Here is a 963,120-nt window from a genome sequence, read left to right as displayed (position 1 = left end):
GCTGAACCAACGGCCATTTCTTTTAATTGGTCCCTGGTGTGGGCTACCGGCTTATTTACAACGGAGAACAGGTGGGTTGTGGTATTTGCCTCCAGTGGCCTTCCCCTGCCTGCTCTGGGAAACTGGGGCCGCCTTGTTTTGCAGGGAATGCAAGGGGCTTTGCATTTCACTTCATTTTGAGATTAAAGTAGACAATACGAAAATCCAAGTTTGAAAGCAATTAACCAGTTTCTCATATTCTCACTGTTGATGTTTTCTCCACCCTCTGGTGAACAGCTTCATGTCACTTAACTAGTCCTATCAGGAGGGCTTTGCTTGTCCATCATATTTACAAATGAGATTAGGTCACTAGACGTGCCCACATTTGTAAAGTTCATTGCCCCTAAGATCAAATCTGCTATCAACATGACTAACAGGTCTGGGTGTCTAACTTGTGTTTGTTAATGTTAACTTATCATGTCTGAAAAGAATATCCTCAACTGCTAAGACTGCCCATTTTTAAACAATGCTACTTTTCTGATAACAAAGCTGTAATTTTTTTTTTCGAGATTCAACATAAGCCATTCATATATATATATATATTTTTTGGGGGGTCTTTTTAGGGCCACACCCATGGCATATGGAAGTTCCCAGGCTAGCGGTCTAATTGGAGCTGTAGCCACTGGTGTATGCCACAGCCACAGCAATGCCAGATCTGAGCTGCATCTGTGATATACACCACAGCAAAGCCAGATCCTTAACCCACTGAGCGAGGCCAGGGATCGAACCTGCATCCTCATAGTTGCTAGTCAGATTCATTTCCACTGAGCCATGACAGAAACTCCAAGCCATTCCTATTTTAACTGCAACTGGAATGTGTCCTGGAATTTTCACTTTCCTGTAATTCACTAATTTTCTGATGTCCTAAAATGTCCTCTAATTTTGCAATTAATAAAAAAGAAAATGGTGGGATTGAGGGGAAGAGATGAATAGATACGGTGCAAAGGATTTTTAGGGCAGTGAAAATATTCTGTGTATTATAATAATGGATATATGTCATTATACATTTATCCAAGCCTGAAGAATGTACAACACTAAGAGTGAACCCTAAGATAAACTATGGGCTTTGAGTGATAGGTCAATGCAGGTACATCAAGGGTAACAAAAGTACATCTTAGTATGGGATTTTGATAATGAGGGAGGCCAAAGATGTGGGGGGCAGGGAGTACACGGGAAATCTCTCAATTTTGTTTTGAACCTAAAACTGCTCCCCAAAAAAAAGTCTTAAAAAAAGATTTTTTTTTTTGACCAAAACACTCTTGCTGCTGTCACTAGTCAGTGGTTGTGACCCATGTTTAATTGTCAAGAAAGATGCAATTGAGAAATAAACTATTTGGAATCAACTCGTCTTTCTCTATATTGTTATGCCAATCATTATGTTGTATTAATTTCTGGTTTTCTAATTGTGTATCATCAGGCTTATGACTTCTAAGTATTTGCTTGCTATCAAGCTATTTTTTCATTCAAAAATAAATTGTTTATTGAAACAAAAAAAGAAAGAAAACAAGAGACATAAACTATTTTGACTTAGCTACAGTAACATGTCTGTGATTGTATTCATCCCTGGCCCCCCTTTCTGGGGGAAAACACACACACATTCTCATTCTTGAAAATAAGAACAATTCAGAGAAATATGAATTTTGAGGTCTGACATGTGCACTTTTATTTATTTTTCCACTGTAAAAACAAATGGTCTCTAATGATTGCCGATGTCAAACACAATCTTTTGGCCGATGAAATATAGTAAGCCTGAGAATAAATAAGGCAACTAAAGAGAGATGTCTTGTTTAACAAAAAGCACAGTGATCTTCCTTACAAGTTAGATTCCCCGGGAGGAAAATATTTGTAATCATATTTGACTCTGGGATTAAGAGGGCAAGGTGTGACCCTCTGTCAGTGAACCGGAAAGCAAGCAGCAGTGCACACGTGTTCTCACCAGGGAGGACAAGTGTGGTTGCCAAGATGACAATAGCCCAAGACCTAAAATATTTCTCATTTTAAACCAAACATAATATGTAGTGGGATTTGTTTTAAATTTATTATTGGCAAGTTGTGACTTTCTGCTTAAGCAAGAAGAAGAATTAAAGGGTTTGTTTATTGTCTCTGACACAACAACTCTTACAACACATTTGGTACACTTGACATAAATGAGATGTAATCAAACTGGTCAAATTCCTCTTGGGAGTTGGAGAAAATAAATCAATCAGCAAGAAGCACTCGTGATTAAAATAATAATAACAATAATAACAACAACTCTCTTCTGTGTCAAACATCACTGCTTCCAAATAAGCTACATACTCTACAGTAAACATAGAATTTGTAATAAAACTACATCTTGTCAAAGCTTGAAGAAGTTCTCCAAAAATGTCACTCTTCTAAGGTAGGTAGTCTTTTGGCCTCACCCTCTCCTATTACTTTGCCTTTTCAGCTTAATAGTCCAACAGGGGTGGACACACAGTTTCTCAAAGAGCTAGATGGACTTAAACATAAGATAAGACACCATCAAATTCCTAGAAGAGAACATAGCCAAAACATTCTCTGACAACCTTACAAATGTTTTCTTAGGTCAGTCTCCCAAGGCAACAGAAATAAAAGCAAAAATAAACCAATGGGTCCTAATCAAACGGACATGCTTTTGCACAGCAAAGGAGACCATAAAAAAAACCCCAAAAAGACAACCTACAGAATGGGAGAAAATAGTTTCAAATGATGCAACTGACAAGGGCTTAATCTCTAAAATATAAAAACAACTTATACAACTCAACAGCAAAAAAAACCAACAACCCAATTGAAAAAAATGGGCAAGACCCGAACAGACATTTCTCCAAAGAAGATATACAGATGGCCAACAGAAACATGAAAAAATGCTCAACATCACTAATTATCAGAGAAATGCAAATCAAAGCTACTATAAGATACCACCTCACACCAGTCAGAATGGCCATCATAAAAAAGTCCACAAATAACAAATGCTGGAGAGGGTGTGGCGAAAAGGGAAAACTCCTCCACTGCTGGTGGGAATGTAACTTGGTAAAACCACTATGAAAAGCAGTATGGAGTTGCCTCAGAAAACTAAATATAGAACTACCATATGACCCAGTAATCTCACTCTAGGGCATATATCCAAACAAAACTTTCCTTGAAAAAGACACATGCACCTGTATGTTCATGGCAGCACTATTCACAATAGCCAAGACATGGAAATAACCTAAATGTCCATTAACAGATGAATGGATTAAGAAGATGTGGTATATATACACAGTGGAATACTACTCAGCCATAAAAAAGAACAAAATAATTCCATTTGCAGCAACATGGGTGAAATAAGAGACTTTCGTACTAAGTGAAGTAAGTCAGAAAGAGACAAATACTGTATGATATCACTTATATCTGGAATCTAATATATGGCACAAATGAAACTTTCCACAAAAAGAAACTGATGGACTTAGAGAACAGACTTGTGGTTGCCAAGGGGGAGGGGAAGGGAGTGGGATGGACTGGGAATATGGGGTTAATAGATGCAAACTATTGTACTTTGAATGAATAAGCAATGAGATCCTGCTGTATAGCACTGGGAACTATATCTATGACTCGTGATGGAGCATGATGGAAGATAAAGTGAGAAAAAGAATGTATATGTATGTGTGACTGGGTCATTTTGCTCTACAGTAGAAAATTGGCAGAACACTGCAAACCAGCTATAACAGAAACAATAAAAATCATTATTTAAAAAAAAAGAGCTAGATGGGAAATATTTTAAGCTTTGTGCACCACATGGAGACCATGTGGTATTTCCTGCAGCCATAGATAATATGCAAATCAGTGGGTGTGGCTATGCACCTGTGCTTACCTATGGACACTGAAGTTCGAATTTCATATAATGCCCAGGTCACAAACTATTCTTCTTTTTTCAATGATTTACAAATGTAAAAATTATTCCAGTCCACAGGCTGCACAAAAACAGGCAGCGTGCTGGGCTGTGGTGTGGGCTCTGGTTTGCCAAACTCTGCCCTAGAATACAATTTTTCTTCCATAGTAAGCTTGATATGGCTGGTGATAAAGTGACCTTGTGATACACATGAACAAATTCCCAGTTAAATGAGTTGATTTTAATTAAAATCAAACAGGGGTTATGATCATTATATAACTACAGATGTGATAAATTCATTTGAGTAATAAAAAAATAAAATAAAATCAAACAGGGGTTAAGTAATTCAGAAGTCTATTAAAAAAACACTGCTTTCCCTTTTTTTTCATTACATTTACCCACCGTTAAATTCAAAGAGCAGTCTGATTAAATATAGTAGACATTTTTGTTCTCAAAGTGATAGTATTTATGACTTTTACCACTGTGGAATAAGATCACTTAAGCCATTATCAATTAATATTTTTGCTCACCTATCTATGTGCAATTGCTCGTTCTCCTAGGCGAGATTTGGCTCCAACACCCAGATAAGGAAGGATCCAGAAGCTGTACTTCATTATTTTGGACGTTTCAGATGCCATTTATTCGTGTTTTTTTTTTTTTTTTTCTGCTGTACAGCATGGGGACCAAGTTACACTTACATGTATACATTTTTTTTTCCTCCCTCTGTTCTGTTGTGATATAAGTATCTAGACATAGTTCTTAATGCTACACAGCGGGATCTCATTGTAAATCCATTCCAAGGGCAATAGTTTGCATCCAATAACCCCATGCTCCAATCCCTCCCACTCCCTCCCTCTCCCCCCCAGCAGCCACAAGTCTGTTCTCCGAGTCCATGATTTTCTTTTCTGTGGAAAGTTTCATTTGTGCTGTATATTAGATTCCAGTTATAAGTGATATCATATGGTATTTGTCTTTCTGACTTATTTCACTCAGTATGAGAGTCTCTAGTTCCATCTATGTTGCTGTAAATGGCATTATGTCATTCTTTTTATGGCTAAGTAGTATTCCATTGTGTATATATACCACATATTCCTAATCTAATCGTCTGTCAATGGACAGTTGGGTTGTTTCCATGTCTTGGCTATTGCAAATAGTGCTCCAGTGAACATGCGGGTGGATGTGTCTTTTTCAAGGAAACTTTTGTCCAGATATATGCCCAAGAGTGGGATTGCGGGGTCATATGGTAGTTCTATGTATGGATTTCTAAAACTTTGCTCTCAAGTGCTTATGGCATTCACTTATTTAAACATAAAAGAATTTGAGACTGAAACAGCCATTTAAAACTGCTTCAAGGAGTTCCATAGAGGCTCAGCAGGTTAAGGATTTGGTATTGTCACTGCTATGGCTCGGGTCATTGCTGTGGTGCAGGTTCTATCCCTGGAAATTCCACATGCTGTGGACATAGCCAAAAGAGAAAAGAAAACTGTTTTAGAAACAATCAGGGAATTGGTATTTTAGAGACAATATTACAATGCTGGTATTATCGTGAGCATTCCATTGGAAACTGGTATAGAAGATACTAATTTTTTTTTTTTTTTTTTGTCTTTTTGCCATTTCTTGGGCCACTCCCGTGGCATATGGAGGTTCCCAGGCTAGGGGTGGAATCGGAGCCGTAGCCACCGGCCTACGCCAGAGCTGCAGCAACACTGGATCCGAGCTGCATCTGCAACCTATACCACAGCTCACAGCAACGCCGGATCTTTAACCCACTGAGCAAGGCCAGGGATCGAACCCTGAAACCTCATGGTTCCTAGTCAGATTCGTTAACCACTGAGCCACGCGGGAACTCCAGAAGATACTAATTTTTTATAACTTTGCCTATGAAATGTGAATCACTAGTTTGAAAAGTAGTGGTTTAAAATTTCTGGCTGGAGTTCCTCAGTGGACTAGCAGTTAAAAACATGTGTTGTTACTGCTGTGCCTCAGGACACTGCTGTGGTTAGAGTTCGATCCCTGGATCAGGAATTTTCACATGCCATGGGTACAGCTCAAAAAGCAAAATTTCTGGCAGTCTGCTAGGATACATCATCAGGTAATATTTTCCTTACAGTTTATAGAAGAAAAGTTTGCCTATATTTTTCCTCTGTCTTATATTTTTCTCTTTGATTTTTGCTAAAGTCTTGATTTTACTTCGTTTTTAAAGGACTAGACCACATCACTTTGACTGAAAAGTAACAACTGCTGCTACAGGAATTGGTTTATTTATTAAAATCCAGTAGCTTGCTAGCTCTATTTTTTAAATACTGGATTTTTCTTTCAAATTTCTCAAATACCTTGGGAATGGCTAGAACAGTTGTGTTCTTAACACTGAGGAAATTCCTGTGTAGATAAATGAGGCCAGATGGAGGAGGCAGCCGAGCACTTAACAACCTCCTGGAATGAAGGGAGGACCATACTGAAAACTTGCTCCAGGCCCCTATTTTCCGGTTTACTTATATAAACCATATTTTTCTTTTTTTTCTTGTTAGAGTCAAGGGCAATTTTGGTGTCAAAAGTGAACGCCATGTGGCTGAGAAGGTTTGAGGAAAGTTTAGGAATCCAACAACTTATGCAAGGACAATCTGATTGTCTACCTAGAAATTCTGTGATAATTGACTTAGAAACTACTGGACTTCATATAAGTGGTTGGATGTGAGAGTGGCATTTACCCTAGCTAATAGTTTTCTTATATACCAGCAATAACTGATTAGAAAATGTAATTGGAGAAAACAAAGAGCCATTCAAAATAGCCAGCAAACATCAGATATATGTAGGAATAAGCCTAGCAAGAAATATATGAAATCTATTTGTAAGAACTATAGAAACTAGGCAAAAAAAAAAAAAAAAAAAAAAAGTCCTGACTAAACCAAGGTATGCTGTGTTCTTTGATGGGAGGACTCAAAACTTTAAAGATATTAATGTCATGCGAATTAATATTCAAAACAAGATGCAATCTTAGACTCCAATCTCCTTAATTAGCTGGTTCCAATATTTCATGAGGGAGGGTTTGTCCTCCTAGATATCAAAATATATGATAAAATTGGCAATTCAAATAATGCAGTATTGTAGAAATAGTGAAAATCAATAAAACAAGAGCCATAATGTATAAAGGGATTTCATATATGATTAAGGAAGGAATGCAAATTAGGAGAGGAAAGAGTGGATCATTTGATGGTGTGAGAACAATTATAGTTAGATCTATTCCTTATGCCATATACATAAACAAATTCTAGTTAGATTTAAAATTCAAATCTGAAGACCAAAACAATGCAAATATTTAAAGAAAATGTAGAAGAGTTTATTTCTAATTTGGAGGTAGTTTCAGCCTACTCAAGCAAGACAGAAAATCCAGAAACTCTAAAGGAAAAGAGGAAGTATTTGACTAAGTTCTTTTTTTTCACTTTTATTTTTTTATTACTCAATGACTCTTATTACATTTATAGTTGTACAACAATCAGCACAACCAAATTTTATAGTATTTCTATTCCAAATCTTCAGTGCCCTCCCCCACCCCCCAACCTGTCTCATTTGGAAACCATAAGTTTTTCAAAGTCTGTGAGTCAGTATCTATTCTGCAAAGAAGTTCATCATGTCCTTTTTTTAGCTTCCACATGTCAGTGATAGCATTTGATGTTGGTGTCTCACCATATGACTGACTTCACTTAGCATGATAATTTTTAGGTCCATCCATGTTGCTGCAAATGCTGTTATTTCTTTCCTTTTAATGGCTGAGTAATATTCCATTGTGTATATGTACCATATCTTCTGGATCCACTCCTCTGTTGATGGAATTTAGGTTGTTTCCATGACTGAATTCTGATTTTGGGCAGGAGTTGAATGAGAAAGAGGGGAATTTTCAGTCCATAAAAATTCTTTCTAGTTTTTTGTTTTGTTTTGTTTTGTTTTTTTAAAGAATATGTAGGAGTTCCCATTGTGGTTAGTGGGTTAAGAATCAACATAGTGTCCCTAAGGATGTGGGTTCGTCCCCTGGCCTCGCTCAGTGGGTTAAGGATCTAGCATTGCCACAAACTACTGGGTAGGTCCCAGATGAAGCTCTGATCTGGTATTGCTGGCTGTGGCATAGGCTGTCATCTGCAGGTCTGATTTGATCCCTAGCCTGGGAACTTCCATATATCGAGGGTGTGGCAGTAAAAAGGGGGGGGGGGAAGCATGTAATCAGGTACTGTGTCAGTATGTAGAAAAACACAAAAGCTTAAAAAGTGTAACAAGGCCTTTGAAGAAGTACATTTTACAGCAGAAATTAATGAACCTTCAGCCCTATGTGCCAACAGCTTAAGTAACATTCACCATTTTCAGGGGCTCAACAAAGGCACAGAGATTTGTTCCCACCTCAGGGCCTTTGCACTTGCTATAGCCCTTGCCATTTTCCCTTCCTACATGTTTACTGCCCTGACTTTCTTCATATTTTTGCTTGAAAGTCATCCTTTCAACAAGGCTTACAATTAACTATTTTAAATTGTAAAACTCCCTTCCCATTCCCTCTCTCTATTTTTTTCCTTAGCTCTTTTTAAAAATATACGTTAAATCTAGAACAGTAAAAGGCATATAGTAGGAATTTAATAAATATGTACTGAATGAAAACAAGGTATTTGGAGGAGTTAAGTGCCCAGAATGCTATCATCCAAGGATCTCTGAGTTTTCATCATTGTAGAAAATGAAATCTCACACTTCCAAGAGGTGACTCTGGGCTCTAAGACACAGTCAATACATCCTGCATAATGTGCAATGGAAGTAGAGCTGGGACCATTTTCATCCTCTAAATGGGGGTGCCCTGGTCTTCCCTAGGGTGTGTTGCTCCGAAGCTGGGGTCACATGGCAGGGAGTAGATAAGAGGTTCCTCTGAGCCACTGTTTGCTGGGGTGCAGGCAGAAGTTAAATGAATTCCAGACTCATCCTGGGAGGTAGAGGATCATAACGGCTGAGAATGTAGCTTAAGGGAGCCAGTCCAGAAGGGCAAACCTCAGAGCTGACAACCAAACAGGGGAGGTGCCAGCTCACTGACCACAGGCCTTTGGGTTCCAAGGCCATTGGCATTTTGACACCACCCCTGCTCCCCACCTCTCCCGTTAAAAAACACCTTGAAACAAGTCAAGAAGAAATACTAGAGAAACAGGTGCTTCTCATTGACTTTTGCTATTTCAAGTGAGCACAAGCTTAAACATTTAATACATAAAAGCATCAGTTATCAGAAAAAGCACTTTATAGTCAGGGGAAAAAAAACCTGAAAAGACTGAAAAAATGGTGGAAAAGATTACTGGATGTCCTGCATTATGGGTGCATATTGTCTTCTAGCTAGTTTTCGACTGTGTAAATTTTCAAAAAGGGATACTACAAGGGATGCTAGCCCATAGAAACAGAAATACTAGAAGGAAGTGGAAAGGGGCGCAGACATCGGGGTATCGCGTCCAAGCTGAGGGGTACTGGCAAGCGCTTGGGGATGAGAACAACTTCTCCAACATTTGTAAGAGGAATACCAGCTGCTCCTCAGAGGTGGTGAGTTCGCTTTGCAAAGTGTGTAGGGAGCCGGGGGGTCGCTCGCGAGGCACGCAAGACTGTGGCCCCAGGGCAGAGGGCGAGGGAGGGGAACAGGGACACCAGGGACAGTCCCCAGGGCTGGTACGGGGAAGCCCCAGGAGAGGAGGCGGGGACGGGGGCGGCCTGGGGGAGGGGGCGGGACGGGGCGGGGCGCTGCGCCCGGGGAGCAGGAGCTTGGAGATGGAGGCTGGCGGCCGAGCTGCAGGTAAGGGGAGCCCCGACCAGCCGGCCCGGAGCCCGCCCGCCTCCCTGGCCGTCGGCCACGCGGGCCCCACCCCGAGTGTCGGGTTTCAATGGCTGGGCTGGGCAAAAAGCTACTGGCCTCTGCGCTGCAAAACGAGACCGTAAACAGCGCGCCGGGGCCAGGGGAACTTTCCCCGGAGTCTGCGCCAGGGCGCCGCGAGCTGCGCACCTGTCGCCGCCGGGGAACGTAATGGCTAGCGTCCCGGGATGTCGGGGGACGGGACCCGCGGGGCTCCGGCGCTCATCCTGAAGGGCAACCCCTGTAGCGAGGGGTTGCGACCTGTAGCGACCGCTGACCTGGCCTGGCGAACTCCTTGCTTTCCCATAGCCTTGGTGGCTTTGTCTGTGAAATGGGAAGAGCCCGGTAGGGAAGGTAGCGACCGCTGACCTGGCCTGGCGAACTCCTTGCTTTCCCATAGCCTTGGTGGCTTTGTCTGTGAAATGGGAAGAGCCGGGTAGGGAAGGTGCAGGAAAGCACCTCAGGTGATGGCGGGCGCCCCTGTCGCCCCCGCCCTCCGCCGTCCCAGGTCTGCAGCTTCCCGCCCCGCGTCCGGTGCGCAGCTGGCATGCTGACCCGGGTTAGCCGGCAGGCGAGTCTGGATTTGGGAGCGCCGCCCCTACCCCAGAGCCTGCCACCTCCCACGCGTCCCTTGCCGGCCCCCTCTCTGGAGAACTGAGCGGAGCCATGCGACATCTGAGTCTGAAAGCACGTGGAACAGCCACTCTCAGGGGTTTCTACCGGTCCTGCAAAGGAAAGAGTGTTTAGAAGGGAGCAAGCATAAGGTCATTGGATGCCCAGAAAGTGCCTCTTTCCCTGTTGCACCCTTATCTTGTTTCCGCGGGGACCAGCGGCAGGAACGGGCTCCTTGGCCAGGTCCTTATGTCCCCTGCACATCTAGTTTGGCCCTGGAGCCTTGCACCCACATGCAGTCAGACAAAGATTTTCTCCCACCGCACATCCCTGTGAGGGAAAACCCAATCTTATGGAAGCTCATCTGCCTTTTATTAGGTGCCAACGTGGGCAAATTGCTTGTTTTTATGACCCATATTCAAAAGCTGTGATTTTGACTTATTTCCCCCGTTTTGAAGAAAGTGAGTTAAGGAGAAAAGATGGTCATTAACCATTTGTATGAATTATTTACATCTTCCCTGAAAGTTTCCATTAGTCTAGAGATTGAAAAAAGGGTTTTGTCTCCAGTTTTAGAGGGAGAAGTACTATTTCGTTTTTGATTTTTCTGTGGTCATTTGTGGAAAGTTGGTCGTCAGGACTGTGGATAGTGAGTGCTTGTTTATTGCCAGTTTATTGTTTGAGAACTGAGGCAAGAAGAAAAATCAACTTGCCTCTTTTCTTTTTCTTTTCTTTTCTTTTCTTTTCTTTTCTTTTCTTTTCTTTTCTCTTCTTTTCTTTTCTTTCCGTGGCTGCAGCTGTAGGCTCTGGAAGTTCCCAGGCCAGGAGTCAAATTGGAGCCTCATCCTAGAGCTTTACCATAGCCATGGCAACGCCAAATCCTTAACCCTTGGATGGAAGCCAGGGATCAAACCCTCATCCTCACAGAGACAATGTCAGGTCCTTAGCCACAACTCACACTTTTGATATCACCTTTCTCACCTGCAAAATGGAGAATTTGCCCACTTGGGGACTTACTGTACAGAAATAGCTCATGTATTTTGAACACTTAGCAGGTCTGCACACAAAATTGCTCAGTTTAGCGTTCTCCTTTCCCTTCCCCCTCAGAGTGGTGCCGTGAGTCAGAGAGTTCCTCCCAACTCTTTTTTTTTTTTTTTTTTTTCCGTAGGGCCACACCCAGGACATATGGAGGTTCCCAGGCTAGGGGTCTGATCTAATCAGAGCTATAGCTGCCAGCCTATGCCATAGCCACAGCAATGCCAGATCCAAGCACGTCTGCAACCTACTCGACAGCTGATGACAATGCCAGATCCTTAATTCATTGAGTGAGGCCAGGGATCGAACCCGCAACCTCATGGTTCCTAGTTGGATTCATTAACTGCTGCACCACGACGGGAGCTCCTCCTGTAACTTTTAGAGCTGCTCTTATTCTACCTAATCTTACTCTGCTTAAATGGGACAAGTAATGGTAATTTCATCTTCTGGAAAAGTGTAGTTGGCCTAAATGGTTTAAGGATTTTCCTGTATTTATTTCAGCGTTTGCTGTGGCTTTCCTCGTTGCTGATGGCCCAGATGACACACAGCAGTTGCACATTAATCATTTCCACATGTGCTAGATCCTAACGGATTGGAGTTTTACATAGCTGAACTGTTGCCCAAGCTTTGATAGCCCATTTCCATAAAGGGCTTCAGCAAACCATGCCTACATGGGAATCCTTTTTCTTTTTAGCAAAGAAGCATGAAATGGGGAATTGTGCTTTCAGACATGGCTGTATCCAGGTCCCCACTTCACTCTAGCACTGAAATGTAAGGAAAGGGTATGTGACATTCTCCTGGGAGTTGCCTCTGTAGATGGTGTATCAATATTGGTGTGTGTGGATGGGGGGGTATCCTCAATAATTCAAGACATGCCCACCTTCGCGTTCCCGGCCACACACATGTTCTCTTTCTCTCTCTGAGAGTTTGTATGTGTCTAATTTCCCTGATGCTGAAGACCGTCTTGGGTTCCACTAGGCCATCTGTCGCTGTCATTTCAGTTTGGACTATACTAAAAAGGAGTAAGAAAGTCAGGCTCGGCCCAGTCCTGTTATTCCTCTTGTCCTTTACCTTGATCCCCCTTTGTCTATAAAATAGGGACTTGACCTGCCTCATAAGGATTAGATGAAGCTGTGTTCATCAGAGTGGACTGCTGGGCCCCTCGTGAACTTTTGAGTAGACCCAGAGAACGTCCTTTGTTTTGCCCCTCTTCCCTTCTGTTTACACAGAAAGTTGCGACGTTTGTGAGAATGACCTATTTTATGATCTCCATTTCGGAATCTGGTTTAGTGTTCCAATTTAGAAAAGTTAGGTGCTGGACAGTTTGCCCCGGTCATAAAGCAGAGCTTTGGAGACAGGGAAGCTAGCAAGCAAGGAGGAAAATCTGTGATGACTCTGAAGCTTGGTTTGGGGGTATAGGGACAGGGGTAATGCCAATAAAGCAACCTACTCTGGGAAGGAGAAAACCTGATGCAGTCTCAACAGAGTAATTTCAAAATGTTTCAGTATCTTCCCACTGGAGACACCGAAGAGTTAAAGCAACACTGACTCTGGAGCAGAGGGGGAATCTAGAAAGGGCAGTAAGGACTCTGAGCTCTCTTAGGGACCCCTGTCACTGAATGGAGAGAGCAGAGCTAATGGGACCTAGGGAGGGTGTCCCTGGGAGATGGAAGGAGAGGAGCTGAGGGCTCAGCCCAAAGGCTCTGGGAGGGAGAAGCTCTGAGAACTTGTGATGAGATTCCAGTGGAGGAGGGACCGGGGAGTTCCCATTGTGGCTCAGCCTTAATGAACCCAACTAATATCCCTGGCCTTGCTCAGTGGGTTAAGGATCTGGTATTGCCATGAGCTCTGTGTAGGTCATGGATGCAGGCTTGGATCCTGAGTTACTGGGCTGTGGTGCAGACCAGCAGCTGCAGTTCCGATTCAACTCCTAGCCTAGGAATTTCTGTGTGCTGCAGGTGAAGCCCTAAAAAGCAAAAAACAAACAAAAAAACAACCCCCACCCCAAAACCCTAAAAACAACCAAAAAAACAAAGGAGGAGGGACCAGAAAGAAAAGAAGCCCGGGGTGGGGGGGGGCAGGGCGTTGGCATGTTACTGTCACTTAACCTAAAACCTGAAGCCCTGCCACCGCCCCCCTCCCGCCCCAACTGTTTCATAAGCATTTGCAGAGACAAGACCACGGAGAAGGAGGGAGAAGGCTGCTCTTGAGGGTGTATGAGGGAGGGAGGGTGGCGTTTCCCTTGCATTTTGGTGGAGGAGACTTGAAGACATTTTTGGTAGCCTAACCCTTAGGAGCTCTTTACTGCCCCCCAAGTATTGCTCAAAGCATTATTTTAATTGGTCCTCATAGTAAATAGTAAACACAGATGCTATTATCCAGTTTTACTGTTGAGGAAGCAGAGGCACAGAGATAAAGTAACTTGCCTAAGGTCACCTGGCTAGTAAGTGGCAGTGTTGGGGTTCAGATTGGGGGGTGATGGTGGTGGTGTCTGACTCCCCAGAGAAAGGAACCTGTCAGAGGGTGATGTTCCCCCCACCACCCCCAAATGGAGACTCAGGAAGGTAATAATCCATGAGCCAGTTCTTCAGAGATGACTTCAATGTTAACATAATCCTTCAAAAAAAAATCAAATATTCATCAGCCATTTGGGGTCTTCTGTAGTTCAAGGTGTAGAAGTGTTTTCTTAGAGGAACAAGGACCTGGCCAAGTATGGGGAATCTCAGTTCCTGGGGGGCAGGGCCTCACTGGAGGACAGAGGGATGGGCAATGGGACTCCACATCACTGAGACCAAGTGCTTTTCATGCCCCGGCCAGGTCTCCATTCCTTCACTGCGAGGGAACAGAAAGGATAAGACAGTTCCTAAAAGTCCACTTTGTCAGTCACCTCCCATCACTGTAACCAAACTGTAACCCTGTAGGGGGGCAGGACCCTTATTGATCTTTATGTCCTGGTGCTCTGGTGTCCTGGCACACAGTAGGAACTCTATGTGCTTTAAAGGGAGGAATCATTTCCTTTTGGGTGCTGATGAAGACCTTGTTGGTTCCCTGGCTATAGAAGGACTGCTGGGAGCATTTTTTTTTTCTTTTTTGGTGGCCCCACAGCATATGGAGAACCCGGGCTAGGGATCAGAGCTAAGCCACAGTTGCCACGTACACTGCAGCTGCAGCAACACCAGATCCTGTAATCCATCGTGTCAGTGGGGGATTGAACCTGTGACTGGTGCTGCAGAGATGCTACCAATCCCATTGCACCAGAGCGGGATCTCCTGCTGCCAGAATTTTGAAGCCTGTGTGTATGGGGATGTGGGGTGATGCAGGTGACCTTAGGCAAGTTACTTTATCTCTGTGCCTCTGCTTCCTCAACAGTAAAATGGGATAATAATAGCGTCTGTGTTTACTATTTACTATGAGGACCAATTAAGGTAATGCTTAGAGCAGTACTCCCTGGAGTGGAGTGCCACTCATCAGCCGATTCCCTGGAATGTCATTACAGGGGTCCCACTCTTCCTGGGAAGGCCTGGTCCTGAGTGGGTTCTCCTAATGGCCTGGGCATTTTGTATGTTACCTGTCTGTTGGTGGTGATTCTTTGCCATGCCTTCCGTCCTATAGATGGTTTGTTCACCCTCATCTGTAGCATCAAGAGCTGTATTACGTCTTGTTAAACAGGGATCTCTGCAGTATGAAGCTGGGCCAGAGATGTCTGGTGTCCTGACCTCCCCTGGCTCCTGCCATGGCCTGGCAGGATGGAGTGAGTGACCTGGTGGCCAGAACTTAGGCCGTGCAGTGGGAAGGGAGCGGGCACTGAGGTGTTGTCTTTCTGACCTTTGAAACCCTAGTCTGGTGACCGGCTGATTGGCCTTAGCTGGGTTGGTTCCTGACAGCAGCTGGCTCCTGGCTCCTCTGATGACATTCTTATTTGTAGCTCAGCCCTGGGAAATTCCCAACAGAGGATTAGAGGAGATGACTATGTTTTCTGCTCTGCCGAGTGGTACGGAAACCAACTTCAGGGCAAAATTCAAGCACACACTTGTTGGTCAGAGGCTCCTGGGGTCAGGTGACTTTTAAAATCAGGGCTATTGTGTGGGTTGGGGTAAGGTTGCAGTTAAATGACTGTCAGTAGCAACTGAAAGTCTGGGGCCTCTGCATAATGCTGATTAGGATGTAACAGCTGTGGTTTACAAATTCCATGCCTTTTAGGGCACCCATCCTCTGCTGTGGGTTTTCTTTTCCAAAACGGGCTGTCAGGGAGCTTTGGTGGGGGTGGGACACCCAGGTTGTATGAATTCAAAGGCCACTGTCCGTCGAAATCCAAGCGTGTCTCTCTCCCTGCTTCTCTGGCCCTCTCAGAGCACCCTCACATCAGACCCTTTGCATTCGCGTTCCCCATGCCCAGGCACTGCTTCATTTCCTGCTTAAACCAAATGCCTATTGTCCGTCAAGGCATAGAATCAATTCCATGCTTCTTTGCTCCTCCGAAGCAGGGCAGCCACAGGGCCCCAAAGCTGAGGGCAGAGGGCAGAGGGGGAGCTCACATCTTTGTGTGTGTGCCCAGGGCTCCTAAGGCCCCAACCCTTCTAGACCACTTGATTTCCTTGTCTTGCACAGATTAAGATAAATGCTTTTTTTTTGGAAACCAAATCTCTAACCACCACTCAAAAATTCCATTGACAGAGAAAGGCGTATTGATTTCTTCTTTGCATTACCCCTCATCCAATACCCTGAACGTTCTATTCAGTGGAGGTGCTTGAGAAGTTGATGCGGGGGAGGTGGGGGGACCAACATTGCAGAGACTTCCACTGACAGTGCTGTCTCCCCACCCACTTGTGCTCTGTGAATGCTGCTTAGTGGACCAGTTTGGGTGAGTGTGTGCATGTGGGTTCAGGGGGTCCAGGCCCAAACAGTGAATTTTACTTGGTTGTTCATTTTGAACTTTCCAATGAGTGATTTCTGTAATGCATGTGCGTTGCCCACATTTGGGCTATTAGAACGTCTTGGAAAAATGTTTTTGTAAGCTATGTAGAAGGAAAGGAATTGCTCTGTGTCTTCTCAAAATGCATGATAATTGAATAAAAATATTATTAAGATATTAAAAAATGCTTGGCTAAAAACACTAATAAAAATTTGTCCTTGTGCAAAAGCATAGCCTAGTATTTGTTGATGAATATGTTTTTAATCATAAAAATTAAATACAAATATTGACAGGTCATCTTGTTTTCATTTCTTGCCTTCTTTTAAATTGAGATTGCCCCCCCCGGCTCTAATTCCATTTTTTCTCTCTCCTATTTTGAAATTTAATATCTATATTCCTATTCTTTCAGGGGCTTAGGCATTTTAATATGCGTGTTAGCTCTAATTAATCCTGAAATTAATCAGTTTTATACTTTTTCTGGGATCATATAAGGGCCTTAGAATGTCTCACTCCAATTACTTCCTTAGTTCTATTATGATGTTTTTATCTTCTTAAATTAGATGTTTTTGTTCTGTATGGTCAGCACTGGCTTGGGTTTTATCCACATGTTTCTCATTTTCTTTGCTCCCATTCCTTCTTGACTAATTTCCTCTTGAGGTCAATTTATTTTCCCTTGATAGGCATCCTGTAGAAAAAACTTTAGTGAGGATCTGCTGGTAGTAAACTCAGATTTTGTTTTTCTAAAAAGTTTTTTATTTCACCCACATTCTTGGAAGTTGCTTCTGCTTGATGGAGGATGAAAGTTAGTTTCCTTTAACACTTTAAAAATGTTCTTCCATCGTCTCCTAGCTTCCATAGTTGCTATTAAGAGGGTCTTTCCCTCTGGCAGCTTTCATGGTCATCTTTTTGTGTTTGTTCTTTTGCAGCTTGACCACATTGTGTTTAGGAGGTGAGTTTTATTTTTTCCTGCTTTGTGTTTAGTTAGGATTCCACCATCTGAGGATAGGTGTCTTTCATTATTTCTGGAAGAATTTCAATCAGTCTCTCTTCAAATCTTGACTGTTAACTACTTTTTCCCTCCTTCTGGAAGTTCAGTTACATTGTTCGCCAGACCCCATTTTTCTACCCTCTCTCTCTCTTAACCTGCCTTTCATATTTTCCACTTATTCTTTTTCAGCTGCATTCTGGGTAATTTCTTCAGGTATTTTCTAGTTCATTGGCCACTAAGCCATTCATTTCTATGCTCTACTTTTTTTCTCCCTAGAATATTATTAGGAAATTAAAAAAAAATCTTGGTCCTTTACATTCCTTATTTAGACTGCTTTAAACATATTTCATATCTCTAGCTTCTGTGTTAGATAATTTCAGTATCTACAGTCTCTGTGGGTTTGAGGCTATAGTTTGTGCTGACTCTTTTGTGGCAGTTTATTTCATCATATGTTAGAGATTTTTGAAATCAGGGCTGAATGACCCCAAAGCTCTTGCCCACATGCCCTCATGTCTGTGTGGCCTGATGTTGGGGAGGTCTGACAAGATGGCATCATTTTTGTGGATGCATCATCTGTGTTTTCAGATGGGTTCAGCTTGTAATACCTCAAGGAAAATAGTGTTTTAGAATAATGTACATCTTATTCTGTTGGCAGTTTCATCAATTTCCCCCTTTGGAAAAAGCTAGGCTCTTAACAGAATTTGGCTGTTTCCAATGTTAGTATTTATTTATTTCAGTGTTAGTTTATAAATATGCCACAATATGAAAGCTGCTTGTTGAATTTCATTGACTTATATGGAGGGGAAGGACTAATATTGGTCAGCTTGGCCCCTCACCCCACACACCAGTTAGCAGCATGTTCTGACTTGTCTACTACCAACATCTAGCTCAACCCTGCCATCCCCTTTTTGTCATCTTCACTGCCATTGTTAGTCTTAGTCTAAGCCATCATCATCACTTGAATCAACTTGCTCTGCCTCTGATTTGGGTTTCCCACTGCAGTATGTTCTGGAGGCAGCAGGAAACACACACTCCAGTTATCATGCCCCACTGAGGACCCTTCAGTAGTCTCTTATTGCATTTTTCTTGAAACCTGAAGTATGGAATTTTCCCAGGGTCCTGTTACTCTGGCCCCTGTCTGCCTGCTTCCCATGACTCTTGCCCATCTTCCCTTGTCCAGCCATGCTGCAGGCATACTAGCCGCACTTGAGCTCTTTGACTCCCTCTGCTCCTTTCTTCCTCGTGCATGGGCTGCTCCTTAAGTCTGGGTGGCCCTTAGCCCTGATCTGCACGAGGCGTGCATTTTATTCTTCAGTTCTTCTGCTCAAAGTTTACTTCCTTAGAGACACATTCCCATGTCATCCTGTCCCCTGTCTCCCACCTCCTTTGTCACTTACTTCCCTCCATACCATCGAGGTATTTAACTGCTTTTGGGTCTCCTGACCAGGCTGTAAGTTCTGTAACAGCAGAGGCTATTTCTGCTTTTTTACCAGTGTATTGACTAGCACTTAGTATGGTGTCTGGCAATGGTAGGAAAGTTCCTAAATGATGGCCATGATTGTTTTATATTATACATTTATAAAATAGCTTTTTAGCAGAAGCGTTTTTCAAACCTTTGCTGTGAGGTTGCTATTGAATGTGATCCAGGTCCCAAAAGACCTCTTTCCAGGACCGTAGGGGACCAGAAAGACTTTGGGCTACAATGAGGTCACCCTTGGGCAGAGGCTCTGGGAGCAGGGATCACAGAGGCCTCCGGGTATTACTGCTGCTACTACTACTATTATAGTTTTAAAAACAGGTAGTAGTTTTTTTTCCTCCAAGCCTTAATGTGGTTTTCCAAGTGACAGTAAACACTCAGCCTGTCCTCTTTTCACTGCAGCTATTTCCCAGCTTCTGCCCCCTTTCTTGGGGGTGTGGTCCAGCTGGACATCAGGCAGAGGTAGCATCAATGTACTTTGATGCAGGTGCTGTGAGGAAGCCTGTGCAGGTAGCCCATTTAGACCACATCAGCCTCACCATGTAGCCTCTTTGTGAATTCATGTCTTTCTAATTATTACAAGCTTTTTAAAGTAGTTGTTAAAAATTATTAATATGTGGGCAAAAGAGTTGAAGAGGCATTTCTCCAAAGATGTACAAATGACCAGTAAGCATGTAAAAAGATGCTCAACATCACTGATCATTAGGGAAATACACATCAGTACCACAATGAGATACCACCTCACAACCATTTGCATAGCTGTTATCAGATAAAGCAGAAAATTACAAGTGTTGGGTGAGAATGTGGAGAAACTGGAACCCTTGTGCATTAGTGGTGGCAATGTGAAGTGGTACAGGCACTGTGCAGTATGGAAGTTCCTCAAAAAAAATAAACATTGAATCACCATATGATCCAGCAAGTCCACTTCTGAGTCTATACCCAAAAGAAGTAAAAGCAGGCACTGGAAGAGCTATTTCTAGGTCTGTATTCATGGTAGCACTTATCACAATAGGCAAAAAGTGGAAGCAACCCAAGTGACCATTGACAGATGAATGGATAAGCAAAATGGGAAGTATGCGTGCGTGTGTGTGAGGGTAAAATGGAATATTATTCATCCTCGGAAAGGCAGGTATTTTAAACTGCTATATTGAGCACTGGCTGTCATTTGCTGCGGGTACATATTGTGTGGTCTTTGACAACATATATGTACAGGAATTGGTGAAGGCCTTGATGGGAATCTTAAGACCTGAGTTTTGAGTCTCAGCCGCATTACTAACTTTCCATTTTTGAACCTGTTTCCACATCTGATGGGGTTAGTGCTTTGTTCTTTCTTGACTTCAAAGGGTTGATATAAGTTTCAAATAAGCGAGGGAGTATAACTGTCCTCTGTACATGGGAAAACACTGTACAAAAATTTAAAAGGGTACATTCTAATGTGAGAACATATCACTACTTTTCTAGTAACTTTTTTTTTCTCCCAACTAGTACCTGAGAAGCTTTGTTTAGCCACAGAAGGCAGAATGTTAACTCTCTTTTATAATGCCTTTAGTTTAGAGCTGAGCTGGTACTTACTTAGATGTAAATATTTGTATTTGGTAGGTATTTCTTTGTCTACTTTGTAGTTTTACCTGGCAGAATCCAGTGCCTTTATAAAAATGTGGTGTTTTGGAGTTCCCTGGTAGCCTAATGGTTAAGGATCCAGTGTTGTCACTGCTGTGGCTCTGGTTACTGCTGTGGTGTGGGTTCCATCTCCAGTCCAGGAAATTCTACATGCTGTGGGTGTGCCCCCCGCCAAAGTAGCTTTCCTTTTTTTTTTTCACTGTTATTTAGGGCCACACCCATGGCATATGGAAGTTCCCAGGCTAGGGGTTGAATCAGAGTTGCAGCTGCTGGCCTACAGCACAGCCTTGGCCACGTCAGATCCAAGCCACGTCTGCAACCTACATCATTGCTCACGGCAATGCCAGATCTCTAACTCACTGCGTGAGGCTAGGGATAGAACCCACATCCTCATGGGTGCTAGCTGGATTCATTTCTGCTGTGCCACAACAGGAAGTCCCCCCCAAAAAGGTAGCTTTCTTAACACATTTCCAGATACTGGAAGTAACTGCACTTTCCCTAAGTGAATCATCATCCAGGCTTAAGGTAATTCCATTCTTCTCCATCCATTCTCCATGTGTGATGGCCAGGGCTAAAGCAGGGGGCACTGGCTTAATCTAGAACTGGGCCATGGAGAATGGGGGCTAGTCTACTTTCAACTTGTTGCTTTGCATGGGTCCAAGCATGCCAGATAGAAACCCAGTTTTGGTCCTCTTTAGAAATAATATTGTTTGCAGTGTAATAGATGCACATATAGGGATGGGATTTCTGGAGGAAAATTTATGAAGTCCATTAACAACTACAGTTTGGGGGTAAGTTCTGAGAAATGTCATTCTGTGACTAATGGATAAAAGCTTAATGATGATGACGAATTATTTTTCTTCCTCCCATTGTGTGCTGTGTGGTTTAGGGTTTTGGTTCCATGATGGACAACTGCTCCCCTGAAGCATTTTCCCACCAGCTTCAGGGCCACCACATGTTGCGGTGGTGTTACTGATACTGAGGTTTGGTATTTTTACAAGTTCCTGGTCAATTAATTCAGGATAAAGAGTCAGGTTTTCCATGTTCTCCTGAGCCTATGCCAAAGCCCTCTTCCTTCCTGGTAAAGATTACACTCATAGGGCACCGTAATGATGGCCCCATGGGATAGAGCGGCTTAAGTTCAGGGGTGCGGCAGACCTGAGAGCTTCCTACAGTTGTGTCAGGTGAGGAACCCTCTTCTGTTACCATTCACGAGGAAGCAGATATTTGAGATGCTATTTCCGCCTGTCTGCCCCAAATAGGGCTCCACAGTTGTCCCCAAATGTGTGTGATACCTCTTTGAATGCAAAAGGAACAGTATGTTTCAGTCCCACCTCATCCCCCTTCTCAGGGGGAACAATCATTTTATTCTTGGTATCATTTGCTAAGAGTAAGAGGCACCAATGCTCAGATTACAAGACCTTCATATTAAAAGCAATTAGGATTACATAAATCCTCGTGTGGGTGGCACATCAAGTTATCTGCATATTTTACCATCTTAGATTTAGGACAAGTGATTTATTCTCAGCCAAGGCAATGACAAGTTGCAAGTTGGCCAATACTAAATCTGTGATAACAGAGCAACAGGCTCCCTGTCAATTACTGGTAATGAAACCTCTCCTGCTACCACCTGCAGACCTTTCCTGGCGCTTCCTCCTTCCCTGACAATTTTGCTCATCTGCTCAGAAATTCTAACATATTCTGCATTCTGTCTTCCAACTTTTTTTTTTCAATTCTTTTGCTAAGAATATTTTGGCAATCAGATGCTCTTCAAAACCCAACAAAAATATCCAAGTGTGTATTTGCTTCACCTTCTGTTCTCCTCTCCTCTCTGTAGAAGATTGCTTTGCTGACACCATGGACCCCTTTTCCCATGGTCCTTGAACTCCAGGCATTTGCCTGTTTTCTGCCTGTCTGATAGTCATGGGTCCCCCTGCCTGGATGTTATGTCAAAGCACACTTCTCTAAGGAATGATTTGTCATCTGTCAGTCAATATTCTGGGACTGGGGTTTCCTAGTTAAATCAATTTGGGAGATAAAGGCTAGATTAAGCAAATCCCATTGCTGCAGGATGTCTAAATGTCCTGATAGCTGATAGGTGCATAGAACTTGTAGCAGTGAGCTCTGAGTGTCACAGGTGGTCCTCTTTTCCATACTTGCTGGCCTCAGACACCTCCTTCCACATCATATCTTGTGAAGGAAGTGTTCCACAGGATATTTGCATGAAATTGAGCCATGATCCAAGGGAAGGCCTGAACCTTGCATTCTTCAATATTAAATAAACCCCAGACACTGCCTTGCACAACTGTGGGTATTTCTCACTGTGTGCAATGGTCCTCTTCCTTTTTAAAAAAATTAAATGGAATCATACTTTATGTTAAGAGTAGTTCTCAGTTTTAAGGCATCCTATGGTGAATGCTTTTGGAGGGTTGGGATGAAGTTTGCATTTGTGAATACTGATTTTCCTTGAAGCGTGCACATTTTTTTTTTCTTTTCTTTTTACAACTGCACTTGAGGCAGTTGGAAGCTCCTGGGCTAGGGATCAAATCCGAGCTACAGCTTAGGCCTACACCACAGTCATGGCAACACCAGATCTGAGTTGCATCTGTGACCTCTGCCACAGCTTATAGCAACACTGGATCCTTAACCCACTGAATGAGGTCAGGGATCGAACTCGAATCCTCACAGAGACAATGTTGGGTCATTAACTCGCTGAGCCACAACGGGATCTCCTGAAGCATACACCTTTGAAATGCATCTTTGAAGTGCATGCCTCACTAGATATCAGGAACCCTGATGAATTCCTGGTGCTGAATTCTGAGCCATCAAGGTGGCATTTGGAAATCTCCCTTTAGACACTACCCTACTGCCGTGGATATGCAAAACACTTGGGTTCATATACTTCTTGTCTGATGCCCTCTCTCTGGTTAGATACTAGTCTCCAAGCTCTCTGCTAAGCTCAGAATTAGGCACTTAAACCCCCTCAGAAGATTTCTTCTATGGTAAGGATTCTTTCTTCCATTAAGTTCCTTTAGAGGAAAATTAATTTGCAAAGAAAATAACCAGACAGCTTATGTGAAAAATAAAGAAAAGTAAGCATAAAAAATTGTTTTAACATATTATCACGAGTAAGAATTGTGCTTTCTGTAGTTCAAGAATGTCACCTCTCGGAGTTCCTGTCATGGCTCAGTGGTTAACGAATCTGACTAGCATCCATGAGGATGTAGGTTTAATCCCCGGCCTTGCTCAGTGGGTTAAGGATCTGGTGTTGCCATGAGCTGTGGAATAGGTGGCAGATTCATCTTGGATCCTGTGTTGCTGTGGTGTAGGCCAGCAGCTACAGCTCTGATTTGACCCCTAGCCTGGGACCCTCCATATGCCATGGTTATAGCCTTAAAGAGCAAAAAAGAAAAAGAAAAAGAATGTCAACTCTGATCACAGCCAGTTTTTCCAGTGACCTATGCCATGCAGTTACTGACAGAGGCTTTCAGTAAAGTTGAAATTCTTAAAAAGTGGGGATCGTAAAATTTAAAACCTCTTTATTAATGTTTCTCATAATTATAGTCTAATATGAGAAAAACTGCACTTTGCTAAAGTGAAAGAATTTTCCTAATCTTTGGGGTGAGGTGGTATTTGGAGAGAATAATATTCTGCAAAGGATGCTGAATGGATAAGTGCAGAGCATTGCTTCTTTTCAAAGCCTTCCTTTGTTGGCTTTGCTGTTTACGTTGGGAGGACCGAAAAGCATGAGGAAAGCTTTGGAACAGTAGGCCTTACCTGGCTGGAGCAGCAGTGGACAAGCTCAGGAGGGCGTGGAGGCCATTCATGAAGCCCTGAAAACTTAAGCTATAGTACGAAGATCCTGAATAAGTCAGCCTTTTCCCCTGAAGAATGCATTAAGATCGATCTCTGCTTTTGTTTTCTGGTTGACTACAGCCAACAGGCGTTTAAAGTAAATTCTTAAATTCCGGGTTCGTTGGGGGATTTTGGTTTCTTTACAGTCTGCAATGAATTATCATTTCAACGGTGTGCCTTTTTTCATAAAAGCATTTTACATTGTACTGAAAAGATTACATTCTTTTGGCTTTGGAAAAATATTTCCTGTTCGGTTCAAGCTATTAAAGCCAGTTAGCGTTTCACATCTGGAAGCCCCTGCCCGAGTCTGCCTTCCATCACCAGAGTGGCGGCCAGGTTGGCCTCCCGCGCATGCGTAAAACGCCCCAGACTTGTTTACTTCCCGAGGGCCCCTGTGCAGGCCCAAATGTGCCCTTGCGGTTTGGGGTGGGGGTGGGGGGCTTCCTCCCTGCGATGGAGGCGGGGTTGTGTGTGTGTGTTCGTGTGTGTGTGTGTGTGTGTGTGTGCGTGCGTGCGCAGGCGCGCGCTGCTTGCCTGCTTTCTCCCTCCCAGGTTGGGGAGGGGGGTCTCCCTTCCCAGCCAGCATTGGATACCCCCTCCCCTTTCCTGCCTCAAGCATCTCCTTTTTTTCCCCCTCCCACCCGGTTTTCCAGAAAGCTAACCCAAACATTTTCCGTGTAAAAGGGAATCTGCCCGAACTTTTCCAATGAGGCGTTTTCCCCCAGCGAGAGGAGAAGGAATTAAAACCCAAAAGGCTGGAGGGCCTCAGGTTCCCTGCACCCCGCCGCGTCCCTCACCCCTTGTGGCGGGGGTGGGGGTGGGGTGGGGGGCTCGGGGGTCTGGCCCACCGTGGAGGTTTTGAAGGGGAACCCAGTGTGGGTTCGGCCTGGGTAGTCCTGGGAGTGTTGAGATCTCTGAAGTCCTCTTTGTGGAGGGTTAATTCATCCTCAGAGGCAGGCCTGAAGCAGACACTGGTCTCAGGGCTTGGGGATAATTGATTGTGCCAGGGGCTTCTTGTTGAGAAAACCTCCAGGGACCTGCCAGAGTGCCCAGGGGATTCTGTCAGCCAGGATCTTGGAGTGGGTCTCAGCTTCTGGGGAAGTGATTTCGTGGTGTTCAAGAATTGTATTCACTGTATTTCTCCTGATGACTCTTGACCAGAGCTGAGTCAGGAGAACCAGGCACCTGAGGGGGGCACCAGTCAGAGGCCTCTGGGTCCAGTGGTCCTGGGTGAGGTACCCCCCCAGCGCACCCCCTTCCGGAGAACCTGGAGGGTTACAGTGTCCTCCCAGTCCCCTGTCACCAGGGGTCTCTGCTTGTTTGTGTGTGGTGGGGCACGTCTTGATAAGGCTCTTCTGTCAGCCCTCAACCTCATGGGGGCGGACTGAAAGCCTGGCTCTGACTACCGTCTCTCCCAAGACACAGGGCCAGCACCAGAGGGTAAAAGAGGTGGGGTTTTTACTTGCTCTTTAAATGGCGTTCCCCCGGGGCAGGGTTGGAGAAAGTAGCTATTGCAGTTGTTCTCCTGGGAGATGCATGTGGCACCAGTTAGGTATCCCAGGGCTGAAACAGCCCACTTCCCAGTATGTTTTTCTTAATTTATTTGAATGTGCACTGAATCCTTTTTCATATCTGTGGGAAGCCACTAGACCAGCTAGATGAATAGCACTTTGAATAGCGAGCTCAGCTGAACAACCATCCACATTTCCGAAGTGCTCAGAATGGGAAAGGTGTAGGGAGAGGTCTGTGTGTGGGGTGGGGGTGGGGGGGCAGGAGAGGAACACTCAGAAGGAAGCACTCAGTGTGCCTGGTGGGGCTCTTCATGTTCCTGGTGGGGTGAGGCTGCCTGGCCTGTTGAGTCCTGTGAAAGGCTGAGTTCAGGTGTGTGAGGCAATGCAAGATGGGGGAGGTGGCCAAGGTGTATCAGTTCCCATTCTGGACCTAGCTGGATTCGAACACAGAACTCTGACCCACAGAGCCCTTGTCTTTGGGGGCTCCAGAAAGGCCCTTGGGTGTGCTGGAGTTTGAGACGGGCCTTGAAGATGGCAAGCAGAAGGAGCTGGGGAGTAGGGGTGCTGCAGGGGGAGGAGGCATGGAATTGTAAATGACCTTCAAGGCTTGGCAGAGGACACTGTTTTGATGAGGTCACTCACATCATCTGAGTGTTTTATACATTTTGAAATCAGACCTTCCTGCCCTGGTGTTGCCACTGACCAGCCAAGTTCTCTTTGGGCCTCAATTTTCTCATCTGTAAATGGGAGTTAGGTTGGACTTGGTGACATAGGAAGTGTGGAGCACTCAGCATTCCCCTGGTAGCTGCAGTTATTTTAATTGGTGGCAGGTGGAGGTAGGATAGGCAGAGGGGGTGAGGCCAGAGGCTATTGTAAGATGCTGAGGCCTTGAACTGAGAGCATCAGGATGACCGGAGAGAGGTGATGTAAGCTGAGGGTTTAGTGACAGGTTTGAAGTGGTCCCTAATAAGGAGCCAATGGCTTGGCTTGGATTCATCTGGCTTTGCCCTGTATGCTCAGAGGTCCCAGTGAGGAGTAAGGAGGGCATACTGGTTCAGCCTGCGGGCTGTGTCTGATTTGTTGCTGAGGGGTCCCTGGCTGATTGTAGTGAGAAGGAGCCTGGGCTTCCTTGAATGTATGTGTGTGGAGAGAGAAAACATACACGCACCCCCCCCCCCCAAGTGTGTGCCCTTGGCAGCCGAATATGCCCACTATGTAGAGGCACAATTTTTTTTAGAAACAGGCCCACCCTCCTCAGCTTCATCATTAACTTGTTCACAGTCAGTGAATGGACTGTTACTTCTTTATGTCTTTATTTGAAAGATTTGTTATCAGTGCACTTAGAGTTGCCATTTTAGGGTACAGATTTCATACTCATATACTTAAATTGAATAGTGGGAGAATGTATTTACTCAGCTCTTTGTGTGCCCATGACCCTTTCACCATGAAAGTCAGGGACACGGGGAGAGGCTCATGCAGAGACTGAGGCCTGGTGCACCCTTGCTCTTGACAGCCTCTGTTTTCAATGAGCACTTCCCCCAGGAACTCATCAACAGCAGTACAAATTCATCATAGGCGAACTTGGTGGGCTGAAGACATGAAACTTTTTGCTGCTGAGGGCAGTCTCTGTTCCCTGAAAAGTGGCTGGCAGAAGGGCTGGAGATTCTGAGAGAAAGTAGGAAGCTGATATTTGAGTGGGTATTTATGTTCAGGCTTATCTTTCTTGAGGAGGCAGAGGAGGAGGAGGAAGACGAGGCGGGTAGAGGAGGAGGCAGAGGAGGAGGACAGGAAGAGGAGGCAGAGGAGGAGGGGGAAGAGATAGCTGCTCTGGCACCCTCCCCACCATAGGGGGCTCAGAGGTGAATCAGAGGAGGGGTCCACAGAAGGGCAGGAGCTGCAGAGCCCCCTCCCACTGAGGGAATGTGCCAAGCAGAGATGAGCCAGCAAGGGATGACCAGCTACCAACTCCAAGCTGAATTGGATGCTCTCAATTTGTATGATTTTTTGAGGATATAATTTTCCTCTAAAAGTTTGGTGATAAGGAAGAGATGCTGCGTAGAGCAAAGAGGTGACTTGCAAATTAATCTGTGCAATAGTTTATTTGTGTATGCCCATTACACAGGTAGTTTTATAATCCATACTAACTAGTACATTTAAACTCTCTTATGAGGAAGTTCGCTTGCGATGTAGCAAGTTAAGAATCCACGGTTGCTGCCACAGCTATGGCACAGACTGCAACTGGGGTGTGGATTTCATCCCAGAGAACTTCCACATGCTTGGGTGCAGAAAAACAAAACAAACAAACAAACAAAAACCCTCTCTTATAATAGAACAATTAAAGGAAAGGATTGGCAAATCTTAACCTCACAGTGCATATAAGCTGTCAAATGAATAACTCATGCTGGATTTTGTCACAGTCATCAAGGTTCTACGTAGCTAGGATTAGCTCTCAGGGTACCTGTTTGTACCTTGGCCTTGGTGGCTGACCCTACTGGAAAATACTTGGGAAACCATCCGATGGTTTGGGGCTGTGGAAGGAGGGTTCTGCAGTGGCCTAAAAGAGTTTACATTGAACTTCGTATCTCCTTGGGGTTGGTGCCAGCCCTGCTGACAGGAATGTCTTCTATTTTCTTTTCATGCCTGCTGTTGCACTGCTTTTCGCTCTCTTAAATAAACAGGTGACCATAATTTCTAAAACAAGTTGTTCAATTGGCTGATTTTTTTCTTTTCGTATTCAAGAAATAAGTGACCTTTCTTTCAACAGAAGAGTAAAGCTCACATCATTTCTTGCCTTCTTTTTCCCCCAGCAGGCATTTACCCAGTGGATGTTTTGGAAGATGACCCTGTGGGGTATCGGGAAGTGGCTCTGGCTTACTCTGCCTCACTTGGGGAAGGAGCACGGCCCTCACCAGAGGTTTTCTCGCTTCCCACTGGGGAGCAGGTATGTGTGATCTTCCTTGTTGCCAGTGAGCTCTATAAGATCTAACTTATTAGAAAGGAGAATGTTAGTGAAAGAGTGTTTTTAAAAATTCCTTCTGGAGTGAGTCCTAGAATAATAGCACTATGAAAAGCAAAAGAAATCCTGGATTGGGATTCTGGGGTCTGGAGGGTCCAGTTCTGCAAGGCAGTCAGCCAGACAGCAGGCTGTAAATCCTCACAATAGCTGTGTGATTTTGAGCATGTGTCATTACCTCTCTGGTCTTGCTATTCTCAGAAAGTGTGAAAATCTCAGTGTTTACCTCATACAGTGTTTATGAGGGTTAAATGAGATGCTGTGTGTATTGCCTGAGTGGCTTCAGTTTTCCCATTTGTAAATGAAGGAATTTTCTGTTCTTTAGTCTCTAAGTTTTGATTTCATCTGAAAACTTTGTGACCTGGAATGAAGTTATATAAATTATGATTTTTATCACTGATAAGATTTTTTTATTTTTTAGGGCCGCACCCATGGCATATGGAAGTTCCCAGGTTAGGGGTTGAATGGGAGCTGTAGCTGCCAGCCTCAACCTCAGCCACAGCAATGCTGGATCCACAACCCACTGAGTGAGGCCAGGGATCGAACCCTTGTCCTCATGGACACCATTTGGGCTTGTTACTGCTGAGCTGCAATGGGAACTTCCAATATTGCATTTTAAATATGGACTGGAAGAGAACAGAGAAAAATGGAAACTGTTTATTTGTTTAGGATGGTGGAATTGTGGATGAAATTTAAAAATTGTGTTATTTTTAAGAACTTTTTCTCCCTGAAGTAAATAAAAAAAATATATAACTTGTGCCGTACCTAAGTTGGTCACCTTTCTTTCAGATTTGAGGCTGATCTGTTGAAAGAGACAAGATTTTCTTGTTTTATACATAGAAGATTTTGCTCATACCAGAAATCGTTGCTGTCTGGCTGGATGAGGAGGAGAAGGTTTTATCTCATTATACTGAAGTTGTTCCAGAGTTAATTAAAACAGTGACTTGTACAATTTATATAGTGTGGCTATATAAATTTTGAGATTTTGAGATTTTGAGATTTGAGATTTTGGAGATGCTGGTTTATAATCAACTCCTAGAGGGCTCTGGTTCTCCTGGGTGATTGATTCCTCATAGCTGGTCTGCCCAGAGAGGCAGTTGTACTCACAGGCTCTCAGCGCCCCCTAGTGACAGCTCAACCAGCAGGCAAGCAAGCTCTCAGTCAAGGTTAAGGGCTTACTCTGAGGGAGCTGCCAGGCTGGTGGACTGCAGGGTTGTTGGAGGGAGTGTGGGGAATTCTAGGTAATCTGAGAAGTGTGGTGAAATACCAGAGTTATCCCTGAAGTACTTTAGGATGCAGTTGCAGTCATTTGCTTTTATTTCATGCTTATTTATGGTTTACATTACTTAAAAAAACCCTAATAGATAGTATGCTCAGTAAGTGAATACTTTAGTGTTATTAGCAAAAACTAAATAAAAAAAGTTATTAAAGTTAAGTTGCCTGGAGTTCCCGTTGTGGCTCAGTGGGTTAAGAACCTGACATAGCATCTGTGAGGATGCAGGATGCCGATTTGATCCCTGGCCTCACTCAGTGGGTTAAGGATCTGGTGTTGCCACAAGCTGAAGCATAGGTTACAGATGTGGCTCAGATCCAGTGTTGCCATGGCTGTGGTGTAGGCCTCAGCTACAGCTCTGATTTGACCCCTAGCCTGGGAACTTCCATATGACACAGGTGTGGCCATAAAAAGAAAATAAATAAAATTAAGTTGCCCTTTTTTTGGCTTTTCCTGTGGCATACGAAAGTTCTTGGGCCAGGGATTGAACCTGAGCAATAGCAATGATAACATTGAATCCCTAACTGCTACGCCACCAGGCCACTCCATAAAATTAAGTTGTTTTCATGTGCTAGAAATGCTGAAATGACTTCTTACCTCTTCACTTATCCCCTTCTAAAAAAATAAGTCCTGAAAACAATCTTTTGGTTTCCTACTATTTTACCAATTAATTAAGAAATGATAGCAATTTCCTACCATGTAGCAGGTTTCAAAATAGTCTGATTTAGGATAATGGTGGATCTCCTCATTGCTTTTAGTAAATTTAACTTTTCTTTTTGAACCCAGAGAAATTTTTCTAAACAAACAAAAAAAAGACAAAAGATGAGGATAATCAGGCTACATCACTCTCATCCTCCTGAAATCAGTCTTTTCTTTTCATAATTAACTCTGTTTTCACTCTTGAAATTGTCTTATATTTAAGATACAATCATACTTTTTTCCTGGTTACAGAACAATGTGTGCTCATTGTATACTGTTTGGGAACTATAGCTAAGGACAGAAAAAATAAGATCACTCACGTTAACTCCTATGAACTTTTTGACATGTTTCCATTGGATTTTATTTCTGGGCATGGTTTTTTTTTTTTTTTTTAACTTTTTAGGGCCGCACCTGAATGAAAGTTCTCAGGTTAGGGTCAAAACGGAGCTACAGCTGCCAGCCTAATGCCACAGGCACAGCAGCATGGGATCTGAGCTGTGTCTGTGACCTACATCACAGCTCATGGCAATGCTGGATCCTTAACCTACTGAGTAAGGCCATGGCTCCTAGTTGGGTTGGTTAACTGCTGCACCATGAAGGGAACTCCTGCTTTTGTAACATCCAGATCTCTTGGAATACAATATTATCTGTAATAAGCCTCTTTCTATGTTGAAACAATGCTTTGTAAATATGGTTTTTTTGTTTGTTTGTTTTTTGCTTTTTAGGGCCACACCTGCGGTATATGGAAGTTCCCAGGCTAGGAGTTGAATCAGCACTGCAGCTGCCGGCCTGTGCCACAGCCACAGCAACCTGGGATCCGAGCTGTGTCTTTGACCTACACCGAAGTTCACTGGCAACACCAGATCCTTGACCCACTTAATGAGGCCAGGGATTGAACTCACATCCTCATGGATACTAGTGAGGTTTGTTGCAGATGAGCCATGACAGGAAGTCCCTGTACGTATTGTTTTTAGTGGCCTTGTAATGGCCATCTGATGAGTGAACCATACTTCATATAACCACCTTGGAAGGCCAGCTTGGTGACCCTTCCTCAAGGTGACTTGAAGACGGGGAGGCACCAAGATGTTTACAGTCGGTTAAGAAACAATTCTCTGAAACCATGGAGGCCTGCTGTAAACTTCTCCAAGCAACCTGCCTGCTTTGCTTGGTGTTCACGCCACGCTTTGCAGTGGAACATGTTGACCTTTTGCGTTGGGAGCTGAGAGCAGTGGATTTGATGGCCGGGAAGAGGACTGGGAATGTGGGCGCTTGAGGGAAGACTCTGGGGCAGCCCCAGCGTCAGAGGCTCGCACGTGCTGCCTGTATCCCCCACGTTCGTGGGCAAACAGGTGCCGACACCGAAGATGTCCTCCCTGGGGCTGACTCAGAGCCAGGGCTGAGCCTGTAGGGACCTGAGCCAGGGCACAAGCCACCTGAGTGGCATCGTGGGTGGACACAGGCTGGCCCAGAGTTTGCAGAGAATGGCTGCAGGAGGACAGTCGAGGCCGGCTTGGCAGGTGGGGCCAAGGTTGGGATGTGGTCTTCTGCTTTTGCAGGCAGAGGCCTGGGGGATTCAGGTGGATAAGGCTGCTGGGGCAGAAAGAGAGTGGAAGGAGAGGCTGCAAGGGCATCAGCAGAGGAAGCGTTTAGTCATTACTTGAGGAGATGGAAGGCGAGTGAGGGGAAGCGAGAGTTTGCTGAGTGGGAGTCAGAGGAAGGGCCTTTGCCGGATTGCCCTTGGGTATAGCTCAGAGTGGGTAAGGTTTCCATTTTCATTGCCTCCATCCTGTCAAATTAACCTTTTCCAGGGAATACCGTGCTCATTAATTGTTAAGCAGTTTCTTGTGCCCTCATGATGATGACAGAACAAAATGGTGATTTTATTATTTTTTCAGGTGAAACTTGATGCATCATCTGTTCGCTTTTGCACTGTGCACCGTGATGAACCTCGGCATAAAATCTTGGTCTTGGTTAATCCCCAGGACACAAAGACAGGTTGGTAGCTATTAATGTGTTGTGGTTTTTTTTTTTTTGGTCTTTTATTTTAGGGCTGCACCTGCGGCATATGGAGGTTCCCAGGCTAGGGATCAGATTGGAGCTGGAGCTGCTGGCCTACGCCACAGCTCGTGGCAATGCTGGATCCTTAACCCACTGAGTGAGTCCTCATGAATGCTAGTCAGATTCATTTCCGCTGAGCCACGATGGGAACTCTAGTAGCTATTAATGAATTTAATAAACAAGGATTTTTATTTAATTTTTTACAACTGAAGGAGCCAAATAGCTCAGAAATGATGGTTGTACTTTTAGGCTGGGCTTGGAAGAACATTAAGGCAGAACTGCTTTATCTCCAGCTTTTAGAGATCCAGTAAGGCATTGTGATTTCTGTTTATAGACACATGCATTGATTTCTGTTTTAAAGACACTAAGCACTTGTCCACAGTGACAGTATTCAGAGCTGCTTTTGAGGGTAGCATTGGCTGTTCTTATTAATAACATGTAGGGGTTGCGTGCACAGGGTGGAGCCCTTTCACTGGAGTGTCATCACAGCCCTTTGACGCACAGGGACCATTCTTATCCCTGCTGGACAGATGAGGAAATGAGGCCACTAATGGCCAAGCAATTTGTCCAGGGCCACACAGTGCAGGACCACACAGTGCAAGGTGATGATCTGGTGGGGTTTTGTTTCTGATGGTGACATTTATGTAATCTGTAACTTATTTATTCTTCCTCTGCATTATGAGGAGTCTGTTTGTGACCAGTTTCACCTTCTGGGAGTGAGTGCTGTGAGGAGTGTGGAGGGCCCCAGTTGCATACAGGGTAAGGGTCTGGGACTAGTGGCAGTAAGCAGTGTGAGGTGTGATGAGAGAGAAGGGTTCCAGCCTGTCAGCCCACCTGGAGCCCAGGCCACCAGTGAGCTGTAAGCAAAGTCCCCCACCCCTCCCAATTTAAATTCAAGGGATTCCCAAATTAAATTCAATCCAATTTAGAAATTTTTCTCCCTTTATTATACTTTTCTGTGTTTTACAGATTTCCTGCAATTCCCATGTATTGCTTTCCTAATAAGAAATGAAAAAAACAAACCCACTCTCAGTGAGCTATCCCCTTTTCTTTCCTTCCGTCCCTTCTTCCCTCCTTCCTCCCTCCCTCCCTCCCTCCCTCTCTCTCTCTCTCTCTCTCTTTCTTTCTTTCTTTCTTTCTTTTGCTTTTTAGGGCTGTACCTGTGGCATATGGAGGTTCTCAGGCTAGGGGTCAAATCAGAGCTGTAGCAGCTGGCCTCTGCCACAGCCACAGCAACGCCAGATCCGACCCATGTCTGTGACCTACACCACAGCTCATGGCAATGCCGGATCCTTAACCCACTGAGTGAGACCAGGGATCAAACCTGCAGCCTCATGGCTCCTAGTCGGACTTGTTTCTGCTGCGCCACAATGGGACATCCAGCCCCTTTTCAATAATTTGGTGTCTGGTGAAAGTTTGGGGTTATAGGTCTTTAACTGCAATTTGCAAAGGGGTCTCTGTCGGCTCTCTGGCTCCCCTGAAGATGGACTTTTGCCTTTCACTCTGTGGTCCGTCTGGGGTTTGTAGTCTGAGGATGCCCTGCTCATTGGGTGCACAAATCCCATGGTGACATCCTTTGACCAGGGGACATTATTCAGCACACAGACTGTTGTTAATGCCTCTCCTGCTGCTTATCCTGAGACCTGAGTGTGCTAAGCCAACTGTCTGGGAGTTTGGGGCACATCGGCAACACCTCCCCATTGCTCCAAGGCTGGGAGTGGCTGAGCGATGTGTGAGAGCTTTCTGGTCAAGGTTTGGGACATCTCCTATTACTGTCTGGCCAAGCCATGGTTGAACAAAGGGGCTGTGATAACCCCAGGCCTCTGACATTGCCTCGAATTTGTGACTCTAGCACCAGGTTAGTGAAAGGAACAGGATGTGCCCACAGGCATTCCTCAGGGAACAGATTGTCAAAAAAACTCTGAAAATATCATTTGCCAATTTTAAGAAAATGTCCAAATATCAGCAGCCCTCCCCTCTGCCTCTTTTTGGCATTTAACAGTATTCTGATTATAGGTCTTTAGCTACAATTTGCATAATGTAAACATATGACTGACTCTTAAAATCTGTTTCCTATTTCTATTGTACTTAATTTCTTGGTTGTTTTCAAGAATGTATTATCATAAATATTCATAAGCTCCAAGAAATCTCACTCCGGACCTTTCTTTATATTTAGCTGTGTTTTATAAATAAAATTTCCAAGTGTTTTCCTGCTACTGGGGACCTATGGTGGTTGTGGCAACTTTGGGTGATTTCCAAAAAGTGCATAGGTATTGTCCACACCTCATGCCCTTTTATCTGGTATTTTGAAGCAGGCACAATACATAAATGCATGTCTTTTTTTTTTTCCTGTCTCTCTCCTTTTATTTTTTATTTTATTATTTTGCTTTTTAGGGCTGTCTGGCTGTCTGGAAGTTCCCAGGCTAGGGGTTGAATTGGAACGGCAGCTGCTGGCCTACACCACAGCCACAGCAAGGCAGGATCCGAGCCATGTCTTTGACTTAACACCACAGCTTATAGCAATGCCGGATTCTCAACCTACTGAGTGAGGCCAAGGATTGAACCTGCGCCCTCGTGGATCCTCGGGTTCATAACCACTGAGCCACAACAGGAACTCCCATAAATTCATCTCCTGTAGCTTGAAGTATGTGGACCCTGAAGCAGCCGACAGTACCATAGAGGCTCCTGATGGCTTTGACACATGTGCCACACCTGTGCTTTGCTGGGACCATTGAGAAGATGATCCCCTGTTCCTTTGTCATCTTCCTCCAGCAGTTATATTTGTGAAGGCCTCTGTGCGTGTGTGTGTGTGTCTGTGTGTCTGTGTGGTTAGATGGAAGCTAAAGGGATCAGAGATGTTTGATAAGCCTGTGTATGAGTTAATTATTGATAAACTGGTTGAATCATGGTAACTTCTGATAACCCTGTGAGTGAATGAAAAACATCCTGGAGTTGTGAATTCCCCTGTGGCAAGCAGTTAATGGCCTGCTGTGAGGATATGAGTGCAGGCAAACCTCGGAGATGTTGTGGAGGTTCCAGACCACTGCGGTAAAGTGAATATTGCAATAAAGCAAATCACATGAATTTTTTGGTTTCCCAGAGCATAGAAAAGTTATGCTTACACCATACTGTAGTCTCTTAAGTGTGCGATAGCATGGTGCCTAACAAAACAGTGTACGGACCTTAATGAGAAATACTTTATTGCTAAAAAAAAAAAGCTGACCATCATCTGAACCTTCATTGAGTCATTGTAATCTTCTTGTGATAGTAACATCAAAAAATCACTGATCACAGATCATCATAACAAATATCATAATAATTTTAGCAGTATAATAATAGTTTGAAACAGTGCAAGAATGACCAAAATGTGACTCAAAGACATAAAGTGTGCACTTGTTGTTGGAAAAATGACACTGTTGTTGGTTTGCCACAAACCTTCAATTTGTTTGAAAAAAAAAAATGCATTGAAGTGAAATGCAGTGAAACGAGATATGCCTGGAACACAGCTTTCCAGCTTTCCTCTGCAAGGAATTGGGGATGTGCTTTCCATGAAGGTGGTTTGAGAAACACGTGCCCTTATTCTGGCTGCTCCCTGCGGGGCTCATGCTTGACTGTTCCTCTAATCGGAGGCTGGTTTATGTCACCAAGGGGACACAGCCAAAGGCTGCTGAGAGCTTCCGTTCCTTAGTTGCCTCTGTATCTCCCCAGGGCTTTATCTTTCATTTATTTCCCCTTGTTTTGCTCTTCATCTTATTTTAAAATTATTAATTGATCTCAAGTGTTTACATAGATTAAAGAAAAAACTCCTCTCATCAAGAAAGTTATCTTTTCTTATCTCCTATATTAAATTAAGATGCTTATCCCAGCATCCCACATTCCCATCCACTCATGGCCTCTGGCTTTTCTCGTTTCTTCTTGGGAGCTGCAGAGTTGAATAAGGTGAACCAGGACTTGGGCATCAGATCCCGCAGACTTGGCATCCTGGCCCTGCCAATGGACCAGGCGACCCACATAAGTGATTTGGCCTCTCTGAGCCTCAGTTTGGTCATTTGCAAAATGGAGCCATCTTAGCATCTTCCCAAGGTGGTTGTGAGAATTAAATGATTTTGTGGCAGAAAAGCCGATACTTTAAAGCATCTATGGGAGAGCATAGGCATGGACTCGGTATTCTTCTGTCATGGTGTACCTTGGTGCGTTCTTCTCTGTCTTTGAGTGTTGTGTCACAGTAGCACAGGGTTTCAGAATGGGAGGCCTTCTTGTCAACTGCTGGCCAAACTCAGCAGCAGAATTACCTCCCTGATGGATTCTGTTCGCACACCTCACGGAGAGGAAGGCCACATCACACTAGGGCAATCTAGTCTGTTTTTGCACCACTCTAATTATAAGACCATTGTTCTTTTTGCTAACCCAAAACTGCCTTGTTGGATAAATGTCATGCAGTCCATCCAAAAGCAGCCAGAGATCAAGGATGGGCTGGGGAGCACATGCCTCTACACCACATGGATTAAAAGGAACAGGTGGCTATGCTCTTCCTCAGAAGCACAGTGAGCCCAGGCATTGAAGTGGGCTGCTGGAAAGCAGACCTGACCTGGGGCTGTGATAATGGAAGGATAATGTTCCAGCTCAATTATGGCTCCGTTCTCTGTGCTGCTGCTCAGGCCGCAGCTGAAACAAACTGATGCTTATCCATGGAGAGCAACCGGGGGGATGAGAGGGCTTGAAACCATTTGAACAAGGCTTGAGGAAACTAGGGCTATTTATCTTGAGAGAAGGGATGCAGGGGTCCAGAAGCTCACAGTTGAAAGGGTGTTTAGATCATTAGGCCTGGTGCTTTCCAAGATGATTTTAGGTGGCACAACCAAATTTCAGAAGGAGAGAAAGAATGATCTTTTGCATTTTATTTCAATATTAAATATATCAAGGAAAGAGTTTATTTCCTACTAATATGCCTTTAATGTGTATCTAACACTTGTTAATCTCATTTAAGAAAGAAAGGAAGAAAGAAAAAGAAAAAGAAAAGAAAGGAAGAAAATAAGTCTCCTAGATGTGCACCCTTAGCTAGAATTGAAAGATTTGTCATTGTAAGGTTTATTTTTATAATCATAGCAATGATGCTTCTTTCATGATGGGGTAAGAAGGTGGTGTCTGAATGTGTCAGAATCAGGATGGTTGTGTCTAGGGCACCGGCTTCTGGTCGGGGGCCTCTATACCCTGGGGGAGCCTATTCTGCTCTGGGATAGCTCTATTAGAACATTCTTCTTCTTTCTTTCTTTCTTTCTTTTTCTTTTTTGTGCCTGCACCTGTGGCACATGGAAGTTCCCAGGCCAGGGGTCAAATCAGAGCTGTAGCTACAGCCTGAGCCACAGCCATCGCAACCGTATGACTGAGTGAAGCCAAGGATCGAACCTGCATCCTCACAGAGACATCAGTTCCTTAACCTGCTAAGGCACAGCAGGAACTCCAGAACATTCTTCGTCTTCTTTTTTTTTTTTTGTCTTTTCTAGAGCCGCACCCGTGGCACATGGAGGTTCCCAGGCTAGGGGGCTAATTGGAGCTGTTGCCTCTGGCCTACACCACAGCTCATAGCAACGCAGGATCCTTAACCCACTGAGCAAGGCCAGGGATCAAACCCACAACCTCATTCCTAGTCGGATTCATTTCTGCTGCGCCACAACGGGAACTCCCAACACAGACTTATTATTAAGACATGGTTCCATCCTCCAAATTCATGTAGTTGTTCTGAACCCACAAGATGGACTACTTTTATTCCCATTTTATCTGTGTAAGTAAACAGACTTATTGGAATGTAATTCACATAACATGCAATTACCCATTTGAAGCATGCAAGTCAGTGGTTTTTAGATATTCACAGAGTTGTGCACACTTAATTTTCATTACCCCTAAAAGAAACCAACTCCACTCCTCTGTTCTCCTCAGCCTTAGGCTCTTTTCTTTCTCTGTGGATTTACCTATTCTGAACATTTCCTGTGAATGGAATCATGTAATATATGATTGCCTTTATATGTCTGCCTTCATAGATCATCTGTTTTGTAGTATGTTTCAGTATTTCATTTATTTTTATGGCTGAATACTATTCCATTGTATGGGTTTAGCACATTTTGTTTATTTTTTTATTTTTTTAATTTTATTTTTATTTATTTTTATTTTTTTAAATTTTTTTTTTTATTTTTTGTCTTTTTGTCTTTTTGTTATTGTTGTTGTTGCTATTTCTTGGGCCGCTCCCGCGGCATATGGAGGTTCCCAGGCTAGGGGTTGAATCGGAGCTGTAGCCACCGGCCTACACCAGAGCCACAGCAACGCGGGATCCAAGCCGCGTCTGCAACCTACACCACAGCTCACGGCAACGCCGGATCGTTAACCCACTGAGCAAGGGCAGGGACCGAACCTGCAACCTCATGGTTCCTAGTTGGATTCGTTAACCACTGCGCCACGACGGGAACTCCAAATTTTGTTTATTTATCTATTAATGGATGTTTGGGTTGTTTCTGCCTTTTGGTCATTATGAATAATGCTGCTGTGAAAATTCATGTACAGATTTTTGTGTGGATGTATATGCGTATATCTTTTCAAGTTAGTGTTTTTGTTTTCTTTGGATAAATACCTAGAAGTAGGATTGCTGAATCGTGGCATGGTTCTATTTAAAAACTTTTGAGGAACTTCCATACTGCTTTTCATAATGGTTGTACCAGTTTACATTTCTACCAACAGTGCATAAAAGTTCCCTTTTCTCCACATCCTCACCAACATTTGTCTTTTTTCTTTTTTTTTGGCCATGCCCACACAGCATGTGGAAGTTTCTGGGCCAGGGATCGAACCCATACCACAGCAGTGACCTGAGCCTTAATGATCACAAAACCAAGTCCTTAACCAGTAAGCCTCCAGGGAACTCCTCTCTTGTCTTTTTGATAATAACTTCTCTAATAGATATGAAGTGATATTTTATTGTGGTTTGGTTTGTATTTTCCTGATGACTAGTGATGTTGAGTATTTTTTCATATACCTGCTCACCATCTGTATGTCATTTTTGAAAAAATGTCTACTCAGATTAAATGTGTTCTGAGATTGAATTTCCAATGTGTTGAAGGGGCTGTTTTTTTAATAGCACCAAATAATTCTCCAGACGCCAGCTGACTGTCCTACCATTCAACTCAATTCAACTACCTGATCAGCTTCCATAGGTTAAAGGATCAGTCCTACAAGACTCCCCTGTCTCTAGCCCAGCTTGTTACCTGTATTTCTGACCAACTGGCTATAAACAGAGTTTCCTGTGACTCCCTCCTTGGATTAGATTAATTTGCTAGGGTGACTGGCAGAGCTCAGAGAAATATTTTACATATTGGATTACTGGTTTATTATAAAAGGATATAACTCAGGAGCAACCAAATGAAAGAGATGGAGGGGTCAAGTTGTGGGGAATGCATGGAGCATCCACACCCCGTCCAGGTGCACCTCCATGAGGTGCATGCCAACCTGAGCTCTCCGAACCCTGTTCTTTGGGGTTTTTATGGAGGTTCATTACATAGCCCTGATTGGTAAAATCATTGATTGGCAACTGGTCCAACCTCCAGGGCCGCTTCCCTTTTCAAAGGTTGGAAAGGAGGGGTGGGACTGAAAATGCCAACCCTCCAATCTCATGATTGGTTCTCTTGGCAACCAGCCCCCATCCTAACATGAGTCCAAACGTCGCTTAACATAACAAGAGTCACCTTCTTTGCTCTCGATCAATTCAGAAATTCCTAGGGTTTTAGGAGCACTGAGCCAGAAGTGGGAGGAAGACCAAATATATGTATTTCTTATTATAAATCACAATATCACATAGATCCTCTGTCTCCCCCCCCCCCCGCCTTTTGCTGTCGATTTGTGAGTTCTTTATATGTTTTGGATTTTAACCATTTATCAAGTATATGACCTGTAAATATTTTCTCCTATCCTTAAGGTTGCCCCTTTGTTTTGTTGATGGTTTTCTTAGCTGTGTAGAAGTTTTTAGTTTGATGTAGCCCCACTTGTTTGTTTTTGCTTTTGTTGCCTTTGCTTTTGGTGTCAAGTCCAAAAAAATCATCATCCAAGACCAATGTCAAGGAGTCATTGTGGTTTTGATTTGCATTTTCCTGATGACTAAAGAAGTTGAACATTTTTTCAAGTGTTCATTGGCCAGTTGATTTAAATATCTGCTTTGGAGAATTATGTATTGAGATTCTTTGCCCACTTTTACATTGGGTTATTTGTCTACTAATTATTATTGAGTTGTAAGCATTCTTTACATATTCTAGATACAAGCCCCTTATCAGAGATATGATTTACAAGAACTTTTTTATTCTGTGGGTTATCTTTTTACTTTCTTGATGGTGAACTTAGAAACCCAAAAGTTTAAAATTTTTGTGATATCCAGTTTATATTTTGTTATTTTGTTGCTTGTGCTTTTGGTGTTAAATCTAAGAAAACTTTGCTTGTTTGAAGAGTTTCATCCAGTTATATTAACTTTTCCTTCTGGCTATGTAGTTAATATCATTTGAAGTTCTGGAAGTGTTCATTCCTTATTTTCAATTCAAATAATTAAAAAAACACCTTTTAAAAAAATTGTGCAATTATTATACCACAACACACACACACAACCCATTATTTAGAATACATTTCTGGAGATTTCAAGAGATGTTCATAAAATGTAAGTTAGGAGACTTTATGAAATGCATGCCTACAGTTAAGAATGGAGGGAAATCTGTGCTGTTGAAATTAAAATGACTTATGTTTACTTATTTTCCTAACATTAGCCTAGAACACTCAGATAAGGGAGTGAGGCCAGTTTATTTCCTCTGGTCTTGGTGAATTCATGCTGATTTTTAAGTTCAGTCTTTTTTTGAGAGGGTCCTTATTGGCCTTTTTTTTTTCTTTCCACTTTTTAGGGCCCCACTTGCAGCATATGGAAGTTCCCAGGCTAGGGGTCAAATCAGTGCTGCAGCTGCTGGCCTGTACCACAGCCACAGCAACACTGGATTCAAGCCATGTCTGTGGCCTACACCATAGCGCAGGGCAACACCAGTTCCTTAACCCACTGAGTGAGGCCAGGGATCAAACCCACATCTTCATGGATCCTAGTCGGGATTGTTCACCCCTGAGCCATGAAGGGAACTCCTGGGCCATCTTTCATAATTCACTTTGGACTATTGTTAGGAGGGGATGCTCAAGGAACCAGGCACTAGTTCCAAGATCTGCACCTTCCCTTCATGCACTAGAAGAGCACTGACTCATGTGTCTTTCTGGCCCCCCTCCTGCATCCCATGCTCTCAGAGACTCAGGGTTACAACTTCAGGATCACATTTGCAGGACCTCCTGGCCCCTGGGATGTCCATTCACTGAGTCTAGAGGTTTGTGCTTCTCTGAAGCAGCTAACGCCTCCTTTGCCTTTCCACTGTTTCCAGCTGCAAGTCTTGCTCCTCATTTGGAGGCCCTTTGCTTTCCCAGTGAAAAGGAGCCTCTGTGGCCATTACAGCCTCCAGCTAAGGCGTGTCTCTTCCTTGGGCAATCCCCTCTGAGTCTGGCTGTCCTATTCAGGCAGCTTGCCTATTGCCTTGAACATCTTCCCAGCCTGCCTAAACTGAGTCAGTGTTTGGCTTTTCCTACCTTGATCTTACAGGATTGTGCTGGGCTTGGAGACTTTGGCTATGAGGGGCCTCTTTCATCCTTTACACTTGACATTTTTTTTTCAATTGAAGTACATTTGCTGTATAATATTACATAAACTACAAGTTTTCAATACATTGATTTGCAATTTTTAAAGGTTGTGCTCTGTTTATAGTTATTATGAATTATTGGTTATATTCCCCATGTTGTTCCCATACATCTTGCAGCTTTTTTTTTTTTTTAAGGGCCACACATGGCATAGGGAAGTTCCCAGGCTAGGAGCTGAATTGGAGTTGCAGATGCCGGCCTGCCAATGGGGGACCCAAGCCGTGTCTGTGACCTATACCACAGCTCATGGCAATGCCTGATCCTTAACCCACTGAGTGAGGCCAGGGATCAAACCCACGTCCTCAGGGATACTAGTCAGGTTCATTACCGCTGAGCCATGACGGGAACTCCAAACATCTGAGCTGTTCTGATGGAAGCCCTCTCGGCAGGCTCCAGCCTTTCCTAGACCATCTCTTCCTGTATTCCTTGTTAGGAAACTTGTTAGAATTTTTTCAGTTCTTCTGACAATATCTGTTTGACTTTTTTTTCCCCCATATAAAACACAGCAGTCAGATGATCAGAGGGCAGGGCAAAAAATGTCCAGAGACTGATTAAAAATGGCAATTTATAATTGAGTCAAATGAAAGAGACCTAAAGCCATCGTACTAGGGAAGTTTCCAGAATAAGAGGAATCTTGAATATTGCTGAGGGTAGGCAGGAGCATGGAGTTCTTGGCAGGGAAGAGATTATCTGGCCAACATAGGGTGGGAGGTCTGAGAAGTTCTCCACTGACCACTCACTGGGGTCTCTGATACCCCCTTCTGCTGTCCAGGCTCACTGGTGGTCACACAGTTGTCACACAGCCGTTCCTCTGCGCTGCAAAGCTGGGCTCTTTGGACCTGAAGCAGCACCTGTGGAGGCACAGGCAACCCAGAAAGCAGATCTTCCTCAGCCCAGGTAGCCCCCCACCTTGCAGTCTGGCCCTGAGTCTCACTGACCCTTTCTTGATGGTTTTGCAGTTCCCTTTCTCAAAAAAAAATTTTTTTTGTTTTGTTTTGTTTTGATTTTCTAGGGCCACACTCGTGGCATATGGAAATTCCCAGGCTAGGCCTTGAATTGGAGCTGCAGCTGCTGGCCTATACCACAGCCACAGCAATGCCAGATTCTTAACCCATGGAACAAGGCCAGGGATCAAACCTGCATCCTCATGGATACTAGGTGGATTCATTTCTGCTGTGGCACAATGGGAACATCTCCTTTCACAAAGTCTTTTCATGACAGCTCTTGGCCCATGCCTGGTAAGGGGTGTCAGCAAGATGCTGGTGATGTTATGGAGGATGGGTGGGGATTGGGGTTGGATCTCAGACCTTCACAGAGTGCCTTACTCATGATCAGAAGGGAGGATGGAGAGAAGAGAGGACAAATGTCAAGTCCTCAGGAGACTGTCAGCACCCAGAGTAGAGATGCTGAGAGCTTGCCTGGTGGAAAGCATATGGGTTGGTGAAATAGTGGAAACCGGATTTGGGATGGCTGGGAGGTGATGGCAAAGGGAGGCTGGGCTTAGTGATGGTGCCAGCAGTTCTGGGTGATGCGGAAGGAAAAAATTGAGGCGAGGGCTACCTGAGCTGATGTCTGCAGGGTCTTTGGGTTGTCGAATTGGAGGAAGGGTCTGATCATCAGCCTGGATCCCAGGTGCATATCACTTTGCAGTCCTTCTGTCATTTCCTGGAGGGTGTGTGGTGAACTCCCTGTGCAGGGGAGGCAGCAGGGCTGAGAAGCAGAAAGCAGGGTCCTTGGGGACAAGGAGGATGGAGGGAAGGTTGTTTGTTGTGTGTGTTACCACATGCTGACTTCCCTGATTGGAACATCTATACCCCCAGCTCACTTCCAAGACATTTTGTGACCAAGCATAACACTCAGCCTTCAAATTGCTGCTAATTTATTTACGGTTTTTTGGTGATTGCATGTCATGTGCACCCTGAGAAAAACAAGCAGGGAATCGAAAAATGATGATTTTTTCTTGGAAAAGCATGCCCATCCTAGGCCTGCAGAGACAGCACGAGCCAAGGCAAACATTCAGATGAAACCAGAGCCGCTGTGGAGCCACCTTCCCAGTGGCTGTCATGGGCTGGGGGATGGTGGATTGCGACATGGCAGGCGCAGGGCCAGGCCTTCACTGTGCTCCATTTGGGGCAGGTGGGTGGTGGGTCAAGATGGATGGGTGGGTGGAAAGTGAGGTGTGCTCCTGAGGTGCCCAGAGCACTTTTGCAGAACTGGGAGGCCCTTTCTGGGATGTTTTTACCTCTGGCCAGGCTGCCCAGGTTTGGGGCAGGGGGAGGAGCTTTGAATCTCTGACCTCCAGAAGGGACCTGGTTGGAACAGCTCCTAGTAGTGTGCCTTGAAGGGAAAGATCTGGCTTCCTGGAGAGTGGGAAGGATGAGACTAAACCCAGAGCTAACCCAGCTCTCTCTCTCTCTCTTTTTTTTTTTTTGGTCTCTTTGTGTCGAATCTGCAACCTACGCCAAAGCCACAGCAACACGAGATCTGAGCCGTGTCTGCGACCTACACAGCAGCTCATGGCAACTCAGGATCCTTAGCCCACTGAGCAGGGCCAGGGATTGAACCCTCATCCTCATGGATACTAGTTGGGTTTGTTGCTGCTGAGCCACAGTGGGAACTCCTAACCCAGCTCTTTTTAGCTGAATGAGCCTATCCACTATCCTCATGACTCAGTGAAGTGGTTTATGTATCTCTGGTAAAAACCAAGCTAATATGATGGGAGGAGAGGCTTGCCAACCTGGTAAAATCTGGGAAGTAATTGCAGTTTTTCTGGCTTTGAAGTGTGAGGAACCCCACAGACTCTTGTACCCCAAATTTGTAGGAATAACCTGGTTAGCAGGCACCTACTGGTGTAGCCTCCCATGATCCTGTGGACGTTAACTTTTGTTTAAGTCTGTATTTGCTTTTTGGATGTTGCAGAGATAGACCTAAGCCTGAAATGGGTCCCATTCTCCCACCTGCCAATTAGAGGAGTCCCGCTTAAGTGGGTTTGACAGTTTGGGGGAAAAAGAGTTCTGGCCAAAAACTCAGCCTCGATTTGAATACCTGCTCCTCTTGGTGGTTAAGGTGCCCATGTGGCCCTGTAAGCTCGGCCAGTGTCAGGTGGTCCCCAGGTTGAGCAGGACCCAACTTCACATAAACTAAGAGAGCTCCATGCTACATATGGAGAAGAGAGTTCTGTTTTCCTTGGGCCATGACAGATTGAAGGGCTATTTGCAGTGACAGCACTGTGTTTTGGCTATTGTTTGGGATTTTCTTCTTTATTCCATGTTAATTGACGGCACTTACTGTGAGTTGGATTTCAATATAGGGAAAAACAGCATCCCACAAACAAACAAAGACATTTCGTTCTTACCAAGGGACTAATGGTATTTGGAAGACAGAGACACCCCGAGGAAAATATTCTGTGTCAAGGATGAAGCCATTGTCCAGGGGCCGGGCTGCTTCTTCGAGGGTTTTACTGCTACAGCTTGGGCTGTCCGCATCTCTCTGCCCTGAGAAACTCAGTGTGCTTGCCTTGGTGGAGCCTGTGATTTTAAGATTTTCTTTCCTAGGACTTTCCTGGTGGCTCAGTGGGTTAAAGATCCAGTGTTGTCACTGCTGTGGCTTGGGTTCAATCCCTGGCCTGGTAAATTCTGAGTGTAGCCTCCCCCTGCCCTGCCGCAAAAGGGATGCCTTTCCTAGGTAGACCAGCCCTGGTGTGGGTTTCTTTTCTGCCTCTAACACCTGGCTGTCCAGCTGTGCCTCAGGATCCAGGCACCCCATCTCACCCCAACTTCCTTGAGTTAAAATCTCGACTTATGAAAACAAAATTGCTTAAGGCCAGAAAGGCCTGAGAACCACAGAGAGGCTGAGGCAAATATACTGCAAACCAGATGTTTCTTTCTCCATGGCAAAGAGGCGCCCAAGTTCACAGGGCATCTGGGGAAGTGTTTTCCTTTAAGGAAGACATCTGTATGGAAATGGTAGCCCGAGTAATGCGATGTGACAGTTGCTATGTCAACTTGAGGATTTTTCCCCTCCCCTTAAATTATTGACCAGCTCAGTCAATGTTGCATAAAAGTCATGCAATGCCTTGGAATGTGTTTATGTGCTCTCCCCTGCCAGAACTTTTCAGCATTATTTTTTTCCTACATGTATTTTGCTTTGGGGAAGATGACCTGTCACTTTGGTTTAACTGTGCTCTTTTTTTGAGGGGGGGGGATTACATATTTTTTAGATTTGTAATGGGGCAATGGTGGCTTAGACTCCAGGAAAGCGACTGGGGGAGGTGGGTGGGGAGCAACAGGAGAGCCTGAAGCTCCTTCAGTTGTGATTGGAGAAGTATAAACCATGGGCCAGTACATGAACAACTTGAAGTTAGTGTGGGGAGATAAGGTGTGTGTGCATGTGCATGTGCAGGCATGCACTCTCAGGCACATGTGCACTCAGCCTCCTTGGTTCCTCTGTAATATGGGGTATGGACTTTCTCTGTCTCTTTGCTCAGCTTGGGCTGTGTATTTGGATGGCCACCCTGACCTTGCTGTCTCTAACAAGCATTTCAGAACTGAAACCCTCACACCTCCTCCTTGTTCTCACTTCCTGCTGGTGAAAGCACCTCTGTCCTGCTCAAGCTTGGTTGCCCACTGCCACTCCTGCCTGCCCCCTCTCTTCTGCCTTTGGGCCAGTTTGATTCACAGGTGGTCTTTTTTGCCCCCCTGAGGATCTTCCTCCCATCCAGCATGATTGTTGCACTCAGCCCCTCCACACTTCCTGGTGGGATCATCACAGCCTCCCATTGTCCTCCCTGCCTCCAGCCTCACCTGCTTTGTAAACCATTGCTCCAATCATGTCTGTCATTGATTAGACTCCCCCGGAGACTCATTTCGAAGTCATTACCTCAACCTGGTCCCCAGAGCCCCCAGCACTGGAGTCCAGTCTGGCTCAGGCCTATTCTTGGAACTCTGCCTCAGCTCTCCTAGACAGCCAGCTATGGTCTGAATGTTTGTGTCCCCTGCCAAATTTATATGTTGAAATCCTAAGCCCATGTGATGAGGTTGGGATGTGGGGCCTTTGGGGGCTGCTTAGGTCATGAGGGTGGAGCCCTCTTGAGTAGGATTAGTGCCCTTATCAGAGAGACCCCAGAGGGCTCCCTTGCCCTTTCTGTCACAGAAGAACACAGTGAGAAGTTGGCCATCTGCAGTCCAGGAGGGCTGTCATCAGAACCTGACCATGCTAGTACCCTGATCTCAGACTTCCAGCCTCCAGAAGTGTGAGAAATAAATTTCTGTTGTTATAAGCCACCAGACTGTGGTATTTTGTCACGGCAGTGTGAATGGATGAAGACACAGCCCCAGGTGGGTGCCTGATGCTGTTCACATCTTAGGCACTGGTCATGGTATGTGTGGTCACGGCCTGGTGGCCTGTCTTGCTCCTGCTGGGCGGTGTCTTCTGTCCTGGATCTCTAGTGCCAAGTATAGTGCCTGATACTTGTCAGTGTTTGCTGAATAAATGGCAGCCTCCCTCCCCTCCCCAAAGTACAAAAGGAGATTTGTTCTATTAAAGACTTTCTCTGCTGGCAATTCTTTCTCCTCGGTGTCTTGGCTTGTCCCCTCCTCATCTCTGTCTCATCTTTGTCTTCCCTACTCTGCTGGCCTTTTTGGGGCCTGGGCCCAGCTCTATCCCCTTGTCTCTCTGTCCATTATTCACCTGGAGCATAGTGCTTAGACCAGGGGCTGTGGAATGACTGGGACCCAGTTCACATCCAGTCCCAGTGCTGCTGTTTATAAGCATATGACCTTGACTATCTTAATCCTTCAGAGCCTCCTCTGAACAAAAGGGTCAGCCAGCCACTCAGTGGGTTGTTGGACCTATAGCTCTGGTGGATGTCATTACTTTAACACAGTAATTGGGTCATGTTCATCTCCCCCTTTGAATCATGGTGGCTACCAGTGGTCTCCAGAGTATGGCTTCCAGGGCCTCTGTGACCAGGCCCACTCTCCTCCTCCAAGTTCTAAGTGTCTTAAGCTAGAGTTTAAATTTAATTCCTCAAGTGGATTTAGCCTGTGCTCTGCCCATAGTAGCCTCTCAGCATGGGGGTTGAATGAGTACCATGTCCTTCAGAATTGTGACCTCTGGAGGGTCCTAAGCCACTGTGCCATGTCCCCTGTCCTCTGTGCTGGGCAGGTGATGAGGGACAGCAAGCACAGCCATATGCACCTCTGTCCTCCTCATGAATGTCACCATCTGTCACAGTGCTCCTCCTTGCTGAGCTGGATAGTAGCCTCAAAGCCCTTCTCAGGACAGCTCCCCACTGTTGCAGCCCATCCATCCAAGGTGACAGGTGACAACCAGCTCTCCCTCTGCCATCCTGTAGACAAATCACACTGCCTTTTAAAAAACAATTGTTTTATTTATTGATTAACTAAGAATATTTAAATATTGTATGGAATTTGTCTTTCTCTTTCTGACTTACTTCACTTAGTATGATACTCTCTAGTTGTGTCCATGTTGCTGCAAATGGCATTATTTTGTTCTTTTTTATGGCTGAGTAGTATTCCATTGTATATATGTACCACATCTTCTTAATCCATTTATCTGTTGATGGGCATTTAGGTTGTTTCCATGTCTTGGCTACTTTGAGTAATGCTGCTATGAACATATAGGTACATGTATCTTTTTCAATTGTAGTTTTGTCTGGATATATACCCAGGAGTAGGATTGCTGGATCATATGTAATTCTATATTTAGTTTTCTGAGGAATCTCCATACTGTTTTCCATAGTGGTTGTACCAATTTACATTCTCACCAACAGTATAGGAAGGTTCTCTTTTCTCCACACCCTCTCCAGCATTTGTTATTTGTTGACTTATTTATCATGGCCATTCTGAGGTGTGTGAGGTGGTATCTTATCATAGTTTTGATTAGCATTTCTCTAATAATTAGTGATGTTGAGCATCTTTTCATGTTCCTACTGGCCACCCATATTTCTTCTTTGGAGAAATGTCTATTTAGGTCTTCTGCCTATTTTTTAATTGGTTTGTTTGTTTTTTTGTTGTTGAGTTGGATGAGTTGTTTATATATTTTGGAGATTATACCCTTATTGGTTGCATGGTTTGCAACTATTTTTTCCTATTCCGTAGGTTGTTTTTTGTTTTGTTTATGGTTTCCTTTGCTGTGCAAAAGCTTGTCAGTTTGATTAGGTCCCATTGGTTTATTTTGTTTTTATTTCTGTTGCTTTGGTGACTGACCTAAGAAAACATTTGCACAGTTGCTGTCAGAGAATATTTTGCCTGTGTTCTCTTCTAGGAGTTTTATGGTGTCTTGTCTTATGTTTAAGTGTTTAAGCTATTTTGAGTTTATTTTTGTGCATGGGTGAGGGTGTGTTCTAGTTTCATTGATTTACAGGCAGCTGTCCAGTTTCCCCAGCACCACTTGGTAAAGAAACTGTCTTTCCCATTTTATATTCTTGCCTTCTTTGTCAAAGATTAATTAACCATAGGTATCTGAGATAATTTCTGGGCTCTCTATTCTGTTCCATTGATCCATATGTCTGTTTTTATACCAGTACCACACTGTCTTGATTACTGTAGCTTTGTAATATTGTCTGAAGTCTGGGAGAGTTATGCCTCCTCCTTGGTTTTTGTTCCTCAGGATTGCTTTGTCAAGTCTGGGTCTTTTATGGTTTCATATAAGCTTTTGGATTGTGTGTTCTAGTTCTGTGAAAAATGTCATGAGCAATTTGATAGGGATCACATTAAATCTACAGATTCTTTAGGTAGTATGGCCATTTTAACAATATTAATTTTTCCAATCCAGGAGTATGAGATAGCTTTCCATTTCTTTGAATCCTCTTTAATTTCCTTTATTAATGATTTATAGTTCTCAGCATATAAGTCTTTCACCTCTTTGGTCAGGTTTATTCTTACGTATTTTCTTTTAATTTTTGGTGCAGTTTTAAAAGGTATTTTTTAAATATTCCTTTTATCATATTTCATTGTTAGTAAACAGAAATGCAGCTATTTTTTTTCAAGGCATAGGGAACTTCCCAGGCTAGGAGTCTAATCAGAGCTGCAGCTGCCAGCCTACACCACAGCCACAGCAAGGCAGGATCAGAGCCGTGTCTGTGACCTACACTCACAGCTCATGGCAATGCTGGATCCTTAACCCACTGAGCAAAGCTAGGGATTGAACCCACATCCTCATGGATCCTAGTCAGGTTCATTATTGCTGAGCCACAGCAGGAACTCCCTGATTTTTGAATATTAATCTTGTATCCTGCAACTTTGCTGAATTCGTTTATCAGTTCAAGTAGTTTTTGTGTGGAGTCCTTAGGGTTTTCTATGTATAGAATCTTGTCATCTGCGTATAGTGACAGCTTTACCTCTTCTCTTCCAATTTGGATACTTTTCTTTTCTTTTTTCTTTTGTCTGATTGTTGTGGCTAAGACTTCTAATACTATGTTGAATAGAAGTGGTGAGAGTGGACATCCTCGTCACTTACATGTAGAATCTAAAATATGACAGAAATGGAGTTCCTGTCATGGTACAGTGGAAACGAATCTGAGTAGGAACCATGAGATTGAGGGTTCCATCCCTGGCCTCACTCAATGGATTAGGATCCAGTGTTACCATGAGCTGTGGTGTAGGTTGCAGACACAGCTTGGATCTGATGTTGCTGTGGCCGTGGTGTAGGCCAGCAGCTACAGCTCTGATTGGACCCCTTGCCTGGGAAAACTCCATTTGCTGAGGGTGTGGCCCTAAAAAGCAAAATAATAATAATGATAATAATACTAAATAAAATAAAATATGACACAAATGGACCTATCTACAAAACAGAAACAGACTTACAAACATAGAGAACAGACTTAGGTTTGCCAAAAGGGATGGGGGAGGGAGTGGGATGGATGGGAGTTTTGGGTTAGTAAATGCAAACTTTCATATTTAGAATGCATACGCAATGAGGTCCTACTGTATAGCACAGGAAACTATATCCAATCTCTTGGGATAGAACATGATGGAAGATAATATGAGAAAGAGAATGTATATATATATATGACTAGGTCACTTTTTGTACAGCAGAAATTGGCACAACATTATAAGTCAACTACACTTTAATAAAAAAAAAAAAGAGTTCTCAAGCCATAGAAAGACACTGAGGAATCTCAAATGCATATTGCTAAGTGAAAGAAGTCTGTCTGAAAAGACTATGTACTGTATGATCCCAAATACATGACATTCCAGAGAAAGCAAAGCTATAAAGACAGTGAAAGGGTAAGTGGTAGCCAGGGCTTTGAGGCCAGAGGGCGTGAATAGGGGAACACAGGGGATTTTAGGGCAGTACTATTCTGTACAGTACATGACTCTGTGCATTTGTCAAAACTCAGAACTATACAGCACAGTGACCCCAAATGTAGAGAATTTAGTTAATTTATCAACATTGGCTCTTTAATTACAACAAATACAGAACACCCATGCAGGATGTTAATAACAGAGGAAACTGTGGGTGGGGGTATGGGCATGGGGGGAGGGGAGAGACAGGGTATATGAGAAGTCTGTGTACTTTCTGTTTAACTTTTCTATAAATCTAAAACTATTCTCAAAAATAAGATGCATATATTTAAAAAGTATTTAAGTAAAAAAAAAAAATAGGATTTAGCTCCATTAAGAAATCTTAGGCAGGGTCAAATGTTTAGAAATCTTATTGGGAGGTTATGGGCAGGTTATATTCTGTGCCTTGATCAGGCATGATATGGCCCCACCACCTTGGGAGGAGAAAGCCAGGTCGGCTTAACACTCCTGATGGAAATAAAATAGTGGTGAGCAAATGTGGTATGTAGGAACGTGTCCCCACTTGTGTTGGGAGGGGGCAGGCGGAATGGCAGTGATCAAGCTGAGAAAGAAAGACAGGCATTTCCATGCAAACCAGAGCAGAAAGTTCGGAGAGGGAGCTCCCAGACAGAGGCGGAGTGTTATGTTAGCAAGCAGCTTCCATTGTTTCTGCTGACAAAAGCCAGCAAACAACAAAAGGGCTTTTCATATTTCCTTAGAATCCCAGAGCAACCCTTGAAGCAGGTAGAGGAAGTTTTGGGAAACCATTGAAAAGCTTCAGATACTTTGGGCAAAGCAGTTTGGTGAAGTGAGTCGTTTCCTGCATTGTGGCCAGGTGAGAGGATCTCGTGGGCTCCATATGACAGGTGGGAGACTCAAGGCTGGATCAGGGGAGTGAAGGTCACGCAGCTGGTAACTGGAGAAGCAGGAATCTGAACTGACTTGAGTCTGCGTTCTGTCTTCTCCCTACACCAGGTCCAGAGGGCTGCATCTAAACTGCTTTCTGTCGTCTTCCTGTGTGTTGGCACTGGTTTATGTTTGTTGAAATGATGTCTGTGAAGAGTGGAGGATCTGGGTAGAGGTTCATTTTTATGTGTGTGGATTCCAGCATCACTTGTTGAAAAGGCTGTCTCTGTTCCATTGTTTTGCCTTTGCTCCCCTGTCGAAGTTGACTGATATAAGTTGACTGCATTTACATGGGTCTTTTTCTGGACTCTCCATTCTGTTCCACTGATATGCCTGTTCTTTCACTGATACCATGCTGTTGGGTTACTGTAGCTTTAGAGTAAGTCTTGAAATTGGGTAGTGTCAGTCTTCCAAATAGTTTTCTTTTATCATTGTCTTTTGCTTCTCTCTAAACTTTAGAGTCAGTTTGATGAAATCCATGAAGTATCTTGTTGGGATTTTGGTTGGCATTGCATTGAATTTATAGATCGTGCTGGGAGGAACTGGTATCTTGACAGTGTTGAGGCTTCTTATCTGAGAACAGAGAGTATCTCTTTGTTTTGCTAGTTCTTTGATTTTGTTCATTAGAGTTTTGTAATTTCCCTCCTATAGCTCTTACACATTTTTGTTAGATTGTATAAATCTAAGTATTTTATTCTGTCTAAGCCTAAGTATTTAATTTTTGGTATTGTGTTTTTTATTTTATTTTATTTTTTTTTTAGGGTTGCACTTGCAGCATAGGGAAGTTCCCAGGCTAGGGATCAAATCAGAACTGCAGCTGCAATCTACGTCATGGCAACACTGGATCTGAGCTGCACCTACAACCTATGCCACAGCTTGCACCAATGCTGGATCCTTAACTCACTGAGCAAGGCCAGGGATCCAACCCACATCCTCACAGAGACAATGTCAGGTCCTTAACCAGCTGAGCCATAAAGGGAACTCCTGGTATTATGTTTTTAATTTCAAATTCTAGTTGCTTATTGCTGGCATATAGGAAAGTGATGGGCTTTTGTATAATTGCTTTGTATTCTGTAGCCTTGCTGTAATTGTTGTTTGCAGCTCGTCTTTCCCTTGTTTAAGCCTTGCCCAGTTACCCCCACTGCTTGGGGTGCACTGATGTGGCCTTGGCCTTGTAAGGCTCTGTGCCCCTGCTCATGGGTTACCTGCCTGCAGTCCTCATCTGTCACCTCTGCCTGTTGAATGCTTATTCAGCCATCCAGAATCTGAGCTGGCTAACTGGGCATGCTTCCCCAGTCTCCTCAGAAGAACTGGCCTCTCCTCCGGGTCCTCTGGACACTTTGGCTCCCAGCTTGATTCCAATGCCTATTATATCTTGCCCTATGTTGTAGCAGTTTATTTAGCTCTCTCTTCTCTACAGGCCACTAACTCCCAGTGGCAAGGATGGAGACTTAGTCATTAGCCTCTGGGGACCTGGGACAGGACCATGCATTTGGGGACTCAGCCCCAGGTAGTTGAATTCAGTTAATCCTGCTGAGCCTTGATGAAGCCAAGCTCCTGGGAGCCAGCCTTAGGGACCTCTCTGTCGTAACTTGTTTAGGAAGCCTTAGGGTGTCATAGAATAAAATTCACTACTGGCATCTTCTTTGTGGTCACCTGTCACTCCGAAAGCTTAGGGGAATTAAATCCATGCAGTGGAGCTGGTCTTTAATCTCCAATGCCCTGTTGACTGCCATTACCACTGCTCAGTCTTGGGCTGGTGTCCAGTCTCCCAGATCCTGGATGGCGGAGAGCCAGTGGGCACTGATTAGGAGTGAATTTTTCTTTTAAAACTACGTATGTGCAGTTTCCACTTTCTAACTCTCAGAGCTTGCTGCTCCAGGGTCTCAGAAGTGAAGCCCCAAAGCTGGCTCTACAGTGCCTGTTGGTCCCCTAGAATCGGTCTTCTGGTTCTTGCTGAGCTGGAAACAGCCTCTCTCCAAGGGCTCTGCCCTCATTCCTCCTGCATGTTTCCTCTTGACTAGTCTGCATGCTTTTCCGATCAAAAGCTGCTGTCCTTTGGAAAGCTGATGCTATTTTTTGAGAATTGTTTCTGAGGGCAATTCATTTTAGGCCTGTTAAATTTGATCGGATTTCACCTTCATTGTTATGTATACTCAGCAGCTTAAGACTAGTTCTGAAAAAAAAAAAAATCAATCTATTTTGTGACAACTTGTGTGGCTAATTAATGCCCTGCAGTGCACTGTGAAACTTGCAAGGCACCCCACAAACATCAAATCATAACACATTTCCCGAGACTGTCTTAGTAAATGAAACATCTGTATTACAGTAAATACACCATATTAGTAAATTGAACATCTTTTATTGATTCACCTTGTTAAGCAGGAAAATAATCCTTTTGGCTTTGTAAGTCTCCTGTAAGTTCTGGTAGGTGCCATTTGGAACATGAATTTCGTCAAATAAATGAAGGCAGATGTCAAGCATTTAAGTGGCCCTTCTTTCTCAGTCAGCCCTATTTTCTATCAGTTTGGAACTGATGTTGGAGATGACAAAATTCACCAATGATGTGAAACTGACAGTGAATTAGATGCTGTTGGTCTTTGGAGAGGAGGGGCTGGCTGTGCAGAGATAGTGCTAATAACAAGCTAAAGTCAAGCCTGGTCTTCACAGGGTTTTCTATTAAAGCTCCTCAAAGAGCAGAGAAAAATAGGGAAGAAGGTGGTGGTAGCTTAACTGGATAGCCCCACAAGATTTGTTTTAAAGTCTTAAGCCTTATATTAAATGTTCAAGTGACTGTTGCTTTGTACTCTGTTTTCATTTTCCCTTAGCTCTTCAGCTAAAAAGATTTGACTGGAAAGATGCATCTTTTTTAATCTTGTGGCTTCTGAACCCCTGGGGCTCAGATACCTGGCTTGAGAAGCAGGTATAAAAATGGCAATAAAAGGGGTATAAAAAGATACCAGAGGAGAACCAAACTGTGGTACATCTAGACAATGGAATGTTTTAACACTGAATACAGGGCTGAAAAGAATTTTGAGCTACCAGGCCATGAAAAGATATGGAAGAACCTTAAATGCATTTCACTAAAGGAAAGAAACTGATCTGAAAAGACTGCCTACTGTATGACTCAACTATATGACTTTCTGGAGAAGGCAAAACTGTGGAGGCAGCAAAAAGATCAGTGGTTGCCAGGGGGGTGGTGAGGTGGGATGAACAGGTGCAAAGAGTTTTTAGGGCAGTGAAAACATCCTATGTGATGCCATAGTGATGGATACATTTGTCCAAACCCGTAAAATGTATAGCACTAAGAGTGAATCATGGAGTTCCCGCTGTAGCGCAGTGGGTTAATGATCTTGCTTGTTTCCATATGCTGCAGGGACAGCCATAAAAGTGGGGGGGGGGAGAGTAAAGCACATAAGTTACACATTTTGGGAGATTATGATATGTCAGTGTTGGTCCATCAGTTGTAACAAAGGTACCACTCTGGCAAGGGATATTAATCGCAGGCAAGGCTGTGTGTGTGTATTATGGGTGAGTATGGGAAATGTCTGTACCTTTCTCTCCACTTGGCTGTGAACCTAAAACTTCCATAATAAATAGTCTTTAAAAAAAGGTATCAGAAAACAACCAAAGTAACGTTAGTTTAAAATGTAGTTCTTATACAAGGAGAGGAGGGTGGCCCAGCCGAGAGATAAAAAGCTGGGGTATGACTGGATTTGCCTTTGGAGTTGCAGCTCAGGAAGGATGGATTGGCAGGAGAGACTGGGGCAGGGAACCAGATGGGGTGCTGTCACACTCACCTGTGCAGATGATGGTGGCCTGGACCAGCCTGCCTCTCGGGATGGAGAGGAGGGCATGGATCCTGTCCTGAGGCAGCAGGTGCAATGTGGGGAGGTGACAGTAACACGAAAAGGGGGGGGGCTGTTGTGTTAATTAGTAGATGCTGAGTGCTTTCTACATCTATGCCCTGTGCTGGGTGTTCCACACCTGAGGAGTCTGGGACTTGGAGAGGTTGGGGGTGTTCTAGGATCACCTCTACTAAGCAGCAGGACACATGTCCAGACTCAGAGTGGGTGGCATCAATGGCCTGTCTAGAGGTGACTATCTAGATGAGGGCAGGGTGTGAGAGGGTTAGGAGGGAGGTCTCTGCCCTTCCTCTCCTGCAGGTCCCAGCCCAAGTCTTACCTAAAGACCCCCCCTCCCCACCATCCCTGCATGATTGGCCCTGTTTCTAACAGCTGACCCATCTCCAGCCTCTTGGAAAGAGCACTTAACTTGGAGTCCAGTGGCCCAGGGCTGAACATGACCTCAGCTCTCCTGGCTGGTTGCCTTCCCATCTCAGAATGTCAGCATCCTCAAAAAAATGCAAATGACAGTTTCATTGTAAGAATGAAAGAAAGGCATATAAAAGAAACCAGTGCCAAGACCAACACCAAGGGTGATGAGAAGATAGTTCATTCGATGTGTTTAGATAATGCTGGTGGGTTTGACTAAATTTACAGAGTTCAAAGTTGTGTCATATAACTGGACTTTGAAACAAAAAGTTAATTCTCACCCACTGAATTTGTCAGCCTGGATGTGTAGTCCTCTGTGCCCTTCACCACTGAGGTACATCCTGCATTGGAGTCCATGAGAGCTCATCTCTGCAGACACCTGGGAAGTCTGTTTAGGTGAGAGTGATCAGTCTGGATCAGTGCTCTCAGCCACCTCAGCTCTAGAAATATCACCTGCTTTTCCCACACATCACCTTTCCTTTGTACCTTGACAGTGGCTGCATGCTGCTCAAACTGCCCCTTTAGTGACTGGCTGGCTGTGTGTACATCATCATTTTCTCTTGGTTTTCTCTTTAGTTGTGGCTGTTTACATGAAGGGGTCTTGGTGGACCACCGAGGATGTCCTAAGAACCTCTGATCCTGCCAGAGAAGGTCTGATGAAGGTGAGGCATTGAGAATTTAAGTGGCTATTGCAAAACATGTTTTAAAGGTCAGCATGCTTATGTTAATAATTTAAAGCTGTCTTTCCCGGTGGGTTTGTTCTCTAGGACTGCCGTAATGAAGTGCCACATGCTTGGCAGTTTAAACAACGGGAATGTATTATTTGCCAGTTCCAGAAACTACAAGTCCAAAATCAAGGTGTTGGCAGGGTTGGTGTCTTCCAAGGGCTGCAAGGGAGAATCTGTTCCAGGCCTCTCTCCTAACTTCTGGTGGCCTCTGGCTTCCCTGGTAAATCGGTGGTGGTCTTCCTGAGTCTTCGCATCCTCTTGTCTCTGTGCCTGTGTCCAAATTCCGCTTTTCTATATGGACACCAGTCATGCTGGATTAGGGCCCACCCTAATGACCTCATTTTGATGTGATCATTGGCAAAGACCCTATTTCCAAATAAATCATGTTCCTAGGTACTGGGGATTAGGACTTTTACATCTTTGGGGAGGGGGCACAGTTCAATCTTTAACACCTTGCCAGCAAGGAAAATAGTAGTAACTGGATATATGCAATAGATGCCTGGCTATTGGTAAACCTCTTTTACCTTCCTGAGTGGCCTCTCCCATCTTAATTTTAAAACTTTAATCTACATCATCTCTCTAGTGTGTGGGGAAGTCCTGTTTATTGCATTCCAATAATGTTTATTGGTACTTACTGTGAGTTAGATATTGTGTTAGTAGATACTAGTATTACCTAGACTTTTTACAGGGATTATCTGATTTCAGAATCTTTAAGGTATTTGTTCTAGAGATGAAGCAGTTGAAACTGAGCCACACAGTAAGTGATTTAATTGGACACAAACTCTAGTCTCTCTGATAGCAGACCTGGTGGTTTTGCTCTTTGTATGATTTGCTCTTTGAAGCACTATGACTTTTGTAGAGCAGCTATAAAGTAGAGACCTAGGATGGCAAGAGTGAGGGATCTTTGTGGTTAAGAAAGTTGAGCATCTTCTCATGTGCTTTTTGGCCATTTTTATATTCTTTCCGGGGGGGGGATATCTATTAAAATCATTAGACCACTTTTAAATTGGGTTATTTGACTTTTTACTGTTGAGTTGTAAGAGTTTTTCATATACTCTCGCAGTATATGGAAGTTCCCAGGTGAGGGGTTGAATGGGAGCTGTAGAGGCCAGCCTGCACCATAGCCATGGTCAGAGCAAAACAGGATCCAAGCTTTGTCTGTGACCTATGCCACAGCCCACAGAAATGCCAAATCCTTAACCCACTGATCTAGGGCAGGGATTGAACCTGAGCCCTCATGGGTACTAGTTAGGTTCGTTACCGCTGAACCACAACAGGAACGCCTCATGTTCTAGATGCAAATCCTTATTGCATATATGATTTGCAAGTATTTTCCCCCAATTAATGGGTTGTCTTTCTCAAGTTTGTTTCTCTCCCAGCTTTATTGAGATATGGAATTGACATTTAATGTTGTGGAAGTTTAAGGTGTACAATGCGTTGGTTTAATACAGTGATATACTGCAAAATGACTACCACCACAGTGTAAGCTAACACTCACATCGCATGTGTATGATTTGCTCTTTAAACAATTTTTTTTTTTTTTTTTTAGAACAAGAGTGGTCACTTCCTTCTTGTATCAATTCTTTTAAGTTTAGATGAGGAAAATGTTCACATTTTCTGAAAATGTGGCCTGTGTTGTGAACAGAAAGAAGCTTGGATGTTAATTCCACTTGGTGAACCATGTTGTAAACCTCCATCTGCCCCAGCTGTGTGTGGGGGAGACTTACCCTCTCCATTTATAGAACTTGGGGTCTTGACTTTTTTCTTTTAATTACATTCTGTTTCTTAGCCAACTCTTCTTCACAAATTACCAAAAAAACAAAAGAACTGTAGTGTTCTGTTAACATAATTAGTGGTCCTAATTGACGCATTAGAACTGGATCTTGGTTTTATGTTTTCAGAAATGTTTCTAAGTCAGAATCACATGTCACCCATTTTTCTCCCCCTGTAATGAAATTGGACAAATTAAGTGCATTTTCTTCTTCTTCTTTTTTCTCCTGCCAGTTTTTGATTGGATATTTCCCTTCTGCCAGATGCAATCCGTTTTTCTTTTCTGGCTTGCCTCTGAACTTTTTAGTTTTATGAGTTGAAAAATATAACCTCCCACATCACACCCCTCGAGTTTTGTGATGAGCTAGTTATTCTTAAAGTCTGAATTTGATTTGGCTGCTACTGTCTGAGATACAAAATTGGGATGGCTTCTCAGAGTTAGGCTGCTGTGGTTTTTAAAAATCTTTTTCTCATCTAAGATTTGGCTCCAGATGAAAGTGAAATATTTTGCATTCAGGGCCAATTAATAAGTTTATTGGCACTAAACACTTTTTTGCCATTTGCTAGAATGCTGCAAGCTGGCTTATTTTTTATTGTTGGAGCATTTGAAATACATACAACTGTTTGAGAGACCACTGAGGCCGTCTTCTCCCTTGACCAGTGGTGGAAACTGAGATTGAAAGGGGTGTGAGTTGCTTAAGATCTCACAGCAAATCTGGACTGAGAAGTCATGCCCACAAATGATGATGATAGTGATGGTGATGGTGATGCTGCTGCTGATAATGACAATAATAAATATTTAAGGGTCAAGTATTAATTATGAAACCAAGCATTCATATTTGTATCAGATTTCCTTTTCCCCAAGCTCTGATGGATGAAAACACAGAAGGAAGCTGCTGGCTGGGCTGCAGTTGGCACACTGACCTGGGACTTAGAAGTCTTGACATGGTATTTCAAACCTGCCTGCCTTCTCAGAGGCCTCATTCAACTATCTTAATTCTTCTTGGGAACAGGGCAGGGAAATCAATATATGTAATTGCTTACCCTCTTTGAGCTTTAATTTCCTATAAACAGTAGCAGCCAAATCAAGTTCAGTGGGTGGTGAGAACTGAATGGTATTTGGGGGTGGCAGTGTCAGCCCAGGTCAAGGTCTTGTGGTGCTGCCTGGGATGGGGCAACAAACATCCACCCCATTAGGCTGTCACATGGCAGTGTCATCAGAGTAAAATCTAATAAACCAATACTGGCACTTTGTCACTAGCTGATTGGTTTCATCTCAAGTGCCTCATTTTAGTGGTTGCTTGTGGTTGTCTGGAGGACTGCATTTAGTAGGATTCTGAGACCATATCCAGGCTCAGCCACCACGAGCAGTGATGGATTAGCCATGTCTACTGTGGGAGCAGAAATGGGAGGCCTCTATGTATGCCACGTCTTTGCCATTTAGGCTCTACAAATGCAGAGAATCTGAACAGGCAGGAGATGGAAGTCGTTGTGACCTGTTAATGATTAAGCTCTGTGTGGTCCGGACCTTGACCACAGTGTATTTTCCTCAACTGTCATGATACTTCAGTGGGTGAGGGGCAGTTCTGTCTTGCAACCTTAGGACAGGCTGGGCCTTGAATCCCAGTAATTCTCTGGGATTGCGACTCCAGTGTGCACTCAAAATCTGTCATAAGTCACTGAAAATCAGTTGCTCTTGGTGTAACAGCTACACCAATAATAATCTCCCATGATTTGCCTTCCCTCTGAGGGTCAGAATTATGGAACTGTTGTTAAAAATGGCAGATTGGAGGAATTCCAATTGTGGCACAGTGGAAACGAATCTGACAAGTTTCCATGAGGATGTGGGTTCAATCCCTGGCCTTGCGCAGTGGGTTAAGGATCTGGTGTTGCCATGAGCTGTGGTGTAGGTCACAGATGAGGCTCGGATCCTGTGTTGCTGTGGCTGTGGCATAGGCCAGCAGCTACAGCTCAGATTTGACCCCTAGCCTGGGAACTTCCATATGCTGTAGGTCTGGCCCTAAAAAGGGGAAAAAAAAAAAAAAAAAAAGGCAGATTGGGTTTATTTCTGGACACATCTGGTGCTTCTGCAGAGGTGGCTTCCTGGAGGCAACCTTGTTTCACTGGCAAGTGACTGATGGTTCTGTTTCCTCACATTCCACATCTGGGGCCCTGGAGACCCAGGAGGCCCCTTGCTCCTGGAGGCCAGTTGGTGTGAAAGGTCAGGGGTGTTAAAACCTCTGTGAGAAGCTATGATCCACATTTTGGCTCTTGAGTGTGAGAAGGTTTGTGTGGTGGTGGAATGCACACCTGGCCCCCATTGCGTGGATCTATTCCAAGTGTAGAGTTTATTGTGTCTGATTTTCCTCTCTCGTCTCACTAGCTGTTCCTTTCTGTTTTTCCTTCAAAGGTTCAGTCATTTGGGGAAAGGATTGTGCTTTTCATTCTGAACGTCGTTATTTTTGGAAGATTGGAGAGGAATTTGGATGATGATGACATGTTTTTTTTACCTCACTCCGTGAAGGAGGAGGCTAAAATTCTGTGGAGAGATGGAGCAGCTGTTGGATTTTACACAATCAAAATGAAAGGTAAGGGACACACGGCTGTGGGGCGGGGCGGGGGGGGGGGAGCCTTGCCACTTCTGGCTCTGAGGAAGGCCCCTAGATATCTGCCTGCCTCGGAGGACTCCCTGAGCACAAGCATTTATTTGGAGAGAATCTTCTGCCACTGGGGTATCACTCATTCAGCTGTCATGTAAATAAACACAAGGTATGGATTTCGTTTTCACCACATTTCTTGTTTTCTTGGCCAACAGGGTAACAATTCAGCATGTCCCTTTGATTCCCTAGCATGTCCCCTGTAAAATACTTGTTGCCATTAGTGGGTAAGATAGCTTTGCAAGCACAATGCTTTTCATTTCTTCTCTTTAATGTTACCAATTAGTTGTCAGGAAAAATACCATTGCTAATAGCTGACATGTGGTACAAAAGCACACTGGATGCCAAGATTTATAGACATTACCTCAGAAGAGAGGGAGGGAGGTCGGCCACGATAGCAAGGTTATGGTAAAACATGGGGACTTATTTTTAGGGGCTCTGACCATCAGGGAGTGTGGAACTTGTACCATTTTTTCTAAGGAATCAGTCTTCTTTAACTTTGCTTCCTTTAACAGTTACTTTAATTAAACAATTTTTTTTCTTTGCTTTTTAGGGCTGTACTCATGGCATATGGAGGTTCCCAGGCTAGGAGTCCAATTGGAGCTACAGCTGCTGGCCTATACCACAGCCACAGCAACATCAGATCTGAGCCGCGTCTGCAACCACAGCTCATGGCAACGCCAGCTCTTTCACCCACTGAGCGAGGCCAGGGATCGTTCCCGCAACCTCATGGTTCCTAGTTGGATTTGTTTCCTCTGTACCACAACAGGAATTCCAGTTTCTTTAATTTTGAAAGGCTATCAACATCTCTGACCCAACTAGTCCAAGCCCCATCATTTAATTCTTAAAAAGTTATAAATTTTTAGCAAAAATAAAATTTCCAAGTACCTATACCACCATGGATAGGTTGTTGTTGGAATTTTAAGTGTTTTCCTCTGGGGCTAAAAAGGCTACAATTGTGGTTTTGAGCTCTATTCATACTGTGTAGTTGTCCCACCTGTCCAGAGTGGGGTTGATCTGCATTTCTTCCCCTTCCCCACTTTTTTTTTTTTCCCATCAATGTGATGTGGGATGACCAGTTTCCCATGCAAACAACTCTTGTAGTTAATTACGTGCTAGGTCAGTCATAGAGGCTGAAGCACCTGTGTCCTTCAGCTTCCTGGGTCATGGTAAAGCCATTTTTTCTTTGATTTTGATGTACAGTTTCACTTTTGGGGGTGCTCTGTCTTCAGTCTTTCATTTTAGATAGACCAGGGGATCTGGAGAACACTAGAAATGGAAGAGAACCTTTTTGCAATTCCTCTTTCTTAGAAGATTCATTCATTGTCACTTTCTAACAGATGGCTTGTCTTTAATCTGTAGCAAAATCACTTGTGCTGTGGACATCCTACTAATAGTAACTAAAACTGTTACTAGATCCCAACCTGTTGTGTGAGAACCACAGCTAAGGGGCAGAAAGAGCTTAGCCTTGTTCTCACCAGTTGTAGTGTTGCTCTTGACTGAAATGATACCTCAGGCTTTGTTCTGTGAGGGTCAAGCTGAGACTGGTTGTGGCTGCCTCATTCTTCCCAAGGCAGATCCAGAGCCTTGAAGTAGAAGGATATTAAGATGTTGAATTGAGACAGATCAGACTAGGTGCTTGAATTCTGCCTCCTCTTCATTTCTGATGAATTCCATGAATTTGTTGAAAGTTTTCTGAAGCTGTTTACCAGGTCTTGTTTTCATCTATGAACTGATTTTTTTTTTATTTGCTCAACAATCGCGTTAGTTTAAAAAACATCAAACGAGTAGAAAAATTATATAAATAGATTTCTCAGGTATACACAGCTAATCAAAAAAAATTTTTTTACTGCCTATTGCGGGATTAGCTTGTTTTTGGAGAGACAGAATGAAAATATTTCCGTGGAATAACTATATACACCTTGCTACCAGCAATGTATGAGAGTTCCAGTCATGCCATATCCTTGCCAATACTTGGTAGTGTAAGTATTTTTAGTTTTAGTCATTCTGCAAGGTGGGAAGTAGTATCTAATTTTGTTTTTAATTTGCATTTTCCTAAGGATATTGATCATGTTTTCATGTGCTTTTTTGAAGGTCACAGATCTTCTTTGGTAAAGTGTCTGTTCAAATATATTTGCCTATTTTTATTGGGTTGTTTTTTTTATTATTGAGCTGTGAGATTCCTTTTATGTTATAGCTATCCATTCTTAATGAGATATATATTTTGAAAACATTTTCATTTTTATTTAATAATTTTTCAAAGAGCAGAAGTTTTAAATGTTTATGAAGTCTAATTTATCACTTTATCAATTTTCATTATCATTCAGTTCAAAATATTTTCAGATTTACTTTTTGATTTTGATGAGTTCTTTTTTCTTTTTTTAAATTTAAATTATTTAAATTAAATTAAAATATTTAAGAATTAAATTTTAATTATTGGAGTATAGTTGCCTCACAATGTTGTATTAGTTTCAAGTGTACACCAAAGTGAATCAATCATACATATAAATATATTCATTCTTTTTTCCCATGTGGCTTATTGCAAACTATCAAATAGATTTTCCTATACTATGCAGTAGGTTCTTCTTAATCATCCCTTTTATACAGTAGTGTGTATATGTTATTCCCACCCTCCTAATTCTTTCCTCCCCTCAATGGTTTCACCTATGGTAACTATAAGATCGGTTTTGTCTATGGATTCTTTAAAAGTGAGTTTTACATTTCTAGATATTTGCGGGCTATTCTAGATGTTTTATTTTTTGTTGGTTTCCAACTTAATTCTATTGCAGTAGGATAATATAGATTGTTAGATTTTAATATTTTGAAAACTATCAAGAGTTATTTTATGGTCCCATATATGGTTTATCTTGGTAGACACTACATATGGACTTGAAAGAGGGTGTATTCTGCAGGTATTGAGCTTCATGTCTTGGAAATGTCAGTTAGGTTAAGCTAATTGATGGTGTCATTCAGATCTTCTATATTCTTAATAATTTTTTTGTCTAATTCTATGAGTTTCTGGGATAAGTATGTAAAAGTCTTTATGACTGTGGATTCATCTCTTTCTTCTTTTAGTTCAGTCAGTTTAAAATAATTGAAGTATATGTGGTTGATTTACAATGTTATGATAATTTCTACTGTACAGCAAAGTGACTTAGATATGGAGATATAAATATTTTTTCATATTTTTATTGCAATTTAATCACAGAATATTGAATATAGTTCCTTTTTTTTTTTTTTTTTTTTTTTTTTTCTCTTTTTGCCTTTTCTTAGGCTGCTCCTGCGGCATATGGAGGTTCCCAGGCCAGGGGTCTAATTGGAGCTGTAGCCACTGGCCTACGCCAGAGCCACAGCAACTTGGGATCCGAGCCGCATCTGTGACCTACACCACAGCTCATGGCAATGCCAGATCCTTAACCCACTGAGTGAGGCCAGGATCGAACCCGCAACCTCATGGTTCCTAGTCAGATTCGTTAACCACTGTGCCACAATGGGAACTCCCAGTTCCTTAGTTTCTTGTGCTGTACAGTAGGATCTTGTTTTTTATCCATTCTACAGATAATAGTTTGCATCTGCTAATCCCAGGGTTGCAAACCATGTTAGTTTTTATTTTGTGTATTTTGGAGCTTTGTTATTAGTCACATTTAATTTATAGTTGCTATATTTCCTTGATGTATTGACCATTTTGACATTATGAAGTGTCCCCCCCCCCATTTGCCTCCCTTAATATCTCTTATTATGAAGTCTATTTTGTCTATTGTTAATATAGCCACTTCATATGCTTACTGTTTGCATGGAATATATTCTTTCTAGCTTTTCAATTTTGGTCTGTTTATTTTTTATATTCAAAGCATATATTTTGTTGATAGTATACAGCTGAGTATTAGATTTTAAGTCTGGATTTAATAATCTGTCTTTTGATTGGAATATTAGTCTGTTTACATTTAATTATTGATATGGTTGTACTTAGGTTTTCTTTGTTACAGTTTGTTTTGTATCTTATTTTTTCCCTCTGTTCTTCACTTTCTGTATTCTTTTGTTTTAATCAGATATTTTTTAGTATTCCTTTTTATTTTTTCTTGGATTTCCATCTCCATATTTTTGCATTTTTTAAAGTTGTTGCTCTAGAGATGGCATATGCATCTTAAACTTAAACATATACTAATTTAGAGTTAATATTAAATTACTTAAGGTAAAATACAGAAACCTTGTGGTAGTGTATTTTTATGTAACCATCATTTTATTTACATAGTTCTATTGTTATATATTATATCTGTCTGTCACTACTGATTTATAAGTATTAAATAGTTATATCTTTTAAAGATATTAGCTGGATATAGAATAATTAGTGATTCCTTCAGCACTTTGAATAAGTTGTTCCAGTATCTTTTGGTTTTCATAGTCTTTGGCAAGAAGTCAGCAGTCAATTTATTATTGTTCCTTGTACAAACATGCCATTTTTTTTTTTTTTTGGAATGTTTTTAAGACTTCTCTTTAGCTCTTTTACAGTTGAACTGTGATTTGTCTAGGAGTGATTTTATTTTTATCTTTTTTGGTATTTGTTGAACTTTTTGAATCTTTAAAGTTTTCTACCAAAATTGGGACATCTTTGCCTATTATTTATGCAAATTTTTGTGCTTTTTTCTTTTTTCTTTTTCTGGGATTTCAGTTATATGTATTTGGGGTGTTTTCTATTGTCTTGCAGGTCTCTGAAATTTTGTTCGTTTTACTTCAAACATTTTTCTCTCTTTTTTGGTCAGATAATTTCTGTTAATCTATATTCAACTTTATCTGCCATCTCCAAACTGTTGTTGAAACTACTTAAAATTGTCAGTTATTGTACTTTTCAGCTCTAGAATTTCTGTCAGGTGTGTTTTCCATTTCTCTGTTGAGAATATTTAATTATCGAGTATATATTTCCCTTAATTTAAAAAACTTTTGTTTGACTTGAACATATTTATAAAGCTGTTTTGAGTTCTCTGTCTACCAAATCCAGCAAATAGGTCTACTTAAAATCAGTTATAGTAGAGTGACATCAGCACATGGCAGAGTCAAAAGCTACCTTTGTCTCTCACTTTCAGTCTATAACCAGTGAAGCATCCCCAACTCAACAGAGATGCCTCTGCTCCACACACTAGGACACCAGAGAACTCCACACATTTGTACATTTAAAGGTGGTTGGAATGGAACACATGCGAGAGACAGAACTGAGAGAACTGCCCAGCTCTGTGGCCATGGCAGCTGAGCCCACAGCTGCAGAAAACACAGAGCAGTAGGGGAGGAAGTGCACATGACTCCAGCCTCTTGGCCAAAATGGTGCTTGCAGCCATAGGTAACTAGGTCTCAGCAGCCGTGGGGCCTGAGACTCCTTCTTCCAGCCACTGAGGCACTCACAACACTGACCCCCCACTCCTCTATCCACAATGGTGGAGCCTATGAACCTTACAACACACGGCATAGCACAGACATCTGTGCAACCCCTGCACCCCCCATCCTCATCCTTCCCCTGTGGCAGCAGAGTATATGACTAAGGATTCTGGACACCAGGCAAGATCCTGCCATGCCAGGGTTCTGGGCAGCAATGCCACTGACACTGGCAGCAAGAAGGCATTGATGACCCTTGGAGGCACAAGAAGCAATAACGAGGTAGTGGAAGGTAGAAAGTGCCAACTCTCAAACATAACCAGATGCAGCTTGGGTTGGCATAATTCATAGAATTGTGCTATACTGCCACCTACTGGAAAACAAAAGAAAGACCTCTAATTTCTAAACTTCGATAGTTAGACTCAAACAGAAGGGTATTTTCTACTTCAAATGCACTGACATAGAATCAACTCATCAAGTACCATGAAGAACCAAGGTGACACCAGAACACAGAAAGGAAATGATAGTTCTATAGAAACCAAATTTAAAGTCAAGAAATATTAGTGTTATTGACAGAGAATTCAAAATAGATATCATGAAGTAGCTCATTGAGTTATAAGAAAACTCAGAAAGACAGTTCAGTGAGCTCAGGAATAAAGTCAGTGAACAGCAAGAATACTTTACTGAAGAGATCAAAACTCTAAAAAGGAATCCAAGAGAAATTCCACAACTGAAGAACTCAATAAACAAGATCAAGAATTCATTAAAAAGGTCTTGAAATAGATCAGGCCATATGGAAGAGAGAATTACTCAGCTAGAAAATAGAAATCTAGAAATGATGCTAGTAGAGGAGGAAAGAAAAATAAGACCTAAAAATTGAGGAAATTCTACAAGAGCTATCCAACTAAGTAGGAAGAGGAAGAACAACATTAGGGTAATGGGTATCTGCGAAGAGAAGAGAGGGAGAAGGGTGCAGAGAGATTATTTAAAGAAATCATAGCTGAGAATTTCTCAAACGTGCAGAAGGAACTGGATGTACAAGTCCACAAAGCTAAAAACATCTAATTACCTCAGTGCAAAAAAAGACCTTCTTCAAGACACATTATATTAAAATTGTCAAAACTAAGTAACAAAGAATTTTAAAGGCAGTCACAGAAAAAAAAATTGTAACCTATAAAGGAACTTCCACTAAACTATCAGCAGATTTCTCAGTAGAAACTCTACCAGCCAGAAGGAAGTGTACTGATATTCTTAAGATACTGAAAGATAAAAACTGTCACCCAAGAATATTTTATCCAGCAATATTGTCACTCAGATCTAAAAGAGGAATAAAGGCTTTCCCAGATAAATAAAAACCGAGGGAGTTTATCAACAGTAGATGTGCACTATAAGAACTGTATTGTTTCATTTTGTTTTTGCTTTTTAGGGCCACACTCATGGCATATGGAAGTTCCCAGGCTAGGGGTGGAATTGGAGCTGCAGCTGCCAGCCTATACCACAGCCACAGCAACTGTGGGATCTGAGCTGCATCTGCAACCTACACCACAGCTCATGGCAACACCGGATCCTCAACCCACTGAGTGAGGCCAGGGATCAAACCTGCATCCTCATGGATTCTGTCAGATTCATATCTGCTATGCCACGAAGGGAACTCCCTACAAGAACTGTTTTTTGTAGTTTTTAATTTTTGCTAAAACATTTTTTATTACTAAATGAATTTTATTACATTTATCGTTGTACAACAGTCATCACAACCAAATTTTATAGAATTTCCACCTCAAACCCCCAGAGCATCCCCCAACCTCCCAACCTGTCTCATTTGGAAGCCATGAGTTTTTCAAAGTCTGTGGGCTAGTATCTGTTCTGCAAAGTTCATTGTGTCCTTTTTTTAGATTCCACATGTAAGTGACAGCATTTCATGTTGATGTCTGACTGTCTGACGGACTTCACTTAGCATGATAACTTCCAGGTCCATCTATGTTGCTGCAAATGCTGTTATTTTTTTCTTTTTGATGACTGAGTAATATTCCATTTTGTATGTACCACATCTTCTTGGTCCACTCCTCTGTCAATGGACATATATGTTGTTTCCATGTCTTGGCTATGAACATTGGAATACACGTGTCTTTGCAAGTCGTGGTTTTCTCTGGATAGATGCCCAGGAGTGGGATTGCTGGATCAAATGGTAGTTCTATGTTTAGTTTTCTGAGAAATCTCCATCCTGTTTTCCACAGTGGTTGCACCAATTTACATTCCCACCAACAGTGTAATAGGGTTCCCTTTTCTCCACACCCTCTCCAGCACTTATTGTTTGTAGACTTTTTGATGATGGCCATTCTGGCTGGGGTAAGGTGGTACCTCATAGTGGTTTTGATTTGCTGGTGTAAGGTGGTACCTCATAGTGGTTTTACTCTAGTAATGAGTGATGTTGGACATCTTTTCATGTATTTTTTGGTCATCTGTAAGTCTTCTTTGTAGAATCGTCTGTTTAGATCTTCTGCCCATTTTTTGATGGGATTGTTTGTTTTTTTGGTATTGAGCTGCAGAAGGTATTAATAAATTTTGGAGATTAATCCCTTGTCAGTCACACATTTGCAAAGATTTTCTCCCATTCTGTGGGTCGTCTTTTCATTTTGTTTAGGGTTTCCTTTGCTGTGCAGAAACTTTTAAGTTTAATTAAGTCCCATTTATTTATTTTTGTTCTTACTGTCATTTCTCTAGGAGGTGGATTGAGAAGATGTTGTGGTTTATGTCAGAGAGTGTTTGGCCTGTGTTTTCCTCTAAGAGTTATAGTGTCTGGTCTTATATTTAGGTCTTTAATCCATTTTGAATTTATATTTGTGTGTGGTGTTAGGAAGTGCTCTAATTTCATTCTTTTACATGTGGCTGTCCAGTTTTCCCAGCACCACTTATTGAAGGCACTGTCTTTTCTCCATTGATTAATTGACTGTAGGTGCATGGGTTTAATTCTGGGCTTTCTATCCTGTTCCACTGATCTACATTTCTGTCTTTGTGCCAGTACCATACAGATTTGATGACTGTACCTTTGTGGTATAGTCTGAAGGAAGGGAGCCTGATTCCTCCAGCTCCATTTTTCTTTCTCAGGGTGGCTTTTGCCATTCTGGGTCTTTGTATTCCCAAACAAACTTTAAGATATTTTGTTCGAGTTTTGTGAAAAATGTCCTTGGTACTTTAATAGGGATTGCATTGAATCTGTAGATTGCCTTGGATAGTATAGTCATTTTGATAAGACTCTTCCAATCCAAGAGCATGGTATGTCTTTGTGTTATCTTTGATTTCTTTCATCAGGATCTTATAGTTTTCAGAGTCTTTTGTCTCTTTAGGAAGGTTTATTCCTAAGTATTATATTCCTTTTGTTGTGATGGTAAATGAGATCATTTCCCTAATTTCTTTTTCTGATCTTTTGTTGTTAGTATATAGAAATGCAGTTGGATTCTTTGTATTAATTTTGTATCCAGCAACTTTGCCAAATTCATTGATGAGCTCTAACAGTTTTCTGGTAGTAACTTTAGGATTATGCAAATAGTGATAGTTTTACTTCTTCCTTTCCAATTTGGATTCCTTTTATTTCTTTTTCTTCTCTGATTGCTGTGGCTAGGACTTCCAAACCTATGTTGAATAGTACTGGTGAGAGCAGACATCCTTGTCTTCTTCCTGATCTCAGTGGGATTTCTTGTGGCTTTTCACCATTGAGAATGATGTTAGCTGTGGGTTTGTTGTATACAGCCTTTATTATGTTGAGGTTGGTTTCCGCTATGCCCACTTTCTGAAGGGTTTTTATCAGAAATGGGTGCTGGATATTGTCGAAAACTTTTTCTGCCTCTATTGAGAGGATCATATGGTTTTTATTCTTCAGTTTGTTAATGTGATGTATCACACTGATTGATTTGTGATATTGAAGAACTCTTGCATCCCTGGGCTAAATCCCACTTGGTCATGATGTACAATCCTTTTAATGTATTTTTGAATTTGGTTTGCTAGTCTTTTGTTGAGGATTTTTGCATGTATGTTCATCAGTGAAATTGGCCTGTGATATTCTTTTTTTGTGTTATCTTTGGTTTTGGTATCAGGGTGTTAGTGGCCTCATAGAATGGGTTTGGGAGTGTTCCTTCCTCTGAAATTTATTGAAATAGTTTTAGAAGGATAGGTGTTAGCTCTTCTTTGAATGTTTGATAGAATTCGCCTTTGAAGCCATCTGGTCCTAGACTTTTGTTTGTTGGAAGTTTTTTAATCACAGTTTCAATTTCCATACTTGTGATTTGTTTGTTCATCTTTTCTATTTCATCTTGGTTTAGTCTTGGAAGATTGTACTTTTCTAAGAATTTGTCCATTTCTCCTAGGTTGTCCATTTTACTGGCATATAGTAGCATGTAGTCATCTCTTATGATCATTTGTATTTCTGTGATATCTGTTGTAACTTCTTTTTCTTTTCTAATTTTATTGATTTGAGTCCTCGCTCTCTTTTTTTTTTCAATGAGTTTGGCTAAGGGTTTATCAATTTTGTTGATCTTTTCAAAGAACCAGCTTTTCATTTCATTGATCTTTTCTAAGGTTTTCTTCATTTCTATTTCATTGATTTCTGCTCTGATCTTTATGATTTCTTTCCTCCTGCTAACTTTAGGTCTTATCTGTTCTTCTCTCTCTAGCAGCTTTAGATGTAAAATTAGGTTGTTTATTTGAGCTTTTTCTTTTTTCCTGAGGCAGGCTTGTATTGCTCTAAAATTCCCTCTTAGAACTGCGTTTGCTGTATCCCGTAGGTTTTGGAGTGTTATATCTTTGTTGTCGTTTGCTTCTAGGTATTTTTTAATTTCCTCATTGATTTCTTCAGTGATACATTGGTTGTTTAGTAGCATGTTGTTTAGTCTCCACGTGTTTTTGTTTCTTGCAGTTTTTTTTTCTTGTCGTTGATTTCCAGTTGTATAGCATTGTGGTCAGAAAAGATGCTTAATATGATGTCACTTTTCTTAAAGTTACCGAGGCTTGATTTGTGGCTCAGAATGTGATCAATCCTAGAGAATGTTCCAGGTGCACTTGAGAAGAATGTGTATTCTGTTGCTTTTGGATGGAATGTTGTACAAACATCTATTAAGTCTATCTGGTCTAATGCTTCATTTAGGGCCTGTGTCTCCTTGTTGATTTTCTGTCTGGATGATCTGTCCATTGCTGTAAGTGGGGCATTAAAATCCTCTGCTATTATTGTGTTATTGTCAATTTCTCCTATTAAGGTTGTTAGCAGTTGCCTTATATATTGAGGTGATCCTATGTTGGGTGCATACTTATTTAAAATTGTTATATCTTCTTCTTCGATTGATCCTTTGATCACTATGTAGTGTCCTTCCTTTTTTCTTATAATATTCTTTATTTTAAGGTCTATTTTGTCTAATATGAGTATTGCTAGTCCAGCTTTCTTTTGATGCCTGTTTGCATGGAATATTTTCTTCTGTCCTCTCACTTTCAATTTGTATGTGTCTCTAGAAGTGAACCTGGTATCTTGAAAACAGCATATACATGGATTTTGTTTTTGTATTCATTTAGCCAGTCTATGTCTTTTGATTGGGGCATTTAGTCCATTTGCATTTAAGGTAATTATTGATGTGTATGTTCTTATTGCCATTTTATTAACTGTTTCAGATTTGTTTTTGTTGCTCTTTTTTCTTCTCTGCTTTTCTTGTTCTCTCTTCTTGTGGTTTGATGACCATCATTAGTGTTATATTTGAGTTGATTTTTTTTACTTGTGTAGATTTTTTGATTTTCAGTTATCCTGATGTTTTGATATAGGAGTCTCTCTCTATATATATACAAAATTGTTTTTCTAAGTTGTTGGTCTTTTAATTGCAAGTCCATCTTCAGTGTCCTGCATTTGTACCCTCCTCTTCTCATGATTTCTGATTTTGATAACACATTTGTGCATGGATGATTTCCTACCTTTACTATATATATATATGCCTTTACTGGTGAGCCTTGTCCTTTGTGGTGTTTTTGTTCCTAGTTGTGGTCTTTTCTGTCTAGAGAAGTTCCTTAAGTATTTGTTGTAAAGCTGATTTAGTGTTGCTGAATTCTCTTAGCTTTTGCTTATCTGTGAAGCTTTTGATTTCTCCTTCAAATATGAATGAGAGACTTGCTGGGTAAAGTAATCTTGGTTGGAGGTTTTTTCCTTTCATCACATTAAGTATATGGTGCCACTCCCCTTTAGCCTGCAGAGTTTCTGCTGTAAAATCTGCTGATATCCTTTTTGGGGTTCCCTTGTATGTTATTTGTTTATTTTTCCTAGATGCTTTCAATATTTTCTCTTTGTCTTTAATTTTGGTCAGTTTGATTAATATGTGTCTTGGGGCATTCTTCCTTGGGTTTATTTTATATGGTACTCATTGTGCTTCCTGGATTTGAGTGAGTGGTTCCTATCCCATGTTAGGGAAGTTTTTGCCTATTATCTCTTCAAATATTTTTTTCTGTCCCTTTCTCTCTCTCTTCTCCTTCTGGCACCCCTATAATACAGATGTTTGTGCATTTAACATTGTCACAGAGTTCACTTAGACTGTGTTCATTTATTTTCAATCTTTTTTCTCTTTTCTCTTCTGCATCAGTGATTTCTACCAGTCTGTCCTCCACCACACTTTTTCATTCTTCTGCTTCCTATATTCTGCTGTTGGTGGCTTCTAATGAATTTTTTATTTCAGTTATTGTATTTTGCATCTCTACTTGCTTACGTTTTAAATCTTGTGTTTCTTTGCTCAATGTTTGCTGTAAATTATCAATCTTTGCCTCCAGTTTATTTCCAATGTCTTGTATCATCTTCAGCATCATCAGTCTAAAGTCTTTCTCATGGAGGTTGATAAACTGCAGATCACTTAGCTGTTTTTCTGTTTGTTTTTTTTTCTTTCTCCCTTATCTGAGTTATAGTTCTCTACCTTTTATAGGTTTTTGATGTGGTCTCCTTTTTGCTGACAACAGAGTTGTAGCCTCTTTTACTTTTTTTTTTTTTTGCTATTTCTTTGGGCCGCTTCCCCGGCATATGGAGGTTCCCAGGCTAGGGGTCGAATCAGAGCTGTAGCCACTGGCCTATGCCAGAGCCACAGCAATGCAGGATCTGAGCCACGTCTGCAACCCACACCACAGCTCACGGCAATGCTGGATCGTTAACCCACTGAGCAAGGGCAGGGACTGAACCCGCAACCTCATGGTTCCTAGTTGGATTCGTTAACCACTGCGCCACGACGGGAACTCCCGCCTCTTTTACTTTTGATGTCTACCCACTTTATGGCTGAATTGGTACAGGGACTTGCTGTAGGCATCCTGATAGGAGGGACTGGTGCCTGCCCACTGGTGGGTGGGGCAGATTAGAGGCAGCTGTGTGCCTAGGGTTCTTTAGGCAGCCTGTTTTCTGATGGGTGGGGCTGTGATCCTACCTGGATTTTTGCTTGCCCTGGGGCTTCTCAGTGATGATGGGTGGGGCCAAATTTTCCAAAAATAATCACCCCTAGAGGAACACACACTGATGAATATTCTTTAGACCTTTGCTTCCAATGTTCTTCCCCCGCAATGGGCCAGTCACCCAGTTTTCCCAGGAGATCCTCCAAGAACTGCAGTCAGGTCTGACCCCAATTCCTGTGGAGCCTCTGCTTTGCCCTGGGACCCAGTGCACATGAAAACCTGTGTGCAACTTTCAAGAATGGGGTCTCTGTTTACCCCAGTCCCATGGAGACCTGATGGGGGCTCAGAACGCTCACTCCTATAGGTGAGTCTCCATGATACAGTTGCTTTCCAGTCTGTGGGCTTCCCATCTGGCAGGTATGGGGTTGCTTATATCACATAATCGCCCTTCCTACCTCTTGATGTGGCCACCCCTTTGTCTTCTGGAGTAGGATATCTTTTTGAAAGTTTCCAGGCCATTTGGTTGAAGGTTGTTTAGCATTTGGTTGTAATTTTGTTGTTTTTATGAGAAAAGGTGAGCTCCAGTCCTTCTATTCTGCCATTTTAATCCTATCTCCCCTCCCTACAAGAACTGCTAGAAGGAGCCCTTCTGCCAGAAATGAAAAGCTAAAAATACGCAAAATTCTGAGTAAGATGATAAATAGAATCATAAAATTGTAACTCTTTATCAGAATAGGATTTAAACATTTTATTATGGCATAAAGGTTAAAGGGGGAAAAGTAGAGAAAATAATTATAGGTACTTCAGTTTGGCAGTAAGCTCAAAATATGAAAAGGAATAATTTAAGACAACAAAAACACAAAGGGGGATAGGGCAAAGGAGAGAAATTCTATAGGTAAATGAAGATAAGATGCTATCAGCAGAAAAAAGATCATTTTATCCATGAGATGTTTTATACAAACCTCATGGTAACCACAAAACATAAATCTAGAGCAGAGACCTGAAACATAAAAAAGGAGGAAACTGAGAAAAACCACCAAACCAAGATTGCAGACAGAAACACAAAAAGAAACAACAGTGATAGAGGAAACAGAAAACAAAAGATAAAATAGCTATATCAAGTCCTCATTTATCAATAATCAACTAAATATAAATGGAGTGAATTCACCAATAAAAGACATTGAGTAGCTGAATGGCTTAAGAAACAAGAACCAGCCATATGCTCCAGGTGAATCCAGGAAACTTACCTCAGCTCCAGGGACAAATATAGGCTAAATGTGATGGGATGGAAGATGATACTCCAAGCAAATGGCAGCCAAAAGAAAGTGGATGTAGCAATACTCATATCAGACAAAATAGACTTAAAGCCAAAAAAGGTAACAAGAGACAAAATGGACAGTATATAATAATAAAGAGGATAATTTATCAAGAAAGCATAACATTGATTGATGTATATATTTATGCATTTAACATAGGAGCACCAAAATGTGTTAAACAATTATTTACAGATTAAAAGAGAAATTGACAGTGACACAATAATAGCAGGGGACTTTAACATCCCTCTTACATCAGTGTCTAGATAATCCAGACCAAAAAAAATCAACAAAGAAAAACTACAACTTTAAATGAAATACTAGACCTTTTGGCTTTGATAGATATACAGAACATTTTATCCAAATGCAGCAGAATACACATTCCTTTCAAGTCTACATGGGAGTTTCTCAAGAGTATACCATATGTTGGGATACAAAACAAGTTTCAATAAATATGAGAAGATTGAAATCATATCAAATGTCTTTTCTGAAAATCAGCTGCAAGAAGAAATCTCAAAAAAATCAGATATGTGGAGACTGAACAAAGTGCTACTGAATTCATTGAGTCAATGAAGAAATCAAAGGAGAAATAAGGAATTACTGTAAAAGAAAGGAAAATGAAGACACAAACCAAAATTTATAGGATGCAGCAAGGGTGGTACCAAGAAGGAAGTTTATAGCAAAATAGGCCTACATCAAGAAATAAGAGAAATCTCATAATAATGATACAAAAGAACTTATAAAAACAGAAACAAGCTCACAGATTTTTTAAATCAAATTTATGGTTACCAAAGGGGCAACTGTGATGGGGAGGGATAAGTTAGGAGGATGAGATTAACATACCACAATACTGTATGTAAAATAGCTAACTAACATGGACCTACTGTATAGCACAAGGAGGTCTACTCAATGTTCTGTATTAATTTTGTGGAAAAAAAGAATGGATATATGTGTATGTATAACTGATTGACCTTGCTGTACACTTGAAACTAATACATTGTAAGTCAACTATACTCAATACAATTTCTTAAAAATTAAAAAAACAAGGAGTTTCTGTCATGGCTCAGTGGTTAACAAATCTGACTAGGAACCATGATGTTGTGGGTTCCATCCCTGGCCTTGCTCAGTGGGTTAAGGATCCGGCGTTGCCATGAGCTGTGGTGTAGGTCACAGACATGGCTCAGATCTGGCATTGCTGTGGCTGCGGTATAGGCCAATGGCTATAGCTCCAATTAAACCCCTAGCCTGGGAACCTCCACATGCCACAGGTGCGGCCCTCGAAAAGACAGAAAGACCAAACAACAACAACAAAAAAAAAAAAAATAGAAAAGATCAATGAAATTAAGAGCTGGTTCTTTGAAAAGAGAAATGAAATTGACAAATCATTAGGTAGGCTAACTTAGAAAAAAAGAAAGAAGACTCTAATAAATAAAATCAGAAATGAAAGGAGAAATAACAATGGATGCCAAAGATTATAAGATAATATTATAAACAGCTAAAGGCCAACAAACTGGACAACCCAGAAAAAATGGACAAATTAATAGAATTACACAAACTGTCCTAGACTGAATCATGAAGAAAATCTGGAGTTCCTGTTGTGGCACAGTGAGTTAAGAATCCAATTGCAGTGGCCTGAATCACTGTGGAAGCATGTGTTTGATCTTTAGACTGGCACATTGGATTAAAGGATCTGGCATTGCTGCAGCTGCAGCTCAGATTCAGTCCCTGGCCTGGGAACTGTCATATGCCATGGGAGTGGCCATTAAGAAAAAACAAACAGGAGTTCCCGTCGTGGCGCAGTGGTTAACGAATCCAACTAGGAACCATGAGGTTGCGGGTTCGGTCCCTGCCCTTGCTCAGTGGGTTAACGATCCTGCGTTGCCGTGAGCTGCGGTGTAGGTTGCAGACGCAGCTCAGATCCCGCATTGCTGTGGCTCTGGCGTAGGCTGGTGGCTACAGCTCTGATTCGACCCCTGGCCTGGGAACCTCCATATGCCGCAGGAGCGGCCCAAGAAATGGCAAAAAGACAAAAAAAAAAAAAAAAGAAAAGAAAAGAAAAGAAAAAACAAACAAATAAACAAGAAATACAAAATCTGAATAGATCAATCACTACTAATAGAGATTGAAATAGTAGACAAGAAGCTCCCAGAGTTCCTGTTGTGGCTCAGCAGAAATGAATCTGACTAGTATCCATGAGGATACAGGTTCAATCCCTGATCTCACTCAGGGCATTAAGGATCTGGCATTGCTATGAGCTGTGGTGTAGGTTGCAGATGCAGCTCAGATCTGACATTGCTGTGGCTATGTCATAGGCTGGCAGCTACAGATCTGATCAGACACCCTAGCCTGGGAACCTCCATATGCCACAGGTGTGGCTCTAAAAAACAAAAAAAGGAAGCTCCCAAGAAACAAAAGTTTGGGACTAGATAGTTTCACAGGTGAATTGAATCATATATTCAAAGATTTAATTCCAAATAATGTAATGGGAATGCTTGCTATCCCATTTTGCAAGAGCAACATCACCCTGATACCAAAATCAGAAAAAGACAGCATAAAACACACACACATAGACACACACACACACACTCACACACACAATATAGGCCAATATCTCTGGTGAACGTAGTTGCAAAAATCCTCAACAAAATATTAGCAAACACAGTCCAACAATACATTATAAAGTTCACACACCTCAATCAAGTGAGATTTATTCCAGAGATACAAGGATGGTTCAAACATATTTAAGTCAATCAGTGTGATAAGCACATTAACAAAAAGAAGGATAAAAAACATGATCATCTCAATATATGCAGAAAAAGCATTTGATAAGATTCAATGAACACTTTGATAAAATTTCTTAGCAAAGTCATATAGAAGGGACATATGTCACCATGGTAAAGACCATATATGATAAATCCACAGCTAACATCACATTCAGTCACAAGAAACTGAAAGCTATTCCTCTAAAATCAGGAACAAGAAAATGGTGCAGACTCGCCACTCTTATTTAACATAACATTGGAAGTTCTAGCCAAAGCAGTTAGGTAAGAAAAAGAAATAAAAGGCATCCAAACTGGAAAGGAAGAAGTAAAACTGTCACTATTTGTGGATGATGTGATTTTATAGAAAAACCCTCAGACCCACCAAGGAACTATTAGCAATAATAAACAAATACAGTAAAGTTGCAAGGTACAAAATCAACATACAAAAATGTATTTGTATATGCTAGCATTGAGCTAGCAGAGAGAGAAGTTAAGAAAATCTCATTTACAATTGCAACAAAAAGAATAAATTTAACAAGGGGGTGAAAGACCTCTGCACAGAAAACTATAAGACATTGAAAGAAATGGAGGAAGACACAAATAAATGGAAAGATATTCTGTGCTCATGGATTGGAAGACTTAAAATAGTTAAAATATCCATATGACATAAAGCAAAATGCAGATTTCATGCAATCCCTATCAAAATCCTATAAATATTTTCCACAGAAATTAAACCAAAAATTCTACAATGTATATGGAAGCACAGAAGTCTTCAAATAGCCAAAGCAATCCTCAGGAAAAAAGAACAAGGCTGGAGGTAATACACTCCCTGATTTCACACTCTTTTACAAAGCTATCGTAATTGAAGTAGCACAGTATTTGCAGAAAAACATACATATATCAGTGGAATGAAACTGAGAATCCAAACATAAACCCACAAATATAAGGACTATTAATTTACAAAAAAGGAGCGAAGAACATACCATAGGAAAAGGATAGTCTCTTCAATAAATGGTGGAGAAATTGGATAGTCACAAAAAAATGAAACTAGACCACTATTTCACACCGTACAGAAAAATTGACTCAAAATGGATTAAAGACTTGAATGAAAGACCTGAAACCATAAAACTCTTAGAAGAAAACATAGGGAGCATATTTTTTGACATTAGTCTTAGCAGTGTCTTTCTAGATATGTCTCCTCAGGCAAGGGAAACAAACCCAAAAATAAACTACATCATACTCAAAAGCTTCTGCATGGCAAAGGAAACCATAAATAAAATAAAAAGATAATCCACCAAATGGGAGAAAATATTTGCAAATGATATATTTTATAAGGAGTTAACATTCAAAATATATAAATAATGCATACAACAACAGAAAAATAAATGACTTGATTTAAAAATGGGCAGATGACCTGAACAGACATTTTTCAAAAGAAGACATACATATATGGCCAACAGGCATATAAAAAGATATCTGACACCACTAATTATTGGGGGGAATGCAAATCAGAACCACAATGAAGTATTACCTCGTGCCTGTTGGAATGGCTATTATCCAAAAGGCTAACAGTAACAACTAAAAGGCTAACAAGTGTTGGTGAGGATATGGAGAAAAGGGCACCTTTGTATGGTGCTGTACACTGTTGGTAGGAATGTAAACTGGTGCAGCTGCCATGGAAAACAGCATGGAGATTCCTCAGAAGATTAAGAATACAACTATTATGTAATCCAGCTATCCCACCTCTGAGTTTCCAAAGGATATGAAATCTCTAATTCAAAAAGATATATGCACCCCTATGTCATCACAGCATTATTCACAATAGCAAAGATATGGAAACAACTTAAGTCCCCATCAGCAGCTGAAAGGATGAAGAAAATGTGGTACACATACACAATGGCAGCCATAAAAAAAGATGAAAACTTGCCATTTCTGACAATGTGGATAGACCTTGAGGACATTATGCTAACTAAAGTAAAATAGGTCAGACATCACATGGAGAAAGACAGAAACTGTATGACTTCTTGTATGTGGAGTATAAAAACAAACAAACGAGGAGTTCCTGTTGTGGTGCAGCGGAAATGAATCCAACTGGTGTCCATGAGGATGTGAGTTCGATCCCTGGCCTTGCTCAGTGGGTCGGGGATCCAGTGCTGCTGTGAGCTGTGGTGTAAGTGGCAGACACGGCTCAGATCCCACATTGCTGTGGCTATGGTGTAGGCCAACGGCTACAGCTCTGATTTTACCTCTAGCCTGGAAATTTCCATATGCCACGGGTGTGGCCCTAAAAATAACTCCCTGCCCCCCCCAAAAAACCCAAAATGAATGTACAAACCAAACTGAATTAAAATAAACACTTAGATTCAGAGAAGAGGATAGTGGTTACCAGAGGAGAGGGAACTGATAGGGGAGGGTGAAATGGGTAAAGATCAACTGTATGGTGACAAATGAAAACTAAATTTTTGGTGGTGAGCACACTGTGTAGTTTAGTCAAAAGTATAAATATATTGTACATGTGAAACATATAGTGTTGTAAACTAGTGTTTCCTCAATTAAAAAAATTAAATCTAAAGGAGAAAAAGATAAAAATCTCTTATATTGACTACGTCCTTTTTATTTTTCCTGTTTCTTTGCATGTGTTGGTTGTAGACTTGACATTACAGACATAGTGCAGCAACTGTGATTTTTTTTTTGTATGTTTGTTTTTGCTTTTTAGAGTCTCATCTGTGGCACATGGAAGTTCCCGGGTTAGGGGTCAAATCAGAGCTTCAGAGCTGCAGCTGCCAGCCTACACTGCAGCCACAGCAACATGAGATCCCAGCCATGTCTGTGACCTACACCACAGCTCATGGCAATGCCGGATCCTTAACCCACTGAGCAAGGCCAGGGATTGAACCCTCATCTTCATGGATACTAGTCGGGTTTATAACCCACTGAGCCACAATGGGAACTCACCTAATTTTTTAATGTGTGGGTTTTTTTTTTTTTTTTTTTTGAGGATTTTTGATCTGGGAGGTATTCAGCTAACCTGGATTCACACCACAAACTTAGTTTCCTTTCATATGTAACTGCTAATACCATTGGTAAAGTGTCTCATGGCTGCTGTGTTAGCCTGGCTCTGTAGCAGTCCTCCCTGTGCCTGCAAAGTTGGTGGTCAGACAGAGATTTGGGCATGGATGTTGCTGACGCCTGTGGTTTCCTTGCTGCTGCTGGTTTGGGACTTGTACCCTCACCCATCCAACCCATTTGGCTTCAGTTTTCTGCCATTTGAGCTGCCCAAGTTGAGAAGGGTCCTTGATCAAGAAAAGCATTAAATTCACAGATCTGATCCTGTGTGTTTCCTTCTGTCAAGGGTGGGTATCTCTCTGGTTTCAGACTTCTGTTTGTTGGGTCCCCTGGGGTCGCCTTCACTCATGTGTAGATTATTTATAGTCAGGGATTTGGGCAGTTGCTCTGCATTAGGATTTCATTCATTCTGTGGTTCCCATGTTACCACTTCCCTTCTATGTTTCCAGCTACTTTCCTAGTCCTGAAATCTGATCTCTGATACCTTTAGCTGGTAAGGCTGCAGTTTTTCCCACCTATATTTTCTATATCCTTGGGGGTTGAGTTATACCCTATAGCCAGGAAACTGTACAAACTCATAGATTTTTCCTATTCCATTGGCAATTTTCTGAAATTAAAATTTCCTCTGGCTTCTATGTGCTTTTGAGTGCCTTATGGTATCTGAAGTGATTTTTAAAATTTATTTTAAAAATAATTATTATATAGGGGCCTCTGCATGACCAGTTCATTCTACCACCATTATCTGAGAGGGACTCTGTTCAGATATGAATCATAAAATTTTATTCCTTTCTTTCCCATCCCTTTCTTTAAGTTGAGAGAGGGTTTTTCTTTGATGAATTTTAAAAAATGGTTGATATTAGAAATGTGCAGGAAAATTAAGCACATTTAGGTAGTGAATATATTTTACAATTTTTTTTTTAACGCATAGATTTGTGAAAAATCACTCATGAGTGCATGTGGTTTAATTGACCATAGCAGGAGTTTATAGTTCAAAAGTTCAAGGAGGCTGATGATGCTTCTTCAATTGTGGCAATGTCTTTGGTACTTATCACAGCAGCATCATGCAGTACTGTTGGCATAGCATGCAATATGTTTCCCAACTTTGCTGCAGTACAATTTCTTTTCATTAGTTTGGATCCACATGATTCAGAATATCTGTTAATTTTGTTTCAGCTGGGCTGCAGTTTATAATTTCATTCTGTGAGGAAAAGAAAACGTGCAGCTTCATTGCATGAATTGCATCACAGGGGGCAGGTTGCACCTATTTAAGTGTGTTCATTGATTCTAAGCACATTCACTTTTGTTTGTGTGTGACTTTAAGTCATTTAAAAAATGATCAGCTAGTAAAATTGACCCCCACTTTTTTTTTTTTGCTTTACAGTTCTGTGGTTTTTATAATTACAGGCATAGTTAAAATATAGAGTAATTTCCCCTCCCCACAAAAAAACCTTCTTGTTCTAGCCTTCCCCCCCCCCCCCCTTAGCCTCCTGGCAGCTACTGATCTATTCTCTATTACTGTAGTTTTGTCTTTTGCTTTTTAGGGCCACACATGTGGCACACGCAGGTTCCCAGGCTAGGGGTCCAATTGGAGCTGTAGCCACTGGTCTACACCAGAGCCACAGCAATGCCAGATCTGAGCCGTGTCTGTGACCTACACCACAGCTCACGGCAATACTGGATCCTTAACCCACTGAGCGAGGCCAGGGACTGAACCTGCAATCTCATGGTTCCAAGTGGGATTCATTTCAACTGTGCCACGACAGGACCCTCCTGTAGTTTTGTTTTCTAGGCTGTTGTGCAGTGGAACCATACAGTGGGTAGGCTTGTGAGACTGCCTTTTTCACTTAGTGTGATGCTTTTGTGACTCATTCACATCAGTGTGTCTGAAAAGACTTTGTGCTCTTTAGTATGAGGAGAGTGTTTGGTTTTGAAACAAGTGGCTTCCTTGGGATAGCATGAATGAGATCTTTTCAGGTAGACCTCTTTTTGGGGACATTTGTTAAAGGGCTGGCTTGAGTTTCTCCCTTCATTTGATGGTTCTATAATTGCCTTTTTTTTTTTACAAAATATTGACACTTCAGTCGTTTCATTATTTCATGCTGCAATTCTCCCTAGATAATTAAAATTAATGGTGGTTTACTTTAATTTTTACTCTCCAACCGTTAGTCCGCAAGGCTCAGCATTCAAGAGAAGAAAACACTGGACTGGTAAGTGGAGAGTCGACCAATTCAAGGCAGAGCTAATAAGTATTTTGCTTTTGTGTAAAAATCTAAAAAGAACAGCTTTGCCTTTCAGATTCCTGAAAGTCCAACACTAATGCAAACCAGAAAACAGGAGCGGCACTTGAAAGTATTCAGTTAAGTGATTTGCAATCCAGACAAGTCTGTGACCTGTGAGATGGCTGTAATGCCTTGAAGTGGTCTCAGCTGCTCTGCTGGTCACAGAGCCTTCTGCTCTCCCCTCCCCCAGGCACTCTGCACTCTGTGCCACAGGCCCCTCCTGCCCTGTTGTTCTATCAAGCAGGGGACCGTAATGCCATCTTCTGGACTTTAGTGGAAATGTAAGCAGCAGAAGTGGAGCAGTGGGAGAGTGGTGTGAGTTTGGGTACCAACTCTGCTGCCCAATGAGAAAGGGGGTTGCTGTTGCAAGGGAATGAAGGGCTTGCAAGACGGGGTTTTGGAAGGGTGCAGGGGTCGTTCATGAGGTACAGCCCAGCTTCTTATGCTCCAGCTGCTCCATTCTCATCTTTGCAAACCAGCTTCCTTTGCTCATTTTGTTTTCTGCTTCCTCATAACCGTGAGTATTGTTTGCTATGATGCTCACCCAGCAATACCTATACTGCCTTAAAGGTATAATAGGACCTATTATAAGTACTAGTCTCACTTGACTTGAAGCCTTTTGAAAGAATCAGGTTGGTCCAGCTGGCCCTGTGGATGGATTTCTTGTGGATTGTAGGCCCACCTTGGTGGGTAGGTTTTTTGTCTTTTTGTCTTTGTTGTTGTTGTTGTTGTTGTTGTTATTGTCGTTGCTATTTCTTGGGCCGCTCCCACGGCATATGGAGGTTCCCAGGCTAGGGGTTGAATCGGAGCTGTAGCCACCGGCCTACGCCAGAGCCACAGCAACTCGGGATCCGAGCCGCATCTGCAACCTACATCACAGCTCACGGTAACGCCGGATCGTTAACCCACTGAGCAAGGGCAGGAACCGAACCCGCAACCTCATGGTTCCTAGTCGGATTCGTTAACCACTGCGCCACGACGGGAACTCCCGGTGGGTAGGTTTTTATGGTTCAGATATGGTCATCAAGCCTCAGCTCTTTAACTGGGGCTCTGTCTGGGGCAGTGTTAGAGAAGAATGTGGCTGAGCAGACACCCATAGTAATCCATGGAAGGATTCGGTTTATAAAGTCTCAGCCTGGGCTGGAATACTTCCAGTCAAGACCACCAGGAAGCCCTCCCTTGATACACAAGGAATAAGGCGTAATGGATGGAATGTTGTCTGTGCTGCTGGCCTGTTATGGGCCATGGGGGTTCTTGAGCTGTGCCCCAGACCTCTGGCACAGGAGTGCCATCCAGCAGTCTATGTTCCAACCAGCCCTGCAGGTGATTCCCATGTTTGATTCTAGAGTCTGAGACCCACTCACCTAAGGCATGCATTCTCAGCGGTAGGTTTTTCTTTCTTTCTTTCTTTCTTTCTTTCTTTCTTTCTTTCTTTCTTTCTTTCTTTTTCTTTCTTTCTTTCTTTCTTTCTTTCTTTCTTTCTTTCTTTCTTTCTTTCTTTCTTTCTTTCTTTCTTTTTCTTTCTTTCTTTCTTTCTTTCTTTCTTTCTTTCTTTCTTTCTTTCTCTTCCTTCCTTCCTTCCTTCCTTCCTTCCTTTCTTTCTTTTTTGCTTTTTAGGGCCGTTCCCACAGCATATGGAGATTCCCGGGCTAGGGGTCAAATGGGAACTCCACTCCATTCTCAGTGGTAGTTTCTTTTGCTTTACATTTTTGTCTGTTGTGTGTGGTATGGACTGGATTATGTGCAGGGTCAAGCATTATGTTGAACTGAGGCAATTCTTTTTCCTGTAATTTATAAGTGTGGTGAATTACAGATACAGATTTTATGTCAAACTCCCTGGGATAAACCCAACTTGGCCAAGGTTATTTCCTTTAAGAAAAGAAGATTTTCTTCAATACTTAAAAAATGAATCTAATTTTATAATTAAATATATAAAATATATTATAAATAAATATACTTATTAAAAATAAATTCCTTATAAGTAAATCCCTCTTATAATGGTCAAATATAGAGAAACAAATGAACCTTTTTTTTTCTTTTTAGGGCCACACCTGCAACATATGAAAGTTCCTAGGCAAGGGATTAAATTGGAGCTGTAGCTGAAGGCCTGTGCCACAGCTACAGCAACACAGGATCCAAGCGGCATCTGCAACCTACACTGTAGCTTGCGGCAACACTGAATCCTTGATCTACTGAGCCAGGTGGGGAATTGACCCCACATCCTTGAGGAGATTATGTCAGGTCCTTAACCCACTGAGCCACAATGGGAACTCCGTATTTATTTTTTTATGGCCTCACGCATGGCATATGGAATAGAATTTTATTGGAACATAACCTCATGCATTAGTCTTATCCAGGGGTGGTTTTGCACTACAGTTACAGGGGTGAGTGGTTGCCCCCAAAGCCTAAAGTGTTTTCTGTCTGGCCCGTACAGAAAAAGTTTGCCAGCCCCAGTTCTAGAGAATACAGTTTTTAAATGCCTCATCCCTTAAAGAAAACAATTTTATCAAGGTTGATATTAGCAATGCTCCATGGTGGGCAGGGTGCAGGAACATCCAGACAATTTCCTGAGGTCCTCAGTAGACGCTTAGCTGCCCCCAGGGGCCCAGGGAGTCTGGCTTTAACTGTGATGTGGGCTCATGACAGACAGGCAGTGTGATTATCACAAAAAGATAGTGCTAAGGGTTAGCAGAAATTGATACTTTTAGCTATTTCTGCTTTGGGTTTCCATGGTTTAGGAGTTTCCCAAATAACTTTATAGTTTGCCCTTAATCTCTCAGACCAGCAGCGGTGCACTTGATCTGAATTTGGATTTTTAGGGCAGTGATTCTTTTTTTTTTAATTGTAGTTGATTTATAATGTTATGCCAATTTCTGCTGTACAGCAAAGTGACCCAGTTACATATACTGACTGGATACTGTATAGTAGGACTTCATTGCTTAGTCATTCTAAATATAATCATTTACATCTACTAATCTCAAACTCCCTGTCTATTCTACTCCCTCTCCTTCCCCCTTGGCAACCATAAATCTGCTCTCCATGTCCGTGATCTGTTTCTATTCTGTAGATAAGTTCATTTGTGTCATATTTTAGATTCCACATGTAAGTGATATTATATGGTGTTTTGTCTTTCTCTTTCTGACTTACTCCCCTTAGTATGAAAATCTCTAGTTGCATTCATGTTGCTGCAAATGGCATTATTTCATTCTTTTTTACGGCTGAGTAGCGTTCCATAGGTACCTCATCTTCTTAATTCATTCGTCTGTCTTTGCTGTTGTGAATAGTGCTGCAATTCTTAAAATGCTCCACAGAGCCATGTGTCTGCAGCAGCTATGGTCAGCATACCTTGTTTGGGAATTAGCAGGACAAATCTGGACGGGTGCTTTGCAGCTGTGCAAATGCAGCTTTGCAAAAGGAATTGTGCAGAGAGCTGGGTTACCTTTGGCCGAGCACTTGGCTGTTTTGCGCTCTGGGGACCCACACCGTAACTCTCCTGGTGCCCAGGTTTTGAGTGTCTAAACAGCCAGGCAGTGGGAATACGCAATGGCATTTGTCTTGCCACTTGCCTTTTATAGCTTCTTCCTTCCTGATAGATTTTTTTTTTGAAGCAAATACAGTTTCTCCACCACTTCCTGGCTGTTTGCTACTGTCACTTCCCCATGGTGTACCATCTGTGAATTCTGTCCTAGGTTTTCCAAGAAGTCACTCCTTTCTTCCTAGAGTAACCGTCTTCATCTTTGTTCTGTTGGGCGCATATTGCTAAGAGGACAGTCTGCTGGCGTCCCCTCCTTACTCTTGGTGGGCTTCTTCTTGTCCTCATAGAATGGGCTTCTTGTCCTCACAGAGGTTCCTTCTTCAGGTCCCCCCAGGTTCTGATGGTAAAGCCCTCTTACTCTGTGTGGTGTTAGTTCTGCCCCCTGGATGTCTTAATGATCTTGTGCAACTTTTCCAGAACAGCCTGGGATGTGAGCAGAGAAACGTGCTCCTTACGCTGATCTAAAGTAACTTTGTTTACCCTCTTGAATTTGGTTTGATACTGTTGATTTAAGTTTTTTGTCTTATGTTCACAAATTACTGTTATTTACTTAATTTTCCTATATTTGTTATCTTTTTCCCTGCAAAGATTACACTGGGATCATAGACTGAGTTGAAGAATATTCTCCCATTTTCTGGGCTCTGGAAGGCTTTCCTGGGAAAGTTGGCAGAACTTATCTCTAAAGACACCTGACCTGATGTGTTCAGTGTGGGGTGGGTTTAAACTACTGAGTTCATGTTTCCATGCTCATAGGATAGTTTAGTTTTTCTCTTTTTCCATGAGTCAGTTTTGGTGGGTTGTATTATCGTAGAAATGTGTTCTTTTCATCTGTTTTCGTATCTATTGGCCTACAGTTAGTAGTCTCTTATCTTTTAAATTTCTGCCACATCTGTAGTGATATCTCTATTTTAATTCCTAGTGTGCTTCAAGAATTGTGTCTTCTTTCCTGCTGTAGCAACTCCAGAATTTTAAAAAAATCCTTTATGTTGTATCTTTGTTTTCTATTTAATGAATTTCTATCCTTCTTGTCTCTTTCCCTTTAATGTCTTTGCTATGGTATCAACAGACTCCCCATGAGCTGATAAGAGGCAGCTGGGCAGTCGTTACTGACAAAAGGGAACCAAGTCCTGTGTTTTTCGCCTTTCTTGCCCCTGTCAGATACCATGTCTGTAAAATGGGTAGAATGGATAAAATCATGGCTAGGATTCCTACCAACTGCTCTGCTTTGCAGCATGGTTTCCTCAGATTTTATGTTCTGGTTACGAGTTCAGAGTCCATTTGCATGTAACCAGCTTACTGTCTGAGCCCTGTTCACAATCAGGCTCTGATATTCTTACTACAATTAATTCATATTCTTATTACAAAGCCAGTTGGTTGGCTTTGGGAATTGAGATGGGTCTTACTCAACCAGCCTGAAGGTACAATTAGCCTTTAAAAGGAAGAACTGGTGGAATGTTTTGATCCTCCTGCCCCCACTCCAGATTTTGTATATGGGGATAATTTTAGTTTTACAGAAGAGTTGCCAAGGTAGGACCAAGAGTTCCTGCTGTACCCTTCACTCACCTTGCACTAATGTTAACATCTTATATAGCCATGATTCAGGGGTCAAAACTGAGACATTAACCTTCATTGATTTTCCAGCAGTGTCCTTTTCTTGTAAGGTCTGATCCAGGACACTTGGTTGTCTTTTGGTTTTCTTAGCCTCCTCTACCAATTTGTGACTGTTTCTTGGTTTTCCTTGTCCTTCATGACTTGAAGACTTTTGAGGAGTACCATGCAGGAGATTTATGGAATACCCCCTTAATTTAGGTTTGTCTGGTATTTTCTCATGATTAGACAGGGTTATGGGTTTGGGGAACATCAGATGTGGGGGGTACAGATGCCAACATTGCTATCAGTGATGTTTACTCCAGTCACTCAGATGGGTGTCTGCCCTCTTCCTCCTCAGTAAAGTTATGGTTTTTCTCTTTCCTTACTTAACTGTATCTGTCTAATACAATTTAATACAATTCACTGTAAATTTTAAAATCAATTTTATTGTAGTATAATTTTATGTCCCATAAAAGGTACCAATTTTAAGTGTACCATTCAATGATTTTTAGCAGATTTAGAGAGTTACATAGGAGTTCCCACTGTGGCTCAGTGGTTAACAAATCCGACTAGGAACTATGAGGTTGTGGGTTCAATGCCTGGCCTTGCTCAGTGGGTTAAGAATCTGGTGTTGCTGTGAGCTGTGGTGTGGGTCGCAGACGCAGCTCGTATCCCATGTTGCTGTGGCTCTGGCATAGGCCGGCGGCTACAGCTCTGATTAGACCCCTAGCCTGGGAACCTCCTTATGCTGTGGGAGCAGCTCAAGAAAAGGCAAAAAGACAAAAAATAAAATAAATAGAGAGTTGCATAACTATCACCACAATCCAGATGTTGGATGTTTCCGTCACCCCCCAAAGTTGCCTGTTTGGTGTTAATCTCTTTCCATCCTGGCTGTAGACGACCACTGATCTGCTCTCTGTCTCCATCAATTTGCCTTTCTTGGACATTTCATGTAAATGGAAAGATATAGTATGCGGTCTTCTGCATCTGGCTTCTTTCACTTAGTTTGGTATTTTTTGAGGTTCATCCAAATTGTAGCATATATTAGTATTGCATTCCTTTTTATTGCTGAGTAATGTTCCATGGGTATGGCTATACCACATTTTGTTTATGCATTTACCAGTATCAATTCCAGTTTGGGACAATTAGAAATAATGCTCATGTAAACACACATACATGTCTTTATATGGACATGTTTTCATTTCTCTTGGGTGGGTTCCTAGGAGTGGAATTGGTGGGTAATTTGATAACCATATGTTTTAAATTTTTAAGAAACTGCCAAATTATTTGACAAAGTTTCTGTACCATTATATATTCCCAGCAGCAGTATGTGAGGGCTCCATTTCTCCATGTCTTGTCAGCACTTGCTTGTCTTTTAGACATTTTTGTAGGTCAAAAGTGGCATTTCATTATGGTTTTAATTAGCATTTTTAAATGACTAAAGATGTTGAGTATCTTTTCATTGATTATGAACTGTTTGTATGTCTTCTTTGAAGAAATGTCTATTTAGATCATTTGTCCATTTTTAATTGGTTGTTTATTTTCTTTTTGTTGAATTGTAAGAGTTCTTTATATAGTCTGGATATGTTTTTGATCAGAAATGTGATTTTCAAACATTTTCTTGTGGCCTGTGGCTTGAATTTTTATTTTCTAAGTGGTGTCTTTTGAAGTACAAAAGTTAATTTTGTTGAAGTCAGATTTGCCAATTGGTTGTGTCAGTTGATGTTGAAGCTAAGAACTCTTTGCCTAACCCAAGTTATGAAGGTTGTCTTCTTTGTGTGTGTAGTGTGTGTGTTTGGATTTTTTTTTTAATAATGATTTTTATTTTTTCCATTATAGCTGATTTATAGTGTTCTGTCAATTTCCTGCTGCACAGCAAGGTGACCCAGTCACACATACATGTATACATTCTTTTTTCTCACATTATCATGCTCCATCACAAGTGACCAGAGAGTTCCCTGTGCTATACAGCAGGATCCCATTCCTTATCCATTCCAAAGGCAATAGTTTGCATCTATTAATCCCAAATTCTCAGTCCCTCCTACTCCCTCCCCCTCCCTTTTGACAACCACAAGTCTGTTCTCTATGTCTATGACTTTCCTTTCTGTGGAAAGGTTCATTTGTGCTGTATCTTAGATTCCAAATATAAGTGATATCATATGGTATTTGTCTTTCTTTTTATGACTTACTTCATTCAGTTTGAGAGTCTCTAATTCCATCCATGTTGCTGCAAATGGCATTATGTCGTTCTTTTTTATGGCTGAGTAGTATTCCATTGTGTATATATATATATATATACACCACATCTTCCTAATCCAGTCATCTGTCCATGGACATTTGGGTTGTTTCCATGTCTTGGCTGTTGTGAGTAGTGCTGCAATGAACATGTAGGTGCATGTGTCTTTCTCAAGGGAAGTTTTGTCTGGATATATGCCCAACAGTGGGATTGCTGGGTCATAGGGTAGTTCTAAGTATAGATTTCTAAGGTACCTCCATACTGTTCTCCATGGTGGCTGTACCAGCTTACATTCCCACCAACAGTGCAGGAGGATTCTCTTTTCTCCACAACCCCTCTAGCACTTGTTATTTGTGGACTTATTAATGATGGCCATTCTGACTGGTGTGAGGTGGTATCTCGTGGTAGTTTTGATTCGCATTTCTTTAATAATCAGGGATGTTGAGCATTTTTTCATGCGCTTGTTGGCCAGCTGAATATCTTCCTTGGAGAAATGTCTATTCAGGTCTTTTGCCCATTTTTCCACTGGGTTGTTGGCTTTTTTGATGTTGAGTTGTATAAGTTGCTTGTATATTCTAGAGATTAAGCCCTTGTCCGTTGCATCATTTGAAACTATTTTCTCCCCATTCTGTGAGTTGTCTTTTTGTTTTCTTTTTGGTTTCCTTTGCTGTGCAAAAGCTTGTCAGTTTGATTAGGTTCTATTGGTTTACTTTTGTTTTTATTTCTGTTGCTTTGGGAGATTGACCTGAGAAAATATTCATAACGTTGATGTCAGAGAATGTTTTGCCTCTGTTCTCTTCCAGGAGTTTGATGGTGTCTTGTCTTGTATTTAAGTCTTTAAGCCATTTTGAGTTTATTTTCATGCATGGTGTGAGGGTGTGTTCTAGTTTGATTGCTTTGCATGCAGCTGTCCAGGTTTCCCAGCAATTCTTGCTGAACAGACTTTCTTTTTCCTGTTTTATGTTCTTGCCTCCTTTGTCAAAAATTATTTGACCATAGGTGTTAGGGTTTATTTCTGGGTTCCCTATTCTGTTCCATTGGTCTGTATGTCTGTTTTGGTACCAGTATTAAACTGTTTTGATGGCTGTGGCTCTGTAATATTGCTTGAAGTCTGGAAGAGTTTTGCCTCCTGCTTGGTTTTTGTTTCTCAGAATTGCTTTGGCAATTCTGGGTCTCTTGTGGTTCCATATAAATTTTTGGATTGTTTGTTCTAGTTCTGTGAGATTGTCTTCTAAGAGCTTTATCATTTTAACTCTTTTTTTTTTCTTTTGTCTCTTTGCCTTTTCTAGGGCTGCTCCTGCGGCATATGGAGGTTCCCAATTGGAGCTGTAGCTGCCGGCCTATGCCAGAGCCACAGCAACACGGGATTGGAGCCACATCTGCGACCTACACCACAGCTCATGGCAACACCGGATCCTTAACCCACTGAGCCAGGACAGGGATCGAACCCGCAACCTCATGGCTCCTAGTCGGATTTGTTAACCACTGCGCCAATGATGGGAACTCCATTATCATTTTAACTCTAGATCCATCTTGAGTTATATTTTTATATGATGTGAGGTAAGGGTCCAGGTTCATTAAAAAAAAATACTAATGCTGGCTTCTTTTCTGTCCATTTCATTCATTCATTTGTTCATTTTTAAATTAATTAACTAGTTAATTAATTTTTGGCTTATGGATGTCCAGTCATTCTACCACTGTTTGCTGAAAAGACTGTCTTTCTCCCCATTGAGTTCTCATGGCATTCTGTAGAGATTCATAGTGTAATAGTTCACATCTGGACTCTCAGTTCTGCTCCTTTGATCTCTATGCCCATCCTTATACCACTATCACACTGTTTGATTACCTTAATTGTATAAGAAGTATTAAATTGGATGGTGTTAAACCTCCAACTTTGTGCTTCTCTTTTTTTCAAAAGCAGTTTTGCTTATCATGGAGACATTACATTTCATGTGAAATTTACTATCGTCTTATCAAATTCCACAGAAAAAGCCTGCTGGGATTTTGATAGCACCAGCATTGAAATTATAAATTAGTTTGGGAAGAATTGCCAACTTAACAGTATTGAGCCATCCAATCCATGAACATGGAATTTCTCTTCATTTATTTAGATCCTCTTTAATTTCCCTTAGAATGTTTTGTGGGTTTCAGTAATTAAGGCTTGTGCTTCTTTTTTTAAATGTATTCCTGAACATTTACTTCTTTTTAATGCTGCTGTGAGTGGAATTGTATCTTTATTTAATTTTAAACTTTCTTAGCTTTGGAGGATTTCACTATTTAGGGAACATTGCTCTTACTGTCTGTAAAAGTTGAAAGTTATATAATTCCAACCCAGTTGGTGCTGTCATTTCAGGCTCATTGAGGGTGAAGCCTAAATGCTTTACAATTAACCATCTCAAGTCAGTCATAGATTACCATGCTTGCTGATTGTAGATTATTTTTTTCATTCGTTTTGGGCACAAAACCAGTTATTGATTTAGCTCACCATTCTTTTGGTTGGTGATTTCATCAAGGCTCAGCTGGATGGTTTTGTGCTCTCAGCTGGGCTGGCCTGTGTATCTGCGGTTACCTGTCCCCCTCACTCTTAGGACCAGCTAGATGTCAGCTGTGACTATGGGAGGTGCCTGAGCCATGTTTTTCTCATGGTGGCAGACTAGCCCAGGTTTGTTCTTATGGTGAGCGGTAGGGATCTAAGTAGCAAAGGAGGGGCCCCGGACCCCATGAGGCCTAGGCTCAGAACAGGTGTGCTCTTGCCAGCCTTGTTTTTTGCTCTAAGTGAGTCACCAGGCCAGCTGGTTGGAAGGGGAGAGGAAAGAGACCCCATCTCTTAATGGGGAGAACTTCAAAATCACACACAAAAGTATGTGGAAATAGGAAGGGGAATAACTGTGGTCATTTTTGCAAATAGTTCACTACAGCAGCATGTGACTTTGCATTTCAGCCTGGCTAATTAGATTTGGAATCATTTTTTGTTTGTTTGTTTGGGAAATTACCTTCTGAATCTTGGCAGGCGCAGATACCACCTCTTCCAGTAGGAGCTGTATATAGGACATGTTTTTTTGTCTGGGACTGCAGGGCGTCTAGGGCATCTAGGGCACTTGTGCAGTTGGGACCTGAGGAAAGTGATATAGTCAGGTCCATGTGGCATTTTCCTAGCTCGGGTGACAATAGAGGTGATTGACTGCAAGGCCAAGTTCCTATTGTAGAAACAGCAACTGCACTGCTTACAGTAAAGTTCAGTTCAGGGTGGAATAGTGAAAAGGGTACCGGCTATTGTCTCTCTTGCTCTGCTGTACCAGGGTCATTGATGTTTTATGAGAAACAGGACTTAGTCTCTTTGGGGTAAATGTACTTTATTGTAATTGGACATGGTGAGCTGGAGAGTCCCCATCCCTGAGTTCAGGGTGAACTTTGATGTTGCCCAGATGCTCCTCTTTGGCTTTGGTGGGGGGGGGGTGTCTCTGAACTGTACGCAGTGAGGGGAGGGTCTGAGGAGTCTGGATGCATGACAGTCTTGCCCTGCTCAGTCACCCAGGTTTACTTTTCAGTTCAGGACAATAGGGTTAGGGTTAGACTAGTGGCAATGCTCACAGCACTTAACACGTGGGCTGGCCAGTCAGTTGGAGAGCTGGGGGTCTGGAACCATCTGCTGTTCTGTCTTCAGTGGTCTAGTTTGTGAGGCTGGCCCTGCTTCCAGGTGGTACCAGTGAGCTGACCAAGTGGGAGTCCAGCCCAGGAGACAGTGTGTGTCTCTTGCTTTCCCCACAGGCAGCCTGTGTGGCGATGGCACAAGTGCATGCTACCTGCTGCCTGTCTTTGACACTGTGTTCGTCAGGAGGAGCCACCGCCGCCAGGGTCTGGGCCTGGCCATGCTGCAGGACTTCTGCCAGACCTTCCGAGAGGATGAGGCCCTGGGCATCAGCTGGCCCATCTCCCCTGCCATGTACCAAGGTAAATCCATTGGGTCAGGGAGCGGTGCTTGAGGAGTGGTGACGGCTAACTCATGTGCATTTCAGGTGACTCTGGGGCCGGGAGGCCCCCTGGAGCTCCCAGCATCATGACACATCTGTGGGTTTTTTGCTTCCTTCTGAGAAATCTCCAGTACCAACGAGACTTTAAGCTTGATCACAAGGGGCTGACCTTTCCCAGCCTGAGAAATGAGTGAGTTTAGAAATAATAAAAAACAAATCAGCACAGCATTAGAGAGAAGAATCCAGGAAACTTCTGCCATGATGCCCAGGCCTCAAAGGAGGACCTCTGCTGTTTCCTGAAGGTTATAGTTCACCACTGAGCCCTTCCAGCACGAGCCACAGTCCAGGAACAGAAGGGGAGACAGGCTCTGGGTGGACTGAACACTGGGCACCTGTGTGGCTCTTACTGCCAAAGATGGCTCCCCCATCCATTCCCGTCTTACTGAGTCTCAGCATTAGTCAGGGTGCCCCAGAGGAATGGAGCCAATAGGGTGTATATGTGTATAGAGAGGAGAGATGTATCATAAGGATGTGGCTCAGACAATGGGGACACTGAGATACACTAAGATCTACAGTCAGCAAGCTGGAGACTCAAGACCACTGACTTTGTGGTTCCAGTCCCTATGCCAACAAGCTTGAGACCCAAGAAAAGCTAGTGTTTCAGTTCGAGTCCCAAGACAGGAAAAGATGAATGTCCCAGCTCAGTCAGTCAAGCAAAAGAAGCTCCCTCTTGCTTGTGGGTGGGTCAGACTTACTTTTTGTTTTAAAGTCAGGCCTTCAACTGATTGGGTGAGGCCCACCCACACTGGGGAGGGCAATCTGCTTTACTCAGTCTATGGATTCCAACATTAATCTCATCCCAAAACACCCTCATAGACACACCCAGCATAATGTTTGACCAAATGTCTGGATACCCCCTGGCCCACTCAAGCTGACATAATGTGAACTATCATAATCCCCTTCCTCATTCTCGAAGATAAATCTTTGCCAAAGGAAGTTCAGAAAGCTCTGATGTTAGATGTCTCACTCCAGGTCAGCAAAAAGTAGAAGAATCTGGGGAGCATCTCCCAGGATCCACTGGTCCCCCATCAAGCACTTCCACCCTACACTGGCCCCGTCTCATTTCTTGTCACACAGATGCTTTTGGATCCTTACTGTTGAGTTTCCAGTGTCCTTATGGTGTGAGAACAACAGATAGGAGAGAAAAGCTGGGAAAGGCAAGGAAACTTCTGTTGCTCTGAAGTCATAAGAAAAGCAGGAGAAAACATATTTTCCTCCAGTGGGTTTAGTCATTTCTCTGTATTTTCAAACTCTTCATGTCTCATGAAACTCTTGAAGCTCTTGAATTTCTGCAAAGGGCTTGCTGTGCTGGTTTGTTGGAAAGTTCTGGAACCCCGGCACTGGTCCTCTGTCCACACTCTACATGCTGTCTTTCTCTCCTCTCATTCTCACTTCAACTCTGAGACCTTCGTTCGAGTGTGTTGGCCTCAGACCAGTGTGGCAGAGACCCTTATGAGGGCTTGTGTCTCCCCCTGGCAGAGCAAGAAGATCTGAAGGTACTGATTCTGAATCATCCTCGGGGGCTCAGCTGCCCAGCTGAAGGTATTGGACCTCCAGCTTCTGTATCACCCTGCCTGTGCCTGGGTTTGTGAGTGAGCAGGCAGTATGCACACAAAGCAGCAACTGGAGCCTCAAGACCTGGCCAGGTGTGGCTACTGCAGCTTCACTGACCAGTTCTCATCCAATACAGTCCTGCCCTTCAAATGGACAGGAGGTCCTCCTGCCCAGAGCCCCAGGCTTTAGCATCCTCTTGAAGCTGCACCTCTCTCCAAGAGGAGAGAGCCCAAGAGGATGTTCTCGTCTGGATCCTGGCCACTCCTAAACCAGCTCAGGCTACCAGGACCCCAGGATTCCTGCCAGGGGCTGCCAAGGGCCCGAGTGGACTCTGTCCCTGGATCTGTGCCCCTAAGGGCAGATCATGCTACTAGTTTGCACATCCTTAGGTCCCAGGATAGCCACTGATGGGCTGTAGGTGGAACGCAGGCATGGTGTCCACATTTGCATGCGCAGGCTCCTTGCAGCGCGTGGGGAGTTGCGTGGGTGGGGAGGCGGGCGGGCTGCCGGCTGGGGGCCAGTTCTCTTGGCATCGCCACATTCTGATGCAAAACTCCAAGGAGTCCAAGAATTCTAAATTTGAAGCTGGCTTTCCCTGTGGTTAGGAAGTTATATTTGTCAAGATAGGGGAGCAGAACATTCTCTCTAGCACACGGCTAGCTTGGCTTATACCTTTTGAGTACGGAGCATCATGTTCTGTGGGTTTCCGTCTGCGTTCTTGTCCTGGGCCTAATGGATCCCCCAGCACTTCCAGGACCAGGAGCCACTTCCCAGTCGGCTGAGTTTGGGGTCCTTCTGTGTGGAATGCTCGCCGTATGAACGTGGCATAAGCATCTTGAGGGCATTCTGGAATTGAGGCGTGTGTGGATGAGCTGGAAGTTTCTGAGGGAGAAGAGGGCTCTGGAGGCTCAGAGGGCGGACATCGCTGGAGGAGAGGACTTGGTGGGGTGATGTCATGGGCTGAATTGGGTCCCTTCTATTGTAACCCCCAATGTGACTTAATGTGGAGATGGGGCTTCAAAGTAGGTGATTAAGATTAATGAGGTCATACAGTGGAGCCCTGACCCAGTGGGATTGGTAAGAGCAGGTTCCAGGAAGAAGAGATTAGGACAGAGATGTACAAAAGGGAGAAGGTGTGAAGACACAGTAAGAAGGAGAGAGGTCTCAGGAGAAAGCAAGCCTGCTGACACCCTGACCTTGGAATTCCAGCTCCCCCCAACCCCCCACCACTGTGAGACAATAAATGTCTTGTTTAAGGCCCTCAGGGGTGGATAAAAGTGGGAGACAGGTGTGTGTGGATGATGGCAGAGGGGTTTGCATATAGCAGGGGCAGAGCTGGGCATGGGCCAGATTGGGCTGCAGGAAGGACAGCAGTGGCATGTCCGGGGATGCAAAAGAGGGCCTGTGTGCCCCAGGGCTGGGCTGCCTCCCTGACCCCATGCAACTTCTTCCCCTCAGTCTGCAGGAAGCTCCTGGCAGCCCATCCAGAGGATCGGGGGCGCCTGTGGGAGGTGGAGCCCCCAGGAGCCTGGGGCCAGCGTGGCAACATCTGGCTGAAGGTTCAGCTTCAACAGTCAAGACGTCCAGATTGTGAGTCCGGGTGAAAAATGTGCTCTTTGGTCTGGTTATTTCTAGCGTCAGTAATGGAAGCATAGATTCACTGGTGCGGGTCCAGTCAGGCCAGGCGGACGTTCTGATTGTTGCTACTGCAGGAACAGAGGGAGTGGGAATGGGGGTGGGGGGAGGGCGGCATCCTGACCTCCTTCCCCCTCCCTTCCTAATGACCCACACCTCCAGATACTCTTTCTCAAATAGATCTCCTCCAGGCGAGCCAAATCAGAAACTCCCTGGCACTGAGGGTTCCCTGTTTACAATCAGAAAGGATCCCTGAAGCACATAAGAGGACCTCTTACAGAAGGTCCCTTGAAACAATTGTTTCTAATAGGCAGTGTGTGCATCTGGTAAAAATGCTAAGACACACAAGGGTTTGCTGGAAGAGCGAGCTTGGTCCCCTGTCCTTTGGGGTAGGTCTCCCCCCAGGGTAGGCAGCGCCCAGTTGGCTGTTGGTGAGGGGCCTGCCCTGTCCTTGCCCTGTTTGATGGCAGGCAGCCCAGGCCTGTGGGTGCGCTATTGCATATGCAGCCCCTGTTCCAGACACACACACACACACACACACACACACACACACACACACACACAACCTTCAGTGAGTTGGCGGTGGGTTTTTGACGGATGGTGTCTGTGCCCACTTGGTGGGTCTCAGGCAGGGATAGGAAGACCTCAAGTAGCCAGAGGGGTGCCCAGGGAGGCAGGTACGAGCATCTTGGGATCTCCATGCTGCTTTCTGGCAGTGATCTTTCCACCTTCCCTGAGTGAGGCCTGCTGAGGCCCCTCGCAGCTGCTGCTGGAGGGTGATGGGGAGGGGTGGGGGCGTGGAGCCCTCTAGACTGCAGGTGAAAGGGAGCCTGTGTCAATTAACTGGCCACAATGAAAGCCTCACTTTCATTCCCAGCCCCTGGCCCCTGAGGTCCCTGTAGGGTCTCCTGCCACTTCCGAGGCTGCAGGTGGCTCATTAGGGACCAGGTGGGCAGCTGAGATGCCAACTTTCTCTCCAGGTGGCAAGCTGATTCCCCTTAGGTGGTGACAAGGAACAGTGCCTGTGAATTTATTGATGATAATAGTGATAGGCTTTGCTCCTCTGGTGCCTTTCAGCCAGGAGGCTTAATGGATATTTACAGATATTAATGGGGTGACTGGGCACCCACGAAGGAGGCCATTGGCAGGGCTGAGACTGTGATCCTAATGAGGCAGTTAAGTGACTTGCCCTGTGGCGTTGAGAGTTAGAAATGCAGGGAAGCCGGCCCAGATCCCGGGTGCTTGGCTGGCCAGCCATGTGAGTTTATCGATGGACTTCCCAAATAAGCCTGCAGCCCCCACGTGGCCTGGCCTTGGTGGCTTGGATGTTGCAGTTCCTTGGCTGGGAATGAGGTTTAAAAAAAAAAAAAAAAAGGGCTTGTCTACCAGAATGTAGAAATCATGTGGAAATTGCACGGGCTGGAGGGGGCTTGCAGGGGAGGACGTTTTTGCATTAATTAGGAAGATGGCTTCCTCTGAGGAGAATTCCACTGGGGGTTATTTCAAGAGCTGAGAGTTGGTGTGGTCTGGTCAGAGGAAATGAGCTAGAATTCAGACGCTAGACCTGTCACTTTAAGTCACTCTGAGATGCACCAACTCTCTCCTTAAGGTGGCAAATGAGGCCACTTTCACAGAGAAGTTTCCAGAAGCGTGCCTGAGTCCCTTGAAGGAAGAAGGGTCATCATTATAATTAGGGATATAATTAGATTACTAAAAAGTCTATAATTTTTTTTTCTAAGTTGTGGTCGTTTCACTCCCTGTATAAATCATGGGCTAGTTCCCAGTTTTCACCCACACCTCCTGTCTCCCCCAGGGCCAGCAGTCAGGATTTTAATTCGCTCAGGAAGCTTTTCAGCCAAGCAGCTTCATCTTGTAACAATTTTGTCAGTTAGTGCTGACATTTCAGGTTTTCTCCCAGGTTGGCGAGTGCGGGCTGTAGATACAATCACAGATTAGCCCAGATGCTCTGCAGTTTCTCAGTTTTTAGTCTTTTCTCTACTTGTGGAAATCAGCCAATGTTAGCCCATTGGATTTCCCCACTGATCACCAAACAGTACAGATTCTGGGATCTTCTCGTCCCTGGAGAAGATCTCACTAGGTCACTTAACTTTTAGTTTTTAATTAATCAGTTATTCTTAGAGTTGCTTTCTTGACTTGTATTTTGCAAGCTCTATCTTTTGACCCTTCATCTCTGGCGTTATCTAGGAGGTTTCCTACAATTTCATGGGCCGCAGAAATAGAACTCTAAACAAGAAGCCTGGTGGGGCCAGTTGATTTTTACATTCTAAGGAAGGCAAGGGCATTTTATAACATTCTACAACATTCCAGCGGGAAATTAACTTCTCTTTCCACATGTTTTAAAATCTATTTTTGAAGTGGTGTCATTTGTGGACTAGGGCTTTTAAAGCTTGCACAGTCCTGACTGTTGATAACATCTGTGGCTTATAAAGGCCCTGAAAATATTTATAGGGTTATTCAGACCTTTGGAGAGAAGGAGTTTGTGGGAACATTTTTTTCTCTCTACACTCAGTTATATTTGAAGCCTTTGAAACGTACTTGACCAATAGGATCATAATTCTGTCTGACGTGACTTCCCTGTTAGCCTACACATGTTTAAGTTTCTTCCCTGGAGGAGATGTAATTGAATATGTCAACCGTCGATTTTTTTTTTTTTTAACTACAAAAATGTTGCTGGAGGCAGGAGGTAATTGCACACAGATTTAAACATTATTTTTTTCATTTTTAGATTATATTTTCCTTTCTGTCCAGGTGAATTTTTAATAGATTCAGTTGTCATCCATAGGGAAAATACTTTTCTTCTATTTACATTTAGTTTTTAAAGCTAGAGGGCTGTACATAAAAAGAGGTGAACTATTTGGGCTAAGGAAGGGGTATCATTTTTCTCAAAGCCTAATGCTTAGCCGATTGCAGCTCTAACTTATTTCAGAGAGTTGGACATTATGTAGCCTAGTAGCAAGAGCAAGTTTATGATGGTGAGCTATGCTGGAAAGCGCCAAGAACAGAACCACCGCACTCTGTGGGTTTTTGATCTGATACTGCTCTTCGACAGGTTGTATGGCTCCCTCCTGTGGCCATTCTCTTCCACTGCAGTGCTGGATGGTAATTCTTAGCTTTGACTTACCTATGTGGCTGCTTCTCAGATTCTTATCCTTTTGAGTCCAAATTGGTGGGTTCATTTTTTTTTTTTAATATTGTACCTTCATTATATAGGGAAAAAATGCAAGTGAACATTTGAGAGCTATTAGAATGCTTTTGTCCATCGCATATAAAAGCATAGTTTTACATATTAGGAAAGGAGGAAAATTGATAATGGATTATCTGCCTCATTCTCATTCATTTTCTCATTTGTTCATCAGGTATTCATTCATTCATTTATTTATTCAATTGATTATTATTAATAGAGCATTTCTCAAAATCGGTTGCTATGCAGATGACAGGGCTATAGGAGTGAATAAGGCTGCCTAAGTGTCTGCAGCAGCTCATTTATGAGCTTACATTTTTGTGAAGGAAAGCACATAGGCAACTGCTCCTGTTTTATATAAAATCTTTTATGTATCAGGAGTTCTCACTGTGGCTCAGTGGGTTAAGAACCCAACATAGTGTTCATGAGGATGCGAGTTTGATCATTGGCCTCGCTCAGTGGGTTAAGGATCCAGCATTGCTGCAAGTGGTGGTGTAGTTTTCAGATGCAAATTGGATCCAGTGTTGCCATGGCTGTAGCATAGGCCTCAGCTGCAGCTCAAGTTCAACCCCTGGCCCTGGAACTTCCATATGCCACAGGTGAAGCTGTAAAACAAACAAACAAACAAACAAACAAACAAAAATTTATGTATCAGAGAGGACTAAAGAGGGCTGGTATTTTTAAGTGCTCACAGTTAAATTTTGCCAAACCAAATTTGGCTCCTTTATAAGGTCTGGAAATAAACTTCAGATACTCGTTTATATAGGAAACACGTAATACAATTATTTTTTTATTTGAAAAATGTGTTTCCTTCATATTTGCAGCTCAAATGGAAAACTATATATTTTATCCTAAGGTAAACCTTCTCTGAACCTTCCCCTACCATGCTCCACATATGGATTTGGGGGTATGCAAAGGTGCACAGTAGGATAAGAAAGTCACCCCCTTCCAAGCTGGTACTGATAGGATAGGAGGAGGAGGAGGGAGGCTGAATTAAGGCATGATTATGGCGTCTCTTACAAGTAGGAATTCCAGTGAGCAAAGAGGAATAGAATGGGAAACCCGACTTAATTTAATGCCTGAATTATTGGAAAATAGATGAAAATTCCAGCTCAGAAATGCTTGAGTGGAATGACTACTTCATGTCTCCCAACACCTGGCAGGTATTCCTGTCCTCGGGGGGCATGTAGCAGGTGTCAGGGTCAAGGTCAAAGGAATGAGTGGGCTCCATGCTTTTGGAAGGGCCCGCAGTGTCTTACTAATCTTTTGATTTTCCGCTCCCTTGGGAGCCACCCTGTTCGCCCATCCCTCTCTTGTTTGGGGATGGTAGTTCATCTGGAAAATCCCACGGAGGATGTGACCAGTCATGGGCAGACTTCTCAAGACGATGGACCCAGACGGTCCACTATTGGAGAAGACGACCAGGTATGATGATGGACATGGCCCTCTAGGACTGGTCACTGCGTCATCCAGGGTAGCTTCCTGAACGTCTCTGCTCTGGGCACCCCCCAGCCAGTGGCCTGTGATGTACACTGAGATCCTCTGAGCTGTGGTGGGAGGAAAGGCTGCTTCTGTTAGGCTTTTCATGGTCCTTTTCCCCCAGCTAGACAAGCTCCAAAGAAGCCAGAACTAAATGGAGAACACATGGGAATCGGCCGTAACTTCCTTGTGGAGGAAACACTGAAAAATCTGCATTTCAAATTCTGGGATGGGCCAGCATCTTCAAAGCAGAACAAATGTGTGGACAAATTTGGCTTTCTTGCCTCCCCCGCCCCTCAAGCCCAGAGGCTAGAAAATGGAATTGGGTTTTAGGATACAGGATGCCTCAGAGCAATGGCAGGGGAGAATCACGGGAAAGGATGTCTGCTGCATATTTCTTGGTGGCCTGTTGTCACTCAGTATTTTAGAAGGTTTTGAAGTAATATGACTCCACAGGTGTTTTCCTGAGGCCAAGCCAGACCTTTGTCTGCACAAGGCAATTGCAATGACATCCGTTCTCTGGCACGGAAGGGCCTGGGCTCGTGAATCCCTAAAGAATCGCCCGTGGTATTAAGCTGCAAAGCTTAACAGTTGCACTTTGTGGGGGATACTGCTTATCTTGGAGATGATTCTGGAGTAGGAGGCTCAACATCAAAGGCATAAGATGTCCCAGAAAGTGCTGGATCATCTTAGAAAAGCTGCCTGGTGTCTGAGGTCAGTTGTAGCCATCTGGCAGAGGGCGGCTTTCACGTTCCTTGGGTCGCAGAGAAAAGGCAGGCTGACTTATGACCCTATCAGGCCACCAAACCAAGTGTGTGCGCTAACCTCTGACTCTCCTTTTAAGCCTTGAAGGCCACTAGGGGAAGCCGGGGGGGGGGGGGGGGGGGGGGGGGGAGACAGGGTGGCCTGACGCCCATGGGCATGCATCCAGGGAAGCCTACACTTTGCAATGTTTAAAGTAGTGCCCCTTGGCTGTGTTCCTTCTTGTATCTCCCCCAGCCGAGCCTTCACTTCCTACCAGCAGATGTGTTCCCATCAGCAAATCTGCACTTGGAGCATCTTACATACAAAGCACAGAGTCCCCATGGCTGGCCTGGTGTTTGAAGCTGGCTTACCTGCTCTGACACTGAGCTCACAGAGCAGTGCCCAGCCAGCCCAGGACCCCCAGAGGGCCCCTGCAATGTTCATTGGAATGTTTTGTTGCTTCTTCTCTGATTTCAGGAGAGGATCAGTGGAGAAGAACTGGAGAATGATGGAGATAGTGCCAGGAAAGAAGCTGTGGGGTGGCTCAAGAGAGCCCGCTGGGCTGAGCTGGAAGGAATGGAAGCTAAGAGGACAGCGGAGGACGCTGGGCTGCCCGGGGGGTCTTGGCAAAAGCACACGCGGCCCAGCTCCTAACCCCTGACTCGCAGAGGCCCAGCTGAGTCTGTTGAGAGCCCACCTGGACCCACAGGGATGTGGGTTCGAGAGCTGCCTGTCACTCCACGCTCCTGTGGCCTGGAGCTGGCCTCTGTCCTTGCCGTGTCCTTGAAGGAGCAAATGACTGCACAGACCACCCTCTCTACCTCAGCCTGGATGTGTGGGCTCAGGCAATGGGAATTCTGAGACAGTAGTTCATGTAATCCCAACATGCTGGGAATCACTTTCCCAAGCTCAGATTTCAGAAGCCCATTCCTTAAACCTAATACAGTTTCTATTACTCAGGGTTGGATTTGTCAAGACTGCACTGGAGGAGTTCCCATCATGGCTCAGTGGTTAATGAACCCAACTAGCATCCATGAGGCCTCTCTCAGTGGGTTAAGGACCCAGCGTTGCCGTGAGCTGTGGTGCAGGTCACAGACGCGGCTCAAATCCTGTGTTGCTGTGGCTGTGGTGTAGGCTGGCAGCTGCAGCTCCTCTTCAGCCCTTAGCCTGGGAACTTCTGTATACCATGGTATGGCCCTAAAAGGACAAAAAGACCAAAAAAACAAACAAACAAACAAACAAAAAACTACACTGGAACCACATGAAGATGCCTCTTTAGCACAAGGAAGTGAAGCCAGGCCTAGTCCTGTCCACGTAGCAGAAAATCCCTCCTGGGTTTGCCCACCACAACCTGGCCCTACAAGCGAGACCCCAGATACCAGATGGGTTTCTAAGGACATACACTTCCTTTGTGGAGAAGCATCAGTGCCGTGGGAAGCTCCCTGAGGGAGGGCCAGGCTGCTGGCTGCCCACCCTGGGCCTCTGGCTCCTGTCTGGCTGACACATGGGAGGCCTCAGGGCAGCTCCAGGCAAACGCCAGCATCAACTAGCATCTAATTCACAAGGGAAGCCACCAGAGGGGGTTTTGGGCTGATGGTCCTGCTGGAATATTGGTGCCTTCAGGGGACAGGCCTGCACTAATAAAGGTGACCATGAAGCTAACTACTGGGCCTGCATGTGACAGTGGCCTCCACTTTCTACAAACCTACACAGCTCTGCTAGGGGCAGGTGCTCGGCCGCTGTTGGGGTTCTGGAGCTGAGCCAGGGACTCTCCCCTCCAGACGCCACTGAGTACGGGAGAGGCTGGAAGTGGCCAGTGCTGCTGGCCCTTCATGGGAAAGTCCAGTGCAGCCCTCTTCGTGAGGCCCCAGAGCCCATCTCCCGGAGGTTGGGGTAGACGCTGTGTGTAGTCGGCTCAGCCTCCCCTTTGGTCAGTAGGCTTCTTTCCAGGCAATCCGGTCAGGTCATCTTGGGGCAAGCAACCCAAGTGTCAGCCCTAATGTCTGGGGGGAATGCACATCTGATTGTATCGCTGAAGGTACCCCTGCTCCTTCTGTGGCTTAACACCGTCTTTGGAGCCTTCAGGGCTGGTCACAGAGGGCCTGCTGACTCTGCTCCAACCTCTGGGCATGCCTGCTTTGCCTTCTGGCCCCCAGCCACCAGGCTTCCCCATCCTGACACATCAGGGTCTGCCAGGGTGTGTACCTTTTCCCCCTCCCTCCTGCACACACATGTGTGCACACACACCTGCACGCATGTCAGGTTCGTTCTTGCTCATATGTCTGGTCTTGGCTCAGATCCCTTCCTGACCACCACTGCTTCAGGTGGCCTTCCCAGGTGGCCTCCAGGTACCAGTCACTTGCTGGGACTCCACGGCCTCCACCAGGTTCAGCTTGGGTCTGCTTAGTTGCCTCTTGTGTCCCCAGTGCAGAGCTGGCCCCTAGTAACTGGGGGGAGGGATGGATGGTCACAGGTCACCTTAGGAGAGAGAGTGACATCTGCCTTCTGTTCCTCTGCTGCTAGGCTCTGGAGAGGTGGATGGAAAGACAGTTTTAGATTTTAGGGATATGGTGAAGCTGGTTCTGGAGCCTTGGAATGGGGAGGAGACCACCAGTGCCAAGCGCTGGCAAGATACTCCCCTGCTGCTGCCCTGGTAGTCTGAGGGCATGTGTGGCAGGACCTCTGTTATCTCTTTACTTATCCATCCATCCAACCATCCACTTGTCCATCTCCCTGTCCCTCTTTTTCTCTCTCTACATCTCTCCACTCATCTCATCTGTCCATCCATCCATCTGTCCATCTACTCACCCACCCATCCATTTCTACCATTCTCTCTCTTCCTCCATCTGTCCACCCATTTACCTATCCACCCACTTGTCTTTCCATCCATCCATCCATCCATCCATCCATCCATCCATCCATCCATCCTGTTGTACAACACACATTGTGTGCTTGCTCAGGGCCAAGCCCTTTGCTGGGCACAGGGCATGTACAGATAAGTGAGGCATGGACCCTGGGTTCAAGGTAGCTGTTCTTAGGAAGGGTCTCTCCTGGAGTCTTTCAGTGCATTTGTCTCCGTTACACCTTTTAAAAAGAGAGACATGCCCAATTGAATAGAAAGAGAGTTTAGAGCCCCACATGGAGACTCATGCTGTCCCAGTGCATGTAGGTTCTCTGGGAAGGAGGCCCAACCTTACACATGGAGCCAGGTTGGGGTGGTGGTGGGTGGGGGGTGGGGAGGAATGTGATATGAGATGTAACCTTTAGATGTGAGCTGTGAACATTTTCCTGTTTGAGATAAATCATTGGTGCTTTGTGTTTACGTGGAAGTGGACGGATCTAAATGCCTCAGGGGTTTGATGAAGTTATTGTTCAATAAAAGAATCCTGCCAAGAAAGAAAAACTAATGTCTTTTTTGTTTGTTTTTTGTTTTGTTTTGCTGCACCCGCGGTATATGGAAGTTCCCAGGCTAGGGTTCTAATTGGAGCTACACTACAGCCACAGTAACTTGGGATCTGAGCTCCATCTGTGACTCACACCACAGCTCATGGCAATGCTGGATCCTTAACCCACTGAATGAGGCCAGGGATCGAACCCACACCCTCATGGATCCTAGTGGAGTTTGCTAACCGCTGAGCCACGAAAGATACTCCCGAAAAACTGATGTGTTGAGGCAGTTCATTTAAGGATGTATGATAACCGCTTGGTTTTAGAGGGAAACATGTTGGAGCTCAGAGCAGACCCTGTGTGGCAGGGCCCGGCCCTGTGGGCGTGGGGCTGTGTGCAGGGTCCTTTCCATGTGATGGACTTGCATAGGAGTGTCTGTGAGGCTGTGTGCATGGCGTGTTGTTTTATTAAATCACCTTTGCTGAACTTACTATTCAGATCCTTCATGTTCTTGCCTGTTACTGTATAATAGCTCTGAAGAGATATAATTTACAATCCATAAAATTTATTTCACTTAAAGTATATAATTCCATGGTTTCTAGTGTGTTTACAGATTTGTGCAACCACCACCATAATCAGCACCTCAAAAAGAAACCCTGTACCCCTCAGCCATCTCTCTCTCCACACCCCCCGCCCCCCCACCCCGGCATAGGCACCACGAATCTGCTTTCTCTCTATAGAGGTACCTATTGTGGACATGCCATTTAAGTGGGATCATATGCAACATGTGGTCATTTGCATTTTTTTTCACTTAGCCTAATGTTTTGAAGGCTCATCTGTGTTGTAGCATGTATCAGTATTTCATTCCTTTTATAGCAGAAGAACATTCCATTGTATGGATATACCACTTTAAAGAAAATCTGTTTCCTGGGAGTTCCCGTTGTGGCTCAGCAGTTAACGAACCTGACTGGCATCCATGAGGATGCAGGTTCAATCCCTGGCCTTGCTCAGTGGGTTAAGGATCTGGCGTTGCTGTGAGCTGTGGTGTAGGTCGCAGACGTGGCTCGGATCTTCTGTTGGTGTGGCTCTGGTGTAGGCCGGTGGCTACAGCTCTCATTAGACCCCTAGCCTGGGAACCTACATATGGCGTAGGTGCGGCCCTAAAAAACAAAGACAAAAAAAAAAAAATCCGTTTCCTGATTAATGGACTCGGGTTAATTTCAGTTTTAGCAATTATCCATAATGCTGCCATGAGCATTGTGTTTTTATGTGGACGTAGCCTTCAGTTCTCTTGGGTATATACCCAAGAATGGAATTTCGGGTCATTTGGTAACTCTACTTTTAACATTTTGAGGAACTGCCAAATTACTTTATAAGACAATACACCATTTTACATTTCCTCCAGCAATGAATGAGGGTTCCGATTTCTCCTCATCTCAGCCAGCACTCGTTGGTTTTTTAAAAACTGAATTATAGTCGATTTGCAATGTGTTAATTTCTTCTGTACAGCAAAGTGATTCAGCTATACATTTATATATGTATATGTGAATATACATATGTATGCACATTCTTTTATTATATATATTCTTTTCCATTACGGTTTATCATAGGATGTTGAATTTAGTTCTCTGTTCTGTATAGTAGGACCTTGTTGTTTATCCCCTCCATGCATTATAGCTGACATCTGCTAACCCCTACCTCCCACTCCATCCTCTCTCAACCCACTCCCCCTTGGCAACCATAAGTCTGTTCTCCATATCCGTGAGTCTGTTTTTGTTTTGTAGATAGGTTCATTTGTGCCATTGTAATTATTTAAGTGATTGCCTTTCTTTTTCTTTTGATTTGATATGATAATCTCTAGTTGCATCCATATTGCTGTGAATGGCATTATTTCATTCTTTTTTATGACTGAGTAGTATTCCATTGTGTATATGTACCACATCTTCTCTTTTAAAAATTTTTTTTATTATTCAATGAATTTATCACATCTGTAATTGTATAACGATCATAACAATCCAATTTCACAGGATTTCCATCCCACAGCTCAAGCACATCCCCCCACCCCTCAAACTGTCTCCTACAGAGACCAAAAGTTTTTCAATGTCTGTGAGTCAGCATCTGTTCTTCAAAGAAGTTCAATCTGTCCTTTTTCCAGATTCCACATGTCAGTGATAGCATTTGATGTTGGCGTCTCATTGTATGGCTGATTTCACTTAGCATGATAATTTCTAGGTCCATCCATGTTGCTAGAAATGCTGGTATTTTGTTCTTTTTAATGGCTGAGTAATATTCCATTGTGTATATGTACCACATCTTCTGGATCCACTCCTCTGTCAATGGACATTTAGGTTGTTTCCATGTTTTGTCTATTGAAAATAGTGCTGCAATGAACATCAGAGTACATGTGTCTTTGCGAGTCATGGTTTTCTCTGGATAGATGCCCAAGAGTGGGATTGCTGGATCAAATGGTAGTTCTATGTTTAGTTTTCTGAGGAATCTCCATACTGCTTTCCACAGTGGTTGCACCAATTTACAATCCCACCAACAGTGTACTAGGATTCCTTTTTCTCCACACCCTCTCCAGCACTTATTGTTTGTAGACTTTTGGATGATGGCCATTCTGGCTGGTGTAAGGTGGTACCTCATAGTGGTTTTGATTTGCATTTCTCTAATAATGAGTGATGTTGAATATCTTTTCATGTGTTTTTTGGCCATCTGTATGTCTTTGGAGAACTGTCTGTTTAGATCTTCTGCCCATTTTTTTGATGGAGTTTTTTTTGTTTTTTTTTTTTTTTTTGGTATGGAGCTGCAGAAGTTGTTTATAAATTTTGGAGATTAATCCCATGTCAGTTGATTTATTTGCAAAGATTTTCTCCCATTCTGTGGGTTGTCTTTTCGTTTTGTTTAGGGTTTCCTTTGCTGTGCAGAAACTTTCAAGTTTGATTAGGTCCCATTTGTTTATTTTTGTTTTTACTGTCACTACTCTAAGAGGTGGATCTGAGAAGATGCTGCTGTCCTTTATGTCAGAGAGTGTTTGGCCTATGTTTTCCTTTAAGAGTTTTATAGTGTCTGTGTACCATATCTTCTCAATCCATTCATCTGTTAACTGACATTTAGGTTGTTTACATGTTTGAGCTATTGTCAGTAGTGCTACTACGAACATAGGGGTGCAGGTATCTTTTTGAATTATAGTTTTGTCCAGCTGTATGCCCAGGAGTGGGATTGCTGGATCATATAGTAACTCCATACTGTTCTCCATAGTGGTTGCACCAACTTCTATTCCCACCAGTGGTGTAGGAGAGTTTCCTTTTCTCCACACTCTCTACAGTATTTATTGTTTGTGGACCTTTTAATGATGGCCATTCTGACCAGTGTTAGGTGGTACCTCATTTTAGTTTTGGTTTGCATTTCTCTAATAATTAGCGATGTTGAGCATCTTTTCAATACACCCATTGGCCATTTGCATTTCTCCTTTGGAGAAATGTCTGTTTAGGTCTTGCACCCACTTCTCCATTGGGTTGTTTGGGTTTTTTTGGTTGTTCCTTCTTCTTATCTTTGTGATTTTAGCCCCATCCTAGTGCTTGAGTGTGAGTATCTTGTGATGGTTTTCATGTGCATTTCTCTGATGACTAGTGATGTGGACCATCTTTCCATGAGCTTTTCGGCCCTTTTCATGTCTTCCTTGGAGGCTGTCTCTTCAGATCCTCTGCCCATTCCTTCATCAGGTTGCCTTTTTTTTTTTTTTTTTGCTTTTTAGGGCCACACCTGTGGAATATGGAGGTTCCCAGACTAGGGGTCAAATAGGAGCTGCAGCTGCTGGCCTACCCCACAGCTGGAGCAACTCAGGAGACAAGCTGCGTCTTTGACTTACACCACAGCTCACAGCAACGCTGGATCCTTAACCCACTGAGCAGGGCCAGGGATCAAACCCACATCCTCATGGATACCAGTCAGATTCGTTTCCATGCCACAACAGGAACTTCTGGGTTGTCTTTTTTTTTTTTTTTTTTGAATTGTAATAGTTCTTTATATATTCTGGACACAAGACTCTCATCACATACATTATTTGCAGATATTTTCTCCCATGCTTTGGGTTGTCTTTTCAGTTTCTTGGTGGTGTCCTTTGAATTGCAGCATTTTGATTTTTTTCTTTTTCTTTTTCTTTTTTTTTTTCAACCACATCCACAGCATGTGGAAGTTCCTGGACCACCACAGCAGTGACCTGAGCTGTTGCAGTGACAACATTGGATCCTTAACCCACTGTGTTGCAAGGGAACTCCAGCATTTTGAATTTTGATGAAATCCAGTTCATCTGTTTTTCCTTTGGTTGCTGTACTTTCGGTGTTGCAGTAGTAATGTTGTTTTATAAATGCATGTCCTTTTATTCCCATTTAAAGGGGGTTATTGGGAAGAACGTTATTCTATGATGAATATAAAAAAACCTACAGAGGAGTCATTACTTGGAAGAACACTGTCCCTGGATCCCAGGCTATGCCCTGTAGGTTGCTCCACCCCAAGCTCCAGTTAAGATCCAGAAATCCCACTGTGTTATATATACCTAAGAAACTTGGAGGCATATGTCCACATAAAAACTTTTACACATATGTTCATTACAGCATTGTGGGTAATAACCCCAAACTGAAATCAACCCCATAGATCATCAGTTGTAGGGGACAGACAAAATGTAGTATCTTCAGCAATGGAATATTCTTCAGCTATAAAAGGAATTAAGCAGTAATGCAGGGTATATAGTGTGAGTGAACCTTAAACACATGCTCAGTGAAGAAAACCAGAGGCAAAGGGGGCCAAAGTTTGGGAACTCGTGGTCATGTTTTGTTCTAGAAAGTCTTTGAGAACAAGCCCTTCTGCATGAAGAAGCAGTGAAACCAGTGGGTTGGCTCCCTCCAGAAACCAGAGAGGACCAACATATTATGAGACCATTTCTAAAATCCCCCTTTTCTGTGAGAAATAATATAAAATCTCTGCTTTTGAGTTAGTTCTCTTTCGAGGGAGAGAGTGGTCAGCAGCGGGAAGTTTTGAGGTTAGGTATCTGAGTTTCTATGTTGAGAAGCCACGGAATTCCGTGGCTACCTTCCTCCCCTGTCTTTGCCTCTGTCACTCCACATGGGCACAGAATATTGTCGTGGCCATGTGACATTGCTGGGGACCACAGTGACAGGGTCACGGGAGGCCCATAGGCCCGAACTGACATCAAGGAGCTGGGCTCGTGGTCATTTTCAGCATCAAATGAGACACAGTTAAAGAGAGTAATTTCTGGAGTTCCCGTTGTGGCTCAGTGGTTAATGAATCTGACTAGTATCCATGAATTCGATCCCTGGCCTCGCTCAGTGGGTTAAGGATGTGGTGTTGCCATGAGCTGTGGTGTAGCTCACGGACATGACTCGGATCCTGTGTTGCTGTGGCTGTGACATAGGCTGGCAGCTACAGCTCTGATTTAACACCTAGCCTGGGAACCTCCATATGCTGTGGGTACGGCCCTCAAAAGACAAAAAAAGAAAAAAAGGGTAATTTCTTTGCTGGCAGAAAAATCCTGTAACAGGCTTCTGTGAGCATGTTTTAATACCTACTGGCCCTGTTTAATGAAGTTGGTTTATCTTACTGAGCCCCCCTTCCCACCAAACAGAAGTCACCTTTGGGCTTTCTAGAAGGCAGCCTTGGCATCAGGAACCCTGACAGTGTGTGGGTAGGCTGCAGAGTTTGTGAACTTTCGTGGCCTTGATTGTCCACCACTCATGGGCCTCTCAGGGGCGGCCCAGGGACACTGCCCAGATGGTGCCTTTGCTCCTTGGGTGCTGGAGTTCTGTTCACATCCTGTGGGGGCAGGAGGGTGTGTCCTCAGAGGGATTCTGGGAAAATATTCCTTCCTGGCACAGTGCCAGTCACAGGAGCAGCTCAGTTTATCATCATTTTTCTCTGCTTTCTACTTGTAGCTGCTGGCGCCTTGATTCAGGGAGTGTTTGCTGTGTTCTCTTGTGACCAAGAGAAGCAGGTAACATCTGTGTCTAATATATAACCAACTCTGTACTGTGTTTGTAAAGGACTTTGTGAAAATCCATGTACATTAAATCCACATAGGCCACATAAAGAGATAGGATAAGAAACACACTCAGATGTCACACCCTAGGTAGAAGTTGGGCTTCTCCTTCCCCCGTGGGCCTTCCTTCCTGGAGCTGCCCATGGACTTGGCAGCTTGGGCTGGTGCTGGGCCACAGAAAACCAGACTCAGGAGCTCTGCCTTCCCCACCCCCACGACTTCTCTCCTCTTGTCAGAGGTTTCTGGCCGTTTCCTGGAGATAGCCTATGCTGCTTCCTTCTTGGATGCTTCAGATATAATTTGAGCAGAAGGAAGCAGATCTCAGTAGAGTATGTGCTGCTTTTTATCTCATTCACTTTCTGTGGACCAGCCTGGGCCGGATGAGTTCTTTACTTTACTTTGCTTTTCTTTTTGGGGGGCAAATTTTATAGCCGCATCAATGGCCTATGAAAGTTCCCAGGCCAAGGACTGAATCTAAGCCTCAGCTGTGACCTATGCCACAGCTGTGGCAATGCCAGATCCTTAACCCACTGTGCCTGGCTGGGGATCAAACTTACACCTTGGCAGCGACCTGAGCTGAGGCAGTCGGAGTCTTAACCCCATGTGCCACAGAACTCCTGGATGGGCTATTTTCGACACTGGTGCCTTGCACTGTAAGGAGGCCAGACTTACTGGAAGCCCCGTTCCCTCTCCTGCAAAACCTCAGTGGTATCTGTATCCACTTCCCCAGGGCACGTGTAGAAGGGCCTTGGTACACAATGACATTCAGATCCTGTAGGGAGGCAGGCCCAGGGGAGGGCTGCACTCCACCCTCACTCCTTTGGGGCCAGTGTGACAGGCAGTGCAGTGTTTTGAGTCCAGAATCCTGGCCCATAACATTCCAAAAGGTAGTCCTGGCTGGTGACCGGCCAGGTCTGACCTCCTCCACCATTCCCTGTGAGGCTCAAGGGACAAGGGCCCAGTCAGCCCCCTCTGGTCTGTGAAAGTGTGCACAGGTTGGCTGTTGGTCCTAGTTTAGACTTTGTACAGTTTCTGCTCGGGACTGCAGTATTAGAACCTGACTTTCCTGTAAGCGATCTGAGCTTTGTCTCTATTTGAGTGTCCGTTCCAGCTGATGGCAGAAAACATAACCTGGTCGATTCCAATTACCTTCCCATCTGCTCTCACTTCAAAGGGGTTTTTTCTTTGTGCCTCTTTCTCCCTGGGGTCAAGGCCAGGCAGGAGCCCTGGTGAGGAGGGGTCTGTGCTCTTGGCCTGGGTCCTGCCCACACTGGTACCAGCTCACATGTACCACTGTAATGTCAGGGCCTCTGGTCTCAGGCAGCCACCAGGGGGGCAACAAGGCTGTGCTGGTGCCTCCCACCCTGGTCTCCTGTCCTGGGCCACCATCCCCTGGGTCCCCCTAGGAGGTAACACTGGGGCATTCCAGCTTCCTCTTGGCCTGCGTCTTGCTGCTCCTGGCCACTGGAGAATCATTTGCTTCCCCCTGGAATGAAAAGGCTTGGCTGTGGGGAGGGTTCTGGTGCCCCCGTGTGATCTGGAGCTGGTAGGGGGCTCTTCAGGGCCTTTCCTTCTCTGGGAACCTGGGCTGGGCTGGGGCCCACCTCCCTTCTACTCTGGAGACCCCAAACCTTTTCGAGAGTTTCTATCATTCCTCTGCCCAAATGAACCTGGTTTTTTAGATTTTAAGGCCAAGTATCTGGTCAGTATTTGGCTCTCTTCACTGATGCCCTGTATCCTCACACTTAGAACCAAATTCAGGTCTCCCCTCCCCAGAGGCCAGTGGATGGACTGTCGCCTCCCGACAGAAGCACAGTCCCCACGCTGCCCTCATGACCAGGCCCTCAGGCAGGGCCGGCTCCCTGGCCAAAGTGCTGTCTTCCCGCCTCCTGGGGTGTGGGCTGCAGATCGCTGTGGGCCACTGTTTCTCCCTCACAGGCCTGATAGTCCCACCGGTAGAAATGATTTCCTTTGGGAGCGGGCGGGTGACTGGGACTTGTGTTGCAGGAAAGGACATGAGGCTGGTTCCAGCCTGGACCCTCCCTCCAGTGGGGCCTGGGACAGCTATTTCCCTTCTGGGCACCATAGGGTCCCCATGGTGAAATGAAGGGGTGAGTCAGGGCCTGTGAATTGGCAGCTTGAGCGTCCAAATCAGTTCACAGATGAGATGTCTTTGGGCCACACAGGGCTTTGGGACATGGACATCGCTGTTCCTTTCAATGAAGCGTGTCGCCAGCGTCCACTGGCTATGTTGCGGACCTGTGCTCTCAGGCTTGTGGGGCTGATTATGTTTGTGTTCCCCTGTGGCAGGCTGAGTAATGCCCCCCAAAATGTCCACATCAGACTCCGCAGAACCTGTAGTTCCTTAGGTGGTGAATGGGGCTTTGCAGATGTGGTTAAGGATCTCAAAATGGGGAGATTATCCTGGATTATCCAGATGGGCCCAGTGTGATCACATAGACCTGAAATAGGGAGGCCAAGGGAGATCTGACTACAAAAGACACCTTCAGAGAAAGCTTCCCCCCAGCACTGCAATGTTCTAATTTGGAGGAAGCAGCCATGCAGGTGGCTTCTAGAACCTGGAAAAAGCAAGGAAACGGATTCTCCCCTAGAGCCTGGAGAAGGGATGCAGCCCTGCTGATGCCTTGATTTCAGCCCAGAGAGACCTGTCTGGACTCACCACCAGGACTGTATGATAATCAGTCCATGCAGTGTGGGGACACTGAGTGTGTGGTCATTGAACAGCGGCTCTAGGACCCTAGCGGACTCCAGGCAATGGTTCTCAGCTGGGGCCAATTTGCATCCCAGGGGACCTTTGGCCCCATCTGGAGGCATTTCTGGTCCTCATGTTGGGTGAGGGGTGGGACTGGATCTAGTGGGTAGAAACCAAGGATGCTGCCCAACATCCTGCAGGACAGCCCTGCAGCCCCAAGAGTCATTTGGCCTGAAATGTCATCCAAGGCTGGGAAACCTTGGCCAGACTAGCAGGGCCCTCAGCCCTCCACTCTCGGTGCCTGCAGGTTGTCAGTCTTGGACTTGTTCATTTGGGGCTTCAGAACAAGCTGAGAGCTTGGCGTCCAGGGGACGTCAGCAAAAGACTTTAAACTGCTAGTAACTGAGCGCTTGTTCTGTGTTGGCTTGGGTCTTACATGCTGAGGGTTCTAGGAACTCACAAGGTTGTGTCCAGATCTGAGACTGGGGGAACTTGCAAGGTGATCCAGAGGGACCGGGCTAGTCTTTTGGATGTTTGAGGTCTCGGATCTTCCCATGGTCCTGACTGGTAAGAAGTTCTTCCTGTTTAGAGGAGAAATCACTGCGTGCCTGTAGTTGAGGTCGTGGTAGGGCCCCCGAGATGCTCTGGAGAAGACTCAGCCCTGGATGGCAACATTCAAACTCCATTGTCCTTTCAATCTCTATCTGTTTAGTGGCAGTAAAGAGTGATGGTTTTTCAGAGTGGGCAGTTTTCCCAGGGAAATACCCACGGCAGCCACACGATGGCAGCCTTGCACAAACCAAAGTCCATGGCAGAAAAGGGCGCGCTTTAGATGTGCAGTGTGGGCAGTTTTCTCAGGGAAATACCCATGATGGCCACACGATGGCAGCCTTGCACAAACCAAAGGGGCCCAGGCAGCAGCCCTCGTTGTTGTCCCCTGGAGGTGAAGGCCAGCCCTCCTTCCTGCAGAATCCGTGGAGGCCCGGGTGTGCATCTTTAATTGCAGCTGGAAACTGGGCTCTACCAGAGAAAGAAACAATAGAGCAGACTGCCCACACTTGCTTCTGTCCTTCTACTTCAGTATGGAACCAGTTCACCCCACCCCACCTCTGGCTCTCAGTGCACCAGATGGATTTTAAGTTAGACTTCTTTTTTTTTTTTTTTAATTAAAAAGAAGTATATTATTGAAGTATTATTGATTTACAGTATTGTGTTAGCTTCAGGTGTACAGCAAAGTGATTCATTTATATGTAGTCCTTTATTAACATATATATTGCTTTCATACTAATATATATTCCTTTTTAAAATTAAATTTTATTGGGAGTATAATTGATTTACAGTTTTGTATTATTTTCAGCTATATAGCAAAGTGAAATATATATATGTATATCTTATTCTTTTTATTCTTTTCCCATATAGGTTTTTACAGAATACTGAGTGGAATTCCCTGTGCTATGCAGTAGATCCTTGCTGGTTATCTATTTTATATATAGTAGTGTATATATGTTAATTCCAAACTCCTAATTTATCCTTTCCCTCTACCTTTCCCCTTTGGTAACCATAAGTTTGATTTTGAGATCTGTAAGTCTGTTTTATAAGTTCATTTGTATCATTTTTATATTATATTCCACATATAAGTGAAATCATATAATATTTGTCTTTCTCTGTTTGACCTACTTCACTTAATGTGATAATCTCTAGGTCCATCCATGTTGCTGCAAATGGCATTGTTTCATTTATTATGGCTGAATAATATTCTATTGCATATATGTACCACACCTTCTTTATCTATTCCTTTGTTGATGGACATTTAGGTTGTTTCCATGCCTTGGCTATTGTAAATAGTGCTGCAGTGAACATTTGGGTGCATGTATCTTTTAGAGTTATGGTTTTCTCTGGATATATGCCCAAAATAATTCTATTTTTTGTTTTTTAAGAAACCTCCATATCTTATATTCCCACCAACAGTGTAGGAGGGTTTCCTTTTCTCCACATCCTCTCCAATGTTTATTATTTGTAGTTTTTTTTGTTTTTTGTTTTTTTCTGTTTAGGGCCACACTTGAAGCGTATGGAAGTTCCCAGGCTGGGAGTCTAATTGGAGCTGTAGCTGCCAGCCTACACCACAGCCATAGCAATGCCAGATCCAAGACGCATCTGCAACCTACACGACAGCTCACAGCAACGCTGGATCCTTAACCCACTGAGCGAGGCAAGGGATTGAACCTGCAACCTCATGGTTTCTAGTTGGACTCGCTAACCACTGAGACACGATGGGAACTCCTGTCCATTTTTATTGGTGTAAAAACAGTTAACATGAGATCTGCCCTCTTCATCAGTTTTTTTTAGGAGCCTAATATGGTAGTGTTGACTTCAGGCACCACCCTGCGCATTTAGATCTCTGGAATGTGTTCACTTTACATAGTTGAAACTTTTTTTTTTGGTATTAAATATGACTTTAAGTTTAACTAAATACAAAGTGGTCATCATGGTAAAAGCATTAAATTTAAATATAATTTTGATTTTGCATAGAGATAATCAGGAAATTAAAAGAAATAAGGTTAATTTTTACATGACTGTTTTAGGTAAATCAAAAGCCCCATAGCATTAATAGCATTTGAGAAGCAGATAATGAAAATACCATTATGATTGTCCACTTAAGTTCTTTATTTTATATTTCTGTGTAAGTCTCAACAAAAGACCACAAGACCAGAAACTTTAAATCAATTGAACAACAGCTCCCCCATGCCCCTCCCCTGCCCCTGATCTCCACCTTTCAGTTTTCTGCTTCCATGAGTTGGATTATTTTAAGTATCTCCTGTGAGTGGAGTCCTGCAGTATTTGTCCTTCCGTGTATGCACTATTTCACTCAGCATGACACTCTTCAGTTTTATCCATATTTTCACAGGTGGCAGGATTTCCTTCTTTTTCAAGGCTGAATAATGTTCCATTGTATGTCCATCTCAGTTTTTACAAACCATCATCTAGAGGTGGACATTTACTCTGTGACCTGTCTTGGCTATTGTGAGTAATGCTGCACCCAACATGGGGATGCAGAGATTTCTTCCAGATACTGATTTCCATTCTTTCTCTATAAAGATACTTCCCAGAGCAGGACCTTTTCAGCCAGAGTCATTTTTAGCATTTGATGGCGTTTCATTTTTCTTATTCAACCTGTTTCCTTCCTTGTGTGAAGCACTGTGTGTTTGTGTTGAGGGGAACAGCCTCCACTTCAGGCGAAGTGTGCCTTGACCCACCTGGGAGCAGAGCTCTAGGGAGGAGCACGTGTGGGCCCCCAGGTGCTCCTGTGCAACCCTTCCCCTCCATGCTCTCAGCTTGCTGGCCCTTCAGCATCCTCCCTGGGGCAGGGGTTCAGGAAACCCTGGGGACCCTACTAAATGAGTGAGAATAAATTTGTGACAATTTCTGTAGCCCAACCCATGCTTAAAATTTTTCTACAAGATGCTTTCAGTCATGTTTTAGAGTAAATATTTTTATAAAGATAGATCAGTAAGGGAAGCCAACATTATGTGTGGGGAAAGTTAATTCCAAAGGGATTAAGTGAAAACTATGGAATTAGAATTCATATTCTTATTATGGATCCCCTGGAGAAGAAAGTCACCAAAATGATAACTGGTGCCCAAGATCAAAGCCTTCAAAGGAACAGAACATTGTGGAGGCCTTGAGAATCTGACTCCAAGACCTTAATTAGAGGAGCTTAATCAAGGAAGGCCCCAAGCTCTGAGTAGATTTCCATACTCTGTCCCTCCTGAAGGCAGGAGGCAGGTCTGTTCTTGGAAGAACTCTTCTGACGGCCAGCTTTGGTTCCAGGATCCCTGGCGGCCTTGCAGGACCCTCCTGGCACTGCCTGGGAGTCTAGGATGCTTCTACCCACCCAACCTTCCCTCCTCCATTCCTGTAGTTGTGGTCAAGGTGGCATCATAGTCTCATTGTCCTCACAGCCTTTTCTGTCTCCCTCTCCATTTCCTTTCACAGGCATATCGCCTAATAACATCTTTGCATGTTTAATCACATGTTAGTGTCTGCTTCTCAGAGGCCCTGGGCACACAATCCTTTCTACAATTTTTTTTTTCCTTCAAATGGGAAAATTATCCTAATTAATTCAGAGCCAGTTCCTTTTGTCTTAGTCCTTGTGGGTGGGGGGTGGTCACTAAAATCTTTGTGTAAAAATGTACTTATTTTGGAAATGGATATGTAATAATTTCGATGATTCTAATCTGAAGTTCAATGAGTGTCCCTTTTTTATTTTATCTTTATTTTTATTATTTTTTGTCTGCACCCATGGCATATGGAAGTTCCCGCGCTAGGTATTGAATCTGAGCCACAAATGCGACCTATGCCATAGCCACAATAATGCCAGATCCTTAACCCACCATGCCACAGTGGGAACTCCCTGTTTTAGAAAGAAGAATATATCCACTTAAATGATAAGTTGTAATTCTTAGAAATCTCCTTGAATATCTATAGAGAGATTTAAAATGCCCTGCAGATATAGTATGCCCACATCATTATTTTCATAAAACACATTTTCACAGCAGTAACTCTGTGTTTTAGTTTATGCAGCACTAGGTTTGAATGAGACCTTAGGAATCTTTTGTTCTACCTTTCCTCCCTCCTTTTCTTTCTTTCTTTTTTTTTTCAGAAAGAGAAGTTTAGGCTCAGTTGGAGAAAAGGGCTTTGCCCGAGGCTACGCATACTGTGAGGTGAGAGTCGGGTTCTGATGCACGTACCCCAAATCTCAGGGCTGGATGGTGGACATGCTGCTTCCAGCTGCAGGAGACTCTAGGCAATGTAACAGTATCAAAGGGAAGATTTTATGCACATTTTGAGTGGCCCCACGCAAAATCTAAAATTAGGGGTGGGGGGATAGAAGTAAGAGCAGACTTATGAGAACCTGAATTCTGTTTTTTTGCTTTTTGTTTTTGTTTTTTCTTTTTTGGCTGCCCTGCAGCATATGGAAGTTCCTGGGCCAGGGATCAGAACTGAATTGCAGTTGTGACCTACACTGCAGCTGTGGCAATGCTGGACCTTTTAAGTCACCATGTCAGGCCAGGGATCCAACCAGTGTCCTGGCGCTGCAGAAACACCATCGATCCTGTTGCACCACAGCAGGAGCTCCTAAATTCTGGTTTAATCTTTCATAACTGCTTCTTAGCCTGGGGTAACCCCTGTGCCACCCTTGGATCTTAGCTTCAACTCTAAATTTTTTTGGGTCAAACTCAATTTTGTTTTGTTTTGCTTTTTTGTTTTTTTGCCTCTTCTAGGGCTGCTCCCGTGGCATATGGAGTTTCCTAGGCTAGGGGTCTAATCGGAGCTGTAGCTGCCAGCCTATGCCACAGCCACAGCAATGCAGGATCCGAGCTGTGTCTGCAGTCTACACCACAGCTCACGGCAACACCGGACCCTTAACCAACTGAGCAAGGCGAGGGATTGAACCCGAAACCTCATGGTCCCTAATCGGATTTGTTAACCACTGAACCACGACGGGAACTCCCAAACTCAGTAATCTTCACAGTCCTTTCCACTCTTACATTTGATGTCTGTCCTTGGCAGACATCATGTGGGAAGATGTTGCCAAATAATTAAATACAGAATGCAGCCAAGGGAAGTCATGGAACCAAGGAAGATGTGACTCTTGCACTTTAAGCTAAATCTCTATGTTTCTAAAGAAATTAAACAGCAGTGGTGGTTATGCTACATAATACCCCAGGCCACATGAGCACACAATAAAAATGGTATCCAAAAATGACCCAGGAAGTTAACCTCAAACTGAAAACCATTTTTTTTACTCTTCCCTTCCCTATGTAACAAATGACCCAACAAAACTTACTTCAAGGTCATTTATTATAAATTAACCTATTAGTTCACTAGCCTCTTCAAATGTCAGCTCTTACCATAGTCATCACTTTCATCTTGTGATCATTTAAGAAAAACATTGCAGTTGCATGGTTTGAACCTACCTTAGAGATTGAAGTGGTGCTTTTATCTGTGTTAATGAAGCAAGTCTAAAGCCATTTATTTCATATGTAATTTTAGGTTCTCTGCCATGTTTCGATCACTGCGTATGCTGCCTTCTCTTTTGTTTCCAAGACAAGAATTTAGCTTATTTAAAATCTGATTTAAAAAAAAAAGAAGAGTTCCCATTGCGGGTCAGTGGGTTAAGAACCTGACTAGTATCAACGAGGATGTGGTTTTGATCCCTGGCCTCACTCAGTGGGTTAAGGATCCAGCATTGCCATAAGCTGTGGTTCTAGGTCCTAGATGAGGCTCAGATCTCACGTTGCTGTGGCTGGCAGCTATAGCTCCAATTCGAACCCTAGCCTGGGAACCTCCATATGCTGTGGGTGCAGCCTTAAAAGCAAAAAAAAAAAAAATTTGAAAAAATATCGCTGAGTCCCTCTCATACAGTGTGCTGTGCTGGGTTGTCCCATGTGTCCTCCATCTGCCCTCTTCTGTCAGCTCTGCCCCTTTTCCACCATCTCTCCCAGGCCTGGAGTTTGGCTTGCAGGGACCACAGTAATAAGTCTCCCTTGCTTTCAAGTGGATCCAGCCAACGTGGAGAACTCAAAACAGATAAAGGGGGGAGGGGAAAGTGAGACCAGGGATTAATTCTCATGACTGCTCCCTGAGAGATTACCTCCCCACCACCCCCTCCCCGCACTGGGTGTCTCTCTCAACCAGGAGGGAACAACCCTGCCCTGCTTCCTCTGGTTCTGGTAACCACTGTCCCGTGGCTCAGCTGTGTGGAGAGGAAAGAACCACATTGGACTGGGCAGTTTGATCTTACTTGACTTTTGTCTGAGTGCTTCTGGGGTGCCATGGATAGGGCCCTGGAGGAGGAGTGGAGGTGGGGAGGGTCATCTTTGCTGTGAAAAGGAGGTACGTCGAGGAAGAGATCCTAGGGGACAAGAGATGAGGAGAGGTTTTTGTGTTAAGGCCAGAGGCATGAGGATTTTTGTAGGCTGAGGGGAATTCAGCATCACTGGACTTATGGGCCAGAAAGACCTGCCCGATGGAGGCAATATGTTGGCCCTGGCTTTTGAGAAAAGGAAAAACTTTATTTCGAGGTTGACTAACAAGGGGACAAAAACCAAGACTCTCAAATCTGTCTCCTTGATCCAGGTTTCAGGGTGATGATTTAAAGGCTTAGGGCAATTTCAGACTTGGAAGCTGATGGGCTAGTCTTGAATCAGTTCCTATAAGCCACTCATCCTGCTGGAAGCAAGATTTTCCTTATTGAAGGACTTCTTGCTTCCTAAAGGGCTCTGGTGTTAACTCTTCTAGTCTATGAGTTCCATGAGACGCACGATTCTTGATTCCAGGGTCATCCTGGAGGCTTGGGTTCCCATCTTGCACAAGAGTGGTGCTGTCTCTGTGAAATAACTCCAAGTTTGATTAATCAGCAACCTATTTAAGGGGGCGAAGCCAATTTAAGCCGGTCAATGTTTTATGTGGAGGGAAGCATTTGACCCGAACAGCTTGAACTTTTAAGCACAGAGGCGGTGGAGACCCTGTTCACAGATACACCTTTAATGGTCCATGTGTAGGGGAGGTGATGAAGTTATTTCCTGGGAGTATCTATGTTTTCTGTGAAATAGAACACTGAAGTCAAGGAATTAGAGGAAGGGTTTTCAGGAAAGAGTGAAGTTTTAGCACATGAGGAGAATGGGACAAGGAGAATGGGAGGAGGAGCTGCTGCTTAGTCAAAAGCAGAGAGAAGTCAGAAAGGCTCAGCTGAGGCTGGATATGGTCAGTCTGTCTGTCTGAAGATGAAAGGACTGCTCTTAAAGGCATAGGTAGAGCTGGATTGATCCAGCTTTGTGGGTTTTACCTGGTGGTTTGTGAGTGAAGCCTATGGAGTTGAGGATGCTGATGAGAGAGTGACGATGGACTCTAGACTTAGTGCCGAAGGAATGTGTCACCTATGGAGTATTGGTAGTGATGAAATAAAATTCATGTTTTAAAGCCAGACAAGATAAATCCAGAGTTTTTTTTTTTTCTGTCCATTTGGGCCTCTTCCCTCCCCTCCTAGTGTCTGTTGTACATCTGCATTGTGCATTAACCAGGCCTCCCCAATGGCAGACATACCTGCTCAACCATAAAGATAATTTTTTTCTTCTTCTGGCGCCAGCTAAGTAACAGCATAGAAGATAACATTCCTTTCTCAATTCTGTGAGAAGTCAGTGACCAGCCACTTGCCTTGCCTGCGCAGATGTCTTTGGTGCATTTTATGTCCAGTGCCGATATATAATACCCCTTAAAGGCAGAAATTGGTATGGAACTGACTCAGTCAGACCACCGGTGGAGATACTGGGATGCACCTAATGAAAGTTCTTAGCTTAAATACTGACATTAGCTCATGAGACAAATGCCTCCCAAACTTGGTCAAAATTAAGACTGAAAGGGAAAGAGTTATAAAATAAAGAATGTCGGGGAGTTCCTGTTGTGGCTTAGTGGGTTAAGAGCCTTACATGGTGTCTGTGAGGATTTGGGTTCGATCCCAGGCCTTGCTCAGTGGGTTAAGGATCTAGTGTTGCCATGAGCTGCAGCATAGGTTGCAGGTGTGGCTTGGATCCAGTGCTGCCGTGGCTGTGTTGAAGGCCTCAGCTGCAGTTCCAGTTCAGCCCCTAGCTTGGGAACTTCCATATGCTGCTGGTGCAGGCCCCCCCCCAATATATATATATATATATATATTGCCCACCATAAGTTCTATAAGAATAAAGTCATTAGTCATTGAAGTCACTGACCTACAGTGAATACACCCTGGAAGGAATTCAGGGTGAAGATCAGGATGAGGCATTCTGTACTTTGGGAAAACTGGCAGAACCGGCCTTCAGCTGTTTAGCTATTTTTCAGGAGGAAATTTTATGAGCCCAGTTTCTTGCATCTTCCCATGCATAGAAAAGCACTAAAACCATTAAGATATCTGTTCCTCGCAAATAGTAACCTCCTACCAAGATATGTGCTTGAAGGCACGTACCTCTTTACCCAAATAGGTCTCTATTGCCCTCCTCAGCACACTTCTTCAGCACAGTCCTCAGAGCTTTCTGAAAGACTGTCTCCCCAGGTTATAGTCCTCAGATTGGTGCAAACAAAACTTCCCATTTCTTTCTTCAATCGACTATTGCTTAATTTTATTCTTAGGAGTAACTTCAGAAAAGCAGGAGGCAGGAGTCTTCTCGGGGCTTCATGAGGCTTCAGTGTGCTAATCACCATACAGAGCTTTGTCAAGAGCTGTGCAGGCTGGGTCTGTAATTTTGTGTGTATGTGTGTGTGTGTGTGTGTGTGTTTCAGGTTGCTTTTTTTTCAAGTATAGTTTATTTACAATGTTGTACCTGAAATTTGACCTACTTATACGCTAACAAGCTAGCCTGCCGCAGGATGCTGGCAGAAGACACAAGACTCCGGGGTCAAAAACAAAGAACTTTATTCCTCACAGTGGCCATAACTTCCTGCTCATTTGGACTGGTTTTTTATGTCCCCCAAGTCCCAAGGGGGCAACACAAGGCTTTTGATGGACATTCACACATGCTATGGGTTGAGTTGCTTGAGAGGGGCCCATGGTTTGGGGATCTACCACTTTCTTATAAGAAGAAGTAAACTTGCTCTTTGTCTAGGGAGGGACATTATCTCGTCCATCAAGGTTATATGTGGAAAATACAACTCTGAGAAACGGCCTGGCTGGAGGTTGGTCAGAGACTTGCATTCCTGGCACACCCAGCAAGAACGTGTAGGCTGCTCAAAGCAAATGGCAGGTGGCTTCTTCCAGTAAGTATTGGCTGTGGCCTATCATAGGTTTTCAACAAATATTAGTTGTAATTGATGACAGTAATGTCATTCACGATTAAGTTGAATCCTAGCTAAAATTCTGGGGAGATAAATGGAGGAGTCAAAGATCCACAGTCATGAATGTATGTATATATTTCACTAGCAGGGACTTGATATTAAGCTCCAGCAAAATGAAAACTCTATGGAGTATTTGACTTATTTGTTGTAAAAGAAAATAATAACTAGAAGTTTGTGAATAAATTTGTTATGGAACATTCTTCTTCTTAAGACTATGTTAAGTATGAAATGTGAAAGTAGAACACATGATAAAATGGCTAAAGTAAACCGTAATGTAATCCCATTTCTGAAAATAGTGGATAAGTGTGAGGTGCAAAGAAAAAGCTCTGCACAAAATGTGGCTGAAAAAGTTAATCTTCATATATCACTTACTTCAAAATTTAAAAGGAGACAACTAGAGATCTAAAACTACTTATATCTAGTTGTAAAAAAATTTCCAGAATATTTCCAAAGGGAGTGGACTCAATGAGCTCCTTGGACAACTAAGATTTTTTTTTTTAGATGATCTGCAATATAATTAGAAGATTATATAAAACACACACAACACTTTTAAACCCAAAGACCAGCTCCTTTTCCTTTATTTCTTCTCCAGCTTCAAAAGGTGAAAGGAATCCTCTCCACTCTGCTCTTAGATATTGGTCTAGCTTATTAAGGATCTGGCATTGCCATGAGCTGTGGTGTAGGTCGCAGACATGGCTTGGTTCTGGCGTTGCTGTGGATGTGACTGTGGTTGGCAACTACAGCTCCAATTAGACCCCTAGCCTGGGAACTTCCATATGCCATAGGCGCAGCCCTAAAAAGACCCCCCCCCCCGCCAAAAAAAAAGGAAAAGAAAAGGAAAGAAAAGAAGTTGGTCTAGCCTGTTCTTTTTCTTGTCCCTTACTTTCTGATGTCAAATTCTTTATGAGGTTGAAAAGCCTTTTCCAATCAGAGAGAAAGAATCTCCTTATAATTGAATATTCAGTGAAACCATTATCCTTTATGTGCTCTGATATCAATCTTAATTGAGGGGCTGTTTTCTTAGGCTTTCTGGATGAGAACATGGGTTCTGGAGGGTCCTGGGAATGCCTTTGTTCATACTGTAAGCTTGTCCCTCCCCAAACCACTCCCATCCCAAAACACATACTCACTGTCTATGCCCTTGTACAATCCATAGCTACTGATCTAAAGTTACTCAGGTTTTTATTTCTAAGTACAATTGGAAAACCATTAAAAAACAACCAACCAACCAAACAACTAAGCACAAAAATAACACAGGATTGAGCCTAGCTTCACTCAAGTCACATCATGGCACAACTGTCCTCCTAAGTTTATCATTCTGGTTAATAGGTCTTTGCCCAAATGACTTTATTTCAGGGTGGCCACTTGGAGCCACCTTCTGAAGCTGGTTTGGGAAGGATTGGGGATAGCTGACTTAAATTTCAACTGGATTTGCCAGCTCCACCAGGACACAGATTGTTGGTGTGGTTGAATAGCCTAGGCCTTGAGGCTGCCAGATTCCTCTCTAGGCAGATCGCAGGCTCCTGAGAGGGCAAAGATCAAATGCAGCATCTTATACATTATTATGAGGGGGAAGGGAAAGGAAGAGGAGATGATCCCAACTCCATCAAAATAAAAACTTCTGCCTGCTCCATGGTGAGACTTTCTAATCTTTCACATACATATTATGAAAGAGGTTTATTTTTAAGAAGTTTCAGCCTACTACCAACTTTATGTAAATGCCATTTGTCTATGTGGGACTTTTTAAAATTTATAAACCTCCCCCAGCCATTTCTTCCAGGAACTCAAATTGCCAGAACTCTTTTAAAATTAACATAGTCTCTTTAAATTGCCAAAAACAAACCAATTAGCTTATTGAAGGAAACTACTGAAAAAAAACAAAACAAGGAGATTCTTCCCATCCCTCCTACTTTCTCGAATGTAAATATGTTTCATGTAGTAAAGATAACGTGTCTGAAGTCTCTATCTTACCCTACAGCTTAAGTGATCAGGATGAACTAATTCTAGAATGCTACCCTGAACCAATGATACACAAATCTCTAAAAAGGAAATTCGAAGGGTGAAGATTATCCTGTCCATCTTCTCTCCCTCTGTCATAGTCTAGAATTGTGCAGGATATGAGTATTCAAGTCATGTGCCCTTTGGCAAGGAGCCAATGAGCTTCTGCTCCATCACGGAACCAGATGAGTGTCCTAGGGAAGGTAATAAATCCAGTGATTAGCAGAGACATCTGGTCACCTTAGTCTTACCCCCGCCCCCCATGCCTGGTGTGAACTTTTTTTTTTTAATCTTTTGAGACATAATCCTCAAGAGTTGATGCCACACAAAGAATTGCATTTTTATTAATGATCATATTTAGTAAAACATGTCAGTATCGCAGGGATGAACACATCCTCTTTTCACTGTAGTAGAAAGCTAAGTTCCCCCTAGTTTAGAGGTACCAGTGCCCTGTAGCAAGTACAGATGGAAGGAAAGATCAGATCCCCATTATGTGCCTTGCTTTTTGCTCCTGTTTTTCCCTTTTCACAGGGAATCATAAGTTCCAGCTTGGTCGTTAGTAGTTCCAGCTCTGCTTCCTGGCTAGGAGCATCCTCACACCTCACATGACTCCTGTGTCTAGGCACTAGATGCTTCTGTGTTAAACAAGGAAAACTAATCTGAATAGCTTATCCTAAAGGTGAAATCCATCCAAAAATCCAGTAAGTAGGAATGATATGTGTTAGTAAACGATTTGGGTTATCTGAGGTAAAGCTGAGTTACTAAATCCGTAAGCAAATCAAGAAGAGAGCAATCTGGAAGGTTATGTGCATTCTGGTTCCTAAAAAGCAGGCATTGCACTGAACAGAAAAATCCAATGACCCTTGGCCCATTAGAGTTTTAGCGCTCATTGTGGGTACAGGTGGGATGGGGAGAGGACCCTGGTCATGGAAATGGACGATCTTTGCTCCAGTCTTAGCTTGGTAACCCTTTCTCAACTTTTCTTTCTGAGCTTTAAAGAGTTGGTGTGAGATTAAATGATGGAACTAATGTTAAAGCACTTATGGTTTTGCCTCTACAAGACATCTCATGGTATCTGGAGAAATTTTTGTTTTTCTCAATTGAGTAGTGCATGGTGCCTCTAACATCTAGTGGGCGCAGGCCAGCGCTGAACATAAAAGTCCTGCAATGAATATGGAAGCCTTTGAGCAAAGGCTTATCTGACTTCAAATGTCAATAGAGCTAATGTTGAGAAATCCTATCTAGGTCCATCTTCTTAGCTCTGTTGGACTCAGGGAGTCTGATACACAAGAGCTTTATTAAGAGTGAGTTTTCTGAGTCACCTGATTTGAGGAGGGGCAGGTAAAGGATGTTGAGGAGTACAGATGCAGGCAAAAATCTGGGTCTCTTGTGTTTACATATGGGTCTGATTGTCATTTGTCACTGGCCTCAGCTACCAAGTTGTATGACTAGAGCGGGAGGGCCTTGCTGAATTTACAGAAATAATAATTACCTATTTCCAAAGGCCCTTCTGAGTGTCTGGGGTATAACCATAAACTTTAGGTGGCGTGATATGTTGATGTCTTGTCGGTTTGTTGGATTTACAAAGGCTCTTCCAACTCATTTCGGCAAAGAAAATCATTTCTTTAAATTACGTTTAAATGTAAGGTAGGAGTTCTTGGTTCCATCACTGGAAGAACTTGGGAAAAATCAGTTGCCTTTTGGGAGACTCCTCACCTACACGTGATTCCAGACTCTGGTATGCATATGCTTAGATACAATGAGGCTAGAATCCATGAGATAGAATATTCAAGACTGTTAGTGTCAGAACTGAAGACATTAATATGCAAAAAAAGCAGAAATGGAGAGATGATAAATATTAATGATTGACTGAGGGGTACCTAATGGCTTAGAGAGTGAGATCTCTGTGTAAATGCACCACATGTACTGAAAGTTCCCTTTTCCCTTTGAGAAGCCTCTGAAGCACTTAAAAGAATCTCTCTAGATTTCTACTTATGCCCTCCATCCAGGTACCCCTGCTTTATATCTTGGTGTTGATTCCTAACCCCTTTCCACCTCCCTGCCCAGGACCTTTGACTAAAGCCCCTACTAGACCTCTGCTTAGCTCCAGTGTTTTCCTTGCCCCTGGAAAGATCCCTTGTTTTTATGCCTTGGCTTCCCCACATGCTCAGCCACCAAGCCTAGGATCCAGGAAACTCTAATGGTCACAGGTGCCAGAACACCCCCTTGGCTGAGAGGGATATTCATGAGGTCAAGTTCAGTGTAACCATCCCTGGAGGAAAAGGGATTCAGGGAGAGTCCTGAAAGGCAACAGCTCAGGATTGTAAAATTGAAATTTGGTAGTCCATATAAAAACTTCCAGCAAGAAGCTATATTTCGTTCTTTTCTTTTCTCTTTTTTCTTTCTTTGTCCTTTTAAGGCTGCACCTGCAGCATATGGAAGTTCCCAGGCTAAGGGTTGAATCAGAGATACAGCTGCTGGCCTATACCACAACCACATCAATGCGGGATTCGAGCCACATCTGCAGCATAAACCACATCTCACGGCAATGCCAGATCCTTAACCCACTGAACGATGCCAGGGATCAAACTCACATCCTCATGGATACTAGTTTGGTTTGTTACTGCTGAGCCATGACAGGAACTCCAAGAAGCTATATTTCTAACAGACTCTTAAGGACTTTGCTGTTTTGTGACTTATACTATACAAGGCAATAGGATTCCTTGAATCTAGGGACTGAGTCATATTTGCTCTTAGTCCCAGAGACTAGCACTTTACATGAAACATGGTAAGCCCACAACACAACACATTTTTTGGATAAAATCCATTTCTAACTTGTGTATGTGTTCATTCAGAATTGTGGGAATATCAGGCATGCTGATGGAGGAATCATTGAGTATAAAAAGGAAAGGTTAAATGTGTTTGACAACTGTTGCTTTGTACATTCTTGCAGAGCAGGCAGGGATTGGTGAATGAGCAAGCAATGGCTTGGAATAATAAACTATCACTGTCTGTACAAATCCAAGAAATCCTGGTGTCAAGTGTTGGAGGGAAAGCAAAGTACTATTGGCCATTCTTAGAGATAGGACTTGAAGTGGAGAGAGAAACTGTTTTGAAACAGTTAACATCCAAGATATGATCCACCAAGTTACTTTGTTCAATTGGAGTTGTGTACACAGAAGTTACAGAGTTTCCCAGAGATAGCCAGCCCTTGAGAATGCATGAGAAGGAGTTCCTGCTATGGACAGTGGAAACAAATCTGACGAGTATCCATGAGGACGTGGGTTCAATCCCTGACCTTGCTCAGTGGGTTAAAGATCTGGCATTGCCGTGAACTGTGGTGTGGGTCGTAGATGTGGCATGGATCTGGCATTGCTGTGGCTGTGGTGTAGAACAGCAGCTATAGCTCTGATTCAACCCCTAGCCTGGAAACTTCCATATGCCACACTTGAAGCCCTAAAAAGCAAAAAAAAAAAAAAAAAAAAAAAAAAAAGCAGGAGAAGTAGATTACTTTGAATGCTGGGACCACCACAGAGAATATTTTGAGCCCCTTTATGTGCTAGTCCTTAATCTTCAGTAAATATCACCTTACCTCTAGACACACATTCACTTCCTCCCTCTCACTCACAGATTCTGACCCATTCTGGTTCAGGAAGGGGCACACAGGCAGCTTATTATCATAACACGGGTCCCAAGCTAAGAGGGTACCTGATGGCATTTTTAAACTGAAATCATTTAAAAAATACTAGTATAAATCCCATGTTAATTTTTAAAAACATTTTTATTAAAGTATAGTTGATTTACAATGTCGTGCTGATTTCTGCTATAAAGCAAAGTGATCTGTTATATATACACAACATATATTACATACCTATTCTTTTTTTTTTTTTTTGGTCTTTTTGTTTTTTTAGGGCTGCACTAGTGGCATATGGAGGTTCCCAGGCTAGAGGTCTAATCAGAGCTACAGCTTCCGGCCTACACCACAACCATAGCAATGCCAGATTCGAGCCGAGTCTGTGACCTGTACCACAGCTCACGGCAACGCCAGACCCTTAACCCATGAGCAATGCATGAGATCAAACCCTAGTCGGATTCATTTCCAACTGTGCCATGATGGGAACTCCTATTCTTTTTTATATTCTTTTGCATCATGGTTTATCCCAGGAGATTGGAAATAGTTCCCTGTGCTACACAGTAGGAACTTTTTGTTAATTCTTAATTATGTTTGACTCATCAATCTCTTTGAGAACCTAATAAAAAGCTATGGACTATCTTTCCAGAAAAATGAATATAAAGGACACAGGCACAGAACTTTTCAGATACACATAATTTCAGGACATTTATAGATAATTGTGAAGGAGAATCTTAAAGTCTTCATGTCAAAAATCTCTTGTTAATGTGGGAAAAATATTTCTATGAAGTGAATAATTATTACTTAATCAATCCATTTATGCATGTATTTACGACAGGAATTGCAACTCAGCTACCTGTGAGGGTCAGGCAGGAAACCTAACACAGTGGTTCAGAGGGCAGAGGCAGTGGCCCAGGAATTATGGGGATGTGGTGGCCTGGTGCACACATACTCCTGGAAAAGGCAGATGTGCCTCAGCCCACCACTTGTGGACATGTAGTCTCAGTTTTACTAGAATTTAGATTTTTCTTTCCTGCTTTTTAGGGCTGCACCCACAGCGTACGGAAGTTCCCAGGCTAGGGGTCAGGTCAGAGCTATAGCTGCTGGCCTACACCACAGCCACGCAGGATCCAAGCTGTGTCTATGACCTATACCACAGCTCTCAGCAATGCTGGATCCTTAACTCACTGAGCGAGGCCAGGTATCCAACCTGAATCCTCATGTATACTAATCAGATTCGTTTCTGCTACACCACAACGGGAACTCCCAAATTTAGATTTTTATGGAAAGATAAAAATCTGATTTTATTACACTTCCTGATTTTCAGCAGACTATGCAAGCAAACAAAACATGACTGATTACACTTCCTTTGACAACATTTTCTTAAAAATTGTTGCATGTACAGAAAAGAAGAATTATGCAGTGAATACTCCTACATGTCCCCCAACCCCCTGTTTCTACAGGAAACTTTTGGCTTTTTTGCTTATCACATATCTATCCATCCAACCATCCCTCCACCCACCCACCCATTCATCTTAATTTTTATGCATTTCAGTATACTCCCACAGAAACACTTCTGGTCGCTCACTTTTGGTCTCTATTTTGATCTATTTTGATTCATTTATTGGAATGTGTGCATGCATGTGTAGGTGTGTGCGAGTATGCACACATCCATGTGTGTGTTTTATTTTTTTTTAAATCTGTTTATTTTATTCTATTTTATTTTATTTTTGTCTTTTTGCCATTTCTTGAACCGCTCCCACGGCATGTGGAGGTTCCCAGGCTAGGGGTCGAATCAGAGCTGTAGCCACCGGCGTACGCCAGAGCCACAGCAATGCAGGATCCGAGCCGCGTCTGCAACCTACACCACAGCTCACGGCAACGCCGGATCGTTAACCCACTGAACAAGGGCAGGGACCGAACCCACAACCTCATGGTTCCTAGTCGGATTCGTTAACCACTGCGCCACGACGGGAACTCCCATGTGTGTGTTTTAAATGAAGCTTCTGTGTCCGAGCTGACACATTTGGGGCATGCAATAGTTAACCAGTGACGCTGCTGCACTGCTGTGAGCCGGACCAAAATTTGATGGTGTTACATAGTGACTGTCATGGAATGGGAGTGAAGTGGGTGATGATGGGGAGTGACTTGAGTTTCAGAAATCATTTTTTGGCTAGATTCAAATCTGAGAGTTATCGTTACTGCTGAAGTTAAGAATAAAAGCAATGTTCCCATGGCCATAAAAATAATGCAAAACATTGACTGTGGAAGAACTTTATAGCTACATCACCCAAAATAACCAGGTGTGCAGAGCAATGAGGCAGACAGGGATGGAGAGGGGAAGTACCCACAATCAGAGAAGCTGTTACTGTGGTAATTAGCGGCAAATGTTTTCCCAGTCATATTGGAGGGAAGCAGGGTCTTCCTATAATAGCAGAATAAGTACATACAGTAAAATGTGTATCATCACATTCTGATGGTTTCTCCAAGCATTGTCACATTTTAAGTTAATAAAAACAAAATCAGATTATGAGGTAGGCACAGATAAGAAAACTGAGGTTTACAGAGATCTTGTATCTCAAAAATTATACTGTAAAGGAAGTGGCAGAAGTAAGATATAAACCTTGGTCTGTCTTATTCCAAACAAATCCTCCTAACCACTTCATTAAACTGAATCCTATAAAATGTTTCAGCATTGGAAATAAGAGTCTTGGGAACAGAATATGACTAGGATCAGCTACAGCATTTGTGGGACCCAGTGTAAACTAAAAACGCAAGTTCCCTTTTTCAAAAATTACTAAGAATTTCAAGAGAGAGAGACAGCAGTGCATTACACAAAGTGTGGGGCCTTCTGCATGCGGGGCCCTGTGTGACTGCATTGGCCACACACGCCCATGAATAAAGCTGGACTTGGATTTGCCATTAGAATACAGAACCGAGACCCGAAAAAAGGTCATTTAAAGAACAGGCACCAGACCCCCCCCCAAAAAAAAAAAGAGAAATCCAGTGCAACCAGAAGAGAGGGCATTGGCCCCTCCCCCAAGCCTCTTTGGTTAGCTGGAAGTGGAAATTTATAGAGGAAAAACACTTCTTTGTATTTGCGGTTTGTAGCATATAGATTATATAGTAAAAGATAATAGAATTCAATTTCTCTGCTTGTTGTTCCATACAGTTCTCTAGTTAAACAACTACTGCAGCATTGTCATATTGGGTTTTTTGGACTGAGTCCCTCCTGGCCATTGCTGTCGAGATTCTTGTGTGCCAGTGTGTGAAAATAGGTAAGCCTTTCTGTCCCATGCCCACACCTACCCAGTTATCTCCCACAGATGTGGCTTTTGCCAGTTATATTGTGTGATTTCAGTCCCAGAGGATGCCACATATGTTACCTGTGATTTAAGCCCCTGCAGACCTCACACACCCTCAATCAGTCTTGATCTTCCCAGATCAAGACCCATCTATGCAGAAAGGACTTGAGACCAGTGCATCTTTGCATGTGTGATACATGCTCAAGAACACAACTGTTCCTAGGCAGACTGGTGAGGCTGTCATATATGTGTTCCAATTGCTTCTCTCTACTGCCCCCCCCCGCCCCGTCTCCTACTGGCCACGCCTTTCTCCTTGGCATGCAGCCTTCCCATGGAGCCTTTTACTCCCACTATTACCTCCTTCAGATGGGCTCAGTCCTTGTCAAGTCCAGATCTACCTCTTTTCTCTTCTTAACAGATCTTAGCTGACTTCCCTCTCTCCCTTGGAGCTGCCCTGTGTGATTGGCCAGGAGGAAATTAATCTCATGCCTTCATGTGTGCTAAGACCAATGGCTAACACTAATTTGATGTGTTGCTGTCACACTTCTCTTAAGGAAGAGTGATAAGGGTCCATTAGGTACCCAGGCTGAACCTTTGCAAGAGGTATCTCTTACAGAGGGGCCATTCCTGCCACCTTAGACTGACATTAACTTGTACTTACTTTCCTGAAAGTCCTGTTTTCTGTGAAGCAAGTGAAAAATAAGCAGGCAATAAATATTTATTCAATTTTTTTCTTCTCTTTTTAGGGCCGCACCTGCAGCATATGGAAGTTTCTAGGCTAGAGAATCAAATTGGAGCTGTAGCTGCCTGTCTACACCACAGCCACAGCAATGTAGGATCCGAGCTGCATCTGCAACCTACACTAGAGTTCATGGCCACTGAGTGAGGCCAGGGATTTACCTGCATCCTCAGATACTGGTCAGGTTTGTAACCTGCTGAGCCACAATGGGAACTCTGGATATTTGTTCGCTGTTAAATGAAAACTTCAGTGACATCCTTTCTTGCTTATCAAACATTGAAGGTAAAAAAAAGATAAAGAATGTTGTTGAAGATGAAGTGAAATTGACACTCATATATATATCATGAGAAAATAAATTGGAAAGAAATTTGGCAGTTTGATGGTAATGATTAAACCACCCACACATATGCACAATATACACATAAGTTTTATACACACACACACACACACACACACACACACCAATCAATCAATCAATCAATCAATCATCTGAAGGACTTACATGAAGGTCAGCCGTGCCCTTGGGTCTGAACCTGCTCACACCTCCAGTCACATACCCTCTTCTTCCAGATCTGAGACTTTTCACACTCTCTTCTCTCCGCTCTGCAATACCTCATGTTTCCGCCTGGGGGTTATTCTTTCTGCCTGCGTGGTTCTTCATCCCTCTTTTAACTAATCATTTCCTGTTCATCCTGCAGACCTCAATTTAAGAGTAATCTCCCCAGGAAGTCTTCTCAGACCACTACTCATCTCCCCTGAACCCCTAAGTCTGGACAGACTCCCTTATATCTGGCTTTTAAGGACCACATTTCTTTCCTCATGTTACTTAGCCTAGTAAGTCATGATACTCTCCTCTGTGTGGTTATATTAGTCATCTGTCCCCTTTGTGGACAGATAAAAGAGAGCGGGTTTGTGTTCCTCTTTCATCCCTGGTGCCTAGAAAAGCACCTGGCATTTAGAAGGGGCCAAGAAACACTCAAGGGTTAAATAAATAAATCAGAACTTGCTGATTTGTTAAGTATATGAATGATGACATTATAATCCATTTTTATTCTGTGTTGTGCTTTCTTGTATTTTTCAAATTTCAATGATCATGTGATGCTTTTATAGTAAAAAAGAAAATCATTTTCATAAAGCTTTTCCTTTCCTCTGAGGCTGCAGCTGTTCTCTGCAGAGCCTGCTACCTTTGGCACTGAATCATCTGATTGCTACTGTTCTAGGCTACCTTGAGCCATGGGAGAGGATTATGCTGCCTTGTCCAAAATTCTGCCTATCACCTTTGGGTTACTGGCCCAAAGCAGTGGAGTTAGACTCCTGCTGTTACTCTCCTACCCTCAGAGGTGCAATCTGGTGGCTTTCATGAATCAGCAGATGACCTTTGACAAAACAGTATACTAAGCCTGTTTTGCCAGCTAAAGGTGAGGCTGTGGGATTTTACTGACTACAAGTCCTGCTGTAGCACCTGAGGACGTATCTCTTGGCATGAAACCCTAACCCATCACTCCACTCCTCTTTATGCAAAAGAACTGTAGTCATTATGACTTTTCCTGTTGAATCAAACCTAAACTTTTTCAGGGAATTAATGCAAAATATTTCATGGTTTCAGCTTGAGACTCAAGTTCTTCCTTTCCTCCTCTAAACTGAGAGCACAAATGCAATAATGGTTGTGGCTGAGTGAGAGTAATTTCTCCATATGGCACTTCAGGTGGCATTTGAGATCTTTTTAATACTTCTAGGCAAGTTAAAAAAAAATCTTTCCAGTCTGCAAACATTTTACCAGCCTCCGCAATGCTCACCTACGCATTGCAACATTGCAAGGATAATCTGTCATTTCAAATCCTCAGAATGAGTTGGAGAATAAATAAACACGGATGATGCATCAGAAGCGATGGAGCCCCTTCAATTGAAACAGCTGTCATTTTGGAGGGATCTAAACAGGGGTCTGAATAACCTTCAATGGTTATTTAAATTCTGACTTTTCCATGGTCTAATTCATCTTTTCTCAGACTGTGACTGTACATTCAGTGACAAAGTTACAGCACAAAGCCTTGTTTTTCTGTGTCTTTGATTCGTGCATGTGCCATGGAGATGGGCATCTTAATACCATTAAGTATTTTCAGGAAATTTGGGGGTGATGAGTAATTATTGATCTACAGAACAGCATCTACATTAGGACAAATGTGGCAGCAGGCAAGATGCATTTATCCGGTGTTGAGATGAAAAGCTGATTACACAGCCGAGGGCAAATGAGGTGGAAACATCTTGGAGATTAGGTTCGCTTGCTGTGTCCTACATTTCAGAGGGATGTGATCATTGGTTTCATGTTTAATGTCTCCCATGGATGGCTTTTCTCAGGGTTGAAATAAACAAAATCCACCCTGGAGAATGTTATATGTAGAAATTTCACTCATTCAGGACAAGGAAGGGCATTAAAATAAGTGGTCCTAATCGCAGGTACTCTGGGATCACTGTGTCATCCTGACTGTGACAGATGAGGACACTGAAGTCCAGATTGTTTAAGGTGTTTTGGGCCACAGAGTGTAATGGAATGTTGGACCCTTTCTAGAATTATCTGCTAGACTGTCACATCCTGTCAGAGCACAGTCCTCTGTGGGAGTGCAAGTCCATTCCCCTGGGAGTGCTCACTGGGAGGGCTCTTTCCATCCCTGTTCCTGTCACACCTCCCAAAATTTACTTGTCCTCATTTTCACTCCAGCTGGTCTCTCTTTAGCATCCACACATGGCTTCTATAGGTGCCTGTTTTCTGACATTAGCTCTTAGGTAAAAGAAACTCCTGGTTCCTGCTGGGTCACGTAATGGCAAGATGGGACTCTAAGGCCACCTGCCACATCTCCTCTCTTTTTTCTCCACCTGGGTTGGAGTCCTTCCAAAGGGCACCACCCATATATTTTTCATCTTTGGTGTCTGTCTGGCTTTTCTGCTTCTTTTTCAAACATCTATGCTGATTTTTCTTTGACTTTGAAGTCCCCTACCTCAGGAAAGGACAGGGATGCCGTTAAACAGAGCAGATCCCTTGTTATCTTCAAGGCATTATGGGAACAAAGAGGTAAACTCCAGCTGGTTCCCTCTCTCTCAAGTTGCTCTGAACCCAGAAGAGGAAACAAATATGTCTGCAGCCCTTTACCAGGGACAGAGGGATAAGTACAAACAACACGCTTGAAGCTTGAAGCACAGAGCTGGAAAGGAACTCGGACAGGGAAGGAGGGAAGGCTTCAGGGAGGAAGTGGCTTGAGAGCTGGTGCTTAATGGAGGAAGGACCTGTTTATCTCATTCTTTGGAAAGAAACATTTAGTGCTCGAACTGGCATCTGCGGTTTTCATTGACTGGAGCAAGTCACAACAGGAGGACTCAGAACCCGCAGGTATATGGAGGGTCCATTTGAGTCTAGAGCCTGGCTTGTTTCTCTTTCTGCCTTTTTTGGTATGAAGTGGGGGCGTGGTTAATATTTTGAGAGAAGTTGAGAGCTAGTGATCTGTGAACCGTAGTAATGTTTCTTGCTGTTAGAGGTCATGGTAGAAGCAGAAGTGAACCTGTACATTGTACATATTCCACTTCCATTTCCTCTCTTCCCTTCTCCCCCATTCAAGGTCAGGAGCATTACTCTTTGGGCAGTAAGCTTCTGGAGTTATTAAATGCATTTCACACAAGCTAAGTAGTCCTTGAGTGAGTAAGAACCTCCTGGGATTTTTTTTTTCCTTTTTTTCGGCTGCACCTGCGGCATATGGTGGTTCCCAGGCTGGGGGTCTAATCAGAGCTGCAGCTGCTGGCCTATGCCACAGCTACAGCAATGTGGGATCCGAGCCACATCTGCAACCTAAACCACAGCTCCCCAGAATGTCGGATCCTTTAACCTACTGAGTGAGGCCAGGGATCGAATCCACATCCTCATGGATACTGGTCAGATTCTTAACCTGCTGAGTCACAATGGGAATTCCTCTGGGATATTTTATTACAAGGCAGAGTCTATCAGTAGATCTGTGGTGGGCTTGAGATTCCCCATTTCCAATAAGCTTCCAGGTGAGGTTGATCCTGCTCGTCGACTGATTATACCTTGGAGTGAATGTCACTGTCTTGTTGCACTAGAAGTGAACTAAGAGGTAATGAAGAGAGTCTGGGAATGTTTGGGGAGTTATATGAAATCCCTCTACCTACCACTAAGGCATGTAAATAGTACACAAAGCCCAAGTAGGCAGGAACCATCTTTTATATTTTCTTCATTCCATTTAGAAAGTAGAGTACTTTGATAAACAAACTGACCAAATTCAATATTGAAAAATTCATATGACGTATTTCAGAGAGAGGTGCTTGGCTATGGAGAGTATTAGAAAGAGCTCCTTCCCTCAGGAAGGCAGAATGGTGTGCTGCAAAAATGTGGCCCCGGGGTCAGAAGGATTAGGAATTAAGACTTTCTCAACTGTATGACTTCAGGTGAGTTACCATCAGTTTCTAAAGACCAAAACTCTAATCTCAGTTTCTGATCTTTGGAATGGGGATAATACCTACCCTGATGGGTAGCTGTGAAGACTAGCAATTATGCTTAAAAAGTGGATCTCTTCAAGCCTGATCCAGATTGCGTGTTTTCAACTAAAATGTGCTTTATCAAGGTCAGTAAGTGGTTTTATTGAAATGAATACCCCCAGTATAACACAGTGCTTAATAGCATGTATTAGGCACTTATTAATTGTTTGTTAAACCAGAAGCAGGTACAACCCTGAATGTCTGTACCACTAACCTGTTAATGAGGGTATATCTTTCTGTTATCTATAACTTTTTATTTATATTTTGTCTTGATAAATAACCTCTTTGGAAAATCTTCTCTTTAGGCTTCTTCCTACACACTCCTCCCTCTTAAGCTTAGAGCAATTACCTATTTTCAAGTTTGAGTAAAGTTTAGAATAGGATTTATGAATCTCTTCAGAAAGCTTTTGAAACAATGGTGGAATAAGACCTTGGGTTTTATCCTCTCTTTGTCTCTCTCTCTTTTTTTAATGGCCACACCTGCGGCATATGACAGTTCCTGGGCCAGGGATTGAATCCAAGCCACAGCTGCAACTTACACTACAGCTGTGGCAACTTCAGATCCTTAACCCCACTAGGCTGGGCTAGGATTGATCCTATACCTCCTCAGTGACCTGAGCCTGAGCCACCGCAGTCAGATTCTAAACCCACTGTGCGACATCAGGAATTCCGGGTTATATCCTCTTATTTCGTCCTAGGACTAAGTTCTTATGGTCATGATGTTATTTTATTGGTTTACTTAAAAGATTGCTACTTCAGTTAAAATCTAGTTAGACTCAAACCCTGGAAAAATTTGCTTCCTCTCCATCAATAGCAAATCACAACTCAACTCTTTTCTATGAGCAAAGCTGACTTGCAGTTACTCCTAACACATTTCGGAGGTGATGCTTAGAAGTGCTTCTGAAGCCGCTCTTTCAAGAAGTGTGGGAACTGGTCCATCTAGGATAGTTTTTCAGGTAAAAAAAAATAAATAAAATAAAGCTTCAAAGTAATGTGTTGTGTTAATACTTTTTGTTCTTCTAATTGGTAATGATGGGTTTTAAACAGAAATATTGACATAGTATTAACTCTATTCCTAATTAATTGCATGACCCTGGGGCAATTATTTGACCTCCCTGAGCCTCAGTATTATCTTAAAGGTGAGATTTACACAAGAGAGATGTGTGGATTGAAGGTATATAAATATAGGTATATAAAGTACCTATTAGTGTTTGGCTGATATGAGTAAGAATATACTAGAGTGTTTATAAACTATTTTCTAGAAAAAAATTGAGGAAAAAATACTTTAAAATAGCTTCCCAATTTTTTCACATTTATTTATGATTTAGTTGGAATATTATTTGCACAGAATCTCTTCAGGATAGATTTCTCTTAAATGTCAGAAGGATGATACATTTTACATTTATCAGGAAGCAGATGAAAGGCAATGACCTTTCTTGCCTACCTACTTGGAACAGATAGAAATGCCACCCAAATCACAGACTGAAACACTATATCATTAAGGCTTCAAAGCCTCTTATGAAACATTTGAAGGCAGCTCATTCCAGTAATTATTAGACATGTATTTAGGGGAAAAATAGTTTACTTTGGCATCAGCGTGTACACTGATTCACCAGCACTGAAACAGTGGCAATCAGATTTTTTTTTTCTTCTTTTTTTAGGGCAGCACCCATGGCATATGGAGGTTTCCAGGCTAAGGGTCGAATAGGAGCTACAGCAGCTGGCTGGCACCACAGCTCACAGCATCGCGGGATCCCCAACCCACTGGGCGAGGCCAGGGATTGAATCCGCAACCCCACAGCTCTTAGTCAGATTCGTTTCCGCTGCACCACGCTAGGAACTCCAGCAACCAGATTTTGAACGCCAAGGTTTTCCAGCAAGCAGGTAGTTTCCATTGTGAAGTCCAGGCCTCTGGACATCAGGACTCAGTCTTCTTTTCCCAAATCACCAAGGCCCTAACTCATATTTTTGCCCAAACCTGTTTAGACCTTATTTCCAATAAGTCAAAGAAATTCACCTGCCATGGGTTCTGGCTAAAGAGCTGTTTGGAGGCGGAATTGGGAGTTATGAGGGAAGCTAACATAAGAGTTTGGGTTTATGTGTGGATCCTACTTCTTGAATTTTCCTCCTTGGCTCGTTTTAGCACTTATGATCAAGAATCGCTAAGCTAAGGGCGCCGGGGAGGCGGCCCTTGACCTGACCACTGGAGTGGCACAACCTTGCCGGGTCTCTGAGGCCTGGGAACCTCAGAACCGTGAGAGCCAAGGACCGGCTCCCCTCCCCCCATCGCTTCGAACCAGTCCAGGGCTTGCACTCTGAGAGGCGCCCGGAAGCAGGGAAGCTAGGGCCATGGGGCCAGGGATTGGCTGTTGCCCTGGCTGTCCACCTTAGACCTCACCTTACAACTACCACCCCCTGCCCAGCAGCCTGGATTTGCGTTGCCCAATAATCTCATTGCGCCCTAGCCAGGCCCAGCGGCTCGGCAGCTGATTGGGCACCCTCTCCTCCCACCCCACCTTGCCATCCGCCCGTCCAGGCGCCGCAACGCGTTCCCATTGGTCGTTAGCTCTGCCGATCAGTCTACAGCTTGCCTCCCCCAAACAACCCGTCGGGCCTGAGCGTGCTAGGGAGGCGGGGCCTCCTGACTGGGGGGTGGGAGCGGAGCGGGGCGGGGCGGGGCGGAGGCGGGGCCTCGGCGGAGGCTGGCGCAGCGGCAGCTTCAGGCTCAGGCTCTGGACTCAAGCGCAGCATCCTCGCTGCAGCCGCTACCGCTGTTGCACCTGGTCAGGTAAAGAGAGCCTTGTCTGTCCTGCTGGCGGTCTGCCCCGCCTCTTCTTCCCGACCAAAGGCTGTCTGCTCCGCCTCCTGGGGCTTCAGGGATCTCAAAAAGAGGCGTCAAATCTGTTTGCCCGGCTACCTTATCTTCCTCCCCTTCTGCGTCTCTTCCTCCACTCGCAACTGAGTGGTTTCGAAGTGTGTTGTTGGCCTCCCCGCCCCGCGTCTTCCTAACGCTCCTCACTCCAGAACTGCCGTTAACTCCCAGCCCTCTTGACCCACCAGTGCAGTCTCATTCCCAGCTTGGCAGGGGAAGGGTGGCGGGGGAAGGGGGGGGGTGGCGGGGAGGGAGGGATGCAGCTCTTTATTTTGAAGCTGGATGTGTTTAGTTCTGAGGGGGAAATACTTCAGTGGGATTGGCTTGAAAACAGAAGCAGCTTCATGATTATGATTGGTAGTGCCTAGAAGGATATCTGTTGCTGCTTAATGCTTACATTTATAGATGACATTCATCATCACTGTTTTCTTCTTTCCCCATCTTCTTCATCATCTCCATCACCATCACCACCAACAACAACACCACGACCATCACCATCAACATTTCTTTTCCTCCATCAGAGCTCTTCAAGTCTTGAAAAGCAGACTCTGTTCAGGCATGTAAGTGCTGACCCCCAAATAATAAACAATGACCTTGCCTCCCTGAAGCCAGAGACAAGTCCGTCTTTAACGTAAGGACAAGTAGCTGGGTGAATGGAAAGAGTTTGCTATCCCCCTTTGGGCTTGAGATTGTCACAGAAAACCCTTTGTCTTAATCATCCACACTGCTGCCTGCTGGCTCCTAGAGAGTTTGACATTGGCCCTAGAAGACTTCCGATAGGCTGAATGAAGAGCCTAAGACCAGTGGTATGGGCCTGTGCAGTATGGATGTTTCAGTCATGGAGAGATCAATTTCCAGACCCAAGCCTTTAAGAGGAGCTGGTCAAGTAGCTCAGGATTTGACTTTCTTCCACAGTGGCTCTAGTTGTACTAAAGCATGATTCATGTTTGTGTGTGGGGTATGTGTCATCATATGCTGTGCCTTCTTGGGGGATCTAAGTTCCTGGAGAGAGTTACATTGTGTTGTCTACAAGAGGTAGCGCCTTATGGGCACACTGTTGGTACTCAGCAGCCATCTCAGCTGTTCTTAAGGGTTACTACAAGATCACTTGGATCTCAGGCTTCTTGATCTTTACTCAGGAGGGAAACAGTAAAGCTGAAAATTGCCTATCAGATTAACTGTCGTTGTGGGAGATAGTGCCTTAAAATTGTTATAAAAGGCTCAGCGATGTCTAACCATTAGTCTCCTTTTCCTCAACTGTGTTTATAGTGCAGTAGGACCAATGAATCAGATGCCTTTAAATATGCTGCAGGGACAAAGAAGCAGTGGCTTTGCTGGAGGGAAACAATGGATAAAAGCTGGGAGGCAGTGTATCCTAATGGTTAAACTCATAAACCTGTCACACGGGTTCAAGTCCTGGACCAGCACTTACCAGCTGAGCGGGTTTTGGCACGTCACTGACCCTTCGGAATTTTAGCTTCTTGTCTATAAAATGGGGATAAATATTACCTGCCTCACAGGGAAGTTGTTAAAATGCTCAGTAGTTCCTGGCACATAGTAAGTAGAGAATGATAACACTTTCTGACAAGGATAATAAAGGTCAGTGTTCTGTCCCTAAAATGTGTGTTTTTACCTTATTGTCTTCTCCCACTTTTTTGGTCTCAAAAGTGGGGGATGGCCATCTTTGAGGCTCCTTATAGGACTCCATCTTAAGAAAGGTGGCATGGATTTAGACAGACCTTTCTCTCACCAGGCTGAGCAAATGCTTCGCAAACTCTATCAAGATACAATAAAGATGTAGCTTTAGAGAAGGTTTCTGGACCTCTGGGCTGTCCTAGGCTGCTCCTTTCCCCCTGGGTGTTACTCAGTAAATTGTGCTCTTTTACAGAATCACTAGTAAATGCATTGTGTTCTGCCCAGGAGAAGCAAAACTACTTCAGATGTCCTTGGGAATTGCAGAAACCCTAACTTGCCAGCATGGAAGAATTAGTATTTTACGCTATTTTTATCCTCTAAGAATATCATGTTTTTCTTTTCCCTTGTAGAAAATAGCACATAGTTATTGAACATCCATGTGGTTGAATTTTCTTAAAAAGAAAGATGTTAACAGTCATAGCTGCCCTTTGGGGATACTTTGAAATTTAGAGTATATCGTCAGTGGTATTCAGATATTTTCTGTTGTGCAGGATGGAAGCCCAGCAGAAAGAATTCTAAGCAACAATGAGTATTTTTGGCTAATATAACTGAATCAGGCCCAGCCTCTGATGTCTTGGTGAGGCAGCTGGGCTGCACCCAGCCCCTGAGATTCAGATGCTTTCCTGGTGGCTAGCTTGTTTTCCATCTATTGTCTCTATCTCTTTTAATTCTTTTATTTCTGCTCTTCATTCTCTGTCTTGGCATTTTTCCTTCCTGTCACAGACCTTGTCTGCTCAGCATATTTATAAGCTCTAGATTCGCATCTATCTAGCTCTTTAACCCAAGGATACCCCCCTTCCTCCTCTAGCTCCAAAGTCAGTTCAAGGGAGGAGCTGTGATCCATCAATGCTTGGTTTAACTCTGTTTGGAATGAAGGTTTTGGCCAAGAGGATGGAGTACTGTGGGTCCTATGATTGTCTGGGAGTGGATCTCCTATTCTCTTTAGACATGGAGGAGTGGCCTTCCTTCCTCTTTAGACATGAATTCAGTAGAGCTGTCCCCAAATAAGGAAAAATGGGAGGAGTGGGAGCAGACTAGAACTTGATGTGATGATGGTAAACATCCTTGATAGCAGATGCAGAAACACTCCACTCCTACCTCACATATAGTGACTCAAACTCATTTTATGTTGAAGCTTTGGACTCATGCATGTCATCTCAGGCAGAGGTGTTTAGATGATTTTTGCCTTGACTAGTTTTCTTATTAAAAACCCTACATGTGGAGTTCCTATCGTGGCTCAGTGGTTAACAAACCCAACTAGTATCATAAGGACTTGGGTTTGATCCCTGGCCTTGGTCAGTGGGTTAAGGATCTGGTGTTATTGTGGGCTGTGGTATAGACTCGGCTTGGATCCTGCATTGCTGTGACTGTGGTGTAGGTCAGCAGTTGCAGCTCTGATTTGACCCCTAGCCTGGGGACCTCCATATGCTGCAGTTGTGACCCTAAAAAACCAAAATAAACAAACCAACAAAAATAACCCTACATGTATAATTGTGAACGTTTCTCAGAGATATTTAATAATATACAGTGATTCCACTGTTGGTAGATCATGTTTGGGGGTTATTCACAATCTCTTATAGGGATTTTTGTTTAAAAGGAGCCAGTATTTTTAGGGGCATATAATCTCTGTGTTAAAAACCAGCTTTATTCTGAGCAGGTCCCAGCCTGTGGGTTGTTAAAGTTATAGCCATTAATCTGATTTGCTTGATCTTGTAGAGATGCTAAACCATGGGAATTGTATCCTCCTGGAGTAAATATGAGCTTGCACCAACAGGCTGGCCTTGGGAGGGAATTGAAACATCCCTGCATTTAGTGTCTGCAAAGAAGTGCTGACAAAGCAGTCATCGCGTGCCCTGTAATATCATTACTGAAGTGGGAAAATGGAAAGGAGGCCAAGAACCTCCTTACCTTGTCAGCATATTACAGCAAGCCTCTGGGAAATGGACCATTCACTCCCACTTAGGTGTCTGGCTAGATGTAGAATGAGTTTCAGAATAATCTGTGTTTCTGTATTTCTTTAGGCTTTGAAGATCTAGTACTATAGTTATGTATCGGGTGAGGGGAGGGAAGATGGTTGGTGTCCCTTTAAGCTACCTCACCTCACCACTTTCCTGAAATGTCCTCTGTAATTTGCCTCTGCAGGAAGTGGGCTACTGGCTAGGGTTTTTTGTTCTTTTTTTTTTTTTTTTTTTAAACCAATTCATCTATTTTCTTGCCTTAATCAAAACTGACCTGTATTGTGTCCCATCTTATTAGAGCTGTATCTATTTCTCCATTCTAAAGTATCACAGATCATGAGTTCCTGTCGTGGCTCAGTGGTTAACAAATCTGACTAGCATCCATGAAGATGCAGGTTTGATCCTTGGCCTCTCTCAGCGGGTTAAGGACCTGGCATTGCCGTGAGCTGTGGTATGGGTCACAGTGGCGTCTTGGATCTGGCATTGCTGTGGCTGTGGTGTAGGCCAGTGGCTACAGCTCCGATTGGATCCCTAGCCTGGGAACTTCCATGTGCCGCAGGTGCGGCCCTAAAAAGACCCAAAGTAAATAAATAAAGTGTCCCAGATCATTGTTAAAGATCAACATATTTTAAATTAAACACTTTTTGCCTTTGGTCTTCTAAGTCACAGTCTATTGGGGGAAATATTTTGGAGGTAGACAGAACTTTTTTTTAACAAGAGGAAAACAAACAAGTTTATTAGCATGTGCATCAAGCTTATACTTGGGAACACCCAGATACCCGTTAACTCCAAGGAGTAGTTAGAACTCAGGCTTAAAATCATTTTAGGCTAAAGGAAAGGATTTTGGGGCTTCTGGGTTGGGGAGACACATTATGGGAAAGTGACCAGGAAAAGTATGGTAAACAAGGGTTGTTTAGTAAGGTCTGTGCCTTTCTATTGATAAGAGTAAAGAGTTCCCTTAGGGCGTGGGAGAAGAATACATCTTTTATATAGGAATTTATTTTATAAATGTATATTTTCTTTACAAAAAGAAAACTTGTGCACTGGCCTTAGAGTTTTCCCAGCATCTGCTGGTATGCAGTGGTATTTAACTCAAAATAATCCATATGCCGAAGAGGCATATTTCGCAGTAGCATATTCTGGTACCCCTCATTCTGCCCTTTGAAATTTCCCTTTTTCCAGGAAGTTTTAGATCTTTAAAGTCAAGCTGGTAGCTGTAGAGAGATTCTGATTGGGGTTTGTAAGCTAAGAGATCTACAAAAGGGGACAGAAGAATCCCACAGCAACAGGGCTTGGGATAAGGATACAAAGGCAGAAAAGGACAAATTTAAGGAATTGCCCCAGCTCAATGAATCAGCCTCTCGGTCCTGGGATAGGTCAGTGCAGCTGAACAGTTGTATCTCATGTCAAGAGGTGGTAGTCTAGGTGGGAGTGCCCACCTAAGTTAGACCTGAACATAGTGTGAAAAATCAGGCCCTTCTGATTGATCAGAAGCTTACCCCAGTGACCCACTCATGATGGTACTTTTGGTAAACCATAAAGTTTCCCAGACCTTGACATTTGCATAAATGAAGTTTCAATGATTGCTGAGCTAGGGTGGGGAAAGAGCCTGATTTCTGAAATGCATTTCTATAGTAAAACAAAAACAAAAACAAAACAAAACAAAACAAAGTTTAATGGTGAGAACAAACTATAAACCCAGTTTTTGAGTCCAGAGAGCAGTTGGTCAAGATTTCTAAATGTTGGGTTCAAAGCTTTCTTAGAAGACAGAAGGAGGGCAGGCAGTGGCAATTTGATGGATTTCCTAGTTTGCAGTTTTCAGTGACTCTGGCAATGGCATTGAATGTTCCAGGGGACTTTCTTTTTCTTCCTTTATTATTTTTTTTTTTTTGCTTTTTAGGGCCACACCCTTGGCATATGGGGGTTCCCAGGCTAGGGGTCCAATCAGAGCTACAGCTGCTGGCCTACGCCATAGCCACAGAAATGTCAGATCCAAGCTGTGTCTGTGATCTACACCACAGCTCATGGCAGTGCTGGATCCTTAACCCACTGAGCAAAGCCAGGGATCGAACCTGCAACCTCATGGTTCCTAGTCGGATTCATTTCCACTGTGCCATGACGGGAACTACCCAGTGGACTTTCTAAGTGACCTATATAGCAACTAGAATGAAGGTTGTGTATGCAGAACTTTTAAATATTCACGTGGGTCATCAGAATGTAGGCATTAAAGGACAAGTAACAGCTGCAGGCAGAAGGCTGCCTGAGGGGCAGAGGGTAGATAAGGCTGAAAAGTAGGGCAGGAAACACCATTATGTTGCTCCTGTTGAGGAATTGGTATGAACATCCCAGGAAGGGTGCTCTCATGCATGTTTTTGTAAAAGAAGCACAAAGAACATGAGATGTTCAGTAGACCAGTATTTAAAATTCCAACCAACAGAGCAGGGCATGGCTGCACCACTTTCTCTATGGTTGCTCTGTTTTTGCCCACATTAGTTTCGGTCCACACTCATCCAGGCTCGGATGCTTTCTCCAATGATCTCTATGAAACACCGAAGGAAAAATGTAGATGTTTCAGAGAGGAAGAGAGTGTCTATTTACTGGGAGAAGTTCACCCCAGTGACCCACTCATGATGGTACTTTTGGTAAATCATAAAGTCTCCTGGACCTTGACATTTGCACAAATGAAGTTTCAATGATTGCTGAGCTAGGATGGGGAAAGTATTTTGGAATGACGATGGCTGTCCTAGCACTGAATGATCTTTTTCTTCTGTGAGAATTACCACTGGGCAAATGTGGTTATGTTGAATGGGTTCAGTCCCCAGGAAGCAGTCACTAAAATCTTTATGTGTTATCCTTGTGAAAGGGTACATTGCAGCTTTGATTTGTTGGCTGATTGAAAGCTCGTCCCTATGACCTTAGCCCTGTGAGTCCTAAAAAAGCCATTTCTCACCATTACACTGTGTAGTCCATGTAGCTTGTTGATATTCTCGTCTGAGAAAAATATTCTCAAAGTCTTTTCCAAGGGCAGGCAGTGGGTATGAGCATGTCTTCCTCTGTGTCCATCCTGTGCTAAATACAGGAGATTTAAGCTCCTTCCCTTGTTTACCTCTGCACAGTGGGTAAGTGGTGCTGTTCCTCTGGTATAGACAAGCAAATCCGGGCCAGGAGAGGTTACCATGCTTGCTTAAGGGTATGACTGTAAATGGAGCATGGGTAGTATTTACTTTACATGCTGGACTTGCACTCCATCTTCTGTCTGTGTCCTCATAAGCCACAGAGAACATTCCTGGCTTTAGAATTTTTTAAACTTTCAAAGAAGAACAAACCATAAATATAGTGCAGTCTTCTGGGTATGGATTTAGTAAAAAGCAAGATTTGCTGTTTTTAGGCATTAAAATGATTATCATGTCTCTTTTTAGATAAAAGCAGCCAGTTTAGAAAATGTTCTGAGCCTAGTTCATATTTGGAGAAGTAATTTTTTAAAAGCCCACAGGTCTGCAGACAATAGAATTCATCTGCAGAATTGGCATCCATCCCATCCCCATGTGCCAGTGTCCTTGTCTCCTTTTATTTCTGTTTCTGCTGTAGAATCTTCTACCTTGTACTATAGGAGGTCAACTGGGCTTATGAATCTACTCTTTCCCACCCACCCAACCCCCAACTAAATAGGAACAGATCACATCACCTTGTGTTAAGATCACTTGCTGATTTGTGCTCTGAAAACATAAGTTACTTTTAGATTTTGTGATGATTTGAAAGAGCTGAAACTCCATGATATCCTAGAGTTATAAAGGAAATTGTGGCATGTTGAAAAAAAAAATACTGTTTTCTCAAGCAGCATCCTTTTATTTCTCACTCTACAATTCTTGTACCCAAGTTATTCTCTAGGTAGGTGACAAGATATTTTTCTAGTTGTGCAGTGGAGAAAACTGAAATAGGGAGATCAAAAGTGACTTGCCCAGTGTTACCACTGTGGCACAGTGGGTTAAGAATACAATTGTAGCAGCTTGGGTCACTGCAGAGGCATGGGTTCGATCCCTGGCTGGGTGCAGTGGGTTAAAGGCCCCAGCAATATGGCTTGGATTCAGTCCCTGGCCCAGGAACTTCCATATGCTGCGTGTATGGCCATTTAAAAAAAATAACTTGCCCAAGGTCACTCATGATCGAGAATATAGATCTATGTCACCTGACTCCCTGGGCTTTGTTCATTACATCGCTCACCTTCTCTTCAGGAATAAACAGGTCTGCCAACCAGAAAAATGAACAGACAAGTCAACTCTTAGATTTTGGGGCTTAGTTCTTTTTTTTCAGTTGTATTTTTGGTTACCACATATCAGTGGCTGCTAAATGGCAGCACCGTTAGCTCGATTTAGAATTTTAACCAAGGCAGAATTTGTTAAGAAACAAAATCTGTATCCATAGTCAATGATGCTGGATTATGCACTTAACATAAGAGTTTAGACCTCATCTTGAGTATTCTTACCAAAGTAAATAAATACTTGTAAAAAGATAAACAAGATTCTGATAGCCTAGTCACAAACTGGGCAAATGACAAAGCAAAAGGGAGAGTTGGCCGAAGACGCCAAAGCAGTTGCCAGGGAGCTTGTGCTTGAAACAGATCTGAGAAGGAAGAATTGCACTGAAGAAGAGAGATGGGTCTCTTGTCTAAGACAAAACATATAGATGTATGACTGGGACCCAGGAGAATAGCCTCAGGAAAACCAAGGTCAGGAGCAAGAGGATTTGAAAACATTGCTAAAGCAACTCTTATGAGAGAAGGCTTTTACCAATCAGTGCATCCAATCAGTGCATGATTTATAGATTCTGCTGCTTGAATAAGATGAGGTCAAGTTCATGAGAGAGAGAGAGGGAGAGGGAGAGGGAGAGAGAGAGAGAGAGGGAGGACGAGAGAGCAAGAGAGCGAGAGAGAGCAGAGTTCCTGTCCTTTCCATTCAAGAGTAGCATGAGAATCTCTATCTGTAAAGACAGGCGTATACAACTATCTCATCTCTGTTTATTTATTTATTTTTTTACAAACCAAGTTCATGTCTGTTTCAAGCCTCTTCCTTCCAGGAAGGTGAAAGACTTACTCTCAGTTCTTCTTAGGATCACAGACACACATCCCCAGAGTTGTGTCAAGGCTCCAAGGGGCTGATGCAGTGGGACAGCATTGGGAGAGGGGACCCTCTGGTCACTGAGACATCTAACTGCACAGGTCACTCCGTGGCACTCAGTGTTTCTGCTCAGGTGGCTCTTTCAGTTACAATTGCCCAGGTCATCTTTGGTCCACAGAATTCTTTTAGTGACATTTTTTAGGGTTCATTCTGCCTAGGTATACCTCATACCACTTGGAGGCTTGTGGTTTGCCTGGGGACACTGCCAGGAAGCAGGGCCTGGCTCTCCCTCCTCCAGGACCTGTAAGCCCCTCTCTCTGTTCCCAAGAGCCCTGGGGGCTCATCTTCCACGTTTCCTCAAGATTCTTCATGTCCATATAGCTCATTTCTTTTTACTTCCTTCAAACAATTCCCTATGTTCTCAGTGTTTGGGGATTTTGGAAAACAAAATCCAGGAATATTCTCAGACTATTTCTCTTTCCTCCTTGCCATGTGCCTCTCCTGATGCAGTGAACACCAGTTCCAGGGTACCTGCCTGATTGTGAGTGGGGGGAAGGGGTCCAGAAAAAGGGAAAAACACAAGGAGAATTTAAAAAACCCCTAGATTAATATCCTAATAATTTGGGGTATCTGCCTTATTCTCTTTTGTTGTCCTTTCTCTAAAAATGTATCTCAGACCATGTCACTGGTCTGGGCTACTTAAATCAAGAATAGAAAGCTTACTCAGGCTGGTCCAGTTGAAGTCTATTCCCCAAGAACTAGCATTTAGGATTGAAGGGTGGCAGTGAGTAGGAGCGAGGGGACTTAAGTCACGGAGAAGTGCTCCAGGGATGGCCCTTGAACGCTGTGCCAGTGGCTGTTGGAAGGCTCTGCTTCCTGTACCTCCTGCTCTTGGCTTTTCTATTCCTTCTCTGATTTCATGAAGTTGCCCATGAAGTTCACAAAACTGGATAGGCTTCTCTTTTTGTTAAGGTAGCCAGAATCAGTTTCAGTTTCTTGCAACCAAGATTAATTTAAGAATGGCTTTCCAAGTTGCAAAGGCAGGAAAAACATGGTGAAGAGGAAACTGAAATTCAAGATAGGTGAAGAAATCATGGGATAGAATCTAGATATTTAAGATGTGGTCATCTAATGATTTAAAGGGCCTTTCGCAAGAATTATCATTGGGATCCTAGAACAACTTTTGGAATTTTTTGAGGAGCTGTTTTTAAGCTTTGTAGCAGTGCTTTGTAGTAGGACCTTTGAAACACTGAAGAAAGAGGTGATGTGCAGGGGTTTTGAGGATGAAAGCGCTTCCATCTGAGGGCTTGCTGAAGAGACTAGGGTGGTATAGTCAGGATGAGATATCTCAGGAAACAGGACTGGCTTTCATGTATTTAAATGATTGTTGGACAGAGGAGGAGTTGAATTTACTCATTACAGCTCCAGAAGTGAGGATGAGGACTCACCGAAAAATATTAATGGAAATGGATTTTAACTCAGAATAAGGGGATTTTTTTTTAAACATTCAGGGCTGTCTGGAGTGCTATGAGGTTTCCTTTTAGGGGTGAGAACAATTTGCCATAGAAGAGTTCAAGATGAGAATGGTCTTGAAATGTTGCAATAAATGAGAGAACCCAGAACTAGGATAGAATGGATAATTTCCTAGTTTCCTTTAACTACAAGTTGCCATCATTTTCCCCTATGAATATTATGAACTCCTAGACTAGAAAAATGCCAACCCACATTTTGATAATGTGCAATAGGATTTAAAGCACTTTGCAAATATAGTTTTATGAACATTTGCTTCATTCCTTTATTTATATAAAAAAAACCCCATAGCTACAAGCTATCATTGAAAGAAGACATTTCCAAAAGTAAGAGAAAGAAAAATCTATTTTCTCTTCTCTAAATTGGAATCCACAAGAGTTCCCGTAGTAGCTCAGCAGGTTATGAACCTGATTAATCTCCATGAGGGTTCAGGTTCATTCCCTGGTCTCGCTCAGTGGGTTAAGGATCTGGTGTTGTCATGAGCTGTGGTGTGTGTAGGTTGCAGACACGGCTTGGATCCTAGGTTGCTGTGGCTGTGGCATAGGCTGGCAGCTGCAGCTCAGATTCATCCCTTAGCCTGGGAACTTCCATACGCCACAGGTGCAACCCTAAAAAAAAAGAAATAAATATTGGAATCCACAGTGATTAAAAGTTTGACAGCCAGGTGGTTCACTGAGTTGAAAAAACTCTTTGTAATATTGAGGTAATTATTCAAAACCCAGGGAATACTGAATTCCATTTTCTCTAAATTTCTAAGCCACATGAAACCGAATAGATTCCTTTGAGATATTTTAAGGAATAAATCAGAATTCCAACTCTTCTTCCATAAACTTTGTAAATGAAAAAAAACTTGTTACCATAGCACCTGCTGTTAAACCTAAACAGATAAGCTCAGGTATTTTATCTAGCATTCCCCAGAACACTTCACCTAAGCTAGTCCCTTTCACAGCTCTGTGACCCTTTGTGTATTTTATATTACTACTCTTAACTAGAGGATAAGAACTAGGTTTTTCTAGTTTGTCATTTACCATGGCAAGCAGGTGTTGACATTCAATAATCATGTCTTAAACAAGAAAGGACAAGGAAAGCCACTTAGTTTGAAATCCTGGTCTTATAGACTCCATCAGACATAGTCTGACATCATGAAGCTTTTCATAATCTCTTTCATAATCTCTTCCTCTTCATGTAAAAACCTTTAAAAATGTAACACACACAGGACTATTCATTAGCCTCGATCGGTGGGTTAAGGATCCGGTGTTGTTCTCTATTCTGTTTATTTAAGTGGATTATATTTATAAAGAACATTTGAAAGAATCCAGTCTTTTCTGCTTTGCAGATTGAATTCTCAAGTCATTTTGAAGGCACTGTGTGCAACATAAGTAAAAAACATGCTTAAGAGTCTCTAACTTAAAAGGAAAGAAACATAATCATGAATGTAGACTCTGATATAAAAATCCCTTTTAAAATCATTTTTGAAATTGTAAAAAATACAAAAAAGTACAGAGAAGAAAATAGCAATGATCCATATTCCCAGCAGGAAGAATTAACTACACCTTGGCTGAGTCTCTCCCTCTATGTTGGGAAACATGCTTTAAACAATATCATATATAAAGGAGTTCCTGTTGTGGCTCAATAAGTTAAGGACCTGATATTGTGAGGATGCAGTTTCAATCCCTGGCCTTGCTCAGTGGGTTAAGGATCCGGCCTTGCCTCAAGCTGCAGCGTAGTTTGCAGATATGTCTCGGATCTGGCGTTGCTGTGGCTGTGGCATAGGCCACAGATGCAGATCACATTTGACCCCTAGACTGGGAACTTCCATATGACATGAGTGTGGCCATTTGGGAAAAAAAAGAAAATATGAAGTGAGAGCAACCAAAGTATTTCAAATTCCTAGTATATTAGTTCCATGACAGCTTCTGTTATTTCTCTATCCTCAAAGCACGACATATGCCGGTATTCCATAGGCCCCCAATTAATACTTGTTTAATTAAATGGGTCTTAATGTGCTAGGAACTGTGGTGCATTAAATTTATATCTAATTTTGTCTTGGAGTTCCCGTCATGGCTCAGTGGTTAATGAATCTAACTAGCATCCACGAAGTCGCAGGTTCGATCCCTGGTCTTGCTCAGTGGGTTAAGGATCCGGCATTGCTGTGAGTTGTGGTGTAGGTCACAGATGCAGCTCAGATCCTGCATTGCTATGGCTGTGGTGTAGCTCTTTGGTATAGCTACAGCTCTGATTTGACCCTTAGCCTGGGAACCTCCATATGCTGTGGTTATGGCCGTAAAAAGAAAAAAAAAAAGTTATATCTACTTTTGTCTTGACAACACACCTATTAAGTGGGCTTTTTTTTTTTTTCTTTGCCTTTTTAGGGCTGCACCCTCGGCAATGGAAGTTCCCAGGCTAGGGGCTGAATCAGAATTGTAGCTACCAGTCTATGCCACAGACACAGCAATGCTGATCTGAACTACATCTGCGACCTGCACCACAGCTCACGGCATCACTGGATCCTCAACCCACTGAGCGAGGCCAGGGATTGAACCCATGTTCTTGTGGATACTGGTCGGGTTAGTTATCACTGAGCCACAATGGGAACTCCTAGGTGGGCATTTACTGTCTCCATTTTATAGATGAGGAAGCTAAGTCACAGTAAGTAATTTCCCAAAGTTATATAGCAGGATGTAATTGTAAAATGCCTTCTTTTTGCATGACACCTGGTCATTTATGTTGGATGCAGTAAGAAAGATGGAGGCACATGAGCTACTGATTATAATCCAGTGGGGTGAAGTAATAGTATATAAACAGCCCATAGGTTAAGAGGCTGCTTGGTGGTGACTCTCTACTCTCCATTTGCTATGTGGCACCAAGCAAGCACCTCCCCTTCCCTAAGCCTTCACTTCCTATCTGTAAAACGGGATTGACAGTGGAAAGAGTTAATGAAATACTTCGGGTAAAACGTTGTGTCATACTTGCCGCACATGCTCAGGAAAGAGTAGCCTTATGTATTATGTTTAGAGAGTGCCCTGGAAGCTCAAAGGAAAAAGTCATTTCTTTCCCCTGGATTTTCAAAGGAGGAGACCTTTGTGCTTGGGCTGATCTAGAAGCACAGGGATTCATCAGGGGAGAAGTAGACGGAGTCTTGGCAGAAAGAAAAACATGACACATGGGACTGGAGATCCTGCTGGGTATTTGCATTCCCCTATTCAGTGCCAGAAACTTCCTTCCTTCCCTTGTACGCCTCGAAATGTCCGAACAGGAGTATCTGTGTTTAGAAAGGCTGGCTTGCAAAGAAACCATCGTATCTTACTGGACCATCTTCCCATTTAGAAAGTGAATTAGTCAGTGTCTGTAGAGCTCTGGAAATGTGAGGTGACAGGGCAGTTTTAGGGCTATTGATTCAGGAGGCCAGGGCCATCCAAGGCCAGCTTAAGAGCCCCCAGTGGTCCTCAGAAGGAGCCTGAAGCCCAGCCTGTCTGTATTCTGGAACAGTGATTCTCAACCTTGTTTTCATTGTCCCTCTCCTAACTTTTAAATGTTAATAGTACAGATAAAGTGCATATCTGGTTATGTGTTTGATGTTCATCCCTACTTTATGCATAAAGAGTAAGATTTTGGGAGTTCCCTGGTGGTCTAGTGGTTAGGATTCAGTCCTTTCACTGCTGCAACCCAAGTTCAATCCCTGGTCTTGGAACTGAGATCCCACATCAAGCTGCTGCACACTTTGGCCAAAAAAAAAGAAAGTTGAGATTTTTTACCCTCTCTCCAAGAACCAACTTATGTTAAATAGTCTTCAGAGATGCATGCACCCCTATGTTCATGCAGCACTGTTCACAATAGCCAAGACATGGGACCAACCTAAATGTCCATTAACAGATGAAGAGATTAAGAAGATGTGGTACATATATCAATGGAACACTACTCAGCCATAAAAAGAACAAAATAATGCCATTTGCAGCAACATGGATGCAGCTAGAGATTCTCATACTAAGGGAAGTATGTCAGAAAGAGAAAGACAAATACCATATGATATCACATATCTGGAATCTAAAATATGACACAAATGAACCTATCTGCAAAATGGACACAGATTCATGGACATAGAGAATAGACTTGTGGGGGAAAGGAGAGGGATAGACTGGGAGTTTGGGGTTGGTAGATGCAAACTATTACATTTAGAATGGATAAGCAGTGAGATCCTACTGTACAACACAGGAATTATATCCAGTCTCTTAGGACAGACATGATGGAAGATAGCATGAGAAAAAGAATGTATATATCTGTATGACTGGATCACTCTGCTGTACAGCAGAAATTTACACAACACTGTAAATCAACTATACTTTAACACAAAAACTAAAAAAAATAAAATAGTCTTCAGAGGGCCTTCTCAGCTAAGCTGCTGGTCTGCAGCTGACCCTGAACTTGAAGGCTCTAACCACTGTGCTGCTACAAATAGCCACTTTTTTCATGTGTGTCTTTTGTCTTTTTTAGGGCTGCAACCACGGCATATGGAGGTTCTCAGGCTAGGGGTTGAATCAGAGCCATAGCTGCTGGCCTACACCACAGCCACAACAACATGGGATCCACGCTGTGTCTGTGACCTACACCACAGCTCACGGCAATGCCATATCCTTAGCCCACTGAGCAAGGCCAGGGATCAAACCTGTGTCCTTGTGGATACTAGTCGGGTTCATTAAACACTGAGCCACAGCGGGAACGCCTGCAAATAACCACTTTTGATCATGCTTTCAGTTGTACTTCCTCAATGATCCCTTCTAGAAGAATAATGTGGGCTATGGCACCACCTTCCCAGCTGGTCTTTCTCTCTCTGCTTCCTCACCTGCCCTTTCACTGTCAATTTTCCATGTATCACCCTGAGTGACCTTTTGAAAATGTAAATAGATCACCTCCGTCCTCAGCTTAAACTCTTACGCACCTTCCCGTGGGACTGAGAATGAAACCTGGACTCTGTATCATGGCTCCCAAGGTCTGCCTGATCTTCTCCCACCTCTTACTCTGTTCTTTTCTGGTGCCAGCCTGCCTGCTGGGGAGAGTGTTGCATGGACAGCAAAAGCCATTGGGCAGAAAGTCACAGGTGTTTGCAGCAGGGAGCCTCAGTGTGTGGAGATGACCCCAAGAGGGTGTGGGCAGGGGTGTGTGTGAGTGTGGACAGCAGTGGCCGTGACACCGAAAGGGCACAGTACATTTGGCACTCGGGGAAGTCAGAAAGACTTCTCTGAGCACATGCCAGTGATGGAACCATAGCATGAAAAGTGACTATGCATTAACTGTGTGAAAGAGGGACAGCATCTGTGGTCTGAGCAGAAGGAAGAGCAGGGAGCGGAAGGGAGCCATGGCCGTGGCGGAAGTGTAATGATGCTGCTGCAGAGCTAGGCAGGGCCCGTCACACGGGGCCTGTCAGTCTGTTAAGGGGTGCAGTCTGTCTTAAGAGCAAGATTGCCATTGAAGGGTTTTAGCTGTGTGTGACTAGCTGAGGAAGTGACAAGGTCAGCCTTTTGTTTTGAAAAGACTGCTCTGGTGGCAGTGTGAACATAGACCAGTTAGGAGGCCCTGCAGTGGGAAGGCGGCCAACTGGTACTGGGTTGCCCAAGTACCTGGCTGGTTTTAGGACTGAAAAGCCTGAATCCTGGAAACTTCTCAGTCGTGGGCAAGCCTGCCTGGCTGGTCACCCAAGTAATAGATTATGGTCATTTCATGAAAGATGCAGGATTTCTGTTTCCTAGACTCACATCAGAGGGAAAGGGATCAGGACTGTGATTCATTATTTTTGAAAGCCTCTTAGAATTGGCCTCCCCAGGAGTTCCCATTGTGGCTCATCAGTTAAACCTGACTAAAGTCCATGAGGATGCAGGTTTGATCCCTGGCCTCGCTCAGTGGGTTAAGGATCTGGCATTGCCGTGAGCTGTGGTGTAGGTTGCAGACGCGGCTTGGATCTGGCATTGCTCTGGCTGTGGCATAGGCCAGCAGCTGTAGTTCTGATTTGACCCCTAGCCTGGGAACTTCCATATGCCGAGGGGGCAGCCTTAAAAAAAATCAAACAAACAAACAAACAAATGGCCTACCCAGATGTACAGGTAACACAACAAGACACACACACACACACACACACACACACACACACACGTGCATGCGCGCATGCGTGCGTACACGTGGATACACACACACACACACACAAGTGTGGGCACTTCAGGTAAGCCATGATTATTTTATTATTTTTCCTCTACAGGCTGGATGGTGTCACATTCTTGACATCTCAAAGCCTGGAGCCTGCCGGAGGGAAGGTTGATCTAGGTGAGTAGGGGGACCAGGTCATTGCAGCATGCATGCCTGTGCCCACTGTCAAGCTGCACCTTGGCCATGGGCTTCCATGCCCATACCATCTCTCACCCCAGCTTCCTGGTTCCAGCTGTGCCTTCCCACCCAGCTGTTACCTCCCAATCCTACTGATACTTGCTCTCTAACGTACTGTACTGCAGAGCACTTCCTGCTTCCCAGTTGCTTCCCCTAAAGTAAATGGCTCCTGCTTCCCAGTTGCCCCTTAAAGTAAATGGCTCCATGCTTGTATTTCAAAGCTGCTTCCCCCATTCTCTTCCCCTCCCCCCAACTTTCCTTGACTCCCCAGAGGCAGAAGATGTTTGTCACTAAACCATCCAGAAACCTTAAGAGAGGAATGCTGGTGCTCCCACTTCCACTATAAATAGCTAACAGGGCCCACTAAGTGTCTGGTACTGTTTTTGAACACTTTATAAATGTAGTCATTAGATTTGTATTAATAAATGGATCGCTCATTGGAGAGACTTTTATTGAGTACTTGTGATTTTCTAGTTCGTTGTCAAGGACAGGACCTAGCCAAGAGCAGACCTCCTCTTGTCTTGGTGGTTATGTTCTACAGTGTGTGGGGAGAGACTGAATAACTGATGAATATCTAATGTGGCAAGTGCTAAGTTCCATGAGGCAGACACACCAGGATAAGGGCTGGAGAGTGACATTGGCCATGGGCACTTTTGTGTCCAATCACCGAGAAAGCCTTTTCTTGAGGCATCGTTTGAGTAGATACCCGAAGGTAGCCAGTTACTGAGCCATAAAGATTCTGGAACATTCTGGCAAAGGGAACAACAAGTATATAAATAAATATATATTTGGTTTAAGGTAGAACCCTGAAATAACACCTTTCATTTTTCTCTCAGGCACTGAGAGTAAAGATTTCATGAATCCATTTTCCCCCTTGTTTAGTATCTTGGAGCATTTTTTTTAAATCTCTTTTCTTCACTTTCTAAATTTCCTACTGTCATTTTGATCTTGAATAGAAATTTCGGTATTAATCTAGTCTTTTATTCCCTAATCTGACGTTTTGTATTTTTCATATTTTTCCCTCTTTGATACTCATTTTTGTGATGGAAAACCAGTTTTGTTCCTGACAGTGATTTTTTGTGTGTGTGTGTGGGGGGGTCTTGCTTTAATTGTTGTGTCTGTTGGAAAGTAAAATTCAAGCCATCATTGATCATTAATTCTGGCTACAGATAATGTGTTTAAATTTGCAGGCAGAGACACAGGTTGGATTTATGTGTTCAGATAATAACACTTTACTCCACTGTTTAGTGAATGTCTGCCATCTTTACAGCCTGTATTGTAGGGAATACAAAGATGGCCATGATGACAGACCCTTCTTCCCTTAGGGAGCTTTTGATTGAACAGGAAAAATGAGTTGCAGAGGGTTTATTGGTCATAGGAGGCAGGGTGTCTTGGGAATCTATTCCTGGATGATGTGGGTCTGGAACACAAAATAATAGTAGCATTTACTACTGTAGCTCCCACTGTGTATCCGATGCCATGATACACAGTGCCAGTACAGCTGTCAGGTATCGTCATTGCCTGTAGTTTAGGGATGAGAAGTGGAGGTGAAGAGAATTTATATAGCCATCTGAGGTTACCATGCTAAGTGGAAGAGCTGGGATTTGAACCTAAAGCTGTCCTAAGGGGGGGAGGGAGGGACGTTTGACCCTGACAACTATGAGGCATGGAGCCCAAGGACCTCTGAAGTCTGAGCTCACAGGCACTGTTAGGATTGAGCCAAACATTCTGACACAGAAGGCTAAATAGTTGAGCTCCAGTGCATGGCATGGAGACATCAGAGGCTGGGAAGAGCCTGAGAAGGGTCTTGAATTGAAGATTTTTGCCTTTGTGCATGGGCCAGGGAGCAATTAAAGCACCTCTTCAGATGGTACATGCCAACTGAAGTGGACCAAAGGGAGAAAAGGCTTTAGAAGTGCTGAGTAGCTAGATGTCTGTGTCCTGGGTCTCAGTCAAGCTAACAATGAATTTTATTTCATAATAGAGGCACAAATAATAAGCCTTGTTAATTCATCCATGTTCATTTTACATTCAGTCTTACTGGTTTCTAACACTTGACTTGTTTTCCTTCTGGTTCTTGTGTTATTTGTTTCTTCCCCCCAACTTGTAAGTTTCTTACGTCATTTCCTTTGCTTCCACCCTTTACTGTTCTGAGGTATCTTTTGGCTCCAGAAGCCTGGGTTCTAACCCCACGTCTGCCCTGGATTTACGCTACCTAGAAAAGTAATCTGGAGAGTGGGCTCCATTTCTCCACAAGGGGGATTATGGAATTGTACTGTGAACAGGGGGAATAAAAAGCTGTTTTACAGATGAAAATGGTGAGGGGCGGTGAGGTTAAGTGACTTTCAGAAGATGATTCTGGTAGTAACTGGCAGAGCTGGATTTGAGCCCAAAGCTTTCTGACTCTGAATTCATTGTTTTTAGTTTGGTTTGTGCTGCCTGGGTACAAGCTCTCTCACATGACGATTGATCAGTCCTGGACCAGTTGTACCACAGGATGAGTGGTCCATATTCCATGACTTAATGAAGAGAAAGCTGTGAATGAGTGGGTCTGTCTTCTGAATGAGACTCAGTGTCCCTGGCCAGTCCTGTAGGGGATTTGCAGATTCAGGGCCCGAGGACAAACTGTCTTGATTCATTTCCCAGTCACTCCCTGCTGTGAGACCCGGGCAAATTACTTTCTTTCTCGGAGCCTCAGTTTCTGTATTATGGGATGGAGCTAAATATTAGGACCTACCTCCTAGACTTTTTTGTGTGTGTGTGTATGAAAATATCAGGTTTTTTTGTTTCTGTTTTGTTTTGTTTTTTGCTGCACCTGCAGCATGTGGATGCTCCCAGGCCAGGAATCAGACCTGTGCAACAGCAGTAACCCGAGCCACTGCAGTGATAATGTGGGATCCCTAGCTTGTTACACCACAGGGAACTCCCACCTGTGAACATAAATTGTTAAAACAGGTAAAGCAGCACTAAGAAGAGTGCCAGCACATGGCGGGTGCTCACTGAACAAGTAATTATCTATTTAATTAACTACGTAATAGTAATTAGCTATTGAAAGAGCTAACGCTTTTTACCTTAGCTATCTCAAACTTCCTCTTGAGAACCAAAGCTTAAAAATACTCTTGGCACTCCTAAATTATGTCTTAGCTGGAGGCGGGAGCGTTAGGATTTTGTCAGTGTTGGGAAGACATCTAACCAAATCAACACCTCCTCTATTTAAGTGAAGCTGAATTCCCTAAACTGGCCCCCAAGGCCTGTCATTCCCTTTGACAGGGTAACCCTGAAGATAACAGGGCTAACTGGGTAATCAAAAGCTGATGATTTCTATCTGGTCATATTTTGAAAGTGACTTTTCGTAGGGGACACAAAAGAGAATCTGTTACCATCAAGGGAAGCTCAAAGAGGCTGGTGAGAAGTGACAAAGATGAATTTTCTACCTAGAATAGTGTAGAAGAAAATATCTGACATAGAGTTGGCCTCCAGGGGATGACTTTGTATTTTATTTTTATTTCCTTTTTTTTTTTTTTTTTTTAGAGCCACACCTGCAGCATATGGAAATTCCCAGGCTAGGGATCAAATCAGAGCTGTAGCTGCCAGCCTATGCCACAGCCACAGTAATGCCAGATCCGGGTCACATCTGTGACCAATACCACAGCTCATGGCAATGCCAGGTCCTTAACCCACTGATCAAGGCAAGGGATTGAACCCACATCCTCATGGATACTAGTCAGGTTCGTTTCCTCTCAGCTACAGCAGAAACTCTCCAGGGATGACTTTTTAAATGGAAAATGTGCCATTTGCTTTAGGAGCCCTCCAGCCAGGTAATTCTCTCAAACATCCCTCAGCAAAGACCACTTATCTCTCAGATCTGATCAGATAAGTTGTTTATTGAAATTATGCGTGTGAGATTCTTTCCAAGAATACAGGTATTATGGGATTTTAAGGCATTGTAGCCTTAGTTCAACTCCGACAACAGTAAATCAACATTCCACTTGGGGCAGGGCCTCATTTGAGGGGCATGCTCTTTGAGTGAGAATTTCTTGATGCTTTTGATGTCCATGGGAGAGCACTGCTAAGGTGTGTGGAGGGGAGGGGAGGTATTTTCAAGGTTTCTCTGCTTTGATGTGTAGTAAATTTTGATTTCACTGGGGCCACACTTATCTTTTGGGTTTCCATTTCCCAGGCCAGCAGATATATAGCAAGCACTGTGTAAAGGGTTCTAAGCTTAACTTTTGAGGACTTATTTCTTTATTTAAAGAAACAAAGAAGGAGTTCCCACTGTGGCACAGTGGTTAGGAGTCCAACTGCAGCAGCTCAAGTCACTGTGTAGGCATGGGTTTGAACCACGTCCTAGTGCAGTGGGTTAGAGAATCTGGTGTGGCTGCACTGCAACTCGGATTCAATCCCTGGCCCAGGAACTTCCATATGCCATAAGTACAGCCAAAAACAAACAAACAAACAAATAAATAAGAAACAAAGGAAAAGATGTGGAAAAATAAGAGCTACCCACTTTCTTGAATTTCTTATGAAACAAAGTAACAAAAGGAGTCACTTATGATGGAGCATGATAATGTGAGAAAAAGGAAGGTATGCATATATGTGTGCCTGGCTCATCTTGCTGTGCTGCAGAAAATTGACAGAGCACTGTAAATCAGTTATAATGGAAAAAATAAAAATCAATAAAAAAGAAGCGGAGTTCCCATCATGGCTCAGTGGTTAACAAATCCAACTAAGAACCATGAGGTTGCGGGTTCGATCCCTGGCCTTGCTTACTGGGTTAAGGATCTGGTTTTGCTGTGACTCTGGTGTAGGCCAGTGGCTACAGCTCCGATTAGACCCCTACCCTGGGCACCTCCATATGCCATCTGCTGAGGGAAGCTGCCCTAGAAAAGGCAAAAAGACAAAAAAAAAAAAAAAAAAAAGTAACAAAAGGAGAAAATACATGGTAAAACACTTAGAAGATTGAGGAATCTTATTCTAGAATGTCAATAACCTAGGCAGTCTCCATTCTTGAGACCCTACTTCTTAAAAAAATAGTTCTTTCCACTGAAAGGAATCTGGTTATCAAACATGTGATAGGAAAAATTCTCTCCATCCGAAAATTCTGCTCAGTTTCATGGGCTCCCTCCTTATTTAGCTCCATGGGTCAACTCCCAGATTTTGAAACGGAAATCATGACGCAGTTGAACCATTATACCTTGCTTTGTGTGGAGTGTGGAAGTACTTCTGATTGACCAAATATGTGTCAGTCAGTCATATACAGGGATGTTGTTGTGGGTAACGTTCATATAGTTTGGGGAGTTGGGAACATGAAGAAACTGCCTGCTCTTTGCTCATCGAATCCTGTGCTTCCCAGGAACTGAGATACACTAGGTTGATTCCTCCAATACCAGGAGATCAGATTCTGGGTTTTATGGATTTAAATGGTCTAATTAACCAAATCATGAAAGTTGTAATGATTATTGAGATCTACTATTTTTGTTTGAAATGAAGATTTTATGAGGTGAGATTATATGCACTATAGCTTAAGAGGGCAGAGACTCTGCCTTTCCAAGAAGAATATGTACCATAACGTATAATATAGATAGACCGACAGACAGACAGACAGACAGACAGACAGACAGACACACACACACACACACACACACACACACACACACACACACACACACACACACTAGCTTGGAATGGAAGTGTTCTGAAGTCTATCTCCTCCAAGCACAGGACCTGGTTGTCCTCTGAGAAGAGGCAGATATTGAGGAGGACTAATGGGTCTGTGAAACTGGATGGATGATGTTTTAATTTCCTCAGAATCTCTATCAAATAGTTATCAACATGCATTTTAAAAGGCCCAACTATAGCAAGCCTTTAGAAGAAACCCAGTCCCTTTGGTTGACTTTTGATTTTCTCTTCTTTGGGATGGGAGCCATATTTATCATTGCATTTCTCCTTTTTCTTATCCTTTTTTTGGTATCAACTTCTTCACTCAGTGTAAACTCACTAACCCAGCAATCACTTGTTTATGGATTGAAATGAGGGCACATTAATAATAATACCTTAATCTGGTGAATCTTAGTTTTTCCTGTTTACACAGGACATCATCCATCTCCAGTTACTTACTGGAGCCTTGTAGGGGCTTAGCAGTTGGACTAGGCATGCTGCCCCCAGCCTGTCCTCTCTGCACTGTGTCCTGACCTCTTCTGCTGGTGTGCTTCATTAAAAGGATACCCTGCTGAACACAGCAGGCTTCTGCAATGGCCTTTTTGAGTTCTTAGGGAAGAACAGCCCTTCTTCAGCCCTGGTCATGCTTTCTCACCTGGGCCCTGAAGCAGCACTGCATGGTTTCATAGCCTTATGCAGCCTTTTATGAACACAAAGAGTTTTCCTGCTCTCTTTCTTCTGTGTAGGTCAGATAGTGTTCCTTCCTTTCCACTGTCCTTGCCTTTTTCTCTCTCTCCTCCTGTCCCTTACCCACATTTCCCTTCTCTCCAGATTCCTGTAACTTAATACGTCCCCTTCATTCCTCTTGTCCAAGGCTTCTTCATTTATTGACTCATATGCTAAATTCACAGAGGATTCCTTGTCCTTTGGTTTCACAAAGAGGTGGATGGATACCCCAGGCCAGCACAGGTGGGTCACCTGCTACATGGCAACTTCAGACCAACGTTCTTCAACTGCTGCATTGTCCTCCTGTGGGATGTACGATGTTGCCCTTTTGTCAGAAAACCTTTGGAAAGGTCATCCTCATCCTTACTGCGTTATTTCAACGCCTTGACTCCCCACCCCCACCCTCTTCTCTTCCTCATCAAAGTCACACTCTCATTCTCCATCCTTTCTATTTTCCTCTAGGTTTATTGAAATGATTTGCTTTCTCTTTTCCTTCCCCCCGTATTTAAAAATTCTTTCTAAAAAGCTAAAGTATTGAGAGCCAGTCTTCCAGCCCCTCCTACTCGAAGGTTCTGTACTGAAAGGACTATGAACCTGAGGGTTTTTACAATGACTTTGTGTTGACGCTCAACCCTGCCACCTCCTTTGAGTTCCATTTATGATGAGACATGAAATAAAGAATAACCTTTTGAGGCAGAAGAGAATTGCTAGTTAAATGAGGTAAGGAAAGTAGAATTGTCTAACTCACTCTCAAGCTTCATAACCAGTGTTAGTGCCTTCTCCTTCCCTTTTCTGTCCTATTTCTTGGTGACAGGCTACACTTTGTGATGCACTGGTTGTTGTCCCTCACTGTGTGCTGATCTGTGGAGCACTCCCACAGAGTGTACTGTGCCATTCTCATCTTGCCATCTTGCTTTCCTACTTAAGGCTACCATCTTCATTGTAACAACGGCCTCTGCATCAAGTTTACCATGGAACCTTGAATTACTATGTGCATTGATCATTTAGTCATAAATCTGTATACTCCACCTCTTTGTACCTTAGTAATGGTGTCAGATTTTCATTAATACCATGAAATCCGGGAGCACCTTAGCTGTATTGTGTCTGTCTCCCATTTGTAAGACTGTGTTTTGCACACTATGCCTATCCATGCATTATGACAGCTAGTGATCTTCACACCCAATTGAAAAAGTCACCACTTTCACTTGCATTTATGAATGTGCTCATTGTACAGATTCTGCTGAAATATCTTTGGATTGAAGAAGAAATAACTGTAGTTATGGTTGTAAGGGTGACATTTTAAAGTCTGGGAAGGCAGTTGCAGTTGAAGGAAGGAATGGGGAATATGTTGTATCCTGTTTCTCCCCACATCAAGATTTGAGAAAACTCCATAGTTCATTTTCCATTCCAAGACCCATTGGTGGAATTAAATCTGCACGCCTGGAAATTATTTATAAGATGTTGGTATTTACTGAAAAAGTTAATGTTCCAAAACATGCTTTTTAGAAGAGTAACTCTAATGCTTAATCTCTTTGGCTCAACTAGGCCCTCATGCAGCCAAACGGATGTTTCTCCTGATGATGTCAGGCCCTTTAAGAAGGATTTTCTTGGTAAATCCTGATCTCTTAATCCATACAGAATCCCCCCAGCTGGAAAATTGATTTATCATGTAAGTACGTGCCCACTCTAGAGAACGTTTTTACTCAGTCTGATGACAAAGGAGTATTTCATAGAATGCTCTCTAGTGGCCTCATCTGATTCACAGATTTACTCTGCAGCTTGTGAGACAGAAATCTGGGCCAACTGCAACTTTTTATAAAAGGCTACAAAAAGTTGTGGAAACCCTGGCCTTTACGTCCTTCTAATTCTGCATTCTTATCACCATCACAGACCTATTTGCTGCTTTGTATGTATTTGCTTTTACGTCAGATTGTTTTTGAAACTTGTCAAAGACAATGTAAATTCTTCCTGACATCAAAACTGTGCTCAGAGTCCCTCAGTTCCCAGGGGTTCCCTCAGGTGCTGGTAAGGGGGAGAGATCTGCCACTCTTCCTATTAGGAATCAGAACAATAGCCATTTGTTTCAAAATTCTACTCTAGTTTTTTATTACATGTATTTTTTTCTTCAGTCTAACAGATGCTTTAGCCACCTCAGATTCAGAAATGGTCTTATTAAATTGTTTTATGTTCTTTGAAGGATTTTTAAAAAAATATCATTTGAATCCCAGGAACACAAGGACATTTCTAGAAGCAGCATGAGACTGCTGTAACAAGTTATTTAGGGCAACCATCTATACCTCAAAGTACTGGTTTTTCCATCAGTTTCGAAAGTACATACTTATCTTCACCTTTATTCTCTCTAAGCCTGCTGTTTAGATAGGTGGTGCAATTTTTTTTTTTTTTTTGTCTTTTTGCTATTTCTTAGGGCCGCTCCCGCGGCATATGGAGGTTCCCAGGCTAGGGGTCCAATCGGAGCTGTAGCCACTGGCCTACGCGGGATCCAAGCCGAGTTTGCAACCTACACCACAGCTCACGGCAACGCCGGATCATTAACCCACTGAGCAAGGGCAGGGACCGAACCCACAACCTCATGGTCGGATTCGTTAACCACTGCACCACGACGGGAACTCCAGATAGGTGCAATTTTTAAGTAATGATGCAGTTATATCCTTTTTATGTGTCTGCTTTTCAATTGAGATCAGTTAACAGATTGTTGAAAATGAATTGTGGAATTCTCTGGCAATGCTTCTAAAATTGTGTGCCAAGGAGTTCCCGTCATGGCGAAGTGGAAATGAATCTGACTAGGAACCATGGGGTTGTGGGTTTGATCCCTGGCCTTGCTCAGTGGGTTAAGGATCTGGCGTTGCCATGAGCTGTGGTGTAGGTTGCAGATGTAGCTTGGATCCCACATTGCTGTGGCTGTGGCGTAGGCTGGTGGCTTCAGCTCTGATTCTACCCCTAGCCTGGGAACCTCCATATGCTGAGGGTGCAGCCCTAAAAAGCAAAATAAAATAAAATAAAGTAAAATTGTGTGCAAATGGTGTGAAAGTACTATTAGACACCCCTGTGACATATCCAGCTGTAGGAATTGTGGACATGAGATTTTTGCAGAAAGTAGTTGAATTGTGAGTGGCAAGCAAATAGGGAATTCTTAGCGCAGCACAGTCTATTAAAGAAAGATATGTCTTGAGCCCAAGATCATACTCTTTCCTTTGCCAAAACTTTGGATCCAACCATAGTTGCTGGGACGTTAAAGTTTTCTGTCTTAGGACCTAGTTAAATTAGGGGTGAGACTTTAATTGTTTTAAATTCTGGTGTCAGGAGATAGGGACTGGTTGGCTATTGTTTAACTATTCCCATTACAGCTGTCAGCCTTCTGCCAAAGGTGGGATTTGTTTAGTTGTTTGAGCAGACATGATTCCAAGTGTCCATATTGAGAGCTAAGCTCCTGGTCACCATGGTTCTGCCTCCAAGTCTGAGGGTGCTCTGGCATTTTTTATTACATCCCCTGCAATCAGACATCCAATCATGATTCTCTTAACTTCAATTGAGGCAAATTTAGTGATGACATCCCATTTTAACCTTCCTCACCTTTTCTGGGGGCATCGTCAGGCCAATCTTTCTCTAGTCCCTCATGAAAACGTTAGGCCATGAACACCAGCATCCTTTTAGGGCAAAGAAGTATTCCCAGCAGGAATTTTGCAAACTTTATTACATATTATTTCCTTTCTGCCAGATGGACAGTTAATGTGCTGGCTAAGGGGTATGTAAATCATGGCATTACTTACACAATCACCATGATTTCTTATCCATCTCTTTCCAAAGAGGAGAGAAATAATCCTTATGTAGAGGTGTTAGAGGTCTCCCACGAGTGTCCTGTAACAGATTCACGATCTCTCCTGAAGTTTGGGGAAATACAGTATTTTGTTAAGTCCTGCATATGTAGACTTTTAAGACATTCAGGCTTGGATTTAATTTCCAATTTTTGTGACTTTGGGTAAGTTACTTAAGCTAATATGGTTTTCATGGGGAAAATGGGAGAATCACTAGTACTCATCTCATAGATCTATGGAAATTAAATCAATGAGGCACAGGAAGCACTTAGCTAGGGCCTAACACTGGTTAAGAACTCATGAAATGTTGGCTAATTTCATCTTTCCCCCGCCCGCTTTTCTTCCTCCTTCTCAACCAGGTATGAATCTACCTATTTTATTACCACACCTCTATTTTTTATGTTTATGGATTTTTACTGCTTGTTCTCACGTTGTTATCGTCCTGCCTCTTGATGTGTCGACTAAGGAAAATGAGCTTGTCAGAGAGCAGTGGTGATCCCAGCTGTCTTTGCTAACACAGCCATGGACACTGGGTTGGAATGCAGGGCTGGCCTGCCCTGTCCCTTTCTTGGGAGATCCTTCTGTTTAAGCATTGCTATGTAGAGAATTACTGGTATTGTGTAAAATCATCTCAGAAAAAACTAACGCACATGGCAGATTTTATGAAATGACAGTAGATTAAGTTGAATAAGGGCCTCTTTTGATTCCCATGGTAAATGTAAGGGTTTGTGAAACTTGAATATTAACATGTCTTCCTCAACAAGAGCAACAACAGAAAAAGGAAGCAGGTACACCTTATGAAGCCATTACCTGTAAATTAGAGTCCTCTTTAGGATTCTGAGTATTTAATTAGATGTAGAATTCTTCTAAAGGTCATGTTTAAATGAGAAACCTTTACTAAAGAGTGGCTTTGAGCCCACTTGCTTCAGTCTATGTAGTACTACACTGCATTTAAAATTCTATCCAACATGGAGTTTCCGTTGTGGCTCAGTAGAAACAAATCTGACCAATATCCATGAGGATGTGGGTTGAATCCCTGGCCTCACTCAGTGGGTTAAGGATTTAGTGTTGCTGTGAGCAGTGGTATAGGTTGCAGACATGGATTGGATCTAGTGTTGCTGTGGCTGTGGTATAGGCTGACAGCTGTAGCTCCCATTTGACCCCTAGCCTGGGAACTTCCACATGCCTCAGGTGCAGCCTAAAAAAAAAAAAAAAAAAAAAAAAAAAAGAAAAAGAAAAAAAAAAAAAGAAAAAAAATTCTATCCAACAATGAAATTTTTATGGCATTTTGTCTATTTCTTTTTCTTTTTTTTTTTTTATTTTGCTTTTTAGGGCCGCATCCACAGCATATGGATGTTCCCAGGCTAGGGGGTCTAATAGGAGATACAGCTGCCAGCCTACACCATAGCCACAGCAATACCAAATCCAAGCCTCGTCTTTGACCTACACCACAGCTCACGGCAATGCCAGATCCTTAACCCATTGAGTGAGGCCAGGGCTCAAACCCACAACCTCATCGTTCCTAGTCAGATTCATTTCGGCGGCGCCATGATGGGAACTCTGGCATTTTGCTTCTTTAGTTGCCTTCTCCACTTCTCCTCCCCACCCCGCCTTTTTAAATGGCTTTCAGCTGTGGTGGGGTAGTAGCAAGAATACCAAACTGGGAGTCCAGAATCCTGGATTTGAGTCCCATTTCTGTTGCTTACTAGCTGTGTGACCAGGGGCAAATCATTTTAAACTTTCTAGTCTTCTTGAGCCTCTCTGTGTGTAAGTGACAATGACAACATCTGTCATGCTGGCTTCCCAGAGGGGTTGTATGTATCAAATGGAAGTTCAAGCCACACAACTCCTCTTATAGAAGTATTATACAGATCTCTTATTATAGCAATATATGAAAACATTCGGGGCATTTTATGAAATTAAAACACGTAATTTTGAGACAGTTAAATTGTTTTTTTTTTTTTTTTTTTTTCCAACAGAAGAACTCTAGGGGCAATGGGAGAGATGGCAGGGTGGCTTATCTCTGAGAGTCCCCAGGCTCCTCCCTCCTGTGAGGTCTGTGCTCTGTGGTGGATTTTCACACAAGAGAGTGCCCTTGGAGCACCCTGCCTGGGTCCTTACTCCTTGATAAAATGTAAAAGCCTGTTGAAATCCTGTATTCTGTTTCATTGGAAAATCATTGTTAAAGAGCAGTGTCCTTAATTTGGAAAAGCAAACTTGACCTGAGGTAGGCAATGATTGTTCCTGATTTAAAGTGCTCATAAGGAGTTTCCTGGTGGCACAGTGGGTTAAGGATCCAGTGTTTGTCACTGTAGGGGCTTGGGTCACTGCTGTGTTGGGTTCAGTTCCTGACTGGAAACTTTCATATGCTGCAGACTTGGCCAGAAAAAAATTTAAATACATAAAGTGCTCAAAAAAGCAAACTCCACAAAATGGATTCACATATTTAAAAAGACATTCCTCATTTTTTTTTTTTTTTTAACGGTCGCACTTTGACATATGGAAGTTCCAGGCTAGGGGTTGAATTGGAGCTCCAGCTAGAGGCCTACACCACAGCCACGGCATTACCAGATCTGAGCCGCATCTGTGACCTGTGCCACAACTTGTGGCAACACTGGATTCTTAATACACTGAGCAAGGCCAGGGGTCAAACCTGTATCCTCACAGAGAGTGTTGAGTCCTTAACCTGCTGAGCCGCAATGGGAACTCTCACACTCTTCATTTTTGATGAGTGGTAATCTTGGTAATCTTTGTCGTACTGAGAATGTACCAAGCCCATATTTGTGGGACGCTGTATGATCATATATTGACTTTAAACCTTAGGCATTCAATGAGTAACAACCTCATGTGTACAGATTCTTTTTTTTTTTTAAATCATGAGGATGGGGCTTATTCCCACTGTATAAGCCTATATCTCCCACAGATGATGATAGAAATCAGAGAGTGACATGAGCCCAGAGATGTGAGGCCCTCAATATCTTATATTCTCATAAAGATCTTGGTGGTGAGCTGATATTTGTTTTTCTTTATTTAGTAAAGCTTTGAAGAGGTAAGGAAGAGGTGAAGAAAGGATTATCTGAAGTCTTTGAGAGAATCTTTGATGCTCACACCTTGGAGCATATCTGGGTATCTGAGTGAGTTTGTTTAGGGATCAAAAAAAAAAAAAAAAAAGCAAAAGGAGCCCTTTTTCTTTACTTTTTTTGGCATTAATTTTTTTTTCAATTTTATTGGCATATAGTTGACTTGCAAAGTTGCATTAATTTCAGGTATACAGCAAAATAAATCAGTTACACATATACATATGTCCATTCCTTTTTAGATTCTTTCCCCATATAGGTTATTACACTGTATAGAGTGAACTCCCCCGTGTTATACAGTAACTACTTGTTACCTATCTATTTTATGTACAGTAGTATGTACATATCAATCCCAACCCCCTAGTTTATCCCCACCCCTACATTTCCCCTTTGACAAACATAAATTTGGTTCCAAAATCTTTGAGTTCTATTGTATCATTTCTATTAGATTCTACATATGATCTTATATGATATTTCTCTTTCTTGTAGTTCCCGTTGTGGCTCAGTGGTAACGAACACATAGGTTTGATCCCTGGTCATGCTCAGTGCGTTAAGGATCTGGTATTGCCACAAGCTGTGGTGTAGTTCATAGACCTAGCTCAAAACTGCCATTGCTGTGGCTGTGGTATAGGCCAGCAGCTGTAGCTCAGATTCAACCTCTAGCCTGGGAACTTCCATATGCTACAGGAGTGGCCCATAAATTAAAAAAAAAAAAAAGATATTTGTCTTTCTCTGACTTACTTCATTTAGTATGGTAATTTCTAGGTTCATCCATGTTGCTGTAAATGGCATTATTTCATGCTTTTTCTTACAAGGAGCCCTTTTTCTTTTCTTTGATAACCAGCTTTTTTATTTATTGACCATAATAATACTACTGACCAAAATTTGGCTACTAATTATTTTAAAGATTTGCCAGTAGGTGATAATAAGGTCCAGTGTAGAGTGTTTATAGTTTCATAGTCAAATCAGAGTTTTAAAAGTAGAACTTTTGCTTCTTCTTTATAGACTAGCTTGGTGCTTTTCTTCTTGTGACATTGTAGGAATACCAAGAAAATCATACAATTATAGTCTTTAGGAAGAAAACGAAAATCTATCAAGGGAGTTCTCATTGTGGTGCAACGGAAACGAATCCAACTAGTATTCATGAGGATGCGGGTTTGATCCCTGGCCTCGCTCAGTGGGCTAAGGATTCGGCATTGCTGTGAGCTGTGGTGTAGGTTGCAGATCAGGCTCAGATCCCATGTTGCTGTGGCTGTGATGTAGGCCAACAGCTGTAGTTCTCATTTGACCCCTAGCCTGGGAACTTCCATATACCATGTGTGTGGCCCTAAAAAGCAAAAAAACAAAAAAACACCAAAAATCAAAAACCAAAAAAACCCAGAAGTTGCCTTCATGGCTTATCAGTTAGCGAACCCGACTAGGATCCATGAGGATGCGGATATGATCCCTGGCCTTGCTCAGTGGGTTAAGGATCTGGCATTGCTGTGAGTTGTGGTGTAGTTGCAGACATGGCTTGGATCCTGAGTTGCTGTAGCTGTGGCTGGCAGCTGTATCTTCGATTCGACCCCTAGCCTGGAAATTTCCATATGCCACAAGTGCAGCCCTAAAAAGCAAAAAAAAAAAAAAAAAAAAAAAAAAAACAAAAAACCACACAAAAAAAACACCCCAAAACATTGGAGGTAATATGTAAACTCTCTAAATATCACTACTTTCTATCTTATATAATAGTCTTCTCCTCTTACTTAGCCTTACTCTTTGACTGTGAAATGGTCCTCCTCCTTGTCAAGGCTGAGCCTCCTCCTGTGCCCTGAGCCCATGTCTTTCCCTTAGAGGCCTTCCTTCATCTATTTTCTGGTATTTTATCTCATCTTTCACTTGTATCATTAATATCTCCCTCTTTGCTACATCTTTTGCCTCAACCTAAAAACGTGCTTAAGTTTCCTTTGTCTCAAAAAACAAAAGTAACAGCAAAGACAAAGCTTTGCTACATGTACAGGTTATTACTCAATTCCTTCTCTTAAGCATCACCCTTTTCTCATGCTCTTTGCAAAATATTTTGGTGCTCTATTACTTTGCTAAAATTATGTAAAACTGTGACTGTAATCTCCCTTCTAATTTGCTTCTCTTTGCAGAATTAACGCTTTCCTGAGTTCCTCATTCTTGACTCTCTCTGATCTCTTTCTACTCCATTCTGATCCGATGTTATTGCAAAGTTTATCTTCCTTAAGTTTAATCCTGAACATATTACCTCCTTGATCAGAACCCATCAATGGCTTCCCATTTGTCTATGAAGTTTGCATTAATTTACCACCAACATGGATTCAAATCTTTTTATAACATGACATCACTTTATCTTGTTTCTTCTGATGCATTTCTTACAAATAGACAGTAATTTTCCCTTTTGTACATGTTAGCAAATTTCCCAGTCTTGTATAATGCTCCTCCTCTTAGAATTCTCCTTTCTTAACCTCTGCCTGTTGAGATTTTACCGTTTAGGTGAGGGATTGTTTCAAATACTTTTCCTGAAGAATTTTCCGATTCTACAAATATTGTACTCTCTCTTTGACCTTCTCAGATTTTTTGTTTAATGTCTGTAGAATGGGTCTCTTCCTGCTTTGTATTATAGTAATTTAGCTGTTACTCCTATACTCCCACAGTGTTTAGATTCTTTGAAGAAACATCCTTCCATGGGGAGGAGAGCTAGAAAGCTATTACAGACCCATGTTTGTGTTTACATCTTCTATCTGAAGAATAGTAACACTGAGCTCCATCCTAGAGGGGGTGGGAAGAAGACAGGCAGGCACTAATGTGTTCAAAATCACACATGAAAGGCAGAATTCAAAGCTACCTAGGCCTGAATGAGCAATGAGAGGGAGTAGTAACTGGTACCCAGAAGAAGTAACTCATGCTGGGGGAAGGCTCCCCACAAGGAGCTATGGTCTTCATTAGTAGAGGACGCACCTATTGCTAAACCATATTCTGGGAGGGAGGGAGCCGGGGATAAGTATCTTGAGCCTTTTTCCAGGCTCAGGGTCTGCCTTCTGATCTGCTGCTAGTATTTTCCAATGGCTAAACCCAGTAGAAGCCAGGATGATGGTGACTGAGTCCAAAAGAATCAGCCTATCGGTGCTTAGAGCGGTGTGCAGAGGTTAGAGCATGAATCTGCATGGACAAATGGGCAACGTCCACTTAAAAATGGGAGTTATATATTGTCTGTCTTAGCAATATAGGGCTCAGATGGAGTCATAGGGTGTAACTGTGCCAGTGGCTAAGAAAAACAAGCTTTGCATTGGCTTTTTGGATCCAGAATCAATTAGGAAATCTGCAGTAAGCAGACAGAATGACTACAGCTAATTCTTGGGTCTTATCTTAGGCACTGATGAAATATGTTATGAGCATTAAAGAGCTCTGCTAAAGGCAATAATTTGCTATTATGATGATGCACAACAGATCTTTCCATTTGGGGTAGAGTAAAAATCTCATACTTGCTTATTGGAAAAAGAGTCAAGGAAGAAATCACCCCAGCAGTGTTGCAGTGTTGTCTTGGAGAGAATGTCAGCCTGGAGGTTGTGAGAGGAAATGAAAGACATGAAGACTTCCCAGGAAACAAAGCGCTTTTACACGGAACACAACCAGAGGAGGTCACTTGGTAGACCAAATTAAGATGTATAATTTAGTGTGTGGCTCCTGCAGAGCTGCTGCTTTTTAGTCAAAGCAGAGTGAGGCAATGTCACTTGAAATAGTCCTGTGAACTCAGCATGGAATTGTATTTAACCTCACTCCGTAGTGCTTTCCTTGTTACTTTGCTTTTTTTTTTTTTCTCCTAAGACTTAGAGTTTTTTTTTCCCTCTGGTTTCTCAGATGGAAAATATGTGTGATGATTCAGCAGTGTACTCTGACTTGCTAATGGATTGTCCCAGAGAAGTGTTTGCCCTGTTTTGAAGCCTTCTTTTGATGTGAAACACACCACAGTGCTGAGGTTGAGGTTCATTTGCCCAGGGCAGAGTTATTTCTTCTTCAAAGAGTAGGGGTTTTGTAGTTTCTTGGCCATCTAGTAAGTGTCACCAAGTAGTATTTTGAGTTAGTGGATTGGAAACAAAGGATGTGAAATTGGAAGGAAGAAAGTACATGGAGGTACATTTATCCAGATATAGACACTGTCAGGGAAGTTAGACTGATGGCTGAATTCTGACAGTCTTTGGTTGAGAGTCTTTGGTTGAGAGAGGGAGATTTGGGAAGAACCATGGACAGTTATTCCATGCTTCAGAGGCAGCATGGTAATTCATTGACCATAGTGGACAATGTATGCAATGAAATTTTGATAAACATAATTTCAAACTGTGGAAGAGAATGGGTAAGCAAGTTTGAAAAATGGTTGTATTTCCTTGAAGTAATCTATCTTAAATTTGGATGTCCAAATGATTATAAAACTCATCCCAGGGCCAGAAAACATGATATTATTTTTTCCATAAGTTTCATCTAAGATGCACTGTTATTGCCAAATTCAAGTTAAGTTTGATCATCTTTGTGCTTCTCATGTATAAAACCTGTATTTTTGTGCACTGAGGAGAGAAACTTGTTCTTTTTAACTGGCTCTGTCTTACAATTAAATTGTAATTCCCAATCCCTACCTTCCACTGTAGATAATTTCTTTTTCTTAAATTTTTTGTTAAATGATAAGGCCTAGAGAGAGAGGTACCAGGATTACTTTCTCTCTCTTTCTCTTTCTTTTTCTTTTTAGGGCCGCACCTGCGGCATATGGAAGTTCCCAGGCTAGGGGTCAAATTAGAGCTGCAGCTGCCAGCCTACACCATAGCCACAGCAAAGCTAGATCCAGGCCGCATCTGTGACCTACACCACAGCTCACAGCAACACCAGATCCTTAACCCACTGAGCGAGGCCAGGGAACAAACCCACATCCTCTTGGATGCTGTGTGGGGTTTTTAACCCATTGAGCCACAACGGGAACTCCATAGGAGTACCTTGTCTATTTGCTTATATGATCATTGGAAACTCAGAAATTATGAGCACATCAGAGCAACATTTGCTTCTGGATTTGGACCCTCAGAGACTGGTAGAATAGAATTTCATCTTGGAAGCAGAGAAACCTCTGTGACTTTAAAAATACTTTTTTCAGGATTTGTAGAATGGGACACTTTTCTTTTTCAATTAATGGGTACTAAATTTTACCAAGTATTCTGCCACAAACCACATGGCCAACTCCACGGCCCATTCTATAACCCCAAGTCACACTTTTCATCTTTTGTACTCTACAGTTTGATCCCTAGTTGAAATGACCTTCATGATGGTTTGACATCATGGTTTTGACTTTCACTATTTTTAAAGTACTTCTCTGCAAAAGAAAATGTAGCAAAGAAAATTAGAGAAGGAAAGTTATAGAAGGTCTTTAAGATGGATAAGGCTTAATCTAAGAATTTAAGGCTACACCTGGGTGTGTGACTCCTTTTACTCTCAAAGAAAGGAAGAAGAAAGTCTTGCCAGTATTATGGAAGCCTGATTATTTACTCTAACATTAGCTTCTAAAGACATGGGTTCTGGTCTCAGTTTGTATACACCGTTTGAAAGATTTTAGATGTAGGGTTTACAAAGTTGTAATAAAAGCACAATAAGAAGTTAGACTATTGAACTTTAATTTTCTCAGTTATAAAATATGAGGAATCGGAGTTCCTGGCATGGCGCAGTAGAAACAAGTCTGAATAGGAACTATGAGGCTGCGGGTTCGATCCCTGGCCTTGCTCAGTCAGTTAAGGATCCAGCATTGCCATGAGCTGTGATGTAGGTTGTAGACATGGATCAGATCCTGCATTGCTGTGGCTGTGGTGTAGGCCAGCAGCTACAGCTCTGATTTGACCCCTAGCCTGGGAAACTCCATGTGCCAAGGGTGTGGCTCTAAAAAGCAAAAAAAAAAAAAAAAAAAAAAAGAAAAAAGAAAAAGAAAAAAGAAATTATCACAAAAAATAAAATATGAGGAATTATCTTACTACCTATTTCTCAGCCTCTTTTGAAATCTCTTTCCCTTCCACTCACTCCTTAAATATCTGTGTTCCCCATACTATACTCTGCAAACTTTGCTTTTCTCAGTCTGCATTCTCTTCTTGAATAACTTTATCCAAGCCAATGACTAACTCTGTGTTATATGCATCTTGATAATCTTTGTCTTTTAATGTTGTGTTTAGCCCATCTATATTTAATGTAGTTATTGACATGGTTATATTTAGGTTTACCAATTGTATTGTTTGTTTTTTTTTTTTGTTTTTGCCTTGTTTTGTTCCTCACTTTGATTTCCTTTTTATTGTTTTATTTATTGTTCCACTTTATTATACCAATTGTATTTTTGATTATATCTCATGGTTTTTTTTTTTTTTAGTGTTTTCTCTAGGGATTATAATTTACATGCTGACTCATTATACTTAGAACTAAATTACTATTTTGCTTTACCATTAGGTCCCATTCATTACCTACTCTCTTTTATGTTGTAGTTGTATTGTGTATTATATGTACACACATTGCAACTCCACTAATCAGTATTGTATTTTTTGCTCTCAACTGTCAAACATCTTTTAACGAATTCAAGAGAAGAACTATATTATATTTACACAGATGTTTACCATTTCTGTTACTCTTTCTTGATTCCTGATGTTACAAGCTTCTTTCTGGTATCTTTTTTCTTCTGTCTGAAGAGCTTCCATTAGCAATTTTGTTAGAGCAGGTCTGTCAGTAACTAGTTCTCTTACTTTTCCTGAGAATGTGTTTGGTTCACCCTCTCTTTTGGGGGGGGTGGTGTACTTGCGACATATGGAAGTTCCTAGGCTAGGAGTCGAATTGGAGCTACAGCTGCTGACTTACACCACAGTCACAGCAGAAGGATCCAGGCTGTGTCTGCGACCTATGCCACAGCTCACAGAAATGCCAGATCCTTAACCCACTGAGCGAGGCCAGGGATTGAACCTGTATCCTAATGGATCCTAGTCAGGTTCATTAACTGCTAAGCCACAGAGGGAACTTCTTACCTTCATTCTTAAATAATATTTTCACTGGATATAAAATTCTGAGTTCACAGGTCTTTTTTTTTTTTTTCTTCTTCCAATAATTTAAAAAAGTCACTCCATTTCATTTTGACCCCCTGGTTTCTGATGATAAATCTGTGGTCATTTAAGTCATTTCTTTATAAGTAATGCATCAATTTTCTCTGGCTGCTTTCAAGATTTTTTTTTTTTTTTTGGTCTTTAGTTTCCAGTAGTTTGACTGGGAATAGACTAATTTGGGTATATTCTGCTTGGGGATCACTGAGCTCCTTGAATCTGTAGGTGTATGTGTTTCACCACATTTTGGAAGTTTTCAACCATTATTTTTTCAAACATATTTTCTATACATAGCTCTTTATCTTGTCTTTCTAGGATTCTGGTGAGATAACTATTCCCATTTTTTTTTGTACTGTGGGTTCTTGAGGCTCTGATTATTTACTTTTCCAATTTTCTCTCTCTTTGTTGTTCAGATTAGGTAATTTCTATTGATCTGTCTTCAGGTTCTTTGACCCTTTCCTGTGCATCTCTATTCTGCTATTGAGCCTATGCAGTGAGTTTTTTATTACTGTATTTTTAAGTTCAAAAATGTCCCTTTGACTGTCTTTTGTATCTAATGTGTCTTTTCTGAGAAAAATCTCTCTCCACTTATTTCAAGAGTGGTAACTCTTACTCATTGGAGCATTTCTATTACAGCTGTTTTACGTCTTTATCAGACTTAAAAAAACACCTGATAATTTAACATCTGTGTCATCTCAGAGTTGGCATCAGTTGATTGATTTTCCCATGGGAGTTGAGATCTTCCTGGTTCTTTGTATGCTGAGTAGTTTTTGGTTCTATCTTGAACTTTTTGAATATTAAAAATTCTGAGGTTTTTTTTTTTTCCTTTTATCAGGCAGCCAACCTGGTATAGTTCAGACTGCAAGTTCCAATGAGCCTTCTGTTGGTTGTGTTTTTACTATCAGTTCCATTTTTAGAGCTGTTGCATTGTTGTTTGGTGCTATCCCATGAATATGCCATCCAGTGGCCACTCTAAGAAGTCTGGCTACATTACCACTGCCCTGGTTCTGGCTACACTTCTTTCTGAAATACTAAAACTGTTTTTTAGTGACCTATGACTCTACAGTCTTATACCCTATTGATTTAGTCTCTACTTTGCTGCTGGAGCAATAATTCGATAATACAAATACAAATAAACAGTATGCCTTGCTTAGGATTCCTCAGTGATTCTTCATGGTTCCTGGGATGTTCAAGCTCCTTAGCCTGTGTTCAGTACAGTCCCTTACCACACCACTGTTCCTCAAGCCCAGATCAGAGGAAATGTTGTCCCAAGAGCATGAGGTGAACCCCTGTTTCTTTTTCTCATTTCTTGTTCTGCCCCTCCCTGGCCCCAGATGTGGACATCAGAAAGAGCATTCTGTATTGAAGTTTCTAGTAGAAGAGGTAAGGAAATGGAATGGTTTTTTTTAAAATAGTAGCTTCATGCCTTGCACTGCAGCTTTATTGCTATAAAATCCAATCTCTCTCTCTCTCTCTTTTTTTTTTTTTTTGTCTTTTTGTCTTTTTAAGGCTGCACCCGTGGCATATGGAGGTTCCTGGGCTGGGGTCTAATCGGAGCTGTAGCCACCGGTCTACACCACAGCCACAGCAACGCCAGATCTGAGCCATGTCTGTGGCCTATACCACAGCTCGCAGCAATGCCAGATCGAACCCCCAACCTCATGGTTCCTTGTTGGATTCGTTTCCACTGTGCCATAATAGGAACTCCATAAAATCCAATCTCATAATTTCCTAAACCTTGACTTTATTTATTTTTTGTAAGATTTTTATTTTTTCTATTATAGTTGATTTAAAATGTTCTGTGAATTTCTGCTGTACAACAAGGTGACCCAGTCTCTCTCTCTCTCACACACACATGTATATATACATACATTCTTTTTTTCAGATTATCTCCCACCATGTTCCATCACAAGTGACTAGACATAGTTCCCTGTGCTATACAGCAGATCTCATTGCTTATCCACTCCAAATGCAATAGTTTGCATCTACTAACCCCAAACTGCCAGTCCATCCCACTGCCTCTGCCTCCCTCTTGGCAACAACAAGCCTGTTCTCCAAGTCCATGAGTTTGTTTCTTTTCTGTAGGAAGGTTTGTTTGTGCTGTATATTAGATTCCAGATATAAGTGATATCATATGGTATTTGGCTTTCTCTTTCTGACTTACTTCACTTGGTATGAGAGTCTCTAGTTCACCTATGTTGCTGCAAATGGCATTCTTTTGTTCTTTTTTATAGCTGAGTAGTAGTCCATTGTGTATATATACCACATCTTCTTAATCCATTCATCTGTTGGTGGACATTTAGGTTGTTTCCATATTTTGACTATTGTGAATAGTGCTGAAGTGAACAATATGGGTGCATTATCTTTTTCAATGAAAGTTTTATCTGGATGTATGCCCAGGAGTGGGATTTCTGGGTCATGTGGTAGTTCTATATTTCGTTTTCTGAGGTACCTCCATACCGTTTTCCATTGTGGTTGTACCAATTTAAAGTCCCAACAACAGTGAAGGAGGGTACCTTTTTATCCACACCCTCTCCAGCAGCTGTTATTTGTTGACTTGTTAATGATGGCCATTCCGACAGGTATGAGGTGGTACCTAATTGTAGTATTGATTTGCATTTCTCTTATAATCAGTGATGTTGAGCATCTTTTCATGTGCCTGTTGGCCATCTGTATATCTTTGCCTATGTAGGTCTTTTGCCCATTTTTCAACAGAGTTGTTATTGCTGTTGCTGTTGAGTTGTATAAGTTGTTTGTATGTTTTAGAGATTAAGCTCTTGTCAGTTGAATCATTTGAAACTATTTTCTCCCATTCTTTAAGTTGTCTTTTGTTTTTATGGTTTCCTTTGCTGTGCAAAAGCTTGTCAGTTTGATTAGGTTCCATTGATTTATTTATTTATTTTTCTCATTTCTTTTTCTATGGTTGACTTCTAGTTTCATGCCAGTGTGGTCAGAGAAGATACTTGAAATAATTTCTATGTTCTTAAATTTGTTTAGGTTAATTTTGTGTCCCAGTATGTGGTCAGTCCTTGAGAATGTTCCACGTGCACTTGAAAATAATATATATTCTGAGTTTTTTGGATGTAATGTCCTGAAAATGTCTAACTTTTAAAGTCTAACCTTTCTATTGTGTCAGTTAGGAACTCTTTTGCCTTAATGATTTTCTCTCTAGCAGATCTGTCCATTGATGTGAGTGGGTGTTAAAGTCTCCTACTCTTATTGTATTCCCATCAATTTCTCCTTTTATGTCTGTCAGTATTTGTTGTATGTATCTGAGTGCTCCTGTATTTAAAGCTTGACTTTAGTTTCCCAACTGTGACTAACATACAAAATCCTAACCATGGCATTTTCTCCATGTGCATAATCAAGATTTATAAGTACCAGGAAAAAAATTGGTTAACCCTATGATAGAGAACTTTATGTCTGTAATCTTCACAAAAGATATAACCTTTATATAAGTCAGCCACCCTTTATGTTCTGTATTAGAATTTTTATTGGGTTCTACTTGGCAGATGCAGATGCAATGAATTTCTGATGCCCAGACCCTAGATTATATTGTTTAAGAAACAACCTTACTGAATAGCATTTTGTCTGATGAGACACGCTGAAACTATCCAGTGAGTGGTAAAAGTAGCAAGATGTGAGACATGGTTGAAGAAATAATATGGGTTAGCACCAAGCTGGCAAAATAAAGGGACTCTTCTATTCAGATTTCTTGGAAAACTAGTTCATCAATAGAATGCAGTAGATAAAGAGCCACTTTACCTACAGATCCAGGAAAGGAGGCTGACTTAGTTTTGATACTTTCTCCTTCTGAGACATATGACCTTGAACAAGATCCTTGATCTCTCTGAATTTCTAACTTTTCACCTGTAAAAAGAAGACATTTATTAAATGAGGTAACAAAATATATACACACATATATATTTAATATCTCAAAATCACTCTCTTAGAGAATAGGCTTTTAGAATAAGCAATCGTATTTTCACTTGAAATCATGGCGTCAACTTTGTGCTGCTACTTTGAACAGATTATAAGAAACTTTAACTCTTCCGCACCTCCCACATTACACACTTCTCTGAAGCCAGGGAAATTGAGGAGGTAGGAAGAACTAGGGGAAAATGATGTGTGAAGGCAAAACAAGGCTTCTCCCATATTCCCGTAACTTAAAATAGCACTTCTACAGCTTCACTTCAGCTTTTTGACAATTCCTAAATTTAACTCTTGATGCTCAGCATGATAAATAGTGGATATTGGCAGTATGCAATTGCTTTAAGGACTGGTTGTTATAAAACCACCCCCAAATAAACACCACCTCCAAAATGAGTTTGTACCAACAAGTATTAGGTGTCTAGACATGTGTGCACTTTTAGGAAAGGCCATGAATAAGCATTTTAGAAGAGTTTGAGAGATATGACTAGTTGAATGAGAATAATCCTGTAGGAAATTGTGAAAGCAGCAAGGCCTCTGCTGGCCTCCCATTGCTTCTGTGCCTCCCCCCTTCATGTCCTTCTTACCCTTGCTCTGAGTACCCTGAGTTTGCCTGAAAAGTTTGGGTTGACCATATGTTTGCATTTTTTTTTCTTTTTACCTTCATTTTATCACTCCTATCTTCATCTGCTTCCTTCCTTAAGCAGTCTCTAGTTAAAAGATCTTCCTCCTTTCTCTGTTCCTTCCCTCAAAATGTACTTTTATGTAGATTTTTACATTTAGACTCAGAAAAGATCTGAACCATCACTAAAGATATCAGTGGTTAATAAGTGGTTATTGCATTACTCTTCCCAAGGAACTTGTTTTAAGCTTGAAAGTCTGGGTTATACCTTCATTTAAGAAATGAAGAAGCATATATAGAATTCTAAGCTCGTGCTTGCACGGAGGGATGTTTAACACAGAGACACCCCCGGGATACTTCACATTACATGAGGGAGCAGCCACCTTCACTGCCTGTGTGACAGTTAAACCACTTCATAGTGAAGACATTGAAAGTTCATTCAGGGCTGTCAGTGGCTTATGGCCTTTTCCTCTTTCTCTGCCATTTCATCTGGCTTCAAATAGACAAGAAGTAAGAAAATGAACAAAAAACTTAGTTAAGATTCCCCAGTTACTTCTTTAAATTTTAAAATTTAAAAATTTCCCTTTTTACTCTTTTGCCATAATATATGAATTGTGTCCAGAAGAGACTCCAAATTTGTGTCCTATATCTCCCCCCCACACCCACACTGCTTTAAGTTAAATAGATAATTAATTCAAAGGTACTTCTTTGGAGAGTAAAAAGGCTTGACTCATTTTTGCAGAGTAGTATTCCAAACATGAGTTATTAAAATGGCTGGGTTTTCTAAGGATCTGAAAGTTCTCTTTTCTCAGGATTTCTGGGAATTATGTTAACTCTATTTTATAGAAGAACCTAAACTAAAGCCTTGAGAAGTCAAGAGAACTGCTTAGGGTTTATACTAAGTCCCCAAGTGGTGAAAAAGGACTTTTTGTGCACTTTCCCATTCTCAGCTATAGAAATGCTTTGCTAGACAAGGGTGGGCTGGGAGGGGGAGAAGAGGTTGCAGTCCACCTCCAGGCTGATGCCTTGAGTTGGTTGAGGTCAGCCAGAGAGGAAGGATAAATCTGGGTTATGCTTTCATTTATATCAGCGTGTGATCCATTCATTCTGGTAGACAAGCCGCTTTCTCCCCCTGTTCCTCTAACAGGCAGTCTCATTGCTGGAGATGACTGTCAGCTGCTTTCCCTGCGTAGCCACCATCACATGCCCCACCACCAGAGCCTGGGAAGCCTGACCACAGACCAGCATCTCCAAGGCATGAATAATTAGGTAGGCATAATGGAAGGCACTCACTGTACCCTCCAATTGCGCAAGCCCATTACCGAACTCTGCTACATCAGCTTCTATCTTCCGAAGGGGGAAGTCAGAGGATTTTCGTACAAGGGCACCGTAACTCTAGACAGATCCAATAAAGGGTTTCATAACTGCTACCAAGTTAGGGAGGGGTCAGACATCAGCAGCCTCAGCCTGCAGCCGAATGAACATCCTGGTGACATTTTTTTCAAGCCAACTCCCACCAAAGACATTCTCACTGAGCTGTACCAATTCACAGCCGAGAGGGAGAGACTGCTAGCCAACCTACTGAGCTCAGACCACATCCTGGGGATTACGATGGGGAACCAGGACGGGAAGCTGCCGGAGCTCTCCGTGAGCCTGGCCCCCGAGGACGACTGTTTGCAGAGTGCCGGTGACTGGCGTGGAGAGCCTGCTGTGGGCTGTCTCCATAAGAGGAGCTCCCACGGGAACAAGAAGGCCCGGAGGTTTGGTGGAAGGGGAGAGAGCTTTGAGGCGCTCTCTCAGAGCTCCTTGCAGAAGAGGACAAGAAGGAAGGGGCGTGGGGGTCAGGAGTCAGCTCCTCAGATGGGGAAGCACCATCTCTGTTCCAGCGACTCCCTTCCTCTTTCTCAAACAAGCCCTCATCTTTGGCTCCTAGAGGAAACAGGCAACTTGCTCCCAACTGAGGCGCTTTCCTCGTCCCTGCAGACGGAAGAGAGTTGCACCCCAGAGATCCCTGGGACACTGGATGCTGACGCTGGTGTGGGGAGCTTCACGAAGGCTTCTGAGGGCGCCGGGCTTGGAAAGGGAGGGCCATTTCCTGGCTGCAGCTCCACAGAGACAGGAGACCATAGTGCAGGGGTGCCAAAGAGGGACCCTTGTGGGCTGGCACGTGTGCAAAGAGGCTCCTCTGAAAGTCACAGGGAGCCTGAGAAACATCCAGAAGCAGAGAGGGGCCGGAGAGAGAAGGCTACTGAGCGGACTTATAGAAAGAAGCCTGGTTCCAAAGTGGTGGCCAGAGTCCAGGATCTGTCTGCTCAGGTGCAGCGAGTAGTTCAAACACATCCTGAGGCTGAGGAAAGGGTTGCCATCTGCCCAGCCGCCCAAGCTGAGTTCATTCCTAGCGCAGACTTGCTCACCCTCCCGGGACCTGAGGCTGGGGATTGGGGTGCCAGGGGTCAGGGCAAGGAACAGCGAGGAGATAGGTTATGGCAGCCATCGGCCAGGGAGTGTCGCCCCACCAGCGCCGAGGGGGCTGTGAACAAGGTCCTCCTCAAGGTGATAGAGAGTGAGAAATTAGATGATGCCACCGAGGGGAAAAGGCTGGGCTTCCCCTTTGGCCCGAGAGAAACTGGGGGCAAGAGGGGAGCTGGGCCACTTCTGAGTGGCCCCAAAACCTTGTTTCTGGCTCTGCCCCATGATGGAGACCCTGGAGGTGATGAGAAGAGGCCACCCCCCACAGCCCTGGCAGCTCTTGGCCTGGTATTGAATAATTCATCCTTTCCGTCCAGTACACACAAACAGATGTCACCTGTTCCCTCTCCTCCTTCTCCAAGCCTCCCCAGCCCTCGGCAACATCACAGGATCCTCCGGCTCCCTTCCCTGCCTGGCGAGAGGGAAGCCGCTCTTGATGACTCTCTGGGTAGAAAGAGTGGTGCTTTCTCAGGGACCCCCTCTGCTGACACGTTGGAGCCACCATCTTCTACAAAGGTCACGGAGACTGAAAAAGCCAGCCCGACCTCCCTCAGAGCGGACCAAGCTCGGTTGGTGCCTGGGGAATCATTGGAAAAGACCTTGGGGCCCAGGAAGACCGCAGCTCAGCGGAAGCCCTGGTCACCTCCAGGTTAGTCCTGCTTTAAAATGCTTTCCATGTGTTCTTGGGTGAGGAGTCAGTCTGCTCGTACTATTCAGAGACTGACTAATTAACAGTGAATCAAGATTCCTAGGGCCGTTAGTCAATTCATTTGTAACAGGACAGCTGGGAGTGGTATAAAGAGTGTGGGGATGGCGAGGATGGTGTTGACTGACAGGGTCAGGGGTGTGGTTGCTTCCAGAAGTAAGTCTCTTGATTTTTTTTGTTTTCTTTTATTTTGGCATATTCTAAAGCTGCCTCTGTGGTTGCTTAACATAAGACTCTGAAAGGAAATAGGACTGGGCAGAGAAAAGTAGCCACTTGTCGCTGCCTTTGATGCTAATTGGCCCCTTGATCTAAATTCTGCTGTTTGTGCTGCTGGGGTAGCTTAAGTTTATTGGATTCTCTAAGCAGAAGAGCAAAAGCATGCCATGACTTTGCTCATCTATCTGTTGTTAGAGGTTTTTGGTTTTTGTTTTTTTAGTGATCACTTTTTTTTTTTTTTTTTTTTTTTTTTGTCCTTTTACTATTTCTTGGGCTGCTCCCGTGGCATATGGAGGTTCCCAGGCTAGGGGTCGAATTGGAGCTGTAGCCGCCGGCCTACACCAGAGCCACAGCAACGGGGGGATCCGAGCCGCGTCTGCAACCTACACCACAGCTCACGGCAACGCCAGATGATTAACCCACTGAGCAAGGGCAGGGACTGAACCCACAACCTCATGGTTCCTAGTCGGATTTGTTAACCACTGCGCCACAACGGGAACTCCTTACTGATCACTTTTATAAGCATCATTATTTTACAGCAAAAAATTGTTTTTAATTAGAATAGGGATGAATTCATTCTGAGTTGAAGAAACTTGGTTCAGATTTTCTTTTTTTAGAACTCTTTTTTTTTTGTTGTTGTTGTTTGTTTCCCAAACAAGCACAAAGTGATGCTTATTCTTAAATGTTTTATTTATGGGTTGCTACTGTTACTGGTATAACATCATGTCTTAGACAAAAGGTGCTAACGAACTAATTGGCTTGTATGTTTAATGTGATTTAAAAGTTTATGTGAAAATAATTTTGGTGGTTCTGTAAGTGGAATCAATAAGACCAAAAAAGACAGTGCGTAAGAAATGCTACTCCTGTGTTCACCACGTTTTCCAGGCCAGTGCAGCCAGATGCTCGGGGTCTTGTATGCCATTGTGTAGGTAATAGGTTCTTTTTCAGCTGATCCTTTCGTAGCATATGGTCAGTGCTTCATCTAGGCGTGTAATATGATACATGTCTCTTCATGGTTAGAGAAAACATCAGGTGCAATTTTTGGGATAAAAATCTCCATCTAGGAAAAAGGAATTTCAGAAGGTTAAGTTTATTTGAACTCTCGATGTTTCTTTGTTTTTTTAACTTCTCTAAATCATTGATCCAGGGAAATGTATCTTTAAAAATGTAGCAGATGCTTTTTATTTTGTGCTTGTAATGTACTGATTTTAATTTGATGAGACTTGCTACTTTCCTAATATAACCAAACTGCTTAATCAGAAAAGTCATAGGATTGTAGAGTTTATATCATGTATCAGACAACCCTGGTGATGAAAATCCTTTCTCCCTGTGAGTGCTGGAGACTTTGAAATACTTGGAAAGGAAGCTCTCTGCAGTTATTAGAAACTTCTGAAGGCATGGACATGCAAGAGCTACCTCAAATCTGAAGGCTCTTTTTAGAATCCACACCAAATCCTAGGACTGTGTGTGCTGCTCCTCCAGAAACTGCATTAAATAAATACATTGAGCTTCAGTAAATCTTTTTTCTCCTGATTTAGAATTATCTTTTAATTTTGTTGTCCTCTTTCTCTTAAAAGAAAAAAAATAAACAAACAGTATTATAAAAGCTCTATCACATCTGGGTCAAAGCAGGTGCTCAGAGAACATTCAATTTCTATGGTAACTGACCTTGTACCCACTGAGGGGCAAGGTTAGTGGATGGTCACCCTTTCCTGTGACCTTGCCATACAACTGCTTAGAACTATTCCCTTTACTTTGCCCCAGCCCCCCTTTGGGATGGTGATAGCACTTTAGGAGCTATTAGAATTACACAGACTCCTTGCCTGGGGACCACCTGTGCTTCTAACGTTATAAAAGAAGCCACAGGAAAGGGGAAACATGGGAACGGGAGAGGCCTCTGTTACCTCTCTTCTGCTGGGATCTTCCTGCAGGACATCCAGATATTATGTCTTATCATCATCCCTCTGAAAAGCTGGAAGGGAGGGAGTGCTCCAGATTGTCTCCTTAATCTGTATCTTATCTTCCTGGCTCCTTGCCTTGTCTCCCTTCAATTCCCCTTTTTTTGTGGCCACGAGTCTTTATCACATCCCAGAACCTTCTGTGACTTCCTGCACAGAACCTTCTGTGACTTCCTGGTGGAAGCTACGCAGGGAGAATTTTCCTGCTTCTAGCTGCCTTGGTCCTTTACTTTATTTCTCCTCCCTCTGCATCCCAGCAGAGGCCCCAGATGGTCCCCAGTGGCCTGGACAAGGGGTGGAGCACTCATTTACCATCACTCAACAGCAGCCCTGTATCTGACTCCAGCTCCCACCTTGCTCCCATGTTAGCTATTAACCAGGTTGAGTTTATGGTCTGCGGACATTTATTTCCTGTGAAAATACCATCTAGGCTTGTTATTGAAGTGATGTGATTAAGATTATTGAAAGCGCTCATTAGCTGCTCAAGGAAGAGTTTAAGCCTGGCAAAAAGTAATCAGATCTGTTTCCAGTTGGAAGACTCTTTAGTATTATGGGCAAGTAGTTAATTCCCAGGAAAGAGTGAAATCCACTCCTCCTCACAGGACCATGTAGTGAAGGCCGGCCTTACCATCCTCACAGGAAACAGCACCAAGGTATCACAGAGGCTATTGGTCCACCTCCTTTTGGCTTTGTAACTTTCTTAACTCTTCATTCTGAGGTCTATGTGCAGAAATTTCTTTTTTCCCCCTTGTTAAGGTTTTATTGAAGTATAGTTGATTTACAATGTTGTGATAATTTATGCTGTACCACAGAGTGATTTAGTTATACAGGTACACACACCCAAGCTTTTTCAGATTCTTTTCCCACATAGATTATCGCAGAATAGTGGGTGGAGTTCCCTGTGCTATACAGCAGGTCCCTGTTGGCCAGTCATTCCATATTCCCCAGTGTGCATATTGCCAGTCCCCAACCCCTAGTCCTTCCCTCCTCCCACCTGTCTCCTTTGTTAACCATCAGTTTGTTTTCAAAGTCTGTGAGTCTGTTTCTGTTCTACAAATATGTTCATTTGTATCCTTTTTTTAAGATTCCACATATTAGTGATCTCATATGATGTTTGTCTTTCACTGTCTGACTTGCTTCACTTAGTATGATAATTTCTAGGTCCATCCATGTTGCTGCAAGTGACATTATTTTATATCTGGTGGTGCTGTGATCAAACAGAAAATATGCTAACAATGGATGGTAGCCGGATTGGTTGTCCCCTCCTTCCTCCACTATCTTGGAATTAATTTTATAGTATTTTATTTGGGGATTGAAAAACAGCTGTAGAATGTTCCCAAGCTTTTGTGGAATGTGATAATTTTTCCTGAGCCTGAGGGACTCTGGTTGTGCTAGCCTGCATAGCCATGTCCCCAGCGCTGGGATGCCCTTCTGTTTTTCTGGCCTTATTTTGCCTTTGATCTGAAATAGACACTTTTAATGCCAGAAGAATCATGTGGAACTTGGCTCCCCATGCTCAGGAGAATACACAGGGCTTCACTGTGCTGCTCAGCAATCTCATGATCTTTCTCCTTTGAAGTGGCTGAGGTGGTGGTGGCAGCCCTTGCTCTAGGCATAGTTCTTTCTGATATTCTGAATCATTTGATCAATGCTTGTGCCCATCAGACCATGTGGTTAAGTCAACTGATTAAGGGTTGAGAGGCATAGTTGTAAGAGATTTTATGATATCTAAGGCTACTGTCAAAGCTTTTAGGAGTTCCTTGGTGGCTCAGCAGCTTAAGGACCTGGCATTGTCACTACTGTGGGGTAGGTCATTGCTATGGTATGGGTTTGATCCCAGGCCTGGGAACTTCTGCATATAGCAAAAAACAACAACAAAAAACATGATATGAAATTGTATCTTGTGATTTATTTTTCCTAAAACTCTGCAGCAGGTTAAGGATTGGGTGTTGTCACTACTAGAGGTTTGGGTCACTGCTGTGGTGCAGGTTCAATCCCTGGCCTTGGAACTTCCACATCCTGCAGAAACAAACAAACATGATATGAAACTGTATGTTGTGATTTATTTTTCCTGAAAATCAAATGCTCTCCTGAGACTCTAGTGACTCACATAGGCTAGATGCTCTGGAGATCTCCCTCCCGATGTCAGGGCTGGGCTGAGTAAAGGGCACATTTGGACCAGATGATCTCAGGGGTCCTGTCACTCAGTTTTTCTCTGGTTAGTTACTTTGAGACTCCTTTTAAAATCTAATGATGAAATTCCCATTATGGCTTAGCAGGTTACGAACCCAACTAGTATCCATGAGGATGCAGGTTCGATCCCTCAGTGAGTTAATGATCTGTCGTTGCTGTGAGCTGTGGTGTAGGTTGCAGATGTGGCTTGGATATGGCGTTGCTGTGGCTGTGGTGTAGGCTGGCAGCTGCAGCTCTATTTCAACCGCTAGCCTGGGAACTTCCATATGCTGCAGGTGCAGCACTAAAAAAAAAGCAAAAAACAAAAAACCTAATGATGATAGAAAGCTATCAAAGAAGACACTGCAGTTAATTTTGCCTATATGGTATTTCAGATCCTCCCTCCACCCAAAAATAAGAAAATAAAAGCTTTGATTTCTCCTTGGGCATATATTATGGGGAGTAGAATGTAATTCTTCCTGTATTAATATTGAGGTGTGATACAATTCCAATAAGACGTTTTAAAAATTAACAACGTTAATGATTCTATGCTATCATTTAAGATTACTACAAATGTATATAAATTTGTGTAATTCATACAATTATGTGTAATTCACATAATTTCCCTCTTTCTCAAGAGATAAAAGTCAAAATCAAAAACTGTGTATGCCATAGTATATCCATATAAAACAAATATAGGGCAAATATATGACTTAAATTGAGAGGAAGTACATTGTTATACACTTTTGAGAAAGTAAGAGAGTTTAGTTGAAACTGTATGGAACCTTGACATATAGTTCAACCCTATTTTAGGAATTTAGGTCACGTAAATAGACACACTAGTAAGACTATAGGCATAGGGTTGTTTACAGCAACATTGTGTATAGTGACCAAAGCAGCTAGAAAAAAAAATGAAATGTAGAGAAACAGCTACCTAAATTAGAGTACATTTATACTCTGTAGTATTATGAGGCTATCTAAAGTGTTAAACTAAATCTTTAGCTGGCAAATTCCAAAATAATGTATAGCCTGCTCTGTTTTTGTAAAGACAGCAAGTATCATCACCTCTCCATATCTGAGTGTATGTGTTTAGTATGGGTTTGAATATCAGGGAGACAGGTGTAGAAAAAGTCCAGCCTGTTGAGATTCTTTACCTAGCAGTGGGGCAGGGTGGGAGTGGAGAATGGGAGATGGTGAAGGAGGAAGATCCAGAAGCACTGGGGAAGAGCATTAACTTCTTTCCTTTACGTATTTTTACATTGCTTCACTGGTTGTTGTGAATGGGTCACTTTGATGATTTTTAAAGAGTTATGTTTAAAGAAAAACATAAATACACCATCTAGAGGAATTGTGCACACATATGTGTGTTGAGGGGGTGGGCGATGTAGGATCACAGCTAAAACACCTTTCTGTGTCTTCCCCATGTCCTTTAATGAAGCTAGAAGTGCAGCACTGGGACTGGAGCATTGTTACAAAGGGGTATGGGGGTGGCTTGAGAGCTATGGAAGCAACACCCAAGAAGGACTAGTCAGGAAGGCAGCGTTGGATGAGGAGGAGAAGCATCTAGATGCCAAGAGAAGGAGGCATCTCAGAAAGGCTCCAGGGTTGGACAGGTCCTGACTGGGAACAGACACCCCAGCCTGAAGGAGCAAGGGAAGCAGTGGTTACTGGAACCCAGACAGGCGAGCTTGGTGGGGGGGCATCTGGCAAGAATGGTGGTCTGTGATAGAGGCTTTTAGCAGAGAAGAAGCTGCAGGAAGAAATACCCTGGCCTCACTCTCTTCTGCCTAGAAACTTCCTTGAACTGAACCAACCAGAAGCAGAGTGTAAGGGAGCAGGTGGATGCCTCCAAGCTCAGCCTTCCAGGGCCCAGAGAAGGATGGAGAAAAGTCAGATGTGGAGGGGCAAGTGGGAGGCAAGATGATGCATCAGCCGAGCCATGAAGACCAAGAAATGTGGAATGATGGAGTGGAATTTCAATCAAGGAATAGGGTAGAAAAGAATGAGTGTGTATGTGCAGGTAGGCTTTGATATAGAGTGGTGGTTATCTTCATAGTAAGTGATTATTGCAGTGTTTTGTTTTTGTCATATGACTTTTATGCCTCTGGATTTAATTTGGTTGACTGTCTCTTTTAGTGTTAAGAGTAGAAACTAGAGAAAGCGAAGGAAAGAATTGGAAGATCTTGTGATACAATTCTCAACCCCAGGATTCAAGGAAAAGTGTCTAGTTTTTAAAATCCAAGCTCTTATTTGTAACAGTGATTGATAGCCCATTGTGTTCTATTGCTTTTTTGCGACAAGCATAAAAATAACTTTAAAATGTGATCCCCCGTCATCTCAAATTAAGAATAGCTAATTGGCATATGAAATATGAAATGGATTTTCTGCTAATGAGCAATTTGTGTTTGGAGGTCAGTTTCCGTATGAAATAAATGATGAGTGCTTCTCTCATTTGAATTTTATTTTTCAGAAGGGAATGTGTTTCAACCAGGACCACGACTATATTCTTATGTTCTACATATATGAATCTTTTCCCAGATTAATGTCCAGTTGTACTTTGAGGGTAGTATCTTCTGTGGAATTTTCACTTAGCTGTTTTCTTCTATCCTTGGATTCACAGCACAAGGTTTAAAACAAGGGTGGCAGCCTATGGACCTAGGCCATATACATCCACCTAAGGTAATTCTTTTTTTTTTTTTTTGTCTTTTTAGGTCTGTACCTGTGGCAAATGGAGGTTCCCAGGCTAGGGGTCGAATGGGAGGTGTAGCAGTTGGCCTACACCACAGCCACAGGAATGCCAGATCCAAGCCATGTCTGCCACCTACGCCACAGCTTAGGACAACACTAGATCCTTAACCAACTGAGCGAGGCCAGGGATTGAACCTGCGTCCTCATGGATACTAGTCAGATTCTTTTCCGCTGAGCTATGACGGGACCTCCTAAAGTAATCCTAAAGGTGTGGAAATGACAGAAGTAATACTTGATTAAAAGTTATAGCTACTGAATTAACTAATGAGTTATCGACCATTTTCTTGTATGGTCCTTTTTTATATGCTTTTTTATTTTTTAATTTTAATTTTTTTAAAGTTTTATTGAAGTATAATTGATTTACACAGCTGTGATCATTTCTGCTATCAATAAAGTGATTCAGTTATACATAGTCACACATTCATTCTCTTTCAGATTTTCTCCACATAGATTGTTACAGAATATTGGGTAGAGTTCTTGGTGCTATATAGCAGAGCATGTACAGCATATTTTTATATGCTTGATTTTATCAGAGACATTAGAAAAAAACAGAAACACTGAAAATGGATATAATTACTGTCTAAAAAAATCTTTATGTTATGTTGGCCATATTTCATGTAAAAAATATAATACAAACTACTTTATAAAGTTTTGATTAAAGCTTTGGTTATATTGCATGAGAAATAAAGTAATTTCACGGAGTGGATTAAAATAGTTATAGCTACTGAAAAGTCTTAGAAGATAAAACCATTTTATAAATAAATAGATATTAAATTTTGAAGAAAAATTTATCACATACTTTATTTATTTATTTGCAACACTCAACCACTCTGCCTCACAGTATCACTGGTTGGGGTATAAAAAAAGACTCAAACACTTAAAGTTGTATTTGGATTGGAAGCATTTTATCAGACTGATAAAGTACTGAATATTGACAGTGTATGTATTATTTCATTCCTCATGGGCTCTTCTGGAAGAGGGTGCTTTTTGCAAACAGTAAACACCACTCCAGGGCCTTCCCCCCCCCCGCCCCACCCCCATCTCTCTCTGTCTCTCTCACTCTCTTGCTCTCAATAGTTTATCAAGTAAATGGCTGTAACTGCGTATCTTAACTTCATCCACTTTCTGATCACTTACACTTAAAGTAGCTTCTGTTAGATAGTTCTTCACTGGGAACCAAGCCTATTTTCATGGCTTATGGGCCGTGATATTAGGTCATACTATCCCCCTAGAGTTCCTCAGTGTGTCCTCCCAGCTCAGTATGGCTCCTGCCATAGCAAGTTCTGGAGTTCCTTCACTCCCACAGAAGGGCCTGGAGTTTTTTTCCAGTCATGGATTGTTCCACTGCATTGAACCAAATGCTTCCTATAGGTCTCAGAGCCTTTGGGGACAGAACTTGAAACGAGAATTGGGATCAGATATGAAGAGGGTGTGGAGGGACTTGTGGGGTCCTGGAAGGCTATTGAACTATAGGGGGAAATGGCGTATGTGGGAGCAGAGGCAGCACAAGAAGACAAGTCTGAGCCAAAAGTCTGTGCACAGACATTTCCTTGTACCCCCAGGAAGGCTGCTTCTAGGGAGAAGGGGCTATAGCCTGAAGGGAGGGAAGAACTTGGCCCTCAGAAGCCCCACAGTTTTGGAGTGTGAAAGAACAGAGACTTTCTTACTGGCCAGAGTGAGAGCATAGCCCCAGCCTCCAAGGTCCCCAAGGGCAGTAGAGTGACAGAGCAACGGAGTAGAAGGTTGGCAAGGTCAGCTGGCATTCAGGCGCAGAAAGCTTGTGGGACCCGTGGTGAGCACAACCAGGAAGGAGGAGCCTGAGAACAGACTGGACTTCATGACAAGCAAGGAAGGAAGGGCTTCAGACACTGAGCTTCAGATTTTCATGATGCATATGACCCAGTTTTATTCACTCTAAAGCAGTAAATTGGATCATTGAAGTTTCCCATAATTTTCCTAAAATATTTTGATGTGGGTCTTTTCTTTGAAGCCCAAATTAAAGGTTGTTTGGGGTTTTTGTTGTTGTTGTTGTTGTTTGTTTGTTTTACTGCACCTGCATCATGTGGAAGTCCCCTGGCCAGGGATCGAGCCCACACCACAGCAGTGACCCGAGGCGCAGCAGTGACAGTGCTGGATCCTTAACCTGCTGAGCTACTGGGGAATTCCATAAACCTAAAGTAAAGGTTTGTTTTGTTTTGTTTTTTGTCTTTTTAGGGCCACATCTACGGCATGTGGAAGTTCTCAGGCTAAGGGTCAAATCAGAGCTGTGGCTGTTCGCCAGAGCCAGAGCCATAGCTGTAGCCACAGCAATGTGGGATCAGAGCCACATCTGCAACATATACCGCAGCTTGTGGCAGCGCTGGATCCTTTAACTCACTGAGCGAGGCCACATCTTCATGGATACTAGTTGATTGATTTCTTAGCCTGCCGCCTAGGAACTTCTAAATTGAAGCAGGTTAAGAAAATGAGGTTGAGTTTTGCATTTTTAGGGAGAACCCCAAAATAATCCTGTGGCAGGTGAAAGTGCTTGGTTTTCAGGTTAGCCCAGAGGAATTGCAGAGAGAGTAACGTGCCGTATGAGACTTGAGCCCAAGCACTGTCTCCCCAGGATTCAGTCACAGGTCTGGGCATGTCTGGATAATTAAATGGTTAGACTTATCCTGAGCATTTTGCTTGAGTGCCCAGAGGATAGTCACCAGGCAGAGCCCCTCCAAAGGAGAGGCAGTATTTGAGGCACATGAGAGGGTACCAGCCCCAGGGGAGAGAGAGCGTTGAAAAGAGCGTAAGATGTTTCTTCCTGACTCTCTGCTGACTTGTGCCTGGATGGCAGGGAGAGAGGACAGCAATAAGAAAGCAGTGTGAAAATTTAAAAAGTCATCTATCTAAAATGTCCTTAAGATAGTGAAGGCAGAGTCTGCATAAGAGGGCATAACACATGTGGGTGAAGGGGCCCTGCTGCCAGGGCTGTTGGGTCATGAAGCAGCTGGGAACACAGTGGAAGGGACCAGATATGACCTCATCCCAGGGAGGAGAGGGGAGGAAGGGAGGTTGGCCATAGTATCTAAGCAACACACATAGTACCTTAGCTTTAGTGACCTGGTGACAGTTCTAGCAGCATCCAGAGGCACCTTAAGCAACCAGACAAGAGAGAACAGCAGTTACGATGAGGGATGAAAAGGATCAGATCCATGGGTGTGTGTGAGTCCTGGAATGATTTGGAGAAATTGGAGTGTAGGGGGAGGGGACCCAATGGGTAGAGCCAGAGAAATATTCTTTTTGTACCCTTTATTACTCCTCTGAGTGCATTTGCTGGAAGGGAGAACATCAAATTCACAGGGTTCTTTTGGGAATCAAATGAAATAATGTCAATGAAAATAGTCCCCAATGCATTAGGAATTGTTAGCTTTCTTATCATGACATCATTATTGGTTCACTGAGTCAGAAAAGATTTTAATCATTTATTCCTTTTGGTGTTTTCCAGTGAAGAAATGATGCTACAAATAATAGGTTACTATTGGCTATCCAATGTGGATATTTTTCTTTGTGCTCAATTAAAGCTTCTCCTTTTGCTTCTGTTTTTTAAGCTACTTGCTATTTTTTAAGCTGTCTCTTATTGGTTTTTTTTTTTTTCTTCCATGTTTGGCATACAGCTCTGTTTAAGTTTAAATGTACTGCAGAATGATTTGATTTGCATACATCATGAAGTGATTATCACAGTAAGTTTAAAGAACATGCATACAAGGTTAAAGCAATGGAAAAAAGATTTTTTTTCTTGTGATGAGAACACAGGATTTACTCTCAACAGCTTCAATATATAACATACAGCAGTGTTAATCTTATCATGTTGTACATTTCCTCCCTAGTATTTATTTACCTTATAACTGGAAGTTTGTGCTTTTTGACTGCCTCATCCAATACCCCTCCCCCCATCCTCCTGTGTCTGGTAACTACAAATCTGATGTCTTTTCCACTGAGTTTGTTTGTTTGCTTTTGAAGTATAATTGACCTACAACACTATGTTGGTTCCTGTTACACAACATGGCGATTTGATTGCATTTTTTTTTTTTTTTTTTGGCCTCATCTGAGGCATGTGGAAGTTGCTGGGCCAGGGGCTAGGGATTAAACCCATGCCACAACAGTGACATGAGCCACAGCAGTGATAATGCTGGTTCCATAACCTGCTGTGCTACAAGAGAACTCCATAGCATGATGATTTGTTATATCTATACATTTCAAACTGATCACTGCAATAAGTCTAGTTATGACATGTCACCATACAAAGATGTTACATAGTTATGGACTATATTCCCTACACTGTACATTTTATCCCCCAGACTCATTTTGTACCTCTAAACTCTCTCATCTATTTATTTCCTCCCTCTACCCCTTCCCCTCTGGCAACCACTTGTTTGTTCTCTGTCTCTATAACTCTGTTTCTGTTTTATTTTGCTTATTGGATTCCTTGCCCATTTTTGTGATCTAGTATAGATTTCTGGTATGTGGTTATTTACCAGGTTTATATATATTTATACATGACTAAGTTGCTAATCTCTTAATTTCAAACACAGTTTAGCAACCCTGCATTTTTATTCCCTTCACAGCATGTTTACTGTGTTAACATCATAGTTTAAATCTTTTTGTGTATTTATATATTGTGGATAGAGATGATTTTTATCACTCTTGTCTTTTAACCTTCTTATTAGCTTTCTATGTGGCTGATTTACAATTGTTACTGTATATGCCTTTATCAATGAGATTTTTCCTTTCATAATTTTCATGTTTCTAGTTGTAGCCTTTTTCAATTTAGAGACATTCCTTTAACACTTCTTGTAAAGCTGGTTTTGTGGTGCTGAACTCTTTTAGCTTTTGCTTCTCTATAAAACTTTTGATATATCCGTCAAATCCAAAGGAAAGGGAGTTCCACTGTGGCTTAGTGGGTTAAGAATCACACATGGTGTCCATGAGGATGCAGATTCAACCCCTAGCCTCACTCAGTGGGTTAAGGACATGGCATTGCTGCAAACTGTGGCATAGGTCGCAGATGCAGCTCAGATCCAGAGTTGCTGTGGCCGTGGAATAGGCTGGCAGCTGCAGCTCTGATTCAACCCCTAGCCCGGAAACATCCATATGATGATGCAGTGTGGCAGCGAAAAGGAAAAAAAAAAAATCCTGATGGGAAGACTTGTGGAGTAGATTATCTTTTGTTGTAGATTTTCCCCTTACATCACTTTAACTATATTGTGCCACTCCCTTCTGGCCTGCAGAGTTTCTGCTGAAAAGTCAGCTGATAGCCTCATGGGAGTTCCCTTATATGTAAGTTATTGCTTTTCCCTTGCAGCTTTTAATATTCTCTTTATCTTTGAGATTTTCCCATTTTAATACAGTGTGTCTTGGTGTGTTCCTTTTTGGGTTGATCCAGATTGAGACTTTCTGTGCTTCCTGTGTCTGTTTCTTTTCCCAGGTTAGGGAAGTTTTCAGCTATTATCTTCAAATACATTCTTTTCCACTTTCTCTCTTCTCTTTATAGGGCCCATATAATATGAATGTTAGTATGCTTGATGTTGTCCCAGAGGTCTCAAACTGTCCTCATTTCTTTTTTTTTTTTCTTTTTAGCTTCAGTTATTTCCATTACTCTGTCTTCCAGCTCACTGCTCCATTCTTCTATATCATCTAATCTACTGTTGATTTCTTCCAGTGTATTTTTCATTTCAGTGATAGTATTCTTCATCTCTGTTTGGTTCTTCTTTATATTTTCTAACTCTTTGTTAAAAACTTCTGACTTCTCACTCTGTTCATTCAGTCTTCTCTTGAGTTCTTTGAACAACTTTACAATCATTGTCTTGAACTCTTTATCAGGTAGATTGCCCTATCTACACTTAGTTTTCTTCTGGAGTTTTATCTTGTTAGTTCATTTGGGACATATTTCTCTGTCACCTCATTTTGCCTGATTTCCTGTTTTTATTTCTATATATTTGGTAGATTGACTATGTTTCCCTATGGAGAAGTGGCCATTTTTAGGAAACATCCTATGTGTCCCAGCACACTCCCCTCCGGTTACCAGAGCTGTATGCTTCAGGGGTGCCCCCTCTGTGGGCTATGTGGGTCTTCTGTTGTGGTGGACTGACTACTGTAGGTTGTCTGGTATATGTTTCTGGCCCCTGGTTTGGTTGCCAGGCCTTGCCTTGTATAGAAGTTGTTGTCCCTGGTGGGCAGGGCTGATTCATAAAGCAGTTGGCTGCTAAGCCCTGGTGGGGAGGGTGGGTTCCCAGGGCTAGTGCTGGGAGAGCCAGGTTCTGAGGTAGGTGATTGTGGGGCTGAGGTTCCTGGGCCTGTTGCCAGCCTGCTGAAGAGTGGGGCCAGGGCATTGGCGGGGGAGGGGAAGTGTTTCAGGGTTTGTGCTTGCTCACTGATGGGTGGAACCAGATCCTGTGGTCTCTGCAACAGGACTCTGAAGGTCCCAAAGCTTGTATCAGCCTGCTGGTGGGTGGGGCCAGATCCTGGGGCCCCTGGCTGAGGTGCCTAAGGTGTTGCAGAGCTGATGTTGCCCTGCTGGTGGACAGGGCTGGGTCCAGGGGTTTCTGTGGGGTCAGCAGTCTTAAGACAGCAGGCCTGCTGGTAGGTGGGGCTGTGTCTCTGCCTGGCCAGTTACTTGGCCTGAGGTTGGTGCTGGGCCAACAAGCTGATGGGAAGGGTCAGGTTTCAGAGCTAATATGCTAGAGAGAAGATTCTAAAATGGTGCTTGCCAACACCTGTGTACACATGGTAGAACAAACTCCCAAAGTGGCTGCCATCAGAGTCTGTGTCCCTAAGGTGAGCTCTGGTTGCCTTCTGCTGCTCCAGAAGACTCTCACAGATCAGCAGGTAGGTCTGACTTAGGCTTCTTTCAAATTACTGCTTCTGCTCTGGGTCCAGGAGCGTGTGGATTTTGTGTGGGTCCTTTAAGAGTAGAGTCTCTATTTCTGGCATCCCTCTGGGTCTCCCCAAAGCAAGCCTCAGTGAGCCTTCAAACCCAATATTCTGTGGTTCTTCTTCCTGGTGCAGGCCCCCCAGGCTGGGGAGCCCAACAGGGGCTCAGACTCCTTGCTTCTTGAGGAGAACCTCTGTAATTGCAATTATCCTCCATTTGTGTGTTGCCCACCCGGGGGTGTAGGTCTTGACTAGACCAAATCTTCGCCCTTCCTACCCATCTCAGGTAGTTCCTTATTTTTATCTTTATTTGTAGAAGATCTTTTCCGCTAGTCTTCCTGTCTTTCTCATCACTAGTTTCTCTGTAAATAAAGTTATAATTTTGGCGTGTCCTTGGAAGGAGGGACTCCTCCAGTTTCTTCTTGTTTTATGTAGGCTAATTTTGGATTTTTCATCTAATTTGTAAAAAAGTTGAAGGTGGTTATCACTTATAATATTTCTGATACACTCCTATGAATATAGCTTAAAACTAGTCCATGTAATAGCTTTTGAATTTAATCATTTTTAAAAATTAAAGTCATTAACAAATAAATTGAAATTGTATTTCTAATATTAACATCATTCCAAAATGAAATCATAAATTAAAGAATGACCTAGCAAAAGAACGGAAATATAAAAGTACTCTTTCTTTCTACCAATTATTTCTGAAGCGCTTAAAGTGCTATTTTCCCTCTACAAAGCTTTTGCAATTTCTGCAGCTAATCATGATCTTGTCCCCTCTGATTTTCATATCATATTTTTGTCAAGACGATAGGTTTTGGACCTTGATTATTTGCATTTTATTGTGTTAGTATATATTTTTCATATTATTCTTTCATTGTTTTGTGTGTCAATTTTGAGTTCGCATCAAGATTTTGGATGAAAGACCCTATCTTATACTTTCAGTAGAAGATTCGAAGTTCCCTAAATAGCATGTCACAAAGTAGTCAATATGGATTGGTTTAAATACATATTTAGAGAGTTTCCATTGTGGTGCAGCAGAAACAAATCTGACTAGGAACCATGAGGTTATGGGTTCTATCCCTCTCCTTGCTCAGTGGGTTAAGGATCCAGTGTTGCCATGGATATGGTGTAGGCTGGCAGCTGTAGCTCTGATTGGACCCCTAGTCTGGGAACCTCCATATGCCGCATGCGTGGCCCTAAAGATAAATAAATAAATACATATTTAGGAGTTCTTTGGTGGCTCAGTGGTTAAGGATCTGGCATTGTTGCTGCTGTGGTTCTGATCACCGATGAGGCACAGGTTTGATCCCTGGCTCAGGAACTTCCACATGCCACAGGCACAGCCAAATAAATAAATAAATACATTTTTATAGTGTTGACTTTAATTAAAATACAATCCTCAATTTACAAGTCGCAAGGCAGTGACTGTGAGTGACAGATTGCCCTAAGCCTAGTTAAACAGAATGGTAGGAAATTCTTTCAGCTGGTGTGCCATATCATAAAGCAGAGTCAGTGAGTTTGTCCATGCTGTTCTCTTGGTGTCTCACCTTGACTTGGAAGCTGTTTCTGCTGAGGATAGAACATGTCAGAATTAAAATAGATATTTCTTTCTTTCTTTCTTTTTTTTTTAACTTTTAAGGGCTGCACCTGTGGCCTATGCAAGTTCCCAGGCTGGGGGTCAAATCAGAGCTACAGTTACTGACCTATGCCAGAGCCACAGCAACACCAGATCCAAGCCACGTCTGCAACCTACACCACAGCTCACAGCAACACTGGATCCTTAACCCACTGAAAGGGGACAGGGATCAAACCCACAATCCATGGACACTAGTCAGGTTTGTTACCACTGAGCCACAATGGGAACTCCGTGTTGCCCTATTTTTATTTTGAAAAACTACCTCTCAAATTCAGGAGTGGGAGTTCCCATCATGGCTCAATGGTTAGTGAATCCGACTAGGAACCCTGAGGTTGCGGGTTCGATCCCTAACCTTGTTCAGTGGGTTAAGGATCTGGCGTTGCCGTGAGATGTGGTGTAGGTTGCAGATGTGGCTGGGATCCTGCATTGCTGTGACTTTGGTGTAGACTGGTGGCTACAGCTCTGATTAGACCCCCTAGCCTGGGAACCTTCATATGCCACAGGAGCAGCCCTAGAAATGGAAAAAAAAAAAAAAAAAAGTCAAATTCAGGAGTGGTGTCACATTCATCATTATTTCCCTGGAATCAGGTTTAGTAAATGGCATAGGGCATGAATTCAATGAATGTTTTTACTGAATGAACTAAATGAATGAATAAATGGATGGATGAAAGATGAGAAGAAAACTTGGTGTGCAAACTGGTCACAGGCATAAATTTTTCCCATTTATCCCAAGTTGTACAGAATGAAACTGGTTTCATGCCCTATTTTGTGATCGCTATCATGTTATTTTGGTAGATAATGCTTTTATTTTATTTTATTTTATTTTATTTTATTTTATTTTATTTTGTCTTTTTGCCTTTTCTAAGGCTGCTCCCACAGCATATGGAGGTTCCCAGGCTAGGGGTCTAATCGGAGCCTTAGCCACCAGCCTACACCACAGCCACAGCAACGCAGGATCCGAGCTGTGTCTGCAACCTACACCACAGCTCATGGCAACGCCGGGTCCTTAACCCACCGAGCAAGGCCAGGGACTGAACTCGCAACCTTAGGGTTCCTAGTTGGATTCGTTAACCACTGTGCCACAACGGGAACTCTGATAATGCTTTATTTTGAAAGTAACCTTAAAACTATTCATCTCTGCATAGTTTTAGGAATCTGAATGTACTCAGAGGATGAGAATGAAATTAAATGAAATTGGGTCCTCAAAGCCAAGTGTACTTGTGAGCGAATAAACTGTTCCTTTAATTGGAATGATTTCAAAACATGATTAATTGGACCAGAAGAGACCTTTCTTAATTTTAAATGAGATTTAACTTTATTGTCAAAGCTAGTCACTGAGAGGCACTCAAGTGATTAACCTTAAAGTGGAAGCCAGAGGTGCCTTAGCATTTCATGTATTTTGCTGGTCACGGATTAACTGCATTTCATTGTACATGATCAAAGGCCAACACATTCACACCAAAATAAGCTTTATGACCCAATTCATTGGTGAACTAGAAGGTTGGGCAGGTACATGTAACTCTTCTAGGTGATTCATGGAGTCCTATAACACCCAACTTCTGGGTGCCTGATGTGCCTACCATTGAAATTTGCCTTCAAACTTTGAGCAGTGAAAGCATTGTTGCTGAAATAGTTGTGTAGAATACACATGTAATTGAGGCCATGTAACTGGCTTCTAAAGGCTATGCACAAAACTCAAAATCACATTAATTTGCCCAGAAAGCTCCTAGTATTACCTAGCAGAGCAGATGCTTAAAGAATAAATCACTGAACAGAGTTCCAAGAGTGGAGGCAGAAGTCAAGGCCAGGAAAGGAATGGGCAGACCTAGATAATGGCATGAGAATTTGGGGCCCTGAGCCTGTGGACTGTAGAATAACGCCAGGCACCTTAATTATAACATTAGGAAATTCCTTTGTCTTTGCCGTATAACTTAACTGAATCATGAAAGGATATGCCATTATCTCCAAAGGTTCTGTCCTCACTCAAGGAAATGGGGATTATTCTGTCCCCCAGGAGACGAAATCCAGGAGACTCTTCTGGCATCCTGTCTACCACAGTCTCCTTACATTATCTAGGTGTTTCCATTCCCTTTCTGGTCTTATTTTCTGCTTCCACTGCCAGAATTTTGTCATGACAACTTTCCCTAATATGACCTAATCTATATCCATAAGTTGTTCTCATTTCTGGATCATACTAATCATAGTATATTGGTTAAGAGTGTGTGTGCTAAAGTTGAACAATTCATTGTCAAATCCCAGTTCTGGCAGTTCCTGTCATGGCTTAGCAGTAATGAACCTGACTAGTATCCATGAGCATACAGGTTCAATCCCTGGCCTTGCTCAGTGGGTTAAGGATCTGGTGTTGCCATGAGCTGTGGTGTAAGTCACAGACTCGGCTTGGATCCTGAGTTGCTGTGGCTGTGGTGTAGGTGGCCAGCTGCAGCTCCGATTCGACCCCCAGCCCTGGGAACTTTCATATGCTGTGGTGCAGCCCTAAAAATACCCAAAAAAAAAAAAAAAAAAAAAAAAATCCCAGTTCTGTTATCTGTTAGAAGATTAGCAATGGCCTCAATTTCCTCATCTATAGAGGAAATGATAATAGTACCCATACAGTAGATATGGGTGGTCGTAGGAATTAAGGGACTTCTCACGGGTCTAGCCTGTAATTCTCCCCAAATGTTTAGGTATTATTTTTAGTATATCCTATCTCGATGGTTTTATTCATATATTATTTCTCTACATGGGATACCCTGATAAATCCCTATGCATCCTTCAAAATTTATCCTAACCTTGGTTATGCAAAATGTCAATGTTTGCATAATACTGGGAAGCTGAATGAAGAGTATAGGGAACTCTCTGTTTTTCAACTTATTGTTAAGTCTTGAAATTATCAAAAAACAGAAAGTTTTTTTTTTTTTTTTTTGGCTTTTTGAGGTCCTTATCTGTGGCATATGGAGGTTCCCAGGATAGGGGTCGAATTGGAGCTGTTGATACCGGCCTATGTCAGAGCCACAGCAACATCAGATCTGAGCTGTTTCTTCGAACTACACCACAGCTCACCGCAATGCCAGATCCTTAACCCACTGAGCGAGGCCAGGAATCGAACCCACATCCTCATGGTTCCTAGTCGGATCTGTTTCTGTTGAGCCATGACAGGAAATCCAATTTTTTTAAAAAGTCCAAAATGTTGTGAGTTCCTGTCATGGCGCAGCGGAAATGAATCTGACTAGTATCCATGAGGATATGGATTCGATCCCTGGCCTTGCTCAGTGGATTAAAGGGTCCAGCATTGCCTGAGTTGTGGTGTAGGTCACAGACATAGCTCAGATCTGTCATTGCTGTGGCTGTGGTGTAGGCCAGCAGCTGTAGCTCCGATCCGACCCCTAGTCTGGGATCTTCCATATGCCATGGGTGTGGTCCTAAAAAGCCAAAAAAAAAAAAAAAAAAAAAGTTATCTCCATTATAAAGCCTTAGATTCCCCTCATTGTAGAATGAACACTCTCATTCTACTCTCATGAAACTTTATACATGATGTTTATCACATTACATCATGTTGTTTACATGTCTGTCTAGAATATAAACTCCATGGACACAAAGACTAAGCTTCATTCATATTTGTATCTCTGATACATGGCATCACATCTGTTACAGCTTATAGCACATATTACATAAAGGTTGGCCCAGGAACTATTTGTTGAATGAATTTTTATTTCACAAGAAATTCACTAATGACAAAATGGGATATGGTGATAGGAACCTGTTGGAGGGTCAGAGTGGTGTAGAACCGTGGTTGCCCTGGGCAAGCGGCATTATTAGTCTGGAATATTTAACTGGAACCTTGTTAAAATGCTTTTTCTTGAGCCCCATACCCCCAGACCTCTAGATTCAGAAATTTTGGGGGGGTTGGGGGTCAAACTGTCTGTGCTTAGCCACTTTAGTGGAGACCAAGATTAAAAACATAAATGATTATATTAATGTATGGTGACATTAGATGAATTCAAAATATTTCAGGTATAGATATTTATTAGAGGGAAGTGGTATGGATGAGTTATCCTTGAGAAATAATTGAATTCCCACATAGCCTTTTCTTTCTTTTCTTTCTTTCTTTCTTTCTTTCTTTCTTTCTTTCTTTCTTTCTTTCTTTCTTTCTTTCTTTCTTTCTTTCTAATTTCTTTCTTTTTCTCTTGATTTCTTTCTTTCTCTCTCAATTTCTTTCTTCCTTCCTTCCTTTTTTCTTTATTTCTTTCTCTCTCTCTCTCTCTCCTTTTTTTTTTTTTTTTTTTTTTTGCTTTTTTGGACCTTCCTGTGGTATATGGCAGTTCCCAGGCTAGAGTGGAATCAGAATTGCAGGTGCAGGCCTATGTCAAAGCCACAGCAACATAGATTTGAGCCACATCCGTGACCTACACTATAGCTCACAGCAACGCCAGATCCTTAACTCACTGATCAAGGCCAGGGATTGAACTCACATCCTCAGAGATACTAGTTATGTTTGTAACTCTCTGAGCCACAGTGGGAACTCCCCCCATTTAGCCATTTCTGTAATGATTTTGAATGATTGTTATGGAACTTAGCAGCTGTATGGACCTATGCACTTACAAACATGAAAAAGTTTCTTAATTTTTATATTTTTTAAATTTTTTATTTATTTATTTTTTTGTCTTTTTGCCTTTTCTAGGGCCGCTCCCCCGGCATATGGAGGTTCCCAGGCTAGGGGTCTAATCAGAGCTGTAGCCACTGGCCTACACCAAAGCCACAGCAATGCGGGATCCGAGCCGCATCTGCAACCTATACCACAGCTCACGGCAATGCCGGATCTGCCGGATCGTTAACCCACTGAGCAAGGGCAGGATCGAACCCGCAACCTCATGGTTCCTAGTCGGATTCGTTAACCACTGTGCCACGACGGGAACTCCTTAATTTTTAAAATTAGCTTTCTGCCTACCTATTCTTGCACAGCGCTTTCATCCAGGAAGGTAGAATACTATTCTTGACTCTTTCCCTGTCTGACATTTGTTGCTGTGCTCACAGCTTTTTTTCCCCTGTTAATCATAATATTGACCCTTCTGGCCTCAATATAGATGTCTTTAAATAACTATTGATGCCTACCAAGTGCCAACTGCTGTCATATGGACCAAGATGCTACTTCTCCAAATTGTATTTAAGCAGCCATTAGGCTTTCAGTGTATAGCTTTTATAACCGGTTTTATGTGATCAGCAAACATTGATCACATGGAGATACAGAATTTCGTCTACTAAGTAATTAAGATACCATGATCACACATCTGCAGCTTTATTCTAAAGAGCAATGGTACTATTTTGTTGCCATCTGTCTAATTTCTTTATGAGCAGATGTCCTAAGGAGTTCCCTGGTAGCCTAGAGGTTAAGGGTATTTTCACTGCTGTGCCTTTAGTCACTGCTGTGCCTTTAGTCACTGCTGAGGTGTGGGTTCAATCCCTGCCCCAGAAACTTCTGTGTCCCATGGCAAGAGAGAGAGAGAAAAGGAAAGAGCAAATGCCATATAAAATCATGTGGTAATGTATGACTAATCTCACAAAGGGCCTGAATTAGGAAAGCATTTGCCTCTTTACTGCAGAAGCATTTAAATCTTAGCCTCTGTGTTATTGGGGGGAAATCACTTCCTTGAATCCTTTGGGCAGTAGTTTTCTTTCAGAGATGTGGAGACTGCCCTTTCACAACTCACCTGCCTTTTGATGCTTTTTTCCTTTTCATGCTGTACAGACTATAATTCACACAACTGTTCAGTTGAGCTGGGTTCAGGAAGAAGACCCTGCCTTGAAATCAGGAAAGCCAAGTTCAAATACTCCCTCCGTCACTTACTAGCAGTGTGACTTTGAATAACATACAGCCTTATAAACTCTCATACTCAATGAGAATAGTAATAGCACTCTTTTGGAGCAGCTGTGAGAATTAATGAGATGGCCTATGTGAGAGTGGGTTTTATGTTTACAAATAGCAGCCTCAAAAAGAACAATCACTTTACAATTATCCTTAGTGAGCCTAAGAGTCTCTACACCAAAGAGGCCCAAAGCTAAATGGACATTCTCTACAGGCTACATCCTGGGAAGCTGCATTTATTTTCTCATTCCCCAAAGGCACTATCTACTCTCATCTCTTCCATGTAGGGAACCGATAGAGGGTCATAACTTTACCAGCTTTGTAGTTCAAGGCAAATAGGTTTGGTTGTAGTGAGAACAGGATTAATTGAAAACAGAGGTAAGAATCAAGCACTCTGTGATGGTCTTGGTGTTAGTGGTAAAAGGAATAGATTTCAAAATACCATGGAGTCAAAACTCTGCAGATTTGATTGGTTCTGCTGTTGAGAGAGAAAACAGATTACTTAAAGGTTCCAGGATTATTTAAAGGTTCCTGCCCCAAGTGACTGGGAAGCCCCTGCCGTATTGAAATACGCTGCGTCTGCAACCAGGGGAAGAGTCACAGTCAGAGTGCTGATGAATGGATCTGTGTCAGAATGTAGAGAGGTGTGTGTGTCACAGACTCAGCCCTGCTCCCTGTCCTGTTCAGATCTCGCATATGGAAGTTCCCAAGCTAGGGGTTGAATTGGAGCTGCAATTCAGCCTATGCCACAGCCACAGCAACACAGGATCCAAGCTGCATCTGCGACCTATGCCACAACTTGTGGCAATGCCAGATCCTTAACCCACTGAGCAAGACCAAGGATGGAACCCTTATCTTCATGAATACTTGTCAGGTTCTTAACCTGCTGAGCCACAACGGGAACTCAGATCTTTTCTTTTCAAAATCTTATTGGCATTCTTAATCAACTTTGGAGAAAAGCTGAAATGGAAAGAGGTGTTAGGTGACAGAACCAAGGTGTTAAATTCTTCCTCAGCTAAATGGAACAAGATTACAGTCAAGGGGATACTGGAAACATCCTGCATTTAGATTAAAATATCCACTTACAAGTAAAGAACATAGGAGAATTCGGTTTCAGCTCTAGTTGACAACATACTGACTTGGAGCCAGTTGGCTAAGGGAGATGTTTAAAGTAAAAAGCCAGGCTCCGTTAGTGATAGATATTCATATCCCGGGAGAAAATGCGCTACAGTACTCTTTATGATCTGACAGATCTGGAGGTTTTGGTGTAGTTAGAGGTACATATTTGAAGGGGGATATTGACAAATTGGATTATATGTAGGGGACCAAGATGGAGACCTTCTCTGCAAGTTATTTCACAGGAGGGAGAATCCGAAAGGATAGTGAGCTAGTAAAATTGGAAAGGGGGTACATGACAAAGGCCATGTAGCAAATGCTGGGTATGCCTCCCAGATGCCCCTATTAAGATCCAAGCCCTTAAATGGGAAAATGGAGGTGTATGGGTGGCTTGGTCACTTTACTGTACAACAGAAATGGAAGGAATGTTGTAAATCAACTATACTTTAATAGAAGAAAAAAGATCCAAGCCCTAACTCCCCCGGCTACCCAGCTGCCAGTCTTGGCTGGCTGATGGCTGAGTCCCTCAGCAGGCCCTGCCCTCTGCCTGAGGGAGGTGATTCTATGCCTTCCTCCAGGGCAGCCCTATGCAATGACTGGTCTATGTGTGAGGGTACCAAAGCCCAGTCCTGTTGCGTTGCCATGGCAGCTCTGAAGGGCCATCCCAGCTTTAGAGCACCCTGTGTAATCAGCTGAGCCCTCTGTGGTGGCTGCATCTCCTTCTTCCCAGCCCTGTGTCCCTTACTCTCTCATAGGTGTTGTTCCCAAGAGCAGCCCCCCACCAAACCTTCTGCATGGAAATCCCTTTTCAGTCCATTTCCCAGGGAACCCTACCTGCAACAGCTGACATTATGCAGAGTGGGAAAGGATAAATTATTCAACAAATGATGCTGGGCCAATAGGTTAGCCACATGGAAAGAAAAAATAAACCTCGAGCCATGTGCAGAATCTATTTCAGGTGGACTTAGAACTGAGATGGGGAAAGCGAAACTTGACAGTTTTTAGTAGAAAATATGTGAGGATTAAGAAAGTGTTGCTTAAAAGCACAAACCATAATGAAGCTTATTGGTCCATTTGTCTGTATTAAAATAATATAAAATTTAAATTAAGTTAAAATCATTTGACTATGACAAATGATATTTTTAAAAAGTAATAAGGAAAGCTTGGAGATCTTTGCAGCAGTTATGATTAACTAAGACGTAGCATCCAAAATACATAAAGAATTCATGTAAATTAGTAAATAAAAGGCAAAGCACCCAGCAGGGGAAAAAATGGGGAAAGAAGGTAGTCATTTCACTTCAGAGAAAGTCTGAATGATGAATGCATATGAGTGGAAATATGCTTAGCCTCCCAAGCAATTAGGAAAATGTCAGTGACAATAAGATCCTATTTCAGACACATCAGATTGGAAAAAATTATTTAAATTTATTTTTTATCCTTTTACTTCCCTTTTTTCATTCCTCCCTTCCTTTCTTTGCTCCTATGCCTTTGCACACACTATTTCCATGAGGAACTAACTCCCAACTCACCCATCAAGACCTGGCACAGATGTTATCTTTTCCCTGAAGCTCTCCTAACCTTTCGAGTTAGTTAAGCACTTCCTCTAATGTATTCCAGATGATACTTTGTGCTTCTGTTATTTCAGGACACTTGGTGTTGTCTTAATTACTTGTTTGCCTGTGAGAGACTCAGACACTAACTAGATTATGAGCTCCAGCATGGCAGGATGTTTCTCAGTGTGCCTCTGGCATTTATCATAGCGTCTGGAACCTAACTGGAAAATATGTATTGGATAGCTGAATGAGCCAGCTCCTTGCCCCAGGGGCTTTTTCAGAAGATCAGATCCCTTCAAAATAAGGGCTGAAAAGCTCTGCCAAGGTTGCTTTGTTTTCTTTTTGATGTATCCACTAACATTAGTTTAAAATAAACCCCAATTTTGAAAAGTTTTAAATTCCTCACGATCTGCCCTGGAGCATATAGTTAAATGTGTTCCCCACCCTCAACTTAAGAGGATAGCAGAGAGTTCCCATTGTGGCTCAGTGGTAATAAGCCCAACTAGCATCCATGAGAGTATGAGTTCAATCTCCAACCTCACTCAGTGGGTTAAGGATTTGGTATTACCATGAGCTGTGGTGTAGATTGCAGACCAGGCTTAGATCTGGCATTGCTGTGGCTGTGATACAGGCTGGCAGCTACAGCTCCGATTTGCCCCCTAGCCTGGGAACTTCCATATGCCATGGGTGCAGTGTCATAGCTGCTTAGTGACAGACTAGTCTAGATCTTCTAACTTCAGTTTTGGTTCTTTCTTTTTTTCCATATATGGTCCCCAACACCAATTTGAAGGTAACAAGAGGCTTATTTGGATTTTCAGGGACTTTGAGTTATAATAGCTCCTTGGGTGTTTACTTTGAAGCCCCTGAAATTTCCCTGATGAGCAATTGCCTGGTGGCCTTTGTACCCTTTATTTTTTAAATTACTCAAATGAATTTATCACATCTGTAATTGTATAATGATCATAACAATCCAATTTCACAGGATTTCCATCCCACAGCCCAAGCACATCCCACCCCTCAAACTGTCTCCTCCGGAGACCAAAAGTTTTTCAATGTCTGTGAGTCAGCATCTGTTCTGCAAAGAAGCTGTCTGTCCTTTTTTCAGATTCCACATGTCAGTGAAAGCATTTGATGCTGGTGTCTCATTGTATGGCTGACTTCACTTAGTATGATAATTTCTAGGTCCATCCATGTTGCTAGAAATACTGGTATTTTGTTCTTTTTAATGGCTGAGTAATATTCCATTGTGTATATGTACCACATCTTCTGGATCCACTCCTCTGTCAATGGACATTTAGGTTGTTTCCATGTTTTGTCTATTGAAAATAGTGCTGCAATGAACATCAGAGTACATGTGTCTTTGCGAGTCATGGTTTTCTCTGGATAGATGCCCAAGAGTGGGATTGCTGGATCAAATGGTAGTTCTATGTTTAGTTTTCTGAGGAATCTCCATACTGCTTTCCACAGTGGTTGCACCAATTTACAATCCCACCAACAGTGTACTAGGATTCCTTTTTCTCCACACCCTCTCCAGCACTTATTGTTTATAGACTTTTGGATGATGGCCATTCTGGCTGGTGTAAGGTGGTACCTCATAGTGGTTTTGATTTGCATTTCTCTAATAATGAGTGATGTTGAATATCTTTTCATGTGTTTTTTGGCCATCTGTATGTCTTTGGAGAACTGTCTGTTTAGATCTTCTGCCCATTTTTTTGATGGAGTTTTTTTTTTTTTTTTTGGTTTTTTTGGTTTTTTTTTTTGTTTTTTTTTTTTTTTTGGTATGGAGCTGCAGAAGTTGTTTATAAATTTTGGAGATTAATCCCTTGTCAGTTGATTCACTTGCAAAGATTTTCTCCCATTAGCACCTAAACTCAAGGGGATAAAGCAACTCCATTCCAGGGCACTATAATTATTTAGGCTGATGGTCAATATGGAGTAAGAGGTAAAAGTTTGAAAAATAAATTTAAAATTTACTTGCTCACTAAGTAACTTAAAGAATTTGTTAAGAGCAATAATCTTATGGGGGGGGGGACGAAATGGGAGGTTGGGGTTAGCAAATGCAAACTATTGTAAGTAGGATGAATAAACAACAAAGTCCTACTATATAAAACACAGGGAACCATATTCAATATCCTGTGATAAACCACAGTGTAAAAGAATATTGAAGAGAACATATATATATATATATATATATATATATATATATATATATATGTAGTATAACTGAGTCACTTTGTTGTATAGCAGAAAGTTATGTAACATTGTAAATCAATTATATTTCAATAAATTAAAAGAAAATTGATCTTGGAGTTCCCATTGTGGCGCAGCAGAAATGAATCTGACTAGTATCGATGAGAATGCAGGTTCGATCCCTGGCCTTTCTCAGTGGTCGGGGATCTGCTGTTGCCATGAGTTGTGGTATAGGTTGCAGATGCGGCTCGGATCCTGCGTTGCTGTGTTTGTGGTGTAGACTGGCAGCTGAAGCTCTGATTTGACCTCTAGCCTGGGAACCTCCATATGCAGTGATTGTGGCCCTTAAAACAAAAAACAAAAACAAAAACAAAATTAATCTTATGTGATAATTGAAATATAATTTGTAATATCCCTGGAGTTCCATTTGCTCATTGGTAAAATTGAGTAACTGAACAAATTCGTGAGGACAATAAATCTTTGAGGATCTTTTACCTCTGCATATTTTGATTCTGTGACAGTTCACCCAGACTTTGCTTGCCTTGCAAAGTTAACTAATGCTTGAAATGTTGCTTAACAAAGAAGGCTTTTGTCATTATTTTTTTTGAAAAGTGATCTATGACTAAAATGCCGTCTTGTCTTTCTGAAATGTTCCTAGGAGTCTCTTTCGCTAATCTCCATGTTTGTTTTCTTATCCTTCATTTACTTGATAAGACTATGATTTATTGGAACTAAATAAATTGTGGTTGTTCAAACTGTGTGGCTTCTCTATACTTGATTGGATGGATGTATGGTTTGAAGGAAGCATCATGGAAGAACATGGGTAGACATATCTGTATTTGAATCTGAACTCTGCTGCTATGGTCTAATGCAGGTTATACAACTTCTTAGTCTCGGTTTTCTTTTCTCTGCCTTGTGAATAATAACAAAGTGTACTTCATAGGGTTCTTATGAAGAATAAATAAGATGCCAGGCACAGTCAGTCACACTGTAAGCAATCATATCATTGGGATGTACCAAAAGAAACTGCAACTGCTGGTAAAATTTTTCTTTCTAGTGCTGACATAAACTTTTCCTATCGACCTCACTGAAACTTGAAGCACCTTGCTGTTATTCTACTGTGGTATGTGTTTTTTAAAAAACTTATGTTTTGATTGTATATTCAAATCTGTTGGTCATAATTTGATGTGCCAGTGAAGGTAAGAGTGTATGTTTATGATTTCCACAACAAGCTGTTCTGCTTTGTTTCCCAAAGTTGCTCTGCTTTGCTCATAGAAATAGCATAACAAAAGCACTGCCGGGTTTCTGTGTAAGTCTTCGGAAAAGACCAGTGGGCAGATTTTTCAGAAGCTGGAATCAATAGACAGTGAATTTCTTTAGTACGGGTTCTGTCTTTTTCATGTTTGCATTCCCAGTACCCAATCAGCATAAATAAATCCGGTAGTGAACACTTCATAGAGCATATGGGAAGCAGCAAACCTCCTTCCAAGTTCTGATAAAGATTTGTTACTTAACAGGAACTTTCATTAATTTCATAAGTGAAAACTGATCATTTTCTGCCAATATTCATAATGTTTCTGGGACAAAGGAACAACAATAGCCACTGAAGGCTGATGAGAGGTGATTACAGTACCTAAGTAATGGATGAAGTAGGTCCCATTCCAGGTTTGCGTTCAACTTAGACTATTCTTATGAACACACTGGCAACCAGTTTTCAATTGGTTTTTTTATAAAGAGCATCTAGAACTTACTACCAAAACCTATTGTATCATTTTTGGAGTTCCTGGCGTGGCTCAGTGGTTAATCTGACTATCATCTGTGAGGACGCAGGTTCGATCCCTGGCCTTGCTCAGTGGGTTAAGGATCTGGCGTTGCTGTGAGCTATGGTGTAGGTTGCAGACGCAATTTGGATCCTGTGTTGCTGTGGCTGTGGTATAGGCTGGCAGCTACAGTTACAATTTAACCCCTATCCTGGGGTACCTCCACATGCCATGGGTGCAGACCTAAAAAGCAAAACAAACAAGCAAAAAATCCTGAAAAACCTATTGTATCATTTTCTAACGTGTAGGTTAATGTGCGCTGAATTGTATCTAGTTTTTCATTGTCGATTATTTTATTGTCACCATAAACCTCGAATTTAAAGCATAGTCACTGATGGAACTATGTCCAGCCACTTGTGATAGAACATTTTGGAAGATAATATGAAAAAAAGAATGTATATATGTGTAAGACCAGGTCACTTTTCTGTACAGCAGAAATTGACAGAACATTGTAAATCAACTATTCTTAAAAAAATAAATAAAGAATAGTCACTGCCCTGAGTGATGTTATAACAGGTTAAAAGGTCTAACCTGATTATTATAAATAAGATTTTGATGCCTAGGACAAATGAAACCAGAATAAGCAGTATCTCGGAGTTCCCGTCGTGGCGCAGTGGTTAATGAATCCGACTAGGAACCATGAGGTTGCCGGTTCAGTCCCTGCCCTTGCTCAGTGGGTTAACGATCCGGCGTTGCTGTGAGCTGTGGTGTAGGTTGCAGAGGCGGCTCGGAACCAGCGTTGCTGTGGCTCTGGCGTAGGCTGGTGGCTGCAACTCCAATTCAACCCCTAGCCTGGGAACCTCCATATGCCGCGGGAGTGGCCCAAGAAATAGCAAAAAAAAGAAAAAAAGAAAAAAGACAAAAAAGAATAAACAGTATATCTTACAGAATGCTGCTTTAATAAAGATTATCTCCACCCAAATGTGTTATGCATTACATTAGTACCAATGTTTTTAAATGAGTATAAGAATATTAAAAAATACTGATGAGAAAATAATTTTTCTCCAGGAGTACTCTTTACTGGTTCAACAGATATGACCTTGGAGTGCTGAAGCATGTCATTTCTGCCCATGAAAATTCTTATCTAAAATGAAGGTTTTGATCATTGCTACACAGAGTTGATTATTACAACTCAAAGTTATTTTCTAATGTCTCAAAAAATTTCTCCAGTGTACATAATTTACATCGTCTCTCTTTATATTGGCCAATGAGGCTCTCACTTCCTATCCCTCCATTTCAACAGAAGAAGAGATGAGAAGAATCTGTTCACCAATAATCAATTGACTGCCAGAACCCAGGTCTTCTTTCTCCCTTCCTTACACATAGAATTCTAGAAGATCCAACAGTAAGATTCATAAAATAGAGCGAATGAGACCTGGGGAATTAATGTTAATTACAGCATCCTCAGCTGTGCTAGGCTAATTACATGGATTTTCATTTGACCCTTAGGAGTCTGTGCTTTTCCTACTGCCTCACACCTGCATGTGAAAAGAAATGTGATTAGCTGAACGTACATTATACAGTATAAAATGGCTTCTGTGTATTTATCCTTTGCATTTAAAAAAATTACTCAATTGGATAAGTATTCTTTTATGACTAAGGTCATTTTGTCACTATAAACCATTATAAATGATATGTCTAATCTGCCAAAATGCCTTGAAATGCCATCCATGCTCTTTAAATGTTAGTAATGAGAATTAATTCTCAAGAAGAATTCGACTTGCTGGCTCATTCTTGTCACTTCTATCCCTTAGATCCCATTTCATCTCCAAATAGCTTGTTTTCTTTTTTTCTCAGCTCACAGGTACCATCTGAACAGCACCTTGCCTGCTCATCCAGGAGGCAGGCTCTTTTCCGGTCTAGTGTGTGCTTAGAGGGCACATCTGTTGGTTTCTGAGTAGCTTACAAGTGGGTAGCTTTCAGGATAGTGGTAGCTACAAATAGGAGCCTTGGTCATTTAGAAACTAATTGATTTTCCTCATTGGATCAGAGGCTTTTCATGGAACAAATATTCTTACACAGGGTTTTATTTTACTTGGGTTGAGTGTATACACTGACCAGTGTGATCAGGAACTGGGTCCCAGGTGTGTGGCTTACTGAGGAATCTGAGAAATCATTTCTTTCCTTAGGGTAAAGGGATCCATAAAGTTTTAAGAGAGGAAGGTATGCTTTAGTATAAAGGGCATGCATTATTTTAAAGTGGTATACAAATAGGGAAGGTGGTATTTTAAACTGTATGTTCCAGATCTGAGTTTAAAATTTAAACCTCGATTTTACCACACATAGCTCCATCTATGGGGTTGTGCAATATTTTTACCAAAGAACTGACTCTATAGGTAACCAGACATCCATGGCTAACTTCCAGTTCACAAGAGTAATTTAAGCAACACCATGGGCAGGCAAACAGGTAAGCCCATAGGTGGGACTGTATTGGGTTCTTTTTTTTTTTTTAATTGAGATGTAATTGACATAGAACATTGTATAAGTTTAAGGTGTATAGCCTGTTGATTTGATAACATTTATATACTGCAGTGTGATTACCACTGTAGTGTTAGCTAACACCTCTATCTAATTATTATTTCTTTTTTGTGGTGAGAACAATTAAGATCTAGTCCCTTAGCAACTTTGATGAGTTTATAAGGCAGTAAACAAAAAGGGCATGTTGAAGGGTAGAGGGCAGACTGATTAGTCTGGCAAATATACATAAGAGACTTAAAGAAACATAGCAACTAAACGTAGCATGTGGACTTTGAAATATGATTGATCTGTCAAAAGACATTCCTGAGATAAGCAGGAATTGAATGTAGATGGATATTTGGTAATACTGAGGTGTACTGTAAAATCTTAGGTGTGACAATGGCATTGTGAGTATATAAGATTATAGTTCTCACTGTGTGGCCTCAGATTAGCATCACCAGCATCCCCTGGGAATACATTAGAAATGAAAAATCCTCAGCCCCACCCCTAACCTACTGAATAAGAAACTCTTGTGGGTGGCCAATAAAACCCATGAGAATCACTGATGTAAGAAAATATCTGTATTTTTAAAGAGATACATACAGGAGTATAGAGGAGTGAAGTGATATAATGTCTGGGAATGGATTTATAATACTTTAGTTAAAATAAAGGTAAGGATTTGATGAAGCCAGTGTGGCAAAATCTTTTTAAATTTTATGGAAGTATAGTTGCTTTACAATGTTGTGTTAATTTCTGTTATACAATGAAGTGATTCATATATATGATACATATATATATTCCTTTTTTTTTTTTAATGGCTGCACCTGCGGCATAGGGAAGTTCCCAGGCTAGGGAGTGAACTGGTGCTTCGGCTGTTGGCCTGTGCCACAGCCAGGGCAACGCAGAATCCAAGCCGCATCTGTGGCCACAGCTTGCAGCAATGCTGGATCCTTAACCCACCGAGCAAGGCCAGGGATTGAACCTGCATCCTCACAGACACTATGTTGGGTTTTTAACCTGCTGAGCCACAATGGGAACTCATATGTATATGTGTGTGTGTGTGTGTGTATGAGTACATATACTCATATGTATATGTGTGTGTGTGTGTGTGTGTGTGTCTTTTTCATCTTCTTTTCCATTATAGTTTAATCACAGGATATTGAATATTGCTCCCTTGTGCCATGGAGGAGACCTTGTTGATTGATCTTATATATAATAGTGTGTATCTGCCAACCCCCAACTCCCAATCCTTCCCTCCCCCACCCCCTCCTGCATGGCAACCACAGGTCTATTCTTCCTGTCTATGAGTCTATTTCTGCTTTGTAGAATGTTCATTTTAGATTATGTGGGTAAAATCTTGATGATTGTTTTGTTGGGGTTGTGCATTTTTGTGGCTCCATTTTATGGAACTCTATTTTTTGTATATACTTGGGAATATTCATTTAAAAACATTTTGGAATCATTACCCCCCCCCCACACACACACAGAGGACTCTCAGAGAAAACAACCAAATAAAACTTGATTTTAGATTTAATGAAAGCTTCCAGTTTGTCTAGAGCAAATTGGGCTTTAGTCTTGACTTGGCTGTTAATTGCTTTGCTGACTGGTCTTGATAAATTGGTTTCCCTGGAACCTCATCATCATTTTTTTTTTTTTAATGGCCACACCTCTGGCATATGGAAATTTCCAGCCCAGGGACTGAATCCAGCCTGCAGCTGTGACCTGTGGCACAGCTGCAGCAATGCCAGGTCCTAAACCCATTACACCAGGCTAAGGATCAAACCTGTACCTCTTCAGTGACCTGAGCCACTGCAGTTGGATTCTTAACCCACTGGGCCACAGCAGGAGCTTCAATCTCATCATTCTTATGTGTCAGGTAAGGGGGTTCTGTATGCAGTTTGTTGTGAGGACTCTTCAAGCCTGCTGTCCTTGATTGTCTGGGGGTTTGGGTGAGTGGTCAAACTCCCCAGAACTTCTCAAGTCTGGAATGTGGTCTGGGGGTGAGTCCTCTCTTCCTGTGCCCCAGCTCTGCCCCCCTTTCTCTGGTTTCCATCCATCTGCCACCTCAGAGGTCAAAGACATATCCTCTGGGATGACGGAAGCCCAGGTACATGGCCCTCTGGCAGGGTGGAGGGAATGTGGAATTTCATGAGGAAGATCCCCGGGGACTTGCAATGTGAGGTGCCTTTCAGGTCAGGTTATAGGTGGCGAGGGCCCAGGGCAGAGTGTGGGACCTGCTGCTCCTGTCATCAGCCCAGCCCTTCCTCTTGCCTCTCCTCCTACAGGGAAGGACATAGCAGGGTACATTCTGAGTGTGTTTGGTAACCCTAATCCATGGCTCTCAGGCTTCAAGAATGCTGTTAATCAGAATCATCAAAGCCATGGACCCAGTTTGACAGACAGCTGTGATATCCTCAGTGCTCTGAGGAGTCAGGTTATCTAGTTAAGCATGAAAATGCAGAACTGCCACATTGAGGGGCAAGACAAAAGGATGGCCATATGGCCCTGCGCAAGGCTTTAGGGGATACATGGGGTAAGGTGGTCTTGGGGAGGGGAGGAGAAAAGAGGAAATTATGGAAATGTAAGAGCAGAATGTGGAGTTTCCCTTGTGGCACAGTGGAAATGAATCTGACTGGTATCCATGAGGATGTGTGTTCAATCCCTGGCCTTGCTCAGTGGGTTGGGGATCCAGTGTTGCTGTGAGCTGTGTAGCTCGCAGACGTGGCTCAGATCCCATGTTGTTGTGGCTGTGGTGTAGGCCAGCAGCTGCAGCTCCAATTTCGCCCCTAACCTGGGAACTTCCCTATGCCGCAAGTGTGGCCCTAAAAGCCAAAAAAAAAAAAAAAAAAAAAAAAAAAAAAAAAAAAAAAAAAGAAGAGAGAGAGAGCAGAGTGTGTGCATAGCTGCATACTGCATTGACAAGAGGGAAGCAGAATGAAAGAGGAGGCAGCTCATGGGGATCAGGAGTGACAGACGCAGAGCCCAGCAGCCAGGAGGCGATGAGCCATCCTCCACGTCCTCCTCTTTAGATTGATGACCTGATAGAAACCTAATTCCACAGTGCAGATGATCTGTGATAGTGTTCCCACCAGTGGAGAGCTTCCTGGGGGCCTTTTCCCAGTGTTGGCACTGGCTTATTTTCTCTTCTCATGTTCCTCCATTCCTTCCACTTTCTTCTCTTGCTCTTGACCCTGCCTGGGCCATAGCAAACAAAGCGTGCCTGTGGACATTGGCTGAAAAAACAGCAGTCACTGCAACAACAGTTGCCTATCTAGCACTTATGTATCAGGCACTGAACTGGAGACTTGATACATATTATATTAAATTCAAAGCACAATCCCTATAATAGCTGTTATCCCCATTTTACAGATGAGGGACAGAAAGTTGGGGAAGTGAAGCCACTTGCAGAGTGACCCAGCCAGGAAGTGGCAGAATCTAGGGTCAAGCCTGGGTCTATAACCATTGTCCCTCATCTCCTTTTCTTCTTCCTGGCCCTTCTGTCATTGGTGGCAGGGAATGGAGTGGAAAACTGAATTCAGAGTAGTAGGGTGACCTGTTGAGTAGCTCACATGGCGGAGGGTCCTTTAAGAGACGGCAGCACCTGAGGCTCCCCTAGTTTCCTTGAGACCGGTGATCACGCAGAGAAGCCATTCCCCAGTATAAAGAATTGTACCAGCATTTCACATGGTGTGTTGAAAGGAAATACATCGTCCGCTTTGGGTAGGAAAAAACATTAATTTCTTGAGTGGACTATCACCAAAAATCAGAATCCTCCCTTGGGAAGAAATGTAGATGCCAAGACATGTCCTTGGTGATCCTAGTAAACCTTGCCCTTGGGTGCGTGAATCCCGAGGACTTTTCCCATCAGTGTCACACTCACTCTTTGGGAGCAACATTAGTTCAGAGTCACGTAGGCTTTTTTTTTCTTTGAAATATACAGCTTCCCTTCTCATTCAAAATAGGCAAAGAGAAAGATGGTAGTAGAGTTCCAGAATGCTTCTAGAACTTCTGCCCTGCCTGTCTGCCTCTCAATCAAGAGAGGCAGCCATTGGGAGAGTGGTTTAGCTGAAGGGTGGTGTCGACAGTGAAGGGTCTCATTGCAACAGGGCACGGGGAAGGCAAGGGTGGTGTTGGCTAAAGAAAGCTGTGGACAAGAACCACCAACTGCAATGACATCTATGGCTACATGTGATTGCTTACACAGAACGTCCATGTGCATTGTCATCGGATCCCCATAAAAACCCCCATGAGATGGGTGGGTTTCGTTAATAATTTGGTTTATGTCCTACCATGTTCTAAAGAAATAATTTAAAGGATTTGCATTCAGCATAGCAAACAAACTACATTTTAAAACAGGTGATAAAAAAAGTTCCTATTGTGGTTCATCAGTAACAAACCTGACTAGTATCCATGAGGATGTGGGTTTGATCCCTGGCCTCGCTCAGTGGGTTAGGGATCTGGCATTGCTGTGAGCTGTGTTGTAGTTCGCAGACATGGCTTGGATCCTGTGTTGCTGTGGCTGTGGTGTAGGCCGGCAGCTGCAGCTCTGATTTGACCCCTAGCCTAGAGACTTCCATATGCCAAAAGTGAGGCCCTAAAAAAAATAAATAAATAAAATAAATAAATAAATAAATAAAACAGGCGATAAGAATTAGAGAGAAAGCATTCTTTTGATAGGGTTGTATTGGCACTTCCAAATTTTGGATCCAAAACACTAGAAATCCCTTACCATGCCCCTTGCTTTGTTTTCAGAATGAAATAACTATAACATTGTTCATCAAGGAAATCACTTGCTTAGGCACGTTCATCCTGAAATATCATGGTATGGAATTAGTAAACAGCACAGGAAGCAGCAGTTTGAGAACGATTCCAGAGACTCAGAAGAGGGTACTTTCCATTCCTATTTGAAATTATTCCTAAATGCTCCCTTCTTGGTTTGTGCTCACACGTCTGTCCTTGTCTATGTGGGTATGCAGGACGTGTGAGGAAATGCATATTTTTCATATGCTTCTAAGAGATTTAACCCTCTTCCAGACCCTGCACTTATCCTGTAATTCTTGGCGACCCCAGTTCCCAGGCAGGGAATGTCATCTCCATTCAAATGAGAATGGAGCTGGGACTCAGCAGGGTGACTTGCTAAGTAAATAGCACAGGGAAGACTTTGATGTTGAATCACCTTGTCCTCCCTTTTTAACCCTGTTCCCTGTGGCTGTGGAACCACCTCCTCTGAACTGTAACAGTGAACACAGCTCTGTCACTGTGATTCTTTGTGTTTATGTCAGTGAGGCATTCAGAAATCACTCCTTCATTCAACCAAAGTTATTGAATACTCTCATGTATTCTTTCCTGTTCTAGGCAGAATGGACATAGTAGTGGACAGACAGGCCAAAAATAAAAGCTAATCCCTTCCCTCACAGACCTCACACCCATCCTAGAGAGGCAAAGACCAAAATATAAAGTCATCATTCTTTTCTGTACTATGTCCACAGGGTGTATGTCCACAGGGTGTATGTGTAATGGGCAAAAACAGGGCAGTTCAGGAAGACATAGTGCCCAAGTCTGTTCCATGGTTTTATGGTCCATGGAAGAGGAACACAGTATTGGTATACAATGCACAGTGGTAGTTCTATCCAATTTTTTTTTTTTTTTTTTTTTTTTTTTTTTGGCCTCACCCATGGCATGTGGAAATTCCCGGACCAGGGATCAAATCCGTGCCATAGCAGCGACCAAAGCCACAGCAGTGACCATGCCAGATCCTTAACCTGCTGTGCCACCAGGTAACTCCATCTATCCAATGTCAAGTAATACTTTTTTTTTCTGTCTTTTTAGGCCACACCCTCAGCATATGGAAGTTTCCAGGCTAGGAGTCAAATCAGAGCTACAGCTGCCGGCCTACACCACAGCAACATAGGATCCAAGCCACATCTGTGACCTACACCACAGTTCACAGCAACACCACTGAGTGAGGCCAGGGATTGAACCTGTACCCTCATGGATACTAGTTGGGTTCATTACTGTTGGAACTCCAGTAATACATTTTAGAATATTGCATCCCCCTGGAGAAACAACTGAACTGATTCCAATAGCCTTCCACAGAGAAAGCCACTTCTTACTGCAGGCCTTGCCAGTGAAGCTTTTCAGTGTCTCAGCCTCTTACCCTGCCAGGAGGCCTCATGGTTCCTCAGGGCATTGCTTTCTCCTATTTCAGAAGGACAGTGCATACTTGTGTCAGGTGTGAAAGGAATCTTTCCTACTTGATGCCAACAAGAAGTGGCACTAGGGAAGGCTGACCGACAGCATGTACTCTCTTAACTGGGTTAGTCTTTTTTTTTCTTTTTTTCCTTTTTTTTGGCTGCACATGCAGCACACAGAAATTCTTGGGCCAGGGATCGAACTCATGCCACAGCAGTGATAATGCCAGATGGATCCTTTACCACTAGGCCATCAGGGAACTCCATAACTGGGTTATTCTGTGCTCTGCTTATCTTGTGAGATCTCCCCACCTTGGTTCAGTTGGCACCCATATTTAAAATCAATATTCTTATTTTCAAGGACACAGCCCTACCAAAGATGATTCAGGAGGGTTGCAAATCTAAAGATTCTTGAAACTTTACACTGGCCTTTTGAAATAAAAATTATGTACAGAAACTTCTGGGACAAGGTCCTCAAATAATTATTTAACATCTAAAGTGTTTATCGGTCTTGGTGTGTGCAGGTCAAACAGCATATCATTTGGATTGTAATACTTTATTCCTGGGGGGGGGCGGTTCTTATTGTGGCTCAGTGGGTTAACAACCTGACTAGTATCCAAGAGGATGCAGGTTTGATTCCTGGCCTTACTCAGTGGGTTAAGGATCTGGCATTGCTGTAAGCTGTGGCGTAGGTCATGGATATGGCTCAGATCTGGCATTGCTGTGGCTGTGGTATAGGCTGGCAGTTATGGCTCCGATTCAACCTCTATTCTGAGAACGTCTATATGCCACAGGTTTGGCCCTAAAAAGACAAAAAAAAAAAATTCTTTGGGGAATCAAAAAGAGATGGGGCAGCATCAGAAGATAATTTGAAAAGAAAAACTCAGTAAATGTTTCAGATGCCCAGGCTGCGTTTATTTTAGTGAAAACATTGTGATGCACATGTCTAAGTTTTTTAAGGAAAGGCAGGATAACTGAATGTTGGAGAGGTTAAGCAACTCTTCCAGGGTCGTGGTTTTCTTTTTCCTTTTAGTGCCTTGTGGCTGACAATCCAACAACAGTTGGTTGTGAAGCTCTCCCCATCCATTGCTGTTGCTCCTGAGGTCTGCAGTGGATCCAGAACACCTTAATAAGAGAAGCCAGGTGCAAGGTGGGGTGCTGATACAGAAAACTTGTTTCCAAGCTACCTTTGCAGGGCAAGCAAGCTCTTTTTATTTAGATTGTTGTTTATTGCATGGTTTGGAATGAGGTGGACTGAAACTATTAACTCAGTACCGCCCTTTCTCACTGCTTCCAGAGCCATCCTTAGGCCACCCAGTGGCATCCTTGCCATTGTTTTGTTAGATTTCTCTCTCTCTTTCTTTTTTTTCTTTTGCCATGCCTGCAGCATGTGGAAGTTCCTAGGCCAAGGACTGAACCTACACCACAGCAGTGAGCCAAGCTGCTGTAGTGACAGTACTGGATCCTTAACGAACTGTGCCGCAGGGGAACTCATCTCTTTATGTCAATTCCTATAACCCTTTAAAATGAGTAGAATTAGTGATCTAATGTGATAATTTATTATGTATCCTTATTAATTCATAGAAAGCAATGGATTCCTGGACATTTTGTAGCTTGGCTTACAAAAGCTTTGTGTTTTGATGGTGCCTTGGACAAATGTCCACTGCGCGGTTGGAAGGAGGCACATCTGCTTGAGCTCTTCTGAACTCTAAGCAATGAGTTTGATGTATTTATCCTTAGTTATGCTTATTATAGAATAATAAGAAAGTAGAATAAGTAGAAAGGTTAATGGCTCCCTACTTTGTCCATAGATATATAAACATGCCCCTGTGACTTCAGGATCCTTTGAAGAAAACATCTGTGTGTGCAGTTATCATTACGCATAATTGTAGAAACCTAGGGGTTGGGAAGCTATAATGTTCCTACCTAGATCACCTGGCTTCATTTCTGTTCCAGATGAAAACAGAGTTCCAGAGAGATGAAGCGACTTTTTTCCCAAGGCCAAGTAGGTCGTTGCTACCAGAGCCAAGATTAGAACCAGGTCCCCAGCTTTCCTGTTTATATGCTTTCTCCTACAATGCTGTCATCCTGTTTGTGCTCTTTCAACTGCTCATGTACAATCATAGACCTTGTAGGTTCATGTTGCAAACTGCTCCCTTAGAGATCATCTAACTCTTTCACTCTGCACACAAGGACAGGGAAGCCCAGTGACTTTTAAGCGAACTGTGTAGAATCACAGAGGTTATAAATGTTGGGATGGAAACTAGAGACCAGATCCTCTGATGCCCAACCCAGGGCTCTTTCACCCAACCCTTGCAACCTCATCGATGGGTGCACCTTGGAGAGGTTTTAACTCTGAACCTAGATGCCTGTGAACTCAGTCATATAGCCCTCCTTTCTTCTGAGTCACACTATTGAAGAAAAAATAGTCGTGATGAAACCTCTACCTCCAGTTCTCACTGTGATTCTGTTGGTCCATGGCATATCTTTGTCTTGTACAGACGGAGTGAGAGCAGTGAATGAGGTGTTCCTGATGGAGAATTCTGTGGTCCTTTCCCAGCTGTGTATGTGTCTTTGTGTTTTGTCCACTAGAGGGGTGTGTGTACTCACAGACTGAGTCCCTGCCCGGGCTCCTTAGGGTTGGATTAGAGTGGAGACACCTAGAGGTGGAGTGAAAGAAATGCAGGTCTGGGCCAGGCACCACGTGGGAGTAACTGGAGACCTCAGTGGAAGCTGTGCTACTTGGAATTAGCAAAGGAAATCAAAGTATCCCTAGAAAATAGATTGCCAGGGTCCCAGAAATTCTTTATAGGTTAATGCCATACCAACTGATACTCAAGGAGGTGGCCTGCAGTGATATTATCATCTACTGATGATACACTGAGAAGCTGAAAGTTTGGATGTTCCCGTTGCAATTTTATCCTCTGCTCTTAGCTGCGATGAGTACCGTTGGTGTAATATATGCATAATGTCATGCCAGTCCTGATCTATGGCCCCTGTTCCAAAGGACATAATGAAGGCTGCCTTAGGGAGAGAGAGAGAAGATCTTTGAATATCCATTTGCACACAGGCAGCCTCTTCACACCTGAAGTCTATGTGCTGAGGTCCTAGAAAGACCAACGGATTCTTTCATCTTTAGTTAAGATGGTAGACCACAGTGGATCGAGATGCAATCTCAAGAAAAAGATGAGATACCCACTTCTCCTGTAGAGGGTATAGGTGGAGTGACTCTGGAGAAGTGTTGTGTTATTGAAAATAGTCAGTGGCTAATGTTTTGGACCATCAGAATTGAAACAAGGAAAGAAAGAGGGAGGGAGAGGAAGAGAAGGAAGGAGGGACAAGTCTGGGAGCTAGAGAGTTAGTGGTAGGCGTGAAAAAAGGAAGAAAAAGAAAACTTTAGACTTCCTTCTTCTTCCCACAGACACAGTTGTGGAAAATATTATTTCAGGTCTTTGCCTGCCTTGCCTGAACAATTGCCCTGGGTGGCAGAGTTCATCTCAGGGCACTTCCAAGGACCTGGGCGTCCTTACCTCCATTCTTTCTCTCTGCTTAGAGAAAGTCTAGGAGGCCTGGGAAGATCTTGATAACATGCTACATCTGAGCAGATCAGTATCTTTCTTGCATCTATTTAAATAACACCTAGTGTCCCCAGAAGGTGTTTCTGTCACTTGAGGCTGGATGACCTCCTGGGGGTATTTACCTGATGAATGTTGGCTCTATTTTCCCCACTTTTTCATGCTCTGACCTGCCAACCTCATGGATTTCTTAATGGCCTGTCCTTCTGATGCTCAAGCAGTTGCCTCGAGGAGGTGGCCTGCAGTGATATTATCATCTACTGGTATGAAGCTCACATGGGGCTGTGTCTGATATGGGTATTTCCTGACATAGGCACTTGGCATTGTGCACTCCATTCACAATCTATGAGAAATCGTGTTGAATGTATGTGATTCCTGCCCCATAGGAGCCTACCTAATATGGCCTGGGTCACATTGGCGCACGATGAACAAATACATTGATAAAACCATTTTACCCTTAGAGGTTTTTCAAAATCTATTGCCATCTTCAGTTGACATTGACTTGTTCCAAAAGAGTGCCCTATAAGTCAATAAAAATAATAACCATCCTCATCCTCATTGTATTATAGCTCTTTATAGTTTGCAGTGCACTTTCCCAGACATCAAATTTGATCTGTGCACACACCTATGAGAATCATCAAAGAGGCCCAGATTTTAAGTAAATTCCACTGAGACACACATCTAGTAAGAGATGGAACCAAAACTCAGATCTAGGTTTTCTCAGAACAAGTATAATTTTAAAAATTGGTAACAGTCTGTTGAGAAATGATAGAGCTAACGTGGGTAGTTTGGTTCTAAAAACTGGACAACTACAGTGTGATTGAAAGATTCAGAGAATTTCCCAAGCCTTCTTGGAAAAAAATATTTCTTTTATCTCATTTTAAATATATATAATTATAGTGTATACACACCCACATATATATATAAAACTTTGGAAACATAGAAATTATTTTTAAAAACAAAAGCTTCTCAACTCTATAAGCCCCAGATAACCACTTAATATTTTGAACTTTAAAACTGCATATCTATAGCAACAAAATTATCATGGCTTTCTGTTGTATCACAGCATTTTCTTATGACATTAAATATTCTTAAAATCAACCTTAATATTTGCATATATTCCACTGAATAAATTCACCATAATTTTTAATTTTTTTATAATTTTCATTTTTTTCATTATATCTGGTTAAGGGTGTTCTGTCAATTTTCTATTGTATAGCATGGTGACCCAGTTACACATCCATGTATACATTATTTTTTCTCACATTATCATGCTCCATCATAAGTGACTAGTTATAGTTCCCAGTGCAACACCATAACTTTTTACATTATACTTTTCTTACATTCTTAGGTTATGTCCACCTTTCCTATCAGAGCCTAGTGTGGCATACTTTTCATCTAAAATTTTGTTTACATTTCTAAATACTTTCATAAATCCAATTCCTATACTTAAGCATTTAAAAAAGTGTACACAGGAGTTCCCTGCTGGCACATCTGGTTAAGGATCCAGTGGTGTCACTGCTGTGGCTCAAGTCACTGTTGTGTGTGGGTTTGATCCTTGGCCGGGGAACTTCCACATGCCTTGGGCACAGCTGAAAAAAGGATATAGTGGAGTTCCCAATGTGGCTCAATGGGTTAAGAATCTGACCAGTATCCATGAGGATGTAGATCCAATCCCTGGCCTTGCTCAGAGAATTAAGGAACTGGTATTGCTGTGAGCTGTGGTGCAGGTCACAGATGTGGCTCGGATCTGGTGTTGCTGTGGCTGTGGTGTAGGCCAGAACCTGCAGCTCCAATGTGACCCCAAGCCCGGGAACTTCTGTGCGGCCATAAAAAGAAAGAAAAAACTAAAAAAAAAGAAAAAAAGAAAAAAGCATATACATGCTTAGTTTCTGAAGCAGAGACAAAATACTAACAGAATAGGAGCTAATTGACATAAGAATTTTTTTCTGAATTTGAGGGAATTGGGATCAAGAATAGAAGGATGTTGGTCAGTGGAAATGGGAAGCTCTTCTAGGTGTGTGGGAGAAATCTTTTTGATCTCAGCTTGAGGATTGCTTTTAAAGTCTTGCCAGGCATCTTCTCTCATATACATACCAAATATCAGATTACAGGAGCTTCTCCAGTGGCCCCAAGTGCTCTGCACTGGCCCATATGTGGCACTTACCATGCTGTATTCATTCTCATTGCCTGCTTGCTTCTGAGAAGCCCCTACGAGACTGTAAGCTCTGCAGAGTGGGCACCTCTATTATTTACTGGAATCTTCTCCCACTCAGCATGGTGTTGGCACATCATAGAAACTTGTATTAGTTTGCTCTGGCTGCCATGACAAAATGCCGCAGATGTTTATTTTCTCACGGTTCTAGAGCCTGGAAGTCCAAGATCAAGGTGCTGGCAGGGATGGTATCCTCAGGCCACTCTCCTGGGATTGCAGACACCTGCCTTCCTTTTGCCTTTTTACATGGTCTTACCTTTGTGTACTCCCGGGGTGTGTCCTAATCTCTTATCAGAACACAGTCAGATTGGGTTAGGGGCCACCCTAATGGCCTCATTTAAATTCACTCACCTCTAAAAGGTACTGTCCTGGGGGTTGGGGGGTCAGAGCTCCAACATAGGAGTTTAAAGAAACATAATTCCGTCCATTACATTACTCCATGCATATTTTTTATTGCGAAATATTTGACATGCTTGTAGATGAATAAGAAGATAATATTTACATTCTGGCATCCTACCTTCTGGAGGCTAGTCAACTCCTTTCTGGCCAGAGATATGAACAACGGAGGCTGTCTGGTATCTATAAAATGTGCCAGACTTGGAGTCAGAGCCCTGAGTCTGTATCCTGCCTCTGCCAGTTCCCAGCTGTGTGACCTTAATCACCCCCAGCGTGAGTCTCCTCACCTGGAAAATTGGGATAATAACACCTACTGCAGTAGATGGTTGTGAGACCAGATGAGGTCATGCTTACGGGGGTGTCTAGAATAATGCATGCCACCAAGTAGACATCAGAAGATGCCAGTTTGACCTGTCAATTGAAAGATGTGCTACAAATATTTTGCTTTAGCCATGAGGGAGGGCATAGATACTGACAAAGCTCTGAAAGTTAGAGTTTTAAACAGGGTCTCATGCTTATTTATACACTCTGCTACTCCAGCCTTAGATTTGTTTCAGCTCGGTTAGCATTAGCGGTTTACTAATCTTTTATTCATTAGGAAAAAAAAAAAAATGACAGGGAGTTCCCATAATGCCTCAGGAGAAACGAATCTGACTAGCATCCATGAGGATGCAGGTTTGATCCCTGGCCTTGCTCAGTGGGTTAAGGATCCGGCATTGCTGTGAGTGTGGTGTAGGTCACAGATGTGGCTCGGATCCCACATTGCTGAGGCCGTGGTGTAAGCCCGTAGCTTCAGCTCTGATTCCACCCCTAGCCTGGGAAGCTCCATATGCCACAGGAGCAGACCTCCCTCCCCAAAAAGACAGATTACTTATATGTAAAGTGCTTACTTATAACCTACAGGTTCCAGATTTCTTTGGGTAATTTCGATTCTTGCTCCAAAATTCTGGTAGCTCATTCCACTATGGTGCTGCCAAATTGCTGTTTTCACTGAGAGTCGTGTTACTCGAACGTTAAAATATGTCTTTATATAAAATATCATCATGCGTCAATGTAATGAACATGGTCACTTCAGTGAGATGTTTTATGAATGGACCTTCATAGTAATTAAACATCATAGGAATATAAATTCTCTGTTTAGGAGGTGGAAAAAAGCATTTTCACTGATAAACAAATGGCAGGCTATGGGAGCATGGGTAGAGGCTGATGAATCTTGAGGATCCTTCAAGAATCAGTGGCCTAGAGTCAGAGCCCTCATTGCCAGTCTTATATAAGCAACAGTCCTAAACAAATTTTTACTTGGTCTGCTGCTTATTGCCTGTCTCTGAGGATGTTAGAAATGATGGTCTTTGCACTTATACGTGGAATCTAAAATATGGCACAAATGAACCTATCTATAAAACAGAAACAGTCCCACAGTCAAGGAGAACAGTCATGTGGTTGCTAAGGAGGAAAGGGAGAGAGAAAGATGGACTGGGAGTTTGGGGTTAGAAGGTGCAAACTATTACATTTAGAATGGATAAGAAATGAGGTCCTACTGTACATCACAGGGAACTATATCCAATCTCCTGGATAATAGGAAGATAAAAAAAGAATATATATATATATATATATATATATATATATTTGTATAACTGAGTCACTTTGCTGTAAAACAGAAATTAGCAAAACATTGTAAATCAAATATCTTTTAATAAAAAAATTTTTAAATAAAATTAAAACAATAAATTTAAAAGTTTTTAAACTTCTAAAAAAAAAAATAGAAATGATAGTCTTTGGTTGTTCACAAATCTGCTTTTTACTCTTTTTCCAGGGTAAGTTGTTTGCCTTCTTTGGTGCTCCATCCTCTTTCTGTTGTGCTTCTCTCCTGGTCCCATCATCACACCCTCCTCTTCTTTCTTCCTCCTGCCTCATTCCTGGTTTCTGTTCCAACAAGCCTACAGCCTCCACCTCGTCTTAATGCTCTTTCTTCTATCTCCTGATCTACCTCCATGTCTGGGCATTCTGCCATCATCTACTTCTCTGTCTCTCATTTTCTCTCTCTTCTGTCCTGTTGCTGCCTTTCCCCCTTCTCTCTCCAAATCCTCCTCTAGAATGAGATTTCAAAGCTGCATGGCTGCCATCTCATCCTTGTTAATTTGGGGTGGGGGCAGGGGGAGCCAGGGATAGGTCCTTGAATTTGTTGCACTTGCTTCTCCACAGACACTGCTAGCAGACATGGTGACAGCATCCTTCTGAGCGTCACTGCAATAAAACCTTCCTGAAATCACCTCTTGGGCTCAGTATAGCCTACACCTGAGGAATAAGCTTCTACGCCCAATGGGGAGCTTGATTAAGTGAGTAAGAAGGGAGCTTTGGTTAGAATGCAGCTGGTTTTGATTTGCAAACATTTTTATTTCCACTTTTATCGTGATCAAATAGATTTAGGACACTTGCAGATTTAGCTTCTATTTGAAAGGTTTCACCAGTGTTTTAAAAAATCTTTCCTCAGTTTAATAGAGATAGTTACACCTGAATTTCATTTAGCAAGCAACAGTGATTTATTTTTATTGTTTACACCTAGATCTGGATTCATTTATTAACTCAGCTTATGAGCTGTTCCGGTCCATCCTTTAAAACTATGGTTTAAATGTATGGTTCATGTAAGGACAGAATCCAGTTGTTAAAGGGACTTAGAGTCCAGGTTGAAACCAGAGGAACATTAACCCTGGCACCACTGAAAATCAGTGGATATCTGTGGTTGGGTCATGATGATCCAGCCAACCATTGGATTCATTTTGAGATCTTAGTCCCCAAGGAAAGCAGATCCAGTCTGACCTCCTGTCTGTTTGAGGAAACTGAGATGCGAAATTTCCTTGCTCCTTCTTGCTTCACTCTGTCTTGTTTGCCTCTCCCCACCCAGTTCCTAGTGCTCAACATAGCTTTTTGCAACATGCACCTCGCGCTTTTCTCAAACTCCCACATGTAACTGTTCAGGTAACCTCTCTGCAGAGTTAGCCGGTCACAGTTTTTCTTTGTCAGAAAAACTACTTTGCCTTTAATCAAGATGAAGGATTTATCCCACCCGGCAGTTACACAGCCAGTTATTTATGGGTATCAGTTTTCTTTTCCAAAGTTTCGGAGCCAGAGGACTCTCCAGGAAGGCGTATCCCGAAGAGTTCAGGTTTCATGGCCCTGCAAATTGCTGGGTATAGTAATTTGTCTTCCTCCCTTTCCCTGGTTTCTGCTGTAACCTGCCTGCAGCCTGCATGGCTCCTTTATTGCCTCCTCTTCCTGTCTGCTGAACTGCCTCCACTCTGGGCAAGCTGCCAGAGTCTGTGGCTCTCTTTTTAGCCCACTTCCTGCCTCTTCCCTTTCTCTCTCTGGCTTGCTGCAGATGGAGCAGAAGTCTAAGAACCCTCTGCCAAATCTGTGAGGCTTTTTCAATGAGTTTTGGAGGTTGATATATGCCTATAACATTGACTATAAGTAACATGGTCTGTCTTGGAAAACTTCTGAACATTGTAGGCACTGTCCACCGTCTGTACCCACCTTCCTTTCCAGCTTTATCTCACACTTGGCTTCCATGCACAGACCCTGTGCCTAAAGGCTCTGTATTATTTCTGAGTATTCTGCACTGCTTTGTCAGACTGCCTGCCTGTGGTGCTTGTCTGCTTCTTCTCCATCCAATTCTTGCCCTTTGGTGAAGCTGAACTCCCCCCTCATCCTCTCTCCTTGAAGGTGTTACCTCCTTGGTCATTCCACGTTCTCTTCCTCTCCTGAACCTAGAACTCTTTGTATCTCTTTATGTGATGCTTAATCACACACAGTGTCACTAATGAGGATGTACGCTCCTTATGACCAAGGATAAACTCCTTTTAGTCAGCAGCTGTAGCAGCCACAGCTGCAAAAACATAATATTTACATAGTGTTTTATCATTTGTAAAGCACTCTCTTCTATTTTTCTCATCTCCATTTCAGAATTACACTCTGAGTTGGTATTATTATTATTATTATTATTATTTATTATTATTAGATATAGATCTTTTTAAAATTTTATTTATTTTTTTTTACCCAGAAGAATTTTATTTCACAGAGACAATATTGGGTCCTTCACCAGCTGACCCACAAGGGGAACTCCATTCTTTTAAAATTTAAAAAAAAAAAGTCTAGGAGTTCCTTTAGTGGCTCAGTGGTTAACCAACCTGACTAGAATCCATGAGGATGCAGGTTCGATCCCTGGACTTTCCTCAGCAGGTTAAGGATCTGGTGTTGCCGTGATCTGTGGTGTAGGTCGCAGACGTGGCTTGGATCTGGCATTGCTGTGGCTGTGGCGTAGGCCGGCGGCTGCAGCTCCAATTCAACCCCTAGCCTGGAAGAACTTCCATATGCCAAGGATGTGGCCCTAAAAAGCAAAAAAAGAAGAAAAAAGGTCTATATAACTTTTAAAGGTAACTTTCCATTTGCAGTTATTACAAAATATTGGCTATATTTCCTATGTTACACAATACATCCTTGAGCCTATATTACACCTTAACTGTAATTTAGATATTTAAATTCAAGAAGCATTTATTTGAACAGCAAACATTACTCACTTGTAAACCTCATTTGATATTTCCTTGAAATAATCATTTACAAGTATTGTCCTAGTCTCTTGGCATTTACAATCCAGGAAGAATCAAACTTCATTTAAAACTGATCTTCAAGATTGGATTTTAAAACAAAATTTATTTCACAGATGATAATAGCTAACAAGGATTGAGAGCTTAATAATTGTCAGATACTTTCTATGGGTTATTCCCAAACCCTTCAGAGGTCTTCTGGAATGGTTTTTATTGCCTCCACTTTATGAATGATAAAAGACTTAGGTTTCACTTCCTAGAGTATCCACAGTTAGTAAGTGCTGGATCAGGGATTCAGACCCTGCATTCCACCATATGTCCTTCCTGGATGTAACCTTATTGTAGTGACATCCTACTATTTTAGAAAGAGGGCAGACACAGAGACACTGTCCCTTTAAATTAGCTCAGGAACTCTGTCTTTTTAAGTTATCTCAGAGTTCCATGATAGGGCAGAAGTGAACTTGAGAAGGCATGTGACATTCTAGGGCTATAACCTCATTAAATTGCTTCTGATTTCAAAGAAGTCAAACACTCAGTTAATGAGAGTGGCATGCAGAAACTTTAACACTTGCCCTTGTGGCAAATAAGGTTCTATATTTGTTTCTTCTTTCCACACCCCCCCACCCAAGATCTAAGAAATAAAAATTAAGCTCAGATTTGTGCTTTCCTCTCCATCTAGCACTGAACTGATCTGGTACAAAGACATAATGAGGAGGCAAAAGAGTGCTATTGAGCCTAGTGTCTGGTTTATGGCTATTACTCACTAGCCCTCTAAACTTTGTGGATCAGCTTCTGAAAATGAAAGCAACCATCTCGGATCTGTCTTCCAGACCATAGATTATTAGATTAAACAAAACAGATTATATAATATATAAGCCAAACAAAAGAGAGAGAGTGGAGTTCCCTAGTGGCTCAGGAGCTTAAGGATCCTGTGTTGTCACTGCTGTGGTTCAGGTCACTGCTCTGGCTCAGGTTTGATCCCTGGTCCCAGAACTTTTGCATGCCAAGGGTGTGGGGAAAAAAAAAAAGCAATATTTGTATGTGTTTTCTCTTCAGTGATTCTCAACCCTGGCTACACATTAGGATTGCTTGGGAGCTTTTAAGAAACCCCAGTGCTCAGTCCCAGGTAGTGAGTCACAAGGCCACTATAGCTGCCTCTCGCCCAGTGCTAGGGCCTTGAAAAGCATTACTGATGAAAAAGCAAAATGACGAGTGGGTGACATGTGCAGAGGGGCCCCTCCGTAGTCAGAAGCTATGAGTGGCACAGAGAAGCTGTAACAGCATAACAAGAAGCTAACTCCAGCTCATGTTTGTGATCAGATCTTTTACAGTGGGCTTCATTATGTCTTCCCACATGGCATCCATTTACCCTTTGTCTGGTAACAGTACCCACTTTCCTCTGTAGACCCACCTCTTACTTTCTGACTCTCTGTGGTAACGATGAGGTTAATCTGGATCTGAAGTTTTGAGCAACATCTGTAAAGCCTTTAGCTCTATGTCTGAGGGCAGAGTACATGTTAAAGAAATGTTAGTTTCCTTTATTAAGATTGGATAGTTTGTACTATGCCAATCTTTTACCATTCCTACATATAAGAACTATGAACAATTCCTTCTCCTTCAAGATTATGTAGAAAAAAAAAAAATTCATGGCAGCAACTGGAACAGAGAGCCTGATTCTTGGCCCTTTGGAGGAGCATACTTGGAGTAGGACAGGTCAACAGGGGTCAATTCAGCTTTCATGAATTTGACACAGACGTTAAGGTTTCTCTCTCACACATTGTATATGTTGTTAGTGGCCATTAGATTCAAATATTGCTGTATTATTGAGTGGAACTGTTTAGGTGATGTCAGGATTTTGATCTGGTTGTTTAACCTGCTGTGTTTTATAAACTCGGATTGCCTAGAAGGCATGCGTGAAATTTACTGTAGGATAACCATTTAAAGAGTGAGCCTAGGAGTTCCCGTTGTGGCTCAGCTGTAATGAATCCTACTAGTATCTATGAAGATGCGGGTTCAATCCCTGGCCTTGCTCAGTGGGTTAAGGATCTGGCGTTGCCGTGAGCTGTAGTATAGGTCGCTGATGCCGCTCAAATCTGACGTTACTGTGGTTGTGGTATAGGCCAGCAGCTGTAGTTCCAATTCTACCCCTAGCCTGGGAACTTCCATATAGCACCTGAGGCCCTAAAAAGCAAAAAAAAAAAAAAAATTCTTGAAAAGCACTATTACTTGGTTACTTCAACCGAGAGAACACAAACAGTATTTTAAGAAGGAATGTAAACAAATAGAATTGGAATATGACGAGAGTAAAAAAGGCTTGTCAGCTTCTTGACTTTTTTTGGTGAAGGGAGCTAAGTACTTTCAAAATCTCTTAGGCTTCACATGACCAAGAACATTGCACTTCATTCTGTTGGCAAGACGGTTTTTTTGTTTGTTTGTTTTTTTGTTTCGCTGTGTGGTTAGCTATAAAAGTTTCTAGGAACCCTTGTCTGGACTTTCAGAGTGTTACCCTTTTTTTGGCTTATTTTCTTTGTGGCCCTGACTGTACTGTCATCAGCTCTTTGAAAACAAAGATTGTGTCTTATTCACATTATTTGCTCGCAGTACATATTTAGTAAGTGAACAAACAATTAATATGATAAACAATGATGGTGACCTAGTTACAGTCTAGATTTTTCTTATGTGGCTCTAAGTCTGTTGCTGTCTTTTCCTTGTTCAGCTTTTACAATAGAAAAGTAAAGCTTGTCAACTGTATAGATGATTGGGAAGTAAAATAATAGACACAATATCCATGTGGAAATACATGTGATATTAGTGTAAACTCCACTTGAAACAAGGGAATAAAGCCTTCCCTTTGGGCTCTCCCTTTACAGGCAATCTAGGACATTAAAATGAATTCAGTATTGAATTGAATATGACACTGAGTCTCCCATGTGGTCTGAGAGAGCAGAGGCTCAAAGTAATCAGTCATATGACCACTCAAACCCAGATGTAGGTGGATGATCTAAGTCTTATTCGTTAACATACTTTTTGTTCCAAAGCATGGAACCTACTACTCTGTCTATTGGTAAAATGCCAGGATTTAAACTTCTCTTGAACTAAGGCCTTGGAGAAAGAGGGCTGTGAATCATAGACAGGTCACTGTAAATTGTTTTCTTACACTATTACCTGGCTCTCCTTCCATGTCTGCCCCTTGTGGAATGTCTTCCAGTTCACTGTTTTGGGTCATATGGATAAAGGCAGAGGAGTATCCTGCAGACAAAGCCAAAACCTCTGCCAAGCAGTGATGGAAAGTAAGAGGGGAACTGGGTTTTCCATTCAAGGCTGCAGTCTTACAATTCAACCAGCAGCTCTGTGTACAGAGCAAAATGTGTATCTTTTCATAAGCAAGAGTCATGAATCATGTAAAAAATGTGCAGTAGATCCAAGAGAAATATTTTAAAAGCATATACAGTTAAACACTGTTTATTGCAGTTCATAAGGTAGAAAAACAAAGGAAACCCCCAAATATCTAGCAAAAGGAGACTAAGTAAAATGAATTTTTGTGTATTCTTGTACATGTATCCATAAAAATGGATATGTAGCCACTTAAAAAATGGTGTAGGTATACAGGAACTGACAGAGGGCCATTACCAAGGAATACCGGGAAATTAAAAGACAATGAAGGAGTTCCCATCGTGGCTCAGTGGAAACGAATCTGACTAGCATCCATGAGGACACAGGTTCAATCCCTGGCCCCGCTCAGTGGGTTAAGGATTCGGCATTGCTATGAGCTGTGGTGTGGGTTGCAGATGCTGCTCGGGTATGGCATTGCTGTGGCTGTGGTGTAGGTTGGCGTCCACAGCTCGCATTTGACCCCTAGCCTGGGAACCTCCATGTGCCACAGGTGTGGCCCTAAAAAGAAAAAAAAAAAAAAAAAAAAAAAAGAAGACAATGAAGGGAGGGAGCTCCCACTGTGGCTCAGCAGGTTAAGAACCCAACTGGCATCCATTAGGATGGGGGTTCAATCCCTGGCTTCTCTCTGTGGGTTAAGGATCAGGTGTTGCCGTGAACTGTAGTGTAGGTCACAGCTGCAACTCATATTCAACCCCTAGCCTGGGATCTTCCATATACTGCAGGTGCGGCCCTAAAAAGAGAGAGAAAAAAAACAAAAGACAATGAAACAAGCTGCGGAACATTGTTTCTGGTATCACTGCATGTACATACTCATATTTCCTCACACATAGCAGTGGTTACATCTGCAGGCAGCAGTATAAGATTTTTTTCTCTTTCACATTGTACAATTCCATGTTGTTTGACTATCTCACAATGAACACACACAGGCTGTCCAGCGGTGAAAACCTCTTTCTCTCGGTGCATGGGAAAAAGTGCATTGGCTAAATAACCATTCTGTATAGGCAGTGTGAGCACCATCTTTGACCTGGTCCATTGATGGGGAAGATAGTGGTGGCCCTTGGAAAGGGTAAGCAGGGGAATAAAGCAACTGGAGTTAGGACATCTGCTGTTTTTTGCACCTGTGCCATAATTTGCAAACATAAAATAAAAATTTATTGCCTTACTTTTATATTCTTTAAAGCTTAAAGCAAAAGAACAGGAGTTCCTGTCGTGGCGCAGTGGTTGATGAATCTGACTAGGAACCATGAGGTTGCGGGTTTGATCCCTGGCCTTGCTCAGTGGGTTAAGGATCTGGTGTTGCTGTGAACTGTGGTGTGGGTGGCAGATGTGGCTCGGATCCTGCGTTGCTGTGGCTCTGGTGTAGGCCGGTGGCTACAGCTCCGATTAGAACCCTGGCCTGGGAACCTCCATATGCCACAGGAGGGGCTCAAGAAAAGGCAAAAAGACAGACAAATAAACAAACAAAAGAACAGATTCTTGGAATTCCCACTATGGAGCAGCAGGTTAAGGATCTGGCATTGTTTCTGTGGTGGTGCAGGTTTGATTCCCAGCCTGGAGTAGTGGATTAAGGGTCTGGTGTTGCTACAGCTGTGGCATAGGTTGCAGCTGCAGCTCAGATTCAATTCCTGACCCAGGAACTTCCATATACCGAGGGTATGGCAAAAAACCAACAGATTCTTTCTGAGAAGTGAAAATGTATACTCATTTCCATATGAAGCTCTCTATTGGTCAGTCGGGTATGTCCTTGGAAAGCAAAGTCAGAGGCCTGAATCAAACTGTGCCTTCAGCTAGCATTGTGACCTCAGTATCTACTAGCAAATCTCTTTCCCCACCTATTAAATTTGCTGGTAGTAATCCCTACCATCACATTCCTGAGTAGGGTGTTGTGGAGCTTAGTACGATCAGGTTAGCAAAATGCTTTGAGCTCTTTAGATAAAAGTTGCAACATAAACACAAAGTCTCATTAAGATAATTATACAGCGATTTTTCATAGTTCAGGTTTACATCCAAGGCTCAAGGTAGTGATGGAGATCATTTTATGGGGGCAGGGAAGGAAATTAGCCTTCAAAATCTGAAAATAAAATCCCTAACACATGTTGAAGACAGATACAGTAGAGTCATTAGTTCTTAGAATAGGATTTTGTTTTGAATCAAAAACTTGAAAGTAAAAAAAAAAAAAAAAAAAATTTGTTTCTATATTTAACTGGAAACGTCCTTTGAAAAGCAAAGGGATGACTTCTCCTAGCCCTTCAAAGGAGGAAATAAAAGGAAGCTCTTGAAGAATATTGTTGGTTTTTTTTTTTTAAAAAAAGTTCTATCTCTCAAAGGGACTGCAGAGTGGTGAGACCTGCCTTCCTCCCACCTGCCTTGTGCAGGGAAGGTGACTCATTAAGACTGGGCGGAGTCTCTCCACCACCGTGGCTCTGCGCCAGTTGCCTCTATGATGGAACAGGGGAAGGACACCCTCTATCTGGTCCTTCTCCTCAAGCTGTCCTGAGGCCCTGTCATGTTTGCGGAAGGCTCCCCACCCTTTGGCACGGTGGGTGCATGCTACCACTATAACCCCAAGATTTGGAAGTGCCGACACAGGAGGTCAGTAACCCCAGAGGAAGGTAAGCTTGAAAGCAAGAGCCTAATGGTTTGGTTGCAGGTGGGGAAAGCGATAAATCACGTTAAGTGATCAGAATTGAACTTCCTCTTTTACTACTAAGTGCTTTTAAGTTGCTAGTTTTCACAAGCTGAATTAGGAAAATTTTTTGGTGAAAGGTCATTGTTGGGTGCATGACAAGTTAGTTCAGGTGTCTTCCAATTGTAATTTGCAGGGCTGCTGATCTCAAATTTTAACCATCATACTATCTGGATTTTATATATGAATATGAAATCTGAACATGTTGATTTCATTATATTCAACAAAACTAAGAATTAGCACATTTGTTTATTTTTACTTAGTAAAGGAAGGTTTAAGAATAATCTTCCTCGAGGTAGGTTAATTTCATCATAAGAACTTTGAAGTATAAATGAGACAATTTGTATTTTTGAAATATGAAGATTTTATACAATTCTTTAAAGTTGCTGAAATAAAGTGTGTATCAATATAAAGAAAAAATTAATCTAGATTGTTTGGCCAAAGTCAGTGAAAACTCTTTGTACCTAATCCTAAATATGGACATTGTTTAAATAATACTCTTGCACTTAATATCTAATAGGGACATTGTTAGGATGTGAGAGGTTTTGGATTTCTTTCCTATAAGAACTGTCTCTCTTTCCTGTCAAACAAGTTTTGTGGTAATGAGGTAGATTTTATATGCAAATTGGTGAAATTACTTAGATGAGTTCTGTAAAATAATTTTCAGAATAGGCATTGACTTTTTTCCTCACCTGTTTCTATCTGCTCCTGCTTAGTTGACACCATAGTCTCTGTCTTTCTGGATTGTTCTAATCTTTTAGATAGACTTTTTTCCCCCCCGCTTTTTCTTTATTGGCTGCCCTGAGGCATATGGAGGTTCCCAGGCCAGGGATCAAATTGGGCTACAGTAGCCAGCCTACCTACGCCACAGCCACAGCCACAGCAACACAGGATCTGAGCCGCATCTGTGACCTACACCACAGCTCACAGCAACACCAGATCCTTAACACATTTAGCAAGGCCAGGGATCGAAACCGCAACCTCATGGTTCCTAGTCGGATTTGTTTCCAATGCCCATGATGGGAACTCCTGCATTGTCTTCTTTATAGCAGGAAATTACAAATGCTTTTGTTGTTACTGCCAGAATCTGAGGGCGTATAGCTTCCAGCAGTGACACCTGGATTTGTTTTCTTTCTCTCTCTCGGAGAGTTGGTGGGGTGGGGGCTGATGAGAGCTGGTGGAGGGTAGCAACCAACATCTTTGCCAACATTCAATAGTTAAAACATTTTTTAATATATTAATCACCCAGAAACTCTACCAGTAAAGGCTTGTCCTCTTTTGAGTACTGGAAGAGTCCCCAAATTAGATCTTTTATTGTCTTGTTAGACTATACTTACTCCTCCAGGTACAAGTGATATACCTGCATCTGAGACTAACTTTAATTCCAAGTAGAATATTTCTCAGTCCCTGTGGTACCGTCCATTAGCTCATCTTAGAGTTGGGTCCTTCACCTTAGTGCCGTATTTCATTGCTTGTGGTAGTAAAAGTAATAGTAGTATTGATGGCAATAAAAGTATTAACAACCATCTACTGAGTGCTGTATGAAGTACTTTAAATATTTTGTCTTGTTTAATCTTCATAAAACTCCTGAGGGATGTCTATTATCTCCCTTTTATAGATGAGGCCCACATGGATGGATAGTAATCTTTCTGAATCCAAGGCCTATACTTTCCCCACTCTTATATTTGAGAAAAAAGAAATCATATCTGGTATTATTTGTCTTTGCAGCTTATAATTATGTCTGGGCTTCAGTATGAATTCTCGCTCTATAACTTTGCTTTATCACAGACAGTGATAGTTTTGCTGGGAGAGGTTGAAATGGAGTGCCAAATAGTGGGTAGAAATAATTTAATCCTGGGAGATTGAATGCATATCTAGATTTTTCCAAGGTTTTGCCCTTGGGCGAGGTAAGTATTAGTGTGAGCCAAGGATACTTCAGAATAGCTAGAGGGTTTTCCCAACCAGATGTAACCAAAAGTAGAAAATTAGGCTTCCTAGTGTATAGGTTGAATTGCAGTGGGAAAGTTAATCTAGCTCTCCATTTTTTTTTTCCTCTATAAAATGGGGATTTAAATGGTTACTGTTGGGGCTAAGGAAGATCAGAGCACTAACTAGACATAGCTAAAATTTGGGATCCCCTTTTTATGATTATATTTCTGGTGTTCCATTAAGGTGAGACCAAAATCCTCATCCACCCCAAGAAAAGTCTTTAACACAGCCCAGAGCCACCTGATAAGCTTACTGATAATATTATTGCGAGTGGTGTGAGAGAAAATCCAGCTGGAATGAATAGCAATGCAGACAGGTCTACTGGTTGAGGGCTTCAGGGTAAGGTGGTGGAAGATGCCTGTAACCTAAAGAGAGGGTCGATAAAATCACCTGCCCATGATGACAATAAGTTTAGTTTCTGTATCTGTGAGTCTTTTTCTGTTTCCTCTATATATTCACTTGTATTATTTTTTAGGTTCCACCTATAAATGATATATAGTGTTTGTCTTTTTCTGTCTGACTTATGTCACTAAGCATTATATTCTCTAGGTCCATCCATATTGCTGCAAATGGCAGTATTTAATTCTTTTTATGGCAAAGTAATATTCCATTGTGTGTGTATATATATATATCTCACATCTTCTTAGTCTAATCGTCTGTTGATGGGCACTTGGGTTCCATGTCTTGGCTATTATAATAGTATGCTATGAACATAGGGGTGCATGGGTATTTTTGAATTAGTGCATTTTCATTTTTTCTGGATATATACCCAGGAGTGGAATTGCTGTATCGTCTGGTAATTCTATTTTTAAGTTTTTAAGGAACCTCCATACAAACTTGTAGTTACCAAGGGGGTATAGATTAAGGTGTATGGGATTAACAGATACAACTACTATATATAAAATAGATAAGCAACAAGGATATACTGTACAGCACAGGGCAGTATAGCCATTATCTTGTAACAACCTATAATGGAATATAATCTGAAAAAGTACTGAATTTCTATGCTCTACATGGGAAAATAACACAATATTGTAAACCAACTATATGTCAGTAAAAAAAAAAAAAAAACACAGTAAGGTGGTCCTATAGGAAGGGAGCTCCTGAGTGGTACCTAGAAAGCATAACCAGAAGCAGCAAAGTAGGATCTGAGAATAGATTAGGGATCTGAGAGGCAAGAATGGGTCAGGAAGAGCATCAGGTCTGAAGGAAGCAGTAAGCAGTTCCAGACAATTAGCTGTTGCAGGTGCTGTCCACAGCTGGATGTCAGGTGGTCAGTGTACTGTGGCTTATGGGGGAACCATTTTGCAATTAAAAGGCAGAGAGGAGAGCTGGGGAGGGGGGGTGACAAGATCAACATATTTTCGTGACTTGATGAAATCTAATCTCCTTAGCAAGAATGTGCCCATGAACTGTGACCACCTGGTCCTCGCCTGCCTCCAGTCATAGTGAAAAATGTACCTTTTGCTGAGCACATACGTTCTTCTGTGTGTACTGTACCTTCTGGTTTGCTAGGTTAAATTTATTCATTCCTCAAGTATCAATTATTATTTCCCTTGGGAAGTGTACCATCCCTGATGATTCCCCACCCTTTAGGACCTTTAATTGCCTTGGTACTCTCCTTTTAACACTTACATTCCAAGATTTTATTTACTTCTTCATTTTCCCTGTGGGCTGCTGGACTCCTTGAAGGCAAGGACCTAGCTATCTTTGTATCACAAGATTCAGTAGGTGCTTGATGCAATTTGACTGAATGGACAAATGTCTTGATGACAGAAGACACATTACTTATGAAACTGATACACTAATCATACATTGAATCAAAGATGAGTGGGGGTCACATACCTCCCAAGGTATATTCGGTAACCAGACCCCTAAACTTTTCAGTGGCTGGTTGAACGGTAGCTATAGAGATCTTTCATATTTTTTTTAAATCAAATATGAATGGCAAGATAAGGGAGAAAAAAAGGGTAAATTCCAGAATTAAAGATCTTCTATGTATCAGCTAAAGTAGAATTATTTTCATTCTTTTAATTAGTGTAGTTAATGGGCATTTGGGGTGTGTATGGGTACTTAATGGGCATGTGGGGTACAGTCAGGTGATGAGAAATACAGAGACTGTAACAGCCATTACTCCTATGTACCAGCTGTGTCCAAGAAAAGGAGCATTGTTGGTCATGTGGCAGGGAAGGGAATCCTAAGAGCTTTTGTCATGAGACAAAGACTCATGTTTGCATGAGGTTCTTGTGGTGTATACACATGAGAAGCTGGATGATTCAAAGGGTTGAACCAACAATGGCTTGTTCCAGAAAAGGAACAGATGTGACAGAAGCAGATGCTGGGGCATCAATGACCACACAAGATGTGTTCCACTCTTTTTCTGAAAATTTCTTGGAAAAGATCCAGATTTTCTTGATTTCCCTGTGTGCATGTTTCAGGTCCAAATGCTCAGGGAGCAAGAGGCCAATTATTTCTTTTCATGTCCTTGCCCTGATGTCAGGCTCGTGGGGTGCTTTGCTAAAGGTCCTGGGCTGCTCGATTCTTCCTCCTTGGACAAGGAAGGACCCGCAGAAGGAATACCCACAGGAGTAGCCTGAGCAGAGGGTGTGGAGCCTTCTGTCCACACTTACAGAGCATCGAGATGAAGAACAGGCACCAGCAACAGTGTCCCGTAGGACCTCCAGGTGAGGGCAGGTTCAGAGTGAACCCAGGCTGACATTCTAGAACAGAACTGCAAGAAGAGAAGGAAGGTGGGGAGCCAGGTTAGGAGACCATACACGGAGAGCCCTCAAGGGAGAGCTGGACCCGGTCCTTAGGAGGTCAAGCCTGGAGAACTTCCTGAGCTAGGGAGCAGGCAGGTAACTGTGGGTCAGAGCATGATGAGGCTAATTAAAGGGACAGTAGAAGCAGTTTTCAGTGAGGGTTTTATTATTAAAGAAGGCTCTGCTTTGAAGTAAGGTGGTACCTTGGGGAGATGGTCTGGAAGGAATCTGGGCTGGAGGGACTGACTGGGCCATGGAGCTGGCTCTGAGGTGGAACAACCAATGTCCAATAGGCAGTGTTCAGAGTGATGTGGTAAATCTGGATTTTACGGTGGCTGATGTCGTTCTCCAAGGGGCTCCTCTCTAGAAGGGGGAGAGGCGTAACCACAGTTGGGCAGTGGTGCTATTTCAGTTGGAGTGTGGGATGGGCTGTGGAGGAAGGTCCCTTGGTGTTTTGACATAGTGTGATTTTTCTGTCTTCTGCCAAAGCCCAGGTATTGGCTGGAGGTGAGGGAGCAGGGCTGTGCTTCGTGGGGAAACCAACTGTCATGGGAACAGGAGGCTTCATAGTTGTGTATAGGCTATGTTCCCAGCTGTGTTGCCCAAAGAAATAAACAGGATACCAACACAAAGATGCATGGAAAAAAAAAAAAACTAGAATAAAATCCACTGAAATACTGTGATAGTCATTCCTGAATAGGGGGCTATGATTGCCTATTTTTCCTTCTGCTTCACAGATATTTTCCAAATCTCCACTATAAACAAATTCTGCCTGGATTATGAAGAATAAAACAATATACTTTTTAAAAAGGTAGATGGGAGGGATCTTAAATTTCACTGGCTTCACTGTTTTTCTTCATTTTTACCAAATACTAATTGAAAGGATAAGACGCTTGGGCAGTTCAGAATAGTAGATGATTCAAAGTTAGTTGTGGACCTAAGTTGCAATTACACAGGAACGCTCATTTGGTTCAACTCCTATGTGGAAGTTGATTGAATCCATGTCAAGGAGTCAGCTGTCTTTTGGGGAAGAATGTGTCAGCAAGTAAGCAGTCCACTCACAGATGATCACACAGTAAGTATATAGGTCAAGCTTTGGGAGTGAGACATACACCAGTAAATGCATTTGAAACATACATATTTAGAGCTGCATATGCCTTGGGGGCATTAAACATGTTTATTGTACTTTACCCATGAGACTTTTGTTCCCCTGTGCCCTGCATACTCTGAGACACTGTGAATATATGTGTGTGTGTGTGTGTGTGTGTGTGTGTATCTATATATATCTATATATATTCAACATGTCTAAAAGCAAAGGTTCTATTAGTGTTGTTCTGCCTTCAGCTCCTTCCTTGTACACCCTGCTGTGCACCTGCTGAGGACCACTGTGATGAGGAGGCTAAACCTTTCTGACAATGCAAATGCAATAGTGCTGGCCCTTGAGGTTGGTGTACCTCTGCTCCAAATGCCCTCCATTTCTTGCCATCTTCACACACCACTTCCTAGCAAACCACCTTCAGAGCACCTGTGTGCACACTCGTAGTATTTAAGTGTTAATTAAGTATTATGCTGTTACAACTTTCAGGCATGAGTGCTAGGAGACCAAGGAAGATATCTTAAGCTTCTACTGATTGAGCAGCAATGATTTTTACCGTATACTGGAAACAATCCAGATAAATACTGGAGAGAAGTATACCAGAGGTACAGCTAGACTATGTGACAGTCACTTAATGAACTTATGTTTTTGTAACCACCTCGTTGCCTCTCACATCACTGGAATGTTTTTTGTGACAGAGTTTAAATTAAGCTGGTGACTGAAATTCTCCCCCACGTGTACCACTGGTATTTCATTAGGCATCTCCAGGGAGCCTTTTTAATTTTATTGGATTGCTGTGCTTACTACTGGTTTAATGGAGCAGTAACAATTTCAATTTTTTAAAGTTAAAAGGATTATATAAGAAAACTACTATGGAAAATAAAAAGGCAATGATAAAGGAGTTGCCTTGTGATGCAGTGGATTAAGGATCTGGCATTGTCACTGCGAGGCTCCACCACTGTGGCTTGCGTTTGATCCCTAGCCCAGCAACTCTTCCACATGCCATGGGTGTGGCCAAAGAAAAAAAAAAATAGACAGGGCAAAAATCTTCCATAATCCAACCACCGCAGCCTTTTTCATAGAGATGGGTGTTTTTAAATGACTGAATTTACTTATTTTATATTTTATATACTTCCATATCTACCTGAGATTATTTTTTATTTTTTGTCTTTTTGCCTTTTCTAGGGCTGCACTCGCAGCATGTGGAGGGTCCCAGGCTAGGGGTCTAATCAGACCTGTAGCTGCTGGCCTACACCAGAGCCACAGCAACGTGGGATCCAAGCCACACCTGCCACCTACACCACAGCTCACCAGCAGCACCGGATCCTTAACCCACTGGGCGAGATCAGGGATCAAACCCGCAACCACAAGGTTCTGAGCCGGATTCGTTAACCACTGAGCCACGACAGGAACTCCTACTTGAGATTATTTTGAATGTTTTATACAATATTATTAATTATAGCTTTATAGTTAATGGATGATAATATTTTATCATGTAGATGAACCATAATACCAAATCCATTGTTAGACATTTAAATTGTTTCCAAGTTGAAACTAATAGAAAATATGTGGTTAACATCTTTCTTCACACAGCTTTTTGTTTCCATTAAATGATTTCTTTAACATAAATTTGTAGAAGTAGTAAAAAGTTATGTATATTTTGTTAGTGCCATAGTTCTTTCTCCCAAATTACAGTAATATATATTGCCAATTCATTGAAAACTCACAGGGTCTTAAAAAAACACAAAACAGCTTTATTGAGATATCATATATATACTATATAATTCCCATATTCAAAATGCACAATTCAGCCATCTTTAGTATATTCACAGAGGTATGCAACTATTGTCACAATTAATTTTAGAACATTTCATCATTGCCCCCAAAACCCAGTACTCACTAGCAGTCACTCACCATTTCTCTGCAGTTCCCTCCAACCCCAGGGAACCACTAATTTACTTTCTGCCTGTGTAGATCTTCCTGTCTGGAAATTTTATATAACTGGAGTCATTCATTCAATATGTGGTCTTTGTCACTGGCCTCTTTCACTCAGCATAATATTTTCAAGATATATCCTTTTATTACCAAATAATAGTCATCATATAGGTATAGCACATTTTGTTTATCTATTCATAAGTAGATGGACGTTTGGGTTGCTTTTTACCTTTTGGCTATTATTAATAATGCTGCTATGAATATTTGTATACAAGTTTTTGTGTGGACATATGTTTTCGCTTCTCTTGGTTAATTCCTAGGAGTGGAATTGTTGGGTCCATATTGTAATTCTATCTTTCCACCTTTTGAGGAAATGTCAGATTGTCTTCCAAAGCCGATGTACCATTTTACATTCCTACAAGCAACATATGAGTCCCAGTTTTTCCATTCCTTTGTCAACACTTGTAATTATCTGCCTTCTATAGCCATCCTAGTGGATGTGAAATGGCACTTCATTGTCACTTGGTTTGCATTTCACAAGGCCCTTTAAAATATTTTTGATATTGTAAATTACCTGTGTAGTGTTGAAAGCATTTTATAACATATGCTAAAAAATATATATATATATATAATTTGTAGAGGACATACACATAGGCCATGGAAAACCCACATAAATGAAATAGCTCATATAGAATGAGAGGAAAATATCCTATCAGAAATAAATATAAGGTAAGGAATGCCATCCCATAAACTTAAAGTTATCATCTGATAAGCATTTTATACTTATATAACACTTATTCACATATTTCATCTCATTTACTCTGAATAATTATTATCTTAGGTGCTATACAAAGACAACTTTAAAAAATGTAAAGAACTTTGTTTCTAGAACTTCATTAAGATTAATAAACATATACTATATGCCAAGGCATTAAAATGATTTTAATATAGACAATTGTAATTGACTGAAAATAGAGACAGGTTGTCTCTATACTCACTAATGACAAATAGAAAATGGTTAAAGGAGTAGCAGAAGGATTTTAATTGAGATTTAAATATTTTTAAAATAAAATACCTATTAATCATCAAAATGCCTTATGGATGTGTACTTCTAAGAATCTATCCTGAATGTGGCAAAACATTAAAACAAAAAAGAGCACGGGGAAGTATATACAATCTCTTGTGATAGAACATGATGCAAGATAATATGAGAGAATGTGTATGTATGTATATATGACTGGGTCACTTTGCTGTACAGCAGAAATAAACACACCATGGTAAATCAACTATACTTTAGTAGACTTTTTTTTTTCTTTTTTCTTTTTTTAAAGAGAGAAGTTCCCTAGTGGTGCAGCAGGTTAAAGATTTAAAGATTCAGTGTTATCACTGATGTGGCATGGGTTTGATCCCTGGCCTGGGAAGGTCTGCAGGTGCAAGTATAGCCAAAAAACTCAACAAAACAAAAAAGAGCTAAGAAGAAAAGCCCTAGTGTGAAGGACTGTGGTTACCTGTCCTACTGATGTCATCTGGGGTTTGTGACAGGATAACCCTCCTCAGAAAGTGATCTTCCTATTCTGCTAATATAGAATTTTAATTTTTTAAAAAATTATATATATATATTTTCTAGCCATCCTAGAAAAATATTAAAAGATTTATAAGAATAGAAGAAAATAAAACCTTCCATCATCACAATCCATGAAAAAATTACTGTTAAAAACCTACATTTCTGTTCAATATTTTTTTTACTATACTTAAATAAAAGTCCTACTCTTGATACATAACTTATTTGGCTTTGCATGTTATAAACATTGTCCCATATTTTCAGACATTTCGTAAATATTGTTTTAATTATTGTGAACTCTTCTGTGTAGAGAATTGGGGCACCCATTTACTATCATTTTCCTAATTTTTGACACCTGGTTTGTTTATAATTTTTTGATGTCTTAAGGTGACAAACATTTTTCTATAGGGTGTTTATATTTTTAAAGAATTTCTTTATAGTGAATTCCTATGAGAATTACAGTGTCAAAATTATGACTTTTATCTGCATTTTAAATTTTATTATCAAATTGTTCCTCCAAATTTTGCTCAGTCTGCTCCCACCAGCAGATTATCCATGGACTTATTTCATTTATTTACTGAACAAATTTTAATGGAAACTTGCTATGTCCAAGAGCCATGTGAACTGCTGGAGCTGACTTAATGAATACGATAGACACTATCTTGTTCTTTATAGAGGAGCACCAATTTTACTGCTTTGTTAGCAACATTGCACATTTTCAAAGTTTTATCTTTCTGACTTGATGTGGGAATGTTGTGTTTTATTGTCCTTTTAACTCGCATTTCTTTCATTACCAGTAATGTTGAACATTTCTCCATATTCATTGGTCATTTATCTTATTTGCCCTTTGCCCATTTATCCATTAGTAAGTTAAAAGAATACATGGAAACTCACAGATTTGTATGTTATCTTTTCACAGGGACCTCAGAAGTCTGATTTCCATGTTAGAGTGGTTAGAGACATTTAATTTAACAAAATGTTTTAATCCATCGGCACTAAACTGACCACCCATCTTCATCTTGAACAGAGTCTTTTTTTTCTTTTTATTTTTTTGCCATTTCTCAGGCTGCTCCCATGGCATATGGAGGTTCCCAGGCCAGGGGTCTAATCAGAGCTGTAGCCACCGGCCTACACCAGAGCCATAGCAACGCAGGATCCGAGCCACGTCTGCAACCTACACCACAGCTCACGGCAATGCCGGGTCCTTAACCCACTGAGCAAGGGCAGGGATCGAACCCGCAACCTCATGGTTCCTAGTCAGATTCGTTAACCACTGCACCATGACGGGAACTTCTTGAACAGAGTCTTGAAGTCCTCTCTAGACTGAGTATTAGGACTGCTTGAATGATTCCCTTCTTGGCTTTTGGGGGGTAAGAAGTGAGATGTAAATGGTAGTCAACTTAAGACAAGTTTGCTATGTTATGTGGTTTCTTCTTGGGCTAATTATGGATCTTAGGACATTTTCAGTATTAGGCTGGATAACTCTTTCCCTGTTATAGAAACTAATTGATCATCTGAAAGATTCATATTGGGAGGCAGAGTGGTAATCAATATTGTAGGCTGAGGTCACTGACAGGGGCCAAAGACAATAATGTGTGAAATTTAGGATGAATTGCTTTGGGGATTTTGTCTGGATTTACTAAGATAGGGGAGTTGTTTGGGCAACTAATGCCCCTTTGGGGCCTCTTTGAAGTGGCCATCTAATGAATCAAGAAAAGGGCAGTTAAGTCCCTCTTGGTGAGAAGATCAAAAGAAGAATGGGATATAATTACATGTCAGGAGCTATGGGCTATCAGTTGACCTTTCTTAAGAGTGAGGAGAGGAGTTTGGATAATTGGGAAGTTTTTGTTATAGAGTAACCTTCTTTATCCTTTCACTTTCCCTTTTCCCTCTTTCCTCCTTTTCTCCGTGTCTTTAGTTTCTTTAGTCCTGTCTTTACTTAATTATTCAACACTGTAATATCACAATTTCATCACGCAATCTCTCTTTTCTTGAAGGGCAAAGAAAATAAGATAATCCCATTCTCTTACTTAAAAAAAAAACCCTTTGAATTCATTTCCTTTTCTTTTATATACCATTATCTCCTTTCTCTACTTACAGGAATTAAAAGATATACAGATGATTCACACCTACTGTTAACTCCAGCAGATCTTTCAGTCTTATATGTTTTCCCCCCTCCATTAAAACTTTTTCCAAGGGTTGGGTTTCATATGTCTCCTGTTTTATTAAGGCCAATGAGAATGTCAGTGAGTAAATATTGCCCAGAAGTTAGCTGACAAAAGGAGAATCAGAGGGCTTGAGCAAAGGATGGGCAAAAACATGGCACAGTTTAATACACCTTTTCTTTAGCACAGGGAAAGCAGTGTGAGTAAATCACAGGTCCATTTCCTTTAAGCCTGGGCATAGCATTAGAATTCTTGCCAAAGTTGAATTCTAGCTAATAGCAGTGCATCCAAGCTGAAGCCTATTATATATTTTTTTTTTCTTTTCTTTTTTTTTTTTTTTTTTTTTTTTTGGTGTTTTTAGGACTGCACCCATGGCATATGGAAGCTCCTAGGCTAGGGTCAAATCGAAGCTGTAGCTGCCAGCTTACACCACAGCCACAGCTATGCCAGATCCGAACCACGTCTGTGACCTATACCACAGCTCACAGCAATGCCGGATCCCTAACCCACTGAGTGAGGCCAGGGGTCGAACCCGCAACCTCATTGTTCCTAGTCGGATTTGTTTCTGCTGTGCCATGACGGGAACTCCTATCTTCTTAATATAGATCTACAAACATACCTCTAGGTCTTTAAGACTTAACTATCATTTAGAAGTAAGCTACATGAAATATCTGGAATATATTAGCCTTTCTCTTTTCTTTCTTTTATCTATTTTTTTCTCTTTTTTAAATGATTTTTATTTTTTCCATTACAGTTGGTTTATAGTGTTCTGTCAGTTTTCTACTGTACAGCAAAATCCAGTCACACACACACACACATAAATATACATTCTTTTTTCTCGCATTATCGTCCATCATGCTCTATCACAAGTGACTACATATAGTTCCCAGTGCTATACTACAGGATCTCATTTCTCTTTCTTTTAGAAAAGGGACTACCATAATGCCATCTGTATAAAAGAAAATCTGATATGAAAACTGGTATTGCTGTAGCCAACTCTGAGACTTAGTATGTAGTTTCAGGTAATGATAAGTGTTATGGATAAAATACTTGAGAGAGAATGTGTGAGAAAAAAGTACTATACAGCAAGATCTCATTGCTTATTCATTCCAAAGGCAAGAGTTTGCATCTATTAAGGGCAAATTCCCAATGCATCCCACTCCCTCCCTCTCCCCTTCAGCAACCACAAGTCTGTTTTCCATGCCTATGATTTTCTTTTCTGTGGAAAAGTTCATTTGTGCCATATATTAGATTCCAGATATGTACTATCATATGGTATTTGTCTTTCTCTTTCTTTTTTTTTTTTTTTTTTTTTTTTTTGTCTTTTTTGTCTTTTGTTGTTGTTGTTGCTATTTCTTGGGCCGCTCCCGTGGCATATGGAGGTTCCCAGGCTAGGGGTTGAATCGGAGCTGTAGTCACCGGCCTACGCCAGAGCCACAGCAATGTGGGATCCAAGCCGCGTCTGCAACCTACACCACAGCTCACGGCAACGCTGGATCGTTAACCCACTGAGCAAGGGCAGGGACCGAACCCACAACCTCATGGTTCCTAGTCGGATTCGTTAACCACTGCGCCACTACGGGAACTCCTGTCTTTCTCTTTCTGACTTACTACATTTAGTACGAGAGTCTCTAGTTCCATCTATGTTGGTGCAAATGACATTATCTTGTTCTTTTTATGGCTGATTAGTACTTTATTGTGTATATGTACCACCCATTCTTAATCCAGTCATCTGTTGATGGACATTTAGGTTGTTTCCATGTCTTGGCTATTGTGAATAGTGCTGCTATGAACATGCAGGTGCATGTGCCTTTTTCAAGGAAAGTTTTGTCCAAATATATGCCCAAGAGTGGGATTGCTGGGTCATAGAGTAATTCTATGTATAGTTTTCTAAGGTACCTCCATACTGTTTTCTGTAGTGGTTGTACCAATTTACATTCCCACCAACAGTGCAGGAGGGTTCCCTTTTCTCCACACCCTCTCCAGGATTTGTTATTTGTGGACTTACTAATCATGGCCATTCTGACTGGTGTGAGGTGGTACCTCATAGTAGTTTTGATTTGCATTTCTCTAATAATCAGTGATGTTGAGCATTTTTTCATGTGCTTGTTGGCCATCTGTATATCTTCTTTGGATAAATGTCTATTCGGGTCTTGCCCATTTTTTCCATTGGGTTGTTGACTTTTTTGCTGTTGAGTTGTATAAGTTGTTTGTATATTTTAGAGATTAAGCCCTTGTCAGTTGCATTGTTTGAAACTATTTTCTCGCATTCTGTAGGTTGTCTTTTTTTTTTTTTAATGGTTTCCTTTGCTGTGCAAAAGCTTGTCAGTTTGATTAGGTCCCATTGGTTTATTTTTGCTTTTATTTCTGTTGCCTTGGGAGAGAGACCTGAGAAAACATTTGTAAGGTTGATGTCAGAGAATGTTTTGCCTATGTTCTCTTCTAGGAGTTTGATGGTGTCTTGTCTTATGTTTAAGTCTTTAAGCCATTTTGAGTTTATTTTTGTGCATGGTGTGAGGGTATGTTCCAATTTCATTGATTTATGTGCAGCTGTCCAATTTTTCCAGCATCACTTGCTGAAAAGACTGTCTTTTTCCCATTTTATATTCTTGCCTTCTTTGTCAAAGAATAATTTGACCATAGGTGTATGGATTTATTTCTGGGTTCTCTATTCTGTTGCATTGGTCTGTATATCTGTTTTGGTACCAGTACTACACTGTCTTGATGACTGTAGCTTTGTAACATTGCCTGAAGTCTGGAAGAGTTATGCCTCCTGCTTGGTTTCTGTGCCTCAGAATTGCTTTGGCAATTCTGGGTCTTTTGTGGTTCCATATATATTTTCTGATTTTTTGTGTTTTGTAGTTCTGTGAAAAATGTCATGGGTGATTTGTTGGGATTGCATTGAATCTGTAGATTGCTTTGAGTCGTATGGCCATTTTTGCAATATTAATTAATTTTTCTTTTTCTTTCTTTCTCTTTTTTTTTTTTTTTTTTTTTTTTTTTGTCTTTTTGCCATTTTCTTGGGCCACTCTCACAGCATATGGAGGTTCCCAGGCTAGGGGTTGAATCGGAGCTGTAGCCACCGGCCTATGCCAGAGCCACAGCAACGTGGGATCCGAGCTGCATCTGTGACCTACACCACAGCTTACCAGATCCTTAACCCACTGAGCAAGGCCAGGGATCGAACCAGAAACCTCATGGTTCCTAGTTGGATTCGTTAACCACTGAGCCACGATGGGAACTCCACAGTATTAATTTTTCTAACCCAAGAGCATGGAAAAACTTTCCATTTCTTTGAGTCCTCTTTAATTTCCTTGATTAATGTTGTATAGTCCTCAGCATATAAGTCTTTCACCTCCTTGGTCAGGTTTATTGCCAAGTATTTGATTTTTTTTGGGTGCAATTTTAAAAGGTATTGTATTTTTGTATTCCTTTTCTAATATTTCTAATAATATTAGAAATTACTGATTTCTGAATGTTGATCTTATATCCTGCTACTTTGCTGAATTTGTTGATCAGTTTGAGTAGTTTTGGGGTTAAGTCTTTAGGGTTTTCTATATATAGTATCATGTCATCTGCATACAGTGACAATTTTCCTCTTCTCTTCCAATTTGGATGTCTTTGATTTCTTTTGTTTGTCTAATTGCTGTGGCTAGGACTTACAATACTATGTTTAATAACAGTGGTGAGAGTGGGCATCCTTGCCTTATTCCAGATTTTAGTGGGAAGGCTTTCAGCCTTTCTCCATTGAGTATTATATTTGCTATGGGTTTGTCCTAAATGGCTTTTATTATGTTAAGGTATGTTCACCCTAAACCTACTTTGATAAGTTTTTATCATGAATGGATATTGGATTTGTCAAATGATTTTTCTGCATCTATTGAGATGATCATGTGGTTTTTGACTCTTCTTTTGTTAATGTGGTGTATGACTTTGATTTGCATATGTTGAACCATCCTTATGAACCTTGGATGAAACCCACTTGGTCGTGGTGTATGATCTTTTTTATATGTTGTTGGATTCAGTTGGCTAAAATTTTGTTGAGAATTTTTGCGTCTGTATTCCTCAAAGATATTGACCTGTAGTATTCTTTTTTTGGTGGTATCTTTGGTTTTGGTATTAGGGTGATGGTGGCTTCACAGAATGTCTTTTGAAGTGATCCTTCTTCAACCTTTTGGAAAAGTTTAAGGAGGATGTATATAAGTTCCTCTTTATATGTTTGGTAGAATTCGCCTGTGAAGCCATCTGGTCCTGGACTTTTATTTGTAGGGAGTGTTTTTATGACATATTTCATTGCATTTCTAGTGATTGGTCTGTTCAGCTGATCTATTTATTCTTGATTAAGTTTTGGCAGTCTGTAAGTCTCTAGAAAGTTGTCCATTTCTTCTAGGTTGTCAAATTCGTTGGCATACAATTCTTCATAGTATTCTCTTACGGTTTTTTGTATTTCTGTAGTATCTGTTGTGATGTCTCCTTTCTCATTTCTTATTTTGTTTATTTGGTTTTTTTTCTCTCCTCTTCTTGGTCAGTCTGGCCAGAGGTTTGTCAGTTTTATTTACCTTTTCAAAGAACCAGCTCTTTGTTTTATTGATTTTTCTATTGTATTTTGAATCTCTATTTTATTGATTTCCTCTCTGATCTTTATGATTTCCTTCCTTCTGTTGACTTTAGGTTTTGTTTGTTCTTCTTTTTCTAATTCATTTAGGTGGTGGGTTAAATTGTCAGTTTGAGATTTTTCTTCTTTTTTGAGGAAGGCTTGTATCACTATGAACTTCCCTCTAAGCACTGCTCTTTGCAGCATACCATAGATTTTGAGTGGTTGTGTCTTTTTTTTTTTTTTTTTTTTTTTTTTTTTGCCTTTTCTAGGGCCGCTTCTGCAGCATATGGAGGTTCCCAGGCTAGGGGTCTAATCAGAGCTGTAGCCACCAGTCTGTGCCAGGGCCGCATCAACTCGGGATCCGAGCTGCATCTGCAACCTATACCACAGCTCACAGCAACGCCAGATCCTTAACCCACTGAGCAAGGCCAGGGATTGAACCTGCAACCTCAAGACTCCTAGTCAGATTCGTTAACCACTGTGCCATGATGGGAACTCCTTGGTTGTGTCTTCATTATCATTTGGTATTTTTTAATTTCCTTCTTGATTTCCTCATTGACCCATTGGTCTTTTAATAGCATGTTGTTTAATCTCCTTGTGGTTAGTTTTTTCTCATTTCTTTTCCTGTGGTTGATTTCTAGTTTCATGCCATTGTGGTCAGAGAAGATATTTGAAATAACTTCTACACTCTTAAATTTCTTTTTTTTTTTATTACTCAAATGAATTTATCACATCTGTAGTTGTATAATGATCATAACAATCTGATTTCACAGGATTTCCATCCCACAGCCCAAGCACATCCCCCCACCCCCCAAACTGTCTCCTCCAGAGACCAAGTTTTTCAATGTCTGTGAGTCAGCATCTGTTCTGCAAAGAAGTTCAGTCTGTCCTTTTTTCAGATTCCACATGTCAGTGAAAGCATTTGATGCTGGTGTCTCATTGTATGGCTGACTTCACTCAGCATGATAGTTTCTAGGTCCATCCACGTTGCAAAAAAAATGCTGGTATTTCATTCTTTTTAATGGCTGAGTAATATTCCATTGTGTATATGTACCACATCTTCTGGATCCACTCCTCTGTCAATGGACATTTAGGTTGTTTCCATGTTTTGGCTATTGTAAATAGTGCTGCAATGAACATTGGAGTACATGTGTCTTTGTGAGTTGTGGTTTTCTCTGGGTAGATGCCCAGGAGTGGGATTGCTGGATCAAATGGTAGTAGTATTTTTAGTTTTCTGAGGAATCTCCATACTGCTTTCCACATACACTCTTAAATTTCTTGAGATTAGCTTTGTGCCCCAGTGTGTGACAGATCCTTGAGAATGTTCCATGTGCACTTGAGAAGAATGTATATTCTTATTTTTTTGGATGTGATGTCCTGAAAATGTCAATTAAGTTTAAATTTTCTATTGTGTCATTTAGGATCTCTGTTGCCTTATTGATTTTCTGTTTAGAGGATCTGTCCATTGATGTGAGTGGGGTGTTAAAGTCTCCTACTATTATTGTATTCCCATCAATTTCTCCTTTAATGTCTATTAGTATTTGTTGTAGGTATCTGGGTGCTCCTACATTAGGAGCATGTCTATTGACAATAGTAATATCCTTTTTTTGAATGGATCCTTTTACCACTAAATAGTGTCCTTCTTTGTCTTTCTTTATGGCCTTCATTTTAAAGTCTATTTTCTCTGATATGAGTATTACAACTGCTGCCTTCCTGTCTTGTCTATTGGCATGGAATATCATTTCCCATCCCCTCACTTTCAATCTATATGTGTCCTTTGCCCTCAGGTGAGTCCCTTGTGAACAGAAGATTGTAAGTTTTTGCTTTTTTATCCAATCTGCCACTCTGTGTCTTTTGATTGGAGCATTCAGTCCATTGACATTTAAAGTAATTATTGATAGATATGTATTTATTGCCATTTTAAACTTTGTTTTCCAGTTGATTCTAAGTTTCTCTTTCTTCCTTGGAATGGATGATTTCCACTTATTTTATGCTTAAGTACTTTTCTTTTTAGTTTTTGTGAATGTAATGTTGGGTTTTGATTTGTGGTTGCCCTGTTTTTCAAGTATGTTAACTCCTTCCTGTATCTTCTTGCTTTATCCTAATAGTCATATAGGCTCAAAAACATAATTAAAAAAAAGAATCTATGTTTTCTTACTTTCCTTCCCCACATTCTGTGATTTTGAAGTCTTTTTTTAACATCTTCATGCTTGTCCTTTTGCTATTCCTTGTGTTTATCCTTGCTTTTATAGCAGTTTTTTTTTTTTCTCTTTTAGATCTGTATGCTGGCTTATTTAAGTGATTGCTTTGCAATTGCAGTTTCCTTCATCCTATTTCTTCTTACTTCTTCTTTTTCTTTCTTTTTTGTCTTTTTGTCTTTTCTAGGACTGCACCCGAGGCATATGGAGGTTCCCAGGCTAGGGATCTAATCAGAGCTGTAGCCGCTGGCCTATGCCAGAGCCACAGCAATGCCAGATCCAAGCCACATCTGTGACCTACACCACAGCTAATGGCAATGCTGGATCCTTAACCCACTGAGCGAGGCAAGGGATCAAACCCTCAACCTCTTGGTTCCTAGTTGGACTTGTAAACCACTAAGCCATGACGGGAACTCCATCTTCTTACTTCTTTTTTTATTTGGAGAAACTCTTTCAGTATTTCCTTTAGAATGGGTTTAGTATTGCTTACTCTTTTAGCTTTTGTTTGTTGGAGAAATTCTTTATTTCCCCTTCTATTTTAAATGATGTTCTTGCTGGATAGACTATTCTACACTGCAAATTTTTTCTTTTCAGAACTTTAAATATATCTTGCCATTCCCTTCTTGTCTGTAGTGTTTCTGTAGAGAAATCAGCTGATAGCCTTATGGGGGTTCCCTTATAATTAACACTTTTTCTCTTGCCGCCTTTAGAATCCTCCATCTTTAACTTTTGCCATTTTTGTTATAATATGTCTTGGTGTGGTCCTATTTGGGTTCAACTTGTTTGGGGCCCTCTGTGCTTTCTGTATCTTGATCTCAGTTTCCTTTAGATTTGGAGAGTTTTCAAACATAATTTCTTCAAATATATTTTCAATCCTCTTGTCTTTTCCTTTTGGAATTCCTATTATGCATAGATTGGTCTGCTTTATATTATCTCATAGATCTCTCATATTGCTTTTGTGTTTTTTCATTTGTTTTTCTGTCTGCTGTCCTGATTGGGTGATTTCCATTATTCTATCTTCCAAGTCACTGATTCATTCCTCTGCACTTTAGTGCCTTTAGCTCAGTTTGTGTCTCTGCAAATGAGTTTTCTGATTTTTCTATGTTCCTCCTTATATTTTCTAGTTCCTTTCTAAAGGAATCTGCATTACTGTTCATATCCACTCTTAATTCCTTGATATTCAGCCTTAATTCCAGCAGTATTTTCACTGTCTCCCTTTTGAATTCAATGTCTGTCAGACTGCAGAGGTCTGTTTCATTGTTTGCTGCTTAATGTGAATTCTGTTCCTTTAACTGAGAGTAGTTTCTGAGCTTCTTCATCTTGCTTATGTTTTTCTTTTTCTTTGAGTTTAGGGAAGCCAAACTATAGTCTTGTAAGGCTACTTCTATGCAAGAGCACCCCTTTGTATTTTGTGAGGGGTTACTGTTTATTTTTGGCATGTGAACTTGAGTATTTGCTGTCTCTTTCTTTGGTGTGAGCAGGCTGTTATCCCCAGGGTGCTGAGTGTGTTTCCAGGGAGAAGGAGGCAACGGGTAGGGCTAGTAGTCAGTGCCTGGTTGCTGGGCTCTCAACAGCAGCAAGGACCCGCAGGAAAGTGGTGCAGGCTACTCCTAGTTGCAGGGCCCTGGGAAGTTGTAATGAGCCTTAGGCAGATTTACAAAATGCCCAGAGAATTTGGCAGTGGTAGCAGCAGGGTGTGTGAGTTCCCAGGGGAGTAAGAACCAAACAGGTAGTGTTCGATTGCAATGCCCTCCTCCGAGGTAGTTGGAGCTGCAAGTGGTGCCTGTTCAGGGACCCCTAGTGGTAGCCGGCCATGCCCACCTCTGGAGTCAGTGATAACTGTGGTGGTTTGCCCACACCACCTGCAGACCATGCAAGAGGCACCTCGTCTCATTTAGCCAACACAGAAGGTCCTGCACAGGCTGCTCCTAGTTGCCCGATCCTGGGAAGTGACAGAGATCAAGAATGTGGGCACTGCCCAGAGCATTTGGCAGTGGTAGCAGCAGGGGCCAGTGTGCTCCCAGGGATGCAAGAGCAACAACGGGTGGTGTTTGGTCCCAGTGCCCTCCTCTGTGGTGCCCTTGAGATGGTTGGGGCTGCAAGTGGTTCCTGTTCATGGACCCCTAATGCTGGTGGGCCATGCCCACCTCTGGAGTCAGAGATAACTGTGGTGGTTTGCCCCCACCATCTTTAGACCATGCAAGAAGCACCTTATCCCACTTAGCCTCCATTGGAGGTATAGCACTAGCTGCCCCTAGTTGTAGGGTCTTGGGAAGAAACTGTGATCAAGCGTCTGGGCACTGCCCAGAGCATTTGGCAGTAGCAGCAGCAGGGGAGTGAGAGCAATAACGTGTTTTTTTTTTTTTTTTTTTTTTTTTGCCGACACCTGAGGTGACTGAGCCCACAGGTGGAGCCCACTCACAGGCCCCCAGTGGTGGCAGGCCACGCCTCCCTCTGGCCTCCAAGACAACCGCTGAGGTCCGTCCCTGCCTCCTATATATCATGCAAGAGGTACCATGTTGCACTTAGCCCCCTGCTGCCCTTAGCCCACACAAGAGGTACCCAGCCACCCATAGCTTGCACAAGAAGTGCCCAGTCTCCCATAGCCCAAGCAAGTGGCTTTCTTGCCCCCCATAGCCTGAACCAGAGGCACCTCACTTCTGAGAGCCCTAGTGCATATAAAGCGAGATTCCTATGGCAGACCGCCCCTCCTCCTCTCGCTCTTCCCAACAATGGTGCCATGCTTCTCCTGCAGGCCCAGACCTTCTCCTGGGTTCCCTCTGCCGTGGTGTTCCACTCCCCAGCCCGTAGTGCACTGCTCCCACTCCCATAGCACGACACTTCTTAGCCCCTTAGGCTGTCCCTACAAGCCAAACCTAGTCCTCTCCCAGGGACTGACTTCCAGAGCCTAAGTCACAGTGCCCAGCCCTGCCTGAGCATCTCAGGCTTTGATGTCTGGGGTGCTGGTGCAGATGATCTGTGTGGCTCTCACTCTACTTTGCCCTCCTCAGTCCAGCTGCCACGTTTTCCTCAGCGACTTTGAGGTCCCTCTGTATTGGCTGATCTTCTGTTTGGCTAGGTGGCTTCCCAGGATGTGGGTTCCTTTTCTGCTTCACAGCTTCTTCTTAGGAATGCTAGTCCCATCGTGATTCCTTCTCTTTCTCTTTCTTTTTGTTTTGTTCCACCCAGTTATGTCAAGAGTTTTTTGCCCTTTTTGGAGGTTTAAATTCTTCTGCCAGCATTCAGGGGATGTTCTGTGCGAGTTGTTTTACATGTAGATGTGTTTTTTGAATGTGTTTGTGGGAGAAAGCGAGAGCAATGTCATCTTGGTCTGCCTCTTGAAGGATTTTTGATTTGAGGAATTGTGTGACATTTTAGGAGGTCCCTTGGGTTTTTCTAGATAATAGGATGGGGTGTAGGAGTGAAAAAGTAAGATGAGCAGGGAGATTATTTCAATTGCCTGGATGAGAATAGGCTGAGTGGTAATGATATGCCAAGTGGTCAGATTCAGAATGCTATTCGGTACTTGATTAAGTGGGTCTTGTTCATAACATTTCTGTGGAATGGGAGAGAGAGAGGACTCAAGTATGAAGCAGGTTCTTAACCTGAGACATTGAGTGAATCTCGATACCATTTAGTGAAGTGGGAGGTTTAGGAGGACAGTCAAGAGTTTGGGATGCCCGTCAGTCACATGCTGAGTAGTCAGTGCCTGTGTGAGATAGGAACATGAGAGGCCTGGCTGCATGTATTAACTTGGGGTCATTAGAATTTAGGTGGTGTTTTAAGTTTGGAGGCTCAGTGAGATGACCAAAGGAGTGGGTGAAGATGGAGAAGAGGATCCAGTACAGATCTTTGGGGTACTCAAACATGTAGAGCCATGGTTTTCAACTTGGTAACAACTAGTGATGTCTGGAGACATTTGGAGCTGCCACAGTTGACCAGGGAAGGAGGGTGGGGTGCTCCTGGTAACTAGTGGGTATAGGCCAGAGGTGCCACCAAACATCCTGCAATTCATAGAACCATCCTCCCACAATAAAGAGATCTCTGACTCCAAAGGTCAAAGGGTAAGAGTCCTGATGTAGATGTAGAGAGAGAGAGGACCAGGAGCCAGCATGGTGTCTGAGCAGTGTGTGGTGAACTAGGAGGAGCATTGAAAGAGTGATAAGGATGGGGTTTCTAGAAAGGAATTGAAAGAAAAAAGAAATGTGTGTTCACCTCTGCCTGAGGCAACTGAGAAGTTCCATGAAATGGGGACTAAGAACAGGTCCACTGGAATCAGTAAGAGAGAGGTTTTGGGGATCTATCCATAGGATTCAAGATTCCTTCGAAGGCTAATAGAGTCAAATAATGACATTTATACATTTTCCTAAAATGGAGTACACATTAAAGAAAACTGACCCCTGGTCTGTTTTGTTTTGTTTTGTTTTGCCACAGGAGCAACACCAAATTAAATTTTTGGTATTTTCATTACTTAGCCTTTGTTTGTGAAGCATTGATTTCAACAAACTGACTCTGATTAGCTTAATCCAAACTGGGATTTATTTGTAAAATACTATGCTAGTTTTATGAAGTTAAGGAAGAACTGAATAACTGAGCCTTGGGCCAGGCGGCAACCACAAAGCTCTGCTCCTAAGCAAGATTTCATGCATCTTTTCTATCATTTACGTGAGCCAGATCCAGTGACTCTCAGTCTCTTTCAGTTTCTTGTTCTCAATTTTTTTTTTTTTTTTTTTTGGCCAAAAAAATATACTAGCATTATCTTGGGTCAGATAGCCATTTTATGACCAAATGATTCTGAAAAGTCCACATCACAATGGCTGCTCAGAGCCTCCCCTTAGGTTCTGGAAGTAGTTCCCAGAAAAGGAAGAACAGCTAAGGGACAGAACATCATTCTAGATATGGCTTTTAGATGTCACTCCTTTATCCGAAATGTCTTTACCTCCAAATAAGTTCTCAATGGCTTTGCTTCTACCATGTATAACCATAAACACTTCCTCCTTAACAGGAGGCAACACAAAGTGATACTGTTACTGGATCCAGAAGTAATGTCACGGGGACCCTATTCTTGGAGTTCAGAGTCACTGGACAGTGTTAATTGCTCCTCTTGTGCCATCATGATCCATTAAAAGATTTTGCAACCTGGAGTCCCCACTGTGGTGCTGTGCATTAAGAATCTGACTACAGCGGCTCAGTCACTGCCATGGCACAGGTTCAATCCCTGGCCTGGTGCAGTGGGTAAAAGGATCTGGTGTTGCTGCAGCTGTGGCATAGGTTTCAGCTGTAGCTCGAACTCTATCCCTGTCCTAGGAACTTCCATATCGCACAGGTGTGGCTATAAAAATATATTAAATATTATTGCAACTTATGAATCAAATATTTTATTGTAATTAATATACCATGTATATAGTGATGAGACCCCTTCAGAAAGGAGGGGGGAAAGAAAGGGAAAAGTTAATAGTATTTATTGAAAGAAATTCATCAATTTCTAGAGAGCCTAACAATCTGTAAGAAAATACAGGTTTAATTTACCCAGTCGCAAGGTCATAAACAACATCGAGTCTTGCCACATTTGTTACCCATTTCAAGTTGTTCTTGCCCGTAGCCAGCATTTTAGCAGGTCTGAATTCCTTTGGGGGTCTTAACCTTTATTTCTGAGGTGTCTGAACCTTCAACAGTCTAGCCTAGGTAACGTTATGAGAGCTTCCTAACTAGCCTGTCCCCAGATAGGTCTCATACCCACAGCATCCCCAACAATCCTGTTTCTCCCAATAGGATAAATCATGCTAGCTATAGGTAAAAACCCCTATTCTCCTTTTTCTTATTCTTTTTCTGGCAGGAGGAGTTCAGAATAGCCCAAAGAAAATCTGTTTCTAATTCTGGAGATGACTCCTGGCCCCGACCCCTGCCCAGTGCATTTAGCAATGAAACAGCCAGATGACACAGACCTCTGCCCAAACTCATTCACTACCAACCTCTCAGTTTCTGGCCCCCTGTACAGGCAGTGAGGCAGATGGTCTCATCTACTGATCATCAGGACAGAGCATGTACTTCATTCTTCTAGATAGTTCCCCAGCCTACACTGTCTCTCTGAGAATCCTTGGAAAGTGTCAGTATCCTCTGCTCACCACTGAAGCTATCACGATGAGATTGCAACATTCGTACTGTTTATCCCTTTATTGGGGCAAATACTAAGATTCAAATTAGCATTGTTTTAAAAAATAGAATTTTTTTTTAAGATTTCTTCAAAGAAAACAGCATCAGCTCCCTTCAGCAAAGTAACGCGTTTACTAATTTGCATTAAATTATCCAATTGTTCCTTTACTATTTCCTCTCTTCAGTTAATTCACACTATTCTTGAGTCCATGGCAAATTACAAAACTACTTTAGAATTGAATTGGCTGGAAGACATTGCTACAGGAGCAGATACCTATTACTAGTTTCTCTAGTAATTAATTGTGTTTTTTCGTTTCCTTTTGTTCTCAATGGATTGATCCATCTTGGGTACATCTCATGAATTGTGCTGAATTCTTTGATATAGCATTTCCCCTGACCTCATCCAGAATGGTTGTGGCTTTCCCTGGGAATTTTCTGCATACGTGTCATTAATAAGATATGACTGTTATTTCAAAAAAAGGAAAATAAATTATTTGATGCTTCCATTCATTAGTAACAATTCACTGCGGTGCCTCCTACTATTGTTTTAAATGATAAATTGTGAAAATTTGGCAAGAAAGTCCACTTCTATGTTTCTAAATACAATGTAATGCCACAGTAAAAACCTTATGCCTGAAATACTTGTCAGCACAATACAATTCAGTCTAATCCTATTTGCTCTTCTGAAGTCATTATTGACAATCTTGTGTTTATTTATAATTTCTCAGCAGCGCTAAACTCAAAGGTTCCTGTTCTGGTGTGTGTGTGTTTGTGTGTGTGTAATCATTTCAGGGAATGTTTATCATGAACTTGAAGATATTGATAAGTTGTTCTTGGCTGAAAAATATATGATGAACTCAATTTTATTCCTAAAAATAGATTTAACTCACTTTATGGATCGATTGCTTTCCTGAAAGATTTGCGTCTGAAGTTAATTTTCTTCTAGTAAATTGATTTTTCCATCGACATGCATTTTAAATTGGGGCTGTGTTTTCTGGTAGGCAACAGCCCCAAGACATAGTAAAATCACATTTGAGATTATAGCAGTCCCCTGATGGGGCGGAGGGTAGGGGGCGCAAATTTTCAGATAGTGGTAAAATCCTAAAAACAAGTTATTAGACTGTAGATGATTAGGGTTAATTTTTTTGGTTGACCAAATAGAGTCAAAATATAAAGGAAAAGGTCATGACAACTTAGTTGAATAAAACATTCTGAAAAGACCCAGACTCCTCTAATATTCTACTGCATGAAAATCATGAAAGCTCTTTTATTGGCTTAGGTTTCGTTTTTAAATTTTTCTTTTCCTTTGGGCATATATAGTTTGAAGGGAGGATGAGAAATAGCTGAAATATTTCAAAATAGATGAAATGGAATATGACAACATATTATTGAACCAGTCATTTGAACTTGCAAGTGAGCCCTTTAGAGAAATGGAGTTCTGCCCTCTCTCTCTCTCTTTTTTTTTTTTTTTTTGCATTCCATAGGGTCTAATTCAGTACCAAAAAATAATTCCAACATCAAGGTGTATATAGTGTTTATGGCATTTAGTCTCTCACTTTTAAAATTATAAATTACACTTTGATGGGCATCTTATAATATATCTTTATATTAAATCTTGAATAACAAAACAATTATTCTTCTAGGATAGATTCACACAAGTCAGTCTTTATTGGTTAAAGGAGAAGAACATGTTTAACATTTTAGAATAGGTAGGTATCAGCAAACTTTTTCTGTAAAGAGCCAAATAGTAAATATTTTTGACTTTGCAGGCCATGAATTCTCTGTGACTTCTCCCTCCAACCCTTCTCCCTCCACTTTCCCATTTCTCTCTTGATCCCCCATTCTCTCTCCCTGCCTCTTCCTCCTCCTTCCACTCCTTTAAAAATGGAAACAATGCAAGAGCCATTCTTCAGGCTGTACAAAAACAGGCTGTGTGCTGTATATCTGACCATTGGGCCTTAGTTGTTGACTCCTGTTTCAAATATGTATTGCTAAATAGCTTTTCAAGGATGCACACTAAATATTCTCTCACCAGCAATCTTTGAGAGTATTTATTTCACTGTAGCTTCCTTGTATCTTTTTAATATTGATATGAGGACATTCATTCTAGGCTATTTTTCAAAACGTGCAGCTTTAACATTTATTACTATCTCTTTGGTCACAGGAGTTTAATACTCTAGGACCAGTTCAAAATATTCTACTAAAGACATTCATTTGGTGAGGCACTGAAATCAGATAAATGCATCTCTGATATATGAGAACTTACAGTGGTCAGGGAGCACTCTCACCTTTCTGCCTCTTGAACCAGGACTAAGTTCCCTAGTGGAAGCATCCCTTCTCTGGGCACTAAGATCTCTGAACCCACTGAGTCCAAGTTTGCAAGCATAGGAAGTAAAAATTGTGCAAGAGATTAATTAGGTGTAATAGTGCGAGAGGGCTCTCTCACTTCTACTTTTGGTCTCCAGATTTAGGTGTTCTGGGAGAATGAGCACCAAAGTTTTCCTTCTAGTTGAAAGTATTATGCTGTATCCTTGAGGTGGTTTTAGGGGTGGTGATTCACACCATACTCCCATTCAAGTTTTCATTTGGCCAGTGAGAAAACAGATGGCTCTTAGAGAATGTCTGGATTATTCTAAACTTCATTACATGGAGATGCAAATTGCAGGCACTGGTTCAGATATTGTACACTTTTTTTTTTTTTTTTTTTTCTTATTAGCGATGCACCTGTGGCTTATGGAAGTTCCTGGGCTAGGGGTTGAATTGGAGCTGCAGCTGAGACCTTCACCACAGCCAAGGCAACATCAGAGCTGAGCCACATCTGCAGCTTGTGGCCACGCCAGATCCTTAACCCACTGAGCGAGTCCAGGGATAGAATGTGCATCCTCGAGGATATTATGTCAGGTTCCTAAACTGATGAGCCATAACAGGACTGCAGATATAGTATACTTCTTGAGTATATCAGCACGGCCCCTAGGAGCTAATATGCATTTATTGATTCAGAAAATGGTTTATATTGGAGTTCCCATCATGGCTCAGTGGTAAAGTACTGAACTAGTGTTCATGAGAACTTGAGTTCAATCCTTGACCCTGCTCAGTGGGTTAAAGGATCCGGATTTGCTAAGGAGCTGTGGTGTAGGTCTCAGACATGGCTCAGATCCCGAGTTGCTGTGCTGTGGCATAGGCTGGCAGCTGCAGCTTTGATTTGACCCCTAGCCTGGGAACTTCCATAAGCCACTGGTGTGGCCCTAAAAAAAAAAAGAAAAAGATGGTTTATCTTCGTATCAGTCAATTCATCTTCATCTGAAAGGGACAGCAGTCTACTTGTCGCTGCCTTAGAGTATGACAGTTTACCTTTTATCTGTTATAAAATAATCTGAAAGGAGTTTGATGATTTTGATACCTTTTAAGAGATTACACAGCAGGTGACATTGCTGCTATTATTCTAAGTGGCAAGCATCAGATGGCAATTACCCTAAATGCCTTAATAATACAAAAGCATGCTAAAGGGTAGGAAATAAACCCTAGTCCTGATTCCAATTACTCTGTCAGTCAGAGTCCTGGCAGAAAAGAGATGGTGTGTTCAAAAGGATTGAAACTGAAAATAATTTAATAAAGAGATTATGTCCAGACCAATTAAGAAAACCAGCATGAGTTTGTGAGGTTCCCAGAAACTAGCAACAGTAGAAAGCTATTATCAGCCCTAAGCCTAAAGTGGAAAAGGGCAGAGACAGTTTTGCCAGAAGCTGGCAAGAACTGAAGTTGTGGAACAGGGCCAGGTGGCAAAGATAATGGCTGCTGAAAAAAGTAGCCGCCTTTAAAAATCTTGATCCATCAGGTATGAAGTGGCATAACCTCTTTCTCCTTTTGCTTTCCACTCCCTTGCTGTTTAAGTTAGGTGTTCTCCTCAGTCGTCTTGTAATCATTGGTTGTACATGCTTAAGGTCTAGAAATTAAAAAGCCGTGTGGAAGCTCTGAGTGCCCATCGAAAGATACTGGATTTGAGCTTCACTATAGGGTGATCAGGGATAGCTGTTTCTCTAGGAATTTTAGTGTTACTGTTTCCATGTTCTTACTCTTGAGTTGGTCATGTTTCTCCTAGAATAATATTCCAGTACCTTCCCAGCTGTAGAAACTAAAAGTTTTCTTGAAGTGTAATGGGGTGAAAAAAGCTAAAGCATTTAGCATTTAAAAAGCAGGGGTTACTGAAACCTTGTTTTCTCTGAGTTAACTATATATCACCTCCGCCTGATATAACTTGGTCCAGAGAATAAATAATAATATGTTGGCCAAAGTGGAAGGGGGCATTCACTCGTTGTTAAGTAAGGCTATAAATTGCCTTCTGATCACTGCTTTGGCTGTATCCCAAATATTTTCTAATTTCCTTTGTGATTCTTCTTTGACCTATGAAGTTTTGTGGTCTCTAATTTCCAAATATGCAAATACTTGGGATTTTCCAGATAGCTTTCCATTATTGATATCTAATTTAATTCCATTGTAGTCGGTGAACATGTTGATTATTTTAAATGTATTGTCTTATTTTATGGCTCAGTTTGTGAATGATTTTGATAAATTCCATATGCACTTGAAAAAAATATATATTCTGTAGTTATTGGATGGAGTATCTTATAAGTATCAATTAAGTAAAATCAGTAGGAATGTTGTTTAATTCTTCTCTCTTCCCTGTTGATTTTCCGTCAACCTGTTCTATTAATTACTGAGAGGAGTGTTGAAATCTCCAAATATAATTGTGAATATACATATTTCTCAGTTCAGTTCTAATAGGGTTTTGTTTTTTTTTTTTGCTGCGCTTGGGATATGCACTTATGGGGCCAGGGATCAAACCCACACACCACAGCAGTGACAACACTGGATTCTTAACCCACTGCACCACCTGGGAACTCCTAGTTCTATTGGTTTTACTTTAGTATTGTGAAGATCTGTGACTAGGTACAAAGAAATTTAAGACTGTTGTACCTTTTTGCTGAATTGACTCCTTTATCATTATGAAATTTTTCTTTTTATTCTTGGTAACATATCTCACTTTGAAGTTTATTTTTGTCTGATACTGCTATAACTACTCAAACTTTCTGTGATTAATGTTTGCATGATAGAACTTTTCTCATCCTTCTATTGTTAACCTATTTATAATTTTATGTTTTAAAATGAGTTTCTTGTAGATAGCATATAGTTGAGTCTCACTTTTTTATACAGTTTGACAAACTCTGGTTTTAAATTGGAGATTTTAAGTGATTTATATTTACTGTAACTATTAGCATGGTTGAGTTTTCATCTATCTTCCTTTTTTTGTTGTACTCTTTTATATTACTTCCTGTCTTCTTTTGGATCAAGTACTTCTAAAATTCCACATTATATTCACTGTTGGAGATACTGTTTTTAAAAACTGGTTACTCTAGAGTTTTTATAATGTAACTTTACTGCAATCTATTTTAAATAATATTATACCACGTCATATAAATGTGTGACATTTACAACAGAATATTTCAATTTCTCTCTCTTGATGTTGTGCTATTGTCAACATTTTATATCTTACATGTGTTATAAGCCCCAGGATACATTATTTTGCTTTGTTAATTATATTTTTGAATAACTTCAATGAGAAAAATGTCTTGTGCATTTACCCACGTATTTATCACTTTTGGTGTTTTCCATATTTTATTCTGATCTTTTTTCCCTTTGCCTGAAAAAATGCTCCCTGTCATCTCAGTCAGCTGGAGATAAATTGTCTAGCTTTTAATTGTCTCAGTGTTTCTTCCTTTTGATAATAGGTGTGGAATAACTGATTGCTGTTTCATTCTTTCTTTGTCAGGATACTCAAAACCGTATTTTGTTCTTAAACTTGTAAATGCTTACCTTTAACATTGGCATGTGTGCTATCTTTTCCCCTTTGTATCAATCTTGTTATGTATATTCATTTTTTTTGTGAATTCCTTAAGATCATTTCTTTTAGGAAAGAGATTTTTTAAAAGTAATTTATTATATATTTTATTATTCAAAACTTAGTATTTTGTACTTCCTTAGCTTAAGATATTTAGTAATTACATCATATCTCTTCAAGAGTTGGGTTCCCACTGGTGCAACTGTCCCCATAATAATCGGAATAATGTGATGTAAAAAGAAAAATATTGAAATGTATTTATAATGCATACTGTAAGGAATGTTTTCTGTATTCTTGTTCTTCACTTCAATATTTTTTGTTAATAAACAGGTATATTCCTCATGACCAAACACACCAAAATATAGTGATAACTTAGGTATTTGAAGTACCAACATCTAATTTCATCAGCATTTACTATCTGAGAGTAGGCAGTGGTTCTTGATGTCTCAGTGGACCCTGCAACCTTCCAGATTTGAGCCTTTTTTGATTTGATATTTTACTGCACCAAACCTTACTTAGATGCACCTGCTCCTCTCTCCTATCCTTTCTAAAGCAGAATGACTCAACAGCATTTGTGCTACTTTAAACACATGCCCCTGTTTTCAGGTGTTAAAATATTCAGTATACACTCAGCCATTAAAAAAAAAAATGAAATAATGTCGTTCACAGCCATAGATGCAACTAGAGATTATCATGCTAAGTGAAGTAAGTCAGAAAGAGAAATACAGGTATCGTGACATCACTTATATGTGGAATCTAAAATATGACACAAATGAACCTATTTACAATGCAGAAACAGATTCACAGACCTAGAGAACAGACTTGTGGTTGCCAGTGGGGAGGGAGTTAGTGGAGGAATGGAGTGGGAGGTTGGAGTTAGCAGATGTAAGCTATTTTATATGGAAGGGACACATAGAACAAGATCCTACTGTGTAACATAGAGAACTGTATTCAATGTCCTATGATAAACCATAATGGAAAATAATATTTTTTTAAATAGAATAAATTAATATATATATATATATATACACACACTTACATATATCTGAATCAGTTTGCTATAAATCAACTATACTTCAATTTTTAAAAAAAGAAAGATTCAGTATAACTATAGTCACAATTGAGTTTCCAGACTTGAGTAATATTTGCCTTTCATCTAACATTTGTATTCTTTACAGGAAAAGATCAGGGAAAGAGGTTAATGTAATAATCATAAAAATAGATATTGATGTGCCTCTTTAAAATGCTATTTCACTTACAGCTATGCCTATAGATAGTTTCATTCATGCTGTAGGCTCATGTGTTTCACCTTTGTGGAAGATCTATCATAGAGTGTCTGTGAAGTGCCCTGAGGAGCTGCACTTCTTGGAAATGATCAGTGACTTACCAGGAGTTACTGCATTTGGTGATGTGAATTCTATTTTTAGGACCTGAACAGATTTGGGATCTACTGCACTGGAGTGCTACCATGAATTCTTATGAGCTTAATTTTTCTTTTCCAACAAAAACATTGTCCTTAGACATGACTGTGGTGGTTAATATGGCCGCATTGTATATAAGCTTTCTTTTATTTACTTAAAACAGGTTCTTGTTTGCATACTTCATCAATTCATCAGCTCCAGTCCAGGAAAAGTTTTCTGGAGGAAAACTGAGTTTTCTGTGCTCAAACTGTTTTTGTTTTCTGTGCTCAAACTGTTTTTGAGCACAGCTCAATACCAAGCATATCCTTATTATATTCATTTTATTAATGATTAAATTAAGATTCAGGGAGGTTTAGTAATTCCACTAAGGTCACAGTTAGGAATTGATCCCACCTGTCACCGCATTCATATCTCCTTCTTCCTCAGACCACAGCATTCCCATCTGGGGAATTGGTAATACTATCCTTCTCTAAACAGCATGGAAGGTTCCCCTGGAACCTGGGTTTTAGTTCTGCCTTTGCCACTAACTGAGTAGGTTAGAAATATCACAGTCATCCTGGATTTATGTTCCTTCACTTATAATATGAGCAGTAGGTGGGGAGATATATAAGATCCCTTCTTATATATTCTATTTAATTTGAATTTGCACATAATTTTAGGAATCCAAATAACATTGCATTTTTTTGATGGATATGCATGTTTCCTCATAGAATCTAAAACTGGCACGCCTACGCCCCAGTCTGTCCTACTTTCTGATCAACCACAGCCCTCCCCTGACTCTATATACATCCCGCCTGCTGTCCTTGCTCATAATTTCTCTCTCTACCTACTTCTCGTGAGGAGAGATAGAGGCTGGAATGGATACATCAGATGCTTTCTCAGAGTTATATCTACCTAGCTGACTTAGTGAGATTTTATCATTAAACATCACAAGGAATGAAAATGGGGGCAGTGGAATGTTTGAAAGTTGATCTCTAATTGACAGATATCAGCCTTGAGACTATATTTTTGCCAAAGCTCTGTCTTCCTAGATGTAGACATGAATAATTACAGACAGGCACACACCCTCTTTACAAGTACTTAACAATGTCACGTAGTTTATTGTGGGCCAATGTCTACATTTACCTATCAGTTCTGATAGTCATGGCTGAGAAAACTTCACCTCTTTGCATTTATTTTAAGTCAAGTATGATGGACGGCCTTGGGAGCTGCAGCAGAGGGGCAAAAACTCCTAAGAGTTTCAGGCTGAAGGTTTCTTTTTTCCTCTTCTCCTTTTGTCTTTTTTCTTGGGGGGGGGGGCGCTGCACCAGGGGCATATAGAGTTTTCCAAGCTAGGGGTTGAATTGGAGCTCCTAGCTTCCAGTCTACGCCACAGCCACAGCAACACTAGATCAAAGCTGTGTCTGCAACCTACACCACAGCTCACAGCAACATTGGATCCTTAACTCACTGAACAAGGCCAGGGATTGAACCTGCATCCTCATGGATGCCAGTCAGATCCATTTCTGCTGAGCCGCTATGGGAAATCCTTCTCCACCTTTTGGAGGCATAATATTCCATCATTGCTGTCAATTGAGGGCTCTGTATGATGGGAAAATTAGAGGTAAAGGCTTAAAGCCACTGTAATTTTGTTCCCTAGGGACTTTTGTCCAACTGGTTATATAGTATGTTTGCAAAATTTGGAAGAGGATTTTATAAATATATATATTTATATAAATGTAAATTTTATTATATATATATATTCTAGATAATTGAAGGCAATGCCTGGTAAACAAGGTTAATATTTTTTAATGAAATGTAGGTTGTGTGTGGACTTTGATATGAATGAGGAAATGGGCATGCTGTGGATTTTCACTTGATTTTTCTCAAAACCTAATGTACTAATGTTTTTAATACATATTGCAAAATAATATTGCAGTCTTTAAGTCCTCTCAGCTGAAATGGCTTAAAGTTTTTAATATATAGAGTATTTCTGGTGGGAACAGATGATACAGTGTATTAGGCAGCTATCTCAACAAACCCCAAATATCAGTGGCTCACAGCAAATATTTATTCTCATTTGTCGCCCTAAGTGTTGGCAAGCTTCACTTAATGTGATCCAGCTCCAGGCAGCAGGGCTGGGTTTGTGCCTAAGTCTAGGCACCCTGGGATGCACTTGTCTTGCAGTGATGGCAGAAACACAAGGCAGAGTGTAAACACACACAGTGCCTCCTAAGGCCTTGGCTCAGCATTGGCTCACTGTCACATTGCCCATATTCAATTGGCCAAAGTAAGTCACAGTGCCAGGTCCAACTTCCATGGACCTGGGAAATAGACAACATCTGTGGTGGGGGAGGAGCCATAAAGGCAGCTGGAAAAGGCCTTGGGTGCATAATCACAATGCAGGGATGGGGTGAAGATGTGGGAACAATGAACCACTGAACTTCAGGTGGGGAGCCTTATTCCACTGGGGGAGATGAGCTGTGGAGACTCCTTCCAGTTTTGAATGGCATGTCGCCTTCCCTTTGTGTCTGCTTCCATTGTATTGACAATTGACAGCAAACTCCCAGTCTGATGTTGTAGGTTAGCCTCAGGAAGTGCAGCTCATCATCTGAATGGTTGGGGAAAGCACAGACTTTCAAAGTGATCCCAAGGTAAGTCGCCCTTCCTGTGCTGTGACTGTGCTCTATGTTGTATTAACAGCAGTGGTCAGCTGTAGAGTTAACCTGTGTGTGTACTGTGTGGTCCATCAGGCTGTTGAAATGTCTTTGAGAAACAAAATAACTAATAAAGACTGAGTAGAACTTAGAGTTATGATGTCCGCACATGAAAGGGGAAGACATGGTTAAGACTGTTTTAAGCTTTTTGTAAAATATTCAATCAAAATCTGACACCTCAAAATCTATTTGCATCAGAAAATTAAATGACATTAGACTTCTGACAGACTGCACTTACTGAATTTCAGGTGATTTTTCTGCTGTCTTTATTAAATGTATTCAGCTGAAGAGAGTAGTGTGGAACACTACCTCTTTTAATAGGTATACCCATTGTGTTTTATTTTTGACTGTTTAAAAAACTTAAGTTGCTATTATTAAAACTCTCCATTCAAAGACTAACTTTATAAGCTTATGTCCTTTCTCATGGTGAATTTGTCCTATGTCCTCAACCTACTTTGTCAGACCTCTGAGAACAGCAAGTTTTGTTACTTATTTCTACCCTTGGTCTTTCTTGTTCTAATGATCATTTCCCCAAGTTATGATCCTTCACAGTTTTACCTTACATCTCTGCTTCATGGAGACATTGTCTGGTTTAAATAAGGCATTAAAACATGGCTCTTTAAAATCAAAACTGTTTCAGAGTTCCCACCGTGGCTCAGCAGTAATGAACCCGACTAGTATCCATGAGGACATGGGTTCAATCCCTGGCCTTGATCAGTGGGTTAAGGATCCACATTGCCCTGAGCTGTGGTGTAGGTCACATGTATGGCTTGGATCTGGCATTGCTCTGGCTGTGGCGTAGGCTGGCAGCTGCAGCTCTGATTTGATCCCTAGCCTGGGAACTTCCATATGCTGTACCTGCGGCCCCCCTTCAAAATAAATCACAAATATTTATAAAATGAAGTTACTTTTCATCATTTCTGCCTAAACATCACATTGTCTTTCCTCTGCAGAGTGACTTGGGTTGCAACCCCTACCTCATTAGTTAGTGCAGTGGTAGATGGCCATGGCAGGTGCCAGGTAGTTGCATTTGCACGGGCACCTGTATTTTATCCAGGGACACCAGATCCTTGTTGTTGTGGGAATTTGCCACTCTCTTATGAACCTCTGTTCACTAGACAACGTGCCTTTGACGATCTAATTGTCTTATTTTTGGTGCTCTAGTGCATGTTCTCTGTGATGTATGTCTTATGTTTTATGTTGTTTTATTAATCTGTGTGAACTGTACCCAAAGCAAGCAGCTATTCCAAAATGAAAAGGAAGTGTGAAGGGGTTGGAAACCAGGGAGGTGATTAGTAATGAATACATTTCTGAAGATGAGGTAGCCCAGTGAGAGTATGCCGTACCTTTGAAAAGGCTCATTTCCTCTTTCCTTGTCAAATATGAACAGAAGTAGTCGAGGAGCTTTGTAAACAGAAGTTCAAAGGGCTTCCAGCTTTAATTTCTTCATCTCCTAAAGTGTGACCAGTGCTACATTCTCTCCAGGGGCACCATGAAGATATAGTAGAGGTGCTTTAGTGCTTCCTCTCCGAGGGTCTTATAGGCATTTGTCCTTTTCTGTGTCTTCTGAGCAGGAGCTGGGGGCTCTCTGTGACACATGAGGCCCTAAACCAAAGCCCAGGAGAAAGTCTTTCTGGAAAGAGTAGGTAGAAATGGGCATGTGGAAAGAATGAGGGAGGCCAAGTTCCTGAGAAGGCCCTCACTGTAGGACATCTGGCTCAGGTGAAGACAGAGCATGGTTGTAACCTTCTGGATACCCATGTCTGCAGAGTTATTTGCTAGAGGCCCTGGACCCTCATTTTCTTGGTGATCACAGAAGAGTGCTTTGTGAGGGAGTTACTATTGTGGCTCAGCATGTTAGGAACCCAACTAGTATCCATGAGGATGAGAGTTAGATCCCTGGCCTCTCTCAGTGGGTTAAGTATCCCATGTTGCTGTTGCTGTTGCTATGGCTGTGGCATGGGCTGGCAGCTGCAGCTACAATTTGACCCCTAGCCTGGGAACTTCCATATGCCACAAGTGCAGCCCTAAAAAGAAAAAAAAAAGCCTCCCAGAGGACAACTGTAAAGACCCTGTAGTGACCGACATCACCTTTCAACCTCAAAGTGTGATTAGAAACCAACCAAGACAGGCAAACAAAAAGCAAAACCTTGGCTGTTTTCAAATTTTCTTTCTTCTAAAATGCAAAGATTTTTCAAGAATTTCCTTTTCCCAGCATGTCGGAATTGTTTCAGTTAGCAGAAATAAATATGCTAATTGGAAAAAAAACAACCCCCAAATTTTCTTTCTTCTAAAATGCTGCTCCAATATAAAGGAGAAGCATGTTATCCCACAGTCCTTTTGTTAGCTGGCTTATGCTCAGCTCAAGTTGCTTGTAAGTCAGGTGTTCAGCATGGCGGAAGTCATTGCCTGGCTTTGGGTTCCTGCCAAAGAGACACTATTACAAGGATTATGCATAATAAACACACTATCATATATCCAACAGTCATCTCTATTGCAAAATACCTAAACCCTTGACTTCTGCCTAGTTGCTTAATATTTTGCCAAGCTTGCTTACCAGGAATTAGAAGAGGTCTAGGAAATTTGCCTAGTTCTGTGGGCCTTGAGAGGTGATCTTGTGGTTTCCAAACTCTATTCAAGTGCCTCCTGGTGGCTTGCAATGTATTCAACAAGTGTCCCTTTAAATGGACTCTGTGGTCAAGTAAGTTTAGAAAACACTATTGTACAGAGATTGGTTTCTTTACTAAAGGACATTTCAAGGTCTTTAATATGATGACATGACTATATACAGCATGTTGCTTTTCTCACACGTACTTGACCATGAAGGCCTTTTGTTGTAGAACATGAGTCACCATCTCAAGAATGCCAGGTGAAGGCCAGAGTCTCGTCATTAAGAGCTTGCCCTCTAGTGGTGACTGGCTGGATACAATCCTTGTCTTTACCATTTACCCATTTTATCATCTGATCTTGAGCAATTTGCTCAATTCTTTGGACTTTCATTTCCCCTTCTAAAATGGGAACCCTAATGATATCTACCCATGGGGTTATTTTTAAATTTTATTTTATTTATTTTTTTGCTATTTCTTGGGCCGCTCCTGTGGCATATGGAGGTTCCCAGGCTAGGGGTTGAATCGGAGCTGTGCTGCAGGCCTACTCCAGAGCCACAGCAACACGGGATCCGAGCCGCGTCTGAGACCTACACCACAGCTCATGGCAACTCCGGATCCTTAACCCACTTAGCAAGGCCAGGGACTGAACCCGTATCCTCATGGTTCCTAGTCGGATTTGTTAACCACTGCGCCACGACGGGAACACCGCCATGGGGTTATTTTTAAAATTGAAAAATAAGGCTAAGAACAGTGCCTGGCACATACTCGACTATTATTATCCTAACATAGTTCAGATTAGAACTAGCCTAATCCCTTCATTCTGGAGATGAAAAATGAGTTCCAGGTAGTTCACTCATGCAATGTCGTTCATTCCACACACTGACCAAGTGCCAATATGCGCTTGCATGCACTGTGCATGGCAGTTCTAGCCCCAGGAATGAAGGTGAACTTGCCAAAGACTCCTGCCAGGCTGAACACCTATTTTAATTAGCTCTGAGGGCATGTATTTTTAATTTGTTGTTAGTGTGATCCAGAAAGAGTGATCAAGAGAAGCCCTTTTTAAGGAAAGCAAACTCTAAAAATATAACCCGAAAGGGAAGCAGGAGGTGGCATGAAGTTTTCCATGTAGGAATCCCTGGCTATGGTTGGCTTGATGTAGTTGTGGCCACAGTGTCACTGATATTTTTGTATGTTTTTGTCCAGGCATCTCCTCCGAGGGCTTTTCCCGGGACTGCTTCAGTGAGCAGACAGCAGCTAAAGACCTTCCCAACAGGGATGGAAGTACATGGGTCCTGGCCTACAGAGCTGGACCAGCCTGTCCATTTCTGCTCCACGAGGAAAGAGAGAAGCCAAACAGAAGTGAATTGTATTTGGATCTCCATGTAAGTTGAAATCTTTGTGTTTGTGCAATGATTCTTTGCAGTTGGCAGAGGCACCTATAATCTGCATTGAATGGAAAGTGTGTTTGTGAACCTGCGGACGCTGCATTTTGTGTGAGGGTCATTGTCTAAAAGCAATTTGTTGCAGGAAACTGATAGACCTTCGTGATCTGAAATTCGTGCATTGGAAAGTGGTTGTATTTATATTTTATCTAAGTGTTTATGGAGTACTCTGCTCACATCCCTTTGTGTCCTAAACCTCATGGTGGGACATTTGCCACTATCCCCCTCTTAATATCATTTTCTAAAAATTTGAGAGCATATGTTAGCCAACTGATATGATCAGGATCCGCCAGTGAAATCCAAATAGCCTGTCTTCCTCATGCATTCCTAAGCCTTTCTTTCTCTGCAGCCACTCAGATAACAGGTAAACAGTTTGGCAGGAAATCTGCCTAATATAGATACCCATCTGAGAAACAGCCTTCTCCTTTCCCATTCATTCCAGATCATTGAAACAGAAGCATTGACTAACCTATACAAAGCAGTGGGCTGGGTTTTAGCTACTTCCACATTGTAGGTGGCCTGATAGGATTGACCAGACTGTCATGATTGTCACCCCTGTCACCTCCTCATTTCCTATCAGAGGTAGAGATGAGAATTAGGAATCCAAGAGGTACTTCTTTTTTTTTTTTTGCACCTTTAACTTTAATGCCTGTTGACCATCTTGTGTCTCTGGTTTCTTTTAATACCTTCTAATTCATTACTTTCAAGCCTGGAAGTATGTTTTTGATGAATGTGGGTTAGCCTATAATGGCTATATAGGTTACAAGTTTCTCAAGCAACCAAGAGCAGAACCTTGGATTTTTCATAATCATAAAACCATGGTCATTATATGACATTTTAGAAAAGCATTTGCCATTCCATTTACAGTAAAAGGAGGTTTTCTATGAAGCTGGAAGATGTAAAATCTACAGCCCTTTATGAGATCAAATACAAATTAGTAGTTTTTGTTTACATCCCTCTACATAAAAAGCAAAGTTTTTCATCTTGAGATGTGTGTAAAGTAAGAAGGGTAATAGTGACACCTCCTGGTCAGATTAAGTTGAGCTTGCTTAGATAGGAGGCCTGGTATCAGAGTGCTGAAAGAGATTTTGAAAGACTACTTTCTTTATCCTGTGTTTTTAAAAAATTCTGGGTTTATGGGTTTTTTTTTTAACATATTGGCTGAACTATGTTTTTATTGTCCCCCACTGTGAATTAAATTATTTCCTAATTTTACTTTATTTCAATTCTTAAAATCACACACAGTCTTTTCAGAGAATGTGAAATATGTAGTTAAATTGAAAGAAAAGCCATAGCTCATAATCTCAGCAGCCAAAGACAATCAGTAACTGTAAACATTTGATAAATGCTTTTGTATTATTTTTACTATGTATGACTTATTTTCAGTGAGATTTTTTTTTAACTTATAAGCATAGATTTTATATCCTTCTTTCTTTTTTTTTTTCCCACCAATTATTCTTACATTGCTTATCCATGTTATTACAAATTCTTCCTGGATGTATTTTAAGTGAATGCATAATATTCCTCTACATTTAGTCATTTCTCTTTTATTGGTTATTTTTTTTTTTTTTTTTTTTTTTTTTGCTACTTCTTGGGCCGCTCCCGCGGCATATGGAGGTTCCCAGGCTAGGGGTCCAATCGGAGCCGTAGCCACCGGCCTACGCCAGAGCCACAGCAACACGGGATCCGAGCCGCGTCTGCAACCTACACTGCAGCTCACGGCAACGCCGGATCGTTAACCCACTGAGCAAGGGCAGGGACCAAACCCGCAACCTCATGGTTCCTAGTCGGATTCGTTAACCACTGCGCCACCACGGGAACTCCTTTTATTGGTTATTAAAGTTGTTTTTACTTTAGAGAATACTACAGTTTGGAAATAAATAGCACTACCACACACATTTTTCTTAAACCACTCTCCTCCAATATTTAGGATAAACTTTGGTTTATTGTCTATGAATGTAAGTATTTTTAAGCTTATGAAATATATCATCACATAAACAAGACCTATTTCCTGAACCAGGCTTTAATACTGTGTGTATGTGTGTGTATAAAATATGCTTACAGCATAAATATAATGTTTATATATTATATACATTATATATGATGTATAAGTAATATATTTTCTATAAATTTATATAAATATATAAAACATGTTTTTATGTATTTCTCAATTTTTCCATTAATTGTAATTTTTTTTTGGTCTTTTTGTCCTTTTATGGCCGCATCCATGGCAATATGGAGGTTCCCAGGCTAGGGGTCTAACCAGAGCTGTAGCTGCTGCCCTGAGCCATAGCCACAGCAGCGCGGCCCAGCCTCGTCTGCGACCTACACCACAGGTCACCGCAAGGTTGGATCCTTAACCCATTGAGCAAGGCCAGGGATCAAACCCCAACCCTCATGCATGCTAGTCAGGTTGGTTAATCACTGAGCCATGATGGGAACTCCATTAATTGTAATTTTAAGAAAATGTAAAAATAGAGATAGTTTCTTTACATTATTCTCTGCATCAGCGATTTTAACACCTTGAGCCCTGACTCCTTACCTACAAGCCCTCCCCCACCTTCAGATGGTGCAATTTGTCTCCTATTTTTTTTGTTTTTTGGGTTTTTTTGTTTGTTTGTTTGTTTGGTCTTTTTAGGGCCGCACCTACGGCATATGGAGGTTCCCAGGTTAGGGGTTGAATTGGAGCCATAGCTGCTGGCCTACACCAGAGTCATAGCAAGCAGAATCCAAGCTGTGTCTGCAACCTACACCACAGCTCACGGGCAACACCAGATCCTTAACCTGCTGAGGGAGGCCAGGAATGGAACCCGCATCCTCATGGTTCTTAGTCGGATTCGTTAACCACTGTGCCACCATGGGAACTCCTATGTTTTGAATATAGTTTTTCTAAGTAAGTTGTCCATTTGGGAGGGTTCTTAGCAAAAGTTTGCATCCTGTTCCTATTCACCACACCAGCTCACAAGGAATTCTTTCCTCTGGGGGGCTGTGAACACTAAGGCCACAGAGGCTCATATTGCTGAATAGTATTTTGATCAGTCTTGAATGTTGGGCAGGATTGCTTTGTTTTCAGTTTTCTACCTTATTTGCAGTGTCATCATCAAGAAGTTACTTTAATTAGCCTTTTTCTATGGACATGCAGCTTCTCATTAGTATGTAGGTGTGATAGCTAAAGACGTTTAATGATTGTTGGGAGTTTGGCATCTGGAAATCAGAATGGCCCTTGGCATTAGGGCTGGGGCTGCTATTACGGTCCCTTATTTAGCTGTGCATTAATTTTATTTATTTATTTATTTTTGTCAAGAGCCAGAGAAGAAATATTTTAGGTTTTGGAGACCTTACAGTCTCTGTTGTAACCACTCGACCCTGTTAACAAATGCAGCCATAAAGGAGTTCCCACCTTGGCATAGCGGGTTAAGAATCTGACTGCAGGGAGTTCCTGTTCTGGTGCAGCAGGAAGGAATCTGACTAGTATCCATGAAGATGTGGATTCGATCCCTGGCCTCACTCAGTGGGTCAGGGATCTGGCATTGCCATGAGCTGTGGGGATGTAAGTCACAGTTGTGGCTTGGGTCCCGCATTGCTGTGGCTGTGGTGTGGGCTGGCAGTTACAGCTCTGATTCTACCCCTAGCCTGGGAATTTCCATATGTGGCACCTGAGGCCTTAAAAAGCAAAAAAATAACAAAACAAACAAACAAAAAACCCACAATTGACTGTAGTGGCTCAAGTCACTGCAGAAGTGTGGCCTGGGAATTTCTATATGCCATGGGTATGGCCATAAAAAGAAAGCAAGAGCAAAAAACGGCCATAGATAATACATACTTGAGTAAGTGTGCATGTGTTCCACTAAAAGTCTATAGACACTGAAATTTGAATTTCATGTAATTTTCATCAAAAATATTAGTCATCTTTTTTTCTCCCACAATTTAAAAATGTAAAGATCATTCTTAGCTTAAGATCATTCATTCAGAAATAGGCAGTGGATTAGATTTGCAGTTTAGCCCCCTTGGCTCTCCACCAAGAGATAGAGTTCTCCTTCAACCCACTTCCAACCACTAACTAGCTGTGGGACTCTGGGCACTTGCTTAACTTCTGTGGGCCTCAGTGTTGACAGAATGGGAGGAACAGGAACAAAGTTCCTTTTAGCTATAATATTAAATCTCCCCATTCTATTAAAGGAGCAATATGATGTATGGGGAGTGGAAATTATTTAAAAGAAATGCAAAGAAATAAGAAATACAAAGAAAAAAAGGAAATTATTTAGAAGAAAAATCAATACATGTTAATATTCTCAATGTGAATCTTTGTTTTAATAGAGGAACAATGTCACAACCCAAATAGGAGACCATGGATTTTGGTCTTCCTAACTCTATTTGAAGCCTCATACCTCTTCTTTCTGTTTCTCCAGTGATGTCTTTTTTTTTTTTTTCCTCCTAAGACCTTTTTTTTTAGCCATGCCCATGGCATTTGGAAGTTCTGGGGCTAGGGATCAAACCTGCACCACAGCAGTGACCCTGCTGCAGTGACATCGCCAGATCCTTAACCTGCTGCACTACAAGGCAACTCCATCCTCCTCAGTTTTATTGAAATGTAATTAACATGTAATATTCTATAAGTTTCAAGTTTCATATATATTTATTTGATATATGTATTTACCATGAAACGATTACAATAAGTTTAATTCACATCCATCACCTCACACAGTTAACACTTTTTTTTTCTTGTGATGAGGACTTTTAAGGTCTACTCTCTTAGCAACTTTCAGATATGCAGTACGGCATTAACTCTAGTCACCACACTGTTCATTATATCCCTCGGATTTATTAATCTTACAACTGGAAGTCTGTACCTTTTCTCCACCTTCACCAATTTCCCCCGTCTTCATTGTCTATATCTGGCAACTGCAAATCTATTCTCTGGTTCTGTGAGTTTAGGGTTTTTTTTAGATTCCACATGTAAGTGAGAATATACAGTATTCCTCCTTCTCTGACTCATTCCAATTAGCATAATACCCTCAAGGTCCATTGGAGTAGTCACATGTCACCTTCATCTTTTAGTTACTGAGCTCTGAGAATGTCCAAGGGTTCCTAGGGGGAATGGCAGGGGTTGCAGCATAGATACTAGGGAGGCTCCAAGCAACCTCTCTTTATTAACCAGTATGTATTTCAATATTCAAGCAACCAGTGCTTCTATCTTGGTGCCACTCAGCTGAATGTCAGCCAAGATGTCCTGTAGAGAGGTTTGGATAAGGTGATCATCTTGCTCTAGCAAATCCTGTAGACGATTCTGGGTGATCTATAAAGTGCTTGAAAACCTAAACCCAGTGCTCAGTCAGATGCCCTTGTAGGTCATGAGGTTGCTAAATAGTACATAGGACATACTTCATACTGAAAAATTATGTGTTGTTTACCTGAAGTTCTAATTTAACTGGTTGTCCTGTATTTCATTTATAAAATCTGGCAACCCTAGATATTCATTTGGGGGCCACATCCAAATGCACCAAAGGTGTGAATTGCCTGGGGATTGCATCTATATATGATCAATCCTCAGTCACCCCAGATACCCATGTGGAGCATGAACATTACACAGATAGCCTTAAAGGATAGTTTCTTATATCCCACTGACAAGGAGCTATCATTAGTCATGCTCCTTAGGAATTGTCATCAGCCATGCTACTAACTAGGAACTATCATTAGCCATGTTCCTTGGTTCCTAGTGCACTTAGAATTAGACATGTCAAGGCAGTTGAATCTGAGCAAATGGGGCCTGACTTCTTAGAACAAGTGAAGGTTCTTCAAAGGTTCTATTTGAGAGGAATGTTCATTGCAGAGGATGGTTTGTAAAAGGTCTGTAAACAAGGGACATGGACAGGGTAGAAAAAGTCACTACAAGAGGTGTGGTCTGAGATTGGACAAAAGGTATGCAAAGCAGAAAAGGTAAGTAGTCCTTAGAATAGTCCTTCTGTATTGTTTGTATAAATTCTGAAAGTAGGATTTTTGCATGCCAGCTTTTCAAACACAGACTTTGAACTCTTCTTGGTGATGCCAGTTTCCAAGGAGCATCTCAGTCACCTCACCTATGGGATCCTGATTCTCCTGATTGAATTGCCTTAATTGGGGAGGACACAGCACTGGATTCCAAGTAATTGTGTCTTATGAATGGAAGGATATAATTACCAAGTCCACACTCAACCTTGAGTGTCTAAATCAGTGACACACTGCAGTGTATTGATTACTTCCTAAATGCCAGGCACCATCCTTTGAAGAATTATTATACTTATTGTACAAAAAAGGAGAGAGGTTCAGTGAAGTCATATGCAGGGATTTGAACCCAGGTCTATCTGAATCTGGACCCAAGTGCCAAAATGTTAAGCCCCTCTGCCTCTCTGCTAATTTAGATGCTCTTTTTGTTTGTTTCCTTTTTAACTTAAGAAGTAAATTAATTTCATGGATGTGAGTTAGCTCCCATAAACAGTGAGAATTGAGAACCAGGCTCTGAATTAGAAACTGGAACCACAACCAAAATCAGCACCACAGATCATCCCTCACTGCAATCCAGTGACATTTCTGCAACTGCTAACCTGAAATACTAGATGCCTCAGACCCTGGGTCTTTACAGTTCATGAGGCAGTGCTAATAGACATGGGGCAGGTTTCAGTCCCTCACATTCCTTTACTTCTAAAAGGCAAACTCCACAGCATAAATTAGCTTCAACAGCAAAGAATGAATTCAGGGGACTCTCTGACAAGGTGCTTGTGCAGTTCAAGGAAAGGGACATGTCCTGGTCTTGTTTTCACGGAAGCTAGTAAGAGCCTACCACTTAAAGCTAAAAGCCACAGGTGGATTTTCCCAAGTCATTAGCATATTCCATGACAAGGGGTCTTGTATTTGCAAAGGAAGTGAATTCAGAACTATCAAAGTAAGCTTGTTTTCTGAAGGCATGTGTTTCTTTGTATGTGTGAGGACATGTGTGTGAATGTGTGAGTGCAAGAGAAAAAAAAAGCGATCCTGTGTCTGTTGGCCATATGATAAATGATCAAGAAGTGATTATGGAGAAAAGAACAGTTGGAAAGGATGAATTATTGATGGAACTGAAAAAAACTCTTAAAAACTCACCACTGTGTCACGACAAAGCAGTTGGAAAAAAGTAATCTGGTTTTATCCCTAAAGTCCATGAAATTTAACCAGTTATCTCTCTCAAATTAGTTCCAATTTTGAAATTGCTGTGGAAGGTGGTTAGCACATTTAAATAGAAAACCTAATTTATGCCAATCATAAAGTTCAGTTCTTAGGCCATTTCTCGCACCTTCCTTGACATCTAGGTGTCCTCTCTATATATTGCAGGATAATGACAAATCTAGTAACATCTCAGATGTCTTTGTAAAACAAAAAGAATAACAAGCTTGTCTTAACCATTGGACACCTTAATGATTAATGGAATTGCGAAATTCACTTTTCTTTGATCTCAATAACACTCACTTGTTCTCATTTCCTCTGTGTCTATTCTGACATGAAATATAATACCTAGTCATGTAAAATTTAGACTCTTGAGGAGTCTGCATAGAGAAAACTGGATTATGCTTTTGGGAGCCTGAGAGAACACAGCTTAGAACTGAATTTCATAAAATTGGTGAGAAATTTGTCTATGGATTTTGTTTCAATGAGTTGGAATATGGTACTGGAAATATGTTATTTGGCCTCTCTAAAATTCAAATGATTACCTTTTTGCTCCCTTCAAATGAGTTCCATTTTTTTCAAGCTTCCCTTTCTGTCTCAAAAACTGCAGTTCCATGTACATTGCTTAAATAATGAGTTTCACATTATTTCTTTAAGTGCTTGTTTCTTTCTACATTTATCATTTATGTTCCATGTGCGTATTTCAGAAAAGTATTTTCTTTCTTTTCTCTCAAGGATAGAGATGAAAATTTATGGTTAAAATCACATCCCATTTAGAATTTGAAATGTAGCAACCTTTGCCTAGAGAATGTTTGAGAGCACTCCTATGCTAACAGAAGGCTCCAGTTTTTATGGCCTGATTATTTTTCTCTAGCCTTTGATTTTCCTTTTTTTTTTTTTCCTTTTTTTGGCTACCCTGTAGCACATGGAGTTCCCAGGCCAGGGATCAGATCCAACATGCAGTTGCAACCTATGGCACAGCTTTGGCAACATCAGATCCTTTAACCCACTGTGCTAGGCCAGGGATCGAACCTATGTCCTGGCACTGCTGAGATACTGCCAATCCTGTTGTACCACAGTGGGAACGCCAAGATTCTTACATGTTTTAATTAAGCCATCTTGATTTATTAATAGTATTGATTCTAAATTGTATTAAGAGTTGCATCTACTACATAAATGTCCTGTATTTGAAGGTCATAAACATCCCTTTCCAGTTATAGAAAGTGACTGTGATTCTAGGAACTGTTATGACATTTCTCCAGAATATTTCACGATACTTTTGAAAGTGTTGAAAATGACAGTAATGCTATGTGTGCTTTTTTTGCTTAAAACTCAAACTAAAATGCTGTAAAAAATGGAGGCAATAGTGAATGTATTTCTAAACTATGGAAATGTGATTCCTTTCTCCCTTATTAATCCCTGTAACTATACGTGCTGCATAATAATGATGGTCACTATTTATTGAGCATCAGTTATGAATCATACAAGCACTAGGTTAGGAATATTAGCACATTTAATTTTTAGAACAATCCTCTGAGTTAAATATTATTTTTTTCCCATTTTATACCTGTAAATACTGGGTCACAGAAATCAAGGAACTTGCCTGAGTGACACCGCGAGTGTGTGACTAGTGAGTAACATTCCATATTGACCCTCACTTCAAATATATCTCACTTCAAAGCCATAGCTGTTGCCCCCTCCCCTTTTTCCTTGGCCCTCTCTTTGTGTCCGAGAATAGCATCATAGGACAATGCCTAGCTTACTTTCTCCTTTGTAATTTTAGTGACTTTACATTGATTTCCATGTTTTTTCTTAACCTGACTAAATGATGTGAGTATTCAAGGTATTATCACTTGTCAAGTCAGGGCTCATAACATGTCCTTCCTGTTCTCTGCATGTTCCTTCTAACCAGAGCTCCCACTGTGGTTCAGTGGGTTAAGAACCTGCCATAGTGTCTGTGAGTATGCAGGTTCAGTCCTTGGCCTCACTCAGTGAGTTAAAGATTCAGCATTGGTGCAAACTGCAGTGTAGGTTGAGGGTCATATTTGGTGGCCAGCAGCTGCTGCTCTGATTTGACCCCTAGCCCAGGAACTTCCACATGCCACAGGTGTGGCCATAAAAAAAAAAAAAATTCTAACTGCAGTGGCCATGTGGTTCTGGTCATCAGGTGATCTCTTTTGCTCCCATTCTGACCTTTCCCATGTGGTTCTGGTCATCAGGTGATCTCTTTTCAAGGTGAAAGAGAACTGTTACTATACTTCTTGCAGTTATTGTAACGAAAAGAAGGTACATTCAGAATCAAGTCGATCCAATGCAGATTTCAGCAATGCCACTCATTGGGTGTGTAATCTTAGCATTGCCCTAATTTCTCTGACCTCAATTTTAACATCTAAGGCAATTGCCAAACAGTAGTCACTAGCCACATATAGTTATTACTTAAAATTAAATAAAATTAAAAATGCAGTTCTTCAGTCACACTAGCCACATTTTAAGTGCATAGAGGCCACTAGCACCTACTGCATTGCATGACATGGATACAGAACACTTCCATCATTACAGAAATTGGCACTGGACAGCATTAATAAAATGGGGTCAATGACACCTTTCTCATAGAGGTGCAGGGAGGATTAAGGTACTAGAAAACTTGCGTAAAGAACCTTACATGGTGCCTATTTTGGACAATAAGTAGCTCTCTCCCTCCTCTCCCCATGCATATTTCTCTCATCCATCTTCATTTGGTTTTGGTAAATCCTCATCTTCCTTAATTTTTCTTTTGCCTCCTTTAAATTTAAAAATGTTTAAAAATGACAACTTGGATCTTTGGTGTTTGACCTAATATTTCCAACATAGTTTCTACTTTAAAAAAAATTAAGGAAGGGGAGCTCCCTTTGTGGCTCAGCGGAAACCAATCTGACTAGCATCCATGAGGACGCAGGTTTGATCCCTGGCCTTGCTCAGTGGGTTAAGGATCTGGCGTTGCCATGAGGTGTGGTGCAGGTTGCAGACATGGCTCTGATCTCCTGTTGCTGTGTCTGTGGTGTGTAGGTCAGCAGGTATAGCTCCGATTCAACCCCTGACCTGGGAACCTCCATATGCTGCAGGTGCAGCCTGAAAAAGACCAAAAAAAAAAAAAAAAAAAAAAAAAAATTAAGGAAGACCAGAAAGAACAGAAAAACACCCCGTTATCATGGAGCCAATGGCTGTCTAGGAAGAAGGAGAGTGTAGACAGCAAGGGGTATATATGGTTTATTTGATTCCAGACCTTGGTCTAAAGGCTTTATGATGACAAGTCTTAGCCGCAACGAAATGCTTTTTCCACGGACTCCATGCCTTCAGTACTGGTTATTTACATGGGATGTCACTGCTACTCATTTGGGAAAAGCTCAAACTCTTCAAAAACATGTCCCATGAAATTCTATATCTTAAAGAATGCTCCCATTTTTCTTCCTTTCCAGCCATCAGTTCATCAGTAAAGACTTGCTTCACAAGTAAGTCATAGCCTTTTCCCTCTTACAGTCTTTTTTTTTTTTTTTTTTTTGTCTTTATAGGACTGTGCCTGCAGCTTATGGAAATTCCCAGCCTAGTGGATGAATTAGAATCAAAGCTGTAGGGGCAGGCCTACGCTGTAGCCACAACCACAGCAATGCGGGATCGCAGCCACATCTGCAATCTACGCCACAGATCTTCGCCACAGCTCATAGCAATGTGGGATCCCTAACCCCCTGTGCGGGGCCAGGGATTGAATCCTAGTCCATGTGTTACTGCTGAGCCACAGGGGAAACTCCCCTCTTAGAGTCTTTTATTTTGTCATTGACAGTGAATCCATTTCCAAGGAATCTTTGATACTCCATCTTGGAATCAACCTTGGAAATATCTGACCATAAGACCCTAAAGCTGTAATGTAATAACTATTTCAAACTTGATTTCAGGATTTGTAAGTGTAAGGATAGTTTCAATGAAGTATGTACTCCTTTGAAGTATAATGAATTGACCTAAAACAACAACACAATGGTCTTTGCTCTGCTGTTGACACCTGGGGCTCTTGCACAGGCCAGCCATGGTCTGGGAACACCCTTCCCTAGGGGGACAGGAAATCACAGTGCTCAGGGACTACATATCATCAGCATGTGTCAACAGACTCTTGATTTTTCTGGAGAAAATCCAAATTTATGGATTGTTATCTTCTGAAATACTTGAGTTGGTTTAAAAATCACCCTGGAGCACTAAAAGTAATAAAGAGGTGAGCTTTATTTCAAGTAATAAAGAGGTCACTTTCCACAGTGGCCACCTGGGAACCCTTTAAACTCATTGATTTCTTCAGGTGATACAGATGGAAAAAAAATAAAGTCCAGAGAGCACTGGCCCTGAAACACCCAAAGGGGCCCCTTTAAAAGATTTTCTTTAGAGCTCAATTCACTCAAGGCACAGATGAGGGGTGGCGGGAGGGGAGGCCTGTCTATAAGCAATAATCCTGTTCAGACCAAATTGCCCCTCTGCCCAAGAGCTTGTGTAGGAGGGAACCAGAAGGGGCAGCTGCCTGCTCTGGCCTTCAATTCATCAGTAAATACCTGTTTCATATCGACAAGGTTAAACAAAATTCTGTTAGCTGCTGGTTGATGTGCCTAAGAAAGCTGTTCCTATGCTATGAAAACATATCACATCCATATAGTACTTTCTGTATGTGCCAGGCATTGCTGAGCATGTGAAACCTATATTGTTTATTGAATGCTTCTGGTAACCCACAAAGTAGGCGCTTTTCTTATTCCAAGCTTATGGGTGAAGAAGCTGGGGTATAGGTTGCTTGTGTAACTTGCCCAAAGTCAAGCTTCTTGCAGGAGCGGAGTGGAATGTGAACCAAGGACTCAGGGTTCTTCACTGTGCACACTGCCCTCGTTCCTTGATCACTTGATCCAAGCTGACATACCCACTGTTTGCTTTTCTTCAGCTTCACGAGTATGCCTTGGCCTCTCCTCTTCCCTTTCAGAGTCTCCTAGTATGTTACCGACATTCAGTCCACCTCCACATATGCTCAGAATGCTGCTCAGTGGAACCAGTCTTAGAAACATTTTACACTAAGACTACTCAGTGGAAATGGGCCTTAATCAATAAGCCTGGACTTTGCCATCCGCAGGTGCAGCTTGTTTTCTTTTTAATCAGTTAGTAAAAACAGTTGCTGGCTTTCCGAGGCTGGGCCAGAAGGGATGTTGGGAGGGTTGCCTCAGTGGCAGAGGAAATCCGCACCTGGAAGGCAGGGAAAGTGCCAGCAGAAATGGAAGGAGAAGCCTAGGGAGGTCTCAGTCTCTGGCTTTCACTTGGCCTCGTAACTCCATTTTGAAGATGTGGAAAATGAGCTTAAAAAGAATGCTGGTCAGGAAGAAGGTGAGACCACCCGCCAAGGCGGGAGGGGGCTGTGATGTGGGGTGAACAGGAATCTAGACACTCCGTTTCCCATCTTGCTGCACTTGAGATGTGTGAATGCCTTCCCGTTACTGAGCTTCTCCTTGACTTTCAAACAGGGATGCTGAGCTGGTTGACTTCTCAAGTCCCATTCAGGCTCCCAGCAATTTGATTCCACTCAGCTTCTTCCATAATCTTCCACTCTTATTTCAAACGACTCCTCATTCAACAAACGTGCTTTTGAGTACCGGGGTTGTGATCACTTCCTCAGGTCTCACTGTTTGTGTCAGACTTCATTTAGTTGGAACATGCTTCCTGAATCCCCGAAACTCATCTCCACCCATTACCCTACTTCTATCTTTCTTCATAATTTACTTACTTGTCCCAGTCCGTTGTTCTAGGCTTTTTTCTTCCACGGAAATAAGTTTCTACAGCCTAACTTACCCTTATTAGTTTTAACTCCTTTCCCATGAACCTAGTTGAACCCCTAGAAGCTGGAAACAGTCATTAAAATCAAGCCCAGAACTTGAAGTAATGGATCAGAAGAAACATGAGAATCACTTAGCCTAACTCCCTGCAATTAATCTCACTTGCTTTACTTTTCCCTTGTGTTTTGGGGGTTTTATGGGAATGTGGGAGGGGATTGTCTAAGCTGAGTACATGCGGAGGGCTGCAAAAAATAAGTGTATAAAGTGGTGGAGTTGAAGTTTTCTTTCAGGCTGTGTCCAATTTCTGCAAATTGATTTTGTAAAAATTTTAATGCTCATTCCTCTGATTATTCTGAGAATCAGGAAGCTAGGTTCTGATCCCTGGCCTGGGAACTCCATATGTGGCTGGGTGGCCAAAAAAGAAAAAAAAAGGGAAGGAAAAAGGAAGGTAGATTCTACTGCTTCTAGGAGATGGTATGCTTTTGTTGTTGCTGTTGCAACCATTCTTTTACAATTATGTCACCAGGTATTTTTTACTGGACTGATGTTCCCATTGCCCTGAGGTACAACAGGCTTAGTCTCAGTCTGAGAGGTTGTTGAAATGGGAGGAATGCGGAGAATTCATTGGTAGCAAATTCTCCACAAAAACACTATATTCAGTTTTCAAGTCGCTGGGTACTGATTGTTTTTAACAACATGGGTCAAATCCTACCTACTACTCATCATGCTTGTTTTCAACTAGTTGTCTAAGGTAGATCATTTAAATCTGGCCTTTTGCACAGGTGTAGCTATTAGAGAGCTGATGTGTCTTGAGGTTAGAACAAAAGACAATCAGGTGAGGTTGTAAAGGAGAAAGCCTTGTCACTGGTTTTGTTTAGTAGACACTTAATAAGTATGTATCACAAAACAAGACAGAAATAAGGTCCAAGAGAAGTGACTGCTTTTCCCTCTGAGAATGTTAAAGCATTTAACAAATTCATTTTCATGACCACCCAGCTAAGATCCTATTTGTAGGCTGCTTATTTGAACACTATGGTCTGAACATTTTTCTATTCCCTCAACAGAGGTAGTAACAGTTCTGGTCGTGAGAATTAGTGGCCTGAAAGAGTCAGTATTCAAAGATCTCTTTAAATTACCATGCTGTTCTTTCTTACTCAGCTTCATACTTATATGGTCACTGCTTGCTTTCATTCCAAACTGTCTTAGGTCTACCTACTGCTGTTTAGATGAAGTCTGGGGTATAAAATACTCAGTTACAGTCTGTGAACAAAGAGTCACTTCTTTCTTGGATGATTTCCCGTATTAAGCTACATGTTTCATGAAGGTGGAGGGCTGGAGTTTCTTCATCTTTATATCCCTGGAGCCTTATACAGAGTTAGTGGTTAACAATGATTATTGGATAAATGCATCTTTGTGATGGTTATGCTTCCTAAATGAAGGAGAATTGTCTGGGTAAGCTGGAAAGCCTCTTGATAAGTTTGGGTCTCAAGGATTGTGTGTCTTGTCTGTATCCAGTAGATAAGCCAGTTAGGAATTTTTGCTTGATTTTTTTCTAAGCAGCCTCTCTGGATTTTCCCCCTAAATTACAAGGGAAAAGAATCATCATTCTCTGTCTCTCTCTCTCTCTCTCTTTTTTTTTTTTTTTTTCTTTTTTTTTTTTTTGTGAAGTCAGTCTTCTGTATGATCTCAGAGGGAAAAAGTATCTAAAACATGTCCTAGTGAGATACCACCAACAAACTGGGCTGACATCCCTCACTCTTCAATATGCAGGAGTAGGTGGCATCCTATTAATGGCAGAAGGTAGAGCTCAGAATTTCAGGGGACTAACTGTGAATTCTGGAGCCTGACTGCCTGGATTCAAGCTCCAGTTCTGCCACTTGTTGACTCTTTGGACCTGGGCAAGCCACATCATCTTTCTGTGCCTCAGCTTCCAAACAGGAAAAAGAAAATGATACCAACCTCCTAGCTATGTGTATCAGTCAGTTAATATGCGTGGAACATCTAGCACAGTGCTTGTAAACACCTACTAAATGTTAGCTATTATTAGTAATTCTCACTTAACTAGCTGTGTAGCTTTGGTCAGTTGTGTTCTCTTGGGAATGGCTGCTTAGTTTTTATTAATTTTATTTTTATTAAAGTATAGTCAATTTACAGTGTTGTGCCAATTTCTGCTGTACAGAATAGTGACCCAGTCATACATATGTATATTCTTTTTCTCATACTATCTTCCATCATGGTCTAGCCCAAGAGATTGGATATAGTTCCCTGTCCTGTACAGTAGGACCTCATTGCTTATCCATTCTAAATGTAATAGTTTGCATCTGCTAACCCAATAATACCTTATATCTTGAGCCAAGGGGCTGGGATCAAATAACGTCCTGGGACCGAATACTTCCTACACTTGCCACAACATTGTATTGGTGTCCATGGGTATTGAGAGGGTGCTGAAACTTTGTAATACCACCCCATGCTGTAGTGTAGAAGAGCCATCGACTCCTTCCAGTTTATGTCCCATTTTGACCAAGTCTGCTGAAAGTCCTCAGAAATTTATTCTGGAGCTCAATAACCATGTCTGAAAAAATGGAGACTTCTCAGTTAGAGACCACCAAATACCAAATAATGTGCCACGACTCCTCCCTTCACCTGTATATTGACTGGTCCACGTAGTTCTTCAGAAGACTGATCATCTTATTATCTGATGTGATGAAGCCTCTTTCTTCTGTCTTGAAGAAGCAGAAGTATGATTTTTATCATTGGGTGTTTCCTCTAGACACAACGCTTCTTCTGAGACTTAAATGGCATCAATGAGTTTTCCTGCATTGGGGCAACCTTTTGATTAACTGTGCCCCAGTTAATCCAAAATAACACTGATCAGGAGCAAAGAGGAATGTATCCATTTAGATATAATAAAAGTAAATAAATTTAAAAAATAGACATAAGGTCAAATCAGGGATTAGGTTCCTCATAAGTACTGTCTTAACTTTCCCATAGGGGACGATGCGATATAATATGTACCCTTTTTTGTGTGAGGGTTTTTGATACCTCACAAGAAATTTATTCCCATGATCAGAATTTTTCAAGATTAATACTTAGTGGGGGCATACAATTCATTATCAATGTGGAAGCCAGAACCACTCCCTACTGCAGATAAAGCAAGGCAGCTGTTTTGCTTGTGGCAAGAGTTTCTGCTTTGAGGAATAAATTTCTGTTTGCATTTAACACTTGGGCTCAGTCTTCTTGCAGCTTTGCTCAGAGAGCCAGAGATTACTATTAAGCCATGATTACTGTTAAGCCAGTTTGACTTTTCTGATCCAGCACAGTGCCCTGTGCTTACTAAATGGGCCCAGGTGCTTACTAAAAGCCTGCTGACTGGATGGGATTTGAAAAACAATGAGACTTTCAGGTACTGTCTGTCAGAAGCTGTCCCAAGAGGCAGCAGTGCAGCTAGGAGACGGAGCTGCAGTTTTTCTGTCTTTCATTGCCAGGTCCCCAGAATATAATCAGTGTTGGAAGCTGCACTGAACTGGTCATATCTGGTGGTGGTTTTGTCTGTCCTGTAAATCGGACCTGTGACAGAGACTGGACTGATAGAGACCTTTTGGATGTTTGGCCCTTTTGGGGAAGGGACCTTGGGGACCTCTGATGAATCGCTCTGGCTAACAAGGCAGGTTGTATGTTACCCTGTATGATGACAGGTTTCAATCTGTTGTTTTGGATCGCTGAAGTGGAGAGGGGTGCCCTTTGGCCAGCAGGATTTCTAAGGAAGCCCAGGAAGTCAGAGCTGCTGAGCAGAAGCCCAAGGTTGGCATAGAGAGTGTGTCGGGTAATCATTCCTGCCGGGCTGGGGCTGTTTACTCTGCCACCCTAAGGCTGGTGGACACTGGGTGTGGTGGGTGTGCTTGCCTAAGTACCTGTTTGCAGAACACTGAGACACCAGGGCAGCGCTAAACCAGCAGTAATCTGAAACCAGTCGTGTAGGTTTTCCTTCTCCGGCTCTGGCAGCTAAAATCTGCATTCCAGATGAAACCTGCAGGGAAGCGGAAGAAAGCACTTTGAAAAAGAAAAGAAAGCTTCAAGGGCAGTCAATTAACTGCTTTTGAGAGCCTGGGCATTTTGAAGTGATCTCTTGCTTTCTTTCCTCTTATTTCTTTGCTTTGGGCTTTATAAGTGGCTGTTGGTCTGTGTGAACTGCTAGGTTTTTTTTGGCCAGGATGGCACGGGGCTTCTGACCAGGATTTAGATGGCAAAAGAGGGCCAATAAGAAGTATTTCAGCCATTTTCTGCAGATTCACTTTTGAATTTCTTGGATTGCTCCGAGGGAAGGGGTTGGTTTAGGGCTGTCAGGCTCAGCTTGCCTGCTCAGCACTTTCTGGAGCCTCCTGCTCACCAATGAGGAAGTTGAAAGCGACCAGGAGATCGCCGGCACCGGGGCGGAGCTCGTGGCGAAGCCCTGGGCTAGGATGAGTGGGGGCAGGCTGACTCTCCCAATGACAAAAAGCCTTTTGTCCCCGGGAATAAATACGGAAGTCCCAGAGGGGCAGCCTCACCAGTCCGTGTGTAGTAAGGTGCGCAGCCTCGGCTGCTTCTGGGCGTAAAGCTCTGTGGACTTTTTCCAGTTGCCCCAGGCGCACCATCACCGCGCAAACCGGAAGGAGGGCGCGGGAAGGACCAGAGCCGGGCCAAGTGTGCTTGCTCTGTGGCTGAGTCCGCTGGCAGATCCTGTTGCTCGCCGTTCTGGAAGTTAAGAGCCGATGGAGCAGAGAAATTGAGAGAGCTGGGGAAGGTAACAGAAGTCAGAACTTCCACTTGGGGCACTGCTGGAACATGGAAGACCTTGGTGACGCCCTCAATGGCCGTGATGCCTCGGAACCAGAACAGCCCGAAGCCGGACTTGACATGGCCCAGTCGATCCTGAGCAAGTTCTCTATGAAATCCCTGTTTGGGTTTAAGAGTAAATTGGAGTCAGTGAAGCCTGAAGAGGAAGATGCGGTGTTGAAAGCCTTCCGCAGTGTAGTGGCAGATTCCATGCCTCTGCTGGTGGAGCCCAGCAGTGGCCAGGATCCACCAGAGACAGAGGCTCGGGTTCCACCTGACTTTGAACATGATGGGAAGGCTGCAGGGGTGGAGAAGGAGTTGGAGGGAAGGCAGAGAGGAGCAGAGGCAGGGATTCCTCTCGCTGGTCAAGTTCCACTCGATTCTGTGAGTGTGAGTGGAGACAATGTCGTTTTGGTTCGTGGGACCCTGGTGAACACCACCAGTGATTCTGACTCAGATGATGGAGGCCAGGAACCGGAAGAGGGAAGCAACACCAATGGCCCAGAACCCCCTGATTTTGTTTTATCTGAGCCATTTGAGGAGCCCCAGGAAAAGACAGGAGATGGTAGGCGAGATGTTGCCGCTGGAGAAACTGGTACCACTAGTGATGGAGACCTCTGTGGAGAAGTCCCTCAAAGGACTGCCCTGGAGATAAGCCACAAATCAGAAGCTGATGATGGAGGCCTTCAGACAGAGCACAGCCCTGGCCAAAGACTAGCTGGAGAAGAAGGTTCCAAAGTTCTACCAGTGGTGACAGACCAGAACTTGAGTGTTGGTGTTACCGAGAATGCCTCTTCTAAAAAAGAAGACTCTGGAGAGAAGTCCTTCCAGCTGCCAGCGTTTTTTAGTGGGCTTCGCGTGTTGAAGAAGGGAGCTCCAGCAGAGGGTGGGGAGACCATCACTGAAATTAAACCAAAGGATGGGGACCTGGCTTTGCTCAAATTGACCCAGCCTGTCCAGAGGTCCTTAGCACAGGCAGGGCCTCAGACAGTGAAGACTGGAGAGAAAACGAACGATCCCAAGGCCCCTCCCACTCTCCTGGAGCAGCTTTCTCAGCTGCTCAACATTGATGTCCCCAGAGCTGAACCAAAGGTGGAAGACCCTGAGCAGCCCAGGGGAGCAGAGATGGGCTGCCATGCTCCTGGGAAGAGTGAGAGCAGCCCTGGAGAAGCCCAAACCCAGGGGGGAGAGGTCAAGCTAAAGCCACCGGAGACTGCCTTGGAGGCCTTTAAAGCCTTATTCATCCGTCCCCCCAGAAAGGGGACCACAGCTGACACCTCTGAGCTGGAAGCTCTCAAGCGCAAGATGAGACATGAGAAGGAGTCTCTAAGAGCTGTGTTTGAGCGGTCGAGGTCAAGGCCAGGGGATGGCCCCTCGGATTCCAAAAGCGTATGTAGTGTTGAGTTTCGTGTGTTGTTGTGTGTGAGGCTGCTGTATGTCTTTTTAGGTTTCCTGTCAAAGTGAATCTCACTATTAGGGACCCTCTTCTAGGTGAGATGAATATAACTGAGTTGTCTTTGTTAGGAGTATGGAGTTGGCCAGAAGCCTTTTTATACATTTTTCTGGGTTGTTGTAAGTGGGAGTATATATAAGATGTGCAGGTAGAGAAGGAAAACTGTCGCTCTGAATTTAAACATTAGTAGTAAATGTGCTTTTGAAAACCAGGCAGTATGAAGAATCAATGCAATATGGAAATATAGCCCAAATTTCCTCACCACTTAATTACACCTCTGTGAAAACTTGTGTTTTTCCTTTGAAAGTCTGCCACTTGGCGAAATATGTTCGTGATGTGATTGAAATGTTCTCTATTGGTTACAAGGCATCCTGACTGAGCACTGAATTGAGAATGAGACCTGGGTTTTAATTCTAACTCTCCCATTTTCTGGCTGGGTGACCTTGACCATCTCTCAGCCTCAATCTCCTCGTCAGCAAAAAATGAAGAAAATAACCTTTAGCTTATTTGGTTGTTGTGAAGATTAAATGAAGTTAGCACATAGTAACCATCTACTTAATGAAAACTGTTACTATTATTAAAAAAATTATTTGGGTAATTTGTAAGGACTCCCAAGCATTTATCTGGTGGATCTTAAAAGTTTATAAGGACAATGACTAGAATGTCTTGCTCAGTATCAACTTGGCATATAATTATCATTCCCTCATGTATTTGATATGTTTTAAAACATTACATTTAAAGGTCTTTGGAAAAATTATCTTGAATTGACGTTAAAAGTTGTAAAAATCAATTCCTGTAAAGATAGCTTGAATATGAAATCCATCTCTTTCATTTTTCTGTAGGAAAGAAAAAAAAAAAAGAATTCATCACTGTGGACTTCCTAGAGAAGTATATCTTGGCCTGCAGTTTATATTCATGGAAAATATGAAACCAGTCTTTATATTCTAAATAACTTTGAACTTCATTGAGATGCATTTGTAAATATTCCTATAAATGTACCCGGTTGTAGTAACATGTGGATCTGTATCTTGAGCTCAAAGTGTATTTAGGATTAAAGAAAATAGTTATATGATAAAAATTATTTATTGAGAATTGTGTGATACTTGGCCTTTGAGGTGTTTCCCAACCTCCCCCACCCCCACCCCCAACTGATCACTTTACATTTCTGGAAAAAGATCCTATTGTGGTGAGATGTTTCAGTTACTTTGAATGAGAGCAGCATGCAACTGGCTGTTAGGATTAATTTAAGCGTTAGAGTGAGCATGTTTGTTCTCAGGGATTAATTGACTCTGGCCACCTTTCATTCAACTTAATCTTTTCTTTGCCCCCTTTTTTTTTCAACAGCCTGACCACAGCCCCACCGAGCAAGATGATAGGACTCCTGGCAGACTCCAAGCCGTCTGGCCACCCCCGAAGACAAAAGACGCAGAAGAAAAAGTGGGATTGAAGTACACTGAAGCAGGTAACATCCAAAGAAGCCAGGTGCCCAGGGCTAATCTTCTGCCACAGTGGCTTTCAGTTCTGGACTCTGAAGTTGAGGTTTTTGTTTTTTTGATCGAATGTAATGCTGAAGCCTTTTCTTTTTGGTTTTGCTGTTAAAGTAAACCCTGGCACACTTATCATTAATGAGTCTCATAGAGATGAAAGGGGAGTGCAGTGCAATGAATGAGGGAAGAGGGTGTGTGTGTAAAGTAGGAGAACCTGTGGGAGACTAATGGAGAAGGTAGATTACAGACTGCCCAGGACGCAGGTGATTGGCCCTCATATCATGTTGTGTGAGCCAGCAGACTTGCTGGAAGAGGCAGAGATGGAATCTCCAGAGCTGTAATCTGATTTGTTCTTTGTCTGTGAGTCGTGCTTTTGAGCTGCAGGAACCTTGTGCAGAGTGAATGTACAGATCCTGTATCAGTTACTCTTTCACTTTTCTGAGACAAAGCTTTATTTAATGCATGGCCAATTTTAAAGCAATCTGACTCTCTGGAAACCTTCTCAGGAGCTTTGTTTGAATATATTTAAATAGAAAGTGAATCTAGATATTTTTACTCTTTTAAGTGAGGGGTTCACATGAAATTTAACAAAAAGAAAAAGGTGGAGTTCCCTGGTGGCACAGTGGGTTAAGCATCCAGTGCTGTCACTGATGTGGCGCGGGATCCATCCCTGGCCCGGGAACTTTTGTATGCCTCTGGCATAGCCAGATAAACAGAGAATGAGAAGCTGATGTATCTTAATTGTGTATATGTGTGTCTGCGTGTGTCTCTAATGAAACCCCTTTGACTTCTTCCTGAAAGCTAAAGATTACTTATTATAGGCTTATATTTTGCAGGTTGTCTTAGGCATGTGTGTAAATTATCAGTTGGTATGGTTATATGAAAATACTTCTTTCAGTTCCTATTGATTGATGACAAAAGTGGTTCAAAGTTTGTTTAGCAATACATAGTTTTGTTTTTTTTTTTTTAAGATGATAAAATTAAAATCAGTGATTGAGAACACTGATCAATCTCGCTTCTCCAGCTTGACTGCTTTGGCCTCCATTTGCACAATTGCTAGCTCCTGACTACCCCCAAGATACCCTCCACTTCATGATATTTTTTCCTGATGTGCTTGACTGACAGAATGAAAACCATCATAGCCTTGGTGAAAATGTAGACAGCCCTTTCAATCTTATTGCCTACATTTGATTTTTCTGGAATTTGACTGCCCGTGATTGCAGTATTGAACCACCTTCTGAGGTGTCTTTCCCATAATCTGGCCCTGTGGGAACAATGCAAAGTCAAAGTCCTGAAGTCTGCTTTTCATTCAAAACCTGGAATCCAGGAGTTCCGATTCCTAGTTTATCTTGGTGGGGCAGTCTTCCTTGTAAGGATGAGCATTTGCTGAATAGAGAAGGAAATGTCATAAATGGCTTTCAGTCTACTGCCGTTCATGTTTGGGAGCATTTATACCCTATGCAGTATTCCTTAGTCTTTGCTTCTGTCCTTTTCCATTTCCCAGAAGCTCAGAGGAATACTCTCATTACCTTTCAGTGTAATTACAGTGGAAGCCAGTGGCTTTGCCAGCCTCTTTTTGTCATAAAATGTGTGTTCTCAGAGGTATCCCAGGTCTTGAATGAGATGGGGGGAAAAAGAGGAGGAATTGATGAATAATGATGATGAATAATCATTCTCTTGGGTGGGTTCGAATGCTGGCTTTTGCCTGCAGAAGGCACTAGGTCCCCATCCACTTTCCACGGGTGACAAGTACTAGGGCTTACTCAGCATACTCCCAGGTCTGGTGCCCATTCTCTCGAGAGCCTTGTAGTGCTGTTTACTCTGCTGATGCACTTTGTGTGTGTGTTGGGGGGGATATCAAAAAAGATATCCTAGGCCTGCAGACAACTTATTTTTTTCCCATTACTAAGTACCAACATATGGTTGTCTTATTCATGGCTAATCTTGAGGAGGTTAACATTTTCCTTGTGATTTGCTCAACCTTTGTTGTGGAGAAATCTGGAGTCTTATAAGCATTTATAACTTTTACCACATTTTGTGGGTATTTCCATTTGTTTCCCCGCCCTTAGGGAAATAGATAAAAATTGCCACTTTATAGGGAGCACAGAGACAGAAAAATTAGATCTAAAATATTTCAAGGTGTTTTAAAGTGTTATGCTTTGAATATCTTCAGTGCTCTTTATTTTTCCTGTATAGTTCGTTAAATTAGTGAAATGGGAGATAAGACTCTAGCATCCATATTTCAAGTGCACTATTGGAGATGTCCACTGTTGACATTGAAGCCCAGTCCTTGGCAGAGCTGAGAAAGAGGTGGTGTTTTTCATCATGTGTCTCTCGCTGTCCTTGTGCTGCCCTCAGCTGCTTTGGACATGCCACTGCTTCTGTTTCTCTCTATTCAGAGTTTATCATTCGATGATCTTTCTCTGAGGGCTTAGGAGAGTACCTAATACTGTAAACTCACTTTTGGTCAAGGGTAAAAACAGTGAGCTGTTATAAGGAAAGCTGTCCCTTTAAATGATGGCTTCCGGAGTCCTCTTAGCCTTCTGAGGGTAGCTGACTGCTGTTGCTGGTGCTCCCTCTTAAGGATGCTCTCCTGCTGCTGCCAAAGCCAACAGCATCCTCTGTAGTTGCTAACACTGCAACTAATCAACTCCCATGGCATCTAAAGCCTTTGGCTCCCACTAGAGCCTCCAGTGCCGTTGTGATGACACTGTGTCCACAGTTAAGGCCACCGCCACTGCTAATCTGTGAGCTCTCGGAGTCTGGGTAATGTGCCGCTCCACAGAAGCACAAGCGCTTGCTAGAGCTGTCACTCAAGGGACTCGCACAGGTGCTGGAGTTGACCTCTGCCATGTTGGGAGGGACCCTAGTGTTAACACACTGCTGTGCTTGGGTTGTTCTACTCAAATGAAAAAGATTCACTTTCTCCCGTGTCCTGTGATGTCCTTTCAGACATTATTATCAATGCCATTCTGCTCTGTGTGGGGGATGCCTCACAGCAATTTTGAATGAAAAGAGCACCCTCCCCCAACCACATTCCTTGGAAGTGGGCTGGGGACAATGTGAGTGACAGACCCCATGTTCTCAGAATTGTCTCTCCTCTGCTTACTGGAGTTTGCTGTTGAAATAAGCTGGGATAGTCTAGCTTTGGGGGGGGGGATTTTTTTAGAGAGCCCCCACCTCCTTAAATGGTGAATCAATTCACGTTGAGTCCATGACACTTTCCTGTGCAGCAGACTAGAAATATCTGGATGGAGTAAACTTGATGACCTTGTGAAGCCTGGGGTTCAGTCCCAATCACAGCCGAGTGAAAAGGTGTGTTGTGAAACATTACGAGGGGAACCTAAAAGAAAAGTATCTAGCTTTAAATGTGATGTGGCAAAAGCAGTTTGTCTAATGAGAGCTAGAGAGCCAGCAGTCTCTTCTGTTTGTCCTCTCGTATGCTGCCCTGTACATGATAAGTTTACATAAGGGTTAATAATGTGTTCAGAGTCTTTAAAAAAAAAAAAAAAAAAGACTGAAAATTATAAGGATCTTAGGTATCATAGAATAATTGAATCATAGTTAATATGGAGTTAAACTTTTATCTCCAACTTGAATGAAAAAATTTCTAAAATGTGTTTAAGTCACTTTTGTCCTTTTGCTTTATGAAGGATAAATGCACTTGCCTGAATTTCTTTTCTCTTTGGATAATTATATATACTATTGCTACAGCAGCCAGGGGCCTATCAGGACCTGAGTGAGGATGATTTGGTTGAGAATTGGTTAGAGACTATTTAAAGGTGGGAAAAGCAGCAGGAGATGAGGCAGCAATCTGGGGCTAGGCCTGGTGACATGTGCTTACAGCCCTAGACCTGAAGGGGCAGGGCCGGGAGAAGCTCCTGGGAAACCCAGAACTTCAGAGGGAAGCTGAGTGGTGTGGTGAGGGCCTCTGGATAGGAGTGTGGCCTTCAGTGGAAGGCGTATCCAGTCCATGGCGACCTGAAGGGGGAGGGAGCTGGGGAAATAACGCCCTGACTTTCTTCTCCTGCTCTCTGGTCTCCTGCCATCATCCCCTTGGTCAAACCCAAAGAGAAGTAGGAGGATGGGGAGTCACTTTTGGCCAGACAACAGGGGACAGAGAGGTAGGGGGTGGTGAGTGGATCTGGGAAGCAAATGGAAGATGCCCAGCACAGTTACGCTGCCAGCTGACTCCAAATGAAAGAACATTCTAAAGCCCATTGGCTGGTTGAAGAATTGCCGCACACATACCTTGTTACACCCGACCACACAGGGCTCTGCTACAAGGACATGAAGGAAACACCTATTTTTCATCCTGGGAGAGCATTGTGTTTTCTGCTCCAGTCGGCTCATAGAAGATTGGACCAGCCAATCTCAGGGGTCCTGTCCCTCAGTTTTTTTCTAGTGAGTGATGCTTAACATTCTGAGACTCCTTTTAAAACCTAATGATGATACAAAGCTATGAAAGAAGACACTGATGTTAATTTTGCATACACAGCATTTTAGATCCTCCTCCCATCAACCCCCCAGCATCTCCTGCCGCCTTCCCAGGTTTAGATGAAGAATCTTTGCTGCAAATGTTCAGCCTGGATCTGGGCTTCCTTTCCTGTTGCCTATTTTGTGTTATGACGGATGGCCTGAAACATCTGAGGTGACCTGGGGCTGTGAGCTAGCATATGGATGACCTTGCTGAGGGCAAGCACACTGTGACTTTTGTAGTAAAGAGAACCTAGCACCAGGTGTCATGGTTCTTGTGAGTAGGCAAGCTGTCCATGCATGTGGCATCTCTTGGGGCTTACTCATTAGCTGGTTATTAAAATTATGGAGCTGGAGCGAGTCCATCTGAATAATGAAGGTGAGCATGTGGATACCATACTGGCTCACCAGACACATCCACAGAAATTGACAGGATCGTTTCATGCTGCCTTTTGACTCATAAAAATAAACAAGAGGAATTTTAATGGCATCTTTAATGCTATTGAGGCTCGCTTAAGCAACGTAAAGCAAATAAAAATGCTCCTGGTTTGTGGGTTCTTGCGAAGTTCAGGTGGCGCTCATCACTGGCCCTGGTTTGTGTGATGCAGTGCCGGGTGCAGGTGCATTTGATTTTAGGAAAGGTGCCTGCGTGCATATTCTTAGTTTCATGGCTGTGTATTTCAGTAGTTTTGTTGTGTTTTAGAGAAAATAAAACAAGTGCTCAAATCCGCTTTGAGCCTTCTCTTGGGGAGATGAGGCTGAGGTTTGATATGCCAGATCCTATGCCACATTTTCACAAATACCTCCTTTCAGTACTTTTTTCCTCAAAATTTCTATCGAGGTGGCCCCATTTTTCTTCTCTCCCTCAAATCTTCATCAATGGCCAGTTGCCTTGTTGCTGTTCTCTGGATCCTCCACTAAGCAGCCACTCCATGTCCCAGTGTGGACACCCTCCCCTCACCGCACCCCCCTCGCCTTTCCACTTGCAGCCCATCCGGTTCCTTCCTCTTGGTTGGCTTTAGTGTGCTCAGGGCCGTCCACTAGCTCAGCAAAGAGGGCACACACTCCTCCAGAAAAAGCAACTGGGACATTGTAAATGCTTTCCTCTTTGGTAGGAAGAACAAATGACTGTATTTCTGAGAAGTAACTTATTGCAAAGTTTCAGTAACTAAACCCCTTTTTTTAAAAAAAAATTTAATTTTATTGGAGTGTAGATGATTTATAGTGTTGTATTAGTTTCAGGGGTACAGCAAAGTGGATCAGTCCTGCCTATAAATATATCCATTCTCTTTTTCCCCCCATATAGGTTATTGTAAACTATTGGGTAAATCTTCCTGGGCTATACAGTAGGTTCTCATTAATCATGTTTTATATAGTAGTGTGTATGTGTTATTCCTACCCTCCCAGTTCTTCTTGTGCCCCCACTGGTGGTTTCACCTATGGTAAACATAAGGTTGGTTTTGAAATCTGTAAGTTTATTTTTGTTTTTTAAATAAGTTCATTTATTTATTTATTTATTTATTTGTCGCACATGTGGCACATGGAAGTTCCCAGGCTAGGGGTACAATCAAAGCTGCAGCTGCTGGCCCACGCCAGAGCCACAGCAACATGGGATCTGAGCTGCGTCTGCAAGCCTATACCATAGCTGAAGGCAATGCCGGATCCTTAACCTACTGAGTGATGCCAGGGATTGAAGCCATAACCTCATGGTTCCTAGTTGGATTCGTTTCCACTGAACCATGACAGGAACTCCTCTGTTTTCATGACTTTTTAAAAAGGTTTTTATTGATACAGGCAATCAGGTATATATGGGCCAGAAGAGCAGTGGGAAAAGAGAAATGCTTCAACCTGAAACAAAACAAAACATGCCTAGGCTGACATAATGAGTCCAGAATTTAGCACCACATTTTTGAAAGCTTCTCCTTTTTTTTTTTTCTTTTTTCTTTTTTCTTTTTAGAGCTGAAGTTGTGGCATATGGAAGTTCCCAGGCTAAGGGTCGGAGCTACAGCTGCTGGCCTATGCCACAGGCACAGCAACGCCAGACCCCAGCTACATCTGTGATCTACACCATGGCAATGCTGGATCCTGACCCACTGAGTGAGGCCAGGGAATTAGTATCCTCACGGATACTAGTTGGATTCGTTTCTGCTGTGCCACAATGGGAACTCCCTTGATAACTCCTTTTTGTTTCTAATTGTAAAGTCAATACTTGCTCAGTTTTAAAAACATTCAAATAAACCCGAAGAAAAAACAAAAAAACACAAAAAGTTTTTGTTGAAGTGTAACATACACATGGAAAATAGCTTGTATTACAGTGTTCATAAAAAATTAATCAGGGAGTTCCTGATCATCATGGCTCAGTGGAAACGAATGTGACGAGCATCCATGAAGATGTAGGTTTTTGATCCCCAGCCTGGCTCAGTGGGTTAAGGATCTGACGTTGCTGTGAGCTGTGGTGTAAGTCGAAGATGCAGCTCAGATTCCACATTGCTGTGTCTGTGGTGTAGGCCAGCAGCTACAGCTCTGATTTGACCCCTAGCCTGGGAACCTCCATATGCCTCAGGTTCAGACCTAAAAAGACATATATACATATATATGTATATATATGTAATTTAAAAAAATCTAAAAAAATATTAATTAATTGATCTAAGAAAGCAATGGAAAATTTCGTTTGAGCCACATTGAGGGTTTTGAGGGTCGTAATCTGGGGAGAGCCTCTCAGAAAGCTGTGAGAACTGTTCTTCCACATAGAGGTCAAAGCACAGTTACATAAGTTTTTGAGACATAGGGGTATATATTAAATGATGTATTATTGCCAGTTTACACAATCCAGATCTACATGTACAAAGGAAATAATGGGTAGTGGGTCATTGTGGCCCACAGAGGATTATGAAGAAAGGATATCTCCTAAGGAGTTATCTTGCTGATGCTGGGAGAATGTTGCTTTTTATGGTTGAGCAGGTATTTCTGTAGATGGGGAGGTTTGGTCAATGCATAATGTAGACACACAGTGTACAGTAGAGAAGAGAGAGGAGGCCAAAACTGAGAAAAATTTTTGTGTGTCAGATTTCTTTGACTTGCCTTAGAATGAGAATTTTTATTTCATCACACATATGTAGCTCTATGGATTATAACATACTCTTGAAAACAACGTGCAAATCAAGAAATAGTTCATTGTCTGTACCCAGGAAGCTCCTGTCTCATCTCCTTCCTATCATCAGTTTCCTTTTTCCTCCAAAGTAGCCACAATTCTGACATCTAACACTAGAGTAGTTTCAGCTGCTTTTGACCTTAATCTTTATAATAAGTGAGTTTTTAATTCCATGAACATAGTATGTAAATCTTTTCATAAATACTTATTTGCATGTGGCCTTTTCTCATTTCTCTGATCAGTTTTCTTTGTGAAGGTTTTAGTTGCCCTTAAATTTAAATCTATCCCTAAGTATTCTAAAATTTTGATGCAATTGTGTGTACGTTTTTAAAAATTCTATTTTCTGACCTTTTTGTTAGATAGAATCTCTCCCGCTCTCTCAGTAAAATAGTATTTGTACCTTATTGAAATACTTCCTTACTGATGAACCTTTTATTTACTTAGAATCTTTTACTGTTGCAAACAGTGCTGTCATGAAATTGTTGTATTGCTATTTTGTGCATACCCGTGAGTATTTTGATAAGACAGAAGCAGAATTGTGTGTTAGATTTCACACCCATTTTAACCACTGGTGGATACTGCACAGTTGCCCTCTCAAAATACTGAACCCATTAAAACAAGAATATCCATTACTCACACTTTACAAATACTTATTCATTTTCTGCCAAGCTAAGGTTAAAAATTGCACACTATTTTAAATCTGTATTTCTCTGCTACTAGCATAGTTGGACATCTTTTCATTTTATCGTCTCATGTGACTTGCTTGCTTATATTCTTTGCCTTTTTGTAAATTTAGTCATTAATCTCTATTCTTACTGATTTGAAAGGTGGTTTTTATATATCAAGGAAACCAGTCGTTTGTTGTATATATCACATTCTTTATCATAACATGTGTTTTTACCTTTTGTTGTCTTTCATTATATGGAAATTTTATGTTTTATGTCATATTTTTTCTGGAGTTGTTGTTATTAGTGTTAAGCCTTCCCTAACCTATAAACTTTTTTTTTTCTTTTTTTTTTTGTCTTTTTAGGGCCGCGCACATGGCCTATGGAGGTTCCCAGGCTAGGGATCCAAGCGGAGCTGTTGCTGTCAGCCTAGGCCAGAGCCACAGCAACACCAGATTCAAGCTGTGTCTGCGACCACAGCTCATGGCAACGCCGGATCCTTAACCCACTGTGCGAGGCCGGGGATCAAACCTGCAGCCTCATGGTTCTTAGTGGGATTCGTTTCTGCTGCGCCATGACAGGAACTCTCCTAACCTAGACTTAAATAATATGTATATTTTAACTAATATGCACATGTTTAGATTTTTATTCAGTCTAGAATTTGTTTCTGGGTGTGGCGTGCATTAGGATGTGTTAAGGGTGGCAGAGTGCTGTATGTAGGAGCTTAGGTTCTGGAATCTAAAGTCATGGAGACAAAGTTTAGGCTTTAGCAGTTACTGAAGCAAGTTAATTACCTTTTACCAGGCAAGTTACTGGGTAAGAATATTTCCTATTTATGTCTTAGATTCCTTATTTTTGTCAAAAAATGTTTTTAATAGTTGATGAAATAATGCATTTCAAGACCTTAGCATAGTGCCCGGCACATAGTGGAAGGAACATAATGTAAGCTACTGTTAGTTCTGTCTTTTCCAGATTGCTAACTCCTTACCCCAACATCATTTAATAAATACTTGGTTCTTACTCTGTAGATGTGGGGTGCCAACTCTCAGATACATAAATTCCTTTCTACAAGCTGATCCATTGATAGATTCCTTATTTTTTTATGTTTATGGATACCTTGTACCAATTTTATGTCTAGAGTTGATGGTAGTTTTAAAATTATTTAAATATCTGGCAGTTGAAAGCACCTTGATTCTTTTTTTTCCTTTGGGTAGTTGTTCACATAAACTCTTTGTATATGAACTTGAAAGTCAGTTTTATTAAGATCTGTGAAATGATCACATTGGAATTTTGACTGGAACTATATTAAATCATAGATCAAAATGAGAGGCCTGATAATACTGAATCTTTCCATCTGGGAACATAATTTATCTCTAGCTATTCAGGATTTCGTTTATGTTCTTCAATAAAGTTGTACAGTTTTCTTCTTATAGCTTGTGCACATTTAAATTAATTTTTGCATATTTGATTATCAATGGAATTCATTTCTCATTATGTTTTTAAATTGGTTTTTGTTGGCATGACAAAGCGATTTTCATGTTTCTTAATTCTGACTGGACACTCATGTGAGTCCTACTAGTTTTTCAGTTGAGAGCTTTGGAATTTTCTTTTTTTTAGTAGACAAATCATGGTAATTTGTATTTTTGTTATAAAATACACATAATATTTGTCATCTTAACCATTAACAGTTTTTACCAATTTATTCATTCAAACCATTTATTTACACTTTGTATTTGTAGATATAGCACACAATGATTTACATAATAGGTGAATAGGTGTTAACCATTTTTAAGTAGAGTTCAACAGTGTTAAGTATATTGTGTTGTGTTACAGATCTCCAGAACTTTTTTGTTTTGTACAACTGAAATTACACCCATTAAACAACTTTAGATCCTCTTCTCTCTCCAAACTCTGGCAGCCAGTATCCTATTTTCTACTTTTATGAATTTGACCATTCTAGATACCTCGTATAAGTGGAATCATAAAGTATTTGTCTTTTTGTTACTGGCCTACCTCATGTAACATAATGTCCTCAAGAATCATCCATGTAGCATATATCGGATTTTCCTTCCTTTTTAAATAATATTCCATTGCATGTCTATACTGCATTTTGTTTATCCGTTCATCCTCCAGTAGACACTTGGGTTGCTTCCACTTTTGGGCTATTGTGAAAATGGTGCTATGAGCATGGATGTACAAATATTTCCTTCAGACCTTGCTTTGAATTCCTTTGGGGGTATACTCATAAGTGGGATTGCTGGATCACTTAGTAATTTTATTTTTTTCTGTTTATTGAGGAACTGCCATGCTGTTTTCCATAGCTACTGTTTTACTGTACATTCCTAATAACAGTGCACAAGTTCTACTTTCTCCACCTTGTCAACACTTGTTATTTTCTCAGTTTTTTGTTGTGTATTATAGTGGCCAACCTGGAGTTGCCTCCTTGGAGCAGTGGGTTAAGAATCCAACTGCAGGGGTTTAGTCACTGTGGAGGCAGGTTTGATCCCCGGCCTGGTGCAGTAGGTAAATTAAAGAAACAACAAAAAACAGTGGGCAACCTAATCAGTGTGAGGTAGTATCTCTCTCATTGGATTTTGATTTCCATTTCTCTAATGATTGATGATGTTGAGTGTCTCTTCATGGCCTCTTGGCTACTTGTATATCTTCTTTGGAAAAATGTCCATTCAAACTCTTTGCCTGTTTAAAATCAGGTTTCTAACATCAGAAAATAAAACACAAATTGTTACCTTTTCTTCCTAGACTTTCTCTACTGCCTAGGACTTCCAAAACAGAGCTGGAAAAGTGATTAGTAGACATCCTTGTGTTATTCTTGACTTTATAGGCCTCCTTCTAGTGTTTTTCAGTTAAACATTATGTTGGTCAGAGGGTTTTTTCATCAATAACCTTTATCAAGTTGAGGAATGTTCTTTATACATCTGAGCCTCGAGGTACTGATATCACAAAAAATAGTTTTTGAGTTTAATGTGTGAAGGGTGTATTTATTGAAATGACCATGTGATTCATGTGATTTTCTTGAATCTGATTATCTACGAATTACGTTTTAGATTCATTAGTGTGGAACCATCTCTGCGTTAATTCAACATGATAAAATGCTGAATTTGAATTGTGGATTTTCTAGTCATTTTAAAGAAGGAAAAATCTTAGCCAAATATGATGAATTTTGTGAATTCAAGATCAGAGAAACTAAAGGAAACTATGGAGACATTTTCTGTATTTTAAGTAGTGGAGTATTTAGTGACTCCACAGTGAAGCAATGAATTTGTTAAAATGGAAATGACAACCAAATGGTTTTCAGACCTGCCCCTTGGGGTGTTCTCAGATGTTGTTTCTTTCCCTAGTGTTAAGATTCATCCTTCAGTGCACCACTGATCAAGATAAGTGGAAGTGAAGTTTGCAAAGCAGCTGCTATTGTGTATTGAGTTACATGGCACAGCTCTGATGACTTTTAGGGGGCTTTTCCTTGACTTTATTTAGAACACATATTCTATCTTGTGTTGTAATCTTGTAAGTTGCAGGTAAATATCAGTGACATCAAAGTCACTGTTGCTCTTAGATCATATCTACCTCTTATTTAGTAACACTAGCATGCTATTAGTGTTTAATTCATTGATTATTTTTTCCATTATTACAAATAATAATATATTCATGCATTCATTTAGCAAATATTTACTGAGCATCTACTATGTACTGGTAAGTTTGATAGGTACTTGAAATACAAAGATGAATCAGGCAAGATCCTTTCACTCAAGCAACATGGTTCTTCTATTTTATTGTTTTGGTGGCAGAACAGTAGGTAGGATGGCAGAGAGTAGCATAGGGGAAAGACAGGTAAAATATACACAAATAAATGCAATAAAATATTCCAGTTCTCTTAGGGAAGAATGTATAGCATATTGTAGAAACACAGAGGAAAAGTGTGATCACTCTATTTGGGGGAACTTGGACAGGCCTTCTGAGCAGACCTGGGAGATAGTAGGCTGGGTAAGTCAGGTAGAGGCAAGGTAGACCAAGCAGGTAGAGGAAAGGCAGAGCAGGGCTTGTTGGAAGAATAACAGGTAGTTTATTATGATTGAGAGATAAGAGGCAAGGGCGATGATATGTGAGGGTGTTATGCCTACAGACATGGAGAAGGCCAGGTCTTCAGAGGAGAAATAAATTACGTGGATCGGGGCCTTGGGCTGTAGAGAGTGGGGAGCACTGAAAGGTTTAGGGGAGTAACAGAACTAAATATGAGTGTTGTAAGACTGCTTTAGAGGTACTGAGGATGATTATGGATCTGGAAGGGAGGTGAGTGGCTACTGTGGGGAAGTAGGAAGAGTGGTCCTTGAAGTGATCCAGAGAACTGATGATAGAAGAAAATGATTTCTATTTCCTTGTGAACAGATACATTAAAAAAAAAAATTGTGATACTCAGTAATGGAATAAAGGGTTAATAGAAAACCAAGATACTCTTGGTTTCTTTTTAGGTGATGACTTAATGCCTCTTGCTAAGCCAGTTGCCAGGGCTATTAGAAGAAGAAAATAATTTGAATTTGAACTCATTTCTTTAACCAGCCTGGAATGAATGTGGGATGTAATAGTGATACAGTAATCTCTTTTATGTTTATGGATTACCCAATTCATGGATAAAATATGTGTTCAGCTCTAGGTCAGTTTACCTGAAACAAACTCACACAAAACCAGTTGTCTGAAACCAGTTTACCTAAATTAATATTCTCAACAACCAATTTCTGTCTTCAAAAGTAAGTCATTATGTTTGCAACACTCGGACACAATAACCCACTGCCATCCCACCAGGGACTCTCTGTGATGAGTCACTTTCTGAGGGCGTAAAATTGCTCCTTCCTAGCTGACAAAATCAATGCCACACCTTTACAACTTGGCAAACCATTTACCTGTGCTTCCTTATCTATTACATTCTACCCATCCTTCCCAGTTCCTGCATTGTGTCTTTTGACTCTCATCCTCTCTCGAGCGTCTCTGAATACCTTGGCTAACTAGTACTGTCATGATAGGTTTTCTGTTTGTTGAATTTATATTGAAATTTTACATCATTTAACGTTTTATATGTTTATTTTATGTCCCAATTTAGTCTCTTGGTCTTTAGTAGGGGTTGGAGGAAGCTTGTTATTTCAGATAGTCTGGAGAAAATCTATGAATCTGCTTTTTTCACAAGATGCACAGGTATTTTGGAAGTAGTGCTAGATTAATAGTCATCAAACTGGGAGATGCAGAAGGACCTTCCAAGGGATAAGTGAGGTGGAGACATAGATAGTTTTGAGCAAATTACCTTCCATGTTGTTAGCTTTTAAATTACTCTCTTTAATTTAAATTGACTTCCTACCCAACTTATAAAGGGAGTCTTGCTCTACCTTGTTTACTTCTTCTTTTTTTTTTTTTTTTTTTTTTAAAGAGCTGCACCGGTGTCATACCGAAGTCCCCAGGGTCAAATTGGAGCTACAGCTGCCAGCCTACACCACAGCCACAGCAATGCGGAATCCAGGCCTTACCTACACCACAGCTCATGGCAATACTGGACCCTTAACCCACTGAGTGAGGCCAGGGATGGAACCCGCATCCTCATGGATCCTGGTCGGTTTCATTAGCCACTGAGCCACAAAGAGAACTCCATTGCTCTAATTTGTTTAGACATAAAAACCTCCAGGGTGTCAAAGAAAGGATAATTCCAAATAATGGTATCTGGAAAGCCTTCTTTACTAAGATCACCAAAAAAATTGATCCTATCCATTCCTGTAAGAGATATATTTCAATTGAATATTATTTATTTGTTTGTTTATTCTCTTTAGGGCCACACCTGTGGCATGTCTTAAGTTCCCAGGGTAGGGGCTGAATCAGAGCTGTAGTCGCTGGCCTATGCCACAGCCACACCAGATCTTAGCTGTGTCCATGACCTACACCATAGTTCACAGCAACGCCAGATCCTTAACCTTCTGAGCAAAGCCAGGGATTGAACCCACATCTTCATGGATACTAGTTGGGTTTGTTTCTGCTAAGCCACATGGGAATGCCCCCAATTAAATTTTAATGTTTCATAATTAACACATTTCGGCGTATTTTCATAAGTTAGGTGCTAATAAAAAATTAACTCCACCCAGAAGTAAATCTAAAATTAATGGTGATCACATGAAATTTTAAAAACCAATTTTAGGAGTTCCTGTTGTGGCTCAGTGGATTAAGAATCCAGCATAGCATCCATGAGGACACGTATTTGATCCCTGGTCTTGCTCAGTGGGTAAAGGATCTGGCATTGGGGCAAGCTGCTGTGTAGGTCGCAGATGCAGCTTGGATCCTCTGTTGGCCATGGCTGTAGTACGCCTGCAGCTGCAGCTCTGTTTCAACCTCTAGCCCAGGAACTTTCATATGCTGCAGGTGTGGCTGTAAAAAAAATAAATAAAATCATTTTTACATGTGTATTCCCTGGAAATTATGAGAGGGTGACTAATAGACATTCAAGCATAAAACTATTGCTTTTGGATAAATTGTTTAAAAAAAATGAAATGTCTTAAAAAGGAAACGTGTAAAATTTCTGAACTGTAAAGCAGCTTATTCACAATCATCTCATTTTTATTTTTAAATTAAAATTAAAAAAAAATTTTTTTAATGCTGCACCCACAGCATATGAAAGGTCCCAGGCTAGGAATTGAAGCCAAGCCACAGCTGTGACCTATACCACAGCTGCAGCAATGCTGGATCCTTAACCTGCTGTGCCTCATCAAGGATTTAACCCACATTTTCCAGTGACCTGAGCTGCTGCATTCTTAACCTACCTTGCCACATCAGGAACTCACAGCCTTTTTATTTTTTATTTTTTGATTTGTTGCCTTTTTATTTTTTTCATAATTTTAATTTTTTTTCTATTATAGCTAGTTTACAGTTCTGTCAATTTTCCACTGCACAGCAAGGTGAGCCAGCCACACATACATGTATATACTCTTTTTTTCTCACATTGTCATGATCCATCACGAGTGACCAGACATAGTTCCCAGTGCTATACAGCAGGATTCTGTTGCTTATCCATTCCAAAGGCAATAGTTTGCATCTATTAACCCCGAATTCCCAGTCCATCCCACTCCCTCCCCCTCCCCCTTGGTAACCACAAGTCTATTCTCCATGTTCATGATTTTCTTTTCTTTGGAAAGGTTCATTTGTGCCATATATTAGATTCCAGATATAAGTGATATCATATGGTATTTGTCCTTCTCTTTCTGACTTACTTCACTTAGTATGAGAATCTCTAGTTCCATCCAAATGACATTATCTTGTTCTTTTTATGGCTGAGTAGTTCTCAGGCTGGGGTTCAAATCGGAGCTACATTTGCTGGCCTAGACCACAGCCACAGTAATGTGATATCTGAGCCATGTCTGCAACCTACACTGCAGCTCACAGCAATGCTGGATTCCTATCTCACTGATCAAGGCCAGGGATTGAACCTGCGTCCTCATGGCTATTAGTCAGATTTGTTTTCCGCTGTACTACAACGGGAACTCCTAGATTCCTTTTTAAGATGTGTGAGGAATATGTTATTTTTAGAAAAATTGTAATGGGTGCATGAGCAAAAGAGTTTGAAGAGCACTGTTCTAGTTTGTACTTAGAAGAAATCTTTATCAAAGTCATTGTGACCATGTTAAGCATGTAGTTCACTGGATCTGATCCAGGCATGGTAACATGTACGATAAGAGCAGGTGTTTATTTAGTTCTGTGTGCTGAAGCCATGTGTGCCAAAGCCAGTGAAGGTAGCAAATTCATTTCTTCAAAACGTGTCAATGCTGTTTATCTTTCCTGAGGGCGTGGCAAAACTCCTTTTCCTATGGCTTACTGCCTGGTTCTCAGTGGCTATACCAGAGCCTAAGGTTACAAAGGGCACACAGCCAGTTCCCTCAAGTGTGAGCGTGCTCAGGGAACTTGCTCCCCCACCTTTCCACTCCTGGTGCTGTGGAGTCAGCCCATCTTTATAGAGTCCCAGAGAAGCTTCTGGACTCTCTCCTCAACCTCCTTATACCTTCTTTCCCCTCCTCACCCAAACTCAGATCACCTGGAAGTTGTTTGAAGGAGAATGGGAGTCATTACCAGGAACAAAGAGATTCTGTCCTGTTTGCTATACCTGGGGGACCCTCCTGCTTCTGTGTCAGATCTGAGCTGATCTTCCTGAACTCTGAGCCTAATCTCTGGGAGGTTAGTGAGACCAGAATGTGGTTTCTGTCTTGCTTTATTTGTTTTCTTTTTTTAAAAAGTGGATCAGTGTCTTTATTATTTTTATTGAAATATAGTTGATTTACAATGCTGTGTTAATTTCAGGTGTACAGCAAAGTGATACACACATACATATATACATATATATATATCTCAATTTTTTTTTTCCAGATTACTTTCCCTATAAGGTTAAGATATTGTATATAGTTCCCTGTGCTATGCAGTAGGGCCTTGTTTATCTCTTATATATAGTAAAGTGTATCTGTTAATCCCAAACTCCTAATCCCCCCACTCCCCCATTTTCCCTTTGGGAACTACAAATTTATGTCTGTGAGTCTGTTTGTTTTGTGAGTTCATTTGTATCAATGTTTTACTGGATTCCACATATAGGTGATATCATATGGTATTTATCTTGCTCTGGCTGATTTACTTCACTTAGTATGATAATTTCTAGGTCCATCCACATTGCTGCAAGTGGCAGTATTTCATTATTTTTTTTATGGCTGAGTAATATTGCCTTGTATATATGTACCACATCTTTATCCATTCCTCCGTTGATGGACATTTTGTTGGTTTGCATGTCTTGGCTATTATGAATAGTGCTGCAGTGAATATTGGGATGCATTATCTTTTTGAATTTTGGTTTTCTTCAGGTAGATGCCCAGGAGTGGGATTACTGGATCATACAATAGTTCCATTTTTAGTTTTTAAAGGAACCTCCATACTGTTCTCCACAGTGATTGTACCAATTTACATTCCCACACCCTCTCCAGCATTTATTCTATATAGACTTTTGGTTGTTGTTGTTCTTTTTGTCCTTTTAGGGCCGTACTCACGGCATATGGAGGTTCCCAGGCTAGGGATCTAATCGGAACTGTAGCCACTGGCCTACACCACAGCCACAGCAACACCAGGTCCGAGCCACATCTGCAACCTACACCACAGCTCACAGCAATGCCACATCCTTAACCCACTAAGCAGGGCCAGGGATCGAACCTGCAACCTCACGGTTCCTAGTTGGATTTGTTTCTGCTGTGCCACGACGGGAACTCCTATATAGACTTTTTGATGGTGGCCATTCTGAGCAATGTGAGGTGATAGCTCATTGTAGTAGTTTTGATTTGCATTTCTTTAATAGTTAGTGATGTTGAGTATCTTTTAATGTGCCTGTTGGCTATCTGTATTTTCTTTGGAGAAATGTTTATTTAGGTCTTCTGCCCATTTTTTTGATTGGGTTGTTGGGTTTTTTGATATTGAGCTATATGTGGTGTTTATACATTTTGGAAATTAACCTCTTGTTGTCACATTGTTTACAAGTATTTTCTTCCAGTCCATAGTTTGTCTATTTATTTTATGATTTCTTTTGCTATGAAAAAGCATTTAAGTTTAATTAGGTCCCATTTAAAAATTTTTGCTTTTATTTTCATTACTCTAGAGGATGGCTCTAAAAAGTACTTCTCCGATTTATGTCAAAGACTGCCTATGTTTTCTTCCAGGCATTTTATAGTATTTGGTATTGCATATAGATCTTTAATCCATTTTGTGTTTATTTTTGTATTTGGTAAAGAATTTCATTCTTTTACATGTAGCTGTCCAATTTTCCCAGCACCATTTATTGAAGAGACTGTCTTTTCTCGATTGTGTCTTCTTGCCTCCTTTGTCATAGATTAATTGACCATAAATGTGTGGATATTTCTGGACTTTCCATCCTGTTCTATGTCTGCTTTTGTGCCAGTACCATGCTGTTTTGATGACTGTAGCTTGGTAGTGCTGTCTGAAGACAGGGATAGTGATTCCTCAGCTCTGTTCTTTCTCAGATTGTTTCGGCTATTTGGGGTCTTTCATTTTATTTATTTATTTATTTGTCTTTTGGAGGCTGCACCCATGGCATATGGAGGTCCCCAGGCTACGGGTTTAACTGGAGCTGTAGCCTCTGGCCTACACCACAGCCACAGCAATGCCAGATCCGAGCTGCATCTGTGACCTACACCACAGCTCATGGCAACGCCAGATCCTTAACCCACTGAGTAGGGCCAGGGATTGAACCCGCAACCTCATGGTTTCTAGTCAGATTCATTTCCACTGCACCACGATGGGAACTCCTGGGGTCTTTCATTTTAATAAGGATCAGAAATAAGTTGATACAGAGTTCAAAGTCATTTTAAAAAAAGGATTCGAATGGTTACAACCCTGATAAAGATATATTGGGCAAAGAATAGAATGAAGTGCAGCAAAATGCTAATAGTGTTGGCTTGAGTGGATTTCTCTGTCTCCTAAATTCCAGTTATTAAATATAAGCATACTTATATAGCTTTTACAATTTAGAACTCTGTTCTAAATTATCCTTTCTGAGAGATAGGAAACCAGACACTCATAAAGGGCACAAGTAGATACTCTGCCACTTATAATACAAAAGGGTGTTTCCATTTCTTAGAGATAATAACTAATAATGAATCTGCCTTGTACATTTGCCAAGCCCTGTGGAAATGAACTAAATGCCATACATGGATTAAATAACTATAATCCTTAGTATAATGCTATGAGTAGATAATTAATCTTTGTTTACTGAAGAGGATATGACAGCTTAGAAAAGCTTATATACTTTTCTTGGGCTTTACAAAGATAGTAAAGAGAGAAGCCAATATTTGAACCTTGATATTTGGCTCCAGAACCACTCTTTTGCACCATTAAGCTGACAGACATGTCAGCTCACACCATCCTCTCTCCTTTCTCAGTAAATATAAGGGCATTTCTAAGAACTGAAATGAGGATTCATTTTAGAATGACTGGAAAGAAATATTGGATATGGAGTAATTAATGGATAAAATCTTATAATGTGTGCTTATTTGGAATTGTGTGTAGAGTAAGAGTTTGCATAATAGACACTGAACAGTAATTATTTGAAATGCATCACTTATTTAAGTAGTATTGCCTGAGCACCTTCTACATGCCAGAACTTGTTTGAGGCATTTGAATACATCAGTGAATCAAGACAGAAAAAAGTTCCAGCCTTCCAGCAGCTTGTGTTCTAAGAGAGTAAGGGAGCATGAGAGTGGTGAATAGAGATAATAAATAAAGAAATCGATAGTGATAAATGCTATGGAAAAGAAAAGCTAGGTAAGAGGCATTGGGATTGCAGTGAAAGTGTTGGTTACAGTTTTAAATAGGGTGACATTTGAGCAAAGAAATAAAAGAGAAGGAGATAAGGTAATACAGGGGAAAGGAACAGACAGTGCAAAGACTCTGAGTACAGAATGGGTATACTGTGTTCTGGGTGACTGCACCCCTAAAGCAGTTAGCCAGAAAAGGATATTTGAGAAGAAATGTACTGAGAGGTTCTTAACCCGAAGTCTAAGGACCTTGAAGGAGTCCAGGGATAGAATTCAGGGATTTGTTAATTTGGGTGGAAAAAAATATTTCACTTTTTTTCTTTCTTTCTTTTTTTTTTAACAATAACATCTAACTGAAATTTAACATTTTTTTCAGCAGACTGAGAACCTAGATAACTTAGTAGAACTGATGACTAGTCAGCGGTGAAAGTCATAGATATTATCACATCACATGAGCATTGTTGCCGTTATCTTAAAATATGGTTATATTCATCTCCACAACACACCAAAGTTTTGTTAGTAATTAGATTTGCCACTAGATCCTGTTATTTAATGCATTAATAAAGGAGTACATGTGTTATGGTATCACAACTAAAATTAAAACTAAGTTGGTTTCCTCTATAATCTATCATACTTCATTTTATACCCCTAACAGTATTATTCTGAGGAGGGAATCTGTTGACATCGCCAGCTGCCAGAGGGGTCCGTGGCACAAAAAAGGTGAAGGGACCTCTGATGGGGAGCCTTGTAGGCTGGTGTGGGTTCTTGTTTGATGTTGTTGGCCTTTGTGTGGAGAGTTAAGTGGGAGCTGTGAGAGAATTTTGAGCAGAGGCTTGTCACAGTTTTCTTTGTGTCTGGAAAAGCCCATTGTGGCTTCTGTGTTGAGTTAGGGAGGGTGGGGAGGGGTGTGTGTGTTGGGGGCTGCTGGTGGACCCCCATTACAATTCTTAGATTATTATGGTGATCCAGGCAAGAGATTATACTTACTCTGAGAATGATGGCTTTGACTGTGGTTTTAGCAAAGGTGGCAGTAAAAAGGAATCAGATTCTGGATTTGTTTTGGAGGCAGATCCATTGGAATTTCCTGGTAGATTGGATTGCGGGGGTTGGGGGGTGGCATTAGAGGTGGTGGAAGAGTTTTTGCCTTGAGCCATTGGAGGATGGAACTGCCATATATAGAGGAGGAGACTGGGTGGTTGGGGGAAGATCAGGCATTATTTCTGATAATTGAAGCTTTAAGTGTCAATCTGACAAGCACAAGGATGTGTTAGCGGGTATTTAGATATTAACTGTATGAGTGTGGAGTGGGTGGGGGGCGAGGGCTTCTGAGCTATAGATAAATATTGGGGAGTCATTTGCACATGTAAAAGTTAATATTTAAAAGTCAGACTGGTGAGATGCTGAGTGTGGATGGAAAGGGAGAGCCAGGAGTGAGTGACTCTGGGAAACTCCAGCAGCAAGAGATTGAGGTCAGAGGAGGAATCAGCAAAGTAAACCGAGGATGTCCAGGAAGGTAGCAGGGAAGCCACAAGATTATGGAGTTCTGGATGCTAAGTTAAAAAGGAGCATCCAGGAGGGAGAGAATAGCCAGACTGTAGGGCAGGAAAAGTAAGGGCTGAGACTTGCCATTGAATTTAGAAGTATAGAGGAGGAGGTTGGGGCAAAAGTCTACTTCAGAGTGGCTTTAAGAGAGAATGGCATAATATTGGAAGTCCTAGCCACAACAATCAGACAAACAAAAGAAATAAAGGCGTCCAAATAGGAGGAGAGGAGGTAAAACTGTCACTGTATGCAGATGACATGATACTATATAGAGAAAACCCTAAAGACTCCACACAAAAACTACTCGAACTGATCAGTGAATTCAGCAAAGTAGCAGGATACAAGACTAACATTCAAAAATTGGTTGCATTTCTTTGTATTAACAATGAAATATTAGAAAAGGAATATAAAAATACAATACCTTTTAAAATTGCACCTCCAAAAATTAAATACCTAGGAATAAACCTGACCAAGGCGGTGAAATATTTATATGCTGAGAACTATAAGACATTAATCAAGGAAAATGAGGAGGAGTCAAAGAAATGGAAAGATATTCCATGCTCCTGGGTTGGAAGAATTAATATCATAAAAATGGCCATACTACCCAAAGCAATCTACAGATTCAGTGCAATCCCAATCAAATCATCTATGACATTTTTCACAGAACTGCAAAACAAAAACAGTCCAAAAATATATATGGAACCACAAAAGACCCAGAATTGCCAAAGTAATCCTGAGGCGCAAAAATCAAGCAGGAGGCATAACTCTCCCAGACCTCACACAATATTACAAAGCTGCAGTAATCAAGACAGTGTGGTACTGGTACCAAAACAGACATACAGACCAATGGAACAGAATAGAGAACCCAGAAATAAACCCTGAAACCTATGGTCAATTAGTCTTCAACAAAGGAGGCAAGAATATAAAATGGGAAAAAGACAGTCTCTTCAGGAAGTGGTGCTGGGAAAAAAGGACAGCTGCATGTAAATCAGTGAAACTGGAACACACCCTCACAAACATGCATAAAAGTAAACTCAAAATGGCTTAAAGACTTAAATGTAAGACAAGACACCATCAAACTCCTAGAAGAGAACATAGGCAAAACATTCCCTGACATCAACCATAAAAATGTTTTCTCAGGTCATTCTCCCAAGGCAACAGAAATAAAAGCAAAAATAAACCAATGGGACTTAATCAAACTGGCAAGCTTTTGCACAGCAAAGGACGTCATTAAAAAAACCCAAAAAGGCAATCTATGGAATGGGAGAAAATAGTTTCAAACAATGCAACTGACAAGGGCTTAATCTCTAAAATATACAAACAACTTACGCAAATCAACAGCAAAAAAACCAACACCTTTGAAAAATGGGCAAAAGACCTGAATAGACATTTCTCTAAAGAAAATATACAGATGGCCAACAGGCATGTGAAAAAATTCTTAGCATCACTAATTATTAAAGAAATGCAAATAAAACTACAGTGAGGTACTACCTCATACCTGTTGGAGTGGCCATCATGAATAAGTCCACAAATAACAAATGCTGAAGAGGGTGTGGAGAAAAGGGAACCCTCCTATGCTGTTGGTGAGAATGTAATTTGGTACAACCACTATGGAAAATAGTATGGAGGTGCCTCAGAAAACTAAATATAGAACTATCATATGATCCAGCAGTCCCACTCTTGGGTATATGTCCAGATAAAACTTTGCTTAAGAAAGACACATACACCCATATGTTCATTGCAGCATTATTCACAATAGCCAAGACATGGAAACAACCTAAATGTCCATCAACAGATGAATGGATTAAGAGGATGTGGTATAAATACACAAAGGAATACTACTCAGCCATAAAAAAAGAACAAAATAATGCCATTTGCAGCAACATGGATGGAACTAGAGACTCTCATACTAAGTGAAGTCAGAAAAGGCAAATACCGCCGTATGATACCACTTATATCTGGAATCATGTACAGCACAAATGAACCTTTCCAAAGAAGAAAAAATCATGGACATGGAGAACAGACTTGTGGTTGCCAAGGGGGAAGGGGAGGTAGTGGGTTAATAAACGCACACTATTGCATTTGGAGTGGATAAGCAGTGAAATCCTGCTGTATAGCCCAGGGAAATATATCTAGTCACTTGTGATGGAACATGATTGAGGATAATGTGAGAAAAAGAATATATATGTGTGTATGACTGCATCACCTTGTTGTACAGTAGAAATTGACAGAACAGTGTAAATTAACTATAATGGAAAAAAATTAAAATCTTAAAAGAGAATGGCAATTAGAGACTGCACAACTTTTGTGAGAAATTTTTGTGGTGAAAGAACATAATTAGGGTATTGGTTGGGCAAGTGGTATCAAAAGAGATTTCATTTTTTTTTTTTAATGGCTGCACTTTTAGCATATGAAAGTTCCTGGGGTAGGGTTTGAATTGGAGCTGCAGCTGCCGGCCTACACCACAACCACACTGGATCTGAGCCATATCTGCTACCTACATTGCAGCTCATGGCACTGCTGGACCATTAACCCAGTGAGTGAGGCCAGGGATCAAATTCACCTCCTCACAGAGACTATCTTGGGTCCTTAATTCACTGAGCCACAATGGGAACTTGATATTTTTATTTTAATTCAAAAGACATAATTGCTCTTTCATATTGCCAGAGAGAAGATAGAAGGGGGACATTTGATGTAGGAAGAAGGAAGACTTGCTGCGATGAGCTTTTTAAGAAAATGACTAGGATAGAGATCTCATTACTACCAGAGGGGTTGGCTTTGGTGGGAGTGTGAAAAGTCATCTCTCGTAACAGATCTAAGGGCAGAATGTGTGGGTATCAACATTGGAGGGTGAGAGGATGCAGAAGTTCTCCTGGTTGCTTCAGTTTTTCAGTGAAGTGGGAAGTAAAGTTAACAGTGAAGAGTGAAAATGCAATAATAATAGTAACAGCTAACAATATACATTATACACCTATTTGCTAGGCATTGCTCAGAGTACTCTACAAATATTAATTCATCTCTACACCAACCTTGTGAGGTAGGAATCATCATTATTCTTATTTAAGGATGAGAAGACAGACGCAGAAGGAGTGAAATAACCCAGATCCCAACACTTATAAGTGGCAGAGCTAGAATTTAGACCAGACCTCCTGGGTCCAAAGTCTGCCCTCTAAGTCACATTGATGCCCTACAGCCACATTGACCATCTCAAAGATGGTACCCCTTTTACTTTCTCATTCAGTGATCCTAATTGTCTTCCTAAATGCACTTCTGTCCTGTCTATCTCTAAGGACTAGAGAGACTAAAGTAAATGGCTTAGCCTAATGCCTGGTTCATAGAGGACAGTCACTAAGTGTTCATAGTAGCTGGTTCTAGCAGCAGTCCATTTTTGTTGTCGATGATGTTAATGCTTCATGATTCCACTTACTGATTTTTAGACAACTTTGGGTTGATTTGAAAATGCTTTCCAAGTAAAGGGACAAAAATAGTATCTTATGTTTGATTATTTATTTCTTTGATTACCAGCAAAGTTGAACATTTGTTCCTATGTTTATATGACATGGAAACAGTGACTCCGACTTTGTATTTCTGTGACATCTGTTGCCACAGTAACCGAGGCAGTGAGCTGTAAAGGGAATGCGTGCATCCACGAGCCTGGCCTCCATTACTGGCTAAGAGCCGCAGGGGCTGGAGCCAGGCGGAAGCTGTAGGAGCTGATGGCTGGATACATCTGGGTTCTTATGCAGCCATGGCTTCTCTCTTAGGAGCCACTGTGATTGTGGCTCCGGGAGTCGCCCTCACAAAATGAGGCACATGGTAACATTTGGAAGAGGAGGAGTAAAGATGACTAAAGATGAATGGATATAGTAATGGCAAAGTGGGAAAAAACCTGAGGGTATACAGGGATGCGTTGGTGCTGACTCAATCCCATGAGGGATGCATTAAAGGGAAACCACTCATTGGGGTAGAACCTCTGCAGGGATCTGCAGTGCCTGAGTCAGAGCTCTTCTGTGGGATGGGAGTACCCCGAGGAAGTCCATGTCCTCAGCCTGCAGCAGCAGCACCCCCTCCAGAATGCTGGCTCCTCCTGGGAGGGAGAGTGGAAAGCTTGGGTTATTATATCATGATTTTTTTTTCCCCTCATCAGTGACTATTTACTGAACTGGGATAGTATTAAGAATAGATTTTAGGAAGTTCCCATGTGGTGAAATGGGTTAAGGATCCAGCGTTGCCATAGCTGTGGGGCAGGTCACGACTGTGGTATGGGTTTGATCCCTGGCCTCCAAACTTCCACATGCCACGGGTGTGGCCAAAAAAGCAGAGCAGATTCTATAGCCAGGCTTTCTGGATTCAGATCCTGGCTGTATTCCTTATTACACTGTGAACATGGACAAATACTTTACCTCTCTGTGTCTGGATTTATCTCTCGTATGGGGGCAAAAATAACAATACTTCACACATAAAACACGTAAAAGCTTTATGAGAATGAAACGAGTTCAGAATATATTTCATCTACGGTACTGTGCACAGTAGCCACATCCAAAATTAGAGTGTTTTACAGTTGACATTTTACAATTACACTTGGCAGCATTTTTTTCTTTCTTAGTGGTACATAAATACTGATTCATCTTAAATTTATTTATTTTTGCATTTTAGGGCCACACCCACGTCTTATGGAGGTTCCCAGGCTAGGGATAGAATCGGAGCTACAGTTGCCAGCCTACACCACAGCCATAGCAACACAAGATCCCAGCCATGTCTGCAACTTACATCACAGCTCACGGCAGTGCTGGATTCCCCACCCACTGAGTGAGGCCAGGGATCAAATCCACATCCTCATAGCTTAATGCTTTACTAATGACATACGGTGTTTCCTCAAATACAAGACATTGCTGGAGTTCCTGTTGTGGCACAGCAGGAAAGAATCCTCATAGGTACAAGTGTGGCTTGGTAATAGAACCTGCTATATCAGTGTTAACATTTATTTGGCTTAATAATCACAACCAGATCCTAATGACCCCACTAAACCTATAAGGTATATTCACTTAAGTTCCTTAACCTTGCAGTGTGGGAGCTCTTAAAAGCACAACAGAAATCCCAATGTTAGAATATCAGCCCATAAGGAATCACATAATCTTTGGTTTGGGGGAACTTCAGGACGTATTATATGAAGTTCAAGGTTACCTTTTCTCATATACTCATCCCTTGACCCCCTAGGCCATTCCCTTGACTTTCCTTTAATATTTAATAGTTACATGGATAACCTGTTCCAAATCTGGGCTTCTCTTCCCTTTCAGTGGTAGTCTTTTCCATTTTAGTCAGCTAACAGTCTGTTTCTACATCCTGGGCCTTATGTTTATTCACAAGAGCTTTAATCTTTTTTTTTTTAATTGAATTTTTCAAAGTATTGTCGAGTTACAGTATTGTGCCAATTTCTGCTGTACAGCAAAGTGACCAAGACATATATATATATATATATATATATATATATATATATTCCATTTCTCATATTCTTTTCCATCATGGTCTATCCCAGACTGGATATAGTTACCTGTGCTGCACAGTAGGACCTCATTGCTTATCCATTCTAAATGGAATAGTTTGCATCTACTAACCCCAAACTCCAGGCATCCCACTCCGTCCCCCATCCCCCTCAACAACCACAAGTCTGTTTTATATGTCTTTAAGTCTGTTCTATAGATAGATTCATTTGTGCCACATTTTAGGTTCCACATGTAGGTGATATCATATGGTATTTGAGAGCTTTAATCTTGAAAAGATAAAATTAGAACATCCCAATTTCTGTCCACCACCTTCCTTCATTCCGGCTTTTCCCCTTCAGTTTCTCCAAAACACAGATTCCTTCTCTTTCTCAGAGATCTGACTCCAAATATCTCCTTTAGGTCTGTCAGCCTTTCCTGTTTTCACTTCCTTCTTTGGACATTGAAAACCTACCTTTAGTGACATTCCTGGTAATGTCCTTCATTTCTTGACCCCATTACCTTCTAGCACAGCTGTCTGACAAAACCCCAGCCCTGGAGAGACCCAATCATTTGTTTCTTCCTCCTTGACCTGTACCACAAAAGTTGTTGGAGCAAATGATACACTGGCCCAGGTTCTGCCCCTGTGGTCTCTGGTCTGTGATGAGAGTGGCCTCCCCACCCAGTCCACGATACAGATAGGTATTCCTAGACACTCCTATGTTCACAGCAGCTGCTTTTTCCATATGTCCCACCCCCTCAAAACTTCTAGTTCTTGCTCTCTCCCTTTACTCTAAACATCTGACCTCATTTAAAAGCCATAAAGAGGCTTCAGAGTATGGTAGAAAGTACCTGTTAGAAGTAGTCAGGAACCTGAGCTCTGCTAAACAGGTTTTTTTTTTTTTTTTCCATGTAGTTATAAAGTATGTTTTTACCTGTGTGTAGATCTGAGCTTCTGTTCTAAAGAACATGGAGTCTTTTTATTTGGATATGAGTTTCTTCCTGTGTACTTTGAGGAAGGGGCTTTGGGCTAAATGACTTCTGAAATGCTATCTTTAAGATTCTATGATTTTTGTAATTTCAGTTCTGTATTTTTCCAAACTAGTTTAATTTGCAGATAAGACTATTTCTGACAATGTCATTTCCTCAGTAAAAGAGGAAAATGCTTCTTCATCATAAAAACCTGGAGGCATGTTACCTTCTGTGATGGCAAATGTATTCTTTTCCTATTCTTGAGCTAGTGAGAATGACTTCTGTGGTGTGGCCTATCATTTTTTTAATAGGAAGGAAGAGAAACTTAGAATCTTGATTCTGTAATAGAGTTAATCAAGACTTGGCCTTGAACCTCAGACCAGGGCTTCTGGGGAAGAAGGATGTGTCTGCTGACCAGGTTTCACTCTGAGGAGTGGTTAGGGTATATCAGCCAGCAGCACCTGGAGCTTTGCTGCCAGACTAAACTGCACATTTCTTAATATTTGCAAATGACTTAAATGACGAAGGTTTAATATCCAGACTATCCAAACAGCTCATACAGCTCAATATAAAACAAACAAACAAACACCCAGTCAAAAAATAGGCAGAAGCCCTAAATAGACATTTCTCCAAAGGAGACATATATAGATGACCAACAGGCACGTGAAAATATGCTCAATAGCCCTAATTATTAGAGAAATGAAAATCAGAACTGCAATGAGGTATCACTTCACACTGGTCAGAATGGACATCATCAAAAAGTCTACAAATAGGAGTTCCCGTCATGACTCAGTGGTTAATGAATCTGACTAGGAACCATGAGGTTGCAGGTTTGATCCCTGGCCTCACTCAGTGGGTTAAGGATCTGGCGTTGCTGTGAGCTGTGGTGTAGATCATAGATGTGGCGTGGGTCTGGCATTGCTGTGGCTCTGGTGTAGGCTGGCGGCTACAGCTCCAATTAGACCCCTGGCCTGGGAACCTCCATATGCCATGGGTGTGGCCCTAGAAAAGACAGACAAAAAAAAAAAAAAAAAAAAGTCTACAAATAATGAATGCATGCTGGAGAGTGTGTGGAGAGAAAGGAATCCTCCTACACTGTTGGTGGGAATGTAAATTGGTGCAACCAGTATGGAGGACAGTATAAAGATTCCTTAAAAAGCTAAAATTAGAGCTACCATATGATTCTGCAGTCCCATCTAGGGCATATGTCCAGAAAAGATGAAAACTAATTCAAAAAGATACATGCACCTCAGTATTCATTGAAGTGGTATTTACAAAAGCCAAGACATGGAAGCAACTTAAATGTACACTGACAGATGAATGGGTAAAGTAGGTGTGGTACACACGCACACACACACACACACACACAATGGAATATTACTTAGCCATAAAAATAATGAAATAATGTCATTTGCAACAACATGGGTGGGCCTAGAGAATATCACACTAAGTGAAGTAAGTCAGAGAAATACAAATGTTACATGATATCGCTTATATGTGGAATCTAAAAAATAATACAAATAGTAGATCCTGTTGTGGCTCAGTGAGTTAAGAACCCGACTAGTATCCATTAGTATGCAGATTCAATCTCTGGCCTCACTCAGTAGGTTAAGGATCTGGCATTGCCGCAAGCTGTGGCATAGGTCGAGGATTCAGCTCAGATCTGGTGTTGCCACGGCTATGGCATAGGCTAGCAGCTGCAGCTGCAATTCAGCCCCTAGCCTGAGAACTTCCATATGCTGCAGGTGTGGCCCTAAAAAAGGAAGAAATTAATAATATAAATGAACTTAATTACAAAACAGAAATAGACTCACAGACATAGAAAACAAATGTATGGTTACCAAAGGGAAAGTGGAAGAGGGATAAATTGGGAGTATGGGATTTCAGAGGCGCATCATTATGTATAAAATAGATAAGGGAGTTCTTGTCATGGCTCTGTGGAAACCAACCAAACTAATATCCATGAGGATGGGGGTTTGATCCCTGGTCTCACTCAGTGGGGTAAGGATCCGGCATTGCCCTGGGCTGGGGTGTAGGTTGCAGACTCAGCTCAGATCTGGCATTGCTGTGGCTGTGGTGCAGGCCAGTGGGTACAGCTCCAACTCGACCTCTAGCCAGGGAACCTCCATATGCCATGGGTGCAGCCCTAAAAAGACAAAAAAAAAAAAAAAAGATAATATAGCACAGGAAACTGTATTTAGAATCTTGTAATAACCTATAATAGAGAAGAATCTGAAAAATACACATATGACTAAATAACTTTGCTGAACACCTGAAATGAATACAATGTTGTAAATCAACCATACTCCAATGGAAAAAACAAACAAACCCTGCACATTTCTATGAAATGAGCTGATATCCTTCCTTCCTATGCCACCCAGATGGTGCATTTCCAGAATGATAATACGGCAAGTTATAGTGGGGTTTACCAGTCAAATGGGACTGACTGAAAGATCTTGCCATTTTTATTCCCATCTGCAGTCCCTTCTATATAATCCTGCTATTTAAACATTATTCCTGGATGCCAAAATTTCAGGGGAACTCTAGGAGGGCAAGGAAGAACCCAAGTCCTGTGCATTGTCTCATGGCTCCATGAAGAGTTAGCTTTTGTGGCCTCAATCAGCTTGGATGGAGGAGCATGCTTTTTACAGTCTAGATAGACGTGTCGTCTTCTAGCCTCACCAGACATCTTTTGACGCTGTAGTGCTCCGCCTCGGCTATGTATCAGAATCACCTGGAAAGCTGTTAAAAATCCCGGTGCCTCATGTGCATCTCATAACAATTAAATCTGTCTCTGGGCTGGGATCCATGCTTCAGTAGTTTTTAAGCTTTCCTGGGTGGCTAATATGTAGCCAAGGCTGAGAACCACTAATTAGAGGTTTTACTGAGAGGGTGTCAGTTGGCAGATACAGAAGTTTCAGCTTTCACAAGTTATCTGGTTGTGTCTCTAGTTCATCTTGGCTGATTTTTAAAAAAATTTATTAAAATATAACTGATTTACATTGTTTTAATTTCAAGTGTATAGTAAAGTTATTCAGTTGTACTTCTATACACAAGTATGTATTAACATATGTAATATATATGCAAATATGCATGTATCTTTCTGAATTATGGTTTTCCCAGATAGATGCCCAGGAGTGGGATTGCTAGGTCATATGGTAGCCTTATTTTTAGGTTTTTAAGGAACCTCCAATCTGTTTTGTATAGTGGCTGCACCAGTATACATTCCCACTAACAGTGAAGGAGGTTTCCCTTTTCTCTATACCCTCTCTAGCATTTATTATTTGTAGACTTTTTTTTTTTTTTTTTTTTTTGTCTTTTTAGGACTGCGTCCGTGGCATATGGAGGTTCCCAGGCTAGGGGTCGAATTTGAGCTGTAGCTGCTGGCCTACACTACAGCCACAGCAACACCATAGCCGAGCTGCATCTGCGACCTGCACCATAGCTCATGGAAACACCAGATCCTTAACCCACTGAGTGAGGCCAGGGATCGAACCTTAAGTCCTCATGGATCTGAGTCAGATTCACTTCTGCTGACCCACAACAGAAACTCCTATTTGTAGACTTTTTGATGATGGCCATGCTGGCTGCCTCATTGTAGTTTTGATTTGCATTTCTTTAATAATTAGCAATGCTGAACATCTTTTTGCATGCCTTTTGGCCATCTGTATATCTTCTTTGAAGAAGTGTCTTTTTAGATCTTCGGTATCTTGGCTGATGCTTGACTATAGCAGTACTAGCAAGATCAGAGGTAGGGGCCTGGGCATCACTGATTTTTCAGAAGAGTGTATTTGAGAGGCAGCTGTGTTTTGTTTGTGAATTAGTGTATGCTTGTCTTCATATGCTGTTAGCAATGGTATTCTTGACCCTAAGTGGAAGATGTGTGCATTCACCTTATGTGTATTGTCTCCATTTTATCTGTTGTCATTGTTCATTGTGTTCACTGTGAAAAATAGGTAATTGACGTCCTTGTAACTTTCAGTGAAAAATATCTGAGAAGATCAGAATTCTTGTGGAAAAAAAAGATTTCAGGGAGTGCTCTTTGCGGCTCAGTGGGTTATGAATCCAACTAGTGTCCATGAGAATGCGGGTTCCATCCCTAGCCTTGCTCAGTAGGTTAAGGATCCAGGATTGCCAGGAATTGTGGTGTAGTCTGGCAGTGGTAGCTCGAATTTGACCCCTAGCCTGGAAACTTCCATAGGCTCCAGATGTGGCCCTAAAAAGCCAAAGCAAAAAAAAAAAAAAAAAAAAAAAAAAGGAGCGAGAGAGAGTTCGAACTGCCATTGTAAGACAAAAACAATATAATCAAGGAGATTTTACGGAAGGCAAGCTAAACTAAAGTGTTTAGAACCAGTCTGTCTGGCTAGCTAAGAGATTCTAATATTACTCTGTTTCTACCTATGTGCATACATATTCTCCAGTTTCTTTCAATTCCTGGTCTGTTGCGTGTAGTTCCCACTCAGAGTGCCTGAAGATCCTCAAGTAGGGTTGTCAGATAAAATATAGGATGTACAGTTACATGTGACCTTCAGATAAACAATAATTATCTAAAGCCCCAAATTTGGCATGAGACATACTTAGACTCAAAAGCAATCTACTGTTTATTTAAGGTTCACTTTTAACTGAACATCCTGAATTTTTATTTTCTAAGCCTGGCATCCCTCTGGAGCTTTGGGCTAGCCTTAAGGGTCAGAGCACTGCCCAGTTTTTCTGAGCTGGGTCTTGCTGTGTGACCCTTCTTCTTACCATATTTCTGCAGAAAAGCTGCTACTTAGCTTTCCATCCCAAACTCTCACTTTGATGTTTTTCCTATATATCTCGGATTTCCTGTGATTTCTTACATGTCTCATAGATTGATTTTTCTATTCGGGGGTTAGAATTGAGAGAGACCGGGCAATAGACAGAAAAAAGTCAATTCTTGCATGATGGAGGGTAATGTGAGAAAAAGAATGTATGTATGTATGTGTGACTGGGTCACTTTGCTGTACAGTAGAAAATGGACAGAACACTGTAAACCAACTATAATGGAGAAAATAAAAATCATTATAAAATTTAAAAAAAGAAAAAATCAATTCTTAAATTCTGGCTGGTAGAAGTAATGCAAGTCAAGATCTTATCCTTACAGGTGCCAAGCCCAGTGGCAGGTGTAGTGTATTGTATTTGCAGTACTTTTCCACCATATGGGAGACACAAGTGTCCTGTCGCCCTTAGAAACCTGGGCAGGTGGCCTGACCTCCTGGGTACTCGTCTGGCCTGGTTTACTAGAAAATTCCACTCTCGGTCAGGTTAAAGCTGGCTGGCTTTCACCTGCCTCTCCAGAGACTGACCTTCACCTCCCCTTCTCCTGAGGTTCCCTTTGTTGGCTTCAAAGGGCTCTGTCACTTACAGGGTTCAGGTGCAAGCTAAAGAGTGGGGAACTTCTCCCAAAGTTTTCATTCAAATCAGTTAATGCTTGTATGTGTTTCATGAAGAATGTATTTTTACTAGGACTTTGTATGCACATTCTGTTTCAGGCAGGCAGTTTTTCTCACTGACTTTAAACCAAGACTTAGGAAGAAAAAAAGTGTGTATGTGAGATTTTGAACATATCCTTTATCTTTTGTGGAAAAGAATATCCTGCATAATTTCAACAAATAGAAAAATGGAGTAGAATGAGCACTTGGATATTAACCACCTATACTTAAATATTGCGCCATATTTTCTTCAGGCTTTTGAAGCCAAGGTTGAATCCCTATTGTCAATTGCCTTTAATGCAATTTCCGTGCTTGTCTCCCAGCCACTTTGCCAAGTTTTGGGGTCACCACCATGGAGAATGACAGGAAGGTCGATTATGACTGTACTGTCTGTGTATTCCTAGATGATGTATAGCATGGGTTTTCCAAACCCTGTGCAAATAGTATCAATGTGTAAAATTTGACAATCACATCATTGTAGCTAATACCAGTATTGTCTGTTCCTTTTCAGTGTTTCTCTCTTTTCTGACTGGATTGACCCAGACCTCTAGTATGTGCAGCAAAATCTGAGTGACTCTGGGTATTCTTAATCTTGCTTTCTGAAGTTTTACTACTACGTATGAAGTTTGCTGAAAAATTCTTGATGTCCTGAATTTGATTCTCTTCTATTCTAAACTAGCTAAGAGTTTCTTTTTTCTTTTTAAAATCAAGAATATATTGAGCTTTATCATGATATTTTCTGTGTCATTCTATGTCATTTTGAGATAGGATGGTTCTTCTCCTTTAGTGTATTAGTCTGGTAGATATCACTGAGAAATTTTCAGATGATAAATAAGTCTTGCATTCTTAGAGTAGACCTTGCAGGGTTATTACATGGCTTACTCTCATAAGTTAATTGATTAGATTTGCTGATTTTAGTTTTACTTTTTAGTCTGTCTTCTTGCTTTTGATTTAACTATATTATAGAAAGTAAACATAATTTGTATAATATCACTTTAACTTTTTTGAGTGATTTTCTCTATGAACCAATTTTTGCAAACACATTGTGTGTCTGAGAAGGTCCCATGTTTTTGTTGGGTTCTAGGATATGGATTGTCAAGGTTGTTACTTGTGTCAGTCACTATGTTTTTATATTCTTGATTAATTTCTAATAGAGTTATTACTTATCTGCTATGGTTTAACTTATTTTGTCAGTTTTTGCTTTATATATTTTGAGGCTGAGATGTTAGTTGCATCCAAGATTGTGGTTATACTCAACACCTGACTTAAGAAATAAAATATTAGGGAGTTCCCGTCGTGGCGCAGTGGTTAACGAATCCGACTAGGAACCATGAGGTTGCAGGTTTGGTCCCTGCCCTTGCTCAGTGGGTTGACGATCCGGCGTTGCCGTGAGCTGTGGTGTAGGTTGCAGACGTGGCTCGGATCCCGCATTGCTGTGGCTCTGGCGTAGGCCTGTAGCTACAGCTCCGATTCGACCCCTAGCCTGGGAACCTCTGTATGCCGCGGGAGCGGCCCAAAGAAATAGCAAAAAGACAAAAAAAAAAAAAAAAAAAAAAGAAAAAAAAGAAATAAAATATTAGAAATACATTTGCAGCTTCTGGGTGCCTTCCACTTCCCTCTTGTTTATTAATCTCAGGTACTTCTTTATACTTAGGTGTAAAATCCTATACTTAGGTATAAAATTCCTGAATAATATAGAATACGATTGTGTTTTAAAAGTCTAGAAATGGCATCCAACTGTGTGTATTATTTGGCAACTTTTTCTCTCAAAATTGTTTGTTAGATTAGTCTGTTGGTATGTGTGGCTGTAGTTCATTCATTTTAATGCCACATGGTATCACTTTGAGTGAATGTATCATTCAGTATTTGTTTATCTGTATTGCTATTGATAGAAATTTGTTTCTTCCCATTTTTCACTGCCAGAAATAGTACTTCAAGTGTTCTTTTAAACTTTTGTGTTTATGGTAAACACCCCACTTGGGTTAAATTTTAGAGTAAAATTTCTGGCTTTATTTATGTGTACCTTTCAGTGTAATGGACATTGCCACACTGATCTTTAAAGTGATTGTAACAATTAACACTTCCATCAACAGTGTATGGAATTCTTATTTTTATTTCTCACCAGTAGTTAGCATTAGCAGACTTCTTAATGTTTTCAAGTCTGATAGGCGTGAAATGGCATCCCTTTATAGTTTTAATTTGCATTGTCCTGAGGACAGGTCGTGTCTTTTTATATGTTTATTAGCCATTTGGAGTTCCTCTTACATGAATGGACCATACATTTGCCCATTTTTCTATCCCTTGCTTTTCTTATTTCTTTCCAGTGCTTGTTTATCCTGGATGCTAATCTTTTGTTGTTCGTATGTTTTGCAGATGACTTCTCCACATGTGTGGTTTATCACTTTCTAGTGGCATCTTTTAACATATGTAATTTTGGTCACTTTAATGAAACGAAATTTAAAACATATTTTCCTTTTTTTTTAATGTCTTGTTTAAGAAATCTTTTCGAATTCCAATGTGAAAAAGATACTCTAATGTTCTTCCACGGTTTCTTCTCTTATGCTTTTCACATTTAGATTTTTAATCCACTGGAATTGATTCTTGTGTATGGTTTGGTGTGTAAATATTTTTCTTAAATTTAGATTTAGAAATAGTCATCTTTTCCTCATAAATTTCAATACACCCTCGGATCACACATCTAGTTTCCATATGTGCATGTCTTTATTTAGACTTTATTTTCTTTTCTGTTTTATGGCCTATCTTGTTATCTATGTATCAATGCCAGAGTTTCTTAATTGTGATTCTTTCTTATTATTCTTTTTTAAATTTCGTGCTGCATTTTAAATTATTTACTATTATCTTTTATTCACAAATCCTTTCCTCGACAGACTTGCATAGTTTATCTAGCTTTTAAACTTTTCAGTGACTACATTTTACATTTCTAGTATTTCTAAATTTTGTAGCCACTACTGTTATTATATATTTTTTCTTGATATGCAGTTACTATCATTATTATTGATAATTGTTATTATTTCATCTTGGTATGAATGCTAAACACTACTAAAATATTTTTAATGTTTAATATTTAAAATTTGTATTGTGTGGTTTTCTGTTTCAGTTGTTGATTTGTTGCCTGTCTTGACATTTAGGTTTCTTCATATGTGTTGGCAGTTTTGTTCGAAGGGTCATGATATATGAGATGCCTTTAAAAAAAAAGTTTTCCCTTCCCCTTGACACTTACCTGTCTTATGACTGGCTCACCTGATCCTTCCAAGAGTCTTAGACCAGAAGTTGGTCTAACAGTGGGGTGATAGAGAAGTTGTAACTCTAGTCACTGGGGATAGAATGGATAGGGCTTGGAGTCTGGTCTTAATCCCTACCTATAGCATCTTGTCTAAGCTCCCAGGCAACAGATAACAGCAACTACTTTTAGTTTCCTTTTATCATTCAGGAATCCCACCTCCGTCCCTTTTTCCAAGCAGCAAGCCTAGCCCTGTTTTCCTACCCCCCAGGGGGCCCTTTTAGCTCTGTTGCTCTGTAGTCACCTAACTCCAGGCCATCCTGATCACCTCTGGGAACTGGGGCACAGCAGGCCCACAGCCTCAGGCTCTAAGCACCACTTTACTGTTCTATTCCACTTCTGTTTCTCCAAGATGTTACCCTGTTTTAGTACTCACCTATGACTTTTAACTTTCTTGCTTTATATTTTAGATGTCCTTGCTACTTAGACTAGGGAGGGAACTAAAAAATGTGAACCTGTAACAACTGAAGTCTATTGGGTCATTTAATTTTTGGGAAACATGGTTGGAAATGTCCCTTATTTGTTCTAATTTTTCTCATATAGCTACTATATCCATACTAGTCGATCTTTCATAGCAAAGGAAAATGTCCATTTCACAGCTTTGGCTCACACCATCTCTCCCCCAATGCCCACCCCTGCCAAATCTTAAGGGGTTACTGTGCCCCTTGGTTACACGTTTAACTTTAAAGTTTAAATATGAAATGTTGTGACTGCCACCTTGTGGCACTCATTGGGTAATTTCAGTTGCAGTCAACATTTTATTCTGACAAACTGTGTGCTTCTGTAGAGGGTTTGTTTCCTGGCTTTTAAAACTGCATAGATAGAAATGGGAATATAAGTTTTATGGAGCTTATGTTCCTAGAGTTCTAAATGTCTTAGTTTCTCCATTTTAACAGAACAGAAAATAATGGTAAGAAAAGACAACAAAGAGGCAAGATAACTGGCAGCTAGAATTTGATATAACTTAATTTAACAGTCGTTTTTCCCCATGGTAAGCTGTCCATCTAATGGTACCTGGTACTTGATACTTGGAATCCTTGGGAATCCAAGTAAATGCCAAAGAGACATAGCCATAAATTTGCTGACATAGCCATAAATTTGCTGACTTTGTACCTATTTTACATCATCACCCTGAGACATAGAAGCTCAGATTGTTCTGAGCTCATGTTTTGGGTATTAACAATATAAATATGTTGTTTTTCCCCCCTCCATTTATTTTCTTCTCCTAAGCCCTGTTCTGTATATATTGATTGGTGAGACGTGAGACTCTTTTCCAGTTGTATAAAACCTCCAAAGTGGTATGAGCCTCTGAATAGTAAACTTAGCTGGAAACAGCACATGTATTCATCAGCTATTGCTGCAGTAATGCCATGTAACAAATCATGCTAACATCCAGTAGTTTTCAGTAATAGGCTTTTATGGAGTCCCTTTGTGGTGTAGCCGGTTAAGGATTTGGCATTGTCCCTGTAGCATCTCAGGAACTTCTGCATGCCATGAGCATGGCCAAAAAAATTAATAGGTATTTATTTTGCATGGGTATAAAGGTCAGTTGTCATTCAGCTAAGCTTGGCTGGGCTCTTGCAAGCTGCGCATAGACTGGGCTTAGTTATTGACTGTAAGGAGGGTTTAGGTCAGCCCCAGCTCACTCTCTGGGACCTGTAATGACTGGTCAGTAATGCCTGACTTAGGGTGTGTTCTTCTTTTGTGAAATAGCAGGAATGTGGAAACAAGCCAAACTGTGTGCAAGCAAATGTAAATGCTCCTTATGTCGTGTCCATTCTCATTCCACTCTCCAAAGCCAAAAGCTATGGGACATGGTCTACATCCCAAGCAGAAAGGGGAAGTGGAAGTGGATGCATATTTGCTAAATGATACCCTAGTTTTCCATTGCCTACATACAAAATAATTGAATGAAATCAGATGAAGTTGTTTAAGAAAATAATGTCTTAATGCATGAATATCTAAGTTGTAAGTTCTGAAAGCTTCTTAGGCATTGCAGAGATATACACCCTGAGAAGCCTTTTAAGGCTAGAAGTATGTGCCATTCATTTTCTTACACTCAGTGCTCAGTTCAGTGCTGGGCTTATAGGGATGCTAAGCACATGGATGAAAGCGCTGCCAAGCAAACTGGCAGGCTTGCAGAACTGGGATTTCTCTCTTACCTTTTAATATTGGTATTTTTATGTTTCCTTCTGGGAAAAACCCCCTAAATGTTCTTGAATATGTACAATGATAATTCCTAAGTTCATGAGGTTTCTCCCATCTGTTGATCTCTTGTCAAATCTTTTATTTTTCTAATATGGGAACTAGTCCTCTCCCTTCTATATGTATGGAGAGCAACATGTTAGGTAGATCCATTCACCCAACTTTGACATGGCCTTATTCTTTTGGAAGAGGAAGGATGGATCTTTTATCCAAAATTTGATTCAAATACCAAAATTGGCTCTTCTCTCTCTCTCTCTCCCTCTCCCTCTCCCTCTCCCTCTCCCCCTCTCTCTCTCTCTCTCTCACACACACACACACACACACACACACACATTTATCACTAGCATAAATGCAACTTCAGGGGAGAACAGGGCATGCTTCTCAGGCTGGCTGGAAAATGCCTTGAGAGAAGGGTAGGCAGGTAGTGTGGGGCTTTATGGTATTTTGGGGGCAGGGCTGGACTGGGGATTCTTGCTCATTGGTAGTGCTTATAGCACTTGCCAGAGTCAAAGTCTTTCCATAGATTGCCTATGTGTGGGGCACAGGGCAAAAAGGGAGAAGTGAAACTTGAGAGCTGTCAGCATTTAGACATCAGGAAATGGTTAGACTTCTTAAACTTTCTCCCCTACCTGTGTGATTGTTGAAGGCACACCAATAGGAGGTGTTGGGTTGACATTGTATCATTGTATGGACCTGTGGGCAGCTGCTGACTTTGAATACACCCAACTTTGCTCTCTTGGCTTCTGCCATTTCTGATGGGTACCATGGCAGCCAGCCCTTTTCCAAATGGTGTCCTTACTGTGGAGGGTATTGTTGATGGGCATTTGGGGAGGGAACGGGATGTGGAGGACCTACTGTTCACCCAGACCAGGCAACACACTTGGATTCTTAAATCTGAGAGCTCAACTTTGACTTTATTTTTAGGTATTAGAGCACATGGTCTGTGAGGCTGCCTTCCCTGACCCGCACCATTTGTGTTAATGTTAGAGATGGTTGGAAAAAGTTTCTGCATTCCTTCATGGATGAGTTTGTTGGAATGTTTATTATTAATCTGTCAGTAATCAGCGTGGTTACCCAAATGTCCTCTTTTAGGTACCAGCTCCTTAATCTGGGACACATACTAGTTTTACTATTTTTTATTTATCCTTTAAACCAGTTGATATTGGGGAGTGTATGTTTGCTTAAGATAAGTCTAACCTTATCTTAGAGCAGTGGATCTCAGACTTTAGCATGCCTCATCACCTGGAGGATTTGTTAAAGCACCTTCCAAGTTTCTTAGTCGGTAGGTCAGGGGTAGACATAAGATAGAGCATTTCTAAGAAGTCCCAGTTAATGTGATACTAGACTAAACTCTTTAACAGTGTCTTATCAACACTATCTAATAATAGTAATATTCATGACATCATATGAGTTTTTTCCTTTTTTTTTTTTTCTTTTATGAATGCACCTGCAGCACATGCAGGTTCCTGGACCAGGGTCGAATCAGGGCTGCAGCTGCCGGCCTGCACCACAGCAACAGCAACATGGGATCCGAGCCGCATCAGCAACCAACACCATAGCTCACAGCAATGCCGGATCCTTAACCCACTGAGCAGGGCCAAGGATCAAACCTACATTCTCAGAGAGCCAATGTTGTGTCCTTAACCCACTGAGCCACAGGAACTCTGATATCATGGGTTTTACCTGCCAGCTTGATGCTTTTTCTAATGCACATTAAAATAAATGTTCAATTGTTAAAATCAAGTGCAGCTATCTGTTACTGAAAAGTGACCTCACTGGTGTGCATGCAAAGGCTCAGAAACACTGAGGAATCTCCAGATACAGTTCAAGGAAAGCATCCTTTCCCTTTAAAACTGAAGGTGTATACTTGAACATGTTTCTTAACAACATGAGGCAGTGGGTAAAGCCAATGTGAGATCCACACAGTGTACAAATTAGAGCCCATGAGCAGGAATAGGGCCGTGGTTTCCACTGTGGGGGAAATTGGACATTGTCTAATCCCCCAGCGGTGTATGTAATGCACTTCTGCCAGTGTTGTGTGTATACGATGGGCAGGTGTTTGGATGTGTGTGTAAGAGAGTATAAATGAAAACCAGATTTAACCGTAAACTAGTGACTGCATGTCTGGGCGTCCCCATAAAGACACTAGACGAATCATAGTCACATAGCTCGAGGGGACCATCCATTATAACTCACACTGTTCATGTGGACCCCAGCCTTGGCAAACCTCCCTGAGGTTAAACATACCCCATGCCTCTTTTAAAGAGGTAGAGAAAAAAAATTCTCAACTTTGCAAGTGATTCTAATACTTGGATAAAGCCAACAACCTTCAAGTTCTCAGATTTTGAGTTTGGGTTATACCCGATGCTTACCCAAGTGTAAGAACAACAGTAACTCACAAATAAAACAAGCAACGGAAAACTCAGGGGAGAAAATAGCACAGGTTCCTTGGGCTTGAATGACATCATTGGTATTTACCAGCATGTGGTTTTTGTATAAAGTTTTTCCACGCACCTCAGTCTCCTCATCGTAAAAGGGGCCGCAATATGATGGATTTAGATGTGATGTGAGGGTGGCGTGTGGAGAGTCCTTAGAACAGTTCACACATGTTACCTGTGTGCATATGTAATTAAGATAAGCTCAACCAGTCAGCGATAAGCTGCATCTGTGGTTACCTTGTACTTCCACCTTTAGAGAGATCATTAAACTTGTTCGTGGTGAGTTGGAGAACACAACCCTGTAATGATACTTGGCAGTAAGGACGCTTTGTTGTTATGAGCTGATCAAAAAGAAAGGTTTGCACAGTAAAAGGGGTCACTACCAATTAGATCAAGTACTTGATTAGAAAGAGCTACATTTTTATGAGGGAAATTCTTATTTTCCCCCAAAATGTTGAATCCTGCCAGTCAGGATCCTTTTTTCTTTTCCTTCCTTCTTTCTTTTCTTTTCTTTTCTCTTTTCTTCCTTCCTTTCCTATCCTTTCTTTCTTTCTTTTTCTTTCTTTTCTTCTCTTTCTTTCTTTTCTTTCTTCCATCCTTCCTTGCTTTCTTGCTTTATAGGGCCATACCTGCAGCATATGGAAACTCCCAGGCTGCAGGTAGAATTGCACCTGCCAGCCTACACCACAGCCACAGCAGGGTGGGATCCAAGCTGCATCTGTGACCTACACCACAGCTCATGGCAATGCTGGGTCCTTAACCCAATGAACAAGGCAAGGGATCGAACCTGCATCCTCATGGATACTAGTTGGGTATGCATTGTAACCCACTGAGCCACACGGGGAACTCCCCTTTTCCTGTCTTTCCATATCATGTGTTGTTATTATTTTATGGCCGTACTCACAGCATATAGATGTTCCTAGGCCAGAGACTGAATCCGTGCCACAGCAGCAGCAACACTGGATCCTTTAACCCAGTGCTCTGGGCTGGGGATTGAACCCCTGTGCCTCTGCAGCAACCTGAGCTGCTACAGTCAGATTCTTAACTCACTGCACCGTAGCGGGAACTCCCCATGTATTATTTTTTTAAAAGACATTCTTCAGACTTCTTTTTTGTGGGCCAGATTATTTGAATCCATTTGTTAATTTCCGTTGGGGCAGATGAGGCTTCAAAGAGCTCTGCCCTATTCAAGCTCTGATAGTCAAAATTGCCATTCTTTCTTTTCACATATTCATAGAATATGTGAATATCAGGGTCAAGTTCTCCTTTTAGGAAACAAAAACATCCTTTGTGTTGCATGGGAACCTCTGCCCTCCCATCATCATCCCTGAGTAATAGGAGGATGTCCATTGGTCCTCTCCAGTGAACCCCCCAAATGTGGAAGTCAGGACTGCCACTAACAGGACACAATGGAAAACCATCAGCTAACTCTGATTCATTATTCTGTAACCTTTGTATTGGCTCACCATTGTCATAGGAACCCTCCCAGTGAATATTCTACTAGTGAGGGCGTCAACTTCCTTCTCCTCCCGCGTGCTGCCTGGAGATTATATTTTGTCTTTCTGGTTAGGAATGGGGGTGTGTTTACTTGCCATCTGTCACACGGAGACTGTTGGCAGAAATGCTTGTTTAAAGAGGAGATGAATCAAGGTTTACTGGGTGTTAGCTTCGCACTTGATCTTCATCAGTCCGTCAATTAGTCATAACTATGTCTGTCACACCCTCACAGGTACAGTTGACACAAAATGAATTATTTCAAAATATATTCTATGTGATTTCTATATAGGATGTAGACATTATTCCCAAGGGGCATTGGTTTGGCAAGAAGGTTGGTTTAGCTAAGCTCCCTTTGCCTACTTTGTAGAGGCTTGGAATTTATTAAGGCTTGGATACTGATGATCATGTAGGTCAGGACTCAACATTTGTACAGGATTCACACTTACTAAGTTGTTTTATTCTTATTTGATCCATCTAGAGACTCTCTTATGCCTATATGATATTCTTTATAAGATATATGAGAAAACAAATACAACCAGAGCAACCTTTTTCTTTATATTTTAATGTTAGGTATATGTAAAGAAAATGGTATATAACACATAGAGGTTAAAGAATAGTTTTTCGTTGAACATCTTTTTGCTCCATCCTAACCCAACTCAATTCCTCTTCTTCTGATGCCATTTTTATCCTAACTTTTGTTAATTTATTTGCTTTCCTGTGGAGTTTTTTCATTTGTGTACTTAGGACTAGAATTGCTAGGTGAGGAGGTATGAACATCTTCAACTTTATTAGAAAACATCAAATGTTTTCCATAGTGACTGTACCAATTTGTACTCCTGCCAAGTGTATAAGAATTTCCATTCTCCACATCTTCACCAATGTTTTCGTCCAATGTTATTCTTGATTACTAACTGGACTGAACACTGTTCAATGTATATGTTACTTACATGTCCTCTTTTTAGAGTGCCTATTGACATTTTTTCCTGTTTTTCATTTTCTGTAGTTTTTAGGACCTATTCATATATATGTGTATTTTTAATCTTTATTTGTTTCAAGTATATTCTCCCACTCTGGCTAATCTTTTCTCTCTTGCTATGGCATATTTTGATGAGAAGTTCTCAATTTCAATATAGTCAAATGTATTAGATTTTTCTTTAATCATAGTGCTTTTTTGAATTTTAAATTCTTTCCTACCCCAAAGTTATAAAAATAGTATGCTATGTTATCCTATAAAATACTATAAAAGAGTTTTGTTTTTTACAATTTAGCTCTTTATTGACATAGAATAGAGTATTATATGGGAGTATTATTATATGGGATTGTTATATGGGAATAGATTATTTTATATATATATAAAATTTGGATGCAGTTTCTTGGTTTGTTTCATGTAAACATCTACTTTTCCCAACATGCAGTTATTAAAAAGGCCACTCTTAATGTAAAGAAAGGTCTTTTGTGCTGCTTCTGTCATGTTGAGTGACCATAAATTTATGTTATATTTCTGAATTCTCTAGTCTTTTAGTCTGTTTGTTCCTCTTTTAGTACCACACCACCTTAACTGGGTTGTGATAATGAAAAGTAAATCTTGTTAGATGGTAAGGCAGGTTGTCTTCCCTTTATATTTTCTTGGAGTTTCTTGGCTGTTAAATGGTTTTTGCATATTCATGCTTCAATATATGTTTTAGAATGGGCTCCGTAAGTTCAGACAAACCAAAAACCCTTAGAAATGTTGAATGGGATTGCATTACATTGAACCTCTAGATCAATTTGGGAAAATAAACATCTTTACAATATTGAGTCTTACTGAAAACATGACTTGCTCATTTTCTGTGTCTTTCTTGGTAATGCATTTCAATACAGTTTTTTGTTTTCTCATATGAAGCCTTAACATAATTTTGGTATGGTTCTTTCTAAAGTACCTTGTTTTTAGAGGTACTGTAAATGTCAATTTTTCTTCTTTAAGCTGTTGTTGATATCAGAATTTTTGTAAAAGAATTTTATATCCAGAAATCCTACTAAACTCACGTATTAATGCTAATATTTTATCTGTAGAGGCTTTAGTATTTTTCTAAATACACAATCATATTGGATAATGGCTTTATTTTCCCTTTTTTATCTATAAATATGTGTGTGTGCTCATGGTGTTTTTCTTGTCCTACTGCATCTGCTTAAGAAAAGCAATGAATAGAAGTGGTAGTAACAGGTGTTCTTGTGTTATGCTGAATCTCCTAGGGAAAGCATTCAAAAGTTAAGTCTTTGTAATTTTTAAAATTAACATACTATAGAGTTAACTTTTTTCTTTTTGGTGTAAAGATTCTGAGTTCTAACCCAATGTGTAGATGCATGTAATCACCACTGCAATCAGGATAGAGAATAGTTACATCACCCTCAAAATTCCTTTGTTTGCCGTCCCATTGAGGTCACATCTTCCCCCCATCTCAAACTTGTGGCCTCTGCTGCTCTCATCTGTTCTTCATCCCTATAGTTTTGCCTTCTCCAGAATGCTATATACATGGGATCAAACAATAGTTGGGCTTCTGAGACCCATTTCCTTCATTCTATATTGCTGCCTTTGAGGTTCATCTATGCTGATGTATCATTAGTTCATTCCTAGTTTTTGTTGAGTATTGCATTCTTTGGATGTGCCACCATTTATGTATACATTCACCCATTGAATTATGTATGTTTTCTAGCTCTGTAACTTATTTAGCTTCCTTGGACTAACTACTTCTCTGTGCGTCAGCTTCTTTATCTGTAATGGGAATAATGCACCTACATCATAGGGCTGTTGTGGGGATATATGAAATACATGGATAATGCCTGATATATAGTGAATGCTCAATAAATACAGTCTGTTATTACTGTCCCCAGTATTAGTAAAGAGGTAGAGGTGGAAAAGAACTGGACAAATTCAAGGGAGAGCAAGAATGCCAGTGTGCCTGGTGCGTAATGAGCAAGGGGAAGACGGTATGTAGGAGCAAAGGCATGAAAGACCTTATGGGCTGCAGCAGGGAGTTTTGATTTTACTCCAAGTACAGTGGAAAGTACAAGGATGAGACATGATCTGTTCATTCCTTTAGTAGATGATTCAGGCTGCAGTGAGGTGAATGCGTTAACAGTGGTGAGAGTAAAATGTTACTGTGGTGGTCTAGGGAAAAGATGGCGGAGGCTTGGACCATAGGGTTGGTTGTAGGGAGGTGAGAAGTGGTTTGATTGAAAGTATAGTGTGAATGTAGATCCCACAGAACTTGCTAATGGATTCCTAGTTTAGTGGAACACATTCCCCGTTAGGAGTTATGGTGTGTCTAGTCATGTTTATCAGTGCTGCAGCACTCCTTTTTTCTGATGGCCTTCCCAAATATCTCCCTCAACCACTTTTGAAATGAAAAGTAAACTTTTTTTTATGCCTGATTTCTGGAATCTACCTGAAGAAATACACTGCCTTTTCATACATTTTTAAATATCTGACTTTTTTCTTACTCATATTCACAGCCCTAAACACACTTGTTTTTTTAAAAAAATGGACAGCTTATCCCACAACAGTGTTTTCTCCTAGCATTTTAGTTGTTTTTTTTTTTTTTTTTTCTTTTTCTTTTGTTTTGCTTTACTTTTTGGCTGCACCTGTGGCATGTGGAGGTTCCCAGACTGTGGATTGAACCCGTGCCACAGCAGTGACAATGCCAGATCCTTAACCCGCTGAGCCACAAGAGAACTCCTTTCTCCTAGCGTTTTGCTTTGTGGTTCTCTGCAGCCTGTAGAATCTGTGACCCCCATATACTTAGTCGTCCTGTTGGAAATAAAGTTGTCCAGGGTGCTTCATGCTCAGCCAACAGGATGGTAGTTTGAGTGGTTGGCAGGAGTTCCTTTATACACTTGGGACTTATTGTTGGAATAAACATTATTAACTCAGACTAAAATTGGACCAGAGATTTATTTTTGTCCTCCCTTCAACCTCAATTCACCCTAGTTTCTCTCATCCACATGACAAATGGTCTTGACTTTCTGAAGTGATCTAAAGATTAAAATCAGCCCTGGGTGTTTGCTTAGCCTTGCATTCAAATGGAGATTTTTGTTTTGTTTTGTTTTTTGAAACAGTTTAAAAATAGAGTTCTCTGATCACACACAGAGAAGTTTTCTTTTATTTCCTGTGTGTCTGCTCCTAACACGTCTGTATTTGTTCTCTGTGGGGCCTCAGCTTCCAACCCCTCCTTAAAGATAAACACCTGACCCAGTCTTTATCTGGCACACTCATCATTTTTTTTTTTTTTTAACCCTATCCTATCTGCTTAATTTGGGTCTTCTCATAATTTGGGATTTGCTAAATTGGAGAAAAATTTCCCTACTCTCCTGAGCTCCTGGTTTGATTTTGCTCCAGTTTTCAGCGTCTTTTACCAGATTAATGTCAAACTGTGTTATTTATTTACTCAGTTGACTTGGAGGAGGGCTTCTGGAATCTGAGGGAGACTCCCTTGAATTTTGTGCAGAATTTTGGGCTTCTTTGTAATTGGCTTCTTTTTGTGATCTTACAGAATACCAAGCTGCTATTTTACACTTGAAGAGGGAGCACAAAGAAGAAATTGAAAACTTGCAGGTATATCTCTTTGATTTTTATACTGAAATGGTTACTTGAGACTGATGCTTGTTTTCTCATATGCCAAAGTAAATACTCCACTTTTGTTGACATAGTTACCTAGACAGCATCTGCCACTGGGCCTTGAGTTCATCCTTGGGCTGACAGCCTTGAACTCTATCTTGAATAGAATTCACTTCCTACTTTTCAGATAATGCCTTTGGGAAAAATGATTTGCTTGGAGAAAATGATTGTTCTAGTTGGAAGGCAGGGGAGAAGATGATGGAGTATTTAGACTTTTATTGTTCATAAGAAGGTTTTGAAAAATTGTTTCCTGTGCATGGTGCCAGTTATTTTGTTTGGCATCCTCTCAGTCATGTTTTCATATCTGTCTGTTGCCGAATGTATTACTGCAATTGGATGTCAAGCAGATGAAGGCACTTAAGGAAGTGGCCCTTGTCACCATTCCCTATCTCCAAGGAGTGCTTGAAAGTTGCTGACTTGGTCTCCTTTGTGAAGTCCTGAGAGCCTAAAGGATCATTTCCTTTGTCCCACTAATTATCGCTCCCTTATGTGTGGTTATTTGCTGGCAGTGCCTGTAGCAGGAAGTTTCAGAGTCTTAATTTCAAATAACTAACTATTGCATCAGACACTGATTCCCATTTACTACTGGCTGGGGTTGACCCTGTATCTCAGGAGAGAATCTTAGCAAAATGCAGTCTTGGTAGTTGTATAGTGCTCACTCATTCCTTGCTAAGTCAGTGAGTTTGTAGATCAAATGTTCTTCTTTCCATGAAGTGATAGTGTACTTTAAAGAGTAACTGAGACGATGTATTGGACTGTGTATGAAGCCACTGCAAAGGTAGCAAAGAGAGCATCAGATTAATTGCATCGGGTATGAATTCAGGCCACCTGTATTCAGTTTGGTTTAAGGAGTTTGGAAGAGGGAATGAGTCCATTTCACAAAGAAACGAAAAAGTGGAAAAGTACCTTTGACTCCTCGGGGACAAAGGGAGGTGGAGGCATTTATCGCTTTGTTGCAAAATGCTCTGCTCTACAGAGACCTCACTTTTGCCCTTTGTTCTGGTGTGCAAAAGATTCTCAGCTGTCCCAGAGAAGCTGAAGTGGGGATTCATTTAAGAAGCAGACTGCTAAAGAGGGCGGTATAGAAGTGATTCCGTGAGTAGAAGTTTTCTGTAACAGCCCAGCAGTAAAAGTTAACACTATCTTCCCCAAGTTGTAGGCCAGCCTTAGGAGTACTCTGACAGCTAAATAATATTCTCAGGAAGAGCAGGTGCTTACAATCTTGGAGTTCTTGCTTTGTGCTGGGCATTCTTCTAGGCATATTATATACATTATTTCATGTATTTTCAGGTCCACAAAGGTCCCATGATCTCACATCTCAAACCAATAAAAGGATGGAGAAGGGGGGAAAAAAAAGTAAATGGAAGGGAAAAAAGTATGTTGGAATCTTGATTTCTATTTAAAATAAAGGTAGGGAGTTCCTGCTGTAGCCTAGTGAATTAAGGATCTGGTGTTGCTACAGCTGTAGTGCAGGTTGCAGCTGCAGCTTGGATTTGATCCCTGGCCTGGGAACTTCATATGACGTGGGTGTGATCAAAAAAGAAAATAATAATAATAATGTAAAATAAAGGGTAGATAAAAGTATGATTGACAATAGTAAATGTTAAAAAAATTCTGATTATCTCAAGTTTAAGTATCTCTGAAATAATTATCTGTTTTTTTAAATGCTATTAGTAAACTAAAAAAAAAAAATTGTGCCATATAAAATGCCATATAATTGTGCCATTATACCTAGTTGCCTAAACCCTGTGGCTATGGCACCCTCCTGCTGTCAGGGCAGAGACCATGTTACCCCATCTGTATGCTTAACTTTAGCTGAAAAGTAGTTTAATAGTCTCATAGCTCTTGATAGGAAATCGGCAGCTCTTACTCCTGATCTCACCCAGAGAAGTGTCTTGTTGGCAAACACAGCATTTTAAAGATTGAATTAGGGATAAATAGTTTAAAATGTGGACAGATTTCCAGCTGCTTCTAGAATAAATTGGAAAGGCTGGCAACAGTGGGCTTATGATCCTGTATGACTTTAAGCTGCTGGGGTTGAGGATCAGATGTCACTACTGCCAGGACACGTGTTCTCTAGTTTGCCACTGTCCCTACCCTGGGCCATTTCCCCTGGCTGGCTCCTTTATGCCTTCGTTAACCCTTGTTCTCTGGGAGATGTAGAAAACAACCAGATGGGTAGTAGCACCAGCCAGTCAGAGGAGACCCAAGTTCATAAAACAGTAACCCAGCCTGTGCTTGTGAGCCCTCACTGAGTACATCTCTACCTGTTTTATTGCACAAAGTAACAAAGTCATGTATGTCCCTTGCCACAGGACTGGCAGAAGATAATGGGTGAGCTGCTATTTCTTTGCTCTTTTATAGATGTCCACTAGCAGCCTTCATTCCCTGTTAGATTTTATTTCTCCACTTATAGGTCATGGAGAAGTCAGACATATTTTAAGATTTCTTCAAAATGCCTTTCCAGAATAAGAAAGATTTCATGCTTAAAGTACCACAGTTACTTTTTTTTTTTTTTTTTTTTTTGTAAAGCATGACTTGGCAGACATAGTAAATGAGCTATCCTTTAATAAAAAAAAATTAAAAACACACAGAAGGAGTTCTCATTGTGGCTCAGTGGATTAAGAACCTGACTAGTATCTATGAGGATGAAGGTTTGATCCCTACCCTCACTCAGTGGGTTAAGGATCTGGCACTGCCACAGGCTGTGGCATAGGTCACAGGTGTGGCTTGGATCCCAAGTTGCTGTGTCTGTGGTGTAGGCCAGCAGCTGCAGCTCCGGTTCGACCCCTAGCCTGGGAACTTCCATATTCCGCAGCCCTAAAAAGGAAAGGAAAAAAAAAAAAATCAAAGAAAAGAAAAAAGTACATAGAAAAAGGGATTCATTCTGTCACCATATATAAGAATTGATTGCATTTAGGATTTCTGGGGCCTGAAGCACCGGCTGCATGTGGAAGTTCCCAGGCCAGGGATCGAACCCCTGCCACTACAGTGAACAATGCAGAATCCTTAACTTGTTGAGCCACCAGAAGAAGTCCTGCATTTAGTTTTTTGAACTGTTTGATTAGAGTTTAAAGAAATAGCATGATTCAACAGAGAACCTAAGCTCAGCTTGCTATTCTGTTTTTGACTATTGATTTGTAGGGAAATCATTTAATTGCTCAGTTCCCCCGTTTAAGGTGGAATCCTTAACCTGAAATAATTTGATTAGGGGTTGAGACTTTTAGCCTAGAATGCCAAGGCCTGTAAGTGTGGTATCTGGAGTGTTAATCTCTTGCGTGCTCTGTGGCCCACATTTGTGGAAAGTTCTTGGCCTGGGACCGGCTTCTCAAAACATGTAGCAACTTACATACCTATTCTCCCTATAGTTCAAAAGCAAAAATGTATTGACTACTTGAATGAATCCATTTCCAAGTTGCATCAGTTTATGTACCTTTTTACTCAATTTATGTACCTTTTAAGTACTCGGCTGACTTTTCTACCCAGAGCACCAGTAGGAGGGTGATGGTAGGTCAAACACTTTGCGTAACTTTTGTATTTCATGTCATTTAGATTATTAGTAGCAAAATCCTTAGGTTTTGTCCAGGTGTGTCTGTCATTTAGCAAACTCTACCTTGAGGGCATATGATTACCTTGTGATACTCTTCATAATCTAGTTCATTTCTCAGTTTTGAATAATTGTGTGTTACTGATTTTATTTTTGAAAAGGTGGCACCTTACCTTTATAGGTACTTGAGAAATTTTTGCCTGTGGTAGCCGTTGTACAAGTTCCTTGCTATTGGGTAGAAACATATTCAGACCTACCCTTTTAGGGCTCATGTTGAAACTAATTCTCCCATGGTATAAATAAAGGTTATTTCTTTGCTATTGCCTAGGAGCAAGGTTTGAAAAAATCACCATTACAGCTCTTGTATAAAATTTGTATCTACATAGTTGATTTTTATCTTATCGTAAGGTGTGATTATCATTTTGTGTGAGATGAGAAAATGAAAGAACTCAGGTTTTTGAGTCAGATATAGGTTCAACTCCTTGCACTGTGATGTTGGGAAACGAATCAACTTCTCTGGGACTTAGTTTTCTTAGTTTCAACATTTGTACAATAATAATCACATTGATGTACAAGTAGCAAGTGTTGGCTAGGATGTGAAGAAAAGACAACCCTTCTACCCAGTTGGTAGGTATGTAAATTGGTGCAGCCACTGTGGAGAACAGTCTGGAGGTTCCTTAAAAACTAAGATGGTACTACCATATGACCTAGCAATTTCACTCCTGAGTATATATCTAAAAAAAAAAAAAAAAAGGAAAACATAAATTCAAAAAGATACGTGCACCTCAGTGTTCATTTTAGCACTATTTACAATTACCAGGATGGGGAAAGAGCAAGTGTCCATCAACAGATGAATAGACAAAGAAGATGTGATACATATACACAATGGAATACTACTGAGCCGTGAAAAAGAATGAAATCAGACATTTGAAGCAACATGAATGGACTTGAAGGGTATTATCAGAATTGAAATGAGTCAGAGAAAGATAATTACTATATGATGCCATTTATTTGTGGAATCTAAAAAATAAGACAAGCTAATAAATATAACAAAGTGGAACAGAATGACAGACATAGAAAGCACATAGTGGTTACCAGTGGGGAGAAGGAAGGGTTGGAAGGGGCAACATAGGGGTAGGAGATTAAAAGGTACAAACTATTATGTATAAAATAAATAAGCTACAATGATATATGTAGTACAGTACAGAGAAGATAGCCAGTATTTATGATAACTACAAAATAAATAAGCTACAATGATATATGTAGTACAGTACAGAGAAGATAGCCAGTATTTATGATAACTACAAATTTATGATAACCCTTAAAAATTGTGAACTGCTATTATACATCTATAACTTATAAAATATTGTTCATAAACTATAGCTCAGTTAAAAATTTTTTTAAAAAAATTACAATCATTTTGATGATGCCTGCCTTCTAGGATACCCAATTATGAATACATACTCAGTAAATACTATTTCTCATTCCATTTTTCTTGCACAAGTCTCCTTGTAATTAGGAGGTTGAATTTAGAATGGACCTCTGGAGTTCTCTGGTGGCTCAGTGGGTTAAGGATCTGGTGTTATCACTGCTGTGTTGTGGGTTCTATCCCTGGCCTGGGAACTTCTGCGTGCTGTGTGAGCCAAAAAGGGGGGGGGCGGTATTCAGTAGAATAGTCCTCAGACTCTTTTGGTTGAAGACTTCCTTGGGATGTAGACATATATCTTATTTATTTATTTTAGGGCTGCACCCATGGCATATGGAAGTTCCCATGCTAGGGGTCTAATTGGAGCTATAGCTGCTGGCCTACACCACAGCCACAGTAATACCAGATCCAAGCTGCATCTGTGACCTACACTGCACCTCACGGCAATGCTGGATCCTTAACCCACTGAGCAAGGCCGGGGATCAAACCTGCAATCCCATGGCTCCTAGTCGGATTTGTTTTTACATCTTTTTTTTTTTTTTTTTTGTCTTTTTATGGCTGCACTCCCAGAATATGGAGGTTACCAGGATAGGGGTCAAATCGGAGCTGTAGCCACTGGCCTACGCCACAGCAACCTGGGATCCAAGCCATATCTGCAGCCTACACCACAGCTCATGGCAATGCTGGATCCTTAACTCACTGAGCAAGGCCAGGGATCAAACCTTCATCCTCATGGATATTAGTCGGATTCGTTTCCACTGAGCCATGATGGGAACTCCCTTGACTTATATCTTTGAGGGTGACTTTTCCAAGGTCTTCCAGCTTCTCTTTGGCCTCTGTGCTCTATATCAGAGGGTCTAAATCAGCCTTTCCCTAAGCTCATTCCGGTGAGCTTCTGAAATGCTCCCTGAAAAAACTATTTCATGGTCACAAGAGTTTGAGAAATATCTTGTTCCTCTGTTAGAGCTTTACCATGAATAGAGAAGGACAGAGGGTGGGACAGGGGAAGACTATATAGCTTGTTTCTCACATGATTCTTTTTTTCCTCAAAGTAGCTGTTGCTTCTGAATACTGTTTTCTGTTGATTCATATAATCTTATCTCAATGTATAATCTACTTTCCGAGTTTGAGTTAAAATCTTTGGTTTCATTACCCTTTTCATGTTACCAAGGTCTTGCTTATTATTCTGATTGTGGGCACCAGGAGGGAGCAATTTTTTTTTTCTCTGTCTTTGGAAGTACTTAGCAGAGTGCTTGGCACGTAGGTGATACACAAATATTTCTTATGTAACAACCTGTGATTGAAAAGCAATAGCACCTAAATGTAACCATATTCCTACTGTGTACTGACCTTTGTTCTACACTTTTGGTATTAGTATTATAAAGAGTAAAGGTAGAAATACAAGCAAAGTAATAGATTTGTCCCCAGTTTACAGATGATAAAACCTGAGGCTTTCAGAGACTGAATTGTCAGAAGTCCTAGCCTAGTAAGTGGAGGAACCCAAGTTTGAATCCACCTAGATCTGTCTGACTTTGAGGCCAGTGTTCTTTGTGTTAATCATTGTGATATTAATGGAAAGAATATTGGATCTGGGAGCAAATGGTCTAGATGATGGTGTTCCTTGGAGGATGATGAACAGTATAAACTTCAGGCAAATTTGGACTCAGTTTCCTCATTTATAAAATGAGGGACCAGGCCGTATGCTAATAGCACCTTTGAATTTTATTAGCCCCACCATACTTTAAAAAAAAAAAAAAGCTTGATTTGTCTCCCACATTATCCTTTCAGCCTTTGGCTTATCTAACTCTGAATCTGTAAAGCCCTGTTATTTACAATCGCATCCCCTTTTTCCTTTTAGATTCTTCTGTACGTTCCCCTTTCTAACCAGGTGGTCTCTTCTCAGCTCTGCTTGTCTCCTGGGACATGGTGTTCAGGTTTTCAGTGCCATTCTGCTTTCCAGCCTCCAGGGCTGATTAGGGTGCCTGACTCAGTGAGGGGAGGCAGCTCTTAGAATGGTAAATGCAGTTTCTTTAGAAGGGCCCGTTCTGCTTTTTGACAGGAGGGGATGCATTGAAGGATGGGTAGGACTTCTTTGGCGCTCTACTTCTTCAATTTTGAACGTTGAGGGGGGAAAAAAGCAGCTTCCTCTCTGGCTTTTGAGGAGCTTGGATAATTTAAGCATATTGTTTTTGACCGGCTCTTTCAGCAGTTTGGGAGTAGGTGCCATGGAAATGACACATTGTTTTATCTGTTTTTAACTAATGCTCTTTGGATTGTGGGATAGAAGGAAAAAAAGCAGCCAGCAGTGACATTTCCTTTACGGGAACCTTTTCCATTTACCCCATTTATCACATGCGCAGTGCCTCACTGAGGGGAAACTGGAGGGATTGATGGCCTCTGGCAGGCCCCTGCTCATTGTGCAATGCAGACTCATTGCTAATATGGTAACTCCCCCTGTGGAATGATCCAGGGATGGGCGCCAAGCTGGAAATTAACTTACATTGTACCTCATTGTCCCTCAGAGAACCACATGGTATGGCCTCCATTAAGAGTAACTTTTAGACTTCCTTATTTTTCTCTCTCCAACCTACCCCATCTGTCTGTTTCTAATAGTAAATACATTGCCAATGAAACAAAACCGAGTACAAACTATGCTTGAGCTGATACAGCCAAACATGTGAAGACATAACATCCAGTCTTTCCCATTTGTTATGTTCTTTGTTATCAACACAGCATATTTTTAATTTTTTTTTGTTAGAGTATAGTTGATTAACAGTGTATGTCAGTTTCTGCTGTACAGCATATTGACCCAGTCATATATATATATATATATATATATATATATATATATATATATATATAATACATTCTTTTCCTCATACCATCTTCCATCATGTTCTACCTAAAAGACTGGATATAGTTCCCTGTGCTGTACAGTAGGACCCCACTGTTTATCCATTCCAAATGTAATAGTTTGTATCTACCAACCCTGAACTCCCCATCCATCCCACTCCCTCCCCCACCTCCTCTCTGGCAACCACAACTCTGCCCTCCCTCCTGTGGTCTGTTTCAACACCACACATTTAAATCTATTAATTCCTGGAGAATGCTGAGAGGAAAGGGGAGTAATTCGTAGATTGATAAACAAAATTTTCACAAATATGAAATATGATGATTTCATTAAACCCTCATGGTATTCCCCTAAGTGCCGATATTTCATTACTGAGTTGTCAGAAGAGACAAAATGTTGGGAAATATTTTGATTTATTGTTACATTGTGTATATATAGTACAATGTCAGGAGTTTAATAGACTTGCTGGTCAGCTGGCACTGAAATGCCTCTTAGGCCCCTGGCTACCTAGAAGCTTGCAGATCTATTTGGGGTTGGATTTTGATGGAAGATGCAAAACGAATTCCCTAGCTGACTTCAGAAGGCTGTCTTGGCCCACGTCATTCTGTTATTTTTCAAGGGGTGCTTGCTGATAGAGGGAAGCTTGTAGAATGAAGGGTGTGCACTGTGCTCAATTATAACATAGAGACTGATGCTGATTTTGTTTGCCGCCTTCAGGTTCAGTGGGCTCCAGATACCTCCGATGAGCCCTAAACTCTGAACTTGAGTCCTTTGTGTGGGTGAAGATGGTTATTCTTTTTTTTTTTTTCTAAAGATTTTGCTTATTTATAAGAAAGGGAATATATACTTACATTTCTTATATTTTGCAAGAAACAGATATAGTTCCCTGTGCTATATAATAGGACCTCATTGCTTTTCCATTCTAAATGCAATAGTTTTCATCCACTAGCCCCAAACTCCCAGTCCATCCTACTCCCTTCCCTTTCCCCTTGGCAACAAGTATTTTCTCTATGTCCTTGAGTCTGTTTGTGTTTTGTAGATAGGTTCATTTGTGCCATATTCTAGATTCCATATTTAAGTGATATCATATTGTATTTATTTGTATTTCTCTTTCTGACTTACTTCACTTAGTATGATAATCTCTAGTTGCATCCATGTTGTTGCAGATGGCCTTATTTTGTTCTTTTTTATGGCTGTATAGTATTCCATTATATGTATGTACCACATCTTAATCCATTCCTCTGTTGATGGGCATTTAGGTTGTTTCCATGCCTTGGCTATTGTGAACAGTGTCACCATAATCTTGATATTTGTCTATATTCATCTTAGAGATTTGAAAGCTGAGTATCAGGGAAATGAATTTCTGGGACCATAAATTAAATGAGAAAATACAGCAGCAAAATTTCTCTGCATCTTGTCAGCGACTTACTTCATTGATTTCTACAATTGGAACATAGGAGTTCCTCAGCTGTTCTTAAACCTTATCTTCCCCAGCAGAGCTCTGCATTACTGATTCCTCAGCACATAGGATGATGTGGCTCTTCCTTATGCTGTCACCTATTTGTGGGATGTGCATACATATGATAAATGGCATCTATCTGTGCCTCTTTTAACAAGCTTAGCCTCATAGAGGCTTTGGAATCTATAGCGTGAATTTATTATGTCTTTATATGTGCTTTGACCACTTCACTGCAACTGATTCTGAATAACAATAATAATAGCTGATGTTTATTGAGCATTAGTCGTTTTATATGATGATTAAATGAGTTATTTAATCCAACTCTGATAAGTGTCACTGAACTATTACTCTGAACTACCTCTGGAAGTTCTTCCACCTTGAAGATCCTTGCTAGAAGGGATTCATGGCATGACCTTCTTTCTGGACTGATCCTTGCCTTTGATCTCTCCTTGGGTAGAGTATCGATCGGTCCTTAAGAGTGATGGACCTTAGCAGCAGAAATTGCTGAAGAATGAATTTATGTAGTGAAATGAAGCAACCATTCTTTAGACGAAATGGAACATGACTGGAGGCAGGGCAGCTGAGTGGAAACACAGGTGTGGAATCTTCCTTTCGTTGAATCTTATCTCTGCTGCTGACTAGATGCATGATCTTGGCTGTATTACCTAAACCTTTCCAAGCTTCAGCATCCCAAGAGTCAGGGCCCCCTAAGTTTGTGCCATAAGATAATTGCATTTCAAAACTGTTTTTGCGGAGTTCCCGTCGTGGCGCAGTGGTTAACGAATCCAACTAGGAACCATGAGGTTGCGGGTTCGGTCCCTGCCCTTGCTCAGTGGGTTAACGATCCGGCGTTGCCGTGAGCTGTGGTGTAGGTTGCAGACTCGGCTCGGATCCCGCGTTGCTGTGGCTCTGGCGTAGGCCAGTGGCTACATCTCCGATTCAACCCCTAGCCTGGGAACCTCCATATGCCGCGGGAGCGGCCCAAGAAATAGCAACAACAACAACAACAGCAACAAAAAAAAAGAGACAAAACTGTTTTTGCTATAAACTTCTTACAGTATGAGTTTGTATACATAACTGTGCTTTTTAGTTGTGTTTTTTTTATAATAAATACTAATTGAGCACCTGTCAAATGTGAAATGTGCCAGAGATAAAACATCATTTAATAACAATAGCAGCTAACATTTATTGCCTATTAACATGTACCAGACACTCTACTTAACACATACCCTGGATTATTTAACCCCCACATGGATTTTGTTCTCACAGGATTTACTGTTTAGTTAAAAGAATAGCATTTATACCATAGAGGCTAAATAAAAGTCAGCTTAAACTGAGTCCGTAATACTACCCAGAGACTAATGAAGGGAAATACTTTGTGAGTATTAGTATCTCCTTTTAATGGAATTTGCAAAATTCAGATCTTAGATCCCAACCAAGAGTCTTCTCAATTCTCAGATGTTCTGCCTGCCATAAGAGTAGCAATTTCCTTGTCTCTAAAAGCTGCTGTAGGCGTCTCTGCAATACAGTCCTGCTTATTTTCCTTTAACACTCTGTATGCAGTGACCCCTCTCTGTAGAAAGTATATGTAATACACATAATTTAAAATATTAATTGAGAAAAGTATTGCATAAATGTGTGGATTCGTGCAATAGGTTATCTGTGTTATTACGATTTTTAGAAGCCATTCCCCAATCTTGCCACTAGAGGTCAGCTTGACCCTTTTTCTCTTCATAAAGCTCCAAGTTGGTGTTGGAAGAACTTTCCAGTTGAGAGCATAGAGCACAGTTTGCAAAATGCTGCTGGGGAGGAGGGCAAGAGGCCACATTCTAGAAGGGCCTTGTTGGTCCTCTTAAGGTTTTCCAACTTCATTCTCAGAACAGTGGGAATCTACTGACTAATTCTGAGCATGATATGGATAGATTTGTGTTTTCTCATCATAACTAAATATATACACACCACCGAGACAATTACTTTTCTCTGTAAATAGGTGAAAATCTCTTACAATATATCTGGAAGCTGTTAAGGGTATCTATGTAGTACAGTTCTGGTTATTAACACTACATATGGCATGGCCCTTATCTGTTGCGAATAGATACAATACACACAATTTAAAGTACAAATTGAGAAAACATAGAATAAAGTGGGTTTTTTTTTCAAATTTGTATGATGTTTATAAGTTGAACCATATTACATTGTTAATATCTGACCTATTTTGACTTAAAAAAGGCAGTTTCATATGGCTTAATCTGGTGTATTGGCACCAAGAGGCAAGGAGGTAAATGTGTGCTAGAAATAATATTCCTCTGGATGGACCATATTGTGAGATGCTCACTGGGACCTCAGGCAGGGACTGAGAGACTACGGAGAATGTAGTATTTCGTATAGTTGATTTACAATGTTGTGTTAATTTCTGCTGTACAGCAAAGTGGTTCAGTCATACATACATATACACTCTTTTTAAAAACATTCTTTCCCATTATGGTTTGTCATAGAATACTGAATACAGTTCCCTGTGCTATACAGTAGGACTTTGTTGCATAAGTATATACTATGTATACTGTGTATATTATGGCAACTCTTTTTTAAGTTAGTCAGACCTTACTATTGAGACCTCTGATGATTCTTGGGCCCCCTGTTACTTTTAGAATAATCTTGGTGAGCAGTTTCCCAGCCCCTGGGAAATCCATGGGGAAAAAAATTACTAAAAACTGTTTATCCAGCTTAGTATTTCATGGTCTAGTAAACAGGCTAAATATGTCATAGTTCTTCCTAAGTGAGCCCAAATTGATGTTTTACTACATAAGAAATGAATAATACTGCCCTGCTGTTGATCGTTTTGACCTCTGTAATACAGGTCTCGGTAAAGTTATTGTGTTTTGGTGCCCACATAGACCTTTCAATGCAAAACTTTCAGTTCTAGAATTAGAGTTAACAGGAATATTGTGGTACAGTTATATACAAAGGCAAGTGATTAGAAGATTGGGAATGGAAGTGAATTTAACATCTAAGTTACATTTATTGCATGTCTTTGTTGAATATTTCTTTTACTTCTTCCATAGGTCTAGTTTTTTATTTTTTAGATAAATAAAATTTGAAAACTGAGATAATAGCCTGGAGGGTCTTTTGATTTTTTTAAAAATTAATTTTCACTTAGTCTTGCTGTAAATTTATGGACACTAAATCTAGTCAGATTTTTCCCACTTCATCCTTGTTCTTCTCAAACACATCACCTTCTAACCCTCTTCAGTAGTGAAACTCTGCAATGATTTTCATGCAGAAAAGGGTTTTTCCTTTGGATATTTTTCAGCACAAAAAATAACATTGATTCAAATACTGTTGAACATAATACAATATCATTTTTTTTTCCTGTGAAATTCCAGCGTTCTAGAATAGTGGCTCAATCTTGATTCTTGATTGCCAAAAACAAATGGAAACTCCTTTCCTTTTGCTATAAAACAATGGTGGACGGGCCTAAACATGAGGAGGGGAGAAAACAAGATTGCATTACAAATCTGGCAACATAAGCCGCACTAGTAAAATCAAATCCAATGTTGTTTTATGACTCTGAATTTATGTGAGCTCCCAGGATCAAAGGGCTCGAATCCCACTGGACAACAAGGTCCATAGTTCATGGCAAAAACTCATCAAAAAGAACATTTTAGTCGTTTAAGCTTTTCATTTTAATCAGCCCCAGTCATAAAAGAGCCTCTAGGTGTCCAAAAGCATTTTGCAAGATCAAGAGGTTGTTTTCTCCCTCGTAGAAGCAGCTTTCTGATTGGACCCGTAGAATGCCTGTGGCCTTAGAATGTCAAAGGGCCACTGCCTCCACATCGTTGGCCCTTGTGGGATGGTTTCTTTTGGTTCTTCTAACTGTGTATTATGTGATAATAAATTCTGGTGTCTGACGGAAGGACCATAAAATTTTCACACAATCTATCAAGCTGTTTCAGCCATTTAAAGTTTGGTCTCTGACAGCAGGCCAGGTACTTTGTAATGCTGAGACAGAAACAGAGTCGACTGCTGGCGTCTTGACCAGGGTCCAGAGAGCTGTGCACAGGAGAAAGAACACAAGGCTTGAAAGTAGACCCAGCCTTAAGTCATAGCCTGGCTACTTTGTGCCATGGTGGTTTGGGAGAGTCCATAAAGTGAGGATCTTACCTTCACCTCAGTGGTGCTCAGATTATATAGGGTTGTATTTGTGGAGTTGCTGTCCCGTGGTAAGGACATGCGCTAGGTGCCCATTATGTAGGGACCCAGCCTGAGCAGTCCTGCATTTTCAGCGGGAGACTGGAATTAAGTATGAAGGGGAGAGCTGGCTGGAGAGAAGCAACTTGATAAGAAAGTGTTCCTGAGAAGGTGGAAGAAGGAGAAATTGGGGACCTAACTTAGCACATTAAATTAGGTCTGTGGAAGAAAGGGGGGCACTTCTTTTAAGATGGGAAGCAAATAGAGAACAAGCGCTTTTGTCTTTAGACTGTTAACATCCTTATGTCTTTGCCTCATTTTTTTTTTTTTTTGGCCCCTGTGCATAGGAAAAGAAACTGATATTCCTAATGTTCCTCCCCCATTTCTTTGCTGTCATCCTCTGCAACCCCTTCTGCACTTTCTCTCATTCATTGTTGCCAATTTGGCAGATGCCTTCCCCTATTTCTAATATATATTCAGCTCCTCTACTTTAAAATCTCTTCACTTGGAGTTCCCATTATGGCTCAGCAGGTTAAGAACCTGATGTAATGTTCATGAGGGTGTAGGTTGGATCCCTGGCCTCACTCAGTGGGTTAAGGATCCAGCCTTTCTGCGACCTGTGGTATAGGTCACAGATGCAGCTTGGATCTGGTGTTGCTGTGGCTGTGTCATTGGATGGCAGCTGCAGCTTCCGATTTGATCCCTCGCTGGGAACTTCCATGTGCTGTGGGTGCCAGAGTAAAAATAAAAAAATAAAAAAATAAAATAAAATCCCTTCACTTGACTACTGCTTCTTGGAATTTCCACCTGTCATCTCAATGGCAAAGTTCTCCAACACTAGTTACGTGTTGCCAATTCTCCTACGACTCGCCTTATGTTACCTGTTCTGAAGCAGCTGACACCATAGGTAAAGCAATTAAGTGCTATCGGATACCCCGTGGCTCTCCACTGGCTTTGATTGTAGAGTATCAGTATTGAAATCCTTGATCTTTTCCTTCAACATCTGAGATACTGAATTTGCCACTTTTCCTCCTCCTCTGAGTCTGTTTTTTCATTTCTTCATTGCCCCCTTAGCCCTGTCTCTGTAGCACCCCCCAAACATGACCCTCCCAAAAGTGTCCTTGACTTACCTGGCTTCCAGAGATTTCACTTACTGCTGCAAGGTTATAAAGACTCTTCAGACCTATTTCTTTGGATACAAATGTTTTCCTGAGTTCCAGCTCCAGGAAAGCTCTAGTTTTTGCTGGAAAACCTGTATTTGGAAATGTCTTAAGTATCCCACTTTTAAAATTTCTGAAGCCAGAGTATCAAAAATGTATATTATCTCAGGGTTGAAAGGACTCATCTCCTTGTCTGCTTTTGACCTCCCCCTACACCTATAAACACAACACAAAGTAGTGTCTTTTCTTAGCTGTTCTCTAAGAGTCCAGGCTAGAAATCTCAGGTCCATTTTTGGCGATGCCTGCACCCTCAGATTCTGCATCTGGTTGATTGCCAATTTTAGCTCCATATTTATACCTTCCCTTATATACACTCATGCCTTGGCACTCTGCCACCATCATCCTAATTCAGGCCTTTATCATATCTTACCTATATTCAAGCCCTGTTATAAATTGCTTAGAGGGAGTTCCTGTCATGGCTCAGTGGTTAATGAATCTGATCAGAATCCATGAGAACTCAGGTATTATTCCTGGCCTTGCTCAGTGGGTTAAGGATCTGGCATTGCTGTGAACTGTGATGTAGGTTGCAGATGCAGCTCAGATCCTGCATTGCTGTGGTGTAGGCCGGCAGCTACAGCTCTGATTTGACCCCTAGCCTGGGAACCTCCATATGCCACAGGTGTGGCCCTAAAAAGCAAATAAATAAATACATATTTCGTTCTTTTTTATGGCTGAGTAGTATTCCATTGTGTATATATACCACATCTTCCTAATCCAATCATCTGTCAATGGACATTCTAGTCACCTATGATGGAGCATGATAATGTGAGGAAAAAGACTGTATACATGTATGTGTAACTGGGTCACTATGCTGTACAGTAGAAAATTGACAGAATACTGTAAACCAGGTATAATGGAAAAAAAGAAAAATCATTATGTAATAAATAAATAACTAAATAGCTTAGAGATGGTTGTTCCTCTCTCTGACATGCCTTCAATGGCTCACCATTGCCAGTCAAGTTGAGTTCAAGTTCTGAGTGTGGTATATAAGACTTGTTAAAATCAGATTCAAACTTACAACTTTAGTTTTCTCTTCTGCTCTTTCCCGATACTTTCTCATCATTCTGCTCTTTTCTTCTGCTTGGATTGCTCCCAATCTGCCGCTATACCTTGCCAATCCTTTGTGGCCCAAGAAGGGTTCCCCATTGTACGTGAAACCATCTCTGACTTCCAAGCCTCTCTCCTCTGAAACCTTAGGCTCTTTGTCCCTGACTTAGGCAATTAGCAGACCCCTTCTCATATATAGTCATCAAAGCAGAGGTGTAGCCCCTTCCTTCCACCCCCAGTGCCAAAGCACATGATGGTAAACCTTCCATAAATAACAGAGTTGAATCTGCCATCCCAGTAACACATGCATTAATACATAAATTAATAACCACCAGTTGTTTTTCTCTTTTTCTTTTTCTCTGTAGTGGAAACTGGGTTTAAACCAAGGGGATTTTGCAGGCAATATTTTTCAAATTCAAAGCCATAGAACTATAGTAGGAAAACTGTTCCCAGGAGGATTTTTTTTTTTAAAGATGGTTTCGAAAGTTTATGACTTTGCACTGGGAGAATGGTGTGTATTTCTCATTGTCTTAAATGGACATTTATCAGACTTTGTACGTCTAGACAGGTTGTGGTGATCATTTGCAATAGTTTGAGTGAAAGCAACATGGATTAATTTGAATTTTTGATGATGTGTAAGCCCTTTCCTTTTATGGACAAGACTAAAAGGCTGAAAGAACTAATCTTTGAATCAGGCTTAATGCTTCTCAGCCATTTCTTCCCTAATGACCTTAAGGGAGGCAACATACTCCCAACAGGCCAGGGTTCCTCAAAGCCAAGGAAACTGACCACCCATTGAGATTCAACTCTGGTTACTACTTGTTTGCATAATTGAGCCCAAGCCCATGAAGGCAGCTGATGAATGCACCTTGACCTAAAGTCGGATCTTTTCTCAATCCATTGGTCTATCCCTTAAGCCCTACAGAGAGAGATTGCTTTGCCAAAGGCACGGAAAGTGTTCACTGCAGTTTAAATGATGGACAGAAACACCGTCATGTATTCCACAATGGTACTTGTTATTGAGCATATGCTGCCTATGATTTAACATAGCTTGTTTAAAAAACAAAATCCTCAGGCACGTGAACACAATTAAACATGGTTCTTTTAGGAATGTACATATCAATTGGAGGAAAATAGGGTCACCTCTTCCAAATATTTAATTCAATTGCAGTGTCTTGGGTTGTTGCTTTTTAAGATCCAGAAGTTGTCTAATACTTTTTTTTTCTCCTATCTTAGGTCTTTATCTCTGCAAGATTAAGAATTGCATTCAGGATTTATCAATAGGAGCTTGAGAGATGATATTAAAAGTCTCAGATGAGATTTTCTAGATTTGTGAGCTATGGATCAGTGTGTTCAGATGGACCCTGTTCTATTACAACCTAGACTCAAACATTGGGTTCCTACACCACCACCCACTCCTTGCTCAGTAGCTGCCTAATTACCAAAATGATAATGATGATAAAGGTAGAGAAGGACTGCCAGCTGTCAGAAATACTTTTTGGAGTGATTTTCCATTTTTCCCCAGAAAACCTGCAACCAGGCACTACCCATACCAAAGGACTTCTAAAAACACCATCACCATGAATGGAAGCTTGTGTTGCAAGAGGATTTTGCATGGCTAGCCTCCCCCTCACTCCCAAATCAGCTTTTAAAACCAGTAACACCCCAAAACAGAATTAAATATTTCCTTCTTTATGAGCCCCAGTTTTTAGCACTGGATTATTAAGTGTTTTCCTTATAGGTTCATCATGTTTCAATTTAATTCTCTAATCTTACCTGTGCTATATTGATGATATGTTCTGGGAAAAACACATGGAAGAAAAATACAAAAAAAAAAAAATGATTCAGAAGAAAATAGGCATTTGCTTTGACATTTGGCAACCACAGTTGAGATCAGGGTATGTTTAACAAAGTAAATTTGGACCAAGAAAAATGATCTTCATGTCCATCTCTATAAAAATCAAAATTCCTTCCTTTCAAACACCTCAACCATTCTAATCCATTTCATATGTGCATTAATATTGTGTTCAGGAACAGGCAATCAGAAAGCCTTCTACAGCTCTGAAGTGCAGTGTGGGAAAGGTGATGGTCCAACACTGAGATTCCTGGTTATCTAAATATTTAGAATGTAAGTAGTTTGTAATTATTTAGAATGGATGGCTGGCGTGGATATTTGAGCCAGTTCCTTTTTTCATGAAGGGTGGATGGCACAAAACTGGCTCATGTAAGCTCTTGTAGTGCATGGATTCCGAGAGGACAGAAACATGTCAATGGTATGAAACACAATGGCAGTCATGTGGTTTGATACAGATGTTACAGAGCTGGCACTGTATCATCATTCACCTTCATATTTAGTTATTAACTTTGGAATGACTTGCGTAGAAAGGACGTGTGAGTTTTTAGGTAACAGTGCCTCTGCCTTTTCACACTTTTAACGTGTACAGCTGTAACATCTAAAACAGAGGAATTGTTGGCGAGGAAAAAACTGCAGCCGTCTATAAACCTGTGTCAAACTAAATTTGAAGTGACGTTCAAACCTTGCACAGAATAGTTAAACATTCATTTCAAAAACGTTGCGTGAGTTATGTTCTGTGTTTGATCAGTTAGGAAATAAGAATACTGAAAAAACCTGAAAATGTCATTCTTGTAACAATTATCCTTTCAAAAAGCACAAATTATAGAGATGAATATCAATCAAAAGTAATATAGTGTAATCTAAGGGGGAGAAGGCAGGAAGAAAACAAGAATGTGGTTTGTCTGTATTCCAGGGGAAAAGAATCAAGTCAAAATGAGATCTGATCCTTTCCAAGTTATTTTGTGTGCATCATGCTTGAGTTTAATTTCACATACATCTTGATGTTCCAAGTGTCATTAAACATCTAGTAATCAGAACAAATGTTCTGCCAAACTCCATTTATTATCTTAACTGTTTAAGGCTTTGAGCACCCCAGATTTATAAATATATAATTAAAATCCATATTAAAAAATAAACCTAGATGGGGGATTTACATTTTTCTTAATTCATGTTTACACAAAGAAGAGATGTTTTTAAATATTACATCAGATCTTTGTGAGTGCCAATAAATCAGCGTGATACTTTGCCAAAACTTTCTAAAAATGATGGGTATTGATGCCCTGTGGTCAGGAAACCTCCTTTGTGGAGTTTTGGGATTCTCTTGTTACTTGAAGTGACCATTATTTGGGGTCTCTCTGTTCGCAAGGTTATGATCTTAGGTGCTAGGGATGAACTTTCTCACTTGTACACTGTCAGCCCATCCACTGCCTCAGTTGCACATACTCCAAACGAAGCAAGCCCAGCTCCAGAAATTTCTGCCTCTTCCTGTAAGTCTGACTGCTTTTATAGTCGTCCCTTAGTATCTGAGGGATTGCTTCCAAGACCCCCAGAAAATATTGAAATCCACAGATGCTCAAGTTCCTTATATAAAATGATGTAGTACACCTGGCCCTCCATATCCATGAGCAGATATGGAGGCCCGACTATATACAGAAAATTCAAAAACAAACAACAAAAAAGCTTAGCCATTATGAGGAATAAATTGGTCACCCACATGATTATGGGTGCCCTTTTAAAGTTCTTTTTTTGAACAAGGCATTTCTCTGAACCCTGTTCCAACCATTTTGGTGTCTGTCCTCGTGAAGGAAGATTAGAACATAGCTCATAACACTTGGATACACATGGAATAAAACACGTCAGTGGGTACCTCAGTTATTTTGAAATGGAGATTTATTTGGAACTATAAAAATTCTTAGTGAAAATATGGGTATTCGCAATGATGGCGTTATGAATGTCTTTGGTGGTGAATGTTTGTTTTGACTCATTTGGGGTCAGTTTGTCAGTCAGCTCTCATCCAGGCCCTGTGTGTATTATAACAAACCTCAGTATGGCGGTCCAGTGAATGAAACAAACTTACCAGGTCTGAACAATGTTTTAGGAAATAGACCTGTAACACTGGACTTAGGAGTGCTGGAATTTCATGAGGTTTGTTGGAAAGAACGTGGTCTCCATCAGCTCTGCCTTTATTAACAAGGGCATTGCTGAGGGATAATAGCTGTAATTATACACATCAGAGGGCTTTTAGTCATATATGTAACAGGCTTTTGAGTACCACTCAATAGTTCTTACGCTTACCCTTTGTCTTCGTTTTGCTAACTGAATGTAGCAGTCTTAGGCGCAGTAGCTTTAGGGACTTCCAAGAGTCATTGAAGGATCCTGAAAAATCCATTCATTCACTCATTGAACAACTATCTGAGAGCCACACGCCAGGCATTACTCATGGTTCTAGAATGCATTGGTGAACAAGAAAGACAAAAATGTGAGTCCTCAGGGCTTCCCACTGTGTCACAGAGGGTTAAGGATTCCACGTTTTCTCTGTGGTGGCTTGGGTCATTGCTGGGGTGTGGGTTTCATTGCCTAGCCCTGTGCAGTATCTTAGGGATCCAGCCTTGCTACTGCTGTGGTGTAGTTCACAGCTCAGATTCAATCCTTGGCCCAGGAACTTCTATATGTTGTGAGGTGGCCTAAAAAAGAAAAAAAAAGTTGAGTCCTTAGAGTTCCCATGTGGCTTAGTGGGTTAAGGCATTGTCACTGCAGGGCCTTAGGTCACTGCTATGCTGCAGATTCAACCCCTGGCTTGGGAACTTCTTCATGCCATGATGTGGCCAAAAAACAAAGTGAGTCCTCCTAGAATTGGCATATGTAGCAGATGGAGGGAGAAAAGAAGGTGGTACAGGAGGCAGAGTAATTGTGGAGGTAGAAAGAAGATCAGGGGCGGCATGGTCAGAGAAAGCAAGAGAGGCCACTTTTAAGTTCAGCTACAGAGTCACAAAGGAGAATGACGACAAGTCCGCCAAACTGGGTGATGTAGGAAGCCGTCAGCTTAGCTGTTAGATTTTTTTTTTGTGAGCATTTTCAGTAAAATGGTATCAACCCAAACCAGGATTTTAAGAAATTATACAAAGAGTATGTATGGTAAGGCTGCAAAAATAGTAGATAGCTACACATCTTTAGATCATGTCAGTGAACATAATGGGAGATTTTTTTTTTGCGGAGGGAGCACAGTAAAGGCAATTTTTAAGATTTTTGTTGGGATTGGATAGATGTGAGAAGGAAGGAAGACTTGGAGCACTTTTCAGGTAGGAGTTAAAAAGGCAAAAAAGGCACCCATGAATGACTGGTAAAAAAAAAAATTGAGGAGTTCCCGTTGTGGCGCAGTGGTTACCGAATCCGACTAGGAACCATGAGGTTTCGGGTTCGATCCCTGGCCTTGCTCAGTGGGTTAAGGATCCTGTGTTGCCATGAGCTGTGGTGTAGGTTGCAGACGTGGCTCGGATCCTGCGTTGCTGTGGCTCTGGCGTAGGCTGGTGGCTACAGCTCCGATTAAACCCCTAGCCTGGGAACCTCCATATGCCACAGGAACGGCCCTAGAAAAGGCAAAAAGACAAAAAAAAAAAAAAAAAAAAAAAAGAAGAATCTTGACATAGTTATCAATATGTCTTGTACATAAGTGATATCCTAGCTTTTCGTTGTATGATAGGATACTAGTTTGTTCTAATGTGCATTCTCATGATATATGGGTCCCTGTTAATACAGTTAGTTTATTTAGAAGAAAGGTTGACTTTTATTATTGTGCACTCTGTGCTATAAATGTGCAAATAAGCTTATATTTGGGGACCATATGGGTTACATTAGTAGTTTCCAGCTAACAATGTATGGTAAACCCAACTAGTCGCTGTTATTCTATCCCATGTTATCTAAACTCTACAGAGTTTTTCAGTCAGAGTATGTCTTAGTTTGTTCCAAACACATTATATTCTGAGTTTCTTTCACTTCCCATGAAAAATATGTTAGGGAGCCAGATCGGTAATATCCTCATTTTACATAAGAGGAACCCAAAGGTAATCTTCAGCTTATAATACTGATGGAAAAACAGGCCTTGTGTCTTGAGACCTAGTAAGTATAGGAGGAGACTGTTCTAGTTGTACTGTGGAACAGTTTGTTTTGATAGGTGGTAGCTATGAAACTAAGGGGGGGAAAGAACTCAAATCTAAATCTATTGCTTAAAAGAAAGTAAAAATCCAAGGCAACACTTTTAACCCAATACTCTGATCCTTTCTTCAGAGACTGGCTTAAGAAAACCAGTAATGAAGAAAATGCTTCACATTGGCCTGAAAATAGAAGATATTAAGTCCTTTCTCCTTACAGAAGTTAAACGAATTTAGAACCCTGTTTCTTTGGAAGTGCTTATTAAGAACTACAATGAGAAAATCAGACTCCTTATAAGAAATGGGATCGAAGGTATACTGTGGGAAAGGAGCAGGAGTGAGATATCATGGAATTCAAGGCACCATAACATCCTGCCTAACGCTGTGAGCTCTTAGTCACATGCTCTTTGCTGTCTGAGTTCTTACACAGCTGTATGGTTAGAGTGCTGCTGAACGTGGCGGTACCATCTTGGATGACTACCACTCACTCCCTCCCAGGCCTGATCTAAAGAGAAAGCTCTAGAATTTGGGGCGCAGGGTAAAAATTCTGTAGCATCAATGAGAAGTGTTACACTGTTAGGGAATTTGGATGTTTGTGTCGCATTAAGATATAAGTATCTCCTTGGATGTTTGGGGGACTTATTTCACGCCACTGTCTGTTGACACGTATTTTTGCAAAAGAGAAGGATTTTATTGCAAACAGAATCTTGCTTGGAATTTCAACTGATAACTGACATTTTATTTATAATGTATTTATTTTGCAGTTTTAAATTGATGTAAATGTGTGCGCATTGCTTACCATAATGTCAGTCTTCAGGATGCTTTTGTTCATGGAGGTATAATTTTACATGTGTTGCAAATCACTGTCTGAGTTCCTGTTGTGGCTCAGCAGTTAAGAACTGGACATAGTGTCTGTGAGAATACAGGTTCTATCTTTGGCCTTACTCAGGGGGTTAAGGATCCGGTGTTGCCACAAGCTGAGGTTTAGGTTGCAGATGTGGCTCAGATCCAGGCTTGCTGTGGCTGTGGTGTAGGCCTCAGCTGCAGTTCTGATTCGACACCTCGCCTGAGAACTTCCATATGCCCCAGGTACAACCATAAAAAGAAAAAGGAAGAAACAAACAAAATCACTCTTTAGTGTATGAGTTTCAACAAATGCATTTAGTCATGTAACCAAATTACAATCAAGGCATGGAACCTTCCCACCTTCCCATCACCATAAAAAAATTCCCCGTGTCCTTTGGAAGACAGTTCCTCTCTTGAACTCAGAACCTTGGCAACTGCTGATGCTTTTTTTGCCCCCACAGCTTTGACTTTCCCAGAATGTTGTGTTAATGTGATCATGTAGTATGTAGCCTCTTAAGTCCAGCTTCTCACACTTAGCATATAATACATTAGGGATTCATTCGTGCTGTTGCATCTACCAGTGGTTCATTCCTTTTTGTTTCTGATTAGAATTCCACTTTGTGCATGTGCTACAGTTTGTTGAAGAGCTCTTTCACCAGTTGAAGAACACTTGGGTGGCTTCCAATTTGGGGCAGTGCATTAGGGCTCTCTGCAGGAACTGAACTAATAAGATGTCTATCTAGAAAGAGATTTATTATAAGGAATGGCTCACACAGTTATGGAGCCTGGAGTCTCAAGGTCTGCAGGGTGAGTCGGCAGCCTGGAGACCTAGGAAGAGCCGATGTTGATGTTTCACTCTCAAGACAGGAAAGGCCAGTGCCTCAGTTCAAAGGCATCTAGACAGGTGGAATTTTTTCTTAGGAGGAGTCAGCCTTTTTATTCTATTCATACCTTTCACTGATTGGATGAAGCCCACCTGCATTAGGGAGAGCAGTCTACCTTACTCAGGCTACCCTTCAATTGTTAATCTCATCTGAAAAAAACCCTCACAGAGACACATAGAATAATATCTAGTCAAATATCTGAGCATCCCATGGCCCAGTAACGTTGACACATTAATTAACCATCACAGGCAATTAAAACTAAAACTGCTAAAAACATTTGCATATGGATTTTTGTATTAATGTATGTTTTTATTTCACTTGGGCAGCTACTTGGGAGTGAGATTGTTGGGTCATGTGGAAAGTGTATAGCTAACATTCTAAGAAACAGACAAACTGTTTTCCAGATTAGCCATACCATTTTACATTCCATTTGCAAGCTGAGAATTCTAGTTGCTCCATATCCTTGTCAACACTTGGTATTGTCAGATGGGTCAGTTTTCCTCTCCCTCTCTCCCTTCCTTCCTTCCAATAAGTATGTAGTGGTATCTCATTGTGGTTTAATTTTCATTTTACCTAATGACTAAGTATGTTGAGCATCTTTTTATGTGCTTGTATATTGACAATTTATCTTCTTTGTGGACTGTCCATGCAGATCTTTTACCCATTTTGGGAAGGGGAAGTTGTTTTCTTTCATTTTAACAGAGCTCTGTATTCTAGATGCAAATCTTCTGTCAGATATGTATTTTGCAGATATTTTCTGCAAAAATTTGACATAAGTTTGAATTTAGTGATTTTTAAATGTCTAGTCATATATTAACCGTGGGATCCAATTACTTTCTATGTTTTATCTTAAGAAAAATCACAAAAAATCACATTCTACAAAATAGATAGTTAAAAGTAGAAATAGTTTTTGGAAAAAAAAAATCCTTTACTACCCTAGGGCTGTATTCAATTAAAATAATCCCCCAAGATTGAAACTGTAGGAAATTTTTACTTTACAGTTGAATCAGCAATTAAGAACTGCTGGAATTAGTTTTAATAGTAAACATCACTCTGTCAAAAAGCACCAAGTATAAAATTAAATGCTAAAAATCATCTGTTACTCTGCACATTCATGTGCTTGTTATTGGACAGTGGGCTGTTTTGCGAAAGTAGGGGCCCTGCACAGAGAGATTAGCTTGAGCCTTGCCTGTGCACAATTGAATATGTTGTGCCTGTTCTGTAGAATATACTTACATTTATATATGTACAAATATGAATTGAAAGAAAGACCAGTGCAGTTAGACTTTTCCTGATCAATGAAGTCATTTTTCAAAACGTCTGAATAGATTCAGAAATATGTCAAGGAAAACTGTGTATTTCAAAGACTAAAAAACAAACCAACCCAAAAAACAAAGTACACCTTAGGCCTGTGTGTGCTGGTGGTATCTAAATATATAGGTTTCGGAGTTCCTGCTGTGGCACAAGTCAAGGATCTGGTGTTGTCTCTAGTGGTATGAGTTTGATCCTCGGCTGATGTGGTGGGTTAAAGATCTGGCATAGCCTCAACTGTGGCTGTGACTCAGATTCAGTCCCTGACCCAGGAACTTCCATATGCTGTGGGTGTGGCCAAAAAACAAACAAAAAAAACAAGTATGTAGGTTTTGGTGTGACCATATGTGTTTTTTTAAAAAATCTGTTGTTTTTAAAGTTAAATATCCTTTTAAAATAACACAAGTGTTTGCAGAACTGCTAAAATACCTCCATGGATCCCTAGAAACCTAGTTTGTAAGCCTCCTGATCTTCTTCTGACTTGTTTGTTTTACAAATGAAGAAAATAGCCAGAGATAGGAAGCAAAGGTCATACAGCAGTCTTAATGCTGAACTGAATCCAGTCACTCTGATTACTATTTTAGTGGTTTTTTCCATTAACGTGACCTAGCCTCTCCAATTGGAGCAGAAAATATTTCTCCTTGGGTCCATTACTTAGAGAAATGAAGATTATACTCAATTTTGTGAGCCCTTTTCTGGCATCTCAACTTATGTCTTGTATAATGAGTGTGCCTTTTGGCTGGGGTGAGCAATTTTTGTAAATTTAAGCCATCTCTCTTCCCAGCTTCCTCCAAAGGAGGCTTCCTAGGCCAGGGCCCAGATCTTAATGAAAAACACGTAAACCTTCTTGTTTGTTTTCCCTGCCGATTAACCTATAATTTAAAACCCATTCAATGGCAGATTTATCAAATGACTAATCCCCTGGGGAGACTAGAAGTGGCCAGGAGAGGGTGGTTGTGGCCTAGGCACACATCATTGGTCATTTGTTCAAATATTAAGGTAGAAAGCCAAATACCTCCTTGCTTACTCATGAAAATAGATTTGAGGAGGTTAGTTATGAGTGGGCCTGGAGTGGCTCGTTACTAGGTAATGCAAGCAACACAGACAACCACGGATATTGTTGCTGGACAAATCGGCCTGTATGGCCCTGGGTTTTCTTTTCCGTCAATGAAAAAGTCATGTATGAATAAGATTTTAAAATTTACACCAGCTCAGCTGTCCTGAAAATGAGAAACAACCTCACAAATAGCTCTTCTCAGCTAGAATACAAGCCTCTCAACGTATAAACTGTTTCTTTACATACATTCCCAAGAGTGTATACAAAGTATATATATGTATGGGTGCCTTGTAGTTGCTCATTAAAGCTTGTTTGAATATTAGATGGTGGAGAGACCAGTGTCTCTAATGCTGTTTTTTCATTTCCTACCCCTTTTCAATTAAAAAAAAAAAAAGCATTTTGATAAAGTGAAGACTTGTTCAATGTCTGTCTAGTTCATATTTTGAAGAGTAACTAGGAAGTTTAGCACAACCATGCCTCTAAGCCTCTTCTTGCTAGCAGGGAGCTTTCTATATGACAGTGGTAATGATGTGGAGACTATTTTCCTAATCAGTAATCCTTGAGTCTTAGGCACACATTTCACTTTTACCTTTTTCTTTTTTTTAATGGCTGCACCCATGGCATATGGAAGTTCCCATGCTAGGGGCTGAATTGGAACTGCAGCTGCTGGCCTACGTCACAGCCACAGCAATGCCAGGTCCAAAGCACATCTTCGATCTACACCGCAGCTTGTGGCAATGTTGGATCCTCAGTGCACTGAGAGGGGATTGAACCTGCATCCTCATGGACACCATTTGGGTCTGGAGCCTGCTGAGCTGTAATGGTAACTCCCCACTTTTACTTTTAATAGCAGAGAGAACTCAATAGCTAGCCCCTCCTCACCTGCTGTTTGATGATGCTATCTATGACCTAATGCTGTTTTTTCATTTCCTACCCGTTTTCAATTAAAAAAAACAAACAAACAAAATACAAAGTTGGCAAAGTTGGGAGTATGTGAGGCAAAGATGGGTAATCTGCTTCACTGTTTCTGTAATGATACTGTTGGACAGATGGGTTTGGTCCGTAGGGTGGGTCACTCTTTAGAGACAATGAGTGAATTGAGAAAGGAATAGTAAAGTGATTACTGGGATTATTTGAAGAACCTCAGTTTGTCACAGAATTAAAGACCAGGGTTTCCCATCTGTTGCTTCTTAGTGCATGTGTACTCTGGGGGGTTGTACATACCTCACTGGACTAGCTGTAGCTTCGATAGTGATAATAATACAACATAAAATTCCAAGTCCTCTCTCTTAATAGAGAAGGAATTAGTATGTTGGCTCACTGCCTCAAAATATGCGGTTTTAGGCTTGCTCATTAGGTTTTGAATTACGTTTTGGAAAAATAAAGTCTGAAAGTCATTTCCATGGATATCCCAAGGTGTGTATATTCATTCTGTGACTTACACTAAATTTAGCAATATTAATAACTTAGAAATAAAACATTACTAGAATCCCCCATGAGTAATGATTTTATTTCACAAAAACACTCTGGCTGCAATCAGGTTTGGTTTTGTTTCCCAGGTAAGACCCTCAAGTTCAGATTTCAAAGATTTTTCTGTTTTACTTCCCATATTTCCTTGCATAACTGTCCATAATTCTGTGTGCAGGTTTTTGAAGTATATTCTAGAATCCTTGTAATAACTATCACATATCAGACGTCATGCCCAACTTTATCTAAACTGCATACTGAACCACGGGTGTGTTTCAGAGTACCTTAGTGAGTCTTTGTGTTGATTTGCGTTCATAATGAGAAGCTGGCACTGTCTTTATGTGGCTTAGGTGATACTATGCTTTGAGTCCTTATGAAACTTTAATGGCCAGAGCTCTCTGTATTCGATGAAATTGGAGAGAAAGGGATACAGTAACATCTTGGGTGTGGAAATTATTAGCATTTTAGAACTTTGCTGAAGTGGTGAAGTTTCACTGTGCTTCTGTGCAGTCTCTGGAATTGTCTTGCTTTCCCCAACCTAAGAATTTAGAATTTGGAAGAATCCCTGGAAAAGGCTGACTTTCCTCAAGCTGTACAGTAGACAACCTGAATTTTAACTGGCCCTGGCAACACCACTGGGAGAGAAAGTTCGTAACAACCAAATGCTAATGGGTGATTTTTCTGCAGTGCTTGGCACCGCCATGATGTCTTTCATCAGTAGGCATTTTTCTATCTTCTTCTTGGCAGGCATATTTGTGGGGGCCAGACAAGCAAAGTCTCCCTCTATTACTTGGGTTTCCGGACAGTGTGTTCCTTCAATGATATCTCTGAGCAGGGGTAATGTGGAGGATATTAAAAAATAATGAGGATCTGGTAGGGGAAGGGAGGGCCAGCCCCTGAGGAGGCTGCAGGAGTCGCCTAGAGCCCAATTCCTAATTGGATTAGAATCCCAAATATGGTTCAGTTCCACTGCATGGCTTACTATACTTATGGGAACAGCCTTTACGCTTACTGTGGAGAGAATACTTATCTACACTAAATATTTTGAATTGTTAAAATTAAATAGGATCAACATTAACTTTTAGAAATAACCACACTTAAAAAAATTATCTAGATATCCTGTCTGAATTAATAACAGTAGTGAAATTGCACAGTTTATGCTGTGCACGGGACTATCAGAGAGGAAGGGGACCACATGTCTCTCTCCTTTTAAATTTTCTTGGAGCTTCAAGTCTAGTTGGGTGGGTAATACAGAGGCACAGGGAAGTCTTACTATTTAAAGCTAAAGAAATAATTCAACTCAAAAAGCATTTCTGGGTCACTGGCTAGCCAAGCAGTGTGCAGTGTTCTGGAAGTCCAAACATGAATAAGGCAGGGTCCCCAAATGCCTGGAGCTTCTGGATTTGCAAAGAAGATGAACATAAATGACTATAACACAATGTGAATCTAGGGAGTTCTTTGGCAACAAAGTCAAAGGAAAACTTTTGTCAAGAAGAATCAAGAAAAGCTTAAGTCAGAAGGTTCAGTTGCACTGGAGTGAATTTTCCTTTGGGGCTTTCACTAGGTGAAGATGGAAAAAAAGGGGGGCTTTGCATAGAGGAAACAGCATGTGCAAAAGCTTAAAGATGTGGGAGTTGATGGGATGTTTGAGCCTATACTGGTATAACATAGGAAAAGTATAGAGAAGGATCTGGAAAAGTAAGCAGAGGACAGGTTTTGAAGAGCCGTGGGTATCATGGAAAGAATTTAGGCTTATCTGCTGTATGAAATAACTATTCTCAATGTGGGTAATGAAGTGATATTTCCCTAATAGGGATATATCAGAATTAGCAAGTTTTTTTTTCAAAAAACTCATGTTCCTTTGGAAATTCTGGAAAAACCCCACTTAAAGGTCATTGTCAAAAAAAAAAAAAAATCCACCAATATTGTGGTGCCATACTATCTCAGCCAAGCTTGGAACAGAATAAAGATTAAAAATAGGAGTTCTTGTGGCTCAGCAGTAATAAACCCAACTAGAATCCATGAGCGTGAAGGTTCCATCCCTGGCCTTGCTCAGTGGGTTGAGGATCTGGCGTTGCCATTGCCATGAGATGTGGTGTAGGTCACAGTTGCAGCTCAGATCCCACGTTACTGTGGCTGTGGAATGATGTAGATGATGTAGGCCAGCAGCTGCAGCTCCTATTCAACCCCTAGCCTCAAAACTTTCCATACTTTCATATGCTATGAATGTGGCCCTAAAAAGACAAAAAAAAACAAAAACAAAAACAAAAAAACTTTCTAATTCTGATATAATTACTCTTGGTTTCAGTGCTGGCTGCCTATTGGAATCTGTTGGGGAGCTTTATGGATACCAGTGTAATGGTACCATCTTGGACCGATTGAGTGATTATCTTTTAAGATAATCCAACTCACCAGTATATATATATATATTTTTGTCTCTTGTCTTTTTAGGACTACACCCGAGGCATATGGAGGTTCCCAGGCTAGGGATCTAATGGGAGATATAGCTGCCAGACTACGCCACAGCCACAGCAATGCCAGATCTGAGCCTCGTCTGCAGCCTACACCATAGCTCACAGCAACGCTGGATCCTTAATCCACTGAGCAAGGCCAGGGATCAAACCTGCAACCTCATGATTACTAGTTGCATTCATTTCCACTGCACCATGATAGGAACTCCACCAATATTTGTTATAAAGCTCTCTATGTGTTTGTAATGGGGAGCAGGCCAAGAACCAATATGTTAAATAGACAATAACAGTGTCAATCGAGGAAAGGGATGATTGGAACAGAGTGGTTTAATTGGTAGTGCTCTCTTAAAGATTGTAAATTTGCATCTTACTTAGAGGGAGATGGATAGATTCACAAGTGGGAAGAGGATGTGATTTAAAATAAAAGCAATTTGCAATCAATTTCTAAGTAAAGGAAGATAAATAAAATTTGTATGAAGTCTGAAGGTAAAACTTGGGGAGAACTGGAAAGATGTCAAACCTTAGACCTGTCTCCTTTCAAATGATACGATGGAGTAAAGGCAGTAAAACAGCAGATTTTTAGCATGGAGGGTTGAGGAGAGGGAAACTCATTATGTTTCATATGTCTTAAGGAATGTTTATCTAAAAATGAATGGGAGTTCCCTGGTGGCTCAGCAGGTTGAGGACCTGGTGTTGTCATTGTTGTAGCTCAGGTGGCTGCTGTGGTGTGGGTTCAGTCCCTTACTTGGAAAAGTTCACATGCCATGGGTACAGCCAAAAAAATACAAAGCTTCCGTTTATTTTCACTTACTGAATTGTTTTGTCCCTCATGTACAAGCACCATCTTCATTGTGAAAGTAGAGAGACTAAAAAGAGAGTCAAAAGGGTTTAAAAGCATTATTTCCCCTTGATCCAGCCTTATCTGTAATTTTGGCTTGTAAGGGGATGAAAGAAAAGGAGTGAATCAGAGAAATGAATGAGACTTGTGAAGTAATATGTTGGGAATGTGGGAGAATAAGGGATCCAGAGTGTTATCCAGGCTTCTGGATATGATGGTTGGGAAGATGATGCTGCTGTTAATTACAAAGAAGATTTCAGAGGAGGAGCAAATAGAGATTTGGCAATCGTGAGTTCATTTTCAGACACATTGAATCTGAGGTGGCTGATTAAATACGCAGGTAGACCAGTCCCAGAGGATAGTTGGAATAATGGTTTTAAGACACCAGTTTGGAAGTTACAGTATGTAGTCCATGAGTGTCATTTACCCTATGAGTACACAAGATGACCCAGAGAGATTGCATAGTAGGAGAAGGATAACATGGTAAGGAATGTGTCTGTGCAAACAACATTTAAGGGATGGATAGAAGAAGAGTCCACAGATTGACTGGAGAGCACCAAGAAATAGGATGAAAATGGGGGTGGGTGGAGAGAGTGCACCAGAAGTTTAGGGAAGCAGAGAGGATTGCAAGGCAGGGGAGCAGTCAGCTTTAACAATGCTGCTAAGAGGGCAAAAATCACTGAAAAGTGCTGATCAAATGTTAACACTAAAATCATGGAGTTTCCATAAAATAGTGGAGGAAAAAATATACAAACAACTTATGCAACTCAATAGCAAAAAAACAACCCAATCAAAAACTGGGCAGAAGACCTAAATATCTATTTTTCCAAAAAAGACAAGCAGTTGGGCAACAGGCACATGAAAAGATGCTCAACATCATTAATTGTTAGAGAAATGCAAATCAAAACTACAGTGAGATATCACCTCACATGGGGCAGAATGGCCTTGATCAGAAAGTCTACAAACAATAAGTTATGGAGAGAGTGAGGAGAAAGGGAACCCTCCTACCCTGTTGGTGGGAATGTAAATTGGTGCAGCCACTGTGGAGAACAGTATGGGAGGTTCCTTTAAAAACCTAAAAATAAAGTTACTACATGATCCTAAAATTTCACTCCTGGGCATATATCTGCAAAAAAAAACATAATTTGAAAAAGTACATGCACCCCAATGTTCACTGTGGTACTATTTACAATAGCCAAGATATGGAAGCAACATAGTTGTCTATGAACAGATGAATGGATAAAGAAGATGTGGGGTGTGTGTGTATAATGTATATACACACAATAGGATGTTACTCAGCCATGGAAAAGAATGAAATAATGCCATTTGCAGCAACATGGATGGACCTAGAGATTATCATACTAAGTGAAGTTAAGTCAGAGAAAGACAAATATTGTATGTTGTTTTACATGTATTAACTCATCTACTTCTCATCATTGCCCTGTGAGGTGGATTCTCTCATTACCCTCATTTTCCTTAGAGAAAATTGAGCTACAGTGAGGTTAAATAACCTAACAAATTTGTGCTTTATGCACTAAGCAAATGAATTGCAGAGCCACCAAAATGACAAATAGATGTATATATATCAGAGTCAGCAGTACATCATCAGTATACATCAGTGATCAGAACAACATTGGCTGGTAGGTGGAAAGCAGACAAGGTAGGGACTAGGGGCTTTGCTGCAGATACAGGCCAGTAGTGTGATAAAGGGAAAGTTTCTCTGTGGAACATGTCTTTGCGACCTTTTCGTATTATTAATATGTTGAAGATTGAGGACAATTATTGGCTCGTCATATTACCTCTTAACCTTCTTGGAAGAAGGTTAGTTGGAAACAACTTTCAGGATTTACTTTGCTGTGGCAGAACCCAACTAGTCACTAAAATGAAATTTAAACATTGGCAATAATTCAGGGTGGGAAGCAGAGCTAGCATTCAGGTGGAGGTGGGTGGGGGAGGGGAAGGGGAGGGCGATGGGTAGGATGTCGAAATAAAGAGGGATCTTAATCACATGGTTGAAAGAAGCTTGAAATTACTTGCAGGCATTTGGTAACAGCACTCAGAAAAGATGGGATACATTTTTGTATTTGTGGTACACCGTTCATCCTGACTGCTAAGGTTTTCCTACTTTTATGCCTATCACTCCACAAATGTGACATTATTTGGGAATTTTTAAGAATGATTATAAATCCGTGAGTCTCCTACTGTAATATTATTTTCATCAATAGTAACTAACAGTAACATTTATTCAGGACCAATGCTCCAGGCATAATGCCTGCTGCATTGTAGGGAGTAGTTCATCTTGCCTTCATGGAAGCCCTGGAGACAGTCCACCGTGATCATCACATAACACTTGAGGAAACTCAGGCCTGAAGACACAGATTTCCTGCCTGAGATCATAGAACTAACAAGTGACTAAACCAGGATGTGAACCAGATGTTTTGAATCCAGAACTCAGGTGCTTAACCCTCTGTGTTATAAAGAAATTGACCCTGCGTGGGATGGCCTGGGAGTTTGGGGTTAGTAGATACAAGCTATTGTCTTTGGAGTGGATAAGCAATGAGATCCTGCTGTATAGCACAGGGAACTATATCTAGTCACTTGTGATGGAGCATGATAATGTGAGAAAAAGAATGTGTATACATACATATATGTATGTACGTATATATATGACTGGGTCACTTTGCTATGTAGGAAAAATTGACAGAACATTGTAAATCAACTATAATAAAAACAAAAATTTAAAAAAAGAAACTGACTGCGAACGCACCAGTTTTTTCAGAGTTGGAGTGAGGTTGCCATGTCCATATGTGAGAAGATCAGCATTAGAAAAACCTGTTTGTAGTTCTTCTGACCACAGTTATTTGGGGGTTGATGAAGCAAAAAGTGAATCTTGTAAAAGTTGATGGAGATGGAGAATCTTCCTGTGTGACTGACTAGGCCATTGAAAATATTTCTTTACCTTTTCTGTTTTTTAATCTTTTTTTTAAACTTAATTTTTTTTTCTTTTCTTTTTACAGCTGCACCTGCAGCATATGGAAGTTCCCAGGCTAGGGGTTGAATCCAAGCTACAGCTGCTAGCCTACACTGAAGCCACAGCAATGTTGGATCTGAGCCACGTCTGTAACCTATACTGCAGCTTGCAGCAACAACAGAACCTTGATGCACTGAGCAAGTCCAGAGATTGAACCCACATCCTTATGGAGACTATGTTGGGTTCCTAGCCCCAGTGGGAGCTCCTTTCTTTACCTTTTCAGTGCAAAATGGAGCTGCATTATATACACTTTTGGTATTCTAGCTATTTGTGTGCTCAAATTACAGTGAAGAAAATCTTTTTGAGCTATAAGGCAAGCCCTTGGAACAGTGACTGAAGATAACTGCTTCAGTGGTTTTATCATCCATCTCATCAGTGGTATGTACTTGCTGTTCTAGCTGCTGCAAGATAGAACTAAAGGCAGATACCATCCCTGATTTCTTCTTACGAAATCTATAAATCTCATGGGGAAGATGGATATTAAATAAGTTCACCAAAAAATTTAATTACTGCTAAATTAGATTTTGGAAAAACTCTAATACAATTGTACATTTGACTGCTTGCCAGTTAACTGTAATAGGCTAAATGGCTTTGAATGCTGGAAAATAGACCAGTTGATAACCAAGAGTGTGCCAGTTTGTGCTGATAAGTGAAAAACCATAGACTCAAGGCATTGACCTGACTGAAAAGAGAAGTATTAAAAAAAAAAAAAAGCTGGCATCTTATAAAATATAATTTAAAATATTGACTGTGGGGAAGGGGAAAATAGCAAATCTCAATAGTCTCATTTTCTATGCATTTAGATTTTTTACTACTATATTATGAATGATTATAAAACAGACACGAATACTGATCATAGGCAATTTTGATAGGGAAACTTTATTTTTTAAAAAGTTGTATTGAAATATAGTTGTACAATGTGTTAGTTTCAGGTGTATAATAAAGTGATTCAGATAGAAATATATGTTCTTTTTTTTAACATTCTCTTCCATTATAAGTTATTACAAGATGTCAAGTAGAGTTCCCTGTGCTGTATAGTAGGTCTTAGTTGGTTATCTCTTTTATATATAAGTGTGTATATTTTAATCCCAGTCTCCTAATTTATCCCTCTCTTCCCTCTCCTCTTTGGTAACTGTGAGTTTTTTTAATTAAATTTTTATTTTATATTGGAATATAGTTGATTTACAGTGTTGTGTTAGTTTCAGGTATACAGCAAAATGATTCACTTATACATACATCCATTCTTTTCCCATACAGGTTATTTCACAATATTGAGTAGAGTTCCTTGTTCTATACAGTAGGTCCTTCTTGGTTATCTATTTTATATATAGTAGTATGTATATGTTAATCCCATATTCCTAATCTATCCCTCCATCCCCACCCTTTCCCTTTGGAAACCATAAATTTGTTTTTGAAATCCGTGAGTATGTTTCTGTTTTGTAAATAAGTTCATTTGTATCCTTTTTTTAAGATTCCACACATAAGTGATATCGTAGGATATTTGTCTTACTCTGTCTGACTTACTTCACTTAGTATGATAATCTCTATCCATGTTGGTGCAAATGGCATTGTTTCATTCCCTTTTTGTGACGGGTAGTATTTCATTGTTTATATGTACCACATCTTTATCCATTCCTCTGTCCATAGACGTTCAGGTTGCTTCCATATCTTGGCTATTGTAAATAGTGCTGCAATGAACATTGGGTGCATGCTTCTTTTCTATTTATGTTTTTCTTGGGATATATGCCCAGGAGTGGGGTTGTGGGATCATATGATAGTTCTGTTTTTAGTCTATAAATAAAAAAATGCTGAAGAAGGTGTGGAGAAAAAGGAACCTTCCTATACTGCTGGTGAGATATAAATTGGTGCAGCCAGTATGAAGAACACTATGGAGGCTCCTTAAAAATCTAAACATATGGAAACTTTTGTAAAAAAAAATGTGCATATATCATAGTGCCTCACTTTATCTTTCATTTCTTATTGGCCTGGAAACCCCAGAGAGAAGACATTCCAACAACTCCAAACCAAAGGGATCACCAAACCTTTTTTGGCCTTCTTTCCAAACCAAAACCAATAGTAATAAAATATATAGTCAAACATGTTTGAATCTTTGTTTATTCATTTATTTTTGCCATGTCCACAGCATGCAGAAATTTCCAGGCCAGGGATCAAACCCATGACATAGCAGTGACACGAACCATAGTACCAGATCCGTAATCCACCAGGCCACCTGGGAACTCTTACTCAAATCTTTGTTAAAAGTTTTGTTTTGCATTTGATATTAAAACTGGTGAAATTTCTTAGATGTCAGTTTTACTTTTAGCCTTAATCTATGGTTATTGTTCCCTATGAGCTCAGATTGGATGAAATTATCTTTTTATTTCCATTGTTCAAGTCCTTGGAAACTTCAATAGGTGAAATTTTCATTTTGTTGGATTCCCAGAAGAATGTCTCTGTCTTTCCCTGTGTTTACAGGGGCTTGTGCTATGGTGGTATGGGGATGCTATTGAATGTTTTATTTCTGATCATTGTTTTTTATAAATGCACTTTCTTCCCCACTGATATCTCTCTAGGCTCAATTTGAACTCCAAGCCTTTCGTATCCGGGGTGAGCATGCAGTAATAACAGCAAAACTGGAGGAAACCATTGAAAATCTCAAATACGAGATAGAACACCGATGGCAAGGAGGATGTGAAGAGATGAGAGATGTGTGTGTCTCCACCAATGATGACTGCCCTCCAAAGACCTTCAGAAATGTGTGCATCCAGACGGACAGAGAGACTTTCCTCAAACCCTGTGAAGGGGAAGGCAAGACAACCAGAAGTAACCAAATAATACCCAAAAAGCTGAATATCTCTTCTTTAAGCCAACTTTCTCCTCCAAACGACAACAAAGACACCCAAGTACCACTTCAGTCTGCGGAAGGCATGTCCTCGAGTCAGCAGAAGGCACCACCTCCCCCTCCTCCACCACCCTTACCCATAGCCATCCCTCCTCCTCCTCCCCTCCCACCTGGACTTGGACCTTTGCCACCGGCACCTCCGCCACCACCTGCGAATACTGGACCTCCACCACCTCCGCCACCTCCTCCGCCTCTGAGTGCTGGACCCCCCCCACCTCCTCCACCCCCACCACTTCCTAACACCCCCACTCTGCCGGATAGCAAGGGGCCACCTCCTGCTCCAGCACCCCCAGGACTTGCCCCCCACCCCCTCCTGGACTCTTCTTTGGGGTTGGCCCTTCTAGCCAATGTCCTCGGAAACCAGCCATTGAACCCAGTTGTCCCATGAAGCCACTCTACTGGACTAGGATACAAATAAGTGATAAGAGGTAAGCTCAGCAACTCATGTCATTCTCAGCTTGTGAATTTGTAGGATGTTACACAGGTGACACTGTATGTACCCTTACCAGTTCGGTACCTTCAGAGCGTGGCACTCATCCTCAAATGTGGCTGTAAATGCCTTGGCTAGACAAAGCTGGAGGGCCTGGGAGAGAATGTCTCCAACAGGTTTCCTCTGTATCCCCTATGGATTGATGCTGGGAGAAACAACGTGTTCTGTGTCAGACCCTTCTCGAAGGTAATCATTTCAGCTAAGCTCTAAGTTAGATAAGCTTTCTCCAACATCCCTGTCGTTGGTGAGTCATCATAAAGACATTGTGCCTGAGTCTATACTTCAGGTTCACTGAAGATTTTTAGAATATCTGTCTTGTCTTGAGATGGTATTATCTGCCATCTGATGTGTATATTCAACAGGTAGGTGTAATTTTTCATTTTTTCTTAAAAGAACCAGACAGAGTTGAGTCATGAGCTCTTTAGGTCAGAGAGGAATTGTTAAAATGTCATCTCTCTCTGCTTGAACTCTACTTCCCCTCACTGCTGAGTGCCCTCACGTCTTTGTACCTTTTGCCCTCCAGAGAAAGTGCCCGTGGGTGGATCGCCATAAAGCACCTTCCATTTATTCATAGAGGTTATTAAAGGTGGGTCTGTAAGGCAGTGAAAGTTAGTTGCTGTGAAACTGCCATTCAAACAGAAGTGATCGAATTTCTTCAGCCTCATTTTGGAGCCCATCGAAAAGGCAATGCGAAAGAAGTTGAGTTGCTTCTTGACCACTCTGCAGGTCTGATGTTCATTTATTTGCAATGGCAAATCTAGAGTGGATTTTTCAAGTTAAATATTTGAACGTATTCCCCAAATCGAGAGCTTATGCTGGAATTTTTCTATTTCTGTAACATTTTGCTTGGGAAAGGCAGGATGTTGAGCCAAATAACAGGCCATTCACAGAGAGGAAGCAACTGGAAATCACTCTAGGAATGGTGGGGCACACCTTATCACTAAGGTGATTATATACTTCATATTTGACCCCTTTCCTCACACCAGAAAATAAGGGCCAAGAGTGTATTTGTGGAAAATGATACTTTTATGTAATTTCCCAAATGAATGGTTAAAAAAAACATGAGATGATCCTGAAACAGCTCCTGCCATTAACTAAAGTACTAGTGTTCCCCCTTTCCCATTCAAGGCTCAGATGACGTTGCTTAAGAAATAATGCCCCAGAACATTTATTTGGAGCCGTGTTCCCTTATTAGTGTTCTCAGATTAATGTGCAGCAGTTCAAGGTGCTGCAGCCCACCAGCAAGCTCAGGCATCATGTGTTCTGAGGGTGCCCAGAACTGTTCCACACCTGTGTCTCCCCAGGCTGTCTCAGCTTCATTCCTGTAAAACTTGATGAGCAAACAATATCCCAGACCATAGCAGTGGTGTTATAGTCACTGCTGGGAGATGTGGACTCTTCACCCACTGAAGGTGACAAGGAAACTGGAGACAATCCTTGTGTTTTTCTCTCCTTCTGGCATTAACCATTTTGAGAAAGAAAACAATGGAACACTCAAGCTCTCACTAGTTTCATTGTAAATCTAGGGCTTCAGTTTTGTTGTGGGTTGAATTGCCAATGCCCTAACCTAATGTACCTCAGGTTTTGACCTTATTTGGAAAATAGGGCTTTGCAGATGTGATTAGTTAGGCTGTGATGAGCTCATCCTGGGATAGGGCAGGCTGCTCATCCAAAATGACAGGTGTTCTTGTAAAAAGAGGAAGTGTGGACACTGGTCGGTGCAGATGAAGAATGCCCCATGAAGTTTGGAGTCCTGCTACCACCAGGGATTCTGTTTTGAGCAAAATGAAAAGCAGATGAATGTACCAACTTTCCTGATCCCGGACATCAGGAGAGCCCTGATTCAACGTGATGGTGAACACATCATTCAGCCTTAAGCCTGGGCTCGGGGAATAGGGGCTAGGTAGACCCTCTTATTATAGGTCCCTCAGAATGTTTTTGTGCCTTGGAGCATGACTGTGTCTTTTAAACTAAAATGGTCTGAAGGTGCTCTTCGTTATGCACACGGGTAAAATGACTGGGGCCATGTCCTTTGAAAGGAGATGATATTCCATATAACCAGTGGGGTGTGCACTTCATATAACGAACACATAATAAATTTTGGTCTTGGTCTTCTGGGGAAGTAGGAATAAAATACGATTTTGCTCTGTTATATATATACTGCTTTTCATCCACTTAGATTCGTTTTTACCACTGACATGATTTTTAGCTTTTGCCATTTTGCTTTCTTTGCTGCCTGTTTTCTGGTTTCTAGGGTAGGGAAAAGCCATTTAGTTAAAGAAGAAGAACCCCTCTCTGTCTACCTTTTTGCTTCCCAATCAGTATCTTCCTAGTAAGAAAGTATCTCCTCCTCCTTCTTCTCTTGTCCCCTCCCTGCTTATTTCTCATCTGCCCCCTCCCCTGGTCTTCTTCCTCCCACCTTCTCCTTCTACTGCCTTCCTCTTCCTCTTATTTATGTTTAATGGTCAGAAAAGGGTTGACAACTGTGGTAGATTGTCCAATGTGAGCAAGCCCTTGTTAGTGCCTCATCAACCCAGCTGTCCTGACCCACTGAGAGGTGGCATTCCAAAATTCCAGTATTCGTTTTTGGAAATGCCTTTTGTCATAGAAACAATGTTGTAAAGGGTGACAAGGTGCTCAGCCTGACGACCAAAGCCAATTTACCTCAGAATATGAGTGAGTTCTAGCACTAAGTCATACTGGCCTGAGCTCAGAGGCCTTGGGAACTGGGGCCAAGTGGTGCAGGTGCAGGAGATGGGGGGCAGGGAGGGTCTGAATCATCTGCCTTATGTGTCACAGCACCTTTCTCCAGGCTTCCTCTCCTTAGCTTCCCAGAACCCTCAGGAGGCCCAGACCAGCAGCCCTGAGACTTCATGCTCCCAAATTCCCTGGCTTTTCTCTTCTGTCAATATCCCCCTTCCCAAGTGCAGCTAAGAAACGCACTTAATGTTATTGGTGTTTGTGCTTCAAATTGAGGTTAAGTGAGTGGTGGGGGTGTGGGGAAAGGGCGCTGAGGAATGCGCACAGAGTTGGATGTACTTTATTGGAAATGTTCTAGCCCTGGGGTGATGATTTCACAGGTATTCAGTGTATTATTATACATGATACCTTACATATGTCATATGTATATTCTTAAATGCCTCAAATACTGTATTAGAAAAATTGTAATTAAAAAAAATGAGAAGTGGCTGTTCAGTTTTATTATGGGCCAGACCCCCAATGGCATATTTTAAGGGAAAGACAGAGACATAGTAAAACATGAGCACATAGATCTGAAAAGCCAGTGTCGCCAGTTGTTTCAAACATGAAAATTGTCTTCTAGTATCAAAAAATTTGGTGGACCATCCCATGTAATAATAGTTCTTTTAGTTTCTGTTGACCAGGAAACACTTATATTGAAACTGAGATAAGTACTTGTGGATATCATGAATCATAACAGACACAGCTTTGACATGTGGATGAAACTTTAAAAGATAATGTCTATGAGCATTAAAAGTGTTAAAAATAAGATGAGAAAGGAAGTTAGGAAAGCAGCTGTTTTAGAGAACATATGTTCTGACTGGAAGGGACCTGGATAGTAACCCACCTAAGGCAGCTCTTAGGGACAGTTCTTCTGAACTTGATTTCCCATATCCTCTTCCCTTTCCTTGTTTCAAAACTAGGGTGCACCTGGTTTTAGAGAGAGTGGAACACAAAACCACTCAGAACACAGTCTCCCCATGGCTCCTTTAGCTGAAATCTCTGTGGGGGCTAGTGTCACATGGGTTTAGGGTTTGTTGTCATTGTTAATATTATTGTTGGGGTGATTTTTAGAAATCAAGGGTTTCTAAATGAGCACAGCCTTTTCACACATATGGGTCTTGCACTGAGTTGACCTGAGCTAAACCTGAAAACCATATTTAAAACTAATAGAAACAGATCCAAAAGAGAGCAAGTCTTCACCTTGGCAGTTCCTTTTCATTCTATTTCAGAAGTATTCCATCAGTGCCTCAAAACTGGTTATCATTTCAGCCATTGTTTAGACAATGCCCATTTTTACCCATCATGGAAAGGCCAGAGTGAGCAAGGGACAGTTTACTGCCTCAGCCATTGAACTCCAGGAGTTCTGGTCCCATGAAGTTTCTTCCGTCCCCCCTCTCTCTGGTTATATCCAAGAAGGACCATTCTGTTTTGGAAACATGTGTTTGCTCTAATGCTTTATAGTATGTTTGACTTTTAAAAGTATGTAATTACAAAAAATTTTTCCTCAAGCTTTATTGTTTTTTTTTTTTTTCCTTAAGGATTTAAAAAGATGAACTAAGGATTTCACCGTGTTCTATCCTCTTGTGTTTTGGTTCTTAAAATTAATTTGCCATTTTCTCTTTTAAGCCAAAATTCTACACCAACCTTATGGGATTCCTTAGAAGAACCTGATATTCGGGATACCAGTGAATTTGAGTATTTATTCTCCAAAGACACAACTCAGCAGAAGAAAAAACCTCTATCAGAGACCTATGAGAAAAAAAACAAGGTCAAAAAGGTATTGACTGACTATAGTGATCGTTATAATTACATATATATATATATATATATACACATATTTTATTTGTCATACATGGGAATTCATTGTGTGCCACAGGTTTGCTTTTCCTCTGTTTTTAAAAAATATTTTGGAAGGTTTCGAGTCACAGATGACAGCATGGAATCAATAGTTTGAGAAATCTGTACTTGCTCTTTTGGTCGTATCGTCTGAATTTTCAGCTATGTTCTTAAACTGGACTTTTTCAGCCATTAATTCTATTGAAAAAACTATAAAATAAATTTAGTAAAAGTCTGTAGATGATATGGAAAAATATGTCTTATTCACTTAGTTATAAATTCATTCATTTAACAAATATTTATTGAGTTTATTTGTACTAGGTTTTATTTTAGGCCTATGCTATCCAGTATGGTAATCCTTATAGTACATGGCACATGTGACAATTTAAGTAATACTTATTAATCTGAGTATTATGAACGGGGCTTGGGGTTAGTAGATGCAAACTATTACATTTAAAATGGATAAGCAGTGAGGTCCTACTGTATAGTACAGGGACCCATATCCAGTGTCTTGGGATAGAAGATGATGGAAGAGTTCCCGTTGTGGCTCAGTGACTGTTACCGAATCCGACTAGGAACCATGAGGTTGCGGGTTCGATCCCTGCCCTTGCTCAGTGGGTTAATGATCCAGCGTTGCCGTGAGCTGTGGTGTAGGTTGCAGACGTGGCTCAGATCCTGTGTTGCTGTGGCTCTGGCATAGGCTGGTGGCTACAGCTTCGATTCGACCCCTAGCCTGGGAACCTCCATATGCCGCGGGAGCAGCCCAAAAAAATGCCAAAAAGACAAAAAAAAAAAATTAAAAAAAAAGATGATGGAAGATAATATAAGAAAGTGAAATGATGCCATTTGCAGCAACATGGGTGCAACTAGAGATTATCATACTAAGGAAGTATGTCAGAAAGAGAAAGACAAATACCATGTGATATCATTTAAAGGTGGAGTCTGAAATATGGCACAAATGAACCTATCTGTAGAACAGAAGCAGACTGAGAGAACAGACTTGTGGTTGCCAAGGGGGAGGGGAGAGGGAGTGGAATGGACTGAGAATATGGGGATAGTAGATGCAAGCTATTATATTTAGAATGGATAAGCAATGACGTCCTCCTGTATAGCATAAGGAACTATATCCAATCTCCTGGGATGGACCATGATGGAAGAAAAATTAAGAAAAGGAATGTATATATATATGTATGACCGGGTCACTTTGCTGTACAGCAGAAATTGGCACAACTTTGTAAATCGACTATACTTTAATAAGAAAAGAAAAAAACTAGATACAATTAAAAATGCATTTCTTCAGTAGCACTAGCCACTTTTCAGTTTTATTCTTCTGGCTAGTGGCTACTATGTAGCACAGATATAAAACATTTCCATCATTACAGAGAGTTCTATTGGCATAGCACTGTCTGAGCACCTGGAGCATGTTGGTGAAAAAGCAAACAAAAAAATCCCAGAGACCCTTGCCTTGTGGAGCTTATATTAACAATCTACATCAAAAACAAAAAATCAAGTCATGTGGCAAAGCTGGGAGAGGAGGACCAGCTTTGGCAGAGTGGGGCTGCAGGTTTGAATGCAGTATTCAGGGTGGTCTTCATGGGGAAGGTGACTTCTGAGCAGACTTGAAGACTTAACATCTGAGGCCGCCAACCATCCGTAAGAGGATAAGGGCTCTGTCTCAAGCAGTCAGACAGAGGTGAAGTTGAGTTGCCACTATGCCACACACTGGCTCTGTGACCCAGGTCAAAGCTCTTCTACTCTGCCTTGGTCCCCTAACTGCCACAGGAGATGACTTCTTTCCATATTGTTCTAAGGAATGATATATCTACTGTGCTACCATAGTGCTTGGCAGCTAATCAACCCTCAGCAAATGACAACTGCTCTCATTTTGCCACTGTTGCCGCCGCTGCTGCTATTTGTGTTGCAATAATAGCATAGATGGTATTGAGGAGAAACAGTTGTCCCTCAAACAACACAGTAAATATAAAAATCCCCTTATACTTGGATATTTTTCCACAGTAAATAATACAGTACTAAACAGTCTGTGGTTGGTTGAACCCATGGATGTAGAGGATCTACAGATACGAAGAGCTGACTAGGAGCCTTATGGAAATAACTCCCCTTGTTCAAAGGTTGATTCTACAGTCCCTGGTTCTGCTATTGATTTGCTTTGTGATCTCGGGCTGTCTCACTTATCCAGGCCATATTTTCCCTTCTCTATAAAACAGGATTCACAATATCTGAGTCTACCTGACCCACCAGGAGGTTGTGAAATTCAAATCTTAAGAGAGTTTGAAGAAGTGTTTGGGGGAAAGTATGGAATATTAATGATAGTTTTGTTTTTGTTTTTGTTTTTTTAGGGCTGCACCCGTGGCATGCGGAGGTTCCCAGGCTAGGGGTCGAATTGGAGCTACAGCTGCTGGTCTGTGCCACAGCCACAGCTATGCAGGATCTAAGCGGCATCTATGACCTATACCACAGCTCATGGCAACACCAGATTCTTAACCCACTGAACCTGCATCCTCATGGATCCTAGTCGGGGTTCGTTAACCGCTGAGCCATGAAGGGAACTCCAGCACATATTTTAAGAGGACATGTTACATGAAGTGATTTGCTGACAGGCAAGAAATCAACTGATAGACTGTAAAATTATTCATGTGCAGTTAGATTCCGATGAGACGAAAATAAGAGTGCTGTACAGGCCAGCTGGCTTTTAAAAATGCCACCCATAGGAACAGACGACTGTTGTTTCTACATGAAAGGCAAAAGCAGCATCTCCATATTCCAAAGGTGGCCTCAATTTGCCTCTTCCAGGAAGCCTTCTCTCGACTATCCAGAAACTCCACCGAATGTTTTCTTACGCAATATCACATTAAACTTTACTTTTGTTCTCTTTTTTTCTAAGATGGCTATTACTCCTTGTGTTTTTCTCTCTGGACGCTTACTGACATGTTATTTATTCACAGGGCTAAGTATTTCCTGTTTTAGTGAATGAACATTTTTAAAACACTGAAGGATTTGCTTTTAAAACATCAAAGTGTTTGATAGTTTATTCTTATTTCTTATCTCATAATTGTTTGCCTCTTTAACAAAGGAGTATCACTAAGCCATTTAGTACTTGATGTGTTTGTTTCTCTAAGGGGGAAAATAACCTTCATTCAAACTCTTCAACTTTTCTGAACAATGAGGTTGCTCTTACCCCCAAATCATCTGTGCATATCTGTAGTCTCTTTTTTTTTCTTTAAGAGTAGGTCTCCTGGGTTTTGATGATCTTGAGGCTGCTTGGAGTTTGCAGTGAGCTTGTGTCCTACCTGAGATTTTAGAAAGAGGATTGAGAAAGAAAGAAAATAGTTTGAGCCAATGCCAGAAAGCTCTGAACCTGCCTCCTTTGAACTTTTCCTCTGTGCCTGTGGCTAGATTTCCAGCATCAAAATGGATCCCTTGGTCTCTTCTGAAAGTCATATGTTTATTTTCTTTTCTATGAGAATGAAGATGAAAGTGAATTTTAGAGATTGAGCAGCTGAAGACTTTCTGCACCAGGAGCCAACTTTGTTAGCCTAACCACAGAATGGCTCCTATGCAAGATGACCAGGAAACACTTGTCAAATAGACCTTTTTATAATGACTGAAGTGGAGATGTAAAACTCTGCCACTCTGGAGTTCCCATTGTGGCTCAGCAGGTTAAGAACCCGACATAGTGTCCCTGAGGATGTGGGTTTGATCCCTGGCTCAGTGGGTTCAAGATCCAGCATTGCCTCCAGTTGTGGTGTAGGTCATGGATGTGGCTTGGTCTGGTGTTGCCATGGCTGTGGTGTGGCCTGCAGCTGCAGCTCTGATTTGACCCCTCACCTGGGAACTTCCAGGTGCAGCCATAAAAAAGAAAAAAAAAAAAATCGCGCATTCTGAATCTTGGCCATGAGGACTCTGCTCGCCGGGAGACATAACGTGTGAGTATGTCTAAAGCAAGAGCTGGTCTGAATCCCTCTGTGCACCCCACATTGCTAGTCAGAACTGTCAGAATTGTCAGAGTTCTGCCGAACTCAGATATTAGTTCCTAGTTTCAGCTTTTATAGTAGCATTTAAAATTCCTATCACTGGCAGTGGTTTAAAGTAAACAGATATTTTCTTAAACTGGATAGAGGTCCTATTTTTTAATGTGATATAGTGTAGGAATTCGAAGGAAGTTTCCTGATCCTCTAATTCAGCACCCTCACTTGGCACATGAGAAATGAGACCTGAGGAGTTCCCTGGTGACCTAGCAGTTAGGGATCCAGCATTGTCACGGCTGTGGTGTTGATTCAGTCCCTGGCCCAGAACTTCCACATGCCATGGATGCACCAAAATACAAAACAAAAACAAAACAACAGAAGAAATGAGACCTGATAAGGTGAAGATGACTTCTAGAGTTTGTATGCTTTTAGCTAGAAAGACATTGATAAGAACAGACTCTTGACAGGATATAGAAGAAACTTAGCCTGAGTCTTCATTTCCCTTTATTTGAACAGTAATTTGCCGCACTTATAATGGTCACAACTTTTATGGAGATGATTGATTTTGACATTTATAAGTGAGAGTAGCCGTTATTAAAACCATTAACACAATACAGCTACTTGTGCAAATCCAAAATATGTCCTGCGTGGTGAAGTTATCCAAAGTCATCTTCAGGATCTTCCAATAGGAAACCAAATCTTTGAAAAGACCCATTATGTATAACTCCAATGACGAAATACTGTGTAGATTGGGAGCTGTTTTCCTTTGACCCTATTGATCATTTAAAATATTAGCTAGAATCAATTAAGAACTAACTTTGACAGGTTTGAATTGTACTCTCAGGCATGGGCCACCCTCATTGGTAACCCAAGACTGCTCCGCTACCACACATGTAGCATTCTCCTGATTGAGAACCAGAGCTCAAAAATCTCAGCTTTTGTCAGTACCACCAGCACTTAGTCCCATCTGCTTTTTTTTTTTTTTTTTTTTTTTTGTACTCCGATGACCTCTGAGCAAGTCCTTTAACTTTCCCAGACTGATTCTTTCTCTACAAAATAGGGAGTAACAGCTCTTTATGGGGTCGTTATGAGGATAAAATGAAATCACAATTGTGAAAGTACTTTAAGTGTTCTCCAGAACTATGTATTAATCTCTTAGCTTAGGAACAAATGTGAAAGCTTCGCAAAGAGATTGTTGAACGTCTCTGATTCCCACAAGGTTGTTGAGGGTTTTAAAACATGAGTGTATCCATTCCTGAAAATCATTGCAAATGGTGATCTCCAGACCATTCCTGTTTTTCACTATTCATAGAAGAATTCCCCAACTTCTTTTAATGACCCAGGCAAATATCTAGTAGTTCACCTTACCTTGGTTTATGCAATCTTTTTGCAATCTAAAATAAGAGCTTTCATTGTCAGTAGACCCATATTTATATGATCTCCAAGTTACATTTGTTCCTGGGAAAGGTGGTTCAGCACCCTGACAAGGAGCCAGAAATCTGCCTCCATCGTCTGAGACCCTTTGTCCTGGTGCTTGTCAAAGAAGCAGCTAGTCTGATTCACGTTCCATTTGCTTTCTAAACTTCCCCAACAGCGTTGAGAAAATCAGCATGATCTGCCAATATTCTTCCTCTCTTGAAATGCCACAGTCTTACTTTGAATTATAAATAAGGTCTGTGCTTGTTCCCTCCTCTGTAAGATCCATAAAATGATTCCTTTCCCTCTGCCTTTTTAATAGATAATTTCTTAAGAATTAACGAGATGATGGCTATTCCCTGGGCACTTGGGGGTGGGGGTAGGGAGGGGCCGCGATGGTTCAGCAGACACTAGTCTGTTGAAAGTTCCTGGAGCCAAGAGCTTTCCGTTGTAATTGGGTCGCCTTGGCTAGGATTGTAGCTGTAACTCTCAGATCCCAGACTCCGTGTCTCAGTTTAGTGGGGAGGGGAGAAGAGGGGAAGGAGAAAACATTGCTTGGAAGCCTGAACATAAATTTATAGGGTTTTCATAACCTGTTGCCTTCCAAGTTTATATAATTTCAGCTTTTGTGTACAAAGATAATCTCTCTGGGCTGCCTTGGTGTAAGGTATGTGCATTATTTTTTTTTTCTCCCCAAGAATGAGAATGAGTTTGCCAACCCTTTTCTATTTCTCATGTGTTTGAAAAATGAGCAGTGAGGTTAGGGGTTATCATCTATGGCAATGAGTGAAATAACTTGCCTGTGTGTTGACTGCACCAGTATATGACCTTGAGGTCGTTGGGGCTATGTCCAGATTCCTTGAGTGATAGCTGGAATGATCTGGGCTTTCCTGTTCTTGGGTTTAAAGTCCCCCGACTGGCCACATCTACCGAAAGCAAACGGGAGCTGCTTCTCCGTGACATGCGCCTGCTTACAAAAATTCGGCCTTATAAATTTTATTTGGAAAAAAGATGGCCCAAAAAGTTAAGTTGTACTTTTACTTTGTTGACTTATTTTTTTTAAGGTGGTTGGACCTTGTCAGGCATAGATATCAATGATTCTTTCAGAATGTTGAATCTGAATATTATTCTTGGAGTTCAGCTATGTTTCTCTTGTTGGCTGTTAAACGGTAATTTAATCTGGACTTGTCAGATGAAGCCTCAAGCCAGTGGCAGTATCGTGAGGGTGCTCATTTCCTGCCCACACCACTAGAGGGCAGTTTAGGATGCTTGAGCTACAGAGCTAAAGGAGACTGTATCCAAGAGCCAGAGCAAGAGAACCTGCAAGACAGTAACTGCCCCTCAGCACCCTCTTCTGTGTTGTTAAATCTCTTTATTGTGGGGCTGTGGGGCCAAATTTCACAGCAAATTATCCACTCAAAGTATTGGGAGCCAAGTGCATATTAGAAGGGCTTGTAGGTATTAATAGAATAGAAGTCATTTGTAGGCACAGTTCCAGGGCTTAGAATGAGTGATGGCAATATAAAAAATTATGAAGTATTAGACTTAGCCCCTTTGGGACTGATTCTGGAATCACCTCCACACACACACAAACACACACACACGCACACACAGAGTTTTTTAAATTGCCCGTATCTAAAGGGAATGGAGGCGTATTTGAATATAGATTTGGGATTCTCTAATTGGAAAATAAAGAAGTTTGGTTAGATATTACAAGGTATGCTATGAGAGAATCATCTTAAATATTTGGGGTTTTTTAAAAAGTATTTTATCCTTTACTCCTAGTTGAGTAGAATTTTTGAAATCTCACCTAGTTTTCCTGGCCCGCATTCATATATGCCTAATACAAACGGGACCTTTTCTAAGATTATGACTGGCTGGAGCTAGACCATGGTTTGAGGATGAGTGCCAGTACCTGGACCTTGATGGTGGCAGTGACTCTCTGGCTTCTAGTTCTAAGCTAGAAGTATGTGAGGGAATAACAAGAATGAGCAGAGATCTTATATGTGTATTTAAGTCACAAACCCAGGTCACATGGATGCTTAACAAACTAAACTCAATAAAATGCTTTGCAAAGTACACACATTTGCAATATACCCAAAGATCAAAACAGCCCCTGCACACACAGATGCATCCAACAAGTACATGCTTAACATGGAAGTCTTAATAACCTTATATTTATTTAGAAAAACCAAGTATTTATGTCTTCTTTATGAAGATGACAACAAGATTTCAATAGCAGTAATAGTGGTTAGTGCTAGGTGAGCAGTATTTGGCTAAGTGCTTAACATGTATCACCTTACTCAGCAATTCCTAAGAACCTAGTATGATGGTTTTATGGTTATTCCCATTTTGTAGGTGAGGAATCTGGAGCATAGAAAAGTGACGTTAACTTGCCCAGCATCATGCAACTCTTAAGTGGCAGAGCAAGGAAATGAATCCAGCAACCACCCCAGAGCCTGTGCTCTTAATTGCTTGACAAACAGTCTATTTGTCTGAATTTAACTACAAATCCTGACTTTACATTCACTTGGAGAAATCTGAATTTTATTTCCCGGTCATTGTTTCATGAAAGAAGCAGTGGTTTTGGTGTCCATAGGCCTGGTTTCTACCTATGGCTCTGACGTTAGCCAGCTATTGATTCTTGGGCAAGTCCTTTAAATTCTCTGGATCGCAAATGCGGGTCACTGATCTGCTGAAAAATAGACTTTAATTATTTGAATTCAAAGGACAAGGTCTTTATTTCTGCTTTGCAGATGGGACACCCAAGATCCACGAACTTTTGTCTTATTTGTTAGAGGGCAGGTAGACCAGGTAATCACACGTGAGCCAACATCTCTGCACTCAGACCCAAAGAGCAAACTGCCTAACACCATCATTGCCATGTTGTACAAGTAAGTCACAGGCATGTGGGAGCTCAGGGAATAATTGTTAGGATTTTAATAACCCCTGATTTTTTTTTGGGGGGGGTGCTTTTCTAGGGCTGCATCTGAGGCATGTGGAGGTTCCCAGGCTAGGGGTCTAATCGGAGCTGTGGCTGCCGGCCTACGTGCCACAGCCACAGCAACTCGGGATCTGAGCCACATCTGTGACCTACACCACAGCTCATGGCAATGCTGTATCCTTAACCCACTAAGCAAGGCCAGGGATTGAACCCGCAACCTCATGGTTCCCATTTGGATTCGTTAACCACTGAGCCACAACAGGAACTCCAGTAACCCCCTAATCTTAAGAGACGTAAACGTATTGGAGAATGATTTTAAAATAAGCCAAGTTTCTCTATGTACTGGAGTATTGAAGGACTGGAAGTATGATGGGGAAAATTGTAATGGAAGGGCACCAGAGGTCTTGTCTTGAGAGTAACTAGTTAGCAGTTGTATGTCCAGTCATGTAACCTCTCTGGCCCAAGTTTCTGTAACTGTCATGGCCTCTGGAGGAGATGTACCTAAAGATGCTTTCCAGATGCAAAATATCAGATACTATCTGTACGTGAACACCTTCACACATACATTTTCAAACTGAGTATATACAGATATGTGAGTAGAATGAAGCCTTGGATTTGGACCTTGCTTAGTCAGTGAGTAACATGGAATATACTGTAAACTAACCTCACAACCACAGTGTTTCTTCCCTTGAAGATGCAGTATTTCTCTTCTCACACTTGTCTCTACTTAACCAAAATTACATTTGGCAGCAGCAGCCCATGGCCAAGCTGGCCAGCCCCCGTCGGCTGGTGTGGCCCTCCGCCATCTTCCCATCCATCTCTCAGTAGAGTTTCCAGGGTCCAGAGGCCAAGCCAAGAGTTCAGGTTACACCAGACAAAGCTGCCCACGTGTTTCCTAGGACAATCTGGCTTGACCCCAATACTATGGGACACACTTGGAATGTTTGATAAAATACCTTTTGGCCCAGAGCTTGATTTCCTTCAGGCCTGACCCGAATTCTCTCCAGCTGAGGCTAATTTGCATGGCTGTAAACACGGCCCGACAAAGCTCACCAACTGGGATAAAAGCAAAGGAAACCTGAGACCACTGGAAACTCAAAAATCTGCCTTCCCTGTCTGAGCCTGACTCAGAGTCACGCCTCAGCCCAGGAGGCTGCCAGAGTGCAGGAGCTAAAGCACTGCTACTCTGATTGATCTGATTAGGGCAGCAAGGTTAGGCATGGTCAATTTGCAAAGACAGTATGAGGAGAAATCATGTGTGTAGGCAAGTTATGGGTCATCGAGGCCCCTGCCAGAAGTTTTGAAAAGCCACAGCCCTGCCAGGACCATTATCAGATCTCCTCAGTGGGGTACAAATGGGATTGGAGGGTTAGGGGCCCTCCAGCGGAATGAATGACAAAAGGGATTGGGCTGAGAAGAGCTGGTGAATCAGCTTGCTTGATGCTGGATTCCACAGCTGCCAAGCCCCATAGAGGAGTGGGAGAGCCTGGGAGTTCCCCAGCACCCTGAGAGGTGGGCTGCCCTTAGCTCCTCAAGGGTGGGGAGGCTAATTTGAAAGGGACATTAGGCTCTAGATTGACCCACAGAAGCAGCCAGATGGAACCTATTGGGCATTTTGATCCCTTCCTTCACCACAAGAGTGGTTTAATTGGGATCTGGCTCCAAATCCTGGTTACTAAATAACCTGAGTTTTAGTGTTCTTATTTTCATTAATTAACTTTTATGCTAGGTACCTTATTAGTCACATTAGACATTTTGCATGTGCAAAAGATCCTAGGAGGTGAGAAGGGGGGGGGTCTTTAAAATGGTATAGAGCTGCAGGTACCAGGGGGTTAATTCATGACCTAATTATCACATCACTTTTTACTCTCTTGTAGACTCTCTTGTACAGCTTCCTTAGTTTACAGCAAACATGAAAACCAACTCTTAAACTCTGCTGTCAAAGGGTTATGGCATTCGTATTTACTCTGAAGATCTTGGATCTTCCACGCTGGGTGTGGTTCCCTTCCTTCCCTGTTCAATATCAGGAACATAAATAAATGTTACTTACAACACCTGGGCTAAGGTACCTTAATTAACAAAGAAAGATGTATTTAGAACGAAGCCAACTGAAAGCCACATTGCCTGAGCTGGGGCTTATTATAAATAGTTCTCCCTGTGCTACAATCATTTTACTAATGGAAAAAGTGAGACATGAGATGGTTGCTTAAGGAAGAATGTGATTCAGAAGGGCAGCAGAATGCCTAAAGCATACAATGTTTAGAATGATTTGGGGAGGCATTGGAGAAACTGGGCCATGTGATGTTTTTGTCCAGTATGGTGTATGTTCTTGGGGTGTGGAAATAGCAACTCAGCTCATTGGACTCAACCATTCAGTTGCTACCAAAAGAAAGGATGAAGGTTCATGGAAAAGAAGATGAGAATCATAGGCCAGCATGTGGGGTTCACACTCGTCAGCTGAGATCTTGGTTTGCGTTTGCCTCAGAGCCACCAGGAAGCCACTTTGAAGGCTTCCAACCAGCTGCCTCCTCCAGTATGCCCAGGACACCAAGAGTCTCAACTAGTCTGCCTGGTGGAGGTGGTGGCACCGTGGTTCAGCAGGGGTTTCTGAAAACCACACAGGTTGGCTTTTCCTTTGAGTCATCACTTTAACCATTGGGGCAAGTTAATTAGACTAATCTGTGAAGGGTTTGGCTTCATGTCTGATGCCTAAATATTTGCTGCTGCCACCATCCCATCCGCACCAATGTCATCAACATCAGGAAGAGGAATAAGAACCATGAGCGGTCCTAGAGTGTCACCCCTGAAAGAGAACAGGAGGTTGGATTCGAACCAGAAGCTTCATCTCTCATTCAGGGGTGGCCCTTGAGTTCCGTCTCACCCTGTCATTTGTGTGTGTGTGTGTGTCTGTCTGTCTGTCTCCCTTTGGAACACAGCTGTGTAATTAAAGCAAATGAATTTAAGCCAGATGCTCAGAGGTAAACATCCTCAAGGTGTGCCAAGAGAAAACTATGCAGTAGAACAAAAAGTTAACATTTGTCTGCATTACCTGGTACTGTTTTTATTTGGCTTTCATGGTAATATGTATGGATAGTATAGTTTTTAAGTGTTCTGGCTGTTGGCAGACAACATAAGGGTGCGTCTGTAAATCCTTTTAGAAGATCATAGGCAGTAAATAAATTAATAATAAATAAATAAAATCATATCTATAATCACTGATTTAGGTGATGATGACTCCTTTTAAAGTGTGATATTTTAGGTTGGTATGTTAATAATACAGTTGGATTGACTTATACTTTATTAATTTTTATCACCTTAATTCATGGATATAATTTTAAGAGTCAAGCAATATTAAAAGACTTAAGCAAATGTCCTGTAAATCTCAACAAATTTCAAGCTATTTTTCTCATTGTCCACATTTCTGGTCAAAGTGGATTTAGATTAACAATAATTTATCAATAATAAAAAGATAATTTAAATATGCAAATAACAAAAACCTCCTTGACTTTTAAAATTTACATTCATACCTGCATATAAATCATGGCTTAAGAGAGAAATTATAGTGAGACTCAGAAAACTCTTACAATGCAAACAATACTGGTTATTAAGACTCAAAGGATATAGCCAAAGTGTATGGTCAGGGGTATTTATATTGGAAAAAGGTAAAAAATAATGCACTCAAAATTATTAGCTAGAAAAAGAAAAAAAATAGAAATTAGAAGGAAAAATTGGGTTGAACAACAAGAAAATCCATATTTGCAGGCCAAATGTGATCAAATAGATCAATAAAGTTAAATGTTTCTTCTTTGAAAGCAATATTCAGAAACTTTTGACAAGATTAAGCAAAACAAGCATAAATGAAAATGATAGGAAGTAAAAGTGAATGTGACTACAGATGCAATAGAAATGTATAAGATAAGAGAATACCATGAGCAAATTTTTGGCAGTGAATGAAAACATGAAATTAAAAACTTTATTAAAAAATATAAATTACCAAAACAGAGTCAAGAAGAAATAGAGCACTGGAATGTCCTTTAAGTATTAGGGAAATTGGATCCATGGTTTAAAATCTTTCTACAAAGAAAGTTCCAGGCCCAGATGGTTTTATTACACCAAGCGTTTCCTTCTTATACAAAATACTTTAAAGAATAGAAAATGTTACACTCAAAACTGGCATATAGCTTTTTTTTTTTGGCTGTGCCTGCGGCATGTGGAAGTTCCCAGGCCACGGATTGACAGTGGCCTGCTGCAGTGACAGTGTTGGACCCTTAACCCACTGAATCACAGGGGAACTCCACTAGTGTATAGTTTTGATAGCATTTCCAGAAAGGACAGGAAGTAAGAGAAACGTTACAAGTCAGTTTCTTTCCTATAGATAATGGACATCCTAAACAGAGTATTAACAAATGGAATCCAGCATTGAATACAAAATTAATATATTGAAAGATTAAAGTAGACCTACATGAACAGGGAGACAAAATTTCTTCATGAATAGGAAAACCAATAGAATAAAAATGCCAGTTAACCCCAAATTGATTTGTAGTTTTAAAGCCGTTCCAATCCAAATCTAAATAGGATTATTTGGAATTTAGCTTATTCTAAAAAATTTGTACAGCAGAGCAAAGTTCCAAAAATAACCTTATAAAAACAACCTTCAACATTATGTTTAGTGAAAAAACCAAGTCACGAATGTTTCCATTGGTCTGAAGTTAAAAACATAAAAAGCCAAAGAATTTTATGGAATCATAATGTTTGTGGCAAACTATTTTTTTGAAAAGCAGGGGAATAGTGTGTAAAAGGAATTCCAGTGCATCCGTTCGTGCCAACACCGCGGCGTGGTCAGACTTTGTGTGTTTAGTGTTCTGGAGGGCGTGCAGTGGTATCTTGTTGCTTGAATTTGTGTTTCTATGACAACTAATAAAATTGAGAGCTTTTTTTTTTTTTTTTTTACTTTTTAGGGCTGCACTTGCAGCATATGGAGGTTCCCAGGATAGGGGTCTAATCGGAGCTATAGCTGCCGGCCTACACCACAGACAAAGCAATGTGGGATCCTAGCTTCGTCTGCGACCTACACCACAGCTCACAGCAACGCCAGATCCTTACTTAACTCACTGAGCGAGGCCAGGGATCAAATCCACAACCTCATGGTTCCTAGTCCAATTTGTTTCTGTTGCGCCACGATGGGAACTCCAAGAGTCCCTTTTTAGGACCCATTTGGATTTTCTCATTTGTGAAGTACTGATTCATCTTTCCTGCCCATTTTTCTATGGGGTCAGTTGTCTTTTTCTTATTGATTTATAGGATTCTTTTAAAGTATTCCAGATACGAGCCCTTTGTTGGTTGTATGTTTTGCGATAACTTCTCTGAATTTCCCTTTCTATGATCTTAATGGTATTTTTGATAAATACTTCTTAATTGTAATGTGGTCCAACTTACCAAAGGCATTCCTGTTTTGTTCAGTTACTGCATACAGTTTAAGAAACCTTTCTCTACCCTGAGAGGCTCTATTGCATTTTACTTTTCAGTTTTACTAATTTTTGCTCTTAACTTTTCTGTTTTTATCCTTGTACTATTTTCAACTTTAACTTGCTATATTCATTTCCAAAATTTCTGAGATTAAATCCTTTGCTCGCTGATTTTCAGTACATAATTTTCCACCCAATATAGGCATGGCTTTAGTTACATCTTTACATTTTGATGTGTTTTCATTATGATTTATTTATTTATTTGGCTGCATCCATGACATGTGAAAGTTCCTGGGCCAGGGATTGGGCAGTGATTGGAGCTGCTGCTAGTGACAATGCTGGATCATTAATCTGCTGCGCCACAAGAGAACTCCTTCATTACAATTTATTTATTTATTTATTTTGTCTTTTTGCCATTTCTTGGGCTGCTCCCGTGGCATATGGAGGTTCCCAGGCTAGGGGTTGAATTGGAGCTGTAGCCACCAGCCTATGCCAGAGCCACAGCAACGCGGGATCCGAGCCACGTCTATGACCTACACCACAGCTCACAGCAACACCTGATCCTTAACCCACTGAGCAAGGGCAGGGATCGAACCCGAAACCTCATGGTTCCTAGTCGGATTCGTTAACCACTGCGCCACGACGGGAACTCCCCTTCATTACAATTTAAGTAAAAGTATTTTATTAAAAAGAGCAAGGGAGTAATAAACATAAAATTCAAAAACAACTCTGAAAAAGAAAAACCAGATAGGATACTTATTCTACTCATATTAAGAAAAATAAAGCAACAGATAGGAAGGTAGCTATAGTGTGGTTATAATAGGCACAGAGAAAACAAAATGAAGATCAATGGAAAGAATTGAGAGTATAGAAGCAGATCCTTCCATATATGAAAACTAATTTATGACAAATGTGGTCTCTCCAGATCAGAGAGTAAAAGTGACTATTAAAGAAAAATACTTTAAAAATGAAAACAAATATATATATATATAATATATATTTTATATATATTATATATATTATATATATTTTTTATATATATTATATATATTATATATATATTTTATATATATTATATATATAATATATATATTTTATATATTTTATATATATTATATATATAAAATATATATATTATATATATAATATATATATTTTATATATATTATATATATATATATAAAACACATATCTCCAAACGAAAGTAGATCTCTCCCTCACATCATGAATAAAAAGTAACTCCATATGTGTCAAGCACATGAATGAGAAAGGAAAAAGTTAAATGATAAACTCCTCTTTTTTTTTTTTTTATCATTTAACTTCATGGAAAAGACACAAAAAGCATAAATCAAAACAGAAGTAAGTATGTTAAATTACATTACAATTTTGAAAACTCTTGCTTATCAAAAGGTACCACAAGGAATATTAGAAAGAAGAGACAAGCTTGAGAAAGACATTTGTAACATGGATAACTGAAGAATTACTAACCAAAGTATACGTAGAATTCTTACCCATCAGTAATAAAAGGGTCACCTTCTTGAAGAAAGATGGGCAGAAGATATGAACAGGCTTGTCACAGCATGAATGATCCCTGAACATATGAAAAGATGATCAAGTCAGCAAGAAGGGAAATGCAAACATAGCATTTTAGGCCCACCAGCTTGATGAAAAATAAAAAGTGTAACTGCGAGGAGTTCCCCGGTGGCCCAGTGGGCTGAGGATCCGGCCTTGTCATCGCTGTGGCGTGGGTTTGCTCCCTGGCTCAGGAAGTTCCACATGCCATGGGTGCAGCAAAAGTGTGCCTGCAAAATATTGGGAGGGTGTGAGTAGTATAGACTCTCATTGCTGGGGATGGGAAGGTCAGTGGTTCCATGTGCTTGGAAAACAGTTGAACTCTAGTTCTTCTGAACATGTGTACACCCTCTGCTCAAACATTTGCACCTTTGTACCAGGAGACTCATGAGAGTATTTGTAAAAGTTTAGTTGATAACAGCAAAGATCTGAAAATGAACGATGTCCATGTCATTAGAGTGGATGAGTACCACATAATAGAAGCTTTTTTTTTTTTTTTCTCTCTCACTACACAGCTTTTAAAAAAGAGGCAACTATACCTATATACATCCACAGTCGTGACTCTTAAACATGTTGGTCAGTGGAAAAAGCAAGTCACAAAAGAATGATTCCCTTGGTCTAAAATTAAAAACATAAAATGCCAGGGCGTTCCTATTGTGGCTCAGCAGTAACAAACCTGACTGGTATCTATGAGGACACAGGTTTGATCCCTGGCGCCTCACTCAGTGGGTTAAGGATCTGGCGTTGGTGTGAGCTGTGGTGTAGGTCGCAGACTCAACTTGGATCCTGTGTTGCTGTGGCTATGGTGTCAGCTGGTGGCTGCAGCTCTGATTCAACCCCTAGCCTGGGAACTTCCATATGCCGCAGGTGCAGCCCTAAAGAGAAAATAAATAAATAAATAAAATGCCAAAGAATTTTATGGAATTACACATTGGTGGCGAAACTTTTTTTTTTTTTTAAATAGCCACTGAGGAGTTCCATGGTGACCTAGTGGATCCAGTGTTGTCACTGCTGTGGCTCAGGTTGTTGCTATGGTACAGGTTGGATCCCTGGCCTGGAAACTTCTGCATGCCGTGGTCATGGACCAAAAAAAAAAAAAAAAAAAAAAAAAAACAGGGCCAAAAGCCAATGAATAATACATATAAAATTCCTTTGGAAGAAAATTGTAGAGGATGATAGAGGGCCTTCAAAGGTATTATTTTTGTCATCCTTTAAACAGTATATAAATGTGCACATGCTAGTCTTTTCTCTAATATTCCATAGCTTTTAAAAGTGTTAAAAAAAGTGTTGCCGCTATTCTACTCCCTCTCCTTACTCCCCATTGGCACCAATTTTTAATGCTCTTGGCTGTGGCTCTGCTGTTCTGTTCCCTGTTGTGATTATACTTTTAAACAGCATGGTAAACAAGGATTTTTGTATTTCAGAATTGTATGTGAATTTATAAAAAACTCATTGTTTAAAAAAAGAATGCAATTGACTTTCCAAATGTATACATTATGGTTTCTTTCCATTTTCTTTTGCTTCCCAATCTCCTCTGTCCCTTCTTCCATGTTCCTTTTTTAAAATTTTTTGGTTCTGACCTCTGTATTTCATGTTGGAGGATTATCTTGAATAGTTGGTGATCCTTGGCTGCTGTTTTACATGTAAGATCGAGGCGTGATAAACCTGGATGGAAGCTCGGTATGAATGGACAAGATATGCCCCGTGATGGGTGTCACAGTGGGTAATAGTGGCAGACTAGCCATTCGATTTGGGTGGGCCCCAAATGACAGGATCTGTTTGTCTTTGCTTTTACACTGCCATTTTTCCAGGTGGAATTTCTCCAGGCACCTGACTCCAGGGGCTGGGGTGTCAGCCTGACAGCTAGTTTTCTGAGAGAGAAACTAAGAAAGGATGTGGCATTTTGAAAATTACTCCCTTCCAGTACAAGACCTCAACTCCACCTTCCCTGTGCCTGGTGTCCGTGAGTTCCAAGTCTGTCTGGTTGAATTTATCTAGAAACTATACTTCCTGATAATGATGAGTGGGATTATACACCTGGCACCTACTTGTACCATAAATGAACTTTTGAAGAACCATCTCGCTTTTAGCTCCTCACCTCACCCTTCCCCAGCACGTGATTCATGCATGTCCAGATTCTACAGATGATTAGGCTTGTCCTTCAGTTACTCTGCCGTGGAATTTACTACTCCTCCAATTACCTCTGTCTTCACATTTCTGTCTTGAAATTAAGGGGGTTTGCTAGTTTCACGGGAGGTAGGTTTTGTGTTCCTGATCCTCAGTCTCATAATTTGGGGGGGTGGTTTTATAGGAGAAAAGGAAGTGAATAGGCCTTTACTCTGCTACCCTAAAACTCAAAGTAATTTTTTGTTTGTTTGTTTTTTGGAGGTTTTTTTTTTTTTGGCCATGGCATGTGGAAGTTCCTGGGCCAGGGATTAAACCCATGGCACAGCAGTGACCTGAGCCACACTAGTGACAGTGCTGGATCCTTAACCCACCGAGCCACACAAAAACTCCTCAAAGTAGTTTTGCTTTTCACATCTTAGAGGCTGTTGCCTTGTTGCCACACGATTGATGTGGCTCTCATAGCCCTGCTGGAATGAGATATGTTGCAAGGGAAAGAACACAGGAGAAGTAGTATGATACCTGGGGGACTATGGACAAGTCAAATACTGAGTGTTGCACTTGTACTGTCAGAAAGTGATTTGTCCATGGAATTCCTGTCATGGCTCAGTGGTAATGAACCCAACTAGTATCCATGAGGATGTGGGTTCCATCAGTGGATTAAGGATATGGTGTTGCTGTGAGCTGTGATGTAGGTCGCAGACTCAGCTCGGATCCCAAGTTGCTGTGGCTGTGGCATGGGCAGGCAGCTGCAGCTTAGATTCGACCCCTAGCCTGGGAACTTCCATATGCCACAGGTATGGCCCTAAAAAGACAGAAGAGAGAGAAATAAAGAAAAAAGAAAAGAAAAAGTGACTTGTCCATATGAGAGGAACTCAGAAAGTGTATATTCATGATTCGGGTTGGGATGGATGTAGGGGCTCACCCTTCAAGGATGCCAGTGAGTAAATATTTTGGATCACTGTGTTAGTCCATTCTCATGGATGACTGAAGGAGATAATAGGTGTTTGCTTTCCATGATAGACATGTCGTGAAAGTAAGGAGGATGATAAAGACTAATTATAGGGGAAGTGTGCTGGGGTGCAGGGTTATAGACTGTAGTCCTCAGAAAATCTTGTAGCAGTTTTTAAAATATGTGTATACAGTGCTCTTTTATCTTTCCTTTCTTACTAACATTTCCTGGAATCATCCTTCCGTGTTTATAGAAGGCACTCAGTGAGCCTGCTAGAAACAATGCTGTCCTTAAGGCAACTCTTGTTACCCGGAAAGAATGACTTAGGTTATAAAGAGTGGATGTTCCAGCCATGGCTGCAAATTAGAACTCTTGTTTGGGGTTGTTCTTGATGAAGTTTGTCCGTGAAAGGAAAAAGGAAAGTAGCCTTGGGTATCTTTAAAGGAAGAAGTGTTTCTTTTTGAGTTTGTCACAGGTTTTGCTACCTCAGGGCCCAAGACCCACTGTCACCAGCTCCTCACTTTCCAAGAAGGAGTGAGAAAGAGCCAGGTAATTTGCATCATGGTACCCTCGAAATCAAAGGCCATCCATCATTTCTGATATCTTGAATGCAATGATTATCATATCAAAGACATACGATGACATTGAAGATAATAACTTTTCTGTGGCCCATTATCTCTAACCAGCTTGGAGTAATTATTAGCATGTGTTCTTTGCAAAAGCGTAACTCTCTCAGTTTGGGAGAGAAAAGTCCTATTTGAGCTGCCGAGAATGTATATGAAACTAGATTCGAAGTCTTAATATTAAGGGAGAAATTATATAGATAAGGCAGGATGTCCAAAGTTCTGATAAACTTTGTAACTTTGTTACTATAACCCCTAGGAGGGAATAGGGGCAGTATAGGATTGGCCTTGAATGAGAAAGCTGTGCTTGTCAACAGAGAGGACTTTAAGAGAGGACTCTGTGGAGATTGATAGAGGAATGGTCATATTTCCAGCTAGTTAGCAGAACAAACTCTGGTAATTGTATAAACATACAAATGTATATGGGACGTTATGCTAAGTGCCCAGTGATAGTAAACAAAATATTTCATTCATTCATCCATCCATTCATTCACTGGCAGTCTTGGCCACCCAAAGGGTGACCCATGGACTATAAGCATAAGTATCATCTGGAAGCTTATTAGAAGTATAACATGTTCCCTAGGGCCATCATGAACCAAGCGTCTTTAAGGAACCAAAATTTATTGTCTCATGGTTCTGGAGACCAGAAGTCTGAGATCAAGGTGTTAGCAGAGCCATGTTCTCTCTGAAACCAGGGCGGGGAATCCTTCTCCCCCTCTTCCTTTCTTGTGGTAGTTTGCTGGCAGTCTTTGACATTCCCTGGCATTCAGCTGCGTAATTCTAGTCTCTGTCTTCAACACATGACCTTCTCCCTGTGCGTCTCTGTGTCTTCCTATAGCTATCTTCTTAAAAGGATGCCAGTCAGAGTTCCCACTGCAGTACGATGGGATCAGTGGCATCTCTGGTGCACTGGGACATAGGTTCAATCCCCGCCTGGCACAATGGGTTAAGAATCTGGTGTTGCTGCAGCTGAGGCATAGGTCAGAACTGCAGTTAGGATCTGATCCCTGGCCTGTGAACTCCATAAGCCACAGGGTGGCCAGAAAAGGAAAAAAAAAAAAAAAAAAAAATGACTCTAATCATACTGGGTTAGAGACGTGCTCAACTCCAATAAGACCTCGCTGTAACTGCATCTGTCTTGATCTTATTTTCAGATAAGGTCACATTGTAAGGTATTGGGGGTTAGGACTTCAACATGTTTTTTTTAGGGAATGTTAGGACAGTTCAGTCCAAAACAGGTCTTATCCATACCTAGTAAATGAGATTTTTTTATTTTTAAGGATGTCCCTGGTAATTCATATGCACATTCAACTTCGAGAGTATATCCCAGAGATTCTTAACTGCCTTACACCATAAAGTTTTTTAATGTCTCCACCAAACTTCTCTAAGGTTCTGTGCCTACAGTCTGTAGAGGTATGTAGGGTGGAGCTATTTCCCACGCAATATGGGAATAATGGAGAGAAAACTTCCCTATGGCTCCTCTGTGTTAGTTCCGGTGGGGGAGAAGGGGAGAAGGAGCATTTACCCTTCCAATCTTTGATAGGCATGCCAATTGGTTATTGAGACAGGAATTTGATGTGAGATTGTAATTTAGAAGCTTAAAACAGTGTCTCTGTATCCCTGGGACACAAGATCAGTCCCTGGCCTGGAACAGTGGGTTAAGGATCGTGTATTGCCGCTGTTGCCACATGGGTCACAACAGCGGCTCGAATCTGATCCCTGGCCCAGGAACTCCATATGCTGCTGGGCAGCCAAAAAAGAGAATTTTTTTTTTTTTTTAAACCAGGGAAAACATGACTCAGAGGTCCTAGGGCATCCTGCCTCTGGTTTATCTGGAGTATTGAGCCACTGTGCTCCCATCCCTCCTAAAACAGGGTAAACATAGTCGTCACCCTGTTGTTCAAAGGTGAGTTATGAGCATGTAGTAAATCCCTGGCTTTGGGAAAGTTGAGCCACGGTGGTTGGAGGCCACCTGAAGGTATAGAGTTATTTTCCAGGTTATCTTGATGTTAATATCTGTCCGAAAGAGAATCCTATTTCTTCTCACTTTCTGACCACTGTAGCTTAATATTCACACCATCAGTTTCAAAAGCAGAGACCTGGATACTTGAGCCTGTGTTTTGTTTCTGTTTTAGGTTTTACCAGAAGTTGGTATCTTCATACTCTTCTGTTCTTGTTCTTGTTCTTTTTTCCCCCTTTTTATGGCCATATCTGCAGCATATGGAAGTTCCCAGATTAGGGACTGAATCAGAGCTGCAGCTGAGGTCTACGCCACAGCCATGTCAGCACTCGATCTGAGCCATGTCTGTGACCTGTGGCAGAGCTTCTGGCAAGGCCAGATCCTTAACCCACTGAGTGAGGACGGGGCTCATACTCACATCCTCTCGGAGACAACATTGGGTCTTTAACCCACTGAACCACAACAGGAACGCCTGTTCTTTTTTTTTTTTTAATCTGCTGTATAGCTCTCTATCTAGTTGCTTCTTACCAGGTTAGTTGTCAGTGGTTTAGAAGTGTTTCACATTCATTATAGGCAAGCCCTCTTTAAGGGGTCTTGAGCACTGAGAAGTCATAGGTTTCTCAATTCTCATTTCTCCCTTTGCATGCCAGTAGCTTTGGTCCTCTCTGCAGATGGGACAATGAACGCACTGATGTCTCTTGGTCATTTTCTCTCCTAAATCTCTGATCAAGGGAAAATGCATGTGATTCTATTTTGGAGTATTTTCTCCATAGCACCCAAACTCCCAAACCAGCAGAAGTACCTCCTGCCCACACACTTACCCCCACCCCCTGTTCCCTCCATGTCTCCCCATCCCCCCACCCCTACCCCGCCTCCTTGCTCAGCTACAGCCTCACCGGCTCTGGCCTTCTCTCCATGTGCTTTTTGAACAGAATTCATTGGCCCCAAAATCAATAAAAGGGTTTTTCTGTCCCATCAGTGAGGGGATGGGATGCCAACTATGTTCTCAAGTGCAGGACAGGATGACAATATGCCTTTTCACATTTCTTGGTGAAGAGCCTAAATCCTTAAAGTAAACTTCATCTGAGCAATTTTATGTGTCCCCAAAAATAAGTCAATGGAAGAGATTCAGACCTGACAGTTTGACAGAACAGTGAAGCTTAGTTTTCCTTGAAACATTTAGTGGGACAGATAATCAGGCTGCATGTGGAAAGCTTCTTTTGATGGCATTTATCAGGCCAGTTGACAGAGGCCACTATCCAGAAGTGTAGCTGGCCACGCTGACCATCAGCAGCGAGGGCTTGTTTATGCCAAGTCAGGTGACATTTCATAATATGGCACCATTGAGCCAGCCAACCAGCTCCTCTGGGTGGGATGCCAAAGAGTGGCAGAGGGTGGAGCACGGGAGAAGGGACAAGGAGCTTGAGTCAGCATTTATTTTCCTGGGGACCTGCCAAAAAACAAATGCATGTTTCCAAGGAAGCGTTCATGCTCCCTGAGGAGAGAGAACAAGGGGACTGCCAGCTCTGGTCTTGCTAGTCCCCTCTAGCCAGCCCTGCCTCTTGGCACTGGCTTGGAAAAGTAGCTGCTTACTTGTCTCATCTCCAGTCACTGTCATCTTGGCAATGTAAGGGAAGGTACAAGGTTGCCACCATTCCAAAATGGGATGCTTTTTCCCATGATTTTTTTCTTTTCTATCTTTTTTTTTTTTTTTTTTTGGTGGGGGGTGTGGGTCATAGAAGGGTTGCATCTATCAGCCATGGTGCCTCATGGCCCTGTACCATCTTGTGTCACTTCTTGGAATTTCCCTTGGGAAATATTCTATTTTCCAAATTAAATTTCTCTTACTTATAAAAGAAGGGTTCCAATGGGGTGGGTGGCTATGTGAATGGGTGAGAGTTAAATGAGAGTAAGAATGAAACCTCAGGGTTCCCAGATATACAGTATCTCATCCCCGGAAAATACTTCTCTCTAATTCAGCTAAGGTTCAGACTCCACACTAATTATGTATGTGATTTGGAGGTATCCAGTGGAAATTATCAGCTCAGTTATCCAAGCTCAAAGCCCTTAGAATAGGTGTGTCCATTTCAACATCTCTAACATAGGAATCCACCTGCTTTCCAAACTAGTCCATGAGGCTGTCCTCAAGATAAACGTAACACTCACTGTGAAAGTACCTCCATCCCTTTCGAAGCTAGTGACTTGGAAATGCAAAGGATCACTGTTAATAGGAGAAGCTGACTTGTCATCAGTAGCGCCTGTGCTTTATTCCAACTTCTGCTAACGTCTGTAGTTTTGCCAAGTAGTGGAATTTGGTGAGTGTTGATATGAAGCGTAAGCAGAAGATATGGCCAGTCTGGAGACACTGAAATAGAAATAGTGTTTTTCAGGATTTTGCTTTGGGAGAGTCAGATTGTCTGCCTTCTGTGTATTCTCCACTGTGTTGTTTGATCTTCCTGAGAGAGGCAAACCATGTACTCGTGTGTTCTGTGTAGTTAAAAATGTTCTGCATATGGGAGTTCCCATTGCGGCTCAGCAGAAACAAATCGGACTAGTATCCTTAAGGATTCTGGTTCAATCCCTGGCCTCTCTCAGTTAAGGATTCGACATTGCCATGAGCTGTGGTATAGGTCGCAGACAAGGGTTGGATCCCGTGTTGCTGTGGTGTAGGCTGGCAGCTGTAGCTCTGATTTGACCCCTAGCCTGGGAACTTCCATATGCTGTGATGTGGCCCTTTAAAAAAAAAAAAAAAAGGAAGGAAAAAATGTCCTACATCTGGATATTGGATGTATTTCATTATCTTGAAAGCAAATATATACCCATATAGGTGGATCCTTCACTTATTTGTTTGTCTTTGGTGTAAGAAGGGTGATTCAGATGGGAAAAGCGGCAAGTATCACATGTGCTTAAATTGCTGGAAGTGACCAAAAGATGTTCACTGGTGCTAACACATGAGGCTGTATTTAACTAGACACAGCGCCTGTTCTCCAGGGTCTGTGATAAACCAACTTTGCTGGAGTTGGAAATCCTGTGACTAACTGAGTAAGTTCAAATGTGAGGACCAAGCTGAAGAACAGAACCCCTGCCCCTGCCCCAATCTGCTTCAGGTTGCGGTGTTTAGCTAAGGTGTAGGTATGGAAATGAATTCTCTTTTTCAGACAGGGAGGGCTCCCTGGAAGAAGAAGGCTTCTGAGGGTCTCTTTATTTTGTCACTGTGCCCAACGCACTCAGCCAAGCGTGCCTTCAGCATTCAGGGCCTATTCAGACCATTTATTTTTATTTTTATTTCTGGCCATGCCTGCCAAGCTCAGGCAGAAAGCTGAAGATATATATGGATTTTATGTAGATGTTAAAATCCCAGTGGACCTGGCAGGAATTCTTTCTCGGTCCGTCTGGCAGGACTTTTCTAGCTGAGCAGTCAGGGTGTGGTTTTTCCACCAGAGCAAATCTGTCTTCCCACTCCTGCCTTCATCCTTATTCAAAGAGGCAGGCTTTTCTAAAAATCCACATATGTAAGAAATAATAATATTCATTTGGATGCACTGGCTCAAGGTGCAAGTTTAGACCCGGTTGGGTGAGGGCCTGCCTTCTCGGCTCTGAAAGACATGATGAGAGTTCCTTAGGCGATGCCATAGTGCACATGTGTGACAGGTCCTAATCCCAGCATGCGGTGGGGGTCTGGAAAGGCTTTGCCTTAAACTAGGCATGTCTAATAGGGTTTAACACAACCTGCGAATTTGCCCCTGTACAAGGTCAGCTTGTAGGTCAGCAGAATGCTGCACAAATTGCTTTCTCCTCCAGACTGTAATTATACCTAGGAGCAGGCCATGTGCTGCCAAGTTCAGCTGACTCCAGATAGGACCAAGATAAACTGAGGGCTTGCTAATGCTTCTCAAAAAAAAAAAAAATGATTTTTAAAGATTTGATAATAAAGCATCTCTTGTTAAAAAAAAAAAAAAAAAAAAAAAGAGAGAGAGAGAGAGAGATGGTCTCGAGGTTTAGGAAGGAGCTTTGTGTAGGGAATGGTGAGACCAGCCATTGTCTGCCTTTCCTGAGAGCAGAAAAAGATTGTCTGAAATGGAAGCAGGGGGAATTTGAGTCAGACGTGAAGTGAAATGCCTCAATGCCAAAAGTCACTTAATGTTAGACTTTGACTTGGGGGGATTATAACAAATCAAGTAATATGTACATAAGGACAAAGAAGAATGAAAAAGAGGTATTGGGAATAGTCATAGGATAAACATAGGATGAGTTTAGGTTGTGTTTACAATTAACTGAGGTATGACTGTATTTTATTTTATGGAAAATGGCTGTAAATATTGTATGTGTTACATGAGTGTAACCTGAATAATATCTTAAAGTGTGAACTTTCCTCTAAATCACGGGATTTCTTCTAAAGTCAGGTCCACCCTGAAATATCTGGGCCAGTCCAAAGGAGAAGGATACGGAAGGCAACATTTGTAGATTTCTTCCGTGCTAATGGTTAAGTGATTCCAGAATCCACTTAAACCGGAATATTCATTAGATGAGCAAGCTTTTATGAGCACTCATACTCTCCCATTAATTTGACATTTACATGATGAAGCTATAGACTAGCAAGTCAGGAATCCTACCAATACAGAACAATCAAATGTGGAGGACTGGCTTCAAGGTCTATACCATGGGAACCCTGCTGCTGGCTGGTCTTAACACCTAAGGCAGAACCTTCACCCTAGTGGCCACGCAGAGTGGAAAGACCTTGAGTTACAGTGTCATTTGGGGTTCCTGATATGCAGAGCTTCTTATCTTTCAACTCTCCTTCATAGAGGTTTTATGAAGTTGAGACCTGGACTTGTGTTTCAAGAAAAAAGCACTGAATGTACCTCTTTTGGGAATGCTTTCCGGTTGCTCAGAGGAAGACTCTGCCCAAAATGGTCATTTCACTTCCCCCCACTTTCAATGAGTCTTGGCATTGTTAGGGACCATACACCAAAGAACACTTAGAAACTCTTTAAGGTAACTGATCCCTGTAAATAGCTCCCTTGGGTCAGACTTATTTAGGTGGGTTTCTCTTTTAAACTGGTCTTTGAACTCCCATTGGACAAAGATCAGCATATATGTACATATATGTGTGTGTGTTTGTGTGTGTGATTTTTAATCTCTATACGCCTTCAATACACTAACATAGGAGTTTGTGTATTGAGAGTGATGCTGAATTGGACTGACCATGTTTCAGCTTTGAGGTGTGAGGATGAGTCGGGGAGGCCTGGAAATAGAAGGGTAGTCTCTTGATTTTTCTCTCAACAGCTAGTCACCAGATGATGATACCACTCACTTTCCACTGCTGGCCAAGAGAAAATGACCACTCAGAAGGCTAGAGCTAAACGCTAGAGGGAAGGTCCATTGTGTTGATGGCTATCGTTCTCAATTTTATCTCTATTTCTACTTAGGTTTTATCCTGCTGGGAAGCTTTGGCTTGAGCCAGACCATTTTTAAAAATTGTTGCAATGACATGGAATAATAACAACCAAAATGCTTAAAGAATGGGTGGATGCTGAGTAATTAAAATTTTCAATTAATAAATCATTTACTAAGTTAGGGATTTTTTTGCATATAAAATTCTGTGGTTATTTTTTTTAAGTATTAAATAGTAAATTACTATAAAAAAGGCAGACTGTTATGTATCAGACAGACTTAGGCAATTTAGGATTCTGAAAGTTTTGCAGGTAATCCTTATGATCTGGACCAGTCCTTACTGTTCAGTAGTGTAGATGTGAAAGGTATAGGCGATTGAGTGGGATATCATCCAAGCCGAGGACATTTTAGAGAAGCTAGTGAATTGGGAAGAATAAAAACCTAAGATAAGTTTATCTTCCTGTCATATTTCCCTTCTTTTCAGAGAGGAATTTTGAAGTTGACTTTATCTGTCTGGAAGTCAGCTTAACAAGAATACAATAAAAAAAAGGGGGGGGAATTTTCAGTTGGCAGAAGGTTCTGCATAAATTGGATCTGATTACTTGAAACTTGATTGTGATTCTAAAGAAATGTTTTATTTTATTATTTTAATTTTTATTTTGCTTTTTAGGGCTGCACACATGGCATATGGAGGTTCCCAGGCTAGGGGTCTAATCGGAGCTACAGCTGCTGGCCTATACCACAGCCACAGCAACATGGGATCCGAGCCGAGTCTATTATTGGTTGATAAGCTGAACATCTTTTTAAAAAAATCTTTGTTCTCCCTCTTTCCTGTGTTCATTTTCTCTGTCCGTTTTCTCAGTCTTTTCTTTTTTTCCTCAATGTTTTCTTCCTTCCTACTCTGCTGTGAAGGTAAATGCCCCAGATAATAGGTAAAAATCTGGGTAAGGAGTTGTGAGCTTTGATCACAAATATCAAAATGGAGAGAGTTGGGTTAGCAGAACAAAGCATCATTCTATTTCTGTGACCCTTGCTTTAATTCCCTAGCAGAGAGGTGACTGCACTTACTTTACAGGACTCTAGAGCATGAAGTATTGTTACCTTTCTGGAAATCCACAGGGGGCCACTAAAGGAATAAAAGTTTACAATATTGGCTGCTCACTGCCCCCAATTCACAACTATCTATTTGGGTTGGCTCGTGTGCAGAGGAGCATAAACCCTTAGTAGAGGTGCAGTAAAAAGTATTTCTCTTCCCCCTTCTTCCCTTAGAAAATGCCTGTTATCCACAGCAATCTCTGGGTCTTTCTTCCTGCTATTCAGCTATGTCATTATTTAAATTTCTTTGCATTGAACTAGTCCAATAGAAAGTCATTGGAAAACACAGCAAAAAGGATACAAAGACAGTTCACAAAAACATGTGACCAATAACCAAACGTTTAACCTTACTATTAAATCATTAAAAATGCAAAATAGTGAAAAACACACTTTACTGATCATTTTGGCCAACATTTTTTCAATTGATAATACCCAAAGTGGATGAGGGGACAGGATAACAGCCACTTTCAAATAACCCTTGGCAGGAATGTAAATTGGTAGCACTTATTAGAAGCAATTTGACAACATTTATCACAATTTAAAATGGGCATATTGTTTGAAGAGCTTCTATCATCTATCCTACATAAATAAAATCTCAAGTGACCTCAGGAAATATCTGAGTATATACTAAAGTCTTGGATCAGACTTTTAGCTGACTGAACTCTCACTGGGTCTGTTTACTAGTCTAATGTGCTGTTTTCCTTTGTGTGTTTTCTTTTAATCATTTTGCATATTGGGCTTAAGGATATGTTAAAGCATGTAGTTATTTTACTCTTTTTTCTTTTAACCCTCTTTTTACTTCTCATTTTTTCTTGTAATGTGTTAGATTGTGTCCTCCACCTCCTGAAATGAAAGCATTGCAAACTGCAGTCACCTTGTTTTATATAAGATGGGAAACTCAACAAATATTGTGTGTTCTGAGTTCTCCACCAACTGGCCATTCCTCCTTCTCTTTTCCTCTTTTTGGGCCTCCCTGTTCCTTGAGACACAACAATAGTGAAATCAGGGCACTTATTAACCCTACAATAGCCTCAGAGTGTTCAAGTAAAAGGAAGAGTTGCACCTCTCTCACTTTAAGTCAGAAGCTAGGAATGATGAAGCTCAGTGAGGAAGGCATGTTGAAAGCCGAGATATGCCCAAAGCTAGGCCTCTTGCACCAACGAGTTAGCCAGTTGTTAACGCAAAGGAAAAATTCTTGAAGGAAATTAAAAGTGCTACTCCAGTAAACACAAAGATGATAAGAAAGTGAAACAGGGAAAGTTTTAGTGGTGTAGATAGATCAAATCTGCCTCAACATTCCCTTAAGCCAAAGCCTAATCCAGAGCAAGGCCCCAACTCTCATCCATTCTAGAAAGGTTGAGAGAGGTGAGGAAGCTGCAGAAGAAAAGTTTGAAGCTAGCAGAGAGTAGTTCATTAAATTTAAGGAAAGAAGCCACCTCCATAACATCAGAGTGCAAGGTGAAGCTGTAAGTTATCCAAAAGATCTAGCTAATACAACTCATAAAGGTGACTACACTAAACAGCAGATTTCTAATACAGCTGAAATAGCCATCTGTTAGAAGACAGTGCCATCTAGGGCTTTCATATCTAGAGAGGAGAAGTCAAAGCCTGGCTTCAAAGGACAAGCTGACTCTTTTGTTAGGGGCTAATGCAGCTGGTGACGTTAAGTTGAAGCCACGGCTCGTTTACTATTCCAAAACTCCTAGGGCTCTTGAGAACTGTATTAATTCTTCTCTGCCTGTGTACTATAAATGGAACAACCAAGCCAGGATCACAGCACATCTGTTCATAGCATAGTTAAATAAATATTTTAAGCCCATTGTTGGGACCTATTGCTCAGGAAAAAGATTCCTTTCAAAATATTGCTGCTCATTGACAATGTACTTGGTCACCCAAGAGGGCTCTGGTCAAGATGGACAGTGAGATTCATGCTGTTTTTATGCCTGCTAACACCACATCCATTCTGCAGGCCATGGATCAAGGAGTCATTTTGACTTGAAAGTCTTATTCTTTAAGAAATTCATTTTGCAACCTTATAGCTGCCATAGATAGTGATTCCTCCAATGGATCTGGGTATAATCAATTCAAAACCTTCTGGGAAGGATCCACCATTCTAGATGCCATTAAGAACATTGGTGACTCATGTTAAGAGATCAAAATAATCATCATGGGCAGGGCAGGAGTTTGAAAAAAAATTGATTCCAACCCTCATGGATGACTTTGAGGGGTTCAAAACTTCATTGGAGGAATTTGCCACAGCTATGATGGAAATTGCAAGAGAACTAGAATTAGAAGTGGACCTGAAGATGTAACTGAAGTGTTGCAGTCTCATAATAAAGCTTTACTAGATGAGGAGTTGCTTCATCTGGAGAAGCAAAGAAAGTGGTTTCTTGAGTTGGAATCTACTCCTGGTGAAGATGCTGTGAAGATTGATAATAATAATAAAGGATTTAGAATGTGACACAAACCTAGTTGACCAAGTGGCAGCGTGGTTTTAGAGGACTGATTCCAATTGTGAAAGAAGTTCTACCGTGGGTCACATGCTATCAAACAGCTTTGCATGCTTCAGAGAGGTCTCTGTGAAAGGGAGAGTCAGTTGATGATGTGGTAAAGTTCCTTGTTGTCTTATTTTAGGAAGTTACCACAGCCACCCAAGCCTTCAGCAACCACCACTCTGATAAGTCAGTGGCCATCAACATTGGGGCAAGACCCCCACAAGCAAAAAGATTACCACTCACCGAAGGGCTCAGGTGATAGTTAGCATTTTTTAGGAAAAGTGTATTTTTTCTTTTTTTTGGCCATGCCCACAGCATGCAGAAGTTTCTAGGCCAGGAATCATACCCACACCACAGCAGTGACCCGAGCTATGGCAATGCCAGATTCTTAACCACTAGGCTCCCAAGGAACTCCAGTAATAAAGAATTTTAATTAAGGTATATATATTGCTTTTTAGACATATTACTCTTGCACATTTAATAGACTACAGTATAGTGTAAACATGATTTTTATATATACTGGGAAGCAAAAAATTTGTGTGACTCCTTTTATTTCAATATTTGCTTTATTGCAGTGGTCTGGAACCAAACCTGTAGTATCTCCAAAGTCAAAACAGTGTTCAAAACAAGATGGTACTGGTATAAAGATAGACATAGACGAATAGAACATACTAAAGAGCTCAGAAATAAACCCATACATATATGGTCAAATGATCTTGAACAAGAGTGCCAAGACTAAAAAGTGGGAAAAGGACAGTCTCTTAAACAAGTGGTTCAAGAAAAACTGGATATCCAAATGCAAAAGAATGAAGTTGGATCCTTATCTTACAGCGTAAAGAAAAATCAGTTCAAAATAGGTTCAAGACTTGAGCATAAGATTAAATCTATAAAATTCTTATAAGAAAACCTGAGAAAAGCTTCATAACATTGGTCTTGATAGTTATTTCCTGGATATGACACAAAGCACAGGCAACAAAAGCAAAAATAGACAAGTAGAACTATATCAAATTGAGAAGCTTCTGCATAGCCAAAGAAACAATCAACAGAGTGAAAAGGCAATATGTGGAATGGGAGAAAATATTTACAAACCATATATCTGATAAGGAGTTAATATCCCAAAATACTTAAAGAACTCCTGCAATTCAGTTTTTTTAAAGACTTGATTAAAAAATGGGCAAAGACTTGTATAGACATTGCTCCAAAAAAGACACACAGATGGTCAACAGGTATATGAAAGGATATTCAACATCACTAATATCAGGGAAATGAAAATCAGAACAACAGTGGGGTATCACCTCACACCTGTTAGGATGGCTGCTATCAAAAACAAAAACATAACAACAGACAGAACTATAATTCAAAAAGATACATGTGCCCCTCATGTTTTGACTATTGACAATAGTCAAAACATGGAAACAACCTAGATGTCCATCGATAGATGAATGGATTAAGAAGATGTGATACACACACACACACACACACACACACACACACACACACACACGATGGAATACTACTCAGCCATTAAAAAGAATGAAATGCCATTTGCAGCAACATGAATGCAACTAGAGATTATCATACTAAGCGAAGTAAGTTAGAAAGAGAAAGACAAATACCATATGATATCACTTCTATGTGGAATATAAAATATGGCAGAAATGACCTATCTACAGAACAGAAACAGACTCACAGACATAGAGAACAGACTTATGGTTGCCAAGGGGGAGGGGGGAGGGAGTGGGACGGACTGGGAGTTTGAGGTTATTATGTATAAACTATTACATTTAGTATGGATGAATAACAAGGTCCTACCGTATAGCACAGGGACCTATATCCAGTCTCTTGGGATAGACCATGATGGAAAATAATATAAGAAAAGGAATGTATGTATGTATGGCTAGGTCACTTTGCTGTACAGCAGAAATTGGCACAACACTGTAAATCAACTATACTCTAATAAAAAATAAATATATAAATATTAAAAAATAATCCATAGCAAGTGTTGGTAAAGATGTTGAGAAATTAGGAAAATAGAAGTACCACACTATCCGGCAATCCCACTTCTGGGTATTTATCTAGAAGAATTGAAAATAGGATCTCAAAAAGATATTTGTATTGCTGTTTTCATTGCAGCATTATTCACAATAGCCAAGAAGTGGAAATAACCTAAGTGCTCATTGATGAATATATTATGTACACATACACAATGGAATACATATATACACATAGGTGTATACACATACACAATGGAATATTATTCAACCTTGAAATTCTGTCACATACTACAACATATATGAACCTTGAAGACACTATTCTAAGTGAAATAATCCAGTCACAGAAGGACAAATACTGCATGATTCTTTTTATATCTAAAGTAGTCAAACTTACGGAGTTCCCGTCGTGGCGCAGTGATGAACGAATCCGACTAGGAACCATGAGGTTGCGGGTTCGATCCCTGGCCTTGCTCAGTGGGTTGAGGATCCAGCGTTGCCGTGAGCTGTGGTGTAGGTTGCAGACGTGGCTTGGATCCTGCGTTGCTGTGGCTGTGGCTATGGCTGGTGGCTATGGCTCCAATTCGACCCCTAGCCTGGGAACCTCCATATGCTTCGGGAGCAGCCCTAGAAAAGGCAGAAAGACAAAAAATAAAAATAAAAATAAAAAATAAAATAGTCAAACTTTTAAAGTAGAGAGTTGTCCAGGGTCTGGGGGGAGAAGGAAGTAGAGGATAGCTGTTCAAGGAGTATAGAATTTCTGTCATGAAGATGAAAAACTTTTTAGACATCTGCTGTACAACGGTGGGCATAGTGTTAACAATGCTGTACTTATATTTAAAATTTTGTTTCTATGGCAGTTTTCATGTTTTTGTCTTTTCTTAACTGTTGTAAAAGTAAAAATTAAACCTTTCAATCACAAAAAACGAAAGAAATAAAGAGGGCTTAGGGCATATATCCATTCATTGCCCACTTTGATCCATTTTAGCTGGTTTTAAGAAAGCTGGAATTTTTCTACAATTGGATGGAGTATATGGAAATTTAGAAGTATATTTGTACAGGTCTAGTTAGAGGTTGACAGAGAATTTGGCAGAAATAGAGAAGAGAATACAAATGCTCTGACTTGAGTACTTACGACCCCCCCCCCCTTTTTAGGAAGGAGCCCTGCATTTCAGAAAACTCTTAAGGTTTTAGTTGGGTTAAATGTAAGATGCACTCTTTCCAAACACCTGCTGTGCCAGTGCATTAGGCAGAATTTCCAGGATGGTAACATCCTTTGCACAGGTCAGCCTGGTTGAATGATGAAATGGGGATGGATTTGCTTGTTTCTATCCACTGAGCCACAGAATCTCCATCTCCATCCCTCTCTCCATCTCTCTGTTCTCTTGTGGTTACTCTCTTCAGTCTTTTAATTAGCTATTAGAAAACCTGGAATTTGAGCCTTGTCCTACTGGTAGGTAGAATGTGTTACCCTGTGTAACCCTACCTGGATAGCGTGGTAAATATTTGTTTGAAGACATTTTTGTGACCCTCTTGTCATCAGTTTGACTCTTATGCCTGACTCCCTGACAGTGATGTGCATACCATGACAAAAGTTGTAGCAGTTACTCTCCTGGACTTTTAAGGATAAACCTAGTCAATTCCCAAAGCTTTTCTTCTTTTGAATTTGCTTTGCAGTTAGTTCAGGTGATGATGTTATTTGTCTTTTTAGCTCTTCTCAGCAGTTTTAAATCTTTTAGCTCTACAAAATGGATGAGGTCAAGGACATATCTGCCTTGTCTCCTCTGCATCCTCAGCATCCAGAGCAATGCTAGCAGAATCACTGCAGATATTTGTTAATGAATGCATTCCCAAATTGTTACATAAAACTTAAGTGGATTTTCTTAATTTTCTAATGGGCTTTTAAAGAATCATTTCACATTAAATTTGTGTTCTCTAAGAAAAAGCCCAAAATTGCATTATTAAAGAAGATATATACATAATCTCTTCTTCACATAAAATACAAAGTACCCTTCTTTATTTCTTTTAAAAGCTGCAATTCTGTATCCTCTATGAATCTTTCTCTAAAGCTAATGTTGAAATGACTAAACACATTAGACTGAAAATGAGATTTTCCTTTCATCTTAATGAAAGCTTAGTATTTACTGTACTTTAGGGCTAATGGTTATGTAAGAGTAGCCATGCTGAGCTGGGGAAGATAAAGGGCTGGCAATAATTGATATAGAATTGGTCAACAGATGGGTAACTAGACAATTGGACAAATAGACAATCCTGGTTGGAACAAATTGATGTCATCGCTTATTGTTCCACCAGCAGGCAACTCAGCGAGTTAGTACCAGTATAAATGTAGATGCTTGTTACTGTTTAATCTTGTCTTTACCACATTTTGGGGAAGTTTGTATATACATAGGTGGGAGGGGAAGCAGAGCTTTGTAGTTTGTATTTTACCTGGAAAAGAGCATTAAAAGGCATAGGATTTGGTGATGTTGTAGATTTCCTCTTGATTTTTATAGCCCTGCCTCAAGAGAGAAAAAGATATATATATATTTTTTCTTTTGGTGGCCACTGTGTGACATGTTCTTTGGAGCTGATTTGGTTTATTAGGTTTAGAGAGTCAAAACTATGAAGAGTTCCCCATGGAATATTCATAGAGGTTGCCATGATTGGCAGTGAGGTATTTGGAGTTTTGAAAAAGATTATAGAAGTTTCTACATACATATATATTATTATAAGGGACCACTTCTAAGCAATTAAAACTTTCTGTATAAAGGATTACTTATACTAATTATAGCACAATTAAAAAGCAACCTAACTTTCCAAAACATGGAAATTTTATTTAAAATTTAAGTCTATGTCAGGAACTATTTTTTAGGTACTTTGCATATACTATGTCATTTAATTTCTGGAATAAATGTACAAAGTAAGTGCAGTCAGCCTCATTTCATGATGAAGAAGTTGCATTCCTAGAGGTTAAGTCTCTTCTCTGAGGTCAAATCTCTGGTAAACAGCAGAGTTGATATTGCAATGATCTTCCCCTAATCCACTCGGCAGATGATCTGCAGCCAAGGAGGTTGGAGGCTATGAAGTGACTTACGAAGTACAACATGGAAATATGCCAATGATAAGTGGAAAAGTTGGATAAAAACTTGCACATATGTTGCAATTACAACTTAGGATGTGTTTGAATAAAAAGATTAGAGTAACATAAAGATTTGAGTGCTTGTATTAGATTGGTGGAATTTGAGGTGTTTTTTCCCCTTTATTTTCTAAAGTATCTGTCCTGTGGGTAAGTAACTTTCAAATTAAATTATTAAGACAGAGTGACTGTAGCATCAGCTTAACTTACCAATTAGAGTATCTAAACATATTAGTATTTTTAGTATGCTCCTGAACGATTGCCTGGTCATTTGAGCTTATGTTAATTTTCTTAAAAAATTTCAGATCATCAAGTTATTGGATGGAAAACGATCTCAAACTGTGGGAATCTTGATATCTAGTTTGCATTTAGAAATGAAGGATATCCAGCAGGGTAAGTCTTATTCATCACTTTCCCCCCAACTTTAAAGTGTTTCAGTTTTTATTGTGAAAAATTTCAAACATATACAAAATCAAAATACCATGGTGAATCCCATGTACCCATCACCTAGCCACAGAACCATTAACCCACTCTTGTTTCATCTAAAGCACCCTCTCTCTAGTAGGTTATTATGAAGTGAATCTCAGACATTTTATAATTCATCCTTTAAAAATGGTAACACACCACTAAAAGATAGGATGCTTTAAGCACAACTCCAGTGCAGTATCCTCAGCGATATAGTCTTCATACCACTGATAGTAAATTTATCCATTTGTTTACTATTAGTTTGAATGAGGATCCAAACAAATCCCATTGCCTTGGATGTGTCATCTGTCAGGTTGCTTTTAATCCAGAGGTTTCTATCCTCTATTTTTCTTTCCCTTTGTTTTTTTTTTTTTTTTGAAGAAACCAGGTCACTTGTCTTGTGGAATTTGCCATGTTTTAGATTTTGCTGATTGTATTGCCATGTTTTTATTTATTATGTTCTTCTTTTTCCTATGGTCCCTGCATACTGTTAGTTTGATCCAGAAGCTTAATCTGTGGGGTATGGGGCAATATTTCATAGATGCTATTGCATATCCTATCAAGACGTGCATAATACCTGGTGTCTCTTTAATATGTTGGTGGGCACTAATGATCTTTGCCTAGGTTCATTATTTCATTAGGAGTTTGCCCAGTAGTGATATCCTCCCTCCCTCATTTCTTCTTCATTATTGGGAATACTTATATGGAGAAGTACTTGCTTTCTTTGTCCACTTGGTTATTCCATTGTTTTTTTAACCCTCTCCCTCCCTTTTTTTTTTTTTTTTTTTTTTTTTTTTTTTTTTTCAAATGATGTGTTGTCCACTTGGTTGTCTGGTTCAGTTTGAAATAGGACATTGAAAAAGAGGAAATTTTGCTGGTATATATTTTTTCTTAGGCACTGAAAAAAGTAAATGAAAAACTATCTGATGTTTTTGAGATCTGTGTCTTGAGTGAAGATGACACTCCCTTTTCTCAGTAATCAACTAAATGTAAATCTCTCATAAATGGTTTCAGTAGAATTTAGCTTGGGTGTAACAGCAGAAACACTCAAACCACACATCCCTGCAGGTTTCAGTTGGTGTGGCATCAAAGTTATTTTATTTTGCAAAAGATCCCCATAGGCCCTGAACTGAAAGGCACTTACAAAACTTTCATACATTATTTTTTCTCTGAAAGAAGCTTTGTTAAGGGCTTGAAATGTTGCTTTGTTGTAAAGATTTAAAATCCCACATAGGAGTTTCTGTTGTGGCTCAGTGGAAATGAACCAGGCTAGTATCCATAAGGATGAGAGTTTGATCCCTGGCCTTGCTCAGGGTTAGGGATCCTGTGTTGCTGTGAGCTGTGGTGTAGGTCACAGATGGTACTCGGATCCTGCATTGCTGTGGCTATGATGTAGGCCTGCAGCTGCAGCTCAGATTCAACCCCCCTAGCCTGGGAACTTCCATATGCCACAGGTGCAGCCCTAAAAAAAAAAAAAAAAAAAAAAAAAGTAAAATTAAACATAGATGAAATCCTACATAAAATCAAACACAGACTGAATTAAATGACAGACACAGAGTATTCAAGTAAGCTTGTCTGTTTTTAATATTTCACTTTAATAGTAGAACTTAATACATAAGTGTGAATATTAAGCCTCAGAAAACATTGCAGTAGTTGAATTGAGTTTGGGCAGAGGGTGGCTAAAAAGGCCCACCATCAAAATTAGAAAAGGATTCTTCAGTGATAATAGATATTAGATCTTCTAGAATTGAATTTCTGGAAAATTCAAACCAGAACGGTGATCCTAAGGCACATGAAAAATGAAAAAACAAAAACATACTGGTGGGGATGTTTATAACCTTTTGTCAGGGAGACTGACTTAGTTGATGCAGTCACTGAGATTGGAACGGAATTTTTCAGATACAGTGGAAGAGTCTTATCCTAAACTGCAGTACTCTTCATAAGCCTGGTAAAAACCAAGTATGCTTGGCATCGTCATCAAGAGAGGTAGCAGTGTGGATATGTCTTTACAACATCGCCAGCCCCTTGGACTTTATTCATTTTTTTAAGGCATGTCCTATTGTAGTATACATTAGATTGCCACATGCCTAAGACCCATTCCAACCCTGTGCTATTCTAGTTAACAACTTAAGACTGCAACCCTTCTTTCTGCCCATGGCACGCCAGCCTTGTTGGGTTGAATGTTCATGGTGAACTGAGTAAGAGATTAGTTCACCCAGACCTTTTCCAGTATTCTGCTCTGAATAGGAACATGCTTTTATGACGTAGATGTGCTTACATTTTAGCATTGGAAATGACTGTAGTATCACAAGACGTTTAGGACTTGTGGGTGCCATTTGGTTCTTTCTCCTACTTTAGGCATCTCTGTTACCCACCACAGAATTGGCTCCAAAGTTTTTAAAAAATCATCTCTACTTCATGTCTTCATTTAGTAATTCATTCCAGATGAATATAGCTTAATTTTTTCTTTAGGGTCATTTGACTGACATTGGGATCTAAAGGTCATTTAGGATCCCAGGCTGTGTCAGTTACATTTCATTCTGAGTCCATGTCTGGTCGTGAATGGAATGCACTTGGCCTTGTATTGTCATCCTGATGAAAGGGCTCCCTGTGCTGACCTTGGCCTAAAATGTTTGCTTTAAAGTAAGAGGGGGAGATCTGATTGGGGCAGGCCAGCTGGCAGCCAGGCAAGGTCACACAATATGTCAACCATGGTGAAGTGACCACGGTTCAGAGACTGTTCTTGAGGTCTAGTCATATATTCAATCTCTGTCCATGTACAAAGGGAGACTTACTAACTGCACTTTAGTGCAAACTCACAAATTGCTGAAGTATAAACTGGAAAGCTAACATCTTCACTCAGAGAAGAGAATTTTCTGTTGTCATGACAAATTGTTTATCACATCTAATCATTGTTATGTCCATGTCACTTTTCTCTACTGGACATTATGTATTGCTTATGCCATTTTCCTATTTGCTGAGATTACAGATTGGTCACTTTGATAATAGTTTTGGGTTACTTCCCACAGATGGATAAACCAGATTTGATTCATTTAATTCTTAAAAAGCAACCTTATTTCCCCCATTTGTAAGGTGGACACTTCTCTGTAGTCTGTTAAGATACCACCTTTAATGTATATTCAAGAAGTGGAATTTGGGGACTCATACCTCAAAGTCCTATTGATAGCAAGTAGCAGAGCCAGTGTTCATTCCTTCATGTCGTGTAGCATTTCTTTGCTCAGAATTTCTCTGATAATTAAGCATTGTTTACCACTAACTAACCGGCCCAGCATATTACATATACAATTCATTTTTGGATTTTTAAAAATAGACTAAACCGGGAGTTCCTGTCACGGTGCAATGGTTAACAAATCCAACTGGGAAGCATGAGATTGTGAGTTCAATCCCTGGCCTTGCTCAGTGGGTTAAGGATCCGGCGTTGTTGTGAGCTGTGGTGCGGGTCACAGACGCAGCTTGGATCCCATGTTGCTGTGGCTCTGGCGTAGGCCGGCGTCTACAGCTCCGATTAGACCCCCAGCCTGGGAACCTCCATATGCCGCAGGTGCGGCCCTAGAAAAAGATGAAAAGACAAAAAAATAAATAAATAAAATAAAATAAAAATAGACTAAACCTTACACCAGATGAAATCAGGAAGTTATGGATTCCATTCCAGGGCATTTGGGCAAAACTTCTTCTTCCCTCCTTCCTTTTCTTCCTCAATAAACATTTATTGAATGCCACATCTGTTTCAGACACCATGACTGCCAAAACAGAAGATCCAGACGTTGCCATTCTCAAGAGTTCCCAGGATGGTGGGAGAGATGTACAAAACACTATGGAGTCACAATATAGAGTTACCTATGACCTAACGGAGAGCAGTGTATCAGCTCCTCCTATAAAACTTAGGATGAGCCTGAGAGGATGAAATGATGGTCATTACATAGAGAAGGAGCTTTTGCCGTAGAGGGAAGAAGGCATGTGAGAAGGAGACAGCTAGAATATATAAATTACCTGTCCATGACAGTTGTTTCAGAGCAAAGTGCTGGAAAGGCAGGCAGCATCCTGACCAGGAAGGTGTCTTGAACATACAAGAAGTTTGAACGTTACCCCATCACTGACGGGGAGTCAGAATTTTAAAATTTAAGAGGGGGCAGTGCTGTGATCTAATTTTTGAGTGCAGAAATAGCTCTCCAGCCAGGGAAGGCTGGTCTCCAAGGCCTTTCATGCTCTGGCTACAGCCCATATCTCCTGCCTCACCTCTCCTCTCACTGAACTGCGACTACAGTGCTCCTCTGATTCCTTAAACAGGCCAGGTTCTTTCCTTCTTCCATGTCTTTGAAGGCACAGTGCATTCCCTAAGTTTGAAAAGCTTTACCACCCCACTCTTTATAGCTCCCTCCTTTTCTTTAGTAGGTCTCAGTGAACACCTCAAAGAGGCCCTCCCAGACCCTTCTTTCTAATTTAAGTCCCCTTAAGTTAATCCTCTTATTTTCTACGCAGCATTTAGTATTTTATTTGTTCATCTGCTTATGTTCTCACTCACTCCCCACTACCTGAATGTAAGCTCCAAGAGGGAGACTGCTCACTGATGTGTCCCTGGCACCTTCTGCTGGCACATAGGCAATGGTCATCAAGTGTTTGTTGAATGAATAAACAAAAATAATACCGTAGGTGGATAGAGCTGTTAGAAAGGGATTGTGATTGTTGACATAATAAGTGACAAAGGCCACAGCTAAGGCTGAGTTTGTGGAAACGTAGAGGAAAGCACATATAAAGGCTATTTGGAGAGAGTTAGCTCCATCAGATTCAAGCAGTGATGGAGAAATCATATGTGTACCTTAGGTTTCTGGCTTCACCAAGAATGTGTATAATGATGCCCCCAAAATGAAGTAGAAATACAAGGGGGAAAGCATGGATAGAAGCAGAAAGGTTGATTTTCTTTTGGGTGATTTGAGTCTGAGATGACTGGTGACGTTTAAGTGAGTGAGCAGTGAGCATCTGAAAATCCTGGCCTGATGTTTAGTAGATAGGACTAGGTTAAAGAGAGAACATCCCCACAAAGGCAGCCACACTTAATCTGTTTCTCTCTATTCCAATAGAGCATCTTGTAGGAGAATGCCAAATCTCCATACTGACTGAAGTTTAAAGCACTGCGTGACTCAAGGCAATACCTTGGTTGTGGAGGAAGAATAGTTTCAGGAGACTGACCATCATGCTGTAGCCCTTGTATTTGGTCCAGGAGAGATTCTGAATAAGTGATTTACTTCTTGATGGTTTTCCATCTGCTAAACTGGATGACTTATAGTTAAGAGCATTTGGCATTTTCAGACACAGTGACTGCCTACATGATTGTAAATTAATGTTTTCATTCTATATTAGTGATTTCCTAGTATCCTCTCCCCAGGGGAGATGGAAAATTGCTGTTGACTATTCTTGATATCAACCTCCATATGCATTGCAACAGACTAGGTGCCAGAAGCCTCCTGGCACCCATTTGGAATTTCCCGTACACTTGGAATTCATATTTATAATATTTAATCTAAAATCAAAATAAAACATTTTTCAGTTTAGTTCCTTCTAGTCTGGAATCTCAGTTTGGGCGTTTAGCTACATCAAAGACTATTTTTCTGTGTAGGAATCTCAAGTCAAAATGTAAAAGAATGTCAGTTAGTTGTATGCCCAGAGTCTAAAACCCAGATCTGAGAATACCCACTGGACTTTGCTCCCTTTTACCTGATAATTTCAAGAAATCTCTGTCAAGGTTTATGCCAGTGTCTAAAACATAATGAATTTCTCCAGGCATCTGAAATCCACCATGAATTGTTTAGGGCTTTTCTGAGGAACATTTTAATTCTAGCCCAGAAGACCTATACCCAAGAGCCAAAATTTTTATCATGTACCCCTACCAGTATAAAGGCTTTAGAGCGTGTTCTCAAGATCTGTTTTTAAGAGCTTGTACATCATGTAAATGTGTGACCAAACTAATATTCACATTATAAGACATATGCAAAAATGTGAATTAAAATGAGAGTATTTCTAAATGTCTTGCTAATTTTGATGGCGCTAGGTTCTCAAGAGGGAATATCTCAAGGCTTATTGTATAAATAGGGTGAGGCTCATTATTAAGAATAGTGGATTTAAACCCACATTTCAGTCTGTTGATAAACTTTGTTGTAATTTATGAAGGTCAACATCTTGGCAAATCCAATTCAACTGTCTTTGCTTCTGAGTCATTCCACGACTGAGGAAGAGCATGTTTTAGCAGTTGAAGGGTCCACTCTGCCATTTTTCTTACCGTTGATGGATTATCTTCAATCTGGGGTTTCTCTGCCAGAATCTTTTGAACTAGCTTCTTTATTTGGTCAACTTTAGTTTCGTTAAAACCAGATTTTAGAACGAGAAGGCTTTATTTAATTGCCCCACCACCAGCAAATTGTAGTATGTTGAAAATAAGATGAGGATGCCACGTGTGAAGGCGTTGCTCCTCCAATGGTGACGGGTGATCCTGACCTGCTGACATGCTGAATGAAGGTGCCAGGGTCAGTTGGCTTACTAAACACAGGCAAAGCTCAATGCTTAAAGAAAGCTTTGGATGAATAGAAACTGTAGCTTTAACACAACTGTATTTCCTTCCCCACCTTTCCTTTCCCCCCATCAAGTCTAAAACACCTGAGCAACGGGATTCCCACCCAACCTCTCTCTGAACCACTGTGCATTCCTCCGCTCTCTGAGCTGAGTCCAGAAAGCAGAGGGTGGCATTTCTTTGTACTTTACCTTCAGGCGACTGGCTGAGACCATCCAATCTGCCTGGAATGTAATTTTGGCTTAAAAGAACCAGAACTAATGGAAGAACAGAAGCAGCTTAACCCAAACTGTTTCTCATTCCACTGCCCCACCGAGAATGGGAGGGATGAAGGAGGAGGGAGTTCTGTGAATGTTATGCCTGTGCCCTTCTTTGAGGTTTGAACCATGGACAATTTTAATTGCACCTATAAAGTGGCACCTTGGGCACCTTCCGGCATAGTACATGTCTGGACTCAGGCAAGAATTGGGATTTTTGCTTTATAAGACTGAGTGATTTTGAGCTTTTGGAATAGATAAGTGTGTCCCTTTTGGGACTGTCATTTCTTTCACCTGCCAGACAGTTCCTCTTTATTTCGTAATTTACACTCACCTCCTGTTTCCATCAAAGTTCAAATTAAGGTCTGTACCAGCTGACACAATGAGCATTTGGCAATGTTGATAAAACCGTAAAATATATTCCCTTGATAGTTCCTATTCTTTATGTGTCTGAAGGCAAATTATATTTGTGTTTCTTCATTCTTTGTGCCTTTGCTTCCTTTTTTAGTTGGTTCTGGCATGCAGTATGAAATTGCAATTATTAATATCTTTTTAAGAAAATTGGACTTTATGTAACTGTAAATTTTCTTTTGCTATTTGTATTTTCTTCTATTTTCTTTCTTTTCAAATTCCAGGTTTCTTTTTTTTTCCTGGAGATTGTTTTTTGCTATGATTGGAACCACAATAGTGATTACTGTCAACAACTGCAAGTAGTTAACAAAGATTGGAGTTCAGTCGTCTTATGACATGTATTAAGAGAGTACATTAATAGCTTGGAGAAATCTATTTGATACTCTGTGGTAGCCTACATGGGGAAAGAATCTGAAAAATAATGGATATATATGAATATGTATGGCTGATTCACTTTGCTGTACCTGAAATTAACACAACATTGGAAGTCACCTATATTCAATAAAAGTTATTATTTTTTAAAAACACAGCATATTAGAACTGAATTAAGTATTAGGGATAATTAAATAATGGTGAGACGATGGATGTGTATAATATACAGATGGCAATTTCATGGCCTGGGCTGTGTATGGGTCCCACTTGGAGACTGCTGATTAGTGAAAAAAGCATATGATGCCATTCAGAGGCAAAGGTTTCTATGTGGACTGTTGTGGGTAGTTAGTTCACTGATTTTCTTAAAATGATTTTTTTTTTCCATTATAGCTGGTTTACAGTGTTATGTCAATTTTCTACTGTACAGCAAAGTGACCCAGTCACACACACATATATATATGCACACATTCTTTTTCTCACATTATCCTCCATCATGCTCCATCGCAAATGACTAGATATAGTTCCGTATGCTATACAACAGGATCTCATTGCTTATCTACTCTAAATGCAGTAGTTTGCATCTATTAACCCCAGATTCCAAGTCCATCCCACTCCCTCCACTTACCCCCTTGGCAACCACAAGTCTGTTTTCCAAGTCCATGGGTTTCTTTTCTGTGGAAAGGTTCATTTGTGCCATATATTAGATTCCAGATATAAGGGATATCATATGGTATTTGTCTTTCTCTCTGACATACTTAGTATGAGAGTCTCTAGTTCCATCCATGTTGCTGCAAATGGCATTATTTTGTTCTTTTTTATGGCTGAGTAGTATTCCATTGTGTATATATACCACATCTTAATCCACTCATCTGTTGATGGACATTTAGGTTGTTTTCATGTTGATTTTTTTTAAGATGGTATGAATTTTAGGTATAGTGATCATTTATGGCCTAACGCTAAGAATAAAAGAAGGACAATCATAGTCCAGTAAACTTGGTTCTGAAACAGAGCTTGGGAAATCATGCTGTGTGACTTCTTGCCTCAGTTTCATTACCTGTAAAACTCATGACAGCAGTAGCACCCACCTCATATGAATACATGTAACATGCTTAGAAGAGGGCCTGCCACACAGGAAGCTCCCAATAAATGCCACCTACTAATTTATGAAGTCTTCATTTGCAGTTAGAGCTGCCTGTTTTCTCTACCTTCTGCTGGAGTGCACAGAGGTGCCTTTCAGCTGCCTGATAATTGCTGCCCCCAGCATGTCATCTGGATCCATGCATGGGCTGAGGCTTGGTGAGGACCTGTGTCTGCACAGCTGTGCCTGGTGCCAGTCAAAGGAGGAACATCAGTGGGGAAAGAGTGAGGCATGTGGAGGAAGGGTTGTAGGAGAGCTGTGACCATTGCAAAGAGATGTGGGTACAGAGCTGTCTGTGGCACAGGGTCTGTGCAGCTCCTGTCCTGGTCTCTGCATGGTCCTCCCACGCTCCACACTCCCCTCTGCCTTCTTTTCAGCTCTTGGCCAGTTTCATCACAGGGTTGGTCTTCCTTCTCAGTGATGGCCTTGGGGTTGAGCGCTGAGACTGTGGTACGACGCTCCTGACCCGCCTTTCCTCTGCTTTCTGATTCACCCACAGCCTCCTTCGTTCCACGACCCCATGTCTTCTCCTTTTTTCTTGGGAGAGATCAGAGGATTTGGTTTATGGGAGTTTTAGGGGGTAGCTTGCCTGAGAGTTTAAAAAACAAAACAACACCTCAAGGCCCTTTATGTTACTTTTCCCATTGCTTTCTCTTAAATGATTTATCAATCCCTAAAAATATCAGTAATTTAGGCAAGCAGCTAAGTTTCATGTGGGCTATTTGGAAGCTAATATTGTTAACAAAATAATTGCTATTAATCAAATCATTCTCTTCACCTTTGCTTTTTGGGACTGAGGATAAATGAAGTCCACTTGCAAATGATTTTTAAACACCCGCTTATGAAAGGTATCATGCCAGCTACTGAAGGACATAGAAAAAAATCATACACTGGGTTGCATAGAGGCCCCTTTTCAAACCAACATCAGCCAAAGCCTGGTAAACCAGCCGAACCCCATCTGTCTGTGACATCTTCCACACCTTGCATAACCAGATTTACTTTGGCTGATCAAACAGACTGAGGAGTATGCCTTTGCTACTACCTCAATCTGCCACGTGTTTCTGGCCCAAAGGTACTCCTTCAGTCCACAAGAACAGCTCCTTTAAGTAAGTACGTGTTTGTTTTTTTGTTTTTTGTTTTTTTTTTTACTAATTAGAAACTCCTTCAGAACAGTGAAGGTTGTCATTCTGTGTTTATCTGGACGAAGGTGTGCTTGGGGATAGAAAAGCATTCAGGGTGAAAAACGGCTGGGTGGCTGTCTCCTTACCCTGCGCTTGTGAAAAGCCGCCTTCACACCAGAGAGGGAATTTACCTATTGTGTGAGCCCCTGACCCTGAAGCAGGCACCTAGTTTTTATGTGCGCCTGTTAGTTTGAATTTGTGATACTGATCTGCTTTTTGTCCCTGCTGACGGTTATTCTATCTTAATGGGCAAAACACGGCTCTAATGACCCCGGCATATATAATTCTCGAAGTACAGAGCCGCCACCAGAGGACCACATAAAAATGTTTGCCTCAATTTCCCTGCACAAAAGGAGCCCAGAAACCAGACTTGCCTGAGTAACAGATTTTTAAAGGTAAAGGAACCCAATAAAATTACCAGCTTTTCACAGCGTGTGTCTACTTCCTTTCGACATATTGTGAGGTGTAGGTGAAATATTCTAACTGAACTGACAGTGTGAGTGGGGTAACTAAAGAGAGAGGGAGATAAAAGTAAACCCCACCAGCGATGATTGATTTTGCAGTAGCAGTGAGTCGTCGGGGTCTCGCCTTTGTGGGTTTGGCACTTCACCTTTCTGACACCATCTGCAGGAGTGTTAGTATAATGAGCCCGGTACAGATGGGAGCAAAGCCTTGAGTTTCTTGGAATTACTGTATCCGGGCTTTGAGGTGCACTGGAGAATTGTGTAGGCTGGGTATTGGCTTATTCCACCTACACGATAAATGGGGCATTTGTGTGTGTGTGAGAGAGAGACATGCTTTTAAAGGTCAGAGTGGAGGTCCTGATCCTAGGGAACACCATTTTAATCAGTGACTGATTTCTTTTCTACCTTGTAATCTTCAGTTAACTAACAAAATAGGTTCATGGAATGCTTCTTAGTTTGATGGTAAGCGCCTTCAAGAATTGATTCTCGGAATTCCCTGGTGGTATAGCGAATTAAAGATCCGACATTGTCACTGCTGCGGTTCGGGTTGCTGCTGTGGTGGAGGTTTAATCCTTGGCCCAGGAAATTTTGCATGCCATGACCACAGCCAAAGAAAAAGAAAACAGAAAAAATATCAGTTCTCTAATACAGTGCCCCATTTTCCCATATTTAGGGACTAGAATGAGCAGGTATTGATTCTCGCCTTTTTTATTTTTTCAGTTTTTGAAATGTTATTGAAGTAGAGTTGGTCTATAAGGTTGTGATAATTTCTGTTGTAAAACAAAGTGATTCAGTAATACATGTGAACACATCCATTCTCTTTCAGATTCTTTTTTTTTTAATTTTTAAATTTTTTCTTTTCTTCTTTTCACGGCCACATCTTCGGCATATGGAAGTTCCCAGGATAGGGGCCTAATCAGAGCTGCAGCTGCCAGTCTACACCATAACCACAGCCACAGCAATGCCAGATTTGAGCTCGACTTTGACCTACACCACAACTCACAGCAACGCCAGATCTTTAACCCCTAAGCAAGATTAAGGATTGAACCTACATCTTCATGGATACTAGTCAGGTTCTTAACCTGCTAAGCCACCACAGGAACTCCCTCATACATTGGGTAGAGTTCCCTGTGCTATACAGCAGGTCCCCGTTGGCCATGGCCTTTTGTGGGAACTTAACATGGTAAATAGGAGGCAGGATTATGTATATGCAAGACAACTCTCTTAAGAGTCACAGGACTTAGGCTCTTTTTATGTTTAAGGCCATTGGCCAGTAACCTAACCTTCTTTGGCTAGTAGGATAGAAATAATAGAAATAATTTAATTTCCTTACACTCCTGGGCTAAATATCTTCTAGTGCTGCCTCCACCTCTGAGTTTCATTTTACTTTTGTAAGATCTTTACCTGGAGGAGGAGAAACCTCGGTGAATACTTGGTGTTTGCCCTAAATTAATCTCTCCATCTACTTCTTCCTGTTCCCCACTCCTCCCCCAGATCCTGGGAGAGGTTATCAGGCCTGGCCAGCTTGCAAGCTCCTCTGCCTCTTTGCACCATGACCCAGCTTCTTCCCACACATCTAGACCTAAAGCCTCAGTGGTTTGACACCCAGCTTCCTCAGTTCCAGAGCCTAGTAGGTGACATCAACCTGCAGCATTCTGTAGCCTCTCTCCCTGGTCCTGTTCATTCTGTCCACAGTACTTTGGGTTTTGCTACCTCTTCCCCGCTGGATTAGGTTCAAAACCAGTCTTTCCGAAGTTTGATCTGTCTTACGTCATAGAGCCTGGTCACATTTCCTCTCCTACTCATAATTGCTTGGTGCCTCCCTGTCATGTTACAAGTGCACCCCGAGCTTCTCACCATGGCCTTCAGGATCCCACAAGACCTTGCTCCAAACTGCATGTAAGCAATGTTCTCATCAAGCCAGAATTGGACTCCCTGGAATCCCCTGCATGCTCCCTGAGCCTGTCTGCATCTGCTTCATTCCACAAGGAACGTCTCACATCTTTCCCATTGACTGTCACTGGCACCTTCAATTTGCAAATCGTTATTGCTTGGAATGGATTTGGCTTGATTCATGGTGATTAATAAGTGGATGCTTCAGGTGTCTGAAGGAAGCAACATCACAGTTGTATTTCTACCCATACCTGTTTTTCTAAAGTGATACTGCTGTTTAAAACACTTTTGTAGCTAAACAACAAAGACCTACAGCATAGCACAGGGAACTATATTCAATATCTGTAATAAACCATAATGGAAAAGCATATGAAAAAGAATATATATGTGTATAAAACTGAATCCTACTTTCCTATACATGAAACTAACACGGCATTGTAAATCAACTACACTTCAATAAAACATAAAATTAAAAAATAAAACACTTTTGGAGTCCTTACGGCTCAGTGGGTTAAGGACCTGTCACTGCTGTGGTTCAGGTCACTGCTGTGATGCTGGTTTGATCCCTGGCCCAGGAACTTCCACCTGCCATGGACATGGCCAAAAAAATTTTTTTAATAAAAAAGTAAAACACTTTTAAAGGGTAAGAATGAAGGGAAAGATATTTTCTTTATTCTTTAACATGAGAAAATTCACTTGTTAAGCTTAGCTATTTTTTGGTATGGAATATTCAGGCAAGCTGTGTATCAGTTCTGAGTGTGCGGATGGAGCCCAATGATGCAGCTCTACTGACTAGGCCTTGATTTTTTTTTAATGGGGACGAGTTGGGGTGGCAAACAACCTTAATTCAGATATACCACCTCATAGTATAATATTTTTATCTGTCAGAAGTCCTAGCCCTTTTAAAAGTGTATTTTCTTCTTCAAAATGCCATAATCTCTTTGCCAAGAAACTTTTCCTGACACCTAGCTAAAGGATGGGTTCTATGGGATTCTATCCCATCCATAAACATTCATTTTACTCCTGTTAGAGCCCAGGGACTATGGTATGTGTATTATCAAATAAATGCAGTATCAAACGATCCCTGACTGTAGGGCTTCTACAATCCAGTGCAAAAAAGAAGACTCTTACTGATACCAGTTCTTAAAATCAACTCTTTTCCCCCTATATAACTTATGATTGTGGGGCCAGGGGAGAGAAAAAGACTGAGTACTTAATGATCCAGAGGTCATGGGGTGTCCTTCAAGGAAAGATTTCACCGAGGCCTTGGAGGATGAGGTGTGGAAAGGGAGGAAACCGTGGTGTGTTCAGGGATGGAGAGGTGGGTGTGTGTCTGGAGCACAGGGTGCATGGGAACAGTGGAAGTGGTAAAAGGTGAGACTGGAAGTATAACTGGGAACCAGGAAAGGAATGGGCTTAAAAATCTGGCTATGACATGTGGACTTTACTCAATGCTTAAAGGAAAGGCATTTGAGGTATTTTAAACATTAAAGTAAAATTTTGAGACCTGTGTTTTTAAAAACACCAACTTGGGAGATATGATGAAGGATGGATTGGTTGGAAAGATGGACATGAGAGAGAAAAAATGGGTTAGCTTTCTAAAATGGACTCAAAGCTTTCTTCTATTTCCCTTAAGACATTCGCTACTTTGTTTTTCTGTGATTAGTTATTTGTGCATTTACCTTTTCTATGAATAATGCTTCCTGACGTTGGACCTCGAGCAGGCTTTTGAAGGACCAAAAGGGTTTAAGACCACTGCTCCCCTCTGAAACACTCAAGAATTCTAGAACATTTCATATATAACACAAACTACTCAGTGGTTGCAGTCTTCTTTCTCTAATTCTTTCCAGATGGTAAAGGAGATAAAGCATTAACAAACATTGAGACACACTCACCATGCATATTTTTAAAATCATATTAGCCGTAGTTCATAGGTACCATTCCATGTTCATACCATGCTCTGTGTGCTGAGCCATACATCCATCCTACCTCACTTAATATTTTCAGTAAATGGAATTGGACCCATTTTACAGATAGGTTGAGGCTCAGAGAGCTGAATCCACCAGGATCATGTAGTAAGTTTTGTTCCCTTTGCAGTAGTCAGCTCGGTCTTTTTCTGTCCCTTGACCTTGTTCCCTCATCAAGGTAAGAAACCTCCTCTGCACTTCCCTCTCCTGGAAGGCTCTTCTCCTGGACACTCACGGAACTGATCTGCTCAGGTCTTAGCTTAAATGTCACCTCCTCAAGGAAGCCTTCGTCGATCTGTGTCTCTAACATTGCTCGCTTCTCTCCTTGACTTTCTTCCTAGTGTATCATCATCTGAAACTGTTTACTTGTTTTATTTTTTGTCCCCTAAGCATATAAGCTGGAGTGTAAATCTCTTGAGTCAGCTCGAGACTGTCTTAGACACTTTTGATTTATATAATCACAGTATTTTAGAACAGTGTCTAGAACTTGGTGCAGGTTCAACAAATATTTATTCAAGGGATGGGTGAATGAATGAACAAACATTGCCAGAACCCACACTTGTGCTCCTGTCCTAGCCTCCCTGCTTGTTTTCCTCAGCTAACCTAGCACACTGGACTGGAATTGGCCGAGGATATCACCCGTCAAGCTGTGTATCTGGGACCTAGACTGATGAACTTCTAAAAATCAAATATTTACTCACTCAGAAAAGAAGTAAACAGATGATTCTCCTTAAGAGATTGCTTGCTTATATCTAAGCTTGCAGTTCGTGTGCAGGATAGTTTAGATGTGAACATTTCAGATAAATTATTTTTGGAATTTTACCTTTTCTTATTGCATTACTGTTGGTTGATTTTTATGGAAGACTATTGGAATTCACATAAAATAGCCATTGCTCCTGGCTATTTTTTTTGGTTTTTAAAGCATCAGACACTTAAAGATGCCTAGTCCATCTACTAAGTTGGAGAATAAATTAGTGAATTCATATGAGCTCCACATACAACATAACAGTCTTGGGAGGGTAAGTTCTTTCCTTCCTTCCTCAAATGACATTTTCCTTTTGTGGTTTCAGACTGGCCTTTTCAGAAGTGCAGTTTTCCTTTGTGTTGGTGGCATCTGAGATGACTGACTTTGTCACTAGCTTATAATAACCTCTTCTTTTCTTACCACCCCACATAGCTAGGAATGGCTTGCTGATTAACTCCCAAGTTAGAGAAGGTGGCCTGTGAAGGAATTTTAAGTACATTTCTCGGTGTTCTGTGAAGTTACATGATCTCAGCTCAGTTAATTAACTTTGTTAAAATTGTATAAAGGGATTCATATGACTCTAAACTACAGAAGGAGCAAAACAGTTTGAAAGCAACCTGCCCTTTGCCTTGATCCCCACCTTCTCCAAAAACCATAGTGTAATGCCTACAAACAGGATAATGGTCGACGAGCAAAATTTTAAGGCATTCTAAATATCACTGGTTGGTTTAATAAAATTAATTAGCCTGCCACGGAGAAAATTTACTAGCGTGCTGGTTAATTTCACAATGTAAAGTCAGAGAAGGGAGGTGGGGTTGAGGGAACAAGCCTTATTAGTTTTGAATAATTATTTAAAGATGTGGAGCTGCCTCTTTCAAACACTTTGATTGCCAAATCCATTAAGGCTTTTAAAATCTCAATGTTTGTATGCCGGTATAGATGGGAAGGAATCCCTCTAGATGGAATCATAGGCATATTCGTTAACAGCCAAATGACTTTTTTAAGATACAGAACAACGAGTAGAATCCAAATAAAACCATGGGAATGAGAACTTGCCTTAAGACTGGCTCATGGGAGGTTTCCATAATCTTAATTTGCCATTGATGCAATTATTGCTTTTTCTTGTCTTTTTAATCCAAACAAGATGTCTGCAGCGGCCATGTAAAGGTGTCTAAAATCACATGCCTGAATTCATTTAATTTGCCAACATCGTCTCTTTTCTCTCTCTCTCTCTCTTCCTGGTAATGGGCAAGAGTCAGTTCTGGTGCCTTAGGTACTAAATCTCTTCAATTACCAGCTGGGAAGAAAGATTTAAAATTGTGTTTCAAACCTACAAACCGATTTAGTTTTAAAGCACAAACACTTCTCCTGTGGAGCCTAAATTAAACTACAGAAAGGATGCAGAGCTTGAGGAATTACACCAAGGCTCAGGCCAGTGATCGGAACCATGTTGGTTTCCTTCATGGGGGCCCCTGGTGCAAAAGGAAAGGTGCACAGGAACATGGCAAAGACAGCCAATGTGAGGGGCAATGCTACATTGCTTGGAAGCTAGACATGGAGCAGATGTTCTTGTAGGGGAGTCTAATCTACCCTTTCATCCTTTTCCTCTTTTCCTCTCGGTGCTCGGCAGCCATCTTTAACGTGGATGATTCTGTGGTAGATCTGGAGACCCTGGCGGCCTTATATGAAAACGTGAGTATCAAACACCTACAGAGCCAGAGTGTGCAGATTTTTCTATCTTAACTAGCTTTAAAAAATGCTAGTATATAAAAAGATGGTTACATTTGACTCCTTCCCCCTGAGAAATCGCTGAGCCATTCATGTTCTTTGGCAACGGGGATTTTGACATGGCATGGAAGAGATTAAGGCACAGGAACACAGCTCAGATGAGAGCAAATACAAGGAAAGCATTAGTTCTTGAACCCCCACCCCCACCCCACTGTGGTATCTGGATTAGATTTCTTTTGCAAGGGCGGGCAGTTCAATATGAAGATGTTTCAAAGTGAAGACCACTTCTGTGCCATGGAACCAAGCCCCGTGGCTTGCAGTCAGAGTAATGAAAGTAAATTCCCAGTTTAATATTGGTGTGCACTACTACCATCCTCTGGTGAATGGGGATGCTGTTGCCAGCTTGGATGGTTACTTTTAGTCCAAATAAGCTGATGGCACTGAATGTGGGAAATGGTCTAGGATGGTGGTGTGTCTAGAATGAGATACTCTTAGGTATCCAGCTCTACCACTGACTGCTAAGTGACTTTGGGCCAGTTAAACTCCTTCAACCTGTTTGATTATCAGTACATTGGGGATAATAATTGTGAGCATTGAAAGATTCAATATATACAGCAGTAGCCATGTATTTTGAAAACAAAGAGTACTATACATGTATATGGTCTTTAAACGTGGATTATATGCACAAACAACCAGCATAGCAGTTCTCTGGTGGCTCAGCAAGTTAAGGATCCAGTGTTGTCGCTGCTGTGGTGCAGATTTGATCCTGGCCCAGGAACTTCCCCATGCCAGAGATGTGGCCAAAAAAAAAAAAAAAGAAAGAAAGAAAAAAGAGAAAGAAATAACCAGAGTAATTAGCTGACATAGAGTCACAATTCACTGTTCTGGCTCACCGACTCTGTTAGGATCGGAAAAAATAGATTGAACCAGATTCTCCTTACTGAGGTAATGGTATTTCCCAGGAAGCTGCCTGGAGTTCTACAACATGCTCTGGTTACTGAGGGCAAAATATGATTTATTTCAATATTTAAGTCTAGTGGGACCTTAAGTCTCTCATAGAAAATGTCCATAGAGTGATAATCTGGCCTAGTGGGATTGCCAATACCCTTCACATTTTTTACATTCTTTGTTTATATTAGGAATGGTTTAGAGCGACTGGATGGTAACTTCTGTTTCTATCAGTAAAGCTTTCATTAATAGATAAGTGGGTGCACAAAAACTAGGCCCCTGGGAGCTAATGGGGGCATTTGTGGAGTACCTGGTGGGAAGCATGGTTTTATAGCAAAAGTTATTCCAAGTCAGGCTCTTTCCCAGGTTCTCAGTGTCAGCCTTAGTAGAGTCATCTATCAAACGAGGCTACAGGACTTGATGTTGAAGGACTTTGTAAAATGGCAAAGTGCTTTCCAGATGCTTTCTGTTGTTATCTCAGGCTCAGGCTGTGCACATGGTTGGTACTTGTTAGCCTTCAGTGGAGGTAAGCTACGGACAGCTGGAAGTTGTATGCTGGATAAATTGAGAAAGAATGTGACTAAATGCCAATATAAGTGGTGTAGACAACACATGCTTAGAAAATTCAGGAAGAAAGAATCTGTTGATGGGAAATTTTGAAATCGGGAGCCTATAGAAGTTAGGAGCATTGTTCTGAGGATGAGAAAGCGAGTGCTAAAGACAGCTGGACCCATAGCCTACCTTCCCGGGGCAGACATGGGGGACTCAAAGGGAGAGATCAAACAGCATGGCTTCTGTATCTAGCAAAAGTCACTTTTTACCATTGTTTGGTTTAGCCAGTGATTCTCAACTATTAGCATGGATCAGAATCAGCTGGAGGGCTCTCTGAGGCCCATCCCTGAAGTTCCTTACATCCAAGGTGGGGCCATCATTTGGTATTTCTAACTAGTGACAGGGGATGCTGTGGCTGCTGGTCCAGAGACCACAGTGGGAGACGCAGTGGTTTAGACAGATTCTCATTGCTCATTTGTTGTGTGTTTTGTTTCTGTTCCAATACAGAGAGCCCAAGAGGATGAACTCGTTAAAATAAGAAAGTATTATGAGACATCCAAGGAGGAAGAATGGAAGCTGCTGGATAAACCTGAGCAGTAAGGACGCTTGAACTCTTTTCTGTTAGGCCAGAAGGAGAAGGGCCGTCCCATCTCCCTGCCTCCCAGCTCCAAATAACCCAATCTAAACTGTGCTGAGCTAAGTCACAGCAGCCTCATTCCCGTGACCTATTGCATGCAGCAGCGTGACCTGACTGCCGGGAAAGGCAGCCGGGAGATTTGTGCTGCTGGGTGTCAGGCCTCAGACCCTCACCCCACCCCTTGTGACTCCCCGGTTCTTGTTCTAGCAACTTGTTAATTCCTCCTAGACTAAACATTCTGACCAAAAGGGTAACTGAGGAAGGAAGAAGTTATTGCTGTTTTAAGGTTCTGCCGATGCAGTTAAAGAAGATGATGTCAGAGACACAGAATTCAAATTGATTTTCCTAAATGTCAGAGCCAGTAAATGTAGCCTCTGTGTGCCAGCTTTCTCCCCAGCTTCTCCACCTGTTCTGCCCAAACTGGATGTGACTTTTTCATCCCCCACTTTGCATGGGCTTGTGCTTCTCTCCATTTACTGTCTAGAGGTGTCTGCTTTCTCTTGCTGGGTATGTTGTTCCACACACTTTGAAAACCCAGAACCATAGTGCTTAAGTGAGTGACTCCTGTCCTTGGCCAGGCTCTTGGGGTCTGAAAACCATGGGGTCAGCTTCTGGGGCTCTGCAGCACCCCCCAGGCTCCATCCAGACTCTGTGAGGTTGTGGGATGGATCCCCAGTGAACAGAGGGCTCCTTTGCCTGTTGCTGTGCTTCCTGTTCAACACAGGCTGCCCCTTCCAGGGGATAGGAAAGGGGATAGGAAAAAGGAAGTTGATTGGGTTTAGGGTAACAGGTTGGCCTAGTGACATCCATGGATTGGTGTCTTGTTCTGAAACCTTCACACCTTGTCCTTGGTTCCTCAGAATGCCCCACTCCACATGGGTCCCAGGGTATTTCAGCCCAGAAAACCATCTCTCCATGGTTGGGCGGGGGATTTCTAGGTTTACTCAGTTATTGACAAACCTTTATGATAATTTGGGGAACCTTAGATGATGGGCTCTCATGTGGAGCATATGCCAGGCATCTCCCCACCAACACACACCCACTGTTGGTTCATGAAGCCTGAGGAATGCTGTGAATCAGTGCAGATGGGCTCCCTGCCCTTCTGTTCCATCAACTTGGGCCACCCTCCTTATCAACCCCAACCCTTACCCATCCCATCTGGTGGTCCACTCCCAAGTCGTGTTTCCTAAGATAATAAATTAATTCCCATGAAGGTGCTAATAACTGATAATGGAAAGTTTGGATTCAAGGCCCTGGAAAGTATTTGAGGACTGTCTTGGTCACCTTGAGCTGCTGTAACAAAGTGCCCTAAACCGGTTGACTTAACAGCAATAGACATTTATTTCTCATGGTTCCTGAGGCTGGGACCCTGAGATCCAGGGGCCAGCCTGGCAGGGTCCTGGTGAGAACCCTCTTCCAGGTTGCAGACTGCCAACTTCCATTTGTATCCTCACGTGGCAGAGAGCAAAGAGAGGAGGCCAGCCCTTGTGTCTTTTCTCCAAAGGGCATTCGCTTCTCCTAAGGGAACTCACCTCACTCATGAGGGCTCCACCCTCATGACCTAGTTACTTTTCAAAGGCTCTGCTTCTTATTACCATCACACTAGGGGTTTAGGATTTCAACATACAGATTTGGGGACATAAACATGCAGTCCACAACAAGGACAGTTGGGCCCACCAGGCCATTTGGGCGATGCCAACTCTGCCACTTTAAGCAATGATACTCTAAGCCCAGAGCTGACAGAGTTTTCCTGTGAAGGACCTAAGAGTAAATACTTTAGGCTTTGTAAGCCATTACAATCTGTTAGAACTACTCAAGCTGACCATTGTAGCACAAAAGCAAAATAGACAATGTATAAACAAGTGGATGTGATGGTACATAAACAACATTTTATTTATGGATGCTGAAATTTGAATTTCATGTCATTTTTATGTGTCACAAAGTATTATCCCCTGTTGATTTTTTTCCCCCAACCATTTAAAAACGTGAAAACCGGAGTTCCCATCATGGCTCAGTGGTTAATGAACCCGACTAACATCCATGAGGACACAGGTTCAATCCCTGGTCTCACTCAATGGGTTAAGGATCTGGGGTTGCCGTGAGCTGTGGTGTAGGCCAGCAGCTGTAGCTCCGATTCCACCCCTAGCCTGGGAACCTCCATATGCCGCTGGTGTGGCCCTAAAAAGATAAAAAGACCAAAAAATAAAAAAATAAAATAAAAATATGAAAACCATTCTTAGTTGATGGGCCTTACAGAAACAAGTGATGGGGGTGAGTTTGGCCTGCAGACTATCATTGCCCAGTCCCTACTCTAAGCTCTGGGAATTACCAGTCCAGAGAGAAGAACAGTGGGTCCCTGCTACCAGAAGGGTTCCCCTTTTCCTTCTGCGTTAATGCCTTTCTAGCATTATTTTTCAAGATTAATTGCCAGGACATAGAATAATGGCGGCAGGTCATTAACAGATGACTTACTCTTCCAGCTTTCTCTCCTGATGGTCTGGATAGAAGGGCATTTTTAAAGTTTGTCAGTGGTCATTGTAATGGCTTGCTGAACATGCAAGGAAGATATGTTGCCCTGCTGATGTGCTTGGGCTCAGTTGCTAGAGGGTGAGGCCCAGAGATGTAGAACCTTCAGTCCTGAGTGAATTTCACCCTTGCTCCCGACCTCTTGCACGGGACAGCATTTGCGTGATTTATGCCAGAGTCTGATTTTTCTGGCAACTTATTTGCCATTAGCTTCAAGTGAGTTGACTGTAAGCGTGTTTTACATACTGGAAAATATGAATCATTTATACTCTCAGCATTGCAGTTTCCTAAGAGTCCTGTGGTGCCCAGGCCAATAAATCAGAGCGTGGAGAGGCTGGCCTCATCACTCACCTCATCAGCTTTCTTGCGTTGCAGAGCCAGGTTGAAAAAGCCATTTCCCACAGATGTGTCATCCATTGAGGACTAGGCTGCCTGAGAGCCACTCCCTCCAGCGATGGCCCTCAACTCTGTTCACACTCTGCTTTGGATGAGGTGGGGGGGTGCTCTCCCAGGTTTGATTAGGCCTGATGTGTGCCTCTTGTGGCTTTGAGTGAGGACGCTGTGTACAGCCTATTGGGATGGTCCATGGGGGCTTACAACTGCCTTGCCCCTGCCCCCCCCCACCCCCCAAAGAAGACCAATTAGCTTGTTGAAACCAGGCTCTGTAAGCCTCCTCCTCTATGGACACACATGAAATGATATCATTCAGGAGTTCGAGGGACGGTAAGCCAAATGTTAGCCCCTTGAAAACAGTGTGCCTGTTACATCATTCCACCTGTCAGCCAAGTTGCTGCTGTGGCTGTGGGACCACCACCATGTCAGGTGCAGAATACCTCTGCTATACACAGGCTGAAGTTACACCCCCATCGCAGGAATATTAGACTATATTAAGGAAAGAAAAGGAACATCCCTAGTCTGTGGCTCTTGGGAGGGAATTCTGTCCTTTCTCTTTTTATTTTTGCTTTTTTTTTTTTTTTTTTGCTTTTTAGGGCCACACCTGCAGCATATAGGAGTTCCCAGGCTAGAGCTCCAATTGGAGCTGCAGCTACAGGCTTATACCACAGCCACAGCAATGCCAGATCCGAGCCACATCTGCGACCTACACTGTAGCTCATGGCAACGCCAGATCCTTAACCCAATGAACATAGATACCAACCCACATCCTCATGGATACTAGTGGGTTCATAACCCGCTGAGCCCCAATGGGAACTCCTGGGATTTAGTCCTATCTATGGCCCTAAAGTATAGACTAGCCCAAAAGGAAATCAATCCATGAATTTTCATAAATACGCATGGCCTAATGTCCAAAACCCTCTACTTGAGGATATATAAAGAGTTCTTGGAGTTCCTGTTGTGGCTCAGCAGATTAAGAACCCAATGTAGTCTCCATGAGGATGCTTGTTTGATCCCTGGCCTTGCTCAGTGGGTTAAGGATCTGACATTGTCGCAGGTTGTGGCATAGACCACAGATGTGGCTCGGATCTGGTTTTGCTGTGGTTGTGGCATAGGCCTCAGCTGCAGCTCTGATTCGACCTCTAGCCTGGGAACTTCTATATACCATTGGTGTGGCCATAAAAAGAAAAAAAAAAAAAAAAGAGTGCTTATCCTTGACTTTATGGATAGAGTATAAAATTCAGTCAGGGGGTAAGATATTAAGATATTTATCAGACACTTCATAGCCTTTGAAGTAACCTCTACTTCTGAACTTTCTCAGATAAATGGAAAATGGTGCTCTTCCTCAAGATTTTCCATGGCTATTTTTTGGACAGGCAGTGACATAAAATCATATTTTTCACAAATTGGCCTAAGTATTTCATATCTTCATCTTCTACCGGGTGACCAGGCCCAAACCTGGCTTCTTCTCACTGTCCCCTGGGATGGGTCACTACTCTGGTTCTGGCTGCCTTGGTCACCTTCTTCTCACCATTCGCCCCTCTGCATCCATACTGCAGGCCCTCTTACCTTCCTCCTAGAACATTCCAGCTGCTCCCTGCCTCCAATCTGCCCTTCCCTCCAATCAGTCAGCCAGGCCATTGATGGTGCCGTTTTCTAAAATGAAAAACTGTTTAAACACTCCTCTGTTTAAAACCCTTCATTCAGGAGAAGAAGCTTAAACTCTTTATTTTAGAACACGGAGCCCCATTGTCGCTTCTTCTCACCTTCCCCAGGAATATCATTCAGCCTGTCCAGGCTATTGCTGGCAGTTTCCCCCATGCATCCTGCACAAGCACCAGAGGGCTCCAGGAGACCTTGGCTGATGTGGTCCCTACAGGGCTCTGACATTGATACCCTGAGCAGGGCTTCCCTAGCGCCTCATTTAGGTGCCTTCACTGAGAGCATTCATTTTACTCCGTGGTAATGGTGGATTTATTTCTCAGGTGATCAGGAAGGAATTGTGGATAAGTTAGATTCTGTTCTCAGGTCTCAGCATAGTGCCTGACCCACTGTAAAATCTTCACGTCTAAAGACTCAAATCCTTGGTGACTGACGCTTTGGTATTTGAGATAACACATTTGCTACAGTTCTGTCCAAAATAATGGGAAATTTTGGAACTCCCTGTCCCCTTCCAATTCTGGGAATGTGTTTCAGCCCCTTCTCCATCCACAGAACATTGGGGCTTGAAAATTCTCTGAGATCCCTCTTAGTGCAAGCCCTGATTCCAGGAAGACTTTGGTTCCAGGGAACCTTGTAGTTCTATTTTACTCTTTTCTGGGTAATAAAACAGTCGAGTCTGTGGGCAGGGCTCCTCATGTTGGTCCTAACCTCCTTTTTGAAGACTAGCTATAAGCAATTATTTATCCAGCATTTCCTTCTTCTCATTTAAGTTTGCTGTCAATAGCATCTGAATAAATAAGACTTCCCAAGACTCACTACAGGACCAAATGCTGCCCTTCCCACAAACTTTTTATTGCTCTTATTTGTGAAAACTGATGACACCTGATTTCAGTCATAAAGGAATCAATGGTTTAATACTAATTTTGCAAAGAAAGAAATTAGTAAGTGTAATTTTTTGATCTTGTCCTAATTCGGAATTCCCTTGGATCGCCACTTTTGTATTCCCTCACATAGTTTTTGTAATAATCAGTCTTATAGAACTTATTAAAGATGTGTTTTCTTTTATGGGCATTCTTTGCTTCATCTTAGTGTCATTAAAAAAAAAAGTATGACCTGGTAGTAGGGTAAAAAAGAAAAACAGCTGATTATTAGAATCTTATTAAAACCCAAATCTCCCTAAAAGTGAAGAAAAAGAGGTACAGGGTATTAGCTAAGGAAATTTCTTTGGTAATGGAAAGAAGGGGGCTCCAGCTGTGCTCCTATGTAAAAGCTTTCTTGGTAAGAGGTTGCAAAATGTCAAAGTCATGGTGTTGCAGTCTGACTCTGATTTTCAGAACTATCAGTTAATCATCTTTTCAACCCCAAAATGAATTTAGTAGCTGTTAGTGGATTCTCTCCTTTTCTGAATTCCTGTCCAACTCTTTCCATCTATTTTAGTTTATACCCCTTCCTCAGGTGGTTGGCCTAGAGGATAGGTAGCTCTTCCAACTTCAGTTTGCAAAGAGCACCAGTGCCCAGCTGCTCAGACAGTGAGCTTCTGTGTCTCAGTCCATACTCACCTTTAGCTTTTAAGGTCTGTCTTGCCATAGTTTTTAAGAATCTTTGGATCGTGTCCACTTAATGAGTGCCTGCCTTGTTCTGAGCATGGAACTATGAACTCTTGTCTATGCAGGTAAGCTGATGTGGAAAAGTAAACAAATATATAGAGAATAGGACTGTTATAGGACTGTTATTTGCTCTAATTGATGGAGCAAAAAAAATAGTACAAATCTTGCTTCAGAGAAAGATTTTTTTAATCACTTGTCTATAGACATTTGTTTCAGTTCTTCACGTAACCTAGATTAAGATGTCATTAGAGAATGCCGCATTATAAAGGGGGTTTATTATGTGTTTCTTTTCAGACAGTGAGGATTAATGCTTTCCATTGGGGTTTAGTCTTATTTGGAAAGCAAGATATAGTTAACCTGGTTCAGTATACTTGCATTAACTTTCTGTTCTTAAAGTAATTTATTCACCATATGTTTATTCACCATTGTAGAAACTCATTTGATTTTTATACAATTTTAAAAAGTTATTTTCCATTTATGATTATTACAAAACTTTGGCTACATTCCTTGTGTTGTATGTACAATATATCTTTGAGCCTATCATACACCCAATAGTTTGTACCTCACACTCCCCTACTTTTGTATTGTCTCTCCCTCCCTCCCACACTGGTAACCACTAGTTTGTTCTCTATACTTGTGAGTCTGCTGCTTTTTTGTTCTATTCATTAGTTTGTTGTCGTTCTTAAATTCCACATTTAAGTGAACACAGTGCCCTCCAAGTCCATCCATATTGCTGCAGATGGTGAAATTTCATTCTTTTTATGGCTGAATAATATTCCATCTTTTTTAGCCATTCTTCTGTTGATGGACACTTGGGTTGTTTCCTTTTCTTGGCACTGGTAAATAGTGCTGCTATGAATATTGAGGTGCCTGTATCATTTCAAATTGGTGGCTGTTTTTTGACTGTATTCCCAGGAGTGGAATCACTGGGTCATAAGGTAGTTCTATTTTTCAGTTTTTTTGTAGAAATCTCCATACTGTTTTCCACAATGGCACATCCCCACCAACAGGGCATAGGGGTTCCCTTTTTTCCACATCCTTGCCGACATTGGTTGTTTGTGTTCTTTCTGGTAATAGTCATTCTGACAAGTGTGAGGTGACATATTGAAACCTATTTTTAAAAGAGGCTTTATCGTCAACAGTAGAATACATACCCTTGGAGTCCCTGGAGTCTATCTGATACCTTTTAGAATTGTTCAGCTGACATTGTCAAATAAGAAATAGTGGCTCTTTTAATACTGCCCTTTAATTTTCCTTGTTATTATATGTACGGAATCCAGATGCTGATCATTCTTATTTTTACAGATTCTTACATGAGTTAGCCCAGATTCCTAATTTTGCTGAGCGTGCCCAATGCATAATCTTCAGATCTGTCTTCTCGGAGAGTATCAGCGCCTTGCACCGCAAAGTAGAGATCATCACACGGGCTTCAAAGGTATGTTTGCTGTCAATTTAAAGATAGCTTCGCTCTTTTGGGGGTGGAGGGCAGTAAAGGAGGGAGTGGGAGTGAGAAAAATCAACTAGAGTCCCTTTGTGGAAAATTTTGGACTTAAGATTGTATGTTTTTCTGAGTATGATGATCCCGTGAATATGTGTATACATGCAGGTGGGTGAGTAAGAAAGGAGATGCATGCTGGCAAAAGGAGAAAGAGGGAGAAAAAAAAATTATTCCTTTACAGATTTCTTCTCCAGTTGTCCAAATACCTCCCAGTTCACATACTGGCCACTTAAAACCACCCTAAATAGTGTAGTTTGTTTGCTAGGTTGCAAAAGAGATTTGCCCTCGACCAATGCATTGAGGCATTTGAAATAGGTTTACATAGTGAAATAAAAAGATTCTAGAGACTTGATGAATAAAGTAAATGATTATAACAATGAGTGATGAACAAATAAATTTGTGTTGGCTTTACCACACTGTTGTTCATTATAAAGTTAAATTCTAGCACTTGGCTTTTTCTTACAGTGCTCCATGTCCTTAACAAACATGAGGATCCTCCACAAATACTGTAGTGTTTAGTTGCTTATCAGGAGGCATGGGATTTTTTTTCCTTCCACCGTACAAAAGATTTCAATAATAAATATTACCTAAGTATATAATTTGCACCCTCTAATAACACTCTAAAAGGCAGAAGCAGAGTCAGCTTAGAACTGCCCTTGGCTTGCTTTCTTTAGCCTAAAATAAAGGAAACTAAAGTCAATTAAAACTATAGATAAGGGGAAAAGTATCAATTTGAAGAAAATTTGCACATGGAACACAGAGAGATGAAAAACCAAGGAGATGGAGAGCTGAAGAAAACCCCAGGCAGCTCGAAATTGTAAAAGTTAATAGACAAATCAGCAAACACTTCATAAACACAGCCTATGGCCTTGAAGTACATTATTGTAGTTCACCTCTGAGGGTTATTTCCAGGGATAAGGAAGAATAGGCTAGCTATTACATCTACCCAACATTTAATCATGCTGTTTACATAGATACACAGTCCAAAACCAGATCTTCAAATGATCTTAAACCCCTTTCCACTTAAAAGCCATCAAATACAAAGGCTAACTGTAACAACTCTCGATTTTCAATTTCTAAATCCTTTAAAATAAGTACTTAAGAAACAAAACTGGCTGAAAGGAAATATAAATACCAATACGTAATATTCAGTATTAAAACATGCACAGTTTGTCATTCATTGAAAGGATAGAAAATGATGGCTGTTAACGTATTTTTTTAAAGACACTTACGGCTTCAAGAAGTATATATTCCATTTCACCCGATGTAAATCCAGTTGGTAATGGCCAGCACACAGCCTCTGGGGTACTCAGTGAGTATTTGCTGTTGAATGAACGTAGGTACGCTTGGAGTTCAGCTTTTGTAATAATGGGGGTTTGCCTTCCCAGGGCTTGCTGCACATGAAGAGTGTGAAGGATATTTTAGCTCTCATTCTTGCTTTTGGAAATTATATGAATGGAGGAAATAGGACTCGAGGACAAGCAGATGGATATAGCTTAGAAATTCTGCCCAAACTCAAGGACGTCAAAAGTCGGGTATTTATTTATTTTTTGTAATGAATGTCTATGGTCTGCCTATTTTCCTTGTGAACCTTCCATTAAAAAAAAAAAAAAAATGTTCCTGGTTGTTCTATTCACATCTATTCTCCCCCTAACAGTTCATTTTTTCCTTCGATTTCTTTTGAATAAAAATAAGTTTTTCATGTTTGATCTTCTTTTGATGCCCAAGTCCCCAATATTTGTCTGCTCGAAAACACACAATTAGAAGTTGGCCCACCATGAGAGAATAAACAGATAGCCTGCAGTATTAGCTACAGCACAAGGCTCGAGTCTGTCTGAATTTGGTCTTAACTGCTTGTAATTTACTCACTCCTGAGTAGCAGGCAGCATAGAATCCCCAGTAGAGCTGAGCTTTTGCATTATTCTTCAGCCCACAACAATTGGGCTGGGGGGTCTACTGTCAAACCCTCCCAGCCTGATTATCACTTGGCTCCACACCCCTGCAGAGCCACCTCTTTAGAATCAACCAGCCCATATCTGGGCATCCCATGGGGAGCCAGGGGGAGCAGAGGGAGGGGAAACACAGGGGCAAATTAGAATTAGACCCACGTGAACAAGACACAAAGGCTGCCTTGTGGGAGGGCCTGCTCTCCCCTGGCTTCCCAGGGTCATAAAGTGGCCGGGTGTTCCTTTTAAGCCATCCTGATTGTTTTTCACGCCATTAAGAACACACATTTTTTTTGAAAGGTGGGAAGGGAGGGACGGTTTTCTGTTCTAGTCTCTGGTTCCCTTTAGCACTCCCCTCCCTTCTTGGCTTTATGCCAGAAAATATTGGGACAGTGTTGTGCTTGGTTTTGGTTCTTAGCCACTACCTCAGAGGTCTTAGGGATTATCTGTTTCTTTTATTCCCCTCTACAAAGAATAGTGAAAGGTCATTTCTTTGCATAGATGTCCAAAAAATTAAAAGGGTGGGACAAGGGGGAAAGAACAAATTTTGCCAGTCTCAAACAGAATTAGGACCAGGGATCACAAATTAAAAGCATTAGAATTACAAAGTGAGATTTCAGCTCTTTGTATAATATAGCAGAGGCTCATATGAATGATTTTCATTTAAGCTTCTCTTTGAAACCTAGGATAATGGGATTAATCTGGTGGACTATGTCGTGAAATACTACCTGCGTTACTATGATCAGGTAAGAAATGGCATTATGTGGAAAACTACACTAATGGGGTTTCAACTCTTGCACATTGTTGGCATGTAGAAATTGGATGATGGATAGATGGATAAATTTCAAGTCCAACATAGAATATGAGAGCTATCCAGCCTCCTTGGTTTACAGATGGAAACACTGAAGCCAAGAGAATTTAGTTGACTCTTGTAAAGAGAAGCATTATTCAGTGGCACAAATCTCCTGACTCTTAATCCACTCTGTAACACAGCTTCAGAGAGACCCCAAGTTAACCCAGTGCCTTCTGACCAGATTGGGAGGTTCTTTGTGAAATCCATCTCCATTCAGAGTAATTGGTTGTATTAGAAACAAGATTCTGGGATGCAGACCAAAATTTAGAAAATTAAGATGCAGTAATACCCAATACTTTATCAGCCATGTTCATCTGTGAACAAGTTGAAGATGTGGAATTTGAAATTCATCCTCTCTGCTTAGATTCCATTGGCAATTAGAAAGAAAAATTTCTGTGAGAATCCACCTAAGCACAATTTTCTGTGCTTTATTCCTTCTCATTAAATGGAGAACAAGGAGTCCTCACTTTGAGAAGAAAGAGGTAGTGTTGTAAGTTGTTGAGAAACCCAGCCATCCATAAATGGAAAAAGTCTCAGGGAAATGTTGTCAGGAGTCCTGCTTAACTCTCCACAGAAGCGGGAGTTTTTCCTCCGTGCCCTGAGGGAAGAAAAGTAAAGATTCCAGGGTCTTGTTTGCAGAAGGCCTACAGTTTCATGCAGAAGATGGGCTAAGCACTGAAGAAGTCTGTAGTTAGCTTTCCTACCTTCCATGTGGGTTTATCTAATTGTTGTCATGTAACTACCAGCTGGCTTACCATTTCCTTGTATGTAGATAACATTGAACAATTCCCTAGTGTCCCGGCAATGTTCATTGAGGTCCAGAACTTTTTGTAGTTTCATTTTTAGTGTCCATGATGTACGTGCTTGGTAAACACCTGCTGAGTTGTGTGCACTGTAAATATTCACAGGTGGATAATAAGTAGCATCTGTAAAGAACTAGGTGAGAGGTATCTTCTGGTAAAATGGAGCAGGTGTGTTGAACTTCGGGCAGTGTGTGCATACCCAGAGTTCTGAGTGTGCCCCACCAGTGGGGCAGAAGAATTATCCTGAAGAAACCTGAAGTGGCAGTTCTAATTTAAGGTTGGCATGAGCAGATTTACCTTGTGGCATCTGCCTCATCCAAGTGAGATGCACTGTGTAGAAAGGATGAAATTGCTTATGGAATTTGACTCTCATTGAGGAGAGGTGGGATGGACCTCACAGCAGGAAAGCTGACAGATTAGTTTCTAGCATGAGATTGTCCAGTTGAAGAAAAATAAGTCAACATTTGTGTGGTGCTCTCCCAGTTTTCACTGTGCAAAATGCACTTTGCTCAACCAGAGTACAGAATTACGGTATTTATTAAGCAATCCTGTCCCTCTTAGGAGCGTAAATAATGATTTTTGTGGTTAGTGGTGATGACAATTAGCAGAAGAAAGGTGTCTCCTGCTGCAAGCTTCCTTTCACTGATGCCTGATTTTTGGTGTAAGTCTCAGTCTATGTGAAGTTTAAAGAAACCCATGTAGGGCCATGTCTTTTGAACTCTAGTTGAGCAACTTCCTTAAGAGCTACTACCAAGCTGATTTCCTCAACAGCATTTTCTCTTTTTCTAGCTTACCAAAAAAAAAAAAAAAAAAAAAAAAAAAAGTTTTGAAAAACAGAAAGATACTTGCATGAATTCTTCCAGTGTATAGGGTTACCATGGAGTTTTGTGGCAAGCATCTTAGATGCTGTTTCATCTTGATACCTCAGACTAGGGTACCACTTCCATTGTTTATAAAGTAGTAAAGTACATGTCGTGGTCCCTGTGTGGGTTGGAAAATAATTTCTAGGCTCAGAGCGAGGTAAAGAGAAAGATGAGCTTATTGAGACAAGAAATGCTGCTAGCACAGTAGGCTGACTTTCTGATAATCAGGGAAAGGCAACCTCCAGTGGAGGTTTGATGCTGGTTTTTATAGCCGGGGGGTAAGGGAAAGGATGGTAGGGCCTCTGCTGATTGGCCGGGGTCTGAAATTTTCCTCATACCTGCTTGGGCAAGCCATTTCTTTATCAAAAGGGGGAGGAGCAAGCTTGCTAGGGCAAGCCACTTCCTTATCAGGAGAGAGCCAGAGCTGTCCAGAGTGTCAGGTTTTGTGTTTGGGCTGATATGCTGTGGCTTGTGTTCCATAATAAGTAGAGGAAAATAAATAGTACACTCATCACATAAAATATTTTTCCATTCAAATGAGGAAAACCACCCTCTCCTAGCATCCCAAGTGAGGCTAAAGGTCTTAAACGAAGAGGGGAGGGCCTGGGGAATTCTTGAAGAGACCAAGAATTAGATATTTCCTGCCAAAGGTACAAAATTCCCAGAACAGCATTGTATAAGCCTTCTGTAATGGCAGCAAACAAAGTATGTTGGTAGCTAGATAGGGCGTACTTGACCAAGAACAAGATACAGTGCCTACCTTCCTAGTGTTTATAGTCTAGTGGGGAAGACACACAAGCTAACAAGGTGACTTTATGTTACGTGCTGTGATAAGGGTAAGTAGCTGGGCTCTGGGAAACATTCAAGCACCAGAGCTTAGGGGAGATCTTTAAGGAAGTAATACTGTTTTGAGACTTGAAGGAGCAATATGAACAAGGGGGTGTGGGGAGGGGCTGGAGAAAGGTTGGAAAGGGACAGTTTTATAGACAAAGCCTAGAGGCAATAGATTGTGGCCTATTCTATTATTTCATGAAAGTTGAGGAGAAGAAGTTAGAGATAGGAGAAGGGAGAAATCAGGCTGGAGATGGAGACAGAGGCCAGATCATAAAATGCCTTGTAAAGCAGTTTTAGAGTTTGGAATTAGTCCTAATGGCAGTAGGGGAGATGGAATGTGAAGGAAAGCTGGCAGAGGAGGCTGTGTGGAGGGAAGAAAAACGAAAGACTGTCTGAGATATGCAAGATACAAAGCGTACATTTAAACAACTCAAGTAGAGAGCAAGCTGGACGGGAAAAGATATTCGAGGGGAGGCTGATCTCTCAGGGTGCACCCAGGTTGTGGCCCTCGAGATGTTTCTCCACTTAGATCCTCTACTGGGTATGGTTTTAGAGGTAGTCAAAACCCTATCCAGCCATGGCCTTGCAAATACATGCTAAGATAAGCCAAACAGCAGTAGGAAAATCTTTGCAGATGTGCAAAGAATTGCATCACACACTCACGTACGCACACACTTTAAGCTGCAGAGAAAGGTAGGTGAAAGCATACTGGATAATGATTGTTTCTTCTGCTGTGGTGCTGCTAATCCAGCACCTTCTAATTCACACCCATTGGCACACCCCAAAGATGAGTTATCTAATTGCTACCATGTGAAACTCAGTGGGGACTTTCAATTCAAGTAGTTTCATATGTTCTTCCCGTTCCTTTCTCCACGGGAAGAGAGTGGCTGAGATGAGGACATACCTGACCATTTTCTCTCTGATTCAAAAGGCAAAAGAAAACCCAGCCTATGCCATAGCCATGGCCAACTTCAGGGCCAAGAAGACCAAAACATCACTGAGAAAGACACAAAAGCTCTTCAAAGTAATCTGTCCCAAGTGAGGAATAGCAAAGGAACATTGTATGATTCTCATCTGACCATCCAATAAAAGATGGTTTGGAATTTGAACTGAAAGTGGCAACTGGGAAGTATAATGTGCTTTTGTTTACCGTACATTCTAGGAAGCAGGAACAGAAAAGAGCGTTTTCCCCCTGCCTGAACCACAAGATTTCTTTCTGGCCTCCCAAGTCAAATTTGAAGACCTTGTAAAAGATTTGCGAAAACTGAAGAGACAACTAGAAGGTAACAGGAACTGTTTTATTATGATGATAATAGATAAGATTTTTAACTGATTTAAGGGGGATTGTTTCTCTCTGGCTCATGGAATGGAGTTGGTGAGAGTTGCTACAATATACTCCCGTCCTCATGAAACTTTCCATCTCTATGTCCTATTTGGAGGCACTGTATTTACATACACATCTCTCTATTTTACTAGTGTTAATTAGTGCTTATTTATCTGCATCCTGTTGTACCTACATTTTCCAATGTATAGTAGATAAAATCTTAATAACAGCAATCTTTTGAATTCTTACTGTTGTGCTATAGGATTCTTCTAACAATCCAAATAAGCAGGAACTACACTAACCCCATTTTATAGATGAGAAAAGTGAGGCTTAGAAAAGCTTTTTCACATAGCCAGTGAGAGGCAGGTCAGGTCTGATTAGAAAATCTCATGCATTGCATTTTCTAAGTTAGTTTACTCTGCTGCCTTTCTCTCTCTCTCTCTCTCACACACACACTCTTACTCTCGCTCTGGCATACACATACATCCCTATATGTTTGGTTTATATATATGAGTCTAATAATGATAGCAAGACCCATTCTATTTTAGTTGCATTTACATTTTTAATTATCCAAAGCAAAATGCTGAAAGCCCTCTTTGGCTTTTTTAAAAGGTGAAAATATGTCTCTCTTGGGCAGGAATTTTCCTTTGGCATTTCTCGAGTCTTGTGTTTTCACTGTGGAGACATCTCCTTGTCCAAGAATATAAATACTTGCCTTGGAGCTTGTATAACTCCAATTGAAGAGCTCTACAGAGGATTTAGGGAGCGTGTTAATGTGGAAATGGAGCCCAGCGCGCCAAAAGCAGAGCTTGAGGAAATGAAGAGCTTGCACCAGGAATATTTTTACACGAAGACATAAAATAAACATTTTCAAAATGTTTATTGTGAAAGAGTGCTCAGAAATCTAAGTCTTAGACAGAGGACAGCTTGGAAATGGAAGTAAAATGGGAAAGATCTACTCCTGGTGCAGGGAGAGCCATTTATTTTTACTTTGGGCGTAAAACTTGCTTAAATAAGGATAGTGGTTACAAGTGAATATTTTTACCTTGTAAATTATTTTTAAAGGAACATGTGGATTTCTTTTCTTTTTTTTTTTTTTTTCTCCTCCCGTTGACGTGGGCGAGGAGCGTCAATTCAACCAAATGGATACTTGGTTCTGGAATGTGATACGTGAACTTGTGATCATTCTTTTCCCTCTCCTGGAAAACCGACAGTTTTATCCTTGACTAAGATGAGGGGCTTGATGCTTATGGAAAGAGAGTGGAGTAAGCCATCACGTGGCAGTTTTGTCTGTCCCTCTCCAGTGGCAGAATTAGGTCCAGTCATTAGGGTGGCTTTTGCAGTAGCACAGAAGACCTGTGCTTCTTGGGGCCGTGACCATCCCTGAGTGCCCATCCCCTCTCATCCCCCAGCCCTTGGGAACCCTGTGGCCTTCCCTTGCCTATAATCTTGGGGGCAGAAACCTGATCTATGTTGGATCTTTCCTCTTTGCCTGCCTTCCTGCCATAGGCTGCCTTTTTCAGGCATCCCAGCTCAGCTTCATCCCTTTGATGCCTTGTGTGGACGATGGTAAAGAATAAGGACTTAAGAAGAGTGAATTAGGGTGTTCCCATCATGGCTCAGCAGTAACAAATCTGACTAGTATCCATGAAGATGTGGGTTCGATCCCTGGCTTCACTCCGTGGGGTAAGGATCTGGCGTTGCTGTGAGCTGCAGCGTAGATCACAGATGTGGCTTGGATCTGGTATTGCTGTGGCTGCAGTGTAGGCTGGTGGCTACAGCTCCAATTTGACCCCCTAGCCTGGGAACTTACATATGCCGTAGGTGCGGCTCTAAAAAGACAAAAAAAAAAAAAAGAAGTGTGAATTAGGGCAGTGGAGAGACAGGAGTTCCTCCAGAGCTGTGCCCTGGGGTAGACTGTATTTCCCTAGGGAGACCCATAGGGTCATCCCAGACCTCTCCACAGTCACAGTTTCCTTAGGTAGCTGTAAGGAAAGATAAGAACTTCTGAAGCTGGAGGAGCTACCTTCTGAAGGAAAACTGAACATTACCTTGGTTCTTTTTCTTTTTTGCTTTGGATGTCACCAGGAGACATGTGGACCGCAAAGGCAAACGAGGAAACTGGGGCCGCCCCCTCCCCATGCTGAATATTTAAACAAAAATGCCCTGCTAATCTTTAGAGATGCCAGTGTTTTTCATACATGAAAGGTACCTAGTAAATATTTAAAGAAAATACAGACCGTGGGTTCTCTAATGAATTTCTTTTTCTTCTGAATCCCATCTGGCAAGATGGCCAGAGCCGTGGCGGCCCGTTTCATCTCACACGCCCATTCAGGCTTCAGCCCCTTTTCCATAAGGCCTTGGTGGGAGCCTAGGTTGAATGTTTAATTGAAGAGGACATAATTTTCACACATACAGCAAAGATCTGATGAGGCTTTGAGGTTTATTGTAGCCATTAAAATGTCGTGGCTGCTGGCAAAACCCCAGAAAATGTCTAAAGCTAAACCAGATGTGATTAGCAAATTTCGAGAAGGCTCAGGCCCTCGTTCTCCAGGCAGGTCCAGCCTGTTAAAAGAACATTGTGTTGAGTAGGAAGAGCAGCACCTAAACACCAGGGTGTGAGTTAAACTATGGCTGTTGGCTGTATGGATGTCACTGATAGAAGGAGAGGTGGTCAAAAGCATCTTTCCTAGAGATGAGAACATCCAACCGCCTCCTTATGTGGGGAAGCATAGCAAGTGATGGAGGACAAGAGCTTCTTCTACGGTTTATTTCATGATTATGATCCGGTGCTTTACATATATCATCTCTTTAATGCCCCTCCCCCTTTTTGGGTCTTTTTAGGGCTGCACCCACAGCATATGAAAGTTCCCAGGCTAGGGGTTGAATCGGAGCTGCAGCTACCAGCCTACACCACAGCCACAGCAACTCAGGATCCGAGCCTTGTCTTCGACCTATACCACAGCTCAAGGCAACGCCAGATCCTTAACCCACTGAGCGAGGCCAGGGATCGAACCCGAGTGCTCATGGATACTAGTCAGGTTTGTTACCGACGAGCCACAGTGGAATTCCTAGTGCCTTATTACAACGACCCCATGAAGCAGATATAGTTACGCATCTTTCCTAAGAGGAGGAAACCAAAGTTCAGGTGCTCAGGTGACTTGCCAAGTTACTTCACAGATGATGACCTAGCCACCCTTTGAAACTGACTCTCAGGCCAGTACTTGAGACTTGGTGTGCCTTGGGTCCAGAAGTCCGCTTATCTGACCAGAGAGCACAGCAGAAAGATAGGTATCCAAGGCATAAAGCCGCACAAAGATACGAATGACAGAAAGAGTTCCTGGATGTGTGCCCATGAGTGCAAGGGCGCACACATACACACATTCCTAGGACCATATATATAGACACTCAGATCAGAGGGAGACATAGGAAGGACCTTAGTTTGCCTGGGGGTTACAAGGGGAGGACATGGGAGAGATGGGTATAGAAGCAAACGGTACTGCACAGGATTAAGAGCTCAGATTTCAGGAGCTCCTGCCATGGTGCAGTGGGCTGAGAATCTGACTACAGGGATTGTGGCTCAGATTCAATCCCTGGCCTGAGAATTTGCATATGCTGCGGGCTCAGCCATAAAAAACAAAACAAAACATCTCAGTGTCTTGAATCTGATTTGTACTTTCTGCCAGCTTGGTGAAAGCAAGCTCTTGTCAAGTAATGTAATCATAAAAATATAACTTCACCTGTAAAATAGGACAATTATAACACCTGCATCCTAGGAGGTGATGGATGCACAGTCACTTAGGGGGACTAGGGACACAGAACTTTTACTGGAATACAGACACCTTGTAGAATCAGGCCCACCTTTTTGAGGGCCCAACTGGCTATGTTTGTGGAGAATCTAAGTCCCGGAGCACTCTCTAAACCAAGCTCTCAGTGCTAGGATATATGATCCATATCTTGTCTACCACTCTACATCCCTTAATGAGACACTAATTTTCATTTCCCTGGTACTTTTTTTTTTTCTTTTTCTTTTTTGGCTGCCCTGCAGCAGCACATGGAGTTCCAGGGCCAGGGATCAGATTCAGGCTGCAGTGGTGACCTATGCTGCAGCTATGCAGCTATGGCAATGCCAGATTCTTAACCCACTGTGCCAGGCCAGGGATTGAACCTATGCCCTAGTGCTCCAGAGATGCTGCTGATCCTGTTGTGCCACTGCAGGAACTCCACTTCCCTGGTACTTTGAAAAAAAAAATATATATATATACACACACACACATATATACATATACATACATACATATATATATACATACATACACACACATATATATACATACACACACATATATATACATACACACACACACACACACACACACACACACACACACACGTTACCTGGGAGCAAACAACAGGAATATCTGCTCTCTCCCTTGTTCCTCGACCTGGTTTGCTAGCCAGAACTTGGAAGGTTTTCTTACCAATCCATGTGCAGGAGGCAGAATAATGGCTCTGAAAGACAGCCAACTCTGACCCCTGCAATCTGTGAAAGTGTTACCTTACATGGCAAAAAGGGACTTTGCCGACTTGGAGATGCAGTGCAGAGATTATGCTCGACTGTCCAAGTGGGCCTAATCTAATCACACTGATCTTTAAAATGACTCTTTGGAAGCTGACAACTTTCTTTCTCTGTTGTCAGAGGGAGATAGTACAGTAGAGTGATCAGAGAGATGCAGTGTTGCTGGCTTTGAAGATGTTGGAAGTGGGCAATTAACCTAGGAATGTGGGAAGCCTCTAAAACTGGGAAAGGCAAGGATTCTCCCTAGATCCTCTGGAAGGGAATGTAGCCCTTGTCAACACCTTGATTTCAGCTCAGAGAGGCTCATGTCAGACTTCAAACATACAGAACTATGAGGCAATATAATTGCATTCTTTTGAGCCACTTAAGTTTGTGGTAATTTGTTATAATAGTAAGAAGAAACAAACACACCATGCAATGCCTTCTTTCTGATTATGCCATTTAATACCATTCACGCACACATGTATACACACACACACACACACACGCGTGCGCGCGCGCGCTGAGGCCATAGATGTAGGATTCCCCAAGTAGTGGCACTCACCAGTATTGCGTGAACTGTGAATTGACGCTCTCTAAAAAAAGACCTGTAATCTAATAAGCCTAGAAAAGCTCTATACTAAAAACAAATCACAGGGACCCAGTGTACATGAGCTTATTAAAGGCTCTAGGATGTCCCACAGTAAAACAAAACAAAACAATTTAACCCTTTTAAAGCAGAATTTCTCAACTTAAAACATGAAACATTGGAGTTTTTTTCACTGGATATACTTAATGTATGTTGCAGAATATGTACTCTGTACAATACAGTTTAAGAAAAAGGGATGTTGATATTACTATCAATTTTCAATATAAAGAACACCATTGTTGGTTAAATGGTCATGACTGGGTGACCTTAATAGGAATAACTGTGATGAACAGGGTATGGCCTTTGCCCTGTAAGAGTGCTTTTCAAACTTCCTGGCTACATTGTCCTTACTGGGCTTGTTATCCATATAAGCAAAGCTGGTACACTAGGTCAAATTCTCTGATGTCTTGATGCTTGAAAGCCAAAATGAATAACTTTAGTGTTGTTCAAAATTACTCCAGTATCCCTGCCTCCCCCTCCCCAATACACATTTGTACATGATCCTGTGATCATATTTTATTAAGAAAAATTCTTTCTGGCTTTCAGAGGAGGAAAGCCAAATTTTTGTTGTTGTTGTTGAAATGAGACGGGAGTTCTTCAAATAGGTGTTGAGAAGCCAACCTATTGTGAAAAGTTTAAGGGTAAAAATAAATTGCCCGTATTAGCTAACAAGAGTAACTTACTATCCTCTATCATTAAGGGTGGCCTATTTAATCAATATGCTACATAGTAAATCTTGCCTTGAAAATGATGCATCATTAGCCCTGATATTACACATACAAATTGGGAAAATGTCATCAGTAATTAACCCTCAGTGTAAGGTAACCAAACTTGTTTGAGAATGTTGGCAGAGATATAAAAGAGAGAGAATGTGTGTCTGTGTGTGTTCGTGTACTTTTCAAGAGAATTCTGATGATGTTCTTTTCTCTAAATATTTAAGACTATATATTTGAACATGTCCTTTCTTATATGCCATTTAGAAATATTTGGGAAAACACTCATACAGTTTTGGAAAGGCAAGGAGTCTCTGTTGACTTTTTTGATATCTGTTATCACTCTGTAAATGTTTATCCTTCAAATGTTTATCCTGAAATGTTAACTCTTCTAAGCCTTCTCTGAATGAGATGCTGTGTGAAACGCATAGTCCAGGCATTCAACAAATGTTAGAATCTTCATTCTAAGTTTGAATGGAACTAATAGCTCTAACTTTACGTTGAAGTACATCCATAACCTCTTTAGACATTTTCAATCCCGGCATCCTTATTTCAGTGGAGTGACCAGGTTAGGCCAGAAGGGTCCAAATGAAACTTTGTTTTATACAACAGTGGTACCTTCATATTCTACCTCAAAGGCTGAGTTGCAGGAAGATGTAAAATCATGCATACATGAAAGTACCGGTTCAAGAAAGAGAGGCATTTGGGGGTTTTTTTGGTGGAGTTCCTAAACTAGAGTCAACATGTCTTTCAGATGAAGATGGCAGATGGAACTCATTCATTTAGCTCCACTCATTTCTAAAAGCCGACCTCCCCAAAATAACACTTAGGTTATTTAGAGGCACACAGTCAATACCAATAAATATAATCAGCTAAGAGAGGAGGGATTAAGGAGGGAGCCACACACACACCTATACATAGAAAAACAGGAAATGAGAACATTTTTATGTGGTGGTTTCTCATGGCCCTGGGCAGAAACTGGTTTGGTGGCAATAGTTTAACAATTTGGATATGCATATGAAATTGTACAATTAAAACCAGGTTCAAAGATATGAGTTACAGTCACCTCTCAACTATAGGTGGCTAGATTAAGGATTAGAGATAGTTGTTAAAAAGTTAATACATTATTTCTAGCATGAACCACCGTAAGTCTGCTATACTGTTTACATGTTAGAAAACCTTCCCTATTGGAAACTACATGGTGAGCAATTGACTACCTACCGTTTGGTGGAAACAGTCTTCATCCTTGCTGTTTAGCTCACTCAAGAGCAAGTTAAGTGTCTGGGCAAATATATCAGTGAGGTAATATTAGTGAGGCGATGATGCAGTTTGGGGTGCTGAACGCTGATGGGGTCGAGGAAGGAAGTCACCTGTGGGAAAATTGGTATCCCCAGTGATGGAGGGAGGGCAGAGGGATAGAGCTTGCACTTCATCCTGCCCTTGACCACTTTTTTTTTTTTCATTTTTGATTGGTGTTATTTGTGGTATCCTTCCCTCTTCCTATTACTGTGGTTAATCAAGAGTTGACAGAAGTGAGGAGAAATGCTAGTAACTGGTGTTGCTGATCCACAAAGGAATATTCAAGTTTTACCACTGGGGTGGGGGGGAAGGGTCCTGTTCTGGCTCCACTGCCCAAGTCTTTACTAACAACTATCCTCTTGGCCTGTCTCCCTCACAGCCATGTTGGTGCCTCCCCAGTCAGGATCTGTTCACCACTTGGATGAGAGGTGGCCTTTTGCAGATTTAGTCAGTGCTGTTGAGCCCAAAACAGAACTTAAGTGATAGCCTGTTGATATCATCACAAGAGGCTAAAAAAGACAATTTGAAGAAGGTCCGCAGTTGGCTGTGCCTTTGAGTTTGCAATAGAAACAGTTGGAACCTGCCAAACAGTGGGGGTTGGGGGCTCCAGTGGAACATTCTGCCCCCAGTGTGTGCATTTATGGGGATACACTTAGCATTGCCAGATCTATTAAATAAAATTCAAGAGGCCCCATTCCATCTGAGTTTCAGATAAATAAGACTTTTTAAAAAATTAATATGTTTCAAATATTACATGGGACACACTTATACTAAAAAAATTATTCCTTATTTATCTCAAATTCATGTTTAACTTGATGTCCCATCTTTTATCTGGTGTATCTCTAGAGAACTTAAAAGCAGTAATAAAACCAACTAAAAGTTGGCTCAATTTTTTTTACCATGATGCACTGGCCATCATAACCTCATTATCTCAGTGATTAAGTCCTTGTCCCTTGCAAGGATGGACTGTGGGACACAGGTATAGTGAACATGTCCAGGGGTGTGGTGCATGGCCATTTCCAGCATCACTAATGACAGCAGATACCCTTTGAGGAGCACTTTCTAAATAGCAGCAAATCTGCTTCCATGATTTCTGTTTCTTAAAACTAGTCTTATAGAAATCCAACATGCATTTTAACAGTAAGGAGGTTGAAGCAACTTTGCCAACTAATGACAAAACAGATTTAGGAGTTCCCTTCATGGCTCAGCAGAAATGAATCTGACTAGCATCCATGAGGATGCAGGTTCAATCTCTGGCCTCACTCAATGGGTTATGGATCCGGTGTTGCCATGAGCTGTGGTGTAAGTCTCAGACACGGCTCGGATCCTGCATTGCTGTGGCTGTGATGTAGGCCGGCAGCTGTAGCTCTGATTCGACCCCTAGCCTGAAAACCTCCATATGCCTTGGGTTCGGCCCTAAAAGACAAAAATTAAAAAAAGTAAAATTTTAAAAACCCTGAGATTTAAAGCAGGTTTAGCTGATTACAAAGCTTATGCCCTTTCCACTGTACCATGCTTTCTTTTGCTGTCTGTATGTCCACCCCTCAAGCACTAAGAGTGTGATTGGAATGATAAAGTTTGAAGAGTAAGCCCCACTTAGTTCTCTAGCTCTTCCTCTTAGAGGACTGGAAATAATTGTTGGATTGAATTTTGGCTTTTTCTTATCTTATAACCACTCAACTCATCTACCTGTTAGGATTTTTATCCTCCTCTGTTCTGCCTGTTGATCTCTTTTGGTTTCTCAATCTCTTTCAGTTTCTCTGGCATACTCACTCTTTCTGTCTCTCTTTTTCTCTCTGACTGTTAATTACTTAGCCTCTGTTTTATTCCTTCACTACCCAGAGGATTAGCAAACTAATCTGATGGAGTCAGCCAGACAAATAGCAGAGTCCTGCAGGCCCATCCCAAGGTAACCTCCATGGTTTGGGTTCCATCACTGCCACTTCTGTTTGTGAACATTACATGGAGTTAGGGTTCTGATGTAGATGAGAAGGCAGGGGAACCTTCCATAACATGTCAGTTCGCACAGACCTTTGCTTCTGTGCTTGGAACCAGCTCTGATTCTGCAAGATAAATGACTTCTATCTCTACAAGATAAATGACTTCATCAAATGGCCTTCCCTCCATAAAAGGGTAGTGTTCTTTAAGAGAAGAAGAAAAGAGAAAAGTAGATTTCAGCATGAGGGTGCATATTTTCTTGATTACTCATTTCAGCCAGATCCATAGGCAGTCTGGCTCTAGTAAGAAGGGAAAAAAGACTGGAAAAGTTCAGGACGGTTTCTGAGAAAAGATGGCCATTTGAACACTCACGTAGGATTTCAGTTCCTCTTGAAAATTGCTAAGCCAATAGAAGAGAGTTCTTTTAAAACATAAGATAATAGAATAAGAGGGAAAACCATAGCTACAACATTTCTGAAACTCAAAAAGTAGATGGGCAAGTGGTAAATGAATTAGCCAACTAAAAAAGCTGAATGCTAATCCAGGAGTGGAGAAAGATGAGAAGCACACCAATTTTTACCACTATACTCCTACACATATATACATAAGTTCATACATATACATATATAAACATTCATATATATATTCAGCCATAGTAAGTCAATGAAGCCATTTAAGAAAATTTCTCAAAATGAGGAACACAAGTTCCTAATTTTATTTTTATTTTTTAAAATTTATACAATGATTTTTTTTCCCATTATAGCTGGTTTACAATGTTCTGTCAATTTTCTCCTGTACGGCATGGTGACCCAGTTACACACACATGTATACATTCATTTTTCCTCACATTATCATGCTCCATCATGAGTGACTAGATATAGTTCCCAGTGCTACACAGCAGGATCTCATTGCTAATCCATTCCAAAGGCAATAGTCTGCATCTATTAACCCCAAGTTCCCAAGTAAAAACTACCATGAGATACCACCTCACACCAGTCAGAATGGCCATCATTAATAAGTCCACAAATAGCAAATGCTGGAGGGGGTGTGGAGAAAAGGGAACCCTCTTGCACTGTTGGTGGGAATGTAAACTGGTACAACCACTATAGAGAACAGTATGGAGATACCTTAGAAAACTATACATAGAACTACCATATGACCCGGCAATTCCATTCTTGGGCATAAATCCAGACAAAAGTTTCCTTAAAAAAGACACATGCACATGCATGTTCATTGCAGCGCTATTCACAATAGCCAAGACATGGAAACAACCCAACTGTCCATTGACAGATGACTGGATTAGGAAGATGTGGTATATGTACACAATGGAATATTACTCAGCCATAAAAAAGAACAAATTCCTAATTTTGAAAGGCCCAAAGAGATTTTAGCACAATGAAATAAAACAGATCCATATCATTAGTAGAACATTTCAGGATACTCAGAAAAAAAGAAAGCTTATCCACTTTTAGAAGGGGAAGAGTAGATGGTGGGATGTGGGAACAAAGTACCCAGAGAATCAAGAAGCAGAATGGCTACAGACTTTTCAATCGCAATGCGAGAAGCTAGCAATAGATCAAAATACTAAAGGAAAATTATTCTCAATCCAGAATCTTCTATTCACTAAATTATCCTTCATATAGGAGGGCAGACTAAAAATATTTTCAGACTGGAAGTTTTTTTAAAAAAAAAAAAATCTCCTGTGCATCCATCCTCAGGATGCTACTGGAAATGTGTGTTACCATGAAATAGGACTGCAAAGGTGACAGAAAATGAAAAATCCAACAGAGAGGGGAGGTTAAGGGCTACTGCAGGAGAGACAGCCTAAAATGATAGCCAGGCACGGAGAGCAAACATTCCAGATTCGATCAGGTCAAAAGAATCATAGAGAAGATTCTTGAGGAACATACAGTTTTTTTTTTCTGGCTGAGTCCATGGCATGTGGAAGTCCCTGGGCCAGGGATCCAACTCACGCCATAGCCGTGATAATGCTGGACCTTAACCCAGGGAACTCCAAGAATATACAATTAATACATTTGATGTAACTGAATGTTTTGACAGGATTTACACAGCTATGAACACATTTGGAGTTCTCTTAGTAATAGGTACATAGAAGATAGCAGATTAGGGGGCAAAATCACTCATTCTGTGAGAGAGTTTTGGGGAGAATGTTTAGGACAAGCAAATTAATCAAAATTTACATATGTCAGCTGGGGCTGGAGGTTGTTTCTGCAAAGTCATAATAATGGCAGCACTGAGTACTAATTTAACCAAGTCATGATTATGCTATTTTGAGAGGAAGCTCACATCTGGTGGGTGTGAGGATAGGAAAGAGCTCCATAGTACATAAAGGGAAAAATCAAAAAGTGCCAATAGAAGCTTGTTAGAGACATGCAATTAAGTGTTAAATGACCAGGTCAAATTGGTGTGAGTGGTCACCTGTAGGAAGGAAGAATTGGGTAAAACTGTTGGGCTAGAGATAGAGTACGTAGTATATGTTTATTCTTTTAACTGTGCGTGTTAACTGATCAGTATGCAAAACAAAAATATCAGCAAACCAAAAAGCACTTGTTAGTGATCGTTTAGTTAAATTTTTATGGCAGAGACTGGTGCGTTGAAAGTAGGACTGGCCAGGATTGAGGAGATGCAGTTTAAAGATTTAGTTCTGCCTCTTACCATGTGACGAACGGTGCAACTGACAAATCACTTAACCTCTGCAAGCCTCTGCTAGACAAAGGGGAGCTGATCATCCCAACCTGCCCAACTCAGAGGGAAATCAGAAGGGTCAGATGAGCAGATGTATGAGAAAGTACTTGGGAAGGTGTGGGGCGTATTATTTGAACTCGTTGAAAAGCCGTGCAGTTTGCCTAGTTCGTGTTGGTGTGTCCTCGTAGGGAGGGTGGGGAATTGATCCATGAGGACAAGCTGGGCTAATTTATCACTCTTTAGGAAGCTCCAGAAGATGCGACTGGAATGATTATTGACCGTGCCTAATTTATTAGCTCCTTCCCCCTCCAAAGCCCATTTGTCTGCCGTAGGAGTTTGCTAAGTCTGAGCCCTGGTACTGCACTGGATACATTAGCCAGAGTCATGGCCGTGTTGCCATGGTGTTAAAAATATTTAGTTTTGCAAGCAAAGTCTTAGAAATAATAAAAGAAAAACTTTGATATGATTTATTTTTGTAAAATGATTTCAACCAAACAGACACAGGAACTGGGGTAAGTATTTCAGAAAGGCAAGTGGGTGTAAAATGTTGATCAGCATGGTGATTTTGATGCAAAGCATTCAATTAAGCGAGGCACCATGGGTAAAGGTCACACATTTCCCAAATGGAATGCCTTCAAAGACAAGTTGTACAGAAGGGAGAAAGGATACGGAAACTGAAACCTGATTCATCCATTTAATTAATGGAAGAAGTTTGTATTTGTCTTTGAAGCTCCTATTGTGACATCGCTAGGTGGGAAGGATGAGTTATGTCGTCCTGTTTTCTTCTTCTCAGTTTTCACTCTGTTTCTAGCCTTTATTTATAAAGCAACATAGTTAATAGAATTTCCCCTTTTTTTTTCCTTGACAAGAAACACAATCTCGAAAGAAAAGCTGCCATCATGGAAAAGTCTGTGTCACAAGTTCTGAATTCAAATCCTTGCTTCACAAGCTGTGTCACCTTGGCTGGTTTTATCCTTCCCTGTCTCAATGTCCTTGTATAAGAAGGAGAGAACCCCTGCCTTTCCACACTGGTTGCTTGAGAGGATTAACTAGGTCCTAAAAAGGAAATCCCTTGGCAGCTTGTAAGCAGGGTATATGATGCTTATTTTTGATTCCTTCTGTGCCTTAACAGCCTACATCTAGTCCATGAGCAAACCCTCTTGACTCTTCCTTAAAACATGCCTTGAATCCATGTACAATTGTCTCCACGTCTCATTTCTAGTCCCAACTACCCTCTTCTCTCACCTGGGCCAGAACTACAGATTCTAACAGGTTTTCCTCCTTCCAGTCTTGCCCTCCCTTTAATCCAATCTCTGAACACTGTGTGGGTCAGGCCACTTTCTTTTTTCATGTCAGTTGCTCTTGGAACTCAAAACTTGTAGCCACGGCTTGCAAGTTTCTCCATGATTTAACCACTTGGCCCCTCTCCTGTCTCATTTTATACCAGACCATCCCTGCCTGCCGGCTCAGCTTCAGTCTCGCAGGACTGCTCTGTGTTCCAACCCAATGAGCTTGTTTCTGCCTCAGGACCTATGCAGGAGCTATTCCTTCTGCCAAGAAGGCCCCTCTGCTGGGTATTCCCATGCTGTGGGCCTCCTCTGGCCACCCAAACTACAGCAGCCACTTTGAATAGTCACTCTCTGTCCCAGCCTCCATTTTTGGCATTATTTTCTCTTTCTTTGTAAACCCCACCCCTTTACCCATGAAGGCAGAGATCTAATAACCTTTTCCATCTGTATATCTACCTTGTTGCTCTGTACCTGCCACCTAGTTGTTGCTCAGCCAATAGTTGTTGAACGGGTGAATGAATGAGCAGATGGATGAATGGTAGAGAGGATTCAGCTCTCTGGGATAATTGCTCTGCTTGCTGTCAGAGAGAAATTAGATGATTTCTGTCTGTTCAGATATGTCAAATGATAGTAAAGAGATAGAAGCTTTAGGGGGACATTTTATTATTTTTTATATTTTACTTGTCTTTTTAAGCCCGCTCCCATGACATATGGAAGTTCCCAGGCTAGGGGTCAAATCAGAGCTGTAACTGCCAGCCTGTGCCACAGCCACGCAGGATCCAAGTCATGTCTGTGATGTGCGCCACAGCTCATGACAATGCTGGATTCTGAACCTGCTGAGCAAGGCCAGGGATCAAACCCGCATCCTCGTGGATGCTAGTTGGGTTTGTTACGGCTGAGCCACGACGGGAACTCCTAGGGGGACATTTTTAAGCTATCCAAAGAACTGATGGCCTTGAGAAGTAGTGAGTCCTTCCCACACCTCTGATTGGAAGACTCTGTAATGGTTAGGATGGATGGATACCATTAGAAAGGGTAGTTGTGCTTAATAATTTTGAAATTAAGTTTGCAGCTCTGGGTTCCTGAGATGATGAGTGTTACTTACTGTGCTATTTCAGTGCCTTCTTCTGTTCTCCCTATTTAGTAAAAGTTATTTATGTTCTTCCCTACACTCAATTAGAAGAGTTTAAAATCCCTGGGATTCTGACCATTTATAGGATATAAAATTCTATAGTGGAAAAAATAAAAATCATTATTAAAAAAAACCAACTGTAAAATTGTATGAGGTTTGGATCTCAGGTGTTCTCTGTCTAAATGGCTCTCAAGGATCTGCTCTCAAATGAATCCATGCCTCAAAAAGTCTAGCACTGATACCATCTAGAAGTAATCTTTATAGAGTAGGACTCTTATCCAGTGTGGTTACTTAATGGAAAAAAGTTGGCCCAAATCAGGAATCATAGAAAATGATACCTCATCCCTTAATCTTTCATTTAAAACAAGCCATATATAGCATTGTTTGTCCTTTGATGCCAGACTGAGGCCTCTTCTTGAGTTACAGATCTGTTAAACGGAGTTTTGTGGGTCTTTACTGCACTGTCTACATCCATAATAGATCCCCTGTGATAACCCGTTCATATTTTGAAAGTGGTATTATAGCTCTTGAAAATATCATCACAGAATCTTTCTTGATATTTGTATTTGTTCTCAATCTTTTAAAACCATCTTAAAATAAAACCGTCTTGCCCACATCTTTTAAAAAATGAACATTTTCTTTTTAGTGTGGTATAATTTTAGGTTAACAGAAAAGTTGCAAAGACAGTATGGAGAATTCCCATATAGCTCTGCTCTGGTTTCCGCATTATTAACATCTTACCTTATTGTGAGATATTCATCAAACTAAGAAACTGGCACTGATACATTTCTGTTAACTGAACTCTAGTATATATTTGGATGTTGTCAGTTTTTTCCATTAGTATCCTCTTTGTGTTTCGGAATTCAGCCCTGAGTTCCACACTGCATCAAATTACCACATCTACCCAGCCTCCACTGGTCTTCCACACCCATATTTAACAGCAGTATTTCAGCTTCTTCTATTTGGTTTTTATTGTGAATGGATGTTTAATTTTATTGAATGCTTTTTCTGAATCTATTAGGAGGATCATGTGGGTTTGGACCTTTTTTGTTGTTGTTGTTAGTATGCTATAATACACTGATTGATTTGCATATGTTGAACCATCCATCCTTATGAACTTGGGATAAATCTCACTTGGTTGTGCTGTATGATCTTTTTTATGTGTTGTTGGATTCAGTTTGCTAAAACTTTTGTTGAGAATTTTTGCATCTAAATTCATCAAAGGTATCAGCCTATAATTTTCTCTTTTGGTAGAGTCTTTGGTTTTGGTATTAGGGTGATGGTGGCTTTTTAGAATGTCTTTGGGAGTGTCCCTCAATCTTTTGGAAGAGTTTAAGAGGGATTGGTATAAGTTCTTTATGTTTGGCAGAATTTGCCTGTGAAGGCATCTGGTTCTGGACTTTTGTTTGTTGGGAGTTTCTTAAAATGACATATTCAATCTCATGTCTAGTGACAGTTCTATTCAAATGATCTATCCCTTCCTGATTCAGTTGTGGTGGGTGTATGTTTCTAGAAAGCTGTCCGTGTCTTCTGGGTTGTCCAATTGATTAGCATGTAATTATTCACAGAGCTTCTTCCATTTAAATCTATGGAAATAGTACTTTTTCTCAGTCATATTTCTGTAGTTTACCATCAAGTAATTATGTAATTACCATAAAAAGAACAATTAGCATAAACAGGTTTTGAAACAAGACGACGGCTCTGCATAAGTATTTGACTCATTGATGGGAAGAATTGCTCAGAGAAACCAGAGAATGTCCTTCTAGCTACAAGCTTTCAACATCTGTAGGAATCAGGTAGGAGGAAAAGAAAAGAACTTTGATGCAGCAAGTCCATTAATGGAGTGTTTTTGTATTTCTCATTTGAATAAAGAAAATGAGAGGAATGTTATCATAAGGGTGGTAGCCTTACCTGTGTGTAAAGCTTCATCCTTTGGAGTGGGCAGGGCAGGCCTACCTAGTGGGGTAAACAGGTCTTCAGGGTGGGAAGTGGCGTGGCCAGGATTGCCCAGTCAGGCGTGGGACTTGAGTCTTTTCACCACCAAGGCAGTGCTCAAGCTACATTACCATAAACTCATGTCAGGTCAAAACATTTTCTTCACAGAAATAGATTTGTGGGTGGTTGTGTGAATATCAAAATATTTTCCTACCCGAGTAAATTGTGTATCTTGGACTCTGTGGAAGATTCACAGTCCACAAATGGATTCTTTTCATGTCAGACAAGCAAGTGAGTGAAGTTAGAGGGAGACTTCTTTAGCCCCAGTAAAGGGGGTTGGTATTCTTGCCAGTGCCTTTATCTCTTCCAAATTTCTTTCCAGATTTCTCGGTCTCAGCATGACTCTTAGATGGACAGAGGTCATGGACCATGACTCTACTTTTTAGGTAACCATGGAAAAGATCAGTGACCTTCCTAGGAATCAGCAGCCCTGGCCGATGTCCCCTCTGTGCCACTTAATAATGCAACCCCTACCTGACCTCGCCCCACCTTCTGTTTCTTCATTTAAAATGAAGCAGTGGCTCTGGTGATTTTTAGTTTCCAATGCCTTGTTCTTTACCTTTTACAAAGCATTTTCATAGGTACTCCGCATCATTTGTAGAACTTCCCAACAGCAGCATATCTGTTTTCCAATTTGCTTTATCACGCTTTGTAGATGCTGTGCTTTTTACAGATTGAAGGTTTGTGGCAACTTTGGTTCAAGCAAGTCTGTCGGTGCCATTTCTCCAATAGCATTTATTCACTTCATTTCTCTGTGTCACATTTTGGTAGTTACCACAATATTTCAAAATTTTTCATTATATTTCTTATGGTGATCTTTGATCAGTGATTTTTTTTCATTTTTTAAAGTTTCATTGAAGTATAGTTGATTTACAATGTTGTGATAATTTCTGCTATACAACAGAGTGATTCAGTTAAACAGGTACACACATCCTTTCTCTTTCAGATTCTTTTCCCACATAGATTATCACAGAATATTGGGTAGAGTTCCCTGTGCTATACAGCAGGTCCCCATTGGCCAGTTATTCCATATACTTCAGTGTGCATATGCCAATCCCAAAGAGGAAGTCCATCCCTCTCCCTCCCCTGTCCCCTTTGGTAACCATAAGTTTATTTTCAAAGTCTCTGAGTCTGTTTCTGTTCTGCAAATAAGTTCATTTGTATCCTTTTTTTGAGGGGGGGTAGATTCCACACATAAGTGATATTATGTGATGTTTGATCAGTGATTTTTTTTTTCTTTTTAAGGCTGAATGTGTGGCATATGGAAGTTCCCAGGCCACGGGTCAAATTGGAGCTGCAGCTGCCGGCCTGCACAACAGCCACAGCAGTGCTGGATCTGAGCTGCGTCTGTGACCTACAGCTCATGGCAATGCCGGATCCTTAACCCACTGAGTGAGGCCAGGGATCAAATCCAAATCCTCATGGATACTAGTCAGGTTTGTAACCTGCTGAGCCACAATGGAACTCCCTGATCCATCCTTTTTGATGTTACTAATGTACTTATTTGTGGGCACTATGAACCTCATCCATCTGAGAACTTAAAATGTGTGTTCTTACTGCTCCAACTAGTTGTTCCCTCATCGCTCTCCCTCTCTTTGGGCCTCCCTATTCCCTGAGACACAGCAATATTATAATAAGGCCAATTAGTGACCCATCAATAACCTCTAAGTATTCAAGTGAAAGGAAGACTTTCACGTCTCTCACTTTAAGTCAGAAGCTACGAATGACGAAGCTCAGTGAGGAAGGCATGTCAAAAACCAAGAAATGCCCAAAGCTAGGCCTCTTGCACCAAAGAGTTATCCAAGTTATGAATGCAAAAGAAAAGTTCTTGAAGGAAATTAAAAGTGCTGCTCCAGTGAACACACAGATGATAAGAAAGTGAAACAGTCTTATTGCTGATAGGAAGAAAGTTTGAGTGGTCTGGGTAGAAGATCAAACCAGCCACAACATTCCTTGAAGCCAAAGCCTAATCCAGAGCAAGGATCTAATTCTCCCCAATTTGAGGAAGGCTGAGAGAGGTGAGGAAGCTGCAGAAGGAAAGTTTGAAACTAGCAAAGGTTGGCTCATGAGGTTTAAGGAAAGAAACCACCTGTATAATGTCAAAGTCCAAGAGGAAACAGTAAATGCTGACATAGAAACTGCAGAAAGTTGTCCAGAAGATATAACTAAGATAATGACGGTGCCTGCACTGAATACCAGCTTTCCAATGTAGATGCAATAGCCTTCTATTGAAAGAAGATGCCATCAAGGACTTTCGTAGCTAGAGACTAGTCAATGAAAAAAAACAAACAAAAATTTCAAAGGCCAGGCTAACTCTCTTGTTAGGGGCTAATGCAGTTGATAACTTTAAATTGCAGCTAGTACTCATTTACTATTCCCCCGATCTTAGAGATCTTAAGAATTATGCTAAGTCAACTCTGGCAGTGCTCTCTAAGTGGAACACCAAAGTCCTGAGGACCTTACATCTGTTTATAACATGGTTTAATAAATATTTTAAGCCTACCGTTGACAGCTACTGCTCAGAAAAAATGATTCCATTCAAAATCTTACTACTCACTGACAATGCAACTGGTTACCCAAGAGCTCCGATGGAGATGGACAATGAGATTCATGCTGTTTTCTTGTCTGCTAACACCACATCCATTCTGTAACCTATGGATCGAGGAGTCATATTGACTTTCAAGCCTTACAGTTTAAGAAACAGATTTCATACGGTTATAGCTATCATTGATAGTGATTCCTGTGGTGGATCTGAGAATAGTCAATTGAAAACTTTCTGGAAAGGATCCACAATTCTAGATGCCAGTAAGAACATTGGTGACTCAGGGGAGTTCCCATCGTGGCTCAGTGGTTAATGAATCTGACTAGAAACCATGAGGTTGTGGGTTCCATCCCTGGCCTTGCTCAGTGGGTTAAGGATCCAGTGCTGCCGTGAGCTGTGGTGTAGGTTGCAGAAACGGCTCAGATTCCGCCTTGCTCTGGCTGTGGCATAGACTGGCAGCTACAGCTCCAACTAGACCCCTAGCCTGGGAACCTCCATATGCCAAGGGTGTGGCTCTAGAAAAGAAAAAAAAAAAAAAAAGAACATTGGTGACTCATGTTAAGAGATCAAAATATCAGCATGAGCAGAAGTTTGGAAAAAGCTGATTCCATCCCTCATGGATGACTTTGAGGGGTTCAAGACTTCAGTGGGAGTTCCCGTCGTGGCGCAGTGGTTAACGAATCTGACTAGGAACCATGAGGTTGCGGGTTCGATCCCTGGCCTTGCTCAGCGGGTTAAGGATCCGGCGTTGCCGTGAGCTGTGGTGTAGGTCGCAGATGCGGCTTGGATCCTACGCTGCTGTGGCTCTGGTGTAGGCCGGCTGCTACAGCTCCAAGTAGACCCCTAGGCTGGGAACCTCCATATGCCATGGGAGCGGCCTAAGAAATGGCAGAAAGACCAAAAAAAAAAAAAAAAAAAAAGACTTCAGTGGAGGAAGTCATTGCAGATGTGATGGAAATTGCGAGAGAATTAGAATTAGAAGTGGACCTGAAGATATGACTGGAGTGCTTCAGTCTTATAATAAAACTTTACCAGATGAGGAGTTGCTTCTTCTGGAGGAGCAAAGAAAGTGGTTTCTTGAGTTGGAATCTACTCCTGGTGAAGATGCTGTGAAGAGGACTGAAATGACAACAAAGGGCACAAACTTAGTTGACAAAGTAGCTGTATGGTTTTAGAGGATTGATTTCAGTTGTGAAAGAATTTATTACTGTGGGTAAAATGCTGTCAAACAGCACTGCCTGCTACAGAGAAAGGAAGAGGCCATTTATGTGGCAAACTTCATTGTTGTTTTATTTTAAGAAGTTGCCACACCCACCCCAGCCTTCAGCATCCACCACCCCGATAAGTCAGCAGCCATCAACATTGCTGTAGAATAATTATTTGAGACATACTGCTATTACACACTTAATAGACTACAGTGTAGTGTAAATATAACTTGTATATGCACTGGGAAGCCAAAAAATTTTTGTGACTCACTTTATTGTGATACTTACTTTATGGAGTGGTCTAGAACCTAACTTGCAATATCTCTGAGGTACGCCTGTAGATGGTTAGGGTAGGAGACAGGATAGCACGAGGCCAACAGATCTGATTTCCTTGGTTTCAGATTTTGGCTGAGGCACTTAATATTTATATCACTTTTCCCACCCTCACCTAAATAAAAAAGCAGTAATGATAGGACCAAGCTCCTGGAGTTCTTATGAGGAACAAAATGAGATAAGATGTGGGAAACAGGCTAAGGTTCAAGACACCCTTGACCTAATATTAAGGACCATTTGTTTTTGATCATATAGGTTGAGAACTTGATAATTTTCACAAATGATTGAGTGCAAAGATAAAAGACAATTATTTCCAACTCAGTGTAGACAACCAGGTGCCATTAGACCAGTAATTTTTCTTATGCCATCACTTACAAAAAGAAGCAAACTCGGGGAAAACCTACAATGGCTAATGTACCAAAACTGCTAATTTCACTGTGTTTTTGAACTATTTTTTAAACTCCCTTTTTCTTGATTATTTTGATGGCCTTTAAAAATACCACTATATCTTCAGGTATCCCCCCCCAAAAAAAAAAAATCCAAAATATGAGAAGGACCTTGTTTGACCTCTTCAGTCAGTTCATTTGTTTAGCAAATATTTATTCAAAGCACTGAGTTAGCTGCTAATTTTAAATAAACTCAGTGAAATAACGAGTCATTTGTAAACACATTTTAAGAACAAGTGTTACCTTCATTTTCTGGGGAAGAAATGCGTTCCTACTTCTTCTGATTTCTTCTCTGCCTAGGAGCAGGAATCTGTTCCTAAGAACAGTGATTAGACTTTCCCACTCTCTGACAGGGGTGAGAAGTGAGCAGAGTTTGCTGTTGAGCTGTTTCAGATTCACAAAAACATTTTGCAAGTCCTTCCTGATGTCATAGTGTAAAGAGAATCAACAGGTATTTGGTACTTCCTATTTAAGACACTACACCTTATAATTACAAATATGTCATTTGTTTTTTCAGTCCAAGAAGCACATCCCTCCAATCCCCTATCCTACCCCCAAATTGAATGTTTTAAGCTGAGGGTGAGGGTTTTTTGTTTTTTTTTTAATTATATAACTTTAAGGTGTGCAGCATTATAATTCAGTATCTGTATATACTACACAGTGATCATCGTCATAAAGCTGATCACCATCCATCCATCCATCCCATAGAGTTGACCCCCTTCACCTATTTTACCTATCCCCCACCCATAACCCAATAGTTTAATCTCTATGGGTTTGTTTTTTTTGTTTTTGTTTTTTGTTTTTTTTGGTTTTTTGCTTTTTAGGGCCTCACCTGTGGCATATGGAAGTTCCCAGGCTAGGGGTCGGATCAGAGCTATAGCTGCCAGCCTACACCACAGCCACCGCAACACCAGATCCAAACCATGTCTGCAACCTATATTACAGCTCATGGCAACGACACATGTCCTGAGCCACAATGGGAGTTGTTTTTGTTTTGTTTGTTCATTTGTTTTGTTTTTTAAGATTCCACATGAGTGAAATCATATGGTATTAACTTTTTTCACTTACTGTAGAGTTCACTCATGTTGTCACAAATGGCAGTATTTCATTCTTTTTTAACAGCTGAGTAGTATTCCATGGTGTGTGTGTATGTGTATACACACATACACACATCTTCTTTATACAGTCATCCATTGATGGACACTTAGGCTGCTTCCATATCTTTACTTGTAAGTAATTCTGCAATAAACATAGGAGTATATATAAATTTGGGGCACCCCAGAAGAGGCCTGAACCCACAATCCCTTGCTTAGGAAGCTGAGGCCTTACTCATTAGGCAACTGGGACATAAATTTTTGAATTAGTGTTTTTGTGCTCCTCAGAGAAATATCCAAAAATGGAATAACTGGGTCAGATTGTAGTTCTAATATTCATTTTTAAATCTCCATACAGAATCTCCATACTGTTTTCCATAATGCTTATGCCAGTTTCCAGTCCCACCAACTGTGTACAAAGATTCCCTTAACTCCACATCTTCTCCCACATTTGTTTTTTCTTGTCTTTTCCATAATATCCACTTTAACAGGTGTGAGGTGTATCTCATTGTAGTTTTGATCAGCATTTCCCTGATGATTAGTGATGTTGAGAATCTTTTCGTGTGCCTGTTGGCTATGTGCATGTCTTCTTTGGAAAATGTCTGTTCAGAGCCTCTACCCATTTTTAAATGAAGTCGTTTGTTTTCTTTTTGATGAGTAGTATGAGTTCTTTGTATATTTTAAATACTAAGCCCTTATCAAATATGTGATTTCTTCTCCCATTCAGTAGGTTGCCTTTTTTTTTTTTTTTTTTTTTTTGTCTTTTTGCCTTTTCTAGGGCCTCTTCCTTCAGCATATGGAGGTTCCCAGGCTAGGGGTCGAATCAGAGCTATAGCCGCTGGCCTATACCAGAGCCACAGCAATGCGGCATCCGAACCGAGTCTGCGACCTACACCATAACTCACGGCAACGCCGGATCGGATCCTCAACCCACTGAGCAAGGCCAGGGATTGAACCCACAACCTCATGGTTCCTAGTCGGATTCGTTAACCACTGTGCCACGACGGGAACTCCGCCTTTTTGTTTTGATGATCATTTCTTTTCCCGTACAGATGCCTTTAGTAAGTTGGAAGTAGTACCATTTGTTTATTTTTACTATTATTCCCCTTGCCTTTGGAGTTAGATCCGCAAAGCATAAGTAAGATTAATGTCAGTGAGGTTAGTGCCTATGTTTTCTTTTAGGGATTTGTAGTTTTAGGTCTTGCATTCAGGTCTTCAATTTTATTTGAGTTAATTTTTGTGTGTGGTATAAAATAGGGGTCACATTTTATTCTTTTGCAGATGGCTGTTCTGTTTTCCTAACACAATTTATTGAAGAAACTATCCTTTCTCCATTGTATTTTTTTTTTTTTTTTTTTTTTTTGCTTCTCTTTTGTAATTGTCAATGTATGTGTGAGTTTATTTCTGGGCTCTCAATTCTGTTCCATTGATTTATGTATATGTTTTTCTACCTGTTTGGTGATATTTTGTTGAGGATTTTTTTCATCTATGTAATGTTAATAAAGTATACTCTTGATTGCTATCACTTTGTAGCTTTGTTTTTCTTTCTCAAGACTGTTTTGGCTTGTGAGTTCTTTTTCTGGTTCTATACAAATTTTAGAATTATTTGTTCTAGTTCTATGAAATATGCCATTGGAATTTTGGTAGTGAGGAGTTCCTGTTGTGGCTCAGTGGAAATGAATCTGACTAGTATCCATGAGGATGTAGGTTCAATCCCTGGCCTCACTCAGTGGGTTAAAGATCCAGTGTTGCCATGAGCTGTGGTATAGGCTGCAGATGTGGCTTAGATCTGGCATTGATGTGGATGTGGCATAGGCCAGCAGCTGCAGCTCCAACTCATCTTCTAGCCTGGGAACTTCCATATACTGTGGGTGCAGCCCTAAAAAAAAATAAAATAAAATAAAATGGAATTTTGTGGAAGTTCCCTTCATGGCTCAGCAGTTAATGAGCCCAACTAGGTTCCATGAGGATGCAAGTTCAATCCCTGGCCTTACTCAGTGGGTTAAGGATCTGGCATTGCCATGAGCTGTGATCTAGGTTGCAGATGTGGCTTGGATCCCATGTGGCTATGGCTGTGGCTGTAGCTCTTATTCGACCCCTAGCCTGGGAACTTCCATATGCTGCCTGTGTGGCCCTAAAAAGTAAAAAGAAAAAAAAAATTTTTTTTGGTAGTGCTTTCATTGAATATGTAGATTGCCTTGTGAGGTATGATCATTTTAACAATATTAATTCTTCCCGTCCATGGATATGCTATATCTTTCCATCTGTTTGTGTCAATTTCTTTCAACAGCATCTTATATTTTTCCAAGAACAAATCTTTTACCTTCTTAGATAGGTTTATTCCTTGGTATTTTATTCTTTTTGATGTGATTATGAATGGAATTGTTTTCAACCTCCTTAATTTCTCTTTCTGAGGGTTCATTGTTAGTGTATAGAAATGCAACTGATGTCTGTATATTAATTTTGTACCCTGAAACTTTACCAAATTCATTGATGAGCTCTAGTAGTTTTTGGTTATGTCTTTAGGATTTCCTGTGTAGAATATAATGTCATTTGTAAACAGGGAAAGTTTTACTTCTTCCTTTCCTATTTTGATTCCTTTTATTTATTTTTCTTGTCTGATTGCTATGGCTAAGAAGTCCAGTACTATGTTGAATAAAAGTGTTGAGAGTGAGCATTCTTGTCTTATTTCTGACGTTAGAGGTAATGTTTTCAGGTTTTCATCATTGAGTATGATGGCCTTTATAACGTTGAGGTACATTTCCTCTAGAATCACTTTTTTGAGAGTTTTTATTAGAAGTGGATGTTGAATTTTGTCAGATACTTTTTCTGCATCTATGGAGATGATCATATTATTGTTATCTTTCAATTTGTTAGTGTTGATTTATCATGATGATTGAATTGCAAATGTTGAACCATCCTTACATCCCTGGAATAAATATTTCTTGATCATGGTGTATGATCTTTTAATGTATTGTTAGATTTGGTTTGATAATATTTTGTTGAGGATTTTTTCATCTATGTAATGTTAATAAAGGATATTTGCCTGTAGTTTCCTTGTATGGTGTCCTTGTTATGAGGGTAATGCTGGATTCATAAAATGTATTTGGAAGATTTCTCTCCTCTTTAATTTTTTTTTTTTTTTCTTTTTGAGGAGGATGGCTGTTAAATCTTACTTGAATATTTTGTTGAATTGGCCAGTGAGGCTGTCTTGTCCTGGGCCTTTGTTTGGGAGGATATTTTTGATTACTGTTTCAGTCTCTTTGCTAGTAATCAGTCTGTTCAGATTTTCTATTTCATCATGATTCAGTCTTGGAAGATAGGGTGTTTTTAGGATTTTATCTATTTCTTCTATGTTGTCCAATTTCTTGGCATATAGTTGTTCATAGTAGTTTCTTAAGGTCCTTTGTATTTCTGTGGTTTCAGTTTTAACTTCTCTTTCATTTCTGATATTATTGAATTGGGCATGCACTCTTTTTCTTGATGAGTCTGGCTGAGGGTTTATCAATTTTGTTTATCCTTTCAAAGAACCAACTCTTAGTTTCATTGATGTTTTATTGTTTACTCTCTTCTTTCCTTTCTTTTAATTTTTAGCTTTATTTGTCTTTCTTTTTCTAGTTCCTTTAGGTTTAAGGTCAGATTGTCTCAGTCCCTGGGGAGCATTTAAATTGGTTCCTATCTTTCCATCAGACATTTTGAGACTAATAAGTTTGTTGACTTCACCCATGATCCATGTGTTGTTAAGTCTGGTGTGTTTATACTGATTTTCAGGTCTATTAAGTCTGTGTGCAAGTCCTTTAGGAGTGAGGCTTCCATTCCATGAAGTTGTTTAATAGTTTTTTTGGACTATTCCCTATTGGTTTTCAAAGCCAGGTGTTTGGGGGCTTGTCTCTCCTGTGTAGAATTTAGGGATTGAAATGCTGGACATGGAGCTCAAATATCTCACTCCTTTAGGACTAGATACTGCCTCTATACTGTCCTTTTACCCTTTGTTTTGGAGGATGTATTCATCCAATTTTTAGTTCCCTTTCCAAGGGAATTGTTCTGTGCATAGTAGTAGATTTATTATATACATGGGAGGAGGTAAGTTCAAGATCTTCCTTCACTGCCATCCTGAACCCTCTCCCTCAGACTAAGTTTGTTTTTTTTTGTTGTTGTTGTTGTTTGCTTTTTAGGGCCACACCTGCAGCATATCAAGGTTCTCAGGTTAAGAGTCCAATTGGAGATACAGCTGCCAGCCTACGCCACAGCCACAATACCACCAGATCTGAGCTGTGTCTGTGACCTACACCACAGCTCACGGCAACAGTGGATCCTTAACCCACTGAGCAAGGCCAGGGATCGAACCCGCAATCTCATGGTTCCTAGTTGGATTTGTTTCCACTGCACCACAATGGGGACTCCCAGACTAAGTTTTTAAAACTGATGTGTACTTTTAATGTATTATTTTTCTTTTTTAAAGCTGTTGTAAAAGTGTGAATCATAATGACATGGTCAAGTCAGTGACATGGGGCAAAAAGGCATCTAGTCTAATAGGAGTAATTAAATGATTTTCAATTGCCTAAGTCTTATCACAAGTGTATGACTCATCTTGAAGAGAGAGATAAGATTCTGGGGCTCTTAGGCCAGTGGGAGATAGCTTAGATGAGTCTCCCTTGCCTTTAAATTTTCTCTTAGGCTTATTAACATCAGAGCTGAGAATGTTGGGGTGTTTAACAGACATTTTAGAACCTGTTATACCTAGCTTTTCCCAGGGGGATTCTGTTTATTTGTCACCATTCAACTGTCTTCTTCCCCACATTAGCCATGCCTAGAATGTCCCCACTTCTCAAACGGTCCACCGTCCTTCTCCATTGAACACACACTCACATCATGTAACCATATGTAGCCCCTTGTGTCAGACCTCACTAGCTCACCTTCTCTAACCTGATAGGCCCTGGGATGCAGACTACAAGGGCTGCTGGACCAGTAACTTTCCCTGTGCCATAACTCAGCAGAGAGGTAGGATCAATGACAGGTTTATAGGAGAGCAGGGCTTTAAATAGCTGAGGTCAGTGTCTGGAGGCTTCCCGTTAATACCTCTAACAGCATCCTGCCAGCGAGACTATTGGCCACTTTGTTACCCACTCTAAACTATTTCTGATTTTCAACTTTATTTCAAACACATCCTAAGAAATCTTGACTCCCAGCAAATTGACAATGCAGCCCTCTTTATATGAAGCCTTGTTTATAGGCCACAATTCTCCCGACAGATTTACAAGTGTCTGCGGAGTTTTAAAAGATGATTGCTTAACCAGCATTAAGTGAGACACATAGGACTGTGTAAATATTTTAGCTGAAAAGGGGGATTTTTTAAAAAAAATCTGAGCCAAATATTGCATTAAATCTGAAAACAGTGGCAAACTGATTAGCAGTAGTTGCCAGCTTCATGCTTTGCCAGTGGTTCCCGTCGCCAAGATTAGATACCAGAATCCATCCACCAGTTTAGGTTGTGTGTTTTAAAAATAACTTTCCATCTCATTCTCCCTTCTCCTTATGCCTTTCCATCTTTCCTGTTTTATTTCTTCATGATTTATTTAGATGTAAACACTTTCCAGAGTAGAAAATTACAGTTAATGTGACTAACCAGTGAAGACTGAAATGGGAACTTGGGCCCAGAGGTCAGAGAGGCTGCGGAAGGCTCCCAGCTGTCCTGGTTGAGCAATGTGGAGACAGGTTCTTCTTTGCTAATGGGCTTATATATCATAATCACTGGTCTCTTTGTAGCCAGCTGTTGCACTGCTGGAAGGAACTAGTCCTAAGATGGGCACTTCTGCCTCTTCCACATACTAAATCTCCTTGGATCATAGAGAGGCAGGCCTGTTGTTGCCCTCAAGATTTATATGTATGAGTGAATTCATCACTTAATTTTAATAAAAAATTGCATGCAGTCAATGGAAATAAAAGCAAAAATAAACAAATGGGACCTAATGAAACTTAAAAGCTTTTGCACAGCAAAGTGGACCATAAACAAAACAAAAAGACAACCTATAGAGTAGGAGAAAAATATTTGCCAATGATATGACTGACAAGGGATTAATTTCCAAAGTATACAAACAGCTTATATAGCTAGATATATATATTAAAAAAAAATGCAAGCAACCCAATCAAAACATGGGCAGAAGATGTAAATGGACATTTCTCCAAGGAAGATAGCCAGTGGGCCAACAGGCACATGAAAAGGTGTTCAGCGTCACTAATTGTTAGAGATGTGAATCAAAACTACAGTGAGGTATCACCTCACACCGGTCAGAATGGCCATCCTCAAAAAGTTTACAAATAAAAATAAATCCATGTTTTTTTGACTCCAGAGGAAGTATCTTTTATGTAAGTATTTCTGTAGGAAAAGGAAAAGCATTTTCCTTATTTGAGCACTGGGCAAGATGCATGGCTCTATTGCAAGTGTAAATTCTGTGAGAATGAGGCACCCTACCCAGCAGGGCTTGGCTCTGCCTTTGCTGATTCTGTCAGCAACCTCTTATTTTCCTCCACTGATTTTCACTTACAGATATTTTTTAAAGCTGGGAGTTGCTATTGTGTGGCTCAATGGTAATGAACCCTACTAGTGTCCATGAGGATGCAGGTTCAATCCCTGGCCTTGCTCAGTGGGTTAAGAATCTGACATTGCTGTGAGCTGTGGTGTAGGTTGCAAATGCAGCTTGGATCCCACATCTACTGTGGTTGTGGTGTAGGCCAGCAGCTGCAGCTCCAATTCAACCTTAGTCTAGGAATTTCCATAAGCCACAGAATAAAAAATTTTTTTAATTGTTTAAAAAGTTATTTTTTAAAGCAGTACTCACTTGGTTGCCCAAAAATGCAGGCTCCCTCTGTTCTTCACCAATAGCTTAAGTTGTAATCAGATGTCTAGATCATTATTTATTTTTTTAGATATTTTCTTTTTTCTTTTTTTGTTATTTCCCCAATACATTTTTTTTCTACTGTACAGCATGGTGACCCAGTTACACGTACATGTATGCATTCTTTTTTTCTCACATTATTCTCCAGCATAAGTGACTAGACATAGGCAAAACATTCTCTGACATCAACCTTATTTAATATTCTTGATCAGCATGTCTGAACATCTTAAATTTATATGATCATAAGTATATAAATGTATATTTCCAAAAAAAATTTGAGTGTTTGATGTAAATTTTAATTTTACCTGTAGACATCCCCAAAATTCAAAGAGTTCCACTGGCACTGACAATAGTGTGATTGATATTCAGGATAAATGTGATACATGGAGCCTTTCAAAACTGCTTTTAAGGGAAGGCCTCAAGCCTAGTCTTATGCTGTGGTTAATTCTACATTATATATATTTTTTCTTTTTAGGGCCATACCTGTGGCAAATGGAAGTTCCCAGGGTAGAGGTCAAATCGGAGCTACAGCTGCTAGCTTAGCAACAGCCACAGCAACTTGGGATCTGAGCCACGTCTTTGATCTACACCACAACTCATGGCCATGCTGGATCCTTAACCCTCTGAGCAAGGCCAGGGATTGAACCCACATCCTCATGGATCCTAGATGGATTCTTTAACCATTGAGCCACGAAGGGAACTCCAATTCTACATTATCTTGTATTAACTTCCATACATCATCAGTTAGTTTTGCCTTCGAGTAAATCACCTCAGTGTATGGACGGTCATCTCACTGTTTTCCATTCTAGAGTGTAATCACTTCAGATGCAAGGACCATGGTCCTTATATTACAGTGACAGGCACAATTCTAGCTTATGTGTGGTCAGCCACCCCTGCAAAGTAGTAGAGAAGGCAAAATTTTGTTTTCAAAATCTCTCCATCTTTTCCATTTTGCTGCAGTCCACATGATACCAAAAGCAGTTTGCCCACTATGTATCAAGGACTCTGAAAATTTTTTTTTAAATTTTAACCATAATTCTACTTTGAAAATCTATCCTAAAGAAGTCATCTTAAATTCAGAATAAGTATTTACGGGCACAGATGGAATAATACATTCTAAGAGTGAGGTAGAGAGAACTTTAGCATTCAGATGCAGGGGAATTTTAAGTGAACTAGGGCATGTCAATGTAATGAAATTTTATATGGCTGTTAAACACAGGGCTTATGAATTCTGTAAAATAATATGAGAAAGTGTGCGTGATATGTTTAATAGGAAGAATGAAGGTACATACATTTCTCTATCAAATAGAAGTATATAAAAACAATATATAGGCATTCCCTTGTCATGCAGTGGGCTAAGGATCCAGCATTGATATTGCAGCAGCTCACATTGCTGCTGTGGTGCAGGTTCGATGCCTGGCCCAAAACTGCATACTGTAGGTGTGGCCGAAAAAAAAAAGACCAACATATAGAGGCAACCTCTATAAAATTATGGAGGTGAGGGGAATGTGTAATGCAGAGGTTGAAACACTGAGAGAAAAAAAAAGTTTCCAAAGTATTAAAAGGTCTGGTCATGATACCATGAATGATATTTTTTCCTACTCCTTTTGTCGTAAGTATGTTTTGCATTTCTTTATATATGTTAACCTTCATAATACTTGGTAGAAGTTAATTGCTGCTTTCCTCTCCCAAGATGAGATCCCCTCCCCTTCAGATGCTCAGAAATTTCCTATTTGGTACTGCCTGCCTAAAGCTTTGTATTAAACCATCTACTTAGAGATCAGAACCTTGCTGGTTGTGCCTTTTTCTTCCATTATAATGCAACTTTCCTGCCTTTTGTTTGAACTCTACCCTCTCCAAATCTTTCTGAGAGGTGAACATGTACTAATGCATTGATGAATCCTTGTTTGATAGCATTTTCTTTTTCAACTAATATATATGCCTTTCTGAAGAGATCTGGAGTTTAGTGTCTTTAGTACAATGGTGACAGTTTTCATGGGGACCACAGGAAGGGATGTCTCTAAATAAATGGATGGATCACTTAACACTCTATAAATTAAAGCCTGCCCAATCCATCTATATTTAGGCCCAGTCATGAGTAGGTGATTAATGAATATTTTTCATGCTAATGTTTCACAGGCCAAGGCAGCGTCTATAACCACATAATCATCACAGTGGAAATTCTGACTCAGCTGTGATGTTTGATAGGAGGGACCTTTGAAGAGTGCTTTAGACAATTCCGTGCAAAAGCTGTGGTCAGTGGCCCAGCTTTGCAAGTCTTTCCAAAAGTCCTAAAGCATGTTGGCATGTCCTCACTTGGCCTTGTCACTTCTGCTTAAATTTTTTCATGGAGAATACTCATGATCATGGGACATTAAGGTAAATGTGATCTAGGGCAGCCTCCCTTTGTGAAGTGAATCAGTATCATGGGAATACCCTGGGCCCAAGCTGCCTTGTGGGTTTATTTTTACACAGTATGTCTCTGGGGAAAGGGGCACCCACTCTTGATCAGAGTAGCCCTAGAGAATATCTTCTTGGATGGAAGAATCTTCCTCATTTGGCTATTTATTCCCCCCTTTAGCTTAACTTCTAAAACAGGTGGCTATAGAATTTATCTTCCCTTAGCTCACCCCTCTCTGATTTAGCATCTTGACTCTACCCCCTTACCCCTGAAACTGCTTCTAAGATAACCAGTGGCTTCCCTGTAGAATCAGTGGTCACTTCTCTGTCTTCAGCTTGACCTTTCAATAGCATGGCACAAAGCTGACCACTCTATTATTTCTTATGATTCCAGCTTCCTCTCAGGTTGTGTGGCTCCACACTCCTGATTTTCTACCTTCCTGTTCTTTCTCCATCCTTTGTTGGCCCTCTCCTCCACCATTTGCATGCACCCTCTTTTCTTTGGCCAGCTTCTTTCCTTAGCAATTTATCTATTTCCATGGTTTTAAATACCAGATTTATGCCTCTGACTTCCTGGTGTGCATCTCTGTCCCAGCCATGCATCCTGGACTGCAGCTTGTCTGTATAAAGTGAGTGTCTAATTGACTTCCCAACCTTAACATGCCCTAAATCACACTCTCGATTTTCCTCCTCAGACTTACTCATGACTCCCACTCTTGTTGAATCTCCAGTCAAAGGTCTTCATGGTGAGACTTTTCCTGTATGTAAAATTACAAGCTTCCTACTCTCTGGCACTTTCTGTCCTCCTTTCCCTAAGCAAGGTGGTTCCATTTCCTTTTAAGCCACTTCCTTGAATCTACTTCTTTGAATCTAGTTCCTTTGACTCAAAATCTAAACACAGGACACTAGCGATCCAGGAAAGAGAGAAGATCTATGTCTCTGAGGTCCAGCCATCCTGTTGACATTTAATGTATCCCACAAGACCCGGGCATTTCCATAATGCTTTACTTTTACTCATATTTCCTCTTTTTGAAATGACTTCCCTGTTCCTTCCTTCTCCTTGGCTGGCTGGCTGGCTGGCTGGCTGGCTGACTCCTCCTGGACCCCTGTAGTTCAACTCATAAGTTATCTCTTTTGGATAACCTTCCCCACCCACCCCCTCCCAATTCCAGTCTTAACTGGAAACTGTTATCCAGTGTCCCAAGATAGGACACAGTGTTACAGCTTGTTGATTTCCTTGTCTCCTCTGTTATTAGAGGCTTAACGTTTTTATTTATTTATTTATTTATTTATTTATTTATTTATTATTGCCTGTGCCTGCAGCACGCAAAATTTCTGGGCCAGGAATCAAACCCACACCACAGCAGTGACAATTCTGGATCCTTAACCCTCTAGGCCCCCAGGGAATTCCTAGACTCTTTAACATTTTTAGAGGAGAGTTGACCGAAAGGTCTGGTTAGATATTTGTCCCCAACCTTTAGCACCATGGCATAGCGCAAATACTCAGTACTTTGATTTGTATAACCCATACATATATATGTAGGGCTGGAAACTACCCTGTCACCTGTGACCTAACAACAGCTTACTCCAATCCCATCTCTGGAAAAAACAAAGGTGTCATAGGATCTGTAGGAAAGGGGATTGGAAGGTCCCATAGGGGCCCCTCTGCCTCCTGCTGAGGTGTCTTTGTTCTTCACTAGATCCAAACTTTGTGTCAAATTCAGCTCCCCACCTCTTTTTTTCATTATTCACAGGCCACATTCGCTCATAGCAGCAAGTACCCTGAATCCAGGAGGATTTACGACAGCTGTGGGGGTGTCCCAGGGGCCAGACTTCTCTAGTGGAATTGTTCTTCTCTCTTTCGCTTCATAACTATCTGTATCCATCCCTCCTTGTGCAAGAGACCCAAACTTCTCTTCCTCTGTTATGAAATACAGCATCCCATTCCCCTGAAGCCAGAAGGTTCCTAAGCCCTCATATGGAGATCTTGGGATGTTTATTCCAGTAATTTATCGGAGCTTTTTGTTTCCAGTGATGACTATACCCTTTCCAAAAATTCTGAACCTAGCTCTTGAGATCTTTAAAACAAACAAAAACAACAACATATATCTCATATTTGAATGAATAAATATGAATGAAAATGACATGGTAATCAGACAGCATGTGTTTTCTCCAATCCCAGTCTCTACCTATGTGCATAAAAATGTATTTTTATGTGTCTTTGTGTGTATATACTAGAGAACGATTCTATCAAGGCATTGATAACTGTGCCTGCTGCCTGCATATACATTTATTCATTTGTTAGTTTACTCATTTATTTGCCACTGTGTATCTTTTATGGGCTAGACATTATAGTAGATGCCAGGGCTATAACAGTAAGCTAAATACACTGCTTCTGCCTAATGGAGGGAGACAATCAAATAATCATGAAAATTATAGTGTAATTACAAAGGGGAAGTAGATCAGGCTATGAGACCATGTAACAGAGGAGACTTAATCCTATGGAGTGAGGGTCAAAAAGAAACCCCAATGAGCTGAGATGAAAATGATGAGTAACCACTAACCAGGCCCTGGTTACTAGGGGATGGAGGAGAATATCATTGGCCACAAAACATGCTGATGATGGCAAGGAACTGACCATGTTTGAGGAACTGAGAGGAGGCCATGGTGGCCGGAGCACAGAGTGTGTTGGGGGAATGAAGTGAGGCTGGGGAGGCAGGCAGGAGGCACCAGCCCGTGGGGGCCTGACGAGGGCCAGTCTCTAAGAGTAATGGAGGCCACTGGTGGGTATAGGCAGGGGGTTGGTGTAATCAGATGTGTATTTCAAAAAGGTCACTTTGACTCCAAGGTGGAGGACAAATCAGAAGGAGGCAAAGGTGAATGTGGGAAGAACAGCTGAGAAGGTACCTCCACCGTATGGTGGAAGTGATGGATTCAAGAGCGCTTTTGGAGGTGAACCTATGGACCAGGCATGTAAGCTTCATAGTTAGAGTTTTGGAGATGGTTACTGAAATGTTTACCTGGGTGTTGTCTGGAGAGAGAGCATAGCATGAGAAGAACTGTTCACTCAAGCAGTGGCTGAGTCCAGAGACGGAGGCTGCAAAGGAGACAGAGCAGTTAGAGGTAGGAGGAAAGCCATAAATGAGCCAAGGGACACACTGTTTCAAGTAGGGAAAGTGGTTGAGAGTAGACTCTTCCTGAGCAGGAAACTACAGTGAACTTTTTTTAAGGACAGTGACAAGAGAGTGGTTTCACTGGTGACTGGAGGGTTTTTTTTTTTTTTTTCTGGCATCATAATGGGGGTGGGAGTAAAATTTCAGTGGGTCTAGGTTTAAGTGGTGAATGAGAAACAGAAAAAGAGTGAGTATGGGCATTTCTTAAAAGTTGGTTTGGCTGTGAAAGAGATTAGACTATTTATAATACAGTGATTTGTTGTTTACTGAAACATATAAATATTAGGGAAGTTAACTTGTTCAAGGAATGTGTGGGGTTGTTATTGCCTCGTTCTTGGAAATGAAAAGCGTAAAGCCATGTACAATATGTTATCTAGCTGAGCTTAGCCCTGTTTGAATATTTTAAATGTATAAAGAATATTTTGAATAGCGTTTTACTGCTCAGTATACAAAGTGCTTTTTCCTGTACAGTTCATTTAGTCCTCAAGAAATGTAGCAAGAGTCAGGAGTTCCCTTTGTGGCTCAGCGGGTTAAGGACCCCACGTTGTTTCCCTGAGGATGCGAGTTTGATCCCTGGCCTCATTCAGTGTTTTAAGGATCCGGCATTGCCACAAGCTGTGGGGTCACAGATGAGGCTCAGATCCGATGTTTTCATGGCTGTGACTGTGGTGTAGGCCTGTACCTCCAATTTGACCCCTGGCCTAGGAACTTCCACATGCCACAGGTGCAGCCATAATAAAGAAAAAAAAAATTCTTTTTAAAGAAACTAAGAGCCAGAGAGGTATTAAATAACTTCCCAAGCCAGTAAGAGCATGGAAAACTAAAAATGAATAAATATATCTTTAGATGGATAATATTTATTGGTACCTTCTGAAGACTAATGTGTTTAATTTCTCAAGTACCTTGTATTCCAAACTCATTTTTCACTTCAGATCCATGGTTTAGTAAACATTATAACTGTTATAATGACATAGCTGAACCTAGATTTGAAAATTCACTCAACCTTATGAAAGAAGCACAGATAGGACATTCTTCGCTTATCTGCTCATTACAGTTCCAGCCTAAGGCTTCGAATTTCTAATTAACTTTAAAAAAAACTTTTTTTTTTTTGTCTTTGTGTGCAGTGTGGCTTTGATGTGGGACCTCAGTTCCCAGACCAGGGATAGAACCTGGGCCTCAGGAGTAAAAGCGCCGAATCCTAACCACTAGACCCCCAAGAACGCGCTCTAATTAGCTTTTTTTTAAAAGCAGCTTTATTGAGATACAAGTACATTCCGTATAATTCCCCTTTTTAAAGTATACAATTCAGTGATTTTTGTGATACAGAGTTGTGCAGCCATCACCACAGTCAATTTCAGAAAATGTTTCTTACTCCAAAAAGTAAGAAACATTTTCTTAGTCATCCCTCCCTAATCTCTATATCCCTCTTTCCCCCAGTCCCGGGCAACCATACTCTATTTTTTATCTTGTAGATTTGCCTATTCTGCACATGTCACATAAATGGAGTCACACAGCCTGTGTTCCTTTGTGACTGGCTTCTTTCACTTTGCAGAATGTTCTGATTGACTTTGGAGGCATAGACACAGTGCCTGTACAGATACAAAGTAGCACTAGTATGTGTAAGCTTATCTATGCCTCTACCTTATTCTTTATTTTTTTTTTAGGGTCTCACCCAAGGCATATGGAGGTTCACAGGGTAGGAGTCAAACAGAGCTACAGCTGCCAGCTAGCCTACACCACAGCCATGGCAACGCCAGATCCAAGGCGTGTCTGCATCCTACACCACAGCTCATGGCAATGCTGGATCCTTAAGCCACTGAGTGAGGCCAGGGATCGAACCCTCAACCTCATGGTTCCTAGTCGGATTTGTTTCCACTGCGCCACAGTGGGAACTCCGCCTCTACCTTATTCTGAGTTAACATTCAGAATACCAAACTTGTCAGGTACCAAGCACCTAAGGTTGTTGTTCTTACTTCTAGTGTCCAGTTGCTCATTCAAGTTTTTTGACTACTTTGGATACAGAGCTTTGCCTTTGGATGCATGGAGTCACTAGGAAGAGTAATTTGAACATGATAATTATATCAACTGAACACCCAAACAAAGGATTAAGAAAGAAAACACCTTTGATTACATATATGTTGCTCACCTAAGAGTTGTTAATGTACAGTTGTCTAATTTGAGCCTAGAAACTTGGGGTTGGCAAGACTGTTTAGCAGAAAAAGAGTCTAGCAGTTAGTTCCCTTTAAAATCTAATCTCCATAGAATTCTCTTTTAGAATAGATTTTCTGTTTGCCCCTCATTCAACCCTAGCCCCGGAATTTCTCTAACACCACTCACTACCGCAACATGCTAAGCCATGAATGTCCCCCATGTCTAGTGTCAGAGCTCAAGAACATGAAATAGGCACTATTTATTTCAAGTTTTGTCATTTGTTTTTGACTTAAGTAGCTGTTTAAAAAAAAATGAATATACAGAAAATAGCCACAAAATATCATTTTTATTTGTGCCAAACCTTTAACAAGCAAAATTTTAAAGCTCCTAATATTTTACTGATTTTACGTATGATTTTCCCCTCTGTAGAAGTCTCTGAATTGCAGCTAGCTGAAAGCTCATTTTATTTTACTATTTTAATGCAGTGGTTTTAATGTAGTCCCCTAACCATTTAGTTCAAGGCCAAAACCATGAAAAAAACAAAACAAAACAAAGCATTGTGTAGGTTCATTGTGCTAATACTGCTATTTTGATTCTGAATTTGTTATTAAATTTATTTTGATAAAAGTATGTTTTGGGGTAGAAAATTTAAGGGGTGTGTTTGTGTGTTGTTTGAAGTGAAAAGCACTAGGAAGAATGGAAGGACACTGTACTTTCCTGCTGTTACTAAAGAGAGGCCTTGAAGTGCAATATGAAAGGAAGTAATTCACATGTTTGCATGCAGTTCAAATTACTGGAAACAATGATTACTATGTGCCATTCCCATTAAGAAATTTTTGTGGGTGATCCATTGACTACAATGTCTGAGGGCAGAGATTTTGGTCTTTTTTCAGTGATGTCCTCAGTACTTGATACAGTTTGTGCCACATAGTTGGCATGCAGTGGATATTTGGTGAATTACTGTATTTGTTGAATGAATTTCTTTGAATAAACTCCTTAACCCAGCAGTCTATGTCCTCTGTAATCTAACCCTGACTTGTATCTCTCACATAAACAAACACTAGTGATGTAACACAAACATTTTCTTTAGTTTCTCAGTTCTTTTCTTATAACTTTCTCTTTATTGAAGTATAGGTGATATATAATATTATGTAAGTTTCAGGTCTACAGCATAGTGATTCACAAGTTTTAAAGGTTATATTCCATTTCTAGTTATTATAAAATATTGACTATATTCCCTGTGTTGTACTAGTATATATCCTGTGGCTTATTAATTTTATATGTAGTGGTTTGTACCTCTTAATTTCCTACCCCTGTCTTGCCCCCACCGCCTCCTCCTCTCCCTGCTGGTAACTATAGTTCTCTCTATCTGTCTCTTTTTTGTTATATTCACTAGTTAGTTTTATATTTTTAGATTCCATGTATAAATTATATCATACAGTATTTGTCTTTCTCTGACTTGTTTCACTTAGCATAATATTCTCTAAGTCCATCCATGTTGTTGCAAATGGCAAAATTTCAAATTTCATTTTTATGACTGTGTAGTATTATTCCATGGTGTGTATATACGTGTGTGTGTGTGTATATAAAACTTCATCTTTATCTATCCATCTGCTGATAGACACTTAGGCTGCTCCCATATTTTGGTTATTATAAATAATTCTATGAACATTGGGGTGCATGTATCTTATTGAATTAGTGGGGTTTTTTTGCAGGGGGGTAACTACCCAGGAGTGGAATTACTGGGTCATATGGTAGTTCTGTTTTTTTGAGGAACTGCTATATTGTTCTCCATAGTGACTGCACCAATTTACATTCCTGTCAACAATGTAGAAGGGTTCCCTTTTCTCCACATCCTCAGCAACATTTGTTATTTGTGGCTCTTTTGATGATAGCCATTCTGATAGGTGTTAGGTGATATCTCATTGTGGTTTTAATTTGCAGTTCTCTGATGATTAACAATGTTGAATATCTTTTCATGTACCTGTTGGACATATGTATATTTTCCTTGGAAAAATGTCTATGTAGCTCTTCTGGCCATTTTTTAAAAATTGAGTTGTTTGGTTTTTTGATGTTGTTGTATGAGCCTTTTATGTATTTTAGATATTAACCCTTTATTTATTGGTCATATCATTTGCAAATATTTTCTCTCATTCAGTGAGTTGTCTGTCAGTGGTTTCCTTTGCTGTGCAAAAGTTTTTAAGTTTAATTAGATCCCAGTTTGTTTGTTTTTTTCTTGCAATGCCTTTACTATAGGAGACAGATCCAAAAATATATATTGGTACAATTTATGTCAAAGAGTGTTCTGCCTATGTTTTCTTCTAGGAGTTTTATGATTTCCAGTCTTACATTTAGATCTTTAATCCATTTGAGGTTTTTTGTTTTATTTGTTTGTATATGGTGTTAGAAAGTGTCCTAATTTCATTCTTTTACATATAACTGTCCAGTTTTCCCAGCACCACACTTACTGAAGAGACTGTCCTTTCTCAACTGCATATTCTTTCCTTCTTTGTCATAAATTGATCATAAGTTCATAGGCTTATTTCTGGGCTCTCTGTTCTGTTCCATTGATATATGTGTCTGTTTTTGGGCCAGTACTATATATACTATTTTGATTACTGTAGATTTGCAGTATAATATGAAGTCAGAGAGCTGATTCCTCCAGCTCACTTCTTCTTTCTCAAAATTGTTTTGACTATTTGGGGCCTTTTTTTTGTTTTCATACACATTTTAAAATTATTTGCTTTCCAGTTCTGTGAAAAATGCCCTTGGTATTTTGATAGGGATTTTATTGAGTCTGTAGATTGCACTGGGTAGTGTGGTCATTTTAATGTTACTAATTCTTCAGTCCATGAACGCAAATACAATGTATCTTTCCATCTGTGTCATCTTCAGTTTCTTTAGTCAGTGTCTTACGTTTTTCTGAGTATAGGTCTTTCACCTCCTTATGTAGGTTCATTCCTGGGGATTTTATTCTTTTTGATATGATTGTAAGTGGATTTGTTTCTTTAATTTTTCTTTCTGACAGTTCATTGTTAGTATGTAGAAATGCAGTAGTTTTCTATATTTTTTGAAACTTTACAGAATTCATTGATGAGCTCTAGTAGTTTTCTGGTGGTGTCTTTAGCTTTTTCTATGTAGAGTATCATCTGTCATCTGCGAACAGTGACAGTTTTACTTCTTCCTTTCTAATGTTGATTCCTTTTATTTATTTTTCTTGTGTGATAGATGTGGCTAGGACTTCCAATACTATATTAAGTAAAAATATTGAGAGTGGTTATCCTTGTCTTTTTCCTGATCTTAGAGGAAATGCTTTCATCTTTTCACCATTGAGTATGATTAGTTGTAGACTTGTCACATATGGTTTTTATTAGGTTGTGGTATATTTCCTCTATGCCCACATTTTGGAGAATTTTTGTCATAAAAGAATGTTGAATTTCATCAAAAGTTTTTTCTGCATCATTGAAATAGCATGGTTTGTAATCTTCAGTTTGTTAGTGTGGTATATTTATCAATTTACAAATATTTAAAAATCCTTACCCTGGGGTTAAATCCCACATGATCATGGTGAATGATCCTTTTGATGTATTGTTGGATTCGGTTTGCTAATATTTTGTCAAAGATTTTTGCATATTATCTTCATCAATGATATTGGCCTGTAATTTCCTTTTTTGTGTGGTATCTTTGTTGGTTTCAATATCAGAGTGATGCTGACTTTGTAGAATTAGTTTGGAAGCATTCTTTCTTCTGAATTTGTTGGGAATAGTTAGAGAAGGATAGGTGTTAGCTCTTTTCTGAGTGGTAGAATTATCTGTGAGGCTGTCTGGTCCTGGACATTTGTTGGGAATGTTTTTATTACTTTCATTACTAGTAATTGGTCTGTTCATATTTTCTATTTCTTCCTGTTTCATTCTTGGGGTAGTACATTTCAACCATTTGTTTTCTAGGCTATCCATTTTATTAGCATGTATTGTTTGTAGTCTCTCAGTTCCTTATGTTGCTTCAACAATCCTCCACAGTGGTCCTTTGAGCATGGAGCTCAGGGAAAGGACAGAGATCTTATAAAACTGAAGAAAAGGTCAAATTGGCACAGAACCATGGTGAGAATTAGGTAAAGAGGCGAAAAGAATCCCAGATTTAAAAAGCATAGTCTAGGTAAATCTTTCTTTTTCTCTAAAAATGAATTCTGGGAGTTGCCTGGTGGCTCAGCAGGTTAAGGATGCAGTGTTGTCACTGTTGTGGCTTGGATCACTGCTGAGGTGTAGGCTCAGTCCCTGGGCTAGGAACTTCCTCATGCCACAGGCATGGCCTAAATAAATAAATATGTATTCTGACTTCATTACTAAGCCTATAGATCCTTCAACTCATACAGAAAAAGACATGAACCATATTTTTTCTTTAAAATTGCTGTGTATGTTTGATCTGTTAAAATGATTAGATTTTGATAAATTATACCGGGGCCTTGCCCCTCCATATCCTTCTAACCTATCCATACTTTTTACATGACTCAGTAAACTTTATTCCTTGTTCTTAGGGATGAAAACCAAAAACAACCAACCAACCAACCAAGCAAACAAAAATAATCACCTATGACTTTACTACTCTAGTATCTGAAATCTTAAACCATTCAAAGCTTTATCTTTTCTTTCTCTGAAATACTTCAAAGCACTTAACCTATTTTTAAAAAAATTTTTATTGAGGTTTAGTCGATGTACAGTATTGTGTAAGTTTCAGTTATACAACATAGTGATCCACAATTTTTAAAGATTATACTCCATTTATAGTTATTATGAAGTATTGGCTATATTTTATATGCTTTATTTTATATTTTAAATGCTTCATAAGCACCTAACCTTTAAAGGAGCATACACTGAATTTAGTATCAATTATTTTAGTACGCATTGGTTTTCAGTATTTCATCTCACAATGATCGCTTATTAGTAACTACCTACAGAATTAATATATACTTTAATTCTGTCAAATTTAATAGAAAAAGAAGTGTGAGAGGAAGAACCTGGGTTATTTTAGCTTTTAACGTAGAACTGCTGGCACAGCCTGTGTCTGAGACAACCTTGGTGGTCTAGCAATATTGTATAAGCATCTTCTGGTTGGACAATAAATGACATTGGGGATTTGTCAGTGACCTCTCTCCTTTATGCAATGCCAGTCTCCAGTGTCATCATTAATTAGTCTACAGGTCTCCTGTTGTCTGCTACTGTGCATCCTGGATAAGCCAAGTTAATAAGTTGAAGAGGGCAAGCTGCCTTGCCGTCAAATGTCTGACTCTGCTGAGTCAGTCAGAGATCAGACCTCGCTTTGATTGTGCAGAGTTTAATTCTAACAGGGCACATGGGAGGCTGGGCCCATTGGGGTGCAGAGGGGACCCTGGGGCACAGCAGGGGAGCTGCTCTCCTTTGCAATGGCTTCATTGTTTCTTATTCAAAACCGTGAGGCTCGGAGACCTGGAGGCCCAGGGCACTTGCTTCACATTTTGCCTCATCTTTTCCCCAAGGAGTTACTTCCAGGAGTTCTCATGGTAGGAGGTGGAACGTCAGCAAGGGAACAAAAATCATCATCTCTTTGTTCCAAACCGGAGATTTGCCCTGGGGTATATTTTCATAAACATAGAGTAGAGAATTTGTAGCACCTAATCCTGAGCTATGACTCTCTTGCCATTCTGGCTGTGACATATTTCCCAACCCATTTTACAAAGTCATAAAAGTGACAAATGATATATACGTGGCCACTTGCTAGGGCCAGGCATTCTGCAAACCACTTTATATGCCTTATCTCACTTAGTTCTCATATCTTTCCTGGGAGGAACAGGGCCCCCATTTTGCAGATGGAAAAAGCCACAGCCCACCTACACTCAGGGTGGACTTGATCCAAGCACAAGGCCATTACCATACCATGACATGGCCTCATAAAATCTGAGCAGTTTGATGGGCCCCATGGGCTCTGATCAGCACAGCCAGGAGAAAGAGAGAGCCAGAGTGATCAACCCTTTTAATTCAGGAGGAGGTGGAGGTTTTGCTTATGTCACTGGGAAAAGAAGCTCTGCCCTAGGCTTTGCTTTGGCTCCAGAGAAGTAACCTGGAAGAAATTGGTGTCATGGCTTCAATTATATCCTCTTACCAAAATGCAGGTGTGCCTCATCATATATTATTTGTGTTTGTGAAACATAGTCTTCTATCAATGGAATTGAATTGTTGGAATTTGATTGTAGGAGAGGGCTAGTTAAAGGATTTAAAAACCTCTTGCAGTTTATATTGTGAGAATAAATATGGTTTCCTGTGTTTTCAGAATCATAGCAGGATAGCGTAAGAGAAGTTTATGTGGTCATGAAAAGTTCATTGAAAAAATGTTGATTCCTGAAAGCGGACCTCTTCCAAAGTGTGTCTAACTGATCTCTTCTCGGCCCACTCTGGGAACTACTCAGTCAGGAGAATGATCTTTGTACTTTCTTGGGCCTTACAGCATAAACTGGTGGATGTTGGGGAGGGGTCTTGAAAATACACTGGGTCCTTTCAAGACAGCTTGGGACAGTCACAGTGTTTGCAGAATGAAGAGACTGGTACTTCTTGATGTACCTTCTCCTGGGAAGGAAGGAAGAGTAAAGAGGGATGAGGAGTTCATACTGTGCTCTTGAAGAGCCCGCTCTGAGTCGAGGTCAACATTGCTCATTTTTTTTCACTTTCCTCCCCCTAAGAATCTAGTTGAAAGGAGGAGATCTGATGCTTTGACCAGATAGGCAAGGAGGTCTCTGTATAAGTTTTCGAATGACTAAATGAAACCTGCCCCATGACTTTGCAGGGATTAATAGAATTACACAAAGAAGTATGATTAAAGGTATAACGTAAATGCTCTCTGGAAGATAGATGTTTGAAGGATACAAAAACTTTGGATTAGAAAGGTTTTATGGGGATACCAGCATCTCAGAGAATCTCTTTTAGGATGAGCAGGGCTTTGTCAAATGCAGTAAAAATATGTCTGGGATCAGAGAAGAATAGGTAGAGAACCACCAGAATGAAGGTGTGGGCCTGGGAACGGGAATGTTGGTTGATGTATTTTGGAGACATTTCACAATTTTGGTTTTGTTGGTCAAATATATGCAGGAAATAGAGCTCAAAGGTAGAATGGTCCCATCATGGGAAAGGCCTGTGAGTTTGCATTTAGTTGAACTAGCAACAAGAACACATTAATAGTTTCATCTTTTTTTGGTACCTTTCCCTCTTTGTTTTCAGTTGATGATCTTGCCTTATAATTCACAGAAATCATAGAAAACAAGTTTCAAAGTTAACTTTTTTTTTCTTTTTAGGGATTCACGCACAGCATGTGGAGGTTCCCAGGCTAGGGGTCCAATAGGAGCTGCAGCTGCCAGCCTACACCACAGCCACATAAATGTAGGATTCAAGCCACGTCTGCTACTGACACCACAGCGCATGGCAATGCCAGATCCTTAACCCATTGAGCGAGGCTGGGGATCAAACCAGAAACCTCATGGATACTAGTCAGATTCGTTTCTGCTGAGCCACGACAGAAACTCCTCAAAGTTAGGAGTTTTTTGTGTGTGTGTTTTTAAATTTTTTTATTTTTTTGTTATTATTTTTTTAATAGTTATTTCCCCAATACAATTTTTTTTCCTACTGTACAGCATGGCCACCCAGTTACACATACATATACACATTCTATTTTCTCTATTAAGTGACTAGACATAGTTCCTAGTGCTACACAGCAGGATCTCATTGCTAATCCATATCAAAGGCAATAGTTTGTATCTATTAACCCCAAGCTCCCCAACCACCCCACTCCATCTCCCTCCCCCTTGGCAACCACAAGCCTGTTCTCCAAGTCCATGATTTTCTTTTCTGTGGAAAGGTTCGTTTGTGCTGTGTATTAGATTCCATATGGTATTTGTCTTTCTTTTTCTGACTTACTTCACTTAGTATGAGAGTCTCTAGTGCCATCTGTGTCGCTGCAAATGGCATTATTTGGTTCTTTTTTTTTTTTTTTTTTCCCACTGTACAGCAAAGGGGGTCAGGTTATCCTATTTGGTTCTTTTTTATGGCTGAGTAGTATTCCATTGTGTATATATACACCACATCTTCCTAATCCAATCATCTGTCGATGGACATTTAGGTTGTTTCCATGTCTTGGCTATTGTGAATAGAGCTGCAATGAACATGCGGGTGCATGTGTCTTTTTTAAAGAAAGTTTTGTCCGGATTTATGCCCAAGAGTGGAATTGCTGGGTCATATGGTAGTTCTATGTATAGTTTTCTAAGGTATCGCCATACTGTTCTCCACAGTGGTTGTACCAGCTAACATTCCCACCAGCAGTGCAGGAGGGTTCCCTTTTCTCCATACCCCCTCCAGCATTTGTTATTTGTGGACTTATTAATGATGGCCATTCTGACTGGTGTGAGGTGATATCTCATGGTAGTTCTGATTTGCATTTCTCTAATAATCAGGGATGTTGAGCATTTTTTCATGTGCTTGTTGACCATCTGTACATCTTCCTTGGAAAAATGTCTATTTGGGTCTTCTGCCCATTTTTCCATGGGGTTGTTGGCTTTTTTGCTGTTGAGTTGTGTAAGTTGCTTGTATATTCTAGAGATTAAGCCCTTGTGGGTTGCATCATTTAGAACTATTTTCTCCCATTCTGTAAGTTGTCTTTTTAGTTTTCTTTTTGGTTTCCTTTGCTATGCAAAAGCTTGTCAGTTTGATTAGGTCGCATTGGTTTATTTTTGCTCTTTTTTCTGTTGCTTTGGGAGACTGACCTGAGAAAATATTCATAAGGTTGATGTCAGAGAATGTTTTGCCTCTGTTCTCTTCCAGGAGTTTGGTGGTATCTTGTTTTATATTCAAGTTAAGTTTTGATCTCCTCTCCCTTAGAACAAGAAGACATTATGTTCCACCCTTCCCTGTCTCAGTCAATGGCACTTCCAGCCACACATCGCTCACTCCCCCTCTCCCTCAAACTTTAAGCAACTGAGTCAGCAAGACCTATTTTTTCTACCATTGGAACATATTCCAGCTCCCTCTCCTCCATCCCTCTCCTCTTTCTCTGTCATCTCTCTAGCCCAAAGCCACTATCTTGAGAAAAGGATAGTGGTGGTAAGGAGGTACTTAGCATTTGGCCACAGGCCCGTCTACTAGGAAAGAGGTAAACTCTAGTAATAATAGAAAAAAATGTGAAATAGCCATTGCAGAGAGGACAACTACACTGACAAGGTAGGGAGCTAAGGGGCGTTTTGAAAGGATGGTTTGAGTGGTTTTAAGGAATTTGTCCCAAGGAAGACAGATCATTTAAAAAACAGAAAGGATTGTGATAGAACATGGTGGAAGACAATATGAGAAAAGGAGTTTATATAGATGTATATGTATGACTGGGTCACTTTGTAGTACGGTGGATATTGACAGAACATTGTAAATCAACCATAATAAACATTTCTTTTTAAAAAAATAAAAAACAGAAAGGAGGAGTTCCTGTTGTGATTCATTGGGTTAAGAACCCAACATGATGTCCATGAGGATGTGGGTTTGATCCCTGGCTTCACTCAGTGTTAAGGATCGGATGTTGCCATGAGTTGCAGTGTATGTAGGTTGCAGATGCAGCTTAGATCCTGAGTAACTGTGGCTGTGGTGTAGGCTGGCAGCTACAGCTTGGGAACTTCCATATGCTGCAGGTGTGACTGTAAAAAGAAAAAGAGAGAGAGCAGGAAGGAGTTTTTGCATCCCAGCGGGCAGGGTTTCCTAAGTAACACTGGAATTGTTATCAGAATTATTAATCACAGATACTCAAAACAAACTCTATTAAAAACTTTTGGAAAGTAACAGTGTCGATAGGAAGAGCCTGAACTTAGACCCTTGTGTCCTGTGATCTGATCCCAGACAGGCATCCCATTAGCTGATTCTGAGCCTGTGGCTGATCCTGACAGAGTTCCCAGAGTTCCCTCACATCATACTTTCTTCTCAGCACAATCTGATGGTCTCCCAGTGTTGTCTAGGATTTCAGCACTCGGGCTGGCAGTATTGTAAAGAGAAAGTGTCAGTTAACCTCTTTTGAGGGACCCTTGAGTGAACTCTCTTGCCTATTATGCTTCAGTGCTGACGTGCTTGTGGATTGCCTACATAGTAAACATTCTGGGATGCTAGTTTTGAAAACGCTAAGTTCTTGTATACAAACTTCCCAACATAAATAAAGACACCCTTTCTAACTGTCATCTTCCAAAATGCCTTACCTTTGTGCTTCCATAAATTCCTCCAAGAATATATCTTTCTCTGGCTTTTGAACCAGGTGGCATGAATTCTGTCTAGTGAAAATCCAATGCTTTAATATATTCTTTTGGACAAGGACATGTCAGTGATTTGTGGCCATGATTGACAGACAAACATGATCGTGACAGCTCTAGCTTGGGAGAAGTGAAGCCTTCTTTTCCTCAGTGCACTTCTGACACTGGCACAAACATAGAGAAACCTAGGCGGAATGCCTCTTGCCTGGATTAACTGCCTTTGTGATGTGGAACTATGGGTTATTGTGGTTTCCATATCACCAAGTCACAGCTATCTAATTTGAGGGGCCTTGATGATCAAAAAGGCAACCTAATGTAAATTCCGGATACCCTGTCTAAAGGAAATCACATGTAAAATGGTTTCACATGTATCGGTGGAATATTAATGGGAAGGGCAGATGAATGGGAATGCAAAGCACTTAGGTCCTCCCGAACCTGGGGTTAGTTCACATGCTGGGATGTGGTTGTCCCCTTGAGGAAGTGCCAATTTGGTGATTCTAGGCCTGGGAATTTCTGCAAAATCCACCTTATTTTATTTTATTTTATTTGGCCGTGTTCACAGCACATGGAAGTTCCTGTGCCAGGGATCAAACTTGAGCTGTAGCAGTGACAGGAGCCACAGCAGTGACAACCCCAGATCCTTAACTGCTAGGCCACCGAGGAAAAAAATCTGCAAAATCTGTCCTAAGCTCTACTTCGGCAGTATGAATCCGAAGAGGGTCTGAGCTCTTAATTCTCTAAGACTAGTCCTTAAGTCATTTTTGCCTTTATTTTCGAGAGAGAAACCAAAAGCAGAGTACCTCACCTGTCCCAAGTCAGAGGCTTTGCTATGTCTCTTAAAAAAAAAAAAAAGAAAGAAAAAGTTGAAGGTGATGCCGTTCGCTGTTCCTGAAGAAAGATGTAGAGTGAGATGTAGATGCTCATTATTTTGGTTGATGTGTTTTTGCTTTCTCCCCTGTAACTTGGATAAACAGTGATCGATACGGATTTTGCAGTCTTAATGCCCTAGAGCAGAGCACAAGCTCAGCAGATTCGTGTTCCTGAGGAAATCTAACTGCCACCTTCTCTTCACAGCAAGTGAGAAACAGATGGTGGTGGTGTGTAAGGAGTCGCCTAAGGAATATCTGCAGCCGTTCAAGGACCGACTGGAAGAGTTCTTTCAGAAAGGTAGGAGCTGTGCCAGCTGCACATGCAGGACACTCCAAAGCATCCTTTCCCCATCTTTCTCTGAGGCCCAACTGCCCCATGTATCTCACCAGAGCCCCGGCAGCTCCCACAAGCCCATTAGACCACCTTCCCAGGGTGGATCGGTGCCCAGCATGGATCCATGTCCTGCAACCTTTCTACCGCCTTTCAAATCTGCTAGGAAAAGTTAAATCCTTGAACACCACTCCTGTTTTGTAAGCTTTGCTAGGGAAGGCTTTTTTTGTTTCTTCATGGATCCTGGGAGCCTCCTTAGTACATGTTAACTGACATACAGGTGAGGCTGGTGCACTTGTACAGGCGGATGGTTGGTTATCTCCTTGGTTTTACAAGCTCGGCAACCTGGAAATGTGTCTTGTAGTTTTCATTTGTCTACGGAAAGGAAAATTGGGGCCAGGTGCATGTCATACATCCAATCACTTGGCACCCATCATCAGCCCTTCGGGCTTTAGCAGCTGGAAGTGATATGCATGAGACCTGGTTCTTAAAAATCTTACCAAATTATGTTCCTCCCTCTATGGTCTTGGCAGGAGTTGGGAACTTTTGTTAATCACTGGTAGTGAACGTGTAAGTTTAATGCCTTTTGGACATTTCCTATTCTGACTTATCAGATTCAACCTAGCTTGTGAAATGAAAATAAGTGTGGGACACAGTTTCCAGTTAAGTTATGGGAACATAATGTACAGGATGGTGACTGTAGTTAGTAATACTGTATTGTGTGTTTGAAAGTTGCTGAGAGTAGATCTTAAAAGTTCTCATCGCAAGGAAAAAAATGTAACTACACATAATGAGGGATGTTGACAAAGTGTGATGATCATTTCATGATGTATACATATATTGAATCATTATGTTGTACACCTGAAACTAATATAAGGTTATATATCAATTATATCTCAATAAGGCAAAAAGAGTATGGGGCAGTTAGAGGGGGTTATTGTTTTTGCTAGAAAGCCGGAGGAAATGCATGAAGGAACCTTTAGGAGTATATCAACATGCTGTTTCTATTTATTAATAAGGCCACATGATACCACACCATCAATAGAAGACCATTAAGCAGGGTAAATCCATAAGGTATGGCTAAACTACCTTGGGGATTGGCCGGGAAATTCTCAGTCCATGAGTCAGAGAAACTTCATTCCAGGAGTTCCCACGTGGCACAACAGGTTGGGGGATCCACTGTTGTTGGTGCAGCAGCTCAGGTTGCTGCTATAGCACAGGTTTGATCCCCAGTCCGGAAATTTCCACATGCTGCAATTGCCGCCTAATAACAATGGTAATAATAATAATAATAATAATAATAATAGGAATAAATGTGTTCTAATGAAGGGTATGGGGGAAAGTTCACGTTTAAAATACAAACTTCATCCCAGCTGCTCCCCTGGTGCAGAGATCCCAGTTGAAGCTCATTTGTGTTGAAGCAGAGGTCGGGGCAGGGGAATCTGTCTTGGCCACAGCTGAACCTTATATACAATGCAAGTAATGCCATCAGGCCAGGAATCATTTTGAGAGCAGACAGTGATATCAGCTCTTACAGGTTATGTGACTAAAATTAGGTGGGTTTTATATGTGACTTTTTAAAGTAGATGCAGTGCTTTATGAATATATCATATAAATATAACCTAGCATGGCCTAAAGAAGAGCATGAAATATTTCTCTTCACGGACCCCCAATTAATTTCTGCTTTTGACGTATGTATAAAGAACTCGAAATGAGACTCATGTGTACTGAGATTCCATTGCTCTTTTTAATTGCCATTACTCTGTAATTTAGAAAATCCTGCAGTTTGTATATCTGGGTATTATTTGCCTGTATACTGTAAGGGCCTTAGAATCCTTTGTCTTCAAACCAGCTAACATTTTTAGAAACTTATACCGTGAATTGTAATCTTTTTGTTGATAAAAGATAAGTATGAAAAGATGTAGAACACTGAAATATTTGATGCCTTTTGAAAAAGGAATTTGCACATCACTCTTTGGGATTCTGTTTTAGCTTCTTCTCTACAAATTTTCCTAAGAAACTTTTGATCTGTTCTGAGAGAGGTAACTGAGTTGATGCAAACTGCGGCTTATGTCAGGAAGGCAAGGATGTGGCCACAATAAGCTGTTCTTAAAAAGCCCCGGAACAGTGGTTCTCAGCCCCGGCTGCATACTAGGATCACCTGGGGGAGATTTTAGAAATGCCAACACCCAGGCCAAACTCCAGACCTACCACCAGCATCTCTGAGAGTGGGACCAGGCATCAGCGTTTTTCTTTACTCCCCAGGTGATTCCACTGTGCAGCCCAATTGAGAACTATTACTGTCAAGCCTAGTACCTTTTAATGTGTTCAAAGATGTTTCTTCAGAGCTTTCCTAGGCCCTGTGATAGGCACTAGGAATCCTAAGATGAATCAGATATTCTTTGTCCCTCTCCCAAGGACTGTCTTACTGGAGAAAGGTCTATCACTGAGTATAGGAGTTACCTCTCCTTTAACGAACAGAGTGAAAGGAAGATGGGAAGAACATAGAAATAACCTCAAATGATGGTTATAACAACTTTAGCTAAAATGAGACGCAAAAAGAATTTGAAGAAAAATTACCATTGGTGAATGGTGAAAAGAGCCCCTGTTGAAATACCTGTTCCTGTTGACTCATTACTTAACTGAGTTGGTCAGAGAACAGTCCAGAATGGTGGGCCCTGGCCGTGTGCATTTGCCGGGCAATTGAACTGCAGCCAGTCCAAACTGAGAGCTGCTGCATGAATCAAACACACGCCAGATTTTGAAGACAGTACCAAAGAACATGCAAAACATTTCATTTCTGCTTTTTTTAGATCTGTCACATAGTAAAATAACACATTTAATCTCATGGGTTAAAGGAATAAAATATTAATTGACCGGTTTCTTTTCACTTTTAAGCATGGCTACTTTAAAATTATATATGTGGCTTGCATTCTGTCTCTCCTGGACAGGGCTGTCTGGAAGCATGATCCCTTGGCCTTTCCCATCTCATTCCTTCACCCTCTTCTTCATATTCTTGCTTTACCTTTGCAGCTTGAGTCCTGGGTGACTGGGACACAGTATCACAAGCTAGCCCCTCCCCGCTTTTGCCCTGGATCTGGCCATGGTTCAGCTCTCAGGTAGGGATGCTTAACTGAAGTAGATGATAGCATCCTAGTCCATCAGGCTGCTTCTCTGTGGTTCAAGGGATGGGGCCTTGCCAAGGTGCAGTCTGTACAAATGAAATATCTCTTGGCTACTCTACAGCTCCAAGTAGAAGTTTTTTTAAAATTTTTATTTATTTTTATTTTTTATGGAGATGGTTCTCTGATTCATAGAAAAGGTAGGACTTCCCATCTACTATAAATATGCATTGTCCACCCTGGATAATTGAGTTTTTATGGCAGTTATCATAAATTTAAGTACCATCTCTGATGCCACTCATCATAGGGAATACTGTTATTCCAAGTACTACTAAAAAAGAAAAAATGCTATCAATTAAACTATGACATTTAATTGGTACCCCAGTATCAGAGATGCTAAAATAGGAAAAATCCCATCAGTCTTGAAATTGATGTAATATGGTACTATAATTAGGCATATAGGAGCAGGGAGGAGGAATGACTAACACTTCCAGGTAGGTCTGGGAAAACATTGGAAATGTTTTTGTTCATATTTGAAACAAAACAAAACAAAGAAAAAAACACAGATTTGATGATAATGACAACAGTGACAAGGATTGCTAGCATTTGGTGGTTGCTTCTCTGTGCCAGGCACCGTGGGGAGCAAATCATTTTGCTTAGTCTCCATGACAACCCTCTAAACACTGTGATCACCCTGTTGTACAGATGAGTAAACTGAAGAGTAGGAATTTTCAGCAGACAAGTTCTGAAGGAGATTTTAGGCAGAGGAAAACCCTGCAGATCTCAGGATGAAAGACATGATGTGTTTAGGAAAAGGCAAGAGACTTGGTGTGGCTGTTTCAGAGGGCATATGGGAGGAACACCAGGCGCAAAAGGAGAAGAGAGTCACCATATGACTTGGTAAGGAATCTGAACTTAGTTTTCCAGGGAACAGAAAGCCTTTGAAAACTAGTATGTTTGGGAGAGACACAGTCATCTTGGGTTTGTTTGTTGTGATGTTGGTGCACTGGGGTCATTTTCCTTTTTATAGTTATTAAGAAATATGTTATAAACAAAAGCACTTTATAAAGAGGAGTTGGAGTCTTCTACAGCACTCTTCAGGCATGTGGTGGTAGGAACTTGAGCAAAAGCATTCTCAGTGAAAATAAGAAAGGGACATAGTGATACAGCTTTTAGGGGTTACAGGACTAGATAACCCATGGGAAGCACAAAAAACGAGAAAAGAATAACTTTCCCTTTTTCTTGCTCAAATAGCTGGCTGGATCCTGCTGTGGAGGATCCATTTGGGATGGAATCCAATGATGTAAACTGGGACATGTTGATTTAATAGACCTTTGAGACATGCAGGTAGAATCTTGGGCCAACGGGAGAGTACTGGGTAAGACTTAAGAGAGTGGCAGCATAAGTCATAAGAATGCAGGAGAGACCCTGAAGAAAGAGTGAGGATGAGAAGTTCCTGAAATATCAGGGTATTTCAGCACGGGATATCATATAATAACCATAATTGAGAAAAGATACTTCCGGACTTCCATCTTATTTGAGTGTTTGGCAGGAAAGCCAGTTTGCTATTAGTGGGTCTAGCCTCATAAAGTCTTAAGCAATTGCATTCTTTACCCCTGAGAAGTCACACACATGCATTGTGACTCAGTTGATTCATGGTTAAGCTGATTTTCATATGAGCTGCAGTTCCGTCCTTCTAACCATCACGATGATCTCATTTTCTTTCATAAATCATATCCTGTTGCTATACTCAAGTGGGGATAATGTGTCTGTCCTGCTGCCTTTCTCAGAATGCCCTGAAATAGTATTATTTGCCAAAACTCTGGGTACCTGCTCTTAATAAATTTCACTTCCTGCATGATCTCGAAAGTGATTTTAATGGCATCCCTTCTCAGAGTTGCAATCTCCCTGGTATCCGAGCCCTTTTCCTTACGTGGTTTTTCTTTTCCACAGTAGACTCTTATGGAGTCCAGTTTACAGCTCCATTCAGAGTGACCCTGTGCAGGCATTATTGGAGCTCATGTTTTCCCACCCTCAGATCAAAGATGGTCATAATGATACAGCCTTCAAAAATGTGATGCTCACAGTAAAAGTTCCCATAAACATGGCAGGGATCCCGTAATTGAAAGAATGCGCAGAACAACTGATTAGATCCCAGGTAGAGATCTTTAGGGTGGTCTTTTCAAGCTGTTAAATTGGTCATTTGTATTTATAGCTTTGGCAGGGAGGGCTCGAACCTAACGGGTGCTAACACCAGCACTCTCCCACCCTTGGCCTTAGCTCATTTTCCATTAGTTTTACCTGGCATCCATGAGTGGCCCCAAATCAAAGTATATCTGAATGAGCCTAGTTTATCCAACTATCTTCTAAGGTTCTTTGACCAGCTGAGATTAAAGATGCTCTTAACATCAAGAAACTGTTTTCTAGTGTTTTGTTTTTTAAGAGTAGCTAAATTTACAAAGTTTAAAAAATAAACAAGCCGGTAACTCTAATTTTGCATACTGAATGCAGAAAGAATTATCTGTGCAGCTGCAGATCCCAGGATGGCTGGAACTATATCAATCTGTTCCTGTTCATTTTCACATCCCAACATAATATAGGCTTAGCCTGGCCCATAACAGGTGTTAATAATTATTTTTTGAATTAATGAACAAAGAACCTGAGTCTTGTGCCAGCAGGCTTTTTTATCTCCCTACATGGGTTTCTTGTTTAAATCCTTTTAGTATTGGGGAGTTCCCATCGTGGCTCAGTGGGTTAAGAACCTGACATGGTATCTATGAGGATGTGGGTTCAGTCCCAGGCCTTGCTTAGTAGGTTAAGGATCTGGTGTTGCCACAAGCTTCGGCATAGGTCACATATGCAGCTCAGATCCAGCACCGAGCTATGGCTGTGGTGTAGGCCAGCAGCTGTAGCTTCAATTCGACCCCTAGCCCTGGAATTTCCATATGCCAAAAGTGCGACCTTAAAAAGAAAAGTTAAAAAATAAACACGTAAATAAATCTTTTTGGTATTGGTAAATCATGCCAGAATCCAGTAAGATGCATTTTTGGTCTTACCAGATGCATGCCTGTCGTCAGGTGTGCTGATGCATATAATCCATTCTTAATAAATACTTGGCTCAGATTAGATTGATATTTGAACCTCTATAAACTGTAGAATAAGAGCAGGTTATTAGGTAATCTCTTTACTTCTACCCCCAGAATATAGAAAGAAAACCATCTGAGTCATCGTACTTAAGCATTCAGGTTACAGAGGTCAGGAAATCTCATTGATCCTGGACAGTGTGACCTGTGAAAGGAAATAATTGTTACATTCTTTACAGAGCCTGTGGAAGGAAAAGCTATGTCTGGGGGGAACACATGCTCTACATAGGCCAAAATGGGAGCTGTGTATATATCACTCCTCAACAACGAAAAGCAAAATGATCCCAACACACATGGGTTCTTGTGTATATCACTATTTAGGGTAGTGTGTGTATCACTACTCAAAAAAGTTCTGGCAGGAAGGGCTCCACATAACATCAAATGGCCAAGATTTAAGATAATCTGTTGTGATTTCCAGATCACTGAAAAAAGACCAACATCCACCAGAAAAAAAAAAAAAAAAAAAAAAAAAGGCAAGTAATAGGAACTGTGACAGAAACTGCTCTTTAAACATATGGAAAGGTAACCCTCTCAAAATGGGGAAATGCAAAATAAATTCCATTGAAATTCCATTTTTTTATCTCCAAGATGAGCAAAATTACAAAAGTTCGAAAACAGACTGTCAGCAATGCAGCAGGGTAGACTTCACTCTTATATGTTGCTTTAAAAAGCATAAATTGTTACAGTCTGTGTGGAGGTCACTTTAGCAGGGTCTGTTAAAGTTACAGATGCATATTCCTTTTGTCTGGGCAATTCTACTTCTACATGCCTGCCCTCAGATGTGCTCACACATGCGAAGTGATTTATATGCCATGTTATGTATTGTGATGTTGTTTATAACAGTGAAAGATTGAAGACAACCCAAGTGACCATCGGTGACAGCATTATCCAACTATGGTATGTCTATACAATGGAATACTGTCTGTTTAAAAAAAAAAAATGATGAAAGGCTTTAATGTATTGACATGAAAGAATCTCTAAGGTATATTTTAAGTGGGAATAAGCAAGAGTCCAAAGAGTAAGTATATTACTATCTCCCAAAAGAAGGAAGAGGAAATAGTAAAAATCTCTAAGGACAAATACAAAACTAATTAAGGTTGATATTCACCTGATCCTCACCACAACAGCCAGGTAGCTTGTCTGTTCTGTTCAACTGGTACCTAGGCTGTTGGTAAATATTTAGAATATTACTCCTGAAAATAATCAAACAGGTTAATTGCTGTAGGGGATAGAAAATCAACGGATGGAGTTCAAAGTATGTAGACTTTATTCATTAATCTTTTTTTTTTTTTTTTTTTTTTTTGTCTTTTGTCTTTTTAGGGCCTCACCCATGGCATATGGAGGATCCCAGGTTATGGGTCCAGTTGGAGCTACAGCTCCCGGCCTACACCACAGCCACAGCAATGCGGGATCTGAGCCATGTCTGCAACCTATACCACAGCTCATGGCAACGCTGGATCCTTAACCTACTGAGTGAGACCAGGGATCAAACCTGCAACCTCATAGTTACTAGTTGAGTTTGTTAACCACTGAGCCATGATGGGAACCCCCATAAGTCTCGATAGTTAATCACTGTGTACCTCTTCAAAATAATGCAGGGTCTTTTTTTTTTTTTTTAAATAAGCAACTGGATGGTACTTGACAATTAAGTTGTTTTCACTCAAGATGGCTTCCCCTTTTAGGGCTTCCCCATTGCGGTGCCAGTTGGGGGTCCCTTAGCCCGCTGAACCTAGCCGTTTGTGTTCAGTTTCCAAAGAACTGGAAATTAAATGCTCCCACTCATAGCCTCTTCCCCTTCTTTGGGTCCTGGACTAGATGATTTGGAAGGACATTTAAGGGCATCTTGTATTTTCCTTCTCTCATGAATGGAGAGCCAGGTACGTGAGTAAGTACCTTGTTTTTTCTCCTTGTGGTCTTCCCTCTCAACACCCCTCTGCAGCCGACCCTCAAGCATATGCGAATGCACACGCACACTCACGCGTGCACACACACACACACAGTCCCTCAGGTTCTTTCTGCTAGACATACATTGCCTCCACTCATCCTGCTCATGGTTCTGTCACTCTCTTATAATGTCTGTAACTGAAGTGTCCCTGAAGAGACTTCTTTGCTCTAACGTGGAGGGCTTTTATCTTTTCCTCGTCTTCTGTTCCCTTTTGCCATAATCCTGTTCTCCATTTCATCTGGGTCTGCTTACTTCTTCATCACATAAATGTGCTAGGTGTTTCAATCGATTTTTTCCTAAATGTCCAGGATGAGAGGGTAATTATCTATATCTCAGATTACACTGGTACAGGCCATCTTCTAAACCTAACAGCAGGGTGGGACTAGTTATCACTCATTTTTATCTCAAGACCATCTTCAGGATCTGACTGCTCCTGTGGGTATTTGGATTTGAAGCCCTTACTCTCATTTTTGAAAGAAAGGCTTTGTTTCCTGTTTTTTTAAGTAATATCTCTGAACTATATGCAGGTAGAAGTGAGGTGGTGGTGGTGGTAGGGTTTGAAGGGAAGCGTGGGGTAAATGGTTTTTGTTTTGTTTTGTTTTGTTTTTGGTCTTTTTGTCTTTTTAGGGCCACACCTGCGGCATATGGAGATTCCCAGGCTAGGGGTCTAATCGGAGCTGTTGCTACCAGCCTATGCCAGAGCTACAGCAGCATGGGATCCAAGTCATATCTGCAACCTCCACCACAGCTCATGACAACACTAGATCCTTAACCCACTGACCGAGGCCAGGGATGGAACCCGCAACCTCATGGTTCCTAGTTGGATTCGTTTCCACTGCGCCATGACAAGAATTCCAGGGTAAGTATTATTGACTCTTCCTGGGTCTTCTCTAGAACAGCAGGTATTTACACACACGCATGGGCACGAATACACATATGGCACCAAAGCTCTAAGCTTATGAGACCAAGATACTTTATTGGAACAGGGACTGTACCTTAAAATTTTTATAACTTTGAGTAGGGCCTTTAACTAGGTAAGTATTAAAGCCTTACCAGGGTGCCCATCTCATGATGGTATTGTTGGTGTTAATGTGGTCCCTACATCTCCCTTTGATTATAGCAGAATCAACAATCCTTTGAGATTATGGAGCCGAAATTATAACAACCCTTTTCTGATGAGAAACGTCCCCAGATAGAAGTAGGAGATGGAGCCTGTGTATAGACCATCTTGTCCATCTGTTAATTCTCTTTCCATATTTCATTGGCCTATTTTAGAAAAATGTGCAGTAGACTAGGTTGCTTCCCACAGAGGCAGGGTATTAGTAACTTCTGAAGTTTCGTTAATGTTATTGAGCCATCAGCCCACCATCGAATTTTCCTATCATGGCTACATGTACCCTTTGGGGTGAAAATTATTTGGCTTTTGTTTTTAAGTATTCTGAATGTAGCGGAAAGAGCATTATGCTTAAAATAAGAAGACCAAGGAGTTCCCGTCGTGGCACAGCAGAAACAAATCCAACTAGGAACCATGAGGTTGCAGGTTCGATCCCTGGCCCTGCTCAGTGGGCTAAGGATCTGGCATTGCTGTGAGCTCTGGTGTAGGTTGCAGACACAGCTCAGATCCCACGTTGTTGTTGCTGTGGCTGTGGCATCCGCCAGCGGCCATAGCTCCGATTGGACCCCTAGCCTGGGAACCTCTATATGCCATGGGTGTGGCCCTCAAAAAATTTTTTTTAATTAAAAATTAAATTAAATTAAAAAATTTTAAAAATTAAAAATAAATTTTAAAAAATGAGAAGTCCTAGGTTTGAACCCTAGCTTATCACTTCTCTGCGATTTGGGGCAAGTTTTAAATTTTCTCTTACCCTTTTTCTTTTCTTGTCTGTAACATGGAAATAGTAATATCTCCTGTATGGTGCCATTATGAAGATGAAATGAGATAACATACATGTGAAACCACCATATGTGTGTTATTTTTAGAGCATGATTATTATCCCTCTGTGTGAGAAACAATAATTGGTTGAAATTTTCCCCTGGGGTTTCAGTTCAGGCAGGGAGTTAGAGGTTCTTTTGGTGTGATGGTTTTCTTTGGTCATATGCTTGTGTGCCTTTCTTTTTATTTTTTGTGTCTCTATTGTAGGTTTTTGATTTGTGGTTACCATGGGGTTCGTATATGTTGACCTATAACTGTATCTGCTTAAAACTGGTGGTCATTTACATTCAAACACATTCTAAGAGATCTATTTTTTTTTTTACTCAGTACATTTTGTTTTTGCTGTCATATTTTATATTTTCATATTTATCCCTTAACTGTATGTTGTAGTTGTAGTTGCTTTTCCTTTTTCTTTCTTGGTCTTTTCATCTTCGTACCGGCTTGTTGAAGTGATGCATCCTCAGTCCTTAGTATGTATTTGCCTTTCCTAGTAGGATTTTCCCTTTCCTATAGATTCTTACTTTTCCACTTAGAGAAGACCTTTTAACATTTCTTTTAGGGTAGGCTTAGAATTGATGAACTCTTAGTTCTTGTTTGTCTGAGAAGGTCTTTATCTCTCCTTCTATTCTGAAGGATAATCTTGCTGGGTAGAGTATTCCTCTTTCAGTACTTTGAATATATCATGCTACTCAGAAATCAGCTGATAGCCTTATGGGAATTCCCTCTATATGACTTTCTGTTTTTCTTTCCCTGCCTTTAGAATTCTCTCTTTAACTTTTACCATTTTTAATTATGATATGTCATGGTGTGGGTCTCTTTAGGTTCACCTTGTTTGCAACCCTCTGTGCTTCCTCTACCTGGATATCTGTTTCCTTCTTTGGATTCAGGAAGTTTTCAGCCATAATTTTATCAAATATTTTTTCGATCCCCTTCTCTCTCTATCCTCCTTCTAGGACCCCTATAATGAGAATATTGGCACCCTTGATGCTATCCCAGAGATCTCTTAAACTGTTCCCATTTTTTTAAAATTTGTTTTTCTTTCTGTTCTTCTGATTGGGTAATTTTCATTATTCTATCTGCCAGATCATTTATGCATTCTTCTGTGTAACTTAGTCTGCTATTCATTCCTTCTAGTGCATTCTTTAAATCACTTATTGAATTCTTCACTTCTGATTGGGTCTTTTTTGTATTTTCTAGTTCCTTGTTAAAATTTTCACAGTATACATCTATTCTTTCCCCAGTTCAGCTAACTTTTTTTTTTTTAACTAATGCTTTGAATACTTTTTCTGGTAAATTGTTTATTTCTGGTTCATTGTTTATTTTTTTAGTGGTTTTCTCTTAATCTTTCAATTGAGAGCAGTTTCTCTGTCTTTTCATTTTACTTAACTTCGTCTGTCTCCATGAATTTAGGTGAAACAGTTACCTATTGCAGTTTTGGAGATATGTTCTTATGTGGAAGCATCCTATACAGATTCCATGTGCCCACTGCCTTTACTTGGAGAGCTGGATTTGACATGGACACAAGTCATGTCTTTCCTCAGGGTGTGCTAGTAGCTATTGCTTTGATAGGGGTGTGGTTGGAGATGGAGAGGCTAGAGCTGGAGCCAGGTATGAGGTGGGACTTTCCCTTTGCTCAGTGGCCATCACTGTCCTATATGGGACAGGGTCTAATCCCAAGTTTCTGGAGCAAAAGCCCTAAGGTTTGGGCCCAAGCTGGCTCTAAGTGTATTTTTCTCCTCTCCCTGCACTGGGATTCTTGCCCCAGAGAGAGGCAGAGCTTAAGCAAGTGGGGCCCACGCAGGGTTTCAGCTCATGTTATGTTAGCTACAGAGGTCCAGACTGTCTCTGATGCTCTGCCTTCAATTGTATCCATTGCTCCACTCAGTCACAGCCTCAGGCACAAGTCCTCTTTGTCCCTCATAGCCAATCCCTACCCCTAGTTTCAACTGCTCTGTTGCGGAGCCATACAGCAGGCAGGCTGGGGTCCACAGGGGACTCTCGGTGTGTATTGTCAGGAGGTGATTTGTGATGGAGTAGCTGACGTCAGAGATCTGGGCTGCTTCTGATGCACTGCTTGAGTAAGTGCCAACAAAAGCTGCCACCACCTCATCCAGGCTCCACTCTGCGACCAGGTCACCTCTATGTCCCTCAGTGAAGTCTCCTTCCCAGTAGTGGCTGCCCCAGATCCAGTGCCATGCTCCTGCTATCCCAGCAGCCCTCCAGTGAGCCAAGGAGGTTCATCTCCCTTGGGGGAGCTCTAGGACTGGGTACTCAGTCTGTGACTCAACCCACTCACTTCCCAGAGTGGATGTCTGCTGGTGATGTCTCCTTTTTTCTCTGCATCCCCTCCCAAGGATACATGTCCCAACCCAATTACTTTTCTTCGCTTCCTGCCCAATTGCATGTGTATCTTTTTTTCACCTTTGGTTGTACATGAGTCCTTCTATCAGTTTCCAGTTAGTTTTCAATGAGAATCATTGCACATGCAGGCATATTTTAGATGTATTTGTGGCAGGAGGTGAGTTCCATGTTCTTTTTACTCCACCGTCCTGATCGATCTCCAGAATGCTTCTTGATTTCAACAGTTAAAGCGTAGTGCTTCATTTAATCTTTGCAAGACTCCTTCAAGGCTGATTTTATTATCCCTAAGGAACTGAGTCTAAGAACTTATTTAAGGTCAGTGTGATCTTAATCCCAGTATTGATACTGTGTCATCCTAATAACTTGGAAAATCACTTATTTTTTCTATGGTGCAAAACCCTGGTAACTAACTAGCAATAAGCATTTTTCCATACCATCTAAAAATGAGAACAGCAAACTTGTTCACCACAGCTTAACCCCAGCAACTATCATTCCTGGAATCCTAGTAGAGATCTTATTCTACCTCCCCCACAAGTAACAACAGAAGTTTCATTTGTACTTTGGAAAGAATTGTGGTGACAAGTAGTTAAGTATTTTATGGAATCAGTATTGAGCTCTGCAATCTTGCATAATCATTGTTTTCATGATAAATTGCTTTGTGTAATTGTTGGCTCAGCCACTACTTCCCCTTTGGATTCTTGACAGCTATCACTGAGGTTTTCATCAGTGATTGATTGCAATTGCTATCACATGACTTCTCTTTGAATTACTCAATTATTTTCTTCATGTTGGAAGAACCTAACACCTGTACTGCCTTCTGGGAGTTATTGTGCAGAGTACATATTATATAATGTGTGGTTTTGCAGATAAAGTCACAGGTCTGTTTCTTCTGCTGAGTTCATTTTATTTTAGAAGAATTGTGGTAGTGCTAGTAGGAGCCCAGGACTGAATGAGATAATACATGTGGAGCCCTTAGCGCAGAGTTTGGCACTATATATGTCAGCTGCTGTTATATTCTTGGGCATTTTATCGCAATTTTATCAGATGGTTTGGACAGTGGAGTTAGAAAGTCAGTCAAGGAAGTATGACTTCCCAATGGTGCAAATAGCTGCAATCCTAAATTCAAATGGCAAGTTGCTAATTACAGTAAAAGGTCTTCCGTACTAGAAGGAAAGTCATGTTCTTCTTGTCATAGCTTCTAAAAGTAAATCAGAAGCAGTGAATATAAGCTGGATCTCTCTAGGGTCTGAAGCCTCCTTTTTGTTATAATTTGTAGATCATTCTATGTGTAATTAGAGGAAAAATCAGGTATGTAGGGTAAGCATAAAAAGTACCAGATATGGATGAACTTTTCTACGAGGTTGTATTCTTTTGCCATTAAAATATTTCATTTAAAAGTGTAATTGTAATTTCCATAGTTACAGTTTAGTGATAGAAAGTATTTACATAACTCCATTAAAGATGACGTGGATCTAACATCATGGCATAAGAAATCAACAATATTACCACCTAGTGGCCACTGAGTTGAACTGCAAGCACAGGACCCTTGGGACTCACAAAGAGTGCCTTGCTTCAGTGTCTAAAAGCAATTGAAGATGACAGTGAGCACCACTAGAGTAAAGGACTTTATCCTTCATAACTGTTAATTACTGGAACATTCAAACTCTGCTTTGTAGCAGATGGGAGGAAGATGAGACTGTGAGAGGTTGCAAGCTGAAGCTAGGGAATGTGGTCATTTAATTCCTTAATCCTTTTATTAATCTTTCAAATTGAGAACTCTTTTTTCCACCAGTTTTATATTGAAGTTTTGATTGATTTCCACTATTTTTGTTCTGAAAATTAAAAATGTGTATTCGAGTAGATCACAGCTGTGTTCAACAGGACTGAACAATGGGTTTTGCACAATGGGAAATATGCAGAGTCAGTTTATGTCCTTTCATGAAATTATCAAACACTAAGTGCTTAGCTTCTTGAAGTGCTGGTTCGTGATAGCACATCCTCACTCCATCCCAGAGTCTGGCACCAGGACCTTTTCCATTTACCACTTCCCCTCTCTCCCTATCATCTTCCGACTTGTTGACATTCAAATTATTCATCAAAATGAACAAACCATCTGCCTACTGAGCTCATTGCCCCATCCCAGTTCCTTGCCGAAATAAATGAAATGTGGGATGAGTAATTGTAATGTAATAATTCTAAAGGAGTGTAATGTATTCAAGTAGGTTGAATGTGGAAATCCACTAAAAATATGTTTGAAATCTCTATCCTTCCCAGGAGGGTACTATTCTTCCCTTAGTTTTCATGATTCTAGGATTAAGCCTAATTGCTAACATAATATACGTGCATGATCATCTGCTTTCTTAAACTTAAGCTTCGTCTGGCATTGGTTCCCAGTTCATAGTCATGGCTGTGGCATTAATGGTAATTGGTCTGAGCTTCATGTGGTCAAATAGGTTCCAACATGTTGACAGCAGTTAATGGAGTGAGATGGTCCTGGGTAAGATTCAAGGGATGGGTTTCCTGTCTCTTTCAAATTGTTTTCTATTGTTTCTGTCGTAGTCTCCTGGGAGACTTCAGTGAAAGAGGGCTGGCTTTAGAATTACACTGAGTTCAAATCCCTTCCTTAACTGACCTTGGGAAACTTATTTCACCCAAACACGGCTGAGTTCTCTCATCTCAGAGAGAGGTAATAACACCAATACCATAAGGTTATTGTTATGATCAAATCAGCTAACATATATCAGCCACCTAAAACAACATCTAACATGGTAATATGCAGAAATATTTGCTCTTTGCCTGCCCTTAACCCTGTCCTTATATTCCTTTATGTTTTGCTGTGACTTCTGTTTCTTAAGCAAATGTTCAGATTTAGGTCCATCTAAGATACTGTATTGATAATGCCTCCCTGCCCCCTTTTTGCTGTACTAATACAGATATAGCTGTTCAAATGGTTCATTAAGTAGTAAGGTCTTCCTCGTTTTAGGTACTGTGCTGCTTCTTTTGATAGGATGATGAGCAAGATGAACACAATCTTTGCCTCTGGAGTTTCTATCTGTAAATGTATATTATAGCCTGTTGGCCTTAGGAATCCACATGGTATATTCTGGCTATCTGTTACTATCTAACCCACAACCTCAAAACTTAGTAGCCTAAAATAATAGATTCTAACTATCTGTCACAGTTCTGCAGGTTGACTAGACTCATTGGGGTGGCTCTTGTTCTGGGTTTCCTATGAGGTCAGAATCAGGGTGACTGGATTTGGAATGATCTGATGACTTTTATTTTCTTTTGAAGTTTTATTGAAGTATTAAGTTGATTTATAACATGATGGTTTCTGCTGTACAACAAAGTGATTCAGTAATACACATACATGTATCCATTCTTTTTCACATTCTTTTCCTGTACAGGTTATCACAGAATATTGGTTAGGGTTCCCTGTGCTATACAGCAGATCCCTGTTGACCATCCATTCCATATACAGTTGTATGGATGTGCTAGTCCCAAACCCCCAATCCATCCCTCCCTCTCCCTATCCCCTTTGGTAACCATAGGTTTGTTTTCTAAGTCTGTGAGTCTATTTCTGTTTTGTAGTAAGTTCGTATATATCATTTGATGACTTCTACACACACGTGTGTGGATCCTGGGCTGGGATAGATAGCACTGGTAGGGGTGGTTAGATATCTCCTAGTCCATGCAGTCTCTCCACATGGCTTAGTCTTCCTCACAGCATAGTAGTCTTGGGGTGGTTAGACTTCTTACATAGTGGATAGCTCTTTCCAGAGCAAATATTCCTCCTCCAAAAAACCCCCAAAACAAAACAAAAAAAACCAGAAACTGTTAATCCTCTTAATGGCTAAGTATAGGACATCATGTCACTTTTGGTCACAGAAGTCACAAGCCAGCCCTGGAGGCAAGTGACCACAGAGTGTAATTGATTGTTCCTCATTTTTACATCCCTTGATATCTATTCTTACCTTGTAGGTTCTGGCTTTTACTTGACTGAGTCGGTTGAGATTTGTGAAGCTGAACCTTAGTACTTGCCACACAAATGGGGGTCAGTGTTGTCTTTGGGAGACAGACACATAGCAAAATAGAAATGTGTTTGTTCCGGTCCTTAGAAATTCTCCAGGACCAATGGTATTTCCAGGGAATGAGATTTCATCACTCACCTCAATCACCCTCTGAGCAAATGTCCTTATTTCTCTGTGCTATGCCACAGGAAGAAATAAACAGCCTCGGAAATAGTAGCCTCACAGACCCCTTCCCAAGTGATTCTCATGTTCATACACCTGTTTTAGCCTACTCACCTGAGAACTGTCACCATTGGGATATGTTTCCTGGGACCAAATATAAATTCCATGTGCTGCCATTCCTGCCCCTCTTGTTTTGCACTATTCTCCTTGGAATTAGAGCCCTCGCACATCGGTCCCTTGAGAACTCAACATTTCATGCTCCGAACGTGATCAAGACTTTCCTCCCTTCTTTTCCCAGGATCACATGGCCTTTAACCTACTCTCCTAGGCCCTTTCTACAACCTTATCATCTTTTTTATTTTAAAGATGGTTCAATGCATTAAAATAGGAAAAACACAAAAATTAATTTTCCCAGCATAGGCATGAGAGAGAAGAAAAAGTTAAAACTGCCACCTTCTTATGGTCAGTATAAATGCTGCTCAATTGAAGGTCTGGATTTTACTGTTATTCTTTCTTTCTTTCTTTCTTTAAATTTTATTTTATTTTATTTTATTTTATTTTATTTTATTTTACTTTTCAGGGCCACATCTGTGCATATGGAAGTTCCCAGGCTAGGGGTCAAATTGGAGCTATAGCCATTGGCCTACTCCAAAGCCACAGCAACATGCGATCCAAGCCACGTCTGCAACCTACATCACAGCTCACAGTAATGCTGGATCCTTAACACACTGAGAGAGGCCAGGGATCAAACCCGCGTCCTCATGGATACTAGTTGGGTTTATTTCCACTGAGCCACAATGGGAACTACCTGCATTACACTTTCAAAGAACAGATTATCAGAAAATTAACACAATTGGGAACTTGGGTATTTCCTTTTCTCTCCTCTTGCCTTCAATAAAATTGTCCACCCTAAGAGTCCAGTGATAAGCTGCGCTTGCCTTTCTAGCAGGATGTGTTTTGCTCTCTGGTCCCTCAATGGCCAGGTTATTAATTCTTCCTCTGACAGAGCTGAAGATCAGGCAGTGTTCTGCTGCCAGAAAAGTATCTGCTGGCATACTTTAATCTGATGTGAATGCCTAGAGTTTTTTTTCCCCAAGAGGGTAAAAAAAATTTTTTTTTAGTTTTATTGGAATAGGAGTTCCTGTTGTGGCTCAGCAGGTTAAAGACCCAACATAGTCTCTGTGAGGATGTGGGTTCAATCCCTTGCCTCATTCAGTAGGTTAAGGATCCAGTGTTACCGCAGATTCTGGTATAGGTTGCAGATGTGGCTCAGATCTGGTGTTACTGTGGCTGTGGTGTAAGCTGGCTGCTGCAGCTCCAATTCAACCCCAGACCAGGAACTTACATATCCTGCAGGTGTGGCCATTAAAAGAAAAATAAATAAATAAATAAATTTTATCGGAATATAGTTGACTTATAGGTAAAGAATATTTTAAAGAGAGACTTAAGACTCTTAACTACAGCAGGTGGTCATGGTCATGTGACATCAGGATTTGTCCTTTGTACTCATAGAAGTTTTTTCTGTGCTAGTCAGGGTTGTTGCAGTTGACACTCTTAACTATGAATTACTGAACAACAGAGAAAATGCATCTGACCAATTGCATTCTGCATAGATAGGCTTTAACATGCCTTCTGATTGGGATGGGGCCAGGGAAGGAGCCAGTGGAATATATAGATTGAAGAGCCACTTCTAAATAACATTGAAAATAGTGTTTTTTCCAGTTGCTAGTTTAGCTATCCATTTTTCTGTTCTCAAAAAATATAGATGGAAAACCCAAATCTGGAATTTATTGTTAAAGTTTAATAAGAGTTTTGCTTTCGTGTTCCAGGTAGGTTGATTTGAAACACCACCCGTCTTAAGTTAAAATAATGAGGATTTCCCATTGTAGCTCAGTGAGTTAAGGGCCTGATGTTGTCTCTGTGAGGATGTGGATTCTATCCCTGGCCTTGCTCAGTGTTTGTTTAAGGATCTAGCGTTGCCACAAGCTGTGTCGTGGGTCACAGATGTTGCTCAGATCCGGTGTGGCCGTGGCCGTGGCTGTGGCATAGACTTGGAGCTGCAGCTCTAATTCCACCCCTAGCCTGGGAGCTTCCTCATGCCAGAGGTGTGGCTATAAAAAAGAAGAAAAACTGAAATAAATAAATGAATAAGATAAAATAAAGTGTTCCCTTGGATCTATAGATCCGCTTCCCCTGGGACACACCACATATACGCTGAGATTAGAATACCATATATGTGTGTGTATTTCTCATAAATATTAAATGGACAGCATCCAAGAAGCTTCGAAGGAGGAATGAGCTAGAAAAGAAGCCTAGATTGTTTCCCACAAACTGTGATAATCCAAACTCAACCAAGATCAATGAGCTGTCGGGAAATAGGAAACAAAAAATTCCAAGCAAAAATATCTAAATAATAGCCAAAGGGGATAAAGAAAACCACTGGCTGGATAAACTGTGATAAATGGTGGTGGTTTGTTTGTTTTTAAATTTTCCTATGTGTAAGTCCATCTTTGAGCAACAGTTTCTGTGTAATACAAGCCCTGTTGTTCTGTATGTCACTCCTGTCCATGCTTATCTTCCAAGACCAGGGAGGGCAGAGTGAAGAGTCATCTTTTCTTCTTTCAACAACTATTTCTCACACTGTTTAGGACTTAGTCAGTTGTGTGCATTCTTTTTCCAGTACTCCAGTGGTACAAGTTCCTGCCCACTCATTACTCTGTACCCACCCACCTATCAGTCCCACTCCCTCTTGTGTTTGTACTATTTTCATGCAGTCCGCCTCCCTCCTAGGTGGCTGTCCTTGTCATTCCAAGGATTGCTCTACCTCTCCCCGCAGGCAGTCATCTTTGCTCCAGTGCTAAATGAAATAACAAAGCCCCTGGGATTCCTATAACTTGCCTGCATGTCCAATCTCAAGTGATCTAAAATGCCTTTCACATAGCTACTGTACTTTTGAAGCAAAATGATTTTCATCATTTGCACGCAATTATCTGCAGAGACAAGGGGCTGCAACCATACTGTTCAGTCCTTAGTACAGTTTTTAAGGTGATGATAGGGAATGCTCCCGCACTTCTAGGGAAAGAGAAGAGCCACTGCCAGCTAGATCATCAAATACTATCATGGTCCCTCCCGAAAATATGATCATCCTGAAGGTGACCCGGTCCTCAGCCATCTCCAGAAAAGAAGTGTCTCCTCCCCTCCAATCCTCCCCGACCACAGATGCTCCAGTGTGGAGTCTGATGCGCACAGTCTTCCCCCAAGGGCTAGGACACAGCAGTGATGAGCAGAAGGCTGAGGGGATGGGTGATGGGTGCACTAAGCCGGGACCCAAAGTTTTGCCCACAGACCTCAGGTTGTCACTCACTCCCCCGGGGGACTGGTCCCTTCTCAAATTTGTTCTACACTCATTTAGCAAGTTTCTGTGATGTGGTGCTCTGAATGTACATAGGGTAAAATCTGAAATTTTGTTGATTCGTAATGTAGGTCTCCTCTGCCTTAAGCATGAAGTCCTCAGAACTTACTACACTGTAGTATTGCAGTAAATTCCTGATAATCAGAGACACCATTTTTCATTGTTGTTTCTCACTTCATGGGCATGTCGCTATACATTAGAACAGTACCTAGGGCTGGTCAGCAGAACATAGTGTTTGTTTGTTTGCTTGCTTTGTTTTTAAGCTCATTCTCATTTTGAAGAGAAATAGGTTCTCATGAGAATCTTCTCAGTCTCGTTTCCAGGACTCTGATAGGAGGCACCAGGCATTGGCAATTTCCACAGTCAGCCAAGCACACGCCTGAGAGGTCTAAATCTCTTGTTTCAAGGGGCCAACTTTCTGAAATAGGCCAAGAAAAGACGTAAACTGTGCTAATCACCGTCAACCACCATCGGTGTTTCCCAACTAATGACCCTTCACGTGTGACATGTCCTGCTGTGGAGTCCGGGGGTGGAAGGGCTTTCAATCCTTGACCTCAAGGAGCTCACAGTCTGGTTTAGGAGATGAGGAGGACACCAAAATGGCGAACCAGTTGTCCAGTATGGCAATTGCTAAGTGTCAAGCAAAGTCTATAAGGACTGAGAAGTTCACATGCACAGAGTTGTCTTAGCTGCAGAAGCTTCAGGATTTTGCTTGCTGTTGACTCTCCAGTTGATTCTTTCATTGAAATATCTCAAAATTTCCCAACCCCAGGGAGCAGTAGTGTAGGGGGAATAGTATACAGAAAGAAGAGTTTAGAATTAGCATACACCCTCACCACCAAACATAAAATAGATAACCAACAAGGACCTACTATATAGCATGAGGAACTCTACTCAATATCTTGTCATAATCTATAAGGGAAAAGAATCTGAAAAAGAATGGATATATATATATGTGTATACACACACACGTATATATGTATATATACACACATGTTTATATATATGTATATATGTACACACACGTGTGTGTGTGTATAAAACTGATTCACTGTGCTATACACCTGAAATTAACACAACACTCTTAATATCAACTACCTTTCAATTTAAAAAAAGAAAAAAAAAAAAGAAAGCGGTGGTCCTGATGCTCCCTAGGGAAAGCCTACCATTCAAACCAGGCTTTGCTCAGCTCGCTGGTCCCAGGCTTTGATCTGGAGCTGTGTTCCCTGGAGAGTTCCACCTGCTCCTCCTCTGTCACAAAGGACAGGCTCCCCCCAGTTTGGTCCAGTTTCAAGGGAAATGAGCTGTTTGTCCAGTCACCATCTCCAGGCTGTGTAAACAAGCAGATGGCAATTAGTGGCTCTGTCAGGCCTTGGCCCGACACTCTGCTGGCACCAGTGGAGAAGCGTCCCTCATCCTTTGGACGACAGTCGTGCAGTGAGATAATGGGGACTGCCCGGCTTTCGAGATTTCTTCATACTGTTTGGATTTCAGTCTTCGTGTCAAAATCCTATTGTTCAAGCATTTTTGGCAATAGGAACCACTGCCACTCAGCTCATTTGCAGAAAAAATAATAATACTTTAGATCCTATTGCCTTGATTTTTTTTTTCTCATTAAACCATTTTTTTTTTTTTTTAACAAGCAGGAAATAGGACCAAGACGTAGAGATCTATAGGTAATCTTTCCTTAATTAGCCAAATAATGACAGGAGAGGTCACCCAGTTGAGCATGGTTTACTCCTTGCCCCTCGAAGCTGCTATATGTGTTAGACACGCAGACAGGGAGGGGGTAGGAACAGGCTGGAGCCTCCTGGGCTGCTTGGCCGCCCATGGCCTTGTCAAACATGCAGCCGGGTCACTTGTAAACCCAGGGCTGCTGTCGTTGGTGTTTACTTGAGCATTTCACTTTGGCCAGTGTGTTTCTTCTTGGATTCAAAATACCCTGAGGCTTTGTGGAGGGCCCCCACCCCCACCCCACAGTTTACCATTTGTCTCTCCTTGAGGTGCAGAGAAATCAGACACCAGTCCCTCCATAGCTGGGCTGTGTTCAGCATAAGCCGATGGCGTGGTATTTCCTTTGTTCTTTCCCCAGATATTGGCATCACCTCCTCAGGTTTTTTTCTTTCTCTCCTTCTGCTTTTAATTTTCTTTTCCCTCTTACCTCAGTCCTCTCTGCCTTCTTTCATAGCTTTCTGTTTTCTCTCTGCATCTCCCTCCCCCACTTATGTTTTTGGTTTCTGGTAACAGGCTCTCCAGATTCCTTCTTGTTCAGGAATCCCTGCCTTGGCCCAGTGTCATTCCGATCATGCTGGTCTTTTTGCTTTTTCTCACCATTTTTCCCCGTCGCATTCATTCCTTTCCCAGCGCTCCACCCCCACCTCCCAGAACCTTTGAAGTTCTTCAGACTTGGGGTGTCTACGGGTCAATGCTGTGTAGAGAGTGCCAGGGTACTGGGCATTGCTTTCAGCAGGACAGCTGTGAAAGTGGCCATCTTCTCCCCATTTTGCCTGGGGCACCTGTTGATGGGCAAAGAAGTTCTCCATGACCAATCATAATGCTTCTTTTCCAGTCATTCATTCAGCATTGATAGGACATCTACTGTGTGGGACGCCCTGAGGCGGGGGGAAATGATGCATCAGGTATGAATTCCAGCCTCAAGGACCCAGTAGCTTTGACACAGAATCTCATTTGACCTTTCAAAAGCATTGGATAGAAATGAGCAGCCCATCCTTTAGAATGCCTTCCTTTTTTAGCTTAGGGCCAGTGTACTCTTTGGTCTTCTTTCCACTTGATGGATGCCTCTTAGCCTTCTATGCTGGTCCCTCATCTTCCTCATCTCTAAACTTCAGAGTGCTTCTGGACTTGGTCCATGGATGTTTTCTCTCTTTAGCACTGCTTAGTGGCACCAGGTGATCCCATTAGGCCTTTAAATAACCATTGTCTTTATCCTTATTTTTTCTTCTTGGCCATACCCATGGCATACAGAAGTTCCTGGGCCAGGGACTGAACTCACACCACAGCAGCGACTTGATCCTTAACCCACTGAGCCACCAGGGAACTCCTGGTTATCTTTATTCTGATGGCTCCCATATTTCTGTCTCTAGCCCATACCCCTCCTCTGGACTCAAGATTTGTATGTTCAACTGCTTGTTGAATGTCTTTACTTGGATGCCAAAGAAGTATCTCTAAGTCAGTGACCAAAACCAAACTTGGATTTCCCACTCCACCCCATTGCCCTCACACATCTGCTTTTCTCTCCTAAATGGAGCCATCATTCTTCAAGAGGCTCAAGCCAAAAAAAATCTTGGAGAGTTCCACCCTTTTTGATCTCTCACTGAACAACCATTCCATCAGCAAACCCCAGTGGTCACCTCTTCCTTCAGAATACATGCAGAATCTAACAACTCCTCTCTAGTTCTCTTACCACCACATTGGTTTAAGCCATCAAACTTCCTCACCTGGACTCTTGTAAGAGCTTTCTACCTGGTGGTCCTGCTGCTAGCTTTGCCCCTCAGGTCCTTTTAAAATTAGAGTAAGATTGTCAATCATGTTTTCAAAACCCTCCAGAGATGTCCCATTTTAATTATCCTGAAGTTCAGAGTCCTTAACCCTGACTCTGACCTCCTCACTGTCCTCAATTTTTACCACTCTTTGCCTTGTTCTCTTAGCTCTCACACTTTTAGCCTTCCTGCTGCTGGTCCACCCTGACCAGCATTCCTCAGCTGCAGGAAACATGCTGCCTCTTCCTCTGGTCAGAATGCACCTTCTCCAAATATCCACGTGGCTTGCTCCCTGCTTCATTTTGGACCTTGCTCAGATTTTAAAGAGAACATCCACTAAAATAACCCCTCTTCAGGCTCTGCTTTTTCTCTCTTTTCCTTTCTTTGCTTTAGGTAGCTTCTTAGAACTTATCTTCATTTGAAATATCGTGTGTCTCATTGTTTCTGATTGCTCCCATAAAGCATATGTTTCTCTCTTCTTTTTCCATTTTTTTAAGATTTGTGTTGAAGTATAGTTGATTTACAAGGTTGTGCTAATTTCAGCAGTACAGCAAAGTGATTCTGTTATACATATACACATATCCATTCTTTGTCAGCTTCTTTTCCCATGTAGATTTTCACAACCTGGTGTGTGGAGTTCCATGTGCTATACGGCAGGTTTCTTGAGGTCAGGAATTCTGTCCCACTCACTTCTTACAGTGCCTGTAGGCACTACATGAATATTTCTGAATCAGTGAATGGACAAAAGAGGTGCTCTTGAGGATATGCGTAAAAGATGCCATGTAACCCAGAGGTGAGAGAAATCAGGAAAAAAGGCGGATTATGAGCTGAGAAGTGATGCGTGGAATGTGAAGATGGTGGGTCAGCACCATGGAGCATATACAAGTGGTGGCAGATAGCTGCGTTGTAGTTGGCACATTATATATCCAGTGTCACAGTTGCCCAGGAGAGCTCAGGAGGCTGGACGTTTCTAGTCATGCTCTTGACTACCCTGCCCAGGGTGCACTTATCTTGCTTAGATAAGAGTTCTGATGAGCCAGTTCCAAACCCAGAGGAAGGTAACAAGGGAGAGGCTGCTCGAGGAGCTAGGGGGCGTTCTCAGCATAATCACCTGCAGAATCACTTTGGGGAGAGTGTGAAGAAGGTAGGGAGACAGTGAAGACTGCATCACCCACTAGGGGCAGTTTGTAGTTGTACAGTCTAAAAACAAAACATTTAAAATGCTGGGCTCTAGCCAGATCCATCAGGAGTCTTCTGTTTACTGAAACTCTGTCCATCTTTACACACTGCCTCTGAGCTCCATTCCACATTGGGTTTTCCTTCTGTTGAACCCCTCAGGCACTTGACTTCTCTGGGCCTCTGTTTCTTCAGAGAATGAAGGCATTGGGCACTGAGCACCCAAAGGTCCCATCTGGCTTCACCACTTTATGGATCTACAAGTAGTAGAAAGTTAAGTAAAAAGTTGGAATTTTTTTTTTCCGGCCACCCCACTGCATATGGAGGTCCCAGGCCAGGGATCAGATCCGAGCCATAGTTGTGACCTACACTAGAGCAGCAACGCTGGATCCTTGAACCCACTGTGCTGAACCAGGAATCAAACTTGTGTCCTGGCGCTGCCAAGATGCTATCAATCCTGTTGTGCCGCAGCGGGAACTCCAAGTTGGAAATTTTTGAAAAGCAGTGGGGGATGGAAAAATGTGGAGCATCTAGAATGCTAGGCCAGGAGGTAATTTCTTCTCTACATGCTAAGGAGCCATTGAAGATTTGAGCAGGAAAGTGACGTGATAAAAGCTATGGAATATAAAGGTAACACTGGCCACATGTACAGTGACCTGGAGGCAGGAGGGACAGTGACTGAAAGTGATGACCTAAGAGGCCATGCAGAAATTAAGAGAAAAGTGATGAAGAGCTGAACTCAGAGGCATTTTATGGGAAAAGAAATGAGAAGTTGACTATGGATATTACAGAGGCCAGGTCTCCAGGGTTTAGGCAGCTGACCAAATGTCAGCTCCACGAAGGCAGGGACCACATCAGCTGTGCTTACTGCCGTATCCCCAGCACTTGGCACATGGTGGATGCACACTAAATATTTGTCAGTGGATGTATATATGAGTTGTCAGATGTGGGAGGTTAAGGTGACAGTGAGACTCCGAGCTTAAGTGACAGAAGGAATTGAGTGCCATTAAAAGAAAAACAGAACACTGGAAGATGAACATGGATTGTAGCTCTTGACTTCACCCTGGGACAGACAGGGAATACACCTACATAGTGTGTCTAGCAGGTGATGGATACTTGAGTCCAGCGCTCGTCTTTCGAAAAATAGCCTCAGAGCAGTGACTGATGAAACCACAATGAGATTGAAAATGGAGAGCGAGAGGAGAGAAAGAAGAAAACCACTGAGGCAGATGAGGCAGGGCAGGTGATGTACCATAAGAGATAGGTCTTTAATAGGACCTAGAAATTATCCTATTAAGTGAAGTCAGTCAGACAGAGAAAGACAAATATCATGTGAGATCACTGTTGTGTGGACTCTAACATAAACTGATACAAAAGAACTTAGAAAATGGAAACAGACCCAAAAGATTTTGAAACAAGTTTCCTGATTACCAAAGGGGAAATGTGGGGTAAGAGGGAAAAGTTAGGGAGTTGGGATTGACCTATACACACTACTATATATAAAATAGATGGGTAACAAGGCCTTCTGTATAGCACAGGGTAATCTACTCAGTACTCTGTGGTGGCCTATACGGGAAAAGAATCTGAAAAGGAATGGATATAAGCATATGTATAACTGATTCACTTTGCTCTACACCTGAAATTAACACAACTTTCCAAGTCAACTATACTCCAATAAAATTTATTTTTTTAGAAAAAGATAGAGACAGAAAAAAAGTCTGAAAAAAGGAGAGGATCTGAAAGGGTGGAAAGGAAGGGAAGGGAGTTCCAGGGAGCTGCCATCAGCAGTGTCAACAGTTGTAAAGAGCCTAAAGATGAGTATTGAATGTCAACCAGAGCTAAACTATGCATAAAGGGAATGAAGACTGGGGATCAGAAGTGGCCCTAGGATGACAGACTTGCCACTGCAGGACTGAGAAAAAACGAGCTTGAGGAAGAGTCTGACCTCCTGCTCTGGCAGCAGTGTTTAAATCACATCGTTCCTCACCAGCTCCACAGCCATTCTCGTGTATCCTGGTCAACCACATGTTTATCTCAAACCCAGGCTTGCCCAGAACACTGTCTCTCCACTTGGAGAGAGACATAAATCTCAACACCTACTTTTGACAATGTGAAAGCATTTGTCTACTACTGTTACGTGGTTTTCTAGCCTGGTTCAGGGAGAGGGGGTGCAGGGGGAGCAAACCAAGTTGCCCTTAGATTTAGTTTTGTGAGCTCACTCTTTCGTGAGGGGATTGGGGGGGATTGGAAAGGCACAAAATGTTCTGGAGTGTCGCCCTGCAGCCTGGGCATCCGCTGTGCCCTGTCTTGTCCGGACCACAGAACATTCCATCACAACAGGACCTACTCAGTTCTCCTTTTTCTCATGTTGCTTCCTTAAAGCTCTTTTGCCTTATCATCAGGATATTTTTTGATGGAAGTATACCTAATGTACAATACAAGTTAAAAGGGTACAATATACTGGCTCACAATTTTTAAAGGTTATACTCCCTTTATAGTTATTATAAAATGTTGTCTATATTCCCTGTGTCGTACCATATATGCTCATATCTTATTTTATAAAAGTCTGTACCTCTTAATCCCTTACCTCTATCTTGCCCCTCTCCTCTTCCCTCTCCCCACTAGTTTGTTCTCTGTACCTGTGAGTGTGCTTCTTTTTGGTTATATTCACTAGTTTGTTGTATTTTTTAGATTCCATGTATAAGTAATATCATGTCCTTCTCTGTCTGACTTACTTCACCTAGTATAATACCCTCCAAGTTCATCCACGTTGCTGCAAATGGCAAAATTTAGGTGTTTTTATGGCTGAGTAATATTCCATCATACATATGTACCACATCTTCTTTATCCATTCATCTGCTGATGGACACTTAGGTTGCTTCCATATCTTGGCAACTATAAATAATGCTTCTATGAACATTGCAGTACATTATCTTTTTGAGTTTGTGTTTCTGTTTTTTTCTGGATGTATACCCAGGAGTGGGATTGCTAGGTCATACGGTAGTTCTATTTTTACTTTTTTGAAAAACCTCCATAGTATTTTCCACAGTGGCTACATGAATTTACATTCCTACCAACAGTGTACGAGGGTTCCATCTTCTCCACATCCGCACTAACATTTGTTATTTGTGTTCTTTTTCTTTCCTCTCTGCGTTATTGAGATGTAAGTGATATATAATATTATGTAAATTTAAAATGTACAATGTGTTTGAATTGCTAATTCTTTTTTAAATTTGTTATTTTATATTGGAGTATAGTTGATTTACAGCATTGCATTAATTTCAAGTGTGGAGCAGAATGACTCAGTTATACGTGTACATATATCCATTCTTTTGCAGATTCTTTTCCCATTTAGATTATTACAGAATAATGAGTAGAGTTCCCTGTGCTATGCACTGGGTCCTGGTTGGTTGTTTAATAAATAGTAGTGTGTATATGCTAATACCAAACTCCTAATTTATCCCCCCACCACACTTTGCCCTTCCGTGTATTATTTGTGTTCTTTTTGATGATGGCCATTCTGACAGGTATGAAGTGATAATCACACTATGGTTTTGATTTGCGTTTCCCTGATGATTAGCGATTTTGAACATCTTTTCATGTCCTGTTGGCCATCTCTCTGTCTTCTTTGGAGAAAGGTCTGTTCAGTTCTTCATCAGGCTTTCTGGGTTGGGTAAAAAAGCTTGAGGCTTTCTTATTAAGTGCACAATTAAGAGACCAAGGAAGATGTGCTTAAACAATGGGTGTGTCATCTTCTTCACCAAATGAGGGAGGTGGTTTTATTTTCATTAAGTGCAAAGTTTATGAGATATATACACAGTTTTGATTTTAAAATGTGAAGGACTTGGTTCTGGGGAAAGAGCATCTGGTCATTTGTAATACTGAATCCAAAAATAAGGGGGAAAGGGTTGCTTAAGTAAAGCTAAGTTAAGATATGAACTAAGATATAAATTGCAGTGAATATAACCAGTGAAATGGGAGAAGATGGGAACGTTACTATACTCCTCAATAAAATAAAAGAGCAATGAGCAGGACAGCACGTGAAAAGCTTTTTGTTTTTTCTTTGCGTCATCTTGCAAGTTTTACTTTCTTCCTTCCCCCTTTGCACCAGTCAGACATTTACCACTGGGAATCCTTCTTGTCTGTCCCAAGGTTATCTGAACATCGGGGTCACACTTAAGAAGGAAAGGTTATCAATTCAGTGGGATTGAAAAAGGAGTCTCTTGGAATTACCCATAACATCTATTTGAAAACAAAACCCTTGCAAACCATCACAGCATGGAAATCACAGCCCATGATGAGAAAACTGCCAAGTTATTTGAGGTTGCAACTTAGACCACACAAACAAAATGTGTCTGTGCCTCCAAGTCACTCTGGTTTGGAAATTGGAAGAATAGGGCATTCGATCAGGCTTCCTCACAGAATCTCCAGTACTTTCCCCACTTCCGGTGGCAAAAACCTGGTTGGTGGTCTGGGCCAGGAAGGAAAGTGATATTTCAGTTTGGAAAAGAAAAATAATTCCAAGTTTATTTTTTTAGAGTCATGATTTAGGAAAAAATAAACTGAAGTAAGGGATGCCTTTTATTTAAAGTCAGCCAATTTTCATTTTATCTGAATGATTTGCTCCCCCTTGTGCTTGAGTGCCTGTGATTACGTGGTCAGGACCTGACATGCATTCCAGGCAGGCTGGGTGACATCCATGCGCCTGGCTCTCTCCTCTAGTCCTTCCTCATGGGCTTTCTAGCAGCCTTGGAATTTTAGGAAGAAAGAGACTGGATTCCCTGATGCTATTCTGCTTCCAAACCAAACTTCTGTAATTCAAATTCTCAGACTTTAACAAAGTTAATGCCTTTCCCCTGAGAATGCTCAGACGCCACAATGCCAACTACATGGTAATTTTATTTATGGCAAAACTTTGAATATTTTTGGTACTGGGGAATTAGCATTTTGAGGGGTTTAAATGAGTAAAAGCCTTAGACTGTTCTGTTCAATGATTATGAAACACCTCTTCTAAAATTAACCAGGGTGATCAGTGCTGACCATTGCACCCCCTCTCAAGAGTGATTCTTTTTTCAGAGTCAGTAGAAATAAGGAAAAGTTGGGGAGTTCCTGTCGTGGCTCAGTATTAACGAATCCAACTAGGAACCATGAGGTTGTGGGTTTGATCCCTGGCCTTGCTCAGTGGGTTAAGGATTCAACGTTGCTGAGAGCTGTGGTGCAGGTCACAGATGAGGCTTGGATCCTGCGTTGCTTGGTGTAGGCCACCGGCTACAGCTCCGATTAGACCCCTAGCCTGGGAACCTCCATATGTCTCGGGAGCGGCCCTAGCAAAGACCAAAAAAAAAAAAAAAAACAGAAATAAGGAAAAGTTGAAGAGTATTCAGAGAAAAATGCTACCTAGATTACCTTATCTGCTCGCTTTTTGATGTTGCTGCCTTTTCTTGAAAGGATAAAAAAAATAAAATGACTGAAAGTAATAATGATGGGAGAAGGCCAAGGGGGAGGTGAATTCCAACCACATTTGCAGGGTAGGGGAACCAGCTGAGTAGCTGAGTAGTTGCCCAAGTAATTAGTAATAGTCTTGACTTGGGCTTTTATCCTCAGTCTTTATTTGTTTGTTTTGTGTTTTGGGTATTTTTTTCTCCTTGAGGCAGCCCAATAAAAAGGGGAAGGGGTCAGCATTAACGCAGGAGGAGAAACTTACCTGTATATGATTAAAGTCTCACTTCCTCACATTGCTGCTGCCAAACCCCAAGGGAGACCAGGAGCCACGTGGAAGGAGGAGACTGATTCAGATGAATGAGGCAGCTTCCTCAGCAAGTTGATCAAGGGTCAGGGGATCCCAAGCTGGACTCAAGATCATGGTTGATATGGTGTAGATATAATTTTTCTAGTTTTCCTGAAGGAAGAAAAAGTAAGAATATAAGAAGAGGAGTTTACCTTCCAAGGCTTTAAATTGGTTTTCATCAGAGTATGACAGAACAGGCCTGCTGGGGTCTGGGCTCAACTAACAGAGATTGTTGAGAGCAGATAGAACTGGGTTGGAAATAAGTCTCAGGAGGCTCTGAGAAGCAGGGAAAGTGCAGAGATGACAGAGGAAGCAGGGAAAGAAACAGTAGAGATGGGAGTTCCCATCATGACACAGTGGAAATGAATCCAACTAGGAACCATGAGGTTTTGGGTTCAATCCCTGGCCTCGCTCAGTGGGTTAAGGATCTGGCATTGCCGTGAGCTGTGGTGTAGCTTGCAGATGCAGCTCAGATCCTCCGTTGCTGTGGCTATGGTACAGCAGTAGGCTGGCAGCTGTATCTCTGATTTGACCTCTAGCCTAGGAACCTCCATATGCCACGGGTGTGGCCTTAAAAAGAAAAAAAAAAAAAAAAAAGAAAAGAAGAAAAAGAAAGAGTAGAGCTGACAGAGGGCTTTGACTCAAAATCGTGCTACAGGGTGGGAAGGATCTGCCCCTCAGTATAAGATCTGGGCTTAAGAAGGAATTGAGAAAAAGAGAGTAGAGTAAGAAAATGTGTATTTAATTTAATTAAATGAAGATTCCCACATGCCTTTGTCTACTGATTTCAGAGACTGAACATGAGTTAGGCTTTTTTTTTTTTTACATTTTATTTTATTTATTTATTTATTTATTTATTTTTTGTCTTTTTGTCTTTTCAGGGCCACACCCGAGGCATATGGAGGTTCCCAGGCTAGGGGTCTAATCAGAGCTGTAGCAGACGGCCTACGCCAGAGCCGCAGCAACTCGGGATCCGAGCCACATCTTCGACCTACACCACAGCTCACAGCAACACTGGATCCTTAACCCACTGAGCAAGGCCAGGGATTGAACCCACAATCTTGTGATTCCTAGTGGGATTCGTTAACTACTGAGCCACGACGGGAACTCTGAGTTAGGCCTTTAATAGGTTTAACAGCTAAGATTATTGGCCAAGAGTTTTGTTTTGTTTTGTTTTTAAGAAATCAGTCTGTTTATTACATTACACAGAGGAGTATGAAAATACCACTTTCAGATTTCAAAGACATACTCAAACTTGTTAATACCTTTCACTCAGCTGTAACGGTAAAGCCAAGTCCATTACACTTTTGGGGTCATGGATGTGGGTGGCAAACCATTCCCTGGGTTATTGCCTCCTCCCTTCTGTGGGTGAATTTCGGGGCATAGTGGGTGGCCTGCATCAGGAGGCACTCTTCTTCTACCCTTGGCCTTCAAGGCTTGTCTTGGTGCAGTTGGCTTTCTGTGGCTCTTCTTCCTTATCAATATGGGATGTGCCCCACTTCTCCAGAGGAGCCCCTATGAAATAGTCATTGTTCCAAAAGACACTCCCAGAACCCAAGCCTTTCCTCCCCATCAGTTATGCTAACTGAAGATGAAAACATTTTTCTCCTATGTCTTTCCTCCTTATCCCCAAAGAGAATAATTGCAGAGTAGGAATGCTCTAGAAGAGGTGGCAGCCATGGCAAGGATGATAATGATGAGGTCATAGAAGAAAAAGAGAATCAAGGCAAAAGGGTCTGCCCCTTGCTTTTCCTCCAAATGACCAATTGAAGACTAATAGGTTGCCTTACCTCTTATTTATCACAAAGCATCATATTCAGGTAACTGTGGATCAGAGGTGAGACATGGAATCTTCAGCAAATGACTTGTATACCATCAAGCCTTGAATGATTGGCAGTTTCAGACACTGCATGAGTCATCTCAAAAAGCTCTCCCCTTTGTTTTGAAAATATTCACATCGTCATCTCAGCAGCCACTGCATTGAAACCCCTCTCCACACTGAAGCACAATGAAGAAAATTTAGGGAAGTCATAGAGGAACAATAGTTCCTTTACAAATTGCTGTACATCAGGAGAAAAGCTGAGGCAGTCATATAGTATTTTATTTTACACACCACAAACAAACAACCCCCAGATTTGGAATCCAGAGATAACAAAAGCATTAAATCCATCAGGCTTTGAGAAGAGGCAATGTTTTTTCATATTTCTCCTCTGCTACCATTATTTACATAACACATCACTGCAAAATGCAATCATGTCAGATGTTGGAAATAAACTCTTTGGGGTATAGCTATTTTTAAACAACGCACAGTTATAGGGATGTTTTAAAAACATACAAAAGCTGAGTTTGTGTTTTAAGTCATAAGTGGTCTCAGGAAATGTGTATGTTAAGCTGGCCCTACCTATGGCACAGAAAAATTTTTTCAGTGGAGCCTGATATCCCTCAGGAATGATGATGTTTGAAAGAGTTGCAGAAACTCAAATTGGCCATAAATTGAAGCCCAGTACTTCCAGGCAGGTACATGGAAATCCCTGGTGCCAATTTTTTGCACTTTGGAGAGGACTGAACCTCTCTCTCTCTCTCTTTTTTTTTTTTTTCTTTTTGCCATTTCTCAGGCCGCTCCCACGGCATATGGAGGTTCCCAGGCTAGGGGTCTACAGCAACGCGGGATCCGAGCCTCATCTGCGACCTACACCACAGCTCTTGGCAACGCTGAATCCTTAAGCCACTGAGCAAGGCCAGGGATCGAACCTGCAACTTCATGGTTCCTAGTTGGATTCGTTAACCACTGAGCTACCACGGGAACTCCAGACTGAACTTCTCTTGCAAATATATTCAAAACATTTCCCCACTAGAAGATTTTATTTACTGACACCAGGAACAAGCATTCCTTCTCTACTCTACCCCTTCTTCACCCCCAGTAATCAGAAGTCAGTAAAAAGAATGCTGCATTCTTGGGAATTATTTGCATGAGTGGATTATTTGCGTCATTCTCTGAGAGGTTATAGCCATGATCTCTGTTACACTTGTCCAAGCTTACTGCTCCCACAAAACATTTTTTCGTCCAGCCTGTGAGTCCCACGCTTGTCCCCCTGACCCCTGCAACATCTGCCACCCACACCAATACACACCCCCACCAGCCACTCTTCCCCTCCAGCCTCATCTAGGCACTTGCTCATGAAGAAATAGAAGCTTCAGCTTGAGCCTGGCGTCCTAGGTCTGCTTCCCTTTTTCTAGCTCACATAATATATACCTTCCAAAATTGTCTCTAAGCCCCACCTCTCCTACAGAAACCTTGCAGGTTCCTATGATATTTGTGGTGTACTGATAAGAGTAGTAAAAATAGTATTAGTTAATACTTCTTTAAAGCTCTCAGCCAGATTTGATATTAATTATGGTCTCATTAATTCTCATTATAAAAAAAAAAGTTCAGGAAAACATTATTATCATCTTCATTTTACAAATGAAGAAACTAAGCATAGGTTAATTTTGTTTTATGTCAAAAGAAAACCCCATTGAGGACAAGTTAAGAGTTCATTGTGAGGTTTTGATGGCTTGGGCTGGAGTGGCTGAGTGGGAAGAGAGAAAATAGAGATGGATGGTGTAACCTCAGTGTTCATATCAGCACTACTTACAATAACCAAGACATGGAAGCAACCTAAATGTCCATTGACAGATGAATGGATAAAGAAGATGTGATGAATATATACACACAGTGGAATATTACTCAGCCATGAAAAAGAATGAGATGCTGCCATTTGCAACAACATAGATGGACCCAGAGATTATCATACTAAGTGAAGTTAAGCTAGGGAGAAAAAGAAATATTTAATATTCACTATATGTAGAATCTTAAAAAAATGATACAAATGAACATATTTACAAAATATAAATAGACTTACAGACATAGGAAACAAACTTGTGGTTACCAAAGGAGAAAGGAAGGAGAGGGATAAATTAGGAATAGAGGATTAACATATATACACTTTTATATATAAAATAAACAAAGTCCTACTCTATAACCTATAATGGAAAAGAATCTGAAAAAGAATGTATATATGTATAAGCCAAATTACTTGTCTGTACACTAGAAACTAACATAATGTTGTAAAATCAACTATACTTCAGTTAATAAAAGGGAGAGTTCCTATTGTGGCTCAGTGATAATGAACCAGACTATCCATGAGGACGTGGGTTCGATCCCTAGCCTCATTCAGTGGGTTAAGAATCCAAGGTTGCCATGAGCTGTGGTATAGGTCACAGACATAGCTCAGATCTGGAGTTGCTGTGGCATAGGCCAGCAGCTGCAGATCCTATTCAACCCCTGGACTGGAACTTCCATATACCACACATGTAGCCCAAAAAAGAAAAAAAAAGAAAGAAAGATCTAACTCTTCCTAGCACTATTTAACCAAAAGAACAAAGTTAAAAGTGTGATGGGAACGGGAGAGGGGGAGGAACAGAACAAAACTCATGAAGAATGGAAGACAATCACTACTCTCTACAATGAGTGAACAGCCACAGTGATTTTTTAAAATCTGTGTTTAGCTAATTGTCATGTCTAGTCAGATAGAAGGATTATGAGATTTTCATATCTATTGTTCTTTGTTGGGAAGTTTCTTTAGCCTTCTTGATTCCTTGAAATTTTGGATAACCTGGACATAGGATCCTGTATTACCTAGAGAATGGTAGAAGTTCCCTTCACTTGTCCAGGTGCTTTTAAAAACAAAGGAAACAGGGAGGTCCTTGGTGGTCTAGTGGTTAGGATTTGGCCCTTGCACCATTGCAGCCTGGGTTCAGTCAAGCCCTGGTCTGGAAACTGAGATCCCACATCAAGCCACTGCATACAACAGCCAAAAAAAAAAAAAAAATTAAAATGAGTTGCAGATAAAAGTAATCTTCATTTAGTTCTTCTCAGTCAATATAAGGTCATTATGGAAGTAGAAAACTGGGATCCAGTACCTCCTAACTTGGTCTCATGGGAGAAATGTGTCCCCCTCCATTTCTATGGGCTTGTTTGACTGAATCTCTTCTTCTTCCCACCTCTGTGTTCTCAAACCTTGGATAGTTGTATCTTTATGCAGAACATGGTTTCATATGCCAGCAACAGAATAGTCATAACTATTTTCATCACTCATGGATGCCAGCCTTTAAACAGATGAAAAGGGTGACTTCCATGAACTGGCAGAGGTCTGAGGATCCTTACTGCTTGTGTAAGCTGAGACAGTAGGCCCAGTCCATAATGACACCAAATAAGGTGCCTTGGAATGTGTTGCCTCCATCTGCTTTCAGCTCATGTGATCTAGGCAGGAAGAAACCAATCCCTAGAAACTGGCCTCACAAGAAGGCATGGGTTGCTGACTTGATTCCCACTAATCTTTCCCCAGTATCCCTGTCTGGAGTTTTTTTTTTTTTTTTCCCACTGTACAGCAAGGGGGTCAGGTTATCCTTACATGTATACATTACAATTACATTTTTTTCCCCACCCTTTGTTCTGTTGCAACATGAGTATCTAGACAAAGTTCTCAATGCTATTCAGCAGGATCTCCTTGTAAATCTATTCTAAGTTGTGTCTGATAAGCCCAAGCTCCCGATCCCTCCCACTCTCTCCCCCTCCCATCAGGCAGCCACAAGTCTCTTCTCCAAGTCCATGATTTTCTTTTCTGAGATGTTCATTTGTGCTGGATATTAGATTCCAGTTATAAGTGATATCATATGGTATTTGTCTTTGTCTTTCTGGCTCATTTCACTCAGGATGAGATTCTCTAGTTCCATCCATGTTGCTGCAAATGGCATTATGTCATTCTTTTTTATGGCTGAGAAGTATTCCATTGTGTATATATACCACATCTTCCGAATCCAATCATCTGTCGATGGACATTTGGGTTGTTTCCATGTCCTGGCTATTGTGAATAGTGCTGCAATGAACATGCGGGTGCATGTGTCTCTTTTAAGTAGAGTTTTGTCCGGATATATGCCCAAGAGTGGGATTGCGGGGTCATATGGAAGTTCTATGTATAGATTTCTAAGGTATCTCCAAACTGTTCTCCATAGTGGCTGCACCAGTTTACATTCCCACCAACAGTGCAGGAGGGTTCCCTTTTGCCTGTCTGGAGTTCTTAGTAGTAATTCATATAGATTGGAAAGAAGTTTGCATTCTTAGAAAACAATTCCCCACTTCCCTGTCATGGGCCCTGTGTTATGCACCAGCTGGAAGCACCAGTAGGTGGCAAAGAGGAGGGGTCTCAGTCCAGGTTCCTCACTCTGAAGAGCCATAGATTGACAGAACTTTTGCCTTGGTGTCTTTTTTAACTTAGCGGGTAGAATGGATTCATCTCATGAATTGTCATAGAGCCTTAGACTAGATGGAGCATGCACACGTTTTTTGTTCTTGAATGTTTGGCTGGGTACATCGGTAGTAAGTTAGATTAAGCCTTGGAGAGGTGAAAGAGAAGTTTTCTCCAGTTTGGCTGGAGTTTTGATGTCCTTGTGTCCTTACAAACGGTTTTTTGAGTTTGTGACCAAGTGGCTAGTTCTGCTGTAAGAAAGCACTTATCAGCACGCTTGCCATCCACCAGGCCTTTCCTCTAAGGAAGAGCGAAGCATGTGATGTGTAGCACATGGATGAAGGTGCCGGCAGATAAAGAGTTTGGCCTTGGGTCATTTCCCAAGAAATACTGTGTTTTACCTACCTGTTTCCCTGTTCACCAGAAATGCCATAAAGTAGCATAGAGAGGAATTCTGAAATCCTTAAAGAAAAGACACTGAAACTACTGAAGTGTTCCTTTATTGTGACTATATTCCTGGTTGTCAGAGAACATGCTTTTCTTCCCCCAAATGTTATTAAGTTACTGAAAAAAAAAAAAATGTGGTTTGGTTAGGAGGGGGGTGTGAGCCAAGTGGTAGACTGAAATTTCTTCTTTTATCTGAGAATCGTGACACTGCTATAACCACAAATATTTATCTTTCATTCTCAGAGAGACGGGTAGCCTCTTTGGATCATCCTCCGCAGAAATGCAATGGATGCTACAAGGAGCTCTTAGCCAAATTGTTAGATCTTACCGCCAGACTAAACTCCATTCACTATTACCAAAACCTAGTGTAGAGAGAAAATTCTACACAATTAAAAAGGGAAGACATCCCTTTGGTTGTTGGCTCTGTTAATTGATAGACCTGAAATTCCCTTCAGATGACTTTCAGTGATCAAAAATTTACCAAATTAAGAAATCCTGACTTTCCTCAGGAAGGCAGTAAAAGTCAAAGGGATGGCTCATATGAGGTTTTTATCATTCTGCTTCCTAATTTTTCACTTGGGATTGTTTGAAAATCTATCCATAGTAATAACTGTGGACTTAATTCTTAGAACTGCTCTGGGCTATTCCAGTGCGTGAATGAACCACATTTTGTTTATCTGTATCCCTTTCTCTTTCTGTCACTAAGTTAGTCAGTCATGTCAGTCTGGAACTCTTCTTTAAGAAAGAGCCAGGAATGTGTGTATCCTTTCTTCTTCATTGGAATTTTGGAGAGATAAACAAGATAACAGCATGAAATGTCTAGGATGCTTTTGTTAATAAAATGGTGCAAGCATTAAAAGTAATTCTGCTGTCTTACAGATTGTGTTTTCCATTTGGAAGGACAAGATTCCTTGAGTCTTCTTTTTTTTTCTATTTAAATAATGCAGTAATGACAATCTATATGTGAAAGTGATGGGACTGAAAAATTAGATAATTGTGATGAGCTGGGCCTTAAGGCCCTAAACTCAGCCCCACATAATGCTGCTGAGACCCAAAGACAGTCATTTTGTGGCTCATAAATGATAGTTTAAGCAGTTGAATGGATGAGATCCAGAATTCTCCTTGGTCCCTCGATGGACAGTAATGCTGCTTGGACTGTAATTTTCCATCTTTCTTCTTGGAAAGACTGACTGCAGGCCACTCAGTAAAATGAACCTTGGAAATAAGACTTCTGTCTCACACCATTTATTCACAAAAGAGAGCTATAAAAATCAACACAAATCCAGAACCTAATGGAGACATGGCAACAAGCCCAAGGGATCTGCCATCCTTTCAGCCTCCCCTTTCATTCTCTTTTTTACTTTTATTTAACAGGCCAAATGCCAAAGTTGCAGGCAGACATCTGCATTTTCTGAACTTGTTTATCTAGGAAGTAGTTGAAAGAGATAAGAATGAGTAGCTTTGGGAAGAGCCAGCCTTGAGTGTTTCCACTGCTTACTGCTCTCTGGAAACTACCTGGAATATTTCAAGGAAATTATTCTGCATGATATTACCTAGTGTTCCAAGATAAGGTCTGTCTCTCTCGGTCCTTACACAGAAATTTCAAAGGAAACTCATAGGTGGGCATGACTTAGAAATGGAGCACAGCACTAGAGCCCCGTGTCCAGAAGTCTGGATTCAGCAGTGAATTAGGGACCCACCCATGTTTTTCTCACTGCTTCCCTATTTCTCATGAATTTGGTTTTGTTGTTGTTGTTGTTGTTGTTTTTATGTTCCAACAAATTTTTTTTGAATTCTATAATGATTTTATTTTTTGCCATTGTAGCTGGTTTACAGTGTTCTGTCCATTTTCTACTGTACAGCATAGTGACCCAGTTACACATACATGTATACATTCATTTTTCTCACATTATCATGCTCCATCATAAGTGACCAGACATAGTTCCCAGTGCTACACAGCAGGATCTTGTTGCTAATCCATTCCAAAGGCAATAGCCTGCATCTGTTAACCCCAAGCACCCCTTCCATTCCACTGTATCCCCCTCCCCCTTGGCAACCACAAGACTATTCTCCAAGTCCACGATTTGCAGCAACGTGGGTGGAACTAGAAACTCTCATCCTGAGTGAAGTAAGTGAGAAAGAGAAAGACAAATACCATATAATATCACTTATATCTGGAATCTAATATACGGCACAAATGGACCAACAAATTTTTTACTAGGATGTAGTTTTTTTGCAATGTTGAGTCAATTTCTGCTGTACCGCATAGTGACCCAGTCATATACATATATACACACACATTTCCTTTCTTATATTATCTTCCATTGTGGTCTATCCCAAGAACCTGGATATAGTTCCCTGTGCTGTACAGTAGGACCTCAATGTTTATCCATTCTAAGGAATCTAAAATATAGCACAAATGAACATATCTACAGAACAGAAACAGACTCATGGGCATAAAGAATAGAATTCTGGTTGCCAAGGAGGGAAGAGGAAAATGGGGTGGATGGGGAGTTTGTGGTTGGTAGATGCAAACTATTTCTCACTATTTCTCGTGAATCTGGTCTGTACCTCCCAGGGGTCCTCTGATTCTGTTTTTGTTCTCTCTTCACTAAATCTTCCTTCACTCTGATCTCATGGCGTCACTTCTTCCCATCGGTTTCTGGGCATACCCTCTTGGTCTGTTTCCTTTTTTTTTTTTTTTTTTTTTTTTTTTTTTTTTTAGGTATTGGGGAAGCTTTTCTAGGAAATTCAACTTCAGTCTTGTCCAATATCTTCACCATTGGAATACAGCCTCTTAGGTGGCAGTAAGCAGGGCCCTCAGAGTGTCCCCTCTTCCCCTTAGAGTGCTTCCTCTCTGGTGCACTGCAGAGCCCTTGACATTCCACCACCTTGTTTCTCCTCCCACTCTCCTTGTGAAAGAAGCAACCCTTGGGCCCTCTTGATGTATAAGGGAGAGGATGGTCTCAGAGACACTCCTTTTCCAGGGACCACACCACTAAATTGGTGACAGATTTTGATATCCGGGGGGAGAGTTAAATTCCCTTGGGTCTCTACTTGAGTTATTTCTGACTGTTACTATAAACTTGTTTCTATCACTCAAGTTTTGTTATCCAAACAGACTTTATGCACCATATCCTTGACCTTTGGTTATCACCAGTGGTCTTTTACCTCTCAAGACCACTTACTTGAAACATCTCACAAGTTGATTCCGTATGTCAGATCTAATGCACTTTGGAAAAAAAAAAAAAAAAAGATTACTGAATACCTAATCATAACCATTCGTTCCTTATGTCTAAGCCCACAATGTGTTGGATATTGTGCCAGACAGTTCCCTGGCTTATAGATCTCACAGCCTAGGCTGGAGAGCCAGTCCTGAACAAATAGCTACATGGTAGGGTAATTGCAGTGCATAGGATAACAGAGCAAATTCATTCAGCCCATGTGGAGAGACTACAGTGCATCAGGTTCTGTGCCAGGCATGGCTGGTAGAGACTCAAACAAAATAGAGAAACATAATCAAGGAGAGAAAGAGACCGAAAGGCAAATAACTAACCCAGAGGATATTGCAAATTGTGGAATGTTTAGGTTTGACAGGAGGCAGAGTTTTATGAAATCAACCTTCAAAGAATTGACAGGCCTTTTTGCAGTGTTGACTTTTAAGCCAGGGAAGGACTTAGTCCTGGGAAGCGTAGAAGGAAAAATGTCACAAGCAAGAGAAATCTCATGGGACACAGTCATGAGGTGGGTAAGAGCTTGGCATACTGAGAGGCTACACCAGGCCAGTGAGATGGGAATTAGGACCAGCTGCCTGTGCAGAATCCTGAGGGCCATGAGGAGAGGTTTGGATTTTTTTTTTTTTTTTTTTTTTCACTGTTCAGTGGGGAGCCTGAGAAGAGTTTGTCAGATGAAAGTAGCATGGCGGCATTTGTGTTTTAAAAGATGATTCTGAGTGGTGTATGGAAAATAAATGAAAGGAGCAAGAGTTGATAGATATGAGGTGATTACTGAAGTAACTGAGGTTAAAAGTCTCCTTGATGGTGCAACGGGTTAAGGATCGGGTGTTGTTACTGCCGTGATACGGGTTCAATCCCTGGCCCGGGAACTTCCACATGCTGTGGGCGTGCCCCCGCTGCCCCCCCCAAAAAACAAACAGTAGTACTTTGGACCAGAACAGCTGAGTAATTGAGATGGAATGATATGAATGAATTCAAGATACATTTTGGATGTAGGAAACACACGGCTCTGGTAACCATTCTTGGAGTTGAGGCAAAGGGAGGAGCCAAAATTAATTTCCATGTTTTAATTGTCTTCGTGAACAATGATGTCATTTTACTGAGTTGTGGAAGGTCATAAAAGGAACAGGCTTGTGTTATGGTGAGGCTGACTTGAATTCCTGGACAGCTGTTCATGTCATGGGGTCCAGAAGGGCAGGAAAAATGCAAAACTGCTACTGAGAATGTAGTTTGGAGTTAACAATATGAACTTCAGATTCATTAGCAGAAGAATAGTAGCTAGTAGCTGTGTGTCTAACTAATTATATAAACTTAGGAAAGAGAAGAGTTGAGAGACAGTCTTGGGGGCTGACTATATGAGTACAAGAGGAAGAAGAAGAAAAGCCAATGGAGGGAGTTCCTTTGTGGCTTAGTGGGTTAAGGATTCGACATTGTCACTGATTTGGCATGGGTTTGATCCCCAGCCTGGGGACTTCCATGCCACAAGTGTGGCTGAGGAAGGAAGGGAGGGAGGGAGGAAGGGAGGAAAAACCAATGAAAAAGGAGCTCCTGTTGTGGCTCAGTGGTTAACAAATCCGACAAGGAACCATGAGGTTCCAGGTTCCATCCCCGGCCTTGCTCAGTGGGTTAAGGATCCAGGGTTGCCGTGAGCTGTGGTGTAGGTTGCAGACATGGCTCGGATTTCGAGTTGCTGTGGCTCTGGCATAGGCCAGGGGCTACAGCTCCGATTCGACCCCTAGCCTGGGAACCTCCATATGCCGTGGGAGCGGCCCAAGAAATTGCAAAAAGACAAAAAGAAAAAAAAAAAAAAACAATGAAAGGGATAAAGTGATCAGAATGGATGAGATATTAACCAGTATTGAACATGAACCCATCTGGCTTGCTGCTGACAAGTACTTTGTCTTTCATGATAATTAAAAAAAATAAAACCACTTTCGGAAAATGTGCGATAAACTATTAAGCATTACCTGTGTAATGATGTGTCAGTAATGTATAATATATATATTGAAACTAGGGCAACTCTGTAAGAATCACTCTGCAAACCACTGCTGGCCTCCAGATCCCACCCGAGCATACATGCTTCTTGTGGCTTGAAGGAACCTGGGACACCTTTTCAAATGGTGCTCGCATTTATTTAATAATATAGTTAATAATAAAGCAGCCTGAATTTTTTTTTTTTTTTTTTTTACATCCCTGCCTTGCCCCCACCTCTGTTCTTATTCCTGCTCCAGTCCTCCTTGACTGCAGTATGGTGTCTGTTGGTGATGGTGTGTGTGCTGCCATCCCCAAGCCCTTGTTTTCCAACTGTGTGTGGCTTCCAGCACTTAAATGAAATCTTATTTACTCACAGATGCCATTTTATAGAACTGTAAAAAAGGAAGCACATGGCTTTTGGCAGGGGTGCACAGCTCCATCATGGCCTTCCACTGTTTGTGCAATAGGATGTAACAGCTCCAGGCTCTGTGCCTTCTCCCTTGTAAGTTCAGAAAAGCCCACTCTGTTAAGAATGCTTTGCAACTGTGAAAGTTACAGGGCAAGCATTCTGTGCCCTCTGTGTGACTAGACTTCCCGTGTGAGCTGGAGTAGCACCTCTGTTTCGGGGGTTTAGTTTCCATGTAGCTCCTTTAAAATAGGTATTATTTGGAGTTCCCACTGTGGTGCAGTGGGTTAAGAATCTGACCACTGTGGAGGTGTGGGTTTGATCCCAGCTGGCACAGTGGGCCAAAGGACTCAGCATTTCCACAGCTGCAGCTTGGATTCAATCCCTGGCCCAGGAACTTCAATAAATTAAAAAAAAAAAAATTTAAGTAGTTAATTCTCACTATTTACACCCCTGCGTCATTACTTATATAATAGTACTAAGATTGCTTCTTTAGCATTATATTTGGTTTGAAAATCAAGAAAAGCACACATGAACTATTTTATCCTCATAAAACTATGGGAGAAGAAATATAAAACTTTGAGTTTTGAAATTTAGACAGTCGTTTGGAACTACAGCCCTTGGGGGAATTTTCTTATTCTTCAGAGGTAGCCCCCTTGGCCACACCCTGGAGGAGGCTACCATAATAGGAAGCATCCATATCCAAGATAGGGCCTGGAAAGCGGCTTCTGGGTGGGAGAAGCAGAGCAGTGACTTGGATCGTGGATGCTGTGTCAGGGTGTGAAGTCTCACCCTGCTTAGTGAAACATGCTGCCCATCCTCCTCTCTCCCCCAAACAATTAGAATACAAGTTGCACATAATGTCCCAGTCTTGCAGCCACTGGTGAGGTTCAACTACAAAGAATTTTTTTTTAATCTAGAATCACCTATGAAGGAAAGGCAACAGACTCAAAAGAGTAGCGCTTACAGCTGAGAAAATACATTCATAGGCAGATCTTCAAAACACGTGTGCTTTATAATCTCGGAGAATGACAAGAAGCCACCACTCCATAAAACATAACCCAGTGCAGAGCATAAAAATGGAAATTTTGGTCGATGGAATTTTCAAAATTAGTGAATGCACACAGGAGTAAAAATAGACATCGCTGAAGAGCAATTGTATTAGGATGTATTTAGAAGTTTAACCTCTTTAATCAACGTGTATTTAATACAAGTCAAGAAAAGAGAGGAGGAAATACTCGAACAACATGAGATTACTTCCTAGAAATGAAGAAAAATACTGCATCTTTTACTGAAAGAGCTCTTCAGAGCCACAAAAGATAAACGCACACATGTATACACACCCTTAGCTCCTTATAATCAACTTTGAGAAACAAGGATTTGGAAAAACTCTGAAAGCTAAACAACAAACTTCTCAGTGGCAACAATAGATACAAGAAAACAATGAAATAATAAATTTAATGCTGAAGGAAAAGAATTTCAAAGCTAAAATTCTGCATTTAGCCAGACCATCACCAAAGTGAAAGAAGAGTGATTCCTTTTGAAGCAACAGAGCCTCAGAAGTTTATTCTTCATAAATCCTCTCTTGAGGTTGCACTGCTCAATACAAAAATGAATCCAGGAAGAAATGGTAGGGCAAAAGGTATAATGAACAAATAACTTTGTAAAATGATTATTAAACATTTATTGCAAAAAATTTATTTTTGGTAATCTGGAAATAAAATTGCAGATGATATCAACATAGGATGTGGCATAGGATGTGGCATAGAATGTGGCCAGAGGTGTGGCAGAGGGAGAAGGGAAAGGCAGACTACTTTATTATTTTTTTTTTTTTTCAGAGTTAGGGTAAAGAACTATGATAAACTCTAGATGCTCTTAGAATCATGGATATTTGGGTTATGGGTGTTGAAATTTTTAAACATATTCACCAACCAAAAAAGTTAAAAGTAATCATTTTCAAACCAGTAAAGGAAAAATGAAACAAAGACAGTTTGGTGAATCAAAGCAAAAATGTCAGGAAAGGGGGAAAAAAGTCACTAGAAAGTCTGGTAACTAAAATTACAAAAGTAAATATGATAAATACATTTGTAATCACAATAAATATGAGTGGCTCAACTTTACCCAGAGTCTGAGAGCCCTAACTAGGGCAGTGTAAAAGAAAAAGAGATGACACATCTAAATATAACAAAGGGCAAGACAAAATTGCCACTATTTGCGTATTCTAATTATCTTTTAGAAAATCATTGCTGTTTGAATAGTGCCTATTCACTTCCTGAATAAGAATTCTGCTCCACATAATTCCAAATGATTAATGAACTAAATATAAAAAGACTAATAAAAGGCAAAAAATATATATATAAAATATAGGGCAGCTTTATAACCCTGGGAGTAGAAAAGGCCTTTTTTTTTTTTTTTTTTTTCTCTTTACTGATTTAAAAAGCATATGAGGAGTTCCTGGTGTGGCTCCTATTGTGGTTTGTGGTAACAAAGCCAACTAGTATCCATAGGGACGTAGATCTGAACCCTGACCTCGCTTAGAGAATTAAGGATCTGGTGTTGCCACGAGCTGCCGTGTAGGTTGAAGATGTGGCTTGGATCTTGCGTTGCTGTGGCTGTGACATAGGCTGGCATCTGCAGCTCCAATTCAACCCCTAGCCTAGGAACTTCTATATGCTGAGGTGCAGGCCTAAAAAGAAAAAAAAAAAAAATTAAACAATTGAAAAATAAAAAGCAGGAGTTCTCATCATGATACAGCAGAAATGAATCTGACTAGCATCCGTGAGGGCACAGGTTTGATCCCTGGCCTCACTCTGTGGGTTAAGGATCTGGCATTGTCGTGAGCTTTGGTGTAGGTTGCAGATGTGGCTTGGATCCCATGTTGCTGTAGCTGTGGTGTAGGCCAGCAGCTGTAGCTCTGATTGGACCCCTAGCCTGGGAACTTCCATATGCTGCAGGTATGGCCCTAAAAAACAACAACCAAAAAAAATGAAATGACATGAAAAACATATTATTAATTTGACTACTTCAGAATTAAATTTATAAGTGAAAAATATTGTAAACAGAGTCAGAAGGCAAGCAGAAGCATACGAATATTTGCAATACAGATAATAGGGATTTGCACCAAAATCTGTGTGCTTTGCAAAAATCAAAGTTCAATCATATGAATTACTGGCTGTCAGGAATGTAACATGGTATTCTCTCTATGAAAGACTGTTTGACAGTCTCGATTAAAAATTAAAACCATGCATACCTGATGAGTGAGAAAGTCTCTTTCCTTCTGTCTGACTTGGGGAAAATCCTGCATATTTGCACAGGGACACTCAGAAGAAAATTTTGGAAGGTTACACCTCAGACCAGTAGCAGTAGTCAAGTCTCAAGAGATGATGCGAGTGTGTGTGGGGTGACAGGGCTGGGGTGCCAGGGCCCTTCAAAGAGGACTTGGTTTATGATGTTTAATATTTTTCACAAGGAGAATGTTTATTACCTGAAGTCACTAAAAATTAATTTTTCAAAATCTTGAGTGGAAGTTTTCTCCTCAGTGGTACAGTATTCAGAATTAGAAGGTATCTAGTCACAGTTAAACAAAGAAAAGGAAAAAGTAGCCCCCTGTTAATGCAAGGTTCCAGGTTGAGCCCAGTATTTATGTAATTACAAATCTCTGTTGCCCTGTTCACGGGGTACAATGGGAATAGTTTTTAGATGAGGACGAGGTTTACATACGCCCTTCACATTGTGTTGATGGATTTGGGTTGGAAATTGTCTGCGTTTATCTTTTGGCATCTCCATTTCAAATGTTTAAATATCTGTAATTTTTTTTTGTTTAACACCGAGGTGGGTGGACTTTTACTATTTAATCCACCATTTGGAATGATGAGATCTGTAAAAGTACATCAAAGGCAGATTCTTCTTTCTAGTCCTGTTTCAAGTATACAGAAAATGGTTGGTTATGCACTTAAAATTTTAACTTCATTATATAAATGGCATCAAACCAACCATAAAATAATTGCTAATGATAACAGCATTGTTTCACTGAGCTTTTATTCATGGCCATGAGTCATGTTTCCCTCTGCAAATGAGAAGTGGCTCCCTTTTGTTTTTTGCTTTCTTTTTAAAATTAGGTCCTAAACACCAAACTTCTGACCGTATTTCTCTTCTGCTTTGGAATTCTTTTTTTTCCCATCCATCGTTATATTTCTTTAGAAAACTTCTTTAAATTCTTTGTAAGGGAAGGAACAAAGCTAGCAAAGAAACAGATGTGTCCCATATAAAATATGCAATAAATCTTGTCCCACAAATTCTTTGCTCTGAACTTTCTGACAGAAACTGTCAAATATCTGCTTTAATTCAGGTATAAAATGTTCACTCCGTGTCATGGCGCCAACTGCCATATGCCAGAATCAAGTTAGTGACCAGCCATAAAAACGGCAGCATAAGCACCTTTGAAATGGGACAAGTCCTCGTGGGTGAGAACGACCCTTATAAATCCCTAGGGAATTAATCTCGGCTTTGCTACTATCCTGCTGCGCATTTACAATGAGCCTCTATTCCCACACAACAGAAGTAGTAATACTTTTAAAAAGAGAGAGAGAATAAGAGAGCCTTGCGTCCACCTAATGAGCTTGAGGGAGGGGATGAGGGGGTTCATGGATCAGAAAGCAACAGCTTTTCCTCCCCTTCCACGGGGCTCTGGATTCCCGGGAAGAGGGCAGATCCCAGCCTCAGTGGAACATGTGGGGCTCTTCTTCAGATCACGCTGCCTGGCTTCTCAGATCATGTGAAACCAATCTCTTCGAAGCGCAATCACAAGAAATGACTTCAGCTTCATAAATCATTGTTATCATCCCGCAGGAGGAGGTAATGCTATGGTTTTTCTGCAGTAAAACATTTCAAGCCTCTGGTTTCATGATCTCTCTCTCTCTCTTTTTTCCCCTCTTTTTTCCCCCTCCTTTCTGAAATCAGCATCATGCTCCTGCCTAAAGGAAACAGTGGCACTTCTCCAACTGACCAGATACTTGACGGTTTACCCCTCTTTCTGATGCCCAGTGAGACTTCTTTCCTATGAGCGGTGTGTGTGTGTGTGTGTGTGTCTTATCAGATGCTAAGGGACCTCACCCTTGCTTCCAAGCATCTGATGACCCTCAATATTTTTTCCAATTGAGAATATTTTCTTTATCCTGTAATTCCCAAATACAGAACAGGAATATCATGTTTAAGCACAGTGGAGAGAAATTTTCAGCTTATTTTGCAGCATTCAACATGATTTTTTTTTTTGCACTTCTATTTTTTTTTCATTTTTTTATTACTCAAATGAATTTATCACATCTGTAGTTGTATAATGATCATAGCAATCTGATTTCACAGGATTTCTATCCCACATGATTTTAATAATTGTGGCCATCTAAAACATTTCTCTAAGTCACAAAAAGAGGAAGACTAAAGGGTTAAGTAAACGATTATTTCTAAGTTGAATCATAAGATAAAAATCTGCTTTAATTGTACTTTGATAATACTTTAATAGTGCTTCATAAGAAGCATTTTTCTCGTACAAGATCTCATTTAAGAAATACTGTCAGAGGAGCTCCCATTGTGGTACAGCAGAAATGAATCCAACTAGGAACCATGAGGTTGTGGGTTCGAACCCTGGCCTTGCCCAGTGGGTTAAGGACCTGGTGTTGCCATGAGCTGTGGTGTAGGTCACAGATGCGGCTCGGATCTGGTGTTGCTGTGGCTGTGGCGTAGGCCATCCAATGTAGCTCCAATTTAACCCCTAGCCTGGGAATGTCCATATGCCGTGGGTTCGGCCCTAAAAAGCACACACACACACACAAAAAGTAATACTATCAGAAAATTGTTTTGAGTAGTTCCCTGGTAGCTCAGCAGGTTAAGGATCCACCATTGTCACTACTGTGGCTTGAGTTTACTGCTATGGCATGGATTTGATCCCTGGCCTGGGAACTAATGCATGACACAGGTGTGGCCAAAAAGAAATTACTTTGAAATGTTTTCTTGGGTTTCTAGGAAAGGATTTTGTTTTATTGGAGTAGGTTCCATACCTGCTTTGGAATAAAGACTTATTTTTCAACAATTATTTTTAATAATTGTAAATTATTTAAAAAATATTCTTTTAAAAGTTGGCCTATGCTTAAATAAAAAAGCAGGAAACTGAATTGTGTATTTGGTATGGTCTCAACTATGTAAAAAAGCACAAATGAGTATATGTGATTGTAAATATGCACCTATGTTTGTGGAAATGAATCAGAGTGTCAATAGAGAAAGGCTGATGCACTACTTTTACTTTATTATTTATTTTGTCCTCAAATATCCAAATGTTCTACAATGAGGATTTATTAATTTAAAATCTAGGGAAAACATAAAGATTTATTTAAAAATTGGGGTATGGAGGATGGCAATTATTATTGAACAATAACTCCAACCGGAATTCTGTTAACCTCACCATCAGCACTTTTACCTCAGTAACCTTATAAGTCACTCTTAACACCTAGCCTCATTTCTTGGTTTCCTTTTTTTAAATTTTTTTATTAAAGTATAGTTGATTACAGTGTTGTGCCAGTTTCTGCTGTACAGCAAAGTGACCCAGTCATATGTATATATACATTCCCTTTCTTTCATTATCTTCTGTCATGGTCTATCCCAAGACGCTGGATACAGTTCCCTGTGCTATACAGTAGGACCTTGTTGTTTATCCATCCTCAATGTTCTCTTACTGACTCCGACCATGATCATTTGTGCTAATGGTCCTTCTGTATAACGTTTACTGGCAGAACAAATTACATGTGCTTTAATATGGAAAATAATTTTCTTTGAAAGTCCTAGTTCTCCCAGTGTTTTCTCTTCTTGGAAATATCTCCCAAGAAATAGACAGTTTCTTAACTTTACCTGCACCTAGAGTGTTGGTTAACATTACAACTCTTAAAGTAATGATAATTCTTGTGTATCATTTCCAGTGGGCCAATTTAAATCCCCAGCTTGGACAAATTCTTGACCATATGAAGGAAAAGTTGATAAGAAAGTATTTTACTGTTCAAAGCAATAGCAAATAACAATGAAGTTAGACGTTTTTCAGCTACTGTGGCCCTGCAAATGCAGTTTCCTGAACACAGCTTTGCCAGCATTCTAAAAGAAGGCTGGTTTAAGGGTAGCAAGTTACATGATGATTTACTGGACATTCTGGTGGTCCATTCATGTTCATGACTAAACATCTAAGCATTTATTTTTCTAGAAGGAGTGCTTCCATTATTTAATAAACATCCCTTTTTTTTGCTATAAAGATGCTGGAAGCTTCATATAAGTAAATCTAGAGGAAGAGGAATTTCTTTTGTAAAAGTATGGGTACCATATTATATTTTGGCTGATATATGAGTGTGGCTTTTTTTTCCTCTTTGTTTCTGATTAGTTAAGATCAGTCTTAAACTATTAAGATCTCTGACCATGCATAACAGCTTTTTATCTGAGTTGTAGTCTTTAAAATATGATTAAAACCATTCTTCATATTGGATATATTTCTGGACAACTCATAAAAATATGTAGAATGGTTACGTTAAAGAGATGGTAAAATTTCCCGTTTGTGTATGTGTTTGTATATGATAAAAATAAGTGACTGTAATGTAAATGACTATGCATTTAAATTTAGCTTATTCATTCAAATACTTGTTTTCAGTCATGACTTCTATTTCTCTAATTCCCCACTCTGTAATAAGATAGTTTTATAGTTTTTAAGCATGAACCTCTAAAGAGTAACAAAGATCAAATAGTGGAAACTAGACTAGAATAAGGGGACAAGTTTGTTCTTTTTTTGCCCCAAACCAACTGTAGGACCTTAGGCAAGTCACTTGCTATATATATTCAATTATTCAGACAGGTCTCACGGGAACCCAAGAAAAGTTGAACTGGATATATATATATCCAGTTTTATATATATATATATATTCCTTATTTTATTTTTTAATGCATGTTAATTACTTTCAATGTATTATGCTGCTGCTTCCAAATAGCATCTATTGTTCCTTTATCTGATTATATTAAGTGATGCAAATTCTTTAAAAAAAAATTAAAAACGAGTGAAAAAAACAAAAACTCTATGCACCAGAGAGGCAGAAATAGCAACTGTAATATTTTGGTATATTACCTTCTGAAGATTTTAATAGATATGTCATTTTATTTCTGTGACATACATTTTAATACAATTTTAGTCCCAACATATTTACTGCTTTATATTCAGAATTTTTTCACTTGTAACCATGTCATAGCATTTTCCCATGATAGCTCTGAAAGCATGATTCTGGGATTTGAATCTAGTATATTTGCTTCAGGTCTGGGGGAGTTTATTGTGGGACTAAACTATGTCACTAAAGAAAGAATAAGGCATTCAATTATTCAGACAGGTCTCACGGGAACCCAAGAAAATTTGAACAAGTAAGCATCATTGGATGAATAATTGCTGTGATGGTGATGGTAGTGACTGTAATAATTGACATTTTCTGAGCTAATGTGCCAGGTGCGATGGCTGGGTGCCTTAGGAACATCTCATTTAATTGTTACTGCTGTCTAATATAGGTAGGTCCTATTATTATATCCATTTGTAGATTAGAAAACTCATTCTTAGCTAAGTTAAACAATTTGCTCAAGGCCAACAGCTAATAAGTAATAGAATAATGTGAAGCTTTGGCTTCACTCTTATCCACAATGTAGAACCCACCTGATATGTGCATTGAGGAAGTCAAATGATCTTTGTAAATCCCTTACCATGTTACTTGTTACACACTGAATATGCCTCAGAGAATGTTCACCACCACCATCATCATCACTGCCGCCACCACTAGTCAGCTGTGTTAAACAGCGTCCTAAGCAGCTGATCAGCTAGTGGATTGACTGTTCTTGGATCCCATTAGCTGTGGCTGGTGTGCTGGAGGGGTCACAGTCCTGTACACTGTTTTATTATCATAAAATCCAATACTTATTTATTCAATATCCTCTTATCTAACTTAGTCCACTTTGAAACTATAGCATGAGAGGCTTACACTAGATAATTTCTTAGGTTTCTCATCTCTCCAAATTTCTCAAGTGCAAGGTTTCATTTTCTCCAGTGCACAGATGGACAAGTTGTGGTAGGAAGAATCAAGCGATGACCCTAAATACATAGCTAATCATCAAAGGAAGTTTTGGGGAACCAAAAGAAGCCAAGTGGTGAGCTTTGTCCCAGTTTGTTAATGCAGTGCCTAAAGAAAGATTTGTGGAAAACCAAGTACTAAAATGCGATGAAATAGGGAATTCCCATCGAGGCTCAGTGGTTAACAAATCCAACTAGGAACCATGAAGTTGCAGGTTCGATCCCTGGCCTCACTCAGTGGGTTAAAGATCCAGTGGTTACCATGAGCTGTGGTGTAGGTCTCAGACACAGCTTGGATCTTGCGTTGCTGTGGCTGTGGCAGAAGCCGGCAGCTGTAGCTCCGATTAGACCCCTAGCCTGGGAACCTCCATATGCCGCAGGTGCAGCCCTATAAAAGACAAAAAAGACAAAATAAATAAATAAATAAAATGTGATGAAATAAATAAATGAAGCTCTTGCTTTTGAGCGCACTGCTTTAAATCAGAGAGAAAAGTGAGCATAGAGCCTGTTACCGCTTTGCTCATGAACTTGCTTACAAAATAAAACAAGCAGCTGCTTTTGTAGTCATTTTCACCAATTAATGGAGCAAAAAAGTCATTGATTTATTAACACTAAGCTTATAGTCTCAAGTGCTAAGCATTTGGAATACAAAGCTAAACACACACAGTCCATGCCTTCCCAAAATTATGCACTTTTCAGCTAGCGCTAATACCAAGATAGGACAGAGTTGTTTGGGAAAGGAGGCTGTCTTCCAGTATTAGTATACCTGCAATTTGTCACCAAATTGTGGAAATTTCACCAAGGTTCTCTCTCCCTCTCTCTCTCTCTCTCAATCTCTTTTTTTTTTTTTTTTTTTTTTTTTTTTTTGCTTTTTAGGGCCACACCTGCAGCATGTGGGAGTTCCCAGACTAGGGGTTGAATCAGAGCTGCAGCTACCAGTCTAAGCCACAGCCACAGCAACATGAGATCTGGAGCTGTGTCTGTGACCTACACCACAGCTCATGGCAATGCTGGATTCTTAACCCACTGAGTGGGCCAGGGATCATACCCAAGCCCTCATGGATACTAGTTGGGTTTGTTGCCTCTGAGCTACAACAGGAACTCCTCACCAAGGTTCTTGATGAAACAAAATGAGGGCAGCCTCTTTTAGAAAGCTAGCTTCTTTGTAATTCCTAATATTTCCTAAATGATGACTAATTTGGTGTCTGCTCCCCATTTGGTGAGCCCATGGATGGAGCTCACTATTCCTCCCTTACCCCTAAAAAATTCTGCAGCTTTGTAGAAGGTCAGAGCCTTCCCATTGGGAATGAGATGGCAGAGGGATAAAGTGGGTACTGTAAGAAACAGGATTTATGTGTAATTAACTGTTCTCTAAGTAAAAATCGCATATTATAAATATACTTGTTTAGAAGTATCTATGAAAAGAATAACTAAGCAAAAACATTTTTATAAAAGATGTGTCATGTATGCGAATGCTGATAAGATAAAATAATACATGAGCCTAGAGGATGACATAATGTGGAGAAGCCCTGTTTGAGAATGCAGCCACCTGACTCCCATTAATGTTAATGAGCCTAAAATTTTGCCCCCATGGTCTGTTTTCAAGCATTAAGAGTCAGGAAATTCAGAGTGAAAGCTGAAATTCCATCTTGGCACTTTCTCTCTGATGTCTCTACTCCTATGGAAAATGTGTGGTACGGTACAGCCCTGATATACCACCTTGGTATTTGAAAATTCTGGAGAAAAACACTGCACCTCCTTAAGAAGCAGCAGGGGGCATTGGAAAATATATTGGATTATGAGTCAAGAGACCTGGATTCTTGCCCCTATTTATATGACCCAGGAAAGTAACTACATCAACTCCTGTCCTTATTCTCATTTCTATAAAATAAATTGTTGGACTAGGCTATGGCTAGATTGCAGATGATACTGTCTTATCAACTTTCTCTCAAGTAATTGCATCTGTATTACCTTGAAACCAAAAAATTGCTGCCTATGGATAGTTGTACAGCCTTGAGGGACTTCTCTGCACTACAGAAGCAGATGGGGAAAGGTGTAAGAATATTAGCAGCTCATTAAATGGTTGCCTTTAAGAATAAGGAGCAGAATTCCTTATAAAATCTAAAGTTGAGTGTTGTGTCAGTATTGTAAGTGGTTGAAAGACTTACCTAGGGGGGCAAAAATCTTATTTAAAGTGGAGGTATGTTGAAAAAAGGAGCCATGTAGCTTTTATTGTAGGTTGACTTGTGAATGGTGGTTGGATTCACTCCCTTTCGATCCCAATGATGCTTGTAACCTGAATGATTACAGTTATCACAGAATACAAAAGAAGAGTATAATTCTTTTCGTTATATACCAAGGAAGTTTTTGGTAATTCAAATTGTTATTATTCCAATATATTTTATGGGGTATTTAAATATTGTCACGCCTAGCTTTAGAAAGATTAGACGGTAAATGACTTCAGATCATAAGGCATCAGTAAGCTTGATTTTATCAATTCCAACTCTTTTCCAACCACTGATGAGAGACTGAAGCCCTGTGGCCCTAAGGGGTAATGACTGTAATTAGTTGGTACATCCCTATGCATCTAGAATGTCTGTATTTCTGTGCATAAGAAGTGGAAGGGAGACCGAAAGAATAGCTGCTTGAATCACTTTCCATGCCCTGCAGTTCAAATGAAGAACCTTGGTTGAGAAGGGCCCTGGGTACCCAAGTTGGGTGATACCACTCTTCTACTTACCTTTGATGCCCATTAAAAATACTCAAATTTAGTTACAAAGGCAGCTGGAAATGGCAGATCAAAGTGATGAAGAAGATGAGATCTGGCAAGTCTGGTGGAACCCAAGAGGATCCCAGCTCCAAGAGAAGCCTGAGGTTTAGACTAGATGACTTTTCACACTCCTTTTATCTGAGTCCCTTTGCTTGTGTGACTCTAAAGACCTCTTCAGAGTCTTCTGATCCACTGTCCTTTACTTGGTATTTTCATCAAAAGCCTGAGTTTTCTAGTCCATGTTAGACTTAGACAGATGACTTGGAAATCAAATTATATGCACATATTGGGAATCTTGATACCGGGCCATCACCCAGCCTCACACCTGTTTAGACAGAAAATGGCCTCTTAGGCACTTCAACTTTACTGTCCAACAAGACCTTTGCAAATGTAAACCCTGTGGCAGACCCAAAATGATCATTCTTCCAGTTTAATCACAGCCAAGAGAACTAATAAAATAGGAAAACTACCCAGGAGGGCTCTTTCCTCTATGGGCAGCATTACCAAAAGGAAAAGCATAAGGGTAAGACCCCCCTCTCCATAACTCAGCGATTCTATATATTTATATTTCCCCCTCTCTCAGAAATGTTAAAAAGTCATCCTTCTTCCCAGTGTCAGCGTGCTATTGCCTCTGTGAGTGAAAGCATTCTTTTCTCCTGGAAGAGTGCGTGGCGGGGCGATTTTCTGAGAAATGAGTAATGACTGCCAAGCTCACATCAGATGGACACCACATGAAGTGGAGTGCGGTCCCTTTGTTTCCTTATTAGCATCACCAGCTCCTCTATTTGTAGAGCTGTAATAAAAACAGCTTCTTTACTGTGCGTCATGTTGGTTTATACCAACCATGTCAGGTCCATAAACCATGGTATATTAAAGTGTAATAGACTGTGTAAAGAATACTAGGAAGATATCCCGACCTCTATCCCTTCCCCTCATTTCGCAATTTACTACCTCCCAGATGGGCATCCATAAATATGACTTAATTATGTTTGGCATAAAACCTCCACTTTCTTTGAAGAGTGACCTCCTTCTGTCAATTGTAGTGCATGAATGCCACCTTATTGAGGATAAATCTTTGCCTATTTCATTGCATTTAGTGATGAATAGTCTTGGTCTGTTTTCTGGACATGGCATCTTATAAAAAGTTTACATTTTTGGTGATTTCTCTAAAAAATTGATATAAATGAAATTCAAGGGTTAATGCTATTTGTGCCTGTGATGTATCAGTCTAAAATGGGATATAACAGGCTGAAAAATAGTTCTGCCCTTTGATTCCATTGTGCTCTTTTCTATTTTGCTGCAAAAAGAAAATGGAAGATTGGAAATTGTTATGCCAGGAAATTGGCTCTGGTCCCCGAGTGGGGAGATAGTGAACAGGGGGTGTATTTTGTTAATATGGGTCTCTTGCTGTCAGTTTATCCATCTGTCAGGTAAATAGAGTACCCACCAGGTGTTAGTTGAGAGAAACGCTGTGAAATATTTTGGGTCACTGCCCGCAAGAAGCCCAGAGTCTGGTACAGAAAGCAGACGGCCAGCCAGCGATCCTACTTATGTTAACACGGTGCTGGTGGAGTGTTCACCATGTGAAGGGCTTCACAGAGGAGGTAGCTTTAAAGCTTTGTTTTTGGAGAAATAAAAGACATTTACACTGGGGGTGTTTGGGAAGAAGAAAGGCAGGAGGAGGAGGTATTCAAAGCAGAGGAAATAGTTTTCCCAGGATGACTTATCAAAGAAACTGTCTTTTCTCCATTGCATGTTCTTGCCTCCTTTGTCATAGATGAATTGATCATAAACGTGTGGTTTTATTTCTGGGCCCTCCATTGTGTTCCATTGATTTGCATGTCCTTTTGTTTGTTTGTTTGTTTGTTTGTTTGTTTGCCAGTACCATAGTGTTCTGATTACTCTAGCTTTGTAAGTTAGTCTGAAGTTGGGAGCATGATTCCTTCCTCTCTGTTCTTTCTAATCAAAATGATTTTGGCTATTTGAGGTCTTTGGTGTTTGCATACAGATTTTAAAGTTATTTGTTCTGGTTCTGTGAAAAATGACATTGGTATTTTTATAGAGATTGCACTGAGTCTGTAGATTGCCTTGAGCAGTGTGGTCGTTTTAACATTTCTAATTCTTCCAGTCCAAGAACATGCCATGTCTTTCCCCATCTGTTTGTGTTATCCTCAGTTTCTTTTGTCAGGGTCTTACAGTTTTTTGAGTGCAAATCTTTTACTTCATTGGGTAGGTTTATTCCTAGGTGTTTTTATTTTTGATATGATTATAAATAGGATTGTTTCCTTAATTTCTCTCTTTCTGGTAACTACATATAAAAGAATGAGATTAGTACATCTTCTCATACCAAATACAAAAATAGTCTCCAAATGGTTTAAAAACCTAAATGTAAGAACAAAAACAAACATACGTAGAAAGCTCTTTGACATAAATCGTAACAATATTTTTTTGGATCTATCTACCAAAGCAAAGGAAATAAAAGCAAAAATAAGGAAATAGGACCTAATTAAATGTAAAAGCTTTTGCACAGCAGAGGAAACCATCAACAAAATGAAAAGACAATCTACTTAATGGGAGGAAATATTTGCAAATGATGACTGATAAGGGGTTAATATCCAAAATATAAAAATAGCTCATACAGGAGTTCCCATCGTGGCGCAGTGATTAACGAATCCGACTAGGAACCATGAGGTTTCGGGTTCGGTCCCTGCCATTGCTCAGTGGGTTAAGGATCCAATGTTGCCGTGAGCTGTGGTGTAGGTTGCAGACGAGGCTCGGATCCTGAGTTGCTGTGGCTCTGGCGTAGGCTGGCGGCTACAGCTCTGATTAGACCCCTAGCCTGGGAACCTCCATATGCCGCGGGAGCGGCCCAAGAAATAGCAAAAAGAAAAAAAAAAAAAAAGAAAAGAAAAGATGCGTACATATGTACAGTGGAATACTACTCATCCATAAAAATGAATGAAATTTTTCTATTTTCAAGATCATGGATGGACTTGGAAGGTATTATGCTAAGTGAAATAAGTCAGACAAAGGCAAATACTGTATGATATCACTTATATGTGCAGTCTAAAAAAATACAACAAACCAGTGAATATAGCAACAGCAAAAAAAAGGGATTTACAGTTACAGAGGACAAACTAGTGGTTACCAATGGGGAGAGGAAAGTAGGGAGAGACAAAATAGAGGTAGGGGATTAAAAGGTACAGACTGCTATGTAATGAAAGCTACAAGAATATATTGTACAACACAGGGAATACAGGCAATATTTTATAATAGCTATAAAGGGAGTATAGCCTTTAAAATGGTGCATCACCATATTATACGCCTGTGACATACATTGTGCATCAACTCTACATCAATAAAAAATGAAAATGTTTATTTTTCCAAATAAGACATACAGATGGCCAGTAGGCACATGAAAAAGATGCTCCTTATTGCTAATTATTAGAGAAATGCAAATCAACACTGCAGTGAGGTACCATCTCATGCCAGTCAGAATGGCCATTAGTGTAAAGTCTACAGATATAAATAAATAAATAAATAAATAAATAAATAAATAGTTCACTCAGTATAGAGTCTCTGGTTAATAAATAAATAGAAGATAAATAAATAGTAAGTATAAAATAAATAAATGTATAAATAGTAAGTTTAAAAAGCAGAGGAAGCAGTGCACCCCAAAATAAAGGCATAAGAAAGTAGGAGGAGTGCCGGGGATGGTAAGGAGGCTTATGTGATGGAGCATGGGGCATGTAGCAGGAGCCAGGTGGTGGAGGCTTGTGCACTGTGAATCAAGTGCATCCTGGGCGGGGTGCAGGGGCTTGGGGCTGGGAGCTAGTGAACATGCTAAGCAGAGCAGTGACATCATGCAGTTTGCCTTTTAAGCTGACAGGCCAGTGGCGATGCAGAGAACTGGATTTACTGTGCAGGCAGGGAGTCTGTTACAGGTCACGATCTAGCACTTAGAACTTAAGGAATCTTTGCTCTCAGAAAACTTTCCTGGTTAAAACAGACCCCCTACATCAGACCCCCTTTCCTTTAGCCTTGGAGCAGTGATTCAGTTAACAGATCAAAGATTACATAACCTATTAATTATAAAAAGGGGATTATGTGAGAATAATCGTAACTACCTTTCTCCTCACACCTACCCCTTAAGTCCTAGTATTTGCATAATTATGTTTCTCTCCTGAGGATTAAATAAAACAAAAGAGGCTGAACTAGCAAATAAAATAACATTGGATCAGACATGTAGACCTCCTGTAGAAAAAACTTTAGGGTAAGGACATCAACCTTGTGAGGAAAATGGGCAGACAGTGAGGTTTTGAGCAAAGGACACCTGATCTGACCTGAAAATGGTCACAAAGATAGAAACACGATGGAAGATCATATGAGAAAAAGAATATATGTATATATGTATAACTGGGTCAGTTTGCTGCACAGCAGAAATTGGCACAACATTGTAAATCAACTATATACTTTAATTTTTAAAGTTAAAAAAGTTTTTAAAATGGAGTTTCCATTGTGGTTCAGTGAGTTAAGAACCCGACTAGTATCCATGAGGTTGCATGTTCAATCCCTGGCCCCATCCAGTGGGTTAAGGATCCCACATTGCGGTAAGCTGCAGCATAGGTTAAAGATGCAGCTCGGATCTAGGTTGACAGCTGCCCCTCTGATTCAACCCCTAGCCTACAAACTTCCATATGCCATGGGTGTGGCCCTCAAATAGAAGAGAAAGAAAGAAAGAAAGAAAATGGTCACAAGGGAAATTATTGTCTACTGAGACCACTCATAGATAAGCAAGCAAGAGCATTTTGCTTGGAAATTTGTAATATTCATCCCAAAGGCAGAGAGCTGGAGTACTAGCATTTGCTCTTGGCCAGTCGGTAATAAGTGGCAGCCATCTGCAGGTGCCTGGCATGTGATAGTCACAGTGTTGATCTCTCCCATTCAGTGTGTACAGTAGTATAACCACCTCGTAAGACAGATCTTACCATTCCAGATTGGTGGTGCTCAGTGCAGTTAAGGGACTTCCCCAAGGCCTTTCAGTTAATAAGCGGCAAAGCAGAAATTCAGCCCAGGTTGCGTTTGCCTGCTGCAAAGCCCAAGCTTTCTTCACTCCACGTGTATTTACCTTGGTTGAAGCAGCCATCTCACAGGAAGCTTGAATCCAGCAGCCTCCCTATGATAAGATTTGACTGCAGTGATTCCCATTCAACCAAGCACTGTGCCCTTTTCACATAGCCTCATAACTATGTGGGAGATAGGTGTTATCATTATTTTCCAGGGGAGGAAGCTGGAACAAAGGACATGTGCAACTTGTCCATGACATTTAAGTAGCAGAGCTGGACTTTAAAAGTTGGCCTTTTCATGATGCTGTATATCTTAAACTTATACAGTGCTGTACATCAATGGTATCTCAATAAAACCGAAAGAAAAAAACTCAAAAAAAAAAATAAAAATTAAAAAAAATAAAAGTTGGCCTTTAAGTATCTGGAGTTCTGATTTGCATTTCTTGGGTCCTCAACCATTGGATAGAAAGGGCCATTTTTTGCTTCACTTGGTAGGCCACAGTACTTATGAATTTCAGAATTGTTGTTGTGGGGCAATTTTATGATGACTAATGAGACAACGGCCATCAAATGAACCAGGAAACAAAATTCCAAGGCGTTAAAGATTTACACAAAAGCAAATGGCCTTTATTCAGAAAAGGTTACATTAAATAAAATCCATGCAGATATCTCGTAAACAGAAAATACCATCTAAAGAAAAAGAAACCATGTTGCTTTCTCTCTGGGACATAGAATTAGGAAAAATATTGTTCTTTAACAGAGAAAATTAAAATGTAAGAAAAGCAACACCTTTCTATCAGTGCCAGAGAAATTAGGGTATGCTGAAGGTAAGTCACGAAGCAACCTGACCACTCAGCTTTCTCCAGGCACCTCCAGTAAGTTACCATCATCGCAGTGTATACATAATCTTGATAAAGAACTTTGGAAGGCAGAATTGATGTCAAGCGAAATGTCTCATTTTTAGTATTCTGGTTTGTATTTCTTACTGCTTTTATTATCATAAATTGTGAGACTATCATCATTCTAAGCAGCTATTTCATTCCCCTGATTTGAAAAATCATTGAGGAGTTCCCTTGTGGCGCAGCAGTAACGAACCCAACTAGTATCCATGAGGACATGGGTTCCATCCCTGGCCTCGCTCAGAGGGTTAAGGATCTGGTGTCACCATGAGCTGTGGTGTAGGTCACAGATCCAGCTCAGATCCTGCGTTGCTGTGGCTGTGGTGTAGGCTGGCAGCTGCAGCTCCGATTTGACCCCTAGCCTAGGAACCTCCATATGCTGCAGGTGTGGCCCTAAAAAGACAAAAATCAATCAAGTTGAGAGTGTATATTTAAAACTCCTAGCTTCTGAGTTCCCTGGAGGCCTAGCAGTTAAGGCTCCATCATTGTCACTGCTATGGCTCGAGTCTCTGCTGTGTTGTGGGTTTGATCCCTGGCCCAAGAACGTCCACATGCCGAGGGCATGGCCAAAAGAATGAAATAAAACTCCCAGCTTCTTTGAAAAGGTGAAAGATCAGGCTGAAGTGGCAAGTGCTTCCTCTGCCTTGAATAGGGCACGACTGCCCACTTCCTTCCCACTCCCTCCCAGCCGACTTTTCCACTCTGAGACTGGGTCAGTTCCAGCATTGAGAAACTTAGAATTTTGGAATGTTAAGAGTCTTACCTTTGGCCCAGTTACCTGATTTGCTGGTGATGTTAGAATCTGAGTTTGTGACTCCTGTCCTAAAACATTTTCTTTCCAGGTTATGTCTTTTTGGTTTTCTTAGAGCATTTTGAGGACCTAAAATATATAATGACACGATGAGAAATTTCACACATAGTGGCAGGAGAAATAGTTTCATCTGGGGGAGCTTTGAGATCACATCAGCAAGGTGGCTGCCTTCATTATTTGTACATAGGCCCTTGGCTTAGGAAGAATTGAGATCTCTAGGTTCTTCTCATTTTCCTGAAGGCTCTTTTCCCCAAAACCCTCAAAGTTTCTGCTGTATGCCTTGACTCTTTTTTTTTTTTTTTAATTTTTTATTTTCCCACTGTACAGCAAGGGGGTCAGGTTATCCTTACATGTATACATTACAATTACAGTTTTTCCCTTGACTCTTAATAATACCTCTCTTTACATTTGGAAACTGTTCCCCCCTCCAAATAATCATATTCATAGAGCTACTGTAAAATCTTATCTTATGCTTAATTCAGTTTGGAAAGGGTATTTCCGGTCTAAATTTATAGGCAGTGACAGGTTAACCACAGTCTGCTTAGCACAGAGTAGAAGTAGCCAGTCAGAAACACCCGGGAGACCGACGGAGAACAGGAAGATCACTCGGCCCTCACAGGAATTTTTCCCCTTGTTTGGCCATGCACATAATTAATAATCCACGGATGAGAACAAACCACTAGGTTGTTTCCTATTTGAGGGAACTGGTAGCCTCTGGGAGATGTAAGTTGCTTCTGTATGATTAGCTAAGAACCCAACTAACTCACGGAGATTCCTGCTAGGAAGGTGGGGGAAATCTTAGCACAAAAGATGTCAGTGAGTATAATTTTACTTAAAATGCTGTCATTATCAAAGCCAATTCATTTTGATATAAAAAATCATTATTGAAATTTACTGGACTTGGAGATAGTAGTGTACAACTTTAGTCTGATATTCATTTTGATATAAAAAATCATCATTGAAATTTACTGGACTTGGAGATAGTAGTGTACAACTTTAGTCTGATATTCTTCTTTAGCCTATGTTTATATTCTGAATATAAAGTTTTATGTTTCAGAGACTTAGTATCTCTCGTTTTAAGCAGCCGTCATCCAGTATGTACATTTGTAAACTAAAATAATGTACCTAATATGCAGGTACTTTTCCATGTTTAAGGCACAACAGAAAACAGGCCAGATGAAGTTGCTGCTCTCCTGAAGCTTGTATTCAGTGTTTTGGGGTTTTTTTTAATTAAAGTACAGTTGATTGACAATGTTGTGCCAATTTCTGCTGTACAGCAAAGTGACCCAGTCATACACACGGACATATACACATTCTTTTTCTCATGCTGTCGTCCATCATGTTCTCTCCCAAGAGGTTGGATATAGTTCCCCATGCTGTCCAGTAGGACCTCATCAATGTTGTTTAATAAACCATTGAGTAAATGGGTTGTCTGTCAGGTAGATAGAGGCTATAGGGAAAAGGGTGGAGCGGGGATAGGAGGATGCATGGCAAGGGATGATCTTTCATTTAGCAGGGCCAGGAAAGGTGATGTTTGGGCTGAGACCTGATGGATTGAGGGAGCCAGTCCTGCAGGACTGTGGGCAAGGTACCCCAGGGAGGAAGAAAAGCAAGTGCAGAGATGACCAGCGCACATGCTCTGTGTCCCGTCAGCCAGGCTGGGAAGGAAGAAGTGTGGGAAGGAGGAAGTAACATCGCAGAGGAGCCAGGGGAAGACTTCCAAGGTTATGTCTAGGGTGATGGCAAGCTGTTTTGAGCAGGGGAGGAACTTGACAAAATTTACATTTTAACATCAGTGACTGAATGATGATGATGTGCTAACAATACCTGTCATGTCTTTGAGCATAACATGCCCCACACTTTACATGTAGTATCTCATTTAATCTTTATAACAGCTCTATGATGGTAATCCCTGTAGCTATACTCATAGAACACATGAGGCCATGACTATATCATTGATTGTAAGTGATTTACCCACAGTCACACAGGTATTACATGGCACAGCTAGGCTTAATTAGTGATGTCTTTAAATCCTTCAATACCTTTCGTGGAGTACCAAAACATAGGCCCTGGGTGGGATTGATTTTCTTTTCCCATTTATTTTAGATAATTATAGTCTTAAAGGAAAGTTAAGGCTCATAGAGATTATGACTTGCTGATAATTTTTCTAGACATTTTTAAGTTATCATATATAACAGTGTTATCTTCTGATTAAAGAGAAATATACATGAAAGAACCACCCCAAATGAAAGCTCCCAGTTTCTTTCTCATCCCTATAGAGCACTAGGTTCTCAATCTGTAAATTCAGAATTCTCAGTATCATTCATTTCCTTAGCAATCTTAAAATAGTTTTTCAATGCATTTAAAAACATTATTCTGAATAAAGAGACCATATGCCTCTGGAGACCTATGTAGAGATAGTGTTTGCAAGGATTTCAGTGAATTCGTGTAAATCTGAGTAGAACTTCTGCAAACAGTACTAAATTATTTATTATTACTATTATTATGTTGTTGTTTTTGTTGTTGTTTTGGAGGGTATTACTATTATTATGTTGGTGGTGGTAGTGCTGAGCAAATGCCAAGGTTCACAATGAGGCCAGTTATAGTTAGGGTGACCACAGGATTTTCCAGTTTAAGGCTTTGTCCGAGTGTCAGTAGTAATGTCACCCTTTTCACTCTCACAAGTGTCCCGGTGAGGACAATAAATTCTATGGCCACCATTAACCATAGCTGTTATCAAGAAAGCAGTGACAGTGGGTCTAGCAAATTGAGTCCTATGGCCAGGAGGTGGGGTAGGGGCTGTCAGCTCCTGAATGTGGGCTTATTTTGCTAACAAATCAAAGTTAGATTACACAAAGGATAGGATGGAAGAAAATCCTGTTTAATTCATAATAATTTATCTTTTACAGCCAAAAAAGAGCATAAAATGGAAGAAAGTCACTTGGAGAATGCACAGAAAAGGTAAGTAACTCTGAATCAGCCCCAAGTTGTGCTTTGACTAGCCATTCTTTTTTATCATTTTATTAAGAACGTTCATATTGCTGTGCAAAAGCATCAACACCATCCATCTCCAGAACTTTTTCGTCTCCTCCAAAGGCAGACTCTTTACTCTTGAAACCATAACTGCCAGTTCCCTCTTTCCCACAGCCTCTGGCAACCACCATTCTGCTTCCTGACTGTAACTTTGACTACTCTAGGGACCTGTGTCAGTGGAATCATACAGAAGTTTTCCTTTTATGATTGGCCTACTTCACTTAGCGTCCTGAAGGACCAGCCACTCTTTTGACCCTGTCTGTTAAGACTGTGCCCCTAGGAGCAAGAAGCTTCTAGCGAAAGCTGGAGTGAAAGATCCAGGAATAGGACTCGGGATCTTTTTTTTTTTCCCCTCCAGAAGCAGGGACAGATCCAGACTCACCTGCTTCACAGGTCCTAACACCATTTCCATGTCTGTGCCTCTGCTCCATGACTCTGCTCCAGAATACCTCACGGATGCCAGAGCCGTGGGAGCCTTCTTTGCATTACAGCTCCTTTAAAGCAATTATTGCAAATACCTAAGAGACACATTATGTCTTTCCTCAGCTGCTAGAGGATATTGTAGACAAGTGACAGTTGGAGAGAGGGGAGTGACCTCTCTATATTCATGGAAAACTACCCCCCAAAGTTGGAGCAGGGCCCTCAGAGGTCTTCTCTTCAACCTCTCACCTACCTCGGGCTTCTTCTTTGTTCTCTCTCTTCATAGACACCTAAGTGGAGTCATCCACCTCACCTAGTAGAGCCCAGTCACCATTGGCTGTGATCCCTTAGAGGAGTTTTTCTATTAGTCAGCGGGGCTCCTCCTCTCTCTTAGAAAATGAAGGGGAATACGCCAAGATTTCCTCAGATTCGGGGCAGGGAACTGAGATAAATTTGCAGGGGCCACTTCTGAAAGTATTAGAAAATTAAGAGCTAACTAAAGACAGGAAACAAGCTTTACAAAATGTGTGTGGAGAGGCATTCATTAAATGCAAGTGAACGAACTCCAGAAATGAACCCTTTCCTCTCACCTCACCACAATTTCCAAGCGTTCTAAAAGCCTCTGGTCAATGCTGTGTGCCCTCCTTTAACAGACACCAGCATCTCACCCTGCTTCCCGCCATATGTGCCGATAAAGTTAAGATGCAGAGGAGCGCAAGGTGAAGGCAAACTTGGCCTTTTTTCTAAGTGCAGACATGTTCTTGAATTAAGATTGTCATCCTCACATGATAATTTTTGGCAACCAAGATGATCACATGGTTCTGATTTTAGAATTTTAGATTATATTCCTTTATTGGACTTAACCTATATATCCTATACATATGTATGTATATAGTATACATTATCCCCATATTAAGATTCTTTTCCTCGGTGTGTAAAGCTAATGTGTCTGTGTTACAGAAATATGCCACATGCGTTAAAAAGACCATCAACAAGGGCACATGGGTATCAGACTGAACAGAATTTTGAGTCCCAAGGTGGATGTCAGACTTCTAATTCTTCTTCGGGATTCTTGCTTTCAGAAAAAGGGGCCCATCTGAGAGGGGCCGGAGTTGCTGCTGTGCATTAGCCATGCTGAGGGGGGTCATAAATTTTGGTTGTCAGCGTTTTCCGTGACTTTGTGGTGAAGGTAGCCTAGCTTTCATGTCATACATGAAATATGTTAGATCCCATCTTTAATGTAGAAACCACAGTTGTTTGGTTACACTCTTGAAGGAGGTTGGTGGTCAGTGTTGCAATATTCGTGTGAGATTTAGTAAATTCTTGTGTTGTATTCTCAAGAGAAACAATTTACTCTGAGGCTAAGGAATATTTGCTTTTCCTCAGCAGTTTCTGAAGGCATGCATGTAGGACAATAACGGATGTGTTCCGCCCCAGCATCTCAACACTGCAAAAGTAAAACAGTTCCCTTTGCCACGGGCTCTTTGATACAATCGTTGTCTGAACTCTAAAAATGTTTAGCTGACTCAAAAAGATACGAATCAGACAAGGAATTATAGCAGAGAGAGAAGGGGTCGGGGAATAGTTAAGAGTGAAGTAGAAAAGGTTCATAGAACATAGGATTAGAAGCCAGTCTTTGAAAAGTTGAAAGCTATTTTAGAGGTATCTGCTGACTAACAAAAATTTTTAAATGGCACTACCATCCCCTTTGTCTATTGGAGGAATCCCCCCCTTGTTAAATATCAGCATTTTTCTTCCCCAGTTCAGAAGATTTATGATAATCAGTCTTCTGTGAATCAAAACTGAATTTGGGAGGAAGGGAATTGTTTGGCGGCAGGGTGAGGGCACTAGTCTAGACCTTATCAGATAGTTATAGGTTCATATTCTAGCTTTTGGCATTTTTTCTTGAACAAAAAAGATCACACTGAAGTCAACTAAGGCACATCTTCAGAGTGACTCCGTCTTTGTTCAAGCCACAGGGTGCCAAAGCCGGGCCAGCCTCCGCAATTCTCTTTGCTTTAGTTCTGAAGAGGTTCACTTCCTTTCTTAGTTTCTTAAATACATAGGGGGGAAAATGCTGAAATTCACTATTTCCTTTCATTTTCCTCCTCTTTGAGGGTTAGCAAGCAGAGCCTCCCAGACCCTCCAGGGAGAGGCAGCGAGATTACATGGTGAGCTTTAATTTAGAGTTGGGAAAAGTGTGGCCCTCGGGGGGAGGGGGGGGGTGACACGTTGTTCTCAAACTCTGTGATAACCCATCCAGTGATGCTGTCACTCCCTGAAACTGCATCAGGGCTCACAAACTCAGAGGCGTTGGGGTAACCCATTAAGCACGGTAACCAGAGTTTCTGTACACTTTACTATACAGCTCACTGTAAAATAGGAAGAGAATGTGTTCCTCTGAATCCTAAAGTGGAGATTGTCCCTTCTCTCTTCCATGCACAAACAAATAATGTTTCTGTGTAGAAGATGACTGTAAGGAAGAGAGGAAAATAATGATGTGCTTTGCAGGGAGGTAATGCACATTATATGTGATCCAGGCAGCAGCTGTGTCTCAGTGGAAGCAAATCCCCCAGAATGACTCTCTCATTTCTTAAGTGCCTATGTTAGTGAGCATGAGCCACAGAAGAGCAGAACAGAAAAAAGCAGTTCACTGAGAATCGGGGGATGCGACTCTGTAGGCCCAACTCTGCCAGTGAATAAGGTCATTCCATCTTTCCAGGTCTCTGTTTTCTCGTCTGTAAGATGAGAATGTTGGACAGGTTGACCTGCAAGTCCCTTCCAGTTCCTAAGCCCCGTGTCTCTGTAAGAAATTCCTGACCCATTCTTTTAGGTTACAGAACTCTCTCTCTCTGTATTTCCATGCTACAATCAATAGACTTCTCATTTTGAATGAAATCAAAGTACATGCCGTGGAGGGTACATTTGGTTTTATCAGTGTTTTGACTGCCACAGAATTCAGAGTCATGTCTTGGCAAAAGTGGACATTGCTACCTTCTGGTTTTGCTCTAAAATATGTGTGGTTGGAATTATAAGAGAGTCCCTTAAGAAATTACTGGAATTATTGCCTTTCTCCACCTATGCACTTTCAGTCTTTTAATAACTAGGAGCCAAAATTCCCTGACCAGTAGTTTTAATTTGCATTAAACACAGATTTATTATTTACAGAAGCACAAAGAATTTATGGGACTCAGAGCTGCAGCTCCAGCTTGGATCTCGCCTAATCATAGCCATGGAATCAATTAACAGTTCATCTGTGAAATGTGATAAAATCTTATGAGATACATATTGCCCAATAACTGAGAACGAGATGAAAGTATGCTCCGTAATAGTAACGGGGCTTCAGGGTTTTACAATTGCTGTTGAATAGAGTTCCATTAGAAACTCAGTATTCAGGATGGCCACAAAAAAAAAAAAAAAATGCCGTGTCTGAACAGATGATAGAGCGTTGAGTAATAAACCTGGCCAGCCATTCCTGCTTTGATTAGTTTCCAACACTTTAGAAAAGGGGGCCATTTATTTAAGTGTTCTTGCTCATGGCAAATGAGCTGGTGGGGCTTGGGGTAGGTCGAGGGGAAGGACTGAGGGCAGAGCTATAAATTGCTACAAAGCTAGTGCCTCCAAGAAGGGCTGCTTGGGAGGCCCAGGTAGTCGGCTGGGAATGAGCCTTCATGGAATAAGTCAGGACATTCTTAGTGTTAACTGGAAATCTACCTGGTAAAACCTGGGTTCTCTTATTAGAGATCATTTTCGAAGATCAAAAAATGGTTTTTCTTCCAATCCAGCTATACCCTCCATTAGATCTGTTTTTGTACATTGGCGGTTAACATTCTTGTATCACATCAAGCTTTCACGTGTAGCCTTCTTAAAGATCATATAGTCTAAGTCTCTTATTTCACCCTTGAGATAATTGAGAGCACAGTGCCAGAGGATGGGTCCAAGATTACAAAACCAGCAGATGCCACAGTAAGGATAGAACAGTCCCTTGATTTTCTGTAGAGCACTCAACAGATTGATGATTCCCAGTGGGCTCTTCTAGGTGACCCCTCCTGGTGATAAAGCACCAACATGTCATCAGTGTTCCATATAATCATTAAACATAGTATGAGGAGCCGGTAAATGACATGGGTTTCAGATGTAGAACAGTCCCCCCTAAATTTTACCTGGATACACCGTGGAATTATACACGCTGGCTTTATACAGATAAAATGTGCCCAGGAATATCCTCCCCTCCCCAATCATGTTGAATTTCTTAAAAATTCAACAGCTTGGACACATAGGTTTTACAAAGGCTTAGGATAAGCCACAGTGACTGTGAGCCTGGGCTTTCGTGCTAGAGAAGAGATTGTGGGAAACTGTCGAAGTTCCCTTGTCCTCACCCTAATGGGTATTGGTGTTGACACTTTCTCACCCTCTACCTCCCTCTGTTTTTTTTTCCTCTACGTTTACAGTTTCGAAACAACAGTTGAATATTTTGGGATGAAGCCAAAGTCTGGTGAGAAGGAGATCACACCCAACTACGTGTTTATGGTGTGGTACGAGTTCTGCAGTGACTTCAAGACAATTTGGAAGCGGGAGAGTAAAAGCATATCTAAAGAAAGGTAAGGCTCTAATGGATGAATGAATACCTCCCAAGTCGAGGAAACCGCCTTCTCAAACCTCACAGTGTGCCCACCTCACACGCGTCAGTACTGCCTTTCAGATCAAGTGGACGTCGAGGAAGGATTATTGGCTCCAGGTTCGTAGAGAAATTTGGGGGGAGGTTTGCTGTCCACACAAGCAGAGACCCTCACGTGATCTGATAAGTTACACTTTCTTAACCCCTTCCAATTACTCGCTAGTAAATGAAAGGCGAGCTGAGCTAATTTGCAACAGATTGCTTCTCTGTGTATTTTCACGTTGGCTCAAGCTAAATGAGGCAGCCTAGCTGTCGCAGACAGTACAGACAAATAAAAGTGAATGCTTTTCCCATTAATATACTGAACTTGCATCAAAGGGAAATCTCCGAGACTTGGGCCACACTTTAACACAGTGTTGAAGCCCCGCTCTGGATTTACAGCGCCACTTCTGACTCCCCGTATCCTGCTGAGGACATCAAACTCCTGCCGCTCGCCTTCATTGCAGCCTCCTGATTTTATTAGTTGGGGGTGGAAGGGAAACCTCAGCTCCGAATATAGGGAGAGTGTGTGTGTTCGTTCTCCTTAGAGAGAGACCGAATTTGGCCCTGTGTATCAGGGAGGGGGAAAAAAAAAAGGCATTTCTGCTTGACCAGCATTTTGATCAGGTTGCCACTGTTCAACAAAGGATGTCATGGATTTACGCTTCAAATAGGTCCTGCTACTACTCCTGTGGAAGAGATGTATGAGAGTGTCATTCAAAGTGGGGTAGGAGATAAAAAAATTTTACAAATGAAGGAAGTGATTTAATTGTAGCATCTATATCTTGCTAAACATTGCGACTTGAAGTTCCATAATTTGGTATTTTTGTTCTTTGCTTTGTAATCAGAGAAAAGGTATACACATCTCTCACACACACACACACACACACACACACTAACTCATATGTTTTACCTTAGAAAGCTACTCTAAAGGGATCATAATTTAGAGATTTTTTGACTCAGTCTTACTGAATTTCTAAATATTTTCCCAGGGGTTTTTTTAAAAGCCCACTTTCTCTCTAAGGAACTCAAAGAGCTTTAAAAATGTTTATCCACACATCTTTCCACCATTACCTCTTTTGGAACTTGGGAATTAAACAGAGTGTGTCCATTCGATAGATAAAGTGAAGCCGAGAAAAGTTAAGTGACATTGTTTAGAAAATAGACTATTGATAGTAACAGGGAAAAAAAATCCTAAAAATCTTGACATTCCAACTTACGGCTCTTGCCCTGCGGTCACTTCTTTAGCCCTTTAGCTAAAATCAGTTTCTTTGGAATACATTCTGTGTTTTGTGAACCTTGGAGGAAAGTGACAGGGATAAGCTCCTCTCTCTCTAACAGAGTAACAGCTGGTCATTCAGTTCTCTAAATCCACACCCAAAGGGCAGGAAGCCCTCAGTGGGCTCTGAATGCCCAGCCTTAAGATATTACACCTCAGATTTTGACCATAGTCCTTAATGAATTTGAATTTGTTGTTGGAGCCCCAAAACTGACAAAGAGGGTAGTGAATTGCTTTCATTTGAATGATCTGTTGAAATACTGAATATAGTCTTTCAAATGGAAGAGTTTTCCCCCATCATAGAAGTTAGACTAAACTCACTGTGGGCCGGCAGTTGTATCAACCACTCTTTCAGAATGACCTGTCTCTGATTCCAAGCGATGGGCACTTGCTTCCTGGGTGCGGCTGGTGAATTGCCCACTTCACACTCCGTAAACCAACACCTTTAAAGGGTCATGACTTCCCAGGACCCTTATAAGTTATTCTCATTTCGCAGCTTCAGGGGTCTCTTCATTCCAGCCATGCTTTGTGAGACAGATTATCAAGATTTCCAAACTAAAACAACATCTCTGAAAGTTAATGATGGCTCATAAAATATTGGTGGAAGCAGCTTGTTGGCAAAAACCTTTTTTGTTAAGAAGTGTTAGTGCATTATGTGTATTACTGCTCATGCAGTTCAACAAACTGGTTAACATCCAGGATTTTCTCATGAAGTGGGGATTTTTTTCATTTGTTCTCTGTTTATTAAGGGTCTCCGCTTTTAAACCATTGGAATCACATATTCGTTATGGTGAAATAAGCAAATTAACTTGAATTCTTGTATTGTAATCAAATGAGAAAAAATATGGGAATTTCCTGGTGGCTCAGTGTCTTAAGGTGTTGTCATTCTATGGCTTTGGTTACTGCTGTGGCATGGGTTCAGTCCCTGGCCCAGTATTTCTGCATGCTGTGGGCTTAGCCAAAAAAAAGAAAAAGGAAAAAAAGAGAAACAGTATGATTGCTTTGGTTTGACCCCTATTTAATGATGTTTGATATTGTCATTTTTACTGTACTTGTCCCAGAAAGTCAATAAACACAAAATGTCAGCAGGTAGTATAACATGGTATGAAGACATGCTCAAAAATTAAATTCATAACCAAATGAAGCCTAATAGCTTATAATTATGAGGGGGGTAAAAAACCACAGTTTGGATTCCCATCCAAAAGAATACATCCACTTGACTTTTATCTTTTTGGGGGGGCGTGCACCCGTAGCACATGGAAGTTCCTGGACTAGGTGTCAAATCAGAGCTATAGCTGCCAGCCTACACCACAGCCACAACTGCGCTGCAACCTGCACCACAGCTCAGGGCAATGCTGGATCCCCAACCCACTCATGGACACTAGTCAAGTTCATTACTGCTGAGCCACGACGGGAACTCCCCACTTGACTTTTAGATGTATTTAAAGGTCAACTAAAGCCCCAAAAATCATTGGGAAAAATTAAGGCTCAATCATAGTATTTTCAAAGGGACAGGTTCATTTCTAAATGAAATGGGAGTTTTGAAATGGGAGCTTTTCTTTAGGCAACTTGAGTAAAGGTGTTAGAGAATATCGACTTCTTGTTCTGCTTAGTATGTTTTCCCGAATGCACATTAGCTTGAGCCAAAATTGAGGTGCTGCAGCTCCATAGCAGGGTAACAACTACCCCTCGTGAAGCCCAGAACTATGTCTAGACACACTGATGACTGATCAAAAACATCCAATGTGCTTGTGCCTCACTCATGACTGATGCACCCTGTTATTAAGTTGGTGTCAGGACACGATTCTGTATTTGAGAAGAAGAGACAGTCTTTCACTGGGCGTGTGGTTTACCTGCAAATTAACTCTCTCAGTAGAAGAGCAAACTACTGTTTGATGGGATATTAATGGCATTACACTTTTCCTTGTCATGTAAGCCAGTGTTAGGCAAAACAGCAAACTTCTGCATCCAGGCACAAATCCAGAGCACCCTGCTCCCTAGACTTTCAGCTTGTGATCCACTCTATCCTCCTGCTGCCCCTAACACTGGAACCCAGCCTCCAGTGAAATGTATCAGCCCTCCTCTATCCCTCCTGAGTACTGGCAGTATTCAGTCATGTCAAAAAGACCTCTGGATAGAGGGTTGAAAACCAGAATGTTTATGCCATTAATTTGCATTGTGCTTTTGGACCAGTCACTTACTGCCTGGGGGAACCCAAATATCACATCTATAAAACGCATGGATCGAGAGGAAGCAGGAAGTAAATGTGCACTCTGATTCTTTCTAGCTCGAAATCTCTATGAATCTAAGAACAACTTTTTTAATATTTGAGAAACTGTGTGTCTTATGTCTGAGAAAGTGCCTGTTACCTTTGCTCTTGAGCTCCCCAGGGACTATACTGAAAGGCATCTTAAGCCAAGCTCTGGCTTAAGTAGGAGAAAGACTTGGGGGCAGCAGGGAGGATTTTCGTTGTCTTCTTGGATTTGGTAAATGTCTCCAGCTACCTTGTTCCAGACCCCAAGTTCCTCCCCTAAAATACCAAGGCTGGTCTTGAAGACCACATTTTTTTCATTGAAAGTATACATACCAAAAATATTTTCCTCTGCTCATCTGCATCCAACATGGCATTTACTGGTTTAGGAAAGTTCATTAAGATTTTTATTCTCAGAGGCACCTTGGCCTCAGTTTTACCTTTTAATGTACTTTTGTATTTATGCCTCTTGACATCTACACATTCAATGAATTTTTAGAACACATGTTACTTCCACCTATTAAATCAACACATTATCTGAGCATATGCATAATTGTGAGGAGGTAACCTAATTTTGCTGCTACTTTTTGACTATTCTTTACTCATTTTCTGATTTTTCTTTTTTTTCCTGTTTAATTATTCTGAGATATACAACCCTTCCTTATGAAGCTTTCCACTATTTAGGGTATGTTAAGATTGCTCCCCTCGTATGCCCCCACATGCACACATAGAAGCCACAAACCACTTCTACCCACAAAGTGAGCTAGGAATTTGCAAAAAAGGTAAAGAAATCCCAGGGGACTCATGACTCCAGGAATAAAGTCTTGGCAAATAATTCACCCCGAGCCAAAGCACACTTTAAAAGTGCTGTTTAAAAACCCATAATGAGTAAGTAATGAGTGAATAAGGAGTTTGGTCAATTGCATGCAAAATGCAAATAAGACATTTCATTATATACATGACTATAATTTACACCATGGGGGAATATGGCTGGTTAGTTTGTTCATTTTTTTGGTTGTTTTTTTGTGTTAAGTTCAGCTAAATAGCAACAGGGTTTTTTGTTTTAAGTGTATTACTTGCAGCTATTATGGTTAATTATGCAACCGACATACTCTTGACAGCAGATAGTACAGAGCTATTGTGGGGTTATCCCAAATCTGTTTTCAGAGCTCCACTGCTCCGGTCACGTTAGGACCAGAAACTGGGGACTTAGGCCATCACTCAACCCACAAAGAAGCCATTGATTGCAGTGTAGACATTGCAGGAATTCCTCTCTTTATATGATAAAGTTATTTCTGGAAAAAGTCCGCAAACTAAAATTTTTATTTACTGAATCATGATCATGACAGTAACTTCTAACAAATTAACTTTCTTTTCCCAAGCCCTCTGTTATGTGGTTAAATGATTCCTATACACTTCACTGCTAAGAAGCTTCATATTTACTTTCATAATACAAGTAATCATCCCCTGGCAAAACCTGGAATTTTCCTAAGTTACGGTTCAAGGCAGTTCTATACAAATCCACAAATGGTAAATGCCCCAACAAGCTAACTTATAAAGGCAATTTTTAATTATCATAATCATAAAGAATAAAACCTTCTTATTTCCTAGGCAGTTAAGTTTGAAACTACTTCTACAAAATTAAAAAATATGCCATGAGTATGGAGAGGAGATGGTAGACTTTTAAATGGTCAGAATTATAGGGTCATTGGTTTTTAAAAACTAAAACACCTCTTTTGACCCTCTTTCCTCTGTAAACTTTCTATTATTTCCAGCTTCATTCCCCTACTTCTTTTTCCATAACACACACACTCACACACACACACACACACACACACACTCAGTCCTTTCTTTATCAGTAAGGATAAAGCCTTGGCTGCAATAATAAAGACCAAAGTAATTATTGTTTAAACAAGAAAGTTTTATTTTACTTTGGCATAACGGTCTGAGTAGAAGTTGTTCTGAACTCTAGAACCCAGATTCCTTTACTTTGGTGGCCGCCATCATTAAGGCATGGTCCTTACTTGCAAGGCTGAAGGTGGCTCACATCGTGTCCATCAGCACCACTGCTGCCAAGTTCCTGCCAGGAGAAAGGAAAGGGCACACCCCTTTTTAAAAAAGGGTGTGGCCCAGAAGGTACATATATTTCATTGGGAAAAACTTAGTTTCATGATATATGCCAGGGAGACCAGGAAATGCAGATTTATTCTGGGAGCCATGGGCTCAGCTAAAGACTCATGGGTTCCATGACCAAAGGGAGCAGAAGGAACAGATGTTGAGACCATTCGCAGATTTTGCCACCTTTCCCCATTGGCTAATTTCTCAGTTTTGCCTCCTTAGTGATTAGTCTTTTTTACCCTGTTTTCTCAGTGGTTTTTCCCTAGTTTTGGACCTCATCTCTCACCTTGGACTATTGATACATCCTTCTGACTTTTCTCTCTGCCTATCATTTTTTGGAGGGGTTGTTTTTGTTTTGTTTTGTTTTGTTGTTTTTTTTTTCTTTTTCTTTTTTTGGCTGCCTTATGGCTTATGGAGTTCCCAGGCCAGGGATCATATCCAAGCAGCAGTTGTGACCTACAACACAGCTGTGGCAGCACCTGATCCATTAACCCACTGAGCTGGACCGGGGATTGAACCTGTGTCCTGATGCTGCAGAGACACCATCAATCCCGTTGAGCCACAGAGGAAACTCCTGTTTGTCTTATTTCTTCTTCAGTGGCTCTTAATATTGTATCTAGTTATCTTTCTAAAACAGGTTAGATCACATCTGTTTCTTTAAACATACGCTGTTTAAACATATTCTATTCTGAAATAAGAGGAAGAAAATCAGCCATGGTTGGCACTTATATCCATTAACTTTGGGGGCCTCACCACAGCCCTGAAAAAGTATATTACGGTTTTCCAGATAAGCAGAGGAGAGTGTAAATGAATTGTCAGCATCACAATTTCACTAGAAAGCGACAGAATGGTACTAGGTAGCACTAAAACTTGAGCTCTTTCAAGTAGTCCATATTCCAAAATGAGCCTCCCCAGACTTGCCTCAACTCACTTTCCAGCCTCATTTCCCATATCCTCATCACCCACATACTCATGACATTGACTCAGTGCTTGTCACATCTGCACATTCTTGCCTAGTGTTCTCATTGGGTAATTTCTTTACACTGCATGGTCCCTAGTTATTTCCTGCTGGTCAAAACATAGTCATCCTTTAAGGACTCCTCTAAAAATCTTCTGAAATGTCCTTAAGTAAAAAGAATCTCATCATCCTCTGGTCTCAGACAGAATGTTTTTTTTACCATCCTTTAACACCTCATTCATTCCAACTTGTTATTTTAGCACTTTTTATGTCTTTTTCCACCTTTAAGACATAAACCCATTCTTTGTCATATCTTCTATGGCGTATTCTCCAGCATAGACCCTAATAATTGTTTATTGATATAGAAAGGACGTGACAACATGGGACAAAATGACACTGAGTGAGCATTGGGGATCCTGGGCAATGTGAGAGTTTGGAGGAGAAAGGGATTCCAATGAAATGTGGAGGCTAGGGAGGGCTCTGGGAGGATAGTTAACTATAAACAGGGCCGCGCACTGCAAAAGTTGTTGAAGGGATTCAGAAGCCAGGATGGGAATGTTGGATGTCAGCTGCCCCTAAATCTGACAGGTCTCCCAAATCTCCTGGAGAGCTTTGTAAAAAAAAAAAAAGTAAACAAACCTACCAAATCAGAATCCCAGGAGGTAGCACCAAGAGATCTGCTGGGTTTTGTTTTGTTTTGTTTTTGTTTTTTGTCTTTTTAGGGCTGCACCCATGGCATATGGAAGTTCCAAGCCTAGGGGTCAAATCAGAGCTGCAGCTGCCAGCCTATGCCACAGCCACAGCCACGCCAGATCCAAGCTGCGTCTGCGACTCACATCACAGCTCACAGCATCAAGGGATCTTTAACACACAGAGGCCAGGGATCAAACCCACTTCCTCATGGACACTAGTTGGGTTTGTTACTACTGAACCACCACGGGAACTCCAGATCTGCTGTTTTAGAAAGCTCCTCATAGAGAGAACACATTTTGTGTTCGGTCACTTCAATAAATGCCTTGGCTTCACCCATCCCTTGTTTAACTCTCTCAGGTAAGCTTTGGAGGTGGGAGGAAGAAGTTCATCTTCCCAGGGATTCTTGCTCTGTTCAGCCAAGTTTAGGAACTGCTAGACTCAGGTGATCATGAAGGTCTCTCCCAGCTCTGATTTCTTGTGGTTTTAGGCAAGAAATGAGCTGGACATGGACAGACTAGATGAATTCGGCTACATAGAGAAGTAAGAGGTAAGGACATCTTGCAAATTACACAGCAAAGGCCTGGACTTAGAAGGCTCAACACAGGTTTTGGAGGAACCACATGATGGGTTGTTCTGGGGCCAACCTAATTACAGTGTTCTCTGTGCATCCTCAGAGCCCACCTCATCGCTTGTGTATTTGCATGTTGCATTCCTATAATATAAATTCATACCACTTAATCAGCTTGATTTAAACACATACTTTTAGGAGTTCCCTTGTGGCTCAGTCGGTTATGGATCCAGCATTGTCACTGCAATGGCTGTGGTTACGGCTGAGGCATGGGTTCAATTCCTGGCCCAGGAACTTCTGTCTACCATGAGTGTAGCATATATATATATATATATATCCACATACTTTTAAAATATCTATTCCTTCTTAAGTGCTATATAAGTTATGAGATCCTATTCTGGAAGAATTTAATCTGGTGATTACATAAAACCTCCTTCATAAAGCTTTTCTCAATCTCTGTGAGCTATCTTTTCTCCAAGATTCAGGGGCAGGGGAGGCCCCTTTAATTTTGGCATTAGTGATTTCTTTTTCATCCATTGTATTATAGACATTTTCCCTCCTCAAACAAATCCAAAGTCCTAGAAGACAAGGGCCACATTTTGTCCGCCTTTGTTCTCTCTCTAGCGTTTTAATTTCCTTATACGTAGTGAGCGCCCAATTAATATTTGTTGAACAAATAAACAATCACTGTGTTTTCATTTGCCGTGTTGAAACTCATTACAGAATTTGCTGTCCACTGCTGATCGATGAGAGGTCTTATTTATTTAGACTTTGGTGGTAGAATTCCCCAAACATACCCCATATGGGTTGTTTTTGCTCAAGTAACTAAAATCTTTATAGCTTTGTTAAAGAGGACAGACATGTTCAAAACAAGAAAGACTAGTTAACAGGGTAAAACAATCACCTTCTCTGTTCTTGACTGCATTACTTTCGATTTGTCTTAAAAAAAAAAAAAAAACTAGAAACAAAAAAAAAACAAGGAAATGAAGATCCTTGGGATTTCATGGCTGTGCCAAGCCTCAAACCTCTTTAGAGCTCAAATAAGAACCTTTGAGAGCATCTGTCCACACTCTATTTCGCTAGCTTGGCAGACAGCAATGGAAACCCAAAGTAAGTCTCCTTCATTCAGTGAGAATATTTCTAAATTGCTTATCTGTGGGTCTCCTGACAGCTCCTGCCTTGGGCATCAAGTAGATGGAATAAGGGGGCTGCCTGGGTTGTATGATTTGAGGGGCGCCAGAAAGGCTGCCTGCTCCACCCAATCTCCCCTGCTTCCTCCCCCTTTTTGTTTTAGTCACCTCTGTGAACAGACTCTGTCGGTTCCAGTTTTTGGTTGAGACTCGGTAGGTGGTACAGGTTTCAAAACGAAAAGCGGGGGGTGGGGGAGAGTTGGCATCTACAAGCACATGCACGTCTTCATTATCAGGATTGGAAATGTCTTCCAAAGACTAGCAGAGCATTGCAATTAAAGCTGCATATTTATGTCCCAGGACCGGCTTGAGTTTCCAGGCTGTCTCCCAGACGCCTCTCCCTGCCTGAACATGGAAAAGAAATGCTGCTACCTTTCACTCCGCACCTAAATCGCCCGGGCGGCTCAGGGTGTTTCGTCTACCAAGTGCAGAGTGACTGGCTTTAACTGATCATGCATTCCAGGGCAAGTCCAGGACCACCTCTCCCCCACCCCCCACTTCCACTCCCCTGTGGCCTGGGGGAGACACTCTGCCCACGGAAGCAGCCTTTGTTCTGCAATTAATCATTTGAAGTCAAAGTGTGTTTGGGTACTACAAGCGATAACCCGCAAAAGCTATCAAGTGGCTGGTTATGTAGCTGGTGAAACGTGGTCTCTGCAAGGACTTCCTTCATTGTAAATAGAAAAATATCTTAGGAATGAGGTAGAGAAAGTTGTCAAATTTAGGAAGTGGAAGTGATGGGCTCATTTATCATGGAATCACTGGGAAGCTATAGTCAGAGGTGTAAGGAGCCAAGTCTTTTAAGTCTAAGACCTGTCTTGCTTTCCTGCTGGTCTTTCTGATCACGGCTGCTAGAGACTGGCCTAGGGGCCGCAGGGGTGGAGAGGCAGTCAGGGTCAAGGGTCAGACTCTGAAGAGGGGATAAGCAGAGAAGAGTGTGTGTGTCTGCCCAAGTCTGTAGCCCTTCTGGCCTGCCTGAGATAAATGATTTTGAGGCTTCCCATTATTTCGTATCGTCTATGGCTGTCTGCTCAGTGTTTTATTCTCTTACCTTTTGGAAACTTTCCACATAGGCGAGTCCATGTTGTTTTCATCAGCTGCTGCAATGAGGGAGAGATTTCCCTTTATACTGAGGAGTCTGGTCTTGGTATAGTTGGTTTTTTACTGACGCTAAAGAGTTACTTAATTGTATTGTCTTCCATAACTATTATTTATGTGTAGTACTTGTATCAAGAATTCAGAAACACCTTGTAAGGGAGTGTTGTCTGGGGGGTGGTAGTAATGGTGGTTCCCACAGCCCTCTGGCAGGTCTTCCCAATAGTGTTTACTTATTTAGAACTGAAGCTGGACGTTAGCCCCTTTCCCCTGGCTGTGGAGAAACAACCTGACTTGAAGCACTTAGGACAGTACCCGTGGAAATTTGAGGGGTGTCAAGAGATGCTAAGGAATCCCACAGCACACACAGAGCCTTCCCTCTAATGTTCACGCCACTAGGCAGTGGCTGATGAGTAGCCTGACATAGCTATACCCGACTAAAAGTACAGTGTTGGAGTTCCCTGGTGTCTCAGGGGGTTAAGGATCCGCCACTGTCACTACAGCCGCTTGGGTCACTGCTGTGGCTCAGGTTCAATCCTAGGTCCCGTCACTTCCATGTGCCATGGGTGTGACCTAAAATAAAATAAAAACAAAAGTGCAATGTTAAAAACAACCCCTATGGTGTTAACACCATCTATGCTGCAAGGAATCCGAACGAGGAGAACACCAAGATGGTGCCCTCAACTTTCTCCATCTCAAGTACCATAAGCCACGTGGTATTGAGCTTGCTTAAGCATTAAAGCCACCCCCACACCTCCCTACAGTCTCTTTGGATAGCACTCTTTGTTCCTTGATCTGATGCTACTGAAATCAAGGCTGCAAGGAGATTGTGGCAAAGAAGTGAAGAGTCAGTAGCATTTTATCTCTGCAGCTTCTTACACTGTCTCAGATATTTTTTTCTCCTAAAGGAGGACCATAAAAATAGCCTCTTTCACTTACGAAAAAAGCTGTCTCTAATAACGATTGGCAAAGCCACCCCACAGAGGGAAGCCTGACGAGCAAGTTATTTATTTTCAAGTGCGATCTTCAGCAGAGTGCCAGCACTGTTTGCATCCCACAAAAACCTGACCCACCCTTCAAAGGGCCCTTGGCCAGAATCTATGGGGCCACGACAAGGGTGTGTTATTCCTCATGCTTCTTTGCTCATGTTCTTCTTATATGTATTTCACAATAGCCACCAAAATGAAGAGTTCTTATACTTGGTAGATTCTGGTTCACATGTCTTTAAATTTTAGGATAAGCCTTATGGCATAGTGGCTTGAACCTTCAACTCCAATTATCCTGCTTTTTAGGGAATGCAGGTGTTGTTCCCTGTGGCATGTGGCCTCCGAGGCCCATTGCTGTATATCCAGTGCACATGTCGAGCCTGCCATGTTCCCTTTCTAGACAATTTTGACCTCTTTGTGATGAGTGATACTAAGTCTTCTTTAAGCAGAGTCACCTCACAGTCAGATTCCATGCTTTTACCAACATGCATTTCATGAACTATATTCCCGTGTTGGTAGAGCAGCGATAGAACTCTTTGCTCCTGTGCGCTTTCTTCCCTGCAATGCCTCCCTTTTCTTTGTCTTCACCTAATGATGTTTCCAAAGCCGTTGACTTTGAATGTCTCCAACGAAGATGTGATCATGGTCTGAGTCACCGGATGGCTAACAGGACTTCCTCTCTGAAACCAGTTGCACTGTAGGCAAAACCTAATCCTGAAGTCATGTCCTCAGTCCCATTGTCAACATTATAAGAATGAGTGATCTATTAACAAGTATGTCCTGGTAATAGAACCAGATTGTCTATTTTCCACTTGCTGAAATGAATTGGTCATTATCATTTAGAGAATTTCCAACAAGTATTACCAATTTCTAACAAGTATTTAAAACGGAATGGTAATTCATGGAAGCCTTCCATCTTCTTTAAATTTTTTTAATATACCTTTTTTTTTCTTTTTTTTTAAGAGTAGTTCTAGGTTTACAACAAAATTGAGAGGGAGGGGGATTTCCTACCTCTCAGATTTTCATATATTCCCTTATCCCCACACATGCATGGCCTCCTTCATTATCAACATTACTTATCATAATGATACTATTTTTTTTTTACAAAAGATGAGTATATTGACATGTCATAATCACCAAAAGTCCACAGTTTTTAACCTTAAGGTTCACCGTTAGTGTTGTACTGTTAGTGTTAGTCTTATGGGTTCAGACAAACATAATCTATCATTACAATTTAAGAGTATTTTCACTGCCCTAAAACTTCTCTGTGCACTGCCTATTCAAATTGCCTCCTTGCTCCATAAATCACTGATCTTCTTATCTCCATAGTTTTGCCTTTCCTAGAACATTTACTCATTTTTCAATACCGAAATTGGAGTTTTCGAGGCTCAGTGGGTTAAGGATCTGACATTGTCTCTGTGAGGCTACGGTTCAATCCCTGGCCTCTCTCAGTGGGTTAAGGATCTGGCGTTGCTATGAGCTGCAGTGTAGGTCACAAATATGGCTCAGATCCCGAGGTGCTGTGGCTGTGGTGTAGACCAGTGGCTGCAGCTCTGATTCAGCCCCTGGCCTGGGAACTTCAATATGCCATGGGTGAGGCCTTGGAAGGAAGGAAGGAAGGAAAGAGGAGGGAGGGAGGAAATAAATGCACAAAACCCCAATATATAAAATGGATAAAATAAAGCTTTCCTAGTTGAAGCAGGCTTGCAGATTTTGGGGTTGAGACAATCCCTAACTTCCTTCTTTCCCTGAGGCTCCTTTGCAGAGCATTAAGACTCTTTGGGCAACAGTTGAAAACACTGCTCTAAGTTACTGATTTTTCCATTAACAGCGAGGAGTGGGAAACAGCCTGAACACTCTACCTTCCCCACCTGCTCCATCTCACTTATCTCTTGACTGGCTGGGATGCCCAATTCCTACGGTTAAAAACGAAGTCATTTCTCTTATTGTAAAGTTCATGATAGTTTCAGTATCATGAAACCGAACGTCATGAGCCAATGAAATACTGGCTGTCAGAAGAATAATGACATCATACATTCTCCATCTCACAGAAAGCTGAGTTTTGAGTTGGTTTGTTGAGCTACAGAAATATCCCTCTAGTCTATAGAAAGCATGTCTGCTCAGTTTTAAGCCCTTGCAGCAAAGGAGGCTATAATGTGGGGAGCCTAAGACTCTAAATGGAAAGGCATATCATTCTTTGGAATGTACTTCCCTTAGCTGCTTTGTGACACAGCTGTCTGATGGGTTATAAAAAATATATAATTATGTACCTTATCCAGCTCTTTTCACATTTAGGATGAGAATAATGTGCTCTTGTAGCTTTCTAAATGGAAGCAGAATTCCCTCCCCAAGCAACCAATGTTGGGAATTATTTCTATAGAGTAAGGACTTTACTGAAACATTTGTAAATTCAAAATAGTTATTTTCTTTCTCTAATTTATTTGTATGCTGCCCCTCATATTTCAGATTTTTTTAAAGAGGGCGTGTAATGTAAACCTTTGAAATCAAGTCTAGGTATTTGCCTATGAGTAATCATGAGCAACTGTGTGTGATAGTCTAGAGTAAATATTTAGACCAGAAACAAAAATAGGACCAATATCTAGGCCAGAACCAAAAACAGGTCCATAAGCAGTGGGGCCAAGGCAGAGAGGGTCATAGCTGCAGCTAAAAATTGTCCAACCAGTTATCTTTGACCGAACACAAAGAAGTTCTTACCTCGTAAGTGAGAGAGGCAAATTCCAAACCTGGGACAAGGTGTGTAATGCTTCTGAGCCTCAGTCTTCTCTGGGGCAAAGTTCATGTGCATACTTTTGGGAATCCTAGAATGTGTACATAATCTGACATGCCTAAATATGTAGCGCATTTGGGTAGCCTTGTGCACCCGTTCTTTTTCTATATTTAGGACTCAACCAGCTAATCAATAACTGAAGCTAGATTTTTTTTTTCATGTTTTTATGTTTTATGTTTTTCCCTGAAGCTCAATGCAAAAGATAATCGTTCAACAACCCTGGGTATTTATTAAACATTCAGACTTGTTTAAGGTAGTGGGGGAAAATAACTGTCAATGCAAGTCATTTGTCTGTCCCTTAGATATTTGCTAGTAACTGCCTGGCACAGTGCTAGATATGGGGACAATAGGGGGACCTGAATATGCAGAGGTGTGATCATTGTCCTCAAGTGGTTCCAGTGGTTTAGGGGAAATAAGACACCACTACAGTCCTAAGAGGAAAAGTTCCTAAGTGCCTCAAGAGAGGCACAAAGTGCTCTTTCTCTTGAGAAAAGAGCAATTACTTCTGACTAAGAGAGATGAAGGAAGCTTTCATGACTCTAGCACTTAAGCTGGGAATAGAAGAATGGGAAGAATTTGAATACATAGAAATGAGTAAGAAAGTCATTGAGGGACCCGTGAGAGAAAGATGCAGGGGTAAGAAAAGGCTTGGTACAAAGAATAGTGAGCAGTTTGGCCAGGACAGGAAACATGTGGAGTGAGGTGAAGGAAAAGATGCTTGATAGGTCATCATATAATATGTTTCATTCATTCTCCCAGCAATTATATTGTATTAGGCCTGGTATCATTCCCACTTTGACCAGATGAGGAAACCGAGGCTCAGAAGGGTTAAGTGGTTTGTCCAAGGACAGTATTAAATTGGACCTGGGGCTGTAAAGGTTAAGATAGACCAGTAAACTAAGTTTAAAACGGGGGGGCTTTGATTGCCAGAGTGAGGAATTTGGATCCTATACTGTAGTTCAAGGGTCAGCAAACTGCAGCCTGTGGGCCAAAGTCAGCCCATGACTGATTTTTAGAACACAGCACTGCATTGCTGATCATTTGTATGTTTTTAGGGCTCCTTTCATGCTACAGCCACAGAGCTGAGAAGTCCCAGAGACGCACATGGCCTACAAAGCCTAAAATATTAACTCTCTGTTCCTTTACAGGAAACTTTTGCTACTCTGGCTGTCACTTGAGAGTTTTTGAGAAGGGAAGTGACATCCTTAGAGTTATGTGTTATAAATTGAGACCATGTTCATCAGTAGGATGGATCAGAGGGAACGAGGTTATTTCCAAGACTGTTTCAGTTATCTGGGCCCTCACCCCTTCACTGCTGAACTACCACAGCAGCCTTCCAGCAAGCTCCAACAGAACTTCGAAACTTTGAGTGTCCAGGCAGACAGCAAGATCAAGTGAAGTGTGCCAGGTGTAAGAAAACAAGCTGGTAGATGGCACTGCCTGACAGCCTCAGGCTGAGGACAGGATGGAAACTGAGGTGTTGCCTCTAGAAATGTCACTCTATGTCACTATACCTTCCAGTTTTATAAGGGAGGAGAGACCTCTGGATCCTTGTATGAAACCTCTGCATTACACATGCTAGCGTCTGAATTCACATTTATGTAAACCTCCTGTGGTTGATGGAAGCTGAGTTTACATTTATTGAAAGTCTCCAATGTTGATCATACTGCCAGCCTCTACTGTGCAGTCTCTTCCTCCATAATTACGGGAGCACGAATGCTGAGTGAATTTAATGTGATCCATGACAGCAGCTGCTGTAGCTTCTTCAGATATTGTACTTTTTGGAGTTCCCATTGTGGCTCAGGGGTTAACGAACCTGACTAGCATCCATGAGGACGCAGGTTCAGTCCCTGGCCTCGCTCAGTGGGTTAAGGATCTGGCATTGCCGTGAGCTGTGGTGTAGGTCGCAGACGTGGCTCAGATCCTGTGTTGCTGTGGCATAGGCCAGAGGCTACAGCTCCCTAGCCTGGGAACCTCCATATGCCATGGGTGCAGCCCAAAAAAGACAAAAAAAAAAAAAGATATTGGACCTTTTGCCTGTAGTTTTTCAAGAACATTTGAGAAACAGATGGACAGACTGATTGACTGACTGACCAACCAGTCATCCAACCATCAATCAATTGTCAGGTCAAAGCAGTTTTAAAGACCTGCCTATATACTCTGTCATAATGTACACAACATAGCTAGATTACCAGAATATTTAAGCATTTGTTTCTTATCATAGCTAAGTTTCCTATTATATGATACAAAAGCCATTGACAAATAGCCTTGTCCTCCACAATTGGCCTTGCCCTCTAATGGTAAGGACATACAGAGGATCTAGCAAGAATTTGCTGGTTTATATTTTTGCAGGACTGAGTTTGAGCATTGGTGATGTTGTATTCAGGTGAGAGTAAAGGATGCACCTATATAGGCTTGAACATTTTCCCCATAACCACTCTTTTTTTTTTCCTTTTTACAGCCTCACCTGCAGCATATGGAAATTGCTGGGCTAGGGGTCAAATTGGAGCTGCAGCTGCTGGCCTACGCCACAGCCACAGCCACACCAGATCTAATTTACAGTGCACCTTGTGGCAATGCCAGATCCTTAACCCACTGAGCAATGCCAGGGATCAAACCCACATCCTCACAGAGACTATATTAGGTTCTTAACCCACTGAGCCACAATGGGAATTCCCCCATAACCATTCTCAATGCCTGATTTTTTACAGTTTAGAGATTAACCACTTTTAACCATTCATTAACTTACTCAGTATTTATAATCATTTACTATATGCCATTTTACTGTGTGAAATGCAAAGGAAAGAAAGACAGTGAGTCCTGCTTTTGAGAAGTTTCAGTTTAATGTAAAAGGCAGGTGCATAAACGTGATCACAACCCAGTGAAATAAATGAAGGAGGAGGTATGAACTCTTTCCAACCAGACTTACCTTTCTTTACGTGATAAATGTGCCTTGGGGGAAAATAAAGGTTGGAAAACATTCCATTTTATTAATGAAATGACTTTAAATGTCTTAGAAAGTCTTAGGGCCAACTGCATAATTTATAGAGCACCTTGTCCAAAAACTAAGAATTTTCAGGCAGGAATGGGAGTTAAACCAAGAAGCCCTATGTGATGGCTCAGGTTGCATGCCTGAGCAGCCATATGGGCTCAGCACTTTCAAGAAATTCAAGGGAGCAGTATTTGAGGAAAGTAAATGTTTTTTTCAATTTGGTTCCATAGATCTCTATTCATTTATGGCATGAATATGCATGCCAGCTATTGTATCAAGGACTAGGAAAACACAGCAGTAAAACTGATCACCACCAGCTCTACCCTCATGTATCTTACTTTAGCTGAAAGATTTGCATGTGATAATTTTCATTAGCTGATCCAATTATGTCTTAACTGCATTCTGAGGTAAGTATTTAAAGGGCCAGTGAGTCTTACTTTTTCTTTATACTTTTAAACATATGTGGGATAAATTGAAAATATAATCTTTCCATGTATAAATATATAATTTTCCTTTTGGGAACAAGTGTTATTTTGGTTATGAGAAATATGAAAAAATACACTTACTTGGAAATTCTATAATATTTGATATTTAAATTTGATTTATGATACTTATCTCTAAGAAACTTGGGGAAAAAAATGTGAGGAAGTAGATGCAACCTTTGTTTTGAAGTTAAAATCGTTTCTCTTATTTAGTTTGGTCAAAAAGTTTATATCATGCCTGCACCAAAGTATAACTTCTGAATAAGACTTTTAGAATCTGTGTTCAGATTAGAAGAACTGAGGTGAGTTCCTTGGTTTGCTAAATCTCGGGGTAACAACATTAGTTGATTTGGTTTGCTTTCAGGACACATGTAAGTGGTATTACTGCAAGACAGTACTTAGCTAATACCTCCATTGGATTTATTTGTAGTCAGAAACTATTGTGGTGCATTCTTCAGGAGTTCCTTTATCTCTATGAAGGAAGATTCCTTAATGGTTATTCCTTATTGATCACTTGCTATATACCAGGTATACTAGATGTTTTACTAGATATATTAATTCATTTAATCCTCACAATACCATGTAGTTAAAGTTATATATAATATATTGTATATTATACATTAATATATAATATAGTTTTATTATATATGATATAATAAATTATATTTATTTAATTATATTATATATAATGTTAATAGGTAATATCTTATCTATTAATATATAATATCTATTATTATATATACCATACCACTTTACATATAAAGAAGCTGAAATTTAGAAAAGTTAATTAACTTGCTCCAAATCTTCAAATAACTGACCGAGTTAGCATTAGAATCAAGCCTGACTGATGCTGAAGCTACTTTCCACTAAGCTATGTCTCCTCCCAATCCTTTATGATTTTCAAGAGTTCTCCGTGAAAGGGAGATGTAATAATTGAATGAGAACATTTAGAGAAGAGCAGGATGGGAATCACCAAGATCTGAATTGTCCTTGGAAGCCTGGGGTATGCGTGATGCCTGTAGTCTGCAGAACAGCCACTGACCAGCAGGGAAAGGTTAATGGGGACAGGACTTTAGGTTGGCTCTTGGCCTCTGCATCCCCAACCACCATCCCCCCAGATACTGAGAGCACGTGGAACATGACCACAGGGCTGCTGAGAAATATGGGAATTGGGGCAGGTGAGGCAGAGCTAGGAGCATGATAGAAGACCAACTCTGAAAGAAGAGAACCGCATTCTAAGGGAAAAGGGACTATTTAAGCAAAAGATGACCCCAAAAAGTTCCCTAAAAGTTAGGGAGCCCAGAGAGAAATAGTAATTCCAAACCATTCTATTGGAATTGGGATTAAAGGGTCTCCTTGAAAGTTAATCTTGCTGGAGAAAAGTAGATGCTACAAGCTGTGGCCTCCTTGACAGCACCATCATCTTGGTTTGCAGATCCCTTAGTAGTCAGTCTCCAGTGTCATCTGACCTGTATTTGGTTATTTTAGTGCATTCTTTTCCTGTGTGTATATAGTCCCAGTGACTACTTCAAACAGAAAAGTTTAGTAGGCATGTGTGGTGTATACGCTTAGACCTAGGCCATTGCCGTGAAGTGCCCATTTTCATGGCAGGTTTGGAGATGTATTTCTTGGGTTAGATAAGTCACTGCTCATCTTTGTCTCATTTTATTTCTTTTTGGATGCACAAGTCCACATGTTGAATTCATTGAACTAACTTGTGCATGTGGGAGATTGGATTATGAAGCATGTGTTTCCAGCAAATGATGCAAAATTAGTTAAGTAAGGAGCTAAGGCACTCAGCCACTTCTTCAGTCTTAAGCAAGTATGTGACTAATAACTGAGTGAAAGATTTTTATTTGAAGCCCTGAAGGAAAAGCATGTTCATGTTTTTCAAATGTCTGTGACTTGGTGTTTAAATATTTAGTCTTTTAAAAATATTTTTGAAGAAATTTTTTTGGCTGTGTGTGCCCACAGCACGCGGAAGTTCCTCAGCTTGAACCCTTGCCACAGGAGTGACAACACCGGATCCTTAACCACTAGGCCACCAGAGAACTCCTGGGGAAATTTTTAGAATAAAGAAATGAACTAAGGATAATATAACACACCCATATTCCCACCACCTAGAATTAACTGTTAATACTTTGTCACATATTCTTTAAGATTTTATAATAAAAACATGTAGTATTACAGATAAAGACAAAATTCTGACATACTGCCTCCCAGTGCCATTCTCTTCTTCCATCTTTCTAGTGATAACCTCTGTCATGAAACTAGTATTTTTCCAGTCTGCATATACATACATGTTTACATGTATGTTTATATACACATGTAGGCATCTGTGAACAGTATTGTTTGGTGGGCACTTTTCCCATATATATATACATATATATATATGTATATATATATGTATGTATGTGTATATATATATATATATATACACACACATACACAAGGTGTATTATGTACAAGGGAGCATACTGCGTGTATAGTAACAATAGTAGTGAACGTATATTGAGTGATTACACTGTGCCTGGAGCAGCACTTTCTCAGTGCTTTCACTGTCTCCATGTAGCCTGCACTGTTATTACTACCCCCTTTTTTAGGTGCACAGAGAGGTCAGATCAGGGTCGCACAGCTAATAAGTAGTGGAGCTGAGAATCCCACACTCAGGCTCTGGAGCCTGGGCACTAAGCCTAGTGGCCTCTTCACTCTGACACACTGCAGATATCACTCCTCCAATATCATGTTTCTCATACCCATAATTGTTGAATTCATACATCTAGTTTATTCCTCTTCACAGTTATACTATATTCCATTAAATGATTATGATATATGACCAGCATTGCACAGTGCCTCCAGCCTATAAAACACAAATAGTGAAAGCTTCTACCTCACAGGGTTGTCATGAGAATTAAATGGCTTAATTCAAATAAAGCAGGTAAAGGAGTTCCCCCATGGCTTAGTGGCTTAAGGATCCTACATTGTCACTGTTGTGGCACAGGTTCAATCCCTGGCCTGGAACTTTTGCATGCCTCTAGTGCAGCCAAATAAATAAATAAATAATCAATAAATCAGGTAGAGTAGTCCCTGGCATGAAGTAAGCACCCAATAAATGTTAGCTGTTAACTATTCGCTCTTATCATCTGGAAATGGGATCATTTCCATTATCCTATTATTAGGCTGTTTTTCGTTTTTCATTATTGCATATATTGCCACAGGGAAAAAAAACCTGTGTCTAATTATAAAAATTTCTTCTGGATATCTCCCTAGAAGAGGAATGGATAGCTCACAGGTTATTGTGTGTTCACTTTTACCTGACACTGGCAAAGCCAGCTGTACCAATTTATATGCCCTCATACACTGTTTGGCAGTTCCCATTTCCCCACGGCCTTGATAACAGTTGATATTTTCTGACTGTTAGACTTGCTAATGTGATGGATAAGAAATAGTATGTTGCTGAACTGATGAGATGGATGGGAAATAATACCATATTGTGGAACTGAATTTTCATAACAGCTTTATTGAGATGTGATTCACATACTGTAAAATTTATCCTTTTGAAAGTGTACAACTCTATGGTTTTTGGTACATTCACAAGGATGTGCAGCCATTGCAGCAACATAGTTTTAGGAGAAATCCCTTCTCCATTAGCAGTTACTCCCCATTCTCTTCTGCCCCCAGCATTGCAACTGGCTTCTTTCTTTTACTGTAATGAAATGGATATTTGATGGAGTTTCCATTGTGGCTCAGTGGTAACGAACCCCACGTATTCATGAGGATGCAGGTTCAATTCCTGGCCTTGCTCAGTGGGTTAAGGATTCGGCATTACCATGAGCTGTGGTGTAGGTCACAGACGCAGCTCAGATCCCACATTGCTGTGGCTGTGGTGGAGGCCAGCAGCTGCAGCTCTGACTGGACCCCTACCCTGGGAACTTCCATATGCCACCAGTACAGCTCTAAAAATCAAAACAAAACAAAAGAAATGGATATTTGAGGTTCATCCACAATAGTGTAGCATTATTAGTACTTCATTCTTTTTTATGGTCCAGTAATAGTCTATTGTGTTTGTCTATTTATCAGCTCATACAAATTTGGGCTATTTCTACTCTTGGCTACTTCAAGTAATACTGCTATAAACATTCATGTGTTAACTTCTATATGGATATATAGTTTCATTTTCTTGGGTATACATATATTTATATGCCTAGCAGTGGAATTGCTGGGTCACATGGTAACTATGTTTAACATTTCAAAAAGCTGCCAAACTGTTTTCCAGAGTGACTGTACCATTCTCTGGTCACATCAGCAATGTACGAAGACTTCAATTTCTTCACATCCTCACCTCTAACATTTATTGTCTTTCTCTTTTTTTGGCCTTGCCCATAGCATGTAGAAGCTCCCAGGCCAGGGATCAAACCCGCACCGCAGCAGTGACCAAAGCTGCTGCAGTGACAATGCCAGTTCCTTAAGCCCATTGCACGACAAGAGAAGTCCTTTGTCTTTCTTTTTAATTCTAGCCATCCTAGTAGCAGTGAAGTGGTATCTCATTGTGGTTTTGCTTTATATTTCTCTGATAACTGATGATGTGAAGCATCTTTTCATGTGCTTATGGGCCATCTGTATGTCTTTGGAGAAATGCCTATTCAAATCCTTTGCCTATTTTTTTAAATTGGGTCATCTGTCTTTATGTGTGTTGTAAGAAATATTCACATATTCTGAATGCAAGTCCTTTATCAGATATATGATGTACAAATATTTTTCCCCATGCTGTGTGTTGTCTTTTCACTTCCTTGATGTGAATTGGTGAATTTGAATAGTGTTGAAAATTGTCTTCATCTTATCTGCTGAGTGGATCACAAGCCAGATAGCCTTGACATGTGCCCTAAGAGTACAGTGATTCTATTGAGTATTCCATAGATCAGAAACTGCTACACAGGTCACAAAAGCATAGACTTCCCAAGGGATCTATAAGAGCCTCTCAGCCAGTGAAGGAAATTCAGTTTCAATAACTCAGAAGAGAATTCTTCAGAGTTTGAACTTAATAAGGAAAAGTACTGAAAACCATTCAAACGGCTAATGGATTAACTCACCAGCATTTGGATTTTTGTTTAACCTGACCTCTTAATCTTTCTTCTTTCCTTTTCTGCTCCTTTCTTTCCCTCCCCTCCCCACTCCTTGTTTAAATTTCAGATTGAAAATGGCTCAGGAATCAGTCAGCAAGTTAACAGCAGAGAAAAAAGTGGAGACAAAGAAAATCAACCCCACGGCTAGTCTGGTGAGATGTGTTTTTCCATCACAACCTCAAAATTTTTTCATTATAACAGAGATGCACCTGAGAGTGGGTCTAAATTTAAAGGGTAAAGCTCAGAGGAATAGTATCCAGATCCTCGGTTCCCATGTCAGACAAGCACATGATAAGAAAGAACATCGGGAAGGACAGAGTGGGGAACAAAACACAGCTTTGTGTGTTTGCCCAGCAGATTTGAACAGGGTGATTTCCTGATAAGCCAAATGTAGTTACCTGCCATTTCACATCCTTTCACCCTGTACCCCACGCCATGACCCCCCACATCTCAAAGCATCGTCCTCTTGCTATGTTCAAGCATTTTCACCTTCCCCTTCAATTCCTTCTCCCCATTAAAGAAAGAGGCAGTGATTATCCCCTTTTCATAGCTGGTAGAACTGAGATGCAGAAAGATACAGCCTACCTAGGATCACTTCACAAAGGGACAGCAAAAACCAGAACTAGATCATGGGAGCCCTGATGTCCCTCCCTGGGCTAGAAACTAGCAGGTGAGTGTGTCTTTCTAGCTGTGAGGGGAAGCTGGCCTCCATCCTCCACGCTCCTGCTTTTAGTACAGATCACAAGGAATTGCCACATTACAGCTAGACTAGCTAAACAAGTGTAGAGGTTCAAATCCCAGCTTACACTCACTAGTTGTAAAGCCTTAGTGAAGTTACACTGCTGCTTTTTTCTTCACTAGTACTTTTGGCCAGCTGCTTTAAAGCCTTGGACAATCCAAGTAGGATATAAGTTATAAAGTGGGATTATTTCTGTTGATTGACTATGATGTTTCCATAAAAACCCCATCAGCTTCTCAGTGAAAGTTAGGTGAGGTTGATGAGTGAAAAAATGGAGAAGTCAGGGCCATCCAGCTTGGTCAGGGACAGCCATGGTTAGAAAACGGAGCTCCTACCTGAATGGACACATCTTCTGTGCCCATTTGATTGTGTGTTCATTACACTCATCCATGTATGATTTTTGGTGGCAGTGTGCTCAACTCTGATTTTTGTCTTCCTCCCTCATTAGCCACTACACCTTTTCCCAGGCTCTTATTTGGGCCTCTAGCCTAACCTTTACAGCCAAGCCTTATTTCCAGCGGCAGAGAGAATGGACTCAGCCCTGTAGACAAAGGGGAAACTGTGGGTTGACTGTGGCCTTCTTTTGTAGATGACCTCCACAGTGAGTAAGCTCCCAGTTGTGATCCTTGACTTGTTCGGGTTGTTTGTTTTGGTGCTACTTTTGTTTTGTGGACATTAAGGACGAGCTTATAAACTGACTCCTGATTCAGTGTCACAAGGCAGGCATAGGATCCAAACCCAAGATAGGTGTTTAAAAATCATCTTAGATTTACCTCTAGGCCAATCGAGTGATTCTTCTGCAACATCACATCTCATAGATCACAAGCAGCTGAAGACCTATTCTTAAAAGGTATCTCTCCACACCTGCTCTTTCCAAAGGAGTGTACCTGTCTCATCTCTTTTTCCACCTTCATTTGGTCCAACTTGAAGAGAAGACACACCCATCTCTACTGTGCTTAACATACTTACTTCTGTAAAGTCCTAGAAACAGCAAGAGTCTGTCTCTGTTTTGTGTACTCTTGTTGATCTTTCCAGCTGACTCTTGTGTCCTTCTGCATTCGAAGGCTGTCCCTGGGAAGGAAGCTTGGGAAGCAAGCTCAGGAAGAGCAGAGCAGACTCTGCAGAATGGAAGCATCTGCCATTCTGCACAGGCTAAATCTTGTCATCCACTGTTTTGCATAGCCTTCGTTCAGTTCTTCCAAGTTGATCATATGCAGACACAGTCAACTTGGAAAGAGTGATTTTTTTTTTTTTGTCTTTTTGCCTTTTCTAGGGCCACTCCCGCGGCATATGGAGGTTCCCAGGCTAGGGGTCCAATTGGAGCTGTAGCCACCAGCCTACGCCAGAGCCACAGCAATGCTAGATCCGAGCTGTGTCTGTGACCTACACTACAGCTCACTGCAATGCCGGATCCTTAACCCACTGAGCAAGGCCAGGGATCGAACCCGCAGCCTCATGGGTCCTAGTCGGATTTGTTAACTACTGAGCCATGACGGGAACTCCAACAGTGATTTTTTTTTCCCTATCCATACTACCTAGAAACTGTTCCTAAGGGCTGGAGTCTTTGAGTTCACACTTGTAGTGAGGACCTCTGTTGCAAAAAGCAAAAACAGAACACAGCATTCTGGCATTGTAAAGGCCGGTGTTTTAGGTGGATGTTGTTGGTCAATTCGCTGGTTATTCATTTTGTCTGTGTGGTTTCAGGAGAGTAAGGTGAGGTTGGGAGGGGCAGGAGGCTGAGGCTTTAGGGGAGAGAAAAAGGATAGAGATCCTCTCATTTCTGTGGCATTTGGTACAACTCTATTCAGGTTCCAGAACAACATTTGGGAAATGCATCAAAATTTGAGAAAGATAAAAATTTAGAAAAATAAATAATAATAAACCCAACCTTTCTCTCAAACAACAGAAAGAAAGACTGCGTCAGAAGGAAGCCAGCGTGAGCACCAACTAAATGACACAGGAAAACGATGACAGCAAGACGTATGTTACATCACATATGCAAGATCCTTTGTAACACCAGTGCTGCAAGAAGGTCTTGAAAGATATGTCACCAAGTGTTTATTTTGCACATCTCTTTCTGAGGTCTTCTGCAGTGAGCACCCCGTGCCTTCTTAAAGAAGTCCCTTGTTAAGCCACAGGAACAATGCAAAACTGTTTAACAAGTATTTGATAACTGTTTCCTGTAGCGATCCAAAGTCTGCTCTAAGACCAGAAGAATTACCCAGATTTTCCAGTTTCCTTTAAAAGCAGAGATTTCAACCTTTCTTACCCAAGCATGATATATGTAAGCTTGTGGCAGGAGAAGGAGCTTTTATGCCAGTTGCCTTGAGCAAGTTCAAGCCCAGGTCTTTGCACACTTATGGTTTGATTATTGGCCTTAATTTTTATCCTATCGCAGCAGGATCCTGAAGCGCCCTTTTCACCGAAAGTGTTGAAACTTATCAAAGCCATTTTTTTAAGAGGTCGAAGACTATTTCCTAAGCTTGAGAAATGGTTATTTTTTTCCATTTTTTCATAATGAAAGGACAGAAAATGGACTTCTACATGGATGGAGAAGGGGGTTAAATAGCCATAAATTTCATCCTGGAGAATAAATTGTGATACAGGGAGTTGGCATCAGCCATTGAGTAAGACCCATTCTTTTGTTTTCATATGCGTTCATTACAGACTCCTGGACCACTAGGGATTCGCCACCCCTTCTGCCCCAGAAGAAACTGTGATACCTGAGCTGGGACAGACTTGAGGTCAAAGCACCTGCTTGGACAAGTGACCCAGTATCATTCAGGGCATGTTTCACATGTCCAAGCGTCTGTGAGTAGATAATGCCACACTGACTGGCAGCTGAGCTGTACACCATGTTCTGCGACCGTGTGCAGCTGGAGACCCCTCCCATGAACCCCAAGAGGCAGTTTCTAGACAATAAACCAAATGCTCTTCTCAGCTCTTTATCATGACCTTGACCGACAGCCATGTGACATACAGTGAGGCAGGAGTTTGTAATGTAAAAAAAGTTAGGGCAGAAAAAACATTCTTTATGTCAAAATGGAAAGAAGGCAATTATGTTACTATTGAACTTGGGGTGAAATAACATACTCAGACAGCTTTTTCTGACCTTGGAAGCCCATGTGACTACTGCCTCTTGAGTCACAGGGAAACCACCTTGGACCTCTCTCCTGACACTCTTTCCTTCAGCTATCTATCACTTTTCAAATCTATCTTGGGAGGGGAAAAGAAAGGAGACTCGGGGTAAATCAAGATGAGGATCAAAGCTTACTAGGTTTCAGCCTTGATAGGGGGAGAGCTTTATCTCCTCCAGCTGGTGAAGGACAGAGATGAGCAGGTGCCATGTAGTCAAAAGCCCCTTCAGGGACCCCATAATAGACTTATCCAATTAAAGTGGCCCTGTTCCCTAATATAGTGCCCTTCCTGGGAATCAAGAATGCACAGTCAGGATCAGATCAAGTCATGAAGCCATATTCATGCAGGTGCTAACCACCTTTTCTAACAATTCAAAAGAAAGGAATATAATAACATGGTTTGGTTCTTTTTCCCCCAAAATAAAAGGATGTGACAAGCAACATAGAAGAGCTGGTAAAAACTTACATGACTAAAAGATGTTGCTTGTGAGCAAGATTTTTCAAACTGCTTAGATTATCTTCATTTTCACTTGACCGTGAAGAAAAACCTAAGGAATTCTTCAATTTATACTTTCAGCCACCCGATGCTCTGTGACACTCCTTTTATTATTATCCTACAAAAGAAAAAGTGTCTGTTCGGCCCAGGCCTCGGGAATCAATTTTGAGTTCAGTGAGAGCAACATTAAGTCTAGATCCTTATGGCTCTTTAAAGATTTAATGGGGGAGAAGGGCAGGAGCCTCTCAGTGGGGTCCCAGTAGCCCACTTCAGGTCTCTAAGTGGGATGCTCACAAGAAAATCACTGGAGGAAAGAAGGGCTGTCACTTTATAAAAAAAAGCATACTTTCAGGGAACCAGGGCTGAAGAATGACGAGTAGAAACACTGAATTTGAGAGTTAGACAAATGCAACCCAAGTTGGATTTCATCCTAGTGGATAGACTAGAAATTGGGCGTACAATACCTATCTCTAAAGAGATAAAAAGCTTGCTTCCCTTGCTTGGGGAAGCCTCGTGAGTCCAATGGAGCATTAGTGTATTCAGACACCATGGCAAGATCCCCATTATTCTCATCTGCATCGAGTTTGAATCCTATATCATGTATCGAGATGGCCCTCCTGAGTCCGCTCCTGGAGCACATTGTGCCTGCACCTTAATTTCTAACTTGACTTGATTCTTAGTAAAAGTTCATAAGAATTTGTTCAAGGTGGGCTATATAAAACAACTCAGAGGCCCTGAGAATGATCCCTCCAAAATTCAGGCGAGATTGTTAAGTACAACATGTGTAATTAAACTTTTCACAGGGAGGAAGTAGTTGGAGTACTGCTTGGCAGCTTGGGTGCTTTTGGCTAGCAGAGTTGAAGTGGCTGTTCTAAGCACAGCTCTGCCTGAATGAGAGGGCCAGTGGCCAATATTCCTGCTCTGCCTTTAGCCAGACATTCACACCTGGCTTACTAGTCAGACTTGGAGAAACCTTGACTTATAACAACATTGTCTCTTCCTAGCCAAGATTCATTAAGTCTGAGGACACGGAGGATAGCAGTTCAGATTCCTGCAGGAGTAACCAGCATAATCATTGAGTGCACTATATACAACATGAAAGCAGGATATTAACATGTTAGGTAAAAAACACGGGCCTCTGAGGCATCAACAATCAGGTTAGGAGGAGGTGTGCTATATGGCTCTTTTAACCCAAGAAGAGGCAGCTTATGGTGATGAAGAAAGGTGGCCAAGAAGAAATGGATGATATGATGATGGTGGAGGCCCGGGGGTCACAGGTGACGAACCTGCTACCCAACAGTTGCTTTTAAATCCTTGAGTTGATGTCTCTTTTAACATTCACTGCAACTACCTAGGAACTATAAAGAATTTCTGAAATTTAGGAAGTAGAATAAGGAGATCCAGTTGTGCTTTTCCATCTTTAAATGTTCTAGGAAAAAAAAAAAAATTGGCAAAATGGTTGAGGAATTGAATGTCAGATTGGGTGCTGGTCTCTGACCCCCCTCTTCTTCCCCATAAGGATAATAGAAGCTGCACACCTGCTCAGCCTCTCTTGGGCATCTCCTTTTCTCATTAGTACCATAAGGAAAGGCATTTCCTTAAATGAAAAAGTCACATGCTGCTGGTAGAGAAACTGGGAAGAAACAAAGGAAGCAATAAACTCTTCGGTAGTATTGGAAACCTCCAGCAAGATGAAGAAGTCATTCGTCTGGTCCTTCCAGACTGGATGTGGAAGACCATGACCGGATGTAGCAAAAGAGATAAGTATGCGTATTTTGGGTAAAGATTTGCTTGTTGGACTGCTATCTCTAGAGGATACCACCTGTATGGTAGGATTATCATTTCACTTCCATTCTTGCTTTATTGAATATTGTATTTTCTCATTTCAACTTTCTTGTCTGGTGTCATTGATGCAGGTCACCACAGATAGCAGCATAGCAGATAGCACCCAGCCAGCCTACAAAGGTGAATTAGCAATGCAGACCTACAGGCTCTTCCTCAGTAACCAGACTGTGATGTTACCTTGGGAACCTCTTCATTCCCTGACATTCTAGATTGGTCTCTTTGGTAGTACTGCCCCCCTCCCCAAACAAAGATGAAACCAGTTTGGGGCTTTCTGAGTCAAGGGGAAGGAAGAAGTCCAAAACAACAACAACAAAAATACAGCTTCCCTCCCCCTAAAATGTCTGATGCAAGTATCAACTACCCAATTTTATAAATTAGTTTAAATTCTCTAAAAATTGCTAACAAGAACTCTTCATTAAATTTGAGCTTCATTTTTCTTTGATTCTGACTGTCCTAATCAGAAAAAAAAAAAATGACCAAAAGGTGGAAGGGAAAGAAAAAGCATCAGCAGACTTGGCAATCCACACATTAATTCCTGTATCCCAGAAAAAGGAAATATTGTGAAACCCAGTGTTGTAGAAGCCTTGTACACTAAGAATTTGAACAGCTGTAAAGGCTGATGCATGTAGACAAAGTAAGGACTGTCTACTGCCCACTTGAGACTTCAGCCTAAACCAGATGTTTTTTAGAGTGTGGATTCAAGAGAGTCAAGAGAGTCAAGTGTTTCTCTGAACCGTTTATTTTTGGAAAAGGCCCATACAAAGAGAAGTGGTGTGATATAGTAGAAGTGCTACACCATGAAAGTGTCCTTTCTCTCTTTCTCTCATAAGAGCAGTTTATAAATGTATGGAACATCCAAAAAACCATAAATACCACATTTCATGTTACGCTTTTACCCTAAGAACACAACTGAAGAGAGTGGATTGAATATAGAAATGAACTTTCATTCACGTCAACTACTTTGTTATCCTAAAGAAACCTGCGCAAGAGAAACAAGTCCATGTGGCCAGACTTACAAATGGCTAGTTTTTAACCTTTCCAAAATGCAAATAACCTGTTGGACCTATTTCCATTTTCCAGATATGGAGAGAGTCAGTCTGGCTGCTTGGAGCCTTGTCTCTTATTGGTGCAGAAGTCACTTAAAGGTACCTTTAAAAACAGGCCTCAGTGGGTCTGGCTTATTTAGAATCACATAACTGTGTTTATAACTCCATTAATGATTGAATCCAGGCATCAACTGGGCTCAGTTACACAACCGTATGTGCCTGAGAGGTTCATGTTGTGTCATTTCTGTAGACCCATAAGTTACTGACACCTAGCTAGAGGCACTGAATTTTAGTTTCATGGTTCTTCTTTTCCCCTCCCAAGGGGTGGGCAATCTACCAAACCCTCCCAGATTAGTGCTTTGCTGAGAAGTAGTGAATTCAAGAGAGTATACGCGTATCAAACTGAAAGCCAGTTCAGTAGCCTTCTTTGTTCCAAGACCCTTCATCAACACAGTGATATAAACTTAGCCTTTGAGAAATTTGTGGAGGTGACAACTTACTTGGAAATGTGAAGAGATGAGAATGGCAGCAAGCTAACTCTGTCCCATGGGGGCATGCAGGTTCTGCCAACAAAAAGATCAGGGAAGGAAATCAAGCCTCATTCAGCAGTTCATCCTGTCATCAGTGGAATTTACTGGATTCATTTCCTCTCTATCCCCAGCCCCTCCCCCAACCTCCCTGGTGATAAACATAACAGAGGACCTTTTTCTTCTCGTCTTCCCTTCTCTGGTATGACAGTTCATTTTAGTCAGAGCTTAAGCAAACTCTTGCATATTATGTCTATGAGATACTTGTTTGTGTGTATCTTCTTCACACTATGATCTTGAGAAGACTGATTTGATCTCAGCTTTTTATATGAGAGTGGAGTAGCCATTAATTTCTTCTACATCGCATATGCTCATAGAATTTTCTATTTTTTAATCTTCTCTTAAATTAAGAATCTCTATCTCCTTTTCTGAAAACTGATTCATAGGCTTCTCTGGGCTATATATTTTTTTAATGCTTTGTGTGCCATTTAATAGCACTGGGATGGCAATATGCACATGAGCCCACAATTCCCCACAGCAGTTTGGGACTCTTTTCCATGGGATAAACAACCTTCTGCCACCCTTAGGCTGTCTTGTAGGTTGAGCATTTCCCTCAATTCTACCTTTGGAGACATCAAGGGGTTCTCTTGTCTTTCACACAGTGAGAATGTCTTCAAAGAGAATGACTACTTCTCCCCCATGTAGAGTGTGAGCTGCCAGTGTGTTGCCCTATACTTAACATGTCAAGTCAGAAATAAAATGGTTTCAGGCATGTGTTCCCAGTGGTTTGTCATCATCTTTGGCCAAGTCGTGCATACTTTCCTTCCTTATTCTCTTCTAGGGCTTGCTTCCATCCTTGTCTCATGAAACAAATATATTTTTGTTTATTCATCTTGGTCAGCTTTCCAAAATGAGTGGCTAGTCCCATAGACCCCTGGGTATAAGGGATATTACTCCAAACCTCCCCATGACATGGATGATAGGTGAGATCAGGAATGCTCAGCTCTTTGGGAACTCTCTGGATGGATTTTGAATTCCAGGTTTCTGTGAGATGTGTAAAAACAGGTATATAGCATACAAAGATTGTGCTACTCTCCCCAGTAAGAGATTATGGGCTTCAAAAACTTTACATTTTAGATAGGTTTGAGTGAACTATGAATAGCTCTTTTTTTCCCCCTTCTTGGCAACTTGTCCCTGGCTAGAATCTTATTTCTTCACATCTGAGCACCAAGGCATAAAGAAAGTGGTGTCAACCCACTGTGGCTGCACACTTCATAATCTTCTAAAGATGACCATTTCCCTTGGAAACAAATCCATGGGGGAGGGGAAGTCTAGTGACCATTCTTGGGTAAAACGCATAGGATGAGGGGGGGTCCACCAAGGGATAGGTCTCTTCCAAATAGTAATTTTACATTTTTTCACTTTCATAAGACACAAATAATATGACCCTACTGTTAGAAGGATATATACATCTTTGAAGAATATAAGCAAAAAAAGGACTTCCCTTTATAGAAACAATCGATATTGCCAAAAAGGCAGAAGCTTTTAAAATTAGAAATTGGATAATTTTTAAGATTCTTTAGAGAAAACACATAATTGATTCATCGTAGTCTTTTCCTTTCTTTGAGTTTTAATTTAGACCATCATGGGAAGAGGAGCAGCCCTGGACTTTGATTTAGGGGATTGTGCTTTGGCCTGGAAAATCATTACTGGCCTGAATGCCCAGAACCTAAGTGAAATCAGTCAGCATCCTAATAGGAATCAGGCCTAACAGAAATGTAAATTATTTCAGGTCCTTTAGGGTTTAATTTTCTTAGCAACACCCTGGGTCCTTGCTTCCTAAAATTAATTCGACCCGTGCAGTTAGGTGTCTTCATTTGGCCTTGTGAGATTGCAAGTAATGGCGTGATGGAGAAAAAACAGGAGATGGGGGAGAAGGAAAATTTGAACACGGCCAGGGTGCAAGATTTTGCTAATGGAGTGCATTTTTAGGGAGTTGGTGACCATTCCTGTGGTTGCATCATGGGCAGCCTTTCAGCAGAAGCTGAAGGCACATGTGTTAGAGCAAGGAGGATGCCCAGTATCTCGTACTGGTCTGTAGCTGACACTATGCTGGAAAAGCAGGTGCTGCAGTCAACCTGGCCTGTGTTTGCTGCAATGACTCCATTAAACTGCAGATTCATTTCCATGGGGTCAGTTATCCCTGGAACTTCCTGTTAAAAGTCTCATTGGCATATAACTTCATTTCACTTGTCTCCTTTCAGTGCTTCTGCATCAACCTCCCCTTCTTTTATACCCCACAGCTATTTTTCCTCACTTCGGCTTTAGCTTCTCCCGGACCCATCTTTCCCTACCCCTTCCCATCCCTAGACACCTGAATGTCCCCTGAGTTCTCTTGCTCTCACTACACACACACACGCACGCATGCTGTGCCCCACTCCCCAGCCCTTTGGACAGGAGCTCTGCTGTCACCAAGGGAGACACAGCATTGCGACTGTTCCTGTTAATGTCAGCAGCACCTCATCACTTAGGCAAAGAGGAAAATCCATAAAAGAGATGGAAAATTACATTTCTCTCTTTTTTTTTAAATTTTGTGCTACTTTAAGAAGGTTGAGGAGAGGGGGTGGCTCCAGTCCTTCTCAATTTCTCAGAGATTTTTTTACTTTAAAACTGTCCAATTATGGACCATTCTTTTGGTAAATTGTTAATCAGTCCAGGTCTGGTAAATTTTTAATCAGTCCAGGTCATCCACTAAGATGCATCAGACCCAAGTTTTGAATCTCAAGTAACTTTTCTGTGCTCCTGGACAAAGTGACTTAACTCTGTGCAAACACTTTGAATCATTGGCTTTTTATTGCCCCTCAATTCTTAAGACTAGTCATTGTTCAAACATCTTCACAAATCTGGATCAGGATGTTGACAATCTATGGTTATTTTCAGATCAAGAGTAACTATTACACTCTTGAAAGCACTTAAAAAGAAAATAGAAGCATGTCCATTTGACTTTGAAAAAAGTTTGCTTTTCTGAATATTATACCAATCTGTAGATGTAATTTTAAAGGATTTAAGCAACAATGAAGACAGTTTGAGAAATGAGAAGGCACTTTAAAGACATGAAACCTTACATTATATGCTCTTGGATATTTTTTAATGTAATAAGCTAATTGGATTCAGGTATTTTTTTTCCCTTTAAATTTTTAAAAATATTTCTAATTTGTTTGCATATTTAATTTTGTCAAAGCTGAGAATTGCTTGTTAGTCGAATATGTAAATGTCATTCGCAAACCAAATGAAGTATTTATTTTTAAAAAGAAAGGGTGAAGGAACCAATATTGATTTGTACATAATGAAAATATGTGTGTGTGTGTATATATTTTCTTCCTTGACACTACTTTGTCCCCACATCAAGTGTATTTTTGTATATAATATATATTGGTTAGAAAGTGTAGATTGTCTATTCAAAGAATTCTATCTCTATGATAGATTGTATTTATCCTAATCTGTTGATACTTCTGTTAACTTAAGAGATAGAACTCTATTTTTTTGGAATTTGCAGAGAACTGCATTCATAGCTTCCAGTTGTAAATATGCTAAGGGTATTTTAATAAATCTTGGTTTCATGTCTGTCTGGTGTACAGTGCAGATTTGTTTGCAGGAGGCCTTTAAGATAGTAACCCAACAGTACTCTAATGTGGAGAATACCAGTCATCTCTAACTTGTTACTGCTCAAGTGCAGCATTACTGCTGAGCTGTAAGAGCCAGGTAAGTCCATCATTCTCATTTTCTTCTTTCTGCTCTGTGGGTTGGCATTCAAGGCTAACACTAAACAGACAAATCCAGCCAAGGCTGGTCTCAGCTACAATCACCCCCAGAGCAACACCGCCTGAACACCAATTGCCCAAGGTGGGGGTGTGGGTTGGCAAGCCACAAGGATTGGTGACTTCCTGTTATAGGTTGGTAAACAACAGAGCAGAGAAACAGAACAGAAATATCATGATACTGTATTCTAACACTGAGCACAAGATATGGATTCTTTTCAAGCAGTGTTAAGACATAGGCAGGTATTTATGAAAAAACTAAAAAGCTTTCAGCAAAGAAACTCTTCTGTTAAATGATAGTGTGATAGTATTTTTTAACTGATTGATTTGTTCAATATTCCTGAGTGCCGTGCACTCTCAAGTTCTAGAAGTTTGCTGAAACAGGCCCCAATGTGTATAGATATATTTAATGATCAGACATAGTTATTATCTCGGGAGACATTTCATGACTAGGAAGTCTTCTAAATCAGAGTCTTAGAGCTGTACAAGTCTTCAGACATTGGATAAAAATCTCCATTTCACAGAATAAAAACAACTAAAATTCAAGGGACTTGCTGAAAGTCACATTCAGTAAATATATCAAGGCTAGAATCCAGATCTCCTGAACCCCAAGGCCAAAGCCCTCCCCACTGCTCAAATCACTCATCACATTTAACCCTTTTCTTCAAAAGACTCCATTATGGAGAAATGTTCTAGAGCTGTTATTTATTTATTTATTGTCTTTTTTTAGGGCTGCACTTGGGGCACATGGAGGTTCCCAGGCCAGGGGTCTAATCAGAGCTGTTGCTGCCGACCTATGCCAGAGCCACAGCAACACCAGATCCAAGCCACGTCTGCAGCCTACACACAGCTCACAGCAATGCTGGATCCTTAACCCACTAAGCAAGCCCAGGGATCGAACCCACAACCTCATGGTTCCTAGTCAGATTTGTTTCTGCTGTGCCACAACAGGAACTCCTAGAACTGTTATTTAGAAAGTAGGGTCCAGATGCCCCTAAGGTTGTGCTCTGAATTAAAGGACCTAGGTGAGGGCTCGTGTATTCTAATGACCTTACAAAGAATCTCCACTTGGCTTTCACTGAGATGTACTCTTCCTTGCTGAGCATGGTTATACCTGTTGAATTTTTAAGTATACATCTTTGCCTCTTGTCCAAGTATGCTGATGGTCCAACTGACAAGCCATAAATTCCCAAGACTAAATGCTCCCCTTTAGAGTCTAGCTGCGTGCTTTCACCTGGCTATGATGTATTCATGCCTGCTTGAATGCCTCCAAGTCTAAGTCTTCTTGAAGTAATGTTTGCTTCATGCCTATCATTGCGTGAGGATGAAAGGTAAGATAAGGTAATGTTATAGTTATCAACTGCTGCATAACAAAATATCCCAAAATTCAGTGGATTAAAGGAACCATAATCACTTATTATTTTTCATAGTTTTTGTTAGTTTGAGAAGAACTCAGCTGGACAGTTCTCACCTGGACTCTTGTAGGGTTTTAGTGCTCTATCTGTTGGGTCTGTAGTCATCTGGATGGCTGGAGCATGGACCTCCACGGTGGATGACTCATTGGCTGGCAAGTTGTTGCTGGCTATAGGCTGAGGGACTCAGTTGCTCTCTCCCTACAGGGCTGCTTGAGTGACCCAAGGTGAAACATGTAACTCTTTGTGACCAAGGCTTAAAAGTCACTTTGATCGTATTCTATTGGTTGAGGCATTTATGAAGTTCTGCCCAGGTTGAGGGAAAGAGGAAAAAGAACCCACTGCCTGATGGAGGAATGTCAAAACCACACTAAAAGAAGAGCATGTGAAGTAAAAAATATGTTGATGCAACCATCTTTGGATAATACAGTCTATCTGTATCTTGCCCTATTCTTTCTATCTGATTTTGTTCTTATGTATGCTGTAAAACTACATTTTAGATTTTTTTTTCAAAAATTTGCCTGTTTTCCCCAAATCTTCCTTCCCTCTGCCTGCATATCAGAGTACAGAAGTGTTTGTCTTGTTCCTCTGAATGTGGGCATTCTTTTTTATTATTATTGAAGTATATTTGTTTTACAATTTCACGTTTGTTTCAGGTATACAGGATAGTGATTAGTATTTTTGCAGATTATATTCCATCATGGCTTATTACAAGATAATGCGTTATACCTTAAATCCTTGTTGTTTATTCATTTTATACATAATAGTTAATACCTGTTCATTGTATACCCCTAATTTGTCCCTCCCACTCCCTCTTCCCTTTGGAAACCACAAGTTTGTTTTCAGTATCTTTGAATCTGTTTCTGTTTTGTATATACAATCGTTTGTTTTTTAGATTCCACATATATATGAAATTATACAATATTTGTCTTTATTTCACTAGGAAAAATATTCTCTAGGTCCATTCACATTGGTACAAATGGCAATATTTTATTCTTTTTATGGCCAAGTAATATTCCTCTGTGTGTGTGTGTGTGTACACATTTTTTAAATCCAAATGTCTGTGGATGGGTACTTGGGTTGCTTCCATGTCTTGGCTGTTATAAATAGTGCTGCTGTGAACATTGGGGTCTATGAAGATTTTCAAATTAGAGTTTTCTTTTTTTTCAAATATATACCTGGGAATGGAATTGCTGAATCATATGATAGTTCTATTTTTAGTTTTTTAAGGAGACTCCATACTATTTCCCATAGTGGCTGCACCAATTACATTCCCACAAACAGTATACAAAGGTTCCCTTTACTCCACATCCTCCTCAGCATTTGTTATTTGTAGAATTCTTTTTACCTTTTATTTTTTCTACTGTACAGCATGGTGACCCAGTTACACATATATGTATACATTATTTTTTCTCACATTATCATGTTCCATCATAAGTGACCAGACATAGTCCCCAGTGCTCCACAGCAGGATCTCATTGCTAATCCATTTCCAAAGGCAATAGTCTGCATCTATTAACCCCAAGCTCCCATTCCATCCCACTCCCTCCCCCTCGGCAACCACAAGTCTATTCTCCAAGTCCATGATTTTCTTTTCTGTGGGAAGGTTCATCTGTAGATTTTTTGATGATAGCCATTCTGACTAGTGTGAAGTGGTATATTGTTGTTTTGATTTGCCTTTCTCCCATAATTAACAATGATGAGCATGTTTTCATGTGCCCAATTAACCATCTGTATGTCTTCTTTGGAAAAATATTCAAGTGTTATGTCCATTTTTAAAAATTTATTTATTTAAATTATTTTTTCTGCTGTACAGCATGGGGACCAAGTTACACATACATGTATACATTTTTTTTCCTCCCATTGTTCTGTTGCAATGTAAGTATCTAGACATAGTTCTCAATGCTACACAGCAGGATCTCATTGTAAATCCATTCCAAGAGCAATAGTTTGCATCCAATAACCCCAAGCTTCTGATCCCTCCCACTCCCTCCCTCTCCCCCCCAGCAGCCACAAGTCTATTCTCCAAGTCCATGATTTTCTTTTCTGTGGAAATGTTCATTTGTGCTCTATATTAGATTCCAGTTATGTGATATCATATGGTATTTGTCTTTGTCTTTCTGGCTTATTTCACTCAGTATGAAAGTCTCTAGTTCCATCCATGTTGCTGCAAATGGCATTATGTCATTCTTTTTAATGGCTGAGTAGTATTCCATTGTGTGTATATATAACACATCTTCCTAATCCAATCATCTGTCACTGGACATTTGGGTTGTTTCCATGTCTTGGCTATTGTGAATAGTGCTGCAATGAACATGCAGTGCATGTGTCTTTTTTAAGGAAACTTTTGTCCGGATATATGCCCAAGAGTGGGATTGCGGGGTCATAGGGTAGTTCTATGTATAGTTTTCTAAGGTATCTCCAAACTGTTCTCCATAGTGGCTATACCAGCTTACATTCCCACCAACAATGCAGGAGGGTTCCCTTTTTTATGCCCATTTTTTGATTATATATATATATATATGATTATATATATGATTATATATATATTATATATATGATTATATATGGAGAGAGAGAGGTTATGAGCTGTTTTATATATTATAGATTTCAAACCCTTGTCAACTGCATCATTTGCAAATATTTTCTCCATTCTATGGGTTGTATTTTCATTTTACTGAAGGTTTCCTTTGCTGTACAAAAGCTTTTAGGTGTAATTAGGTCCATTTGTTTATTTTTGCTTTATTTCTTTTGACTTGGGAGACTAAGGCAAGAAAATATTGCTGTGGTTTATGTCAAAGATGGCTTAGCCTATATTGTCTTCTAGGAGTTTTATGGTTTAGGTCTCCATTTAGGCTTTAATCCATTTTGAGTTTATTTTTGTATATGGTGTGAGCAAATGTTCTAATTTCATTGTTTACATGTGGCTGTTTTCCCAGCACCACTTGTTGAAGAGACTGTCCTTTCTCCCTTGTATATTCTTGCCTCTTTTGTAATAGATTGACTATAGGTTTGGGGTTTTATTTCTATGATATTCTGTCCCACTGATCTATGTACCTGTTTTTGTGCCAATTCTACACTGTTCTGATTATTGTAGATTTATAGTGCAGTCTAAAGTCTGGGAGGGTTATCCCTTCGGCTCTGTTCTTATTTCACAAAAGTGCTCTAGCAGTTCAGGGTTTCTTGCTCCATACAAGTTTTAGGATTATTTTCTCTAGTTCTGTGAAAAATGTCCTGGATATTTTGATAGGTATTGCATTAAATCTGTAGATTGCCTTGGGTAGTATGGCTATATAGTCTCTCTCTCTCTCCGTCTTTTTGTTTTTTTTCCTTTTTAGGGCTGCACCCATGGCATATGGAATTTCCCAGTCCAGGAGTCAAATTGGAGCTGTAGCCACCAGCCACAGCCACAGCAGTGCAGGATCTGAGCCCTGTCTGTGACCTACACCACAGCTGAAGAGAGCACTGGATCTTTAACCCACTGAGTGAGGCCAGGGATCAAACCTGAGTCCTCATGGATACTAGTCAGGTCAGTACCACTGAGCCACAACAGGAACTCTGTGTATGGCTATTTTAATAATGGTAATTTTTGCAGTCAAAGAGCACAGAATATTTTTCTATTTTTTTCTATTTCTTTGAATCACATTCAGTTTTCTTCATTAATGTTTTATAGTTTTCAGCATATGTCTTTCACTTCCTTGGCTAAGTTTATTCCTAGGAATTCTGTTTTATTGATGTGATTTTAAATGGGATTTTTAACTCTCTGATAGTTCATTATTAGTATGTAGAAATGTGACAGATTTCTGTATATTAACCTTGTATTCTGCAACCTTGCTGAATTCATTTATTCTAATACTTTTGGAGTGGAGACTGTAAGGATGTGTCTATAGAGAGTATGATATCATCTGTGAATAGTGACAGTTTTACCTCTTCTCTTCCAATTTGGATACCTTTTATTTTGTTTTTTGTTTTTTGTTTTTTTTTTTTTGTCTGATTACTGTGACTAGGGTTTCCAATACTATGTTAAATAGAAATGACAAGAATGGGTATCCTTGTCTTGTTCCTCAATTAATCAGGAAGACTTTCAGCTTTTGACTATTATGATATTTGCTGTCAGTTTGTCATAAATGGCCTTTATTGAGATATAGTCCCTCTGTACACACTTTGATGAGTTTTTTTTTAACATGAATGGATATTGAATTTTGTCAAATGCTTTTTCTGCATCTATTAGGATGACTGTTTTTGTCCTGCCTTTTGTTAATGTCATGTATCACATTGATTGATTTGTGTATACTGAACCATCATTGAGATCCTGGAATAAATCCAGCTTGATCATGGTGTATGATCCATTTTATGTATTGTTGGATTTGGTTTGCTAATACTTCACTGAGGATTTTTGCATCTATATTCATCAAAGATGTTGACCTTTAATTTTTTTTTTTTTTTGTAGTGATTTGGCTTTGCTCTCAGGGTAACTGTAGCCTCTTAGAATGAATTTGGGGAGTTCCTGTTGTGGATCAGTGGATTAAGGATCTGGTGTTGCCACAAGCTGCAGCACAGCTCACAGATGCAGCTTGGACCGCAGCATTGATGTGGCTGTGGCATGGGTGGGCAGCTGAGCTCCAATTTGACCCCTAGCCCTAAAAAGCAAAAAGCAAAAAAAAAAAAAAAAGAAAAAAGAAAAAAAGAAGAAGAAGAAGGAAGGAATTTGGGAGTGTTCCTGTTCCTCTTCAGTTTTTTGGAACAGCTTGAGGATAGGTATTAGTTTTTCTTTATATGTTTGGTAGATTTCCCCAGTGAAGCCATCTAATCCTGAACTTTTGTTTCCAGGGAGTTATTTTTATTACAGATTCTCTTTCACTTCTAGTGATCAGTCTGTTCAGGTTGTTTCTTCTTGACTCAGTCTTGACAGGTTCTGTGATTTAGAAATTTGTCCATTTTTTCTAGATTGTCCATTTTATTGGCATGTAGTTGCTTGTAGTAGTCTCTTATGATCCTTTGTATTTCTGTGATATCCACTGTAACTTTTTATCTTTCATTTCTAATTTTATTGATTTGAGTCCTCTCCTTTTTTCTTGACGAGTCTGGCTAATGGTTTATCAATTTTGTTGATCTTTTCAAAGAACCAGCTTTTAGTTTCATGATCTTTCTATGGTTTTCTTCATTTCTGCTCTGATCTTTATGATTTCTTTCCTACTGCTAACTTTGGGTTTTGTCAGTTCTTCTTCCTCTAGTTGCTTTAGGTGTAAAATTAGGTTGTTTATTTGGGATTTTTCTTGTTTCCTGAGGTAGGGCTCATATTACTATAAACTTCCTTCTTAGAACAACTTTTGCTACATCCCACAGGTTTTGAATTGTGACTTTGTTGTCATTTGCTTTGCTTCTAGATATTTTTTAATTTCCACTCTGATTTCTTCAGTGGTCCATTGGTTGTTTAGTAGCATGTTGTTTAGTCTCCACATGTTGGTCTTTTTGCCAGTTTTTTTTTTTTTTCTTGTTGATTTTTAGTCTTATACTGTTGTGGTCAGAAGAGATGCTTGATATAATTTCAGTTTTCATAAATTTACCAAGGCTTAATTTATGGCCCTGAATATGATCTATCCTAGAGAATGTTCCATGTGCACTTGAGAAGAATGTGTATTCTGTTGCTTTTGTATCGATTAAGTCCATCTGGTCTAATGTATCATTTAAGGCCTGTGTTTCCTTGTTGATTTTCTGTATCGATGATCTGTCCATTGCTGTAAGTAGGGTCCTCCACTATTACTATGTTACTGTCAATTTTTACTTTTTGGCTGTTAGCAGTTGCCTCATATGTTGAAATGTAGCTCTATTGGGTGCATGTATATTTACAATTGTTGTATATTCTCATATTGATCCTTTGATCATTATGAAATGTCTTTGTTTGTCTCTTATAATATTCTTTATTTTAATGTCTATTTTGTCTGCTATGAGTATTGCTACTCCAGCTTTGATTTCCATTTGCATGGAATATTTTCTTCCATCTTCTCACTTTCAGTTTGTATATGTCCCTAGAATTGAAGTGGCTCTCTTGAAGACAGCATATGTGTGGCTCCCTTATCCATTCAGCCAGTCTGTGTCTTTTGGTTGGGGCATTTAGTCCATTTACGTTTAAGATAATTATTGATGTGTATGTTCTTATTGCTATTTTATTAACTGTTTTGGATTTGTTGTTGTTGGTATTTTTTCTTCTCTTGTGGTTTCATGATTATCTTTAGTGTTGTGTTTGGATTGCTTTTTATAATTTGCGTGTGTATCTGTTGTAGGTTTTTGGTTTGCAATCACCATGAAGTTTTGATATAGGAGTCTACATGTATAAAAGATTGTTTTTAAGTTTCTGGTCTCTTAATTGCAAATGCATGTCCAGTATCCTGCATTCGTACCCTCCTCTTCTCACAAATACCTTCATGTGTACTTTTACTGGTGAGCCCTGTCATTTATAATATTTTTTGTTTCTAGTTTGTGGCCTTTTCTTTTCCACCTAGAGAAGGTCATTTAGTGTTTGTTGTAAATCTGGTTTAGTGTGGCTGAATCTCTTAGCTTTTGCTTATCTACAAAGCTTTTGATTTCTCCTTCAAATCTGAATGAGAGCCTTGCTGCTCTTGGTTGGAGATTTTTTCCTTTCATCACTTTAGGTATATCATGCCACTCCCTTTTGGCCTGCAGGGTTTCTGCTGAAAAAATCACCTGATAACCTATCAAGGTTTCCTTGTATGTTATTTATTTCTTTTCCCTAGCTGCTTTCAGTGTTTTCTCTTTAATTTTGGTCAGATTAAGATGTGTCTTGGGGTATTCCTCTTTTGGTTTATTTTATATGGTATTCATTGTGCTTCCTTCACTTTGAGTGAGTGATTCCCTTCCCATATTAGGGAAGTTTCAGCTATTATCTCTTCAAATATTTTCTCAGGCCCGTTCTTATCCTTCTGGCCACCATATAATATGAATGTTGGTGCATTTAAAGTTGTCCCAGAATTCTCTTTATACTGTCTTATTTTCAACCTTTTTTTGTCTTCTGTTCTGGGCATGATTAGAGGTGGCTGATTTCCACCCATCTGCCTTCCACCTTGCTTATTCATTCTTCTGCCTCCTGTATTTTACTGTAGTTTCCTTCTAGTGAATTTTTTCACTTCAGTTATTGTATTTTGCATCTCTGCTTGATTTTTAAATCTTCTATTTATTTTTTCAGTGTTTCTTGTAATTTATCAATCTCTGCCTCCACTTTATTTCCAAGATATTGAATCATCTTTATAATCATTAGTCCAAAGTCTTTTTCATGAAAGTTGGTAATCTCCGCATCACTTAGCTGTTTTTCTGGGGTTTTTTTCCTGTTCCTTTACCTGAGTCATAATTCTCTGCCTTTTCATTTTGTATAGATTTTTGTGTAGTCCTTTTGCAGGCAATAGGGTCATTGCTTCTCTTGCTTCTGATGTCTGCTCACTTTTGGCTAAAGTTGGTACAGAGGCTTGCTGTAGGCTTCCTGAAGAGAGGGACTGGTACCTGCCTTCTGGTAGGTAGAGCTGATTCTTATCCCTCTGTTGGGTTGGGCTTTGTCTCTAGGCATGATTAGAGGTTTGCCTGGGAGGTCTTTAGGCAGCCTGTTTTCTGATGGGTGGGACTGTGTTCCCCCCCAGTTTGCTGTTTGGCCTGTGGCTTCTCAACCCTGAATGGCCACATTTTCCCAAATGGCCACCTCCAGGGGAGTTGACACTAGTGATTATTCCCAAGACCTTTGCTTCCAATGTCCTGTCCCCACTCCACAGTTGTGCCCTGTTTTCCCAGGAGATCCTCTAAGATCTGAAGGCAGGTCTGATCCAGATTCCTGTGGAGTCAGTGCTTTGCCCTGCAGCCCATTGCATATGCAAGCTTGTGTGCACCTTTCAAGAGTGGAGCCCTTGTACACAAGATCCACTGGCCGTTATTGCCAAATGCTTTGGGTGCATGCATCTCCTCCCAATGCCAGACCCTCAGGCATGGGAACCTAATGTGGGGCTCAGAACTCCTACTCCTGTGAGTGAGTCTCTGCAATATAGTTACTTTCTAACCTTTGGGCCACCCGCCAGGTGGGTAGGGATTTGCTTATGTCAAATAATCACCCCTTCTACCATCTCAGTGTGGCCATCTCTTTGTCTTTTGGTGTAGGATATCTTTTTTGGTAGTTTCCAGTCATTTTCTTGAAGGTTGTTCAGCAGTTGGTTATGATTTCATTGTTTTTATGAGAGAAGCTGAGCTCCAGTCCTTCTTCTCTTAATCCCATCTCTGTATGAATGTACTGAATGCCACAGAACCGTACAGTTAAAAGTGGTTAAAATGGGAGTTCCCGTCGTGGCGCAGTGGTTAACAAATCCGACTAGGAACCATGAGGTTGAAGGTTCGATCCCTGCCCTTGCTCAGTGGGTTAAGGATCCAGCGTTGCCGTGAGCTATAGCGTAGGTCGCAGACGCGGCTCGGATCCCGTGTTGCTGTGGCTCTGGCGTAGGCCAGTGGCTACAGCTCTGATTGGACCCCTAACCTGGGAACCTCCACATGCTGCAGGAGCGGCCCAAGAAATGGCAAAAAGACAAAAAATAAAAGTGGTTAAAATGTTGTTTTTTATGTACATTTTACTATTACTAAAAAACTAATGTACATTTTACAATTATTAAAAAACTAATTGTATGAATTAAGGGTGTCTTATATTCCAGGTGTTATATTTAGTGTTTTGTGGAAACACTACATGGATGCTTAGAGAAGCTATTCACTTTCCTGTGTAACTGGTAAGTGGAGAAACCATAATTCAGACATCTCCAGAAAAACTGTATCAGCCATTATCCTGTCTCTAAAATCAGAGAGAAGTAGCTGACTCAGGAGAAAGAGAATAGAGAGAGATTGTAATATATTGTTGCTCTTTCGAACCTGACAAAAAAGTACAGTAAAGTATCTCACTTAAGAATATTGCAGCCAACAATATTTCTGTAAAAGCCAAAAAAACAAACTGAATGTGTATGTATATACACACACACACACACACACATATAATCTCCTTCAAGAAACTGCTAATATGCACCTTCTTGGATTTTCTTTATTCTGTATATTAGATGAAGTAGGGTATATCACAACTCCAAAATGAATTGGTATCAGTGAGAACCAGATGAGGAATACAGTATGACAAGAAAAGCAGCCATCTAACCTCCTCTGAGTAGTTACCCTAAAGTAACCTTGTAATCAACCGATCTGGAAATATATCTGACAAGGTACAAGTGTCCCAGCCACAGAAACAACTGTTTAAACAAACTGGATCATTTAGTGCTAGAATTTCCGAGACCCTGCTAGCAGTACTGTGGTGTGCCCATTGCTTGATTTGAGGCTAAATTGAGACCAAATTGGACCTCATTTGGAGTCATGTTGAAGACATTTGCTATTGAAATTAAATCCTTATGTTCAGAGAGGGTTTCTTTTTTTTTTTGTTATAAAGAACGCCTAATGAAAAAATAATTATATTTAGTTTTTTCATGCTGGCCAGAAGTAGAAAGAAAATGCCCTAACTCATGCTTTAGGTTCTAGAAGACATCAAGAATTCACAAGTCATCCATTTCTTTGCCTCATCTTCCACGACTTGCAGCCTTGTTCCAAATAATAGAAGGGTTTAGCCCCTGTAAGAGATTATTGAATTTAGGAAGACATGTCCCAGAGATGAAGAACATGGGTCTAAGAAGTAGAGAGCATGCTAACCTAGAAAGTCAGAGTATAAAACCTTAAGTCAGCTTTTACTTCAGGTTTTGTGTGACAGGTAAGAGAACACTGACCCCACCAAGGCTCTCCCGGTGGCCATCATACAATCTCAGCAAAGAGGCACGTTCTGATAGGAGTACCTCTCTCCACTGGATCCTCACCTAAGACTCAAAGGTAATTTAGATTATCTTTTAATGTATATTTTAATCTCCATGCCCTTGAATGAGAGGTCATGACCCTAAGAGAACTGTAGAGACAGCAAAGCATAAGAAAAAAATGTCATTGGCTTTAAGGTTAGACTCCACCTTCTATCCCAGCTCTGCCACGTATTAACATGATGACCTGAAGCAAGTTAACAGCATGCTAAACCTTAGATCCTCAGCTAAAAAATGGAAATTAAAAAAAAAAATCCCTGACCGCATAAGGTTGTCAAGAATAAGATGAGATGCAAGAACATACAGTGGAAGAAAGACAGTTTCTTCAATAAGTAGTGCTGGGAAAACTAGACAGCTACATGCAAAAGAATGAAATTAGAACATTCTCTAATACCATACACAAAAATCAAAATGGATTAAAGACCTAAACAAACATAACTGTAAAACTCCTAGAGGAAAACATGGGCAGAACGCTTTGAGATAAATCACAGCAGTATCTTGTTTGATCCACCTCCTAGAATAATGACAATAAAAACCAAAAATAAATCAATGAGACCTAATTAAACTCAAAAGCTCTTGTACAGCAAAGGAAACTATAAAAAGAAAGAAGACAACCCACAGAATGGGAGAAAATCTTTGTACCTGATGCAACCAACAAGGGCTTAATCTCCAAAGTGTACAAACAACCCAACTGAAAAATGGGCAGGAGACCTAAATAGACATTTCTTCAAAGACATACAGATGGCCAATAGGCATAAGAAAAGATGCTCAACCTTGCTAATTGTTAGAGAAATGCAAATCAAAACTACAATAAAGTACCACCTCAAACCAGTTAGAATGGCTATCATTAATAAGTCTGTAGATAGCAAATGCTAGAGAGGGTGTGAAGAAAAGGGAACCCTCCTACACTGTTGGTGGGAATGTGAATTGGTACAATCGCTATGGAAAACTAAATATAGAACTGCCATATGATACAGCAATCCTACTCCTGAGCATACATCTGGATAAAGCTATAATTGAAAGTATAATTGAAAGCTATTGTAAGTAGTGCTGTGTTCACTGCAGCACTACTTACAATAGCCAAGACATGGAAACAACCTAAATGTCCCCAGACAGGGGAATGAATTAAGAAGATGTGGGATGTACATACAATGGAATAATACTCAGCCATAAAAAAGAATGAAATAATGCCATTTGCAGCATCATGGATGCAACTCGAGATTATCATAGTAAGTGAAGAGACCATATGATATCACTAATATGTGGAATCTAGAATATAGCACAAATGAACCTATCTACAAAACAGAAACAGACTCAGAGAACAGATTTTGGTTGGCAAGGGGAAGGGGAGAGAGTGGGATGAACCAGGAGTTTGGGGATAGGAGATTCAAACTATTATATTTAGAATGGATAAGCGATGAGCTCCTGTATAGCACAGGGAACTATATCTAATCTTTTAGGATATACCATGATAGGAGATAATATGAGAAAAAGAATGTATATACATACATTTATGTATGTGACCCAATCATACTGGGTACATACACACGTGTGTGTGTGACTGGGTCATTTTGCTGTACAGCAGAAATTTCCACAACATTGTAAATCAACTATAACAATAAAAAGAGAGTAAAAGGAGACTGGGAACTTCTGCATGCCATGGAAAAAAAAGAAAAATGAAATAATGCAGAAATTCTTGATCTAAAATAAATACTTCCTTCTTATAAGAAGGATCAGCATTGCTTTTACCTCTCTTGGGACCATCCCTTCTTGAACTTCACAATGAGAAAGAACTGTCCTATCTCCTTACCCCAAGCCTTGCCAGTGTATTACCTCTTTTGCATTTGAGTGGATTTATTTTGGCCCTTCTCATTTCTCTAGAGGAAAGGAATACCTTTCTTCAGTTCTAGTTATCCCACAAAGGTCTTGCTACACAGACCTATGGCACTTTCCATACCCATTTAGACTAGGTGCTTTTTAGGATTCCCAGTTCTAAGTCCCAGAGAGTTTAGGATTCTCTGAGCAGCTATTATATATAGAAAGCAACCTATAAGTTCTTGTCTTCAAAACACACAATACACCAAGAAGGAAGCACTCCATGAATGAAAATGGACAGGCATTTATAGTCAACACTCAATCTATGAGACTGGGTCACTGAAGTTTAGAACTAAAGACTGGTTCTTAAAACATTCAAGGCAGATGTGTCAATAGCACAAAGGGTCCTGGTGTGGCAAAGAGAAAGATCCTCTACCATGTGGTACAATGCCCCATTTAAGACCCATTCCATATAGACAGGACTTACCTGCAACTGTGGATATAGGGATTCCAAAGATATGACAAGGTGTTCTCCAGGCAGTAGGAATGTGTGTGTGCATATACATGCCCAGTCAAATTTGCATCTAGTCTCCACTGGGGACAACTAGAAAAGCAGAACTATTTAAGACAACTATTTAAGTACCAGGGGATATTTGGCAATATCTGGAGGCCTTTTTACTGGAAAGAAGTATTATGGGTATCTAGTGGGAAGAGGCTGAGATCCTAATAAACATCCTGTGAAACACTGGACATACTCTCAGAATAAAGAATCATCTATCTTGAAATGTCAGTAGTGCCCAGGGTAAGATAGTATCAGATTGCTAGTGCTCTCGGGTGCCTGCAAGAGGTTCTAAGACTATCATCCTAGATTTATAGCAGCCAATCCATTTTAAAAATAAAGTATTGTCACACAAAGATAAACAAGCTTATGAGGAGATAATCATGCATGAGGATCACAAAAATGTCGACAGAAGCAAACATGCAGGGGCTCCAGATATTGGAACTATAAGCTTACCATGTTCAAGAAGTAAAAGTAAGATTGCCAACATTTCCAAAGAACTGGAAGCCATGAAAATTACAGAGCAAGTTTGGTGGAGAAAAAACTGCTGGAATCGAAAAATACAATAATCCCAATTAAGAATGCAATGGATGGGTTTAATAGCAAATTAGAAATACTTTAATAGAGAACTGGTGAACTAGAAGGCAGGTCAAAAGGAAATATTCAAAATGGAATTCAGAGGTGAAGCACTGACAAGAAGCTAAGTAAAAGTAGATGACACAGAACAGACATAACAAAGCAATATTGGATTTAATGACAGAATTTTTCAAACCTAAGTCATGAACCACCAGATCTAAGGTCCAGATCTAAGAACCACCAGATCTAAGAAACCAAAGCAATATAAATTAAAAGGAATTTATTCATAGACATACCTAATTAAACTTCAGGAACATGTTTAAAATCTTAAAAGCATCCAGAGAGTTCCCATCATGGCTCGGTGGTTAACAAATCCGACTAGGAACCATGAGGTTGCAGGTTCGATCCCTTTCCTTGCTCAGTGGGTTAAGGATCTGGCCATGAGCTGTGGTGTAAGTCACAGTCACGGCTTGGACCCAGCATTACTGTGGCTGTGGCATAGGCCGGAGGCTACAGCTCTGATTTGACCCCTAGCCTGGGAACCTCCATATGCCACGGGTGCAGCCCTAAAAAAGACGGAAAAAAAAAGCATCCAGAGGAAAAAAGATATTAAAACCAAAGGGTCATCATAGCAGGATGGCACAATAGTCCCCCCTTATTAGCAAGGAATATGTTCCAAGACCCCCGGTGATTCCTGAAACCACAGATAGTGTCGAACCCTATATATACATGATGTTTTCTCCTATACATACCTGTAATAAAATTTATGAATTAGACACAGTTATGAGTAGTTATGTAACAAAATAGAGAAGTATTAATATCCTGAGGTAAAAATTATGTGAATGTGGTCCTTTGTCCCTCAAAATATCTCATTGTACCATACTTACCTTTTTGTGGTGATGTGAGATGATACAGGGCCTTCATGATGAGATCAGATGAAGTGAGGTGAAAAGTCAAAGGCAGTATCATCTGTTTCAGGTGATCGTGGATCATTGATCCATGACAGTGTCAATGGTTGGAGATGCTGAGCAAAACACAACTGGGTGGTATGGGATTTCTTCACTACTCAGAACAGTGCCAAATTTAAAACTTATGATTTATTTCTATAATTTTCTATTTAATATTTTCTGACCATGGTGTGCTATGGGTAACTGAAATCATGGAAAAAGTAAGCACAAACAAGGGAGTATGACTAAATTTAAATTCTCATCAGTAATTGTATTAGGCAAATAGATTTACCCCAATTAAATTCCGTCAGCCGAATTTCTTGAGAGAAAAAAAAAAAAAAAAAGCTGTTATCGTTATTGAAAAGATTCCAAAAGGGTAAAAGTCAAAGGACAATAAAGTGTACAAATATATCATTTAAAGTTTTTGAAGTTAGACTGACAGCTAATTTCTCAAGCAAAACCATGATATTAGAAAATAAGGGCATATATAATTCAGTAGTCAAAAAAAAAAAAAAAAACCCAAGAATTTGTCACTGGAAAGCCTGCCCTAAAGTTGATGCGGCTATATTAGTTATCAGTTAAAGTATATTTGAAGGTGAAAAGCATTACTGTAGATTAAAACACCTCACAATGATAAGAGGCTTGACTGACTTACCAGGAAAATAATTTTAAATTCTATTCCCCTAATGACAGAACCATGAGGAGAAAGATGAATTCACATTGTATGAGTAACTGATAAAACATAGGAAAAAATAACTTTTGAACATGTTTTGTTCAAATCTTATGTATTGGGCCATAAAGGAAATCTCAATTGAAGCTATTGAGTATGATTTGTAAAAATTCAAATAAACAAAATAACTAAGCTAGAATATTTATTTCCATCAATGTGGAAATTCACTTTTAAATAACCAGCAAGTAAAAATCATGATGGAAATTAGAAAATATTTTGAACAGAATATTTCATGAAAAAACTTGTGAAATGTAACAAAAATTAGTATGTATACATTTAAGATTTCAACTTCTAAATACAAAATACAGATGAATATTAATGAGACAGATAAATATTAATGAGCTAATATTCAAGAAATTAGAAAACAGTGAATAAAATTTAATGGATTAAAATATTAAAGCCAAAATTTGATTCCTAAAAATGTCTAATCAACTGTTTAAACTTTTGACAACACTGAATCAAATTGAGAGAGCAGAAGAGTAAACAACATCAAGAATGAAAAAAGGAACATGGGATATCGCTACAGAGGCTAAATTGAGAATTATTTGCAAACTGTATACCAACATATTTTAAATCATAAAGTAAAAGGGAAAATTTAATATGCAATTAACCAAAACTAAGAATAGAGTATCTGAATTTTTTTTTTTTTTGGTCTTTCGAGGGCTGCATCCTTGGCATATGGGAGTTCCCAGGCTAGAGGTCAAATTGGAGCTATAGCTGCCGGCCTACACCACAGTCACAGTCACGCAGGATCTAAGCTGTGTCTGCAAACTACACCACAGATCAAGGCAACACCGGATCCTTAACCTACTGAGTGAGGCCTGGGATTGAATCTGCATCCTCATGGATACTAGTCAGGTTCATTACCACTGAAATGTGAGGGGAACTACTGAATTCTTAATTTTTATTTTTTTAATTTTATTTTGTCTTTTTGCCTTTTCTAGGGCTGCTCCCACAGCATATGGAGTTTGCCAGGCTAGGGGTCTAATTGGAGCTCTTGCTGCTGGCCTACACCAGAGCCACAGCAACAAGGGATCCAAGCCTCATGTGCAACCCACACCACAGCTCACGGCAATGCCGGATCCTTAACCCACTGAGTAAGGCCAGGGATTGAACCTGCAACCTCATGGTTCCTAGTTGGATTTGTTAACCACTGCACCATGACAGAACTCCCTGAATTTTTTAAATTAAAGAAATTGAACATAATTAGAAGTCTAAAATTAAAAAAAATAGTAAGGAAAAGAATATCAATCTTCCAGAGAATTAAAAAAGAGGACCAACGAGTTCCCAGTAGCTTGGTAATTTAGTTAAGGATCCAGCACTGTCACTGCTATGGCTCTGGTTACACCTGTGACTCAGGTTCAAACCCTAGTCCAGGAACTTCTTCATGCTACAGGCATGGGGAGAGAGAGAGAGAACTGAGATTGGCCAACAGAGTAATAGACCCTGAGCTCACCTCTATGACACACCAAAATTATAGCTATTTTCAGAACAACCATCCATGAAAAAGACTAGAACCTGTCAGAAAAGATCTTCAACTAGAGATATAAAGAACCAAAAAAAAAAAAAAAAAGTAAGAAGAGCCAGATCACAAAATTGTCAAATACTGTACACTCAGGTGGGTGACCCATAAACAGAAGAGTTACAATTACAGAGGTTCTCCCCCAAGGAACAAGTGATCTGAGCCCCACATCAAGCTCCCCAGCCCAGGGATCCTGGACCAGGAAGACAAGCCCCCATAATGTTTGTCTTTGAAGACCAATGGGGCTTACTCCAGGAATCCCAGGGGGCTAAAGGTAATAGACTCCACTCTTAAAGGGTACACATAAAAATCTCACACATTTAGGGACCCAGGAAAGTAGTAGTAATTTGAAGTGAGCCTGAATTAGACCAACCTGCTGACCTTTGAGATTCTCCTAGAGAGGCAGGAGCCAAATGGAGTACACCCCCTGGGGCACAGACACTGTGGCAGCCATTTGGGGGAGCCAGTTCTATTACATGGACATTGGTGCTAGCAAGCACCTTTTTGGAATCCTCCCTCTAGCTTATTAGCCTCAGAACACAGCCCCAACCCCTCCCACAGCCTGTAAGCACAAGGGTAGGGGGCCACCTCCAGGAAAAAATAGCCTTACAGTCTTCAGACACAACCCACCCAACAGCAAGCCAGCATCAGCCCTGGAACCATCCACCAGCAAATCAACACAAGCTTCAGAACACCCTGAACCATGCAGCCAGCTTTGTCATGAAATAGCTCTACCCAGTAGCAGCACAACACCAGCTCTGAGTTCCCCAAAGCCCTACAGCTAGACCCCAAGACCCAATTGTGCTTGCCAGTGGCCACACATGAGGCCCTAGGACCTCACTTTAGTCACTGGTAGGTGGACACTGGTCCCACGCTCTCCAGAACTCCAACACTGCTCCTCCATGAACCAGCTCTAGCCCTGGGACCCCCTGGGCACTATAGCCAGCCACCTTATGACCCCAGCCCTCCCAACCAGTGGCCAGCATCCTCTTCTAAATTTAAGGCATGGCAATCAACTGTACCAGGGGCCAACCAAATCTACCAGACTGACCATAGTTAATTGGCCCACCATAGCAGAAGGGCCCAAGCAGAGGGGCTATAGTGATGAGAGGAGAGTGAGCACTGAGACATGTAGGTCATCTCCTGCAAAGGCCACCTCCTACAAAGGACATTCCCTGTAAGGTTGGGAAATGTAAACTACCAGATGCTAGAAATAAAGAGAGAAAACTGCAAAAAAATGAAACACAGGAATATGTTACAAACAAAGGAACAAGAGATAACCCTAAAAGAAGAAAGATTATCAAAAAACTCAAGAGACTAGAAGCAGATCAAAACATTATAAACTCTTAAACTGTTGAAAAATATGAAGAACCAGAGGAAGAATAACATATGAAAAAATACACTAGAAGGTATTGACAGACTAGAAGGTATACATTCTTTTGTATCACCAAGCTGGAAATCAGCTTGGAAATCAGTGGTGCTGAAAAGAATTGAGGACAGTTTAAGAGACCCCTGGAATAACATCAGTCATACTTATGTTTGCATTATAGGGGTCACAGAAGAAGAGATAAAGGAAGAGGGCAGAGAATGTATTTAAAGACCTAACAGCTGAATACTTCTCTAACCTGAGAAAGGAAACAGACATCAAGATCCAGGAAGCACAGAAAATCTACACAAGATCAGTCCAAGAGGATTGATCTTGTGTAGATTACATCAAGACACATCATAATTAAAATGGCAAAAGTCAAAGAATATTAAAAGCAGTGAGGGAAAATCAACAACATATATAACAAGGGGACTCCCATAGGTTATCAGACGACTTTTCAGCAGAAACTCTACAAGCCAGAGAGAAGGGGCATGATGTATTTAGTGATGAAAAGGAAAATATTTGGCAAGGCTCTCATTCAAATTTGATGGAGAGAGAAATTTTTACAGACAAGCAAAGCTGAATCCAACACCACCAAACTGGCTTTGCAAGAAAGGTTAAAGGGACTTCTCTAAGCAAAAAAAGAGACCACGACTAGAAACATGAGAATTATAAAAGGAAAAAGCTCAACTGATGAAGGTAAGTACACAGTAAAGGCAGAAAAGCCAATGACGTAGGAAGTTTTAAAATAGAAAAAATCATCTCTATCTACAGTAAGCAGTTAAGGAATACATGGAACAGTTAGATGTAAAATATGATGTCAAAACAGTAATCATAGAGGAAGAATACAAAGGCAAGGTTACTAATTTCAAACACATATTAAGAGATCAGCGACTTACATCACATACACAGTTTTATATAACCACAAACCAACAACCTATGATAAACATGAAAGAGAAAGAAATCTGAACACTGAAGAGTCACCAAGTCACAAGGGAAGAGAGCAGAAGAAATGAAAACACTACAAGAAACAACCACAAAACAATTAACAAAATGGCAATAAGAACATACACATTGGAGTTCCCATGGTGGTGCAGTGGTTAATGAATCCAACTAGGAACCATGAGGTTGCAGGTTCTATCCCTGACCTTGTTCAGTGGGTTGAGGATCTGGTGTTGCTATGAGCTGTGGTGTAGGTTGCGGACACGGCTTGAATCCCGCATTGCTGTGGCTGTGGTGTGGGTGGGCGGCTACAGCTCCAATTAGATCCCTATCCTGGGAACCTCCATATGCTGCGGGAGCAGCCCTAGAAAAGACAAGGGGGAAGAAAAAGAACATACACATCATTTTAAATGTAAATGGATTAAATGCTCTAACCAAAGACATAGAGTAGCTGAATGGATATAAAAACAAGGCCCATATATATGCTGCCTATAAGAGACTCCCTTCAGATTTAAAAACAGACTGAAAGTGAGAGAATAGAAAAAAAAAAAAAAAAGGTATACCATGCTCATGGAAATCCCAAGAAAACAAGGCAAGTAATACTTAGACAAAGTAGACTTTAAGACTGTTATAAGAGGCAAAGAAGGACACTGCATAATGATCAAGGGATAAAATACATATGCACCTAAAAAAGCACCTTAATACATAAAGGAAATATTAACAGACATAAAAAGAGAGAAATTGACAGTAACATAAGAATAGGGGACTTCAACTCCCCATTTACATCAATGGACAGATCATCCAGATAGAAAAATAAGAAAGGAGGCACTAATCCTAAATGACTCATTAGACCAGATAGACTTAAAAGATGTATAGAACATTTCATCCAAAGTCAGAAGAATACCCACTGTTTTCAAATGCACATGGAACATTCTCCAAGACTGATCACATTTTAGGCCACAACGCAAACCTCAGTAGTAAATTTAAGGAAACTGAAATCATATCAATCATCTTTTCTGACCACAAGGCTATTAGATTAGAAATCAGCTACAGAGAAACAACTGCAAAACACAAACACTTGGAGGCTAAACAATATGCTACTAAACTACCAATGAATCACTGAAGAAGTCAGATGAAACCAGAAAATACCTGGAAACAGAAGAAAATGAAAAAACACAACAATCCAAAAATCTATGGAGCATAGCAAATCCATTCCAAAAGAGAAGTTTATAGTGACACAAGCTTACTGCACAAAACAAAAATCTCAAACTAACCTAATTTACACCTAAAAGAATTGGAAAGAAACAACTCAAAGTTAGAAGGAAATCGTGAAAGATCAGAGAAGGGGAAAACAGAGACTAAAAAATAGAAAAATCAAACTAAGCTGTTTCTTTGAAAAGGCAAATAAAATTGATAACCCTTTAGCTAGAGACATGGAGAAAAAGAGGGCTCAAATCAGTAAAGTCAGGAATGAAAAAGTTACAACCCACACCACAAAAATACAAAGGACCTTAAGAGATTACTAGGAACAACCATACGCCAATAAAATTGACAGCCTAGAAGAAATGGACAAATTCCAGAAATGTATAATCTCCCAAGACTGAACCAAGTAGAACTAAAAAATATGAAAAGTAGAGAAACTGAAATTACTCACCAGTAATTGAAACAGTAATTTTAAAATGCTCCAACAAAGCCCAGGATCAAATGGCCTCACAGGTGAATTCTACCAAACATGTAAGAGAAAATATTCCAAAGCACTGCAGAGGAAAGAATTCTTTCAAACTTGTTCTTTAAAGCCAGCAGCACCCCAATTCCAAAACCAAATAAAGATATCACAAAGGAAGAAAACTACAGGCTAGTATCACTGATGAACACAGATACAAAAATTGCCAACAAAATGCTAGTAGACAAAACAGAATTCATTGAGAAGAATATATACACCACAATCAAGAGGGATTTTTTTCCCAGGGATGCTAGGATGGTTTGCTATCTGCCAGTCAATGTGATATACCATTTAAATTGAATAAAAACCATATGATCTCAATAAGTGACACTTTTGACAAAATTCAACATCCATTTATGATTTAAAAATTTTCTCTAGAAAAGTAGGCATAGAGGGAATATACCTCAATACAATAAAGGCCATATATGACCAGCCCACAGCTTAACATCATACTCAGTGAAAAGCTGAAATGATTTTTTCTAATATTAGGATCAATACAAGGATGTCTACTCTTGCCACTTTTATTCAACACGGTATTTTATTCAACAAAATTCTACTGCAGCTATCATTCAAGAAAAATAACAGAAATTGAAAAGGAAAGAAGTAAAACTGTCACTGTTTGCAGATGACATAATACTGTAGAGAATCCCCATGATGCTACCAAAAACAAACTTTACTAGATCCTGATAAATTTGGTAAATTTGCGGGATATAAAATCTGTTATATCTCTATACACTAATGACGAAGTATCTGAAAGAAGTTAAGGAAGCAGTCCCATTTACCATTACATCAAAAAGAACATACATAGGAATAAACCTAATGAGGCAAAATATCTGTAGTCAGAAAACTAAGACACTGATAAAAAATTGTGTCACCTTTAAACAGATGAAAAGAGGAATTCCCATCGTGGCACAGTGGTTAACGAATCCGACTTGGAACCATGAGGTTATGGGTTTGATCCCTGGCCTTGCTCAGTGAGTTAAGGATCCGGCATTGCCGTGAGCTGTGGTGTAGGTTGCAGATGCGGCTCGGATCCCGCATTGCTGTGGCACTGGCATAGGCCAGCAGCAACAGCTCCGATTAGACCTCTATCCTGGGAACCTCCATATGCCACAGGAGCGGCCCAAGAAATGGCAGAAAGACAAAACAAACAAAAAAAAAGATGAAAAGATACTCTGTTCATGGTTTGCAAAAATAGTGTTCAAATGACCATACTACCCAAGGCAGTCTACAGATTCAGTGCAATACCTGTCAAAATGCCAATAACATTTTTCCAGAACTAGAACAAAGAATTTTTAAATTTTTATGGAAACACAAAAGACCCCAAATAGCCAAAACAATTTTGAGGTAGAACAGACTGGAGTTATGCTCCCAGACTTCAGGGTATACTACAAAGCTACTGTAATCAAAACTGTGGTATTTGCACAAAGATGCACAGATCAATGTAACAACAGAGTCCATAAATAAATCTACACACTAGTAGTCAATCTATGACAAAGGAGGTGAGAATGTACAATGGAGAAAAGAGTCTCTTCGATAAGTGGTGCTAGGAAGACTGAATAGCCACATAGAGAAGAATGAAATTAGAACATTCCTTCATAGCATATACAAAAATAAACTCAAAATGGATTAAAGTCTTAGGGATTGGAAACCACAAAACTCCTTGAAGTGAACATAGGCAGAACAGTCTGACATAAATCATAGCAACATCTTTTTGCATCTGTCTGAACACACCAAAAGGGACCTAATTAAATTTAATAGCTTTTGCGTAGCAAAAGAAACCAGCGACGAAATGAGAAGACAATCTACTGACTGGGAGAAAATATTTACAAATGATATAAACTATAACAGTTCAATGTCCAAAATTCATCAACAGCTCATACAACTCAAAATCAAAAGAACAACATGAAGAAAACAATGGGCAGAAGATCTGAATATGCGTTTTTCAACAGAAGACATACAGATGGCCGACAGCACATGAAAAGATGCTCAACATTGCTAATCAGAGAAACGTAAATCAAAACCATGATGAGATATCATCTCATACCTGTCAGAATGGCTATCAAAAAGACCCCAAATGAGAAATGTTGAACATGTGGAGAAACAAGAACCCTTATACACTAGTCAAAATATAAGCGGGTACAGCCACTGTGGAAAAAAGTTTGGAGATCTCTCAATCCAGCAATTCCACTTCTGGGTATATATCCCAGAAAAAACGGAAACACTAAATCATATAGATACATGCACCCTAATGTTCTTAGCAGTATTATTTATAATAGCCAAGATATGGAAGCAACCTAAGTGTTCCTCAACAGATGAATGTGTAAAGGGGTGCGTGTGTATGTATAATGGAATACCTCACAGCCATAAAAGTTAAATACCACCATTGGCAGCAACATGGATGGACCTAGAGAATATGCCTAATGAAATGAATTAGCCCCATGATCAATCTAAAAGATTAGTGAGTACAACAAAAAGAAGACAGATATAGGAAGTAGTGTTTACCAGTGGGGAGAAGGAAGCGGGAGAGGCAGGGTAGGGGATTAGGGGTACACAAGGCGTATATAAGCTATAAGGATGTATTGTACACCACAAAGAATATAGCCAAAGTTTTATGATAAGTATAAATGGAATACAATTTTTCAAAATTGTGAATCACTGTTATATACGTTTTATACATTATACATTTATACATCAATGACTAATGTTAGGTTTATACCTTATTGTAAATCAACTGCACCTCAATGAAGTTTATACATTATTGTAAATCAACTGTGCCTCAAAAGAAAATGCAAAATAAATGACAAAATGAACTTGATACTCAAATCTAATAAAGGCATTATAAAGGAAAATTACAGGTGACTCTCAGGCAGGAACTTTTATCTAAAAATCCTAAACAGGAGTTCCTGTCATAGCTGAGTGGTTAACAAACCCGACTAGTATCCATGAGGATGTGGGTTCGATCCCTGGCCTCGCTGAGCGGGTTAAGGATCCGGTGTTGCCGTGAGCTGTGGTGTAGGTCACAGACGCGGCTTGGATCCCCAGTTGCTGTGGCTCTGGCATAGGCTGGTGGCTACAGCTCCAACTGGACCTGTAGCCCGGGAACCTCCATATATGGTGGGTGTGGCCCTATAAAGACAAAAAAAATAAAAATAAAAATCCTAAACAATTTTTGCAACTTGGATCCAACTAATATATAAAAATGTATCATGACTAAATTGGGTTTACTCTAGGAATGCTGTAGTTATTTAATATAGGGGGAGGTGTGTGGGGGGAGTCAAGCAGATTAATTCACCACAGTAATAGAATAATGATCATTTCAATTGATGCTCCCCAAAAGCATTTGATGAAATTCAAATTTAAAAATTCTAACACAAGTGGAATATAATAGGACTTCCTAAATCTGATAAATATCTGAATATTTTTAAAAATCTAACAAAAATACTCAATGGTAAAATGTTGAAAGCTTTCCTCTTTGAGACTGAGAACAAGACAAGAATGCTACTTTCATTTCTAATCATGTTTATTTTGGGTGAAGAACCTAAGCAGTGCAATAATGTAAGAGAATCAGGAGTTCCCGTCGTGGCACAGTGGTTAACGAATCTGACTAGGAACCATGAGGTTGCAGGTTCGGTCCCTGCCCTTGCTCAGTGGGTTAACGACCTGGCGTTGCCGTGAGCTGTGGTGTAGGTTGCAGACGCGGCTCAGACCCTGCGTTGCTGTGGCTCTGGCGTAGGCTGGTGGCTACAGCTCCGATTCGACCCCTAGCCTGGGAACCTCCATATGCCGCGGGAGCGGCCCAAGAAATAGCAAAAAAAAATAAGAAACTTTCTTTTAAAAAAAAAATAAATAATGTAAGAGAATCAAAGCATGAAAATTACAGAAACTAGAATGGAATAAAATTTACATATATTATGTACACATATAATCCAAAGTAATCTTTAAACGAGTTATCTTTAGACTAAGCATATAAAAGTTGTTGGATACAATAGAAGGTAAATATATAAAATTTGTTGCTGATAAATACACAATTTTAAAAGATAACACTTGCAATAACATAACAAAAATACCAAGTACCAAGGAACAAATCTAACAAAATATCTGTACAATGACAGATTATTACTACTGAGAGTAAAGATCTAAACAAGTAGAAGGAAGCATATTTATGCATTGAATATTTTAGGGTGTTCATTCATTCATAAATGAACGGATTCAACACAATTCCACTGTGAAACTTGGAAAGTTGATTCTAACACATGAAGGTGAAAACAGAATGTCATGAAACAGCCAAGCATCTTTTGAAGAGAAGGTAAAAGGAAGTGTCCTTGGATATAAAAATTTGAAACCTTAGCTATCATAGCAGTATGGGATTGGTGCAAGGATAAATAGAAAAGTAGAACAGAACCCCAGGTAGCACTCCAAAGAAGTGGGAAAAGGATACTAGTGATAAAGGATGCTGAGATAGTCGTGTATTTATGCAGGAAAAGAACTTGATCTTTTGCTAATATTATACACAAGTATCAGTTGCAGGACTTTTGTGGATCTAAATGTGAAAGGCAAAGCAGTCAAGCTTTTAGAAGTCTAGCTTCATGATTTGGGCAAAGGGAACGATTTTTAAACAGTGCACAAAAAATTCCCAAGCATCAAGACTGATAAATTTTACTACATTAAAACAAAGAGCTGGAGTTCCCTGGTGGTTCAGCAAGTTAAAGATCCTCATTGTCACTGCTGTAGCTCTGGTTACTGCTATGGCGCAAGTTCAATCCCTGGCCCAAGAACTTTCATGTGCTGCAGGCATGGCCAAATAAATTAGTTAATTAAATCAAGCTAAGAGCTTCTGTTCATCAAAAGGTACTGTTACTGAACCAGGTTTGTCTTACCCAACACATAGTAAGCCAAAATGCTGAGAATACGAAGGTTTGCAGCAAGGAGGGTTTATTCGCAACGTGGCCAAGCAAGGAAAAAAAACAAATCCCAAATCCACCTCTCTGAAGGCAAGTGACTCAGCGTATTTATAGGGTAAAGAGTAACAAAACAGGGCAGTCTGAAGCATGGGAAGTGTGGGGAAAGGTGAATAGAAAAATGTGCAGTAGTGAAAGCCAAACTTCATGTGCTATCTTTTAGATGTCAAATCTAAAAAGGATACAAATGAACTTATTTGCAGAACAGAAACAGACTCACAGACTTCGAAAACAAATTTATGGTTACCAAAGGGGACAGGTGGGGGGAGGGATGAACTGAGGGTTTGGGACTGGCATATACACACTGAGGTATATGGAATGATTGGCCAATGGGGACCTGCTGTAGAGCACAGGGAACTCTACCCAATATTCTGTGATAATCTATGTAGGAAAAGAATCCAAAAGGGAATGGATGTGTTCACATGTATAACTGAATCCCTTTATTGTACAGCAGAAATTATCACAACATTATAAATCAATTCTACTTTAATAAAACTTTAAAAAATGAAAAAAAAAATGCAGTATTTGTCATTCTACACAGGCATTAACTAAGCTACAGCCCTCTGCACATTCAAAAGGTCACTCCAGCATGCCCACTTAGAGGGTCAGTGGTCCTCTCCAGGATTAACCAGCTAAGTTTGAACTAGATGCAGCTGAGACTCCAAGTTCCTGGACAATAACTCAGACGAGCATCTTATTGTATAGGCTACATGCTGCTTGGAGGACATGCAAGTCTTAAAACTAGCTTGACTAGAGAAGACAGGTGAAAACAGATTTGACCCACTGTCTTAGTACCACCTATCTTTTGCTCAGTCCTCAATATTGAGGAAAGAGGGGCAACTGCTCTGGACATAGGGGCATAGACCTAGCAGGACTTGAGGAATGGAACTATTTAGCACTCATTTGAAAATATTCTCTTGTTCCCAGTTTCAAGTTCACGTTTTGATTCCAATAAATAAATACCACCTTTGTGCCAGCTGTCAAGGCATTCTTAGGCCCAAGATTGGTAATTGAAACTGCAGACAAAGATGAACCCTGAGGGGGCACAGAGAATGCAGGACATATTGTTAAACTTTGCATGATCCAGCCAGGGATCAGCATTTTTACCTATTTATATATTGGAGTATGTCCACCACAATGTTAGCTGAAACACTTAGGTGTTAAATATGGAAGGGATGTCATTTCCCCAGTCTAGCTATGGTTTCTACAATATCCTGACCAAGTAGGACCTTGACACAATACCTACCAGGATTATTGTTTTATTTAAGGACCCAAGGAGAGAACCAAATTTCTGCTTAGTGAAGAAAAAATAGGGGACAGGCAATTCTATTGATTAGGCTAACCCAATATGTTACATCGGAAGTCACAGTCAAGTAAGGAATGGCCACCAAATTAATGAAAGTCACAATCAAGGGGGTTCCATGATCAAATACAGAGAAAGGTTTTGGATGACATCTCCCACAGCTAGAGAGATTACTTGCTCTTGCCAAAATGTGAGAAATCCTAGTTATGGGGTTGTCCTTCCAAACATGGGGAGTTAGAAACAAAGCTTCACAGAAGAAACTGTTCTGGTAGCCAAGTAAGTTATTCGAATTGCCTTCTGGGGAAATTTACTTTACCAAAGCAAACATTGCATCAGTTCCACTTACCTTAGTTTCTTTCTCATGGCTCCTTTCTGAAAAGCAGCTTAGTATTTCTTAGATGCTCACTTGCCCTTTTGGACAAGTTAGTTTTGGGGTTCTGGAACCAGCCCAACATTTGGATGCTCTCAGGCATGGTTTTTCTGCAGCATGGATTTCATTTTCCATCGTGTTCCTCATAAGGTCAGGTTCAACAGGATGGAGCTGGTCTTTTGGGTGTTTATCTTTCCATGACTTCATACTAGAGGTTCACTGTCTCTTGCTTTAAGAGCTTCTGACAGGGGTTTTTCTATGAGTCCATAGTTGGCAATCCCAATGTAGTAGAATCCAGCCGCAATCCAGAAAAAAACAAAAAACAAAACAAAACAAAAAAAAAAACCACAATTTTTTTCTCTGTAGTGAAACTACAACACTGGTTAGAGCTTCCCTTCCCTCAGGGAGCTAGTCTCTGTCCTTGAGGGAGTTAAAAATCCAAATAGTCTTCTTGGACACCTTGAAGCCTCCTTCAGCCAAAAGTTCTGAGTCAAACCATATATTGGTCAGAGGTGTCCTTTGTTCCACTGGTGATCAGAGTATCATCTACCTACATATGGACCACACCTCCCTTGCCTGGTTCAGGGCCCCTCAAATATTTTACTAGGAGTTCTTGGCATGGCACAATGGGTTAAGAATCTGACTGCAGTGGCTTGGGTCACTGCAGAGGTGCAGGTTTGATCCCCATCCAGTGCAGTGAGTTAAGGCACCCAGCATGCATCTCTGATTCAGTCCCTGGCCTGGGAACCTCCATATGCTGTGGGTGCAGCCATTAAAAAAAAAAATCTGGGAGTTCCCGTCGTGGCTCAGTGGTTAACGAATCCGACTAGGAACCATGAGGTTGCGGGTTTGATCCCTGACCTTGCTCAGTGCGTTAAGGATCCGGCGTTGCCGTGAGCTGTGGTCGCAGCTGTAGGTCGCAGACACGGCTCGGATTCCGAGTTGCTGTGGTTCTGGTGTAGGCCGACAGCTACAGCTCCAATTCGACCCCTATCCTGGGAACCTCCATATGTCATGGGAGTGGCTCTAGAAAAGGCAAAAAAAAAAAGACGAAAAAAAAAATCTGCCGGAGTTCCCATTGTGGCTCATTGGGGTAAGAACCTGACATAGTGTTCATGTTCCATCACTCAGTGGGTTAAGGATCTAGCATTGCCACGAGCTGAGGCACAGGTCACAGATTGGAGTTGGATCCTGTGTTGCTATGGTTGTGGTGTAGGCTTCAGCTGCAGCTCCAATTCAACCCTTAGCTGGAGAACTTCCATATGCTGCAGGTGCGGCCATAAAAAGAAAAAAAAAATCTTTTGCCAGGATTTCTCAAATATTGTGGGGAAACATTTAAATCCCTGAGGCAGTACTGGTCTGCAGTACTGTTTAATCAGTATCTAGACATTCACACTCAAAAGTAATAGCTTTTTGGATTCAAAACTCAAGAGTACACAAAAAAGACATCAAATCCAATATGGTAAACCAACAAAAATCTCAGGACAGAGTCATGAGCAGAGTGCATGGATTAGGGACTACTGAATGAATATCTTATCTTCTACTATTGGAACAATTGTTCGTAAGTCGTGTACAAACCCTCTTAAGGCAGTGCTTCACCTCTCTAAGCTCAGCCATGTTTGCTATTCCCAGCCTCCACCTGCCCCTATCACCTGCCCATACCACCTTCCCATACCTCACTTACTATAGTATTTCTTTCAGAATGGTTGCCAGCTCTTCTTTTTGAGTTTGGAGCAATAGAGCCTGCCCCGTTAGTACTTGAATGTCCATTTTGTTCAAGTGCAAAGGTAACCCTGGCATTGAATTTAGTTGGTAATTCTCTTTTTTTCTTTTTTGTCTTTTCTGGGGCCACATCTGTGGCATATGGAGGTTCCCAGGCTAGGGATCTAATTGGAGCTGTAGCCACCAGCCTACACCAGAGCCACAGCAACTCGGGATCTGAGCCGTGTCTGCGACCTACACCACAGCTCACAGCAATGCCAGATTCTTAACCCACTGAGCAAGGCTAGTGATCGAATCCGCCACCTCATCATTCCTAGTCGGATTCATTAACCATTGAGCCATGACGGGAACTCTGAATTTAGTTAGAATTCTCAATCCAGAAAGGGAATGAGGCATCATATAGAAGGATATGCTTCCTATGGGTTTTCACTATCTGACAGTCTAGCAGCTGGACAAAAGGGTTTTTTCCAGGTCTCTCCAGACACTCTAGTTACTAACACCATCTCAAAGTTTAGAAAGCCAGGCATCTAAAACCTAGTAAATGGCCCCCATATCGACCAGAAAATCTGAAAGTTGATTTCCCACTGTTTAGAGGAGTCCCTGGGCCCTGTCCTAAGAATGACTGAGAGGTCACTGTCATGCTTCACTCAGACATCTGATGTACCACTTGTTTACCTTCAAGAGTCTTACTCGGGACAGTCTCTTTTCCAGCATTCCTCTGTTTTTAATATGTACTTTGGTGGGTCCCACTATCCAGCTCTATTAGAGGGGAAGTTTAGGGCTTGGGGCCTCCTACCTTTGGCTGAACCCCTAATGGGGGTCCTTGATTTGGTCTGGCTTTTCCTTGTGTTGAGGAAGCCACCAGCAGAGAGGCTTATTGTTCTGTTCTTCTGTTCTTTCCTTTTATCCTGAACATGGTCCTTGCCATTAAAAACTTTTTTATTTCTTTTTCAGCCACACCTGCAACATAGGGAAGTTCCTGGGCCAGAGACAGAATCCGAGCCAGAGCTGCAACCTACACCAAAGCTACAGCAACATCAGATCCTATACCACTGCACCAGGCTGAGGACTGAATCAGTGCCTCCACAGAGACAAGCCTGATCATGAATCCACTGCACTACAGTGGGAACTCCCCTCCCATTAGAAACTTTGAAGGCAATTTCAACAAGTTGAGATAGAGGCATTCTTAAAGCCCCCTTGACCTTTTGCATTTTCTTCTGTGTATGGGGGTGGGGAGTGCTCTGACCAATAAAAGTCATAAACCATCTTTAAATTCTCTGGGGCCTCAGTGTCTATAACTGTATATAGCCTATAGGCTTTAAGACCCTGTATAGAAATTCTTAAGGATCCTAATTCTGTTTTACTACCTATACTTTATTAAAACTTCTGTTTTTGTGTCCTTCCCACTTCCAAGAGAATGCAATCTCAATTATGCTTAAGTTTTGGCATATTCCCAGCATTACATCCCCATTAAGATATGCTTTGGTATAGCTACACTGCAGCAGCCCATACTGGGTTGCCAGGGGTTTTGGTATATAAAGCTGATCTGCTTCCTCCCTAGCTTTATCCAGGACCATTCTACATTCTTCTGAAGTGAGGAGGGTATTCATGAATTCTGAACATATGCCCAGATTGGGTTATAGGTTGCAAAAATCAATGAAAAAAAATGTTTTCCATTCTCTGTGGGTCATCTGTTTAAATCATCATATTGTACTTCTAATTATTTAAATCCAAAGTTGAAAAAGGGAAGGACTGGAGCTCACCTTCTCTCATGAAAACAATGAAATCATAACCAACTGCTGGACAACCTTCAACCAAATAGACTGGAAACTATCAAAAAAGATATCCTACTCCAAAAAACAAAGAGGAAGCCACATCCAGACGATAGCTGGGACAACTATGCAATATAAGAAACCCCATACCCACTCCATGGGAATCCCACAGACTGGAAAGTAAGTGTATTGCAGAGATTCACCCACAGGGGTGAGAGTTCCAAGCCCCACATCAGGTTCCCACACCTAAGGATCTGGCATTGGGAGGAGGAGCCCCTGTAGCATGTAGCATTGAGGGCCAGTGGGGCTTAGACAGAGGAGCTCCATGGGACTTGGGGATATGGAGACTCCACTCTTGAAAGGCGCATGCAGGCTTTGAGTGCATTGGGTCCCAGGGAAAAGCAGAGACTCCACAGGAATTTGAGTCAAACCAGACCTGCCAGCAGTTCTTAAAGGATCTCCTGAGAAAACGGAGTGAACGTGGCTCGTTGTGGGGGGACATTGGAGGCAAAGGTCTTGGGAATAATCATCAATGTGAACTCCTCTAGAAGTGGCCATTTTGGGAAAATATGGCTCCACCCATCAGGGCTGAGAAGCTGCAGGCCAAGCAACAAACTGGGTAGGAGCATAACCCTACCCATCAGCAAACAGGCTGCCTAAAGACCTCCAGGTGCACAGCCACTTATAATCACACCCAGAGACAAAGCACCACTCACCAGGGGATAAGAACCAGCTCCACCTACCTACCAGTGGGCAGGCACCAGTCCCTCCCATCAGGAAGCCTGCAGTAATCCCCCATACCAACCTCAGCCACAATGGGGGCAGACATAATAAGCAAGAGAGGCTACAACCCTTTTATCTGCAAAAAGGAGACCATAATAAACATCTATACAAAATGAAAAGGCAGAGAATTATGAGTCAGATAAAAGACCGAGGCAGGGGGGACAGAAAACATCTAAGTGAACTGGAGATTACCAACCTCCATGAAAGACTTGAGACTAATGATAATGAAGATGATTCAAGATCTTGGAAATAAACTGGAGGCAAAGATCGATGAATTACAAGAAACATCAAGCAAAGAAATAGAAGATTTAAGGATTAAGCAAGCAGAGATGCAAAATACAATAACTGAAATGAAAAAATTCACTAGAAGGAGCCAATAGCAGAATACAGGAGGCAGAAGAAGGAAAAAGCAAGGTGGAAGACAGACTGGTGGAAATCAGCCACCTCTAATCATGCTCAGAACAGAAAAGAAAAAAAAAGATTGAAAAGAAAAGATGACAGGCCAAGACAACTCTGGGACAATGTTAAACTCACCAACATTGGTATTATATCGGTGCCATAAGGAGAAGAGAGAGAGAAAGGGCCAGAGAAAATATTTGAAAAGATAATAGCTGAAAATTTCCCTAACATGGGGAAGGAATCACTCACTCAAATCCAGGAAGTACAACACATACAACATAGAATAAACCCAAGGAGGAACACTCTGAGATACATATTAATCAAACTGACCAAAATTAAAGACAAAAAGAAAATACTGGAAGTAGCTAAGGAAAAGAAACAAATAACATACAAGGAAACTTGATAAGGTTATCAGCTGATTTTTCAACAGAAACCCTGCAGGCCAGAAGAGAGTGGCATGATATACTTAAGTGATGAAAGGAAAAAACCTCCAACCAAGATTACTCTACCCAGCAAGGCTCTCATTCAGATTTGAAAGAGAAGTCAAAAGCTTTATAGACAAGCAAAAGCTAAGCGAATTCAGCAACACTAAACCAGATTTACAACAAATACTATAGGAACCTCACTAGTTGGAAATGAAAAGGCCATAACTAGAAACAAAAATATTACAAATGACAAGGCTCACCCAATAAATGCATACATATAGAAAAGTAGGAAATCCTCCATTCACAAATATGCTATCAAATCATGAGGAGGGTATCATGAGGAGGGTACAAATGCAGGATTCCATAGATGCATTTGTAATTAAGCCACTAACAACTTAAAACAATCTTGTATACATGTAAACTCCTATATCAAAACATCATAGTAACTGCAAACCAAAAACCTACATCAGGAGGGTACAAATGCAGGATTCCATAGATGCATTTGTAATTAAGCCACTAACAACTTAAAACAATCTTGTATACATGTAAACTCCTATATCAAAACATCATGGTAACTGCAAACCAAAAACCTACAACAGATACACACACAAACACACACAAAAAAAGAAAAAGCAATCCAAACACAACACTAAAGATAGTCAACAAACCACAAGAGAAGAGAACAAGAGAAGGGAAGGAAAAAAAGACCACCAACAACAAATGCAAAACCATTAATAAAATATCAATAAGAACATACACATCAATAATTACCTTAAATGTAAATGGACTAAATGCCCGAACCAAAAAACATAGACTGACTCAATGGATACAAAAACAAGACCCATATATCCTGTCTTCAAGAGACCCACTTCTGTTCTACAGAAACATACAAACTGATAGTGAAAAGATGGAAGAAAATATTCCATGCAAACAGAAGTCAAAGGGAGCTGGAGTAGCAATACTCATATCAGACAAAATAGACCTAAAAGTAAATAATATTAAGAAGAAAAAGGACATTACATAAGAAACAAATGATCAATCCAAGAAAAAGATATAACAATTATAAATATATATGCACCCAACATAGGATCATCCCAGTATATGAGGCAACTGCCAACAACCTTAAAAGGAGAAATTGACAACAACACAATAGCAGGGGGTCTGTGACATCCCACTTATAGCAATTGACAGATCATCCAAACAGAAAATCAACAAGGAAACACAGCCCTTAAATGATGCATTAGGCCAGATGGGCTTAATGGATATTTATAGAATATTCCATCCAAAAGCAGCAGAATATGCATTCTTCTCAAGTGCACATGGAACATTCTCTAGGATAGATCATGTTCAGGACCACAAATCAAGCCTTGGTAAATTTATGAAAACTGAAATCAGGAGTTCCTCTCATGGCTCAGTGGTTAACAAATCCAACTAGGAACCATGAGGTTGAGGGTTCAATCCCTGGCCTTGCTCAGTGGGTTAAGGATCCAGTGTTGCTATGAGCTGTGGTGTAGGTTGGATCCTGCATTGCTGTGGCTCTGGTGTAGCCCAGTAGCTACAACTCAGAATGGACTCCTAGCCTGGGAACCTCCAAAAAAAAAAAAAGAAAAAAAGAAAGAAAGAAAAAGAAAACTGGAATCATATCAAGCATCTTTTCTGACCACAGTACTATAAGACTAGAAATCAACAACACAAAAAAACTGCAAAAAAAAAAAAAATACCAACATGTGGAGACTAAATAACATGCTGCTAGAACAACCAATGGACTGGTGAAGAAATCAAAGAGGAAATTAAAAAATACCTAGAAGCAAATGACAACAAAGACACAATTCAAAACATATGGGATGCGGCAAAAGTAGTTCTAAGAGGGAAGTTTATAGCAAATCAAACCCTACCTCAGGAAACAAGAAAAATCTAAAATAAAAAACCTATCTTGGGGTTCCCATCATGGCTCAGTGGTTAACAAATCCAACTAAGAACCATGAGGTTGCGGGTTCAATCCCTGGCCTTGCTCAGTGGGTTAAGGATACAGTGTTGCTGTGAGCTGTGGTGTAGGTTGCAGACGCTGCTCGGATTTCGTGTTGCTGTGGCTCTGATTCGACCCCTAGCCTGGGAATCTCCATATGCTGTGGAAGCAGCCCAAGAAATGGCAAAAAGACAAAAAAACCAAAAAACAAAAACAAAAAAACCCTATCTTTACACCTAAAAGCAACTAAAGAAAGAACAGACAAAACCCAAGTTAGCAGCAGAAAAGAAATCATAAAGATCAGAGCAGAAATAAATCAAATAGAAATGAAGAAAACCATAGAAAATATCATGAAACTAAAACCTGGTTCTTTAAAAAGATGAACAAAATTGATAAACCCTTAGCCAGACTCATCAAGATAAAAAGAGAGAGGACTCAAATCAATAAAATTAGAAATGAAAAAGAAATTACAACAGACAGCACAGAAATACAAAGGATCATAAGAGACTACTACAAGCAACTGTACACAATAAAATGGACAACCTAGAAGAAATGGATACATTCTTAGAAAAGTACAATCTTCCAAGACTAAACCAAGTTGAAATAGAAAAAAGAATGGACCAATCACAAGTACTGAAATTGAAACTGTGATTAAAATACTTCTTAAGGAGTTCCCGTCGTGGCGCAGTGGTTAACGAATCTGACTAGGAACCATGAGGTTGAGGGTTCAGTCCCTGCCCTTGCTCAGTGGGTTAACGATCTGGCGTTGCCGTGAGCTGTGGTGTAGGTTGCAGACACGGCTCGGATCATGCGTTGCTGTGGCTCTGGTGTAGGCCGGTGGCTACAGCTCCGATTAGACCCCTAGCCTGGGAACCTCCATATGCCGCAGAAGCGGCCCAAAGAAATAGCAAAAAGACCAAAAAAAAAAAATATATATATATATATACTTCTTAAAACAAAAACCCAGGACCACATAGCTTCACAGGTGAATTTTATCAAACATTTAGAGAAGCGTTAACACCTATTTTTTCTGAAAATATTCCCAAAAAACTGCAGAAGAAGGAATACTCCCAAATTCATTCTATGAGGCCAAAAACAAAGATACCACAAAAAAAGAAAATCACAAGCCAATATCATTGGGGAAAGAGAAAGAAAGAAAGAAGGAAAGAAAGAAGAAAGAAAGAAGGAAAGAAAGAAGGAAAGAAAGAAAGGAATAAAGAAAGAAAATAGATGCAGAAATCCTCAACAAAATACTATTGAACTGAACCCAGCAATACATTAAAAAGATCATACAGCATGATCAAGTGGGACTTATCCCAGAGATGCAAGGATTTTTCAATATCTGTAAATCAATCAGTGTGATACACCACATTAACGAACTAAAGAATAAAAACCAGATGATCCTCTCAATAGTTGCAGAAAGAGCTTTTGACAAAATTCAACACTCATTTCTGATAAAACCCTCCAGATAGTGGGCAGAGGGAACATACCTCAACATAATAAAGACCATATATGACAAACCCACAACTAACATCATTCCCAATGGTGAAAAGCTGAAAGAATTCCTGCTAAGATCAGGAACAAGACAAGGATGTTGGCTCTCGCCACTACTATTCAACATAGTCTTGGAAGTCCTATCCACAGCAATCAAAGAAGAAATAAAATGAATCCAAATTGCAAAGGAAGAAGTAAAACTATCACTGTTTGCAGACCATATGATGCTACACCTAGAAAATCCTAAAGATGCTACTAGAAAACTGTTAGAGCTCATCAATGAATGTAGTAAAGTTGAAGAATACAAAATTAATACACAGAAATTGTATTTCTATATACTAACTATGAAAGATCAGAAATTAGGTAAACAATTCCATTTACCATTGTATCAATAAAAATACAATACCTAGGAATAAATCTACTTAAAGAGACAAAAGACCTGTACTCTGAAAACTATGACACTGATGAAAGAAATCAAAGATGACACAAACGGATGAAAATATATATCATGCTCATAGACTGGAAGAATCAATATTGTTAAAATAACTATACTACCCAAGGCAATCTATAGACTCAATGCAATCCTTAACAAATTACCAATAGCATTTTTCACAGAGCTAGAACAAAATGTTTTAATTGTATGAAAGCACAAAAGACCCAGAATAGCCAAAGCAATCCTGAGAAAGAAAAATAGAGCTGGAGGAATCATACTCCCTGACTTCAGGCTATACTACAAAGCTAAAGTCATCAAAACAAGTATGGTACTGGCACAAAACCAGAAATATGGATCAGTGGAACAGGATAGAAAGCCTAGAATTAAACCCACACACCCCTAGGTCAACTAATCTATGACAAAGGAGGCAAGGATGTACAATGGAGAAAAGACAGTCCCTTCAAGAAATGGTGCTGGGAAAACTGTATGGCTACATGTAAAAGAATGAAATTGGAACCCTCCCTAACACCATATTCAAAAATAAACTCAAAATGGATTAAAGACCTAAATATAAGACTGGATACTATAAAAATGATAGAGGAAATCATAGGCTGAACACTCTTTGACATAAACCACAGCAATATCTTTTCAGTTCTTTCTCCTAGAGTAATGAAAATAAAAAGAAAATTAAACAAATGCAACCTAATTAATCTTAAAAGTTTTGCACAGAAAAGGAAACCCTAAACAAATCAAAAAACAACCCACAGAATGAGAGAAAATATTTCCAAATGAAGTGACTGACAAGGGATTAATCTCCAAAATATACAAACACCTCCTGCAGCGCAATACCAAAAAAAATAAATAAATAAAAAATAAATTCAAAAAAATGGTCAGAAGATCCAAACAGATAATTCTCCAAAGACCTACAGATGGCCAAAAAACACATGAAAAGATGTTCAACATTACTAATTATTAGGGAAATGCAAATCAAAACTACTATGAGGTGCCACCTTCCATGCCAGAATGGCCATCATCAAAAAGTCTGCAAATAGATGCTGAAGAGGTGTGGAGAAAAGGGAACCCTCTTATACTGTTGGTGGGATTGCAAATTGGTGCAACCACTATGGAAAACAGTATGGAGATTCCTCGGAAAACTAAAAATAGAATTATCATATGATTCAGCAATCCCACTTCTGGGCATCTATCCAGAGAAAACCATGACTTGAAAACTTACATGTACCCCAATGTTCACTGCAGGACTGTATACAATAGCCTAAACATGGAAGCGACATAGATGTCCACTGACAGAGGAGTGTATCAAGAAGATGTGGCACATATACACAATGGAATATTACTTAGCCATAAAAAGAATGAAATGATGACTTTGCAGCAACATGGATGGACCTAGAAGATATCATTCTAAGTCAAGTTAGTCCGACAATGAGACATAAACAACATATGCCATCACTTTAATGTGAAATCTAAAAAAGGATACAATGAACCTATTTGCAGACCAGAAACAGACTCACAGACTTTGAAAAACTTATGGTTACCAAAGGAGACAGGTTGGGGGACAAGGGATGGACTGGGAATCTGGAATGGAGATATTCTAAAATTATGTTGTTACGATGGTTGTACAACTATAAATATAATAAAATTCATTGAATTAAAAAAAAGAAATGCAAAAAAATGATAAAGTAACATATTTTCCATTTCCTCTGATACTTCTGTTGTAAATAAAATACACATCAAAAAATGTGATGCTAATAGAATACATTTGGCCTATAACATTAAAAAATCAAGTAAGCCCCATTTCAAAAAAAAAAGTACATTCATACAGTTGAACTATTTTTACCTTTCATCTCCAGAATGTTTCTGTCTCCCAAACTAAGATTCCATATATCCATTAATCAACTACTGTCATTCCCCTCCCCCACAGCCCCTGGTAACCATCATTCTACACTTTCTCTATGAATTTAAACTCTATATGTATTTCACCTAACTAGAACCATATAATATGTTTTTCTGTACTGAAGAACATTTAGCACCTTGGCTTCAGCATTCATCCATGTTGCAGCATGTCAGAATTTCTTTCCATTTATTAAAGGCTGAATAATATTCCAGTATTAATACCTACATACATACCAGGATAATAGTTACAGCTCTATTCTAGCCACTGAAAAAGTAATTTCATTTACTTGTTAAGACACAACCTCAGTGGGGGTCAACAGAGCTAACAATCTGCCCCCATTCACCCCATGCCACAGCTTTCTGCTGGATTTGGTACAGATAGGTCCTAGGAAAAGACTCCATCTAGGGACGTAGAGGAGTCCTGAGGATGTGGAGTGTTTCAAGTGGGACAGTATCTAGGAAAGCTCCCACATTAAAACAAACAAAAAAATCTTCAGTGCCCACAAGAGGTAACTGTTTCACCTATACTCATAGAGATAGAGAAAGCTAAGTATATTGAAAAGGCAGAAGAGCCACTCTCAACTGCATAAGCAAGAGAAAACTGAAAAGGCTTCCAGACACTGCGTTAAAAATGTTGGTAATAAAAATGCCAACTGAATTAAAACAGAGTATAGAAATAAACAAAGACCATTTTAACAAGGAACTAGAAATTATGAAGTAGGCCCAATCAAAAATAGATAATTCAATTTGAGATAAAAAGCCATCTAGAAGCCATGAATAGCTGACTAAATGATATAAAAGAATATATGAGTGATTAGGAAGATAGTAAAACGGAAATTGCCTAATCAGAACATCAGACAGGCAAATGAGAAAAAACCAACATAAGAGTTTTACAGGAGAATATAAAATGTGTCAACCTACAGATAATTGGAGTTCCAGAAGAAGAGAGAAGGGGATCGACAATATATTTGAAGAAATTATGGCTTAAAACCTTTCCAAATCCAAAGAAGGAAACAAATATCCAGGTACAGGAAGCAGAGAGTTTCAAACAAAACGAACCCTATCAGACCCATACAAGACATATTATAAATAGCAAGACTTAAGGCTAGAGGATCCTAATGGCAGCAAGAGAATAGGAATCATTTGCAAGGGAAATCCAAAAAGCTATCAGCTCTTTTCTAATTACCTAATTAGACCTAATTAAACTTAAAATTTTTGTACAGTAAAGGAAGCCCTCAACAAAATGAAAAACTCCCAGAGAGGGGTCAGGCTCCCAAATCTGGTTCCATCCGGTTCTCCCACCACCCCCTCTGCAGGTCCCATAGCTCAGGAGGTGGGAGGAGTGGCAGCGGCCAGGGAGCCCAGCTTTGACAAAGCTCTTGGCGAGCTGTGGCCCACAGGCACTGGGCATGCGCCCTCCCCGCGCCAAGCTGCCCAAAAGGCAAGTCATCTCCGCCAAGGGGGCGGGGACGGAGGGGCCCAAGAGGAGATAGGCGAGGTTGTCAGCTAAACCTGCTCCTGCCAAAGTGGAAACGAAGCCAAAAAAGGTGGCAGGAAAGGATAAATCTTAAGGCAAAAAAGTGCAAACAGAAGGGAAAAGAGGACCAAAGGGAAAAAAACAGGTCGAAGTGACTAACCAAGAGACTAAAGATTTGCTTGCAGAAAACAGAGAAACTAAAAACGAGAACCCAGCCTTTGATGAAGTAGGAGAGAAAGAAGCCAAGTCTGATTAACACCACACGCCCTGTCCTGTCAGTGGTCCCTGTCTCCCTTCTTGTACAATCCAGAGGGATATTTTTATCAACTATTTTGCAAATGCAAGTTTTTTAGTAACTCTAGAAACATTTTTAAGAAGGAAGGTATCGCACCTCATCCCATTTTTTTAAGTGTAAAATGCTTTTTTAAAGAGGTGAAATCATTTGCTGGTTGTTTATTTTTTGGTACAACCAGAAAATAGTGGGATATTGAATATGGGAAGCTTTGATTGTCTTGGTTGTTAGCTTAACATTCCATAGATGGGGTAGCTTTTATATTCCATAGTACAAAGCATACTAAACAGCAATTTGGAGTCAGTTGTGCATTTAACATCTTGAATACTTTAAATTACTTCTCTTCCCAATTTGTTTTTGGTAGAACTGTTTCCTAAAGCACACCACTCCTTGATCTTGGCTCTCCTTGCCAGAATTTTGTGCACTTGGTAACATCTGTATTCATGGTAGTCCAGTTTTCCTAGTAATTTTGTTAATGTGCTGTGAAAAATTGAAAATTTGAATATATAGTGTACATTATATTAAAGAGTAAATTAGTGGGACTTATAACAACATATCAACATTTGAAAATATTGGTACTTGATATCCTGCTAAGGAAAATTTGCCTCCAAATTTTAATCTGTAAAGTCACTAGAATAACTTAAGAATCACAACTCAAGCAATATAGACTTATTCTAATAACATAAAAGACTGTTCATATACTATTTCATCCCATTTTTCTTCTCATTTACAAAATACACCTAGTTGCAAAATGGTATTGTAATTTAAGGGTACATACTCAGGCCATATTGCTCAAGAGTCTAAATGATACTGTGACCATGTGGTGATTAAAAAAAAAAAATACGATCTCTTTATTTTCATAGTTTCTTAACTAAAAGTCACCCAATTTTGGAAAATGCAGCCTATAGGGCTGCAAGGGGGAATTAAATGAACATTTCCCGATTTGAAGGGGTTTGCTTCCGGGTGGTCACAGCTCTGAAATCTTTCTAAGGGTCCTTGCTCCAGGCTCTAAGAAGCTATATCCCCAATAGCCAATTCTTAACAATTAATATAATCAGACATACGGAGACATGGACAAACAAGACCAAAAATAAATAAATAAATAAAGCAAAAACCACAGCCCCAGGCCTTTAACCCAGGTATAAAGTACCTCATAAGTAACCTTTAATATAGTCTGCCAAAAATCCCACCAAGTGGGCCTCCAACACACAAACTGATTAGGACTGAAAAGACAATCTAGGCTCAGGTATGGATTGTTTGTTTTTAAAAACCAAAGTTAACTCACCTTAAGGCATCTTCCAAACCCAGAAACCTAAAAACCATATCTCTGCTGCAAAATGAAACTAAGCACCCAAGGCCAGAGCCAACTCACTGGGAAAATCCAGGGGACAGTCCCTGGAACAGATCAGATGGTTTTCTTAGACTCATCCATAGACTCACCATATGGGCAAAGAGCTGACAGACAACAGGCAAAATGTCCATCTGGACTACCTCCTGGCGACTTGCCAAATTTTTTACTGAACCAGGTTCATCTTTCCTGATGCATAGCAAGCCAAAATGCTGAGGCACAGAGGTTCCCAACAAAGAGAGGGATTGTTAGCAAAGCCATCAAGTGAGGAAACAGGAAAACATCTCAAATCTACTTCCCCAAAGGCAAGGTGCTGGGGTATTTATGGGATAACCAATAAGGAAGCAGAGCAATCTGAAGCAGGGGGAGTTTGGGGAAAGGTGATTAGAAAAAGGTGTGATAATTATCCATTCTGCCCACGTGTAACTAAGCTACAGGCATCTACACGTGCAAAAGGTCACCAAGCAGACACTACAAACAGGCCATGCCCATTTGGAGGGTGGCTGGCCCCATCCAGTCTTAACTAGCTAAGCTAGAACTAGATGCAGCAGAGACTCCAAGTTCCTAGAAAATAATGCAGGCAAACATCTTACTTAGGCTAAGTGCTTCTTGGAGGACATGCAAGTCTTTAAAATTACCTTGATTAGCGAAGGCAGGTGAAATGGATTTGACCCACGATTTCAGTATCTTTAAGGCAGAGACTGGGAGAAGATATGTGAAGTATATTTTTGCTGATAAAAGACTCCCATCCAGAATACGTAATGACTGCCTGTAATAAATTCATGTGAAAAGATCCGAAATGATACAATTAAAGAATCAGCAGGAAACTAGACAAAACAGGATATCTAAATTGGCATACATTTTTGAAAAGATACTAAACCTCATTACTGATTAGGAAGTCCAAATTAAAATCACATTGAGCTCCTATCGCTGTGATTTAACACAGTCACCAGAATGGTTGAAATTAAAAAGACAGACAATACCCACTGCTGATGATGTTGCAGAAGGAAATTCTCTTATATGTTGGAAAGAATGTAAATTGAGACAATTACTTTAGAAAAAGTTTGGCATTACCTGCCACAGCTGAGCAAACATACTTTCTGACCTAGGAATTTCATCTTAGGTAAATGCTCAACAGACGCAAATGTACTTTTGTATGAAGATACACCCACAGCAATGTTTAGAGCAGCCTTATTCATCATAGCCAAAACTGGAAACAGCTCAACTTCCATCACAAATAGAATAAATCAAAAATTGTGAAATATACTAGGATATTATATAGCAATGAGACTGAATGAACCACAGCTACAAATAATGACGTGGATAAGACCTATAAATGAGGTTGACTGAAAGAAGCCATACATAAAAAATAATAGGCCATACTATTACATTTATATAAATTCAAAAGCAAGTAAAATAAACCATAATGTTTATATATGCATACTGTGGTAAAAAAACTATAGAGAGGAGTTACGCTATCAAAGTTAAGATAATGGTGGAGTTCCTGTCGTGGCACAGTGGTCAACAAATCCAACGAGGAACCATGAGGTTGTGGGTTCGATCCCTGGCCTTGCTTAATGGGTTAAGGATCCGGCATTGCCTTGAGCTGTGGTGTAGGTTGCAGATGTGGCTCCAATTGGTGTTGCTGTGGCTCTGGTGTAGGCTGGTGGCTACAGCTCCAATTAGACCCCTAGCCTGGGAATCTCTATGTGCTGCAGGAGTGGCCCTAGAAAAGACAAAAAGACCAAAAAAAAAAAAAAAAAAAAAAGTTAGGATAATGGTTCCGTTGAAGGAGGAGGGCATGACTGGGTAGGAGCATGACCAGACACATAATTTACAGGCCCAGTGCAAAATGAAAATATAGGGTACCTTATTCACAAATTTTCAAGAATTTCAAAACTGTGAGAGCGTAGCATTCAGCCAAGTGTGGAGGTTCGCTAAGCCCAGGATCCTGACTTACACCCATGCAGCCGCCCAGGTAACATTGGCAAACAGCCCCCAGGGTGTTCCAGGGTATGATAAAGGACTTTGTTTTCTAAAGATTCAATAAACTTAACTTCTGTGTGTGTGTGCGCGTTTCTGTCCATATGATAAAGAGAATCTTTAATAGGATCAAATAAAGCAAAACGCAGAAGCCACAATTTCATTCTAATCCAGGGACCCTTGGAGACTAAAACAGATCTGACTATGTGGCAAAAATAAGCTAGTAAAAATGTTAAAAAGCGCTAGACTAGGTAGGCATTGTGAGTCTGGGTTCCTAACACGACAAGTGATTTTAGGCAAGTCACCTTTTAGAACCTTGATCTTTCAATCTGCTGAGTGTGGTCACCTCCCTAACTCACGAAGTTATGAGAATCAAATGATATCAGATATAGCACTTTAGAAAATGGTAGAACTGGAATATTCTTTTTTTTTAATTTTTTTTCCTCTTTTTTAGGGCCATACCCATGGCATATAGAAGTTTCCAGGCTAGGAGTTGAGTTGGAGCTGCAGCTGCCGGCCTACACTACAGCCACAGCAATGTGGTATCATTAACCCACTGACCAAGGCCAGGGATCAAACCTGTGTCCTCATGGATTCTAGTCGGATTGGTTACTGCTGAGCCACAACGGAATTCTTTTTTTTTTTTTTGGCTGGGCCTGTGGCATGTGGAAGTTCCCTGACCAGGATCAAAGTCACACCACAGCAGCAACCTGAGTCACTGCAATGACTATACACTGGATCCTTAACCCACTGCACCACAAGGGAACCCCAGAACTGGAATATTCTTTACCCTTTAAATCTCATGTTTAAATATCCCCCAGTGCTATCTACATATATCAAGTGATCTCAATTTAAAGGCTGCCATCTGGTGACCTTCCTCAGGTTTTTATTGGAGCTAGGACAGGTATGGTGATGTAATTTCCAGGCTCCTCTGCAATCTCATGTGCATTTGAATTCTAAGAGTGGATAGGCCATACTGAACTATAAACCTCAGTTCCCAGATGTGACCTCTCCCTCATGCAGAATCCAAAAATAGCACCCTGCTTCCCTGCCCACAGCATGCTATCACCTGCAAACCGGACCTCATCGCCAAAAGCACCCAATTCCACCTGCCAGACTAGGAGTCAGAGGGAAAGCCTACATCCTCTGAACTAAAAACTGAGTGAACTGGGGCTCACTTTCAGGAATCAAGTACAAATTGAGGTTCTGGTCCTTTGTGATAAAGTCCCACAGTCCCTATACAGTTCTTTCTCAGGCCATCTAAAGTAATTTGATCATATGGTTAGAACCCACTTGGCATTCATTCAACAATTTGGAAATCTTCATTAAGGGAGGATGAATTCTAGTTTTTTTGAAAAAGGATGAAAGTGTAAAGAAGAGGCAGTGGACTCTAGGTCTGAAACAACACCTTGAAGCATTCACTTTAAGAGACATCTTACAATAGGAGTGACTCCAGCCACTTCAACAGTTCAGCATCTGGCCCTGAGTCTATCTCCAGGTATACCTAATTGGATATAATCCTTAGTTGCTGACTTCACAAAGTGCTTTCCCAGCCCAATATTTGAAATCTAAGGAATTGATTGAAGACTTCCTAGAAAACCTAATGGGTGTGTTGACACAAATGGGAGCGTCTGGGACTCTGCTCCCATGCTGCAAAGGTGAGTGGCATCACAGAACAGAGGAAAAACCAGAGTTTGATATTTTCTTATTCCTCACCTCACTGGGTGTTTGCATGGCTTGTCCTTTCTTCCTGGAGAAGATTCTTGCAGAGAAGGATAAGAATTTTGCTGCAATCACTGTATCCACTTGCAAAGCCTTCTTACAGACAAAATGCGCTATAGTCTTCACAACACACAGGCAGAGGGGCAGGGGAAATCTTACTAGGCAAACGGAGTGCTGGAGAAGTATCGCGAGATCTGAATCCTAGTCTCACCTGCATCTCAGACTACTAACGAGGTTTGTAGGAACGCTTCCATCCCTTTAGATTAGCTTCCTCATTCTAAACTATGGACAGTACTGCCTAGCTATTTCACAGGGTGGTTTTTAGGCTCAAGTAAGATCCTGTCAAAAAAAAAAAAAGCTATTTAATCTAATAAAATGCTAGGTCTGTATGAGTTACCTAATATTGCAGGACAGAAAATAGAGATGAAGATAAGCCATAACCCATTCACGGTTACACAGTGCAATGCAAGCATGTGGAGCCATTAACCCCTTTACCTGCCTTCCTTCTAGTGTTCTTCCCAGAACAGGTTGAATTCTTGGGGCAGTTGTTGGTGGTGTGATCCAGTTGAGGGCAGGAAGCAGACCAAGTGTTTTTACCTGTTTGACTGAGTGCCAAGTCTGTTTGTCCTCCTAATCTTACCTGAAGGAGATTCCCAAATGTCATTTAAGTCTCTCAGGGGGTGAGGTTGAAATCAGAGATAAGCATCTTTACCATCAACAAGACCAATGAAATCAAGCTCATGGCCTCAGCTGACTGCCTCACACAGGCTGCAGCACCAAGGACAGGAATGAAACATTAACTGGGGTGAAGTTTATAAGAGGGCTTAGAGAAGGAAGAAATCCCAATTTAGGTTTCCTTCACTTCAACTGGATTCTTCTGCTTTAGTGCTTTGCAAAGAGGAGGGTTCTGCAAGGAACTTTCTGGCAAACCTGGCTGGGACCAGGGGTGGGAAACTTCCTTTTGGAGTAAAACGACTGCAAAAGAAAAATGTTCCTGTCACTCAAGTAAGTTGTCTTTGTTTCTTTGCAGAGAAATATGCATGAGGCTCTCCCAGGCACCACTCAAAAGCTACTGGCATTTTTTTGGCCTCCATTGAACCACCCCCATTGCCTATATATAGCCCTGTCTTGTGTAAAGAATTTAAAAAGCATTAGAATGCAGAAATCAAAGAGACAATAAATTTAAAACCAATCTTATTGTCTGCAGCCTAAAGTGTTATTCAGATCAAAGGGGAGGGGACATCTGGCTTCTGGCTTGCTACAAAAGGCAGATCACATTACCTACCAATCACTAGATTCATCCACTCTCTCCATTTCGGGGTCTAGAGAACTGGGCTTTTTTAGCTCCCAGGGAAGCATATTGGGTGAATCAGTCAAACCTCCTGATACTTTTGAAATGAAACAAGTGCCACAGGAGCCTATTAAAAAATGTATTGGTGAGTTCAACCCTATGCCTCTCTGGTCATACGTGAGGCCTTCAAGCCTGAGGTCTTCAAGAGCTCAAAGCCACGGCCACGTTGTCATCACATGGCCTGGTCCTCTGACCACTCTTCTCCAGCCCCCTTCCGCAAAGCTAGAACTTTGGGGTTTGCAAAGCTAAGTTCATAATCGAGGATGTATATCCATGTTAGATTATTTGAAACACTTTGCTCAAATCACAGTTTAGAACCGAGTCACAGAATGTTTAGTTGAAAATGTATGTGCTTATTTTCCTCCATTTTGGTTATAAAAGCATAGATTTATCTTAGTGTACATTTTTCATAATGACAGTTTTGAAATAAAGTTCAGCTACACTAGCAACTTACTTAGTGTCTGTACAAATTCCATACACAAGTCAGTTCTAAATTAGATGAATAAGATCTCCCTTGGAGTTCCCATTGTGGCACAGTGGAAACAAATCCCACTAGTATCCATGAGGATGAAGGTTCTATCCCTGGCGTCATTCAGTGGGTTAAGGATCCGGCATTGCAGGGAGCTGTGGTATAGGTCAGCAACTGCAGCTCTGATTCAACCCCTAGCCTGGAACTTCCATAAACCACAAGCAAAAGCAAAAGCAAAACAAAACGAAACAAAACAAAACTCCCTTGTAGCGTTGATCAAGAATTTACAGTGATTTTAAGACCATCATTAGTATTCAAAACTAGGATCTGTTCACTCTGCAGTCAGTACATGGCTCTGATTTCATTTGTCATCATGAGCAAATAGCACAAATACAGGCTGTTTTTCACCCCAGATTGTTTCAGAGAAGAACAAGCAAAGAAGTGAAACCAACAGCACTGATGGCCTGAACCTAGCCAGAACACAGATTGGGACTTGAACCCACGTGCCGGGACTCAAACCCAGCCTAAACCCAAATTGGGACTTAAACCCATGGTTTTAAATTAGAAACGCTCACCCTGTGTCTGGACTCACTGAGGTTCAGGTTCTTCATGTCTCTGAGCAGAAGGAATTCATTGAGAGACAAAGTGATAGGCAAGAAACAGCTTTATTAGGATAGGAGGCTTGTGTGAGAGATGCAAGCAGGCAGGCAATGAAGCTCTGCCCCGAGGAACTGATGGGCTACAGTTTTATCCTCCAAGGGGAGTCGGGGATGGAAAAGCCTGCCTCTTCCTTTCTGGGAGTAGTAGCTCCTCCTTGGTGTCTGGTGAGGTGTGTATTCAAATCAGCAGAAGGGCAGTCCTCAAACTTTTGCCCCAGGTCTGAATCTGAATGCACGCCTCATCCCTTCCCCAACCAATAACCTGAAGCAATTCTTGCACTTCCACTAGTCAAACAAGCCTGCCTTGTTCTGATGGCTTTTTTGAGCAATTTATTTACTTACAGTGATCTCCCAATGTCCCCAAAGTTATCTGTTGTCCTTTATTGGGACTTCTAAAACTACCTGTGCCTACCCCATCCCTATGAGAAGTAAGCACCATAATTAAGAACATTTTCCAGTTACCCAGCCTCAATACCACCCTCTTTCCATTCACCTGTCCCTCACCCTCATAGTCTAGAGAGGACTGCAGAAAATGGCAATAGGAATTCTGTACTTGAGATATTGTACAAAGCTCCCAGCAAGAATTTTCTTTTTTTTCTTTTTTTCTTTTTTTTTTTTTTTTTGTCTTTTTGCCATTTCTTGGGCCGCTCCCGCGGCATATGGAGGTTCCCGGGCTAGGGGTCGAATCAGAGCTGTAGCCACCGGCCTACGCCAGAGCCACAGCAACGCGGGATCCGAGCCGCATCTGCAACCTACACCACAGCTCACGGCAACACTGGATCATTAACCCACTGAGCAAGGGCAGGGATTGAACCTGCAACCTCACGGTTCCTAGTCAGATTCGTCAACCACTGCGCCACGACGGGAACTCCAGGAATTTTCAATTACTAATATAGTTAACTCATTTTCCAATATAATAGACAAGTTTTCTATTAAAGGTTTCCCACAGATTGCTTGATATTACTCAGTCGTTTGCAGGCTTCCCTTGACCACAGTTTCCTTCTACTGATTTTGGTCCTCTCCATTAAAGCCCTTCTGGAAACTTACAAAGCAAACCAAAATTTTCTGACTTCACTTATTACCTAAGCCTTCTCTTCTCCTCATCTATCCTCCTCTACCTCAGTCTTTCTTGGCCAAGCAAAAATTAAAAAAAAAAATCACCAAGGGAATGTAAATTGGTAAAATCACTATGGAAAACAGTATGGAGGTTCCTCAGAAAACTAAATACAGAACTACCATGTGGTCCAGGAATCCCACTCCTGGGCATCTATCTGGACAAAACTATAATTCAAAAAGATACATGCACCCCTAGATTCACTTTAGCACAATAGCCAAGACATGGAAATAACCTAAATATCCATCCACAGTGGAATGGATAAAAGTAGATATGGTACATATATACAATGGAATGTTACTCAGCCATAAAAAAGAATGAAATAATGCCATTTTCAGCAACATGGATGCAACTAGAGATTATCATACTAAGCAAAGTAAGTCAGAAAAATTAAGACAAACACCATATGAAATCACTTATATGTGGAATTTAAAATATGGCACAAATGGGGAGTTCTTGTCATGGCTCAGCAGAAATGAATCTGATTAGCATCCATGAGGATGCAGGTTTGATCCCTGGCCTCGCTCAGTGGGTTAAGGATCTGGCATTGCTGTGGGCTGTGGTGTAGGTCGCAGACACAGCTTGTATGTAGCATTGCTATGGCTGCTGCACAGGCCGGCAGCTACAGCTCCAATTCAACCCCTAGCCTGGGAACCTCCCTATGCCATGGGTGTGGCCATAAAAAGACAAAAAGACAAATAAAAAATAAAAAAATAAAACATAGCACAAATGAACCTATCTACAGAATAGAAACAAACTCACAAACATAGAGAACAGACTTGTGGATGACAAGGGGAAGGGAGAGGAAGTGAGATAGACTGGGAGTTTGTGGGTTAGTAGATGCAAACTATTACATTCAAAATGGATAAGCAATGAGATCCTACTGTATATCACAGAAAACTACATCCATTCTCTTGGGATAGAATATGATGGAAGACAATATAAGAAAAGACGTGTGTGTGTGTGTGTGTGTGTGTGTGTGTGTGTGTGTGTGTATACGATTAGGTCACTTTGCAGAAGTGTAACTGGCACAACATTATAATCAACTGTAATTTTAAAAAAGAGGGAGTTTCCCGTCGTGGCGCAGTGGTTAGCGAATCCGACTAGGAACCATGAGGTTGCGGGTTCGGTCCCTGCCCTTGCTCAGTGGGTTGATGATCCGGCGTTGCCGTGAGCTGTGGTGTAGGTCACAGACGCGGCTCGGATCCTGCATTGCTGTGGCTCTGGCGTAGGCCGGTGGCTACAGCTCCGATTCGACCCCTAGCCTGGGAACCTCCATGTGCCGCAGGAGCGGCCCAAAGAAATAGCAAAAAGACAAAAATAAATAAATAAATAAATAAATAAAAAGAAGTAATTGAAGGTTGAACCATTAAAAATATACTTAAAAATATTCCACCTACAACCTTGCTATTAAAAAAAGAAAATTACTGGCATTCCCGTAGTGGCTCAGTGGAAACAAATCCAACTACAAACCATGAGGTTGCAGGTTTGATCCCTGGCCTTGCTCAGTGGTTTAAGGATCTGGTGTTGTCGTGAGCTGTGGTGTAGGTCACAGACACAGCTCAGATCCTGTGTTACTGTGGCTGTGGTATAGGCAAGCAGCTGTAGCTCTGATTGGACCCCTAGCCTGGGAACCTCCATATGCCATGGGTATGGCCCTAAAAAGACAACAACAACAACAGCAACAACAACCACAAAATTATAAAAAAATTTTTTTAAATGTTTAATCATTTGAAACATTAAAAAATCTAATGTGAAAGTTCCCGTTTGGGCTCAGCATAAATTAACACAAGGATCAGTTAGGACGTGGGTTTAGTCCCTGACCTTGTTCAGTGGGCTAAGGATCTGGCATTGCCATGAGCTGTGGTGTAGGTTGTGGACATGGCTCAGATCCCTCATTGCTGTGGCTGTGGTATAGGCTGGCAGCCGTAGCTCAATTCGACCCCTAGCCTGGGAATCCATATGACATGGGCACAGCCCTAAAAAGCAAAATAAATAAAATAAAATAAAATCTAATGTGACCATGAATTTCACTTTTGTCTATTTTCTTTCTGTCTTGTTTATTTATATATGATCTTGACATGCTTTAGTCATCGAACTTGCATTGAGCATATATATATATATATATAATTTTCAAGGAATTAGAGTCTGAAGGAGACAGATACAAATGGCATGAATATTATTATAAATATGTAACAGAACCTTAAGGAAGCACAAAACCATCAAAAAGAAGGGTGAACTAGCACAATGTATGCAGGGAGCTGGAAGTAGTCCTATACAGCAGAAATTGGCACAACATTGTAAATCAATTATACTTTAATAAAAAAAATAATGTTAAAAAAATCACCAAGAGATTTGGCATAATCCTAGCCTGATAGTCTTCTCAAAGAGATGTAATTCTCTTCTGTTGTTTTCCTTCATTTTTTCACTAAGTATTCCATTTTGTTGCTGGTGAAAGACTGTCATTCGTGACAGAATGTTGGGTAAGAATGAATGGGGAAGTTTTAATTTTATGTCAGGTCTCAGAGTAGGATATCTAAGAGTCTTCAGTTTCTTGAGGGAGTCAGAAATACAATTTTCACATTTAGTATTTCATTAACATTAATGGTTCTTTAATTCTCTTTTGAGTGTACTGTCCAGCTTCCCTGGAATCAAAAGCAAGCATCAGAGGTGAGATTTTAGTATTGTTCTGGTATTCAAGTTTTGACAGTGTGTCTGGAAACGCAGGAAAGAGTTGAAATATTTAATAAAATGTAGAGGGAAAGACCAGCAGGAAAGAAACTAGCCTTTCCAGCCTTGCTTCAAACAACTGGAAAGGCAATTTTTTATTGTTCAGTATCAGGGCAAGAAACCCAAATAACATATCTTCTTGTAACACCAAATTCTATTCTTCTCCCCTCTTTTGCTTACAAACTCACTCTCTCTCTGGGGCTCAGTGCCACATCCCATAAAGCTCTTTTCTGGGTGCTTTCCTGTTCTCAAAAAAGCCTGAAAATGGTAAGGTTATACAAACCCTAACTACTATCTACCAAAAGAAAAATTCAATGCTTCTCTTAATTAGGATGTCAATAACATAACATAGCCTATGGCTCTGAAAAGACCCAGAAATGCCTGCAAATAGGTTCTGTTCATTATGATATGCCTTTGAATTTATTGTGGATACAATGACACAGTGTTATCTCTTCCTCCATTAGGGAGCATAGGATTTATTTTGATAGGCATATGATTTTTCTCAGGTTTCTAAAAAGTGGACCTCTTTTTCAAACCCTGCCATCTCCCATGCCTCCAGAAAGCACATCAGTAAAGCCAAATTTGGGCAGCAGAGGGAAAAAATGAAGAGCAGAAATGAATGTCTAATAATTGAAAGCATCATGGACCCCATTATGGTTTATGGCCTTATTCTAGGGGTCGGATGAGCACACTGTAAAGAATGTGGCACTAAATTTATTAGCATGGTTATCATCTTTCAGACAAGACATAAAGCTGAGGGGACCCACTTCTTCCATCACCTGCCATCACTATAGATCCCATGGCACCTTCTACAAGAAGAGTTGAGTTATCCTGGCCCAGATCCAGATCCAACTGTCTGATGACTTATATTTCCTTTGTAGTATGCCTGGGAGACATTATAGGTTCTTCCTCTTTGAAACTCAGTCACTACCCTAAGAACAGCCAAAATGGGCTCCTGCAAAGGGATGTGGGGAAAAAAAAGACCTCTCACATCCCAGCATGTGGATCAAGTGAACAGAATCACCAGTGTGCCTAAAGTAGGAAGCTGAGCGAGGTCACTAAAGTCTTCCTGCTATGTAACAAATAGGTTCCTGATCCACCCCACCACAGCTACCTATTTACATAAAAACCCCAGACTTCAGCCTGGCCACATCAGTGCTACACAAATTCTAGTTTTGCTGAACTCCACCTCCTCACCGCCTCCTCCTCCTCAAATAAAAAGAAAAAAAAGTTTTATTTTCTTTGACTTGTCCCTGTCCTTTAGACTTAATTCCAGAACATTTCCCTGAAGGATTTAAATGAAAGCAAATCCCATGAGCAACATTGTTCAATTCATTTTGTGTCTCTGATTTCAGCTTGTTCACCTCTAAAATAGGGATCACGATTGTCCTACATTTCTTTCAAAATTAATGAGGATCAAACAAAATGATGTGTGCCAAAGTGGATTTTTAAATTTTAAAGCACTCTACACAGTCGAGTTGTTATCATATAACAATAGATATAAATTATTGTTGGACTCAGAAAATTGCACCACATGACTTTATTTTTTCTTTTTGTGGAGCTCCACTAAAATGAAAATAAAAACTGAAGAGTATGAACATACCAGGACAAAGAATAAGAAACAACAGAAATTGAGTGATTTCAGTAAATTAAAAAATTTAGGAAATGGAAGGCAGACAAGAGAGTGAACATTGACAGTACCAGAGAAGAAGCTTCAAACTGAATTAAAACTCCTAAGAGAATCAAGGCTTCAAAGCAAGATGCAGCAGAAGAGAGCTATCACAGAGAGTTGCAGGGCCAAACACAAGAAGATTTTGTCTTCTGTATGCAGGACGGCTGATCTCCGATGTCCCTCCCCAGCCAGTAGAGTCAGATATGATAGGTTAAAGATAGTCACAAATTATTTGACACTTCTTTCATCAAGAGGTAGGGACTGCTCCTTGCTTGAATCTGGTAAAGGCTAGTCTGCTTTGACCAATCAAATATGATGGGAGTGATACCGTATAGATTTTAAGGCTCAGCCTTGAGAAACTAGCAGTGTTCACATTTTTCTTACAGCATTTGCTCTTGGAACTCAACCACTCTGCTCTCAGAAGCCTAAGACCCATAAAGGGATCGCTTGAAACTAAACCTCCAGCTGGAGCCAGTATCCACTGCCAAATATCTGAGTGAATTATTTATGGAATATTTACCCCAGTTGAGCCTTCAGATGATTCCAGCCCCAAATGCGATCTGACTGCCCCAGCATGAGAAACCCCTACCCTGAGTTAAGAATGAATCAGCTGAGTTCAGTCAACTCACAGAACCATGAGGGATAATAAGTTTTAAAAGTAAGCCACTAAGTTTTAGGTGGTTTTTCCTGCAACAGAAGATAACTGGAACACCAGATTACACCAGGCAACAGCAACCTCATGTCACCTAACTTAACCATTGAAAAGGTTGATTATTTTAAGAAAATAACCTCTGAATTCAGGGCAACTAGACCATCTAAAGACTGGAATGAGCCATGGTGTTAAAAAGTGAAATAAATGGAAGTCTTGACACTAAACAAAGAACTCACTCATCCTTTTTCTCCCATCTTCACAGGAGACTAGTACTTCCAAAAAAAAGAGAGAGAGAGAGAGAGAGAGAGAGTTCCCATGTGGCTCAGTGGTAATGAACCTGACTAGTATCCATGAGGATGCAGGTTTGATCCCTGGCTTTGCTTATTGGGTTAAGGATCTGGTGTTGCTATGAGCTTTGGTGTAGGTCGCAGACATTGCTCAGATATGAAATTGCTGTGGCTGTGACGTAGGCTAGCATTTATGGCTCCAATTTGACCACTAGCCCAGGTACTTCCATATGCCATGTATGTGGCCCTAAAAAAAAAAAAATAATAATAATAATAGAGCCTTCTTTTATGAAACTGAATGTCCCCAGAAAAAAATCATTAAATACTGACATCTGGGAGTTCCCCCAATGAAAAAGTTGCCTCCACAGATACTATTTTAGAGAAAAGGATACCAATTTAATGACCCTTCCCACACAACAGATCGTCTCATCAGCTCATTAGAGTGTCACTCAAATACAACATACTGCTAAGGATCACGGACATCTTAGGAAAGCCAGAAACTAAACACACACACACACACACACACACACACACATCCCAGAGAGCCAGAGGTAAACAGAGATAACAGAAAGAACAAGAAAAAAATTGAAAAAAAAAGATGTCATATCCATGAAACAAGAATAGGATATTACTTTAAGAAAGAGAGAGAAGGACAACCAGCAAGAGAGCCTTTGGAAGGATAAACATAACACCCCAAATTTAAAATTCATAGGAAAAAATATATTTTATATGCTGCAAAACAAATTACCACAAACTTGACAGCTTGAAACAACACACATTTATTAAGTCACAGTTTCTGTGGGTCATGTGTCTGGGCACAGCTTAGCTGTATCCTCTGCTAAGGGTTTCACATGGCTACAATCAATGTATCAGCCAGAACTAAGTTCTTACCAGAAGCTTGACTGGGGAAAGATCTAATTTTAAGCTCCTTCAAATAGTTTGCAAAATGCATTACCTTGTAGCTATAGGATTCATGGCAGCTTGCCTTTTCAAAATCAACAATGAGGAGAGAGAAAGAACCTAGGAAGATGAGAGTAACACTATTATGAAATCACACTCATGTGATGATCACATGGATCTTATTCCCCTTTTCACATTCCAATGATTAGAAGAAAGAACCAGGACCCAGCCACTCTGAAGGGAAGGGCAGCATGCAAATATTGAATATCAGGAAATGGTATTCCTGGAGGAATGACTTAAAATATAGGGGCAGTGTGTGTGTGGGGGGGGGTGGAATTCCCTGGTGGCTTAGTGGGTTAAGGACCTGGTGTCACTGCTGAGGCTTTGGTTACTGCTTGGTGTGGTTACTGGCCTAGAAACTTCTACATGCTGTGGGCACAGCCCCCCACAACAAAAATCACTGTGGCAGTCACTCACAAATCTGTTTTGCCACAGAATAGTGGTAATATTTCATTAAGGAAATCACTGAAAAAGAAAAAGTTATGGAAATAGAAGTGAAAATATAAGAAACTAAGAGGAGTGGTCTAGGATGTCTAATATATATATATTATACATAAATTAATATCTATCTAATAGTATGTCTAGAAAGAGAAACCAGAGGGAAAAAAATGTGGAGAAGAAATTTAGGAAGAAATAATACAGGAAAATATCCCAGAATGGAAGGACATGATTTTATAGATTAAGAGAATTCATTGAGTCCTTATCGAAATTAAGAAGAAACTCAACATCAAAGCACATCATTGTGAATTTTTACACACAAGGGATAAAACTTCTTTTGTTTTCCAGAAAGAAAAATTAGAATTCCATTGAACTTCTTAGAAGTGTGGCAGAACATGGAACACAGTGGAGGAATGCCTTGAAAATTCTGAGGGCTTTAAAATTCTATGCTCATAACTCAGGTGAAGAGAAACCAGAGATATTTTAAAAGGTACAAGGACTCAGACTCTTAAGTAAAGAACAACCAGTAAACACAGAAGCAGGTTAGTAGAGGGTCCTGAAAGGGAGTTCAGTGATCAAAATGGAACTAGTATATTCTATGGAATAGTTGAACACCAAAAATCAGTATCATAGACATATGAAAAACTAATGGAGTATATAAAAAAGAAAGTGGGTGAAAAAACATCAAATAATTCTAGGATCAAAAAATTGAACATGGGGTTCCTGTTGTGGCTCAGTGGTTAACAAACCCAACTAGTATCCATGAGGATGGGGTTTGATCCCTGGCCTTGTTCAGTGGGTAAGGATCTGGTGTTGCCGTGAGCTGTGGTGTAGGTTGCAGACGCAGCTCGGATCCTGTGTTGCTATGGCTGTGGCGTAGGCCAGCAGCTACAGCTCTGATTGGACCCCTAGCCGGGAACCTCCATGCACCACGGGTGCAGCCCTAAAAAGACACACACACACACAAAAGTTGAACAAATAAAAGAAATTCAGCAGTAAATAATAAATTGTCATAACAACGTGAACTGTGATTACGGATGTAAGCAAAATTTGTGATATAATTGTATTAGTCAGATAGTGTGAGCTAAGTGGAAAAATGAAATGAGCTAAGGATTCTTTCCCATAACACTTTGTTGACAGGCAATATGTAAAGTTAAAAATAAGAAACAGATATATGCATAACTGAATCACTGTGCTGTATACCTGAAACTAATACGACATTGTAAATCAACTCTATTTCAATTACAAAATGAGAAACAGAAAAGATGGATGCAATGGCAGAAAAGAACAGAGAAAAGAATTGGAAACAGTTGACCTTGAGAAATGAGACTGAGTAAAGTCAGGTAGAAGAGATGGGACAAGAGTCGTTCATTATAAGCCTTTAAAACCCATTGTTGTTGTTTTTTCCCCACCCCTGTCTTTACAAATGACTTTGACATCTATTCCAATATCCTTTTAGATCACTGCCTGTCTATAGAGCTAGAAAGCTAAACAGTTATACTTCCTAGACTCTCATGAAGTTAATAATTTGTGCTAGTTCCCAATGAGCATATTACAACACAAGGCTTGTAGGCAGAAGCAACCAACCTGAGCCAGCCACCATTCATAGACACTCATAGTTTCTATCAAGTATGGAACAGGAGTCATTGGGTTCTTGGGCAGCTGGGTTACAGTTTCTGTAGTAGTTCCCTAGGGACATAAATGTGAATAGTGGGCAAAATGGTGGGGTTTTCCTACAACAGACCCATGGTGTATTGAATATTGTCCATGGCTAGCTCATTTCTGAATTTTATATTCTTATATAGCATCCAAACAAGATCCTTGCCTCCTCTCTACTCCCCACCTCAAGAAATTCTGTGAGCTACCGAATAAGTTTTAATATACTTTTTTTCTGATTAAACTACCGAGAGTTGATCTTTTATTTATAACCAAGAACACCCACTGATATATTTAATAAAAACAAGAATTTTTAAAATTTGTAATAATTTTCTAGTAAACTAGTTTACAAATGTAGTTCAAGGGATAATTTCTTTTCCATGGTTTATGATCCCTTCCATTCAAAGCATCCTTTGCTCTTCTGGAATAAATTTTTAAAAATGTGGTATATAGAATCTTCAACTTTAAATATTCTCTTTCAAGAGAATTAACATTTCAATATAAAATTATACTTCAATATTAATATCCTCTTTCCGGGCCCTTAAATTGAAAGCTTTAAGGTGAAGTGCTGATTAGGACTTTTCTTCCTGTAAATAAAAATTGATTCAAAAAAATTTTTTTTCTTCCTTTTTAGGGCTGGACCTGGGGCATATGGAAGTTCCCAGGCTAGGGGTTGAATCGGAGCTGTTGCCACTGACCTATACCACAGCCAAAGCAGTGCCAGATCTGAGCCACATCTGCAACCTACACCACAGCTCAAGGCAATGCCGGATCCTTAACCCACTGAGAGAGGCCAGGGATCAAATCCACATCCTCATGGATACTAGTCGGGTTCATTTCCACTGAGGAACGACAGGAACTCCAGATTCAAAACTTTTGATTTGTGAAGAGGATGCCTCAATTTGGGATTTGCAGAAGCTATTGGAAGGCAATGTAACAGGTTCCTCCATAGCACTGAATGTTAGTTCCTATCTACCAAGCCATGCTCTGAGCCTTCCAGAAGACACATTACCTCTGCTATATGTTCAGGTTTCAACTACCTTAGACCAGTTTGGGTGCTACTGACAATACAGGTACAAGAGAGAGAAATTAATACTGCTTTGCCTGATTAGATCATGAAAGATCAATTCACTAGAGTAGAAGCAATAGCTTATAATATATAAAACTTTCTTAGTGCCTCACATATAGATGATGGTCAAGACCCTTTTGGTTTTAAGTGACATAAGTCCAATACAAACTAAGCCAAAAAGTGGAACTTGGTCATGTGCAAGTGTGCTGGTCTTAAAATCCTTTGATAAGTCTCCCTTTAAGAATTAAAACTTAGGGAGTTCCTGTTGTGGTGCAGTGGGTTAAGAATCCAATTGCAGCAGCTTGTGTCACTATGGATGTGCAGGTTGGATCCCAGCCCAGCACAGCAGGTTAAAGGATCCAGTGCTGCCACAGCTGTGGCTGAGATTCAATCCCTGGCCTGGGAACTTCCATATACTGCAAGTGCAGCCATAAAGTAAAATTTTAAAAAAAATAGAGCTGAAACCTAAGAACCCTCCTCTTGAATGTGGGCAAACTTAGTGATTTGCTTCTGCCTAATAGGATAAAGTAAAAGTATGTGACTGCGGAAACTAAGTCATGGAAGGTATGTGGCGTCCTCTTTGCTCTCTCCTGGATTACTTACCCTGGAGGAAGCAGTTTCCCATGTGGTGAGGGGAGGTCTGCATCGTGGGGAGCTGAGGCCTTCAGCCAACAGCCATGTGGGTGAACTGTATTGCAAGTGGGTTCTTTAGCCCTAGTCAGCCTTTAGATGTTCATAGTCCCTGCTGATACCTTGACTGCAAACTCATGAAAGATTTGGAGCCAGATCCATCCAGTTTAGTTGCTCCCAGATCCCTATCCGAACATGTGTGAGATAATAAATGTTTGTTGTTTTAAGCTACTAAGCTTTGGCATAATTTGTTACAGAGAAATGTATAACTAATATGAGATGACTCAGAGGTTGGCCTGCCTTCCATCATAGCTTGATCCAGGGGGGGAAATTCTGTCATCAAGATTTTCGCTTCATCTTTTGGCTCTACTTTTTTGTGTAGAAGCTTCATTCTTCAGAAAGTTTTATCCATACACTTTGGAAAAATGACTGTCAACAGATTTTGTTCTATAGGCTTATTGTGACTTGTAATCTTAGAGGAGGAAATAGATCTTTTTTCTTCCAGCCTTCATATTCAAATCTTAAGGAAGATTCTATGGATTCAGTTTGAGTTTCAAGGCCATTTCTAAAGCCAATCATGGTGGTCAAGTGAAATGAGGATTCTAATTTTCTGCTGTGGTTTTATGTCACCCCTGTGCCAAGAGAGGGAGCAGGGACAAAAGACACAGTGATTAGATGCCTAGATGACACCACATGAGATGAGGGAAGGGTAGGTCTATAAAAAATTAAGGAAAAAATCGGAGTTCCCTTCGTGGCACAGTGGTTAACGAATCCAACTAGGAACCATGAGGTTGCGGGTTCGATCCCTGCCCTTGCTTGGTGGGTTGACGATTCGGCATTGCCAAGAGCTGTGGTGTAGGTTGCAGATGTTGCTCGGATCCCGCGTTGCTGTGGCTCTTGCATAGGCCAGTGGCTACAGCTCCGATTCGACCCCTAGCCTGGGAACCTCCATATGCCACAGGAGCAGCCCAAGAAATAGCAAAAAGACAAAAAAAAATTAAGGAAAAAAAAGATGAAAGAAGTTAAAAAAAAAAATAAAGTATCTACTCAGAAGCCATTCCCATATTTAACTGTAGGCTGCTGTCATCGCACATAGGAATAAACTTCTGCATTCAAGGAATCACTATTGGCAGTTATGGAATGGATTGTCTAGAAGGCAGTGAAGCTTGTTTCCAGGGGAGTCGTGTTACATGTATAAATGATAAATAAGAGAGAGAAAGTGGTTTTGATCATAAACATTGAGGATGGTAGTGTCCTTTGGTGCGCATCAGAATCTAAGTCCTGTTTTTATGACAATAGGAACAGGGTTAACAAAAATATTTTTAAATACTTTGATATAACCAATTATTTTGACCTTTGGCCCAGTAAAATTGGTGCAAGGAGGGCATGAACACTGGTAATCCTCTACTTGGTAATCACCATCAAGATTGTAGTAAGGGCTTTAACACTCCTGTAATCCAGGATTTTACCTTTTCCTGCTTAAAATGTTTGCAACCAGACTAGTAGAACCTAGGGATGCACAATTTGGCAATAAAACTAAGGATATGCAAAGAAGAAATTACTACGAAGGTTTGGAGAGTGATTATTATTATGGTGTGAAAAAGTGTAAAAATTGAGCTGGAGCATATTAGGAGAGCTTCTGGAGAGACTGGAAAAATTATCTTCTTAACCTAATGGCAGTTGAAAGAGTGTTCTCCTTATAACATCCCTTGGTTCTAAATTTCGAAGTATGAGTCTTTTAACTGCATTCTTTTTAAAGAATGTTTTGGCTATTCTGGGTCCCTTGCATTTTTCATATAAATTTTAGGATTAGCCTGTTAATTTCTGCAAAAAAGCCCGTTGGATTCTGATAGAGATTGTGTAAAATCTGTAGAGAAATATTAATTCTTCTAATTCATGAACACAGGGTGTCTTTCCATTTATTTAGGTGTTCTTTAAATTCTTTAAATAATGTTTTATAGTTTTCTTGTACTTCCTTTGTCAAATTTATTCATACGTATTTTTGATGCTATTGCAAATGGAATTATTTTTGAAAATTTGCTTCCAGATTTTGCATTGCTATTGTATAGAATACAATTAATTTTTGTATATTGATCTTGATCCTACAACCTTGATAAACTCATTTACTAACTTTGGCTATTGTTTGAATGTTTTTGTCCCCTCAGAATTCGTATGTTGATGTGCCTGCATGTTCATGGCAGCAGTATTCACAATAGCCAAGACATGGAAACAATCTAAATGTCCATTGACAGATGAATGGATTAAGAAGATGTGGTATATATACACAATGGAATACTACTCAACCTTTAAAAAGAACAAAACAATGTCTTTTGCAGCAACATGGATGGAAATAGAGACTCTCATACTAAGTGAAGAAGGTCAGAAAGAGAAAGACAAATACCATATGATATAATATATCTGGAATCTAATATATGGCACAAATGAACCTTTCCACAGAAAAGAAACTCATGGACTTGGAGAACAGACTTGTGGTTGCCAAGGGTGAGGGGGAGAGAGTGGGATGGACTGGGAGTTTGGGGTTAATAGATGCAAACTATTGCATTTGGAGTGGATAAGCAATGAGATCCTGCTGTATAGCAGTGGGAACTATATCTAGTCACTTGTGATGGAGCATGATGGAGGATAATGTGAGAAAAAGAATATGTGTGTGTGCATGTGTGACTGGGTCACTTTTCTGTATAGTAGAAAATTGACAGAATGCTGTAAAGCAACTATAATGGAAAAAAAATGAATATCATTAAAAAAAATTTGTATGTTGAAATCCTAACCCCCAAAGATAATGGTATGCGTAGGTCAGGTCTTTTGGAGGTGCTTAATTCATGACAGTATAACCCTCATAAGACAGATTAGTGCCTTATAAAAGAGGTTCCAGAAATATCCCTGGACACTTTCACCATATAAATACATAGAAGTGTGGGACCTGAAAGTAAGCCCTCACCTGACCATAGTAGCACCCTGATCTTGGACTTTCAGCCTCCCAAATGCAAAGAAATAAATGTTTGATATTTATAAGCAACCTAGTCTGTGTACTTTTGTTAGAGGAGCGTGAATGGACTAAGACAGTGCTAATACTCTTTTTGTGGCTTCCTTAGAATTTCTACATACAAAATCATGTCATCTGAAAGTAAAAATAATTTTACTTGTCCCTTTCCAATCTGGATGATTTTTCCCCCTTACTTGCCTAATTACCCTGGCTAGAACCTTCATTACAATACTGAAAAGAGGTGGTAAAGATATCTAAATGAGGAAAGATTTTAGTCTTTGTTTAACCTTTAAGTAATGTCAGTTGTGGGTTTTCCATGGATGCCTTTTTTGGGTGGTGGAAATTCATTTACAGTCCTAGTATGTTGAAAGATTTTATCGTGAAAGGGTGATGGATTTTGTCAAGTGTTTTTTTCTGTATGGTTGTGTTTTTTCCTTTATTCTATCAATATGTAGCAATTACATTGATGATTAAATCAACCTAACATTCCTGAGCAAATCTCATTTGATTATAGTGTATAATCCTTTTTATATGCTGCTGGATTCAGTTACTTAGTATTCTGCTGAGGATTTTTGCATCTATATTTATAAGAGGTATTTGTCTATAGTTTTCTTTTATGATGTTTTGTTTGGTTTTGATCATCATAGTAATATTGGTCTCATAGGATGAGGTAGAACATGTTTCCTGTTCTATTTTTTAAGCAGAGGTTATAAAGAATTGGCAATATTTCTTTAAATATTTGGTAAAATTCACCAGTGAAGCCATATGGTCTTGGGCTTTTCTTTAGGCAAAGTTTTTTTTTATTGCAAATTCAATCTGTTTGTGATAGTTCTACTCAAATATATGTTTCTTCTTGAGTCAGTTGCAAGAGTTTGTGTGTGTCTAGGTGTTATGGACACATACCTGAACAGAGTAGACCCTTACTCAAAGTTTGATTCAGACCAGTGACACCACACACCCCCCAAGAGTGTATAAAAAGAGTTATTACTCACTTGAGGAGGCTTTTTGTGGAGAGGAGGACAGGTCTTCCAACCTGTTCGGAAAATGGCTTGAAAGAGCAGGGAAAGGAAACTGACTTGGAATTTTTATAATAGTTAAAGAAAGAGGCTGGGATGAGGGTTCCCACCTGGAGGAGATGGGCTTTTGTATTGTTTAATCATCTAATCAGTGCCTAATGAAAAAACCTTGACTTTCTTAGCGTGCCCAGCTCTGGGGCAGAAGGGGAAGAAGGATTGAGGCCTAAAAGACATTAGCAGTCAAACATCAAAAAAGTGGAACCAGACTTTCCTACATTATGAATTTGTCCATTTCATTTAATTTGTTGGCATACAATGTTTATGGTATTCCCTTAATTTCCTTTTTTATTTTTGTAAGTTTTGCAGTACTGTTCCCTCTTTTATTCCTGATTCTGTGTGTGTGTGTGTGTGTGTGTGTGTGTGTGTGTGTGTGTGTGTGTGTGTCTTTTTGCTATTTCTTGGGCCGCTCACGCGGCATATGGAGGTTCCCAGGCTAGGGGTCGAATTGGAGCTGTAGGAGGTTCCCAGGCTATGGGTCGAATTGGAGCTGTAGCCGCCAGCCTATGCCAGAGCCACAGCAACGCTGGATCCGAGCCGCGTCTGCAACCTACACCACAGCTCAAGGCAACGCCGGATCGTTAACCCACTGAGCAAGGGCAGGGACTGAACCTGCAACCTCATGGTTCCTAGTTGGATTCGTTAACCACGACAGGAACTCCTCTTTTATTCCTGATTTTAACAAGGTCTTCTCTCCCTCTTCTCTGTCTCTGGCTCATTCATCAGTCTAAGTAAAGATTTCTCAATTTTCTTCTGCCTATTTAAATCTGATGTTCAGACCCCCTCATACAATTTTTATTTCACTTACTATACTTTTAACTTCAAATTTTCTATTTGGTTCTTCTTTTATAATTTCTACCTCTTTATTGATAGAATTTGGTGAGAATCCATTCTCTTATTTTCCTTAAGTTACTTAGAAATTGATTTTCTTTGTTTTTTAACATATTTAAAGAGCTGATTTGAAGTTTTTGTCTAATAAGTCTAATGTCTGGGCTTCCTAGAGGACAGTTTCTTTGTTTTTTCCCTGTGTATGGGTGATACTTTCTTGAGTTGTTTTTGTTTTGCATTTCTCATATTTTTTGGTTGAAAAGTAGGTGTTTTAGGTAATATGATGTGGTAACTCTTGAAAATAAATGTCTCTCCCCTTCCCCAGGATTTGTTGTTGCTGCTGTTTTTTTGCTATTGTTTCTTTGTTTAGCAAGTTTTCTGAACTAGTAATGTAAAGTCTATATTTTTTCTTGTATATAGCCACTGAAGTCTCTGCTTGGTTAGCTTAGTGGTCATCTAATAGTTGAACAGCAATTTTCTTAAACACTCGGAACAGATAAGTCTTCCAGTTTTTGCTGAGGGGCTCTATGTGAATGTTGGGGCACACCTGCAACACTCCACCAGAGAGTTGACAATTCTGCCTTAGCCTTTGCTTTCTGCCCATGGAGAGCCTCAAAATTAGCCTGAGGTAAGAGCTTAGGGCTTTCTCATATTCTTCCTAAACATGTTCACAGCCCTGGGCATGCACACAGTCCTATATGTGATTTGGCTTTCTAGATTCCCAGGAATATGTTAGAGCTTTTCAAAGTCCCCAAAATCTCATTCTGCAGTCTCCTTTTAAGCTTTTTGTTTAGCCTATTGCTTGCCCCAACTGGTATCCACTTGGGGCAGCCACAAAAATAACCAATTGCCTCTAATTGTTTTCAACAGAGCTTTTCACACTGGACAGCTTCCAATTAGGTCAAGTAAAGATAGATTTGCAAGTGGGGCTCCAGGGCCTGAAAGACCAGTCAAATAATTAGAATTCTCTGGGTATTTGGCTTTGAAAGAACTCCAGTCCCATTCTACCTCCTCCAGTGGCTGCTAGACTGCTGGTGTTCACCATAATTGCAGGCTGTTGGTTTTCAAGGCTTCTTTGGAACTGGAGAGGGAGATAAGAATAGGGGGCAAGTTACAATATCACAATGTTCACTGTTCTCATAGAGATTTAGTCTTTTTCTTCAATAAATGCTCCTGACTTCTGAAAGCCTTAGGTTAATTTCCAGAGTTCTAAAAATTTGCTTGTATTTTTGCAGGTTTCTCATTGCTTTTATGGAGGAAAGAATTTTCAAAACTCCTTATCCCAACATTTTTGCTGATGTTCTGTCACATACTCTTTTTTTGGAAACCTGGAATGCCTGTTTCCAGTCCCACTACCCCTTCAAATCCTGTCCGGATTTTACCTCCCATGTGTGAATGTCACTTTTCTGAGGACACTGTCTCCTTGGTATTTGTTTCCTTCTTTGCCCTCCAAGTCCAAGAAGGCCATGACAAAAAGAGAAGGGGCTAATAGGCTTTGAATGCCTCAGAGCTAGGCTCCTGATGATGCCATGTGCAAACTCAAGGTGGCCTTAATCATTAGATACAAATAATCAAGAGTTGGATCGATTTGTTGGGTTCTGTGTTCTGTCCTCAAAAAAGCACAAACTGATGAGTTGAAAATCTCACAATTTTCCAAGGTGTTTAAGGGCACAGGTGCTGCAGTAAGACTTAGGAGTTCACTGCCTCCTAGCAGTGATGATAATGGTATGCACATTGTTGGGAGCCTATGAAGATCAAATGGAAAACAATTAAAATAAAATCTTTGACAGCATCTAGCATGAATACTCCATACATAGTTGCTGGCATTTTCATTATCACTGTCAGAGCACCAATACCTAGTAGAAATCCTTCATTGTACATTTGAGTAGGAAGGGATCTCAGAAATCCACCTATTCAATTGTACAACAAGGGCAATAACTCACAATGCCTCAAATTCCTAACAAATGATATCTAGCATATGCTCTTATATTTCTAAGGACAGGGAGTTTATCCTCTCAAAGGTAGTTCATTGCCTTGCTGAACCACTCTCATCATTAGCAAGCTTTCTCCTGCTAAGTTCCAAATCTTTCTCCCCCTTTTCCCTTGAACTCTTCAAAATAAAGCCATTATCATTTCAGTGCGACAATTCTTCCACTATCTGAAGGCTTCTCATGAGCCTACTAACTCTTCTTTCTAGCTCTTGGGAAGAGGTTGCTACCAGCTTTCCCCTGCCTCCCACTGCCATGGCCTGAGGTATCCTCCTGAAGTGAAGTGGGATATGGAAGTTCTGGGTGGAGGAAATAAATTCCCTTTAAGATCACAAGAGATCTCATGATCTCTTTTCTACCTCCCCTCCCATGACAAGTGAATCCCTGCCCCAGCCCTACCCTGTGAGCAATACCAGTTAAACACACACACACACACACACACACACGCACACACAGAGAAAAGAGGTTCAATTTATTGATTGCTCTTTGGGAAAGGTTATATAGAACACTATTGGGGTGAAATTAAATTCTAGTTACAGATTTATAAAACTTTGCTTAAACCAAATTAGCTTTTATAAGACTACCAAATCCCCTCTCATTCTCTCACACAGCAAAGGACCCCAATCATAGTCTTTAGAATTCTCTGTTGTCCTTACATGATTAAAGTAAACATAATACATAATGCAATCGATATTAAATATTTTGAGAATGACAAATCAGTAGAACTACTTTCACTCTTAAGTATTAGCTGGTCATTTATAAATGTTCTGTACATAACAATTTTTATTTTAGATTTTCTCCTTAAAAGGACTGGTGAACTACTCATTATTATCTGCTATTTGTTTGTACACACACATCTTAATTCTTCCAAAATAACACTTAAAATCTTCGTTAAATTGCCTCAGAAATGTTAATCTTTAAGGAACATTCAATTAAAAAAATTAAAGCTCAGATCTTGACTCTATTCAGATGTATCAAGATTTTATTGTTTCCCTCTGACCTGATAAAAGCCTCCAACAACATACAATATGCCAGCCTCTTCTTTGCTCAACTCAGAGGAAGTCATATAAAGGAGAAAAAAAAAATGCTTAAAATCACAGTGACCAAAGGATCTGAGTTAATAATTACATTAAATAACCATAACTTTTTGTTTAACTATTCACATTCCACACAGTGGAAATTATCCTTTCCTCCAGACTTTTTTGCTTATATCTTTAACTTTGAAGAACTACAATTACAACAACAACAACAAAAAAAAACTTAAAAGACTTTCAGGATGTGTGTTTTTCTCTTTTAATGCCAAGCACAAAGTGTACATGATAAAATTCATATTTGGTGTTTGGCATTATTTTAATAGGAAAGATCTAGATCACAAATATCTTGCCATTAAAAGATTTCTACTATAGTAATGAGAAAAACATATCATTACATCATCGGTGACTCCAATACAATATGTAACAGATATGGCATGTTCAATAAATGTTGGAAAACACACGGTACTTGTGCTGGTCTTAATATAGGCACAATAAGAAAAGCAGACATTTCCTTCTTTGGCTAGTGCTGTGCTTTTAGGGCAGTTATGCTGCTGATTATCCCAGTGAAGTTCATTTTGAGGAAAGTCTCTTTACTTAAGCCAAATCTGACTTACATGCAAGACTGTGGTACAAGCTACTAAAAGAAGATTCCTGTTGCCAACTTAAGTCATCTCTTTTTAACAAAACTGCATGCTTGTGGCAGAGTTAGAACAACAACAGAGATTTACTGTCTGTTGGTTTCTGAATGTCATTTTTCCTCTCTAGTGTGGTTTTATATTTTCAGCTCCTTCCCCTTTCTTTTCCTCTCCCCCACCCTCAAAATTCTGGCGTAGGATTTGCATGCTTAATTAAATCCATTCTGTGCTTTATTGTTGGAGGATGCAGATGATCGAAGGATTTAGGGCAAGGGGGTACAGTGTATATGAAAAGCACAGACTCTTGTGTTTGCACAAATTCGCCTGGTATAGAATCATCAGTAGTGAGTTTAAAAGTTTTAAAATTAGACCCAATATTTTGAGTGTTGAAGATGACTTCTGCCTCCAAGCATGGTTCCTATTTAGTTGTTAGTTGGGAGAGCACTGGACCAAAACAAAAATAAAATAAAAGCAGCCTCTTTAGTTGCAATAGTTCTTTGAATGCTGGAGCCTTGATGGGCAACTGAAATGCAAGCCTACAGAGTTTGTTTCCCATGTTACACATGATTTGGCTGGTGAGGCTGAGAAGATGCAAAGGCAAAAAGAGCATCGGGGTGGGGGTTGGGGTTTACTTATGAAACTTCAGGCTTGAAAAGAGCAGGCTAGCCAAATCCAAAATGGCAGGAAGGTCCACCCAATCCTGAGCTCTGGCCAGTAGATAAATCCTAAATAGGCAGTGAGAGCAGCCCAAGTTTAATCAGAGAACAACCTCAGCCAATAGGTTCTAAATGGCTACAATGTTACATAAATCCTACCAGCAGAAGGACAGCTAAGGCTCTGATTTCTTAACTAAGGGCTTCCCATTAGACCCTCAGAAGGCAAAGGAAGAAGGGCAGGTCATACCCTTGCATTTCCTCCTTGCCTTTTAACCACCCCTTAGCCAGAGACAATCTCCCTCCTCTCCTTTCCTCCACCCCTTGGCTCTCCAGCTATCAAAGGCTAAAACAAAAAGACCCCAGTGTTACTTCAAGCTAAACAGAAGTTTGCCCTAAACTCTCTTATTGTAGCCTGGTCCTTCACTGGCAGGTGCATTCAGCAGAGGCAGAATATAATACAGGGTTGTGGCTCTCAAGAAGCATTACACAGAAATAATGAACCAGGAAAAAGGTTTTATAACCAAGGCAAAAGGAGAGATAATAGGACCTTATGCTTATGAGGGTTTTATCTTTTTCCTATTGCTGTGGTGGTGTTTCTGAACTACATCTTCTGTCCACCTAAGGGACAAAGCAGGAGGGGTTGTTTTGCTTTCCTTCACTTACTTGGTTCTGAAAATAGGAGGGGGTCAATGCTTGTTTTAATTTTGCTAATGGGTTACAGCTAATTTCAACAGTCACAGTGACTGCCAAAGTTAGTGATTTGGTGGGCGCCTGGGGCGGGGCGGCAATTTCATTTCTCCTCTGTTCCCTTGGGTTTTTTAAATACCAGGAAAAGATCTGCTAAAGCATGGGTCCCACCACGTTTGGGGTTGGCCACGTTTGGGGGTTCTGGCCCCCAGGAGGGGAGGAGACCAAGGCAGAACCAGACCACAGACCTGCCCCCCCGAATGTGCCTTTCTGTGCCACCCTGCATGGAAGCAGATACGTTTACATACTAGGAAGTGGCCTCTAGCAGAGACTGTGTTTCCTCTGGTGTCTGCAAGCACCCACAGGCACCCACACACACTCACGCACACAAACTACGCACTAGCAGGCTCCCGGCAAGAGGCAGCTGGTGGTTCTTCTCGCCTCTGGGTTTAAGCCAAGTAAGAATTGGGTTGCTTTAGGTATGGCTCTGCCCGCCCGGGGCTGCGTCCCGAGTACAGGCTGAGTGTGTTGGGCTTAATCCAAATCGATGGATATGCAACGACACTGCTTGACGCGCGTGACTCTCTTCTTCTTGGTGGGTGGCTGGAGTTCGGGGCAGTTGAGCGTGACCATCATGGTGGTGAATTTCTTGGGCTTGCAGAAGGAGCAGGACTGAAAAGAGCCTTCCTCCTTCCGGATGTGCCTGGGGATGTAGAATGAGTTGCACTGGCCGTAGCAGAAGCGGTTGATGATGGTGCGACTGTTGCAGCCCTCCTCGTGGATCGTCTGCTTCAGCGGCTGGGTTTTGCACCAGTCTCGCTTCAGGTATTTGCGCTCCGTCACGTGCAGGGCCTCCTGGCTGGACTCCAGGACCTCCTCCCCGGGCATGGCGGTGCCCCGCCCCTGGCCCCGCCCCCGGTTCCTGGAGCCGGGCTGCTGGGGAGATTGAGTCTGCTCAGAGTCGTTGTGCTGGGCCTTGTCTGGCGGGGGGATGGCCCCTTGGGACCCCTTCTTTTTCCCTTCAGCAGCTGGCAGCAGGGTCCCCAAGAGGAGAAGCAGAGCTCCCACAGTGTAGGCCGTGCGGCTCATGCTAAAGGGAGGAGACACAGAGAGGGGCGACGTGAAAAATGGAAACGTGAGTTAAGGAAAACGTTAATGAAACAGCTACTGTTTTATCAGGTGCTTGCTAAACATTTGCTGTAATTGATTTCATTTACTTTCACAATAGCATCACCAATTCGGGACTGTTTTTCTTTTCACCCTCTGGACCATCAGGCCAGGGAGTAGCTTGCCGGGTTTACAGTGAATAAGACAAGATGTGAACCCAACCAGGCCTATGTCTTGGCCACTTATATTCCCAGGGGAATTTCCTCCTGGCTTCTGGCACAACCTAAGTTTAACTTTGTATTATGGTCACTTAACTGTATTCAGCCTTCTTTTTTTTAATCAAAGTATAGTTGATTTACAGTGTTGTGTTGGTTTCAGGTATACACCAAAGTGATTCAGTTTTTAAAATATATATTATAACATATATATATATATATATATTCTTTTTCATATTATTTTCCCTTATAGGTTATTGCAAGATACTGAATATAGTTTCCTGTGCCATACAGCCCTTGCTATTTATCTATTTTACATATAGTTATTCATTCTTGTACCTGACAATATTTAGTCAGTCGCTACTATGTCAGTGCTAGGATGCCTTTGAATCTCTTGGGGGGAAACTTATTTTCCATCTTGTTTTGTGGCAAGGTGAACTAGACTTGCTGTCCAGAGGGCTCATCGGCCAGGAAGGGGTCCCAGTCTTTTCTCCCTGACTAGCCTGGGCTCTTCCTGAATTGGGTTGGTTGGATGCTTAGAAGATGCTCACTGTTATCAGGCTTTGAAAGGAGATACACAGAGACCAGAGAGAGGGAGGAGAATCCTTCACAGGAGTAGCACAAGGCAAAAAGTCAAGACTGAGCTTCTGATCAAAGTCCTAGGGCAACAGTTTGTTATCCAACCTTGAGAAAGTCACTTTACTTCTCAATAAGTGACTTTACTTAAGCAAAGATGCAAATACCTCACCTCCCCAGATAGGTTCAAATTTGATGTAAAAATGAAAGCAATTTGAGAACTAACTGAATATATGACAGTACTGCAGACAGAACAAATTAGTTTATCAGAAAGATAAGATTCCTGGATCTTTCATTCCCATTTTTAAACTGTACACAGATATTCATTATATCACTTCCTTTACACCAAGAAACACGTTTTTCTACTTTTAAACAATGAAATGTCTTTCACTATATATGTATGTATGTATAAAATTTAGAGGGTAGAAAATGGGCACAAGAGAACAGGTATGTGCAAATATTTACATTAGTAAGTGCCACAAACATGCTTAATAAGTTATTGATAGTGAATTATTATGGATAGGTCTGGAGTTAGATGTGGGTCAGTAGGAACAATGACATATGAACAATGACCAAAAAAATTAAAGGTGGGGGGGGACAAAGGGAAAATTGATCCAAAAAACCAAGAAAGCAAGAATGGAGAGAGAAAATAATACATAGAGTGGGAACTGTAAATCAGAGAAAGGAGGACTGTTCTAAGGTGAAGTGTTCAGGGAAGGTGGGGCAGATAGAGGAGGAAGAGAAGCAGAAGCATATTTTTTCAAAAGAAGGATGTGAGGGAGAAGCATCAGAGAGCTAAGATTCTCCTGAGACAGTGCTTCTCATACCTGCCTGTGCAGACAATCCTTGGGATATTGTTAACATGTGGGTTCAAATTCACCATGCCTGCCTTTCTAACATGCTTTGAGCATCAAGGGTGGCAGCACTGGCAGCCACGGAGGGAGTTGTGAAACATGTGAAAAGTTGTCTTTTCAGTGAGTGTGGTTTCAAATTCACAGCCTTCCTGCTCAGGCCATCACACACATGGAACCTGAAGCCTGAGGCTCCTCCTGCCTCCCACCCCAACCATGGTTCTGAACCCAAGGTCACAACTGTGAAACACCCTTCCCTCTTCTTCCGCCATTGTGGCACGTCATATCCACCAAGTGCAATTTGCCATGCCTTCCCCCCCACCCCCCAAGGAACTGGATGAATTGGGATTATCCTCTGGAATAATTATCTTTCAAAGAAAAAGGCAGGGGGAAGTTTTAAAGGGGCAGCCCCTGTAAGTGACGAGCATGCAGCCCTAGGGATAACGTCAAATTAAGATAATTAAATATTAAATTCAAACTCTCCTTATATGGCATCCCCTTTTAAACCTTAACCTAATATTCTGGGGCAAGTTCCAGTTTGGAGCTGATAATGTGACATTTCTCTCCTGCTCTGACTGTGGACTTCCTGGCTTTTGTCAGTTTATGTTACAACATCTTTGTTCTTTAAACAGAGCCCTTTCTGCCTCAACAACAACAAAAAATTAATTTCCTTGTTTTCTCTTTAAAAAAAAAAAATCACTCATGAGGAAAGTCCAGTTATAAAACACTGCTGATTTTCTCCAGAGACCAGGATAACTTGAGCCATGACAGTTCAGTCTCCAGGACAAATATATCGTGAATATGAGAAGCTTTCATAAGTTTCTGTTCTTTATTCAGTTCAGGGCCAGGATCTAAACTAAAATTCAGCCTCTGCCCATTTCCAAGAGGAACACTTAGGACAGCCCTAGGCTTCCACCCGTCATCCTCTCCCATCCCTCCTAAAAATGGCCTCAGTACAAACTGACCCTCCCAGAGCAAAACTTTCAGAGCCAACATCACAGAGGCCAATCTGAGACTTGACCAGAAAGTGTGTATATTGCCTGCATGGACAGCTTCATATCATGGGGCCAGACCTTCCCACAAATCTGTCCAAAAACTTGCAATTTTTCTTCTTGACACCACGTGGGACCCTCTTTATACGCAACTTTCCCTATCTGGCATTTTCCCATCTGACATTAAGTAAACACCTAGACTGAGAGTCACGAGGGCTTATTTATCAATTCATCCTCAGTACCAGGAAGAGGAGATGCTCTTTTGTTCAATGAATGATTACCATGGACCACATGGACCAACAGAGTTTCTGTTCTCTGCATTTAAAATACCTTCTTGTGTGCTGATGATCTGCAGCAATGACTTGCAATTCTTTGCATTTCTGACCCTCAGTATAGGAAACCCCTTCTAGCCCAGGGAGCTTCTTAATCCTTCTTGTCCTGTTTCTAGGAAAACTCCAAATACCCACTACTTTTTATCTGGTCCCATGGAGGACACTGCGGGGTTTATTTTCTAATTGAAGCCATTGTATTCATTATGGCAGAAACCAACACTAAAGCAGTAAATTCAAAATTAGTCAACTGTGGTTTTCCCTTTTAATGTGGACCAGCTAACTGTTTCTAGGGGAGTGTGCAAACCCCAGAAGAAAAAGGGGTCAAGAGTAACAGGCTGTTTGTTTGTTTTTAAGAGAAGAAAATTTTCTCAAAATAAGATTTATTAGGTGTGAAAAAGAAATGCCTTTTTACTTTCTAAAAGGCTATTCTTTAAAGATCTTCAGCTTTTGAGCTCTTAAATCTTTTTTTGGGGGGGGGGCCACACCCATGGCATGCAGAAGTTCCTGGGTCAGGGATCAAACCAGCAACACAGCAGTGACCCAAGCCACAGCAGTGACAATGCTGGATCCTTAACCCTCTGAGCCACCAGGGAATTCCTTGAATTCTTAAATTTTATAACTAGTTATTTGGAGGGAAGAAAACAACCAACCTTAGGAATCTCAATAGAGACTCAGCTTCTTGGAGAACAGCTGTGCTCTCTCCGCAGGACCCTGCATATTCCACAAGAGGAAGAATGAGGGATGAGAATACTAATTAGTTCTAGAACCAGGGCTCTGGCAAGTCATTGTGGTCAACCACCCAACCTCTCCCCATACCAAAATGGTGTGGGTCATTCAGTGAAGGAAATCGGACAATTTTTGTTCTTAAAATCCCATCTGTATTGCCCCCAAATAATTTGTACTTCGTAAATATCATGGGCATGCAGGAAACCAAGAAAATGCAAATTCCTTGAGGATACTTCTTTTTCATGTAGACATCTAGCAGAGTGCCCTACTATCAAAAACCAATCTGAATGCTAATCCAGATTTAGATTCTTGTGAATTATCACCCATGTCCAACCATGAGCTGAAAAAGATTTCTGAAAATTTGCATTCATGAAATGATCCACTCATATTATCAAATGAAGGCTGCATCTCATGGACCCAGAGGCCATCATATGCCCACGAGGACCTCCCTTTATCCTCCTTTACAGACAATATTCTTATTTCAAATGCTGCCTCAATTTCCCCTTAATGCATTTCTGCTTCTCATACTTTCATAGTGAGCTTTCTCTGCCCCAGTTTCCCACCAGCAAGCCCCACCTACCCCTACCATTTTTTCCTTTACCACTGTCTTCCCCTCTAATCCACATGTCCCAAGGGACATAAATACTCCCAGAGCATGTCTTCTCTACCTGGCGATTTCTTTCAGGTTCCCCTAGTGATCTTCACAAAGTCACACTGGCCACCTCTGTCCTGTGCAGGTCATGGTGATTGATTCCAATTTTTGCAAGGCCATAAGAACCAATCATCTAATTCTGGAGAATCAGAAATAAAAGTGCTATGTGTATCCTGTTTTCAATATTCTTGATGTGTTTGGAAAGTTTAGGCCACCTCCTTTTGGCACTCTTCTTGCCGTATTTTTTCATTTTAGCTAAGCAACCTGCTTAGAATCAGTTAAAGGGAGTATCGAATGGGATTAACAGTGAGGAGACAACATGCCTGGGGCTGAATATCTGATCACTTCCTCCTAATGAATTAAGTTTAAAAGATATTTAACAGGCAGGACATCAAATGCTTCCTTCGCATGAAAACATAATGGAAGTGATAGCAAATGCTCTAAGTGTGGGCCAGGTAGTAGACTCATCTATTCCTTTTTCTCAGGGCTAAATCTTTGAGAAGGGCAAAGATTGTTTTTAATTTGATCTCTATTTTTTTTTTTTAAAGATAGTCAACTTTTAGATGGAGCAGAGAATTTCTTAAAAATATACTGGGTTGATTTTTTTTTTTTTTCAGACAATTTGCATCAAGATAAGAGTTAATGGTTGACAAACTAGCAGAGGATAAAGTTTCATCCTGTATATATCACAGGTACTGTCACCGCCACCTCCCTATTCTGAAGACCATTCAGGCTAAATCAGGCTGAGGCCCAACATCATATAAGGCAGGCAGGAGACCACCTGGTAGTTAAGGATCTGAGGGGCTCTCCAAGCTCATTGGAAGATTTTTTGGTGAAGTTAATAACTGCATACAATTCTTGTGGTCAACAAGAAACAAGTAAGAAAGTAGTAAATGTTAAATGTTCACTGGACAGCAGCACTCTTGAGAGACAGCCAAGTCAAAGGTTCTGTATTGTAGTGAAAGATGTGTGTTAATCCCTGTGTGAGTAGAATTTGGGATTTAATTTCAGAACAACCTTGTGGTATGCCCTGATGCCACATAACGCTACTGCCTCTCCCAATACCACCAGTAATAATCAGAGCTATCTGTATTTTCAAACCCTATGCTCAATAGGCATTATGCTCAATTCTGATCAAATTTTAGAATCATTTTTTGCAACAAAATACAGGGTAGATAATATCTTCCTTTTACAAGTCAAGGGATCCAGACTCTAAAGGGTTAGGAATTTGTCCAAGGTCACACAGCTCCTCTGTGGGAAAGCCAAGGTTAGGGGCCCATTCTGCGAAGTCCCCAAACACATGTCCTTACCCACTATTCTATGGATACTCAGGATGGTATTTAATAAGGGACACATGGACTTGTTTCTAATGCAGTGAAGTTTGAAGAATAATATTAACTCAATTCTCAATTTTGTTCACAGTCAAAGAAAACTTTCTCATCCCAGGAATAACTGTTGTACTTTGCATTTCTAAGAGCATATGTAAAACTAAAGACAATTCCTTGCAGATGTAAGACATAGGCTGATAACGCTGACCTGATCTGTTCCTTTCAGCTGGAAGCTACAGTCACCTCCCCTTCCTCCCCCACTCCCTTTACATGAAAGGTTTAAGTTTTCCGGGGTTGTCCTCTACTCTCAGCTTTGCTGCTCCACAGCTTTGCTGCTGACAAGCTTTTCTTGGGAGAGAGGTTTGTGGAATAATATTTCTTGGCATAACATCACTTTTAACACTTAAATCTTAAGATAAAGGGCTTCAGTTTAGAAGACCAGGCAGGCTGCTCTCATTCAGAGATGCAAGATGTAACAGGGTTCTTTTTTCCTCTAAGTTGCCATTTATATAAAGATTATGCTAGCCAGCTTGGATGTTCTATAGAAAGCGTATGGGTTACCAAAACATTTCACTCAAAATGAACCTTTAAGAAAATAGGAAACCTGTGAAGTTACAAAGTTTACAAAACACTTTAATTCCTACAATGACCTGGGGGTTAAACACACACACACACACACACACAGCAACTAAGTTCTAAAGAACCCTTAAATAACTAGTTAATACTAACAATTTGAAGCGTGCAAATTTATCCAGTGATGGTAATCAAACCACCTACTCTTGTCGACTGGAGTGTGCATAGGAGGAGGTGAGAATGCAGGTTTTTTTTAAAAGATCTTTCCCTCCTTGCTCTGAAAAGTCTGTCCTTTCAAGTTCCCCATGAGCTCCCTTCCTCCCCCCACCCCCGCCAAAAAAAAAAAAGGAAAAAAAGAAAAAAGAAAGAAGGAAAGGGGAGGGCTGGAAAGCCCTGGGGTGAAAGAAGACTCCTGGCCTTGGAATCGGGTTATCTTAACCTCTTCTCCGCTATTTATTTAACTTGTGTGTACAGCCAGAAGGAAGCCACTACTCTGGGGTCCCTGCGACAGCTTAAATCCCTGGTGACCCACTTAACACAATAGATTGTTTTAGTCAACTCGTGTCCGGGCACCATCTCGAAGGGGAACATAAACAGACGAGGGCACCTCTCTCGGATCTGCTCTTTCCAGTGGGAGATCCAGTTACCTACCCATGGTCGCCTCTCTGCCTTTCTACCATTTAAGAAGAGATTTTTAACCCCTAACTTCAAGGCTATATTTCTGTCTAAAGGATCCAGGATTAAGAGTCGGCATGGGAAAAGAAGGCAGCAGCCAGATTTGGCCCGGGAGCTCCTTCAGGCACGCTCTAGGCGCGCTGGACTGGCTTCACTGGAGAGGCTCCTGTCTGCCTCGCGCCTCGCCTGGAAGACTGTCGCCAGAACCTGGTGCGGGGAAATGCCAGGCTGAAGGGCCCCTAAGGCGGAGGTGGGATCTGAAGACAATGCAAGCCGGAGTGGTGACATGTCTGTTCTTCCCAAGCCTGAAATCTATAGATAACTACAGCCAGAAAAATGACAGTCTCGACAACCCACAGCGCCCACCCTCCCCCCTACCCCCGGCCTTGCTCCTGAGCTGCAGAAGGGTCAGGAAAGTGGCCGGAGAGGACGAGGGAAGACCTGGACGTTCAAGCCGGGGACTAGCCTCCTGCCGTCAGTCCCGCGTTGTCAGTCGCTAGGAAGGCGCAGCGAGGCGAGGCGAGGGCATCTCCGACTCAAATTGAGTACTCGAGGAAGTGGGAGACGACTGGTTGTCACTGCGCGTCTCCTGAGCGTCCGCCGTTCAGTCAAGACGCCCATGGGGTAGGGAGAATCCAAGAAAAGGGCACCCAACGCCCATGAGTGTGCAGCCAGCATACTCGGTATTTTAAGTGTGAGCACCGCGGGCTCGCTGGACTCGGGGTCCAGGAACCGCGCGCCCGCACTTCATCTGTCCGGTTACCTGACTGACCCTCGGGTTTCCGCCACGGCCGAACTCAGCGGCTCCCGAGTTTCACGAGTCTCCATTTCACTTTGCAGATGGGCAAAAGGATGCATCGCTGATTCTCGGAATCCTTCACCCCGAGGCAGACTCACTCACAGCCCTCTGTCTGGCGTCCCTCGAAATCTCCAGACCTAGAGACCCGCCTCAAACACAGAGGAACGCCTCAATGCAACTTGCCCCAGCGTCTGCGGCGGAGCCGAAGGACCCCGCTGCTCTAGCTCACCGTCCCTCTGCTCCTGAGCTCTCGACTCCCAGACTCCGCGCCCTCATCCAGCGGGCGCCGCTGGCCAGAGAGGCTGCTACGCGCACCAGGAGCGCATTAGCGGAACTCTGGGAGGTGGAAATGGGATGTGGGGCTCTGGCTCTTGACATCCTCTTTCCCAGTCTTTCCCTCCAGACAGCGCAAGGTGAGGTCACGGCAGCCAAGACCTTGGCACGAAGGACCCCGCCATGGGTCTTCAGGGTTCACCCTGGGGAAAGTGGGCGCTTGACCTGTGAGCACTGAGGGCTGCCGCACGTCTGAACCAGGCGAGATGCAAGAGTGGTTAGCCGAACCCTACACACACACACGCGCGCGCGCACACACACACACACACACAACCACCTACACACACACACCCGCGCTTCCGCGCTCACCTGTCAGTGCGGCGAGCCTTCGGGGCCTGCGCTCTCGACGCGTGGCGGTGTGCGCGGCCGCGGCCCGAGCCGCCTGGGCTCGGCGCGGGTTCAGCGGGACAGAGAGTACCACTCTCTCCACACACTGGGTCGCCCGGTCCGCGAAGGGCGCACCGAGTGCAGGGCATCGCGCCGTCTCCCGTTTAAATGCCGGCGGCGGAGCGCGGCGCCCGGGGCCGCGCCTCTTCATTGGCCAGGCGCCGCCGCCGCCGCAGGACCCGCTATCCGCCCCCTTTCCCGGTACTGCCCCCGCCCCCTGCACCCCTCCTGCCTCCCCGCGGGGTCCCCTCTCCTCCTGCCTCGCCTCTTTGTCTGCTCCCCCCGCCCAGGCCGGCTGGGAGAGGTCACCCCAGGGAACCGCGCCTGGAATGCACAGCAAATCACATTTTCCGCTCCCGTTGGAGGGGGAAGCGCGGGAGGAAATCCCCCCGGCTCCCGGCCCCTCATTCCTCCTCCGCCCCAGGCCAGGGCTTTTCCTTTCGCCGGCTCCCCTCCGCCCGCGTCGGCCCCGCGACGCGCTAGGTCGCTGAGACTGCACTGGGAACATCAAGATCTCCGCGACAGATTAGGCGATTCTTTCCCCGTGGAGGAAGCGGGACTGCAGGGCGCTCTGGTTGAGCGGTCTCCGCGGCTCTGGTGCGGTTCCGCCCAAGGCCCCCAACTTCGAGGGCGCTGACCCCGGCACCCCAGTTAAACCCATCGGGCTCGCCGGCTGCCAGCAGGAGCCTGTCGCCAACATGACACCCTCCGCTCCTCGCCCGCCACGGGTTCTTTCAGCTCAGATGCTGGCCTCCTCGGCTGTGAGTGTACAGAAGGGAGAAACGGGGGACAGAATAATCCTAAAAGGACCCTAAAAATCTAAAATGGAAAGTCAAAGTCTTCGTTGCTAAGTCATTTTTAAAAGGGGGAGAACAGTCGCTCGAAGAGGTTTTCTGTAGCATGTTAAAGATTAATAAATCGGGAAAATAAAACCTCAGACGAGGAAAATAACTTCCCAGGAATGGAAGACAAAAAAAACCTACGGATGTGAAGAACCGATGTCACATTCTGTAATTCATTACTGAGAACCTGATGAATCGTGGCGAACATACCAAGCGCAGAATTTTTTTTATTTTTAAGATGAACGAACACTTTCATTTGTTCTCTTAACTTGAAAATTGGTTCCTCAAAGAGGCCATAAAGTTTTGTGTGTCGAGGTTAGAGCCCGTGTAAAAAATCAAGCCGGCTGCATGGTCTGCAGACGGCTTGTCAGCTCCATCAGATGATGACTTCTAAAAACATTTGTTACAGAAGGAAATCTGAAGGTGTTTGTACTGACTACAGCAAAATAAACAAAACGGTGAAGCCCATCAAAAGGTGCTTATGGAACATTCGTGATTTAAGTACTGGGCTAAGAAAACAAATCAAAACCCCCAAGCAGCATGGTTTTTTTCCTTTAGTTAGGGGGTGTGGGGAATGGCAAGAACTGTTGAATGCCTAATAGATAATGTTAGGAACTTGAAATCGAGTTTACAAAGTAAATGAAACAAGAAGGAAGTCTGCATTAAATCAGTATCTAGGGAATCTTCATCATCTGAATGTTTTCTTTGTGTAAACGACATACTACTCATGAATGCAGTGCTGCACTTCAAATGTTTTCATTAATTTTTTTGTTGTTGTTAAATCATCCTTGTGAGCCATAGTTTTGTAGTTGCCAGCAAGATGCAGACGTTCAGCAGGGCTCAAAGACATTATCTTGGACAAGTGGGCTGCAGAAGAAATATATGGTCAGAAATACACAAAATACTTAGGCAATTAACTGTCCAGTCAAAGCCTATCATCAAGCTGTAAGAACCCCTATTCTCTCTCAGTGTGTAAACTATTCCTCTAAAGAAAAGGAAGCATATTTTACAAATTCATTAACTCTTTCTGATCTAAAATCAACACTTTAGTCATGTTATTTTTTTTCCAAAACTCAATTAAACAGCTGCAAATACAAAGAGACAGAGCTTACCTGCTACTTTGGAAGTCATTGTTTTAGAGCCCGGACACCGTGATTTTACATATCTCAATCTATTTCTATCATTAGTAAATTAATCACTGAGGTCCCTCCTAAAGAGGCTTCTCCAACCACACTCTTTAGAAACACTGCCACCCCCATCTCACCACCCACCACCCCACAGCTCTCTGCCACATTGCACTGCATCATTTTTCTTCGTTGTCACTAAAGTGTCTCTGCCATGGGAATGTAAGCACCATGAGGGTGGGTATTTTGTCTTAGTCACTTTGATTGCATGAAGTCTATAAAATACAGAGTGTCTAACACAGAATTGGGATTCAATAAACAGCTATGGAGTGGAATGTTCAGCACATGCCCACTGAGTAGGATTAGCAGTTGGGCCAGTGCTGAGGCTCTAACCATCACGCCTATGATAAAGACCGGCCCTTGCCTCACAGAGTTTATAATCTAGTATGTTGGTAAATATTTATACAGAGAGCCAAACTTTCTGCCTCATATTTGTGTTTCCAAAACTCTCAACCAGTCATTGCAAACCATTATCCAATCAGGATGAAGGCACAAGAGTAAAAACTCTTCAGACCTCTTTAACCATAATTACATAATTGGAACCTGCTCTTAGTAAGAGAGAGTAGACTGACTCCATGTAGGCAAACTTAAAATTTGAAATCTAAGATGCCAAAACAATGATCACTAAATGATACATTTCACTTACAGAAACCACTTTCAAATTAATCTGAGGCTGTTGGGAGACATGTAGATGCCCTCAGCTACTGGTTTGTAAAAATTAAGTCCATTTCTCTTGTTTTGCTTACCTATATATAAAACGTGATTCTGTCCATCTAATTCACAAAATGTTAAGAGGGGGCTACTCTCTAGATTTGGGGGAGAAATTTGAAGGCCTCTGTAGGGAAGTTTTTGCTTAGATCTGCAAAAGCTGTTTATGCCTGTTCCCCTAATTGCAGAGACCATGTATATCATCTTGCATTGGCTTAAAAAAAGAATAAAGCCCTTTATCCTTTTGGAATTGACCTTATATACCTCTCCTAAAAAATGTGATAATGAACTTGATGAGGGTTAAAGAAAAAGATATTTGCAATGATCATATCCATAAAAGATTTCTTTTATAAATTAATGAGGACAAATAACTCAATAGGAGTTGGCAAAGCACATGACCAGGCATTTCACAAAAGGAGAAACCTGAACAACCAATAAAAGTGAAAAGATGCTAGATTATACAACTGTGAAATGCAAACTGAAGTAGGAAGTTTCCCTTGCTTAGCAGGCACATTAGCAAAGACTTACGTCTGTTTGTATCCAGCACTGAAAAAAGTACGGAGAAGCAAGTACTTAAATGTATTGCCAGTGGCACTGTAAATTGGTACAACCATGTCAGAGGGTAAATTTTCAGTATGTGATAAAATTAAACATACAACTAGTGTACCACTCAACCATTCCACTTCTAGGTAAACACCTTAGAACTTGAGTGACATGTATAAGGCATAGAAACTTGGGTGAGCATTTCTATTGTGGTTTATTGATAACCATCTTAATGCCCATTAACAGCAGTAGGAAAGGCATAAGAAATTATTTTAGTTGTATAACAAAAGGCTATGCAATTACTAAAAGGAATGGACTAGATTTTTCTATCTCAACACAGAGCTCAAAAACTTAGTGATGTTTGGGGGAAAAAAAGCAAGTTGTAAAATGATACAAGTAGTTTGACACCATTATGCATATTTTATAATAAACATATAAAACAAAAGTATAAATTGTTTATGGAAACATATGTGTTCATGTAAATATATAAACAGTGGCTTGGGAACCAGACCCCTGAAGGTGCCCACCAGAATAGAGTTGGGGGGAAGGGAGTAGGATTGAAGATAAAAGACAAAAGAGATTGCAACTTTACAATTGCTTTTTAAATTTTTATTTTTTAAAAATCTTGAGATTGGAGTTCCCGTTGTGGCGCAGCGGAAACGAATCCAACTAGGAACCATGAGGATGTGGTTTCGATCCTTGGCCTCAATCAGTGGGTTAAGGATCAAGCGTTGCTGTGAGCTGTGGCATAGGTCACATGTGCGGCTCGGATCTGGCGTTGCTGTGGCTGTGTTGTAGGCCTGCAGCTACAGCTTCGATTAGACCCCTAGCCTGGGAATCTCCATATGCCACGAGTACGGCCCTAGAAAAGACAAAAAAAAAAAAATCTTGAAACTAATATATGACAAAACGTTGACAACTTCAATTTCTGGGTGTGGGTATGTGGATATTTGTTAGATTATTCCCTTTACATTTTGGTAATGTGTAAAAACTTCCCAGCATTAAAAAAACAAACAAACAAACAAACAAAACCTGATCTTTATATCATGCTTTCTGGAGTTATTTTGGACACTGAGGATTTTTCCTTCCTGGGCATCCTCTGTAAACAAGTCCAATCAAGGCAGGCAGGCTTTCAGAACACATACAAGCCCTTGCTGGTATGTATGTATATGTCTGCAGATCTGTCTGAGCATTGACTCCTAGCTAGTCACCCTACTCTTTACACATTAGCAGTAAAACCTTCACCAGTTTTTTGTATAAAAAGAATGCATGTGTATGTGAAATTTCTGAACAATGCTGCCAAATACAAGCATATGAAAGGCTCAATCATGCAAATTTTAATACAATTTGGACCTAATTCTATGCAAGTATTTATTGTGCCTAATAACTGTGCAGTGCAGTATAGAAAAAGTGAAAGCATGAAAGTATAGACAAAAGGATAAAAGTCCTGAGAGTTCCCTGGTGGTGCAGTGGGTTAAGGATCAAGCATTGTCACTGCTACAGCTTGAGTTGCTGCCGTGGTACAGGTTCAGTGCCTGGTTTGGGAACTTCCACATGCCATGGGTGTGGCCAAAAGAAATAAAAAATAAAAAAAAATCCTTCACAGTCAATATGTAGGCACACTGGGAAAGGCACTGAATTTGGAGTCAGAAAAATCAGAATGAATTCTTAACTCCTCAAAGGAACTGAGTGCCCCTGAATTGGATATTTAAACCCCCTAAACCTAAATTCAATCATGACTTATAGGAATGGTAATAATACCCCTCTCTGGGTGGATGATGGAAGTTAGTAAAATAAGATACATGCAATAGATGCCTAGTAAGCAGTGGTGTCTGCTTGGATATTGGAGTTCAACTGGGAGCTAAAACAATACAATGAAAGTATAAGATTAGCATGGGTGGTGTCTGACGTATCTTAACTTCACCGTGCATGGCACATTGGATGCCACATCATAGGTGGTAGATGAAGCTACTAAATGGATCCTTGCAAAGGGGAATGGAAGAACAAGAGGGAGGGAGAAAGGGAAAGAGGGAGGCAGGAAGAAAGGGAGAAAGGAAAAGAGCAAGGGAGGGAGAGAGAGAGAAAAAAAGAGAACGGAAACGAAAAGAAGCCATCCCATTCCAGTAAATGGCACAACAACTTCTATTTTTGGTAAAACCAGTGAATGGTATAAATCCCCCACAGAAGGGCACAGGCAAAACAGCAGACTCTTCTGGCTGTCTTCTGACTATGTCATCAGAATCACTTTAACCCAAACTGACAATCCTCAGGATGTTTTCACTGCAGTAACAGAACTTGAGGAAAAGAGGCCAGAAGATGCCTGACCATAGAGCTAGAGGCCGTCTGCCGGCAGAGACATGGGAGGGAAATAGGACAAAGGCAGAGACAGAAATGTATCTCTCACCAAAAAGTCACATCCCCAGTGCCAGAATATAACAGAACCTGCTGGAAAGGAGGCTCCCAGCTTTGTGTGCAGCCTGGGTGACTCGTGAAGCCTGAAAAGTTTCCCTTTGTTTGAGCTCTGTGACGTGACCTCGCTCTTGGAAAAAATGGAATGGGATGTTCATCAGTGATTGATTTTTTTTTTTTTTTTTTTTTTTTTTTTGCTTTCCCTTAGTGCTTGGGCTGCTGTGGGTCTTCGTTTTTAAATCTTTTTCAAGAAAAGCTCATTTTACTGCAAATTTCATTTTATTTATTTAATTTTTGGCCTTACTTGTGGTCTCTGGAAATTTCAGGGCTGGGGATGGAAACCATGCCACCACAGTGGCCTGAGCCACAGCAGTGACAACACTGGATCCTTAACCCACTGTGCTACCAGGGTACTCCTCTACTGCAAATTTTAAATTCCAGTGCCCTGGAGAAAGCCCACCCAAGGTGTTTATTAAACTGAAGGTCTTTGGGCTTTACCCCTTTCTCTTTGGCTGCCATGTTCTTTTACTTTTTTACTCATTTAATTCACTTACAATCTTTATTCCCTTGAGATTTTGCTATTTACTAGGAGCCATGTTTTGAGATTTACTTTTTCAGCTTTTTTGTCCTTTAAGGCATGGAAGTGCATATGTGATTTCGCTCTTGTTATAACTCCTACTAAGTCACTTTATATATTTGATAAAGAATGTATAACATTGTAAAAATATTATAAACTCATCATAGAAAACTTGGAAAACAGAGAAAATACAAAAAAATAAAATTTTTTCATCATCCCACAACCCCCAAATTACCACTACTTGCTTATACATCTATAACACACACACGATACATATATCCATATACGAACTTCCTTCCAGTTATAGAAAGTGTGTGTATATATCTTAAAGCTGACTTTTACTACCTACTTAATATGTACCAAACACTAGGCTTTACATACATTACTGAACTTAATCTTTATCAAAATGTCTCAAGGGCACACAGCCATATAAGGCAGAGGAAATATTCATGGCCAGCTAATACCTAGGCCGCTTCCAACTTAACTTCTACACCATACACTGCGTAGAGTCTACCTTGCACACTGTCTTACAGCTGGGATTCGAACACCATGATCACACCCACAAAAAAGCATCCTAAATGCCGAGTGATGTAAATGATGCAAGAGCTTGGGTATTGTTAAGACATATGGTTGTATAAGATATGAACATATGCATGAGAAATGTGAGTTTTGGATTGTACATGACTTTACTTATAAAAAATTCTTAACATGTGGTCAGTGAAAACTCAGATATGCTCTGTGTTTTGGGGTTTTGTATAAAAACCACTTTCCTGCTATTGCAAATGTTATTAGCGACAGATAGTATCTGTCCCTTTTTAAAACTAGGAGCTCATTGGAATTCCCTTATGGTGCAGCGGGTTAAGAATCTGGCATTGTCACTGCAGTAGCTCAGGTCGCTGCTACGGCACAGGTTCATTCCCTGCCCCAGGAACTTCCACATGCCAGGGGCATGGCCAAAAAAAAAAAAAAAAAATAGGAGCTCATAAGTAAGCTCAGTGTTTAGGGGCTCTGCTCAGGGCAGAGAAGTGCAGAGCTGAAGGTGAGAAAGTAAATTCAAGACTTATTTTCTCTCCTAAAGATCAACAGGAGTGCCTATGTCAATTTGCACTTGGCTTACAAAGAGTCCAAATTTAAATCTCTTTTAAGTCTTGGTTCCTTTTCATGCATTCCCTCCCTAGCTTAAAAGGTTGGATCATCTGGAATATGAGTTCTCATTCCTTTTTAAAAGAAAGACAAAAAATGTAAACTGTGGGCTCCTCGCTGCTTATGTCAGAGCAATACATGTGTGCTTTATATAAACTAACCATTTGTCTATTAATGTTTGTAAAGAGCTTCTTAGACATAAGGCATTTGGGACACACTCTCTAGAGAAATGTGGTATCTTTGGAAAGAGGATCAGAGGAAGGAGAAACCAATGAGAAGAGAAATTCCTTTATAGGCATATCCCGAATGTGAAAGGAAATCTCCAAGATGAGCATCAAACTGCATTTCCCCCTATGCTGAAGACCATGGCAGGAGGAGGAAATTTCCAAAGAGACTAGGTAACCTGGCCTGGAATGTTTGTTTCTAGATTATATGTTACTTCTCTGTGTGAAAAGAAAGAGAAATACAGAGGTCATACTTTGGATTGGATGACATGGCCATACATCCCCACATACTGGCTTTCTGATGATCTCCCAGGGGAATACCAGTGACTGATAATCCCCATCAGCCTGAGTGGTGAGGGGACCCTAGGATCTCCCAGGAGCAGGCGTCCACCTGCCCACATGCCTACTGTGTTGTAGACACATGCAGGGCTGAGCCCAGGCTCTCGAAGACTGTAAAGCAGGGTTCTTAGTCACAGTCACATAGAGCCAAAGGAGAAAAACGTTCTGAAAAGCAATCAGCATGGTTCCAGCAGCAGCTACACTGCTAGTCAGAGCAATCCATGAGTGTCCATGGACAGATTAGGATATACTTTCCCTAGGCAAATCTCTAAGGCCACCTCTCAACACTAGCAACCTCAAAAAGCCTGCCTAGCCAAAGCCTCAGGACACTAGCCTAAGCCTCTAGTTATGTTTCCAATATTCCTTGAAAGGGTGAAAAGGAAGGAGGAAGGGAAGGGAGCATTCTTTTTAAATAAGAAAGACAAATTATTTTTGGAAAACAATAGCTTCCCTTAATTGGTACGTAAACTTTGCCTTTTATTTTTGTTTTGTTTTTGGGGTTTTTTTTTTTGACATGTGGAAGTTCTCCCAGGCCAGGCATCGAACCCACATCACAGCAGCGACCTGAGCCACAGCAGTGACAATACTGGATCCTTAACCCACTGAGCCATGGGGAAATTCTGGCTCTGTGTTTCTAAGAGTCTATTTTAATAGCAATTATTTCTATGTGAGCTCTGTGCTGTCAATCTAGGGAGAAGAATCTTGCCATCAGGAAGAGGAATTTCAGAGTTAAAGTTTGTTTTTGATACAAACATTTGTTACAAAGTTGCACAAATACAGCTGAGGATGGCATAAGAGCCAGAGGCTGAACACAAAGGGGAGGCACTCAGTCTCACTTTCTGCACAGCCAACACTCAAGCCAAAGTAGACCACAGACTGGTCCCTGAGCACATCTCCAGATCCCCACTTCCAGGCTGTTGTTTTTGCTGCCCCCTCCACTTAGGATTTCCTACCCTCACCTCCTTCTTTGCAATTCCTGCCTCTACTTCAAGGCTCTTTTCAGATGCTTTAGCATTTTTTGTGGTTCTGATTGGATTTTTACTTTGTCTTAGTTGCATGTCTACTTGACATCACTTTCATCAAAGTACTGCAGACTCCATGAGGTCTGGCGCCCTTTCTTTCCTCATCCTTGAGTTCCTTATAGGTCTAGGGCTGCGTCCTAAGCAAAGATGACACTCATTCAGCAGATGTCTGTTGAACCTGAGGCAAGGATTTCACTTAAAGGAGGCTGAGTTGAATTGTAATAAAAATACCCCAAATCTCATTATTTCAGTCTCCTGTTTTATCCCATCACCTATGGGAACTGGATCAGAAGCGTTCATCCAAACTTGGTAGCAGGTATTGAGTTTGAATCCATCCCATCACTTTGCCACCACCGCCCCAGTTGACGTCACATTCATTTCTCATCCGCACGCATGCCCTGCCTCTTTACTGACTGCTGTCTTCATTTCCATTGCCGTTGACACACAGCTGCTGGAGTCAAATTAAATCACACAGGAGATCATGTCCTTCCCTTGCCTTAAAGCCCTTCTTCTCCCTAGCTCTTGCCAAACTTTTAAATGATTCAGCTTATTTTGCCTCATTTCTGTCTCTCTCTTCTACGAGCTCCATGGGGCAACCATCTCCGTCGGGTTCTATGTTTCCCCAGGCTCTTGCACGGTGCATGGAATATAATAGAGCCTCACGGACATGTGTTGAAGGACAAGATTAAAAAGTGCAGAGTTGTTATCATTCTCCCTGACATTAGAAGCCTCGCTCCACCTCCTGTTTTCCTGGTTTCTATACTTTGCCTGGAATTCAATGAACGGAGGAGCATGGTATGGCTCTGGATCTGAGCTTTCCAGTGGAACCTCAGTTCTTAGTTTTGTTGTGGAATCAGAGAGCACATCTCTGTGCTGTGTGTGTGTCCCACACACTAAGGACAGCCAGCAATGATGGCTCAGGCTTATTCTGGGCACTTCAATTGCATTCACACTTCCCTTGTAAAGCCAATCCTGAGACAACATTCCTAAGACCCCAGAGAAGTGAGTAAGTTTCATTACCTGCCAGATAGGACAGCATCCACTCCACTTTAAATATCATGGTAGGAGTTCCCATCGTGGCTCAGCGGTTAACAATCCCAGCTAGCATCCATGAGGATGCAGGTTCTATGGGTTAAGGATCTGGCATTGCTGTGAGCTGTGGTGTAGGTTGCAGATGTGGCTCAGATCCCACGTAGTGGCGGCTACAGCTCTGATTGGACCCCCTAGCCTGGGAACCTCCATATGCCTCAGGTGTGGCCCTGAAAAGACCATAAATAAATAAATAAATATCATGGTAAAGTCTTATGAGAAATTAATAATGTGCTGTTCTGTTTGTGTTTGGGGAAACCTTAATAAAGATTTACTGTCTGTGGATACATTCATTTTCTTAGCCTGATGAAATAGGGTACAAAAGAGGAGAGTGAGGAGTTCTTCTGTGGGGCGTCAGGTTAAGCATTTTCATTGCAGTGGATTGGGGTGCTGCTATGGTGCGGATTCAATCCCTAGCCTGGGAATTTCCACATGCTGTGGGCACAGCTTACAAAGAAGAAGAAGGAGGAGGAGAAGTGATATTGTTGTGAGCCACACAGGAAGTCCAGAAGAAGTGATGTTGAATGAGAGAACATTTGCCTATGTGGCCAAGAATGATGCATGTTTTGCCACTGATTTTATTTTTTACTTATTTCTTTTTTTGAAGCGGGGCATCCATATTTCCAAAGGCCTCTTCCTTTACTATTTATAGATGTAGACCTACATTTCTAATTCTAATTCATCTTGAGGAGACAGGGCGGGGCAACAGCATTTTATTATGATTGTTGTGGCTTTTTTTTTTTTTTTTTTGTCTTTTTTTGTCTTTTTGCCATTTCTTGGGCTGCTTCCGTGGCATATGAAGGTTCTCAGGCTAGGGGTCGAATTGGAGCTGTAGCTGCTGGCCTACACCAGAGCCACAGCAATGCGGGATCTGAGCCTCGTCTGCAACCTACACCACAGGTCACAGCAACGCCGCACCCTTAACCCACTGAGCAAGGCCAGGGCTTGAACCCGCAACCTCATGGTTCCTAGTTGAATTTGTTAACCACTGCGCTATGACAGGAACTCCTGTTGCGGCTTCTAAAGGTACAATTCTGAACCACGGGAGTACCTGATGGCTACCTGGAAGGAGGCGAGCTGATTAGGAAGGTCTGGGGTCTCAGAAATATATTCAAGTGAGGCCAAGGCATGTTTTTCAGATATAGCAGAATGGTATGAGGCTGATTGTGGCTGGGTGTAGATTTGCAGGCTACTCACACAGCAGCAGGGTGCCTATATTCTGTCGGTTCCTCGCCTGGCCTCTTCACCCATCCTCACACTATCTCTGGTTGTTGTGGTGGGCACTGTTTCCCCAAAGGGACCATCCATCGAAGTCACTGGAGGGACTTACCAATTTATTCATTTCTTTTCTTGCTCTAGACTACTGAATCAAAGTTTCCTGAGCTAGGGCCCAAGAATCTTTATTTTCACAATATTCTTTGGATGACTCTGACAGGTAGCCAAGTTTGGGGGTCATTGACATATTAGAAAGAATTATTTGCACTGAAGCTCAACCACCAACAATCTAACCAACTTTAGACAAGTCACCTCTTGAACTATCAGGAAAACAGAAGAAATGACACCTACAGAAGACTGATGCTGCAGAATTAAAGGAAATGACATCTGTGATCTCATCCTATGTGTATTTAATAAGTCAAGTTAGTTAATACTCTGCTGGTGACCTAGAGGCTTCCCAGAATCTCTTTTATGAAATAGTGTTTAGCTTCCTCTTCTGTGTTTAATTCCTTATGAAACTTCATTCCTCCTTTTGTCAGTCACTAAGAATAAGGCCATATGCAGATGAATCAGAAGACCATCATACCATGTGTTCTAAGAGCCTTCCAAGTTCATTGCTGCAAGAAATGCTCAACATTTAATGCATATTGTTTCTCGATATCTGTTTCCAAATTGCCAGTACAGTTTCCATTTCTGGGAAATTACATAGACATGTCTGGATCCAACTCTTTTATCTTTGCATTTCCAACTGCTCTGTTTTCCTTCTTTCTTCCCATCAAATTCTCATATTTTGACAGTTTTAAGACCAGTTCTTCCTTGATCTTTTCCTTCCTGTAATACATTGAATTCAAAGGAGCCCATTCTCCTTGGTATGCCTTCTCTCCAAACACAAAATATTCTGAAGTTCAGATTCTCTTTCTGTGAGTGGGTTAACATCACAAAAAAATTGTGGTTTTCTCAATCATAAACAAAAGTGTTTTAAATGAACTCTGTTTCTTTTCTTCCAAGCATCACAGAAAAGGTTGGGACAAAATGAAATGAATTTTCAGTAAGATAATTACTTATTAAAAATAGGGATGAGAAAAGTATGTAAATTGATTCATTAGGAAGAATTTATAAAATGCTTTAACTTAAAAGGAAATACTCTGGTAGGCATTCACAATGAATCAGGAGGAAAACACTCTAGCCTCTTGAAGAAAGCTGTTAAGACTGTTCAGCGTTGACAAAATGTATCTAAAAAAGCCCTTTCCTGGAGTTCCCGTCATGGCACAGTGGAAATGAATCCGACTAGGAACCATGAGGTTGTGGGTTCGATCCCTGGCCTCGATCAATGGGTTAAGGATCCGGCGTTGCTGTGAGCTGTGGTGTAGGTTGCAGACGCAGCTTGGATCGCATTGCTGTGGCTCTGGCATAGGCCAGCAGCAAGCAACAGCTCTGATTAGACCCCGAGCCTGGGAACTTCCATATGCTGGAGGTGCAGCTCTAAAAAAGATAAATAAATAAATAAATAAATAAGCAAGCCCTTTCCTCTTATAATGTGAGAGAAGAAGGCAAACTGCATGTGGAAGCATCTGATCATATTTCATGTGGGAATGTGCACTCAGAGTTGATCTGAGCATATTAACAAGGGGAGTATTAGCCGCTGACAGTGTTTTGTATTGAACACATCCATTTGTAAAAATAAAAGAAATACTCTATTCATATGTCCAATTTTCCTCTTTATTTAAAGTAAAATTCTGCAGTGTGGTTTGAGTTGTAAATCTATTGAAAACAGCTTTGTTGAATCAACAGTCAAGGCATACATAAAAAGTGATTTGGAAATTTTTCTGGGTTATGGGTCGGGGTGGGGAGGGGAAATGGGAATAGAACCTTGGGGCATCTCTCCATACTCTTTCTGGTTTTTCCATCAGCCCCTCTCACTCTCTAAGTTCATTCACTGTTAACAATAAAAAGAACTCCCCTTCTCCAATGTCACTCTCTCAGAGTTTTCTGGGGGTATGGATGACTAGTAGAAAAGTAATCTGAATTTTTTAGATAATGGGTACCACCTAGATAGGATGATGATTCCCCATCAGACCCTCAAAAATAGCATCAGCCAATCAGGAAACTTACAGAAGCTACGGAGGATAAATAAGCTAACGGCCCAATCCAAACCTTAACCAAAAAATGTCAAAGTATAGTGAAAAATGAAAAGAAAAACCAAAACACCTCCATCTTCACCTTTTTCTTTGTCCATGCCATTTTACATCTGGAGGGGAGAGTGGAATGGCTTCCCAGGTCAATATCAATGATTAAGCTTGAGTTCAATTACATTTTTTTCTTCAATGATTCATTTTCCTTAGAATACATTTCTTTCTCTTTTTTTGGATAATGATTTTTATTTTTGAATACATTTTTTAATTTTATCAAATAAGAATTTTTTTGTCATTTTAGGGCCATGCCCGCAGAATGTGAAAGTTCCCAGGTTAGGGGTGCAATCGGAGCTGCAGCTAGCTGCCAGCCTACACCACAGCCACAGCAATACCAGATCCTTTAACCCACTGAGCAAGGCCAGGGATCAACCCCGCATCCTCATGGTTACCACAGCCACTGCAGGAACTCTCAAGAATTTTTTTATGTATTTATTTATTTATTTATTTGGGCTGCACCCACGACATGTGGAGGTTCCAAGGCTGGGGCTGCATTGGAGCTGTAGCTGCTGGCCTACCCAACAGCAACATAGGCTGAGCTGCATCTGTGACCTACATCACAGCCCATGGCATTACCAGATCCTTAACCCACTGAGTGAGGCCAAGGATCGATCAAACCTGCGTCTTCATGGATGTTAGTCATATTCGTTTCTGCTGAGCCCCGACAAGAACTCCCCAAGAATTTTTTTAAAAAGTGGTCTAGGGAGTTCCCGTTGTGACTCAGCACATTAAGAACCCGACGTAGTCTCTGTGAGGATGCGGATTCAATATCTAGCCTCGCTCAGTGGCTTAAGGACCCAGCGTGGCCTTGGCTGCGGTCTGGGCAGGCAGTTTCAGCTCTGATTTTACCCCTAGCCTGGGGAATTTCCATATGCCACAGGTGCAGCCATAAAAAGAAAAAAAAGTGGTCTAAAACTCCACAATCTACCATTTGGCCACACTTTTCCCCATGGATCTATTATAAAATGGTAAATGGAAGGCTAAACTGAGATCAGGCCAACAGATCTTACTCTGACCTTTGATGGAGCCTTCAACTGACCTGGGCTTCGACTGCTCCTAGATGGAAAATACAGATTTCCTGATGATTTAGTTGACAGAGTAGAGCAGGGAATGATGATACAGACTAGCTCCACTTCTAAGAATAATGGCTTATGAATACTGGCTTAAATTTGTATATCTATTAATAATGATAATTAACTTTTGAGATCATATAATGTTAACTCCGTGCTAAGTAGCTTAAATGTTGGATATGGTCAACTGGCACACAGTATTTATTCCCATCACCTTCCATGTGCCTTCTTGCATAGCAAGGACTGGAAAGCCAAAAATTGCATTAGCTAACTCATTAGCAGAGAATATTCTGGAAGCAAAATAGAACACTAAATGTCCATCAACAGAGAACTGGATAAAGAAGATTTAGTATGTGTGTGTCGTGTGGATATATATATATATATCCACACGACACACACATATATAAAACAGAATATTAGCCACAAAAAAGAACAAGATAATGCCATTTGCAGCAATATGGATGGACCTTGAGATTATCATACCAAGAGAAGAAGGCCAGACAAAGATTAATATCATATAATATCATTTATATGTGAAATCTAATAAAATGACACAAAAGAACTTATTGATAAAACAGAAGCAAACTCAAAGATTTAAAAATTAAGTTTAGGATTACCAAAGGGAAACCATGGCAGGAGGAGAGAGATAAATTGGGAAGATGAGATTAACATACACACACTATTATATTAGATAAATAACAGGACTTACTATACCATGCAGGGAGGTTTACTCAGTGTTCTGTAATAACCTGTTTGGGGTGGGGGAAGGATGGATATATGTATTTATGTATAACATCCATTTTGCTGTAAACATTATGCCAACACGACATTATAAATCAACCTTACCCCAATAAAATTTTTAAAAATTAAACAAAAATAAAATAGAACATCAGATAAATGGGTTCCCACAAGATTTGGAAGAGAAAAAAGAAAAAACTATTCTTCTGCTGCTGTTTCTGCTGAGAAACAGTTGCTGCAGGCAAACTTGGCTCACCTGTGTCAAGACAATGGCTTGGGGGAGGAGGATGCCATCATCAGCCTTAGCAGGGTTGTGATGGCAAGGACATTAGTTACCACTTCTGAACCTCTGAATTCAAGTTATGCTGATGACCTTGAACTTTTTAAGCCCAGCCATGGGTTCCTGCCTGCTCTTCCACATCTTCAAATAATTTTGTAAGCTCCTAATGCTTTGCATTAAATTGCTTTCACCTGGAAATATCCAGGGTAAAGAATTTGATTCTTGCACTATAATCTAATTCTGAATTTGGCATCCAAATCAAGGTTTAATGCAGGTGTTGTATTACAGAGAATTTGTCCTCCTATCAATTTAATGAGTTAAGTATTACCTTTTCCCATTTGTCAGATGAAAGAATTAAAATTTAGTGAGACAAAATAACTTAAGGTCACTCAATTTGTAAGTAGCAGAAGACAAGGTCAAATGCCAGTCTAATTACAAAGTTTTGGTGCCTAACTACTTTGAGGGACTCTGATAGCTTGGGATCAGATACATAATAATTATGTACAAATAGCTGAAGATTTATTTATTATGGATGGATGGATGGATTTTGCTATAAAACACATGAAGGAATCATTTAAATCTTGTACATCTTTGTACAAGACTCCCAAATCCCATGGGGGTGGCTCAGTATTTAGCACCTAGAATAGGTCCTTGATAAGTTACTGCTGAAAGAATAAATGAATGGTCTTGTGACAAGTCCCACCAAGGAAAGTGACACTGAAAGATGATAACTCATATGCTGGCCTGCTTGTGATTTAATTAAGTTGTCAAACTGATTTTATTAAGATGTTTCTCACTTCTCAAGTGTTCTATTGCTTCTACTAAGAGCTATTACAAATATTTTTGTTTCCTTTGTGTGTATTTTTGTTTTCTGTGGGGAGGAATAGCTTATTGACAAGTTCTCCTGCCTCATCAAAGTCATCAAACATGAGAAGATTCAGTCTGTTAGGATGGATTTTAGGTCTATTTATCTTATCCCATTGTTTTAGTGCCTTTTTTTCCAAAACACTCTTTCTTTCTCTCTCTTTCTTTCTTTCTTTTTTTTTTTTTTTTTTTTTTTTTGTCCTTTTAGGACCGAATCCATGGCATATGGAGGTTCCCAGGCTAGGGGTCTAATCAGAGCTGTTGCCGACGGCCTACGCCAGAGCCACAGCAATGCTAGATCTGAGCCATGCCTGCCACCTACACCACAGCTCATGGCAAAGCCAGACCCTCAACCCACTGAGTGAGGCCAGGGATCAAACACGCAACCTCATGGTTCCTAGTCGGATTCGTTTCCACTGCGCCACGACAGGAACTCCTGTTTCTTTCTTTCTATTTTTTTTCTTTTTAGAGCCACACCTGAGGCATAAGGAAGTTCCTGGGCTAGGGGTTAAATTGGAGCTACAGCTGCCAGCCTATGCCACAGCCACAGCCACAGCCATGCTGTATCTGAGTGGCATCTGAGACCTACACCACAGCTCACAGAAATGCCAGAACATTAACCCACTGAGCAAGGCCAGGAATTGAACCCACATCCTCATGGGGACTAGTCTGGTTCTTAAACTGCTGAGCCACAATGGGAACTCCTAAGATATTCTTGCTTTACAACTTACAAGTAAGGTTTCTAAACACAAATTCAAGGACATGTTTCTACTAGAATCTTTGCAAACACCTTGCCTGCTTATGAACTTCAGAAGCCAAGGTGTGACAACCACAAGTCTCTTGCTGGTTTTCTCCATGGTTTCCTCTGTGTCTATTAGCAATCATGTTTTCTTTCACTAAATAGTTATGACAATTTTCAGTGGCCCCTGCCTTCTCACAGGGCTAGGAGTTACCAGATCTACAGATCTACTATATTCCACACATTTTCTTTTAATTGCCAAGCCCATGTGTATTTTAGGAGGAAATTTGATCCATCTGTTTCTGATACCTCTACAGTAAAGTAACCAAACTAGGAAGAGCAACCTGACAGCCAAAAAGTCCTGGAAGACTCTTTTTTTTTTTTTTTTTTTGGATGTGGGTGCTGTGCCCATGACAAGTGGAAGTTCCTGAGTTCCTGAGTCAGGGATCAAGCCTGCGCCATAGCAGTGACCTGAGCCACAGAAGTGACAACACTGGATCCTTAACACCAGGCCACCAGGGAATTATCTTTTTTTTTTTTAAACTAGGAAGTCATGTATATGATGAGCAAGCACTCTGGTTCCTGCTCTGCTTAGGCTCTTGGTAAAACCAAAGCTTCAAGGAATGTTACATTCTCCAAATATAGTCTCTTTAAGTAGGTCTGGCTTTTAATACTTCTCATGATTAATGTCCTGGGAGTTGCCTTTGAGAGGTGAGGGAACTGACCCACCCTACTGGCTTCTCCCAGGGGCTCCTCTGTGCTCTGAGCAAGCTCCTCATGGATTGGCCAATGCTTCCCCAGGCTCACAGTTCTAACCTCCAAAGCAGTTGCCATAGCATTTGATGTAAAGACTGGCATATGCCCTGTGTGCTGCCCACATGGCTACTAGACATTCCCCTGATCAAAGGAGCACTGACAGATGAACAGCCATGGCTTAACCTGAGGCTGAGGCTACCCAGAGATCTGCCTTTGTGGTAAGCAGGACCACTATGGTGGTCTGTTCTATTTCCCTGATGAGTCAGTCATGCACAGCTATTGTCTGAGTTCAGTAAATGGAGGCATGTGGCCAGAACTCTGTGTCTTGATACTTCTTGACTTCTGACATCTAGGTGGTGATTCACGGAAGCAAGGAGCAGTTCTACTGCCTGATTTTTTTTTTTTGCTTTTAGGGTCACACCTGGAGCACATGGACGTTCCCGGGCTAGGGGTAAAATCGAAGCTGCAGCTTGCAGCTGCTGGCCTACTCCATAGCCACAGCAATGCCAGATCCAAGCCACATCTGTTGCCTGTACCACAGCTCAGGGCAACACTGGATCCTCAACCCACTGAGCAAGGATAGGGATCGAACCCGAATCCTCCTGGATCCTAGTCTGCTGAGCTACAGTGGAACTCCCTACTGGCTGATTTTAAAAGAACATATCCACAACTTAAATTCAATCTGTCAATCCAGCACAACATAAGAGGTAATTCCACCCTTCCTTCTTAACATATAGTCTAAGATAATCCACGTTATATTACTTCTTTAAAACATTCCATAGTGTTCATCCATTCAGCACTTATTGCATTTGTCAGGTCCTATGTAAGTACTAGAACAGAATGAAAAATAAGACACAGTCCATGGCCTCAAGGAGTTTATAACCCAGTAGAGTAAGACAGACACATAATAAGCAAATAAAGATTTTAGGCAACAGTGTGATACCTAAACGCACTGTATTTAGATATTGCGATACCACAGTATTAACTTGTGAAGCTCAAGAGACCAAAATTCAAGTTCCAACTCTGTCACTTACTAGTTGTGGACTCTTGGTTAAGTTATGTATCCTCAATTGCTTCATCTAGAAAATGTCAGGAGGGAGAATTAAATGAACCAAGTATACATAACCACTTATATAGTGACTCCTATTACCATGTCCTGTTACAGGGACTGCGGAGAAGTATGTGTGAGGTCTCCTAGGAACACAAAGAGTTATGAAAGTGTCAACACTACCTGATGTTGAGGGAAAGAGTGACCTCTGACTTGACCGTATGTCCAAGTGAAAGTTGCTGGGAAGAACATCTACCCAATATGTTGGGGTTCACATTGTCTTAGAATTAGCCTTGGCCCTCTGACATGATGAGATGGAGATGACAGGCTTGTCCAGCCCTGAGTCCACCTTGCTTTACAAATATCTCCCAGGGCACATAAGACCTGGAATTTCTATGTGCCCTGACATTTCGGTATTTCTAGTTCCCTTTCCCCCTTTGCCTATTTTTTTTCTTGTCTAGATTATAAACTTGAACAGCCTTTGGCCTGGTCTATCCACTATCACCAGTGACATTTTAGTGAACTTGATAACATCCTTGCCTCTTAGGAAATCCTCTTGGGACTTATCATCTTCCAGGACAAAATCCATCCACTTTAGGTCTTCATGCCAGTCTCTTCCTCTCTCACCAGACTTCCCTCTTGACTCTCCCTCCTATGTTACCCTTAAAACTATCACCAGAGAGTTCCTGCTGTGGTGCAGCAGAAACGAAGCCAACTCGGATCCATGAGGATGTGGGTTCAATCTCTGGCCTCACTCAGTGGGTCAGGGAACCGGCAGTGCTGTGAGCTGTGGTGTTAAGTCACAGACATGGCTCGGATCCCCTGTTGCTGTGGCTGTTGTGTAGGCTGGCAGCTGTAGCTCTGATGTGACCCCTACCCTGGGAACTTCCATCTGCAGGTTTAACCCTAAAAACAAACAAACAAACAAAAAAAGCTCTCATCAGACTAGGCTCTCCCACAAGTTATTGCTTCTTTCCGTCCTTTGTAGTTTTGAACATGCAACCCCTTTGCCTAAAACACTCTGCCTTCCATCCTCCATTGTGGGTTTGAGGAACTCTCTTGAGACTCAGCTCAGGAATGACCTTGTGGCTTCCTTTCCAGATCCTTTCCCTCTGGGTCAGCTGCCACACACCCCCCCCACTTCCGCCACCTCTTTACACCTGCACGGATTTTGCCACGACGGCTGTCACCCTATCAGCCTCTCTACACAGTGAATTCCTTGGGCTCCTAAATCATGCCTGTCTCCCCACCTGGCTCGGCCGGTCCTAACTCATCACATGTTTGTGACAGAATCACAGGACCTTAGACTCTCAGCCATCCTACTACTCGGAGGTGCAGGAATGCCCTGTGCCGAAACTAAACCAAGTGTCTAATGAAAGGGCTGCTTCAAATGCCAGCCTCTTCTGTATTTAGCAGGGAAGTGTGAAGCCCACATGGAGCAGAGACAGAAGATGAGAACTATTCTGAGGAGAGGGGCCACAGGCTCTTTGTGACTGTAGAAGTGTTCTGGGGAAGGGTGTTAGCTGGACCTCCTCTGTGTGAGCGTGGCCCTTGAGGGGAGAGGTAGGAAGGTGGCAGGTATGGGAGCAGCTCCGCCTGCTCTGTGAGCTGCCCTGTGCTCTAGAAAGCAGCTATGACTGTGAATTGATATTTTAACTTTATAGCCCAGTCATGGGCCCCACATCAGCTGCCCTTGGCCTGAGCCTGGTATGGCGTTAGGTAAACCAAGCTTTACCAAAAATGTTGTGTGGTAGCAAGATGCCTGAGGTGGCTGACAAAGATCCAGATCCCACCCCACTTCAGACTGAGGAAGTGCCCTGGGTTCTTAAACTGTTATTTGGAGAGGTCCTGAGGAAGGAGATTCTAGACCACTTGCCAGGTATGTGCTTGATTGATCACTGAATGTATGAAAGAACTCTTGAGTTGATGAAGAGTTGATGGTGATTGCACTGTGGTGGGGAACTGTTGCAATTCTGATCTCTGATGGAGTATCTTCTAGCCTTAAATAGGTGTTCACTGGGAGTTCCCTGGTTGCCTAGCGGTTAAGGATCTTCATCACTGCTGTGGCGTGGGTTCGATCCCTAGCTGAGGAACTTCTGCGTGCCGCAGACGTGGCCAAAAAAAAAAAAAAAAAAAAAAAAAAATGTGTTCACTGACTCCCAAAGGGCTCCAGGTGAGATGTGGCTGAGAAGATGCAGTTCTTGGGTGTCAGACCCCATGCAGTATCTCTTTTGTTTTGCTTTAATTTTATGGTAATCATAAGATGACTCAAGCCTAAAAGCGAGGGCTTTTGCAGATGTGGAATTAACTAGGTTCTAAACTGGAGCTGCTACAGCATTCTGTCCTCCCTGACCCTGCTCCCTGCACACCCCCACCCCCAAATCCAAGACTCTATCATCTATATTCACAATTCCATTTGACCTCACAATGCCAGCCCTGAAATGTGGGTGTGGGCTTGTAAACCCTTGTGTGCCTTTGCACTGTGCATCAGCTTTATGGCTTTTGCTTTACTGCTGCTACTTTCCTCTCCCCCCACCCCCCCAACACAGATGATATAATACCTAGGTCAGTACTCCCTCTAAGTCATTTAATGCAGAATCCCCAGAAACAAGGCTTCTCAATCTTTTGCAACCCACACCTCGTGGGTGTCTCACTCTCACTGGTGCCAGATCAAGGGCCAGGTAGAGGGTATAAGGATGAACAACAGCAGCCCCACAGCCCTGCTGGAGGACTGACTTCCTCTAGCTGATGATCTAGCTGATGTCTGCTACTTTAAATAAACATTCCTGGCCTTCTGGTTCCCAAATCCCCCTGGGCCAAGGTGTGGCACCCAGAGATCACCCTGAGGGCCTGAAGACTTCTGGTGCCCAACCCCTGCTATAGCTGATATCTGTGCCATTTCTCAGTGAAGCTGAGTGTCTCTGAAAATGTTCAAGAAAGAGGAAAAGAAGAAGGATCACTGTGCCCTTGTGTCTAGCTGGGTAGACAGGAAAGTTTCTCTGGCTTCCCCGCCCCCCCACCCCCCCACAGTGAGAATGGGGGAAATTCTCATCTGTAATGGCCCCACCATAAACTCCTCCAGGGCCAAGGGCTGTGGCCACCCCTCCCCCCACCCCCCGCTGGGTTAACTGCTCCCTAGGGACCTCCAGCTGGCCATGCCCACAGTGGGAATCCAATCAGGATTGATAGCTGATGGTGCTGGCACCTTACACTCTATGCTCAGGTCACTGTGCCCAGCACAGTCTTCTTTTGCTCTCCGTGTGTGTGTGTGTGTGTGTGTGTGTGTTGGGGGATGGTGCAGGGATCTACAACGATCTTCCTGGTTTCAACCATCCTTGGCTGAAGCATTGTGGAAAAACGGATAGGACCCCAGAGGTGAGGTGATGCCCCTTCTGGCACCCAGTAATTTCGTGTGTTTCTGCTGTAGATGGAACCCAGACTCCATCAGAAAGAAATGGCCTTTTTGAGTCCTGTTGGTCTCATAAAAGTCCTCTTTCTTTCCTGCCTCAAGTCATTTTCCTCTCTCCAGGAGAACCCCTGCTCCTGCCAAGGACCCTGACCCTCACCATCCAGCTCACTGCCACCAGTGGATTCTGCCTCCCGTGAAACCCTCTGCTATCTCCTTTCACAGCCCCCCAGGGAAATTCTCTTGATCAGTCTCCCTTTGTGCTTCCTCACATTTTCCACAGCCTTACCCAGTAAAGCTTCATACCTTGTCCTACATTGTTGTTTCTATGTCAGTGCTTACCTTAATTTACTCTTATTCATAAACTATTAATTGTGGTTTTATTGTGGAATTTCCAATGTAGAGACAGAGGTTCAATGAACCCCCATGTACCCATGAGCCAGCTTCAACAATTATAATTTATGGCCAGTCTTGATTCATCTATACCCTCCAATTCCCTCCCTCATATCACTACCACTGCAAGATATTATTCCATTGGTAAATAATTCAATATTTATCTCTAAGTGGGAGGACTGTTTTAAAAAATATAGCCATACACAAAAACAGACATATGGCTCAATGGAACTGAATAGAGAGCCTAGAAATAAACCCACACACCTATGGTCAATTAATCTATGACAAAGGAGGCAAGAATATACAATGGAGAAAAGACAGTTTCTTCAATAAGTGGTGCTGGGGAAGTTGGACAGCCACATGTAAATCAAGGAAGTTAGAACACATCTTCACACCATACACAAAAATAAACTCAAAATGGCTTAAAGGCAAATATAAGACATGATACCATACACACACACACGCATATACACACAGTGGAATATTACTCAGCCATAAAAAGAATAAGGTAGTGCCATTTGCAGCAATGGCACTAGACATTATCATACTAAGTAAATCAAAGATAAATATCATGTGATATCACATATATGTGGAATCTAAAAAATGATCCAAATGAACTTATTTACAAAACAGAAACAGACTCACAGATTTTGAAAACAAACTTATCGTTCCCAAAGAGGAAAGCAGGGGAAGGATAAATTAGGAGTTTGGGATTAACAGATATACACTATTACATATAAAGTAGATAAACAACAAGGTCCTAAAATATAGCACAGGGAACCATACTCAATACCTTGTAATAACTTATAACAGAAAAGAATCTGGGAAAGAAAATATATACATTTATTATAAATCATAAATCATATATACTTCAATAAAATAAATTAAAAAAAATCTAGCCACAAAAACCGCATAACAACTAAATATCAGCAAATATCCAGTCACAACTCAAATTTCTCCCATTATCTGATCAATGTCTTTTTCATTTGATTTGAATCAGGATACAAATATGACTCACATATTACTATATTTGGTTTATACATTTAAGTCTTTCTATAATAACTGTTCTCCATCTTTTTTTTTTTATTCCTGCTATTTGCTGAAAAACTCTAGGTCACTTGTCCTGTAGAGTCTCTTTTAACCTAGATTTTTGCGATTGCTTCCCAATGGTGTGTTTAACCCATTTCTGTTAGGAGGGAGTTAAATCTAGAGGTCCACATAAGATTGGGCAAGAACATTTTGCTGACAGTGCTTCATACTGATCACACCAGGAGGTACAAAATATCTGTCTGTTTGATCTCATTGACCAGTGGATTCAGGTGCTGCCGGCCTGACCAATCTATTAGCAATTAAGCCCTTGGTCTTTCACCTGGTGATTAGAAGCTATTGATTACTGGCCATGACAATTTCCTCGTGATAGCCACTTAAGTCACTCTAACCTCTTCTTTCTTTCTCAAAGGCCTCTCATGACAAACCTTTCTATTCCTCAGTGATGGCCAACATCGCTCACATTACCATCCTCAGCAGTAATTTTCTAACCTTTTGGGGATCACAGATCCCCTTGAGAATCTGAAATTTCATAAGAAAAAAAAAAAAAAACCCAACCCACAACATATGCATAGACACACAGAATTCCACTGAGCATCACAGGCTTTTGGACTTCAGATTCAGCCTTCACCCTTATATGGTCGAGGGCAACTTTGACCTTGTACAGAACCTTGCTGCCCTGACCTCACACTCTAACTCCAAGACTACCGCTCATGTTAGTGACTCTGTCTTTTGTTCCTTGACCTTACAATTTTTCTATTTCCTCAAGTCCTTTGATCTTTACCTCCTCTCAACTCTGATTCCTGTAGTTGTCACCACAAAGTTGTCTTTCACTATCTCTTGAAACTTTTCTTTTGCTGTGAATCCAAACTCAGCTTCCCTCTGGTTGCCAACCCATTTACCTTTCCCTCTCATTTTCCTTTGTACCTGTTGAAGCTTATTTTGGTCAACATCATTTCCGCAATCCTTTTGATCTTTCTCAGATCACTAGTCCAGTCTGACCCATGGTTAGAATGGGTACCTCAGTGTCACTTTCCCTCATGTTTTAGAATCTTGATTCCTTGATGTCCTACCCATGTGCCAACTTGTGGTGCTCACTCTCGTGTCTGCCTTGCTTTTCCTCCCAGGGCACAAAAAGGGGCTGGATAAGGTTAATAAATAATGTTGGCAGGGTCCTTACAAATTCAGACTAAGTTACTACACTGGTCTCTCAGAAGAGTTCATGCACTTTCATTCATCTTTTCCTAATTCTCTGTTTCTGTGCTACTCAAGACGTTGTCCATGGGCCAATGGCATCAACATCACTGTGAACTTAAAAGCAAAATCTAAGGCCCTTCCTGGAACTATTGTAATAGACTGTGCATTTTTAACAATATCCTCAAGTGAATCATATCCACATTAAAAATTAAGCACTGTCCTATCTGTTCCTCACAAAAAGTTGTTCTAAATTTTTCTCACAGAACTTTTTTTTAAACTTTCTTTTTATGGCACACCTGCAGCATGCACAAGTTCCTGGGCCAGGAGTCGGATTAGAGCTACAGCTACTAGGCCACAGCAACGCCGGATCCGAGCTACATCTGCAACCTGTTCTGCAGCTCATGGCAATGTCGAATCCTTAACGCACTGAGCAAGGCCAGGGATTGAACTGACATCCTCATGGACACTATGTCAGGTTTTTAACCCACTGAGCCACAACAGGAACTGCACAATACTTAATTCTTGATTCCCACATGTATCAATCAGCCAGGGTCTAAGCAGGGAAAGAGAAAACACTCTGATTTCAGAATGAAAGAAGTCAGTAAAGAAAATTGGTTACATAGTGATGGAAGGGCCAGGAAGTCAAACAGGAGTTGGTGAGATAACCATGAGATGAACCATATGACAGAAACCATGGCCTCCTTAGGCTGCAGGGGCCAGGGAAAGAGGCAGCATGACTGGGGTCCCAGAGACCAGGCTTACCTGGCAGGAGATGGAGCCTCAAAGAAGATGCAGTTGCTGGGAGAAAAAAATGAATTACCTGTTTTCTTCCCTTTGCTCACCTTCTGCTCGGCCCTCCGTGACTTCACGTTAACCCCAGATAGAAGTCAGCTGACAAGGGAGCCTTGGAGAACAAGGGAGGGCAGAAAAGGCATCTGAAGGCAAACAAGCCAAACACAGGCACAGGGACCTCACTTTCTCCTCCTGCTTCACCTGTATGTCCTTCATCATAACCTCAGAACATGACCTGAGCCATTTTTCCTTCCTTCTGTCCAATCTCAGAGAAAGAGACATGCTTTGGTTTTTCCAAGAGAGCTGGAACTGGTATGAAATGTAATTAAAATGCTTGTAAGACACAGAATCCATAGGGTAGACCCTCCCAACTCTGTAAGTCTCCAGAACATGAAGGAAGTGTCTTTTGGAATCAGGTGGCATTGGCACTTCTGAAATCATGCTGCAGGTTGTGAAAAAAACTGCCTGTGGAAGCCCTCTAGGAAAACCACCTCCTGCTATGAAACAGGTGCCAATACTTTTCTTGATTTATCCAAGTTGATAACAACAGACTCACATGCTAACCGAATTCAGTCAAGTTATTCCTCTCAGACAAGTCAATGACAGCTAGATTTAATGTGCACTGATAAAAATGAAAATCAAGGATGATCTTTTTCGCCAAGTGCTTTCTCACCCAAAGCTTTAAAAGCAGCATGGGCTGGAGTTCCTGTCGTGGCGCAGTGGTTAACGAATCTGACTAGGAACCATGAGGTTGCAGGTTCGATCCCTGGCCTCGCTCAGTGGGTTAAGGATCTGGAGTTGCCCATCAGCTGTGGTGTAGATGCGGCTCGGATCCTGCGTTGCTGTGGCTCTGGCAAAGGCCAGTGGCTACAGCTCCGATTAGACCCCTAGCCTGGGAACCTCCATATGCCGCAGGAGCGGCCCTAGAAAAGGCAAAAAGACAGAAAGGAAAAAAAAAAAAAAAAAAAAAGGCAGCATGGGGCTGAATGACCTACTTGGAGCTCACAGATTGGGTGCTTTGCTGCTTGAGGAGTTTGTTTGTGTTAATCTGAGTCCCCAGTGTGCCCCTAGAGCCCGGACCTGTGCCTGGCACATGGTAGAAACCCAATGTTTGCTGAATGAATAAAATAACTCAGAGACTAATAACCTTGGTCCCTATGTGTTGATTGTGCCACTTTCAGCTTCTCATGGAAACTCAGTCCTATTCTCTGTAAAATGGGAATAGTAATACCACCCTCCCATTTACTTCACAGTATTATTAAGATCAGATACAACCATATTTGTGAGTTTGTTCTAGTAAGCAAGGAAATTGTTTTCATGATGCTCTAAATTAAAAAACTTCACACACACATGCTTGCATACACATTTATTGAGATGCAGCCAAGTGAAATGTGTCCGCTCCTCCTCTGGGGCAAGATCTCCTTTATTGGTGTGTAACAACGCCCAAGGGCTGGAGGAACTACATAATCAAAATCAAACGCCAGCTTCTTACAGACTTGGCCACAACAGTGCCGCCCTAAACACCACTTTAAGCTGCAAGAAATTGGAGGACATTTCATTCATTGGCTTTTTATAGTTGTTGACATATACACTTCAATTTTAATGCTCATTGCAGACTCACATTAAAAAAAAAGAAAAGAAAAGAAAAGCGCTTACCCCAAATTAGCAGTAAGCAGAGCTATGAGAGTGAAGGACAACACGATATCAAACTACAGCTGCTGTGCAACCATACTTGTTTAAATTAGAAACAGGCTGCCATTCACATGGCCTCTAGAGACACGTGCGCATAAGCAATACCAAAGGAGAACCAAGGGGTCGTGGGGGTTTCCACCAGCATCGTCACTTTATTCCGGGTCCTTATCCTCATCTGAAAAGTGGGGGACTGACTTCTTTGCAACAACGTTGTCCAGTCTCTGTCCTTGTAAATATGGATTGACACTCTGAAAAAAAAAAAAAAAAAAAAAAACAAGGTTTGGTATCCCATGCAAGCATCAGATACAGACGTCTCACAGAAGAGGAGAACAAGAATCATTTCTGCCCCCTGGGTTAAAAGGTAACAGTGGTACCTACCACCTACCAAATGATTACGTACTAATCAGTACCCCAGTGACTGGAGAAACACTGACAGATGTGTCTAATTAGGTCTTTCACACGACTAGTATTGGATGTAATAATGGCCCCACCCCCTTTTTTGGCATAAAGATTTGAAGTGAACAAGCTGATAAACTCTTCCTATTAACTTAGATACAAAGCCCCATATGAAAGAGAAATTATTATCTTGTGGCCCCATTTAGGGGGCGAGAGAGAACAAAATGTACTAAATTATTTTACAAGAATATTCTAAAGAAGATGACAGAGCAAGGCCAAATGGGAATTAGCATCTGCAGACTGGTCACAGATCACCTGTTGCTGTGATTGATTCTTGCAAAACAGTATCCTACTTAAAGAGGACTCATCAGGGGCCCCTGGCAATTATTTTCACCTTCCCTCAGTCAAATTCATGAGCCTAAGAAAAGAAGGAAAGCATATAGAAAGCTCCTTTATTTTTGACTCAGGACTCCATCATCTGAAATCCTGTTCATCTGATGGTATTCTGAATGAGTCAAGGTTTTTCCATTCCTTGTCTAATACATACCTTTTTTTTTTTTTTTTTTTTTTTTTTTTTGAGGTTTGGATGTGAACTAGTAATTGGAGCTTTACAACATAGTATTTCGCAAGCAGAAAAACATTCAAAAGTTTTGGAAGATATTTATTGAAGTTGCCTTCCAATAACTGAACAAAAATATAAGAGGAACTGTAGTTTCAAATGGCCAGCAATCCCATGGCACGCCTAGTGCCCAGGGATAAATGGAGGCATTTCACAGGGGTCTCTCTTGTCTATAGGACATTGTTACCATGACTTTCAAAGGATGAACAGACATTCTCCAAGAGAAGGCCTGGAATCTGAGGTTAGTATTTATAAATGCCCTTCCACATTCTGATAGGTAAAAGCATGAATGATGAAAGGCCCTCTCATCTTGCAAAAATGCATCACAAACAGGCTGAGAGTTATAAAGTGTGCAATGCTCTCATATAGCTGAAAAGTGCTATGTCGCCAAATAATAGTATTTCTGGGAAGCATCTTTAAAATATTTTAAGTAACTAAAGTACTTTTTATATCAGGAATTGTCAAGGAGAATGGCCTGGCCTTCCCCAGGGAGTCAATCACTCAGAATCTCTGGCTACGTGGAGCAACTGTGGACTGAAAAAGTGTCTTTTGTATTATAAATATTTTGATTTTTAGTCAGTATATTTCCTGAAAATAATCCCAATATATGTTAAACCGATATGAGATTTTCATATTTCTCAAATATGGGAATAAAGAGTTGATAAACTCTATAAATGCAAGAAATAGTAGATCTCAAATATTAACAAGATATATCTTAAGAGTTAGAAAATTTGCAAAGTCATTTAAAAGTGAATGGACCCTTTATTCGCTAAGCAACTAAGAATCCAATTGGATTTGAGCAAGTATAGAAAATTACATAAAACCACATGGGCTCTGTTGTAATTCTGGGGAGAATTCTTCTTGGTAGGGGATTTGATGGGAGGAAACCCTTCTGCTCAGACCCAGGACATGCCAAATGTTAAGTGGGAAGGAGAGGAAGGAAATTAATGAGGAAGTAAAAGGAGAAATCACTTGAACTTTTTTTTTCTTTCTAGGGTCGAACTTGCATATGGAAGTTCCCAGCTAGGGGTCAAATTAGAGATACAGCTGCTGGCCTATGCCACAGCCACAGCAGTTCAGGATCCAAGCTGCACCTGCGACCTGAACCACAGCTCATGGCAACGCGGGATCCCCAACCCACTGAGCAAGGCCAGGGATCGAACCCTCGGCCTCATGGATACTAGATGGGTTCGTTCACCACCAAGCCATGATGCGAACTCCCACTTGAACTTTTTTGATAAATGTCTATGAGTATTGAATCTTACACATAAGAGTAATGATAATGATGATACTTGGTTTTAATTATCCTCTGAAGAACTCAAGGCACTTAGATATTTATCTTCTCCCTTGGGTGAGAGACTGGCTAGGTTATACAGGGAATGTTACTACCATTTCACAACTGGCTGAACCACTGGGATGGGATCCCTGCTGGACCTCACTGGAGAAAGCTTTGATTTTTTTCACAAAAGCAGGGCAGAATTTCTTTCTACCAATCCACACCCTTGAGGGAGTGGCTGAAGTCTTCAATCAAAATGAGAACACCATCTGACGGCAGGGGAGGCAAGTTCTGTCTCTCCATCAGCCCTGAGAGGCCCGTGGTTTACAGCCTGAGCATGGATCATTGTAGATGCCTGAGAATAGGAAGAACTTGATACCCTTGGGTCAAAGTGACCTTTGTTTTCCTAAATTCTAAGCTTTTCCTATGTGGAAGAAGTTGAGGCCAAAAGAAAATCCTTTATAAAATGTGCCCTAGCCAGAATCCTGAGTTTTGGTAATCACTGGTCTCATGGAAACATGACCTAAAGCATGACCCATGGTCATTAACCGAGTCAGGGCAGAAGGAACAGTGAGCCAGGAGTAGGGACAATGAAAGCTTTACACTAAGTTCCTCACTGTGGTGTGGTTGTTGGTCTCATTTGGAAATGTCCTTGTCATGCCACAGAAAACTATTCAAACCATCTTCCTGGTAAATTATGTGTATTCTGAGCTCCTGGAAGAGAATTTCTTGATGTTCTCTCTCACAGGATCACAGGACAACCTTCGGACTCTTCCTTCTACCATCTGCCATTGAAAACTGTAATCACCCAAGAAAAAGCCCTAATAACCCCATTAACTCTCTGACGATAGTCTGTTTCCAAAGCAAAACTTGGCTTCTCGAAGAGAAAACTGGTCATGGGTCTTCTGTATTTTGTCAGGCAGCACAGGGGCTGGGAACTTGCCTTTTGGGGGGCCTGAGGAATGAATGCTGAGTCCAGAAAACCCACACCTCTTAAAACATTCGCTGCCCAGACTGGCTAAAACCATTCAGAATGGCCACAATGACCACCGTCCAGATTCCCAAATTTTGCCAGTATCTAGGCACTTGCTGGTCTACATAAACAGCCAGTGGCCTGGGGTACACTGTTTGGTTTGTATATTCTAACTCAAAGGGTTACTATCTGGTAGCACTTTGCTATGTAATGGCAGGACTTTGACTTTTTTCTTCCATCTGATCAGGAAAAAAAAAAAAAAAGGCAGGTGGCCAGGCAGGTAGTAAGGCACCAATGGATGAGAAGAATGGACACTGACCACTTGTTCAGTTTCAACACCATAAATTGCACTGAACATCCAAAGAAAACTGTCCTCAGCTTTATAAGAGGTATCACTATAATGGCTAAATGAACAGCACCCAGCCCGGGTCCGGACCACCTTGGGCAGCCCTGAGACGGTTCATAACTAAGCCTGCAGGTACTTCACCAGTCAGCAAACAAATGCAATGGATCTAGTGGATTTTTTCACATCAATCTGGTTAGGCCAAGGAAAAAAGGTATGAAGGTATGTAGAAGGAATGAGGATTGTTCATCTCATCTTTTGCCCCCACATTCCTTCAAAATTACCGCCTATAGCAAAGAATTCAACACTTTCTGGTTCCTGTCTCGTGTCTGTATAATGCAGATGTGTGAGCAGTTTCCCCCAGTGGCCTCCAGACCCTTTGAGGAAATACGTACTCCCTGCATCCCTAGACCCATGGGAGGGACACAACAGGCATTTCATGAATGTGATGGAGGTGGTGGAAAAGTCACAAAACCTGGTGCTCCTCAGAAAATCATGTTGCCAAAGCTTGGGGAAGACATCCCAGAAACCAAGGGCAGACTTTCCAGGCCTGGCCCTTGTCACTCTGGCCCACAGTTGAGCCCTCCCAGGACTACACATTAAAGGATTCAGCTACTTCCCAACAACTAGGGGTAACAGCTTGCCAGACATTACCCTCCGCTTGCGTCTCTGTCCTCCCTTCATCTTCTCATACAGGAGTTTCTTGTTCTAGAATGGGGAGAAAAGAAAACACAAATGCAGAAGCATGGATCGCACTTGGTCAACATCTATTTTATAATCGGTGCATCCCCCTGGATACGTATGCATACACATATTTTGGAAACGAAACTAGATGAAAGGAATGTCGTGTCGGCAAGACAGACCACAAGAGAAAAGCTGGTGGTTGGGCAGCTTTTAATAGAGTTATCTGCAAGGCCCCGAGGCACACCAGCATCATCGACCATCACATAAAAAAAGAAAATACGACATTCTAACATACAAGGAACCCCCGAGACCCATCTCTTCATTGTGAACGGCCTTTGTTTCAAACAAACAAATTTTGTCTTATTTTACTTTGGGATCTAACTCCCCTTTTATGAGCTATACACCTCAACTGTTCTCTAGAGTAGCATCTGACTATTAGTAACAATCCTCTATGTAAATAAACGAGACATCTGACTCCTGTAACCCTTCCTCTTGGGGCTTAAGTCTGTGCCCCTAGTCAAGACAATCAGAAAATCATTTGGTCTATAACATTTTTAATAGAGTGAACCTTTTAAAAACTGCCAAAAAAACTTCTTGGCATAAGGGAAGTTATGTTGGGTGGGGGTGGGGTGGGGGGAAAAACAGGCTCTGTTACCACAGTTTGTGTAAGTGTTTCCACATAATGCTGGATTCCCAGCACACAGTGGACTTGAATGAGCTCTAGAATATCAGATGCATGTTGAATAGATGTCCCTTCTGTTGTGATTATAAGAGACAGAATAGTCAGCCTGAAGGCCGAAAAAGACAGGGAAATGGGGGCTTTATTTGTGTTTTCTTTTTTTTTTAATTTGATTTTTTTTTCTTTTTTTATTGGCTGCATCCACAGCATATGAAAGTTCCTGGGCCAGGGATTGAATCTGAGCCACAGCTGCAGCAACACCAGATCCTTAACCCACTGTGCTGGGCCAGGGATCAAACCCGTGCCTCCACAGCAACCCGAGCCACTGCAGTTAGATTCTTAACCCACTGTGCCACAGTAGAAACTCCTATTTGATTTTTTAATCAGATGGAAGATAATATATAAAAGAGGTGAGTCATTTTACTCTAAATCAAATACCCTGACATTGACTTTTTTTTTTAAGGAGATAGAGTTTTGGTAAGGAGCAAGTTTATAACACTTGTATCAAGTTGTTTTTTTTTTTTAATGGTAGATTTGGAAATGAAAATGACAAATGCCAAGAACAAGCTGCATAGTTTTCGTGTTCATTAAAAACTACTCCACCCACAATTTACAATGTGTTATCTCTTGCCCAACTTCAACTATGCACAGAGCCCATGCCAGGGAATCAAGGAGCATCCAAAGTCCCAAAGGCTGGTCTGGCCTCCATCTCATACTCACTTAGAGAACCAATCAAGTGACTCTCAGAAGGGAGAAAAGGCAGACGGGCAGATCATTCACTTGAGGAATGAAGATGTCACAGTGAAGTTCATTCCTGTCATCTGCACTTGCCTTTCTGTGAATGTAACAATTTCTGATGCACAGAGAACATCCTGGGAGTTTGTGCTGGGGGGCTGGGAGATGGCAGCCAGGAAACATGCTTCTCCCTGTGCATCATCAGAATCAGCTGCCTGCATGGAAGGGAGTGCACAGGGCCTGCCAGCTGGTGCCAAAGGGTGGGAAGCCAATCAGTCATGGCAGAGGTCCACTCTGCCACCAGCCGGGTAAAGGCAGCAGCATTTCACTTCCTCACCTTTAGAAGGTCATGGGGTAGGTTAGGCCCATAAGAGCCTTTATTCAAAAAGAAATGCAAAGGTCTGGTAAGTCTCCTTCTCAAAGCTGGTCCTTGGGTTTCCCTAACAGCTCAGGTTGGGATCACAGCAGGGTGTTTTCCCATCCTTGCCTGACAGTGGCTGTGGCGTTCCTGACCAGCCCTGCTATTGCATAGATATAAAGGCAGGAATTGGCAGGTCTAGTGTAGGTAAAAGAAGTACACAGAATGAATGAGAAGCCAGCCCCTCTCCTGACATGCATTCCTCAGAGATGGGGTGGGGAGGGGAGAGGGGGAGCCTGTTTTCCATATGAGTAGCAGGTTTGAGTTCATAAAGAGGGCTTTCCATTGTGCCATCAAGATTTTGGACAATTGCCCAGATCTTGGTTTCAAATTCCATTCCTAAATGGAACCAGGGAGGCTTCTTGGAAAAATGTCTAATTCCAGGGCAAAGGCTGGGAAAGTACAAGGATGAATGAAGTTGGGATACCTAATTGCACCAGAAAAGTAAGGAAGTACTCAAAAAGTGATGAGATGTGTTGAAAGGAAAGAAGAGCCAGCTTGCAGAGACTCCCACTGGCTAAATTGGGAACGGTTTGAACGCAAAATAAATAACAGCAATCAGTAAATCCACACTGATAATCAGTAAACAAAATTTAAAATATTTGAATAGTAGTTCCTTTGTGGTATAGCAGGTTAAGGATCCAGCATAGTCACTGCAGTGGCTCAGGTTGCTGCTGTGGCATGGGTTTGATCCCTGGCCCAGGAAATTCCACATGCCATGGGTGTAGCCAAAAAAAAAAAAAAAAAAAAAAAATTAATAAAAATAAATAAATAAATAGGGGAGCAGGGGAAACTCTTGCTTAGAAGAGAATGCCAACAAATAAGTGCAAGGATCATAGAGTTTTTTTTAAAAAATCACCATTTACCACTATCATAGTTATAACCGATTCAGAGCAAATATCATCAATGGATACTAAAATTGTTAGTTGAAAGGGAAATGCGGACAGAATATTTGTACAATCTTGAAGTAAATCACCACAGATTAATTATTAATTTCAAAGTAAAAAACAGTAATTTCACTCTGGAGAAACCTGGCAGACAACACTTTGACCAAGTCACCACCAATTCTGGGACATGTGCCTCCTGAGATGAAACACTAAGAAGAACATAACAGAAAGTCATAGCTCAGGAGTTCCCTGGTGGCTCAGCGGGTTAAAGATCTGGCATTGTCACTGCTGTGGCTGTTACTGCTGTGGCATGGGTTCAGTCCCTAGGCTGGTAACTTCTGCATGCCACAGGTGCACCCCCCCAAAAAAGAAAGAAAGGCATAGCTCATGTTTAACCACATAAAAACACAAGAGAAATCCAAACTGAAGAGCATTTGACTCTGCAGATATGTCAGGGGCACGAGAGATAGAAAGATAGAAGGTCCTGTCTTTCATTTCTCCCATGGCTCAGGTTCAGCTGCATCCTCACTTTTCTAAGTAACGTTCAGCAATTAATGTGCGAAGGAGGGAGTGACTGACACTACGGTAGCCAGCCTCAATGCTGTGGCTGCTCAATGCTGTGGATACACTGTCTGAAAGACAACCAGTCCTAGATAGGACTCGACAGGACCGCTATACAGGACATACTCTGAGTGATGAGCCATGAAAAGATAAGGAATTTATCCAGTTTTCACAGAACCTGTAGGGTTGGATGGTCTGGTTCAAATCCCAGCTCTGGGAAGGTTATTCAAACTCCCGAAGCCTGTATTTTCTCATCTGTAAAACGAGCATGATAGGGAAGGGCAGACTGAATGAAATAATTCATGTAAAGTATTCAGCATGGTGTCTGGCACACAGTACATGCTCGACAAATATGACCATTTACTACCTATTATAACATACAATGACTATTACTATCATCTTTGTATTCTCATCACCCAATACAGGGCCTGGAAGACACATGACGTGCATTTTGTTCATGTGTCTTGATGCATTAACAAAGAGAGAGAAATGCAGGAAGTCAGACAGATGCTGATATTTAGAATATATGAATCATTGCTCAAGACCCAGCTGAGCTCCAGCTAATATCTAAGAGAGGGAAACCTTATTAGCAAATAAGGAATCAGGGTCTTGGGTGCAGTTCTCTGATGAAAGATAACTCCTTAGTTAAAGGATGGTGGAGCTTAAGACAAGCTTAAGCTCATCATTCTTTACAAACACTAAGGCAGGCTTGGGGACTCAGAAAAGCAAGACATACTCAATTTACACTTCCATGTGAAGATCAAGCAAGTCATGTTTGACTCCTAGGTGGTAATGAGAAAGTAAAGAAAGGAAATCCATGTTTAAACATGCACATAATTACAGATGGTAAAAGGTGTGTAAACATTGTTCCTGGTCACTGATCTCTAAGAATCCTAATTTCTAGTCTTTGGCTCTGATATGGTCAGGGAGTGACTGAGAGAAAACTACTCAGGATTTAGAGAAGGAAGCAAAGAGAATGGAGATGGCAGCTGCCCTCTTCCTAGAGTGGGCAGAGCTTAGTAAGAGATATCTGTAAAGGTTTTCAAGAAGAAGTGAGGAATGTTGGCAAAAGAGAAGTTTCCATCTCTCCTCTTCCTCAGTTGGGCTCTGTGTCCTCACTCAGGCTGTTCTTCTTCCCCTTGCTTCCTTTTTCTCATTTCCAGCCTAACGGTCACGTGAGGTAGACCTGTCACCTTAGACTTCAATGCTGCCCTTTTCAGTGCCTTTGACACCCTCAAGGGTTACTATCCAATTGGCCATGTGAGTGCTCAGTTCTGGGTCCTCTTCCACCCTTCCTTTCCACCTTCCCCAGTAATTGCACCTTGTACTCACAGTATAGCTAGATCTTGAAGCTGAACAGTGCTAAGGTAGGTTCCATTTTATTTTCGTGCAATTCATCTCCACCACAAGATGGTAAGCTCACAGAAGATCATGTTGATGACACTTTATATGGAGCACCAAGGCCTGCAACAAAGCATCTTGCCACCTGCTTCTGTTTGGCAATACTCTTGCCCATCTCTTGTGGATTCCTTCCCAGTGCTCCACTGGGGTCTACTTTTTTCCTACTCTTTCTCTCTGCTCTCTTCTATCCTTCTTACCTCTCTGTCTTCTTCCTTTATTTTATTTTATTTTATTTTATTTTATTTTATTTTATTTTATTTTTTTGCTTTCTAGGTCCACACTTGCCTGCAGCATATGGAAGTTCCCAGGCTAGGGGTCCAATGGGAGCTACAGCTGCTGGCCTACACCACAGCCACTGCAACATGGGATCCAAGCTTCATTTGCAACCTACACCACAGCTTATGGAAACAGTAGGTCTTTAACCCACTGAGTTAGGCCAGGCATCAAACCTGCATCCTCATGGATCCTAGTTGGGTTCATTAACTGCTGAAGAATGAAGGGAATACCCCCTTTTTAAAAAAAAAAAATTTCCTCAGAGGAAAAGTTCATACCTTCCATTTCATATAATCCTGACATAGTGCTTTTTTTCCCTTCCTGGTGTTCTGTTTATGCCATGTGTCAATTCTCATCAGTTCTCTGGTCCCCTTTGAAATGTCTTAGATTCTCATTATGTTGGTGAGAGTCACTTAAATTCTCTACATTTACAGCCTTCGTACCTGGGATTACTTCTTCTATTTTTTCCTGCCTTTAGTGGCTTCTCTCCATAGTTCATCTTCTCATAAGTCACCAGAATAACTCTTTTATAGAAGACTTTCATGATTTCAGTCTCTTATTCAAAAACCTATAGATGTTTGCCTATGTAACGCAACACGTTAAGCTCTACTAGTAGGTTTCATAGTGGCGCTACAACTTCTCCCTAACAGAACTGTTTATGAAAGGAAAGAGAAATAGAACAACGCATAGTAGAGGAAGCAAAATTAACTTATAAAAGGGTATTGTTGCTTTAAGACAGGAAACGTGCACATTGACAGTTGAGGGCGTCAACTCAGTGCTTGGGTGATGGAAAAGATGATGGAAAAGAAAGTGGTTATTAATGAGGAGGGTCCTCTGTCTCTGAAACAATGAATAAGGAAGAGACAGAGTTTAGTCCCGAGACCACAGTATTCCTAGTAAAGTAGGGAGTCAGATGGGCTGTCAGTTGGGAGCTGAGAAGAGACCTATAGGTCTAAACAGGCTTAGCCAGTCAAGAGTCTCTGCTCATCCCTCATTCACTCACTCCTTCCACGGATGTACTGACCACCTATGTATATGTGAACGAACATTCTTGAGTATTTTTCCACTTTTCTCACGTGGCTTCAGCATTTGATTACATCAGCCAAACCACAGGAAGATAGATCGATAGATTCACAAACATTCAGTTGTGATCTGGTTCAATTCATTGTTCCAGCCTGTTGGAATCTCCTTGATTCTGTCATCCAGGGCTAGCCTGTCCAATGTTGTGTCATCCTTTGAGAATCTGATAAGTACATGTTCTATACTTTCTATTACAAACATTTATAAAAAGGTGGAGTGGGATAGCACTAAGACACGCAGGATACCATGTGAATTCACCCTCTTAATATGGACTCTTTAACAAGCTCCCTTCTGGTGCTGTTCTCCTGCCTGAGCTGTATCTCTCCACCTCTTCCAACAGGAGACTAGAAGAGAGCTCATCAAATACTTCAATCAAGTCCAAATGCACCACACTCACTTCATTTCCCTCACCAAGCTGGCAAGTCAATGAATAATGCTGGCAAGTAGAAGGCTACAATTAGATTGACAAAACTTGTTTTTATCAAACCTGTGCCAAATGGTCATGAGTGCTCTTTCCAAGTGCTTATAAACAATTTCCTTAACCGGCAGTTATAGATTCTTGCCTGGTATTGACAGCAAGTTCACTGCTACCCATTTTGGAATTTTTCTTCTCTGTTTATAAAGCAGAATTGAATGTCTGTCTCTAAGCTTCTAGTATGGTTTTCCCTTAGTTCTGCATCTTCTTCAGTCTAGAGATAAAATTTGCAAATTTTCTTGGTATCTTTTTTTTTTTAAAGAGAAAAAAATCATGTACTTCCTAAAAGAGCTTGTGAAACACTGGTGAGATCTTAGGATGTGTTATTACATAGGCTGTGGTGTAGACCAAACTAGAATAAGCCTCTGGAAACCAGAGAAGATGAGATTGATTCAGTTCACTAACACTTCAGATGAGTTGGTGTATTTCGCCCAAGACACTGAGTGTGGTTTGGAATGATAATTATTCAAGGTCCCTCTCAACAAGAGATTGCTAAAAAAATCAGCTTCTAAACAAATTTTCTTGTCTCTGCCCAGCCATACTGCTCACCTCTGCCATCAGTACCTTCAGAGTACCAGTGTATAAGACCTACCAGCAATTAAGATTGGACTTACCCACTTGCCCAAGCCTGGATAGTCATGTTCTGGATCAAAAAGGTGCTGGTGTAACTGGAATTCTCGACTGAACTCCGCTGTGTCAGGGGTGTTTTCTAGACATCCATCATCTACTGCAAACAACAGAAGGTTTCTGAGAAACAGCCAAGGCATCTATTGTTATTCTAAGAGTTAACTGATTAAAAACAATCAGACACCCAAAGGTCAAAATCTATTCACATCAGTTACTCTCAGTCACTTTCCTGCAGGGATTTGCTCATCCCAGACTCCCACCCATGGCAGAGGCTGGTTGGCTACTCACCAAAACCACTTCCCAATCCCCATCGGCATATGGCTAACTTCCCAACTTTGCTCTGCAGTCAGGTGGAGTCATGTGCCTGGGTTTGGGCCAGTGGAATGTGTGCAGACGTGATGTACCTCACTTCCAGGCCTGGCCCATAAAAGCCTTCAATATGAGCCCCTCTCCTTTTCCTCCTAACCTCCCTCCTCACCCCACCACCTATTGGTCTGTTTGCTGACTGGGACAACTGTGGATGTCAAGTGTTAAAACAGTAGTCAGCAGCCTGGGTTGCCGAATGCCCCCACCCCCCACCACACACTCACCTACCTCTGGCAGGACCTCACATGGATGAGAAATGAACTACCTCTACCATGTTAAGCCACTATCATCTTTTATCTGTCATAACAGCAAACATTTCCTTCACGAATATGCTTTCAATCCATATGACTCACTCAGTTTTCTCTGGGGCAAGCTGTTTAGAAATGATTTTGGCTTCTTGGAGAAAATTCATTATATAAGAACAATACTTTAATTAGACAGTACTTGATGTATGTGTTGTAGTGGTAACAGTAAGTTTGGAGTCAGACAGACAGACCTGAGCTCAGGGTTTAAATCCTAGTTCATAAGTGACAGATGGGTTTAGATCCTTGGGAACGTTAACCTAGACCCCCTAAGTCCATGTATTTATTCATCAAGGAGATGGGAATGATCATGGCCTTACCCTACAGGGTAGCTGTGAGGAATAGAGATGATCACATAATAGGTTTCCTCTATGTTTTAGTTCCCTCCTCACCATCTCTTTTTAAATGACAGTTCGAATTATCAATGCCCTTTGAAATAAAGCATGTCTTCCATTCAAATCCAAGAAACTTTATTCCTTTGGGCTAGTGCTTTATTCCTAAGCCCTGTCATCACTGGACACAATGCTCGGAAAAGAAGAGCCATTTTTTTTCTATCTCTAATGTGCTTTCGACGACAGTACATTTTAAAAGAGAGGGGAGAGATTGTGAATTTTGTACAGGACCAGGAGAATGGAAGAGACTTCCTTTCAAAGAGATAGTGAGGCAGCAAAGTCAAGGCCAAAGGGGGCCTGGTACACTCAGGTAGTCTGGTCTCTAGAGACAGTTCTGACACCTTCCATCAGTGTTAAGCATCCAGTCTCTCAGTACTTAGCAGCATGAAGCTCATGTGGATGGCATGAGCATTCAGATGAAATCCCTGATGTGGTTCTAACGTGATTCCTCACTTCTTACTGAACTATTTATCTCACTTCATCTACAGCAATGAACATGCAGGAAAGGAAGTGCAAAGCAACAGAAGTCAGGCAGGCTGCATATGGCAGCTTTACAACCTTTTCCTAATTGTTTCTCAAGTACCTCTGAGTGGGCCCAGACCAAGATATAGAGATAAAGCCCTGCTCTGGGAATCAAAGGTATCTGGGCCTAAACACATGCCCTGGAATTCACATCCCATCCCTGAAGACGAGGATGAGGACAGACCCTCTAAATTCTGACTGCTGCTCTGCAGGGGTGGAAGGGCCATGATTCAGAGGCGGGTACAGCTTGGGAGGGGAAATCAAGATTCTCTTCTTGGATTGCAAGATGGTGTGGTGTCCTGATTCTCAGTGAGGTGTGTCTCCAGCAATTTCTTACAAATAATGGCTAAATTTAGCAAGTAAGTTCTTTTTTTGTCTTTTTAAGGCCACACCTTTAGCATATGGACGTTCCCGGGCTGGGGTTGATGCGGAGCTGCAGCTGCCGGCCTACACCACAGCTCAAGGCAACGCCAGATTCTTAACCAACTAAGTGAGGCCAGGGATCGAACCCACATCCTCACGGACACTGTCAGGTTCTTACCCCGCTGAGCCACAGTAGGAACTCTGAGTTCCTTTTTAGAATGCAGATTATGGTAGAACAAAGAAGGGCAGTAGCTTAATGAAAAGACAGGAGAGGAGATGGCAGATAATTTCAGATAAGAAAGGGTCTGGGAGCCAGGTTTCAAGCCAGCTCTACCAGCTTGTCCCAGAGCTCCTAAGGATACAACATTAGTGCTTGATTCCACGCATCTCTTCCTGGGCTCCACCTTCAGAGTTTCTGATTTAGCAGGTCTGGAGTAGGGTCTGAAAATCGGCATTTCTAATAACTTTCCAGGTATGTTCATGCTGCTGGAACTATACCTTGAGAACCACTGTATTATGTTATAGCTGATCAATTCAACCAAGTCCCCATAGAGACTGTTTACACTTCAGACTTTGAACTGGCCTTTCTTCCTACCCATCCAAAGCCCCACAAGCAAGTGAAAGGTGGCTAAAGCAGTTGCTTCTGTGCAATGATTCAGATTTTCCTGCACTGGCTTGGTCACATCTACTCTGGTTGTCCCATCCCAGGATGCAATCTCTGTCCCCCATGGAAAACAGAGACCTCACCCTAAATGAAAAGAGGACTCTCTTTCAGAGAGAGCCTCTATCAGAGAAAGCTTGGATTATGTTCACAAAAAGTTGAGGGGCCAGAGTTCCCATCATGGCTCCGCAGTAGCAAAACCGACCAGTATCTGTGAGGATACAAGTTCGATCCCTAGCTTCACTGGGTTAAGTGGGTTAAGGATCCAGCGTTGTCATGAGCTGTGGTATAGGTCACAGGCAAGGCTAGTTCCATGTTGCTGTGGCTGTAATGTAGGCTGGCAGCTGTATCTCCGTTTCAACCCCTAGCCTGGAAACTTCCATATGCTGCAGGTGTGCCCCCCACCCCCCAAAAAAAGTTGAGAGGCCAATATTGTCAGAATTTTCAGAGCAAGGCAGTATGTCATGGCGGTTGGGTGAACAGTCCTGAATCAGGAAGACCTGGGGTTGAGTCTTGGCTCAGCTACTTGCTACATGTATAACCTTGGGCAGCTTACTTTCTAAGCTTCATTCTCCTTATATGTAAAGGAGGGATAAAAAATACTAACATTCCACATCCTGGGCTGTGGGATGGAAATCCTGTGAAATCAGATTGTTATGATCATTATACAACTACAGATGTGATAAATTCATCTGAGTAATTTAAAAAAATGGAAAAAAAATACTAACATTATTATTACTGGGCTGGCAGGGAAAGACTATTCTGATGCTGGAAGTTAGTACAAGCCCAGGAAAGAAATGCATTGCTTCCTAGTGGCAAAGCTATTTATAACCAGGATGCCATTTCATGAGCCCTTACTCAGTTCTAGGTGGTGTGCCATGGGCTTAATATGGATAATTTCATTTAATCCCCACAACAAACCCCATTTTGCAAATAAGGAAACAGTTGCAAGCAGTTCATTAACTTGTTCAAGATCACATGCCTTGTTCACCATGACCCTTAACTACTGAGGTAAACTGCTCGAAGCCCAGCATGTTGTGTAGTCCACTGTCCATTCATTCTCTTTGGCACTAGGGGTAGGAAAGTGAAAGGGATCCCTGAGTAGCAAGGAAAGTGTCCACCTTCTTCCTTAATCACCCTCCTACCTTCCTGGGTCCTCTCTCTCTCATGCCGCCCCCAACCCCCAAGAAATATTTCAGGATAGATTCTCACTGGTTATGACATAGTTGAAACATCCATTGTCTAGAGAAGGAAGGAAAACAATTGGGCATGGATCATCCACAAATATTAGTTCTGAAGACTTAAAAATGGGCAGCAATTGTATCACAGAAGAGGCCAAAAGAGAAAAATCCTTCTCTCTTTTTATTAAAAGTGGAGCAGGTGCAGCAAGTTCCCTGGTGACCTAGTAGTTAAGGATTCCACCTTGCCGAAAACTGCTGTGGCTTGGGTTCAATCCCTGGCCTGAACCAAGGGGGTTAAAAATAATTTTTTAAAAGGTGTTAAAAAATTTTAAAAATTAGGAGTTCCCATTGTGACTCAGCAGGTTAAGAACCCAACATAGTCTCTGTGAGGATGCAGGTTTGATCCCTGGCCTCATTCAGTGGGTTAAGGATCCCACATTGCCGTGGCTGTGGTATAGACCTGCAGCTGCAGCTCTGATTCGACCCCTGGCCCAGAAACTTCCATATGCTGCACGTGTGGCTTTAAAAAGAAAAAAAAATTAAAAATTAAAAAACAAAAAAGAAAAGTGGAGCAGGTGCAGAAAAAAAGCATCAGTTCCCAAAGAGGGAGAGAGGCAGAAGATAAAGCCTCTTCAAGGGAGTCCTCTGTCGGACAATCTGAACAACTGAATCAACTGCCCTTCCCAAGCTACACACTATTACACGGGGGCTCATCTGACTAGGAGTACTATTTCTCTGAGTATGTGCACCCTGTGTTAGAATGTTTAACTGTACTTCCCATGGGAACCCAAGGGCATGCCCATTACCTGTTTTTCCAATGGGACAGGGATTTGGAGGGTCCGGGTAGCCCTGGTCTTCACTGAAGTCTTTAGGAATGTTGTCACCAGTCAACTCTGCCACGATGTTTGGGATGTTGCCAAAGGGTCCCAAGTGCTGTAGCCCCTCATGAGCTCCACCTGCCGGGGAATCAGAAGTAGTTCCTTTCAGGCCCATGACATTCACTTCAACTAATCTTTATTCAGGCAAACCATACAGAAAAAGCACCGTGCTCCTTGCTCTGGAGAGAGGAAAAGAGATACAACAGTTGCCGCCCTTGAGGGGGCTAAAAATTTCGTCATGGAGACACGAGGCACATATATCATTTCCACACAGGGCACACTGTATGTGCTATAATAGACATGTTAAAATCTAGTAGTGGAATTTCCTGGTGGCTCAGCAGGTAAGGATCCAATGCTGTCACTGCTGCGGCCTGGGTCACTGCTGTGGCATATGTTCAATCCCTGTCCTGGGAACTTCCATGGGCTGCAGGCGCAGACAAAAAAATACAATACATTTTAAAATAAAAAAATTAAATATAGCAATGGGAGTAGAATAAAGGAGAGTTTCATCTGACTGATAGAATGGGGAGGGCTTCTTGGATAAGCTAGAGATTGAGTGGCATTGACACAGATGGGGAGGGCTTTGGAAGCTGGATGTGGACCTTGGGGAAGAGAAAAGGAGGCTGTTGGCATCCAGGGGAAAGAACAGGCTGAACAGCAACCAATTACGATAAAAAGGGAGATGAAGCAGTCTCTGTCCTCCTGAAATTCTAGAACAACCGCTTAAAATCAGGTGTATTTACTTCGATCCCTTCTTCACAGCATATCTTTTTATATCTGTGTATACTCATTATTTTACTTTCTATTATAGCATGTGGCTGCATGGTCTCTGTTCTCATGATTACAAATGACTATGCAATCTTCTACCCAGGGGCTCTATCACAACATATTAATCATTCCCTCATTGCAGGACATTTAGTGTTTCCCAATTTACTCTTGGGCATTTAATTTTTTCCATATTTTGGATTAATTTTCACAAGGAGAAATTCCCAGAAGTGAAATTACTGGGTCAAAAGCTATAAATATTTTTATGGCTCTTTATATTATATTGCCAAACTGTTTTCCAAAAAGAAAATATCATCAACAAAATCTGAGAATACCATTTTTATAACATCCTAACCAGCACTGGGTTTTATAAAGATAAAGTTTTATGTTTTCTTTGCTAATTTAAAAGGTTTTTAGAAAAATTACTGTTTTAGGGAGTTGCCGTCGTGGAGCAGTGGTTAATGAATCCAACTAGGAGCCATGAGGTTGTGGGTTCGATCCCTGGCCTTGCTCAGTGGGTTAAGGATCTGGCATTGCTGTGGCTGTGGTGTAGGCTGGCAGCTACAGCTCTGATCAGACCCCTAGCCTGGGAAGCTCCATATGCAGCGGGAAGCGGCCCTAGAAAAACAGAAAAAAATTACTGTTTTATTTTGAATGTCTTTGATTACTAGCACAGCCAAATATTTTTCGCATGTTTATTTACAAGCTTTAATTTTTTTTCTGTGAGTTGTCTGTTTATGCTCTTTAGTGTTTCTCCTATCAGTTTTCATGAACATTTGACAAAATTAACACATGAAGCCTTTGAATGTTGCACTTCCTGCAAACATTTTCCCAGGTTGTCTGACTGAATTCTGGTCATTACTGTAATAGCTTGCTAACATAGGCTTTTATTTTTTTATACTTAATGAATTTTATTACATTTATAGGTGTACAACAATCATTACAACCAAATTTTATAGCATGTCCATCCCAAACCCTCAGTGCATCTCCCCACCCCCCAACCTATCTCAATTGGAAACCATAAGTTTAGTCAAGTCTGTGAGTTGGTATCTGTTCTGCAAAGAAGTTCATTGTGTCTTTTTAGATTCCACATGTCAGTTATAGCATTTGATGTTGGTGTCTCATTGTCTGACTGACTTCACTTAGCATGATAATTTCAAGGTCCAACCACGTTGCTACAAATGCTGCTCTTTCCTTTTAATGGCTGAGTAATGTTCCATTGTATATGTACCACATCTTCTTTATCCACTCCTCTATCGATGGACATTTAGGTTGTTTCCATGTTTTGGCCATTGCAAATAGTGATGCAATGAACATTGGAGTACATATGTCTTTGCGAGTTGTGGTTTTCTCTAGATAGATACCCAGGAGTGGGATTGCTGGATCAAATGGTAGTCCTATTTTTAGTTTTCCAAGGAATCTCCACACTGTTTTCCACAGTGGTTGTACCAATTTACATTCTCACCAACAGTGTAATAGGGTTCCTTTTTCTCCACACCCTCTCCAACACTTATTGTCTGTAGACTTTCTGATGATGGCCTTCTGGCTGGTGTAAGGTGGTACCTGATACCTCATAGTGGTTTTGATTTGCATTTCTGTAATAATGAGTGATGTTGAACATCTTTTCATGTGTTTTTTGGCCATCCATATGTCTTCTTTGGAGACTTGTCTGTTTAGATCTTCTGCCCATTTTTGGATGGGGTTGTTTGTTTTTTTGGTATTAAGCTGTAGGAGGAGTTTATAAATTTTGGAGATTAATCCCTTGTCAGTCGATGCATTTGCAAAGATTTTCTCCCATTCTGTGGGTTGTCTTTTTGTTTTGTTTAGGGTTTCCTTTGCTGTGCAGAAACTTTTAAGTTGAATTAAGTCCCACTTGTTTATTTTTGTTTTTACCATCTTTACTCTCAAGAGGTGGATATGAGAAGATGCTGCTGTCATTTGTCAGAGAGTGTTTGGCCTATGTTTTCCTCTAAGAGTGTTATAGTATCTGGTCTTATATCTAGGTCTTTAATCCATTTTGAGTTATTTTTGTGTATGGTGCTAGGAAGTGTTCTAAGTTCATTCTTTTCCATGTGGCTGTCCAGTTTTCCCAGTACCATTTATTGAACAGGCTGTCTTTTCTCCATTGTATATTCTTGCCTCCTTTGTCATAGGTTAGTTAACATAAGCTTTTAATATTTATGTAGTAAGATTTGTTGTTACTATCTTTTGTGATTTATTTTCACTTTCTGAACTTACAAAACTACTGCCTCTTCAAAAGAACCATAACATTTAGATATTTCTTTCAGTGCAGCCAAATTTTATTTTTAAAATCAGTTCTTTGGTGCAGCCACACTATGAAAACAGTGTCGAGGTTCCTTAAAAAATAAAAATTAGAACTACCATACAATCCAACAATTCCAATCCTGGGTATTTATCCAGAGAAAAAGAAAACCACTAATTCGAAAAGATACGTGCTGCCCAATATTCACTGAAGCACTATTTACAATAGCCAAAATATGGAAGTAACCTAAGTGTCCATCAACAGAGGAATGGATAAAGAAGATGCAAGATTATATATATAGTCAATGGAATATTACTCAGCCATAAAAAAGAATGACATCTTGCCATTCATGATTTATGACAACATGGATGGATCTGGAGGGTATTATACTAAGTGAAATACTGTATTTTTCACTTACGTATTGAATCTAAGAGACAAAATAAATAAATATAATAAGACATAAACAGACTCACAGATACAGAGAACAAACTAGTGGTTGCCAGAGGGGAATAGGGGGTTTGGGGTGAAACAGGTGAAGGGGATTAAGAGGCACACATTTGCAAATATAAAATAAATAGGTCACAGGGATGTAATGTACAGCACAGGGAATACAGTCAACAATATTATAATAAATTTGTATAGTATGCAATCTATAAAAATATTGAATCACTATGCTGTGCACCTAAAACATATAATACTATAAGTCAACTATACTTCAAAAAATTAATTCTTTAACCTATATTCTATATGTTTTAGTGCATGTAAGTAATTAATGAATTGTTCCATCAGCATTTAAGTATTTCTGTCTTTTCCCCATTTATGTCATTCCTTCAACAAATATTTAAGTGCCCCAGAGATACCAAAACCTGATCTGAGCACCAAGGCACAGCAGTGAAGAAGAAAAACTTATGTTGTATAACTTGTTTTACTTACATATAATGCATGTCAATTTCTGGACTTTCATGTGCATGAAATTAGAACCAAAATCAAGCTAAAATAACCATACTTCCACCTTCCTGGGAAGAATGGTCTTGATGACAGGTTCTATTACTTAAGTCTAGCTGAGTAAGGGTCCCTTCAGCCCTGGATGAGCTGTGCCAAGGTATAGCCTTGGACACTTGCTTTTTCTCCTCTTTTTTGGTTGAACCAGCTCCCCTTTGGATTGACACATTATTTTGTTTGGAAATATTAATATATTCAGTAGGATCGTGGCTAGATCTTCATGTCCTTGGAATCATATTGTCTCTTTCAAGTGACTTTGCGTACTTGTCTTAATTTATTATATTTGATTAATGTTTATCCTCAAAAGGATCACTGTACCTCCTTTAATTCCAAATTCCGCTGGCTTCCAAATATAGATACCACCAAGGGACTGGGTTGTTTGGTTTACATTTATAATATAGTTCATGGCTTTGTGAGTGAGTAGCCTGCAAAACTTCTGCATTTAAAAAAAGGTATTGTTTTTGTAAATTGTCCATGTGAATATTTAAATACGACGTATTTTTATATAACCCATAAACATTTAAATAGAGCTAATTATTCAACTTTCTTAATCATAGTCTTTTATGTCCTCATTCATATTTCATCTCTTTATCATGATCTGAAGGCTATGTACTAAAATCTATTACTACCAATAACTGTCTGTCAGTATTTTTTATTTCTTACTGTTTTTGTAGGGCCGCACCTGCAACATATGGAAGTTCCCAGGCTAGGGATCAGATCCAAGATACATCTGCTGGTCACAGCCATAGCCACAAAGGATCTGAGCCATGTCTGTGACCTATACCACAGCTCACAGCAAAGCTGGGTCCCCAATCCACTGAGTAAGGCCAGGGATTGAACCCACATCCTTATAGATACTAGTCGAATTAATTTCCCCTGTGCCACAACGGGAACTCTGCTTTAGCATTTTGATGCTATGCTAATTGGCATGCCCAAGAGTATAAATTCTACATTTTAATTGTGTTATTAATTGATTAAGTTAAATGATTAATTGACCAATCATATTTCTTTTTGGGGGGTGGAGAGGCTGTGCCTGTGGCATACAAAAGTTCCTGGGACAGGGACTGAACCTATGCCACAGCAATGACAACACTGGATCCTTAACTGCTAGGTCACCAGGGAACTCCTGACCGATCATATCTTGAGTCATGTTTCTTCTATTAGTATTACAGTATTGTTTTGTTTGATAAACCTTTGATCATTCTTTTAACTTTTATGTACCTTTCCAAAGATCTTCCCAATTCATATTGAAGTGTCTGCCTTGAGAGACATTCAAGAAATTCATATTTGTTATCCCACATTAACACAAGACCTGCAAAAGCTTACAGAGACAGATACACTTGGCATTGATATATATGAAGCTTTGTACAATCTTGGCATTAGAGCCACCGCCATGCTTGCTATAGGGCATGCCTTCTGGTGTGTCAATACATGTCTCAACTTTTGAAAGCACCCTAGCCTTAAGTGCCAGGAATTATCCAACTTGGCTTAAGGGAGAATGCATGTCTTAATGCTCCATTGGTAATTAATGAAGGAAGCAAACACAGTTTCCTTTATGGAAGGCCTGCCAGGGCTCTGTTTACCTCTGTGCACCAGTGCCATTAGAATGAATGGAGCACTTGTTAGGCAGCAACAGATGTTTAGCACCAGGCAGATACATTATAACACAAGCTCTTTTAAAACTATATTTAATGACATCAAATCAAGAAAAATGCACTGAGGTAGGAACTATGGAAGAAATGGAAGTGAAAAAATGCAATTCTTTGCTCTCCAGGAGCTTGACTTTTATAGACAAGCACAGTAACCATATATAGAAAATAATCAGAGAGGATATGATTGAGGATACAACCTAATGCCAGTTATTTGGTTCAGTATAATGTTTAGAGTATGCTGATCTATTTCGTACCTGAAAACAAGTCAAACAAACTGCTTTGAACCCATGGATGCGATCTGGTCTATTAGCCTCACTCTCAATAAAACATACACTTAAAAATCATTATTCATCAGCTTAAAAATCTGTACTGACCTCACACCACCCGTCAGAATGGCCACCATCAAAAAGTCTACAAACAATAAATGCTGGAAAGGGAGCCCTCTTACACAGTTGGTGGGAATGTTAAATGGTACAACCACTCTGGAGAACAGTATGGAGGGTCCTTAAAAAACTAAAAATAGAGCTACCATATGATCCTGCAATCCCACTTCTGGGCATATAATACAGAAAACCATAATTCAAAAAGACACATGCAACCTAATATTCAATGCAGCCCTATTCACAATGGCCAAGACATGGAAGAAACTTAAATGTCCATCAGCAGAGGAACAGATACAGAAGACATGGTACCATATATACAATGGAGTATTACTCAGCCACAAAAAGAATGAAATAATGCCATTCGTAGCAACATGGATAGATGTAGATTATCTTACTAAGTAAGTCAGACAGAGAAAGACAAATAGCATGATATCGCTTATATGTGGAATCTTAAAAGATGACACAAATGAACTTATTTACAAAATAGAAATAGGAGTTCCCATCGTAGCTCAGCAGAAATGAATCTCAGTAGCATCCATGAAGAGACAAGTTTGATTCCTGGCCTAGCTCAATGGGTTAAGTATCTGGCATTGCTGTGAGCTGTGGTGTAGGTTGCAGACATGGCTGGGATCTAAAATCTAGTGTGGCTGTGGCTGTGGCTGTGATGTAGGCCAGCTGCTTCAGCTCTGACTCAACCCATAACCTGGGAACTTCCACATGCCATGGGTGTGTCCCTAAAAAGACCAAAAAGAAAAAGAGAAAGAAAAAGAAACAGATTCACAGGCGTAGAAAACAAACTTCTGGAGTTCCCATTGTAGCTCAGTGGTAACAAACCCAACTAATTCCATGAGGCCAGGTTTGATCCCTGGCCCCACTCAGTGGGTTAAGGATACAGCATTGCTATGGGCTGTGGTGTAGGTTACAGACATGGCTCAGATCTGGCATTGCTGTGGCTGCTGCATAGGCTGACAGCTGCAGCTCTGATTCAACCCCTAGCCTGGGATTTCCATATACCATGGACGTGGCCCTAAAAAGAAAAGAAAAAAGAAAAGAAGAAAAGAAACTTATAGTTAACAAATGAGAAAGTGAGGGGGGATAATTAGGAGCCTGGGATTAACAGATACAAACTACTACATATAAAATAAATAAACAACAAGAACCTATTGTATAGCAAAGGGAACCAACTCAATATTTTACAATAACCTTATAAGAATCTGAAAAAGTACATATATATGTACGTATATGTATAATTGAATCACTTTGCTATACATCTGAAAATTACTACTACATTGTAAATCAACTATACGTCAATTAAAAAGAAGAAAGAAAATATATGTATTGAACATTACTACATACCAAGACCTGGACTAGAGGATCAATGAAGCAAATAAATGGGAGCCTTTCTCTCACAGAGCTTACAGTGTGTAAGAGCTAAGTCAAGAAATGTATTTAAGATGCAGAGCTGTAACTCACTTGTAATGTAACGGAGATACAGCAAGATACCACAGGTGTGTAGAGAAGAAACATCTAACCCAGACCTAGGAAGTGGAGGACTCCCTGCAGGAAGCAATGTACCAATGATTGCAGTCAGTGCTGTGAAGATAACATGGTTCCTGTTCTCTTCATTCTTCATTCTAGTTGGTTGTTCAACACAATAAGCTAGTGGTATGTGATAAGATATATTCTCTTGGAGTTCCTGTTGTGGTTCAGCGGAAACGAATCTGACTAGGAACCATGAGGTTTCGGGTTCGACCCCTGGCCTTGTTCAGTGGGTTAAGGATCTGGCATTGCCGTGAGCTGTGGTGTAGGTTGTAGACGCAGCTCAGATCCCACGTGGCTGTGGCTGTGGTTGTGGTGTAGGCTGGCAGCTGTAGCTCCGATTGGACCCCTAGCCTGGGAACTTCCATATGCTGCAAGTGTGGCCCTAAAAAGCAAAAAAAAAAAAATTGGATGTTGTGTAGAACATTATTTTAGCAACAGTTTAAAGCCCTTCTTCCTACCTAGGGGTATACGTCAGAATCACTTGTGGAGTATTTTAAAATTCCAGTGCCCCTTACATCAGATCCACTGTACCCAAGCACCCTTCTGAAGACCACTGTACAAAGGAAGATTCAAAGGGAGTTAAGGAGGCCTGCTACAAGGCTACTGCAGAAACTCAGGGGAGAAGTGATAAGGATTGGCCTTAGGGTGGCCCCACCACTTAAGTAGAAATAAGAGAAATTTCAAATAGTGCTCAAGGGAGAGATGAGTCAAGGGTCCATGAGGCTTGCAAAGTCTAGAGGCCCCCTGATTCGGAGAAATAAGGCCATTGGTAAAGACAGTGTCTTTCGCTACAGCTTTTAAATTATTTCAGGTGATTAATTAATCCTATCCTGTGATGATGCTCTGTGTATCTGTTTCCATCACAACCACAGCATTCCAGAAATATCTCTAGAATAGACAGAAATATTTAATTCTTGCCAAAGAAGTTTTGAGCCATTTTGTTTATATAAACCTTGCTTTCTATAATAAAATGGGTACCATACAGCTGTGTACTTTCAAACTCTAGATATCAAATCATTGGTGGGTTTTCCTTGCATGGTTATAGCAATAAAGTGCCAATCAGTCGTGATGTTCAGAGGCAAGGGAGGGCATGGAGTGGGAAGAAAGGACAGAGACTTGGGTTTTCTGATCTAGGCTAGGGCCCTTAAATCTTGTTCTTGGCCTACACTGGAGCCCCATAAAAACTTCTCAAGGCTCTTGCTATACCTTGTGGAATTTCTCCATTGTCTTTCAGCTCATTTCGGCATTCCCATCCCTGCTTCGTGCTGGGCCTCTCCTTCTTCTACATGCCCTTTTAAGTTGGCAGTTCTGCTGGGTAGTTGAGCTTGTTGGTTTCATATAGCTATCTGGTCAACCTGAACACCATGCTTTGCCTCCCACAGACTTGGTCGGTCTCAACATGGCAGCTCCCAGCCAGACTCCAGTGGACCACCAGCCAAGGCCTAGCATCTCCAATAATCAGCTATTCAGAAAAAGGCACTCTCTTTTCCAGTTAATTAAAAACTCCAATTTCAAACTCATTTTCCTAATATAGTGCTTCTGATGATCAGTTGCCATCATCAAGTAAGTGAAAATATGAACACTGGATACTACCTTCTGACCCCCAAAATTTTATCCAGCTCCACAGAGTCATGAGTTTTTGGTTATAATGGCTGCATTTTTTAGTTGTTTAGTTATAGAGTAAATCTCTGGTATCACACCTTATCTTGATGTCATTTAACTCTCCTAAATGTAGTTCATAAAAAACAAAATCTGAGTGAACTGAGGTTTCCAATTATAGTAACATCTCACTTATCTCTTTACTTGAGAATGTGGTTTTCCACATAGTTATCCAGGTCCCTGAAATATCCCTATTGATATGAATATTCATTTATTTAACCATTTTAAGGGGGAAATGTCACTAGGATTTCTGGGTAAATACTTTATTTTTATCTTTTTTTCTTCCCCATATCTGCAGCATGCGGAAGTTCCTAGGGCCAAGGATCAAACACACCACAGCAGTGACCTGAGCCACAAGCAGTGACAATGCCAGGTTCTTTATCTGCTAAACCACAAGGGAACTCCTCTAGGTAAATACTTTAAACAGCAGCTTTGGAATATGATTTGACTTTTTCCTGATAATTTGGGATTATTATTGGGAATATCCATGACTATATAGTGTCATAGCAGTGTGTTCTCAGAGCATGCAAGTGTATACAATGACACAACTATATTAAATGGCCCCAGCTGCTATGGCTTTTAAAATTCCTTGTCTCCTCCCTCTTTGCAAGCTATTAATCTTAGTCATCCTCAATCTTTTTCATAATCAAGAACAGTGCATAAATAGAGAGTGGGCCTAGGCCCTGCAAGGCTTGTCTTCTTATTTGCTTTACTACACACATGAATTGCATGAAGACCTCAAAAAAAATGCAGATTCTGATCAACACAGGAGAGGTGGACCTGACTGCAATCCTTACAAGCTTCCCAGATGATGCTGATGCAACTGGCCCATACATAAATCACACTTTCAGTAGCAAGGGCTAGACAATGCGTGAGCCAAATCTATTCAAATTATATGCAAAGTAAGATGAAATTAGCACTTGGTGACCTTCAGTGTTGGTGCTGAGAGGCTTTTAAAAAGCCGCTTGAAGTTTCAGATAAGGGAGTTGTAGCTACAGCTGAAGTCCCTTTATTTAAGGTTTCATTCTAATTATAGAAGCACTGCCTCTCATTCCACAAGAAAAGGAGCCCTACCCGCACCCCACCCCCGTCCCCTTTCTCATTCAAACTACTTTCTCTTGGGGACCGGAAGTAAAGCGCTTGCTCAGGAAGGTACATTCTCGAAGTTTAAGTGACTTTCTCCTCCGCAGGACTGAAGGTCTCACTCAAGGGCCAATTCTGGTTGCTGCTGAGGAGGATAGTTTTGGTAGAAGTCCAGGTTGATCAGAAATGAAGAAAAGAAACAGAGGTCTGCACCACTCCCTACCTTTTTGTAATACTACAGTTTCAGAGGCTTCAAAGTACTCTAATATCCTTATTAAAAACATTTTCATGAGGTCAGTAGGACAAAAGTCATTGCTCGTAACTGTGAGAAAGTACATCCTGGGACATCGTTACTTGCCTCCAGCTGCCCAGCAAGTAGGTGCTCTTTGGAGCCTGGGATCTTAGCACTGTTTCCAGACCCAGGAGAGCCCCAAGGAGCCTCATGCAGCCCATCCCCATCCTTTCCAGTGGTATCCATCAGCCAGAGATCAGCTTGAGCACCAGAGCAAGAGTTGGTAGAATAACCTATCAGCATAATAGATGCCTTTCCTCTCTCACTCTAGCTCACACTGAGGCTCCAAGGTGTCAGTGACTTGAGGGGGGAGGGGGCACATCCCCAGGCCAGCCAGGCACCCACAGGGTGACTCTGAGATGGGGCGCCAGCCGTGGGCCTCATCAGCACGGTTCCTTCGGGTCTGGGTGCCAGCCTCATGCCAGAAGGTTTAGCGCATCCAGACATGGCCCCACAATCTGGTAACACCCTGACAAGCTCGCAGCCAGTGGTCTCACCCACAGCCCCATGCTGGGGCCGCCTGGGGAACCATGCAACCAGGCAATAAAGGAGAATTGTGGTGGGGCAGCCTGGTGCCAAGGAGCCAGTCACCCACCTCATAAAGAGGGAGTTCCGTAAGGAGAGGCTGGCAGGCAGCGGGCACACTCGTCTGAATACCAGCCATTCAGCTGAAGGGAAAGGAGCCAGCAGTTTTCACTTATGTTACCACAAACAGCAGACACTAAAAATACACTGCGGTCTGGGCCTTCATGCCTCTGGCGTGTCCCCATACATCATTTATAAAGCGATGACCAGCTCTCCTTTTGTTAACATTCTGGGAGACTGAAGCAGTCAGATAGGTGATTCTAACGAATTCTAACTATTAGACTCGAATGAAGTCTCACTTCCTTTGGTTTCTCCCTTCCACACCTGACAGCTGAGGGCACACAGGAGGGGGCACCTGAGAGAGAGGAAAGGGGACAGAGGGAAAAGGTCCCTGGGCAGGGCTGAGCAGGAGGGTACCCAACATGGGCTCGGAGGTGGCAGGACAGGTGTGGGTGGTGAAGAGGCAGCTCTGGCTGGAGGCGAGGGGACAGTGAGGCCCTTAAGGAGGAAGGGCTGGCTGGCCCCAAAAGGTTGGGGGGAGGGGAGGTTGCCTCACAACTTGAGGTAAACACATTTTTGCAAAAAGCAAAATCACTTCTCAGAGCTTGCAGGACTACAAGCAGGCCTTGGGGATGTGGCGGGGTGGGTTCCAGACCACCGCAATCAAGAGTTTCACAATAAAGTCAGTCACATGAAAGTTCGTTTCCCAGCACGTGCAAAAGTGATGTTCCCACTGTGGTCTGTTAAGTGCGCAACAGCACTGTGTCTAAAAACACAAGGCACATACCTTCATTTAAAAATATTTTCTTGGAGTTCCCACTGTGGCCCAGTGGATTAATAATCCAGCTTGTCTCTGGAGAGGCACAGGTTCAATCCCCAGCCCAGCACAATGGGTTAAGGATCTGGCTTTGCTGCAGCTGTGGTGTGGGTCACACCTGCAGCTTGGATTCAGTCCCTGGCCCAAGAACTTCCATATGCTGTGGGTCCAGCCAAAAAAGAAAAAATATATATATTTTCTTGCTACAAAATGCTAATAATCATCTGAGCCTTCAGCGAGTTGTAGGAGTCACATCAGAGATCACTGATTGCAGGTCACCATAATATAATAGTGATGGAAAAGTTCAAAATATCGTGAGAATTACCAAACATGACACAGAGACACAAAGTGAGCAAAAACTTTTGGAAAAATGTGCCAATAGACTTGATGCACAGTTCCCTCAAATGTTCAGTTTGTTAAAAAAAAAAAAAATGCAACATCTGTGCAGTACAATAAAAGGAGATATGCCTATCATCTGTCACCTGCTGTACAAGCATGCCTGGGTTTCTCCTTAGTACAGCATTCAGGCGGTTTCACTGCACATGACTCTCTATACTGTAGCAAAGAAGACAGAGCCAGGAGAAAGGACCAGAAAAAGACAACGTAGTTCTTATTAATGCGGAAAAGCACCTGAAAGCAATGGCCAATTTAACGGGTGGGATTTTTACATTTTTGATGTCTAATATCTATGTTTCTTCTTCCTTCAAGCCCAATGATTTAAGTGAGCTACAAGGAAGAAATGGAAAGAATTAAGACTAGTTTTCACACATGTCCATTCTCAAAATTAACTCCATGCACTAAGGCCTTTTTGGTCTTGATTCCTGGTGAAAAATAAGAGTCCTAAAATTCAAACCTAGCAATGAGAAGCAACTGATTTTCATTTCCTGGGATGCTTTCACAGACAAGAGACCACCTTTCATAAGAACCTTTAGAGCTTCCCTTTGTTTGGATCTTGGGTTCAAGTTCACATTGTGGCACACATCTGATAACATCTAAAACTCTTTGGACTTAAATTTCCCCCTTTTGGTGTTCCCCTTGTGGCTCAGCAGTAATGAAACCCACTAGTACCCATGAGGACTTGGGTTCAATCCGTGGCCTCGCTCAGTGGGTTAGGGATCCAGCGTTGCCATGAGCTGTAGTGTAGGCTGCAGATGCGGCTTGGATCCCTCATTGCTGTGGCTGTGGTGTAGGCTGGTACCTGTAGCTCCAATTCAATCCCCAGCCTGGGAACTTCTATGTGCCATGGGTGTGGCCCTAAAGAGACAAAAAAAAAAAAAAAAAAAATTCCTTTTTAACTTGGTGATAATATGCTCAGTGAGCAGCTGAGTGCCTGGAAGGTAGTAAGTGCTCAATAAATGTTAACTACTTTCATATTCCAACCGGTATTTCCTAATAGCACAATGAACAGAACCCAAATGAATGATCCTACACATTTTTTAATTCCGATGCCCATAGTTCTGTACTTGGCAGTGAGCAAGAGAGGCTCCAAAACAGTTGCACTTTTTATTAACAGCAGTGCCTCCTCATCCACTTAAAACTAATTAATGCTTGAATTCATCCTATTCTTTTTTTTTTTAGCATAAGCATCCTCCATCCCCAACCCCCATTATGCAGGTGGCATAATCTCCTTCTCAAGGATTTGCTGTCCAGTTACAGGGGACAAAACACAAACCTAATGGAAGGGCCAGTTTCACAGAAGAGACCACATGCTCTGGGGGGGAAAAGAAATCTGTAACCTAGAATGAGAAAGTGAGCGTATGACGGTGTACGGTTAGAGATGGGCGCTATGTCCTCCACTCTCCTCCTCCCTAGGCACACAGTTTAGTTTAAGCTATTTAGAATGGGGAGGACGTATGTTGCAATATCCACATTCTTGAAACTCATGACGAGTGACCCCAAAGCACACAACATTTGGTAATTGAGAAAAACAAAGGAATGATTCTATCTGTGCTGAATTGGCTTATTCATTGATTTACCCCAGGGCAGGGGGCTGGTCCAGGAGGCTTGCTAGCGCTATCCTAGTGCTCTGAGTGCAAGCCTGGTCCCTCAACCGGGACTTCCCCATGTAGCCTGCATCATTGGCAAATGCATCATCCTATACATTTGTTGAGTTCTGAATAGAGTTGCGCCTGCTGGCCAATAAGCAAAAATAAAACTCACTGTTCAGATGTTTTGTCTTGAAAGGCATTTCTTTTCATTCTTTTTCTGCCTCTCCCCTTCATCCTAGGATCTAAAAAAACTCAGGCTCCTCTGGGACCAAAGGCAACATTATTATCATCTATTCCGAAGCTTGAAAACAGTGAAGGCAGAAACTCAGAATCAAAGTGTGCTGCATTTGTAGCTTTCACATCTCCATATGGTTCCAATTTAGGATCACAAGCCAAGTTGTTTATTTTAGCAAAGCTTTTTAGTTCACTTTTAAGGTATTTTGCTTAGGCATTGCTTGCTTTTCGAAAGGAGAAAATGTGTATTTTTTTCCAAAGTGGTGTTTGTTTTGGCTGTTTACTCATTTGCAAAAGTTCAAATTCTAGTCTGTGGATTTAACTCATTTTCCCGTAGCCACCACAAGCCCCGCCCCCGCCTCCTCCAACACATACACCCAAGCCCCCAAATTAAAGTAAAATACATTAATTTGAAAAATGAAGCATTTGGGGGATAGCTGTGAATTTTGTGGCTTTCGAAAAAATTGTTTTAATAGGTAAACTGCAGTGGCACTTTCAGTCGCTTCATGTAACTTTATTTGCTGCCTGCAGTGAAGTCTCTACTTGGCAATTTGTATGGAGACCAGGTATGTTTTTGTACTGAGGTTAAGGCTGACTTGGAGTCCTTTATAATCTGTAGTCTGGGATTCTTGCTGAAATTATGTGACTTAACCGGGAGGCAGAGTGGAGCTTAAGTTGAAGTATCAACCACTGTTGAAAAACTAATGGGACATAGAAACAAAACATATAAATAAAATTTTGGTGGTATTAGGTGAGGACATGGACAAGACCATCAAAAAGTCCAACTATGAACTTGGACCCTCTAGCGCCTGTTTCCATCTAGAGTCCTGCTGCCTCCACTGATTCAAAGGCCCCGACTGCATCTTCCTTTCTGCAACTTTACTGATGACATCCTCTGTCCAGAGCCTGGGCCCCACCTCGCTGCTCTCAAAGACATGCCAAGTCCTATGTGTCATTCCAGTGGGTGAAGTTCTCTAACAAGGTAAGTGAGATCTCACATATGGCCCTCTGCTCTTGCATAATATATTTGCACCTTAGAGAATTCCTGGGATTAATTATTTTAACTTAAAATCACAACTTTACCAACAGGAGTTCCGGGCCTGCTGGTGGACCAGCTAAAGGCTATGTCAGTTTCTTAGGTCGGCAGAAAGGCAGTGATAGTCCTGGTATGCTGCCAGAAAGCCACATAAGTAGGACATCAGAGGCCAAGCCAAAGCCAAACAAATGGCCACAAGGTTCATAATTAGTGATCAAGCATCCAAAGAAATAGCTTCCGACACAAAAGAAAGTGAAGGAGGCCTGCAGAAGCACAGGAAATAGGGAAGCAATGAGAGGGTGAGCTGCTAGGTGACAGTGACACCAAGCCATCATGATCATGGAAGTAGTCTTCTGCCCCAGACATAAAGTTCTCTGATGGCTTCCTTCTCAGCAGCTTGAGTTTTACAGGGGAAGCAGGTCACTGGGAACACGTGGATAAGGGGTAGCAGAAGCCATGACAGGTTCATTCTGGATGGGATGAAGATGGGAGGGGGCAGGGCTTGGCAATCTTGTGCTTGGTGTCAAGAGTCTCCTTTCTGAGGTTCTACAGTGGCCAGGGGAGCAGAATCCTGGCCCAGAAGGTACGTGGCTCAGGAAGGCAGTCATCTCACATAGCAGTTCCCTCATCTATAGATTAAGACAAGGGGAGTAAATTTGGGTCAGGGAAGGCCTCTGGGGTATGACAAAGAATAGTCCCACTTGAGGAGTTCCCTGGTGGCTCAGGAGTTAAGGATTTGATATTGTCATTGCTCTGGCTCCTGTGGCCTGGGTTCCATCTCTGGCCCAGGAACTTCATGACACAGGAGCAGGCAAAAAAAAAAAAAAAGTTCCCACTTGGCTTTACAAATTGGTACCTGCATTTTCAATCCCCTATTTCCCTTTCTCCATCAAAATCCTCTGTAAGCAACTAAGCATCTTTTATAAAGAGCTAGCATAAATATTTGTTTTGGACAGTGATCTGCTTATAGGATGTTCTTTTCTAAGATTCTGGCAGTTAGTATCTTTTCTCTTTCTTTTTTACTTTTTAATTCCAGTCTCAGGAGGAGAGGGCAGGTGGGTGTGTGTACTGGAGCGGGGGGCGGTGGGGGGGGCCCTGGGGCTAAATCTTTTGCAAATGTTTAGTATAGTTTTTCTGACCCGTAGTTTTCCCATCACACACAGATAGTCCCGACTTCTCTTTTGTTTTTTCCTTAAATTGAAGCATAGTTAATTTACAACGTGTCAGTTTCAAGTGTACAGCAAAGTAATTCAGTTATACATATATATGCATATATATTCAGTTATACATATACTTTTTTTTCCTCAGATTCTTTTCCTTTATAGTTTGTTACAAGATATTGAGTAGAGTTCACTGTGTTCTACACTTGGCCCTTGTGGGTTATCCCTTTTATATACTGTAGTGTGTATATGCTAATTCCAAACTCCTAATTTATTTCCCCCTACCCGCTGCTGTCCCCTTTGGTAGCCATAGTTTGTGTTCTATGTCTGTGAATCTAATTCTGTTTTGTTAGTAAGTTTATTTGTATCATTTTTTTTAGATTCTACATATAAGTGATACCATATGATATTTGTCTTTCTCTGACTTAATATCATAATTTCTAGGTCTATCCATGCTGCTGCAGATGGCATTATTTCATTCTTTTTAATGGCTGAGTCGTGTTCCATTGTGTATATGTACCACATCTTCTTTCTCTATTCATCTTGGGTTGGATACTTAGGTTGCTTCCATGTCTTACCTATTGTGAATAGTGCTGCTATGAACATCGGGGTGCATGTATCTTTTCTAATTATAGTTTCCTCCAGGTTTATGCCCAGGAGTATGAATGCAGTATCATATGGTAAAACTATTTTTAGGGTTTTTTATTGTTTTTTTTTTTTTTTTTCGCTTTTTAGGGTCACACCTATGGCATATGGAAGTTCCTAGGCTGGGGTCGAATCCAAGCTACATCTGCTGGCCTATATCAGAGCCACAGCAACACAAGATCCAAGCCCTCGTCTGTGACCTACATCACAGCTCATGGCAACGCCAGATCCTTAACCCACTGAGCAAGGCCAGGGATCAAACCTGTATCCTCATGGATACTAGTCGGGTTCATTACCTCTGAGCCACAACGGGAACTCCTATTTTCAGTTTTTTAAGGACCTTTCATACTATTTTCCATAGTGCCTGCATCAATAGACATTCCCACCAACAGTGTAGGAGGCTTCCCTTTTCTCCACACCCTTTTCAGCATTTTTATTTTTTGTAGACTTTTTGATGATGGCCATTCTGACTGGTGTGAAGTGATAGCTCATTGTAGTTTTGACTTGCATTTATCTAATAATTAGTGATGCTGAGTATCTTTACAAGTGCCTTTTGGCCATCTGTATATCTTCTTTAGAGAAATGCCTATTTAGGTCTTCTGCTCATTTTTTGATTGGGTTGTTTGTTTTTTTTGATATTGAACTACATGAGCTGTTTGTATATTTTGGAAATTAATCCCTTGTCAGTAGCATCAGGATGCTACCAACTTCTTCCTTTCATATCCATGGGATCTCTGCCTGGCAACAGTTACTAAGAATAAAACAATATCCTCCCACACTGCTAATGGGAATGTACAAGGTTGCATCTGCTTTGGGAAACAATCGGGCAGTTCCTCAAACAGTTGAACCAGCACATGTCTAGATATATAACCAAGAGAAATTAAAACATATTACCACACAAAAACTTGAACTCAATGTTCATAGCAACGTTATTCATAATAACAAAAAAAAAAATGGAAATAAACTAAATGTCCATCAATTTATAAAGAAAAAGAAAAAGACATCAAAACTAACAAAAAATGCTTAGCTACTTATTGAGTAAACTAAGTGCCAGGTGCCATACCTGGAGCTGGGACCCCCTGGCATACTGGAGGAGACACAAAGATGGTTGTCACAAAGCTGTGTAGAAAATGAAAGCAGCTCCAACTATGGGTACAGAAGAGGGATGTCTGGTAAAACATACTCAGATAGCTGAAGCACTCCTAACACTGAAATTATAACATGTGTGTTTCTTCAGAACCTTAAAAATATCAATCCTTCTTGCTCATAAATGGTAATGGGAGTGAAGAAAGCATAATTTAAATGTATTCATAAATCCAGACTTGCATTTAAAAATTGTCTTCCCAATCAAAAAAATGGTCAGAAGGTCCAAACAGACATTTCTCCAAATAAGACAGATGGCCGAAAAGCACGTGAAAAGATGTTCAACATCACTAATTATTGGTAACTGTAAATCAAAACCACAATGAGGTAACACCTCACACCAATCATAAAGTCCATCATCAAAAATCTGCAAACAGTAAGTGATGGAGACAGTGTGGAGAAAAGGGAATGTAAATTGGTACAACCGCAATGGAGAACAGTATGGAGTTTTCCTAAAAAACTAAATATAAAACTACCACATGATCCCATAATCCCACTCCTGGGGTACCTCTCTGGAGAAAATCATAATTCAAAAAGGCACATGCACCCCAATGTTCATAGAAGCACTATTTACAATAGCCAAAACATGGGAGCAACCTAAGTGTCCCATGTCAGATGAATGGATAAAGAAGAGTGGTACATATATTTACCTGGGAATATTACTCAGCCATAAAAGAACAAAATAATGCCATATGCGGCTACATGGATGGATATGGAGATTGTCATACTAAGTGAAGTAAGTTAAACAAAGACAAATATCACATGAGATCACTAATATGTGGAATCTAATAAAAATGATACAAAAAAAACTTATTTACAAAACAGAAACAAAGATTTCAAAATCAAACTTATGGTTGCCAAAGGGAAAACATAGGGGGGAGGCATAAATTAGGAGCTTGGGATTAACATATATGCACTACTACATATAAAACAGTTAACAAGGAGCTACTGTATAGCACAGGGAAATCTACTCAATACTCTGTAATAACCTATGTGGGAAAAGAATCTGAAAAAGAATCTATACATGTATATGTATACCTGAAACTAACACAACATTGTAGGTCAACAATACTCCAATAAAAATTTTTTTAAATAAAAAATAGCTTTAAACTTATTTTTTAAAAATTTTAAATGGCTTCAACCTCCCCACCCATTCTACCAACCAAAATTTTAACTAGAACTACAGACGATAAATAAATAAAAATTACAGTCTCTTTACTTGCAAGAGTATATAGCAGCTCTATCCTATATATACACAATGAAAGCTGAAAGTCATAGAGGTAATTTCAAATTGCCTAGTAACCTCATTTCCAAAAGGAAAGAGGTACAGATGAAATTAAATTCAGTAATTTTTGAAATATATCCTAATATATCCAAATTGCTATCATTTCCACATATAATTGATATCAAAAAATGACAGATGAGATACTTTGCTTTTTTTTTTTTGGTACTACCTTCAAAATCTGACATGCAGTTTTACTTAGAGTACATTGCAATCCTCATCACCATATTTCAAGGGTGCAGTAGCCACTTGTGGCTAGGCTCTGTGTGGACAGCTCAGGTTCATAGAGCTGGTCTGGGAGCTCTGTAGTCTGACTGCTGAAGTTTGAATCTTGGCTCCATCACACTAGCTTTATCACCTCATCTGTAAAATGAGGGTGCAAGTAAGGGGTTGGTATGAGGCTAAAATAAAATAAAATTGAATAAAAAATAAAATAAAATTATTTTTTAATTTTAAAAATTTAAAAATAAATAAAATGAAATAAATTAAATAATAAAAATTTAAAAAATTAAATTAAATTAAAAATTTTAATATATAAGTAAAATGATAAAAAATATAAAAATGAAACAAATAAATTTTAAAAATAAATAAAATAAAATAGACTTTGGAAGGTGTTTTTTGCATGGATTCAGGCAAATATTAAGTGGCTGTCATTTTACAATGCATGAACTCTATCCTTAAAAACTTATGTCATCCTGGAAAAATTATCTTACCTCTTTCAATATTCATTTTCCTTTTCTGTAAAACAGAGGTGATAATAATACTTCATTGAGAAGATTAACTGGTACAAATATAGCACTTAATAAATTGCTTGCCCCTTGAATTCAGGCGTCAACAAACAGAAACAGCCAAAGGGCCAGCAGAGCAGGAACAGAGGTAAATGAGCCAGGTAATTGGCAAACTGGATGTCACAAGGTCATTGTGCTGCACTCCACCCTACTTCACTCAGGCAGTTTGAGAGTGCCATGAGACGGGTTTCTTTTGCAGTCCCTCTGCTAGAAGCTAAGAGCAAGCAGGCATATAGTTTCACAGGCTGATGGACGATGGATTTAAATCTTATTCAATGCATCCCTGAATATGCCCAATTCAACACACAGGCATTCCAGATTTTAAAACTATAGCATGACTTGATCCTCCTGGTGTTAATAAGAAGAAAAACAAACTATTGGTTTATTATATAATTCAAAATATTTAATGGTAATGGCCTTGACTGCTCTCCTACTCCAAGGTTTGTTTTTTCATATTTAATGGCTTATACAAGATTTTGAGATGGAAAGCTTTAAGATTTTAATTAAAACCATATCTTAAATATCCTTCTGCTCGTCTGTGTATTTGTTTATTTTTTTTTTTTAGGATTGATTTGTTAAGAGTTTTGGAATTACCGGAGAAGAGCTTTTGAGAATGTTTGAAACCCATGATTCAAACCGGGAGGGTCACCAGAGTGACGGGATTGGTTATGACACCAGAAGGAACTGGCCATTCCTCACCGCAGGGCTTGGGAACCCTCCACCCTGTACTTCAAGGAGATGTTGTAAACCAGTCCAAGGTTTGACTGCCCCTTCGTGCTTTAACGTTCCAGAAGGCTTAGTTTTGAATAATAGGACCTCCATGAAAAACAAAAGGAGCCATGGATGATACCAAGGGCTCAGCCACTTCTCCCATCAATGCAAAAGCAAATTTCATTAAGACACCATCCCTACTTGGTTTTACAATTCACAACTCTGACTCCCCACTTCACCAAGGAATTCAATAAAACAAATGTAACAATAAAAATGAAATAAAACCAACAGCACAAAAAGACCCTCCAATAACCTAGGTTCCCTCTTGACCCTAAATTTCTCTCTGTAGCCATGTTCTATCTTTCAGAAAGTGACAGAGTTTTCTTGTGGCACAGTGGGTTAAGCATCCAGCATTGTCACTGCTGTGGCTGGGGTGGCTGCTGGGATGCAGGTTCAATCCCTAGCCCAGAACTTCCACACGCTGTGGGTGCGTCCAAAAAAAAAAAACAATGGCAGAAGCAACTCTTTTTAATACAGGAGCTAATGCTGATATGATTATTTAAATAAACATAAACAGAAGTGGGTAAAAAGATAGTCTTACCAAAATAAAGTAAATAACCTGAGAATCTGCAGAGAGATTATTCAGGACACTCATGTTATCCTAATTATTGCAGTGGCATCAGGCACATTTTGGAGGAAAGAAGCCCTGATGAATAAATGTACTTCTACTTCTACTTCAATTCAAGGCAGTGATTTGATATTTAAGGGACTCTTGGGTGGGGGAGGGGTGCACAACCACAGAAATGTCATTTACACTGTGAAAAGCTTTTCACCCAAGAACTCCAAGGGTTTTACTCATGTTGATGTCCATCTCCCATTTGATAGGCAGAGAAGAATGACTCTCGAGGGAGACGATCCTCTGAGACCAAAACCAGAAAGACAAATAGACACTGGGTTCCCTTTGACATCCCTGGCCCAGATCACAGTTGGGAAGAGAGACTAGTCTCACAATTTATTTTATTTTATTCAGATTTTTTAAACTTTTTTGGGTTTTGGTTTTGGTTTTTGTTTTTTGGCTGCACCCATGGCATGCAGAAGTTCCCAGTCCAGGGATCGAACCCATGCCACAGCAGCTACAATGTTGGAACCACCAGGGACCTTCCTCAGGATTTATTATGCATTGGAGCCCTATTTAATGACACTGTAGCCTCCTTACCTTTCTTGGGCCCCTTCAGTATTTTTCACGTACGCAGACACTCAAAACATTCTGTGAGACTGGAGGTGACTAAACGGTTCTCAGCAGGTCATGTGTTATTTATATAAATAAAAAATTCTAGCAGAACACACATGACTAGGGATCTTGCAATAACTGTTCCTAGAAGTGAATTTACAGTGAAATGAATGAAACAAGACTCAGAACCTCTCAGAGTTCCCACTGTGGCACAGTGGGTTAAGAAACTGACTGCAGCAGCTCAGGTCACTGAAGATGCATGGGTTTGATCCCCAGCCCAGTGCAGTGGGTTAAGGATATGGTGTTGCCTCAGCTATGGTGTAGGTCACAGCTAGTATCCTTTAGGACATGGGTTCGATCCCTGGCCTCACTCAGTGGGTTAAGAATCCGGCGTTGCAATGACCTGTGGTGTAGGTCTCAGATGCGGCTAGGAGCCCATGTTGCTGTGGCTGTGGTGTAGGCTGGCAGCTGTAGCTCTGATCAGGGAACTTCCATATGCCTCAGGTGTGGCCCTAAAAAGACCAAAAAATAAATAACATAAAAGCTTCTCAGGAGATTCTGGTTATCCATCAGGTGAGAAAACTGCTTTCTAGGTAGCTTTCTCTAGCCTAACAGGCCTGGTAATGCCACAGTACTTGAAACAGTCTATCTAGCTGCCCTGATGCCTCTTGTTACAAAGTCAGCTGGGACAGTGTCAGCTGGGGCAAGTAATACCAGCCCAAGAACAGCCCTATCACCAAAGCCTACCCACTGAAGACTCCCTTACAGGAAGGGTCCAGAGTGGACAAATCTAGAGGGACAGAAAGGAGATTAGTTGAGGCCAGGGGCTGGGAAAGGGGAATAGGAAGTGAAGGGAGCAGGAGAGGGGGCAGAGATGGGGATAGGGTGATGGCTAAGGGGAATGGCCTTTCTTTGGAAGGTGATAAAAATGTTCTAAAGTTGGTTGTGGTGATGTGACTATGCTGAAAACCAATAAAGTGTATGCTTTAAATGGGTGAATTGTATGGTATGTGAATTATGTCTCAATTAGTAAATAAACAAGTAAATAACCAGCCCTAACCTTCCCTTCCTCCTCTGCACACACACATAAACACACACAGACGCAGACACACACGTACCATGCCAACACGGGATCACAAGCAGTTTACTTACAAATACTCAATGAGTGAATGTCCTAGAGTTTGACCAGCACTCAGCAGCTTATCACCTCACTCACTTGTTAACACCTTCTCTGCCCACCCCACCCCCCCACCCTTCCTGCACCAGATAGCAAATGGTCCTGGGCCAATGGCACCACCTGGTGGCCATCACAGGAACTCTCGGACCAGGTATTTCTGAACATCTCTCTCACCATTGGAGGACCTCAGGCATAAGCTATTCTCTTTTCTTCTGCCAAATTCAGGGTTCAGTTAATTCTAATTTAGGTAATCTCCAATTTATACACAAGAATTCCTTTCCACCTCTTCTCCCAATCCTTGCCCAGAGTTCAACCCCTCTATTGCTGCTAAAAACTTAAGGAATTTCAGTTACAAGTCTGCCTTGTGAAAAAGGCAAGCAGTAAATCTTAGACACAATTAAGTCTACTAATTAATCTACTAACAATGCAACTCATTAACAAATGTCTTGGAGAATAATAAAAGCAAATAGTTATATAATAGAAGGGTGGTCTATGTGGTTGGTAATCAAATAAATACAAACTAAAACAATGAGATGTCATTTTTGCCGGTCAAAAGATTTAAAAAGGTAATGCTCATAGTTAACAAGCCGGCTGAGATTCCTACAAACAGAGGAAGAGAGAGCCCAACATTAACAGAAATCAATTTGACAGTATGTAGGAAACAGAGTCTAAAAATATGCATGGAACATGACCCACTTTTTCTTTTCATAGAAATATATACCCTAGAGAATTTATCAGGAATCTACACAAAGATTCATGTGCAAATATGTCCACTGAAGCAAAGCTTTTGCTGGGGACAAATTGGAAAAACTAAATGTCCAATATTTGTGGAATGCCTAACTAAACTGTGGGATAAACATAGGATATAATCCAATTAGTAAAAATAATTACAGCAATGCTTTTAATGTATGAAAATGGTCTTGACAACATATTAGGTATAAAAATCCACGTTAAAATATTTATAGTATGTTTTCTTGGGGAGTTACAACTGAGGCATGCAGAAGTTCCCTGGCCAGAAATTGAACCCATGCTACAGCAGTGACCTGAGCCACAACAGTGACAACACATCGTCCTTAACCACTAGGCCACCAGGGAACTCCTACAGTATGATTTTTTTTACTACACACACACACACATATATATATATACACATAGAAAGAGAGCCTGGAAAGAAATGCACCAAACGTTGAAAGTAGGTATTTCTAAGTGGTAAGATTGTCAATAATTTATTTTCTGAATCATCCACAATGGCCTTTATCAATTTTATAATACAAACAATTAATATAAACATAAGTAAGCCAGCCACAGAGAGTCTTTAAAGGTACCACAAATTGCCTTCTGAATGCACTGCAGCAGGAAAAAATAAAGCCCACAGAGAACTGGTTCTCCACAAAGGGTGATGTTGGTTGGCAGGGGATAATATTATTGCGGGTTGTCACAAGTGGCAGGGGACATTATTATGGGTTGGCGATGCTGGTGTTCTGGAGGCATGGAGGGGGCAGATGTCAGGGATGCAGGCCCCACAACCAAGAATTCCATGGCCCAATGTCATGGGTGCTGAGAGTGAAAGCCATGCTCTGGAGTCAAAATCATGATGTGAATCCAGACCCTCAGCCACATCAGATGGTCAGTCCTGGCCAAGGTCTCACCCACTCTACACCCCAACCTACCCTTGTGAGGGGGAAGCACAGGATTTCTTAGTTAAAAAATAACTACATATGGAGTGTCTGGTACATAGAAGGCACAAAATAAATTATTGGTTGTCCTCCTAGAACCACATTTAAAGAAAGAACATGATCACATATTCCATTTTGTGTTTCCTTCTGTAGGTATCAAAAGAGAGTGCTTCCTAACCTTTAATTAAACTAAATTGCCCTCTTTCAAAGGGTACTTGACTTTGGGAGTCAAGCCAGTTTCGAGGTGCTGTGCTCTCCCTGGATTCTAGAGCTTTACAATCAGATTGGCAGGGTGAAAATGTGGGTCTATCCAAAACTCATAGAGGCAAATGTTCTAAGTACCAGGGCTAATGCAAGTGAGAAGTTGATGTCCTGTCCTGGCACTGCCCACTGGGTCCACCTGGGACCAAAAGGCTGGGCCCAGAGGAGGACACCAGGCACCAAAGGACACACAGATGTTGTGTGTGCATCTCTTATCGAACAAAGCAACAGGTGAATGCATTTGATTTTCTTGCACTTTTCCCCTCTCCAATGAATGATTTGAGCTCTATTTATAAATATGCTTGGAGAAATTAAAAATTATCTGGAAATAGCAGAAGTCTAAACCTATATTCCTACTGCTTCTGCATCAAAAGAGCCTTGGTACCACTTGCGGCAATGGAGATCCCATTGGTTGCCGCTCAACTCCTCTGCTTAAATTGGAGCAAGGCTGATGGGCATCCACATGCTCTCCTGGCTGCTGTAACTGGGGGGTTAGAGATGTGACTTGTCTTGGACCACAGATGAACACACTGAAGCAAGGCTGGGAGGCCTGGCTGGGGAGGGGCGCTGGGGAGAAAGCTGTGTGGATACCAGCAACTTACTCTGCTCACAGCCAGGATCTGGAATGCTGAGCGCAAGCTGACCACTCCCTGCCTGCAGTCACGTCTTGCTGTCACAGCCCAGACCCCTAGGCACCACAGCTCTGCATGTGAAAAAAAAAAAAAAAAAAAAAAAAAAAAAAAAAAGCCAGAGGCGCTGACCAGGCTCCAGCGTGCTGTATACAGACCTCCTTCAATGAGAACCAACTGCCAAAAATTCTCTTCACTGACCACACATGCAAAAAAAAATTCTTCTGATATTAGTATAATGTATCATTTACTGTCAGAAGAACTGCTTTTTCCTCCCTTGCCTTCGGAAACATTTCTAGGCCATAGCACCTGCATTGTTGCCATATTTTTGCACAGTCCAGTGACCAAGGAGTATTTAGAGTCTGCACAAACTCAACAAATGGTGTCTCCCATCATCTGCTGAAGGATTGGAAAAAAAAAAAAAAAATGAGGCAGAAGTGACCCGCTGGTTCGGTTCAGAAGACAGGCATCTCTGTAGTTTACAGCAAAGGGGCTCCTCCCAGCAGGCCCGTCCACTCCTACTGCCCAAGAGGAAAACGTTAGTCAACCACATCTTGTCCAAACAGGGCTGGGCTTGTTGACACAGGCTGCCGAGCTCTCGCGTACCAGGAAGATGGCACCAGGAAGGTCCCTTGAGCCTCCTCAGGGCAGGCCAGTCTCCTGGACTGACTGTCTCCTTCACCACAATCTGTCTCATGCAAAGATAAACTCTGACAGGCTAGTGGGGGCGACAACCAGGAGGGCCCCGAGCCGGCCCCCGATCCCTGCTTGGAAGGGCCCTGGGTGAGTGTCACTCCATCCTGATCAGACCGAATGCCATGTACTCTGCACCCCCCGGTGGGACCAGTGTTCCCCACAGTACTGGGAGGGGTCAGTGTCTGGCCCCCTGGGAGCTTCCGAGTCAGTGTGTCCAAACAAATAACCCCACAGACGCGGGTGAGAGGGAAGGACTGGGGGTTGGGGATTGGCATATGCACACTGAGGTATATGGAATGACTGGCCCATGGGGACCTGCTGTATGGCACAGGGAACTCTACCCAATATCTTGTGATAATCCATGTGGGAAAAGAATCTGAAAGAGAATGAATGTGTGTATACATATGACTGGGTCACTTTGTTGCACAGCAGAAATGATCACAGCCTTGTAAATTAATTATACTTCAATAAAACTTAAAAAAATGAAAATCAAAAAATTTAAAAAAATAATAAAATCGTCATCTAATACTAAAAATAAATAAATAAATAAATAACCCCACAGGGAAAGTGGAGCAGCTAGTAGAAGGAGCTGGTCTAGGGACCATCCAGCACATGCTGAGCATGGCAGGAGGCGTGTCTGCTCCAGTCCCCCTGTGACATCCATACATACTTTGTGACTGAAGAAACACCTGCCCCATCCCCGGAAGTCCCAATGGTGTTGGTGCCTAACTGCAAATGTATTTGACCAAAACCAAAAGAACTACCCAAGTCCCACTCCCACCTGCTACCTCGGCTGCCGTCAAAGGCATCTGCAGATGTGGGGCAGCCTTTTTATCTGCATGGAACACTCTGCAGACAAGGGGACAGGCTGTGTGAGGCAGGAACTTAGAGTCCCAACTGACATGGACAATGGGCTCCTGTCCTTAGATACTCTTTTTTTTTTTTTTTTTTGCCACACCTGCAGCATGCATAAGTTCCCAGGTCAGGGATCAAACCCGTGCCACACCAGTGACAACACCGAATCCTCAACCACTAGGCCACCGGGGAACTCCCCCCAGATACTCTTAAGTAGAGAAATGTGGCGACAATCTTAAAAGTGTCCAGCCTTCTTGCCACCCTCTATTTGATCCCCAACCACTCTGCACTCAACACATTCTAGATAACGAGTCTATTTCCTCCCACCTCTTCATGCCTGAAACTAAGCCCCCATGATCCACGTGACCACCTCCTCAAGGGCATGCAGCTAAACTCCACTTGACCTGAGAAGGCTTCCCTGAGGCCAGAGCCTTACTTCCCTCCAGAGCTCCTGTCATGGTGACTATCTCAACCACAACCTGGGCTCACAGCTTCTATCTTGGCATGCTGTACGTGTGTCTTTCAACATTTATATCTGTCCCTTTTCCCTTACATCTTTTTTTTTTTTTTTTTTTTTGGACTGCACTGCACCTATGGCATGGGCATGAGGAAGTTCCTGGACTAGGGACTGAACCTGAGGCACAGCAGTGCCAACACCAGATCCTTAACCCACTGAGCCACCAGGGAACTCCCAAGACCTAAGCTCCTTAAACAAGGGAGGCTCTAATCACAATAAGAGAACATGGGCCCTGCTACTCCTCTTTGCATCTCCTGGTCCCTGTTTGTATCACACCCATTCAGCCGACCCACCCCTGGAGTGAGGGGTGTGTGACACCTGGTTCCTGACCTTGCTGTGTTTTCACCTTCAAACAACTCTAGAGGCCTTGAGACTGAAGCACCAATGGAAAAGGCATCCAGGGATGGAGAAGTGAGAAGAAAGGCAGTTCAATCCTGCTCTGTCCCCGACTCAGTAAAACCACTCAATTCCTTGGGTCAGTTTAACCTTTACTATAGGTTAAAAGAAGATGAAGCCTGACTCTCTTACCTATTTCACAAAGATCCCAAGCAAATAAGTTAGATGTGTGCTGGCTGTTTTTCAAATGTATCAAGGCCACAGTTCCTGGCATGTGGTAGGCATTTTATAATTATTTATTGAGTAAAAATGGAAATGAAAAGATGATATTTTGATAGGATGCATGGCTCACGGTAAGTGCACTAATCATGACCTGCCAGACACACCAGCACGTGGACAGCCGGCTCTCAAGCCACTGAGAACACGCTTTCCAACCCATCCACACACCACCCTTAGGCCAACATCTCTTATGTGGACACGACCAAGCTTTGCTCTTGGCTTGGCAACTGACTAAATTGTCTTCTTGACTTTGAAGATACTTCTATACCAATGTCATGGTCAAAAAACAATAGCATGGTTGAGTTTGGAGAAGTTGCCACTTACTGTTTTTCAGGAAACATCCATCCTCACTACAGTCTGAGGTTCTGAACTCTCTATTTATTTATTTATTTTGTCTTTTGGGGGCTGCTCCCATGGCATATGGAGGTTCCCAGGCTAGGGGTCAAATTGGAGCTGTAGCTGGTGGCCTACACCACAGCCACAGTGATGTGGGACTCAAGCTGAGTCTGTGACCTACTCCACAGGTCATGGCAACACCGGATCCTTAATCCACTGAGGAAGGTCAGAGATCACACCTGTGTCCTCATGGATATAGTTGGGTTCATTAACCACTGAGCCACAACAGGAACTCTAAAGGTTCTGAACTCTTAAGGTCAACACTGATAGGCAGCAGAGCACTTTGTCAGGTGGTGGGGGTTAGGCAGGGAGAGAACTAGTTCCTCCAAAGTTTAGCATGCAACTCTTGTAGGCAGTTTACCCAAGTCAAGCCTAGGAGGACACGGGGGAAAAGGAACAAGGAACATAGGACATGACCATAGATATGACCATCTTCCAGCCCTGAAGCCATTCACATCTGGAGATATATATGTGGTAGGATGGAAGAGGGAATGACAGTGACAATGATGCATCCCAGATGAGTAACATTTCAGGCTGCCCAAAACACTTGTCTATACATTATTTAACTTGACTGCTACATCAATCCCATGAGAAGGTCTGGGTAGCTCACCTCCATTTTCAGACTGGGGAACTCAACTTCATAGAGTTCAAAGGACTTGCTTAGTGCCACAAGGCTGGTCTGAGCCTGGGCTTTGGGCATTGGCACTCTTCCGGCCACACCACACAATGACCACCATGCCCCATCAGGCACACCGCATGCCCCTTCTGCTCCTCCAACCCCACAGTATGCCACGCTCAAAAGTCATGCTGAGTTTTCATTGTGGTGCCAAGCCGTGGTCTGCTAAACCCTTCCAGCCAGCTTTAATAGCTTTCTTTACGAACCGTGGTGCCCAAAGTATTGGCACCAATTTGTTCCAAGAGGGCAGTTTGTCAGAAAATTGGCTCACTGAAGCTTCATGTCCCTGACACACCATCTGCCCAAATCCGCCTGTGGTTTACCACGACTCCCGGCATCATTACAGCTTCTCAGCTAAGTATCACAGGATTATATGCGTCTATGGGGATAGAAGACAGCTGGTTGGAGAGAGGCAGTCAAACCTAACACAGCTGGCTTGCCAACTAACGCTAAAGCTGTGGGACGGTGGGCAACATGACACTTTAAAAAAAAACTGTTAGAAAGCTTGCATCAAATGAGACAGGGTTCAGGAAAGTATTTTTGCAAACCAAAAAGAATTGTATAAGATTCCGTTACCGCTATTGCATTCCCCCACAGGTGCATGATCCGCGTGGGTCAATTAATTATCTGTGGAAAATCATGCCCTGTGGTGACACGGTGCTCCCTTTCTCCAGAGGGCAGGTCTCAGGCAACGTGGAACAAGGTCCCAGCTTCAACCTGCTTCCCATAGGACAGCGCGTCTGGGAGAACACCTACCAGAAGCCTATTTGCAGGAGCCGCTGAGATGCCTCCTGGGAAAAAGCTTAAACTAAAGGGAGGAGGAGTCTAGCTGGATATGTCCTAGCCTTCGTGGTTAGTGGGGGTGGGGGCGGATTGTTAACCCCTGCTGTGGCTGAGGCTTAGTGAGGTTTTTCTCCCTGTCCAGCCTCTCTTGTGAACCCATGGAAAGCACAGCATCAGGGATGGAAGGCTTGTTGGGAATAGTGAGAAAGAAAATGGAAAGCTCTGCTTTCCTAAAACTCTCTGGGCTAAGTTTAGGGGCATTTAGGGGTCTCCCCCCGCCCTCAGCACCCAATACTTTACAACAGACTCCCTGAGGTTGCAAAGGCTTTGGGTTCAGTGGCTGGAGTCTTGGAGTTTGAGGTGGTGCTCAGCTGAAGGGGACAAGCGGTAGGAAGAAGGGAACACGGGAAGTGCCCCACGAGAGGGACTGAGTCACTGTGTTCAGGATCATCCATGGCTCTAGGGCACTTTGCAGAAGCTGAGGTCCTGAGTGAGTAGGTGTGAGAAGAGAAAAGCCAGTGAATTTTGGATTATTAGGATTAAAATGCTCGAAAGGTTGCTACCACAATGTTACTAAGTAGTACTACTGCATAGGTAATAGTACTACTATGTAGTACTGTGTAGTAGTAGGTTGCTACTACGATGCTACAATGCTACAGCAGTACGAACTGGATAAAATAACACTAGTTTCATCTGCAGGCACGAACTGGATAAAATAACACTAGTTTCATCTGCGGGCATCTTGGGAGATCAATGTTGTTTCCAAGAAGCAAATAAATACAGCGAGGTTATTGCAACAGATATTTCATGAACATCTATTACGCGCCTGGGCCTGTCCAAGCCTGGTGGGTACAAAAAGCAGGGCCGACGCTGTATCTGCTCCTATGGACCTTGCTGTCTAGCAAGGACAGCAAGCAGCGCTTCCGCGTAAATGCCAATTCATAGGCAGTCTCTACCCAAGCAGCAAATGCAAAGATCAACAAGGAGCCTGGGAGCAAGGATCACCTGCAAAGATAAACCTATTTCCCAGGTTGGTCCAGGATCAAGCCTGTGTTCAATCATACTATTAACCAACTAGCCTCAGGAGCAGCGTGCTCTGTGGGACAGAACAAAAGGGTCCCCCAGCATCCAGCACAGGTGAACCCCATACAAACACCAGCTGAATCCCTGCAGAAGTAAGATCTCTGACCGTCTCTTGTTCCATAAGTGTAAAATTCGGCAAAGAACACCTGCCTTCTTTGCCTGCATCAAGGAAGCGATGGTGAGGGGTAAGCAAGACACTGCATGTGGAGAGAGTCTGAGCCAGAATCTGTAAGGAAGTTCTCAAAGGCACAGTATTGTCTTTCTAAGGACTATAATCACTTTCCCTAGAAAATCAGGGCTCAATGGCCACTATCGCTGTGTTGACCATCTCTCCTGCTGTGACGATTATTTGTGTATGTCAGCTTAGCCAGGCTATAATCCAGTTGTCTGCTCAGACACCAGTCTAGATGTTGCTGTGAAGGTATTTTTTTCAGTGCAATTAACACTGAAATCAGTAGCGAGTAAAAGACAGTACCTTCCATCATGCGTGTGAGATTTACCCAATTAGTTGGAGGCCTTAAGAAAAAAGACTGCGGTCTCCTTGGATGGGAAGGAATTACACCTTAAAGAAAAAAATCGCAACATCAATTCTTTCCTGGGTCTCCAGCCTGCTGGTCAACCCTGCAGATTTCAGACTTTACGGCCCCTACCCACGACTGAATGAGTCAGTTAAATATATAAAATAAATCTCTGTCTCTCTTTCTCTCTCTTTTTTTACCTTAATCATAATTTATTTGCATCTTTTCCTGGCCACGCCCATGAGGAAGTTCCTGAGCCAGGGATCAAACCTGCACCACGGCAGCAACCTGAGCCACAGCAGTGACATCACCTATCCTTAACTTCCAGGCCACCAGCAGACTTCTATTTGTGTCTTATTTAGACACCTGCACATTTCAAATCTCATTAAAGCTCTCTCTCCATAATGATATGGGACAGTAGAAGAAAATTATGCAGTAAATATCCAGTTCCCAAACAGCAGTTCAATATTTTTGAGATCATGTGATATTTTATAGATACTCTACTCATACCTGATATCAGTAAAATTTAGGCTTGTGTTTTTACAAACTTGAAAGCCCTGTAACATTACAGCATTCATTTTGGTGATGTCATGGTGAACTGAAAAGAAACTCTGAGGAGCTCCCAATTTGCTTTTACCTCCACTCCTGGAGAGTGATAAACGTCATGATTTTTAGACACCTTGATAAATTATGCATACATCCAGTTTTGAACATGTCAGTTATTGTACATATACATATATACACACCTTAGGCTATACAGAACTAGATGTGTGTTTGTGTGTGTACATACACATCAGAGAGACAGAAAAAAAATCTATTTACAAATAAATCATAAATAGGGGGTTCCACTTGTATCTCAGCAAGTTATGAACACGACTGGTATCCATGAGGATGCAGATTTGATCCCTGACTTAAGGATCTGGCACTGCCGTGAGCTGTAGTATAGGTTGTAGAAGAGGCTTGGCTCATGTGTGGCTGTGGCTGTGGTGTAGACTGGCAGCTGCAGCTCCAGTTTGACCCCTAGCCTGGGAACTTCCCTATGCCACGGGTGTGGCCCTAAAAAGACAAATATTCAGTTTTAGATATTAGATATATATATATATGTATGTATGTGTATATGTGTGTATATATAAGTAAAAATACATACATATATTTAATTTTTCCAGCTTCTCTGGAGAACCCTAATACATCTGTGTTCTACTGATTCCATGAAAACACACCGAGGCTCAGACTCACCCAGGCTCTAATGTATATGGAAGTGAGCATTCACAACAGTGGTTCCAGAGTCATATGCCAACCTGACACAGCAGTTAGCAGCTGTTAAAACAGTAAACTTAATTTTTGTAGTTGTGCTGGTTTTCCATGCACCTCTTTGCCTTTATAAGGCAGTCACTTTTGTTGAAGGAAGGAACTGAATCTCACATGATTCAAAATTCACATAATTTGAGAACAATCCTGCCCAAGGATGATGACTTTTTCTGCTATTCAGCTAAAATGCAGTAGGCATTCTTTACAATTACTAAGCTTATTTCTTTGAAACGGTGATTCTTGACAAATTATTGCTTGGTGGGCATTCATATGACCCCACATTCTGTATATGCAGTGAGACTGGACTCAGTTTTTTGTTTTTTTTTTGTTTTTTTGTTTTTTTGGCTTTTTGCCTTTTCTAGGGCCGCTCCTGCGGCATATGGAGGTTCCCAGGCTAGGGGTTTAATCGGAGCTGTAGCCAACGGCCTACGCCAGAGGCACAGCAGCGTGGGATCCGAACTGCGTCTGCAACCTACACCACAGCTCACGGCAACGCCAGACCTTAACCCACTGAGTCAGGCCAGGGATCGAACACAAAACATCATGGTTCCTAGTCAGATTCATTAACCACTGCGCCACCACAGGAACTCCTGGACTCAGTTTTTTATCTCCTAGTTTTGCTAAGTCACATAAAAGCACACACAGCACCTCAACAGACCATTAAGATTATTTTACATTTTTGTTCTTGATTTGTGCTTTGGTAAAACATTTATTACCTTAAGCAAAAAAGAAACAAGACAAAAATGATATTCTCTAGATCTTCTGACCTTGGGTTATATTTTACAAGCTACCTAGGAGTTACATTATGTAAACAGAAAAGGTTTCTAATATAATTGGTAAAGAACTAGTAGTTAAATGATATGCATAAAAAGTGAAAACCACTTGTCTGAATTTTTTTTTCTTTTTACGGCCATACCTGTGGCATATGAAGTTCCCAGGCCAGAGGTCGAATCAGAGCTGCAGCTATGGTCAACACCACAGCCATGGCAACACTGGATCTGAGCCACATCTGTGACCTTGATCTGAAGCTTGTGGATCCTTAACCCACTGAGCAAAGCCAGGGATCAAACCCGCATCCTCCCAGAGAAAATATCAGGCCCTTAACCTGCTGAGCCACAAGAGAACTCCATGAAATTTTAAAATATCAAAAAGCATATAGGTGGAGTTCCGGTCATGGCTCAGTGGTTAACGAATCTGACTAGAAACCATGAGGTTGCAGGTTCGATTCCTGGCCTTGCTCAGTGGGTTAAGGATCCGGCGTTGCCTTGAGCTGTGGTGTAGGTCACAGATGTGGCTCAGATCTGGCGCTGCTATGGTTCTGGCATAGGCTGGCAGCTACAGATCCGATTAGACCCCTAGCCTGGGAATCTCCATATGTCTCAGGTGTGACCCTGGAAAAGACAAAAAATATATATACATACATATATATATATACACACACACACATATATATATGTGATGTAGGTGAGATGTATAAAAAGGAAGGGAGGTTCTGGAAGCTGACTTCATTTCATTTGTATTTCTGAGTGAGTGGCTTGAAATAGTACCGAGTATCTGAAAACACTGAGGCCAAAACCTCCAAACTTCACTGCATCTCTGATATACCTCTGCCTGGTCTCTTTTTTTTTCTGAGCTGAGGAAAGATTTAAACCCAGGGCTCCAGCTGAGCTTTTGGTCTCCCCCCCAGCCCCCACCTCCTCAGTTGAAATGAACCCTTCAGTCATCTGCTCTTCATCCCACATCTTTAACTCTCTCCCCATTGGTTCTTGCCAATTAGTACTTAAACAAGCTCAAATCTCTAAGACAACAACCTAACAAAAACCTTCCTCATCTCTACATCACCAATGGCCCCTGTCCTTTCACAACCATGACTCAGTCTTCTCCCTACAGCCCGATGTGCTGGAACAGATTTTTACAGCATGTTTCCTTTCATGTTTACTGCATTGTGGTTTCTGTCCCCACTACTCCGCAGAACCTGTTCAGCCCAAAGTCCCCAGGAACCTTGGTGTTGCTACACTCAGAGAACACTTTACACCCAACCATCCTTATTTCACATGACCTCCCTGCTTATTCTGACAGTGGGGACCTCTGCCCCTTCTTGAAATACTCTTTTCCTTATTTACACGGCACTTTCCTGGTTCTCCTTAATACCCGATCTTTCTGTTTTCACTACAGAGTCTTCTACCTGGCCCTGTGGACTAAGGTTTCCAGGCCTTCTCTCAGATGCTCTGCTCTTCTTACCTGATACTTACCCAGGAAACCACATCCATTTCTTTTTTTTTTTTTTTTTTTGTCTTTTTTTGTTGTTGTTGTTGTTGTTGTTGTTGTTGCTATTTCTTGGGCCGCTCCCGCGGCATATGGAGGTTCCCAGGCTAGGGGGTTGAATCGGAGCTGTAGCCACCGGCCTACGCCAGAGCCACAGCAACGCGGGATCCGAGCCGCGTCTGCAACCTACACCACAGCTCACGGCAACGCCAGATCATTAACCCACTGAGCAAGGGCAGGGACCGAACCCGCAACCTCATGGTTCCTAGTCGGATTCGTTAACCACTGAGCCATGACGGGAACTCCCCACATCCATTTCTAGGGCATCAGCCACCACTAATATGGGAACGACTCCCAAATCCCTTCCCTCACCCAGACATCACTCCTGGGTCAAAGACATCCAAGTGCCTTCTGGACACCGGCACCTGGACGCCCCAGGACACCTTAAACCCAACAGTAAAATAAGTCATCATTCTCATTCCCATCCACCGGTAACAACACCCCCCTCCCCTTACTGCTTTTCCACTTCTTATCACTATCTGTGCAATTTTTTTTTTTAAGAAGAAATAAACTGGAAATCATCCAGGGAAATTTTAAAGATTAGGGTTCAGGGTGGGCTCAGCAGAAACCCCAAAGGACATGGGCCAAATTGGAGGCCCTTATCCAGTCAAAGGCAACCCTCAAACCCATGGTTCTCACTGGCTCTCCCAGGATGAGGATAACACAGGAACCGATTTTAATTACAATACCTGGGTCAAGAATCAGCCCCACTGCTTCCTCCAAATCAGAGAGAGGCTAGACTGAAACTTAGGGAGGCCCAGGTGAGGGTGTTCAATGCTTAAGGCTCTGCCCTCCAACCTTCAATAGGGAAGCAACTGTTGCCACCATGTGGCGAAGTGGAGGCACTGCAGCTCCTTTAGGAGGCCAAGGGCCAGCCAAGTAGCGTTTCCTTAGGATCTGCCCCTTTAAATTGACCTTATCTTACAGATTCTCCACCTGGTATTTATTAAGAAAAAAAATCTTGGTTCTCTTTAAAATTAAAAATCTGAAGTCAGTTCTCTTTAAAAATCTGAAGTCCAAAATTCAGTGTCATAACAAAAAAAAATTTCAGTATCATAAAAAAAGAATTTTGGTATTTTTATGTCTGGCAACATTGGTATAAATTTATCAGGGATCCATAAAGTGCCAGTATTTATAAATTTCTCAGTAGTTCTATATCTTGTGGCATCACAAGGCTAGTACCAGGTGGCCTAGAGTGGTAGGGAAAATACACCCATGAACCTGAGGAGACCCTCTTTTACCTGAGGCTGTTATTCTGAAGACAGAAGCACATTTTCTGGTTGGAGTCATCGAGAGCTAACATTAGTGTCAGCTGGCAGAGCCACTTCTGACTCCCAAGGGTCTCTGTCCCACAGTTAATGGCTCTCTGAATCCATCCCTTGGACAGCAGGTGGCTTTCCTTGTTTCAGGTGGCAACAGTAGCCATTTAGCTATGTCATGGGGACAGATGAGCCACCTGAGCTTGGGGGAAAGTGGGCACTGCTAAGACACAAGGTGCACTGAAGCACAGGTGACCTGTATTGCCAATTGGATGAGTCATCAAAGACAACATCCAGAAAAGCCACTGAAAGAGGAAAACACAAAGTGAGAGAATGCAGTGACTAACAGCAGCCCCTCTCTGCATGTGAGAGAGTGGACTGAAACCCCACATCATGTGTGAGAAAACCAAGTTTCAGAAAAGTTGCCAAGATCACGTGCAGCTAGTCAACAGCACGGTGAAGGCTCAAGCCCGGTCTTCCCTGCCATCTATGCAAGGAAGTTTTCTTCCCTATAAAACAAGTTGGTGCCCATTTGCTTTTCCTTTGTGTTTTCGATTTGATTTGGGTTAAGAATGTACACCTTTGAAAGATGCTCCTTACCAAGTCATGTTTAAAGGGTCTAGAGAGAAGAGAAAAATAACCTCCCCCATCCTCTTTGGATGTTTTGAGCAAATGCTTCCTCCCCACTGACCATTTAGAGCAGGTCAGCCAGGAGGCTGGCTTAACAACCTGCAACCCACCCCCCTTTTCCTTCCTGCTTTTGCTTTTTTAGGGCCGCACCCCCAGCATATGGTGGTTCCCAGGGTAGAGGTCAAATCAGAGCTATAGCTGTTGGCCTACACCACAGCCACAGCAATTCGGGATCGGAGATATGTCTTCGACCTACAACCACAGCTCACGGCAAGGACAGATCCTTAACCCACTGAGCAAAGCCAGGGATCGAACCTGTGTCCTCATGGATCCTAGTCAGATTCATTTCCGCTTCGCCATGGCTGCAACTCCTTGACAATCTGTAGCCTCTTAACCAGAAGGCTGGGTACCAAGTTTCCAGAATCCTCTAATATTTATAGGCTTGACATCTATTTGGCCCCCTGCTGGTTTCATTCCATAACTGCAAGAAGTCCTTCTCCTTTCTCAATAGATTGCAGGACAAAAGGCACAAACCTTGCACTCTGGTGATCAGTCATATTCAAACACTTAACTTTTGTTCAGCACATTATCTCCTAGTTCTTGGTGAAAACCTCCAAGTAGAATTTTTTTTTTTTTTTTTTTTTTTTTTTTTTTTTTTTTGCCTTGAGCTGAAAGGAAAAAAGTCTCAGAAGATCTGGATATCAAATGGTACTTATAGGAGCTCCCGTCGTGGCTCAGTGGTTAACGAATCTGACTAAGAACCATGAGGTTGCGGGTTCGATCCCTGGCCTGGTCAGTGGGTTAAGGATCTGGTGTTGCCGTGAGCTGTGGTGTAGGTCGCAGATGCAGCTCAGATCCCAAGTTGCTGTGGCTGTGGTGTAGGCTAGCAGCTACAGCTCCGATTTGATCCCTAGCTTGGGAACCTCCATATGCCGCAGGAGCGGCCCTAGAAAAGGCAAAAAGACAAAAAATAAATTAAAAAAATGAACAAATAGTATTTATATACTTATTGTCACCAGATATATTTAGTTTTCAAATATTTATTCAAATACACATCCATTCTTCAAATATTTACCAAGTGTCTACTATGTGTTTGGGTACAAAGCAGCAAATAAAACAAATAAAGCTTTGTGGAGCTGACATTCCAGTGGGTAGATAGACAATAAGCAAGGAAACAAACATTCATTAAAAATTTTGTTGTTGTTGTTGCACCCATGGCATGGATAAGTTCCCAGGCCAGGGATCAAACCTGTGCCATAAGCAGTGACAATGCTGGATCTTTAACTGCAAGGCCACTAGGGAAAGCCTCCTTATAAATTTTTTAAATGCTATGGAGTTTACAAAAACAAAAGGAGAAGCCGGAGTTCCCATTGTAGCTCAGCGGTAATGAACCCGACTAGTATCCATGAGGACACTGGTTTGATCCTTGGCCCTGCTCAGTGGGTTAAAGATCTGGCGTTGCTGTGAACTGTGGTATAGGTCACAGACACGGCTTGGACCTGGCAATTGCTGTGACTGTGGCACAGGCTAGCTGCTGCGGCTCCACTTTGACCCCTAGCCTGGGAATGTGCCATGGGTGCGGCCCTAAAGAAGGGGGGAGGGGTACTGTGGCAGAGAATGTGGGGCTATTCAGATAGATGAGCCAGGGCAGGCCTCTCTGTGAAGATGACCTCGAAGCAAGCCCTGTAGAGGAAGACAGGGCTATGCAGAGTGGGAACAGCAAGTGGTGTGAGAGCGAAGGGAAGACACTGGTGCAGCCGAGGGACTGCAAGGAGGCTGGGAAGGATGGAGGCAGACAGCAGGGAAATTGGCAAGGAAGCTGGCCTTGACAAGCACAGTCTAAGAGGCATGTCCAGGGAGCTCCCTGGTGGTCTAGTGGTTAGGATTCGGCACTTTCACTAATCCTAGGTTCAGGATTCGGTTCAATCCATGGTCTGGGAACTGAGATCCCAAGTCAATTTGGTGCTGCATGCTGCAACCAAAAAAAATAAATAAATAAAAGGCATCTCAAAATTAACATGTGCACAACTGAACTTGAGATCTTCCTCTGAAAAGCCTCTGTTTGCATTTCTCTTAGGAGAAGTCTCCTAACGCATCTCCCCAACTGCAGTCCTCCCTCCCTCCAGAATATTTTCAGCTGGGAGTTCCCACCGTGGCTCAGTGGTAACGAAGCCAACCAGTATCCCTGGGGACTCAGTTTAATCCCTGGCCTCACTCAGTGGGTTAAGGATCCAGCATTGCCATGAGCCATGGTATAGTTCATAGATGCAGCTTGGATCCTGAGTTGCTGTGGGTGTGGTGTAGGCCAGCAACTGCAGCTCCAATTTGACCTGTAGCCTGGGAACTTTCATATGCCACAGGCACAGCCCTAAAAAAAGCAAAAAAAAAAAAAAAAAAAAAGATGATCACATCACTGCCCAAGGTTTCCAGTGGTTTCAGATACATACTCAGAGAAAAGCTAAAGTCACTGTAGGACTGCAAGACCCTGGGCTGAGATCTGGCCCCACACACCACCTCCCATCGCCCTCCCACCCCACCCTTCCCCGAGTCTCATCTCCTCCTGCCCTTGGCTGTAGCCACACTAGCCTCCAGGCCTTTATGGCTTCTGCAGTTGCAGCCTTTCTGAGAGGTCCTCAGAGATCAAACGGCTCACTCTCTCAGCTCTCAAAGCTGTGCTTACCATCACAGTGATGTAATGTTTTGTTTTTGTTTCCTTCACCCCCCCTTCTGAGTCTGCACCTGCACATGTTCCTGGGCCAAGGATTAAACCCATGCCATGGCAGTGACCTGGGCCACAGCAGTGACAATGCCAAGTCCTTAACTGCTAGGCCACCAGGGAACCCACCCTTTTTCTGCTTTATATTTTTATAGCACTTATGACATATTTACTTGTTTATATAATGACTACACCTCCCCTGCCCTGACAATCTTTCAGGTTCATGTTCATTTCCTCAGTACCTAAAACAGTGCCTGGCACTCAAAAAATACTTGTTGACTTGACAAATGAGTGGTAGGAATAGCTGATTACGGGAGGTGAGGAAGTTTATCAGCATGTGTGAAAAGGTTACCGCGAAAGTAATGAGAAGAGATATGGGATCAAAGGAGAGAATTTTTTTAAATGGTCTCTAGGGGAGTTCCTGTCGTAGCTCAGTGGTTAACGAATCCGACTAAGAACAATGAGGTTTTGGGTTCGATCCCTGCCCTTGCTCAGTGGGTTAAGGATCCAGCATTGCCATGAGCTGTGGTGTAGGTCACAGACGTGGCTTGGATCCTGCGTTGCTGTGGCTCTGGTGTAGGCCGGTGGCTACAGCTCTGATTTGACCCGGAGCCTGGGAACCTCCATATGCCGCAGGAGCGGCCCTAGAAATGGCAAAAAGACAAAAAAATAAAAAATAAAATAAAATAAAATGGGCTCTATAACTTCAAGGACCTCACAGTGATTTATACTACATCCTATATTAAAAGGTTAGTTTCCAATCCTATCAACTTCAATAACGAGATTAGTCTAAGAATTACACAATTAATCAGAGTAGGCGCAATAAGAGAAAATTATCTTTTATGTGTCAGGTATTAGACAATGAACAGCCCTGAATGCAAGTAACTTAAAAGTCCAGTAAGTCACCTAAAATGATGATGAGGATTCATTTAGAAATGATCTCGTGGCAGTGTAGTCAGGTCGGCTAAAACTTTACTCTTGTTCCTCTGAACTGGAATGTTACCTGCTTGCTGGTGAGTAAATTTAAATCCTATCTCCCATATCTGGAGAAAACCATAATTTGAAAAGATACATGCACCCTGATGTTCACTGCAGCACTATTTACAATAGCCAGGGCATGGAAACAACCGAAATGTTCACTAACAGAGGAATGGAAAAAGAAGATGTAGTACATATATACAATGGAATATTACTCAGCCATAAAAAGAATGAAATAATGCCATTTGCAGTAACATGGATGAACCTAAGGATTATCATACTAAGTGAAGTAAGTCAGACAGTGGAAAGATAAATATTACATGATATTACTTATATGAGGTATCTTAAAAAAATACAAATGATCTTATCTGCAGAACAGAAACAGACTCACAGACTTTGAAAACAAACTTATGGTTACCAAAAGGGACAGGTGGGGGAAGGGATGGACTGGGGGTTTGGTATTAGCATATGCACACTGAGGTATATGGAATGACTGGCCAGTGGGGACCTGCTGTATAGCCAATATTCTGTGATAACCTATATGGGAAAAGAATCTGAAAAAGAATGGATATGTGGATGTATATAACTGAATCACTTTGTCATAAGGCAGAAATTATCACAATAACATAAATCAACTATATTTCAGTAAGATTTTAAGAAATGAAAATAAATAAGTAAATAAATCCTATTCCCCCCCCCAGCTAAACAGAAGCTTAATGAAGTTAAGTAATTTGCTCAAGGTTACATTACTAATAAATGATGGAGCTGACATTTAAATCCAGGTATCTTTGGGAAGAGTTGATATTACATGTGTGTTAAAATTCATGCCAGAATACACATGATGCCTATTATGTGTATTCTTTTTTTTTTTTTTTTTGGTCTTTTTAGGGCCACACCCAAAGCCTATGGAAAGTTCCCAGACTAGGTTGAATCAGAGCTACAGCTGTCAGCCTACACCACAGCCACAGCAACGTGGGATCCCAGCAGTGCCTGCGACCTACATCACAGCTCACGGCAACACAAGATTCTTAACCCACTGAGCGAGGCCAGGGATTGAACCCGCATCCTCATGGATCCTAGTCATGTTGGTTACCACTGAGCAACAATGGGAACTCTTATTATGTGTATTCTTTCTATAAAAATTAGAAAAACGTTTCTCACTTTGTCCTTCATAATAAAATCCTCAAAACAACAGCAGTGAAGGGATATAGAAGATATTACTTGCATCCGTCAGACAACTGGGCATGAGCATGACCGAATTTCTGAGCAGAGACAATGCAAATAAATGGATGATTTGAAGCAATCCTACATTCACATGAACAAGAAGCAGACCACCCCATACATTAAATACCAAAGTCCAGGACTGGGGAAAAAAACCTGGGCTTCTTGTTTCCTTTTCCCCTCATGTCTTTGGACTAGTTTCTTTGTTGGCTTGCACTCAAGCTGTCATAGGCAGAATTTTAAGATGACTCCCAAGATCCTCACTTATTTGTGTACTAGAATCCTCTGCCTTTGAGCACGGGGAGGCCCTGTGCCTACAGTGGGCTACCACTCCCTTGATAAATGACACAAGGCAGTGGGGTGGTCGCTCCCATAATTATACTATATTTCGGTTAGCAGACTGAAAGGATCTTCTCCCTCTCTCTTTGAGGAAATAAAGTGCCATGTTGCAAAAGGGCCAGTGGCTTACAACCAACCTGAAGGTGGCCTCCAAGAGCTGAAAGGGACCCCGCTCAAAGTCAGTAAGAAAAAGGGGACCTTGGTGCCCCAAGAGCAAAAAAGCTGAATTCTGCAACAACGTTAATGACATTGGAAGAAAACCCCAAGCTCCAGCCAACACTGCCTCTCTTGTCAATACTGTGATGTCAGCCTGAGGAGACTGAGCAAAGGGCCCAGGTAATCCTTGTCCAACTCCAGACCAAAGGAAACTGTGAGACAGTAAGTGGGTATTGTGTTAAGCTATGAAATATATGGACATTTTGACACAGTAACAGAATATTAAAACAAAAGCCAATGTCCATCCCTTCTAGACACTGTTAGAGGAGACCAAACATGATGTCACATTAGCCCAAGGGTAATAATGAAAACAGTTTTAAATTCAGAATTGTTCTAAATCATGCCTGTTATGCCTGTTCAGACCTCTATGCCTTTTCACTTGCCATTCCTTCGTCTTCTTCTTTTTTTTTTTTTTTCCTTTTTGGGCTGCACCCCAACATATGGTTCCCATGCTAGGGGTCAAATTGGAGCTGTAGCTGCCAGCCTACACCACAGCCACAGCAATGCAGGATCCAAGCCACGTCTGCAACCTACACCACAGCTCACAGCAATGCCGGATCCCCAACCCACTGAGCGAGGCCAGGGAGCGAACCTGAGTTCTCAGGGATGCCAGTCAGTTAATTAAACACTGAGCCACAACAGGAACTCCAAAATGTTGCTTCTTCAAAGAAGTATTTCCTTACCCCCACCACTCCTGAGCAGAATAAATTCCTCTTTTCTTCTCTTCCATGGCAGCAGCTTGCCTATGATCTATCAAAACACTGACCATGAGGCACTGTAATAACCTCTCACCCCTTGCACCCCAGAGTGAGATTCTTTTGGGGCAGAAGCACCCCAGTATCCTATACAGGAGCTGGCATAGAGCCGATGCTGAAGAGCTGGCCACTGAGTGAAGAAAATGTGGCTCTGGATGCCCAGAGAATTTCTGGGGTTTTTTTCCACACAGATAATCAGGCCTCCAGTATTAATGGGAACCTCGGAAAGCCATCACCATGGCAACAACTGGATGACTAAACAAACACTGTTAAAAGGGCAGATATTTACTGTCTCGAAAGAGCTGGTCTGAAATGGGCAGGTGAACTTGAAGCCCTAGGTGGTAGCAGGTGCTGGAAAGGATATAAATTCTTCCCAGAAGGGATGGTGTGTAGCTCTGTCTGATTTGTTTTGCTTCAAGACCTGTGCTAGGTTTGCAGGCTTCTGATTCAAATCATCTGTGTTAATCCATTCCTGAAATCAAATGTCAGCCTAAACAGACAACAATCCCACAGAGTTAGTGTTACTTGATGTCTTAACACTTTAGGTAACAAGACAGAAGTGAGAATCATACATCCATAATATTCATGGCATTCCCAGGACTCAAAGGCAGAGAGCTGTTTAGGAAATTATGGGCTCAGGCAAAATTATGCAAAATCAAATAGCATTTGCTGGGTGTGTGTTTTGACAAGGCTCAGAGAAATAATTCAACTTTTTCCTTAGGACCCACTCCTGTGAGCAAACACTTGAGGTACTCGCTTGTGTTTAAACTAATCATGCTACTGCTTTAGGGCTCCACCTCGGTGGAAAAGGTGTGTTCAGAATCAGAGCGATACAAAGCAAGGCATGGAAATAAGGCATCTGCTCTTAAAAGCTGCTCATTACCACTTCATAAGAACTAGACTCAGATTCTCTCTATAAATAAACCACTAAACAAAAGAGTACTACTTTCTAATAAAAGTATTACAACCACATTGCCAGAAACTTAGAAAACTTCAGGGGGAAAGTGGTCTTACTATCCTAAAACAATTACATTAATATTTATTACATTTTTAAATAATATTTTTAAAACTTTTTAACATAAACTTTTTTTTGGCTATGCTCTTGGCATGCAGAAGTTCCAGGGCCAGGGACTGAACCCACACCACAGCAGCAACCAGAACCACAGCAGTGACAATGCTGGATCCTTAACCCACTGCTCCACCTGGGAACTCCAACATCAATTCAACGTCAGTACCTCTTCTGGCTCCTTTTGGGTTTATCTGATGTCGTCCCTATGAATCAAATCAGATCCTTTAAGATCTTTGTATTTCGAGGATCTTTTACAAATACAGATCACTTGGGTAGCCAGCTAAGGGCACAACTTGCCAGAGATCAGTTTAGGAAAAGACGTGGGGTCTGGGTTCTAGTCTTTTTTAGTGATAACACTAGATGCTCCTTCATTCACTTCATAAGTGTCAATATACCAGACTTTGTGCTAGATGCTGGGCTATAGCTGTGAATTAGACAAGGCTCCTGCTCTCACAGGACTTATATTCTCACGTGGATGGCTGTATGTATATACTGCGCAGTAAAGAAGAAAAGGGAAAACAGAGGGAGAAAGTAGAGATTCTGTACTAGCTATTATTTCACTGCTAATGGAAACTGCAAACTGGCAGAATACAGTAAATACCTTCGATGCTCTGTGGGCCCACAAGATTCATGGCCTGGTGAGCTGGATACTCTACCCGTGGCCTGGCAATGCCCAGCTGCTCCATCACGCCATGGAGCAGCCTCTGGATATCTGTTTCTGAGACCCGGTCAGGGGTCCTCGGGCTATAAGCCAATGCTGGAGTCCATCCAAATGTCAGCCACAACACTAGGCCAGACAGCATGGTAGAAACCATCCTGGAGACCATTTTTAACCTGCAGGGAAGAAAAAAAAAAAAAAAAAAAAAGACCAAACATATATCAATTGGCCACAATTGGCAACTGTGATGATGCAATCACACAGTCATTCCAGGAAGTGATTCAAGGACCACCCAGAATGGGACTGCAGTGAAAAATCCTTAAGAGTTTGCTTAGGCCTTTTAGGTGCCCACTTTAGCCAGGACATCTGCTGTGAGAAGGTATTAAAGAAACAGAACAGAACAGTCAGCCACAGGGAACTCTATCTAGTCACTTGTGATGGAATATGACGGAGGACAATGTGAGAAAAATAATGTATGTATGTGTATAAATATATATATACACACACATGCATATATATATATATATATATGACTGAGTCACTGCTGTGCAGCAGATATTGACAGAACATTGTAAATCAACTAGCATAGAAAAAAATAAAAGTCTTTAACAAAAAGGAAAAAAGAACAGTCCAAGATGGCCAGTTCCCTCTGTTGTCTCATTCTCAGGAAGACTAGACTGGAAAGGCAGTTCTCATTCATTTCTTACTGTCCTTGTAGCTCCCTGGAAGTTCTGCATTTCCCCTTCCCTGCCACTCGCTCCCTCTCTTACTAAAGCAAACAACAACAAACATTTGCTTTAATTTTGAGAAAGAGGCAGGGAAAGTGACATCTTGACTTTTCTCGTCTCGAGGAAGAAAAGATTCACGGGAAGCAGTTGGAAGACCAAATGGTAAGGAAGCACAGAAAGCTTAGGAGTGGTGGAGGGGAACATCTGAGCCAACAGCTAACACTTTTGAGATCCTGAGGGGGGCTGAGAATACACATAGCTCAGGCCTCTGGTGCGGGAGATAAGGGATGCTGGCCGGAGGAGCTTGGGCAAATGCCTCAGCTCTCTGCAAAAAGGGAGGAGAAAGCGTCTGTCTTAGAGGGTTACTGTGAAGGTACATGTGGGAGCACATGTAACAGCGCAATGCCAGGCACAAAGCCCCCTCAACTGCTATTGTCATGTTAGCAATATTGCCTTGCTGTTCTGGAGGTTAGAATTTGGGGGACTGAAGGTGGTGAGAAAGAATGGGTGAAGGAGAGAGAAAAACTAGTCAGGGTAGTCAACCTGCCCTGCATGTTGGCTTCTATGGAGGCAGAAGTCTGCTGGAAACTGAGGACAAATATTCACTCAGCTTCCCTCTGCAGCTGCTGAGCCTGAGGGTGGACACTTCAGGCAGGGTGGGCAGGGGGGCAGGCAGACTCTCTTTTGACCATTCTTCTATGAGAGAAGGGAGAGGTGGTGGTGGCATGCATTTCTTCCCCGAAATGGCAATATTGATAACCCCAATTTCAATTTCTGCAGAGGAAAAGTCTTATTTAAAAGCCACTACTAGATAGAAAACCTTGTCCCCCAAAGAGCTGAGAGCAAAGCCTGCAATTCTGACAAAAAGGCCGGAGGCAGACACCAGCTTCTCCAGCCATCTTCATCTTCCCCTCCTCCACCCTTAATGCAGGATATCTTTGTTTCATTAACACCCCCCAGCCAACATCTTTCTGATCTGCTGAGCTAGCCAATCTTCTTCCTCTTTCTCTCTTATCTACAGCCGAACCTCCAATTCCCTCACCCATCCTTTGTCTGCCCCCAGCCTTCAGCTCCAGGATTCCATCAGGACGCCCTCCCCCACTCCGGATCGCGGAGAAAAACCCATTTCTTGGGGGCGGAGAGGCGGCAGGAGGTCAAGCCGACCTCAGCGCAGGACTTACCGAGTGGCAGCTGGAGGAACCCACAACGGTCTGTGCCTCAGTAGGGGTCGGGCGGGAAGTCGGGTAATCTGGGTAGCTCCTGCGTCACCTCTTTTCTCATCTTAGCCCCGCCCCAGCCCCTCCTCCAGCAGGTGGAGGCCGCCTGGCCAGCACTGCTCAGAAAGCAACCGAGATGCTTGTTCCATCCACCCACGGGTTCTAAGTACACCTCCTGGAGACCCTCTCCCGCTACCGACCCCTACGGAAATTAACATTTTCTCTAGCAGGTATCTAAACAGTGTGCCCAGATCGCCTGGCCACTTCTGCCCTTTGCCCTCAATAGAGTACTTAATTGTGTCGTCTTCCAGCCTTTTTATGTTGTTTTAAAGTCTTTTAGCTTGAAAAGAGGCCATGTGGCAATGACAGGGGAGACAAGAATTAAAGGCCCTGAGAATTTACTGGGAGTGCTTTCTAAAGACTTTTCATTGAGCAGAAAAACTAGGGGGACATTTAATACAAGATGCTAGAAATTCCTGTTAAATGATAAATCAAAACCATGTGAAAACCTCTAAGAATATTAATTTTGAGTGTTATTTTCCAACTTCCACTCCAACTATCAAGGAGAATTTCTTTGGCCTCAAGAGAAGCCATACTCCCTGCACATGGCAGAAATATATCCAGGTAGATCCAGAATGCTCCTTGTTAAAATACTGGAAAATTTTGAACACTTGAGTTTTGTTCAAACACAGGAATCGAAGTGTAAAACCATACCGTGAACATAGTATCTCTTTCAAGACTGGGGATGAGTAAAGTACCTGGAGGTCCAAGAATAAGTATCTTGAATCCTGAACTCTGTACCTGGCTCTAGTCCCCAAATCCATTATCATCTACAGTTATTTTATGCAGTGAAGAGGCACCTGCAGAATTCATTTATGAGACACTGTGGTCTTTTGGTTTGAAGCCAGCCTCCTTCCTACCACCTTTTCTTCCATGGGTGCTCTTCCATTTCCAGCTTTTGTTTCAGTGCATGCTAAGTCAGTAGGACAAGTACTGTCTATTGCTTCTAGGCTCAAAGACCATGCTGGGGTTTAATATATTTTTTATTCACACATCCTGAGTTTTTTTTTTTTTTCAATTCTGAATTTTACCTTATGTTACTTGTTTCTTCATTCTGTGCTTGGAAAAATGGAGAATCCATTACAATTTATTGCCTTTGTGTGGAATGGAAAGTTGACAGAAATACACTAAAATGTTTATGCTTCATGTGACATCTGGGCCTGGGCCTGGTGATTTTCAAAATCCTATATTAAATTTTTAGTGATTGTAGAATGTTGCCATGGAGTTCCCGTCATGGCTCAGTGGTTATCGAATCCGACTAGAATGTTGCCAAGCAGTCTATTAAGTTCTATATATAATTTGTTGCTCATAATAATCAAATTAATATTAGATCTTTACCTGTAAGAACTAAGTGAAAATAGTCCTTGAAGTTTCTGCACATGTCCAGACACTAACTTTGTTGTTTGTATATCATTTGATCAAGTATCCCCATGAGATTAGTAAAATTATCTCTATTTTGTATATGGAAAAAATGAAAATAAGGATATTGGCGTTCCTGTCATGGTGCAGTAGAAATAAATCTGACTGGGAACCATGTTTCAGGTTTGATCCCTGGCCTTGCTCAGTGGGTTAAGGATCTGACATTGCCGTGAGCTGTGGTGTAGGTCACAGACAAGGCCTGGATCTTGTGTTGCTGTGGCTGTGGTGTAGGTTGGCAACTGCAGCTCCAATTGGACCCCTAGCCTGGGAACCTGCATATGCTGAGGGTGTGGCCCTAAAAAGAAGGAAAAAACAAAAAAAACTACCTAGAGGTTTTCGCCAAGAATAATGTGCTGAGCAAAATAAAGTGTTACTGATCACCAGAGTGCAAGGTTTGTGCCTTTTGTCCGGCAATCTATTGAGAAACGGGAAGGACTTCTTGCAGTTATGGAATGAAATCAGTAGGGGGCCAACTAGACTTCAAGCCTATAAATATTAGAGGATTCTGGAAACCTGGTACCCAGCCTTCTGGTTAAGAGGCTATAGGTTGTCAGGGAGTTGCAGCCATGGCGCAGCAGAAATGAATTTGACTGGGATCCATGAGGACACAGGTTCGATCCCTGGCTTTGCTCAGTGGGTTAAGGATCTGTCCTTGCCGTGAGCTGTGGTGTAGGTCACAGACACGGCTGGGATCCCGAATTGCTGTGGCTGTGACATAGGCCAGAGGCGGTAGCTCTGATTTGACCCCTAGCCTGGGAAACTCCATATGGGACAAGTGCGGCCCTAAAAAGCAAAAAAAAAAAAAAAAAAGAAAAATAAAAAGAAAAATAGGGGTATTAAATCAAGGCTAAAACTAAAATTTCCTGACTCTCCAATTACCGTAACTGCAAGTTTTTCACCTTCATGATCCTTTACCCAAATTACAGCTTTCAGCTAACAAAAAATGGGAATGATGTGTGAAAGTTTTTATAAATATCTTCCATTATTGATTACTGATTAATCCCTCAGAAAAGCCACTAATTCAGGTGATTTGTACAGCTAATTTCATTATGCCTTCTTACTGAATTAGTCTTTCAACATTTCACTCACACCAGTGGACATAAAAGGGTATTAATACACTTTTTATAGTTAAAAAAACTGCTTTGAATTAGACAATAAACATCTCAGGATTTGAATATTTTCTATATCCACTATTAGAAATATACCAAAACCATCTGAAATGCATACCCATTCTATATTAAAAAAACCTATTCTGATGTCAGATAAACATGATGTTTATATCTATTGATTTTTACAGTCTTTATATAAGTAAATAATTGTTAGTTCTGAGAACGGGTCAGTTCCTAGTTAATGAATATAGAAATAGGAAATAGCTTTGAAATAACATATATGTACTTCTATCAAGGAGAGCTTACTAAAACAATCCTCTGAGGACTTTAAATTCCTAACACATCACACACACGCTGCCTGGTTGCTGCGTGGTGTGAAACATGGTTCTCTTTTGCCCTAAACTTTTTTTTTTTATTACTCAAATGAATTTATCACATCTATAGTTGTATACTGATCATAACAATCTGACTTCACAGGATTTCCATCCGACAGCCCAAGCTGCCCTAACCTTTGAATGTGGTATTCTACCAACTGGCCAGCAAAACTATCTTTAGTGGTTGATTCTGCATGCATATTCCTTCCTCTAAAACTTGGAGAATATGGTCTACTGGGTTGTTTTTGTTTTGTTTTGTTTGTTTTTGTCTTTTTAGGGCCGCATCTGCAGCATATGGAGGTTCCCAGGTTAGGGGTCGAATTGGAGCTGTAGTCCCTGGCCTACACCACAGCCACAGCAATGCCATATCCAAGCCACATCTGTGACCTACACCACAGCTCACAGCAACGCTGGATCTTTAATCCACTGAGCAAGGCCAGGGATTGAACCTGCGTCCTCATGGATGCTAGTCTGATTCATTTCCACTTAGCCACAGTTGATAGTATTCTTTCCTTAAAGATTTATTTCTAATAATTTAAAATGTAAATTTATATAGTATTGCTTGACAATACTATCTCTACTGTTGATAGTATTCTTTCCTTAAAGATTTATTTCTAATAATTTAAAATGTAAATTTATATAGATTTGCTTGACAATTTGGGTCAAATTCTAAAAGGTACTTGAAAATCTTACTAGAATCTCAGGCAAGTCATTTTCCAGAATGTTATCTTTAATGTCTCTACTAAATAAATAACATTTACACACAAGACAAAACCATCACAGGCTCCTGAAAGAATCCAAAGTGTTAAAATCTAAAGTATATGTACAGAGGGGTATCAACCACTTCAAATTCTAAAATCAAGCATCTGCAGGTAAGCAATCACCTTGATTAAAATCTTCCAAGCTTAATTACTCCTCCTTAAATAATTTTAAGTTCTTTGTTGAACAAAAGAGATACAAATGTATCTCTTGTGCAAATTAACTTTAACAATACAGTATGGCTTAAAAAGTCATCAGTTACTTCTGCAGCATCATACTATATGGGCATACTTTTCATCATTCTGCATTAGCCATTATTCTTACTTCAAGTGAACACAGCATACACAACTATAGACAATATAAACCTAAGCACTCTGTCCCCAAAAGGAATAAAGGATTAAGATGCTATTGAAGCAAATGCATTTCTAGGGATTTTTATGAAGACAATAAACATCAATGGAATTCGAGAAATTAGATTTGCAGGGCTCATCTCTGTGTTAGAAATTTCTTGGGGAAACCCCGTCTGCCTTAGGAGTAACAGGTAATAGGCACAACTCATTCTATTCTTCCTATCACAAGTTAAAAAATAAAGTTCATGCAATTTTCAAATATTAATTTCTTATAAACCCATTCAACAATTTCTTTAAAAAAGTGTAACCTCTGCTTTAAGAGATCACAAAAAAATTAAAAAGCTCAAATATTGCCATAATTAAGAATAACAAAGTCATCATTTATACAAGCTTAAGAATTCAAGTTGTTTGTGCAATGAAATTAAAATCTATAACATAACAATCATTCTGAGCTACAAACTAATGTGTAGATTACCTTGCAAGTCATATCATCAACTGCTAATTTTATTTACATTAATGACAGGTGTAACATTTACCAATTACAAGTCTACAGGTTTACTTGATGGTAGTAGTTGAGCTTTTCCAATAGGATTTTTTGGGGAACCTTTATACCAGACCCTCTCTTTTTCTGAAGGTTTTCTAAGGATCTTGTTATTATTTATGCCAATGGAAAAGCCCATATCATTATTTACAACAGATTTTGATATATCATGATTCGTCAGATCATCCAAGGGAACCTTAATTTGACCATTAGATATCACTTCCTGTTTACAAACTCTGGTAGATCTAACAGAAGCATTCACAGAGTGTGGGTGTCTCTTCATTTGTGAGAAAGATGTACAAGTTAACTCCATGCTTGATTTTGAAATCATGTCCGTGTTTGTCTGTTTGCATGATGTAGACTTCTGTTCTTTTGGACCTGATTTGGTACGTGGAATAGACGAGTCTTTTGAAGTACTTTCTATATGAGAGGGAAGAGCACTATCACAGCTCACTGACTTAACCAGAGGAGAAGCAGTGTCACCAAGACTTGCTAATTTATGCCTTGGAGGTTGTCCACCATACTCCAACAAAGAATTAATTCTTCTGACAGACTGACGGACAGGTGTACGCTGAAACTTAAGAGGTGACTTAACTTTTGTTTGATTTGGTTCATTTAAAGAAAGCTTGTTAAACCACTGTATATGGTCAGAAACCTTTCCATGCTCTGTCATTTGTAAACGTTCAGAAACCGTTTTAGCACATGTTTCCACCAATGACTGCTGTTTAGCGATTCTCACAGGCCTAGGCTTTGACACGTTTGCGTTGTTACATGTAAGCTGCCCTGAGGAAGAGGTGCTAGCCACATCCTCCCTAGAAGCTGCGCTTTTCAGTAATTCAATCACATTTTCATTCTCCTTCAATTTCGTATTTAGTGTATCCCCTGGGGACTCTTGCTTTATTTGTTCATCGCTGGGCAATTCTTGCTTGCTTACGTCATCTTTTGGTATATGTGAATGAATGCTGCTTTCTAGCTCTATCTTCATCTGAGTTGAGTAACATTTTATAGTGATTTCGCTATCCAATTTCTGCATTTGATGTAGTGATAAGTCTCCTTCTGAAAAACTATTTTCATCTTTATATGTGTGATGTTCATTTGATTCTATCACAGTCAAATTATTAGTTTCAAATAGATTTTTCTCTGGGCTATATTCAATAGAAGATGTTTCATTGAATTTTACTTTCTCCACATTAGTTAATGATGACTGCCCATGATTTATCAATGCATGAAGATTACTACCAGATTCAGAAAATGCTTTCTGAATTTTCATCACAGTCTCTGTTGTCAAGTTATTTTCATCCCCACTAAGAGAGCTTCCAGTTATGCTGTTATTATGCTTATTGTGTACATTAGAAGGGGTGGGCTCATAGGCACTAACAGGTGACTTTTCAAGCATTATATCAGGCTCCAAAGAAGAGTTTTCCACCTCAAGAGTTCCATCTTTTGGAGAAGTTTCATTTCCATCTATTTCTTGAAAACTTGAACCACTAGGTCCTGTCCAAGACATCCGGTAACTTTTCCCACCTGGCCGCTCTGGAGTTAATAAGTTTTCCTCAGACTTACTGATCTTTTTTGAACCTAAAATAAAGCAGTTGTTTTTAATCATTTATATTTAACCCAGTTTTGAAATGTTATTCAAATATATGAAAAATTAAATACTAAGCATTTAATTCTGATGAATTGAAGATTTGTTAAAATAAATAATTTTTATATATAAATGTCGAACATTTTTATATTTACATTTACAAAAATACTCCATTGGTTCATAAAAAAATACACTGCCAATTCAAATATTTTCACTACTCAAACACAAATTTTCAATTTCTAGAACAAATTACTTAATATTTATTTTATCATTAAGAAAGCAACGAAAGGTTATATGTCAATTATATCAATAAAACAGGAAGAAAAGTTTTAAAAAACAACTACACTAGTCTTTTGGGGTGAAACTCCAACAATACCATTAAATGTACCTTTTTTTGTTAATCTTTCATCAATATCTGGGCTAAAAAGCAGACCTGTTTTTACAGATTCAATCCTGTTTTTTAAACTTTGTTGACTTGCAAGTCGTCGACCAACATTTTCAGATCTATCGACACCAGAACATGCATTCTGTACAGAAAAAAAAAGCAAAAGAAAAAGTTTTGGTTAGCCTATAGTTAATTAAACCTAGTCAATTCAAAATATTAAGACAAAGTAAAATTTTGGAGTTATCAAAATCCTCTATCGCTAATTTAAAAAGTATATAGCTAGATGGATAGGTAGATATAATTTCGGAACAATTTTATAGCAAACACAATATACTTGCATGCGTGCTGATTAAAGTGTAAACATTTGATTTGACTATTAGTGGATATTTTACTATCTAAAATAAAAACCTCACACATTAACTTAAAAAAATTTTTTTTGTGATGACTCTGTGCCAGGGCCTGTTCACAAGAATGAAAGAAAGCAAAAAACAAAAGAAAAAGCAAAAACCAGACCAAAATTCTACCCTCGTGGAATTTATATTCTCAATAGGGAGATTTAGATTTAGATTTTATAAATGCAGACTATACAATACATAAGATGAAAAGTGCTATGGAGAAAAGTCAAACAAGGTAAGCATTTGGAATGATGAAAGATGGGGATGTAATTTTAAACAGTGATCAGGAGTTCCTATTATGGCTCAGTGACAAAGAACCCAACTAATATCCATGAGGACATGGGTTTGATCCCTGGCCCTGCTCAGTGGGTTAAGGATCCGGCATTGACATGAGCTGTGGTGTAGGTTGCAGACTTGGCTTGGATCTGGCATTGCTATGGCTGTGGTGTAGGCTGAGGCTGTAGCTCCGATTTGACCCCTAGCCTGGGAACTTCCATATGCCACCAATGCGGCCCTTAAAAAAAAAAAAAATTAAAGAAACAAAATACAAAACAAAACCCACAGTGATCAGAAGATGATCTGTGAGTAGAGAAAAACAAGAGAGAGAGTCATGAAGGTATAAAAGGGAAAGAACATTACAGGGAGAAGAAAACGCCAATTCAGTCTCTAGGGATGAAGCAAGGCCTGGCACATTTAAGAAACTGCAGGAGGCAAACGTGAATGAAGCTAAGTGAGCAAGGGAAAGTGGCAACAGGAGAGCCCTGAGAGGGAGGCCAGGAACAGATCATGTGGAGCACTGCAGGTCAATGTAAGGACTTTGGCTTTTTTTCCCCCTCAGAGTGAAGCAACAAGTGACTGGAGGGTTCTGAGCAAAGAACTGACATGACTTAACTCTGGTTTTTAGAGAATAATTTTGGCTCTAGTACCGCATCAAGGCAGTAGCAGGTAGACCTACCAGCAGGAACTTTCTGTAGTTATCTGAGTTCCAAATGACATACCTTAGAGAAGATTAGAAATGTAGAACCAGTGATAAATGGTTAGTCTGGATAGACTCTGAAAGCAGAAGTGAGACAGGATTCCCCAATGGCTCAGACAGTGCATGTGAGAGAAAGTGAGGGGGCAAGAATGCCTGCATGGTTTTTTGGACCAAGTGATTGGAAGAATGAATTGGTAAAGACTGTAGGTAAAAGTGGGGGTGGGGGAATGGAAAAAGAGCAGCAGTGAAGAAATGCATCTCAGGAGCTCCATTTGGAGTAGGTTACACTTGAGATGTCTAATGGATCAACATCCAAGTAAGGAGATCAAATGGGTAGATGTTAAACAGTCACGTTGTTCAGGAGAACATTTTGGACTAGAGATATAAACTTGACACATTAAGTGATACATGACCTTTAAAGCTTATGATCACCTTGAGAGTGGGTCAAGAAAGGAGAAATCCAAGGGCAAAGCTTTGGACTTCCAATGTAAGGGAATTGGAAAATTAACTGGTGAAGAAGAAAACCATGAGACTAAAGTGTCCCTGCAGCAAGGAAAGAAAGCATGCCAAAGAGGAGCAAGTCACCAGCCGCATTACATGCTGCTGACAGATCAAGTCTAACAAGGGCTGATATCTGTTCACCTATCTGAGCAATCCATGAGGGATCTTGTGAGAAGTGTCTCAGTGAGTGCTGGAGATGGAAGCTACATGAACTGATTTAGGCAGAATAGAAAAGGAGGAACTGGAGATAACACAAGTGTAAAAGTTTGGTATAAAGAGGAGTAGAGAATGGGACAGTAAATGGAGGAGAGGCAGGGGTGAGAGTCTTTTAGCATCAGGTCTTCAGCGTTTGCTAATATAAATATCAATGAAATGGTGAAGACACTTACTCCATCTTTGCTACTTTTCCCCAGACTAAATTTCAAACGAAGAGATCTTCGAACCTTTTCTTTACGGCTGATTTTAGGAGAGAAACAGCCTGCTTTTCCTGATTCCACCCTAGAAAGAATGGGATTAAAAACATCAATTCACAGCATAAGAACTGAAGGAATTTCTACACAATAAAAACTGGAAGTCCAGAGCCAATCACATTGTTAGCAGTTGAACAGAGTAATAATTTTCTAGGTTTAAGATACCATATATGTATGTTGTATTTGCATATAAAAATGATCTTTCCTGTTAAGAGTTTAGTCACATATAAATCAGGTTAGAATACACTAGTTTTTTACATTAATAGGAAATTTAAAAATTACACACATCATCATAAAACAGGATTTTTTTATTTTAGCAGCACTGTCAGCATGTGGAAGTTCTGGGGCCAGGGACTGAACTCAAGCTGCAGTTGTGACCTGCACCATAACTGAAGCAATGGTTCCTCAACCCACTGCGCCACACGGGAACTTCCAAAATAGGATTTTGGACAAGTAAAATGGACTCAAAGTAGGAATCTTTCCCTGGAGAATATGCACTTGATTAATAAGAACTATAAAGGCAAAGGAGTTTTTTTAAAATTATGACTCAAATATGACTCTCAATAGGAAGACACAAAATATTTTATTAACTATATATACCAAATTTTTATCCAGTGAAAACAAAATAAATGTCCTGGATAATTACCTGCAAACTTTTTTGCTTGCAATCCTTTTACTTCGCCTTAGCATGCCTGTACTGATCAAATGGTTTCCACTGATGGCTACAGGAGAGAGTGAACCCTGAGATGACCCTTCTGGGCTTGTATCAAAGTGAACTATAAAAATAACCACATGTAAGAGATTATGCATACTTACTTTCTTTTCAAAGTATAAAATATTAAAACAATTAGATTTAAAGTCTTAATTTCTACCCCTAAACAATGACAAAATCCCGTAATTTCTGGTTAGAATATTTAGGGGTCAAATAACCCAACTCAACTTTAAAAAGTATCAATTTCTTACTTTTAGTTGCCAATTAAAGATTAAACATTAAACATTATCAGTGTGGGTAGCAGACACTGCTCGGATCTGGCATTGCTGTGGCTGTGGTATAGGGCAGGGGCTGCAGCTCTGATTCAACCCCTAGCCTGGGAACCTCCATATGCTGCAGGTGCAGCCCTAAAAAGACAAAAGAAAAAAAAAAAAAAAAATCAACAGAAGACAGCAATCCAGCCACAGCTTGAAATCCAGAAGTAACTAAAGAAGAATTCAAGGTGTTCAATCACATAAAATCTGAGCACCAGTGCTATCCACAATGACCCATAAGTTTCAAGAGGTATGGCAGTAAAACAGACACACACACACACACACACATTAATTATACTGAACCACTGTCTATTTTAAGTTAGGGGACTTTATAAAAATTGAGAGATTTGACAAAACGGAGAATAAAACTCTGGCTCCCAAAGGTTGGTATTAATATGAAACAGCACCTTGCCCAGAAGAGGCACTCATGTTAATGGTTATGACTCAATTATATAAATTCTATTTGCTACCTGATACTGGCGTAGAACTGCTGCTGAAGAGATTACTTGGCAACAACTCAAAGTTAAAATTGTGCTTGATGGACCTCCTTTTCTTACTTGAGAAACCATGAGAATCTACTGGCAGTTTACGCTTAGCATTTGGTGTAAGAATCGGTGATTCGGATAGCTGGGCTGAAAAAAAATGACAGTGATTTGTTGTTTCTCCCACAGAATCGATAAAATACAAACACTTTATATAATTTCTTCTTATAAAGCTATTACTTAGCACTAACCTATCTTGGGGGCGGGATATGTTCACATTAACATTATGAAATATAGATTATATGACTAAATTAACACTATGCAATTACTTAAAAATAGTGAACTGGCAAAGTGGCAAGACTCTTAACAACAGTATAACTTAAACACCAAATAGACTAAAAGATGCATATAATACACAGTAAAGAGTATTCAACAGGAAAAAAAAATTATAATCAAGGTGTTAAACAAAAACTGATCTAAATATTATTGCTTTTCATCATGACTATCAACCAGTTAATGTCTTCAATCTGTAAAACAAAACAAATAATCATGTTTTCTGTTGTTGGGTTGAATTATTTAGCCACAAGCAAACCAAAATAAAAAATGAACATACAGTGATAACTTTCTGATTCTAAAATAAAAGAGATTGAGTTATTTTCACATGTCCAACAGCATCCAATTTACAAACAGGATATGATTTAGAAGATTAAAGATATAATAGACTGAAATAAATTCTTACTCATAATTTTAGGTTCATTATATCCAATGTAATTATATGTTATATATAATTACACATTTATATATCCAATGTTATATTATAGTATAATAGCTTCACTGAAAATTATATTTGAAATCAATTAAACAAGTTAGGTACTTAGCACAGTAATTAATTTCTATATAATACATAGAAATGTCTATTTAAATAACTTCATATAATACCTACCAGTTCTTTCCTGTTGAGGTGTAATAGAAGGTGTTCTGCTAGATTTAAGTTTATTTAATGCTCCACTTACAAAATCTGAAATGCAAGGCATGTATAATCACATAATCAATTATAACTTAACATTTATCTATCTTTCACCAATAATTCATGTTGCTATTTTTGGTCTTCTAGCACCTAAGTTTATATCAACATATATATTTTAAAGTCACTTAAAGTTATTTAAAAGGAATTATTTTAAAATAGGAAAAAAAACTGAAGGATACATTTTTATTCTGTTCTCCACTTATACTCCTAAATCTCTCAAAAAAATAAATTAGTAAATAAGAAGACATACAATACAGAATGAATTGTAAAACAAGTATGTATATGTATGTATAGAATGAGTGTGGAAGAAGAAATCATTATTTTTTGAGGAAGGGAAGAAGAAATGGCATCAAGAGAAATAACTTTCACAAGGGAAAGAAAAGCCTGGAGAGTGTCCTGAGGGATTTGTAGGTGTTGACTAGGTAGGAAAGTAAAACGCAGACAAGGTGACTTGCATATCCAAAGGCATGTAAGAAAAGCAGAATTTACATATACTAGAAACCAGGAATTTGATACTGCTAGAGAGAATAGTGAAGAGTAGATATGGGAAGAGCTAAGTCTTGTATATTAGGCAGAACAGAGCTGTATATCATTTTTTCCCCCTCATTTTATGGCCGTAACCTTAGCATATGGAAGCTTCTGAGCCAGATATGGAATCTGAGCTTCAGCTGTGGAAATGCCAGATCCTTTAACCTACTGCACTGGGCCGGAGATCAAACCCGCACCTCCACAGCATCCCAAACCACTGCAGTCTGATTCTTAACCCACTGCACCATAGCAGGAACTCCTATATATCATTTTGAAGAACCTGAACTTCACCAAAGGCAAAAAGGAGCAAAATTATTTCTGCACTTTAGAAAAATCACTTTGGTAGCAGTGACAGATTTGGAGACAGGCAAGCTAGGTAAAGGCTCTTCTAAGTATGCTATTCAGCCATTCAACAAATATTTATCTTCTACCTATTGCGTGTTAGGCACAATGAAGATACAACAGTGACCAAAAAGACATGGTTTTGCCTGCATGAAACATTCCAATGGAGGAAATAAACACTAAATATACTAAGGAATTAAATACCTACTGTCAAATGGGTAGTGTGAAGTACAAATATAACAACAGACTTAGATTGAAGAGTGAGAGATTTTCCTGAGGAAATGATATTTAAGTTGAAACCTGAAGGAAGAGTGGGTATTAGCCAGGCAAAAGATGAAGGTCTGAACTGAGGTAGGAGCTACGGAAAAGACGGCAGGAATAAAGGCATTTAAGAGATCAAAGTGATAAGACTTGGTGGACAGCGGGATATAGGAATGAGGAAAGAGCAGATAGGACATCAGAAATTCTGACTTTGATGACCAAGTAGACAATGGTGCCACCTAAAGAAGTTCTACAGGCCAGGAGAGAGTGGAATGACATACTCAAAATATTGAAAGATAAAAACTATCAGCCCTATCATTCAGCTATGGAGGAGAAATGAAGGCTTTCCCTGACAAACAGAAGCTGAGGGAGTTCATCAGTGCTAGACCTGCCTTACAAGAAATGTGGAAGAGAGCTATTCTACCAGAAACAAAAAGGCAAAAGTACACAAAACTTTGAGTAAGATGATCAATAGACAGAATCAGAAAACTGCAACTCTATACCAAAACAAGTTGTCAAACAATTATATAATAAAGGTTAAGGAGTTCCTGTCCCATCTCAGAGGTTAGTGAGTATCCATGAGGACCTGAGTTCCATCCCTGGCCTCACTCAGTGGGTTGGGGATCCGGCATTGCCATGAGCTGTGGTGTAGGTCACAGACGCGGCTCAGATCCTGCATTGCTGTGGCTCTGGAGTAGGGTAGCAGCTACAGCTCCAACTGGACCCCTAGCCTGGGAACCTCCATATGCCATGGGTAGGGCCCTAAAAAGACAAAAAAACACCAAAAATAAAATTAAAAAAATAAACAAACAAAAAATAAAGGTTAAAGGAAAAAAAGCAGTAAAACCAATCCTAGCTACTTCAATTTGGTAGAGAACTCAAAACATAAAGAAATAATTTGAGACTGAGACAACAAAAACATAAAAGCGGAAAAGGATGAAACTCCTATAGGCAAAATGAAGACAAGATGCTACTGGCAGAAAAAGGACTACTTTATCTACAAGACAATTTTTATTTATTTATTTATTTATTTATTTATTTATTTATTTTTTAGAGCCACACCCACAGCATATGGAGGTTCCCAGGCTAGGGGTCTAATCGGAGCTGTGGCTGCCAGTCTACACCAGAGCTGCAGAAATGCCAGATCTGAGCTGTGTCTGAGACCTACACCACAGTTCACAGCAACACTGGATCCTTAACCTACTGAGCAAGGCCAGGGATTGAACCTGCAACCTCATGGTTTCTAGTCAGATTCGTTTCCGCTGCACCACAATGGGAACTCCTATAAGACAATTTATACAAACCTCATAGTAACCACAAAATATAAAACAACAGAGATATAAAATAAAGAAAACTGAGGAATAAAACATATAGAAAGCCACCCAACTAAAATGGCAGATAGAAACACAGAAAAAAAAAAATGGAGATATAAAACAACCAGAAAAAAAGATAAAATGGCAGTACTAAGTCTTTCTCCACCAATAGTCATCCTAGATGTAAATGGACTGACTTCACCAATCAAAAGACACAGAGTAGCTGGATGGATTAAAAGTCAGGACCCAACTATATGCTGTCTCCAGGAGACTCACTTCAGCTTTAAAGACAAAACAGGCTCAAAGTGAAGATATGTAAGATGCTATTCCAATCAAAAGATAGTCAAAAGAAAGTGGGTATAGCCATACTCATTTTAGATAAAAAAAATATTTTGGGAGTTCCTGTGGTGGCTCAGTGGTCAACAAATCCAACTAGTATCCCTGAGGATACAGATTCGATCCCTGGCCTTGCTCAGTGGGTTAAGGATCCGGCATTGTGTGAGCTGTGGTGGAAGTCACAGATGCAGCTCAGATCCCACGATGCTGTGGCTATGGCATAGGCTGACAACTATAGCTCTGGTTCAACCCCGAGCCTGGAAACCTCCATATGCTGCAGGTGTGGCCCTAAAAAGACAAAAAAGAAAAAAACAAATTTCAAGCCAAAAAGGTAACAAGAGACAAAGATGGACACTGTATAATGATAAAGGGGATAATTCAGCAAGAAGAAACAAGAGTTATTAATACGTATGCACTTAACATATGAAAACCAAATATATGAAGTAATTATTAACAGAACTAAAGGGAGAAATTGACAGAAACACAGTAACAGTAGGGGACTTTAACACTTCACTTACATAAATGGATAGTTAATTTAAAAAGAAAGTCAACAAAGAAATAGCAGTCTTAAATGAAACATTAGACCAGATGAACTTAATAGATTTGCACATGGAACATTCTCAAGGATAGACCATAACTTGGAACACAAAACAAGTCTCAATAAATTTACGACTGAAATTATACCAAGAATCTTTTCCAATCATAATAGTATGAAACTAGAAATCAACTATAAGGAAGCTAGAAAAATTACAAATGTGAAGATGAAACAACCATTGGGAGTTCAAGTCATGGTGCAGCAGAAACAAATCTGACTAGGAACCACGCGGTTGTGGATTTGATCCCTGGCCTTGCTCAGTGGGTTAAGGATCTGGCGTTCCTGTGAGCTGTGGTGTAGTTTGAAAACGTGGCTTGGATCTGGCGTTGCTGTGGCTCTGGTGTAGGCTGGCAGCTGTAGCTCCAATTAGACCCCTAGCCTGGGAACCTCCATGTCACAGGTGCGGCCCTAAAAAAAAAACAAAACAAAAAAACCACACAAAAAAACCAAAAAACTATTGGGTCAATGAAGAAATCAAAGGAGAAAAAAACCAGGTAAATCCTACAAAACAGTCAAAGATTTAATACCTATTCTTAAATGCTTCTTAAAGACTGAAGAGGAAGGAACACTTGCTAACTCATTTTATGAGGCCAAATTACCTTGATACCAAAGCCAAACATGACAATGCAAAAAAAAAAAAAAAAAAAAAAAAGAAAATTACAGGCCGGTATTTCTGATGAAAATAGATCCAAAAATCCTCAACAGAATATTGGCTAGAAGCTGCAGCTCTGATTTGACCCCTCCATATGCTGCAGGTGTGGCCAAAATAAATAAATAAATAATTTAACATTGTTAATCTTCAACAAAGGAGGCAAGAATATACAATGGGGAAAAGACAGTCTCTTCAGCAAGCAGCTGGACAGCCGCATGTAAATCAGTGATGTTAGAACACACCTTCACACCACACACAAAAATAAAACTCAAAATGGCTTAAAGACTCAAATATAAGATGAAACATGAGGTGTTCCCATCATAGCTCAGTGAAAACGAATCTGACTAGCATCCATGAGGATGCAGGTTCAATCCCTGGTCTCACTCAGTGGATTAAGGTTCTGGCGTTGCCATGAGCGGTGGTGTAGGTCACAGATACAGCTAGGATCCCACATTGCTGTGGCTGTGGTGTAGGCTGGCACTTACAGCTCTGATTCAACCCCTAGCCTGGGAACCTCCATATACTGTGGGTCTGGCCCCAAAAAGAAAAAAAAAAGAAAGAACATAGGAAAAACATTCTGACATAAATCATATCAATGTTTTCTTAGGTAAGTCTCCCAAAGACAATTGAAACAAAAGCAAAAACGGGAGTTCCCGTCATGGCTCAGTGGTTAACGAATCCGACTGGGAACCATGAGGTTGCAGGTTCGATCCCTGGCCTTGCTCAGTGAGCTGGGGATCCAGCGTTGCTGTGGGCTGTGGTGTAGGTCTTGGACGTGGCTTGGATCTGGCATTGCTGTGGCTGTGGTATAGGCTAGCAGCTGTAGATCCGATTGGACCCCTAGCCTGGGAATCTCCATGTGCCACTGGTGCAGCCCTAGAAAAGGCAAAAATACAAAAAAAAAAAAAAAAAAGCAAAAACAAACAAATGGAACTTAAGCTAACTTCTAAGTTTTATAAGGTTTTCCACAGCAAAGAAAACCATAAACAAAACAAAAATACAACCTATGGACTGGGAGAAAATACTTGCAAATGATGTGACCAAAAAGGGCTTAATTTCTAAAACACATAAATAAACTCATACAATTCAACAAAAAAATCAAACAACTCAATCAAAAAATGATCCAAAGACCTAAATAGACATTTATCCAAAGAGGACATACAGATGGCCAACAGGCAAGTAAAAGATGCTTATCTTCACTAATTATTAGAAAAATGCAAATTGAAACTACAATAAGGTACACCTAACACCCATCAGAATGGCCATTATTAAAAAGTCCATAAAAAAATTAATGTTTGAGAGGATGTAGAGAAAAGGGAACCCTCTTCCACAGTCGGTAGGGATATAAACTGTGCAACCACTATGAAGAACAATATGGAGATTCCTCAAAAAAACTAGAAATAAGAGTTGCCATATTATCCAGCAATCCCACCCCTGGGCATACACCCAGACAAAACTATGATCCAAAAAGATACATGCACCCCCAATGTTCATAGCAGCACTATTCACAATAGCCAAGACATGGAAACAAACTAAATGTCCATCAACAGATGAATGGATAAGATGTAGTATATATATACAAAGAAACATTACTCAGCCATTAAAAAGAACAAAATGATGCCATTTGCAGCAACATGGATAGACGCTGAGATTACCATACTAAGTGAAAGCAGAAAGACAACACCATATGATATCACTTATACATAGAATCTAATTAAAATGAAACAAAAGGATTTATCTATAAAACAGAAATAGATTCACAGATATAGGAAACAGACTTGTGGTTGCAGGGAGGGGATGAACAGAGGAGGTAAGGATTGGGAGTTTGAGGTTAGCAGATGCAAACTATTATACAGAGAATGGATAAACAACATGTTTCTACTATATAATAGCTCAAGGAACTATATTCAAAATCCTGTAATAAACCATAAGGAAAAGAACATGTAAAAGAATGTACATATGTACAACTGAGTCACTTTGCTGTAGAGCAGGAATACAACACTATAAATGAACTGTATGTCAATAAAATTTTTTAAAAATTTTAAAAAGAATGAACATTGTTAAAATGTCCATATTACCTAAAGCAATCTATAGACAATGCAGTCCCTATCAAAATCTCAAAGACATTTTTTATGTACACAGAATTAAAAAAAAATTCCTAAAATTTATATGGAATCACAAAAGACTCTGAAAAGCCAAAGCAATGTGAGAAAAAAGAAAACAGCTGGAGGTATCACCTTCCCAGACTTTAAATTGGATTACAAAGCTATATAGTACTCAAAACAGCCTGGTATTGGCAGAAAAACAGATACATATCAATGGAACAAAATTGAGAATCCAAAAATAAACCCACACATACATGGACAATTAATTTATGACATGGGAACAAAGAACATAAAATGGAGAAACGATAATCTCTTCAATAAATTGTGTTGAGAAAACTGGACAGACACATGAAAGAGAATGAAACTAGACTATCTTATACCACACACAAAAATCAACCCAAAATTGATTAAAGACTTATATAAGATCTGAAACCATTAAATTCCCAGAAGAAAACAGGCAGTAAGCGACGTGACATTAGTCTTAACAGTATCTTTCTGGATCCTTAACCCACTGAGCGAGACCAGGGATTGAACCAGCATCCTCACAGACACTACGTCAAGTTCTTAACTCACTGAGCCACCACAGGACCTCTCATATCACTATTTCAAATCATGATCTCACACCTGGATTATTGCCACACATTTCTGACTATTTCCCCTACTTCTGTAAGCCTCAATTCTCCAAACCAGATTACTTTCTAAAATAGTTGAATCATGTTATGCCTCTCCTCAAACTTTGAATGGATCTTCAATACCCAGTTTAACATTCTAATTCTTTAGCTTGATATCAAGCTTACCACAATATCATCTTAATCCCTAGGGTGAACCACTCACATCATGCTGGTCTATTTACAGATACAGACATTGATTACTTCTACCTTACACAAATCTTTCTTCATGATATCCTAGAATAAATAGGACACAAATACTATGACCCTCCACCCAGTTCTCCTACATTTTACCTATTCTTCAAGAAGGTTCAGTCTAATCTCCTCTTGAAGAGTCCCTGGTCATTACAACCAGGGAACTTTTCTCCTTTTATGTTTGTGCTAAAGATCGAGCATGTTAAGACTGTGGTGTCCTTTTTATTTTCCAGTGCATGTATCATGTCTTTTCAATTATGCTATAAGGACCAAAAAGGCATACACCATAGCTTATGCTTTTTTATGTTCAAACACATTTCAGGAAAAAACAAACTGCTACACCCCCACAAATGGGACTGTCATGACCACTTACCTCCTACACTTTGTCTTCGCTTTCTCTTATAGTCACCAGGAGTTTCGTAATCACCTTCTTCGAAGCCTTCTAGCGATGGAGTAGCACAGAGACCATCAATACCCAACATACCTGGTATCTTTTCTAGGATAATATCTGGAACATGCCCTAAAAAATTGTTCACAATTAAGATCTTTCCTCTACCCGCCCCCAAAATTGTTCAAATAGTATATAGCCACTTTCTAACAGTTTCCTTCAGAGTTCACTTAGAAGTGGGGATCTCCCTCATTTAAACAAATCCCATTACTTAATAATGTGACATCATACCAATATCTGATGCATAATCAATAAGAGTTTGTACTACTGCAGCCTGTAATCGCAGCTTTTTTTCTGTGTTAGCAGACATCTTTTCATGTCCTTCACTTGTCTGAAGAAGATTTGGTGCAAATATTACAGCAAGATTGCTGCTATCCATCTTATTCTCACTGGACCTTAAATGAAAAAAGGTTTTAGGAGATGGAGCCAAAGATAAAAATATAAAATTAAAATAACACATTGAGTATACATTGGAAACTTCTTACTTTATCAATTAAACACAAGATACAGTTATCCTTCATCTACCCATCTACACGAAAGACTTGAAATAACACAGAATCAGAAATACACAGCTTCTGAGTACCTAGATGTGATAAAAACATTGTTACCCACACAGTACACACTTTGTTTTTCCATACAAATTGCACATGTTTCTTTGATTTTCAAACTCACAAGAGAATATCAAAGTACTGAAGGCAGCAAATATGTCTAAACAAGGAGGCTCAATGACAGCAGAGAGAAGGGACAAATTTGAATAGCAAAACACAAATATTTTGGAGTTCTTTTGTGGCGCAGCAGGTTAAGGATTCAGCATTGTCATTTCAGTGTCTCAAGTCGATGGTTCAACCCCTGGCCCAGGAACTTCTACATGCCACAGGGGGGTGGGGCTAGGGGACTAATATTTTAAAAGAAGAGGGGGGAGACAAATATTTTAAAAACACAGTAATCCAAAGCCATTCACTGGTCTAAGAATCCTATAAATACCCATTAGCCATTAAAGTATTCATAATGAGAAGGGTATACTTTTTATAGTAAGGAAAAATATAATATTTTTATTTCCATTCCAAATGAAATTTATTATCATAAAGGTAAATCTAGCTAGCTGAGAAATATAACTATCATCTCCCAAGGCTACTCACCTAAGAGAAACTTTCCTGAGAAAGTTAAAGAAGTATCTTAATAAATCAATTGTGTGGTCAGCCAGAAGACAGGAGAGCAATAATGTAGCTGTATTCTTCTCCTCTGTTCTTAACTGTTGAGCTTTGAAAAGTGCTTCATGCAAATCACCTGGAAGAATGGGCTCTGGCAATTCCCTAAAAAACTGCTTAAGAAGTCCTGCAATATCACAAGGTGGTGCAGAAGATAGGCATCTTTCACCATGATCCAGTTTATTCTGAAATAAATATAATAATCTTGAGCATTCAGGGGCTTAAGGGTTTATTGCAAATAAAGTATCCTTTCTTATACTCTAAAGAGCTTTCTTTAATAAACTTAACTTGTTTTAGTATATAGATCACTCTTTCTTAGAAGGCTAAACAAAATTTTAAAAAATTTTTCATTTCATATAGTACACTACAGAAACAAGGACCATGCATTTGAAAGTACTCTGTAGGAGTTCCCGTCATGGCGCAGTGGTTAATGAATCTGACTAGGAACCGTGAGGTTATGGGTTCGATCCCTGGCTTTGCCCAGTGGGTTGGAGATCCGGTGTTGCCGTGAGCTGGGATGTAGGCCTCAGACACAGCTCGGATCCCATGTGGCTGTTGCTGTGGCTCTGGCGTAGGCCAATGGCTACAGCTCTGATTAGACCCCTAGCCTGGGAACCTTTAAACTTTTAAAGAATTATATAAATAGCTTGATTGTGACTATCATTTCATACTGTATATCAAAACATCAAGTTACACACCTTAAATGCATTTGTTAATTATATCTCAATTTCTTAAAAAAGCTAATGATACATGTTTTAGAAAAAATTTCTTCCACCATTAAAAACAAAAAAGGTATTTGCAAACTCATTTTCTGTCAACGGTTCTTCATGTAAGAAGTCTAAATATTTCAATTCTAAAAACCAAATCAAAAAGCAGTACAAATGAAAAAGTATAGTTCAAGATATTCTTACCTTTAGTGCTTTTAGACGAATAACAGATCCTGATTTCCTAAAAAGCCCTTCTGTATGAATATGCTCTTCTAAAGAGGTGCAAGCATCAACAAGAAAACTGAAAGAGAGAACTCTTTTCAGGTGGTGAGACACACATCTCACTAAATCCTATTCTCCTGCCAAGATACAGGAGCAGATGGAGTACTACATACCTTTCAGAAGCTCTGATGCTACAAATTCCTATAATCTCTGATAAAAGGCTACTTTAAGTTTTCCTTCTTGCTTCCTAAATTTAATCCTCTAAAGGCCGTCATTTTACCCACACAACTTCAATGAGCCCATTCAATCCTACATCCTTGTCAATCTTAATCCATTTCTCGGCTTCTGTTCAGAGTATAAGATTTATCTTTTTTTTCTTCTTTTTTTTTTTGCTGCCTTCACTTCCTCACATGCCAGTTGTTGCTCAACCCTCTGCAATCAGACTCAACACCATTACTCCATCAAGGTCACTCATGGCCAGTGCCTTGCCAAATCCACAGTCAACCTACTGTCTTCATCTTGCTTACCCTACCAAGTATTTGACATACCAGACCACTCCTTGAAGCTCTCGAAAATGCTTTTTCCTTACACTTCTGGTTTTCCTGCTGTCTCCCTGAATGCTCCTTCTCAAACTTTTCTGGCTCCTCTTTTTCTGCCAGACTTTAACATCCTAGGATCAGCCGGTGCTCTAAGGCCTTCTCCTCTTCCTTAGCTATTCTCTCTCTCAAGTGATCTTGCACAGCACACACAGCTTAAAAACCTGCCATCTACTACTACATTTGCCCAAAAATAAGGCAAGGTTTTTTCCCTCACCAACATTACTTCTCAGAAAGTCAAATGTATCCCCGTCCTCAGAATCCTTCCCACGTTTAGAGGTGTGTGCTCAATTTCTTTATACCGAACAATTTTTAACAATCAATACTGGCTCTAAAGGCTTAGTTAACAGCTGTTAACAACAAATTTGAATGGACATCAACTGCAAGCAAATGAAAGCCCTGTACTGATGCAAAGTGGATGAATGTTGCAGAGGGTAACTGACAGAAAAGTCTGCTTTTTTAAGAAGCAGGCAAAGAAATTACAACAAATAGTCTTTATTACTAGGGCTATGACTCTGCAATTCTAAATGTTGAAAACCATCATTAAAAATTTTTATTAGCCATTTGAAAAGCAAAATAGTAAGTGGTTACCTCATGAAAGACAATGAATCTGTACCTACAGGGTGAGTTAGGGAAAACTTTTCTAAGGCAACAAGGTATTCAATAAATACTTTCGGACAATGCATCAATTAAAAACCTAAGTTATTAGACTAGGTTATAGCCAGATGAACCCTACTTTGGATTGAGGGACAGGAATTAGTAAGAGCTAAAATAGTTTCTTTATATGTATTTGAAAACTATTCTCTTAATACGTAAACTTCCCTAGTAATTTCTGAGGTAGTTAGTCCAGGTTATTTACAAATAGTGACACAGAGAAATTCAAGTGTTACACAATTTATATTCACAAAGACATCAATATTTTAGCTTAAATACTCTTTTATCCAACATTTCTAAAACAAAAAATATGAAAATTATATCTGAATTGGTAGTTTAGTATATTGCTGAGTATAATCAGAACTGCGATGGAAAAAAAATGCTACAGAACTGAAAACTCTAACTTAATAGAACAAAAATAATTTGCTTTCCAACACTTAGTCATCACTGAACCTTAAAATTCAATTCTGAAAATAAGTACAAATTAAAAAGTTAAAATATGTAAAAGTTTAAAAACAAGTTTTACAGGAGTTCCCATTGTGGCGCAGTGGTTAACGAATCCAACTAGGAACCATGAGGTTGCGGGTTCGATCCCTGGCCTTGTTCAGTGGGTTAAGGATACAACGTTGCCTTGAGCTGTGGTGTAAGTCGCAGATGTGGCTCAGACCCCACGTTGCTGTGGCTGTGGCCAGTAGGCCAGCGGCTACAGCTCCAATTCAATCCCTAGCCTGGGAACCCCCATATGCCGCGGGTGCGGCCCTAGAAAGGGCAGAAAGACAAAAACAAAAACAAAAAACAAGTTTTACATTAGTTAATGCTGAGAAACAAAATCAGTTGCTAGTTCCAACTGATTGTATGTTTCAATCAACTATCTCCTTTTAAACATTCATATACCAGTTTGAAATATTTCTTCTGCATTTCAAACTTTGCTTACCTTGGAATATGTCCATATTCTGGTACAAGAGACTGGGGCAATGTATTAAAAGGTACTCCGAATATTTTACCCTAAAATGACAAATTGGAGTTACTCTAATACAAATAGTAGGCTCAATATAAGTCTTCTTAACCATTAGGCAAAGTAAAAACCTCAAAAAATAAAACAAGATAGCAGAAATAAACTATCAATCAAGACAGAAAATAACTATATCAAGTACATTTGTTAAAAAGTAACTATATACTAGACATTATGCTAGGCGCTGGGAGTTCAAAAATGGTCAAGATAAAAAGTCATTCCCCTTAAGCAATGCAGAAAATTCTGTCAGTTTCCAATCCCATAATGGGAAAATCAATCCATTTAGTGTTGAGTCAGGAAATTTTTAAACAGAATCTGGCCCCAAATATTAACATTTCTGGAAAAATACTACAGGTTCCTTCAGTAACTATATACATTTATAAAAATTATATAAATATATGCTACAAATTCTATATATATTTATAAAATTCACATAACTATACATTTATAAAAATTATATAAATATATATTACAAATTATATATAACCTTAAATTTTTTGTCTGCTACCTTATAAACATTAACTTGAACAAAAGGCTAAACTGACTAATAACAGGTAATTCCTGTCACTCATTAAGTACTTCCTAAAATTATATCAGGGTGGTTACTTTTAGACCTGATTATCTTTTCCACACTCTATGGGAGAGTACTAGTCAAACTGTTCTGAGGTACTCAAGGAAGGGATTAATTCAAATTGCATTTCATACTTTGAAAACTTTTTAAAAAGTCACATTTGAATGTGTTACATGCAAATTTTAATACATCTTAAGATACCAAGAGTACACTTGCATGCTGGATAACTTGAGTTTTTAATACACACCTCAGAATGAAAAATTTGCCAGTATCTTTGAGCATATGTTCAAACTTATTAAAATTAGTCAGTGATTAAGGTTTTGGCTTTGGACTTAAAAATAAACTCAAGACTGTACATGTCTGCTTATATAAAATTAGATGAGTGGACATACCTTATCTTACATATGTTAATTTAGCTTAGAAGCATCTGCTCTCCAAGCATGATCTTTTTTTTTTTTTTTGTCTTTTTAGGACCACACCCATGGCACATGGAAGATCAAGCCACAGGCTGAATGGGAGCTGTAACTGCTGGTCTACCATCACAGCCACAGGGACACTGGATCCAAGGCTCATCTTCGACCTACACCACAGCTCACAGCAACACCAGATCCTTAACCCACTGAGCAAGGCCAGGGATCGAACCTGTATCCTTATGGATGCTAGTAACATTCGTTTTTGCTGAGCCAAGACAGGAACTGCAAGATCTTGAAGCAGTTATGTTTTTCGTGTTTTTTTTTTTTTTTTTTTTTTTTTGTCTTTTTGCCTTTTCTAGGGCCACTCACGCGGCATATGGAGGTTCCCAGGCTAGGGGTCTAATTGGAGCTGTAGCACCGGCCTACGCCAGAGCCACAGCAATGTGGGATCCGAGCCACGTCGGCAACCTACACCACAACTCACGGCAATGCCAGATCCTTAACCGACTGAACAAGGCCAGGGATTGAACCCACAACCTCGGGGTTCCTAGTTGGATTGGTTAACCACTGCACCACGCTGGGAACTCCTGAGGCACTTATGTTTTAAGAGCATATTATTTAACCTTCTATTTACAATAAGAAATCATTCAGTATTCTTAATGATTTGACAAAATCTCACTAGTCCTCTTCCAAGTATCTGGCTCAATTTAACTGACAAATATAGAAAAGACTGTGGTGCTTTTAGACCAGGCTACTAAGAGAAAGGACTGCTAGGTTTTAAATCTTAGCTCTCCCACCACTTATCAGCTGAGTGAATCAACTGCCCCAGTATCCTTACATAAGAACTAAGTCATGGAGTTGTAGAGAGAATTTAATGAATTAAGTGATGGAAAACATGGTGGGGGTGTAAATTATGAGTTTGGGATTAACATATTCAAACTACTACATACAAAATAGATAACCAACAAGGACATATTGTACAGCACAGGGAACTATACTCAATATCTTGTTTTAACCTAAATGGAAAAGAATCTAAAAAAGAAATAATATATATTTAATAACTGAATCCACTTTGCCGTACACCTGAAAGTAACACAACTTTGTAAATCAACTATAGTCCAATAAAATTTTTTTTTAAAAAATCTAAAACACTGGTGTCTGACAGAACAAGCATCCGAACGAGTATCTGCTGCTGTTACAATTATCATTTCAAGGAGAGCTATTTTTAAAAAGTTAGCATGGACAGCCCCTTATTTGGGCACATCAGAATTTACTTGATACTGTCCGACCAAACAAAATGTAAAAGTAAGTCAGATGCTGAGCTGATTAAAGTTTACAAATGTCATACATAACTAGCATTCAGAGGGCTTTTTTTAAGTCTCATTACTAACAGGTGCTATAATTTAATCTTATAAAACTAATAACATGCTTTTAAAATTTTATGTATTAGAACATCACTACAATATCATCTTTAAAAGACTTCTAACACTTTTCTTAAAGAGCTTAAAATTATCATTAGATCATTAGATAACAAACACCAAAGAGCTAAAGAAATCTAGTCTTCAAGTAACAGATCTCATTCCTGAAACACAATGATCTTCTGTATTTCTTTATTAGAATATTTTTATTGGAGTTCCCGTTGTGGCTCAACGGTTAACAAACCCAACTAGTATCCATGAGGACTTGGTTAAATCCCTGGCCTGGCTCAGTGGGTTAAGCATCCGATGTTGCTGTAGCTGTGGTGTAGGCCAGTGGCTACAGCTCAAATTGGACCCCAGCCTGAGAACCTCCATATGCTGCAGGTGCCGCCCCCCCAAAAAAGAATATTTTTATTAGGGTTTCTGAATTAGGATGTAGACCACTGATTATCATAACAACTATCTTAGTTGAATAAGTGACATGTGACAGGCATTGTACTAGTCCTACCTGTAGATCTTACCATTCTTTAAATCCCCTAAACAACCCAAGAAAAGTCACCATAATTCCCATTTTATAGAACAGGAAACTGAAGCTTAGGACAAGCAGCCTAAGCTGCTTAAACAAGACCACACTTTGAAAAGAGACAGCAGAATTCAAACTCAGATCTGACTTCAAAGGCCAAGTGTCAGCTTTCTTTGAGTGTTAAGAAAATCTCAATACAAATTATTTCATGTACTTATAAAACCTATTATACTTGAGATCATGGAAAGCCAGTTTTACAATCAGAAGAAATCACTTAGTTTTTAAAAAAACAAATATAAACAAATATGTTGCCATTAAGTTGCAAACCACAAAAACAACTTCTCCAGAATGTATAAGCTATTAAGAGGTATTTAAGCTTTTTGATAAATTTTCTGTTCCAATAACTTATTTTCTTTCAGAAACTATAGACTATTAAGACTAGAAATGCAAATTAATTTTAGTTGTAATCACTAAGTATTTAGAAAGCACAACACATGGAGTTCCCGTCATGGCTCAGTGGAAACAAATCTGACTAGTATCCATGAGGACTCAGGTTTGATCCCTGGCCTCCCTCAGTGGGTTAAGGATATGGCATTGTTGTGAGCTGTGGTGTAGGTCAGACACAGCTCAGATCTGGCGTTGCTGTGGGTGTGGTGTAAGCCAGCTGCTACAGCTCTGATTCGACCCCTAGACTGGGAACCTCCATATACAGTGGATGCAGCCCTAAAATGACAAAAAGAAAAAGGAAAGAAAGCACCATATAATTAGACAAATAAATCTGAAATAAAAGATTTATATTCAACATATTTTTCACATATTTTTAAAATCTCATTCAAAATCCCCTTACCTTGACCACCCCAAAATCAACAGCTTTTGAATCATTCCAGTATGGTTTCTCAATTTACTCATTATAAAAAAAAAAAAAAAAAAAAAAAAAAGCTTTATGATACAGCCAAGAAGCAGGCATGTTTTTTTTTCCAAATTGGTGAATATAAAGTTATTATCTGAAGCCTATTTCAATGCAGTCACAGCCCCTCATCTATTAATTCATTTAGAAAATGTACTGGCACCCCTTGTCTCCAAATCTTATTCTAAAACAGTGATGATGGGGGTAGTGTTTTTCTCCCTTCAAATGTATAACTTGTTCAAAAAACAATAAATTGGCAATATTTGTAGACATTTTAAATTGTCACAACTGGGACATGCTACTGGTATCTAGTAGGTAGAAGCCAAAGATGCTGCAAAACATCCTAGGATACAGGACAGCTAATCCCAACACCCCTCAATGAATTACCTACTTCAAAATGTTAAAGTTGATGAGGTTGACACATTTAAACACATTCTTTTTTAGATCCATGAAGCATGAACTGGTATGACCTAGTAATAAATGATGGTACATAATGTGCCTTTTTTAAAAAACCTAAACCTCTTTCCCCATGTACTATCATTTCCATGGCTTACTTACCACTTTTTCCGTGGATGCTGCTTCCTGCCTCCTCCGATCGCACTGTCCACGGCCACCCTTGACTTTAATACCATAGACAGCCCGAAGCTGCTGTACCACCGCCAACCGCACCAGCTTCTGATCCCACATCCCGAACACGTCGCCCACTCTCCGAGGCGGGATGTCAGGCCTGACCCTCGCTCGCCACCAAGTCTTCCAATTTCCAAACCCTCTCAGTTTTGCTCTCAGCTCCGCTGCCTCCCGGCCACGTCTGGCACTCTTCCGGTCCCGGACCCCAGCCACTTCCACGGCTTCTTCCTTGATCCTTTACACACTTCCACCGACGGTCTTCTCCCAGCCCTTTGACCTAGCCACACCTCACCTTTCCCTCACTTACACCGGCCTTCTTTCTTGTCACTCGACCCTTTCAGCTACTTACAGAGACCTCGCTCCTTTCTCCCTAATCCTTTCGGCTCCTAGTACCACGCCTGTTACCAGCTTCTCACTACTTCCGGCTACTTTCCTCCAAGCCTTCCTTTGCCCTTTTCTATCTCTGAGCTGTAAAAACGACCCTTCTTGCCCCTTCTACCCCAGCAGGCTCGGCTGGGCGTCCGTCCCTTTGGCCCCGCTCCCCCCAACCCTAGCCCAGCCGCCGGACCAGCCGGCTTGGGGGCCTCCTCCAGTCCCGGTCCCCGCCCGGGCTGGTCGCCGCCGTCACCCCGTTTCACAGGCTGCTCCTTCCCTCCATCAGCCTTCCTGCGACCCGCGACCAGCACATCATTGCGCCCTCACTGAAGTCAAGCGTCTCTTCTCATGCCTCCGCTCCCACCGCCTCTTTAGATACCCGCAGCCTCTGCGGGCCCGTACTCCCTCAGTTCCAAGCCAGGCTCGAAAGGCAGCGCCAAACAGCGCTCCGCACTCTGATTGGTCCGCTCCTCTTTTCAAAATCAGGACCCCGGAGGGTGGCCAGAAGATGCCTGTCTAACGAGGTGAGGGAGAAGAGGAGACCACAAAGGGGGTGGCGGGCAAAACTAAGAAACACAAAGAGAAACGTAAGTTCCACTTACTCCTTCTTAGCCATATTTTTGGAGGAAAATACTGTTTGTTGTGTATTTTAAAACACCTGGCACTTTGAGACAATATATTTGGGAAATGTAATAGACACCTTATTCTCATTTTTTTCAGAACTTGGCCGAGGCCCGAGGCCCTTTTACGAAGAAACCGGTTCTACGGAACCGGAGCGGAGACAATTTGGGTCAGGATGCACAAACGCTATTTTAGTAACTCTAAAACAGGGCGTTTGGTGGGGACTTCGGCTATAGGAACTGGTCCCATACTTGGGAGACTGATGGTGACGGCCAAAAGTTAGCACTTAGGTAGTTAAATACAACAGAAAAGACATGTCGTGAGAAAGTAGAATGCGGGAGAAGTCCGAACTCCGCGGAAGGCGGCAGCTGCGCAAGCTTCTTTCTTTGGGATTTGCACTTGGCTGACCCAGGAGAAGTGCGGCTCTGGGGCCACACACTGCAGAGCCTGGTTTGTCTTGTTAACTTGTTGCTAGATAAGACTTCACCAACCCAGCCGTAGTCCCCGGGCCTTTTCCACTCTCAAACACCAGCAATCCCATCAGGGTGTTTTGTTTTCTGGGATGTAGTTCATTTAAGGCTGGGCACTCAAATACTGCAGACAATATAGCATACATTTACTATCACCCTGCCTCACCCCCATGCAAGCTTGGTAGGAATAGCAACATTGTATACCTCGGAGAACTACACTCATTATTTTGTAATAACCTATGAGGGATAAGAATCAGAAAAAGAATACATATATACACATATATAACCATATATAGCTCTCTGTCTCTCTCTCTATGTATCAACTGAATCACTGTGCTATACACCTGAAACTAAATGATGACACTGTAAATCAACTGTACTTCAACTAAAAAAATAATTTAAAAATAAAACAAAGTAGCAACAGAACTTTGTCTGCCTTCTCTGTTTGTGTGCCAGAGGCCAACTGATATTTGCTGAATGAAGGGATTTAAGTGGGGAACAGTTTCCTTAGATCATTTTGCTCCTTTTGGAGCTCAGGTCCTTAGGTGTTCTACCCTCCGCAGTCTAAAGATTCTCCTGAAGAAGTGAGAACAAAATGGAAGTTAAGCATTTTGCTTTATTTTAACAATTGTTTATTGTGCCCCTCCTATGTAGTATGGTAGAGGATAATGAGCAAAAGCCAAATATTAACCAAGGAGTTATATTAATGGGGGCATAATTATTAACAGCAAGAAGTGCACTAAGGAAAAGAATATTATTCTATGATAAGAGTATGATGGAAGAGCCTTGATCAGGGAGGGGCATTATATCAATTAACTTATCTGAAGAATCAGGAGAAATTAACTAGTAAAAAGTAAAGGTGGGATGGTGGAGTGGGACCAGCATTCAAGAGACAAAGGCACTGCAGAAAAAAACAATTTTAGCAGGAACCAGTGCATCAGAGGCTATATTGAACCTATGTCTCCTCTCTTCCTGCTTCAGACATAACTATAAGAAATTACTTATGTTGTCTTGAAGTTCCCTTCATGGCTCGGTGGTTAACAAACTCAACTAGCATCCATGAGGATGAGTGTTCAATCCCTGGCCTCACACAGTGGGTTAAGGATCCGTCATTGCTGTGAGCTGTGGTGTAGGTCACAGACATGGCTTGGGTCCCATGTTGCTCTGGCTGTGGTGTAGGCCAGCAGCTGTAGCTCTAATTAGACCCCTAGCCTGGGAACTTCCATATGCTGTGAGTGCGGCCCTGAAGAGCTAAATAAATAAATAAATTAATTAATTAAATTACTTGTATTGTCTTTACCCTCCTACTTTCCCCAAACTTCACATTATTATGGGTTTTAGGACCCACTTTGTCTCCTGAATATTAATTCTTCTGTCTTAATGCTTTTTAATTTTTTTAATCAAAAAAAAATTTTTGGCTGTGCTTGTGGCTTGCAGAAGTTCCTAGACCAGGCATCAAACTCACACCACAGCAGTGACAACACCAGATCCCTAACCTGCTGAGCCCCAAGGGAATTCTTCTTAATGTTTTTTTAAAGCTGAGCTCTTTGATTTTGTGTTTTATCTCCTTTCTCTTAAGATGACAATATTAGTTTTTAATAATACTATCATAGTTACTTATTTGCTTTATCCATATATAATTATATACACATATAAATATGTATACATATATACATATATATATAAAACAGAATGACAATATTGCTAACATAAGATGGCTGAATGAAATTTATATTTGTGTGGCTTATTTTCCTCCTTCATATTATATCGCATTGGAAATGTACAGACAACATACTCTGTTTTAAATGAACTGGACATACATCTTTTTGCTCATTGTGGATGTACCTGTAGTTTATTCAACCAGACCCCTATTGACGGATACATGGGCTATCTCCAGACTTTTGCTATTACAAAAAGGTCTTTGTGCACATATAATAGACTTTTGCTAATAGATATTTAGCAGAGATTGGGACAAATGGGATTGCTAGGTTAAAGAGTAAAAGAAAATATTATTTTGCTTATTATCACCAAGTTCACCTTTATAGGAGTTGTATGATTCTGTATTCATAGTAAAATTGTATGAGTGTTCCTATTTCCCCACAGCCCCTCCCATAGAATGAACTGTCAAACTCCTAGATATTTGCTAATTTGATAGGTGGGAAATGGTATCTCTGTATAGTTTTGCGTTTATCTTTTATGAATGAGATGGAGTATTTTCTTAATGGTGTGTGCATATAGTGAATGCATATGATGAAGTGTAAGGATGAATCTGTTAAGGAATATGAAAGATACATAGCTGTGAAGTAGAGTGGAAAGAGCAAGGCACAGAAGACTTTAGTATGTGTGAAAGGAGGGGTAGAAATATATATGCAAATGCAAGTTTGATTATATTTAAAAAAATAAACAACTGAAAGGTAAATAAAAAATATAACAAAAATCGGAGTTCCTGTTGTGGCTCAGCGGTTAGTGAACCCAACTAGTATCCATGAGGATGCAGGTTCAATCCCTGGTCTTGCTCAGTGGGTTTAGGATCCTGCATTGCCATGAGCTATAGTGTGGGTCGCAGAAGCAACTCAGATCCTAAGTCACTGTGGCTGTGGCGTGTGCCGGCAGCTATAGCTCCAATTGGACCCCTAGCCTGGGAATCTCCATATGCCACTGGTGCAGCCCTAAAAAGACAAAAAATAAAATAAATAACAAAAATGGTAACCATTGAGGAAGAAAAAGGGGAGGGAGGTGAGAGGAATGAAAGCTAGACCTCTGAATAGATTTTGTTTTAGAGTTTGACCTTAGAACCATGTAAGTGATTAACATATTTAAAATACAAATTAAAATTTAAAAGCAACCTCTAACATGGAAAACAATGGAGTTCCCAACGTGGCTCAGTGGTTAATAAACCCAACCAATATCCATGAGGACATGGGTTTAATCCCTGGCCTTGCTCAGTGGGTTAAGGATCTGGCATTGCCATGAGCTGTGGTGTAGGTCACAGACGCAGCTCGGATCCTGAGTTGCTGTGGCTGTGGTGAAAGTTGGCACCTACAGCTCTGATTCAAACCCTAGCCTGGGCATCTCCATATGCCAAAAGTGAGACTCTAAAAAGACAAAAAATAAAAAGATAAAATAAATAAAATGGAAAACAAACTGAAGTAAATGAATCAAACTTTTCATCTGTTTCTCTCTTTCTTTCTTCCCTTTTTTTTTTTTTTTTTTTGGTTTTTAGGGCCACACTCTGCACGTGTGGAAGTTTCCAAGCTAGGGGTCAAATCAGAGTGGCAACTGCCAGGCTATACCACAGCTCAAGGCAACGCTGGATCCTTAACCCACTGAGGGAGGCCAGGGATCAAACCAACATCCTCACTGATACTAGTTGGATTTGTTACCACTGAGCCACAACAGGAATTCTTCATCTGTTTCTGTTTTTCTTCTTCTTCTTTTTTTTATTTTTTTTAAGGCTGCACCTGCAGTATATGAAAGGCTAGGCATTGAATCGGAGCTGTAGCTCCTGGCCTACAACAGAGCAACAGCAACGCAGGATCCAAGCCGCATCTGTGACCTACAAATGGTAGGGCGGGGCAATGCCAGATCCTTAACCCACTGAATGACACCAGGTTCTAACCCGCTTCCTCAGGGATACTAGTCAGGTTTGTTACTGCTGAGCCACATCGAGAACTCCTCATCTGTTTCTTTTTATTTGAATTTTATTTCTTTGTATTTGAAAAAGGCATTCATTACCTATTTTCCATGAATATAGACTTCTAAAAAAAATTAGAAACTTTTTATATATTAGCCCTATGTGATGTAGGTTTCACTTTTAAAAAGTAACCTTTATTGCACTTTTCCTTTTTTATTTTCTTTTTTCTTTTGGCCACACCAGCAGCATTCGGAAGTTCCTGGGGATCAAACCAGTACCACAATAGTGACCCAAGCCACAGCACTGACAATGCCAGATCTCTAACCTGAGGGAACTCCAGGACTTTTACACTGCTACTGAGAGCCCATAGAGCACCTTGACTAAGTAAAGGAATATCACTTTTACAGGAACAGTAGACTTTGCTTTTAGTTAATGCCACTAGATGGCACCTATCTTTTTCTTTAGATACTTCACTTTCTTTTCTATGAAATCCATAAGTGTCTGCCAAAGTTCCTCCCTAAATTTTCCTCTTGCATCCAAGAAAAGGTGACCTGGGTAGCTTTTCATATTAGATCCAGAGATTTTCTCTGTAAAGCCAAAATGATTGTCCTTGAAATTACTGCCTCCTAGGCCTGGCATATTGGAGACATTATGGATTTTATTCATTCATTAATAAAACAAAAAACATTTGGGGAAATGTCTGAAGTTCAGATTTGGCCAAAGTAGAAATTAATACAATGATTTTCTCAGGTCACTGGAGCTCTCTGCAGAATAATTGACTGGGCGATGCTTCATCTAGACCCCCACCAGGGCTGAGATGCTTGCTCTCCCTGCTCACAGCAGTGTTGGCTACAGACAGCCTGAGAACTGAGAACTGCTCCCAGAGAAGGGAGCTGCCTCAGCCCAAATGCCGCCTCCTCCTGAGGGCAAACTCCAGTGCTCATGCCGCATCTGGGCCATGCATGGATACAGAGGCCTTGCCCCTGGCCTCAATTCAGTACAGCTGAAGGGCCTTTCAGCTTCAGAGCTTTCTGAGGAATGGACTTAGGATGATGTGGCAAATATATCACAGCTCTGCCTTCCCATCAGTCCAATTCTGCTTTCTTTACTCTTTTACTCTTGCTATTGCAAGACCCAACATACCTCCTGCTCAAAAATCTCCATCTCAGTGTCTATTAATCAGTTAAGATACAGGGTTGGAGTTCCTCTTGTGGCTCAGTGGAAACAATTCTGACTATGTCCGTGAAGACACAGGTTCAATTCCTGACCTCGCTCTCAACCAGAGCCTTGCCATCAAAGTGCGGTCCATGGACCAGCAGCATTGGTGTCAATCTGGAAACATTAGAAAAGAATAACTCAGGCCTCACTCAAGACCTACTGAATCATAATATGCCTTTTTATAAGGTTCCCAGATGATTTGTCTGTACATTAAAGTTTAAGAATTTCTGGAGTTCCTGTGGTGGCTCAGTGGTAAAAGAATCTGACTAGGAACCATGAGGTTGCGGGTTTGACCCTGGCCTTGCTCAGTGGGTTAAGGATCCAGCATTGCCATGAGCTGTGGTGTAGGTCTCAGACATGACTCAGATCTGGCATTGCTGTAGCTGTGGCATAGGCCGGTGGCTACAGCTCTGATAGATCCTAGCCTGGGAACCTCCATATGCCATGGGTGTGGCCCTGGAAAAGGCAAAAAGACAAAAATATATATATATAAGTAAATAAATAAAAGAATTTCTGGAGTTTGGGGGACAGGATTAAGATGGTGGAGTAGAAGAACCAGAGCCACCTTCTCTCATAAAAGCAACAAAATTACAAAAAACTGCTGAACAGCATTCAACCAAATAGACTACAAACTATCATAAAAGATATCTTACTCCAGAAGACAAAGAGGAGGCCACATCAAGATGGTAGGAGGGGTGACTACATGATATAAGCAACCCCACATCCACCAGGCGGGTGGCCCATAGACTGGAAAGTAACTGTATCACCCTCGGGAGTGAGAGTTCTGAGCCCCATGTCAGGTTCACAAGCTTAGGGATCTAGCGTTGGGAGGAGGAGCCCCCAGAGCATTTAGCGTTAAGGGCCAGCAGGACTTGTGCGTGGGATCTCCATGGGACTGGGGCAAATGGAGACTCCATTGTTGAAAGGTGCACACAGGCTTTCATGTGCACTGGGTCCCAGGCCAAAGCAGAGAATCCACAGGAATCTGGGCTAGACCTCACTGTGGTTCTTGGAGGATCTCCTGGGAAAACAGGGGGTGATTGTGGCTTGTTGTGGGGGGAAGGATATTGGAGGCAAAATGCTTGGGACTAATCATCACTGTGTGTTTCTCTGGAGGTAGCCATTTTGGAAAAATCTGGCCCCACCCATCAAGGATGAGAAGCCCCAAGCCAATTATTTGGGTGGGAACACAGCCCCATCCATCAACAAACAGACTGCCTAAAGACCCACCAAGCACAGAGCCACCTCAAATCTCACTCAAAGGCAAAGCCCCACCAAACAGAGGGATGAGAATCATCTCCACTGCCAGTGGACGGGCACCAGTCCCCCCCAACAGGAAGCCTGTAGCAAGCCTCTGTACCAACTTCAGCCACAAGGTGGCCAGATATCAGAAGCAAGAGAGGCTACAACCTTATATCCTGCAAAAAGGAGATCACTAAAAATCTATACAAAATGAAAAGGCAGAGAATTATGACTCACATGAGGGAGCAAGAAAAAAACCAGAAAACCAGCTAAGTGAACTGGAGATTATCAACCTCCATGAAAAAGACTTTAGACTGATGATTGTAAAGATGATTCAAGACACTGAAAATAAACTGGAGGCAAAGATTGATGCATTACAAGAAACACTGAGCAAAGAAATACAAGATTTAAGGATTAAGCAAGCAGAGATGCAAAATACGATAACTGAAATAAAAAATTAAATAGAAGGAATCAATAGCAGAATACAGGAGGCAGAAGAATGAATAAGTGAGGTAGAGAACAGACTAGTGGAAACCACTGATGCTGAACAGAAAATTGAAAAAAGATTGAAAAGAAATGAAAACAGTTTAAGAGAACTCTGGGACAACGTTGAACACACCAACATCTGTATTATATGGGTGTCAGAAGAAGAAGAGAGAGAGAAAGGGCCAGAGAAAATACTTAAAGAGATAATAGCTGAAAATTTCCCTAATATAGGGAAGGAATCACTTATTCAAATCCAGAAAGTACAATGAGTACCACATAAAATAAACCCAAGGAGGAACACTCTGAGACACATATTAATCAAACTGATCAAAATTAAAGACAAAGAGAAAACACCAAAAGCAGCTAGGGAAAAGAAATAACATCCAAGGGAACCCCGAGAAGGTTATCAGCAGATTTTTCAGTAGAAACTGCAGGCCTGAAGGGAGTGGCATGATATACTTAATGTGATGAAAGGAAAAAACTTCCAACCAGGATTACTCTACCCAGCAAGGCTCTCATTCAGATTTGAAGGAGAAGTCAAAAGCTTTACAGACAAGCAAAAACTAAGAGAATTCAGCACCACTAAACCAGCTTCACAACGAATTTTAAAGGAACTTCCCTAGGTAGAAAAAAAAAAAAAAAAAAAAAAGGCCACAACTAGAGACAAAAATATTACAAATGACTAGGATCACCAGTAAAAGTAGAAAATCATCCACACACAAATATGCTACCAAAACCAAAAATCCTGAGGAGAGGAGGGTACAAATACAGGGCACTGGAGATGCACTTGCAATAAGATACCAATAACTTAAACCAATCTTGTATATATAGACTCCTATATATATATATATATATATATATAGACTTCATATATATATATATATATATGGACTTCATATATATAGAGAGACTTCACACACACACACACACACACACATAGACTTCATGGTAACTGCAAACCAAAAATCTACAATAGATTAAAAAAAAGAAGAAGAAAAAGCAATCAAACACAACGCTAAAGACAGTCATCAAACCACAAGAGAAGAGATCAAGAGAAGAAAAAAGACCAACAAAAACAAGTCCAGGGAGTTCCTATTGTGGCTCAGAGGAAACGAATCTGACTAGCATCCATGAGGATGCAGGTTCATTCCCTGGCCTTGCTCAGTGGGTTAAGGATCTAGGATTGCCAAAGCCAAGGTGTAGGTTGCAGACACACTTGGATCCCGCATTGTTGTGGCTGTGGTGTAGGCCAGCAGCTACAGCTCCAATTCAACCCCTAGCCTGGGAACCTCCATGTGCCATGAGTGTGGCCCTAAAAAGACCAAAAAAAAAAAAAAAATCCAAAGCAGTTAATAAAATTGCAATAAGAACATACATATAAATAATTATCTTAAATATAAATGGACAAATTACCCCAACCAAAAGACATAGACTGGCTGAATGCTGTCTTTAAGAGACCCATTTCAGTTCTAGGGATATTTACTCACTGAAAGTAAGAAGATAGAAGAAAATATTCCATGCAAATAGAGATCAAAAGAAAGCTGGAGTAGCAATACTTATATCAGACAAAATAGACCTTAAAATAAAGAACAGTATAAGAAACAAAGAAGTATATTACATAATGATTAAAGTATCAATCCAAGAAAAAGATACAACAATTGTAAATATATATGCACGCAACATAGGATCACCTCAATATATAAGGCAACTGCTAACAACCTTAAAAGGAGAAATTGCAGTAAACAATAATAGCAGGGGACTGTAACACCCCCCCTTACAATAATGGACAGATAATCCAGACAGAAAATCAACAAGGAAGCACAGGCCTTAAATGATGCATTAGACCAGATGGACTTAATAGATATTTACAGAATATTCCATCCAAAAGCAGCAGAATACACATTCTTCTCAAGTGCACATGGAACATTCTCTAGGACAGATTATATTCTGAGCCACAATTCAAGCCTCGGTAAACTGAAGAAAACTGAAATCATACCAAGCATCTTTTCTGACCACAACACTACATGACTGGAAATCAACAATAAGGAAAAAACTGCAAAAAACACAAACACATGGAGGCTAAACAACATGCTACTAAACAACCAATGGATCAAGGAGGAAATTAAAAAATATACCTAGAGGCAAATGACAGCATAGACACAACAATCCAAAACCTAGGGGATGCAGTGAAAGCAGTTCTAATAGGGAAATTCATAGCAATACAAGACTACCTCAGGAAACAAGAGAAAGCTCAAATTAACAAACTAACTTTACACCTAAAGGAACTAGAGAGAGAAGAACAGACAAAACACAAAGTTAACAGAGAGCAAGAAATCATAAAGATCAGAGCAGAAATAAATAAAATAGAAACAAAGAAAACCATAGAAAAGATCAATGAAACAAAAAGCTGGTTCTTTAAAAAATTAACAAAATTGATAAACACTTAGACTCATCAAGAAAAAAAGAGAAAGGACTCAATAAAATTAGAAATGAAAAAGGAGAAGTTACAATGGACATCTCAGAAATACAAAGGATCATAAAGACTACTACAAGCAACTATTTGCCAATAAAATGGATAACATAGAATAAATGGACAAATTCTTTGAAAAGTACAATCTTCCAAGACTAAACCAAGACAAAATAGAAAAGATGAATGGACCAATCACAAGTACGGAAATTAAAACTGATTTAAAAACTTCCAACAGGAGTTCCCATCGTGGCGCAGTGGTTAACGAATCTGACTAGGAACCATGAGGTTGCGGGTTCGGTCCATGCCCTTGCTCAGTGGGTTAACGATCCGGCGTTGCCGTGAGCTGTGGTGTAGGTTGCAGACGCAGCTCGGATCTGGCATTGCTGTGGCTCTGGCGTAGGCTGGTGGCTACAGCTCCGATTGGACCCCTAGCCTGGGAACCTCCATATGCCGTGGGAGCGGCCCAAGAAATAGCAAAAAAAAGACAAAAAAAAAATTAAAAAAAAAAAAAACTTCCAACAAACAAAAGTCCAGGATCAGATAGCTTCACAGGCAAATTATATCAAACATTTAGAGAAGAGATAACATCTGTCCTTCTGAAATTATTCCAAAAAACTGCAGAGGAAGGAACACTTCCAAACTCATTCTATGTGGCCACCATCACTCTGATACCAAAACCAGGCAAAGATACCACACAAAAAAAAAAAGTAAAGAAAAGAAAATTACAAGCTAATATCATTGATGAACATAGATGCAAAAATCCTCAACAAAATACTAGCAAACTGAATCCAGCAATATATTAAAAGGATTGTACATAGTGATGAAGTGGGATTTATCCCAGGGATACAAGGATTTTTCAATATACGTGAATGCATCAGTGTGATACACCACATTAAAAAACTGAAGAATAAAATCCATGTGATACTCTCAATAGGTGCAGAAAAGGTTTTTGACAAAATCTAACACTCATTTCTGATGAGAAACTCTTCAGAAAGTGGGCATAGAGGGAAAGTGCCTCAACATAATAAAGGCCATCTATGACAAACCCACAACAACCATCATTTCAATGTTGAAAAGCTGAAAGAATTCCCACTAAGATCAGGAACAAGACAAGGATGTCTGCTCTCGCCACTACTATTCAACATAGTTTTGGAAGTCCTAGCCATGGTAATCAGGGAAGAAAAAGAAATAAAAGGCATCCAAATTGGAAAGGAAGAAGTAAAACTATCATTGTTTGCAGATGACATGATATTATATCTGGAAAAACCCCAAAGTAAAAAAATAATACACAGAAATTGACTTCATTTCTATGTACTAACAATGAAAAATCAGAAAGAGAAATTAGGGAAACAATTCCATTTACCATCACATTGAAAAGAATAAAATACCTAGGAATAAGCCTACCTAAAGAGACAGAAGACCTATACTCTGAAAACTATAATATACTGATGAAAGAAATCAAAGATGAAACAGATAGAAAGATATACCATGTTCTTGGATTGGAAGAATCAATATTGTCAAAATGACTATACTACCCAAGGCAACCTACAGATTCAATGCAATCCCTATCAAATTACCAAGGACATTTTTCTCAGAACTACCATGAAATATTTAAAGTTTGTTTGGAATCACTAAAGACCCAGAATAGCCAAAGCCATCCTGAGAAAGAAAAATGGAGCTGGAGGTATCAGACTCCCTGACTTCAGACTATACTAAAAAGCTATAGTCATCAAAGCAGCATGGTACTGACACTAAAACACAAATATAGATCAGTGGATCAGGATACAGCCCAGGATTAAACCCACACACCTATGGTCAACTAGTCTATGACAAAGGAGGCAAGAATACACAACAGAGAAAAGACAGTCCCTTCAATAGTGGTGCTGGGATAACTGGACAGCTACATGTAAAAGAATGAAATTAGAACATTCCCTAACACCATATACAAATATAAACTCAAAGTGGATTAAAGACCTCTATATAAGACCAAATACTATAAAATTATTTGAGGAAAACAAAGGCCAAACACTGTCTGACATAAACCATAGCAATATCTTCTCAGCTCCACCTCCTAGAGTAATAATAAAAACAGAAATAAACAAATGGGACATAATTAAACTTAGAAGTTTTTGCACAGCAAAGGGAACCCTAAACAAAATGAAAACCCACAGAATAGGAGAAAATATTTGCAAATGAACTGACAAGGGATTAATTGCTAAAATATATAAACACCACCTCCAGCTCAATACCAAAAAAGCCAAACAACCCCATCAAAAAAATGGGCAGAAGATCCAGACACTTCGCCAAAGCAGACATATGGATGGTAAAAAAAACACTTCAACATCACTACTTATTAGAAAAATGTGAATCAAAACTACTATATCTTATACCAGACAGAATGACCATCATCAAAACATCTAGAAATAATAAAAGCTGGAGGGGGTGTGGAGAAAAGGGAACCCTCTTATACTGTTGGTGGGAATGTAAATTATTGCCACCACTATGGAAAACAGTATGAAGATTCCTCAAAAATCTAAAAATAGAATTACCATTTTATCAAGAAATCCCACTCCTGGTCGTCTATGCAGAGAAAACCATGGCTCGAAAAGAAGCAGTTACTCCAATGTTCATTGCAGCACTAATAAAATAGCCAAGACATGTAAGCAACCTAAATGTCCACTGACAGAGGAGTGGATAAAGAAGATGTGGTACATACATGAAATGGAATATTACTCAGCCACAAAAAGGAATGAAATAATGGCATTTGTACCAACACGGATGGACATAGAAATTACCATGCTAAGTGAAGTTCATCAGACAGTGAGACACAGGCGTCATGTGCTATCGCTTATATGTGGAATCTAAAAAAAGGATACAGTGAATTTACCTGCACAACAGATTCTGACTCACAGACTTTGAACTTATTTCCAAAGGAGACAGGTTGGGTGGGGAGGGATGGGCTGGGGGATTGGGATGGAAATGCTGTAAAATTGGGTTGTGGTGATTGTTGTACAATTATAAATATAATAAAATTCACTGAGTTTAAAGCCAATAAATAAATAGTTTTTTTTTTTTTAAGTTTAAGAATTTCTGGGCTAGACTCACACTCAATGGTCTTGAAGTTTGCTGGTGGCTCAGCAGGTTAAGGATCTGGATTGTAACTACTGTTGCACAAGTTTGATCTCTGCCCTAGGAACCTCCACATGCCATGGGTGTAGCAAAACAAAAACAAACAAAAACGTTTAAAGGACAATTCAAAAATGTTTCTTACTCTGAGTTATTATGTGGGAAAACCAAACAAAATATTTCGTTATACTTTATATTTTGCAAATTAAATAAATAAAAGTAGAGAGCATCCAGGGTGTAAATGTCATCATTTGAATAGGTGCCTTAATCTCTTGGGTCACAGGATTTTCTTTTACCTTTGAGGTTGTGTGCTGTTCCGATACCCAAAAGAACATCCAAAAGAACCATCCAAGACTTGTGTCAACTCTGAAATGACTAACAAAAATGTCAAACATAGAATAATAACCTTCTAAGACTTGTGAGTAGAAAAGACATAGAAACTTTGATTCTATTCTAGAGCAAGAAATTCAAGCTGCTTTGGGGGTGCATGGGGGAAGGTAGGAAAAATGAGACAGAAAAAGATAATGATAGATAAAGCAAAATAATTAAAGAAGAACTATTGAGTATATAAAGCCTTAAGAAATTTTCTTTTACAAAACTATGAAATAGGCAGTTTAATGGTGTCTTCAACCATAGCACACACTTGGTTGGGTAAGTTATTGTGCATCAATTACACAGATGATACATATTTATTGATTTGGAGGGTTTCCAGGATATTATTTGGGAAAAAGCACGTCACAAAGTGGTGTGTGTGTGTGTGTGTGTGTGTGTGTGTGTGTGTGTGTGTGTGTGTTTATTTTAGGGCCGCACCTGCAGCATGTGGAAGTTCCCAGGCTAGGGGTCAAATCAGAGCTATAGCTGCCAGCCTATGCCACAGCCACAGCAAGGCCAGATCCTTAACCCACTGAGCAAGGCCAGGGATGAAACCTGTGTCCTCATGGATGCTAGTCAGATTCCTTTCCACTGAGCCATGATGGGAACTCTGTAAGTCACAAAGACTTACATATAATATGATTATTGTGCTTTACACATGTATATGCAAAGAAAAATAGAAAGATATTAACAGCAGTTTTGAGTAGTAACATCACAAGTGACTTTTGCATTCTTCCTTGTGCTTTTCTGCTATTGATATTTGAATTATGTTATAATGGGTATATTGTTAGAGGTTGAACTGTTCCCCCCAAAAGATATGTTGATGTCTTAACCCTCGGTATCTCAAAATGTGACCTTATTAGCAGATGTACCTAGTTAAGATAAGGTCATACCAGAGTAAGGTGGCCCCTTAATCCAATATCACTAGTATCCTCATAAGAAGAAGAGAGACACAGCCACGTGAGATGAGAATGCTGTGTGATGATGGAGAAAGAGACTGGAGCACTGCATGTGCACGCCAAGAAACACCAAAGATTGATGGCCACTACCAGAAGCTAGGAAGAGGTGAGGAGGAGTTCCCTCCTACAGGTTTCAGAGGGAGCTCTGCCCTGCCAACCTTGACTTCTAGTTTCAAGAATTGTGAGAAAACTAATTTCTGTTGTTTGAAGCCACCTAGTTTGTGTACTTTGTTAAGGTAGTCCTAGAGAACAAACACACATGTGTTACTAGAAGTCTTTGAAAAGTAAAGTCATTTCCATTTTGAAAATTAAATGAAACTATAATCAGTACAAAAGAAGATGACACTTGTCAGCTAGCACAAAGTTGATTTCTCCCACAAAACCTTCCCTGACGGTTCTGAAAGTCAGTGCTAGAACCCTTGTTGGGAGCAGCTTTTGGTGAGTGATCTACTTGCACATATTGCCTTTCCTCCTCCAGATCTAAGTCCCTTAAGAGGGCAGGGGTCGGGTTCATGTTCACTGCCCACGAAGTGGAGCCATAAACTTTGAATAAAGATCTCAATCAAAGATCTTTTGAATTACTGAATGAGGACTTCCTATTAGCAAGAATGCTTTAACTCCCACTCTTATGGAGTAGGATAAACAAACAAAGGCAAAGAAAACACCTGCAGGAAGAAAATTGAAAGACTCTAGTTTTGGGAAGAGAGAAAGGCAGGGGAACCTACAGGCCAACATGTCTATGGGCACAGACTCCAGATCTCTAGTTGCGTGGAGTGTTAAAAAAGCAGATCTCCCGTCAAATAAATGTGGGGATTTAAACCAGTTTCCCCAAGGATATGGTTTAGGGTCTTTAATACACTATTGTATGTTGGGACTCTGCAATGAGAGGAGGGAAGTGGACTGCCTTCTTTTTTTTTTTTTAATTCTTATATTTTTCAATTTATTTTGAACAAAAATTTCTTCATTGAAAGTAAAACAGAGTAACACATGCCACGCACTGCAATCTTTATGCTTTTGACTTCAGGAAGATTACATCTATATACATTAAAACATCCATAAATATTAATACAGGTTTTGTTTACATGATGATACAGGTTTTTAAGTGTACTTAGAGGAAATGGACTGCCTTCTTAATATTTGACTGTGAAGTTATATTTTCTCTCATTATTTCAAAGCACACTGTGGTTGGTGTCCAAGCGGGCTTTGGCGCACTGTGTACTGTGTTCATGTAAACCCATGGAGAACACCCTTCAGCAATGCTCTTCTTGTACTTGGTGGGCTTTCCTCTCTGCATTCACACTGTGTCTCCAACCTTCAGTCAAATGTTTATATGGTCTCTCGGATCTAAGAAGTTTGGACAAGATTTCCCATCGTGGCTCAGCAGTAACAAACCCAACTAGTATCCATGAAGACGCAGGTTCTATCCCTGGCCTCCCTCAGTGGGTTAAGGATCTGGTGTTGCCATGAGCTGTAGTGCAGGTCACAGACATGCCTCAGATGTGCTGTTGCTGTGGCTGTGGTGTAGGCCTGCAGCTCCAATTCAACCTCTAGCCTGGGAACTTCCATATGCCATGGGTATGGCCCTAAAAAGACAAAAAAAAAAAAAGAGGAAAAAGTTTGCACATAATTGCAGACAACATACATTACTCATTAAAAGAAGGGGAAAAGTGTGTGTGTGTGTGTGTGTGTGTGTGAGGAAAATAGTCTGAAAGACAGACATTCTATCAAGCCAAAATATCACTGGCAATTCTTACCTGACTCTTGAAGGAAGAAGACAAAGATAGGGAGGTTTATGCCACTCTTCAGAACAAAGCAAGGGTAGTGTTTAAGAAGCCAATGCCAAGACCTGATTAGACATACAAGAGATTTATGGGGGATGTTCTGTGAAAGATAAAGGAGAGGAAGCCAGAGTAGGCAGAGAGAACCTTTAGGTCCTGGTGCAGTTCTGACACCTGTGAGTGAGGAAGGCCAGGAAAGAGAAATGGAGAAGAAGAACCTCCAACTGCAGCACAGCTCTGAGAAATTTTGGTCAGGCAGTTGGGAATTCCTCACTCAAAGTCACATGTTATAAGAGTCTGGTACCCCATAGGAATGGGCCTGCTCTTGTAACCCTCAGTCATTGGCTAGGAGCAGCCCAGGTGTAAAAGCTGTGGTGGATCCAGAGGGCCAGTGCCACGGGCTGTTCCTCAGCTAACCTCCTCCCAGCAGAAAATCTGAGAAATTTCTTTTTTTTTTTTTTTCCTTTGGCTTTTTAGGGCTGCACCCATGGCACATGGATGTTCCCAGGCTAGGGTCCAATTGGAGTTGCAGCTGCTGGCCTACACAACAGCCACCGAAATGCAGGATCTGAGCCATGTCTGCAACCTACAACACAGCTCATGGCAAGGCTGGATCCTTAACTGACTGAGCGAGGCCAGGAGTTGAACCCTCACCCTTCTGGATACTAGCCAAGTTTGTTAACCACTGGGCTACAACAGGAACTCCTGAGAGCTGAATATTTAGGACCACCAGGGAGAGTGAAGTCAGATGACCAGGGTTTGAATTCCAGCTCGACCACTTCATTATGGGAAAGTTATCTAACTTGTCTGAGCCCCACATTCCTCCTCTATCAAATGGAAATCATTGAAGTATCCACCTCAGTGAGTTTTTATGAGACTAACATGACTCAGATGAAAGTCTTAGTATTTTTGCCTAGTGCATTGAAGACCTCTATAAATGTTAACTATTGTTATTATAGGTACTTGCAGTGTAGACATCTCAGAAGCCTCAGCTCTCAGGGAATTCCGACAGCTGGAGAAAATGCTAAAAGACAGAAATCCTTACACTGCATGTTGTGCCATCCTGTGTGTAGAACTCTTCTCCAGCATCTTTCTAATATGATCCTTTTTCCTTGCACCTTAGAACAAAGGCATTCACTTCCAAATGCTTAAGGAAGGGGAAAGAAAGACACTCCCATTTCCCTGATAGACTGACATGGCTGGTGTGAGGCTTCCTTCCCCTTTGCAAGTTTCCCTTGAAGAGTTTAATGTGTTTATCTATTTATTCCATATGCCTTGGGCAGAGGTCAATAATGCCTCCAGGCTCAGTCAAGCAAATTACAGAATATTGAAAAGGTCATGGCAGTAAAGTACATCACTATAATCCACAGAATATATGAGGTGTTAAAATTCTAATGCCTGGACTTTTGATCAGAATTTATTGGAGATAGGAAGAATGAACTACCTCAGTGCACTTTTATGGCCAAAATTAAAAGAGGGGTAGATTCGCTTAACCCCTGCCAGCAGACTTAAATTCATTGAACCACCTTGCATGTTCATAGAATTCTGTCTCTATGGAACTTAATATAATGGGGAGCTTAATTGCTTTAGAACTTTCCCTGAAGGCAAAATGTGAGATAAGAAATGAGTGATAATAGGACCAGTTGGTGAGACATCTTCACACCTTTGAGGATGATGGTTAAGGGGGAGCTGATGGTTTCTGAAGGGTACTGGGCACCTAACCCCCTGGGTCTATGATGCTGTCTGACCTAAATGCATGACCCTTTCTTCCACTGAACTGCAGCAGGGACAGCTCCACATGCATGCTGCCCCTCTGTACCACACCAAGCAGAAGTAGTTGTTAACTAAAGACAGTATTATAGGCTTCAAGTCCCCTTCAAGGAGATTAAACCCAAAAGGCTCTGGCCATGTCTCATTGTACTGCTCCTTCCTCCACCTTGACCAGCCCGGGCTGCTCACTCCCTGCTAGAGAAGGAATGTGGCCCATTCCCCACCTGGCCACCATATATCCTGTTCCCCAGGCAAATAAGGTATCCTGCCCAACACCAATCAGAAGAGCAAATTGGGGCTCCACTCTGGTCGCACTCTTGGGTATAAATACTACTGCAGAGTGAGTCATGTCCTCTTTTTAACCTGCACACACCTGAGTTCCCTCTCCCTCTCTGAAAATGTACTTTTGCTTTAATAAATTTGAAAACATCCCCCGTTCCAAGGCTTTGGTACAGTGAGACAGGGACCGGGGAGTCTGAGATGGCATATCAATAGTGCTTCTGCAGCCCCAAAGGAGTGTACAGAAAGAAACATGAAGCTCTGTGGATATCTCACATCCAGATGAGAGCCCATGATACGCACAGGAATTCTGGGTGAAGCAGCTCTGAAGCCTGATTTGTAACTATTTCTAGGCAATATTTCTTATGAAAAATTTCTAGGAAAGATCTTATCTACCCGGACCACCTAATACTTGAAATTCTTAGTGGTGTTTCTAACCTTCTGCAAAGCTTAAATACTCTGACATCTGAGAAGCTCCATCAAGGGAAGGGGCAGAGGGAACTGGCATTTATTGTATATGATGTGCCAGGCGTTAATCTTCATGGCAGCCCTATGAAGTAGGTATTGTCCCTATTTTACAGATGAGAAAACTGAGGCTTAGAAAGGTTAGAAGATTGTACAAGGTCCTAAACTTTAATAATGGCAGAGCTGATTCCAAGGTGGATCTACCTGTCTCCAAAATCCATGCTCAGTCTAACACACACACAACACGCTTACAACCTGCTTCCTGTGGGGGATGCTGGTGAACTTGGGAGCAGTCTTGATTTCAAAGTCACCACCTCTTGATTTGAGTGGCAACTGAAAATCTTTCTATCTAAAAATGTCACCCTCACTAGTCTCTGTAATTTCCTCTTAGGGGCTGATGGCTGTGACTTTCCTTCCGACTTTCTTTTAAAATGCAAATTATGCTGACAGACAAGACACTTTCTGTTTCAGACACTTGATTTCCTAAAGGAAGACTTTGATAGCATTAGAACATTGGGTCACCTGGGGAAGAGACAGAGGGGTTTATAGAGGAAATGGCAAAAAAGAGAACAGCTGGAGGAGCCAAGTACATGAATCTATTTCAGAATTTTACCTGTGGCTGACCCCAGACATCCTTTTTGCTTTTTAGGAAGAGTAAGCTCTATATTTTAGAATGGGCATACCTATCTCACGCTATACAGACAGGAGAATATTTTATAATATAAATGGCTTAATACAAACAGGTGTGGTACTATTTCAATTTGTAAATGAACTCAGTCTTATGGCAAAATGCATTCTTCCTATTTCACGTGGCTCCATTCTCTGGGCCACGCATCAAATATAAGTGGGTGGAAAAAATTGTATGTGGACACTAAAAACAAACTATATAGACCAATGATTTATTCTAGAAAATAATGTTAAATATTTCAAGCTGAAAGAATTGCACTGTAGAAAAATACTGAATACACTGTTCACAATTTTCAATATATTTTCTTATAGTTTTAAAAACACAATTGAGGTTTCTATCAACTTCCTAAAAATTAAGCACTACCTTAGAACGTACCAGTAGAGGGTAGTAAAGGAACACAAAACATCTTCAGTTTAGGATAATTTTCCTGCATAAACAGGGCAGCATAATCCTCAAATCCACACTTTTTTTTTTTTTATTAGCCAATGGATCCACGTGAACACATTAAATTTTATGAACAGTCCAGTCTCTGGCAGAGGCAAACAAACAGATCTCTATGTCACAAAGCCACTGACTTTTGATTAAAATGTATGGTTGATAAGATGAATAAACCACCTTAGTGCATTTTTTTATGGCCAAGAGTGTACCAAGTGTGAAGTTCTATTTTCCAAATTTCTTGGAACGATGGTAAAGTCTATTTTACTATACTGAAATTGATTTTCTTTCTTAATTTTGCATGGCTAGTTTTGAATACTCACGTAGAATGAAATTTCAGTGAAATGTATTTTAAAGCAGCTCTATGTCATTGTGGATGGAAATGTGACTCTCAAAGACCATACCTCAGACATATATGTTTTTTGTTTTTTTTTTAATTTTATGGCTGCACCTGAAGCACACAGAAATTCCCAGAGCAGGGATTGAACCTACAACATAGTAGTGACCCAAGCCACAGCAGTGACAGCACCAGATTCTTAACCTGTGGAGCCACCAAGGAACTCTGGAAATGTTAGCTTCAGATTTCGTTTCATGAAATGTCCACTCATCAATTTCATCTTCATTGGCTTTTTATACAGGATCTAGGATTAATACTATTTTCTTTCCTTTAATGAATATATTGCATACATTGTTACTTACTTGGTTTAGCAACTTGGAAGGTCTTCTATTCATATTGATGTTTTCCAGTCCCAGAACATCATCTCGATAGACTTTATATCTTCTTTATTGACCCACCATAGTTTCAGAATGCATTATCAGTTGATAAGATAGGCTAGACTTGTTAGTGAAGGCCAGGCAATCAAGGGATTCTGGGACTTTTGGAGAGGGCCTGATAAGAAATGGAATGATAGTGAGCTTCAAAGATAAAGTAAAAATAAGACATTAAAGGGGGAATAAAAAATCAGTCCAGTGAGGAGAGAGTGCTTGGTAACTAAGAAACTGGTTATATACCAGATAGTGCCTAATAAGCTCTTTTTTAAAATGATGAGTTTGGAGTTCCCATTGTGGTGCAGCGGAAATGAATCCAACTAGTATCCATGAGGATGAGGGTTCGATCCCTGGCCTCCCTCTGAACTGTGGTGTAAGTGCCAGACATGGCTTGGATCCTGAGTTGCTGTGGCTATGGGAAAGGCCAGCAGCTGTAGCTCCAATTTGACCTCTAGCCTGGGAACCTCCATATGCCACAGGTGCGGCCCTAAAAAAAAAAAAAAAAAAAGCAGAAAAAAAAAAAAGATGAGTATGAGAAAGCTCAACTAGTAGTGTTCACTTAGTCTTCCTGAGTTGAAGTGATGCTGCACTAGAAAACCTGGAAGAAAGAGAGGAGACTGTCCTGGATCTAACATTTTACACACCTGGGAGCAACTCCAGTAGGTAAGTAGATAAAGATAAGAACTATTTCATGGGTTTGGGAGGTAAGTGAGATTATGTGTGCAAGGTTCCCAGTGTACAGTTGGACCTAATCAATATTAGCTCCCTCTCCATTCCCCCAGTCATCATAATTATCTCAGAAATAAAATTTTGCCCCCAAAATGAAAGTTGGTAAGCATTAAATGTTATAAATCACGGTATCAGGCAAAGTACATTATCATCACGAATTTTAATGCTAAATATAAGCATAAATAATAAATATTATAGGAGTTCCTGTCGTGGCACAGAGGAAACAAATCTGGCTAGGAACCATGAGGTCGAGGGTTTGATCCCTGGCCTCGCTCAGTGGGGTAAGGATCCAGTGTTGCTGTGAGCTGTGGTGTGGGTGGTAGATGCAGCTCGGATCCCGAGTTGCTGTGGCTGTGGGGTAGGCCAGCAGCTGTAGCTCCGATTCAACCCCCAGCCTGGGAACCTCCATGTGCTGTGGGTGCAGCCATAAAAAGCAAAATAATAATAAATATTATATTTTTCCATCACACAAGGATGCTTTATACTCAAGAAACGAGTACCTCGAAGCTTATAAAAATGTTCATTCTTAAGTCCTATTTATAATTCTCTATGGCAAATCTTTTCTATTTTTCTCTAGCTTGATGCAACTGCATAATGGATGGGACTGTTTCTAAATGAAGTCACACAACTCTTAAGAATTTCCCTGGTTTCTGTTCTGGAATGGATATAGGCTAAATTTTTGCATAATGGGCTAAATGACTTAAATTCCAGTGTTAAGGAAACAAATATTTTTTGTGTTTTATGGCAAATATTCCATTTGAATAAAGACTGCCAAATTTATGGGGAAAGAGGAGAGAGCAAAATGAAATTGGGAGTTATATTTGCACTTAAAGACAGGTTATTTTCTGTGTCAGGCCATTTTGGTAAATAATGTTGGATAGTGACATGGTTGCTTAGCAACCCTGCCATCAATAAACTGGGGATCCTTTTTTTTTTTTTTTTTTGGCTGGGAAATCCTAAGGAGAAATGCCTAGGAGATTCCAGCTGTTTGGATCCTTCCAACAAAGGTGACTTTTACAGATTTAATTGGAGTTCAAATAACTAAAAGAGGAGGGGAAACTCAAGACAGTAGGATTTATATTTCTGTGGTTTTAATAATGGAGAAAGAGGTTTATCCATTTTCCATCTTTGTTGAGAATTAAGACTTGCTGTCAAGAATAAAAAGAAATGATCCCCCCACCCTCAAAAAAAAAAAAAAAAAAGGAATGATCCCACTTACACATAGAGATGTGTGCCCCAGAACATCTGTTTTTATCTTCTTGAGGAAGAAGGGACCCCTCCAATGCTAATGTCTTCACTTGCACTTTGAGCCCATCCAGCTTTTTTTTTTTTTTTTTTTTTTTGTCTTTTTGTTGTTGTTGCTATTTCTTGGGCCGCTCCCGCGGCATATGGAGGTTCCCAGGCTAGGGGTTGAATCGGAGCTGTAGCCACCGGCCTTCGCCAGAGCCACAGCAACGCCAGATCCGAGCCGTGTCTGCAACCTACACCACAGCTCACGGCAACGCCGGATCGTTAACCCACTGAGCAAGGGCAGGGACCGAACCCGCAACCTCATGGTTCCTAGTCGGATTCGTTAACCACTGCGCCACGACGGGAACTCCTCATCCAGCTTTTTACTTCAGGATCTTGTTCCATCAATTGCCCCCCTTCTCTTCCATTTCCAGTTTTTCCTTCTCCACTGGTTCCTTTCTCTAATACTAAAAACATACTCATCTCAGAAAAACAACCAGTAGAAAGAAAGAAAGAAAGAAAGAAAGAAAGAAAGAAAGAAAGAAAGAAAGAAAGAAAGAAAGAAAGAAAGAGAAAGAAAGAAAGAAAGAAAGAAAGAAAGAAAGAAAGAAAGAAAGAAAGAAAGAAAGAAAGAAAGAAAGGAAAGAAGGAAAGAAGGAAAGAAAAGAAGGAAGGAAGGAAGGAAGGAAGGAAAGAAAAAGAAAAACTTTCCTTTGGGTCTCCAGCTATCCCCTCCTAGTCTCTTCCTCTCTTTACAAAAACCTTGAAATGGTATTCTATATTTATGGATTTCAGTTCCTCACCTCCCTTAGATCACTGTGATCTGAGTCCTCTGGCCTTTAATTCACTGAAAGTACTCTTGCCAAAGTGACAATAATCTGGTTGCCAAATTCACTGAACAATTTTCAGTTATCTCACTTCTCTGGTCAACCAGGGAGTCCCTTTCTTCTGGCTCTTCTAACCTTCTCCTATATCTCTCACCCCGGGAATGCTGGGCTCCCCAGAATTTTGTAGCCAGCTTTCTCCTGTTCTGCGTGGTCTGTCTGGGTAATGTCACCCCTTCCCTCATGCCTTTACTAATTTATCAGTGTGACTTCTAAATCTATGTTGTTCTGGCTCAGACCTTGTTCTGGTACTCCGGGCTCATTTTTCCAATTTTAAATATCTCTCTCTATCTAACAGGTACCTCTTCTCTTTCTTTCTCCTTGTCAACCTCCTGGCATCTCTCCCCCTCCCCTGCCCCCACCAACAAACACCAACAGCCTGCTTGTTCTTCTTTCTATTTTCTCATCTCAGTCAATGCCATCAGCAACCACCCAAATCAGAAATCTGAGCCATCCTGGATTCTTCACCTTCCATTATGTACCACAGCAAAAGACTCATCAGAGCCCATATATACAACCCCTAAGGATCTTTTGAATCTGGTCTTACATTAACATCTCTATTTAATTTAACCTGTAAAGGACAATTGAAATGTCTGAATTTCTTGTTCTCTCCCCTCCCCCAACCCCATTACATTTTTGCATCCATGCCAATTTCCTGATCATGGACGTGAGAGCCTCTTCTAGAGCATGACTCACAAGACTCTTCCCATCTGGTTCTTGCCTACACTTTGGCATGAACTCTGCCATTTCCTTTGTCACACTGCAGCATATATCCTATGCTCTGACCATATCCATAGAAAAAAACTGGTGATTTCCTAAACTTGAAGATTCTTCCATTCCTTCATACCTCTTCTCATGCAAACTCCCCTCGGCCTTTCTTTTCTCCTTCTCTGTCTTAGGAACCCTATGCTTCAAGAATTAGCTTAGTCATCATCTCCTTGGAGTTCTCTCCCCAAGCAGTTAAGTACTCCCTCCTTAGCACTGCCCTGTAGCCCTGCAACATTGTACCTGGGTGCATTTTGACACTTAACCACATTGCTTATGTGATATAAATGTGACATGTTGTATCATATGTAAATACACGATTATGTATTTACAGGCCTGTCCCTGATGAGACTTTTGGCTCTTTGATGGCATGCAAGATGTCTTTTTAAATAGTCTTTTATTCACTTATTCCTAGCACAAAGTAAGTGCTACATAAAGGCTGAGTGAACAAACATAACCTAAGTTATTTCAATAGTGAAGATGATAGGACACTGGAATAGAACCTTATAGAAGTTGTGGAAACTGTTAGTCAAAACTCAGTAAGACTCATACCCTTTAGGATGGCTACTATCAGAAAAACAGAAAGTAACAAGTGTTAATCAGGATGTGGAGAAGTTGGAGATTTATGCACTGTTAGTAGGACTATAAAAAGGTTCTATAAAATAGACTGTAAACCACTACAGAAAACAGTATGGTGATTCTTCAAAAAATTAAAAATACGGAGTTCTCAGGGAGTTAAGAACCCAAGGCAGTGTCAGCGAGGATTTGGGTTCGATCCCTGGCCTTGCTAAGTAGTTTAAGAATCCAGCATTGCTACAAGGTGTGGCATAGGTCACAGATGCAGCTCAGATCTGGCATTGTAATGGCTGTGGCATGGGCCAGCAGCTGCAGTTCCAATTAGACTCCTAGCCCAAGAACTTCTATATGCCACCAGGTACAGCTGTAAAAAGAAAAAAAAATTTTTTTAATTTAAAATATAACTACAGTATGATCCAGCATTCTCACTTCTGGGTATATATTCAAAAGAATTGATATGATGATTTCAAAGAGATTTCTGCATGTCTATGTTCATAGCAGCACTATTTACAATAGCCAAGAGATAGAAGCAACTCAAATGTCCATCAATGCATGAGTGGATAAACAAAATGTGAGGTATGCATGCAGTGGAATATTATTCAACCTTTGAAAAGGAAGGACTTTCTCTCAGAAGCTATGAGATGGATGGACTTTGAGAACATTATGTTAAATGAAATAAATCGGTCATCAAAAGACAAATACCACACACTTCCACTTATATGAGATATCTAAGGTAGTCAAATTCTTAGAAATAGAAAGCAGAATGGTGGTTACCAGGGGCTGAGGAAAAGAGGACTGGGGGAGTTGTTATTTAATGGGTATTAAGTTTCAGTTCTACATGATGAAAAATTTCCATCAATCCATTGCACAACAGTGGAAATATACTTAACCCTACTAAACTGTACACTTTAAAATGGTAAACACAGTAAATTTTATCTTATGTGCTTTTTGCTACAATAAAACAAATTAACAAAAAAACACAACACGCAGTGCATTTGGCATGAAATAGATGCTGCCTGGAGGCCAAAGGTTTGACAGGAAGACCAAACATTCATGACTTCTGCTTTTATATCAGGCTGAATGTCTTTATCTTATCTAACTTGAATGCAATTGTTTTTGGTTAAAAAAAAAAAAAGGCTATACTAAGGGAAAAAAACCCACAATATTTTAAGATAATAACAAAATATGGCACCGTGCATTGATAATATGAATTATAATATAATATGAATAACCAAAAAATTCCAATTTTCTTTTCAGGAACAGTCCTCTATCTTACACCATCTCTATAATGCTTACATTTTAAGCATCATATAGTAATAGAATTCAATATTCATAGACCTAGGAAGAGTCCTCCTGGAGCTTATGATGCAAAGAATACGACCCCAATGCAGATAATTATTTACAAAACTCAGAGAGTTGTCCAAAAGGTACACAGGAAAATATACACATGTGCATGTGAGCACACATGTGCACACATGCACATGTACACACGTATACAACACTTACTGAGGTTCATGAAGCATTCATGAATCAGGTTTTTTAATAATAATGTTGAGAAAACAAATGATTTGAAAAAAAGGCATAGGATAAGAAAATGTTTCTAAAGAAAAAATGGAGCTGGAACTTTGAAATGTCTCTAACAATTTTCATTTACTTAAATGGGCTGACATAAAGTCTCCAGGTAGCAATCACCAGTCATCCAAAAAGTGGACCTCAGTTTGAGCTGATGTTTTAGTCTTTAACAATTTGTTAGCAGCAGGAAACATCTCAAACTTTCCCATTAGGGTTTCAGAAATTTCCTTTTTCTGAATCTACACATTTTTATCTCTCCCCCGGAAAACATAAACACCAGGGGTGAAATGGAAGTCAGGATTCTTAAATGATCCTCTACTTTAATATGGCTCATTTTCCATCATTGAACCTCTGGGGTTACTTTAATAAAGAAGCCTGTTAGCCACTGAAATTGGGTAGCTGATTCAAACTGGTTAAACTGACAAGGAGAAGACCTGTGAAAATTGCCACGTGTCTAGGGTACAGTAGAGAATCCCTGATATAATACTACTTTCCTCTGTATCTGCAGACTGGAGACTCAGCACAACCCCTGGGCCTGGCTTCTCATTCCCTCCAAATCTGCATGAAGTGCATCTCTGCTAGTCTGAGCCCTGCCGTTTCTGAGTTGCCTGGGAGCTATAGGAAAACATCATTAACTCAATCTGTGTTAACCTGAAATGCTGAAAACAAAAATAGCATCTAGGAGGCCACTTCCCTAGGTTGCTGTTATTTCATATAAAGATTTTGTTTTTCCTTAAGCTACTGTTGCTTGCTAGCCATCTTCCTCATTACAGCTGCTTTTCTTTTTCCAGCTTTATTGAGATATAATTGACATATAACATTGTGCAAATTTAAGGTGTACAAGGGGATGGTTTGATACATGTATATACCGCAAAATGCTTGCCACACTAAAGTTAACACATCCACTGCACATAATTATAATTGGTGTGTGTGTACTGAGAACATTTAGGATCTACTCTCTAAGCAGCTACTCTTTTAAAATTTCATTTGCATCCACTTCTCCCTGTAAGCAAATTTACTTACATGAAATATCATTCCCTCCTCTGCACAGAAGCAGAAAATGGAGGTGGGCTGGTCTGTTATACTGTAGGATCTCCTCCATAGGCCCACATGTACTTATGCTGATAGAGCAAGTAAAACTGAATTCCTTTAACAAGCAGGTTTAATGGGAGAAATCACCAAAACTTTGGAAACCCTTTGAAAGAATATGGAGGAAGAGAGATCAGGTGCAATGCAACCCCATGCACTTGGACTTGGGGATGGTGGAGGGTTTCTAGGCTGATGCTGTGTGTGTGTTTGTGTATGGTATAGAGGTCTATGACAATGTACTAAATCTTGCGTTTTCTTTGTTAGCTTGCTCATTGTTTTGAGGTATGGACTTCCCACATTGCTGCTGACACTTGGCTCCTTTTTTCCTTCAGAAAATCATCCAGGGAGGATACTGCTTGCTTTTCTGACCCCAGCTCAAAGAGGTTTCTTATATAGAGAGGCACATTACTCCGAATTACCTATATCACTTCTCATATAAATCAGGACATATTTCAAAGTCAAAATGGGCACTCAAAAGAAGAGACAGTAACTGACCTAGGATAGGTGAAAACTGGGACATATGGTCAATAGTTTACTGCTAAGGCACCTGGGTAGCAGCAGTAATCCAGATCTGGAATCAGCCCAATTCAGTTACTCAGAGGGCTCATGGGCAATGCTTTTATCCTCCAAATACCCTGGAAACAGGGGTGAAACTGTAAGATCATTGGGTCATTCTATTTCTGCTTCACACTGTAGCCCCCAAAAGAAGTATTATTTTATTTGTTTAAATGCTTATTAACAATTGTCTATTACTCTATGTATGCATTTGCTAGGGCTGTGTTGGACTGCACCCTGCAGGCCTGCAAGCCTTCCAATTGCCCAGCCATGAGACCAAGCAGTAGAGACATTCATGATTTGTTGGGTAGGGAATCTTACAAGTCTGAAGCTAAAGGTCCTGCGGCGACACCCCACTGTGAACAGCAGACATCAGGCAGGATACTGCAGCAACCTTGGCTACTCAGGGAAGGAGGCTACCATCTACAGGAGGCATTAATGTCAGGTTGGCTCATCAGTTACCAAGGAAACCAGTGGCTGGGGCAGGGAGCAAGCACGTAGGCAGTTACTAATTAAACCCCTATAATTAAGAGGATTGGATAGTCAGGTGAGTGAAGCATGGATTCATCAAGCAGGGAATGTATAGGGAGCAAGAGAACAGCCATCGTGAATGGCCCGACCATACAGGCTACCATACAAAATACCATAGACTGGGAGCTTAAAAAACAGAAATTGATTGTCTCACATTTCTGGAGGCTAGAAGTACAAGATCAGGATGTTGGCAGGATATTAGCATCTTCTAAGTCCTCTCCTTGCCTCTGGAGAAGGTCACCTTCTCTCTGTGTCCTCATATGGTCATTCCAAGTGCATCCCAGTGTCTCTCTGTGTGTCCTAATCTCCTCTTCTTTGAGGACATCAAGCAGATTGGATTAGAGCTGACCCTACAGTCCTCAATTTAATCACTCCTTAAAGACCCTATCTCCAAATATGGTCATTCTGAGGTACTGGGGGAAGGGGCTTCAACATATGAATTGGGGGAGGGGGGTTGAGAACAATTCAGCCTATAATACTGTCTCTTCTCAATCTCACTTTTCGTCATGGGAGGACATGGTAGTAAGGCATTCATTTACAAACTAGGCAGAGGACTCACCAGACCCCATTTCTGCTGGTACCATGGCCTTGGACTTCTCAGCCTCTAGACTGAGAAATAAATGTTTGTTGTTAGGTCCCCCTAGTCTATTGTATTTCTGTTATGGTAGCCTGAATGACTAAGACAAGATCTGATCATTTTGCAAACTGCAAACACGTGGATTTACTGAGAAATCTGGATGAGGTGCCAAGGTGTTGTGCCAGGCCTCCAGTAATAATGGTGACACTATCAGAGCTGAACCAGGTGTTAAGATGTGATAACATTTGAACTGGGAGACAAAAATCATCTCACAAGACTATAGTCCAGTTTCTTGGGGGGGAGTTCCCTGGTGGCTCAGTGAGTTTGGGATCTGGCATTGTCACTGCTGTAGTTCAGGTCACACTGTGGCACGGGTTTGATCCCTGGGAACTTCTGCATGCCTGGGTGCAGTGCACCCCTCCAAAAAAAAGTTTCTTGGATGTCGAGCACCTAATGAAATCAGAAAATCTCTTTTCATTATAACCCAGAATGAGGGAGCCCCCTGCAAGCATTGCAGACTGATGGTACCTTGATGCTAGTTGGTGCATCAGCACTCATCATCCTCAGGGGGTGGCAGCAGGGGAACTCTTGGTGACATTTCATTCTTTCTACAGGAAAGAGGGTCAACATGGTTTCCTCCGACACAGAAAAGTGATCCACAAGGATCAGAAATTTGAAAAGAAATAATGCAAAAGTATTATTTAGCTTTTGTTATTAGAATTTATGGGCTGCAGATAATTAAATCTTAGGGTAAAACCATGAAGCCACGAGAACTAGAAGAACTTTTATATGTTCCAAATTTGCTTTTCTGTCTTCAAGGACTGTGCCACACTGTGAGAAAATAATCTGAAAAAGAATGAAAAAAAAAAAACTGTGAATCTTATGCTGCTGGAAATTTGCAAGGCATAACAATGTATCAACAATCAAAAAAATAAAAAAAGGACTGTGCCAAACCATGACTGATGAAGGATGGGGGATCATTGATGATGAGATTTTTGGGCCTAAATGGCCAAATGTAATAGATCAGTGGGTTTGATATATGTTTCTTACATCACCAAGTCTCCAAATTTAATTCAATTCTATCCCACTTTCGATGGCATTCACAAGAGCAAGCTGTTACATGTGCTTCTGACCTACCAGCTATAAATTGCTAGTTCCCATGGCCCCTCCTTGGATTCAAATGATTTGCTAGAGCAGCTCATAAAAGTTGGATAAACATTTACTTACTTTTATCAGTTTATTATAAAGGATATTATAAAAGATACAAATGAACAGCCAGATGAAGAGGTACAAAGGGTGAGGTTCAAGATCCCACACAGGAGTTTCCGATCACACACAATAGGGGTGCACCACCCTACCAGCACGGAATACCTTCACCAACACAGAAGCCTATCAACTCTTGTTCAAGAGATTTTATAGGGCTTAATCTGTAGCCACTCACTTCTAGTTCCCAGAAGTTGGTGGGTGGGACCAAAAAATTCCAGCCCTCTAATCTTTCAGGTTTTCTGTGACTAGCTGTGGGCATCTAAGTCATCTCCTTAGCATAAACTCAGGTGGGCTCAAAAGGGGTTCCAGGTGAGTGACAAAAGACCCTTGTATCACTCAGGAAATCCCACACGTTTGGGGAGCTTTGTGCAAGGAAACTGGGGACAAAGATCAAATGTATCTCTTATTGTACCACAGTGGGAAAGGGATGGCATATAGTTTTCCAGTCTATTTTCCTTTAGGATAAAACAAAACAAACTTTTATTCAAACAGATAAGCAGAGTTATTTGAAGTTTGTGTTATGGGCTGAAAAGAATGTCCAAAATAAACACCAGGTTGGAGAGGTGGGTATGAAAGACACAGAAATGAGCTATGCACAAAAGGAATGATCTGGAAATCTCTGTGTGTGTATATATATATATATATATATATATATTTTTTTTTTTTTTTTTTTTTTTTTTTTTTTGCTTTTTAGGACTGCACCTGCGGCATAAGGAAGTTCCCAGCTAGGAGTCGAATCGGGAATACAGATGTCAGCCTACATCACAGCCACAGCAAACCCAGATACTTAACCCACTGAGCGAGGTCAGGGATCCAACCCATATCCTCATGGATACTATTTGGGTTGTAACCCACTGAACCACAATGGGAACTCCCTGGAAGTCTTCATTTTAAGGAGGGATCCAGATGTGCCTTTCTGCTAAAAAGAAACAGGTTCAGAGTTGGAGAGCTGGAGGCAGAGACTCAAGTGTCTGCCAAAGAGGCAGTAACAGGCCAAAGTTTGAATCCCGTGAGTATAAACAAGGTGGATTTGGTCAGCTCCTGAGGATCAGGGAACCCAAGGTCATGAACAAGGAGCAGCCAGGCCAAGCCTAAGCACAGAAGGGTAAGCTCCACATGGCCAGTTTAATAGCTGTTGGATCAGTGATCAAACTTGCTGCCTTTTTCTCAAGTGTCATATTTTGCCCAGGTCTGGGGAGACAAGCTTCTTTGTTTTCAATGCCTCTCTACTGATGAAGTGCTGTTTATTCTGACTGAAGGGCCCCGCCGTTCTTATCCACCTGAAACACTCATCCCTGGAGACTCAGCTCAAGTCACCTTCTGAGTGAAGCTTTCACATACACACATACATCCTCACATGTCACACACATGAAAAATTCTTTCCTCAGTGTTAGCCATGCAAGTTGACACACTTCTACTGTTACACATATAATACAAGTTTAAACAACAATTTCCTTATAATTATATTAAAAATTATACACAATTAGAATATTTCAAGTGGTGCAACTTCCAAAGTGGTCTGTAACCACTGCTTCATCTAACCCCATCCCCACTTACCCACTTCTACTGACCCTGGATCTGTAATAATTTTTAGGATCCAAGCCAATGTCAGTTCAAAATCTGTTACAGGTGAGCAGAAGGAAGCTGCAAACTACTGACAACTCATGATTTAATCAGAAAAAATTTGTTTTCCAGTTCCTTGGTTCAAGTAAAAAGAGAAAGATCTCCAGCACATAAACAAGTATATCATTTTCCTTTGAGAGAAGGAAAATGTCATGACTTCACTTTCCTGTTAGAGAAGAGGTGCTTGGCCTCTGATTTACTGCTCTTCACCTTGGCTCTTTATCCCCCGAAGCTTTGTTATTTTCAACATGACACCAAGTCTCTCCTTAGCAACCATCTCAACAAGGATCAATTACCTCTGGTCTGATGAAGATGACTTCTATCTTTAAAAAAGAAGAAAGCATTCCTTTTCCAGTAAAACAAATTCAAGCCTAATAGAACATGCTTTTAAAAAGCAAACAAAAGTAAAATGTAGTTTTAGAACAGAAGCCCCTGCAAGCAGAGGTCTAATTACACCACACAGAATATAATTAGCCTATGGATGAAGTCAGCTATAAAATAGCCATAACACAGCCAAAACGCAGACCATGAGGAGGAGGAAACAACGAAAGAAAAGCAAGATGCCTTGGTAATTGGTCCTGGGATCATCTAAAAAGCTGAACCTTGTCATTAATGTGGAATTTTAGCATTTCTGCTAGAAGGAAAACAAAGCCATTCCACCTTCTTATCCCATTTAGGGTCTCCCTGAATCTCAGTGCTTTCTAAGAGCTGATGTCACACACCTTAAAGTGCAGAACAAGGTTGTACAGTTGTGGGATTGGAGAAGGGCTGAGTATTCCATCTTTCAATTCATTACCACACATTATCTATGGCTTTTGGGTAATTGAGCAAATAATGCCCTTGACAACCATTCTCCCTCCTTAACTCCAAAGCAAGGTAATTAATTAAGGCCAGAAGGGGATTGCTAACAGCTGTTAATGAACCACAGTTGAGGGAATTACTTAGGAGAGCACTCTTAGAGACTGTCAAAGTACATGAACAAGAGTAGCGTGGGTGTCTAATGTTCCCTGTCCTTCCCATCACTGCTCAGTCACGGTAGGACATATTAAATGTGAAACAACTGGGGAATTTCCACAACAGAGCCCTCTCCGATTATGCCTGTACAAAACTGAGTGGCTATTTATTTCCAAACCCCATGATAATTTCTTTTTTCTTTTTTCTTTTCTTTTTTTTTTTGCTTTTTAGGGCCATACCTGCGGCACATGGAAGTTCCCAGGCTAGGGGTCAAGCAGAACTACAGCTGCCAGCCTATGACACAGCCACAGCCACAGCAACAAGGGATGCTTAACCCACTGAGCAAGACCAGGGATTGAACTTGCATCCTCATGGATCCTCATGGGTTTGTTACTCACTAAGCCACAAAGGGAATTCCCCCATGATAATTTCTGAATAAACTTTTTTAGGACATGGATGTCATGTGTAGTATATACCAAAACATAATGATCTAGACAAGTAGCTGCTTAACCAGTATTGATGCAACACTGTGCGATGTGATGTGAGCATCATACACATATACTAAAAAAGCAACTCTCTGTCCTAAAGAAGTCATCATCTCAGTGGGGCCATATGACAGACACAAGAAAGGAGTGAAGACCATTATGACCTGATGGTATATAATTAAGTGCTATACCGCATGGTACAGATCATAAGTGCTAAGGAAGCCTAGAGACGTGAGAGACTGCTGGGTGAGCTGGGTGAGCAGAGCCGGTTTAGGAGAGTGGAATCTAAGCTGGGCCCGAGAGAATGACAATAGCAGAGAGGAGCGGGGACAGCCCGGATAAAGACAGAGAAGGCTGGCTTATGAGAGAACAAACTGAGGGTCCCCTTTAGAAAAGAATTTCATGCCTAGGTCTACAGAATTCTCCTTCCTTCTTCTTCTTCTTCTTCTTCCTCTTCTTTTCCTTTTCCCCCTTCTCTTTCTAAAGTTTAAAGAGAGAATTTGAGGAGTTCCCGTTGTGGCTCAGTGGTTAATGAGTCCGACTAGGAACCGTGAGGTTGTGGGTTCGATCTCTGGCCTCGCTCAGTGGGTTAAAGATCTGGTGTTGCTGTGAGCTGTGGTGTAGGTCACAGATGCAGCTCAGACCCCTCATTGCTGTGGCTGTGGCATAGGCTGGCAGCTACAGCTCCAATTAGACCCCTAGTCTGGGAACCTCCATATGCTATGGGTTCGGCCCTAGAAAAGACAAAAAAAAGAGAGAGAGAGAGAGAATTTGAGATTACCAAGTTTTGCCACACACCTCTCAACACACACGCATTCACACACGCATGCAGACACACACATACCAGGAGATAAGCCAAGAGGCTCACACAAGTTTTTGGTGACAGAATCAAAAATTAAACACAGACAAGAAATTAAACTGCATAATTTTGAGTCCAGTGTGCAAGACTTTTCTTTCTTTTTCTTGTCTTTTTTTTTTTTTTTTTTTTTTTGGTCTTTTTAGGGCTACACCCAAGCATATGGAGGTTCCCGGGCTAGGGGTTGAGTCGGAGCTATAGCTGCCAGCCACAGCCACAGCCACAGCAACTCAGGATCCAAGCTTCATCTGCGATCTATACCACAGCTCACAGTAACGCTAGATCCTTCACCCACTGAGAAAGACCAGAGATCGAACCTGCGTCCTCATGGACACTAATCAGATTCTTTTCTGCTGAGCCTCCTGCAATGCCTTTCTTACTAGGGCATAAGGCTAGCTAGACAGTGTGGGGACAGATTAAAAAAGATCTGAATATCAGACACAGGGGTTCAGGCAGATGATGCTATAGACAAGGAGTAGCGAAGTACATTCTGAAGAAGTTTGGGAACGACTATTTAATAATGCCTAAGATCTATTACCAGATTACTGTATGTCAGGTTCTGCCAAGGCTCTCAGATGAATAGTCTTATCCAAGGCTCCACAACTCTCTGGAGAGCTAGTAAAATGTATTCCCAGTTACAGATGAAGGAGATGGGCTTAGAGAAATTAGCTATCTTGCCCAAGGCTAGTAACTTTAGGATCAGAAGTTCTGAAACCTGAATTCCTAAGGATTATGCTTTATTGCTTCTCACAGAAGTCAAGTCTAGCTTGGTCTTTAAACCTTTTGCTTAAACACCCCTAAAACAATGGTTCTCAGCTGGGGGTGCTTTTGTTACCCTCACCCCCACTCCTAGATATTTGGCAATATCTAGAGATACTTCTGGTTGTCACAATGGGGAGGGGGGGAAATACTATAGGCATTAGTGGAAAGAGGCCAGGGCTGCTACTAATAAGCATCCTGCTATATAGGGCCTCCTTTCACAGCAAAGATGCACCCAGCCCCAAATGCCAATAGTGCTGAAGTTGAGAAGCCCTGCCCTAAGAATTCTGAAAAAATCTGACCCATTCACATAGGTTGATAAGTAAAATACTTCATTCTAAGTTTAAACAGCAGCAAAAGATGCAATGTCTGGTATATCATTAATTGTGATTTTTAAAAAATAAATACATTTAAAAGTCATATCATTCTTGTATCCAATGATATTTAAACATGCTATCAGATAGATATCAACATATCTTTTTTAAAAAAGATACATGAAAGGAGTTCCCACCTTGGCGCAGCGGAAACGAATCTGACTAGGAATCATGAGGTTTTGGGTTCAATCCCTGGCCTCAGTCAGTGGGTTGAGGATCCAGCATTGCCGTGAGCTGTGGTGTAAGTCGTAGACGTGGCTCGGATCTGGTGTTGCTGTGGCTCTGGCGTACGCTGGTGGCTAGAACTCTGATTAGACCCCTAGCCTAGGAACCTCCATATGCCGTGGGCGCAGCCCTGATCAGACAAAAAAAAAAAAAAAAAAGATAAAATGAAAAAGGGTAGTTCCATTCCACTTCCTCCATGGAATATTATTCCAGTGTAATATAGTTTATGCTTGTAAGTTTTACTTATTACACAACTATTTTTGTCTGCAACAAAAGAAATACATAAATTGAAATTAAGAAAATTACTTTCATGAATCTAAGGCTCTAAGTCTGATATGCCCAGACTGTTTACTCAGGTGCACCAGGGGCTCCTCAGTGAATTCACAGGAGAACTGTGGGATGTTTTAAATTTGCAAGGGAAACACAGAATCAACTGCCAATTTAGAAGTAGTTCGAAGCTTCTATATTAGATCAAACTACATTCCTTTGATGACATTATATTTTTGAAAAACTGTTATTTTGGCAGTTGCTGTGATTCGAAAACACGTCAGCACAAGTCAGTATGGAACTGGAAGTGAGGGGGTGGTGTCTAACCTGATTCCCAGGTTTGAGAAGCTATGCTGCATACATCAGGTGCATACATCTCATTAGTAAGTAATTGTGTTTACTTAAGAATGAAATCAAAATATTTTTCCTTTCACTTTATATGTTTTATTTTTGCAAATGGGTACTATGTTGTTAAGCTATAAATACCTATTAACTTGGGATATAGGCAGTTAATAAATGGAACTAATAGGTAATTCTTTTGGGCTGGGGACACAGTGGAAATACTGGTTCATCAAAGGTGCTGTGAAACAAGAAAATTTGAGAACCTTTGGTCTAATTGTTAAAAACAGTCTTCTAGATTGAGATATTATCAAAATGATTATTAGCATATAATACGTCAAGACAATATAATTATATTATAAACCTTGATATATATATATTTTTTTTTAGAGCCGAACCCACAGCATATGGAGGTTCCCAGGCTACGGGTTGAATCAGAGCTGTAGCCACCAGCCTATGCCACAGCTCACAGCAACGCCGGATCCTTAATCCACTGAGTGAGGTCAGGGATCGAACCTGCAATCTCATAGTTCCTAGTCGGATTCGTTTCTGATGAGCCATGACGGGAACTCCTAAACCTTGATGATTATTAAAGATAGGGGAGTAAAAAATTTTGGATACACATATATAATGGGTGCCACCTTCCCCCATTAGTCATAGATCTGTGGATGGACAGTACTACATATGCATGGATGAATAATACAAATGAAGGTAAAATTATATTCCTAGTTCCAATTTAACAGATATAAGCATAAATAATCTTGCACACATACACATCTGAAGAGTTTTTTTGTTAACAATGTATTCCATTCTTGAACTCTTGAATTACATGCCAAAAGTCATGTAGTGCTCCAGTATCATCAATAATTTTCAATGATCTATCAGCTCTAAGAGCTGCTACAGTTAGTTGAAATCAAAGAATTGGAAACATTTATTTTCTAAAGAATACGTCATCCAGGAGTTCCTGTTGTGGAGCAGTGGAAACGAATCTGACTAGTGTCCATGAGGACGTGGGTTCCATTCCTGGCCTTGCTCAGTGGGTTAAGGATCCGGCGTTGCCGTGAGCTGTGGTGTAGGTCACCAACGTGGCTCAGATCCCACGTTGCTGTGGCTCTGGTGTAGGCCAACAGTTACAGCTCTGACTGGACCCCTAACCTCCATATGCAGTGGGTGCAGACCTAGAACGACAAAAAAAAAAAAAAAAAAAAAAAAAAAAAAAAATAGTGCTTGGCATCTGATAAGTACTCAATTAATGTAAACTATTGCAGAGGTTCCTGTACCTTTTTGGGGGAGTCCTGCCCTCCATCCTGGGAGGCCTAGAAGGACCAGGGTGGGTCCAAAGGAAAGGGGGCCTTTGTGGTCTGTTCTTAAGAAGAAGACTCTAATTTCTATACCCGAAGCCCACGGAGTACAAATATTAAGAGAAGAGATTACAACAGACTCAGGAAAAGAATCAAGAAACCAACCACTTGCATTTCCTCTGTTTTAGACAAGGAGCTTTTGTGAGTTTGGAGGAACTGGAACCAAACTGCTGATCTATAACGAAGAGTGGGCATTTGCTTGTGTTGAATATTCTTCAGATAGAACTGGGAAGTCTACACTGGGCTCCTCAATTAAGCTCACGGGGCTGAAGCTAACACTGCAGGTTAATGTTTCTTCTATTTGTTCTCCAGCATTAATCATATTTACATCCATATATCATTCTGCACTTCCTTATCTGCTCAACAAAGTAAATTGTCTGGTTTTGCCTCCTTTTTCTTAGAATAATTTGCCTTTGGCTTCTGGCTAGTTAATACTTAGCATTTAGGTAAAGTTTGCATTTCTCTAATCTGCTGGAGCTGGGCACTGGGGGGGATAGAGGATATAACTTTGGTGGCAGAAGGTGAGTTAGGCTGAGGGATCCACAAATTAATGTCATAAGATGCTGAGGGTTCCCAAGGGGAAGGATATGTGAAAACAAACATCTCCAAATTAGTGGCAAACTGTGTATTGCTAGGCTGACTCTGTCTTTTTCATTTGCTGTTTCCCCTGCTGCTCTGCTTGGTACACAGGCAGTTGGGGTATTGGAAAAGTTTAAACTGGTAAGGAATTAGGAATTTTTGCAACCAGAGAAGGGCTCTGGTGATTTATATAAACCTTAGTCAAAGTATTCCCCTTTGAGCAAGGAGGGAGACATTCATGCTTTGCCCCCATACTAGAAATGATTAAAATTTGAAAGCAGGAGTTCCCACTGTGGCTCAGTGGTAACAAACATGACTAGTATTGGATGAGGATGACGACGAGGGTTTGATCTCTGGCCTTGCTCAGTGGGTTAAGGATCTGGTGTTGCTCTGAACTGTAGTGTAGGTCGCAGACATGGCTGAGATCCTGTGTTGCTGTGGCTGTGGTGTAGGCTGGCAGCTGCAACTCCAGTTTGACCCCCAGCCTGGGAACTTCCATATGCCACGCAAGTTCCATATGCCATGGTGCTACCCTAAAAAGACAAAAAAAAAAAAAAAAAGAAAGAAAGAAAGAAACCTTTCTCTTTCTATGTTACCTCGGGACCCTGAGAAGCCTTAATGACTCCCATTCTGTGGGAGAGAGAAAAAAAATCCCCAAATCAGTCACAGTTTGGAGGACCGATGGCGGTGAAGTGACAACAGCGGTCAATAATGAGACAATAGTTAAGGATTTGGAAATATTGGTTCTGATCCTCTTCATCATGACTGAAAGAGAGCTCTGTGAGAGTGTCATCACCTCCTGCAGGTCTTGATGGCAGAGGGACTTTAGGAGAGTGGGTCCAGCAAATGGGGGAATCATGACGAGGGAAAGGCCAGCTGTGGAAATGGGCAACCTGGAGGAGATCAGTAAGTGCAAATATGATGGTTTTAAGTCTGCTGTGTGGTGACACAGTCCTATGAAGCCACCTATAAATTTAAAACAAAATATAATGGTGACCAGGAGGTTTGGCACTCATTCTTCAGACAAAGGGTGAGTTGTTAATACACTCTAACCAAAGAATACCAGGAAGACACCTGCAATTGAACAAGTTGGACTTACTATTCATTGCAGTAATAAGGACCACACACACACACCCCAGAGAGCCTTAGGGCAGCTCAGTAAGAGGGTGTAGAAAGAACCTGTTTTGGGATTTGGGCTTTGGTTGGGTCAGGGGAGGGTCTAGGCCAACAGAAGGTTTACTCTAGGTTGGATGGTTTCAGTGGTGGCAATTCTATGATTAGGTATCTCAGTAAGTCTTACATAGAGGGAGGGAGACTGCAATGAATATAAAGCTGTCATTGGTAAAAGGGTCATGGTCACTCATTTTGGCTGAAAGAGGGGTATCTGGCAGTTGGCATGGTGACCTTGTTTTTGTCTGTGCTTAGACAGAATTATGGCATGGCCCTATTCATCATGCTCTTAGAGTGACCGTGTCTGAAGTCGGTGGTCTATAAGATGTTTATACCTAAGAGGAGAAAAACATGACTTATGTGTGAGTACCAGGTCACTTCTGAATGTCAGGGGCTATTCCCTCCTTATCTGCCCCTCTTCCCTCCCCAACACACACTCACTTTAGACCAGATTTAACCACTGCTCTGGACTAGGTTGGGAGCGAGGGAATTAGGACAGGGGCTATTTGAAAAGTCAGGTTAGACGTTGTAGAATGCAGAGCCAGGCAGGTACAGATAAGTTCCAGATGTAGCAGAAACAGGCTGATCACACAGGTGACAGGCAGAGGGGCTAGAGAATGTGCTCAAGCCAGGCAGTTACACATCAGGGAGCCTTCCATATGGGGCTCCAGCAGAGGCTGTGTTTCCGAGGTCTTTAATTCATGGCTATCCCAGGTTCCCGAGGTGTGTCCTGCTCTCACAGAACACTTTGGACATACTTTAAAAAGCATGAAACATTTATTTGACTTCTGAGCTTTTGGTGTGCAGACTCCTTCTCCTCTATTCAAGAGAGTCAAGTCCATCCTGACTTACAGAAGATTAGAATTAGAAAGCCTCATGCAGGCATTCTTTCTATCACAATACCGCCTGTCAATTGCTCAATTGTGGCAGATTTTCTAAGATCTTTATTAGGTTAAAAGAAAGAAGTCTGGGGAGTTCCCATGGTGGCGCAGCGGAAACGAATCCAACTAGGAACCATGACGTTGCAGGTTCAATCCCTGGCTTCGCTCAGTGGGTTAAGGACCTGGTATTGCCATGAGCTGTAGTGTAGGTCGCAGATGTGTGGCTTGGATCCTGTGTTGCTGTGGCTGTGGTGTAGGCCAGCAGCTATAGCTCAGATTTGACCCCTAGCCTGGAAATCTCCATATGCCACAGGTGTGGCCCTAAAAACCAAAGAAAGGAAGGAAGGAAGAAAGGAAAAAGACAGAAAAAAGCCTGTCCTGTAATTTTAACACATGGTCCTTGTCCTGCCTGTTGGAACCACACAATCCACTCTGTGTCTCATGGGACTGCCTCCTGAACACTGGAAGACAGCTATCACACCCCTGTCCCCACCTTGTAGTGTCTCCTCACAGGTCCTAGGGAAGCACTGGGGTTGCTTCCTGGGGCTGAGTCAGGCCTTAAATAGAGGCATTAAGCTCCTCATGGGGGAGTCTGTCAACAGAGAAACTGACATCTTTTGAGGCAGGGATGGAGGCCCTATTAACTTCACTCATGATACAGCAAGATATTTCAAAATTATTTGGGAAAAAAAAAAAAAAACCTCCTGGAGTTCCCGTCATAGCTCAGCGGTTAACAAACCCGACTAGTAGCCATGAGGATATGAGTTTGATCCCCAGCCTTGCTTAGTGGGTTAAGGATCTGGTGTTGCTGTGGCTGTGGTGTGGGCCAGCAACTACAGCTCCAATTAACCCTGGCCTGGGAATCTCCATATGCTGAGGGTGTCACCCTAAAAATAAAAATAAATAAATAAATAACTCCTGCTCTGCGGTTTCTCTAAATCTGACTGAAAAATCAAACACTTCCCTGTTGCCCCCAGTTTTGCCTTTGGCCTTCCCTCCACTTGTTTCAGCAGATGTCAGGGTGGAAGTGTGGGCTTGGTGGCAGTCTCTGCAGCCTCTGTGCAATCTGAGGCAGGCCGAGTTGCCTGAGCTGCAGAGCTGCTGCACCCTTGGTCTCCTCGATCAAGCCTGGCACTGGGCTGCCTCTAGAAGTGCCCAACGTGCTGTGCTCCAAGAAAAGGGGATGCAGCTGGGGTATGCATATGAACTCAGCCCCCCAGGATAGTAGAGCTTAAATGGGGACTGTTCACTACAGATCTAGCTGTAGATTCTGACTTCTAAAAGCCTACATCCACCAAGGCTCAGCATTGGGGCAGATGATTCCCAAAGCCATTTGCCCCATGTCCCAGGGACTATTTTTTGATGTTTTCTTAGCGTAAGAATCATTTAATGAATGTTTTCTAGTGGTTTGCATTATGCAAAACATTTAACTCACACATGGACCTGTTATGTAGGTTCTATCATGATACCATTTGGAAGCTCTCTGAGGTGAAGTAATTTGACCAGTAAGTAGCAGAAGCAGAGAGGCCGCCATGCTGTGGCAGGAAGGCTCACATGGTCAGTTCTCTAGGCTAGTTATGCTTTTGCATCAGAGAGAACAGAGTAAAGGATGTGGACCCTGTGAAGGCTCTCACTCAAAGGACAGGAGGTGATGGTGATGGACCGTGATTCTTGAAACAGAGATTCTGAGGGGAGGCGATTATTGCAACAAGATCTATGGTATTAGAAAAGTCTCCAAGCTATGAGGACCTTCATATCCTTTCAGGGTGATCTCTTGAAACAAGGATCTTGGATGCCAGGTACACAATGACCAAGGAAGTCATCTATGACATTTCTATTTCCTTTTTTAATTTAGAGGATAAAATCATTGCAGGTGAGCATTTTTGCTTTAGTTTGGGGGAGGGAGTAGAAAAAGAAAGAGTGAGGGAGTTCCCATCGTGGCTCAGTGGTTAATGAATCCAACTAGGAACCATGAGGTTGTGGGTTCGATCCCTGGCCTTGCTCAGTGAGTTAAGGATCCGGCATTGCGGTAAGCTGTGGTGTAGTTTGCAGACGTAGCTCGGATCCCGAGTTGCTGTGGCTCTGGTGTAGGCCAGTGGCTACAGCTCCGATTAGACCCCTAGCCTTGGGAACATCCATATGCCACAGGAGTGGCCCTAGAAATGGCAAAAAGACAAAAAAAAAAAAAAAAAAAAAAAAAAAAGAAAAAGAAAGAAAGAGTGAAAGGAAGAGAACAGTAGTAGGAGTATCCTGAACTGATCTGTAGCCTTCAACAGTGGAAGAGGAAAATTAAAACCATTTTCCCCATCACAGAAAAAAAATCCTCCAATATCACCAGCACTTTGGTTACAGAGCACACCAGGCACAGCCTCCAGAATCCAGCTCCATTTGACAATATAACACTATGTGATGCAGACTAATTTTTAAAATCATCTCTTAGCTACTAATTTAGAAGCGATGTCAAATAACGGAAAACTACAGCCTTAGAAACCAGAATGTCCTAGTTCAAATCCCAGCTCCGCCTCTTTTTAGATTCATGACATTGTGCATGTGATCGAATTCCTATGAACCTTGTTTTCCTCACCCATAAAATGGGTATAATAGTATTTACCTCAAAGTGTTGTTGTAAAGATTCATTAAACCTTTGCAGGGCTGGTAGGAGAATGAAATGAGCTAGTGTATATAAAGGGCTTAGCATTGCAGCCAGCCCACACTAGACTCTTAGAAATGCTATATCATAAGATAATGATTAGTACCATTTTGCCATAGGAGGAAAGCAACCTGAGTTAGTGGTAAAAACACAACACCAGAAATCAATAGATCAGTGTTTTTTAGTTATGTCATTTTGGTTCCAACAGTGGTTCCTGTCCTGTTTATTTCACAGAGCTATTATAAACTCACAGGAAATAATATGAGGGAATTTAAAAAAATTATAAAGTGGGTCACAAATGCAAAAGATTTACAAGAAATGATGGGATAGTGTATAGGTTGAAATGTGTGGTCTAAATATTTTAGGGTTTCATCTTTGAAAATGTAAGCATGAAAATGATTATTATTCTTTTCTCCATAGTTAGAAGAGAACCACTTGCTGTCTTCAGAGGTGACATGACCAGGTCAGATGGAAGAGGTGCTTATCAAATGGGACCCGATCAAACTAACAAGCTTTTGAACAGCAAAGGAAACCATAAACAAAATGAAAAGACAGCCTATGAACTGGGAGAAAGTATTTGCAATGATGCAACAGGGCTTAATTTCTAAAATATACAAACAGCTCCTACAACTCAACAACAAAATGAGCAGAAAACCTAAGTAGACATTTCTCCAAAGAAGACAGATGGCCAGCAGGCATATGAAAACTGCCGGATGCTCAATATCACTAATTATTAGAGAAATGCAAATCAAAACTACAATGAGGTACCACCTCACACCAGTCAGAATGGCCATTATTATTTTTGTTGTTGTTGTCTTTTTTTTTCTATTTTTTTTTGGTCAGGCCACACCTGCAGCATGTGGAGGTTCCCAGGCTAGGGGTCTAATTGGAGCTGTAGCTGCCAGTATACGCCACAGCCACAGCAATGCCAGATCCAAGCCACATCTGCCACCTACACCATAGCTCACAGCAATGCTGGATCCTTAACCCACTGAGCAAGGCCAGCGATCGAATCCATATCCTCATGGATACTAGTCAGATTCATTTCTGCTGCACCACAATAAGAACTCCAGAATGGCCATTATTAAAAAGTCTATAGGAGTTCCTGTCATGGTGCAGTGAGAATGAATCTGGCTAATATCCATGAGGAGGAGGGTTCAATCCCTAGGCTTGCTCAGAGGGTGGGGGATCCAGCGTTGCCATGAGCTGTGGTGTAGAGTGGCAGCTGTAGCTCTGATTCTCCCTAGCCTGGGAGCCTCCATATGCTGCATGTACAGCCCTAACAAGAAAGGGGAAAAAAAAAAAGGTTTACAAATAATAAATGCTGAAGAGGGTTTGTATAAGAGGGAACCCTCCTACACCACTGGGGGGAATGTAAACTGGCACAGCCACTATGGAGAATAATAAGGAAATTCATCAAAAAACTAAAAATAGAGTTGCCATTTGATCCCAAAATCCCACTCCTGAGCATATACCCAGAGAAAATTATGATTTAAAAAGATACATGCTAGTGTTCATAGCAGCACTGGATACAATAGCCAAGACATGGAAACAACCTAAATGTCAATCAACAGATGAATGGATAAAGAAAATGGATGTGTGTGTTATGCATACACACACACATACACACACAAAGTGGAATACTACTCAGCTGAATGAAATAATGCCATTTGCAGCAACATGGATAGATCTAGAGATCATCATACTAATTTAAGTGAGAAGGAGAAAGACAAATACCATATATTGCTTATACATGGAATCTAAAATATGGCACAAACGAACATAGCTACAAAACAGAAATAAATTCACAGACACAGAGAACTGACTTGTGGTTGCCGAGGTTGTGGGATGGGGTGAGGGAGGAATGGACAGGGAGTTTGGGATTAGCAGATGCAAACTCTTTTTTTTTTTTTTTTTTTTGCCATTTCTAGGGCCACTCCTGCGGCATGTGGAGGTTCCCAGGCTAGGGGTCTAATTGGAGCTGCAGCTGCCGGCCTATGCTAGAGCCACAGCAACGTGGGATCTGAGCTGCCTCTGCAACCCACACCACAGCTCACGGCAATGCTGTATCCCCAACCCACCGAGCGAGGCCAGGGATCGAACCCACAACCTCATGGTTCCTAGTTGGATTCATTAACCACTGAGCCACAACGGGAACTCCTGCAAACTCTTATATAGAGAATGGATAAACAACAAGGTCTTCATGTATAGCACAGGGGACTATATTCAATATCCTGTGAAAAACTGTAATGGAAAAGAATATGAAAAAGAATGTGTGTGGTGTGTGTGTGTGTGTGTGTGTATAAAACTGAATCACTTTGCTGTACAGTAGAAATTAACAAGTAGGAGGAGGAGGGGGAGGAGAGGAAGAAGTAGTTCCTTATTTCCAGGTAGGACATATCAAAATGCCTAGTTTTCCCTTCCCTCCCAGATCAGTGTTATTATTCTCCAAACCCTGATCCTATCAGGAATATTTGCTCTTTCTTCAATGTGTTCAGATTTTGTTTTGGCTGCCCCATGGCATATGGAAGTCCCCCCCAGGGATCAGATATGGCCACAGTTTGGACCTATGCTACACCTGTATCAATGCCAAATCCTTTAATCCACTGTGCTGGGCCAGGGTCCAAAGACGGAAACTTCATCCTTGTGTGCAGAGATGCCCCTGAACCCACAGTGCCACAGTAGGAACTCTGTGTTTTTCAGACTTTTCTCTTTTCATTTCTATACCCCAAACCTAGAAAGGTCCTTGGTCACTCATACCCAAATTACTACACCATTCCTCAAGCAGTTAGATCTTGAATTTTTCTTGTCTGGGATGTGCTGCAAATTCATTCCACAATTAACTCTTTTTGAATATCATTTGACATGAGATTCACCCACCTAGGAACTCTCAGAGGTGCTGCATCAGAAATCCCTTAGCCAGAAAATGGAAGTTCTTCAGGGCTGGGCCCACTGCCTTTTCCAGCCTCTTGTCTTCCTATTGCGGAGACACCTAGGTAGAGTGAAGCCAGTCTCCGAACCATCTCTTGTCCATTGCCTGTTCACTTCCCTTTAGTGCCTTTGCCCTGGAGGGTTCTCCATATTGGAATACTCCTCCTTTCTTCTCTACTAAGGAACCTATATCCTGCATTTCTTTTGAGGTCCTGAGTAAGAATAAGTTTCTCCAAGAAGACTTCTCTGAGTTACCTTGCCCAATATCCTCCTTATTTTTTTATTATTTTTTAATTTTTTTGTGCATCCTTAGCAGTTAGCCATGCACTGCTAGCACACAATGTCATATGGAGCCCTGTAATTATTCTCTAGTGTGCCAGGAACACAACACACAGTTAACAGACACTTGTTGACTTGACTTCGTGACTTGTCTCCTCCCGCAGTTTTCTTTAGAGGGATGCTTGTGTCTTACATGCTTTTGATACCCCCCATAGAATTTAGTGCAGAGCTCCACTGGTAGTGGAAACTTAATTAATGTTTATGAATGCATGGATAAGGGAAATAGCTGGACCCTGAGGTCCTAGAGCCTCCTCCTCCCTCAGCTCCTGGGGGCTTATAAGCCCCATCTGCCTGACACTTTTAGCTTCCACCCTAATGGGAAGCTGGAAGACAGACAGAGATTGGTGAGAACCAAAGGCTGTTCACTCATCTAAAACAAGCTGGCTGTGGAGCAGGCATGGAGTTCTCAGCAGGGTACCAGGGCAATGCCATACCCTCAGTGCTTGTAGGCCAGTAAGGCTCACCAGCTGAGTGTTCGAGGAGCCTCAGAATACAGGCTCCTGCCTTAATAATATCTCCTCTCTGACTTTAACCACAAGTACATCTTCCTGTTCCTGGAGTGGGCATAGATAAGTGGAAGATAAGGCTTCTTTATCCCCAGCTTCTCCTGACCCTCCACTATGCTTCAGGGTGAAGTCCCTGAGCAGGGAAGTGAGGCTGATAAAATCTGTGAAACCTCAAGTTGATGAAATCCCATCGATTGTAATTCAGTTCCAGCCCAACCACTGCCTTAGCCCAAGCTCTGCGTGTATCTCATTTGTAATACACCAACAAGCCCTGGCTGACGCCAGATCCCCAGGACTCTCCACTCCTATTCTCTGTCCACATTGCCAGCAACATTATCTTTCTGAAAAAAGAATGCACACATAGTCATTTGGCTGTTGCTACCTCTGCTGACCCTCACTGAGTATAGGAGAAAGCTCAGATGAATAAAGTGGTCATGCAAGTCTTCAAAAATTTGGTTTCTGCTCTCTCCAACCTCTTCTAGCATCACTCTGCTCCATACACACTAGGATCTAACAAGTAGAATTTCTGAATATTCTCAGATTAGGCCATACCCTTTGCTGAGAATGTCAGCTTTATTTATTTATTTGTTGGCTGCTCAGTTTATGAATCTCTTTACTATTTGGGGAGAATCCCAAGGGGTGAGTCTGGATGGTGGTCCTAGGCTTTCTCACTGGGAGCAGTGAGAGCACAGGTGTACTCTAAGGTGGGTCACTTGAGCGTTTTAGGCCAGGATTTTGAAAGATGCAGAGGCCACTGATAATGCATTCTGCTGGTGGCAGGGGCAGTGGCATTCTGCGTGCAAGGGCAGCACTGGGGGCCTGGTCCAGTGACACTGGGGTCTCCACAGGCTGCTCCCAGGGTACAATCTAGCTCATTAGTTCTAATCCCTTGATTCCTGCCAGTTTTCCAGCCTCAGTTCCCAGACTTTCTGTTGACTCTGAGCTATCAACCATGCAGCTCAGGAATTCCTTTTCAAATTAAGTGGGCCAGAATCAGTGGAAGCAAAGAATTCTGAGTGGTTTATTTTTCCCGACCTGATATGTTTGTACAAGCTTTCCTCCCCCCACACAAGAAAGGTAATTACCTCTCTTTGTCTTCAGGAGGCAAATCCCACTGATCATTCAAGACTCATTTCAAATGCTATTTCCTTACTGTGGCCTTTTCCTATTTTCTGGGTTAGTTACTCCCTGCAGTGGGATCCAACAGCACTATTTGCATGATATATATTTTTTTGGTTTTATTTATTTTTTATAATGATTTTTATGTTTTCTATTATAGTTGGTTCATAGTGTTCTGTCAATTTCTACCGTACAGCAGAGTGACCCATTCACACACATATACAAATATTCTTTTTCTCACATTATTCTCTATCATGTTCCATCATAAGTGACTCCATATAGCTCCCTGTGCTATACAGCAGGATCTCCTTGCTTATCCACTCCAAATGCAATAGTTTGCATCTAGCTATTCATACTGTATTAAGTGCTGTTGTAATGCACACAACAGTGAAGCTATCCCCTGATGTGTCTGTCTCTCCCAATTTACTATCAGTTCCTTGAGGACAATGGTTGTGTCTTATCCCCGGACTCAAGCAGAGTTCTTGATCCCTTACAGGTGAGGAGAGAACATCTGTCATTTTGGAAACTGTCTACCATTTCACTTTCTTTCTAAATTGGGGGGGGGGATTTATTCATTTTATGAGTCTTGATGCTGTTAAACAATCAGATTGGGCCCACGATGAAGTCACTCGTGCTAAGCCCTGCATCAGCAAACCCAAACTTAACTAAGACTGTATGCTCAATGCTCCCAGAAAAGGCAAGCCTAGGTCAGCCAGTCAGCTCTCCCCTACCCAGCACAAGTTACATGACCTGGCTCTAAGATTTCCCTTTGCTCCATATAAGGAAACTAACCCTGCTTTAACTAACCAGCAAATGCCCAGGATAACTTCTTTGTTCCTGCTCACTTTGGCCTATAACAATCTCTCACCTTGCACAACTCTTTAGAATGCCTTTCTCTCTGCTAGATTGAATGCTGCCTGATTCAGGAGTTGCTAAATAGAGCCAGTAAGATCTTTAAAGTTTATTCAGTAGAATTCTGCTTTTTAACAGTTGAAGACAGAATACACCTCCCACTCAAGAAGCAAAACCTCTGTCAATTTTATAGCCTCGGCTTTGCAGATAGGGTATGGGCATGAGGCCTGGGGTTGACCAATCAAAGGAACACTCCCCAGGGTGCACTTGACACAAAACTGCGGAGTTAGCCAAGCATCCACTGGAACATTCTGCAGAACAGCAGGAAAGCAGTGGCGGAGCCAACAAAAGATGGCTCCAAGGGTTCAGTAGGCCAGTGTTCCCTTCAGAGCTGGTTTTATGATATAATTTTTTCAGAAGTGGCCCTGGATATACTTGGGTCTTCCTTACTCTTTCCTGTTTCTCAGTCCTTTTCTCTAGCCTTCGGGTGATGCTGTGAGTCATCCAATATCCCTTTAATTAATTCCTCTTAGGTTTAACTCTGCCTGATGCATTGTTTACAACCAAAAATCCTTTTATAGGAGTTCCCATTGTGTCTCAGTGGTTAAAGAATCCGACTAGGAACCATGAAGTTGAGGGTTTGATCCCTGGCCCTCCTCAGTGGGTTAAGGATTCAGTGTTGCCATGAGCTGTGGTGTAGGTCACAGACGTGGCTTGAATCTGGCGTTGCTGTGGCTGTGGCATAGGCTGGCGACTACAGCTCTGATTAGATTCCTAGGCTGGGAACCTCCATATGCCATGGGTGCAGCCCTGAAAAAGACGACCAAAAAAAAAAATCCTTTTATACATGGTACTTTATATATGGGTATCTAGAGATAGTCCAAGACAAAATCTGAAGGGAAGTATGGATGCTGGATCTTTCTGGTAGTCCTCCTTTCTTTGATATGTCCTACCTCCATCTCTGTGCCCCCAGCCATCCTTCTCATTCTACTGGCTTCAAAGGAGCCCCTGGTTGCCTACTTTTTTATTTTTATTTTTAGGGCTGCACCTGCAGCATATGGATGTGCCCAGGCTAGGGGTCAAATTGGAGCTGTGCCTATGCCACAGCCACAGCAATGCCAGATCTGAACCTCATCTGTGACCTATGCTGCAGCTCACGGCAATGCCAGATCCTTAACCCACTGAGCAAGGCGAAGGATCAAACCCACATCCTCATGGATACTAGTTGGGTTCTTAACCCTCTGAAGCACAATGGGAACTCTGTGGCTGCCTACTTTAGAAAAGATATATTTACATGAATTTGTTATATGTGGCCATAACAAAATGTTACCTTTCTGAGAAATATTTGTATTTGCAAAGGAGTAATTCCATGGTTTATATGAACAACTCCTTAATAGCGGCATTTTGGGTGTACATCCCAAGTTAGCAGAGAGGCATTTCATAGCAGAGAAACCTTATTGGCATTCCTATACTACAAGAATAGAGGTTATCACCTAGCTGTCTACTTGCCAGGTGGATTCTGCATGTATGTGGTGCTTATTTGCATGTTAGCAGATTGGGGTTATTCTATGTGTGTTTAAAGGATAGATCTGGGCAGTAGTTTGGCAGGGATGGGCAGGTAAAGATGAGGGGACACCAACAAATTGAATTGTGTGGAAAAAAATATTTTCAGCACTGACCCTTCAAGAAATCCACGCTTCTGCCAATGGATTTGTCTTCAAGAAGTCCATCTTTCTGTCAATGATTTTCAAGTCAAATATCTCCTGCTTTTATGCATATGTCCTTTTGATAACTGCTGACCGATGGAGGCAAAAGGCAAGAAGACCACCAGAGAGTCACTCTTCTTTGGGTTGCTGACTCAGTTAACCATTCCCCAGTTTCTAAGCAGCTGAAGAGAACATATTCTGTTTTATTTCTTGACGAGACCTGCTTGTCAACCCAGGTCTCAAATTCAGCAGTGTCACAGAATTAAGAATGAAGAGACAAAGAAATGAGTGGTGATCAGGGGGCTACCGCTTTCGAGAGGCAAGAGCAACCCTCTGAGCCAAGTCATGATTTTTATTTGCTATTTTCTACTTCCTTGTATGTACAGGATCACATATAGCATTTACAATGTTACTGATCAAGGCTACAGATATACAAGGCACAGACCCTTTGTATTCATAGAAGCTATAAATGATTAACCCTCCAAAGATTATATTGTTTATGCTTAAGGCTATCATGCCCCTTCCTCCAACTCCCTTAGGGTTTTGGTCATGAGAACAAGAATGTCAATGGCTTTCCAGCAACGACATCTGCAGTATTTGGCAACTTGCTTTCAAGCAGCCACTCATACAATGTACATTTCCCATCTCACTCCCTTTCCCTGAGAGGTCTGGAAAAGTCTTATATATTTTGCAAGCCTAGATTAGCGTCATTCTTCAAGCGCCATCTAGTTTCTTGGATTCACTATGGCCTGTATACATGCATATCTGGCAAGCCTCCAACAATTTCTAGGCAAGGAGAGAGGGTAAGAAAAAGCTGGTATTTGTAGAGTTTATAAGCCACTTTCACATGTATTCTCATGTAATCCTTGTGGCACTCCTGAGATGTAGATGTTAAGTATCATTTTGCAGCTGAGGAAACTGAAGCTCCCAGAGTTAGGCGACTTCTCAGTGAAGGGAAGGGCCATCAAGAGGGAGCCAACCTCAGTCCACATGACACCTTTGCTTCCACTGAGCTTAGGGAATTTACCAAATAGGTGAGGAGACAGGGGAAAGACTTCAAATCAAAACTGACATGGAACCAAGAGAGTCCCCCCCAGCATAGGTCAGACATAGTGGCACATTTGTTGTGAATGTGTTACATTGCTTTGAATCTTCTTGGAGCTCACTGACTAACAGAGATCCATTTGAAAGTTCAACCAATATTCATTAGCCCTTCTCACAGAGTTCAGCTTCATTTTTTTTTTTTTTTTTGGCAGAGGGAGGAGGTTTCATGTAGTACATTTCATTTCTCTTTGCCTACAGTTCTGACATGAAAGTTACCCTTAATCTGCCGACTCGTTCTGATGAGATTGCTTTGGAAGTCACCCCAAAGTCACTGTGGCTAAATGGGATGTGGCTGTTAAGATAGAAATGCATTTCAGTTAATACCTCAGCTGCACTGAAGCTAAGCCAGTGCCAACCCTAATTCCTAAAGGAAAACAAATCCACAATAATCCATCTTCTAATTCTGCACAGACTGGCACAATACCAGGTCATATCAGCTGTGAGTCCTCCTTCCTTCACACCAAGGCCCAGACCTACCCCTCACCAGCACTCACTGAACCTGAGGTCAGTGAGTCACACACGTAGAAGTGTGCAGCCCAAGACAACATCGCCCATTTCCTTGGTTGATCTGAAATGCGAGCATTTATTCTGATGACAGAAATTAGCTCATTTTTTTCATTGAAAAATCACCTTGACTTGAACAGGAATCAAGGCAAGCTCAGTTTTTTTGGTTTTGTTTGTTTTCGTTTTGGCCCACAGCATGCAGAAGTTCTGGGCCAGGGATAGAACCTTGTACCACAGTAGTAACCACAGCTACGGCAGTGACAATGCTGGATCCTTAAGCCACTGAGCCGCAAGGGAACTCCATGAACTCTGTTTTAAGGGTGGCACGGAAGGCTTTGTTGTGTTAAACTTGGCTTTATCTTCTTTCTTTCTTTCTTCCTTTTCTTTTTTTTTTAGGGGATGCACCTGTGGCATATGGAAGTTTCCAGGCTAGGGGGCAAATTGGAGCTGCAGCTGGGGCCTAAGCCACAGCCATGGCAACACCAGATCTGAACCACAATGGTGACCTATGCAGCAGCTTGTGGCGATGCTGGATTTTTAACCCACTGCGTGAGGCAAGGGATCCAACCCACATCCTCACGGAGACTATGTCAGGTTCTTAACTCACTGAGCCACAATGGAAACTCCTATCTTCTTTCTTTTTGAGTATATTTAATTTTAATTTTCTCCCAGCCTTTGAGGGAAGGCCTTGAAATTTACTCATTCCTACTGAGCTGGAAATAACTAATGAGAAGGTCCATTACTTTCTAGAAATATTCACATGTGGAATATTTGCCTGGTCCACACAGCCGAAAGCGTTTACTATATGGCTCTTTACAGAAAATGTTTGCCACCCCTTTAAGTAAACTGTTCAGCAGCAAGCAAGTAGCTCCAAGAAGAAAGCAGTTCAGAAGGGGAACCATATACCCTTTAAATAACAAATGTGAGGAAAGCTTTTACTTCAGTTAGCTTCACCCTTGTTAGCATATATTTAATCCCCAGACATAGAAGGCTGTAGATATCCCAGGGCAGTGGACCTAGGGGCATCTTCCCTGCAAAATACTTGCTAAGGCAGGGGGTAGGTGATCTCATCCACAGGCGGGCCAGTGTGCAATGGCTTTTGGGTGGCTTCCAAAAAGTGGTACTCTGGTGCCCGGCTGCCACCACCATTTTGACTTAAGGGCTGCATAAATAATTTTAACTTGTTATGTCCAAATCTCCTGGGGCGGGGAATGCCTTCAAGTTATCTTTTAGATAAAGGAGGCTTTTTTCAACTAATGTATTCATTAAGTCATTTGTTCCATAAACATTTGCTGAGCACCTACTATGTACTAGGTACAAGACATACAAATAAGACTGAAATACAGCCACAGTCCCTTTTTTTTCAGGGAGAAAAAAGGTTGGAGAAACAGATAATGGTTGAAAGAGTTTAAACACAGGACACAGTTTTATAATAAAGATACAAGTAAGACACCCATGGGAACTCGGAGAACACTTAGAGCTTGGGGTGGAAATGGTGGGAAGTAATGTCTCACTAGGTACTAAGTAAAGCTATTGATGAGTCATTTGGTTACACAGAATTTTGAAGAACAGTAAGATTGACACCACATAGTAGGTCCCCCAATAGTACCTGGGGATTTCAGAAAGTCCCAAGCTCTTTCTTCCTGGGCTAGTTTGCTAAGGCTGCAACAACAAAGTACCACAGACAGGGTGCCTTAAGCAGAAATCTACTTCTCACAATTCTGGAGGCTGGAAATCTAAGATCAAGGTGTCAGTGGACCTGGCATCTTCTGAGGACTCTCTCCTTGCCTTACAGATAATTGTCTTCTCCCTTCCATCTTTGTGCTAATAATTCTATTTCTTTTTTTAAATTTATCATTATTTATTTCAATTATAGCTTATTTCTACTTCTTGATTCCAGGGAAAGAGCATTGTAGGTAAAAACTGTAATTTTTTTTCTTTTCCTTTAAATGGAAAATCTATAAGACACTAAACATAAGGGCTTTGGCATCCTGCTAATAAAATGTTACATAAAAAAGAGGTGAGAGCCATTCCCAATGCTTTGAACTCAAGAGCACAGAGCATCAGGGCAGTGTCCAGCAAAGTGGTAACTGTGACAGGAGGACCAGTTGCTACTGAACAACCAGGAGGGGCAGGGAAAGAAGCCATGAACAGCGAGCCCATGATAACTGACCAGATGCGTTTCCGAGCATCTGTGAGACTGAGAACACTCTGAAATATTTGGTTAGGACTTTGCTGGGGGTCGAGATCATGCAGTGAAATAGGTTACAGCAGATTTTAGATAAAAGGATTATGGGTATTAGTTTTGAAATTATACCAATGGGAAGTAAAGTTTACAATCTGTATTCTTCCTGTTTGTAATCTTATTTTCAGATTTGTCAGTTTTGTTTGTTTGTTTGTTTTTTACTTCTTTCTCTTTATAATTGAGAAAGTATTTAGCAAGTCTACCTGGAATGGAAGAAAATATGACTATTCGCCTACTGAAAGCAGGAGAAATTGGGTAAATATCCTTTCAACGGCGTGGAAAATGTAAATCTAAGATGGCTCAGCTAGCCTCCAAGCTCAGATCTAGTCTAAATCTGAGATTTCAACCAGCTTGATTTTTCTTTTTTTTCAAAGATTTTTCTTTTTTCTATTATAGTTGATTTACCATGTTTTGTCAATTTCTGCTATATAGTAAAGTGACCCAAGTCATATGTGTGTGTGTGTGTATACATATATATATACACACACATATACGCACACACACACACTCTTTTTCTCATACTATCTTCCATCATGTTCTATCATAAATGATTGGATATAGTTCCCTGTGCTATACTGCAGGATCTCATTGCTAATCTGAAATTTTATTTATTTTTTTTTCAAAAGAAATCTTTTATTCCTGCATTTCTCAAAATTGACCAATGTGTGAATCTTTCTTAAAGGAAAAAATAAATGCTCACAGAATTCCAGCACAAAATAACCTTTTCTTTTTTTTTTTGGCCACACTTGCAGCATGCACAAGTTCTCAGGTCAAGGATCAAACCCACACCACAGCAGCAACTCGAGCCATAGCAGTGACAACGCCAAATCCTTAACCTGCTGAGCCACTAGGGAATTCCACAAACTAACATTTTTAATGTTACTTAAGTATAAACATGTATATGCTTATTGATCTTCTGTAAATACAAACCCAAAATTCATACATTAAGTACAAATAAAATAAATGAAGACTAATGAAAACTAAATTTAAAATATCAATTAAATATGATATGTAATGATTTGCAGAAGCAAAACAGATGATTTAGGTTTTGTTTTTGTTTTTTGCTTATTTTCTTGCCTCAGCACACAGCAGCTTAATGTGGGATCTTAGTTCCCAGACCAGGGGTTGAACCTGGCCCACAGCAGTGACAGCAGTGAGTCCTAACCACTGGACCACGAGGGAACTCTCAATTTTGGTTTTAATGCTAGAAAGAAGTAGCCTCTGGTACAATTCCAGATTTAGTAATTTTTATATTCCAAAAAAAAGCATTAAAGCAGCAAATGTTGGAATTTCTGTTGTGGTGCAATGGGATCAGGGGTGTCTTAGGAGCACTAGGATGCAGGTTTGATCCCTGGCCTGGCACAGTGGGTTAAGGATCCAGCATTCCCGCTGTAGCTGTAGCTTAGCCTGCAACTGCAGCTCAGATCTGATTCCTGGTCCGGAAGCCCCATATGCCACTGGGTGGCTAAAAAAAAAAAAGGCAGCAAGTGTTGGTTTTTCATAAGAAGATATTATATCACTCTTCTCACTGTCAATCACCTGTCGTCTCAAGGGAGTATGTTTACAAAGGTTATCTGTGCAGTGTATCCATTCACAAAACAAATATTTAGGATTGCTATGCTATATGCCATGTGATGACACCATTCTGCCATCTTTTTGCAGTCAAACTACAACCAAAGCTTTAGCAAAGCACTCAGCAACATCCTTGACCCTTTGCAGGGTTTGAACATAAACACAAACGTAATTTCCGGCGCTTATCAGCGCGCTGCATCTTAATTTTAAGGTAGTTATTCAGATGACCAGAATTGTCTTAAACATACTGTTTAGAATGGCAAGACAGCATAATATTTAAGACATTCATTAAGAGATCCCGTCATGGCTCAGCAGTTAACTAGTAACCATGAGGACACGGGTTTGATCCCTGGCTTCAGTCAGTGGGTTAAGGATCCAGCATTGCTGTGAATTGTGGTATATGTCACAGACGTGGCTCAGATCCTGTGTTGCAGTGTCTGTGGTGCAGGCCAGCAGCTACAGCTCCGAATGGACCCCTGGCCCGGGAACTTCCATCTGCCGTAGGTGTGGCCCTAAAAAGACAAAAGACAAAAAATAAAATAAAATAAAATATTCATTAAAAGAAAACTCTTAAATCCCTGAGGATATATCTGTGGGGCTATGCCTCATTTTGATAAAGCACTTTCAGTTTCTCACAGTCCATCAAGAGAAAGAGGCCTGTTTCCCTGAACATCTGGCATCCTTCAGGTGGGCATTGGACAGGGCCAGAAGGTGGCAGTGAACATGGAGGGTTGAACCTTCCATTTTTTTGAATCTCCAGTCTCCTTATGTTAATACATAACCCTTGGGAAATGAGAAATAGATTGTCCACTAAAAAAAAAAAAAAGTTCCTTTCTTGTGATGCTGAAATCAGTTCTCTCTTACTGACTTCTATTTCTCTTCTTATTGAGAAGTCTTTGACCCTGGCTTGGATTTTTAAAGTCGGTCATCCAAAGCACCATTTGTTAGTGGAGGAAGAACTGTTAGTTTAGTTTGAATGTGGCAATGGAAGAGTTCTGTCCTCTTGTTTTTCTACCAGAATTCACATCTGTTAACCTCTGGGGGCATCACACCAAAACCATCTGCTCAAGTGGTATTTGCTGAGGGGATTGGGAGTGAGGGTGAAAGGGACAGAGAAAAAGTAAACTAGAAAAGCTTCCTTTGGCCATTCAGGAGGCTAAGTGGCATCTGGGTTCCTTTGGTGCATGAGATCCAAATAAGAAATAGTCCTGTCTTCTCTAGACTCAAGTAAAGGTGAAAGTCAACTTTTGGGGCACTGGAGGAGGGCTATAGTTCTCTTTTATTTGTAATTTTTTGAAAGATTAAAGAAACCCTTGAGAACTTACAGGTACATAAAATTTTGGTCTTGCATAAAACAGCCACAAAAAGTGAAATATCACAGGTGGTTAATCCACATGAATAAAATCTCAAATCACCCTTGATTCAAATAGTCAACATGACCCCTGGGGTGGGGGAAAGTATTTCTACACTGATAGAAACATCACTATCTCCCCCTCCTGCAACTGAGTTCTCTCTTTGTGAGTGTATGATTAGTGTTGTAAATAATCTATTTGTTTAGATTCATGGTGCTCAACCCTGGTTGCCCATTAGGATCATTTGGGAAACTTTTGAAACATACTGCAATTAGGTCTTAATTGTGGAGATTTGGATTTAATTGGTCAAGGTTGGATTCCAGACATTGACATAGTTTGAAAGTTCCCTGAGGTGATATAATGTGCAGAAATGTTAAGGACCACTGATTTGGAGAAAAATCTGGTATTTTTCTGCAGCTACTGTAACCTAATTTCAGAAGCTAATTGTTCGAAAGAATCCATAAGGTCAAGAGAAGAGGTATTAGAAGGAAGAACCAAAAAAGTGTGATTCAGTGAAGAAAAGGAATATCAATACTAGCTTGGGTTTCTCCACTTCAGTAATCTTCACATTTGAGGTCAGATAAGTCTTTGTTGTGGGGGCTTCCCTGTGTGCACTGTAAGAACCTCAGCAGCATCCCTGGCTTCTAGGCCATTTGTAATGCCACCTCCCTGCTCTCTTGACCCCCATGTTGTGACAACCAAAAATGTCTCCTGGCATTGCCAAAGGTCTCCTAGTTTTTAAACACCCTCCCCCACCACCCCTCATTTGAGAATCATTGATTTAGACAATTAGAATGTGGATTTTCTCTTTTCTTTTATTTAATCTGATCTATCTTTCCTAAAATTAACCAGCCTAATGAGTCTTAAAACTCATAAGGAACTAGCAGAAAAGTTAACAGCTTTGCTGAAAGGTCTGGGTGGCTCTGTTTTGTTTTGCTTTTTAGGGCTGCAGGTGCCACATATGGAAGTTTCCAAGTGAGGGGTCGAATCTGAGTTACAGCTGCCAGCCTAAACCACAGCTACAGCAACACGGGATACTTAACCCTCTGAGCAGGACCAGGGATTGAACTGGCATCCTCATGAATATTAGTCAGGTTTGTTTCCGCTGAGCCACAATGGGAACTCAGGGTGACTCTGTTTAATGATAGAAATAGCCATCTTCCTGGATGCTTTGGAATTAGGGTAGCATCCAAAATGGAAGGATTTGTGTTTGTTTCTTCTTTAAAATGAGGTGTCTTAGAAGTTCCCGTCGTGGCTCAGTGGAAATAATCCGACTAGGAACCATGAGGTTGCAGGTTCGATCCCTGGCTTCATTCAGTGGGTTAAGGATCCAGTGATTAGATGCCTAGCCTGGGAACCTCCATATGCCACGGGTACAGCCCTAAAAAGCAAAAAAAAAAAAAAAAAAAAAAAAAAAAAAATGAGGTATCTTAAATCTTACCATAAATTTATCTTTTGGAGGGAAATAAGATATTAGATACAAAATTAGTTTTTTCAAAAATATAAACCACAATAAAACTGTACCATAGTCAAACCTGGAGAGCTTTTTGAAACAAATATTTCAGAGACACCAGAGAATAATTCTGATGCAATTTATCTTAAATTTGCTTCTTAAAGGAGCCTTAGATTTATCAAGCAGAATCAGCAATCTGTGAACTAATGTAGGGAGGAAAGCCCTAATGGAAGACCGACAGTGAAATCATTCACAGGAAGCCAAGACAAATCTCAAGGGGATTGTTAATTTCCTGCTTTCAGAATGACTTAGTTGACACCAGATACTACAGACCTTACAACAGTTACCATGGCAACAGCACTTGATTTGAGAAGTTGAAGGCTTAAAAATTAATTTGAAGCTGATGCAGTTAGGGCTAAAATCTACTTTTCTCATGGTACCCAAGGTTCTGTATATTTATATTTGCCAGTGTATATTGATCATTTCCAATGTGCCAAGCCCTGTGCTAAATTCTTTACTTGTGTTATCTCATTTAACTTTCACAATAGCCCCCAAGGTATTTAGTTTTATTATCTCCATTTTACAGTTGAGTTACTGGTGGCTGAGCTTAGAGTGTTAACTTTCCAAAAGCCACAATGCTGGAACCAGTGTTACATGTTCTTCAGTTCATAGTGCCCTAGTGTTTAATTAATTTTTTTCACAGTGCACAAAGGCCAAAAGAAAACTAACAGTTCCATTTATTTATATTTCTATTGTGACAAATTAGTAGTCATTTTAAAAACAACACATATAAATTGGGACAGAAAAATACCATGTTCTGGAGTTCCCATTGTGGCGCAGCGGAAACGAATCTGACTAGGAACCATGAGGTTGCGGGTTTGATCCCTGGCCTCATTCAGTGGGTTAAGGATCCGGCATTGCTATGAGCTGTGGTTGGTATAGGTCTCAGATGCGGCTTGATCTGGCATTGTGTGGCTGTGGTGTAGGCTGGCAGCTGTAGCTCCAATTGGACCCCTAGCCTGGTATCTTCCATATGCTGTGGGTGCGGCCCTGAAAAGCAAATAAAGAAAACCAAAAACAAAACGAAACCCAAAAAACCCCCAAAAAAACAAACAAAAAAACATGTTTTATTTCATTCTTACCACAGTCACTTACTAGTGGGATATGTGTACTCTTTGGCAGGTACAGCTTCTCAAACTTGGAGTCAAACTGGGTACCACCACCCTCATTTTCTCTTCCATGTTGAGTTTTATGTAATACTTGCCTTTTAGCTAAAAATCTAGCTTTGAAAAGATATGGCATTATTGAAAGGAGTGTGTCAATCTAATGTTGAAGCTGAGAACTATTTTGAGTTAGCTGTTTGTGCCATGTCTGACAGATGTCAAGCACTGATTGTGCTTTACTTGAAAATTTAGCAGGTGCACACAGTTTGGGAACTGCAGGTCTATTTCCCTCCACTAGGCTGTGAGACCTTTGACAGGCAGCCAAATTCTCTTCTTTATCCCTACACACTCACCCTTCACATAGGGCCTGGCAGGTAGCAGGGCATTAGTGGGTGAAAGCAGAGGCCTGAACTGCTCCTGGTTCTTGGATCCACCTCTTATTCCCAACAGAGAAGATCTGAGTCTTCAGAGTCTCCTGGAATGATTTTCTTCCCAAAGCTTATTGACTCTAGATTCCTCCTTCTAAGGATAAGCTCAACTGGCCTCCCAGGACCAAGAAACCCAGAGCCCGATGGCCAAGACCCGTTTGGTCTCACAAAGTCAAAGTCAAGCAAGCCTGTTCACACAAAGTCAAACTCTGACCCCAATGATCTACACAGCTGTCCCCAAAAGCAGCAGCTCTGACAGTCAAATGTGTACATGTTTGCCTCCAAGGCTCTGATGCAGCTCTTTTTTGGGGAATGAGAACAGGGAGGGAGGTGGGGAGGAGCATGCAATTAGGACAGAGTGACCTTCCCAGGAGTGAATGCTCTTGCATTGATTTCCACAATTGTGATACATCAGAAGATCTATCTGAATGGAGATACATACTTTCTCCATCCATCAGATTCCCACAGTCCCATTCTAGGGGTACAACTGAAAGCAATCACCATTTATTCTCCTTTGAAACAGTGTTCTTCGTTTCATCTCCTGCAGCACAGTCTCAAATGACTCTTGATATTGGTCTATTTTCTAGCCTTAGCCTTCCTTTACATCATTAATGTATATTCATAAAAAACCTATGACATTTTTTGCCCAGTAATCCCACTCCTGGATACTTATACAGATATACTCACATATTTGAGAATAACACAAATGTTAATATGTCAATTACAGCTGTATTTATAACAAAAGATTAGAAAAAAACTGAAGTGCCTTTTACTAGGAGACTATTAAAATAAATTATGACCCTTTATACACAGTACATTAGGTAGTCAGTTAAAACAGGGGTCAGCAACCTTGTTAAGGGGCACATAGAAAATATTCTAGGTTTGGCCAATCCTACATCTCTGCTGCAATTTCTCAACTCTGCCATTGTAGGGCAACAGCAGCCACAGACAGTGTGTGAATGACTGGGGGTGATTGTGTTCAAATAAAACTTCAGTTAAAAAAACACTAGCTTTTGACCTGTGGGTTGTAGTTTGCCCACCCCAATTTAAAGAAATGAGGGAAGTATGTATATACATACATCTGTATTCACTATACCACTTCTTCCTGGGTGCAAGTACGTTCCCCAGCCTCTTTCTCCTCCAGTGTTGCAGTTGTCCTGATGACTACGGTGTGACTACACACTCAGGGCCTTCCAGCTTTCTGGACACTTACACATTAGGCATGAGTCAGGGCAAGAATGGGAAACTACCTCCTCCCACAAAGGAGGGTGATGATCAGTCTCGGAAGGCCCCACTGTGAGATATTTCTGACTGACTAGGAGGTGGTGTGGGTGGGTAGGGAAGAAGGGGAGACATTTGTTGAGATTGTATCGACTGCTGCCCTCTTATTCTCCTGAAGCAGTCACCCAGTGCCCTGATACAGAGTCAGAGGACAGGGTGATGCAGCTCTCAGATGCTTGCTTTCCTGTAATGTTATGACCCTCGTGTGAGTTGCCATGACATTTTCTACATACTGGATCTGCATTCTTTAGGTCTTTTTATGTCTTTATTGGGGAATAAAGCTTGTGAAATTCAGTGTTGAAATTCTATGCATTCTTATAGATTCTCTAGGTCAGAGATCTTGGCCCCAATGACACTGACATTCAGGTTCCAAGTTGTAATAGCCAGAAACCCCTCTAGTGGATGGCCTATGGCTGCTACATGAACTGGGCCCTGAGTATAGATTTAGGCACTTAGATTCACCCTGATCTGGGGGAAAGAGAGCAAGAGAACACTGTCATAAGAATGATAAAATTACCTGATGAGGGATCAACTAAACCTTTTTTAAAAAATAAGTATAGTAGTATATATACATTAATTTATATAATTAATCCTCAATTCCTAATTTATTCCTCCCCCTCACTTTTTTTTTTTTTTTTTGGTCTTTTTAGGGCTGCACCTGTAGCAATATGTAAGTTCCCAGGCTAGGGTTTGAATTGGAGTTACAGGTGCCATCTTACACCACAGCCACAGCAGCGCCAGATCTGAGCTGTGTGTACGAACTACACCATAGCTCATGTCAATGCTGGATCCTTAATCCACTGAGTGAGGCCAGGGATCCAACCCACAACCTTATGGATACTAGTCAGGTTCACTACTGCTGAGCCACAACGGGAATTCCTCAAATAAGAACTCTTGGATTTGGAAGAGATAGATGGTCTAGCAGCATTTTGAGAATGCAAAATGGACACAGAAAGGGGAAATGACTTGCTTGAGGTCACAGAGCTACTTAGTGGAAAACAAGAGATTAGAACTTGAGTTTCTAGCTCAGTGTCTTTTTTAAGATAAGATAGAAATACCAAAGAGCATAGAGAATTTCTGAAAAAGGAAAAAGGGAGTCTGCCTTCCTTTAATTCATTGTTGAAGAGTTGTGACTTATTATTTGGGGTTGGAGGCTGAGGATTATGATCAGGGACATTCCTAGAAATGCTCATAAATTCTTTCCTTTTCCATGGACTGTGCAAAAGATACACGAAAAGGTAATTCAAGGGAACTGATTTCAGATGATCACTTTACCCAGCCTCGAAAATATCAGTTCTAAAAGTGCAGGCCAAATAAAAACAAAATTTTTTTAAAATGTAAAACGAAGATAGCCATAATGTACTTGGTTCCAAATTTGCCAACTCTGAGAATTTTCCAACTCTTTGTTGTATCTTCAGTGTGCAGGGCTTTAGAATTGGAGCACCTAGATAAGTAGCACCTACATAGTATAAGGTGATAATGATGGTGGTGATGATAAAGGGAACAATTCTTGAACACATGCTATGTGCTAATCACATAGCTAAAGTGAAATCACATTATGAAAGGCATTACATTTGTTTTCTTATGTAACCTTCTCGATAACCCTAAGACATAAATATTATTGGTACTCCCATTTTACAGATGAGAAAACTGAGGCTTGGAGCTCTCTTTGTAGAGAGACAAATGTAGTATTTACATTCAGACAGGCATGAGAGCCTGTCTACACCCTATTTTTCATGTAAATTGGAATCACAGTATTTTAGAGCTGGAAGTGATCATCTCATTCAATGCCTTTCTTGAACAGATGGAGAAACTGGCACTTGGAGAAGTGGAATGGTTTGTTTTAGGTTTCATAATTAGTGACAGATTCCAGGTTTCCATGCTTCAGAAGAATGCCCTATTCTGAATCACTGAAAAGGCTTTTCCTTTTTTTACCTCACCCCTGACAGTGCATTTTGTCAACAGATTTCCAGATCTTTATGGAAAACTGTTTAGCCAAGATTAATACAGATCAGCCACATACAAACAGGGCAAATTTTGTGGTTGTTAAAGAGTCCTCCTGGTGCCATCAACCATAAGCTGCAATCTTGACTATTTACTGAAACCTTCTATACCTCACTTTTCTCATCTGTAAAGTGGGGATAGCAACTTCGCAGCACAATGAAAACTCTGCAAACACAAGTGAGCTTGTGTTATGACCTGTTATTATAAATATGAGAAGAATGGAGTTAGAGGTCAGGGGAGAGGAGTGATCACCATACTGTGCAAGTAGTACTCTCTCTGGTTACTGAATCCAGGCGGCCACCCAGCCCCTTTTCTCTGATGCCTTTCAAATCTGTCCATACAACCCTGTCTCTAGCCTGCTCTCCACTGTCTGAGCTCCAGTCCATCAAAGCCGCCTGTCACACAACCACCAAGCATTCCCTGTCCTCACTCCAACCTTGGGTTGAGCATCACTTTCACTGGGCCTTGGTTTACTCATCACTGAAATCAGTAGCAACCATAGAGAATAAAATGTCATGAATTAATCAGAACTTTACGGGTGATTTAAGAATCTGTCAATCAGAGTTCCCATTGTGGCTCAGTGGTAACAAACCCAACTAGGATCCATGGGGATACAGGCTCGATCCTCCCTAGCCCTGCTCAGTGGGTTAAGGATCTGGCATTGCTGTGAGCTGTGGTGTAGGCCGCAGATGTGGCTCACATCTGGTGCTGCTGTGGTTGCGGTGTAGCTGCAGCTGCAATTCGACCCCTAGCCTGAGAACTTCCATATGCTGCAGGTGTGGGCCTAAAAAGAAAAAAAAGGAATGTCAGACATCATTTTTCTGGGAAATGTGCTTTCAGTTCCTAAGGAATTCCAACATAGGAATTTTTGGAATATGTAATATTCTATCTAATAATTTAGAGATATAACAATCATGCAGTTCAGGAAGGAAGATTTTCAGAGTGGAATCGAAGATCAGGGATGGACTTGGGAAGTGGGAGGAAATAGCTATTCAGCTCAGAGGCTGAATTTTGAATAAGGAAGACTGGAAGATGGAAATGTATGAGGGGCTGGGTCTTGAGCATTCTGCTGCCTTTCTGCACAATTACTCTGACGACCTACGGTGAATTCAAAGTGACAGCTGACATGATGCTGTGGCCCTGAAGGTTGTCAACCTGAAGTAGCCCAGATGCTGCTGGAGCGTGTACACGAAACTGAGATGTGCAGGGGGAGGGCCTAAGGAGGGAATATGCTCTCAGAGCCTGAGGCTGGCGAGCTCCCTCTATGCTACTCCCTCAGCTGCAGGTCTCTGATTTCTCCTCTCTCCAGTTATTGGTTAACTTAATGGTTGCTCAACCTGGCTGATGATGAGAAGCATCTGGGGGCCCAGGAGCTGTACTGGTAAATGCTTCCTGAGTGTTCCAGGGGTTACTCAGTTTTTATGACCCCTGGCTGAAATGGCTGAACTGAAGCAGAGGGTTCTGGATGTGCAGCTGTCACAGACAGATGTGACTAATGCAGAGTGAATGCAGAGGGGACTGGCTGAGCCAGCGACAAAGGGTAGGGCATGACTTCACCTGCTGTGCAGTAGGCCCTCCAGGTTAATCTGACATTGCTTAAAAATCTATTAACAAATCAGTCCTTTCAGTAAGTATATTGAACCAGGCTCCATGCTAAGCAATGGGGATGTTAGATTGAAGAAGACCTGGCCATCTTTTCAAGGCACATGCTGTCTAGCCTTCCCCCTCTCCATTGTTAAGTGCAGCTCGTCTCCTTCCCAGTCAATCTGACCTTCTTCTCTTCATCACTTCTGAGCTTTTATCCAAATAGCTCATAGAACCACCTCTCTTCCTGCTGCCCCCCTTCACTAAAACTCATTTCAGAGTCCACATCCCTTTCCCCGTGAGGTTGACTCAACCTGCAGCCCTCTGACACCTCTCTCACCCATCCCTCCTCCTCAGGGTACACTATCATCATTCCTGTTATTATTCTTCAGCATTTGCAGTTGTGCTAGTCATAGCATTGAGACAGGAAGAAAGGATATTCTTTATTTATATAGCTCTTCATCTCCCATTCTTGACCATATAAGAAGGTTGAGTGTTAAGAAATACTGTTTAGCATACAGGGCTAGATTGTGCTGCTTGGGTTCCTGCCAGTAGGTAAGAAGGAAGGGATAGGGACTGAATCCCACCTCTGCCCTTGGACCAGGCCACAAGCTCTGGTCGAATTGCCATGTCTGGTGGGGGCACCCTTTTACAATTTGTCGCCTGAAGTGGGTGCTTTTTCTAATCACACAGTTCACTACTAGGTGCTAGGGTGGAATTGAACCCACTTTCCTGTTTCTTTCTTTCTTTCTTTTTTTTTTTTAAATGGCTGTACCCACAGCATGTGGGAGTCCCCAGAACAGGGACTGAATCTGAGCCACAGCTGTGGCAATGCCAGAACCTTTAACCCACTGGCTAGGTGGGAGATCAAACCCCCACGTCTCCACAGCAACCCAAACCACTGCAGTTGGATTCTTAACCTACTGCACCACAGCACACCATGGCGTCTTTCACTTAAATCCAAAAGCATTTAAGGAAAACAATTTGAATTTACACTTTTTACTAAAAATTATGGTTCTCTAATGTAAGAATAAATGGCTCTTTCATCAGGAAAAAATGAATCCCTTTTATATTCATCGTGTACAATGTATGGGTACTAACACAGAATCAGCAATCCCACCAGATCAAGTAGTACAGAATTTTCTTGCTTAGAGGGATGGAAAGTACTGAAGGTCTGTGAAGAGTTAAGCCAGAACCTTCCGTGCTTAGATGGATAAGATGCCTATTAAAGTTCTCTCTGCTTCATTTGGGTCAACACCTTATAGAATCTTCCTGTGACCCCCAGGTACAACCCTGCCATCTAATTTGAGGGCTGAGGGCTCCCTGAGGGCTCCTCTGTAGCCGCTGGTTGAGTCTATCGCTGAGCCAATGAGTTCCATGGGGAGGTAACTGGATCAGAATCAGAAGTTTTCCCAGAGGAGTCCTCAAAGTGGCTCAGCAGGTTAAGAACCCGATTGGTATCCATGAGGACATGGGTTCAAACCCTGGCCTCACTCAGTGGATTAAGGATCCAGCATTGCCACAAGCTGCAGTACAGGTTGCAGATGCAGCTCAGATCCCACGTTGCTGTGCCTGTGTACAATATATGCAGCTCTGATTTGAGTCCTAGCCTGGGAACTTCCATATGCTGCAGGTGCAGCCCTAAGAAGAAAAAAAAAAAAGGAGAGAGGTTTTCCCAGAGAGTACCATGAACCATGAATTAAAAATAGGGACCCCAAGTGTGGGCACCTACTTACATTTATCAACCTTACTTTTGCATCCTTCATTTGGATTGAAGAGTTCTGAGGCATTGTCAGCATTCCTATAGGGTCTTTTGGTTTTCAGATACTCTCTCTTTTTTTCAGAAGTTACTGGCTATATACCAAGGGATGGGGAGAAATATATATATATATATCTTTCTGTTTTAATGATTTCTATGGCCTATTTCCACTAAATATCCCACTTCCAGCATTTACCTTCACTTTCAAAGCCAAATAATAGGGAAGAATAACACCCACCCAGGATGTTATATTTTCAAAGTTCACACACATTTTTTTTCAGTTGAGTTTCAAAGAATCTTATGACCTGGGTAGGTTTGACATTTCCCCCCATTTCAAAATTGAAATAACACCTCAATAGCTAACTGATTTGCCCAAGACCACACAGCTAGATAAAGAGGGTAGAACTATCTCTCCTGTGCACTAATCTGCTTCTTTCATCAACAGATCTAAGAGGCAAAATGGTGAGTCAGAAGAGTTCTGGGCTCGGAGACTTGCAACCCTGAAAATGACAGCTTTTTTGTTACTCTTAATATAAAAGCTACAGTTGGGGAGAGGGATGTTAGGTTTTCTATAATCCAGTGTGATGATGTGAGTTTCAGTCCTGACTCCACCATTGCCCTTGATCGTGGTACCCAATATCAACGAGCCTCATTGTCCTACCTGTAATACTTTCCTTACTAGCTTGTTTAAGGAACATGAAACAGTATAAGCAAAGGGCCTAGAACAGTTCTTGGTAGATAATAAATGAAGTATCCATTAAGAATAATATTATTCCAACATCCTCTGGTCTCTCCTTAGGAGCCTACCATTTGTCCATATGCTTATAATTCTTCTCCTAAGAAAAATTATGAAAGACTTTGAATTGGGCAACAAAAGGTTAGTTGATGTCCTGTCTAGTTCATCCATCTGGGTCTTTGGTTGTCCTTAACAAGGCTTATTTCACAGCTCTTTAGAGAGAGAAGTTGTAGAAAACCAATAATAATGCAAATATATCTCATTCTTATGATTTCTGTATGTGGCAAAGCAAATGGACTTTTTTCTAAAAAAGAATATAAATCTCTCTAAGTCAAATCCTCATTTGAGCCTACTATAACATCTTACTAGTTCCTGCCTTAATTAGTGAGTTAAATAGAATCTTTGATACATGTTTATGTCATATTTCTGTGAGAATCATGATCAGATCCTCTTTTAACAATTACCCTTTAACACTCTCTAGTGCCTGCATTCTGCTTCCTTAACTGCCACAGTTGCTCTCAGGCTCTGCAATTTCCCACTCAGCCATTCTGTCCCAGTCTCCCGACATCAACTGGTACCGCTTTAGTAGCTGCTACTCATTCTGCAAAGCTTAATAAAGTTGGTCCAATGCAGATAAAAATCACTAATAACCAAATACTGAGACATAATGGAGACTAAGATTTGGAAATTGAATTGTCATTTTGTTTGAATCCTTGAAAAGTGTAATTGCTCTGCCTGAATACCTGAAATAAAATATGTGGAGATTACGCACTTGCAGAGGGTATGTATACATAATGAGGGTCAGGCAGGAAGAAGTACTTGTTGCTCAAGATTCTACAACTTGCTAAGGAGATTTTAGGCAAGTTTCCCCTTCTCAGGAATACTGCCCCAGGCAAGAGAACATATTTAACAGAACAACAGAATGACTCTAAAGCAGAAAATCTCATCAACATGGGTAGCCTGCGAAACAGAAAAAAAAAAAAAATGTGTCCTGACTTTTCTCCTTGTGTTCTAAGTCATATTTCTATGTTTCATCAAGAAAGAAAAGGACACTCTTGGAGTTCCTGTCGTGGCTCAGTGGTTAACAAATCCGACTAGGAACCATGAGGTTGTGGGTTCGATCCCTGCCCTTGCTCAGTGGGTTAATGATCCGGCGTCGCAGACATGGCTTGGATCCTGAGTTGCTGTGGCTCTGGCCTAGGGCGGCGGCTACAGCTCCGATTCGACCCCTAGCCTGGGAACTTCCATATGCCATGGGAGCGGCCTTAGAAAAGGCAAAAAGACCAAAAAAAAAAGAGAAAAGGACACTCTAGTAACTGCATAGAAACAGCTCAGAGGACACCCCTATGACTGAACTTTAAGAGGTAAAAGTTAAGTCTCAAAAAATAAGGTGTCTTGCCTAGGGAATGAATCATAGTCTGAGAATTTATACATCTTGGATAAAGAGTGCTAAAGGAATTTCATTTTTATAGATGTTCAGAAAGATATGGAAAATAGAAATCTTTGAAGCCACATGAAGTAGCAACAAGTTCCAAATATGCTATGCTATTCATTCATTCACTGAGCTTTCTTTGACACCAATGGTTTAATGGATGGGGGATCTTACACATCTGAAGCAAGGTCCTGTAGCAACACCCCACTGTGTGTGGCAGATGGCAGTAGGCAGGACATGGCAATAGTCTGTGCTTCATTTACTGAACTTTCAACAAATATATATAGATTACATATTCCTTGCCAGGCATCATGCTAGACACTAGGAACAAAAATTTAAAAATCATTTTTCTGCTCTTAAGGAGCACAGTTTCCCAGGATGGACAAACAAGTAAATATAAAAGTATAATGCAGTAGTATAATAGGGACAATGCTACTTATAAAAACAAAGTAGCATGAAAGTATAAAGGACATACACCTAACCCAAACTAGGAAGGAGGAGTCAGGGAAGGCTTCAGAGAAGAGGCGTTGGATGATGACTGCACATTAAAGGTCACTGAGTGGAGTCAGAATGGCCATGATCAAAAAGTCTACAAACAACAAATGCTAGAGGCAGTGTGGAGTAAAAGGGACCCCCTTACACTGTTGGTGGGAATGTAAATTAGTGCAGCCACTATTGAGAAGAGTATAGAGGTACCTTTAAAAAACTAAAAAGAGAGTTACCATAAGATCCAGGAATCCTACTCCTTGGCATATATCTAGAGAAAACTATAATTCAAAAATATACATGCACCCCAATGTTCATAGCAGCACTATTTACAATGGACACGATATAGAAGCAACCTAAAAAACCACTGACAAATGAATGGATGAAGAAGATGTGATATATATATATATATATATATATATATATATATATATATGAATATTACTTAGCCATAAAAAATAATGAAATAATGCCATTTGCAGCAATAGGGATGAACCTAAAGAGTATTATATTAAGTGAAGTCATTCAGACGAAGACAAATATCATATCACTTTTATGTGGAATCTTAAAAAAAAGACACAAATGAACTTATTTATAAAACAGAAGCAAACCCATATAGAAAACAAACTTATGGTTATCAAAGGGGAAAGGAGGGGAGGGATAAATTAGGAGATTGGGATTAACAGATACATACTACTATACATTAAATAGGTAAACAACAAAAAGCTACTGTATAGCACAGGGAACAATATTCAATATCTTGTAATAACCTATAATGGAAAAGAATCTGAAAATGAACATGCACATAATATATGGGTGTGTGTATAAGTGAATCACTTTGTCAAAAGTAATAGCATTGTAAATCAATTATATTTCAACTTTTTAATTAATTTATTTTTTTTATCTTTTCTAGAGCCACACCTGTGGCATATGGAGGTTCCCAGGCTAGGTGTCTAATCTGGAGCTATAGTCTAAGCCCAAGCCACAGCAATGTGGGATCCAAGCCATGTCTGCATCCTACACCACAGATCACAGCAATGCTATGCTGGATCCTTAACCCACTGAGCAAGGCCAGGGATTGAACCCGAAACCTCATGGTTCCTAGTCGGATTCGTTAACCACTGAGCCACAACAGGAACTCCTATTTCAACTTTTTAAAAAGGCATTGAGTAGTGTTAGAGACACAAATGTGGTTTAGACTAAGAGATCTGTGGAGATTAAGAAGTAGACAAATTAGGAGTTCCCATTGTGGCTCAGCAAAAACGAACCGAACTAGCATTCATGAAGATGAGGGTTTGATCCCTCGCCTTTGATCAAACCCTGATCCAGCATTGCTGAGGCTGCTGTGGTGTAGGCTGGCAGCTGCAGCTCCAATTTGACCCCTAGTCTGGGAATTTCCATATGTTTCAGGTTTGGCCCTAAAAGATAATAATAATAAAAATGAGAAGACAAATTTAAGATACGTTGGAAATAGACTGGATCAGAAGCACTATCAAATTGGATGAGCATCTGCATGGATTGGTAGTAGTTGTATCAGCTACCAAGGTAGAGTAGGCTAAGGAGGACAGGTTTGTAAGAGAAGGCTGGAAATCAGCATTTAGTTTTGGATGTGCTGAGTTTGAGATGACAATGAGACAGCCAGATGGAGGAAATGAGTAGACGATATGGGTATGTACATTTCAATTTAGATGAAGAACTGAGTTTGAGATAAAAAATTGGACATCATCAGCTTCATTGGGACTAGATGAGCTTGCCTAGAGAAAGAGTGAAGGGAGAGAAGAGCAAAGCACCTGGGATTGGTGCTGAGGAACTTCAATATTAGATTTTTTTTGTTTTTGTTTTTTTGTCTTTTGTCTTTTTAGGGCTGCATCCGAGGCATATGGAAGTTCCCAGGCTAGGGGTCACACTGGAGCTGTTTGCCGCCAGCCTACACCACAGCCACAGCAATGCCAGATCCCAGCCACATCTGCGACCTACACCACAGCTCATGGCAACTCTGGATCCTTAATCCACTGATCGAGGCCAGGGATCAAACCCACAACCTCATGGTTGCCAGTCAGATTCACTTTCGCTGTGCCATGACAGGAACTCCCAGTAAACCCTCCTTATCCACAGTTTTGCTTTCTATAGTTTCAGTTACCTGCAGTCTACTGCAATACAAAATATTAAATGAAAAGTTCCAGAAGTAAACAATTCATGTTTTAAATTGCATACCCTTTCTGGGGAGGGTGATGAAATCTCACCCTGTCCTGCTCCATCCCGCCTGGGATGTGAATCTTCCCTTTGTACAGTATATGCACCATATAGATGCTACCCGTCCTTTAGTCACTTAGCTGTAGTCTTAGCTATCAGACCTACTACAATGGTATCACAGTGCTTGTGTCCAAGTAACCTTTATTTTAGTGAATAATGGCACCAAAGTACAAGTAGTGATGCTTGCAATTCAGATAATCTCTTACTGTATCTAATTTATAAGTTAAACTTTACCATAGTTAGGTGTGTGTGTGTGTGTCTGTGTGTCTGTGTGTGTGTATGACATAGTATATATAGCATTTGGTAATATCTATTTCAACCATCTACGGTGGTTTATTTAAGAAAGATAAATAGAACTATAACCAGCAGATTCGTCTCAAAGTAAAAGGCTTTGGCTGTGTATCAAATAACTGCTAAATGAATATGTATATTTATGTGACCTAAAATAAAATGTTTAAGGTAGGCATCATATTGATTCCCCAATTTAATAATTTTTCAGTCTTGCTAGCAGTTTTAATGGTATCAGATATGAGGCCTTCTACTATGATGATGTAAAGCTTTTTGTAATTATAAGCCCCACATTTCCAGCTAAGCCAGCCATTATGTATCTTGCCTTAGTGGAAGGATGAGGAATTTCCCTCAGCTTCTTCATGCTCTCTTCCTCCTCTGGAATGCAACTCCAAACTTCTAGAACCTTCAAGCTTCTTGCACTCCCAACCTTCAGAATTTTAGGCTAAGGCTATAGAAAGACAGCCTCAGAGTCCCAAAACTCTGCAAATACATGAAAACCGTTTTCCGCCGCTATAAATAAAAACATGAAACCTGTCACACTTAGTTAATATCACCTACGATAGGAGCCATGAACAGAAAGAAGCAAAAACAAAACATCTGTTGCTTTATTTAGAAACCAAACACGTGCCAGAAAAACAAGTCTCTGGTTTTCAGGCATGTGGAGATTTCAAATGCCTTTCCCCATAAAATTTGACTTAGGGAGCACCATGCTCAGTCCTGGTTAGTGTCTGCAGCGCTCGGTACCAAGTAGAGCGGAAGGACACACAGCAAGAGCTTCTTTCTCTGCCTCTTTTGATACCAAACACCCAGAACACAAAAAAATTTGAATCTCAGCCTCAGGCCCTTTGTTTAAAGATACTCTGTAGGGAAAATACCTCTGCCCCACAGCCCCCAGAGCCCACTGGTCATCATCATCAGCCCATTTCTCAACTCAGCAATTCCTGAAAACCCAGGAGCAGTCAGAAAAGGTGGGCTGTATACCACTGAGGGTCAAGGTTGACACTAGGGCAGCTGCCCAAAGAGGACGATTTGAAGAAACCCTAAATTACCAAGGATCTCTCTGCTCTGGATTATGCACTCTCCTGAAATGCTCACATCAGTGAGACTCCCCAGCTGCAGTCTTGCTTCATCAGTGACAGGTCATGATGTAGGTATGGCCATGGCCCAGTACAGCACATTAATTCATTTAGAAATGATATTCAAAACAGAAATCTAAGGTGCGTGTGAATCGGGATAGGGAGGAGAAATGGAAATACAGCACACTGAGCACCCGAATGGGGTGTGGGGAAGCATGACACCCCCTCTTGACAGCCAGAGAGTATTATAAGAAGGCACACCACACAGACAGAAATATGCCAGAGAAGACTTCCCATCTGGACAACTTTAAGGCCAACCCAGCTGAAGACTCAGTGGCTCAACACTGCTGATCTACTTAGTCTTTTTGTTCTTGGAATTGCTTCTCAGAGATGAAAGGATATTTTATGATTTTATTAAGCCAACATTAATTGAGGGTCAGCTATATGCCAGGCCATGTTCCAGGCACCAGGAATACAGCAATTAACAAAACAAAACAAAACAACAAACAAGCAAAAAACCAGCCTCGAAGGAGATTAGTGGGAGGAAGACAGATAATAAATGGAATGAGTAAGGGAATTTAATAGAATATGATAAGCAATAAACAGTGTAGAAGAAAATTAGGAAAGGCATAGAGAACAGCACATGTTACTACTTTAAATAGGAGGGTCAGGGAAGCGTCACTTCAGGATTCATCGCCTCTTATTATCTCTCTCTCTTCATGCCACTTCTTTTTCAGAGAGAAAAGGGCCTGAAAAGTCCCGGCCACACAGTGGAGACTGGACCTACAACCACTGGTAGAATATAAAGGAGTGACCTTTAAATAATTTTGACTGTGGAGTTCTCTGTGGCCTAGCGATTAAGGACTTGCTGTTATTACTGCTGTGGCTTGGGTTTGATCTCCAGACTGGGAACCTTGTGCATGCTGTGGACATGGCCAGATAAATAAACACATAAATATATAAACTGACTATGAACCCCATCAATAAAACGATTTGTGCATCTGCCCACCAAATATACTTATATTTCCTTTTTTCTTTCCTTTTTTTTTCTTAGGGCAGCACCCTCAGCATATGGAAGTTCCCAAGCTAGGGGTCGAATCAGAGCTGTAGTTGCTGGCCTACACCACAACTACAGCAATACGGTATCAGAGCCATGTCTGCACCAACACCACAACTCATGGCAATGCTGGATCCTTAACCCATGGAATGAGGCCAGGGATGGAACCCGCATCCTAGGGATCCTAGTCAGGTTTGTTATTCGCTGAGCCACAAAGGGAACTCCTATATTTTCTTCTTAAATCACATGTATGTTTTCCTATATTAATTTACTCCACTCGTTTTAAATCAAACACATTGAAGGGATGAGTTAAAGATGAAATATTTTTAACCTTGAGGTAGCCACGATGACATCAGCAAATCCCTGAAGGCACTTTACATACTAAGGACAAGTTTCATTGTTAAAAATAACGAACGTGAATCTCACACATTCATGCAAATTTAGGATTTGGGGGGCCAACAGCTTTCTGCTCTGATTAGATCTCCACTGTTTTTTTACTTTTTTTTGGCTGCACCTGCAATACACAGAAGTTCTGGGATCTGGGATCCAACTCGCACCACAGCAGGGACCCCAGCCACAGCAGTGACAATGCCAGATACTTAATCCACTGCACCACGAGGGAACTCTTTTCACTTTTAAGTGAAGCTAATGGAAAGATCATACCAAGGATTGACCTCTCATGGGCTTACACTCCTGGCAATTTCTTTTTCTTTCTTTTCTTTCTTTCTTTTTCTTTTTTTTTTTTTTTTTATGCATGGCATATGAAGTTCCCAGGCTAGGGGTCCAATAGGAGCTACAGCTGCCAACCTATGCCACAGCCACAGTAATGCTGGATCCAAACCACATCTGTGGCCTACAACAGAGCCCACGGCAACGCCAGATCCTTAATCCACTGAGCAAGGCCAGGGATTGAACCCGCAACCTCATGGTTCCTAGTCGGACTCGTTTCTGCTGTGCCACAATGGGAACTCCACTCCTGGCAATTTCTTCCTAGGAACTTCTCAAAAGCTCTCCTCTCCATCCCTAGTTTTGTTATGAGGGAAGATGTCCTACAGCCTATCAAACACACATTTTTCTCTTTCTCCCCTGCCCTGCTCCTCCTCCCCTTTGGCTTATTCTTCAAGTCTTCTCTCCTCCTCAGCCAGATTTTCACTCTATGATTCACCTTAGTTTTCTGCTATGTTCTCACCCCTTTCTCCAGCTTTTACGAGGGGCTCTCAGCTCTCAGTATTCTCTATTTTAGGGAAAGAAAGCTTGCACATTCTCCTTTACCTAGTCCTGGCAGGGGAGGGGAGAATGGTACAGGAAAGCTGGCATGATACCAGTACTAACAGATCTGTTCATTCCCCCACTGTGAGAACACAGGATTGCAATTTGAATTAGGAAGAAACATCTCTGTCCACAACCTGTAAGGGAATCTGAAAGAGAAAATGATCTCAGGTTCTTAAGGTTTGGGAGACATTCCTACTGAGACCAGGAAGGTGCTTTGAGGACAAAATTTTAAACTTAACCTTGGGCAAAAGCAAAAGTGTCACTGGCAGAGCCCATTTACAATTCCTGGGAAATAAAAATAGAACCTGGATAAAAAAATACAGTCCAACCTATTTTCTTCTTCCTTTCCTTTGTGCTGAGTCTAGCGTCACTTGCTCACAGGGTCCCCCGTGCAGAGGCTTCATGCCCTTTGCTTCAGACACCTCAGCTCACTTGGGCTGTGAGCAGAAGCTGCTCAGGACTCTGCGGAGTCAAGATGGCGGCAGGCCGTGTGCAGAGCCCCCGCCACCTCCCCCCAAGAGGAATCCTATAAAGAAGTCCCACCCGAAGCCTGTCCTCTATAGCACAGGCTTGCACCTCTCCATTCTTTGATCCAAGAATAAAGGTCTCCTTTGTTTCTGAACCAAATTCGGTGTCATTCTATTGGCACAAGCAACACTGGGCAGAAGGACCCTTGGTGAGGACTGACTGGAGAAGACTGGTAGCAAAAGTAATGGAAGTAACAAAGTGGCCCATGAAACCAAATATTTAGAATTGGGATATTAAAGAACAAGATTAAAGGTTACTCGTTTATTGTGGTTTGGCCATTTGTACTTTACATTAAAAAGAGAGTAAGGGGAGCTCCTGTTGTGGCTCAGGGGGTTAAGAACCCAGCTAGTATCCATGAGGCTGCAGGCTCAATCCCTGGCCTCACTCAATGGGTTAAAAGATCCCGAGTTGCTGTGAGCTGCAGTGTAGGTTGCAGACATAACTCGGATTTGCCATTGCGTGGCTATGGCGTAGGCTGGCAGCTACAACTCTGATTTGACCCCTAACCTGGGAATTTCCATATCCACAAGTGAGACCCTTAAAAAGCAAAAAAAAAAAAAAAAAGAAAGAAAGAAAAATTTAAAAATAAAAAGGGGAGTAAGGATGTACAGCAGAAATTATTACAACATTGTAAATTAACTATATTTCAATAAAACAAAAAAGGGAGTAAGGAGGTAAACTGATAACAATTCATATGCAAGGAAGATAAGAGACTGTCAGTGGTAAATAAAAGGATAAGGGCCTGGAAAAGCAAAGGAACCCTGTCTGAAATCAGCAGCACACTTCTTCTGTAAAGGAGAGCAAATAAAATACATTAAAAAGTATCCAAGAGGTGGAACATATGGACTTGTGATACATAGAAATCTCTCAAGGAGAAGAGTAGAGCCAAAGGCTTTACAAACCAAAATAGACATTTCTGGGAGAGGATTCCCTGCAACACACTTAACGGGTGAGGGGTGAGGGGTAAGTGAGTAGGCAAAACAAAAAGAAAACAGGTACAAAAACAGGAGTCAAAGTTTTGAGAAAAGAAAGTCAGGGAAGGACAAGGAAAAATCAAATGGAATGTCCCCCTCCTCCTCTTTTTTAAAATCAACAATATTCAATTTTTATTACATTTTTCTAAAACAATAAGTGTTTTCTATTTTAGGATATGGGGACACTTAAAAGATCGTCTATTCAAAATAGAATAGTTAATTTTAAAAGTCAGAAAGACCTAATAGCAAAAGGAAATTAACTTGTTTCTGTTTATCTGAACTTTCATGGAATATTATCTGCTAAATTTAGAGGATGACTTTAGAGAAACTGCAATTTAATCATTCATCACATTCAAGATTTAAAATGGAATGTCCCTAAGAATATAAGAAAAGGAAAGTTGAAAGGGTGGTAGCAAGCTTACCAACAGGAAAAGGAAGGTTAAAATGCTGCTAAAAGAGAAACTTCCAGTATTGAAAGAGTTTTGATAAGAATGTTTTCATAGTACCAAGAGTCAGGTGGAAAATGTCTTCCCAACCTTGGATTTCTCTCTAAAAGTCTCATGTCCAAAACCGGAGTCACATGTTCATCCCTAAACCAGTCATTAGCAAGGAGAATGGCACTACGTCGTTGAACCAGGCAGTCATGGGTGCTGCCTCATCTGAAGCATATAGCATTTACGAACTGAAGAAAAAACAACAACAAACTGGAATTCTGTGGAAAAGCAGAAAGTGGGGGTGACGGGGAGGGAACCTCTACATAGAATCTGCTACAGAAGCACCTATGGATTTGGTGATACTTGGGCCATGTCTTGAAGAATAGGTCCACTAAAGAGATTTAAAAAATGGGCAAAAGGGCTTTCCATTTGGAGGGAACACCCCGAGAGAAGGCACAGAGACAGAAAAGTGCCTACTATTATTAGACAGTGGTGTGTGTACAGGGAAGCAGTGTTAGATTACTCCAAGGATGCATTGGCATTGTTACCTGGAAAAGTGGGTTAACCTCTTGGTGGGTATCAAGCAAAAAATACAACAAAGTCAAAGATAGGTAGAGGAAAGATTCATTAATTGCTGCAAGTTAGAAAAACACCTGGGAACTTTCCCAAAGCAGTGTCTCCTTGAATAGCAAAATTGTGGAAGTTTTAAGCTAAGGGTACATGCATATTCATGAAGGGGCTAGGGTGGTTAAAAGAGTCCAAGCTTTAGATGATGGAAGGCAGGAGTCAGAAAAGGTTATCATCAGCCCTTAGGTTACAATTGATCTGGTGGTTGAATGCCTGAGGGGGATTTAAATTCTGCCAGAGCTGAAGATGGTGCTTCAGGTTAGTCTTTATCATTGAAGCAGAACTGAGGGTCTTTACAACAGATTTGTTGTCTCTGCTATTGTTACATCTCTTGCCTGCTAATAAGCTTGTCCTTTTGTTCCCTTAAGATCATTACTACTGAAACCTGATCAAGGTCAAGCATTGTGGCCAGGCTTAGATCACAAAATGACTTAAAGCAAAAATGGCTGCTCTTATGTTAAGAAAACCATATCTGGTTCTCCTTCTCTGGGGACCTCCTACCCTATCTGTTTATAGCATTGGATCATAAAGAGCCTTGAATGCTAGGCAATACAGTCAGGACTTTATTTAGTAAAATAAGTTAAAATCACTACATTTGATTGTTTGCTTTTTTTTTTTTTTTTTTTTTTTGGTCACGCCCATGACATGTGGAAGTTCCTTCGTGAGGGATCAAACCAGAACCATAGCAGCAACCTGAGCCATTGCAGTGAAAACTGCTGTGCCACAAGAGAACTCCTTGGTTGTATTCTTAAAAGTTTTGATTCTGGAGTTCCTGCCATGGCTCAGTGGAAACAAATCTGACTAGCATCCATGAGGACACAGGTTCCACCCCTGGCCTCACTCAGTAGGTTAAGGATCCAGGGTTGCCGTGAGCTGTGGTGTAGGTCACAGACGTGGCTCGGATCTGGCATTGCTGTGACTGTGGCGTAGGCCATCAGCTACAGCTCCAATTTGACCCCTAGCCTGGGAACCTCCATATGCTTTGGTTGTGGCCCTAAAAAAAGACAAAAAAAAAATTCGATTCTGGTTCTTCTTCCTCAGTTCTGGATGCTGGGGTTTGAGGAGGTCAGAAATGGTACTCCTTCCTAGTCTTAGTTTAGAAACAACTGAGAAATAGCTGTAGGAATCAGACAGGTGGCAATAAAAATCTCACCTATATTTCTGCTACAGGGTTGGCTGGACTTGGAGGACATGGTTTTTTAAGTGCAGCAACAAAGGATTCCTCAATGCGCTTCCCTAATTCAGATTTAACTCCTCAATCAGTCACAGCAGTGCCAGGTCCCCAGGTCTCCCCTGTGGGCACCAGAGAGGAGCAGAGTTGGGTGTGTGCTCCCTGCTGGGTGACAGATCCCCAAAGAGGAAGGAAAACAGGGCTGAGACAAGCAGTTTTAGCTTCTCCCAAGCTCATCATGTACAGCAGCTACTCCTCCTTTCTTGAAGAAGATAGGGAGGGATAGATGAGATAAAAAGCTTTAGCTCCCTCCACTAGTAATGAAACCAGGAAAAAGAAATCTCTTCAGAAGCCACAATAGCTGCTTTTTTTTGACTACACCCTCAGCATGCAGGTATCAAACCCAAGCCATGGAAGTCCTTAGTGGCTAGGCCACCAGGGACTCCATCACCTGCTTCTTCTTTTTGTTTTCTTTCTTTCTTTCTTTCTTTCTTTTTTTTTTTTTTTAATCTTATTGCCTTTTCTAGGGCCGCTCCTGCAGCATATGGAGGTTCCCAGGCTAGGGGTCCAATCGGAGCCGTAGCCACCGGCCTACACCAGAGCCACAGCAATGTGGGATCCAAGCCGAGTCTACAAACTACACCTACACCACAGCTCATGGTAATGCTGGATCCTTAACCCAGTGAGCAAGGCCAGGGATCAAACCCGAAACCTCATGGTTCCTAGTTGGATTCGTTAACCACTGAGCCACAATGGGAACTCCCACCTGCTTCTTAATAAGATTGCCAAAATGTCTTTCCTTCCAAACACAGCATATCCACTGCTTTCCTGATAACTTTGGCCAGTGATTGGTTATTATGGGTCATTCTGAGACAAACTGTTGCCATGTTTTTCCCACATCTGTCTCTTGGGCAGACATTGTGTCACTTCCTCCAGAACTTGATATTGCTTTTAGACTGCAACATAAATTCTGTTTTATAAGCCTAAATGTTACTTGATATGCCCTTGAAATGATACCTTCCTGAATAAATGCTCTGACATGTGAAAGCACTTAGCAGAGCAGCTGCATGCCCACAAACGTCTGTTGCTGCCCCAGCCCCATTCCCCCATGTCTGCTTTTCCTTTTTTAGGTCCTTGGCCTTCGGCATGCCCCTCTTGCAACTTCTTTCCAATACCACTTTGTAGGTTGAGCTGTTTTGTTTTTGCAAATTTGGCTCTTCAACATAGCACTCCTTTCTCACCCCTCTTCAACACTTGCAGATGAAATATGAACTGGGTACATTTTACTGTCATCCCCTGCCTTAAAACTTGAAACTCCAAACTACAAGATGATAGAGCTGTTCCAGAGGCTGCAGTGTGAGATGCCTTCTGAAAGTTTTTGCCCTGACACTCCATTACATTGTGATTGGTGCATCGTAAAAAAAAAAAAAAAAAAAAAAAAAAAAAAAAAGCCCGTCAGTTCTATCATGTCACTGATGCTACTGAAAAACAGAAATAATCTACGAGAAAACTGACACCAGGATGTGCTCTTAGATTTCTTCTGTTTTCTATCATTTAGATTACTCCACATTTACTTTTTTTTTTCTTTTATTTTTAAATCTCCCTCCCCCCATTTTTGTGCATTTTCTTGTTTCCAAAGTGCATGCCAAGATCTCATTCAATATGCTTCCTAATAATAGGGAAGGGGGCTTACAGTTTACCAAGCCCTCTTGTAATTCAGAAATAAACCTCCACAGCACAGAGTTCTCTTTTTTTTTTTTTTTTTTTTTTTTTGGCCATGCCCTCAGCCCGTGGAATTTCCCGGGCCAGGGATCTAATCTGCAACATAGCAGCACTCCCAGAATTCTTTCCTTTTTTTTTTTTTTTTTTTTTTTTTTAGGTCTTCTGCACCTGCAGCATATGGAAGTTCCCAGGCTAGGGCTCTAATCCAAGCTGCAGCTGCTGGCCTAGCCATAGCCATAGTAACTCAGGATCCAAGCCGAGTCTGTGACCTACACCACAGCTCATGGCAACAGTAAAACCTTAACCCACTGAGCGAGGCCAGGATCAAATCTGCAACCTCATGGATATTGCTCAGGTTTGTTACTGCTGAGCCACAATGGGAACTCGTCCCAGAATTCTTATATTGTGCTCCCCTTAATTCTTAGAATGAATCTGAGCCAGAGATAGGACTCACCAAGTCTGGATGCCTCAGATAACAAACTCTGAAGTGTTTTGATCACATGGTTATGAAGATAACAATAGGACTTTTGAGAACTGACACACTCTTTACAGACCCCCTGTCTGAGGCCCTGTGTGACAATCTACTGGGAACTGTTAATGAACTTCGACCATCTCTGTATCTCTGGCCCAGGCCATCTGCAGCAGGATGCTTCCTGCGTTGGGAAGACCCTGATTTCAAAGTTATCAGTTGTCATTGACTCACCATCAGCTTTCAGAGCAGTACTCACCCAGGAGCACTGGCTGCCTGATTGCTCAAGGCAACTTGTCTTTCTCCCTCCCAGTGCCCTGTGTCTGGGTGCACTGTGCCCAGTTCAGTCCGCGTATGCAATGGACTCAAAAGATGATTGAAATGCTTTTTAGCAGGAAACATCACTTTCTTCTTGGAGTATAAGGAGATATTTTCTCAGTAGCATCACTTAATATCATCACTCTTTCTGAGAGCCTGATGTGCAATCTTGGTCCTCTTATATCAGTCCTGACATCCTGTGCTGCTGTTGGCATCCAACCAACACCTGGAACAGTGCCAGCCACCTGGGAGCCTCGGAGGACCATCTAACATATTGAAAATGGCAAGGCAGAAAAACAGAAAAAAAAAAAAAAACCCAACCCAAAAACCTTTCATCTTTAATGATGTTAAACCACTGAATTAACCAATAGTGGATTGTTTTACTTCTGGACTTTTGTTATATGCTTTAATAAATTTGTTTGTTTAGCCATTTTAGTTGGGTTTTCTGCTACTTGAAACTGATAACTTTTTTTTTTTTTTTTAATGGCTGTACCTGCGGCATATGGAAGTTCCCAGGCCAGGGGTCGAATCGGAGGTGCAGCTGTGACCTACTCCATAGCTTGTGGCAACTTGGGATCCTTAACCCACTGAGCAAGGCCAGGAATCAAACAGGCATCCTCACAGAGACAACATTGGGTCCTTAACCTGCTGAGCCACACCAGGAACTCCAAAACTGATAACATTTTAACTGAAAATTTTCCCTCAACATTAATATTGGAAATAATCTCAGACCACTTTGAATTTCTACAACATTTTATCTATATTTCCATTATGGCAAGTTTCAGCCTTATACTACTATGACTTACATAAATATAATCTCCCTCTTATCAGTCTGTACTTCTGATCTTAGTTAACAGCATTATTCTCCACAAAATGGTCTGCAAGTGTCACCAATCCTGTGAGACATTCCACAGACAATAGGGTTCTGGGGTTACAAGTTTGGGAGTACGAAAATTAATAAAATGAAGGCTCATTTAAAATGCAGTCAGGGGAGTTCCCATCGTGGCACAGTGGTTAACGAATCCGATTAGGAACAATGAGGTTGCGGGTTCGATCCCTGACCTTGCTCATTGGTTTAATGATCCGGCGTTGCCGTGAGCTGTGGTGTAGGTTGCAGACGCGGCTCGGATCCCATGTTGCTGTGGCCCTGGTGTAGGCCCGCGGCTACAGCTCCGAATTTGACCCCTAGCCTGGGAACCTCCATATGCCACGGTAGCGGCCCAAGAAATGGCAAAAAGACAAAAAAATAAAAAACAAATAAATAAATTAAATAAATAAAAAAATAAAATGCAGTCAGGAGGCCAGAAGGGGGCGCTCTGACGCCCTACCATGCAACATCTATTGTGGAGCCAACAGGAAGAGCTGTACCTTTGTACCTCCAACAGGAAGAAGGTTACTACTTTACTATTCAGCAGGAGGAAGAAGGAATTTCTCCTTGCCTGGCAACAGTCCAGCCAGTGAGAAACTCTCACACCTCAACCACTGAAAAGCTATTACACTTTGAACTCCCAGTTTCCTGCAACAGAGTCTCTTTATAACAGCCCCTTCTCTTCTACTAAAATATGTTCCTCTCCTTTGTTTTCCAGGTTTGCCAGTGATTTCTATAGATCGCAAGTCCTGAATTGCAACTCTCTGCTGTAACTGAATAAACTCATTTATTTTTTTGGCAGCACCCACAGCATGATTCCTGGGTCAGGGATCAAACATATGCCACAGCAGTGACAATGCTGGATCCTTAACCCACTGCACCACCAAGGAACTCCATGAATAAACCCATTTGCCGGTAAATTACCTGGAGATTTTACTGTTTTAGCTCAAGAAGAGACACAGTAGGCCGTACACTTCCCTTCCTTGCAGATCCTTTTTATACGTTAGCACATAGAAATGATATGATATAATTGTTAAGGGTCAGAGTCTACTCTTTACTAAATGTGTGTTAATCTTTGGTTAGTTATTTAATCCTTATGAGGCCCACTTTCCCCACATGTAAAATAAGTACAAAATACATACCTCAGAGTTTTGCTATGGGAACCTGAAATACATGTATCAAATATTTACTCTTGTACCTGGCCATGCCCCACAATGCCTTTGGCTCCTACCACCTGTACTAGAAGCTTCTCACTTGGTGACCAAAATCACTACATTATTAGTTTGTGTTCTTGCTCACAAATTGTTGTCAAGTTTCACAAGAGTTTTCTCAGGACTTTCTTTTTTTTTTTTTTTTTTTTTTTTTTGCTATTTCTTTGGGCTGCTCCCGTGGCATATGGAGGTTCCCAGGCTAGGGGTCGAATCAGAGCTGCAGCCCCCGGCCTACGCCAGAGCCATAGCAACGCGGGATCTGAGCCGCGTCTGCAGCCTACACCACAGCTCACAGCAACGCCGGATCTTTAACCCACTGAGCAAGGGCAGGGATCAAACCCGCGAACTCATGGTTCCTAGTCGGATTCATTAACTACTGCGCCACAAAGGGAACTCCTCTCAGGACTTTCTAAATTGTTCAAAGACATAATAAGTAGAACTCATGTAAGTACTTAATAATGGTAGCTATTATGATCTGCAGCAGTAATAGCATATTGAAGGCTCTGGGAAGTCTGAGAGTAAGGAGATCTGGTTTACTTTTAAGCCCGCATTTCTCAAATTTATTTGAGGATGTAGCCACTTTTGACATAATACCTTTTATATCCAATAGAGCTGGTGTTACAAGTCACATACTTTGAAAAATGCAGATCTACCCACATCACCCATGTAAGAAACCTGGCAGCCATCCTAGGCAAATCCCTTCTTCCCATCAACCCACCCAAGACATTCAGTCCATCATCAAGTTCTTCTGATCTCAATACTTCTCAGACTCACCCACTCCTTTCTATCTCTGCCATGACTGCCGAGGCACACTGATACCTTTGCACGAACCTAGTGGATCTGCCTGCCTTTTGCATCACTCTCTTTAAATCCATCCTCTCCATGCAGAGGGATCTGACCATGCAACAGATCATATAACTTTTTGACTAGATGTCCTTTGATGGCCCATACTCCTACAGAATAGAGTTCAGTTTCCTTACCAAGGCTCTCAAGTCTCACCCTTACCTGGCTGCAGGCTCCCTCCTTAGCTGTGTCTTTCAAGCCCTACCTTCCACTTTACACCCTTCCTACACCAAACTGCCTGTGAGTTTCCAACCGAGCATGCTGTTAATGCTTTATGCATTTCCCTCTGCCTGGAACTCTCTTTCTAACTTGCTTTAAATGACTCTTCCTCTTCTTTCACAACACAGCTCAGGTGCCAGCTCCTTTTGGTCTAAGGTCCTTCCTCTGGGATCCCATAGCAACCTGTGCATATGTTTATCTTTGCACTTAGCCTGTTTCATCGAAAGCAGTGGTTCATGTAAAATGTCACACATGAGACTGTGACCTCTTCAAATGCAGAAATGGTGTCCTTATTCCTCTTGGCCCACAGTACTCATCTGTCTACCCTGGGTGCAAACACCTATTAAATCAATGGTGAAGTGAACCATTCTGAGCACCAGATCTTTACTGTCTTCATCCTCCAACTGGAAAGATCCAAAGGTTTAGGCCCAAACAAATGTTTAGTAGCCCTCTGGGGTAGCTGAGCCCAGCCCTGCATTTTCTGCCAGGGCTACAGCCATCTGGGTAGGGTAAATACAGGCTGAAAATACTTCAGCCTTCCTTCTTTCTGAGCCAGATGTCCACATGGCTGCCTGCAGCAGCTCAGAGCCACAGCCTGGCTGTGCTGATGGGGAATACGCATCACTCCGGCTTCCTGCTGTCCTGCAGCTTCAGGGCGACTTGAGATGAGTGGGCTGAACTAAGTAAACTGGCAGCAGCTGTTCTTGCCCTAGGGATGAGGAGGCAGAGAGGGAGAGGGAAAAGAGGGCCTTGGAAGCCCAGAACCAGCCCTATCTGGGGATTCCACGGGCACCTGGAAACACGTCCCTTCAACACACAACAGCCTTTGCTGCTATGTAGCATCAACAAAGCCTCGCATTATATTTCACAGTAATTTTAAAAACCCAATACTTGAAATGCATGCAGCTGAACTATTACTCAGAAGAGGTGAATGAGTCAGCCTATACCCTAAATCAGGCTCCATGGCAGGCTTGCTCCGACAAGGCTTCTAGGCACCAGGGATATAAGGCAGCATCAGCTTTATCAAGTCTGATTCGATTAGTTTCTCCAGTCAATTTTGTGCACTTCTGGCCACAGGATAAATCATCTTTCTCTCTTGCCATTCTGTCCTTTTCCTGTTGATTTAAAAATGGTGGCTCTATTTTCCTGTCAAATGGTCACTGGATTTGCCTGATGATGCTCACGGGGAAAACCCATGAGATCTTCTGCCATCCTTAGATGCCAAAAATCTTCAGTTAAAAGAAAACTGACCTAACTCTGTAGCAAGAGGGTCATGTTACTTTACCATTTTATCTCCAAATGGAATCCCTGAGTGTCATTTAGTCACAGGAAAGGACATTTCTTTTCTTTCTTTCTTTCGCATGCAGAAGTTCCCAGTCCAGGGACTGAACCTGAGCCACAGCAGTGACAACACCAAATTCTTAACTGCAAGGCCACCAGGAAACTCCAGGAAAGGACCTTTTAGAATGGGGTTTTCCTGGCCTTTTTCTTAGACTCATTTATAAACATGGTTTACATGTCTAATCATTTAGAACAATGCAGTGTTTCTGAGCTATAAAGGGCCTGAGAGACAATTGAGTTGTGCCATTTCATTTCACAGAAAAGGAACTGAGGGCCAATACAGGGGAAGTCCCCCACCTGCCAGAGCATCCAGCAGGTTGGAGATGTGATTGGGAGTATGTGGCAGAGACGTGCATGGCTTCAAGGAAAAATTTTTCCAGCAAAACCTAAATCTGAAAAATAAAGGAAGATTCTGAGTTCCCATTGTGCCTCAGCAGTAACAAATCCAACTAGTATCTGTGAGGACATGGGTTAGATCCCTGACCTCACTCAGGGTTAAGGATCCAGTATTGTTACAGCAGTGGTGTAGGTGGTAGATGTGGCTTGGATCCGGCATTGCTGTGACTGTGGGAACGCTGGCAGCTGTAGCTCCTATTCAACCCCTAGCCTGGGAACCTCCATATGCTCTAGGTGTGGCCCTAAATAAATAAATAAATAAATAAAGGAAGGTAGAGTCCTTATGTTTAACTTAAAAAAAAACAAAAACAAAAAAACAGATTCGCCTTAAGAATTCTATAACATCTGGATTCCTCATATAAAAAATACTATCTGATTTACCAGAATTACATTGAAAAAGAAATTTCGAGAGAAACTCTTTGCAACTAAGACAATCTTTTCTACTTCTTCCTACTCCCACTCCAATTACATTTCCCTGGCTCATGAGCAGCCCTGACAGCTCCTCCACTGGGATTACCATCTGTGGTCCTGTTCAGCTACATAGATATGCTCTCCATCCACCAGTTTCAGTGTTGGTTCCACCTCCTGGATATCCACTGGTACTTACTCCAACTCCTGCTGATCTCATCCTTTTCTGACCACAGATGCACTCACAGAGAACAGCTGTACCCTAAATCTCCTTGATTCCTGAGTATGTTACACTCCCTAGATAAGACTAAAAACTATTGGTGGTCGGGGACTATGACTTATTTTAAATGGTAGCTCCATAAAACCTACCATCTTGGATATATAGAGACACAATTGGTGGGCCAGTAAACTGGTTTTCCAAGGGAAACCAAGATCTGCTGATTTTTGTGGTTTATGTGCTCTGTTTTGTTTTCTGTTGGTTTTGTTTTTTGTTTTTTGTCTTTTTAGGGCTGTGGCATATGTAGGTTCCCAGGCTAGGGGTTGAATCGGACCTATGGCTGCAGATATAGACCACAGCCACAGCAACAAAGGATCCAAGCAGCATCTGTGACCTATACCACAGCTCACAGCAATGCCAGATCCTTAACCCACTGAGAAAGGCCAGGGATTGAACCTGCATCCTCATGGATGCTAGTCAGATTTGTTTCTGCTGCGCCATGACGGGAACTCCTGTTTTTGTTTTTCTCTATTTGTTTCTTATGGCTGTACTTATGCCATACGGAAGTTCCCAGGCTAGAGCGTGAATTGGACAGGCAGCTGCCAGCTTACACCACAGCCACAACAATGCCAGATCCAAGCCACATCTGTGACCTGCACCACAGCTTGCAGCAACATAGGATCCTTAACCCACTGAGCAAGGCCAGGGATTGTACCTGCATCCTCATGGGAACCAGACAGGTTCTTAACCTGATGAGCCACACAATAGGAACTCTGTGGTCTATGTGTTCTTATTATGGCTACTAAATGTGAAGATGAGAAGAAACATACCCAGACCTGGCTCTCTTAATCCTACACAAGGGGTTGTCTTGTGGTGCAGCAGGTTAAGGATCTAGCATCGTCACTGCAGTGGCTCAGATTTCTGGTATAGCTTGGGTTTGATGCCTGGTCTTAGAACCTCTGCATGCCATGGATGTGTGGGGGGGGGATGCCTACACATGCCTGCTCCAGCAGACCAAGGATAGATAGTAATAAACAAGTGTCTGACCCGTTATACACCTTCTGTGTAAAGCACGTTTGCCAGAAACCTTGGGGTTGAAAGAGATACAGTTGGTCAGAGTTCAGCGTATATTTAAAATATTAGTCTCTATATTCCTCATTTGTTCATTTAAAAAATTGTTGAGGAGTTCCCGTCGTGGCGCAGTGGTTAATGAATCCAACTAGGAACCATGAGTTTGCGGGTTCCATCCCTGGCCTTGCTCAGAGGGTTAACGATCCGGTGTTGTCGTGAGCTGTGGTGTAGGTTGCAGATGCGGCTCAGATCTGGTTTTGCTGTGGCTCTGGCATAGGCCGGTGACTGCAGCTCCGATTAGACCCCTAGCCTGGAAACCTCCATATGCTGCGGGAGCGGCCCAAGAAATAGCAAAAAAAAAAAAAAAAAAAAAAAAAAAAAAAAAAAAAAAAAAGATTAAAAATTGTTGAGCATTTACTAATGTTTTAGGTACGGTTCTAGGCACTAGCCTTATGGGACCTATGTTAAATGAGCAAAACAAACAAAACAGCACAGAACTAATGGTTTAATTATAAATCATAGTGTATGTTATGAAGAAAATACAGGAAGCTAAAAGAGTATAATCAAGGGAACTTAATTCAGATTGATGATGAGGTGGGAGTGAGTGACTCAGGAGAGATTTCTCTCTAGAATTAATGTTTCCACTTCCACCTGAAGGACAGATGAGCCTGAGTTAGCAGGAGAGCGGCAGGTAAAGTGGAGGAAGGTGGCTATGCCAGAGGAGGGGACAGTGTGTACAAAGAACCTGCAGCAGGAAAGATCTTGATCCTATAAGAAACCAAAAGGGCTGCCTGGCAGGAGAGCAGTAAGGGAAGGGGAAGAGGAAGGAGGTAGGCTGGAGAAGTGGGCAAGGGCTGTATCCTTGTAGACCATGTGCAAGAGCCTGGATTCTATTTGAAGTTCAGTGGGAAATGATTTATTATTTCCAAACAGGGAACCGACATAACTTGATTTATGTTTTAGAAATGTTACTATGATTGTTACATGGGAAACAGATTGCTGGGGATGGGGGCAAAAGTAGACAGAGGGAGACCAAGAAAGAAATTATTGCAGGGTGAAGCATGATGGTGGCTTTATCTGGAGGAGGAGCAACAGAAACAGAATAAAGTGAACAGACCTGACATATATATTGGAGGTGGAATCAAGAAGGCTTGTTTTAGGGAGCAAATATACGAATGGAGTTGCCATTTACTTGGGTGAGGAATACAAAGGGAGTACCTTTTTCTTTTATTTTTTTTTGGCCACACCCATGGCATACAGAGGTTCTCAGACCAGGGACTGAACCCACATCACAGCAGTGATCCTAGCCTCAGGCAGTGACAACACCAGATCCTTAACCCACTGAGCCACCAGGGAACTCCAAGGAATATCTTTCTATTGATGGTAGGAGATCTCCCCACAAGCAAAGATCAATTAAAGTTGAATAAGCCAGTAAAGAAAAGATGACCGAATGACAGAAGGAAAAGTTGGGGGAGTAGGTATGTTATTAGGGAAACCAAGATCAGAGTTTTTCAAGAAGGGAGCTGGAGCTGTGTCTAAAGCTACTAAAATGTTGAGGAAAGTGAGAATTGAAAAGTCTCTGTCAGATTTAGCAATAGAGGAGTCACCAGTGACTTTCATAGCAAAAGTATTTTTGGTGAAGTGGTAGGTGCCGAAGGCCGATTAACAAAAGTAAATAAATGGAAATGGCAGCTCTTTAGAGAAAATCATCTGTGAAGTAGAGGAGAGAGAGAGTGAAGTCACTGAAGGAGGACATGGAACAAATGGAGGCATATTTTAGAAGATGGAATATGCTGAGTGCTTGGGGAAGGATCTGGTAGAGAGGGAATGATAGAAGATGCAAAAGAGAGAAGGTAATCATCAGTGCAAGGGCCTGAAAGGTCAGATGGGACCAGATCTGATCACAGATGGAAGGATTAGCATTTGATAGAGTTCTCCCAACTGAGATGACACAGAGACAATTTCCCAAAGGTGTGGTAAACATATTTTGGTACCTAAAGAGAAATGGGCGTTGGGGTTCCATGCTATTTTTTTCTCAAATTCAGAGACATTGAATGCAATGAGAATAAAGCTGTCTGGCAACCAGAATGGATCTGTTTTTATTTCATATATTTCTTTTTTTTTTTTAGGGCTGCACCTGTGGCATATGGAGGTTCCCAGGCTAGGGGTCTAATTGGAGCTGTTGCTGCCGGCTTACGCCACAGCCACAGCAACACGCCAGATCCCAGCCATGTCTGTGACCTATACCACAGCTCACCACAATGCTGGATCCTTAACCCGCTGATCGAGGCCAGGGATCTAACCTGCAACCTCATGGTTCCTAGTCAGATTCATTTCCGCTGCGCCATGATGGGAACTCCTGGATCTATTTTCTTAAGTGTTAATCATCCAGTCTTCTTCCCTGTTAATGAACACAGCAACATAATCTAGGGTTTGAATACTGGGCTCGAAGAGTACAGACTCCCATTGTCATGGGGATCATAAACGTTCTCATAATTCTTCATGTCACCAGGCAGGACATTCCTTGGGAAGGCAGACTGAGAGCAGTGCTGGTAGAGTGGTAGGTTTAGTGGAGAAAAATATATATGAAAGAATTCCTTTATGTGGGCTTCCAATTTCTCTACGAAACATAAAGAAAGGTCCTTAAGTTAGAGGGAGGGGGACCAGATGAAAGTGTGGGTGATTCCAGGATTAAGGAGAGGGTCTGGCATAGATGCTAGAGAGAGTGAGAGATGAGGTTTATGTTTTTTCAGGGTAAAGAGAAACCAATCTTGGTTTTGACAGTGAAATCTTCACATGTTCTCCAACCCATTCCTCTGAAGGCAGGAATTAAAATTTCTGTTGTTGGGCCAGTTGTCTGAAAAGGACGTTCTCTTTTTTGGATGGCATCCTGGGAAACGGGTCCTCCCTTCTCCAAAGCAAGTTCCTTGGTCTCAATGACATGTACTCATGGATATTCTGCAGACTCTAGACTGCATTCACTCGGGGCTCCTTTGAACCCCTGCTCCATGACTTCAACACATCTCTTTTGTGTCACATTCTAGCTCACAATGATTCTCAAAGGGTCACCCGAGGACGGTCCCTCACCTGCAAACTGTTGCTACCCACTGTGACAGGACAAGGACCTCATACCAGACCCAACAGTCCCTCAGTGTGCTCTTCAGCTGCCATCGTTTTCAGAGAAAGATTTTCTCAATGAAGAAAGCAGCTCATTGATTTACCTTTGATACAAGCTCCTTTTCTACTGGAGACCAACAGAATCTGTGCCCTGAGCAGTTCCTTTCAGTAGCATTCATTTCATGCAGTGGTTTTTAAACCACACTGGGAATTCTCTGGTGGCTCAATGGGTTAAGGATCCGGAGTTGTCACTGTGGTGGCTCAGGTCACTGCTATGGTACAGGTTCAACCTCTGGCCCAGGAACTTCTGCATGCCATGAATGTGGCCAAAAAAAATTTTTTTAAATAAAGAAAACAAACCACACTTTGTGATCCATCAGTTGGTTGTGAAATCAACTGAGTGTGATTATCTCTTTAAAAAAATCAAACATATTATAGTAGAAAATATCAGTGTGTGTTACACACTGTAATTACACATGTAGTAGTGAGTGGTTCACAAAGCCTTTGGTTCAATCACATATATATAGAGGTGAATTTTGGGTCACTATGGGAAATGTATTTCTCACTGTAGGTCAGGGTCTAAAATTGAGACATACTCTCTCGTATTCACTCCAGCGACCCAAGCCTTTTCAAGCCATGATTCTCTCCTCCACCAGCTACTGCTTCCCGGCAGCCACTTACAGAGCTTCTTTTCCCAACACACACGTTCTACACTGAATCCCAACTTAAAGCCCAACAGTGACATTTCACAGTTCTCTTGTCTCTCACTGAGAACAGAGTTTCTCATTTTTCCACAGTTGGGAAATTATTTTGATCTGTGCTTCTGTAGCAAAAATGTGCCAAAAAAAATAAGGTTGCATAAGATCGGTCAGGGCTGACTTTCAAAGTCTCAAATTATAGTTGAGAAGAGTTTACTATATAAATCCAGTGTATCTTTAACTGTTTCAGGAAGAGCAAAGTTTAACTTACCACTTAGTGTCCAAGCCCTGAAGGATCAAAATTTTGAGGAACGTAGGAGAGCTGACCGAAAAATATATGCTGTTAGAAAAAATTTCAGATGAACAGTAATTTCTTTTAGCATAAATATGTCCCATGAAATATTTATCCTTTTTTTTTTTCAGGGCCATACCCATGGCATAGGGAAGTTCCTAGGATAGGGGTTAAATCAGAGCTGTAGCCACCGGCCTACACCACAGCCGTAGCAACACAGGATCTGAACCACGTCCATGGACCTACACCACAGCTTACAGCAATGCCGGTTCCTTAACCCACTGAACAAGGCCAGGGATGGAATCCACGTCCTCCTGGATACTAGTCGGGTTCGTTACCGCTGAGCCATGACGGGAACTCCTGAATTATTTACAATAATAAAAGAATTCATAATGGTTTATCTTCAATTCAAATTTAGCGGGCATCCTGAATTTTTATTTTGTAAAACTGAAAAGCTTACACATTTGGGGCTGTCTTGACTGCTCACTTCAGTGATTTGATTGGGGCTGGAGAGGATCTTCTTTTTTTGTGTGTATGTGTCTATTTACCATTTCTTGGGCTGCTCCTGTGGCATATGGAGGTTCCCAGGCTAGGGGTCGAATTGGAGCTGTAGCCACCGGCCTATGCCAGAGCCACAGCAATGCTAGATCCGAGCCATGTCTGTGATCTACACCACAGCTCAGGGCAACGCTGGAATCTTAACCCACTGAGCAAGGCCAGGGATCGAACCCGCAACCTCATGGTTCCTAGTTGGATTCCTTAACCACTGAGCCACAACAGGAACTCCAGGAGAGAAGCTTCTTGGATGGGGCTGAACCTACCTGTGTGTCTGAGGACTGTGTTGAGCTTATAAATTTGGACCAACTTGTCCTGACCTGTAATGACTGTGGAGCATCTCAACTGTTATGATATAAAGCATCTCCGTCTGATTTTGACTCTGATGTTTAGAAGTAATCCATGGAAGTAAAAGCATGCCAGTGACAGCCTCTCTCTTTGGAGGCATCATGCCACTTGATTGCGGGTGCCAGGAATCGCCACAATTGTATGCCAGCACTTTGGCCTTTTAAATTTCTTCTGATTACGTGATGAAGGAATTAAAAGGATATTCTGTAACCAGTACAGGATCATCTTGTTGAAAGGTTGCCTGCTCCTCATCTGGTTGGCCTTACACCTAATGCATTCCTTTTCTGACCTGAAAGCTGAGATTCCACCAGGAAAACTAGTTTCCTTAGGCAGGAGCACATTTCCTTTCTGGAGTTGCTGGACCTCCACAGCTTTATACCTACACAATGAAAAAATTCTTTATGGCATATTTTAAGAGATTGAGGTCAGCCTATTTTTTTTTTCCCCCCTGGCTGTACCTGTGGGATCTTAGCTCCCAGACCAAGGATCAAACCTAGGTTGCAGCAGTGGAAGTGCCAAATCTTAACCACTAGACCACCAGGAAGTTCCCAGAGTCAGCCTACTTTCTCTGATTTTCAAATATCAAGAAACCAATGAAACAGAGGACCTCTGCCCCGTGGATACAGAGAGTCACTAGGTCATCAGGAAGTGTCCCTAAGCACTTATTGATCTGGCTTCTCCTGACCTTTGTAGACTTGAAAAGACACTGAAAGTGCATTAAAAAAAAATACCCATTCAACTCATTAGCAAATGGTCAAACTTAAAGTAAGAATGTCCCAATGTGCATTTTTGGTGAATATTACACAAATGCAACTGCTGAAATTTTTCTGAGAAGAGAAACCATCTCTCAAGAATAAAGCACAGAGGGCAACTTCCCCAAAGAGGGCATATATTCAAGTCATGTCTGGCCTGACAAGAGACTCAAATCAATGTGCATTTCCAAGGAGTCAAAACCTCTTCTTTCCTCCCATCACTGGGTAACATGATAAAGGTATTGAACAGCCAAGTGAAGGCTAATCTGTTCTCCAGGAAAAAAGCAAGTCAAAAGGAGGCAGAAACACTCTATGAATGTTGTTTGCTTCCCGTGGTATAAGCTCAGAGCTGAGCACTGGCTTAGTGGGTGTCAAAATGCCTAGACAGGCCATGTCCTGAAGGATTCATCATGATAAGAGAGAATAATGTGATTACAGTAAATCTCTTTGTCAGAAACTTGAATTGATTCAAACTACGGACCCAATAGGGAAATAAACCTCACTGATCCGCTGAAATCACCAGCAAACTAAATCAAAACAGACTTGTCCACTCAAACTCTAACCTCCACAAATATAAGCTTAGTGAACCATTTTGAATGCCTCTCTTAACCTACTGAGAAAATCTAAAATTAGATTTATATATTTTCTAAATGGCACCCAAACAAAATTAACTAGAGTTGGCTGGTCATTGAGGATGTTATAGATTTTAAATGTATTGATAGCCCTAGTGTTGTCCTGGTAAATGTGTAATAACAGGCTTTCAGGGGGATACACACACACACAGGTATACATGCTATACATAGTATTATGCTATATAGATGAGTATTTACATAAGTTATAAATTTTACCAATATAAAAGATGTACAACATACAATTTATAAATAAGAATAAAGTACATAATACTTTTCATTGAAAATTCCATAAAACCAATTGATTCTCACAGTATGTTCTTGTTGATTTTTTTTTCTGAACTCTTGTATTAACAATCTTGTGTTTGTGTATGTGTGTGTGTGTGTGAGTGTGTCTTTTTGTCTTTTTAGGGCCACACCCTAAAAAAATGGAGGTTCCCTGGCTAGAGGTCAAGTCAGAGCTGTAGTCACCAGCCTACACCACAGCCACAGCAACGCCAGATCAGAGGCATGTCTGTGACCTACACCACAGTTCACGGCAACACTAGATCCTCAACCCACTGAGCAAGGCCAGGGATCAAACCTGCAACCTCATGGTTCCTAGTCAGACGCATTTTTGCTGCACCATGACAGGAACTCCTATTTTTGTCTTTTTTTTAGGCATATGGAAGTTCCTAGCCTAGTGGTTGAATCAGAACTGCAGCTGCCAGCCTACACCACAGCCACAGCAATGCCAGAATCGAGCCACATCTGCAACTTACACCACAGCTCATAGCAAAGCCAGATTCTTAACCCACTGAGTGAGGCCAGGAATGGAACCCAAGTCCTCATGGAAACTAGCCGGGTTTGTTACCACTGAACCATGACAGGATCTCTTATAACCATTTTATGATTGCAAATAATAAAGGAGTGTAATTCTCATCTGAAAGATGGTAGACGTCACTCAGTAATATGAAAATGAAACAAAAAAGATACACATGTCACAACTTCACTCATTTGTCAATGTAAATAACTGTTGGTTCAAGTGACTGCTTTTGAAAACTGGAATGTTACTTCTTTAGTATTTTGTGCTATTGACAATAAAGTGGCTACAAACACACTTTTAAATTTAATCTTCAGCACAGAAAAAGGCTTTGACAATATCCAGCGCCCATTTCTGATAAAAACCCTTCAGAAAGTGGGCATAGAGGGAACCTACTTCAACATAATAAAAGCCATATACGACAAACCCACAACAAACATCATTCTCAATGGTGAAAACCTGAAAGAATTCCCACTGAGATCAGGAACAAGACAAGGATGTCTGCTCTCACCACTACACTTCAATATAGTTTTGGAAGTCCTAACCACGGCAATCAGAGAAGTAAAAGAAATAAAAGGCATCCAAATTGGAAAGGAAGAAGTAAAACTATCACTATTTGCAGATGACATGCTATTATACCTAGAGAATCCTAAAGACTCTACCAGAAAACTGTTAGAGCTCATCCACGAATTTGGCAAAGTCGCAGGTTACAAAATTAATACACAGAAATCAACTGCATTTCTCTATACTAACAATGAAAGATCAGAAAGATAAATTAGTGAACCAATCCTGTTTACCATCACATCCAAAAGAGTAAAATATCTAGGAGTAAACCTACCTAAAGAGACAAAAGACCTGAACTCAGAAAACTATAAATGCTGATGAAAGAAGTCAAAGATGACACAAACAGATGGAAAGACATACCATGCTCTTGGATTGGAAGAGTTAATATTATCAAAATGACTGTACTACCTAAGGCAATCTACAGATTCAGTGCAATCCCTATCAAATTACCAAAGACATTTTTCACAGAACTAGAAAAAAATATTTTAAAGTTTGCTTGGAGGCACAAAAGACCCAGAATAGCCAAAGACATCCTGAAAAAGAAAAATGGAGCTGGACGAATCAGGCTCCTGGACTTCAGACTATATTACAAAGCAATAATCATCAAAACTGTATGGTACTGGCATAAAGACAGAAATATAGATCAGTGGAATAGGATAGAAAGCCCAGAATTAAACCCATGCACCTACAGTCATCTAATCTATGACAAAGGAAGCAAGAATATACAATGGAGAAAAGACAACCTGTTCAATAAGTGGTGCTGGGAAAACTGGACAGCCCCATGTAAAAGAATGAAATTAAAACATTTCCTAACACCATACACAAAAAGAAACTCCAAATGGATTAAAGACCTAGATATAAGACCAGACACTATAAAACTCTTAGAGGAAAACATAGGCCAAACACTCTGACGTAAACGACAGTAACATCTTCTCAGATCCACCTCTTAGAGTGATGACAGTAAAAATAAAAATAAACACGTGGGACTTAATTAAACTTAAAAGTTCCTTCATAGCAAAGGAAACCCTAAACAAAACGAAAAGAGAACCCACAGAAGGGGAGCAAATCTTTGCAAATGAATCGACTGACAAGGGATTAATCTCCAAAATTTATAAACACTTCCTACCGCTCAATACCAAAAAAAAAAAAAAAAAAAAAAAAACCAAACAAACAACCCCATCATAAAATGGGCAGAAGATCTAAACAGACAAGTCTCTAAAGAAGACATATGGATGGCCAAAAAACACATGAAAAGATGTTCAATATCACTCATTATTAGAGAAATGCAAATCAAAACCACTATGAGGTGCCACCTTACACCAGCCAGAATGGCCGTCATCAAAACGTCTACAAACAAGAAGTGCTGGAGAGGGTGTGGAGAAAAAGGAACCCTATTACACTGTTGGTGGGAGTGTAAATTGGTGCACCACTATGGAAAACAGTATGGATATTCCACAGAAAACTAAAACTAGAACTACCATTTGATACAGCAATCCTACTCCTGGGCATCTATTCAGAGAAAACCATGACTCAAAAAGACACATGTACCCCAACGTTCATTGCAGCACTACTTGCAGCAGCCAAGACATGGAAACAACCTAAACGTCCATCAACAGAGGAGTGGCTAAAGAAGATGTGGTACATATCCACAATGGAATATTACTCAGCCATTAAAAGGAAAGAAATAACGGCAATTGTAGCAACATGGATGGACCTAGAAATTATCATGCTAAGTGAAGTCAGAAAATTAGACACCAACATCAAATGCTATCACTGACATGTGGAATCTGAAAAAAGGACACGATGAACTTCTTTGCAGAACAGATACTGACTCACAGACTTTGAAAAACTTATGGTTTCCAAAGAGGACAGGTTGGGAGTGGGGGGATGCACTGACGGTTTGGGATGGAAATGCTGTAAAATTTGGTCGTGATGATTGTTGTACACCTATAAAAGTAATAAAACTCATTAAGTAAAAAAATTAGAAATAAATAAATAAATTTAATCCTCAGTAGTAACATTCTCTCTGTCACTTTCTTCAATCTAGATAATCAGCAAAACAATAAATCAAGCCCTGATTTGTACCATTTGACTATTTACATGGTGGAATACTTGTAACCGCAGCCCTTTTCAAATGGCCAACATGATGTTACTGAATGCAGGGCTGGGAACGATACCCAATTATATAGTACTTCCTCCATACAGATGCACAGCTGTAAATAACATCAGAAGCACAGATAAGAGTATGATGTAGTAAAAGTGATCAGCAAGTGATGACTTTTGAATATTTATTACATTTGCTTCAACATTTTCTAATTGTAAAAATACATAATTCAATTTTTGTTCACTTTTTAGGGCCTTACCTGTGGCATATGGAGGTTCCCAGGCTAGGGCTTGAACTGGAGTCATAGCTGCTGGCCTACACCACAGCCAAAGCAACACTGGATCCTTAACCTGCTGAGCAAGGCCAGGGATTGAACATGCATCCTCTTGTATCCTACTCAGGTTTGTTACCACTGAGCCACAACAGAACTATTAATTAATTTTTATTTGTTTTTTTTGTTTTTTGGGGGTTTTTTTTTTGGCCATGCCCACAGCATGTATAAGCTTATGAGCCAGGGATCAAACTTGTGCCACAGCAGTGATAACACCAGATCCTTAACCCACTGAGCCACCAGGGAACTCCTATAATTCAATTTTTATAATGACTGTGTTAACCCACCAGTATTCAAAATTTCGGAATCTAACAGTTGGCTTTTATAAGCCTGCACAAGGTGGTCCCAGTACACACTGTTTGTCTACACAGTGCTCATTCTCTCTTCTTCCTTGTGTTCCAATATCTCATCTCCTTCAACATCACCACAGAGGGGTTGGTTTTTATCCTCTTCAAAGGGAATAGTGGGGAGTTCCCACTGTGGTGCAGTGGAAACGAACCCAACTAGGATCCATGAGGATTCTGGTTCAAACCCTGGCCTTGCTGAGTGGGTTAAGGATCTGGTGTTGCCATGAGCTGTGGTGTAGGTCACAGATGTTGGTCAGATCTGGTGTTGCTGTGGCTGTGTCTGTGGCCAGCAGCTACAGCTCCAATTTGACCCCTAGCCTGGGAACTTCCATGTGCCACAAGTGCAGCCCTAAAAAAAAAAAAAAAAAAAAAGAGGGAATGACGAACACTTAAACAAAAGCCAGCATAAGGAATCAAGTTGTTAGGAGGCTTTGACAACAGAGTACTGACAGGTCCTTGGGACCATAGTGCTCTTGGATGGCTCCCTGTCCAATGAAAAACCTGTACCCTGAGATGCCAGTTAGTGCTTTGCTCAGGATCATGAGCAAACTAATAGGAAGTCAGAAGGCTTGGAAAGAGAAAGACAAAGACAATGAGAAAAGAAAATCAAAACACCATCAGAAACAGCATTGATATTATCCTACATAGTAATAACCTACTTTCTTCAACATCCTACATAGAATTAACCTACTTTATTCAAAATTTCATCATAAGCTATTGCACACAGGAAAAGGTCTCATAAATTGGCTTAAATATCAAGAATCACTTTGAATCTTGCTCTTAACTGACAGCAATATTTCTTCTTTCTAAAAAGGATTAAAAATTAAAAGGAACACAAAGAATAAAGATCTGCTGTGGAGGCAGGGGAACATAGTGGTTCCCAACTTGTGTTTGAATCCCAGCTCTACTGCATTATCTAAGGTAAATTAAGTGTCCTCTCTGTATCTTGATTTCCATAGGTACAAAATGGGGATAATAATTGTCCCTCCTTAGTATCAGGACTAAAGAGTTAAGTGATTTGAATGAGCTCATATTTGTAAAGTGCTGGTTCATAGAAAAATTTGTATGTGTTAGATAAATAGAAAATCAGAACTCTATGTTGCACACAACAAATACCAATCCTTGTCAATTTGAGCAGATGTGGACTTTATTCAGAGGGTACTGGCCAGCTCGTAGAATGTCTGGGAGGAATAGATGGGCAGGCCACAGAGCTGTCCCATGAAGACAGGACAGGCGTGAAGGGGCAAAGACACTGCAGGTTGTTGATGCCACAATGCTGGACCCAGGATGCTGCCCCTGAAAACTGCAGGTAGCCTCCATTCTCCCCAGAGAAGACTCTATAGGATCCTTCTTTCTTGGGCCATCATTCTCCAATTCCATGCCTCAGTCGGGAACTCATGTTTGGGGCTGGGTAGATGAGGGCTCCTGTCATTGCTGCAAGGGAGATTTTATGGTGGGAGGTAAGCTCTGCCTCACAGATTTGGGGCTTTCTCCATTTTGGAAATGAAATTCAGTGGGAAGTCAGAAGGAATGCTAAATGGGCATTGGGTACCAAGAAAGAAGGATTATAGGAATATTGAATGAAAAGAATCAGCAAATCCACACATAGACTTGACAGGTTGTAGGCTCTCTACAGTACTTATAGATCAATATGGGTGAGAAGTTGTCATAAGAGGATGAAAAATGAAGAGAAGAGAAAATCACTTGGAATTCCTTAAGGAGCTTGGGGATAGTGCCAGGGAAATACCATGTTTTCAAACACAAGGTTGCCTTTGTCAATTTCTCCCCCTTTTTCTGGGTCCTTGTTTCTATGTTCCTACATGCTAGGCCCTGCACCTACAGCAACCCTCCTCCCCTCCCCTCAGCTCAAGGAATATTCCACATTCTGCTATTGCTCTTAATCAACATTAACTTTTTTTTTTCCAAAGGTGTTCACCAATAATGGAGCTGATAATGTAGCTGCTAAACCAATCATCAACATGTACAGTTCCTGAGGACACATTTCCATTTCAAGATGAAAACAAAGCCTTCAAGTTCTGGTGGAGTGACACAAGGTAGGTACAGTACATGGTGGCAGAGAGCTCCTCCTATCATTCTGTAAAATCGCTCTAGCTCAAGTGCCTGCCTGCCAGTCTGGCTCTGCAAGGGCCACGGATGAGGCAGACTGGTCTACAGACACCTGGCTTCTGAGGGTCACCCAAGGAGTACATGCCCACCACAGGTGGGACACCACCCCTCTCCTTTCAGCCGCTCTTTGCATCATCCACCCTTTTGCCCTATGAAGACATAGCCTTTCTTAAAACCCAGTTCACCCCATTTTCCCCCTCTCTCCCAGATTAAAAATAGCACTCTCTTCAATGACCTCAATAATTTAGAACCCATGAATAAGTCATTTGCCCAAGAGGCTACAGTGGGGCTTCTATTTTTACTTATAGTCTCTCACCAAGCAAAGTGACCTCTCTCAAGGAGTCGACGTTGACACCCGTCGATCTTCTGGTTTCTCGGGGAACAGTCCAAGCAGAGTTTGCAATGCAAAATCTTTTCTCGAGGGCAAAGATGGACCAATAGGTGTCAGTGACTTCAGTGTGTGAGTCACCCAACATGAACCTAGGCATATATGCCTTGCTCAGAACTCCTGCAGTGACCTGGGGCAGGCCCTAGGAGGAACACATCTATAGAGTAGGGGAGGTGAATTCCATCCATACTGGACTTCCCTGGGGCCACTGCTTCCCTGAGACGCCATTTTCCAAACATCAAACCTTCACAGAAGAGCATTACAATAGCTCAGGTCCCTAAACCAGTGGGACTGAGCCAGCCTCCTGACCACACGCCTCTTCCACCTGGCTTCAATGCACATTCCTTTGCCCCATCTCCTCTATGGACTACTTTCAGGAGGGTTAAGTATTTACGCTGGGCCAATACAATGGTCACTGAGAGGATTCCACCTCAAGCGTTTTGGCCACTAGTCTATAAAAAACTTGATTTTCCTCCCCTTCGTATTCTCATACTCAGGAATTGTCCCTTTTTGCAACTGTTCTGCTGGAATCCTCAGCCCCAGCCCCCAAGGGACCTATTCTTACTTTTTACTAACTTCACACCCATAACCTTCCATATTATTTACACAACACTGAGCTTTCAGTTTAAGGCTACATCACACTATTTCACATGAACTCATGTCTCCTGATCCACAAAATCTTTAATTCATAATCACCATTCCCCCTGGAAAAATACTTATTTCTTTTCCTGAGCCTTGCTCCCTGTCCCTGCCAATAAGATGAGTGATTTCAGAAAGTGGAAGAACTACTTTTCTCTCTATATTTTTTTTTTTTTTGTCTTTTTAGGGACACCCCCCCAACATATGGAAGTTCCCAGGCTACGGGTCGAACTGGAACCTCAGCTGCCGGCCTACACCACAGCCACAGCAACACCAGATCCAAGCCACGTCTGCAAACTACGCCACAGCTCATGGCAACATCAGATCCTTAAGCCACTGAGTGAGGCCAGGGATCAAACCTGCATCCTCACAGGTACTAGTCAGGTTTGTTACCACTGAGCCATGATGGGAACACCTACTCTTCTCCTTTTACTTGTCATTGTTTCCCTTCCCCAAAACAAGTAGGTTTTTTTTTTACCACGTGCTGCTATTTTTCTCATTTTACATATGAGGAAACTCCAATATCTCCTCCGACTCTGGCATGTCTTCTCTAAAAGATGAGATGGTGTCTATTCAGTCACATCCATGGCTGGCATCCCTCACCTTATCTATCCTCCCTTTGTAGCAACATAAGAGAATGAATTACCAGGACTAAATGTCCCTAACAAAGGTCCCTGGTCTAAACTTCCTAAAATAGTGACGGAGACCTCATTGAGCCAAGGCACCCTCCATGGTCCATTTTAACCATATGAAGTAATCGTAGCACATTTTCATAATTGCAATGAATTATAATTATCAATACAAGCCATCAAATTGCATTTCCCAGATCTGTGAAAAGTAGAACTGAAGTTTTCAGGGTGAGTTGTTTGGGAGAGTCTAATTAGCCTTAGTTCTGATTCATGATATCTTTTGAATAGATGTAAAATATACTTTTCAGCTGGGGTTTCTAGGGGAACTGCAGCCTACTCTATTTACAAAATGCATATCTTGTATATTTAAAAAATGTAAGTATTTGCATATTTACAAAATGTCTGTTTCTGTTATAAGCTAGGTGCTGGATTGGATAACCTCAGAGATCCCTTCCAGCTGTGAGAATTGGTAAGTCCAAGAGGAAATGGAAGTGGGTCTGGAAGAATTCATGGGACTCTTCAGAGAGACCAGAAAGGACAGCTTTCCTTACCTTGTTAATGAAGGATACCAGTAGGAACAATAGTGGCTTAGGCTAGATTGGGTGGACAGATCTTTCCAGTGGAGCAAAAAATTTTCTCCAGAAAAATCATGAGAAAGTGGCTGAAAAGGTAGACCAGATCAGGTTACTGGATGCCTTCAAAATCAGGCAGAGGAATTCCAAGTCGGTACAACAGGCAAGAGACAGCCATTGTCATGACCCTGAGCCAGGGGACACTGTGAAGAACAGAGTTTCTTTAGCATAAGAAAACCAGTGGTTGGAGTTCCTGCTGGGGTGCAGTGGGTTAAGGATGTAGCATATGTCATAGCTGCAGCTTGGATTCAATCCTTGGCCCGGGAATGTCCATATGCTGCAGGTATGTCCAAAGGAAAAAAAAAAAAAAAAAAAAAAGAAGAAACCAGAGTTATCACTAGTGAAAGATAAACTTCCTTCCCATTATACAGACAATCTAATGAAGACAAAGATATCCAATTAGAATCGAAAATGAGGAGTTCCCGTCGTGGCGCAGTGGTTAACGAATCCGACTAAGAACCATGAGGTTGCGGGTTCGGTCCCTGCTCTTGCTCAGTGGGTTAACGATCCGGCGTTGCCGTGAGCTGTGGTGTAGGTTGCAGACGCAGCTCGGATCCCGCGTTGCTGTGGCTCTGGCGTAGGCCGGTGGCTACAGCTCCGATTCAACCCCTAGCCTGGGAACCTCCATATGCCGCGGGAGCGGCTCAAAGAAATAGCAAAAAGACAAAAAAAAAAAAAAAAAAAAAAAAATCGAAAATGAACATCCCTGTGGCCTAGATGCACAGCACAGAAACGGGAAGGCAATTCTCTCTGCTTTCATAGCTCTCATTTTCTCTGTAACCCTCCTCTCTAGATTATGATGATGTGGTTTGCTTGATGTTCCCAAGGCCGATAATGAGATGCAGCTATAATCTATTCCTTTCCTAGCCTCTGCTAGAGACTGGACTGCCTGCTTCAGCTGCTGCTTGTCCCAGGTGCCTGTGGGGGTGGGCACGGTGTGACCTGAGTGGATGGTCCTCACTCAGGCAGGTCTCACTCCTTACTAGACCCTCAGGGAATGGAGGGAATGTGGGCCTCTCCCTGCCACCGTCAGAATGAACAAGGGAAAACCATGCAGGAAAGGAAAGGGGATGCTTGAACTCAGAAATAGTTTAGGAGTGAGGAAGAAAAAAACCAAGGGGAGTCTGAATCACACAAAGGGCTTTCAACCAAAAGAGGAGCCATTGGCATATCTGTGCAACATCACAGAGGATAGAACAAGAAGCCAGCTTACTGGGTAGCAGGACTGTAACACTTTTGTCACAGGCGAGCTTACTTCTTAACAAGGTCTCAAACAGGCCAAGTCACCCAAGAAGTTTGCGAAATAGCCTTACTTTAAGTCTTTAAAAATAGCTCTACTTTGTATTTGCCTGGAAGTAGGCTAAGAAACGACATATCAGAAGACAGGAGGGTGTACTACCCAGCCTTTCAAAGTCATTTCTTTCTTCCTTCCTTTCTTTCTTTCTTTCCTTCCTTTCTTTTTGTCTTTTTAGTGCCGCACCTGAGGCACATGGAAGTTCCAAGGCTAGGGGTCAAATTGAAGCTGCAACTAGCAGCCTATACCACAGCCAGAGCAACTTGGGATTCAAGTCACATCTGCAACCTACACCACAAGCTCATGGCAACACCAGATCCTTAACCCAATGAGCGAGGCCAGGGATTGACCCCACATCCTCATGGATACAAGTTAGGTCCGTTACCACTGAGTCATGACAGGAACTCCTCAAAGTCATTTCTAATCAAGTAATATGTCACTTTTTAGTTGACTTCAATTAATTTAGCCCAAATTTATTGAAAATGGTTAAGATCTGTGGTGGGTTTTGTATGTGCTCTTGCCCTTCTGCTTTCATTTTCTTCTTCCCTGTGTCTGAGATTCTCCTGGGCCCATCCATCTTCCTTCAAGTCTGTACTTGACCACTTGCTCCAGGTCTCAGAAAGCTGGCCATGCTTCCACATTCTGCAATATGTACAGTCTCTGCCACACATTCAGCAGCTGACTCTAAACTATTTTGTATTCTTTTTTATTTTTTATTTTTTTTGGCCATGTCCGCAACATACAGAAATTCCCAGGCCAGGGATCGAACCACAGCACTGACCCAAACCACAGCAGTGACAACACTGGATCCCTAACTGCCAGGCCACAAGGGAACTCCTATTTTGTATTCTTTATTGTTGACCCACTGTTGGGTTTTTTTTGTTTGTTTTTCTTTTTTCTTTTTATGGCTGCACCTGCAGCATATGGAAGTTTCAGGCTAGGGGTCAAATCAGAGTTGCAACTGAGGCCTATGCCACAGCCACTGGATTTGAGTCACATTTGTGACCTACACTGCAGCTTGTGGCTAATCTGGATCCTTAACCTACTAAGCCAGGCCAGGGATTGAACCTGCATCCTCACAGACACTATGTCAGGTTCTTATCCCACTGAGCCACAATGGGAACTCCAGCCTCACTGGTTTTTACCAACTCATTGACAATTCAGTAAATATTTATACTTCACCATTTTCCTAGAGTGCAGAGGCTACAATTTAATAAATTTTTATTGAGAGCAAAATAAATATCAAATAAATTGTATATATGTAATTTAGTATTAAGCAGTACCTATGATATGAGGTGTTTTAAAATCTGTGTTTAGCTATTTTTTCAAACATTAGCATTTTTAGAAAAGTCTCTAGTGTAAATTAAGGTTTTGTTAAACAAGCGTAACAAATGTTTTGTCATGGGCAAGACGTCAGTTACTTAGGACATAAGCATATACAAAGTATTAGTAAACATAATTTAGAAACTAGATTCTTGAATACAAAAGGAAGAGTTGGAGAAGAAATTTTATTTGAAAATTGAGTAGAAGAAATCTTATTTTTTTGTCTATTTACCATTTCTTGGGCTGCTCCTGCGACATACGGAAGTTCCCAGGCTAGGGATCGAATTGGAGCTGTAGCCACTGGCCTATGCCAGAGTCACAGCAACGCTAGATCCGAGCCGCGTCTGTGATCTACACCACAGCTCAGGGCAACCCTGAGCAAGGCCAGGGATCGAACCCGCAACCTCATGGTTCCTAGTCGGATTCGTTAACCACTGAGCCACAATGGGAACTCTGAAATCTTGATTTAAAGAGATAACAGTGGTGAATATTACATATAGAAATCATATTAATATGACAGTCTGTCTTGACATTTGCAGTTAAGTATATAACAGGAAGATGGGTGGAACCTCAGAGGATGACAAGAGCAGTGGTTTAGAAACAGCAGTCAAGTGTGGACAATGGTGGGTTATTCATTGTCTGGGAAAATCTTCCCAGATACTTTTGATACCAAATTGGTCCAGAATCCTAGGAATCTATGGATAAATTCCCAGGAATGATTTGTTTTTAGAGTGAAGGAAAAAAATTCACTGTGGTCTCTATAATGGAATACTACTTGACCATTAAAAAGGATGAAATAGGGAGTTCCTATCATGGCTCAGCAGTTACAAATCTGACTAGTATTCATGAGGATGCAGGTTCAATCCCTGGCCTTGCTCAGTGGGTTAAGGATCCATTATTACCATGAGCTGTAGTGCAGGCCACAGACACAGCTAGGATCCCGCATTGCTGTGGCGTAGGCCAGTAGCTACAGCTCCAATATGACCCCTAGCCTGGGAGCTTCCATATGCCACAGGTGTGGCCCTAAAAAGACAAAAAGTAAAAAAATAAATCTAAAAAAAAAAAAAAAACCATATGAAATAATGCCATTTGCAGCAACAGGGGTGCAGCTAGAGATTTTCATACTAAGTGAAGTTAAGTCAGAAAGAGAGACAAATACCACATGGTATCACTTACATGTGGAATTTAAAGCATGACACAAATGAACTTATCTGTGAAACAGGTACCGACTCACAGACATAGAGAACAGACTTGTGGTTGCCAAGGGGGAGGGAGGGATGGATTGCAAGTTTGGGATTAGCGGATGCAAACTATTATATAGAGAATGGATAAATAACAAGATCCTACTGTATATTATAGTAAACTACATTCAATATCTTGTAATAAACCATAATGGAAAAAATATGAAAAAGTATACATATATATGTACACACACACACATATATACATTTATATACATAGCTGAATCACTTCTATACAGCAGAAATTAATCAACACGGTATTGTAAACCAACCACACTTCAATAAAATAATTTTTTTTTTTTGTCTTTTTGCCATTTCCTTGGGCCACTCCCATGGCATATGGAGGTTCCCAGGCTAGGGGTCGAATCAGACCTGTAGCCGCCAGCCTATGCCACAGCCACAGCAATGCGGGATCCGAGCAGCATCTGCAACCTACACCACAGCTCATGGCAACACCGGATCCTTAACCCACTGAACAAGGCCAGGGATCGAACCTGCAAACTCATGGTTCCTAGTCGGATTCGTTAACCACTGAGCCACGACGGGAACTCCCTCAATAAAATAAATTTTTTAAAAAATCCACTGTGGAGACAATGATGGACTTAAAAGCCCTAATAGCCAGAAGCTGTGGATTAATAGATAATATGTCTTGATTTTTTTATATCTTTCTCCTTAGGCATCATCCTTTGGAAATATTGCATGTTTAAATTTTCCATACTTGGTTTTAAGAAAAAGTAATGACCATTGAGTAGAAGACAAAGGCACTCTCTCCACTAACCTGGTTGACAAAGTGAGAAAGTTAGGAAATCTACATGATAAAGTCATGACTCTGTGACCAGGGCCTAATCATTGTTTCATTATTGAGGATTTGGGCAGATTACCTTAATCACAATCAAAGTACTTCAGAAGAGCTAAATTTATAGGGATAAACCTGTAAAATATTTTAATGTCACATCATTAATGGATTACAATTTTGTGATACATTAGACTACAAATACCCAGTAATGACAGGAAACACCTTAGCCTTTAATAATCCAGAGGCCTTAAGAATTCCACCACACTCCAGGATTATGCCTTAGAACCTTTGCTTTGAGCCAGTAAAACCTGGATATTTGCATCTTCTGGTTCTTTGGACATAATTACAGTCTTAACATAGATCACAAAGTGAATAATTAAGAGGTAGAATTTAGATATCTGACATGCTTTCCCTATTTTCCAGGAAATGAGAATAAGATTCTTTGTACTTTTATACTGTTTTATAGATAGATAGGATAGAAAGACAGACAGACAGACAGATATCTGATAAATATCAACAGGTAAATGTTGAGTGTTGCCTCATCATTTTATCAGGACTTCCCAGACTCTTGCACATCCTGGCACGAATGGTAACTAGTGATCTGTGAATGACATCCTGAAAAAACGGAGGAAGTTGCTGGGGCTCTGGTCTCCTGGTGCCTCTTCTTGCTGGATCAATGGTAAAAGAGATCTGTATCTATGCTCACCTCAGACCTATCCTTGGCACCTGATAGGGAAGCTCTGGAGGTGGCCAGATTGGGGCCCCCTTGCCTGTGGTTCCCTAACTATTGGGAAAACGTGTTCTTCCAGCATCCTCACTGAACTCAGCATTTTCGGGGAGTGGAAAGGAGATGAGCAGCCTCATGGGAAGGAGGAACTGGCATTCATTCTTGAATGGAGTGAGCAGAAACCCTCGTTTGTAGGCAGCGGCAGCTGTTGTTCTGAGGGAATTTTGCTGACAGTATAAGAGTGGGGCATGATGTCACAGGAACCCTGGCTTGGCCAGAACAGCATGGGGTCCAAGGCAGCTGATCTGTTCATCCAGATTGAAAAGATTTCTTCTCCTGCTGCTCTCCCACCCTCCCCTTCTCCCTGCCAGTCTGAGTGATAATTGTAAAGCCATGCAGTTCCTTTCAAAAGTAGGCCATGGGAGCCAGCGCTGGGTGTTTGCATTGCTGGCATGTTGCAATTATCACCGAGGATGGCTCTGCTGACAGCATAATACATGTGGTGTTTTGCGCTAAAAAAATCAATGCCAGTGGCTTAAAGAGCAAAATTTCCCAGTGATTCAAGCACAGTTTCAATATGACATATGATCTGTGTGGGATCCAATTCATGGTCACCTTTTTTCACCCTCAAGACTAATCTGACAAAATAGTCTATAGAATGAGTCCTTGGGGAGCCATGAAAGAGAAATTCTTCTCTACTCAGGAACTCTTCAGCTCTTAAGAAACTGGCAAGGGGATATTTTATACAGGGCCTGCCTTAAAGTCCAAAATTTAAATTTATCTAAACTTGTGAAAGAGATGTTAGCCTCAGAATAGGATTTTAAGAAAGTTTAAATCCTAAGTCTACCACTTACTAGCTGTGTGGCTTGGGTGGTTTTACTTAACTTCTCTTACCTTCACTGTTAAAAAAAAAAAAAAAAAAAAAAAAAAAAAAAAAAAAAAAGAAAGAAAGAAAGAAAAAAAGTACAGTAATATCCACTTCATTTTTTATTGTTTATGGCCCACCACAGCACACGGAACTTCCTGGGCCAGGGATTGAATCCAAGCTGCAGCTGCCATTTACGCGACAGCTGGGGCAATGCTGCATCCTTTAACCCATTGCAATGGGCCAGGGATTGAACCTGCAACCTTGCAGCAACCCGAGCCACTGCAGATGGATTCTTAACTCACTGTACCACAGTGGGAACTCCAGTAATATCCACTTTATAGACTTGTTAGGATGACATGACTGAATGTAAGTAAAATATTTTAGCACAAAGACTGGCCCAGTGAAAGTGCTACATAATAGTAGTTGTTGCTGATGCTGTATTTGTAGTTATTATTATATATACCTTCTTCATTTTTAGGAAGGGAAATCAGAAGAAAACTATTATTTATGGTTGCTTAATTTTTCGTAGTACTGAACAAGTCACATGACTATCACATAGAAAATGATAATCATGATACCAGCAATAACCTCTTTAAACTCTTGATCAAATAATCCCAAATAAGAAAAAGACAATTTGGAACATATACCTCACCATCAGAGCAATCTATAAACTTAAAAATCTCTTCAAGATGCCAAGAAGTTTAAGGTAAGTATTCTTTTGCTAGACAAGTTAAAAAATGAATGTAATATATATTTAATGTTGAAATTTTTATAACAAAGTCTATAGCTTAATCTTACATACTATCGAACCATCTAAAATAACTTTTCACATTACATGACTATTTTTATTTATTTAACCATGAATTGCCAACCTGAAGAGGCTATGCCCTATTCATTATTCAACATTAAGTAGCTACTTTTCACTTTGATGTAAGTTACTAATTTATAGGCTGCTTTTACCTTAAGTCATCTGGTGACAAAGCACTGTTCCAGAAGTAGATTTTGAAGATAAGCAGCTTAAAGCAGGAGGATATTTAAGTCAGCTTGATGTTTACTCAATAATTCATTCAAAGGAAACAATAAAATGGAAGTTACTGTTGGGCAGAAATATATCCTCTTCATTGTCATATTCAGCTATTAAGTTTTCATTAAGTAGTGTGTTTTACACAATTGCATTAAGAAATAATTATATTTTTGCAACTAAACTGACAATGAGTAAAGCCCTTGGTGTTATAAAAGAGATACCCCAAATTCATTTGGAAATGACAGAGCCACTGTTTTCCTGTTAAAAGATTCAGAGAACATCCACTAAAGAATGCATGATTAGCACAACATTGTACATCACCTATGCTTGAGTAAAATTAAAAAAAAAAAAAAAAAAAAAAAAGAACGCATGAAACCAAGAAACCAGGTCTAAATTGTCCCTCTAAATGAGCATTTATTGTAAAATGGGTCTTTGGGGAGTTTCCATTCTATTATTAATTATTCTTCCCCTTCTTGACTGAGGGGGGAAAAAAAGGTGACTTTTAAGATATAAGCTCATCTTGTCCACTATCTTTATTATACAGATAAATAGCAACAAAGCGTAGTAGTTAAGAATGGAGGCTCAGGAGTTAGCCTAACCAAGTTCAAATTCTGGCTCAGACACTTTCTAGTTGTGTGACCCTGACCAAGTGATTTATTTGTCTGTACTTCTTTTGAACTATAAAATGAAAGTTATAGACTAATGAAAGTATTTATAGTCCTGGGTTATTATAAGAAGTAAATGGGGCTAGATGTTTATGTTAGGTGGCATTACAAATATGAGAACTGAAGCTGTGAGAGGTTAAGGGGTTTGTATGTTTCCCCAGGTAGTCAGCAATGGACTCATCTCCTCATTCCAGTCCAAGATGCCATCTTCCACCAGTGAACAGCATGGTGGTGTAGTGGACACAGACCCTTTCTGACTAAACAGCATCCATTCCTCCTTCTTGTAACAGCAGATTAAGATTTCTTTTTGGAAAGTCATCTAATCCCCACTATTTTTTTTTTTTTTTTTTTTTTTTAGGGCCACACCTGCAGCATGCAGAAGTTCCCAGGCTAGGGGTTAAATTGGAGCTGCAGCTGCTGGCCTATGCCACAGCCACAGCAATGCCAGATCTGAGCCATGTCTGCGACCCACACCACAGCTCATGGCAATGCTGGGTCCTTAACCCACTGAGACTGGGGAGCAAACCTGCATCCTCATGGATCCTAGTTGGGTTCATTACTGCTGAGCCACAATGAGAACTCCTGACCCCCACTCTTAGTCCACGTGCCTCACTTTATTTGGGGGGGAGCGAGGGAGTGTCACTTAACCAAAGCGTGGGCAATCAGAGCATTTGATCCTGGTCACTAGGTTTCCTTCAGGGAGGGGCATGTGCCTCGAGCTTAATGAGATGTCATCCGAGATTTTGCTGGACCAATTGGAAAGACAAGCCCTTGTTCAGTAAAGGTGACTATTAAGATATAGCTCAGAGCCCTCATCTTGCCTCTAAGAGGAAACCAGTAGAGGGAAATATAGCTGATAAATGGAGAGACAAATGTTCCTGTTGGCATCATTTGACACTTGGATCAAGTCACATCTGAAAACAGGGGAGATCTATCCTCAAGCATTTCATTTAGTCAGCCAATAAACTGGCTGCTGTCACTTCCACTGAAAAAGTTCTGACTTATAAAGACATTTTAAAAATATATCACATAGTTCTAGCCTCAGGAACAAAGGAATATTTTCTTGTGTGAAAGGACTCTGAAACAAACCTTCCTGTTATAACACAGAGAGTAAATTCAACAGTCCTCCCTGGTCTGTGATATTTTGTCACGGTCTTGGTCAGATGAGCAACATGGGCAAGCAGGCAGGCAGCAGAGGGTGGGCTTTGGAATCAGATCTCAGTTGGAATCCCAACCCTTTCACTGGTTAGTCCCTCTGTGGCAGGTTATTTAACCTCCCGAACTTTCGTTTCCTATCTGAACAGACTTATTGAAAAGGGTTCAAGGAGATGATGCGTGCAAAACACTAAGCATTAAGAACATAGTAATGATGATAATAAAGATGACTCATGTTTATTGATGTGTACTACCCTCTGTTGAGCACTTTCCAGACACTAAGTCCCTGACTCCCCCTAACAACCCTGTGTGGATTCCATTCCATACTTAGCAACTGAGGAAACCAGAGACAGAGAGCTTAGGTAATTTGTGCCCATCTGGACAGCTAGTAAGTGCTAGAGCCAGAATTCTTATTTCAGAAGCCAAACTCATTACTACTCTGCTGAACTGCCCTTCATTTTGTCCAATAACATTATCTGCTAAGGTTGTTACTAGTGTTAACTAACTCATGACATAAGCTCGAAAGTTGGCCTAGATTTTGCAGTAGTGATTTTGAAGTACCTGGGCCCAAAGGTTGAAGGATGAATAGGATATAGGCCTTCCTCTAGAGAAGTCTATAATATATTCAGGTGTAGAACGTGGGTGAGAAGAGACAAATGCTATTTTAGAGAAGTTATGGTAACCCTCTTGGAGCCTTGGTTTCTTCATCTGAAAAACGGTTTTATCTATGCCTCAGGTTTGTGTAAGGGTTAAAACAGATTGTTATGGGAGTTCCCGTTGTGCTGCAGTGGGTTAAGAATCCTACAGCAGTTGCTCAGGTTGCTACAGAGATAAGAATTCAATCCCTGGCCCAGTGCAGTGGCTTAAAGAATCTGGCATTGCCACAGCTACAGCGTAGGTCACAGCTATGGCTCAGATTCAATCCCTTCCATATGCCTCAGGTGCAGCCATAAAATAAAATAAAATAAAAACAGATGGCTATGAAAAGCACTTAGCAAGCTGCCTGGGAATTATAATCATCAGTATCACTACCAACAACGCCTATAAAAACAGGCAGATCATGACCCAAAGTTTACAGAGACTCAAAGAATTTGGTTGCCTTGGAGTTCCCATCATGGCGCAGCAGAAACGAATCCAACTAGGAACCATGAGGTTGCAGGTTCGATCTCTGGCCTCTCTCAGTGGTTAAGGATATGGCGTTGCTGTGAGCTGTGGTGTAGGCTGCAGATGCAGCTCAGATCCTGCGTTGCTGTGGCTGTGGTGTAGGCCGGCAGCTGTAGCCTGGGAACCTCCATAAGCTGCCAGTGCAGCCCTAAAAAGACAAAAAAAAAAAAAAAAAAAAAAAAAAAAAAAAAAAAAAAAAGAGAGAGAGAGAGAGAGAGAATTTGGTTTTCTTTAGTGATGATTTTTGGTGAACAAATCTTTTTTTTTTTCCTTTTTTTTTTTTTTTTTTTTTTTTCCTAGGGCTGCACCTGCAGCATATGGAGGTTTCCAGGCTAGGGGTTGAATCAGAGCTGTAGCTGCCGGCCACAGCCACAGCCACAGCAACTTCAGATCCAAGCTGCTTCTGCGATCTACACCCACAGCGCACAGCAATGCCAGATCCTTAACCCACTGAGCAAGGCCAGGGATCGAACCCGAAACCTCATGGTTCCTACTTGGATTTGTTAACAACTGAGCCATGATGGGAACTCTGGGTAAACAAATATGATTTTCATGTATAAACAAAAAAGAAAAAGAGGAAATTAACAAAATCTCTGCAACCTGAGAGATTTTGGCTTTGGGCTGCCTCCGAACAGCAAGTAATCAGCCCAGAAGAGCTTCAAAGGCAAAGGTTGAGGCGAGCTGCACATCAGTGTTTGTCCCTCCTCATGCCCCACACATGGAAGAGGATATGGCACAGGGGGCTCAGAGAAGTCATCTGGAGACAGTTCAGTTCTGTGGACCCATTCTTTGTAAGGAAAGAGCTCTCTGGACCTTGCTTCTCCTCTAATGTAGTCTAGGTGGCAATTTTTAGACTCTTACTTCTATTTCCTTGAGCTGGTCCATACCTGGTGTCAGCCACAGCTCCATCACCCCTCTTCCTGCCACTGTGTCACTTTCCATGCTATGACACTCAGCCAACCTCTTCTGGGTGGCATGCTCATACACAGACCCCCTTCCCTCACAGTGGGACTGAAGTTCACTTCTCCTCTCTTCCTTAGCACCTCCACCCAAAGGCAGAAGAACAAGGGACAATTCCTTGGTGCTCCACTTTTTTTTTTTTTTTTTCTTTTTAGGGCCGCACCTGCAGCATATATATGGAAGTTCCCAGGCTAGGGGTCAAATTGGAGCTGCAGCTGCCAGCCTATGCTACAGCCACATGTGAACTATGCCAAAGCCTGTGACAATGCTGGATCCTTAACCCACTGAGTGAGGCCAGGAATCGAACCCACATCCTCAAAGATACTGGTCGGGTTCTTAACCTGCTGAGCCACAATGGGAACTCCTTGGTACCCCACTTAAGACTGGTGGCTATTTCCTAGTGAACTCAGGGACCAAAGTTCTGCCTGGGCGTAAAGTACAAATAAAAGACAGCATGGTCCTGCTGGGTGGAGCAGAGGGGCTACTATAGGAACCACGTTATCTGTAGTGTGCAGTGGCCAACTGGAAGACTACTGGGAAAGACTAAGTCTACTTGGTTTTGGTGGGGGACATTTTTCTATTTCCTCTTCCAAAGTTTACAGTTGGCTTGTGGTTATCTGCTCAATGCAGGAACAGGATCACTACTTCCCTGAAGACAGACCTTCAAAAGCAGAGCAGATACTGTTGAAATCAGTGTTGGGTCTATTCACCTATCACAGGTAGACATATCTTGTGGCTTGCCTTGCTTGTCTTGGTAAAATACTTTTTGAAATCTACAAGAAATTTCATTATTAAGAAAAAATAACATAAATAGGTAAAAGTACCTTACCAGAGGTCATGTGCCTTAGAATAAGGCTTAACAGTTTTCAGAGATATTGTCTTTTCTTATCCTTTCATCTTGGTGATAAAAGGATAGGAACAAAAAATTAGAGATGTTTTATTGTTGTTTTGTTGTTGTGAAGTTATACAGACTCATTGCCAAAAATAAATCAGATAATTCAATAGAGCACAAAGAGTTAAAAGAACATAGAAATAATCCACTGTTCAGTATTGAAATTTTCAAGTATTTCCGTATCTGTTTTAACATACTCAAAAAATGATCATCATGTCTTATTGCCTCCTTTTATCAGGATATCCTTAATCAACTATAATTTTTAAAATGTAAAAAGAAAATGCAACTGAAAAAAGATATCCTTAACATCTTACAACATTAGAACATATGGACCTACTTTAATCTTTTAAAAAATTTCTTTATAGTATTCCACAATATAAAAGTACCTGAATTACTTTAACCAGTTCTTTACTGATGGACACTGAGACTGTTTTTAACATTTTTTACAATAAATTACTCATCTATTCATCTTTCATCACTTGTTTGATTATTTTCTTAGGATGTATTCCAAGATTCTGGATTAAAAGGTTTTTGCACTTTTGAACTCCTGTGTTAACTACAGCTAAGTTCCCTTCCAGAAAGGTTTTTAGGGAATGAAATTACTTTTCACTTTTTCATGAACTGTGACATAGAGAGATGCAAAGGCTTTCTGAGGACAGTTCAATTACTCACTGAGGTACCAGCATATCCATTTGTTAAAAATGTAACTGTGATGTTTTAGAGCTGAAGATAGCTACTGAAATCACTTCATCTAAGTCTACTTTGTTATAGGCAAGTTGAGGAAGGAAGTTGTGTAACTGCTTTTTTTAAGTTTTATAAAAGTACAGTTAATTTACAACATTGTGATTCCCACTGTACAGCAAAGTGATTTGGTTATACATATACACACATCCGTCCTTTTTCAGATTCTTTTCCTATATAGATGATCACAGAACACTGGACAGAGTTCCCTGTGTTATACAGCAGGTTACCAATGGCTAATCGTTCCATAAGGAAGGTGTGTGCTTTCTGAATTAAAGAGCTTCTCTCTTCAGTCCTTCCTTGAGTTGGAGAGTGGTGTCTGCAGCTTGACACAGAGCCATCCTGCCCTTCCAGTGCTGCAAGCTCTAGATTCTTTTTAAAAAGGGTCTCACATGCACCTGTATGTTCACTGAAGCACTATTCACAATAGCCAAGACATGGAAACCATCTAAATGTCCATCAACAGATGAATGGATTAAGAAGATGTGGTATATATACACAATGGAATATTACTCAGCCACAAAAAAAGAACAAAACCATGCCATTTGCAGCAACATGGATGGAACTAGAGACTCTCATACTAAGTGAAGTAAGTCAGAAAGAGAAAGACATACCATATGATATCACTTATATCTGGAATCTAATATGTGGCACAAATGAGCCTTTTCACAGAAAAGAAAATCACGCACATGGAGAACAGACTTATGGTTGCCGAGGGGGAGGGGGGAGGGAGTGGGATGGACTGGGAATTTGAGGTTAATAGGTGCAAACTACTGCCTTTGGAATGGATTAGCAGTGAGATCCTGCTGTACAGCACTGGGAACTATAGCTAGTCACTTATGATGGAGCATGATAATATGAGAAAAAAGAATGTATACATGTATGTGTAGCTGAGTCACCTTGATGTATAGTAGAAAATTGATAGACCACTGTAAACCAGATATAATGGGAAAAAATAAAAATCATTATATAAAAAAAATAAAATTTAAAAAGTGTGTCTATTTTCGTGGTCATCAGTCCTTTCTACCACAATTCTAGCCCACCTCACTATGTATCATCTCACCAGGAGTTAGCGTACAGACAGGATCTCAGACCCAGTGTCTTGAAACAAACAAAAACTTAAGATGAAAATGGCTCCCTTTAAGTCTCTTCCAGACCTGAGATTCAGAGATGCTCTTTTGACATTCTACTCCTTGAATCCTGCGTGGTTAGTTCCCAGGCCCTTCCTGATGACCACTAGGCGTCAGACTTTTCCATCTCTCCTCCAACTGTGCTGCTCACCCGGTAATTAACTCATTTGCTCAGAGCCATTGGCTCTTATCTAAGGGGGCTCCTTTGTCATCATGTGAACATGGTCATTATGATGCAGAATCCTAGCAGATCTCAACAGGACTTCTTAAGTGTGACTGTCTCCTAGCTACTAGCGTTTCAGCAGAACTCTTCATTGCAAAGCCCAAGCCCTAAACCCAGGGAAGTGGAAGAAATACCAACAACTAAGCTTTTCCCTTCCCAAATGAAGCCACAGAACGCCACTACTTTTCACAACATAAGTACCTGTACCCTTATTGCTAATAGGGTGCTGGTGTATTCTAAGCACCACCCCTCATTCATCTCATGTATCCATTTTTTTAAAATTAAAGCATAGTTGATTTATAGCGTTGTGTCAATTTCTTTTTCATCTTAAAGATGACAAAATGCTGAAGCAGTCAAGAGCAGGCTCTGAATGATGTACGTATAGTGGGTTTAAATGTAATAGCTTATCATCCACCAAGCACTTCAATGTCCAGGCTCACAGGGCACTGCATTCACTTCAAGTCCAAAAAAGTGTACTTTCACTCAGCCAGTCATTCAATTACTCAACAAGTACTTGTTCAACTTCTCACAGGTGCTGAGGTCCCAGTGAAGAAGAAAACAACAATGGCGTAAACCTGCAGTATAGCTCATGTAAAAAGACCAATTCTGGGCTGCTTGATCCCTCCTGACTTAGAAGAGGCTGCGGAAGTGGGACTGGAGCTATGGCCATGTCTCCCAGCCAAAGTAACTTTCCCCTGGCAACCCATGTTACCTTGAAGCATCTTAATGTCACAGCCTCAGCACCTCCTCCCTTGCTTCTCTCCCTGCGTGACAGTGTCCCTGAGAGAAAGAAAACCCTTATCTCAGTCACGGGGGAACTGACACAGAAGAGCGCAAGAGGTTTTCTCACGGAGCTTAAAAGGGAACAAGGGCCAAAGCAGCATTATGGGCTTCGTGAGCTACATCATAGGGGACCCCATGAGAATGGTTTTCACTCAAGACACGGGTGATGATAACACCAGGTATGGGGTCTTACTGAGAGCAGCTCTCTTTTTTTTTTAGGGCCAAACCCAAGGCATATGGAAGTTCCCAGGCTAGGGTTGAATTGGAGCTATAGCTGCCGGCCTATACCACAGCCACAGCAACATCAGATCTGAGCCTCATCTGTGACCTACACCACAGCCCATGGCAACGCCAGATCCTTAACCCACTGAGCAGGGCCAGGAACAGAATCTGCATCTTTGTGGATCCTAGTCAATTTCATTACCACTGAGCCACCATGGGAACTCCCAGCTCTCTCTTAATATTAGGAATATTACATCCCTCTCTTAATTTTAGGAAACTTACGAGTGAAAACAGAAGGATTCATTTTTGTGAACTCGTCTCTATGGAACACAGCAAGCTACCTATATTGCCTCCGAGGAGAAAATGCTCATCCTGGAGACATCTTCTCACCTTCCTCTCCTGAAGGAAGAGGCACTGTTCCTTGACAGGCACTGACTCACCAGTGCAAACGCATCAGTTGTGATTTCCTGCCACATACGTCTATCTTTGCAGAACTTCTCAGAACAAAATAGCAGCCCAGTCCCAGCAACTGAGATTCACTTAGATCTACTTGAATTTGACCAAGAAATTATCATTACAATTCTTGTAATGTGTCTCCCCAGATAACTGGGCATTCCCCATGTGTTTATTTTGAACTTTGCTTAATACTTCCAGAATAAAAAATGTCTCTGAATGTCTGTAAAATAATGAGACATGCCTTCTCCCTCTTCCTTGCCAGAAGCACACATTTTCTCCAAATAAGTCAGAATTGCTCTTTTTTTCCCCTGCACTTTACTTGGAATTGGTTTTTAAAAAGTATTATTTCTGAAACAAATAAACATGATCACAACAACAAGGACGATAAAACATACCATCAGTATCTTCACAGTTCATGAGTCTCAGCCCTTCCTTTTCAATCCACATTGGCAGACTCCAAGCAACCCCATTTTAGAATCCTCTCCCCCTTCCTGTGAAATGCTTGGAGTGACTCTGGGAGCCACATTTCTTTCCCTTTCCACAGCTCCTAAAAAAAGGGATGTGACAGCGTGGACTCACCTATCCAAACCAATGCCAGGGCAGTGCCTCACCTACCAGCCTTGCAGCAGGGCCGGCTCCCTCAGGTCAATTCAGCTCTCGCCACGGGAATCATCAGAAAAATTGAACCGGGCAGCTCCATCCTTGAATAGCCGTTCCACACATGTGAAGATATTTTCTGAATAAGCATTCAGCATCCACATGAGCCTCAGCTGAAAAATGAGACACAGGCATTTCCTTGAGAGCAGGGTAAGGGATGGCTTTAGAAGGCCCAGGAAGAAGGCAGTTCTAACGTCAGGTAGATACTTTAAAAACGTGAGCAATGAGGGGGTTGTGTTGTGCTCAGCAGTAACAAACCCGACTAGTATCCACAAGGATGCAGGTTTGATCCCTGGCCTTGCTCAGTGGGTTAAGGATCTGGCATTGCCATGAGCTGTGGTGTAGGTCGCAAACAAGGCTTGGATCTGGCATTGCTGTGGTTGTGGTGTAAGCTGGCAGCTGCAGCTCCAATTTGACCTCTAGCCTGGGAACTTCCATATGCCGCATGTGCAGCCCTAAAAGGCAAAAAAAATAAAAAAATAAGGAGCATTGAGAATCACATATTGCCCAGGAAAGATGGAAGGTCTGGAGATGGGAACTTTTGTCCTTACTTAGGACATTAAAAAGCTGGCCTAGGAGCAGAGTTTTCAGAACATGCTCCCACCCAGGACCCACATTTCCTACATCTTTCCCACTTCTGTTAAGAAGGTAAGATGAGTTCCTGTAGTGGCTCAGCAGTTAACAAACCTGACTAGTATCCATGAGGACGTGAGTTTGATTCCTGGCCTAGCTCAGTGGGTTAAGGATCCGGTGTTACCTTGAGCTGTGGTGTAGGCCACAGACACAGCTCAGACCCCATGTTGCCACGGCTATTGCGTAGGCTGGTGGCTACAGCTCTGATTGGACCCCTAGCCTGGGAATCTCCATGTGCCACAGGTACAGCCCTTAAAAAAAAAAAAAAAAAAAAAAGGTAAGATGGGCGCCTATGAATCTACTAGGTACCCAGAAATCAACTCAGACTATTGCTTGCCTTAGCTTGTTGGCTCCCTGTGACTTTACAGGGTCCAAAACTTAAACATCTTAGCACAATTAACTAATAGAAGTAGTTCATAGAATAAAAGAAATAAACATTTTATGACAGCTCTTTAATTGCCGCTGGATAATGTTTATTGAGAGTTCCCCCAGGTGTTCAGGGAAGTGTATTAATTCATTCTGGCTTTCAACAGGCATGTACATCACTGTAATCAGTACACCTCTGTACTGGCACTGGGGGAATAAAAAGAATCACAGCATACGGGGAAACCAGTCTAGTACAGACTATATCACACTGTGAGCTCCACAATCTAGTATATGCCACATCACACTGTAAGCACTTTGTTGTATAATTATACAAACTACAAGTACACTGCATTGTAAATAATGCACATCTACCATTCAAAACAATACCTAAGCAAGACCAGTTAGGTGATATAGAAAGTGTGAGAAGTATGTGTATATATGTGTGTGGAAAACATCTGGAAGTGGAAACAGCAAAATGTTCTACTGAGATGAAATTATCTTTTGGAAATAAGGGTATGAATAATTTTTATTTTATGTTTCTATTTTAAAAGTTTGTCTGGAGTTCCTGTCATGGCTCAGTGGTTAACGAATCCGACTAGGAACCATGAGGTTACGGGTTTGATCCCTGGCCTTGCTCAGTGGGTTGGGGATCCAGTGTTTCTGTGAGCTGTGGTGTGGGTGGCAGACATGGCTCGGATCGCACATTGCTACGGCTGTGGCGTAGGCCAGTGGCTACAGGTCTGATTCTGCTCCTAGCTTGGGAACCTCCGTGTGCCACGGGAGCGGCCCGAGAAAAGGCAAAAAGACTAAATAAATAAATAAATAAATAAAAGTTGGTCTACAATGAATATGTAATCCTTGCGCAAATTATGTTTGGTTTTTTTTTGGGGGGGGGGGGTGGCCACACCCACCTCAGGCAGAAGTTACCAGGCCAGAGATCAAACCCATGCTACAGCAGTGGCAATACCAGATCTTTAGCCCTTTGAGCCACCAAGGAACTCCCACAAGCGTGTTTTCAAGCTCAAATTTAAAAATGGAAACAGACAATGAGGTCCTGCTGTATAGAACATGCTGTGATGGAACATGATGAAAGATAATATAAGAAAGAGAGTGTGTATAGATGTATGCCTGGGTCACTTTGCTGTACAGCAGAAACTGACAGAACAATGTAAATCAACTATAATAAATAAATAACTAAATAAAAACAAAACCAAAGAATTTGAACGTGCTTTCTTATAGCTGGAGCAATGAGGAAAGCTTTGTGAGAAAAGGAGACATGAACTTACCTTTGAAGCTAGGGCGGACTTCAGAAGATAAACAAGGAGTTGGGAAATTGGGTGAGTGTGGACTGGGAAAGGAGAATCTGTATTTGGAAACTGTAAAGTCTCTCAGTTTGACAGCAGCATATCACATAACAATAAGGATGAGACTGACTTTCAGATGCAGGTACAAAAGTACCCTCCTTATGGTGCAGGCACAGGTGAAAAGCATGCATCACTCAATTGCTGATGGACCAGACTATGTGGAAGGACGCACAGGGGTGGGAGCCAAGCTGTTCAGGTGACATGAAAACATCAGAAGAGACAGGGGTCCTGTCTTTCAGATCTGAAGGGAATGTCCTCACTGGGTCACAGCATCAAGTGCTCCAACCTGGGGGAAGGACAATTTGCCCTCGATGGCTAGAGTGTTCTAAACGATGAACCGTGCAAGGCCTCTGGCACATTCAGCAGATGGAAGCAGAGGAGGTGGGAGGGGATTTTGGAAAACTCACTGTTATTGCGGTAGTTTGATATTAATTGTTCCTATGAAGCATTTACAAGCTAGACTCCATACACATCACAACTCGGAGATGCAGACAAGCTGTGCTCTCCTCGCTGGAAAGAGTCATGGCCTTCATGCAGCCTCACTCAGAGATTATAAAATATATATTGCAATGCACTACTGGTTAAAACTAAAATGCCTAAGCTTTTCAAAAATCATCACATTCACGTTCATGTCACATTATGTGAATCCAGCTGCAATTTCCCATTGCCTTCCATCCCAATTTCACTATTATTTTCCCACTTCACTTCATGATAAAGTCCTGAAACCTAGTGTCTTTTCTGTTTACTCCAATGCCTTTTTTTTTCCCCCAGGGCCGCACCTGCGGCATATGGAAGTTCCCAGGCTAAGGGTCGAAACAGCTACAGCTGCTGGCCTACACCCCAGCCACGGCAACATCAGATCCGAGCCTCATCTGCAGCCTACACCACAGCTCATGGCAATGCCAGATCCTTAACCCACTGAGTGAGGCCAGAGATGGAACCCGTAACCTCATGGTTCTTAGTCTGATTCGTTTCTGCTGCACCACGACGGGAAAGCCTCCAATGTCTTTTCTGTTTACTCCATTCCTTACGTCTATGACCAGTTGTCATTTACAGTAACAAATACTAAGCCTGTGAATTTGTTGGCAACCAGAATAATTACCTCTTTCATACTCAATTAATACCCATTTAATGCTTAATAAACTTCGTCAAACAAAAACAGCACGGCTATACTTGCAACCACACATGGACATGAGGTGTCCAAGTAAAAGGTATTCCTTGATGCACTGTCTTGACCACGTTCATATGACAATTGCACATGAGACAGGACCAGACACAGCACTCACCTGGGGAAGCATGTGAGCAGTGTCTGAACCTGCACCTTCTGCCATGCAGGTGCTGGGGGACCCAAGCTGTGCCGTAAGTAAGATGGGCTTACTTACTGTGCAACCAGGATAAGGACCTAGAAAGAAATGTAAATACAGTTCTGGGTTTTCTGGATAAATACCAAAGAGCAGGAGCTCAGCGAGGGTGTTAGCTAGGTGTAGCTAGATATGGCTATCTCCAGCTGTTTTGCTCAACAAGCTGAAAGAATGGATCTGTTTGTTCCTTAGAACCAACAGTGACTTCCTAGCAACTTCCTGACAGCTTGGGTTTCCCAAGTGAAGCCAGAGAATTGCACTGCCTCTCACCGCACTGCAGTGCTATCTGCACCCTCGTTGCTAAGAGGGTGCTAGTATGGGTGGCCCTGAGCACCACCCTTTATCCATTTAAGAATGATACCTAATGAGGTACCACCTCACACCAGTCAGAATGACCATCATTAATAAGTCTACAAATAACAAATGCTGGAGAGGGTGTAGAGAAAAGAGAACCATCATATACTGTTGGTGGGAATGTAAAGTGATACAACCACCATGGAAAACATATGAAAGTTTCTCACAAAACTAAATATAGAGCTACCATATGATCCAGTAATCCCACTGCTGGGCATATATTGGACAAAACTATAATTCAAAAAGATAAATGCACCCCTCTGTTCATTGCAGCACCATCCACAACAGCCAAGACATGGAAACAAGCCTAAATGTCCATCAACAGATGAACGGATTAAGAAGATGTACATATACATAATGGAATAATATTCAGCCACAAAAAAGAATGAAATAGGAGTTCCTGCTATGGTGCAGTGGGAGCACAGCAATGCAGGTTCAACTCCCAGCCTGGCAGAGTGGGTTAAGGATCTGGCATTGCTGCAGCTATGCCTTAGGTCGCAACTGCCTCTCGGATCTGATCCCTGGCCCGGGAACTCCATATGCTGTGGGGTGACCAAAAAAGAAAAAAAAAAAAGAATGAAATAATATCATTTGCAGCAACATGGATCCAACTCATACTAAGTGAAGTCAGAAAGAGAAAGACAAATACCATAAGATATCATTTATATGTAGAATCTACAATACGGCACAAATGAACCTATCTACAAAACAGAAACAGACACACAGACATGGAAAACAGACTTGTGGTTCCCAAGGGAGAAGGGGATGGGGTGGACTGGGAGTTTGAAGTTAATAGATACAAACTTAAATTCAGAATGGATAGACAATAAGGTCCTGCTGTATAGCACAGGGAGCTATATCCAATCTCCTGTGATAGACCATGATGGAAGATAATATTTTTAAAAAAGAATGTATACACACACACACACAAATATATATGTATGTATGTATGACTGAGTCACTTTGCTCTACAGCATAAATTGGCACAACATTGTAAATCAAGGAGTTTCGATTGTGGCTCAGCAGGTTAAGAATCCAACATGGTGTCTGTGAGGATGCGAGTTCGACTTCTGGCCTCTCAGTGGGTTAAGGATCCAGTGTTGCCTCAAGCTTTGGTGTCGGTCACAGATGCAGCTTGGATTCTGTGTTGTCACTGTGGCTATGGCTGGGGCTTAGGCTGGCAGCTGCAGCTCCGATTCGACCACTTGCCCAGGAATTTCCATACTGCTGAGGTACTGCCATAAAAAGAAAAAAAATACATTGTAAATCAACTATACTTTAATTAAATAAATAAAATTTCAAGTGGTTAAAAAAAAAAAAGGATTGATACAATCCCAAAGCAGCCAATGCCAGTCTCTAAGATCTGTACATACAAGGAGTTGAAATATAATAACGTGATCAACCAAGCACTTCCTGAGTGGCAGGTGATATAGGGCACTACCTATGAAGTCCTGCAAAAGCTATTTTCATTCAGCCACTCGTTCATTTATTCAACAAGTACTTGTTGAACTTCTTCCAGGAGCTGAGGTCCCAGTGAAAGAAAGCAACACAGAGTACACACACCTGCAGTACAGCTTGCAAATCTAAGACTACTTCACACCACACCCAACTCCAGGCTGCTTGATCCCCCCTACCTTAGCAGTAGCTGCAGAGGTGGCATTAAAGGTATGGCCATGTCTCCCAGCTGAAGTAACGTTCCCCTGGCAACCCATGTCACCTTCTTGGAAGGCCTCAGTGTCAAAGTCTTGGCACTTTATTCTCTCCCTACCCGACAGCATCCCTGAGAGGGGCGACTGAAAAAAACAAAAACAAAAACAAAACAAAACAAAAACCACTCATCTCAGACATGGGGGAACCAGACAGAAAAGTGGAAGAGGTTTTCTCAAGTGGTATAGAAGGACAGAGTCCCAACCAGCATTCGAGCTTTGTGAGCTGCATCATAGGGGACTCCATGAAAATGGTTTCCAGCCAAGACGTAGATAATAATAGCAATCAATGCTTCTCAAGTTCCGCCATCTCAGCAATGTTAGAGAAATATCAATTATATGGGAAGGAAAGTGAAGGACAGTCAAGTTAACCAGACAGCATCCATCTACCAAAAAGAATCCGTCATTGTGTGAGCTCATTCCAAAAACTCTGGGGCAAAGGAATTTGAATTAAATTGCAGAGAAGGTGGTAAAGGCTGCATCCACCAAAATGTCTCCAAGGAACTTGGTGGTTTTTAGACCAACACTGAATAAAACATGTTCAGTAACACAAATGAACTCCTCCCTTAAATTTTGTTGCCCAGTATCTTAAGACCCTCCCCTGGCTTTGGCCGAGTATAAAAATCAGCTCTAGGAGTTCCCTGGTGGCTCAGTGTGTTAAGAATCCAGGACTGTCACTGCTGTGACTCTGGTCACTGCTGTGGTGTGGATTCAATCCCTGGGCTGGGAACTTTTGCATGCTGTGGGTATAGCAAAATGAATAAATAAATAAATAGGTAAAAAATAAAAATAAAAACCAGCTCTAACCTGAAAAGCTAGAAATGCATGATGATCGTTTCTGAGGACTGTGCTCTTTGTGCATGGGCGGGGGTGGGGGGAGGGGAGCCATGTGTATGAACCAGCACATGTTTCCTCACGACTGAACTGTTTCTGCAGCTTGAGAGGCGCAGAGCTGGTGAACAGACGTGCCCTCGCTGCCTCCAGCCATCTCTGCCCTGTCCAGCTGCCAGGATGGCTTGGACAGAGACTGGAAAGTACATGGTGTTTCCTGCCCTTCAGCTCTCCCTGGTGACCACACTATCCCCTGTCTTTCAGAACAAGACCCTGCTGCTCCTCAGGCAGGAACCCCGCAGACCTGGCACATCACGTCTGCTGTCCTCATGTGCAGGTCGCTGTGAGCAGTGGACCTACACACGTCTCCCCTTGAATGTGGCATGTTGAACCATTTGCTTTAGACAGACCAGGAACAACAGTAACAGGACAGGCAGGACTAGGTGAATTTTCCTATTAGGAAAGAGTTTAAAAAGAACAGAAATGGGGTACACAGAACAGATGTGCCAGAAACCCTGAAAAGGTTTATCAGACAGCTTGTTCCTAAAAGTATGTCCAATATTTACCAATAAACATGTTCAGAGTTGTGCAAACATCACTTGGGAAAGAATAAAGCAATATGGACCTGAATCTAGTTTGTGAAAACACCAAATTTCATTAGGATGGCCAAGCAGTGGCTTTGTAAGTGATGAGACTAGCATATGACAGTTATGGCATTTTCAAGGTCACAGGAAAGTGCCCCCCTTTTCAGAACAATCACACCCCTCTTCCCCCATCCCCATCCCAAGACCCCACTATTCCAGCATTAGAGATGGAGTTCTTCCAAGTTTCACCTTTTCCAGGCTTCTCCTTCAGCATGTAAGGACCTTTAAAGGGGTCCCCTGCAACTCTTAATATCTTACTGGTCATGACCTTCTCAGCCTGCTTTCAGTCCTGATTCCAGAGCAGAGCTCTGGGTCTTTGGAAAAGGGTGATGGTTAGGATAAGTGAAGGGGGACAAAAGCCCCAGAAAGGGAACTGGGAACAGCAGTCCCTGCTCCATGCAAGGCAGTCCCAAGCTAAAACACACATGAATCCCCAAAACCAGCTAATGAAATGCCCCTTTGTAAGTACAAGGCCTTGTTTTCACAGCAAGTCTTTGAATACTTGATTCTGACAATTCCTCTAAATTTCTCTAAAGTGTTATTAGAACGTAGAATAAACTCAAAGAACTGGTGTTTCAATGAGGTCTATATCTCGTGTGTGTGTGTGTGTGTGTGTGTGTGTGTGTGTGTGTGTGTGTGTGTACACTTCTCCACAGCCCCTGAAATAAACGGGGCTAAGCTTGGCAAGAGTTAATTTACTATAAATAAATATGCTAAGCAATGTGTTACTTACCAGACTCTTCACCATAAATGTCCTATGTGAAAACTGACCCCTGTTTGACACCTCAGCTATTTTAAAGCTACACATACAAATTCCTCAGCTCCGCTAATCTGTAAAGTCTAAAATGTCCTTGCTTCTAGGCTCTGTGGGACTCTTCTGACAAGTAAGGTTGGTGTCAGGGAATAATTAGGTTCTGTTGGAGAGGGGGAGGAAAATGTCAAGAGCTTATTATTTCTGGTCACCTTGTTAAGACATTTATATTGAAATGCTGCAGACAACACAGACATGCCGAATATTCAAGTCAATGAGAATAATTGCACTGGCTAAAGAGAAATTAATTCATTTCACTTCAAAGCAACTAACGGTTTATTTTTGGATCATGGACTCTAAGTAAAACAGGAGTATATCAGATTTATCGCTCCATAATGGACTGAGCAAAAAGGCTAGGTCTCACTGTCTTAAACTGGCTATCAGACATAGGTGAAATATTTACATCAGTAACATCCATTACCCCATTCCTTGACAGAAGGCTATAGATCTTATACATATTCTTTTTTCATATAATTTTTTTTAATTGGTTGTACCCACAGCATGCAGAAATTCCCAGGCCAGAGGTTGAACCTGAGCCACAGCAGTGACAACACTGGTTCCTTAATCCATCAATCCATGACGGAACTCTAAGGTCCTATAGATATTCTTCAGTCTGTAGCTCTTAATCCATCCCCCTGAGATCCAAATACATAAACCATTAAGAAGAGGTTCATAGCAGATGTAATTTTGTCAGAATGAATAAAGACTAGTTTGTAATTCACCATCCTGTTGAACACAATATGACCCTCAAGAGAAACCATAATTTCTGCTTCAGACAAGTGCAGAATAATTGAAAATGTCCATATCCAAATCCCAAAGTGGTCAGCTCTTAGATAAATTTAACTTAATAAAATGACAACATATTCATTTTTACATCAAGACTAGAGTGGTGGAAATATGGAGAGAGCTAAATCTCTAAGAAACCTGAGCCAACAAGAAGCCTCAAGTACAGATGTCTATGAATGATAATCCTGGGCTCTTACAAAGACTCACCTGATCAGTTGGCAGGAAAGGGTATAAGGTGTGAGGCTGTGCGAGCTACTTCATTACACTGTCTGTCATCACTGGGGGAGGCAGTGCCTATGGGGTGCTCAGCCATGAAGGTGAATATATCTCAGCCTGAATCAGTGAAAAAACTTAGCCCAAAGATATGAAATGGAGACATGAAATTACAACATGTGTATCCAAATGTACCTCTAAAGGCTTGACTGCACTCCTCCACACTTCTTGCTTTTGTACACAGCCAAGGAATTTTACTAACATTTTCTCTCTCCCACCTCACTGCCACACCAATTATTCTTTGTGTAGCTGAATAAGTGATCAGACTCACAGTCCCTGATTTACATTTGGAGATATCAAGAAACAAAGAGGTTAAATTATTTGCTCAAGGTCACCAACAGCAGAGTTGGATTTAGAAACTACACTTCTGGATTCTCTGGGCACTGCCTCTCCTCATTGAGCACAAATGTCAAATGTTTTTAGTTGAATCCATTTTTATTTGGGGTTTGTGTCTGAGTGCAAAGTGCACACGGGGACTGTATCTCTCAGCTCCATGGCTGAAAGCAGCAGCTTGCTATTTCTAGCAGGCAGTTCCAGCCCCTTCTGGAACAGGGCTCTACGGGGCCCCGGGCCTGGCTTCAGAAGCTGGTCCCAGCACACACGAGTGGTGTGGATGTACATCAAGCTGATCCTGGACCCTAAATGTGTCCAGGATCCCTGTGAGGGTAGCATCTTTATATATGGTCCTATACAAAGCAGCAGAAGTCACGCAGCTGAGATCTGGTTCCCATTCCCCAGCTGCTTCCTAGGAGCTGCCCTGCCCTTGTCCCTGCAGAGGCCCCCTGGGGAGGCTTCAAAAGCAAGGCTTTGGCTGACAAGGAATCGACTTGTCACCCGCTGCGTTTGGACCTACTCAGCAGAATGTGCCTTCCCAAGGTGGCACAGAGGGTACAACACTTTATGCACAGTGACTCATCTGTAATCTCTAGCTAACAGGGAATTTAAGCAAAATCCGCTTTAGAAGCCCAAAGTGTGTGAAACTGGAGGTCAGTCTGGGGCAGAAACCACTCACGTCAGTGGGAGGGCTGGGGCCAAAGCCTAAACTTTTTCCAGCGGCATCTGATGCGCGCTCATAATCTTCAAGCCTTTGGCTCATCGCGCTCTACTGCCCTTTTCAGCCACCATTTTAATCATTGGCCTTGTAGCTTTTCATTTCTGTTGCCCAGTGTCACTCAACTCCTTCCCCAGCCTCCTGAGCCAAGGCCAAAGGTTGTTTAAGGTCCTTGGAGATTCACTTTAGTCTCCCACAAGGTGAACTGCTGTTTTCTGATGAAGCCTCACACCCCCAACGAGCCTGTGAAAATATTCCACACAAAAATAGCCTCATGCTCACTGTGTGAGACTCAAGAGTTTTCACGTCCTCAGCCCCAAATCACTCCCCTCTAGTTCTCCTCCAAGCTTACAAGATGTAATCCATGGTTTCTGGACCTTTCCAAAGAATTTTCTGAGGTGAAGGTTTTTTTTTTTTTTTTTTTTTTTTTTTTTTTTTTTTTAACAATGTCTCCTAAGACTCACAACTGGTTTGGAACACTTACTAAAAACTACACACTGGCTCTTTTTCCTCATTGACTCTGGATGGGTGGTAAGGTGGTCAAAAAGATGAGAGCACACCCCTCTGAAAGGGTGTATTTACAGTGAGTGGCAGGATACACAGCTCAACCTCTTCCTCCGAAGGCTGGTTGCTTAAGGGGAGATTGGCATCAGTGACTCTTGAATGGAGCCTCACGTTTACCCGAGGCTGAACTGAAAACTTTGGAGTACCTGCCCTCCTGACTCTATCTCCGAATAGTCTTCCAAACATAGGATGACCTGAGGTAGGTCCCTGAGGAGCTCTCACAGGTTAACCCTGATTTTTCCTAAACTTCAGAACTAATTCACCAACTAAACTACAGAACCAGTACCAGCCATCACTCCGTTGCAGCCTTTCCAAGTGACTTGTTTGGGCTCCCTTCAGGCTTACCACTGGTAGAAAACATTATCTTCTCTGAAGTCAGGAGGTTAAGGGTCCCAGAGTTTATTTGGGGGATATTCTATTTTCTGGCCCAAAACATATTCTTTCATTCTGTGTAGGTAAATTGAAGCTGTCTATAAGAGAGGTGACAGGGGCACTTATATATGAGGGAGAGGCTTTTTCTTAGAGTAAAAAATATACATCAGTGTGTGTAAAATGAAGTAGGAAGATAATAATAATCATAAATAAAAGCCAGAATTACATAGCTTCTATATATCTGGGAAAGTTTGTCTGTGTGTGTTTTGTTGTGGTAAAACACTCAGAAAATTTACCATTTAAGCCATATTTAAGGGTAGCATCTAGTGTCATTAAATCCATTCACATTTTGTGCAACCATCACCACCATCCACCTCCAGGACTTTTTCACTTTTCCAAACCAAAACTCTGTACCCATTAAATAACCTGCATTGCCCCCTCTCCTCCACCCCTGGCAACCACCCATCTACTTTCTGACTTTTTCTCTCTGTGAACTTGACTATTCTAGGTACCTCAGGTAACTGGACTTCTTCAGTCTCTGTCCTTTTGCGAAGTTAAGCACTTTATTAAACTAACTCGTTTAATCATAATACTAGTTCTATAAGGTAAGTAAAATGATTATCCCATTTTACAGACAAAGAAATTGAAATATAAATAGGTTTAGGGAGAGGGAGAAAATGTTCTGAGAGAAAGGAAGGATCTCCTTTAATTTGGTTCTCTGTCCCCAAGGGTCCACGAGGCCCTTCAAGCAAATGACCCTCTTGCTGGAGGTATGTCTGAACACCTGCCAACCCCATCTCTGATCCTCCAGAAGGTCTGAGCACCTGGACAGAGCACTCCCACTGCAGAGAAGAGGCAATGTGCTGAATGAGTTAAGTGCCCCCGTCCCCACCCTACCACCCTCCCAGCGCACCTCGCAGGCTGAGCTGGTGACCCAGGCAGGATCCGAGCCAAAGGACTAATCCATCACAAAATAGACGTTCTATTCTGGGCAGGCGGCAGGAGCAGATGCCTGGTGCCTGCACATCCATCGTGGGGGCAGCGTGCACAGGGAGGGGCCCACGACTCCCTTCTGCTGCCTGATGAGGAGAAAGGGGATGGACAGAGGCAGCCGGTTCCCTGTTGAAGCCTCAGGACTATCAAAACCAGACTTGTGGGCGCCAGTGGACTTTCCTAGGTGGGCCCTTTTGAGAAACCCACATCTCTTTCCTTGACTATGTTTAGAATCCATAGAGACCATCTCCATTGCCTCTCTTTCCTTACAAATCCAACCCACTCCCTACCTCCTGATCCACCCTCCTGCCTCCCTGCCACTCTACTTCCACTCCCATCACAGTGGATTTTTCTCCTAAATCCCCACAGGAGCCTCCCCAAGTCCAGACTCCAGGGTGGAACTGATGCCTGGGTGTACATCACCACCCCAGCCTTTAAATTAGAAAAAGGAAATCAAAATGCTGCTGCCACCCCCAGGCAGTCCCTTCTCAGGGCATTTCAGTGGCCTGAAGCCTACTTTTTGATGTGGAGCAGCACTTTTGGCTATGGCGAGTATGTCCTTCTGCCTCTTCCCTCCCATCATTAAATACATATATGTATTTAGGGCCACATCTGAGTCATATGGAAGTTCCCAGACTAGGGGTTGAATTAGGTCTGCAGTTGCCAACCTACACCACAGCCACAGCCACGTGGGATCCAAGATGCATCTATGTGCAACCTTTACTGCAGCTCATGGCAATGCCGGATCCTTAATCCACCGAGCAAAGCCAGGGATCGAACCCTCATCCTTGTGGATACTAGTTGGGTTTGTCACCACTGAGCCACAACAGGAACTCCTAAATACACACACACACACACACACACACACACACACACACACACACAAACATTTTTTTGGCCTCACCTTTGACCATTTATTTCCCTGTTTACATTGAACTGGACAGAGGGGCCCAGTGATTCCTTCAGTGGTTATACTCCCAAGATAGGTTTGGGGGTGGGGAGAGAAAAACAGTGGTTGGGCACTTGCAGTTAGAAAGCCCAATTTTGAAATGAAATTGCCTTGGAAATCAATCTTGGTGGCTTGATAACTCCTTTGTAGGTTTCAGTCCCTCCCAGGCAGAGGAAGTATATTTGGAATCATGGAGAGGAGGATTTTAACTGTGGCTTTTTTTGTTGGTGGTGGTTTTCGGTTTTTTGTTTTTTGGGTTTTTCATTTTTTGTGGGTTTTTTTTGTTTGCTTTTTTTGGTTTTTTTTTTTTTTGAGATTCTAGGAGAGAGTTTTACAAATGTAAAGCTTTAAATATCTAAATATCTAAAATGGAAGTTAGCACACTATTTAGAGGGGGAAAGGGTTGTCCCTGGTTTTGTGGTATTTTTGGCTTGTATAACTTGAAACTAACACAATATTGTAAATTAACTATACTTCAATTTTTTTTTAAGTCAGTTGGGATTCTTTCTCTGTAAATTTTCTAATTCTTCCAGTGTATTTGCCTAAGCCAATTACTACTTCATGTTTTCCCTGTTTCTACCTAGACCACCCATTTCTCTAAAACTCTTTCTTTTCTTTTTTTAAGTTTTATGGCCACATCTGCTGCATATGAAAGTTCCCGAGCCATAGCTATGACCCACACCACAGCTGTGGCAACGGTGCACTGGGCCAGGGATCTAACCTGCACCTCCACAGAGACCTAGCCACTACAATCAGATAAGAATCTTTCTAAAAATTAGTCAGTGAGGCTCTTTGGCCAAATGTCAGACTTATATCTTACAGATCTCAGGGTAGGGAGTAAGTATAAGAAGCTTCTTAAAATGCTCTCAAGCACACACTTTATAGGAATGAATGATAAATACCTCAAGAGGACCAGAGATTTGGGGTACTAGCTGGACTTTTGTGCATGGAAACTTGGACCTCTTGCTACCCTCTGCCTTCTGCCAACCTCCTGGCCTCCCGGTTCCGCTGGCCCATAAAGGAAACAGACCAGAGAGGAGGGACGTCTTACCCGAGCTGGGCGCAGGAAGGCTATTTGCTACTTTCATGGCACATGAACAATTCGGGGCCTGAATGGATGACAAACACTGCCTAAGGAGAGCTAATGGCATGTGTTTCATGCATGAGAACACAGAAATAATCCCCTCCTGCCTCATTTGCTTTTAAAATGCTGCTCACCTGTACCACTAACACTCAGCCCTTCCCTTGGCCCTTTGCCGACTCTGAGTCAGCCCCAGCCTCGCTCTCTTAGCTCTGGCTTTTCTTACCGACTATCCGCCCATCTCCACCCCAGCACGTGGAATCCTTTCTTATACCCCCGAAACTATATTTAATTCATTGGTATAACAGAAAACCAGAGTTGACTGTGCCTTAGAGACCAGTTTACTGAAGCGATTTTTAAACAGTTCAAGGAGCCTTTGGATTCCTCAATGGCAAGCAACGGAGGCCACTGAGTATGCGTACCCGTATGAGTGAGCAAATACTCACAGAAGGAAGTACAATCGTCCCTTGGTGTGGCAGGGGACTGGTTCTTGGACCAGCGAGGATACCAGTATCCTGGGATGCTCCAGTCTCTTATAAAAAAGGGCGTAGTACGTAAGGGGGGGGGCCTCCGCATCCTTGGGTTCAACATCGGCTTGTTCAACAAACTGATTCCCTGATTCAACAAACTGATGCCCGGTTGGTCAAAACTGTGCCTGCGGAAGCCATGGATGTGGAAGGTTGACTGTATCAGGAAAAATAGAGGTTCTAAAAGTCCCTTATGTGAGAAGACATATTTATCAACCAGAAAGACTGTTATCTGTTTTAGGTATTGGGCTACTTCATTGTGTGATGAAGGATTCTATATGATTTAAAAAGTGATTCCATTCTACCCTTTTGTTATTCACAAGGGGACCCCCGGGTGTGCCCAAGTGGGATTCCCACTCCTGTGTTACTCCTAGTGGAAGAGATCTCTCCTGGTTCCAGCCCCAAACAATGAGGACAGAGCCTCACGTCTCCCTCCCAGGCAAGGTGGATTATTGCCAAGAGTAACCTGGCATTGGAAAATTCAAATGCTTTGCATTAAAGCTCTGCATTCCTATAAAGGCTGAGGTGGAGCTGTCACAGGGAAGCTCAGCTGACTGAGGACAGTAAACGTAGTCTGGCACTTGGTTGAAACTAGAGTGTGGCTCAAAAGTGATCGCAATGAATAAACCATGGTGTCAGCTTTCTTTAAACAAATATGCCCAGTGCTAAATCCTTTTGTATTAGGACTTGAATTTTGTTTCTGTATACTCATGCATTCATAAGACACCCAAATCTGCTTCAGCTTGTACATTTTTCTTCAGAAACAGCCTAGATGCCTGTGTATTATTAAATATATCTGCTATTTTTTGGAGGGCAATGCCTATGTTCCTTACTCTGAAAGCAACTCACACGGAACACTGTGTATACTAAAGGGATCCCTGGCACACTGTTGGTGGGAATGTGAATTGGTGCAACCACTATGGAAAATAGCATGGAGTTTTCTCAGAAACTAAGAGAGCTACCATATAACCCAGCAATCCCACCCCTGGGTATATATCAAAAAACAAAAAACAAAAAAAACAAAAAACCCACTAGTTCAAAAAGATATATGTGTTCCACTGTTCAAAGCAGCATTTATTTACAATAACCAAGATATGAAAGCAACCTAGGTGTCCAACAACAGATGAATGGATAAAGTAGAAGTAGTATAAAACAGAATACAGCTCAGCCATAAAAAAGAATGAAATTTTGTCATTTTCAGCAACATGAATGGATGTGGAGGGCATTATACAAGACAAATACTCTATAATATCACTTATGTTTGGAATCTAAAGATACGATATAGTAAATTAGTGAATATAACAAAAAAGGAGACTCACAGATATAGAGACCAAACTATTGGTTCCCAGTGGGGAGAAAGAAGCGGGGGTGGGGCAATATAGGGATGGGGGATTGAGAGATACAAACTATTAGGTATAAAATAGGCTACAAAGATATACTGTACAACATGGGGAATATAGCCAATATTTATAATAATATAAATGGAGTAAAGCCTTTAAAAATTGTGAATCATTATATTGCACACCTGTAACTTATGTAATATTGCACATGAACTATATTTTACTTAAAAAAAAAAACTACAGTTTCCAAGGGAATTCCCTCCTGGAACTAGTGGTTGCTAATGAATATGACTCAAAGCATGATAATAGTGATGATCCTAAAAGTACTATTTATGGAGATCTTCCATGTACCCAATGAAATGCTATGTACCATACTTTGTTTCTTTTTTTCTCTTTTACAGCCACACCTGTGCATATGGAAGCTCCCAGGCTAGGGGTCAAATAGCAGCTGCAGCTGCCAGCCACAGCCATAGCTATAGCAACACAGGATCCAAGCCATTTCTGCAATCCATATCGCAGCTTGTGGCAATGCTGGATCCTTAACCCACTGAGCAAAGCCAGGGATCAAACCTGCATCCTCATGCACACTCGTCAGATTCTTAACCCTCTGAGCCACAATAGGAACTCCCTGTACTGTATATTTGGCACGAGAAGAAGCACATTCAAGGTCAAAGCTTAGATGTGGCAGAAGTGGGATTCAGGCAAAAATTATCTGACTTCAAAAACCATATTCTTAATCTCAGAGCTATATAAATGTGTGTGTGTGTGTGTGTGTGTGTGTGTGTGCACGTGTGTTTGCCTTTTTAGGGCCACACCTGTGGCATATGGAAGTTTCCAGGCTAGGGGTCAAATCCGAGCTGCAACTGGCAGCCTTCACCACAGCCACAGCAATGTTGGATCTGAGCTGCATCTGCAAACTATTCAAAGCTCATGGCCACACTGGATCCTTAACCCACTGAGCGAGGCCAGGGATCGAACCCACATCTTCATGGATACTAGTTGGGTTCTTAACCCACTGAGCCATAATAGGAACTCCAAAGCTATATATTGTTATGCTGCCCTCACTGGAACCAGGCAAAGAACTCGCTAAATGGAGGTCATCAAGTTGGAGAGCATGAGAAGAAAGGAACCTCATTTTTTTTTTTAATGGTCTCATCTTCAGCACATGCAAGTTCCTGGGCCAGGGGTTGAATCAGAGCTACGTCCACAATAACACCAGATCCTTAACCCACTGAGCAAGGCCAGGGATCGAACCCATGTCTTCACAGAGAAACCGCCGGGTCTTAACCCACTGAACCACGAGGGAATCTAGGAACCTCATCTTACTTAAACTTATCTGGGCTTCTATGCTCAGTACCAAGAGACTCCTTCCTCAACTGAAAATTAGGAGATGAAGAGCAATGTGTACACCAGAGATTTATTTTGGAGCCAGCTGTCCCTTGGCATGTCCTATTGAATTAGTCAAATGCCTAAGGCATTGCTCAGACCCAGCTGCCAGTGCTTGCCCTGCATCACTAAGCCATAAAGGAAAGAGATCCCACCTGACACAATCTAAGAGCGACCCCAGCCAAATTAAGGAGAAAACAAGAGACTTGAGAACTACATATGGCATCGAAATAGCCACACATTCAGCTGTTGTGCATTGAGTACATAACTGAGTGCTGAGCTTTTGCATTCCGATACCTCTCCTCCTTCCCACACTCAACCCTCCATTAGCCAGTTGTCTGGCCAACTGCAGAGACAACTGGTGGCCCCTCTCCCTCTCCAATATATATATTCATTCTGAGTACAGATGAATTTCACCTAGCGACTAACATGAAAAAATAGGCTTTAAGGAGGGAACAAATCACCTCATTTCTTAGGAGATGAAAGAAGAAACAGTGTACCATCCTTTCTGCACAATAAATGTCTAACGTCAGGGCCTCATTAGGACATTTATCCCAGGCCTCCATTTACAGGTGGTGTAGAGCAGTGAGTCCTAAATTGTAAAAGTGCACAGAAATCACCTTGGGATCTTATTAAAATGCAGATTTCAACTCATTAGGTAGGGCCTGGGATTCTGCATTTCTATCAAGCAGGTAATGACGCTGCAGCTTATCTGAGGACCATAATTCAAGTAGCAAAGGCTTAAGAAAGAAGAGGGTGGTAAGGATTAGATGAATATGGAGGAAGTACAGGGAAAGCAGGCCCTTCAAAGACACTCCTGAGTGGCTATAAAATAGGGAATGTAGGAAGGGAAAGAAGTGGGCTTTGCTTTATTCTGGCAAAATTACATGTAAGAGAATTGCAAGGTTCTAATTCTACTCAGAATATGTGGGCTCCTCTAGGGATGTCTTGGTCCTTGGTTATTGCTACAGAATGGTCTAGATATGTGCTTTTAGAATCACTAGCATGTTGAAAATTTCTTCATGCTGGATTTCCATCCAAAGAATTAAATCTTAATACTGGAGGTAGGTCCCTAGCTCCAAGTTTGTTGTTGGTTTTCATCTCTCCCAGTTGAGAACCCTTGGTCTAACTGTTCTGTGTGGCAAAGCCTACTCTGGACAAAGAAGTCCATACTCTGTCTGGAACAGGGTTCACCCCAGAGTCTGACTCAACAGCACAAGTTGCCCTACTTAGCTGAGGAACTGAAGCTTGGTCATTTTGCTATTTGGGGGTTGCTGAGCTCTACTTGTAGATGATTTTCAGAGTGATACCAGGTAGGCCCAGAACAAAACGTCCCCAGCCCAAGTCTGGTGACAAAATGTCCTTGCCCCTCTTCAGTCTATTTTTCCCTTTCTTGTTTTATTTGTTACCAAGAGTCATGCTATTTGACAAAGTTTCCCTTAGAAGTCTAGGGAGACTTTGGCCAAAGAAACATCACTCGGACCTAATCCTTGACCTCCAGATCTTCTTGGGTTTTTTGGGGTTTTTTTTCGCCATGCCCATGGCATGTGGAAGTTCCCAGACCAGTGATCAAATACATGCCATAGCAGAAACCATGCCAGGTCCATAACCTGCTGCACCACCAGAAAACTCCACCCAGATCTTCTTGTTGATCCAGATTTATACAAGTCCCTCACATTCCAGACCAGACATAGAGGTTTAATATGGCAGAAGTGTTTACTCCTTGCTCTGAATTCATGCCCTGAGGGGCTACACAGTGGGGTAGTATGGAGCTAGGTGAACTTCCTGATTTGTTGTTTCATCATGATCAACCCTCAGGAACCATCTATATTGGGGTTCTCCAGAGAAACAGAACCTATAGAATATATAGGTGTACAAGAGATTTACAATGAAGAGTTGATTTTGAGTTCCCATTGTATTGCAACAGGATCAGGGATGTCTCTGCGGCTCCGGGATGCAGGTTCAATCCACACCTGGTAGAGTGTTAAAGAATCCAGCATTGTCACTGCAGCATAGGTCACAACTATAGTTCAGATATGATCACTGGTCTAGGAACTCCATATGCTGTAGGGAAGCCAAAAGAAAAAAAGGGAAAAAAAGAGTTGATTTAAGTGATTATGGAGGCTAAATCCTAAGACCTGGAGTCAGCAAGCTGGACACCCTGGAGAGTTATGGTGTGGCTCCAGTCTGGGTCTGAAATCAGGAGAAACTGATGTCCTGGCTCAAAAACAGGCAAGCAGAGAAAGCATGAATGACTTTTCCCTTACTAAAAATTCTATTTTGTTCAGACCTCCAAAGGATTGGATGAGGTCCACCCATAAAGGAGAAGCCAACCTGATTCACTCAGTCTACCAATTCCAATATCAATCTCATTCAGAAATACCCTCACAAAAACACCCAGGGTAATTTTTTTAACCAAACATCTGAGTACCCCATGGCCCAAACAATTTGACACATAAAATTTAACATCATATCACAGTCTCATCAAAAGAGGATTTGGAGGAGTTCCCTGGTGGCCAAATGGTTAAGGATCCAGCATTTTCACTGCTGCGGCTCAGGTTTGATCCATAGCCCAGGAACTTTGGCATGCCACAGGTGTGGCAGAAAGAAAGAGAGAGAGAGAGAAAGGAAGGAAGGAAGGAAGGAAGGAAGGAAGGAAGGAAGGAAGGAAGGAAAAAGAAAAAGAGGATTTGGAGCTGGCTCCACTATTTACTATCCCTCAAGAGAGCCTGCTAGGAAGGACTGAACAACTTGCAACTAAGCTGAAATTTAAGTACTATTTTAGACATTATCTGCAAATATTCCCCAATGGCAATTCTATCAAAAAGTATTTATTTATTTATTGGGTCTAATTTGGTCCAGCTTCTAGAATATCATCATCAAAACACCATAAGCCCCCTGTTGCAACCAGAACCCATGGTTGTTGTTCACATCCTGTATATGCCTGCCTTCATTACCTCTTGCTACCCCCCATCTAAGTCCTGTCATTCTCCAAGGGCAACTTATATTGCACCCTCTTTATGAAGCATGTACTAGTCACTCTAGCTCACAATGACTTCTGTTTCTTTGGATCTCGCAGCCGATAGTACTGTGCATATGGCTTTCTTGGCACTTTGTCACATACTACCTGATTCGTCTTGCATTGAGGCAGTAAGCCAGAATTATTAAAGGCATGGAAATTTGAGTCAAATACACCTAGGTTCAAATCTGACACTGACACTTATTGGCTGTGTGACCATGGGCAAGTATTTAACTTCTCTGAACTTCAGGCTGTGCTTTGATAAAATAAGAATAATAATGGCCTACTTTGCACAGTAGTAGAAAAGGGAATAATTAAAGGGAATAATAATTGTATAACCTTATTTTATACATGACTCATGGTCTTAGAGTGTGGTGATCAAAGAACACAGTCCAATTAAAAAATGTTAGCCTTATGAGTTCCCATCATGTCTCAGCGGAAACTAATCTGACTAGCATCCATGAACGCAGGTTCAATCCCTAGCCTTGCTCAGTGGGCTAAGGATCTAGCATTGCCGTGAGCTGTGGTGTACGTTGCAGATGTGGCTTGGATCTGACATTGCTGTGGCTGTGGTATAGACCAGCATCTCCAGGTCTGATTTACCCCTTAGCCTGAGAACTTCCATATGCCATGGGTGTGGCCATAAAAAGAAAAAAAATTTTTTTTCAAATATTAGCCTCAAAATAGTTCAAATTTTTACTCACATTACTCTGTACCTAGAAGGACTATATGACCCACAACAAACCCTTTATAATTCACTTTCTTTTCCTATACACTTCTCTTATACCCCATAGCTGCTCTGAATTCTTCTTTTCATAACTTTCAATGAACTCCTCTCCCAGTTTTAGACCATAAGAACTTTGCATCTTATTCCCACCCCTTTCCTCTCTCCCTTCCAGTCCTGTATCTGTCTCTCCATTCTTGTGACTCTGTATGAAAAATATAGTCAGGTATGACAAAAGTGTGTATTTTCACACACACACACTTGGAGCTTGAGGAAGGGGGAAAAGCCAACAAACATAAGGAAAAGACCAGACACTCACATGTTCTTTTAGTTCTGCCACATTATAAAGAATTTAGCACTACTTGGCACATTATACATACCCCCAGAAGGCAGTGCCCACTATTTTGTTGGTATCATGGATTGCAGAATGAAAAAAGAATTATACTCTTTTTCTTCATATTTGCGGTCTCAACTAAATTGCAGAATCTTTTAAAGAAATAACTTTGTATTATACTTTTTTATACTCTGTAACAATGCTCCTCAATAGAACTTTCTGCTGTGATGAAAACGGTCTACCCTCTGTGTCGCCCAAGATGGTAGCCACTAGCTACATATGCATGTTGAGTACTTGAAAAATGGCTAGTACAACAAAGGAACTGATTATTTGTACTTAATTTAACTCATGGAGTTTACATTACAAAGTCCAAAGTGGCTAGTGGCTACCATATTGACCAGAGCAGATAATGCCTACACTTTGCACGAAGTAGACACTCTGTAACGTTTAGTTGCTGAAAGTATGAATAAGTAATCGCATGAACCAAACCATACACTATACATGTTACAGTGCTGATATTTCTACGGGTAGGTAATTTTATAATCTACTTACATAGCTGGGCAGTAGCTACTTTCCTGTTGCTTTATACTGTGGAATAATTTTCTTGCTACAGGAAAAACAGCAAATGCTAAAACAAACCAGATTCTATATTTAGGTCTCACTTTTTCTTTGCTCAATATAAATTCATTCTGACTCTGAGGTCAGCCTCTTTTATTTTTCAGATATTTAAAAAAAAAAAAACCCTGTGATGTACATGCTTTATTTAATGGTGGGTTCTCGTTATGACATTTCCCTTCAGGAATGAGAGAGGAAGAGATAAGTTATTGTCAATGCAGCCACAAGCAAATTCAACCATCTTCCTTGGCACTGAAGAGAAATGTCAAAAAAGATTAATCATGCATTAAAGATGCATGGACATGTTATCCCTCTCATATATCGAAGGACTAGGTTGTGCTTAAATACTTGTAGACCATCATGAGATAGTCAGGGGCTTGGCAGTTTTGAAATAATGTTTATGTAAGTAGCTTAATGGCCTCAAGGGTACAAAGATAGAAGGAAATATTTTATTGATATTTCATCTAAATGATAGTTGTTTTTAAGGGTATTAAGACTTGTAAAAGAATTATCTTAATGTTGTCAAATTTATTTCTTTATCATTTCATGTTTTTAAAACACCACATTTGAAGAAGGCCTTATATATTTGGGTCAATTTATTCTTCCTATCATGACAATTAAGAAATCAAGATTAAAATGAAATCATAAGAAGATTCTCAAAACAGGAGGAGAAGGGAAACTTCCAAACAGGAGTCTTGGATCTTAAGAATTGAGTAACCCCAAAACATTATGCTAAATGAAGTAAGCCAGACACAAAAGGACAAATATTGTATTGTTCAAATTACATGAAATACTTAGAATAGGCAAACTCTTAGAGATAGAAAATAGATGCAAAAAAGACAACCCACAGAATGGGAAAAAAATCTTTGTGAATGAAGCAACCAAAAAGGAATTATAACAAATTCTAGAGAGAGTATGGAGAAAAGGGAACCCTCCTACACTGTTGATGGGAATGTAAATTGGTACAACCACTATGGAAAACTGTGGCGGTACCTCAGAAAACTAAACATAAGACTACCATGTTATCCAGCAATCCCATTCCTTGACATATATCCAGACAAAATTTTCACTGAAAAAGATATGTGCACTCTATGTTCATTGCAGCACTATTCACAAGACATGGAAACAACCTAATGTCCACCGACAGATGAATGGATTAAGAAGATGTGGTACATATACACAATGGAATAATACTCAGCCATGAAAAAGAACAAATAATGCCTTTCGCAGCAACATGGATGGGACTAGAGGTTCTCATACTAAATAAGGTAAGTCAGAAAGAAAAAAGACAAATATCATATGATATCACTTATATGTAGAATCTAAACTGTGGCACAAATGAACCTATCTACAGAACAGAAACAAACTCAAGGAACTTACTTGTGTTTGCCAAGGGGGAGGGGAAGGCAGTGGGATGGACTGGAAGTTTGGGGTTAGTTGATGCAAATTATTACATTTAGAATGGATAAATAATGTGGTCCCATTGTATAGCACAGGAAAACATATCCAATCACTTGTGACAGAACATGATAGAAGATAATATGAGAAAAAGAAAGTGTATGTGTGTGTGTGTGTAAACTGGGTCACTTTGCTGTATAGCAGAAATTTACAGAACATTGTAAATCAACTATAATAAAAAAAAGAAAAAATAGAAAAAGAATTAATTTCCAAATTATACATATATCTCATATAGCTTTATATCAAAAACAATAAGAAACAAACAGCTCAATCTAAAAAATTGACAGAAGATCTAAATACACAATTTCTCTGAAGACAGATGGCCAAAAAGCACATGAAAAATGTTCAGTACCACTAATTATTAGAGAAATGCAGATCAAAACTGTAGTGAGGTATCACTTCACACCAGTCAGAATGGCCATCATCAAAAAATCTGCAAACAATAAATGCTGGAGAGGATGTGGAAAAAAGAGACAACTCTTACATTGTTGGTGGGAATGTAAGTTGGTGCAACCACTGTGGAGAACAGCATAAAGTTGCCTTAAAAAACTAAATATAGAGCTATCATATGATCTAGCAATCCCACTCCTGGGAACATATTCAGAGAAAACTATAATTCAAAAAGGTACACGCACCCCAATGTTCATGGCAGCACTATTTACAATAGCCAGGATGTGGAAACAACCTACATGTCCATTGACAGAGGAGTGGATAAAGAAGATGTGGTACATATATACAATGGAACATTACCCAGTCCTAAAAAAGAACAAAATAACACTATTTGTGGCCACATGGATGGACCTAGAGATTGTCATACTAAGTGAAGTAAGTCAGACAGATAAAGACAAATATCATATAATATCACTTAGAGGTAGAATATATTTAAAAATTACATACAAGAACTTATGTATAAAACAAACAATCTCACAGATTTTGAAACCAAACTTTGTGGTTACCATGGGGAAACTGGTGGGAAGGGAGGAATTAGGAGGATGGGAATAACATATAGACACTACTGTATAAAACAAATAATTAATAAGAACATACTGTATAGCACAGGGAAATCTACTCAATAGTTTGTAATAACCTATATGGGAAAAAAGAATGGATATATGTACATGTATAACTGATTCACTTTGTAATACACTTGATAATAATACAGTATTGTGAGTAAACTATACACTAATAAATTTTTTTTTGTCTTTGAGGGCCGCACCCACAGCATATGGAGGTTCCCAGGCTAGGGGCAGAATCAGAGCTACAGCTACCAGTCTACACCACAGCCACAGCAAAGCTAGATCTGAGCTGCATCTGCAACCTGTACCAGGGCTCACGGCAACGCTGGATCCTTAACCCACTGAGGAAGGCCAGGGATCGAACTTGCACCCTCATAGATACTGGTCAGATTCGTTTCCACTGAGCCACGACAGGAAATCCAATACATTTTTTTTTTTTTTTTTTTTTGTCTTTTTGCTATTTCTTTGGGCCGCTTCCGCGGCATATGGAGGTTCCCAGGCTAGGGGTCGAATCGGAGCTGTAGCCGCCGGCCTACGCCAGAGCCACAGCAACGCGGGATCCGAGCCGCGTCTGCAACCTACACCACAGCTCACGGCAACGCCGGATCGTCAACCCACTGAGCAAGGGCAGGGACCGAACCCGCAACCTCATGGTTCCTAGTCGGATTCGTTAACCACTGCGCCACGACGGGAACTCCCTTTTTTTTTTTTTTTTTAAAAAAAGAAGAAAATAGATCCTAGCTTCCTGGGAACTGAGGAGAGGAAGGAATAGGGAGGATTGCTTAATGGTTACAGGGTTTCTGTTTGTGGGGGTAGGGGAAGATGAAAAAGTTTGGGAAATAGATAGTGGTGATGGTTGCACAACATCATGAATGTAATCAATGCCACTAAATCTTACACTTAAAAATTATTAAAATGGCAATTTTTATGTTACACATATTTTTATCATAATAAGAAAAAAAAATTGGGTAAGCCAGTTCACTCAAAAGAAAAACAACACACTTTGGGAGAGGTCAACAGCTAAGTTTAACCCAGGTATTTGGCTCAGCAAAGTCATATAGAAAACATTAAAATTCTGGACTTTGATTTTGACAAGTAACATATGCTAGGGAAACAAGGGCGTCCCCCCAGCAACAGCAGTGAAATAATATCCAAAGGCATTAAATAGGAGGCAGAGGAAAGGATGTCAATAGAATTTGGGAAAGGTGGCTGGAGGGCATCCTTCACCTTTAAGTGATATACTGAAGTATAGCCCTATCCTCCTACAAATGTCTCTTGGGTCCATGGGGAGAAAAAGAATGATGGGACCAGTGAACTGACTTAATGTGGCATTTCTTGAGTCTTATGTGGCTATGGTATGACATGAGTACTAGAAAGAACTCTCATGGCCATTTATTCATCCCTTTGACTTGAAGCAGAATGGCAATTAAGCCCCCTCAAGCTGAGAACTTACATTCTTCTTAAAGACCTCCAAAATCCCTTGCCTATTTCATACACATCTCCAAGTGAGAGCTTAAAACTGCTCCTTTTTTTCCTACCTAATTGGAACTAAATGGGAAGCCATCATGATCTGTTGTCACCGTCAAGCTTCCCATCCATGTCTCACAACACAGAGCCCAGAAATGAATAAGGCATCTTAGGAAGGCTATAACAAATGGTGCATTTCCCGTAGGTAGCAGTCAGAGTTCAGGAAGGAAAGCAATGCCAAGATGATTGTGACAACAGGGATTCATTATAGGATTGAGACCGTCACTAATATGGGAGAAGTTGGAAAGGTCTAGAAGGAAGAGTCAGAGGATAAAACATCAGTCACCAACCAGTTCAGCTGAAGAATTGACATGAACAGACATGTTGAACCCATCAGGGAAATCTGAGGAGCCAAGCTTGTCTAGCTGACAAAGTAGGACCTTAAGAAGAAAACCATGGGTGTTCTTAGGGAGGTGGCACCTCTGTGCAGCTCTCTAGAGACATAACAAAGCACCATGGAGGGCTTTGTGTCACTGTTGTTCAGCAAAATCAGAGGTTAAGAAGATGCCTGGGGGAGTTCCTGTTTTGGCTCAGCAGGTTAAGGACCCAATGCAGTGTCGGTGAGGATGCAGGTTCAATCCCTGGCTTTGCTCAATGGGTTAAGGGTCTGGCATTGCTGCAGGCTGTGGTGTAGGTCACAGATGTGGCTCAGATCTGGTGTTGCGGTGGTTGTGGTGTAAGCTAGCAGCTGCAGCTCCAATTAGACCCCTTGCCCAAGAACTTCCATACACCACAGGTGTGGCCATTAAAAGAGAGGGAGAGAGAGAAGATGACTGGGAAGCAAAGCAGAGGAGAGCAGGGACAAACTGGAACCTGCTGGATACCTTGCTTTTGTCTGTCACCATATTACAACCACTCAACCTTCATGATTTTCTTTGCTTCCATCTTCCAAATCTCACACAAGTTTCTTCTTTGACCAATTCTAACTCTGGACCATGTAGTTATCAGCATAACCCAAGCTGAAATAGCACTACCTAGCATGTTGTGTCACCTTTCTATCTTCCTACTAATGTCTAGACTTAGTTTAAGTAAAGGCATTAAAAGGGTTCTCTAAATCAGAATAGAGAAAGCACTTACCCATCCTCTTCTGCCTGTCCCGATGGATAAAAGATTAAAAATTGATTTAAAAATAATCAAGAATATTTCACTTCTTCCCTCCTGACACTGTTCATTTACCTTGTGGCAATTGATGGTAGAAAATAATAGTTTGTTCTCCCCATCATATCAAGCTGAGTCTCAGGACTGCCAGCCCACTTTTTCAGTTCAACTGTGAAGCATTATTTATCAAAAAAAACCAAGGAGTTTCTCAACTGGCTGTCTTACCTAATGCCTAACATCCCAAAGTAGAATATTATTTGCAGCAACAAAAACTTGGAAACTAAAGGCTTGGTTAAATAAATTAGGGAGCCAACATGCAATGGAACACTATGCAGCTTTTGGGAAAAAATGAGGCATATACTAATGTGGAGCCATCCCAATGCTATTCTGTTAAGTTAGTAGGGCAATGTAAGGAGCTACCATTGTGGCACAGTGGAAACGAATCTGACTAGGAACCATGAGGTTGTGGGTTTGATCCCTGGCCTCACTCAGTCTATTAAGAATCCAGCGTTGCCGTGAGCTGCAATGTAGGTCACAGACACGGCTTGTATCCCCTGTGGCTGGTGTAGGTTGGCAGCTGTAGCTTGGATTCGATCCCTAGCCTGGGAACTTCAATATGCCACACTTGTGACCCTAAAAAGTAAAATAAAGGGGGGAGGGGAGGACAATGTGAGAAGAGTGTATATGGTGCTGAGACCAGCTCAGCAGGATGGGGCTGAAGAATGGGTGCTGTGAAACTTAAGGAAAAAAAGTTAACATAAAACAAGACACAGAGACAGTTATCTTAAGTAAAGGTAGGAACAGGGGGACTCAAGGTCTCAGGGACCAAGAGCACCGCCTCCCGAAACCACACTGCTTTTATTGTGTTCTTTAGGATTATGTCAAGTGAGAAGGGGGTTGTAGGTGCAGGATATAGGTTTTTTTAAGTTATTTTAAAAGTCACATAGCCGGTTGCTGATTAAGCTTTTATTCTGACCTTTAGGCATTGAACAATCATTAGCATTTGAGGAAGCTTGGCTTCAGCTATCTATGCATAGCATCTAGAGAATCACCATTGTGCTTCTGCAGACTGCATGCCTATCTGCAGCAACCAGCGTGCCTAGGTTTGCACCTCTCCTTGCTAATGCAGATCCTGCTAACCACCCCTCATAAACACCTTGGGGCCATGAGGCTCCTCTTTCTTTTATTCTTAAGAGGACATATCGTGCTGTGCAAACGGGTGTGCCAATCTGCACAGGTCCGGCGTGCCTAGACCAACGCATTAAGTCCTCATTCAGCTGACCCTATGAATAACTTATGCCTTTAGGTCTTTGTTCTTAAGCTTAAGTCCTTTACCAGCACTGCGACTGTTTTCCACGCAGGAAGATGGGGTAAAGTAAAGCAGGACAAGATGGAGTTTTCAGCAAAAAGGCTAAGAAAACAGTGTAAAAACATGTCTCGTGGCAATATGGTACCATTAAACAAAGAATGTCTATAATGCCTCATGTCTCTAGGGATAGCGACTGACTATAGAGTGGGAGAAAGAATATATAACTTTTAATTTTGTACCATTTATTTTTATCGCTTATTAGGTAGATAGATAGGTGATAGATAGATAGATAGATAGATAGATAGATAGATAGATAAATAGATAGATAGATAGATAGATAGGTAGATAGATAGATAGATGATAGACCAACCCACATTTTAACAATGATATGCTCTGTGATATAGTGTGATCTGGCATATTTTACCCTCTCCCCAATCCTCTGCTCTTGGCATCAAAATGCCCAGGAGGAAGAAATGGTAGTTATTATAATCCTTATCATAATCAGAAAACCAAATGCACATGCTGGGTCAACGTACCAAAGCGAACATGTAAAAAAAGACAAAGAAAGAATGTCCTACTTCCTCTGCCTTGCCTCATTTTATTCCTCATTGTAAACAATATTTTTGTGTAGCTTGCACATATATTTTGTCACATGAGTTTTAAGATAGATGCAAATTACCTGTTAGACATGGTTCTTCTTTGAAACACCACCTACTCTAAACTACAGAGAGATGTTCCCCATCCTGACCATCAGAATCGGTTATTAAAGGCGGGGAGGGGGGAATATCATGACTAATCTAGGTCAGTTAAGAGGCTTATTCTGTACCCCTCCTCCCTTTTCTTAGGCCACCTGCTATAGGAGGATTGGGTACACTGTGCTTCTCCTTTATAATTAATTTCCTCTGTTTAAATTTCATGGCCCTCTTTCATTCTGCCCAGATGTTTGACAGGTGCTTAACTTCTGGAATCCCTCCCCAGACAGTCACATGTTCTTTCTTGCGTGTGGTCACCTGAGGCTCAGAAGCAAAAGACATTTTGTTCAAGAGTACAGATCGCCCCTGTACTGTATAAAACATGGCTTTCAGAGAAAAGCACATCAGTGTGGGCTTTGGGTTGATACTGATTTCCTGGGAGCAGGAAAGGGCTGCTCTCTGGCTCTCCCTTTCCAGTTCCTCCTGGCTATTCGTTAGCTAATGTGGTCCCTCAAAATATTCAGCTGTGATCATTGCCAAAAGGGCTGTGGAACACAATCACATAACAGGGGCTTTCTCCTCTGGTGCTACTTGGATCATCTCTTGATTAATATTCAGGATTAAAAGGCACTGAGAAACTTACTATGTTGGCATCTATTAGATGTGGTCATTAGGTTTCTTTCTCACCAGAAATCCTAGCCTTCCATTTTCGTCCTTCACTGGCCATCTGGGTGCAAAAGGACATTCCCCCTTCACCAAAACCTCAGTTCTCCCACCAGCACCATGAAACTATCTCAGTTGCTTGATAAAGAACATTGTGACTCTGTAATTTCCTGCTTTTCTTAAAGTGTGAGAAACTTACTATAGTTTATCTACCATTAGAAATGGATGATTTCGGGAGTTCCTATTGTGGCACAGCAGAAACTAATCCAACTGACATCCATGAGGATGTGGGTTTGATCCCTGGCCTTGCTCACTGGGTTAAGGATCCAGTGTTGCCATGAGCTGTGGTGTAGGTCACAGATGTGGCTCAGATACTGCATCGTTGTGGCTGTGGTGTAGGCTGACAGCTCTAGCTCCGATTTGACCCCTAGCGTGGGAACATCTATATGCCATATATGTGCCCCTAAAAAGACAAAAATTAAAAAAAAAAAAAAAAGAAATGGATGAGACTGATTCTGTGTCCACCAGCATCAGTATTTTACCACATCTCCCCTCTTCTTCCCCACATAGAAAATCCTCAAGACCCTGGTGAAGTCATTGCTTTTGTACATCCCATATGCTTCCTCTCTCTCACTCTACTCCAGCTGCACTAGGCTTCCTGCTCTTCCCTCTGACTTAGGGTTTTGTCACCTGCTAGTCCCTCTACCTGGACCATGCATCTCTCAGAGAGCCTTGTGGCTCACTTCTTCACCTTCCTCAAGCTGTTGTTCAGATATCACTTTCTTGTCCACCCTGTTTTTAATTATAGCCCCCAGTATCTCCTATCTCACTTTCCTGTTCAATTTTTCCTTGGAGATGCATCATCTGATAGCTTTAAATTTTTGTAATTGTATCACCCTGTTATAAATTCCAAGAGGACAGAGACTTTTGTCTTTTTTCCCTGCTGTATCCTCTTTGTCTGGCACAGAGTAGGCATGCAGGAATGAAGGCATGTATGGATACTATAGTTTTCCTCCTGTCTTGTTAGATGGGCTAACCTAAGACTTTGCCCTGAGAGATGAAGATAGGTTAATTCAAAAGTGTAGGAGCTAATTTGTATCTATAAACTGCTATGCTCTGAGTATTTGGCATTTTGACTCTCATCACGCTGTCTGCCAGTACCACCACCACCAACTATTTTTTTGGAAACTGCTCTCTCTGCCTCTGGGAACTTCTCCCAGCCAACTCCATCCATATGGCCACAACGGCCACCACTTTAATACAGCATGATCTCAGCTCCAGCCTTCATTGTTGGGTCTAGGGGTAAACTTCTTCAAGCTAGACAAAAGACCAGCCCCAGAAAACTTGGTATCCAGACCAGGGGATCCAAACTCAGCCTACCTGTGCTATTGAGATATTGTAAATGTGGCAGCTGCTGTCAGTGACCATGTTTTCAGCTGTGTAGACTGGCAAATAGGAAGGTGGTCTGCAGCAAAGTGAAAAGTAGAATAATCACAGAGAGACACAGAGACATGAACCCAAGCATGGTCCTGATGTTCTTGGAGTTCTCGGTTTCAATTTTGTTTTTGGTCTTTTGAATTTTTAGGGCCGCACCCATAGCATATGGAGGTTCCCAGGCCAGGGGTCTAATCGGAGCTGTACCTGCCAGCCTACGCCACAGCCACAGCAACACCAGATCCTTAACCCACTGAGCAAGGCCAGGGATTGAACCCGCAACCTCATGGTTCCTAGTCAGATTCGTTTCTGCTGTGCCACAACAGGAACTCCTACTCTTTCCCTTTTAATGGCCACATCCACAGCATGTGGAAGTTCCCGGGCCACAGCAGTGACAACACTGGATCCTTAACCCATTGTGCCACAAGGGAACGCACCACTCTTGTTTCTGGATAGCCTTTTAAACTGTGGGCCCTCAGAGAGAAAAGAAAAGTCCATAGGGTTTGGGGCCTAAGAGTGAGTCTGTAAGATGTTTGCTCAGTGATCCTTCATGGCAAACTGCAGAAAAAGAAGAGGCACTGGAGGCCAAGAGTCTACAGTGCTATCAGAGGTGGGAATAGAGGTTGGATCACCCAAGATGGAGCATTTCTAGCCCTGCTGGAAAATGATAAATATTGGAAGACTCTTCGGAGTTAAAAGAAATATGAAATACAGCTCCCACCCTCCCATCCAAACATATTACCTGTTTGTAATAACCAAGTAAGATTAATGCTCAGGTGTTACCAATGAGATATGGTCTTGAGAGGTCTCAGTGTCAGGACTCATTTGTTTTGACCTTGCACTGGTTCCTCTCTGTCCTGGTTAATGATTTACAAGTGACACCTAGGTAACAGCTAAAGGACCCTCTCTCCCTGTTCTCTGTAAGGGCAGGAAGTTATCCTGAGCCTGGGGGACAATCCCATCACTCATGATTAGAGCTGTACCCAGGACACTGTTGGAGCTGACCAGAGCTCTGTTCAACGAGATGGCAGGTCCCCAGCCTGACACTCTGCTGACAGCTGCTGTTTCCCTTCTCTCTCTCTCTCTCTCTCTCTCTCTCCTCTTTCTCTCTCTCCCTCACGCCAGAAGGACATTTATGTAAGCACTACTGGCTTGGTACTGAGTAAATCAAGATAAGAAATGAAATGGCTGGACTCAGCAGGGTAGTGGAGGGCATTTTCCCACATTGAAGAGGCACAGTCCCAGAACTGCCAAGATGAGCTAGAGTCATTCTTAGGAGATCCCTGTGCTGGGGGTTTCTCCTCCCACCATGGCCTTGGGTGCCCACGACTTTATTTCTAGGATAGAGGCAGCTGCCAGCCCTAATGCCTACCTCACAGGGGAGCTGGAAGATGAAATAAGACTATGAATGGGGAAACTTTTTTTCCCCACTTTTTAGGGCCGCACCTATGGCATATGGAAGTTCCCAGGCTAGGGGTCAAATCAGAGCTGTAGGTGCCAGCCTATGCCATAGCCACAGTAATGCAGGATCTGAGCCATATCTGAGACCCTACACCAGAGCTCACAGGAGCACCAGATCCTTAATCCTCTGAGCAAGGCCAGGGATTGAACCTGAATCCTCATGGATACTGGTCAGTTTTGTTTCCCCTGAGCCACAATGGGAACTCCGAATGGGGAGGCATTTCTTAACTGCAAAATGCCAGGCAATTGTAAAGAACTCACATTTCTACCACTCTTACATCATACCAGGGGGAACCTGCCTCCCACACTCAGTCAGGCTTTCTTTCAGCCCCAAATCCAGGTCTTTATCTTGAGGAGGAAAGCTCCATTCTGGATCTATTTCTGAATGACAGCTGCTCCTGAAAAGAATCCACCAATATTTATAATTCACATGTGAAAATGTGTCAAACATATTGAGTAAGCTCCCCATGAATTCCTTGTGCCTAGCAACCAAAACAGAAAAAGCAACATATGGAATTTCTGGTTATTTGATACCCACTTGATCTGAATGAACAAACAAATGGGTCTATTTTTCCAAATGTGAACCTGGTTACAAGTATTATTGCTTTTGTGGGGAGTCAATAATGCTCTTGCTACTTGAATTTTATCATCTCTAGTTTTTCAGAATGAAGTTTTTATTCCTGTATGTTGGGCAACATCCTTCAGGCCTGCAAAGCCCGAAACGGTCCAGCAGAAAGAGCCTGGAGTCAGTGACAGAGACATTAGTGGTTTAATGGATGAAGAATTTCACACATCTGAAGCAAAGTTCTGGAGTGGTACCCCACCATGTTTGGTGGTCAGTGGGCAGGAGATGGCGACTAGGAGGAACTGACATCAGCTTGGCTGGGCAGTTGCCAGGAAAACTAGCAGAGGGGCATACCCTCACCTTCTCTTTGATAAGAATAATCATTAGCTGGGGCCTAGGGGCCAGTATGGAAGAAGGTCAGTCATGTGAATGGGATGTAGATGAAGCAGGCACTGGTCAAATGGGAGGTACCTAGAGCGAGAGAACAGCCATCTTGAGTGGCCTGACTATACTGGCAAAGAGGGAAAACCATTGAAACTAGTGTGTATGTCCTATGACATTCCAACACATCTCTATGCCTTGCGTTTTCCAGTTCCAAACCCTCAACTCCAAAAGTCTTTCTTCCTTCCTGAGCACATTGCATCAGGCATCACAGCAGTAACAGTTTTCTCCAGGGAAAGCATGTGGCCATTAACTCCACTTCAGGCCACAAACCACATGGGTGAATCTGAATGGAAAGAAAAAATATATATATACCTTTTCTACTGGGCTCTTGTTTGAAATGTACCTCAGCTCCAGGGAGGAGATTTCAGCTCAACATAAGGAAGAACTTTCAAGCAATCAGAGCTGCCAGAACAGAGAGTGGACCCTCTTGTAGAGAACCAGTTTCTCACCAGCACATGTGAGCAGCCACTGGGAAAGGACTCAGAGGGAATTCAAATGTCCAAGAAGAGGCAAAGAAAGAAAAGGAAAGAAAGAAAGAAAGAAAGAAAGAAAGAAAGAAAGAAAGAAAGAAAGAAAGAAAGAAAGAAAGAAAGAAAGAAAGAAAGAAAGAAAGAGAAAGAGAGAGAGAGAGAGAGAGGGAGAGGAAGAAAAAAAGATGGAGTTCCCTCATGGCTCAGTGGGTAAAGGATCTGGCATTGGCAGTGCTGTGGCATGGGTCTGATCCCTGGCCCA

At 41.2% G+C, this 963,120-nt stretch overlaps 5 protein-coding genes, 2 long non-coding RNA genes and 1 pseudogene across 11 annotated transcripts; 4 read left to right on the top strand and 4 right to left on the bottom strand.

Moving 5' to 3' along the window:
• FAM169B (family with sequence similarity 169 member B) lies at window positions 9,654-107,783 on the top strand. 3 transcript variants are annotated; one of them, XM_005659772.3, is made up of 9 exons: window positions 9,654-9,707; window positions 28,579-28,712; window positions 32,652-32,751; window positions 57,626-57,711; window positions 61,958-62,135; window positions 95,510-95,692; window positions 98,785-98,916; window positions 103,494-103,588; window positions 104,864-107,783. In XM_005659772.3, exons 1-9 carry the CDS (start codon window positions 9,683-9,685, stop codon window positions 105,038-105,040), a joined length of 1,110 nt encoding a protein of 369 aa, XP_005659829.1. In that variant the 5' UTR covers window positions 9,654-9,682; the 3' UTR covers window positions 105,041-107,783. The 3 variants fall into 3 exon arrangements, with proteins under 3 accessions (XP_005659829.1, XP_020953985.1, XP_020953983.1); XM_021098324.1 differs by having other exon boundaries at window positions 9,657-9,707; window positions 28,582-28,712; XM_021098326.1 differs by lacking the exon at window positions 104,864-107,783 and having other exon boundaries at window positions 103,494-104,493.
• On the top strand, window positions 143,322-610,501 carry FMN1 (formin 1). Its single transcript, XM_021098316.1, is given in 22 exon segments — window positions 143,322-143,405; window positions 144,011-144,049; window positions 160,034-160,098; window positions 186,255-188,225; window positions 280,256-280,434; window positions 301,108-301,225; window positions 348,302-348,363; window positions 384,646-385,270; window positions 385,273-385,402; window positions 389,833-389,983; window positions 425,501-425,588; window positions 442,302-442,363; window positions 444,407-444,495; window positions 452,030-452,159; window positions 453,611-453,757; window positions 454,855-454,914; window positions 458,684-458,804; window positions 506,733-506,825; window positions 571,364-571,415; window positions 576,359-576,508; window positions 599,155-599,239; window positions 601,733-610,501. Coding segments are annotated over 19 exon segments (4,227 nt in total). The 5' UTR covers window positions 143,322-143,405; window positions 144,011-144,049; window positions 160,034-160,098; window positions 186,255-186,385; the 3' UTR covers window positions 601,778-610,501.
• LOC110256994 lies at window positions 651,096-651,641 on the top strand (annotated as a pseudogene).
• On the bottom strand, window positions 677,561-689,813 carry GREM1 (gremlin 1, DAN family BMP antagonist). 2 transcript variants are annotated; one of them, XM_021098305.1, is made up of 3 exons: window positions 689,590-689,813; window positions 684,845-684,905; window positions 677,561-681,211 (listed from the first exon to the last, which is right to left on the bottom strand). In XM_021098305.1, exon 3 carries the CDS (start codon window positions 681,208-681,210, stop codon window positions 680,656-680,658), a length of 555 nt encoding a protein of 184 aa, XP_020953964.1. In that variant the 5' UTR covers window position 681,211; window positions 684,845-684,905; window positions 689,590-689,813; the 3' UTR covers window positions 677,561-680,655. The 2 variants fall into 2 exon arrangements, with proteins under 2 accessions (XP_020953964.1, XP_020953969.1); XM_021098310.1 differs by lacking the exon at window positions 684,845-684,905 and having other exon boundaries at window positions 689,590-689,802.
• SCG5 (secretogranin V) lies at window positions 716,833-780,934 on the bottom strand. Of its 2 annotated transcripts, none has more exons than XM_021082727.1 (6): window positions 780,792-780,934; window positions 778,826-779,058; window positions 733,194-733,343; window positions 728,588-728,697; window positions 721,435-721,488; window positions 716,833-717,421 (listed from the first exon to the last, which is right to left on the bottom strand). In XM_021082727.1, exons 2-6 carry the CDS (start codon window positions 779,049-779,051, stop codon window positions 717,326-717,328), a joined length of 636 nt encoding a protein of 211 aa, XP_020938386.1. In that variant the 5' UTR covers window positions 779,052-779,058; window positions 780,792-780,934; the 3' UTR covers window positions 716,833-717,325. The 2 variants fall into 2 exon arrangements, with proteins under 2 accessions (XP_020938386.1, NP_001098757.1); NM_001105287.1 differs by having other exon boundaries at window positions 717,209-717,421; window positions 728,588-728,700; window positions 780,792-780,828.
• Window positions 784,499-809,418, bottom strand: ARHGAP11A (Rho GTPase activating protein 11A). Its single transcript, XM_021098302.1, has 12 exons — window positions 808,519-809,418; window positions 804,051-804,121; window positions 801,849-801,945; window positions 800,869-801,122; window positions 799,961-800,124; window positions 799,655-799,801; window positions 792,203-792,277; window positions 791,248-791,409; window positions 790,398-790,527; window positions 789,671-789,779; window positions 787,413-787,551; window positions 784,499-787,017 (listed from the first exon to the last, which is right to left on the bottom strand). The coding sequence occupies exons 1-12, from the start codon at window positions 808,645-808,647 to the stop codon at window positions 785,438-785,440; spliced, it is 3,057 nt and encodes a 1,018-aa protein (XP_020953961.1). The 5' UTR covers window positions 808,648-809,418; the 3' UTR covers window positions 784,499-785,437.
• Window positions 809,478-810,479, top strand: LOC110256993. The gene is made up of 2 exons (XR_002339106.1): window positions 809,478-809,549; window positions 809,683-810,479. It is a non-coding gene; the product is annotated as an uncharacterized LOC110256993 (long non-coding RNA).
• On the bottom strand, window positions 928,568-943,305 carry LOC110256992. The gene is made up of 3 exons (XR_002339105.1): window positions 943,223-943,305; window positions 932,287-932,402; window positions 928,568-928,750 (listed from the first exon to the last, which is right to left on the bottom strand). It is a non-coding gene; the product is annotated as an uncharacterized LOC110256992 (long non-coding RNA).

This window comes from Sus scrofa, chromosome 1, assembly GCF_000003025.6.
Source record: "Sus scrofa isolate TJ Tabasco breed Duroc chromosome 1, Sscrofa11.1, whole genome shotgun sequence".
Taxonomy (NCBI): domain Eukaryota; kingdom Metazoa; phylum Chordata; class Mammalia; order Artiodactyla; family Suidae; genus Sus; species Sus scrofa.
This window is presented reverse-complemented; position numbering and strand designations above follow the sequence as displayed.

Excerpts from the sequence above, each read along its gene's own strand:
- ARHGAP11A (XM_021098302.1), bottom strand. The coding sequence starts at position 808,647 with ATGTGGGATCAGAAGCTGGTGCGGTTGGCGGTGGTACAGCAGCTTCGG. Across the intron at positions 804,122-808,518 it reads CAGCATCCACGGAAAAAGTG|GGTAAAATATTCGGAGTACC; the intron begins GTAAGTAAGCCA and ends TTGTCATTTTAG. Across the intron at positions 800,125-800,868 it reads CTCAGGAAAGTTTCTCTTAG|GTCCAGTGAGAATAAGATGG; the intron begins GTGAGTAGCCTT and ends TTTTCATTTAAG.
- SCG5 (NM_001105287.1), bottom strand. The coding sequence starts at position 779,051 with ATGGTCTCCAGGATGGTTTCTACCATGCTGTCTGGCCTAGTGTTGTGG. Across the intron at positions 733,344-778,825 it reads GGGCCCACAGAGCATCGAAG|GTGGAGCTCATGAGGGGCTA; the intron begins GTATTTACTGTA and ends ATTCCCCGGCAG. Across the intron at positions 721,489-728,587 it reads ATCCAGGCTTGGGCAAGTGG|AACAAGAAACTCCTGTATGA; the intron begins GTAAGTCCAATC and ends TCCCCATTCTAG.
- FAM169B (XM_005659772.3), top strand. The coding sequence starts at position 9,683 with ATGGAGGCTGGCGGCCGAGCTGCAG. Across the intron at positions 9,708-28,578 it reads GGCTGGCGGCCGAGCTGCAG|CAGGCATTTACCCAGTGGAT; the intron begins GTAAGGGGAGCC and ends TTTTTCCCCCAG. Across the intron at positions 95,693-98,784 it reads CTCCCCTGCCATGTACCAAG|TCTGCAGGAAGCTCCTGGCA; the intron begins GTAAATCCATTG and ends TCTTCCCCTCAG.
- GREM1 (XM_021098310.1), bottom strand. The coding sequence starts at position 689,756 with ATGCCCTGCACTCGGTGCGCCCTTCGCGGACCGGGCGACCCAGTGTGT. Across the intron at positions 681,212-689,589 it reads AAGGCTCGCCGCACTGACAG|CATGAGCCGCACGGCCTACA; the intron begins GTGAGCGCGGAA and ends TCCTCCCTTTAG.